At 42.5% G+C, this 1,153,433-nt stretch overlaps 1 protein-coding gene and 1 non-coding gene across 7 annotated transcripts; one reads left to right on the top strand and one right to left on the bottom strand.

The window, feature by feature from the left end:
* The first annotated feature begins 280,023 nt into the window (after nucleotides 1–280,023).
* On the top strand, nucleotides 280,024–1,029,338 carry PTPRM (protein tyrosine phosphatase receptor type M). 6 transcript variants are annotated; one of them, XM_054985123.1, is made up of 34 exons: nucleotides 280,024–280,394; nucleotides 446,373–446,495; nucleotides 527,154–527,422; nucleotides 546,409–546,487; nucleotides 549,468–549,583; nucleotides 579,049–579,223; nucleotides 601,141–601,434; nucleotides 701,201–701,509; nucleotides 703,044–703,153; nucleotides 707,819–708,020; nucleotides 717,591–717,693; nucleotides 760,242–760,515; nucleotides 762,720–762,756; nucleotides 775,190–775,264; nucleotides 797,962–798,094; nucleotides 820,565–820,594; nucleotides 876,264–876,415; nucleotides 878,292–878,366; nucleotides 878,814–878,840; nucleotides 886,209–886,396; nucleotides 920,283–920,370; nucleotides 930,902–930,978; nucleotides 936,180–936,216; nucleotides 957,473–957,570; nucleotides 993,421–993,537; nucleotides 993,853–994,007; nucleotides 997,417–997,552; nucleotides 1,001,353–1,001,502; nucleotides 1,001,740–1,001,913; nucleotides 1,003,736–1,003,867; nucleotides 1,008,671–1,008,796; nucleotides 1,020,031–1,020,194; nucleotides 1,026,613–1,026,748; nucleotides 1,028,558–1,029,338. In XM_054985123.1, the coding sequence occupies exons 1-34, from the start codon at nucleotides 280,322–280,324 to the stop codon at nucleotides 1,028,609–1,028,611; spliced, it is 4,488 nt and encodes a 1,495-aa protein (XP_054841098.1). In that variant the 5' UTR covers nucleotides 280,024–280,321; the 3' UTR covers nucleotides 1,028,612–1,029,338. The 6 variants fall into 6 exon arrangements, with proteins under 6 accessions (XP_054841098.1, XP_054841101.1, XP_054841099.1 ...); XM_054985126.1 differs by lacking the exon at nucleotides 775,190–775,264; XM_054985124.1 differs by lacking the exon at nucleotides 878,814–878,840.
* A 44,644-nt stretch (nucleotides 1,029,339–1,073,982) lies between these two features.
* LOC129334141 (U6 spliceosomal RNA) lies at nucleotides 1,073,983–1,074,090 on the bottom strand. Its single transcript, XR_008597481.1, has one exon. It is a non-coding gene; the product is annotated as a U6 spliceosomal RNA (small nuclear RNA).
* Nucleotides 1,074,091–1,153,433: the final 79,343 nt, after the last annotated feature.

The following is a 1,153,433-nucleotide window of genomic DNA, read 5'->3' as shown; positions in this document are numbered from 1 at the left end:
TTGTATACACCGTTACAAGTCTGGATTTCTAACACTTTGGTGCATAGGTTGGAAAAATGTTTATAGTGCTAAAACATCTATGAAAACATCTTTAGCACTATGTTTATAGTGCTAAAACATCTATGATCTCCTTTAAAGTTATAAAGAGCTTCCATTAGTGTAAATGTACATCACAACACTTACATAATAAAAAGGATCAGAAATATCTTTTCCTATAGATGAACTGCTTCCAAAAATAGAATGAACCTCAGTGTCACAGCAGAAAGCTAAAAGTCTCTTCATTCTAACTGTGAAATTCCTATTTTTAGCTGTGATGTGGTATAAGATGTTAAGCTTCTCACAAGTATAAGATTAAATTATCTCAGTGCTATTTGTTTTTTAAAAAAATAGAAAACAGAAAATGATGCATACAGGGAAGAAAGGAAGATATATTTACGCAGATACTCTCTTACTGACATGAATACATGTTTAACAGTTGGCCGTTAGAGTACTCTTAAGTAGACATGGGCACAAATGGGAAAAAACCCCAAACACCCTGTTTGTCGTTCGTTGCCATCCATGAACAATGAACATAGACGAACATGAACTGTTCCCGGACTTGTTCGTTGTTCATTGTTCATGGGGGCCAGAGGGGGATTCCCCCCTGCCACCTGCCAGCTGATAGTTTAAAGGGCCCTGTCTTGGCAAAAACAGCAGTGTCTGCTGGCAGCTAGTTTGAGGGGTTACAAAAGTGACCTTCCCAATGTCCAATACCCACCAAATTTGCAGTGGACATAGTCCTCACTGTTCTCTGAAGAACCCCCAAGTTTCAGAGAGATTGCACCCTGAGAAAGGCATGATCCATGGGTCTCCCCGTTGGCTGTCATTTTCTCTTCACAGTGGCAAAAACAGGACTCTCTGCTGGAAGTACTTTGAAGGGTTAAAGCCAGAAGGAAAGCCAGAAGGAGTTCAGACAGAGTTCAGTCCCTCCCTGCCTCCAGTTGCCAAGGGGATTGATTGCAGGTGCCAGACTGTCAACGAACGAGGCTTGCAACAACTACCTGTTCGTTTAGAATGGGGCCTCATAAACAGCTTGTTTGAGAACAGCAGATTAGGTTGTTTGTATTTTTTTTCTGTTCGTAATGCTGTTCGTGCCCATGTCTACTCTTAAGCTAATTTACACCCTTCTAAACCTATTTGAGGGATTGCACAGGAGGAGTGGTTCAAAACAGCTGAAGTATTTGAAGGACTCTTGAAAATCCTTGTTGCAGGTAAATTAAGAAGAGTCCCAGCAGGGAAAAAAATTACAATGTATCACATGGATAAAAGGAAATCATGTTCACATATGGCTCCATTGTTTTATTTCTTTTTAGCTCATTGCTGGTTTTGATCACTAACCTCATGATGAAAATGACACAGAGAATGGATTAAAAGTAGAGTTCCAACTTTATTTAGCGTATGCAGTAATTCAAAATAGGAAAAACTCGGAGGAGAACTATCATCCTCCCAGACCCCATGAACTTGTCCAGGTGGGCTTGTCATTTAGTTCAGTATGGTGGCTAACACAAAATGAGTGGAGAGAGCCAGGAAAAAGACCTGTTACCGAGTTCCCAATCTATGCTTCATGAGGATGATAGGGAAGCCAGGGAAGCAATCTGCTTTCCCAAGCTCCCCATTCCTGATCTAGAATGCTTTCCAATGCTTGGATGGCAGGCATTCAAGGGCAGTGATGCCAACATTAATGGGGATCACCCCCAACTCCCCCCCCCAACACAATGTTCATGATTGAGCCTCCAATAATTATGATGAGGGCATTCACCATAATTATGCTCTGTTCCTTAATGGAATATATTTTTGTGTGCTGAAACTGTTCCAACAGACTGGTCACATTGTTTTAGAAGGTTCTTAAATTGTTTGCAAGTAAACAAACTCTCCTGGTGAAAATAGGCTGATATATAGCCCTATAAATAGAATAAGATCATCCCTGATCAAGCTGAAAGCAAAGATAGAAAAATAATCTCTTCACAATTGCAAATTAATTCAGCTTTGATTGAAGTCTGCTTCCTCCCTATGCACATAATCGTGTCAGTCCATCTTGCAGCACACATTTAATCCCTTTCCATATGGGAAATAAAAATGTTAAGAATACATTTTAATGTGCTATTAATATGTCTTACCCCAAAACAAATGAAGCTACAAAATGTTTCAAAAACCTTGGAATCAATTCATTAAAGAATCCCTACGCATCTGTATATGTGCATGCACATTAATCTTAGAGTCCATTGAGAGGACTGGACTGCAGTTTGTAACGCTTTATCTCATGAACGTAACTGAACAGACTATTAGACTAATATAATCTTTTACTGCTATTAAAGGAGGTTAATGCTTAACTGTTGCAGTGCTGAATGAATTCGAAGGGTACTGACTGTCTTGCATACACTGATCATTTTTCTAGACTGGGCTTGTATCTCGTCTGAGTACAGACTTTCCAAAACCACAAAATCAGTTATCCCCAACTGATCCATAGAGCTAATTTAAGCCATTTTCATGCCATTTGAAAGTCTCAGCCTGAATATTAGACTCTGGCAAGCTCTCTGGTTCTTACTGAGAAGACATTTTCCTAAGCAATACCTGATGTACCTTTTTCAGGAGATGGGTGCTTTCAGATGAGTTGGAAAAGTCAAAATCCATCTAAATTTAGCCTTGAGTTTATCAAAGGGTTTCTGCCATGTGCCAGTTTTAGTGGCAGGCTGTTGTTCTTCCAGATCCCCATACGCTGATTTTAATGGTGCAGAGTCATTAGGTCAGGAATGAAGGATGCTGCATTGATAAAGCCTGACAAGAGGGACTGCAGAGTTCAGAACAGGAATTTCCAGATACCTCTTTCATTTGACCTGATAAACAGGAGTGAGCGCTTTCAAACATACCTCTGCCACAGCAAAACATTCAAACTCTACAGGTGACTAAAAGGTTTTGCCTAGTATTCTTCAAAAATGTGTTTTGGCACCCTAGTTAAACAATTTTGTGCTCTCATTTTTCGACCACGTATCTGCAAAAGAGATCCTGGTGAATATAGCTTTAGACCAATAAGCCACGAACTTAAGTATGGCCAATCCTGCATGTGTCATACTTTCAAAATCAACCCACACCATACAAAGTATACCATACCACAAATACAGAGTACATGCATACAAGGTTATCCACACAAGCAGAAAGCGGCTGTAGCACAGTGGTTAAGTGGTTTGGCTGTGAATCAGTACTCTGCTGGTTTGAATCCCACTACAGCCATGAGCTCAGTAGGTGGCCTTGGGTAAGCTGCTCATCTCAGCCTCAGCTCCCCAGCTGTATTGTGGGGATAATGATAACACTAACTTGTTCACTGCTCTGGGTGAGGCACTCATTTATCTAGAAGAGTGGTATATAAGCACAGTTGTTATTGTTCAAGGAATCTTTTAGGAATAGATTCTAGTGGCTCAAGAAATTAAGCAACGCAACATAATATCCAAAATGTTAATAAGTTTTTTTTAAAAGACCAAGGATGATCTCCAGTCTAATAATAAAAATAACAACAACAATTTAAATTATATACCACACTTCAGGACAACTTAATGCCACACTCAGAGTGGTTTACAAAGTGTATTATTATTATCCTCACAACAATCACCCTGTGAAGTGGGTGGGGCCGAGAGAGCCCTGAGAGAGCTGTGACTCACCCAAGGTCACCCAGCTGGCCTCAAGCAGAGAAGTGGGGAATTCAAACCTCTTCTCCAGATTAGAGTCCTGTCACTCTTAACCACTACACCAAACTGGCTCTCTCTAGAGGAATGTTACATTACAATCCTAAGTGATCATTCAAGCCCTGACTGTAAAGCCAATCCATTCACCCAAGTGTCTCCAAGAGCCATCTAGAACAAGCCCACTCAGCCATCCAGTAATGCATCAAAGAAGGGCTGGGGGGAATACTGCAAAACAGCCAGGTCAAATCAATAACAAGCGTATGAAAGGCCCTACTAGTTTACTTGTTTGTTAAAATATTTATACCCTGCCTTTCCCTGTAAAAAGAGATTCAGCAATAGACATGGGCATGAACAGCATTATGAACGGAAAAAACCAACAAACAGGCTGCTCAGCTGCTTGTGAATGGGCTGTTCGTGATGCACCATTCCAGCCGAACAGGTGGTCGGCGCAAGCCTCATTCATTGCTCTCGGCCGCCGTTCGGGAAGCCAGACATTCAGGCGCCTTCAATCAATTGCCTCGGCAACGGAGGGGGGTGAGTGCCTGAGAGTACTCCCGCTCCTCCAGATTCACCTGTGGGGGCTGTGCAGGAGGCCAAAGAGGTCTTTCCACTGGGGGGAGAGGAGCTCTCTCAACATTTTGAGGAGGGGGTGGGTGACGTATCCCTGGAGGAATGGTTTGTGTTTTATGAAACATCCCTCCCGTCCCCATCCCAAACTCCTGGTGGTGTCCCCGCCTGCAGTCCACCCCTCATGCTGTCGTCTGTGGCCAGATCCACAGCGGAGCCTGTAACCATTCATCCTCCTTCCCCTGGGACAGTTAGTGGTCGACGTTTCAATGCCTCCATATGGAGGCACTTTTGGGTCCTTCCTAATGACCCCCGTGTGGTGCGGTGCAGTGCATGTGATGTTCTGGTGCGTAGGGGCAAAAACTCGAAGCACCTTTTGTCGACGGCCCTGATGAGGTACCTGAAGATGCACCACCCGAACCTGTGGTCTCTGTCCTCACCCAACGAAACATCTGTTGGGGGGAGAAAGGGGGTGACCAGCTTTTCTGAACGGGGATCAGTGGGAGGGTCACTGGAATCCACCCCAAGCAAGAATCCTTGCACTGAGGGTGATGCTGGAGGGAGGTGAGCCCTCAGGCAGGCCGCGCTCATGGCGGTTGTCCCCTCGGGGTCTGGGACAGGGCCGCTTACAACAGCGAGGTTGAGGGCTCAGGAGGCGGGCCTTCACATCTTGGCAGAGACGATTACCCTACATGGCTTGCCCATATTCATCGTGGAGTGCTTGGGGTTCCGCAGGCTACTAAAGCATCTTGCCCCTTGGTTCTCCATGCCATTGCCACGCACCCTTGCCCGTCGAGTTCGGCGGGTATCTCAAATGAGGGCTGGCACATTTGGGTCAGGTTTAGCCAGGCCCACTCCCACTGCTAACAGGCTTCTGAGGCATTGATGGGCCTTCCTGGCACAGCCAGATCATCATGACACCTCCTTTCTGCAAAGCCAGGAAAGTGGGTGATGCTGGCGGCAGCCTCCTTTGGGCACTTGCGCAACAGCTCAGGAGCTGTTGCACATGTAGTTGAGCCATACGGTGCCCCTATCCATTGCAAACGCTGTGCCCTCTGAGCAGAGGGGAATGCATCCCTCGACTCATGTCCGTCCTGCAAAGACAGGAAGGTGGCCAATGTCAGCTGCTGCTGCTGCCCCATTTCTTTCTCTCCCTCTCTGGAACCACTCTGATATGTCCAAGCAATGTCTCTGGCCCCTCCATCCACTCCTTTCTGTAAAGGCAAGAAGGCAGTTGGTGTCTGGTGGTGCCGCCCAAACTGTTATGAGTAGTGCCCGTACTGCCTGCACAGGTGAGGTGTCTCAGAGCAGTGTAGAACTGCTCTCCCCCCCCCAATTTCTCAGGGCTGCTAGTCCCTCTTTCTACTTCTCCCTCTGTGGAACCACTCCGACCCTTACGAATGACCTCTCCTGTCCTGCCCATCCCCTTCATTCCACGAAGGCAGGATGGCAGGTCATTTCAGTCACCGCTTCACGAGAGACTATCCTGTTACTGCTCCCTCCTTGGTCATGAGGAACAGCTCAGCTGCAATCGCACAGCCGATTGTATCGTATAGGGATACGGCACGGTTGCACAGCATGGGGGCTCCCCTGTCAATGGGATTGACTGAACCCCTTTGAGCCAGGTTGGAATGTGTCCCACAACTTCCGTCCTTTCTGCAAAGGCAGGAAGGTGGGTTATGGCAGCTGCTGCCACTGCCCTATTTCTTCCTCTCCCTCTCTGGGACCAGTCTGACCCCTCCTAACTACATCTCGCTTGGGAGATTTCCAGTACATGGGCCATACCTCTCCTGCTCAGGTACTGCCACAAGTCCCTTCCCCACCACTTGCACCGCCCCCTCCCCTTTCCATGATGGCAGGGAGGTGGGTGATGCCTGCAGCTGCTGATGGATTGGGTCTTCCAGACCCTGTCACAGGATCTTCTAGGTACGGCTCGCCACCGTGGCCAGAAGCCCTTCGTCCCCCTCTCCCACCCTGACCACTTTGTGTTCCCTCTGTCCTCCTCTCCCTCTCAGGTACTGCCATGAGTCCCTTCCCCACCACTTGCACCGCCCCGTCCCCTCCTTTCCATGATGGCAGGGAGGTGGTTGATGCCAGCAGCCGCTGACTGCATAAGTGGATACGTCGTCTGCCTCTGACTCAGTGGCCCGGCAGGTGAGCATATGGAGGGTGCCACTGGTGAGTGGCCAGACCCCCTGCCCCCTGAGGGGAGGCGGCCCACCACCGCCTTCCTGAGCCCACCAAGCCTGGTGGCTGCAGTCCTTACCCACCTTGCTGCATAAGCGGATACTTCGTCCGCCTCTGACCCAGATGCCTGGTGGGCAGGCACATGGGGGGGTGCCCAAGAGTGGCCAGACCCCCTGCCCCCTGAGGGGAGGTGGCCCACCACCACCTCCCCAAGCCTTCCAGGCCTGGCAGCCGCAGTTTTCATCCACCTTGCTGCCTAAGCGGATACTTCGTCTGCCTCCAATCCAGAGGCGTGGCGGGTGGGCACATGGGGGGTACTGCTGGCCAGCGGCCAGACCCCCTGCCCCTGAGAGGAGAGGTGGCCCACCTTCAGGTCAATCGCACGGGGCCAAAGTGAGCTGGACTGGAGAGGGTGGCTCCGTTTGTATTGAATGGTAGTTTCCTTGGGACGTTGAATTTGGGAATGTATTACTTCAAGATCCATACTGCAATCTTGACCAAACTTGGGTAATGGCTGGAGAAGAGCCTGCTGCACATTCCCTGTGAATATGGGCTCTCTAAATGCTAGGGGGGCTGCTCTGGTGCCGACGAACACTGAACATGTTCGTTAACGGGACATGTTTAGTTCCGGTCGGTTGTTCGTGTTTGTCATCGAGAATGAACACCGAATAGCATGTTCGGGGTTTTTTCCCGTTTGTGCCCATGTCTATTCAACAACAATCAGTGGTATAATTTAAGACACATTTTGAACTGATATTTTTCAGCTTTAATCTGTTTTTAAGTATCTTGAAAATATTCATCATATAGATTTGCTTTGTGACTTAAAATTTTATTAGATGGAAAAATCCCCACCCAAGGCCTTAGGGAAAAAGAGAGAAATCCATTCTGGTCTAAAAGTCCAGATCTGCTGATACCACATTGTTTTATATTAAAATACATACATTGTCGAAGGCTTTCATGGCCGGAGAACAATGGTTGTTGTGGGTTTTCCAGGCTGTATTGCCGTGGTCTTGGCATTGTAGTTCCTGACGTTTCGCCAGCAGCTGTGGCTGGCATCTTCAGAGGTGTAGCACCAAAAGACAGAGATCTCTCAGTGTCACAGACTGTGGTTTTGCCAGCAGACTGTGACACTGAGAGATCTCTGTCTTTTGGTGCTACACCTCTGAAGATGCCATCCACAGCTGCTGGCAAAACGTCAGGAACTACAATGCCAAGACCACGGCAATACAGCCTGGAAAACCCACAACATCCAAAAATCATACAGTTTGGAACCACTGGAGTTATTTTTTAAGCAATTCTACTGTGAATTTTACACCACAGGGGATGAGGTCACAACTTTAGAATCTTAAGATGAATCAAGTTGTCTCTCAAATTTGGTTTGGAATATGCAATCTGAATAAAAAAGAAAGGATCCTGGACTGGATCTTTGATTTACCTTTCAATTTTCAGACATTTGTCAGAAAAATGAAACTCCTCTTCCTTCTCTAGCTTAAACTATATTAATGGTTGATCTAGCACTATTTGATTTTTTTATCTGTAGATGATTGGGGAAGGCAATGGCGAACCACCCCATAACAAAAGTCTGCCAAGAAAACATCATGATGTGATGTCCCCCTATGGGTCAGTAATGATGCGGTGCTTGCATAGGGGACTACCTTTACCTTTACCTTTTCTATCACATTAGTGTTTATATATTTTATAATTCAATATTATTATTTCTCCCTGCAAAATAAACAAAATATTCAGCATGGTGACTTTTTTGAAGCTGAAAACATCTGGCGGTATCCTCTAAAGTTCATGGCCCTGGAGTAAAAGAAAAAATACAGAACTAATTACAATTTGATATAGAAAAATATGCTAGGCAAACCACATTTTCATAAAGCTGGAAATACTGTTCTAGAAGCGTAGTTGAAGGATTTATATTATAGCAGAAATCTTGTAATGGGATGTTAGGGTGTTAAAACAAAATAGGATGTTAAAACAATTACAAAATAATCCTTTCAGTAATGTACTATAAAAAACATTTCCTTTTATTAATCTAACGATATTCCCAGTGAGATGTCTGAATTAGTGATTAGTCACTGAAGTTCATAATTCATGGTTCATAATACATACGTACATATACACAAACATAGTCATACGCACTTCATTTATACCCCTTCTGTCTCCCCAATACGGACCCAAAGCAGCATACAATATTCTCCTTCATTTTATCCTCACAACAGCCATGTGAGGTAAGTTAGCCTGAGTGTGTGTGACTGGCCCAAGGTCACCCAGTTAGCTTTCAAGACAGAGTGGGGATTCGAAACTGGGTCTCCCAAATCCTAGACCAATACTCTAACCACTATACGACACCGTCTAATACAAACCTTGGTAATTATTAAAGTTTACCTTCAATCCAGAGCAAACACTGTGGCCCAATTAGTCTTTTTCTCTTGGTTAGATTTTAACCTGGACTTTCTCCTAGAGATCTGCACACTTACACATGGGTTACATGTGCGTTGCTGTGGCACGAGTGGTAGCAGGAATGAAGAGAGGTCATTCCACTCTTCCCTGCTTCATTACTCTCATCTTCACCCCTCATTGACGGTGCTACAGAAACCAAAAGCCCCAGGACAGACAATTATGTCAGAGCACCTGTCTACATTTACCAAGGCCTCTGGTGCCGGAGATGCGGTTATTGCACTGTTTATTCCAGTGAGAAAAGGAGAAAGAGTCTGCTTCCCTTCTGCTATTGCTAGAGCAGCTTGTAGAGAATATCCATTACAAGTTAATTTTAAACTTTTAGGGGGAGATCTCTTCCATGCTTCATGCTTGCTTCCTTTCCTTCTAAAATCCCACTAAACTGAAGATGTATCCCCGAGCCAAACTAGATACATACCAGGAAATCAGTGATCAGATCTCCCTAGGATTGTTTTCAAAAATAGTAAGCCTCAACTTGGATTGGATCTATGCTATGTGGCAGAAGAAAGCCTAGTCTTTGCTCTGTTCTGCTTTCCTAGCCTTAAATAACCTCTTTGAGATGTTTCTTGATTGGAGTTGCCACTCCAAAGCTGGCAACTGACTGGAGATTTACCTGGAGGGGGGGGGGCTTGCCAGCGATGTGATCTCTTCTGGTTGGTCCAGTAGTTGCATCATGGCATCAGGCAATATTCACACACCCAATTCCTCCAGGAATTTTTCCAGGCAGGTATGACAGACAGCACCTGAAAGCAGGTTTCCTAAGTGCAGCAGAGAGCTGGGATGAAAAGAGTTAACTCTTGCTTGGAATAGAGAGCTTTCTCTTCCCTGATTAGTCGGTGAGAACCCGGTTGAGGGCCGGCAGTTGGTTTCTGACAGGATTGTTCAGAGAGGGTTTGTGATTGAGTCTGACTTGGAAGGTCAGACAGGTTCCCCTCTGGAGACAGAGAAGAGGAATGTTTTGTCTTATCTCATAGAATCATAGAATCATAGAGTTGGAATGGGCCATACAGACCATCTAGTCCAACCCCCTGCCCAGTGCAGGATCAGCCTAAAGCATCTCTGACAAGTATTCATCCAGCCTCTTCTTGAAAACTGCCAGTGAGGGGGAGCTCACCACCTCCCTAGGCAGCTGATTCCACTTTTGAACTTCTCTGACGGTGAAAAAGTTTTTCCTAATATCCAGTCGGTACCTTTGTGCATGTAGTTTTAGCCCATTGCTTCGCGTCCTACCCTCTGCTGCCAACTGGAACAGCTCCCTGCCCTCCTCCAAATGACAGCCTTTCAAATATTTAAAGAGAGCAATCATGTCCCCCCTCAACCTCCTCTTCTCCAAACTAAACATTCCCAAGGCCCTCAGCCTTTCCTCGTAGGGCTCAGTCTCCAGACCCCTGATCATCCTCGTCGCTCTCCTCTGCACCCTCTTGATTTTGGCCACATCCTTTTTGAAGTGAGGCCTCCAGAACTGCACACAATACTCCAGGTGTGGCCTGACCAAGGCAGTATAGAGAGGGGCTATGACCTCCTGCGATTTCGACGCTATGGCCCCTTTGATACAACCCAGGATTGAATTAGCCTTTTTTGCCACCGCATCACACTGACTGCTCATATTCAGTTTACAGTCCACTCTTACCCCAAGATCCCTTTCACATATACTACTGCCCAGAAGTGTATCCCCCATCCAGTATTTGTGCTTCTCATTTTTGTGGCCCAGATGTAATACTGTGCACTTGTCTTTGTTGAATTGCATCTTATTCACAGCTGCCCACTTCTCCAGAGTATTCAGGTCTTGTTGAATTTTAATTCTATCTTCTTGGGTGTTTGCTACCCCTCCCAATTTGGTATCATCAGCAAATTTAATGAGCAGCTCTTCCACTCCTTCTGTTACATCACTGTCCTGAAGAAGAATTCTATTTAAGAATTCTTAGTATAAGTGTCAGCATAAGCTGAAGCCCACTTGACACAGACACTATAGAACTGGGAGTGTGTTTTGGCAAGAGTGATTGGGTAGTAGGTTGATACTCCCTGTCAAGCCAAAAGAAGAAGAGTTATATTGTCCTTGGAGAAGAAGATTGATTCTTGCCCAGTTTCTAAAGGGAGTTTTGCTCTGAGAAGGACCCCAGGTCTGTTGTGAAGGGAAAACAGTTTTAAATTAACTCCAGGAAACCTGAGCTGTCATAGGAAACTCTGCGAAGAAACATTGTTGCTGTAACTAAAGTATTAAGTAAAAAAGTCTTTAAGTAAAAAAAGTATCATGTATTAAGTAAAAAATACTGAAGTATTAAGTAAAAATGCTTGGTTGCTAAGAACCAAGAATATAAGAAACTAAGCTTCAAAGAAACTATTTTGCCTGTTACTCAAAGTGTATTCTGCACTAACAAAATTTTACCTAAGCACTTTCATTCCCTGACTACACTTATTTAACCCCTGCCTATTAAATAAAGGTATTTCCTTTTGAACGTTATACAGTTTCCAGTGCCATTTCCAACAAAAAGGAAGAGGGCTCCTCATTCTCCTCATCAAGTTCCTGGGCTGGGCTAAAAAGCCAAAATTATATCTGACTGTCAGGGTTGGACAAACAGGCTTTCAAGCCACAAAGATTAACATGCTATTTGGGCTCCTCAGCAAAAGCAGACAAACTGAATTTAGGCTGGAAAATCTGCCTCAGTATGAGGGAGTAAAGAGGGGTCTGTCAAACAAGCCTCCCTTTTGATGCCTATGATTATACACTACCCGCATGACTGAGCTGCTCTGTAGCTGCTACAGTGACTTATCTAGTTGGGCCCTCAGTTTTTTTTTTTAAATTTTTTATTGGATTAGATATCATATTATTTCACATTACATTCATTTCCCCTATTTCCTGTTTCTAACCTCCTCCCTTTCCCCCCTTTTTGTTGACTTCCAACAGTTTTCCAACCCTTTGCCCCTTTGCCCTTACTCATTTTAAATTCATTCTGTCTAACTAACGTTTACATTCAATTCCTTCTAAGCTTATCTCTATATTCTTTCTATTCTCATATTTACTTACATTAACAACTACATAATAACAGGAATAATAACTAAATAATATCTTTCTTCTAATTGTAATTCTTTAACTATTTTGGTACTCTGTACTCTATCTTTTGGTCCCTTCTGCCATATTAGACAAACAGTTTGTCCCATTTTGCATAATTTCAAATATTTCTATAAACAATTCATATAAGTCAACCAATTTAACTTATACTCTATATATTACTTTTCCTACATATCTCAGCTTCATTCTACTTTGGTTATATTATTTTGCTTTGATTATGCAATTATACGGCTATCATCAAGAATCGTCAATCAATTTGACCTAGATATCTTCAGACCAAATCATTCAATTTAGTACATTGTACAATTACCAAAAATAGTATTAATCAGTCTATCCTTATACTTAATTACTTTCTGTCATTATTCTATATGTATATATATCTATAATAATCTGATAAAATAACTGCTTAGAAATTCCCATTTGCCTCTCCTCCCACCGGTAAAATCACTACCCTCTGCATTTTATTATATTTCAATAGTTGGGCCCTCAGTCATCCTAATATTACACATCGGAAGCTATGTGTATGGATGACACCCACCTTCAGAAGCCAGAAGAAACCAAGTATCCTTTTTATGTATTAAGAATACTTTATGGCTTCTTTGCTACATATATTCTTCCATGGGAGTTGTTCCAAAATACTCCTCATGGCAAAGAAATTATAGCATCAGAACTATCCCTGATAAACTTCAGCTAGAGTCCCTTGTTTTTTGTAACATGACATTGTTTTTACTTGCCCAGCAGTCTCTGTCAATCATTCACTTCAATCCTATTGCCACCTAATTGAACAAATAATACATTTAGCGATTCCTGCAAAGTGTATAATTTCTGTTCTAATATGTCATTAGCTCAGCAACTTCTGGCATTGTAAGCATATACAGTGTTTTTATGAAGCCTCCCACTGACTAAATATGGTATATCCTGAATATCCTTTCATATTTTCAGTTTCGTATCTTCATGGGAATTAAGGCAAAAAGCAATTAAAACCACTCCTAAATTCATCCAGCTTCCATGCGCTTTCATAAACGCAGTGTTACAGTGGGCTATCTTGTTGAGTCTAAAAGATTCACATTCTCCATCTTCAGAGAACAAATCTGTTATCTCAAGGTTATTTCATTTCAATATCCAGGGCTCTTCTTTCTTTCGTTCTTTCGTTCGTTCTTTCGTTCGTTCTTTTGTTCATTCTTTCTTTCTTTCTTTGGCAGAACTGCACATACATCACTATGTCACTGTTGAGAATAGTGACATGAAGCTGAACAAAGGGAGAAGCTGCTGACAGAGGAGCTCCTATTAGGAAGTAACTGTTCATTATTATACTTTCAGGACTGATATACTTTGAGTTGCTTGCAAAAGGTGCATGCAGTGGTGAAAATCAAGTACATTTTCACCCATGAACCTTGCCCATGAAAGGAGATGTTAACAGATTACTGATGACAGATGTCAACAGCTGGTGCATCTGAGCTAGCTTTGATCACAGACTAACTGGAAGCCAGAAAGGGAAATCGGTACTCATGTTCATGAACTATCTTAGAATGTTTCAGTTAAAAATCTCATAAGGGTATACTTTTCTTGACAATTGATTTGTCAGCCTTATGTATACTGGCTAGATGGGTTACACCAGGCAAGCACGATTTATGATTCATTAAGCCAAATTTAGCCCAATACACATTTATTGTGACCTGTCATATGTTTAGTACGCACACATTTGTACAGTCCTAAGAAGCAGTAAAAGCAGAATATGTACTGAGCCACTGTTTGACACCATTTATGAAAAACAGATTGTGTTCAGTTTGGTGGAGTCATGTGCTAGGTCTAGGTTAATTTCATTGGTGGGGAAGAGATTATGTGGCAATTTAATACGTTTTTTCTGGCAAAGGAGATAAGACATAAAAAGTGTTTTTCGCTTACATTTTTTTTATTTTGAGCATGCTGGTGCAGAGGCCATTGTTCTCTAATATCCAGGTAAGCCTCCAAACTCACAGGGATGGGACAGGAAAGAAAAGAAGCACTGAATGAAGGGGGAAAGATGGGGGAGATGTTATCTTGTTGCATTTTAGGCAGCAATAGTGTAAATGTTCATAAATCTCATCAAAGGTTTCAGATTAAGTCTGGCATTTCCTGTCAGATATTTGTCAGGAGTACCCCTCCAGTGTAACATCACACACTGACTGCTGGCTCAAGCATGTTGTTGTGCCAGTCTTCCAGTGCAGATGGTGTTTTGGATTTTCAGGCTTTGGGTATCAATCTCTTTGCCACCAAAGGAGCTTCATATTTATTCAAAATCCAAATCACTGGAAGCACTGCTGGCAGAACAACAGGAAGGGCAATTGCATTTACATTCCCTTGTTCAGTGCAGCTGCTTGTGCTCCATGGCTAGTTTACCAACCCTTAGCACTGCTGTTTTGAATCTCATGGGGCATCTAGTGGGGACAGAAGCAGGCATGCAAAATCAACCTCCATCAACATTTGTGGCAGATGAAAATTTTCACATGGCTTGGTCCAGCTATAAACTATAAGGCTATATTTTTCTGTGTTAATGTTTGCACTGATTTGCAGATAGTGGAAGACGAATTCCATTGTCAGAATTTGAAGCCCCCCTATAATGACCTTGAATATGGTTGGAATATAGTTTGAAATGGATAGGAAATTGACTTACAAGACAACAATGAGAAACAGCTAAAAGATTTTTCTTGGTTCTTGGTATATGCCTAATTTTCCTTACTAAATAGTAGCCTTAATAGGACTTGTCAAAAAGGAAGTTTACACACTACTGGAACACAGTCTTCTTTTTTTAAAAAATACAGATTTGTTGGATTGTTTTTCACAGAAATCTCAAATGTCCTAAGATACTTAATACAAAGCTTCCTGTTGCTGATTTGGGCCGCTCAAAACATCACAATCTCCCTTGCATGTTAAATAATTAATGATGCATCCAGATCTTACAGCCTTTTCAGTCTCAAGTCACCTTGCAAAGTACCAATGAGATTTTTTTTAAAAATAAGAGTGGTTATCTGAGCAAGAGAACAGAAGCCAAATGGAATTCTACCTTTACTGTTTTACTTCTGTAATTTAAAGAATACACATATTGAAGTTTTGAAAGTTCCATATAAGGATCAAAGCAGGCATTAAAGATTTTAAACCCTTATGCCTATTTCCCCCTCCCCCAGTGAAACATGGACTTCATTTTAACCAAAGACTAATTCCCAATGGCTAGTTCCTCCTTTGTCACAATTTAGCTGCATTTAGTATATTTAGAAATATACTTTATGGAAGGGCTATCCCATCCCCTAACTCCTTTGATGCCCAAACTGCTAGAGATCCAGATTAACAGCAAACCTGGTGGTCATAAAACATCATGTAATGATAATAGTATGGGGGAAGTAGGCAGTGCATTAAAGGAGCCATACAGACCTTATCAGCTCCATTAATGAAGTCACATAGCCACTGTCGTTTCCTGACAGCAAAAAGAATCTACTTAACTCCTCCTGAAATAACATCGACCAAACTATTTCTATTCCTGCCAGGAGGAATCTGGAGATGTCTCTCTCAGTCTTCTGTGTGAGTCAAGACAGTTGGGATGACCTGTTCCTTCCAGTCTTTACATTGATTTTTAACTTCAGAAATTATTGTACCTTGCAGGAGAAATCTTGCAACCATGGCCATTTTCACGTCTTTAAGATAGCACAAGACTCACTGAACGCTGGCAGCTTCGTCACACGATTTCTGACATCTCCCCATCATGATGCTGTTTTCATGGTGCCCTCATAACTCCCTGCATCCGGGTGACATTAGAAATTGTGCTATGAAGCCATCAGCATTCGGTGAGTCTTGTGCTATTTTAAAGTCGTGTGAAAATGGTCGATGTAGTTTATACATTTCTGTCTTTACTTTCACCCAGAAGAAATTATTACATTAAAAACAACATTTTCATTTTTTACATTTCTGATAAGGTTGCATATAAGTTTTTTGCAGTTGTATGTACTTTTTAAAAGGGCTGAACCTATGCAATGTTAGTATGTGCACATTCAAAATACCCACATTAAGTGAAAGTGTAAAAAAGGAGGCTATAATCATTTGAGAGCCATAAGATTAGAGATTGGAGAAGAGATTGTCATATTCTAAGAATCTAGGCTTCAGATTTTCCTCACTTGGAAAAAAGTTCTGGGTGGCCAAGAACTGTACCACTGTCTTTGCCAACATAAACCTTGGTTCCAATGACATGAGCAGTAGCCACAGGGAAATAGTTCCCATGCTCTGCCAATAGCCTTTTTCTTTCTTTGGCTGTTTCCATAGGAGCTATTTGGCCTAGGTTTGCTGCTTTGGGGAGATTTCCCTCCCTGCTGCTGTCCATCATCAGGGGTGCATTCATGGAGAAAGCCGCATCTCTGAAATGAAAGGGGACAGTACAGACTTCTTTTTTTCTTTTTTTAATTAATGTTATGCAAATCCAAATTCAAAACCTTTTAACATACAGGGAAGTACAATTGTTTTTAATACATTGGAGGTGAAGTTTAATCAAAACCATATACAACAATCTGATGCAGAGACAATGTGTGTTATGTCTTGCATAACATTGACTTTTTAGATATGAAGCATTATGAATTAAGATGGACAGATAAAGCTGAAGGAGGTTTTCCCATTTTTTTTTGTTTTTATGTTTGTACATTTTATCATTTGCTACTATATTTCAATATCTATAAGTGATTGATATTAAGTATTTGTGAGTCGTTGTTCAAAAGGTAATTTAAAAATGGGTACCATTTTTCTAAAAATTTTGATGGTTTGGAATAGATTGCTGATTGTTGTATTCTGTCCAATACTTTTTCATGATGAGGTGCTCCCATATCTTAGTAAACCAAATGCTTAAGGTAGATGCTTGATGTGACTGCCATCTTGATGCTATTGCAGTTTTGGCAGCTACTAAAAGAGATGAGATCAAGTCTTGTCTTATCTGCAGTATTGAGTAGTTTTGCCACTGATCTAGAAAAATTAGTTCTGGTTTGATAGGTACGGTATAGCCTGTTACTCGAGTAATATAATATGTGAGTTTTTTCTAGAAGTCTGCTATATGTTGACATTGCCTCCAGCAGTTTGCAAATGAGCCTATTTCACATTTTTTACAACATAATGGTGATTTAGATTAAGATAGTCTGGATAATTTTTGTATTACCCAGCCTGTCTGATGGGGAGGGAAGTCTAGAAGTGTAATAAAATAAATATATTTTTTTCTTTTTAATGAAAGCTGGGGATTCAGAGAACCAGATACACAGATTTTTATACCATTATAACAATATTCAATTTCCAATGTTAAACAAATACTGAAAAGGCTCTAGTGGCATAGGGAATGGGCACTGTCAGTTGGGGCAGGAAAAATACAGAGAAACCTACCATGTGGAAACTGCATTGTTGCTGCACTGTATCAGCAGCTGTAGCAGCAATGGGGAAAATGCACAAGCTGGCCTGCCTGCCTGCCTGCCTGCCTTCCTTCCCTCCCTCCCTCCTGTATATATCTCACTTTTCTCTAGAAGTCTACAAGGTGGAGAATAAAAAGCCTTTAAAACACTGATAAAACAGTTTAAGTATCAAAATATGGATTGCCATTTAGTTTTCTGGTATATAGCATATTGGCTAAGAAATCCCTAATTCAGATCTCATCTCTGCCATCAAGTCAAAGGATGGCCTTAGGCAATGTGCACACACTGTCTGTCTGTCTGTCTGTCTGTGTACACACACGCGCCTGAGATATCTACTTGCAGCACAGGAATAATACTGATCTACACAGTACATGGCAGGGTTAGGGCTGTAAGAAGATTGTGTATGTAGAGCACTTTGAAAATTCTGAAGTGTAGAAATGTTAATAGATCAAGAGGAGTTAGCCGAGTTAGTCTGTAGTAGCAAAATAGAAAAGAGTCCAGTAGCATCTTTGCATCTGACAAAGAGAACTATGATTCTCGAAAGCTTATGCTGCAGTAAAGTTGATTAGTCTTAAAGGTGCTACTGGACTCTTTTCTATGTAGAAATGTTAAGTATCTTTATTTATTTACTGATGCACAGGAGATAGCAACAACCAGCTGGTAACCCACACAACCAAGTGAGTTAATCAGTTGATGGAGGGCAGTGTTTTCAGTATTTATTGGGACAGCTGAAATAACAAGAGAGAAGGAGATAAAGTCACTTGCTTAAGATCAGCAGGTACATGCGAGAGACTGAAGCCAAAAAGGACGCACCTGTAGAGTTGGAAAGAAAAGATCCACATCCATATACAGTATATACTTGGACTTTCAAAAAGCTTCTGACAAGGTTCCTCACCAAAGACTCTTGAATAATCTCAGCAGTCATGGGATAAGTGTATGAGTCCTCTCATGAGTTAAAAATTGGTTAAATATCAGGAAGGAGAAAGCAGGAATAGATGGACAGTTTTTGCAATGGATGGAAGTAAGCAGTGGGGTCCTACAAGGATCTGTATTGGGGCTGCTGCTGTTTAGTTTGTTTATACATGATTTGGAACTGGGGTGAACAGTGTAGTTTTCAGGTAACACGAAACTATTCAGGATGGTGAAAACCAACGCAAACTATGAAGAGCTGCAGGAGGAGCTCCACCAATTGGGTGAGTGGGCAACAATATGGCAAATGAAGCTCAATGAAGGCAAGTGTAAGGTAATGCATACAGGAACAAAAAAAAAATCCCAGCTTCAAGTATATACTATTGGGTCTGAATGTGCTGAGACTGAGAGGTCATATGACCTTGGGGTTATAGTATATGGCTCAATGAAAGTGTCGATCCAGTGTGTCACAACAGTGAAAAATGCAAACTCTGTGCAAGGAATTATTAGGAGGGACTGAAATAAAAACAACCAAAGTTATAATGTCTCTGGATAGATCTATGGTATGGCCTCATTTGAAATACTGGGTGCAGTTCTGATCACTGTATCACAAAAAGGACATTGCAGAGCTGGAAAAAGTACAGAAGAGGGTAACCAAGATGATCAAGGGTTTAGAGCACCTTTCTTCTGATATCCAGAGGAGTTAGCCGTGTTAGTCTGTAGTAGCAAAATCAAAAAGAGTCCAGTAGCACCTTTAAGACTAACCAATTTTATTGCAGCATAATATTGCAGCATAAGCTTTCGAGAATCAAGTTCTCTTCGTCAGATGCATGATACATCTGACGAAGAGAACTTGATTCTCGAAAGCTTATGCTGCAATAAAATTGGTTAGTCTTAAAGGTGCTACTGGACTCTTTGATTTTTCTTCTGATAAACACCTGAACAGCCTGGGACTTTTCAGTTTAGACGAGACAAGGTACGTGTGTGGAGGGAAGGAGGAGATGATAGAGATTTCTAAAACTATGCACAGGGTAAAGAGGTTTGACAGAGATAACATTTTCCCCTCTCCTAAAATGCTAGAACTTGAGGGCATCCAATGAAGTTGATGGGCAGTAGATTCAGGACTGACAAAAGAAAATACTTATTTACATGATGAATGATTAACACATGGCCTGAAGAAAGGAGCTCTGACTCTCGCAAGCTTACACTCTGAAAATCTTGTTAGTTTCTGCCACTGGACTAAAACCTTGCTGTTCTACTGCCGACCAACACAGCTACCTACCTGATTAGCACGTATAATTCACTGCTAGAGATGGCCACAGGCACAGACAGCTTTAACAGTGAATTAGACAGATTCGTGAAGGATAGGTCTATCAGAGGCTACTAGCCATGGTGACTGAAGGGAACCTCCACATTCAGAGGCAGTAAACCTCTGAATATCAGTACAAGGAGGCAACATGAGGCGAAGGCTTCAGCATCTATGTCCTGTTTTTGGCCCACCATAGTAACTGGTTGGCCACTGTGTTCAACAGGATACTGGACTAGATGAACCACAAGTTTGATCTAGCAGGGCTTTTCTTAGGTTCTCGTGTTTTTTATGATCATAAAGTGGGAAAACTAGGGACAGTCTTAAGCCTTGAGGAAGAAGAACCTCCAATCCTTCTTGTGAATGATGTTCAGTTGTGGTCAGCAGTATCAGGGTTTTAGGATTTGAGTCTAGTGGCACCTTAGAGACCAATAAGATTTTCAGGGTATAAGTTTTCAATAATTAGAACTCCCTTCTTCAGATTTTGTGGTTTGGGGAGGGTTTTTTTTTTTTTACAGTTCTACTTGTGACCACCCATTTTGCTTTCAATCAGTAACATTAGGCACTTGATCACAGAAACATTTGCCAAGGTTCCCTTCCACTCTTTGTTGATTACATTCTGATGTCAATTTAGGGGCCATCCCAGGGGTGGAGATCATCCCACAGTTATTCCCAAACTACAGATTGGCAGTTACAGATTAGGTTGGACCTTCATCTAGACAATTTGTCTATGCTTTATACAAAAAGGATTTTCATTTGACTGCGAAGGCAGCATGATAAATCCAATATATTACCATTTTTTGTTAAGGTGAATTCTACAAAATATCATCAGAGTAAGGTTCTCTACATCCTGGAGTGTGTTTTCTCTCTCATTCTCAGGTAAATCAGAATCTGCACAAATAAGCAGCAGATGGTGCTATTGTTTAGAAGACAAGCACTGCCCCCACCTTCTAAAAAGCTTCTGTGAACTTGCTGTCTCATTTCCCTGCCAGAATTCCTCATTTATTTATCAGGTTTATTTGCTTTTTGCTGTTTTGTAGTAATCTGGGATTGTGTGTTTATGTGTTTATGCATCTGTATAAGGAACATAGCAGGCCTGGTGGGTGGAGATACACTAGAGTGTTAACTCAAAGCACTTATTTTATATGGGGGGGACATATTTGCATAATAATGTATTCCCATTGGTTCCTAAGTATGCCCAGTTTATTGAGTTTTCAACATTTGAAAAACATTTTCTTTGGATTTAAATAACCACCTGGAGAAACTGGGAATGTTTCTTGCATTTACCCAATTTCATTACACTTTTACAAGTGCAGAATGCATGAGAGGCCCATGGGGGGAGGGATCCCGTCACTCCTACTGATACCTTCTTCTCCTCTAACTCAGTCCCTCCCTGGCTGTTCCCCAACTCTTCTATTGCCTCCTCCTCCTCCTCCCACTTATCCTAATGCAGCTGCATCTTCCTTCTTCCTGCTCCCCAATTCTCCTGCTGTTGCTTTCTGTCCCTTCCCTCAGCCACACCTTACTTTGTTTAAAAAATTCCCAATTTTTGAGAGTTGATAGGCAAACATCAGTGTTTTCAGTTGGCAGGTTAATTCCACTTTTTCAATTTTGGGGATTTTCCTGCTTATTTTTAGAGACATCTTCTCTTTCTGTATCATTGTGGTCCCATTGTTATGACAATTTTTTCATCCAGTCTCTGAAACCAAGTTCATAATTAGATATATGATCTGCTTTTATAAATGTATTCCATCATTTTTTTGATTAACTGGGCTCCTAATGCCTTGATTTTTTTTTAATCTTCCAAGGCACTCAAATTTGTTTTCTTGAATTTTTTTCCTTTTAACATTTGCAATTTATATATTGTTCTTATTTAGTAATGGCCTTTTATCATATTTACCATGATTTTACTGCTGCTGTTGAGATTTTAGTTGTTTACTGATTTGTCTGTGCATGTTTTTAGAATAACTATTTCGTATTTGTTACTTCATTGTTTTATTTTAAATTTGAGCCACCCCCCATAAAGTTAAAGATGTTTTAAATAAGTTATAAATAAAACTTTGTTTTGTCTTACAGTGATTCTATTATTTACACTATACAGCAATATGATAATGAGTCTGTTTAGACTTTCAAGATTAACAGTGTGCCAATATGCTAACGTGACGACAACGTGCCAAATGTTCAGTACCAAATATTTTAAGCATGAAAAAGTGCTTTTCAGTGTGTGTTTGGGGGGGGGGAGAAACAGCATCCCCAAGCTCCACCCTTCATTTTTATTTTGTATGTCTATCCACTATTAACTGCTGTTCTGCTACAACTTTATTGTTTATATAGTCTTTCTTGCTAGCTATGTAATCCAGCAAGAAACCACTTAATACTGTACTCTGTAATCCACCTTGAATCTCAGTGAGAAAAATGGAGTATAAGTAGGCTACATAAATAAATAAAAATTGAAAATAAATAGCCAGGAAGATGATGTCACAGCACCATGTAACTAGGGTTCCTAGGTGCCCACTAGTGGCAGGCAAACTCCTGGGGATTTTCCCCCTCATCCACCAATTGTCCAGTGATCGGTGGGAGGGGGCAAGTTCCTGGAGGTTGCCTGCCACTGGCAGGCACCTCAGGGAGGCGTGACACACGCTCACTCCCAACCATCATGGCAACATCATTTCCGGAAGTGACATTGTTGCACTGGCCGTGGGAGCATACACATGCTTCGTTTGGAGCCGATTTGGGCACCAAAAGGGCCAAATTAGCCCTGTGCAGAGTGTGGGAGCACTCACACGGCCGGCGCAATGACATCACTACAGGAAGTGATGTCATCACATCAGCCCTGAAGAGGATCCTCATGAGCAACACGAGGTAAATGCCAGCTCTCCCTACCTCCTAGTGGGAGGTAAGAGGGACCTGGCAAGCCTACCTGTAAAGGTAAAGGCAGTACCCTGTGCAAGCACTGAGTCATACTGATCCATGGGGGGGACGACACATCACGACATTTTCTTGGTAGACTTTTTGTTATGGGGTGGTTTGCCATTGCCTTCCCCAGTCATTTACACTTTACCCCCAGGAAACTGGGTACTCATTTTACCAACCTGGGAAAGATGGAAGCCTGAATCAACTTTGAGCCTGCTACCTGAACCCAGCTTCCACCATGATAGAACTCAGGTTGTGAACAGAGCTTGGTCTGCAGTACTGCAGCTACCACTCTGCGCCATGGGGCTCCTATCCTACTTGTAACTAGACACATTTGGCTGAATGACTATATTGATGAGCAAAAACGAAACATTCTCATTGCCCTCATACTTAAAGGGAGAAGGAAAGTATTGTTTTGCCAAGGTAACCAAACCAATGGTCCTTGTTTCATACCACTATACTGGTAGTTTCTTTACCTTCTGGCTTGCCACTCCAAAACAGTAACTTTTGGCCTAGTTGTCTGTACCCACTCGTCCTTCAGTTTGAGGACAATGAGAAGGACTCATTGCCCTAATAATTTTGCTATGCAGACAAATTTGGTTGATTATAGGAATTACACAAATAAAACTTCATTTCCCTCCCTCTCCAAACCTATGTGGTCTTGCTTCCCAACCAGCCACCACTCATAGGCCCAATGTCAATAGAGCACAATAGTGCCCTTGCACTACCAAGTATGTACCACCAATCATAGCTGACCCCACCACACCCACCATGCTATGCACTTTTTTTTTTTTTTGCTGCTACTGGCAGGCAGGTGGCTTTCCCAAATAAATCTGGAAACAAAGGATTATATGTTACTCTAGTTAGTAAGGTTGTTGAGGGAACTTGGGCCAGTCAAATAATCTTAGCCTAACCTATCACACAGGGTTGTTGGCAGGGGAATGGAAGAGAAGAAATGATATAACCTGCTTTGCGTATCCATTGAGGAGAAAGGTGGGGTATAAATGAAGAAAAAAATTAAAATTCTGATCACTGGAAAACTTCACTGCAAAGTTGGGGGGGGGGGAATCAAATGCCACCTGTCAGGTGATTGGGGGGTATCAGTAGAAAGCTGGCATCTGATCCTTTCCTAAGCTTGGAAAATTCACTGTACCAGCTAGAGCTGCCAGGTCCCCTGGTGGGGGCAGGGGATCTCCCTCTCATTTGGCTGGTGGAAGGGGGAAGGCAGGGAAACAGGCTTCCCAGATGCATTCCTTGGGTGATGTGACAATGTCACCTCCAGGAAGTGTTGTCATCGCATCACCATGTGAGTGCATGCACACAGAGCATGTAAATGAACAAACCGAGAAAGGTGAGTGCCGGTTCCCTCCCTCCCACCAGGAGGATAAAGAGACCTGGCAACCCTTGTACCAGCCTTGCTAGAGATCAGAAATGGAGTCTCATTTCTGATCCCCCTCCCCAACAACTGGACTGCATGCTATACCACAGGGCTGGAACACAGCATTGTTTCCTGAGATGCGTAGTCAAGCCCCAGCTGATCAAGATAATCAGTTGAAAGCTTCTAATTCTCCCTTCCAAAACTTCACAGCATCACAGTCAGACAAAGCTGATCAAGGGCCATGGTCAGAAACCAACTTCAAGCCAATTCCCCTGATCAGCTGAGATATGCCTTCTGATCTCCCACCTTGGCAAACACAACAAGGCAGCCACAAATCTGTTTGACAGCTGCTCAAGTTATGCAGAGCTGCTGCTGAGAGAGCTGGGGCATGCCTCCCCTCAGATCACAGCAGTTGAAAACAGTATAGCCAGTTCACAACCAAGTTGTAAGCCTCTCTGTTTCCCAGCTAGCCCCTTATAACTAGGGACAAGCTGGCATAGATTTCCATGGAGTAAATCACTACTTGCTTTGCTGCAGCTTAACCATCAACAATAAAATCTGAATATTTAAAATCAGGCATCTTTTAGCATGTTTCCTGCATCAATGCAGCTGGGGAAACATATGCTAATTGAAAATATATATTGTCTGCTAATCTAATACTCACAAAATTAGCACATCAATCATGAACATTAGACAATAAAGTCTTACACCCAAAAAAATCCTGCAAAAAGATATTACAAAAATAATTAAGAGATAATGTCATTTGGATAGAGCTTCATCATAAGACAATGAGCTCCATTTGCAAGATTAAAAAAATGACAAATTGCAGGCATTTATCAAAAACTATCAAGTCACAGGCATGTTTCTTCAAAGCAAGAGACACATATTCGTTGATAACATTTTATTACAATGACACTATTTCTATTAAAATGTATGATTGATGGATGCTTAGGGCAACTGAGTGACAATTTGTTCAGCATACATTTTTTGAAACACTGGATTCTGATTAGCTTTAGAAACAAAGCTGCTCTCTGAGCCAATGAAAGATCCATGTGTGAATTAAAAATTACTTTAAAAAAATTAAACTGTTGATATTCATTAACAAAATGTCCATTGGCTTATTTTAAGCACTTAGATTGACATAACATGATCTGACCACATTGCCTCTCACTCATATTTTTACAATCATGACCACTGGATGAAAGCCAGTGGCTGAGCTATGCCAAGTGTCTGGCAGGTTTTGATTATTGGGATGAATGCCAGTTTATTGTCAAAGGGACTATGACTAACCTTTTAGTAGGAAAAATTACTGTTTCCATGGCTCTCAAGGGTTCCTTTTTTTGATAGACCATTGACTGAATTGAGCTGCCTCTTTTGCAGCAACAGGAAGTCAATGCCCTAAATACCTCTATGAAATCAAAGGAGAATTTGCAATGTTTGGGGAATCTAGACAGCTGGGATCTAGATAATGGAATTTCTGTTCAAAGCACATCCCATGTTAATCGTGTTTTTGCTTCCTCTAGATTTAAATACTAAAAGCGACTCACCATTGACTCACCTTATAGCATTTATTTTCTTATACAGCGCCAAACACTGTAAAAATAACAGAGATCATATTATGGAGAAAGTAGGTGGCCTTGGTCCATGTAGCATGGCTAAATGCAACTGCCACAAGCCATTGCTAATATTTACGCCACATTTGTTAAAACTCTTGAACTTTGACATACACAATCCATTAGCTTTTTTATGGGAAGCGGTATCTTAAGTACCTTATGTCTATTTATCTCTCTACCTATAAAACAGATATCAGGGGCTGCTTTGGATCCATTGATAAATAACCTTTAAACTTAACAATTGTTCTGGGAAAAGAGATTCCTCTGACAAAAGCATGTCTGCAGAGGAGTCTTTATTTAATTTTCTAGTGGAGCCAGTCTGACTTTTGAAAACATCTGGCTCTTCTTAAAAACTCTTTTCTGTCCTGTAGCTACTCTCTACCTCATCACATATTTTACATACTGGTAAAACTAATGGCTACAACTGCAATCCTGAGGGCCAATATGCTGCAAAAAAGCCATTTGTAATTGTTCCACTGTTTCCAGTGAAAGAAAGCTCTGAATTTAGATATCGCTGTTCTTTTTAGTACGTCTCTGTGATTAGCAATTTGAAAAGTTAGTGCCTTATCTGGCACCACCTAATAATATGATCCTAGAACTTGCAGTGGTGAATGATTGCTTGGGAAAGGGACTCCTTTATAGCTGTTGTAGCATAGTGGTTAAGTGGTTGGGCTGTGAATCAACACTCTGCTGAATTGAATCTCCTTACTGCCATGAGCTCAGCAAGTGGCCTTCAGTAAGCCTTTCCTCTCCTCTCCAGTTTCCCAGCTGTATTTTGGGGATAATAACACTGACTTTGTTCACTACTCTGAGTGGACACTAATTTGTCCAGCAGGGCGGTATATAAGTACACTGTTTTTGTTGTTCTTGTTAGCATCAGAACATCTTTCAAGTCATGAAGTTATGGCAACAATTCAAAGAAAACTATGAGGCTTATGTTGCTGTGGCTATTCAGAGCAAGTGTTTAGGCTTTAGGAACCTACAGAAAATTTAAGAATTTTGAGAAAGGATAAATGGTCACCTTGGCAGGCAACTTCTGGAAGGGTTGGGAGTGGAGACAATGGAAATCAGTGCCATAGAAATTCGGAAAATCCCTAGGGTGTTGTGTGATGTCACTTCCAGGTATGAAACCAGAAGTGGCATCACGGCATAGTTTTTCCCTTATTTTGTTCCTGCTGCTCCATTGAGCAGAAGCAGAAGATTGGAAACCAGAACGTAAAGATGCATGCCATAGCCGGTAACCTGGCACCTCTGGCACCACCACAAAATGGCTGCCAGAAGAGCAAGGCCAATCACAAATTGCTACTAAATAGGTAAGGACAGTCTCAAAATATTGGTATTCTATAACATTGGTGGCCTTGGCCAGCTCTACAATAAGGCGAGGCACTGGCTGTAGGCAGCAGAGCTCCCTCTTCCACCATTTTACCCTGCCATTACTCCAATCCTCCCATCCAGGTGCTGACGCATCTAACATGCTTTCTCTTCTCATTCTCAGAGAATCATTGAACACAAAGGGGCATGGGTGGCTTATGCACTATGGATTCATGAAAGCGCAGGAGGTCGTATTAAACATATATTTTTAAAACAAATAAATATGTGTGACTTATGCTTCTTTTAAAGATGCCTGGGGAAAGAAGGAAGCTGGAACACTAGGTTCTCTTGCTCCTAGATAGGATGGCAGTAGGAAGGAGAGGGCAGGGACCTCAGGCGTCTCCTCTTGCTTAGCCACCATTGCAGATAGATAAGTATGTATTCATCTGTCTATCCATGCGTCCATCCATATGAGGGCTCCCAGCAGATGCAAAAGCCTCCACAGGTCTTCTAAAGTGATACCATGGAGAAAAACTGCAATTGGCTCTTTGCTTTGGGGGAAAGGTGCTATTTGATTTCAGCTTCCAAAGAAAAGGGAGGGTTTGCTCTCTGCACAGCCACAGACATTCCCAAAGACATGTGATGGTTTGAGCCTGTGGCCAAATCAGTCAGTTGGTGAGGAGCCATCCAAAACTCCCTATTGTTTTCTGGGCCATTCTAGGTCCTTGAATTTTACTCCCAAGACCCACATAGCAAGTAGACAGCAGGAAACACATCAGCAGGCACTATAGCAGCCTCTGACACCACATTGGGATACTTTGCTGTAGGTATTCAAATGGAAGTTCTGTGGCAACTGCCAGCCCCTCAGTCCTGACTCTGAGCATTTGTGCTACCTTGTTTGCCTATTCCACCAGTATAACATTTAAAATGGTTTTACTAGCCCAGCCAACAACATGCCCCATCCTAAGCTAATGTTAAAACTTGTTCATACATTACCTAGAACTGGGGAAAGAGGAAGCATAACTGGTTCTTCTTCTCCTAGTTCCTGTAACATTTCAACTGGTACTGGTTCTCATACATCAACCTGAATCTGGACCAATATCAAATATTATAGTAGAGGCACTGGGGAAAAGGGACACGTCACTTGTGCTTCTCTCCCCACTGTTATATGACCCTTAGGCCCAGACCACCACCACCACCCCTCTCTCCCCCCTCCCACCCTCTCTCTCACACACGTGTGTTTTAAATGTTAGGCTCCTTCCTCAGCGGCACCCCCACTTGACTGTCTGCTATCCTGCCAGGAACCCAGGCTGGTGTCCTGCGGCCTTAGTTGGGCACGGAAGGGGTTTGCACCACCTTGTTCCTTCTCCTGCGCTGGGAGTGACAGCATACTCCTGATGTCTCTCCCTGCAATTCCTCCTCAGCCTTCTCAGGAACCTGACTTTAAAGGATCCCCCATGCATTAGAAGTCTTAATGGCTGCAGGTACATACTGACCTCCTTTTCAACAGAAAAATCTTAAGAGAGCATTTGCTTTGGTCCTAGCAATTTCAGTTGCTGAGCAGACATGGGCTTTCCAGGTGAGACTATAACTCCCAGATATTTGAAATGACACACCTGCTCTATTTCCTTTCCGTTAACAATCCAAGTCTTCTGTCTAGAACAAGGCCTTTTTGGAAAAAATCATTATTTTAGATTTAGCATAATTTTCAGATACCCCTCCTGAATACAATTATCAATAAATACATTTAATGCCTTACAAAGACCAACTTCTGATTTAGATAACAGCACTGTGTCAACTGCATAAAATAAAACAGGGGTTACACAACCAGCCAGTATAGGTGCATGAAGTGTTAATTTTCGAAAGTAAGGAATCATGTCGTTTACATAGAGATAAGAAAGTAGAGGGGCTAGAAGGCAGCCTTGTTTAACACTTTTGGATAGGGAAATAGGACCGGTCAGTTGGCCCTCTGGTCCACAGTGAATTTCTGTTGTTGGATTCTCATGCAATTTAAAAATTAACCAGACAAGCCTTTTATCTATCGTTTTAGCCAGTTTAGCCCAAAGATGACATCTTGGGACTGAATCAAAAGCAGCTTTAAGATCCATGAATGCTGCATAGAAACAGCCTCCTGGAAAGGAGGAATATTTGTCAGCTAAATGATACCATGTGAGACAATGATCAAGGACTGAAACACTCCTCCTATATCCTGCTTGTTCAGGATACAGTATAGATTATGAATCCACCCAGTTCAGAAGTTTGGAATATAAAGAGACTGCATATACCTTGTCTATTGTTGATAACAAGGTAATAGGCCAATAATTTGTAAGATAATTTTGGGCCCCTTTTTCGTATATAGAAACTATTATTGCATGTTTCCAAGCTATGGGGATAATTCCAGAAACATTAATTTGGGTAAAACTGAGGCCAGCAGATTTGAGGGGCCATAGCAAATTTGCTTTCGAGAGATCAACTGGTATAAAATTAAGCCCAGGGGCCTTGCCTGGTCATATTTCCTTAATTAGAGAACATATTGTCTCCGGAAGAACAGGATGCCATAAGTCAGTCTGGGGTGGGTTCAACCAGAGCCGTTGTCACACAGCCACTTATTCCGTCAGTTTTGCACCAAATAGCATCGTTGTTGCTATCAGCATCAGAACGGATTCACCCATCACATCATATATGCTTGTGCTTCCAGTTGTTCAGGCAGAAGTGCTCTCTGAACTGAAACAGACTGATGTGTTACTAGAGTTCAACTCGTGTTTCCTTACCTCAAGGTTTGTCAGGAAGTGTAGGCATCCGTGCAGCTTAAAGTTTAACATTTACAGAGCGGCAGGGAGGGAAGTGCAGGCATGGAGCGCCTTTCCTCCCACTCTCCAGGTGGATCGCTGCATTTTCCCTTCCCCCACTCGCACAGCCCGGAGCTACATAGCTCGCTTGCCCGGAACTTCGCTTCATCTCCCCCCCTTGCCCAGCCTGGCTCCCGCAGAGTGAAGCCAGGCTGCACTGAAAGAGTGGGAGGAAAGGCACCCAGAGCATCACTGCATCTTCCCCCTTGCTTGCCTGGCTCCTGCCCAAAGCCGCGTGGCCCGGAGCTGCATAGCCCGGCATTGTTCTGTGGGGGCTGGGCAGGGGGGTGGAGTGATGCTCCATGCAACCGGGGGAAGGCAGAGCATGCTGGGCTATGCAGCTCTGGGCCGCATGGCTTCAGGCAAGGGCCAGGTGAGCGAAGGGGGGAGAGGGGAAATACAGCGATCCACCTGGAGAGCAGGAGGAAAGGCGCTCCACACCTGCACTTCCCTCCCTGCTGCTCTGTAAATGTTAAATTTTAAGCTGCAAGGATGCCTACACTTCCTGACAAACCTTGAGGTAAGGAAACACGAGTTGAACTCTAGTAACTCGTCACATCTATTTCAGTTCTCTGACATCAAATCGAAGTGTCTCTGGACAAGGAAAAAAAATATTCCCCCCCTCCTTTTTATTTTTTTCCGTATATTTTTGCTATATTGCAATTTTGCAATAAGAACATTGTGCTAGTCCAACCCCAAACTTGAGCGTGATAGGCAGCCGAGTTTTCCCGCCCATGAACTGGCGACTGGAATGCAATAAGGTGGGCATTCGGCGGGAGATGTCACTAGTTTGGTCCGAAATTTATGGCCATGTGATGATGGCCATAGTCAAATCCAGGAGCCTTTGCAAAGATAGAGGTAAAATGGTGTTCCCAGGTCCCAGGTATTAAAACAGCCTATTGTTAAAAATGTCACAATACATCAGTGACCTAAGCAATCGGCCATACTTCTTGTTCTGGTTTCACAATCTGCAGGTTATTAAGAGAGTCTAAAGGCACTTACAGCAAGGAATTTTAAGAAATTAAATGAAAAGAGGAGTTCCTGCCATATTCAAAATGCCAGCATTTAGAATTCAAGTCTAATTCATATTTTGACCTTAAATGCTAAATTATGTCAAGAATTTACTAATAATCTCTTAGTTGTTATATAGCTCTTAGATGTTGTAAATATTTCTATTCATACAATGAACATTTTGCTAGATGGATGCATCTGTACTTACAGTTTATAATTTATATTCTACATGTTGTTTTTTTAAAATCCCGTACTATGCCGTACAATCTTATACATATTTGCTCAAAAGTAAACCCATTGCATTCAATTGGGTTTACTTCCAATGAAACATGCTGTGACAGACAGGACTAGCTCCAGCTCCATCTCTCCTGAGAGACAGCTAATAGGAGCGGTTGGAATGCTGGGCCAATGAGAGTAATGTAGGCAGCTTGGCGGAATGTTGGACAAGTGACAGTTGAAAAGTCCATTGGACAGCAGTCAGAGAGCGAAGCTGCGAGACCAGGATGCCTACATTTCCCATCAAAACTTGGGGGAAGCAGACAAGTGTCCAATCTGTGCCTTTTGTCACTTGTGGTTCTGCTGTTAGAGGGAAAAGGAGGCTCTTGGGAGCTGCTGAGAGAAAGGGGTTTTTGACTCTGCTGGAGAAAGGCAGCAGAGAGATAGAGCTGATTGCACACCTGTTCTGATACTTTGAAACATTCTCTGTTTAACTCCAGTTTATTAGTTTAAAATCCACTTGCTCCTATGTTCTATCTTGTAAATAAAGTTTATTTTTGTTTTGTTTAACCCTGGGTGGCTTGAAATTGTTGGTTGAGGGGGCTGGAAGACCTCAAATGCTCTGATCACATTAAATGGGCCTAGTTTAAATGATGGCAATAGCCCTGGGCAGTAGCTTGGTGAGGGGTGGTACATATAGGGAACTGGCTGCCTGTTTGGTAGATCTTCTGGAAGAAGAGAGTGGGGACCCTATGAAGATTTTGGTCAGGTCTCTTTGCCTGCTATAGTGGACGCTAGAGAGGTGGCGTGTGGTGGACTCCCAGCCTTTATCTGCCTGGGTGGCAAGGAGCGTGAAAGGCTTTGTGAGGGATCATTGTCATATATACATAGGATTGCAGCCAAAATTTCTTACTTCTCAAATGTGACATGCTGTTCTTTAAAATAAAAAAAAGGTCCAGTGAATTGCTAAGAAGCTGAACTTTGGCCAATGCTGGCAAACGCAACATTTAAGAAGAAATTCGGGCTTTGACTGATGAGTTTTCAGGAAGTGGAATATCTGTAGTTGTGGAGAACTCTTCAAAACTGCCTTGGTGAATTCTCATGGACGTTGTACAGATTATATAGATATGATAGCACCCTTGGCTGATTTTAGATGCTGTGAGAAATATTGCAGATATAAGTGCTTAGAAAACTTGCTTAGAAGTGTGTGACCCACCACTTCTAGGCTTAACTCTTGCCTTTCATAATTAATAATATCTTTCTACAAGGGATTGACTAAGTGGGTCCAGGATTATAAATACCTCACTGAAGGAGAGGAGGGGAGTCCCAATCACTTTGAAGGAAGTTGTTGTGACACCCCTCCCCCAAGGCATTTATCGATCCATTATGGCAAATGGCCTATACTCTGTTTTTTGGCATAATATTCAAGAATGGAGTAGCTTCAAATTGTCCTGGAAGAGATGGATTATATAGACTCATTTCATTCTAGATTGAGCCCTGGTTTGGGGACCAAAGCAGCCTTGATCACCTTAATTGAACAATCTTTGCTAGGATAGCAATGGGGACTACATACATGTTGATCTTCCTGGATCTCTCATTTGTCAGACTTCTCATAACAAGATGCATTTGTTAGCTTTTGATACCGTTAACCATGGTATCTTTCTGGCTAGGTTGGCTGAATTGGGCATTGAGAACACCATGTTCAGTAAACTTGCTCCTGTTTCGCCACAAGATGGTACTGTGGAATTGCTGCTCAAGCCCGTGTCATTTAAATTATGCAGTTATGCAGAATTCTGTGCTATCCCCATGGAGAGATTGTCCAGGGCTCTGAAGTTAGGTACTTCCAATATGTTGATGATACGCAGCTCTACTTCTCCTTAAAAGCTTAATCAGATAGGTTTGTGGAAGTCCTGAACAGGTATCTGGAGAAGATAATGACGTTGATGAATGCCCATAAACTGAAGCTCAGTCCAGATGATGTGATTCTGGTCAGTGATAACTTTTTCTGAGTTCATTTATCCTTTCCTTACCAGCCTTCATCTGTTTGTATTTGGCCTTTGAAATATCTTATTGATTGTTTGTCATGAAAAAAGGTCCCAAAACAGAAAACGTGTTCTTTATCTGTGCCTTGTTACAAATGACATTGGCACATTCCCATCCAACTCTTCTTTTTTCTTGTGGTGTGTTCCCAACCACTCACTTCTTATCCCCATACGGGGCAAGTTGCAGGAATAAGAAGCAAGTCATTTTGCCTCCCCGCTGCCTTCTTGGGGCTTCTAGAGGCCCAGAAAGACACAGCATGGTGACGAGGCCCTCCCAAGGTCCTGCAGCAGCCAGGGGGTGGGACTCCCTGCTGCCTCCTCAGGGCCTTTGGAGGGCCATGCACAAACCAAGCAGTGGCCAAGGGGCCAGAGGAGGAGGGAGCCCCGATCTCTTCCCTGATCCCCCCTCGACTGATGCCGTGGGGGGTAAGGGGGAAGCGCTGCTAGAGCCCGTTGTATTGTCCCAAACAACGGGGCTTATTGCTAGTTTAAAATAATATCAGAAATGGCAATCCATTCTCAATGTTGTTCCTAGATTGATAGTCTGATTGTTGAGTGATCCAATGTAGCAAGCACTGAAGTATGATTCCCTTTGTATACATAGATATCATAACAATGCAAGGACCATTAAAAAGTTTAAAAGGGGGGGGATTATACGACAGCGCATGTGAGCCAGATGCGTGTGTGATGTTTAAAGGGGGGGTAATGGTGAAAGGAGGGATTGGAGATTTGTGGGAGAGCTCTTCTGAAGTGCAAAAAAGCCTCCACATACATTGATACAGGAGGATAATCATGCAGAAAACCTCATCAAAATAAACCCAGACCAAAACAGGTCTCACAAAAAAAAGCTTAAAAACTGAGATCATCATGACCCACTCGCGCATGGGAAACAATGACATGTGCAATGAGTGAGATAACCCACCAGAGTTCTGTTGGCAGGCCGTCCCATTAAGGACATATGAAAGCGGCCTTACTCTAAGAAGAGTGCATTCATTCATTCATTTGTTCGTTCATTTATTGTAGTACTAAGACCAGCACACAAATTAATCAAGCAAGAATTCAATTAAAAGGAAAAAAGATTGACTTTAAGAACTTTTAAGATGCAATTCCCGTAATTTAAGAATTAATGCACAAAACTTAGCGACTGGATGTGTAATCCTAAAATTTTTATCAAATAAAAACCAGTGGAGCCTTGCATTATTGGTGTTTATATGATCAGAGATCATATCAAATAATGGGGTGCTAATTTCCAATATAATTCCAATGTAATTGAAAAGGCACCTCCTCATAAGACTCTATAACAAGAGACACAAATTTCCTGGGGGCTGCATCCCAGGGTTTGCATCCAGTGCTTTTGATCACTGACTTCTAAGAGGAGAGCTGAGCTTCAAACTGGAACAAGTGGCAAAGAAGGGTGTGTGTCTGTCTGCTTGAGGCTGAGTGGTTCCTGAGCTGCTTGGGAGATGTGTGTCCAAAAATCTTCTACCTTTTGATGTGTGCTCTAGTAGCACATGGTCCTGCTGGGAGGGGCTTCTGCTGAGTAAAGTGACATTAAAGACATTACTATTTCCACGGTTTTTTCCTACTCCTTGTTAGCATCCCCGCGGGGCCCCTTTGTTGAGTAAAGTGAGTCAGCTGACTGCTATTGTCTAACTCATGGAAGTGGAGCCACAACTCACAGCTGGAAATCAGAGTCTGTAAGAAGGCTCACAGGATTTCTGGCAAGCATTTTAACCACATAGTGGCTTGCCTGAATGCAGGGTGCGAAGGTTACAGAATCATGAGCTGTCTAGATAAGTCGATAGTGATGGGGAGGAGTCAGTGGTCAGGATGCACGCTGGCACCAATGATGTAGTTGTGTGGTCCTGTTACTAGGCTTAAAGTTAAAGGGTAGGACTTCAAAGTTAGCTGTGATGACACAGCATCCATCTTATATGAATGCTGAGATGTTTTAAGTGGAAGCTGATAAGAAGAAAATGCCATAGAGAATCTGATACATCCAGGGGGTATCCCAGTTCACAATGCGATCATAAGGATATAGGAACATAAAATATGCTTGGAGCAACTCCACCCCCACCCCCGCAAACGGATTCATAGCATCCACAGAGGAATTCACTGTGCTGTTGTTCTGTTGTTGTTGTAGTCTATGTATTAATGATCACATTCATCACTATTCCTTTGTATGTTTATCTGACTATAGTAAATCCTGATTTACATCATTAAATTAATTGGCTCAGTGATTTCTTTAAAGTTGAGCAGGTGATGTTAATTCCTCATTGCATCTGGTTGTAACACTGGAGGGTTGAGAAGTCTCCTTTCCTTATTAGGTTGTTTTTCCAGTAATGAGAAACAGTTCCCCCACAGGAACATTGTATATATAGGAAATAGATTCCCACTCAAATGTTAACCCAAGTGGTGTTGGTTTGCAGTTTGGGCAAGCTTAGAGGAGCAGCTCTAGAGGCCAGGTGACAAACTTAGGTAGTCATTTGAGAAACAGCAACTATCTCAGAATTGCTACCAATTTCACATGCGGGACCAACAAGGAAGACACAAATTAGGAGCCTCAATGCTTGGATAAGAAAGTGGAACCAGATGGAAGGATTTAGAATTGGAAGGCTCTGGGGAACTTTCTTGGACAAGCTGAGCTTGTACAAAAGAGACAATGGGCTTCACTTGAACCCAAAGGAGGTCACCTTGGTGGGGGGTATCAAAAAGGTGGCAAAACATCTAAATTAATCCCAGGGGGGGAACTGATGGGGGCTTCCAATTTGGGACAACTCAGTCCATAGGCACAATATTGTAAACATACAATAGCGGTGGGAGCCCAATAAACCTAGGAACTGAGAGTAGAATAGCAAAGGAGGGCCATATGCAGAGACAAAGGGGCCGAGGGAGGTGAGGATTATTGGAGAGGGAACCATATTATAGGTGCCTGTATGCTAGTTCTAGAAGCTTCTGAGCCCAGATGGGGGAGCTGGAGTACACGGTGCTAAATAACAATTTAGATATAGTGATGGCTCAGAAACATAGGGGAATGGAGAAAATCAACCAGATATTATTATCCTTGGGTATAAGCTGAATAAACAGAACAGGGAGGGATGTGTTGGGGGTGTGAGTGTTTCGTTGTATACCAATGAGGGCATAGATGCAAATAAGTTGGAAAATATTACGGGGATGAACTCCCCTACAGAAGTAATATGAGTGGAGATACTGAGCCCTAAGAGTTACTTAAAAGTGGGGGTGTACTATCACATGTCTGATCAAACCTGTAGGACTGATCTCAAGATGGAGAAGGAAATAAGGGAGGTGACTAAAGCAAATAATGTTATGTGATACTGGATGACTTGAACTACCCTCACATTGACTGGGTAAACATGTGCATGCATCATGATATAGAAATGAGATTTCTAGACATCATAAATGACAGTACACTAAAACAGTTGATCACAGAGACAACCAGAAGGGGAATGATCTTGAATATGATCTTTAGCAGGGTTCAAGACCTGATACTATTTGAAGACGTTGCTGCACCAACTGGGAGCAGTGACTACCACAATGCTATTAAGTTCAGCCTTCTTGTCAATGCCTACCCTACCCTACCCTAAAGTCCAAAATGGTAACATTTCATTTCAAAAGAGGAAAGTTTACAAACATGAAGGGACTAGTTAGAAGGAACTCAATAGTATTAAAAGTTTACAAATATGAAGGGACTAGTTAGAAGGAACTCAATAGTATTAAAAGTTTACAAATATGAAGGGACTAGTTAGAAGGAACTCAATAGTATTAAATCCCTAGAAGATGTTTGGAAGTTATTTACACTAATGGAAATCCCAATAAAACACATTCCCCAGGGTAGCAAAGGTACTGCCAAGGCTAAAAGAATACAACAAAATAGAGCAACACGGTAATGTAATTGTCACAACAGAGAATCTCCCGTGTGGTATTATGTCTTCACAATTGTTTTAATAAAGGATATATTAATTGAGTACTGTTTCACAAATTTGTTTATACAGAGTAAGGGATGTAATAAACAATTTGTATATTCTTTTGTTTCTCTTGACACAACCATATACTACACCATATATTGCAACCTCCCTAGACCTCAATTATACAGGCATCTTATGCGTTCTAAAAACAATTCATTAAAGTGTCCCTTGCTCAAAGTGCTATCATAGATGTTATTAAAGTGCAATTGCTTTTGGCATCTTATGACACTATTTCTCATATAGAACTCGATTTGCCTTGCATACAGGTACAATACAGGTACAGTATAAGGGTAATTCCAGACACTGTGAATGTCACAGATCAAAAGGACCTATAATCATAGGTTCACGTAGTTGGTTCTGTGACTGCATTCTCTAACGGACGGTCCAGATCCTTGTAAGGTCCGTTTCCAAGCTTCTTTCTCAAAGAGCACAGATGCTGGAAAATACACATAACAATATAATACATTCCCAAATTTTAAAACATACATTAGTATATTCATATTGCAATATACTCACTCAAAGATTCATCATAGTTAACCTTCCATATCCCTCTTTGATTTGTCAATTACTTCCATTTGTGTCCCATTGACTAACAGCTGTATTATCTACAGAAAGCCATCCACGCCCTAATCACACAATCTCCGTCCTTAAAGTAACATTGTTATTATCCCAGAAAGCAGGTGTAATCGTTGGCTATATTTAAGCCATTTGGCATAAGAGTGTTGAGTTTATATATCCAGAATGTCTCCTTTTGATGCAACTCCCTATTTGCTGCTATGTGTTCTTTCTTCCGAGTTTTAAATAAAACGGTGAACAACATTTCCCTTTCACTATGCTTTTTTTCTAGATAATGCTGGACCAAAGGAGCCTCTGCTACATTATTCTTAATCCTAGACTGATGTTCACTGAGTCTCGTTCTAATGGAACGTGCAGTACTTCCCACATACAATAATCCACATGGGCATCTCAGGGCATATACCACTCCTTCCGTGCCACAGTTAACAAATTCTTGTGTGGTTTCAATTCCTAGTTGATTCAAGTCTTCTGTGGTCATTATTAGGGAGCACTGTTTACATCTACCACATCTGTACAGACCTCTTGGTAGTCCTGTACCCCTTGGGTCATTGTCATGGTTCAAGTCTGAATGTATGATCTGATCTTTAATATTCCGTGTCCGTCTAAAGGCTACTAAAGGAGGGGTCCCACAGCCTGGGATGTCGCTGACAAGTGGCCAATGTTTCAAAATTGCCCTTCTAATAGCATTGGCTTTATTGCTATAATCAAAGACCCCCACAATTCGTTCCCCTGTTGTTCGTTCCTTTGGTGTAATTAAATCTTCCCTGGCTGTTTCATCAGCACGTAGTCTGGCTTTAATTAAAACCCTATCCGGGTATCCCCGTTGTTTAAGATGTTCCTGCAAGATGTTACTTTGGGCAATATAATCAGACTCCCTGGTGGAATTTCTTTTTAGTCGTAAAAACTGACCCAACGGTAGATTAGCCCTTAGATGTCCTGGATGAAATGATCTATAATGAAGTAGTGAATTCTTGTCTGTTCTCTTCTTAAACGGTTTTACTGCCAAGGTTCCATCCTCCTTCTTGTATACTGTCACGTCCAGATAGTCCACGGACTCCCTACTAGTATTCCAAGTGAACTTGATGTTGGGGTGTATACCATTCATCCAGTCCCCCAAATTCTGAATATCAACATTCTCATTCATCACTAGGAAAAGGTCGTCTATAAAACGGACAAATATGATAATGTCTTTCCAAAATGGATTAATTGCAGGATTGCAAAAAAAATCCTTTTCCAACCATCCCATAAAGAGATTTGCTATACAAGGTGCTGCGGAGCATCCCATCGCAACTCCTCGGAGCTGAACATAAAAGTTGTCCTCTACTCTGAAATAATTATTTTCTAATATTATCTCTAACAGTGATATCAGAAAAAAGGTGGGTGGATGTAGAGACTCCCTCTGATCTAAGGTATTCATTACCACTAGGCGTGCCTCTTCATGTGGGATGTTGGTATACAATGAAGCAACATCAAGTGTTGCCAGTATTGCCCCTGTTGGTAATTTATAACCTTCAAACTTCCTCACGAAATCCCCTGTGTCTAGTAAAAAACTAGGTAATTTTCTTACAAAGCCCTGCAAAAAGAAGTCCAAATACCTGGATAACGGTTCCAAAACCGAATTACTTCCCGATATTATTGGGCGCCCTGGGGGGGGAAACCCCTCCTTATGAATCTTTGGTAATATATACATAACTGGTGTTCTAGGGGACGGGTTAATTAAACCTGTATGTTCTAATTCCGTGATATATCCCAGGGCTAGTGCTTCATCCACTGTCACCTTTATTAATAGACTGATCTTCTTTACAGGATCGTTTGGGATGGGTTTATAGTCCATTTCGTTGTTTAGCTGTCTATTTATTTCCTTCATGTAGTCCTTTTTATCCATCAGCACAATTGCACCCCCTTTATCAGCCTCTTTTATTATAATAGAGTCGTCAGATCTCAAGTTCCTTAGAGCCATCCTCTCCTCCCTCCGTAAGTTATTGTGGGCGCTACCCCCACGGGCTTCTATGCTGCCAATTTCTTTCAATAACATTTTTTCAAAAGTCTGTACATAAGGATTGTTAACAGTGGGAGTAAAGGAGGAACGTTTATGTATGCCGGTTTCCTTTCTTGCAAGTGCATTGCCACCGAAAAAAACTCTCAGTTTGATTTGTCTCACCAACTTGAAGACGTCTATCCTGGTTTGAAAATCATTGTATCTGGGGGTCGGTACAAAGCCCAATCCTTTGTTCAAAGCCGCCTTTTCTATATCTGACAAGGTTCTGTTCGAGAGATTGACCACTAGGTCAGTCTCCCCTGTTGCTGTCAAGTCCGTCTCCCCTTGTTGTGCCGGCCCCCTCGTAAAAAACGTCCCCTGTCTTCATAGTTGCGTGTTCTATTCCCCGGGCGTACTGACATAGATCTTGTAGACACCCCTTCTTCCAATGAGGTGTCAGTATCTTCTCCCTCTGTAGTCTCCATGTCAGAGGAGTGAGTAAGGGGATTGGACCAGGAGACCTTCTTCTTCTTAGTATTATCTTCATTCCACCAGCTGTATACACGTCCCGTGGCATAGTCCCTATTATCCCTTTGGTACTTCCTCACCTTAATCTCCTTCATTTTATTCTCAAAGTCTTTTACTTGTTTTTCAATGTCCTTTATTTTGTTTTTAAATTGTTCCTCCTCAAAGCTATTCCTAAGTTTGGTCTCCAGGACTTCAATATCTTTTCCAAGACTCTTCACCTCCGTCTGTGCTGTCTCGACCACTAATAACATTAAATCCATGGAACACTTGTTCAGTACTGCAGCCCATCTTGTATGTGGGAAGTACTGCACGTTCCATTAGAACGAGACTCAGTGAACATCAGTCTAGGATTAAGAATAATGTAGCAGAGGCTCCTTTGGTCCAGCATTATCTAGAAAAAAAGCATAGTGAAAGGGAAATGTTGTTCACCGTTTTATTTAAAACTCGGAAGAAAGAACACATAGCAGCAAATAGGGAGTTGCATCAAAAGGAGACATTCTGGATATATAAACTCAACACTCTTATGCCAAATGGCTTAAATATAGCCAACGATTACACCTGCTTTCTGGGATAATAACAATGTTACTTTAAGGACGGAGATTGTGTGATTAGGGCGTGGATGGCTTTCTGTAGATAATACAGCTGTTAGTCAATGGGACACAAATGGAAGTAATTGACAAATCAAAGAGGGATATGGAAGGTTAACTATGATGAATCTTTGAGTGAGTATATTGCAATATGAATATACTAATGTATGTTTTAAAATTTGGGAATGTATTATATTGTTATGTGTATTTTCCAGCATCTGTGCTCTTTGAGAAAGAAGCTTGGAAACGGACCTTACAAGGATCTGGACCGTCCGTTAGAGAATGCAGTCACAGAACCAACTACGTGAACCTATGATTATAGGTCCTTTTGATCTGTGACATTCACAGTGTCTGGAATTACCCTTATACTGTACCTGTATTGTACCTGTATGCAAGGCAAATCGAGTTCTATATGAGAAATAGTGTCATAAGATGCCAAAAGCAATTGCACTTTAATAACATCTATGATAGCACTTTGAGCACGGGACACTTTAATGAATTGTTTTTAGAACGCATAAGATGCCTGTATAATTGAGGTCTAGGGAGGTTGCAATATATGGTGTAGTATATGGTTGTGTCAAGAGAAACAAAAGAATATACAAATTGTTTATTACATCCCTTACTCTGTATAAACAAATTTGTGAAACAGTACTCAATTAATATATCCTTTATTAAAACAATTGTGAAGACATAATACCACACGGGAGATTCTCTGTTAAGGCTAAAAGAATGCCTGCATGATTTATGACCCAAATCAAAAAAGCCACAAAAGGCAAAAAGACTTCTTTTAAAAGTGGAAGGTCTGCCCCAATGAAGAAAGGAGGAACACAAGATCTGGCAAAAGAAGTAAAATTGATAATTAGGCATACAAAAAGAGAAACAGATTGCTAAAAGAGTCAAGACAGACAATAAGCATTTTTTACAATGCAGCAGGAAACCAGCCAAAGAAGCGGTTGAGCCTTTGGAAGATCAAAGAATAAAGGTTTGCTAAAGAAAGATGAGGAGATGGCAGAGAAGCTAAATGAATTCTTTGCATCTGTGTTGAGTGTGGAGAGTGTGGGCCGCAAGCATAGACAGCTTTAAAAGGAGATTAGACAGATTCGTGGAGGATAGGTTTATCAGCAGCTACTAGCCTTGGTGACTAAATGGCACCTCCACATGCAGAGACAGTGAACTTTGAATACTGGAGGCAACATCAGGGGAATGCCCCAGCCTTTATGCCCCGTTTTGTGTTTTATGCCCTATTGTGTGGAACAGGATGCTGGACTAGAGGGACCACTGGTCTAATCCAGCAGGTCTGTTTGTATGTTCAGTTCCAACTCATTTCTCAAACAATGTATGTTTTCCTTTCATGATGAATATACATCAACCCAGGTACTTGGCTGAAGCTGTTGTGTAATTCTTTGTTCATCTTAGATCCTAGTTCTTGGATCTGCTTAAAGAAATTACATCACAATTAAGTTTAAAGATATACCATTTATACACTGCTACTAATTGCTTGTCTACTATTGCTCAAGAGTCTTAGAAATCAGTGGCCTGAGTATGACAAGCCAAACAAATGCTTTTTATTAAATGAGTTCAGCCACAATATTTGCAAAATTTCCCTATAACACCACGGCCATAGTTACAAAGAATTCAGCTGCTTCATTAGAATCCTGAAAAATGTTGACCAAGGCTTACTGTCCCAGTGATCAAACCATGCATTCTACAGACTTAACATCTTCATGAAGGAACTCTTCCTTTCACCAGATAAACCTCTAATGGGATCAAATGCAGCCAACAAATGTACATATTTATGAAAGTATGCCCTTGATTTCTGGAAGAGCCACTTACACATTTCACTAGTTAATGTGACAGGTACATCAATCCTCAGTAGTAAAGAGCTGATACTATTCAAAGAGGCTAAATTTACATGGTAAGGAACAAGGACAAATGCTTAAAGCTAATCCTACAAATGGATAGTGATAGCAGCTTTTCCTTGTATAAAAGTTTACGCTAATTTTAAAAATCAGCTTTTCTAGATGCTTTATATAAAATTACAAGCGAGTACCCACAACAAATGGTGGAGAGGGGGCATCCTATTCACTCTGCCTCTGCTTCCTCCCTTCTGCTCCACCCCTTCTCTGTCGTTCTTCCTCCACTCCCTCCACCAATTCTCTATCACACATCCCTCCCATTCTTTCTCATCCTTCTCTGTCACTCCTCCTACTCACCCAGCTGTTCCATACCTTGGGCAGCTCCTTCTCCCTGCATCCACCTCCGGTACTCCCATCTTGGTGCCAGGGGCAGCCATGACTCTGGCACCATTTCCCCCACCTACCTCCAGAATGCTGCCTTGGCGGGACGTGGGGAGGAGTGTCACTTCCTCAACAGGGACAGCTGAGGAGTCTCACACATCCTTCCCACCCATCCCAAGTGTCATCACCTCAGGGAGGGCAGTCAGTCTCACACCTCCCCCTGCCCATCTCTAGTTTTGGTGTCACCAGGGGGAAACGTTGCCACTTCAGCAGCTGGGAGGGCTGTTGGGTTCCATGCCTTCTCCCTGCCCCTCTCTAGTTTCACCACCGTAGTGGCTGGGTAGGGCAGAGAGCAGTGTCTTCTGCTTCTTCTTCCCCACACTCCTCTTTGCACTCCATCTGCCTCTAAAGACCAATTGTGTGCTTTTGTGCATACACAAAGAGTCCAGTAGCACCTTTAAGACTAACCAATTTTATTGTAGCATAAGCTTTCAAGAATCACAGTTCTCTTTGTCAGATGCATGGAGGGCAAAAAGAAACTGGTCAGATTTCTGTACTATGCATCTGACGAAGAGAACTTGATTCTCGAAAGCTTATGCTACAATAAAATTGGTTAGTCTTAAAGGTGCTACTGGACTCTTTTTGATTTTGCTACTACAGACTAACACGGCTAACTCCTCTGGATCTTTGTGCATACAAATGTTCTCTGTGCTTTTTGTAAAATCTCTCCCCTTTTTTAAATTTTAGGTTTTTCTGCCAACCTGGGTCTCCCTACAGGTTTGTAGAATAATCTCCTTTATCTCTCCACAGCCCTAAGTATCTGTAAATGGAGCCTTGTTGAGAATTAGATATAATGTATAAGACAATCTATATAAGGTGAAACTATACCGTTATTTTTTCCCCTCTAATTGGAATCTGGAAGACCATTTCCCACAATATAGGTTTAACCCTGACAGGCCACATTAATTGTGCATTGCATTAATTTTGCTTCTTTTTAACATATCCATGTACAATAGATGGCTAAATTTATCCTTTTTATGATTAAAGAAGAGTTCCAAATGCATAATTGATTTCATATTGTCTTACTAACAGAGATTCACTGTAAAGCATTTATTAATATAGGCAAATATCCATATATTATTCACTCATAGTAGAGGATCAATATCTAAATTGAAATCATGATTCCGGTATAAGCTATTATGGTGGACATTTGGGGGTATCATATTACAGTGTTTTAAAAGCTTATAGAATGTCCATAGGTTTCAGACTTCGGAGATAATGCTATATGTGTGCGCATTTGGACTATGAGTAACTATGTGCTGTTTCTTTTATGAGAGGACTCTTTTTAACCATGGCTATGGTAATTGGTTTCTGAATTTTACAAGGAATATCTGATTGATTGGGTAGTTTTCTTGTTTGTATGGCACTTTCTCTGTGAGCTTGGCCAAGCTGGTAATGAAAGAAACCAGCAACTATGCAAATAACCGTGCCCAACTAACTAAAGTAAATATGTAGAATCCTCAAATTCAATTCAAAAGAACTTTTAAATATCATTCAAGAGTGCAAATAACAACACTCAGTGAATTATAGCTTTGCACTTTGCACGTGAAAATCTTTTGACTGGAGGACTTAACTAATGAGAATTAACATCAATCAAATTGGTAATTGAGTAACTGCTTTGATAAAGGGGAATCCGGAACGGGCACCTCTTGCTGGCGATCCCGTCAGCAGTTACATCTTTTCAATTTTCCTAGTGGCATGTGCAATAATATGTTTGGATATAAGGAATTATTGAATATTTGAATATTTGAATGAAATTAACATATGTATGTATGGAACACACTGTTGTTGTTATTTGCACTCTTGAATGATATTTAAAAGTTCTTTTGAATTGAATTTGAGGATTCTACATATTTACTTTAGTTAGTTGGGCACGGTTATTTGCATAGTTGCTGGTTTGATTCCGTGCCTCTCTCTGTCTGTTTTTGCTGGTAATGAAAGAAAGGCAGAATTTTTATTACATTTAATGTCACTGTCAAGAGCCGCTGGAATAGTAAAATTGAAAAGTAAACCAACCAGTCATATTGCATGAACACAACCACTTGGAGCAAGACAAAAAAAGACAAATTGATTAAATGCAAACTATTTAAATGTAAACATTTTCCTGCTGAAGGACCAGGTCATGGGTCCCCAACATGGTGTCTGTTGGTGCCATGGTCCCATGGATACCTTTCCTGGCACCCACAAAATGTTTTTAGAAAGTGGGTGGGGCCAGATGGGTGTTTGTTCAGTAGGACTTCTGCTTAGCCATGATTGGTTATGGAAATTTTTTAAAAGTTACTTTGGCAGCAGCTGCCACCACAGCACAAGGATCTTCACTGTGTGAATGAAAGTGCATACAAAAAAATATTTTTAAACAACATTTTGATTTTAATTGGCATCATGTTAAAGCTTCTTCCTGAAACGTTGAAGAGTTTCTAATAGAATTATGCATGACCCTGACATTTTGTGGTTGGCTGTGCCTCTTGTGGCACCCATTGTATGGTTGGCCCCACCTCTTGTAGCAGCCATTTTGTGGTTGCATCCAACACTCTGTGTCAGCATTTCAAAGGTGCCCACAGCTTAAAATGGTTGGGGACTCCTGGCCTGGGCTAGATGCAAAGTATATGTCTTATTTAGATGATCATCCCATGTGCCTGACAGCACAGTCCCAAGAACACTTACCTTGTAATAAGCCCCATTGACTAGACCTGAGCATTCTTCTGAGTATAAGAATTTCTCTCTGGTCCAAAGTAGACATGCAGGTTTCCCTGTCCCCAAATTGGGTTCCCTGCAGCCAGTTTGGTGTAGTGGTTAAGAGCTTAGGACTCTAATCTGGAGAACTGGGTTTGATTCCCCACTCTTCCACTTGAAGCCAGCTGGTGACCTTGGGTCAGTCACAGCTTCTAGGAGCTCTCTCAGCCCCACCCACCTCACAGGGTGTTTGTTGTGGGGATAATAATAACGTACTTTGTAAACCACTCTGAGTGGGTGTTAAGTTGTCCTGCAGGGTAGTATATAAATTGAATGTTATTATTATTACATGCATGAATGTTGTGGGGAAGGGCTGTTGAAAATATAGGAAAGCTTGTTTGGGCTCAGAACATGACTGCAAGGGGAGGAAAGGCTCCTGCCTTTCACAAGCTGTTTTCCCATGTCGAAATAGCACTGGTAGAAATTATTTCCCCATTTTTTTTTACTGCTCCACATGGAGTATTCTGTGCATTTTCTCTCATGGAAGCTCGCTGAGTGATTTTGGGCCAGTCATACTCTCTCAGCCTAACCTACCTCATGGGGTTGCTGTGAGGATAAAACGGAGGAGAGGGGAATGGTATATGATACTTTGGATACCCACTGGGGAAAATGGGGGAGTATAAGTAAAAAAGAATTGAACAACATCCCAGAAAACCACATTATCTTGCATAGTTTCCCCTAATTTTGTTTCCTTCTCTTGAGACATCACAGCAGAGTAGAGCTGGGGTAATACCCTGTTGCAGTGTTTTCGCCATTTGCACTTGTAGTTGGAAGTAAGAAACTACAAAATGACAAGCTTTGTGAAGTTGACATCTACAATTTTGACCATTTATGAGGATCTGTGTTAAGACAGAGGGTAAGCAAACTGAAACAGTTCTTTCCTCCCCTTTCCCCACCTTTAAATACAATGATTATGCCTGATGATCACTAGTGGGAGCAAAGATACGCAGGCTGCAATCCTATGAACAGTCCCCTGGGAGTCAGCCCCATTGACTTCTGAGTAGACCTGTGTAGGCTTGTGATAAGAGCCTTGCTACAAAAATGCCTCGTTCAGCCATTTCACTCTGATTATGCAACCATAGCATAGGACAACCTGATTTGGAGGCTGTGGCCCAATTTGACTTCCAATTCAATGGTCTCTTTTTGTGCAACCAGTCTGTTTTCTGCCTTCCTAGCATGCCAGGTTCCCAAGGCCATGAAAAGATGCAAAAAGAAAATGCAAAATGTTTGCCTAGAGTAGTAATAAGCTGAGTTGGCCTTGTTAACAGTTACATTGAAATGAATAGTGTTTTTATGGGAACAGTACTTGATGAGCAGTTCTCATAGCTACCCAATTGAACTATATTGTGCTTCTCAGTGACATATGTTAAGTGCGTGTTGCAGATTAGCATTTTAAAAAAACAGGACATTCTGGAATCTGAAGTAAGGGTAGTCCTTCAAGTACTATGGAAACATGATATTTTGAGCTAAGAAATGTATTACACTGGTTCCAAAAGTCTTTTAAAATAAAGGTCTGCAACATTCTTGGGTTCTGACGTAGGATTACTGGGTAGCCTCCCAAAAGAAACTAGATGGGCCCCTCCGCACTCACCCTCCTCTTTTCTCACTCTCCTGATTCCAGCATGATGTCACTTTTGCAAGTGATGTCATCACTGGCACTTTTGGTCAAGCATGCCAGCCAGCCACTTTCCTAGTGTGCAGGTGGCCAGGCAAGCAGGCTGGAAACAAGGGGGAGGAGGCAGCTCAGGAGGTTAGGTGGGCTCATTAAGTTGCAGTGAAAATAAAATGCAACCATTTCCTTGGGGGGGGGGAATTCTGAACTTTGCCTTTAAAAAAAAGGTGTGATGCCTTTATACAATCTGCAAAGTTGAGTTCAAGAAGTCTTTTCAAGTTTACCCAGCTATCTCCCCACCACCACCAAAGGTACCATCAATAACAGAGAAAGCACTGCTATAATTCTAGCTATTCTCCCAGGATTCACCAAGTGATCTCAAGGGGATCACGCATGTGGAGAGAGATGTATGTATGCAAACCGAGGCCCAGAAGCTAACAAGCTGCGTCAGATTGAGTCTGATATATATTCTCCACTCATTTCCAAAATGGTTTGTTGTAGTATCCTGCACTGGCTGAAGCTTCTAAGGTAATGTCTACATAGTAGAAGCAACAGCAACTTTAACAGAAAAGCACTTTGCAAAGATACCACAGTGTGATTATGTTAGATTATTTTCCAAGTTAAGCAACAAAAGAAGCTTTAAAAGCCTTACCCTTCTGCATACAGTTTTTCAGGTCAGAACAGAACAGAACAGAACAGAACTGCATGCAATTATGGCCCAGAACAAAAACCCTTCATTGCTATCATAAACTTTGTGTAACCCTTCTGTTAGGGTCTTAAATATGTTTTTTTGTTTGTTTGTTTTCAGTGCAAGATATTAATGCCACTTTGTACCTGCTTCAGTAAGCCATGTCTTTACAATGGAAAAATATCACACAGTGAAAGAAAGGTATATATATAGGAACCACCGTATCAATAGCTATCCTCTCATTTGAGACATCAAATAGCAATCAACAAGCCAGCTGTGATGAGCAGTGGATGAATCTCCCAGAGCATTCTAGAACTCTGCTGAATCTATGAGGCTTCTGAGAGCAGGCCACAGGTCTTCTGAAAAATGCCACCCTAAACTCCCACCAGTTTTATACTACTAAATCTCAGGTTTTAGTGATGGAATCAATACCATTGCCATTTGCTGCTACTGAGAGTAATCTCAATGAACAATGCATGAAAAGGACACACACACACATTTTAAAGGGCACTAGCGCTATCAATAAAACTACATTTCCCCTCAAATAATTTTTGCCTTCTTAATAAGATAATTTAGAGCAAGTTGTAAAAGTGAAACAATGAACGAAATGATTCATAAAACTATTACCAGGTGCTCTTCTTCAGAGTCTGACTTTATAATAAAATCTAAATTTGAGGGAAATTTGGAATGAAAATATCTCCTCCCCTTGTTCTGAGAAAAAAACAGATACATATCCCGGGACAAATTAATTCCTTGTTCTTTGTTATCTATTTATTTGGAACATTTATTTATTTTATTTATTAACATAAACTGCCACCATTCATCAGACAGGCAAAAGCTTCAGGGTCAATGTAAGTTGAATTTTTAGATATTTTTCTAATACCCCCACCCCTTTTTATTTACCTGAAGGTATTCCAGTATATGCTAGCTACACTTTAAGATGATTAATTTCCTCCATTTATGCATTAAACCAATTTCAATTCAATTTGCTTCCACATTGTACCACAAGTCTCTGAAATTATGGATTGGGAAGAATTCATTTTTTCTTCTTTTTAATGTTCCTGCATATTATTTTTTCTAGCTTTTATGCACATAATCATACACAGAAGTGGACTTGCTTTTTAATAATAAAAAAGCTTTTTGGTTTTGCATAATTCTCCCTAACTGCCTTGAACTTTTGTCTTTTCCCTCACAAAAGACAGGAATTTAAAAAGCAGACCATATCCATGGCTGATGTCTTTTAGTTGCCGTTTTGTTTTCAATAACTTTCTTTCTTCCAAACATTTCATATTCACTGCTTGCAGCATCTTTATCCCTCATTCTTCACAGAGACTCTTGATGATATCTCTAGAGGGTTTTGCCCAAGTTTTCAGGTGAAGAATTGAAGGGTCTGTCATTAACAATACTATGCACATTTTTCCACTGAACATTCAGTCAAAAAGCTGTACAGGTTCTAAAAGGATAGATGCTCTGAGCCAGACCTCTGATATGCCAGGAGAACTGTGGACACCTATTGAACACAGGCTACATTAAGAAAGAACTTCTAAAATAAATAGTCTTAATTTTCTAATGTACTCAGGGGAGCAATTAAAAGTTTATTCCTTTTCAGATGCCACTGTACATCTGACGATATGTTGCAACTGACCATATGAAGCACAGCTAATTATCTGTTTGACAAAGGAACAATATTTCATGCTACAAAACCATCAAAACATGTCAAGCACATGGACCTAGTTATAGATGCACCTTGTATCAAAGGAATTTTCAGGTAAAGACTGATTTCAAACCATTCCATCATGAGGTGCTGACAACCATATCATTATGAAGTGTTCAGGCTTCCAAACCACCATAAAATGAAAGAGGGTTTTCAGAATAATATTAATGGAGGATATTTTAAAGGTTCTAATACAACAATGTTCCCACTGTGGAATGAAGGATCCAAAATACTATGAAACTAAGGAAAAATGGGGAACCAATTGCATCTCAGTTTCTTGGCACTATCCAACCAGAGTGCAGCTAGTATACGCAAAATGCAACTAACTGGATCTGGAGAAGCAAAATGGAATGCCACACTTCCAATCAATGTGGTGTTTAACATCCAGAAAAGTTAGAAGGATGGAAGTTTGGTACATAATCCACCATACCTTGACTCCGTTGGAGACTTTGTTCTAACAGCTAGGTGGGCCACATTTTACTCTATAAGAGTAGAGCCTTGGCCCATTCAAAGTGTGCGTGCTTCCTGGCTGCTCCCTTAGGGTCACTTCCTTAAGCCTCTCTCTTTGTACATGCTTACCAGATCCAAAGCGCTGTTCCCTTGAGGTTTGCTCTAAGCCTCTTGCTCTCCTGGCCGAGAACACTGGACGTTTGAAGCGACTCTTTTTTCCCACGGACTGGACTACTCTTCAGATAGGTAGATATACTTATTCCCACCCTCTATTCCCAACTTCTGGCTAAGCTTCCTAGGACTCTGTGTGTGTGTGTGGCCATTTTACCCTGTAATTCTGTGTGTATGAGCATGAAGTCTTTCTCTTTAATAAGAGTTGTTGTTTGACTCTAAGCACCAGCCTCATTTGTTATAATGGAAGGGACCCCGTAAAAATTGGTGATAGATCTCTGCAGTGACTGGTCTCTCGTATAGCTGTCTTCCTTGCTTGCTAATTCCCCCCTCAAATTATTTTATTCAAGGAGACCAATTCCGGTAACAGCCTGATCTCATTAGATCTCAGAAGCTAAGCAGGGTCAGCCCTGGTTAATACATGGAAGACAGTCAAGGAAGTTCAGGTTTGCTTCGTAAAGGCAGGCAATGGCAAACCACTTCTGTTCATCTCTTGCCTTGAAAAGCATCAATGATGTTTGGCGATATGCAATCATGTACACATTCCTTCAGTCCAGTGATGATTTCAGCAATTTTCAGACTCCTCACCTTAATTGATAAAGATAAGATAAGCAGGAAAAGGGATTAAACATCTGTTGAGTTTTATTAATTACAAGAGCATTATTTTAGCAATTAAGTAAGCTAACTAGCAACATTGTTGCTTTATAGGATTTCAAGATATTCAATTGGCATCTAACAGCAATGCTTTAGATATTTTCTCTTCTGAAACAAAAACTTCAAATGAATTACCTCTTTTTAAAGATGGCATACCAAACTAAAGATTTGACAATTGTGTCTTGTCTATGATCACTTCCCAAGACTTGTTTCATTATATTAAAAGGCCAGCTCTAAAAACACAGAATCTTTGGGTTGGAAAATGGAATGTATTAGATACTTGCTGTCAAATCCTTTGTAGGCTCCTGTGATAGTCAATATCTAGCACCTTGAGAAGAAAAAAAATGGTTCTTGTAAATGCCTAAAATAGCTGGACAATATGTCCAAGACCAAAGCAGCTGTAGGTCACAGAAGAGAGAAATATAGTTTATAGCCAGGCAAAGCTCATTAAGGAGTAGGGAATGGGTAGTGGAGTCATCCAGTGGCTTCCCTCAGTTGCTCAGACTGAGATATCAGCATGCTAAGAGAGCTATAACACAGTCAGTCAAAAGTGGTTAGTTCTTTTTTTCCTTTCTTTTCTTCAGTTTATTTTTTAAAGTACATATCTTGCATTTTAGAAACTTGCAACAAATAAAACTTCATAGCATCTTCCATAAAAGCCAAGAACTACCAACAAATTTAATCCAATGAACAGCATTTAAACAACGAAAGGTTTTTTTTTCCATGTGGCAACTTGGACCCCAAACAGGAACAGGTTTTTTTTTCAAGTCTCCACACAATGTCATCCTCTACCCTAATCATCTATTTTTCAATTCCCCCCCCCCTGTTTTGCTGTGATCTTTCCTAAGCCTGCTTTGATACAATCTTTTTGGAAAGGTCACAGTCAACGTCTACTACTGAGCTATGGCCCCACCCCATAGTTCTTTCCTCATCCATTTTATCATCCTAACAACCTTGTGAGGTTGGTTAGGCTAAGAGGGAATGACTGGGCCAAGGTCCTGCAAAGAATTTCTTGGCTCAAGTAGAGGATTCAGACTCAAGTTTCCCCAGTTATAGTCTAACACTGCAATAACCACTGCACAACACACTAGCTCTCAGCGTGTGCTAAGAGATGTGTGGAGTTGTCAGATCACAATTAGAAGAGGCCACCTTCCCCTTTAAAAGTTCCAGAGCAACAGGAGGTGATGCAACCACTACATGAGCCAGTTTGGTGTAGTGGTTAAGAGTGCAGGACTCTAATCTGGAGAGCCGGGTTTGATTCCCCACTCCTCCACTTGAAGCCAGCTGGGTGACCTTGGGTCAGTCATGGCTTCTAGGAGCTCTCTCAGCCCCACCCACCTCATAGGGTGATTGTTGTGGGGATAATAGTAACATACTTTGTAAACTGCTCTGAGTGGGCATTAAGTTGTCCTGAAGGGCAGTATATAAATTGAATGTTGTTGTTGTTATTATTACATCTTCTATCCTGTTCTCTTTTCAAATAGAGTTGCCCTTGCTCAATGCCCCCTTTAGCTTCTGCAGTACTTTTACTATGTTAGGAAAAGGTTCTTTTTCTTGCTAGGGATAATCCTAGAGATATGAGTTAACTGTTGTAGAACTGGTTTGACCTTTACAACACCCACATACAACAATCATGAGTGGGGAAGGGGAGGTTGTGTGATTCTACTAATGTCTGATAGTTACAATTTCTGTTGAGTTCAGTATCTTCCTTTGTGTTGTTTTCTGTGTTTCTGGTTGGAAGAGGTTAGCTTGTAACCAAACAATTATAACTTTATAGCATCTTCAGTCTGCTTCCTTTGTGTCCTCTGGGCCTGCGCTGTAGTCATGAGAATCTTATAAAATCTTTCCTTAGCCCCATTAACTTGTGAAAGAGCTACGCTGTGAAAGATAATTTGTTACTTTATGAACATTAAGCTATTCCAGAAACAGATGGAGCCTGGTTCTCTGGGAAAAAATAATGTTGTGATGTTCAGTGCAATAGTTCTCAAAAGGAGGTGGGGAGGCAAGTCTGTTTCGAAATACTTGGTGCTGAAGGTCCTCTGGTGCATTTCAAGATACCCCCACTGATTGCACTAATCCTTTCTCCAGAAATACGGCTTCTCTGCCTGTTCCCCAAGTGTACATCGTCCTTGGAAAAATTATGAAGAGAATCATTCTTCTGTGTCATGAAGCTGGCAACCTGTGTTTGGGAATGAAACAGAATCTCTCTCCCCTGCTTACACACACACACACCTCAACTACAATGTTTTTCTCTTTACAGATGCAGAGGGTATCGGGGGTCTCTTAAGAACCACATCGCACCAAGCAGGAAATCCTGCTGTAGCAGCACTTATAGGAACTGCTTTTGTGTTTTCCACACTATAATGTTTATGAAAGCTATTTAGCAGTGGTGTCATTAACTCACAGCAAAAGATGATGGAGCTGGGGATGCTTTGGTATATTTTAAGATCAAAAAAAGTAAATGAATGTCAACATAACTTCTGAAACTGGCTCATATTTGTGGTTCAAATCAAAGACAGATAAGACTCAAGGCCAATACTTTGACCTTATGTTAATGGAACTTTCATGTCCTGAGGCAGAATACCATAGACAGAGGAAAAGGCCACAGACCTTCATGCCCTGCTCGTGAACAGGCATAATGCTGGCCTCAGAGTGATGGTCTGGATCAAGGGTCACCCATCTTTGCTTTAATGAGAGCTACTTCTCAGTAATGAAAATTATCCTGAACTACTCCCTCCCTCTCTGGTATGTTACTGAGTTTTGATCTCTCCTAAAAACAGAACATGGGCTAGAAATAACACCAGAAATGAAGCTATCAGCAAAGCAGCATAGATAAAAATCTTATGAAATAAAAGCTTACTAAAAGTCAAGGGCAGATCTACTCACAATCTCTTCCTAAGTCTTCTAAGGGATGCATGGACTACTCTGCGTCATTTGGAAAACTACCAATATTTCATGTTGAAGATCCCTGGAATAGATGAACTTTGGCCAGATCCTGCAAGACTCCCCCCATCTCACTCACATTTTTAGGACACCTTGGACTAGTGGTTTCCTCTCCCATTTTAGTCTCACATCAACTCTGTGGGATAGTTGGGGCTGAGAAAGTGTGACTGGTTCAATGACAGTGTTATAAAGGCACATGAGGAACATGGACCTTGTCTAATTTACCTTGCCTCCATTTTGGTTCTGCTTATCTCCATGTTTTGCTCTACTGATGTTGCAACATAAGTCTCTGGCCAGCACCGAGCAATGAGCAGAGGGCCAGAAGAGACACCTTAGCCACACCCAGGAGAGGACTGGGAAGTGACAGTGGCCCTGGAAATGGCTCTGTGGTGCTTTTTTTCCTCCTTGGCAATTAACAATTGGAAGTTTCTATAATAACAGATAACATAACCTTATATGCCATTATAATGTCACAATTAGAGATGGGCACGGACCAGCATTTGCCTACGGACCACCGGTTCAGGGTTCGTGGGATTCCACGAACTTTTAACGGACCAGGCCCGGTTCGAGAACCGGTTCGAGAACCGGTTTGAGTCAGAAAAGGCCTTGGTTTTCCCACAGATTTTCACTTCAGTCAACTTTCCCCACCAAAGGTTCTCATGTAACGCTCCTCGATTATCACTTTTCCAAAGAGACAAACAACAACTTCCCCTCCCCTATTCTGACTGATCCTTACCCGCCCTTGGGGGAAGGAGAGAGACTTGTGCTCCTGTCCAGGAGAGGTGGCTGCCCAAAAAACCCACCTACATGGAGCTGCATCAACAAGAGACGCCCTCCCCGGGGGCAGGGAGACCAACTCTCCGTGATGGCCAATGAATGGATGGACTTGAGTGAAAGCCAACTCCGCAGGAGTTCATGCAGGAGTTCATGCAGCAATTCAACGGCCCCTTGCTGGAATGGAAGGCACGCGAGGGAGGGAAAGGATGTCTTCCACACCTTGAGGGAAGGAAACTCATGCTACCCTGTTCAGAAGGGGCCTCTTTGGGAAGTGGACAACGAGTCCCACCTCAGTGACGTGGTGTGTCAGCTTGCTTGCTATCAAGCAAGCTGACCTGAGCCACTGTCCTCCTTGTCACCGGACTTTGGGGATTGACCCTCAGAGGGGCCCTTGTGATCGTGGGAGCAGGACGGTCACTGACCAAACCCACTTCACTGAATGTGGCGGCGTTGGCAAAGGAAGGATATGCTGGTTGGGGTTCGAGTGGCTGGCGAGAGGGCAGCCACCACGTGGGAGAGGTGGGTATCAACGGTGGCCACACCATCCCTGCGGGGGGCCCCCTCACTGGCCCCGGTTGGGGGTGAGTGGGGAGAGGGCGGCCGCCACATCGGAGAGGTGTCTTTTGATGGTGGCCTGGCCTCACCCCTCCTTGCACATGCCCTGCATTCTGCTGAAACTGGCCTCCACACTCGGGGAGGCCCTGCCCCTGTGATGTGGGGACCACCACAGATCTGAGCATGACCTGATCAGAGCACTGCACCACAAGCAAGTAAGGATTTGATACGAGTGAAATGGGAGAGGAACCCCATAGTTTCAACTTAATTGACTGAAATGGGCCTGTGCCACAAGCAAGTTCAGCACAGTGTTCTTTTAGAAATTTGTCCCAGTTTAAGTTGAGTCAAAGGACAGGAGGACAGTACAGAAAGTGTTAATGAAGGTCCAGGGAAGGATACCCCAGCAGGGGGAGGTTGATCTTGACAAATGCCAATTGATCCACTAGGGCAGGATCCAGGTGTGAGCAGCGGGGACGGAGGATGTCTCCCAGGTGGGAGAACACCCGCTCGCTCTGGACACTGGTGGGAGGGCAGGAGAGGAAATTCATGGCCACAGACGAGAGGTCTGGCCAGATGGCAGATTTATGTGCCCAATACTCCAGGAGATTGGATTCAGGGGACTCTGGCGTCTCAGCAAGGTACTCCCGCACCATTACCTCTGCTGAGTCCTCTGCAGGTGCCATCCTGTCCTTCCTCATGCCAGCAACCTCCCAGTTCAGCACTGAGGACCAGTAGTTGGAGTGTGGTGGGCTCTCATGGGATGAAGCACCAGGCTCATCCTCTGCCACTTCCTCCTCCTCCTCCTCCGGCTCCTCAGCCACCAGCCCCTCTTCCGTGCCCTCTTCCCTCTGGCCGTGTCTTTTAGCCTGAAACCTGCGAACCTCTTTGCGAAGCTCCTTCTTCTATCATTCTAGCTCACACTGGTGCATGGCAATGGTGCCCTTCACACGTGGATCGCACATGCAGGCCATTCTGTATGGCCACTGTTTGCAGAGAGGATGCAAGCGGGTGGCCACTCCTGCCTGCAACCTCTTCACCAAGTCCCTGACACTTGGAAGGGTTTCCCCCCACTCCAGTTCTTTGGCCAGTGCCCGGTCCAGCCCACAAATCAGGGGGATGGCTTGCCCCAGGCTGGACTGGTAGGAAGAGAGGAGATCTTGAGGATACGCACCATTTGAGAGAGGACTAGCCAGTCCACAGAGCTGATGCTGAGCACATTTCCTGCATGCATGATGGGCGCTGAGGACATGATGTCTTGCAACACATGTCTTTGCTCCACCAGACGAGCTATCATCACGTAGGTGGAGTTCCAACGGGTTGCCATGTCCTGGAAGAGTTCGTGCTCTGGATCTCCCCCCTCCCCCTGCTTCTTGTGCAGCTGTCGGGCAGACTTAATGCTGCGAGAAAAGTGGGTGCCGAGAAGACGAAAGCCATCCAAGAGGTTGCGCATCTCCAACGTTCCCTGGTCCCAGCTGGGCTTGACCATGCTACCCAACCCGAGAGCATCCCCCACGACCAGGTGCAGCTTATGGGCCAGGCAGACAATGCCCTCCAGGGATGCCCCATTCAGGGCCACCAGCATGTTTCTACCAGCGTCCGTGACTATGTAGCCACGGATAGCATCGCCTGGGGACAACCAGTCCCTCAGTGAACCCTTCAGCACAGCAGCAATGTTCTTCCCATTCTGATCCGCATCCATCCCCTGTGCCTGGAGCAGAACCACTCTGTAGCCCGCCAGCAGGGGTGGCGCCTCCTCTCGGGCCCCCAATTTGACCGCGGTGTTCCGGAGGTCCTCCGGTTGCCACCAGTGGGCAGTGATGGCGAGGTAGCCGTGATGACGGCTGCTCCACAGATCTGCTGTGAAGTGCACAGTCCGCCCTCTTGCTCTTGCCAGCTGGTTCCTGGCCATCTCTGCCACGTAGTTGTAGATGGCGGGCAAGACTTGCTGGCCAACAGTCTGCCGTGAGGGCGTCGTAAACCAGGGTACAAAATGATGCATTGCCCTGTGAAAGCCCACACCCTCCAACACAGACAAAGGGAGTCCATCCAGGGCTATCATCTCAGCCAGTACATGAGTTCCTGCCTCCTGAGCTTTCCCCTTGAATCTTTTGCTTGGCAGGGATGAGCCAGAGGGAACAAGTTCCTGAAGGGTAGCCTGCCTAGAAGTTCCACTCCCACCCACAGCTCTCTCAGGGGTGTGAGCCTTCTGACTAGGGGTGGACTCCCGTTCCACTTGCCCTTCTCCCTGCTCAGCAGCCCTCTTCACCCCACTGCTTGATGTTTTTTCTTGAGCCAGCAGGCTTGGGTGATGTCTCTGCAGATGCCTGTGGAGGACACTGGATGACAGGTTTTTGGGGTCCACACCCCTACGCACCATGGCATTGCAGACTTGGCAATGCACCGAACATGGGTTGTTTGGGATGGTCCAGAAGTGCTGCCAAAGCGTGGGGTTAAAACGGACACCAGGAATCTGTGGCTCAGGAGGAGGACAAAGCCTTAATGGTTGAAGTGTGCGGCTGGGCCATGCGGGTGGAATGCAGGCAGGGGAAGCCACAGGAGATTGGGATGGGAAGGAGCTGAATGTTTCTGCCGGACCCTCCAGTGACCCCTGAGATTGATCCACAGAGAGTGTTGGCAGCTGATCTTCAGTGGGCAATGCTGAGAGCTCTTCTGCCTGCTCCTTGATCCCCAAAAGCAAATCTGTAGAACGAGGTGCTGCCTCTGAGGTCTCCCTGTCCCTGGTGCCACTTGTACTGGGCACCAATGGGCACCCAGGACAACCTTTGCAATTCTTCCCACCATGACCACTCTTGTTCCTCTTTCCAGCCCTCATGGTGCTATGAGAAAAGATCTCTACAAACAAGTGAGAATTTTAAATGAAGCACAGAGCCCCAAAAGCTTGGAGCAGGGTAGGGCAGAGCCAATTGGCACCCAGCTGAACCCCAGTTGAGGGAAGAATGCACCACAAAAGACACTCTAGAGAGGCTTAGAAAGAAGTGAAGCAGAGAGAGCCCCCCAGAACTTGGTGCCAGTGTTCCTAGGGTGGGTGTTTCACAGAGGCCAGTAGCAGTCTCCCCCTGCACCTCAAAAGCCAGGCTGGAAATATCCCCCCAAGTCACCCACTATTTAGGGAGTGAAAGGCTTTGAAAGGAGTGAAGCAGAGAGCCCCCCCCCCCAAGCGAGCTGCCGGTCACCAGAGAGTAGGTGTTTCACAGAGGCCAGTAGCAGTCTCCCCCTGCACCTCAAAAGCCAGGCTGGAAACGTCCCCCCAAGTCACCCACTAAAAAGGCTTTGAAAGAAGTGAAGCAGAGAGAGCCCCCCAAAACATGCTGCCGGTCATCAGAGAGTAGGTGTTTCACAGAGCCTAATAGCAGTCTTCCTCCCCTTGCATCTCATCAGCAGCCAAAAAAAAACATGGGGGAATGAAGGCAAGAACTCAAGCAGACAACGCCCAAAGCTGCCTTGCACCCACTGTGGGTCTGTGAGTGGGGTGGTGTCACAGCACAATAGAACCCACCGGCAACCCAGAAAAAAGGCAGAGATTTGGGGGGGGGAGGGGGGATTAAGTCCGAGAAGAACCTAAGGACTCAAAACGCAGAAAGAAATCAGAGTAACCCAATAGTGCAGTAAAAGGATTTTTTTTAAGTGCTCTAGAATAGAAACGAAGAGAAAAAAATTAAACAGGAATGGAGAAAAGAGAAAGCTCTCTTGCACCAGAAGCCCCAAAGCCCCAGACACAAACCGCGCTCTCACAAAAAAAAAAACCTTCCCCACAGCAAGCAGTTGCTAAGCTAACTCGCGTCCCCGCACCAGCAAAATGGAGCGGCTCTTCGCACGCTTTGTCTTTTATGCAGAAAGGCTGTGGTCTCTGACAAGCTCTTGATTGGCTGACAGAGCTGCAAATCAAGGTTTCCTGGGCTAAGATTGGTGTGTTCCAAACGGGGAAGGTGGCTCCACACCGCTGCCAAGGAAATTGTTTGAGCGGGAATCCTGGCATGACGGGCCAATGGACACACAGACAGAAAGCCCCAATGTTCGGCAGTTTCGTGAGAAAAACACGCGCCCACGGGCCGTGTGTTCGCGAAGGACAAACTGGGTAAGTTTGTGACGAAATTAGGTCCGTTATGCAGTCCGTGCCCATCTCTAGTCACAATCCTTGTTATAGTTGCTAACCAAAAAAATTTAAATTCTTTTCTGCCTTATCAACATGAAAGCAACAAAGATTTAAGATGGATACTCTGGGACTGGGAGCAATTGTTTTGCCTACCCTAGATGGAATGAGACTAAATCTGACAGCCTCATTTAAGGGTTTAGGACTTCTATTAGATTACACACTATTTCTATAAGATTAGGTTAATACAGTTGCAAAGAATGCATTAATTCAGCTGCATTGGGTGGAGAACATTGTCTCTTGTTCTGAATCCCACAGATGTGGCCATGCTGATCAGTGCTTCCTTAACCTCAATACTAGGTTATTGCAATATGCTGTATGTAGAAAATAACTTTGGAACTACAACTGGTACAGAATAGAGCAGTTCACTTATTGATTAGGACCACAGTGGAAACATATTAGTCCCATCTTGGTACAGGTCCATGGGTTACCTATATGCTTCAAGGTGTTGGCTTTAACCTTTAAATCCATCTACAACCTGTGTCCAGTCTTGAAGGATCCTCTCTCATGAGCCTACATACTATCTCAGAGCCACCCAAAGATGCCTCCTAGTAAATCCCTTCGTAAAAGTTGATTGATCAGCCACTGTCTGGACTCATTGCTTCTTAGCAGAAGTTCAAGCCTTTTGTGGAAAACTCTTCTGGATAATGTAAAGAGAAACCTGATTTTGTAAGCAGTGCAAAGCAATATTATTCCGGTGGGCCTTTAGCAGATATCTAAGGATTATGGAGAGTTTTCCGCAGATAGAGTAGTTTAAGTATGTGATAGCGTGTGATATTTCTGATAAAGTTAATAATATTTTTCACAAAAAAGATGATGTTTCAGTCTTATGCACATATAAGCTGCTGAACAAAACAACTTGCATGCAAGCCAAACTGTGGCACCATTCCATTCACTCCTAGACAAGCTATTAAAAGGTGAGATGATCCAACAAACTGACAGTTGCATCTATAATGTCTGCATCAAGAATGACTCCAGTGGTGTTTATACACTCTAGTGATAGATGCATTAGAAATTCTAAGTAGGAAAGGTTATTTTACGTGTTTAACAATATTATTTATTCAGCAAGAAGCAGTCACCAGGAAGCATATTAACAGTGCTGGGCATACACCACTTCACCACTTCAAAGAAAAATGAAGGCAATCTGCAACGGGAATAAATTATGCAAATTGGCATTTACTTGCTTATTTTGCATTATTAATTCTGCTTCCAAAGTTAACTTTTTAAAGTATTTGAGTATTTGCAAGACACAGCAAGACTAAGGACATGAGTACTGTGAGGTATTCAAAGTACTGATTACTGGGGCATCTTTGCATTATTCGTAATGCTTTGATTGTAATGTGTTTAATTTGGATTTTATTTTTGCTTGCTCATTCTTTTTTTAAATTGTTGCTGTAAATTTAAAAGTACGCTCGAGGAAAGAAGGAGTGGGGCTGGATGGGTGAGTAGAGTATAATCTGATTGGCCTGTAGCTGTACCCTAGAGAGATGAGTGAATTGCAGATTTTAGTCTCTGCTGAGAGAAAATATTCATTGAAGCAAAACAGGCAAACTGTGTGGTGTCTGTGAGAGAATCTGTGTGTTTCTAAGAGAAAATATTCATTCTGGTCAAAGCAGACAAACTTGGTGGAAGCCTGAAAGGGGTTTTATGCTGACTAAATCAGGCAAATTGTGTGGAAGTCTGAAAGCCTAATTTTATCTAAGTCAGGCAAACTGTGAGTGGATCAATTTGTGTATACCTGAAAGAGAAATTTACCTATCTAGGTCAGGCAAGCTGTGTGGAAAGACCTGACTGAATCTATGACTTACGGATGAGAAGATAATTTTTTCTGTTAGTGAAGATCTGTTTGGAAAACTAGTCATTGTGACTAGATTTGTGAATATATAACTGTCTTTGAAACCACCAGGCTTAAGAACTATTCTGAAACCAATATGCTTATCAGAACTCTGCAACCATCATGCTTATGAACTTACAAATAAATTCTGCTTTTGTTTAAGGGGGGAATCCCTTTTTTAACTTCACAACCACACTCATGTGCTGACTGTTCTGTCAAACTACTATCTATAACAAGCCTTCCTATAGATCAAGATGGGTAGCCATGTTAGTCTGTCTGTAGCAGTGGAAAAGAGCAAGAGTCCAGTAGCACCTATAAGACTAACAAAATCCGTGGTAGGGTATGAGCATTCATGAGCCACAGCTTACTTCTTCAGGTATCTGAGCTTATGAAAGCTCATACCCTACCACATATTTTGTTAGTCTTGTAGGTGCAACTGGACTCTTGCTCCTTTCCAAGCTTTCCTATATTATTTATTTATTTTTATTTATTTACATCATTTATAGTCTGCCTTTCTCACTGAGACTCAAGGCAGATCACACAGTATAAGGTTAATACAATCAGTATCAAGTAAGTACATTTCAGCACAATGCAATAAGGTAAACATATACAAGTTTAAAGACATAGCATTAGCAAGGATCCAAGACATAGTAGAAAATACTGAAGCAACCAAGGAGGTCTAAGGCAAAAGCCTTTATTGGCAGTGGAAATTTTTGAGAGAGTCAGGAAGGCAGCAATATACAAGTCACACAAACATAAAAGGAAAGGTGTTCTTGATGTAAAAACTTGGGTAAAGAACACCTACGTTCTGTGTGAGTGGAATTAAAAAATGTGTTGGCTGTGACCAGAGCCCTTCTGAGGTATATGTAAGAGGGAGATGAATTTAAGGTCCAAAGCTAAAGGTTTTTAAAAGGTATTTTTTGAAAAAAGCAAATCATTACAAGTATTGGCTTTAACAGTGGATTAATGACATAAGAGGAAAAGATGAAGAGATAGCCTTTACTGATAGTTGAGATGAGAACAGACTTAAGAAAGAGAGAAATGGCAGAATAAGAGAGGATGTTTTAATTGAAAAGTGTATTGAATGAGGAGTGCCTCATAAAGGGAAAAGTATTGAGATGTTAAGAGTGTCCCTGATCCAGAGCTAAACCACACAAGACAAATTATACGAGGACGCTCAAGTGAAGGGAGACGCAATGTTAGCCAGGAAGCGTAATTTAAATTTTACCTCTCTCTAAAGAGCTGACTAGATCGCTCCTCAGAGGGTTTGTTAATTTCACTTCTCTACAGAGCCCACAAAGATGGCTCTTCATAGGTTTGTTAATAATTGACAGAGCCTTTGGGGAGGCAAAGAGGAAATTAACAAACCCTCTGAAGAGCGATTCAGAGGTAACTTCTACATTCCCAGAAGACACAGAGGTTCTGAATGAAATATAGATTAGAGCTCTAAAATTACAAGAGAATGTTAAAATGGAAGTATAGCAATGTAATCTTGAGGAAGAAGTTGGATTATGAGAGGGAGCAACAGATAAAAATAGAAACAGAGAAACTTAGACTCTGCAATCAAAGAAGAATCAGAGCTGAGAAAAACAAATTGGAGACTGAGGCACAATCTCCAATTTGAGCCTTTTGTCTTGAGAGGGAAAGGCTGAAATTTATTTGGTGGGAAAAACAGCTTGAACAAAAGAAAGAGGATCAAAGTAGAGGGTCTAAATCCACCAAAGGTGACACCTAAATATTTTACTTCATATGTAGTACTGGAAGATCCCCAGATTTTCTTAGCTACTTTTGAGAAAGCTGTCCAAAACTGGAACATTCCAACACAGTTTATGAAATATCTACCCAGCCTCATAAAAGGCAAACTGGCTGAAGTGTATGAAAGTTTCCCCTCAGACAAAATAATAAAATATGAAGACTTTAAACAGGTAGTATATGACAGGTTCAAATTAGGGCCTGATCATTTCAGAAAAAGCTTCAGAACTCTGCAACCCCAGCCTGAGAAGTCATATGTAGTCTTTGGGTCAAAGTTGGGAGATCTTTTTAATAAATGATTTACCTCAGCCAAAGCAAATACAGCAGAGAAAGTGAGAGAGCTGATGATACTAGATCAATTCTTATTCCAACAGTCCTCCAATATAAAAATTCTTGTCAAAGACAAGTTACCTCAGAATGTGACACAAGTAGCTGAGTGAGAAGACAGACTGATGGCTGACAGGGAGGGTTTAACAAGGGGATAATAAAACCATATTCTTCTAAGCCAGGAGTGGCCAAACTTGCTTAATGTAAGAGTCACACAGAATAAACATCAGATGTTTGAGAGCTGCAAGACAGGATGCATTGAAGTGACTTCAGAAGAAGAGACGGGTTTGAGACAGTGTCCTCAAAGTGACATCACAAAAAGTTCCCTGTATGTACCTCTCCTCACCCAGCTACAGCTCAGGGGTACTGAGGAAAAAGGAACTTAGAGGTTACTTTCCCTGTATATATACTGCCACCATTTAAACTTGGCCCATTTAATATGACTAGAGTGTTTAAGGCCTGTGTGTGAGATATTTTCCCTTAGCCAATGATTTCAAGCTAGCCAGGGTTAAACAAAACAAAAATAAACTTTATTTACACAATGGAACATAGGAGTGAATGGATTTTAAACTAATAAACAAACGAGTTAAACAGAGAATGATTCAATGTAACAGAACAGTTTTATAGTCAGCTATCAATCTCTGCTGCCTCTTCGCAGCAAAGTAAAAAAACACACACCCTTCTTCCTCAGCAGTTTCCAAAAGCCTTCTTTTTCCTCCAATGGACACTAACTCTCATTGGCTCAGCATTCCACCCATTCCCATTGGCTCTCTCTCAGGTGAGGCAAAGCTGGAGCCAGTCCTGTCCATCACATCATATTTATGTGATCCAAGTTAGTAGCATATATATGGACACAGAACTTAGAGAAAAGGTACAATTAAATGGAGAAAATACCCTAGCACTATATGCTTTTAAAAGATGTTAGATGAAAACCAGGAGAAGTGCCTGTGGCCCTAATGAGGGTGGGATGGTAGGGAAAAGAAGGTCTCTACCAGGTTTCTGCCAACACTGATCAGGAAGAGCCAGTAATTCTGGGAAGAGATGTTATGGGAGATCAGGCTAGGATTCATATTTTGGTGGACCTTTAACCACCACAGAAGAAAAGTGGGAGGAGAAAAGTGAATTTCTTAAAATGAAAATTTTATGCAGGAAGATTTCTGTCAAAATGGTTAATGTGAAGTTCTAAGGAGAACGTGGGAGATGGTAAAGTGCCAGAAGCAGGAAAAGTTGCCGCTACCACTCCACTGGAAGATACTATAGGAGTGATTAGAAAGAGAGCTGAATTCCTGCATGAGCTAAACGCTGGCCCCAGCCTAGAACCTCTCACAATGTTAGCAAACAAACTGATATGCCTAGAGAATTTTGGAAAGAGAACTTTTTAGATACTTATGAAGCAGAAGAAATGTCTGATTTTTATAAACCCTGATTTTCAACCAGCAGAGAGGACATCAAAGTTGGAAAGGGTTTTGATGAATGAAAGAAAAAAATGTAAACGAAAGAAACTTTCAGAAAGCTCACAGACTCACTGTGGGCATTGTTGCCACCGAGGACCAGGCTAGAGTGGAAGCAGGCATGGCTGAAGAGAAAGAGGAGGAGCAGCAGGAGTCCTCTTCCTTGAAGAACAATGTGCTGGCACCATTCCAGCGCAGCACTGGCAAGAGCAGGACACTTTCCTGCCCACTCACCGCTCTTGGGAGGCCAAGGGCCTGTCACAACTTTATGGAGTTTGGCAGATTGAGGCATTGGGCCAGATCCTCTAAGGGTGATCAGGACTATAGATGGGCATGAACCAAAATACAAACCAAAGTTTGTGACGAACCAAGCTGGTTCGTGGTTCATGAACCAGTGGTTCATCAGAGCCCATTTCTGATGAACAACCATAAACTTTAGGCTGGTTCGTTGGTTCATTTTTTGGTTCGTCAATGCAGACAGCCTGGCATCAATCAATTAGTTTCCTAGGCAACAGGGTATGGACTTCCTGCAGACCTTCTGCTGGCCCAGAAGTGACCAACTGCTGACCCAGAAGTGATGATTTGCTGACCTGGATGTGACATTTTCATGAACCAAACGAACTGGTTTGCAAACTGGGGCAGGTTCATGAAAGTTTGTGGTTCGTGGTTCGTGAAATGCAATGAACCATGAACTGCATGGTTCATTTTTTCCCAGTCCGTGCCCATCTCTAATCAGGACATAACAGGAAGCTCACCCCTGCAGAATCTGGAGGCAGGGGCCAGTCATCATGGCTGGGGCCTAACACCAATTGCTCCCATGGGGCCAGCATTGGGCTGGGGTGTCATGCATCAAACAGCTCTGGGCCTTTTGATGCCAGAGGATCCACTGCCCAGATGCCTGGCCAATGCTCCAACCTGGCCATAATGCAATGAAGTTGTGGCCATTCCAACAAAACAGAAGTGTCTGTGTGTTATTGCTGGAACCCAGCTGAACATAGCGCATAGGTGGCAAACACAAACTTTAAAGAACTGAGTGAAAATGTAGACAGGGCAAAAGAAAAGCCAGCAATAAATAAAGCAAATTAAAAATTAATAAGCTTTAATACTGTTAAAAACTTTGATAATGAAGTTAAAAACCAAGATAATCTTGAAAGGAAGCATGGGAACAAAGTTAAAGTTCCATTCAGATCCTTGCCAACTATGTGGGAGTGCTGTGGGATAAGGCCCCTAAAAATCATGGCCTTCAGAAATAATACGTGACAATATAGCAAGGGCCCAAGCAAAACAACAGCAGTCGTATGATATAGCTGCTCAAAACAGGATTTGAGGTGGGGGACTTAGTGATGATGTCCTTACCTTTTTACAGTGCAAAGGTCTACTTACAGGAGAAACACTCACCATGAAATACTAGTCATATCTCCAGCACAGGCCTGAACAGTTTAACAATAGTATCCTCTTCCTCTAGAAATTGTATTTCAATGAGAAGGGTGGGGATAAGTATTGCCCCACTATTGGGAATAAGAGACAGAGACAGTATCTTGGGTAATAAAATGGGCCGCTTTATTTAAATAAACAACAAGCAAACTTCAACTACGGCAAAGGCCTAACTAGCGGTACAGGTCAGGCCCTGGGGTCACTCCGTACCCCGCCCTGACCTGTCTGGGCGAGACACCCGCTGCCCCAGGTGCGAGCCATCATTAAGTGGCTGGGACCCGGCCTGGCCAGGCGAAGTGGTTCACCCCTGCAAAGCTCCCCCATCCAGCCATACGGCAGCGGGGGGGAGACTGGCTTGTACAGGGGTTCCCTACCCAGGGCATCCAACCACGCAACTGGCCCGTACATTAGCCAGCCACTTCTGGCAGACCCCAATTCCCCACCAATGGGGAGGTGCCAAGGGTGCTCACCGGCCTGCTACAGATTGTTCCCTAACTAACATCCTGCACCCGTGACAGTTAACTCAGCCCCCAGGCCAATTAACCCCAACCACACAGTACGAGGTAGGCGAAAAAACTCTAGCCCCAGGGCCAATCAGGGGCTGAGAGAGAAAAAATTCCTACCTGGCCCTGAAACTGGCGGCCGGCTAGACCCGCACTGATAGGGTGAGGTGGGTGGGCCGAGCACGAGGCGCGACTGAGGCCAGCAGGGGCGGAGGAGCCAGCAAACGCTGTGAGACTCCGCCCCCGAGGCTAAACCCCGTATGAAGGGGAAGGACTCTGCCTCCATCCCTTCAGTGGGGCAAAGAGCTGCCACCTGCCTAAAAGGGGGGGAGCCCCTGGCAAGGTTGGCAGTATTGCCCCACTATTGGGAATAAGAGACAGAGACAGTATCTTGGGTAATAAAATGGGCCGCTTTATTTAAATAAACAACAAGCAAACTTCAACTACAGCAAGGGCCTAACTAGCGGTACAGGTCAGGCCCTGGGGTCACTCTGTACCCCACCCTGACCTGTCTGGGCAAGACACCCGCTGCCCCAGGTACGAGCCATCATTAAGTGGCTGGGACCCGGCCTGGCCAGGCAAAGTGGTTCACCCCTGCAAAGCTCCCCCACCCGGCCGTACGGCAGCGGGGGGAGACTGGCTTGTACAGGGGTTCCCCACCCAGGGCGTCCAACCACGCAACTGGGCCGTACGGCAGCCAGCCACTTCTGGCAGACTCCAATTCCCCACCAATGGGGAGGTGCTAAGGGTGCTCACTGGCCCGCTACAGATTGTTCCCTAACTAACATCCTGCCACCACAGAGGCCAAGCCTCTGCTTAGGCCTCCGCACCCCACAAATGGCTTAAGGCCAAATGCAGCCCTTGCCACAGGTCATTCAACAAAATATTATTACCTCTGCTAGAGAGGTGAACACCATCCCCTCTGTAGAGGTCTGCAGACTCGGCCCGGATCTGCGGATGGGGTAAATAGATCTCCAACCCACCTGTCATTGTTTTAAAGAGGGCTCTGTTGGCCATCCGCCTAGCCCTTTCAATAGCATTGTGGTCCAATGCTTCCCACCACACCGGGCGCGGAAGCATTGCCGACCAAAAGATCAGGACACCGGGTCATCTCTTCTGAATCTCCATGAAGTCGTCCCATGCCTGCCAAGAAAGGGCCACGCCCTTAAGAAGACCCAAATCATTGCCACCTAAATGGACAACAAGGATGTGTGGGAAAGGGGAACTCCTTCCCTCGAACAACAAAGGCAGTAAACCAGCCCAACGCAGGCCACTGTGGCCCAACGGCTGAGTCCAAGCTGGGACCCCATCTGCGTCCTCTTCGCTTGGTGTGCTGCCCAAAAGACCATGCTATGGCCACATATGAGGATGCATAGCCTCTCACGCCACGCCACAGCACCTGAAAGAAAGACAATATCAGCATGATTGGCCTCCAATCAGAGGCCTCACATAAGACTTATAAGCAGCAGAACGCCATCGCCCCACCCTTTGGATCTCAGCTCCAGAGTAACCCATAGCTGCAGCTGTAGAAGCCGCACCTATGCGAAAAGAGTGGGTTCCAAATTTGATTCCGTCTAGCCCCAACTTCGAGAGGGCCCTACCCGTGACGGTCCAAAACTGGTACTTTGTCAGCGGGGAACCGTTGTCATGGCAAAACAATGTCCCGGGTGCAGTGCCCCGTGCCCTGAGATACTTCCTCAAGGCCTTGACCGGGCACAAATCGCTAATTACACATTGGCCGATCGTCCAGTCTACCCCTTTTTGATGCTGGTCGGTCTTGGAACGCCTGATGTGAATCACCACATGATCCCCCTGCAGTTTAACATCAGCTGCCGAAATAGCACGACTGGAATCGTCCTTAAGGGACTGGGGGACGAGCTCCCTAACTCTAAGAGCTCCGAAAAAGGTGATCAAGGAAGCAGCGTGGAATAACAGCTCCTCGAAAGGTGAACTACAAACCAAGGGCCACATGATCCTCAGGCCCTGGAGGATGTTGGGGGAAATCGGCTGCCTGACGTCCTTCGCAACGGCAGTCTCCCTGGACCAACCCTCCAACATCTTCCTTATGCAGAAGTCACCGGTGGGGTCAACAAGGCCGCAAGCCTTTGAGACAAAACCCAAGGCTGCCAGCTGGCTACGAATATATTTAACCCTGTGCCCCCTACCATTCTGAGCGACACAAAAATGAGCTACGTGCTCCACCGGGATTGGCCAAAACTGAGGTAGACCCACCTCCTGCCTGAAACCCCAAAAATGCCTTACCGCCCTGTCGTAGGCTCTCCTCCATAGCTCCAGAGGAACCTGGGCGGGCAGCAAATCCACCTCTGGGGCAAGCTGTCGAAACCAGTCCATCTGTAGATGAGACAAAGCGTCTGCCACCTCATTATTTACCCCAGGTACATGCCTGGCTAAAAACAAAATATCAAGGTGAAGGCACCTCAACGTGAAGGCTCGGACCAGCTTCATTACCTTGGGAGATCTAGAAGAGAGGGAATTCACGACCTGCACCACTGCCATATTATCGCACCAAAAGTGCACCGAGTGGTTGGCCATTTCCTCTCCCCATAGGTAAACAGCCACTAAGATTGGGAAGAATTCAAGAAATGTTAGGTCCCTACACAGGCCCGCTTCCATCCAGTCTGCGGGCCACTGCACTGCACACCAGTGCCCCCTAAAATAAATCCCCAAACCAATAGAGCCGGCTGCGTCGGAGGAAACCTGCAGGTCACCTTCCAACAACAACTCCTGCCTCCAAAAAGAAACACCATTGAAGCAGCTCAAAAACTGGCTCCAGACTTCCAGGTCCTGTCTCATCCCTAGAGAAATCCATATCCTATGATGTGGGAGGGAGAGCATCCCCATCGTTCCACAGAGGCACCTCAAAAAGGCTCTACCGGGCGCCACCACTTTGCACGCAAAGTTAAGGTGGCCTATGACCTGCTGGAGCTCCAATAGTGAAACCTTCCGCTTACTTAAGAGGGTCAGTAATTGCGCCCCTAAATCTTGGAGCTTTGCGAGGGGCAACCTGGAAGTTTGTTGCTCTGTATCCAACTCAGTTCCAAGGAAGGTCAGGACCGTAGTAGGACCCTCCGTCTTCTCATGTGCTAGGGGGACGCCTAACTCTTCAGCTAAAGCTATTAACCCACTCAATAGCCGGGCACACTGACCTGAACCCGGGGCCCAACCAGGATAAAATTGTCCAAATAGTGGGCGGAGTCATGGCAGCGCTGCCTCTCACGAAGGGCCCACTCCAAGAACGTACTAAAACGTTCAAACACTGCACAGGAGATGGAGCAACCCATCGGGAGTGCTCGGTCCATGTAATAGTTGCCCTCAAAGGCAAACCCCAGGAGTTCAAAGTCCTCCGGGTGTACAAGGAGGAGGTGAAAGGCCAACTTGATGTCGCATTTTGCCATCTCCATGCCACGCCCACAACGCCTTACAACTTTGACCGCTTGGTCAAAGGACGTATAGCGCACCGAGCATAAATGCTCAGGTATTGCATCATTGACTGAACCACCCCTGGGGTAGGATAGATGGTGAATCAAGCGGAATTCACCAGCTGCCTTTTTAGGTACTACTCCAAGGGGAGAGACCCTCAAACAAGGAACGGGAGGGGAGGGGAAAGGGCCTAAAACCCTGCCTTCCGCGCATTCCTTCTGAATTTTTGCCCTTATAACATCCTCAATACCAACCACAGAATGCAAATTTGGTGACCTGAAAGGTGTCCTGGGACCCTGAAAAGGTATCCTAAAGCCAAACAAAAAACCTTGCAACAAAAACTGGGCATCAGCCCTGTTAGGGTAACCAGCCAGCATGGCCTCAAGTACCCTCACTTTTATTGGGCTGGGGCCCTTTACCAGGCCCCTGTTGCCCAGGAGGGACACCCCCCTTTTTCCCAAACGGCCGCTGTCTTTTACAGGCATTAAGGGTGTGTGGACCCCTACAAGTTGGGCATTCATGGCCGAAGCGGCAGTTTTTACGGCTGCAAACCCCCTTTGAGGTGAACTCAAAACAAAGCAGTCGGGGCTGAACCGACTGCCCCGCAGAGGCGTGGGAGCCGTAAGTACCCTGCGGGGACACCCAAGAAGCCGGCAATGAATGCTATACGATGTGACCGCTATCCGATCTGTCACCAGCTGAGGACTTTGCCGGGGTCATCAGCTGCAACCATAAATGCTGATGTACCTGATTCCAGGGTAAAGAAGGATTAAGTGCAGCCCGCATGCGGAACTCTTCATCATATTGCATCCAGGCTGCTCCGGCAAATTCAGTATGTGCCCTATAAATAATATCGATGTATTGGAAGAGCGGGGCAGCCCTCCAGGGCTGAGCCCATGCTATGACCCCTGTATATATGAGAAAGCCTAGCAGCCAATTAGCCCAGGTTCTGTCAATCTTACGGCGCTTAAGGCACTCCTTGTCTCTGTCTTCCAGGTCCTCTTTATCCTTCTTCTCCAGATCCCTGAAGAGAAGGGTAAAGATATCGACATAATCCCCGCACAAAATCTTCTCCCTCGTAGCCGGGGTAAGGTGATCGCCTAATGGCATAGCCGTGTCGCCTACTGGAAGAGCCCTATAAGGCACAGAACCATAATTGGACCAGGGAACTTCATAATAAGACCCCCATGGTGGAACAAGGCCCATGCCATGAACCTGGGCCGGGGGGGGGGGTCGCCCAACCAGCTGCTCCGGGCAGCTGACCCGGAACAGCCGGCTGGCTCCAATTGCCCCAATCAGGAAACAAACCGGGACCAGGTGGACCTACCAAGGAACTAGAGTGTGTACCTGTAGTATGTGGTGCGTTTTGATGCGCCTGACCCCAGGGCCAGGTGCCTGGCTGCTGGGGCCAAGAACACTTACCCTCTGCCTCGGGAGGTTGCACCACCAGCGCCACTTGCCCAGCATCCTGGGTCCAATTCCCCTCTATCTCCAGTGCTGCCGACTCCGCCACCTCGTCCTCGATGACATGACTGGCCGCAGAAGTAGATGGAGCCGAGGTACCTTCAGAAGATGTCCCTTCTAAAACCGCTAAACGAGAGAGAATATCGTTAAGTGATGCAGTCTTAGACGCAATCCTCACAGGTCTCTTACTTGCAGGTTCCGCTGGCTGAGCGGCAGATGGCGGTGCCTGCTCTAATGCAGCAATCCTAGCTAATATATCGCGTCTTGCGGGAACACCATCCTCCTCATCAGATGATAAAGCAGCAGTAGCGCGCTTAGGTGGGCGCCTGGCAGGCTGCTTGCCCTTTGAAGTACCCGGACCCTTCTTGGGTCCCATCCTGTATAAATCTCAAAGTAAAGGAGTGGTAGCTAATGAAAGGAGGAGGGGAGATCCCCCACAAACATCAGAGGGCAACCACAGCCACCGACCCAGGCAATAGGGATTACCCGCACCCACTAGACAATACATCTAGAGGAGCTGGAGCTGAGAGGGGAGGCTTACCAAGGCCACTGACTAAGCTACAGGGCAGTAGTGGGATTTGAACCAAAAGAGTACTGATTCGCAGCCAAACCACTTAACCACTGTGCTAAAGCAGCTCTAACAAGAACCAAGTCCCTGCAAACACTGCCCCCACGTACAGCCAATGGACCAGGGGAGATAACAAGGACCCAGGCCCTGTAAAATACCGCCCCAGGACCACCTAGCACCCGCAGAGCCCCAGATAGCTGACTGAACGACTACCCAAAATGGCCGTCGAAAAAGCTAGGATCAAAATGGCCACTGTAACAGCCCGTGGAAATTCAGAGCCAGCTAGGCTAGGCGAGGGGCAGGCAGCCTCACAGCCGAAATGAACGCCCGCCCTGCGCCAGGTTCGGGGGGGCGCTGGATGGCACACGGCTCGACCGCCAACCAAGGAGTCGCAGCAGCGGCGGGAGGAAGAAAGCCGCCCGCTGCGCCCACCCCCGCGCCTCCCGAAGGCCAACAAAGGCGGCGGCAGGGAGCGAAACGGCCATCCCCTAGGGGCTGAACAGGTGGCGCGCCGAGCACCACAGAGAGATGCCCGGCCGGAGCACAGCCGCGGCAGAAAAGGAGCGCGGACAAAGCCGCCCCCTCCCCACGCTCCCCCGCCCTGCTTGGCCGCAAACTGGAGCAGCGGTGTGGAAAAAAGTGGCTGGACTCCGAAATAGGAGAGGGGTGAGCAGTCGCCACCCCTCCGACCCAGCCAACCCTTCTACCCAGACGGGCAATAAAGAAGAGCCGCCTCAAACGCAGGTCCTGCGTCACGAAGGCCTCGTGCCGGGGAGCAAACGCGAACGTGTTGCCTCCACCGAGCACGAGGCGCGACTGAGGGCAGCAGGGGCGGAGGAGCCAGCAAACACTGTGAGACTCCACCCCCGAGGCTAAACCTCGTATGAAGGGGAAGGACTCTGCCTCCATCCCTTCAGTGGGCAAAGAGCTGCCACCTGCCTAAAAGGGGGGGGGGAGCCCCTGGCATGGTTGGCAGTATTAGAATTATCAGTATTCTCCACACTACAATCCCCAGAATTCTTTGAAGGAATCTATGTTCATGTGGCTTAAAAGTGCTATGAATAATATGTAACAGGTTTCCTATATCTTACAATAAAAACAGTTTCAAAAGTCATATATTTGCATCCCTATCTGTATATATTATTACACTCACCTGTCATTCATGCTGAGGAGTGCCCATTATAACTGTCCTTTAGTCAAGATTTTGCCAGCATTATAGAACATAGGACATAATGGACATCTCGTCTTTCAATGGTATGTAGCTTCCAACATAGCATCACAATGTTTTCTATTTTTGCCATCAGTGGTAAATAGAACTGAGCCTTCTTAAACAAAAAACCAAAAAACTATTGCTTCTAGCACTAGCATTTTTCATCCTACTCACATTCTATCTCTACCAAAGTGACACATCTTCTTGAAAATGATCACAAAAGGTGAATTATATGCAAATAGACATGTGGTTTATTTTTAAAAAATACTGTTAGCTGGCCCTTTTTCCTCCCACCTACATTCTGTCTTCATCATAGTGACACAGCTTCCTGAAAATGACCATGAAAGGTGAATTTGAAGGTGCCATGTTCACCACCGCTGCTGTGGCATATGTTGCCTTTAAATTGGATTAGCAGATTTTTGGGACACATTTTCCAAATGCTTCTTCAAGAATCCTTGTACAGGAAGATAAATATATACCAGAAAAACAAAATGGTCTTTGCTGTTAGAACCAGCCTTGCAAACATGTTTATTTAATGCAAATCATGTGAACTAAACAACTTTAGACATGAGCAGTCTTAAGCATTATACTAGTAGATAAAGCCTTACCATTTTTATAAATCCTGATCCTAATGAAAGGGAGGGGGATAGAAAATGATTTATGGTGGATATTACAAATAACCCTGAAGCAGCTTGAATATAGATTACTGAACCCACAAAGTGGTACTGAACCTTGCATGATGAACGCTGTCCTACTCAACCAAGAAAGGCACCATTTATTTGAGAATGTTCAAGAACAAATATACAGGAACTGAAGCCTCACCATATACATTTCTACAGTTTCAAAAGGCAGAAATGGAGCTCATTTACTACAGACTTATGGCTCTGATTTCCTCCTTATATTGAGCATCTGTATTACAATCCCTGGGCTCATTTTTGCAAGATAAAGCCTTTCACTTGAAAATCATTGGCTGTGAATTACTTACTCATAGCAACAATCGTGTTCTGCTGCAATTCCTAAAACATTAAACTGTCAAAGCATTTGACATCATTCTTTAATAATTAATTGTAGTTAGCAAGAAAGATAGTAAGTTAATTATATGGCTATATATTATCACCAAATGTTTATTAGTGCTGGCCCTCTAGCTGAACAGATTGAATGTTCATCCCAGTTCAAGGCCTACCTGGAGCACCAAGCCAGCAACTGGAATTTCTGCTGCTAGTGAGGCTAATGTTCTCAGAGGGGTTAACTCCTCCATTCCTGAGCGGTATTTCACTCATCTGCCATTTGGCACAACAGTAAGCCCTCTCATTCCCTAGAAACTGCGCATGGAATGTCTTAACAGGATTAACTACTGGATGTTAGTCTCAGGAATGAGGGTGGTGGTGTCTGCAGATCTAGAGGGAGATAGATATAGTGACTTCACCTGGCTATGCAGTCCAACCTCGCAATGGTAGCCGGGGAGGAAGGGTTGTTGTTATTCCTTGTGAGTTCTTCAACTTCTGCAGACTTCCAGTATAGCTGGTATGCTTCTATCTTTGGGAACTAAAGATAGTCTTTAGTTCTAGGTATTCTGCTTGTTTATAAACCACCCAGCTCCCCTTTTTGAGTTGGCAGAGCTGCTTGCAGATGTAGACAGATTGTTCTGGAGGACTTCAACATCCATGCGGAGTGTTCCAAGTCAGGGCTGGCTCACAAATTTATAGCTTCACTGGCAACCCTGGGTCGCTCTCAAATAGTGACTAGAGATGAGCATGATCCACAAAAAAAGAACCATGAGGTTCGTGGTTTGTGGGTTTTCACGAACTAGGAACCACAAACTGGCACTAACTGGGGCAAGTTTGAACCAGTTAGTAGTTCATGGAGTTTAAATGCCCCTTTCTGGCCACTAAGCAGCAGGGAAAACTCCCTTCAGACACCTCATTCCTATTCCAAAGGGGCTACAGGTGTAGATTTTAACATGAGATACCCATATGCCTAAGGAATGTTTGACACCAAGAGATCAAGCTCTAGGGCAGGCTTAGCAATGAAAATGGAGGGTGGGATTCAACAGAATAATTAGAGATAGTTTTATTGACTGAAATATCAAAATATACATATGATGTCAGACTATCAAGCATGCATGTAGCATCAAATACCAAAATACCACAGGAGAAGGTAGGTACTCCTACGCTCTCACACCCTTGTATCATGAGTAAGTCAAGGGAGATATTTAGGGAGAAGGAGAGAGAGAGCAGGCAGCAGGCAAAGCAGAGTATTCTGGTTCTCCGTGGGGTAGGCATTTGGAGTAGTAGTTTCAGGCATCTCGGCAGCTGATAGCCTACAAACCAATACAACCAGGAAAGTCTGAGGTTCTAGGAGGAGTACTCACCAAGGCCACGCAAAGACCCAAGCAAGTAAATCCAGGTAAAAATCCAAGGGGGAGATCCAGAGAAGATGCTCATGTCACAATAAACTAGTTAATCTTCTCAGAACCACAGAACTCTTGGGCTGTTCCCCAACTTTCCCCCACACTCACTAGTTATAGTTTTTTTCCTCTACATCATCAGCTCAGATAATAAATAGATGAGCACACTTTTAGCAATGCCATCCAAGTAGTTTTCTAAAGGTCACAAAGAGAAAGATTCTCAGTTGCTATCTCAAAACACAGTTTGATGCTATTTTTAGTTGGATGTTAAACATGGGTGTTTTAACTTGTCCTGCATTTCTGGGATGAGTTAGGCTAGAAATTAGAATCAATTAATAATTGTTTCTTTTCTATAAAAACACATTTTCATTCCTCTTCCTATATCTCTTCATATATCTCACCCTTATTTTATTGCTCTGGTTCTCTGCTATGTAAGTTCCTCTAGTATTTGTTCTTTCTTTCCTTATTCCATACATCAGTTCCCCCTCTTTTCTCTCTTGAGGCTTTCCCCTTTTTTATGCACTGACCTATTTGGCAAATGCACTCTCTTTGTTGCAAATTTTGTTGTATATATTTTATCCTCTTCCTCCACGCAGCAATTGCATTCTTCTGAATTACCTTTTCTGCTCAGGCGTCTTTCTCCTGTAGCTCTCTTTCCCTTTCATCGTCTCCCCCTATCCTGCTTCCAATGCCCAGATGTCAAGATGGCTACAGAAGTGCTTTTGACTGATGAGGCTCTGTGGTGATTACAGCGTGGAGCTTTGGACCTTGACTCCCAAGAAAGCTGCTCTGTTGTCTTGCTTATGTGTATTTGTGACACAGGTTGTTGCTGTCATCCATTTTCCTTCTCTTCACACAGTTCCATTTGGGTGAAACAATTTATCATTTCTGTTTCCATGACATTTCCTCTACTTTCCTTATAGCCTGTCCCTCAGGAATTAGAGCAATTTCCCCAAGAGGACTTTCTTCTGCTTTATAGACTCTAATCTGTGATTTATTCCCGGGTTTCAGAGGCAGGGTACAACTGCCGGCATTTAGCATTAACAGAACAACCTCCCTGTGGATTCCTCAAGGAGAACTCTTAAGAGTAGCTGGGAAAGCCATGCAGTTCATTACACAAGACAAATAAGGACCTATTATATATATATATATATATATTAATGCTTTTTTTAAAAAAGCGAACACACCATAACAAAATTGACCTTTCAGTTTCCTTGACAAAATGATAACAGCAATGGTAGTCATGAATAATTTATAGCTATATCATTATGAAATTCTGAGACACTACATTTATGAGCAATAAATTAATATACAAGGGAGGAAAATTGATTTACCTCCATTTAAAACAAACCACTTAAACCATCTGGAACCCACAGTTTGAGCCTGCTGTTTTCCCCTACAAATGGAAAAGTTTCAGTTGCTTTCTGTTTACCCACAGATTTTAAAGTACTTTTCAAACTAACTCAGTATTGAAGCTCCAGGAAGCATTTGGCAGCTTCTATATGCTGCAAGTATACAGTGAAAACAAATTCTGGTTTCCTTTACTTCCAACTGATTGCTTGTGCTGCCACCATTGCTTTCTTAAAAGATGCTATTTTCAAATATATAAACTAATAGCAAGCCTACATACAGTAAACATCTTAGTGCTAAACAGAATCAAATTAAGGTCGCTTCCACACGTCCTTAATAAGACGGCCTGCTAACAGAACTTTGGCGGGTTATCTCACTCATTACACATGTCATCGTTTCCCATGAGTCAGCAGGTCATCATGATCCCAGATTTTGAGCGTTTTTTGTGAAATTTGTTTTGTTCCGTTTTCATTTTTGGTGCTGCTTTTTTCTTGTGATTATCTAATGTATCAATGCATCTGGAGGCTTTTTTGCACTTTTGAAGTGCCCTCCCACAAATCTCCAACCCCTCCTCTTGCCATAACCCTTCCCGCACAAGTGTCTGGCTCGCATGTGTGATCATATAAGTCCTCCCCCCTTTTTTAAACTTTTTAAAATGGTCCTTGCGCTATTACGCTGCAGCGCTTGCTACATTGGATCACTCAGCAATCAGACTACCAGTTTAGGAACTACATTGGGAACAGAATGCCATTTCTGATTTTATTTCAAACTTGCATTGAAGCCTGTTGTTTTGGAAAATATAACAGCTCCTTGTAGCACTTCCCCCCCTCTCCTGTGCCTCTCCCTGGCGGCATCAGTCAAGAGGAGGATGGGGAAGAGAACAGGGGCTCCCTCCTCCTCTGATTCCTCAGCCAATGCTTGACTTGTGCTGGTCCCTCCCAAGACCCCACGGAGGCTGCAGGGAGCACCACCCCTGCTGCTGTGGGATGTTGGGAGGGCCTTGCTGCCGCACTGAGTCTTCCCACAGCCTGTGCTGAGCTCTTCCGGGCCTCTGGAGGCCCCAAGAAGGCAGCAGAGAGGCAAACCATTTTGCCTCTCACTCACTTCTTATCCCTGCATACTGGGCCTCCACAGGGATAAGGAGAGAGTGCTAGGGAACATGGTTTGCCTTTTATATAGTAGGATATGAAATCATGCAATTGCACTACTCTACTGTTCACATACTTATTAAACACTTTTGCATTTAAAACTTTGGGAAATAAGTGGTAGAGAACGGAGTACTGTGCATGCTCAGTTTCTCCAGAAACTGAAAGACAGGACAACCATATAGTGCAATCCCACATGCACTTAAAAAAAAGGGAAAGTTGGGTGGGACCGCGCCGTCATTTGTGACAAGGTGCAGAAAGAACACGTTTTCTGTTTTGGGACCTTTTTTCCTTCTGCCATGAACACACACAAGAAACACATGAGGACGCTGCATATGGAAGGTGAGTTATGAAAGTGGGTTGGGAAGACTCGGCTTTGGGACAGAGAAAGCCCGGAAAAAAGGAACATGTGGAAGCGACTTTAGTTACAGTGGAGCTGCACCTCTACTTTGTTAACATCTGAAGTGGTGTACAATGAACACTAGAGGTCAATAAATTGCCCATCAGTTTTGCTGCCATAAGTACTTGTAGTTAAGAAACTTCTTAAATTGTTCTTGTGTCATTTGTGAAAGATAACACTGAAAGAGTAAGGAAAATCCACCTTTCATTACCTTGATCAGGAGTAGGGCTGGGTAGTTAAATGGTGATGCAAAGTAACTGATCGTTATTAAGTGCTCATAAGAATGTAACCTTGATCTCATTCTTTGGAAGAACTAACTTGGATACGCAGAAAGACAATGGAGACAGAAACTACAACAGGTCCAGAATGCTGCTGCACGTGTCCTTACTGGTGTTCCGTATAGGGTGCATATAACTCCCATCTTGCAGCATCTGCACTGGCTCCCTGTGGAGTTCTGGATAAAATTCAAAGTGTTGGTTTTGACCTTTAAAACCCTTAGCGGACAGGGACCGGCATACCTACAGGATCGCCTCTCACCATACGTGCCCCAGAGAATCCTGAGATCAGCCAATTAATATCTACTGGTAGTCCTGGACCCCAGGGAGGCGAGACTAATCTCGACCAGAGCCAGGGCCTTTTCACTCCTGGCTCCGTCCTGGTGGAACTCTCTATCAGAGGATACGCGGGCCCACCAGGATCTCTTATCATTCCAGTGGGCCTGCAAGACTGAGATGTTGCACCAGGCATATGGTTGAGGCCGGATCAGCAGTCATCCGGAAAGCCTCCCAACTGGCCTCCTGGCAGGGGGGCCATGTGATCATCTGCCCCCCATATGAATTACCACTTTATCATCTGCCCCCCTATATAAGTTACCACTTGATTGAAAAGTCTTGTTCCCCCTCTTTTTACCCACCCCTTTGTGTTTTACTGGCAGGAGGTGGTTGCCAGGCTGCTGCCTGGGGATAGTGTCAACGGAAAATCTGCTGTTTTACTGATGTTTTTACATGTAAATTGTGTTTCATTGTTGTAACTCGCCCTGAGCTCACTTGCAGGGAGAGTGTGAGAGAAGTCCAACAAACAAACAAGCGAGCAAGCAAGCAAACAAAAGGGAACAGAGCAAAGCAAGCAGAATGTAGGAGAAACTTAGCATTGGGTTACAATTCCACATGGAATAGCAGACAACATCTTCCTTTCCTATCAGCTGGTCTGAGAAATTATATATATATTTCAGGAAAAATATACTGTACTGCCTCAGACTGCCAAAAAGAGACACATTGCTCAATGAGCCTCTTATTAAAATTTCCTATTATGATATATGTTTTGTTACTGTTTACAACTGCATGCGTGTGAAGGGAAGATCGCCTGCTTTTCATGTAAAACATAGTAAGATTTATTTGACCTCTTTTACAAATATTGTGTAATTTGCCTCTTTGTCTGCTATTGTTCTTATTGGTTGTACAGATCTTTGAATTACTAAGAAGGCCAGTTCCTTCTCTTCCCCTTTCCATTTTCCCACCCCTATCAGCACTTGTGTGTATATGTTATGTGAAATCAAGTCGCTTCCAACTTGTAGTGACCCTATGAATGAAAATCCTTACTATTGATGAATTATTGCTTATCTTTAAAAGTATTGCTTTTCTCTGTCTAAGGATATGGCTTTCATGAAGGATTAATATGTAATACTACCTGGATTTGGTTCTCTTTGGAGAAGAAAGCACTGGAGATTTTACTATTTTTTTAGTATTTGTTTTATTTAGAAATAAACAAGCAGAGCACAGGTGGAGGCAAAAAAGACACCTACAAGGTGTTAATCTGGCCCTGGGTGGGCCCTGATACAGCCTCCATCTTTGAACAAATGGATTTCAGACCCTGACTCTGTTGTTTGCCATCAAAAATTGTGACTTTTGCTGAGACTGCAACGGTACAGAACTGAATGATTGTTTTGCATTCCATGAGGAACATTTAATCTCAAATAGCTGTAAAAGCTTGAAAAGTACCTCTAATATTGAAAGAAAACTTCCAATGGCAGCGGGTGGGGGGAGAACTTGTCTAAACCTCATCCACATGTATTTTTACAAGAAAAGAGCCCTTCCACCACACAACCCCCAACTGTCTGTGCTCCAACATGATATTATGGGATAAGGAGAAAACAGGGTTGCACTTACCTGGAACAATTGTTCATTGAGTGGTCTTCTGTGCAGCCCCACATTGGGAGAGTAGCAATCTCACTGACTGAAGGAGATAGGTATGAAGCTCTCAAAGTAAGAGATCTTGGAGAACTGTCTAGGCCAACATTGCTGTTCACTCAGAGGTGCTTATAAAAGAGCAGGGAGCTCTCTATAGGTGTCCCTGGCAAAGTACATGCAGGGCTGTGGCAAGGAAAAACAACACTCTGGTGGAGACAGACATGCTAGGTAAAGGGCATTGAGTACACTCAAGATGGAGTGTGATACCCTCTACCAACCCACAAAGGAAGGGTTCTGTGAGAATACTGCAAGGTCCCTCTTGGAGCCTGAACGGCTCAAGGGCTCGCACCTTTGGTCTCACCCAGGTTCAATACATCAGCCACAGCTAATGTGCTGCAGCAAAGCCTATAGGGTCTTCCTCAATTACCAGCATGGTTAGCATGTTAGACTAGGATGTAGATGATCCAGGTTCAAATCATCACTGTGACATGGAAGCATGCTGGGTGATGCTGGGCCCCATCACACACCCTCAGCCTAATCTATCTTACAAAACTATGAAGAGGATAAAATGGAACAGAGGAGAACTATGTAAGCCACTTCAGGTCCCCACTGGGGAGAAAGGTTGGAGTATAAATATAGTAAATAAATAAATGAATAACTGGCAAGTGAAAATTTCTCCCAGGGTACCAATAATAATAATAACAACATTCAATTTATATACCACCCTTCAGGGCAACTTAATGCCCACTCAGAGCAGTTTACAAAGTATGTTATTATTATCCCCACAACAAAACACCCTGTGAGGTGGGTGGGGCTGACAGTTCCTAGAAGCTGTGACTGACCCAAGGTCACGCAGCCAGTTTCAAGTGGAGGAGTGGGGAATCAAACCTGGTTCTCCATATTAGAGTTCTTCACTCTCAACCACTACACCAAACTGGCTTTTTTAACTGGCACACTCAACTAGACATGGGCATGAACGGGGAAAAAAATTCCGAACTCCCTGTTAGTTGTTCGTTGCCATCCATGAACAACGAACAGAACAAAACATGTCCCTTTAATGAACATGTTCAGTGTTTGTGGCCCTTTAAAGATCGCTTTAAACTATCAGCTGGCAGGTGGCAGGGGCCGCTTCTGCCCGCTGTCAGAGGGACGAGGAGGCTCGCCTCGTCCCTCTGACAGCGGGCAGAGCTGGGGCTGCCGCGGGGCCACTTCTGCCCCCTGTCAGAGGGATGAGGAGACTCGCCTGGTCCCTCTGACAGCAGGCAGAGCCGGTGCCACCATGGGGCCACTTCTGCCCGCTGTCAGAGGGATGAGGCAAGCCTCCTCATCTCTCTGACAGTGGGCAGAAGCGGTCCCGTGGTGGCACTGGCTCTGCCCGCTGTCAGAAGGATGAGGAGAGACTCCCCTGGTCCCTCTGACAGAAGGCAGAGCTGCCGCTGCCGCGGGGCTGCTTCTTCCCACTGTCAGAGAGACAAGGATAATCTCCTCGTCCTTCTGAAAGTGGGCAGAGCTGCTGCCACCACAGGGCCACTTTTGCCCGCTGTTAGAGAGATGAGGAGAATCTCCTCGTCCCTCTAACAGCGGGCAGAGCTGGCGCCGTTGTGGGGCCACTTCTGCCCACTGTCAGAGAGACGAGGAGAGACTCTCCTCGACCCTTTGACAGTGGGCAGAGCCGGTGGCTGCTCCTTCCCAGTGCCAGCAAGATGGAGAGATTCTCTCCATCCCTCTTGCACTGGGAGAACTGGCGCTGCCCCCTTTGCTGTCATTTTCTCTTCACAGTGGCAAAAACTGTACTGCCTGTTGGATGCTACTTTGAGGGGTTACAAAACTGACCTTCCCAATGTCCAATACCCACCAAATTTGCAGGGGACATAGTCATCACTGTCCTCTGAAGACTCCCCAAGTTTCAGAGAGATTGCAGCCCGGGAAAGGTATGATCCATGGGTCCCCCCCTTTGCTGTCTATTTCTCTTCTGAGTGGGAAAAACTGGACTGTCAGCTGGAAGCTGAAGGGTTAAAGCCAGAAGGAAAGCCAGAAGGAGTTCAGACAGTGTTCAATCCTTGCTGTTGCCAGGGGAATTTATTGAAGGCACCTGAGTGTCTGGCTTCCCGAATAGCAGCCGAATGCAACGAAAGAGGCTTGCGACGACTACCTGTTCATTTGGAATGGGGACTCACGAATGGCCTGTTCGCAAACAGATGAACGGGCTGTTTGTGGGGGTTTTTCATTCGTATTGCTGTTCATGCCCATGTCTACTCTCAACCACTATACCAACTGAGAGAACTCTATCATTATTAGCTAGATAAACTAAAACATTTATCCTACTTTACCATGAAAGAAATCTATCACAATGCAATCTTAATTAGAAACAGCCATTCCATTAATAGAGTTTTTATTTCAGTTTTGACTATTCTAAGAATGTTTACCCTGAGTCCAGTCCCTACTAAGAGTCTTTAAGTCCGCAGCCTCCTGGGCTGGGCAAAGGGTAGGAGATGAAGCAATGATAGCTAGCACTGGATTGATGTGGCCGAGGTCACACAGTGTGGACCCAATGACCCTGCTGGGGAACAGAACCTCCTGCCTATTCCCTGGTTTAGTAGGCCATGCTGTTCTTCTTGGAAAAACTTCATCGCAGGCACTGGACATTTACCTGCCTTTAGGGAACAAACAGAATACCACTGCCAAAAATAAACATTGTTTTAAAATGACAGAGGAATCAAATCAAATAAAAAGAACTTTCTGTCCTGCAGCCCAGGCTACCTAGAGAGAGATGGGAGTGCATATAAACAGAGACTGTTGAAATGTAAGTGAAAGATGACACCGGAGAGGCAGGGAGGAAACTTCTCCGGTACTTAAGTCCTCCCAAAGTGAAAATGGGAACATGACAAGAGAAATCATAACTGTTTTTTAACAGATCTTCTTCCTCTACTTCTCAGGATTATTGACTACATTATTGACAGCCTGAAATTTTGTTTCATCCCTTTTGTCGGGCAGCCTGTTCCTTAAAACTACAATTCAAGAAGTGGCTCAGGAAAATCTAATGTATTTTCTGAAGAGAATTGTTTCTATTGTTAAGTACTTAAGGTCCCTTGGTATGCAGTGTACAGAAACAATTTAAAATTTGTGACAGCGTTTCTCCATAATGGGAAACAAGGCTTTAATTTAAAGTCTATCTAGGAATATTATTGCATCCACAGGATATCACAGTGCTTGTAAAAATATCAAGCTGCAGTAAAAGTTTCATTTCAGTGACAATTTCAGTCCTTGCTGCTGTATGTAATTGCAGGAGAACCAAAATGTTGTATTACAATAACATCATCATAGTGATGAATTGGCTGCATTAATTGGCATCCCAGTGTATTTATGCTGGAGTGACTAAAGTTGAAAACTTTAATTGATTAGCAGCACTTGGGTGATGCTAACCATGAATCCTATCAGCAGCAACCTGACATATAAGCTTCTCTTTACTGTCAACAGCAGAGCCATATAAAAGGGAAGAAACTTGCCATGGAATGCATTCAGGGTAAGAGTATGACCTCAGATTTATGACACTGAGAGCTGCAAACCAACCTGCTCAGCTAGCTTCATGGCCAGAATTACAGATTTTCCATTTAGCTGGACAACATGAATCTGCTTTTACAATTATGCCCACAATTACAGTATCTTTGAATGTGCATTGCATCATAATGCAGTTGTTTACACTGCCATGTGCCCTTTAGTTACAGCAATAGCAGCTAGCCCACCAGAAAACTGCCACTCGATTGTATTTCCTCATTTTTTCTGAGGTAACTGAACTGAGGATACATGTGAGCAATGTTCACAGGCATTGAGTTCTTTCTGCATTCTAGAAGAGTTAAAAGGGGGGGCAGTGATGCTTTGATTTCAGTCTTATACACACTAGGAAGTAAATGTCACTGAAATCAGTTGAGCTTACTTATGAGTAAACAACCTATGCATTGCACTATGGCATGCTGATCTCTGCTTCTTTGGAGAGAGATTAAATTTGTGTCTGAAAAAGAACGTTCCCCATAATGTGCTATGAATGTTAAATTTTGCTTTAGATATACATATATAGGAACAGATGTTTGTACTGCAAGGGGATATGCACATGTGGAAATTTATTTTATTCCTTTTATTTTTTTTATTTCCTTTTATTTTAGATTTATTTTTATGCTGCCTTCCTAGAGCAACAATTATATAACAACATATATAACAACAATTATAACATAATATAACATCAATTAAATACATAAACAGGAAGGAGAGTCAATAAGGGAATGCCAAATGGAACAAAAATGCCCTGATGAAAGATAGCAATAGAAGGGGATAGACTAATTTCCCTGGAAGGGAATTCCAGAACTTTGGCACCAGGTAATATAGGGCTTTAAAGGTCAATGCTAGCACTTTGAATTGGACCCAGAAGCAAACTGGAAGCTAGTGTCGATGGAACAAGGCTGGAGTGATATGGTCCCCACAACTCTCTCCCGTCAACATTATGGCCTCAGCATTCTGCATCAATTGTAGTTTCTGGACACTCTTCAAGGGCGCAAGTAGAGCACTCTGCAGTAATCTAATCCAGATGTTATGGCATGCGTCACAGTGGCCAGGTCTTCTCTGCCCAGGAAAGGCCTTGAATGGCTAGTGAAAGGCACTGTTGTCTACTGCTGCCACCTGATTTATCTAACCTCAAACCTGTTGCATATGAGGGAATGCAACCCCATCCAGAACAGGAAAGCCCTCACTTTTCATTGTTAATAAATTATAGGAACGTATTTTTTCCCCTGAAAGTGCCTTCTCACTTTATGATTTCTCTGTATATGAGTTATAGCAGCAAACCAACACTCCTAGGGCTTCCATACATTACATGTATGCATGTATTCCCACATCCAAGCATGCTCAAATGTTAATGGAGAATGATATGTTGAGAACATGACTGAGATATTAATCTCTCTTTCACTATGCACACACTTCCCTCTTCCCTGTGTTTAACTAAGCAATAAGCATTTTTTCTCTTTATTTAGTAAGGAAAGTTGCAGTCCAGCATGCAAAGTGCAAGAGCTCCATTCAGATCAAGGATTCCTATGATTTCAAGATAGAATGGAGTGGGGGGGGCAAGGGAAGTATCTCATGGAAAGATGGTTATCTTTTCGCTGGCTCCCGCTGCAGTGAGAATCCACAACTTGCTCTGATCTTATTCAAGTCCCTAAGAGCCATGTGGACAAACGCCTGTAATTATGTTATGAAAACATATATAGAATTAAGCAGGTGAGACCAACATGGATAAATGTTCAAGTTCTTCCAGACTAGACTACTGCAACATGCTATATAGGTCTCCCTTTGAAGTCAACCATCTTTCCATGAGATACTTCCCTTGCTTCCCAACTGATTTCTGTTGGCATACAACACCGCTATACATATGTCTTCCCTCTAAGAGCCAAACCAGAAGAGATGAGTTTCATGCAGCGGGTTGGTGCAAGTTTACCTGGGAAGTGTAGGAGACTCATTCCCCTCACCTTCTTCTCTCTGTGAGAGCTGCCTGCCAGCTTCACGCTCCCTTCGCTTGCTGAAGAGCCAGAAGAAGCCAGCAGCAGCATACTTCACTCAGGCACAAGCCTGCCAGACGCGAGGGCCCCCAAAGACCATTCCATGTGGGCAGCTGCTGCTCTCTCCCAGGGCACCCTGAGTCCAGTGGGCTGCCTGCCCACCCCCAGGGAGTTGCACTGGAGACAGCCGCCATGTTGGCGAAGCAACAGCATATCAGAGCAGCAGCAGCCAATCCCTTGGCTGGAGCTTCGCCAACACGGCGACTCTCTCTGGAGCAGCTCTCCGGGGGTGGGCAGGTAGCCCACTGGACACAGGGCACCCTGGGAGAGAGCAGCAGCTGCCCTCCTGGAATGGCCTTTGAGAGCCCTCACGTCTGGCTGCTGGCTTCCTCTGGCGCTTCAGCGAGCGAGGGGAGCTTGAAGCTGGCAGGCAGCTCTCACAGAGAGAGGGAAGGAGGGGAAAGAGTCTCCTACACTTCCCATATCAACTTGCATCAACCCGTCTCATGAAGCTCATCTCTTCTGGTTCAGCTCTAAGTCAACTCGGAAATTCCAGTAGGTGCAGAATGCTGCAGCTCATTTATTATTGTGAGCTAGGAGAAGCATTAATATTACTCCCATTCTGCAGTCACTCTACCGGGTGCTTATCAACTACTGGGCTCAATTCGAGGGACTGGTTATCATACACAAAGCTTTCCATGGCCTTATTCCAGAATATCTACAGGACTGCCTCTCTCCCTATGCAAAACTAAATTATTCAATAGGGCTTTTTACTCATATAGGAGGTATATACTGTAAGGAAGTGGTCCCAAAGAGATGCATCAGTAAAAGGGATAGGGACTATAGACTTTACTTCTATGTACTGTATGTTGCTCTGAGTATGATTCTACTGTGTAATTTGTATGTTGTTTAATATGTCAGTCTTGGAATTGCTTACAGTCTGTTCAGAAACTAATACAAATGGAACAAACCATACGTGACGGAAAAATAATCAAATCAATCTATAACTCAAGCAATAAACCAAGCTGTCAGTCAATATATGTATTAAATACGGTGAAGAGCACATTATCAAACTTATTTGAGAAAGTATAGTTAAGACACATTTTAAACATACATTCACAAATGGTAAGCCGCTCTAGAACAACAATTTAAAGGTACAGTTCCATCCAGAAAATCAACAGTCACTGAAAAAAATCAGTCCAGAGTAAATGAGGTAAATGAAAAGGATGTACTGTAAAGCAAATAGACAGTCCTCTTTTTCTTCTTAAACAGCTGTGTGCCAAGTCATGAGAAGCAGAACATCCACAGAGATGCATGCAGCTGCCCAACAGGGGCAGAAACACATCTCATCTGTATTCATATAATATACAAATACAAAGAATACAGTACAATCACAATAAAGCAACATCTGTAAATTACAACATCTCCCTCGTTTATACAATTTCCGTAAGGTACAAAAGTTAAAACTCACCAAAAAAGTAAACAGTAAATCACACAGTAAAATGCTCCAATGCAGTTAAGTCAAAACAGAAAATTCAATTGGCGGCTAAACATCAGGCAGCCCAAGACACCATTCTTTTAAAGTGCTAATTACCAGTCTCATGAAGAAGACCTCTTAAAGGGGTATTACAGTCAAAAACGTCACTCAAAACTTACAAAAAACAAGAAAGATTTAATTCGTTATTGAGTCCATTAGGTTTAAGAGAACCTAAACGATGTATCCACTGACATTCTCTCTGCAGTAGGGTTCTCTGTAAAGAATGGTGTGGAATACGTTGTCCAGAAAACAAAATCATAAACCTGAAGTCATCCTCCCTATGTTTAAGCTTCAAAAAATGCTCTACCAAAGGGGCTTCAGTGTGCCCATTTCTAATTTGAGACATATGCTCAAGCAATCGGATTTTCAAAGGTCTGACAGTGTTTCCAACATAAAAGAAGTTGCATTTACACACAAGCAAATAAACTACTCCACTAGACTGGCGGGTGATACATTCATTAAGGCTGATGATAATGTCAGTGCCAGGAATAGTAACATCAGAGCCAGTGTATGCTAAAGTACATAGGCAACACTGGCCACATCTAAATTGGCCCAAGGGTAAACTAGAACACCGCTTATTTTCTCTAAAATCTGAGTGTACAATGATGTCCTTAAGATTACTAGTATGTCTATAGCCAATGACTGGGGGCACCTCACATCCTTTTATATCACTGATGATGAACCAAAACTTTCTTATGGTATCTTTGATCTTGTGAGACAAAGGTGTAAAATCAACAATCCACCTTGAGACAAAGATTTGATTATTTGATTTGATTTTTTTCCTTTACGGTTTGTTCCGTTTGTATTGGGTTTTGTTTGTGTGGCGGAGGAGCCTCTGTGTATATTACTATGGTCTGTTCAGGGCTTTTTTTCTGGAAAAAGAGGTGGTGGGACTCAGAGGTGTAGTATGGGTTGCCAGCACCCAGGGCACGCGCTCCCAGGACCGTGCGATGACATCACTTCCAGGAAGTGATGCCATCACATAGGGTGCAGCGTCCCCCGGGAGCACTCCTGCAATTGGGGCCCACTCACCTCCCTGCCCCTTACCTTGCAGCAATGTTTCCTTTAAGCAGTGCAGTGTTGTGAGCCAGAAATCTAGTTGTGAGCCAGAAATCAATTTGAAAGTTGCTGTGAGCAGCAACTTGCAAGTTTTGAGTGTCAGGGTCTGTTTGTATGTTGCCTGAAAGGAAGCAACCTGAGTAATGCCTTGTTTAATTCTTTAGTTGTTTAGTCTTCTTTTCCCTCTAGGCCCCACCACCTGTGAGGAGCCGTTTCCATGGGAGAAGACACTGTCTTATCTTTTCTTCAAGCCGAGTTGACCTTGACTAGTGTTCCCACAGAGAACTCTCCTGCTATTTGAACTCTGGGGGGAGGCTGGGCTCTGAGAGTGTGAAATGTAACAACTTCTGTTCTGTATCTCATTCCTAACAATGCCTTGTTCAGCCAGGGTCTCAAATCCTGGAATATGGACGTCTAGGCCTGAATGCTGTCTTTCAAAATAAAACCTTTTGAAATCAAAAGACCTTGTCTTCTTGCAGAAGGGAGTAAGGCAGACTCTCATGTCTGGAATGCCATAGTCTGACATTGAGCACACCTTTTCCAAAACCAGAATCCATTTGATTAAAAGACTTTTGAATTAGATTGACTGACACATTGGTATTGGGTGCCATCAATATGTTGATAACACCCACTTATGCATGTGGTTCTCAAAAGCTTATGTCTCAATAACGTTGGTTAGTCTTAAAGGTGATACTTGACTTTCTACTATTTTGCAACTACAGACTAACACGGCTAACTCCTCTGGATATTAAAGAGTGCATCTGTAATATATGGAATTCATTGCCACATGATGTGGCAACTGCTAGAGTGTATTAGGGACTTTAAAAATTATTAGAGAAATGTGTGGATGAGAGGTCCTTAAACATTATTACAGAAATGTGTAGCTAAAAGGTCTATTTTAGCATAAGAGTTAACTGGAAAATCCATTTATAGGGGCAGTATACCACCTGAGCCCAGACCAGGACAACCCACACTAACCTGATCTAAGATCTCGGAAGCTAAGTAGGTTATCTCTCCAGGGCCCAGAGGCAGGCAATGGCAAACCACCTCTGCACATCTCTTCCCTTAAAAATCTTGCAGGGTTGCTATTTATTTTATTTTGTTTGCACTATTTATAGCCAGCCATTCTCACTGAGATTCAAGGCACATTTCACATTGTAAGTCAATACAATCAACAGAATGGGGCATTCAATAAACAATACATTAGGGAATGGGTTGCAGAAATTTGAAAACAACCAGAAATTGGATACAGTGCTGAAAGTGTTAAGAAACAAGAACTTAACTTCCTTAACATTTACAGCAGGGTAATAATGTGGGGCAGACTTGATTGGGGGGCGGAATACAGCTTGAGTTTGAGGAGCTGGAAGCAGAGACCCTCAACCTCAATCCTCTCCAGGTGCCAGACCCCAAACCTTCAGGAATTTTGCTACCTGGAGCTGGTAACTCTAAAGCATGCGAGCCAGCCGAGGCCAGGACGCACCATGTAGCCAACTGCCCACCTGCATTCATCTGCCTGCCCACCACTGCCACCTCCTCCAGCTCCCGTAGCCACAGCAGAGAGACCGCCTGGCCAGCCACCCACTTCTACTGCCTCCTCCTCTAGCTGCCAGCACCAGGATGGAGAGGCTACTTGGTGGGACAGATGGAGAGGCTGCACGAGTGCCCACCTGCCACCACTGCTGCCTTCCCCAGCTCTCGGCAATGGGATGGGGAGGTTGGTCGGTAGACCCAGCAGTGAGGCTGTGTGGGTGTCCACCCCCCCCCCCACCACCTCCAGCTCCTAGCGCCGGGATGGAGAGGCTGCTCGACAGGCCTGGCAGAGAGGCTGCACAGGCACCCACCTGCTGCTGCTACCTCCTCCAGCTCCCAGTGCCGAGAGGTGCCAGAACTGCATTCCAACACATTCCCGCAGGAAAAAAGCCCTGGCATTCCTTCATCTCTAATTAGATTCCTACTAGTTTTAAATCTTTGCAAATTTGCATTTATATTCCCAATTACATCGTTTATTGAAATGTCCTTAAAATTGACTGTAGTGACTCACACTGTGTAATCCTCCTTGAGTCTCTGTGAGAAAGGTGGATTATAAATAACACAAATAAATAAATAAATAAATATTATCAGGCACTAGGCAGACCATGCCCATTCTATAGTCACTCGATTGAAGTGAGTTGAACCAATTAAACCAATCAGTTACTGGATTCAATTCAAGGTTTTGTCTATCACATACAAAGACTTTCAGGGTCTTGGTTCCTCATATGCGCAGGACTGCCTCTCTCCTAATTCTCTGCCAGAGCTATTTCACTCATCTGAACAGCACCATCTTCAGGTTCCATCCTGCAAATGAACAAAATCAACAGTTACCTGAACACACATTTTTTCTTTGGTGGTCCCCACCTTTTCACCCCTAGATTACTTTTTTATTTATTAGAACAAAACAAACAAAAAGAAACAAAAAATAAACAAACAAAACCCAGTGCTGGCAATAAAACAAAAACACTGTTGGCAGATCTATACATATGCTTTCATAAAAGGTTTCCAGATGTCTAAATATAAGTCTATACACAATTGCCATCTATATACGATACGTTGAAATGTTGATAAATTTATAAGGTGCTCAATCCAATGAATTACAGGACGTGGGCTTTGGTCTTTCCAATTGTAAGGGGACGGAGGGTCCATTTCCGGGTCCACTGTCAGTTAGGTTCCAAAAGACAGGCAAATAGTTTAAAAGTATATTAATATCAAATCAGATATTTGCTATCCATACTCTATTGTACTGTTTATTGAGGGTCCCAATCCTTGATTGTATTAATCTTACACAGTGCTTTGAGTCTCACCGAGAAAGGCGGACTATAAATAACATAAATAAAGTAAGTCCTGCACTTAATATTAGTTTCTATCAGGAAGTCTATTAGGTAAAATTTCCTGATGACGTTTTGCTTAATGCTCAAATGTAGAAAGCCACTTTAATGCAGCTGTAGGCATTCTAAACTGCAAGCTCATGTTTCATTAAGTCTCATCAAAAGTCATTGTAGATATCTTTCCCCTACATGGTTTATATATGAGTGTCAGCAGCTGGAGTAAATCTTCCTTTCTTCCAGCAAGGCTTTTTAGGGATATTAATTTGCAGCAGTATATCTTAATGTACTATAACATTTCAATATGGCAGTTTGATGTGCAATAATATTATTTTGCACAATTAATTCCTGCTTTCCCTCAGTGTGAGCATGTTCAAAGACATTATCAGTTATTCTGAGCTATTTTCAGATTACTTTGCATTTTGTGGTTTGTGCTGTCGACTACCTTCCTCTAAAATACCAGCCTCATCTACTAAATCAAAAGTCAATTTTCTTAAAGTATCAAAATAGCAGTATTCACAGTCATTTTTTAATGCTAAGTCCTTAGAAATCACATCTAACACAAAGGGTTCCCAAACTGAAGGGCATAATCCAGCCCAAATTGGACACTATTAAGTCTGATTGAGACAAGCACATGATTAAATCTCTCTCACTGAAATCAGTTCTTATGTCAGAAGAGAAGGAGGGGCAAAATACAGTCCTTGAAATCACAAAAGCGATCCTGGATATTAGTTCCAAAGGGCTGTCATGTTGTTAGACATATTCTTTGATTCTGAGTAACAAGAGGATACCACTAACATGAGATAAAGATCACTTGCGTCTGCCATTCTAATGACACTTTCCTTGAAATAAGTGGACTTGCTTAGGATTATTTCCTCTGTCCAACATGTAAGAGTACTCTATTTTAAGAACAGACAGCAAAACATGCTTTATTTTAGTACCTGCTTGGGCATCAAGGGAAAATGCATGGGAATGCATCTGTACCATTGCAAATACAAGAATGGATGAAATAGGACTTTTTGCTAGGAAAAAATTAAAATAAAATGAATTTGATTTTCTTTTCTAATGCAAAAACTTATGGTAGCATACAAAAGAAGTAAAGCCCAATATGTAAATGCATTGCCAAAAACATGTTGGTTTCAGTCCACAGAAATAAGTTCTTACGCTCATACTGATTTTAAGTATTATGATCTTAGCACACACTTTTAGTGTGTGTTGTAAGTAACTATAACATGAAGCCAATTGATTAGAAGAATTCGTTAGCCTTAATAGTACAATTGTAGATAAGTGGGTTACTTGAATTTTTGCTGCTTTCGTAGCAAAAGAATGTGGGTCCAATCCTACCAGAATTACTGTTGTTCAAGGATTTTTTCCCAGTTGTCCAGCCATGTACATAGTACCAGCACCTCTGTCCACAGTACCAGCACCTCTTTCAGACAACAGACTTGGGCCCCCAAAGTGGCAAACATCAGGAGTTCTGGCACTTCATTTTTGAGAAAAAAGCACTGATGTTGTTTATCTCTTGTTTACTCATTTGTTTACTCATTTGGGATGAGATGTGGCTCAGTGGTAGGACACAGACTTTGCATCAGGGGTGTGTGATTCAGGATTCCGATTTGGAAAGAAACCTAAATCGTGCCTGAAACGGAAAGATTCAGGATTCCCGAAACTGGGCCCAGCATAGCTGGCCCAATTCAGAAATACTGAATCAAAGCTTTCCAAAGCAATTCAGATCACTTTGGAAAGCTTCGGGTCAAAAGGGAACAGCCCACCCCACAGCACTTTTCTGGCTGTTTGAATTTGCAAACAGCCCAAAAAGTGCTGTTTGGTTTGCTTTCAAACTTCCCACCCTGCTGCTTTTTTCCCGATGGGACATGATGGGAAATTTGAAAGCCACTCTTTACATGCCACTTGCAAGCAGCACGGAAAGGAGCACTTTCAAACCCCGCAAGGCTTGCTTCAGCTGATGGGTGGAGGAGGAAACTCCTCTGCCTGTCAGCTGCAGCGTGGAAAGGGGCACTTTAAATTCAAACCCCTCACCATTTACTTCAGCTGACGGGTGAAGGAGGAGGCTCCTCTGCCTGTCAGATGAAGCAAACAGTGAGGGGTTCGAATTTAAAGTGCCCCTTTCCACACAGTAGAAAGGGGCGCTTTCAAACCATGTGTGGCTTGCTTCAGCTGACATGGTTTTTGGAGTCATTACCTGTGGGGTTAATTACACAATATGTATTGACTGTGAATTGTTGTTGCACATGAGAAATTGAGCACTTGCAACTTTAAATTGTTCTAGTAAATTTTGGATACGCTTTTGACTTGGTGGGGGTTTTTTCCCCTCTCTTGTTTCTGTGCTTCAGCTGACAGGCAGAGGAGGAGGCTTCCCCACCCATCAGCTGAAGGAAGTGGTGCAGGGTAAATTGTAGATTTAAACTTCCCATCCTGCTGCTTATTTTAACCCAATGGGAGGAGGAGGAGGGAATCCCTTCGTCCCCCTCCATCAGGTGAAATAAGCGGCAGGATGGGAAGTTTGTCAGTGTGCTTTGAATCTTTACGGAGCATATCAAAGCAGGTCAGTAAGTGATTTCCGACTCTTTTTCCCCCTTTGGAAATTCTGAATCTTTTTTTGTTGCACACCCCTACTTTGCATACAGAAACTCCCAGGCCCAGGCATCTCCAGGTAAAAGGATCATTTATTTATTTATTCAGATATTTATATCCAGCCTTTTTCTCCAATGAGGACTCAAAGCAGCTTACAAAACTGTTCTGCTTGCTTCCATTTCATTCTCATATCAGCAATCCTGTGGGTAAAGTAGGCTAAGGGAAAGTGACTGGCTCAATGAGTTTTCATGGTAGAAAGGGGTTACAAAACCCAGGTCTCCCAGAGCCTAATCTGATAGTCTAATAAATGATAGTCCTGTATTCACAGTCAAGATGTTTTTCTTCGCTTTTAAAAAAAGGAGTCCTCTTTAGTCCTCCCACCAGGGGATAATGCAATATTGCATTATCACTGGCATACTGTGCTTGGGTGGGGTGGGGGATTCCCTAATGTCAGGCTCTGCCAGTTAGATCCCCAGTTACTTCACTGCAGACACTTCAAGAGTCCAGTTAAAATTTCTTTATTAGAGATCTATCTGTATCAGTACATTCAAAGAACTACATTGGCAGAAGTGACGTCGAGGAGGAAAGCAATGTTAGTTATAGGGCAAAGTTCCCTCCCTGGGATAAGGACCATTAAAGTTTAGGCGCGCAGGCCTATGAGGGGGGTGAGGCAGATGGATAGGAGAGGGAAGGATGAGCTCATTACTTGTCCCTGTTAGTTATGGCTCAGGCCAGCATCTCAAGGACACTTTCCCATGCCAGCCCAGAAAGTAAAAGCAACCACCTGCAAGATAAGCAACTCACAGCTACACAATGTATTGTCGAAGGCTTTCACGGCCGGAGAACGATGGTTGTTGTGGGTTTTCCGGGCTGTATTGCCGTGGTCTTGGCATTGTAGTTCCTGACATTCCTAACGTCAGGAACTGCAATGCCAAGACCACGGCAATACAGCCCGGAAAACCCACAACAACCATCACAGCTACACACTTAGATAGTTACACAGATATTTCTTTACACATTCTCAGAGGCTCAGACTACAATACAGAGAATGTAAGTATACATGGCAGATAAGCAGGGCACATCTGACTCCTAAATTTTTCTCTGGTGCCTGCAGAAAAGAGAGGCAGAAACCATGTTTCAATCAGCTGACTCTTCTAGTCTGGAAGCTCTGCTGGGCAGACACTCTTCTCCCATGCTTTCTAGATAAACAACAAAATATGGAGGGAGGGAGAGGTCAGTCTTTCCTTCTGATGTGGTAGGGGCAGCAAGCAGCCCAAACATCTGAATTCCTCACTGGACACTCTCCTTCTGAGCTTTTTGACTCAGCCAGAAAGAAAGAGGGGAGTGCCTCCCGAAACAGCTAGGTCACTCTGGCCCAGAGGGGAAGGCAATGCCTGAGGCTATGGTTGCTGTGGCAATGGAGCCCAGGGGATCTTAGAGCTGTAGGCACAGGGAAGGTAGAGACTTCAAGGAAGTGGATATCTCATGCTGGCTGGCCATTTCTTGGGGGGGGGGGGGTTCATCTTAAATTCAAGGTCAGCTACTTTTATGTATTTTTTTTCTCTCAAATTTGTCTTCCTTTCAGGTAAATATGGTATGTGATGTGGAAGACCTCTACCTGAAACCCTAGAAACCTGCTGCCAGTTAGAGAAGATAATACTGACCTTGGTCTGGCTGAATATAATGCAGTTTCATGTGGATTGATGGTTAGAGATGTGATTGCAAAGCCAGTACAGTGTTATCATTACAGGACCGAGGAGACTGCATTTCAAATCCCTACTCAGCTATGAAGTTTGGTGCTCTTAGGCCAGTCACTCTTTTTCATCCTGGATTACCTCATGGGTGTTATGAAGATAAAATAAAAGATGACAGAGCCATGAATGCTACCCTGAGCTCCTTGGAGTAAGATTGGCATTAAAATGTAATTGATCAATCTTTTCATTATCCCAGTACCATAGCAAAGAAATCTGGAGAAAATCATATAAACCTCAACAGCACATTAAAACCTCAAAGCTAATTTCAGCTAATTCACCTCACCTAATGTTTTATACTTGTTCCATGCTGTTGAAGTTTGTTGGAATTCTCTCCTTTTTATTTTCTCCTCAGTTCATTGTTCTCTCATTTTCCAGTTCTCTGGTTCTATTTCTTTCATCATGGTACCCCTCTTCTTTGCCACCTTTCAGAATGCTCTTCCATTTTCATACTTTCCCTTTTGTCACTCTGGTTGTCAGCTTTGATATAGCTTGTTTCATGTTCCTTGGCTTTGCACAATCTGAGACCCAGTATGTGAGAAAGGTAACCTAGCTGCAGTTTTGTGAGTTTGCAGGAAAACTTCAGTGGAATCAAATATGGCTAATGTCTCCCGTCTCTCCAGAAATCAAGTATTTGACAGTAATGCAATGTGGAATCGCATATTCAAAGAAATTACAGTAAATAACATAGTAAATGGTGCCTTCTAAACAGCGTACAGGATTATTAAAATACAAAAAGAGTCAGTGATAGGGTAGGTGGGTGTATCTGAGAGAGAGAAATTAAAATTCATGGAACTCTCTAAAGAATTTTTCACACATGACATGGCAGCAAACTTGTGTTGTCAACAGGCACATACTCAAGAGGGATTTGCAGCCAATCCTCTCTCCTTGTATAGGCATACCTGTAGAGGAAGTGTTTTCACAATATTGGTGGGTCACATTTACACTTTGAATTTTAAATGTATTTGTACTACAACTATTGTATACACCTAAAAAGAGTAATGTGGGCAGTGGCCCTCAGTGTATTTGGGGGGAAAGGAGAGCACTGAATAGCATAATTGATTCTGCCACAGAAAATAGCTAATCAGTCCTATGCCCAAATATTCTACCATGAGGTGATGCTTTATCAGTGCTGGCTCTTGTCATTATCTCTCATCTCCTGCTCCTTGACTGGTCTTTTCAGGATGTACAAGGATGTGCATTGTCTGTGCATAAATAAACATGCTACAAATGTGAGGCATCATAAGTGCATCATAAAAACAGTTTCATATGATGGGCAAAATGTATCAGAGGGATTATAGAATGTCAAACCTTTTCCTTCACTACACATCCCACAGATCAGAAGATATTTTCTCATAATAATATAAAATATAGACGGAACAGATTAATAAGGGAATTTGGTTTACGGTGCTGAATTATATAGACATAGGGAAACTAAATTGTAGTGAGTCTCTCCCACCAAAAAGTTTGTGTTTTTTGTTTCAGTTCATACCTTGCAGCAGCAGGAAGGCATTAGGCTTGCTTGTTTTTCTGAACAGCTCCAATCAGATCCCAAGGGGAGAGACCTTACATTATTAATTAACTCTGTTAGCTGGGAGGAGGAATGATACTAATGTGTGAGGCATGAGTGCATCTCCTGACCCCCCCACACCCTATAGTTTCCCAGGAAATGGGTCTCCCTCCTGGCCAATCCAGTCCTCTCAAGTGGAGACCTCACCCCTCCTATCAGCTTTGGAAACGTTTGGAAGGGAGATTTCAATCATAGGCTGCAATTTGAAAAAACACTTCCATGAGAGTAAGCACTATTGAATAAATGGAACTTCCATCTGAGAAGGCCTGTGCCAGGCTCTGCCAGTTAGATCCCCAGTTACTTCACTGCAGACACTTCAAGAGTCCAGTTAAAGTTTCTTTATTAGAGATCCATCAGTATCAGTGCACTCAGACAACAGCATTGGTAGAAGTGATGTAAAGGGGAAAAGCAATGTTAATTATAGGGCAATGTTCCCACCCTGGAATAAGGACCGTTAGAATTTAGGCACACAGAGCCTAGAAGATTGGATGGAGTAGGGGAGGGAAAGACAAGGATGGGCTCATTTCATGTCTCAGGGAGATGTGGCTCCAACCGGCACTTCAAGGACACTTTCCCATGCCAGTTGAGAAAGTGAAAGTAGCCACCTGCAAGATAAGTGATTCACAGCTACACAGACAGCTACACAGATATTTCTTTACACATTCTCAGAGGCCCAGAATACAAGACAGAGTATAATAGGCACACATGGCAGATAAGCAGGGTGCATCTGACAGCCTGCTAGGGAACATCTTGGTTTGTTTTGCATAGCTATCCAGGCACTGATCTGTCTCCCCGCCCCCACCCCCAATCAAGGCACTTGGAATAGCTGTGAGGAAAAGTGCAGCAGAAGTGGGGGTGGTCTGTTCAATCAATCAAACTTGATAAAAGCCCTGGAAGACTTCAATCATGCAATGCAATTCTAAAGAGACTTCCCTGGCAGTAAGCACTATTGAATAACATGGGACTTACATCTGAGTTTACCTATTTAGGATTGCCTCGATAGTCTTTCAGGTCTGTTTATTTTTTGAGTCAATTGGCAAACATCCAGAGGAGTTAGCCATGTTAGTCTGTAGTAGAAAAATCAAAAAGAGTCCAGTAGCACCTTTAAGACTAACCAATTTTATTGTAGCATAAGCTTTCGAGAATCATGTAACTCCTCCCTTTCCTGCCTGCCCCCACAGCAAAATGAAAGCTTAGATCTGTTGGGGGTGGGGAGGAATTCAGTCATTGGTTGTGTTTGTCTGCCTGCCTGCCAGTCCCTGCACTTGGGCGATGGAGAAGATTAGCAGCAAGAACACCCCATTTTGCAGAGGAATGCACATCAGGGGGGATTTGGATTTGCCTCTCATTGTGGGGGCAAAGCACAAGTAAACATGAAAACAACAGGCAACAGCAGAATGCTCTATTGGGACTGGAGAAAAAGAAAAGAAGAAAAGAAAAAAATGAACATGAAGCAGGCTTGTTTTTAATGTTGCTGGATTACACTGGGTGGAGTACTGTCCAACTTGAGAACACTCTGCTACTCCATCCACCAACACTCGCCTTCTATAGATTCCTGGTTTTGTTTGTGTGTGTGTTACTGTGCTTGAGGAAAAATTCAGCGGATCAATGGTCTAGGCTATGATGGGGACTAATAGTTGATGATGCTGTTTTCGGTTAAGCATGAAAACAGCTGCCCCAGAGCATTGTTTCCCCACCCCTTCCTTGAATGTGCATTAGGGCATGTGCAGCCAATGTGTATGCAATGGACCCAAAAAAAAAAAAAACCCCAAACGGATCGTTTCTGAGCCAGCACCAGCCCAGCCAGAACAAATTAATAATGAAACGGAATGATTCTGGAACCCCTGGAACTGGAACAGAAACTTTCTTGGTGCACATTCCTGTTGGCTACAAGTAATTCTAAACTTTTTCCTCATATGCTAGGATTCCTTTTTTCCTGTATTTCCCCCTTCCTTTTTCTTTTGTTTCTCTTTCTTTCACTTTCTTCCTTTCTTCCACAGCTTTCCTTCCTTTCTTTCTTGCCACCTTCTGTTTTCAACTGAGGAGTGATCTGCACATTTTTGGGGCTTGTTCAATTCATACTAACTTCCGTTGTGAACCTGAATGTGCACATCAAAATATGGACAACTGATGCTCCATCATGAATCCAGTTCTTTATTTGTGATAGCAATGCTAATTATGAAAATATTTGCCATGGCTCAGAAAACTGGGATGTGGGAGTGTGGTGGAATGTTCAGATGGCACAATTCAGCATTCAAATATTTGATTAGCGCTGATCAAAAACTCATCACTTCGTGGATTTAAACACAAACAAGGTGGAGAACCCTCAAATATCACATTATATTAATATTAATCTAACTTAATATGTGAATCCCTTATCTGCTGTTGTAATGGGGACTTAGAAAGATAACCAGCTTCCCCAAATAACTGGCCCCATCCGCTTGTGAAGGAAGGAACTCAATAGGTCTATTTACATATAACACAACTTGGGATCCTGACTGCAACAACTCCAGCAGCCATCTTAATAAGAAGAACACAACATTCTCTTCCCAGACACCATCGGGAGGCAGAGGGCCTCTCTTCCAAAGGTTAACTCTTTCTTAGCTGCTCTATTGAGCAAAGTCTGGAGCTTTATTACTGTCTGAGGAACTTTCCTCCAACTTAAGTAGCTCTTCCATCAGTGCAGGAATCCTCCAAGGATGCTTCCTTCAGTCTAAGGAGGCTTCTTCCAATAAGGGTTGCCAGATGTTTTTTTGATCAAAAATAGTAGAAATGCTTGATAAAAATTGGTTGACCCTGCAGGAACCAAGTGGGTTTGGCAAGGCAGTCTATGGAGCAGGAGGAAGAGAAAGATGCAACCCCCCCCCCCAAGTGCCGAGGATGGGGACTCCCACACCTCCTTTATTCTCACCCAACTCACTGATTTTAACCTACCTCATAGTGTTACTGTAAAGATAAAATGGATTGGGAAGACTGTTGGAAGCCACTTTGGGTCCCCATTAGGGAGAAAACTGGGAAATAAACAAAGTAAGTAAATATTTAAACCATTAAGACACATAAGCCAAGGACTGTGCCCATCTCCATTCCACTCTCATCATCTCTGGAGTCAGGGAGATGGAGGCTTCACGAGAAAAGCTGCTGCCACTGATTGCCAAAGAACGGAGGAAGATGAGGGAAGGAATGGTAAAAACAACACTCGTTCTAAGGGTGAAAATGCTTTCGGAAGTGATTTTGGAGACTGCTGCAATGTTTTTTAACAGTCACACACACACACACCACCACCACCACCCCCCATCTAGGAATGTCTCCACAATTGGACTGATGGTTATAAGACACAATGGAAATTTAAGTTCTTTAGCATACCTGCTCCCGCCAATTACTTGTACTGTGCCCCTACTCTTTTTTTGCTGCTGCCTTGACAGAGAGTGAGAGAGAAATTGTTTGTTTTTTCCCAGATGGGAGCCAGAAGGGGCAGCCAGCTTGAAGGAGGTGGGTGGGGTGGGTCAATCAAAGCAACTCCTAAAGTGAGAAGGCAGGGGCAACTCAAATGAGAAAAGTTAATTACCCACCTTGCAGCATAGGAAAGAGCCCGAAAACTAGTCCTCCTCCAAACATATACAATAAAACTTTGCCTGCTTCTTTCTGGGAAGGGGAAAAACCATTGTGTTACTCGAGGAGAGGGAGTGTCATCTCCTCCTCCTCCCACATAGAAAATGATGGAAATGCTAGAACCAGCTACAATTTGCCTTCCATCAGCCCATCCCCAACAATAGGGTTTGATTTCTTTTTTTGCTCCTTTATTTTCTCACTTAACTTCTATTTTATTCCTTGAGCCTCCCCTTCCCCCCATCCCTTGGAACTGCATGCTTCTTGGAGCTCTTAATTAGAAAATACCAAACATATAGATGTCTGGACACAGAACACAAATACCAGACTTTATGGTTCAATACTGGGCACCTGGTAACCCTACCTCCAATTTAAGTGCTGGAAAAGCTTTTCCAGTGGTAGGACTGCTAAGTTACCCACCATAGTATGTAACTTCCTGCCCCGTGTTCCTGACACCAGTCAGTAGAGCAGCAAGAGCAAAGGGGAGAACGATGTCATTTTATCATACAGTGCTCTAGGAATCCCTCAAATCTCTGGTAAAAACTATAGGTCTGGGAAACTCCTAAAGTGTTGCTGATTTTGAGACCACTTCTAGGTATGCAATCAGAACTGATGTCATTGCAGCATATGAGGCTGGTTTTCCACCGTATCCCTCTCCTTTCAGTGTTCCCAGAGGTTCTAGTGAAGGGCTGGCCACCCTGAACTGGATGAAGTGTCCATAGACTGGATGAAGGCTCCTTGGAGGATAGTTGGATCCACTTCATTCAGTGGGAGAGGCAAGTAGTCACCAGTTGTACCAGGCCTCTCTGTGAACAGCCAATGCACAGAGATCTTGTTTCACATTATTCTTCCCTCTCAAAAGAAGTCTGAATATCTCATCAACTGGTCTTCTATGTGACTGGGTGCTTATGCAGAAAGCCCAGTTAATATTGGAGGTTACTTGGTGATGGACAGGTGGTGTTTCCACCATTTATCCCATGTGCTACTGCAGCACTGCTTCCAGGTGAAGGTATGGATCAAGGCTAAGTAAAGTAAGAAAAGAAGGATTTAGATCGTTACAAACTACTTCGCTTTCCATAACGTTTTCTTATGTAACAACATGAAGTCTTATATGTTACTATACAGTTTTGCTGTTGCTGTAAAATCTTTTTAAAATATATCAGAGTCCTGCACTCTTAACCACTACACCAAACTGGCTTATAACATTACAATATAGATTAAAGACAGATTAAGAGCAATTGTTATATTATTATCACATGCATTGGATTGGACTGCAAGTCACATTGGCAGCAATAGGATGTCACATCTGACTTTTTCCATTGGCTGCACTGGGATTTAAGGCTAGTGTTGCCTGCCCAGCACTGTCAACCAGCAGTGGGGGACTCTGGCTGGAGATCTGCCACTAAAAAGAAAGACCTGGCAACCCTACTAAAGACACAATTCACTTGAATAGTGGCCTGTGACTATGTAAAAGAAACCATCTCTAAACCCTGTGATGACAAATATAAATCAGTGAATTTTCCTAAGGGGGCAAAAAGCAGCTCCCTAGGGCCATTTCAGATTGTGAAAAACAGTGCAAGGTAGAGGCTTAAGTCCCTTCTTTCCACATCTTGATCTGAATTGTGGCCCCAGCATACAGAAATGGGAATTGAGTCCCTAGCATAGAGTTCAAGGCACACATTTGGTCCAAAGTTCTCATAGCAGCCACATGTTCACTACATGGACTTTGTAATATGTGAATCAGCCCATCTGCGTTACAGCCATGGAAGCACCTTTGCCTGATTTTTGAGTCAGCTGCTCATACAACAGGAATAAGCCTTTTGTATATCTTCATGGTACATGTAAAAGTCTAGATGAAGTGTTTTTGTTCAAAGAAGTAAAACTATTATATTACTGAATGCACTCAGCTTTCCAAGTGATGAAAAGCTTCAAGGGTAGAGGTTCATCTGGGCTGGTTCACTTTGGAAGAGAGAGAACTGTAGTATTTGCTTTATTTTCAAATATATACAAGCATAGATGGGGGCAAAGAAGCACTCCTACAGGTAGCAGAACTGCTACCCCACATCAGATCCTGAGGCAGAAAGATCCTGCACATCCAAGAAGCTCCAGCCAAATCAAAGCAGACTGGATTTCTCTCTGTGTATGCCTGTGTCTTCTTGCATCATAGCTACCCTTCTTTCATACATACCTGCCGCAAACCCTGCAGCAAACCCTCCAAGCTCTGATGGACCAGTAAGTCCCATTGAGAGGGAGATATCTACAATCACTGACGCACATTACCATTCCTTTCGTCAGGTTGGGTACATTGAGCCACACTTGTTACAATATATTTAAGGGCATTTCCCCCTGTTTTCATGCACTAATGTATGAGAGGAAACACACATTACAATTCCAAACCAATCCTTTTTTTTCTAACCAGGCAGCCAGATGATTCTTAAATGATGCTGTTGATTAGCTGTATTAGAACATCTGCAGTAGGTAGGAACAATGGGAGGAAGCTGGGGGTTGGCTGCCCCATTTATAATTAGCAATTGTAATGTTCTTAGCAGTGTCCTCCTAAAAGAGCATGAATATTCACGCTGAGGTGTTGCATTATGTTTTTCTGATTTCTGTAACCATAGCTGCTTGCACGAGAGTCAAGCATACACTTATCAAGAAGTCAGAATAACTGTTCCAAGTAATTCTTGGTGATTATTGCAAGGAAAGCTGTTATTTGCAATGAGATGAGGGATGCAAATCCATCCAAATTGTTCATGCCGGCAACAACAGATTCCCTACTGCTGATATCCTCCCTTCACAATGGAACACATTTAAAGCTTGGTGAAAGAGAAATTTCCTGCTAAAGTATTGCCTCTGGTAATATGAGATACTTTGACATGTCACAAAATTGGCCTTTTTAGTGCTCTCCTTAAACACTGAACCACTCTGAGCAGATTTCAGGACATCTGGAACATTTCCTCCTTGACAACATAAAACAATCATTCCTGGGCAGTTATTCTGCTTTTTATCCATGTTTACTAAGGAGCAATGTGCCCATATTATGCCAATTTGGTACAAAACACTTTACAGGCTATATGAATGTTTTGTATAAATGCCAGATGCATGAATGTAGAGTGACTAATCCTGAATCATAACAGTTCCATCTGCATAGGCAGTTGGTGGTCTCCACAGCCAAGTTTTATTGCTCATTTTCCTTTGCCACCTCCCAAGGATACATGATAGAGGAAATGCTCACTGTATTCCTGGCAAACGCCAGCAATATCATACAACTCACCCACAGATCTGAAAATGGGATTAAAAAGACTGCCTCTACAAGGAGGCTCACTGAGATGGCTACCAGTGCTAGCCATAAGGCAGCAGAGAATGCTGTTCTTCTCTCCCTGGAACAGACTGTGTGCTCAGGCTGAAGTGGCCAAACACTGTACCAGAAAAAAAAGGGAGACTCCAGTATGCAAGAAAGGGGTGTGTGTAGAGTTTTGTCCATTAAACTTGCAAGGTTCTAGAGGGAGGCCAAAAGTGGAAACTAGTCTGCAATGACATAAACATGTATTGCTAGCGCAAGTGGGGGGGAAGGGGGATGGGAAGGATAAGTTACCTAAACAACAAAAAAAGTGAAGGAGTCTAATATATTGGAATACTAAAATGATAATAAAGAGAATGAAGGATTTGAGGAGAATGCAGGCTGAAATGACGGCGAAAGGATTCACTGTGGGGTAGGAAAGAAAAATCAAAACTAACAGAATATCCTGTTAGTGATAGCCTCAGCACATGGGTGATAAATGGACATGACCCTGAGGGGATAAACATTTAAGAACATAAGTTGGAAGGAAGGAATTCCACTGAAGTACCACCAAGATCTAATTCAAACAAGCAGGCATTCATATAGTCTCACATTGTGGTATTTGTTGTCTGAAAAACTGCTCTCACATCTAAATTTCTCTCCATTTGAAAAGCTAGCTCTCCCCTTGTTGTATAAGCTTTCTCTGTAACAGAAGATTTTAATTATGAAGTTCTTCAAACAGTCAATTGCAATTGAGCTTTCTGAAGTGGTACAGTGTTGTGTGAAGTAGTACCAGGTGAACATATTTTAATCTGCTACTCTATGGGTCGCACTACAAGTGACGAATGACACTTGCCTGGCAAGTGAACAGACTCACGTGTATTCCTCCCTGTTCACTTGCCATTCACTTGTGCTCCATTTGATCTAGTGGAGAGCAAGTGAATGGCAAGTGAACAGGGAGGAATACATGTGAGTCTGTTCACTTGCCAGGCAAGCGTCATTCATCACATGTAGTGCGACCCTATGGCATCCTGGCTTCCAACCAGATCTGCATCTTTCTCATTTCATACCCACCTTCCATGCTTTCCTCAATTTAAGGCCTGACTCATCTTCATTAATCTCACAGCTATTACCATCACAACCAGTAGTTTCCCTAGTATTGCTGCTTTGGCCTTTTCACTGTATATGTGGACCTAGAGATGTACGATAATGGTAGAAAATCCATCAGCTGCAATGGTCCTGAATCAAAAAGAGTCCAGTAGCACCTTTAAGACTAACCAATTTTATTGTAGCATAAGCTTTCGAGAATCAAGTTCTCTTCGTCAGATGCCTGATACAGATACTGGCCAAATACAGAAGAGCAGGAGAGAGAAGAGAGGCGGCAATTAGGGGGGGAGGGGGAGGGAGCAATCAAAACATTCCTTTGCTAGTATATGTAAACATCTCCTTTTGGTGTGTGTATCAGTTGGCTTCAAAGGAGTTTGCCCTGTTAGTTTGTAGCAGCCAAACAGCTAGACCATCCAATTGCCACCTCTCTTCTCTCTCCTGCTCTTCTGTATTTGGCCAGTATCTGTATCAGGCATCTGACGAAGAGAACTTGATTCTCGAAAGCTTCTGCTACAATAAAATTGGTTAGTCTTAAAGGTGCTACTGGACTCTTTTTGATTTTGCTACCACAGACTAACACGGCTAACTCCTCTGCATCTATGGTCCTGAATCACTCTCAGTGAAAAAGAAAGTCACAATTTGAAATTATTTGTGACTGGTTGAGGCAGAAGATAAAGGGAGTTAGTAACATTTTGCCTTGATTTTCAAAATATTCTGAGAGTTTTAAAAAATACGTATGTACACCAAAGAGCTAGATTCTTCCATAGGAGTATGCAATGAAGGCATTGTACCATCTAGATTCTATAACAGGGGTCCATAAACTACTTTCTGTGGTAAAACATAGAGCATATGGAGTTAAAGTGTCTGACTTATGGAAGTCAGACAGGTAGTATATACACACAATATTTCAGCATGGTAGAAGCCCTGTATTTCCCTGAGACATGAAAATGCAGAAAATTAATCATTAAACACATTTAGGACAGTTTCCCTGCTTTCATTTGATTCTGCCTTACCTAGCTTACAACCTTGTGCACAGATGTGCAGTGGAAAATCATAATTCACTTCTGCTAGACTTGTCCCTTCTGTATGCCTGTACTTCATGAGTCTGAATTTCCATAAGGCCATATGTTCATACTCCCTACTATGTGTAGGCTTCACAATACAGTATGCATGACACTCAGTATGCAATTGCCACCTCAGTGTCTGAAGGTCAGGCACTTAAAGGACAGCAGATGATGTCATTCTTCTTCCATACAAACACATATCCATCTATTCATCTCGACTGATCAGATTTCTGAACAGGGACACTATATCATGTAAAAACATGTTTCTGCTGGCAATGTGGACACCACTGTGTTTGGAAGGTCTTCTTTTCATATGAAGTGGCAAAATTTGTTGCTCCTGCAGATGCGGAGACATTCACAATGGCCATGGAGCACCAAACTTCCATTGACTTGGCTCCCTGTGGTTGCCATTTCCCCCCATCACCACCAGAGGGACTTCTTTCTGTTTTTTTAAAATTTGCAGTTGCTAGGTCTACAACTCAATAACATTATAAAGATCTATTATCTCTATTTTATAAAAGAAAGTTTCTAGCCCTTTTTGTTATGGTGCTGCAATGAAAAGAGCTAGACACTTATTATATTTTTTAAAAGCTGAAGATTTATAGAAGCTAGCAGATTGTGGCAACAGAGTGTTATGAGCCCCTTTCTTTTTCAGTTAGATTTTTCTTTTAACCCTCTTCTTACACCCACTGGGTAGATTGCTACCACCAGGAATTATATTCCAAATAAGTAATTTAAATTTCCCTTTTAATAACATGCCCAAGTGTCAGGCTTCTTCATGGGACTATGTGGACCTGAGGATAGGAATGGGATCTCTAGGAATGACAGATACCCTGGGATTTAAAAAAAAACCCTTTTATTTTTAAAGAAGGGTTAGGACCGGTGCCAGGGTTTCTGGCACCTGAGGCCAGGGGCAGCTTCAGGTCTGCTCTTGCCCATGCGCGCGCACACACACCCAGATTGCAGGGCAGCTGAGCGGGAGGGCTGCCCACTCAGACTGCCCTGTACTGCCGCTGCTGGCGTTCACTCCCAGTCAGGCGCGGCAGGTGGCTGGGGAGGCGAGTGTGCATCCTCCCAGCCCTCCTGCTCCATTGCTCCATGCACCACCCTGGGCGCCTGCCATGCCTGGCCCGCGGCTGCTGCTCCTGGCTGGGGGTCATGTGCTGGTGGTGGCAGCAGTGCGAGAGGACTGGGCGGATGCAGCAGCTGCGGCCCAGGCATGGCAGGTGGCCTGGGAGGCACATGAGTGGCTTCCCATCCCACCTGCTCAGCCGCCTGTGTGCTGCTGCTGCCAGCTCTGCAGTGTGCGCCCTTGCCCCTGGCGCCCCCTCCAGCGCCTCAGCACTGGAGGCAGTTGCTGGACCTGCCTCAATGGAGGCACCGGCCCTGGGATCGGTTTCACTCTAGTACTTAAGTTTGATGGTTTCAAAGATAGTTCTCCGTTCTTAAAGTTTCCTCATATAGGCTCAGTCACACAGATATACATAAGTTTTCCCTCTCAGGTGCACACACAGTTTGTCTGCTTCAGGTAAATTAATCTCTCACTCAAATACACATAGACTTTCTCTCAGGCATACACACCGTTTGCCAGTCAAAACCAGAAAACAGGATGACTGTTCTCTCACAGACACGCACAGTTCGGGCTTCCGCACAGCTTGACTAAATGAACTAGAATGAGAATCTCCTCAGGCTTCCACACTGGTTGCCTGCTTTGCCCAGACTGAATATTTCTCTCATAAATGCAATGACACCCTCAGGCTGCACCCAGCCTGCCTGCTTTGCCCAGACTGAATGTTCTCTCTCTGCTCAGTAACTAAAAACTGCAGTTCACTCCTCCCACACTCTCAGTCATCAACCAGTCATCTCACTCACTCATCTCTTTCTTTCACCCACACTCTTCATCTGTACCATACCTAGTATTTGAAGACACACCCACAAAATCATCACACAGGACATTATAACATTATTGCACTATATTTTATTTATTTAAATTATTTATATTCAATTTATATCCTGCCCTCCCCACATCAGCAGGCTCAGGGTGGATTACAACCAGAATTTAAAATCACATTTCACAATTTATATGATTTAAAACCATAAAACATTTAAATACCCTAGATCAAAATACATATATATCCATGCTTTTCACTGGCGCATATATATATCTATGCTTTTCACTGCCGCAATACCAGTGTTATATGCACACGCATCGGTGTTCTGGTGATGACCCGCGCTTCTGCATTTTGTACCAGCTGTAACCGCCAGATCAGATTCAAGGGAAGCCCAGCGTAGAGTGCGTTACAGTAGTCCAGCCTAGAGGTGACCATTGCTTGGACCACTGTAGTCAAGTCCCTGGATGAGAAACAAGGGGTAAGCTGCCTGGTCTGTCAAAGATAAAAAAAGAAGACCTGGCAACCGCGGTGACCTGGTCCTCCATTGTCAAGGAGGGATCCAGGATCACCCCCAGGCTCCTAATTCTTAAAGCCAGGGTAAGCATCGCCCCATCGAATGTAGGAAGTCGGGGTCCCAAATCCACGTTTCTGTGACTCAAGTACAGGATCTCTGTCTTCGCAAGGTTTAATTTCAGCCGACTTTGCCTCAACCGTCCAGCCACAGCTTCAAAAGCACGCTCCAGGACAATCAGGGCCGATTCAGGCCAGCCGTTCAACAACAAATACAGCCGGGTGTCATCCGCATATTGGTGACACCCAAGCCCGAAACTTTGCACCAACTGGGTGAGGGGGAGCATATAGATATTAAATAATAATAGGGAGGGCTGAAATGATCGAATATCCACCTCGAAGACAGCCAAGGGGACTCTAGTTCACATACTGTATCAACTGTGGCTGGTAACCTGGCAACCGCGGTGACCTGGTCCTCCATTGTCAAGGAGAGATCCAGGATCACCCCCAGGCTCCTAATTCTTAGAGCCAGGGTAAGCATTGCCCCATCGAATGTAGGAAGTCGGGGTCCCAAATCTGTGGCTGGTCTCCTTTCTCCAGGGCCGGGGACAGAGGGTGGTGCTCGGGGGAGATCTATCGCCCCGTCACCCTTTGGTGTGCGGGGTTCCCCAAGGGGCAATACTCTCCCCGATGTTATTTAACATCTATATGCGCCCCCTCGCCCAGTTGGTGCGGAGGTTTGGGCTGGGTTGTCATCAATACGTGGATGACACCCAACTTTTTCTGTTGATGGACGGCCGGCCAGACATGGTCCCAGACAATCTGGCCAGAGCTTTGGAGGCTGTGACGGCATGGTTGAAACAGAGCAGGCTGAAATTGAACCCAGTGAAGACGGAGGTCCTGCAGCTGGGACGGGGGCTGCCAGATGTTGGGATCCAGCTCCCTGCCCTGGATGGGACACCACTGGCAACTTTGCCAGTGGTAAAGAGTCTGGGTGTGCTCCTGGATGCCTCCCTATCGATGGAGGCCCAGGTCACGGTGGTTGCCAAGTCTGCATTTTTCCATCTTCGTCAGATCAGGCAACTTGCCCCGTACCTGGCGCCCCAGGACCTGGCTACAGTGATCCATGCAATGGTCACCTCCAGGCTAGATTACTGTAACTCACTCTATGCTGGGCTACCCCTGGGCCTGATCCGGAAACTACAACTGGTCCAGAATGCGGCGGCACAGGTCCTGACTGGTATACCTTACCAGTCACACATCACACCTGTCCTGCGCCAGCTGCACTGGCTTCCGGTTGAATTCCGAATCAGGTTCAAAGTGTTGGTTCTTACCTTTAAAGCCCTGAGTGAGTTAGGACCGGCATATCTTCGGGACCACCTCTCCCTGTACGTTCCCCGGAGATCGCTCCGATCAGCGAATAAATATTTACTTGTGGTCCCCGGCCCTAAGGAAGCCCGCCTCGCTTCAACCAGGGCCAGAGCCTTTTCAGTCCTGGCCCCAGCCTGGTGGAACGCTCTGTCAATGGAAACCCGGGCCCAGCGGGACATATTATCGTGTTGTATTCCTGTATAAGTGAAGCCGGCCTATTTTCTATGATCCTGGAATCCATTTTTAAGTACCAGACTATTTTACTTGACACATGCTATGCTCATTTGGGACGGATTCCAAAATGACATATTCTGAACGGGAAAGGACAAAGTGTTTGCTTTTGCTGTTTGCATTAGCCAGTGTACAGAAGCAAAAAATCGATAGCAGGTCAGTATCTTGTCAGTCGGCCAGAACCTGATCATGCTCAGTGTCACAGGAACCTAGCAGAAAAGGAGGGGCTGACAGACAATAAACTCAGAGGCTTACTTTAAACGGATAACTTTTCTCTCTTTTAAGATTCAAAGACGTTAAAACACAGTAATTCATACATCTACTCTTATGCCTAAAGAAGGAAAACACTGTGCACACACTAACAATCATGAGAACACAATTAAAAAGAGAAAATGAGGAAAATCCACAGCAAGAGAGATTCTTTTAAAGAGTTTTTGGTTTTAAAGGAGGAAACACTGACTGACCAACTGCAGACTTAGTTCAGACCATTCAGAAATACTAGTTCAAGTCACTGAGAAACATTGCCTTGACTATAACATCACGCTGACACTAACCACATGATTGTTTTGCTGGAAACACACGTACATGCATGCATATATCCATATATTCACAGCTCAATCAATCTCACTATATCTCTACATGAAATAACTCAGCAATCACTATACATATATCAATCACATAGGCCTTAATCATAAGGAACTAAGGGTATACTGAACCAAACAAAATGGAGTCTAAATGAACTTTGAATGGAAACGTGGCAATAAGCTAAGATCTAGGGGATTTTTGCTGATACATGATATTCATATGAGTAATGATAACAAATACTAAGGGATCAGAATGACCCGACCGTTTTACAGATGTCACGATCTCAGCGCAAAATCTGCAAATGCTACAATTTTTAGGTGATTTCCAGTGCCAGGAATGACTCTGAAGAATCTCATTGGTGAATTTGAATGGGTTGATGTAAGCCAAAACTGTATAAAAATGAGCAAGAAAACCATGGAGTCTAAGAAGCTAGGAGGAGAGAAAGGAAGGAATACCTCCTTGCTATCTCTCTCCTTTTCCTTTTCAGATTGGCAAAGCGCTCTCCCATTCTTTCCATCAACGAGAATCTCTGGGACATCTCCAGGATTGGTAAGATGATTTACTATACCTTGTTCTTGTTGTATTGTTGATCAAGCTATTGCAATGCTAAGACCATGCTGTACCACGATACTTAAAGTCTATGTAACCTATGCAAAATGATTTAAATAAAACTTACTGAAATTTATGTCCGGCCTGTGTTGTATCCTTGCTCTCTCTTCATTCGGGAAAATCTGACTCAGTTGAAGATATACTAAAGATCCCCCCCTTTTGCATGGTGAGCTGTTGGCTAATGGGCAAAGCTAACAATCGTTCCGCCGGGCCTGTAAGACAGAGCTGTTCTGCCAGGCGTTTGGTGATTGAAGGGGGCGGTGCCATGTCGGCCTCCCACCTTTGGGGTGGGGAAGGTTCTCCCCACCACTGCACCTTGTTAATTTGTTTTATTATTTGTATATTGATTTTAGTTTTTGTTTTTATCGATTTTAACTGTTCACCGCCCAGAGCCCCTGGGGATGGGCGGTATATAAATTGAATAAATAAAAATAAATAAAATAAAATAAATCGAGGCGGTGAGACAAGATTTTATCAGCAAGAATTGTCATTTTTTAAAAAAAGTCCCCCAGATCTTCTGGTGGTGGGAGGAATGATGATCACAGGGAAGAAAACTGGTGCCAATGTGGGCAGCATCTTCAAAATGCACACTTACCTGTCCACATGATGTGGAAACACACATTGACTGTGATTTTTCCAAAAGATTGTTTCAAACCAGATTTTGAGTCAAAGCACAGGAAACTGAGGAAGCAGATAATTAGACGACAACATTACATAGATGCTCTTTTAAAAACCCTGCTCCAGTATAAATGCCAAACCAGAGGAAAACCTCTGTGTAGAACTTACACAGTGTAGAACTCTGGAGGGGTTTTAACAAAGAAGAGCATTCAGTTATGTTGATAGTAGGGCGAAAGTTATTGAAGTCCTGATGAAATCTCTCAAGGGCTTCCTTCCCATGGGTCCAAATAGAGACTATGAATGGTTATCTCATTATCAGAAGTAACTGATTTCATTATCAGAAGAAAACTGTGCCAATATTAAATCTATAATATCTTTGATATGTTTTCTCGTTACTGGATTGGTCAGTTCCTGCATTCAGTCACTGACAAATTTTAATTCTGTATCTCAGTGTCCCACTTGGAATTTGTGTGCATGATATCTCCATGTTCTCTGTACTTCTGCAATAGGGTATTTCTGGCTTCCTCTGAGCTGCATTCTGAAAGCCAATAGGCAGACCTTAAGTTAGGCTCCTACTTTTATTAACATGCAATTTTTACTCTCCTAAATCCCTCCATTTGGTTCAATGAATACTTCCTCATCCCAAACAATAAAATAATAATGGATTTCTCCTGTCAGTAGTACAGGGGAAATCCATATGGAATGATTAGATTAAATTAGAACTTCAAACTATATTGAAGTAGACAAGCAAAATAAAATAATTCATAGCTGTAGTATATGGGTTAACTGGCTCAGCTGCAAATCAGCACTCTGCTGGTTCGGATCCCACTACTTCCATGAACTCTGCAGGTCACTTTGGGTAAGCCACTCCTCTCAGCCCCAGCTCTCCAGCTGTATTGTGGGGATGATAATAACACTGCTCACTGCTCTGAGAGAACACTAACCTGTCCAGAAGGGCAGTATATAATGTTGTTGTTATGCAGCTAAAATAAAAAGGTAAAACTCAGAATAGGATTGGCTACTTTCTAGATACATCATAAGCAGATGTATGAGTTACACATACTTCTGATTTTTGCACTCTCAGTATAATGGAAGGAAGACCTCGTCCACATTCCCTACTGTACACATGTACAGGTACCCGATATGGAGTGGCCAGACATGAATAAAGCTCAAGCAAATGTGCACAAAGGGTTTATTTGCTCTCCTATTGGATGTTATTCTAGAAACATGAGAAGCAAATCTGTGACTCAACTGAACATATACCACACCTCTCTATCATCTGAAATCCCTCCCCCTGCCCATCCTCCATCCCCACAATGATACTTTACTTTGTTCATCAGATTTTTATGTATATGGACAGGAATATACAGAAACACTTGCTGGTCTGAGGGAGGATGTTCTGCACACAGAAACAGAGCTGGTCTAGTCTCTCAGTTAACCTTGGAGTAACCTCCAAGGTTACTCAGAACAGAGAGACAAGAAACAAAGGAGTAACACAATTATATGGCTTTGTGTAGATTAGAAGCTGCCTAACCCATATCAGAAGCTGCCTAACCCATATTATGTTTTAAGAATGGCAAAAACAGCAGCCTCTTGGAAGCAAAGATATAGTTCAAAAAAGGAGTATATTTTGGTTGAAGGCTAAAAGATATATGTATGAGAAACTTGTAATTAGACATGGGCACAAACAGAAAAAAACAAACATCCACGAACAACGAACAATGAGCATTGATGAACATGACCTGTTCACAAACATGTTCGTTGTTCGTTGGGGCCAGCAGGTCCTCCTCCAGCCATCAAGATCCCTACCACACCACTCCCAGAAACCCTATCTGAGCAGGCAGCAGGAAATGTACCAATAATATATAATAGCTTGGCCCCAGAGCCTGGCAGCAGCCCTGGAACCTGAAGGGGTAGATCCCTATCGCACCACTCCCAGAAACCTGACCTGAGCAGGCACCAGGAAAGGTACCAGTAATAAATAATAGCTTGGCCCAGAGCCTGGCAGCAGCCCTGGAACTTGAAGAGGTAGATCCCTATCCCACCACACACAAAGAAAATTAAAGCTCCAATGCACTCTCCCTGTCTCTCTCTCAAAATGCCAACAGCAACTGTCTCTCCCTCACTGTCTGCAAAACCAGAGCTGGGAGCCCTCCTCTTTGCTTCCTTGTAACAAGTTTGGAGCTCCACATTTGAAAGGAAGACCTGCCTATCAAGCTAAATTGGGCTTAGATTGGGGTTTCCAGGCCAACAGCAGGAGTTCAGACAGAGTTCAGGCAGTCCCTGCCTCTGGTTGCCAAGGGAATTGATTGCAGGTGCCAGATTGTCTGGCTTGACGAACAGCTACGAACGAGGCTTGCAACGACCACCTGTTCGTTTAGAATGGGGCCTCACAAACAGCTTGTTTGCGAACAGCTGATTGGGCTGTTCGTGGCTTTTTTTAGTTCATATTGCTGTTCATGTCCATCTCTACTTGTAATCACTATTTTTATAAAGACTTTATTAAGATAAAAAGTAGCAAGAATGAAGTAGCCATTTTTATATATATTAAGAAGATATTCACGTATAGATAACTTTGTATGGTGTTTGAAGTTATAAGATAACTAGCTAGAAAAGAATGTGTGCCTTTATCAAGTGGGATAGCTAGCTATTATTAGAAGATGATTTTAAACACCAATAAATATGGGTTGAATTGATTGGGAGCTGCTTCTTAGAAGTGACTCCTTGCTTGTAGTCTGCTTATTTTGGGGCAAGATGTTTTTAGGGACATATTTTTTTTTTTTGAAAAATTTTTATTGGGTTAGAATCCATTATTTCCACATTTACATTCAATTTTCCCCAATTTTTTCATCTCTAACCCCCTCCCTTTCCCCCCCCTTTTTGTTGACTTCCAACAGCTTTCCAACCCTTTGTCCCCTTTCCCTTACTTTTATTAGCTTCCTCTATCTAAAACAAATATATATTCTCCATTATTCTAAGCAGTACATCCTTAACTATTTTTAACATTATATGCCCAAACTGTAAGCCTTTGTTTCCATCTTAGATAAACAATTTATCCCAATTTTTCAATTTCAGGTATTTCTATATATCATAAACCATATAGATCATACATTCGTTTATATCAAACAATTTGACTTATTCTCTATATATATTACTCATTCTATCTTTTTATAATAGTTCTATATATCTCTCCTCACGTAGTCAATCAATTTGACCCATCTATATCTTCAGACATTCAGTTTGGTACAAAACTTATCAGAAAAAAAAGAAAATATTGTTAGTTAATCGCTCCTTATATTTAGTCCTTATAATTAATTATTTTCTCTATGTTCTGTTTGTTAACCTATATATATCTATATATATGTCAATCTATTAATCTGACTGCTTATTAATTCACATTTATCTCTTCTCCCCCCGGTAAAGTCTCCCCCCTCTACTTCAATACTTCAGTAGTTCTCAAACTGCCACAGTTTTCCTCCCACCTCCCATTTCTTCTCCAGGTATTGTTTCAGCTTTTCCCAGTCTGTGTTGAACTGCCCTGAGTCCAGATCTCTCAGTTTTCTTGTCATCTTGTCCATTTCAGCCATATACAGCAATTTGTAAGTCCAATCTTCAATAGTTGGCACTTCTTGTACTTTCCATTTTTGCGCATACAAAAGTCTAGCTGCTGCTGTCATATAAAATATCAACGTCCTGTGTTGGGCTGGAATTCCCTCCATTCCCAAGTTCAGTAGCAGGAGTTCTGGGTTCTTATTAATTTGAAATTGTAAAATTTCACTCATTTCTCTTATTATTTCCCCCCAGTACTGCCTGGCTACCTCACACGACCACCACATATGATAGAGGGAGCCCTCATGCTTCTTACATTTCCAGCATTTATTAGAAGTATTCAAATTCCCTAGCGCAATCTTCTTTGGTGTCATGTACCAACGATAAATCATTTTGTAAATGTTCTCTTTGATATTAATACATGTCGTTGTCTTCATTGTAGTTTTCCACAAGTATTCCCATGCCTCCATTGTTATTTCTTTATTAAAGTTTATAGCCCATTTCACCATTTGTGTTTTAACTATCTCATCCTCGGTATACCACTTCAACAGTACTTGGTATACCTTGGATATTCTTTTCTTATCTTCTTTAAGAAGGGTCTGCTCTAGTTCCGAATTCTCTATTCGTATACCTCCCTTTACAGAGTCCGAATTATATAAGTCTCTGATCTGTCTATACTGGAACCAATCGTAGTTAGGTGATAGTTCCTCTTGTGTCTTTATTCTAAGTTTGGATGCTTCAGTTTTAGTTATTTCTTTATACGTTAAACATTGTTGTTCATTATCAACAGCTCTCGGGTCTATCACCTCATATGGAACCACCCACAAAGGGGTTCCTTCTTGTAGATAAATTCTGTACTTCTTCCAGATTATGTATAGACTTCTCCGAACAAAGTGATGCAGGAACATCGAGTTGACCTTTACTTTGTCATGCCATAAATATGCGTGCCATCCAAATATTTTTTTATATCCCTCTAGGGCTAATAGTTTCTTGTTCTTTAATGTCATCCATTCTTTCAACCAAACTAGGCAGATTGCATCATAATAAAGTCTCAGATTGGGCAGTTGCATTCCGCCTCTTTCCTTTGCATCTTGTAAAACTTTCACTTTCACTCGAGGCTTCTTGCCTGCCCAAACAAAATCTGATATTTTCCTCTGCCATTTTTCAAATTGTTTGGAGTCTCTGATGATTGGTATTGTCTGTAGCAAAAACATTACTCTTGGTAACACATTCATCTTAACTGCTGCAATCCTGCCCAACCATGACAAATTCAATCTATTCCATTTAATCAAGTCTCTCTCTATTTGAGTCCATAGTTTTTCATAATTGTTTTTGAATAGATCTATGTTCTTTGCAGTTAATTCGACTCCCAAATATTTCACTTTACTTGTTACTTCACAATCCGTTGTTTCCATTAACAATTGTTGTTTCTGCTTAGTCATATTTTTGCATAATATCTTTGACTTCTTTTTGTTAATGAAGAAACCTGCCAAGTCTCCAAACTCCTTGATCTTATCTATCACTCTTGGCATGTTCTCCAATGGGTCCTCTACAATTAACATTATGTCATCCGCAAATGCTCTGACCTTGTATGAATAGTCCTTTATTTTTATTCCACGAATTTCATCATCTTGACGTATTTGTATCATCAGAATCTCCAATACTAAAATGAACAACAATGGAGATAACGGGCAACCTTGTCTTGTTCCTTTACTTATCGTCAATTTCTTGGTCAATTCATCATTCACCACGATTGCTGCAGTCTGGTCTCTATAAATTTCCTTAATTGCTCTGATGAATCTTTCTCCCAATTGTAGCTTTTCCATAGTGGCAAACATAAAGTCCCAGTTTAAATTGTCAAACGCTTTTTCAGCGTCTACAAAGAAGAAACCAACCTCTTTGTCACAACGCTTGTCATAATATTCAATAGCATTGATCACTGTCCTTAAGTTGTCTCTTATTTGTCTGTCTGGCAAAAAGCCTGCTTGTTCCTCCTCTATGACTTCCGAGAGCCACCCCTTCAATCTCTCCGCCAATATCTTCGCAAAAATTTTATAGTCATTGTTGAGTAGCGATATAGGTCTATAATTTTTCACATTAGTCAGGTCTTGGCCCTCTTTTGGGATCAATGATATATTCGCTTCACTCCAAGTTTCTGGAATCCTTTGATCCCTTAAAACCCCATTCATCACCTCTTTTAGGAATGGTGCCAGTTCATTAGCCATTGTCTTATAGAATTTAGCCGTAAGTCCATCTGGCCCTGGCGCCTTTCCTAGATTTGCAGATTGTATTGCCTTACTTATTTCCTCGTCAGTTACTTCACTATTCAACTTATTTCTCCAAGCTTCCGAGATTTCTGGAAGTTTGGTTTTCTCCAAATATGACGCTATTGATTCTTTGTTTACTTCTTTTTTATTATACAGCTTAGCGTAAAATTTATAAAAGGCTCTACTAATGGTAGCCTGCTCCAAATACGTTTTGTTATCTTCGCAAATTTTATTTATTATCTTCTTTTCCCTTTTCTTCTTCAATTGCCATGCCAGGTACTTCCCAGGTTTATTAGCACCCTCAAACGCTTTTTGATTCAGTCTTTTGAGATTCCACTCCAATTCTTTATTGCTCATTGCTGTTAGCTGTTCTTGAAGTATTTTAATTTCCTGGTATACCTTCTTTTTCCCTGGTCTCTTTTTTAGCTGTATTTCTTTGGCTTTTATTTTCTCCTCAATCTCTTGTCTTTTCTCCTCTTTCTTCTTTCTTGCTCTACCATTTAAGTCCATTAGTATGCCCCTTACAACCGCCTTGTAAGCATCCCAAACTTTATTGGTTGGTACTTCTTTATTCACGTTGTATTGTATAAAAAACTTTGTCTCTCTTCTCAGTATTTCCATATTCTCTCTTTCCTGTAACAAGTCCTCATTTATTCTCCATGCTTTCCTTTTTCTCTTTTTTCCAAATTTCCACATAATTGGGTTGTGATCTGAACCTACCATAGGCATTATTTCTACCTCCTTAGTCCATAACGCTAAGTCCTTTGAGGCCCAGATCATATCAATTCTTGATAATGTGAGATGCCTTGCAGAATAAAAAGTAAACTGTCTGCTTTTAGGATATTCTCTCCTCCATACATCTTCAAGAGTCTCTTGTTGAATCAACTCAAAAAAAAGCTTTGGTAATAGTCCTCTTTTCTTTTGTGCCGTTGTAGTCTTTTTGTCTAGTTCCAAGTCTGTCACTCCATTGAAGTCTCCAGCAAGAATTATCTGGTCATATGCAAGATCGTCTAAATGCTTCCTTAAATCCTCAAAGAAGCTTTCTTTTGCACCGTTAGGTGCATAAAGTCCGACTACCAACACTCTCTTTAAATTCCAAATACATTCCACTGCTACAAATCTAGCTTCCACATCTCTCATAACAAATTTTGGCTGTAGCTCCTCTTTTATGTACAACACCACTCCTCTTTTTTTCTTGTTGGAGGCCGCTACATATTCTTTGCCCAGTTTTCCAGATTTTAAATATTTTACATCCTGCTTTCTGATATGGGTCTCTTGCAAACAAACAATGTCACATTTTTGTTTTAGTAGCCAGTGAAAAGTATTTTTCCTCTTATTCGGTGAGTTTAGTCCATTTACATTCCAAGATAATACTTTACACTCCATACTCATGATCTTGTTGGTAAGTCTTTTTCATTGTCCTTAATAAATCGCTCCATCTCTCGCTCAGATCTGATGCGTTTTTTGGCCCCTCCAAACTCAAAGGACACTCCTTCCGGTAACTCCCATCTGTACCTGATTTTCATGTCCTTCAAAATCTGAATTAGCACTTTATATTTTTTCCGGTCCAGTAACACTGATCTGGGCAGTTCCTTCATTATAATAATCGTCTTGCCATCAATCTCCAATGGATCTTGAAACTGTTTTGTCACAATCCTCTCTTTCATATTTCGTGTTGTAAACTGCACAATCACATCTCTTGGTAGTTTCCTCTGGGTTGCTATTCTCGAATTCACACGGTATGCCACATCTAGGATAGCCACAACTTCCTCCTCCTCCTTCCCCAGGTACTCAGCCAACACCTCAGTCATCTGTTCTTGCGCTGACTTTCCTTCCACTTCTGGCAAGCCACGAAAACGTAGCTGCTTCTCCATATGTTTAGTTTCTGCAACTGACATTCTCCCCTTCACCAATCTCATCTCTGTTTGTTGCGTGTCTGCTAAATTCTCCATCGCGTCTTCTACTGTTTTAACTCTCTGCTGCGTTCCTTGTAATTCACTTCGTATTGTTTCCATACCTTTTTTCACTTCTGACAGCTCCGATTTTACTGTCTGTGTAACCTCTTTAACCTCTTTTATCAGCTCCAATTTCGTGTCCTTAAGTTCTTTAATCATATCTAAAAGTTTTTTGTCCAGGTTTTTATCCAGGTTTTCTATTGCCGATTGCCACTCTTTTTTTGACATCGTGGGGCTTGCTTTAGCTCGCTCCCACGAATCCGCTCTCTTCCTTAACTCCGTGGCGTAAAATTTAACGTTTTTCTATTTTAAATGTCCCGGTCTTCTTATAGAAATTAAATTTTAAAGAGTCCAAAATGTCGGGCGTCTTTTCTCTATGGTTTCTCTATGATTTTGTAATCCAAGATGGCCTACTTCCTCTTCCGCTGAAGCCGCGACCCTTCCCCTTTCAAAAATGGCGATTCCCTACTTCCTGCCCTCCAGCAAGGGCCGCTTCTCTCCAGCCACTCTATTGTTATTACGCACTTCCTGTCTCCCGTCTTCCCACAGCAGATCTCGCGATGGTGTCTTTTTCTCACAGCTCCAAAGCCACAGGTATTCAAAACAATAGTCCCATTTCTTTAATAACTTCTTTAAACTTAGTCTCTTTTTAAATTCAATTCCTGCCGAGTCTTCCCCTCCTTTTCACTAGTCTGTTGCAGTTTAAAAATCTACTTTTTTTCCTCTCTGTTTTTATCAATCTGTCCCGTCTCAGAAGATAATGATCTTTACCTTCTCTTCACTTTTCTCGGGTTGTAATCGCTGTTTCGATTTTAAGTTCTCCTCTCAGCTTCTTCCCCCAATCGATGCTTGGGTATGTAGGTCTTATGCCAGCCGAATTGGCCCCAAAACTGCCGCAGAGATTATAGCCGACCCGTCGCAAGGTGGGACCTCAAGGATCGGGAGGGGACCCGTTGTGTAGAGCCCCCCCTCGTCCGAGATCTAGCTCACCCTAGGGTCTTGAGCGTTCTTTGCCTGCTCCCCGCCTGAGAGCAGTCGGCCGCGGGCTATTTTCACCCCGCCGGCCGGTTAAAACGGCAGTCCGGTCAGCTCCGCAAGTGGAGCTGCGTTAGACCTCCATGGATCCCAAACAGGAAGTCCCCTTTTTTAGGGACATATAATTGCTCTCCTTAAAACTTCTGTGTAACATTAATGGATGATACGGCTTTCTGTTGAGTTTGTCAATGTTAAAAATGCAAAATAGTCATGCTGTAATAAGTAACAAAATGGAAACAAGGATTCTCTAATAGTATTACTTGTATACTGCACCCACAATGAACGTAAAACTTTTTTGAATTATACTTCTTGCCAGGATTTAAATTATCTGATACAGGAAAGCTAACTAGACACTCAGGGCTTCTTAAGTGCACACCTATATCTGAGTCAGGCCTGAACAGAATCATCCAGAACAAAGTGTCACAGCTACGAGACTGTTAAACAGGAAATTCTTCCTCAGGCAAGAGCTGGAGTGGAGGCCAGAGTGAAGGAAAAGGAAAGGGAAAAGGAAGGGCATCCTGTCTGAAACAAGGTTCTGCTGGCAAAGGCAGGAAAGATGCCTTTCAAAGATAGGCCAAGAGTTCATTGTTTCATACAATGCACTTAGAATCACATCATACAGGCAGCTATGTATTCTTTTTTAGTCAATCAATCTTTGGCAGTTTCTCAATGTGTGATGTTCAGAATTTAATAGCACAATTCTGAACATGATTATTGATTTTGATACACATAAAAATAAAAAGATTTTTAAAGAACCAGATGTCAGAGAAACTAACTCTGATAAATTACTATAAAACAATGTTTTAAAAAGTACTCTTGCCTGAATACTAAGAAATCAGGACTGTGATGTGACTGGTATGAAAGGTAGTTCAGTGTCTTTCCAGAGTTTTGTGTTTGGGTTTGTAGTTGGTATTCTAGTCTTACCTTCTCCTTCTATTTTGCTGCTGAAACCTCAAGAGTGTGGCAGTTATATTCCTTCTATGAATGTCAGTCTTCCATGCAGCATAGCATGCTGTGTTTTCATGTTCCTTTTTGTGTTCTCTTCTGCAGGCGGGTGTGGACAGAGTGACCTCACAAAGCTGTGAGCATTGGTTGGCTGCTTCCATATACAGCATTTGGCTGTATTATTGGTGATGTCTCGTTGGATTCCAGTAAGTTTATATTCTTCCTACTCCTTAGAATTTGGTCTTTTGGTCTATTGTGTGCAACATAACACAATAACTCCCACCCCATTTTATGAACCTTTTTTCTTCATGCATCTAGTAGGAAAGGAGCTGTGTCTTGGGCACTACAAAGATGAAGTTTCAGAACTGAGTTTCAGAACAAGACAACTCCAACTGTTGTTTCATTCATAGCTGTATATCAAGAAAGCTGGAAGATAGCAAGACCTCTAGTCATAATAAGTGTCAGGAGATCTGGGCTTTTGACCTGAAATCTTATAGTTTGAGGCTTGGATCTAAATGAGTAAGCCAGCCAGCACTTGAGAACTGCAGCCTTCTACAGGCACAAAAGGCAATACAAATGAGCAACATCAGCCTCTGTGATTAGTAAGCAACTTGAAGCATTTCTTTCTATTCCTTTTACCATAAAGAGTATTGGAGGTTAAAAGTGACATCTAAATTAGGTTGTTGTAGATACAGCCATCAAAATCTGCCAAGTAGAGTAATTTTGTAAAAACACTCATCTAGATAGCGAGACTGCTGACCTCTGTTCAATGTAGGATATAATGTCTGTTTACACATAATGTTTTCATAGACACCCATTCAATGGTGGAAGGGTGGTGAATATTGAAGCAGAAATATCATCAAAAAGCATCACCTTGAAAAACAAACTTGATTTTGGCGAATGAACAAAATAAGAATAGCCATGTCCTCAAGCAAATTATTTCCCTATATTGTGCCTCTTTGACTAGAGGCCTGTGGGGCTTTATCACAGCGCTTGCAAGAATAAGCAGGAGGCTATGAATGGCTTTGATCCTTGACATGCTCTATGCTCTTGTCATTTCAACTGACATGATTTGCCAGGGAGAGTATGCAAAAAGAAAGACCATGTTGCTACAGCCAACTCCAACACTTCACTTGAGCTAGGATCAATTGTTACAAGCTTTGTACTTTTCAGGAAAGTCATAGATTCGGTTTGTTCTGTATGTATACCTAGGGCAAAATGCCAGCATATTGAATCAATGCATTGAGAAGGCACAAAGCAGAATCTAGCAGCCTTACATTTTTAAATATCTATAAAATATCAAAGAATAAGTCCTTCAGAAACCAGCTTGTTATAATTGTTGCTATTATTCCTTGCCTAAACAATACAGAAAAAATAGATAGTGGCAATTCTAGTAATATTATAGAAGAAATCTCTGGATTTACAAGTTTGGAATTGAGAATGAATGACATAATGGGAAGAAGTAAATATCACTTGTAACTCTTCAATATAGATCTATATAAATCAACAAATGAATAAACACAGTTTGTAATCCTGTGTAGAATTACTAGAAAGTAAGTCCTACTGAAATTGGTGGCTCCTGTTTCTGGGGAAACATTTCTGGGATATAAAATTTCCCTCTTGATAGCTATTTTGCTGTTTACTGTTTACTGTTTTTCCCCCTTTCAAATTAAATTTTAAACTTTTTTAAAAATAGCCATTTTACCAATTAAAACGCAGTCATTACATCCATTCAGGGATCAAAAAGCAGTCTGTAAATTCAAAGAGGCAGGAAGCAATGAAATATTCCCGTGTTATTTCCTACCTAGGTCAGCAATGTACCATTGGTTAGTGATGAGCCATGAGGAGATACCTTGGATTTAGCTGCTGGGAAACTAGATTCACTTCCAAACCATCTCTTCAACTGGAATGGGAGAAGAAATGAGTTGTATTGTGTTCTAGCAGCTTGCAGGCTGATTCCAATACCAATAATGAAGCAGGCTGGAAGAAAAATGGTGAAAGCACCAGAAAGTGGTCAAGTGAATTTTTAGCTCTTCTCACCTGTGCGCTCCATTTTTGTTGAAATAAATAGAACTCACTACCTCCATCCTATTTGCACATAAAATGTATGGAAACATGGATAAAGATGTCACATCTAGTTGGGCCCTCAGTGACTGTCTCAAAAGAACAAAGCTAGGCCCCATCCTAAGGAAGTATTGAGTTTTATACTGTTACTTCTCTGTAATAAGGCTTGCCAACCTCCAATGTGGCCTAGAGATCTCCTGGAATTACTACTCATCTCCAGAGTACAGTCCCCCAGTAGAAAATGGCTGCTTGGACATGTATGGCATACCCAAATGAGGTTCCCCCCACCCTTTCCCAAACCCTACTTTCTTAGGGATCCCACTTTCACCCTCTGCCCCCTGGTGGGGGAGGAAAACATGGGGACAGGCCTCCTGGGCACACTTCTGGGGTGGTGCAATGAGTGCCAGGAGTGACATCATCGTGTCACCTCAGGAGAACTCCTGCACTTTGAAGTGTGCCAATTTTGGCCCCAAACGGTCCTGTTTTGGCCCATTTGAACCCAAAAGTTGCCCACTGAGAAGCAGATGTCATCAGTTCCCGTAGCATCATGGGCCAAGCAGGAAAGTAAGCGCCAGGTTCCCCACCTCCCACTGTGAGGCTAAGGAGATCTAGTACTCCTACACTTCCCCCAGGCTCCACCTCCAAATCTCCAGGAATTTCCCAAAACCGGAGTTGGCAATCGTAATCTATATTCACAAGACTTTTGGATCTCTTCTTGATATTCCTCTACAAGACTATCATTGCAGAGTTACTGAATTCTAAATGTAATAGTGGACTTCAATCACTTTAGAATAAACCTCCTAAAACCACTAAATACCTGTGCTAGGAAGCAGCATCAAGCGAAGACCTTGGCTTCTATGCCCACTTTGTTGGTCCTCCATGGGAACTAGGTGGCCACTGCAGGAAGCAGTATGCTGGATTAGATGGACCACTGGTTTGATCCAGCACTGCTCTTCATATTACAGATATTATGAGCTTTTTTAGATGATCAGCCTTTTAGAATATCTACATACTGCAGGTTTGGTTGAATACATTTAATACTCACCTTCTCCATGTAAACAAGTCTCCTGGGTTTCAAATTTGTATTCTACTAATACTCTAAATTGTGTACGAATTGAAATTTTGGCTAGCACTCCTGCTTATGAATTGTTGGTTAAAATATTCCTGGATGGTAAAACAAAAGAAATGCAAATCAATTTCCAATTCAAATGAGTACTCTCACACCCAAAAAATATTTCCCAGTGCTTGCACAATGGCATCAGTCCTATTCTTTTATCCCGACAGAATGTTTGTCATGGATAGAATTTTAAGTGAGTTACAAAGGGGGGCAGGGGTATCAGTGGTTAAATGCCACTATCATATCCAGTAATGTTTTATTATTCTTACACAAATTCACAAGGAATTCTATTTATTTTCATTTTGGCATCTCTGTTTCTTCTTAAACTCTAAGCGGATTTAGAAGAATTGAAACATTGATAGCTTTGTCCTTGCTCTTGAAATTTCCTTTTGTATTGCATATACTTCTAAAACTTATAAAGCAGGCCTGGTATGTTTCCCCATGCTGTATTCAAAGGTACATTGATTGATTGAATGAATGATTGTTAAAATATCCCACCTTTTCCTTGTGGCCTAAGATGGCTTACGATTTCCATTTAAAACCAAACATAATACAACAAATCCCCATTAACCCATCCCCTATTAACATTAACAAATCCCCATTAGACAAGTCCCATAAACACCCTAGCAAATAAAATAGATTACAGAATTTTCTAAACATGTTTCCCTCTCACCTCCTTGGGAAGCCAGTTCAGGGGCAGACTGGTCATTGAACTTACAGGATGGGCCACTAGAAGACCACTGATGGCCAAGAGCAAGCAGAGCCAAACCCCAGTCAGCACCTCAGAAACCACTTGGTTTAGAACCTTCATCAGCAAAGGCAATTGGCATCAGTCCATCAATTGTTGTTTTCCTGCTGTCAGTTTTCAGGAAAACACAATGACTGAGATAAAGCCCATTGTTTTCACTGCTAAAGCTGAGTTACCCCATAATTCTGTCTATATATTACAAAAGCCTCTCAACTTGGCTCTCCAATGCCATTTTCACTTCTCAATCCAATTCTGAGCCTGTTCTGCAAGGTGGACCAGACTCCAGTAGATGCCAAGCAACTGAGGGCAACCAGAAGATGTACAGCACTGTAATTAGTGCAGGAGGAGAGATATGGAAATTCTGCACATTTTAAAACATCTGACCAATAGCACACAACACCCCTACTGATCAAATCCTCAGTTTCTCTGCAACCACAGGATGTTAATGCCATGTGTATGTACATGCAAGGGTGATATTTGTTATATATTGTGAAGAGGAGGCCACACAGAAGGTGCGCAACCAACAGGTAACTTTGTTTTAACCACATTTTAACCTCAAGATGCATGATTTTGCTAGTTAGGAAGAAAGCTTGAACTAGTTGCTTGGAAGAATCAAATTCAACAGGAAATTGAAAGCTCTTGTTAAGAGGTTGAATTACAGCACTTCCTAGTATACTCAATATTCAACAACGTTCTCAAACTTACATGCTGTCTGAACTAGACATGGGCACGAACCAAAAAAAATTAACAAACCTGCGGTTCATGGTTCAGTGCTGCCACCGAACCTGAACAAATGAACCGTAACGAACATTTCCCATTACCTAACCAGTTCGCGGTTCGTGGTTCGTGGGCATCGGAATGGCCCCTGTTGCACTTAGAGAGCCCATATTCACAGGGAGTGTTTAGCAGGCTCTCCTCCAGCCAGCATCCAAGTTTGGTCAAGATTGCAATAGGGATCTTGGAGTTATACCCTCTCCAATACAAGGCCCCCAGGAAACTCCCACTTGATACAATTAGAGCCACCAGTTGACGTTGGCCCAGTGTACAAGGGGTTGGCCGTCAGAACTGCCTATCAGGGTTTGCAGGGATGAGATTGGAGTGCCCATGGCTACAGAACACCCCCCTTCCCCCTCCCTCCCCCCAGGTGTCTTCTCCCATGTAACCAATTTGCAGCTACATGGTTGGAAGGAAGATCTGTCGATCAAGGTAAGCTGGGCTTTGATTCGCATTTCCAGGGCAACAGAAGGAGTGCAGACAGAGTTCAGGCATTCCCCCAGCTCTGTTTCCAAGGGAATTGATTGATGGTGCCTGACTGTCTGGCTTCACAAACCGCAGCCAAACGCAATGAACCAGGCTTCCAATGAACGCTGGTTCGTTGGCCATGGACCCTCATGAACCACGGGATCGCGAACAGAGAATCAGGCGGTTCGTGGGGTTTTTTTGTTCATAATGCGGTTCGTGCCCATGTCTAGTCTGAACTAAACACTACCTTGACTCTTGCACATGACACTTTCAGAAGGTAAACTTCTGTATATTAGATATGCTGGGAACTTCACAGTGAACATACTTGTGAGACAAACATAACTTGTTTGAATTTCCTCAGTTATATGTGAGGCACATTCCTGTTTGGATCACCTTGATGTTTGCTGGTGAAGTTATCTGAGAGCACAGTATAACGCAAATCAGTAACTGAGCTATAGCCTCTTGGTCATTGCCACTTATAACTGGTTTTGCCCACTTCAAAATCTAAATCTTCTCATTTACCAGAGAAGAACCAGGACTGTTTAAATCATTAGCAGTGCAATCCTAAACAGAGTTATACCCTTCTAAGCCCATTTACTTCAAAGGTCTTAGTGGAGCATAACTCTGTTTAGAATTACACTGCAAATGGACCAACTTATATGAAATATGGGATCACTTGCACCTACAGTCAAGTGCATTCTTCAAATGATCAGCATTGGAAAGGATGCATTACCTGCTATTTGTGCCTCTACAGTCAGTGGCATCTACCTGAGAACAGATGGCAAGAACTAATTGCAAGACTAAAGCCTGGCTCCTAACATCCCTTTCTGCTCATGGCAGGAAAGATAGAAGAATTTTTTTGCTGATTCTCCCTTTTACAACAGCCTCCCTCTACTTTTAGCTCTATAATGATCCGGGGAAGGGGGGGCTATGGACCCATGGGAGCATAACTTATGGGGCATAGAAAAGTGCAGTGGGAAAGTTGCCATTTATGCAGTTCAGTTAAATTAATTTAATTTAATTTATTACATTTATATTCCGCCCTCTCTGCTTTCGCAGGCTCAGGGTGGATAACAGGAATACAAATATCAAATGCCATTAAAAATTTTAAAAATATTACATCTAACACACTACATCTAATCAATTAAAATTACAATTATGCAAATATATAAATGTCATATATTTACATATAAATAATTAAAAGCAGCACATAATATAGATTCGGTGTTCCGTACAACGATTCTTCTAGAGCAAATGTATGCCGTATTGAGTGTGGACAGAATTAAGCACGGACAGCAGCATCTATGTTCACATAGGGGCGTGGTTTAATCCCCCCCTCCACGGGGGAGGGCACCGCCTGGCGTCAGCCATATGCCTGGCAGAATAGCTCCGTCTTGCAGGCCCGGCGAAATGCAAGTAAATCTTCCCGGGCCCTAGTCTCGTAAGACAGAGCATTCCACCAGGCGGGGGCCAGGACCGAAAAGGCCCTGGCCCTGGTCGACGCCAGGCGGGCCTCCCTAGGGCCAGGGACCCTTAAAAGATGCTTTCCGCCAGATCAAAGAGTCCTCCGGGGCTCATATGGTGAAAGACGGTCCCGCAGATACGTCGGCCCCAGTCCGCCTAGGGCTTTATAGGTTAACACCAAAACCTTGAAACTGATTCGGTACTCCACTGGTAACCAATGCAGCTGGCAAAGCACCAGCATAATATGCTCCCACACCGGTGTTCCAGTAATAACCCACGCCACTGCATTCTGTACCAGCTGTAACCGCCGGATCAGGCCCATGGGAAGCCCAGCATAGAGCGCGTTACAGTAGTCCAGCCTAGAGGTGACCATTGCTTGGACCACTGTAGTCAGGTCACGGGGGGACAAATAAGGGGCAAGCTGCCTGGTCTGCCGAAGATAATAAAAGTTGTGTTCACTCTGCACAGAATCCAAGTTAATGTTTTAAGTCTCAACTCAAACAATTTTGAGGGGCTAATTTTAACTTTTTAAAATTAGAGACGGTGACAGAAGCAGACAGGAAGCAGGTGTGGGGTGACAGTATTAAGCAAGAGTTCAGTAGCACCTATAAGACTAACAACATTTGTGGTAGGGTATGAGCTTTTGTGAGTCACAGCTCACTTTTTTAGATACAGTTAGAACATGAGTCCATCTGTCCTTGTATCTCACAAAAGCTCATAGTCTGCCACAAAATAGGTTAGTCTTATACAGGACAAGTCAATATTATGAGTTGCAGAAATTTGAAAAGCATAAATCTGAACCCAAGTTTAATAGCACAAGAAAATAGTGTGATCATGCAAATGGACACATCTGGATTCAGCCAGATGTATCCAAACAACTCACTGAACAATTAACTCCTTGCTCCTGACCTGTGAGCAGGACCCAAGCCAAAGTGGCAGGTGTTCAAGCATGCCCAATTAAGATCTAATAATCAATAATCTCTCCACTTTTCCTAATTCCTCTTCCAAAATTTTAATTCCGAATGAAAATAGATAAAAACTCTACTATTGTAATACAACTCATTAAAAAATAAAAAAGTTATATCACTTTCAACCTGGAAACCAGACCCCTTTTAATTAATGGAAAAACAAAGACTTTTGCATCTTTCTACAGTTAACAGATTACTATGTTGGAACTTCTGCTGTAAAAGGAATCATTTCCTCCCATGAGAAAGTTATTGTATATTCTTTTTCTACCACAATCAGAAAATTGCACTTTATCCTTCTAGATCACTATCAGATAGCGATCTTTCACCTTAATCTTGAGGGAGGTATGGTATAGAATTATCTAGATAGGAGGGTGGAATGATTACTTTTCACTTCAATGTGAAGGACACACCACAAGCATCCTGATGTTTTCAAACAACTTGAAAACAAAGACTTTTAAAAAACCCCAAACAAAACTGTGATGACATATCGATCCTTTACTAGTTGACATCTGTATCCTCTAACACAACAGAGTTGCACAACATATCCATATTCTTTACATCTCCCTCTATTCTTCCCCAACAGTCTCCAGATAAATGAGGGTGTACTATTACTATATTCACAAAGCCTGGTTGCCCTCAATTAACGTTCACAGGCCTACCTTCTCCCCTTATGTCTTCTCCAGCATATTTCTTTCTGACAGGCATGCCTTAAAATTCTGAAGACACATTCAACTTTTTTTTGCTTGAGGCTATTTGGGTATCTTCAAGCAGTCATGCCATTTTTTTTCCTGCTTAAATCCATTTTGTGATTCCCCCCCCTATCTTTTACTAGCCTTTTACCTTCAAACTCACCAGGTGTTTTGGACCCTAATTCTATTGGGCTTACAGTGCAGCATAAGAGGAGGGGGATTTTAAGCCCCCACCCACACCACTTTCCCAAACACAAATAGCTCAGGAGAATGCCATTTGCATTACTGTGCAAATGCAGATGTATTGATATCAGGTGCGTGTTCATTTTGACAACAGGGCATAGCACTACAGCTGGGCCATGTTTATTTGGAAAATGATAAGGAGGAAGATCTTAGTCCCCATCCTCTCATGCTGCAATCCCAATCTGAATCAGATTCCTGCATGCCTGGTGAGTTTTAAAAAGCTGGGTGCTTCATGAAACTCTTAGTGTTGTTACCAGGGACTCCCTTCCCAGGTATGTGCTGTCTGCTCTGACTCCATCTTGGCTAAATTCATTTTGGCCATCATTTCAGGAGCTAGCAATGCCATACTTTGGAGAAGGTAAGGCCAAGTCTCTCCTTGGGTTATGCTAATGAGTGGCTATAACTTTGGGAGGGAGACTGATTCACTGATGGGACATCTGCATGCCTACTCATTGCCATAGGGGCTTGCACCCACCTAGACCCATCAATGTAATCTCATCTGCAAGGACAAGTCTTCCTGCGCACAAATTCCAATTAGTATCAAGCACCCAGATAGGCTTAATTACTTGTACTGACTCTGTCTGAACATCTCCTATCAACCCGCTACAGGTGTGGGTGAACCCTCCATCCTGTCAGCCCTTTCTGCACCCTGCCAGCCCTTTTTGTCTGCCCTGCCTAGAGGTAATTGCCTTTTGTTACCTTTCTGGGAAACCCCCTTCCTAGCCCACTCAAATTCAGGAAAAGCATATATTCATATCCCGGGCTTACCCTGAATTCCTGGACATTACAATTATTTCTGTGATATCCTTTTGTGGAGGCTCCTATAACTATTGCTGTCTGGCCAGCCAAAGGCAGGCAGCCTAATCCCCTCTGCTGACTCAGAGGCTACCCACTCCACTCTTCTCCTCTGGAACCAACCATCTTTTTCCTTGGAACCTTCAGAAGCCCTGCATGAGGTCATCCTCTTCAATCTCTGGACCATAAAAGCAGACAATGCACTCTACATATCTCAGCATATTGAGGATAGGTCAACTCCTTTTCTGTTCACCCTTTTCCTTTGGAAACTCTCCCCCTTCTTTAAATTGTTCTCTCTCTCTCTCTCTCTCTCTCTCTCTCTCTCTCTCTCTCTCTCTCTCTGAAACACACACACACAACTTCTCCTTGTGGACATTCCCAGATACAGAATTCCTCAGAGGCTCTTACTTTCTCTCCTTTCATGTAACTCTCCACATGCTTATCCTTCTGAACACAACAATTACACTGTTCTTATGCTTGAGTACCTTTACAACTCCCATACTCCTATATTTCCCCTCAATAAACCTTGCTGTGGAAAAGATCTGGTTTCGTGGTTACTGGTAGCCTCTTAGAGGCACTTTGAACTTGCCTGGTGAAAAATTCATAAATTACATGTTTTGCTCCCTCAAATTGGCAGGTGTGTCAGTTTTCTAAACTAGCCAGCTGTGGAAGTGGGAAGAGGTTTCCCCCTGACACTGAGCTTAATTCCCCCCAATTGGTTGCAGTTCTAGTGAGTGTACAAAACCCAAGTTAGAGAATCCACACGTCTCAGGAAACACATGAAAGGGAGCACATGTGGTAACCATGTATTGTGTTTGTGTAGTAAGGCTCTGAACCATCATATAATGTTAGTTATTTGTGTAGTTAGGCTTCTCTTAACAAAAATGGTGCCAGTATTCATATATAAGTTTTCACCAATTTCTACCAGGACTTGAAAAAGCCACATCTCCAAACTGCTGGTAACTGAGTACCGATGCCGAGTACCACCACCATCAACCCCCCCCCCCACAATGTTGCAATTATTTGGATGCTGATGGACAGTCTGTCAAATATTTAGCTCCCATGAGTAAGAACAGGTGAAACCAGCTGGTAATCAAGCATTCCTGATGCTCACTAAGTGGTCTTCTTGATCCTGTGACCCTTTCAGTCTAACGTACCTCCCAGGGTGGCTGTGAGAGCAAAAGAGAGGAGGGGAGAGCCATGTGACCATCCTAAACTCCTAAAATAAAAACTAATAGATACCTGAAAACCATGAATGTTTGTCTTACAAAGGAATGTGGGACTTTTTTTTCCTGTGAACAATTTACCTGTTGGAATCAATAGAAGGGAGGTCAAATACTGTAAGAGAGGTTTGCTTTGGGGAAGGGCATAAACGCAGCATCGCCATTAAATTCCTTGCAGACAATGGTCCTGAAGCTGAAATTCTGGCAGTCCCAGTAGTCCAAACAAGTACTGTTTGAATTAGAAAAGTGCTCAACTATATCATTAGAGCAATTTATGCCTATGCCCAAACACCTTTTTATGCCATATATAGTTATCCACTGTTTAGGATTGCACTGTTATCATCCTTTCTTCTTAATTTGCTTGTGCTAATCAGGTAAATTTTACCAACTGGTTATAATTACACATGCTTTCTCTGTGGTAGCCTCCACCTTATGGAATGGCCTGCCTGAGGAGGCCAAGAAAGCTCCTCTTCTTTTCACTTTCCGCAAATTATGCAAAACCAAATTATTCCAGAGGGCTTTTATACACAGATAATAGGATTGTGCTGTAAGATATGGCTCAGAAAGATGCCTTAGTAAAGGGACAGGGACTGTATACTATTCTACTGGGTACTGTCTGTTGGTGTAGATATGCTCCTATTGGGTAGTTTCCATGTCATTAAAGATGTTGTCCGGGGTCTGGGTCCCAGCCCCCAGACTTGCCAGGAGGGAGCAGTGGGAGGCAACCGGGAGGCAGTGGCCCTACCACCCCAGCCAGCAACCAGGTCCAGAACCTGCCCACTCCAGGGGGAAGAGGCGAAAGGCCCAAGCCTCAGAGGGCTGGGGGGAGCAGGGGGAGACCAGCCAGTCCCACCCTCCAGGAGGAAGAGAGGGGACTAAGCATGACAGAGGCAAAGGGCCAAGGCAGGGGGAACAGGGACCCAGCAACAGCCCAAACAGAGCCCTTACCTGCCAAGGACGAGAAACAGCCACTACAGCCCAGAGCCACACCCTGGCTAGAGGACAGCAGCCTGGCTCAGGAGGTGCTAGGAGCCAAGCCCCTCCAGGTGGAGCTGCCACAGGCATTCTGGGGGAGGAGATGGGTAGCCCCGCCCGGCATCAATGAGCAGGCAGCCCAGAAGCTGGCCAGGGCAGTTCCTCGCAAGCAAGGCCAGGCATGCTCAGCAGCACAGAAGCCGGCTGGGGCAGCTCCGCGCGAGCAAGGCCAGGCATGCTCAGCAGCACAGAAGCCGGCTGGGGCAGCTCCTCATGAGCAAGGCCAAGGAGACCTCAGCTGGGGATGGCTCGCATTCAACCCCACCCTGCCAGCAAGGCAAGGAAGCCAAGAAGGGATTAGGGGTAGGAGGGAAACACCTGAGGGAAGGCACAGCTGGGCCAAGTCAGGAGAGGGAACAAGCCTAGAAGGAGGGCGGGGCGGGGAAAGGAAACCCTATATAAGGTGGCTAGGAAGAGCTCTGAGGTGGTGGGTGTGAGTAAGGAGTGATGGTGTAGCGTGAGAGCAGAGCAGTGCGAGAGTGGAGGCTTGGAGGAGAGTTCTGAGAGAAGGAGATGATGGAGGATGCAGAGGGTAAGCAGGCCAGGTTGAGCAGGCCAGCGAGTGGACTGAGAGGGAGTCTGGGTGATGTATACCGCCCCTCCTTCCACTGAGCAGGGTCCTGCAGTATCCCTGGCACCCCTCTGATGTCAGGGCCGGCCCAGCTGGGGCCCCGCCCAGCAGCGGCAGCAACAAGCCCTGACAGATGTCATGTTTAATTACTTATGCTCTACTTCAGCAGTGTTTCATCTCTGGGTTCAGATTTATGCTTTTCAAATTTCTGCAACATACCCTATTGTATTTGTTTGTTGTATGTCCGAGTTGTTGTTAATATTGACTTGTCCTGTGTAATCCTCCTGGGCCTCAGTGAGAAAGGTGAACTATAAATAAATAAATAATGCTGGCAGCTACCCTGAATAAGGAATCAGCATGAAAAATGGCTAAACTATTTCTGTTCTGATTTAGTAGAAAAGAGCAAGAATCCAGTAGCACCTATAAGACTAACAAATTTTGTGGTAGGCTATGAGCTTTTGTGAGTTGTAGCTCACTTCTACAGATGTGTTATAGTTGTTGTTAGTGTTACCTCTGCAAGCACATGACAGGAAGTGATAAATAAACTCAACTAAAGCAACATACTACCAAAAAGGGGGCCTTCGGTGAGCTATGTTGTTCCTTGAACCTTAAAGAAAGTGCAGCTTTTGGCTTTTCTTAGCCAGATTGTTGCTGTTACTAAGTACTTAACAATCTGCTTTGAAAAGTCTTGTCTTTCCGCGAAGAACTGAATTATCTTCATCCCCACCCACACATACATCTTCCTTCTTCTAAGAAAGTTGCTGGAAGATGGGTAACAGGATCAGAGGGAAAGGGCCTTGCAACAATCTGCCTCCTCCACCCTTTATTCCAATTATATATTTGGAGACAGCGGCTTGAGGCAGTCACAACAATGGTCCCTTCGAAAGGATATGCTGGTTTCATCAATTCTGCTCCTCCCAGGCTGTGACATTGGAAAGAAAATCTGTAAAAAATAATTCTGCAGTCTTTTTTCCCCTCCTGTCAGTAGATGCTAGCCAGATTTGTTTTCTGAAAAGGAGAACTTGGAGTGGGGGGGGGGTATAATATTAAAATGCATTGCTGCCCTTTCACCTAAATCTATTTCCAAAAAAATATAATTGTAAACCAAGCGTTGTCTCCTTCCTACTCTTATGTCTCTTTAGGTTATGTATACAGTTCTAGTGCATACTTAGCTACAAAAGTATTATGTATAACATCTGAATAACATTCTGTATAGATCCTGACTGTCAAGACTGGTCCTCGTTTTACAGCTTCTACCTGCACATCAGCTCATCTTCACACCCAAAAAATCCAGGAGAAAATACAACTTTCCTTGCACAGCTATGCTTATCAAATATGCATGAAAAAGAGCAATCATAATCAATGTTGTTAACTGGGCCTCCAGGAACAGCAGGATCAACACGTACTCCTAGAGTGCTTAAAAGAGGGTATCCCATCAAGAGCAAGGAGCCATACTTCAAAATCCCAAGAACCAGCAACCATCAAATTTGTTGATGATAATTTTCTTGCAAGTTTTTAATACCAGCAAAAAGATCTAACAAAGTTCAATATAGGTAGTATATAGCGGTATGAAAAATGAAACAAATTAGCCAGAAATTCACCTGGAAATCACTAGTTTAGCTTCTTAAAGCAGCTTCTGGAATGGTGGAACAAAATTGAGAAATGAAGCTGTAACACACACACACCCTCCAAAACATTTGTGTGATTCAGTTTGGTTCTTACTGCACACACCAGCAGTAGAGGTGGGCACGAACAGGAAAAAAACCCAACACGATATTCGTTGCCATCCACGAAAAGGGAATCACGAACAACCACGAACATGACCCTGTTCACAAACATGTTCGTTGTTGGCTGTTCATGGGAGGGAGGGGGGAGACTTGGAAGGGAAGAAAGTTCCCTGTGCTGTTTGCAAACGGCGAGAGGAACCTCCTTCCCTTCAAAGTCTCCCTCCTTCCACCCAGCTGGAGGGAGGGAGGGGAGACTCTGAAGGGAAGAAGGTTCCCTATGCCATTTGCAAACGGCATGGGGAACCTCCTTCCCTTCAAAGTCTCCCTCCTTCCAGCTGGCTGTGCAGCAGCAGGGAGAAGGGCATTTCACCCCGGCAGGCTGCACTCAGCCCCTTGTCAGGGGTTTCCCTGACAAGCAGCTGAGTGGGGGATTTAAATGTCCCTCTTCCTGCGCTGCACAGCAGCAGGGAGAGGGAAATTTAAACCCCAGCAGGCTGCAATTTGTCAGGTTTTCCCTGGGTTTAAATCTTGTCAGGGTTTTCCCTGACAAGTGGATGAATCAGGGGTGAAGTGCCCCTGGGCTTAGATTGGGGTTTCCAGGGCAACAGGAGTTCAGACAGAGTTCAGAAAGTCCGTGCCTACTGTTGCCAAGGGAATTGATTGAAAGGCGCCAGACTGTCTGGCTTGATGAACGGCTGATGAACACCACGGACAGGGCTTGGAACGAACATATGTTCGTTGGGAACAGGGCCTCACGAACAGCTTGCTCACGAACAGCTAATCAGGATGTTCGTGGATATTTTTTTTTGTTCGTATTGCTGTTTGTGCCCACCTATAACCAGCAGTGCAGGCAGGCACTGGCTCTAGGCCAGCAGCGGTAGGCGGCAGCATTTTCCTTAACAACCAACCTGTTGGATTTCAAGGAGAGAAACTGAGCCCAAGTGTAGCATAACTCCATTGACTAGAAGGGAGACATGTGCCTTGCACATGAATGCATTTTGTATCCAGGCCTTCTAAGCAATAATATTGGCATTTAGTGGCTCATCCTTGTAGAGATCAATTCACAAAGGGCTTGCTTTGCTCCAGGGAGGAGAGCAGCAAGTGACACAGTGTTGTTGGCATTGCCTCACCAATCTCTTTCAGTGCTCTTTTATTCACAATGCAAGGGAAAGCCAGCAAGTAACCAATGTGCAACATCCATGTGGGTGTGCACACTCAGGTTTGAGGAGGGAGGTGTCTCCTCCAGCTTCTGAGTCCTGGGCTGCCACAAAGTCTCATGTTATGCAGATTAGGATGAAAACTAGAAATCATAAAGAATTATTAAAGGAGAGCCTCACCAAGGAGGACCCAGGCACATGTGGTCTGCACCAAGTTGTCCATTCAGTGACCTTCTGCTGCAGCTGTCCTTCACTTAGGTGCCACCACAGGCCAACAGTGACTGTAGAAGTCAACCTAAGATAATGGGTCAAGGAGCACCAAGAGGAGCTTCATCTTGCCTGGAAAAGATTTCTTTATTTTTTCTGGTCTCTGATTAAAACCCAGTGTCAAATGAGCAGAGATAGCAGTGCTATGTACTGTGCATAGTCAACAAAATCAAACCACCACCAACCCACTTCCAATCTCACTGACATGGTGTGTTTTAGAAGGATCGCTGGTGTGGGAGGCTATAAGTGAAACATTACACTAATTTCTGTGTTTAAAACATGGCAGCACTTCCCAACATTTCTCTTCCAGTGCCCTATCACGTTCTGGGCGTGGCAGGGGGGAGTCCCACTTGCCACCTGCCAGCTGATAATTTAAAGGGCCCTTTCCTACTATGTGCAAGGGGCAGGGCCCTTTAAACACCCCACAACCCCAGACCCCAACCCCCTGCCCCACCACAGCACTGCCAGGCTGCTGCTGCCAGGTGTGAGAGGGACGGAGAGATTCTCTCCATCCCTCTGACAGTGGGCAGAGCTGACACCATGGACCTCTTCTGCCAGCTGTCAGAGAGACGAGGAGAGACTTCCCTGGTCCCTCTGACAGCGGACAGAGCTGGTGGCGCCGCAGGGTCGCTTCTGCCCACTGTCAGAGATAATCTCCTTGTCCCTCTGACAGCAGGCAGAGCCGGCGCCACCACTGGGCCACTTCTGCCCACTGTCAGAGGGATGAGGAGAGACTCCCCTGGTCCCTCTGACAGTGGACAGAGCTGGGGCCGCCATGGGGCCACTTCTGCCTGCTGTCAGAGGGACCAGAGCCGGCACTGCTGTGGCACCGCCACGGGGCCACTTCTGCCCGCTATCATAGGGGCCAGGAGAATCTCCTCATCCCCCTGACAGCGAGTAGAGCTGCCGCCGCCATGGATCCGCTTCTGCCCACAGCCAGAGAGACGAGGAGAATCTCCTCATCCCTCTGACAGCAGGCAGAGCTGTTGCCGACACAGGGCTGCTTCTGCCCACTGTCAGAGGGACAAGGAGAGACTCCCCTCGTTCCTCTTACAGTGGGCAGAGCCGGTGCCACTGCGGGGCCACTTCTGCTCACTGTCAGAGGGATGAGGAGAGACTCCCCTGGTCCCTCTGATAGTGGGCAGAGCCAGTGCCGCCGCGGGCCCACTTCTGCCCACAGTCAGAGAGATGAGGAGAATCTCCTTGTCCCTCTGACAGCAGGCAGAACTGTTGCCGACACAGGGCCGCTTCTGCCCACTGTCAGAGGGACGAGGAGAGACTCCCCTCATCCCTCTGATAGTGGGCAGAGCCAGCACCACAGAGCTGCTCCTTCCTGGTGCCAGCAGGACGGAGAAATTCTCTCCGTCCCTCTCGCACCGGGGGAGCCAGTGCCGCTCCCTTTGCTATCATTTTCTCTTCACAGTGGCAAAAACTGTACTGCCTGTTGGAAGTTACTTTGAGGGGTTACAAAACTGACCTTCCCAATGTCCAATACCCACCAAATTTTCAGGGGACATAGTCCTCACTCTCCTCTGAAGACCCCCCCAAGTTTCAGAGAGATTGCAGCCCAGGAAAGGTACAATCCATGGGGCCCCCCCCCTTTGCTGTCTATTTCTCTTCTGAGTGGCAAAAACTGGACTTTCTGCTGGAAGCTGAAAGGTTAAAGCCAGAAGGAAAGCCAGAAGGAGTTCAGACAGAGTTCAGTCCCTGCCATTGCCAGGGGAATTGATTGAAGGAGCCTGAGTGTCTGACTTCCCGAACAGCAGCCGAATGCAACGAACGATGCTTGCGACAACCACCTGTTCATTTGGAATGGGGACTCACAAACGGCCCATTCGCGAACAGACGAACGGGCTGTTCATGGGTTTTTTCGTTTGTATTGCTGTTCATGCCCATGTCTAGCTGAGAATGCTCAGTCAGATCCACCACATTGATTCTGGGAGATGGCTCCTCCTGTGCATCGAAAGGAAGGCTTCACCCTTCATCAGAGGGATGTAACTACAAAGCACAGGGAAACATGGCATCAACAGGCAACAGTGGGACACAAAGGTAATTTATTGGCACTATCATAAAGCAGGATTTTAAAAAAAATCAGTGCACTACAGTGGTTGATAACAGAGCACTCTCCTGCTTAGGCCCCTACCCACCACCAATGCTTTGCCACTTCAGGCAGTTTCCCATCATTGTGTACTTGTGTGCCTGCTGACACTCACCTTCTTCAGTGTCCATAGTTGTGTGTGTGTGTGTGTGTGTGTTTTGTGCTTTGGGAGAAACTCATTGAATCTATGGGGTTTTGGACTGGGAGCGGGTACTAATAGTTGGTAATGAATTTGTGGTTTTTGTTAAGTGTGAATAAAATCTCATTTCTCCAACCCTTCTCCCCAGAAAAGAACATGGTAAGTGTGCACATGTGTAGCCTACACCCACCTTGCGTGCATGTAAGGGCTGAAACTCATGAAATTGAAAAAAACAAACTGATTAGATCTGAAGTGGCACCGGCCTACCTGAAACAAACCAGTAATAGAATGGCTTTTGTTTGGGAGCCCTGGAGCCAAAACATTTTAGTTCTCATTATGCACCTCTAGATCATTTGTCAATAAAATTAGAGCAGCATAGTGTTAATTCGCTCTTTTTATGCTCAATTCATGTTTTTAACCAGTAGAGGTAAACCATAACAAAACATAACTCCCCCATCTGAAAAAAAGGAATAATAACAGTCAATATCACAAGGCTAGTGAGGATGAATGAATGCAACAATTACTGTAAAGCACCTTTCTAACAAAAAAGTGCTATTGAAATTATTATGAATAAATAATAGCAGCTGTCATGAAACGAGACAAACTGGAGAGCTGTGGCAGCACAAAGGCATAAAGAGAACATCTGGTCAGCAACAGTGTGTTCCCTCATTGCCTGCTACTAGGGTTAGACAGTTTGGCAGATGGTCAGGAGGAGCCAGCATTCCATTGCAGAGGATGTTCCAAAAGTTGCATTAGACCTGCATTTTAGACATTGAAGAAACCATTTATTTTAAGTTTTAGTTTAACCATTTTCTAAAAAAAATTCAGAAACTTTCCCCTTAAGAATATATTGTTGAAGACAGGGCAAGTAACCTTACTATATTGCTTCTTGTTAGTTACGTGAAATAATGTCCTTGAAATTTTGCTTGTATTTGAGACTACTTATTGCTGTTCATAAGAGTTCTCCCTCTCTCTCAAAGGTTCCTAGAAGCTGAAGGAGATTTATTCAGGGCTGTAGTACCACCCAACCTGATGGTGCAAAGTGAAGAGGAATAATGATGGACCAGCTGTATTTTCCATATGATATGGGCATTTGAAGAGAAATGGGGGAAACATACACATATGGAGAGGGCCATACTTTCAAATATAAGGTTTCAATGAAAGACAAGAAGCAACTGTTTGCAATCTGAGAGTTTGGGGGTTTAAACTTCAGGTTGTGGGCAACACAGGGAGAAGACCACATCACAAAAGAGACCTCTCTATCCCACTTCTTCACACTAATACTATCTCTGGCTATATGAATGGATGCCACACTCCGTAGTGATTCAACACACGAGTGTTCTGAAAGGCTATTTATTAAAGTTGTGAACAAGTTTGAGCCCAGTGTTATTTTTCTGCAAATCTGTGAACTCTAAAATTGCAAAGAGAACAAGATACAAAGCATGATTGATGAGTCTCCAGTTTTATTTGTTTGTTTGTTTTTGTTTGTTTGTTTCATTTATACCCCACTTTCCTTCTCAATGGAGACGCAGAGTGGCTTACAGCATTCTCCCCTTTTATATTTTATCCTCACAACAACTTTGTGTGCTAGGTTATGCCAAGAGTGAGTGATTGTCCCAAATTCACCCAGCGAGCTTCCATGGCAGAGTGAGAATTCAAACACTCTTTCTACTACACTATGCTATCTCAAATAGGATCTGCCAGCAAGTGAGATATGATCTAACCAAATTTAAGTAAAGTTAAGACACATTAATCTCAGGTGCTGAAATCCATGGATCTTACTACTGTTATTAAGAAAAAAATAAGTACTATGTGTTTTGAATTATGCTTTTTTAAAAAAATGCAATAGGATGAAATGACAACAATTCATCTTCCTCTTAAATACTGCTAGAAACAAATGTGATCTGATAATCAGGTCTCCGGAATTGCTATTATGAGAACATTCATCTGATCTTCAGAATTAAACTTGTCAACTGGACAGACTTAGCACAAGGGCAATCCCTTTGCCCTTTAACCCTGAGCAAACAAACCCCTGTGGTGACATATGGCAAATAATGTAATTAAAAAAACGCCCCCATAAACCCTCAGCCAACCCAACAGGAAGCCTCAAATGACCATCTAAGATCCTCTCCACAGTAAGAATTGTAGTGAGAGGGGGATTGCTTGGAATTGTTAAAGTTAATCAAATATTTTACTTTTGGTCCTGAAAAGTCAGGTGACTAACCCTTGATGTGCTTTGGCACCACCACATAGGACTCTCTTGCTATACTTTCAGCAGTCAGCAGAGCTTTCCAAGAAATATTTATTCAAGCCAATCAGTATCTCCCATCCTAGGTTCATAAGACTGAAGAGATTGCAGGCTGCCACATCCAGATAAAGTTTTAGATAGGACATAGTGTCACAACTAAGTTGGTACAATGAGTTGTGCCGTTTCAATTGTTTGGGTGCATCCCATCATGTTATCAGATGACATTCCTGGACCATCTAATTTAAATATCATTTCATCCTCTGTGGTACTTGTGCCTCACGTATGGAGCCCTACACTGAAGCAGAAATGTTGTGTCCATTGTGTCCATGGCAGCTACCAAAGTGCCCTGCTTTTTCTACGGAGTGTGACTAGTTAAATAAAGCCCACTGAGTTGGCCAATCTCCCCTCCCAGCTAATTGCGTATTTCCTGACATGGGGTTCTCCCAAGGCCAGAAATACACGTGAAACCAAAGCACGAGTGTGTACAAAGGGCAAACCTGCCAGAGACTAGGGCCAGGCCTCAGCCTCTACACTACTTTTCTTCCTTCAACCTCTGAAACCCCCCCCGGGGGGGGGGGTTCATTGAAGGGCAGCATTGTTGCGTGTTTTTCATCTCTCACCATTGGACTGCCCAGGATTCCTCCTCCCATCAGGATCCAGCTTGTATGATTTCTTTTCCCCCTTTCACCTCCCTAGCAATCCCCTTCTAGAACTCAGGTATGGTAGGTGTGTGCGTAGGTGTGCGCTTTTCCAACAAGGTGAATTTGTTCTATTTTTCGGACTGTTTGTTGTTAATTCCCCTACTACTTGTTAATGAAGAGCTGCTCAAATTGAGACCCTTCTCTTTAGGCTCACTTGTTTGACCTGACCTACATTTGGGGGATGTTCTGAAGTGAAGGGCCCTGCATGTGTACCCCATTTGGATAACATTTACTGTATGTGGATCAGTAAAAGCAGCAACCAATTTTAAGATTAACAAAGCTGAAGGGACGTTTATTAGTTTGCTTTTCACTTAAAAGTAGCAAGCACAGAAAATGTTTTTCCATTTGACTTTTTTTCCTTTTTGAAAAATTAATCTCATCAAGGAATGTAATCTGAACTTCAGGATTCCCACAGTAATACTGATATATATTAACATACAGAAAGATGTATGCTACCTAACCATACTAGAAAGAATATAATCTTCCTTCAAGTATCAATTCTTGAAAACCAACCAGCCATTTTGTCTTTAGTCACTTTTTCCTCAAATACAGAATAAAAGTGTCCTAATGTTGCTGCATGTTTATACATCCAAATCTACTTAATGTCACTTTTAAGAGAAAGTACTGAGATGCAAATGTGAAGTTTAGACAGTCTTGATACTATAAGCAGTTGTAAAAGTTAGAGAATATAAAATGTAAGTCATTGTGGGGAAGATTGCTGGTTTTCCTCTAATTAATATTTATGGTACAGATTTATCTAAGTTCTAGAAATGACTGAAATTCTACACATTATGGTAATGTGTATATCAACCAGATAAAAAATTTCAGCATCCTCAAGTGTAGCTGTTGCAGGTGTGATATAGGGCTAGCAGAGTATAAAAGTATGAGGGAAGAGCCCTTTAACATGGCTTCAATGTGTTCCCTGAGACATGGAATTGCTGCTGTTGATATTGGACCTGCTCTCTCGGAAGACTGACCTTGGCCTGCTTCGACAACTCTTGTGTAATTTACAGACACTGGCCGTCGTCACACGGGCTTTTATTTAGCGCTAAAATGGCGCTATTTCCCGGCAAACACCCACCTTATTCCAACACTGTAGCGATTTTCTCTCTTCTGCTTTGTGCTTGATAGTCGCGCTATTTTGTGCCTCAGTGTGAATGCCTCGCATCGATGTATTTCACCTCGCAACGTCCTATGCCCTCCCTTCAATCCCAGAATCCATTTCTTCCTGCGACTCCCCTTTTTTTATTTTATTATGTCCTTATAACGCCATAACGACATAACACAATGCAAACTTTCTGCTGAAGTAAAAATGACTCAGTCGCCATGGCAGAGTCTTCAGCGATGGGGATCATGTCAGACAGGGAGTTTTCTGCGGGCAAAGGGCTATTTATATAATTTCAAAGTTGGAAAAACTTTGTTATGCTCTAACGGAATGTTTATATGCTGTTATTCCGTTATAACGGAATTAAATGCCAGAATAATAAAAAAAGGGGGAGGAGCTGCTTCTGCGTGGTTAGAGAGAACAGAACAGAGTGCTTCGATGTGGACAGCTGGTGGCGCGAAGAGCCGTTAGGTGACCCAAAGAAACGTTACTGTGCCGATAACAGGTAGGACGCTATATGCTGTAAATTTAACGGAAGAGATGCCCGTGTGATGACGGCCACTGTTTATTAAACTCCGGCATCCTGCCTCAGTTAGCCAGCTCCTGTTATCTGTCTGAGTTAACCCTGCGGACGTTGGCACCTGCCTGAAGCAGAGCACCGAGTGCAACAGTTCTGTCAGAAAGCTAGATATCTTTAATAAAGAATTCTCATCCTCCTGGAAACATTGAGAGAGCTCTTTGGGAGCCTCAGAACTTCAATTGGTTTCAAAATGTCCAACATTGTAGTAATAGCTTAGTATTATACACTAATATTTTGGAAGCAATGGCCTAAATATAAATAGTGACATAGCAAATCCATAGCTCATTTTGCAACTGCTGCCAAACAAGTCTGTCGTTTGTTCATCTTTTAAAGCTTTTGTCATGCCCACTTAAAAAACTCTAGTTGCAAATTATTCTTTATTACTTCCATGGTTACTCTGTACTTTATAGATGTAGGCAAACATTCCTTTAATAAAACGTCAAATGGAAAGAGCAGTGTATTAGTCTAGATTTAATGCTATTAGAAGAAATATTGCCCCCCAAAGGGGGAAAAACACAGTTGTTTACTTAAAAGCAATTAAACCAATTTCATAGCTTAGTGAAAATTAATTACATTCGACCACATTAAAGTTGTGCCAGGAGCTAGCTCTATTTGTATTCAATTAGTAAGACACTAATAGATTTTTTGGGAGGTTATAGCAGTCAAGCTATCATTAGAGGTAAAAATGAAGCAATAGAATATTACTTTAGGTTGATTTCTTGAAAGCAATGATAATATTCTTCTCAACTCATACCAACAAAATAATGTATTTATTTATTGTGTTTTTACCCCCAGCTTATCTCCAAGGTCCTCAGCCCATGGTTCTTGCCTCCTCCATTTTATCATCAGAACAAACCTGTTAGGTAGGTTAGATTAAGAACAAATGCCCAGTGGATTTTTTAAAAGTAAAGATTTTATTTAAAAAGAAAAGATATAACAATAGAAAGTGCATAGAAACTTATACAAGCACTACATTTGAATTTAGATTAAGGTAATATTCAGAGTATATAACAGCATAACTAAATTATATAATAGCTCTCATCCCCTCTCCTTAGTTGCTTATACCAAAACTTTAATGTCAATAATTTTGAATCAGACATTTCTCCTGTGTTTTATCTTTGTAACATAATTACCTTAATTTATCTTAGTTTTAACCTGAGTAATTAAAGAAATCTTTCCATTTTTTTCCAGATTCCACTATTGGTATATTGTGCACATAGGAAGTTAATTTAGCCATTGATGCATATTCATACATCTTGTCTTTCAATTCTGGCATGTCAGGGCACAAATCTCTTTTCCATTTCACAGCACATACTACTCTTGCAACTATCACCATGTACTAAAAAAGATCTCCCTGTTCTTTTGTAACATTATTCAGTAAAATGTTTAGTAGCATATTTTTCGGGTTTAGCTCAAACCTGAGCTTGAGAATCTTCTGCATCTCCTCATGTATCTTTAACCAATATTGTTGTGCTTTCTTACGTGTCCACCACATGTGATAAAATGTCGCATCCATGCATTGACATTTTCAGCACTGTCCACTATAGTCCTTACTAATTCTCACGAGGTCTATGGGGGTAGTATACCATCTAAAGAACATTTTATACCAGTTCTCTCTTAACAACTGACAGTCTGTAAATTTAGTATCTTTAGTCAATAGATCTTCTCTTTGATTCATGGGGAGTTTCTCCAAAGTTTTTCATCATTTTAATTTGCTTCATTTTGCTTTTGAATGGATTTTAGTGATTTCTTAAGCCATAAATAATTATGAATGTCCTCTTTAGTGTCCATTGTCTCCAATTTGATATGTCTTCTACTTGGATTTATAATCCAATCGGTTATGCAAACTAATGCTGCTGTTTGGCGATACAGTTTAATATTAGGTACTGCCAATCCTCTTCATTTTTTGTCATCCTGTAATACTTTAATTCTTGTCCTTGGTTTCTTCCTTTTCCATTTGAAGTCATTTATTACTTTCTGCCACTTGTTTAAAATTTTTTGATCTATATGAATTGGGACCATTTGAAACAGGGAATTCGATTTTGGTAGTATATTCATTTTAACAGCAGAGTTTCTTCCTAGCAGTGAAATATTCAATTTTTCCCATCTTCGCTACCTTCAGTAATGCTTGTCCACACTTTTTAATAATTATCCTTATGTAGGTTCTCATTTTGTGCTGATACATTTATTCCTAGATATTTTACAGGCTTTGTAGTGATAGCACAGTCCATTATTTTTCCAATCTCTTCTCATTCCTCTGTCATTGTCGAAAGTAACATTATCTTTGTTTTCTTTTTGTTCAGCTTATATCCAAAGTACTGTCCAAATTTTAATATTTGTTCCATTACATAAGTCAAAGACTTGTTTAGATTTGTAACTGATATAACCATATCATCTGCATAACTTTTCATTTTATATATCTTTTTCCCCTCCTTTATTCCATCGATTCTACTGTCTTACCTGATTCTCACCGCCAGAATTTCCAAGGCAACAATGAAAAGTAATGGTGATATTGGGCACCCCTGTCGTATTCCTTTTGTTATTTCAATTTTCTCCATAAATGAATCATTGACTAGGATTGTGGCTTGCTAGTTGATATAGATACTTTGATCCAATTCAAGAACTCAGTCCTCCAATTCATTATTTGCAGTGCTTTCATAAGAAATTTTCAAGACACATTATCAAATGCTTTTTCAGCATCTAGAAACATAAATGCAGGGGGGTTTTGTCCTTCCTTCTTGAATATTCAATTGCATTGAGGAGATATCTGATGTTGACTTTCATGTATCTTTTCAGGACAAAGCCTGTTTGATCTTCATGAATTACTTCTGAGATATATCTTCTTAATCTTTCCACCATTATTGTTGTAAATATCTTATAATCCACATTCAGTAAAGATATGGGTCTGTATGATTGTGCTGTTAATGGATCATTCCCCTCTTTATGTATTAAAGTTATATTTGCTTCTTGCCACGTCCACGGTAGGATCTTCCTATCTTGTATCCCCTTCATCACTCTTTGTAGGGGTATGGCTAATATATCCTCAAAGCATTTATAATAGGCAGCCGTCTCCATCTCTTTTTCTTTTATGGTTCCATAACCATAAAAGAAAACAAACCTGGAAGATATTTGGTGTACTGTTTGAGAAACGAGGGAAAGAAAAGAAGGATACCGGAAATTAGGAATGGCAATCAAGTAATCTACAAAGAGCAAGAAATGAAAGACCAGATTAGAATGTTCTTTTCCAACCTCAGGCAAGTCAGTGGCTTCTGAACGTATTAGTCTTAGGGTTTTTGATCCAGTTTGTAATCCAGACCAAACCCGTTGCTTCATAATATAGCTTGATATTTGGGATTGCCAATCCTCCCTTACTTCTTTCATCTTGCAATACCTTAAAACTTACCCTTGGCTTTTTGCCATTCCAGATAAATTCATTTATCTGTCTCTGCCAGTCTTTCAGTGTCTTATTTTTTATACTAATTGGCAACATTTGAAACAAAAAAATAATTTTTGGTAAAATGTTCATTTTAATTGCAGAAATTCTTCCTAGCCAGGGCAATTTTAGCTTAGACCATCTTTCTAAGTCTTTTTCAATTGTCTTCCATAATGCTTCATAATTATCTTTAAACAGTGTTTCTTTTTGTCCTGTTAGATTTATGCCCAAGTATTTTATTGAATTTGCTGCTATTTCGGATCCTGATAATTTCTGAATGTCCTCCTCTTCTTGTCTTGGGGATTATTTTAATTTTACTTGGGGATTATTTTAATTTTTGTAATGCATCCTCCTGTAGCAATAGAGTGTCATTTAATCTCCATCTTCTTTCTTTCTTGCCTCCACTTTGACAAGTTACCTGTATCAGGTTATGTTCTGCTAGAGTCCTTGGGGAAATTTCTGCTTTGTCCACTCTTGTCAATAAGCTTTTGGATATCCAACACATATGTATTCTGGAATATGTTTGATGCCTGTCTAAAAAGAATGTGTAGTCTCTTTCTTTTGTTTGCAACCATCCCTGTCATGGCCCAGTCTGGACTCAGGAGAAGAGGAGCTTCGTGTAGCCAGCCGGGACTCCTCAGGAGAAGAGGAACTTCATGTAGCCAGCTGGGACTCCTCAGGAGAAGAGCTCTGTGTACCCAGCCTTGACTCAGCAGAGGCCAATCAGAGTTCACAGCCAGCGTGTCGTGCTCTGGCACGGCGCCTGGAGTGCGGCTGCAGCTGGGCTCGGTTGCTCACCCAGGCAAGGTTGGGCTAAAGGCAAAGTCTGTTGAAGCAAAGTCCAAAGTTGACAGTCCAGGTCAAATCCAGTCAAGGCAGTCCAAACAAGGGTCAGGCAGGGGCAGAGTCCAAAAGCAAGCTGAGGTCAAAGTCCAGGAATCAGTCCAAGGAGGGAACAAGGTTCAAAGGAGGTAGGAAGGTCTCCAGGCACAAGGCTCCAGTTGCAGAGTGGCTGATGAATGAAGTTGTTTCCATGATGCTCTGGGTTCAGCGTCTGCTCTTATACTCTGCCTTGTTTAAGAGGCAGATGGGCCAGGTGTTTCCTCTTCCATTGATTGCCCTGCCTCATCATCCTGGATCAGCTGCAGCCACCTCTGTGCTTGGAGTCAGGCGCTGTGACACCGTTGCCAAACCGCCTCTAGCACCCAACCCTTCCTCCAGGCAGCTGGCTCTGATGGCTCCCCGAGTGGTGGCCAGGGTTGTTTGTGCATTGCTCGCTTCCTCAGCCCTGGCGTTTTCCCTGGAAGGCACGGGCTGTACCTCTGGCTGCATGGCTGGTTCCTCAAATACCTCTTCACCTGGCGTGGGATCTGCCTGCCCAACACAGTCCTCCTCCTCCGACGAGGACTCACTGGCGGGCAGCAAGAACTCGGTCCGGGGCTGGGTCATGACACAGCAGCTGAGACAGAACCACCAGTACTCCCAAGCCCTAAACCCACAGGGAAAGCCCAGCCAGGGACTTCCAACACCACAGAGGAAGCCCAGCTGGGGGCTTCCACTCCCCCAGTTTCATCCACGCTCAGAGAGCGCCGCAGGTAAAGTCAGAGGCTGGAGCTACAGGAAAGATGGCACAGTGCTCACATGCTGAGCCGACACCACCTGCTGGAGAGCGATGATGAGTAACATCAGGGTGAAGCCCCAGCAGCTGGCTACAAACCATGTCTGGCTATAAAAGCCAGGCTGGAGGAAGCACCAGGTGTGGAAGCAAAGTGTTACACTACCTGCAACCACTTTTTGTACCTTGTATCTCGCTCATGCCTGCCTCTAGACCTGACGCCATTGGTAACTGACCTCGGACTGTACTTGACCTAGCTTTTGGATTCTGGACTCACTTCCTGGTGCTTACCTTGGGCTCTGACTACAGACTGGACTTGGCTTTCAACTCTTGAACTCCCCCTGGGCTTTGTATTGGTGCTTGGACAATCCCCAAACATCTTCCAGTTCCAAAGCAGACATATAATTAGGTACACACTTTGGGAGATTCCCTCCTAACCTTTTAGATCTATCTATTTTCAGATCCAGGAAACCATTCATATCTCCAAAAATCAGAATCTCTCCTGCTTGAAAATCTAATAACGCCTGGAAATATCTGTCATAAAACTTCTTTTGGCCGTTATTTGGTGCCTATATTGACGTCAATGTCCATACTTGTCCATCAGAAAGTCTTATTTTTAAAACCAGGTATCTTCCCTCTTCATCTTTTAATTCTTGAAGGGTCCCCAGGCTCTGGTTATTGATGTATATTGCCACACTTTTTTTCTTCACTTGCAATAATGATGTATAATAATAACAACAACAACAACAACATTTGATTTATGTACCACCCTTCAGGACAACTTAATACTCACTTAGAGTGGTTTACAAAATATGTTATTATTATCCCCACAACAATCAGCCTGTGAGGTGGGTGGGACTGAGAGAGCTCCAGAGAACTGTGACTAGCCCAAGGCCACCCAGCTGGCTTCAAGTGGAGGAGTGGGGAATAAAACCCTGCTCTCCAGATTAGAGTCCCGCAGTCTTAACCACTACACCAAACTGGTATAAACCTTGCCCAGTTTTTTTACAGTTTAGTAAGTGTTCTTGGTCTTTTTTAATATCGGTTTCCTGAATACATAAAATGTCTGCTTTTCATTTTCTCCGTTGATTGAAGCTTCATGATATTTCAGAGGAAGAATTTAGTCCATTCACATTTGCTGAGATTATCTTAAATCCATTCATTTTTCTTCCTTTTTTTGTCTTTTTCTGCTTTCGCTTTCTAATTGATCCTTCTTTCTTTCTAGTTGAAGGATTGACATCTTCTGAGCTCGATGTTTGATCACTGCTGTCCGATTCTAAATCTTGTAGAAGTGCCTCCACTTCTGTAACTGATGTTACTGTTTTCTTACCTTGACTCAAGAATATTTCTAATCCGCAAGGGACTTTCCAGCAATATTTCATTTATTTCTGCTACAGAACTCTCATCAGGCTCGCAAATTCTTTTTGTTTCTTTATTGTTTGGTGGCAAGTCTTGGAATATTTGTATTTCTTTTCCTTCTACTTTCAGTGGTTCCTTCCTGTGTTGTAGAAGAATGGTGTCCTTTGTTTTCTTGTGTGAAAAGGTGATCAGTATATCTCTTGGCACCTTTTGCTGAGTTGTATATTTAGAATTAATTCTAAAGATTTGTTGAGTATCTGGGAAGTCACCTTGAACTTTTAAATAGTTCTGAATTAACTTCTGGAATTTGTTCTCTAAATCCTGGTCCCCAAACATTTCCAAAATTCTGTGAAATCTTAAATTTTTGCTCCTGAGTTTGATTTCTAAAGTGTCTATTCTTTGATCTGTGTCTGCCAGGGAACTTTGCTGCTGTTGTGATGCTTCTATTTGCTCTTGTGCCTCTTTCAGTTCTTTCTGTTGAGATTTAATTTCTTGAATACTTTGCTTGTTTTCCTCATTTTTAAAAGTTATTTCTTGCAATCCAGTTGAAACTTCAGACCTTAAATTTTGTATGCCCTTCCTGATTTCTGAGAATGTTTCTTATGTCTTCTGCTTTGTTTTCTGTAACTGGGTTAAGATACTCCTGATCTCATGCTGGACTTATTTAACATCTACGTGTGCCCCTTACCAAGGATATCCATAGTTTAGGCTGGGTTGCCACCAGTATGCAGATGACACCCAACTCTACCGGCTGATGGACAGCTGACTGGATGATGTTCTGGATACCTTGGCCAAGGATTTGGATGCTGTGGTGGGATGGTTTTATTTTATTTATTTATGTTATTTATATTCCACCTTTCTCACTGAGACTCAAGGTGGATTACATAGTGTGAGATTAGTACAATTAGTGGCAAGGACAAGGGCAGGCATTTTCATACAGTGTCAAGAACATTTCCATAAACAATGTCATAGGGTAAATGAATACAGTTTCAAGAACATTTCCATAAATAATGTCGTTGGGTAAAATAATATAAGTTTACAAAGATATAGTATTAGCAAGGATCCAGTATGGGGTTGAGGAATTGCTGAAACAGAACATAATTCCAAGACTTGCATTGAACAACATAAAGCACAGGTAGGATATAGGAGTTGAGACATAGGATATATGGTTGAGACAGAGTTACCTAAAGTTGAATCTTCTGAAGACAGAGATCCTGCACCCAACCCTTGATGGAGTGCAATTAACCCTTTTGTTGATGGTGAGGAACCTGGGCATGATCCTGGATGCCACACTTTCAGTAGATGCCCAGGTCATGGCCATTGCCAGATCTGCCTTTTTCATCTTCAACAGGTAAGGCAATTGGTGCCCTATCTCTTATCTCAGAACCTGGCTTCGGTGATCCATGCAATGGTCACTCCCAGGCTAGACAACTATAACAGACTTTACATGGGAATGCCCTTGTGTTTGACCTGGAAATTACAGCTGGTCCAAAATGCAGCAGCACATATCCTTACAGAGACTCCAGTCAGGGCACATATTCATCCAGTGCTGTGCCAGCTGCACTGGTTCCTGGTTGCATTCCAGATCCAGTTCAATGTGTTAGTTTTGGTATTTAAAGCCCTCAATAGATGGGGACCAGCAAGGGATCCCATTCCCCCAGTGGGGGCGGGGGATCCCCCACTCCCACTTTTCACCCCCTACCATTGCTTACCTGGCCGGCGGTGGGGAAGGAGAGGAACGGGCCTCCCAGGCACTCTTCTGGAGCCACAACGATGTCACTGATGTCATTGTGCCACCCTGAGAGCACTTCCATACTTCACAGTGGGCCAATTTGGGCCCCAAACGGGTCAAATCGAGCCCACGTGGGGCCTAAATTGGCCTGCTATGAAGCATGTGTACCTCTCCCCCCCTCCTTGCACAATGACATCACTTCCCCCTTCCCCCACCTTGCCCAATGATGCTGTACCCTGCCACCCTGGATGCAGTATCATGGCTGCACCTGTAGTTTTATTGCAGTCTGCTGATGGATGCCTTTGTACTGTAGATTTTTGTAACTTTTAATTTTAATGTGTTTTAACTTTTTATTTTTATTGATATGAGCCACCCTGAGGCTGTTCGTGGGGAGGATGGTATATAAATTTGATAAAACAAATAATAAATGTTTAGGACACTTTTTTAATAGATTGTTTTATACGTAGGATCCGAAGGCAGTGCTTCTTTGTCCTTCACAGCAATGGAGAAATGCATTTTACTGGGCGACGTTACACCCCGCTCCGTGCTTAATCCCTATCCCTGTTGCCTGGTAACAGTTCCTGTCCCTGCCAGTCCTGTCCCTGGCATTGAATTCACACTCTGCCCTTGCTCTGACATCATTGCAACTGAATCTCCATTTTTCATCATCTGCCAATATTACTCCCTATTTGTGTCTTCTTATGGAATTCAATGTTGCAAATGAACTGATATATTTTACATAACTATTTAGTTGTCTAGAACATTTAGCTGTCTAAAATGAACACTTCAAATTTACATCCTGAGTACAGGCTTTTTTTTTAAGTATTCCTGAGGAAGCTTTATTTTTTTAAGGGAAAACATGTTTTATTTCAGAACAGGTGCTATAGTGAGACTGTGTGTGCTTTCATTTTGACAGTATTATTAACACACTGTAGAGTGTGGTTACATTAAGAAGATATCCTTTCTTTTGCTCAGCTGACAGCTCAGACTTTCCTTTAATTCCAAGGGCATGGCTAATTGGAAGTTGTGTGGTGCTATCTGATTTTCATTTTGACAATTTCACTCCTCCTGGATTTATTAGGGAAAATAAGGGTCATGTGGGCTGCTGTTTACAGAGATTAAAAATTGCATCATGATTGGGAAAAGACATAGGTTTGGCTATATCATCCCCCAAAATATGCCTGCTTCAGTTTGCTACTTCCTACTTAAAAGTGGAAGCAAAGTGGAAGACTAGAGAAAAGATGCTTAACAGAAAGAACAAGCTGACTGTTCACAATCAAAAAATAATTCTCAGAAGAAGCAGAAAAGCAATAGTTACCCTGCCTCTAAAGGATAGATTTGAAAATCAATTATCTTAGCATCACAAAAGTGTTTGCTTAGGATAAATGTTATGCTTAAAACTAAACCTTCCTAGCCATTCACCAATGCAACAAGGTGGCCCAAGGAAGTTGTATATCCTCCTTCAAGCAGTCATTTGGGTGCTTTTTTGTCAGTCAAGGAAGAGTCTGTTGATCCACCAGTGTTTTTGAGCTCTCTGATTCAAATAGCTTATCTACATGCTCAGAAAAAAACCTCATGGATCCAATTAATGATCCATGGTCCTGTGACTGATCCATCAAATTGAGTATAATTACGAAACTGAAGTTGGTTCCCAGTTCCTTATTCACAATTCCTAGTTCCCTGTTCACAAATCCAAACACAAATATTGGGGGAAATTGAAAAGCTCTGTACCCCAAAACAAAATTTGGAGGAGCACATACCATACACCTCCATATTCAGGGGACTCTGCCCTCTAAGTGGACCTATGCTGGGTCCTGCTACAAAGCTCAGTTCCTGAGTTATCTGCTTCAAAGTAGTGTGTCTCCAGGACAAAGACAAAAGAAGAAAGGGGGGGGGGAAGCTGCACCCTCAAACAATCTTTGGATCACTCCAAATCACATAGCTGTGCGCTCCAAAAACTGTCCCCCACTAGACGACATAAGTTGGTGTTGATCCAAAGACTGGTTCTAGATCTAAGAGCTCCTATTTGGGCTGCCTCCCAATAGCTTGTATTGGGAAGAGATGTGCATAAGGAACTGGAACAGCTACATACCCTTTGCACCCCAAAACCATCTTTAGATTATCCCAAATCGCACATCCGTGCACTCCAAGGACTGTCCCCCACTAGACTACAGTGACATGCCCCTTGTGCCTCAAAATGAGGCTTACTCCACAACATATCATACACCCCCATAGTCAGAGAACTCTGTCCTCAAGGTGGACCTGTGATGCTTCTGGCACCAAAACCCAGTTCTTGTGCAAACTGTTCCAAAGTGGGCTCCCCTCAGGAGAAATGCACAGGCAGGAAGTGGGGAGGCTGTACCCCAAAACAATCTTTTTATTACCCCAAGTATATGTGAATAAAGAACTGGAACAGCTAAATGTCTTTTACACACCAGAATAAGGCTTACTTCTCCACGTCATGCAATTGTAGATTGCATTGACAAGGTTTTGTGTTTATTTTTAATACCAGTGTTATGCACATTTTGATACTTCTTTTTATGCATAAATTCTAATGCACATTTTAATAGCAATTTTTGTGTACTTTGTAAGTTACAGTGCAGATTACAATATTGATGTTTGGTGTAGCATCTGCTCCAAAGTGGGCTGCCCCCAGGAAAAATGCACAAGCAGGAAGGGGGGAAGATTGCACCCCCAAACAATCTTTGGATCTCCCTGGATCACTCAGTCCCGCAGTTCCAGAGACAGTCCTGTACAAGAAGGTATGGACTGAGCCCCAATACAAACACCATTTTTGTCACCCCAAAATAACTTTTGACGCACCTATATTCAGAAATCCCATCGTCCTGCATATAAACTGGTGACCAGCACCTATTTCTCTCTTCAAAATTCTCTGCTGTCTTGAATTCTATTAAGTCCCTTTCATGTTACAAAAACTTTAAAATTATGTGATGATCACTACTGTACTTGTATAGGATTTTTTAATCTGGTAGTACCTGGTTCCTGATATTTCCTGGAAATGTGTCAAGCGCTATAAACTTTGACCAAATGCTTTCCCTATCCTTCATCCCATTTGTTTCTCAGTGCAATGCTACAGTGTACCTTATCTATATCTTCTTTGATCAATATTCTGGGAATTCACGTCAGTGGCAAAATGGGTGTTTGGATGTTTAATAACCTGCACATTACTAACATCAGAGGCTAGTAATGTTTAAGAGTGCCTTTCAATGGCTTTGGACCACATGATCTAACAACTTAGGAACATGATACTATGGTCCCCTTTGTACTAGCACTTTCTAAGCTATGTCAGCAGCTTCTACATGTACTTTGCATTGTTACTAGTATGTTTTCAGTAAATGTGGATTTCTCATATGTTGGGTTGTCTCTTCTCATCAATGACATCTTACATTGCTTTTGAAAAAGTCTTGGAAAACCAGATTCTCTGATCCTGCTTTTGAGATCATAGAACATCATCCTTATCTACAGAAAGGAGATTATTGAAAGGCCACATCTGTTCGGGGATAACTAGCAAGTAAGTTATAGTCAAACACCATACAATTTAGGAAATGGCTATATAATTGTTGGCATAAAATAGAAGGGGGATGAGAACTAAAACAGTTGCAAAGATTCGAGAAATGAAAACATCTTCTGTCTGTAAGAAGTCTGAAGATTCATATTCTTACGTTCAGTATGTTTGATGTAAATACTGGTTTCCTCCTGTATGCCAAGGTTATAAATTTACAGTTTATGCTGCCCAGTTACGTCCATGGTTTTGTCCAGTCTGTGCAGCTGCCAAGAATATTGAAATTACCAAGGATAAAGTAACGGGATAATATATAAGGAGTACAAATAACACCTCAAGATGGACACCTGGATGTTGATACATGTGTTTTTGAGAATCCAGAAATGATGGTAACGTTTAATGGTAATAACACAGAACATGAAAGTCCCACTGAATGTGGGTCTGTGGTTTCTGGGAAGAAAGCTACGGTCAGTTCTGCTTATGACAAATGATAAGGTAGTGTCGATCCTCATGATGATCAGTTATCCATTTCTGAAGACAGGGATATCTTTTTGTTTTGGTGTGCAGTTTCCCCCACTCCTTGCCTGTGCATTTGTCCTGGGGGCAGCCCATTTTGGAGTAGCTAGGGTAGGAACTGGCCTTAGTACAGGAACCATCATGGGTCCACTTGGTGGGCAGATCCCCATGACTGTGGGGGTTTATGATAAGTAATGAAGTAAGCCTCGTTTGGGAGTGAAGAGGACATGTAGCTGTTCTTTATTGATCCAGAGGAGTTAGCCGTGTTAGTCTGTAGTAGCAAAATCAAAAAGAGTCCAGTAGCACCTTTAAGACTATCCAATTTTATTGTAGCATAAGCTTTCGAGAATCACGTTCTCTTCGTGAGAAGAGAACCCCTGCAATCATCAAAGGGTGTCCAGAATCTTACCGCCATCTGGCAGGGAGGACTGTGGTTATCGAGGGCTTGTGCTGCAGTGCTGCTGAACTCTTTTTGATTTTGCTACTACAGACTAACACGGCAAACTCCTTTGAATCTTTACACAAGCAAACTGATCCCCACACCAAAAGGAGCTGTCTGCATCTCCATAACAAAGGAGTTGTTTACATCCCCCCTCTCCTCCTTCCCCCCTTCCCCCCCTCTCCTCCTCTATATTTGGCCAGTTTCCTTCTGTCCTCCATGCATCTGACGAAGAGAACATGATTCTCGAAAGCTTATGCTACAATAAAATTGGTTAGTCTTAAAGGTGCTACTGGACTCTTTTTTATTTTGTTCCTTATTGATATCTCTATCCTATACAAGGATCTAGGAGGCAGCCCAAATAGGACTCTTAGCTCCAGAACCAGTGTTTGGATCAGCACCAGCACATGTCATCTAGTAGGGGACAGTCTCTGGAATGCACGGCTGTGTGATTTGGGGTGATCCAAAGATTGTTTTGGGGTGCAGAGGACATGTAGTTGTTCCAGTACCTGATTCAGATCTCTTCACAATACAAGTTTTTGGGAGGAAGACCCCCAGATCCCCATGACTGTGGGGGTTTATGGTAAGTGATGAAGTAAGCCTCATTTGGGAGTGAAGAGGGCATGTAGCTGTTCCTTATTTATATCTCTACCCTATACAAGGATCTAGGATGCAGCCCAAATAGGAGCTCTTAGCCCCACAGCCAGTCTTTGGATTAGAACCAGTGCATGTCATCTCGTAGGGGACAGTCTCTGGAGTGCACGGCTGTGTAATTTGTGGCAATCCAAAGCTTCCCTCCTTTCTTCTTTTGCCGTTGTCCTGGAGACACCCTACTTTGAAGCAGATAACTCAGGAACTGAGCTTTGTAGCAGGACCCAGCATAGGTCCACTTAGAGGGCAGAGTCCCCTGAATATGGAGGTGTATGATATGTGCTCCTCTAAACTTTATTTTGGGGTGCAGAACTTTTCATTTCCCCCCAATATTTGTGTTTGGATTTGTGAATAAGGAACTGAGAATAAGGAACTGGGAACTGAGAACCAACTTCATCTGAAGTTATGCAAGTAGCTAGATGTCATAATTCTGGCAGTCTCGTATAAGAGCATTCATGAAACAACCTTTCTGGGATTCTGCAATTTCATAATACAGGAAGGATTCATATGTTTGAAAAAATCTTGACTAAAAAACTCACACATCAGTCAGAAGGTATGGGAAGTAGTAAAACCTCTTCCAAGCAGTCTACAGCACATGATTTTGCTGAATGTATAAACCATTCCTCACAAAAGTACAAACTTAAACATATTTGTACTGAATGAGTCCTAACAGATTTCACTGAAATCTCTTTTCAATTAAGTGTGGGCAAGATCTCAGCCATAAAGATTTATTGCACTCAATAAATTTTGATTTTCTCATTTTACACAGTTCTCCAAATGAGTTTGCCTTTATGCAAATGAAAGAGTTAAACGGAAGTTTCAAAAAGGGTCACTGACCTCATAGGGCATAATTGTTTCTTCATATTGCCCCAGAGAATTGCTAAATAGCTTATCGTAATTTTGTGTCAGCCTCAAATACGCCAGGCTACTTCTTTGCTCTGCTTAACCTTTTACGTATTCCTGATTCATCACAATGTAAGGAAATATGTTGCATGGTTGCTATTTCCTGAGCATATCAGACTTCTGACCTTGCAGTTGTTGTAAATCAATCACAGTGTCACATCCTACTGTGCAAGAGCATGTTATAAATAAAGGTAACTTGCTCATCACCTGTCAATGAACTGCCAGCACCATTCTTCAACTTGCAGAGGCAAAGCTGTCATGGAGTCTCTATAGTCTTTGTTTAGATCACTGAAACCCTCAATTCATTTCACAGTCTCTCCACTACTGCAAATGAAGTATTCTTCACATAAGCTTAATGTAAACTCAGTGTGCATTAAAAAAGTGAGCTACAACAAGGGATGCATTTGAGCTAGCCCAGTTCCATTAATCTTAGTGCAATCCTGCCAAGAGACAATTTGAAATCAAAGTGTTTAGAATCAACAGTTTAGGGACTTTAGTTTCTCTTGCACTATTCATTCCATTCACATCTTGTGGAATTGCTTCAACTGTGCTATGTATGCACTCTGCAACCTGCATGATTAAACTTGCCCCCAAGTGCTGCAAAACAGAACTTTGCTAACCTTCAATTGCATCACAAAAAATCTCTCTCCCGGGCCTATAATAAGCTTGTTTCTTACCCTACACAAATTGTCCACCCTCTTCCAAATATTTTTTTGAGGCAGCACCCAAAAACCAGTTGCTAGGGGATAGTTCCCATTGTTCTTAGAGCAGGGCTGAGTTCTTTTTATTCCTGGTGATAAAACTCTGATTAATTATTCTTCAGGAGCTAAGATTCTTGATTTATATCACTAATAAGTATGTACTTTGTGTTACAAGCTGCTTGGAATGCAAGATGGAGAAGCAGTGAACTGATATACATGTACAACAGATCTTGGTAAGTTCCAAAGGGAGATAATGCAATAAAACTCTCTCTCTCTCTCTCTCTCTCTCTCTCTCTCTCTCTCTCTCTCTCTCTCTAGACACACACACATATACATATATAAAAAATGGATCAAACAGGCAAATGTTTCCACATAAAACAATAACAAACTGCCTGATGAGTGCCTCACAGTGGGCACTTTCCTCATCCAAATATCTTGCTGCCTTGGAAGACGTAGGCATTTTGTTATGACTCCCGCATACAAATTAATATACTCATGAAAAGACTCTGTTTCCAGGAATCAAAATTGTTCTTTTGACATAGCTGTGGTTGGGTGAGGTTGCTACAGCAGCAAGATATTTGGAAACCAAATTCAAATGGAGATCCAAGCAAACTCTATCCTCTGAAGGAATGCATGATCAAAACTTCATCTACGAGGTTTATTTAAAGCAGCATGCTGTAAAATAGTTGCAAAACACACTGAAACAAGCCATGAAACACACAGCAGCTTTCTCTATGAACTCCTCCCTACATCTCTGCTTCAGTAGGAAGATTTTTCTGTTTACAAGAGGAGCTTTGCTTTTCCATTTGGTTAGCAAAATAAATTGAGAATGAAAGAGGATCCTGTCCTTGAGAAAAGTTTGTTTTCCTAACAGAGCACAGTGGGCAACATTTGAGATGCTGGCTTCTTTGTCCTTCCTTTAGAAAGAGATTCTGGACACCCTTTGATGATTGCAGGGGTATATGAATCTCCTTCTAACTCTGTAGCCCTCCCCCCTTCAAAACCACCCCCAATCCCTTGCAATGACAAAAGCAACATTAAATACCCAAATGTTGTGAGGACTCTGAGGTCCACAGGTTGAATAAAGGCCCAAGGCTGCCATTATCCACTGGACCCTGAATTTCATATTCCTGTTAGTGAAAAGCAGGGTGGCTCAGAGGAGCTAGCATATGTATTGGACATTAGAGAGGCAGAGTACCAACAGCCCTCCAATTCAGATTGTCAACTCTGAATTGGGAAATTCCTGGAGCCAATTGGGGTAGTGGTTAAGAGCAGCAAGACTATAATCTGGAGAGCTGGATTCAATTCTCCACTTCTCTGCTTGAAGCCAGCTGGGTGACCTTGGGTCAGTCACAGCTCTCTCAGAGCTCTCTCAACCTCACCCATCTCAAAGGGTGATTGTCATGAGGATAATAATAACACACTTTGTAAACTGCTCTGAGTGGGTATTAAGTTGTCCTGAAGGGCAGTATATAAATCAAATGTTGTTGTTGTTTGAGGGATGAAGCCTGGGGAGGGGGAGATTTTGGGAGGGACCTCAGCAGGATATAATGCCATAAAATCCACCCTCCAAAGCAGCCATTTTCTCCAAGGAAACTCATTTTGGTCATCTGGAGTTGTAATTCCAGGAGATCTCCAGGTTCCACCTAGATCCTGGTAACCCTACTTCCAATAACAAATATCAGGGATGCTGAGAGTTACCATGGATCCCTTCACAAAAATTTCATCTGACTCCCCTTATGACCCTAGTCTAAAACAAATATCAGAACTAAACACTTGGCTTTTTGTTAATGAAATTCATCTAGCTCCAGCTCTCTTCTCTTCTCTTCTCTTCCCTTCTCTTCTCTTCTCGACAACCAGCAGAAAATTGTTTCAATGGTTCTAGAAGTCTTGGGATGAGAGTCAGTGTTCTGTATCCAAGACTCCAGAAGCCTGAATCTGGCTGCCCCAGTTCTTAAACCAGAGACCATGCACAATACTAATGGGAATGAAACCATTATTTCTTCATAAAGGAGAATATGTCCATAATAAGGAAGGAATTGGTGGATGGCAAGTGCTTATATTATTTCCATGTATCATACCAAGCAGGCATTCCTGACAAGGAAAGGAAGTTGCCTTCCTTGTTCTCTAGTTGTCCTCTAGTTTCAAGGCAGTTGAAGTCGGCTAAGCACTAACTTTCCCTCCTATTTCTGAACAAGCAATCCAAAAGAAGTGAGAAGCACCCACACCTTGGCCGTATTGGCCTGGCTAGAGATCTAAAATAAATAAAGTATAACTGCTGTAATCTTCCTGAATTGGTTTTGCATGATCACATATGACCTTTAAATCTTTCTTAGGAAAGGCTTATATGACATGGCACATTTGACTTAACGTCATTTTTTTAATATAATGAAGTGGATCTGTATAGCTCTCTTGACTAAAGGAACCTGATTCAACTCCATCTCTGATCTCCATGCTTATTTCTAAATGTCAGCAGATTTCACTATCCATTATTCACAACTGCATTTCTTAACAGAGTTAGTCTGTTTGTTTGCTTGAGATATCCCACCTTTCCCCAAAAGGGCTTAAGGCTGCTCATGAATAGAATTTCCAGTGGCATATGCAATAATAATAACAAATCAACATTAAACAGTCCAGGTAACAATAATTCAAGAATGCTTAGACCAAAAGTTCAGTCTCTCTGAGATCTGGCAATGAATTTGTATGTTTTGTTTGTTTGTATAAGACACACATTAGCTGCCTTTCTACCTTGCAGGAGCTCAAGACAGTTTACAATATAAATCAAAACAATAATAAAATGAATAAAAACAAGGTTTAAAAGCACAATTTAAGGCTGCCAACAAACATCAAAGCAAAGTTAATTAAAAGTAGTCCTAAACAAAAATATCTTCAGCTGCCTCATGAAGATCAGCAGTGAAGGGGCAAGGCGCACCTTTATGTTCCATAATTATAGGATTGTCACCAAACAGGCCCTCTCTCATATACCTATTAGATGAGCTTCTTTAGCTCGTGGGCCAGTCAGGAGGGGTTCTCCTTGTTATCTTAATTCCTGGTCAGGAACATATGGGAGAAGACCATCCTTCAGATACCACAGTCCTAAGCCATTCAGGGCTTTAAAGGCCAAAGCTCACACCTTGAATTGTGCTCAGGAGTAGAGGTGGGCACGAACAGGGGGGGGGACACAATGTTCATTGTTTGTTGCCATCCATGAACAGGGATTCACGAACATTGACGGACATGACATGTTCATGAATATGTTCGTAGTTGGAAGTTCATGGGAGCCAGAATGGCCCCCTTGGGACTTAGCTGAACTTGAGCTGGGAAAGGCATGATCCATGGATCTCTCCCTTTAATGTCATTTTCTCTTCACAGTGGCAAAAACTGGACTGTCTGCTGGAAGCTATTTTGAGGGGTTGCAGACCTTCTCAATGTCCAATACTCACCAAATTTGCAGGGGACATAGTCCTCACTTTCCTCTGAAGACCCCCCAAGTTTCAGAGAGATTGCACCCCAGTAAAGGCATGATCCATGGGTACTTCCCTTTAATGTCACTTTCTCTTCACAGTGGCAAAAACTGGACTGTCTGCTGGAAGCTACTTTGAGGGGTTACAAACTAACCTTCCCAATGTCCAATACCCACCAAGGTTGCAGGGGACATAGTCCTCACTGTCCTCTCAAGACCCCCCAAGTTTCAGAGAGATTGGACCCTGGGAAAGCCGTGATCCATGGGTACCTCCCTTTCCTGTCATTTTCTCTTCACCATGGCAAAACCTGGACTGTCTGCTGGACGCTACTTTGAGGGGTTACAAGCCAGAGTGAGTTCAGACAGAGTTCAGACAGTCCATGCCTGTGTTGCCAGTGGAATTGATTGAAAGGCACCAGACTGTCTGGCTTTACGAAGGGCTGACGAATGCCACAAAGAGGGCTTGGAACGAACACATGTTCACCAGGAATGGGGCCTCACAAACAGCTTGCTCACGAACAGCTGATTGGGCTGTTTGTGGCTTTTTTTGGTTCGTATTGCTGTTCCTGCCCACCTCTACTCAGGAGTGGATTGGTAGCCAGTGTAATTAATGTTATATCTTGCTTCTGATAGCTGCCCCCAACCAGCAGTCTAGCCACAGCATTCTGCACTAGCTGCAGCTTCTGAACAGCTTCTGAACAGTCTTCAAGGGTGTCCCCAAGTAGAGAATAAACGGCCGCCGATTGTTACCAGTGGGATATTTTGACATGGTCCATTGGGATCGAGACAATAAGAACTGTATGCCCAAACGCACACAGCTGGGAGTAAAATAATGTTGAGACTGACACCCCTGATGAGGCGTTATCGAAATCTGAGCTTCAGCCGGCCCCAGATTGGGCGTGTCTCTTGCTTCCGAGTGAGCGACTTGCAGTGAAGTGGAATATACATGGACACTTTATGTTGGTGCAGTTTGTGATACTTAAGAAGACACGAGTTGGACACTGGTTAACTTATATTTTACTTTGCAGGTTCATTCTATGTAAACTCTCATTGAATATGTACAAATTAATTTTCATGTTATGAATTTTGCATGTTGAGTTACAAGTAAACGATTACTGTATAAAGTAAGCTTTTGCATTCTGTGCATAGTAGTCTTATCAACCCCCGTGGGTTTCCCTTTACATTGTTAGCAACAACGGGGGTGGCCCCTCCTTTTTTGTTGGCAGCTCAAACTGAAGCATTCCTGGAAGATGCAGACGATCTGAACTGTTTCTTTCTGGCTTTAGGCCAGGCTTGGGAATTGAAACTGCCTTGTTCACCTTGGTAAACAATCTTCATTGAGAGACTGACATGGGATGTGGGAGGCTGGTGATTCTCCCAAATGTCTCATTTTTCAGTACAGTTGTCCATGATATTCTGTTGGATCTTCTGGTGGGGACAGGTCTTAGAAGTCATTGCAGAGTGAGCCCATTAATCTTTCCAAGTGGAAGAGCTAGAGGTTCCATGGCAATTGTGCTACAGAATTCCAGAGCGCTCTACATTATTCCCCATGCTAACATCTGCATGAAACCACAGAGAGAAGTCATTCAGAGATTTGGGACATGGCAACAGCAGAGCGAGCACCCACATTAGTTTTTTCTTTTCATCTACTTCAAATACAGCACTGGAAATTCTGAATGTTCCTGGAGCTGTGACCCTATTAATTCTCCTGGAATTCTTAGTGGCTTTACATACTTTTGGTACCCTCAGTCATATCCTTCTGGACCATCTTTCTATATTAGGAGTGGGAGGCGCTGTTTTGCAGTAGTTTCTTAAAGATAGGCTTCAGAGTGTTGTTCTGGGGGACCGCAACTAAGTCCCTTGGTCTCTGGCCTACAAGGTCCCCTAAGATGCCATCTTGTCTCCTATGCTTTTTACATCTATATGAAGCCACTGAGAGAAATTATACTGATATGAACATGGGTAAGATTTAGTGAAGCCGCTGTTCTTTCAGATGTATAGTTTTTAATATTCTACATAATACATTCTATTGTATTATTGGTTTTTAATATTTGTATTCCTATTTTAATATTATATTACTGATTTTAATATTTGCATTTATATTATTTTAATAGTGTTTATATGTATGCTGTAAACCACCTTGAGTACCAAATATGGTAGAGAGGCAATATATAAGTTAAATAAATAAATAGTAACAGGTGCCTGGAAAGGCTAGCAAACTGAAACTTAATCCTGTCAAAATGGATGTACTTCTAGTGGGGGTAAGGTTTGGCCCAGGAATTGGGATGTCTCCTATTATGGATAAGGTTATGCTCCCCCCAAAAGAGCAAGTTTGTAGCTTTGGGGTACTGCTGGACCCAGGAATAAACAGGTGGCAGTGATGGCTAGGGTGCCTTTCACCACCATCCATTCCTGGGTAAAAAGATTTTGCCACTATGGTGCATGTGCTGGTAACACATAGATTATATTACTGATATGCACTCTATATGGGACTGCCCTTGAAGAGTGTCCAGAAGCTGCAGTTGGAACAGGATGCTGAGGCCAGAGAGTAGACTGGAGTGATTTGTAGGGACTATCTTACTCCAGTCTTGTTTGACCAACACGGTTCACAATTCAAGGTGCTGGTATTGACCTTTAAACCCCGTATACATACAGTGCTAGCATATTTGAAGGATTGCCTCTGAACCTACCTGACCATCTTCAGAAGCCTTGCTTTGGGTGCCCCTTCATCTGAGGCTAGATGGGTGGCAGTTCGAGAATGGGCCTTCTGAGTCATGTCATTGAAATTTTGGAACTTCCTGCCCAGGAAGATTTGTCTGTCTCCCTCTATCATTGCCTTCTGCCAGTGGGTGAAGATTTTGTTTTGTTTTGTTTGGCATTACCTCAACTCTCAGTAACCCTCCTCCTTGTGTGTCTTACATATATTTTGATGTTCTCGTGTTTGCTGTTTTGGGGACCCTGAGTTGGGTCAAAGTGGAATAGAAATGTTTTAAACAAACGAAGGGTTGTATAAAAAGTAATAAACTGAAGCTGGTAAGACAAGTGCTGATGGGTGGGACAACTAACCATGGAGATGGTATTCAGACTGTACTGAGTGGGTGGCATGTTGCCTTAATGATCAGGTTTGCAGCTTGGGTGTGTTCTTAAAGCCAGCATTGCACTGAGCATTGCCTTTCTTTCATTTTGATTTAATACTGCCAGAAAGGAATGATGTCTTTGTAGTTTTCCATGATTTATTAACATCCAGGTGGATGGCTGTAATGCAGAATACAGGGGTCTGAAATCTTAGTCAAAGACCTTGTGAGGCCAAAAGAACTGCAGAGTCCAGTTTGATGAATTAGGACAAGGAAAGGTCCTAAATGAAGGAACAGCAGCTAGGCCGTGAACCAGAACCCATAAGGGATGGTTACAAAAACAAGGTTGCTTGCTGGAGGCAGGCTGACTGCTGGATATGGAGAGAGAATGACATTTTGCCTGGAGTGGCAACATGCCAAAAGATGGCACAAGAGATCACATCTTGAAAACTTAGGTAACTGATGTTCTATGCAGCAAATTGAAAATCTAAAATTTATTTTTGACCAGTCCAGTCATTTCTGTTGTGTCTCAAAGAAATCAGAGTTATGGTGCATGGCCTTTATCTGTAGCATTTTTTCCACCTTCCAGCAGAAGAAAACATAGGATTTTTATCTTGGCATCCAAAAGCTGGCATTTAAGTAATCAGTCCTCAGGACATTTGATTAAAGCTATCTTTTTGGCTGCTTCCATTATCAATTTGTCACTTTGCCCAAATATCGAGGGGACTTGATCAGCTCAGCTTTCACCCTCCAATCAAAGCTGATTACCTCTTTAGAGTCAGCACAGGCTTTGACTCTAAAGAACCTGGCTTTCCTTGGAGGGCAGCTTATTAGTTTCTTGGAGGCCTTCATCTGTGCAGCTATTACTTTGCCTGCCTTAATGAACAAGAGCCATCTGGAGCCATGCTTGACCGTGTTTGCACCTGTGCCTGCATCTGCCCTGTCTGGCTGCATCAGGTAGATGTTCACTTGTAAGATACATCTCAGTATCAAAGGAACAGTGGAAGCCAGGAGATTGTTTTCCCTGCTTAGTTGCAACAGCAGTTAACACCAGATGTCTCCTGAAGCAATCAGGGTTGAAACAACAGTGTTGAGGCTTCATGTGGACTGGTTTGCAAGTGATCATTATACCACACACTTCAAATATATAGTTCTCTGTCTTTCTCACTTGGTAAATCAATACACATTTAAAGAGTGCTTCTTAACTGTTGCCCAGGTTATAGACTTAAAGGTATTGGCTACAGGACAGCCTACCACAGCAGCACAGCACAAATGCCCTGGAGTAGCATCTGTGTGCAGATATTATCTAGATGTATGATAACATTTATGCTATTTTAGAACATAATTGCCATAGAACCATAAACCTTGAAGGCATCCAATGGGTCATCGAGACAGCCAAATACCTGAAGAGGATCTTGTAGCTAGAAGCCTCAAAAGATTGCTGTGCCATAGATATGTGACTGACTGTGGAATGGGCTTCAGGGTAGGTCAATATAATCAGAGTTCTTCAACACCCAAAAGTCAGGGAAATATTGGATGTGGAAGGGTAACCAGGAACAAGGAATAGAGTAAGGCATAGCTATATCAGCTGTTTGAAATATTTTCTGGGACATTTTTTGGCAGCCAGAGCAAACAAATGTACTACATTCTTATGCTGCCCTTCCACCAAGGACCTCAGACTACATGGTTCTTCTTTCTTCATATATCCTTATAATAACCCTGTGAGGCTGAAAGAGAGTGACAGGGCCATAGTCACCTAGTGAGCTTTCTGTCACATTTGAACCTGTGTCTCCTAGATCCTAATCCAACAGTAATTACTGCACCACATTCACTCTATATGAGTGACTGCTGGTGGAGCTCACCAGGTGAATGAAATAAACGGGAAAAGGCAAGTATCAGTTTAATAAGACAAACAAGACAGACTAGACATTGCATCTATTTTCCAGTGTACAAAATGAAGCCAATTTTAACTTTTAAAGCTGTCTTTGAAAATTTAAGAAGATTACAGCTTAGTGTTAACTGTTCTGATCCTATTGAAATCATTGTGCTTTGTCAGTGCAAAGTGTTTATTAACTGCAGCTGTCCTCATTGCTACTTGCATATTTCTGCACCTATTTCTTAACCATTTTAAACACCCCCAAGGAAGTAAGGCATTTGCTACTGGGTTGCTTTCATTGACCAAATGGTGAATTACAGTTTTGGATTTCTGGGTGGGTTCTAGGAGCTTTTTCATTCTCTTTCCTTGTCCTTATTGGCATTTGGTAATGTATGTAAAATATATGTAGCCACCAAGATACATCCAGAATGTAGATTCTTGCACTCCTAGTTCAGTCCCTGCACCAAATGAGAAGTTCAGGAAGCCAGTAAAACATGTACCAGAAAAATACATATGTTCCCCCCATTGGCTATATTAATGTGGACTGTTCTTTTCCCCATTCTGGTCCTATAATCAATGCAAAGGGATAGACTTTGGACCACAGCAGTATGGAGACACTGGGTTGGATCCAGAGCTTTTCCTCTGGTGAAAAGGGGAGGTCCTCATTGACCTCCCAAAATGCTGTACTGGGGATCATGGGACCCGCCTGTTGTTCAATTCAAATGGTGGCTAAACATTGGAAAGCCCAAGACACCATTCTTTTGAAGTGCTAATTACCAATTTCATCAAATAACCTCTTAAAATGATATTACAGTCAGAAACACACAAAAAAACCTCACAAAAAACAGGAAAGATTTAATTCATTATTAAGTCCATTTGGTCGGAGAGAACCCAAACAATGTATCAACTGGCATTCCCTCTGTAGTACGGTTCTCTGCAAGGAATGATGTGAAACGCGTTGCCCAGAATACAAAATCATAAACCTGAAATCGTCTTCTCTGTGTTTCAGTTGTAAAAAATGTTCTACCAAAGGGGCTTCAGTCTGACCATTCCTAATTCAGGACATGTGCTTGAGCAAGCAGGTTTTCAAAGATCTAACAGTGCTTCCTACATAAAATAGGTTGCATGTACACACAATCAAATACACTACTCCACTGGACTGACGGGTGGTGAATTCATTAAGGCTGATGATAATGTTAGTACCAGGGATAGTAATATCAGAACCAGTAAGTGCTAGATTACATAGGCGACACCACCCACATCTAAATTGGCCTGAGGGTAAATTAGAACACCGCTTATTTTCTCTAAAATCCAAGTGCACCATGATATCCTTAAGATTGCTGGTGCATCTGAAGCCAAGAACTGGTGACACCTAGCAGCCTTTTATATCACTGATGATGAACCAAAACTTTTTTATGATGTCTCTGATCCTGTGAGACAAGAGTGTGAAATCAACAACCCGCCTCAGTTTGTTCTCCTGATTTCTAAGGGTCTTTCTAAAAAGATCTCCCCTGGGCACCACATCTGCTTGCTGATAAGCCCTTTTAAATGTCTGTTCTGGATAGCCCCTGTTATAAAACACCTGCATCAGGTTCCTAGACTCTCTAATATAATCCTGATCATGACAAGAATTACGTTTGACATGTAAAAACTGACCATAGAGGATATTCAATTTCAGGTTCCTGGGATGATGGAAGTCGTAGCTCAAGTAAGAGTTACGATGAGTCATTTTTCGAAAAGGTCTCACTGCAAGCAAATTGTTGGTGGTCTTAAACACAATAATATCAAGGAAACTCAAACTCGTCCTGCTGAAGGTCCACGTAAACTGAATATTCTCATGAAGTGAGTTCATCCATACACCAAGGTCTTCAAGAGGATGTGCCGGCTTCCATACGAGGACCAAATCATCCATGTATCAGCAATACACAAGTATTCATTATATCGTTAATTCGTTGAGACTGTACTGTATCCCTTTTGATTGTTTATTGTATAAATACAGGTGAGATGTGTTTGCGCCCCTGAGGAGGTATTTGGTGGGTTGCCCACCAACCCACCAGCAATTGGCAGGAAGTGGCAAGTGCCCTGGAGGTTACCTGCCACCAGCAGTCACCACAGGAACACACACAGCGCATGCATGCCTGGGGGGGGGGGGCTGACGATGTCACTTCCAGAAGTGACATAATTGCACCAGCTGTGAGAGTGCTACTGTGCTAGTTTGGACCCAGTTTTGGCCCCAAACAGGCCAAATTGGTCCCACGCAGAATGTGGAAATGCTCCTGCAGCCAGCACAATGATGTCACTTCCGGAAGTGATGTCATCACACAAGGGCCGGAGCATGCAAGCAAAGATGGACCACACAACAGACAAGAGGTAAGTGCTACATCCCTCAACTCCTGCAAAGCAGCTGTAGGGACCCGACAACCCTATCCAGTGAGGCTATTTATGTATGGGAACACATTGAGGAGGGAACTAAATCTTCCCCATCTTCCCCATCCACAGTGTATTGCTGATCTGAATTGACTCCCTCACTATGAGGTAATTCTTACTAAATAAAACTGGGAGATTCATTCACAGATCTCCCAATTCACATGTTACAAAATCCACTTGTCCTTCACAGGGACTTTCAACAGACATGGTCTGGGAGCTCCTCACTGGGAGCTTCATTTCCAAGTGCACAGAGGCCTCAGTTCAGACTGGAACCATGACATGAGGAGAGAAGCTTTCTACTCCCTCCCCTCTTTCAATGCTGTTTGCCCAACTTGAAGTAGTCTCAGAAAGCCATTATTTGGCACTCATGGAAACATACATCAGTGGATGTAATAAATAATAGTTTCCTGGGACCATTTCAGGTCCACAAAACATCATTGGAAAAGGCTTAAGATCTTCTTCCATGTGTGCTGTGGTACTGATACAAATTGGGCCCCGTTATAGACAGAAACTGTCCTGCCCTTGAAACGTAGAACAGCCACTCAGAGCAGAACCACAAGTGACAAAAGGCACAGATTGGACACTTGTCAGCTTCCCTCAAGTTTTGATGGGAAATGTAGGCAGCTTGGTGGAATGTTGGACAAGTGACATTTGAAAAGTCCATTGGACAGCAGACAGAGAGCCAAGCTGCGAGACCAGGATGCCTACATTTCCCATCAAAACTTGAGGGAAGCAGACAAGTGTCCAACCTGTGCCTTTTGTCACTTCTGGTTCTGCTCTCAGTCATTTCATCCCTGAGTCTATGAGGTTGCTGCCCCAGCATCCAATCACATTATGGGGGGAGGGGTGGAATGTTAGAAGGAAACAGCAGTTCAGTTGGTGTCTGCCTCAGGAACACAGCAGACAGTATCAACAGTAGTTCTGCCTGGTAGCAAGGCATAGTGGTTTAGCTCTATCTTTGGGAGGTGAGGTCTATCTCTGGTTGATGAGATGACATGGTACCATTTAGTCTGACTCTTGGGAAAGACCAGGCTGGTATGGATGGAATCCTGCATGTGTGAAAGATTCTAACCTGGTGGCTAGTCAGCAAAAGCCTGTTTGCACTTGAAAGCATTAAAAAAATTAAAATCACAATCTGAATCCATATCTAGTTTAAATTATGTGCCTAAACCAAGTTTCTCCTTTGAATGTTGGGAGACCTGGGCAGCTGATCTAGTCTTTAAAAATAACCTGTCCATAAATAAATCTTCTTTGTTATTTTTACAAACCTCTTGCTTCAATGATCGCTGTGTTCCCCTTACTCACCACAAAACTTACCTCATGACAGCAAACCCAAAGCCTTTACACTCACCATATGAACATCTAGTAACTGAGTTTCAAAACAAACCTAGTTCCTCAAAACTATAGGTTTCCCTCAGATGGAAGAAAAGGCCTGTCACAGGCCCCCATGCACCTTAGAATTAAATGCGTAGAGGAGATCTCCAGCTGCACATTTGATCCAAAGTCGTTATGCCATTCACATTTATTCCATGAAATCAGGTAAATATGAAATTTTAATTATACTAGTTGACACATATTCTACCTATAGATGTCCTTCCTTTAAAGTAGAGACAAGGGATTACATTTTTTTCTTCTTAATGTTTTAAGAACATCTGTTTTAAAAGCTCAGAAATTCTAGCTCAGGTGTCTCTATGCTTGATATTTCAGAGGGCTACATGAAAACTTTTCAATGATCAGGGGCTGGGAGCTAAACAGAGGTTGACAAAAGCAACATAAACAAAGTTTCATCCATGTTGAAAAAGTAGGTTTCAGAGCTACAATCTACTTGCAGAAAATCTAAAAGTTAATGAACTCATTACATTTTTATGTGGTATTTTAGAACCAATAATAGCTTACCATGCTAATGTACCTATTTTGCCTCAGGATCAGATTTACCAGACCTATCAAGGTTATTTAAATTGGTTCTGTCATATCAAAGATTGCAGGAATGAATGAATTAACATTATCCTCATATTACTGCTAAGGAACCAAAAATGAAATCCCTATCCCTACTTCTCCTACTAAGGTTTCTTAATTTGTCTAATGTTTTCCCAAAAACGGGACCCAGTTTTTCCCTTGTGTACACAGTAGGAGATTGAAGCATTTATAATATTACTAAATAGGGGTCAGTTATCCCTTAACACATATTGCATTAGTCCTTTCAGTCCTCAACCAGGTAAATTGTATTGAAAGATAGAAAATTCATCCTGCAATCTTTAATCCAGCTTTGTGAACACATGAACACATGAGGCTGCCTTGTACGGATTTAGACCGTTGGTCTGTCTAGGACAGTATTGTCTGTTCTGACTGGCAGTAGCTCTTCAGGATAACAAGTGGAGGTTTTTCACATTACCTGTTACTTGATCCTTTTTAAAAATTGGAGATGTCAGAGATTGAGCCTGGGACCTTCTTTATGCAAAATTGATGCTCTACTATTGATCCATAGATAGCCCCACCCCCTCAGATTGTCAAGTACACCAAATAATTATCATTCCCCCACAAAATTAAGTAACAGCCCCTTTGGGCATTACAAAGAAGACCCAATTTACCACCTTCTAACTTTGCACATCATTTTCAGCCATGAACCAGGGTAAGGAGGCAGCATTTCAACTTTTTCCTGCAGAAGCAAAGAGTGTTGTTTCTGTTATCAAAAGAAAGCTAGGAAGAGCAACAACTAGACATGGGCACGAACAGGGGAAAAAATTCCGAACACCCTGTTCGTTGTTCGTTGCCATCCATGAACAACGAACAATGAACAGAACATGTCCCCTTAACGAACATGTTTGGTGTTTGTTTTCATGGCCCTTTAAAGATTCCTTTAAACGATCAGCTGGCAGATGGCAGGGGGGGATTGCTCCTTGCTGCCTGCCAGCTGATAGTTTAAAGGGTCCTTTCCTGCTACATGTAAGGGGCAGGGCCCTTTAGACACCCCACAACCCCCAGCCCCCACCCCCCTGCCCCACCCAAGCACTGCCGGGCTGCTGCTGCCGGGTGCGAGCAGGACAGAGAGATTCTCTTCGTCTCTCTGACAGCGGGCAGAGCCGGTACCGCGGGCCACTTCTGCCCGCTGACAGAGGGATGAGGAGGCTCACCTCGTCCCTCTGACAGCAGGCAGAGCCGGTGCTGCCGTGGGACCACTCCTGCCCACTGTCAGAGAGACAAGGAGAGATTCCCCTGGTCCCTCCAACAGTGGGCAGAGCTGGTGCAACCATGTGGCCGCTTCCGCCCACTGTCAGAAGGACAAGGAGAATCTCCTCATCCCTCTGACAGCGGGCAGAGCCAGTGCTGCCGTGGGGCCACTTCTGCCCACTGTCAGAGAGACGAGGAGAATCTCCTTGTCCCTCTGACAGCAGGTAGAGCCGGTGCCGCTGCAGGGCCACTTCTGTCCGCTGTCAGAGAGACAAGGAGAATCTCCTCATCCCTCTGACAGTGGGTAGAGCCAGTGCCGCTGCAGAGCCGCTTCTGCCCACTGTCAGAGAGACAAGGAGAATGTCCTCATCCCTCTGACAGTGGGCAGATCCAGCGCCGCGGGGCTGCTCCTACCCAGCGGGACGGAGAGATTCTCTCTGTTCCTCTTGCACCGGGATATCTGGCGCTGCCCCCTTTGCTATCATTTTCTCTTCACAGTGGCAAAAACTGTACTGCCTGTTAGACACTACTTTGAGGGGTTACAAAACTGGCCTTCCCAATGTGCAATACTCACCAAATTTGCAGGGGACATAGTCCTCACTGTCTTCTAAAGACCCCCTCCCCCAAGTTTCAGAGAGATTGCACCCCAAGAAAGGCATGATCCATGGGTCTCCCCCTTTAACGTCACTTTCTCTTCACAGTGGCAAAAACTGGACTGTCTGCTGGAAGTTGGCGCCGCCCCCTTTGCTATCACTTTCTCTTCACAGTGGCAAAAACTGTACTGCCTGTTAGACACTACTTTGAGGGGTTACAAAACTGGCCTTCCCAATGTGCAATACTCACCAAATTTGCAGGGGACATAGTCCTCACTGTCTTCTGAAGACCCCCTCCCCCAAGTTTCAGAGAGATTGCAGCCCAAGAAAGGTATGACCCATGGGTCCCCCCCTTTGCTGTCTATTTCTCTTCTAAGGGCCAAGCTACACATGACGAATGACACTTGAACGGCAAGTGGATTGAGTGGAGGGCAAGTGAACAAGGAGAAATACACTTGCTGTTCAAGTGTCATTCGTCATGTGTAGCTTGGCCCTGAGTGGCAAAAACTGGACAGTCTGCTGGAAGCTGAAGGGTTAAAACCAGAAGGAAAGCCAGAAGGAGTTCAGACAGAGGTCAGTCCTTGCTGTTGCCAGGGGAATTGATTGATGTCGCCTGAGTGTCTAGCTTCCTGAACAGCAGCTGAAATGCAACAAACGAGGCTTGTGACGACCTCCTGTTCGTATGGAATTGGGACTCACAAACGGCCCGTTCACGAACAGATGAACGGGGTGTTCGTGGGTTTTTTTGTTCGTATCCATGTCTAGCAACAACAGCTCTTTGCCAGGTCCCCTAAACAGAGACCCCAGCAACATGTTGTGAATTCTTCTCTGTCTTTTTTGTTCTAGAAAGGGGGAAGCACCGAGATGAAACTTTGTATGAAATGAAAGTACACAGTTACATCTTCAGCACATTGAGAAATCACTTCCAGGGGAGGACTGGCTATACCGAATATTAAATTGTATTATCAATCAGTTGGTTTGGATAACAGATTGGATTATGAACCCAAACAACAGACATCTCAAATTTGAAACAGCAGATGCTAAGGAAGGTATCCATTATTATTTATGGATAAAGAAATCATGGAAGCCTATTCTTAAACATGATGGGACTCATATTGTAAGGGATGCTTAAAATATGGTTTCAATGCAGAAATAGATTGAGTCTGTCAGGATCAGAATGCTCTTTTGTATACCTATGCTTAACCGACTCCATATTTAATCCTTTCAGTGTTCAGTGCTTTCTTCCCCAGGTGCAGAGGTTCCCAGGCAGCTATCTCACAGACCAGAATTGTTTTGGCTACCGACGTTCCACCAAGAACCGGCCTTGGGGAAGCTTTCGCTTTTGCAGCTTCAAAGGGAATATTTTGAGAACTGTGGGGGGAGGTTGGGTCAGCTATGATATTTAATATGTATCTCTTGCTTTGCCTGGCATTGGTAACAATGCCAGGAATGCAAAGAACATAAAGAAAAACAATAAACAATTCTTTAAATATATTAGAAGTAGGAAACCAGCTAGGGAGGCAGTGGGGCCCTTGGATGACCAAGGCGTAAAAGGATTACTAAAGGGTGATAGGGAAATGGCCGAGAAGCTGAATGCGTTCTTTGCTTCTGTCTTCACTGTGGAAGATAAGAAGTGCATGCCCACTCCGGAAGCACTGACTTTGGGAGGGGTTTTGAAAGACCTGAGTCACATTGAGGTGACGAGAGAGGAGGTTATGCGACTGCTAGATAATTTAAAAACTGATAAATCACCGGGCCCAGATGGCATACATCCAAGAGTTCTGAAAGAACTCAAGTGTGAACTTGTAGATCTCCTCACAAAAATATGTAATCTGTCATTAAACTCTGCATCTGTTCCTGAGGACTGGAAGGTAGCTAATGTTGTCCCCATCTTTAAAAAAGGTTCCAGGGGAGATCCGGGAAATTACAGGCCAGTCAGCCTGACGTCAATACCGGGTAAGTTGGTGGAAACTATTATCAAAAATAAAATTAGTGGGCACATTGATGACCAAAAGCTGATGAGGAAAACTCAGCATGGGTTCTGTAAGGGAAGATCTTGTCTCACCAATCTGTTAGAGTTCTTTGAGGGAGTGAACAAACAAGTGGACAAGGGAGACCCGATAGATATTGTTTATCTTGACTTCCAGAAAGCTTTTGACAAAGTTCCTCATCAAAGGCTCCTAAGTAAGCTCAGTAGCTATGGGATAAAGGGCCAAGTCCTCTTGTGGATCGAAAACTGGCTAATTAATAGGAAACAGAGAGTGAGTATAAACGGGCACTTCTCACAGTGGAGGGTGGTGAGCAGTGGGGTGCCACAGGGGTCGGTATTGGGTCCAATGCTTTTTAACTTGTTTATTAATGATTTGGAATTGGGATTAAGCAGTGAAGTGGCTAAATTTGCAGATGACACGAAATTGTTCAGGGTGGTGAAAGCCAGAGAGGATTGTGAGGCACTCCAAAGGGATCTGTCGAGGCTAGAAGAGTGGGCATCCATGTGGCAAATGAGGTTCAATGTAGCCAAGTGCAAAGTAATGCACATTGGAACCAAAAATCCAAAATATAAATACAAGTTGATGGGGTCTGAACTGGCGGAGACTGACCAAGAGAGAGATCTTGGAGTCATGATAGATAACTCACTAAAAACGTCAGCACAGTGTGCGACTGCCATAAAAAAAGCTAATGCTATGCTAGGGGTTATTAGGAAAGGGATTGAAAACAAATCAGCCGGTATCATAATGCCTCCGTATAAATCGATGGTGAGGCCTCATTTGGAGTACTGTGTACAGTTCTGGTCGCCACACCTTAAAAAAGATATCATAGCACTGGAAAAAGTACAGAGAAGGGCAACTAAAATGATTAAAGGGTTGGAACACTTTCCCTATGAGGAAAGATTGAGGCGCTTGGGGCTCTTTAGCCTGGAGAAAAGACGACTGAGGGGAGACATGATAGAGGTTTACAAGATAATGCACGGGTTAGAGAAGGTAGAGAAAGATGTGTTTTTCTCCCTTTCTCACAATACAAGAACTCGTGGGCACTCTATGAAATTATTGAGCAGTCGGGTTAGAACAGATAGAAGAAAATGCTACTTTACACAAAGGGTGATAAACACATGGAATTCGTTGCCACAGGAGGTGGTGGCAGCTACAAGCATTGCCAGCTTCAAGAGGGGACTGGACAAATATATGGAGCAGAGGTCCATCAGTGGCTATTAGCCACAGGAGATAGATGGTATTCTCTTTGTGGGGAGGTGGTGCTCTGTTGTCTTGGTGCTGGAAGGAAGGCAGTGGGAGGGCTTCTGGTGTCCTGGCCTCACTGACAGTCCTTTAGATGGCACTGGATTTCTAGCCACTGTGTGTGACAGAATGTTGGACTGGATGGGCCACTGGCCTGATCCAACATGGCTTTGCTTATGTTCTTATGTTCTTAATGCATATGTACCAACCTGGATATTGCATTCAGGCCAGTGGACTATAATAATCTTTTTCTTCATTAAATGCTTTTTGGAAACAATGGACTTTTGTCTAATTGCAGAAGGCAGACTGGAGTAAGGATTTTATCTAGCCACAGTTCTGACAGAGTCCACCAATTTCCCCATTGATGTCGCTAATTAACGCCTACTATGACGCAGCAGTTAGGAACAAAATTCATCAGCCTAGCTACGAATCAATGATAGATAAAGAAGAAAACATAAAAACCTGGCAAGAAATCCAAGCTTATGGCAAAAACATCAAGATTAAAGGATCAAATTCTCAATGAAGGCGGCAGGCTGAGAGAAAAAACACAATATGAACTATTAATATCTGGAGACTTGTCGCATCTATTGGGGAAGATTTACAAAATATTATTGCAACATCATACAGAAACAGAACAAGTCAAAACTTGTATGATAAAATTGATGCAAAATTTTGGGGGAACCATTCCGATGGACTTATGGGGAAACTTATGGACTAAAGACATAAAATTTACAGGCTGCCAGTTCCAGAGAGAAAATTGGCATAAAATGTTTTTTTAGATGGTACATTACTCCCAAAGATATTGCAAGGATTAGTAAAGGTTACAGTGGACATTGTTGGAAGTGCCAGAATATGGATGCAACATTTTATCATATGTGGTAGACTCGTAAGGAATCACGAAATTACTGGATAAAAATACATGAAGTGATACAAAAGATCCTCAGATCCGGATCTGAATTAAATCCGGAAACCATGCTCTTAAATATTTTACCAACTCATCTGAGAAAAGAACAAGGAGGTCTCTTCTGTCATACGGTGACAGCAGCAAGAGTATTATTCGCAGGAAAACAGAAAACTGAGGCTTGTCCTGGTCTCCCAGAGTGGAGAGATAAGGTTCATGAATGGCCAAACTGACTACTTACCTACAAAATAGGCCAATAACCGACTTCTGGAAAAAATGGAAGCATTTCTTTGATTATTTAGGCTAAACTAATTCATACAGGAGCTTAGAGGGAGGGGAGTGAAAAATAGTGAAGGAGAAATGTTATGTATCTAGACGCAGGGAATCCAAATAGGGAATAATTAGTTTATTAGCTTAAAGAAACTTAAACATACTGCTTGTTTTATTCCCAAGACTTTTATATCTGTACTGTTTATATATTTATTGGTTTTATAAGATTGTATAACTCTCAAATTATTGTTTAATTTAGAATATGTATAACTTTTATACTATGCACTTACTTTATTCTATTTTCTTCAAATAAAATTCTTAAATAAAAAGAGAGAGAGAGAGAGAGAGAGAGAGAAATCACTGCCATTAGTGAATTAACTTTACAAGATGCTAGGAGATCCATTAACAGATCTGCCCAGCATTTTTAAAAGATAAATTGCAACCAGATGGGGAAGTTTGGTTCCAATCAGGGCCCTTCTCCCATATGGTTTTGCCTATCAGAGAGAGCCAGTTTGGTGTAGTGGTTAAGAGTGCAGGACTCTAATCTGGAGAACTGGGTTTGATTTCCCCACTCCTCCACTTGAAGCCAGCTGGGTAACCTTGGGTCAGTCATAGCTTCCCAGAGCTCTCTCAGCCCCACTCACCTCACAGGGTATTTGGTGTGGGGATAATAATAACATAATTTATAAACCACTCTGCGTGGGTGTTAAGTTGCCCTAAGGGCAGTATATAAATCGAATGTTGGTTGTTGTTGCTGTTGCTGTTGTTGTTGTTGTTGTTAGAGCCAACGTCACTGTGCTTTTACTAGACCTGGAAGCACAGCGAGGGGGGGAATAGACAAAGAGATTGTCCTTGACTCTTTCCTTTCTAATAACACCACAGGGAGTCAACTTTTAATCAGCAAAGCAACACTGAAAGGATGAGTGAAGCTCTTCTCTCTCCCACACCTGCCATGCACATGCGTACACTATTTAATCTGCTCTCCCTGCATGCGGGCTCAGAGCAGATTCACAACATACAGATGTAAATACAACAAAACAGTAAACAATAAAACAATTAAATATTTAAATTTAAATCAATCATACAAATATAAAACATATGAATGCATATGGCCATAATCTGAAGTAGGGGCTTCTGTGACAGCAACTTACCTTTTGAAAACACATCCTGTCCTCTAATTTGGGGTATAACTGCAACAGTTCTTGCAATGACTACATACCATAGACCCTTTCAGTCAAAAGATTGCCAACTCTGCCCTTTTCAGGCTTCATTTCCAGGAATTTCCCAACCCAGGGTTGGCAACCCTAAAGCTGGCTACAATACTGGAAGAAAGCCAGCTTGGGAGTAAAATGATTAAACCAACCAATTACAGATAGGTATGGCAGAAAAATAAGGAGTAGCTCGCCTGAGTGGTACACTCCTTTATTTAAAAATAAATACAACCCCTACCCCACAGTTGAGGACTGGGATAAAGATACACCCACTCTGCAATTGCAAAATATTATTGCTTTCTTTTATATGCCTGAAATTTAGCAGTGGGAGAGTCCCTTCAGTGAGAGAATCTCTGAAAATGTAATCCCAATTGTGTAGAAATTGCAAAAAGGTTGCAAAAAAAGATGCTGAAACAAATTGGAAAAAAAAACCCCAAAGAACAGAAGATTCTGAACAGGAATAATGATAATAAAGAAATGCATAAGAAGTATTCAAGATAAAGGGTCTGTGCACATCCCTGTGTTGGGTTGTCTGTTCTGAACATTTTCTTCCATGCCGTTAGTTGCATGTTCGTATGTGTGTTCATAGCACAAAAATGTTTCCTGGACTCAAACCACTGACTTTAAGGCAATCATAGTGTGCTCAGTAGCATACACATGAATAAGTCATACAAAATAAGAATCGCAGCTGGCTGGGATCTTGGGTTCCAAAATGCAGAAGCTTCACTGAATGTCTTTTTCCAGAACAGTCTAAATGTGATGAAACAATAATGTTTTCTCTCAATTTAAACCATGCTGTTCCAGGTTTTCCCATATTAACTGAATTATTATAAAAAACACAAGCTGAATTTAGTTAGTAAAGAAACAGTTTTTGCTTTACAAAGTAACTATTCCCTGGCCTTGAAAAATGTCCAAAACCTGGAGGCACACAATTTATTGTTCCTGCTGGAATCAAGAATAATTATGGCTTTGTGTCCTTGTTTTAGAAATGTTGTCAATAAATAAAACTGTACCAAGCATGAAACCATTACAAACTCAGGGAGGCAGGTCTGCTCCTCGAAAACAAACTTACAGGCCTTCACAAGAGGAAAGGAGCTGGCATCAAACAGCTCAAAGGGTTGGCAGCGTAGCCTCCTACACTTCCCATAGAAGCAGGGGATACAGCAGCGTGATTATGGGAGCAATCCTAAGCAAGTCTACTTGTTAATAGGCCTCATGTTATTCAATGTGGTTCACCCCAGGAAAGTCCCTCAGGAGTCCGGACTGCAACCCTTGTGGATCAAGTATTCCCCTTTTCCTGCCTTGTCACATAGCAGTCCTCAACTTTTCCTCCAACATCTTCAACCTTGGCTGCTTCCACACTACAGAGGTTTTCCATGGTGGTCAGGTTGCCGGTGAGTTTGTGCGTGAAATTGCATTTTTCAGTGGAGACTCTACACAGCACAGGAGTAAACCATTTTTCACCATTATAAGCCATGTTCTTCCTTTCACACCAGGTGAGCATTACATCCTTCCCCTCCCCTCTGCTGCGGTCAAGAGTCCCACCCATTCATTTTCCCTTATTGGAGGTGCACATCATAGCACAGTGAAGGAATAGCACAATGTTAAAACCCCTTTTTAAAAACCTGTGCATGTCTATATAGTATGTCTACAATTCATTAGCCAGGAAAAGGATACGGAATGCTTCATTCCCTTGTCCAGTGAAGAAGTGTAAACCTAACCTTTCCTATACTTTAAAAGGCTGATGCTGGAAATCCTTTTTAATTCTAAACAACACTGTGAAACTGCCATTCAACACAGCACCCCCCCCACACACACACACACTACCTTTCTTGTTTGATCCACCCAAACACAACACACGACACAACTTGCCACACTACTTCCTTGGTGTTCTAACTGCCAGGAATCTTTCACCATTCCCTCTCCCTCTTTATTGCTACTTTGGGTACATTGATTACTGACTATTTTTAATTTCAACACAAGGAGTTGGTTTTAATCTCTAAAACTTAATATGGCCTGGGTTCAGGGTACTTCAGAGAGAACCCCTTCCCTCATACCTCTACCCCAACATGTACTTAGTTAATCAAAAAAACGTGCTCTGCACTCCAGAATTCTACTCACAACTGTGGTCTTGGATTGTCATGGTAAGTAAAAGCTCCAGGATGTTGCCCAGATTTAAAATAAAAATAAAAAAGAGGTCAAAATGGACATGCAGAGTGGAGCAGAATAGGACATTCCTTTCCCATTCAAACCAAGGGTGTACCTTATGTATCTTCTGGACACATTAAAGATTGTCTCAGCAGTGGCACGTTGGAAAGATTTTTTTTTTCAGGTTTAAAAAGATGGGTTTCTTTGAGAGGAAAAAAAAGGGACTGTTCATGATTTGAGCATGAATGCAAGACAATGCAGAAGTAAACAAATAACTTGAGTAGTTGAAATATGAACGCAGCCCTGCAGTCAGAATGAAATTGAAGAAAAAGATGGAAATGGTCTATGGAATCTACCTCAGCTGCATAGTTCCATCTGCATAGCTCAATTCTTTTTTCCAGTCACATTGCACTTACAAGCAGGCACTGAAAGCAGGTCTACTCAGAGTCTCTCTACACGAGATGCCTCGGCACTTGTCAAGTGTAGGAAGATGCAACGTTAGCTGGGAAACATAGTTTTAAAAGACAGAACTAGCAGAGATGGCTCCTCAGAGGGTTTGTTAATTTCATCTTCACCTCCCTGAAGGCTCTGTCAGTTTCATCTCCCCGGTCTAAAACTGTGTGGGATCGCAACCAGAGGGCAGCGAGGAATGGAAATGGGCTACAGCTACCTTCCAGAGCCACACCAGCAATGGCTCTCCCAATGCAAAACTTATACAATACAAGGAGGAAGAAGAATCCCACGGAAGAAGATACTGTCGTCATCCTCCGGGCTGTAGGAATGCTTACTGTGTGATAAGGTGGACTGTTATGCCCCTGAGGAAGTGGTAAACAAAATCTGCATTATCAATAGCCGGCCCCAGGTTGGGCGTGGAATCTTTGGATTGTCACCTCTCCTCCAGTCCAGCTACACAACAGAAAGCAAAGATTAGAAGAAAAATCCAACAAGAATTACTTCATAAAAGACTTATGGACAGTGTCATATACTTATCTCCCCGGAGTAATTTCCTTTGTATGTAAACTGAGTGTCATAGAAACACGCGGAATGAGAGTGCTGCCTGTTACTTTATGAATCATAATTATTCTGTATTGTAATACTGTGTATGTGAATTGAAATAGAGTTTTATGATATAGCACTTTGGCACTTTAAATAACAAAAAGCAATTGCACAGAGTTAAGTGTATATATTTTTCTCCCGTGGGATTCTTCTTCCACCTTCCAAAGCCAGGCTTGGACCTGGAGAGGTTATAATAAGCTGAAGTTTCCTTTCTGGCATTTCACAGTCCCTTTACACAGCTCCAGTGTATAGCAAAGCCTTCTCCCTGCTGCTGGCTCTGTCTTTTTGAACTACCTTTCCCGGCTACCATTGCATCTCCAGAAACATGTTCTTCATATGTCAGATGTCTCTGTAGAGAGGACCCTAGTCAAGTCTGTTTGGTGGTGTTGATTGATGCTTGCACAACATATTAGCAGCAAAATTCCTGCTGTTATTATAGGTACAAACATTTAGGGAGGATACATTGATTTATTTATTTACATTTAAATCTTGCTCACTTAGCTTTTGTTCAGACCAAGCAAAAAAAACACATAAAACCAAAATAGTGAGAAAACGAGGGGAGGGGTCCCTCAGCCAAGGCCTAAGATCATATGATTTCCCCCTGGAATCTAAAACTTGATACATTCAGTACCAGGTGAATCATTGTGGGGACTGAATTCTTCAACTGAGGAAAAACAAGTTTTCTGCTGTTCACCTACATTACTTCTGCAGGAGAGCACAAACATAGTTAGATCTCAATTTTCACTGATAAAGAGAAGCTTGAGGACTCACCAGCAGGCTGGGTTGGCACTGGGTGCAGGACGCAGTGGAGGCGGGGCCAGCCTTGAAAAGCATCCATCTGGCTCCTGGCCAGCCGCATGGTCAGCACCATTCCAGCTGAGCAGCCAGAGGAGCAGCAAGTTCCAGCAGCAGCAGCAGATCAAGAAGGTAGGTAGGGCTGCTGCCATGCCTTGGGGCTTGCTTGGGGAGTGGGGCAAGGGGCAAGGGGCAGCTGCCCTGGCCTGGCCCCCCTCCCCACCAGCTCCACTTCCTTTCAGGTTGGGGGAAGGTGCTGAGGGCCCAGCGGGGCTGCTCAGCTGCCCGGCAGGCCTTCCCGAGCCATGGCACGCCCAGTGGGCAGTGGGCCTACAGGCTCAGGCAGCGTCGGTGGGGACTCCACCCTGGGGCTCCCCGAGCACCTGCCCAGGTGGGAGGCGCAGCCGCAGCTTGTGTTGTGGCTGCTGGGGCCTGGGGGTCCTTCCCCAGCCTCATCGTGGGTGGGACTGCCCGGCTCACCGCTCGTGTGGGTGGCATGGTCTGCGGCTTGTGCCGCGGTGGTGACTGGGGGCTGCGGCCTGCACTGCAGCTGCTGGGGCCCGGGGGCCTCCCTCGGCCTTGTTTGGGTGGGGCTGCCTGGCCCACTGCCTGCATAGGCGGTGTGGCCTGCAGCATGCACCGCAGCTGCCGAGGCCCGAGGGCCTTCCAGGGCCTTGGTGCAGGCAGGGCTGCCTGGCCCACCACCTGTGTGGTGGGTGCGGCCTGTGGTGCGCGCTACAGCTGCCGAGGCCTGGGGGCCTCCCTTGGCCTTGGTGCGGATGGCGCAGCCTGTGGCTTGTGCCACGGCGGCCAAGGCCTGGAGGCCTCCCTGGGCCTGGGCACAGGTGGGGCCACCTGACTCGCTGCCTGCATGGACCCGAGGCCCAGGGGCCTTCTTGGGCTGCAGCACTGGCAGCACCGTGTGGCCCGCGACCTGTGTGGGGTGGTGTAGCCTGCAGGAGAGTGTGGCGGAGAAGCCAGAGCTACAGCACGTCATCATCCAGGGCATCAAGAGGTGAGTCATCAGGGGACAAGGATTAGGAACGAAGGGCACATGATTACTGGGAAACAGCGGCTTACATCCCAGGGCTGGCAGACTGGACACAGCGCCACCGGCACTGCAGGAGAACTGACACAGGGGCATGGGCGTCTTGGGAGCACCCCAGTTCAGCTCACCATGGTAAATCCTCACTATCGGTGGGCCCGGAGAAGCCCCAGTTGGGTACCACCTGCCTGCCAAAGTGAGGGAATATACCCTAAACGTGTACTGTATGGACGTGTTTACCTTGCTGCAATCGGAGGACCCAGTGGGGGACTGTGGAGCCCCAAGAAGCGCAAATGACACAGCAGAGAGTACCCGGTTGAACACACTTTCTCCAACTGGGTCTTAGGCTACTTTGAGTATGCCGGGGTAGTGCAGGCAGCGTACCCCAAGCGAGCTTGGCATCTCACCATGTACATGTAGGAGGTGACACACATCAAAGCCACCTCAGGTGAACAGGCAGCATTGAAGTACGATGAGGATTTTCGTAAGAAGGCCTCCAGCAATGAGCTCACCCGTTGAGACCAGGCAGACAGCATGGGTTGGCTACGGGCAGTAAACAGCAGGGGCATGGGGGACCAACTCCAGTCCAAGGGTTTGGGTCAGAGGCGCCATGCAATTAAGAGACCATGCTGGGAATTCAATGTTGGTGTTGCTGGAAGACGAGGCGCTGCTTCGACCATGTGTGTGAGGACTGCCATGGCAGCCACCCCCAGTGGGATTGCCCCAGGGGTTCTGGCTCCCAGCGGCCCTTTCTTGGGGGAGCAACAGGGGGCGCGGGGCAAGGGTGATGATGGGAACCAAGCAACCCTGGGAGGAGGCCAGGGCAGCACCATGAGCACAGGGAAGAAGTGAGGCTGCCAACCTGGGGGTCTGACTCACTCTTGCCCAGATGCCAGTATCCTTGGCCGCACTGCAACCGTGGCTGCAGTGATACACCAACTGGCTGGCTGCCATCTTGCTCTGAGAAGGGTTCACTGAAGGGTTCAGAATTCCTTATGTGGGCCCTTGGCTGGCCACAGATGCACCCAACTTGAAATTGGCATGGGAAATCCCAGATCTGGTGGAAGCTAAGATCCAAAAGGAGGTGAGTGCCAGGTGGGTAGCTGGCCCATTCAACACTCCTCCTATCCCAAACCTGAGGGTGTCCCTGCTTGGCGTGGTCCCAAAGAAGGTGCCTGGTGAGTTCCACCTGATACATCATTTGTCCTACCCAAAGGGTGCCTCCGTTAATGATGCAATTCCCCCCGAATTCTGCACCGTGCGTTATGCGTCATTTGACCAGGCGGTGAATTTGGTGCGGGCCTGCGGCCAGGTCGCACTCGTGGCCAAGTGTGACATACAATCAGCCTTCCAGCTACTGCCTTTCCATCCTGAAGACTGGTGTCTCCTGGGGTTCAAGTTCCAGAACCGATGGTACGTGGACAAGGCCATGCCTATGGGCTGTGCAGTGGCCTGCGCAGCCTTTGAGACCTTCAGCACCTTTTTGAATGGGCATTGAAAGATCGAGCTTGCTCCCCTTTCGTCTCTCACTATCTGGACAATTTTTTCATGGCTGGGCCGGCGGGCAGTGGCGAATGCCAGAGGTTCCTGAGTCTGTTCCAGGGGTTGGCCGTGGAGTTAGGCATCCTGCTGGCCCAAGAGAAAACCGAGGGTCCCACCACCTGCCTTTCATTCCTGGGGATACAAATAGACTCCATACAAGGATCCTACAGCCTGCCCTTTGACAAGCTGTCAGACCTATGGGAGAAAGTGACATCTGCACTTAAAGCTAAAAAGAAGACACAGCGGGAAGTGCAATCTTTCCTGGGTAGCCTGAACTTTGCATGCAGGATGGTGGAACTGGGGAGGCCATTTTGCGCCCGACTGGCCAGGGCAACAGCCAGAGTGACGGTGCCTTATCACCACATTTGGATCACCGAGAAGCTGAAGGCAGACTTGCGTATCTGGGACACCTTCCTACGAGATTACAATGGTGTGACCTGGTGGCACGAGCTCCTCAACTTAGGGACGTCTCTTCAGGTACACTCTGACGCCGCGGGGGGCATGGGATTTGGAGTGTACTGGGAGGGACGCTGGTGCACACAGAGGTGGCCAGTGGCCTGAATGAGAGAGGGCATTCTCAGGGACCTCATGTTCCTGGAGCGCTTCCCCATTCTAGTTGCAGTAGTCCTCTGGACCAACCAGTTCCACAACAAGAAGATCCTCTTTTGGTGTGACAACCAAGCAGTGGTCTGAGTGGTGAACCAACAGACATCACGCTCGAAGCGAGTGATGCAGCTGGTGTGCAAGCAAGTGCTCCTGTGTTTACAGTACAACATCGTGTTTGGAGCATGCCACATAGCCGGGGTGGACAACGACATAGCAGATGCCCTTTCTCGCTTTCAAATGGACAGGTTTTGGCAGATGGCACCAAATGCCAAGCAACACCCAGACCCCTTCCCAGAGGAACTGTGGGAACTTGGGAACAGTGGATCCTGCAGGGAGTTTTGAATTCGCTGGCACCATTGACCAGGCGGGCATACGGTGCAGCTGTTTCAGCATTTTTGGATTCCTCGCCAAACAGCACAACCAGTCAGAGAAGGAAGTGCCGGAGGAGGCTCTCTTAGAGTACCTGGAGCGAATGGATGAAGCAGGATATGCAACTAAGACCATCAGAACTCATGTGGTGGCCACCTCATTCTTCTGCAAGACAATGGGGTGGGTGGACCTGACCAGCAGTTTCCTGGCCCAAAGGGCCATGGCAGGCTGGGGCCGCCGGGAACCTCCCTGCCGGGACTCCCAGCAGCCCATCATGGCAGACATCTTATGGGTCATCTTAGGGCGACTTGGTACAACATGCCATTCATCCTTCGAGGGTACACTGTTCAGGTCGGCCTTCTGCCTCGTGTTCTACAGGGCCTTCTGCGTGAGTGAGCTGGCAGCGGCATTGGCCGGGGACCAGACCAACAGGGTGTTGGCACAGGGAGATATCTCACTGGAAGGTGGTGGGTTGCTGATCAGGGTCTGGGTGCTCCAAGACAGACCAGCAGGGGTGCTGAGCTGTGGTTCAAATCCACACGGTGGGGCAGGGGGCCCCTTACCTGGTCCGGGTGGTTAAGGAGTACCTGGACAGGCACCTGGCCACATCTGGCCAACTCCTGGTTCACGCCAATGGCCAATTGCTCAAAAGGTACCAGTTCATAGCTGTCCTGAGGTCCAGCCTGAGGGCAGCAGGCCTCCCACTGGCCGAGTACAGCTCCCATTCATTCCGCATTGGGGCAGCCACCACAGCGGCTGAGGCGGGGTTGTCTGCTGACTGCATAAAGCCATTGGCAGGTGGGCTTCCAGAGCTTATGTGGGTTATGTCAGAAGAGATTATACTAACATTGTATGATCTAGTTGCAGGCACAGCATCCCCCAGGGAGAGATGGCACGGCCGGTGACGTTTTGAGGAGAAGCACAACCAGAACAGCAGGCTCAGGGGGTTGCGAATGGGCCCCCTCAGGGTTCCAGCAGAGATCCGCAGGGCCATTTGAGCCGGTCACGTTTGGGGGCCAGGAAGGAACTTTTTCCACAAGGGGCCGGATTGGCTGGGGCCTCTTGGGGGGTTTTCACCTTCCTCTGGTCATCAAAGTTGGGAACCCTGGGGGTGGAAGGTGGTTCCATCTTTCTTGGTTGCAGTAGCTGGAGCATTGGCAGGAGTCAGGCCTTCAGCCTTCCTCCTGTGGCAGTTTTGAGGCACTGGGTCGGATCCCAACAGGGTGACTGGGCCTTCGGGACTGCTCACCCCAATGGATCTGGAGGCAAGAGTCGCCCGGCAGGGCCGGTGATGGAACAATGTGTACCGAGGTGTGCCAGCGGGAGGCTGGCGGGCAGGGCCGGATCTAGTGTTTCCGGCACCCAGGGCAACCCTAGTCTGACCCCCTCACATGCGCGCGCAGCACAGTGCGCACTCCCGGCGCTGCATGATGATGTCATTTCGGTGACATCATCACGCAGGCCGGAGCGGCGGAGGCAGTGTGCAGGGCTGGGAAGCCGCCCGTGCCATTCGCCTCCCCACAGCCGAATGGCACAGGTGGCCTTGCAGCCCCCGCACTGCCTTTCGCCTGCCCCACAGGACAGGGGGCGGCTGGTTTGCCGTGTGCCCCCTGTCCTGCAGGGCAGGCAAAAGGCAACACGGGGGGCTGCAAGGCCACCCATGCCATTCGCCTGCCCCGCAGGATGGGGCGGCTGGCATGGGTGGCCGCGAATGGCATGGGTGGCTGCCGGCACCATTTGCCTGCCCCACAGGACAGGGGGCGGCTGGTTTGCCATGTGCCCCCTGTCCTGCAGGGCAGGCAAAAGACAGCATGGCCGCCGGCACCATTCGCTTGCCCCGCAGGACAGGGGGCAGCTGGCATGGGTGGCAGGCAAATGGCATGGGTGGCCGCCGGCACCATTCGCTTGCCCCACAGGACAGGGGGCGGCTGGTTTGCTGTGTGCCCCCTGTCCTGCAGGGCAGGCAAAAGGCAGCATGGGGGGCTGCAAGGCCCCCCATGCCATTCGCCTGCCCCGCAGGACAGGGGGTGGCCAGCCGCCCCCTGTCCTGCGGGGCAGGCGAATGGTGCCGGTGGCCATGCTGTCTTTTGCCTGCCCTGCAGGACAGGGGGTGCACAGCAAGCTGGCTGTCCCCTGTCCTGTGGGGCAGGTGAAAGGCAGCGTGGGGGGCTGCAAGGCTGCCAGCACTGCTGCCTATGCACTCCGGCAGCTGGAAGCTGCTCCCGGTGCCCCCTCCCTGGCGGTGCTGGGGGCACACTACCCCCACCTGTCCCCCCTCGATCCGGCCCTGCTGGCGGGAGATGCATTGGCCAGCAATCAGGCCTCCAATGCCAGCTGGGATCCATGCCCATATGCCAGGCCAATGCTCCATCCAGCTGTAATCAATACAGTTGTGGCCATTTCTAACCCAAAAAGGTGTCTGGTGTGAGTTAATTAGCCGGAACGCAGTCTGACATAGTACATAAGTGACAACATACTTCAGGGACCCTGTGTTGGAGCAGTTGCCATAAAAGATAGGAGCAAGGCTCCCTCTGCCCAAAACCCTTATGTAGTATACAGCGTTTGCATGCTAAACTCTACTGGGGTCTGTCCTCTGACTCCAAGCATGGACCAACTCCAGGCTCTTCTCTAGGCCCTGTAAGTACCAGGCACTTAAGAATATAAGAACATAAGAGAAGCCATGTTGGATCAGGCCAATGGCCCATCCAGTCCAATACTCTGTGTCACACAGTAGTCAAAAAACCAGGTGTCATCAGGAGGGACACTAGAAGCCATCCCACTGATTGCTCCCCCAAACACCAAGAATACAGAGCATCACTGCACTAGACAGAGAGTTCCATCCGTACCTTGTGGCTAATAGCCACTGATGGACCTCTGCTCCATATGTTTATCCAATCCCCTCTTGAAGCTGTCTATGCTTGAAGCTGCCACAACCTCCTGTGGCAGTGAATTCCATGTGTTAATTACTCTTTGGGTGAAGAAGTACTTCCTTTTATCCGTTCTAACCTGGCTGCTCAGCAATTTCATTGAGTGCCCGTGAGTTCTTGTATTGTAAGGAGAAAAATACTTCTTTCTCTACCTTCTCTATCCCATGCATAATCTTGTAAACCTCTATCATGTCACCCCTCAGTCGTCATTTCTCCAAGCTAAAAGAGCCCCAAGTGATTTAACCTTTCTTCATAGGGAAAATGTTCCATCCCTTTAATCATTCTAGTTGCCCTTTTCTGCACTTTTCCCAATGCTATAATATCCTTTTTGAGGTGTGGTGACCAGAATTGTACACAGTATTCCAAATGAGTCCGTACCATTGATTTATACAGGGGCATTATGATACTAGCTGATTTGATTGTCAGCTGATTTGATACTAGCTGATTTGATTGTCAGCTGATTTGATACTAGCTGATTTGTCAACATGATTTCAACTCGGGGGCAGCTTTGACAAGGCTGCTAGCTCTCTGTCCTAGGGTTGCCAGGTCTCCTTACCCTCCCAGTGAGGGGGGGGGGCATCCCTTACTATTAGTGTTCCCAGCACCAGGCGCGATGACATCACTTCCAATTTTGGCTCCTGTGAAGGGCAGGAGCATGCCCACCAGCGAACACAATAACATCACTCTCAGATGTAACAGCATGGCACCTGGCAGGAGTGCACCTGCTGTGTACTGGCCCAGGAGATTTTTTGCCCCCCAGACCTGTTCCCCAGGGCCTTCCCCCCCCCCACTGGCCAGTTGAGTGACAGAAGGGACAGAGGCTGGGAGAGGGGGATCCTCCACCCTCACCGGGGTACTGGCAGCCTTACAGCCCTTGAAAACAAATTTCTGGACAAGGGATAATACGTAGCTCCCCTCCTACATTACAGGCTATTTATCCTATAGAAATGAATGGCAGGCACTGAAGCGTAATACCAGGGTTCAGTGATTATTTAAAGCATATTCTCTATCTCAAAAATCACACAGATTGCTTTAAAACAGGAGCTATTTTTAAAAAGATTTGCACACAGTTGGTGGTTGCTGCAACTTTTATAAAATGAGGGCCTAATGCATGGAACAAAACTAACGTTGTATAACTCTTGCTGTAGCAACTGAACTCTAAATGGCTGTTGCCCTAGGTTTTATTTCCTTTCTGGTGTTCCCAGAATTGCTTCCCTGCACGTAGCCATTAATGGAACACTTTGGTTCTTATTATCTTTACATTTCACCCTTTTCATGAAAGTTTTACTCTGTATAATGGATTTTCTTATCACTCTTCCTCTTGATGAAATCACAGTGATCTCAATGTCTAAACCCTTCTATGACATTTCACTTACACTTCGTGCTTGAACAGTCATTTGTTCAGTCTGAGAATCTATAGCTTGTCAGTATATGATGTAGCTACATCTGCATTCTGTGTTGCTTCATCCATCATTGGCTCAAGACTTTTAGTGCTCTTCTGATCTCTCTGTTCCTTCTTAGATAGCTTCATCATCAGTATGAACCAAATATTAACTTGGGTTCCTAGTTTCTTTTGCAGTGTCTGCACTCTTTTTTGAGACATGGTAACTAGTTGTTTCTTGTTCTAATTTCTTAAGATATGATATCTGATACGTGACTCTACAGTGTCTTCAATTTGACCCTGCATACCTGAACAATAAATAACTTACTGTGTCATTATTCTACATTGTTCAGTTCCATAGATGACTGATGTTTGTATCTAGCATTCGGCATTTCTTTCCCTGTAGCATTATTCTGCCATTTTTAAGAGCAAATAAGAACATCACAGTGCAATACTATGTGGAGTTGCTCCAGTCTATTGAATTCAAGCCCATATATCTGCACTCTTAATGGTGCTGGGTCCAGAAACAATAGAGGTATGAAAGTCTGGAGTCCCTTCCCTCACTCTAATGCCCTTATTTATGGCCATCTCTGCAACACAGTATTTTTAGAATACACTCGTTATTTTCCCAGTGCTGTGTAATTTCCCCAGTGCTGCAATAGCAACAGGGTTTCCACATAGCAGGTTTCCCCACATTTTCCCTGCTCAGTCCCCCTCACTGGCCATTTTCCTCACAACTGGAGGATTTTTTTTAAAAAAATATCAATTAAAATATCATGATACTGTTATAATGTTTCCTAGCTTTCATTTTTTTTAGAAGTCATTACCCGTTTCCATTGCAGAGATATAAGGGGAAAGGCCTAAATCTTAAGGGACCATAGACTTAGTTTTAAAAAAACTCTGAAAGCTGGGAATTCAGACAAGATGACAGACAGATCATTATGATGACATATTTTTTAAAAAAATAAAGCCCTCCAGGAGTGATGGGGAAATTGCCTGTAGCCAGGGGGATGATGCAAGGAAAATGGTGCCAGTGTGGATGAGATAAGCAAGATTCAGACTTTCCCATCCACATGGGTGCCACCTTGCTTTTGCTGCAATCTTTCCCAAAACATAGCCGCAAAGCAGGTTTTGGGGAAATCACAGAAAAGATGGGAAGAACCCTGTAGATGCATGGAAGCACTACAATGCTGCTAGGAAGCCGGGAAAAATTGGCTTCCCAATAGCATCCAAACTAGAGAAAACAATCCATGTGTAGGTGATCATTGGTGGCCATCCTGAGAATACTTTCCCAGCATTAAGCCCCACTGGATAAAATGGAACTTACTTCTGAGTAGGGTTGGTCTTTTTATTTCTCTCCAGGTGGGTTCTGAAGCTCAACAGAGGAAAGAAGAGAGGGAAATTTTCTTTGATTTTTACCTCTATATCCATCTCATCCTCATTAACTAAGGACAAGAGAAAAACTAAAATCGCCCCAAATAAAATGTGAATTAATTTTCGGTTTCTAAAGTCTTGCATTCCAAATGATGAATTTCTGGGTAGGTTAAGTTATGACACTGACCGACGCTGCAAAGATATTGTAAAACTAGCAACAAAGACCGTAGTGGGGGGGGGGGAATACAACGAGCTTTAGAAAGGGGATGGTGAGCAGGAGCGCATTCCTTCCTCCTCCATCACTGATCCTGGCCGAATGAAGGCAGGGGGGAGGAATGGCCACTTCCTCTGTGCCTGATCCTGGCCGAGTGAAGGGGGGTGGGCATTGTCACCTGCTCTACTCCCAATCATGGCTGAGTGAAGGGGCAAGCATTGTCACCTACTCCGTGCCTTGTCCCGGCTGGGTGAAGAAGGGGCAGGCATTGCCTCCTGCTCTCTTGATTCCAGCCAGGTGAAGTGGAGGGGACATTGCCACCAGCTCTACTCTTGATTCCGGCTATGTGAAAGGGTGTGGGCATTTCCTCCCACTCCATGGCTGATCCCAGCTGGGTGAAGGGGGTGGGCATTGCCACCTTCTCCTTGCCTGATATTGGCCAGGTGAAGGGGGTAGGCATTGCCACCTGCTCTGCTCTTGATCCCAGCTATATGAAGGGGTGTGGGCATTTCCTCCCACTCCGCAGCTGATCCCAGCCGGGTGAAGGTGGGAGGGCATTGCTGCTTGCTCCACGGCTGATCCAGCCGTGTAAGGGGGATGGGTATTGCAGCCTGCTTCATGCTTGTTCCCAGCCAGGTGAAGTGTGGGCGGGCATTGCCTCCTGCTCCATACTTAATTCCAAACACATGAAGGGGAGATAGCATTGCCACCTGCTCCAAGCCTGATCCCGGCCAGATGAAGGTGGTGCAGGCATTGCCACCTGCTCCACTCCTGATCCCAGATAAGTGAAGGGGGCAGGCTTTGCGTCCTACTCCATGCCTGATTCTGGCCAGGTGAATAGGGGTGGGTGTTGTCACCTGCTTTGCACCTGGTTTGGTGTAGGCGGGTGTCCATTGCCACCTGCTCCACTCCTGATCCTGGCTGGGTGAAGGGGGGAGCGAGCATTGCCCCCTGCTCCACTCTATCCCAGCTGGATGAAGTGAGGCAGACATTTCCACCTGTTCCACTCCTGATCACAACTGGTTGAAGGGGGGCAGGCATTGCCACCTGCTCTATTCCTGATCCCAGCCGTGTGAAGGTGGGGGTGGGTATTTCCACCTGCTCCACTCTTGATCCCAGCTGGGTTAAGGGGGGGTGAACATTTCCACTTGCTCCACTTCTGATCCCACCTGGGTGAAGGGGGGTGAGGCATTGCCACCTGCTTTGCTTCTGATCTGAGCTGGGTGAAGAGGGGATGGATATTGCCACCTGCTCTGCTCTTCATCCATGCTAGGTGAAGGAGGAGGGCAGGTATTGCCACCTGCTTTGCTCGTCATCCCCATTGAGTGAAGTCGTGGGGTGGACATTACCCCCTGCTTTGCTCATGGTCCCAGCTGTGTTTAGGCAGGGGGTGGATATTGCCCCCTCTTTGCTCCCGATCCCCACTGGGTAAAGCTTGGGGAGGGCATTGCCACCTGCTCTGCTCCCAATCCCAGCTGTGTGAAGGTGTGGGGTGGGCATTGCCCCCTCTTTGCTCCTGATCCCAGCTGGGTGAAGGCGGGGACCAGGCATTGCCTCCTGCTCTACGCCTGATCCCAGTCTGGGCTTCCTGCTGTAGTGTGCTCTCTGAAGGTCTGGCTGCCTCATCTAGGCTTCCATCCACAGCAGCGCCCTGTGGTGGCACACCAGGGTAGGAACTGAGTTGTCTTGAATACATTTAGTCTTTTATATAGTAGGATATTGTTTCATCCCTGTTCCAATTCAGGTTGTAAAACTCAAAACCATGAAAGTAATGCTTATCAAGGCTTGCTGTAAAACTAATCTAACTCTGTTTATATCTATTTTATTATATCACCCGAAGCCCAAGAACACTGAAATGTGCCCCATGGGTTCAACTTTCAAAAGTGTGGGATTTTTTGACATCTTACAGCAAACTTGTTTATTACACCTGTCGAAACCAAAATCTTTTTATTATTTTGTGATTATTTTATGATTTACATGAACTCCAAATCAAGACAGTAGAATCATAGAATAGAATCATAGAGTTGGAAGGGGCCATACAGACCATCTAGTCCAACCCCCTGCCCAGTGCAGGATCAGCCTAAAGCATCTCTGACAAATATTCATCCAGCCTCTTCTTGAAAACTGCCAGTGAAGGGGAGCTCACCACCTCCCTAGGCAGCTGATTCCACTTTTGAACTACTCTGACGGTGAAAAAGTTCTTCCTAATATCCAGCTGGTACCTTTGTGCATGTAATTTAAACCCATTGCTTCGGGTCCTACCCTCTGCTGCCAACTGGAACAGCTCCCTGCCCTCCTCCAAATGACAGCCTTTCAAATATTTAGAGCAATCATGTCCCCCCCCCCCTCAATCTCCTCTTCTCCAAACTAAACATTCCCAAGGCCCTCGGCCTTTCCTCGTAGGGCTCAGTCTCCAGACCCCTGATCATCCTCATCGCTCTCCTCTGCATCCTCTCAATTTTGTCCACATCCTTTTTGAAGTGAGGCCTCCAGAACTGCACACGATACTCCAGGTGTGGCCTGATCAAGGCAGTGTAGAGAAGGGCTATGACCTCCTGCGATTTTGATGCTATGGCCCTTTTGATACAACCCAAGATTGAATTAGCCTTTTTTGCCACCGCATCACACTGACTGCTCATATTCAGTTTACAGTCCACTCTTACCCCAAGATCCCTTTCACATATACTACTGCTCAGAAGTGTATCCCCCATCCAGTATTTGTGCTTCCCACTTTTGTGGCCCAGATGTAATATTGTGCACTTGTCTTTGTTGAACTGCATCCTATTCACAGCTGCCCACTTCTCTAGAGTATTCAGGTCTTGTTGAATTTTAATTCTATCTTCTTGGGTGTTTGCTACTCCTCCCAATTTGGTATCATCAGCAAATTTAATGAGCAGCCCTTCCACTCCTTCATCCAGATAATTGATAAAAATATTGAAAAGTACCGGGCCCAAAACCAAGCCCTGCGGCACCCCACTGGACACCTCCCTCCAATCTGATGAAACGCCATTGACCACCACTCTTTGGGTGCGGTCCTCTAACCGGTTCCCTATCCACTGAACTGTCCTATAGTCCAGTCCACAGTCTTCCAGTTTGCCCATCAGAATTTCATGGGGGACCTTATCAAAAGCTTTACTGAAATCCAGATAAATCACATCAACAGAGTTCCCCCGATCCAGTAAGCTGGTCACTTGATCAAAGAAGGAAACCAGGTTGGTCTGGCAAGATCTGTTAGGGACAAAACCATGCTGACTTCCCCCGGATCACTGAGCGGTCCTTCAGATGCTTACAGATTGAACCCTTTAAAATCTGTTCTAATATCTTCCCAGCAACAGAAGTCAGACTGACCGGCCTGTAGTTTCCCAGGTCATCCTTCTTCCCTTTCTTAAATATTGGGATAACATTCGCTCTTCTCCAATCTTGTGGCACATCCCCAGTCCTCCAGGAGGCCTTGAAGATGATGGACAGGGGTTCTGCAAGTTCTCTAGAAAGTTCTTTCAGCACTCTTGGGTTCTGTTCCATTAACCCTTCAGTACCGCTCCAGAGGTTATGCTCTTTATCATTTGTAAAAACAATATTTCCATGACTGCAGTTTAAATTTACTGTTTGGTTTTCAGAAACAGCACTGATGTCTGCCAATTTCATTTTGTCTGTTTTCAATCAATTTATAATTTTATATATAGCTAGCTGGACTAGAAATTAATGCAGTTGGAAGTAATGAATATTTTATTTTTTACCCATGTCCTTTCCTTTCCTGATATGGCTCTTTTGGACACAGCCTTCAGCCTAATCTCATCTCTCTCCAATCACAAAAGTTTTTTAAAAAATTTTAAACTGGATTGCTAAAAGGAAGGATGCTAGTGACCTGGTAATGTATGGCTCCTTTTTACCTGTATCAACTTTCTACCCTTGAAAAAAATTACAAACTGTTTGCTCAGATGTTGTTCCATCAAAATAAATATCCTGGCCCAAGGACTACATAAATGGGAGCTCTGGCTATTGCAAGCCACAAGTCCCACTCTTGACATAACCCTGTACATGGAAATTCTATATATGGAAATATTGCATGGGACCCTCTCTCAGAATAATTTGAGAATAGGATCCTTGATTCCATCCATACTTTATCCATATATGAATACCACTGTAGGCTCCATTAAATATCAAATCTAAAAGCTTAATAATTTACATTGGGAGATGCTCTGTAAGGGGTAGTTTGAAATTATGTTTGCTGAATTGTGACTGATGATCAGAGAGGACTGTGATAACCGTATAGGTACTGCATTGCAGTTATTCCAAATGAGCTCTCATATGAGAGAGAGGCATTGTATACAACCTCCAGAGTTGATGAAGACCTGTTCCTTTCTCTAAAATCAACAAAATACAAATGAATTAACATATGAGTCAGTTAAAAAGAACCAGAGTAACATTCATTCTTGTTTATAAGTGATCCCCAGAAAGCCAGGACCACTGTAACCAAGACCACTATTTTCACATAAACACAAGCCCAGTCTGTTTCCTCTTTCTCCAGCATTTACTTTCAAGTAAACTTACAACTTTGGATATTTCTTCCTAAATAGTTAAGGGGTTGGGAAATTTGATGTTGATGTGGCATAGATGTGCAGCCAGCTGAAAATAACATGTTCCCACTGTGATTATGCATCCAGGTAGGATGTGGAATCAAAGATGTTATAGTCCCCATACTTCCCTGAGCTACAAGAAGTTCCAATGGCAGTGCTTGCCAGGCTAGATTCTCTTTGAGGAGAGAAAACTGAAGACTTATGCTTGGGTTTTCTTTGTAATATTTGCTTTATTCACAAATGCATGAGTAATAATAATAATAACAACAACCACTGCACTTATTAACCTCTCTTCTATACAGATTAATGCCCCACTCTGAACAAAGTCAGTATATTATTATCCCAAGAATACAGCTGGGGAACTGGGGATGAGAGGAGTGGTTTACCTAAGGCTACCACCTGCAGAGCTCATAGCAGTAGTGGGAGTTAAACCAGCAGAGTGCTGATTTGCAGTCCAACCACTAAACCATGATGCTACAGCACAACCAAGGTGGAAGCATTCCCAAAGACAGATGTCCATCTCATTAGCACTTAAAGCTCAGATGGGGACTAGTTGTTCAGATTAGGGGGCCTAGGGTTGCCAGCTCTAAGATGAGAAGTACCTGGAGATTTTGGAGGTGGAGCCTGAGGAGGGTGGAGTTTGTAAAGGGGAGGGGCTTCTGTAGGGTGTAATGCCATAGAATTCACTCTCAAAAGCAACCATTTTCTTTAGGGGAACAGATCTCTGTTGCCTGGAGATCAGTTGTAATTCTGAGAGATCGCTAGCAACCACCTAGAAGCTAAAAAAAAGGAGAGAGATCATGGTAAAAAGAAGAGAAGATTAAGGAATAGCCACTGAGACAATCTAACTCCTACTATAATTTAATCAAACTTCTTTTGTGAAATACAACTATAACTATAAACTTCTTTGTGTAAATATACAAAATTGTCTTCTCATCATATTCAAAATTGTCTTGTCATCATATTCAAAAGCATGCTAATATTATCATAACCAATTGAGATTCTCAAAAATTATATAAATCCAAATAATTTCTTAAAGGCTCACACAAGATAGGCAGTATATAACACACTTCAATGAACTGCTGTCTTCTGAAAAAAACCTCCCCCAAAACAGTCCAAGGGCGAATGTTTTGTCAATTGCAGATGGCTGTTAACAGAACAGGTGGCCGGCTGATTGTAAATCCCATTTCTGCCAAGATCTTCAACAGGCGTGTAGCCGTATCCCAAATGAATCTCGTATGCATCAAAACCCCATTTTCATTGAGCCTCCACATTCAAGCAGACTGAATACATAACACATTTCCAAAATACTTTTAAACGCAGATTCTCATTGAGCCTTCAAAATCAAGCAGCCTAATGGAGGATATTCCAGCACAATATAGGACATTGCTATTTTACATGACAGCAGCGGCTAGACTTTTGTACGCGCAAAAGTGGAAAGTGCAAGAAGTGCCAACTATTGAGGACTGGATATATAAATTGCTGTACATGGCGGAAATGGACAAAATGACAAGGAAACTGAGAGACCTTGATCCAGGACAGTTCAACACGGATTGGGAGAAGCTGAAACAATATTTAGTGAAGAAATGGGAGATGGGAGGAGAACTGTGGCAGTTTGAAAATTACTGAAATACAATAAAAGTAGAGGGAGGTGACTTTACCGGGGGGTGGAGAGGTAAATGAGAATTTCTAAGCAACTATTTTATTAGACTATTATATATAGCATTAAGTATTATAGGTGTTATTACAAGAATTATAATGATAGAAATTAACTAATTATAAGGATAGAAACTAATTAATTTCATTTCTGGCAATAATTGTATAATGGAGATAATTTTATAATTGCAATGAAGGAATTTAAGTAAGGTGGGAAAATATATATTAATGTATAGATTATGTATTAAATTGATTGAATTGGTTTGGAGGTATATATGGGTCAAATTGGTTGACTATTTTTGGTGGATAGTTGCATAATGAAAGAATAATACAATTATATAATTAAAACAGTATGAAGATGAGATATGTAGAAAAAGAAATATATAGAGTATAAGTTAAATTGGTTGACTTATATTGAATGTACTGTTTATAGAAGTATCTAAAAATATGCTAAATGAGGGATAAATTGTTTGCCCCATATTGAAGATGAGATTATAAAATAGAGTATAGAGTACCAAATTAGCTAAATGATTATTATCAAAAGAAAATATGCCAAGAATGTATTATTTAGTTATGTATTATTTAGTTGTTAAAGTAAGTAGGAAGACAGAAGGAGCACTGTGTTATATAGATAAGCTTAGAAGAAAGTGAAAGATTATGTTTGACAGATAGAATAAATTTAAAATGAGTAAGGGAAAAGGGACAAGGGGTTGGAAAACTGTTGGAAGTCAACAAAAGGGGGGGAAAGGGAGAGGGTTAGAATTGGAAAAATTAAAGGAAACTGATTGTAATGTACAATTTAATGATATCTAATCCAATAAAATTATTTTTAAAAAAAAATCAAGCAGTCTGGAGGCTGGCAACCCTAGGCATGGCTCAGCAGCAGAAAGCCATGTTATGTTCCCATCCCCATTGGTTCTTAGAGTCACTTCATGATGCAGCTGACATGGAATAAGAATAGGATTTTAGCTAGTCATTTGCTCTTGGCCTTTGCCATCTTTCTCTTGGACAATCATCCTGTTGTCGCTTGGATATTTTGGACAAGTAGTCAGATTACTCTGGGCCCTGGAGTTCTGTTTCAACTTTGTGGTCTGGCCTGATAAGTTAAGACCTGGATTTATGCAACAGAAACCTGTTAAGTATCTTAGGCTTTAATCATTTAGATTTTATTATTTTCTTTCCCATCTTGCACCATTATTATATATCACTTCTTCAGATACAGTTATAATGTGGGTATATCTGTCCTTATATCTTGGAGAGTGAGGTGATTTCAGATGCCAAATAACTATAGCTAGGTAAGTGACAAAAGCTGATGAATAACAATAGCAGGCACAATTGGATAAGATGGGATATGCAGAGGGGTAGTGGGTGTGGAGAAATCAGCATTGGTAATGAGACAGAAAGCCTAGGTCTCAATTAAATCCAGGTGGCTGCATTGTCTTGAGCTTCGTTATCAGTTGCAATTCAGTCTCAGAGACTGCTGAATTGCAACTGAAATCACTCCACTGTCCCAGGTATATGGACAGATGGACTCACATTCTAACTGTATCTGAAGAAGTGAGCTGTGACTCATGAAAGCTCATACCCTACCACAAATTTTGTCAGTCTTATAGGTGTTACTGGACTCTTGCTCTTTTCTACTGCTACAGACAAACATGGCTACTACCTATCTTGATCTACCATTACTATATACATAACTTTTTGCACAATTTTTAATAAAGATCTTAATTATGCTCTTGAATGGTATTATTGAGGTTTGGGGCTTCCATCTGAGTCCAGAATTTTGACCAGGTACCAAATAAATGTTTTCATATAACTCAGTCTGCAGGTGGCCTACCTCACAGGGCTGACTTCTAGATTAACGCCCAATACGGATGGAGACTTGGTATCTAAGCTTATGGTTAGCTAGAGGGAACTAGGTGTCCAGTTTTGAACTGCACCGTCCAGTGTATCTTCCCTTTCTGTCCAGTGAAAAAGCAGAGAAAATACTGGACATATAAATGTCCAGTATTTTCAAATTAAGTAAGCCTGCAAATGGCTTGGCCAAGCTCCATGTGTGTGTTCTTTTCTTTCCCTTGTGGCTTGCTAATGCGATGACACCTCCCATCTGCTTGTTTTCAATAGCAGCTAGCAAGGTTTGAAAGAACCAAATACACTACTGAGAAGCTAGACAGGACACTCTTGGAGAAATCCTATTGGACTGACTGAAGAAAGCTAGAGAGAGACTTTCTCAGCCAACCAATCAGCTTCCCATGTTGGTTCCAACTGACTGTGGGGGACTGAATATTTTAAAGAAACATGAAAAAGAGATCTTAGGAGGTCACGGAAGGGGAAAATGGCTGGAGTTCCAAGGCAGCAAATCCCTCAGAGGGCAGTATATGGACAGGATGTATGCCTTGCATTTTCATCTTTTGCACAACCCTAACGACTGCAGGCACTTCACTGCTATTAAGTACTTTAAGGCTGCAAGATTATGCACAATTACCCATGGGTAAGTGCCATTGAGCTCCTTGAGGGTTACTTCTGAGTAAATATGAGTAGGATTGCATGGTAATTCTCCTAGTAATTTCAGTAGGAGAGTTCAGCACAGAGCTTTTTTCTGGTACTACTGGCGTCTTTCTGGGGGCGTTCTCAAGTCCTGATGCGGGAACTGGTGGAAATCAGTACAAACGTATATATCAATATTGGTACCTTTTTAAAAAATGAAAAAGCACTAGATAAACATATTCAGTTTTCATTTCAGGACACTGGGAATTTTAAAATGTTTATCTTTGGATGGATTATACCTTTTTAGTATGCCCCTTTTATGCTACATAAAACATAACTGGCTAGACTATCTGTGTAATCCTTGCAAATTTAGTCCTTTCTAATTATTTCATTCATTTCAATGGGCTTAGACTGAAAGTAATTGCATAGGAATGAAATGTACGTATGATAAATATCATCATGATATTAGAAATGTTAGATTTTTAAAATTTAAAATTGTGTTAACTACAAAGCTACAATAGATTTGTTAAGGGCTCTCAGTAATCTCCAGCCTACTTTTCACAGATATGGTGAGCCTGGGACTGGACTGTATCACTTTAACAACAGAGAGAGCCAGTGTGATGTAGTGGTTATACTATTGGACTGGGTCCAGGAGATCCAGGTTCAAATCCCTCTGTATATATTTATATTTATTATGGGAAGGGAGGGAGTGGAATGTGGTATAGCACAGTTTAGCATGTCAGACTAGAATTGTATAGACTCCTTAGAACACATAAGCCTATATGAAAAGGACAGGGCATTTTTCTTTTTCTTTCTTTCTTTCTTTCTTTCTTTCTTTCTTTCTTTCTTTCTTTCTTTCTTTCTTTCTTTCTTTCTTTCTTTCTTTCTTTCTTTCTTTTTGCACATGTGCATGCATATTATCAACAAACTTTTACCAAGTGTATTGTCAAAGGCTTTCACGGCCGGAGAACGATGGTTGTTGTGGGTTTTCCGGGCTGTATTGCCGTGGTCTTGGCATTGTAGTTCCTGACGTTTCGCCAGCAGCTGTGGCTGGCATCTTCAGAGGTGTAGCACCAAAAGACAGAGATCTCTCAGTGTCACTGAGAGATCTCTGTCTTTTGGTGCTACACCTCTGAAGATGCCAGCCACAGCTGCTGGCGAAACGTCAGGAACTACAATGCCAAGACCACGGCAATACAGCCCGGAAAACCCACAACAACCATTTTACCAAGTGTATCCAGTATTTTTGTTGAAACCCCTTGTCAACTCTAGAGGGAACTGGTGGCACTGCCCTACCCTGGGTTGCAAGGAATCTTGCCCCCCAGAATAGGGTTTCTAGGCCTGGGGGCCTTTAAAGTGGGGGAGAGATGCACCTTGAGGACATACTTTTGTATGCACATACAGCTCGTGCAAGCCTTGGAGGACTTCCTTGTTGCTCCAGGAATTACATCATTCCCAGCATGACAAGGAAATAAAGGCTCCCTTCAAGACTGATTTGATCAAAATCAGCCTTCAACAATAAATTGGGGGCCAATTTTTATCAAATCAGCCCTGCACAGGGGTAGGGATGCCAGTCCCCCATGGGGGGGCAGGGGAATCCCCCACTCCAACCCTCCACCCTGCCCCTACTTACCTGGCCAGCAGGGAGGAATGTGTCTCCTGGGTGCACTCCCGGGCAGCGCAGCACGCTCCCACGTGCCACAGCAGCCCAAATCAGCCCGGATTTGGCTAGAATTGGACCCAATTCAGCCCAAATCATGCCTGATTTGGCCAGATTCAGGCCCGATTCAGCCTGAATGGGGCCGCTGCTGAGAGCAGGAGCATTCCCACGATCCATAGTGGCCAGATTTGGGCCAATTCAGGCTCAAAATGGCCCCCTGGGTGGCCCCCAGGGTGGCATGTGACCCATGTGATGATGTCACTTCTCAGAAGTGATGTCATCATGCAAGCCAGGAGAGCACATGCGCTCTATGCGCAGGTAATAGCGAAAGGCAGAAGGTAGGTGCCGTGCCTCCAACCTCCCACCCAGGTGTCAGACAGTGGCTTGCTAAAAGCTGCAATCCAGACTACCTTTTGCAATGAGACAAGGATCCATTGATTTCAAAAGATTTACTGAATATAAACAACCATTATAGTCCACTATCCAAGATACTAAGATCTTGGCTGATACACGAGTATTGTTACGAATGATAGGCAAAGGCTAAGGTACATAATAGCAAACCCCTGCAGGCCCCATCCTCCCCCCACAGTTCTCAAAACAAACGGCTTTAGGCTGAAAAAGTGAAAGTTTCCCAAGACTGGAAAGGTTGTAGTCATAACATCTCTCTTCTCTAAGATAACTTCTGCTGAACTGCTTGCCACCTGCAAAACAAGCACTTAAAACACTGACAGGATTAAAATGGAGTCTCTTTGGTTTGAACACACAAGAAACATAGTCAGAACATGACATTCTGCCCCCTCTAAAATGCTCCCCCCCAGGTTTGAGAGCGTACAGAGTGTGAAATGCTTTTAACAACCTAGGAGCATGAACATGAATAGACTCCACCCACTCATCATACCCAGAGTCAAAGTCTTTCCACCTGATGAGGTAAAATAACTTATTACGTTTGATTTTAGAGTCCAAAATTTGCTGTACTTCGTAATGGATCTGATCATCAATTAAGGTCGGTATGGGAGGAGCACAGGTGTGCCATTGATTTGCTGGGGGGACCTTTTTTAATAAGCTGATGTGGAAAGTAGGATGCACGTGGCGTAGATTCTTTGGTAAATCAAGAGCTACAGTTACTTTGTTGATTATTTTACGAACAGGGAAAGGTCCCAAAAACTTTAACGTCAATTTGCGGCTGGTTTGTACAACTTTTAAATTCTTTGTGGACAAATAGACAAGATCTCCAGGATGTAGTTCCCATTCAGCCAACGATGGCGATCGGCGTATTTCTTATAATCCTGTTTAGCTTTGTCGAGATGTTTTTGAATAAGAGTCCATTGCTGAGCTGCCTCCCCCCACCATTCTGAAACGTCTTTAGAAGCTGTAGCGGGGGGAAGAGCTTCAAAAGGAAATGGTTTAAAGTGATAGCCATAAACTATTTTGAAGGGTGTTTCTCCGGTAGAAGCATGCACACTGTTGTTGTAGGAAAATTCTGCTAAGGGCAATAAATCAACCCAATTGTCCTGTTAGAAACTGATGTAGCAGCGGAGAAATTGTTCTAATATTTGATTAGTTTTTTCGGATTGCCCATCGGTTTGTGGATGGTGGACGGAGCTTAAACCTTGTTCAATGCCCATAAGTTGAAGAAGCTGCCGCCAGAAGTTGGCAACGAACTGTCCGCCGCGATCAGATATCACCTTCGATGGAAAAGACTGGAGTTTTACAACATATTTCAGAAAAATGTCCACCAACTTTTTTGCTGAAGGCATAGTGGTACAAGGAATGGAATGGGCTTGTTTTGAAAACAGATCCACTACAACCAAAATGCAGGTGTGATTTTTGGAGGGGGGAAGATCTGTGATGAAATCCATAGAAATGATTTCCCACGGTCTACGTGGGGTTTCAAGGGGTTGTAAAAGTCCAGGAGGCTTGCCTTTTCGCGTTTTGGCACTGAGGCAAATAGGGCATGAAGCCACATATTGTGAAACATCTTTGCGCATGCCTGGCCACCAAAATTGCCTTTGGACCAGATGGAGCGTTTTTAAGTATCCGTAATGGCCAGCGGTTGGGGCATCATGACAACGTTGCAATACTTCTTTTCTCATACTAGCTGGTACATAGAATCGATCACCCCAGAGCCATTCCCCTTGTTCAGATTGAATCAGTTTCTTTTTGGGCACACTCTCCCCCTCCTTTTCCACTTCGCTTTTCAGTTTTTGTCTCCACCCCTGATCTGACTGAGGAGGTTGCATTGCGCGGCTGCGCGTGGTGACCACTCCTCCTAATTGTGTAGGCGAAAACACTGTATCCACTGTCTCCTCCCTCCTGCTTTTGAGTTGGGGCATGCGCGATAGGGCGTCCGCAAGGAAATTCATTTTACCAGGCAGGAATTTGAGAGTGAAATTGAATTTTGAAAAGTATTCCGCCCATCTCAACTGTTTGGCATTTAGTCTCCAAGGACTACGTAAAACTTCTAAATTTTTGTGATCTGTCCAGACTTCGAAAGGATGGCGGACCCCTTCTAACCAATGCCTCCAAGAGGAGAGCGCCACCTTTACAGCTAAAGCTTCCTTTTCCCAAACATTCCAATTTCTCTCTGGTTCAGAAAATTTTCGAGAAAGATAAGCGCAAGGTTTAAGAACATTGTCCTCCCCCCGCTGTAGAAGGACACCCCCAATCGCAGCATCGCTGGCGTCCACCTGTACTATAAATGGGCGATTTTCATCGGGGTGTTGCAGCACTGGCTCGGATATAAATTGCTGCTTTAGGAGATCAAAAGCTAATTGGCCTTGTGGTGTCCACAATAGTTTAGCGTTTGGTTTCTTTGCTTGTTCCCCTTTGTTTTTTGTTTTTAATAGTTCAGTGAGGGGAAGAGTTACTTGGGCAAAGTTTTGTATAAATTCTCTGTAGAAATTGGCAAACCCCAGAAAGGATTGCAGTTCTTTATGGTTTGTGGGGGTTTGCCATTCTTGGACTGCTTTCACTTTGCCTGGATACATTTTTAGCCCATCTTTTGAAATGCAGTATCCTAAATAACTGAGTTCTGTTTTGTGGAATTCACATTTAGACAATTTGATGGGCAATTTGTTGCACATTAGAGTAGTTAAGACCTTTTGTACTAAATTTATGTGTTCTTCTTCTGTTTCAGAGTAAATTAGGACATCATCTAGGTAAACAACTACTCCTTTATATAAAAATTCGTGCAAAACCTCATTGATCATGGACATGAAAACCGAAGGGGCCCCAGCCAGGCCAAAAGGCATGACTAAATATTCGTACTGCCCTAAGGGCGTATTGAACGCAGTTTTCCATTCATCCCCCTCTCTTATACGAACGTGAAAGTAGGCATCTTTTAAGTCCAGTTTTGTGAAGATCTTACCTTGTGCCATGACGTTGAGTAGATCTCTGATGAGTGGTATAGGATAAGCGTTTGTGGAGGAAACTGCATTAAGTCCTCTGAAGTCAGTGCACAGTCTTAATCCCCCATCTTTCTTCTTAACAAACAGTACTGGAGCAGCATGGGGACTGTTTGCTGGTCGGATAAATCCTCTTTGAAGATTGGTGTCAATGAATTTGCGGAGCTCCTCTCTTTCATTTGGGCTCATGGGATATAGTCTGCCTTTGGGCAAGGTGGCTCCTGGAATGATTTCCACTGCACAATCCGTCCTCCTATGTGGAGGTAAAGTGTTAGCTTCTTCTTCTGTGAAGGCTTGCAAATACGCTCTGTATTCTTTAGGTATTTGATTAATTTCTTCTTGGGTTAATAGTGCTTGTTCCATGAGGGTAGGATTGTTACCCCAATTTTGGTTCCAACGATGATTTTTGCAGCTATCGTGTTTAAAGCTAATGCTTCCAACTGTCCAGTCTATGTCTGGGTTGTGGTCCCACAACCATCTGCTCCCCAAAATCAGAGGGTATTTAGCTGTAGAGCTAATTACAAACGATCGTGTTTCCCAATGCTGTCCCATGCCTGTGATTACAGGTATCGTTTCAGTGGTGACTGGGTTCATATTTGTACCATCCATTTGTTCAAAAATAACTGGAGTCTCGAGTTCTTTCATTGGGAGTACTAGTCCATTCACTAGAGCAGGTGCAATAATGTCTCTGGAGCAGCCGGAATCGATAAGGGCTTGTACACGAATATGAGTCTTTCTTTCAGGATTAACCAATGTAACAGGCATGAATAATATGGACCCTCGAGGTCTTTCCACTATGGGAGTCGACTGGGGCTTGATCTGCCGTTTGGGTCCCTTTACAACAGATCCATCTCGTTTCCCGAGTTGGGGCTCTCGGGTCCTTCTTCGCTGGTTAGGGCGGTTGGATCAAGATCCATAATTTCTTCTAGCTCTAATCCTTTCTTGGGAAGGATTCTCTAAGATAACTTCTGCTGAACTGCTTGCCACCTGGAAAAGAAGCACTTAAAACACTGACAGGATTAAAATGGAGTCTCTTTGGTTTGAACACACAAGAAACATAGTCAGAACATGACACCAGGGAGGTCGGGGGAACTGGTAACCCTACACAGGGGCCTTCACTTTCTTGTTGTGCGAGGAATGATGTCATTTTGGATGTGCAAGGAAGTCCTCCAAAGTGCATAGGAGCACACTGCTGGGCTCCAGGACCCTGGCCCTGTACCTTTCCCCCTCACCAGCCAGGTTAGAGGTGGTGCAGGGTGGAGGCTGGGAGCCTGCCCCTACCAAGTGAATGGGATTCCTACCCCAGAACATGTTTTGGTCTTGAACTCCCTCCATGTCAATGGCCCCGGGATAGTGAAAGTCATCATTCCCTCTATCATAGGCTCTGGCTTCTCCAAGGCATTCTACTTTAGGCCAAGTCCATAGGAAAAGAGCCAAACTATATGGTCGTTTTTTAATGAGTTGGCTCTGGGTTTTCTAGACCCATCTTGAGTTCCACTCAGCCACACAGCAGCTGTGGGGAACAGTTTTTTTTTAAAAAAATTAAAGGAGATCAGAATGCTGCTGCCAGGGGGGAAAGGGGCTCCTGCCTCCCCACTCTCAGGATATTTTCATATGTGGAAACAGCACTGGGGGGAGGGAGTTATATCCCCACTTTTGCTGCAACACAAGTAGCATTTTGTGCACATGGATCAGCAAAAATGGGAGAATAACTATTTGGTCATTCTTTTTATTTTTAAAAAGCCATTCCCAACAAAAACCTGAACGTGTAGTTTGGCTTGGACATTGAACACTACTTTTCCTGGTCAAACTCTGCTAAAAGGTACAGGATAATTTCCTTCAGATGCAAAGGCATTGTGGTGCCACAAGCAGTGTGTTTCCTTTTATATTCTTTTAAATGACAAGAGAAAGGCAGATCAGATTAGGTGTGGTACATATGAGCCTGATTTCTACTCACACAGCTGCAAGAAGAAGCCATGCGTGAGCTAATCAAAGATAATGGCAGGGTCTGGTACAAAGCAAAGGGGTTTCAGCTCTCATTTTATTCTGGCCTATTCGCCTATCATCTAATGCAGATAAACAGCTAACCTTTAACTAATAATGGTCTGGAATCTAAACGATACCTTCTGACTAAAAAAAATACCTCTTTTGGAAGCAATTTCTCTACTTTAGTAAGTAGCAAGCACTTAGGAGAACAATACTATTATATTTCTCCAATTCATTTTTTGCCTGAGATAGTATTTTGCACATTGCTGGTTTTTCTTTTGTCCTTGTAGAGCCAGTATGAGGGCCTATCACCTAACAACACTGGGATTTAAAAACAGATAATTTATTATTTCAGAATCACACACACAAAAATAGCATCTAACAGGGATGGGAAAATATTTCAGTCCGAAACTTCAACAGTCTTTTAATCAGTCTAATTGGCCAGACCTCTAATTGATTATGACTTTTGAAAAAAAAAAGATTGACAGATTCATAACATTTTTTAATGACTGGAATCCTAAGCACAATTAGTCATAGGTATGCGTAATCAGAGAGTGAAGGCTTAAAATGTTTAACTAAAAACAGGAAAAAAGAAACGTTGTTTGGTTTCTACTGTAGATCTTCAGGATGGGCATTAGTTGTCCTGAGTTCCCTTCCTTTGTGAAAACAAACCAAAGCAGGCGCCTGGAACCAAAATGTGACATCCTTACAGTATTGCCAAATTCCCAAGACGTAGGTTGCTCTAGCTATTGGTGAAATGACTCCCTCCTTCCAAAGACCACCTCTGAGCTCAGTGGAGGCTGGTCCACTAGGGTGATCAGTGGAGGCTGGTCCACTAGGGTGAATGGGATGGTGCCCATCAGCTCAGGCTTCCTCCAGACCTCACCTCTCTGCATTCTTTCTGTCCTTACTAGACAGTCTAGGGGAGGGGGCAGGCTGTCAGCTAAGTTAGTTTCTGTCTTGTCTATGTTTAACTCAGCAATGCAAACAAACAAACCTATCTCTGCAGAGCAGTAGGCTTTTCTTCCCCATTAAACTAGACCAATCCCACACCAGTATATTAGTTCTCTGGGCAAGGAGCTGTCCTATGGCTCCCTGATTCTTATGAATCCATTGACCAAGCCTGCCATTCTTCTTTCTCAGGAAGGAAGGAAGGGGGGGGGGACTGAGCAGAAATGCTATAGCTATCAAAGCTTTGTACAATGTGGAAAATTAGCTGTGTACAATGTGGAAAATTAGTTCTTAACCCAGAGTTTTGCCAAGTTCTAGATCAAACTGATGCCTGAAGTGTTTGTAGCTCTCTTTCTTGCTTAAACCTTACTCTTCTGACTTACGTGTTGAGAAGTGGGTTTTAGAAAGGAGGGAGTAATGTGGCAGGAGTGCTCTCCTGCACTGATAGTCCTGCTGTTGTAAGCATGGATGCTTTTCATGCTCTTGTCTTGCTCCTGATCTTTTCAAAATGAAAGCTCATTTATTTGGTCCATTTTTGTTTGGTGCATTATACACCTTCACCTTGGCGTTGAATTTCTCTCCAATGTTAATTGTCCACACAGTCCCTTTGTTACCGGAATTGGTCACCTTGTGAGTTGGGGGAATTAGCAGCAAGGAGAAGGCTATGCAAGGGTTAACAAGTGAGATACTCCATCAATTTTTATGGGGTTCCCTCCCCAAGGAAACTGACGAGATGGGTGTTTTCCAAAATAAAGAGCATTTTATTTAAAGAAGAAAACTCACACACACAACAAGAGGCAAATCAGAAGCACACAAGATTCCTAGGAAAGCAGTGGTGAAAGTGGGAATAGATTTCAGGGTTTTTGGGGTGATAATTATCTTTTGGCGATGTCTGCAGAGGAAGAAGACCTCAAACAGCCTGCATTCTTGACCAGGAGACGCTCAGAGAGATTCTGAGGGCACAGCATTTAGATCCAAGTAAGTGTGTACAATTTGACTGGTGCAAAGCCAGCATTCTTATAGAGTAAATCAGATCCTGGGGCTGGAGAGGGACTTCAGCAAGTAAGACAAAGACCTAAGTGGTTATCTCCTGAGATGGACAAAAGGTTTTAGTACCTTTGATGGTGCTGCCAGGGTGTGACAAAGGAGTTAGAGTGATTGCTCCTGGTGTCTTATAAAGAAACTATAATGAATTAAACGTTCCCTCGAAGCTGACTGATGAATTTAGAGTTTTGATTAAATGTTCCCAGGAACAGTTTAAACTTATCAAAGCTAATTGATGGTCCTAGATTGCAGGACAGGATCTAATCAATGGGAAGAGGAGAGACTGGAATGTTCACGGAGAGGTGACTCATGACCACCTTTCTTGTCAAAGAGCTGTGTTCTGAGGCATGAGTGGCAGGAGACAATGGTGCCTAATCACTTGGCATTCCATTTGCATGGTACATGCATTTCAGTATACCAGGCAGGAGCTGACAACATTCTGCCTTGCTGGGCAGCTTGGCTTGTGCAGCATGAAGCTCATTAGATTCAGTGGTTTATGTTTTTATATCATACGCTGTTATCAAAACAGTGGAGGCTAGACAGACTGCTCACACCCTCTCCTTATTGGAAAAAGAGTTCTGATTGGAAGAAAGATCCTCTGAAGATCCTTCTCTGATTGCACACATCAGCATCCCAACTGAGAATCTCTCCTCCTTTCTCTCCTCCCATAACTGTAGCATAAACAAGTTCTGACTAAAACTATCTTGTTCGGAGAGATTAAAGCAGTATATTCCTGGCCACTAAAGCTGGAATCTGTTGCAAAGACATGTGGGATCTCCTCATGGTGCAGGTGCTGAGCTTTGATAATCCATTTTGTATTTTTTGCTCTGGGAGATCCTAACTGCTGTGATAGTAAGCAGAGTGCTATATAATTACACGGTGTAGAAACTTTTAGACTACATGTGTATAGATACAACATAGGCGCTAATCAAAGAGACACTCCTCAGGATGGCCAAAACAAGGCAAGAGGACTGTTTTGTACAACGGATGGACTGAGTGTCCCCAAGTAGCCAGAAGATGAGGGAAAGGAAAGGAGGAGGAAAGCAGGAGGGAGAGGAGCTGAATAAACTAATCAGTACACAGAGGATGGGTCTAGGGTGGATGGAGGAAAGTGGGTGGAGGATGTTACTCAAACATAGCCAGGATAGTTACAAACATTTATATTTGGAACTTATATATTGCTCACAAATTTTACCTTCATCTTCTGTTCTAGTATAGGATTAAGCACACTACTCTGAGAATAAGTGAGCAATTGTTCTAATAGACTTCTTTAAAGGGAAGCTGAGAACCCAGACAGAGGCTGACAAAAGTTTACAGGATATGGCAGCTACAAGTGCACAGTTGAAATGCTTCGCAGATTGAATACTGCTTTGGCTCTATAAACATTTCCAGCCTGCCCCAGTACTACAGATTAGTACTTAGTACCATGCAGTACTAAGACTTAACACCAAGTATATTTGTCAATATTTACTTATTGTTTTCCCTCTAACATTGTTCCTCGAGTAGCAGTGGAAAAAAGCAAGAGTCCAGTAGCACCTTTAAGACTAACAAAATTTGTATTACTGAAGAAGTGAGCTATGACTCACGAAAGCTCATACCAACCTTACCAAAATATTATTTAATAATAATAATAATAACATTTGATTTATATAACACCCTTCAGGATGACTTAACACCCACTCTGACCAGTTTACAAAGTATGCCATTATTATCCCCACAACAAAACACCCTGTGAGGTGGGTGGGGCTAAAAGAACTCCTAGAAGCTATGACTGACCCAAGGTCACCCAGCTGGCTACAAGTGTAGGAGTGGAGAATCAAACCCAGTTCTCCAGATTAGAGTCCAGCAATCATAACCACTACACCAAACTGGCTTTTGTTAGTCTTATAGGTGCTACTGGACTCTTGATCTTTTCCATTGCTACAGACATGCTACAGACAACCACAGCTACCCATCTTGATCTACCTCAAGTAGCATTAGCAAGCCTTACATTTTTCCTACATAAGTTGTTTGAGAGTTATTTCACTGGGGGATTTTTACTGCAAATAAATATTTGCTTAGTTCTTCACAGACACACCCACACTCACCCCCGCAAATATAAGCAGCAATGCAAAATTTTCTTTGTATAACCCTTCACTACTACTTAAAGAAAATATTTCTAGAGAGGCCTCAGTTATGTGTTCTCTTGGTAAGGTAATGTTCTAATTAACAAAATGTCATTTAAGCATGATGCAAAATGCTAGCTGGCTACATTGCTCATCTACTTGCCAATTTCAATTGAAAACATCTGTTATTCTAATAAAGCAAAGCAGGGGAGGCAAGGCACTATCATGGCCACTAAAATAAGTTTTTGCCTATAGTTGATATCTCTAAAAATAACACAAGTGTAACAATCACACAGTTGTGGAAACAAAACAAAGCCTTACTTCATTTCCTCTCCAGATGCCCCCCTCTATACAGCTATAGAAAACAACTTCCTGTGGGTGATGCTCTAATCTAACAATGGCACACACAGGAAAATGTTAAGGCAGTCTGTGAAAGGTTAGAGTATATATTCAACTTGTCACTGTATTTCCTTGGAATAACAGGCAAAGCAAAATAAGAAAAATGTTACAAATATTCCTTCAGCTGCAAGGGCAAAAAGAACTCCAAACACAACATGAAGGGTATCATAAAAAAAGAATGGAAAACAAACCATTACAATTACTGATTGCATTGTAAACCAGATATGTTTTTCTGTTATTTGTTTCTTTTGGGAGCCCAGTAATCTTCCTTTCACCATGGGCATTCCATGAGCAGGAGGTCTTGTATGGCTAAGATAACACGTAAATGACCCAATCACATGTGTGAAAACTGTTCATATAGATGCCAACCATGGTATCAGCTTTATTTGGAAGCAAGTGCCAACTCTGTGTGAAAGACTTATGCAAGTAGGCCCTGTTGAGATGGTTGCACTAAATATTGCCCCAGCTGTGTGGGACCTACTCATGACTACAACAATCTTTAAAGAAATCTCAGTATTAGGGTGATGCTGAGCAGAAGAAGTGTCTTTTGAAAACCAGTTGGAAGGAAACTGTTATTATTAGAAGGGCCATCAGACAAACCAGATGTGTTCTGTTCTAATAACAACAAAGAAGTCTGTACGATGCAACTAATCTGACTATTTTAGGATTTTTGGAGCCTACACAGTTTCCACAAGCCTACAAAGTAGCTTTCTGGCTTTACCAGCTTTCTGGTTTTGTACAATGTCAATAATTTTTATATTGTCACTCAGTGAAAGGGGTAGAGGAATAATACAATGCTTTGGAATATTTTCTAGTTCTGTTGAATAAGGAACTATTTTGGCTATCATGATGACAGTGTCTGAACAGGAGATGGATTTGTTGGCCAGTATATGTTTAGCAGTTAATTATGATATTTCTTCTTGTTGTCTAATGATAGAAATGTTCAGGGTTTGGAAGAAGAAAGAATTCTCCCTCAGGAAGTTCTCTTGCACAGGCACAATCCTGCAATCTTGAAAGAACAGTCTAATCCTACCATTAGGATTGTGCCCAATGTTTGTGAACAAGGGAAGAGGCTTTGGATTACAGTTTACAAAGAAAACTGTTTAAAAAACTCCACTGACGAGTAAAATGCCTTTGATAAAATGTTTGGGTTTTCTATTTAAAAAATACAAGAAAATGATAATGATGTGCATACCACAAAATGTGAGTAAGTTATGCTTTCATTACATAGCAGAATTCTATTTCATTTGATATATCCTACCTTTGTTACAGATGAATGTTCATCTGGCTGTACTGTAAAAAAGTGGCCTTAAGAGATCCATCAGTAAAAGGATAAGGAGGGACCAATGACTTCACTACTATTGCTCTAAATGGTAAGGGACCACAGATTTCACTACTATTGCTATAGGTATGTTCTTGCTAAGTAGTTCTTCCATTGTTAAAATATCAGTCATGGAATTTGTCTATGATCTGCTTCAACACTGCTAAATCTTTAAACTTTTCATTCTTTCTTTTTTCCTCTTTAAATCTTGCAAATTGCATGAATATACCTATTACATGTATACTGAACTGTTGTGATATCGATTGTACTGACTCACACCAAGTAATCTGCCTTGTCTCAGTGAGAAAGGCGGAATATAAATAAACAGACAGACGGACAGACACATAGACAGACAGACAGACAGACAGACAGACAGCCTTACTCAATGAAATCACATATCCTTTTATGGCACTGAATTTGGCTTGCTGAGCAGTCAAAAGATGTCTGGCTCTCATAGGGTAGCTGGAAAGTGGACTTGTGATTCTCATTTTAGCAAGAAGAAAAGAAAAATGTAATTGTGTTGGGTTTTTTTAAAACCATATTTTAAAAGACTGGTTTCCTATAATATGAAGGGGGTTGATTTTAAAAGCATCTGATAGCATTATCAGAGTAATTAAATATAAGAATACAGAGGTGTTTGATGTATCCCTGTGATATGTCTTTGCCTATGACTCAATCATTTCTATTAGATGGTTGGGTTACTTCAAAATAATGCATAATTAAGCCTCTCACACTTGCAATTCATACAGTTCTAGACAATTGGAAGTATTAGCAAACAGTGAAGTACTCTTCTTCTGGGAGTCCCATCTAGTCTCATCCTAAGAATGGCTTCCTGTTGGGAGTCAGATTTGAGTCAGATTCGATTATGATTGCACTGATACCAGCCGATCGTGTAGATTGGCCAGGAACTACCCAGTAGAGTCTCTCCCTGGATCCTGGAGGGATCATAAATAAAAATGGGCACGAACAGGAAAAAAACCAAACATCATGTTCATTGTTCATTGCCATCCACGAACAGGGACTCATGAACAACCAAAAATATGGCCGTGTTCACAAACATGTTTGTGGTTGGCTGTTCGTGGGTGCCAGCAGGCTCTCCTCCAGCCGTCATCCAAGTTTGGTCAAGATCTCTACTGCACCACTCCCAGAAACCTTGAGCCTCGAGCCTGGCAGCAGCCCTAGAACCTGAGGGTGGGTAGATCCCTACTGCATCACTCTCAGAAACCCTACCTGAACAGGCAGCAGGAAAGGTACCAGCAGTAAATAATAGCTTGGTCCTAGAGCCTGGGAGCAGCCCTGGAACCTGAAGGTGTAGATCCATATCCCACCACACACAAAGAAAATTCAAGCTCCAATGCACTCTCCCTATCTCTGTATAAAAATGTCAACAGCAGCTGTCTCTCCCTCTCCACTGTCATCAAAGACTAGCCAGAGCTGGGAGCCCCCCCTCCCCCCTGCTCTTTGCTCCCTTGTTGTAACAAATTTGGAGCTCCACACTTGAAAGGAAGACCTGCCTATCAAGCTAAATTGGGCTTAGATTGGGGTTTCCAGGGCAACAGCAGGAGTTCAGACAGAGTTCAGACAATCCCTGCCTATGTTGCCAAAGGAATTGTTTGCAGGTGCCAGACTGTCTGGCTTGATGAACAGCAATGAATGAGGCTTGCAATGACCACCTGTTCATTTAGAATGGGGCCTCACAAACAGCTTGTTTGGGCTGTTTGTGGCTTTTTTTTGGTTCGTATTGCTATTCGTGCCCATCTCTAATCATAAGCCTGACTCATTGCGTTAGAACCTCCACATCAACATCATCAAGAAGGGCCAGGAGAACTCCCATTTTCAGAGTGCCCTGCATTACTTCCATGTGGCTTCTTAGGAAACCATATGTGGCTTACAGAACACTCATTTTTATGCAGCCCTCCCGCTGCAATATGAGAGGCTTCCTCTGGCTGTTTGGATAAATGAGGGCCACACTGCTGAAATCTGTTATATTTTCCTAGCTGATCCTACTAAGCATTTCACTGTCCAAGGTGCTCCTGCATATGCAGAACAAACACCGTAGCATTGGGAACACAAATAAAAGGAGGCTGGGAGGCCCTTCAGGGTTATTTGTCCTTCTACAAAAAACTAAACAATATATTCAAGGCCAGTTTCTGTTATGAAGTGAGAAAAGGCTGTTAACTGTGTATTCATATCTGTCCCAATAGCAATTTGGTGTTCTGTATGAAGCCACACACACACACACACACACACACACACCAAAAATATGTGCAGAAAGCTTAAACATTCCTTGAGCAATTTTTATCAGGCTCCTCCCGCTCCCCGCCACCACCACAATATGGCCTCTGTGATTTTGAAAACCCAAGTGTTAGAAGCTTTAATCAGTGGTTAGCCTTAGCCTGAAAAGGGGAGATGAAAGGCTTCAGCCTTCAAGTGTCTAGAAGCTGAGTGTGGAGAGGGAAGGGTATTCTACACGTGCTCAGATGCCCTCTCCCTTTTTGCTTCAGTGTCCAACAGTTGCGTACTTGATCCAGCTATGGGAGGCTGTGTTACTACGGCCCGGATAAAATCATGCCAGCGTCTTCCTGGTGGGGAAAGACAATTGTTTATAGATACAGGAATAGTAAATAGTGATTACTGGGAAATGTGCGAAAATAAAAACTGCATAGAAAAGGTTAATAAAATTGTAATGCCTTAGTGTTCTACAAGCAAACAATTCATACTTTGGAATATAGTCATTCAAAACTGAGAAACAGATGGTTGCTGCCATAAGTGCACTTGCCGAGCTCTGGCAAGTAAAAAAGGTTATTCCTCAAAATCAACAGAATGTATATGTTGATTCCTTTAATATGGTAATGTCCCAGATTATATGACTGCCTGAAGGCCACACTAGATGCAATGAAGTGGTTTCTACGTGCTGAGCCCTGGGCCTGGCATAGCAAATCACAACTCTAGAAAGGAGCAATTTAGATCAGGAAAACCATGCTTGAGGCGGGAGTTAAACTAGGGTTGCCAGCTCATGGAGATTTGGGGTTGGAGCCTGGGTGGACTTGAGGGGAGGAAGGGAGCTCAGCAAGGATGTAATGTTGCAAAGTCTGTCCTCCAAAGCTGCCATTTTCTCCAAGGGAACTGATGCCTGTAGTCTGGTGAACAGTTGAAATTCCAGGAGACCTGGAGGTTGGCAACCCTAGTTAAAACTCACACTACCCAGTGCAACAACCCCTATTCAGATCACTCCCTCAGCTGCTATTAACACTTCAAACAAATCCCCTACCAAGTGGCAGCCCACCCACTACACAACCCTAAGCAATTGCCTAGGATGATGGTGTTGGTGGGCAGGAGGTTGCCAGGGCACCTTAGCACCCACTGCCCAGGTTGCCTAGCTGGCTAGTGGCTCAAGATGTATGTACATCTGTCATTGGTGCCAGCCAGAGGCTCAAGCACCTGCCTAGTTGGCTGGTGGCTCTGTGGACACATGCACCTTCCAGTTGGTGACGACTAGTAACTCTGGCTCATGTTTGCTAAATGACTGGCTGGAGGCTCCAGGACATGTGGGAGCCCACCAGCTGGCTGGCAGCTCAGAGCATGCATGTGCCAGCTGGCTGGCTGACTAACTGGCAACTTAGGGCATGCAAGTGCCCATTGGCTGGCTGGTGACTTAGAGCACTCATGCGCCTGCTGGCTGGCTGGGTCCAAGAAGTGGTTAATTCCTCCTTAAGAGAAGTGGACGTCCCAGCCTTGAAACAGGCTGCAATGCGTCCACTTCTAAATAAGCCTGTCCTAGACCCAGAAGATGTCAATAACTATTGACCAGTCTCAAATGTTCCATTCTTGAGCAAGGTGATTGAATAGGTGGAGGCTGAACAACTTAAAGCTTTCCTAGATGAGGCAAATTGCTTAGATCCTTTCCATTATGTTTTTAAGCCTCATTATAGGATGAAAAAGGCCTTGGTTGCCCTGGTGGATGTCCTGTGCCAGCAGATGGACAGAGAGAGTGTGACTATGTTGATTCTCCTGAACCTCTCAGTGGTTTTTGATACCATTGATCATGGTGTCTTTCTGGACTGCCTTTTCAGGCCGGGTTGTCACCAATATGTGGATGGGCCCTCAGTTCTATCTCAGTCTTCCAGCTGATCCCAGGGAGGCTGTAGAAAGATTGTACAAAAATAGGAAAGTAGCAAAGAGGTAAGTATATCCTATAAGAGTTTTTTTGGGGGGGAGGGGGGAGAAGCATTCAGTTCCTGAACTTCTAAGTCAAAAGGGGTTGTTCAGCCTTTTTATATGTTATTTTGTTCTGGGAACTGAGCACAATGCTTGTGCTTCAATGAAAGACACTCCACTTCCATCCTGTGTGTAAAAGTGCCTTCAAGTCACAACTGACTTATGGCAACCCCAATGAGCAGCTTTCAAGGCAAGTGAAATGCAGAGGTGGTTTGCCATTGCCTTTCTCTACAGAGTCTTCCTTGGTGGTCTCTCATCCAATACTGACCCTTCTTAGCTTCTGAGATCTGACAAGATTGGGCTATACCATGCTGCCTTCCCTCCCCACTTCCATCCTACATGGACATAAAGGGCTGCTCAGTTTTTATCCATTTGACTACAAAGATCTGCAGGCTCAGTGGAATTTGTGCCTCTTGCAAATGGAACTGATGAAGTACTGCTTTTGAACATGAATCATGGAATCCCCTTTTTTAGCAAAATATTCTGCTTATTCTTAGTGGAAAGTGATGACTGTAGAGACTGGAAGACAAGCATACTTGTATGTTTTTGTTATAGATATAGATCATATTTAATACAAAGTATTATGTTTGAATGCACAGTGCAAAGTGCTATCACTCAGTTTTTAGAAGTGAGGGACTCAAGCAGGGAAATGACTGTGTCTTTGTTTATTTCATTTGAAAGAATCCTTTCTTACAGTTTCACCAATTAATAAAGGGCCATGTTATGACTTTGAACTTGTTTATACAATGAAACTTCTGAGATTGGAGTTAACTTAAAGCAAGTTGTGAGTAATTTCATTCCAGGTAAAGAAATCCCATGAACAATACCAGAGATGCTCTGTTTGGTGAGTGGACCTCATAAAAAAATTCTTAACATGTACAAAATGAGCACAGAAGGCTTTCTATCTGATGTATCAGTTTTCTGTATACAGGTGTGAGGATTTTATTTGATGTTCACTTTATTCATAGTAAGTGCTGTGGACAGTCCAGAAATGAAGGTCTCTTTCAAGAGATGATCAAAGGGGGCTATTGCATTGATGCATAAAAAGGGTCCACCACCTGTCAGTACATTCTCAGGGTGCAAAAGAGTGTCCCAAAGCTTTCAAATTTATGGAAAGCCAAAAAAACGTTGACCTTGACATACCTTTTAATAAATGGAGTCTCAATTGCATGGTGAAGTGAAAGCTGCTCATGGGAGATAGTGGGAATGTCCAGAATGTTAGAATAGCTGTGGTCTGGAAGCATCAACCCCCACTCATAAAGTATAAGCAAAGAACAACTATTAATGTAGATATCCCATACAGAGAGGTAGTGGTTTATGGAAGCTTTGCAGTGAATTTCAGTATTAATTTTCCCCACGTTGCAGGGGAGGGAAAGCTGATTCTAAAAGAGAACAGTGGAAGACTTATGAAGCAGCACTGATAGTGGCAAAGAATGTTATTTCTCTACAACCTTTGCATCAGCTGATCCATGGCCATCCCAACTGAATCCCCCGAAGATAGAAGTCCTGTATTGGGTCATGGGATGTCAGCTTTGGGAATCTGGCTCTCAACCCTTGACAGAGTACAACTTTGGCCTTCATTGACGGTGAAGAGCGTGGGCCTGGATGCCACACTTCAATGGAGGCCCATGTTGCGGGTGTTGCTCAATCTGCCTTTTTCCACCTTCGGCAGGTCAGGCAACTGGCACCCTACCTCTTGTCCCAAAATCTGGCTTCAGTGATCCATGCAACCTTCAGGCTAGACTACTGCAACTCGCTCTATACAGGGCTGCCCTTGGGCTTGACCTGGAAGTTACAGCTGGTCCAGAATGTGGTGGCATGGGTCCTTACTGGGACTCCATTTAGAGCACATATTCACCCAGAGCTGTGCCAGCTGCACTGGCTCCTGGTTGAGCTCTGGATCCAGATCAAGGTGTTGGTTCTGGTATTCAAAGCCCTTAACAAACTGGAGCCGATATACCTACAGGACCACCTTTCCCATTATGTCCCCTGCAAGGCCTTGCACTCTGCAGACAAGCAACTACTGGTTGTCCCTAGCTCGAGGGATGTTTGCCTGGCCTCGACCAGGACCAGGGCCTTTCCAATTGGAATCTTCAACTAGGTGGAGACTCCATCTAGGAGCTAGGAAGAGCATGCATATTACCCCTATTTTGCAATCATTCCATTGGCTTCCCATCAGTTACCAGACTCAATTCAAAGTTTTGGCTATAATATACAAAGCCTTCCATGGCCTTAATCCCTCATATCTATGGGAGCACCTCTCTCCTTATGCTACACCATGGCAGCTTTGCTCATCTGAACAAGGTCTTCTATAGGTGCCACCCTGCCAATGGGCAAAATCAACAGCTGCCCATACATGAACATTCTTGATAATGGTGCTCACCTTATGGAATGTGCTGCCTGAAGATATCAGGAAAGCGCCCACTCTTCCACAAACTACACAAAACTGAGTTATTTAGAAGGTCTTCCATACACAGGTAATTTAGCTGTACTGTAAGGATATGGTTCAAAAAGATACTTTGATAAAAGTTGTGACTGCTATCCATTATGTCATGTTACACTGCTTATGTTTTGTCTCTGCAAACTATACCTTATTGTATTGTTTATTGAATGTCCCAGCTGTTGATCACACTGTGTAATCCATCTTGAGTCTCAGTGAGAAAAACAGACAATAAATAATGTAAATAAATAAAGTACAGTAGCCTGGCAATGTAATCGTACGTTATTAGCCACTATTGTTGTTATACTCGAGTGTATCTAACCACCTCTTCATATGACTAAAATTCTGCAGTGAAATCAACTTTCTATGGTTGTTGTGGATTTTCCGGGCTGTATAGCCGTGGTCTTGGCATTGTAGTTCCTGACGTTTCTCCAACAGCTGTGACTGGCATCTTCAGAGGTATAGCACCAAAAGACAGAGATCTCTCAGTGTCACAGTGTGGAAAAGATGTTGGCAGGTAATTTATATCTACTCAGGAAGGTGGGTTTGGGCTGAGTCACCCTGTAAGAGTTTCCCCGGGTATGGAATGCTAATGGAGGGAGGCTTCACTGTATTCTGAGGAGGTTCTTTTGCATATGGATTGGTGCTGGATATGCTAATCTTCTCGGCAGGGCTATTGTAGGATGTAGAGTATTGTGTTAGCCTGGTGTTTTTCAGGACTGGAAACCATGCTCTATTCATTCTTAAAGTCTCTTCTTTCCTGTTGAAATTGTGCTTATGGTTATGAATTTCAATGGCTTCCCTGTGCAATCTGACAAAGTAGTTGGAAGTGTTGTCAAGTATTTTAGTGTCCTGGAATAGGATACTGTGTCCTGTTTGAGTTAGGCTATGTTCAGCCACTGCTGATTTTTCAGGATGGCCAAGTCTGCAGTGTCTTTCATGTTCTTTTATTCTTGTCTGGATGCTATGCTTTGTGGTCCCGATGTAAACTTGTCCACAGCTGCAGGGTATACGGTATACTCCTGCAGAGGTGAGGGGGTCTCTACTGTCTTTTGGTGAATGTAGCATCTGTTGTATGTTTCTGGTGTGTCTGAATACTGTTTGTAGGCTGTGCTTTTTCATAAGCTTTCCCATCTGATCTGTGATTCCTTTGATATATGGCAAAAACACTTTTCCTGTGGGACATTGTTTTTCCTTAGTTGTTTGATTTGTCCTTGGTTTACTCGCTCTTCTGATTTCATTTCTGGAGTAGCCATTTGCTTGAAGTGCGTGGTTTAGATGATTAATTTCCTCGTTGAGAAAGTGCAGTTCACATATCTGTCTTGCATGGTCTACTAATGTTTTTATTATGCCTCTTTTCTGTCGAGGGTGGTGATCGGAGTTTTTGTGTAAGTACCGATCCGTGTGAGTTGGTTTCCTGTAGACCTTGTGACCTAACTGAAAGTTTGCTTTGCAGATGACCAGGGTATCTAGAAATGGAAGTTTACCCTCGATTTCTTTCTCCATGGTGAATTTTATGTTCAGGTGGATATTGTTGAGGTGGTTTAAAAACTCTATCAATTCTTCCTCACCATGGCTCCAAATGATAAAGGTATCATCCACGAACCAGAACCAGACTGTAGGTTTGTGGGGTGCTGATTCTAGAGCTGTCTTTTCAAAATGTTCCATGTAGAAGTTTGCTATAACTGGGCTGAGCGGGCTTCCCATGGCCACCCCATCCATCTGTTCATAGAATTCATTATCCCATTGGAAGTAACTGGTTGTCAGACAATGGTGGAATAAGGCTGTTACATCCTCTGGAAAAATCAACTTCCTGTTGGTTCCTATATTAGCATTTCAGCAAATATATATATAATATATATATATAGTATACTACTTTTCAGCAAAAATAAAACCACCCATGTACAACACACCTCAGATTGCAGTAAAGGTAATTTCAGTTAAATTACCACCTTCCTTGCCACTTCAAACCTATTCCAAGCCCAAAAACATTGCTCATCTGATTGAAGATGTCTTACATGCTGTTCACTTTAGTGCAGATACTTGCTTTTACCCCAATTCCTTTGCCTTCTGAAATCAAATAGGAAAGGGAGAGGGAAGCCAACTCTAGTCTTTCTATCTCTAGGGGGAGATGGTAGGGGAGAAAAAGTAGGTGGTGAAAATGGAGAATGACAGAACTCTCAGAAAGTGTGAGGGGAGGGAGCTGTAAAAGGTCTGTGACAAGTCAGTAGAGTAGGCTATAGATCACATAAGAAAAAAAGCTTTGTATTTTGAATTTCTCTGGGGGAGGAAGTAAGAAATCCCATTTGTATGCAGGTCTACTGCCTAGGTAATTTTTCACAGCTGATTATGTAGTCTTAGGTTCATTTCAGTTTATTATTCCAGGGTCTATTCCTTGAATTTCTCTCTCTAGTTTATGTGTAGGGATTATACTGTCTCCAAAGCACAGGTAGTTGCTATAGGGCAACTGGAAAAATCTTAGCTATGGGTCCATGCTGCCACCCCACTGTAATGCAGCTGCCCTGACTGGCTCTGCCCCAAGAGGTCATGGTGAGACACTGACTGTCATGCAGCAGACCTGGCTGTTTCTGCCTGGTCTCTCTGCTGCTGCTGCAAGGACTGTAGTGACTTGAGAGGCCAGGGACAGATTCTGGGGTGGGTGGGGGGAGGGAGGGAGACTCCAAGAGCCATACAGCTCCTGGTGCATGTTGAGTAAGGCAAAGGACAGCAGGAGAGCAGGTGTGATGCCTGCCCATCCACTCAATCATCCACCCCCAGCCTGGTGGCTAGAGGGTGGGCAAGCACCACACCTCCTCTCCCTCTATGTTCCAGTCCTAACTCATTGCCAACAATGAGGACCCATACTTGTGCAGCCAGTTGTCCTCACAGTTTGGCCATCTGCCATGTCAAGCTTCAGTTGTTCTGGAAGAAGGCAGCACGTATGCACAAGTGAGTCACATATTCCTTCTTGCCCATTGCCTGCACAGCAGCTGCCCTCATGTGTGTGCCACTGAAGCAAACAACCCACAGGTGACTGAGGCATATGTTAGTGGTAATAAAAGGGGTGTAAGAGGTAACCAGCTTCATTCACCATTCATGATAGGCTGCAAGGCACATACCAGATTCAAGAGATGCTGCTCAAGGTGCTCCTTCACAGTGCCACTGAGCCACATGATATGTGATGGCCTGTTCCAGACACCCCTCCATCACCATGATGCCTCAGGGTCTTTGCTGATTAACCCTACCTATCCTGAGCCACCTGCCCTATTCCTGCCACACAAGGTGGTTAGAATAGCTTTACTCCATTGCCCCACCTGCTGACAAGTATGTCACGCAGACCATGATGATGACCAGCCAAGTAAAAGTCACACCCTTCTATACTGGTGCAACTTATCATGCCTGATCAAAGGGTGGGAAATGATGGCCCCCTCTTATGCCAGAACAGCCTTTGGGGGTTTATTTATTTAAACAATAAACAGTAAACATAAAAAATAACAACCTTTTTGATGGGTATGTTGGTGTTCCTTCTGGTCTCGATTTCAGCTGGTTTACTTGCATCCTTCCAGATCCTCCTGTGAACAAATTCCATCCAAATCAGCAGCAGTCCAAGGCATAACACTCGAATATTTTCCAAGATCTTTCTGCACCATAATGATGAGTGCAATTCCTTTCATCTGGACCAACTCATTCTTTCCTAAATGAATAACCAGGACTTTTGGGCAACCGCACTCTCTCAGAACCTGGAAGAGAGAAGGCAAAAGCTGGCCCCTAAACATCCCCCATTTACCATCTGTTATGCTTGCAAGAGGGGAACTGTCTAGCTGTAGCCCATCAGTGCTGGCTTCAGCCCTCTTTTTCACCCAAAGGCAATTGAGCAACTTGATGGGGCCCCATGATATGATGAGCACAACTGCAAGACAATAAAGTATATGCATTAGTCTCCCAAGCTCTGGCCCATTTGTTACTTTAACACACGGAAGTATTAAAGTCTCAGCACAGTAACAGTGGCTGAATTACAGGCCTGCCTCCCCTGCTACAGGTCTCTCACTTGGCACTTTCACAATCAAGTGGCTGCTCTCCAAATAACACCTGGACAAGGACCTGACTGGGCCCACGCATTGAGACCAGAGCTGCTGGTTCTCCTTATCCCATTCCACCTCCGGATCTAGTACTACCATCATTTGCCATCATTTTCATCATACTGCAGCCACACAGACCCTGCAAATCCTGCATAGCCTTGAGGGATTATACCTTGGTATTTCATGAGAACAGGGTCCTTTACCAGCTGAAGCTGCATCACCACTCTCAGATAAATGGCATAGCTCAACAGTCGGTTATCCCACATCCTCTCTGATGGCTGCTTTCTAATGTGGTTAAGTAGTTGGGCTGTGAATCAGTACTCTGCTGGTTCAAATCCTACTACTACCATGAGCAGTACTATTGCCATGAACCTTGGGAAGCCACTTCTCTCACCCTAGCTCCCCAGCTGTATTGTGGGGATAATAACATTGCCTATGTTCATCGCTCTGAGAGGGGCACTAATCTGTCTGGGAAAGTGGTATATAAACACAGTTATTATTGTTATTGTCATGCTCCCTAACATCTTTACGGTTCTCTGTCCCTTAGGGTTCCTAAATAGAAAGAAAAAGACATCCTCATATTCCTTTTGCCATATTTTAAACTTTTTTTAGCAGGCAGGAGGTGATCACCCAATGGTAAAGCACACAGCATGATGCAAATGCTTTGTCAGAATGTGCTGCTGCCCTGCCTTGGTTAGCGATCCTGCCAACAACCCAGGAAGCATAGACTGAGATGTGGCTGGGATTAAGAAGTTTAGCAGCTTTTCCAGGACCTCTGATCCCAGTCTGTCCCCCCGATGCCTTGGCTGGAGGTCAGGGTGGTTGGGCACACGAACACTCCCTCAGGCCTCCCCATTCGACCCCCTTGTCCCTCTCATCTCTAGAGAAAGCGTGCTGTTTTTGCATCATGGGTGTGGCACTCACCCCCAACCTGGCTGCCAGCCACCTGCAAGCTCCCTTAAGTTCACCTCCCACCTCAGTCTGCAACTGATGCAGAAGCACTGGCTGCTCCGACTGGCCAACTCTTTTCAACCCCTGTGAAATCGCATCTCTCCCCAGAGCAACACTGGAGGTCCCACCGAGCAAGCCGCCTCCAAGGCCGCCAACCTGTCTGCAAGTGAGGAAGAGGAACATTGAGCAGCCCTCCTTGGGATCATCCTAAGGCAGAGAGACGCGCCTGGCAGCCTGTTTGCAGACATGCTTGGCTGCCAGGCCATCCTCCCCCAGAGCTCAATCTGAACCACCAGCTCATTATTCCAATATACTTTATTGCTTCAGCACCTCCATAGCAAACGACAAAAAAGTACAATACTATTAATACGAATTACTACATCCTAAAATTTAAACCGAAGTTAACAAAACTCCATCTAGAACTCTAAATCTATAAAATTCATACAGCATATAATACAGCGTAATTAGTCCTACTAAGAGGAACTTATTGTTACCTTTAGAATAAAACTTACTTCAATAGTCTTAACTGTATTTTGTTTACCTATGTTCCAAACTTTGCCACTTGCATTGTAATCCATTTATCCTTATCTGCCAGCAGCACCACTAATTTGTCTTGCTCTGACCTCCCTGGCACCCGTTGCAGAATATTTCTAAGATACTTCTCCCGAATAGTTGCAAATCTCAGGCATCGAAACGAAACATGGGGCATATCTTCAATGGATTTATGATCACAGGGGTACACACAATCAAGAAGTGGGGTCTTGTTATAACAGCCTTTCAGTACTGCCAAATGAAGTATATTCATCCTAGCTCTAGTAAATGATGTCCTATATTCTGTGACAGTTAGGTCATCAAAATAAGATGGCCGGGCTATAGGATGAGATATAAGGTGTTTATATAAAGTTGCTGAACTCATAATACCAACCACCCCCTGGTCTCGTTGTGCACTTATGTCCAGTAATCTTTGTTTAATTAGACATCTAGCAGCTATATAGTCATAGCTCCTTAAATAATCTTCAAATAGCCCTAATTTAGCCAATAGAGACAATACCTGGGATTTCCATTATGTATCTTTCATCTCTTCGTATGCCAATGTTACTAAGAGTGATGCTTGGGAGAAAACAATCTTCAACCAAAAGTATATAACAAGTTTATGCACTACTGTTGTTACTGGTGGCAAAGCTAACTCCGATCTTACCATAACTGATGATGTGGAGTTTGGAACTCCCAACATCATACGTGCAAATTTATTTTGTATTACTTCCAGCGAATATAAATTTCCAAATCCCCAGATTGGTGCGCCATACAACATTTGGGGGAGTAGTTTAGATTTAAATATTTCTAAGGTGGGGGATACTAATGAACCACCTTTTGTTCAATGAAATCTTTATAATCCAGATAATACTTTATTAAGTTTCTGTCTTGTTAAATCAATGTGAGTTGTCCACGACCCTGATTGATCGAAATTGATCCCTAAATACTTATAGGCAGCTCATTATTACTACATTCCTCTTCTTCATTGGATAACAGTTACACTGGTGGCCTCTTTTGTGGCTGGCATTTGTCGTCTATGTGTTATGTCAGTCTGCGTTCCAGCTCAAATGACTCACACAACACCTTCCTTGGGTTAGAAAATGGCCACAACTTTATTGATTACAGCTTGCTGGAGCATTGGCCAGACATCTGGGCTCAGATCCGCATTGGCATTAGAGAGCCATCCTGCTGACTGAGGCATCCTCCGCCAGCCCCATGCTGGCCCACCGTAGCAAGTGTCATCCACCGCCAGCACATGCCAGGCGGTCTTCTCTTCCCAATCTGTCGGAGTGAGCAGACCCGTGGCCCACTCACCCTATTGGGATCCAGCCCAATGCCACAAAACTGCCACTGGAGGAGAGCTGGAGGCCTAACTCCCGCCAAAACTCCAACTGCTGCAACCAAAAAAGTTGGAGCCACTTCCCTCCCCTAGGGGTTCCCAACTTTGATGACCAGAGGAAGGCAAAAAAACCCAAGGGACCTTGGCCAATCTGGCCCCTTGTGGGAAAAAATTCCTTCCTGGTCCCCGCAGGCGACTGGCTCAATAGGCCCTGGGGATCTCTGCCAGGACTCCAAAGGGGGCCCCACTGCATCCCCTGGCTCCAAGCTCCTGCTGCGCCACTCATCCCGATGTAGTTGCCAGTCATTCACCATCAAACCCAGGGGGATGCCGCACCTGTAACTAGATTAAACAACATTAGTGCCTTCTCTTACCACAGACACTCTGGAAGCCCACCGGCCAATAGCCTTTTCGGCCTGCCAGCAACCCCAGCCCGGTTACCATGGTAGCTGCCCCAGTGGCTGGCCTGCTGCTTGAGGGCTGGATCTCCAGACTGCCCTGACCTGTAACCTCATGAACCAGCTGTCGTTGCCATGGCCCAGGAGTTGGCCGGTCACCGCCGGGCATCTTTCCCCAGTGCTCTGGCTGCCCATGCCGCCACCCTGTGGGATATGTCCCTGGCCACCCCAGCTCCCCCGCAAAAAAGGCTGTCCTGTACTGCATGGTCTCAGGCTGAGTTGCAGCACCAGTCTGGTGCCCCCCAGGGTGGCCTGTGAGGCTGCCATGATGGGCTGCCCGGGGTCTCCACTGGGAGGCCTGCCGTGCCAGGAAACTGCTGGCTGGGTCAGCCCACCCTTCGCCTGCCTGCCAGCCGGATGCCACATGTGTCCCGATGGTCTTGGGTGCATGACCAGACCTCCTCCCTGTCAAGTGTTCCAGGCCCATGGGGTGCCCACTCGGATTCATCCATCCCCACCGGGTGTTCCAACCCCAGCAGCCCTATGTGCCCCAGTGGTCTCGGGCGCATGCCTGGACTCCTCTGTCCCCACTAGGGGTTCCAGAAAAAAAACCCTTCAGCCCCTCCTGCTCCACCCAGCAAGCCATGGAGAGGATGGCTCAGAATGCAGGACAGCTGTCCCGCACACCTGCCTGCAGATGGTGCCCGTGAGTTCAGCACTCCTTGAAGGATCCGATGTACCCAAGTTCCCACTGCTCTTCCTGGCAGGGTTCTGGGTGTCATTCAGCATTCGGTGCCAGGACCTGAAAACTGTCATCCGGAACCAAGGAAGGAGACATCCGCCTTTTGTTTGTTACCCCGGTTGTGTGGCGGGCACTGCACACCCCATAGTGCCTGACTTCAGTGCCGCAACCAAAGTAGTGCCAGTCTGTGCACCAAACCGCAAGACTCACTCCGAGCGTGATGATTGACGGTTCTCCATTTGCATCACTGCCTGATAATCTCCTAAGAGGATCCCCTGTGGTGGAATTGGTCACCCCAGAGGCCTACCGTGACCGGGATCAGGATGAGCTCTGTAGTGTGGGGTCTCCGGGAGTGCTGTACCCTTCCATGTCTCCAGCCATCAATGCATTTCTGCCATCTCCGCTGGGGGATGCACACCTGCACAGGACACACCTCCCTGTGGCGGCACTCACTTGTTGATTCTTTGTGCACATCTCGCAGTGGTCCCAGTCTCCCCTGGCCTGGTCTTTCCTCACCTCCTTCAGATTCCAGAGATCCAGCCTCCCTTTCCAATAGTGGAACCTCTACTTGGTGCTCCTCCAACGGGTTGACATCCAGGTAGTTGGCCTTATAGCCACATCAATAAAAGAGACCTACTCAGCTTCTAGGCTGGCTTCGACCACAGACTCCCTTTTCTGGGCGCCTGAAAAATAGTACTTTCTCAAAGTGAGTCATTTGCTCATATTAACCGAGAGAGTTTCAGGATTAATGATGCTAAATCCCTTTATGGTGATCCCAAGAATCCCTTGGCCCCAGTGCCAGGCCCCAGTGCCAACCTGCCATCCACAGAAGAACAAGTATGCATATGCACACACACACATATCTATACTCCCTCCACTTCCCTTCTCCTGTTTTGTAATTCTGGGTATCAGCCATCTTGCATGTACCTACTCAAACAAGCAGCATTGCTGGCCAGAGGCCCAACCCCTCATCATTTGCAACGTCTCCCTTGGATTTTTAAATTGTGTTGTTGTTGTTGATAGCTCATTTCAGGCATCCCTGATCTCCCCTGTAACCAAAAGAATGACAGGCTCCTGCACCAAACTGGCTGACCCTCCAGTTACCCCCAACAATCAATTCTCATGCTACATTTGAACTGAGCCATGAGCCTCACTTTTCATCTGTACTATCCTCCTGTGGTATATGAATATTATTGGTTCATTTAAATACGGATAATTTATAGTAATCTGCCACTGCATTAAACCAGAATTTTCAATTTGGGCTTGTAGCTTCCTTGTAAACCATAGATTAAATTGTCTGTGGTTTGTTGTGATGTCTGAATACACAAACTACCTTGTGTGGCTGCAGCAAAAGTTGTTTACAGAATATATCTTCTCCGCTGGGCAGACGAACTGGAATCTGTTTCCTGTGTTTGATAAACTAACAATAGTTTGTTGCATAAAGCTAAGATTCAATTGTTTTTAAATGTGAAGCTGAGCTACCTGTGTCTCTTAATTGGACTTTTTGTCACACTTGGTCAAAATTTAATCTGGAGTATTTATGTTTTGAAGCACTCCCCTCTTAAAAGTGTTACGTCAGATAGAAGTTACCTGTATAAAATTCTATGTTTCTTTTCAAATTGTTCATTGAAAGAGGAACTACACTGTACAGAGGAGGAGAGAGAGGCCAGTAAATACAAGTATTGATGAGAGAGACAATATATCAGGAATACAATTATAGAGGAGGAGAGAGGTATGAAGTGTAAGTGGATTTTAAAAAAGGAGGTAAAAGGAAAGCAAAAAATCCTGAGGACAGATAGAAATCCAATTACATCAAAATGGAAAGGCACCCTTCTCAGGCAATAAATGTTTCTGTAGCACTCTGCACTGACTTCCAGTAACCTTATTGTAATTATAGGTATCCTTAGGGAGATAAATTGCTGTTGGATCATCAGCCACTTGTGCTAGCATGAGTACCATTCATGTGAAGAGAGTTTGCACTGGTGCGGCACTTTAAAGATAGGGAGGATTGCAACTACAATAAGTGAGGAGTCAAGTACAGGACAGACAACACAACAGAAAGCTTGCAGATGAGTCTTCAGTCCTATAATTCATTGTTACAAGTGCTTTTGCTTCAGTCAGACAAAGCACACAGATAAAAGATCTGAAAAGCTGCTTATTTATAAGAAAGTGCAAAGGATTTTTTGCACTTTATAAGAAAGTGCAAAGGATTTTTTTTAACAAAACATCTGTGATACCGGGGGTTGTGACTCACATAAAGGTAATTTACCTGACTAGGTAAGTCATATAAAGGTGACTTACCTGAACACCAGTTATGTTGAGCACGTCCCTAACTTCAGTTACAAATACCAGAAATCAGAAACCACCTTGGATGTCAGACCAGGTTTATTCTGTCCTCTATGAGAAATGCTATATGATGATTAGCAGCCCACTGCCTGGAGCAGGAGGAATAGAATTGTTTGTTTGTTTTCAAGATTTTTACCCTAACTTTCTGTCCCAATACAGCCACCAAATTAAACAAATTAAAATGTACAGATTAAAATGTCATCTTAAAAGCCATTTAAAACTAGACAATTTAAAACTAGACAATTTAAAACTAGAACTTAAAATAAATACAAAAGATATAAAAAAACTAGAGCTTAAAATAAATACAAAAGATATAAAAACAACAGTTAAAAATTGGGGAGGAAGGAGGGATCACTGAGGCAACGCCAAGTGAAATTTTAAAAAGTCTACACTTGCTGACAGAAGACAGCAACAGAAGCGGTCAGGCAAATCTCCATGGGGAGAGAGTTCCAGAGTTTTATGAAAGCAGTGGTGGGGTGGAAGGTGCACATGGAAGAAGAAACCAGCATTTTTGGTTACCCACAGACACTCTAAATCTCAGTGGTGTGGGTCACCAGTGTGTACTTGGCTTGCTACTTTATAAAATGACAGTAAAAACAATCTTAAATATTAAAGGAAGCCTACTGCGCAGACAATTTTAATGACATATTCTGAACTGTTTTTGCTCATATCACTCATGATGAACTAGCCTAAAATCTACTAACTTTAGGGATACTATTCAGTTTACTCATGCGATGCTATTAATTGTCACACACAAAATAGATAGACAAATCAGAATAACAAATAGATGACACACACAGGAGATAAACACTTGAAGTGTTTGATTCTGTTTCAAATCCAGGGTTTCCAAACAAACTATGTACCATTGTTGTTTTTTTCTGGGTGGGGCCTTGCTGGTTCGGATCTAATCCATTTGTTTTTTTTCATTATCATGAGCGTCAGCTCAGTTCTTTGCAATGAGAGCTTCCAAGCTGTTTTTGCACGTAATGGCACCAAAATTCCACAGAACACAGTCCTTCCTCTAATCCATTGATCCACTTAGTTTTTCCTCAGTTACCATACAAACACATAACAACAGACCCTGAAGAAGGCAAGTGTCGGCGGGTGCACACTATGATGGGAAACTCGTTGGCAAAGGGGTAGCTGGACAGCTGTAGCATTAAAAACAATCCCACTTTATGTTCATTTTTTTCTTTTTCCGTAGTGCCAATAAGTATTACCTTTGCATCCTGCTGTTGCCTGTTGGTGCCATGCTTCCTTGTGTTTTGCAGTTTTGTTCCCAGATCCTTCCTTTTAATGCTCACCTTTCCACTGAAAAATGAGATGTTCTCGCATTTTTTGCCACCAATCTCCATCACTCAAGTAGAGGCAGGCAGGCAGGCAGCATAATTTTCTGAATCCCCTCCACCAACCTAACCTATGTTTTTCATAAGTTTTCATTTTTCTGTGGGCAAGCAGGATTGTTTTTGAAGGGACAGAGTAGGCTCTCAGGGGACTTGACCTAAACTTAACGTAGACCATTTGTTTTTAAATAATGTTTTAGCTGAAGAGAGATGGGGGGGGGGAAGCAATCCTAAACAGGCCTACAGATATGTAAGTCTCATGTGATTTGATACTGCTGAGTCTCAGGTGTCTTTAGAATTGTAGCTTATGATTGAAGTGAGCACATTTTTCTTCCAGATGTTCCCCAAACTGATAGGCAGGGACGAGTCTCCCTTGCAGGGCCGGTGCGCCCATTGAGGTAGGTCAAGCCCCCACCTCAAGCACTGAGGTGCCAGAGGGGGCACCAGAGGGGGTGCCGGGGGTGGGAGCACGTGTTGTGGAGCTGGCGGCAGCAGCACTGGCAGCTGAGCGGGAGGGATGGGAAGCTGCTTACGTGCCGCCCCAGCCACCTGCTGTGCCTGGCCCTCAGCTGCTGCAGCCTGCAAGCCCTCCCGCCCTGCACTGCCATCACCGCCAACACATGTCCCCAGCCGAGCGCAGCAGCCATGGGCCAGGCACGGCAGGCATCCGGCAGCATGCAGAACAATGGAGCGGGAGGGCTGGGAGGATGCACGTGCACCTCCCCAGCTACCCGCCACGCCTGACTGGGAACACAGGTAGCCTCTGCATGCCGTCCCAGCTGCCCGCCAGCCAATGGGGCCAGCTTGTGGCGTGATGATGTCACACGCAGTGATGTCATCAAGAAGTCCGGGGTGCATGTGCACACACTTTGTGCACGTACGTAGGGGCAGCCTCAAGCACCAAAAACCCTGGCGCCACTCCTGCTCCCTTGTAAGCACCTGACTCCAATGCCATTGTCCCGATAGCAACAGAGGAAAAAAGAAGCACTCATGCACATTGTGCACATTCCCTCTTCCTGCCAACAAAGTTAATTAATAACATAAGGACTCTCTCCTCTTAGGCTCCGATTGGAGAATGCTGTTAAGGAAAACAAGATGCTGCAGTGAGGGCCCATGCACTGCAAGGTAAGAACAGAAACAAAACACACAAACTTTCTGGTGGGAGGGTGTAGTTATAATTTGGTTTCCCAGATTTGGTTCACTATTCTGGAAGCCCCTTTAACAAAACAAAACAGCAATTTTCAGGTGTATTTCCTGATTGTTTGTTTTGTTTTGCATTTAATTTCTGCCATGTACACTGCAATCTTAACCAGAGTTACACCCTTCCAGGGTTTAGAAGGGTGTAACAATGCTTATGGTTAGTAGTTTCTCCAGTCTCTGAAAACATTTTGTAATATAGACAGCACCTAGTTTCTCTTTGGGCCACAGCATTTTAAAGCAGCTTCCTAAACCTAATCTTACATCTGAGGTAAATCTAATTTTTTTCATCAACACATGTAATTTTAAGATGGTAATTGTAAAGTTGCAATAGCCAAGTTGTAAAGTTCCACTAGCCAAGATATATATTTAACTGGCAGTTTGTCATTAGGATAAACTGGCTCTCAGATTCCAGCTCTGAACAGCGTAAAAAGCAGCAAAAGGCCCTATTGCTGCATGGTGGCAGGGCGGGTGCCAGAGTTTCTGGCACCTGAGGCCAAGGGCAGCTTCAGGGCTGTTGTTGCCCCTGTGTGTGCACACAAAGTGCACACATGTGCACTCGCACCCGGACTGCGTGATGATGTCACTGCATGTGATGTCATCACGCAGCATGCCACTGCAAGCTGGCCCTATTGGCATGGCAGGCAGCTGGGATGGTGCACGGGTGGCCTCCCAGCCCACCCGCTCAGTTGCTCCACCTCGCCCCAGCCGCCTGCAGTGCCTGGCCCGCAGCTGTGTGCAGGCAGTGGTGGCAGCATGGGGCACCTGAGCGGAAGGGCTGGGAGGCCACCCGCTCAGACTGCCCCCCGCTTCTGCCGCCAGCACCCTTTCCCGGCCGGGTGCAGCAGCTAAGGGCCAGGCACAGCAGGTGGCCAGGGTGGCGCACGGGCGGCTTCCCAGCCCTTCTGCTCAGCTGCCAGCACTGTCACCGCCAGCTCCACGGCATGTGCCCCCACCCCCGTGTCCCCTCCGGCACCTCAGCGCTCAAGGCAGCTGCTGGACCTGCCTCCATGGATGCGCCGGCCCTGCATGGTAGAGCAGAGGATTTCTGTATTGTCAGAACACTGTTGCCATTACAGTGCACGATCAGGGCCTGCTCTCTTCATTACTCACTTTAAAAGTGCAAGTTGGTGGTCCCCATGCTTTGTCATGAAAGGAACTCTGAGAAGGAGAATGCATTGCACACACCCCCTTTGTACAGACCCCCCCCCGTCGTTTTTCTCATTGTGTTTTCGTCAGGTATGTGCCTTTGGAAGGAGAGGAGGCTGCAGTACAACCACAAGATGAACTGTGTGGTGGAAGCCTGAGGCTTCAATTTTCCTTGCATGGCCAGGTAGCTAGAAATTAGATGCCGATGTCTAGAAATTGTAAAAAAAAAAAAATTGTGTTTGTGTGCCTTAGAAGCTAAAGGTTCTAATGTATAACTTTGCTTGCAGAAGTTGGTAAGCTCTGACATCCCGAATCATCTACTGAAGGGCAGGAACAAACAGGATGCCAGATTCACCCTCCATACCCCAAATAAGCTATCAGTGCTATCAAAAAGAATGGCTCCAAAGCCTATCTCTTGGGAGAGGATGTGGCTCTTCCCCTACCCACCATGCAACATTATTATTTGTGCCTGGATTGCAATATCCAAGGCAATCTACTTGCTGAATCCAGTTCAGTACTTGGACCATCTTTGCTGAATCTGATGGGGCCTAACTTCATGTTACATTTTCCTTGTGCTCTCCTCAAGGTGCCGGCAAGTCAGTCATACAGCCTGAGTTCTCTGTTCAGAAATTAATTATAAGTCATGTGGTATACTGATTTAGATTATGGGGAGAGGGGGCTGAAGCCTTTCCCTGCTGCATTTTCTATACCTGAAAAGCTGGGGGGGGAATATTATGTACAAGCAGTCTCTAGAGGACAATTTTCTTCAGTCTTGGCCCTTCAGGGCTTCTGTAGCAAATTGTGGCTGCTCAGGCTTGACTGAGAGGCTGACTAGAAATGCAGGCTGAGCCAGAGTGAGAGCTGAATAAAAACCTGGGATGTTATGGTGTTCAAAACACAACATATGGCAACTGAAGCCTCATCTTGGCAAACAACCAGCCTCAGAAGTGTGCATTTCTCTAGTTTTTAGTTGACATTGTCACTGTCAGTAATTCCTCAAGACAGGAGAAAATGGCTGCCACTGTGGGGACTGTGTCACAGTTTGATCTGTGACAACAAATTTGGGATGGATACTGTGAAATTATCACACATTTTTTCACTGTAAATGATGTAACAAATGAGAATAAAAAGAAAGTGATTCTCCTCAGGAGTGTGGGGCCTTCCACTTATAGTTTAATGAGAAATTTGTCAATAACTGAAAAACTCAGTGGTAAAACTTATGGAGTTAGTACATTTGTTGAAGATTGAACCACTTTAATCCCACTCCTAGTGTTATAGTGGAATGTTTTAGATTTAATTCACGATCCAGAAAGTCTGGGGAGTCCTTAGGGAAGCTCGTGGCTGAACTGAGGATTTACACAGATATTAAAGGGTCGGTTAGTCTGTGGAATAAATGATGAGAAATCCAGAGGCAACTACTGTCTGAATCCACCTTGAACTTTGATTTGGCATCGATGTTGGCCCTCACTATGGAATCTGTGACTAAAAATGTACAGGACTTGCAGGCGCCACCCCTATACAAGGAGAAGGATCCCATGCTGCGGATGCCTGAAAGTGTTTTGAAAGCTGTCAAAGATCCAGAAAAGAGAGAGGTTTGGGGCAGCTGTTATCATTGTGCTGGATTCCACAGTCTGTAGATTTAAAAATGCAAAATGTTACAGTTGTGGTCTCATTGGCCTCATTAGAAAAGCCTGCAGATCTATGGCACAAAGTAATGTGAAAAATGGAACTCTTCCAGGGCATTTGAGGTTGGAAAGCCAGGAAAAGAGGAAGGCTTAAGCTCCCCCTCTCTTCAGACACCGAGCTGCTGTTAAACCAGGAAGATGTAGAGCAGAACCACAAGTGACAAAAGGCACAGGTTGGACACTTATCAGCTTCCCTCAAGTTTGATGGGAAATGTAGGCAGCTTGGCAGAATGTTGGACAAGTGACAGTTGAAAAGTCCATTGGACAGCAGTCAGAGAGCCAAGCTGCAAGACTAGGATGCCTACATTTCCCATCAAAACTTGAGGGAAGCTGACAAGTGTCCAACCTGTGCCTTTTGTCACTTGTAGTTCCGCTCTGAGAGCAGAACCACAAGTGACAAAAGGCACAGATTGGACACTTGTCAGCTTCCCTCAAGTTTTGATGGGAAATGTAGGCAGCTTGGCGGAATGTTGGACAAGTGACAGTTGAAAAGTCCATTGGACAGCAGTCAGAGAGCGAAGCTGCGAGACCAGGATGCCTACATTTCCCATCAAAACTTGAGGGAAGCAGACAAGTGTCCAATCTGTGCCTTTTGTCACTTGTGGTTCTGCTCTTAGTCTTCCCTCTGATCTGCTGGTTGGGTTTAAATTGAGGAGCTAGCTAGGCCACTGGCATTCTGCAGTGCTCCTGTTTCCCATTGTGGATTCAGTGCTGAATGTTTGCTCTGATTTTGTATTCCTAGATAGTAACATGTTGGGGGTAGGTGTTAGGTCTCAGGGTTCTTGTCTGTTCTATTTTTGCTGCAACTTTAGGAGGTGGCTCTTTTGGCATTGGGAATAAATCCTTTTGTTGGGAAACAGAGCCTGTGAGCCCAGTTTCCTGGTACTTGGGAAATCCTTTAAGGGATCATGAGAATGAGGCATTGCAGGGACAAATCCAGTTTGGGAATTGTCAAGGAATGCTCATTTCCAGATAGCAAGGAGATCCATGTACCCATATGGAATCCCACATCCTGCCATTCCATAGTCCCTCCCCCCAGCAGATGGGCTGGGGGGGGAGAGGTAGTCATTGGTCAGCAGACCAGTCAGCTGATGCTTGTATCTGTGCCTTATGCTGTGCCAACACTCCATAAGCTATAAACCGACAATGCTGTGGGCTTTCCATTTCCCAACAATTCTGTCTCTAGGTCTTGTTTTGTTGCATGGACTTCGGCCCTCTCCCCTGCTTACCATTGGGTTCACAATCCTATGTGTGTTTGCTCAGAAATTGTTTCACTTTGCTCAATGAGGTTTACTAATCAGTAAGTGTGGAAAGGACTGCAGCCAAAAGTAAAGACATCTGGAGATATGATCATGGTTTTCATGCTTTTTGGCTAGCTGAGTGTTCCAGACAGGCAACATGTTTAAAATTCCTAAATGACAACATTTCATTAATTTTCTAGGCACCCCAGAAATCAAGTATCCCATATGAAAATGAATGTAATGTTTAATAAACAGTAACAAAACAATGGCATGATAAGTGATAACTCCAAGGGTAGGTATCAACATATACAACATATGAACACCAAAGAGTATAACACAATAATTAAAAATAGTTATTTTTTAACACTGCATAAAGATTTTTAACATAAACAAATACACAGTATGCATTTTCTCTGCATTATGATTTCTTTCTTTTACTATTACTTGGTTGAATATCAGTGCTTCTTAGCTCAATTTATACATAAATGTATTCTCATGCTGACTACCAAAAATAATAATGGTCATCACTGAGTTGAGGTGCATCGCTATGAAAAGATGCAGCAGAGCTGCAGTCAACATTTGTGGGCAAATGGTCAAGGCAGCCCCTTGATGGTCTTATTTAGCAAACTGCCATTCAAAGATAAAAGACGGAGGAATCGTAGTGAGTTATGAGTGCTTCCCAACTGCTCAATAAACAGACAATTCTGGCAATAGGACATGAATTTAATTTGGCTCTCTTGGACATCATTGCTGACTCTGTCTAGTTTCAATTACAAGTGGAAGGAACCATGGGTAACAGAGATCTTCTAACTCGTTTCATACCAGGTGTGTATGAGGGAGGGAAATGGGGGAAAAGGTAATGCAACTCTTTTGCAATAGCAGCAATCAATTTCTAAAGCCCAACTGATGGTGAAATAAAATGTAGGGGGTTAGGTTTTCACCAGTTAAATAAGATAAACAACAGAAATAGATGGAGCAATTACTCAAAGAAAATTAATCTAAAAATAGCAAAGCAATTGAAAAACCAAAATAAAGATTCTGCAAACTGTTCCAGTTGCTGCATCTCACTTTGTTGGTGCACTTCTCTTTAATTTAGTGTGAGTTCTCCAAAGTAATAGATTCGCACAGCCCTTCGGGGGATGTGTTTAAAGCAAATAGCCACGGCCATATAATTTATCATATGTAACCAGTAGACTCAGGTCTTAATTACTCTCTCTTTTATTTGTTGCTTGCATAGCAGAAGTTAAGTTTAACACCTTCCCCTCAGTATATTCCTTTTCATTAGTCTCTTTTCAACCAGTAATCAGCATTTGTTCCATGTTTTGTGAAAATACAAGCGCTTCTACTTTAGGGCCTTTTGGCAGTAAAACCTCTATCTAATTGTTGGCGCAAAGACTGTGGACCATCTTGCCCAATTTAGAATCAGTAAACAAGTCTTGCTACCAATTTGGATGGGAAAATCTTGTTTCATTACCCATATATAATAAAGCTTGATATTTAATGTTCCCTTTCCTCATATTCTTCCTGTTTTAGTCAATTACTGGCTGTCTCCCTTCCTACTTCTCAGTTTAGTCAAGTTATTCCCTTTAGAATCGCTCCCTAGAACTCATTTCTTCCCCACAACTTTTCTTGGAACACTATATATGAACCTGTTACTAGATAGCTCTTGGCTACTCTTTATCCTATCTGTCCTATCTGTTCCTTTATTGTTGTGTTACTTTTGCATCACCAAATGTTCTTCTACTCAGCACAGCACTTAAGGCCAACGCAGAGGTCACTTCATTCTATTCTTCTGCCAACTGACACTGAACCATAGCTCCTGATTCTGCTGCTACAATGTTCCAGAGAAGCCCTGTGTGATGCATCAGTGCTCTACAAGGGGACTGAGCAAAAAATTCAGCTGGCGGTGCTGGATTTAATTATCAGTTTGGAGACTGGCTTATGAAGCACCACAAGCTTTCAGGATTATCAACTATGAGCTTTAATATTTATGTCAGGATGTTAAATAACATTGTTCAAAGTTTTGACTTTGGGTGTCATCAAAATATTGATGATCCCCAACTCTTATTTATCCCCCTAAGTGGCTATCTCTATCCTGAACCTTTGCTTCCAATGCTGTGATGAAATGGTTGGGGAAGCTGCAATTTAATCTACACAGACACGGTGTGTTCTGCTTATTTTTGAGTGAGGCTGTCTTTTTCACATCATTTTAAGAGTAATGGGGAGTTATGGGACTGTTGTTGTTAGAGAAATGTCTTTTTCAGTTATTTCTTGCTCAAATCTTCTCCCCTTTTGGAATCAACTGGGCCGGTTCCAGACGGCCCTCCCTATTCCGAAACGTCGCACGTCGTTGCGCGGAAAACGCGAAATATCGCGTTTTCCGCGCGACGACGCGCGACGTTTCAGGATGGGGAGGGCTGTCTGGAATCGGCCCTGATCTGTCCACACTTATCTATGTTACAGTAACATTGAGGCGGGACAGCTCAGCTTTATCAGAGACTTTCTTGGTTGTAACTCCAACCACATGGGACAATTTGCCCAAGGAAATAAGGATGATGCCATCTCAAGTTTTTGAAAGAGTTATCAGGCAATTATGTTTCACATAGCTTTGCAGTAATGTTGTGGGCTACATAATATTGATGAGGGCTCTTTGTGCAGTTTTTGTTGTATGTAAAAATGGTGGATTTGTTCAGTGTTTTAAATGCTGATTCATCTTATTTATGCCATTATTGATGCCTTTTGACATTTATTTTTTAAGTTGCCTTTAAGGGAAAAGATAGGATATAAGTATTTCAATAGGCCACTTCTGGCCCCTTATGCCATCCTGTAAGAGACATTGGACCAACCTCTTCCTCCAGCTCTGGTACAGGTTTATGCCATCCAATCCAATCAATGCAGTTCAGGATTGTTGAAAGCAGGTGTGACAGTACTCTGTGGCTGTGCTTTAGGATGCTGCTTTAGTAATACACCAATTTAATTGATGCAACACATCTTCACTTATGCTGCAGCATCTAAAGGGGGTCAGACTGCCTAGTTGTACTCTCCCTAGAGAGAGAACCTACCAGAACATACTTCTGGTGTATTGGCAGCTTGTTTGTTATATCCAGAATATTTAATAAACTTGGGCCATGTTCTGTTCTCTGTTTCACTGGCAAAACTCCACTGAAATAAATTGGGATGCCCTGGGCACACAGCTCATTATAGACCACTGTTTGCTAAAAAGTAGGCTTTAAATAGGACTGACAAGCCTTCATAGTATTGCAGAGCAGATGCAGCTAAATGCAAATGGATTCTGAATTACAGCCAGATGCTGCTGCTTGCCACTTAAGCAATCTTCCTATCTGGGCCAGTGCAGCAGAAGAGAGTTCAGCTTTTTTCTTGATTTCATTTTGTTTATAGAGATATGTTCAATCAAATTATTCTGTTTCTTCATGCTAATATGCACACCTCTTGTAGATTAACAAATTTATGTATCAGAGTGGGGAACATCAACTGATTAATAGAAACAATTAAATTAGTAATCAGATGGCAGACAGAAACCACAACATCTATTCACTGTTGAGTAAACACATAGCAGTGCAGCTCTTTATACTTGAGATGATAGTACCAACCAATACATGACTTTTCTGTGTTACTTAGGGTGTATCTGCAATTGTACACTGCCCTGCGAATGTTTCTGAAACCTCATACGGAACCTGCTGGAGGTCTGACTGGAGAAACAGAAGGTAGAAAAAGAGTTGAATGCCACACTTCTGCCACTACTCTGAATTCCACTTCCTTGAAGCATATTTCCATTTTACAAACATTGCTGGGGCTCATTTACATATGTTTGCATTTAATGCGTGGTTTGCCCCTTATTCCGAATCAGACCATTTAGATCAGTCCTTGCTTTGACTGCAAAGATGCTCTCTGAGGTTCAGGCTTTTCATAGCCCAGCTACTGGAGACTCCTTTCTCCAAAAAAGTCAAGGGCTACCTGTAACGCATGCTTAGAGTCTCTCTACACAAGACATCTTAGAGCCAAGCTACAAGTGACGCCTGACACAGGTTGGACACTTGTCAGCTTCCCTCAAGTTTTGATGGGAAATGTAGGCATCCTGGTCTTGCAGCTGTAATGGAGAGCCAAGCTGTAAAACCAGGACGCCTACATTTCCCATCAAAACTTGAGGTAAGCTGACAAGTGTCCAACCTGTGTAAGACGTCACTTGTGGCTTGGCTCTTAGATGGGGACATGCAAGTGTAGGGAGACACAACTTTAGCCAGAAAGCGTAGTTCAATTTCAACTCTCTACACGAGGGTAGTTTAAAATGACAGAGCCAGCAGAGATCACTCCTCAGAGGGTTTATTAATTTCATCTTTGCCTCCCTGAAGGCCCTGTCAATTTCACCTCCCCTTTGAGGAGCGATTTAAACTATGCTTCCCAGCTAATATTGTGTCTCCCTATACTTGAGTATCCCTGTGTAAGATCCAGAGGATCTTACCTCTGTGTAAGATGTCTTGTGTAGAGAGACTCCCAGTCTCCCATTAAGCCATGACCCCTTGATGGAATGCTGTTCTTCAAGTATATGCTTTGGTAAGTCACTGAATCTTGCAGTGGGTGTTTAACAGCAAAAAAAGCCACAGTGCAGCACCATTCCAATGGAGAATAAGATCTACGATCAGTCCTGTCTTTTTAATTTAATATTTGTATTTTCAGCAAAGTAGATCTGACTCACTGGCGAATATCATGGTTATAAAGGATCACACAATGTACAATCTTATTACTGTGATGAATATATAGCTATATTTTGTGCTCTGGCTATATATTGCAGTGTTGTATGCAGCTAAGAATCGGGTTAGTGGATTTTCTGGGATGTAACAGCAATCTCCTCAGCACTGGGATTTCACATTAAAGGAAGCCTTGGATGTTTCTTATGAAAGCTGCAAGCAAGAATTTAAAGAAATATATCACAGTATAAAATGCATCATCATAAGAGTGCCAGGACCTGTGTTCAAATCTACCCTCAGCCATGCAGCTTACTGGGTAACCTTGAACCTTTTATTTCAATCTATCTTACTCGTAGCATTGTTGCACAGATGAAATAGAGGAAAAGAGAACCATATATATCTGAGTTCCTTGGAAGAGGGTGTAAGATAAAATAAAATAGAGGGTAAATTGGGATATTGAGAGCCAGGCATACTTATCACTGACAATATAAATGATATTTTAAATGATAAATCTGGATCTAATTCAGAAAATTAAATTCTTAAACCTCACAGTTCAATCTTAAACAGAGTTATGCTCTTCTAAGCTCATTAAAGTGAATGGGTTTCAAAGGATATAACCCTTTTTAGGATTCTGCTGTTAAATCCTCTTCCCTAAGCAAGTTTAATTTTTTTTTGCATTTGCTGTTTATAAAATGATAGGGAAATTAGGATTATCTATGATGGCAACTGGAAAATGAATTCACATGTACCCATGAAACTATTATATTCTACGTTAGACCATTGGTCTATTATGGAACTGGAAGCAGCCCTCTAGAGGCCAGTCCTTCTGGGCTAGAGTGGAAGAGTGTACCACCCCAAATATTATTAAGTATGAGTTTATAATTGAGCAAGAATGGTGTTGTTGTGGGAAATAGTCAACACTACTAAGTTACAACACCCCTACAGAATTCCAAAGGGGCTGTGATAGTCCCATAATCACATGCAATACCACAATAATTGCACCAACAAATGCACAATTTAGGGAAGTATTGCATTTTACATGCATATTGTGTGTTTGGAAATGTGATATTCCTGCAAGAGAAGCCTGGGCTGAATCCACATTACCTCCGCGTGTCCCGGTGTTGCACTAAATGTTCGCTAAACACCCAGAAGTATGGAGTCTTTCAAGCGCAATTTCTGAATCGCGCTAGAAAGACGCTATACTTCCTGGTGTTTAGTGAACATTTAGTGCAACACCGGGACGCGCGGAGGTAATGTGGATTCAGCCCTGATGTTGAGGGAAGACGATTCCTGCACACAAATTGTCCTTCTCGCCTGATAAACTGATAGTTTTTGTATTTTCCTTCAATCATACAAAACTGGTGTGCCCATGGGGCTCAGATGCCTCCCATTCCCCCTGGCCTGCATACTGCCTTGTATGGGATTATATTATATTCACCATGGGCAACTGGCATTCCTCAAGAAAAATTTCCCATCTTCTAGCCATATCAACTAGTTAGAACTCACTCCTGCCAAGGAACATAATTGATGTGAAACATGTTGGTCCACTTCTTATGAAATATGAAGGAGGGGAGAAACTCACCAAAGAAAGGCTCATCTCAGCAACAATAATATATAAACCTGACTGGGAAAATCACACTTATTTATACTTAAGAAGGGCTAAACAAATTTGATCTTGACATCAGGAATCCCTGGCCTTAAACAGCTGTACAATTTTGTGACCTCCCAGCCATAGATGATTTTCTTGAAGACCGGATAAAAAATGGGGGAAAATGTTAATGAGGTCAACCCTTCTGGATCATTGGTCATCATTATAACTGACTACTGATCTTCCATTATCAACAGCATCATAACTCAGCAATGTTTCTGGCATCTGGACCGATGCCATGTTGACTTTATTTGATTTATTTTGACCCTGAGTTCATTGGAGTGTAGACATTTTTTTTTAAATTGCCATGTAGGCTGTGTAAAATGCAAACTCATTTGATGTCCTTGTTCAATAAACACATTCAGGAATGCACACAACATGCTACTATTTTGGTGCCCAGTGAGGGGGAGGAAGAATCTCTGTTTTATCCATCCTGACTTCTACTTTACCTCATTCATAAATGTGAAGGATTTTCAATCAGAGGGGAAGTAAAGATGAAGCAAAAAAGAAAGGGGAGTGTTGGGAGGTGTGTGATAGAACATACCTGTTAGTAAATTGACTTCATGCTGCATCTTTCTTTCATTGCTCTTAAAATTGGTACTATGAGTGTGTTAAGGTTCCAAGAGAGGATAATCTCAGATGTCCTGTGGTAGACAAAATTCTAGCGGTGGCAAATAAAAATTCTGGCTAGATCTCAATGAAATTGCAAACTGGTTTCATTAGAGGTCAGGACAATGATTAAACATGCACAAATTCATGATTGCTCATGCTCATTCATTTGTTTAGTGTATAAAAAAATATTATGGCCCACTGAAAAGACAAGCACAGCCAATGACCATATGCTTGAGAAAATTACCTGGATCATAAGGATTTTAAGACATCTGCTTATCAAATACAGGGAATCTAAGATTATTGATTGTCATATGTATCACAGCTTGTACTTGAAAGACAAGAGTAATATCTTCAAGAACAAGCAGGTCCTGATGGAACACATCTTTATACCATAGACGAGAGTTAAGACTTACAAAACACTTTTGACCACAATAGAGTGCATAACTTGACTAAGGTGGCTCGTAAGTACAATGAAGAACTTTGCAAATTATAAAGAAGGCTATCATCAAGATCCTATGCATATGGGAAGAAAAAATAATCCATCTTGTGTACTTAATGCACAAAGGCTCCTTAATCAATTTACTCAGATCCCCACCCCACTCAATAGATTCAGAACCGAAATGTAAAGCTACCTGAACACTATTACTATTTCTGTCAGTTTATGGAATTCAAGTTACTCTGATTTCATCTCCCACCCCTTGCTGCAAGAAATCCAAGGTTTCTTGGTTCAAAGGTTCTTTACTGAAAGATTACATTCAAAGTACAGGTGTCCATTATTAATCCAAAGGCATGAAAGCTTCTGGCTGACCATGAAGCTTTGTTGAGAATGACATGTTAGTTTCAAGTTGCAATATATCAAACCCTCCTTCCACACTCCCCCCCCCATTGTCCGGCAGAAGCAGACGCCTGGGAAGGCGAAGGAAGCTCCACCAAGGTCGATGTCTACTCCGGGTAGATAAGGCCTTCCTGGGAACACAGCTGGCTCTCTGTGAACCTGTAGGCAAATAACACTGGAAAACTACAGCATCAGAAAGCATCAGAAAACAATCTGGAGTTACTGTGTATAGCAAGCCTGACATTCTGCCCCCCTTAAGGCCCCCTCACCCCGCAGTCCCCTCCTTCTCAGGGTATTTTTTGTGAAATTTGGCTAAAAGTTTACATGGATGGACTCTACCCACTCTCTGTAACTATCATCAAAATCTTTCCACTTGATAAGGTAAAATATCTTGTTATGTTTCTTCTTGGAGTCCAAAATCTCCTCCACTTCATAATGTATTTGGCCATCTATAAGGGTAGGGTGGGGCACCGCTTTTTCAGGATGCCATTCATCTGGTGGGGGTGCCTTTTTGAGTAGACTGAAGTGGAATGTGGAGTGCATCTGGCGTAGATTTTTTTGGTAGTTCCAATTCTACGGTCACGTCATTAAGCACTCGTTTGAAAAGGTCCCATGTATTTTAATCCCAGTTTTTTGCTTCGTTGTTCGCTCCTGAAGTGTTTTGTGGAAACATAAACTTTATCTCCTGGTTGCAATTTCCACTGCTCCGCATGATGGCGATCTGCGTACTTTTTGGAATCCTCTTTGGCTTTGTTTAAAGTATGCTATATAACAGTCCATTGTTTAGCCAGGGCAGACCACCATTCCCCCAAATCTCCTGGTTTCTTCGATTCTGGGTCAATTTCAAAGGGGATGGCTTGCCTTTCATATCTGTGCACAATTTTTAAAGGGCTCTCCCCTGTAGAACTGTGGACTGAGTTATTGTATGCATATTCGGCATACGGAAGATAATTTGTCCAATTGTTCTGTTGGTAATTAATATAACATCTGAGGAACTGTTCTAGCACTTGATTTACCCTTTCGTTTTGTCTGTCGGTCTTGGGATGATGCGCGGAGCCCATTCCTTGCTCGATGCCTGCTACTTGCAAAAGCTCCCGCCAGAAGTTGGCAATGAACTGCACCCCCCTGTCAGATATCACCTTGGTGGGAAAAGAATGAAATCTTACTATGTTTTTCATGAACAAGCTGGCCAACTTCTTCGCTGTGGGGATGGTAGCACAGGAGATGAAGTAAGCTTGTTTGGAAAATAGATCCACCACAACTAGGATACACGTGCACCCTTTGGAGGGGGGTAAGTCTGTTATAAAGTCCATACAAATCACCTCCCATGGTCTGGAAGGGGTTTCTAGTGGTTGTAGCAGTCCCGGGGTTTTTCCCCTCCTCATCTTGGCAATTATGCAAGTAGGACATGAGGATACATATTGAGAAACATCCCGCCTCATATTTGGCCACCAGAATTGTCTTTGAACTAAGTGGAGGGTTTTTAGATAGCCGAAATGGCCTGAAAGTTTTGCATCATGGCAGTGTTGCAGCACTTCTTTTCTTAAGCTGCCAGGGATGTACAGTTTAGAGCCTTTAATCCATTCTCCTGCCTCCGTTTCTGTGAGTTCATTTTTGGGCGCTTCCTCCCCCTCTTTTTCCACCTCACTTTTCACTTTTGCTCTCCACCCGCTGGGATCAGGTTGCTTGTTCATTTGTGCTTTGGTTGTTTGGCTACATGTCGTCACCGCTCCTCCCAATTGGGTGGGTGAGAAGACAGTGTCCACTATCTCCTCCCTCCGGCTCTCATGTTGGGGCATGTGCGAAAGCGCGTCCGCTAAGAAATTAGACTTGCCTGGCAAGTAGTTCAGGGTGAAGTTAAACTTAGTGAAAAATTCCACCCACCAGAGTTGTTTAGCATTAAGCCTACGGAGGGGTACGCAGAGCCTCTAGGTTTTTGTGATCCTTCCATACTTCAAAGGGGTGATGAGCTCCCTCCAACCATTGTCTCCAAGTGGAAAGAGCTAATTTTACAGCAAAGGTTTCTTTCTCCCACACATTCCAATTTCTTTCTGCATCCGTGAATTTTCGTGATAGATAGGCACACGGACGCAGTTTTTTATCCTCGCCCTGTTGCATTAGCACCCCTCCGATGGCCGTGTCACTGGCATCTACTTGCACAACAAATTTTTTGCTTTCATCAGGGTGTTGTAACACTGGCTCAGAGGTGAATTTGTTTTTCAAGCCCTCGAAGGCTTGTTGGCAACCCGAGGTCCAATTTAACTTTGCATGTGGTTTCATTGCCTGGTCTCCCTTTCCTTTCATTTTTAATAAGTCCGTTAAGGGCAGGGCGATTTGAGCAAAGTTTTCTATGAAGGGTCAGTAGAAGTTAGCAAATCCTAGGAAGGATTGTAACTGTTTTCTGGTTGAGAGAGCCCTCCAGTCATTGACTGCTCGGATTTTAGCCGGGTCCATTTTCAAACCCTGGCCAGATATACGGTAGCCTAAGTAGTCCAATTCTTGTTTGTGAAATTCACATTTGGACAATTTGACTGGCAGTTTATTCTGCATTAATGCTTTCAACACCTTCCGGATGAGTTCCACATGAGAAGCTTTATTTTCTGAATAAATCAAAACATCATCTAGATAAACCATGACCCCTTTATACAAATACTCATGTAGAACTTCATTTATGACTGTCATGTAAACAGATGGGGCGCCTTTCAGCCCAAAAGGCATGACTAGGTATTCGTACTGTCCTAAGGGCATATTGAATGCAGCTTTCCATTCATCCTCCTCCCTTATTCGTACATAGACGTATGCATCTTTGAGATCTAATTTCAAAAAGTTCTTACCCTGCGCCACCACGCTGAGGAGGTCTCGGATCAACAGGATGGGGTAGGCATTTGACACTGAGACTGCATTGATGCCATGGAAATCAGTGCACAGTCTGAATCCCCCATCTTTTTTCTTGACAAACAACACAGGGGCCGCATGAGGGGAGCTAGCAGGGTGGATAAACCCTCTAAGTTCTTGTCGATTAACTTCCGTAATTCTTGGCGTTCCGCTGGACTCATCGAATAAAGCTTCCCCTTAGGTAATTTTTCCCCTGGCACCAGCTCTATGGCACAATCAGTGGTGTGTTGTGGGAGAAGTCCATCAGCTTCCTCTTCACTAAAAGCTTGAGTCAAGTCCCTGAATTCTGGTGGGATCATGGTTAACTCCTCCTGGGTGAGAAGAGCCACTTCTAAGGGGGAAGGCGCTTCTTTACCCCAGTCTGTTTTCCAATCATGGTGTTGGCACTGCTCTTGGTGGAACACCATCATTCCCTCTGACCATTTAATATACGGGTTGTGATCCCGTATATTTAGGTAGCCAGCGGCTACCTAAAATCAGAGGGTATTTAGCGACTTGGCTGACGATGTAAGGGCGGGCTTCCCAATGGCTCCCCATGCCCGTTGGTATCGGTTCCGTTTCCCAGGAAGCCGGGTTCATATTGGAGCCATCCATTTGCTCGAATATAATGGGAGTTTCCAGTTCATTGGTCTCCAGCCCTAGGCCATTCACTAACACAGGGGCTATGATATCTCGAGAGCAGCCGGAGTCAATTAAAGCTTGCACTCTAACATGCATTCCCTCTTTGGGATTCACCAGTACCTCTGGCATGAATAAGATGGCCCCCCTTTCCCTCACCACTCTTGGGTTGGGCATCTCCTCGATCTGCCGTGGGGGCCTTTTTACAACAGATCCTCCACGTTTCCCGACTGCGAGTACACAACATCTGGCTCACGGGTTTGGTAGGCATTTTCATCATTTACTTCTTCTGCTTCTAGTCTGGCCTTAGATCGTCCCTGACAGGCTGGGGGTTTCCTCTCTACACGGCTTGTGCAAGGGGCTGGTATCGGTCTGGCGGTAGTAGGTTGGATGGGTGCCCTGAGTGGGCACTGAGTGGCGAAATGCCCACCACTTCCACACTGGAGACACAGTCCTTGTCTCCGGCGTGTATCTCTGGTCCCTCAAGCGGCTCCAGGCCCCCCTGTGCCTCGGCCTCTACCAGGGGGTGGGGGAGGCCTCCTGGCTCCCATCGACTGATGTTGCTTGACCAAGCGGACTACTTGTGTACAATTTTCCACTTCACATGCTAACTGGATCCATCCCAACAAGGTGGGGGGATCATTTTGCATCAAAGCCCAGTCCAGCAACTCAGGATTCATTCCATTGTGAAAAAGTTCAATCTTTACTCCTTCATGATAATCCGGACACTTGGCTGCCAGCTGCCGGAATTTGGCCACATACTCCCTGACAGGTTGGGAGCCTTGTCTTATTGCTCTCAACTCCGTGCGAGCTCGTTCACCTTCTAGGGGATCCTCATATTGTGCCCTTAGGGCCGCTATAAACGCTTCTAAATTCCACAGTTCAGGGGATCCCATATCATAAAGGGTTACATACCATTCTGCCACTATTCCCTCTAACCTGGATGCCAGGTGAATTACACGGCTTTGCTCTGTGGGAAATAGATGTCCCCACTTGTTGAAAAACTGCAACGCTTGCACTATGAAGAATCCCAGTTTTCAGGGCTCTCTGTCGAACGTAGCTTCCAGCTTGATCCATCCCATGGGAATTTCCACTCCTCGTCCTTCGGTAGGTGCTGGTACGTGGGGTTGAGGAAGGTGATGCATGGGTATCTGTGGCGCTGGCCTCCAGGGTCCTTGCAGGGCTGGATGGGTTCCCCTTTCTTGACGGGGCACAGTTCCAGCCATCAGGGGAGCCGGGTGACCTCCCGGTGGTCTTGCAGGTGGCACTGGCCAGGGTTGTATCCTCTGGGCTCTTTGCATCACCGGGACTAGCGGACCCACTCCCCCGGGTTGCACCGGAGACGGTTGCTGGACCACTGCCAGTGGTGCCAGAACGGCAGGCGTGGCTGGCGCCGGTGGAACCAGAGCGGCAGGCGCGGCGGGCGCGGGAGCTTGTCCTGGAACTGGGATGGGAAGAGGGGCAACTGTGGGCTCTGGGGCAACCAGAGCTGGAACTGGTGCTGGGGCTACGGTGGGAGTAGGCACTAACGGAGTGATTGCTGTCGGCGTTGGTTGTACTACCATGGGTGGTTGTTCTCCAACATCATGGTAATTTGAGGTTGACGATGTCGAGCTGGGGGACTCCCCTACTCGCTCCACTAGGGACGACTGCCCTTCCACAGGAACCTCCTGGTAGAAGCCTTGAGCCTCTGACAGTGAGATCGGTTGTTGGGCCGCCGACGCACTTGCCGTCCAGCCCTTAGTGATGTCTGTGACTGCTGACAATTCATACTGCATTACTTGTACTTTCTCCGAGAGTACACTCCACCAGTCCCCGGTGGGCTGGACAGTGTCACTTCCCCACGTTCCAACAGAGCCCACATCTGCATTGTCCCAGCTAAGCAGTTCCGTCTGGGGAATGTGCCTACCTTGGGACCCATCCTCTACAAATGGTACTTGATACTCCACCAAGCATCCAGCCTCTTCATCCCACCAAAACTGGGGAATCATGCTAACCCGGGCGTCATTAGTGGTAGCAGTAGACACATGCAAGGTCTCCCACACCGGGTCTTCCTGGACACCCGGGGCCTCTGCGACTGGGGCTAGTGCTTCGTAGGCACTCACTCCGTACGGGCGTGTAAACCTCGTTCTAAGGCGCCTCTCCCTGCTTTCTCGGCGTCAAGGTCCCCACTGCCTAGGCGTTGGTACAGAGATCACCGGCGGTATGCCTCTCCCTATACTACTTCTAGGACAGGTACCAAGCGCACTCCACTGTACTCCTTCAGCGAGGCCCGACTGGCCTCCACCGACATCAGGTGAAGATGAGGTCTCTCCACCCTCCCTTCCAGGAACAGGAGGTTTGGTTGGATATGATCCGGTATCCATCCTTCCCAGGGGGGGATTAGGGAGAGAAGATAGGATTCTCAACAAAATGTCAGTTTATGGAATTCAAGTTACTCTGATTTCATCTCCCACCCCTTGCTGCAAGAAATCCAAGGTTTCTTGGTTCAAAGGTTCTTTATTGAAAGATTACATTCAAAGTACAGGTGTCCATTATTAATCCAAAGGCATGAAAGCTTCTGGCTGACCATGAAGCTTTGTTGAGAATGACATGTTAGTTTCAAGTTGCAATATATCAAACCCTCCTTCCACACTCCCCCCCCCCTGATTGTCTAGCAGAAGCAGATGCCTGGGAAGGCGAGGGAAGCTCTGCCATGGTCGATGTCTACTCCGGGTAGATAAGGCCTTTCTGGGAACACAGCTGGCTCTCTGTGAACCTGTAGGCAAATAACACTGGAAAACTACAGCATCAGAAAGCATCAGAAAACAATATGGCGTTACTGTGGCTAGCAAGCCTGACAATGTCTTTTTCTCTGATCTCCTAGTACCATGTATAGGCATTTTTCTCTTTGATCCTTTTACATTTTTTCAACATTCTAGAGTTGTTAAAAACATAGAAAAGATACATGATCTCTGTTCTACAAACAAAATTACAACATGCAACTCAGCCCACAGGACTTCAAATTGTTCACCATTTAAAGGAAAAAATGTGCATAACTAAGTTCCACCTTACCTGAGGCTTGTTTCCTGCTTTCATCATGCATTTCTGTGGCCAGGCTCCTTTTCATCCTTGCCTCTTGATCCTGTTCCTTTCTTTCTCTTTCATCCTAGTTTGTTTCTGTACCATTTTATTTTTCCTCCATATTACCTTTGATGCTGCTTCTTTCCAACCATTGATGTATCCTCTTTCATAGCCTTCTTCATTTCAGTTATTCAAGCATAAGATACAAACATTTACTCCAAGATCTAAAACCAAGTTATATCTTGACTCATTCAGCATGGGAGAGAATTGTTAAGTACAGTGAACAAGCCATATAGAAACAGAACAAACCCTGACAAGTATGATAAAAATAGGAATATGCATAAAGGATTGCTACAGATATTTGTGCATCCTTGGGCAAAAGTTGTACAAATCTGCACATAATAGGGTTGCTATCTGTCCACCCCAGCAGATGTTTGCCTGCTAAACCACTCACTAATGTTGATTATTGTGACAGGAGAAGGGGGGGGGATTGTGTTTAAATCCAGAAGACATGGGCAATGCTCCGAGAATCCCCCCAAATCTCTGTGATCAATCCATCCATCCATCCATCCATCCATCTATCCATCCATCCATCCATCCATCCATCAATCAATCAATCAATCAATCAATCAATCAATCAATCAATCAATCAATCAATCAATCAATCAATCAATCAATCAATCAATCAATCAATCAATCAATCAATCAATCAATCAATCAATCAATCACCTTTATTGGCATTAGGATCTCTGTGGTCTTTACCATGGAGATTCGCAGACTCCTGGAACATCATCCAAAACTGATGTCACTTCCAGCTTCAGATGCAATTCCTCCCCACTTTCTCCCAGTGCAACAATCAGCAGGCCTGGCAACCCTACCACACACCTATAAAGCCATGACAGCTGGAGTCATAAATAGAGGTCAGTAACAGAGATTCATCCTTAATGAAAAGCTTATAAATGACTAAATCAGCCTCTATAATGCAAATTATACTTTTTTAATATTGGAGACGAAGATACAGGCAATGTTAGCAGCATCACAGCTACCTCAAGGATAGTTTAGGCTCTATGGTTAATTGGTTCCACTACCTAACTAAAACATGCCTTATCTTTACCTCAAGTTAAAGCTGCCTTATCACGACCTCTTTCAGAATTTGAACATATTTTGATAGATATTAAACAAAATTCAAAAGGTCTTATTTCTAAGATATATAAAAATCTACTGACAAATTTTAGTTCTGAAAAGTTACTTTTCCAAAAGAATTGGCAATAAGATCTCTCAAACAGACTTAAGCCGGAAGACTGAGAAAAAATTTGGGAATCCCACTCCTTTAGGTCCCCAATTTTTAATGTAAAATTTCAAATGATAAAAATGGTGACTTGTTGGTACTTACCTCCAACTCGACTCCATAGAATAAGTTCCATAAATTCTCCTCAACTGTGGTCAGATGGGTGACTTTTTACACATGGGGTGGGCTTGCCCAATTATTGCATCTTTTTGGAAACAGGTTCACCAAAATATTTTTTCAATTACAGGCATAAAGTTAAATTTTCTTTTGGAAGTTTTTCTGTTGGAATATCAAAACCCTTTAGTAGAAAATAAACAACTTAATTAGCAAATTTCTATTTTACTTTCTATATCAAGAAATACTGTTACCGCTTATTGGAAAAAACCCTTGTCACCCCATACTGATACTTGCATGGGTCACATATGGTCTTATTTTGTTATGGTAAAGATTACTGTTGGTATTGTACAACCATACTCTGAGAAAGCTCATAATAATTTTGTGGCAATATGGGGCCTACTGGTGCAAATTTTGGTTGAACAGGATTTTATTTTGGACAATCCCATTTACAAAGATATGTTTTTTTTAAAGGGGTGGGTTTTTCTTCTTCTTCCGTAGATGGTTGAATGTTTTGATTGTACTTAGATTGTCTATTTGTATTTGGATTGGCTTGTAGGTTGACTTTAATAAAATAATATTAAAAAGGATAGTTTGGGCAGAATCCTGCCCAACACCCAGCAAATTAAATGTAGGAATTTCTTCCATGGTGAAATACCAGAAAAGCAAGTCGGTATGGAGAAGGTATAGAGGTCTATAGAACTGGAACTGGGGCAGAAGATGGACAGAGGCTTTCGTTGGTAAGTCCAAAAAGTGCAAAAGACAATAAAAAATAGATTAGAAAGTACATAGAAAAAACTGCTTGGCCATATGCACCAGGAAGTTGTTTGTATAGACAAAATGTCCTGGGGGACAGCTATATTTTTGGTTTCAAAGAAGGACTTTAATAAGAATAATAATAACACTATTGAAGTAAAGTGCTAGGTAAATGTTTTATTTATCTATAGATTTATTTATTTTGTTTAAAACATTTCTAAACCACCTATTTACCCAACTTAGGGTCTCCAAGCTGCTGAACAATAAAAATATTAAAACAAGATTAAACACACACACAACAATTTAAAACAATTGAAACAAAACAACATAAACAGGAAGAATGGTCAATGAGACTCAGTGAGGGAATGTCAGACAAAACAGAAAAGTCTTCATACTCTGGTGGAAAACAATGATAAAAAGGGACTGACAAATTCCTCTGGGGAGGATATTTCATAATCTTGGTGTCATGACTGAGAAGGCCTTTTCTTGGGTTGCCAACCATCTAGCTTCAAATGGTGAGCCTCCAGAGATGACTGTAGAGGTCAGATATGTTCATATTGGAATAGATGGTCCTTAAGTTATGCTGATACCAAGCTGTAGGGCTTTAAAAGTCAATACCAGCACCTTGACTTTGGCCCAGAAGCAAATTGGGAGAAAGTGTATGTGGAACAAGACTTCAGTAACATGGTCTCTACAATCCATTCCAGACAGAAATCTGGTGGCAACATTTTTGGACTCTCTTCAAGAGCAGACCCATGTAGAACACATTGCAGCAGTCTAATCTAGATTTTTCTAGGAAAGGCTGCAGCTGTCTTACCAGATGAAGTTAGTGAAAGGCACTCCTGGACACTCTGCCAACTGCTTTTCTAGCAGAATATCTGTATCTAGCTACAAAATTTGCTCCATTAGATGGAATGCAACCGCATCCAGAACAGGAGACGTCCCTATTCCTGAGCCAATCCTTCTTCCCACCACTAGCATGTCCATTTTATCAGGATTAATTTTCTGCTTATTAGCCCTCATTTGAGGTCCCACCCACCTCACAGGGTGTTTTGTTGTGGGGATAATAATGACATACTTTGTAAACCGCTCTGAGTGGGCATTAAGTTGTCCTGAAGAGCGGTATATAAATCGAATGTTATTATTATTATTATGTTATTATATGAAAGTGTATTGTGTGAGACGAAGGAAGGACCCAGGTGGGACCAAGGGGTTCAGTGTCCAGAAGGACTACACACTTGTTAAGTAGTGAAAGGTTTAGTGGAGTGATCTGACTGAAGCTGGAAATTACCTGTACTCAGGGCTCATTTCGAGGGGGAATGCTGTTCCAGAACCTCTGAAAAGAGAACACATGGGTGGTGGCTGCATGTGTCTTTAGCAGCAGGCAGCAGCGGCGGCAGCAGCAGCATCAAGGTGGTGTGCGGCCCACAGTGGCCTCCGGAGCTCGCCCCGTGGCCAGCTGGGCTACTCAGGCCTGCGCGGCCCAACCTCACAGCCTGCAAGCTGGTTGAGGTGGTGTGCAGCCCGCATCGGCCTCTGGAACTGGCCCCAAGGCCAGCTGGGCCGCTCGGGCCTACGCGGCCCATCCTCCCAGCCTGCAAGCTGGTCAAGGCAGCCTGTGGCCCGCAGTGGCCTCTGGAGCCAGCCCCGTGGCCAGCTGGGCCGCTCAGGCCTGTGTGGCGTGTCCTCCTGGCCTGCAAGCCGGTCAAGGCGGTGCGTGGCACGCGGTCGACTCCGGAGCTGGCCTCGCGGCCAGTTGGGTCACTCGACACTATGCAGCCCATCCTCCCGGCCTGCAAGCTGGTCGAAGCAGCACACAGTGACCTCCAGAGCCGGGCCGTTCGGGCCTGTGCGGCCTATTCTCTTGGCTTGGAAGCTGGTGCAGGCTATGTGCAGGCCGCAGCAGCCTCGGAGCCGGCCCTGTGGCCAGCTGGTGCCGCTGCTACCTGTGCGGGCATTTCTCCAGGCCTGCAAGTTGGAGAGGCAACGCGCAGGCCGCAGCGGCCTCAGAGCTGGATCTGCGCCTCTTTCCTTTGGGCCTGCAAGCTTTGATCTCCGTGGTGGTGAGTATTGCTATTATCTCCCCCCCCCCCCCGCCCAAGATGTACAGTACCTGTGTTTTGCTGGCTTTGTTCTCTGTGGTGAGAGGGCACTAATCTGTCTAGAAACGCACTATAGAAACACACTGTTCTTGTTACTGTTATGCCTGAGTTGGGAAATAACTGAAGATTTTTGGGGTGGAGCCTGAGGGGTGGGTGTTGCCTTCCGACACACTTTTGGTAATGTCAAGGGGTGTGGCATATGCAAATCAGTTATGCTAAGGACATAGTTCTAGTGATGGCAAGGTTCGTGTCACGTGCTAATGAGTTATGCTAATGAGTTATGCTGAGTTCCTTCAGCTCTTTTTCAATGACATGACCCCTGCCTGTACTGATTGTGTGCCATTGGTCCATAGACATTCCTTGCATTCCCAGACATAGAACTACTCTGTGGTGGATTTTTAGCATCTATGAATGAGATAAAAAACACTGTATCTTATATGCCTACCGGTATCCTACTGCTTTCTTTATATCATGGCATGCAGCAATTCTTGAGGATCACAGTCAGCAGTAAACCTGTTATAGGACTATGCTGCTTTGTTTTTTATCTAGGTGATCCATCTTAACCTGTTATTTCTTAGATATGTTTTGTCAACCGCACTGTGTTTCAAATATTGTAAGTACTTTATGGAGTTAACTATTCAAGATTGCACTGTAGCTTGTCTAAGTTCATTCAGTAAGCTTCAGGGCCAAATGGGGATTTGAACTTGGGTCGCCCAGGTCCCAGTCCAGTGTCACCACCATACCACACTGGTTCTATTGCAATTCTTTGCCATTATTAATTTATGATGGGTGAGCCATGCCCCCTCTTTGATTCACAATTGGGCTCATTCATAACGGCCATATTCCAAACAAATCAGAAAATAACTTGGGACAGACAAGGCTTGGAGCTCATCTCCCAACCTTCCCCTATGAGCTCCAAAACTGTCCAAGCCAGCAGTGGTGGCATTGGGAGCTCTGGTGAAATGATGGAGAAAAGGGAATGGCTTTTTAAAAAAACTTCCTCTTTTGGGTTTGGAATACGGCAACAGTGCCAAGGACACTTTCCAACTGTTTATCAGTTAAGCCTAACAAAAATGTCTCTGGTTTCATTTGTATATTAATCTTTATTCATTTGTATATTAATCTTTATCTTCTGCAGGGCTTTTTTTCTGGGAAAAGAGGTGGTGGAACTCAGTGGTAGAACTCAGGACTGCACAATGATGTCACTGGGTCAGCTGCAACAAGGGGGGAGTTTTTTGAAGTTTAAATGACCCTCAGTGAAAATGGTCACATGGCCGGTGGCCCCGGCCCTGATCTCCAGACAGAGGGGAGTTTAGATTGCCCTCCGCGCTGCTTGGCGGCACAGAGGGCAATCTAAACTCCCCTCTGTCTGGAGATCAGGGGGCGGGGCCACCGGCCATGTGACCATTTTCAAGAGGTGCCAAAACTCCGTTCCACCGCATTCCTGCTGGAAAAAAGCCTTGATCTTCTGAATAGTTAAATGAATTTGTTTCCAAATTTGTCACATATGGTCTTACTTTGTTATGACAAAGATTACTGTTGGTACTACACAACCATACTCTGAGAAGGCCCACAGTAATTTTGTGGCAATATAGGGCTCATTGGTGCAATTTTTGGCTGAACAGGATTTTATTCAGGAGAATCCAATTGACAAAGATGTGATCTTTTTTTAAGGTTTTTTTTCTGTAGACAGTTGATTATTTTGATTGTATTTAGATTGTCTATTTGTATTTGGATTGGCTTGAGGGTGGTCTATCTTGTACAAAATTTATAGCTGTTGATTATTTAATTATTAAAAGGGAATGAATTTGTTTCCAAAACTTCTTGGCTTTGTTACATGTCCACCATAAATGATAAAATGTCCCTTCATATTGTTCACATTTCTAACACCTATTAGAAACATTCTTATACATTTTGCCTAGTTTCTCTGGTGACGTATATCATCTATACATCATTTTATAAAAATTCTTTTTCAAAGTCAATCGTAAAGTAAGTTTAAGACCCTTCAACCACATATTCTCCCATTGTTCAATTTGGATACTATACCCAAAGTTCTTTGCCCATTTTATCCAAATCCAAACTCAAATCCAAATCCAATTTATTACAGCAAAAGCCAGCAATATAAAACAATACGATTACAAGCAATAAATCAATATTATCAGTACAGAAAAACCAAAGGCATAAAAGGGATAAGAGTTAAAATGGAATAACAGTAATGAAAATAGAAAAAAAAATTATAATGTGTTTTTCACTAAGAGAAGTTTACGTTTTCTGATAGCTAAAGAGCAGAATTTGGCCACAGCATAGGTTACTGAGCTCTGAGAATCTTCTAAAAGAAATTTGCGCAGAACTTCTGGTCTAAATTCCAAATAGGATTGCAAGGGGATAAATTTAGACAAAAGAGGTAGTATGAGGTGAGACCGTTCTTCACATTAAAATTCACAGAATAAAAGTATGTGAGTAACAGATTCCACCATATTGGACATGCATGGACATAAGCACTCATGCATTGGTATCTGCCAGAATTTGCCGTACAATACAGCTGAAGGCAATGCCTCAAACCGGGCTCTAGAAAATGCCCATCTGTAGGACTCATGGGTTATACTGGATAAATATGGGGCAGCTGAAAAATTAGGCCAAGATTTTAAACACCTGAAGTTCTTGGGAAGTAGAGCTTCTTCATTTTGAAGTTCAATATCAAGAAGCCTCTGAGTAATAGCTGTTTTTGCCATATTCAGGGTTCCATTAAAAAGATCTTCAGGATTTAGGCCAATTTGCTCGATCTTGTTAAAGATTTGTGTGAACCAAGATGGATAAGGGTCTGCAGCTAGGAGATGAGTTATCATTCCCTTTGGATTATAATTAATTTTCAGCCAGAGGAATATTGCCTGTTCCCATACTTTTAATTCAACTCTGGGTAATCCTGCCTCTTGTCTAAGTATTACATTAGATGTACTCTTGGGAGCACCAAATAGAGATCTAAGAAATTTTGATTGGACTGTTTCAAGAATCTTAAAATTGGCAGAGTCCAATTTGTGAGCCATACAAAAGTTGGGCCAAAGATTTTGCCTGGTAAGTTTTTAAGGCCATAGGGAGAAAGCCAGCGCCTTTCCTTCTAAACAATTTAAGGATGGCATTTGCACTTCTCTCTGCCGAAGTGGCTGATGAGGTCAGATGTGCTGAGAATTTGGCATTATAGGAAAAAGTTATGCCTAGATATTGAAAGTTCTTAATTTGATCTATGACATTTCCTTTCATATTCCAGCTATATTTCCTAAATGAGCTGCCAAAACGAACAATTTTGGTTTTAGAGAAATTAATTGTTAACAATTCAATGTTACATTGATCATTAAATTTTTCTAAAGCTCGCTTCAAGCCAACTTTGGTCTGAGATAAAAGAACAGCATCATCAGCATACATTAAAATTGGAACTTTTCTGCCACTAGAGAACACAGGGGCATGAGTGTCAATTGTATGAAAGCATGTGATTAGAGAATTGACATAGATGTTAAATAGGAATGGGACCAGTAGACAACCTTGTCTGACCCCTTTTTGGACTGGAATTCTTTTTGAGTCTGCCGTCCTGTGTAAATCTTATCTGAAGGCTATTATTTTCATGTAACTTAATTAATAAAAATAATAGCCTTTTATTGATGCCCATTTTATCATACATACTTTAATTTGTTCTTCTGTATCCAATCTCAACAAAAAATTGTACCGTTTAGCAGTAACATGATCATTATTTATACACTGTTCAGTTTAAAAAGCCGACATATTCTGATCAAATCCAAACATCTTTTTATCAGCTTTAAATCTTTTTAATTGAGTATACCAAAACCATTGACATAAAAATACTTGTGTATTCAAGTCTTCCTTCGATTTCATCTCACATTCACCTTGAAAAATTTCTAGCCTATCTTAGTACGTCAACCACTTATTTTTAAATATCATTTCTCTTCTAAAAATGCTTCTTCAGATGATATCCATAGCGGCATTTTAGGACAGAGTCTAGGTTTATAATTGTTCCAAATTCTCCACATGACACGTCTAATATAGTAATTTTTAAAATCCACATTAACTTTATCATATCATAAACAGGGATGCCATCTGAATCTTAGATCATGACCCTTTAACTCCAGTAATCTTGTATTCCTCAACAATAACCATTTCATAAGTGGTGCAGAGTAGTAAGCTGCAGTACTGCAGCCCAAGCTCTGCTCATGACCTGAGTTCGATCCTGGCAGAAGCTGGGTTCAGGTAGCCAGCTCAAGGTTGACTCAGCTTTCCATCCTTCCAAGGTCGGTAAAATGAGTACCCAGTTTCCTGGGAGTAAAGTGTAGATGACTGGGGAAGGCAATGGCAAACCACCTCATATAAAGTCTGCCATGAAAACATTGTGATGTGATGTCCCCCCACGGGTCAGTAATGACTCAGTGCTTGCACACCTTTACCTTTACCTAAGTCATACCAAACAACAAGCATCAAAATATATATTCAAACTAGGTAGACTAAGACCCCCTCTTTTCTTAGCATCTTGTAGTATCTTAATCCGTGGTTTCTTCTCCTGCCAAAAAAACTTAGATACATCTGTCTGCCAATGTTTAAATGGTACATCAGATGTAAGAACTGGTATCATCTGAAACAAAAATAAATGAATGTTTTGCCTAGAACATTTCCAAACTTTCTAAAGAATAGAATCACGTCTGAATGAAATATGCATCCCAGTTGAGTATAATTTCCAAAATCCCACAACGACACTAGCTTTAAACTTTTTTTCTCATATGCTTTTGGGGTGTGTTTTTTAAAACTATAACATAATGTTATAGTCTGGAATCTATTGTGAACATTTCTCACCTCTTGGATTTCATTTAGCCTGTATCATTTTCCTGGAAATTACATTCCCTGTTTGCAGCCTCACACCATAGCTATGCATTCTTTCAATACACAAGGCAATAATTTTACACAACAATACTCAATTTCCTTCAATATACAATACAGGGGAAAACAATTGTTGCCACGGAGAGTCATATAGCTGTAAACTAAGGGAACAATTTTATATTTTTAATCTAGGCTGTAAAGGCTGAATGTATTTCCCAGTATGTATATTACTCTTTGATAGTTATGAAAGATTTGCTTATTTATCAAGTGGGAAAGAACTAATTCACCATAATATCAGCTTATTTCCTGTACCTCCACAATGGTGGCACAGAGCCTCTTGCCATTTTCTAGTGTGGAAAAGGTCATGCCCCATGGACCAGGGTCCAGGTACTATGTTATTTTGTTTTGGGTGGGTAGCCATATTGGTCTGCAGTAGAACAGCAGGATTTGAGTCCAGTGGCACCTTAGGGACCAAGGATGTGGACAAAATTGAGAGGGCGCAGAAGAGAGCGACAAGGATGATCAGGGATCTGGAGACTGAGCCCTACGAGGAAAGACTAAGGGCCTCGGGAATGTTTAGTTTGGAGAAGAGGATATTGAGGGGGGGGACATGATTACTCTCTTTATATATTTGAAAGGCTGTCATTTGGAGGAGGGCAAGGAGGTGTTCCAATTGGCAGCAGAGGATAGGACCCGAAGCAACGGGCTTAAATTACATGGAGAAAGGTACCGGCTGGATATTCCTGTAAATATGATTGACCAAGGCTGTGAAGAGCTTTGTAGGTGATAGAAATGCTGAAAAAGAGGAAAAGGAATTCTGACATATTAAATAACATAAAAACTACCCAGTAAGATCATACTTACAACAATAGACAGTATATAGAAGTGAAGTCTAGCCCCTGTCCCTTTACTGATGCATCTCTGTGAAATCACTTCCTTACAGTAAAGCCCTCCTAACTGAGTTAAAAAAAGCCCTCTTGATAGCCAGTTTGGTGTAGTGGTTAAGAGCAGTGGGACTCTAATCTGGAGAACCGGGTTTGATTCCCCACTCCTTCACTTGAACCCAGTTGGGTGTCCTTGGGTCAGTCACCGCTCTCTAGAACTCTCTCAGCTCCACCCACCTCACAGGGTCATTGGTGTTGTGAGGATAATGATAACATACTTTGTTGACCACTCTGAGTGGGGATATATAAATATATAAATTGAATTTTGTTGTTGTTATTGTTATTATAAATAAGTTTTACATAGTTTGCAGAAAGCCAGGAGAGTGGGAGTTTTCCTGACCTCTTCAGACTGGCCATCCATAAAGTGGGGGCCACCACAGAGAATACATGTGTACAGGCAGCTGGTGATTTTGCCCACCTGCAAAGGCACTGTTCAGATGAGTGCAGTTGCTGTGCTGGAATACAGAGAGAGAGAAATTCCTGTAAATATGATTGACCAAGGCTGTGAAGAGCTTTGTGTGTGATAGAAAATACCTTGAATTGAGCCCAGTAGCTGATAGGTAGCCAATAGAGTGACTGCGGAATGGGTGAAATTTTCATGCTTCTCCTAGCTCTCGATAATAACTGAGCTGCAGTGTTCTGCACCAACTGAAGTTTCTGAGTTAACGGGAAGACCTATGTGCAGTGTACAGTAGTCAAGTCTCAGTGTTACCATGGCATGCATCCAAGTAGACAGATCGACTGTGTTAAGGTACAGAGCCATCTTCCAAGCTAGGCTGAGTTTGTAGAAAGCATCTTCTGCAGTTGCCTTAGCTTGCTTTTCTAGCAGTAGAGCTGGATCCAGTATAACCCATAGGCTGAGTCTACAAGGGTCAGACAAACTCCACCAAAACTGGGGAATACAGTGCCTTCCCGACAACATCATTTCTATCTTGACTGAGTTCAGTTTCAGTTTGTTTGCTTTCAGCCATTCAAGATAGTGACCAAAGGACCTAAATACATAGTTTTGGTCCTTTTGCACTTAAATTATCACAGACCAATGGGGAAAAAAACCATCCTGAAGTATGTGGATTAATACTAGCAGCAGCAAAAATCAAAAGAAAATATAAAATGTACATTTTATTTTATTTTTGTTCTTCCTATTAAAATTATTTTTCTCTAACTATAGATGGATCTATATATTTCATTACTTCAAATTCCCAGTTTAAAATTAAACAAAAAAGGCTCTGGATCCTCCGGACATCTGGAAGCATTCTTTTACTTGTATAACAGAGGAATACTAGCTAGGAACCTAGCAGATTCCTTTCCCTTCCTAAGCAAATTAGGTGAGAGGCATACAGGGCAATTTTAAGCAGCGTTGTGTGTAAATGCCATTAAGTTGCAGCCAACTCATGGTGACCCCGCATGGTTTTCAAGGCAAGAACAGAAGTGGTTTGCCATTGCCTGCCTCTGTATATCAACTCTGGACTTCCTTGGTGGTCCAAGTACTAATCAGGGCCTACCTTGCTGAGCTTCTGGTATCTAATGAGATTGGACTAGGCTGGGTCATGTAAACAAAGTTACATGCATCTAAGTCCATTGAAGTAAATGAGCTGAGAGAGCTGTAACTGCTGAGGATTGCATTAATAGTTGCAGAGCCCAATGGGGTGTGGTCTCACACTCACGTTCCACACTTGTGGGCTCTACTTTGAGCGGCAGACCTGGGACAGCTGCAAAAGAAAATGGTAAATTGGATGTAGGTCTGTTTTTATAGGCGCATATCTGCACCTTGCAAAACACAATGTTTTTAAACTGAGCACACATTTCATTTTTTAGTCTCTTGTGCTTTTTGCCTCATTGAGGCTATACATACCATTTAAATAAGCTTCCATTATTTTCAGTGGATTAACTTGCTACAGGGAAATAGTTTTGTTCCTTTGATGGACATCTGCTGTTGGCAGAGAAAGCAATCAATGGAAAATGACTGTATGAAGCACATTTAACTTCCATGCCTCCCCCTTATCCTTCTTAAGCAAAGACCAGGCAGAACTTCAATCAGAAGTACTGCAGATGAATCTGTACCACCTCCACCTCCTAGCTATAAAAAGCATTACATACGCAAAAGAAGACAGGCAAACTGACAAATATAAGTTGATGGCTCATTCAATTCCAGAGAACACCCACTCACTATGACCACTTTACTTACCATAATGAAAGTATGAAATAATCATCTGCAGTGGAAAACAATACATAAAACAAAAGTGATTGTCTTAAAAATCTGCAGGGTTCACATTCCTTTAACTTGTACATTGCAATCAATTGCCCATTTCTAAAGTTGTGTGTGGTTAAGATGCAATATACAATCAGTACAGTAGACAAGAGTCAGAAGTTGAAGGTTTGAGCAAAGTGATTACTGATTTGCTGTTTCTTTTGACTGAAAGTGACAAAGCAGATACAAACATTTGCTTCCTGTGCTTTTCAAATACAACAGCTAATAAAACAAAGAATCACTTCAAATTCCTGAAAGGCCCAGTGTTGTTACATGGCATGCCAGCTGCTGAATCAGTTTGAAATGTATTGCCAACAATATGAACGCAACATCTCAGGAATAGCATCAGTCATGAGACATAAAAGTAAACACACATTCTATTCCCCACAAGTATGAACTTAATAAAAATAAGGAGAAAATGGACATGTATTGTGGAGGAAAAGAGGTATAAAAGTAAGGAGGAATGTCGAATTCAACCAACTTTTGTTGTTGTATAAAGCCTTCCAAGTAAGAACACGAAAGGATTGTGTGTCTCCTTTAGGTGTATTAATAATAATATTCAGGTTCTTAGATATATCTTTATGATGCATCTTGACAAAATGGTACCAACACATTTGGAAGGTTATATTTCAAATTCCGCATTAAATTAACCTTTTAATTGTCCCTCAGTTAGTATATTTGTGGGCAGATTGTATTCTAAGTTTTCATACTCCTTAGGCCAACTGTTCTTGGCAATGTGATCCAGCAGGCAGTTGTTAGAGTATTGTTTTTATGCTTTTCTGGTAACTGGTAATTAACCAGTACAACAGGAGTACTTTGTGAGGTCTTGCCATGATGGAAGAAAGTGCGCTTCTGCTTGTAACAATGCAGCTGATGTTCTATAAGGAGGCCCAGAGGAGCCTGAAGAAAATGATTTTATATTGTTTCTATGGGTTAAAATCATCCAAGCCTCATACCTCTGTACCATGCAGAACCTGAGGACAACTCTTGCCAACAATAAATCTTGATTGGTAGAGATAACTTGGTTTTCTCCCATGCCCAAGAGAAATTCAGAACAGCCTGTACTAACTGGGAAGCAGCAAATGTTATTACTGATTGGTGCCCTTTCCAGGACACACATTCATTTAAATGGATTTCTAAATATTTGAAACTGTTGACTTGTACTATTTGAAAACCATCCATAGTGCATTTATACGTTCTTGGTCCCTTACCAAAAACTTTAGTTTTATCATAATTTACTTGGAGATGTTCATGCTGGTAGAAGATACCAGATTTCCTTCATAGGCATCTGAACTCTGCCTAAGTAAAGGTGATGAATATCAAATGTAACGATAGTAACTGTTTGAAATTCTGAAGTAATTGAAAAGAAAAAAAAATTGGATTGTTTATGAAAACCCCCCCAGAAAAACAGAACCTTCAAGTATTTCCATTTTACTCCTTTGGTTGTTAAATTTATTTAGTGTCATATGCATAGTTTGTCCTTGAAATCACTTTAAAAAAAATCTCATTATTAAATATTTAATAAATTGATCCTGGTTTTCAGCAGCCATTGCAGCTGGTTTTGTTTTTACTTGAAATATGGGTCCAGGTACATTGGGAAAGAGGCTTCATGGCTGTTAACAAGGGCCAGCCAATCAGTATTCTGTACCTCTGACTTCTGCTGGAGGCAAGAAATCCCAGTTGTTCCTAAACTTAATTATTTGAGGGAGTTTGTACATTTGGACAAAATGAGTTGAATGAAGGTCTGTAACAGACATACCACTCCAACTATGTATGACTACATACACCCTGAAACTATTCGTATTAACTTTTGACTTAGAGAAGATCTGTAAAAATCATTCATTGAAGACACACAGCTTGTGGAATAAATTAGACACACTGAGGTTCAGATTACTGAGAGAGAATGATTTTATCCTGAACCAGACAGTGCTGCTGAAATTCAGAATAAGTGGGTACAAGCAATTGGGCAGGCAATTGGGCAGGCAGTAATGGCAAAGCCTTGTAAATGCTTAAAAGACAGTTAAGCCATAGAATGAAGGAAATCCTAGCATTGTAAGCCCGAAACAGAAAGAAATGCCACACGGTAAGCAGACATGCCAAAGGGCCTTCTATCCATCTATTACATTATTACTGTATCTTACCCTTCAGTACAAATATATGCTTACACTTACATACAGATGAAGTTCCATAAGCTAATCTCATGTGGCATCATCACTAAGTTTCCAGGAACAATATTACTTCATTGTTTTTCTACCTGCCAAGCCAGTAGAAGGGTTTTCAGCAATGCTGGCCTTTGACATTTCTGTACCTCAAATGAAAGGTCACAATTATTCTTGCCTTTGGAATCTGCTTCCTAAATTGACAAATCATGTCACTCCTCATTTCCATTACTGTACTCCTGCCTTGTCATGTCTGACTTAGAGCTGCAGCCTGGCTCTTCTTTCAGACCCATTATCCCTCTAATGTATTTATACTAATAAATCTGTTCCCTAATCTATCATATACCACAAGCTGTACTTGTCATCTGTTAGTTTGCCTGCTGTTGTTGAAAGGCTGCTAATACTGGTCAAATCACATCAGAAGTTATCATTTGAAAGCCCAAAATGTTTAGGCAATATTTAAAGAAGAATTCCTGTTTGCTCAGGGACCTGCATTCAGATGTCATGACAAATTGGAGTTCAAAGTTTTGCAAACCAGGCTTTGTATGTCAAGGGAGATGCCCTATGGGTGTGAAGATAGAAGGGTTGCCAACCTCCAGTGGAGGCTGGACATCTCCTGGATTTGCAGCTGATTTCCAGGTGGCAGATATCCCCTGGAGAAAACGGCTGCCTTGGAAGGTGGCCTCTATGGCATTATATCCAGCTGAAGTCCCTTCCCAGACTCCACACCCTAAATTTCCAGGAATTCCCCAACTCAGAGCTAGAATATGGCAATAAGTTAGTTTATGGCACCTGGATGCAGCAATAGTTATGTGATGCTTTCATATGGCTAAGCCTTCTTTTGAGTGTTTGTTAATGTCACACCCGAACTTGATCCAGGCTTGTATTAGAAGCTTCATTTGAGTGCTTCCTCCACAGCCAAGCAAATCCTGCTCCCAAAATAAGACTCCGCCACCCTGCACTATACCAGATGTTTTATATGTTTCTTTTTTTCTGAGACTTTCCTTTATTTGTTGAGAAATGTAACCTTTCAGTACATGGAAGTGTGACTGAGTATGAAAAATATTTGCTGACCCAATAGCAAGAAAACATGTTTCAGAATAATTTCATTTGTTTGCAGTTAGCAGTAGGTTTAGAAATTTGAGGATACATATAGCAAAAAATGAATGGCTGAGACCCAGTTCCTCCTGTTGCCAGAAGCCAGATTGTCATTGTGCCACTATAGTTTCTGCCCGTTGCGGTTTTATATTTCCTCTCTTGCTTTTTTTGTTCCTCAAAGCAGCACAGGGCCAACGCACAACGGGGAGGTACAGATAGATTCAGCTGTCAGAGATGGGGGAAGAGGAATGATTCTCCAAGGCACAGCAAGTGAGGGTGGATTTATTACTACACATGGAACGTGTGCATCGCTTTTAAGCTTGTTCAATTTTATTTATGATTGAACTGCATCATTCTTTTCCAGCAAGGGTTTAGCTAAGAGAACAAGTCCACTAACTTCTCTTGTGGATGGTGCAGCTGAGGCTCTGGCATGTTGCGCTAAATGAAAAAGTTAATGAGACACTTTTGTATCCCGTGTGAGGTTTGAGTTTCACTAACACACTCTTTTTCCTCTAGCTGAAAACAGCTTCCTGCCAGGAACACAAATCCTGAGCAGACCTCCTCTGCAAACAAAGCAGCTGTAGGGAAGAGGAAATGCTCTCACTTTCCTCTGGGGGCTACTAAAAAGAATGACCAAGAAGGAAAAAGCAGTAGCCTAAAATGAGAAAAGAGGAATGGGCAGGAGAAAAAGTGAGAGAAAGACCAGCAAGGCTGCCCTCTCTTGAAACAGACCTTGAGGGAATTGTCCTCTTCCCCATTTAGCTTTTGCAGTGATGGAAGATGGCTTAATGTTGTGTATATCTGAGGTTGTTTTTACTTGAGGTTGTTTGGACCTCTTCAGCTCATGTAGTTTTGGGGAGTGGCTGAAGTGGGTGGAGTTTACTGTTGATATTAGCTTGTCATCAGCAAATGTTGCTGAGCCTGAGCAACACCCAGCCTATATACTCTGAGGCTTGAGATGGCTACTTTGCTGAATCAACCAGTCCACTAGGAAAAAGCCCTGTGCCCCAAGCTCCCACTCCCTGACTTCAGTTTCAAGCTTTGGACTCCAAGCTGCTATCTACACTTGCAAGCTTAAGCAGCCAAGCCTGAGGTCTTACTCCAGAGAACACCAGATTCAGCCAGCCTGCAGAGTTCATGACATAGCTTAAGGTTGCCAAATTGTGAGGGACAGTGGGGGAGGTGGGCATGGGGGGAGCTGTTAGCATGATGTAACTTCCAGGGAAAACCTGGAAGTGACAACATACCTCTCTAGGAATTGTTGGGAACTCTATGATTTTAGTACAGAGTTCCTGGTAATTCCTAGAAGGGGCTTATGTTACTTCTGGATTTTTCCTGGAAGTGATGTATCACCATTAGTCCAACAGACTTCTATTTTTTTCTCCTGCCATTGCTCCAAGCAGTGGTAGGAAATGGAACTTAGGAGCCATGGATCCCCCACCAGCGGTGGCACTGACAACCTTAGAATCATAGGGTGGGAAGGGACCTCTAGTGTCATCTGGTCGAACCCCCTGCACAATGCAGCAAATTCACAACTGCTCCATGCCCAGAGGATGGCAAAACATCTCCAGGATCCCTAGCCAAAATGGCCTTTTTGGTTGTATTTTGAGACAATAAACCTAGTTCTGATTAAAGCCTTTGGAACTTCATTTCTCACCGCTACCAGATCCAGCAGATTTTGCAGCAATGAAGATGGGGCTGAACTGCTGAAAGCTTAATAACAACAGTAAATGTGACTTTGTTCTGAAGTACCACTGTTAGCAGTCTGAACAAGGGCTGAATCCACACACCCTCGGAGCATCCCGGCGTTGCACTAAATGTTCGCTAAACACCCGGAAGTATAGCTTCTTTCTAGCGCGATTTCTGAATCACCCTAGAAAGATGCTATACTTCCAGGTGTTTAGCAAACATTTAGCGCAATGCTGGGATGCTCTGAGGGAGTGTGGATTTGCCCAAGGCCAGTCAGGAACCAAAGCAGATCCTGTGCTCAAACTGGCTGCTCTGGGACATATCGAAGAATTTGATGTTCACAAACCTGCTTTGAGGGATTCATATGAAAAAACTTGAAGCAAACAAGGATAGATGATCCTGAACAGAAACAAGGTGTTCTCCTGGCTGTCTGTGGGGCTCATACATTTGCCATAGTAAGTTCACTCACAGCACCTGCATCTCCCAATCATTTGATGAACTTATGGAGTTAATGAAGGCCCATCATCAACACCATCAATCATTGTACAGAGATTTAAATTTCACAAAAGAGCCCAGCAACCAGCAGAGGACATTTTAGATGATATGAGGGATCATCTGGTGTGTAGGGTTTATGATGAAGCACTCCAATGACACTTCCTGTATGAGCCAAGATTGACATTTCAGTGGCTCAAAAAAAAAAAGCATTGGCTAATGACTGAGCTTCATTTCAGGTCACAGAAATTAAGAGGGGAGCCTCTAACATAAATGCTGTCTGTAGCAAGCAGGCAGAGAATTTTTGGCAGCAGGTCAGGCTCAGCAGAACACAGAAGATGCTCTTGCCATACTGAAAAATTCAAGCAACCCAGTCCGTTTCCAGGTTGTGGAGAAATGCATCATGGCTCTATCTGCAGATTCAAAGATGCCGAGTATAGATTTTGCAAGAAGAAAGACCACCTTGAGCAAGTATGTCATTCAAAATCTATCTATTCAAAGTCAAGGAGCCATAACAAAGAATCACATCACTTGATATCACATGATCTCTACTCTATAAAGTCCATTGAACCCCCCGGGAGCTGTATCGCATTCAGAAGGTCAGCGGCAATGAGCCTCTAGAAACTGCAATGTTTTCAGAGGAACTTATCAGTGGTCATGAGAGTAAGATGGAGATTAACTCCAGCTCAGGGGTATACATGATCAATAAAGATACATTTCATCACCTCCTCCCACAAGAGCATGATTACAATGAGCAGACTGGAAACCTACTGGGGAACCATGAGTTTTATGTACAGTATGGCTCCTTCCAAGGAAAGATTTCACTCATTATTGCAAAATAACACTATAAAAGCCCTTTAGGAAGGAATTGCTTCTCACCACTAAGCATCAGTATCTAAGGAATCCATTCCATCAGCACAGGCCACCTTCAGAAGGATGTCAGTAAATTTTTCAAGGTGATGTATTGTCGAAGGCTCTCAGTGACTGTGACACTGAGAGATCTCTGTCTTTTGGTGCTACACCTCTGAAGATGCCAGCCACAGCTGCTGGCGAAACGTCAGGAACTATAATGCCAAGACCACGGCAATACAGCCCGGAAAACCCACAACAACCATTTTCAAGGTGACTTCTGAGGTTTTGGGTGTGTCCTGGCTGCTCTCTGGGCAGGTCAAGCTCTTCTTGGACAGGTGGGCCGGCAGCCAGGCAGGCAGGCTATAGATACCACCATCACCCAGGCAGGACTGGAGCTCTTTATGGAGGCAAGTGCATTAAACTGTCAACCAGGCACTTACAGCTGGGCCAAGCCTAATGATGGATCTTGGTCATCATGGGCCTTGTGGGTGGAGGAGAGGTCCAGGGCAGCCAACTGAGCACTCCACCACCAGATCTGAGCTTCTTCTCAGGCTCTCTATCTTGACTGCTCTAGGGGCATTTGGGGTGCCCGTGGGATTCCTGGTGAAGTGTGGGTTTTACTTGCAAGTTCTTCTGTGGCCTCCTATCCACGATCTTCTTGTATTTATGGTGCTGGTAGTCTTTCTGGGTGTCTGAGGGCCCAGGAACTGCAAGGTCTTCAGGAATCCTGATCCCTTCAAAATTAGTCTCATCAGCCTGCTTGTCTCCTGAAGAAGAGTCATCAGGCCCAACCCTGACAGAGTCCTTTTCATAGGAAGCCATTGCCATTCCATCTAAATCTAGCAGTTACAGCAATTCAATGAAATCTAGAAATGTGCCTTCTGCACTTGGTAAAAAAAATGAGGAAAAGCTTGAAGATGAGGACAAGCTACTCCTTGTCAAACAAGGAGCAACTGAACCAGTTATACAGAGCAGTATGTTACACAGATTGTGGTGGTACTAAAATCTAACTGTAAGATTAGTGGAGATTACAAGTGCACTGTAAATAAGGCACTGAAACACCATCCATATACAGAGCCTACAGAGCTTGTTCGAAGAAAAATATTTGCAAAACTGGATTTTCGCCAACATATCAGCAGCTGATTGTTGATGATTCTGCAGCAGACCTCCAAATAATCATCTCATATCAAAGGGAATTCCAGGTGAAGTGTCTCCAATTTGGAATTTCTATTCTCAAAATTTTCTAACAATTCATGGAGACCCTACTGTTTGGAATACCAGGAGTCATTCCATTCTTTGATGATGTCCTGATAACGGGTTCAGCAGAAAGTGAACTTGTTGAAAGACTGCATGAAATCTTTCTTCATTTTGACAAATCTAAATTCCTTATTTTAAAAAAAAGAAAAACATGAAATTGGAACTTCTAGTGTCACATTCCAGGCTGTTGATGCTTCTAATATCCACACCACTATAGACAAGATACATGCAATCCAGGATGCACCAACTACAAAAACAAAGCAGGAGCTTCAAGCCTTCCTTGGTGTACTTGCATTGATCGTCTCCATCCAGATTTAATAATACTACAAGAAAAAACGGAATGAACCCTGGATGCTGTTCTGTCAGCAACATCTCTTTGTTCATTTGCTCCTCAGGAGCTGATTTATGCAAGACATTTTGGATCTGGACCAAGGTGGGTTCCTTCAAGCATAACCAAGGCCACTGGGTCTGCGTCCTATAAGATTCAGTGTGCAGATGGGCCATTATTGATCAACCGAGAAAGCAGTCAAGTGGAGAGACAACAAAGTCTCCAGAAGCAGAAACTGTAGAGCACTCTGAGGTTGCTGTTCCTCTTGCTATAACTCCTGTTCAGTCATCAAAAGTTAGGACTCTTCATGTGCCCTTGGTTGTAGAAGTGACTGAAGTAGAATCACCTTGATATCCTATACCTGACAGAAGGACCCCAAGACCTAACCGGGGAAGAGACCTTGTTGGATGAAAGACTATACAGGCTAAGGGGGAAGGGGTGTTGTGTATGTCTGAGGATGTTGTGCCTTTTAGTTGATTTGGACCTCTTCAGCTCTGTAGTTTTGGTAGAGTAACTGAAGAGAGTGCAGTTCAGTGTTGGTGTTAGCTGTGATCTAAGACAGTAAGTCTAGCTATGATTAAAGTCTGAGGAACCTTTTTTCTTACCACCACTGGATCCAGCAGAAGCTTAATGGCCCTTTCATTCTGATGGAGGTGTGTGTGTGTCAGAATAAATGATAGTTAATATTTTGATTTTGCTCAGAAGACATGGCTTGTTACCAGATTATATGGTTTTATATCTGGAATTGCAAATTTTGCAGTTCTAGAGTTCATGTATTCCACAGAGTGGAGGTACAAATCTTTCCACAGAGTTTCTTTTTGCATATTTCCTCATTTGGGGGCACAAAAAGGCAGCTAACAGCAATCACAGACAACAACAGAGGGGACAATGGAAAAGATGACAAATCTGATCAGTTCCAAGGGATCCAAATACTTTCCCCACCAATTTTCTGCAAAGGTCAAGGAACAGCAGCCTGACCATATAGAAAAGATGAAAATGGTAGCAAAATTGAGAGTGTGAGAGAAAAGGGGGAGAGCAATCTATTAACAAATGAATGACAATGCCCCCAGTCTGCAGGACTATTTTTTAAAATTTACACATTACTTGAAGGGTCCCCAACTTCATTGAGCTGGTAGTCATCTTTTGAATCCTGCTGCAATGTGGTAGACGCAACCACAAAATGGCTGCCTCAGAAGGTGAAGCCACAAACACAGGGAAAACCCAAATGCAGGGAAGAAGAGGAGTTATTAAAATTACACTGGGAAAGAGGGATGTGAGAGAATAAAACAAACACTCTGGTGGCAGCTGTCACTAAAACAATGCTATTTTATTTTGCATACTAATCAAGTCTTCAGTGGCAAATCAGATGCCCTACTGAGCAAGAGCCCCATCTGTCCCCTCCCACTTTCTAAAAATACTTTGATTAGGGAAAAATCACAGGATAAATATATTCTTATCTGGATGTCCCTTACAGACTTTTTGTGAGAACCAGAGAGAAATGAACTGATGGTTTGTGCATTTGATGATTAAGAGGATGATAAAAATCTTTTAGAGGAGAAGGACATGTAGTCATCCAGGACGAACTTGGAGTTAAGATATATAGATGACAAGGGTAAATTTGAAGTTAGGGTATATTGTGTAATATCCAGCTATCTTTCACAGAGAAAATTGGTAACTATTCATAATTTTAATTTTTTTTCTTTTTTGATATTCATTTTTTGGTTGTCTTTTTATTATTATAGAAAAAAACTTCTTAATAAAACCTATTAAAAAAGGAAGGCACACAGACAGCTGTGAGCTGGCTGAAAGTGCAGCTCTTTGGGGTGCAGGATTTCCCACTCTGGGCATCTGAAGCGCAGCAGCTGGTCTGCTGCCTTGTAGGAGTGCCTCTTTTATCCACTTGTCCTCAGTGTGCACATTTCTAAATAAAGCAACTGTTAAAAAGACACTCTAAGCCGCCAGTTCTCTTTCATCCAAAGAAGTTTCCCAGCTCACGAAGTGCTAACCCAAGAATTTGTCACCACTGGGGGATGAGGAGAGCGCACAGTGATGTACTGCCACACTGTGAGCATCCCCACACTAGCGGAGTTGGAGAACAGAGCTTCTCTGTATGGGTAGTTAGTTCTCTCTTTCCTCTTTTTAAAAGAAATGAACCAGTACTGCTATTGTTTCCTGCACCTCCACTATGTGTTTTGTTGTTTCCCTGCCCATTTCATAACATTCCAGTCCTACTTTATACTATAATAATGTCATTCCATTTCCATCATGTATCACCACCGCATTCTCATCATACTGTTCTGTGGCCAATGCAATCTGTTCCCTGACAGTAATTGGTTAGTAACTTTTTCATGACAAGTGCAGGACTGACCGTACCTGAAAGGAATCCTTCCGCTTGACCCTGAAGCCCTTCTCCATGATCAGGGGCGTAGACTTTCCAATTTCCCGGGGGAGGGGGGTTGGGGCCGGGCCAGAGGTATTGCTATGCCAGTGACATCACAGGGAGGAGCCAATGACATCACAGGAAGCGGCTTCCATTGCCACCATCTATGGAGGTGGGGCCATGGGATATTTAGGGAGGCGCTCCACACAAATTTAGAGGGACCCAGGCACCCATGGGGACCCCCCTAACAATGCCCCTGAGCTGGGCCAAACCTAGGAAAATGTGGGAGTTGGTCAGTGGTTATAGTGCTATCTCAGCGATCTCTTACTGTATCTTGTTTTTGAAATTCACTTTTAGGATAGTCACTTTATGATCTATAATTATACATACCATGTGTATAGGACAAACTAATGGTCATAAATTTGACACTAAGAAAGGCAACACAGAAAGTTTTCCTGGACGTTCATTTGCAGGAGTCTTGATTCTGTCTTATTCATAAAGGTGACAGTACTGAAAGTTACTAAATTATGGCATTGCAGATGCCTTCGTTTGGTAAATGCATGGTTGAAGTCTGAACCAGGGCAGAATACAAAACAGTTGCCGTGCACTTGATTGCTGAGCAGTGTACAGAGTGCAAAGTAGTAGCAAACTCCCATCTTCTCACTTCAAACTCATATCCTGTAAGTGAGTACAAGCACATTTTGAGGCAATTCAGAACAGTGCTAGTCATGACCCCAAAGAAAACTCGCAGTTATACTACCTAGGATTTTATATACCTTGCTTTCTTAGCACACTGCTTAAACTCCACCTTAAAAGACATTATTAACCAAATCACAGCTTGGACACAGGGCAAAAGGAAATTTTTAAAAGGCCTCTGATCTGCATCCCCACCCTCTTCCAATCTTGTTCATGCAGATAGGGCTTCTCATTGCTTCAGAGAGACAGCGCTCATTTTTAGGAATTGTCCTTTTCTGCAATAGATACCACCTCTCCATTTAAACATGGAATGGAAATTGAAAGAGGAGTTTAGGAGTGGCTGAAGCAGCCTCCCCCCTCCCCGGATACATTACTATGAAAAAAACTAACTGTTCTCCCACACCCAGCAAAAAAAAAAAGCCACAAACAAGCAAACAAAGCTATTTCAACAAAGAAACACAAGGCCTACCCTTTCCCAGTGTTCCATTTCCAAAATACAATGTAATGATGTTATTGGAAAGTAAAATAGATGCTCACTTTTCCCCGTTAAAAGGAATAGAAACTGGTCCTGAACAGAGTAGCATTGACTGCAGAGAAAATGTGATGATGGGTGGCTGGAGCGTGCTGGCTGGTGTGAGTGTACAAGTTTTAAAAGGGAAGCAGTTTTAGAAAAAAATTAGTTTTAAAAAAGAAGTCAGAGTTCTTTATTATAGAAACTCCATACTTTGATAGGAAAGTGAAGAGAGCTTCCTACCTACAGATCTGTTCTGAGGAGGAAGTCCTCATGCGCAGACATGGACATGGAACAAAAAAAACAACAACGAACCAGCAGGTTTGTGATTCGTGGGTTTCACGAACCACGAACCACAGAACTGGACCAGTTACGAACCAATTCATGGTTCATGCTTCATGGGGTTTAAATGCCCCTTTCTGGTCTTAACAGCGGCAGGGAAAGGGGCCTTTAACAGTTTAAAGGGCCATTTCCTACCTTGCAAGTGGCAGGTCCCTTTAAACTATCCGCTGGCAGGGGGGATCCCCCCTCCACAGCCTGCCAGCGGATAGTTTAAAGGGACCTGCCCTTTAAACTGCCCAACCCCCCGCCCCCTACCCCCCAGCCCAGCCCCACACTTACCTTATCCTGCAGTGCAACATCCTTCCTCTCCTCCCAGGAGGGGCAGGAAGGCCTTTTTCGGCCTCTCCCACCTCTCTGGGGGCCTGCAGGGTGACGGAGGAGGCTGAAAATGGCCTTCCTGCCCTCAAATGGTTCTCAAATGCTGCGGCAGCCATTTGAGGAGCAGGGAGGTCATTTTCGGCCTCTTGAAGTGCAGGAAGGCCACTGGGGTTTGGGCAGTTTAAAGGGCCCTGCCAGGCAGGTCCCTTTAAACTATCAGCTGGCAGGCGGCGGGGGAGGGGGACCTGCTGCGCAGGGCCCTTAAAGGGGCCATTTAACTGGGGGAATGGCCGTTTAAACTGCCCCTGTAAATACGACCCAAGGAACCAGCATATAGTTTGTGGAAGTTCGTTGGAAAGGCGCTTCCACGAACCCTGGTTCGTGAATCCCGAACCAGCTTGGTTCGTGGGGTTTTTTGGGTTGTATTTCGGTTCATGCTCATCTCTACTCCTGAGTAGTAATCTACACATCAAAGGGCAGTAAAGGAATAAACAGTAAACAGATGCTCTGACCGGTCTATCTTTCTAACTCTCTGATTTCTCCCCCTCTGAAACCTGAGGAATGGGACAGCATTAGAAGTAGAATCTTCTAACATTCCCTGAATGTAAATTTTAGCCATGCACTTATATTGCACTTATATCCAATAGGTCTTGCAATCTGACTGTTGCTACATTGAAAATGGGTGGAGCCAGCCAGGGTTAAGGAATAAGCTAATTAGTGTGTCATAGTCAAAGGTATTTTAAGGCAGTGTATAAATTCTTTTTTATATAAAATTTATTTTTATAAATATAAGAACAGAAAAAAGAAAATAAAAACAATAGCACAATTATGTCAAAAGAAAAAGAGTAAACATAATATAACAAACAATATAAATAACTCATTTTTTAATGTCCAGCACATATCAATCCTTGAATGTGTTTGGTGTCTGTCAGAAAAGTATAGTCTCCAATATTCAGATTTTTGATCCTACAAGCATCTTCCAATTGTAACATTTCCATATAATTAAACACATTTTGGAGACGATGGGGGGAAGTGAAGAGAGGGGAGAGACTTCTGAGGTAAATGCTCTCTGGATTTATGGCTGTCAAAATCTCACATGCTCTCTGGTCCTTTATTTATGTAAACCGGTTCAGTCGCCCACAATGTAAAAGAGACACAAGCCTGGTTGATAGTTTGTAAGCTTTGTGTTCCCTTTGTAGGAACAAAAATCTTTTAGACATTTAACCCACTGAAGCCATCATATACTATTTAAGATATTACTTCAAAAAATAGTTTCTTGATAGGAGGGAAGAGAGCACATTTTGGGGAAGTTTGCCTTCTTTGTTTTTGTTTTTTCTACTATCTTTTTTTTAGATCCATTACCCCATTCATGTCTCTGAAGATCATTATCTTCTTGAAAATTGAAAATGGATTGGAAAACATTTTCATAAAACCTTTCTCTTGTGTTGTTTGGTGCAAATCTTGCCTTCCAGGAGCCTGATTTTCAAAATCAAATATCTTCTACCAGAGTCTCTTAATTCTTCTGTAACATTTATTTGTAAATTGCTTATACAAACCACAATACCTTCAAAAATGATAAATTCTTAATAAATACACTAATACATACAAGCAAAAAACAGGAACAAAGCCCCAAAGAATCATAGAAATTGTAATATGATATAACAAGAAGAGGGGGGACAATCCTGTGCTTCCTCAGCTATTGTAACTGAGCCGAACCACAAGTGACAAAAGGCACAGATTGGACACTTGTCTGCTTCCCTCAAGTTTTGATGGGAAATGTAGGCAGCTTGGTGGAATGTTGGACAAGTGACAGTTGAAAAGTCCATTGGACAGCACTGAGAGCGAAGCTGTGAGACCAGGACGCCTACATTTCCCATCAAAACTTGAGGGAAGCAGACAAGTGTCCAATCTGTGCCTTTTGTCACTTGTGGTCCTGCTCTGAGACCCTCATGTGAGATCTGAGGGGGTTTGAGCCCCTTAGCCCCCATGTAGTTCACTGGCTGCCGGGGGGGGGGAAGCTCAGCCCCCCCTGGCCAAATCCGGGGGGGGGGGCTCGAGCCCCTCACCCCCCCCCCCCCCGTAGTTTACACCTATGTCCATGATCCCAGATGGGTGGAGGCTGGCTATGGTTTTCCAGATTAAAAGGTGATTAAAAAGCTGATCAGCTGCTTTGTAGGCGTTCCTGCACACACCCTCGGCTATGTTTTATTACTGCACACCGATATTCCAGCGATGACACCGGGCGCTGAAAAATATTGATACCATGGCAGGCCTGCGTTGGCTCTCGTCGAAGCTCGTTGGTGTAATATGGTCACACTTCTTAATTTTATATTTACGAAAACATTTATCCCATTCCCCCCCTCCCAATGACGGCTCAGAGCGGCTTACAGATGCAGGTTGTCCTGTTGGCCTATTGTAGCTGAAAGAAAAAGAGACTCTGGTTGCGTCTTAAAGACTAGACAGCTTTATTGCAATTTCCTATCGTTTCACGTGCGCGTGGAATCCCTTTACCGACGTTGCTCCGGTCACTATTAGCCTCTTTGGCTCCTTTCCCCGCTCATGCTATTCCTGCCGCGTCCATTCGCGTCTTCTCCCCCCTCCACACACGTCCCTGTTTTTTTTCTTCAGCCGTCCCGCCAATTAGCGCGCGCGCGTGTGTCCCGTCGGCTCGGCCACCCTCCCGAGGCAAAGCGACGTCCAAACGGACTGGCTGGTTGGCGGGGCGCAGTGCCGACGCTCTTCGCCCTCTAGCGGGGGAGAGGCGGCGGTGTCGGAGGCTGGGCGTGACTTGGCTGCTTGCTGTCGGCTGCCTGCTCGCCTGCCTGCCGGGGGGACCGCGAGTCAGCGCGGGGACTGGAGAGAAACGGAGTTCCTTGCGAAGACGGCGCGCTCGCTCCTTCGCTCGCCTCCGAGGCGGCGGGCTGGGCTGCGCAACAGGGCGCGGGGCTGGCTGGAGTTTCCTGCTGTGAGGCGAAGGGAGTGGAGACGGCGCTTGGTGCCCCTCCCGGAAAGGCACTCCCAGCCTTCAAGAAGGGCCACGGAGCGGGGCTGAGGCGCCCACCCCAGCCTGCCCCTCAGTACCCGGGAGGGCCGGAGGGCGGCTCTTGGCGAGAGGAAGGGAATATGGGGAAAGTTGGAAGTTGCCTGCTGACTTTGGCTGGACTTTTGCTGGCAGCCAGCGCGGAGACGTTCACAGGTAGGAAGCCGGAGAGCCCCCCTCCCCGCCTGGGGGAGCCGCGGTCGAGGGTGTGGGACGGAGACGGCGGGCCCCACTGGGACGGGGAGTTGTCCCCTTGCTCCGGGTGTGACCCCGGGAGCGCTGCGTGCCTGGAAAAAAGAGCGAGAGGCGCCTGGCTGCAGACGGGAAGTTTAAGGCGCGGTGGGAGGGATCCCGTTATTTGGCTGCCTGGTGGAAAAGTGCAGGAGGGAGGGAGGGGGACGGAGGCCTCGGAGCGCCCCTCTCTCGCCCCAGGGTGGAGGTGGGGGGCTTGCTTCGCCCCCAAAGCCCGGAAACTTCGCGCAAGTTGAGCTCCGGGCTGCACCGGGGAGGTTGGGCGGTCTCGTCTTCCCCGAAGCGCTCCGTCTAGGCGCGTCGGCGCGAGGAGTCGGGGGTGCTTGGAGGGGGTCGGTGGGGCAGCCTTGCTCAGTGGTGAGAAACAAGAGAAAGCCGAGAGCGGGGCCGCCGCGGCCTCTCCTCCCGCGCCTCCCCTTCTCAGTTTGCTCGGCCCTCAAGGCCGCCCCCCCTCCCCGGCTGTGCTAAAGTCCTTTGGAAGTTGCGCTGTGACGGGCCCGGTGACCACATGCCGAGGAGGACGAGGCTCCTAGCGGCCCTTCCAGGGCGAGGAAGGAGGGGCAGCACCTGGCAGTTGGTTAGCGAGCTTCAGACAGGGCAAGTCCCTCGGCCTCATTGTGATGACTCCGTCGGACAAAAGGGTGCGCGCGCGCGCGCGCGCGTGTGTAACACGCGTGCTTGGGTTTCCTTCCCTTCTCGCGTGCCAGGTTTTAACATCTGCCAAGTAGTGACAGCAGCGCTCATCAAGGCATAACTTTTTAATTATACCTGGCAGCCTCTCACTTCAGGATCCTCACTGCTGTGACTCTTTTCTCTGGACCACCTCCAGAGTATGTAACAAATCTACATGCCTGAATGGTGTATATATCTTTGAGATGCAAACCCCTAATTTTGGTCTGTGTTGCAAAACAGTTAGCTGCATATAGTTGGAAGGAATGAGTAACTTCAGTTCCTTTTGTTTTTGTTTTGCCCATGAAGTTTGAACTGGGAAAAAAACTATGACAGAAATTCAGGACATCTGGGTTCCACTTTCAGTGTGGAAGTAGGACTGGTAGCCTGCGTTGCAGGATACTTGGGGTTCTGCGAGTTCAGTAGTGCACAGAATGGTACAGCTAAGCTTAAAGAAATCTGATTTCCTCTATAAACATACTCTGAATTAATACAAGTTCCAGGTTGTATAAAGTGTATAAACAGCCTGCATTTTCTCAAACTTCTTTGCCATGTTTGCAGATTAGTCAGGAGGTTCTTTAGGAGAGAGAAGTTCCAGAGGTTTGCCTTGGTATGAAATATAGCACTGAGGAAATGCTCTCTGTACCCTTCTCTGGTTTCAATGAGGCTATGTGAATTATGAAACCTTATCCACAGGGTTGTTATTGAGAACACCTTCAAGTCCAGACTTCAGTAAGTTCTTGCCTTATTAGGATAAAGTCACACCCAAGCAGTTAGCTAAATGATCTGTATGAAATTATCCACAATATCGATGAGTAGCATTTTCTGTTCAGCAGCATGCATATAAATGCCAATATGTGTATCAAAGTCTGGTCTTTAAAACAGCTGTTAGCCTTGCTTGAAAACAGTTGTTCTTTAGTGTCCCATGTAGTTCTTGATCATGATGTTAGCATGTATAGCCACAAGTTTACAAGTTTTCTAAATGTTTAGTTAAATGGGATGCGCACTCCACTCCACAACCGTTGAGCCAGCTTTGATATGCATGGATTGGAACAAGATGCCAAGATGTGTACCTAATATTTGCAATCCTAAGAAGAGTTACAACCTTCTAAATCTATTGAAGTCAATGGGCATAGAATAGTATAACTCTTCTTAGGATAGGACTGCAAGTGAGTTGGTTTCTGTACAGAATGGTACATCTTACAATACACTTAACATTTTGTTTCATGGAGCGCAAAGTAGGGGCAACTGTACACACAGATACATGTGAAGATAATGCATGAACTTTTTTTGCATTGTGCTCTGAGATGTTTAAAATACAGGCTTACAGTTTTCCATGGTTATAGTCCACCATTAAAATGTCTGGAGGTAATTTGTTTTACACTTTTTATCGGGTAACTTCATAGTATAGTATGGTTGCAGTGTCTATGGGATGAATAACTGCTGCTGTTCTTTGTCTGTATTAGTTAAAATCTCAGCAGAGTTTCAGGTGGGTAACCGTGTTGGTCTGTAGTTGAAGAGCAAGATCTGGGTCCAGTAGTACCTTAAAGACCAACTAGATTTCCAAGGTAATGAGCTTTTGGGAGTCAAAGCACCCATTGTCAGCTACGGCTACTCTTAAGTCAGCGATTGAATATCCCAGTAGCAGTTCTCAAGCAGATAAACTTCAAAGGGAAATTACAACATGAGATTGCTGAAATTGAGTTTATTTGCAAATATGGAACAACGGATCTCCCAGGGTTGAATGGGACATAGGATTTTTCACACTTTACAGGTGCTAATTTTCTGCACTTCACACCCCTGCTCTATCAAGCTAATTACACGTACTAAAGCTGACACTCTAATTTACAATACCCCTCCAAATCTCCCCCTGACTGGATTATAAAGGCTCCTTCCTTTTTCCACTCCTTGTTTCTGATCAAAGGAGCTTTGACTCTCGAAAGCTCATACCATGGAAATCTAAATCACAACAAAGTTTTGGAGAGTGCTGGTTTTTAAAGCTGTAAAATGAATTTTCACACTTGTATCTTTCTATATACAATATACGTAGTATTTTTATTGAAAGTTTTTCAATATTTGTATACAAACATTCTTCATTAGATTATATTTCCCTAGAAAGAAGCCATCAGGGAAAAATATGAACAAAAGTCATGAGAAATTCATTCTCCCTCTGAGGCGGAGGACATCTTGGGTGTTTCCCACCAACCAATCGGGGAGGCAGGAAGTAGAATCTTTCTTCCTCTTCCTTGGTATGTGGGACCACCCTCTCTTTCCTCAGTTCTTTTCCTGCCTCAGGGGAGAGCAGTTCTCAATAGGCTAGCTCTGCTACCTTTTGATCATATCTTTGTCTTAGTGTTTTTTTTTTTTTCCTCTATTACCTGTCATTACCTCTGTTCCCACCTCGTCTGTTCACCCCTCCACCTTTGTCCTTCTTCTCCTCTTCTTCCCTTTTTTCTCTCAAAAAAAAAAAAAAAAAAAAAAAAAAAGAGGGGAAGACAGAGGGAAAAATCCCTCTAATTAGGAATGGAGAGACAGATGAGGGAACAGGAGTCATCGGACTCGGAGGAATCCTTTTTGGAAAGGGCTGAGGGCTGTTCTCCAGGAACCGTCCTTCCGACGGTGGAAACAGGCCCGGCCGGGTCCGACTCGCCTTTGAGGCCTGATCGGCCCCCCGGCAGAAGAGTGCGCGACGACGGAGCACAGCCCACCAAGAAACGGCCCCGTCTGTTGCAGACGGAGCCGGGGAGAGCCGCGCGTCGTCAGCAGACGCCAGGAGAGAGCGCGGCTGCAAAAAGCCCTGTTTCGGCGGGAACAGCCGCTGCGGCCCGTTTCCCGCCAAAAAGCATCGCCGAGGTTGCCAACCTCCCGGCGGGGGAGTCGAGGCAATTTTCACCTATGCCGGCGCAGGGCTCCAGACACAGCACTCCAGAAGACAATGTAAGTGCTTCCTCCGTATCCCCCGAGATGTTAGCAGCTATTCGAAGGTCCCTTAGAGAAGAACTAAGGTCCCTTTGTCAAGCAGAAAGCCCAGGGCCTAGCCCTTCCTCCCTAGATGAGCCCACAGGATTGTCTCAGGCTCAGAGCAACATGCCTGCATCCTGGCCAACAAAAGCAGCCAGAAAGCAGCAAAACAAAACCCCTAGATGGGTGGAGGAGGACCACTCACTTAGCGAGGCTTCTGAGGAGGGGGAGTTTCTCTCAGAGGAGGAACAAGAAGCAAGTACCACCATTCCAGAACAGTCTCATAGGCTGTTTCAAATGGACGATTATACTTACCTATTGTCCAAAACTCTTTCAGCCCTGGATCTGAACGAGTCAGGAAAGGGGGAGGAAGAACAAACCCCCTCACAGGGATCACAAGGCAGACCAAAAGGGAATAGGGAGTTCTTCCCCAGATCAGAGAACAACCCTAGAGTCTTCCCTTTTCCTGAGTATTTTGAGAGGCAGCTCAAGACAGAATGGCTGACGCCAGCAGCCAACAAACAGGTTCCCAATGTGATGAAAAAGTTATACGTGTTACCTAACTTTGCCAATCAGTTCCTGCAGGTACCCGTGATTGACGCGCCTGTTGCTGCTCTTCAGTCCCAGGGACTTCTTTCGGAAGATGGCCAAGGGATGATAAAGGATGGCCTAGACAAAAAAGGAGAAGCGGTGCTAAAAAGAGCTCACGAGGCCCTGGCTATGTCTATCAAGGCATCCTCCATAGCCTCCATGGTGTCCAGAGCTGCAGTAGTCTGGACCAGGAGACTAATTCAGTTACTGCCAGAAAATAACAGGAGGCTCCTGGACGGAACTAACAGAATATTGAAGGCCTGCACCTTCACCGCAGATGCCACACTGGACGCAATGACCATGGCCTCTCGAGCACTGGCGTCTTCTTCTTCGGCCAGGCGACTTTTATGGCTCCGGGCTTGGCAAGCGGATCTCCAGGCCAAACTTATTCTGATGGCCTACCCATTCCAAGGCGACAAACTCTTTGGGGATCAGTTGGAAAAAATATTAGTGGAAACCAAGGATAAGAAAAAGGCACTCCCAAAGTCCCTGAGGAGACCAGAGAGACGATCCTTCGGGTACCAAACGTTCAGATCGCACCATACCTTGCCTAGGAATCGTCAGGATCATAAACGTAACTGGTCTGCGACTAGACCACAACCTCGGAGAGGCCCCTTCCAAGCCAAGTTCAACAGACAACAAGGACTCCGCGGCAACAGGCACGAGTCCGAGGATAAGGGCCAGAAGCCCTGACTCTCAAAGCGCTCCGGTGGGGGGACGACTGCTCAGTTTTCAACAAATATGGGCAGGTTCCAAGGCGGATGCCTGGGCATTGGAGATTGTATCAAAAGGCTATGCAATAGAATTTCGTACCTTTCCACCGGAGCGATTCATCATCTCGCCCTTCAAAAGAGACCCACACAAGAGGCGAATCACCATTCAAGCCATACAACACCTCTTACAAATAGGGGCAGTGGAACCAGTTCCTGCAGAAGAAAAGGGTCAGGGCGTATACTCAATATTTTTCACAGTCCCCAAACGGAACGGGGACTGGAGAGCCATCCTGGACTTAAAATATGTAAACAAATTCATCAAGCTGAAGCGGTTCAGGATGGAAACTCTTCGATCTATTGCAGAGGCTCTACAGCAAGGGGAGTTTCTAACGTCGATCGACCTCACCGAAGCATATCTCCATGTGCCCATCGCCCCAGCCCACCGAAAATTCCTGAGATTCTGCATACACGACAGCCATTTTCAGTTCAGAGCAATGCCATTTGGCCTGGCAACGGCTCCCAGAGTGTTTACAAAACTGTTGATAGTTCCCATAGTCAAACTCAGAGAGCGGGGATTCCAATTACATCCCTACTTGGACGATGTCTTAATAAGATCTGTCTCCCTGGAAACATCGATCGAGGAAACAGCAGAAGTCATTCGAATTCTGGAGACTTATGGCTTCCTTATCAATCGAGCCAAATGTTCCCTTCAGCCGACACAACGTCTAGAACACCTGGGTCTCATTATAGACACCAAAGAAGGTTGCATGTTTCTTCCGAAAGAGAAGAGAACAAAACTAATTCGAATGGCATCCAATATAATCAGACAACCATCATCATTACTAATGGACCTGTCCAAATTCATGGGCCTGTTAGTGGCACACTCGGAAGCAATTTACTGGGGCAGATTCCATCTACGACCTCTACAGGGGTTTCTACGCCCATTCCAGTCCCAGATCGTCCGCAAAACGATCCTCAAAGTCCAAGTGCCACTCCCGATCAAGGAAAGCCTGCGCTGGTGGACTACCGAAATGAACCTGCTACAGGGCAAGAGCTTCCTCACCCATCGTCTTATTCAAATATTCACCGATGCCAGCTTGACAGGCTGGGGCGCAACCCTAGAGGGTTTTCCGACGCAGGGAGAGTGGTCAGCGAGGGAAAGGAGACTCCCGATCAATGTATTGGAGATGCGGGCAATCTTCCTAGCTCTGAAATTCTTCAGCAGCCAAATGACTCTCGACCACGTACTGATACGGACGGACAATATCGCAGCAAAGTCCTATCTGAACAAACAAGGGGGAACGAGATCGTCCCGTCTACAACGAGAAGCCAACAAAATCATCAGGTGGGCAGAACACAACATCAAATCCCTACAAGCAGAGCACATCCGAGGAGTGCTCAATATCCAAGCAGATTGGCTGAGCAGAGAGTCTCTGCACCCGGGGGAGTGGACCTTGAAGAGAGAGATCTTCCAGATGCTGGTGAGACACTTGGGGAAACCAGAGGTAGATCTGTTTGCATCTCACAGGAACAATCAACTCCCGAGATTCTTTTCCAGGTACTTCCATCCACGAGCAGAGGGGACGGACGCCCTACATGCGTTATGGCCAATGGGCCTTCTGTACGCCTTTCCTCCTCTACCAACGATTCCCAAGCTTCTGAGAAAAATAAAAGAACAGCAAGCGACAGTGATCATGGTCGCCCCTTGGTGGCCGAGAAGGCCGTGGTTTGCAGCTCTGCGCCGGATGTCAATAGCCTCTCCTCTCAGACTGCCAAGCCACCCAGATCTACTACAGCAGGGGCCCATTTGGCACCCCCGTCCAGAGTGGTGGGCTCTGACAGGCTGGAAATTGAGCGGGACCATCTCCGACTAGAGGGTTTCCCTCCAGACATTATAACCACCCTGCTGGCTTCCAGGAAGGCGTCAACAGTCAGGATATACAACGCGTCCTGGAAAGCTTTTCATCGCTGGTGTAGACGCAAGCAAGTCGATCCAACTCAACCCACCAAGGCTTCGATACTGAGTTTCTTGCAAGAGGGGCTAGACAGAGGTTTACGCCCGGCCACGCTGAGGAAACAGGTGGCAGCCATTAGCACTGTTCTACCAGCATTAGATGGAGTACCTCTGGCCTCACATCACCATGTGCGAAGGTTCCTGAGGGGTGCTACATTGTTGAAACCTCCAACGGTACACAGGTTTCCTACTTGGCGCTTAAGTATCGTTCTCTCAGCATTGACAAAACCTCCATTCGAGCCCATTAAGGATGTACAACTGAAATGGCTGAAGCTGAAAACAATTTTTCTTGTGGCCATTACCTCGGCTCGACGTATCTCCGAGTTGAGCGCTCTCTCTGTCCGTCCAGACCTATGCATTTTTCATAGGGACAAGGTGGTCCTTAGGACAGACCCTTCCTTTATGCCTAAGGCGTATTCCACATTCCATAGGTCACAGGAAATCAATTTGCCCTCCTTTTGTCCGAAGCCATCTCATCCGAAAGAAAAGGAATGGCACAATCTTGACGTTAGGAGAGCTCTTAAGGCATACATGATGAGGACTGAATCGATCCGTCAGTCGGATTCTCTCTTCGTCAACGTTTCACATCCCAGATTGGGGCAACGCATGTCATCCACTGCCATTGCATACGCCATCAAATCATGTATACAAGAGGCCTACAAAACTATGAAGCTGGAAGTTCCATCAGGAATCACAGCACACTCGGCAAGGAGCGCAGCTACAAACGCAGCTCTCAGACGGAATGCCTCCATAGAAGACATATGTAAAGCAGCTACCTGGTCGTCGTCATCCACTTTCATCAGGCACTACCATATCCATACTTATGCTTCGGCAGATGCAGCATTTGGACGTAGAGTTCTTCAGCATGTAGTAGAGGACGAAGACTCCGTCCCACCCAGGACTTAGTAAACTGCTTTGGGAGCACCCAAGATGTCCTCCGCCTCAGAGGGAGAACGGCCCCTTGGATACTCACCGTGAAGGGTCCTTCTCCTCTGAGGACAGGAGGACATCTTGCCCTCCCTGGAGCTTCGTCCATCTGTCATTGTCAGTTCTGTACTTCACATTGTTACTCATGTCATTATACATGTTCCGGCTGTAAATCTAGTTATTGATGCCGGAGTTTGTTCTGTGTTTTCATTGTAGAGAGTGTTTGCATGTTTGCATGTTGTTCTTTCTTCTTATATTCTCAGATTACAGTTATAATAGTGTATAGGTTTAGTAAGCACGAGATACTGCTGAGGGGAGTCACCCGAACTGAGGAAAGAGAGGGTGGTCCCACATACCAAGGAAGAGGAAGAAAGATTCTACTTCCTGCCTCCCCGATTGGTTGGTGGGAAACACCCAAGATGTCCTCCTGTCCTCAGAGGAGAAGGACCCTTCACGGTGAGTATCCAAGGGGCCGTTCTACTGTTTTAAAGTTTCTGTTGCTGTTGTAAACTTGTGAATTTGTGAATATTTATAGAAGCTTCATTTTTCTGATAGTTGCATTTCTAAACAGCCTTCCAGAAATTGGTACTTTTTGTTTATAATACAAGTTTGTCCTACTAGAAAGGCCTACTGTTAGGCTGTACAGTTTCTTCACATTGTATTAAGTGAATGCCAACTATTGCTGCAGTCTCAAAAGTGCATGTTCACACTGCTAAGATTTTTGCCTAATATTTTAATTCTGCAGCTGAAATCCTTATGTCTTAATACTGGCACAGTGCCTGACTATTAGGTTTTGTATTTTATATCCATTGTCAAAGGTGAATGTTTGGGCTTCTTGTAGTTAGGAATTGTATTGAGCATGTGTATGTGTGAAATTGAAGGAAAAAATCAACTTGTTTTGTATTGTACAATAAAATATTTTCACCCTGTTTCACAGTACAGTGGGATCACCTCTACTCCCTTGTTTGTACTCTCACTATAAAATTAGGAGGTAAAAGGAGAACCAAATCTAGAAAAAAACCATCATTTTCAAAATTAACATCTGCAAAGTAATGGTTAGTCATCATTTTAAAGATAGTAATATTTATCTTTAAAATTCATGGTTGTAGCTGCTGTAGGTATGCTGAAATTGCAGGACGGGGTGCATGTGCCATCATCCTATTGACTGTGATTTTTAATACATTTTGCATCCATTAAAATTACGTATTTTAATGGATAAACTATATGTAGTACTGTGCACAATTCTAAACGCTTAACTGCAGTCCTATTCAAAGTTGTGTTTGCTCTGTGGTGTAAGAATTTGTTTCTTGACAGAAGTTTGTAGGTGACAGAAAGGCATGCCTAAAAATTGATTCATAGCCATACTATACTTATGCAGTGACTGGAATACTGTCATCAGCTCCCCCCCCCACCCAATGCATCTGAACTCCACATTCTGTATATTAAGTTTGTATAGGGGCCTGTGTATATAAGGGGAGGTGTATAAACTGCATCCAGGATTGCAGTATATGGATTGTATGGTTTGGGCTACATGTGTTGAACTCTATATATGTAGGCTTTTGTACACAGCCTAGAGATTTGGAACGTTAGGGAGATGGGGCAGATCACATATGTTGTTGTCATCAAGTGGAACAAATCTGAGTGAGCCTTCCTGTATCTGTTTAAGTAGGCTGTTTATGAATTACGTGTCACAGTAAATCAGCCGAGTCCTAGTACCAAGCTTCATAAGTAGCATACTACTGCACAGGAGGGCTGCACATATACACTCTGCCAGTAAATGATTCATGTTGTCAACTGTGACAGAATTAGTTACCAGGTAGACAGCAGCGAAAGAGCATCGGGTAGAGTATGTGGAAATTCATTGATAGAGTTGCACGGCCAGCTTGGGTGTGAAGAGTTCTCTGTATTTTGTCTGTTGTTTGTCTCTGCTCTTACACAATAGTTTTATTACTGAATCCATATCAGACTTGCCTTGCGTTACTTATTAAAAAATTAAAGTTTTCTGTTCAGTCACTGATTAAAATGGCACTGTTATTATGATAATATAGAAGAGAAAAGTATACCCTACAGTGTATTACAAGGATATAATTACACTGAAGGACTCCTATAATGTAGTTTGGTCTCACAGTTTAGTTATCACTCTGAGAAAAATTACAGTGCCTTGAAATAACCAAACACATATGTGATTTTTTTTTAAATGATGTAATCTTCTGGACTGATGACGGCATAGAATGGATTTGCAATCTAGCCACAGAACACAGAGAACAAAGCTATTCACTCCATCTTCAAACTAGAATAATGTAAGATTTAATAGCAGACAGATAGAACAGTGAATGTCCCATCCCCTCTATCCCTCTGCTGAGAAAATGTTCCAGTCAGTTATGATGCTTGCAGTTGATTTTCCCACTAGGAACAGAACTGGGCCCCAGCATCAGCCAATCCTTATTAAAAATGTCCTTCAGAGGACTGAACTATAGTTGCTGTGGTTGCCAACTTGGATGTATTGGAACCCTCCCCCCTCCCCCCACACCCCTAGTAGCCCTGGATCCAACATATCTGTTTTTCCATGTCCATGGAGACTTTGGGCTTGTGTTTCTGACGGCAGCCCTAATGCAACAGAGTGAACCACTTTTAGGAGCAGAATAGAGTTTTTAAGAAAAATCCCACAGTTCATGTATAAACTCTTAGTTCTTTGGATCCTGGCTTTATCTGTTATAATTTAATTTTAAATTACAATTGGTTTTGTCGTGGATAATGAGTAAAGCAGTAAGTTTACAACATAAGCATTATCTGGTTCCAAACACATGACTTTTAGCTATTGGTTTTGGTTGAACAGATGGATATAAAAGCAAACAAATGTAACATTTTTATAGGCAGCGTTAAGCAAGTTTTCAGTATACCCCGTTAGATTCATTGGTAGTTTCTTTCATGTAGGTACCTGATTCATTAAAAATATATTTGTCTTTCATATACTCCCTGATAGTACTAACTATAAATTCTGTTGTTTTCAATTTGGTCTTCCTTGTACCTTCAGTGGTATTTAGATTTTCATTCCAAAGGCATGATGTGTTTCACTTATAAAGTCTTGTTTGCTGTGATCTACTGCTGATCACTAGGTGTAGCTGCATCTCTAAATCCACATTCCTTAGCTAGGATTGTACACTGTAGGGTTGTGTGCTGGCTGGTTTGCTGAACTTGGCATATCTTGCGCTCAAGACATGAAAAAGTATTTAAGATATTTGGAGTGATTTGAAAGCTTGGTGTAATGTAAGCCGTGTACCTTTTGAAGGAAAATAAACCATTAAAAGAACAGAACAGAAACCATGCATGCCAATGGAACAATTTATTTACTTGCCATTTTATTTTTAGTCCAGTGCTTTGCTATTGGCACTAATGGACAAAAATTATCTTTTCCGTTTGCCAAAGAATAGTTATAACTTTTTAAAGTACTAATTTATCATGGATTGTTAAAATATGGTCAGAATATTTACTTCATACAAAATTTCTGTACGTGAATGGCAATTGAATTTCATTCACCTATGGGTTAAGCATTAAGACCCATAGTGAGAGAACCCAGTGGATAGTGTGATGCCCACAGGGACTTGGGCTTGTATTTATCTACAGCAGACCTCTTAACCCAATACTACATGGTAAACATCTTTTGTACCGAAAATTTTCAGAAAGCTGTTGATGAAATAATATTGAAGACTTACAGTTGTATGGTAGAAAAATAAGACGAAGTCCACTGGGCACATGCCAGCCCTTGGGTACACTTCAAATACATTTTTAAAAAACTTGACTGAAATGTTGTAGGAGGGGTTTTTGTTTCTGCCATATGAGTGCCTTTAAATATGCAAAGATTGTATTCTTCAATCCTGTTGTACTCTGAAATTTTTGTGGAAGGTGACGTCTATGTTTGTATTAGAGCATGTACTAGGCAGTGACCAAAATAACATTTGGCATTTAATGACAGAAAAGATCAGATAGATAAAAAGGGTGGAACAAAAACTATCTAATGTACACCGGCAGCAACCTTTCCTTAATTAATCAGTGGTATACTGAATTTGGCTCTATCCTGGGGCGTTTACAGGGAGTTCCAAAGGCTGAGTTATAATTAGAGTGTAAGAGCTTTGTGATAAGATATTCAGGGTAATCCACTGAAACTGACATTTGTTGCTCCCCCCCCCCCCCCGTTTATAAGTAGTTTTATCAAAATGTAGTAGAGATAATCTCCGAAGGAACTTGAAGTAGGAATATAAGTTTCATTTTAATAAAGGAACCACATTTAAACTTAAAAAAATTATTTACATTTTAACAAGCTCACAATCTTTCTGACCACTATGTGCTCTTACGAATTATCAGTTCCGCTTTTTGCTAAAAAAAATTAGTGTGTTAATGTGCTCTAGTATGAATCTTGTGTACAGATGATTAACAGTAAGTCCAGCATTGGAAAGCACGCATTCCACAGACACAGGCAATTCTGGGATGCACAAATAACCCTTTGCTATTTCTCAAAAACCAGGAAAACATAAACAATAAAATAATCCTTATTTTTTAATCAATTTATGTGAAGGTCTTTGTAGCCTCTATGCTGCCATAAACAGTAAAAAAAGAAGAGCATTTATATATATCTTAAAATAAAAAATAATAAAAATAAATAAAAATGACAATAATAAATAATTTTTAAAACAGAGACAAATGAGTACTTTTCCACAAAATATATAGTTAATCTCTGTCATAGACAGCCCTTGTATGTTATGAAGCATAGATATTTTTACAAATGTTGAATACATTTATGAAAAATACCATGTACCATGTACCAAGACTCTTACAAATGCATACTGCATATCTCTGCCTTCTAGATTCTAGGGACAATCAAGGGATGGAAATTGCAGTCTTCCATTGTGTGAGCTTCTCCAGAAGTAGTTATTTACCTGCTGTCTAGAATATTCTGCATGGCAGTTACTGTGTTCTTTCTATATATCTTGAAATATATTACGTGGAGCTGAATAGAAGTTCAGGGGGAGTCTTACCTTGCTGAGGAGTCTAGAGCTATTGCTTTTTGAGTCATGTGTTGGTGGCTATATTATCATTTCTTCTGCTGACTAGCTGACTGTAATGTGATTCATGAGTAGAAGGTCAGAATGCATACCTTGCTCTGGCTGGGAAACAAGATGCCCCACAGCAGGGAGATGGGAGAAAGTACCCAGCTGTGATTGGTTGATAGTACTGGATAGTAAGATCATGTACTGTATCCTAAGCACTGTTGATTTGGCTGCGGATTTAGTTGAAGGAAAAGACTGAAACTCTTGTAGGTAGTAAATTCATGTGCAGCTATGTTTGCATAGCTTTACAGAAAAATGGAACTCCATGCTATGGTCTAAAAATAACATTTCATTAGATTTTATTATTATGATTTGGTGGAAATGTATAACAAATTGGAACATTTTGTACCGGTACTGAATGCTGGTCACAAACTGCTTGTTGCTGTCACATGATTGGGATCTTTAATAGCCAAGATTAATAGCCAAGTGGTCTTGATCTGTGGATACTAAAATCCAGAGACTAGAGCCAGACAGACTAGAAGATAGATCTTTCTACACATGTGAAAAATGCCCCAGGTTTGCAGGAAAAAAATTCTACAATCTAAAAAAAAATACATTGGGGGTTAAAAAAGAACGGTAAAAGGAGTGCATGTAGTTTTAACAAGATGCCTTTGGTGACTGTTGCTAGGCAACCATAAAATATTATCTAGAATTCCAGGCTTGGTTGCTGCCAGTAAAAGGCAGGCGGAGAGGGCAGGGCCCTTTCCAGGGCTGATTGGGCCCTTGAGACCTCATTTGGGCAAGGCCCAGAAGCAACCACTGGGTAACTTAATACTATGTGACTTGCAAGACTCACCCAGGCCTGACTGCTTGCTACTGTTCAACAGAAGCCCCCCTGCCCCCAGCCAATGCCATGTAGTGGTTAGAGTTTCAGTGTACTATGTGGGAGACCCAGGTTCAAATCGCTACTCTGCTGCGGAAGCTCACTGGGTGACTTTGATCCAGTCACACACTCTCAGCCTAACCTACATCTCAGGATTGTTGTGATAATAATCTGGAGGCAAGGAGAATGATGTAAGGTGCTTTGGGTCCCTATTGTGGAGAAAGGAGGTATATAAATGAAGTAAATTAAGAAATATAGGTGAAGATGAGGGGCAAATAAAATATTAAGTGGGTTTGAAGGAGAGAAGATCATGGGGGAAGGTAAGCATGTGGATGCTGCTGCGAGGAGGGGGAAAGGAAGTAGTATAGGGTGTCAGACTATGCTACTCCAGAGTTGATAGTCTGTTTCACTCCCCTCTGCAAGAAGACAAGGTCTTTTTGATTTCAAAAGGTTTATTGTGAAAGACAGCATTCATCTCCAGGTATACATATTCCAGGATAGAGATCCTGGCCAACCAAAGTATTGTCAAGAATGACTCATAAAGAGAAAGTGGTTACATTTCACACTCCCAAGCCCAGCCTCCCCCCGAATTCGCACAGCAAAGCTTCTCAGAGGCATGTTGAGCTGGCCAAGGTCGAGCAGACAGATAAGAGAGTTTCGATGGTTGTTGTGGGTTTTCCGGGCTGTATTGCCGTGGTCTTGGCATTGTAGTTCCTGACGTTTCACCAGCAGCTGTGGCTGGCATCTTCAGAGGTGTAGCACCAAAAGACAGAGATCTCTCAGTGTCACAGCTGCCAGCCACAGCTGCTGGTGAAACGTCAGGAACTACAATGCCAAGACCACGGCAATACAGCCCGGAAGACCCACAACAACCATTGTTCTCCGGCCGTGAAAGCCTTCGACAATACAAGAGAGTTTCCTTTCCCATGGACTCGGCTCCGTGCAGGTGTTGGGGCCTGGAGGGAAAGAAAGACTAAACACTACAGAGTTAAACATGGCGTTACTCAGGTTAAACAGGCTCTGACATAGGGAAGGGGATACAGGGAAAAGTGAAGTATCTCCCGGAAGTCCTTGCAGGCTTCCTGCTATGCAACTGGGCCCAACTCAGCCAGCACCACACAACTGAGCAATAAGGGAGAGGCTGCCTAAAAGGGGGGGGGGGATGGAGAAAAAGGTGGCAGACAAAAGTGGATGGGAAGGAGAGAAAGAGGCAGGAAAAGTGGGGAGGCTATGGGGGGCAGGGAAGGGAAAGAAGACAGGGAAGGATAAAAACAGATGCCCTCCAAGTCCTGGTGGGTTCCTCACTTGTTAAATATAATTTGCAATTGCAATGCATGGGTTCTTCTAATAAAGTAGCTTTTTGAGCTTATTATTAGATTCTGTGTAGCTCCCCAGGAAGCTTTTATTATGTTTTTAATCACATGAGTATTGTCATATTGCATTCCTAGACAGTCTGCATTGTGAGCGTATGCAAAATTTTGGCATTCATTATCTCAAAATTTGACATGTTTTGTTCGGCTGTAGGAGCCAGCCCCAGAATTTAGAAGTTAAACTAATCTTTAATCCTTCAGGATTTTGAATTAATGACCACATTTTCAAATGATTGCTACCTCAAAACCTAATCTTAAACTCTTCACTGTTTCTCATAACTTCATTAAAGCTATAGCAGAAGTATGGTAGTATATAAATAAATATAGGGGTAACCTTGGTTGTCATCACCAAAACAAAAAGCTAACTTCTAACCATAACCTAATCTCTCCCCAAGTTTTCATAATTCCATTATTGCTTTCAAAACTTCAGTTTAATTGGAGCCAGTATAGAAGGAAGCTAGTTAAAAGCTGAATTAATCCACTACTACTGAATGATGTAAAGTTAAATTTACTTACAAAAAAATAAACTTAATGCACATTTATTTTTATCTCCTACAAGGTAACCTTTTTGTGCAAAATGATAAATGAGCTTTGGGTTCAGTCCAGCTAGTTTGTCCTCTCAATCTTGGCCAATACCTCACTTTATTACAGCTCCCATCCTGCATGGCTTTTGTCTATGTAGATTCCATGATCCCAATCATAGCTGTTTTGGTGGTCAAAGTCTTTCTTTTTCACCAGTGGAAAAGCTGGTTGGAGCCTTTGTACTTCTGCGGACAATTGCTGTGAGATACTACAATAAAATCATTGTGGAAAATACTAGGTGCCACAGTGAAATTTCTATGCACCATATTGATTTGGCACCTGGGACTTGTTGAGCACTGTACTGTGTTGTCAGTATGTTATTTGGTTGTCAGAGTTTGTTTTCTACAGCTTGCTTGCTTTACATAGTGGGAGCAGATAAAGGACAAGATAACTCTGCTCTTGTTAAGAGGGGGGAAGTAAGTGATTGCTAGAACCCTGACTGCTTCTAAACCCTCACTCCTAATTCTCATTCAGTTGCCTCCTATTTGCCAGTGTGGAAGCAGTGATAAATCTAGATTAGGTTTTATGGACTGAATTAAGGTAATGAATCCATGTGAAAGAATAGGTTTTCTAATTGTTTTTGAGTTTTTGTTTCTATTTTCTTTGGCGTGTGAAGGAGGGGGTGTCATCAAAATAGGTTGTCTCCTAATTAGTTGGGGAATTAGCTTTAAGGAGACAAGTGAGCGGGGGTAACTGGGATTCTCCACCTATGTTTACAGGGATTATTCCCTTAGAGAACTCTCAAATAAGTCAGGCGGATGTTCAACTGGAAAGACTTCTTATTAAAGAAGAAATAAAAGGGCAAAGGTACAAAAATCAAACATAGCACACATACAAGGGTAACTAAGAAAATCAGGGAAGAAAGGGGGAGGAATCCGTTTCAGGGATATTTATCAGTCTTGAAGATATCCACAAAGATAGCCGCAAAACAACCAGTGTTTCATGATGAAGAGAAGAGGCCCAAATGGATTTGGAGGTGTATGGTGGGTCCCAAGACACCCCCCCCATGGTGGCTAGGGAGCCCAATTATAGGGCAAAATTCTCCCTGGGGCAAGCTGATGTCTTTGCCCCCAAATAGGTTGTCTGAAAGTTGGACAGGAAGTTGGGAGAGGTTTGATGGTTTCTATCAGAGGTAGAGTATAGGTGAAAAAGTGTTTGATGACCCTTTAAGCACTGAATGGGAAAAGCTACCTGGTTTGCTGAATAGCTTAATTAGGGTAAGTGGGTACCGGGAAGTTAGATCGGGCATTGACAAGAGTTTCCTGGAAGCCTCATTGTTCCTGTTTGTTTCCCTCTCTGGGGCATGGAGGGGCATCAGTCAGTCAGCTGATCTGACTCACAGTCTGGTAATTTTCCAGGCTCCTAAGTGGCTGGCTTCAGCTCTGGGCCAGGCAGTGCCCTGGGCATATGATATATGGAAAAGAGTGTTTATGATATTCCATCTATAAACTGCCCTCATAGCAGTGAGATCTGATTGCTAACAGGTTTATATGGGAATATGAACCTGGGAACGGTGGATTTGGGTTGAGCGCAGAGGACAGAGGTGTAGTGATAAATGGAGGATCAATCAGAGATTTCTTTAAAGAGGAAATGGGGCATTTTACTCAAAATGTGAGACTGCAGTGCTACAGAAATCAACTGGCAGTTTCTAAATTTAAGTGAAAGCTAAGTCCAAACCCAACCCTCTCTAAAAGCCCAAATCTATTTGAAGTTGTAAACCAAGCTACTACTAGGCAAGGAGCCCTTTATTCTGCTGCTGTGAGGTTCTTGGGTGTTTGAAGAGGCTAGCTTCAAGAGGTGTCTGTTGCTCTTTTGTAAGCCTGTACAGAGGAGTTCAGGTTCAACGCATGTTTTCTTGAGGACCAAGTATGAAATAGGAAATTCTGTGGCTGAAAAGTCTCAAGTTGTGGGAGCATTTTGTCTCTCTCTCTCTGTGTAAGACCCAGTTGGGTGAATGTGGCTAGTTTCTATTCCTAGCTTCTTGGCAACTAATAGTTCTTAATCTCAACTATCTACTTGCTGCAAAGCAGACTATGAAGTAAGTAAACAGGAGCAGGTATTTTCCAGCATTTATTATGACGATTGACCTGAAACGAATGGGGTCACAGTGTGAATTTGACAGCAACAGCAGGCAGCAATCATGGGAGGATAAGAATAGTTGCTGTTATGCAAGGGTCCATTATGTTTTTCAAGCGCAAGGCCATTAATATTATCTGGGCGTTTTGCCTGTATGTAAAATATATCTGCTTAGATTGGTGGTGGCAGCGGTATTTTATATTAAAATGAACCAATGGCTAATGTAAGACTGGATAATAGAACTAAAAATTAAAACTTTATTCAGTCTTAAATAGACCCAGGAAAAGTTTGCTCAAAGATGCCTTTTAACTGCTATGGAAATATTCATGCTTCCATAGTGCCTTATGAATTTGGCATTAGAGAGTATTTAAATTGCTGAAACATTAAAAAAGTAACATTGAAAGCGCAAGGGATCTGGAATAGGTGGAAGGGTAATATCTAACTAGCTGATTTTACTTAATTTGTTTGTTAGAGAAAGGGGGTGCAGTTGCGTAGCTCGTTTCCAGAAAAGCTTTTGTTCCTTAGCTTCATGTGGCATCTTCCTAGCAAAGTCTGAGGAGAAGAAACTTCTGCAGAATAGGTACATAATAGGTTGAACGTACTTATGTGAAGTTAATGACAGTAAACGGATCGAGATGAAATTCGGATCACGTTTACTTGTGATTCTGTGACAGTTTCCTTGTTCCATCCCATATGACTAATAACACATGAAGCAGAGAAATCAAGTGAGAAGAAAGGCTTTTGTAGACTATCAGAAATGATAGTATCACAGATTTAGGTTAAACATTGGAAAAACTGTCCCAACTGCAAGAAAAACAATCAACAATGGAATTAGCTTTCTACAAGCCTTTTATTTTGATTATTTTGTGACACTGTGTACTTAATAGATAGATTCATTGAATTAATTTGCATCCCATGTCCCTTTGTTTTTTTTTTAAAAAAATAAGTTTATTTTTAAGATAGGAAAAGGGGTACAGAAAAGAAAAGGAGAGGGGAACAAAAATCAAAGAAGAAAAAAACTCTCAGAACTATGTGTTTCAAGGATTATCTAAGTACAAAAATCTTAACATTTGAGAGTATTAGGATAATATTTGGGAATGTTTAAAATATATATTTTCAAATAAACAACACATACAGAATTCAAACATACGTCTCGTTTCGTCTTAGGAAAATAGAAAAAAACCCTCATTATTATCCTTATCTTACCACTGCCTTATATTTATATATTTCTTAGCAATATTTCAGTTCTGACTTCTTAATATGTTAATACTATCTATAATACATTGTAATCTACTGATTTCAAATTAAAAGACATATCTCTATATATAATCTTTTCATTGTGTAGCATATTTATCCATCCTCCCACTCCAAAGTTTAAAGCTTAAAACAAACAACATCTCGGTGATCTCTACTAATCAGACCTTATAATCATATCACTTTGTTTCTGTTGATTTCCTTTTTTATGTATTTGGAAGTGGTAAATTAAAACAAATAAAATTAAACTTAAATATAAGCATTAACTACTTTCAGATTTATTTATTTATTTGATTTTTATACCCCTTCAATTAAGAGCAGGAAACAGTTCACATCATAAACAATTACATTAGTTAAAAATGAATATAAAATGTTATATATTCAATAATATCTCGATAAAACAATAGCATAGTACAAAGTGGGTAGGGCTAGGTGGGCTTTTGCCCAGCAGGGCTTCTGATTGGCTACTGGTGATCTGTATGCAGATTTTTAAAAAGCTGCTTTGGCAGCAGCTTCCACTTCAACACAAGCACCTTCATTGTGTGACTGAAGTAAGCTGTATGTGCAAGAAATTATTTTTAAACAGTATGTTAATTTTAAAAGGCATCATGGTAAATAAAGCTTCTGCCTGAAATGTTGAAGAGTTACTATTAGAGTTATGTGCGGCCTCTCTACCTGAATTTTTGCGGTTGGTTCAGTAGCCATTTTGTAGTTGTGCCCAGAATTCCAAATGTGACTGCAGGCTGAAAAAGGTTGATTTAAGCCTTGTTCTGAGCTTTTTGTAAGAATTAAAAGATTTTGATAAACTGTTCACATTAAGATGAAGATAAAAAATTCAAAATCATTCTGGAAATTGAATGCCTGCCATTCAGCTTTTCAGAGATAGTGATTTTCTTTCAGTGTTATGGTTTATCTTAGTTAAAAATTCCACTCTCGTTTAACACATGAGTATACATTTTGAATACTGCCTGTTAACTCTTTTAATAATGTATGCCATATTGTCATTTCATTTGGAAGTTATGTTTGCACAATATGTATTTTGGCTAGTTCAATCCAGTTGCTTTATATGAGATGGCTATGGATGTTGCCAAATGCCAATTTCCATGCGGTAAAATTCAAAGCACTAACATGTTTCCCATCACTGCATGGAAAATTGAGTCACACCAGAAGAACAGTGTTTCAAGCTGTTCTTTATAACAAACTATATTCATATATGTTAGATGCAGCAATATGTAATAGCATTCAGACTCCATATGGAGAGCAGAAGATTCCTTCTTAATCATATTGGCTATATTTTCCCTGGCATTCTTTGGCGTGCTAATAGGTTGGCTAATTTGTGAGCTTCATTGCTAATTGTATGAAGAATCCAAACCTTATTAAGGCTTTCTAGTGAATTAGATTGCAGAGCTTTAGAACGCTGCATGGTGATTGGACAAAGGATGATGGAAAACTCAGCAGGGTTTTGTGTTCTAATGTGACTAAAAAAAGATATAATTTGAAGGTGCTACACTTCAGCAAGATTCCACTTCTCAACATTAGAAATGAAGTGTTCTTTTCTTGAGAGTGTTTTGTACATCATGTGAACTTGCTGTAGACCTTTTGTGTGTGAGGAGAGAGGTAATCCTAAAATATATGGAAAAGGGAAAAAGAGGAGAAGGCAGTGTATCACTGTAAGCATAATCTTAAAAGAACCACTATGTAATGAAGAGTTACTATGGCACCTTTTTACTCAGCAGTTCTGATCCTTGTGTGTGCTTAAGAGTAATTTGAAGCTATTGCTTTCAAAGTGGAAATGGAGTTTTTACTGTTGTCTTTTCCTGCAGCACTACCATATCTGATCTTTTCTCTTAAGTTGAACACAACTATTCACTTACCTTTTTTTTAAAAAAACTACAGAGACTACTTTTGTAATATAAATTGATGTGAACCAAAATTGAGAATGGCTTCAATGTGTAGTAGATTGCTGTGCCAATCCAATCCTAACAATTCATTATTCTCAAAGTGGGTCTGAGCTGCTCATACGTATCCTGGAGTCTATATTTATGGTGAATTCATTCATAGGACTTAAAATTAAATAACCATAAAATGACTCTAGTAATAGAGATCTGTGTGAAAAATTGTCCCATATTAAGACACTTACTAAGATGGTATTCAGAGACTTTCTCAAACCAGATTGACGGAAGGAAGGATACATTCCCACTTGCTCTCTACCATGCTATAGACTGCTGACTCGGTTCCTCTTGGAGATCAACTTCTGGTGGTGCAGAAGGTGTGAGACAGTTGGCACTATGAACTTCCCCTTTCCAGCAAAGGGAGTGTAACGAGTACAGTGTAGTCCCTTCTGCATGTAACACTGTCCTCTCACCATTCCACTGACATGGTTCCCTTGGATGCAGCCCCCTAGGATAGTGTCCTAACAGTTCCCTTTTCCAAGGTGGGCACCTTTAAGAGGCTGGACGTGCTTGGCTAAGAAGGGCTGGGAGGTAAAACTTGGGGAGAGGCGGGGCTAGAGGAAAATGGAAAGGTAGAAATTCCAGAAAAGGTCTACAGGTGCAGGGGAGAAGGAGTATGATCAGAGGCTGGGATGCAAAGTGAGCCAGGCAGGAGAGCCAGAGCTAACCCAGCCCTCAAGGATTCTTGACCATTGGTGTTCTTTGCTTGATAAAGCATTGGGGGCGGGAATGGAGCCCTAACGAACCTAGTGCTGAAGCATGGGGTGCATCTGTAAACTGAAGCCAAAATAAAGAACTGCTACCACTGCACTGAAGGGTATGATGTCTCAAAAGGTACCTTAATGATGATATCAAACATATGCATAAACAGTTTTTGTGAGACATTTAGGAAAAGACATTGGGGTTGCTTTATTTGGCACAGGTTAGTAAGTGTTCTCAACATAGCAACAGACTTCTGCCACCTACACTTTAGATGTATACTTCAGGCAAACGAGTGTAACATGAATGTGTCAGTTATAACATGACTCTTAATTTACATGGCCACACAATCATGGAGATCGTTGTGAATGTCAGTTTTGAATGGGTTCGACGTGTATTCTGATTTGGGAGCTGTGCTTGGGGAATGATATTAGCATGTGTGTTGAATCTGTTTTTTACAACACAGTTCCATGTGCTTACACTGTCTGTAGAATGATTATCTGACATCCAGATGCCATCACTGCTGATTCTCACACTAATTGTATGATGGAAGAACAGCCATCATTGTTAAAACAAAGCTTAAAACCTTTTTATTAAAATAGGTACAGATGTTGACCCAAGAATTTATTGCAAATAATATGACAGATTTCTGTGTTGTAAGAATGAGTATTCAGTCCTGTTAGCCCCTAACTACATTCTGAATGCTACTGCTGAGGCACAGTTTTATCCCCTTGTGTACTGTTTGTGAAATTTGAGCCTTGGAGAGAGATGGGTAGCATTGGGTATTTGGTACTGGCTATTAGGAAGAAGCATATTCTAGGCAGTATATTTGGTTATGGCCAGATTACGAATTCAGTTAATGGAGTGGATCCTCCTAGTTCCTATTTTACTTGCAAGGTTTGATAGCTCATGAATTGTGTGCTTATGTCTTCCTGTGTACTTTTGCTTCTCCCTCTGAGGCAGAGGACATCTTGAGATGGGTGATTCTCACCCTCTGTTCAGGGAGGCAGCAACTAAAAACTGAATTTCCTGTCTTCCAGTGGGTATCACCCAGTTCCTGCCTTGATAGGGAGAGCAGCTACGCAGGCACTTCTCTAAGCAGTGGTGCAGTGTGGGGGGGCCCAGAGGGGCAGTCTGCAGGAGGCAGCACAGCGCCCTGGCCGCCTGCTGCACTAACATGGTGACCGGCTTGCTGGGTCCTGACCTGTCCTGCGTGTCCTGCAGCCGAGGAGTGTACCGAGCAGGCTGCGGTGGCATGGGCTGCTGCTGCTGGGAGCTGCCTGGTAAGGGGTGGGGAGGAGAATGGCCAGAATCACGGGAGAGCTCCTGCAGGGAGGGGGCGGCCGTGCCCTGCATGATGAAGTGATGTTATCACGCAGTCCCGGGAGCATGTACGCATGTGGTGCCAGGGGCACCACCTTCTGCCAGGAGTAGCCTTGGGTGCTGCCAACCCACGCTACGCTACTGTCTCTAAGTATTGCCTACTTGCAGTTTTCTGATTATTCCTTTTTCTTTTTCTCTGTACTTCTAAAGCTTCTCTGAGTCTTCTTGCTCAGTGCAGCAAGCCATGGCTAGCCTTTCTGCAGCTCCTTCCCTGCTTCTCCGTTAAAAAAAATAAAAAACCCTTTTTCCTTCCTCTTCTCTGTCTTACCCTCTTTCTTCTGCCTACTAAGGGCAGCACCTTTCCCCAGTTTTTGCATCTGGCTTTGTTCCTCCTTGCTCTTTTTCTTGCCGCGCTGGCCTTTTTGGAAGCCCTTTAGCCTGAACGGCAGATTGCAGGGGCATGGAAACTACAACAGGGGAGGGGGAATTAGCAGCTCCTCTCACTGCTGTTCCCTCTGAATCCAGCACTTTATATGGCCTAATTGAGATACATTCCAGCCCTGCACTGAACCAACTCAGAGTGGTGGACCAAGATGCAAAATCTACTACAAGGAAAACAGTTTGTTGCCACACCTATCCAGCTGTCAACAAATGCCAGCCTTCTAGGCTGGGAAGCCATTTTGGAAGGATTGCCAGCCCAAGGCCTATGGTCAGAAATGGAGAAAAAGCTTCCCATCAACATGCTTGAACTCAGGGCTATTTATGATGCCCTGATTCACTTCGGCCCTCAACTGGCTGGCTGTCACGTACTCATCAAAATTGATAACATGTCGGCCAAGGCATACATCAATCACTGGGGAGGTCCTGATTGACTTCGCTTCACAAAGAAGCCTTGCAGATTCTGTCATGATCAGAAATTCATCATGCTTCCATCAGGGCTGAGCACATCAAGGACACCTCATATGTACAGACAGACTGGCTAAGTAGACAACTCATCCAAGAGAGAGAATGGTAGCTGAAGCCAGATCTCTTCCTCCTCATTACCAGACACCTCAGCTTCCCCCAGGTGGACCTATTTGCTTCTCCGATGAACCACCAGGTAGACAGATTTTTTAAACAGTTCTTTCACCCTGAGGTGGAAGCAGCAGATGTTTTAAATTCTCAGTGACCTCATACAGTGCTGTACGCCTTTCCTTCTCTCCGGTTATCCCAAAACTGAGAAAGATCAGAAAGATCTTACTAACCTGTTGTTAACTTTCTCCTATTTTTGGGAGTTCCTAAATAATTATAGTATAGCTTTCTACTGCCCTTGGAGTTTCCAAACTGAGGAACTGGGTGACACTCGCTGGAAGACAGGAAGTTCAGTTTTTAGTTCCTCCCTCCCTGAACAGAGGGTGGGAATCATCCATATCAAGGTGTCCTCCTATCCTCAGTGGAGAAGGACTCTTCACGGTGAGTAACCAATGGTCCGTTTTGCACACTTTGGCACATAAAGCTTTCAGGTCAGATTCATGGACTACTCCATATGGCATGGAGGCCAAGGTTTTGAATGCTGGCTTCTATATTGCCATTAACAATGTTTTGCATCAATGATGATGTCTAGCAAGGAAATGACCTTTTTGTAAAAAACCACACTTGGACTACTCAGAGAGACCATGATGTTTTTCTGGAAAGAAGTTCATTGCAAAGTCACTTCTAGCTACAGCCAGATTATTCTCTTTTGAGCTGTTTGGATTCTCATAGCTATCCTGCTGGGAGTGAAGGCAGCAGATTTTTGTGGTGTGACTAGGAAAACTCCCAATTCAGTAAGGGATTAGGGATTTCTGCATTAGTAGATGCACAAGAAAGGGATAAGCAACAGAGCTGTTTGAGGTCCACTGTTGGTAATAGCTGTTCATTTCATTCACTTAAACAATCCATTAATTGATTTTAATTAACTTTGAAATTCTGTATGGTTATTGCACTGCTCTTCAACCTTCTATTTATATAAGGCTTTTTGTTCCAAAGTATGGCTTGGGCTCAGGGCCTCAGGGTGGCAGTTTAACAGTGCACTCCTAAGCAGAGTTATAACCTTCTAAATCCATTGAAGTCAATAACCTTGAAAGGGTGAAACTCTGCTTAAGATTGGTTGCCAACAGAAAAATGGAGAAGATTGTCCATCTGTTTAATAGAGGCTTCATGTGTGGAAATGGACAGTTGAAGCTCTTGATGGTATGGAAGTACTTTTTAAAAAGACCTATATGCCTTTAAGAGCAGTTTGACACAGAAATTTATTGAGTACAGTTTGTCCCAATGACTTCAAGTTAGAAAGTTTTCATTTACTGCATTTTGGTTTGTCAGGTTGTTCTTAAAGGTGCAGGAGGAGAGCCAATAAAAATAGCAGGAGGGGTGGCAACTCACATCATTGTTACTTATTTTATTTATTTGACATATGCATATTTAGTACTTGATGCGGTTTACAATAAAATATATTATTTTTTCAGCTAATTTTAACTAGAGCTACATCCAAAAATTACACAATAATTATTTAGTCCCACATATTAGAGTTTAACATTAACAAATAACAAATAACACAGTGGTCCATCATGAGTTATCCTACCTTCTCAGTTTTGCACACACAGTAGGAACAAGCCTGGAGAAAAATGACCTGTCCCTTTAATGTGAGGAAATAGAGAGTTGGAGGTTTCCCGACACAGAGGTAAATAGCTTCACTGGATAAATAACATTCCATCAAGTTTCTGTTAAAGGGACAGAATGCTTTTTCTTCAGGCAGTCTGAAGGGCTTATTGGATGAGACCGAGCAGAAATATACCTTACTGTATCAATAAGACTTTTTGGTTCAATGCAGAAAGGTTTCATTAGTGCTTGAACTCAGGGAATCAGCAGCAAAATATTATGTATTTAGTCATCTCACTTTACATGTATTGCTTACAGTGTCCTGACGAGAAAAGTAGATATTCCCAAACTGCATGCTGTCCTGCAAATTTCTGTTTACCAAACTGTGTGATATAACTATATAAGGTTCAGAACAGGCTTGGTTTGTTAAAGAGATTTGGCATTGTTTTCTTATGGGCCTGGTGAGAGAACCAGCAATGATTAGGTTTGCCAGGATTCCCAGAATAACAGGAGACCTCGTGAACCCTGCTGCTGTTGCCTACTGCCACTCAGCTGAGTGGTAGGAGGAAATTCCCCAGTGAAATGGGTGGGGGAGGGAGCAATTGGCACACTTTGTATGATGACTTTTCTGGCACATCAAACCAAGTGATGCTCTAGCATCATCCCCAAACTCTTTGGTGCTGGAAGTGACATTGTACCAGGGATGCCGATCACCCCCCCCCCCAGCTGTAAGCTCCTGCCTCCCCATCTCCTGCCAGTTACCAGGCAACCCTTGTAGTGATAGTAGGGTTGCTAACAGCCTGGAGAAAAAAGTACTGATCTTTTAATAATGGTTTAATGGGATGTTATCTACCAGGTGATCTCATTTTCCTCCATATTATTAAAAGCTTCAACTGCCCATTTCCTTCCATTAAGCCCAATTAAAGGTGCAGAACATTATCCTCCAGGCTGTTGACAACTTGAGGTGATTATGAACTGCTAACAGACACTGTGTGGTTGTATGCTCTATCTTTTCCAGATTGTCCTTTAATATTATTTTGATTTTCTGTAATTCATTTAAAACTTGGGTCTTCCAAAAATGAGTTATAGTAATAAACTCTTATGAGAGAACATTCTGACTTTTTGAGCTCCACTGAGGGTTGATTGACTTTTAAAGCGGTCCTTTTCAAGAATAAAATTATGCATAATACACACCAATATCCTGATGCTGGCACTCTTATCCATCTCTCGATCCCTTTAATAGTCCATTATAATTGCCATTTTTACCTATCCATTTCCTGTAAATAAATTTAGCAGAAAACCTCAAGAGTATGGAGAAACTTTATCTGCTAAATGTTTGTGTGTCAGTTTGCACATAAAGTTATGGGGCCACAGACAGTAAAAAGGGTGGTAATCTTGTAGTCTGCTCCGCAGAAGGGAATAATGAAACTCCACCAGTGGCTGTTTATGTGCACAGTTGGCAGTCTGATAGCACAATGGAGAGGAAAAAGTATTTTGTTTCTTATTGGGAGGCTGTTTGATGCCTTCACTGTACTCTTATATCTGCTGTGTAGATGTGCCCTAAAATAATTTTTAATCTATATATTATTATTACTTAGTAAAGCATCTAAAAACCCAAGGTGCTCTAAAAAATTAAAAATAGAGCCCATGCCCTCAGGCTTATAACATAAGGCTAAAGTCAGTTCATGTTAGGGAAGAAGGGTAAGAACAATAAAAGAAAATAGGGTACTTTTTTTTTGACATCCAGAATTGTCAAGTGAGGTAAAGACTGAACAGAGAGATACTGACAGTGAGATGAGTCTTCTTAGAATGTATTTTTGTTTTATTTTTCTTACTTCATTTTAATTAGGAAGATGTACATCTTTATATTTCATTTCTGAATACTTCAACCTTTAAAATAATGTTGAGTAAAGAAAATAAGGTAGAAGAGAGCCCAAAAGAATTGACTGTTTTGCTTCAGCTCTTTGGAAAGAAGTGATATCCATCCACAACCAATGAATGTATGATTGTTTTACAGAAAATTCTCCACAAAATATACATTTCTGGATTTCTTTATGTTTCTAACTCTTCATTCCATGTACCTGAGATCGTGTGGTCAAATATTTTCACTTCTCATTTGTGTGTGGAATGAAATGTTTGTAGATCATGTTGAGTTTCAGAAGTTCCAGCAAATGGAGAGAGGGCCTTTTCTATGTGTATGCAAGCAGTAGAAGAACAACATCCTCTGTGAAATAAATTCCATAGCTATGCTTCCCCATTCTTCGGACTCCTAAAGTAGCCAAGGAAATTGATTGTACAAAGAAAGAGCATCTTTAAAATGTAAACATGCCTATCACTTCAAGCACTCATAGTTTCTAAAGGAAGGCACTTAGTAATATGAATACATATGAATATAAAAGCTTTGTGCATCTCCCTCTATATTTGGCTTCACAATTGTAGAAAAAGCAATACACAACCAGAAAGCTCTGTTTATGGCTTTCGCTTGCTTAATAAAACATGGATGCTTTAAAATTATTCTGTAGTTAACATGCTCTTCCTGTGAATTATGTATATCCCCAATATTTATAAAATCCCGCTATCTTGCTAATTGTCCATATTGCTTTCCCCCCTCTAGGCTAGCATGAGTTTTGTATTTTAATTAGAATGATTCTAAAGATGTTGAGGATTGGGTAAGAGAAAAAGGACTTGTGGTATGGCTGATAAGTACACAAAATTGACTACTTAGTGACTAATTACCAGTTCAGTGATTTGGTTGCTTTCCTTTTCCTCCCTAATTGGCTGAATATTAATAAATTCTATTCATTTCTGGGACACAGCGAAGTTTAATCATTTTATAGACATGTATAATAAAAATATCTAAAGAATTAACATAATAAACAATTATTGCTTCCAGGGGTTTGTTCTTAAGATATAAAATGTTAAAAAGCAAGCCACTTGAGTAGAAAGTAATTGCACTGACAAGCACCACACAGCCAGCATTCACAATAAAGCAAACCTTCCTTCAATGTCAACCTGATTTGCTGCACAAATAAATGCTTCCTCAAATTATGGAAATGGGCTTTTTCTTTCAACAGAAAAGAATAAAACTCCAGGCATCTAATTAATCTTGTCTGACATTTGATTTCATACCCAGGTTAAAGGCAAGAGGCAGGTGGGTCTGTTTTTTTTCCTTTCCATGCCACAGGCGAATATCTCCATTAATGTCAAACTGCATCTGTGTGTCGTGGTGTTGCTGCCACATGTCAGTCATTAATGCATTAGTGTTACTTGTATTCAATTCATATGCATCAGTTTTTCAGTCCAGAGGGCTTGGTAAAGAGTGAAATGCATGCAGCAGTTATACATCACAAAACTTTTCACCTTGACCCTGTATGTATCCTTTTTTCCTGGATAAAAGTAGAATTAGTAGTGATAATTTACAACAAAGGAGGTGTCACCAGTGAGTGAGTCTTAACAGCATGTTCATAAATGATGTTTTCAAGAGTTCTGGATTGCAAAGATCTTGCACAAGCCAAAGACTGATTTTTTTTTATCATATCCAGCTCTTTTGACTAGGTCTCTTCTTGAAGTGTCCATGAGTCTTGTTTGTGTGTAGTCAAACATCCAGTTTGCTGGAGTTGCTTCTTAGTATATTAGCTGGGCATTCATTGTGTCTTCTGGAGTTCAGCTCAAATCAAGCCATTCATCTGCCATTTTGGTGTCAAGGGACTGCTGACTTTTAGTGGTGGCAAATTGTCAGTGGAGGTGGAGGCAGAATTTGAAACTTCCACATCTTCCTTATCTAGGGTCTCAGTAGTCTCTTAAGAGGATCTACTTCAAGCACACACTGGTATCAGAATTGTGTGTTGGTGAGCAGTTGGGTGGGTCATAGTACGTTCTCTAAAAATGTTTCTTCCGCTTAGTTTGAAAGGGAAGCTGTTGTTGGTAGCCAGGGCTTTTTTTCTGGGAAAAGAGGTGGTAGAACTCAGTGGGTTGCCCTCAGAGAAAATGGTCACATGGCTGGTGGCCCCGCCCCCTGATCTCCAGACAGAGGGGAGTTGAGATTGCCCTCCGCGCCGCTCAGCGGCGCATAGGGCAATCTCAACTCCACTCTGTCTGGAGATCAGGGGGCGGGGCCACCAGCCATGTGACCATTTTCAAGAGGTTCCGGAACTCCGTTCCCCCGCATTCCCCCTGAAAAAAAGCCTGATGGTAGCTATACAATTGGCCTATCTAGAACTGACCTGGAGGGGGGGGAAGTCAGCTTTGATGTTTCCCCTAATCCTGACGGCTGAGTACTCATAACGTCATCTACTTTTATGTTACCATCAGTATTTGATTCTGTTATAGCTGTCTAGGGTTGCCAATGGGTCTGGAGACATCACCTGATAAACAACATTCCTTTAAGCTTCTCACAGGGACAGGACTTACTTTCTACAGGTAGGTGGCAACATTGTTGCCAGTAGGTCTTTGGCATATACATTTCTATCCCTTTGTCATATCATTGGTGCAAGATTGTGGACTGTTTGATGAAATACTTAACAATCACTGCCAGAGACAAAAGTACTAGATTTATAGGTGAATAGTTTCTTCTCCTGGAGAACACTGAACCTCAGACTCTATAGGCTAAAACCTGACATTGCTCCTTAGGCCAGATCTACCCTGATGATAGGTACTTGCCAACTAGAAGCTTTCTGTGATGACTGCCTGGTTGCATAATTGTGTTCCAAGGTAAGAGAAAAAGAGTAGGTATATTGGCCAGTGACTTTCATGTGTGGACAAGGAAGATTTCCTTTCCCATACATTTTTGATTTCCTACTGCACTGGAAATTACCACCACTGAGTTTCTGCAAGATGAAGTATATTGTAATGGAATTGAGTGAAAAGAACTTTATCATGTACAGCTGCTTACTTCAGATGTCTGTTCACCATGCTGCAGTATGAGTAGGTGATTATTTCTATGTAGTCTTTCTGGGCCTGGTGGTCCTTTGGTTTCTTGCCTATAGAAACACCTTTGGACCTTTTTGTTCCATTTGTTGTGATACAGTCTGGAATCCACATGTTGAAAGGGGAGATGTTTTTCTTACTGGGCAAGGGAACTTTTTGATAGAAGGCTTGTTAGTGTGCTGCTCATTCATATCCTGCCAAATTCATAGATGTAGATTGCCATTTTCTTCTGTATTGTGTGGATGTTGATCTGTTGGATTGAGAGAATTGTAATTCAGTGTGGGTGGCTATACTAGGTTATTTCAAGCCCCTTCTGATACAGTTGTACAACTGTCTAATAGTGTTTAATGCTCAGATCCTAAATTACCATTTGTTGGTATAACAGCAGTTCTACTGATGGAATGATATGCCCATCTTGGCAGAAGAAAGGAGGAATATTTCTGCTGATTCTCATTCCCACTTCAGACCCTCCCTCCTCCTTTTTCATTCCATACTGTTCCTGGGCATCCAGTGACCTGCAGGAACACAATTTGGAGGAGAACACAGGGGCAAGTAGGGAAATCACCTTCATCTAATGTGACTTCACTTGCAGTACTTGGGATCCAAGTCTAATGGATCATTCAGTCTTAAATTCATGCAAGGAAATTATATTGTTATGCCACATATGCCATAAATGCCCTTTTAATGTTTTATCTGGAGTGGTACAGTTATTTCCCTTGTGTGGTCAGTTTCCAACTTTCTACTACTCTAATAATTTAAGAACTGGGCCTTGGTGTCCCTTATACTCATATGGGATGCGCCAATTAAGATTACAAGAATAAAAAGGCATACTTAAATATTACGATGGGAAGAAAAGAGTCTTCAATATGTATAGGGTGGAAACTGTTCAACTTGGACCTTTTATTAAGTTAGATTGGTTATAGGAAGCCAGTGGTTTCATGTTTTCCTTCATGGTCTCTATGCAGTCTCACATATGGGGTCTATATCTGGTTGGAACAGCTCCAGAATATTCTAGCGCTCTAGCTAAGGAGTTCCTTCCCTTCAGAAGATTTGTAGGTACCTTGGGATCTATTTGTAGGTACTTTGGATGGTAGGTCTAGAAAACTCACAGTTTAGTTTTGTTAGATGGCTACCAAAGAAGCATCTCTGAAAACATTACATTAGCTACTCTACAAAAAGCTTTAGCACTACCTCATTTTATTTTTTATTTTAGATAGGGGCTTATTTCTTTTTTGCCTTCGTCTGGATGTGAGCTGTCAGTTTAAAGCCAGCTTCAGCTATAAAACAGTTTTCAGAGGCAGCTCATGTGGTGTTCGTGCAGTCAAGTCTTAATGTTTCAAATGGCTGCTAACTTGCATGTAAAGACAATTATTTTGTTTCGTTTTACTTCATGGTAAGTAGCAGTCTTTGAAACTAAGCATGATACCTTTTTTGAAAAACACATTTTCACTAAGTTAAAGATGGAAGAAAAGTCCCAAGTAAGTCATCATGAGCATCTGTACAACCATTAGCTATCTGTCTGGAGTTTTTGTGTCTTTAAACTATTGTTTTAGGATAAGTGTTGTTTCCTTTGCTCCAGTGTTCCAAGTGCCTTCTTTCTTTTCCATTTATTGTCTTATATTTGGCCCATGCTGTAACACCCTGGAGACAAGGGCAGGTAAGCAAGATTGCCAAGACACAAGTTCTTAGATGTGCTGTGAGAAATGGCTGCACACGCAGAATGTCACAAAACATGACTTCATGATGATGATAATAATAATAATAACATTCAATTTATATACTGCCCTTCAGGACAACTTAATGCCCACTGAGAGTGGTTTACAAAGTATGCCATTATTATCCCCACAACAAAACACCCTGTGAGGTGGGTGGGGCTGAGAGAAGAACTGTGACTAGCCCAAGGTCAACCAGCTGGCGTCAAGTGGAGGAGTGGGGAATCAAACCTGGCTCTCCAGATTAGAGTTCTGCATTCTTAACCACTACACCAAACTGGCTCTCACTGATGGTATGCCAGTGACACTAGAATAGAACCACCAGAATCTGAAACAGAAACGAAGGTGCTCAGGATTATGTGTACAACTTCTTTTAGCTGTATGATGCTGTCACCTACTTATGAAGTGAAATAAGAAAGTTCCCCACATTCAATGCTATATGTGTATATTTATTGAATAAGAAATATGTACACAGAAGAAAATAAGCATAACACCCAAAGGAAGAAAGAGTGCATATTGCTAGAGGCAACTAGTGGCTGGGGCATAGAAGCAATACTCTCTTTCTGATTTATTTTTCATTGGATAGCAGCAGAAGCCAAAGTATAGTTTTTCATTGTTTCAAGGGGTTTGCTCTGTAGGGGAGATAATAAAAGAACATGTGAGCCTAAAAAGATTTGTGGAAGAAAAACACTTTATCCTCTTTTTCTGGGCTCGTGCAATACACTGAATGCCATTTCTGTTGTCATAATTTCATTAACTACTTTTTATGTATCAGTTGGATTTTTCTCACTTGGAATGCTGGAAAAGTCCAGGCTTGTTTCTCTCTCTCTCTCTCTCTTTCTCGACTGCGTTGTTGTTGGAATCCCACTAGGATGGGCCTGAAGAGACTTGATGGGAATACAGGGATACTGATCTCTTCTTTTAAACGTTTACATCACTTGGGCTCCTTTTCAGTTTTCCACGTGTTATTAGTTCTCCCAGTAGGTCTTCTAAATTCAACAAAGTTTTTCTCACTGAAATCTTTAAAGTGGAATATATCGGATGTAGAATCATATTTAACATTTTGATTGCTCTATTGTTGAAAAGTTTTGTGGGCTACATCCACAATAGGCCTGGCACAAATAAATGGCACTTCACTTGCACAAGAGGGTCCCACAATTTCTGCAGAGCAGTTCTGAGTCCCCCAACCCAGGCATCTGCTGTGCTACTGGCCAAAGAAGACAGAACTCTCTCTCATATCAGTGAGAAAGGGCATTTCTTGGTGCTTGTTCTTGTTTGAATGTATTTGTTCAGCTTATTTGTAAGTGTTATATCTTGAGCACCATGACACACAATATTTATATACAATAAACAGGTTTTTATTCAGCTCTCACTCAGGTTCAGCCTGCATTTTTAGTCAGCTTCACAGTCCAGACTCAGCAGCCACCAGTTTGCTACAGGAGCCCTGAAGGGACTGAAGAACACGCAAAGGTGACTAATTTCAGGGTCAAATATATGACATTCATTATTATAATGAGCATAAACATCCTTCTTTCCCACATAGCAATCTGTATTTCCACTCTTGTGTCATAGAGCGAACTATGACATATAACTTAACAACATCGGGGATGATGTGGGATGTGAGCTTCATGAGAGCCACCCACTGGGTGAGCAATATGGAGCTGAGACTTATTGACTGAATAATCATTGAGCCACAAGATTTTTTGTGGTACACTGAACGTTCTATAACCTTCTGAAGTCCAGAGAATCCAATTAAGTAGAAGATAATTACAGCTGACTTGTAATGACCCTGTGCTTCAAGCTTTTAACTGTGTTGTAGATAACATCAGACAGTTTAAATGGCTAGTGCCTCTCCTATTACTTTAAGACTTACTTAACTGCACAGCGTCCCTTGTCTTATTCCACAGCCCTGTCTCCTGAAACATTTCTGACTTGCAACATGTGGCATGTAAACCTTTGCTAACACAGCAGTGTAAGTCAGTGATATTACATTAGGAGGTGCTATTATTGCCAACTGTGTGTAAAGATAATTTTTGAAGGATGATGATGATGATATTTGCCAACTTAATTATACCAAAATTAAGGATGAATCCATCAAATTCTAGATAAGTGATGGACTTGAAACACCAAAGCGAAGTTTTCTGTGAAAGATGAGTTTCTGCAGATTTATCCAGATAATCAGTTGGTATGTTCATGCCCCAGCCATATTTCTCCTAAAACACAGTACTTAATATAAATCCTCTCCTACGTGATATATGCATGAGAATCACTAATGTTTTTCAGAAGGGGTTCCTCACTGTTGGCCTCCCTTAACCATTCATTATAAGGATGTGAATTCTTGTGAACAAACCCTTCTCATTACCAGAATCTGGAGCATCTTCCACTAGCTGCACACTGGCTTTCCCCATCATTTCCCCCTCAGCTGCCTTTGCTGGTGTTTATATTCCCTGGATTTCCTCATGAGTAACTCCAAGATTCATAGCATTGCTCTTCAAGCAGCATTCCAACCAACTGTGCATTCTTGCCTCTTTCTGTTGTGTCATAGCAGATAGCGAAGCCAGCTTTTCCGTGCTCTGTCTTGTCATTGTTTCAGTGTGTATCAATCAGAGAAAGAGACATCGTGTTTCCAGCCCTTTAGTCAGCCCTTTAGTGTGGCAGCACTACTTACATAGCTTAGAATCTTTTTGTAGCATTATGGAGAAGGAACTAGGTATTACTCGGTGAGAAGGATGGACTATAAATAATGTAAATAAATACTTGTAAACATGGCTTCCAAAAACTAAATGGCCAGTCAAAATTGTACTCCTTCATATTTAAAAAAGATGACAACATGAGAAAATAACAGCATTATAGGATAGATCTGCTGGACTTGTGACGTTCATGTTGTTATCTTACTGTGTACCATGATGCTCCCTCATATCTGTACATATTTCTAGGATCAGAATCTTTAATGCATTGAATTGAATTACTTTGAGTGTACTCCTGTTTCTGTTGCATTCAGTGTTGCACAATGCCATATGGATGCTTTAACCTTTGACTTACCATTTAAAAATGCTTCCACATTGGGCAAATACAGATTTTTCTCTTCCTTTTCAACACTTCTATTGATGTTCTAATTGACCATGAAATTAACATGGATTTGTTTATTAGCCTAGAATGTTTTATTCGCATTATCAGTAAAGACAATACAGCTCTGGGGATGTAGTTTGTTAGTTTGAGCTAACTTGGTTTTGTTTTTCTAGGTCATCTGTAAACAATTATTTTTGAAGAACTTTGTGGCAAAAGGGATATGAGACTTCGTTTCAGGAAAGAGAGTACTCTGACATTCCTTTGTAATGTTTATGTATTTTAGTTTTGTATGAAATCCAAATGGTTGATCTTTGTTTTGCTCAGATTAGGAAGTTGCTTTTCAGGCATTTCAGACTGGATTGCATGAAAGATATTTGCTATAAATTGAGAGTCTCTTTAAGAGTTTGCTGTTGCCTAGATCACTGAAGAAAATTTTCTAGCTCTGTTTGCCTCTCCTTTGCATACATATTTTCAGGGATAAATTTGCAACAAACAACTTTATATTGATATCTCTAAATTCATGCTGCTTTCTTTTGACAATGTGGTCATTTTATAAAAGTATGTCTTTATTATAGACATTTGTGACAGACAGAGCCTAGACAGACAGATAATAATAACATACACCGACTGATACTCATATCCACATGCCTCCAGTTACCACCCAAAATATACCACTCGGTCAATTGTCTACAGCCAAGCCTTATGTTACAATCGTAGAGATTTACAACAGGCATTTTTGGGACAACAGTACCTACCAGATGAGGTGAGGAAACAAATCAACAGGGCCAGACTAGTACCCAGAAGCAGCCTGCTCCAGGACAAACCTAAAGGAACTAACAATAGAACACCACTGGTTGTCACCTGTAGTTCCTAACTCAAACCCATCCAATGTATCATCAGTGATCTACAGCCCATCTTGGAAAACGATGCCTCTCTCACAAGCCCTGGGTGGAAGACCTTCCTTGCCTATAGACAGTCCCCCAACCTTAAACGACTTCTCATTAGCAACCATGAATCGGCTAGCGGAGTCACCAACACAGGTACCAGACCCTGCAACAGACCCACATGCCAACTGCCCTCATATTTACCCAGGAAATACGATTACAGGACCCAATGGCATTAACCACACTATCTCTGGCTGTTATAGCTGCTCATCCTCCAATGTGATATATGCTCTCAGGTGCATATATAACAATGTCCATCTGTTCTGTACATTGGACAGACCAGCCAACCTCTGTGCAAAAAAATAAATGGACACAAATCTGACATTAAAAATGGAAACATCCAGAAACCAGTGGGAGAATACTTCAATTGACCAGGACATTCCATCAAGGACCATAGTTCAACAGAAACCTTTCAAAAACAAAATCTAACGGGAAGCTGCTGAATTGGAATTCATATGCTAATTTGACTCAGTCAGACTTGGATTGAATAGAGACTATGAATGGTTATTTCATTATCAGAAGAAACTGCCTTTCACGCATTCTGTTCAGACTCAGCTGTGGAGGGGAGTGGTCACACCCAGCCTGGATTGTGCACTCTACCTCTTTCATGACTTTTGCAACTGATTTGCACTGACTCCCCCCTCCCCTCATCACCTATTTATATCTGGCCAGTTTTTTCATACCCTCCATGCATCTGACAAAGAGAGCTGTGGTTCTTGAAAGCTTATGCTGCAGTACAGTTGGTTAGTCTTAAAGGTGCTACTGGACTCTTTACTATTCTGCTGTAATGTGTTTCTGATATTTAGAAGAGGGAAGTGTGATTGCAGAGGAGAATAACAAAGTGAAAATAAAACAGCCAGATTTACAGAAGTTAACATTACTAAATAATATTCTGATTAGATCATAGAACCTATTAGTTCATAGAACTAGTTAATTGTACAAACTATATAGAAGTAGAGATGAGTACTATCTGTACCCTTTACCCTTGTAACAAATTGAACATCCCACCCATAATTTATATTATTCATGGGATGTGGGCAGAGAGATGTAAGCTTGGACACTATGACAAAACCAGCTTGATTACCTGTGGGCAGCCACTCAAGAAGCAGAAGTCTGGAATGAGAATAAAGCATATGTGTGTGGAGGGTGAGATGAAAAACAGATTGGGGGTCGTGAGCCAAAATGTGTGCAAGTGAAGTCACATGCCTTACTTATCAGCTGTTTCTTCTATCCACAACTTAGGGGAAAGTATCTCATTACAAGAGGCAAACTGTCAAATTAGATGTGCAGGTTTTTAAAGAATTAAGTCTGGGTTCCACAGACCCAGCTCAGCTTTCCCACAGCCACACTGCAGCTGTGGGGAATGGCTGGTAAAAAATAGCCTAAAGAGCCTCAGAACACCATTGTGGGGGAAGAAAGTGTTCCTGTCTCACCCCTCAAGCTGTTTTCCAAAATAGCGGATCGTGGGGGGGGGGTCTGTTTTTGCTGCCCTGTGTGGAGTATTCTATGCACATAAAGCAGTAAAAACAGGGAAATACCCTCACTTGTGCTATTTGGACATGGGAAAATGTCTTGGGAGGGAGGCATGAGCTCTTGCTTCCACTGTGGTGGCATTCTCAGGCCATTTGGGCTCTCTTTTATTTTTTAACAGCCGTTCCCCACAGCTGCTATGTAGCTGAGGGGAACCTGAGATGGATCTGGGGAACCTGAAGCCAACCTATTAAAGATCTGCATGTCCAGTTTGACCCCAGAGGAGAGCCATGAAAGCACAATGCAAGTCTTCAAAAGTTTGAGGTGAAGGAATCCTTGACAAACAGCAAAAAGAAGGATTTCCATTGACCTGCATCTGGCAGCAGCATCATGAATATAAAACTGTGTGTTAATGTGTACTAATAACATAGCATTATTAATGGCTATTTTATATATAAGCTCCAGGATTCTGTCTTTGTTATATATAAAATCTTTTCTATGTGGCCACATAAGAATGTAAGCGGGAATTGTCCAAAGGAGCGTAAATTTCTTGTCACCAGTTATAGAAGATAGTTGTGCATTCACCATCATCAACTCTGGACTGTAGTATTGGTGGATGCTGTCTCATGCTTTCTGAGTGATAAGACCAAACCTCTTGAAAAACAGCAAGCTGTGAGCGTGCTGCTCCAGTCCCTTGCCCTTTTATCAATTTGACGTCACATTGTTTAACTTGTCTTCTCAATAGATGGACCCCAAACCTTCCCTTCTGGAGTCATTTCAAAGCCAGTCCTTACTTAACATGAAAAGCCATTTTGCAAAGTTCAATCAGGGTCCAGTTTTTAGGTCTATCCACTATGCTCCTAAAGTATTAGTTGACTCAACAAGCTTTAACAACAACTCCCATTTTCAAATTATGCAGTCTTTTAAAACCCACCAAGACAAATACGAGACTGCAGCCAACTGGAAGAGATTTAGAACTTTCCCATTTTGTCCCTTTGACATTGGAGTGTACACTGTATTAGATGAACCTCTAGCTTCTTATTTCCTGTGCGCACTTGGAAATAAATTGGTACTTTAAAAAATTTAAACATGTACAAGCAGGGAACCCACAGTGACTTGTAGGGAGCGCAGCATTTCACCCTGTATTCCGCTGCCCTACTATTTCTTTTCCTTTCTTGAAAGCCCCCATAGCTTCTATATTCTGCTTCTTTCTTTCCTTTCCACATACCGTTTGACTTCACCCACCTACTAGCCAATGCTCCTTTATCTTTCCCCTGTCTTCAGCTTTCCCTCCTTCCTTCCCCTATCAGCCTCTCCCCATGAGAAGTCTCACTGAATTGCACAATGGCTGCTATTTGCTGGTGGGCCAGGCTGAGTTGTGCGGTGGCAGGTACTGCTGCTGAGCTGGAACCAGCTGTATTGTGGGTATAATAATAACATTGACCTCGTTCACCACTCTGAGTGGGGCACTAATCTGTCTAGAAGAGCGGTATATAAACACAGTTACTATTTTGCTGATCTGTTAATAATATTTTAAGGTGCAGTTTGGAATTAGTTACAAGATTCAATCAGGCTGTATATAGCCAGCTACCTAGTTTTGTCCTAAACTATTAGCTTTCTGCTAATTTCCCTTCCCAACCCCTTCTCCTGTTATGATGTTGCATAGTAGCGGACAGCAGTTTGAAATGGAATTAAGGATGCTCCGCCATCCAGAAGCCTGTTTAGAAAAGAATAGCAGCAGTGTCAGTGAGTGCCGTCAGGAGACATTTTGTCATGTGAATTCTTAGCAGATCATGTGAACCAGTGGATCTGTGCTTGCAGTCTCTGTACAATGGAGAGTGTTCCTGTAGGTTTGTATCTGCCTACCAGTACTTGAATTATTTTACTTATAATAGCTCCCAGTGGTCAAGTAGCTTGCAGTGTAGCTTGAGGAGCTGGTGAACATGCAAAAAAAAATTAAGTGACATCCAAAAACCCTAATGCGTGTGCAGGGTTAAAAGTGTGGTTCTCTGAACCATAGTCTGGACTGGGATGATTCTCTACTGCCCTTTGTAAGGTATGCTGGGTGGGTGAGTGGGGGAAAATTATAATACTTTAAATTACAGTGCATCTTGTGTCACTGTGAGAGACTGAAGGTAGTTCTCTCTCAAGATTACTTGCCTATAGTTTGTTATCCTCATCATGAATAATCAGATAGATCTAAGACTTGTGATAAATATACAGATCCACTGAAAACATGTTTTGCTAACTGATGTTGAATTTGAATGGTTAGGTATTCATTAATGGTGCAGTGACATTATTCAGTGTTATTCCTGTTAGTTGTTTATTACCACAGAAGTAGAAAGTGACGCTATTCCTTCAGATTATTTTATTATTATTATAATAATGATAAAATGATAAAATAATGATAAAAATATCAAACCAACAAAACTTAACATTCACTTGTGTTTAATGTCTTATATAAAATATAGTAGTTTTGCCCTCCAACTTTGTAGTCCTTTTTAAGCACATTCCATCTGCAAAGGCAGTTGCTCTAAAACACAGGAGTTATTGCATTAAATCCTTTGCTAGCAATCTAGTTTGGGATTGGGTATTGAAATGCAGCAAAGCAAATAATGAAGGCATATGTTTACCTATAATTCTTTTTACCTTGGGAGAAGAATTAAATAGGAACAGTTTGGTCGTTGTCAAATTCTTAACAGTTGCTTTCAAGCATGAAACAGTCCCCTGGCTCTCGGAGGATTTACTTAGCAGTTTGAATGGAGAGGTCTTTACTGCTAATGGAACGGAGATGGCAGGCTTAAGCAATGGGGTGCTTTAGAGCCTCTTTAGCCACTTGAGAAGATGTAACATCAAATAGCTGAAATTGTACCCATCTCCAGTAGTGTGTGGGAAGTTGCACAGAGATTGGTGAATAAATAATTTAGAGTTACAAGAATGTCTTCGTGCCAGACTGTTGGATGTATCTAAAAGCTTGATTTCACAGAAGATTTAATGTCGAAAGACTTAGTCTTGGTTTTTTTTCATTTTTGTTCCCCAGGGAACAGTTTCTAGTGATTTGAGGGTGCTGATGGAACTCAGAAAAAGATATCAGTAATTTCTGCCAGAGATATGTATTAAGCTCTTAAATTTAAAAATTGGCACTGTTAGTATGTCAAGATTCTGTTTTTGATGCCACGGATAAAGTTGTAAACATTTGCTGTTCCTGCAGAATGTTCTTCAGTGCACCCTCAGTGCCTGTTCACATATTAGGTATTTTATCCCTGGAAAGATTAATCATCTCTTGGCATTTTTCCTGTTGTGGATGTGGGCCTGACTTTACATCCTTACATGTGGAATGTCGCTGCTAGTTTTACTTACCATAGTTTCTCTTGTAGTTGGAAGTGGTCAGTTTAGAGCAATTCTGTGTATTAAATGTATCTTGGAGACATAATACTAAAGACATGGAAGAATTGCCAAACCAAACCATATAGGGCTTACAGTTGTAATACCTGAACCATTTAGTATATAGAGCACACACTACAGTAGGGCCCCTGACAAATTAAACCATTTAATACGATATAATTAGCTGGAGCTTCCTAAGTGTGGTGGTCTCATTTAAAAATCCATGCAGTTTGGAAGTGTCTTTTTATCTGATGGTGGAATCAGATGTAATGAGATAAATATGTTTCTGTCTTTATGTTAAGATGAGGGAAAGGGTACTACTTACTTTTTAAATGGTTTATACCCCACCTTTCTCAGCAGGGACACAAAGTAGCTTACAGTGTTATCCTTTCCTCCACTTTATCCTCACAACAACCCTGTGAAACAGGTAAGGTTCAGCGTGTGTGACTGGGCCATAGTTACCCAGCAGGCTTCCATGGCAGAGTGCAGATTCAAGCTGGGGCCTCTCAAATCCTAATCCAGCATTTTAACCACTGCACCACACTGGTTCTCACTTGCAGGGCAGAATCAGAAGATGGGGGAGTTTTATACTTTTCCCACTTGCCATTTCTACTCTGTAAATAGTCATTCATTCACTGTCTCACCAAGTCTCCAACAGTGGAGCAGATTGTCCATGAAAGGAAGTCAGGAGCTCTTAACATATCCATTGCATTTCCTTTGTTTTACAACTTATGTTCTTGTTTTATGTTCTGGCTTGTTTTCTGAAGTCACAAATCATACTGACAATATTGAATTAGATGTATAATGGATGGTGCAAATAAAAAGGTTAGAGCATTGCCTTCAAATCAAATTTGCCATGCTATGATTTTGAGGCATCCTTGGCTATAGTATCTAAGTAAATAAATCCTCTCTGCTCAGTATTACCTTGACTCTTAAGAACAGTATTTAAACTAAAATATTACTGCCAGCTGTTGGGGAACATCTTTTAAAAAAATAAGCTTTGTGTTGATTCTATGATGGAGAATTCTTAAAAGACAAGATTTGTAATGAAACCAATCTTGTATAATTTGCCTTCTGAGGCCAAAAGACAACATTGGCAGTTCTGGTGTGCTTCAGGAATAATATTTACATCTAGATTTTTCTGTTTTTGAGAAGCTGTGTGGCAAACAGTATATTTTTACATTATAGTATATTTTTCACTCCAAAAATGATAAGAAAGACGAAATTGAGCTCTTACATAAGCAGGAATGAAAAATAATACAGTAGCTGCTTGCACTAAGTCAAATTTATTGTATCTCTATTTTATTTTTTATTTAAAACATTTATATGCTGCCTTTCCACCCAAAAAAGGGTCCTCAAGGTGGCAAACAACAGATAATTAAAACATTAAAATAACATTAAAATGCAAATATAAATACAATTAAAACATTCTTATATATAAACATACACACACAACCAGGAAAGAAGGACAGTAAGATTTACTGGGGGTATACCAAATGAAATGAAAAAGTCTTCACCTGGTGGAAGACAATGACAGAGGGACACAGGCAAATCTTCCTGGGGAGAGAGTTCCAAAGTTTCGATGTCATGACTGAAAGGGTATTTTTGCTTGTGCTGGATACTGTGCAACCATCCATGGAGTGATCTTAGCATCTTCCTGAGATGCAATATGGGAGAGGGTGGTCATTGTTGCCATGATCTGGCATGTGTACGTCTTAGTGTACATGAGCAAACTCCCATGGGAGTGGGAGATATTGTGTAAGATATTATGCAATCCCTTCCACAAGTGGAACTGCTATAAGTAGATTTCTTTTTCTGTTTGCTCAATTCATCCCACACTGCCTTGAATAAAATCTAGGTAGTTCTGCTTTTAAAATGCCGTATGGTGATATGTTGAGAACTAGGAATCATTCCTTGGATGCTTTACAGTGCAGTCCTAAACAAATTATTTCCCTCTTAATTTGACTGGATGCAACTCTGTTTAGGATTGCACTTTTCATCTCATTTGAAAGAGTATAGATAAGATGGCTTTTGGAAAAGTCATACTCACATTTAATATGCAAAAAGAAAAGTGTTAATGGAATTTACTTGGGTACACAGTTGATCCTTTGTTCTAGATGGGCTGCTGTCTGTGTGCATAGTAATCAGCAGGTGGTGATGGTTAGGGAAAAACTCTATATAATGTGAAGAAGATCATTTTCACTTGAAATGTTGAATTGAAATAAGAAAACCTCAGAAATACTTGGTATGAACTGTGCATGTTTTTGAAGTTGACATCAGTTTCTGGCAGAGTGCAAAAATATAAACTCACCTACATTCTCTGAGAAGCATCAAGCTGTTTAGTAGCTTTTACTAGTAGTTTTCCTGTATTTTGTTCATTTTTTTAAAATGACCCTTTTAGTGGCATCTCGCTAAGGTAATATAAGCACTTTTATTTAGGTCAGCAGAATCAGTTGTGAGATTTTAAAAGCCAAGCAACTCTTATTTGTCCTCAGGGATACTCATGTCCAAACTTCATAAAACTGTATGGAATTTAAAAGTTTGTCACTTTTTCTTATCCACAGAACATGATATTTACTACTTTCTAGAAGCTGGTTTATATAGGCGTTGACAGGGTGCATGTTCCATCCTGTGACTCCTGTACATTACACGGGTAGCTTGTGGGTTAGGCCCTAGAAAGCTCTTTTTAATAGTATGTTACAATCACATGAATGCAGTCACTTTATATGCATATAATGATCAGGGCTGACCATGTTGAAACCATTCAGCCTCTGTGTTGAAAATGAGATCCTTTCATAACCTCACTTGACAGTGTCTGGACTAGTAGGAAGACACAGACTTCTCAGATTAACCGAAATTAATTTAGTGGTTTATTGAGCGAGCGAGCGAGAGAGACTACAAGGAAGCATAGGAAGAAATTGGAAAAGGAATAAAAGTACATGGTTACATGGAAATATAGCTAAGCTTGACTTACATTTCTGGTTTTGCCTCCATATACACTCTCCTGCCGATTCTAATTTAAAGCTTAGTTATTAAATTATTTTAGGCCTACAAAGCATAGACATCCGTGGTACCTATTCAGAGGCCTCAGTACAGGCTCAGGATTTCAGGATGACTCCAGTGGATCATCCAGGTATCCTAGCTGCTTCCTTAGACCCATGCAACCTCCAGCTTTTATACATTTATCTGCACTGATGTGATCTATCTCTGTGAGGCAGTTTTGATGATGGTTATGCATTCTCTAATGGGATGCTGTTGTTGGGATGAGTTTTTGGCCACTGATTTTGTTGCCTGCTCCCTCTGTTTTGGTGCCATGACACATTGTTTTGAGGGCACCATGAACTACAGTGCAATCGGTGCTCCCTGCAGAGGCATGTTGGGCTTGTGGGAAACTGAGGCAGCTCCTTTACTTTAGCTTAGAGTCTCCTCTTCCCTCAGTTCACTGTGCTGAGTGCATTTAACTTGCCTGTTGGTGACAGAGCTGTCATCTTCTCTTGGAGTTCAGTTTTGTGTGGTGTTATACCTGTCTAAGGTGCCATGAGACAATGTGACTGACTACTACAAAGGTATGTATAATAGCAGATTTAACTGAGCATGATGATTAAATAACCTAAGTGTTATGAAGCGTTATCAAATATCTTGGATTGCTGTCTTTCAGTTCCTGACAAAAGAAGATCATGTAAAAAAAACTCATGTCACCTCAGGACAACTATAGCATGTTTGTTGGTTCTTAATAACTATTATAAAGTGATGTAAGCATATTGGTCACATTTTTAAGGTCAGTATTTCTTTTGAAGAGAGGAGGTACCCCATTTAGAAAACTGATGCCATATGTAAATAATATATTTCTTTTTTGGCTTTGTATATAATTCATTGGAAATATGTTCTAACTTCTTAGCTTTGTTATATATCTCTTTTTGCACAAGTTACAGCAACTATAATTAAATTAAAAAAGTTTAAATCCAGTTTAGTGCCACTCTTCAGTTCCATTATAGGTATGTTTATTTTCTAAGCCTTTTCTCTAAAAATATGAATTAATTCTTTTTCTGTCTATCACATTTTGATCCTGCCCTTCCTCCATGGATCTCGTAATGGGATACATTGTTCTCCCTCTGAGGTGGAGGACATCTTGGGTGATTCCCTTTGCCCTATTAGGGAGGCAGGAAGTTGAATTGTTCTTCCTCTTTCCTGTTGGAGCTTTGAACATCCCCTTCTTCAGTTCTTTCCTGCCTCCAGGGAGAGCGGCCAGCTAGCCAGATCGCTCTGCCTTTTTTCCTCACAAATACTCTTGCTTTTTCTTAATTTCTTTCATCTCACTTCCTCTTTCACTCTTCCCTTTCTAAGCTAAATTTCTAGCTCCCATTTCGCTCTCTTTCTCGCCTTTCCTTTCTTCTACAGTCTCACAGACCAAAGACGCCATGGAATCTAGGGATTCTGAAGGGAGTTCCATGGATGCCGGGGAAGAGGCACCAATCCTGGCCAAAGAAACTTCTGATGGAACCAGTTCCAACCTGTCCCTGGGGCTGGAATGGAATCCTGGCACCTTTCCAGCCTCTGAGCCGAGTACTCTCTCAAAGAAGCACCGAAGACGACAGCAAGAGCTGGGACAGTTGGTGTACCTCTGCCGGGTGGCTGAGAAAGGCACCATAACTAAAGCCGCGGGAAAGGTGGGAAACAGCAGCAGCATTCACGCCAAGACCTGGGAGAAAGCAACCTGGGCACTTCCCATGCTGTTTGGAGCCTGCCTGCTGCTGAGTCTACCGATGCAATAGTGGATAATGTACCTGGCGACCCCGGGCATTTCCAACAAGGGGACTTGCTCTCCTTACTGAGGCAAACCATGAGGGATAATTAAAATTTGCCAACCTCCCTCCGGAGATGATAGTTCTCCCTCTGAGGCAGGAGGACATCTTGGGTGTTTCCTTTTGCCCAATCAGGGAGGCAGGAAGTTGAATTTTCTTTTTTCTTCCTCTTCCTGTTGGTGCCTGGAACACCCTGCTTTCCAGTTCTTTCCTGCCTCCAGGGAGAGCAGTCGCTTAGACAGATCCTCTGTCTACCTTCTCTTATTTGATCTATATTCCTTCTCTGACTCTTTTCCTTTCCTTCCTTATATCTCTCAGTCTCTCTCCTTATTATCTTACCCTCTGTCTATCAAGTCTCTTGCTCCCTCTGATCTCACTTTAAAGTCACCCACAATGGACCCCAGAGATTCAGAGGAGAGCTTTATGGATGCCAAAGATGAAGCTTCAGCAGCAGCGATCCCGGCCGACGAGACAGCTGGTCTACCCGGGTACCGTCCTGCCCCTCGGGCTGGAACGGTTTCCTGGCACCTTTCCGGCCGGCGGGCCGTGTAAATCCTCCAAGAAGCATCGGAGACCAGCGCTGGAGCCGGGAACCGCTTCGCGCCATTCTGCAGAGTCCGAAAATGGCGCCAAACGAGATGCCGCGGAAAGAGCGGGAAAAGCCGACGAAGCTCGCGTCTTTTCCCGTGCGGCCCCGAAAGACGTGCTTGCCAACCTCCCGCCGGGAGAAACGGCTAAAAATTTTTCCGAACGGAATCCCACTGCTCCAGAGGCCGAGGTCAACGAAGAAGACCAAGGTATTGTGCCCAGCGAGGTGGAGCAGTTCCTGCAAGGAAGCATTCGCTCCTTCTTAAGGCAGGCTGTTCGGGAGGAGGTTGGGAAGATCTGTCACCCTCCCTCCAGGGCCCTTAGTGATCATGCCTCTTCCCCCCCTCCACCCCCCAGCAAGCAGCGTCGGACTGCATCCGCCTGGCCCACCAAGGCGGCTCAGAAATCAACCCGAGTTCACCCTGGGGAGTCTGATCTCTATTGGGGGGGGGAGTCATCCTCAGACAGCAAGGACGGGGCTGAAGGGGAATTCCTCTCTGAGGAAGAGGATGAGGAAACCCTCATTCCAGAACAGTCCAACAGACTTTTTAAATTAGAGGATTATCAATATCTGCTCTCCAAGACCTTAGCAGCACTAGATCTACAAGAATCCTCAAAGGGAGGGGAGGAAGATCCCAACTCTGACAAGGGATCGTCCAGGCCAAAGGGAAACAGGGAGTTCTTTCCTAGAGATAGCACCCCCGAAAGGGTCTTTCCCTTCCCTGAATATTTTGAAAGGCAGCTAAGGGCAGAATGGAGGACCCCAGCAGCCTCTAAACAATACCATAGCTCTGTCAAAAAACTCTATGCCTTACCTTCCTTTACCAATGAGTTTTTGCAGATTCCCAAGGTCGACGCACCTGTGGTTGCTCTTCAGTCCTCTGGCCTACTAACAGAAGACGGGCAAGGAGCCGTCAGAGACAACCTGGATAAGAAAGCAGAGACTGCCCTTAGAAGGGCACACGAAGCCTCGGCAATGGCAATTAGGGCTGCCTCATCTGCATCCATCGTCTCCCGGGCAGCAGTGGTATGGATCAGGAAGCTCACACAACTGCTTCCAGGTAACCGCAAACGCTTGATGGAGGGGGCCAACAGAATTATGAAAGCTAGCGCCTTCACGGCGGATGCCACGTTGGACGCCCTGTCCTTTTCTTCCAGAGCCATAGCCTCCATGACGGCTGCCAGGAGACTTCTGTGGTTGAGGGCTTGGCCAGCAGACTTACACTCAAAGTTTATACTTATGGCTTACCCATTCCAAGGGGACAAGCTCTTTGGCGAGTCCCTAGACAAGGTACTAGTGGAGACGCGCGACAAGAAGAAGGCCCTCCCTAAGACTATCAAGAGGTCGGATCAGCGCGTTTACAGCTCCCAGTCCTTTCGTTCTCACCAAGTGCTTCCCAGATTTCGACGGGACAATAAGAGATCCTCCTGGAACTCACCTAAGCCGAACCACAGAAAGACCTCCTTTGGAACCAGATCCTACAAGACGTCTCAACAGAGAGGGGACCGACAGGTTTTCGATTCCAAGGCCCCTAAGTCCTGACTCGCAACATCTTCCGGTGGGAGGGAGACTCCATCATTTCTTAAGGACTTGGGAGGAGAACCTCGCGGACGCGTGGGCCATCAAAGTTGTTTCTCAAGGTTACGTAATAGAATTCAAGTCCATCCCACCGGATCGTTTCCTCAGATCTCCACTCCGAAAAGACCCAAAGAAAAAGCAGATTACATTCAAGGCCATTCAGCACCTCTTAGAAATACAAGCGATAGAGACAGTCAGCCATCTCGAGTCAGGATCCGGAGTCTACTCCATCTTCTTTACAGTCCCCAAAAAGAACGGGGACTGGAGGGCAATCCTGGACCTAAAATTCGTCAACCAGTTCATTCATCTGAAGCACCTCCGGATGGAGACACTGCGGTCCATATCGGAGGCTCTTCGCAAAGGGGAATTCATGACATCGATAGATCTCACCGAGGCGTATCTACACATTCCTATTCACCCCTCACACAGGCGTTTCTTGAGATTCTGCGTCGCCGGTCGCCACTTCCAATTCAGAGCCCTGCCCTTCGGCCTCGCCACAGCTCCCAGGGTATTTTCCAAGATTTTGATCAATCCTATCGGGCGTCTTCGAGAGGCCGGCATCCACGTCCATCCGTATCTGGACGATATTCTATTGAGAGCAACCTCCAGGAGCCAAGCAACTCAGGACACCTGGACAACAATCCAGTGCCTACAATCATACGGTTTTCTGGTCAACCTGAACAAATGTTCCTTGAGCCCGTCTCAGTCGATACATCATCTGGGCATGATCCTGGACACCAGGAGGGGACTTATCCGATTACCCCAAGAAAAAATACTAAAGACCAAGGACCTGGTCAAGTCCGTGATCCAGGAGCAGTCGACGTCCTTGTTGAGACTTGCGAAATTGATGGGCACGCTGGTGGCAGCATGCGAAGCAATCTATTGGGGTCGTTTCCACTCCCGGGCTCTGCTCAATTTTCTGCGCCCGCATCAACGTCGTATTATGACCAAGACAGACTGCCTAGTCAAGGTTCCATGGCCGGTGAAGGAGGCCCTCAGATGGTGGACTGTAACGACCAATCTCCGTCAAGGCAAGTCGTTCCTCAATCCTCAGAGAATTCAGCTGTTCACGGACGCCAGTCTGTCCGGCTGGGGAGCGACCCTGGATGACCGCCCAGCTCAAGGGACTTGGTGTGCGGAGGAGTCTCGGCTTCCTATCAATCTGCTGGAGGTCAGGGCGATCCGCCTGGCCTTACTCCACTTCTCCGTCTTGATCCACGGCAAGCATGTCTTGATCAGGACAGACAATGTGTCCGCCAAGACATACCTGAACAAGCAGGGCGGCTCCAAGTCTTCCAGGCTACACAAGGAGACGATGAGGATCATCACGTGGGCGGAGACGCACTTAGCATCTCTTCAGGCGGAACACATAAAGGGGATGGACAATTTGCAGGCAGACTGGCTAAGCCGTCAGACCATTCAACCAGGGGAGTGGTCACTCAACCAAGAAACGTTCCTCCTGATCACAGACAGGTTCGGCCTTCCAGTAATGGACTTGTTCGCGACCCACCTGAACCGGCAGACTCCTCGATTTTTGTCTCGATTCTTTCACCCTCTAGCAGAAGGGATAGACGCCTTAACCTCACCGTGGCCAGAGGGTCTGCTGTACGCATTTCCTCCCCTCCCAGTTCTTCCAAGGTTACTGAGGAGAATTGCGGACTCGGCAGTGGAAGTAATAGTGATCGCCCCGTGGTGGCCTCGGAGACCTTGGTTTTCCTCCCTACAATCCCTAGCTGTTCTTCCTCACTTCCAACTCCCCATCACCCCGGGTATGCTACACCAGGGCCCGATCCTTCACCCAGACCCGGACTGGATGTGTCTGACCGCCTGGAAATTGAGAGGCACTACCTTTCCAGGTTAGGGTATTCGACACAAGTAGTCAAGACAATGCTTTCTTCCAGAAAGAAATCAACGGCAAGGATATACAATACTTCCTGGAAAGCCTTTGTTCGCTGGGCCAGAAGGAAAAAGATTGACCATCTCCGACCACACCTAAATGTGATCCTAGCTTTTCTCCAAGACGGACTGGATGCAGGCTTAAAGCCGGCCACGTTACGCAAGCAAGTCGCAGCCTTGTCCTCGATACTGTTCCTCCCTGACGGGCTTGGACTGGCCAAACATCCACATATTCGGCGTTTCCTGCGAGGAGCAACCCTTCTGAGCCCTCCAACGGTGCACCGCTTCCCTACGTGGAGGCTCCACGTAGTTCTGTCAGCGTTGACCAAATCTCCCTTTGAGCCTTTGAGAGAGGTACCCTTGAAGTGGCTGAAATTAAAGACTCTTTTCCTAGTAGCCATTACATCAGCGAGACGAATTTCGGAACTTGGGGCCCTCTCCATCAAACCGGGGCTGTGCGAGTTCCATATGGACAAGGTAGTCCTACGCACGGATCCCACTTTCTTACCAAAGGCTGTCTCCTCGTTTCATAGGTCGCAGGAGCTGAACTTGCCATCCTTCTGTCCCAAACCGGCACATCCAAAGGAGAAGGAGTGGCACACCTTGGATGTCCGCAGGGCGCTCAAGGTCTACCTGGTCAGGACCGAACCCTTCAGGAGGTCGGACTTCTTATTTGTCAACACATGTCCGCCAAATGTAGGGAAGAAGATGTCAAACGCTACAATTAGCAGGAACATCCGTTCATGTATCGCGGAGGCTTACAAAGCTTGCAACAGAGACTTGCCTCAGGGCATCACAGCTCATTCCATTAGGAGCGCAGCGACAAATGCGGCCTTACACAACAACGCTTCAGTGGAAGAAATTTGCAGGGCTGCAACGTGGTCGAACATATCTACATTCGTTAGACATTACAAGTTAAACCTCTACTCTTCCGCCGACGCTGCCTTTGGAAGAAGAGTCTTACAACACGTGATGCAAGACGAGAACCTTGACCCGCCCTATTGAGAGTAACTGCTTTGGGAGCACCCAAGATGTCCTCCTGCCTCAGAGGGAGAACGGACCTTTGGACACTTACCGTGAAGGGTCCTTCTCCTCTGAGGACAGGAGGACATCTTGCCCTCCCTAGGCTTCTCGCTCTTGCTAACCTGTTCACTTTTATCCTCACTGGTGTTACACAGTTCTCACTTTCTCAATGTTCTGTGTTATATTGTCCGTTTACGAAGCTCTCAGTTTTTTCTATTCCCTCTTAGTAGGGTCTCCCAGTATTTAGTGTGTTGAGGCTGTTAACCTTCCTTTACTGCTGTTTGGAGTCACCCGAACTGGAAAGCAGGGTGTTCCAGGCACCAACAGGAAGAGGAAGAAAAAAGAAAATTCAACTTCCTGCCTCCCTGATTGGGCAAAAGGAAACACCCAAGATGTCCTCCTGTCCTCAGAGGAGAAGGACCCTTCACGGTAAGTGTCCAAAGGTCCGTTATGATTCCTCCATTCCCCCTTCCTCTCCTAGCAAGCAACGCTGTACAGAGCCACAGTGGCCCACTAAAGCTGCCCAAAAGTCTGCCCCAGTCAGGTCCAAAGGCAAAGAGCACATTTGGGAAGGGGAGACCTCCTCAGGAAGTGAGGACAAAGAGGACGGATATTTCCTCTCTGAGGAGGAGGTGGAAGAAGTGTCCATTCCAGAGTAATCCAATAGGCTGTTTAAGATGGATGACTATCAGTATTTACTCTAAAAAAACTCTGGCACCTGTAGAACTCCAGGAAGTTCCAAAAGGGGAAGAGAATGATCCCAAGCTGGGCAAGGATACATCCAGACCTAAAGGGTCCAGAGAATTTTTCGTAGGGCCAGTACCCCTGAAAGGGTTTTCCCATTCCCAGAGTACTTCGAGAGACAGGTGACAGCGGAATGGATAGCAGCCCTGCAATCCTCCGGACTACTGGCGGAAGATGGCCAAGGGTCTGTAAAGGATAGAAAGGTGGAAACTAACCTCAGACGAGCTCATGAAGCATCGGCCATGGCTATCAAAGCCACATCAACCGCTTCCATTGTTGCAACAGTGTCTGTGGTTTGGATATGTAAACTCATACAACTGCTTCCAGGAAATCGCAAACACCTCTTGGAAGGAGCCAATAGAATCCTGAAGGCCAACACCTTTGCTGCTGATGCCACCTTGGACGACGAAGACAGCCAGGAGACTCCTCTCGCTTAGAGCCTGGACAGCAGATTTGCATTCAAAATTGATTTTCATGGCTTACCCATCCAGGGCGATAAATTATTTGGCGACGCCTTGGAGAAAGTTTTGGTTGAAACCCGCATTAAGAAGAAAGCCCTCCCAAAGACTCTTAAAAGGGAGAGGGATGCTGCTTCAGCCCACAGTCCTTTCGTTCACAGCGCACTCTGCCCAGATTTCGTCAGGAATCCAAATGCTCATCTTGGAACTCCACCAAATCAAGCTCCAAGAAAGGCTTCTTCAGACCAAGACCTTACAAGCACTCAAAACAGAGGAGAACGACAGGAATTCGACACCAAACCACCAAAATCCTGACTCTCATCGAGTCCCGGTGGGAGGGAGACTACAGATGTTCCAGCAAGCATGGGAGAGGTCCAAAGTGGATGCTTGGACCCTCGAAGTAGTCTCCAAGGGATACTCCATAGAATTCAAATAGTAGCCAGCGGACCAATTTCTCAAATCTCCCGTCCGAAAAGACCCTCAGCGACAGTCTATTACTCTAAAGTCAATCCAACACCTTCTGGACATCAAAACGATAGAGCCGGTAGACTGCCATGAGTCAGGCAGAGGGATCCACTCCATTTTCTTTACAGTACCAAAAACAAAAAACAGGGATTGGAGAGCAATCCTGAACTTAAAGCTCGTAAACGAGTTCATAAAACTGAAATACTTCCGCATGGAGACTCTACGCTCCATCTCCGAGGCTCTATGATCCAGAGACATTCTCACCTCAGTAGACCTCACAGGAGTGTCCTTTCATATTCCGATTCACCCAACTCATTGCCGGTTTCTCAGATTCTGCGTAAAGGGCCATCATTATCAATTCCAGGCACTTCCCTTCGGCCTAGCCATGGCACCCAGGGTCTTCTCCAAGGTGCTCATCAATACCATAGTCCACATCAGGGAGAAAGGGATGCACATCCATCCTTACCTAGATGACATCGTCACCAGAGCAGCCTCCAGGGAACAGGCCACCCAAGACATCTGGGCAGTGATTCAATACCTTTAGATGCACGGGTTTCTAATAAACATGGAAAAGTGCTCCATCACTCCATCACAGAGGCTTACTTACCTGGGGATGATAGTGGACACCAGAAAAGGCCGTCTTTTCCTTCCCCAAGAGAAGATAAGCAAGATTAAGGAGTTGGTCAGATTGATGATTCAAAGCGACTCCGCTTCTCTCTTGACCTTGTCCAAGTTAATGGGGACCTTGGTGGCAAACTGCAAAGCAGTTTACTGGGGGCGTCTTCACTCCAGAGAACTACTGTCGTTCCTTTCCAGCCTCAGATCATGTCCAGGTCCAACAGGGCAGTCAGATTACCAAGGAAGGTCAAAGAAAGCCTCAAATGGTGGGCTCGGGAAGTCAATCTTCAACAAGGCAAGTCTTTTCTGTCTCCACAGGGAGTGCAAGTATTCACTGACACAAGCCTCTCAGGCTGGGGGGGGGCAAACCTAGAAGGACGTCCGGTACAGGGTCTCTGGTCAGAAGAAGAATCTGGTCTCCTCATCAATCTTTTAGAGATTGGGGTAATCTGTCTAGCCCTCTCCCACTTCTCCAGCTCAATACTGGGAAAGGACGTACTGATCCTCACGGACAACGTCTCTGCCGAGTCATGTATAAACAAACAGGGGGGGGGTGTTCAAGTCCTCTAGACTTCACAGGGAAGCGATACAAATCATATCGTGGGTGGAACCATGCCTGTCCTCCATCCAAGGGGAGCACATCAAGGGGTCTGCCAACCTGCAGACCAACTGGTTGAGCAGGCAAACCATCTAGTCTGGAGAGTGGACTCTCCAACAGGAAGTATTCCAGTTAGTGATGAACCAGCTATGTCAACAGATCCTGGACTTATTTGCAAGCCATCAGAACCATCATCTTCCACGGTTCTTCACCAGGTTCTTCCATCCGTTGGCAGAGGGGACTGATGCCCTATCTACCCCATGGCCACAAGGGCTCCTCTGTGCCTTTCTGCCGATCCCAGTGTTACCAAAACTCCTGAGGAGAATAGCGGCTCAAGGCGCGGACGTGATATTAATAGCTCCTTGGTGGAGCTATTCTTACCAAAGGCCACTTCGAGATTTCATAGGTTGCAAGAGATCAACCTCCTATCCTTCTGCCCCAATCCATCTCACCTCAAGGAGAAAGAATGGCACAATCTTGATGTGAGGAGGGTGTTAAAGACATACCTGAACAGAACTGAATCAATAAGAAAATCGGACTCCCTCTTCATCAACACGTCCCCACCTAATGCGGGCAAAAGAATGTCAGCGATGACAATTGATAGGAATATTAGAACATGCATTGCGGAGGCCTACAAGTCTTGCAACAGAGACGTTCCTGAAGGAATTATGGCACATTCAATCAGAAGTGCCGTGACCAATGCAGCCCTTCACAACAATGCCCCAGCAGAAGAGATTTGCAGGGCTGCGACCTGGCCAGCTATTTCTACCTTTGTGAGACATTACAAACTGAACCTATTTGACTTGGCGGATGCCGCCTTTGGAAGGAGAGTTCTGCAACACGTGATGCTGAACGAGGAACACGACTCACCCTATGGAATATAACTGCTTTGGGAGCACCCAAGATGTCCTCTGCCTCAGAGGGAGAATGGACCTTTGGACATTTACTGAGAAGGGTCCTTCTCCTCTGAGGCCAGGAGAACATCTTGCCCTCCCGAGTTCCTCGTCCTTTTGGTTCTGCTACCTTTCCTCATCATATTCTTCTTTGTTGTTTACACACCACTAACTCACCTTCCTTCCGTTCCGAGTCCCTGTCTCTATTTCTTTCAGATCTCTCAGGTATACCAAGATACTGTGGTAGCTCTATCACCGAGTTTTTTTTCAGAATTTACTGCTGTTGGGAGTTCCCGAACTGAAGAAGGGGGTGTTCCAAGCTCCAACAGGAAAGAAAGAACAATTCAACTTCCTGCCTCCCTGCTTGGGCAAAGGAAATCACCCAAGATGTCCTCCTGGCCTCAAAGGACCCTTCTCAGTAAGTGTCCAAAGGTCCATTATACCAGCCTCCAATTTATTGATGGCTGTTGTGGGTTTTCCGGGCTGTATTGCCGTGGTCTTGGCATTGTAGTTCCTGACGTTTCGCCAGCAACTGTGGCTGGCATCTTCAGAGGTGTAGCACCAAAAGACAGAGATCTCTCAGTGTCACAGTGTGGAAAAGATGTAGGTCATTTGTATCTACTCAGGAGGGGTGGGGTTGAGCTGAGTCATCCTGTAAGAGTTTCCCAGGGTGTGGAGTGCTAATGGCGGGAGGCTTCACTGTATCCTGAGGAGGTTCTTTTGCATATGGATTGGTACTTGATGTGCTAATCTTCTCTGCAGGGCTATTGTCGGGGATAGAATGTTTTGTTAGCCTGGTGTTTTTCAGAACTGGAAACCATGCTCTGTTCATTCTTAAGGTTTCTTCTTTCCTGTTGAAGTTTTGCTTATGCTTGTGAAGATCAATGGCTTCCCTGTGCAGTCTGACAAAGTAGTTGTAAGTGTTGTCCAGTATTTTGGTGTCCTGGAATAAGATACTGTGCCCTGTTTGAGTGAGGCTATGTTCAGCCACTGCTGATTTTTCAGGTTGTCCAAGTCTGCAGTGTCTTTCATGTTCTTTTATTCTTGTCTGGATGCTACGCTTTGTGGTCCCGATGTAAACTTGTCCACAGCTGCAGGGTATATTCTTGAAACAACCTTTAGGATAAAGTAGCTTGTGGCTCCATTTCTAACAGTAAGTATATTTGTAGTTACTGGGTTGTACTGTAAACTTTGAGTAGAGTGGAACTTAGAAATGGATCTTTGCATGCAATTTCATTCATGTATGTATATCCCTCTTTTCTCCCTAGTTGGGAACTCAAAGTGGCTTAGAACATTGTTTTCCCTTTTTCCATTCTCTCATGAGAACAACTCTGTAAGGTAGGCCAGGCTGAAAGCTTATGATAGACTCAAGGTCACCCATCAAGCTTCCATGGTAGAAGTGAGGATTCAAACCTGGATCTCCCCAGATGCTAATCCAACACACTGTTCACTACCAACTCTCTTTGCCACTGTTCTGCATAGCTCTCTGCATGCTGTGAAAAAAAGCCAGTGTTACGGTTTGTTTGTGAGATATCCAGGAACAGTGAGATAAAGTGTGTGTGTGTGTGGGGGGGGGAATGCAGTCAGCAGGAAGCCCTGCCCTTGTGCAAACAGGAGCACACTTCTGCTCACACCATGCAAGCTTGGTTGCAACTTGTTCTTTTAATCAAAGAAAGGAATTTATTCTTCTACATTTCATAAATATATCAAGCAGTGCAATTTCACGTGTGAAGTTTTACATAATACATTGCATGTTCTTAAGTAGCAAGTTAAGCTTGGACTTGAGATAACAAGTATTACATACATATATACATCAAGTTTTTTTAAAAAAAGGTTTGTTCCCATTGCTTCAACATTTCTGGAAATTTTACATCTTTATTATTACTTCATCTGAACTATAATGAAATTGAGACCTGTTTCTTTAGTGCGTGGTTCCAAACTTTTTGTCCAATCCTTGTCCCAATCCTTTGTCCAATCCTTGTCCAAATAAGTTGTACAAAGAAGTTACAATTAATGAAAAATGAAATGACTAAATGACAGCCAAAGGTAATGAAATTATATCATTCATATTGTTGAAGCGTGGATCAGTTTTTCTCTGTTAATGTGAAATTAATAATGATGTTCTGCATTTGCACTGACATCGTTGGACCAGTAGTTGGATTCAGAGTATGATGTCAGGGACAACAGAGATCTTGCAGTCCATTTTCTCTTTTTAATTGAATTTCAAAGGTCAGGAAATATCATACATAATTAAGGTTGGATTATATTGGATATAATTTTTGTTATAAGCCTTGAAGAAGAGAGAACAGATTCCCAGCTAGATTTTTGAAGGTATGGTTTTAATTCAAGCCAGATATTAAAAATGGGTTTTTGTTTTTAACAGCAAGTTCTACTGAAAAGATCCATCTTTGCAGTGCTGCATCATTGCACGTTTTCTTAAAACTTAGGTAAACCATAAATGCTTTCAGTGTTGTCAAGCAAACTCTTACTAATTTATTTTTTTAAGTTTACATCAAGATCATGAATCTGTAATAAGCTATGGGGTTTTGTGGTTGTAATGCATTTGATAGCATTTTTTTAATGCCATAGAATGTTAATCTGTATTGAGATGGTAAGGAATAAACAGTTAACAACCAACAGTTTGCAAATTGTGATGAAGTAAGGTTAGTTCAGTCAGAAAAAAACTCATATCTCTGAAGACAGAACAAATGGTGTGGGCTAGCACTGAAGCTGAAAGAACTAGAAAGCTGTTTGGGCAAAAGTCTCAGGAAATAGCCAAACTAAGGAACAGACATAGCAGAAACCATGTGGCTGAAATAAAGGACTAGAAGCAATGGATGAGAAACAAGAACTTGAAGGAGGAGAAGGCTGATTGCATGATCCCTCTTGGCTGAACTTGGACTCATGCTCCCTCCTGGCTGGACTCAGGTCTGAAGACCCGAGCCAGGTCTTTAGAAGAACATGGCTGAATTTAGTTTCAAATTTTAAGTGTTGTAAGGATTTGTGACCTAACACAGGAATGTGTTTACCAATGTGTTTACCGCAGATGCTTGGGAGCATCTGCGGATCAGTTCTTAGGTTCCCTAGAGATTTGACCTTGAAAGGACTGTTCTCAAGAAAACTCTGCATTTCACTCCCTAGATTTCTCACAGCTGTAATGCCAATTAGCAGCTTGACCCTGATTGGTTCCTGTGTTGCCAGGTTCACTGGCAAAGCTGTGACGTGTGACTCAGTGAGGCCTTGACAGATGGCTTCTTAGTTCACTCAAGACAGCAAGCAATAGCAGTGGCATTGCCAGGAGCAGCAGTGCTATTTCATTTTATTGCTCTTAGCATGTCGTTATGCTGAATCAACTGAGTGCAAGAGAAATGGCTCACTATGTGATGGATGGTGAGATATGCAACTATGGAAACTACTCAGAGATGCTTAGTTAGCTAGCTTTTAAGTTTAGACAGACAGGTTTTAGTATGCAGCAGTTAGGAATTTCTTGTTTTGTTGCTTGTTACCTGAAGAGAGTGCTTCTTATTTTATGGACACTCCCCTTAATTAATAAACTTACTTATCTTTTATTAAGCTGAAGTCTGAATCATTGCACGTGAATGTTTTGGGGTTTCATTGGTGGTAATCTAAGGCAAGAAAGGTTTATTTATACATGACAAATTATTTTATTTAAAAGAATGCATGATATTGACAATCTAAATGTTTCGTTTATAGAACATTATCTTTGTATCGGTGGAAACAAGAGTGGCCCCTGAGGAAGTGGACGTGCTGTGAAACAAGCTGAACGATCAAGCCGGCAGCTTGTAGGGCCCGGGGGGTGGGCCTGTTCGGGCTCTCCCTCTATCCTTGAGATCCACCTGTTAACAAGAAAGATACAAGATTAGTCAATATCTATTTCATTACAATATACTCATACTCATCCTTTTGCTCTGTTGATAAGGGACATTTCCGGTCCAGTCGGCTTCTCCCTTTCAACTAGTGGTTCATTATAGATTGTACATTGGACAATTCGTCCTCATTCATTCTACAGCCTTTACAAGGGAGTCTCCAGTCTTCGATGAAAAGAATAAATGCACACTTGAGGACTTTGCTACCTACTGTGGGACTGCCTTAAAGGGACATGGTCGTTATTTGTTTGTAATTGACTTGTAAAAATTTTGTACTGTAGTGATTGTTAAGAAATTGTAAATTTTTGGTATCACAATTTTTGCACTGAGTACTTTATATAGATGAAATATTTTCTATAGATTTGCAGTGTCATTGTTTACATTATATTGCAAGTGCTGTTGTTTGGATAGCATTTAGGTTGCATCTTGCAGAACGCCTCTGGGTTTGCTACTAAAATCAGAAGCCTTCAAACAGGACTGGTTCTGGGTTTTGGAGGGCATGGTAGGGCTCCCTACCCTCCTCTCCCGACCAGCAGGTCCCTATTTGTGGCTCTCTTCCTGCCTCTCTAGTGGTGTATTCCCCCACCTTCTTGTTTGTCCTCCTCTGTTGACCTTGGAAACCATCTCTCACTCTACATGCCCTGTCCTTGACTGCAGTTGGAGTGCCACTGCTGTGGTCTCCAGGAGCATTGCCAGTGTGCATCACCATTCCTTTGCCATATGTTGCTGGGCAGCACATACATTTGAGAATGCAGGTAGCAGACCACTCAGAAATGAGCACCAGACTACCTACAAGAGAGCAGAAGAAAGGATACGGGTGGGCAGCAAGGAAGGTGTGTGTGGGGGGGGGGCATCAAAACTCTGGGACGCAACAGCTTCCCCACCTTGGGATGTGCTAACTCTGGCCCTACCTTCAAATACAAGATTCTGTGAAGATTAATTATACAGCATAGGCACTGTCGACTTCAGTTTATGCTGGGAAGAAGAAATGCTCTTAATATATTTATAAGATATGTGACTCATTAAGCTTTTTCTGTATACCTTTTGTAGTGTACAGTCACCAAAAGATCTACTAATGGTAATACTGTGTTCTTTCTCTCCACTGGTCCACAGGGTAAGTCTGGGCTTGGTAGTCTTCCATTATTTTTTACTAGTCAACTCAGTTGTAAAAATGAATCTCACTACAATACTACCTTTACCAGCAAGTAAGTTAATTAGACTTTATAATGACTGTATTCATAAATGAAAACTATTTTATGCATTTAATTTTTGTTCTAATTATTTGTACACAACAGAAACTAGGTCTTATTATGTACAGTTACAGGCTTTCTTTCTCAGCCTGACCCAACTCATAGGGTTGTTGTCAGGACAAAACGGAAGAGGGGAAGAACAAAATATCTTCTTTGAGAGCAAACAGGATAAACAATTTAAATAGTAATAGAAAGAAACTTCTCCTACAGAAGAAAAATTATAGCACTTCAAATTAGGAGCATTAATTTCTTTCATGGTACAAATATATAAAAACAGAACTGGATGTGCAAAGTTTATTTTATTTTATTTCTATTCTGTCTTTCTCACTGAGCCTCAAAGTAGATTACTCTGTGTAAATCAATATGATTACCATCTGGGATATTCACTAAGCAATATTAAAGAGTATGCATTGCAGAAATTTGAAAAGAAGCGTAAATTCAGCTACAGGAATACAGAGATGAAAATGGTTGAAAACAAACATAAGCAATTAGAACATGATTATTAAACAATGTGGAAACTACCCAGTAAAAACATCTACATCAACCAACAGTACACAGTAGTATGGTCTTATCAAACCTCTCTCTGAACTATTTCCTTACCGCACAACCCCATTGCCTGTGTAAAAAAGTAGAAATTCAATGCAAAATTAGTAGTAATTCTGTTTAAATGAATTTACCTGCAACTAGTTCATGAACAGGGCCAGCCTGGTGTAGTGGTTAAGAGTGGCAAGACTCTAATCTGAAGAACTGGGGTTGATTCCTCACTCCTCCACTTGAAGCCAGCTGGATGACCTTAGGTCAGCCTTGGCTCTTCCAGAGCTCTCTCAGCCCCACCCACCTCACAGGGTGATTGTTGTGGGAATAATAATAAAATACTTTGTAAACTGCTCTGAGTGGGCGTTAAGTTGTCCTGAAGGGTGGTATATAAATTGAATGTTGTTATTATTATTAAATTGTGGTTCTATATAAGGTAGCCAAATTTGCTGGGGACCTACTCCTGTTTTCTCATGACCACCCAACTTTCATAAAGAATGGACTTCAGGGGTCATGTTATGGCCCTCCCCAAGAAGGAGCCCCTATCTACCTCCCATCTCCATTATTACATATGGGGAAAACTAGGGGAACTAACCAAGGGAGCTGTCTACAGGAGCTAAACATGGGGCTGGAGTGGCATTTTGCAAGCAAAATTCACCCAATTTCCAGGGGGCCTAGTCCTAACTGAATTCTAAAGACCCCCCAAGTTTCAGGGAGATTGGACCCTGGGGGGGCATGATCATGTATTTCTGCAGTGGGGTTCATTTCCCCCCCACAATAGTAACTAATGAAGAGTAGCTGGTCAGCCTGCTTTGGGGGTGCTGTTTTTTGGGGGTGCCTTGCATTTTGCAAAAGAAATCTATATTTTCAATGACCATACCTCTGAATGTCCTCTCCAAGATTAATGAAGATTAGACTTCAGGGGGCCATTTTATCCCCCCCCCCAAAGAAGGTGTCCCCAGCCACCCCATTTGTTTCTGTTGTAGGGAGAAACTGACTCTCACTGCAGAAACACATGGATCATTGCTTCCTTAGGATCCAGTCTCCCTTAAATTTGGGGGAGGGCATCTTTAGAGGACAGTTAGTAGTAGGTCCCCTGCAAATTTGGTGGATTTTGGGCCTTGGGGAACCATTTTATGGCCCCCAAAGAAAGTGCCCCTAGCCACCTTCAATCTCCATTATTCCTTAGTGGGAAAAATGTGGGGTCTCTCCGGGGGGATTGGCGTGGCATTTTGCAAAAGAAACCTACAAAATTTTCAGTGGACATACCCCTGACTGTCTTCTAATGACCTCTCCAAGATTACTGAAGATTGGACTTCAGGATCATGGCTGCCATGGCCACAGGCACACTCCCAATTACAATCTCCACACCAGACAGCCTAACAGAACCAAAATGAAGCCTGCCCCCCAAAAAACCTAGGACCCCCTGAGCACACTGAGTCTTGAGAGGACAGTAAAAGGTATGTCCCCTGAAAATTTTGAAGATTTATTGTGTAAAATGCCACCCCTTTCCCCTTGGATAGCCCCACGTTTTCCCCTTAGGGAATAAAGGAGATTGAAGGTGACTAGGGGCACCTCCTTCGGTGGCCCCTGTAGTCCAATCTTCATGAAAGTTGAGTGGTTGTGAGGGAACAGTTAGTAGGTCCCCAGCAGTTAGTAGGTCCCCAACATATTTTGTAAAATTCAGTCCAAGAATGCCCTCCAGTCCCCCCAAAAGCCCCGAATTGCATTTCCCATTGGAAACAATGGCTGAAGCATACAGAAAAATACTGAAGTAGTTTTGGAAACTCAAAGCAGGAAACTGATTCGGGATTTTTGTTTTCCCAAATTTCCCCCCTTGCTTTAGTAATACCAAAGCAGGAAACCTGAGTCTTTTTCCTGTGCATACCCCTAGTAGCAGGTATCCTCCAGCAGCCCCAACCAGCACTGAAACTAGATTGAAGACCCTGGCTTTATTGCCATACTGCCCACAGTATTTCCTTATCTTGCTTAATCAATCAAAGCGTGTTGTTAGGTCTTGTGACCAGTTTCCTCTTCAGCTAGAACACATTCACAATCAGAGTAACTTACCCAGAGTTCCTTGTGCTAGTGAGATACAATGAGAATCTTTGGCCTTCGAACTCTGACCTCTAATTTGCAACTGTCCCTCAGTTTCATCTCATCTCTCTGAAAAATCTGCAGTGTGCTACTGCAGGTCTATGTCTATGAATACTACTTTTCAGAGCAGTGTGGTGTAGGAGGATGGACAGACTGAGAAACAAAGGCCTACATCAATTTCTTCTTTAGCTTCTTCGTTACTGTGCAGGGATATTAAGGTGTATTTATATTTTTCCAGTGACAAAGGTTTTATATATGTATGTATTTATACCCCACCCTTCTGTTCAAAGATCACCCAGAGCAGCTAACAAATATAAACATCTTATTCCAATACAAACCTCAACTAACCATTTAAGAAACAAAACAATAGTAGTGTTTCTTTTGCAGGTTGCATCTAGGGGTGGAAATCCTTCACCTCCCTAGGCGAAAGGCAGCAGCAGGTTGCAGTTCCTTTTCAAGATTTGAGCAGTCAGGGGTGAGGCTGGCAAGTGGAAACACTCAGTCTCAGTGGCAAGTTCTCTCCTGCCATTTCTAGTATCAATATTATGGGAAGGGTTTGGGCAGGATATTGGTAACTTCAAAAGCATAATTGGATGGCAATGTATATATAACCCATATATTTGTATGTCTGTGGTTTGGCTTTGGTTTTATGGAAATATAACTTGCACATACGCAATTTCCTAGCTGTAATCAAGTATGTAAAGCATTTTTTTTTCTGATAAAAATGTGGTTGATAGGAAATGAGCTGATCTTGAATTTAACATAATTACATTTGGTATTTCTTGTTCATGCATATAACACATTTACAGAATGGTAGTCACAAATAAAAATTCAAAACTCATGATGAAAGCCAAATTAAAGTTTGTTTTAAAATGCATAGATTAGATTTTTTTAAAGGAGTTATAGAACAAAGTTGGATCTTTACTGTGCTCCAGAGTTCTGTGCTAGGATACAATATTTATAATAATTTGACACTAGGGACAATTCAGCTTGTGTAGTTAGAAACTATGTAGGGAGCTACTACCAATACTAAAGTGAGTGGAGAAGTTTCTACTTTGCATGGGTTTCTTTTTGTGCGGAGCGGAGCCTGGTCATATGAATATATAAAGTTGCTTCTTACCAGGTTAATCTAGTATACCATTCCAACCATGTGTTAGCCTGTTGTCCTAATCCTCCTTTACTGAAATAGATATACTCTGCTTCTGAAAAATAAAAAAGGTAAGGGTAGTCCCCTGTACAAGCACGTTGCATCATAACATTTTCTTGGCAGACTTTTTATGGGACATTTAACATTTTCTTGGCAGACTTTTTATGGGATGGTTTGCCATTGCCTTCCCCAGTCATCTACACTTTACCCCCAGGAAACTGGGTACTCATTTTACCAGCCTCGGAAGGATGGAAGGCTGAGTCAACCTTTAGCCAGCTACCTGAACCTGCTGCTTCTAAGGAATACAGAATTCCTCAAGGGTTGCTTGGAGTGAGGACTGGTCCTCTTGCCTCATCATACTCTCTCGTGCTATAATGTGTAATCTCAAGCCTTCAGCAACAGCTTGAAGCCTCTCTAAGAATGAATTTCTCATTTTAACTATACCAAGTGTTCTCCTGCAGCGAGACAAGAGGCCTTTTAAAAATTAAGTATTAGTGAGTTTACTCACTCCCCAAATGGGGGCGGACTTTTTTTCCAAGGGCTTGTGATGGCTTTCAGGAGCCCCAGTCAGAAAAGGTACTCCATGAAAGCAGGTTCCCATTTAAGCAGCTGATGCACATCTGGGTGAGCATTCCCAGCTGTACAACAATCACCATTCAACCTCAGTTAATGTGCTTGGATTTGTTTTTTTGATACAGAAGATGACAGGCCATATTTGGAGCCACACAGGTTGTTATGTATGGCTTGTTGCATGTGTCTATGGCAGGATCTTGGCCTATCCTAATTAGTGCATTTGATTTGCTGTAGATTCTATAGTATTGCTAAGCAGAAAAAAGTACTAAGGAATCTCAGACTCTTAACTGATTTGTTGTGACACTTCATCCCCAGACTGCCTTTTTTTTTCTGTTGCCCTAACACCATTGCAGTTAATGACATACTGTACTGTGGTAGAGCTTGGGCTAATCCAGAGGTTTAAACAAATGATTCTCTATTATCGTCTGTTCTTGGAATGTGCCACATCAGAATTCTGATGGATTAATGTAATGCTGCTACTGCTAATTGCTGACACAGGAGTATGTAGGCCATTGAAGCAATTACAGGAGTGCAAAAACAGGATATGTTTCCCCAGCTTTTCAGTGCAGTGTTTTAATCAGTCATGGTAATTTTGAGAGTAAACAGTGCATGTCTGCTGTGAAAAAAATCTTTTAAACTGTTTTTATTGCTTTGTGCCAAATGAAGTAAACTTTTTCACACCTTTAATTATTTTAACATTAAGAGATATACTAAAGAATTTACCCACTAAATCTTAAAGTGGTATAAGTTATTTAAAAAATGTAAAAATAATAAAAATGTAATGATGGTCAGGGAATCCCAAAGGTTCTTTCTTGTCTTTTGAAAAGGTGATGTCTCCATTTGTAGCACCTTATGGTATGGCTTATGCGGGCTGATTTGCCTTATAAGCAAAGGAATTTTGTTTTGGACATTTTCATAATCTGAGCGGTGTTACATTAGACTTTTTTTTTACAGCATGCATATTGCCAGTTGACATAGATGTTAACTAAGAGGTAACAGATAAAGGCATATCTCACTATAATCTATGTAAAACATTTGGGAGAAGCTATTGAGAGGGATCTCCCAAGTACAAGCACAAGGGATTTTTGGTGCAGCCATTGGAATAGTGTAGGCAGATAGGAAAGGAGGTGGCAGAAATAAGTGGTAAGTAGTCAGAATGACAGATGTAGCGGGAACAGCAAAAAAAAAAAATGAAACCTTGGATGTGAGTGGGGAGAGGATTCATGTCATTCATAGATGTGTGCTACATGAAAAAGGGAGGGGTTAAATGTTCATGTTAATATTAGTAAGATAGCAGCCTGTGGCCTGAATCTGGCTGTTTGATGAGTGCTATCAGCCTTCCTGTCTGTTCACTGTCCTGTTGAAGTCCCTGGTTTGTCCACCCCTTGGAAAAACTCAGAAAGAGAAAAAGATACAGTGGACTACAAAGGACCTGTCATGTCGTGGTACATTCTGGTCTTTTCGTTCTCTGTACAGAATGAATCCAGAAAGAGAGACTAAGAGCTTGAGCAGATGTGACATTTTACATGTGCACAGTCACAGGTTACTTGCAAGTGTTGTGTCTGGCTAGTGCTAAACCTGTTGTCCCACAGACCATGTCTACACCATCAGTTAGGAGCTGGCAGGTCAAAGCGTTGCCACTGTTGCTGTTTCCTTCACCAAGCACATCCTTCCCTGTTAGTTGTTTTTCCTGTACACCACGGGTGGGCAATTGTTTTGGCTCGGGGGCCACTTTGTGGGAGCGGAGGTTAGCAGAGAGCCGCACCTTTTAAAATGATGGCATTCATTAGTTAACTTTGCATTTCAGAAAAGGTATAAATTGTATCATAAAAATCAATAAATATAAATTAAATAGTGGTAGTTTTATTCAATTTATTTACTGTGCTAATTTCATATCTGTAGCTGCAAGCACATTTAATTTTAGAATCAGTTTAATGAGACAAATGTACCCTATCACACTTTTCTACTGTCTTGGCAGGCTACAAAAACTCTGTAGCGGGCCACATGTGGCCTGCTGGCTGCAATTTGCCCACCCCTGCTATACACAATTTCAGGCTTTTGGAATGCAAATAATAAGGAATCTAGGACAATATGTTTCAGAGTCTATTAGTATTTTAGTGTCCAGAGTCCATTCATCTAGTTAATCTTTTAAACTTTTTCATAATCAACAAGGAAATAAAATGAGGAAGGTGGGCACTGAGGATTTTTTGTACAATATGTCAGGGCTTGTCGCTGCCGCCGCTGGGCGGGGCCCCAGCTGGGCCAGCCCTGACATCAGAGGGGCACCAGGGATACTGTAGGACCCTGCTCTGTGGAAGGAGAAGTGGTATACATCACCCAGACTCCCTCTCAGTCCACTCACTGGCCTGCTCAACCTGGCCTGCTTACCCTCTGCGTCCTCCATCATCTCCTTCTCCCAGAACTCTCCTCCAAGTCTCCACTCTTGCTCTGCTCTCACTCCACACCATCACTCCTTACTCACACCCACCACCTCAGAGCTCTTCCTAGCCACCTTATATAGGGCTTCCTTTCCCCACCCCGCCCTCCTTCTAGGCTTGTTCCCTCTCCTGACTTGGCCCAGCTGTGCCTTCCCTCAGGTGTTTCCCCCCTACCACTAATCCCTTCTTGGCTTCCTTGCCTTGCTGGCAAGGTGGGGTTGAATGCGAGCCATCCCCAGCTGAGGTCTTCTTGGCCTTGCTCATGAGGAGCTGCCCCAGCTGGCTTCTGTGCTGCTGAGCATGCCTGGCCTTGCTCGCGAGGAGCTGCCCCAGCCGGCTTCTGTGCTGCCTGCTCATTGATGCTGGGCAGGGCCACCCATCTCCTCCCCCAGAATGCCTGTGGCAGTTCCACCTGGAGGGGCTTGGCTCCTAGCACCTCCTGAGCCAGGCTGCTGCCCTCTAGCCAGGGTGTGGCTCTGGACTGTATTGGCTGCTTCTCCTCCTTGGAAGATAAGGGCTCTGTTTGGGCTGTTGCTGGGTCCCTATTCCCCCTGCCTTGGCCCTTTTCCTCTAGCCTGCTTAGCCCCCTCTCTTCCCCCTGGGGGGGTGGGACTGGCTGGCTTCTCCCTGCTCCCTCCAGCCTTCTGAGGCTTTGGCCTTTCGCTCCTTCCCTCTGGAGTAGGCAGGTTCTGGCTCTGTTTGCCAGACAGAGCGGTTGAACTGCTGTCTCCCGGCTGCCCCCTGCCGCTGCCTGTCAGCAAGTCTGGGGTCTGGGCTGCTGACCCCGGACACAATAGCTACAGATGAACCGGTTCATTTATTGTTTAGTCCTGTTTATTTCCCAGTGAAGCTCCTTACACAAATCGTTTGAAGTCTGCACCACAGGATGTATTTGGAGGTGGGGTTCTAATCCAGATACATCAGGAGTCAAAGCAGATGCATCTCGTAAGTAGTTTAGATCTCTGCCATGGAAATCTTTGTAGAAGAAGGTTTTGTGATCCATGAACATGTTCAGGAGAAAAAAAACAGGTATCTTAACTGATCTCTTAAGCCAGACCCAGCTTCTTTGTCCAAGTAGAATTTGTTTATCTTAATTCATGAATTACTCTCTTTTTTGTGATGCTGCTGGCCTCAAGTTGGGACAACATTCTGCTGTACAGCATCATGGTGTACAAACCCTGCCAGTGATTAAAACAACATTCCTTTATCTGCAGTGACTCAGTAGACTGTATTCCACAGTTGCAAAGTAGCCTATTTAGTATTCCTTGTCTACTACCAGTGGTCTTTTAAAACCCAGCCTCCAACTTTGTAAGATAAACAATATTATATTTTTTCCTGTAATTTCTGGCCAGGTCTTTTGGCTCACCTTTAAACAGCCTTACTATGGCTTTTCTTTTACTATGGCTTGTCCAGAACCCCATGCACACTTCAAAAATATTAATTTCTCATGCTAACAGCCAGTTTTAAGTTTTAGTTAAAGTTTATTGTGCAAATATATAACCTGTTTACTACTAAGGTAACTAAATTCTCAAGAAATGAATACTACACAGAGAGAGATCACCTACTCTGAGAACGATAATAACCAGACTTTTATCAGAGCTCTTTTGAGGTGTGAAAACTTCCTGCAAGTAAAGCAGATGCAGCAAAAAAAATCTGCCAGTTTAGCTAATTCTTAGGGTTTTTTTTAAAAAAAAATGAAATTAATTCAGAAACGGAGTCCCATATGTTGTTTTTCTGATCTGCTGAATTTGTTGTCATTACTCTTATCAAGAGCACCTATCCTAAACTTGCATCTGTTTCGGTGTCTATTTTTCTCTCAGATTCTGCATTGTCTTTCTTTGTCATAGAGCACCCATCTGCTTAAAAAAAAATCTCACTCAGCTTTCATTTTAAATTACAGCAATTACAAGATTAGTTGATACTATCTTTAGATGAAAATGTGAGTTACAAAGCTTTTGTTATTAAGAATAATGGGGCTACAGTTTCCTATTATGTATAACCATATTCCACAGTTTGTTCTGTTGTATGTTGGAAAAATCTTCCGACTCTGAGACTCAATTTAATAACCCTTTTCAGAATTAATATTGTCAAAATACCTTTTATGATAGCTCCTACATTTGGGAATATGTGATAAACCATGAGAAATTTCTTGCTCTTAGTATCCACAATCCCAATAACACTTCTCCATGCAACATTGGCTCCATAAAAGCCTCACAGCTAAAATATGCTCGGAATCCAAGTACTTTGTTAGAAGTGCTTTAATGTGTATAATGGTCAGCAAAGTGCTAATATAGGGATGATGAACAAATCTGAGCGTGTGAATGCAGTTTTAGGGACCTTAAAATAATTCCTATATTTCTACAAAATCTATTGCTCTTGCAAACTTTGTGTGACTTTGACACACTTATAGTTGTAGTGTTGTTGATATAAGAGTATATAGATGTGTTGTAATCTGAATGGAGACCTATAAATTATGTAACCTTTTATTTCTTGTGGTATAGATATGTGCTATTAAATTCAGATATCCCATGCAGTCATCATGTCTGAACTAGGATTTCCAGGCCTGGGCTGGCAGCCATCAGGAGATAGAGTGGGCTGTGCAGCCATCAGTGATGACATGACGTCACATCTCTCTTAAGAATTGCAGGAAACACTATGTCAACCCTAGTCCAGAACTTACCAGTGCTCTATACGGACAATTGTCCAAAGTATACAAGGTGATATTGGTGTGGGAAATCACTTTATGACTACTATTGGCGCACAGTTTGCTTCCTTCAAATGTTTCTAGAACACCATGGAAATAACCACACCAAAGGGTTCCCACTTCATTTCTAGTAAAGTATGTCTTTCCTTTAGTCTGAACATTCAACTGTACACACAGATCTCTATACAACAGGATCCTTCCATGTAATAATGGAAAGCTGCCAGACAGCTGAGATATGCAGCTACTGTCATCATCAGACAGTATATAAATTGTGAAATAAAAGCATACATAATACTACTAACCTGGAGCCAAATAGCTGGTAGATAATTTCAAGGCAGTATTTGAAATTCAACCATATTTGGCTCTTGCCCGCTTTTTCTGATGCAGAGCCTCCATGTGTTGACTCCAGTCTATTGATGCTGGATACATAAAACTGTCACTGTCCAAACTGCTGTGTACTGTTCACTTGGGCTTAGGTGCAGTGGCGTAGCGTGGGTTGACAGTGCCTGGGGCAAGGCAAATATTGCGCCCCTAACCTGTGGACCATTAGCACTCCCTGAGTCCCTTCCACCAGTCCAGTATTGAGCCCCTTGCCCCCCAAGCACATGTATTATATTTTAAGAAAATAAGTGATGTAATTAAAGTAAAATGAATTTAATGCTAGTATACTCAAATTTGCTTAAAATCGCCTGCTTTTAATTTGTGCACATTTTTCAATAACAGTATTGAAATCTACATTGAAATCTCTCTCATTTGACAGTATTGCTAGGCTACTCATCCTTTCTTGGCTCATTGGAGATCTCTGATAAATTTTGATTAATTTAAGTTTATGGTTCTAATCCAAACCTTTTTTAAAGAGTAGTACTTTATTTGTGTTCATTGAAAACACATCCCTTTTGCATGGCTTATATTGTGGCTTCTTTGGGGGATTTAGAAAATTTTGAATTTGTAATTTCAGTCACGCTTTCTTCCCACCCTCTCTGCCCCACTTCATTTTTTTTTACTCCGAAAAGTAAAACAAAGGCCATAGATTCTTTACATGGTCTTTATGTGTGAGACAGAACCCTCTACCTTGTGTGTGTTTTGGGGGGGGGGGTATTAAATGACATAGGAACTACCCAGTGGGATCATACTTACCACAAATTCAGTGTTCTCTCTAAGCTTTGCAATGTTGTGAGCTAAAAATCAACTTCATGAGCTGAAACAGCAGCTTGCATTAAAGTTTTGATTGCATTTCCTTTAAAAAATTATTTCAGTCAACAAACATGCAAAACATATAAGCATACAAACATGAAATATAAACTACTTCAGTAATTTGTTTTAATTTAACTTCTGTCTTCTTTCTTTCTCTGTTTTCCAGAACTTGGAAACATTGTCAAAATTAATATTATTCCCACTAGACGTGTGCAGTTTAATTGTCATTTCCACACAAAGTCATCCTGAGTTTTTAAATTACATCTTGTGCACAGTCAAGTTAAATTAAGCCTGCTATCAACGGGACATACTAGCCCTATTTCCAATGGACTACAGAGTTTTAATTGTGTTGAAAAATGTAACTGATGTACTATATGTGGTATGAAGGAATATCAGATACATCTCTTTATACTTCTATAGAAATGTAACAAAGCACTCCTAATTTTAAGCAGTATATATCATACTGAGAGCCAGTGTAACCTACCTCACAGGATTGTTAAATAGAGGAGACGAATGTACACTGCTGTGATATCCTTAGTGAAAGAGTGGGTGAAAATGTAGTAAATAAAATAAATTCCAGAGCACTATCACACACAGAACACTATGAAATCTCTTAAGCATGAGTGCGAAATAGAAAATAACAAATTTAGACTTGGTTTATATTTCGAAAAGAAATGAGTTTCTTTTTAGGAACTCAAAACTCTGATGGGAAAGGAAGAGACATAGATCCCATCTACCTATTTAGTCTAAGGATGGACACAGATGGGCTTCACAAGTCTTGCTTCCGTGGTGGAAGAGGGAGAGAAGGGACAGAAGCATGACCAAGCCAGGAAGAGAAGGATGCCAGAAGAGAGGAAGTCCTCAGAATAGCAATCTACGCATCAAAGGATAGGCGAGCATTAAACAGTAAACAGATGCCCTGACCCTGATCTCTCTATCTTTCTAACTCTGTGGTTTGTCCCCCTCTGAAACTTGAGGGAAGGAAAAACTCTGTGGCATAGAGAGACTACACATGCAAAGAACCTCCATGTTCAGGGGCAGTTAGCCCCTGGATGCACAGCAGTCATTGTACCATATTTTTATCTTGTTGTGTTCAGAGCATGCCTGTTCCTTTCCCTGCAGTGTTAGCAATATGATGTACAAACTGATCCTCCATGAGAATGGAATGTTTTTTTGAATGTTTTTTGCTTTAATACTATTTCAGTTGTTATTACTTCTTTGAGTGATAAAGGAACAATTCCAGCTCTCAGAATGAGAGAATGTTGAGAATGTCTGGGATTCCTCTGGTCCTTCCCTGTCCCTTTACTGGTGGATCTCTTTTGGGACAGTTGAGAAATTCCTAGAGATTAGAGTGGGGTGTGTGTGTGCCTGGGTAGGTTAGCAGTTACAATGCTATAGAGTCCACCAGCCAAAGCTGCCAAGTAATCTCTGTGCTCTAGAAATCAGTTTTAATTCCTGGAGATCTCCAGTCACTTCCTGGAGTCTGGCAACACAGCATCATGGATGAGATGAAGGAACACTTTTGTCCTTGCAATCATGGTGCCCCTGGGACTACATCTCCCAGCATGCTCCCGGCCCAGCTGGCCCTCCAGCCAATGAAAGCGAGCAGCCCTGCACAGCAACCAGTTAGGAGGCTGCAGCGAGGAGGAGGGCAGGCGTTTGGCTGAGGTGCAGAGATTCAGCATGAGTGGCTCTTTGGCTGGAGAAATTTTGCGCCCCTAAAAAGTGCTAAGAAGATTGCGCCCAGGGCTGCTGCCCCACTTGCTCCGTGCACGCTACGCTATGCTTAGGTGACTCAGCATAGGAATGCAAACCTAGGATCCTTGTTTCTTAAACCTTTTTGGCATTCCAGTGAAAGGCCACTGCTTTATTGGTGAGGGAGGAAAGGGGAATACTTGGATGGATGGTGTAGAAGTGTGGTGAAGGAGATATTGACAGCTTCTCACTTTGGGTAACTGCGATGAACTTGGCACACATTGACTGTGAGGTCAGCTAGCCTATAATTTGAAATACTGTAATGTTTGAAGGAGAGAATAAGTGATGATAGGGTTGCCAACTACAATCTGGGAGATTCTTGGAGATCTAGGGTGGAGCCTGGTGAGTGTGGGGTTTGGGGGGGGGAGGCACCTCAGCCAGGATGTGATGCCATAGAATCTACTCTCCAAAGCTGCCTCCCCCAGGGGAACTGACCTCTGTAGTTGGGAGATCTATTGTAATTCTGAGAGAACCCCATGCCCAACAGGGAGGTTGGCAACCCTGATGACCAGGCAACACAGTGTGCTGACTTTTAACCCTCTTAGGGAGAAGGAGGACAATGTGCGTTTTGTCTGAAGCAGGGCTTTTTTTTCAGCTGGAACGTGGTGGAACGGAGTTCCGGAACCTCTTGAAAATGGTCACATGGCTGGTGGCCCCACCCCCTGATCTCCAGACAGAGGGAAGTTTAGATTGCCCTCTGTGCCACCAAGCGGTCTGAAGTAATAAAAAAGAAGAGAAAGATAAGGATTTGTGGAAGAAGATACAGAGAGCCCTCTGTATAAGGAACAAAGCAGTGTAGGATAAGATTGTTGAATTTCACAAACATACTTATGTTTGAATATTATCGTTTCAGTTTTGCTTATCCCTTGTATTAATTGAATGTGTGAAATCTTTCTTGCTATTTTCTGATTTGCATTGAATTTTCCTGGAAGATTTATTTATTTATTTATTTAATTACATTTTTAGACCGCCCTCCCTGTCAGACGGGCTCAGGGCGGTTTGACAACAAATTAAAAATAGTAAAAACGTTATAAAAACATTAAAACATCGTATAAAAACCATTAAAATTGGCGGGTGTAGAATATTAAATATTAAAATGCAGCATTGTTCTGCATGGGTGGTGGAGGGTCTTCAGTGGTATGGCCAGCGAGAGGACAGCCTAGCCCCCACCAAATGCCCGGTGGAACATCTCCGTCTTGAAGGCCCGGCGGAAAGATAAAAAATCCTGCCGGGCCTTAGTTTCCTCAGACAGAGAGTTCCACCAGGTTGGAGCCAGAACTGAGAAGGCCCTGGCTCTGGTAGAGGCCAGGCGGACCTCCCTGGGGCCAGGGACCATCAGCAAGTTCTTAGTGGCTGATCGAAGCGACCTCCGGGGAACATATGGGGAGAGGCGGTCCCGAAGGAATGCTGGGCCCAGTCCGCATAGGGCTTTATAGGTCAACACCAAAACCTTGAACCGGACCCGATACTCAACCCGTAACCAGTTTTCCAGTATGATTTGTGTGGCACTATCATATGCATAAATGATACAAGTAAGTTGTATATATAAAGTAGGTTGTAAGTAAGTTGTATGTATAAATACTGTATAATTTGTGTAAAGATGCATAAACAAATATTCTGTGTCAGCATATGGAAACAAAAGAAATAGAAATGGGCATATTCATCCATCCTTGCAGAGATCTTGAGGCAAACAAAGTAATTCTTGTTGAGACAGAATCAGATATGGATATCTCTGCTGCTGATGTTACCAAGTCTGGTCTGCTAAGAAGGAACTCAGAGCAATAAGAAATACTTTAATGCTCCGACTCTACAAAATACTTCATGTGGTAGGGGACAAGAAAGTATTTTAACAGTGATTGTTGTGTTGTTGTTTCTCTTGTTTCATTATTATTCTGTTCTTCCATTTGCTTATTACATTTCTAATGTCCTGCATTTAAATGATAACATCAGATTAATCCCAGAAAATGCATAGACTACAAAACTGAAGGAGAGAAAAGACAGCATGATATAGCCTGATCTTGGAAGCCAAGCAGCTTCAATTCTTGGATGGGAGACCACCAAGGAAGACTCTACAGAGGAAGGCAATGACAAACCACCTCTGCTTTTCTCTTGCCTTGAAAACCCTTACTGGGGTTGCCATAAATCACTTGTAACTTTACATACATAGAAAGCTGAAGACTGAATACTCTGCCTGTTGAGGCCAGAGCAAATGTTCATGCTGTCAAGAAGAACAAAGGGCACCACTTAAACACAAGATATTGATTGATCCATCTCATGAATGGTGGGTGGCCACATGTTTCTTAATCTAGAAGCAATAACTGTGTTTCAGGGCAAAGAGACAAATTAGACCACGTATTTGATGTGTCAGATAAGAAAGCAGAAAGTGGTACTTGCACTGGTGCTACAGCAGCAAAACTTCCATCACAATTTGATCATTTACCTCTTTTACCACAGTCATTACTGCTGTCACCATCTCTTCCAACATCATGTTCTTCCTCCATTCCCATTGATGATCTGTTCTCTTTCCATCCGAACCACTCAGCCTAGCTTATACAGAGTCTGTAGGAGCATTGCAATGGTTCCAAAACTACCCTTGACAAAGGTTGTGACATCAGCACAACAGAATGTTGGAAAGACAAGACCGTCATTGCTAGAATCAGCAGATCTGATTTCTGACCAAAGAATCAATTTGGTAGTAACTTGGCTATATTTAGCATTTCTCCTTCCATGAACTAATAAGAGATGACCTTATTTAAAATGCACTAAAGAACCCTAGCCTGATCAAGTTATATTATGATGATTCATACAGATTAATTAAAAGTAGGATACATAGTATAGTAGTTTTGCAGCCTTTAAAACTGTTGTTTGGTTCGTTTTTTTCTATACATCGGAAAATTCTGTTTTCTTTTTGGTAACTCCTGTATCTGACATATTATTCATTTAGAATACTAATACAAGTGTAGGTGGTTTGCCTTGGCAAGTTCAGTAGATTACTCAGACTTTGTCTCCATTTACCATATGCTTCTTCTTGAGTTGGTAGAGGAGTGCCTTTCTGTCCTTAGTCTAGATCAGGGGTACTCAAAAAATTTCTTAGGGACACTTTTATAATTTTACTAACTCCAGAATTGTATTACATTACTAACTGCAAGAAAGCATTTTTAAAAAACAAAATTAAGTGTATTTCAACAGAAAGAGTCATATAATTACAATAGGAACAGCAGAAATATAGAGTTCAACTTTATTGAAAATGTTGAATTTTTCCATTGTGTATTATACATATTGTAGTATATTAATTGTAGACAAAAAGTCACATTTAGCTAATAATACCTGTAAAATATTGTATATGTCTATAGTATTTGCAGGAATTATTTCTATGGTAACATCAAAACTTGACTGTTGTAATGCACTACACATTGATCTGTCATCTAAATTAACTAGGAGGCTCCAATTGGTGCAAAATGCTGCAGCTTGACTGTTAGCAGGAGCGAGCAGGTGCATGAACATCACTTCCATCCTACAGTCACTCCATTGTCTACCTATCAGTTACCATGCTAAATTCCAAGGTATTGGTTATTACATAAAAAGCTCTTCATGGCCTTGGCCCAGCATACCTGTGGGACCACCTCCCTCCCTATGTCCCTCCATGACAGCTTCGCTCATCTGAACAGGGTCTCTTGCAGGTGCCAGCTTGCACACAGGCAAAATCAACAGCAGCCCGCACATGAGTTTTCTCTGTGGTGGACTCTACCCTGTGGAATGGCCTGCCTGAGGAGGTCAGGAGAGCCCCCACTCTCCTGGCTTTCCGCAAACAATGCAAAACCAAATTATTCAAAAAGGCTTTTTACTCAGATAGGAGGGAAATATTGTAGGGAGGGGGTATCAGATGCTTCACTAATGAGTTAGGGACCATAGACTTCACCACTATGCTGCCTTGCATATTATCTATTTCTTTGAATATGTACTCTTATATACTATCTGTGCTTCATGTTATCTAATGTCAGTCCAAGAATTGATTATGTTCTGTTTCAGCAATTCTTCAACTCTGTATTGGATCCTTGCTAATGCTATGTCTTTGTAAAATCCTATGACATTGTTTATGGAAATATCCTTGATATTGTATGGAAATGTCCTTGATACTGATTGTGCTAATCTCACACTATGTAATCCACATTGTATGTAATCTGCATTGAGTCTCAGTGAGAAAGACGGACTATAAATAAACAAAATTTTCATACTTCATACTCTGAGTTAGTAAAACTTGAACTTCAAAGCATGTATTTCATTCATTTCAAGAGAAGAATATATCACAGGAGTTTTTTAAACTGCTCTCCAAATGACATCTTTGGAAAAACTGTCCTCCCCAATTTTTAAGAACTGATGGAGGTGGGCTTTGCAGCATGGCTGGGTGGCTGCAACAGTACAGATGAGAAAAACTACTCCACAACATCTCTGAATGCAGGAAAAGGGGAAGCAGTGTAAGCAACAGTCCTTTTCACATATTATAACCACGAGTACCAGGAGTCCTCCTGTGGGAGTCTGTGCTTCCTGTGATGCTTACAGTATACATGGTCACCATTTCAGGAGAACAAAGTAAGCCACTTTGAATCCCCATTGAGGACAAAGGCAAGATGGAAATGAAATGAAATAAAATACCAGAATGCAATGCATTGGAGAGAGAGTAGGCATAACAGAAGGAATGCCAGATGAAACGTGGTGTTCACCCGATGGTGGAAGATGGCAACAGAAGGGGACAGACGAATCTTCCTATTGAGAGAGTTCTGGAGTTTCGGTGACGCTACTGAAAAGGCCCTCTTCTGGGTTGCCATCTGCCTGATCTTGGAAGGTGGGGGTATCTAAAGCAGGGCCTCCGAAGATTACTGCAGTGGTTGAGTAGGGTTGTAAGGGAGTCAGTGATCCTTCATGTCCCAAACAATATAGGGCTTTAAAGGTCAGCATCAACGCCTTGAATTGTGGCTGGAAACAAATTAGGACCCAGTGAAGATGATGCAAGACTGGAGTGGAATGTTCAGTGAGAGCCACTCCAGTCAACATTCTGGCTGCAGCATTCTGCACCAGTTGAAGTTTCTGAATACTTTCAAGGGCTACCCCTTGTAGAATGCCTTGCAGTAATCTAATCTAGATGTAGCTATGGCATATATCACAGAGACCAGATTTTTCTTGCCCAGAAAAGGCCGCAGGCCAGAACTTCTGATCAGTATTTTATAGGGTAGAGATTTCTAAATCTAGTTTGAAGATTGCTGCCATCAGCTTTTAGAAGACAACTTAATATGAAAGAAAGTATCTTAGAATGGGATTATATTTTATATGATACCATACTTTATATGATGTGCTTGCTTGGAAAAACTAATGACAATAACCAATGCTTTCTGTTTTGAAAGGGCTTAATACTTTTGAATCTGAGAATTCTGTGAACAGAAATTTGTTGTTGAAACAAATCTATTACATGAAATGTACTTCGCTCTATAAAAATTTAAACATATTTCTTTTGGAAGTGAAAAATGCTGTTTTTGTATTTCATCTCTGCTAGAATAAATTATTGCCATTCTGTATCATCTTTGTAAATCCAAGTTATCTTAAGCAGGCTGGATGTGGTAAATCATATTCTTTGCATTACAAGAGATATACTGTTATGGAAGAGTGAGGGTGAATAAAAATTACTTTCACATTTGGGATACCATTTCTGCATGCAGTAATAATCCATTATATGGGGAACAATTTCATGATGTACACCGAGAGAAAAGATCTATCTATAAAGCTATCAGGTTAAAAAAAACCCCATCTCTGATGGATGATGAATCAATAATCTCCTGCCATATACAAAGTGGTCCATAAAGGAGTTCTATCTCAGAAGAGTAAATTGTGATTATCCTTCCTATGATAAAAATGTTGTGTGGTCTGTCTCTGGAGCTCAACCCTCCCTCCTTCCTTTTCCTTTGCTTTTTGTTTCAGATGGTAGCATCTGGAGTTATCAGAGAAAGAATAACAGCCAATAATAAATTTCCACTTTCAAGTCTTTCATAATAAGACAGGACAATAAAAGAGTCACCTAGGGATTGTACATTGCAAATTATGTTGCTTTTTGGAAAGGATTTTTTTCTCCCTTTGATAGGAACAGCTCATACCACTAAGAGTCCCACTTTTTTGTTGTTGTTAAAGCATATGCTGTAGTTTATTGATTGAAAACTATAACTTCAGTCAAGAAATAGTCAAGGTGTATAAAATATAGAACAAATGTATGCCATGGGGGAAAACAGCCTGTTTTATGGAGAAAAGACTAAAAAAAGTGAGAGTTTATTTCTGTTGTGCATTTATTGTGTAATGTAACTCTATATAATGTCCCCTGAACATGATAATGGAAATGATCCAGTTGACACTATGATTCTAGTGGAACATAATTTTGTATCGATCAAGTCCAGTTATAATGCAAAAAAATATTGTTTCAGCAGCTGAATTTATTTCTTCTATAAAATGATAAAATTGGGATTGCAACAGGCCGAGCATTAGAGTTGCCATTCTTACCTGTCTGACACCTTGTTCCCTTTGTTAGTGATTAGTAAATTGTTTCAAACAATTCCCTTTGTTCCCTTTGTTAGTGATGAGTAAATTGTTTCAAACAATAGAATTTTTAAGCATAAATTACTTATAAAAGGCTCTTGATTGCTGTAGTAGCTGACACTTTTTCTTGGGAACCCAAAATAGAACTGCCCCCAGTAAATGTGAGTTGTGATATTTGAGTGATGTTTTTGAAGTGTGTATGTGTAGAGATGAAGACAATATAACCATGTTAATTGGTATGAAAAATTGCATTAACGAGAATTGAAGTATCATATTGTTTTCCCCCGGAAAAATTTTCCATACGCATCTCTCTGTGACTCTGAGTCACGTTTAAAATTATTTTCTCAAAAGATATGTGAACTCCAGTTTAGAGGAGAAATTATGTCTTAACAGTGTTCTTTTGATGTTTTTTCCACTCTGATTTGGGATTCTGTTGTAATAAAGGATGCCAAGCCTTTAGTCTGCAAGACCTGAGTAAGGCTGTTGACAACTGAACACTTCGGAGGTCATTAATTCATAGGGTCATATAATAAGTTGGAAGTGATTTGAGGGTACATAATGCGCGCACACACACACATTGTAAGTTGTTTTCCACTTGAGGTTTGCCTACTCTGGTTTGGGGACATTTGAGTATGATGCCTGGGGAGGGTGGAGTCTGGGGAGGAGAGGGAGCTCAGCAGAGAAGTGATGCTACAGAGTACACCCTTGAAATGTACCATTTTCCTCCACGGGAGCTGATCTCTGAAGTCTGTAGATCAGATGAAATTACAGAAGAACTCGTCTTCCATTAATGTCTACTTCTTACTCAGCTGTGCATGCAGACACTCTAGAATTCCTATTTTGGATTCCTCAATTCAGACTAACCCAGCCAGTTTCTGTTGCCAGCACGCGCACATGCATGCTTGTGTGTTTGTGTGCGCACACCCCCACCTCCCCCACACTATCTGATCTGATAGGGCCTTGAAAACAGAATTGATTGTTCATATAGCCATCTCAAATACTACAAAAGAATGAGGCAAAGAACAACTTCCATTTCCGTTTTCCACCTACATCCATCTTTCATTTAGACACATTGTGAAAATATCATTTTCACCTGCAGCATTCCTGAAAGGAGAGTGATAATGAGATTGCTAAGAGCAGTCTTTTGTGTTGTAGGATGCAAATTAGTTTGATGGTGTGATAAAAAATGTTATGATTAAATGGCTGTGTTAAAATAAAAAATAAGTGAACAAAAGTTTTTATCTGACTTTATCCAAATTTTTCTTGTCTGTGTGCAAGTATTCAAATTGTGTCACCAGAATAATCCTAAAAGGGTACACACAGCCCAAGCAGTGTTGAATTATCCTCCAGCTGCCTTTTATCTTCCATGTAATTAAGTGGAATGGTTCATTTTCCTAGGCAGCATACAAAAACATGGCATGTATTGTGCGATGACCTTATAGAAGGAAGTCAATTGACTTGCTTGGTGACTATATCGTATTTAATGTGATGGATGGTACCAGAGTTCACCTGCGCCAACAAAATATTCAAGATTCTGGACTTGATCCAGCAATTCTTTTTTGAATCAAGTTCATGAGCCAAAACAGCAAACTGGATGGATGTTGCCTGGCTGCTTGCTTAAAGCATCTGGCAATTAGGTATGGATTCCTACATCTGAGCATTCAGGCTAGCATTTTCCAGGATTTATTTAACCTCTTTCAGATCTTGTTAATCCTGTTGGTGCTTCTGTGCCGTCAACAGCAATACTAAATAAGAACCTAACATAAAATGTACTTATAGTACCATTGTTTGCAGGAACAAATGTTTTATAGGTATAATGCTATATTTACATTTTTGGTTGAATTATATGTAGAAATGCATATATGTTAAAATACTTTGTTTCTGTAGTATACAATTGATGCATTTATTTTAACATAGATTCATGATGTAAAAGTTGGTGACTTTTAAAGGTTTTTTTTAAAGCTCATGGTAATAGTTTAGTTCTACTTTCTCTGATTGGTGTCATAGCTTTTAGAATGCAGTCCTTCAGACTGGGAAGAGTTATATCCTTTCTCAGCCTTCTGTAGACTTGGAAGGGTATAACTGCTTGGAATTGCACTGTTGATGATTTTAGTAACTCTTAATGTTATTCTTATAGTAACATAGAAACAGAGAGCTGGAAGGGACTCCAAGAGTCATATAGTCTAGCCCCCCGAACAATGCAGGAAATTCACAGCCATCTCCCTTCCTCACATCTGCCAGTGACCCCTGCTCTATGCCTAGAGGAAGGCAAAAAACCTCCAGGATACCCGGCCAATCTGGCATGGAGGAGAATTCTTCCCTGATCCCAAAGTGGCATTTGGCATTACCCTGGGCGTATAAGAAAGGGCCAGAAGAGCCATGCACCGGCTCATCCCTTCATATCCTTCCTCTCTGGATCTGCGTATGTTCATATTGAGTCATAGAACCATCATTGCTGTCAGGTGGCCATCTAGCCTTTTCTTAAATACCTTCAAAGAAGGAGACCCCACGACCTCCTGAGGAAGCCTGTTCCACTGAGGAACTGCTCTGACTGTCAGAAAGTTCTTCCTAATGTTTAGTTGGAAACTCTTTTGCTTTAATTTTAATCTGTTGTTTCTAGTCCGACCCTCTGGGGAAACAGAAAACAACTCCACGCCATCCTGTATGTGACATCCCTTCAAATACTTGAAGATGACTGTCATATCACCTCTCAGTCGCCTCGGCTCCAGGCTAAACATACCCAGTTCCTTCAACTTTTCATAGGACTTGATCTCCAGATCCCTCACCATTTTTGTCGCCCTCCTTTGGACACATTCCAGCTTGTCAACATCCTTCTTAAACTGTGGAGCCCAAAACTGAACACAGTACTCCAAATGAGATCTAATCAGAATACTATACTTCTGTTGGTGCAGTTACATTTGCTGTTTTAGTTACCACATCACACTGCTGACTCATGTTCATTGTATGATCTACTAAGACCCCTAGATCCTTTTTACATACACTGCTGTCAAGACAAGTCTCCCCCATCCTATAATTATGCCTTTGATTTTTCCTACCTAAATGCAGAACTTCTGTTGAAGTTTTCTGTTGAAATTCACTTATTTTTAGCTGTTTTACAGCCTGTCAAGATCATCTTAAATCTTGATTTTGTCTTCTGTTGTATTTGCAAGCCCTCCTAGTACAGTCATCTGCAGATTTAATGAGCATCCCCTCTATTCCTTCATCCGAGTCTTTTATAAAGACATTGAACTGTCTTCTCAACATTCACATATGATTTGGGTGAATAGTTCTAGACCAATGCATTCTCATTCTGATTATGACCGCAGTATTTTTTTCTTTTTTATTGCTATGCTAGTATCTCCATCATAAGGGTTGTTAACAAGCTACTTTTAAAATGTTTTTCCTGTGGTTCCTTTATAATGTATTCCTGAGGCATAGATAGTCATTAGAAATAAAGATTAAAGGAAGTGGTAGCAGTATGCCTCCTAGTAAAAATGTAGTTTGCTGACCTGAAGAAAATAATTCTTTGCAGAATTCCCCTAGCTTTCTTGTAATGTATGCCTAAATTTATTATATTAATATTTATATTCAGGAGTACAATGTGCATTGAAGTCCTTTTCAGATGAATGGCTTAGCATGATGAACTCTATGGCTGTGTTCCTTTCATGCTATGTTTTCTTGGTCCCATTGGTGAGAAACACACAGCAAGTGACACAGTTCCTTTATTTGGACCAACTGGGGGTAGAAGGAATCTTTGCATTTATTCACCGATGCCAGTTTAGCCTACTCTGGCTTATTAGATTGTGAGCTCCCTCGGCAGGAACATTTTGAGCAGAGTCTGATGAAACAGCATGTTCACGATGGCTATGATAATGGGTCCATATTTATGTCTTTGATCTCAGAGGTCCATGTCTTGCTAATATAAGTTAAACAAGCTCTTAAAGTACAAAGAGGCTCCATAGCTGTTCTGGTTACATTGAGGTTCTACAGGAACTGCAAAATAGATATCCCCTTGTGAAATATAAAAATAAAGACTTTCCTGGGGTAGCATATGTGTTATAAGATTGGGGGGAGATAAGTCTGGGCAATTGACACTTCTTGTGGCTGTGCTGGTGCGTGTATCAAGGCGGTACAGTGAAGAAAAAAAATGTAATAATTTATACTTCCTGAGTAATGTGCTGTCTTCCATGTGGGAAAGTTTGGCAATGCTGTCAACTCTTCTGAGTCATAGAAAAAACTACTTGACACCTTGGTGCATTTCACCTGCTATTAAATCCTGTTAAAAGATGACATAGAAACACTTGTCTTTGGAGACCTTTTAACCCTATTCTTATTCTCACATGAAAGGCATTTTGAGAAACCTTTTTCTTTCGCTTACTACTTGTTACACCTTCCTCCACCCAACTTGTTCTTGCTGTTGTGAATGTAACACTTAAAATACTCTTTAACAGTTCAAGTAAAATAAGCCAGATTTCAATATGAAGCTGCTTAACATCTTTTTAAAAAGTAGTAAAACTTGTACCAAGACTTTCTCATAGAACACAAAGCAGTTCACATTTAAGGTGGCATATTTACAGTGAGATTTACTTCAGAGTCAATATATGAAGACAGTGTTGTTAGTACAGTATTTCTTTGTTTTTGGATTTATATCCTCCCCCGGAAATATATAGAAATGTGCATATATACACATAGTAAGAGGAGGTGATGTAATACTGTCTTCCTGACCTTTATATATACATCATTTCCCAGTTCATTTTGCTTAAATTTCCAGTAACGTTGTCTTAGTTCCTTGCAATCCCAGACATCCGTGGGCTATATTAAACATGCAGTTGGTTAGCTCTTTCTTAGCTTTTGGCTTGTGTGCAGTACTAAAGAGAATAGAAAGGATAAAATGCTAGTTGCCATGCTGTGACATCTTTTCTTTTTTTTCTTTAATTATGTCAGTCAGTCTTATTTGAATGCTGTTGGCATTTCTCGGATAGACTGCAAAATGCCAGAGGCATTTCCGTCCCGTTTGGTTTTCTGATATTCCTTACTTTCCTCCCTAATTCAGAAACTGGTGAGGCACATCCATTCCGTCTTCCTAACCCTTAATTTGAGGAAAACAGAATCAGGTTCACCCTTTTACTTTGATCCCCTCCCCTTAATCACTGCCCTGCTTCTTTCTGAATCATTTAGAAAGACTCATAGTCCTTTTGTTTGAGGGCTACAGGTTGCATTGAATGTCATTTTGTGAAGCACACATTGACAGAAAGCAGATAGCAGTGAAGACCACAAACTGACAGTTTAGGGCAAGCATGCTGTTGGCCTCAGGCAACTGAGGAGGTAGCCTGTTCTATCCTTCTGAGTTAGGACATTTGTCCCTCTTGAGGTCCCTTGTCTTTTCTGTTGATGGATTGAGAAAGACAAGCAGCACATGGTTAGACAAACACCTCACCCGGGCACTCAATGCCATTTAACAGTTTCCTTTTTGCTTTTGACATTTCCCTTCCCTTTTTCACCTCGCTCATCATTAGCCATTTCTATCTAACATTCAGTATACAGAACTAATAGAAAATGACATGAGCTCTATTACTCATTTTACATTCTTGGTGGACTAGCTATATTACACTGTGCTGCAAAAGAACCATTTACAATTAATTATTGGCCTCATGCAGTCATCAGTCCGAATAAACTAAGAAGGGGTTTTTTTAGTTCAAAATTATTTACAGGTAATCCCCTTTAACCTACCGATATCTCTTATGCTGTTAGTCTTCGTGACAATTTAGTTTATCTATGCACAGCATAATATCTTAGTTCTCATTCTCCCATTTGCTGGCTGTAGTTACTGAGGTATTTCCCAGCTCAAATTAAAAGATGAGACCTTAACAGCCAGATAAAAAAGTACAACATGAAACATACTGCTTTGTGACCTAAGCTGTTATTTTCATGACTATTCAGTAGTAGTACAATTGTAATAAAACCACTGCCACTGAATGAAAACTGATAAGAAGAAGGAGCTGTCCAAGCTCTATAGATGCTGCTGGAAGTACTGCTGGTGACAGAGAATGGCAGGACAGTCAGTGTATTGCTTGGGTAGCCCTTCTTGCCCCTTTTGACAGCTACATAGTAACTGCAGAACCCCTTCTTCCTCTGTAATCCCCACTCTTAAGGTTCATTTATCACTAGAGTTATTAATAAAGACGTGGATTTCATGCGTCTAGGATAACATTTATAAGAACCTGAAGTGATTACTGAGCTAGGAGTTCTAGTTTGTCATGTATTTGTAGAAACACATGGGAAAATGTCCAGAATGGATGCTGGATGTATTCCAAACCAAACAAGAGGTACCTTTTTTGTATCTTTGAAAAAATCCTTGTAGATGTTCCACTGGTATATTGGTAATTCCATCAGGTTTTTAAGTAAGGGGAAAAGTAGCATTCAAACAAAGAAAAGAACAGGAGTGTCCTGCTGGATCAGACCATCTAATTCAACATCCTGTTTAACTCAATGGCCACTGATTAGGGATGCCAGGCCCACCCACCCCTGGTGATGGCAGTGGATTCTCCACCCCCACTTTTTGTCCCTTACTCTACTCACATGGCCGGTGAGGGAGGGAACAAGGGGGGAGGCAGGCCGGGAATCACCAGAGCATGTGGCCAACAGGCCTGTACCCTCTGCAGGCCCAGATGACACACTTCTGGCTGAAAAGCAGAAACTGGGGTCTCAGCAAGGGCCAAATAGGCCCCCAAACCCGTTGATTCTGTTTTTTAATCAGAAGTGTCATTGGAGCTTCCCATGCACATGCATCAAGTAAGCTGGATCAGGTCCCTGCTCCTGCAACACAGCCGTTTGTCCCCTGCCTTGGAGGTAAAGGGGGCTGACAACCCTATCACCAGTTGCCATGGAAGGCTTACATACAAGGCATAGATGTCGAGGCCCTCCTCTGAGGATGCCTCCTATCTCTGGTATTCAGAGATATACTGCCTCTGGACATGATGGCTCTCTTTAACCATCACAGCTAGTAGTAATTATTTTGTGGACCTGTCATCACAATACCAGGTAATAAATAAGCCTGTCCTATGTTTACTAGAATTGTTTTCTATCCATCAGTTACATTTTCTCCATGGTACAAGGTTTGATGTTTCTAGTGATACATTAACATTTCTAACTACCCAAGGACTCCTATTCCACACCTCTTGCTTTGAGGTTGGTAAGAGAACTGAGAGTGATCGCTGCCCATTAAGGCTTTTGCTTGGCTTTGCAGGCATCAACTTGCTTAGTCCTGTTAGTGACTTCTCAGACAGGTCTCAACCCACTACATGAAGGATCGTATGATCCACACAGATACATTCCATCTTAGCTCAATTCCTAGGGAAGGAGATCTTTTGGTCTCTGCACCAAGAACTAATGCAGGATGGCTTTGATGCATGGGAGCTGGCATAGTCCAGCTCCTCAAACCTCTGCTCACTAATGGCAGACCTTTTAAAAATATTCTGGCAGAGGATGGTTTGATCAGGACTGTAGAACTGCTGAGAAAGAGCTAGTATACTGCACGACAGATTCACCATCTTAAGGGGCATCTGTTTGTCAATTCATTTCTTTAAGATTAGCCTGTAAGAATTTCCTCAGGCAAAAGAAGCATGACTACATTACATTGCAATGGCAGGAACTGGGATTGGCAGTTCGAGGAAAGAGGGAGTCCTGGTGATGGGAATTTGCTTCCTTTGGTCTAGGCAGATCTCCCCCTCTTACTGGGATTTTCCTTTTTCACACTTACTTTGTGTGAAACAGGAAAATCCACTTGCAAACAATTGCCACAGTGCATTGAAAGTGCATTATCCAACATGTGTGAAAGCAGTTACGGTTGCACTGTAGATTTCTGTCAGGGCATTACAATAATGACGGCTTTATTTCCTAACAATCCATAGCACATTTTTATCTAGCTATACAATGCAAGTACAAGGTTGATATCCTCTCAGTCACCTCCAGTTCAGACCTAGCAAGCATATATTTAAAATTGGAACGTTGCTTGTCACCTTTTACTTTTTAACGTTAAACGTCATTTGCCATATTGTTTCCTACTGGTCCAGTCTGGAGAGATCCTTCTGGAGCACTTTGCAATCCGTCTCAGGGGTGTGCATTTTGGTAGCACTCATAATGGGACTTGTAATCAGATTATTTAAACTGCCACATTCCCAACAACAGGGATCTGAATTACAAATGATTTGTATAAGTGATTTATAGACTATCTGATTTGTGTAACTGAATAGTGCTTCAGAATGTTAAGAAAAAACCCCAGATGCTTTAGTATTCAGTTGCTTTTTTCCTCTATGACTTCACAGTGAAACATAATTTTCGATTTCTATAGATAACTCAAAGAATGATTTGTCCTTCGCTTAGCAAAGTTTTTCTAAAATTGTGTCTATGAATTATGAGTTCCTAGTCTACTTTTCACCATCTTGGTATGCTAGAAGAAATTGTGTGTCCCAGTTAATTGTGTTAATAGGCAGTCCTGCTCTTGCTATTTTTCACAAGTATTCTGTTTCCCTGGGTCAGTCTTCAGAAACCATGGAATATTCTGTCCATGAGGTTCCAGTCTCTTTGGGCAGGACAATAACAAACAATGCTAGTTAACTAGTAGTTCACACCAGGGCTTCTGCTCAGACCGGGATTTCAAGCAGGTTTGTAAATGATAAAGTAAGCTGATTATCGTTAACCTTGCTTAGCATCAGGGCTACTGATGATAAACCAGAGTCAAAGCAAAACTGAAGAGTGTGTAGAAGAGAACTTCTGAGAGAAGATATAAAGATTGGGAGGGGAGCATGTATTTCATATTTACAAACTACTTTACTGGGAGCTGGTGTTATTTATCAACCAGACCAAAGTGCCTGACAATGCTGTAACGAAGGCCTCATATGTATAACAAGGCCCACCCTCTCTCAATGTAGTGGGGTTGCCAGGTCTGCCATTATGGTGGGAGATGATTTGGTGCCAACCTGCACTGTCTGCAGATAGTCCATCAGGTGGAAGAAAAATAAATCACCATCAATGTGATGGCATTGCATCACTTCTGGGAAAATCTCAGAAGTGATGTCACACTGCTCTAGGAATTGCTGGAAGCGCTGTGGTTTTACTATAAAGTTTCCAGCAGTTTCTAGAGTGATGTAACATGACCTGACATTTCCCGGAAGTCATGCAGTGATGTTGCGCTGATGGCAGTCCCCATGTCTGTCTGACACCCCCCCCCCCCCGGACTCCTGCCAGTGATGCTGGTAGCAGGTTATGAATTTTTTTCCTGAATGTGAGTAACAGGCCACAGTAAAATCTCTTCAGTTATCGTCTGTACTATCTGTGTGAATCTCAGACATGTCCAAGAACCAGAAAGACTGGAATGGTTGGTTCAACTTAGTGGGCAGAGTGTAGGGACAGCTTTGTCCCTACACAGATAGTGTAGGTGACAAAGAGGCATAGCAAGCTGATCTTGGTCAAAGGAAGAATCATTGTGCCTAGTAACATACCTGGATTGTTTCTGCTGCAGCATTCTTGTGTGTTCATCAAGAAACTTTCCTTATTTTGTTTTTAAGTAAAATATAGATTGTCTTTAGTAAGAGCATATAAGAATTTATTTGCAAACAGGGTTTTCTATAGAAATATATTATGAAGTGGCCAAAAATTGAAAATATGTTGCGTTATTTTTACTTATACATTCCATTACCTATTTGAGCTAAAATAAAATCTTTTCCAAAGCACCTTTTTTGTTTCACAATTTTCTTCAAATGCTTGCTGTACATTATTCGTTAGCCACTGCTGTAAAAGGGTATTGCATTTACCAGAATTCAACTTTAAATGCCTTAAAATTTAATCACTGAAAAGATCAATACAGACAGTAGTTAGCCAATAACTCTCAGAGCTTAAGGGAAGTTTTGAGCTCCAGTACTTTAATGAATTATTGAGTGCTACTGGGGGAAAAGAGGGCACTTAAAATATACTAAAAATATTTGGCCTTTTTGTGCAAGCTTCTGTTAATGGGATAAGACACTTGGTAACCATTTACACTGGTGTTACCCAGTTGAAAGCAGGGAGTCTGTACTCACAGTTAAAGTGATAATTTGAATCCTCACCCTTTGGTAAAGCTAGTTTAGGCCGGAAGGAAAAAAACCTTTTGTGCAGAAGTTGCTAACTAATCAGCCGTAATATGCCCCCAAATGGTCTGCACTGAGAGTAATAAATGCACAGATTTTTTCAGGGCTACGTAAACTGCATGCCACTTAATAAATTATTCATACTAGCCCAAAGGTATAATTATTCAGTGAAGTGAGAACCTAAGAAATTAGTTCCTTATTAATGTCTGTAAGGGTAGTTCATTTTATTTATTTTAGTACAATATTTTTATTTTAAAATCTCTGAGGCCAGTTCATACAAAGTACATTTATTATTTACATGTGTTTCTCTCTTGCTTTCTTATTAAAATTAAATCTTTGTGCTTAAAATTGTTATGTATTTTAAAACTGGCTTTATATATAAAAGTTAACACAGTTCACATATATTAAAAGAACAGTGTGCACATACATATATTTTCAACATTTTTGTACAAAATATATGTATCATTTCCCTAGCATCCTTTTGCATGTATGGTTGCAAATATATTGACCTTGTCTAGGGTGATAGGAAATAAATACATTATCCTTTGTTGCCTAGAGATAAATAAAGACAACTTTTTGCATCCTTTATAGAAGATGTGAAATGGATTAAACTGTAGGAACTAGGATCCCTTTCCTATGATCCATTTCATTGTTAAAGTCTTTTTCTCTTATTAGCCCTTTCAGACATACAATTGTGGTTGTTACCAAATAGCTTCTGCTGAGACTGATGATGCATATTTGTACTCATCTTACCTTTTGCACATGTTCATTTGCACTCTTGCAGTGGATGAAATGACATGAAGTATGAGCATAATGTTTATAATTACAGCAAAGCTGTGTTTTATTGATTACAGAAAAGCTTTTGACTATGTGGATCATGAAAAGCTATAGAGAGTCTTAAAAGAAGTAGGGGTGCCACAACATCTGATTGTTTTTGATGCACAATCTGTACTCTGGACAAGAAACTACTGTCAGGACAGAATATGGGAAAACAGAATGGTTTCCAGTTGGCAAAGGGGTCAGACAAGGATGCATATTATCTCCCTACCTGCTCAACCTCTATGCAGAAAGCTAGATTAGATCTCGAAGAAAGTGGAGTGAAAATTGGTGTAAGGAACATTAACATTATACAGATGACACCACAATACTAGCAGAAAATAGTGAAGGCTTGAAACGACTACTGATGAAGGTTAAAGAAGAAAGCACCAAAGCAGGATTACAACTGAACATCAAGAAGACTAAAGTAATGACTTCTGAGGAATTACACAGTTTTAAAGTTGACAATGAGGAAATTGAAATTGGCTCAATCATCAACCAAAAGGGAGACTGCAATGAAGAAATCAGAAGAATGAGACTTGGAAGAGCAGCTGTGAGGAAGCTAGATAAGATCCTTCAAGATAAAGATGTCTTTCTGGGAACCAATGTCAAGGTAATCCAAACTATGGTATTCCCCATTGCTATGTATGGATGTGAAAGCTGGACAGTGAAGAAAGCTGACAGGAAGAAAATTGATTCATTTGAAATGTGGTTCTGGAAGCGAGTTTTGTGGATAATATGAACAGCCAAAAAGGACAAATAAGTGGGTACTAGATCAAATCAAGCCTGAATTTGGCCCAGCAACCCTCTTGGGAGGCATACTGTCACCCTCACTCCTGACCACCTTGTCAGGAAACTGAGCACCCACTTGTCCCCTCCCAGACGCATGGCACATGCTTGTTCATGAAAGCAAGTTGGCGGGGGGGGGGGAGTAATGAGGCTGCTGCTGAATGCAACAGTCTGCAGGCGGAAGGCAAAGTCCCACCACTGGGATGCCCACTACAGCTGAGCATACTGACTGATGGCCAGGCCTGTTGCTGCTGCTGCCTCATTCCGTACCACCACTGCTACTGCTGGTATTGGTGCTCCTGCTCACTGCTCTGTCAGTCGCCTGAAGGCCCTTGCACAGGCCCATTTGCTTCCATGCCGGTCAGGAGCCACAGCTTTATCATGCTGCTGATCAGCTCCAACTGCTGGTGGGGCCCAGCTGGCCCCCAATGATATGCCTTGTTGCCAGGTGAAGCCTGCGCTTCACAGGGCCGGTGGCAGGGCCTGCTCCCCACATCTGGCCATCATGCTGCTGACTGGCTGACCAAGGCAGTTCAAATTTTTGGCTGCTGTGCTACTCACAGGTGCTGCTGAGAGCCGGCCGGGCCAGGCATGGCAGTGGGTCTGCACCACACCCCTCCAATGCAGCCTGCAAATGATGGCCAGTGGAATCCTGATTGTTTCCTAAGTGTAGTTCCTGTCTAATGGTGAAGAGTTATGCTCCACACCCACATTAGGAAGTAGGAATAAATAAATCATATATTCCAAAAGGCAGCATGACAAAATAGCAGTTTTTTGTATTTGTTACAGCTCTCTGTATTTCAAACATAAGACAATCCATTGCTCTTATCACAAACTAAGTGTTCAAGCTAAGGAAGCAGTAAATTCTGATGGAAGAATAAGAGGTGAGAAAGGAAAAGTATCCAGGAATGGAAAGAAGATTGACAAGGAAGTTTCAATAGTCTTTAGGATGACTAGGATTTTTGCAATACAACATGAGAGAAGAGAACATACTATAGAAATACTGAGCAGAAGAAGTAGCAGAATTTCTCAAAGTTTGAAACTGGGAGAACGAGGTAGGGAAGTCAAAGGTGGCTTTCCAGTTGTGTGCTTTATATGCCGTTTTATGCACATTTGTTTCAAACCAAGTCCCACTAAACCCAGTGGTGCTTAATTTCATGAAAATGTGCACAAGACAATACAACCATGCATGTATTTTGACTTCTGTTTTCTAATATTGTTTTTCTGATAGTTGGAGAAAAGAAGCTTGGAATCAATTATGTTTTTTAAAAAACAAACCACAGGAAGCCCCTTTTGTCATAAAGTAGGATATTTGAAAACATAAGTGATGACTGAAAACATAAACAGACTAATTTCAAAATATTCCTGAAGTTTAATTTAGTACAAAGTTCACCCATATATTCATACCATCCTGTATATTTTTCATTTGTCAACTTCTTTTCGTTTTCCTTTATAATAACAAGGGATCACATGAGTACCAGCTAAATGTCTAATAAATCTCCAGGCAAAGCTGGGTTGACTTGTGTGGAACTGACTTTAAAAATATTTGATAGATCATTGCTTCAGTCTCTGAATACTTGTCAGATTAGATTTATTACAGCTGGTCCAATTATAAGGATGTGCACTTTGGTCCATAGGGATCATTCTTTCTCTTTGGTTATAGAGTTCTAGCAATTGTTGTGTCACCGAGTGTTAGATTTACTCACAGTAACTTTATACTGTGTGCAGAAAATGTCTAGGTATAATACATTTACATATTCATTAAAATGATTTGGAAGCATTCGGTACAGGGAAATGATGAAAAAAAGATTTTGAGTACACAAGGTGCGGGGGGGGGGGGAGGAAAATCTTAGAGTCAGATTTTGCTTGTTATTTACTTCTTGGATACCACTGGTTTCAATGGAGAACACATTTCCAGCTTTACTTTTCAAGTTTTCCATCTAGCTGGGATAAAGTTCTCCCATCAGTGTAGGGATCACTAGTAGAAATGGGCACAAACCACAAAAAACCCAAGTCATGTGGTTTGTGGGTTTTCACAAACCAGGAACCACGAACTGGGGCAAGTTTACAAACTGGTTCATGGGGTTTAAATGCCCCTTTCCGGCCACATAGAAGCAGCAGGGAAAGGGACATTTGACAGTTTAAAGGGCCCTTTCCTGCCTTGCAAAGGGCAGGTCTGCGGCGGCCATTTGAGGGGCAGGGAGGCCGTTTTTGGCCTCCGCTGCTGCCCTGCGGGCCCACGCAGCAGCAGAGGAGGCCGAAAATGGCCTTCCCTCCCCTCGTGGGAGGAGGGGGAGGATGCCACGGGCCCACAGGGCAAGGTAAATGTGGGGCTGGAGGTGTGGGGGTGGGGGCTGGGGTTTGGGCAGTTTAAAGGGACCTGCTGCTTGCAAGCTGCAGGAAAAGTTTATATGGCCATTTCCCTGGGAATATGGCCATTTAAACTGCCCCTTTATGACCCGAACGAACCAGCAGACCAGTTCGTGGATGTTTGTGGAAACGAGCTTCCACGAACCACTGGTTCACAAACCACGGACTGGCCTGGTTCATGCGTTTTTTCATGCCCATCTCTAATCACTAGCAGACAACAGGCAAACACAATTATTAGCATGTATGAATTTTCTTTTTTTAAAAAAATATTATTATTAATAATAATAACATTCAATTTATATTTTATAATTTTAATTTATAATTTATAATTTTAGAGAATAATGTCAAAGATATACACAATAAACATAACTACTTCATGTAATTATTCAGATCCTATTTTTACACTCAGCTACGTAAATCATCAGTAATCATCTTAAGTCATATACAGACCTAAACACAACATCTAAATCCTATAAGAGAATAACTTAACAGATAAAATGCTATCAGTTAAATCCAATGATAATCCATTAAATCATATACCTTGTCAGAGGTTTCCGTTGCTGCCTGAGACACTAGGGGTGTGATGAGGGTCCTGGAGCGCTGTGTGGGTCCATACTGTCCCCCTGTCCCTGGGCTGCCTGCTCAGCCTAGCTACTGCGACTCCGTGTTGCACAAGGGCTTCCCCTTTAAAAGACCTCAGAATGGGTGGGTCTGTCGCTAAGTGCCAAGTCTTGTGGTTGCCATGCTTCATCAGCATTGCTATACCTTAGCTTCAGGGATAGACCTACACGTTCTCTTCCCCAGCCCAGGTCTCCTCATATACCCACCCTCTAGTGCCATCCCTGCCCCGTCTCCCAGCAGCTGGACCCAAGGTGAGGCCAGGTGCAGCCAGACCTCTGCCCAACCCTGGACCCTTCAATTCCCCGGCCTCCGATTCTGCCTCACTGAGCTTTGGCTTGACTAGGCGGGCAGCGAATCACACCCCTCCAGAGGCTTTGCCTTGCCCTCCTGGCTTTGGGGGGGTGTCCTCTGTGCTGCAGCTGGGATGGAGCTTGTGGCGAGGTTTGGGAGGCAGTGGTTTTCTGTTGCTGCTGCCGCTGCAGGGCCTTGGTGTGAGGTGTCTCGAGGCAGAAGTGGCCTGCATCCCTGTGGCTGTCTGGAGGGGCCTTCTGTCTGGCGCTTGTTGGGCCCTCACGGGCTGACGCTTGACAGTGCCTCGTTCCCAGCCCTGTTGGCTGCAGGTACTAGCCGCACTGGTTTCCCCTGTCTTGCTGCTGGAGGCTTCTCACCTTGAGGCCTGCAGGTGGATCTTCTTGGGGGCCCTGTGGAGTAGTGAGTCGGGTCCAGGGGGCATTGGGGCGCTGACTCTGGATATACCTATATAAAACTTGCCCATATATATTCCTAGATTTCCACTTTTATTTAAATTATCCTTCTACCGGTCATCATCATTATAAATAATAGTAATTCTTAGTTATTCTTAGTTTTCAGCTATGTGATCAAAAATGCTTTCCATTTTTACTGAAATTCTAGGATTGGCTTGTTATGTATATAAGATGTTAATTTTGCCATTGACGCATATACGTATAACTTATTCTTCCATTCTGTCAAAGCAGGATAGCATTCTGCCTTCTCTTTTGCTGCATACAGTATACTATTCTTGGTGCTGTTGCCATGTGTTTGAATAGTTCACTGTGTATTTTTATATTGCTATGTAAGATATTTAATAACATATTTTTATGATTCAATACAAAGTGAAACTTTATTATCTTTTGCATTTCTTCATTATTTCTATCCAATATTTCCTTGCTTTCTTGCATGTCCACCATTTGTGATAAAATGTTGCATCTGTATTTTGACATTTCCAGCACTTTCCACTGTAATTGTTATTAGCCTTTGCAGTGTCCTTAGGAGTAATATACAATCTGAAGAACATTTTATACCAATTCTCCCTTAATATTTGACATTCTGTAAATTTAATTTCTTTATTCCATAAATTTCCCCACTAGCTCATACATATATTTTCTTCGAAGTTTTGCATTCATTTTATCATACAATTTTTTATTTGATCTGATTCTGTGGCAATAAAATTTTACATAGTTTTCCTAATAGCTGATTAGTTGTTCAAACACTATTTTCTCACTTAACCAGCCACTTTCTTCAGATAGTTGTCCTTCGACACCATTTGATAATACATCAGTCATGAAATGTTTTTTCCTTGAGTTTTAATTTCTTGCCATGTTTTTATTTTTCCTTGTTTAGTCATCATATATTCATAATTTATTTATGTCAGGCTGTGGCTAAATAATGCTCTTCCTACAGATTCCCCTTTACAAGCAAACAAGAGTCCATTGTTTGAATAAGGAAACTTTACTGCAGAAAAAGTCCATTATAGTCCACGGTCCTGGATAGAGAACTCAGGATGGTACATGATCATTGTTACCAATGAAGAGCAAAGCATGAGGTACAAAGTAACAGTTCCCAGCTGCACCAGCCTCCCCCCATAGTTCTCAAAACAACATCTTTCAGTCTTGGGAAGTTGCTCCCTCTCAAGGCCAATCCTTGGTGGAACGGTGTTAGACACAACAATCTCGTCCGGTGAGAAGTCTTGCTTGGGAACTGGTGCACCTGTGGGGAAAGCACTCAAACACTAGAAGCATTAGAAAATGGAGTCAGTACAGTTTATATATACACTGGACCTGACATTTCTGCCCCCCTTAAAATAAATCCCCCCCTGGCTTATATGGGTAGTGAGTATGGAAAGCTTTGGTTAATCTAGGAGCATGAACGTGCACAGAGTTCACCCACTCATCGTAAGCAGAATCAAAGTCCTTCCACCTGATGAGGTAAAAAAGCTGATTACGTTTGAATTTAGAGTCCAGAATTTGTTGCACTTCATAGTGTACTTGGTCGTCTATCAACATTGGAATGGGTGGAGCTTTGACATGCCACTTGTCATCGGTTGGAGTTCTTTTCAAGAGGCTGACATGGAATGTGTCATGAACATGGCACAAATTCTTGGGTAAATTTACAGCAACAGTCACTTTATTGATTACTTTGCGTACAGTAAAGGGTCCAAGGAATTTTAACGCTAATTTGCGGCTGGTCTGGGCTAGTTTCAGATTTTTGGTAGATATGTAAACATGATCTCCAGGTTGTAAATCCCAATCGGCCGCACGATGGCGATCTGCGTACATTTTGTAATCCCGTTTGGCCTTCTCGAGATGCTGTTTTATAAGAGTCCATTGTTGAGCGGCCTCCCCCCACCATGAAGACACATCCGGCGAACTAGAGGACTGGAGAGGGGGAGCGTCCAGCGGGAAAGGGTTAAAGTGAGCTCCATACACAACTTTGAAAGGAGCCTCTCCAGTGGAAGCATGCACACTGTTGTTGTATGAGAATTCAGCTAGCGGGAGAAGGTCCACCCAATTATCCTGTTGGAAGTTAATGTAGCAACGAAGGAACTGTTCTAAGATCTAATTAGTTTTTTCGGATTGTCCGTCGGTTTGTGGGTGGTGGCTTGAGCTGATTCCCTGTTCAATATTCAACATTCGTAAAAGCTCCCGCCAGAAGTTGGCAACGAACTGTCCGCCGCGATCCGAAATCACCTTGGACGGAAAAGAATGTAATTTTACGATGTGTTTTAAGAATAAATCCGCCAATTTTCGAGCGGTGGGTATAGCAGTACATGGAATAAAATGCGCTTGTTTGGAAAACAGATCCACCACTACTAAAATGCAATTATGTCCCTTTGAAATAGGTAAATCAGTGATAAAGTCCATGGATATCGTTTCCCAAGGTTTGTTAGGTGTTTCCAACGGTTGTAAGAGACCCGGAGGTTTCCCTTTCCGAGTTTTGGCGCTGAGACAAATGGGGCAGGAGCCTACATATTGGGAAATGTCTTTGCGCATGCCCGGCCACCAGAATTGCCGTTGTATTAAATGTAACGTTTTCAGGTACCCATAATGACCAGCTGTGGGGGCATCGTGACATCGTTGCAGAACTTCCCGTCGGAGGCTGTCCGGGACATAAAATGTGTTCCCGGCTAGCCAATCCCCCTGTGGGGATTGATTCAGTTTGTTTTTAGGTGCTTTACCCCCCTCCTTTTCCACCTCAGTTTTAAGTTTCGATTTCCACTCTTGGCTGTGCGGGAGGGGCTGGCTTGCTCGGCTGCGTGTAGTCACCACGCCTCCCAATTGCGTAGGTGAGAAGACTGTGTCTATAGTCTCCTCCCGTTTGCTTTTGTGTTGGGGCATGCGCGATAGGGCGTCTGCGAGAAAGTTAGTTTTGCCTGGGAGGTAATTCAGAGTAAAATTGAATTTGGAAAAGAATTCTGCCCATCGTAATTGTTTGGCATTCAGTCTGCGAGGGCTCCGAAGGGCCTCCAAATTTTTATGGTCTGTCCAAACCTCGAAGGGGTGCCTCGCCCCCTCTAGCCAATGTCGCCAGTTAGTGAGGGCTGCTTTTACAGCAAAGGCTTCCTTCTCCCACACATTCCAATTTCTTTCAGCATCAGAAAACTTTCTTGAAAGGAATGCACAAGGCCACAGCTTTCCATCCTCCCCCCTTTGCAATAATACCGCTCCAATGGCCGTATCGCTGGCGTCAACCTGCACTATGAACGGGCAGTTTTCGTTGGGGTGGCATAGGACGGGTTCCGTTACAAACTGCCCTTTCAGGCATTCAAAGGCTGTTTGGCAATCGGGTGTCCATTGTATTTTGGAGGAGGGTTTCTTTGCTTTGTCCCCTTTATCTTTGGTTTTTAATAGTTCTGTTAAGGGGAGCGTGATTTGCGCGAAATTTGCAATGAAGTCTCTATAAAAGTTGGCAAAACCCAGGAAGGACTGCAGTTCTTTACGGGTGGTGGGAGTTTGCCATTCTTGGATCGCTTGTATTTTAGATGGATCCATCTTTAAACCCTCTGGGGATATACAATAACCAAGGTAAGTGAGTTCAGTTTTATGGAATTCACATTTGGATAACTTGATGGGTAATTTATTCTCCATTAAAGTAGCTAGAACTTTCTGAACTAGTTGAATGTGGTCCTCCTCGGTGTCTGAGTAAATTAATACATCATCAAGATACACCACAACTCCTTTATAGAGGAATTCATGTAGTACTTCATTTATCATGGACATGAATACGGACGGGGCTCCCGTCAAACCAAAAGGCATAACTAAGTATTCAAACTGTCCGAGGGGTGTATTGAACGCTGTCTTCCACTCATCTCCTGCCTTTATACGAACGTGGAAGTAAGCATCTTTTAAATCTAATTTCGTAAAGATCTTACCTTGGGCCACGACGTTGAGCAGGTCTCGGATGAGCGGGATGGGATAGGCGTTGTTGGTAGACACAGCATTCAGTCCCCTAAAGTCCGTGCACAGCCGAAGCCCCCCATCTTTTTTCTTCACGAAGAGGACCGGAGCCGCATGGGGACTATTGGCTGGGCGGATGAACCCCCGTTGGAGATTGGTGTCGATGAATTTCCGGAGCTCTTCTCGTTCATGGAGATTCATAGGATAAAGTCGGCCTTTGGGTAGTGAGGCTCCGGGTAAGATCTCTATTGCGCAGTCGGTTCTTCTGTGCGGGGGCAGAGTATCAGCTTCTTCTTCGGAGAAAGCATTTAAAAAGGGCCAATAATATTCGGGTATTTGATTTGTGTCTTCCTGGGTAAGAAGAGCCTTTTCAGTGTGGGTGGGATCACTACCCCAATTTTGGTTCCATCGATGGGTTTTACAGTTGGCGTGGGTAAAGGTGACGCATCCTTCTGCCCAATTTATGTGGGGGTTGTGATCACAGAGCCACTTGCTGCCTAGGATTAACGGGTATTTGGCTGTGGAGCTGATGACGAAAGATCTTTTCTCCCAGTGTTGGCCCATGCCTGTGACCACTGGAATTGTTTCAGTGGTAACAGGGTTCATGTTGGTGCCGTCCATTTGTTCAAAAATAACTGGGTTCCGCAATTCCCGGACTGGTAGGACCAGTCCGTTGACTAGGGCTGGGGCAATGATGTCTCTTGAACAGCCCGAATCAATGAGTGCTTGCACACGGATGTGCATCTTCCTCTCCGGGTTAAGTAAAATCACTGGCATGAATAATATGGACCCATGCGGCTGTGTTGTGACGGGCTTGGGGTGGATCTGTCGGTTGGGCCCTTTTACGACAGATCCATTTCGTTTCCCGACTGAGGACTTTCTGGATTTCCCTCTACATTTGGGGTAGCGGGGTCGTATTCCATGACTTCTTCCGCTTCTAACCCCCTGTCTGAGGTAGGTCGCTGGGGAGTGCCACGACCCCTGCCCGCTCTGGGAGCTGGTGTTGGGCGTTGGAATGTAGGAAATGGAGTAGGGGTTGGACGCCGTAGTTGGAGTGGAGGTCTTTGCACAGGCCTGTAGGGGCATTGTGCTGCAAAGTGACCGGCTTGTCCGCATTGCAAACACAACCCTTGCTGCCATCTAGCATCTCTCGCTCCGCGGGTGGCGTATCCAGTACCCCGTCCTCCCTTCTGTAAAGTTAAGGGTCGTCTCTGTCCCGTTTGTTGTTGTTGTTCAACCAAACGGACTTCCAAAATGCGATTTTCGACTTCGCGTGCAAGTTGAATCCAGCCCAATAGAGAAGGAGGGTTGTCCTGCATAAGGGCTCTATCCAGGAGTCTCGGGTTCAGCCCTTGTTTGAACAGAATTATTTTGGTGAATTCTTCACACCTAGGGCATTTAGCGGCTAGCTGTCGGAATTTCGTAACATAGTCTCTTGCCGACATGCTGCCTTGTCGAATGGCTTGCAATTCTGTTCGGGCCCTAGTTTCTTCCAAGGGGTCTTCGTATTGTGCTCGGATAGCATCCACCAACCCCTGTAAAGTATTGAGTTCTGGAGCCCCAATATTGTATAATCCTACATACCAGTCTGCTGCTTTGCCTTGTAAACGAGAACTGAGATGCTCGATTTGGCTGGCCTTGCTACCAAAGAGATGTCCCCACCGGTTGAAGAACTGTACTACCTGCACTAGGAAAAATCCCAGTTTGGAGGGATCCCCGTCAAAAGTAGCTTCCAGTTTCACCCAGCCCATGGGAAGGTCTTGTCTCGGGGCTGGTGCCGGGTAAAAGTCCATCGGAACCATCAAGGGCACTTGCGGCACGGGGAGAGGTTGTTGGGGCCATGGTTGTGGCTGTGCTGGCGGCTGTAGCACCAGCTGGGCTGGCGGCGGCGGCGCTGGCTGGGCTGGCGGCGGTGGCCTTGGTTGGGTCGGTGGCGGTAGCACCGGCTGGGCTGGCGGCGGTGGCCTTGGTTGGGTTGGTGGCAGTAGTAACGGCTGGACTGGAGGCGGCAACCGCGGCCGGGCTGGCGGTGGCAACACCGGAGGCGCAGGCCATAGCGGTTGAGTTGGAGGTGGCCGAATAGGTTGGGCCATGATCGGCCGCTGCGGGGCGGGCCGGCGGGGTCGTAGTGGTATAGGCCCCACTGGTTGATTAGGAGGTGGTAATATTGGCAAATCTGGAGGCAAACGTACCGGTTGCTGTAGAGGTATTAGTTGCGGTCGAAGCGGGAGGGGCCGCAGCGGCGAAGGCCTGATGGGTGCTGGGCCGCGCGGGCTTGCCCCTCCCGGCGTCGTTGATCTGGGAATTAGAGGCTGTTCCCGTGGCACTGGTAGACCGTCCCCTGGGATTTGCTGAATGGGAATAATTACTGGCGGTTGATGTGGCGATCCCTCCCTTGGAGGAGCTGGAGGTTCTTCTAACTGATCTGGCCGGATCGTTATTGGGGAAGCTGGAGGGGGTATCACCGGCGACGTTGTCGGATGGGTTGGCCCTTCTCCACGTTCTCTAGGCACCTCAACTGGAGTATCTTCGGAAGGCGGACCTCCGTCTGTTCTAGGGGGTTCCGTTGGAGTTTCTCCAGGCACCTCAACTGGAGTATCCCCGGAAGGCGGGACTTCGTCCGGTCTAGGAGGTTCCGCGGGAGCTTCTCCCGGTTCTCCAGGACGGGTTTCCTCCTCTCCTTCCAATATGGGAGGGTCGATAGGGCCCTCGCCAGTGAGGCGGGATCCTTCTTCACCCTCAGCAGGGTAACTTGAGTGCGGCGGCTGCCACGGGACGAAATCCCTCAGATGGGGAATAACGCTTTGTAGTGTAGCTATTTGTACGGCCATCTCTTCAGGTGATGGTCTCTCACCTGCTACCATCACCGAGAGCAGATGTATGGCATGAGCTAGGCTTTCCTCCATGTCGATCAATCTAGCTTCCAGCTGTTGGATTCGACCTGGACCCGGTTGTCCCATCGTAGAACCTCCTGCGGCGGCGGCTACAGGGGAAAACGGCCCCCAGGGTGGAGGGTCTCCCTGATCGTCTTGCGATCTCGCTGCTAGAATTCCTTTGGCTAGGCCCGTCACTGCCGAAATGCCGGAATCTACAGCAAGGGTGCGATTTTGCATCTACACCCAACTTGATTCAGGAACCTCCGGTGGCTCCTTCCACTGGGCAAGTTCCGAATAATCTCAACTTAGGACGCCGCGGCGGGACGTGTCCCATTCCGTGTGCTCGGTCATCCTATTCCAAAACAGCCACGGTTGGCTGCTGTCAAATTCAGGGACTGTCTCTAGGCTCCGGTGCCCGTCCATGGATAATTGTTGGTGCACCCCACTGGCCCTGCGCTCCCTCGTTTCTCGGGGTCTGGGTCCCCACTCCGAAGGTGTGGGTAACGAGAACAAGGGGAGGGCGGTGGCCGTCGGCCTTTCCCCTCCACTGCCGAGATCGATGAGAGGCGGGGTAGTAGTCGAAGCTCCGTTCCCTGTTGGCACAGGTTCCTGAGGTTCTTGGGGTTGCACTGGTTGATCGTCGGGAGGCGCATACGGATCAAACAAAGGATCCCTGTCCGGGACTGCCTTGGATTCCGCTGGGCCCGACTCAGGCATGATTGGTAACAAAATGTCAGGCTGTGGCTAAATAATGCTCTTCCTACAGATTCCCCTTTACAAGCAAACAAGAGTCCATTGTTTGAATAAGGAAACTTTACTGCAGAAAAAGTCCATTATAGTCCACGGTCCTGGATAGAGAACTCAGGATGGTACATGATCATTGTTACCAATGAAGAGCAAAGCATGAGGTACAAAGTAACAGTTCCCAGCTGCACCAGCCTCCCCCCATAGTTCTCAAAACAACATCTTTCAGTCTTGGGAAGTTGCTCCCTCTCAAGGCCAATCCTTGGTGGAACGGTGTTAGACACAACAATCTCGTCCGGTGAGAAGTCTGCTTGGGAACTGGTGCACCTGTGGGGAAAGCACTCAAACACTAGAAGCATTAGAAAATGGAGTCAGTACAGTTTATATATACACTGGACCTGACAATTTAATCAATTTTATTTCTTATAGCAATATAATAGGAAGCATGTATAAGTTTTCATTTCCTTTTCAAGGATCATCCTACAGTGAATGGAGGTTTTGTGTAAAAAATGGAGTGTGTAGGTGAAGGAAGCTATATTCTCCCACCATCTTACTTTGCAGCACTCCTGTTTTTGTCTGAATTTATTTTCAGCCTGATCGAGTTCCCTGTATCAGAGTTTGGCCCTGAGATTGTATAAAGGAGTCCAGTCCAAGGTAAGACGGGAAGGTGTAGGGTTAGCTCTTCTCACCCACATGCTCATGTAGTTTTGAAAAACGTCTTGCCCCTGCTCCACTGCTATGGACACCTGATATAAAACCTAATCTTGACTATTTCTAGCGTATCTCCATTTCTGTGGCCTTCAGTGCCAAAGGTATGGATCTTTAGTGCTGGCATAGTAATGTTTTGCAACACTGTGTTGGTTTAGCCTACTGCACACCCAAGTGTAGAAATCCATTTAATGGTGAATCAGGCTTTAAAGTCAAATTTTCTTTCCTTGGAATCTTATACTTAGTACTTTGCTGGGAATGAAACAAACTCCTGTTACAATTTATTTTTGTTAAATTAAAGAGAATACTGCAAACTGTGACAAAGATAAAGATGCAATATAAGACATACAGATAGGGAAGGCACACTGGTGATTTTGCTTCACTTCACAATGATTTTTTATAGGCTTTTAGGCTTCACAGCTCGGGTCAAGAAACAGCAGAACCTTTTAGTGTCAGTAATCAGCGAAGTCCAAAGATTCTCTAAATTGGGTCCCTGTAGGGCTGGTTATTTCCCCTTCTAAAGTGGATTGACTCAGCACTAAGAGGTCAGTCAAATGTTCCTCCCACTATTTTTCTTCTACTATTTGCCTTGGAAAAAGGGAGAGAGAAAAGTAGTCAACTTCTTTCCAAACGTTGCTGACTCACCTATGTTGACAAGCTGAAAACCAGTTGCAGTTGTGGCACACACAATGTTGCACCTTCTGTGCTTCATGAACAATTGAAATGTGTATTGACCCACTTTTTTATCTCCATAAGGAAACTCCATGCTCCTGTAAATTTAAAATGTATCAACATGACTAGAAATTTTGGAAAAATTAGAATTTGACCGGAACTGGATTTGTGGATTATAGTTTTTCCTTTATGAAAGTTTTTAGAGGCACTGCTCATAAATTACTAATCACAGTAGTAAACAAGCACATATACTGATACACTTTATGGCACAAATTATTTCTGGTTAGACAGCAAGTAAAACTGAATGGGAAAATAATCCTTACCTCTAATCTACTTTTTCTCCTTCCTGCTCTTTGAGTTTGGATAGGAAAATAGTGATAGAGAACTGTTGTGAAATAAAATAAGGACAGTAATCTTCTCTAACTGAACTAGTGATGATAAAAAGGAGATTGTGGGCCTAGTGTCAAGGGGGATGAGGGGTGAGGGCAAGGTGACAGAAGACACAAATACTTGCTTGAATTAAAAAGGCCATAACTTTATTGATTACATCTTATGGAGCTTTGGTATCGCATAGGGTGCAGATCCCAGCATCAACTTACCTGCCTATTGGCTGATGTCCCCCTCACCCCTTCAGCCTGCCTGCTGAAGTGGGAAACTAGCCACAACTTTACTTTGCTGTAGCAATCCTGTTCTTTCACACTGCTCCCGCACCGGGGCAAACCCTTCTGCAGCCCTGTCTGAAGGCTGCATGCCAGGAAAGCATGCAAGAATGAAAGAATGCCCCAGCCAGAGGGAAAAATACCCTGTGTTGGGTCACATAGCCCTCAATGATTCCACAAGGCACCCCATTCCCTTAGTCACTGTTCTCCTTCCCATGTCAATCTTGCTGGCTCAAACTGCCCCCCAGGCCAAGGCAAGCCTTTTCAGCAAGTTCTGCCTGAAGGCTGTGTGCCTGGAAAGCATCCAAGAAGCAAGTCCAGGCCAGCCAAGATTAATCGCATAAAGTCCACGCCCTGTGGGTAGTGAGGCTGTCCCCCTCCAAGCCTGATGTCCTGGGCCTTAATCAACTGGCATGGTGAAGCATCATTGTCACCAAAGTGGCCTGGAGTGTCCCTCTGGAGCTGAACTGCATGCTGCTGATGGCCCCAACCCATCAAAGTGACTTTCCATCCCTGTGCTGATGTGTGGAGACTAGTACAGTGCCAGCTATTGTGCCCCTGGATCAGGATCGATTTGCAGCAACCTGAAGATCTATAGAAGAGAGAAATCAGGGAAGCCCTCAGCCCTGGTGGATGTAAGACCAGTATGTGCCCACTCACCACTCGCCTATGGCTTGAATGCAGGAAGACAGAAGGCCCATGGCAATGATAGCTGCCCCACTCCTGGCTAGTGGGCTCCAGATTTGGAGAATGGAAACATACAGTTGGAGGGGGGGAGTTGGGGGGCATGGAGAGGTCCTCTGGCCAACCTCTTGCACCATAGAATGAACTCATGGCTGCCTCCTCTACTCCTCTCATGACCCTTGCTCTGCACCCAGAAAAAGATGAAAAACCTCAAGGACACCTTGGCCAATCTGGCCTGGAGGAAAATTCCTTCCTGACCCCAAAATGGTGAACCAAACCCAGCTCATCCCTTCTCATCCTGCTGCTGCAAGGCAAGGCAAGGCAAGGCAAGGTAGCTGGACCAAAGCTAAGAACAGAAATGGAAGCCTGGGGGGGGGGGGAGGAAAACTGTGTGAATGAGGCAAGGATCCAGGTAACAAGGGTGAGTGGAAAAAAGGCTGCTGTTTCCTGAACTGGGCCCCATTGGGCCCCCTCTACTAACTTTGCTGCAAATAACTTCCCCCATCCCTGCTGGCCAGTCCCTGCTGGCCACTAAAGGTGCTACTGGACTCTTTACTATTTTACTACAGACAAGCTGCTTGCTCCTGCCTGATGAACTCTCAGCTGTGTCTTGTTGGGACTAGAGCCGAGAACACCACTGCCAGGAAAGATGGCCCCTGGACTCTGTGCAATGGTGGAGATCCCAAGGAGGCCAGTATCCTCCTGCTGATGGCCACCAGCCCCAAAGCTGAGTGAGTGGTGGCAGCGGAGCAGCAGCCAGACTCCCTCATGCAGCTCTCCTTCCGAAATGGTCATGCCATAGTGTGGTGGCATTCAAAAAGCCTGCCCTATCACATTTCAAGCAGCCTAGCTTATCCGATGCCTCCACTCTTTGGGGCCATCGCTCCTCCTCCTTGAATGCCTGCCATTGCAGTCACCTTTTCCTCCTCGACGTGAAGCCCTCACAGCTCCCAATTCACCTGCTCCATACCCAGCTCCCTCATGAAGTTGGTTCAAGAGCCAGGGCTGGAAGCCCAGTGGCTCCGCAGTTTTTCCTTCCCCTTCTCTCCAGCAGCTGGAGGAAGACTTGAGCCCTTAAGGCCCACTTGCTTCCCGCCCTTCCAATGAGGACCCAGCCAGACTGCTGCTGGCAACCTTAGCTGCAACATCTCAGTGTAGTGTATAAATATTAGAACTAAAAATGAAACAGTGGAGGGGATTTATAATATTTGTTCGACTTTGGAAATGAGATCAAAACATTTGGAACTCTAAAATCTGGGGAGAATTCAGTTGAAATTTTTAGGAGTATCCCTAGTTAAAAGAATTATGTGATAATGTCTATGACAGGGGTGGCCAAACTGCGGCTTGGGAGCCACATGTGGCTCTTCTAGACATATTGTGTTGCTCCTGGTGGTCTCTGAGTATCGCCATGGCCATACATTTTATTTTAGTTTACTTTATTTCCCTCCCTCCCTTTCTTCCTTTCATGTCTTTCCCTCTCTCCCTTTCCTTCTTTCTTTCCATGTCTTTCCCTCACTTTTCCTTTTTTCCTTCTTTCTTTCCATGCCTTTCATATATTTTCAGTAAAAATGTTGGGGTTGCCAGGTATGACTCAGAAAATACCTGAGGACTTTGGGGGTGAAGCCTAGCAAGGATGTGACATCACTTCCAAGTCAAAGGTCAGGTGATTTCTCTTTCCAAGTTCCACCCCTTTTGATGATGTCACTTCCAGCATACTGCACCAAAACCCAACCTCTTCCTGTGATGTCACTTTCAGGACACTCCCCCAAACCCACCTCTTCATCTGAAGTCACTTCAGTGCATCATGTCTTGCGGCTCTCAAACATCTGAAGTTTATTCTATGTGGCTCTTACATTAAGCAAGTTTGGCCACCCCTGGTATATGACATCTTCTGGACACTTTTAACATACTCATTTACTGAACAGGTTGTTGCTGTCATGTGAAGTATTTCTTTGCTCCCAGGGTTATTCTACTGGACAAGTAATGTATATGAACTGGGTTTCAATATTTAATACAAGAGGAAAACTTTTTCTTCTTTTACATTTTCCTTTTGCAGGGAAACAGCAACATTCCCTGCTTTTATGCCTCTAGTGGTCCTTTCCCCCAAGCTGCTTTCCTAGAGGGCTAACAAACTTTTGGTACATGCATTTCTATGTAATCGATAGTTTTGCCATCAGAAGCAACTATTTTTTGTGGCAACTTTACTGAAATGTTTCCAGTATTAAAATTTTTCCACTTCTAATTGTGGTTGCTTATGAAGGCCAAGAGATTCTGACACTGGGTTATTGTATTAGATTAACAGATAAAAAAAGCCAGACTAAAGCATGCAGTCTGTTGCTTAAATTATCTTGTATGATGTGCAGTGAAGAGTTACCCTCACTATTATATCATAGTCAGGCATCCTGTTGCTGAGATAAAAATATGCGTGTGTAAGGTCATCATTTCTCTTTTTGTCAAATGACCTCAGACCAGCTTCACAGCTAAAGTAGGCAGTCATACACATGCTAATTGGGGGGGGGGGGGGAGTGTGTGAGTCTCATAGAGTCATGCAGGTTGGAATGCCCTGAAAGGAGAATGTAATTATATCCTTCCCCTAATTAAACAGTGCGGCATAATTGATTGTTATAGTGAAACTTTTCCCTCAGACTTGCATACAACAGCAGATTTATTCATCCAAAGGATCAGCTGAAGAGTGGCATTTAAACTTTAACCAATTCTGCAATTCATCCATGAAATTGTAAAGTGGTCTGCAGTGGTGTCTATCAATGTAAACTGAAATAAAACTACTCATTGGGTTGGAAACTTCAAATTAGAAAAGCTGAAAAGATGCTAAGTGTTCTTTTTCTGGACTCTTGGGGCTGTTAAATTATACCTCGAATCACTGTTTCGGATTACTGAAGGACATTTATAGGTCCCACATGTACAATTAGTTGTCCCTGTTGATACTGGCTTTGCAAAAATTAGTTATAATTCAAGAGGGACTGTTAGAGAAACTATGTATACATAGTTTCTGATTGATGAAAAGCATTTTTTCTACTCATCAGCTACCAAGACAACTTAAATTTGTCTTGCTTCAGGCTTTATATATTTGTTGGCAGTATGTTGTGTCTATGCTGCTGAGCCAGTGTGGAGGGGGGAAAAGGCAAATTGAGGACTGTCTTAATTCAACATGCAAATGAGCTTGCAGTTATCATCTTTTAAATCTCCAGTGTAAGAGGAAACTAATACCCTAATAGAATTAAGAATGTGATTAGCTTTGTATACATTTTTAGAGTTATAGTTGGGTAGCTTTATTTCTTTGTTAAAATTTGTGATAATTCAAAATGTTAAAAAGTATGTGTGATGCTAAATTTAGGATTCCAAAATTACCTTCTGTATATGCTCATGTATAATTTAATTTAATTTAATTCATTATATTTATGTTCCGCCCTCCCCGCGTTCGCAGGCTCAGGAGTGTTTAGTAGAAAACACTGTCACCTGAGGTATTATCAATATTTATATACAGTGGCTGGTTTTATGGATGGAAACAAACTATATAAAAGCTATCCAGATACAAAGTCAGTATGAGCCTATAATTTTAACACAAGTTCCTTTCAGTTGAGAGATCTACATTAACAGTCAGCATTAAGGAATATGTTGTGTGTGGATTGTACAATTCCTAGTGGATTGGCAATCCATAAAACAAAGAATGGATTATACTTATCTGAATTTATTCTGTTTTACAGATTTAAGTATGTTTTATTTAAGACACCATAGTAACAGTTGCAAGTATATTAGAATTTCATTTCAGTTTGTTACATGATTCAGGAAATGGGTGAAATGGAATTCAAGTTCAAGTTCACAGTCTCTTTCATTATGCAGTATATGGCACAGTGGTTTTTCTGTAAACAGTGCTTTGTTTGCATGTAAAAATTCCCATCACTAATAGGTATCAACTCTGGTGCAGCTTCCAATTCTTTGGCTGTAGAACTTTTGAGAATTTCCTTCTACATGAGTACAGAATGCATATGTATGATCAGGGCTTTTTTTCAGCTGGAACGCGGTGGAATGGAGTTCCGGAACCTCTTGAAAATGGTCACATGGCTGGTGGCCCCGCCGCCTGATCTCTAGACAGAGGGGAGTTTAGATTGCCCTCCGCACTGCTCAGCAGTGCAGAGGGCAATCTAAACTCCCCTCTGTCTGGAGATCAGGAGGTGAGGCCACCAGCCATGTGACCATTTTCTCTGAGAGCAACCCATTGAGTTCCACCACCTCTTTTCCCAGAAAAAAACCCTGTGTATGACCATATAGAGGACTTTGTACAGCAGCAGATAAAGGTAAACAACCTGTTCTTGGTAATTACATCTAACAATCCAGGAATGTTACCAAATGTTAATTCTTACACAGAAATGATTTTTGTGTAGGGAATTTACAATATTGCAAAAAGTACTGGAAAAGAGGTATTTCTGGGCTTGTATTAAGGATGTTGCATCAAGTTCTAGTGCAGATTGCTGTGTTGGTATGGAAAATTAAATTACCTTAAATTTTCCTTATGTTTCTTTCTATCCTGTGTAGTTTCTATTGAGGGCAAAATGCACAAGCTAGATGAAAAGTGGGGGTGGGGAGGCTGAGTGTTCATTAGAAAACACATCAGAATGTGTATGTAAGTGCAGGTGTCTGTCAGTCTTTGAATGCTTATTCCCTTCCGTCAGTGAAATCATGATCTAAAACTATGCACAATTAATACTAGATTGAGACAGATACGGAGAAAACATGATCTGCAACATACTTAAAGCAGTTTTTTTTTACTTGTAACCTGCAGATTCGTGGATAATCTATTCGTGTGTTTTTGCAGATCCAGATCCAGCCTTGCTTCCTATAAGTGTATGGGCTCATACCTCAAGTGAAGAAAGCAGAGCAAAGAACGGAAATAGGGTGCTACAACTATTATCACACAAGCAGTGTTTGTACAAGTGTGCCAGCCCCCTGGAATAATATCCATTTACACTTTTTTTTTTTTTGGTGGCGGTGGTGGTGGTGAGAATGATAAGCCAAAGGAAAAGAAAGGGTATCTCAGGCACTCTACAAACTTTTTATAGACATCTGAGGCGTGGGGAAGTTAAGAATGCTCTATGGAAATAAGGAGACATGGTTCACATATTGTTTGTCTTCGACTAGCTTTTCCCTTCCTTTAGGCTGAATAGATGAATGTCTTATTTATTCATTTACTTCATTTCTACCCCACCTTGCTTACATCATTGTCCTCTTATCCTCACAACAACCCCATCAGGTTGGTTAGCATGAGAGCATATAAGTGGCCTAAGGTCACCTAGCAAGCTTCCATGGTACGGTGGGGATTCAAACCTCAGTCTTTTGGATTCTAGCCTTCAAAGAAGTAAAGCTTTTATTTTTTTGTAGATTTAGTTTAGTAATAGACTTTTTAAAAAGGTTCTAATTTTAGAGGTAATATTCTTATTTCTGGGCCTAGGCCCAGAAAATAAAGTCCTGTTGCGTGTCTCTTGAAAGGGAGGATTACCATGTATCTGTGTCTACTTCTAGAGTAATCTTTTTTTGTTTTTTTGAAACATGATAATATTTCTTTTAAATGAACAGCATGTGTCTAACGTACATTTTTAGAACTGTTGATTTATGTCTAAGTTATCACTGTGTAATAGCATTGTACCAGAAGCTGCTTTTCTTTATAAACCCTTATATTTAATCCCTCGACCTAGCAAGCAGTGTGCTGCCCAGGGAATTAACTTCAGATTGAAGATAAAGAAGGGACTAAAGATAATGACATCTTGAAAAGCAACTGGAAGATTCAATACAGTAGATTCAATACAGTTGAAGTAAACCTGATGAACAAAAATAGGATATTAAGAACAGTGCTAGTGTAGAATACAGTGTATTGTTTGCATTTTCTAGTAAACATGAAATCAAGCTATAAATAAATGCTTTGGGAATAATAGCAAGTTTTACTATCTCATAGCCAAAGGAAATATGTAGATACTGATAATGCAATATAATTCCAGTATAAAATAATCAGGCTGAATAGGGCCTTTATTTTCATTGTAGGGCCTTTGTTTTTATTGTGCATACAAATATTTTAAAAGAAAAAAGATTTTGATGCTATCAATGATATATACTTGTGTACCTAGCTATTAAAGCTGTTTGCTTGATTTCTAGCTGCAGTAGCTCAGGCACATAGTTTATTATTAAACTTGTCTTAACTACTAATAATGGATTTGATGATTGTAAATGTGCCTAGAAAAGAAAAAAATAAATCATGGTGTCTTAATTGCTTTTTTAAAAAATGATCAAGTTTTGCCTGAAATAATTTTATTTTAGCCGAATTGATGTAGAATGGTATTTGCATATGTTAGGTATGAAGACGTTCATGAGCTGCACTATTGTTTGTTTGCCTCAACTTAATTTTTAATTTTTTTTTAAGCTGGGTACTAAATTACAGAATCTTTTCATATTACTACATTTATTTCTCACCTTGATTAATTGCTAGAAATAAAAACTGTTGAAGTTCAAACACACTTGGAGTTACACCTTGAGACCTAGATGCTTTCCTACCTAAACAGTGGGAGTTGCTGCAGGTTTTAGTGCTAGAAATATCCACCATTTTACACATGCCTTTTACCAAATTCGTTCCCATGGCATTTAAACCACTTGTGGAACTACTCACAATCAACTTTATAAGTCCTGGAGCTAGAAGCAGCAGTAGCTACCTGTCAGTTGCTGGGTTCAATTTGGGTTTTTTGGCTATCATGTAAAATGCCACTCATGTCCTTGGTCCCTCTTATCTGTAGGACTGCCTCTCTCTCTCTCTATGCTGCTCCTCAACAGCCTTCTGCAGACACTACCCTACAAATGGGCAAAATCAGTACATGCCCATATACACACTTTGCCTGTGGTGGCCCCCACCTTATGGAATGGCATACCTGAAGAGGTTCGGAAAGCTTCCACTCTTCTGGCTTTCCATAAACTATATGAAACTGAATTATTCAGGAGGGCATTCTTATACAGGTAATAGGGCTATAAGGAAATAGTTCAGAGAATTGCTATGGTAAATGGATATGAACTGTAGATTGTACTACTGCGTACTGTCTGTTGCTGCAAATATGCTCCTCCTGGGCAGTTTCTGCATGGTTTAATATGTTATGTTAAATTGCTTAGGTTTTGTTTTAGCATTGTGTCAGCACTGTATCAGATTTCTGCTTGCTTTCAAATATTTGCAGTCCATACCCTATTGTATTGTTCATTGAATGTCTCAGCTGCTGATTATACGACTTCTACACTATAATCCCCCTCGAGTCTCAGTGAGAAAGGCAGATTATAAATAACTTAAATAAATAAATTAATTAAAAATCACAACTATTAAGAGAAGGATACCCAGGGCAGGGTTTGGGGGGGGGGGGATGAGGGAGCTCAGCAGGATATAAAGCCATAAATTCACCCTCCAAACCAGACATTTTATCCAGGGAATTGATCGCTAATGTCTAGAGACCAGTTATAATTCTGGGAATTCTCCAGGCCTCATCTGGAGAGTGAGCAACTCTACGCCCTCTCCCATTATCACCACTCCCCCCCCAACACAACAGCAGATAATAATCAAGACAAGAGATGCCTATGAAGGAATTCTCAGAAGGAAAGAACTCCTTTATGCTGCCCCCCCGGCTATTCAGAGAAAACACCCAGGATACTCTTTTTTTTTTAATGTGGGGGAAGGAGGGCCATCAGGGGCTCCTTTTCCCAGTGGTCAGGATAGGAAATATCATAAGAAGGAGATGGAATAGAAAAGCTTCATTATCATTACCTTTTTGGGGAAAAGGCGAGGGCAGACCGCCGCATGGCTCCCCTGTACAAGTAAGGCCCTCTTGCTGTATGGCGAGGTGCTGCAGACTTGGAAGGGGAACCATTTGCCTGGCTGCCGGGTACAGCCATTCATCGGATGGCTCACCCCTGGGGCAGTGGGGGCTCGCCCAGACAGGTCAAGGCAGAGGTCCGAGGTGACCCCAGCGCTTGACCTGTACCGCTACCTAGCTTAGATCCTTTGCCGTAGTGACAAGTTATGTTGTAATCAATAAAGTGGCCCAATTTTAATCCCAAGCTTTGTGTCTGCCTTTCATTTCAACTGGGGGGGGGGGGGCAAACAGTTTTACTATCTGTTTTCCTCCTCCCTTCCCCATCCTGTAGATTAGTCTGTAAATGTTGTATTTGTTGTTAAGTAATTTGAGGTAAAATATTTGTGCTGTTCTGATGGTTTCTGTTATTTTGTTTCATGTCCTCTTTGAGTGGAGAACAGTGTGATAAAATTGCCCCAAGAAGTACATTATTGTGGTACAGACAGCATCAGAGTAGATTTACCTCATTGCAGTACAATTTATTTATTTTATTTATTTTTATTTATGTCATTTATGATCCACCTTTCTCACTGAGACTCAAGGCAGATTACACAGTGTGAGATTAGTACAGTCAGTATCAGGAACATTTCCATAAACAATGCCATAGGGTAAATAGATACAAGTTCACAAAGACATAGCTATACATATAGTGGTGAGGTCTCTGGTTCCTAACTCATTAGCAGGTCATCTGAGATCCCCTCCCTACAATACAATACACCCGTCCTATCTTGAGTAAAAAGCCTTTTTGAATAATTCAGTTTTGCATTGTTTGCGGAAAGCCAGGAGAGTGGGGACACAGAGTGGGGGCCACCACAGAGAAAATCTGTGTACGAGCTGCTGTCAATTTTGCCAGTGTGCAGGGTACAGAAGACCCTGTTTGGAAGAGAGAAGCTGCTGTGGAGAAGCATGGTGGGGAGGCAGTCTGGTAGGTATGCTGGACCAAGGCCATGAAGTGCTTTGTAAGTGATAACCAATACCTTGAACTGAGCACGGTAACTAATGGGTTGCCAATGGAGTGATTGCAGGATAGGAGTGATGTTCATGTTCATGCTCGCTCCTGATAACAGTTGAGCTGCAGCGTTTTGCACCAATTGAAGTCTCCTAGTTAGTTTAGATGGGAGCCCTAGGTATAGTGCATTATAGTAGTCAAGTCTTGATGTTACCATCTCATCGATCCAGGTGGCCAGGTTGGCCATGTCGAGGCAAGAAGCCATTTTCCAGGCTAGGGTGAGGTTGTAGAAAGCATTTTTGTGGTTGCCTTTACTTGTTTTTCTAGTTCACAAGTTCACTAGGAAGTTCACAAGGAAGCTGTTTCTTGAGGGCCAGGCTGAACATAGCCAGTGGAAAGGACAATGTGTTCAATTGTTAACAAGCATATCCTCACCTCTGAGGTCGGTCCTAGAGCTCAGATCTCTTGAGATCCATTTCTGATCTACAGCATTGCAGAGCATTATTTACTGATGACTACTCTATTCTATTTGAGAGCCGGTTTGGTGTAGTGGTTAAGAATGGTAGGACTTTAATCTGGAGAACCAGGTTTGATTCCCCATTCCTCCACTTGTAGCCAGCTGAGTGACCTTGGGTCAGTCACAGCTCTTCCAGAGCTCTCTCAGCCTCACCCACCTCACAGGGTGATTGTTGTGGGAATAATAATAACATACTTTGTGGCCGTTAAGTTGTCCTGAAGGGAGATATTTAAATCAAATGTTGTTGTTGTTGTATTTATATTTAAAGTAGTTTCCTTCTTTATTTTGCCCTTTTAATATTACTTATTAATATATTACTAATATTACTTTGATTTCTGCTTCAGTGACTACAGCTGAACTGATCATGTGTTCACTGTGTGGTTCAAATTGTTTACACCACTGCATATGCCTAGAAATAAATGTTGCATAGTCACATGGTTAAGTGTACTGAAATCAAACTAAATGATAACAGCAAGTGGAGCTTTTTCTAAGCACTCTCTATATAGCTGCTTTAATATGTAAACAGTTACCAAAATTATCTGGAATAAAAGACAATACGTTACAAAACTTCCTAGACTATCAAATCCAGTATTCTTATATATTTATGTGATGTTTCATTGGAGTGTGGATTTGTTTCACTCGTTACTGCTCTTTAAATAACAATGGCATGATTTGTTTGAAAATAGAGGCTATAATTCTTTCTGGGAAAATGTCTCTTGAGGTTATAGGCAGTGCGTGAGATACAATTCTGATAAAGCTTTTTATTTGTGTTGGTATGCTAGTGCACTATTATAAATTGTCTAGGAAAGCATTTGTGATGCTATAAGTTTTAAAAAGCACTCTGCAAAATCAAATTTTAATTCTGAAAATGCGCATGAAATTCTAAAATACAATAAAACGCTTATGTAAATACTCTAAAATATTAAAGTAATACAGTTGCCAAGATAATATCCTAGACATACAGCAAGAAAAGGCACTTGGTTCATCCATTCTGATCCCTTTATAATGACACAGTAATATTAATTTGTACATATATTCAATTGTATCTAGCAGTAGAAGAACTTGACCCTTAATGTGAATGTCACGTTTAACCTAGTAACAGCGTCTACATAATAGCTCTTTCCTGTCTTCTCAGTGAAATTAATAAAGTGAATAGTATTATAATGCTTGCAATGTAAAATGTATTCAACTCGCTTTGGAAAAAATGACACTTTTATTATTATTGTACTCTTTAAATGGCCTTATTAGGAATTTATTTTAAAAGCCAGAAAAAGATTGTATACTTTAATCAACGCTATCTTAATCTCTAATGATTGATCCACTGTAATAGAGGTGGCTAAGTAGAATAGTTTATTAGAACAACAGAATAAGTGATCTATAGTACGCATTTTCAATCTCAGTGAATACATAAGAGCAAGAGTAAGCATTACATGCGGGAACAGTTTAATGACAAAATCCTCTTATGTCAGGAACTAAGCAATAAAAATAGTTATTATTGTCTGGATGCATCCAGCTTAGGCTTGTATTAAGCACCCCAAATAGAATCTGCTTTCCCCTTAGTATGGTTTGGTATAAAATGTGGTGAATATAAATTGCAGAAATACATTTTTTTCTCTAAATATTTAACACCTGTTTTTTTTTACCATAGATATAGCTGCTAATCTGGTGTTGAAAACAATCAAATATTTACATGACTGAGCTTCTGACAGGAATAGGGCATGTTCATGTGTGGTTCTCTTTAATCTGGTATGTGGTTGTATTTGATTTGTACAAGATAGCACAATACAAGGTGCCATTTTGTGAAAAGCCCACCTGTTTGATAAGGCCACCTCAAAACTGAAGCATGCTGATTATTATCTTGGGCAACATTTGTTATTCAATAAAAATATTTAAAAATAGGTCTGCCATGTTTTCTCATAAAAGTGCAACAGAGTAATTGCTAGCTTGCTTACATTAATTGGAGTGATCAGGCTTGTTTAATACTTGTTAAAGAACTCTTTTAAAGCAGAAATTGACTAAATAGAAACATTCATTGATGTAAACTATGAGTGCTAGACATTACTCCCATTAAAGAGCACACAAAAAAGAATCATATTATAAATTTTGGTGTCCCTTGGGTTTTCCATGGATACGTGGATGCTTGGGGTATGCATAACAAAAAAAACCAAGCTGAAAATACCCACAGAAATTGTTTGTTTGACTTGAGAGACTTCCTGGAACGGTGGAACAAAATTGGGAAATGAGGCTGTCATGACCCCCCCCCCTTCACCAAAAAAGGTGTGTGTTTTGTTTCAGTTCTTACTGCTTAGAGGCTGCACATGTAGGACAGACAATGATGGGCTGTACTGCAGCATCTTGTTTTCCTTAATGGCAAGTCTATTTGGACATCATGCAACCCATTAGATCCAAGGGAGAGAGACTGAGCCTTTAGCGTTTACTCGATCACTGAGAAATGGAAATATGCAGTGGGCATGAGTTCATTTTTTCTTCAGTGCTTTCTGGGCAATGGCATTGAGTTGAGCATAGGGATCAAATCGTAAAAGGTTTGCTTTGTGCCTGGGAGGGAAGCAGCAGATGGCATGGCACTGTTGGTTTCAGCATCGTTGCCGCCAGTCGCCATCCCTTTCTGCATGTTTTTACACACAATGCAAATAAAAGTGGGCAACATCCAAGTGAGCGTGCCCATGCCGCAAAATCTCATGTTATGCAAATTAGGGTGAAAATTGGAAAGTACAGTATAGAACCATTAAAATAAAAATAAAAGCAGTTATTAAAGGAGAAACACACTGAAGTCTAGGCATGTGGAGCTGATTTATGCCCATTCAGTGGACTTCTGCTGCTGGTGTCCTTTACTTAGGTGCTGTGGTGCCACAACCACCACTGTGACTAAAGAAGTCCTCCAAACTGAAGCAGGTCGAGGAGCACCAGGAAGAATTCCATCTTGCCCAGAAAGCCTTTTGGCTTTTGCAGCTTTTTAAAATTAAAACTGTTAACCCAACATTAAATGACAGGGAGGTGTAGCAGGCATGTGCATTGCACACATGTGAACACACATCCAAGTCTTTCCAGATCAGTATTCCACATGGAAGGACTCATCTGGCCAGATTTTTTTCTTTATGCTTGTCCTATGATTTTTCCTTTTCTCCTTTTTATTCAACTCTGGATTAACGGTTTTAGTTGGAAAGGGAGACTGGCAGCCAGCAACCTGTCCATTCTCCCACATTTACTAGTAAAACATAGGAAAAAAGAGGGCCATCCTCCCTCTGCATCTCTTCCTGTGAAGGAAGAACCAACATCGGTGCACTTTTACACACAGTGCAAGGGCAGGCCAGTGTATGGTGGGTTTAAATAGGGAGTCCCCAGGCTGCTGCGAAACAGATTAGTGTGAGAAGTTTTTGCACCTGATCATGTAAATAAAAATAAAGGCTCAGGGACACATGGCAGGACACAGGACTCAAAGGTAATAATTCATTGGTAATTTATAAAGAAGCTATTTTTTGAAATGTCGCTGCTTGTTGCTGGTTAGCAGTGGAGTGCTTTCCTCCTTGTGCAATGTGCTGGTATGCCATGCTGTGTTGCCAAAAAGTTTCCTACCATTGGGTGTGACTGTCAACACTCACCTTCTTTGGGGTCCATTGTTGTATGAGTTTTCATGTGCTTGGTCAGAAATTCATTCAATAAATGGGGTTTGGATGGTAGGTTTTTGGTTAAGCATGAATAGAACCTAGTTTTCCCAACTTCCCCTTTGAAAAGAACAGTGTCTGCTTGCATGCACAGCTGCCCAATGGTTGCCCTCTTGACATGTGCCTTCCCCAAGCATACCTTGGGTCCATAAACATGGAACCCCATTGTTGCATCTTCTCAAACACGGTTAATGGTTTAGAGGGAGGACTTTGTTCTGTGAGATTTTGTTGCTGATGCATGCTCGTTCCGCCCCTCCCCCTTGAAAAGGACTGTGTGCATTTACACAACTAATGCCCATCTTTATTTATTTTTATTTATTTTATGTCATTTTATGTCTGCCTTTCTCACTGATACTCAAGGTGGATTACACAGTATGAGATTAGTACAATCAGTATCAAGTACATTTCAATACGGTATCAAGGACATTTCCATAAACAATGCCATAGGGTAAATAGATACAAGTTTAAAAGACATAGTATTAGCAAGCATCCAATACAGAGTAGAAAAAATACTGAAGCAGAACATAATTCTAGAACTAACATTAGACAACATGGAACACTAGTGGTACATAGGAGTACATATTTAAAGCAGCAGATAATATGTAAGGCAATATAGTGATGAAGTCTATAGTCCCTAGAAAACAAAACAAAAAAAAACCCAAATGGATCAGATACAAGCTGGCACTGCCCCAATTGGAACAAACAGTAATGGAACAGAATTATTCTGGAATTTCCCAGAACCGAAACTGAAATGGAAATTTTCTCGATGTATACTCCTAGTAGATACCTTCAAAAGTAAATTTCAGTAATTTCAGTGGAATCCTTTGGGAAAGGAATCTAGAGGGCAATCTTATGTAAAGTTTCTTCATTCTAGCGGATTTAGACTGGCATATAGGAATAGGAATGCACCGTTAAGAGACCCGGTAGGATGTAAAAGTAGAATTGCTATTGGAATACTGAAGATATGGACTACAGATAATTAGAATTCTGCAGTTGTAATTTTAAATTTGGGGAGGAGGTGGAGGGGTGGCATTTAAACTGTATAGGTGTAAGGTAGCTTAAAAATTACAGAGCACGTAATACTGGCCAAAGGAAAGAGTGCCAATAATCACTGGATTCCCCGTTCCCACAAACCCCAACGTTTCTAGGAAAGCTTACAGACCAAAACTGCATTCCTAACACACCAGGGAGAAAGTCCTGTTGACTTCAGTGGGACTTACTTCTGAGTGTTTAGGATTAAATTGTTAGTTATCTCTGTTTATGACGTTAGTGTTGTAGTTGTTTTATTTTTTAATATTCTGAAATTCTCAAAAAAAGTAGACTTTTTCTGTAACCATTCCTGCTAGCATGCATCTCTCCAAATTTTCCAATGAATAAAAGTAGCAACAGATTAATATAATCTACATTAGATAAAAATCTTTTAAAATACTCTGAATTTGCATGCAACTGGTAACATTTCATTATATCTCAGCCCCCTCATGCAAGCATGACTATTGCTAAGCATCACCACCAGCAATACTGTGTGGGATAGAAATCCAGGAGATCAGCACATGGTGAGTAATACAAAAGTGAGCAAAAGGTGTGGATTAGTAAAAGTGTGGAAAACTCAGGCGTAGAAACTAGCATCCAGGCCTGAAGATAATTATATGATGTATGAACATCAATAGTTGGAACTAAATACAGGGGCTTGGCTTCAAACATCTCTAAGCAGAGTTCATTTGTGAAAAGGTTCTTTTCTGCTGCTTCAAGCACAGCAAAATAGGAAATATTGCTTTTAAAAAGATGATTCCAAGAAAGATTCTTTTTTTAGCACAGGCTAGCAGAACAGTTTCCTCTGGCCCTATCCATAGGAGTAGGGCATGTTGGTGTGAAAAGCACAATGATGTGTTTATCCCAAGTGGAGTACAAAGATCCCTTTGAGACCAGTGCAGCTGACATAATTTTGATGCAGACTCTTAGAGTCCTTTCTACTGTGCTAGTGGCCATTTCCTCTTCAGAGCCCAAAGAGTGTAGATAATTTGTTGCACCTCAAAATGAGTTCTGCAAAGCTATACTTCTACTTAAGTGTTGTTTCATTATTATTTTTATTAATGTTATTCATAGAAAAATCAACAGCTATATTAGAAAAATGAAAGCAAGATCAGTGGACTTTGTTTCTATTGTAAGCAACTTAGTATGTGGTTATTTCAGTGACTGATTCCAATCCAAGCTGAATAAAAATCTAAAACTCTTCCTGTAAATCTAAAACTCTGCAAATCGAATGAAAAAAACCCCCAACCCTTGATCGCAATATCCACAGCTTTTCTTAATTATTTCCACTGAGAGACATGCCAGCTAGGAAGAGCTTTCAAATAGACCAGTACCTGAGCCAAGAAGTCCATGTGGATGAAGTGGACCAAAGATTCAGAGAAGGACCATACAGGGCCTGCAAGTTTTCACACAAAGAGGGTTTCAGGCAGGCAGGAAAACAGAAAAAGAAACAAGCAAGTTGATAAGTTGTCTAGAGAATTATTAGGGAGCTTCAAAGTTGATGAGAGTCCGGCAATAGTCCTAGTCATCAGCTTGGGAAAAGCACATCAGGTGTTCTTTTAAGGACCTGAAAAGGCAGGAGTGCCTCTTTTTAACCATAAGTTGCTCAACTCAAAGGGAAGTAGCAGTAGTATTGGTATTACCTAATGGCATAGACATTTTAGATATGTGAGTTTTTTTTACTACTTGGACAATTGATACTCTCTGGAGCTGGACTCCCAAAACTGTACATAATCTTATGCCTCTTCTGTTTTTGTAAAAAAATATAAATAATTGCATGCTATTGAACTTGATACATTTTTTGTAAGTTGCCTACTGTTTTTAAAACCTGACAGGTTAGAAATTTGAAATAAAATAATGAAGAAAAAGCATTTGCCTCCCTTCTTCTCCTCCCTGAAATCTGAAAAGCGGTTAATTTATTGTCAATTCTATATATTTATCATACAGTGAGATTTACTAGTACATGATGGACATGAAAGGGAAATTGAGTTCTCTCTTGAAAGAATGAGGTGATTCTTGAGATGTACCAGTAAATAGCAGAAATAAATATATTACAGAACTGTTTGGAGACATGTATCAATATACATTAATGTAGTGGTCCTCAAATTTTTTGAGCCTCTGGGCACTTTTGGAATTCTGAAACAGTGGTTGGGCAACCACAAAATGTTTTCCATGGGATGAATCAAAAACAAAATGGCTGTCATGGGAAGTGGAATAACAGGTAGCCCAAATTTAAGGGAGAAGAAGGTAGTTTTTTTAAAAAATACATCAGGGAAGAGGAATGAGAAATGCAATAAAATCAATATTGTGGTCACCACTACTGCCAACCCAATGTTATTTTAATTTGCATAGCAAATTGAATCTCCAGTGGCCAATCAGAAGTGTTATTGGGGAAGATCCCCATCTGGTCCCACTCACTTACTAAAACTTGGTAATTGCTGGGAAAGGTGTCAGCAGGCACCATGGTGCTCATGCATGCCGTATTGGGGACCTCCACCTTAGAAGATACCACCCTTGTAAATGGCAGGAGTGAGGGTGAAATTTGGATATTCATCAGAGCTGCTTTGATGCTTTGCAATTCTCAAAAAAAAAAGTTGTAACTGATCGTGTGTCAAGCCTTATTTGGGATATCTGTCAAACTCCCTTGGTATGTGTTAGGATGTAAAAGTTGGACAGTGAAAAAGGCTGCCAGGAAGAAAATTGATTCATTTGAAATATGATGCTGGAGGAGAGTTCTGTGGATACCATAGATAGCCAAAAAGACAAATAAGTGTAGATACTAGATCAAATCAAGCCTGAATTCTCCCAAGAAGCTAAAATGACAAAACTGAGGCTATCATACTTTGGTCACAAGAAGACAAGATTCTCTGGAAAAGTCATTAATGCTAGGAAAAGCGGAAGGCAGTAGGAAAAGAGGAAGACCTAAAACGAGATGGCTTGACTCAATAAAGGAGCCACGTCCTCCAGTATGCAGGATTTGAGCAAGACTGTTAATGATAGAACGTTTTGGAGGTCTTTCATTCATAGGGTCTCCATAGGTCGGAGGCTACTTGACGGCACATAACACACACGTATGTTAGGCTGTGCTTCCTGACATTGAATGCTAAGCATTTTAATATTTATCATTAGTGGTCTTAAATGTCTAGTTTATTGAAAAATACCACTACTCATTGAGATTCTGACACTTTCTATAATAGATATGTTTGAGATTTTTAGTAGAGATTTTTCATTTTTCTTTTGTTTTTGCCTCAGTGTTATTTAAAAAAATGACTCTTATATGTAAAACAAATTTTTTGTTTTTTGGTCATGCATGTGTATACATTAGAGCAATTTTGGATGCATTTCTAAATATACTGTAAGTATTTTACATTTTGTGATCCACCTCTTTCATGAAATGTGTGTGCAGTAGTATATATCCTCATCATCCAATACAGGAAAATAAATGCACAATATTACTGTGATATTTTTCCACACAGAATATTTCATTTCCATATTTATCTTATTTATGCTAATATGCCATTGCCATATTTTCATTTTAGCATATTTCTATTCTGTGCCCATCCACGTATTTGTCTCAGAGCGGCAGTCCTCGTGTTTGCAGATGATCCATAGAAATATAAACAAGACATTTGTAGCAGCAGTATTTTATTACTAAAGCTGAGAGATGTCAGGCGTAATTACTAGGACTAACATCTGGAGCGCTTTATTGAAGGGAAAACTGCCAGGATTGTTAGCATACACAAAGCAGCATTATGCATATGAGTGAGGCTTTATAACGGCTGCCAAGTTAGGTGAGTAGCATAAGCAGGAAGCATAAAATCTAACAGAGGCACTTTATGAATATATCTCTTGCAATGATCTTTTTTGTAGTATAACTCTATAGACTAGTTTATCAGAAGTTTCAAAAGTAATGAGCTTCATCCATCTGTAGAGGTCTATAGTGAAAAGGATACAGGTGCACTTGAGTTTGCATATGAGATTAATTTTCACATTCTCTGAAGAGCTATTCTTCTTTTGGCCTCCCTTAATATGCTAAAAGAGTCCATATTTTCACACTTTATCTTCCCAGACTACTACCGGGTGCTCTGTCAGGTATCTGTGATGAGCTGCAAACTTGATGGGAAGCACAAAGTTAAATTTTCCTTTCCCTACAGAACCACATCTGCTTCAGTCTAGACATCTTTTCTGCACTGATGACCTTAAGTATGGATGGTTTCTGCTAATGAGTTCTCAACTGCAAAAAAAGAAAAGTTGGCATTATTTACAAAACGTCACCATTTTTTTATGCAGCTATGCAAGTACCAGTCCCATCTTTTATAGTAGGTCCTTACTTGCCAATTCAAGGAATGCTGCTTGTCATTTTTTTGATCCACTGACTATCTAGGATAGCTGCTGAGGTGTTCTAGTACAGAATCTGGTCACTATTTAAACTGTAACCTGAAAATGTGTTGGCACCCTACATAAAAGGGTAAGGAAAACAGAACGTAGCATAAAGACTACAGACTAAAGGATGAGAAATCCAGTTAGCTCCTCAAAGACTCCTTATTTTATACTGTGCCAATCCTATGGCTATCTAATTACCACTCATGATATTTTTTCCTGAATTATATTTTTAAAACCTACCCAGTAAAATTTTCCAAAAGGTGAAAAATTAAAGACATGCAAGTAGCCTATTTTTACTTGTATTAAGTCGTGCCTTTTAATTTGGTTTCCTGAGTAAAATATGTATATTATGAACAGAATTCCAGTTTTCCTATTTTCATAGAAAACAGTTATGGTTTCTTTTTTATTTAAATATTTTTCTCTTCTAAGAATGGAACTTGGAACATATTATTGGAGTCTTCTGACATTCTTTTTTGAACAGAAGTCTCAAACTAAAAAAAAATGTTAGGAACTGTATATTCTAACTGCATAAAAAGAATTTTTGGAGTGATTGTGGAGCAATTAACATGCATAATAATTTAGAAAGAGATACAGGAATGTGTCCAAATGCCGAGTTTATATTTACAGAGACCACTTAATTTTTTACATGTTAAGGCACTGCATTAATTTTTAATCTGACTTCAGCAGAAAAAAGGGGATGAAGATCATTATTTTTCAGTTACAAACCCCGATTAAGATAAGATTATATTAAATATTTGTATGGAAAGCATACAAATGATGGTTACAATCATGTCTACTGCCTGCTGAAGATCAAAACAAAATGTTTAAAATTTATTAACATACAATTTAATGAATAAACTAAAAGAGAGTCTTGAGAGGAGGATTCTGTTCAATGTCAGTTATTAACCTCAGCCAGGCCTTGATACTCTCATGTCAATCACTGGACCATTCAACATCTCAAGGATAAAAATTAAAATGAAAGGCAAGTTGCAATGAATAGGTGAGGTAATACTTGATCATGTAGCAAGACTGGATAAAAAAAACTTGTAACTAATGTTTTGAGGAGAAATAGCAGCATTTTTAAAAACAACCTGTTTATCCTCTTGCTAGTGTCCTATCCATCTGTTTGAAAGAGATGTTGCTATCCACATTTAGGGGCCTTGGAGAACCTATGTCTGTAATCACATAAACCTAGTAAAGAGAGTTTCCATTGTGATTCTGTTGTTGTAATGGAAAATAGAAACACACTGTAGATCTCTGAGAACCATTTTCACTTTCTTGTTGAGGTTCTGAGGAATAAGATTAGACATGGTTTTATTCCTTATCCTGCTTGGTTGCCCGTGTTGCATTGCACCATAATCTAATGTGTCTTAGAAATGGGACGAACTGCATTGGTATGAAAACATAGAGATAAATTAACTGTAAGTGCTGTAAGTTAAGGGGTTATTGTTTTGTTTTCTCTGTGGTAAGGGAGTGCTGTATGCTTGCTTTCCTTCTCTCTATTAAAGCCCTATTTATCTTGCCAAAGTATTTTCCCTCATGTGAGTTTCCTTGACCTCCCAAATCCTTGAAAGAACCATCTCTGGCATAGCACTCTTTAAGTTGCTATTGGACCCATATCTTGCTCTTTGACTGCAAACCAATACAGCTACCCTCCTGAAACTATTTTCTTGGAAGATTCATCTGCCTACAGTGGAAATCCATCAACCTTACAAAAAGAACTGAAATCTAGTTGGTCTTTAAGGTGCTATTGGATCTGAGTCTTACTCACAGAAGAGCTTCTCTCTCTCTTGCATACACACACACTTTCTTTTTTACTGCCCCCCCAAACATTCTGATTGCTGCTAGCTTTCACTTCTTCATGTTTTGTGCTAGACTCCTTCATTCATCACTGTGCCCATCTCTTGCTTCTCTTCATTCTATGTAGTCATGGAGAGCAGACTCAGGTGGGCTGAAGCAAATTAATGTTTGCATAGTATGGTTGCTTCTGTTGCTACTAAGACCATCATTGCATGAGAAACCTTATATGAGCAGGGTTTGGTTTCTGACCTGACTCACAGTCAGATGTTCATGAAGGAACTCTCTGTAAAAAGGATTGGGTGGGGGTTTTTGCTTTGAGTGGTGATGTGCCATGAGAAGGGACTTCTACATCCCTTCTTCTATGCTGCTTTTAGCAACAAAAAGGAATGCTGGGGGAGGGCTGTTTGCACAGCTGCCAAGGACCATGTGTCCTCAATCACATGATCCCAAGACATATCCCAACAACAGGACAAACAGGGCCATGGAAGAAGGGGTGATAAAGCTTCTGCTTGGCATACAGAGGGTCTCAGGTTCAACCCATGGCATCTCCAGTAAAGATCTCTACCTAAGATCCTGGAGAGCTGCAGCCAGTGTGTAGGCAGTGCTGACAAAGGATTTAGTCCAGTCAATATCAAGGACATTTCACATTTAGTCCAGTCAATATCAAGGACATTTCTATAAACAATGCCATTTGGTACATAAGCACACGTTTACAAAGACATAGCATTAGCAAGAATCCAATACAGAGTTGAAGAAATGCTGAAACGGAACATAAGCAATGTGTAATGGTTGCACAGTAGTAATAGTTGTATTGGTTTCAGAGTAGGTTCAAAAGCTTGGTGATTACAACTTGGGTATAGATCCTTAAATGTTTAATCACAGACCCAGTCAAAAAGAATAATTTTTCACACAGTTGCCACTTAGGTTAAAAATAATGGAGAGAGTTAGTCACAACGACTTGCTTCACTCAGTTCTTCATTAACAGAATAGACATTCCCTTCACCCACACAGACACAGATTATCTTAGGCATTTCCACAGACTCATTGAACCTGACAGACTTTCTGAACTAGACTCTCTGACAGACTGAATTAGACAGTCTCTCTCCTGACTGTCTGAACACTTTCCCTTAGTGCACAGACCAAAAACTGCAGCTTACTCTGACCCGTAGGTACAACTACCATCCAGTTACAGCATGTTTCACTCATCCATCCAGCTCAACCCTCCTGGCTTTAGAGGACTTCATTTTTTAACCACAGTAACAAATATTCAAAAATCCACATTAAGCAGCATAAACAAAACAAACTATTTCTAGGATTACCAGTTGCCCACAAGTGGCCAGCAATCTCCCAGGGGTTTGCCTGTTGCCCACTAATCATGCGTGAGGAAATAACACAGAGTAAGTCCCAGATCTCAAACCTCCATCTGGGAGTTTATAGGGACCTGGGAACCCTAACTATTTCTATGGCAAAACATTACATCTGGGATTTGACTTCCAAATTGCCAATATTTTCTTTCAGAAAATAAAATAATGTTCAAAAATAATCTTCAAGCCAACATTTGAGGCTGTTGAACAAGGAATTTTATGGGGGTTGGAGCCTGTATCTGTTGGTCAGAACTCTAAGGTAACCACATTGCTGGGAGACTTCCCACTGTAGGCCCCACCACTTCTGTTGTTGCTCAGTGAAGCAGTGAGGAAAAATAGGGGGAAACGTGGCATCAGGGTTTAGGGTGAATCCTAGAGCATTGTACTGATGCAGTCATTTTGCTTTTGGGTTCATGCTGGAGTTGACATTGTGGCATTGGAGCGGTGCTCTGTTGTGACTCCGCCCCCACAATCTCCCCTCTCAGTCCTAACAACCCTATGGAGCTCTTGCCCTTCAGTATTTTTAATTCTAATACTTGGTCCTGAGATTAGTGATAATTTAACCAAATATTTGGATTTGTGGGATGTTATGCCTCATTGCATTTTTAATAGTTGCTTTATGGCAATTTCACAGCAGTTTGCAATGCTGTAAATTAGCTAAGGCAGACGGTTGTTCCTGTACTACTCAGGCATACAAAGATCAACTGTTGTGCTTTTCTTACAGTACAATATGAGACACAGTCTGTACTCTGGTTCTTTTGAAATGCCTGCAAAATATTTTAGATCAAACTTTGATATTTTCACCAAGTTGTAGAAAAAATGCTTCTTTGACTGATTATAAAAGTAGTGTTTTTCTTAAAAGGAAATCTATAGTGGAACACTCAAGCAATACTAAAGTGTTCTAAATGGTCAATCAATACTCATTTTGTAAAAACTAGAGAAAATGACAGAATGAGAAAATAAAAAAGGCTTCAGATTGATGGAATGAAATGAGTAACCATGTGGGAAGGTAACAATCTACTCTATGCAAAATGTATCCCAGTGTTTTATAAAGATTTTGAAGCATGAGTGGGTATGTGTGAATTTTGGATAAATGACCTTTTGTGTATCATATATATAGATATAGATATATAGATGTTAATGCTGTAAGCTTTTCAGCTAGTTTACAAGAGAGAAATGTTTTGACTTAAAAAAACCCTTACTATTATCACAAGCAATGTAACCCAAGTTACAGTAAAGAGTACCTTCTTTCTTTCTTAAACTTTCAAACAGAATTAAAGCAAAACCCAAACCCTTAATACCCCTCTTGTAATCCTTTAATCCTATAAGCCTTTATCTGGGGTTTGTGTATATTACCAGAGTGACTTGCTTTGATTACAGCATCGTCAAAGAATGGGATTTTGATATTTAAGTGTACACATGGGGTTTTAAGGAGGTTTTATTTATCTGTGTAATTGGGCTTGGAATCTTGCAAGTAATAAATGCATTTTTAAAATACTGTGGGTATGTAGAAACTTGTGAAGAGTTTTTACAGTGGGCTAATTGAAATCATCATATTAAAAGTTCAATTGATCTTTAACTTAGGACTCTGACTTTCTATATTGCCTTTACCCAGTTTGAAGCAGGGAAACAATATTTTATGTATCCCTTCACATGTCTTCAGAGCAAAACAGGAGCCATTTACAGTTGATTGTTTCTATATCACTATGGTAATACCTGAGCGTCTAAAACCAAGCCACATGTGTTGTTCCACCCACATGTTTCCAGACTTTGAAATGTCACTGTATTGTAGTAACTGAATTCAAGGTATTTGTCTGAATCATAAGTCAGTTCTGAACAATATTTGCTCTTCTCCTTAAGATCTCAGATTCTGCATAATTTACATTTTTTGCTTAGTGGCTTATTTTGCTTAGTTGACAAAAATTAGAGTTGTCAGCTAATGGCTGGCACCTGGTGGAAGTTGGGGGGGCAGTAACATGGGGGAGCACCATCATTGCACATGACTTGATATCACTTCTGGACAGTAGGAGGGCCCCTCGTGTCCCTTCTCCCTCAGTTTTCTCTGGAACTGATGCCACATTATTCATACCAGTGGCAATTTTTTTTAAAAAAAAAATTACCATGCTGCCTGAAGGAGTGGTGGGAAGCATGGATTGCTGGCAATTCTAACATAAATAAGTGTGGCAGTCTTAGCACAAGTGTTTGTGTGTGTGTGTGTGTGTGTGTGTGTGTATTGAAGACGTTTGTTGGCATTGTGGGTTCTCTGGGGTTAGCTTAGTATATTTGTTTTGGAACTGAAGATTTATTCTTTCTCTAGGCTGGAAGAGGCCAGGCAGTTGAACTGATACTGAATTCTTTAGAACATACATATGGTTCTGGGCTACTTCCCAGCAGTTTAGGCTCTCACTAAGGCTTGAGCACAAAGATGTATAATAGCTCTTTATTTTTGTGGGGAAGGTAGGCAGAAATGTAGTCTTGCACATGAAATCTGGGTAGTAGAACAACTTACTCTGGAAGCAGATGAAAGAAAACCATATAAAAAAGCTATTGTGAAAATTTAAAACTTTCTGGCAGCCATTTTTTGGTAACTTTGATATCCTGAGAGCACTTTTCTGAGACTAAACCCCGTTGAATAAAAGGTAACTTACTTCTGAGTAGACATGCTTAGGATTGCTCTCTTTGTTCAGTAAAATTTATCCTGCTTCTTACTGCCAAACTATCCTTGGCTAGCCTTTACTCTTACTTTTTACATCTTTTTTGTGTTCATCTTGTCCCTGCTTTTTCGTGTGTGTGTGTGTGTGTGTGTGTGTGTGTGTGTGTGTGTGTGTGTGTGTGAGAGAGAGAGAGAGAGAGAGAGAGAGAGAGAGAGAGAGAGAGAGAGAGAGAGAGAGAGAGAGAGAGAGATTTGGTTGATTTATGAAAAGCAGTTACTTAATCTCAACAAAAGTGAATGTCTGATTAATGAAACCTGGTTCACAATGGCAGCACAATGAGTTAGCAAAGTGCTGAGGTGGTAGAATGGACTGAGTTCCTCAGACTATACTCAAGGGTCTGCAATTTTTAAAACAGTGGAAACTAGTGTAGCAGGCAAAGGTCTGGGCTCTGGGCTTAGAACCTTTCAATATGATGTGACAATTTTATTTACTGTGCATGAGGAAGCATATATTTAATTATCAAGCATATAGCTATCCTAAACTTTCTGCGCAAAGCTCAGGGTGGCATAACTCACTCTCCCCTCCTGCATTTTATCTTTATAACAACTGTGTGAGGTAGCTTAGGCAGAGAGAGTGATTGGTCACTCAGTAAGTTTCATGGGAGAGTGAGAGTTTTTACCTAGTACTCCTAGATCCTGTGATCACTAGACTACACTTACGTGATATACTTCTCTACAATCTGAATTTTACCAGCTTGAGTATGTGTAAACCAGATGTGAGTGTTTGAGTGAAATGGTTGTATTGTATGTGAGGGAGAGAGAATGTGTGAAAGTAAAAGTATGTGTGAAAGGCTTGAATGACTCAATCAGAGCCAAGCTACAAGTGACAAATGACACTCAACATGTATTCCTCCCTGTTTACTTGCCATTCACTTGCGCTCCACTTGATCAAGTCGAGAGCAAGTGAATGGCAAGTGAACAGGGAGGAATACACGTGAGTCTGTTCACTTGCCAGGCAAGTGTCATTCATCACTTGTAGCTTGGCTCTCAGTCAGTCAATCAAAGCATGTTGCATGGGCACAGTTGCATGGGCATCTTTCTCCGATTATATTCTTCAGAAATAAATTGAAGGTTGTTGCATTGTTGAATAATCTGAAGCTACAGAAATGCCTTATATATGGTAGTTGTTTCTGAAGGAAGTATACTCATCGAGTGCTTTGTCTTACAAGTGCATATTCTAAAAGCAAGCAGTTTATATATGAAAGTGTGAAGTATGCCTCTAGATTTAATTCTGTAGCATTAATTTGGGAAACACTGACAATTTGCCATCTATTTGATAATCTGTGCTATCCTGCTTTCATGCTGTTTCTTTATTGTGAGCAGAAGCAAACCTTGCATCTTCCCATCATATAATAATAATCTGCAACTGGATTATTCTGTGCAGACAAGCCAATCCGCTTGTGAATGATTATTATAGCCATACTGCAATATCCAATAATGTGTGGATATAGCTCTTACTAGGTAAATAGTAACAATTTACCTAGCATCTTTTTATTCTTGTTCTGAAATCTAAACGTCTGTATAACTCAAAAAAAGACAAGTGGGTCAGAGAGAGGGAGGAAAGGAGGGAGGGATATTCTCTCAACTAGTGAATTGTTCTTGCGCTACCTTTTATACATCCATTCCTGATGCTTGATTGTTAGTTTGTCATGATGAGATAGGTGAAATTCATAGGACTAGAACGCAAAGCCTTCCCTCTGTGCAATTGACTAGCCATTTTACGAAGTTGCTACCTGATGACTAGTGTTTTTTCTCAATGGAAATGATTGTTGAAGAATTTGGACCTTCGATGTATTGTCGAAGGCTTTCACGGCCGGAGAACGATGGTTGTTGTGGGTTTTCCGGGCTGTATTGCCATGGTCTTGGCATTGTAGTTCCTGACGTTTCGCCAGCAGCTGTGGCCGGCATCTTCAGAGGTGTAGCACCAAAGTCTGTGACACTGAGAGATCTCTGTCTCTTGGTGCTACACCTCTGAAGATGCCAGCCACAGCTGCTGGTGAAACGTCAGGAACTACAATGCCAAGACCACGGCAATACAGCCCGGAAAACCCACAACAACCAATTTGGACCTTCGTTTCTACAATAGGATGAACAGAAAAATATAACTCTTTATTCCCCAGTCTGGCATGGCAGTTTTACATGGGGAGCTGCCAGGGCATACTCACTCCCAGGTGGCAGAGGAATCACACAGGGTGTACACCCTCTTGATCCCCTACTTTCCTGCTGCTCCTTGGTTGCCACCCCAATGGTGGTTGGGGGGGCTGGCGAACATCAGCTGGCAGGTGGGTCAGCAGATGTTTGGGATCCAATCCCCATATGTTGCTGCCAATGCTCCTCTTAGCTGTAATTCAATAAAGTTGTGGCCATTTTTTACTCCATACAAAATGTGTTGTGTGTTTTGTTGCTGTGCTTCTCGCCCTTTAGTCACTATCATCGCTTCTCTGCAAGGGTATTGGCTTATAGTTTAGGAATGTTTGAAGCAGCCTTTCTGTTCTGAATTTTATTATGTTGCTTTAAAAATGCTTAAAACAGATCATTTTTCATTTGAGCCATTGTTCCACAACAGCACTTGTAAAAAGCAAGGAAGTGTTATCTCCTGACAACTGCCTTTTAAGACAGAATTTGCTGCCCTGTGCCTTTAAGAGTGGTGTACTCTAGGCCTGCAGCCAGTTTTATTTTCATTTTCATTTCTGTACCTCAAAGCAACTCTAGCTGTCTTTGTGGTCCCTTAATGTTTCTCATAGTAATACCACTATAAAAGGAACCATGTTGCCTTTACTTTTGTGTTAGCTAGCAGATAAGAACAGAGTTCTTTTTTAGAATAACAACAACATTCGCTTTATATACCGCCCTTCAGGACAACTTAATGCCCACTCAGAGTGGTTTATAAAGGATTTTATTATTATCCCCACAACAGAACACCCTGTGAGGTGGGTGGGGCTGAGAGCCGAACCACACAATGCGAATTACACGCGAATGACACACGTGTTCCAAAGTTGTTTTCAATTACACGCGCCAGGACTGCAGGACCTCCATCGAACAACAACAAACACCCTGTGAGGTGGGTGGGGCTGAGAGAGCTTCTAGAAGCTGTGACTGACCCAAGGTCACTTGGCTGGCTTCAAGTGGAGGAGGGGGGAATCAAATCCAGTTCTCCAGATTAGAGTCCTGTGCTCTTAACCACTACACCAAATTGGCTCTCAGATTTACTAAAGGTTTATACTAAAAAGCATTTTCAAATACAGTGGATTTGAGGTTCCAGTGATACTTAGTTTGATAATATGCATAGTTCTTAGGAGTAAATCGTACTGGGTTTAACACAAATTATTCCCAAGTAAATGTGCTCAGGATTTCACTCTTGGACATATGAATGCCTTAGTTGGACCATTGGTACAGTCTAAGCACTGTCTACTCAGAACAGCAGACAGCCTAATTTTTATCTGGATATGCCAGCAATTGAACTTGAGAGTTTTCTGCATATAAAACACCACGAAAGTATTTCTACCCCCTCCTCCAGTTTTACTCTTGAAAAGCTGGCAACTGAAAAAGACAGTACTCTGAAATCTTGCTGCCAAAAATGTGCTCATTTTAAGGCTCTGTAAAAGTCATTGTTCTTAGCAAACTTAACAGGCCTCTTCACTTTTGTAAAACTTTTGGACGTGAATTTAAACCAAACATTGTACTGTTTGTAAGAGCAAGTTTGTATGTTTATAATAAGCTAAATGCATGCCTCTTTTGGGGTAAAAAAAAGATGGATTGGGCCAATTTTCTTTACATTTGGAGTGATTGACAGGAAGCAGAACACTTGTTAAAATGCTAGATATTAAATTGCCTGGTTCTAAAGCACTGAAAACTGTAATCAGCATTCCTGTATATAATTTACTGGTGATTACTTGATCTACAGAAATAATAGGCTTGGTTTAAATACATTTATATTTTAGTCTTAAGGTATGCTGTCCATAATTTAAATGGAAGCTTTTGGCTTAGCTGTTATGAGCTTTTAACCTGTACATTAATGCATGGGAAATGGTTGAAGATGTTGCTTGTCGTTCAAAAGAGAATTAAATTAATGCTGTCACTTTTCCAATTTATGAATATCTGCATTCTGACTGAGGTACTTTTAATAAACCCCATTTTGTTACTTTATTGAGGGCACATTAGACTCTGAACCTTAGATGTAATCCTACTAGAAAGTCCTATTGATTTAGTTCATCTGTAATTAGAACTGAAACAACACGAGGCTATTTCATAGTTAATCTCATGCTTGTGTATTCAGCAACCACCTAGAATTCATGCTCCAAGATAAATGGTGCTTGGGTGGTAGATAGGGTTGCCAGGTCCCCTCACCTTCTGGGTGGGAGGCAGGAGATTTGGCACTTACTTCTGTAGATGTCTTCATGCAGGACCTCATGCCACCCCTGGAAGTGCTCCTGTGCTCCACAGCAGGCTGATTTTGGCCCATTTGGGGCCTAAATTGGCCCGCTGTGAAGTGCAGGAGCTCACCAGGGTCCTTCCAGCAGTGTTCCTACACTCCGTAGCAGGCTGAATCGGGGCTGTTTGGTGCCGAAATAGGCCCACTGCAGAGCACGGGAGTGTGCTGCGCTGCCCAGTGGCTCTTTATGTCTTGTATATCACTCTCTGCTTTCTGGAAATTAGGGTGTTAAGGTTTGAATTTGCAGGCATAGTCAAATTGACCACTGGGAAAGTGAGATTAAAGAAGTATCATACAGTGCCTGGGAACAGGAGAATTTCTTTGATGCTGGCCTCCAAACATTTGGAAATTTGGGAAGCTGTGAGGTAGAATGTTCTGCAGAGGCTGTGGGAGATGTTGAATTTTACACATTGATTGGAACTTACTAGCTAAATCTTAGCCTGCAGGCTTTTGTTCAGACTTTTGACAGATTCCAAGTTTTGCATAATTGCAAAGAGCACTTCTGATTTGCTCTAATGGAAAAGGAGACTTACATGGACTCTTTTCAGCTGTCTTCAGACTTTTTGATACATTCACAAACATTTATTAGTCTGGATGTAAAGAAAGGTAGTAGATGCTATCCGAGATTATATTCTACTCAGAAGTTAGATCTGGCTTCATATTCCACCAAGAAGAGGGCCTTCACTACTTTGGCACCCTCCCTTTGTAATGCCCTGTAGGAAGGCACTCATGCTCAGCAGGACCTGTTGATTTTTCAGAAACTCTGCAAGGCAAAACTGGTATCTAATATTCTGCTGTGAAGCAGAACAAATTGCTATGCATTTTATCTACCTGCTATTTTATGTTGTTCACAGGGTTTTATAAGATGGGGTTGAGATTGGAGCTATTTTTAATTTATTATTAGGCTGTTTTATTGTGATTTTATCCAATATATTACATTGTTTTTAATTATTATATTGTGAACCACTCTGAGATCGTAATGGAAGAGAAGTGATATAAAAATGGAATGAATAAATAAAATATTCTCACATGAGAATGAGGAAGTCACCAAAATTCTAAGAAGTCAAAAGTTTGCGCTGTTCTAAGAAGTCAAAATTTATGCTGTTCCCAGACAGTTTGTGACAAAGACAGAGATGACTTATTGTATATACATAATATATATTATATAAAATAAGAGAATATGCACAAACAGAAATGTTGGTTCCTTGAGCACCTTTGGCAGTTCTTGTGAATAATACTTTCCTGAAGTCAGATTTGGGCTGAAATACCTGCAAAATCCCAAAGAATAGTTATTTATCCCTGTTCTCTCTCAGTTTCAGACTAATGATTTTTTTTGTAGGCTACAAAAAATCCAGAAAACAGGCGCATTTTTCTTTAACAAAAGCATCATTTCACTTTTATCTACTCTGGTCTTATATATTGACTTGGAATGAAGTTCTCTTCAGTAGAACATTGAAAGGACAATGTTTCTCCTACCATAGCACTCTGGATACTGGATCCCTGGGTTGGAGTTAAAAGAGATATGTGGCCAAACGTTGATTTGAAGAGGAAACAAAGGAAGAGACAGGTTGCAGGCCAGCTTTGTTTCATTAAGAATGGTTTTAAAAGAATGCTACAGCTGGTAATAAATCATTGTGCTAATTTGCACTAATTATCATGAAACTGCAGTGTCATTTATAAAAATATAATTTACACTCTACACAATGAGTGCAAAACTTTTCTAGGATTTTGCAGCTGACAGAACAAAAATGCCTATGTTCTGCATAATCTCATTTTTGCAAGTAAAATCAATGAGCTTGACCTAATTGTAACTAGGTAGAAACTCTCCAATAATATTTGTTGGGGAACTGTCTTTTGTTTTGTTACATCTTTCTCAAAAATACGGTAGTGAAGTTTGCAAGGAATGTTTGCAAGGAATGTTACGTTAACATCTTCTAGAATAGTTGCTGGCAGCTATTGCTTTGTAAACAAAGTAAATGCTTTAGAAACATTTGATAACTCAGATTAAGATCCAACAATTTAGTGATAGTGTTCCATAGTGTCATCTTAGAATGAAACAGCAATGACAGACCATTTTGGATTTTAAAAAAATATATACATTGTATTCTCAAAGTCTTTTTAGACTGTTTTATTGTGATTTTATCGAATATATTATATTGTTGTATTGGTTTTTAATTATTATATTGTGAACCACTTTGAGATCATAATGGAAATACTCCATTCACCTGATTCGCTGGAAATACTCCATAGAAAAGCTAGTCATCTTACTTGTTTTTGTTCATTTAGAATGAGTAGAATAATTGATTAGCTATTGTTCTGCCGACCAAATTTAGAAGCTTGTCTTCAGATGAAACCCAAGTTTAATCCAATAATTAAATAGAATCAGATTAGCTTTGTTGCAACAAAGGGATCACAGTTCAGATCTTAATAAAACCATGTCTTTCACAGCTTCCAGTTCTGATCTTAAACTCTGTTTTGGAAAGCTTCCAGTCCAATGACCTGTTACAAACACTATTTTTGATTCATTCATTATTTTCAGATAGAATTTAGATACCAGAATTGTTGTGACCGGAATTTGACCAGAATACTGTGTCTGCATTTCAGATGCAGGAAGTATGTTGTCCTCTGACTTTATTCAGGGCTTGACATAGAAATATAATTAGGAAAGATGAGCTTTCATTTTTTCCTTTTGCATTCCAGTTATTTGTTCTGTTGCCATATCATATAACATTTGAGAAAACAAACCCTATATAAATAAAAATGCTTACGTATAAGAGGGCTTTTAAAGTTGACATGAGGAGCTAAGAGGTAGGAAAATGCTTCCATCTTCTGTCCCCTTTTCCTCTTCTCCCCCAGTGCATTCTGGGAATCATGGTGCCAAGAACATTTAACAGTTAACAGTCCAGCATTCTGGATACTACATTTGCAAGAATACTGTATAGTTCTCGGAATGCACTGGGCAAATGGGAAGAAAAGTAGATGCTACGTGCATTTTTGGAATGTAGCTCCCAGAACACCAGATAGTCAATGCCAGGTGTTTGAGGAGTTACAATTTATAGAATACGCTGGGGATGGGGAGCAAAAGGAGGGAGACATTGCATACATTTCCCCTCCTTTCAGCTACCTAACATCATTACCCAATTGTACCACATGAATAGGGCAGATAAGTTGTGGGGGAGGATGATTTTGAAGATGGCAGGTTGAATTTCTCTTTGTCTTGGATTTACTGTTTGAGCCAGAGAAGAATTTAGCCACTGTGAAGTTTGCCTCACTTTGAAGGTGGACTTTTTGAGCTGCTGGAGCCTGTATCTTGACTCAAAGTAGTACAAACTTTATCAACATCTCTATTCACTGTTCAGCCAGATTACAGAGAAGAGGCTAATTCTGGACAAAACTTTAGTATAGTAGAAATGCTAAATGAACAGACATGCTCCAAGGGACCTGGTGATTTTCACACAATGAATGGAACAATGAAAGCAAGATGTGTGTGCAACCCAAGGTGTGCAACCCAAGAAGCACATTTTGATGTCCAATGTTTATATATTTTGGTGGCTTTCAAAACATTAATATTTACAAATTTTCTTTAAAGCAAGTGTCCGTCTCATTGTATACTCTGTACTTGGGGATGAAATGTTCGAGAACGAATCCATCTCCATTTCAGTGTATTTCACAGAGGAAGGTAGTGATTTGTACCATTGCTATCTGACATGAATAATATATTATTCAGAGATTATCAGAGATTGGAAGTTATGCAGGGTTGGTCATGGTTTAGTACTTGGATGGGAGACCACTTAAAAATACTGGGATTGCACTGAAGAGAAGGAAAATGGTGGGCCAACAACCCATTTTGCCTTGAGTTGGTTGTGACCAGTTGTGACTTGATGGCATGTAATTGTGAGGGTGTGTAATCATCGAACAGTAGACAATGTGTGTTATACCTATTTATGGATAATACTGCGAGGTTTGTTGTCACGTATTACTAAGGTGAATCCACCCAAAAAGTTCCTTGTTGTATGTATATTTTCAGTGACTACTGGCCACGAAGATTAGACCATTGTTCTTTCTTCTTTTCTTCCTCCATTCTAATCAGTCATCATCCTTTGTTGCCTTGTCATCCACATGCAGAAATCTGCATTCCATAAATATTTCCCTGGAGAAAGGTTTGTGTTGTTAACCTACAACATCACTAAAAAGGAACAGTTGCTCTTAGTATTTTTAAAAAGCAGCAATCTGATGCTTTTAAATAATCTGCAGGAAGCAAACATTAATTCAGTATTGTAGTTGCATCTTAACTTGAATTGTTGTTAAAAGCTATAGCTGTCATTTTAGGGAGAAGGATGCTAAGAAAAGGCAAGCAGTAAACATTTAGTACCCTTTACTGGCAGTGGAAGATGTTGCTTCCTAACCTGGACATTATCTAGGATTTGGTTATTGATATTATAGTGACATAGAGATCTTTAATGTTATCCTGTGTTACGAAGTGACATTACCTTTTCTTTCTTTATTATGCTCTGCAGTTAATCTGTTGTATTACTAATTGCTCTATTTTTGACAATTCAGTGGGATATTGGGTGAGAGTAAGCAAGCTAAAACAGCCCATATATACCACCGTTATGTGCATTGTTACATCCCTGGAAGAATATATTTGAGAAAGTCTTAAGAAGATTGAAAATATGTTTAGATTGGAATAGTGCTTTTCAACTTCAGCTGTGGTAACACTAATGCCACTCTATATAATTACTGTGTCATCTTAGAATCACTTACCCATGTTGATGCTTTAGAGACATAATTTACAGGCACATTATTTTAGTTCACAGGTATTTATAATGGTACATAGTGTGCTCACAATTTCTTAATGTACATGTTCCTTTTGGGGAGGAGTTATGTAACAAAAGAGAACTTTCTTTTGAACGGTGCTGTTAAAGGGACTGATGCAGAGTATAATGTATATTTCGCAAGCAACAAAAATATTATGCATGTCAGTTTAAAATACCTTCGAAAACGTCCCTGGTGGATGGATGGATATCACAATATGTTTGAGAGATAAATTCTGGAGCATGAGACCACAAGAGCAATAAATCAGTACAGTATGTATTTGTCCATTTTGATTTAACTATTTAGCCATCTTAAACTGAAACATGGAAATCCTTTAAATTGTATGTTAAAACTTTTTTAAACAGTTATATACCTTGTTGCATATTAACTTATATTTGTGAAATTTTATATCTTCTTTTCTAACAAGGTGTCTGAACTTTTGTCCTTTGTCCTTGTCTTTTAGAACTGCTAGAGGAATAAAAAAAAAGCTAACTCTTGGGGATTATTTGTGCTGGGTAGTTTAAGACTCATGCTGGGTAGTCTGAGGATTTTAATGATTGGATGCTGTGTTCTAAATGAGGGATGTAAACAATTTGTACAAGTATGATGTCTGGAATAAAGGACAGGTCTCCAAAATTGGGGACGTCATTGTAGCAGTTTTTGTACACGTTTATAAATGTGTCTGCATTCTCGTCACTGAAGAAAAAAAGTTAATAGGTCATCTACTATTCATTAAGTATTCAGTATAAGAAACAATGTCTAGGACGTACTTAAGAAATGTAATTAAGAGTGACCTTTCAAGTCTCAATTTTTCATACCTTCGCAAGTATGAAGAGTAAGAGGGAGCAACTTCAGACATCCATGTTCCTTCCAAAGCTCCTTTTCTTATTTGGCTGGTAGACTTTCATCTTAGATGTGTTGTAGACATTCACAGGAGGGTGACCTGTGATAAATGGAGATTTTATGTATTGACAGAGGAGTTAGTGATGTCTCCTTCAACTACATTAACTGATCATTATCTTACGTTAAAATCATGGAGCTCAGTAGGGGTACGGTAGGACTGATTTAAATGATTTGCCCCCAGAGGCTGTAGATCCAGTGGCAAGTTTTCCCTCGGAGATTTTTCGGCTCATTTGGCAATCCTTTCACTCAGTGCCCTAGTTCCTGTTTGGAATACTGAACTGATATAGGTAGTGCAGAAATCTTTCTTTCTTTGACAATTTTGCATTTATACAGTGTTGCTAGGCAGATCTATTCCAGGTTGTTCAGTCTCTTATGCAGGCTAAAATTGGTGGATCTGAGGAACCATCAGTAGTTCTCTGTGACATATTCATTCACATTTGTTTTGTCTTGGGTACTGTATTGATTTGTGGGCCCAGCTTGAGTGGTGACAGCTAGGGCAGAGGCTCAAAGACACGGGGACCAAAGTTGGAGTTAAAAAGGCCACAACTTTACTGATCACAGCTCACAGGAGCATTGGCACCACATGGGGCATGGATCCCTGGATTGGCTGACCCGCCACCCCCTTAGACTGCCAGCTGAGGCAGCTGACTGCCACCCCCTTAGACTGCCACCATGGAATGACAGTAAGTGGGATTCTGCCTCTGTGTGGTTCCCTTGTTACCTGGAAATGAGCAGACCCTGACAGGCCCCCTAGCTGGGCTCGTTCCTGCCCTGCATCTCCCCCAAGATCCCTTAAGGGGATCCCCAGCTATGAGGAAACAGTACATGCTGGCCATGTTTTTCTCCAAAAGATCTGTGCCCAATGCCCAAACTGCTATAAGTGCCACAAAATGGCTCTGGTCAAAGTTCCGAGAGCTGCAACCAACTCCACAGACTGTCTCGCACACCCTGTAACCCAATGTTCTGCCCCCAGCTGGACGTTTGTGTCCTGTTGGGCCCGTAAAATGCCTCTAGCCGTTAAAAAAAAAAGTTCAGGTGATAAATGACACAATCTCTTATTGCCTCTACACAACACGTGACAGCCTTTGCAACCCACCACTTGGCAAGTCCACCTTCCTGGGTGAAGCGGCACCCAGGAAGGTTGACCCGAGCATCGTTCTAGCAAGTCTGACCACAGCAACTGCAGTTCTGGGAAATGTCATTGCAAAGTCCCCAAGTCCTCCAAGATTGCCCATGATACATCCAAGCCTGGCTGTGAGCCCAAATCATACTCCTACGCCTGAATGCCCATGGCATCGGGAGGCCCAGAGATTGTGATGTGGCACAGCACTGTGGGCAAGAAGGAATCCCAATGCACTTCACAAAGACGTCTTCCTGAAGCCTCAGGAGCTATCCCTAGCTGGATTCCTCTGCACAGCGACCTACTCAGTGGACGATGCTGTGGCCACATATCCACACTGATTTCCTCTGCCTTCTAGGAACTACAGAAGAAAAAGATTAAGAGATATAATCTTTATACATGTCTGACCTTCATCTGCCCACTGCCTGGATCTGCAAAGGGGGAAGGCTCAAGTCAGTGGACGCAATTGCTGCCTCAATATGAAAGGAGTAGGCTCCAAAGTAACTTGCAAGCAAGACTGCTGCAATCAGGGAAGGTCTGAGAATGCTGATGAACTGAAAGCGGATGAGTGAAGCCCTATTGGCGTGCATCGCAGAGGGCCCTCGCCGGGTGTACAGTTGAACAGAGTCTGACTGTGCACATGGGGTACAAAAGGTCTTTGGCAGACCCCAGGGAAAAGCGAGCCCTCTGCCCTGACTGGTTGGTTTTCTACTGCAGGCAGTTGTAGACCCTGGATCTCAGCCCAACCAGATTACAGAGTGCCTGGGGTTGCCCGGAGGCATAGTGGCGAGAGCCAGCAACTAGCTCCCCAATCCAGAAGGCCGTACAAAAGGCCAGAGTGAATGTGGTCTCAAATAGCTGTGTCTGAAAGGACGAATGTTGGAGGGGAGCTGCTCAACCATGACCCCTAAGATAGGCCACTTTATAGGCCTGCAGTGATCCCTGGGGGAAGGGCATCACCTACTCCATTCCGCTATAGGCTGCCACACTCTGAAGAAGCTTCACGGGCTGGGAAACGCCCTGCCTTATTAAAAAAGGAAATGGCTGTTATGTGGCTACATGTGGTCTTGGGGACCGTACCCCCTTCCCTTAAAGAGGCAAGGCGTAGCAAAATTCTAGTATCGGATGTTGGCAAGCAGCCCCTCCCCCCACACTGAATGAAAACTCCAGGAATTTTGCCAGGCTCCTGGTAGGCCTGGAGCGTGGATAGGGCAACCAATGAAAGAACTACCTGCATAATAGTGTACTGCCAAGTTCCCACAGGTCCTCCGGAAAGGGGCTCGGGTCTGGCCAAGCCTCCTGGGTAAGGGCGAAGAACCTCTACGTCTGGATGTGAGACAAAGTGTCTGCAATGCTGTTATCTGTCACTGCTATATAATGCACTGAAAAAGTTATGTTTGCAGACAAGCAGACTAAGACCAGCCTGTGCACCAGGCGCATGACCCACTCGGAACATGAAGATTGCATGTTCAACACTAGAACAACTGCCTGGTTTTTGCACCAGATGCAGACCCATTTATTCTTGAGCTGCTTCCTCCAGATGACCACTAAGATCGGGAAAAGCTCCAGGAAGGTGACGTCCCGCCACTGTTTGGATCGAGGTTTCAGAAGGCATTGCTTGGAGATCCTCTAGGAGTTGTTCTGTGGGCTTTCTCAAAAGTTCTGTGTTTTGTCTGGTGCTTTTTATGATCTATATGAAACTACTACTTTTATTTGCGATACAGAAATATTGCTAATAAATAAGAGGTTGTTGATGTCAAAAACACACGCATAGCTAAATTGGTCAAGCAGTAGTATAGATAAAACTGTTGGAACTGTTTGAGAGAGGATGGCCAACCCCTTTTTTTCAGTGGAGGAACCAAAGTAGAAAATGAAAAATAGCTGACATTACTCTCTCATGTTTTATCTGTGCATAATTTATTCATTGCTATTCCGAGAATGCTTGTGGGATTGAAGAAAAGGCAGGGAAGACTTACTGCATCAGATCCCCCTCCTCCACCAACTTGGTTACTTTTGCTACTGAGAGGAGGTGGAGGAAAGGGACAAGAGGGGACATGTACTATAGGCTGAATCTTGACAACTCTTGACCAGTCACTTCAAATGTACAGTTTTGCAGTCATCACAAAAATGAGTCCTGTGAGCAAACTTAAGTACTCAATGCAAAGAGGTGAAGGCCAGGAATAATTTAGAAGGTCAGTTGGCTGGCTGACCCAAATGGCTAATTATGCAGCTTCTTGGCTCATCCATCTACATAAAAAATGTCAGCCCTCTTTCCTGAAATGTAGATTGGGATCTTATTTCCCACTTCAAACAGATAAACCTGTGAAATTCTAGCATCATATTCATCCATCCACAATGGTTTCTACCTAGTACAACCTTGCCTTAAAAGTTCTGTATAGTAGCTCTATAACCTTGATTCTCTTCCAAGATTTAAAGGGAAGATATACCTCCCCATACACCTTTAAAAATTGCTTTATGCCTGATTCAGCACATGACTCTAGCATATGAAAAAAAACTGGTCCATGTTTGGAAACACTTGTACCAAATCAAGAAACAAACTCATGTGAAAGAGAAGCTTGTTTCAATTTGTGTTAACCTCAAGTTTTCCGAAGACCTGCATGAGAATAAAAATGAAGGCTCAGAATCAGAAGTTTCAGGAACTGATTCTGTTTAGAGACTTAAGATGCTGATACGGTTATTTTTTTAATGTGACTAATTTTGTACATAAGCCAGAATGGTATAGTGGTTAAAGTGTTGGGCTAGGATCTGGGAGGCCTAGGTTCAAATCCTCGTTTTTGATGACCTTGGGCCAGTCATGTATGCTCAGCCTAACCTACCTCACAGGGTTATTGTGTGGATAAATTGGAGGAGAAGAGAATGATATAAGCTGCTTTGGGACCTCATTGGAGAGAAAGGCAGTGTATTAGTGATGTTAAATAAATAAATGTATATGCTGATAATACATTACTGAATAGTTCAATACTTGAATGTTCTAAAGTTTAACTACTTATCTGTCAGACTGTGGCTAGATAAGGCACTCTCTGCAAGGTTCCCTTTAGAAGCAAGAATAAGTCCAGTGTCTGGCAAAGGAAGCTTTATTGCAGAAAAGGTCCATTATAGTCCACTGTCCTGAATAGGAGACTCAGGATGGTACATGATCATTGTTACCAATGAAGAGCAAGCATAGGATACAGAGTAACAATACCCATCTGGATCAGCCTCCCCCCACAGTTCTCAAAACAACATCTTTCAGTCCTGGGAAGCTGCTCTCCTTCAAGGCCAATGCTTGGTGGAACGGTGTTAGACAAAACAGTCTCCTCCGGTGGGAATGCTGCCTGGGAACTGGTGCACCTGGGAAGAAAGCACTTAAACACTAGAAGCATTAGAAAATGGAGTCAGTACAGTTTAGATATATACTGGACCTGACATTCTGCCCCCCTTAAAACAGATCCCCCCCTGGTTTATATGGGTAGCGAGTATGAAAAGCTTTGGTTAATCTAGGAGCATGAACATGTGCAGAGTTCACCCATTCATCGTAACCAGAATCAAAGTCCTTCCATCTAATGAGGTAAAAAAGCTGATTTCGCTTGAGTTTAGAGTCCAAAATTTGTTGTACCTCATAGTGTATTTGGTCGTCAATTAAAGTTGGAATGGGTGGAGCTTTGATGTGCCATTTGTTGTCGGTGGGAGCTCTCTTTAAAAGGCTGACATGGAACGTATCATGCACATGGCGCAGGTTCTTGGGCAAAGTTACAGCAACAGTCACTTTATTTATTATCTTGCGCACAGGAAAAGGTCCCAGGAATTTTAGAGCGAGTTTGCGGCTTGTCTGAGCTAGTTTCAGGTTTTTTGTGGAAATATACACATGATCTCCGGGTTGTAATTCCCATTCGGCCACACGATGGCGATCTGCGTATTTTTTATAATCCAGTTTGGCTTTTTCAAGGTGTTTCTTAATAAGAGTCCACTGCTGCGCCGCCTCCCCCCACCATGAAGATACATCTGGCAGTTTAGAGGAATGGAGAGGGGGTGCGTCCAATGGGAAGGGATTGAAGTGAGTCCCGTATACAATTTTGAATGGGGCCTCTCCCGTTGAAGCGTGTACACTGTTGTTATAGGAGAATTCGGCTAGGGGGAGAAGGTCCACCCAGTTATCTTGTTGAAAATTGATGTAGCAACGAAGGAACTGTTCTAATATCTGGTTTGTTTTTTCGGATTGCCCGTCGGTTTGTGGGTGGTGGCTTGAACTGATGCCTTGCTCAATATTCAACATTTTCAAAAGCTCCCGCCAGAAGTTGGCAACGAACTGTCCGCCGCGATCCGAAATCACCTTGGACGGAAAAGAATGTAATTTTACGATGTGTTTTAGAAACAGATCCGCTAGTTTCCGAGCGGAGGGTATAGCAGTACAGGGGATAAAATGAGCTTGTTTGGAGAACAGATCTACCACAACTAAAATACAATTATGTCCTTTTGAACTAGGTAGATCAGTGATAAAGTCCATGGAGATTACTTCCCAGGGCCTGTTCGGCGTTTCCAATGGTTGCAGGAGACCCGGAGGTTTCCCTTTTCTGGTTTTTGCGCTGAGGCAAACAGGGCAGGAACTAACGTATTGGGAAATGTCTTTGCGCATGCCCGGCCACCAGAATTGTCTTTGAATTAGGTGCAAAGTTTTCAGGTACCCATAATGTCCAGCAGTGGGAGCATCATGACAGCGCTGCAAGACCTCCAGCTTGAGGCTGTCTGGGACATAAAACTTGCTCCCAGCTAGCCAATCCCCGTGTGGAGATTGGGTTAGTTTGTTTCGCGGAGCTTTATCCCCCTCCTTCTCCACTTCAGTTTTAAGTTTCGATTTCCACTCTTGGTTGGCCGGGAGGGGCTGCTTGGCACGGCTGCGAGTAGTCACCACGCCCCCAAGTTGCGTAGGCGAGAAGACCGTGTCGACAGTCTCCGCCCGTTTGCTCTTATGTTGGGGCATGCGCGACAGGGCGTCCGCCAAAAAGTTAGTTTTGCCCGGGAGATAATTTAGAGTGAAGTTGAATTTGGAAAAGAATTCCGCCCACCGCAATTGCTTGGCATTCAGTCTGCGTGGGCTTCGGAGGGCCTCCAAATTTTTATGATCTGTCCAGACCTCGAAAGGGTATCGCGCTCCCTCCAGCCAATGTCTCCAGTTAGTAAGGGCTGCTTTTACTGCAAAGGCCTCCTTCTCCCACACATTCCAATTCCTTTCCGCCTCCGAAAACTTTCTAGACAAGAATGCACAAGGCCGCAATTTCCCATCCTCCCCCTTCTGTAGCAAAACCCCCCCTATTGCCGTATCGCTGGCGTCGACCTGTACTATGAAGGGGGATTGTTCGTTGGGGTGGGAGAGGATGGGTTCCGTTATAAATTGCTTTTTTAGGCATTCGAAGGCCGTTTGGCAATCGGGGGTCCATGGTAATTTGGAAGAGGGTTTTTTAGCTTGGTCCCCTTTATCTTTGGTTTTCAGCAACTCTGTTAAGGGGAGTGTGATTTGGGCGAAATTTGCTATGAAGTCTCTATAGAAGTTGGCAAAACCCAGGAAGGATTGCAGTTCTTTGCGGGTGGTGGGTGTCTGCCAATCTTGGATCGCCTGTATTTTGGCTGGATCCATTTTCAGACCCTCTTGGGAGATACAATACCCAAGGTAAGTGAGTTCGGTTCTATGGAATTCACATTTGGACAACTTGATGGGCAGTTTATTCTTCATCAAGGTGGCTAGGACTTTTTGTACCATTTGAATATGTTCTTCCTCGGTGTCCGAATAAATTAAAACATCATCAAGGTACACCACCACCCCTTTGTACAGAAATTCGTGTAGAACTTCGTTTATCATGGACATGAATACAGACGGGGCTCCCGTCAATCCAAAAGGCATAACTAAGTATTCATATTGTCCGAGGGGCGTATTAAACGCGGTTTTCCACTCATCCCCTGCCTTGATACGAACGTGGAAGTAAGCATCTTTTAGATCTAATTTCGTAAAGATCTTACCTTGGGCCACGACGTTGAGAAGGTCTCGGATGAGCGGTATGGGATAGGCGTTGTTGGTGGATACTGCATTCAGTCCTCGGAAATCCGTACACAGTCTGAGCCCCCCATCCTTCTTTTTCACGAAGAGGACTGGAGCGGCGTGGGGGCTAGAGGCTGGGCGGATGAACCCTCGTTGGAGGTTGGTGTCGATGAATTTCCGGAGCTCTTCGCGTTCATGGAGACTCATGGGATAGAGTCGTCCTTTGGGCAGTGAGGCTCCGGGTAAAATTTCCACCGCACAGTCCGTTCGTCGGTGCGGGGGTAGAGTATCAGCTTCCTCCTCAGAGAAAGCATTTAGAAAAGGCCAGTACGGTTCGGGTATTTGGTTGACTTCTTCTTGGGTGAGGAGGGCCTTTTCCTTATGAGTTGGATCTTCGCCCCAGTTTTGATTCCAACGGTGATTTTTACAGTTGGCATGACTGAAGGTAATACATCCTTGTGCCCAGTCTATGTAGGGATTGTGATCACATAGCCATTTGCTGCCTAGAATTAACGGGTACTTGGCAGTAGAGCTGATGACAAAGGACCTCTTCTCCCAATGTTGTCCCATGCCTGTGATCACCGGGATGGTTTCAGTTGTGACAGGATTCATGTTGGTACCATCCATTTGTTCAAAGATTACTGGATTTTGTAAATCCCGAGTTGGTAAGACCAGTCCATTGACTAGAGCTGGGGCTATGATGTCTCTCGAGCAGCCCGAGTCAATAAGAGCTTGCACCCTAATGTGCATTTTCCTCTCTGGGTTGATTAGAGTCACTGGCATGAATAAGATGGACCCAGGTGGCCGGTTCCGTGCAGGGACGGGCTTGGGGCGGATCTGTCGTTTGGGCCCTTTTACGACAGATCCATCTCGTTTCCCGACTGGGGACTTTCTGGATTGACTTCTGAAGATGGGGAAGCGGGATCGTATTCCATAACTTCTTCCGCTTCCAGCCCTCTCTCTGAGGCTGACCTTTGGGAAGCGCCGCGGCCTCTATTCGCTCGTGGAGCTGGAGTCGGGCGTTGGAGCGTAGGAAACGGAGCAAGGGTTGGACGCCGTAATTGAAGCGGAGGTCTTTGCACAGGCCGGTAGGGGCATTGTGCTGCAAAGTGACCAGCCTGTCCGCATTGCAAACACAGCCCTTGTTGCCATCTAGCATCTCTCGCTCCACGGGTGGCGTAGCCAGCTCCCCGTGCTCCCCTCTGTAAGGTCAATGGTCTTCTTTGTCCCGTTTGTTGTTGTTGTTCAACCAAACGGACTTCCAAAATGCGATTCTCCACTTCGCAAACAAGTTGAATCCAACCTAACAGTGTAGGGGGATTGTCTTGCATGAGGGCTCTGTCCAAAAGTTTCGGGTTAAGTCCTTGTTTGAACAGAATAATTTTTGTGGACTCCTCACACCTGGGGCACTTGGCTGCTAATTGCCGGAATTTTGTGACATAGTCTCTTGCTGACATGCTGCCTTGTTTGAGGGCTTGCAATTCTGTTCGGGCCCGGGTTTCTTCTAAGGGGTCTTCATATTGTGCTCGGATAGCATCCACTAACCCCTGGAGAGTATCAAGTTCTGGGGCCCCCACATTGTATAGTCCTACATACCAATCTGCTGCCTTGCCCTGCAAACGAGATCCAAGATGTTCAATTTGGCTAGCCTCACTGCCAAAAAGGTGCCCCCACCGGTTGAAAAACTGTACCACTTGCACCAAGAAAAATCCCAGTTTGGAGGGATCCCCATCGAAGGTGGCTTCCAGCTTCACCCAGCCCATCGGGAGTTCTTGTCTTGGAGCAGGCGCTGGGTAGAAGTCCATCGGCAGTCTTAATTGCGCCTGGGGCGCGGGAGGAGGTAACTGAAGCCTCGGTCGGGGCAACGGTGGCGGCTGTACTGGCGGCGGTTGAACCGGCAGTGCCGGCGGAGGTTGGGCCGGCGGTGCGGGCGGAGGTTGCCGTGGTTGAGCTGCCGGGGGTGGTCTCGGTTGGGCCGGAGGCTGCAGTGGCGGGCGAGTAGGTGGCGGCAGTCTTGGCCTGGCTGGTAACACGGGAGGCGTTGGCGGCAGCTGTCGAGGTGGAGGAGGCTGGGGTGGTTGAGTGGAGATCGGCCGCTGAGGAGGGGGTTGGAGGTGCCGTAGTGGTGCAGGCCTTCCCGGTTGATTCGGAGGTGGTAAGGCGGGCCGGTCCTGGGGCTGCTGCAACGGTATGAGCTGCGGTCGAGGTGAGAGGGGCCGCAGCGGCGAGGGTCGAACGGGCGGAAGGCCGCGCGGGCTTGCCCCTCCAGGCGTTGTTATTCTGGGAAGCAACGGCTGGCCTCGTGGCGCTGGTAGACCATCTCCCGAAGGTTGCCCGACGGGAACAGTTTCTCGCGGTTGACCAGGGGCTCCCCCCTCGGATGGAGCCGCGTGTGCTCCCGCTTGGTCCGGCCGGACCGTTATAGGAGAAGTATGGGGGGGTATCACGGGTGTATCACTTGGCTTTTCCTCCCCTTCCGTAGGCCTCTCAACGGGAGTCTCGTCTGGCGGCACATCCCCTCCCGCGTTAGGGGGTTCGGTGGGAGTCTCTCCGGGTGGCTCAACCGGGTTATCCCTTCTCGGTGGAACTTCCTGCTGTGTGGGAAGTTCCTTGGGTTGTTCTCCCGATTCGCCAGGATAGGTGCCCCCCTCGCCTGTAGGTGACGACCGCTGCTGAACTTCCTCCACTGGATAGGAGATGACACTTTGGAGGGTAGCTATCTGTATCGCCATCTCTTCAGGAGACAGTCTTTCTCCTGCTCCCATTGAGGAAATTAAATGAATGGCGTGAGCCAAACTTTCTTCCATATCCATCAGCTTAGCTTCTAACTGTTGCATTCGACTTGGCCCCGGTTGTTCACTCATGGAACCTTCATTCGTTGTACTCACCGGGGAGAAAGGGCCCCAAGGAGGAGGGTCCCCTTGGACGACTCGCGACCTCGCGGCTAGAATTCCCTTGGCCATACCTGTCACGGCCGAGATGCTGGTATCTACCGCATAGGTGCGACCTTGTATCTGCTCCCAACTTTGTTCAGGGACTTCCGTTGGCTCTTTCCACGGAGCAAGTTCGGAATAATCCCAACTCAGGGCGCCGCGGCGAGACGTGTCCCCCTCCGTCTGCTCAAACGTCCTGTTCCAATATCGCCATGGTTGGCTGCTATCTAGCTCCGGGACGGTTTCTAGGCTTCGGCGCCCGTCCATCGAAACTCGTGGATGGAGTCCACCTGCCCGGCGCTCTCTCGTTTCTCGGGGTCTGGCTCCCCACTCCGACGGGGTGGGTACCGAGATCAAGGGGAGAGCGGTTGCTTTCGGCCTTGCCCCGAGGTCGCCTTCGGTCTCGTCCCGAGTACTGAGGTCGATGAGAGGCGGGGTGGAAGTGGAAGCTCCGGTTCCGTTCCCGGTTGCTCCCAGCTCCTGGGAGTCTTGGGCTTGCACAGGTTGATTGTCGGGAGACGCATACGGATCAAACAAAGGATCCCTGTCCGGGACAACCTTGGATTCCGCTGGGCCCGACTCAGACATGATTGGTAACAAAATGTCAGACTGTGGCTAGATAAGGCACTCTCTGCAAGGTTCCCTTTAGAAGCAAGAATAAGTCCAGTGTCTGGCAAAGGAAGCTTTATTGCAGAAAAGGTCCATTATAGTCCACTGTCCTGAATAGGAGACTCAGGATGGTACATGATCATTGTTACCAATGAAGAGCAAGCATAGGATACAGAGTAACAATACCCATCTGGATCAGCCTCCCCCCACAGTTCTCAAAACAACATCTTTCAGTCCTGGGAAGCTGCTCTCCTTCAAGGCCAATGCTTGGTGGAACGGTGTTAGACAAAACAGTCTCCTCCGGTGGGAATGCTGCCTGGGAACTGGTGCACCTGGGAAGAAAGCACTTAAACACTAGAAGCATTAGAAAATGGAGTCAGTACAGTTTAGATATATACTGGACCTGACACTTATCAAAATATGCTACTTGTTCTATTGTGATTGTATGCCCCTTTTTCTGACCAAATAATATATTTAATGTTATTTACCACAAAACTCCCATTTCCTCCCTACTTTTCAGAGAGCAAAAATTGAGGTACATGTGCTAAGGTAGCATAGGGTGCATTAGCTTTCCGTTTTCTCTCAAGTGTTGAGTGCACTTGCAATTTTACTTGTAGAAAACTAAAGCATTTAATTTTTTTAAAAATTACATAAATATTTCAAATATTGCAATTTTATATACTAAGTAAGTTATAAATGATGCATTTTATGTTATTCAAGCAGTAAATTTAGTTTACATTGATTGGAGAGTAAGTATTGCATACATTTCAATTTTTTTGCAAAATTTCCATTTTTAAAAAAGAGAAATGTTTTTTTCCCCATGACTTTAACATTTCTGGACATTTTACATCTCTGCTTAAAACAATTATTAAGAAGAGAGAAATTGAACAACAACTAAAAATGGATTGTGTGTGGCCAATTGGGATGAAACTACAGTAGTCTTTGAGAGTGAAAAGACAATAGTTTTTCAGCTTAGAAAAAAACTTTTCAAGCAGAACGGATGATTGAGAGAACAAAATCTTAACGCTGCTTTAGGCAAAGTGCGTAAAAGGATGTTGCAAGTATAAATGTATATGTAGCCAACGTATTGATTTAATTTTGTTCAGTATATGTATTTCTGCCCCAAGGGGGCTCATTACACAAAATATATGTACAAGATACTGTGTTATTCAAGATATCAGAATGCTTATATCACTTCAGAAAGTAGACATAAAGGTGAACAGTAAAAACAATTAGTAAAATAAAATTCTGCCAAACAGGCAGGGCTTTTTTTTCAGCTGGAATGCGGTGGAACGGAGTTCTGGAACCTCTTGAAAATAGTCACATGGCTTGTGGCTCCGCCCCCTGATCTCCAGATGGAGGGGAGCTTAGATTGCCCTCCGTGCCGGCGGCAGCACAGAGGGTAATCTAAGCTCCCCTCTGTCTGGAGATCAGGGGGCGGGGCCACCAGCCATGTGACCATTTTCTCCGAGGGCAACCCACTGAGTTCCACCACCTCTTTTCCCAGAAAAAAAGCCCTGCAAACAGGGATACTAGTGTGTACCCGATCGTTTGTGCACAGAAGTTTAATCACCCCCCACATTCCTACATCCACTTCCAGTCCCTGGAAAGATCAATCCAGGAGCTCACAAGATCCATAAGAAGGAACAAAAGTGAGTTGGTGGGCTAGAATGAAGAGGAAACACAGCGATGAAACTGACCCCTTTCTTCAGCAGAGTTGTGCTTGCAGAAATAAAGGCTGAATGTTTTTTTTCTCCCCTTGTCCTTCCTCACTTCACGTCCTATAATGCTGTGAATGATTTTTCTTGGGCTTAAAAGGGGTTGCAGGAATAGAGAGGAATTCAGGAAAACTATTCTTGCACAGAGTGGTACAGGGCACTGATTTCTGCTGTTGGAATAAAAATAACTATGCATCCCTTTTGGCCGCTGCCGGGCAAGATGCTTGTCTGGGTTACAGAACTGGGGGTAAGATGTTGTCATCTTGTTTTGTACAGGGCTGTGCCTGTCACTGTCAGCAAGTTAGTGTTTCCTTTAGGCTGGATCTCTCTCTCTCTCTCTCTCTCTCTCTCTCTCTCTCTCTCTCTCTCTCCATTGCTTTCAAAGGAGTAGCATGTATAAACACCTCACTTCTGTAAGAGACGAGAGGCAGAGAAGCCTGTCCATGCTAATCTTCATGCACACAGTCAGCCGGTCAGTTTTTAGGGGCCACTTGAAGGAACTAGTAGTAGTAGATGGAAATTGTGCCTTATATATGTAATTATTTCTTCTAAGCCAAATGCTGTGACAGTCTATCAACATGCACAATTAATAATGTACATAATCACCAACACCTACTACTGATGCATAGTGGATTGCATCCTTATTTATTGTGATGAGGCTTCTAAGGAAGTGATGCCAAGTACTTGGTGGGATTGAATCTTTCAACTGCAATTCTGTATTGTGTTATCTATTCAGATACACTCAGAATCACTAGAGTGTGATTATGGAATACAAACCTTGGTAATAGGTAGTAGGAATACAAACCTTAGTAATAAGCAGTAGGAAATCCACAAGTTTAAAAAAGTGTAACAAAAGTTATAGGTTTAGGTGTATGTTCATTGAAAGTTGCTGAAAAACGACTGGTAATGAAGAAATGCTTTTGTTTACCCAAAACACATTAATTGAAAACTCTTTGACACGCTACAAAATGACTACTGTTTTTGTTTATTTTACTACCAACTGGGAAGGAGGGATGGTGTCAGATCTCAGAAGCCAAGCAAGGTCAGTACTTGGATGAGTAGCCACAAAAGAAGACTCTGCAGAGGAGGGCACTGGCAAACTACCTTTGCTTCTCACCTGCCTTGAAAGCCACTTGATGGGATCACAATAAGTTGGTTGTGACTTAACGGCACACATGGACACAACATGTTTTAAATACATCAGATTTTCCATCCTTGTTTAATATGCCATTATACAAGTATATGTACTTCAAAACTAGACATGGGCACAAACAGAAAAAACCCCGAACATAGTGTTCGTTGTTTGTTGCCATCCACGAACAAAAAACACTGACGAACATAATCCTGTCACAAACCTGTTCGTTGTTCGTTGTTTGTAAACTTGTCCACAGCTGCAGGGTATACGGTATACTCCTGCAGAGGTGAGGGGGTCTCTGCTGTCTTTTGCTGATCGTAGCATCTGTTGTATTTTTCGGGTGGGTCTGAATACTGCTTGAAGGTTATGCTTTTCCATAAGCTTTCCCATCTGATCAGTAATTCCTTTGATATATGGCAAAAACACTTTTCCTGTAGGTGACTGTTTTTCCTTGGTTGTTTGATTCATCCTGGGTTTGATTGCTCTTCGGATTTCATTTCTGGAGTAGCCATTTGCCTGAAGTGCGTGGTTTAGATGATTAATTTCCTCATTGAGAAAGCGCGGCTCACATATCCGTCTTGCACGATCCACTAATGTTTTCATTATGCCTCTTTTCTGTCGGGGGTGGTGATTGGAGTTTTTGTGTAAGTACCGATCAGTGTGAGTTGGTTTCCTGTAGACCTTGTGACCTAACTGAAAGTTTGCTTTGCGGATGACCAAGGTATCCAGGAATGAGAGTTTTCCCTCACTTTCTTTCTCCATTGTGAATTGTATGTTCAGGTGGATGTTGTGGAGATGATTCAAAAACTCCCTCAATTCTTCCTCCCCATGGCTCCAAATGATGAATGTATCATCCACAAACCGGAACCATACACTGGGTTTGTGGGGTGCTGATTCTAGAGCTGTTTTTTCAAAATGTTCCATGTAGAAGTTTGCTATAACTGGGCTGAGAGGGCTCCCCTTGGCCACCCCATCCACCTGTTCATAGAATTCGTTATCCCACAATTCACAATGGAGAAAGAAATCGAGGGAAAACTCCCATTCCTGGATACCTTGGTCATCCGCAAAGCAAACTTTCAGTTAGGTCACAAGGTCTACAGGAAACCAACTCACACTGATTGGTACTTACACAAAAACTCCAATCACCACCCCCGACAGAAAAGAGGCATAATGATAACATTAGTGGATCGTGCAAGACGGATATGTGAGTCGCACTTTCTCAATGAGGAAATTAATCATCTAAACCACGCACTTCAGGCAAATGGCTACTCCAGAAATGAAATCCGAAGAGCAATCAAACCCAGGATGAATCAAACAACCAAGGAAAAACAGTCTCCTACAGGAAAAGTGTTTTTGCCATATATCAAAGGAATTACTGATCAGATGGGAAAGCTTATAAAAAAGCATAACCTTCAAGCAGTATTCAGACCCACCCGAAAAATACAGCAGATGCTACGATCAGCAAAAGACAGTAGAGACCCCCTCACCTCTGCAGGAGTATACCGTATACCCTGCAGCTGTGGAAAAGTGTACATCGGGACCACAAAGCGTAGCATCCAGACAAGAATAAAAGAACATGAAAGACACTGCAGACTTGGACAACTTGAAAAATCAGCAGTGGCTGAACATAGCCTAACACAAACAGGGCACAGTATCTTATTCCAGGACACCAAAATACTGGACAACACTTCCAACTACTTTGTCAGACTGCACAGGGAAGCCATTGAAATTCACAAGCATAAGCAAAACTTCAACAGGAAAGAAGAAACCTTAAGAATGAACAGAGCATGGTTTCCAGTTCTGAAAAACACCAGGCTAACAAAACACTCTACACCCGACAATAGCCCTGCGGAGAAGATTAGCACATCAAGCCCCAGTCCATATGCAAAAGAACCTCCTCAGGATACAGTGAAGCCTCCCGCCATTAGCATTCCACACCCTGGGAAACTCTTACAGGATGACTCAGCTCAACCCCACCCCTCCTGAGTAGATATAAATGACCTGCCAACACCTTTTCCACACTGTGACAGTGAGAGATCTCTGTCTTTTGGTGCTACACCTCTGAAGATGCCAGCCACAGCTGCTGGTGAAACGTCAGGAACTACAATGCCAAGACCACGGCAATACAGCCCGGAAAACCCACAACTACCAGCTCACTCTTTGAGGAATGCTACTACCAGTGCAGTGTTGCACAGGAACACTTTTGTACAAGAAGGCTGCAAGTTTGTCAATCTTGACCTTATTAAGATGCTACAAATCGAATCTATATGATTCAGCGAACACCGACTGTAGTGGAAAAGTACTGCAGTGCATGATCATGGATGAAGACCACATCCCACCCAGAAACTGGAAACTGCTTTGGGAGCACCCAAGATGTCCTCCGCCTCAGAGGGAGAACGGACCTTTGGACACTTACTGTGAAGGGTCCTTCTCCTCTGAGGAAAGGAGGACATCTTGCCCTCCCCGGGTCTCCGTCCTTCTCTACCCTGCTGCCTCATTCTTATACCTCCTCCGGGTTATGCTTTATTTACAGTACATGTTAATGCAACAGGTGTTTTTTCTCTCAGTATTAACAGTTGCTGAATGATAAATTAAATGTTACTGCTTTGTGGAGTCACCTGAACTGAAGAGAGGGTCGTCCCACAGGCTAGACAGGAAGAGGAAGAAAGTTAGTTCCTGCCTCCCTGATTGGATGGTGGGAATCACCCATGATGTCCTCCTTTCCTCAGAGGAGAAGGACCCTTCACGGTAAGTGTCCAAAGGTCCGTTTAAATCCTTTCTAAAGTTTAGAGCCTGAAAAAGACTATATGCATAAGCCATCCACAATGGTGCTTCTAAGCAGGGCCTTATGATAAATGAAATTGGTTTTGACTGAAATGGTCCACTATTCCCAAATGGCTTTAACAGGAAGTTTTCTGACCATAAAAAACCAGAGGTTTGGGGAAGCAGCAGATCTCAGTTTCAAATTACCTGACATTGCTTTGTGAATTTTGTCTTCTGGGTAGACATGAAGACCGGATGCTCATTAAAAATGAGCTGTGCCATGGAGAATGATTGAGCCCTAGGTCCACGTGTGGTTTTTAGTTTGAGTAGTAGAAAGGTGGAAGAAACCCGTTTTAAAAGCTGAACTGGCAGATGAAGAGAAATACTACCAGATTCCTCATTTGAAATGCCTCCTAGATACATAGAATGCAATATCTTGCTTAGTTTTCGATGAAGAAGAAAATGAATCACTCAGATTAAGCTGTCTTCTCAATGGATTTAGTAGCTTTGCATTGCCGAAATATTGTCTCATATTTGATAGCTAGAAAACCTTTTAAGTTTTGTTGCTTTTAACTGTAACACTGTATTTAGAATGAAAGGAGCATGGCAGAAACAATTCTTACACTTTAACCTATTGATATGTAATATGCTTGAAAACACAGGAAACTTTTTGTATTGGACAATTAAAAATAAGTAGCTTTTGAATTTTTGGTTTAAAAAGCTACATTGAATGGCTAATTATTCTACATCTCCATGTATTCAATAGCTGGGGAATGTAAGAAAATTAACCTAGTTAACAAACGACACTTCTGAAATTGTCTTTAAAATCACATGGGAACTCTTCATCATTAACAGGTTATTTTGCTCACTATTGAAATGAATGGGTAAACATAGATATTTTAACCTACAATGCTCGAATGGCAAGTCTAGCATAATAGTTTTATATTCTCCATCTACTTTAGGGAGTAGATCAGAACCTTGCTCATTAGAAATATATATGTGTCAGCCTTGATTCTAAAACTTATTCAAGTAGTCAGACACCCAAAAGTAATATTTATGTAGTGGAATGTGGACCCCAAATATGCAACAGTTATTGTGCAAGGAATGTGTGCAGCATAGAAAACAATTCACAACAGTCCTTACACCTCTAGAACTCTGATACACCTTTTTGTCTTGCTCTTCCTTCCAAGGAACTCAGAGCAGCATACCTAGTTCTTAGTTCCCTGATCTCACTACTAACAACCTTGCAAGGTTTGAGAAAGAGTAACTGGCCCAATGTGACATAGTGACCTACATGGTAGAGTGGGGATTTGAACATAGGCCTCCTAGATCATAGACCAGCATTGTAACCACTGCACCACACTGGCTTCTTGTGCAAAAATTCTCCAGAAATTGGGCAATTAGGAGATGAAGCTCAGCTTCTTAATTGCTTGTACCTTGGCTTATTAATATTTTACACAGCTCTCATTTTTTGCTGTGAAAAAATGGCTCCTCATAGACTGTTTTGTTTTTATTCCAGCTATAGTTATGCAGTTTTCACTTATTTCTGCATTAGGTGTCAAATCTGGCAGAAAAGTGAGGCTTTGATCACTGCTCTTTTCCTTTGTTATTCATTCTGAATGGCATCAGTTTGTATATTCTTTGCCTGTATTCTTCTTGTGCCTTTGTTTCTCTGCTTTTGTTAGACTCAAAGCAGCCTCTATTTTTCATGCATTTTCTATGTTTTATGAATAATATATTGTTGGCAGATTAGTATGTTTGACATGGGTGGGGCACTCATCCTGAAAGGCTCCTTAAGTGCTGTTGGTTTACAAAGAATTCCCTTTTGTGGGAACAGCTAAGCATTTTATCAATTTAGTTAATAATATTAATGCAGCCATAAGAAACTTTCCTAGATGACAGCTCTTTCAAGCCACTTGGGCTGTCATCCAAACAAGTACACTGATTAAAACCCATAAAGTAACCTCTTTCCAAAATTTCTTAAAAGATTTTTGAAATATTATTCCATCTGATTCAGAAAAAAATGAAATTGATAAGCTTGTTTTTTCTAAAGAATTCATTTGAAATGCAGCAAGTTATTTTTGTAGTGTCAAAAGCATAGTGCTAAAGAGTTGGCATGTTGAATATTACATTCCAGAAAAAAAAGAAATCCATAAAAGGAAACCATCAGATAGGCTAACAGGGTACTGGTGTAACCAGCAGTGGCATGTGCAGCAGTTTGCTGGAATACTATAGGCTCTACTGCACTGCTGTATCGATAATAGAATCCATTACTCATAAAGGGTGCTATGCTACTACTACAGCGCCCTTCGGGCATAAACTCTTTAGTGCAAGAAGCACTGCAAGTGCAATTAATAAGTTTATGCAGCTGCAAAAAAGGCATTCTTCCAACTTAGCCTAGCCTGTCCCTGAGAAACTGCTACACTTATCAGTACAGTATATCTGTACAGTATATCTATACAATGATATTCTAGTGCCCCTAGTGGTGGTGGGAGGGAATGGCTGCCTCAGGGACAGGCTCAAGTAAAGTGGCTGCTGTGAGAGCCAGAAAATCTGAATTTTCCCACCCACACAGCAGCCATCCAGGCTTTACTGCAGTCTTTCCCCAAATTCAGAGCAGAGCTGGTTTAAGAAAGATCTGGGAAACCCCCTAGAGCTGTACAAATGTACTATGATGCTGTGGGGAAACAGGAAAAACTGTACTCTCCAAAAGCATTGAATTTGAGGCAGATAACCTATGTGGAAGATACCACTGTAAAGCCAAATTAATTTGATTAATATTGGAATGTAGTTCGAGAATTTAAATTATAATTGTTTACTTTGCCAGCCAAGTCTGCACATACTTAGAACCTTTCTGGAAAAAAAAAATTCTGAAGGTATTTTTGAGACTTCAGTGCATTCCTGGAGTTGCTGTACCAAGAATTGAAAGTGTTATGCCTCACTGTACAAGTTATCTGGGCACTAAGGATATCAAGAAAAAAAATCTTTCACATGATAGAACATAATAGCTCATAGGGAACAGTTGTAGATTAGTTACCAAAAAAAAAACTATACAAAGAGGAGTTTCCAAGTAGGTCAGTAATTTATGTATGTCAATGAGACATGTCATCAAGAAAATGGACCCAATATTGAGGGCAAAGTTACAGTAATTTAACAGAAAATTCCCAAAGTATTTTCTAGATTTTCTTCATGAGAATTTACTTTGTTCGGAAGCAGATATATTGTGTCTCCCTCTTGTAAGACATAAGAACTGTATTTTGAAACCTAGCCATAAATTTTCCTGAATAAGATCTGTGATACATGTTAGGAATTTTTTGTTAAAATACTGATGTAGTTTACAGACTTTCCTCTGAATGCCCCACCCTCAAATCTGATCATTAAGAAACTGGCCCACCCTACAACAGCCTGTGCCAAGGGTGCCTGCCTGCTTGCAAGACGTGAAAGCAACATACAAGGCAAATTCCAGTAGGGTGACCTCCTTGAATGAATATTGTGCAGGCTCCATGAGTGTCTGAGATTGCTGGAAGATACGGGTTCTGTCTTAATTGCATGGGGAGCAAGCCTTGCTAAAGCAGTGAGAGAGCCAAGCAAATCAACCGCCTTGCTCTCTACACAGAGCAGCAAGCAATCCTTCCTGAACTAGCCTTCTACATTGAGCAGATGCCTGGTGTCTCCCAACAATTAGGATGATATTAATTCACATGATTCACATTGATTTTATACTGCAATGGAAATATCTCAGTTTGATCATAAATATTTTATACCTCTCCATAGATACTTAATAAATTTTACTGCGAATATTTTTTCCAAAATAAAATTGTATCACCTCCCCTCCCATCTAAGCTCTTTTACACCTAGTTTCAGCTCTGTCTTGAGCCCATTTTCAGATGTTTTGTGTTTATTTCTTTCATAAGTTTCACTAAAAACATAGCATAGATGAGGGGCTCCCATATGCTTAGTTTATTTTGATGGTGGAAAATGCTGTTCTGTTGCAGCCAACAGATAGCAACCCCATGAGGTTTTCAAGGCAAGAGATGAACCTATCCTGGACTTCCTTGGTGGTCTCCCATCCAAGTACTTTGCAGGGTCAACCCTGCTTGGTTTCTGAGATCGGATAAGATTGAGTTAGCATGGGCCATCATAGTATTGTGTAAATTGCTATTTTCTTCCTAGGACATGAGACTCCCTGTTGTGGATGCAGTGCCCATACAGTATAACAGAGACCAGCCAGAAACTGGTTTCTCTTAGCCCACTTCTTGGCTTTTATAACTTTTATCCAGATTTTTGGCCCTTGTCAGACCCTAGAAATGAAATCTCAGGAAACTAACTTCAGCAGTTCCCAAAGAAATAAGGTTGGAGATGGAATCGTGGCACACAGTGCAGATGAGACCATGTAATCAAAAGTCTTTAAAGCCAGGAACAAGAGGGAGGCTGTTGCATCACATTACAACTCATTAGTGCTTTGGATACTGATGCTCTGGTTGGGAACAATCAAACTGCAGAGGGACATAGTCACACATCTTAGCAACAACCTGACTGTTTTGGCAGGATCACGCTGTGTTGCAGGCAGCATATGTGACAGATTGCCCATTTTTTAAAAAAACCTAGAAGTGCTGTACACACATGGCTGCAGGACTGCTAAAGGTTAATCCCTCACAGACAGAGAAAGCTTGGAGTGACAGGCTACTCCAAGGCATCTGATTGGTTAGCATGGGCTGTAAAGAGGAGGGTTTTTTTAAAGTCCTGGCAGAGAGAGATCCATTGTGAAACAGTTGAAAGATGGAGTCGTCATGGAGTATAGTTTCAACACCGGCTGGAGAACTAGAAAAGTTGACAAGGAGGTTTGGGAAGTAGGTGCAGACTCCCAAACAGGCCAAAGGAAGGGGTAGATTTTCTAAGTAGAATAGATTTTTCCTTATCCAATCAGAGAGGTAGCTCTGGAAAGTGGAGATATCCCTGGTTGTGTACAGTTGAAAACCGCCTGTGAAGGCCTTCTGATTCAGTTAACGACTGAAGGAAAGCACTGGTGTGTGAAGAGAGGGGGCTTTGGATATTAGAACGAGTACCAACCTTCCTAACCCCAGAAGAGAATACTGAAAGAAAGTATACTAAAGTGCTTGGGGAAGAACAAGGGAACCAAAGCCTTAAGTAATAGTGAAAAGCATAAGTGTAAGTTCTGAATTTCTTCTCAAAAGTTTTCAGCCCCTTTCCCCTCTAATGTAAATAAACTACTTAGTTATTTTTGGAATTTTAAAAATACCTCTCATACCATTTCTGTGGTTTAACGATAAGGAAACGTCATGGAATGGAATGAAAAAGGTTCTTCAGTCTGGGTTTTGCTTCCAAGCCATCTTAAGCTCTGGAACTGGCAACTGTTTAGGTGTCAGCTCTGAGCCATTTTGTTCCTGGACCATTTGGGAGTGAAACTTTGGAGTTCTACTGGCACTTTTGTGGTTTGATCTAACAAGGTAACGTGTAGGTTATGTATCCGAAGCTTGTTAAGTATTTGAGAGTAGTTATTTAGTTTTTATTATTTTCTTTCTTGTCTTGCACAATTTCTATATTAGTATATTGGCTACCTATCAAGTACCATGCTCAGTTCAAGGTATTGTTTATCACATAAACTCTTCATGGCCTTGGTCCGGCATACCTACAGGACTTCCTCATTTTGCTCATCTGAACAGGGTCTCCTGCAGGTGCCACCCTGCACATGGGCAAAATCAACAGCAGCCCACACATGAGCTTTCTCTGTGGTGGCCCCTACCCTGTGGAACAGCCTGCCTGAGGAGTTAAGGAGAGCCCCCTTTCTCCTACCTTTTGGCAAACAATGCAGAACCGAATTATTCAAAAAGGCTTTTGTATTGTAGGGGGGGGGGTCTCACATGCTTTGCTGGTGAGTTAGGGACCATATACTTCATCCATAGACTTCACCACTATGTTTACCTTATGTTACTTTAAATATGTTCTCCTATGTCAACCCTGGAATTGATTATGTTCTGTTTCAGCATTTCGTCAACTCTGTATTGGATTCTTCTTAATGTTATGTCTTTGTAAACTTGTGTCTGTTTACTCTGCGACATTGTTTATGAAATTGTCCTTGATACTGAGTGTACTACTCTCATACTGTGTAATCTGCCTTGAGTCTCAGTGAGAAAAGTAGACCTAAATGACACAAATAAATATAAAATATTTTTTGCGTTGTTCTTAATAAACTTTATTAATTATACTTTTGTGATGTTACTGGATTTTGTGGCTTAAATCTGAATCCAGTACTTTGGCCTATGTAAGTCCAGCTACCAAATAACTGTTTTGTGGAACTCCATCAGGTAGGGCTACCTCTAAACAGGTAGGTCTACTAAGTTATAACAGTATACTAAGTTATACTGTTATAACTTAGTAGACCTACCTGTTTGTCTGCATTTGAAGAGATCTGCTTGATGTTGAATTTATTCTTTCTATTGATGTGGGTAGACAGATGATATGCTATTGTCAAGGTGAAATATTAAGTAGGTTTCATAATGAGTTTTCTGTTCCCACTGGAATTTTTAATTGAGGTTGCTATAGTTAAGAATGTTACAGAAAGTTGCAGTGTCCAGGGGTGCTAATTTCTTTGAACCGCCTAGAGATAACGAATAAAACTGTTCTGCAGAACACAATTTAGAACTACATTAATATGACCTATCTTTCTGCCACCAGGGCATACTCAATATGTTTATGAAGTTCATAATAAAGGAAAACAGATGGTGGTATTTAAGGGGAATGGAAAGTGTTTGGGTGAATGTTTTAAAAAATGAATAATGGCCGTTTCCTAAATGATATATTGACATGGTTCTCACATTTGTAATATTAGATAGCAAGTACAATCTAGCTAGCCATTCTTCTTCCTTTACATTTTATTCAGTACTTTCAGTTTAAAACTAATGTATAGTGTATTGCTCAATCCATTTATATTTTTAAAATTTACCACTTACACAATGGGAAGGGGCTCGATGCAAACAAAACTGGTGTTCTTGTCAGAGCTGAAGCCAGTAGACTTGCAGCTTGTCCCTTTAACACCTATGTGGTGGATAAACTTGAACCAGCTGTGTAGGGCTATAAATCCTAACCCTTTTCAGTAGCTCTGTAAATTTCCCTCGTTGGGGTGTGGAGGCGACAAAGATTCCTGATCAAGATGACTGCCAGACATATCTCAGATTTATCCCTCCAACAGCTAGAAGCTGGGCTCTGAATAAATTTTTGGGAAATGTTGAATTATATGGAAGTTACAGATTACATATAGATTCAAAGGCTTTATTTGAACAAATGAAACAATTTGCTTTTGAAGAAGTAGTAGGATCAGGAGCTGCTGTTTTACTAATATCTTCAAATTGTGTGTTACTTAGCTCAGAAATCAGGTAATATGGAATCAGTAGTGCAGTTCTAAGCAGTTACACTCTTCTAGGTCTGTTGAAGCCAGTGGGTTTATTAACTCTGTTTAGGATTGCACTGTAAAAGGGTTAATTGATTTTGTACAAATACCTAGGATTTGAATCCTCAAGAAGTGAATGAGGAGCAATTTAAATAATTGGAATAAAGATCAAGGTCAGAAGTCATGCAATAAATCTGGAGAAGTTGCATCCAAACTAAGATCTTTTCCGCACGGAGCTTTTTCATAAGTTCTGGTGCTGTATTACTTGAATTCTGCCTGCATAGTTAAAATACTCTGATTCAGTCTTCAAACTGTCTCCCAGGCTTTTTTGCATTTCGCAAAGGGAAAGGCTGCATCTGCCCCAGAATTGATTTTCCCCCAGCTTTTCTGAGGCTTTTGTCCCTGCACACATACCTCAATTTTTTGTCAGTATTCAAACCCTGGCTTTTTTGAAGCGCAGAATGCTCTCTTCAGTGTGAGGCTTGGCCCTGCCTTTCTCGATCTTCTTTATCCCCTCTGCCTTAATTGGTTAAACAGCAATGAATTCAGTCTTTTTCCTGAGTTAAAAAAAAATTCAAACAGCAGTGTTTACAACATTGGTGCCTTAAAAACAACTACAAAAGCCCTTGTAACTGATGGAGGGAAAAGTCTGCAATATGGCTAACACAAAAACTCTGCAGAGAGCCCTCAACCCCACTTGATATTTTAAAGTTTCCCTCTGTGCTGCCTGTACTTTTTTAGTCTATTATTTTTTGGCTTTATATTATTATTTTTAAACAGCAGCCTTGGTGTCTTAAAACAAAGAAACCCTTGTTAGTTCTGTCAGCCAATCAACTGACAAAACTGATATACCAGAAAACTTGCAGTGGAAATGTGGCATTTTTCTAGTGGAGAAAAAATAGACATCACTTTGATTTGACCCCTTCCTGTGCAGAATTTCAGAGGCCCAAAGCAGATCTGATCCTCATGAACTGAATATCCAGAGAACCCAGTGGAAGTGTGCATGCGGAAAACACATGGATTGGCAATTTCTTGATTTCACTTCCTGCTGCCGACCCCCCTCATGACATTCTTCAGGTTCCCCCAAACCTCAGGAGCAGCATTTTGTGGAGATGTGAGAGGTAGTTTGGGAGGAAGAAGAGGGAACGTTTCATCCTGCCATTGGAAAATTTTGTTTGCATCCAACCCATTGTTAATAGTAGAGATGAATTATTTTTATGCCTGAATTCAAAAGCAAGTCAGTGTAGTGTAATTGGTTCCTGACATCAGTGTGACTGAATATTTTTAAAATAATATATCAACATTAAAACTACGATCTCTGAAAATGTACAGTGGAGTGCATCATTTCTGAAATCTTGAATTAAGCTTAGGTATAACTTGTACAATAAAGACACAAATGAAGATGGGATTTGGTGTTGAGAGATCTTTAAAGAGCAATTCAGCATGAATCGGAACTCCATGAAGAACTTTTTAGTGACTTCATGTGATATCAAGATACTGAAAGCTACACCTACCTCCCTTTGAACTGAAAGAGAAAGTGCAACTCATGAAAATGGGGTGGGGGGCATGAGAGCCCAGATTCACATCAGAAATGAATATTGTTCTGGATTACACATACAATTGTACAATTCCATTTCTTTAGAGTATGGATCCTCTTTGAACGCATACCTTCACTCTTGATTTTTTTTTGAGGGATTTTGTTTGGTTTACAAAACCATTTTTCAAATATACACTTTTCAAAGTTGAATTTTGAAAGCTTAGCTTTTCAGTTCCTGTTAAAATTTAAGGTGTTGGTGTTGACCTTTAAAGCCCTTAGTGGACAGGGACCAGCATTCCTTTGGGACCGCCTGTCACCATATGTGTCCTGGAGAGTGCTGAGATCAGCCAACAAACATCTACTGGTGGTCCCAGGCCCCAAGGAAGTGAGACTGGCCTCGACCAGAGCCAGGGCCTTCTCAGTCCTGGGTCCAACCTGGTGGAACTCTCTAACAGAGAATACCCAGGCCCGACAGGATCTTTTGTTGTTCCAGCAGGCCTGCAAGACTGAGATGTTCCGCTAGGCATATGGTTGAGATTAGATCAGCAGTCACCTGGAAGCCTCCCAACTGTCCCCCCTATATTACTGATAGTTGATATCTGCCCCCAGATAGCCTGATTGGAAAGGCCTGTTCCCCCCTTTTACCCATCCCTCTGTGTTCTAGTGGTAGGAGTTGGGCTGCAAGGCTGTTGTCTCTGGGCAATGTTAATGGGATTTTTGCTGTTTTTATCAATGTTTTAAATGTAACTTATGTTTTTACTGTTGTAACCTACCCTGAGCTCGCTTGTTGGGAGGGCGGGATAGAAATCCAATAAGTAAAATTAATAATAATAATCAGTAGTACTAATATCTTAGCTATGGTCTTTTTTATGTTTGGAGAGTGTATGGGATACTAAAAGTGGTTAGAAGACATACATGGATACTTGTGCCCATTAAAACTTTCTAAGAGCCAAAGAACGAAAACTAAACTTACTGGGCCCCATTGCATAGAAGCAGTAAGTTTGGGAATTGGGGTTAACCACAACCTTGGAGCATGCTCTGTGGTCCTTGAAACAACCAGGTCCTCCACTCGATAGGTATAGCATTCCTGCTGTTCTACACATCTATTTAAATCTTGGGTTTTCTACTGGACCAGATAATTGTATTACTGCTTTGATTTAAAGGAGAAATTTGAAACCTGTAATTTGTTTAAATAGTTGGGCAGTAGTAGCCCTGTTGGTCCCATGGTCTTTAGAAACTGACTGTGCTGAATTCTTTAAAATTGTTTTGAAGGTCTAAATAGGGCAAAGTTATAGGCAACAATAATAATGCCTGTAAAAAAGATAATCAAGACGAGGCTGCATTTCAGCTTTCCAAAGTTGATTTTTTTTTTACTTATTTTGTTTTCGACAGGTGGCTGTTCATTCGATGAACCATTTACTTCATGTGGTTATAGTCAGTCTGATGATGATGATCTTAATTGGGATCAAGTGAACACGCTGGTGAAACCCTCGTCAGATCCATGGATGCCAACAGGTGGCTTTCATTTGAATTTTTTTTGTGTATGGTTTCACATAATAATATTGTTTCTTATAAAAAACAGGGGATGGATATCAAATATAAGTTACCAGAAATGTGGGTATGATATGGTGATTATGAAATTATGAAGTTTCCTATGCAAAAGAGGAAACTTTTTAATGTGATATCTAATTAGGGCTGCCAATCCCCAGCCCGGGGTGGGGGATTCCCTGTTCCCACCTCCTCCCCCCAACCCCACTTAGCTGGCCAGTGGTGGGGCTTGCCCCCCAGGGCTCCCCCCTGGTGGCGCAGCGTGACCCGCTGCAGCATGCCCCCACACCCCACAACGGTCCTGTTTGGGGCCAGATTGGGCCTGTGGGGGGCAATTCAGCCCTTCGGCAAGCGTGGGAGCGTATGCTGGGCTGCCCTTTGGAAGTGATGTCATCACACACACCGGGAGCGCACGCACGACACTGGATGCCATGGAGGGTGAGTGCCAGGTTACCAGTCCCCTGCCAGGGGATTAGAGGGACCTGGCAACCCTATCTCTAATAAATGTGATGTAAAATGTTAAATATCAGTATATCCTAAGCTCTAAATCAGATATTAATTATATAAGACAGCAGAGAAAAGAATTATGAACCCTAGTAGGTGACTGTTGCTGCAATTTTCTAAGGACTTGGAATAGTTTTTATATTTATTTTTAAAAATTATATAATGCCAATAAAGTCTTAAGAATCATAAAGTGGTATTATGCTGCTGATTTGACTTTTGGAAACAAAATTCAGTTATGTTTTCTGTAATACAAATAGTTTGGAATATTACAGTTTCCTTGCTACTGTACCTCTGACAATTAATAAGCTCTTTATATGGAATTTTAGTATATCATTTATTGGAGATAATGCTTCAGGTGACTAGAACGTGCAAAATACAACCAGTCTTACCTTCTCACAGCTGCCTTCATTATGAAGATTATAGATGTTTTAAACAATTTTCTCTGAATGATTCATAGGCTTCTTCATAAAGATAAACTTTTCCTAGATTTTCAAAATCAGGATCTGAGCAAAATTCTCCCCCCTCCCCCCTTTTTTGTTATGCTCCAGCATTGTGGAATACTGCATCACAGCCTTTGATTGCACAAAATGTGGCAGTCAGATGTGCAGTTGAATTTCACAATGGAAGAGTTCCATATCATATGACTAGGAATATACTTGAGTTTCACGAATAGACCTAGTTTTACCTACAGCCTTTCACAAGTAATTCTGTTTAAATGCAGTACTAATGCTGGTGTCAGATGATGACACAATAGTGTTGTCGTTTACATGCATAGATTGCAGTGCGGTTCTTGTAGCTACTGCCTTACAGTTGAGTGCCAATGCATTTGAATCCATAATGCAAGGGTGGGGGAAGGCTTCACAGTATCATCTTCCTTTACCACTGTGGAAACAATGATGAGTGCCTGGAGTTCTGAAAGAAAGCAAACAAGTTCAGTTTTTATTGCCTTGGAGAGCCAAGACATTTGGTCAGTTGCTTGGAAAAGCAACAGTTCTGTTTTTAGCAGATCTTCAAATTAGCTTTAGTCCTTTTGAACATTTGTGTCTTCTCCCTTCTTGGATAAGCACAAAATATGAAGTACCTTCAAGTGTCACCTGAGGAGAACAAAGGATATTGTTTGTCAAGATATCTGCAAGGACCAATTTGTTTCCAACGCTGAGGTTTCCATTAAGTTCTCTGAATGTGATTGGCACTGGCGTTGAAATTCTGCTATCCTTCCCACTTCCTAGGCCATGATTAAATGATGCAAGATGTTTTGATCAGCTTTTATGGCAATATCCTGGTCTTTGTTTCTGACCACATAAAGAGGTGTGGATAGGGTTATTTGTATCTTTTTACATAGTCAAAAACAAGATCAGAGCAGCTTTGATCAAAGAGGCAGGAAGGACAATTTCATCCCCTTCCCCACGGCAACCTCCCAGCCTAAGTGGCAGTTAGTTCAGGCAGGTCCTATGGCCCTGGGAAAAAGTTTCCTCAGGTATGGAAAGGACTGTTGAGGGAATGGGAATGTGAGAAAGAACCGCAAGCTGTGTCCTACAGAAAAAGCTTATAGACAATGTTGGCAGGAGACAAAGCCTCTCTTCATGAGACATCTTATAGAAGGATGCTCAAGTGAAGGAAGACACAATGTTAGCCGGGAAGCATAGTTTAAAAAAATAGAGCCAGCAGAGATCACTTCTCAGAGGTTTTGTTAATTTAATCTTTACCTCCCTGAAGGCTCTGTCAATTTATCTTCCCTTGGCTGAGGCAAAGATGAAATTAACAAACCCTCTGAGGAGAGATCTCTGCTAGCTCTGTGTAGAGAGGTAAAATAGATAGAGCCTTTGGCGCTGTCTTTTTAACCTATACTTCCTGGCTAACATTGCATCTCCCTTCACTTGAGCATCCTTGTGTAAGATGTCTCATGTAGAGAGACTCTTAGTCTTGCCTCAGAAGCTTTTTGCATGCTTTTTAGAATCAGAAGATGTTTGAAAGCTAAGCACATTACAACATAGGTACTTACCATGACCAATGAAAATTGGACAAAATCACATCTTGCCAATGGTGCAGTGAACTATCCTCTAGTACAAGTGGGGGATATGGGGGTTTGACCCATTCTGCCTTCTTACTTCAGCTCTTTGAGTTGTGATGCATTTTGTTTACAAGGGTCCACTGACTCTCAGCAAAATATTTTTGGGGCACTCAAGGGGCTGCAGGGTTCTACTCAGCAGGGTACTACTCAGACATATTGTATTGTCGAAGGCTTTCACGGCCGGAGAATGATGGTTGTTGTGGGTTTTCTGGGCTGTATTGCCGTGGTCTTGGCATTGTAGTTCCTGACGTTTCGCCAGCAGCTGTGGCTGGCATCTTCAGAGGTGTAGCACCAAAAGACAGAGATCTCTCAGTGTCTCTCTCAGTCACTGTGACACTGAGAGATCTCTGTCTTTTGGTGCTACACCTCTGAAGATGCCAGCCACAGCTGCTGGCGAAACGTCAGGAACTACAATGCCAAGACCACGGCAATACAGCCCAGAAAACCCACAACAACTACTCAGACAACTTCTTCCACATGAGTCCTTTTAATTTATACAGAAATTATGATCTTGAGTTACTTTTGCTAAAGCAGAATTGGATGCAAAGACAGATCTTCCTGGTTGTAAAAATGTTTGCATAATATACATGCACATATAATTGTGTGCATGCAAGAATAAACCCACATGAGTTGCTTTGCTGCAGTGGCTTCTAAGAGATGAACAACTTTCACATATGAATCAATAAAAAAGGGAAAAATCACAGTCTCATAGGTGTGAAGTATAGTGACAGGTAATTCTTCACATTGTTCCATCTGTATCAAACTAGTGAAATGTGCACAAAAGTTGGTCCTCTTTCTATCTTGAAAAAGATTTTCTCAGTCTATGAGTTCCCTGATTAAATTCCTAGAATTATCGATTGCCACTGTTTGATACAGATATACCCAGATATCAGAAAGGATGAGTACTATCAATTATTCTTAGTAGCTTATAACTTCTGTTTTTACAATTTTCTTTTTTTCCCCCTGTTTGGTTACTATCTGTACATTCCTGAAATCATTTTAGTCTGCATATGAAAATATATTAAGGCTCATTCAAGATTGAATGCTGACAGGGACCCTTCCAGTGCTGGACACTGGATCTAGGAGAATGAGAAGCTCAGAGAGCTGACTCCTTGTGGAGACTCAGGAGACCCCTAATTTTATTTATTTCATTCATACCCCACCTTTCCCCCCAGTGGGGGCTCAAAGTGGCTTACATCATTCTTCTCTGTTTTATCCTCACAACAATCCTATAAAATAGGCTAAGCTGAGAGGGTGTGATTGGCCCAAAAACACCCAGCAAGACGCTGTGGCAGAGCAGGGATTTGAACCTGGGACTCCCAGATTCTAGCTCAACATTCTAACTGGTAGATTGGGAAGGAGGGAAAGGTGCCATTCCTTCCAGAGAACTCCCTTAGACCAATATTTCCCTGGAAAGCACCCTGGTAACTGGCTGCCACCATTTAGGGATCGAGAGAATCACAGAACAAGAAGTCACAGGGATACAAGGTATAACCATGAACACATCCAAATACAATCCAAAATGCTTTTATATAAATGTTTAGTGAATATTTGCAAACAAATGTTACTACAATAAATATCAGTGTCTACGTCACAGTTGTTACAATAATGTCAATGTCTCTGTTAATTATTTCAAACTGTTATCAAACGTTTTCCACAGTTATTGCCACTTAAAAATCCCGCAGAAGGCAAGTTTAAATCCTTAAAGAAGGCTGTATTTTTTCCTTGCAACTGCACTGACAGAGGGCTAGCTTGGAAGCTCCATTTCAATCTTCTTTTGTCAAAGACAGAATCGCTTTAAAAGTCTCTCTCTAACAAAGAAAAATCGCTTTATACATTATTTGTTCAAAAGCCTTCCACCAATACATACTGTTGCTGTTCTCTGTGTTGGCAGCACCCAAGCTCACATTTTTTACTCTGTGGTAAGGAGCAATCTGTAATCTATAGGGGATGCCTTCTAGCATGCTTGGATGGGCCCTGTTTTATATGCATTCCCACCTATTCTGCTCTTAGCCAAAGTCTTCTTTCAGATTGAGAGGAACAATACAAACTGTGCTTTAATAGCACCTTTTTGGCCCAAACAAATTTGGTTTCCAAAACTTCTCAGGCTGTATATCTGCTTGACAAGGGCATGGCACTTCTCCACTACCTCCTAACATTACACCTTCCAGCATGGCACATTCACCCTCCTAGCTATACTGTAGACATGTATAACATTTTCTAGATTTTTTGGGGAGGGAGCTTAAATGTAAATAATGTTTGTAACAATTAATGTGCCATAACATGCTTAATGATAATATATCATTAAAGAGTTCAGTGTTTTCAATGTTACGAAGTTTAACTTGATAACCAAATATGCCAGTAGTCCTATCAATTGTGATTGTCTGTTTCTGTCCAAATAACACACTTTCTTTTTTTACTTCATAATTTGTTTTCTACCTTCAACTTTTCTCTTATCCTACCTCTTGGCAAAAATTAGAGATATGTGTGTTATGGAAATGCAGGGTGCCAGTTTCCAGTTTTTCTCAAGTTGTGGGTATACTAATTTTACTTATAGAAAAAGACATTTAAATTCCACAGATATACCACACAGTACAATTTTATATGCTACCCAAGTTATAAATGATGTATTTTACGTTGTTAAATCAGTAAAAGAAATTTAAGACTGATATGAAAGTACTAGAAACAAAGCCTGTTGTGGGAAAAAATACAACAGGCTCTAGAAAGGGGAGAGCGGGCAGGTAAGAACATAAGAACATAAGCAAAGCCATGTTGGATCAGGCCAGTGGCCCATCCAGTCCAACATTCTGTCACACACAGTGGCTAGAAATCCAGTGCCATCTAAAGGACTGTCAGTGAGGCCAGGACACCAGAAGCCCTCCCACTGCCTTCCTTCCAGCACCAAGACAACAGAGCACCACCTCCCCACAAAGAGAATACCATCTATCTCCTGTGGCTAATAGCCACTGATGGACCTCTGCTCCATATATTTGTCCAGTCCCCTCTTGAAGCTGGCAATGCTTGTAGCTGCCACCACCTCCTGTGGCAACGAATTCCATGTGTTTATCACCCTTTGTGTAAAGTAGTATTTTCTTCTATCTGTTCTAACCCGACTGTTCAATAATTTCATAGAGTGCCCACGAGTTCTTGTATTGTGAGAAAGGGAGAAAAACACATCTTTCTCTACCTTCTCTAACCCGTGCATTATCTTGTAAACCTCTATCATGTCTCCCCTCAGTCGTCTTTTCTCCAGGCTAAAGAGCCCCAAGCGCCTCAATCTTTCCTCATAGGGAAAGTGTTCCAACCCTTTAATCATTTTAGTTGCCCTTCTCTGTACTTTTTCCAGTGCTATGATATCTTTTTTAAGGTGTGGCGACCAGAACTGTACACAGTACTCCAAATGAGGCCTCACCATCGATTTATACAGAGGCATTATGATACCGGCTGATTTGTTTTCCATCCCTTTCCTAATAACCCCTAGCATAGCATTAGCTTTTTTTATGGCAGTCGCACACTGTGCTGACGTTTTTAGTGAGTTATCTATCATGACTCCAAGATCTCTCTCTTGGTCAGTCTCCGCCAGTTCAGACCCCATCAACTTGTATTTATATTTTGGATTTTTGGTTCCAATGTGCATTACTTTGCACTTGGCTACATTGAACCTCATTTGCCACATGGATGCCCACTCTTCTAGCCTCGACAGATCCCTTTGGAGTGCCTCACAATCCTCTCTGGCTTTCACCACCCTGAACAATTTCGTGTCATCTGCAAATTTAGCCACTTCACTGCTTAATCCCAATTCCAAATCATTAATAAACAAGTTAAAAAGCATTGGACCCAATACCGACCCCTGTGGCACCCCACTGCTCACCACCCTCCACTGTGAGAAGTGCCCGTTTATACTCACTCTCTGTTTCCTATTAATTAGCCAGTTTTCGATCCACAAGAGGACTTGGCCCTTTATCCCATAGCTACTGAGCTTACTTAGGAGCCTTTGATGAGGAACTTTGTCAAAAGCTTTCTGGAAGTCAAGATAAACAATATCTATCGGGTCTCCCTTGTCCACTTGTTTGTTCACTCCCTCAAAGAACTCTTAACAGATTGGTGAGACAAGATCTTCCCTTACAGAACCCATGCTGAGTTTTCCTCATCAGCTTTTGGTCATCAATGTGCCCACTAATTTTATTTTTGATAATAGTTTCCACCAACTTACCCGGTATTGACGTCAGGCTGACTGGCCTGTAATTTCCCGGATCTCCCCTGGAACCTTTTTTAAAGATGGGGACAACATTAGCTACCTTCCAGTCCTCAGGAACAGATGCAGAGTTTAATGACAGATTACATATTTTTGTGAGGAGATCTACAAGTTCACACTTGAGTTCTTTCCGAACTCTTGGATGTATGCCATCTGGGCCCGGTGATTTATCAGTTTTTAAATTATCTAGCAGTCGCATAACCTCCTCTCTCGTCACCTCAATGTGACTCAGGTCTTTCAAAACCCCTCCCAAAGTCAGTGCTTCCGGAGTGGGCATGCACTTCTTATCTTCCACAGTGAAGACAGAAGCAAAGAACGCATTCAGCTTCTCGGCCATTTCCCTATCACCCTTTAGTAATCCTTTTACGCCTTGGTCATCCAAGGGCCCCACTGCCTCCCTAGCTGGTTTCCTACTTCTAATATATTTAAAGAATTGTTTATTGTTTTTCTTTATGTTCTTTGCAATATGCTCCTCATATTCCCTTTTTGCCTGTCTGATCACAGACTTGCACTTTTTTTGCCACAGCTTATGCTCCTTTTTATCAACCTCACTCCGACTAGTTTTCCACTGCCTAAAAGAATCCTTTTTACCTTTTACAGCTTCTATTACATTGCTTGTTAACCATGCTGGCCTTTTCCTAAACCTATTTGTGCCTTTCCTAACCAGCGGTATATATTTAATTTGAGCTTCCAGGATTGTAGTTTTAAATAGTCTCCAAGATTCCCCAAGTGTTTTGACCTTTTTTACTTTCCCTTTCAGTTTCTTCTTCACGTACCCCCTCATCTCAGAAAAGTTACCCCTTTTGAAGTTAAACATGGCTGTGTTGGTCTTATTTGGCAATTTCCTATTTATACATATGTTGTACTCAATAACATTTGTATAAATAGGCATTCCCTCCTCTGTCACTGATCCTGGCCAGTGAAGGAGTGAGGTGGCTTTGCCATTTGATACAGACCTGATCTCAGCAACATGAAGGGGTGGTGGGCTTTGCTACCTGCTGCACATCTGATACAGGCTGGGTGAAGGGAAAATGGGCATTGCCTTCTGCTCTGCACCTGATTACGGCTAGGTGAAGGGGGGAAGGCATTGCTGCCTGCTCCAAGCCTGATCCCAGCTGGGTGAAGGGGGGTGGGCATTGCGACCTGTTCCGTGCTGGGTGAAGGGAGGAGCGAGCACTACCTTCTGCTCCTTGCCTGATCCCGACAGGTGACAGCAGCCAGTAGGCTTTGATATGTACTCCACTCCTGATCCCAACTGGGTGAAGGGTGTGCGGGCATTGCCAACTTCTCTGCTCCTGATTCTGGCAGGTTGAAAGGGGGTAGAGAGTGCTGCCTGCTTGGCTCCTGATTCCAACAGGGTGAAGATGGGGTGGGCATTGCTGCCTGCTCAGTGCCTTATTCCAGTAGGTTGAAGGAGGCGGGCGTTTCCACCTGCTCCACTTCTTGGCCCGGCTGGGTGAATGGAAGAATGGAATTGCCTCCTGCTCTGTGCCTGATCCCATCCAGGTAAAGGCACTGGGCAGGCATTGGAACCTGCTCCACTCCTGATCCAAGCTGGGCAAAGGGGATGGGTATTGCCATCTACTCAGCTCCTGATACCACCTTGGTGAAGGGGGTTGGGCATTGCCACCTGCTCTGCTCCTAACGCCAGCTGGGTTAAGGCAGAGAGTGGGCATAGCCACCTGCTCCACTCCTGATCCAAGCTGGGCAAAGGGGATGGGTATTGCCATCTACTCAGCTCCTGATACCACCTGGGTGAAGGGGGTTGGGCATTGCCACCTGCTCTGCTCCTAATACCAGCTGGGTTAAGGCAGAGAGTGGGCATAGCCACCTGCTCCACTCCTGATCACAGCTGGGTGAAGGGGGGGGTGGGCATTGCCACCTTCTCTGCTCCTAATACCAGCTGGGTTTCAGTGGGGGTGGGGATTGCTTGCCCGCTACTACTTACTTGCTCTGCTACTAATGCTATTTGGGATAAGGAGGAGGTGATGAAGAGGTGGGCATTGCCACCTGCTTCGCTCCTAATACCAGCTGGATTAAGGCAGGGGCGGATATTGCCACCTGCTCTGCTCCTGATCCCAGCTGGCTTAAGGGGGTGGGCATTTTCTCCTCCACTCCTAATATCAGCTGTGTCAAGGTGGGTGTGGGCATTATCACCTCCTCTGCTCTTAATACCAGCTAAGTTAAGTCTGGGAGTGGGCATTGCCACCTGTTTCGCTTCTAATATCAGTTGTGATAAGGTGGGGGTGGGCATTGCCACCTGCTTCGCTCATAATACCAGCTGGGTTAAGGTGGGCGTAGAAATTACCACCTCCTCTGCTCCTAATACCAGCTAAGTTAAGGCGGGAGTGGGCATTGCCACCTGTTCCGCTCCTAATACCAGTTGTGATAAGGTGGGGGTGGGCATTGCCACCTCCTCCTAATATCAGCTGGGTTAAGGTGGAGATGGGCATTGCCACCTGCTCCACTCCTAATATCTGCTGTGTTGAGGAGGGGGCAAGCTGGGTTAATTTTGGGCCAGAAATTGTCTCCTGCTCCACTCCTAATACCAGCTGGCTGAAGGGGGGCGGGCATTGCCACCTGCTCTGCTCCTAATACCAGCTGGGTTAAAATGGTGGGCATTGCCACCTGCTCCGCTCCTATTACTAGCTGCGTTAAGGCGGGAGGTGGGCATTGCCACCTGCTCCGCTCCTAATACCGGCTGGGTTAAGGCAGAGAGTGGGCATTGCCACCTGCTCTGCTCCTGATCCCAGCTGGATTAAGATGGGGGCCAGCACTGCCACTTGCTCCGCTCCTAATCCCAGCTGGCTGAAGGGGGGTGGGTATTGCCACCTGCTCTGCTCCGAATATCAAATACAACCAAAGGCAAATGCGAAGGGCAAAAAACAATTATCCCAACAATAGCACCCGCAATGCAATAATCACTCGTAGTTCTTAAATTTCTATCACAATTATATGAAGTATTTAAAGTGCTCCGTGCTCAATTATACCTTATACAAGAATAATTACAAGACCATATGTCAACCATAGTAACAAAATCAACGGCGCTCCTATAAGGGAATCCCTAAGGTCCCTTAAGTTCTCCAATGCCGTGTATTCTTGCTTGGAGAATTCAAGACTTGTAAATACTTAAAAATTGTCCTGAATCCAGGCGCAGTTGAATGAAGGGACCCAACGTGCTTACAAGGTTTCCAACAAGTAAAGTTGCAGGTAAGTGCGGCCTAGTAGCCAAGTCCGATAGACTGTTAATGCTTTTTCTTAAATACAGGTGGAAATCAAGAAAATGATGGGGGACACCCCCAAAGGGGCTCCCTTGGCTCTACAAGCAGCCGGGTTGAATGTTCAGCTTGTTTCTGGATACAACCTCTTCATCAGGAGCTGCTCTTGCATCACCACAACAGTCATGAAACTCTATGATAAGACCAAAGGCATTCATGTGCAAAAGTTCAACGCATGACTCACAACGTCTTAAGGGAAATATCTCCCCTCCCCAGTAAGTACTCCTGATGAAGAGGTTGTATCCAGAAACAAGCTGAACATTCAAGCTAGCAGCTTGTAGAGCTAGGGGAGCCCCTTTGTGGGTGTCCCCCATCATTTTCTTGATTTCCACCTGTATTTAAGAAAAAGCATTAACAGTCTATCGGACTCGGCTACTATGCCGCACTTACCTGCAACTTTACTTGTTGGAAACCTTGTAAGCATGTTGGGTCCCTTCATTCAACTGCGCCTGGATTCGGGACAGTTTTTGAATATTTACAAGTCTTGAATTCTCCAAGCAAGAATACACGGCATTGGAGAACTTAAGGGACCTTAGGGATTCCCTTACAGGAATGCTGTTGATTTTGTTACTATGGTTGACATATGGCCTTGTAATTATCACTGCTCCGAATATCAGCTGGGTTAATGAAGAGGGCAAGCATTGCTACCTGTTCTGCTCCTAATACTGGCTGTGTTAATGTGGTGGTGGACATTGCCATCTGCTCCACTCCTAATACCAGCTGCCTGAAGGGGGCGGGCATTGCCACCTGCTCTGGTACTAATACCAGCTGGGTTAAGGTGATGGTGGATATTACCACCTGTTCTAATACCAGCTGGCTGAATGGTGGGCAGGCATTGCTCCCTGCTCCGCTCCTAATATTAGCTGGGTTAAGGTGGGCATTGCCACCTGCTCCGCACCTAATACCAGCTGGGTTAAGGCGCGGGGAGGGCATTGCCACCTGCTCCGTTCCTGTTCCCTGCCTGGGCTTCCCACCATGGCATGTTTTCTGGAGCGATATGGTGAGTTACCGGGGCTTTCCTCTGCGGCAGTGCCCTCTGGTGGTGCACAAAGGTATAAAGTGAGTTGTCTGAAACATGCTTACTCAATTATATAGTAAGATTGTAAAAACTTTAATTTCCCCGAAAACCATGTTTTACAGGAATCTTCCCCCTATGTCTTCAAAATTTCTGGAAATTTTACATCTTGTTTTTTAATTTTAATTTTTTAAAATCTGTCTTCCATACTGCACAAGTATACTGAAAAAATACAGTGATTTTTAAAACTCAAGTTACATAGATTAACAAAGAACATTTGGTTCAATTGTCATAAACACAGCTATTGAACTGCATATGACTATTAGTATAAGGTGGTAGAACCAAACTGCCGAGTCTGTTTTGGCTCCATTAAAATCTGGCTGTGTAACTAACGACTAAGTTCTGACACAGGCAAAAAACCCTCCCATGTCTCCATCTTAGATGAAGCACTGATACAAGTTTCAAAGTTAAAGGGATACACAGCGAATACAAATAGGATAAATATATGAAATAAGTTTTGTTGAGGATGAATCGTATAACACATCCAAGGAGGGGAATTTGCTCTTTGAATGCAAGACTGATTCCAAGAAGGGTTTGAACAAGTTATTCTACTGAGGCAGATGTGGGGGATGGAGGGTAGAGGAAGAAAAAATGGGATGCAGTCCTGAGGAGGGGTTTCTAACCAACAGAAAAGTTTGAATGTCCAGGCAGCAATATCTCTGTCTCGTCCATGTGTATGTATATACACATGTATATATGTATATATTTATATACATATGTATATATACATATATGTATGTATATATTTATATATTTATGTATGTATATGTATATAAGGAAGCAGAGCTGTATGTTATTTGTCATACAAGAACTCTGCTAGCTATAGAACATGGGTGGTCTTGAAGCAGAGACAAAGTACCTCTGGGAAAGATTCTGTTCCCAGTTGGCCTGGGAAATGAGCTGGGCAGAGATGGGGCCAATGGTGTGCTGAGAAATGATGGTTCATGAGTCTAAATATAGGGAAATTAAGGGAAGTTGAAGAAGAAAAAGAGGATTTCCAGGATCAAATTAATCCGTTTCTGAGTGAGGATGTCTTCTCCCAGAATCTTCCAGAGGCTGCCTATTCATCTAGCCAGGAAGACTGAATCAGGTTGTGGTCCTGCTTCCTCTCGTCAACCTCTGCGTTTTGTTCTTTGGCACCACAGTCTTGTTTACTTGTTTTTCATGCAAACCATAGAGAAAAGCAAGTGTCAAGCACCAAGATAAAGGTGATAGGGACAAATTAGAAACAAGGTGGTGACAGTATGGCTTTCACTTATGTTACAGAGTGTGATCTGATAGTACTTGCTTTCCTTCTCCCATAGAAATTAATGATTCTGCTGAAAAATCTGTCAGGGCTGCATTCAGAAAGACTGCTTTTTAAAAAGAAAATACTTTTCCTAATGCTGGTGTTGTCCATGGCTGAGGTAGGGATGGTTAAGTAATCTCATGGCCTGCCAATTTTGGCTTTGTCATTAAACATATAATCCAAGTGCAAGGCATCTTTTGAAGTTTAGTTTTCAGGTGATTGAGAATAGTTAATGTTGTTGTAAGTAAAGCTTTTAATTCATTTGAAATTGGGAAATTTGTGTCAGCATTTCCTAAAATCTATGGCAAAGAATAGAATATTTAAATTTATGATTTGTGGATGTTTCTGGCTTTCATTGTGAACAGCTTTCTGTAAAAGTATTATTATACTTGATGAAACATTCAATGAGTTAATGCTCTTCAGTAATCCCATCAAAAGCAAAAAGAACTCACAATGACATTCCTAATTTCAGACACTTGTGCTTCAGTGGGTGAGTTAATGACAATATATAATGTTTCACAATCAGTTAGGCAGCATTAGGAAAGTACAAAATGTAGTTCTTGAGTTTTATGCTTTATTTACTATATTTTATGATGTACTTAAATGTTGAAATAGTTCTGTATTTTAATAAACGTCTCTATATTTTAATAAACCATTTCTCTAGAATGCTTACTGTATAGAGTGCCCTTACAGTGTGCCACAGCCTTGTGGCCCAGCTGCCATTTCACTTCTGTTCATTCCCATATAATCCTCCTCCCCACACTAAGCCTCTCAATAACTCTGGTGCCTTGCTCTCCTTTAGTGCTTATGGGCACCTTGCAGTATGCAATCAAAACAAAAATAAGATAAAATTCAGAAGAAAAAGGCAGTTGGACTTGTGACCAAAGGGTAGGTAAGCAGCATGGGGGAGGTGATGATGAAACAGAGTGTGCATGACAGAAAAGGTTCCACTCATGTTGAAGGGCAGCAACAGAACTAGAAAATGAGTTGTTGCACATCTGTATCTGTTTGGAAGGTTTCTTACCATAGTGTAGTCTGATCCAAATGAATCTGGGAGAGGGAAGAGTTCAAAGCAGAGTGCGCGGCAAATGTTTTTGGCCAATGTTGCCTCTGAAACTGCAGGTACAGCATTTGAATCCATGGTCAGGAGACTAGAGTTGACTGGATCCCTGGATTTTTGATGACTCATTCATCTTCCAGCCTGGTGCCCATTCTTTTTATCCCTTTATTAGAAACAATTAATGGAAAAGACTTTACCACTGGAATATTATTATGTAGCTATCTGCTGATGCCACCTTCTGACCTTAATGTTACCATAGCCATTGGCAGAGGCCTGATAACCTACCAGGAAGGATGGCACAGTGAACACTTTTGATAACCATTGGGAGCTCATTGTGGTAGGCTGCAATTCAGCGTACTTCCAAGATGTTTCAGACATGATAGGAAAAAGAAGTAGCATTTTTTTCCAGTTGGAAAGATACATGGGTTTTTCTCCCGCCCCATCTCTTCTTTATAAGAGTTGAAAAGATATAATTTGCATAGTTTAATGTCTAGATGGGCAAGATGCTTATTTATGTATAAGCAAAGCAGGGTTGAATCTATAACAATGCAAATACAATTCCTTTTCAGATTCACACAAGGTTTATCCAAGTGAGTGGGTGATCTCAATTGCATGTAGCTTGGAGATACTGTATAAAACTAGACAGAATATTAAGCAACACTAACATGAGAAGTAGTTAAAAGACAGATAAATAGCTATTGTTCATGTACATTGTTTATTGACTACACACAAAATATATTTAAAATGCTATTTTGAACATAAATATCCACATGAACAGATCTCTTCTAGGTACTCTAATGCAGTGGTGAACAGGTACAGCTGTAAAGCTGGAACTGTGGTTCAAATTTAACCTCTACTGATGGATGTAGAGAATAATCCAGTTCTGATCTATGTAGGTTTGGATGATGGTGGAATGAAATTATAAGAAGCTCCCCAAACCCTGAAGAATTCCATAATTCACTCTACAGTAATTAAAACTCTAACACATCACTGATCACAGTAAAAATAGCCAAGTAAATAAGTTAATTAACTACAGATTTATTAAAATTCATTAGAATACTGGCCAATTTCTTCCAACCCTTTTTCCTAATAATCTCGAGCATGGAATTTGCCTTTTATACTGCTGTTGTATATTGTGAATGTTTTTCATTGAACTATTCTCCATGGCCCCCAAATCAATTTCCTCATTGGACAACACAGGTTTAGACATCATCAGAATGTATATGTAGAAATTGACAATTTTTTGTGAGTGTGCATCACTTTACACTTTCATGGATTGGTACCTGCCATGTTGCTGTCTATCATGAATTATGAGATATTTTCTTGGACCTCTCGTCAATCTGCATTTGTAAAAATGAGTTTCACAATCTTGAATAATTTGTCTGTAAACTTTGGAATTTCACTGTTCTCTTCTGATTTCAGATATTTATGAATGTTTAATACCAATTAACTCTGAGAGGATGAACACATGATGCTGTTCATAAAACTGAGCCAGATTTTTGTGTCAGTTTATTTAATTCCTTTATTTATAGCCCGCCTTTCTTGCTGAGGCTCCAGGTAGATGACATAATATTGTAAACAATGTCATCAGACAGCAGAAGGTATCCAGTAAATAGTGTGACAGGACTAGGATTACAAAAGTTAGAAATATAATGCAATTTTTTAAAAAGGAATCAAACATACAATAAACAATGCAGCAAATCAAATTACAGAAGTAGAAGACAGTGCAGTAAAATCAGGATAACGCATACACAGTGGTATAGATTACAGTCCTGTTTAGAGATGGGCACAAAACGGAACAGAATTCCATACGGAATGGCTGGTTCGTTTGTACTGAAACACGCATTCCATGGGAACACGTGTTCACGGAACAAATGAATTTTTCCAGCCATTCCATGGCCAGGTTCGGAGTTTCACAGACCCCTGCACCAGTTTCAGCCCATTGGCTGAACCCAGCTCGGGGTCTGTGAAACTGACAGCCCCTGCGCAGGAGAAAGGGGCTGTTAGTTTCACAGCCTCTGCACTGGTTCCAATGCGGGGTCTGTAAAATGACAGCCTCATGAGCCACAAACCATGAACTGGGAAAAGGTCGGAAGTTTGTGGTTTGTGTAATGCAACGAACCACGAATCACATGGTTCATTTTTTTTGGTTCGTGCCCATATCTAGTCCTGTTCCTTTTAAAAAGAAGTGTTCCTTTATATTACAACCCCATTTCACAGATTGTTGTGAATGTCAAGTTTATTTATCAAAAGTACACGTTTTTGAGGTACAAAGATTTATGAGATAGCTTAGTAAATTGAACAAAAGAAAAATTTCCCTGCTTTTTGTCCAAGACATGGACACTAGCTACATTTCAGACAGATGAGTGCAAAATCATCCCAAGATTGAATGTAAGGCTTGGGGGAGCGGTTAGGTTCCTGACCCATTCTACACAGGGAAACTCTTGAGCTTGGAAGAAATAGAACTGTACAGTCCATGAGCTTGTCTGACCAAGTTGTGGGAACTTCTCTGGGTTAACTAAAATGTGGGAAGAGTGCTTTATTTACTTTTTCCTTTACAACTGTGGTGACTATATGTAGGGCTAGCACAGGGCAATTATATGTCTGTGGGCTGGGTGGGGAGAGGTTTACACAAGGTATGTTTGTTATGTTTTTAGCTTAGTCAGGTCCATTAAGTTGGCCAGGGAAACGTAGAGATTGCACAGATGATTTGCTTCTAAAGCCCAGGTCTGCATCTCCACTTTCTATCCTCACCATTTATTCTGAGCTTGCATTAACACCTTCATTAGCTGTGACCTTTTGTAAATCAGGAACCTTATTTTCCTTTTTCTTAGTAAGGTTTAAGTTACAAGGAAACGTGAAAAATCCTTTAACATATGAGAAAGATGTTTTCATCTTGATTGGATAGCCATTTATTTTGCATATATGACTGCAAACCGTTCCAACTCTGGATAGGAATTGGTCACATTTATTAATGATCAGGAAGAAGGTTGCAGTAAGCCAGCATTACTCAACTGTCATGAAGAGATCTAAGCACTGAATAAGATTCTAAAGCCTTTCTTTTCTTGTTTTCAGCCTCTTTCTCCTTTCCCTTCCAAGACTTCCTTAGTGTAATTGTGTTGTACTATTTTTAGTTCATGGAAGTTGCTTTTCCTCAACTTCATCTTTCTTCTTTGCTTCAAATCAAAGGAAGACTTAGTGGGAAGCATAATATGGAAGGGTTCTCATTGGAAAATCAGAATGTAGTTGTGGGAGGGTTGATTATAATTCTGCTCTCCTTTCTGCTCTCCTTTCTGAAGATAGAATAAATTAGAAATTGCTGTCTCTTATGGGACAGATAGAATTTATTTTTTTCCTTGTGCCAAACTCCAGATTAATGCCAGAAAAGCTAGATAATGTTTCAATAGTCTGAAGGTGGTCATAGCCTTGTAAGAATATTAATGCTTCCATACAAGCTTTCAAGGATTTGTTATCTCCCCAGCTGCTGGATTGAAAGATAAGAAAGCAGGATGCTGCATTGGCACAGCAAGGCAGAAGTCAATTATATGTCCTGGGACAGGGATAGGGAGTGAAGCATTGTCTTTTGCTCCTGAAGAGCATCTGACAATATTGAAAAAAAAGAGAAGGCTTCAGTATGAACTTTCTTAAATTTCATGTGAATCAATAGTATGTATTGTGAAGATGTTCCATAAAGATGAAATTATGCTGGTAACTGTTCTTAAATGGTAGCCCCCAGAGATGCTTGAATTGTCAAATCTGTAACCTCTGAAAGCTGCTCATTTCAGAGGGTTTCACATATTCATAAAACCTCTGAAAATCTGGGTTTGCTTTCCTCATCTTGAATTCTTGAGAATCAGAACATCTAGACTTTTGCAGTTTTCAACAAGCATCTTGGTTTTGATATTGACAGTATGAAAACATACTGATATTGACAGTATGAAAACCTGTAGTATTCTTTCGGTTGCTTCATGGCCATCCATGTTCAAGGATAACTGATTTTATAACTTTAGCTTGCTGACTACTTCAAGGAAGAGTCCCTGGTTGGGACTAACATTGTTGCTGGTATACCTGCCATGATTAGTTCTAGTTACTAAGGTCTATTCCCTATTGTGACATTTGGGAGACAAAAAGAGTGTATGGCACTAGTGCTCAAACTTTGTAGAGTTCTTGCTTGAATTCACTGGAAATGTTTCACTCAACCAGTCTCTTTTGCAGTTGTAAATTTGTGCTAGTGTTGGGAGTTGGATTCCAGTGGCGTTTTCCTTCCTGCATATTCTAAACCCTGCCCATTTTTGTCCCTTGAAATAGCAATGCCATACTTGAGTAGAGTTACATCATCATCATATCACACAAGGACTGAGCTGTCACTTCACCAGCACAAATCTACTTTACAGGCATCAAAAGTGCCACCATGATGTGTATTCCCTGGCTTTATAATTCAGCTGGCCATTGACCGTGGAAAATAAACTACTACTACTACTTTATAATTCAAGTTCACCTTTGTGATTTCTGTGCGGTCCTGCATCTACATACTACGCAGGCCTGCTGTGGGAGAAATTTCCATAGCTTTCTACAGCACTCCTCCTCCCAGTGGATTTTCCCACTTAAATGGTCACATGCAAGGGAGGGGTCAGGGGTGAGCTGAGCACTAGTCTCATCAATCCTCAGTCTGCCACCACGGGGGAAGGAGCTTCCAGCATTTTGTCTTCAGATTCTGCTCATGTTATTCCTATGGAAATATTTTGTTTTTAAGTCTGGCCTTATTTACTTCTGTGTCTCTTTGTCTTGTACTGGTTTGCAATTGCTACTTGTTTGCCATGGTATTATCTTAAGAATGTGTTGACTATGTCACAAAATGGCGCAAAAGGATGACAACTCCAAATGACTTTTAAGGTTCAGGGAATAATGTATCTGCTTGTTCCATCTGAAAGCAGTTTACTCTGAAGGCTTTTTACTCTGATTAATAGGGTTAGGGTTAGGCTGTGCCATTGTCTGCTGTTCACCATCTTTGACCTCGGTAAGATCATTTGAAGGCTTAGTTTCTCCTTTCCTCTAAGACAGTCAGTGTGGTTTAGTGGCTAGAGTAACAAACTAGGATCTGGGCAACCCAGGTTCGATTCACTGTTCTGCCATGGAAGCTTGCTAGGTGTCGATGGTTGTTGTGGGTTTTCCGGGCTGTATTGCCGTGGTCTTGGCATTGTAGTTCCTGACGTTTCGCCAGCAGCTGTGGCTGGCATCTTCAGAGGTGTAGCACCAAAAGACAGAGATCTCTCAGTGTCACAGTGTGGAAAAAATGTTGGCAGGTCATTTATATCTACTCAGGAGGGGTGCGGTTGAGCTGAGTCATCCTGTAAGAGTTTCCCAGAGTGTGGAATGCTAATGGCGGGAGGCTTCACTGTATCCTGAGGAGGTTCTTTTGCATATGGATTGGTGCTTGATGTGCTAATCTTCTCTGCAGGGCTATTGTCGGGTGTAGAGTGTTTTGTTAGCCTGGTGTTTTTCAGAACTGGAAATGATGCTCTGTTCATTCTTAAGGTTTCTTCTTTCCTGTTGAAGTTTTGCTTATGCTTGTGAATTTCAATGGCTCCCCTGTGCAGTCTGACAAAGTAGTTGGAAGTGTTGTCCAGTATTTTGGTGTCCTGGAATAAGATACTGTGCCCTGTTTGAGTTAGGCTATGTTCAGCCACTGCTGATTTTTCAGGTTGTCCAAGTCTGCAATGTCTTTCATGTTCTTTTATTCTTGTCTGGATGCTATGCCTTGTGGTCCCGATGTAAACTTGTCCATCTTGGCAAAGGGAGGAAACTTTGCAGTCACCCCCACCAGAATTCCTGTGGAAGACATCATTGCAAATGTAGAAGCTGCCAATGGGGGATGTGGAAGAATGTCCCCTAATTGGATGGAGCCTGGGGGAGGAGTAAAAGGGAAAGTTTAAAGGGAAGCTCAGCTGAAGGATGCTGGTGTGGAGTAGTTGGGAGAGAGAGCGCAGCAGAGGAGGAAATAGAGAGAGAGCTAGAGCAAGACAAGGCAGAGAGAAGGTAAGCCGAGCTGGCTCAATGATAGGAGAGAGGGTGGGAGGGTGCTGTAAACCTCCCTCCTCCCACCATTTCTGAAGCCTTCCCTAGGTTGGGTCTTCTGCCCAGATCATCCTGGAGGATGAACCCCCCTACCCCCAGCTCCAACAGCACCAATACAGAGACTGACACTGTTGTTCACCAAATGGTGCACCCATCCCTCTCATCTGCCCTGCTGTGAGCTCTCTCTCTTGTGCTATCTTTTCTTCTCTCTCTCTGATGGGGAAGAAAAGTGATCATCCTTCCTTTGCATATGGCTACTTGGGCAGAAAAATCTGCTGGGGGCAGAAACAATTCCTCCTTGCTTGTTGGCCACTGCAAGCAGTAGGACCACCTGCTGCAGCAACTGCCAGTAGCAGGTAGGTAAGTTACTTGAAATAGGATAAAGGTTGCACAGGGCTGATTGGAGGCTTGCTTATGGCCTTAAATAAATCTGTTATTTCCAAGTCATTCTGACCTTAGAAAAAAGCTTGGGGAAAATTGAGCGATGTTTCAACTTTCTGGCAGATTGCTTGATGTTCTTGAATGCAATTACAGATTGAGCCTGGGAAAGGAGAGAGAAGAGGCGATCTCTAACCAGTGTTCTGCCAGCACAGGAGGATTTAAGCAGAGTGGGCGTAACTCAAAAAGATAGGATTGCACTGAGAGTCTTTTTTGCAGTATGCACTTTGTTAACTAGCTATAAAGAATGCTTCCATAGACTGAATGTTGCCCCTCATGCACTGTGGATTCTTTGTCTCAAATACTAAAGGTTGTTATCCAGACATTTTCATTGTAGTGTAATAATTTTAAGTATAATTTCTGTTTTCTTTGTTCTGTACATTGTGTGGCACTACAAAAGCATTCAAACATTTAGATAGTCTCAGACATTGAAAAAAGCCAGATCTTGTTGCATATGAAATTTCTAAATGAAAGTGTCTTGATTTAATCTCATTTGAGGATGATACAAGTACTTTGTCAATATGAAGTATTGCAATTCATTTAACGACAGCTTTGTTCGGATGTCTTTGAATGTTGTGTAATTGTAAAACGTGAAGATGGTACACTTTCACATTTATTTACAAGCGCAAGTAATTTGAATATAATCTTGATCATAATTAGGATTGATCATAATTAGGGGTACTTTTTCAGATTTTTGTACTTTTTTGCTTCACGGGCCTCTCCCTCCACCCCTTTTTGTGACATTTGCAAGCTACTCACCAACATTATGGGTGACCCAGCCTTTTCATCATAACACATAGCTGTTTGCTCTGGTGTAAAGGCTCTCCATAGTCAAGGCAACCCATGAGCTGTGTGACTTTCAACCAGTAAGGTCTCTTGTCTCCATTTCCTCCTGTAAAATAAAACTCAGACTTTTAATTTATAAGTCCACCTGAAAGGGCTTTTACTACCTAGAGGCTCCCTAGGACACATCACACTCTTGGTGTTGAATAATCATGATTAATGCAATTATGTGCTTTATTGTTGCTTCTTCCAAAAAAAAACAGATAGTATTGTTCTGTGTGCTGAATTAAGGGGAGCTAGAGAAAAATAAATTATTGCTTTCAAAAGCATACTTTATTTCAAATAATATTGCTCACATTTACAGCTCTGCATTGAATTATTCTCCGGTGGTCCTTTGAAGTGGGACATTAGCTGCAGGGTCAGTTGACTTGATTGATCCTAGAAGGGGAGGGGCTTTTCCCATTGTGTACCAGTTTTTCTGGCCCTGCCTCAGAGAAGGACGCTGACTATTTGCTCCATTAGAGCAACGATCCCGGCCTACAGATCGATAAGGCGGAAATTCTCAACAGCTCGCTTGGGACAGAAAGACATTGTTCCCCCCCACCCCGAGGATACGAAAGTGAGCAGCAGAGTCAACAGCCCTAGGTTTTTTCCTAGATCCATGGCATCTGCAGAAACTCCATGAGGCTTCTCATGCCCTTGGGCAAAGAGAGCCCTCCCAGCTGACAATCTACGGAGATGATCAGTGGGGGCGCGGTAGAGTCTGGAAGAGCCAGCGTTAGCAACACTGGAGCTGGTGGGCTTCAGTCAGCATGTCCTGGCCACAATCAGAGCTTCAATGGACACACCGGCTGAATCGCAGTAAGTGAACCTGCCCAAAAATTAACCGTTGAAGCACCCAATTATAACAGAGCTATTTTCACCACTTAATTCACTTTCCGTTTTCGGACTGTACGTTGATTTGGCGAGAAAGGAGTTTTTGGCAGGAAGGGCTGCCAAAGTGGGCCTTAATACAGCAGTGGGCACAAGGGGCGCTATTTGTAATTTAGATCTACTTAGTTCCCTTACTTCCCCCCATTACCAACCCTCACACAGTGGTGAAGGCGAAACTACTGAAGACCTGGATCTCTCCAAGAAGCCAAATCTAACCTTCTAGTGTGGCTAAGAACAGAGATCAAGAAGGAATTTAAAGAGGCTTTAAAAGAACACAGTCACAATTTAGCCTCAGGCTCCTCAGATAGACAGGAAAGGCAGTCTATCAGAGGTTCTCACTCCAAAAGACCCAAACGAGCAGAGTCCTCCCCTGATACCCCCAAATAAAAAAAGAGAAGGGAGGATGATACTGCCGGTCAAAGTGACTATGACCTTCTTCAGGGTATGCATTCTGAGACTGAAATTTCAGATTCTTCTTCAACTAATGAAGAGGGGAAACTATCAAAGGAAGTGGAGGAAGTTTCAACCCCTTTACAAACAAGATTGTCTCCTCAAGAGGTTTATGCTAGACTTTTACCCAAGGTCCTAAGTGTAGTGGAAATTCCTCAAACACCATTGGGAAAAGAGGAAACAGACCCAGCCTTTCCACTAGACTGAGGGAGCATTACCTAAGTCAGGGGCATTCAATCAGGGGCATTCAATCTGGAGTTCCCCTACCAGCAGCATTCTACAACTTAATGAGAGGCGAATGGAAGAACTCAGCAAGACCAAAAACCAACCAGTCCATTTTAAACAAGTTTCACACACTGGCTCTGGAAGAGCGAGAAAGATCAAGCTACCAGTGGTGGACGACCCTTTTACCAGTCTAGCTACCAATTCGGTGCTCCCTATGGATTCAGAAGGTCTCCCCAAGGACCCCTGCAACATGAAAATAGAACAAACATTACGTAGGAATTTTGAAGCCTCAGCAACATCTCTAAAAGCCTCGGCGACAGGCTCCTTATTTGCGAGAGTGGCCTTTTCCTGGGCATCAGACCTGGCAGCAGCAGAAAGCAACGTACCCAAGGAAGTCAAGGATGAGGTTAAAAAGATAGCTCTGGTTACAGGTTTCACTGCAAATGCTTCATTGGATGCTCTCCAACTGTCATCTAGGGCTATGAGTCTTAATGTTGCAGGCAGACAGTACACATGGCTCAGAAACTGGGACGTGGACCTTGCGGCCCAAGCCAAAGTCACAACAATTCCCTTCACTGCGAGGAAACTGGAGAGGCTCTAGAAAAATATTTGTTGAAGATTAGGAAGAAAAAGAAGTTCTCACCATCAAAGAAGGAAGTAAAGCCAAAAAAGATGTCAGTCCTTTTGGGAACACAAATTTACCTCGTGTGGGAAGCAACAGAACCTCTCAGGGTGCTGGCAGTACAGGACCTGAACAGAGAACAGCTCAACCTCCTTCTCCAAGTCAGAACAGTACTCTTAAGTCCCAAAAGAAAGGATCCTCAGCATGACTACGCCCCAACAATGGAGTCCATCCAAATAGGAGGGCGTTTACAGAATTTTGCAGCCTTATGGCAATAGTCATACACACAGTGACTACAGGATACTCCCTAGAGTTCAGCTACCTTCCACCAAGATGATTTATCCAGTTGCCAAGGAAATAATCAAAACAGAAACACCAGCAAGTAACAAAAGTCAACCAACATCTGATAGAAATAAGGGCAGTAGAACCAGTACAAACTATAGACAGAGCTCAAGGAGTCTACTCAGTGTTCTTTACTGTACCAGAGAAGAACTTGACCTGAAATGGCTAAACATACATCAGGACACGCAAGTTCAGGATGGAAACACTGAAGTACATCACAACATCCATCCAAGAAGGAGGCTACTTGGCCTCCATAGATCGATCAGTGGCCTATTTACACATATCCATAAAAAAATCTCACCAGAAATATCTCTGCTTTGTGTACTGTGGGGAACACTTCCAGTACAGAGCTCTGCTTTTTGAATTAAAATAATCTCCCAAGGTATTCACAAAGGTATTGGTGACTCTAATAGCTTCATTAAGGGTACAGGGAGTGTCGCTGTTCCTGTACTTGAATGGCATTTTGATAAAAACACCATCTTTAAAAACAGCCCTGAAGGCAGTAAAACAAACAATGGAATGTCTGTGGAATCATGGTTTTGTGATCAATGAAGGGAAGGACAGCCTGATACCAAAACAGAAGATAGTGCATCTAGGAGTTACTAGTTACTAGTAGCACCTTTCTGGCCGAGAAGGACGTGGTTCCAAGACCTGATGAGCTTATCAGTCAAACAACCATGGCATCTACCTCTGAGGGAGGATTTGCTGACAAAAGAGAAATTACGACACCAACAACTGGAATTCCTAAACCTCACAGCATGGAGGTTGAGTGGAAACTCCCTCCCCCTGAATCAGAACTGAACTTGAACCTAAAATTTCTTGGTTGCTTTGAACCCAAATTGGAACCCAACAATTTTTTTCCTGCTTAGGGTCAAGGTAGCTCAAAGATTTCAGGTTCAGTTCAGTGAAAAAGCCTTTTTTAAAAACTTGGGTTAAGGTATGGCTTGACTCTCTGGATTACAGAAAATTTAAACAACACATTGCTAGTACTAATTAATTTTTTAAAATGTGTAATGGAAAATACTGTTCTAAAAGTGCTTGCATATGTAGACACATATGGTAGGATTTACATTACATGCTTTGCGATGTAAATTATTTATTCCATCTTCCTGTAGAACAACTAACTTTCAATATGAAAAACTATTAATTTTAGATAGCATTTTAAAACTGTACATAAGAGTATAGTTGCTTCTTATTCCATTTATACGTTAGCCAAATGGATAACCCACAAGAACTTTTGGGGTGGTCTCATCTCCTTCTCACTATTTCCTCTTTCCCTTCCCTGAAAGCCCGGTAGCTTCTCAGCTTCTTCTGATTCTTTCTCTCCTTCCCATTCAACAGCCAGCCTCCCTTTATCTGCCCTTATTTCCCAGTCTTCAGCTTTCCCTCCTTTTCTCCCTAGGTAGCCTCTCCTGAGAAAAACCCTGGCTAAGTAGTGCAGTGCCGGCTGCTGGGCTGGATCCAGTTGTGTGTCATGGAACCAACCCACTTGTGAAGGACACCTCCCCTACCTACTGTTTTCTCTCTCCTTCCTCTTGGTAGTCTCCCTCATCATTCTTTTACTCCTTATTTTCATCCTCTTCACCAAGCTACCTCTTATCTGCCCCATCTTCTGCTACATTTGTTATTTATTTACTTCACTTAAGCCCTGCCTTTCTCCCCAAGCAACCCAAAGTAGTTTACATCATTATTCTGTCCTCCATTTTATCCTCATACCAGCCCTATGAGGTATACTAGACTGAGAGTGTGACTGGCCAAAGTTCACCCCGTGAGTTTCCACAGCAGAATGGGGATTCAGATCTGGATCTCTCAAATCCTGGTCTGTAACACTAACGACTGTACTACAGTGGATTTCAGGACATGGCTGCTGTTGAACAGTAACAAGTAGCCAGGCCTGCATGGGCCAGGCATAGGGTTTCAAGATGTCCAGTTTTCACCTGGACAGTCTGATATTTTTTTGGACTCTCCAGGCAAACTTCAAAGAAGTTTTGCTCAGTGGGGATGAGGAGCGGCCAAGGTAATCAAGATGAGCAGCAGTTCCAGCTGCAATCAAGAATCTCGCAGGTGGTCAGTGATAATGCCATGTGGCTAGCTAGTGTCTCAGCTGATGAGGATGCCGTGTGGCTAGCTAGTGTCTCAGAGTCTGGTAGTAGGGAAGAGCAAGTGTGGGCTCTTGCTGAGGAGAGTTGGGCTGAGGCTTGGGCTCTGCCTCCTCCCTTCTCCCCCCCCCACCCCCATACTTCTACCCAGCAGCCAATCTGCTGCTGGAGGGCACAAAAGTGCAAGTCCTTGCTTAGGAGAGCAAGGAGCTCCGTGTCTCTGCCTCCTTCCTCGCTGCTTCTATCCAGCGGCCAGTTGACTACCCAGTCACCTTAGCCAGTATATCAAATTCTCTGTCTCAAGGAGAGATGAAATTGACAGAGCCTTCTGGGAGGCAAAGTTGAAATAAACCAACCTTCTGAGGATCCATCTCTGCTGGCTCTATGCTTCCCAGCTAACATTGCATCTCCCTTCACTTTAGCGTCCTTGTGTAAGAGGTCTCATGTAGAGAGACTCTCTCTTTTTTTTAAAATAAATTTTTATTGGATGGGTCATTATACAAATATAAAAACATACACAGTTAACTTTCCATCATATTGTAATCCCCCCACCCTTTCCCCCCCTTTTCCGTTGACTTCCGACAGTTTTCCATTCCCTTTATTACCTCTTAAATAAAACCTTAACCAAGCTAAACTATATATAGAATAATAATACCTATCTAATGATAAATACCATTATCTAACATTCCATATCTTTTAGTACTATATACCAATAATATACAATAACCTACAATATAATATGTCCCCTATATTAATAGCTATATACTATATTCTAAGAATGGGTCGTAATAATATATTTTATACCATTGCATATCTTTAGATAGCACTATTACATATATCTATCATATCTATAATGTTCAAAATTATTAATATCCTTTATATTGTTATCCAATTCATAACGTTATAACCTAGTACATTATAACATATTATACCTACATATATCAATAAAATGGTATATTATCACAGACTAGATTTTTTACCTCTAATATAATATAATATAATGATTACTACCTCTATAATAATTCAAAGTAACAGAACACTATCCTCCCCTCAGAAAGTATCCAAAGACCACACCTTCCCTTTAATGTCCCACTTTTTTTCTATATAATTCTTAAATTTCTCCCAACTTGTTACATACTCTTCCATATCTTCCTCTCGAAGTTTCCTTGTTAGTTTATCCATTTCAGCCAAGCTCAATGTTTTTAAAATCCAATCTTCCACCGACGGTGTCTCTTTTGTCTTCCACAGCTGTGCATAAATTATCCTAGCCGCCGTAGTCATATAAAATACCATTATCCTGTCCGTTTTGTCAAAGTCTTCTAGGTTCATACATAACAGTAACAATTCTGGGTTTCTAACAACTTTTTTCTTCAATATATATGACATAGCGTCTACTATTTCCCCCCAGAAATGCTTAGCTTTTTCACACGTCCACCACATATGATAAAAAGAGCCCTCATGCTTTCCACATTTCCAACATTTATCTGACATCTGACTATTTCCATTGGCTAGCTTTTTTGGCGTGAGATACCATCTATAAATCATTTTATACACATTTTCTCTTATCGTGGTACATGTTGATATCTTTATAGTATTTTTCCACACTTTCTCCCAAGCTTCCATCAATATATCTTTATTACAATTTATTGCCCACTTTACCATTTGAACTTTAACTATCTCATCTTCTGTAAACCATTTCAACAAAATCTTATACACTTTAGATATCAATTCCACCCCCCTTGTAGTAGACATTGTTCCAATTCTGAATTTTCCACTCTAAACCCTACTTTCCTCTGATCAGTGTCATACAAATCCTTTATATGCATATATTGAAACCACCCATATCGAAATGGCAATTCATCATTATTTTTAATATTGTATAAATTCTGATCCACTCTAAGAATGTTCTGATATGTCATCCACTCCGCTCCTTCATAGTCAGTTTTTGGATTCACAACCTCTGCAGGTACAATCCACATTGGTGTTCTTTCATTCAAATATCGCTTGTATTTAGTCCATACTGCAAATAGACTCCGCCTCACAAAGTGATGCAAAAATATCGCATCAGCCTTATTCTTTCCATACCATAAATATGCATGCCATCCAAAGGTTTTATTGTACCCTTCCAATATAAATAATTTATGATTTTCTAACAACATCCAGTCCCTCACCCAAACTAAGCATATGGCTTCATGATATAGTTTCAAATTTGGTAGTTTGAGTCCTCCTCTTTCCTTTGCATCATATAACACCTTCATCTTCACTCTAGGCTTTTTTCCTGCCCACACAAAGGTTAAAATTTTTCTTTGCCAATTTTCAAATTGCTTATTATCTATCACAATTGAAATTGTCTGCATTAAAAACATTATTCTTGGTAACACATTCATCTTAATTGCAGCAATACGACCCAACCACGATAGATTTAACTTATTCCACACCGTCATGTCTCTGTCTATTTGGTGCCAAAGCTTATCATAATTGTTTTTAAATAGATCAATATTTTTTGCAGTCAACTCAATACCTAAATATCTTATTTTATGAACCACTTCACAATCTGTTATCCTCATTAACTCTTGTTGTTCTTGCTTAGACATATTCTTACAAAGCAGTTTAGATTTCTTTCTATTTATATAAAATCCTGTCAGATCTCCAAACTCTTTTATCTTCTCCATTAACCTTGGCATAATGGTTGTTGTGGGTTTTCCGGGCTGTATTGCCGTGGTCTTGGCATTGTAGTTCCTGACGTTTCGCCAGCAGCTGTGGCTGGCATCTTCAGAGGTGTAGCACCAAAAGACAGAGATCTCTCAGTGTCACTGGCGAAACGTCAGGAACTACAATGCCAAGACCACGGCAATACAGCCCGGAAAACCCACAACAACCATTGTTCTCCGGCCATGAAAGCCTTCAACAATACAACCTTGGCATATTTTGTAGAGGGTCCTCCACTATCACCATCACATCGTCTGCAAAGGCCCTTACCTTGTATGTATATCCTTTAATCTTCAAACCTTTAATTTCATCGTCTTCTCGTATTTGTCTAAGTAAAATTTCCAACACCATCACAAATAACAGTGGAGAGAGTGGACATCCTTGTCTTGTTCCCTTTCTTATGTCCAACTTTTTTGTTATTTCTCGGTTGACAACTATGGCTGCAGATTGATTCTTATATATCGCCTTAACTGCTTGAATAAACATCTTACCCATCTGTACTTTTTCCATCATTGCAAACATAAAATCCCAGTTCAAATTGTCAGACGCTTTTTCAGCATCCACAAAGAAGAAACCAACTTGTTTTCCTGGATTTTTATCATAATATTCTATCACATTTAATACCGTCCTCAGGTTGTCTTTTATCTGCCTATCTGGTAGAAAGCCTGCCTGCTCCTCCCCTACAAACTCCACCAGCCAGGCCTTCAGCCTTTCAGCCAATATTTTCGCAAAAATCTTGTAGTCATTGTTTGTTAAAGATATTGGTCTATAATTTTTTACATTGGTTAAATCTTGTGTTTCTTTTGGTATTAATGTAATATTAGCTTCATTCCACGTTTCCGGCAGATCATCACCGTTTAAGATTGCATTTATCACTTTTTGCAGCTAATCTTCTGCCATTACTTTATAAAATTTAGCTGTAAGGCCATCTGGTCCTGGCGCCTTTCCCATCTTTGTAGCTTGTATCGCTTCCACAATTTCTAACGTTGTTATTTCAGCATTTAATTTATCTCTCAATTTCTTGGGCACCGTTGGTAAAATCAACTTTTGAAAATAATCCTCTATTGAATTCTTATCTGTTAGTTTCTTCTGATACAACTTTACATAATATTTTTAAAAAGCCCTCTCCTTTGAATTTTGATCAAACTGTTTTTTCCCGTCTTCCACAATCTTACTAATTATTTGTTTCTCTCTTTTCTTCTTTAACTGCCATGCTAAATATTTCCCTGGTTTGTTAGTTCCTTCAAATGATTTTTGTCTCAGCCTTTTCAACTCCCATTCCACTTCCTTATTTTCCATTGCTCTTATTTGTTCCTGCAATGTTTTAATTTCTTGTTGTATTTTCTTTTTACCCGGTTTTTTCTTTAATTGCTGCTCTTTAAATTTGATTTTTTCTTGAATTTCTTTCAACCTCGACTCTTTGTTTTTCTTATCTTTGGCATTTAAGTCCATAAGAACTCCCCGAATCACAGCTTTATACGCATCCCATACTTTATAAATTACCACTCCTTGATCAACATTGTACTGTATAAAGCTTTTAGTCTCTTTCTTAAGAACATCCACATTAACATGACTACTTAACAAATCCTCATTTATTCTCCATCTCCTTTTTCCCCCTTTCGTTCCAAATTTCCAGAACACAGGATTATGGTCTGAACTAATTTTTGGCAAGATACCCGTTTCTTTTGTACATACAGCAAGCTCTTTTGATACCCAAATCATGTCAATTCTTGAAAAAGATTAATGTCTTGCTGGAAAAAAAGTATATTGCTTAGCACCCGGATTCTGTTTCCTCCATACATCCTCTAAACCTTCCTGTCTTTGAAATTCAAAAAAGGATTTTGGGAGCTTACCTCCTTTGTTTCTTATCAACTTCGTTGTTTTATCAACTTGTGGATCTACCACTCCATTAAAATCCCCCATCACAATCACCTGATCATATGTCATCTGTCCAAGTCGATCCTTAATTTCATCAAAAAATTGTTCTTTTGCCCCGTTTGGCGCATATATTCCCACAATCAGGGCTTTTTTGGCATTACAATCAAATTCCACAGCCAAATATCTCCCCTCTGTATCATTAAAAATCAATTTCGGTTGCAATTCTTCTTTAATATATAACACAATCCCTCTTTTCTTTTGCTTAGTTGTTGCCACAAATTACTTCCCTAATTTTTTATTTTGTAAATATTTTACATCTTGTTCTCTTATATGGGTTTCTTGTAGACAAATCACAATACATTTTTGTTTGGCCAACCAATGAAATATTGCTTTTCTCTTTGAAGGTGAATTAAGTCCATTTACATTCCATGATATTAATTTGTATTCCATAATTACAGTCTAGTTGATTTTGGTAAGTCCTTTTCAAATTCTGTCAAAAACACATCCATTGCATGTCTTGATTTGATGACTCGCCTCACAGATTGAAACTCAAAACTCAACCCTTCTGGAATTTCCCATCTGTATCTTATGTTCATTGTTTTTAATTTTTGAGTCAGGTCTCTGTATTTTTTTCGGTCTTGCAAGACCGATCTCGGTAACTCCTTCATAATTTGAACACGCTTCCCTTCAAATACCAATGGGGATTCATAATGCTTTCTGATAATCTCCTCCCTCATTCTCTTGGTAGTTAACTGGACAATAACATCTCTTGGCAAGTTTTTTTGCTCTGCATACATGGAATTAACTCGGTAGGCAATGTCTAGGTTGGCAGCCACTTCTTCCTGCTCTTTACTTAAAAATTCCGCAATTATTTCAGTGACTTCGCCATTACCTCTGGAATACCTCGAAAACGAAGCTGTTTTTCCATAGCTCTGCATTCCATTACAACAACTCTATCACTCACTCCCGCTGCCTCTGCTCTTATACTTTCCGTTTTCTCCTCCACCTCTTGCACTTTTTGTTTTGTAGTTTGGAGCTCTGTTCTTATTTCATCAATACTCTTTGCCAATTCTGCAACCTCTGATTTTATTGCCTCTTTAATCTCTTTAACTAAATTCAGTTGCGAGTCTTTCACTTGCTTCTGTAATTCCTGGACCATTTCTTGTGTTTTTTGTATAGTCTCATTTGTTTCCTTATTGCCTTCTGTTATTTTTTTGTCTAAATTTTCAATCGCTGCCTGCCACTCTTTGTCCTTTTCCCCTGCCATTGGACTTGCCTTGGGACCCCACGAATCGGCTGTCTTTCTCAGCTCCGTCATTTCTATTTTATTTTACTTAATTAGTTAAGTCCAATAATATAAATGGGAAAGAGGAAAAATAATTTAATCTCTTGCAAACCTTCAAAATATTGGGCCTTTTTTCTCAATGGTACTCTCTATGGTTGCCCTCAATTTTTCCCTTGTCCAAAATGGCGTACTCTGCTTCTTCTTTAAAATATCAGGTACACTTTCTCTCTACTGAAGCCTTCTGAAGCCTTCTGCCCTTTCCACACTCAAAATGGCTAACTTCCACTTCCTCTTCTGGTCTCTTGTTCTGCTTTGTTTTTCTTCCTCTGTATCTGCCATCTTCCTACCCTTCTAGCCACCACTCACTTGTATTACAGGCAATTACAGGCAGTTCACTTCTCACGATGTTTCAGCCTCTTCCCACACTCTCCCTCTCGCGTTGTTATCTCCCAAACCACAGGTATGCAAAACAAAAGTTCTTTTTGCTCTTTTTAAGCTCTTTAAGTCATTAAAATCACTTTCTTCACTCCCTGCCACTTTTTAATGCCTTTTGCTTTAGGAATTTATCTCTTTACTTTAAAACGTTTCAGTCTTTGAACAGAGATTAATTCCGTTAGGGGAGATAGTGCTCTTTACTCTCTTTCACTCTCATAGGGTTGTACTGACTGCCTCTTTGGCTCCCTCCTGGTTAAAATCTGTTTCTGAAGCTTGGGTATGAAGATCCTATTCCAATTAAATGACCCCAAAGGTTGCTGCAGAGATATTAGCCGCCCCTCTGGGAAGGGATCTTCAAAGCAGATGGAGAATCCTTGATTCAGAACCCCCCCTCTGCCGAGATCACACCCCCTTAGGGCTATTGAGCATCCTTGCCCAATTTCTACCTGAAATTGGGGGGCTATGGGTGATCAAAGCACCCCACTAGCCCAAAAACAGCAACCTGGATGGCTCAGCTCCCTGAGACACTTCAGATCTCCATGATCCCCAGCCGGAAGTCCCATGTAGAGAGACTCTCAATCTCCCATCATACATAGCTTTTTAAATTCCCCAGCATAGCTTTTTAGGTGCTCAGAGCCCTCCCCACCCCCCGGCTTTATTTTTCATCAGTGGAGAAGTCAGTTGGTGCCAACCTGTATTCCTTTTGTACCACATCTACTACAAGTAATATTTTCTTGATTTGACCTTTTATGATATTTTAATAATTATGTAAGAACTTGGTTTCCTGTCTCAAAGAGCAAGAATAACCAGCAGTGAGAAGAATTTAAGTAGACAAGATTTATAAGCTAAGTAACAAGTAATGTTCACAAAATCTGTACCACTGAATTTCTCCACACTGTCCGCTGACCTGTATAACACAGTGAAACAGACCTGAAAGCCCCCCTTTTCCCCCTTTCCTTCATTTCGCTGTTTATGGAATGATGAAGTGTAGTGCATGTTCAAATACTATTCTCAGAAGCTTTGAATGACTTAGCATTCATACAGACAAACATGAAATACATTAAACAGTGAAGTAAAATATATCTTCACTGATATTCAGACCACTTCTGCTAAAATCTCTTCTGCTGATACTACTGAGGCTAATGTTATATAAAACAAGAAGGCTCTGGGAAAGACAATGGAGGGGGAGATTTCACCTTTTTGTGAAAACGGTCAATGTCTCTCACACAATCTAATCCTCTCATAGGGCATATATATGAGATGGACTTGAGAAGGACTATTTGCATTCTCGAGTGTGAGCCACAGATGGACCTGCAGCCATGACAGTACCAAAGCAGAATGTCTGGATGACTTACAAATTGTATCAGCCCAGTAAATTACCTCATATGATAGATTGTTAGAAAAGAGGTAAGGCTTCCTTTGTGACTACTCCTTTATCCCACCCATGCAAGCAAAAAAACATCTGAAGCCAGAAAAGAGGGAAATCTTAATAAGTGCCTCTGATGAAATGCTTGTCTCCTTTTGCTCAGGGAAAGGTATTATCCAGTTTGGAGCAGCACATTCACGAGAAAGGAAATCATGAAAATGGTTTTGGTTTTAGTTCAGTTTTCTCCTGCTAATGCATGTAGAACTGGAGAGTAGTTATAGCGTAAGGTGAAAATGAAACCCTCCAATAAAATGTGTAGCACATTAAAGGCTAACTAGATTTCCAGATTATGAGCTTTCAAGAAGCAAAGCTCCCTTCTGATTAATGATAACCATACTGAGCCTGAATCTTGCTCTTCAACTACAAACCAACACTGTTACCCTCCTGTAATTAACAGCTGCTTCTCACCTACCAATGGAAACTGAAAGCTAATTATTTTGTATGAGCAAAATAATTCCGCTAGATATATTACACAATATTAACATAAGCTTGCCTGTCATTGACATTTTCCAGTCAGTGCTTTTTCTTTTTCTTGGCATGACCTCTGAGAATTTTATTACTGATATATATTGCAAAGTGACAGCATTAGCAAAAGATGAGGGAAAACCATACATTTAAAAAGTAACCTGGTATTCATTGTATCTGACCTCTCTTGAAATTAATGATATCAGGCAATCTGACTGTGGAAGTGGTAATAAAGTGAAAATAATAAGAACTTAATAAAAATATCTCCTCCTTCCCCAGTAAATTAGTATCTTTATACCCTCCAAAATTAGTGAGTTTTATTTTCTGCGTCCTGACCAGTTAAATAGAGAGCATCCCTACATTTTTGCAGATTCTCGCTATCTTCAGAATTTGCAGTTGTGGTTGTTGGCTGTTAAGTACACATGTTCATTTCAATCTTTTTTTTTCACAAGAGCAGTGTAGTGTGGTAGTAGGACACGAGAGACCTTGGATACTGTCTGCAGTAGGGGTGTGCAATCTAGATACGGGGGGAAAGCCAGATTTTTGCTGATTCAACTAAATCTGGCTTTTGCAATCAACTCAGAGAATCCTGTCTTCAATACATTTGTGCATGGGCATGCACTGTTTTTAACATGTTCCCTGCAGTCAAATGTCAGCCGAGGGGAACTACTGCTTTTTAAAAAAGGAGAGTTCAAACAAGCTCAGAATGGTGACACAGTGGAAGAAAAGCTCCTGCCCTTCCCCAGTGCCATTTTCTCACATGAAAACCATGTGCAAAGGAAGTTATTTTACTGATTTTGCAGCTCCAAGTGGAGCAGCAAAGTCAGCAAAATAACTTCTCCCCTTGTGCTGTTGTCATGCAGGAAAATTGCTTGGGGGGAAGCAGGAGTGCTTCCTCCCTTGGAATGCCATTCTGAGCTTGTGTGAGCTCTCTTTATCTGCAGGGAATGCATTAAAACCAGTGCATGCCCATGCAGAAATTGTGCAGTGAGACCCTGACATAGACAGAATTAGGCTCTAAGGCTTCCACACAGTTTACCTGACTTAGCTAGAATACTTTCTGTGAGATACTCAAAGACTAACTGAAAACCTCTTCCCTCAGCTTTCTGACTAAAAACTGCATTTCACTCTGCCCCCTAGGGTCCAGCTACTGGCTAATCACATCATATTCCACTCACCCATCCAGCCCCCTCTTTCTTTCCTCAGAGGCCTGCATTTAAACACAGTAACAATTATTAAAAACTCTCATTAGCAAGCAAAAATAAAATCCAGATAAAAGTAGTACACTAGACATGCTTTCTAAAATAACTGGAAAACCTTAGTATGAATTAAAGAATTAGTGAATTGCCTTCATAAATAGAAATCTAACAAGCATTGTTTCAAGGTGCTGCAATCTGATGCCTATTACATTGCTTATTAGATGCCTCATACTGTTGATTTAATTGACTACCTTTTAGAAGTAAAGTTCATATGCCTTATAGAACCTGAGAACTGTTGTTTGTATGTGTGCATGCATGCATGCATGTATGTATGTATGTTTGTATGTATGTATATATGTATGTATGTATGAATGATGGACTCAGTAGATTATATCTTAACTCCTTTGATGCAAGTTTGATTGTACCTGTACTGTACAATTAAGCAATATCAAATAGAAACTTCTGGACAATTATTGCCTTATGAAAGAGATATGTTTGCATTTGTCTACTATTCATTTTGGCCGTGGTTAGTAATTGAATAGGAGACCTCCAAAGAAAACCAGGGTTACAAAGGCAGGTAGTGGCAAACCACCTCTTTTAGTCTCTTGCCTTGAAAACCCCAGTGGGGGGTGGGGGTGACAAGGGATGTGCAACAACAACAAAAATATAGGTTTCCCGCTTCAGAATTTCCAAAGTGGGAGAAGAGTTGGCAAGCCGCTTCAGAAACCACTTATTAACCAGCTTCGATATGCTCTGTAAACATTTGGAGCACACCAACAGACTTCCTGTCCCGCTGCTTATTTTACCCGAAGGGAGGGGGAAGAGGAGATTCCCTCCTCCGCTTTCCATAGGGTGAAATAAGCGGTGCGGTGGTAAGTTTACCCCGCCGCTTGCTTCATCTGATGGATGGGGGAGCCTCCTCCTCCACTGGTCAGCTGAAGCTGAAAAGGGCACTTTCAAACCCTGCAGCTGGCTGCAGCTGACTGACGGAGGAGCTCCCTTCTCTGCGGATCAGCTGGAGCCAGCCACAGGGTTTGAAAGCACTTGAAGCTTTCCAAAGCAACCCGAATTGTTTCAGAAGGCTTTGATTTGGCATTTCTGAATCAGGGTCAGTATGCTGGGCCCAATCCAGAAATCCCAAATCTTTTTCAAATTGGGTCCGATTTGGGTATTTATCCCAAATCAGAAACCTGAAGCGCACACCCTGGGGGTCACCATAAGTCAGCTATGATTTGATGGCACTTTCTACTACCACACTATTCATTCAGGATCAGGATTCATTTTTTCTTTATTAGACTGATACAATCAAGCATATTTTGACAACATGTAATTTTTCTGTTAAAATACGTTCAAATTTCCATCTTTTTAAAAATTTTGCAATGTTTAGGCAAAACAAGCTCTGACTTGGAGGCCCAGGCTACTCCGATTTTATCAGTTCTTTAAAGCTAAGCACGGTTAGCCCTAAATAGTACTTGGATGGGAGACGACCAAGGAAGTCCAGGGTTGTCAAGCAGAGGGAGGCAACAGAAAATCACCTCTGATTATCGCCTGTCTTGAAAACCCTGTGGGATCCCCAGCAACTTGATGGCACTTTCCACCACAGGCAGAACAAAAAGTGTTTCATGCTAAATTGTAGTACAATTATTCTCAGTTACAGGACAGAAAGGCAAAAGTCAAAATAATGTTTTAAATGCCACATTTGATTCAGCTTTAATAGAGACAATCAGTCAAAGTGAACGAGTTACAAAGTTAGATTTTTAATGGAGTGCTCTTCCCTGAGGACTTATTAATTGATCTAACAGAGGTGCCTGAGTTACAAAACTTTCCAGTGCAGTGCTTGCATTTTAATACTATCAACTTGTCAAGGCTGAGCTTGCAAATCAAGTCTGCTAGGGTGTAGCAATTTGCCTTTGTTACTGAATTGGTCAGAAAGCAACATATCTGATGTAAAGCAGGTGTGTTAATAATGAGTACAAGTAGATAGTCTGTATTGGAACCTTGCTGCAACTCCTTCCTTCATGGTCAACCTTGAACTCCTAGCTGAAATTAATTGGAATGGGGACAGATTATTTGGCAGCAAGCCACAAGGGAGGTTTGATATTCTTCATCAGCTTTTCAACAGCCGTTACTTAGAGGAATTGACAGTTTAATCTGCAAATTTAATATTCAAGCCAAGGTATGGTATGTATTTAATGAAGTGTGGGACAATCTTTCGTGAGACCCAAATACCATGGCTGGAAACTGGTCCCCTTTACAAGAACAAGAGCCTGTTGAGTAAGAGGAAAACATTAATAGGTTGCCTATTGGATTTTTTTTTTACTCTTCTTTTATCCCTGTGTACATCTATGGCTGTTTGAGAAAAATATTTTTGTAGTGCAGCTGTACAATTTTTATTAATGTATTTTGAAAATGCTAGATCCTGGCTTTTGTTTGTTTGTTTATTGGGTTAGGGAGACAGCCCTGGGATTGTACTACCTGTGAAAGAGCAACTTTACAGCTTTTATATTGTTTTAAAGCAGGGTCGCCCCTGGTTAGTACTTGGATGGGTGACCACCAAGGAAATCCAGGGTCATTAAGCAGAGGCGGGTATTGTCAAAGCACCTCTGTTCATCTCTTGCCTTGAAAACCCTATGGGGTAGCAGTAAGTTGACTTTGACTTGATGGAACCTCACATACACACACAGACAGTAAATGAAGCCTTAGATCTCCTCAAGTCCCTTTCCCTGCTTTGGTTGGTGTGCCGACTTCTGCCTTTCCTAAATAGGGAAGATCTAACCATAATTATCCAAGGTTTTGATTTCCTGGAGAATGCTCTGGTCAGCAGAAAAGCAGCTGCTGGTGATCCCTGGTCCCAAGGAGATTGGCTTTGCCTTGACCAGAGCCAGGGCTTTTTCGGCACCCACCTGGTAGAACTCTTTGTCTTTGGAGACCTGAACCCAGCGAGACCTGTTGTTGTTCTGCTGGGCTATGGGAGTTGAAGTGGGTGGTTTCTCCAGCCGACCTCCTGCAAGGGGTGGGGGGAGACATGTGCCCTCCCAATTTAGGCTGTAATGAGATTGATGGCCACCCTGAAATTTAAAGAATGCGGATGCACTATGTATGTGCTGTATGAATGATGTTTTTAACATAATGTGATTGCTACCATTGTGTTTATTTTTATACATATTATTGTGTTGTGCTCTGCTCTGAGCCAGCTTGCGGGGAGACCGGACTAGAAATCTAATAAAATAATACTAATACTAATAAATAATGCTCTGCTATGTGTGCTACATAAGCTTTCCTTTGAAGAGTATCCTGAAATTTAATTTCATCCAAAATGCCACAGCAACATTCCTGATGGGTTTCAGTTGTCTCATTGTAATAAATATGGTTTGTGTAAACTACAATGGAAGTGGAACATAGCCATTTAAGATAACTTTCCCCCCTTAGGGGAATTTGGCAGGGGAAAGAGCCCCGTGGCACAGAGTGGTAAGCTGCAGTACTGCAGCTGAGTTTAATCCTGAGTTTAATCCTGATTAAACCTGAGTTTAATCCTGGCTGAAGCTGGGTTAAGGTAGCCAGCTTAAGGTTGACTCAGCCTTCCATCCTTCCAACGTCAGTAAAAATGAGTTTTCTGGGGGTAAAGTGTAGATGACTGGGGAAAGCAATGGCAAACTATCCCGTAAAAAGTCTGCCAAAAAAACGTCATGGTGCAACATTCCCCCATGGGTCAGTAATGACTGGGTGCTTGTACGGGGGACTACCTTTACCTTTTCCCCCTTAGGAATGTATAGAAGGAGTGGGCTTCTGGAATGGGAAGGGTAAGTGATTGGGGCCTGCTGTTCCTGCTGCAGGGTCTGCTAGAATCATACCAACAGTAGGGGGAATGGAAGAGCCAGACCTTTGTTTCCCCTGCTGCTGGTTCAATCCAAGCAACCTCCTACAGCTGGAAGGATGAGCATATAATTCCATGGTGGAAGAGGAGGTCTTGTTCTTCTCATCTAGCACTTTCTCTCCTTGCCCAGTGGCAGAGTCTAGGCTGCACTCAGGAGATGAAAGGATGGAGGGTGTGCTGCCTGCTTCCTCCAGTGACAGATTTGCCTAAGTGGCCCAAGAAAATGAGAAAGGTGCTATAACTGCCTGCAAAATCCCCCCCCTTCCTTGTCAGTATGATTAAAAACCTACTCCTCTTTTGTAGCCCAGATCATGCTGTTGGGTGAGGTGACAAAGGCCTCAAAAAGGGGAGTGCATCCTCCTCCACTCCTGTAAATTCCAAGGTATTTCGAAACACTGATCACCCAAGTAAGAGTGCATAGGATGCAGCCTCAGTTGGAACTGCTGTTTGCAGTGCTGTGCTTGTATTTACATCAATCTTAATGACTAAAGATAAGCAGAACACAATCACTTGGACTGAAAAGTACAACACACTATTGCAAATGTAGCAAATGCTTACAACTGGCAAACATTGAAAAGATTACAGTGTTCTAAAATACACCAGTAGTCTCTTCCCCATGCTATGGGGATTGTTTGGGGAGGAGGTATTTCTTACTTTTACGTCAAAAAGTAATCATGGTAGAGTGGTTGTGGGTCAAGTTCAGCCAAGCAAGATGTCATGTTTGTCTAAGCTTCACAGTAGCCTGGTAGGCAAGTATCCCTCCTTCCTTGCTACCTCTCTGTGATGTTTTAAGACCAATCCTGTTCCTTTTTCTCTGCTTGGCCCTTGAAGCTGCTGCCTATCCTATCAGAAGAATAAAGAGTAAGACAACACAAAAATGTTGTGCTCTGCTGCTGGTTTGCCTGGCAGTGGTGGCAGCTTGTGAAGCAAGCTTCCGGTGCTGTTGATCAGAAGGAGGGAGAGAATGGCTAGGGCTGGATAGCTCCCATACCCTCTTGATTGGTTTCCAGTGGCAGCAGCTTTTGTAGCTGGTAGATTCTCCTACTAGTCCAAGAAATTGTTGCTGCTGAGCAAGAATGGCCATAGAACGTATGGAGTAGCTTATAGATTTGGACAGGAGTGTGAGGTAGAAAGGACTTAGGATGGGAATAGACGACATTTTTTTCTCATACTCATATAGATGATATTTATTTATTACTTACTATTGGTTCCATTTCTAAGCTACAGTAAATTACTCCAAGATAGAATACATGCTTTCATTAAAGTTCATAGTGGTAGTGTAGTCATTGGTATTTTCTCTTTAAAATCTTGTAACATACTGCCCATTAAGACCTTTTGCACAATTGGAATTTAAATACCGATGCAATGTTATTGTGTCTCATATTTCTGTGCTAATCTGGACAAGGTGACTGTAATTCCATAATACCTGACAGTATAATGAAGACAATTTGCCCTTATCAGTAGACAGCAAATAGATAATTAGTTAGGTGTCAGTAATCCTTCCACCGATAGCATCAGCCATAGATATAATGACAACCTGTTCCCAATTATCAAAAACTTATTGCAAGGCTGGTTGGACAATTTGAATGTGTACATAGATTGAACCATCAGTCAAACATTAATCAGTAACTCAAAGCCAAGGCAAAAATTGAATTTCTATAAGACCTGAACAGCTCATTTTCTTTTGCACTTTTAGAAACATTCTGTGTTAACCTCTGTGTTTAACAACCCTTTCAGCCTGTCCCTACAAAAGCAAAAATATCAATAGCACTTAACCATTTTCTCAAAGATGGTCTCTTGTAATAAAAGGTAAACTTCATAAACTTCATTCCTGGTCCTCCTTCCTTTCATTTTGTTATCCTCCCAATACTATCTTTTAAATGGTCCCAAGTTTCAGTGGATTTTTGTGATAGGCATATTTTGCGGAAAGAACCTGTTAAATGCATCTCTACGGACATAGTTGCTGTTGTGTCAGTTGGTGTTTCTGATCTAAGGCCTGGTTTATACATGCAACAAAATAAATTCTGAACTGGTAGGAGTAGGGTGTACATCTTCAGACTGTAGAGGAGACTGTGTTATAATGTAAAAGCTTCCTGTAAATGAAGAAAAAATAGCTCATGTGGGGAAGAGAGTCTAGCTTTGCATTCTCATGTAACCTTCAACGCGTGTATAACTCACCATGGTTAATATGTCATTTCAATTTGTTTATGTTGGTCTTAGCATTGTTTTCAGCTCTGTATTGAATTTCTTCTTGTTTTCCAATTCTGCAGTCTTTATCCTATTGTGTTGTTTATTGAATATCCCAACTGTTGATCATATTGACTTGCACTATGAAAGCCGCCTTGAGTCTCAGTGAGAAGGGCAGACTATCAATAATGTAAATAAAAATAAATAAAAACAATAAAATAAGAAGCTTACTGGATCATACCAGAGATCTCTCCAGTACAATGCTGTGTTTCAGATGCTGGCCAGCCAGATGCTTCTGGAAATCCCGCTAGCAGGGAATATAGTTAACAGTGGCTACCCCACAAAATTAGCATTCAATGCCTCTGAACGTGAAGGTCCTATTTGGCCATCACAGCTAATGGCCACTCATGGACCTGTCCATGAATTCTTCTAATTGCCTTTTAAACTGGGGAGCCAGTTTTGTGTAGTGGTTAAGAGCAGAGGATCGGGTTTGATTCCCCATTCCTCTGTTTGAAGCCAGCTGGGTGACCTTGGGTCAGTCACAGCTGTTCAGAGCTCTCTTAGCCCCACCCACTTCACAGGGTGATTATTGTGAGGATAATAATAACACACTTTGTAAACCACTCTGAGAGGGTGTTAAGTTGTCCTGAAGGGCAGTATATAAATCAAATGTTGTTATTAAAGTCTTTTAAACCAGTGGATGTCACCTCTTATAGTAATTTATTCAGTAAATTGCTTATGCAGCATATGATACAGTACTTCCTTTGGGCTGTCCTGAACCTCAGGTTAATTATGGGTGAACTTTGACGGCGAGTTAGTTCATGTTTCGTTTTCAGCCAAACGGTTCCTGCCAAAAATGCCCTCATATTTATTAAAGATTCTGAAAATTCCCCATTCTCTTTGTATCAGCCTCTGAGGATTCCATGCATCAGCTACTCAGTTTGCATAGCCTGTACCTCTTAATATTTCTCAAGCCATGTGCCTGAATTTGTATTTTTATATTTATATACATATACACATGTATATGTTATACATACCAATACAGGATGCACTTCTTACATCTGAAGAAGTGGGCTTCAGTTGAATGTGGTGAAGTTGCGTTTATAAAAAGCCAAGTATGAGATGTCCCACCAATGCAAGAATAATAATTACTGACTACTTGAACAGTACTTAATATGCAATTAAAATCACTTCTGATTATTTGAAGTGGGAGCAGTTCTAACTTCTAATCTCAGACTTCATATATTCTTTAACACAGTCTAAACAAGATGTATTTTAAAACCACAAACGCAAGTTACAGTTACATATTTAGGCTAGAATATTGTTTGCTTTGATTTAAAATGGAATCAAAGGCACTCACCATTCCACATTTACAACTGTTAAAACAATTGACAGTGCGTGGAAAGTGTGTGTGTGTGTGTGTGTGTGTGTGTGTGTGTGACTATGTGGAGGGAAATCACCCTTTTGTTACTTTGATAGATTCTTGGGAAACAAACACATACTCACACTCCACGCACACACACACTCCTCTGAACATACTATGAAGATATGTGAACAAAGATTTTCTGTTCTATTATTAACTGCGCAACCAGTGTAGGGATAATGGGAGAGACAAACACAGGGAGAATGGGGGGCGGGGCGGGCGGGAATTAAGGCATACCCGTAGGCTGATGGGTTCGTGTTTGCTTCAGCCTCCTTGTAGCCATGGTGATTTTTCTTTTTAAAAAATGTGGGACAGGGGAGACGTGAAGATGGCAAAGACACTATCAGGAAGCTGTTTGCTTCCTGGGCTTTGCTCCCTAGTGGCTGCAGGTACAACTACATCAATCATAAAGAAATACATTTGCTGAATGCATAATTTATCCAGGTTCAAGGGCCCTCAAGAGCTGATTGAGCCCTAAGAATTTTGTCCCCCCAGTTCCTGTCTCTTGGTAGCCCAGCCCATAGATAAGATGAGCCTTGGCCAGGAAAAGATTCGTATGTGATTGCGAATACCTTGAATTGAACTCGGCAGCTGATAGGTAGCCAATAGAGTGACTGCAGAATAATATTCATCCTCCTCCTAGCTCCCAATAATAACTGAGCTGCAGCATTCTGTGCCAACTGGGTTCTCTGAGTTAACTTAGAGGGGAGACGTATGTACAATGCATTACAGTAGTGAAGTCTCAGTGTTACCATGACATTGATCCTAGTGGCCAGATTGGTCATGTCAAGATAGAAAGATTTTTTTGCAGTGCCTTAACTTTCTTTTCTAGCAGTAGCACTGGATCTGGTATTCTTAACTGAGCCTGCAAGGATTGTTTAGGAGCCTGTTTAGGGATTTTTTTAAATTAGTGGGCATATAACCACCTGTCTGAATGGCCAAGGGAAGGTGCCCTGAGTTGGTGACTGATTTATGATAGACTTCAAGGACTCGTGAGTGGTGCTTACATGATTTTAACAGCCAAGATGGGCAAGGATCCAGTGTACAGGTAGTGGCCTTCACAAATGATAGGATCTTGTCTCCATCTATCATTGTAACTGGGCCAAAATGGTCCATAGGTGAGCCAGACAGTGTTTGAAGCATTTATTTCACCTTATTTTTATTATAGCTGGCATCCAGATCAGAGCATGTGATCTACAGCTACAGCTAATTGTCTACTTTTGAGTCTGGAAAGGTTCAGATTTAGGAGTTAGAAGATGTCAAGATACCTTGAAAATTGAGATGTTTGTGAATGCTGACACAGTGGTTGCAGAGAAATAACATTTCAGTGCTCCATAAGTCTTCCAGTAGGATCTGTAGTGCACTCTTATCAGTTTCAGCTCGAATTTTTCACCAGCGTATTTCTAAATGTCTTCCAGTCTTCTTTAGGTCACTCAGCTCTGTAGTGAACCATGGGACTGGCTTTCATCCTCACTGAGGTCAGTGAGGAGCAATGTTGTCAATAGTTCCAAGGAGCTTCACATTCCAAGCTCTTACCACAGCCTCAGTAGAGCAAGTGTTTGAAATCCTAAATTCCCCTAGGGCATTTTGTCATCTAGAAGGATCCATGAGCCTTTGTGGGTGAACCATTTTTCGGGGTCCTCCCTTTTGGGGTTATATTTGCTTTTGCCTTCAGTAGATAATGATTGCCTTGACCTGGATAGCCAAGGCAAGTGCAGTCTCATCAGATCTCAGAAGCTAAGTAGGATTTAGTAATTGGATGGGACACCGCTAGTGAAGACCAAGGTTGCAGAGATAGACAATGACAAACCATTGCTGTTAGTCTGTTGCCATGAAAACCCCACCAGAGGTCTCTATAAGTCAACTATGACTTGATGGCATTCTCCACCACCAGATAATGGTTAGATTATGGTTCAGGCTGAATCTGTAACCCTGAAACAAGATCTTTCTTCAAAGATCAGTGCAAAATATTAAGTCTAAAGTGTGGCTTCTTTTTTTTAATTGGGTTTTTATAATATATAGGGAGGGGTTACAACAGGCCATACGCATTTATGATATTCACATACAAGACACATAATCATCCATCTAGATAGAAAAAGCCATTATATATGTAATTAGTGCCCCATATACCTTCAAGATTCCCTTTTATTAATTTCTATATTTTTTAATCCACTTAGAGCCAAAACACACGAGAAGAAATACCTAGGTTCAGCACGTGTTCCCTTACCTCAAGGTTTGCCGGGATTTGTAGGCATCCTGGAAGCTTAAAGTTTAGCATTTACAGAGCAGCAGGAAGGGAAATACAGGCGCCTGTATTTCCCTTCCCCTTCCTGCTGCTCTGTAAATGCTAAACTTGTTCTTTTACCTCAAGGTTTGTTGGGAAGTGTAGGTGTCTTGGCAGCTTAAAGTTTAGCATTTACAGAGCAGCAGGAAGGGGAAGGGAAATACAGGCGCCTGTATTTCCCTTCCTGCTGTGTTTTGGCTCTTACTCTGTAGCTTATATTTCTAGTAATTTTTTTCTTTTGTGCATATTACAGCTAGATCACATTTCACCTCTTTTACCTTTTAATCAGGGATCTTAGATCCATAATTGTTCTAGGAGTGGGAGGTGGATGTAGCAAAACATACAATATCAGCAAGACAGTAATATACATCAACATAAAGATAAGAGCAATATTTATATATTAATTTCCTCTCTTTCTTATATCTGTTCTGGCCATGCCTTCCAAACTTGTCTGCTTGTAATTTCATAATAGTAAGGGTATAGAGGCCAAATCAATATTTAGTTTGAAAACAATTTTATATTCTATTTTTTTAAAAAGTGTGTATCTTTCATCGATTTTGTTCTAGCCAAAACTATTTACTTGGGTTTTCATATTGATAAGACTAGGGTGGTCACATAACTATATAGTTAAAACACAATTTTACCTTTTAAAGATAGTAACTCCTTCATCAATTTTATTTTGACCATCTGGACTTATTTACTTGGGTTTTCATACTCGTAAGGTTAAGAGCAGGTGGTCATTTAGCTTAGCCAGTTTATATTTTGAGAAGGAGTACAGTCTAAGTACATTTAATAAACTCCAGAGACCCATTAACATAGACTATATGGTGTTATATAAAAAAGAGAAAAGAAAGAAAGAAGGGAAAAGCTATTTAAGTAAGAGATTTTGTCTGCATTAATAAGTCCTGATATGCCCCAAGATTCTGTTCATTGTTTTTTCTTCTCTCTTCATGAAAAGTGGTACATCCAGTCCTTAATCCCTCTTTCCCCTTTCAATATTGGCATGCTTAATTATTTCCATGCAGATCTGCTTTCTTCTTCTTCTTTCTTCGTGAGATGTAGTACATCCAATCCCTAATCGATCTGGGCCACCAAAGGTAGATTCTCTTGTCTTCCAGCCATTTCTAAAGGAGATTAGTATGGATGTAGTTACTCCTCTGCTTATTTTTCTGTTTTAAGATCAGCTGCATTCTTTTCTCCCCTTTCTGTGTTGGGATGCCTGTTCCTCTCCTTGCAGGTCTGTTTTGTGGCCCCGCCTTTTCTTTACTAAAGTTTTATGTCTTGAAGGGGACATCCTGATAAGATCGTTCATTTTGCAAAGTGTGTCGCAGACTGATTTTCCCTTCATTTGGCTTGATTTTCCTTTCAGTTAAGTCTGTCCCTCCAGAAATTTTTTCTGGATTGTGATTTCTTGTAATCCCTTTATTCTTTTCCACTCCAAATATCGCATCAGCTTTAATTAGTAACTCTGTCATTATTTTAGACATTTCTTGCAAACAAACAAGTACCTCTTCTTGCCAAGAAGCCATTTCAGAAAGTGGTAAAAAGCTTTGTTTTGGTTAATTATATTCAAAGATTTATAGCATTCCAGCAGTTGCTGAGAGAGTCATTCCTCCCCCGTCTCTGCCCCTCTCAGCTCGCTCGGGCAGCTGCGCGTAGTTAAGCTGAATTGCCCCTTAACACCATAAATCTGTTCACTTACTTGATGGAAGGCTGTGGGGTCAGTTAAGCTCTCTTAAAATTGTTTTTTTTTATCTGTCTTGTTAAGAATCTGCTTGATTTGCTGTAGTTTTTTTTGGCCTGTTGGACTCCCAGGTTCACAGTTAAGTAGCCATGTTGGCTCCTTCTTTGATCCTCACTTCAGAACCGGTATCTGGGCTTCTGGAGGTTCGCCAGTCCCCCTAAGCTCTTCCACCTTGTTCTCCCTCTGAGGCGGAGGACATCCTGGGTGTTTTCCCACCAACCTATCGGGGAGGCAGGAAGTTGAAAACTCTTCCTCTTCCTGTAGTGTATGGATGGTAACACCCCCTCAGGGCTCAGTTCTTTTCCTGCCTCCGGGGAGAGCAGTTCTCTTTAGGCTTGCTCTACTGCCTTTCTTCCAAATAATCATCTTCCTACACTACTCTTCCTCTCTAACCTCTTGCTTCTTACCTCTTACCTCTTACTTTCTTTACTCTAGCTGTGCCTTCTTGCCTTGTCCCTTTCATTCCCTCCCCTTTGCTGAGGAAAAGAAAGAAGGCAGGATGGCTTCGGTGGACTCTTCAGATTCAGAAGACAGATTTATGGAGAGGGCGGGCCGTTCCTAAGGAGCTGTCTTACCGATAGCGGGAACGGACCCAGCCGGCGCCGGCGTGTCTTCCATGGCTACGCGGCTCCCCGGCGAGAAGACGGCCAGTGACGGAGAGGACGTCCATCAGCCCTCTAGAAAACGGCCCCGTCTGCCACAGAGGGAGCCTAGGAGTCCAGCGCGCCACAGCCGGCCGGCCGAGTGCAGCGCAGAAGGACGGGACTCCATTTTGGCGGCAACAGTGGGCGCGAAGAGCCTTTTCCCGCCAAACCGGAAAGACGCGCTTCCCAATCTCCCGGCGGGAGATTCGCCGCAGGAACAAGGGGCGGCTCAGCACGGAGTTAACTCTCTAGGCCTAGAGAGTCACGTAAGTGGTGCCCACCGTGCAATGCCTCCAGAATTTGTGTCTTTTATGCGGCAAACAATGAGAGAAGAAATCCTAGCCCTGTGTAAAGCCAACCCAGTTCCACCTCCACAGGCCCACAGCTCCCAGGCTCCTAAGGATCCACAGGAGAGACAGTGCTACAATGGGCCCTGGCCTACTAAGGCAGCAAAGAAGACCCTTCCCAGTAGATCTGTAGGCAGGGCAACTGGGTGGCTGGAAGAGGAACCCTCACCCAGTGAGGACTCTGACCCGGGGGAATTCCTTCCCTATGAAGAAGAGGAAGTCGAGTCCCCAGGCCATGACCAGTCTAACAGACTTTTCCATGCAGAAGATTACCAATATCTTCTGAGTAAAACTTTGGCAGCGTTAGATTTACAAGAATCTAAGCGGGGGGAGGAGGAGCAACCATCAGCAGGGGCTTCCAAATCCAGACCTCAGGGAAATAAAGAGTTCTTTCCCAGATCAGAAGAGAAGGCTAAGGTATTCCCCTTCCCCGAATATTATGAGCGCCAACTCAAGGCAGAGTGGGCTACACCAGCCAGGTGCAAGCACGTCCCTAATGCTATTAAGAAACTGTATTCTCTCCCTAACTTTGCTGACGAACTCTTGCAGGTGCCAGCCATAGACGCACCGGTGGCGGCTATACAGTCACAAGGTCTTCTCTCTGAGGACGGCCAAGGAGTGATCAAGGACAGCATAGATAAGAAGGGAGAGACAGCATTGAAGAGGGTGCATGAGGCGACGGCCTTGGCTATCAAAGCTTCAGCCATCGCATCTACGGTGGCCAGGGCCTCAGTCGTATGGGTCAGAAGAGTGATTGAACTTTTGCCAGAAAATAACAAACGGCTGTTAGAAGGGGCCAATAGGATACTAAAGGCCAGCGCTTTTACAGCGGATGCCACCTTAGACGCCTTATCCTTCTGCTCTCGGGCGATGGCTTCCACCACGGTCGCACGACGCCTTCTGTGGATCAGAGCGTGGCCAGCGGGTATCCAGTCAAAAGTGATCCTGACGTCCTACCCCTACCAAGGAAAAAAGCTATTTGGAGACCACCTAGATAAGATCCTGGTGGAAACAAAAGACAAAAAGAGGGCCTTGCCCAGGTCCCTGAGAAGGAACGACCGGCGATCCTTCCAGTTCCAAACCTTCAGGACGAATCACACTCTTCCTAGGCCTAGACAGGACACAAAGCGACCCTGGAACCTACAGAGACCTCAATCCCGCAAGGGGAATTTCAGAAACAGACCTCAAAAACAACTAGGAGGCTGCAACTATAGACCAGACGTGGAGGATAAAGGACAGAAGCCCTGACTCGAAGGACATTCCGGTGGGGGGGAGACTGCTTCTTTTCCGCCAGGCCTGGCTGGATTCCCAAGCGGATGCCTGGGCTTTGGAGATCGTCTCCTCTGGCTACTTAATAGAATTTGCCTCTCACCCACCGGAAAGGTTTCTGGTCTCTCCTCTCAAAAGAGACCCAAACAGACGCGCAATTACGATCAAAGCTATTCAACATCTCATCAACATCAGAGCTATAGAACCAGTTCCTCAACACGAAAGAGGAACAGGGGTTTACTCAATTTTCTTCACCGTCCCGAAGAGGAATGGCGATTGGAGGTCGATTCTAGATCTGAAATACGTGAATCGGTTCATAAAACTCCGACACTTCAGGATGGAGACACTGAGGTCCATTGCAGAGGCTTTACGTCAGGGGGACTATATGACATCAATAGACCTGACGGAAGCATATCTACATGTTCCGATAGCCCTGCCCCATCGACGATTCCTCAGGTTCTGCGTCAGAAACCTACACTTTCAGTTTCGGGCAATGCCCTTTGGCCTGGCAATGGCTCCACGTGTCTTCACGAAACTACTCATCGTGCCGGTTGTCAGACTGCGGGAGAGGGGCCTACAATTACATCCGTACCTCGATGACATCCTCATCAGATCGGGGTCCAAAGCCACCTCCTTCAGGGACACTCAGACGGTGATTCAGTTCCTAGAGAGTCATGGATTCCTGGTCAACAGGAACAAGTGTCATGTGCAACCATCCCAGAGACTAGAACATCTAGGTCTGATTATAGACACTCGAGAGGGCACTTTCACCCTTCCCGAGGAGAAGATAATAAAGACCAAACACCTAGCATCGACTGTCATCAAACAACAACGATCACTTCTCATGGAACTGACTAAGCTAATGGGCCTCCTCGTGTCCAACTCAGAAGCTATCTATTGGGGTCGTTTTCACTCCAGACCTCTGCAGGCTCTGCTGAGACCTTACCAGTTTCAGATAGCTCAGAAACAGGCAATCAAAGTACAGGTTCCCCGCGGGGTCAAAGACAGCCTCAGATGGTGAACGTGCCGGGACAACCTCCGACAGGGCAAGAGTTTCCTCACTCCACGATACACTCAAATCTTCACGGATGCCAGCCTAACAGGCTGGGGAGCGACCATGAACAAAACTCCAGTTCAAGGGGTCTGGTCTCAGACAGAACGGACATTGCCAATCAACGTACTAGAACTGAGAGCTATATTTCTAGCTCTGACACATTTCAACCAACTGATACCTCTGACACATGTTCTCATACGTACGGACAATGTGGCAGCCAAAACTTATATCAACAGGCAAGGAGGATCCAAATCCTCCCGACTTCAGAACGAAGCGAACTGCATCATCAGTTGGGCGGAAATCAAGCTCCGTTCGCTACGGGCGGAACACATAAAGGGTTCTTGCAATGTTCAGGCAGATTGGTTGAGCCGGGAGACCTTGCATCCGGGAGAATGGTTGATCAACAAGGAGACGTTCAGACTCATCTCGGCTCGCTTGGGCAGTCCGGTAGTGGATCTGTTTGCATCGCCCCTAAATCACCAGACCTCAAGATACTTCACCAGATACTTTCATCACAAGGCGGAGGGTACGGACTCTTTGACATCAGACTGGCCCAGAGGACTTTTGTATGCCTTCCCGCCTCTACCACTCCTCCCGAAAGTGCTCCGAAAGATACAGGAACAAAAGGCCACCGTGATCCTGGTGGCACCCTACTGGCCAAGGAGACCGTGGTTCCCAAAGCTACTTCGCCTTGCAGACCATCCCCCATTCCATCTACCAGTGCGACCAGATCTCCTTCTACAGGGACCAATCTGGCATCCGGACCCAGAATGGTGGTCCTTGACCGGGTGGAGATTGAACGGGGATCGCTCATAAAGGAGGGATACAGTTCACAAGTCGTAGACACCATTCTAGCTTCAAGAAAGAAGTCTGCTCAGAGAATATACAACTCCACTTGGAAAGCCTACGTTCGCTGGTGCCGTCGCAAGAAGGTAGATCCTCTTTGTCCATCGACTACTGTCATTTTGGGCTTCCTCCAGGAGGGTCTTGATAGGGGCCTGAAACCGGCTACATTAAGGAAACAGGTAGCCGCTATCAGCACCATAATTCCTAGAATGGGAAAGGTATCTATGGCAGCTCATCCCCATATACGACAGTTCCTTCGGGGTGCTACGATATTGAGTCCTCCCACACTTCATCGTTTCCCAACATGGCGTCTTCATGTTGTTCTGTCCGCGCTCACCAAACATCCCTTTGAGCCAGTGAAAGACATTTCTCTAAGATGGCTGAAACTAAAGACCATCTTCCTAGTAGCAATCACGTCGGCAAGGCGTGTTTCCGAGCTAGGCGCACTCTCAGTAAGACCGGACTTGTGTATTTTTCACAAAGATAAAGTAGTTTTAAGGACTGACCCGACTTTTCTGCCCAAAGCCTTCTCAAAGTTTCATCGAGAACAGGAGATTAACCTCCCATCCTTTTGTCCAGACCCAAGGCATCCAAAGGAAAAAGACTGGCATAATCTAGATGTCAGGAGAACATTAAAGGCATACATTATCAGGACAGAGCCCATACGACAGACGGACTCTCTGTTCATTAACATTTCTAAACCAAGATTGGGGCAACGTCTATCCTCTTCGGCCATAGCTTACAGCGTCAAGGCCTGCATCAGAGAGGCATACAAGGCCCTTAAATTGGACATTCCAGAGGGAATTACTGCCCATTCGGCTAGGAGTGCGGCAACTAATGCGGCCATACGGAGGAATGCCTCAGTGGAAGACATCTGTAAGGCGGCTACTTGGTCTTCCGTTTCGACCTTTATCAAGCACTACTGCCTTCACACCTACGCGTCGGCGGATGCGGCGTTTGGCAGGAGAGTGCTACAACACGTTATGGAAGACGAAGACCTCATCCCACCCTGAACCTTTCGGGACTGCTTTGGGAGCACCCAGGATGTCCTCCGCCTCAGAGGGAGAAAGGGCCTTTGGACACTTACCGTGAAGGGTCCTTCTCCTCTGAGGTTAGGAGGACATCCTGCCCTCCCAAGGTCTTCGTCCTAGTTCTCTTTCGTTTTCTCTGTTTGCTTCACCCTTTGATCACTGATTCGGATAGGGTGATAGATACCTTATATCTTTCTCGTTGATAAGTTGACTAACAATTCTTTCCAAAAGTTTTTCCTGTTACTGTTATAGGATAGTTATGTTTAGATAAGGACTGCTGAAGGGAACATCCCGAACTGAGCCCTGAGGGGGTGTTACCATCCATACACTACAGGAAGAGGAAGAGTTTTCAACTTCCTGCCTCCCCGATAGGTTGGTGGGAAAACACCCAGGATGTCCTCCTAACCTCAGAGGAGAAGGACCCTTCACGGTAAGTGTCCAAAGGCCCTTTCCAGCCTGCCTCCCCTCTCCGGGGGGAGGGCTTGGGGGTCCGATATCTTGGCTCCCAAGGAACCAGGAAGGTCACAGGAGGAAGCTTATAAAACTGTCCTCTCGTGCTTTCACTGTCTCATTCTGGAAGTCCTAAAGTGTGGCTTCTTTCATGTGTGGCGCCTGTCAGTATTTGAGAGAGGCCTAGGCCCTCCAGGGAAGCTATAAATTCAAGGGTTGGCCCTGACCTGAAGCATTTAGCATGAATGTTGAGGTCATCAGAAAAATCAGTCTAGGTGCCTCCAATGCTACATCTGCATCTCTGCTAACTCAGAAAGGATGCTTACTGGGGCATTGGGTGGTTGGTAAACAAGCAGAATACCCAATCTATATTTAGTTCTCAATGTAAGGAGCATACAGCCAGCTAGAGTTTGTACTGGAAGTCTGCAGATGTTAAACGAGTCACAAAGGATAATAGCAACTCGTCCTCCTCAACTGTTGCGAGATTGATGTACAATTGCATAGCCAGGTGAAGTTAGCTGGGACAGACACACTATATCATTTTCTTTTAACCAGGTCTCTGTTATGCAAGCCACATCTTATTTCCTCTTCTGGTAACATCTCAGAAAGGCATGCAGCTTTGTTCCTTACAGATCTTGTATTGTATAATATTAGTGTAGCAGTGAGGGGGAGGTAGTGGCGTTTTCCACTGCATATGGAGGTGGCTGATGTGGTGGCAGTTGCAGGGAGAAGTCAAGCTGCCAATGTCATTAGCCAGCTTCATCTTCACCCTGTATGCTGGCCAGTGGGAACTGGACAGCTGGTAGGATTAAAAGGGCATGCACCTGTCATGCCTCACATATTTTTCACCACAGTTAGCTGGTCATTTTGGAGCCAAGACAGGCAGTTCACCCTTGCAAGTTTACCTGGGAAATGTAGTCAAGCCAGCAGTGGCAGCAGGACCAGAAGGAAGGGAGGGAAAGAGTCAGTGAGGGGATCCCAAAGCTGAAGGTGGCTAGCGGCAGCAAAAGGAACTGCTGAGGCTGCCTCTGCCACCACTGCTAGGGGAAGGAGACTCTGTGAGAAGGGATGGTTGAGTCTAGCAGCAGCGGCAGTAGCCTCAGCAGCTCCTTCTGCTGCCGCTAGCCGCCTGTCAGTTTTGGGCTCCCTTTGCGGACTCTTTCCCTCCCGTCCTTCTGGCCCTGCTGCTGCTGCTTCTCTGACATTCCCCCACCCCACCCCCGAACCTCCGGAGGAAACCCAAGTGGAACAGGGGAGAGATGGGATGGTTGAGTCTAGCAGTGGCGGTGGCAGCAGCTCCAGCTGCTCCTTCTGCTGCTGCTAGCTGCCTGTCAGCTTCAGGCTCCCCTTGCTGACTCTTTCCCTCCTGTCCTTCTGGTCCTGCTGCTGCTGGCATGACTACGCTTCTCAGGTAAACCTGTGGGAACCCAACATGTGTCACCCATCTCGTGTAGTTTAGCTCTGAGAGTGATAGAACACCTTATAAGAAGACAAGGAGGTAGTGAATTCTGTAACAAGGCAAGGAAATGAACATCCTGAGGCATCTATAGGGGGGTGAAGCTTCCTTAGATTCAGTCTCTCAGAACATCTGGTTCCTTTGATAGCTAGCTCACACGGCAAAAGTTCTCCTAGCACAGTTTATTTGTTGTTATGAGGATCCAGTGGACTCAGAACGGAGTAAATTGTTTCATTTCTGAGACATAGACAGGGAGTCGTTGTCTTAGAGAACAATCCTAAACAGGTCTATTCCAAATCCTAGTCTGGGCTATTCAGTGAAGCTGACTCTCAGGAAAGTGTTTTTTGGCACTGCTTGCTGTCTAGATCAAAATTAGATCATACCTTTGCTATATGTGGGATGAAGAGTTGTTCAATAGAGTTATTGCAGATCATTAATTAAGCTGTACTTCATTTAACCCATAAGCATTGCTTTTCTCTTATTTACTCTTTCGTATTATATGTGTGCATATGTATGCATGTGCAGGAGTGAATCTATATCACAGATGCTTTCTTAGAACCTTCCATCTGACATTACTAAAACAGTATATTGAGAAAATTCAACAGGAAGCATGCCAGCTTAATAACTTTGTTATACAACCATATTATAGTATCTACTAATTGCTAACTCATTATAATGTAAAACCTATTTGTATGTTTCTTGGTGTCTGCTCTGTTTTCTAACTTTAGCTTCTTCCTATAATTTATACTTTCAATATTGTGATCATAATTTATTTAGTATTGCAGTAACATTGTATTCAATTTTATTATGTGCCTGTTTGCTGTTTTAAATGTCTTTTTCTTTTTGTACGTCATGCACTCATTAACCTAGTTCAGCACACAAAAAAGGAGAGTTATAAATGTGTCCCCAATACTTTATTTTTTCAATTGTTAGGTTACATAAACACATTTTATATATAATAGATATATTGCAAATGACAGAGTACTGATTTGTGCTTGTTAAGGATCTGATTCACTCTATTGAAATATAAAGGCTACAAGCTTAAGAGCACTTAGGATGTTCTTCTGAGTAGACATGCTTAGGATTGTTCTTCAAAGTAACTTGTGTACAGGTATTAATGCAATTGGAAATAAATCTCATATAAGTTTCTGTTATTATTTCCGTAATGTTTTAGAAAGGAAGAATTTGATTGTCTTCTGTTATATTTGTGAAATGCAAAAGTGGACAACTGGACCTCAATATCCTGTCTGAAAAAAAATCACCTTGATTTATTGGATTACATTTGTTGTCATAGTCCAGCGTGAGGAAAATAATACTATGTACATAAGCTTAAACAAGCAGCAAGACCAATTCCATAGCTCATCAACAAGGACTGATTGGTCCTTTCGCGTTTGCCAGGAATGTGCCTGGTGGGCATTTTCTTGGAGGGCCCGTGGCGGCCAGGGCCAAGCCATATTGAGCCCCAGCTGTGCTGGCAGTGCCAAAGGGATGGTGCAGTTTGGACTCAGCCAGCAGTGCTACCATCAGGCATGGGCTTATCTGTAGGCCGGAGTAGGCATGCCACACAGCCTCCATTAATTGCTCTTTACATTTCTACAGTCCTGATCTCCTGGTCAGTTGGCACACCACAACAGGAATCAGGAAGTAGTTGTAATATGTTTTATCTTGTTCTCTCACCCTTCACAGAGCACAACATTCCCATACACTCTAAGTAATATTCTTCTACGCTCAGAAGCTCATGATGTACCTTTCTTTCCGTTATGCTTCCTAGATAAGACAAAAGTCTGATCACAGCATATTTCGCTTAGTTGGCTGAGAATGGAATGTGTAACTTGTAACTGTTGCTATAACCATATTTGGGCATCCGGGACTTCCTGAATACGAGCTAATAAAACTCTCGCCTCCATCTTTGGAGGGACAGACTTTGCATCCAGACCCTGTCTCGTGTCGTTACTACACTTACCTTCACCATCACCTGCACTAGCACTACCTGGGTCTGAGCTAAACAACCCGTGCGGTGCTGGTAGTGCTGCAGGGGCCATTGGGCTTGGCAGGCTCCTTGACTGTTTTAATGACCCAGTCCACCCCTGCTCATCAATCGCATTTCTTCCTTGCCAGGGAATAATGCTGCAAGTAGGGGGGGGGGGTTTGCCTTTGATGACTTGTAAATAGAAAAGTATAAATGAAAATTCAAGATTTAGATATAATTAAAATCTTTTTAGCAGATTCTATACAATTTTAAAGGTATTTTATTTATATCAGTTGTCAGAGATGACCATCAAAATGATAATAGCTGTGAAGAGTTTTATTGTTTAGTTTGTGTCATTTGGACATGGTGTTTTCATTAATGTATGTTTCAGGAGACTTCCACATAGATGAAAGCCAACAGTTTCAACTGTAGTAGCATTTGTTACCTATATTACCTCCAAGACATGTGGGTCTGCTTTAACAATGACAGCAATACCAGATTTATGAAGAGCAGATATATGAAGAATTTGGAAATTCTTATAGGTGAGATTACGGAAGGGGCGAGGGAGGAGATGAGGCAAAGACAATTTTATCACAAGTGAGTGGTTTGCGCATAGCTAGTTGCCACACAGACCCATCAACTATTCAGCTATCATATGGCTTTCATTCCTGAAGTGACCAACAAAGTTTGCAGTTGTATGATTAAATTGGACCATTCATACTGTGAACAGTTTATCCTTGCTTTTGCATAATTTGGTTTTGATATGGGCATAACACAGCTACTTGTTTGTGTGAATTTGGTCTGTATGGTAAATCTTAAAATCTAAGGAATCTTTCTTTTTTTGCATTCAAAATAAAATCTTGTGTGACGGAATGCACATTTTAAAAAGCCTGGGCTATACACACACACCTGCAGTATTGTCTAGAGTTAATCCCTCACAGAATCTGATTGGGTAGCATGAACTGGAAAGAGGAGAGTGTGTTTTCAGTCTTAGCAGAGAGGAATTGAATGTGAAGAGTTGAGAGACAGTCCTAACATCTGATGAAGAGAGCTGTGGTTCTCGAAAGCTTATGCTACAAGTAAGTTGGTTAGTCTTAAAGGTGCTGCTGGACTCTTTACTATTTTGTAACTACAGACTAACACACCTAACTCCTCTGGATCAGAGTCCTAACAGAGAGAGCAATTTTAACAATGACAGGAGAACTGGGGCAAGTTGGCAAAGAGGTTTAAGAAAGTAGGTGCAGACTCCCAAACAAACCAGAGGAAAGAGGATCGAACTTCTAAGGAGAGAAGATTTTCCCTACCCAGTCAAACAGGGAGGTATCTCTGGAAAGTGGAGAGATCCCTGGTTGGGTATGGTTGAAAGCTGCCTGTGGAGACTTTCAGATTCAGTCAAAAACTGAAAGAAAACAGTGGTATGTGGAGAGAAGGGATTGGGGTACTAGAAAGTAAGTATCAGCATTCCTAACTCCACAAGCGACAAAGACTACTGAAAGAAAGTATACCAGAGTGGTTGGGGGAAAACAAGGGATCAGAAGCCTCAAAACATAAGCCTTTAACACTGGAATCCTATGCAGAGTTACTCCAGTCTAAGCTTGCTGAAATCAGTGGGCTTAGGCTGGAGTAACCCTGTTTAGGATTTAATTGTAAGTAGCTGTAGAAAGCGTAAGAACTAAAGACTGTGTATGTTCTGATTTTACCTCAGTGATATATAAACTAGTTAATTATTTTTTTTAAATGCCTCTGGTGCCATTTCTGCTGTCTTAAGGACGAAGAAATGTCACAGCTTGTTTATTTGTTCACTGTATTTATCTTATTTCTGTGTTTGTGTATTTTGGTATCAAAGAGATGAATAGTAAAAGTTAACATACAAGATGAAAGTTTCTACAAACCTTGATGATGATGATAGATTAGGTTTTTTTCAGTGTGTCAAAGGAAAAAATTAATGGATGCTATTTGCATTTCTTTGTTCTGAATTTTGTTCTTTCATTTTTTTTTCTTTTCTTTTTTTTATTAAATTTTCATTGCAGTTAAACCATTACAACATACAAACGTACACATATAAACCGAAACATTAACCAGTACAAAACTATTTTGATACAGGAGGGAGTTAAGCACATACAATTAAAAGCTATGTAGTTCAACAAAACTTATAAGCTATAATGTAAAGCTTCTAGAGAGAGTAATTGTTTGAAGTATTTTTGATCTAGGCTGGATATTATTTTTATCAACATATTCAAAAAATGGAAGCCATTTTTCCATGAACTTGGAATCTGCAGGAAACTGTTCAGCTATGTAAAGGTCATTATGGGTTTTTTCCATTATGAAGTGATCCCATACTTTTTCAAGCCATGAATCTACAGAGGGTGCATGATCTTTCTTCCAGACCAACGCTATCTCATTTTTTGCTACTACGAAAAGGGTTGCAATCAATTCTTTTCTAATCATAGGTATTGCTAAGTCTTCCCACTGATCTAAAAAAATGATTTTGGGATCCAAAGGGACTTCATATCCTGTAATTGTTCTGATTGATTCAATCACTTTCTCCCAATAACTTTTTATAAAAGGGCAGCCCCACCAACAATGGTCAAACGTGCTCGTCTCTCCACAGTTTTTCCAGCATTTTGGGGAAGCTGATGGATATATATAGGATAGTCTCTTAGGCGTAAGATACCACCTGTGAATAATCTTAAATGTTTGCAGCTTAGTTAGGGTAACATTTGATCTAAATATAGCTGAAGTCCAAATCTTATTCCATGTCTCAAGTGATTGATCTACATTGCAATCTTTGGCCCAGCTGGATTGACAAAGAATTTGCTGTTTGTTCAGTGTGTTCAGTAATGTAGTGTAAAGTATGGAAATCATTCCTTTTTTTTGAACTGTATAAGATCGTAATATTTCAAATTCCGTCAGGGGAGTTTTCATTATTGATTTTATGCCTATTTGTTCCATCATATTTTTAATCTGTAGGTATCTAAACCATAACAGTTTTTGCATTAATTTATCTTCTATTTCTGATTTCTCCATCAGGCCTGAGTTTGTAGCTATGTCGATTAATCTTGTTATCTTAGCCTGTTGAAATAAGTTTATGAAATCTGATTCTTGACCTGGAGGAAACCAAGACTGATTAACAAATGAGGAGAATCTGGATTTTTCTGGAATGAGTTTAGTTTTAAATTTATCCCATATCTGCAAAATTGCTAATAAAAACGTATTTTTGTTAATGCTTTTGGGTCTGTTTATTTGTTTGTTCCATATTAAATCATTGAAGGAGAATTTGTCCAGTTGAGTATTGGAAAGGGTGATCCATTCTGCTGTAGATTCCACAGAGATGAGTTGGAGTAAGTTTAGAAGTCTAATTGCTGCTTGGTATAAATTCATATCTGGATAATTAAAACCTCCGTCTCTAGATTTTCGTCTCAACGTGGAATATGAAATTCTTGGATGCTTATTTTGCCATAAGAAACTATTGATCATTGTTTGCCATTGAGTAATTAGCGTTATAGGAATTGTTACTGGGATTGCTCTGAAAACGAAAAGAAACTTAGGTAATATAAATGATTTTATTAGATGGAATCTATCGAACCAATTAAGTTTTAGTTTATTCCAATTAGTGATTTCTGCTTTAATTTGGTTTGCTATTCTTTGGTGGTTCAATTTAATGAGGTCATTTAATTTGGAAGTAATATTAATGCCGAGGTAAGTAAGATGATTTGAGGCCCATTGATATTTATACTGTTTACAAATTAGGTTTTCAGTACTTTTAGACAGAATGATAGGAAAAATTTGTGATTTTGATTGATTAACAACCAGGTCAGATATAGCACCAAATTCAGTTAGCAAGGGGTGGAGATGTGTCATTGAGGTTGTTGGGTTAGTTAAGTAAATTAACATGTCATCAGCGAAAAGTGAGATTTTAAAAGAACTATCTTTGATGGGGATTCCAAGTATATTTTCATTTTCCCTTAAGGCTATTGCGAAGGGTTCCAAAGCTATAGCAAAAAGCATGGGAGATAGCGGACAACCCTGTCTAGTGCCTCTATTAATGACATTTTTTTCTGAACGTAGACCATTAAGTCTAATGTTAGCTGTAGGTTGCGAATATATAGCTCCAATAGTGTTTAGGAATTTCTCACCAAAGCCTAGAAATTGAAGGGTGCTACTTAAATATTGTTTCTCAACCGAATCGAATGCTTTTTGGATATCTAAAGATAGGAACAATGCTTCAGTCCTGTTGTTTTTGCAATACTCAATCAAATTTAACGTTTTATAAATATTGTCTGTAATTTCTCTTTTGGGTATAAAACCTGCCTGATTGTTATGGATATAATTGCTTATGAATGAGTTTAAACGTCGAACCAAAATTGATGTAAATAATTTATAATCATGATTGAGAAGTGATATTGGTCTGTATGAATCAGCTTTTGTTGGGTCTTTTCCTTGTTTATGTATAACCACTATATCGGCCATTTTCCAGGTAGGGGGTAATTTACATTCATCCAAAACTAAATTGCAAGTATTAGTTAGATGTTGAGCTAGCAATGTGGCATATTTTTTATAGAACTCCGATGGGTATCCATCAGGTCCCGTGGCTTTATTATTTTTAGCTAATTTAATTGCTTCTAGGGTTTCCTGTAAGGAGATAGGTTTTTCTAAAATTAATCTATGGTTCTCTTCCAATTTCTTTACATTTTTAAGTGAGTGTAGAAAATCCATAATCTTAGTTTGTTTGGGGTTTATTGATGAATACAAATTCGTGTAAAATTCTTTAAATACTTGTAAAATTGATTTGGAATCATGGCAATTTACTTTATTTTCATCTTGAAGTAAGTGAATGTTATTTTTCAAATTCTTCTGTTTTATTTTATTCGATAGAGTTCTTAGGGCTTTTGGGGTATTAAACCAATATCTTTGCTTAGACTTAATTAAACTTCTATGTACATTGTTACTGTCAAGCGTTTCTAAAACTTTACGTTGGGCAGTTAATATTTGGTATGTTTTTTTGCTTCCTGTCAATTTATGCTCTTCCTCCAAACTTTTAATGGACTCTGCTAAATCCTGTCTATATTTTAATTTTTCTTTGTTTATATTCGCTGAAAGCGCTATAATATGGCCTCTTGATACTGTCTTAATCGTATCCCAGACTATATTAGCCTTTATTTCTTCAGAGTTATTATCAGCTATGACTCTTTCTAAGATCCTTTCTATTTCTTTAGCTGCTTGGTGATTGTAGAGTAAATGTTTCGGCAAACACCATTGTTTGGAGCACTGTTTTTGTGTTTCTGATGCTATTAATACATTGACCCAGGAGTGATCAGAGATTAGGCACGATCCAATTTGGGAATCAATCGCTTGCTCAAGCATTGATTCAGAAACTAAAATAAAGTCAATCCTGGTATATGTGTTGTGCCTTTGAGAGTAATAAGTATAATCCTTTTCCCCTACGTGTAGATGCCTCCATATATCAATAAGGTTATGTCTTTTTAAGATGGGTGGCAACTTTGTCTTCCTATTTTTTTGAGTGGATCTTTTCTCAAAATGTGTTCTGTCCCATTTGTAATCCATTATGTAATTTAGGTCCCCCCCTACTATAAGATGATCTTCCTGAAATTTCTCCAGTTTTCCTAGTGTTTCTTCTATGAAATTTAATCGTTGATTATTAGGGGCATAAATGGATGCGAAGGTGTAGTTTTGTTCTTGAATTGAACCTTTAACAAAAATGAATCTTCCTTTAGGATCTTTGAGGGTTTTTTTATGTTGAAATAGAAGATCCTTTGTAAATAGTATTGCCACCCCCCTCGATTTTGAATTACCTGCTGCATAGTATTGTGACAGAATCCAGCTTGCCTTTAAAATATCTGTATCATTATTTTTAGCATGAGTTTCCTGTAGAAAAATTACCTGAGATTTAGTTTTGGCCAACAATGAAATAACTCTTCTCCGCTTTATAGGGTTTCCCAGACCTCTTACATTCAGAGTGGTCATTTTAAATATAGAAGCCATGATTTGAAATATATAGTTCTGCTTCTCTTATATAACACAAGTTCCAATCTACTACAATAATATCAAACAGCAAAAAGCATACAATTTGGCACTTTGTTTTAATTCCACACTCTTATTTCACAAACCCTTATAGCTAATCCCTATATCTTATCTATGAGTTTTTTGTTTGTTTGTTTTGTTTTGTTTTTTGTTTGTTTTTTTGGGGAGTTTTCCCTTATTGTTTTCCTTATTAAATATAATTAACTAAGTAAATATATGAATTTTGTAATGCTTCCTTATAAACTTATTTCCTCCTATATTATACTAAACTATACAACCCTTCCCTTCCTTCCCCTAGTTGTTGAAACTTGGGTTAATAATAAGCTTAAATCCCTAAATTCTCCCCCTCCCTCCCCTCCCTTTACCCCTAAGATATCAAATATCTTTATAAACACTCTTAACTAATTAACAATTTAACAGTCTAACAATCAATTTACGTGCTACCAGCTATACAAGACAGGAATTTCCCCCCTCCCCTCCCCTCCCCTTTTCTACCCCCTAAGATATCAACTAATGCTATGATTAACCTTAAACAACTTGAACACCTTTAACAACCTACTACCAGAATCTAATAGCTTTATAGAACTTACAAACTGGGTCGTTATATTCACGCCACAGTTTTGGAAACTTAAGTTCCCAAGTGTAAAGCAGTGCTGAGACCCTTAACCCCCCCCCAACCTCCATTGTATAGTACATAGCATAAGAAACATAACCATAAGTTGTTCAGTAAGCTGAAACCGTTTGTCTTCCGTCTTCTATCAGGCGTTCCGTATCGGAATTTTGCTCCCTTTTTGGGGAGAGAGCAAGTCTGTTGATTTTCTCTTTTGATTTTGCTTGCTTGTTTCCATGGGTTCTTCCACACCAATTCTGTTCAATAGCTCAGTTCCTGTGTTTAGATCCGTCGTGACGTGATGTTTACCATTCAGGATCACTAAGATTTTAATGTGATTTAACCATTTGTATCTTACGTTTGCTCTTCTCAGGGCGTCTGTAATAGGTTTTAGCTCTTTCCTTATTTGTAAGGCCTCCCTTGGTAAGTCTGCGTATATTTGCACTGGAGTGCCATTGAACAGTATCGATCCTGATATTTTTGCAGTCTCTATTATTTTCCTTCTTATACTTTGATCAGGTATCTCTATGATGATATCTCTTGGCAATGATTTATTTCTGTGCTGCCTGGGTGTTCCAAGTCTATATGCTTTGGTAATAATGGGAGTTGTCTTTTCCTTTAGTTCCAGATGTTTGGCAAGCCAATTTGTGAGTGTGGGAATTAAGTCCTCATTTAGCAAAAAAGGGTCATTTATTCCCCTCAGTTTCAGATGAAGTTGCCTTGCTTGAATTTCCAAATTTATAATTCTTTCTTGTTGGTTAATGATGGTATCATGAATCTTTCCCACCTCCATTTGTGTGGTAGAGCTCACCTCCAGGGCTCTGTCAGCTTTCAGGCTCGTTGCTTGTAAATCCATTTTAATATCTGCTAATTGTGCCGTTAGAGGGGCAAGCATTTTAGACATATGATCCACTATGTCAGATTTTAATTTCTTAAGTTGTGGGTTAAAGACCACCTCAGCTGTGCAAGTCGTTTCATTCACGAATGAGGGAGTTCCGTCCGCCATCTTTGTCCTCTCCCTTGCTTCTTTCCCGCCTTGGGATCCTTTTTCTGGGGCCGAGAAAAGCGGCTGCAAGTTTTTTACAGCTCCGAGTTCGATTTTCTTCTTTTTAGATGTGCGATTTTTCATAATACACAAAAAGAATTTCGGTTATGACGCTCAATTTGGAGGATTGGGGGTTGGGAGGAGCGGAGCTTCTTCAGCACGCTTCCATCCCTAAGCCCGCGACGCCACGCCCCCCCCTTTGTTCTTTCATTTTAAGAAAAATGTACTTAATGGTAAAAATCTTGTTCAGTGAATTTTTAAAATATGTTAGAAGATTCTTACTGAAGATTCAATTAAATATTATTGGCTGGTTCCGCACACATTGGATAATGCACTTTCAATGTACTTTATCAATCGTTTGAGGTGGAAAAAAATCCATTCCAAATGATCTATAAAGAGGATTGGAAGCGCATTATCCAACGTGTGTGGAATCACTCATTGAATCTTAAAATTCAATTGAATGTTGACACCAACATTCTGATTCCCAGGCAAATAAGAGGACAAAATGACTACTCCACTGTCCAAAGATGAAAAGCAACAATGTTATGATTTATTGCATATTATTCAATATTATATCATGTTGCAGTGTTTTGCGTCTGATAAATATGTCATTGTCTGTGAAAGCTGGCATAACTATATAGGTTGGTGTTTGGCCAATCTGGATGTTAGAAAGACAGCTGTAAAAAGTTGCCATTGGTGCCTTTTCCCATCTTAGGCTTATTTGGCAGCTGCAGCCTTTCCCACAGAAAACTGATCTGATCATGTTCCCATATACCTTGGTAATATCAGAATTAGATTACTGCAGTGCACTGTATGTGGACCTAGAAAATGGTTCAGAAACTTTAATGGTTAAAAAATGAAGCAACCAAGATTATAACTATGGCTAATTCATTTTTCGAATCTTGAATGGCCTTGGGCTGGGGTAGCAAAGGGGCTTTGTACACCTACATGACCCTTCATCTAACATGGGCCTTTTCCTCATGCTGTCCTTAAACAAGATGAAGTTGGTAGGCCTGTTGAAGGAAGCTTTCACAGCTGCAGTACCCAAGGTGTAGAAATTCCTGCTTCTAGAAGTCTGATCAGTTTCTTCATTGATTGCCTTCTAGAAGTCAATAAAGAACATTCACTTCTGGAACAGGCCGAATTCCGTCCCCCACCCAGGTTTTTTATATGTGTTTTTAAATTAGATCTCTCTTTTTATTGCTGCTACATCTGGGAATTGAAAACTTTTTTTTTTTTACTGTTGTTACTGTTTCTAGATTTTTTTTGATGGATTTCAGTTATTGGAACTTCTTTGATTTTTGTTGATTTTATAGAGTTTTTTGAACTGTTCGCTGCTTCTTATTCTATATTTATTAAATTTTAGTGTTGTAAATTGCTTTCTGTAATCTGCAGAAGAGTGGAAGAAAAACTTGATAAGTAAATTTGTAAAGTTTAGGTAAAGTAAAGTTTAGATAAGTAAAGTTTAGATACGTAAACTCGATTAAGTAAAAGAAGGACAGGGTTCTTACAGAAATCCGCTGCTGCGGGTATATAAAGCTGATACTGTGTCAATTGAACTGGTTCCTAGATTGTTTCGGAGCCCAGTGAAGGTGCTGGCTTGATCTAAATGCCTTGGATCCAAACTATCAGCAGAATTGGCAGCCCTTCTCCTGTATCAGTCTACCAGATCCTTAAGTTTGGGGTGTGTGGAGATGCAAGTTCTTAACGCCTATCGGTACAGGGTCAGAACATTAGCTGGACTCTTCAGTTGTGGCTCCCAAATCACAGCAGTACAAATTCATTCAGAATCAGAAGATGACAAGCTGAAGGTTCTTCATTGGTGGCCCCCGAGCTATAGAAGGCTGTCTCCCAGGAGATTAATCCTGCATTATCCAGATACGTTAAAATCTTTTTTAAAAATTACGGGGGCCTTTGAGTAATTGACAGGCTGATTGAAAGATAAAGTGGCACCAGATATTTCCCTTTGAGATTATTTAAATTGCTTCAACATTATTTTAACTGGTATTTCTGTTTATGTAATACTGCAATAGTTTTTATTTATTTACATTATTTTTAAGCCACCATCAATTCCTTTTTAAGGTAGAAAGATGCCATATATGCCAGGCATTTATCTGTCATAGATATTATCATCCCTTATGTATCTACAGTCTGGAATGGGTTGAATATGTCATAACCTTTCCTTTCCTTTTTAATTAGTCATTAAGTCGTGTAGATTTTTACTACTCAGTCCTTGACCTCTCTGTCATCCCTGTCTTGCTTATGTTTCATAGACTCTTAAGTCTTTTGGCCAGGATCCACAAACCTTTGTGATCTGTACAGTGTGTAGCACACCACTGGCATTTAAATAAATGTTAATACAAATCAGTGTTACAGTGTTGGTGATGGGATTTTTAAAAATGTACACCATATACTGGATGCATTAAGAAAATTGCAGAAAAATCACAGCAGCCAATCCAATGATCTGCAAAAATGGCAGAAGAAAGTTAAAAAAAACTGTTTTGGTTAGACTGCCATGAGCTACATATCTTTTGGTGCCATGTTATTTAGAAAGACATCACATGTTTGACATAACATTTGCTACACCCATTATGTTCTGTGGTAATTATCCCCAAATTATCCCAAAATTATGTTGCAGTGCTGAGTCAAAAAGCCCCTCCCCCGCCCCAAAAAGCAAACTATGGGAGAGGCGCTGTGGCTCTGTTGAAAAGGCTCAGTGGAAAAGATTTCTAGCACACACCTTGGAGAGCAGCTGCCAGTCTGATTCAGTCTGAGGCAGCTTTGTGTGTGTGTGTGTGTGTGTGTGTGAGAGAGAGAGAGAGAGAGAGAGAGAGAGACTGTTCTCATGGTATGAAGTAGGTGGTAGGCATTTTGGTGATTTTTTTGAAGAGATTGCAGATGGGACAAACATTTCACTTCCCACACTTACCAGCTTCAGTGTACACATTTCCTGCTGTTACTATTATTTTAACCATAAATGTCAGTATAAGAAAAAAAAATTTGAAGTGGCTTTCTGACAACATCAGGTATACTATGAGATTTGGCTATGTAGTAAAATGGATAGTAAATAGTTAACTATGGGATGGAGGAAAACTCCACCCCTAGACTGTTCTCTTACTTACTTTCCTTTTCTATGTTAGTTCATTGTTGGTTGAGAATAAAGCAGTGTTAAGTTCAGCAGCTCCTGTGAGTATAGTGATTTATTGTATTACCACAGAGTGATTACAAAATTGGTGACAAGGTGGGATTCTAAAGATGGCCTTGTATCGAAAAATTGGGGAATTTCATCTAGAAGAGGCGGCTTGGCAGCAATACATTGAAAGACTGGGCCGCTGTTTTCAAGCAAATGAGATTACAGAGGCAGCTAAGTAGAAAGTAGGGTTGCCAGGGACCTGGAGTCCCTCGACAGAGGATCCCCAGGGCCCTGTAGTCTCCCAGCAGGGGATTGAGAGCCAGTACTCACCCTTGCTTCCTAGCCCCATGCACACGCACAGCACGCGTGCGCGTGCTTCCAGCTCACATAATGATGTCACTTCACATCATCACGCGGGGTCAAAAGGCACCCCCGGGTCAAAGGGGGCTTTTGTTGCTGCCGCTGGCTCTCACTGCGAGCGCAGTCACTTGCCGCTGCAGCCGCTTGCTCGCTCTCATTTGGCATACAGGGGCCACGGCAGCGAGAAGCACCAGTGGCTGCAGTGGGAGCTGGCAGCAGCAGTGAGAACGAGTGGCCATGTTCGCAGCGAGAGCCTGCTCTTGCTGCTGCCACTGCCTGCTCTCACAATGCGAGAGCGCCCCCCCCCCCGCCAGCCAGGTAAGTGGGCACGGGGGAGGAAAGGGTGGGATCTGGGGATCCCCTGCCCCTGGTGGGGGAATGGCAACCCTAGTAGAAAGCAGTATTTCTCAGTGTCTGTGGCAGCAAAACCTGTGCACTCTTGCAAGGCCTACTGCACCATGAGAAGCTTGGAGACAAAAGTTTAACAGATTTGCAAAAGGTTTTGACTGAACATTATACTGAAATGTAATGAAAACATTCAAAGGAAGTTACTGTCAGAAGGGAATCTGACTTGGGCCAAAACTGGAGAACTGGTGACGGCCATGGAGGCAGCTGTGAAAAATGTTAAGACAGCAAAATCATTCAGGTGAACCTCTTAAATAAAATCCAAATCCAGAAGTAAATGACTCCAGCCCTAGAGAGATGTTTCAGGTGTGGAGAAAGTCACTCACCTTGGTTTGTCGACATAAAGGATCTCAGTGCCATAAATGCTTAAAAGTGGGACATTTAGCCAGAAAATGTAGAGGCAATTGTCAAAGAGTGCAGCAAGGCCTAGAGAGAGACACACATCCTCCTAAAGACAGAAGAAAGAAGCTGGAAGCTTGCTATTTGGAAGAGGAAGGGAAGAAGGCCTTGCCCACACATGTATTCTGTAAAGACAAAAGAAGTGGAACCCTATACACTCACTCTGGAACTGAATAATGAACCTGTACACATGGAGATAGACAGGAGCTTCAGTGACCGTGATTAATGAAAAGACTTATCAATAGAGTAAAATAGGTTCCAAGGCCTTGGAAAATGTGAAAGTAAAATTGCAAATATACACTGGGGAAATCAAAGAGAGTCCAGTAGCACCTTTAAGACTAACCAATTTTATTGTAGCATAAGCTTTCGAGAATCACAGTTCACAGATGCATCTGACGAAGAGAACTGTGATTCTCGAAAGCTTGTGCTACAATAAAATTGGTTAGTCTTAAAGGTGCTACTGGACTCTTTGATTTTGCTACTACAGACTAACACGGCTAACTCCTCTGGATCTATGACACTGGGGAAATATTCCAGTAGTAGAGTCACTGTGGATCCCTGTGAATTATAAAGGGCAATAGCAAAATTTACAGGCCATAGTAATAAAGGGTGATAGACCAAATTTACTGGGCAGGATCTAGATTAGACTTGGAAGAAATATGTCAGCTGAACATGAAGGGAATGCCAGCAGTACAAAAAGTCCTGAGCGCTCATCCGACAGTGTTCCAAGAAGGACAGGGTACCTTAAAAGTCATTGAAGCAAGGATATACATAAAGGAGGGGACTCAGCCAAAATATTGTAAAGCTAGGCCTGTTCCATATGTTATCTGGGACAAGGCTGAGGCAGAATTAGACAGGCCAGAAAAGGAAGGCATCATCTCTCCTGAGAAGTTTTTAGGTGGGCATCTCCCATAGTCCCTGTAGCCAAACCAGATAAAACCACTCACATTTGTGATTATAGAAATGAAACAACTAGGTAACCCTGATGGATGATCTGCACCAGGTGATGGACATGGGGAGTGCAACCTTTTGATTCTCCTGGATCTCTCAGAGGCTTTCCATACCATTTACCATGGTATCTATCTGGAACTATGATGCATCATTTCAAGGTGATTTCAGTCCTACCTGGAAGGTAGGTCTCAGCAGGTGGTGCCTGGTGGATACTCCTTGGCCTTTGGCCTCTGGGAAGCTGCAAGGTTCCATCTTATTACCCATGCTCTTTAGTATCTGTATTTAGCCAATGGGTGAAGTCATCCAGAGATTTGGGTTGGGCTGTCACCAATATGTGAATGACACTCTATGTTGCTCTTCTAGCTGATCCCAGGAAGACTGTAGGAAATGAGAACCAGTGGGTGGACGTAGGTTTGGGATTGAAGAGGGCTAATAAACTGAAGCTTAATCCCAATAATATGGAAATGCTACTGGCAGGAGGAAGGGCTGACCTAGGATTTGTAGGGTCTCTTCCCCAGATGGCGTTGCATTCCCCTGAGGAGCAAGTCTGTAACTTATGGAGGGTGCTGCTGGACCCAAGCCTACTGCTGGGTTCCAACCATTGGCTGCTAACCCTATATGGGTGCTTTCAGGGAAAGGAAAGAGGAAATAGTGGGGTCCCCAACCTATATATATTTGATAACATTCTACACAGGATTTTAGTTGTTTCTTCACATTTTGCATGCAGTAACGTCTAAGAATGTAACCAAATTTTGTAACTACTGCTGCTTGAAACTTGCAAGTTTCTTTTGTAGTTTCTCCGTGTTCAAACATAACAAAAATACAAACAAGTGTGATAATTAGGTGAAAAAGATGGATAATAAAACCACCTTGAACACCCTAAGATTCAAATAATATATACAGTAGAAGTTATTTTATAGTATTGTAACAGTGAATTAAATAGTATAAGGCACATAAAAGATGCATAACAAAGATGAATCAATAACAATTGAAAAGCGATTCTAATACAATTCCCCCAAACAATTAGAGGGCAGACTTCCAAAATAGCGTACAAAGTCTCATAACAGTATACTAGCAATTCCATTTTGACTACTTCTTCAGATACACATGATTCCTTTTAAAATGTTATATTTACTGATGAAGAACAGAGCAGTGAATCACAAGCTTTCTCTAATACTGGGAACCAATTATAACATGCAGATTTACCTTTATATAGAGAACTATTAAGTACATTTTTTTATATTTGATAACATTCCATGCAGGATCTATTATTTTTTTCATACTGTGCATCCAGTAACTTCAAGTAATGCAATCAAATTTTGTGTTGACTCCTGCTTTATTTGTAAGGTTCTTTTGTGGGTTCTCCATACTTAAGACTTCTAGACATTATTTTGTCAATCACATCATTGTACTGTGATTAGGCAATTTTGACACCTGTTGAGCAGTTTGAAATTAAAGGGAGCCCTAATGAATATGGTGAACCTATGTGCCAGTTCTGACATGCCCCTCTCTTGTTTTTTGTCTAATGCAGCAGATGCTAATGGATCATTTCTTTTGTTAGGTGGATGGCTCTAAATGTTCAGCTATTGTTTTGGGGGCTAATTGTCTTGAAAGCTATTTGATATCCAGGAGAGCCTGAAAAAGGTGATTTCTCCCAGCTGAGAGGAAGGGGGCAGCTGTGTATAGGTGTGACAGGAAGCTTTGAATTTGTGAGTGAGGGAATGCCTCAGAACTGCTGCGAGTTGGCTGAAGCACATTGGGGTGCAAGTTCCCTTTTTTCTGTGGATCTGATGTGAGGAAACACATCTGCTGCCTGAAGGGTTTTCTTTTTGCGCTCTTACACGATCTACTTATATATTTATATTCAAGGCAAATATTAACGTAATGCCATGACGTCAGTACTCTTACCTCCAAAAGGAGCCAGAGCCAGCTAGTGTTGCATATTCATTCTACAAGAAAATAATGTTATAAGATCCTTCAAGAGACAAGACATTATAAAGACAAGCATTAATTCCCTGGTCGTATGGGTTTGGATGTGGAAGGGAAAGAAGTGGCCTTGTAGGAACAAAGTAACAGTTAAATTAATTCAGAGGCCTGAACAGTAAGAGTAACCAGTAAACCAGGAAATTAATTAGGAAGACAATTATTTTTCTACCTTAGAATAAATCCGAAAGAACTGAAAATTAACATATTTGTACATTTCTTTGTACATAACTTCTCATGGATTAGCATTAACTTGATCCATATTTCTAACTCGGTAGCTAAAACAGTTCATCTAAATGACATACTGTAACTTAATTTAGTTCTCATTAAAGATTCACTTTTCTTATAAAAGCAGATCACATCACTTTCTTAAATGGAACCCAAAGGATTTCTTCTGTTTATGCTAAAATTCCTTAATGCTTGCTTTTTCTGTTTAAATGAGTAAGTCTCAAAGGTCTTTTTCAAGATGACTTGACAGTGCATATCTTGTCTTGGTCCTCTTGATTATCGCCCATGAGTTCCAGATTGCATATTGTTTACTCATTAATTCAAGCCTTTGAAAGCAGATGGTATTCACATTCTAATCCTTTTCAACACTAGATTGTAGTTACTCCAAATAGTTTATAAAAGAGATTTACTAGTTAAAAGAGAATAAGATCCCTCCACCCATTTACATCTGAGCCAATTGTCAAGATGGTAGTCAGAAAAGTATTGCAAATGCTGTTTAATTTTGAAGTCTGAAAATAAATAGGTGTATGTTTTCAATTTGGTCATCCATTGACAGAAAGCACTTTTTAAGTCGGGAGGCGGCAACATTTTAAAGAATTTATTTAGTATTGACTGTTGCAAGAGTTTAACTGTGGTACTTGGACATAGTGTGGCTATACGTTTCCACTGTACTTTTAAAAGGAAATTGCACTCCATTTAAGGGCTAGCATTTCTCTGGAACTTAGTAATGCTGTAACCCACATGGCAGAGCTATCTCCACAACTCCTTTACAAAGGCAAAAATGCCACAATTTTATTGAGCGGCAGCACTGCTCAGGGATTTCTTTAAGTATCAGTTGGATGGGTGTTGGTGTATCTGGTTAAGCCAGAACTTCACCAGCCTATGTGGAAGCAAAACTTTTGCCTTTCCTGATTTTCAGGGAGGACCATGCTTAGAAATATAAAATTTCTGAAAGTTTTGAAGCCACAGGGGGAAATGGTTTTTATTTAGTTTTTTTCAGGACAAAATGGAAACGGGGGGGGGGGGGGATTAAAATATATGCCTTATTTTCCTGTCAAATCTAAACTTCTTTTACTGGTTGAATAACAAAAATGCATCATTTATAACTCAGTTTACACATAAAATTACATTATTTGGGATATTAATGGAGTTTAACAGTGCAATCCTATGGAGAATTACTCCAGTCTAAGCCCATTGACTTCAATGGGCTTAGACTAGAGTAACTCTCCATAGGATTGCGCTGTAAGAGTATTAATCCCTTCATTTTCTTTAAGAACAATTGCAAATGTACCCAATATTTGAGAAAGACTTATGATCTGAGGCAACCTACACTACTATGTATCTTTAATTTTTGCCATCCGAGAGGTAAGAGAAAACAAAAGTTGAAGGTAGAAAAACAGTTTTGTAGTAAACAAAAGAAAGTGTAATATTTGGGCAGAAACTCTTATAGAGGCCCAGTAGGTAGACTGCCGCAGTTTGGCTATTAGCATTATGAAAACACTGAACTCTTTAACAATTTTTTATCATTAAATTTTTGCCAAAATTATTACATTTGAACAACAAAAAAATCTTTAATATATTGTGTATGCCTCCAATATAAGAGGTTTGTTTCCTCATACGTTTTTTTAATGTACCTTTGGAATGAATGAAATGGTTTGAAAGATTAAGTTTTGCTCACTAAAAAAGAAAAAGGAGTTGTTTTGCAGTGCTCCTAAAAATTTCTCAATTTTTCCATGGGAATAGTTGGAAAAAATTCATACCTTTTTCACACTATATACTTTGCATGTGAGAAACCCTGCCTTAAGAAGTATTTTACTTATTCTAAAAGAATAGGAGTTTATTTTCAGTGTTCTTCTTATTTTTCCATTTTTTCCAGTGGGAAAAATGAAGAAAGTCCTTGAGGATAAAAGGGATGATTTTTTCCCTGGATTTTTCTGGATTTTCCAGGTCCTCAACATGTCTAACTACTTGGAGTAGTTAGCCTTTCTCCATGATTACAGTCCACCAACAGTGCCCTATGAAAAATGAGCCAGTGCATTTCCCCAAGGCTTGAGGGCTTTACATTTCTAGGTGCTCACTAGAAATGTTGTTTGTGTAAATGGACATCTGTCCAAGAGGCATGAATAGTAGGTTTATTAAGTTTCTGCCTCCCCTCCATCCCCCGAGAATAGCTAGAAAACAAACCACTTGAAATGCCACATTGTGGTAGTTGGATTTAAAGTGCTCTGAGTACCTTTGTATAAAAATGAATTGTGGCATGGACCCAATTTTATTTGGCATTTTTGGGTCTTGATTGGGACTTGGTCAGCCGTCTTTTTTATTGAGACATGTTGCTTCTGAGATTGATAATATTGAAAATGTGGAATCATCATTTGCTGCCCAGCGCTGAGTGGGCAGCGGGAGGCGGGGGAGAGCGGTGGCAAGGAAGACACAAACCAGCAAAATGGGGTTAACAAGGCCACAACTTTATTAACCGTTACAAGGATAGGAGCATTGGCCGCATAGGGATCGGATCCCTCATCGCCTGGCCCGCCTGCCAGGCGATGCCCTCCAGCCCCCGCAGGCCGCCCTGCGGAGGGGAAAACCAAGGGATGGCAGTTGGCGGGGTCAATTGGGTGTACACCCCTTATTGACCCCCCGCCACCTGGGAGTGAGGCTTTCTGGCAGGCCCCCGAGCTGAGCCTGCCCCCTGACCTCACCCCTGAACCCCTTATGGGGGTCCCCATAAATGGGGGTTAGATGTGGCCGCTAGGCCCATCTCCCCCCCGGGGGATCGGATCCCAATGCCAACCCGCCACAAGAGCCCCAAAGCGGCTCCCGCCAACGCTCCTAGCCCTGCAACCACCCCAGGAGATTGTCCCGCAAGTCCTGCAGCCAGAGGTCCTGGCCCCAGCTAGACAAATGCACCCCATCCGGGCGGTACATTGCCTCGATCTTGAACGAAATATCAGGGTGCCTGATCACGGTGCCTCCCAGCTTGAGGACGTGACGCTCCATGGCCCTTGCCAGTCTCTGTCTAATTCTGTCCACTTTTTCTGGGCAGCGTGCCCAGCGCCAGCAGCGCCTCTGCAACAGGTCCGACCAAAAAATCTGGGTCTGTGGGAAGTGGCTCCTGAGCCGCTCCAGGTCCCTCATCATTGCTCGCTTCAGGTCCGGGCCCTCCCGCAGACCCAAATCATTTTCCCCCAGCTGAATGACCAGCCCATCTGGTGGGTCCTGCCGGCGCGCCCGCTGGAGCAGAAGTGGGACCATGGCGTCCCAGCGCATGCCACGGACGCCGATCCAGGAGATCCTGATGGTGCCCTGCAGGCCCAGGTGCGTGCCCCATCCTGATGCTGCCGCGTATTCTCCAGCCCAGTGCACGATGCTGTGCCCACAAATCCAGACTTGCGTGAAGCGACCTGCCGGGAATGCAAAGTATAGTGTGTTAGCGACGCCCAGCCCGCGAGGGGCGCACGTATGTGCGATATGCGGAGGACCTCCACCGCCCTATGGCTTGGATCTGGGAGGGGGCCAGGCCCCACTCGCTGGCAGACGTGGCAGCCCTGATCCTGAAGGAGTGGGTCCCGAACTCCGTTTGGGGCAGACCCGCAGCCGCCAAGCATGCCCGGAGCACCGCTGCGAATTGGAAACGCGAGACAGGGGAGCAGTCAGCGTGCACCAGAAGGGGGGTGGGGCCAGAGGGGCGCTGAGCCAGATACTCCTCCAATGCCTGGACCGGGCATACGGCAGCAATAGCGGCGGGGCGAAGGAAGATGCTGGCCCCTCGCCCCAGCTGATCGGTCTTAGACCTCCGGATGTTGATGGTTAGCCCGCCCCGGCCCCAGGACACATCCCCCACTTGCAAGGCCCGCCCGGAGGTGTCCCCTCTTGAGGCGCAAACCAGCTCCCCCACCCGCAGGGCCCCGAAAAAGGCCAGGGAAAAGGCAGCGCGGAATAGGATGGCCTCGAATTCCGACCAGCAGATGTCCCTGGTGAGGAGCGTGATCTCACGCAGAATGGGCAGCGTGATGGGTCTGCGCTTATCCGGGGGGGGGAGCCAGGCGCCTCCACCCCTCCACCGCTCGCCTGGCCGCGAAGCAATCGCATGGGTCCTCGAAGCCCAGGGCCTTGCTGAAAAATGAAATGGCAGCCAAATCCCCCCGCATGGTGCTGGGGGCCCGCCCCAAGGCCCGTAGATAGGCCAGGTACCGCAGCACCAGGTCCTGGGGGGCGGGCCACGATGTAGGCCCCCCGACCTCACGAGCAAAGGCCCAGAACCGCTGTTCCGCCGCCGAGTAGGCACGGAGTGTGGAGGGGGCAATGGAACTGAGTACTCCCTGCATCACGGATTGTTGCCAAGAAGCCACAGGTCTTGCGGGAACTCCTCTGGCGTGGTCTGGGCTGCTGGCGCCAGGCTGAAGAATCTCTCCATTTGGAATCGAGATAGTGCGTCTGCAATGCCGTTATCCACGCCTGCCACGTGCCGCGCTGAGAACGTAATGTTAGCGGATAGACAGGAGAGGACAAAGCGACGTACCAGGCTCATGACCCGCTCAGAGCGAGAGGATTGCTTGTTGACCACCCTGACCACCGCCATGTTGTCGCACCAAAAGGTAACCTTGCTGTTCTGGAGGAGGTCCCCCCACATGACCACCGCGGCCACGATGGGGAATAACTCGAGGAAGGTCAGGTCCCTGAGGATCCCCTTGCCCGCCCAGGATGGCGGCCACCGCTGAGCGCACCAGCGCCCCTTGAAGTATACCCCAAAGCCCAGGCTGCCGGAAGCGTCCGAGTGGACCTGGAGGCTGGAGCCCAGATCCAGAGGGACCTGCCACAACGAGACCCCATTGAAACCCTCCAAAAACCTTAGCCAGATCCCCAGGTCCTCCCTCATGCCCTTCGTGATGCGGATATGGTGGAAGGGAGAGGTGGCCCCCCTGGTGGCGTGTGCCAGCCGAGCGCAAAAGGCCCTGCCCGGGGACACCACCCTACAGGCGAAGTTGAGGTGGCCAATGATGGCCTGCAATTCCCGGAGTGTGCATTTCCTGCGCGCCCTGGCGCTGGAAAGCAGTGCACGGAGGAGGGTCAGCTTGTCCGCCGGCAGGCGTGAGACCCCGGCCACAGAATCAAGCTCGATGCCTAGGTAAACAAGACGTGTTGTGGGGCCCTCGGTTTTTTCCTGCGCGAGGGGGACCCCCAGCTCCCCTGCCAGATCCTGGAACGCACGGAGCCGCTCTGCACACCCAGGCCCACGGGGGGGCCCAGATATCAAAAAATCGTCCAAATAGTGCGTGATGTGTGGGGCGCGCATGCGCTCCTTAGCCGCCCATTCCAGAAAGGTGCTAAAGGTCTCGAATGCTGCGCAGGCGACCGAGCAACCCATGGGCATGGCCTTGTCCACATACCAGCTGCCTAAGAACTTGATACCCAGTAAGCAGAAGTCCCCCGGGTGAACCGGCAGCAGCCGGAAGGCTGACTGGATGTCACATTTTGCCATTAAGGCCCCCCTGCCACAAGCTTGGACCAGCCTGACCGCGTGGTCGAATGATGCGTACTTTACTGAGCAAAACTCCTGGGGTATGGCATCATTTACTGATGCCCCCCGTGGGTACGAGAGGTGATGGATGAGGCGGAACTCCCCCGGGGTCTTTTTGGGGACCACCCCCAGCGGAGACACCCTCAGGTTCGGCAGGGGCAGGGAGTGGAAGGGGCCTGCCACCCTCCCCGCAGCCACCTCCTTGGCCAGCTTGGCTGCCACAATCTCCGGCATTTCCCTGGCGGATTTTAAATTGCCGGCGGAGGTGGGTACCCGCGGCCCTGTGTATGGTATCCGAAAACCCCCCGTGAACCCCTCGGCCAAATAACGCGTGGCCCTTTTGTTGGTGTAGCGGAGCAGGAGAGGGAGAAGCGCCCTGATATTAACTGGGGTGGGCGCCAGGCCTCCCAGCCCCCGCGGCACCTCACTTGCTAGCGGCGGTGGGCTGCGTCCCGGCGGTGCCCGATCCTCCCTCCTTGCGGGGGCCGCCGTTGGAGGACCGGCTGGCGCGAAAGGGCTGCGGACCCCCCGTGTTGCGAGTGCATGAGGCCCGGGGGTGGGGACCAAAACAAGAATCGCAGTTGTGCTCGTACTTGCATCGCGAGCGCGTGCACTTGCCCTGATTGTACTCCCAACACAGGCCTCTGCCCTTGTCCCGTCGGGAGGGCCCCCTCATGCCCCGAGAGTTGTCGCCCCGGCCCCTGATGTGGGGCCCCACCAGCCAGAGCCACAGCTTCTGGCTGATCAGGTCCCATCTAGCCCTGGAATTATGGGAGGCCCTCTTACGGAAGGCCTCATTGTATTCGATGGCAGCCGCCTCCCCCGCCAATGCCCTGGCCCTAAGGACATTACCCTGGTGGTTGGTCAAGTGCCAGCCCCTGTCCGGATAGGCCGCTTGCACCACCCCCATATAGACGGTGTAGCCCTCGAGCCAATTGCTGAATGAGCGCTCGACCCCTTCCCTCTTGGCTGCTCTGGCCTCTCGTCTGGACGGGGGGGCACTCCTCCCATCCTCCGCCTCTGGCTTGATCAGGGTGAAGACGTCTACATAGTAGCCGTCTAGAATACGTTCCCTGACCTTCCGCGATAGATGGATGCCGGGGGGGGGTCCTCATCATCCGTGAAGGATGGGATGGTGGGGGGTGCCCCAGCCGGTTTGCCACTGGACCAGACGTCCCTTGCATCGGCCTTCTCCCCCGCCTGCACTGCTCTCCGTTTTATTGCCCACCTGGGAAGCCCGGGCACTGATGCCGCCACCCCCCAGTAATCATCCCCTTCCTCCTCCTCATCAGATGATGAAGGCGTACCTGATGATCCCTCGCTGTCTGTCTCCGTCCTCCTGTGGTGCCTCCGGCGTGCTTTGCGTGCCTTCCTTTTTCGTTTGGCCCGCTGGCTCCGTTCAGGGCTGGAGAATGTATCCAAGCTACTGGCCCTCCTGTTCCCGCGGCTCCCGCTTTTGCTGCGCCCCCTGGCTGGACGCCTCTGCCGTGCCCTGGAGGGCTCCTGGTGATCTTCTGCAGAGTCGGAAGTGGAGGCACTCCCGTCCCTGCAGCGTTTGGCCACCCTCCGGCTTCTAGCCCCAGCCCCCTTGTGCAGCGCTGGCGCCTGCTCGGCGGCCGATGATGGCCCCACAGCTTCCGCCCGGGAGCTCTCCAACCGGTCCACTTTGGAGGCGAGCTGCTCCAGGGCCTCGGAAATGCCCTGCAGGGTCTCCGCCCCACCCGGGGCCGCCCCCCCGCTGGAGCTCCCCTTCCGGGGCTTCTGCCCTCTGCTGGCGTAGGCTTGTTTTGGCCCCGCGATGCCCTTGCCCCCTTTTCCTCGCCCCACTCCCTTGGTGGGGTCAGCTGCCATGTTGGTGAGGCGAGGCCCTCCCAGCGAGCCCTTCCGCCTCCCAGCCCCGGCTGAGGCCGCCGCTGCTGCTGAGCCTCTGGAGCGCACAGGACGGGCCGCCCCCGCCCCCGCGCCAGACCCAGCTTTTCCCGCCCTGCTGCCGCCCGGCCGAGGCCTGGCAGATGCTCCTGCCGTTGTCCTGCCGCCCTTCCTTGCTGGAGCCATGGCCCCGCCGCCGCCGCCTCTGGCCGCCTGGCCCTCCGCCGACCACTTCCTTCTTCGCGGGCCTCGGCCTCCTCCGCCCGGCTTCCTCCTCCGATGCTCCCGGCCTGTCGTCCGTCCGCCGCAGCTCCCTGGATCCGACGACTTCCGCGCTTCTCCCCCGAGGGCCGGGCCGTTCGAGCGAGTGCCGCGCAGTGATTTCAGCTCCGATAGAGGGAAACGGCACCGCTCGAACGTCCGACCAGATCGGCAGCGAAGGCGCGAATGCCGGGGCCCCCCTCGGCTGCTTCCATAAATAGGCAGCGGACGGACCGGAGGGAAACCTGGCCTCTCCAGGTCCGACCCGTGCCCAGCCCCCCGCCCCCGGCCGCGCTGATTGGCGGGGGCGGTTTAAACGGATTGGCTGGGCAGGCGAAGCAGCCGAGGGAGAAGATGGCGGCCGCCCGTCCTTCCCCTGGCCCCCGCCGCCCGCGCGGACAGCAAACCGGCCGCCAGGTAAGTCTGAGGCCGTTGCTTTTTATGTGTGTCTAAATTTCCAAAGAGTAATACAGCATTAGATTTGTGATGAAATGTTTACATTTAAAATTTAATCACTTTTATGTGATATAGTAAAGTATGAGACACTGGCATTCTGTGGGAATACAGATGGCTTGAAAACGTTAAAAGATTCCAGTAATGCAAAACCTTTTCTGAGTATTTGCAATATTGTTTCTTTTCTGCTGTTGAAGAAGGAGAAAGCCGCTTAATTTAATACAAGAATACTCACATGCCTATAGTTCTCTTCTGGTGTATGTGTTATCAGTATGGAATGGCGGGGGTGAGGGGATACACGCTCTTAAGCACTGACAAATCTATTAGGCTATCTGTGTGGAGAAACAGTGGAAATTGACATGAATCTTCTTTTTTTTCTGATGAATGGCATAACATTAAACGTTGTGAGACCATTGTGAAAAGTCCAATCCCTATTTCTGGAGTCATTTTAATATTATCTTACATATAACATTCTCAAAGACTGATTCTTGTCACCATTATATAAAGAATGAAGAACTTAAATTATCTTAAGTGTTCTTTCATCTATTCTTTCTCCATATTATTCATTGAATCATTTTTGAAATAGGCAAGCTTTTACTTTTTGTGTAAGTTATAATACTGTAGGACAATATGAATCTATTGAAAACTATTTATATCTTTCTAATCAAGTAGCTTTCTCTAGTCTTCTATTAAACCTACTTCTTTAGCCACATTATATTTAAATAAACCTTTTTCTGTGTGAATAGTGATATCCACTGGAGCGGTATATATCTTAATTTTTAGTGACATATTGGTCTTTTTGAATTTTAGAAACAATTAATATCAAAATACCTTAATTTTAAAGTTCAAAGAACTAGTTAATGTAGCTGCACAGTTCTTTATTTTTCTACATGGTAACATAGCACAAATTTTTGTTCCTCAGACCCAACATGGGCTGAATCCACACTACCTCGGCACGTCCCAGTGTTGCACTAAATATTCGCTAAACACCCGGAAGTATAGCGTCTTTCTAGCATGATTTAGAAATTGCTCTTGAAAGACGCTATACTTCCGGGTGTTTAGCGAACATTTAGCACAACGCCGGGATGCTCCGAGGTAGTGTGGATTCAGCCTCAGGGTTCTGCAGCCATATAACACTTAAAAAGTAAATGGCTGTTAAAAAATAAAGGAGAGCCCAAAAATAAAGGAATGCCTCTGTGGGGAGAGGAGGAGTCCTCCCTCCCCTCCTCAAGTTGCTTCCCTATGTTACAATAGCATGGGAGACGTCGTCCCACCCTGGTTTTTACTGCTCCATGCGCACAGAATATTCCACATGGAGCAGAAAAAACAGGAAAAAACCTCTCTGTCCTACTATTTTGATATGGGGAAACAGATTGAGGGGGGAGGGAGGAGCCCCACCTCTCCCCGTGAAGGCATTCTAAGGCAGTTTGTGCTCTCCTTTATTTTTAACAGCTATTCTCCAAAACTACTGTGTAGCTGCAGGGAACTTGAGTTGGGTCTGAGGAGTTCTGAGGAACCCAGACCCAACTCTTTAAAAACTTGCACTTCTATCTTGGCCCTAGGTTACAGTATATTTCGGAAAGCTAGGTATATATTGTACAAAACAAAATTCCCATTGACTTGGGAAAAAAGCACTAAGAATTTATTTTCTTATTGTCTAGGATTGTGGCTTTGAACACACAATTAGCCATATTATATGCCCTTCTTAGATGCAAGCACTGTTGAATTGTGGGTCTTATTCTCATTAAGTTCTTAACTCTAGCCTCCATTTTGTAATTTAGTTTCCCTAGTTTTGGTAAGAGATTTTGAGATCCTCTATCGTTAAAGGATTTTAAATTTGTTGCACGACAAGAAGTAGTTAAACCACTAAAACTATTTTTGTTTGTTTTCTGCAGGATCTTTTATGCTGGTGAACACCTCTGGAAGATTTGGACAAAGAGCGCATCTTTTGCTACCGCATCTTAAAGAAAATGACACTCATTGCATCGATTTCAATTTTTATGTTTCTAGCAAGACCGGGTCCAGTCCTGGTGTACTAAATGTTTATGTTAAAGTTAATAATGGTCATCTTGGTAGCCCAGTATGGAATATGTCTGGTGCTCCTACAGGAACCTGGATCAAGGTAGAACTGGCAATTAGCACCTTCTGGCCAAACTTCTATCAGGTATAACTTTTTTTTTTGCTTATTTTTTTTACTAATAAGTAGCAGGTTAAAACTCACATATTGTCTTTAGCATTGTCTGCATTAAATGTTGATATTTTGCTGTAATCTGTGTGTGGAGGGGAAAATCTGATCCCTGATCTCCAGTCAACAGAATTTTAACAAGTCCAGAGGGTTAGAAAGAAGAAAAAGTACTTGTCTATATTATTGCGAGGTGTGGTTTGTAGGAAAAGACCATTTACACTGAGACACATTATGTAGATACAGAGGTCATCTGGGTTAGTACTGTGATTGCTTGTGGCTGCTTATTGCCTAGGAAGGCCACTGTTATGGACCAGATTACGGACTCTTCCTCATCAGGTGAAGAGTATGAAGTTTCAGGGGCAGAGGCAGCAGGGCAGCTAACACCACTGCAAAAGGATGCAGTTGAGATACCACCAAGAACCTCCTTTAGCATGCAGGAGGAGCCTCAAGACTGAGTCAGCCTGCTCTCCTTCAGACACTGCCCTGTCTCCTGATTCAGACTTGAACACTGAACCCTTCATCCTGCTGCCTGCTCCTGAACCAGGGGGCTCTCATTCACCAACCCCCTCAAGCCACTCAAGGTTCCAACTACCTCAGCCCTGTCACAGTACTCACTGTGGCACTTTTAACTACCAGCAGCCTGTTCCTGGAGGAGAGGGGCCTATATTGCTACGTCCTGGAAAGAGTATTTAAGGCCTCATTTCACCTTCCACCTTTGTGGGAACAACATCTATACTGACACTGCTGGTTTCAGCTTCAGTGCCATGATTCCTGGGCTTCAGCCTAGAGGGGGATAGCTGCTTACATTGGCATGCTGTACTCATGCTTGGCTTTCCTAAACAGTCAGTAGTCACATACATGTGTAGTGCTGATGCAGATGACACTGACTGCAGTTCCTGGTAGTGCAAGGTGTGGAATCCTTTTCATACCACCTGGGGGTGGGTGGGTGGTGGTGGTGGTAAATGCTGTAAAGTTACAGCCAACCCCTGCTGAAGTTTTCAAGGCAAGAAACTATAAGGTAGTTTACTATTGCCTGCCTCTGTATAGTGATGATCTTTCTGGGAGGTCTCCCATAAAATTACTAACCAAGGCTGATCCTGCTTACCTTCTGAGATCTGATGAGATCAGGCTAGCTTGGGCTATTCAGGTCAGGACTACTACTGGTCATTATGGAAGCAATTTCAAGATACTTTATTGAGACTCCTGCCAGGTTAATGTACTACTCAGTTGCATACATTGGACATTTACAGGACACTGTTCAATACAGAAATATTAAAAAGACTTAGAAAAAGTGTTTTTCTGATGTAAAAATATAGACAAGTAACTCCCACTCACAGAACAGCAGCCAGCTTGTTAAGTGCAGAGTAAGTCATACTTCTGCAGACATTTTATTGTTATGTTTCTAAATTCATATTTCCTACCAAAAAGCTTCTCAGTATTCATGACCTTTTGAGCAATATTATTGTGCGCTTTCAGGATATTTCTTGCAGTAAATAATTATTTCTCTCTCTAAACAATGTCTTATAGGAAACAATGTAGTGTTAAACTACGTGAATAAAGAACTATTTGTAGATTAATGTTCATTTAAACCTAAGTTTTCAAGTTGTCTAGACATTTAAATATTTAATCTTTTAACAGTTCCTTTCTAAGCAGGTCTACCCAGAATCCTACCCAAGTTTATTCAATCAGAGTAACTCCTAGGAAAATGGTCTTAGAAAAATGTATTCTTATTTTCACGAAGTCTGCTTATCAGAGTTGATTGGTTGAATAGCAATATGTAACTACCCCTTCCTCCCCCTTTTTTACCAAATTGGTCCCTGACATGCCCCCCCCCCCGCCCGCACAACCCCTCCATCCCCCACTTTGAGCCTGGGGGGCTGGCAAACCTGTTTAGAGTAGATATTTGCCATTTTCTGGTGCTCTCACAGCAATATTTTAAAGGATTATTTTATGGTATGAAAGCACATTTATGTTTAAAACTAAATTTTCAATCTTCCACAGGTCATACAGTACTTCTGCTGAATTCAGTCTGTTCAGTGTTTTGAATTCCTACTTAACACTGAAATAAATTACAACCTCTTCCATTGTAAATTATTGCTTTCTAGTTTACATAGTGCAGTAATGGGCTACTGAGAAGTAAATGCACAAGTTAACTCTTCTTTATAGTCTGAAAATCCAAGCCTAAAAAAGGGAGGCTGTTACATGTTTGTTTGTTTTTGATAGCAGTTTTATAATTTTTCAAAGTTATTGATGGACAAATGTGAAACCATGTTGCAATTGAATACAACTGAAATGCTGGTGAGGAAATGTGACAAGGTTGCAAAGCATTTTATAGATACAAGTGCTCACATCTGTGCTGACCTGGACTCTACATATGTGACCGTTCAGTCTCAGGAGAGTACAATTTAATCAGGGTTTCCTAGAAGAACCCTTACTGCAGCCCAAGGATGTCAGCAGTCTGCTTAGAGATTTACAGCCTGTTATTTCCTTGTTTGACCCTTGCTCCTTTTGACATACAATGAAATGCTGAGGAGGTATTTTGAGATGGAGCCTGGAAATAGTTCATGGTGGCTTCCACATAGGGTTTTGTGGTTTCCCCATTGCTGTTGTGGAAGTATGTAAAGCAAAGCAGCATTGTGGCTCCCATGTAGTAGGTTGCTCTGCAGTTCTCCTGCCCCAGCTCTCCAGAAATGGCCATACTCTATCCCCTGAGCCCCTGGGCTTTTTGCAATTTTTAAAAAAATCAGCACTAGAATATCATTATATCGATACACCATTGTAGCTATAAGTGTAACAGGTTCTCTGAATCCCCACCTTTTTTAAAAAATGAAAGTCTATAGCCCCTTCCCTTGCAAAGATATGTCTTTACCGTTATATCTCCACAAGGGAAGGGGCTACAGACTTTTTTTAAAAAAAACATGGAAGCTGTGAATTCAAACTGTTATGTCCACATGGTCAACATGGGCAGCTAGGGCAGCTATTTTCCCTGAACCTGCCCTACTAATGGCTGTTGTGATGACAGGTTCAGGGGAAATGACTGCCCATGTGGGCTGGAAAATCCAAAATTAACCACTTTTGCAGCCGCCACCCCAGGCTTCATAGTAATCTTTCACAAAACCATGGAGCAAAGGAAATTTGAGGAAGTTTAGAGAAAAGCTGGGGAAACCCCAAGAAGTGCATGAATGCACCACAGCGCTGTAGGGAAACAAGGATAAAACCTGGTTTCCCAAAAGCATTGACCTTAGGACAGATAACATGCAGAAATGGCCAATGCCTACTTGAAAGAGTCTGCTTAAGAAGATGATACTTAAGAAGAGTCTGCTTAAGAAGGTGATGGTTGATCTGTTCTTGAAAATACCCTCTGTAGACTCATAGGATCTAAACATTTTCAGCTGTTTGCTGTTATCCCCTTTTAAGATAAGGTGATCCCCACTCATGGTGGTTGGCCAGCTTGAAGCTGCTTGGGATGATTAACTAGACCTGTTTCTGTTGGTTTAGAGATCTGGTTTGGGACGAGGAACCACCTTGGTTGCCTTGATTGATAATCTTTGCTAGGAATAGGACAGAGAGCAGCACAATGCTGTTATTCTGCTGGAACTCTCAGCAGTTTTCAAACTTTCTTGACTGGAATGGGAAGTGGAGGCACTGAGCTCTGATGGTTCCATTCCAACCTGGCTTAGTGATTCTGGAGCATGAGACTGGGGAAGCTTTATTCAGCTGTGTGGCAGTTATGCCAAGGTTCTCCCATGTTGTTTAATGTATATGTCAGACTATTGGGGGAGGTAATCCAGAGTTATTGAGTAAAGTGTCACTAATATGCAGGTAACATACAGCTTTGTCTCTCCACTCAGCTCAGGTGGAACAATGAACTCTTACCATAACGCGATGAAGGGTGGGTGAGGGTCAACTGAAACTCAGTCAAATAAGACTGATGTATTGTTGGTGGATGTTAGTGCTGATCATGGAAATGGGAAACAGCCCAATCTGGATGGAATTTATTCCTCTTGAAGGAGCAGGTTGCATCTTTGAGATACTATTAAATCTGGACTAGTGGATGCCCAGATTTTTAATGTGATGCCTTTAGACATCTTCAGCTGATTCACTAGCTAAAGCTGATTACTAGTTGTGACCCTTGTTTGAAAAGCAAGACTGCAATCTGGCTACAATGATCCTAGGTCTTGTCATCTTAAAGCTTGATTACTATAGTGCACTCTATACCCTTGAAGACAGCCTGAAAACTTCAGGTAGTCTAGAATGTATCAGTAAATTTGCTTGCTGGAGTGGATTATAAGTAGCACAGCATTCCATAGTTGAAAGATCTTCAATAGCTAACTGTTTGCTTCTGGTCCCAGTTCAAAGTGTGGGTTTTGACCTGTAAAACTTTATTTGGCCTAGGACGAGGTATGCAAAGGGCTACATGCCCCAACTGAGTCCTGTTTGGATGCTAAGACCTTTACCTCCTTATATCCTGTCTTTTTAAGGCTAGATTGGTGGTTACAAGCGACAGGGCCTTTTCAAAGCCCCTACAACCATCTGACCACTTTCCTGCACCTAGCATCATTATTTTATGTATTTTGACACCAGAACAAGACATTGCTATTTCAACTTGCTTTTATTTAATTGATCAATATTTGTAATTTGTACTATTTCTATTGGTTGTAAAATTCCTGACGTTTTAGCATTTGTTGGATTGTAATTGTTTTTGGTTGTGTGAGGATTTTTGTCTTATAATTATTATTGTAACTGACCTTTGGCACATGGATGGAAAGACAATATAGAAATATCTTAAATATCTAATTGGTTATCAACTCATGTTTATTCTGTTTTGGAAAAGTGTTTAAACTTTTTTTGTAAATGCTACACTGAAAGAGATTAGCTCCTTCTATTCTCTATCCTTCTATTCTCTAAAGCTATGATATACATAATGTTAAGTGAAGTCTGTATGTCGTATACATAATGTTAAGTGAAGTAAGTTGACAACTCTAGTCTAATCTGTGGTCTTAATATGGTATACTTCTGTGTCCACTGAAATGCACATGTATTCACTTATATGTTACTGCAAGGCACCCAATACATCTAAAATGCAAATAAAATCTTAAATCACTAAGAATATACTAGTGAAAACCTGGGATAACCGTAAAGTGTTTCCAAGTAGTAGGTAATCCATTCATGCTATATATGGAGTAGTTTTCAGAAAATAAACTTTAACGAGATTAGGTCTTGAAAATCATAGTAACAAAACACTTGACTCAAGCCATGTCAATGAGATTTTGTCATCTAAAAAGACTTAATAAGATTCTGAGAACAAAAATAGAGCAAAATATTGGTTCTAACCCTTAAGCAATTTACTGTGGAGCAGTAGAAGTCTTCATGGAATGAATGGTTTTAGCATTGTGTTGTGACACTGAGAGATCTCTGTCTTTTGGTGCTACACCTCTGAAGATGCCAGTCACAGCTGCTGGCGAAACGTCAGAAACTACAATGCCAAGACCACGGCTATACAGCCCGGAAAATCCACAACAACCAAAGCCTTCGACAATATAGCTTCATTGCTGTGTAAGTCCAATTTCCAATCTTGTTCACCTTAAATCACTTTCATGTGGGTGCTCAAGTTGACATTAACCTCATAAATTCTTCTTTATGAGCCAAAGTGCAAATCTGAAAGCAGAATACATGCAGAAATGTAGCGTAGGAGTGCTTTGCAGAGGCGAATGAGAGAAAAATGATCCAGGATGACAGTGAACTGTTTGATGGGATTATTTCAATGCTCTTTTCATGTAACTGCATTAAGTAACCATGCTGTTATTGCTGAATTTCTTGTCATTTTTTTCAAAATAAGTTTTGTGAACGAGAGTTGTATGATTAGGTACAATTCACCTTTGGACTACAGAAATTGTAATTGCTTAGCAAAAACAAAGGCAGGAATTTACCAAGTGAGGTCATGAATTGAAAGCAAATATATTTATTCTCTTTGTTCTGGGAAGCTGACAAGTTATCTCTGCCAGCACATTTTCAACAGTAAGCATTTAGGGTGGCAAGCAAACCTGCCTTCTTTGTTCTTATAGAGAAGGGGAAGTGGCTGGAATGAAAAGCTAATTTTGCTCTTCACTGAAGCAGGGAGGATCAGGGACAGTGCAATGTTAAACCACTTCCCTGTTTCCTGTTTGGCAGGCGTCTGAGGGATATTCTGAGGTAAAACATCTCTCAGGCAAACATCCAGCACAGCTTTTCATGAATAAATGAAATCTGTGTTTTTAACCAGTTACTTCCTCATTGATAAAGCAGCAAAATAATTTCCAAGGAATCAAAAGACTACTATGTTCTCTACAGCTTGCTGTGCAAGAATGTTACTTTATTCTAAGCCATGTGCTTTATGTGTTGCTTTTCAAAGATGTTGTGTCAGCTCTTAAGAAATGCAACATTGAGAGCTTAGACTTAAAATGGGAACATTTTAAAGACCTGGTCACTAACCATATGGAAACTATAGGGGAACTTGGACATCATTTTAGCATAAGTCACAGTTAACAGCAAGTGTTTGTAGGATGCTTTTTATTATCTTAAAGACTAGTATTCAGAAATGAAAATTCCTAATGAAAATGACACAGAGAAGTCTTTCGCACTTGGTTTTTATAGTACGTTCATTACCGTTTCATATCCCATGTTTTTCTGCCTTTTACACTTCTGACCTAGTCATGTGACGCAGCTCCGGGCTATGTTAGGTTTTCCCCAGGGTATCTGACTACGGACATATCTCGACTTTTTTTTTGCCTCAGATGCTGACTTGCACTTGGGCCGGTGAAAGTAAGTGTAAAATGTTTGCCTCTCCCCACCCACTTTCCTTTCCTATTGCAACTTGATTGGCCAGAGCAGATTTAACCACACCCATCCTCGTCAGCTCCCCTAATGCTTCTTTCATCGTTGGGCAGCAACCGTTGCACCAAGTAGCATCTTAGCTGTGCCCATCACTCGCCTTCTCTGTTTCCTTCCCAGACAAGCAGAGGTGGTGCTGGCTCTGCCCCTTCCCTTCTCATCTCCTCATCTGATTTTTTTTTCCTGAAGGGTAGTATCTTTGAGGCATCAAGCACTTTAAAACAGAATTGTGGGCTTTTAACAGACGTAGAGATGGAATCTTTCCCCAACACAAACCTAAGAAGATTATTTTCTCTAAAGCGTTCAGTTGGGACCTGGCTAAATGGAGTGGTTTCCACACACACACATGCACGCACACGCGCATGCGCGCGCGCACACACGTTACCATCCTGCAGCCTTCCCTGCATAGAACCAGCTTTCTTTTATTGCTTTTCTCTGGTTGCAGAGAACAGTAAAAAAGGCGAGTTGAGGGCAAGGGGGGGGGGAGAAGGAAGATCATTCCATGAATAGTAGACAGTTGAGGGTTAAAGGATTGGTGTTAATCTCAGTGCAGCTGCTCTTGTGCTGTTTTCTAAGTAAAAAGACTCAAACGTTCAACAGTTAGGGTTCGAAATGGCAGCACAGAGAGAGTGGAGATTTTTAGTCTTACCACGCATGCTCAAACTTAAAAACAAAATGATGCGTATTCAGTAGCCCACAAAGCTCTAGAACAAGTGAATATAAAATGCAGCAGAGAACCGAATCAGGAGCAGAGAGTGTAAAAAGGGGCAGTTCCAAGCTGGTGTGAAGGCTATAGGGCTGACTGCTCAGATCCATCACTTTTAAACTTGAATGCGAAAGCTCATAGAGTTGCTGCCTTCAGTATGAAAGAACGGTGCCACATTGGGCATAATCGGTAGTAAAGTTATCTCTAATGGGTCAATATTACAATTCCACAGAGATGGGATTCAGGAAAGCCACAGATTTGCAGTAGTAAGCCAGTGTCCAGAATGTAATAACAAATTTCTAGAATTATCAGCTTTTTTGATGTGGCAGAATGTTTGTAGAATATCAGAAATGTATTCCGATCTTTAATAGTGATTTCTGAATGAAATGTTAAAAGCAGAGCTGGGCAATAGTGCTCACTGTTTAATAAACATTTTTATATTGGAAATCATGTTTCCAATTTCAATTCCCATTTCAATAATTTAACAAAAAATACATGTTTGATTAGGTGGGTGCTAGCCCTCAAAGGCTTATACATCAATAAACCACTGTGAGCAAAACAGAAAAGCGGGATATAAATAAATAAAATCTGTTTAATATATGAAATCTGTTAATCCCCAAGGGTCCTTTTTGTTTGTTTCTGCCAAGCTGCCACTATTCAAGACTACTATATTGTGTTAAGTTCAACCTCCACCCTTAAAATAACTAATGTCTGCTAAAAAAAAAATTCAAAATAGGAATCACACTAGATGAAATACCCTAAGGGTACGTATTTGTGTAAAACAGAGTTCTTAACTAGGAGAACTTTAAATATTGATTGATTGTGCACACCAAGGCTTTTGAAGGCCATAGATATATTGACCTGTTTTCTTTATATTATTGAGCTGTTTGTCTAATCAGTTGAAAAAAGCTGGATTGACTTAAATAGTATACCTGCTTAAGTCGTTGGCTGGTGTCTACTCTTCCTCTTTCCGACAGGACTGATTTTGTAAAGCTTCTTTCACAATAGAACTGCAATAAAAGGAGACTACCTGAGAGATGGCTGCCTAGCCTTTATTTTCTTTTGTTATTATCAGGTAGAAAAATAAATTTCTTCCACATCTCTGATATTTTTTGGAGGAATTGCTCCCCCTCATAATTTTTGGAAAACCAGTTATCATTTGTATTGGGAAGGGAAAAAAGGGAATATGAACTAGGATATATACTTTTAGTAGAAGCAAACTTTTCAAACATTTGAGGTAAACTAATTTTCTCAGTATTTCCTGTAGAATGGTGAATGCCTCAGTTACCTGTGCTGGACCTGAACCCATGCTACTGTATTGTAGTATTGCAGATCAGCAATAATTCTGAAGTAAAATAAAATATAGTTTGTTGCTGTTCTTCTGAAGAGTTCCACATCGGGACTGTTCACACACAGGCCAACCACAAAGAGATTTATCTGGCTCTTTAAAGGGGGCGCTCTGCCCCTACTGCGCAAGCACTGGGGCTTTCCTATCGAAACGTGGGTAGTGAGGCGGAGTGCCCCTATTTCTCTCAGTTCTTCTTTTGCTGCCATCAAGAGAGGTTGTTCTGAGCTCTTCTCCTTGCTTATTGCAATTTCTCCACTCCTGTAACTCGGTTTGACTCATCATGTCTAAAAAAATTACTCTTTTTAAAAATATTCACAATGTGAAACAAAAATGCCTCACACTGATAAGCATGCTCTTTGTCTGCTGTGTCTGTGTGAAACCCACAACGTATATGGGATGAAGACACTGTCAGAAGTTCACACCAAAAGCCAGAAGTGACAGAGCTTCTCAGTTTAAAGCAGCATTATGGGAGAAAGTTCTCTCTGGCTTGGATACCAGCAGCAAAGTCATCTGCCGCATTAGAGCCACCAGCCCAACCCAACCCATCGGTTCCAAGGGCCAGATCTTTGGATCCTAACAAGCATCGGCCATCAGTTCCAACTGTTGTCCAGTCACATTCCCATTTGACCTCAAGTAATCCCCTTCCAGGTTGCTCACCCAAACACAGGAACCATCTCTTGCCGGATCTGACTCCTCTGGAATGTCCTGCCTCTGAACCATTAGTTTAAAAGGTGAAAAGTATGCCCAAACATCAAAAGTGGCCAGCATCTGCTACTCAGAGTAAGTGTAGCCACTCTCTGATCCTGGCTCTGTCCATTATTATAGAGGAAGAGGTCACTAATTTGCCTCAGACTCGTTCACCACCTTGCACCATCTGGGGTGATGAGGTGGACTATCTTCCATTTGATGACTTTAGTGCTTCAAGTTTATCTACGGAACTGACACAGATACCTACGACTTCTCAGGGGCCTTCCCAATACTTGGGCCACCAACAGCTGCCCTCTGCATTATGGCCCCCTCAGGCTGGCCCCATAATTCTCCTCACTGGCCCTACAATTCTGTGCGCCTTGGTCTGGCATTCCAATTCTGGCACCTGTAAATAACTCAAAAACAAATGGTAGGGTTCCAGAACCAACCAGACATCAACCAGAGGCATAAGCCTCAGAACCCAAGAAAACACTACACGGTGTTAAATTACATACAACTCTATTAGGTGCAATCAAAAATGTGTGTACAATGAATTACAGTGAATCCAATAAATATATATCAAAACAATCTCATCAATCGTCCATTTGTTCTGTCACAGTACAAAGTTCAATCCTGGTAGGCAAACCTTCAGTGAATACCAAGTTCATATCCGAACTCCAATAATTTCACAGTCTGAATTGTGGCCTGAATGTTCAACCAGAAGACTGGCCAGTCTTCTGGTTGAACATTCAGGCCACAATTCAGACTGTGAAATTATTGGAGTTCGGATATGAACTTGGTATTCACTGAAGGTTTGCCTACCAGGATTGGACTTTGTACTGTGACAGAACAAATGGACGATTGATGAGATTGTTTTGATATATATTTATTGGATTCACTGTAATTCATTGTACACACATTTTTGATTGCACCTAATAGAGTTGTATGTAATTTAACACCGTGTAGTGTTTTCTTGGGTTCTGAGGCTTATGCCTCTGGTTGATACCTGTAAATAACTGGCAGGACTTTGTAAACTCGCTGCAGTCTGTTCCTGCATTCCTGCAATTTCAGGGGTTCCAGTCCATTCTGATTCCATTGGTTCGGAGTCGTTTGTCAATTCCCGTGCCAACAGTCCTAGCACCGGCTCCAGTTCTGACTTCTTCAGTTCTGATTACCTTTGTTCCTGGGGTTCCATCCATTCCAACTCGTCGGTTCCGTACTCAATTGCCCGCTTTTTCAAATTAATGACAAGAATGTGGTCTCAAGTTCCAATGTTACATCTGAACTAGTGTTGGATTCGTCACCAGAGGAGGCTGTAGGTTATACTGCATCATCTTCCCCCAACAAGGATCATCGCTTGGTCTCAAAGCAGATGATGCTCCTGGCCAGAGCATTGGAGTTGGATGTCTCGATCTCTAATCCAAAACTCAAGAGTAAGGTGTTGCAGGCTTTGTATTCTGACTCTCCTGCTTCCATAGCCTTCCCAAAGGTAGAGGACCTGTTGGACATCGCTCACATCATGTAGGAAAATGCATTCTCGACTCCCACTAATTCTTGAAAGATCAAGAAGTATTGCTAGCTCAAACAGCAGGATTGTCCCTTCCTCTAACCATTCTCACCCATCTTCTTTGGTAGCTGAGAAGGTGCATGCCCGCTACTGTCATGGGTCCTCATCAGCTTAAACTGACAGAGAGGGCAGAAAACTGGCAGCAAAATATACTCCTCTGCGGCTCTCAACTTTAGAATCTCAAGCTTTCAAGCCATCATGGGTTCCTACAATTTATTTTTTTGGGAGAGCTTCTCAAACTATATTCAAGATCTTCCTGATGATGGTAGAGCCCTTGTGAGGGTCCTTCAAGGGGGGCTACTAAATTAGCCAAGCAACAGATGACAATGGGAAAACATGCTGTGGACTGCTCAGCCAGATCTATGGCTTCTGCCATTGTCATCAGGCATCATGCCTGGTTATGTTCAACAGTGCTCCCTCAGGATAAAAAGAGTGAGGATTTTACCTTTGAGGGCACATTGCTGTTTTCGGAGAAAAATGAAGAAATATCACCAAACCGCAGTGTCTCTTGGCATCGTTACCACGTTTCAACCACAACAACACAGGTCTAGATACCAAGGTCCTCAAACTTACCAGCATCATCCCAGAAAGTATCCCTATCGTCAGCCTTATGGTCAAAGGTTCTATCCATCATCTCAATGCCATGCTACCAAGAGGGTGTCAAGGCCAAGAGCGAAACTAACCCAAACATTCTCCCAAACCTGCTCCTCAAGGACACACGTCTATGTTCTGACTAATTGACACCGAGTCAAACACTCCTCTGATCTTTCTGGACAGGTTATATCTTATTTATTTATGTCATTTATAGCCTGTCTTTCTCACTGAAACTCAAGGCGGATTACATAGTGTGAGATCAGTACAATCAGTAGCAAGGACAAGGGTAGGCATTTCCATACAGTGTCAAGGACATTTCCATAAACAATGTCTTCGGGTAGATGAATACAAGTTTACAGAGACATAGCATTAGCAAGTATCCAATACAGGGTTGAAGAATTGCTGAAACAGAATATAATCAATTCTAGGATTGACATTAGACAATATGAAGCACAAACAGTATATATGAGTACTTATTCAAAGCAACAATATGTAAAGCAACATAATGGTGGAGCCTATGGTTCCCAACGCATTGGCAAAACATCTGCGACCTCCTCCCTACAATACCGCCTTCCTATCAGAGTAAGAGAGCCTTTTTGAATAATTCAGTTTTGCATTGTTTGCGGAAAGCCAAGAGTGTGGGAGCTCCCCTGATCTCCTCAGGCAGGCTGTTCCATAGGGTAGGGGCCACCACAGAGAAGGCCCGTGTATGGGCTGCAGTTGATTTTGTCCATGTGAAGTCTAGCACTCTGTTCGGATGAGTGAAACTGCCGTGGACATAGGGAGGGAAGCAGTCCCATAGTTATGTCAGGCCAAGGTCATGAAGAGCTTTGTATGTAATAACCTGTACCTTGAATTGAGCACGGTAGCTGATAGGTAGCCAATAGAGTGACTTCAGGATGCGAGTGATGTTCATGCTCTTGCTCGTTCCTGCTAACAATCGAGCTGCAGCATTTTGCACCAATTGGAGCCTCCTAGTTAACTTAGATGGAAGACCAATATATAGGGCATTACAATAGTCAAGTTTTAATGTTACCATAGCATGGATCCAGGTGGCCAGGTCGGCTGTGTCAAGATAAGAAGCCATCTTCCAGGCTCGAGTGAGGTTGTAGAAAGCATTTTTTGCAGCTGTCTTAGCTTGTTTTTCTAGTAGTAGCACTGGATCCAGTATAACCCCATGGCTCTTAACCGAGTCAGTGAGGGTCAAACAAACTCCATTGAAAGTGGGGAGTACAATGTCTTTCAGGATATCTGCCTTCCCAACAAGAATCACTTCGGTCTTATCTGGGTTTAATTTCAATTTATTTTTCAGCTATTTCACCACGGCTGTCATGCAGCGATCTAAGATTTCTACTGCATCCTGCGGGGACTTGGATAGCGAGATATAGAGTTGGGTGTCATCCGCACCCAACTCCATAGCTGTGAATGAGTTCTCCTAAAGGTTTTACGTAGAGGTTGAATAACATGGGAGATAGGATTGCGCCCTGTAGAACCCCACAAGATAGTTCCCATTCTGGAGATAGCTGATCTCCGACAGCAACCCTTTGAATCCGTTCCATGAGAAATGGTTTAAACCAGTCCAGGGCACATCCTTTGATGCCCATTTCTGTTTCTATTCGCCTCAATATCCCTTTGTATCTCTATGGGATGCTGTCACTAATGACTCTTGGCTTCTTTCTATAGTTAGACAAGTTTATCATTTATATTTTTCTGAGTATCTACCGTTGTCTACCATTTCGGTGCGGGACTCTGTTCTTCGGCCCTCAAGGAGGCTGTTAATGGTTTGTTGGCCAAAGGTGCCATTCAAAGAGTTCCTAATGATTCTGGGATTTACTTCAAGTATTTCCTAGTAGGAAAGGACAGGGATGTCAGTCCCATCTTTGACTTCCGTAACCTGAGTAAGTTTACTAAAGTTCAAAAGTTTCTCTTGCTTACTTTATCTACTGTCATTTAACTTTTAGAGATTGATGCATGGTTTGCAGTTATTGATCTAAAAGATTCCCGCTTCCGCATCTCCATACAACCTGATCACAGAAAATATCTTTGTTTTAAATATGGAGGTGAATGTTTCCAATGCACAGAGCTTTCCTTCAGCTTGGCTTCTGCACTTTGTGTATTCATCAAATGTATAGCAGTGGTAATTGCATTCCTCCAATCCAAGGGATGCTTTGTATACCCCTAACTGGATGATTGGTTCATATTAGCAGAGTCTACACCACTACTTAATGACCATATCCACATTGTCCTTAACACTGTCTCTAGCCTAGATCTGTTGGTGCATTGGGAAAAGTCTCTCCTTACCCCCAGTAGAACTATACACTTCATTGGGGCTAGACTTGATTCCTTTGTAGGGAGGGCCTTTCTTCCTGCTGTCAAAATACCAAGGCTGGAATCTTTGGTCCGTCTGTTTATTACCAAGCAGTACAAGTCCGCTTTCTTAATTCAAAACTACTGGATCTCATGGCTTCTATTACCTCTATTGTATTTTTTGCTTGTCTGATAATGAGGCCACTACAAAGTTGGTTTTTATGTCTCCATAATCCTATGATGGCCCATCAACAAGTGAAAATGTCTGTTCCCAGATCTGTACTCAAATTGTTGTCACGATGGGCCCAACCTGAGAATCTAACTCAGAGGTGCCAGTTTGGGAGAGTCTGTGCTGACATTTCTATAACCACCAATGGTTCAGCATTAGGTTGAGGTGTTCATTGTGGCCCTTCCTCGATTCAGGGTACATGGTCACCCACCGAATCAAAACTGCATATTAAAGTTTTGGAACTCAGAGCAATCCATTATTCCCTTGCTTCTTTTGCAGGTCTACTGTGCGACTAGAGAGTTCAGATTCATATGAACAACACCACAATTCTATATGTTCTGAACAAGGAAGGAGGGAATGACATCACTAACTCTCTGTGCCAAGGCTACAGCTCTGTGGGAATGGGCTATATGAAACAATGTGCTACCACAGGCCATACATATAGAGGATGTGAAGAACAACAGAGCAGATATGCTCACCAGGGTTTTTCACACTCACTACAAGTGGGCAATCAATAGAAAGTACATACTGCCCATTTTTCAACAGTGAGGATTCCCTACCATGGACCTTTTTGCAACACAGTTCAACGCAAAGTCCAGATATTTTTGTTCCCCTGCAGATACCGATCCCCTCTCTCTAGGAGATGCCTTCCAAATTCTATGGACCAAAGGGCTCTTTTATGCTTTTCCACCTATGCTCCTCATAACCAGGGTACTTTGCAGAATTTGGCATTTCCTCATTCATTACATCCTCGTCACCTCTTTTTGGCCGCACCAGGAATGGTTTAACGCTCTAAGCACTCTGTCCCAGGGTCAATGCCTCCACCTTCCGATAGTACCAGACCTTCTACACAAAGGCAAGGTATGACACCATGATGTAACAACTCTGAAACTGACCGTGTGGCTACTGAACCTACCAGATCTTCTTTCTCCAAAGAGGAGACTCAGATCATTCTAAATGTTGCAAGTGGTCCACATGCACCTTTTATGGTCACGAGTGAAACCGTTTCATGGTATGGCTATAACCCAAGGAGTTCTCAAACTTGCCCATTGGCAATTATTTCTGAATACTTGTTGTCACTTTAAAAACAGAGCTTGTCAGTGTCCTCCATTAAATTGCGCATAGCTGCTATATCAGCACATCATGAAAGGGGTGATGGCAAGACAGTTTTCTTCCACCACATTTCTAAACAGTTTCTCAAGGGTATCTTTAATACTTTTCCTCCAAGAACCCCACCAGTTCCTCAGTGGTGTCTCCCTCAGGTTCTCTTTAATGTTACTACCCTTTAAACCCATGCATGCTTGAAATAGGGGTGCTCCACCTCACTTTCCGTGTTTTGGTGGGAAACCCCTTGAGCATGTGCAGTAGGGGCAGAGCACCCCCTTACAGATTTTAATAGCTAGAGAAATCTCTCTGTGTCCCAATGTGTGCCTGCACAGAAAACAGTTGACAAACAACAGTTTCAGATAAATGCAACCTTGTTTTATAGATGTGAAAGGATGTCTGGACTTTGGTTGTTGTGGATTTTCCGGGCTGTATCGCTGTGGTCTTGGCATTGTAGTTCCTGACGTTTCACCAGCAGCTGTGACTGGCATCTTCAGAGGTGTAGCACTGAAAGACAGAGATCTCTCTGTGTCAAACTTTGTCTGGACTTTGTTTGCTGTGTTGTTGAAAACATAGGAGAGGGACCATGGCTCAGTGACTGAGCATCTCCCTTTGCCTGCAGAAGTTCACAGGGTTCACAAGGTCAGCCCATGGCATCTCCAGTTTAAAAAACATTTGCTGGTAGGTAATATAAGAGACCTCTGCCCAAGATCCTGGAGAGCCTCTGCCAGTCATAATAACCAATCCTGATGACAACAGACCAGTGTTCTGACTGGTTAAAATAGTGTCGTTTGTGTATGTGTGAATTCATAGAACACTACTGGTGATGGTTGACGATAGTTACAACAGTGCTGACAGTACAATTGCCTCATATTTATGCCGGCAGAATGTAAAGTCTCTCCCTTTGTCAACCATGTAGAGACCTTGCCCTCTCAGGTGCAACATTTAAATTCTGTACATGCTCAAAAGCAATAACTGTTCAGAAAATGTGACAGAAAACTATCAGAAATTTAGCATGCACCTTCTATGCTTTACTTTAAAAGTGTACCCATTGATGTCATTGAAATATTCTCCTTCTCAACTGAAGCAATTTTGATTTATTCAAGGATAGGGCTGCCAAAATTTCAAATGGTTTTCTCTGGAATGCTCTTAATTCAGCTGACAAGAGAAGTCCTTTTATTTTGTGACCTATTTATAGCCATTGGAAAACTGCAGCTTAGGGGTAGGGTTTATTTATACTGTGCAAGGAGTGGAAATTTAAGTACGTTGCAAATAGGATTTTAAAAAATAACCATCCAAATGCCTATATGTTGCCAAAACTGTAAATATTATTTTAAAGTCCTTGAGGGGTTTTTAAAAACTTTCTAAAGATGCAACAAAAAATGAAAACTATATGATTTTTTTTCTCTAAACATGTTCTGTATTAAGGGCTAGAATACAAAACATGAACCTATGCTAAACCATATGCTTGAGATTCCTGAATTGTGCTTTCATATCTGCCTGTGTTCCATAGAATGTTGTATAGAAACAACATGTATACTGTTGAAGGCTTTCACGGCCGGAGAACGAAGGTTGTTGTGGATTTTCCGGGCTGTATTGCTGTGGTCTTGGCATTGTAGTTCCTGATGTTTCGCCAGCAGCTGTGACTGGCATCTTCAGAGGTGTAGCACCGAAAGACAGGGATCTCTCAGTGTCGAACTGTGGAGGAGATGTTTGCAAGTAATTTGTATCAGAAAGGTGGGTTGGGTTGTGTCATCCTGTAAGGGTTTCCCAGGGTGTGGAATGCTAATGGAGTGCTAATGCTTCACTGTATCCAGTGAAGCATTAGCACTCCAGTGAAGCATTAGCACTCCATTAGCAATCCACACCCTGGGAAACCCTTACAGGATGACACAACCCAACCCACCTTTCTGAGTAGATACAAATTACTTGCAAACATCTCCTCCACAGTTTGACACTGAGAGATCCCTGTCTTTCGGTGCTACACCTCTGAAGATGCCAGTCACAGCTGCTGGCGAAACGTCAGGAACTACAATGCCAAGACCACGGCAATACAGCCCGGAAAATCCACAACAACCAACATGTATACTGTTGTAAAGTATACAAGCAGCCTCTAGAGGACAGCTTCTGCTTTGCATGTCCTTCAGTTTTGGGGGAAGGGGGTCCTGTTGCTGGGCGAGAGTGACTATGATGCCGTCTGGAGTTAGGTCATGCAGACAAAAACTAAATAAAACCTATTAAGCTGTTAAAAGCTGCCGTGTCCTGGTGTTCATGATACGATAAGTACATACGGATTGACATTTCTGTATTGTGTCCCCATCCGGGGGTGGGGGGGAGAGCAACCCTGCACTAACTTTTTTTGATATATTCACACTAGCAATGATGTCATATCTGGGCAGAGGGGCAGAGGGTGGGAGCTGGGGGATTCCCCCACCCCCACCAGAGGACCTGGATCCCTAGTCCCCCTCAAAATAGCTTTTCTCAAACTTTTTGAACTAGAGACCCCTTTAAACATACTCATTTATTTTGTTTCCCTTCTTCCTCTAACAGCTTGTTCCTGTCACAAAAATGGGAACATGGCTCACCTGAGGGGGTTGAAACACCTCCTGGCCTATTGTGTATTCTTACTAATTTTATCCATCTGGCTTATGCTATAAATTCCACGTTACCAACTCCTTTATACTCTAATCAGCCAGTTCCAGACAGGGAATGTCTGAGATTTTTTGTGGAGCAACTTAGCTGAACCTTCAGTCTCTCTGAGTGTGAAGATATTTATCATATTCTTGTACTCCCACCCCTCAGATCATAAATGTCTAGGCTTGTGAATGGTGTTGTGGAATGTGCAAATTCAAACCAATATAGAGCAGCTGAAGACAGGGAATACTTTTTATTGATAACACACAGAGGAAGCCGGTTGCTTCATGAGCTGGTTGCTCATGAAGAATCAGCTAAAAATTATGTTAAAGTATTGCTAATAGAGCAGGTTCCACACAGATGTTTTTCTTTGCCTTTGCTTCCAAATTTGAACACTGGGGAAGCATCTATAGAATGTTGTTCTCTTCTTGGCCATTTTCCTTGTTTTCCTTGTCCTCAGCACTCTGTTTCTCAAACCTGGTTTACTGGGATGTTTTCTGAAAGAATGCAGTCGAAGTATATTAGCCACTACCTGGATGAAGTGTGAATTTTTGAAGATCCTGCCTTAGGTGTTAGTTTAAACAAACAAAAAAAATGCATTATTATATACTACTGTTTCAAGAGCATGACTACTTATTCCCATACGGATTAGGAAGTATTTTACAGGGGGAAATATTTAAATACTTTAAATGTTAAGGATTTTAATATTTAATAATTTGGTCTTAGGCACTCAGGTTTTAAGGTTTTAAATATTTAAGACTCTGTACCCTAAAATTTTAGTGAATAGATTTGTAAATAATATGACTTACCATGACTGGGTTGTATGCTATTATTGTGTGGTCTATGACCGTAATAAAGATTGACTGACTACTTATTCTCTTAAAATTATGATGTAACTGATTTTTAAAAAATATTTCAGGTAATTTTTGAAGTGGTCACTTCAGGTCACCAAGGATACCTGGCTATTGATGATGTGAAAGTTTTAGGACATCCATGCAGTAAGTAGCATAATGTTACCTTTTCAAATTATTTTGGAACCATATTGAAATACATATTTTCCATTGTGGCCTATATGAAATTCCATAGCACCTAGATAAAGTGCCTTTTGAAATCTACAACGGTCTTGGGAATGGCATTTTTTATGGGCATTTTGAGGCTGTGTAGGTCAAGTGTGATATGGGAAGGAAAGTAGAAACATTGAAGTAAATGGCTAATGCTGCTGTGAGCAAGGAAGAGGGAGGAGTGGGGTTGGAGAATTGGCTCTTCCACTTTGAAGAGAAAGGTGAGAGAAGAGACAAATCAGTTTGCTGCTGGGTTTCCCTGCCATATCAGCTTCTCTGTGACATCAGCTCAGGAACTTTTAAAGCCAAAAGATGCTGGAAACCACGATGAGATTAGAGAAGTAGTTTATTAATGAGAATGCTCATAAAAAGTAATAACTACTGAGGAATTATACAGTTTTAAGGTTGACAATGAAAAAATTGAAATTGTTAAAGATCAACCAAAAGGGAGACTGTACTCCAGAACTCAGAAGAAGATTGAGACTTGGATGAGCACCCATGAAGGAACTGGAAAAGATACTTAAGGATAAGGATATGTTACTGGGGACCAAGATTAAGATAACCCACACTATGATATTCGTCATTATATGTATGAATGTGAGGCACTAAAGAAAGCTGACAGGAAGAAAGTTGATTCATTTGAAATGTGGTGCCAAAGGAGAGTTTTATGGATACCACGGACAGCAAAAAAACCAAATAAACGTGTTCTAGATCAAATCAAGCCTGAACTCTCCCTAGAAGCTAAAATGATGAGTCTGAGGCTATCATACTTTGGTCACATCATGAGAAGACAAGACTCACTGGAGAAGACAATAATGCTAAGAAAGGTGGAAGGCCCAAAATGAGATGTCTTGACTCAATAAAGGAGGCTATGTCCTCCAGTTTGCAAGATCTGAGCTGGGCTGTTAATAAGAGGTCTTTCATTCATAGGATCGCCATAAGTTGGAAGTGACTTGACAGCACATAACACCCACCCACACCTTAGAAAGGAATTTAACTGATTCATTGGGTTATGGTACTGAATAAACCATTAAAAGCATAGACCCATAGCCTACTGTGCCTATTGACATATCTTTCTGTCTTGCATGGAGAGTGATCACAGTATATTGAAATGAGAAGGGATTTTTATGTCTTTATTTTTATTGCAGAAACAAATGATATATTGCTACCTCATATATTGCAGCTTTCAATGGTCAGATACCAAATTCTTGCTATAGAGGACTTGGATTTTTTAACAGATGGTTTGTATGACCAGATGAAGTTGCCTTCTGTTTGAATTGTATCATTGAGCCATCTAGCATAGTATTAGCTAACCTGACCAGCTACCCTGCTTTTCCAAGAAAGGGTTATACTCAACACTGCTAACATTATACCTTTTTTTAAAAAAAACTGAAGTTCCTAGAAATTGTACCTGGGACTTCATGCATGCAAAAAGTCTTCTACCACTACACTATGTACCCAGTAGCCCTTGACAAACCGGAAAAGTGTAACTGTTTGGTCTATCTTTGTACAAGAATATCAAATATTAGATGTCTGATGTAGTGGTTCCCTGTGTGCATTGCAGCAATGATGTGTTAACTAACCTGCTCACTCAGCAGTTCACAGTTCATTGCCAAGAAAGGGGAAAATGCATGCATAAAATTGTTAAATAAACTGATGTGAGTGGGAAAACCTGCACAGAGTTCCATACATACATCAGAGGGCCCATGGAGCCCTGGGTAAGGTCCTAAGTGCACCCTGCCCCTTAACTATATTTATTCATTTACCTGTCTCCCAGTTGGAGACCCAAAGTGGTTTATATCATTCTCTTCTCATTCCATTTTATCCTCACAACAATCCAAGAGCTGTAGCACAGTGGTTAAATGGTTCGGCTGTGAATCAGCACTCTACGGGTTTGAATCCCTCTACTGCCATGAGCTCAGTAGGTGGCCTTGGGTAAGCTACTGCTCTCAGCCCCAACTCCCCAGCTGTATTGTGGGGATAATAATAACACTAACTTGTTCACTGCTCTCGGTGAGGCACTAATCTGTCTAGAAGAGTGGTATATAAATGCTGCTGTTGTTATTATTATTATTGTTATTATTATTTTGAAAGTGTATGACTGGTCCAAGGTCACCCAGCAAGCTTCCACTGCAGAGCTGGGATGCATGTATTTTTATAGCGGCAATGAAAGGGTAACATAAAGTCTTGTTTACCGGAGCCTACTAGAGTGCCTGATTTGAGTTCTAAATGGAATGTTTGATATCTACAATGCTCCATATTGAAGGTATCAGACTCTTTAAAAGGCTTCTGCAATAGAGCTGGCTGAAAGCATTGTAGATCACACTGATATTCAGGTATTCTATTAGCGAAGAGAAAATGAATGGCAGGATGGAATAGTTGTTGAATCCATTTTAAATTCAATTTCCTTCACTCTTACTGTTAAAAAAATGTAAGATTTATAGGTGGAAATGTTATGCTAGAACTGTAGCTTATTATGCAGTCCTAAAAAACATAAAATACCTGACTATTTTTGTCTTGACAATTTTCTGCTCTTGTCTAGTAGCTAATATAAATATCTGCTGTGGTTTTATTCAAAACATCAATTAGATTTCAATATAATCTTTATAAACATAGAAACGGTTTTATAAGAGGATTAGTAACTGAGATCATTTGCTCAATAGGAACAATATGTTAGCACCTTTTTTCTTTTGTTATGTCCTAGATTCTTGTAAAAAAGGAACAATAGTCATGTAAAGCAACCTCTAATGCTAGGCACAATTGGAGTAAAATATTTTAAATTACAGGGTTTTTTTTTGCTCCAGTATGATTAGAAAATGTTTAAAACTCCAATTATTTTAAAAACAAGTAAGTCAGTTAGAAAGGCAAATTATAAATAACATTCTTCTCTATCTTTCCCCTCTTTTATTTCCAACAGCCAGCACACCTCACTTCCTGCGTATCAAGAGTGTTGAAGTCAATGCTGGGCAGTTTGCTACTTTCCAGTGCACTGCCAATGGCAGGACAATTCAAGGCAATAGACTGTGGTTGCAGGTGATCCTTTTCTTTCTTTTCTACAATACTCTTAAACATGATATGATTAATAAGCTTGGGATCCAAAGGAGGACCACTGCACATGTGAGATAACTGTAGAGGCAATGAGAACTGCTGTTGTGAAACAAGCAAAATTTCTATGATTTACTTTCATGCATTCATGTTCATTGAGTATATAATACTAAAGACAATATCATTCATGCAAATTGTTCTAATTCTTTTGAGTGTTGCTGTTCAATCAGTAATATGATTGAGATGTACAGTACTAAGTTATGACAGCTTGCATCTTCACAGTGGGAAAAGCACAGTGGTGATGTGTTATTTAACCATGACTTCTAACTGTCTGAAGTTTCTTTGTTTATATAGTGCCATCAGTGTACGTTGTACCAAGTACAAGAAAAGAGATATCTGCCTCATATATCTTTCAGTCTAATATTTGAGACAAGGAAGACAATAAAATGTGGGGCGGGGGGGAGGTGGTGGCAGGGCTAAACAGGAGAAGAAAGAATGTGTGTTTATTCTAACTGCACATTCTGTAAAGGATCAGGACTAAAAGGTGTCAAAGGTTTCATTGAGGAGTGATTTAAAGGAACTGTGTGAGGTAGCATCACACAAGTATTTTAAGAGAGAGTTCCACACATAAGAGACCCTGAGTGAGAAAAGGGAATTTGCTTGAGGGGAAAACTGAGGGTGGTGAAAATAGTGGAGCAAAGATTGTGGGCAAGAATGTGTCAGAATGTCAGAGCAGAGAGATAAGTGGGGGCTAGGCCATGGAGGTCTTTGAAAGTAAAGAGGTGGTTTGGTGAATCACATGGTGGAAAGGAAGTCTGTGTACTGATGTAAAGAGAGGTGCCTCCATAGTCACAGTGACTGGAGAGAGGAATTTTAGAGACAGAACTTTGAACAGGGGTTCAAAGTGCAGAGACAAGAGAGGAGGCATTTGCAGTAGTCAAGGTAAGAGATGATCAGGGTGTGAACCATGTTTTTACCAGAATGGTAGAGGAGGGCCATTCTTCTGTAGTGTTGTAAAAGGAGAATATACATGATTTAATAACAGACTGAATATGAGGAGCAAATGACAGAGAAAAGTTAAAGACTGAGTCAGTAGATATGGAGATTATGTGAGGAGAGGGAAAGTTCAGAGGCATATGAGAAATTGTCAGTTCTAGGGACAGCAGTCCATAGCAGATAGACTCCCAAACCCCTTACTGCAAGCACTCCAGTGCATTGGTTGAAAGGATTTTTATTCAGAGATCCATTAAGTTCATGGGTACATCTATAGATGGAAAAGTTGGCAGGAATGATTATACTGGTAAAGGCACTATTGATATAGGGAGTACTATTCCCTTCTCCCTTGGAGCAGTTTGCATTTAGGTGCGAAAACCTAAGAAGTTGCATGAGAACACAATAGCTTAGTCTGGATAGAAACGGCAGAAGATCAAAGAAACGGCAAAAGAAATCAAAATCTCTCTCCCTCTCCTGGGAAACGGTTACATTTCTGGTTCCAGCTACAAGGCCAGTGCCGTATATTTTCAGAGATAACAGGCTGGTTACTTTCCCTGTGAAATCAGCATTAGTACTTTTGTTTTCAGGCAAGCTAAGAATGGCATGCATGACTATGTGGCTACATTACAAAGCACAACTATGGGAGCATGGTATGAAATCATACAGTAGATCGATACAGTGAACACATCAGATCAGTTACATCAGATCGGAGAATACATCAGTGGCATGGGTGTGTGTACACATGACAGAAATTAAAGACAGTAATTTTCAAGAGGGGATATTAAATAGACAACTAGAGATGTGGGACTGGGAAGAAGGAAAACTAGAGAGAGACAGGCAGAGAGAGAGAGAGAGAGAGAGAGAGAGAGAGAGAGAGAGCGCTAGTCGTGGTGTATTAATAGCAGTTTGAAAGCCATAGGATTTTGTGAGGTCACCCGGAGATTGTGTGTAGAGAGTAAATAGAAGAGGTCCAAGGACAGATACCAAGAAGACTCTAGCTGAGAGAAGAAGGGAGCACTTCAAGGGCAGAGTTGTTGCTGCCTGATCTGCCCCTCCAGCTCCAGGAACTGTAAAGTAAGGTAACTTCTAGAAGGAGGAAAGGAAGAGAGTGCCCCCTGCTCTGCCTTATGAACTAATTAATGGCAAATAGTAATTGTGAAAATTGCTTATTTTGCAGCTCTGTGAAATTTGATTGTTGTGTGTTTTGTATATTGTAACCTGCCTTGGGTCTGTATTGTATGGAGAAAAACAGGTCAAAAGTGTCCTAAATAAATAAAGGGAAATCTTAGCCCTATGAAACATAGAAAGAGCAATTAGGTAGGATGAGAACAGTCACAGAAACCCAGTGCATAAAGGGAGTCAAGGAGAATTGATTTCACAGTGGTATCAAAGGGAACAGAAAGGTTCAGGAACTTGAGAATAGAGTACAGACCTGTAGATTTGGCTGTGAGGAGATTATCAGTGATTTCAATGGAGGGCAGAAGGGGGTCAAGAGTAACAGTGGGAATAGGCAGCATGTTCACAGTATTGGAAAGCAAAGAGAAAAAGGGGAAATTGGGTAGTAGTGAGGAGGGGGAGCACTAAGGGTATCAAAGATGGACAAGAAGTGCTTCATTGCTGTTAATCAGGGATGTGTAGTAGTGTTGCTTAAGCAGGTAGATTTCAGGCATGGAAAGGATATATTCATATGGGAGGAAAATGAGTCAATTATTTTTTCTTCTCCAGAGGCATTTCACTGCTTCAGAGAGTAAATGGAGGCATTAAATGGAAGGAGTGTGCTAGGTTGGGGGGTGAGAAGAGTGAATGATTTGTAGGGAGAGTCAGGAAAGTGTTGAAAATTAAAAACATGACTGAGTTGAATGCAGAAGCTGTTGAGATAAAGCATTGAACAAAATAGAGGGACAGTGCTTCTGATAAAGCCAGTGTATTGATCAAGAGAAGATGGACTCTTCAGTGCTGAAAGAGATGCAGTGGTCAGGCATCCACAGAACAGTTCTTGGTGAAGACAAGAGAGTGCCCAATGTAATGTATAGGGAGGAGGAAAAGAGTCAGAACATGAAATTTCCAAGGAGGCAGGCTGGGAGTGTTGTCAGAGAGGAAGGAAGTGAACTAGGTATCTGAAAAAAGATCTGAAAAAAGGCTGAAAGGAAGTCACCAAGGTAATAGAGAACTGAAACACAAGTTGCAGAAATCAGTAGACTTGCACTTCAATAGGCATCATAGAAATGGAGGTGGCTTGGTTAGGACTTGCCTTGCAGGAAAGGTGGACAAGAAGGTCTTATTCCCTGTGCTTTTTTCTGTGTGCAAATTAAAGCCTCACTGCTAGTATGAAGTTTGGAGAACATCAACATAAACAGTGCAAGGCTAGCATGGTGTTGACTTTGTAAAGTATTTCTCTCATCGCTCTTTTGCAAAAAAAACAGACAAAAAACCCCTTGTATGCTACTGCAGCAGTTGCTAGGATGCAAAAGGGCTGTTATACTGATCCTACTGTATTTGTGACTCAAGAAGGTCTGCAAGATGGTGTGTTGCTAGGCTGTGACACAGTGACATATGGGATAAAGGAAATGAAGCAAAATACTTCAAATCTAACACAGATAAGAATAGTATTCATCAAGACTTGCAGCATTATCCATCTGAGATTAGATATCAATAAAGTATTTATAAAAGCCTTAAATCTTTCTCTCTCATTTGTACTAAGTAAAGCCCACATAAATCATGAGAAGGGGTTTCTCATGTAGCATTCCTTTTGCTGCTCAGGGGTTCATCCACTATTGGTGTGAAGTACCTAATAATGTATTCTTTAAAGTTGTACGAAGAAGATATGTGATGAATGTGCAATGTTTGACATCCTTTATTCCTGTATAGTACAGTTCAGAGAGTATCACATTATAATGCAGAACTCCTACCCTGCACTCATCTGACTCTGGGTATTAAAGACATATCAGTGAAAAATCCTTTAAAAACAGTGTAAGAATTTTTTCCTAGCAAAGAGGAACTTTGCAACCTAAATTGTCCTCAGGTCTTGAAATAGATTTTTCCACCTGTATTTTTAAGTTGTATTTAGATAAGTGCACCTGTTCCTTAAGGCTGATTTGTAGGATATGTATATAAACCATAGTGATTAGTTTATGCTTAAAGGACCCGAAGGGTAGTCTGTTCTTCAGGTTTGAAAGTCATTCACCCAGAGGAGTACAGCCCTAAAACTGTGGGTGATAATCTGGGTTTTCCTGCATCAAGAAAAATTATTAACACAAAAGATAGAATGAAATTTTGAATAAGCAGACTGGTTTATTGAATTTTCGGACAATTGTAGCCACTTAGTCATTGCTTTGCATGATAGAAGAAAGAATAATCTGAGTATGGTGAGATACCTACTCCATGTAATGACTGCAATCTGCTCCTGAGCCTGGCTCTTTTTCAGGTGAACAATGAATCATGAGATTTGATTATTCATATATCAGGTAATATAAAGACAAATTTATGAGCCAATTTCACCTTAAGTTAAAGTCAAATGAAGAAAACCAGTCCTGTAATGCAGTCTTATGCAAAATCCTTTTTCTTCTCTTGTTGTCACCAGTTTTTTGTTGAAAAGGTCATTGGCTAGATTGTATGCCATGTGAATTAAACGTTCTCATTAGCTGAAGTTTCAGTGTAAGCTACAAAAATAAATTCAGTGACTTTGGAGAAACGGTGTTTACATTTAACAGATCTGTCCCATCTGCTTATATTTTCATTGAATCTGCGGACAGCACAAGTTTTTGCCATTTTAAGATTAGTTTAATTTGGAATTGCAAAGCTAAACAAATATGTTTCTAATGCACAAACTCTTAAAAATGCAATATGCCATAATGCCATTCTTTTAGGAGCCACCCCCCAATTGATAATGTACATAATTTTGTTGCATTGCTTAGATCATGAAAGTTTTCACTTTTACCACAGTGGCCAACAAATAACTTTCTCTGTAATTGATCATTATTGTTTGCTTCATGGAATCTAAAAAGTTTGATCTTTCACAAAAAATCATTTGTAGTGTCCTTGGAGAATTACATCTCTTTCTCTTTTCCCTTCCATATTTTTTTCTGATGTTTATACTACAATCCTATGCAGAGTTACTCTAGTTTAAGCCCAGTTTCAGCAGATTTAGACTGGATTAACTCTATATTGGATTGCAGTTAGTGAGTTTACGCTGAATTTGACCACTCTCAGGGCTATGTGCCTGGGCTTTAAATTTAGGTGGCTCCAAAAAGAAATAAGCCACAAGTTGGTTATGGAGCTACAAAATGGAAGCAAGGAAGAAATGCTTAGGCAGACAGGCAAACCATGGAAAGACGATCCAATGATTCTTGTCAGTGGAGGTATAAAATGTAATAAGCACCAATTTTAAATAGTGTGGAATATATGAAACGATGAGGAAATATGTGGAGGATGACTTCTCTTCAGCTGAATAACCACAACCTGGTTTGTCCTTAGGAATTTAATTAGCTCCCAGCACTTTGCTTTTAAGCAGCTAGGCACTGGCCATCCCTGCTTTGGTGCCTGACACAAACAACATAGATTTCTCTGTAGTTTTACTATCTCTAGAGTGACTTTAAGAAAACCTCAATTTTTAAAAGACTAGACAAGAAATTTAGGACACCCATGCTTCCTTCTTAGTTAGATAACCCTTATATAGTATGGTCTTCTTGTTCATTAACTCAGACGAAGGAAACAATTCTTTGCTTCTGTGTCAAGTTCTACTCTGTGAATTTACTTCTGTAAACAGAACAGTACTCCAACTGAAGTGGGCACTAATTTTTTCCACACTATTTAAAATTGGTGCTTATTACATTTTATACCTCCACTGACAAGAATCAGATTGTCTTTCCATGGTTTGCCTGTCTGCCTAAGCTTTTCTTCCTTGCTTCCATTTTGTAGCTCCATAACAAACTTGTGGCTTATTTCTTTTTGGAGCCACCTACTTTAACAACTGCTAGTCTTTATTTAGTGAATGTGATTCTGAGAGGTGAAAAGTCTCCACTTAGCAAAAGGGAGAAAAAGAGCAAATCAGTTTGAATAGAATGTGGCTATCAGTAAACACTATTAAACTGCCTGCAGCATTCATGTTTGGAGGAAAATAAGATAAAATGTCAGAATACAGAAGCTTTTGTTAGTGCAGAGCTTTTAGTAGCATAAAGTGAGAGAAATGATTAAAAGAAACTTGCTTTCTCCATAGCAGTAAAATATAAATGAATGATGCCACCAAAGTTCATAATTTCTTGGCTCAAAATATGAACCTTAACTGCTCATAAGGTTTGCTTCTTAATACAGGGGAAGATGTTACAGCCTTCTCCAGCTTGAAATTTAATTAAAACCACAGAAGAACTCCTGCTTCCCATCTAGAGATGGGCATGAACCAAAATACGAACCAAAGTTCATGACGAACCAGACCAGTTCGTGGTTCGTGAACCAGCGGTTCATCAGAGCCCATTTCTGACGATCCACCATGAACTTTAGGCTGGTTGGTTTTGTTTGTTTTTTGGTTAGACAGCCTGGTGCCGATCAATCAGTTTCCTAGGCAAAGGGGATGGACTTCCTGCAGACCTTCTGCTGACCTGGAAGTGGCCTTCTGCTGGCCCGGAAGTGACAATTTGCTGACCTGGATGTGCCGTTTTCACGAACCAAATGAACTGGTTCGTGAACCGGGGCAGGTTCATGAAAGTTCATGGTTTGTGAAATGAGACCAATCATGAACTGCACGGTTCATTTTTTTCCAGTTCGTGCCCATCTGTATTCCCATCTCAGTCTCTCGTTATTCTAGTTAGATGTCTAGCTCTCACTTCTCTCCCCCCATCAGCAGTATTCTCTCCTCCCTTTCCTTCCCCCAGTTACTGGTAAACTGCATGAGAATCAAATTAGACAAACGGGAGGTCACAGAACTTCCAATGCCTTTTAAAGCTGCATTTCAGGTGCTTGGGGAGAGAAAGCAGAGCAATTAATCTTTCCTCTTCTGCCCAGCTCGGCCAGTGGAAACAATCCCCCTGCTCCTATTAACATATGTTAATAATATGTTAAAGGTTTAGCAAGAATGCAAGTATGTAAATTGACTGACAGTGCAGTCCTAAACATCTTTCTAAGTCCATTAATTAGATTTAGAAGAGTTTAATTCTTTTTTTTGCAATATAATATATTTCTATTAATAATAGTAAGAGAGGGGATACAGAAAGAAAAAAGGGATTATATAACATAGTTATGTAGATCAGAGATATTTATGTATTACAGAATATATAAAACACAAAATATTACTCCCATCCCCTTCATTACATTTTAAGACACTTTCTGTAAAATACAATACTTATATTAAATTTGATAACTAATATATATTACTGATGAATCTTCTTAGTTATTTTTAATTTTTATCGACATGATCAAAAAAATCTTTGGAAGGATTGTAAATTAAATTATAAGAATATAATGAAGGGAAAAGACACTAAGATTTTTACCATGGTTAAAGTAATAACAAGTATAGCAAATAATAACGTATATAAATTAACGGGGGGTTGGAGTGTTGTTGGAAGTCAACGGAGAAACGGGGGAGGGTGGGGTTCTATATTTAGAAGGATATGATTTGGATAAGATGTATGTACTAAACAAAATATTATATTACCTCATCCAATAAACTTTATAACAACAAAAAAAGAAAACTTGAAAATTACAATACAAAACTATGAAGTCTAAGGTTCCAAAAATTCCAACAAATTTCAACAAAATACACACACCTATTATATACCTACCTACCTACCTACCTACAATCCCTACAATAACTGTTTACATATACAAATTTCTTTCCTTTTATTTAATCTATAACCTTTAACCTTCATTAACACAGGCACCTGGAAAAATCTTTAAAGCTTTTAAAACGCTCCTTTAGGGGCCCCTTCTCCTGAGTCATATAGGATCCCATTTTCCTGCCAAAAATGGGCATGTGATAAAGGAGGAGTGACCCGACCCCTCTTCACCCCAGTTCTCCTGAGCTTCCACAAGCTGCAACTGGATCTACCATTGAGTTCACAGTGGGGCAGGAGGGAGAAAATGTGCCTGCACAGAAAAACTCGATGAACAGGAGTTACAGGTATGTGCAACCCTGTTTTCATCAGGTTTCATTCAGGCAGCACAAGGAGTGTTGTCAGTGCAAGAGGATCTTGTGTTGGTAGTACCTTGTGCAGAAAGAAAGCACTGCCCTTAGCTGTCAGCAGTGGTAGGCTGTTAATCATAATTGCTTTGCTTACAAGTGGAACGTTGTAGAACTTCCTTTCATAGCCGAATGGCTTAACAGAATATAGTTTACAGCTAAGATGAATGGCTTTGTGGACTTTAGTCAGAACCTTTCAAAAAAGAAAACTTTTATCTAAAGCAGAGTCAGTCCATAAAATGATGATTGAGCCAAAATAACCTTAATATCTGTTTTAGAATGTTTATTGATAGGAATATCTATGTTATGAAGAATGATTGAAGTTTTTTTAGAAAATACTGATTAAATATTAGTTATAATAATATGTTAATACATGTCTCCTGTTCTTCCAGTTATTTTAATGCTGCTTTGGTAGCCATACAAGAAATCTTCAGTATTTAAAACCTTTCTTTAAGATCAGTGGAAAATAGTGACAGTGTACAAACAAGCCTCTGTAATGAAATCTAAGACCTCTTTAGATCCAGTCCTGCACATAGGGTCAGAGGCTCATTTTAGAGTCTTTTTATTTGGAAAAGGTTGAAGAAAATATAAGCAATTTTTCTTGCTTACTGAAGAAATTGCTAACTGTAGGCACTAGGCTCTTTGGGACTGATACTTTGCACCTGTGGCTTTAAAACAGAAACATGATACAGCCTTAATAATGTAACTGAAGCCCATGGAATTGCTATGAGTAAATACTGCATGGAAAGAAAGAGTATGTTAGATTTGAAAGTTTGTTTAAATATAGGATGCTATAGTGTGTGTGTGTTATGTGCCGTCAAGTCACCTTCAACCTATGACAACCCTATGAAGAAAAGACCTCCAAAATATCCTATCATTAAGTGAGTCAAGCCATCTCGTTTTAGGTCTTCCTCTTTTCCTACTGCCTTCCACTTTTCCTAGCATTATTGACTTTGATTAAAAATATACATAATAAAACTACATCTTAAAAACCATTACAATTAAACAAAAACACATCATTAAAATAATTAAAACCAAGCTAAAATGCATATACAAAATATAGAAACAATTAAAGCAAAGGACAGGAAGGAGGGATCCATGAGAGAATGCCAGATGAAAAAACGAAGTCTTGGCATGCAAGATGGCAAAAGAAGAGTTTAGGTGAACCTCTCTATGGAGAGACTTCCACAGTTTTGGTGCCAAGACCAAGAAGGCTCTCTCCTAGCTTGCTACCTGCCTCATTTCAGAAGGTAGGGGAACCTGAAACAGGTCCTCAGAAGAGTACTGTAGTAGCCTGCTAGCTTTAGAAGAGAGTACGCATCCTTCAGGTATGCTGGTTCCTAAGGCTGTTTCCAGATTTTGAGGGAGCCTGCGCAGAGCATTCCCAGGCACCCTTCCTATTCATCACAAACAACATTCTTCCTACCCACCTAATTATATGCCTCATAGCTTCCTATGCATCTTCTGCTTACAAGCTCTTTTGCTATGCATGCTGATAACTGCCCATGGCCTCTTTCGCCAATGGTGCCAGGTAGACGTGGGCACGGACCAGGAAAAAACCACGGGCCATTGGGCCATGGGCCATCACATTTCATGGACCATGGACCACAAACTTTTCACAGATCCTCCCCAGTTTGCAGACCAGTTGGTCGGTACGTGGTCCATCACTTTCAGGGGTCTGTCAGCTGAAGACAGCCCCACAGGGGAGCCCTTGTTTCCATGCTGCTTGCAAGCAAAGGGCATGGAAATGGGCACTTTAAACTCCATGCCTTGCTTCAGCTGGAACACGTGGAAGTCCCTGCCGGTCAGATCCTCATATTCACAGTATTCAGCAAGGTGACGGAACTCTGCAATGTATTTTGCTATAGTTTCACTGGCTCGCTGATCATGCCTAAAAAAATAGATGGGCAAAAACATGTCTTCAACAGTTCTATCAGTTCATCATAAGTTTTAGTACTTGGTGCAGCAGGTGCCGTTAGAGAACTGACAATAGTGAAAGTTTTTGCTCCACAGACAGCCCGTAAAATTGCACTCTTTTGTTCTGTCCCTTCAATTTATTAGCTTGTAGATAGTCATTCTGCATAACAGTCCCAAGAAGCTGGTTGACTTACATCACATTCTTCTATATGGCCCAGGGCAGCCATTTCTATATTAAGTCACCAACAATATGAAAAGGAGAAGAATAAACTAGTTTGATAACTTAGAGCCGAAACAGACATGATGAGATACCTAGGTTCAACTCGTGTTTGCTTACCTCAAGGTTTGTCGGGAAGTGTAGGTGTTCTTGCAGCTTAAAGTTTAGCATTTACAGAGCAGCAGGGAGGGAAGTGCAGGCGTGGGGCGCCTTTCCTCCCACTCTCGAGGTGCATCACGGCATTTTCCCTTCCCCGCTTACATGGAGTATTGCTTCATCTCCGCCCCCTCACCCGGCCTGGCCCCTGCAGAGTGACTCCTGGCTGCACCAGGAGAGCCAGGAGGAAAGGTGCCCAGAGCATCTCCCCCCCTTGCTCGCTTGGCCCTGCCCAAAGCCACATGACCCAGAGCTGCATAGTCCAGAGTGCTCTGCCTTTACCCCCGATCGCACGGACTGTCGCTCCACCCACCCCTTGCCCAGCCCCCGCAGAGGACGGCAAGCTATGCAGCTCCGAGCCACGTGGCTTCAGGTGGGGGCCAGGCGAGCGGGGGGGGAGATGCAGCAATGATCTAGGCGCCTTTCCTCCAGCTCTCCCCGTGCAGCCTGGCGTCACTCTGCGGGGGCTGGGCGAGGGCATTGCTGCATCTTCCCCCTCGCTCGCCTGGCCCCCACCTGAAGCTGCGCGGCTTGGAGCTGCATAAACTTTAACCTGCAAGGATGCCTACACTTCCCGACAAACCTTGAGGTAAGAGAACACGAGTTGAACCTAGGTATCTCATCACGTCTGTTTCAGCTCTTATTCTCACAGCTTCTGCATGTTTTACTAGCAGGGGGATCCCATTCACCATATATTGTGCAGTGGAGAAAATAATGAAACGCCCTGTCTCCTTAAACTTGAAGGTTTCTTTATTAACAGTAACTGTAACTTGGGTTGGGGGGGAAAAGAATACTTAACAAATGGCAGTTCATGTCCACTAGGCCCTGGGTTGTCCTGGCCTCGTACTGAAGACTTCTTGGTAGGCCCTGGTGGCCTGCAGGCTTCTAGCAGGGAAAAGTGAAATGAGTCCCTCCTACATTCCTGCTTACACCAAGGCCTAGTGGGATAGCTTCTTAAAGAGGCAGTACACAATCAAGAGTGTGCATGTGTTCCAGTGATTATGCCCTATAATAATGTGGTAATGAGATGTAATTGTCAAGAATACAGATAGCTTAGGGTCTCTATAGACATGCAGATTTTTAAACCGTTCCCATACCCAATGGGTTTCTGCAGCCACACAACTGTTAAAAAGAAAATGGATGTTAAAAAATAAAGGAGAGCCCCAATGGCCTCAGAATGCCTCCATGGGTGCAGGGGGCTCATGCTTCCATGGGGAGAGGAGGGGCACCTACCTCCCTCCTCAAGCTGTTTCTTTGTGTCAAAATAGTACAGAGGGAGTACCCTCCCATTTTTTCTGCTCCACATGCACAGAGTACTCCATGTGGAGCAGGAAAAAAGGAAAACACCTCCCTCCCCTGCTATTGTGACACAGGCAAACAGCTTTGGGGGGGGGGAGCCCATCCTCTCCCCGCCCTGTGTAGGCATTCTGAGGCTGTTTGGGTTCTCCTTTTTTTAGCAGCTATTCTCCAAGTTGCTGTGTAGCTGCAGGTAAATTGAGACCCAACTCTTTAAAAACCTGCATGTCTAGCTTTACCCTTAAATAGTCCTTAACCAGCCATAGAAATAAAAGTCCCTTGCTGTTTATTCTTATTGCTCATTACTCCATCAGGAGGTTCATATGCATCTAGACATTTCATTGTATTTTGTATGTCCATTCATTATACCTATCCTCCTTCTCCTCCTCTTTTATATTTGGTTAACCTGGAAGATGATAATCCTGCTTCTGGTTCTGCCGAGAAACAAATTTGACTTTCAAAAAATACAAAAGGAAACAAAACTACCCTGTCAAAATCCACATAAATTATAAAAACATTGAAACTCGTTTAACTTTTTTTATTCTTCTTTTACTAGAAAGATTATTTTTTGTTAGAAGGGCTGCTGGACCTTGAGGGGGACTGTGTTTCACCTGTGCTGTAGTGCACTTCAAATTATTCTCTTCAGTATCCTAATGAACAAAGTATTTCATGAAAAGGCATTTCCTTGTCACCTTTCCCCAGGATTTTTCTCTTTAATGCTTTAAAGAGGTTTTTAAGACAATTTTATGGAAAGGTGGTGATCATATTCTTACCATTGTTAATGGACTTGGCACAGCAGAATAGTTTTTGAAAATAAATTCATAGGATCATGCAATGCATCTGCTGTTTGTGTATTGGTGAAGTTTCATTGGCTTAAACTGATTTTTTTTTATTTAGCAGATTTCAAAACAGAATATTTTGTTCACATTAAAAATATTTTATAAAACATGTTCTGTTTCCTGGAAGAAAGGAACAGCTTGCTGACAGAATTTTCCTTTGGAAAAGCAGAAGGCTTATCATAGTTTAGAACATCATACATTTATAATGGCTAAGGCCTTCTGCATACATTTCCTACCAGATTTCTTAGAATTGACTGTGTCCTGATTAGAATGGTAACCCAATCGCTTCATATGTCGGAATCTAAGCAGGGTTGGCTCTGGTCAGTATTTGGATGGGAAACCACCATGTAAGATTGTCAACCCCCCATTTGGGGCATTGGCCACTGAAAAAGAGAAAAGGTCAGAGGATGGCTGCAGCCCCCAGAGCATGCATCAAAAAGGCATGGACATGTTCCTTATGTCTTCTGCTGATGTCACTTCCAGTTTAAAATGGGAGCAATGGAGGTTCAGCAGTGCCAAATTTTACTGTGTTTTGTGGCTAAGCCACTGTCACTTCGGTTTTAAATTGGAAGTGACATAAGTGGAACTGCACATGTGAAGGAGGAGAAATGGCACCCCCCCCCTTTCCTGGTTTGAAGGTAAGGTTTGATGGCAACCCTACCAGCAAGGTAGACCGAGGTTGTCACACAGAGACCAACAATGGCGAACTACTTCTGAACTTACGTTGCTTAGAAAACCCTATGAGGTTACCATAAGTTGGTTGCAACTTGACAGCGCACAAAATAATAATAAAGATGATTATTATGATGATGAAGAGGAGGAGTAGAACCTCTTTACAGTAAGTCCAGTTTTTAATAGTGTTGTTATGGGGAGGGGAATTTCTTTTTCTGAAATTCACTTTTTAAAATACAGCTGTTTAGTCATTTATTTGATTTCTTTTTTCTCTTTTAAAAAAGATTTCTCTTTGATTTCTCTTTGAACAGAAACCAATGCACCCTTTTGTAATTTCAGTCATTGCAATTTTTATGTTTTTCACCACAAGGTGGTGTTCTATGAGGAAAATAGGAAAGTTTGGGAAGACATTGCCTGCCTTTGAGCATCTAAAGAACGAAACTGAAATTTTTGCAGAACCTCCCTTCCTGTCCCTCCTCTCTTTGAATTTCTCTTTGATATAAATGGAGCTGATTAAAAGCAGACTCCAGATTCCTAAAAAGAGAGAAAAAAGTGGATTGTTGGGTTTCAAGGAGCAATTGGGTAAAAAAGATTTAAGAGAATTTCTATTAACACTAATTATTAATATATACACGTCTCTTCTGCTGTAGCTGCTGAACATTTGTCAATTTGTTAGCAAGTCTCTGTTTACATATACATATATATAGCTGTGTAGTGTCCAAAATTTCTTAATTGGAAACAGTATAATGAATCTGTAATTTATAGACCAAAGATAAGTCATACCGAGGCACAAGGGAGGACATTAGCATAGACCACTAAAGTAGCTCTGTCTTGTATTTGACTTGTGGCACACCTGCCCCAAATATTGGGCACAACAAGTTTTCTGTATTAGTTGGCTGCACATAAAAATCACACACAGTATGATCTGTGGATCTGACCCATCTTAAAGGCAGATATAATCTGAGCAGTAAGAAATATAAATACTTAGCTAGTTCACAGTACTTATGTTTGAAATATTTGAAACCGAGGATCAACACCATATAGCCCATAGTCTCCAAACTCTGTTCTTCAACCTGCAGAACCCCACACTAATTTTTGGGATGTCATTTAGGAGAGGAGTAGCAGAGCAGGATGCAGCCTGTAGCTCATACATTGTCTACTCATTTAGCAAGTTTTAGAAAGGATCATGAAGCATGTTACATACCATTAATTCAAGTAGGAAAGAGGGTTTTTTTAATGCAGTAGATTTTGTTCAAGCAACTATGTTTGAGGCAGTCAAGGAACTTATACAACGCAGTAGCTAGAATTATTAAGATTTACAGGAAAATCCCTTGTTACAAATTAGGTGTAAAATTTATGTATTGCAGGAAACAGGGTGTAGAGGTGGGCACGAACCATGAAAAAAATGAACCGTGTGGTTCATGGTTTGTGCGTTTTCATGAACCACGAGCTTCCATGAACTTGGGCAAGTTCACAAACCGGTTCATGGTTCATGAGGTTTAAATATCCCTTTCCATGCCGCTCCACAGTGGCACAGAAAGGGGCATTTAAACCCACGTATCAGCTGCTTGTTGGGGAGATACCTGACAAGCAGCTGATCATTTAAACAACAGGGCTGTTTAAATGGCCACTCTGAGTGGTGAGGAAATGGCCATTTAAGCTGTGGGTTGGGCTTGGCTGCCCAGCCGGGAACTCCAGGCCAGCCGGCCAGGTCCCACTCACAGTTTAAATGGCCATTTCCTTGCTGCTCCGAGCGGTGGGGAAATGGCCATTTAAACTGCAGGTAGGGCTTGGGTGGCTGGTCAGGAACTCCTGGCCGGGCAGCCAAACCCAGCTATTTAAATGATCAGCTTTCTGTGCAGCAAACCAAACGAACCAGTAGACCTGTTTGGAAGTTCATGTAAAACAAGCTTCCACAAACCGCTGGTTTGTGAACCACAAACTGGCCCTGTTCATGGTTCTTTTTGGTTCATGTTCCATTTCGTGTCCATCTCTAATAGCATGCAATAAAGATTAAATTGGTTGAAAGGTTCCTGTTGGGTTTAATGGTTTTGAATTGCATTCTTACAGTAATTGAATAAGCAGTTAGGAAAAATGGTAATACTTCAGTTACTTGGATTCAGTACAACAGAAATATTTCAAAAGGTAGTTAAATTGAGGTAATTTGTGCTCTGATAATCCATTCTATGGACAAGTGCAATCAACAGTTACTGAGATTAACCACAGAAATGCAAAATTAATTTAGTATTGACTCTGCTGATTCTCATCTAGTACAGAGTAGTGAAAGAGACACAAGATTGAGTTCCAAGGAAGAACCACACTATTCACATCACAGTTGACTCTAAATTAAGTGGAGAATAGTGGGAAAGACCATTATCGAAGGAGCCAGCATTTGTTTGTTGTTTGTTCTTGCTACTGAACTTGGCCAGTAAGCTATGCAGAGAGTATGACCTCAAGAGTCGCCAGAAATATTATATATCACCTAATTAACTTCTCTGATTCCTGCTGGCTAGAAGGTTGGTGGAGGGACAGAAGGCTTTTAAAAGAAATTAAACTGATTAGAGGCTTTGGAAATTTTTAATAATGAAATTCAGACATTAATCTTCTGTGATTGTTTGACCATTAATGTAACATGGTTCAAATAACTATGCTACTTTTCATACCAGGTGAAATGAAAACAATAGTCTACTGGCACCTTAAAGGCTAACAAAATGTATTCCAGCATAGGCTTTTGTGAGTTGGAGTTCATCGTTAGGCAGATAATGGATGAATAATTCATTTTTAATTATTTATTTTTAAAATGTGTCCTGTCTTTCTACCCAATCAGGGCCACCAAAGTAGCTAACAGTAAAAAAGAACATTTAAAAATAATAATAAAACAATTAAAACCAAAATTAAATACACATGTAAAAACACAGAAATAGCAATTAGAACATAGAGGAGAAAGGAGGGGTCATTAAGGGAAAGCAAGATGAAATAAAGAAGTTTTCACCTGCAGGTGGAAGATAGTAAAAGAAAGGAACAGACAGATATTTTTAGGGGGAGGGGTTTCTATAACTCTGGTGCAATGACCAAGAAGGCCCTCTCTTGTGCTGCCATCTGTTTAACGTAAGAAGATGAGGATTCCCAAAGCAGGGCCTCATAAGATGATCTTTGGGGTCAGCTAGGTTAATGTGTTAGTAGGCAGTTCTTTAGGTGTGTTGTTCCCAAACTGTATAGATTTTTAAAGGTCAACATTAGAACCTTGATGGAGCCCAGCACATCCTGCTACAGCATTCTGTACCATTTGAAGTTTCCAAACAGGTTTCAAGGTAAGCCCCATGTAGAGTACATTGCAGTAATCTAATCTAGATGTTCATGTATGCAACAACTCATAAAAGCTTATGTTGAAATACATTTTATTAATTTTTAAGGTGCCACTGGACTTCTCTTTAATTTTACTGCTACAGATGGATGTGGCTACTCATCTGTAATTTTTTGGTCAGATAGCTCTCTAGAATAACAAAAACATTAGTGAGAAAAAATACTTTTGATAGGTGGCCAGTATTCCTTACTACACCCTGGAGTTATCCCTGACAGCAAGTATTTATAGGTTTGGTATATTGGTGCCAATGATAAAAAGAAGTATATTTGAGATTGAAAGACCTATACAAGAGCTTTAAGTATTAAAGTTCCTTTGATTCTTTTCATTTCTTTAGCTTGGATTTAATGGAACGTACTTGTTAAATATCTTATTTAGCACAATAATAGTTATGCTAACAATACTCCAGGTAGAATATGGACTTAGAAATAGCAGGAGCTCTCTTAATATAAATAGGTTGAGATTGGATTTCAAAAAACTCTTTGGTTTGATTTGAATATCCCTATTTTTATTTTGTTTTTCTCTTTCAAGAAACGAACATGTGAGGTTTATATTTATACAATTTCTTCTTATGCTTTTCCCAGTTAAAATTAACATATTTCAACATTATTTTGGATAACAACTGAGTTAAAACAGAAATGTGAAAGGCTCTTTGACTTGCTGAAATTCCTTACAACCCATCCTGGAATATGATGACTTGTTATTCATAACATTTCATGAGAGCTTTGAACATGTTCTTTCAGCAGGGAAATTTTAAATATGATTGTGAGTAGAATAACTCTGTGCCATGTTGTGGGAGTAGTAAACCATGTCAGTTGTTACCCTTTGAAAGTGTGAGTGTAGATTAGAAGCGGATGCCTCTTACATCAGGGTGGATGGGTGGCAACCCAAAAAAGGGCCTTCTTGGTTGTGGTGTCAAGACTATGGAGATTCATTTATCAACCTTTGTTGGTGTTTTCTGCCAGTGAGTGAAGACATTTTTGTTTCTTTTGGCATACCCTCAGTAACTCTTATTGGTCCTTGTCCATGTTTCTGGTATGTATTTATATGTCTTTATTGAATTATTTTATATATTAAATGTTTTTTAATGGTGACCTATACTAATGTTCAAATGTTTGCCACCTTGGGGACCCTGAGTAGGGAGGAAAAGCAGCATAAAATGTTTTAAATAAGTAAATATACCTAGAATATGGTTTCATCAAAAGTTCACGTGATACTTAATCCAGTAATGATTGCAAATGCATTCGTCCCAAGTCTTTAAGACAGAATGGAATTTTCCATAACACTTCTCCACCAAATATTATCACAACTGAATTGTGATACTATAATCTTGTAAATACTATATAGATATGTTGTTGTTGTATTAAGTACAACAGCACAGTGCTTTAATTTAAATATGTTTTTATTACACAGTATACTAACTGTATACTAACTGAAAATGATGTATACACAGTATACTAACTGAAGATGACAGTGCTGTTGTAGGAAAGATTTATGGTACAATATCTTGGAAACAGCTATTTTATGTTTCTTTTTCAGTCTAAGATTCTTTTGATCCCTACATCAGCAAAAGTATTTTGTAATACAAAGTGTTTGCGTAGTAGGAAGCTGATAAACTACTTACATTGCTCTTAGCAGAGATGAAGTTGTCAGTTTTCAGCTGCTTTGTAGACTTATCCAGGGTGTGTTGATCTGAGTTCAACCTCCTCCGCTTTTTCTTCCGGTTCTTGCAAGGTTCTTGCAAGGACTCATGGTTGCTGCGCCCCCCCCCGACTTACCGGGGAGGTCGGTTTGCCACCTGCGGGGCAGCCAGAGGGGCTGGAAGGGACACGGCGGGTCTCTGCGTGGCTGCCTTCTGCACCCGGGCCAATTGAATTCAAACCCCGTCCAGCCAATCAGCTCCGGCCACGGGGTGGTTGGGCCGGGGGCGGGGCGCAGGGGGGGCGGACTGTGGGAAGCCTGTCTTCCCTCTGGTCCGCCACAGGGTATAGTTAAAATAACTTCTACCTAAAATAAATTCAAATAGATTAGGGTTAAAAGATTAAAATGAGGTAGAGTAACGCTAAATGTAATACAAAGTGAGAAATGAAATGACAATTCTTGCTGCAATTTTTATGTTTTTATTTTTTGAAGCAATCTGTGCTGTTAAGAGTTTCTAGACAGACTTAGACAGGAAAAATGATTGTTTTCTACAAAATCCACCTACCTGCCACTAACACAGGAGCATCTCTTATGCATGGGTGGAGGGGGTAGGACGCAGAAGGACTTTGGGTGCTTATGTCTTGCATTGGCTCTTAACTGAGGGTCCTGTACTGCTGTCCGTGGCCCATTCCTCCTCTGCCAGCATTGCTGGCCAGGGGGTTTCCCTTTGTTCTGGATCAAACCTTTAAAAAGGGTAATAAGTCTTGGCTTCTTTGTCAGCAGTAGCAGCAGAGGCAGGAGGTGTGGGAGCATTTGCTACAGTTGCAGCTGCACAGTGTACACAGAGAGAGTATGCAGAGGGGCTGGGGAAGGGCTGAAATCATTTGAGCTAAACATCACTGGAGATTATTTATGATTTATCATGTTTTATTTTGTAAACTGCCTCTAGCAGGTTCTCTGGAGAGGTAACATACACATTTTCTAAATTAAAACTATTTAAAATGTGTAGTTTACAAATTATATGGTAATTGCAGCTCAAAAAAATAGTCAAGAAGCAAATATAAATGTTTGAACTTTGACTTCTTTGCCTACAAATCAAAGTTTGTAATTAAATATCTGAAAATTAAACTTAGAAAATAGCTATTAAAGAAAGAGAAAGCATTCAGTGCTGCCATTTGGATGTAACAGTATGCCACCCGTTCATAGAGGTGAGGTGAATGAACCTAAAATCTGTATGTGCTCTCTCTCTGCTTTTCTCACATGTGGAGCCAAAGTTAAACATTAACACAAGTTTGTTGAGCTGTTTAGATTTAGGTGCCTTAGCAATTTTCTGTTCGTTTCTTTCTTAGTAACTAACAGTGCAATCCTAAGAAGAGTTACTCCAGTCTAAACCCACTGAAATCAATGGGCTTAGACTGGAGTAACTCTTCTTAGGATTGCACTGTAAGCTTCTAAACTTTTTTACTGGAGATTTTGTTAGTTAATGCAGCAAAGTTGCACACTCAGGAAAGCATGGAAACACATGTGGTGAAGCATTCTTCAAGCCGGTATATTGCAACAGATACAATTTTAATTTTCTTGAAGCTGATTCACATTCACTTGCATTTTGTAATATCAGAAGATAAATAAAAACCCAATCTAAATAACACTGTTCCCTATTACACGTGACCTTCTAATCCAGCTGCATGTGAGTGAGAGCATAGCTGAGTTTCCAAGATATTTGCACAGAAGAGCTCTGCAAAAGTGTCTTGCTTCTTGCAAGACCACAACTAGATAGAGAACAAAGTCACAGAAAAAGGAAAAGGAGTCAGAGAGAAGCTTCTAGCTCAGACAAAGCACCACACGTATGCACAGTCTGGTTCTAGTTCAAAGGGGAAAATAGCACCACTGCCAGCAGACATGACAAGTAGCCTATATTCTAACAGGTTTAACCCTGGTTTAGAATATTGATTGCTGGGAAATAAACTACAATATCTAATTGAGAAATCCTGCCCCCTGCCCCCATGAAAAGCTACACAATGGGACCAAGTTCAAAGTGGCAGCAAGATTCTGCATGTTGAGGGAAATCCCCAGTAACCCTTCATTCCTAATTTTGCCTAATAATTGTATAAAAAAATGCAGGTGGCAAAGATGGCAAAGGAATACTGGACAGGTGGGCAGAAGATAAAATGGCTGCCATCTTTTCTTTCTTGGAGCTTACAAAACTACAAGTGTTTGGGAATTGGCATATGCTTTTTATCCAAGCCAAATTCATTAAACTGTGACTACAGTTTCCATGCTAGCCACCCTTACCACCTCCAGTCCCAATTTCTTTCTTAAAGCAATGTTTGTTTAGGAAAGATGGGACAGGAAATTTTCGAGTGCACCATTCTAATTTTTTCTTAGAGTTTTCTAAGGAAGCGCAGAAAACCGTAGACAATTACGATCATTGTTTACTAAACGTATTGGAGTTGTTTAAATCATTCTAAGGAATGGGAATCACAGGATGGATGTTCTAAATACTATTAATATTAAGAATGTCTGAACAGATTAGTTTCCTGTCAGTGCGTATGACAGTGAAAATAACCCTTCAGAGGGTTATCGTTATTGTTGCTGGTTATTGTTGCTAACACTTTTGGGGGATTTGAAAGGTATGACCATCTTTTCCACATGTCCTGTTTAGGGATCCAGCCTCCAGGTGGTGGCTGGAGAGCTCCTGGAATTACTACTGATCTCCAGGCCACAGAGATCAGTTCCCCTGGAGAAAATGACTGCTTTGGAGGGTGGATTCTATGGCATTATACTTTCTGAGGTCTGTTCTTAGAAGTTGTTCTTTGAAGCAAGCCAGGCTATTCCTGATGGACTGAAACAGGAAACAGTTACTTTGTTTATTTTTAACATGCAGGGGCTCTGGGAGTCTCCTACCACAGAAGCACAGAACATATGCCCTCAGAACCTTTTATATATTTTACATAAAAAGAGAGGGAGCAAAGAAATATTACAACACAACTATTTCCTTATCTAAGAGAAGTGACAGTTGTTGCTATGATGGAAACCCCCCCCCCACACACACTTTCACTCACCCACTGTGAGGCAGATTTTCCTACCAGAATTAAAGTTTGCTCACTGTAGCTGAGCAGCCTCAAGTAGCGTGTCTCTGTTTATAGATTAAAGTTCTTTTTGTCCTTCCTGATAAGCGGTGACATTTTAGGCTTTTTAACCTAGCCCAGGATATGATAGGGAAAAAGCAGGAGCCCACTTTCTTATTTGTATATGAAATGGCAATGGAGGCTGAGTAACTCTCAAAAGAAACAGAAACTTTATTGAACAGGCAGAGATGGAATATAGGCAGTCAGGGAATTAAAGTCTTGAGGTAAAACTTGCTGGTAGAACAGAATTCTTTAAAAGTAAAAGACAAAACTGTTTGCAGCTTAGTTTCAGTGTTCTTCATTCTTATTAGTGAGAGGTGTTTTGTTTACTCCTTGGATTATAGTAACAGAGTTTCTCCATAGAGTTCCTCTTTTAAACTTAGGTTGCCAGATGGTAGTTCAACATAGTTTTCCTTTTACCCCAGTCCTAGGATCCTTCACAGAGCCAAACTCCTTTTTCTAGACACTGGGCAGGAGTTATTCTTCCTTTCCTAATAAGAAATAACCCTCTTCTTTGGCTGGAATGGGAGTCTCCAATTACCTCAGAGCCAAACACACACACATACCCAGTTCTATTGTGGTTTTATCCTGGGAATTCTTCTCCCTCAAACAAGGTTGTTACACTAGGGCAACTGATATCCTTTCCCTTGCTTCAGAGGGGTAACTGATCTCTTTCGTCAGATGCTTACACACACTTTCTTCAAATCCCAACTCCCAACTGAACTGTGCAATCCTGTTAGCAACCCTTGCATTCTGAAGGTGTTCTGACTAGACATGGGCACAAACAGCAATATGAATGAAAAAAACCCATGAACAGCGGGCAGAAGCAGCCCTGCGGCGGGGTGTTTAAAGGGCCCTGCCCCTTACACGTGGCAGGAAAGGGCCCTTTAAACTATCAGCTGGCAGGCGGCAAGGGGGAATCCCACCCACCAGCTGATAGTTTAAAGGGATCTTTAAAGGGCCACAAACACGAACACCGAACATGTTCGTTAAGGGGACACGTTCTGTTCGTTGTTCGTGGATGGCAACGAACAATGAACAGGGTGTTCGGAATTTTTTCCCCATTCGTGCCCATGTCTAGTTCTGACCAGCCAATCAAAAGGAAAGGGGAAGCCTGCCAATCCAGTTCTTACTTCAGGCCACTGTCAGCTTTTCCCTCTCTAGCCTTCTGAGTGCTGCATGGTGGAAACCTCTCTGTAAATTGCATTCCGTCACAGTTGCCAATACACCATTGAGCATGGCATACATGACTTGCTCGCTTTAAGCTCATGGCTTTACTGCTGACTTCCATCAAGACCTTAGTCAGATTTTGTAGAACAGGTTCCTCCCTTGCCTAAACCCTCCCGCTCCAGGCTCCACCCACAGAATCTCTAGGAATTTCCCATCCTGAAGCTGGCAGCCCTAGTTAGTGGTACCAGAATGAGGTATCCACAGGGGAAATCTTCTGCTTCCATGCTTCCATGAACGGTAAAATTATTACTAGTGTTTCCAAATTGAAGTTATATTACCTGCACACCTCAACTAACACTGTGATGTATAGAGAAGTTCATACCTCTCTATCCTTGTTGTTCCACACTTGAGCAGCACTCAAAATTACATTTAAAGATAGGGTTCTTTTAGTTGTAAGGATTAACTGGGAAGAAGGGTGAAGATTGTACACTATCCAGAGTCTCTTGGAGGACTGCCATGATTTAGGAAAAAAAGAATAAATTATATTATTACAAACAAATTGTGATGAAAAGTCTGTTTTTCAGAGTTGTAGATACCAAGTTATACACACCATTTTAGACTTCAGATCATCTTAGGAAATAAACAGATTCTAATAGAACAATATAGACTGTATGTGGAGGTAATATTAATGCATACATCAGTACAATAAAAAAATGGGGGGGAAAGATTCTAATAGAACAAGCATATAGAAATAGTAGTTATTTTTTCATATTTATATCTTTTCACATCATGCATGACAATGTTAGGGGTTTTCCCTGTTTTTCAGGGGATTAAGACATCAAGTAGCATGTTAAAAAAGGAAATATGAAAATTAAGTAAAATAATACAATATTTATTCAAAACCCTTATTTACAAATTAAATGTTATTAAATTCAAAATCAAATTCAAATTTATTATTACAGTCAAATGACTAGCAAGAAAAAGATCACATACACAAACCACAGTTCCTATCTACATAAAAGGAAAGGGAGAACAGATTTAGTTAAAACTATTATCATACTCTGCGGATAATAAATCCTGAAAGATAAAACTATCTTTAGTCTCTCCTTTTGTTAAAAACTTCCGCTTGTTTATGACCAAAAAACAATATTTTGCTACTGTCAAGGATATAGTTTTCTTAGTATCTTCCAGCAAATATTTCAGTACCACAGTATCTGCAGATTCCAAATGATTATCCAAAGATTTAAACTTGGAGAGTAATGGATTTACTAAGTGCTCCTAACTGCTCTTCGGAATACAACTTACAGTGTAAGAGAATATGAGCAACGGTTTCAACTTTCTTCTCTGGGCATATGCAACATCTTTGATGGATAGGCCTGCGAAGAAACCTTCCCTGCAAGACATTAGAAGGGAAGGCATCAAAACGTGCTCTAGAAAAGGCCCATCTGTACTTTTGGTGCATGATGTTAGAGAGATACGGGGCTGCTGCAAATCCAGACCATGATTTAAGACTACCGTACATACTAGGCAAGAGTGCTCCATCTGTTTGGGCCTCTATGTCAACCAAGCGTTGTTGAACCATAGATTTGGCTTTACTTAGACCCATTTCCAAAAGATTTTCTGGGGATAGCCCAATTGTTCTCAATTTATCCATTATCCTAATAGACCAATCAGGATATGGAGAGGAAGTTAAAAATAGAGGGATCAGTCCCGTAGGCTTTAGGTGGATTCTTAACCAATAACATATTACAGCTTTCCAGATATTCAATTCTACTCTTGGCATCCCTGCCTCTTGTCTTAGGACCACATTGGGCGTACATTTTGGTGCAGAAAACAGGGCCCTGAGAAATTTGGATTGTACCCTCTGTAGCTCTGTATAGTTATTGTTGCTACTTTGAATTACTTGCATCGTATAAGTAAGCTGGGTCAGTACTTTAGTAGAGAAGAGCTTTAAAGCTGCTGGAACTAAACCTCCATCTTCAGTTCTAAAGAATCTGAGGATAGCATGGGCGCTTCTCTCTGCTGTGTTGGTTGTAGAGGTTATATGGGCTGATGGACTGCCATTATATGCATAGGCTACCTCCAAATATTTATAAGCTTTAACTTGTTCGATGTTATTAAATGTTTACTAAATGTAAATGTTATTAAAGGAGTTGCTAACATTCTCAGTTTCCACAATCACAGATATGACACCATAGCACTGTTATAAATGGCATGGTGGAGTTTTAAATAAATAACAGCAAAGAATTCTGTTTTTGCATGGCTGCCATATTAGAATCTATAGCTCACTATACTCACCATGGCCAAATTCTGTGGATACTTAAATCCGGAGAATGGTGTCATGAACAGACTTGACAAATCCTTCAGATCCTTCTACAAACGTGCAAATAGGGGCGGGGGGTTTGCAGAAAAATCGGAAAGTTTTTATAAAAATGAGTGAATCCCTCCACCCTATAAAAGAAGCCTGTAGTTTTTAGAAATGAATGCCCTCTCAGTGGTCATTATCAGGGTTGCTAGGCAACCTCAACCTCAACATTATTGCCAGAATTTCAACCTTGGTTCTGTCAGCGAAAGGCAGGGAGTGGGACAGAACCCTTTCAAGGGTTCTTTTGGCCTTTGAGGAAAGACTCTTCAGGCCCAGAACTGGCAGCAGTCACCAGGTGACTTGCTATGGTTCATCCAGGACTGGCTACTTGCTATTGTTCAACAGCAGCCACCTCATGACAGCCAGTGTGGTATAATGGTTAGTGTTTCAGATCAGGATCTGGAAGATCAAGATTTGAATCACCACTCTGCTGTGGAAGCTCAGTGGATAACCTTGGGCCACTCAAACATTGTTAGCCTAACATATCTCACATGGTTGTTGTGAGGATAAAATGGAGGAGAAATGGAGAAACTGGGGAAAGTGATGTGCCCCCTGCCAGTCCTTGTGTGTTTCCTGCTGTGTTTCCTGGCAACTGGTTCTGCACAACTACAAAATATATTAAACATAGTGAGCATGCTCAGGATCCACAGAATGCCAAGAACAGTTGAACATTGGTTAAGAAAAGAAGAAAGAAAACAGTATTCTAAAGGGTTTCACCTCCCTCCTTTTATTGATGCTCAACTATGCTTGGCATGTGCCTCCTATGACATGCTCACTCTTCATCAAACAATATTGGGGGGTGAGGGTTCCTTGCCTTAATTTATGAACTAAGTCTTTCCCCTTTAAATGCAGGGAATTTTCTGGGCATGAAGAATTGCAATAGGCACTTAACTATGAATTTTTCTACTAGAAGGAACATACTAGGGGTCCATTAAGAATTGTACAGGATGGATATTTAATTTCACACCTTCTTCTACACTCAAAAATTCTCTTACCAGGACACCCTCAGGAGTATAAGCTGGCCAGTTCCCCCATTTTCCTCTGCATTTCCCCCCTTTAACTGATACTCAGCATTCCACATCTCCCTCAGATCATAGTCCTTGTTTAGGCCAAATCAAAAAGAGTCCAGTAGCACCTTTAAGACTAACCAATTTTATTGTTGCATAAGCTTTCGAGAATCAAGTTCTCTTCGTCAGATGCATGATACGAGACTGGTCAAATATAGAAGAGGAGGGAGAGAAGGGGAGGAGAGAGAAGAGGCAATGGGGGGGGGAAGGGGAGGGTGCAACCAAAACATTCCTTTGCTAGTATATGTAAACATCTCCTTTTGGTGTGTGGATCAGTTGGCTTCAAAGGAGTTTGCCCTGTTAGTTTGTAGCAGCCAAACAGCTAGACCATCCAATTCCAATGCATTATGAGCCTTCGATAACCACAGCTCTCCTTGCCAGATGCATCTGACAAAGAGATCTGTGGTCCCCGAAAGCCCACGCCAGGTGCCACTGAGCTCCCCCAGACCCCGCCTCTGTAAAGGAAATCTGTTACCTGTGATAATGTGATAACCATTCATAGTCCCTATTCAGTCCCAGCTTGACAGAGTCAAATTTGCATATGAATTCCAGTTCAGCAGCCTCCCATTGGATTTTGTTTTTGAAAGGTTTCTGTTGAACTACAGCTACCTTTAAGTCTTTGATGGAATGTCCTGGTTTAGGCCAGTTTGGATTTTTGAAGTCTGTGGGTAGCCTGGTTTTGCTGCTTTCGTGATTGGCATAGGTTCCCTACTTTAATATTAGATATAAGAACAATCTGAGAGCTTATTAATGGAACAAGAGTGAAACGCCATCACCCCCCTCCCCCGATCTCTCTCTCCAGGATTCTGTAAACGGGCTTTAGAAGGTTTAGATTTTCTCCCCTGCCCCTCTCCCCTTTAACTGAGTCTCAGCTGCTTTCAGTATTTGGTGACTCTAAAACATATTCAGTTCTCACCAGGAGTTCAGTTCTCACCAGGAGTGGAGGGTGCGTGTGTGTTTGTTAAGGAGGGCATTTTAGAAAATAATAATCTTTTACATATTTGAGACATTTCTTATAATGGCTGTTCCTAAATATGTTGTTCTGGTTTCATGATTTGTACAAGGGGCAGCCATTTTATTAATACGTACTGTGGTAATGATAGTAATTTATAGTATCAGTAAATCAGAAACATAAAAAATAAAAAATCTCTTTTTGTAAGATGGCAAGAAACATAAACCAGTAGCATTGTTTTACCTGTTAATATAATCTGTAAACATGGCTTAGCATCTGTAATAGTTAAGAAATGTGATGTTTCTTATACTGATAAAATAATCAAAATATCTATGAATGCCAAAATATCTATAGGATCTGTTGTATATGTTCAGGAAAAAAAATGAGCACCAATAGTTCCAACATAGTCTTTTCTTTAAAATATTCCCAGTATTACAGCTTTTTAATCCTCCTGAACTTTTACAAACTGTTTATTTTAAAGTTATTTTACTACTGTTTATTCTAACAGTTTCTTAAATAAGGCCATGCCATAAAATCACTTGTAAAAGTTAAATGACTTCATTATTGCTGTACTTATTAAAGAAATTAAAATTTGTTATTTACTGCTTAATATCTTGCTGCTATGGTATAATGGTCTGTTTAACCTTGACTTTCACCTCATGAATTATGTACAAGAGCAGTTTAATGTTGACATTATATTTGGAGCTTTCAAAATACTATAAATGACATAATAAGGTTACTCTAAACATGTTGACATCTGAATATCCTAATTATAAATTGAATTCAGCATTTCTTTAGTAGGTATGATATTTTTATATTCTGATAGAAAAGTAAGACTTTCTCTTTTTAGCTTCTGAAGTCCAGATTTAGCCTTCATACATAATTTTTGTATCTTAATGTGTTCAAGGCAGAATTTTTATATACGTACAATTTCAGACATCCCTCTCAGCATATGATCATGAAACAGGAAGGATTTATGAACATGTACGTATGATTGGGTATACGTATGCCAAGCTATGTACATCAAATGTTTAGAACATTCAAGGCTGACAGGGGTGCAAGTAATTTATAATTTGTTTCCACATTATATAAGGGCAGAAGTTGACATACTCTGTATACTTCTGTATTAATTTTAAAAGACTGGGGTGTGTGTTTTGTTTCCAAATTGTGGTGTAGTTTCCAGGGGAATATAGGTGCAGGAGTGGGATTTTTTAAAACCATTTTCCTTGTCTTCCTCCTTCTCCTAAACAAATAATCACCTCTAATCCTTTACCTTTGCTGGGGAAATAGATAAAACTAGGCAACCATTTTAAAGAACTTCAGCTCTGCTTATTCCAAGTTGTCCAGAAATTCAGTAGGTTTCTAGTGGATTGCCTCCTTCCTGTAAGGTTGCCAACTCCAGGTAGGGAAATTCTTGGAGATTTTGTGGTGGAGCCTGGGGAGAGCAGGATTTTGAGAGAAGTAGGACCTCAGTAGGGCATAATGTTTTGTTATGTATCATAGATATGAACCTTCAAAAAATGCCATTTTCTCGAGGGCAACTTATCTCTGTTGTCTAGAGATCAGCTGCAATTCTGAGAGATCTCCAGGACCCACCTAGATCGGCAGCTCTACCTTTCCCCTCATTTCCCAAACCAGTTTTAAAACTGTGCACAGACATATCTTCTAATCCAAGAACTGGCTTAGAGAGATTTTAGACTGAATCCAAAGTTGTAGATTCACCAGCATAATTAATGACACTTCCATTGATGGAGGAGGGGGCAATTTTTTCTGCTTCCTTGTTCCACTGGAGAGACTCCGATTTAGCTCCTGTGCTGTTTGTGAGGGTCTCCTGACTCCCAGAAGCAGAATTTCAGAGAAGGACAAATTGTCTGCAGCAGGAGACCAGAGGCAGAAAAGTCCTGTTCCATGAACTTTGTTCCACTTGCTGTCATTTGGAACCATTTCAATACGTTAGAGCATCTTCTGCTTCAATGTCAGTTTTCTAACTTGTCCATCACACCGTATTATAACACTGCTATAATGTGGCCAGGTTATAAAATATTGTAAGTAGCTATAACATGTTTAGATAAATCAGTCCAAGTGGTTCTGTTCTGTTCACTGTTCTGGTAGTTATCAAAGAACACTATGTGTGCTGCTCCTTTTCTTTTCCTCTGAGATGTAGATCTCCAAGCATTTTATACAAAGATGAAAACTGTGGTAGAACTGTGTTTGCAGGCCAAAGGAAATAGTGGTTAGATATTAAGTAGTATTTACATTCTGTGTCTTAATAAAGCTGACTTGTTATATATCCTAAGTATAAATTACACAAATATATTGAGTTGTGATTGTGAATTGAAAGTGAGGTGCTGAATGTTGCAGATTAATGTTAATTATTTAATCCAAAATGAGTAAGTTTTATTCAGTATTATTGAAATGTTTAATCCCTTTTGTGAAAATTTCTGCAAATGTCTCTTCAGTATTTGTTTCCTTATTGGTAAATTAAATTTTGTATTTGTTTTCCACTAGGGTTTGCTTGTACGGGATGCACCTTTGAAGGACATAAAAATCTTTAATGATCGGAGATTTGTAGCTTCTTTTAATGTGGTGAATGCTACCAAACGGGATGCTGGCAGTTACCGATGCATGATTCATACAGAAGGAGGAGTTGGAGTGTCTAATTATGCGGAACTGATAGTTAAAGGTATTTCAGAATGTATCTATGAATTGTTACAGGTTAATTTACTCACCTTAGACAAAGCTCCAGCGTCTTCACTGGTGATCCGATAAAGCAAAGTGTTGTGACTATTTTCTCTTGAGTATGATTCAGAGGTCTGCAAGCTTTGATACAAACAGAATTTTCTGTATTCAGAGGGTGCCCTTTTTTAATGAGTCAGGGAGTGCTTTGTGTGTCCCCTGGAAAGAACAGCGGATTTTTGAATGGTGCAATTTTTGAATGGTGTCTATACAGTTGATTCATGAAAGCAGTGATAATTTAAGACTGTTTTCTGGGCTTACAGTTCTTTATAATTTTTCCATTAACTAATGATGGCTGATACTTGAGGTATTTGAGGGTAGTTGATATGTAACAGTTGTCATGTTGAGTTTTTATTAATAAATATATTTAAGAATGCACATTAAAAATTAATTGCTGATCAAAATATTATTGTACTAGAAACAAAGCCCGTTGTAGGGGAAAATACAAAGGGCTCTAGAAAGGGGAGCGCAGGCAGGCAGGCATTTCCTCCTCCTCCATCACTGATTCTGGCTGGAGAAGGAGGGGGGTGGGCATTGACACCTGATCCAGACCTGATCTCAGCAACATGAAGGGGTAGTGGGCTTTGCTACCTGCTGCACATCTGATACAGGCTGGGTAAAGGTGGGAAGGCATTGCCGCTTGCTCCATTCCTGATCCCAGCTGGGAGAAGGGAAAATGGGCATTGCCTTCTGCTCTGCGCCTGATTACGGCTGGGTGAAGGGGGGACAGGCATTGCTGCCCGCTCCAAGCCTGACCCAGCTGAGTGAAGGGGGGTGGGCACTGCCACCTGTTCCCTGCTGGGTGAAGGGAGGAGTTAGCACTACCTCCTGATCCTCACCTGATCCTGACAGGTGAAGGCAGGAGGTGGGTTTTGCTACATGCTCCGCTCCTGATCCCAACAGGGTGAAGAGGGTGCAGGCATTGCCAACTTCTCCTGATTCCGGCAGGTTGAAGGGGCGTGGAGATTACTGACTACTTGGTGCCTGATTCCAACAGGGTGAAGATGGAATGGGCATTGCCAGCTGCTCCGTGCCTTATTCCAGCAGGTTAAAGGAGGTGGGCATTGCGACCTGCTCCAATTCTTGTCCCGGCTAGGTGAAGATAAGAAGGGAATTAACTCCTGCTTTCTGCCTGATCCAACCCAGGTGAAGGCGCTGGGCAGGCATTGGTACCTGCTCCACTCCCAATCCCAAGTGGGTGAAGAAGGCGGGCATTGCCATCTGCTCTGCTCCTGAACCTACCTGGGAGAAGGGGATGGGCATTGCCACCTGCTCAGCTCCTAATACCAGCTGGGTTAAGGTGTGGGGGGTGGAAATTGCCACCTGCTCCACTCCTACTGCTAGTTATGATAAGGGGGGTGGGCATTGCCACCTGCTTTGTTCCTAATATCAGCTGGTTTAAGGCAGGGGCGGGCCTTAGCACCTGCTCCGCTCCTGATCCCAGCTGGCTGAATGGGGGGGGGAGCATTGCCACCTGCTCCGTTACTAATACTAGCTGGGTTAGGGTGGGGTGGGCATTGCCAATATTTTGCTCCTAATAACCACTGTGTTAAGGTGGGGGATGGACACTGCCACCTGCTCCACTCATAATAGCAGCTGGGTTAAGGCAGGTGGCAGGCACTGCCACCTGCTCCATTCCTAATACCAGCTGGCTGATGGGGGGTGGGCATTGCCACCTGCTCCGCTCCTAATACAGCTGGGTTAAAGCAGAGAGTGGGCATTGCCACCTGCTTCACTCCTAATACCAGCTGGGTTAAGGCAGGGGCAGGCATTACCATTGCTCTGCTCCTGATCCCAGCTGGCTGAGGGGGGGGGGGCAGGAATCGCCACATGCTCTACTCCTAATACCACCTGGGTTCAAGTGGGGATTGACATTTCCACCTCCTCTGCTCCTAACACCAGCTGGCTTAAGGTGGGGGTTGGCATTGCCAGGTGTTACGCTCCTAATATCCACTGTGTTAAGGTGGGCGATGGGCATTGATACCTGCTCCACTCATAACACCAGCTGAGTTAAGACAGGGAGTTTGCATTGCCCCCCGCTCTATTGCTAATACCAGCTGGCTGAAGGGGAGTGGGCATTGTCACCTGCTCCACTCCTAATACCAGCTGGGTTAAGGCAGGGGGCGGGCATTGCCACCTGTTCCACTGCTAATACCAGCTGGCTGAAAGGGGACGGGCATTACCCTCTGCTCCGCTCCTAATATTAGCTGGGTTAAGGTGGGGGGTGGGCATTGCCACCCGCTCTGCACCTAATACCAGCGGGTTAAGGCGCAAGGAGAGCATTGTCACCTGCTCCGCTCCTGTTCCCTGCCTGGGCTTCCCACCACAGCATGTTTTCTGGAGCTTTATGGTGAGTTACCTGGGCTTTCCTCTGCAGCAGCGCCCTCTGGTGGTGCACCAGGGTATAAAGTGAGTTGTCTGAAACACGCTTACTCAATTATATAGGAAGATTAGATTTATTTATTTACTTCATGTATACCTCATCACTCTTACCTCGGGAACCCACAGCTGCTTATAAAATTCTCTCCTTTTTATCTTCATATCGACCTTTTGAAGTATGTTGGGATGAGAGATATGGGGATGTTTGGTGTCTTTGTAATGTTTTCCTTATTTACAAACATACGATAAGATAATATAGGAATTAGGCAGTTTAACTGTATAGAACAAGTTGTGCAGACCCTCCCCCTCCCAGTACTGCAGCCCCAGTTTCAGCTAACTTCATTGTTTTCAAATTCCAAACTACTTTCTGTTGTTGTCTTCCCCTCCCCTGGTTGCTGAGGTGTCCTCTCCAATATCTTTAAACTGGAAAGTATCATGAAACTGTCATTAGCTGCCATTGCTGAATGATCATACTAGACAAATGACCAGCATTCATTTAAAATGGGATTTAATCATCCAGCAGCTGAAATACTACTGTCGTTAAGTGGCAGAGGCAGATGGTGGAGACAAAGGAGTTTATTTCCTGAGCCATACAATTTTAGCCAGAAAAAAGAGGAAGCGGGGAGCAACTGAGCTGCTGAAGGTGGAAGAGTTGAGTTTTTTCTGGTAGGCTAATAGAAGAAGAAGGCAAGAGTCTGATGCACCTTTGAAGTGTAAGGTATTAGTAAAAAGGAAGAATAAACTATTGAAATATTGCTGTACAAATCCTAGTTGACTTCCTATATGAATGTTTGTTGATCAGTGCCTCAGGAGAGTTGCAGCAAAAGCCCAAGATTGGGATTTTTCAAAAAGTGAAAAAGCAGGAATTAAAAATTTTAAGAACATCTCAATCAAATACAGGCATCAAAATATCGTGGGCTGCAAAGGATGTGTGATCAAGAAAATTGGTATAAGATGTAAAGAAATGAGAGAATGAGGACAAAGAACTTGCCTGCCGAGTCAGGTTGTCTGAACTTGTTGCAGTTTGCTTCTATTGACTTTGAACCTTCTATGCATGAACTTATTTATCATAGCCTTATGTTATTTAGCCCCCTTTCTCAGCTCATTATACTGTGTGTGGTGAATAATTGCTTACCCTTAAGGTGTAATCCCATTAGCTACTTGTAGCATGATGAAGTAATTATGGTAATCCCAGTTGTTTGTGCCATACCTTTTACGAGAGCATGTGCAGGCCATTTTTTGTGACCTAAAAAGCCCACTTTAATAAATACACTGACCTTGGAACAGCTTATATTTAAATAACAACTTTATGGGATATTTAAGCTCATTTGGGTTGTTACTGATAGCCAATTTCAAAGGATTTACATTTTGCCCTATTTTTCAAAACATTTTCACAGAAAACTGCATAAACTTTATATTTTAAATGGCCAGTGAGCCAAAAGACAATGAACAATTACAGTTTTTTCCCCCTTGGCTTTGTAATGGATTAATTATTGTACATGAAGGAAAATTTTGGTATGATTCACAGTGCAATTTAAAGTGGAGTTACACCATTGCTTTATAATTGCACTGTCAGGGCTGCTGCATGCATTTATTATTTATTTATTTATTTCCCATACACTATTTAAAAAAGCATGAGACAGCTTATATTAATAAAGAATTAAGAAACATACTAACAACAACAACAACAACAACAACAACATTTGATTTATATATTGCCCTTCAGGACAACTTAATGATTTACAAAGTATGTCATTATTATCCCCACAACAAAACACCCTGTGAGGTAGGTGGGGCTGAGAGAGCTCCAGAGAACTGTGACTAGCCCAAGGTCACCCAGCTGGCTTCAAGTGGAGGAGTGGGGAATCAAACCTGGCTCTCCAGATTAGAGTCCCGCACTGTTAACCTCTATACCAAACTATTAATATCTGTTAAGTTAGCAGTTGTATAGTCATTGATCTGGCTTCTGCTTAGTGAAAGTGGCCTTTTTCCCCTCTCCTGTCCCTTCAGCAGGATAACTACTACCTGATAGAGTCTGAGGGCCAAACTGGATGATACTGAATCCCTGAGTCTGCCACAAAGGTGCAGCATCATTTTAGATTTTTTTTTTTTGCCATGGTGGCCTGTGGTGCAGAGGAATGAGGGGCTCCTGTCTCCAAAAATGGCATTGGGGTGGGGGGAGAGAAAAGCCTCTCAGTCTCTTCCCACACACCATAGTTATAACACAACACAAGTGCTAATATGGCTCTCTATTCCAATGGCAGAATTGGGGACATGGATATCGTCTAGTTTGGCCCCGAGCAGAAGCAGCTTGGTGACATTTAGCTAGGCAGACTAAGGAAGAAGCCTGCTTCTCTCTCCCTCTCCTTTTGAGTCATTCTTTATCAGAATCGATGCATGATATTATTCTTACATACAGATAATTTCTGTGTAAGAAAAACTGTATACTGCGATCTGAGAGGAATGGAAGAGCCAGAAGGGAGAGGGGAGCGAGAGAGAAAAAGCTCAGATCAGATAGAGTTTGCATCTCCATAGTGTTATTTGCAGGGCTTTTTTTCAGGGGGAACGCGGGGGAACAGAGTTCCAGAACCTCTTGAAAATGGTCACATGGCTGGTGGCCCCGCCCCCTGATCTCCAGACAGAGGGGAGTTGAGATTGCCCTCCGCGCCACTTGACGGCGCGGAGGGCAATCTAAACTCCCCTCTGTCTGGAGATCGGGGGTGGGGCCACCAGCCATGTGACCATTTTCTCCGAGGGCAACCCACTGAGTTCCACCACCTCTTTCCCCAGAAAAAAAGCGCTGGTTATTTGGGAGTCTCAGGAGACTTTGGAAGTTTCAGAACCTGTCTTTTCTGATAAAGCAGGCTAGCTTGAGGAAGAGACTGTAGTCACCTCAACGCCCCGATTTCAGAGGGAATCTACACAAAGATTTATGTTTTCTGAGAGGAGCTCACACATGTGAAGTACAGGATTCCCAGTCTGATTCAGCAGTGGGGGTTGCATGTTTAGTCAAAGAGCCTTAGACAAAGAATTGGTAATAACACACTCAGCTGTCCAGAAGAGGAAGCAAACAACTCATGGGTGCTTTCCTCTTAGATTCTCATATGTGATTGCTGTTTGAGTTATATTTTTGGAAATGCAGTTCTTTCAGACATTCATCTCAGTAAGCATTAGAGTAATGAAAGTGAAATACAGGAATATCTTCCATACCCCTTCCATTACGGAACGTTTAGCAACATATAATAATTTAGAAGATAGTATTTTCTAAGCAAAAAATTTCACAATGCATGAAAAATGTGCATTATGTAGAAATGTCATCTTGTATTCTTCAGCATCACTACTGACATTTTACAAATTAAAATTTTATGTGTATATTTATTTTATATAAAATATGTATATGCTGCCTTTCCATCCAAATATGGTCCCCAAGGCAGCAAAACCATATATTAAAAAAATTAAAACATTAAAATAACACAATGTATATATAAATATAATAAAAACATATAGACATATATATAAACAAAAAACAAATAAATACATGCAGGGAGGAAGACCAATAAGAGTTTACTGAGAATCTGCCAGGCAAAACAAAAAAAATCTTCACATGCTGGTGGAAGTCTGTGACAGACAGAGACAGACTAATCTCCCTAGGGAGTGAATTCCAAATTTTGGTGCCATGACCAACAAGGCCTTTTCTCAGGTTGCCACCCATTTAGCTTCTGATGGCGGAAGCACCCAAAGCATGGTCTCTGAAAATGACTGGAGTGGACAAGTAGGTTCATGTTGCTGATTCCTCTGAATTTTGTGTACAAATGTGTTATTTTAGAATACTAGGCACTGAATGCACTCAGTGAAAAAGGATATTTTCAAAAGACAACTTGTAAGCTTTGAAGGTATAGGGTTATACATAGCCATTTTGTAGGGATGTTAGCTTGTGGACCTGTGGTGGTATGACGGACTTAGTCTTTACCAACCTAGATTTATTTTCTTTTGTAGCCTGTGCTGGGATGCATACCTTCTCCCAGGACATTTCCTGCCTCTCTTGCCCTGCTGTACACATACTTTAAAGTCTGGCTATGTGCTCATAGAAGATATGCAATGCAAAAACGTTACCAAAGTTAGGCAGGTTGGTTTTATGTACCCTAACTTAATTTCCACATAAGAGAGACAGGGTGGAAATACAACTAATCAAATAAATAAATACCTACATTTTACTATCACTTTGTTTACTGTGGCAGAAATGAATGTATATTCTTTTAGGTATAGAATTTAAAGTTTTAAAATAATACCATGCTGAAGTAAATAGCTGATAGCCAACCACGTGTTCAGCTAAGGGCACTGCATTTTTTTTAGCACAAGGAATATTCTTTTGGCAGAAGGCATTTTCTATTAGTGCAAAAAGAGTAGCCTTACGATGCAAGAGGAGCCTCACTTGACAGGACCCTTGCTTGGATGGAACATACTTTGTACTGACAGAATGAGCTGCCCATACCTGATTGACATAATTGAATATATCCTAATTTAAATAAATGTGTTCATTTACACATCCCTATTGTCAGATTAGCAAGAAAAAAAGGAGGGTGCCATTGTATGACCAATTAGGCTCAATATGAAAGGTGGCCCAGCAGGAATTTGATGAACATACATTTTATATGACTTGTAGTCAAAATGTTAACCTACTTATTAGATAATAGTAAGAGATTTATTAAAACAAAACAAAATAGGAAACGACCCAATATCTGTTTTCCAACAGGTGACATACAAATAATCAAACATTGTAGAGAAGGAAAGCAGCAAGACAGGCTGATTAAATATATTTGGGAAGTAATTTAGTGTTTTTACGTATAGTTCATACAATGATTATTTTCCTGATAGTTGTCTGCTGCAACATTGATTAAATATGGGAGAATGAGCCTGTCTGAGAAGATACCAGATGATTGCAAAGTTCAAACCGCTTATTGAGGTTATACCAGGCACACTGAGGTGTCTGACTGGCCAGAAGGAGTTTTGTTAGGTTTTAAGTAAGGGCATGAGAAGGTGACCATCTGCATTGATTGTGGTTTGTATGTCTTTTCCTTGTCAAATGAAAGATTAATCACCTAAAATAGCATCGAAGGTACAAAGATCTTTCTAACATAACAGTATTATAAAATTAAGGACAAAACTATGACAAGGTTTATGATATTAATAAATACATGTAAATAGAGAAATCAGCAATGCTGAACAGGTAAATGCTTAAGTATATTTAAAATATGAATCTTTGTCTCTGCTTTTCTGTGTGTGTCTTCTGTGTGAAATTAAAACTTAATTAAGCAGAGTTTAATTTCTTGTTTCATACATTGATAACAGTGGTTCAATCTACCAGTTTGTTATGAATATAATTGGACAGCATAACTTTCTCAAAATTTTTGCACAAGTGGAGATTCTAAGATGTACAAATCTGTTTATTAATTACATTCATTCATAACAGTTACATCTTCATAACTGTTTGTGTGGCCGTAACAAAACATGTCAAAAGAATAACAGTTAAAAGTAAGAAAATAAAATTTACCAGGTGAGATCGAATCATGAAATACACACAAAACAATTTTACAGAATTCAAAACAGTCCTACATCAAATGCTGCAAGCATCATGAGTATAGTTCACAATATGTTAGTCAAAGTATTGTTGTTATTGCTTTGCTGATGTCATGGTAAAAGAGCACTGCCCCTATACCATAACATCTCTTTATTTATTATTTGTTATTGGCCAGAATGTTATTCCCATTGGTCGGATCACTGCTTTTGGTCTTGGAGAAATTGTTTTCTATTCTATTCTATTCTATTCTATTCTATTCTATTCTATTCTATTCTATTCTATTCTATTCTATTCTGTTTTCTATTCTATTCTATTCTATTCTATTCTATTCTATTCTATTCTATTCTATTCTATTCTATTCTATTCTATTCTATTCTATTCTATTGAAATCTATTTCAAAAGGTCTCATAAATACATTGTGAAACATGTAGTTCATTGTCGAGCTTCTCGTGCAGTCCCACATGGGACTGTGCATGCGCAGACCTGCCAGACAGGATTTTGTAGCTTTAAAATTCACTAGAGAGTGCCTAACACCTCCCAGAGCGCAGGTGCATCTGTTTTCCCACTGAAACAGCCTATTCGCTTTGTCTCCTATGCTTGGGCAAGGAGCACAACAGCCAAACTTGCAAGATCTGCCAGGGCTTCACTCCAAAAGCTTGTGCTGAACAGGCCTCCCACTTGAAAGCGGCCCTTTCAGCGAAGGCGCTAGCGGCAACGAATCTGCAGCCAAAAGCTGCTAGGGTGACCCCATCAGAGGGCTCCACGAGCCAACCGGATCCAACTTCAACATCCCAGACCTCCCTGTCAGAACCGACGCCGTCTCAGATCTGAGCTCCCTCCATCTCTCGGGAACCATAGAGTCTGTTCTACTCTGGTCGGGGCCAAAAGCGCCCGTTGGAGTCAAGATCACTGGCAAGATCAGATCCATCTACATCTTGGATCTGACGATTGAAATTGAGAGACCCGATCCGACCCTGGGTGTTACTCCGCCACCTTTGCAAGCTCAAGGATTGGACCCGACGTTGGAACCAGCCGAATTGGAGCTACATAGAAAAAAGAACTGAATAGTAAGGGATTTTCTGTTTCATCAGTGAAAGTTTATCTAGCAGCCATCTCAGCCTTTCATATGCCCATTGATAAAAGGTCAGTGTTCTCACATTACACCTCGAGATTGTTCATGAAGGGTCTAAAGAACATGTTCCCTCCCATGGGGAAGATAGTACTCCAGTGGTCACTGAAATTGGTATTGACTAAATTAATGTCAAGATCCTTTGAACCTGTAGCTATGTGCCACCTAAGAGACATATTCATGAAGGTAGCAATGTTGATTGCAATGACTTCAGCTAGAAGGATTGGCGAATTGGCAGCCCTCTGTGTGGACCAACCATTCTTAAAGTGCATGCCGAAAAGGTAGGTGTCATAGCCCAGTCTGAGAGTGAGGTCTCCTCTGGAGGAGAGGAGCCTCGTGTAGCCAGCCAGGACTCCTCAGGAGAAGAAGAGTTCTGTGTAGCCAGCCCTAGCCCTGACTCAGCAGAAGCCAGCAATCATGAGCAGCAGCTGCTGGCTGATCAAGGCTCACAGCTAGCAGCTGAGACACCAGCACCCTCTAGCCCCAATACCACAGGGGAAGCTCAGCCAGGAACTTCCACAGGGGAGGCTCAGTCAGGGACTGCCAGCACCACAGGGGAAGCCCAGCCAGGGGCTTCCACCCCCCAGGCTCACCCACACCTAGAGAGCGCCGCAGGCAGCGCCAGAGACTGGAACTGCAGGAGAGACGGCGCAGTGCTCGTCTCCTGAGCCAACGCCAGCTGCTGGAGAGTGATGATGAGTAGCATCAGGATGGAGCCCCAGCAGCTGGCTGAAAATCACGCCTGGCTATAAAAGCCAGTCAGGAGCAACTGCCAGGCGTGGAAGCAACGTGTCAACTACCTGCAACCACTCCCTGGTACCTTGTGTCTTGCTCTTGCCTGCACCTTGACTTGATACCCTCGTGCTCTGACTTACGGACTGGACTTGGCTTGGCTTTTTGGATCCTGGAGGCAACCCTGGCATTAACCTTGTGCTCTGACTACGGACTGGACCTGGCTTGTGACTTTTGAACACCCCTTGACTTCGTGCTAGTACCTGGACTCCCAGCTTGGGCGGGCCCAGCCCATGACAGTAGTCTTGAGACCAACATTGAAATTCTTACCCATGGTGGTGTCGAAGTTCCACATGACACAGGAGTGTTCACTGCTCGTTTTCTTCCCAAATCCCTCGGATGAGGCAGAGAGGACACTTCACACGATAGATGTAAGGAGAGCAATATTGTTCTATTTAGACCACACAAAAGATTTCAGGATTGATTGACAACTGTTTATCTGTTATGCAGGGCCCACAGGGAAATGGGCTAGCCCACAGACCATCGCACGATGAGTGGTAGCTCTTAAGCTATGCTATAAGAATGCTAACTTACCTTGCCCACTACGAGGTACATGTGCATTCTAATAGGTCACGGGTGACGTCAACAGCGTTTCTGAGAGGAGTTCCCCTGATGGACATCTGCAGGGTGGAGACCTTTGTGAGACACTGCACCCTAGACATCCTTGACAGACGAGAGACCACAGTGGGCGCAGCAATGCTGCAATCTGTATTCCACTGATGAGCAAGTTCCACCACCCAGGTAAGAAACTTGTTAAACTCCCATGTGGGACTGCACAAGAAGATGGACAATGAAAACAGGGTTTCACTTACCCTGTAACTGTTGTTCATTGAGGTCTTCTGTGCAGGCACACATACTCCACTGATGCTCTTCTTTTGAGGAGTGTGGAGGCAAAGAGGAGCTGAGGGTAGTGGGTGCCACACCTCCTGAGAATAGGTTTTGGTGGGAAAACAGCCATGCCTGTGCTCTGGGAGGTGTTGGGCGCCCTCTAGTGAATTTTAAAGCAGGCCTGTGCATGCACAGTTTCATGTGTGCCTACACAGAAGACCTCAATGAACAACAGTTACAGGTAAGCACAACCCTCTTTCTTCCTCTTATAAAAGCTGGAAAATCAGAGAATATGCTGTATGTATTGTTACAATGGTAGGTTGATATAATGCTATGAAAATAATTATTTTTTTAAAAAAATTGCAAAAGCCCTTGGGGCCAGGGGAAGGGGGTGGCAACTACTGGCACCAAAAAAGAGCACAGTTTGAAAATCACATAGCTACTGCTGTGCCAGGCTCTATCTCAACCAAGGCTGGTTTTCCCTGCTGTTGCCAGCCTCTGCCTGCTATTTTTGAGTCAGCCTAGTTGGGGCTCTTCGGTTTGGACCATGGAGGGGGTTAGGTATGGGTGATGGAGCTACTCTCCTTTTAGGCTTCCCCAGGCAGACTTCCCCGTGTTCTTTTTCAATCTTTATTTTAAAAATCCTGGTCATTTAACAAAATAAACTGACTTCACAACTGTGAAAATACAAAGAGGGGGCAGATGTGCAGAATAACCAGATCAATTCCAGTGATTGGGGATCAACTGCTAAGAAAATCAGGAATAAGTTGTGTGTGAGGAAAAGCCCTCTGTATACCAAAATGTCTCTAATGTTTTGTTTCATTTTTGTTTAGTTACTAATTGTCACATTCAGTCGAAATAATTCCTGGAAAATCCATATGATTCAATCAAGTTATATATTTTATAGAGCCAGGTGCTAAAACTAGAACTAAATTGAGAGGTAAATAAAGATTTGGCGACCAACTTAATTGTAGGAATTAAACAGAAGAGAATTTAGAATTTTATTGTGGGGAAAAAATCCACTTCACTCTCTATGAGCTCAAATTTCTGTTCCTCATATGATCTATACATACAGTTTTGTTTCTAAAATTGTCAGTGTCAGCACTGTTGCCCATCCCATGTATTTAATTTCAGCTAAAATAAAGGAAAACTATCCCATATTTGATCTGCTCATTTCTATGGGTGATAAGAACATGCTGTACATGCTTCATTGCTATAAGGCCAACAATGAATCCTTTAGTCTTTCATAGTCAGAAAACTTTGTAAGAAAAATGGCCCAGCTATATTGCAGCTAACATGCAATATAATCCTACTTGGTATAGGGAACAAAAAGTAAAACTTACAACTATTTTTTGTTTACTGTAGATGGACAGGACCTAAAATTATTTAATTCTGAAATGATATGATTTAGATTACACCTTTATCTTTCATGACAGATATTGATTTGATTTAATACAATTTTTTTTTTCAAAAATCCTTCAAATTATTAGGATAAACTGCTATACATCTTTTTTGATGTTTCTGGGTAACATCTAAAGCTGTCATGAAAAGTCAGTGTGGCTTGATGAGGGAGCTCATGCTAGGAAGATACTAAGTGTACCAAGGGGAGCTGCTTGTCTTTCATTCAAACAGCCCTGCATTTTCTGGTTGTATGTGTGATGGCCACACACCTAGGAGTTCATGATCTGGACAAATCGTTACAGTAATCTCTGTTAACTGTATCAGTGGTTCTGGTTAAGTTCTGTGTGGGGCTGTTGGGAGCTGAGTGATTTGCTGTTGTTTGCTGCTGGTTGCTGTTGCTCTTGGCTACAAGCCCCGCCCCCTAGTGTCCTGGGGCCCTGCTGGGCTAGGCAGGAAGTGACCTTTTGAAACAAAAGGCTCCTCCTCGCCAGAGGCGCAAGCCGAAGGGTGAGAGCTAAAGGGCTCTTGGCCTGTGGCTCTTAGCCTGGGGGACCTGAAACTCTGCTGGTATACTGGTTCTGCTGGTACTCTAGGTATATATTTGGAAGGCAATCATGTCTACTGAAGCCCCCTTCGCAGTCACCTGCATGGAGTGTCCCATGTTGGTTTTCCTACCAGAAGAGAAGACAAAGTTCACTTGCCAGAAGTGTAAGCTGGTCAGAGTTTTGGAAGAAAAGGTTCAGAGCCTGGAGGAGAGGATCACCACCCTTCAGGAGATCAAGGAGGGAGAGGATTTTATTGACAACAGCCTGGGGGCTCTGCACAGCCAAGAAGAGGAAAGTCAAGGAGGAGAAGAGTCGATCTCCCTTCTGAGCCTCCTCTCAGATCTATGGTACAAACCCGAAGACGTCAATGAAGAAGATGCTCTTGTCCACTCGAGCTCAAGAATTGTTTTGAAGTGCTAGAGATGGTGACGGAGATGAGAGTGGAAGGAGAACCGCAAAGATCTGGAAGAGGGTGTGCAGAAGACATGGGGCCACACGGAAGTGGAAAATAACAGAAGGTGGTAGTCATCAGGGACTCTTTGCTCAGGGGTATGGAACGCCATGTCTCTGGGCCTGATCCCCTATTCCGAGAGTTGTGTTGCTTGCTGGGGGCCAGAATTCAGGATATTAGCGACCGGCTGCCGAAACTCATCAAGCCTGCTGATAAGTACCCGTTTGTGCTGATTCATGTGGGAATGAACGACACGGCTGCGAATACTGTCTTAAGAATTAAAGAGGATTATGAAGCTCTTGAAAGGCAGTTGAAGACATTGGGGGCTCAGGTGGTATTCTCTTCTTCCAGTCACAGGAAGAGGAACACGTAGGGAGCGGACCATACTTGAGGTGATTCATTGGCTGAGTTGGTGGTGCCGGCAGGAGCGCTTTGGGTTCTGGAACCATGGGATAGGTTTTCTTAGAGAAGGCCTTCTAGCACGTGATGGGCTTCACGTCTCAAGGGCAGGGAAGAAAACGTTTGGAACGAACCTGGAGAACTTCATCAGGAGAGCTTTAAACTGATGCCACAAGGGGAAGGGGATGATCGACATGGTGATTTCAGTGATGAAGTGAACACAGTGGGGACCCACCTGGGTAGGAAAGGTCAAACAAAGGTACAAGGCTACAAGTGTCTATATACCAATGCCCAAAGTATGGGCAATAAGAAAGAAGAGCTTGAGCTTCTATTGCAAACAGAGGGCTACGATATAGTAGGAATTACTGAGACTTGGTGGGATGATTCCCATGACTGGAATGTGGTAGTGGATGGATATGAGTTGTTCAAGAAAAACCGGAAGGGTAGAAGAGGAGGTGGAGTGGCGTTGTATGTGAGGAGAGGGCTTGATTGTCAAGAAGTTACGGAGAATGGGGCGGACAGCCCGGTGGAAAGCATATGGGTAGAAATAAGGGGAGGAAGGACAAAGGGTATTATTGTTGGAGTCTGCTACAGACCACCTGACCCAGCGAGAAGAAATGGATGCTGCCCTCTTTGAACAGATTGGTAGAGTATCCAGACATCAGAACCTTGTAATTATGGGTGTGTGCTGGGAGACAGGCTCAGCAAAGCGTCATGAATCACGCAATTTCCTGAACTTCCTGGCTGATAACTTCCTTTTTCAAAAGGTGGAGGAAGCTACAAGGGGCTCGGCCATACTAGACTTGATATTAACCAACAGGGAAGAATTGGTAGATGAGATGAAGGTGGTGGGGACCTTAGGGGGAAGTGACCATGTCCTCCTTGAATTCCAGTTGCTGTGGGGGGCCAAGGAAGTTCATAGCCAGACTCGTAGGTTAGATTTTCGTAGGGCTAACTTTGATGAACTCAGAGGCTTGATGAGAGCCATTCCGTGGGGGAGTGTACTGGAAGAGAAAGGAGCGAGTGAAGGGTGGGCCATTCTCAAACACGAGCTTTTGCAAGCTCAAGCCCTCACTATCCCAGCAAGACGTGAACATGGTAAGGGCTCCAAGAAACCGATGTGGTTGTACAGAGAGCTCCAGAATAAGCTAAGGGAGAAAAAGGAAATGTTCAGGAAATGGAGAGAAGGACAGACTTCTAAAGAGGAGTATATGAGGGTTACTAGGTACTGCAGATCAGCCATCAGAGAGGCCAAAGCTCAGTACGAGCTGGGTCTGGCCAGGAGGGCTTGCTACAATAAGAAAAACTTCGACAGATATGTGAGAAGCAAACGTAAGGTAAAAGAGGCAATTGGACCGCTGTTGGGAGTAGATGGAGAAACTCTGATGCAGGACAGAGAAAAAGCAGACAGGCTTAATGACTTTTTTGCCTCTGTTTTCTCCCTGAAGAATTCAGGCACATCTAGAGATAGTAGAAAATGTGGCAGGACACCTGAGTGGCTAATTGACATTGACAAAGAGGTTGTGGAGAGGCATCTGGCTGCACTGGATGAATACAAATCCCCTGGGCCAGATGGGGTGCACCCAAGAGTGCTGAACGAACTTTGTAGAGAACTTGCAGAACCCCTGTCCATCATCTTCAAGGCCTCCTGGAGGACTGGGGATGTGCCACAAGATTGGAGAAGCTCAAATGTTATCCCAATCTTTAAGAAAGGGAAGAAGGATGACCCGGGAAACTACAGGCCGGTCAATCTGACTTCTGTTGCTGGAAAGATATTAGAACAGATTTTAAAGGGATCAATCTGTAAGCATCTGAAGGACCGCTCAGTGATCCAGGGAAGTCAGCATGGTTTTGTTCCTAACAGATCTTGCCAGACCAACCTGGTTTCCTTCTTTGATCAAGTGACCAACTTACTGGATTGGGGAACTCTGTTGGCGTGATTTACCTGGATTTCAGTAAAGCTTTTGATAAGGTCCCCCATGACATTCTGATGGGCAAACTGGAAGACTGTGGACTGGACTATAGGACAGTTCGGTGGATAGGGAACTGGTTAGAGGACCGCACCCAAAGAGTGGTGGTCAACGGCATTTCATCTGATTGGAGAGAGGTGTCCAGTGGGGTACCGCAGGGCTCGGTTTTGGGCCCGGTACTTTTCAATATTTTTATCAATGATCTGGATGAAGGAGTGGAAAGGCTGCTCATTAAATTTGCTGATGATACCAAATTGGGAGGAGTAGCAAACACCCAAGAAGATAGAATTAAAATTCAACAACACCTGAATACTCTAGAGAAGTGGGCAGCTGTGAATAGGATGCAATTCAACAAAGACAAGTGCACAGTATTACATCTGGGCCACAAAAATGGGAAGCACAAATACTGGATGGGGGATACACTTCTGAGCAGTAATATATGTGAAAGGGATCTTGGGGTAAGAGTGGACTGTAAACTAAATATGAGCCGTCAGTGTGATGCAGTGGCAAAAAAGGCTAATTCAATCTTGGGTTGTATCAAAGGGGCCATAGCATCGAAATCGCAGGAGGTCATAACCCCTCTCTATACTGCCTTGGTCAGGCCACACCTGGAGTATTGTGTGCAGTTCTGGAGGCCTCACTTCAAAAAGGATGTGGCCAAAATCGAGAGGGTGCAGAGGAGAGCGACGAGAATGATCAGGGGTCTGGAGACTGAGCCCTATGAGGTAAGGCTGAGGGCATTGGGAATGTTTAGTTTGGAGAAGAGGAGGTTGAGGGGGGACATGATTGCTCTCTTTAAATATTTGAAAGGCTGTCATTTGGAGGAGGGCAAAGAGCTGTTCCGGTTGGCAGCAGAGGGTAGGACGCGAAGCAATGGGGTTAAATTACATGCACAAAGGTACCGGCTGGATATTAGGAAAAACTTTTTCACGGTCAGAGTAGTTCAAAAGTGGAATCAGCTGCCTAGGGAGGTGGTGAGCTCCCCCTCACTGGCAGTTTTCAAGAAGAGGCTGGATGAATACTTGTCAGAGATGCTTTAGGCTGATCCTGCACTGGGCAGGGGGTTGGACTAGATCAGCGATGGCGAACCTATGGCACACGTGCCACAGCTGGCACGTGGAGCCCTCTCTGTGGGCACGCAAGCCATGTCACTGGATCACTAAGTCCAGGGCTCATTTGGAGGGGGAACGTAATGCAATGGAGTTCCCCTAGCGTTGAAAAGCGATCACATGGGTTTTGGCCCTGCCCACGTGATTCCTTTTCCTCAGTGCTGCCTCCCTGCTGCCCGTCTCTTTAGCAGCAGGAAGCGGAGGTAGCAGCTGGGCTGCTGGGTCTGGCTTTTTAAAGGAGGGCAAGCAGCTTTCATTTAACTTGCTTTACTTCCATTCGTGACTCCTGAGGGAGAGAGAGAGTGCTTGCAAGACGCTGCAGGTCTAAAGAAAGGCAAGCAGCTTTCATTTAACTTGCTTTACTTCCATTCGTGACTCCCAAGTGTGTGTGTGAGAGAGAGTGCTTGCAAGATGCTGCTGGTCTAAAGATAGGCAAGCAGCTTTCACTTAACTTGCTTTACTTCCATTCGTGACTCCTAAGTGAGTAAGAGAGAGAGTGCTTGCAAGACGCTGCTGGTCTAAAGAAAGGCAAGCAGCTTTCATTTAACTTTCTTTACTTCCGTTCGTGACTCCGAAGTGTGTGTGTGTGAGAGAGAGAGAGAGAGAGTGCTTGCAAGATGTTGCTGGTCTAAAGAAAGGCAAACAGCTTTCATTTAACTTGCTTTACTTCCATTCGTGACTCCCGAGTGAGTAAGAGAGAGAGTGCTTGCAAGACACTGCTGGTGTAAAGAAAGGCAAACAGCTTTCATTTATCTTGCTTTATTTTCGTTCGTGGCTCATGAGTGAGTGAGAGAGAGAGATGTTAATTAGTTCGGACAACTGTATGAGTTGTTTTTTCTAAACTAAAACCTCAATATTCAGGTTTAATTGCAGTGTTGGCACTTTGAAATAAATAGGTTGGGTTTGTGTTGCAGTTGGGCACTTGGGCTCAAAAAGGTTCGCCATCACTGGACTAGATGGTCTGTATGGCCCGTTCCAACTCTATGATTCTATGATTCAATTGATATTGACCTTTGTTTTCATTTACATATGTGTACTACACATTTATTTCTGGCAGCTTAACATAGCATGCATGGGATTAATCAGTTCTGTCTTTGGAGCAGCATTGCCAAATCCCCTGGGGGTCAAATCAGAGGAGGGGGTGGCAAGGCAGCGTGTACTTACCAATCACTTTCCAGCATGAAGCAGAAGCACCAGGGCATGCTGGACGTGGTGGTGCTGGTGATTCTTCAAAAATGAACCTCAAAATTAGTGTTAGGGGACAGTTTTTAGAGATTTGTTCCTTGGCACTTCTGAGTTGGACCAAAAATGACATTGGTATGGTGATAGGTTGTTTGCACACTTGGCACACACGCCTCAGGCCTGCCTCTGGCCTAGCTACAGGGGCAGCAGCTGGTAGAGGCAGGGGACAGGGGAACTGGCAAGCGTAACTTGGAGTAAATCTTGTTAGATACGTTGGAGTAGGAGAGAGTAAGTTTGTAAGTAGGAATTTGAATCCCCTTTTGATCCAAATCCACTGTGCCATCTGCGATATCATACTTTTAATATTTATTTATGTTTTCATTCAAATGGAAACATCCATGTGAATCTGTCTCTGCAATTGGAATGAGTGACCCTATTTTTTAAACGTTTGTTAGCAGTCCTCATTCTCTGGTTTTCACTGTTCATTTTATTGATCAGCTTGTATTATGTAAAGCCCTATGCGGACTGGGACTGGCGTATTTTTGGGACCGCCTCTGCCCATATGAACCCCAGTGGCCTCTTTGCTCAAGCGATAAACATCTATTAAAGATCCCTGGCCCTAGGGAGTCCCACCTGGCATCGACCAGGGCCAGGGCTTTTTCAGTCCTGGCCCCAGCCTGGTGGAACGTTCTGTCTTATGAGACTAGGGCCTGGCGAGATTTGTTAGTGTTTCGCTGGGCCTGTAAGACGGTGCTGTTCCGCCAGGCATATGGTTGATGCTAGGCGGTGCTCCCCACCCTAGCCAGGGGGAATTAAGTATATGCTCTCCCTTCCAGTGACACCTTCCATCTCCCACATATCTTCCTGGTAAAAACGCTTTGGAGATGGCAAAAAGGTGGTTGTCCAGATTATGTGCTGCTATGTTTTTGTTTTTATATTTATATAGATATGGTATTTTAAACTAGGGTATGTAAGTATGTTAAGCTTTTAATGGTCTTAATGGCCTGAATTGTGACATGTGTTTTTAAGCTTTGTTGTGATCCGCCCTGAGCCTGCTGGTATGGGGAGGGCAGAGTATAAATATTAAATAAATAAATAAATAAATAAACAAACAAATGTTGTATGATTTTATACACAATTTATATGCCATTTTATTCATCATTTATACATATTGATATTAAAATAACATGTTCATAAAATTTGGAGTAAGGAAACAGAAAATAGCAGAAACATAAAAAATTAAGGTATCAGCATGCAGAAGGGAGAAGTGAAATCAGATTTTAACATTGAAAAAGAAAGGATTACAAATTGGAATCAACCTTACCCAACAACACCAACAATCCTAACAGGAGTTTTTGGCAAAATTGAGAGCTGTGTGGCAGAGGCTGATCTGCATGGGAAGCTGAGGCATAAATAAACCTAGTTTATTAATTTCAGGCCATCTCTACACTGTGGCCATCATCATGCGTAGAAGCCGTTTTAGAATCTCTTCACAAATGCCTGTTCACTTGTATTACAACCCCAATTAATAACTTGCATTTATGAAATACTACTCCCAAGTTCAACATCACAGGTGGAGTTTTCACACCTCCTGGCAAATACTGCAAACACAGTCATTTTCAGTGATTGCAGTTTTGCACATTCGGTTTTGAATTTGTGTTCCATGAAATATTTACTTATGCTTAGTTTCATATTTTATTGAGTGCATCCTATTCCAGAACAAGCAATGCTTTGCCTGGAACCCATATTTTGGAGATCAGAAAATACCCTTAAGAATGAAAAACAATTAAAGTCAAGTCTACTTCAAATACTTTTAAGATCTAAAATTAATTGGTGTAAGGCCTAACCTTTGTAACCGCAATCCTGAGCTTGAATTTTGAATGGCAGTTCAACAGTCATTACTAGCACTTGAAATTGGAGCATAATTAACTGTTGTTTCAGCATGGCTACCTAAGTGCCTCGGGATGTTCTATCAAAGTTCCATTCCATGCTTTGGTTGAAAAAAAATGATGATTGAAAATGATTGTAAATGAAGCTAAATCATTTTGAGTTAAGAACAGCTGTGTAAATAGCACACGTTCTGTATAAAGCTATTGTTTATAAGCAGTAGAGAAACTGTTTCTTTGCAGTTAACAGTGAATTAATAAATACTGAAATGATTAAACTACTTTAACATAGCATATTAATATTGGTATATCAGTTGCTGAACTTTGGAGCAGTGTTTTCCTTGGTTATTCTAAATAATGCTTAACTGTTTTCTTAATGTTCACTATATATTTAATATGATATGTATCTGTACTGAACAGTAATAATCAATAAGAACTTTTGCTATCATTTTGAGTTGCTGCCACATTTGTCACTTTTGACCTGTAGGAGTCAGTGGCAACAGCTCATGAATCAGGAAATATGTACTGCCACATCTTGTAGCTGTGTATTTTATGTATGACACTTATGATCTAAGCAACTTCACTAACAATAGTTCTAGGCTAACGTGGGGATGGGGAATACCTTTTAGATACTGGATATAGCTAGAGGTGAATAAAATATAATATGAACGATTAAATATTATGTAATAATGAATATGATGCATGCATTAAGAAAAGCTTACAAAGTTTTTAAAATAAGCTTTTCTTCTCTTAAATTAATAACAACAACAATAACAACAACAATAATAATAAACAATACCAACATTCAATTTATATGCTGCCCTTCAGGACAATTTAATGGCACATTCAGAATGGTTTACTAAGTGTGTTAATTATTATGCTCACAACGATCACCCTGTGATGTGGGTGGGGCTTGAGAGAGCTCTGAGAGAGCTGTGACTGACCAAAGGTCACCCAGCTGGCTTCAAGCAGAGGAGTAGGGAATCAAACTCTGTTCTCCAGATTAGAGTCCTACCAGTCTATTATTTATTATCTAGTAGTAGTAGTAGTAGTAGTAGTAGTAGTAGTAGTAGTAGTAGTAGTAGTACGTTAGTGCAGTGAAAAAAAGGTAACTAAACTACAACAGGCACATAAATTTGTTTATAAAGTGGCATATTAGTAATTAAGTCACAAAAATAAATGGAAATTTATTTATGATTTTCAAGAGGTAGAACATTTAAGTGTCTTATGAGATAAAATTCCATATACTGATTGATGGCTGGACTAGGTAGTTCATTTTTACAGTTCATTTTATAGCCAGATTCTCTGGCTATAAGGGGAAGAAGCAAACGATGTAGACATGTCATTAGAATGCTGAGGGCCAAATCAGGCATTATATTTTACCCAAGTTCACCATGGGGACTTGCAGCCACACTGCAGATGCAAATTACTGATGGCAACTTTATTTAGAAGCACCACAGTGGCCCAATTCACCTCAGGACCACAACACAAGGGGAGGAGGGGCCCCTGCCTTCATGTGTACCATTTTCTCAACTTCAAATGGTACTGGGGTCATTATTTGTCGAATTATGGACAGCTAGGGCCATTATAGATTGTAAAAACAGTAAGGGGAATTTAGAAGCCCCTCTTCTTCTTGCACTGACGTCCTGATGTGAATCAGACTCCTGAAGTGCTTCTAAATGGAGTTGCCAGTGGGAACTCACAGCTACCGTGGCAATAACTGTGTAAATTTTAATGTCTGGCTTGGGCCCAAGGAGCTTGTTTGAGGTAGGGGAGGCCAGCTGACCAGCAATGCAATTAAGTGGCTGTGTTGTGAGCTGCAGCCAAAGACAACTCTCAGCCTCACTCTCTCGACCTTGAGTGTAAAGACTGAGGATTAAGGGTTTTACTACTATAAAGTGTTGCACTCCATTCAGAAAGAAAAGAAAGAAGATGAGAAATAGCTCTTTGAGAGAAACCTGGTCTTGGATGAGCTAAAACTCTAGTGAAGAAAGTCTCTATCTATAAAATAACCATACTGAAAATCTGGAGTGATATTGTCCTGTATCTTAATATCTGAAGAAAAAAGTTAGAGGCTACTAGTAACAAAACCATCGCGCAGATTACAAATATAATATGTAACATAAATATTCAGATTTAAAATAAAGGTAAAATCATACAAAATCATATAACTGTACTGGATTAGTGTTTTAATTGCAATTATTATTTGTTTCAGAGCCGCCTGTTCCTATTGCACCACCTCAGTTGTCCTCTGTTGGTGCGACCTACTTATGGATACAGTTGAATGCAAATTCTATCAATGGAGATGGGCCCATTATTGAAAGAGAGGTAGAATATCGCACTTCAAGTGGAAGCTGGTATGACATACAACCTGTTGACTCCACAAGCTATAAAATTGGACATTTGGATCCTGACACAGAATATGAAATTAGCGTGCTGCTCACTAGACCAGGTGAAGGAGGTACTGGCTCTCCCGGGCCAGCTCTTAAAACAAGGACAAAATGTGCCGGTGAGTAAGCTTGTTTAAGACAGATATCTTTACTACAAATTTCCAGAGTAACACCACATAGTACTTTTTTTAAAATGCAGAAGACTTTGGGGTTTAAAACATTAGAACTAGTAGTCAATAACTTTGAGACTTAACCATCATATACATGCTCATGCTAAAAAAGAAGCATGTTTAAGATCCTTTGGTTTCAATTAGAATTAAGCATGTATTTAACACTGCTATTGAAAGCAGTGATAACTTAAAAGGCTTAACTGTGGCTAGGCTATGTCTGGTGTAAGAAGATCTTGTTTTCAGTTATTTCCAGTCTGTTCATATCTTGTAGCTGTTGGCTCAAATGTAGTGCAACTTCATATTCAGAATATTTATTGCCTGCCATCAAAGGCCATCACAATCAAGCAAATAAAACTAATTAAACACATAAGTATCAAACAATAAAACTACGATGTTAAAAAACACATACAAATTACTTAAAGCACGTAGCACCTTCATTATACATAAGTGACGGAGTCTCAACCATTAAGTGCATCTTGAGCCCTGATTTTCTTAGCTGCCAGGTCATACTTTCTGCTCTATAAGAGATGTGTCGATCTAGGTTGGAAAGAAAGAGGGTTATTTTTTCCACCACAGGGGAAAGAACAATGTTTTTAAAGATTTCCCCAAGAAATACAAAGGACAAAACAAAAGATAATGGAGAAGGTCTTTGGAGACTGATGCTCCACAAATACAGAAAGGGGCATCAATTGGTATTTGTGTGTAACAGCAATCTAGAATGGCTGAGGGCACGGTTTGAAACCTCAGAGAAATTAAAGCCATTCTAAAATTAAGAAAGGTGATTTTGGTCAAATAAGAGGCTCGGCCATGGTCCCTCTTGAACAACTAGATCAGGTAGAACATTTGGAACAGAGAATTGGTCTTCTGTCCAACACAGTATCCGTCTTAAAGATCCAGTCTTGTATATTAAGACTGGGCTAGGGGACACCTCAAAAGTCAACCACCAGGTAATAATGACGGAGGATATTGTTAAAGCCAGTGAAGCGAACTGTGTCTGAATGCAGCATTCATTCAATTGCTTTGCCTTAAGAATGTACTCGCTGAGAAATTCATTTGCTTTCTCCAGAATCTATGGCCATGTGCAAATGGTCACTGAAAGAAGATAACCCAAGTTCAGTGTGCACTAAAGCCTCTGGAATGCCATGAGGGAAAGCTAGAGAGTTTGAATTGGTTAAGGATCAAGGTCAAATGTTCATTCCAACCCCAGATCTCTGCACCATTTAGAAGCTGTGGTATGGCCTTACACTGGAACAATTTCAAGACCGGCTCAACTAAAACCCCTCCTTTCAATGTATTCATTGAGGTTTTTGTTATAGCCAGATGGGCTTTCCATGAGAGGTTTTCACTAAATGTCACCCCAAGATACTTAAAGGTTCTGCATTGTTCAGTGGGATTGCCATCTATTGACCATTTAAATCTTCAAAATCACTTCCCAAAGACAATATGCAGTGCAACTTTAAAAATGCATATTTGCTATATATATGTATAGTACATTCTTCAAATTCATTGAGATGACAATACTTTTGTAATTTGTTCTTTGCTATAGTTCGTATGTTTTTGTCCAGTGGTACTCATTCTATGGTTCACAGAGAGCCATGTTCACCATCAATCAAAGAGCCAGCCACATGACTACTATTTGCCCTGTGCGCCACTCCCCCCCCCCTATTTCCGATACAGCTATTAATATTTATATATATCATTTAAGTTACCAATATACCCCTAACATGTAAGATTGCTCTTCCTAGTGTTGAACCTTAGCTAGGCAGTCCTTGTGTATCTGGACTGAGGGGAAGGGCTTCCCTTTTTGTTTCCTTGCTCTTTCCTCAGCATGAGGTACAGTAGCTCAGATACAGTGCACCTGAAGATCAACTTGTTGTGGTGAAAGGGAGCCAAAATAGGCAGCCTGTTCTTTTCCTGTGTGGCTGCTGTGGTGGTGGTTTTACTCTTCTCTGTGTCTTCTCTCTGGCCAGTGTCCTCAAGCAGCCACTTTGATGCTGGAATAAGAGCACAAAGGCTGTGGAGCAGGGTGGGGCATTATTGGAGAGGATGGATTCTTTATTTCCATCTCTGGTTCACATAGGGTTAGCGAGTGCTCGCCACTGGTGGGCGATCATCAGGAGGGGGCAAATCCCCGGGAGTTTGCCCACCACTGGCACACACCTCAGGAGCACGCGCCGTGTGCACGCTCCCACCCCTCGTGGTGGCCACGCGAGCATCCTTGTGCTCTGATTTGGCCCCAAACCAGCTAAATCGGAGCGCGGGAGCACTCCCGTGGCCAGCGCAATGACATCACTTACAAAAGTGACATCGCCACGTACTTGGCGTGGTGACATCGCTTCTGGAAGTGACGTCATCATGCCGCCACCGGAGTGGAGGGTAAGTTCCAGGCCCTATCCTCCCACTGAGAGGATAGAGGGACCTGGTAACCCTAGGTTCACAGCTCAGGGAAGCTTGCAGCTTACTTGTCCTCCAGTCCAGGTAGAGTTTCAAGGTAGCAGCCAGAAACCAGTGGACTTACCTTCTTTCCTGGAATATGGTGTTGGTGCCACACTGGAAAATGGTGGTTACTAGAGCCACAAGTGGCATGTCAAAGATCCACATATGATTTGTAATTCCTGAGCTATGGAATATCGCTACTTTTGTCTTTAATATGGTATTAATTATTTTTGGAATTTCTTTTCATCCATTTAATTTTATAATCTATGATAATATTTTTTAAAAAATAACTGCTACTTCCGGATTCATTTTCAAGAAACTGGCAATAGACTCATTTGTATAAAGAAATGCATATATTTTTACAGTTGTGTGGAGAGACTTCATCGTAATCAGAGGTACTAATCTTTCTACCTGTACACAGACCTAAAGCAGAGTTTTATTAGAGATAGATAAATGAATAGATTAATCCATAGTGCTAGTAGGAGATGATTATTCCAGGATACATAGAAAGTGTAATTTGTACTGAGGATGGAATAGTGTTTCTAGATGGAGTGCTTCATGAAGGGGAAAGATAAAAAATGCCTTCATAATGCAACTTGTTCTTTACAGTCTCTGAAATAACTTTCTTGTGCATACATGCACATGACTACAAAGCATGCTGAACTGTATTAACCTTTCTGTGCCTTCAGTATACTTCTGCTAATATAAGGAGTGGGGTTTTTCCACCATTTCTCCCTTCTGTTGTAAACTTTTTGGTTCCTGAGCATCCTCTGACCCTTTCATTGCCTGTTTGTTGGGGCTGTAGAGGGTTGCAGTGGGAAAACTATGTTGTACAAGGAGAACTCTACTTGAGATTTGTTGAATCCATAGCTAGATAATTGGGTCAGTCTAAGCTTTCAAATTCCTCTCCAAGATCAGTCAAAGAGGGAACAGTACAGCATAATTGGTCAAGTGAGGCAATAGTTTGTCCTTTCGTGCTATATGGAGCTCCATCTTTGCTTAATAGTGGCCTAAAGGCTTCAGAACTTATGTTGCTAAAACTAATAATAAATCAGTACAACTGCTTAGCGCTGAAGTGGTGCAGTTCTCAAATAAACACTATAGAATTAACAGAAATGGGAGTACTTGAAGAGAGGAATCACTGCACCTTTTAAATTGCATTGATAATTGTATGCTATAAGCTTGTTCCTTTGAGAAAAAGCAGACCATTTTGAGACTCAAAGCAACATACTGAATGTTTTGTAATTTTAGTTCCCTGAAATTCATGAAGTATATTTTTGCCTAGCACAATGAGATTCCCAGCTCTGATAAATAAATGCATCTATAATTAGAATGCAAAGAAAATAAAGGCTATTCTCCAAAGGCAGCTGCAGAATTCTAACTGTTTTCACACACATTATGAAACTACTTTACATTCTTTGATATAAGTCTATAAACTAAATTGTACATTTAGTGTTTTTTTTAATATCACTATAGTTTAAATGAACAAGTTTCAGTGTCAGTTTTACACAAAACTTCCTTAACTTTCATGTTACGGAAAACATGCACATATTTTGATTATGAAATATGCGCCATTTCTCCCAGATGTATTTATTTTTATTTATTTATTTATTTTAAACATTTTTATGCCACCTTTCCACCCAAATAGGTCTCCCAAGGCAGCTAACATTAAAACAGTATTTAATATAAAGCATATATAAAATAATTCCAAACACATAACTCCAAAACCAGCAAGAGGGTCAATAACAGTTATTGGCCAAATAAAACAAAAAAGTCTTCACCCAATGACAGCAGACAAAGTAGAAGGAGACAGATGAATGTCCTTGAGAAGAGAGTTCAAAAGTGTCCACATCATAACCAAGAAGACCCTTTTTTTGGCTTGTCTCATATGTTGTGAGCACCTGAAGTAGGGCCTCCAAAGATGAATGGAGTGAACAGAATTCCCCTCCTCTCAGCTGAAGCTTAGAGCCCTTAGAGCTTCCCTGGCTTCAGCTGGGAGGAGGGGAATCCTCCTCCTCTCACATGAAGTTTAAAGCCTGTTTGAGGCTTCCCCCGGCCAGCTGAAGAGTGGAGGTTAAAGAGTTCCTTTCCCTTGCAAGCTGGTCGGGGCCCCTGAACACATGACTACTTTGCAGAGCTGCCGGAACACAATTCCGACACATTCCAGCAGGAAAAAAGGCCTGTCTGGAAGCAAATTGAAGGAATAAACCTGGAGTGATGCGATCCTTGTGACCTATTCCAGTCAGCATTTTGGCTGCAACATTGCATACCAACCATAGCTTCTGGAAAGTCTTTAAGTACATTGTAGTAATTTAATTTAGATGTTACAGAGCCTTGCACCACAAAGGCAAGCTATTTACCCTGCTTATCCTACAGGAGGCCCAGGTGCAGCAGCACCCCTACAAACCTGCTCCTTTAGGGGGAGAGCAACCCCGTCTAGATGAGGAGATGTCCCATTTCCTGAGTCAAATCTTCCCCCCATCAGTTGCACCTTTGTTTTGTCAGGATTAAGTTTCAGTTCATTAGCCCTCATCCATTCCAAAACTGCTTTCTGGCACATGTTCATGATTTCTATAGCCTCCCTGGGATATGTTGCAAGGTAAGATAGAGCCGAGTGTGATCTTCATATTGGTGGCAACTCAGCTTGTGTCTCCAGGTGACTTCTCCCAGTGGTTTTAGGTAGATGTTGAAAAGCATGGGGGTGGGGGAAAGAATCTTGGAGGACCCCATAGGCCAAAAGCAAGGGGTGGTGCAGCAATCCCCCAGCACCACACTCTGAAACCTACCTTTGAGATAGAATCAGAACCACCACAGAGTATTGCCTCCTAGTCCCAACCTTGAAAGGCAGTTCAGTGGTCTCAAAACCCACTGAGATGTCCAGGAGAAATAACAAGGTCACACTCCTACTGTCCATCTCCCAATACAGGTCATCCAGTAGGGCACCAAGGTCATTTCAGTCATGTGACTGAAACCAATCTGAAGCCAGATTGGAATGATCCTAAACAATCCACTTCATTCAGGAATCCTTGAAATTGCCCAGCCACCACTCATTCGATCATCTTGCTCAAGAATGGTACCTTTGAAACGGAATGGTAGTTAGAGCCCGAGTAGGTTTCTTAAGTAGTCAATCCCATTTCAAGGCAGGGGTGACCATCCCCCTCTCTCAAGGAGGCATATGAAGTCATGACTCATGACCATGACCCAGACGTACTGGATTTGATATCTTACTGGTAAAGGAAGACTTTTACTTGTCTAAGCACGTCAGACAAGTATATTTCATAGCCAATATCCAGAAAAATTCTAGTCCAAGAACTTTGTCTCAGGGACTATTAAGCCTCAGAATCTGAGTAACACTGCAAAGTGCTGGAAGCTTGAATAATATTTCAATAGTTTGTTTTAATTACCGTTGTTTAGGAGAATTTTCTGGCAGATTATGCCATTGTCAGATTTACCCCAGAACACCTTCATTGATAATGAATAAGTATGGTTCAAATATCTATTATGCAGACATTAGAAATGACAATTTTATTAATAAATTATTGTTTTACAGAAATATAAAGTAAAATCAATATGGTGGATTATACAAGGTCTTAAATTTAGACTGGAAAAGTAGCAAAGATAGCTGAGCTTTGATAAGACTTTTGCAGCAATTTCTGCGTGTCAGAAATTAAAATGAATAAAGTTGAAATTTTTGGAAACTGAACCTTACTTGCTATTTATTGCAAAGAGATAGCCTTGTTCGTCTGTCAAACCAAAATAAAAATCTAGAGGTGTCTATCATATCTATCTGAAGATGTCTCACAAAAAAAAATTGTAAGAATGTTGGTTTTTAAGGTGTTGCTCGACTTTATTTTATTTTTATTTATTTATTTTATTTATTTTATCATATTTGTAGTCCGCCATCCCCGCAAGCAGGCTCAGGGCGGATTTTTTGCTTTTCATTGTACTTTATTTTGTCAGTGTTTAATAGTTTGTATAATAATAATAATAATCAAGGCACAGTGTGCATTGTTAGTAGGATGACTTGATATGCAGCCTAGCATGCTTGTCATGCAAGTAACTCAGAACCAAACCCCGAAACCCCACCCTTATTTTCTACTTACAATTACCAGTGACTGTGGAATGACAGGGGACTAAAGTGTGCTATCATTATATTTCTATTCTTAATTTTTTAAAAAAAATCTGACAAGTAAAGCAAAAGTATGAAATGTGGGTGGTGAGGTGGTTCACAACTCTCCAGCCCAAGGGACTTGTTGTTATAAAGTGGTATAAAATAAAATAACAAGAGAAAGGATTGGATCAAGGGTTGTGACAGGTTGTTTTCCAGTTGTTTTCATTTTTTTATGGGCCTTCACATCTCTACTCCTGACTCCATGTCCAGGAACCTACAGGCCAGCCTCAAATTATATTTTGTTTTGGCAAAAATGGCAATCAGAAAGTGTTTCAAGTGCTTAGGGATGGATTGTCTAAAATCATTTCAGTATGACTTCATCCAAAATTTGGAGTGAGAACTATCTTAATCGTCCTGGCTGATGCCTTATACTTCTTGGAGCTTAACTATAAGCCCACAGATTTTTCATTTGGGGTCATAACTAAATGCAATAAACAGGAGGAAAAGGCTTTGCTAAAAAGGGAGACAATCGATTCTAAAGCTCAGAGCTCTGCACCCAAATGGGTTAAATGACAGATCTCCTGGCGAGCGCTAATTTAGATAAGAACTGAGACTAGTCCACACTCCCACTCTGCAACCAGTGCACATTTAGAATAGACGTCTAAAAGAATTCTGGAGGTCAGTAAGGTTTCACAATGTTAACTTTTAAGAGCTTAAATGAAATACCTCTGTGAATGTAAGAGATGGAATTTTTGTTAATATATGTAAGTCTATGTCATTATAGGTTTCCAGACACTAAAAATGTATCATGTATTGCACTTTGCACATGCTCTATATAATGGTCTTGTTTTTTAATAATGTGTTTTATCATTTTTGGAATGCTATATTAATAGCTATTTATACAATGTTTTTATTGGTAGATCCCCATGGTGAAGCTGAGGCGAAATACATAGGGGTTATTCAACATTAAAGAATTCTTTTCTTGCACCATTTGCTGTTATTTCTTTGTTTTGACTTGGTGTGCCCCCCTTCTTTTCTGTTGTTGCCTTGGAATGGCCACTGAGGGCATTTTTTTCTTAAAGCTATAGGTGCTTCCTTTATAAAGCTGCAGGTGTTCCTTTTTTAAAAAATGACATTTTGTTTGTTTTAGATTTCTGCAAACCCGAGGCTTTTCTCAGGTTTGTAAAAAGATCTGTCTTGTCTGTCCACAGCACCAATCTCCAGATTTAAGTATCCACAGATGGGGCCTCATTGAGTATTAGATATATTGATATATGCCCAGTTTTGAGAACAGCACAACTATGGCACTCTCTATAAAGTCAGATTATTACATATGTCTAAGAAAGACCTTAACAGGTCTTTTTTCCCTAACGGGAAAGACTTAAACCACTGAAATGTAACTTCACAGACTTCCACATGATATTCCAAGTGTTCCAAATGAACAGGATTGATTTTATCAAATGCACCAGGAAAAATCTAACAAAAACAAATGTCCTCAATCCTTCTGTAAGCAAAATTTGTTCATAAGGACACCCCTTCCCCTGAATCTTCTGGCCCATGTAGAGGACACAGAAAGATTGAGACCTGATATAGTAAGAGACCCTTCCTCTCTCCAAGAACTCATCATACTTGTTCACAAATGCAGTCACCAGGAGGAAATTCCTAGTCGCTAATAGTTGCATTTATATAATATCATTAACAACATAAATACAAATTTGAAGCCCTTCTGGTATGTCAGATCATTTTCTTTTGAATTTTAAACTTCAGTCCCATCCTAGCACCTTAGCTTGGAGAAAAGACCCCCAGTAACCTTTTCAGATATCTATTCTTCTCCACTGAAAATATTTTAATATAAATGCTATATATGTAAGATAATGTAATTTATCTTATTTAAATTTCCAAGTGAAATGACAGCAGTAGCAAAACTGAGAAGATGGGGAATTCACTGTATTAGTGATATCATCATTGGGGGGAAATGGGCTATATTGGATATGACTCATCAATTAAGCCTACACTAACTTGCATAAATCCTGTCAAAATACAATAGTTTAAAAATGCACTCATCAATTTAGATGTTCAGGATAGTTCACAGGAAAGGATGTTACCAAAACTTAGATCTTCTGAGATAATGTTTCATCCCCAGTTAAGCAGTACTATATTTTCACGTATTTATTGCACTCTGGTGTACAAGTTTTGACAAGAAACATTCTGTATGGGGATGGAGGAAGGCAAAATTGTCTTTGAAAATCACGTGGATACTCTCCTATCCCATTTTACTATTGTTGCACAGTTAATGCTTATGTAAAACGATAATATATTTTCAGATATTTTTGCCTTGTTAAGAGGTATGAAAAATCACCAAAAGAGCAGGAAAAGGCAATCCATATGAACATTTTCATGAAATGTACTGTCTATTTAGCTAACATTGTATATGCCGATTCAAACATGGTTTCCTTATTTTAGAATTATTACCTACCCTACAATCATACCCCACATCAGCAGTATGATGATACCTCAAAAGTACAAACAATGTGACAAGCTGAACGAAACTGATCAAAGGGTGGGCTTAATTGAAAGCGAAGTGAAAACCATTAAGGAAGCAGCAGGGGGGGCAGAGAAGTCTGCTCTGGAAAGTGCGTCACTTGTGAAGGCTACAAAAAAGGAGCTGAAGTTGGTTGAGAACCAGCTGATCGGGCTACAGATGGAACGAACGCAGACAATTTTGCGTCTTCAAAACGTGAAAGAGGAGGAAAATGAGGATCTGTGGGAGGTGGTCTCGGAACTATTGGCGATACCCACGAGGACGACTAAAGAAGAGGTTAAAAGCGCCATTTTGGAGGTCCGTCGGGCTTCTTCAAAATATGCAACAAAGCGACAGTTGCCTCGTGAGATCATTATTGACTTTTCATTTAAAAAGATTCGGGACACCATCCTATATAACTCATACAATGCGGATTTGGACTTTTTGGGTTTGAAAGTCAAGATTTTGAAGGACGTTCCATTTCTAGTCCGGAAAAGGCGTTTTAAGTATAAAAAGTTTGCAGCTCTTCTGAGGGACCATGGAATAAAGTACAAATGGTTATTCCCGGAAGGAATATGGTTTAGATACAAAGATCAGGCCTATAAGATACTATCAGAAGATCAACTAAAGGATTTTGAGAATAAAAACCCGGAATTCTGCTGCACCGAGAACGAAGAAAAGGAGAAGCCGGAGGGGGGGGGGGAGGAGGAGAGCACCGCAACAGCGGTTGCACAGAGAGAATTGCGTCCGGGACCTAGAAGGGGGAGGAAAGTTTAATCAGAATTTGAAATGTTTATTCTCTGTATGATTAACCACTCCATCATTATCCTATGGAGCTATTTTTGTATTATGACAGTATGAAGGGAAAACATTGAAGTGTAGTGTTTAGTGTTTGTAGTTCATTCCCCCCCCTCTTCTTTTTCCATCCCCCTTTGTCCCTTCCCTCTCCCCTTTCCTTGTGATAGTCTTGTGTAGTGCTGTGTAGTGTTTTGTAGTTTGAAAAATAAAAAATTTATATAAAAAAAAAGTACAAACAATGTGAAAGTTTATGATAATAGCTTATGGTTCTAGAAATCTTCAACATCACATAGTCCCTGTTGCCTTTGTTGTTATTATTTTTTAAGTGACAAATTGTGGTCATGTAAAAAAATACCATCCAAACCATGGGGATAGCCCCATGAAAAATTTCCATGTGGTTGTATTTTTAAAGAGGCTGCTATAACAATTGTGGCATTTGCTAATTAAGCATAGGAAAGTTCATCAGGTACATACAGAACAAAGATGGCCTATAGTAACTTTCCTCTGTGATAATCAATTTTGGTTTCTTTGCTTGGGTAGAAATTAGATAAATTTGAGATAAATCTCTCATAAGCAACAATTTATTCATTGCTTTCTTCTGTTGACATGCACTATATATGCAATTCCTTTTCCTTTGGTGTGCATTCTACAGCCCTGACAATTAGTATTGGTTTGGTAACTATAGTTGAACAACCCCCATGTGGTGGCATCATTAAACAACTCAGTATGTGGATGCAAAGCCCATTGTTCATCATCCCAGTACGTTTTCCAGCAAAGTCCAGTAATTTTTTCAGCACTGAGAAACCAACACTAATACATTTTAAAATGCTGTGAGGGCTTGACCCTGATTGGGCCCATGGTACAGCAGGAACTGGGGGTCCTTCCCCCCCCCCCATGCACTTTTTCAGGTACTGGAACTGACACTTGAAAAGATGAAGGGTTGACAAGATTCCCTCTTCCAGCTGTGCTGCAGATGCAGTCAGGATCGGAATCTCATGGCAATTTGAAATGACCAAATTCTTCTCTGAAGTGATGTCTAGTTTGGCCCCTAGTTGCCAGGCAAGTAAAGTCCATACACACTAAAACTAAAATGAGAAAGACTTAATTTGCAAAATATAAACTCATTGGACTTTGGGGGGCTTTTTACCATTTTGTTACTCATATACATGTAAAGGAGTGTGAGCGCTCCTCCTTTGGAGGTTTTTGAGCTGAGGATAGATGGACATTTGTCAGCAGTGCTGATTCTATGATTAAGTATCAGGGTTGCCAGGTCTTTCTACCTTTAAACTGCTGGGTGCTGGGGTGGGGGCAGTTCTTCTCTCATATGTGTGTGAGCTGGGAGGTGTTCCAATTGCATCACTTACAGTTAAAACTAGAAGCAAAGGGACTCAGTGGGACTGTGTTTTCACCCCTTTGGTTTGAACCAGAGATGGCATCATCGGAAGTCCTGTGGAGCGTGCATATACCATTTTGCTGCATGCTCTGGCCAGCCTCCCCACAGCTTTTCCCTTCTGCTGGCCAGATAAGCAATAGTGGTGGGAGTGGCAGCGGGGGGTGAGGGGTTCCATACCCCCAGTGGGGGGCTGGCAACACTACTAATTATGAAGTTAGGCCAATCATGAGAGAGAACGGAAAGGAATGAGCCAGTGCTTGGTGCTCATGTTTTTTTCTTCTTTACTCAGTGTAATGCTGATCACCACCTTGTGGTCAAGAAGCAATTTTCCTTCAGCCCAGACTGGAGGTTTTTTTGCCTTCCTCTGGGCATTGAGTAGGTGTCACTTGAGAGTGGGAGGGGGGGGTAGCTGTGAGTTTCCTGCACTGTGCAGAGGGTTGGACTAGATGACCCTTGGGATTCCTTCCAGCTGTATGATTCTAATATATAAAAGATGGAGCTGGTTTAAGCTGCTTGGGATTGTTTAGAGCAGTATAGCAGTTACTTATGATCTGTGATGAAGATGTTAAGTGCTGTGTTCAAAATAAGTCTGAATTCCTCTGCTGATTTACACATAATGCACAGTAGTATTTTTAGACACAATATGGCAGACTTAATGCTTTGGAGCCAAGTTTGCTATATTCACCCAGGAGGGGGAGGATTTCACTAACTTCTCTTTCCTGCTTACATGTTGTATGCTGGACTCCATATTGTATGGCATTTTGTTCAGAAGAGTCCCCTAAATGGCAGCTTTGGAATGTGAGTAGGTTGCCAACCTCCACATGGTGGCTGGAGATCTCCTGGTATTATGACTGATCTCCAAGTGACAGAAATCAGTTCCTCTGGACGAAATGGCTGCTCTGGACAGTGGACTCTGTAGGATTATAACCTGCTGAGCTCCATCCCTCCCCCAAACCCCACCCTCCCCAAGCTCCACCCCCCAAATATCCAGGTCTTTCCTTACCTGGAGCTGACAAGCCTAGGGAGCTGCCAGAATAAAAGGAAGTTGGGGAGTTTCCACTTACGTTACCTACTTTTGTTTGCAGATTTAGGATGAAAGTCACAGACAAAGATTCCATGACTGCAACTAAGAGCATGTTTATTGGTTCAGTTAATTACAAAAAGAAATGATATAGGCTGAGGAGCTGCAGTTGACAAATACTGCAGAGATTTTTTTTTTTGCTGCCTATGCATAAATGGGTAGATAAAGCATTTGGTCATTTCATCATTATACCAATAGTATCTATCAACATCTGTAATAACCCCAGTTCTATTTTATTGTTTATTGGATGATTTGTTACTCTTGATTAGATCTGTTTTTTAAAAGGCCGTTCTTGTATCATCTCCCCTCCAAAATACACTTCCTGTTCTTTACAGTTTTGAGTAAAAATGCGTTTGCCTATTGGATGAATCCCTAATTAATTTGATAAAGCTCTATCTCATGGAAATTTATGATAAAATAAATTTTGTTAGACTGTAAAGATTCATTGGGCTTCTTTACTTTGATTTTCAGAGCTGCTTTCCAAAATCCAAAAGTTGTTGTCAAAGTAGTATGCAACCTTATCTTTGGTTTTAGATGCTCTTAAACATATGGCTATAAATGAACTTGAAAGGTCTTCCAGTCCATCTACCTTAGCTAATCTGATCAAGTACTTATCTTATTTTTTTAAAGACTCTAAATGGAGATTCCACCAGACTCTAAGACAATCAGTTTCAGTAGTCTATCACTCTTACTTATATGAAGTTATTTATGTGAAGTTATTTCAGTTTCCTAAATGGTTTAATTTGCAATTTGAGTCTTTTGCTATTTTGCTTGCTGTCCTCCTAACTGCAGCTCTTCATGTATTTAAAGATATTTGCTGCCGTATAGGCGATGTGTGAGGCTGCTGCTCAAGCAAATAACACACTCATCTTGGGTGAAAACTGGCCACAACTTTATTGATTACAGCTGTTGGAGCATTGGTGCAGCATAGGGTAGCAGATCCACTGCATCAAACAATCTGCCTGTCATTTGATGGCATGCCTTTCCCAGTCCACTGGCTGAACACTGCAGGATGGCAGGAGGTGTAGCACCTGTCCAGGCATGAACCATTAGTACTTGCCACCCAGGGTGAAGCCCACAGTGCCCATATGTTTCAGCTTCCCTGGGCTTCCTGAAGAGTGGAATGTCCCCCTTTGGCTTTGGGTTTCCAGGTTAGAATACTCACTTAGGCACCCATTCTCAGGTCCATTCAACAGAGACAAGCTGTCTCAAAACATCAGTCATTTATTTGCAAGGAGACAACTCCAGCAACCAACAACTTCAGCTAACATACAAAATTGGAAAACTGAAACTAGAGCTCCACTCAATAGGACACAGATATTAGGGGAGGAGCATACTGTTCTATTACATACATACATATATACAATCAATATCTCACAAAGAGTACCCCAAAGGGGGGTGAACTGCTCAGCCAACATGACTCTTTCAGTGGGTCTGGCCCAATGTTCTGAAAATGCCCAACCGCCAAGTTGTGACAGGTATCCCCAGTTGTAGCTGGCACCCAAGGAGGGAGGGAGTTGCCCGTCCACTAAAGCTGCCACCACAGAATGGCAGTGAGAACCATAAAGGGCTTCTGGCATGGTGCCAGGCCCCACCTTCACTCCCCTCCATTTCACCCTGTTGGGACCTACTGCACCACAGCTCGCCCCAGCCAGCCCTCTGCCCCAGCAGTTAATAAATGTTTTAAATACATTTTTGGTAAAGGTGATCTGTTTTAAAGGGTATGGAATATGGAAGCTTAAACATTTTTAAATGTATACATTTTGATTTTTTTGAAAAAGCTTATTTTTTATTTCTCTATAGAATCTTATGCAGAATTTTCATTGATGTTATTCCAGCATCTGAAGATACTGATGCACCTCCTAAGTGTACAGTACATCATAATAGCACCAGCAATACATGGCTTATATCACAAACAGGATATAAAGGAACCCACAGCCTTGGTTTCAGATGACATGCTAGAAACTTGTCTGCTGGGGAACTTGAATTATGTCTGTCACAGACTCATCACACAAAATTCAAGACATTGTATTGCTCTCTTTGGTGCCATGAAACTTGTCAATAGTTTGTAAAGTGTAGAAGTTTGTTTTTCTTTGATGGCTGTACATTGAAGATCTACCTTTACTTAAAATTTGCTTTTTGGCTGAAAATTGAGTTTTATAAATAGCTCATGGGATCTCCTCCCCTTAGAGCAACAAACACAAAATAGCTGCTTGAAGGTAGAACATGAGAATTTCTTAGGCCCCAGCTGTTCATGTGTATAAGGCAGGATTCTAACCTAACAAGAAATGAAAACAGGTGCATCTCTGCAGCGTTAAGCATTTTGCACTTTTGCTTTCAAGAATGCAAATATATTCTGATAGTATATCACTTTCTTTCATACATACATATATTTACCTTTTTTAAAAAAATTGAAAAAACAGAAAACTTTACCGCATGCAACTAAATATTCATTTTTAAAGCCTAGGTGACTGGGGAAAGCAATGGCAAACCACCTCGTAACAAAAGTCTGCCAAGAAAATGCCGTGATGTGATGTCCCCCATGAGTCAGTAATGACTCGGTGTTTGCACAGGGGACTACCTCTACCTTAACAGTTTTACCTTTTAAAACCCTTCTTCAGCAACTGACTTGAAGAGCATAGTCATATGAGCCTCAAGAGTCTTTTAAGTTTTGAAGCCTCTTAACTGTGAGTGCCATGCTAAGGCCCAAGAGGCGCATAAGCAAACAAAAAAGTTACTTTGAAAAAACTCTGAAATTCTAAAGCAACCATAGTGCAAACTCTGTAAGGAGATAAAGCACTCCAGTTATGAATGCTACCCAAAGTATCCTTAAAATTTGAAAGAAAGATGTAGGTTATATATTGTTACTGTTCCAAAATGTCAAGTACTTGAGCTGAACTATAGGGTGGCAGAGTTTACAAAGGAAATGCGCTCTGTAAGAACAGAGCTACAAGTGATGCATTACACGTGGCGGGTCTGCGCAAGTTTACCTGGGAAGCGTAGTCAGGGACTTCTTCCCTTCTCTGTGAGAATGGATGGTGGAGTAGCTGCAGTGGCAGCAGCAGGCTCAGCAGTTCCTTCTGTCCCTGCTCGCTGCCTGCCAGCTTCAGGCTCCCCTCGCTGGCTGAAGAGTCAGAGGAAGCTAGCAGCAGCTGCCATCACAAATCATTCTTCCAGTCACAAGCCCACCGGACGTGAGGGCCTCCCAAGATGGTTCAAGGGTGGGCAGCTGCTGCTCTCTCCCAGGCCATCCTGTGGCAGGCTGCCTGCCCCCGGGGAGCTGCTCTGGAGAAAGCCACTGCATCGACAAAGCTCCAGCCACAGCGACAGTAGAAGGATCAGCTCTTCTAACATGCCCTTCCCCTGCCCCCGAGTTCCCAGAAGAAAACCAGAGTGAGGGCATGTTAGAACAGCAGCAGCAGATCCCTCTGCTGTCGCTGCGGCTGGAGCTTCACTGATGCAGCAGCTTTCTCCAGAGCAGCTCCCTGGGGGCAGGCAGCCCGCCGGACACAGGGCACTCTGGGAGAGAGCAGCTGCTGCCCGCCCGCTGAATGATCTTTGGGGGCCCTCAGCCAAGAGTTGCTGAGGCTGTCCCCGCTGCTACTCCACCATCCATTCTCACAGAGAGGGGAAGGAGTGTCCGACTACACTTCCCAGGTAAACTCGCGGGACCAATCAAGTGCTCTCCACATGTAATTCGTCACTTGTAGCTTGGCTGTAAGACCCATCCAAAGGAACTACTTCTCTTGTTTCTAGTGGAACAGATTCATTATATGTATTTTAAAATTATTTAAATTATTGAAAATTACATAAAAATTGTTTACAGTCATCTATAATTTGGATACCTGGGAAACTATCAAAGTGTCAAATCATATAAGATTCTTGACTACATAATAAGATGCTAATGTTACTTTTCTGTTAACATCCAATATCATATTCTCCTCCAATATATTAAGGAATTTTTAGAATATCTCATCTTTATAGTGGGAGGTCTATCATTCAGTCCTGCTAAATATGAAACTGATGTATTTAAAAATCCATACACATCTTCCGATACACAGTAGGAAAATTAGGGCCTGACAAAGTAAAGTAGGGGATGTTTCAGAATGTATAGTTTAAATAACTAAAATGATCACATTGTGTGTGGTTGTGTGTGTGTGTGAGCTGTCTGTAGAACAGAGATAATGAGAAGCAGAAACAAAAGCTTGCACTCTGTAGAGTTTAAATACATTAGTCAATTGTCACGTAAGATGTTTTATATTATTTTTCTGATTTCAGATCTTGGCACTCTCTGTTGTTTGTAGGACAAAGTGAGGTTCATGGCTTTAAGGGCATGGGCCAGTTTACCTCAATCCACAGTAATTCAAATATGGCACAAGGCTGGATTGGTGGAGGTAACTGGAGGATCATCCAGTCAGGGGAGGACAGCAGATTATTTACCTCACTGCACCCTCTCCTCAATTTTTGCTGCTACAATTGACCTGCCCTCCCTCCCAAGGGGCAATGTGGGAATAGCCGATAACTAGATGGGACTGAACAAGATTTTGGGGGGAAGGGGGGGTGTTCACCTAATTGGCGGTGGTGCAACCTTTTTCTCTTCTGTTCTATGATGTCTTTGGTTATGGGATTTTTTAAAATAGGCCTGTGTGTGTGTGTGTGTGTGTGTGTGTGTGTGTGTGTGTGTGTGTGTGTGTGTGTGTGTGTGTGTGTGTTTTCAATGCTGTTTAGGCCACAACTAGTTTGGCAAGAATGGGGTGGGTTGCTCAGGATAGTTAAGGTTAATTGACAATGAGGCATCATGGTGATGGGGAGGGATATCCAAAACAGCCACCACATACTGTGGTGCCTTGTGCTTGAAAAACAATTTAATGGCTTAAATACAATTGTGAGAGCAAGAAAGAAAATCATTGCCTTAAAAATCCCCATTTCCTATTGGTACCATACAAGGAAAGAATATAATGGATTCCTACTGGTACCATACAAGGAGAGAATAGAATGGATAGGTTAGCTTGATAACTGAAAACTAAGGCATTTGATTTAGGCAGGAATTTAATTACAACCTAAAGGACTGTAATGTAGTTGATTTGGGTGTTTATTGTTCTCGGAATAACAAAAAGTTTAAGATCAGGAGTAGGGAACTATACAACAAAATAGTCATTGATCAAAATAGAAGTATGTGATTTTCTTTAAATATTAGTCTCTGAGGGAAGTTGGTACATAAATATAGTTATTTGTTCTTTATTTCCTTTTTGTATAGCTGTCATAGTCAGAAATCTTGAGTGCACTGCCTTCATAGTTGTTACACTATATTCTACCCTTCCCCAGCAATTGCAGACAGCAGCGATGGTCCCTTTTAACCAAATTCCAAAAGTGGCCTAATTCGTTGATTAGAACCCTCTAATATCTCACTAAGGTGACAAATCTGGCATTTTGTCATGCTCCTTGACTCCCTCTTCGGATTCCCATTCCCTGGATCAGATGGGGATCCTCAGCCCCCAGCTTCTGTTGCCTGAACAGCAGTGGGCTGGATTTTTAAAATAATTTCAGCGTCACATGCAGCACTATGTCACTTCTATAAAAACCCAGACATTTTGTAAGATAGCTCTTGGAATTGCTGGGAACTTCTGGTGATTCTTGGCATTACTCTATGCCACTTCTAACTTTTTTTACAGAAGTGACATAGTGCTGCAACTGATGTCGCAGCCATCCATATCCCTGCCCACAGCCTTCTCTCTATCAACCCTCTCTCCACCTTCCTTCACATGTAGAATGCAACTCTAGACTGATTTTGGAAATCTTCTGTCAACGTGTTGTTTTCCAAATACAAGTGTCCAGACAAACTGGAGTTTTTCCTCCTTAGAAACCAGCAGTCTAAACCATGGTTATGAGAAAACCAAGAACAGTAGAATTTGAGTCCAATGGCACCTTAGAGACAAACAAGATTTTCTAGTTATGAGCTTTTGTGAGTTAGAGCTCCCTTATTCAGATTCCAGGAAGGAAGCTCTGACTCTTGAAAGCTCAAGCCCTGAAAATCTTGTTGGTCGTGAGGTGCCACAGGACTCAGATCTTGCAGTTCTACTGCAGACTAACATGGCTACCCACCCTAAACTGAAACTAGGATGTCTTCGATTGCATTTTGTGTATGAGAGGAGGAGGGAAGGGAATTCACAAGTACCAGAGGAAGCTGAATTTGTACTCATCCTGTCATGGTTCTGGTTCCAGATTTTTGGGGAGCCCTGGGCTCAGCCCTGAGGGCTCCTCACACTCACTACTAGGCTCCCTTTCTTGCCCTCCTACTCCCGTGCCCTCATCTATCTGTGCAGCCTTCTTTGCCCTCTGGCAAGCTCTCCCATCACCTGCGGTCACAGGTCCCCACACTGCCCACATGCCCTTTCCCTAATGGTGCTGGATGGTGGGTGCAGGTAGGACTGCCAGTGCCATGGCCACCAGGAATACTGATACTTTGTGCACCACCCACATGGCCTTCTCCAGTAGCACTAGACAGCATATGTAGCTGAAAGCAGAAGCGACAAAATACTCACAAGCAGGCAGTGGAAGGGTGTGAGTGCAGGCAACAGAGGAGATGCATGAGTAGGGAATCAGCAACAGTGGGCCCCACCAGAACCCCTAGCAGCTGTTCCACCTTGCGATGTACAGTTGCTGTCTCTGCATTGGTTTGTTCATGACCTCTGAATAGAGCCAAAAAATGAGAGAGCTTCAAAATCTTTTTGCACATGATTCCATATAATTTGCTTATTAAATTATCTCAAAACTTATTTGAAAGATTAGAAGTATTATTTTTATATTTAAATTTAATTGTTTTGCTGAGTTTTTTAGTCCAGTATTCATATTCCAGATTCTGCTCTTTATTTGGGTGATAATATACTGATAGATTTCATTTTATGATAGTTATCTTCATCTTTGTTTTTTTCTGTCTCTGAAAATCCTTATTCAGGATCATTGGTTAATTTCAAAATAATTGGGATTGTTATGTTAATAGTTTCTCAAGGATTAGTGTTAGAGTTCTGCCTTAGTTGTGTACTACTAAGTGCAACATTAAAAAGTTTGTGTAAGAGCCCCGTGGAGCAGAGTGGTAAAGCTGCAGTACTGCAGCCCAAGCTCTGCTCATGACCTGAGTTCAATCCTGGCAGAAACTGGGTTCAGGTAGCTGGCTCAAGGTTGACTCAGCCTTCCATCGTTCTGAGGTCAGTAAAATGAGTACCCAGTTCCCTGGGGGTAAAGTGTAGATGACTGGGGAAGGCAATGGCTAACCACTCCATAACAAAAAGTCTGCCAAGAAAATGTCGTGATGCGACATCTCCCATGGGTCAGTAATGACTCGGTGCTTGCACCTTTACCTTTTATAAAAATGGAACATACTGGAGAAGGGAGTTGCTTTTAACAAACTGGAGAGGCAGTTTGGTGTAGTGGTTAAGAGCACAGGACTCTAATCTGGAGAACCGAGTTTGGTTCCCCACTCCTCCACTTGTAGCCAGCTGGGTGACCTTGAGTCAGTCACAGCTTCTAGAAGCTCTCTCAGCCCCACCCACCTCACAGGGTGTTTGTTGTTGTGGGGATAATAGCATACTTTGTAAACTGCTCTGAGTGAGTTTTAAGTCATCCTGAAGGGCGATATATAAATCGAATGTTGTTGTTGTTAACATTTCTCATTTGTAATGTATACTAGGCTAAATTGGGAGATATTTTTATGGTAATACAAGACCTGTACTATCTGTTCAAGTCTCCTGTGCTGCTGGTAAACATACACAATTCTCTGAGATTATTTTCCTTTTACATGACATCACAGTTCTGTAATCCATGAATCCAGAGAAAATTTGTCAGTTACAAGAATTCATTCCCATGGTCTGATAGCCAACCAGTATCTTAGAGAAATGTCCTTCACATTTCATTTCCAAGAATGGAATTTCATCTGCAGAACTCATTTTGATAAGCTCACTGAGCTGCAGAAATTGTCTCCTTTCAGTAAATCCTCATTTGCACATGTTGTTTAGTGCATCCACCACTGACCAAATCACAGTATGAAAAGGGCATAAATTTGTACATAGCAGCATACAGTGTATGTATAGTTCCTTCTGTCCTGACCCCAAGCACTGTCTAACAAAACAGACTACTGCAGATAGATAGGGATGCCCTACTGATAATGAAAAATAGTTGCTTAGAGGCACTCTGGTTATCCTCCCCCCCCTTATTTTATTGTATGCCTTTGGGAGAAGTAATTAAACATATTTCTCAAGCCATCAGATAGTGCATGTTATTATATAAAATTATTCCGTTCCTCAAGTTACTCTCAGGATATGAGGTAAATTTTTTTGTAAAAAACTTGGTAGTATGATAAAAGAAGGCAGCTTCGATATACAGCAATGGAGATTATATAGAGAATCACTAATCCTCACAATGCCAAATTGCCATTTTTTAATCCTGGCAGTAATTAGTAGCCACAGTTTCACAATTCAACAAATAACAAAATATGTCTTTTTATATTCCATAAATAAATCATATAGGCCTGGTGAAATTAATATAGGATTTACTTCTATTGATTCAACGTGCCAATTGGTAAATTTAACAATATTTGCTTGCTTCACTTGTTTGAGAAGCCTGGATGGCATTATTCATGTTTCTTGCATATTGTAGGCAAGAGCCTGGTGATGAGTTCTCTGAGTTCATGCTTATTTTGAATACTAAGCACATGGCACAGTTGTCATATGAGGGTGAAATTTTGTAAGCAAGGCAACATTCTGAGTTGTAATTGGTTCAGTTGGTATTAGAGAAGACTTAGTACAAATACACTGACAACAGTTAAAGATAAGAATTCTTTCTCTTAGAAACATTTTGATAAATTATTCCTGCCTTTTTGGTTTGGAAAACAGAGAAGGAAAAGAAACAGTGCCTTAATTTCAGCATAGCAAAGAGGAGAGAAAGAACTGGTTTGTTCCCTCCACTCCAAGCTTCAGATAGTATTCTGTCAGGTGATGAATCATGTCATTAGTCTCAATGGTACTTACATATACAGTTGCTTATTTAATATATCCCTTTCACCTTCGTTGAAGATTGAATTAGAAGGTCTTGTATATACTGTATGTTTACTTGCATTTCCTATTTTTCAGTGCAAATAGCGGATCATGTGTGTTTTAATAAAGTAAAAATAAATATAAATGATAGTGTTGGCATTATTTGGAGCAACATGATTTTGTTTGGCACTTGCAATCAGTTACCCATAGTTATCTCACCAAGGTCAAACAAGGAAATTGATGGCGTTTGGTAGTGTACATGCATGCAGGACTTGGAGAAAGTGACAGTTGATTCCTTCTTTTCACCTTTATTGTCCACCCTTGATTTTCTAATCAGTATTCAATACTGAACTCATGAACACATGAAACGGCCTTATATAGAATCAGACTATCACTCCACCTGGGTCTACTGAGACTGGCAGCAGCACTCCAGGTAGTGATCTTCCACATCACCTACCGCCTGTTTCTTTTAACTGGAGATTGAACCAGGGATTGAACCAGGAACCTTCTGCATGCCAAAGATGCTCTATCATCGAGCCATGGCCTTTTCCCAACAAATATTACCAATCAATCAATCAAGAATTTTTTGCAAGATAATTAAGAATATTAAGGTTACTTTTATGGGGTTTTAGTTTCTACATGCATGTGAAATTATAACCAGGGCTTTTTTTCTGGGAAAAGAGGTGGTGGAACTCAGTGGGTTGCCCTCAGAGAAAATGGTCACATAGCTGGTGGCCCCGCCCCTGATCTCCAGACAGAGGGGAGTTTAGATTGCCCTCCGCGCCGCTCAGCGGCACAGAAGGCAATCTAAACTCCCCTCTGTCTGGAGATCAGGGGGCGGGGCCACCAGCCATGTGACCATTTTCAAGAGGTTCCAGAACTCTGTTTCCCCGCGTTCCCCCTGAAAAAAAAGCCCTGATTATAACTATACTTTTAATGTGATATAACTAGAAATTGAATTTCAGTAATAACAATAACAACATTAGACATTTTAACAGGTAGCAGGGAGGAAATGTTATGTTGTTGCTCTGTTTTCTTTCTGCTTTTGTCACAGAGCACTAAACCTTTTTCCCTTCAGGCAAAAGCAGCATCTGTTCCTTTGGCCTACTTATGAAGAAGAAATGAAAGTTTTATTGACATTACATCCTTATTTTTTAAAGCTGGTACAGAAAATATCCCAGCAGTGGATTTCTGGATGTTCAAATGAAATCCTTCTAAGTAGTATAAGCAAGATACAATCAGGGGGTTTTTTTAGAGAGGAAGGAAGGAAGCTTTACACTGATTCTATAGAATAGAAAAATGTTACTTTTAAGAGGTAAAGCTAACCTTCCACAAGGCAAATATAAAAGACCTGCTTGAAAATCAGCAGTAGATTTAAAATGTCGAATTTCCTAAAACTCAAGGATATTGAAATAATACATTCAGTGGTTATCTCATTGACTGTTTTATTTATTACTATGTGATTTTATTTTATTTGAATGGCATGTGAAGACCTGTATGAAGTATTTTATTATTAAAAATTTTATAGCATGCTTATTTGTGCATTGTGGGTCCTTGTTTAGAAACATTGCCCTTTAGTGGGAGGTGATGTTTGAACAGACTTTGTGGGGAGTTGCCTAGCAACAGGAGAAAGGGTTGCTTACCTATAGAGGAGGAGTAGGAGAAAATGACACAGTTTGTGCAAGAGAGAGCTGAGATGTTTAATGAAGAAGTGCGAGATTTCAGTTGAAGGCGTAGCTCTAGAGAAGACGACAGCCTGTGGCCATCTTCCGGCATGAGCCTTTTGTTCTTCAGCATGTATGGGACTTCTGCTGCTGCCAAGGAAAAGTTTCTTCCCGAAACCTTTAAAGAAGGGAGATCTCTGGAAGCATCCCCCCTCAACGCTGTCTATACCAAGATATTTCCTGCTGGCCTTCATCTAGACCATCCTGGAGTTTATGAGTAGGGATCAGAAACTGTGGAGATTTGCTTCTTCCCTCATACCGATGTTGAAACTGCTCAGCATGTTATTTTGTTATTGTTAATATATATTTTTTGCCTAACCTCCCAGTCCTATATCCCCCTTTTCCATCTTTAGATAGAAGTTGTGTTTTGTTTAAGCATCAGGTTTAAATGAGCAACATCAACCTTGTGAACACTAAAAGTACAACCTGGCCCTTTCAAAGTTGGAAGTGTTTTTCTCTAAGCCATTGTGAGTCCTGGAAAAATAGCCTAGAAATATCTGAAATGAACAGATTTCTGTAGCATCTCCTAGCCTGGATATTTACCTTTCCTTGCAAATGGTAAGAGTATGGGAGAAGCTGAGAGGGCAGGAAAGGAAGCAAGGTAAGCTCAAGGCCTTCTCACAATCTTCACCAGGGAACATCCCTGGGGAAAGGAGCATTCAGACAAGCCCTAAATATGTCAGACACAGATTTGCTTGCATTTGGAGGGGGAAATGACATTTTACAGCATATAAACAGGGTCATTATGACTTAAAACATGATAGAAAACATAGATACGTTTAAAATGTTAATAGTTAAGGAGTTATTGATGTTTTTTTAATTTAGATTGCTCACATCAGTATAAGCTGCACATAGAACATGTATGTAAAATGTTGAAACATGCTGACATCATTGGAAGAAAAAAGTTTTTCCCCTGTCATTTTAAAGAGAAAAATAAAAATTAGTGTTGCTATGGAGAGGGCAATTTCTTTTTATGAAATTCACTTTTTTAGATATAGCCATTGATTCCTCTTATTCTCTTTTTCAGTTTTAGAAGAGTGATTTCTCTTCCATTTCTCTTCGTAGGGTAAATGAGGCATCCTTTTGTAATTTCAGTCCTTGCAGGTTTTTTACGTTACATACCACAAAGAGGTGCCATAGCAGGATAATAGGAGGGTTGGGAAGACATTGCCTGCCTCTGAGCATCTACAGAGCTACATTCTTCAATTATACAAAAGCCCCCTTCCTGCTGCTCCGCTCTTCATGTTTCCCTTTGTCAAAACACAAGTTCTAAAAATAAAGGAAAATAAACAGTTTATTGGATTCCAGGAGAAAATTATAAAAAGGATTTAAGAGAATTTCTTTTAAAAATGCTAAAATAGATGGAGTACGTGATTATTTTCAAATTTTATTGTTTAAAAACAATAAAAACCAATCAGAGGCCCATATGGAAATACGGGGGATTCCCTGTCCTCCAAAATATTTAACTGCTGACCTCTGGGCTAGATGGGTAGCTTCCTGTTCATGTAGCCCTGAATCTTAGCAGTCTAGAGCAATTGTCCTGATTGCTGAGATTCAGATCTAGATAAGATAAACAGAATTATGGCTGGGGGAGACTTTCCTCATACCCTCCTGCTCCTATTTCCCTGCTACCGCCAAATGGATAGGCTCCAACATTCACAGCTGTTTGGAAACTGGTGAACTTCTGATCATGTAAAAAGTACTATCAAATGAATGAGCAGTAGGTGAGTGGATGAGGACACTTTGGCCAAATTCACACTTCCTTTTTGTTTCCACGCCTTTTTCGCAACCGCGGTGCTGTTCAAGCAGATACTCACACTCTTTCTCATTCCACATATTCCCCGCCATCACCACGGCACAATTGCACCTCCTTTCCGTACCATGTGATAATGGCAGAAATCTGTTTTTGCCCAGCCCTTTTTTTAAAAAAAAAGGGTTTTCATAGCGCATTTGCACAATAAAGAAAGATCACAAAACCTACTTTAGTGAGCAGCGGTTTGCACGGGAAAAGAAACAGATGATGGTCCCTTATCTTACCATCAGTTACTTTCTGCTCTCGGCTTTGAATGGAACCTGGTTCCTCCCTATAAATACTCTGGCTTTTCCCTGGCTCTGCCTACATAAGAGTCGGAATATTGGTATAGCGCAAAATTAACTTTTTTTTGGGAAAAAAGGGAAGTGACGTGCACTGTCGACGCTGATGACAGAGGAGGGAACTGCCCACTATAACACTTTACTCAGTGATGTGAGGAGAACTGATTGCGCCATAAAGACGCACTGGGAGGGTGAATATGATGATGCACAGCATGGTAGCGGAATGAACCCAACTGCCATGACTGTGCAAGATAAGTGGATGGTGAGTGCGTGTGGATTTGGCCTTTTTGACACAGCTTTGTTCTTAATCAAAGAAAAATCTTTATTATACTACATTAGAATGTGAAAGACAGAGCACACAATATACAGGAAAGCTAGCGGCTAAATGTGTGTGTGGTGCTCTCAAGTCAGAGTTATGGCGACCCCTGGTGCGGTTTTCATGGCAAGAAACTATCAGAGGTGGTTTGCCATTGCCTGCCTCTGCAACCCTGGTCTTGCTCGGAGGTCTTCCATCCAATTACTAACCAAGGCCGACCGTGCTTAGCTTCTGAGATCTGGCGAGATCAGGCTCACCTGGGCTATATGAAAAGGAAAAGAAAATGACTAATGTCTAGCTACAGCACTTGAGAGTTTCTAAAGATACATTAGCATCTTTCAGGATAGATGCACATCTTTTTGAAGAGTTGGGGAAGAGACAAGCCATTCCTGTAGTTCCTGATTGCAGATCTTTTTAAACCCTTCTTCAGAGAGGTGGATTCCACCCCTGCTCCCCTCACCCCCAGCGCCTGAGTTAGGACCAGCCTCTCTATAGGCACCATAGCATCCCCAAAGACTAGTCATAGCACACATGGAGCCCAGGTTTTATCATGCCACCAAAAGTCTAGAAAAACATCTATTTCTCCATCACAGGATGGCAGCTTGAACAAATGGCAATGTCCAGGCCACTTTGAGTACAATTCTACACAGAGTTATTCCATTCTAAGCCCATTGATTTCAGTTGACTCAGACTGGAGTAATTCTGAATAAGTTTGCACTGTTTATGGCGTTTTCTTCCTGAGAAGAGGTCAGCTTTCCCAGCGCCTGAGTCAGAAGGTGAATTAAAAGCTAACTTAGTAACTAAAGGCATATTTGATATCCCTTTAGCATAACAAGCAGGATGTTGCTCTCTGTTTGTGAGGTTCACAGGCACCACGGAGGAGGGGGCATATGTTTATTAGTTTTTCTGCTGCATGAGAATGTTAAGGAAAGAACTGGGGCATTGCAATGTGTGCCTCTCAACATACATTGCTTAACCTTAATTTCAACACCCATCCTATGATATTGTGATTTTATTGGGACTCTGCTCGCTTTATATTTTTTAAGGAGGGCCAGCATCCTAGCACTGTGTCTGTGTTGCCATTTACAAATTCTACCTAGTGCCCATATTTCCTGCTTTTGCTGTGATTAGCCTTCTCAGGGACAGCTTACCACACTTGCGCATGCTCAGGGATTTAGCAACCTGTTGGCCAACCACCTCCCTTCCCCTGGTGCCCTTTTAGTAACATGTTCAGATGGGGCCTATCATAGTTATTATTTTGAACACAGGAAGTTTTTCTTTATAAGAAATTTATTAAACGAGAAATCTCTGCACACATGCTGCGCCCAGCAGAGGGCTCAGCAAGGTTACAAAGTAAAGATGCATACACGCAGTCCTCTCTCCGTTTGCTAAACATACCCTGATTGTTGTTATCCTAGAGCAGACTCTTTTTATTGTTAAAGTTGCAGCATTCTATCAATCATCTATTACCTTGAGTCTTTGTGTGGACTGCCTGCCCTTTGTTAGCTCCATGTGGTAATGTCAGCCATTCGGATGGATTCCACTGAAACGCAGCTTGCAAAAAGAACCCATGAAAATGTACCTTGTTCTCCTCATGTCCAGGGAATTTAACTCCTCTGTGTCCAGACCCCCTTATAGACCCATTCTTCTCTTCCTTCTCTTTAGGGTTTTGCAGCCCCCAAACTCTCAATAGTGTGATGGATCCCAAAGTGCACTTTGCAAAAATATTTAATCAATTAGAATTGTAAGAAGAAATTTTCCTCCATTACTAAATAAGCCCCCTACCTTGCTGTGCTGCTTCAGCAGCAAGCTGAATATATTACTCAGTTAATCAGTATGTATTAGGACTAGAGTATATGCCTGTAGTTTTAAGAGAAGTGCATCCTGGGAGTTGTAGTCCTGGGAGTTGTAGTCCCTTACCCCACACGTTTCAGTTCCTGGGGCATTCAGAGCTCGCCAAAACTTGTTAGGGCCATTCAGGGCCGGCGTGTCCATAGAGGTGGGTCTGGCAGCCGCCTCGAGCACTGAGGCGCTGGAGGGGGCTGTCCCAGCTGGCAGCAGCCAATTCCCACTTGTAACAGCAATCAATGCAATAAAAAGCGTGCACTGGGTGGGGGGTGCTTCTGCTTCTTTTTTCAGTGCCCCTTGTCCCTAGGGCAGCAAGTCTAGATGCACACTTACCTCGAAGTAAGCACCTTTAGGTACAAGAGGGGCTTACTTCCAAGTAAACACGCTGCATCTGAGCGTACTGCAGCTGTATTCGTTTAGCAACCGCCTGCAAGTTTTTCACCCAGGCAAACATGGATGGGGGGCTGCTTTGCTATTGATCACAGTGTTGCAGCACACAGGGTGGGGCCACATGGGAGTTGGCAACCGAAAGTGTAGCAGCGCAGATTGGCTGGCAGGCTCGGCTGAGGGCGTGTACCTGGCACGCGCCACCTCCAGTTCCGAAATAAATCCAAAGTGGTTTTGTGTGGGAATCGTGTTTCCTCCCACCCCCTTCCACTTTTCTGCCAGAGCTCATTGGCGAGTTCTGTTTCCTTTCTTTCCTTCCATTCTCATCCTTCCATTTTAAAATCTGTGTGTGTGCAAACCAAAGAAAGCGTGCCAGGAAACCCTGGCACCAGCCCTGGGGCCATTTCCTCCTTTGTTCATTCACACCTCAACAGGGAGAGGAACAAGTCATCTTTTTTTTCACCACATACACTGAGTATATACAAAGCCCTATGATGGACCTTTATACATGAAAGATGTACCCCCTCCTTTCATTATTTAGTAGAACTGTGAGTAGAGATTCCTTGCATGTATGTTAAATAAAATACATGCAAAATAAATATACGCAAGATTCCTTGCATATATAAGTTAAAAACAATTTCAGCTTGTAGCCCGTGTGTGTGCATTGACACTTGACAGCAAAGGGCTGGGATTCCCTCCTCATGCCAGAATACCTGCACAGTCAGGGTCTCATAGGTTACATAACCCTCTTTATCTTTTGTAACTGCACGAGTGTTCCTAGGCCTGCATCTGGCACTTGTTTTCAAGAACTGAATGTAACCAACTCATGTTTGTCTGCAACTGAATGTTAATTGCAAAGGTGTAGCCATGCCAGACTGTTATAGCAAAATACAACAGAAGTCTAGTGGCACCTTAAAGACTAATATTGAAGTAAATGTTGTTAGTCTTTAAGGTGCCACTGGACTTCTGTTTTGTTTGGCTGAGTAAGGTGATGGTGCTATTCTTTTAACTACCCTATAATCACCAGTGGTTTATATAATAATTAGAGACAGTGAGGGGACTTTTTGATATGGAATTTAATTGCTCTGACCCTGCTTGCTGCCAGTCAAATTACTTTTAGGACTCAAAACTTCCAATTCCATAAAAATAATGGCATTTTTTTTTTAAAAAAAAGTGTATGTATGTAATCTTTATATATCTCTTATATCTACATTTGACACTAAAAGTGTAAAACAGAATACTCTTTTGGTTGTTGTGGGTTTTCCGGGCTGTAACCCACAACAACCATCGTTCTCCGGCCGTGAAAGCCTTCGACAATACATAGAATACTCTTTTGATGTATTATTCTTTTGGCTCCAGCAATTTTGTTGTCAATTGGAGGAAATAGTAGAGAGAATAGCGTCCCTGCTCTTGTCAGCCTCTTTATACAGAGTATGCAAGGATATTGTGACTCCTCTGTTACGTCCACCTATCTTACAGTGCCATAAAAGCGACACCACAGATTGTGCAATGTGTAATAATAGTATAATTGGTCAGATACCTCTTAAAAGTTTCTGGCATCCTGGATTGGCATGGTGAATTAGTTTTGAATCATTGTAAGGCAGACATTTTGAGGTCTTCAGTAATTCTGATTTAGAGAAGCAAGGCAGCTCAGCCTTGTGAAATCACTTCTGAGTCCTAGAACTCAACTCAGAAAATGTGTGCTACCAGTAAAGGAAACGAAGCCTCCATGCATAGCATTGATTATGTATAGCCTCCCAACTATTAATTAACCACAGTGAGAACATATCTATCATTATTACTAGGTTATTAGGTTCTTAAATTATATTGGAATACTTTTCTGTGCAATAGAAATTTTCACAAATTATTTGTAAGGGTTCTCTCCAAATTCAAATCAATAAGATTAAAATGTCTCAACTGACTACCATTACAGATATTAGGGGATGATAGTTGAACATTTACACTGTATTTTCGATGAAAAGGTAGATTGTGGCAACTTACATTTCATAACTTAAGTAAATTGAGCAGGTCAGTTCCATAAAAAATATCCAGGACAATTTGCATATCACTCACCCCATCATAGATATGAGTTGAGCCAATCACCTGTAAGTACTTTAAAGATGCCATTTAGCTGTATAGCCATGCAATATTCAATACTTGAAAATATTGCTGCTCATAAGATGTGCTTTATTTATCATTCCAACAGTCACTAGCTAGAAACAATGTGAATTTGTTCCACCATAATTTTTATCAAAGCTAATTAAATCCTAATAAGTTTATGTCAGAATCTGGCAGTTTGAAAATAGAAATGAAATATTACTTTTTTATTTCCTTATGCCAATCTCATTTTTTATATATTTCATTTTAATGATTTGAATGTAAGAAAAGGAAGTGATAATGAATTCTCAGTTAAAGAAAGAGATATTATGTTTGAAATAAATGGAAGCTCTTGCAGTTTTGATTTGTGAGTTATTAGGTTCTCACAGTACAAATTCTCACAAATAATTTGTAAGAGTTTTCTCCAAATTCAAATCAACAGGATTAAAATGTTTCAACTGACTACCATTATAGATATGCAATGATATGCATATATGTGTATATGCATATGCGTGTGCACACACATACATGTATGTATGTGCCAATAAGTTGCTTCCAGCCTATGATGACCCTATGAATTAAAAGCTTTTGGAACATCGTTAACAGTCTTGCTCAGAGCTTGTAAGACTGAGGCCATGGCTTCTTTTATTGAGTCAAGCCATCTCATTTGGGGTCTTCTTTTTTTCCTACTGCCTTCCACTTTTCTTAGCATTATTGTCTTTTCCAGTGAGTCTTGTCTTCTCGTGATGTGACCAAAGAATGATAGCCTTTGTTTTGTAATACTAGATTCTAGGGAGAACTCAGGCTTGATTTGTTCTAAAACCTATGTATTCGTCTTTTTGGCTGTTTGTGGTATACATAAAACTCCCCTCCAGCACCACATTTTAAATGTATGCATTTTCTTTCTGTCAGCTTTCTTCATTGTCCAACTTTCACATCCATACGTAGTAACGGAATACCATAGTATGAATTATCTTGATACCTAGCGACTAATCATTATTCTTAAGAATCTTTTCTATTTCCTTTATGGCTGCCCTTCCATGTCTCAATCTCTTTCTGATTTCTTGGTTGCAGTCTCACATTTGCTTGCTCTTGCACACACACATGCATGTGCACACAGATGCACACACACATATACACGTGTGTGTGTATGTGTGTATACACATATATAATAAGAAACATATAAGAATGTTTCTTTCTCTCCGTGATATAGTCTACTGTTTCTTCAGAAAGCTTGGAACAGTTTATAAAGGCCTCCCAGACAATCTCCTTTCCTGGTAGGATAAAGTGAATTTTAGTGTGCTTTAATGCAACAACATTGATGTGCTCAGACCTTTTTCTGGACTGATAATAGTATATTTACAGCAGTCCTTAGACCCTGATGCCAGCACATAGCCAACAATGGTATGGGACACTGTCAGTAATTGGCATCTGCTAGTCAGTAGCAGAAGGGAAATATGTAAAAGAAAAACTCAGCTGCAGGGCCAGAGAGCATAGATGTTGCACTGGAACACATAGCAATTTGGCTATAACCTGCCAAACAATGCACAACATGCTGATAATTACCCCATGACAACCACAGATGGACCGCAGCTCAGGTTAATAGAGGCATATGCCTCCTTATGATAGCTACTGCCATCAGGCATGGGATTCTTAAAGCAATGTATTGCAAACTCTCTTGTCCCACCAAGGCTCCTGTACCTTTGAAAGTTGCTGGTGTTGAACCTATGCTGAAGCCTTAGGATACTGACTAAGCCCCACTCTACCCCTAACATGTTCCCTTACACTCCCTTATGCTTTAGTTCTATGCTTGGCTGCCACCATATTCCAAATATGTTTGTGTATCTCAAAATTACAGTGACACATTTCAGCGTTGTACCAGTAGAGTATCCTAAATGGTTTAGAGGCAAGGCTTAGGAGTGTGCAGTTATGCTCAGTTAGTAAATTCTCTACCTATGTTCTGTACGTATGAACATGAACAAGGTCAGATTAATATAGGTCAAGAGAAACTTTCTGTGGTATGATCCTGTTGTCCTCTTCCACAGAATGACTATGTGTGGAACATAAATTGTTCTGTGTATAAATTCCATCCTCATATGCTTCAGTGACCACAGATATGTTACTCTTAAGATATTTAGCCAATTTTAGGAATCTGAGGGAAGTATTGGGTGGTATCACATGAAGCAAAATACTTCAAAGAAAAGTAGTTTGGAAGAGACAAGATGTTTTAAAATGCAAGATACTGAAGGCACAATCACAATCCATTCCTATGAAGAAGCACAAAAGTCATAGTAGGAAACCAGACTGGCTTTGTAGGGGGCTTGTAAGCATATTGTCTGGGAATGCTTGCTTTAAATCCATACAAGTCTATATGGCATGATAAATTGCACCCTTGGGTGCTAAAGGAGTTGGCGGATGTCATCTCAGAATATCTTTCTTTAATTTTTGAAAAATATCAGAGAATGGGGAATGTATTGGGGGATTAGAAAAAAGGGTAATATTGTACCTATTTTTAAGAAAGGGGGAGAAGATGATTCAGGAAATTTATCAGCTGGCTAGTCTGACGTTTATTCCAGTAAAGATTTTAGAACAGGTTATTAAGGGGTCTGTTTGTGAACATTTGAAGAAGTGTGATTGTTAAGTCTCAGCATGGCTTTCTTAGGAATAAGTCATGTCAGAAAAATCTGATCTCTTTTTTAAATAAGTGACCAGTTTGGTGGATCATGGGAATGCTGCAGATGTGATCTATTTGGATTTTAGTAAAGCTTTTGATATGTTGTCCCATGATATTGTTGTTGAGAAGTTAGGTGGATTAAGGCCTGGTTGGTAGATTGTACTCCAAGAATGATAGTTTATGGTACTCCATCAACCTGAAGGGAGTTGACAATTGAGGTGCCTCAGGGTTCTATTTTGGACTCAGTGCTTTTAACATCTTTATTAATTACTTAAATTAGGGAGTATAGAATGTGCTCGTCGAGTTTATGGATGATACTGGAGGGGGAGGTTAATATTTTGTGGGATAAAAATAGGATGCAGCTGGACATGGATAGGATGGGGTATTGGGCCAAGGGAAATAAAATTAAGTTTAATAGGAACAAGTATAAGGTGTTGTGCTTCGGTAATAAAGATCAGTTGTATAAATATTGCATGGGTGAATCCTTGCTGGATAGTACCAACTGTGAAAAGGATTTAGTGTTATAGTAGACCATCAGCTTATTATGAGCAAGCAGTGTGATGCGGTAGTAAAAGAGACTAATGTGATTTTAGCCTGCATCAGCAGAAGTGTAGGTATTGGTGCGCTATACACTGCCTGGTTAGGCCTCATATGGAATATTGTGTTCAGTTTTGGGCACCACAGTTTAGGAATGATGTTGATAAGGTAGAGCAAGTTCAGTGTAGGAGAATGAAACTAATGAGTTTGGTGACTGTGACCTATGAGGAGAGGATAGAGAATAGGACGGATACGTTCTCAGTTGTTTCGGATGACTGGGCTTGGACTAATAGATACAAATTACAGCAAAGGAGGTTTCCATTAAATTTGAGGAAGAATTTACTGATGCTGCGATGTGTTCCACATTGGAACAATCTACTTTGTAAGATGGCTAGGTGGCAGCCGTGTTGGTCTGCAGTAGAGATGGGCATAAACCAAAATACGATCCAAAATTCACGACGAACCAGGCCGGTTCATGGTTCGTGAACCAGTGGTTCGTCAGATCCCATTTCTGATGAACCACCATGAACTCTAGGCTGGTTTGTTTGGTTCATTTTTTGGTTTGTCACTGCAGACAGCCTGGTGCCGATCAATCAGTTTCCTAGGCAACAGGGGATGGACTTCCTGCAGACTTTCTGCTGGCCCGGAAGTGACCTTCTGCTGACCCAGAAGTGACTGTTTTCTGACCTGGATGTGACGTTTTCACGAACCAAACAAACCAGTTCACGAATTGGGAGCAGGTTCATGAAAGTTTGTGGTTCGTGAAATTTGACGAACCACGAACCACATGGTTCTTTTTTTCCCCGGTTCGTGCCCATCTCTAGTCTGCAGTAGAACAGTAGAATTTTCATCCAGTGGCACCTTTGAGACAAACAAGGTTTTCAGAGTATAAGCTTTCCAGAGTCAGAGCTCCCTTCTTCAGATGCTAGGGAAGCTCTCTGACTCGGGAAAGTTTACACTCTGAAAATCTTGTTGGTCTCTAAGGTGCCACTGGACAAAATCCTTGTAAGATGGCAGTAGATTCTTCATTGCTAGAGGTATTTAAGCATATATTGAATAACTATTTGTCTGGGATATTATATCTGAAGTTCCTGCATTGGCAGGGGGTTGAACTAGATGGCGCTGGTGGTCCCTTCCAACTCTGAGGTTAAATAAATAAACATGAACATGAATGCAGAGATGTGCACATTTGTGTTCAATATGTATAACTTAGAAGATGGTGGCAAGTTTCCAGCCATGCTTTTCCTTAGATGGAATGGCATTTCCAATTGTGGAAGAAGGGGGATTGATTTCCACTGATTCCCACTCCCACTGTAGAATCATGCTTTGGTCCATATGATGTTCTTGAAGGTCCTCTGAACCAAAATAGCAGAATTTGGGGTGGGGGGAGGCAGGCATTGGACTGCCACAGGGAAGGGTTAGTGGGATAAGAGTTCCACTCTGAGAAGTCCATGGATTGTTGGATACACACCAGTATTAATATCATCAGAGTTGAAAAATTAGCATTCTGTTTGAAAGGGAAAAACAATTTAGGGGCAATTTTCAAGAGCAAACCGATTAATGGGGAAAAGAAATAGGCAACCCTTTTCACTCTCTCACTACTCTGTTTTATATAGCAGCCCTCCTGAGTCTACCCTCTTTTTATTAAAGAGAGGGACAGTGTGGTTTAGAATTTGGACTTGAACCTGAGAGATCCATGTTTAAATCCTCACTTTGCCATAAAATCTTACTGGGTGATTTTCAGACAGCCTAAACTCCATCAGAGGATTGTTGTGAGGGGAAAACAGGAATGGAAAACCATGGATGCCATTCTGAGCTCCTTGGAGGAAAAGCAAGGTAAAAACAGATTTTAAAAAAACCACTGGGAATTAATCACACATATTTGAATGTAAAATGCAATTAACCCAAAGAGAGCAAATGAGAAAAGTTCAAAATCATATTCTAAATTTCATGATCTGTTTCAATCTGGTTTTGGTTTCTGAACTCAGTTTTTCAGACAGTTTTCAGAAGAAGAATATTCCCTTTTATGCCTTCCTAATAATATAGAAAATGAATAATGAGAGAAGAGGATAGGGAGACACAAGGAGACTGCCCGTGAGCTTGTGGTCAGATATTACAGAAAACCTTGCCAAACCCTTTTGTCTTGTTTTATGCCTGAAAAGACGGCCCACTTCACCTGTCTTTGAACTTCTTCTGTTTCTACCATTATTTTTCATGGTGCTGCTGTGTGAATATTCTTTTAAGCTAGGTTTTTGTTAGGAACATTAAAGTAGGTTGCATTTGCTTACCTCTACCATCCATATTCAGAGCAAATGATAATACTTTTCAAAGATAGTTGTATCTTTCTTTTTATAGTGAGGATTAGTGCATTAAAAATACACAAGAAATGAAGAGTTGTGGATTACAATAATAGAGGAACATTAGTTAAAGATTGAAATTTTTCACAGTAAATGCTTCCTTTTTAATTATTATCCATTATCTTCACATGGATTAAAACATAAAGGAGTCATTGATATGTGTTAAATCCAGTGTTCACTAATCTCCAACTCTCTTACTCTCACATCAAAATTAAAGCAACATAAAAAGAAAACACCAGAATTCACCAGAAACTGGCAAGAAAAATAGGGTGATGATGAGGTATCCTATTAACTGAATGAAGAATGAATTAAATAAATGACTATCTCACTACCAGAAAGGTGGAGCCCTTTCACCCATTCCATAGCAGGAGTCCTCCACTGGCCAAATAAATGGAGAATAAAATCTGAATACCTCCCTACTAGGGTTGTCCACCACCTTATCTTGTTGAGCTGTGTCTGCTAGGGGTGTGCAAGGAAAAAATTTTCGGCATTCTTGTTTCGGCTTTAGCCGAAACAAGAATCTCTTTTGGATAAAGCCGAAAGCCGAAACAGCTAGCCGTTTCGGCTTTCGGCTTTCAGCTTTGTTTCGGCTTTCTTTCGGCTTTTTTCAATGGGAAAATGCCTCCGTCTTCCCGGACGCCTGGGGGAGGCATTTTCCCACCGAATCAGCCCAAAATTGGTGGGGACCTTCCGCTAACCTCTCTCTAACAACCCCCCAAGTTTCAGACAGATTGGACTTTTGGGGGGGGGCAAATTTTTTAAGTGCTTTTGACAGCAATTTTTTGGGGGTGATTCTTTAATGTGAAGTGAGTTGTGTTATTTTTGGAATGCTGGAATGCCCTTTGGTGTGCCCCCCTGCTGTGTAACCTAAAGCTGTTCAAGAAATAAAGTGTTTTTGACAGGAATTGTGCTTTTGTGATTCTCTGATGTTAAGTGAGTTGTGTTATTTTTCTGTGTGGTGGACTGCTGGTGTAATGTGTCATAATGCTTTGCTACTTGTACTTTGAAAGGGAGAAAATAATTTTTAAAAAACTTTATTTTGTGTTGTTCGTGTTTTATTCTTTGTTGTGCAGTTGGTTCCCATCATAGGGAACAATGGGGCTGGCTGGCCAGCCATCTCTGTAGGTGGTGGCGGAATTTGAGGGAGGGTGTCTGTGGTTCAGGTGCTCTTTCACAGGGACCAGCTGGCACTCAGAAGTGTGCCCACCATTGTGGCACCCCCGGGCTGTGCAGAATTGGCAAGGGAAAGAGAATTTAGAAGTTCCCAGCATAGGGAACAAAGGGAGAGGGCTGGCCTTTGCCAGCCTGTTCCTGGGGTTATGGGTGTGGGGCTGCTGGGGGTGGATTTGGGTCTGTGAGGGGCTAATGTGGGGATTTGGGTCTGTGTGTGGCAGCTGGGGGGGGAATTGGGTTTGTGTGGGGCTGTAGGGGGTGGACTTTGGGGGCTGAGAGCACCTACTTGGGGAGGCCATGAAATGCCCCCCCAAGTGGGAGGAGGCTGAGCCTTGGTGGGGCGTGGGAGTAGAGGTGGGAGAAGGGCCCCTGAGGGTTGGGGGGCATTTTGCATGCAAAATGCCACCCCTGGCAAGACAAGCCTCCCCCAGCTGTCAGTGGTAGAGAACAGAGCACCTACTTGGGGAGGCCATGAAATGGCCCCCCAAGTGGAAGCAGGCTGAGCCTTGGTGGGGGGTGGGAGGAAGGGTGGGAGAAGGGCCCCAGAGGGTTGGGGGGCATTTTGCATGCAAAATGCCACCCCTGGCAAAGGAAGCCTGCCTCTTCATTTTTTCCCCATAGGAAATAATGAAGAAAGATGAGCAGCAGCATGCTAACAATATGCTCACCCTTCGCTTTCTTATGGGAGGATAGGGGGACCTGCTTTGGGGGGCCATAACATGGCCCCCCCCAAAATGCAATCTATCTGAAACTTGGGGGGTTGTTAGAGAGGGGTTAGAAGAAGATCCCCACCAATTTTGGCTTGATTCGGTGGGAAATTGCCTCCCCCAGGCGTCCGGGAAGACGGAGGCATTTTCCCATTGAAAAAGCCGAAAGAAAGCCTAAAGAAGCCGAAACGTTTCGGCTTTTTTCTTTCGGATAAGCCGAAACGTTTCGGCTTTCTCTGAAACGTTTCGGCTAACCCGAAAGAAGCCGAAACACTTTTGTTTCGGCTTTCTTTCGGCATTCAGAAAGCCGAAACGCACATCCCTAGAGTCTGCTGCTGTTGATTGACACCATCTGAATGTATATTTTTGTGTTTTTTTTACTTACTTACTATATTTTTAAGCCACCCTCCCCGCAAGCAGGCTCAGGGCGAGGTACAACATTGATTAAAATACAACATAAAAACAATAATCACAACATAAAAACAGCAATCAATAAAACCATTCCAAGACAGGGCAGTCCTGCACTCCTGCCTGTAAGCATACAAAAAGGGGAGGTAGTAGCAGACAGATAGATTACTGTACCCCTTTTCAGGGCAGCCAGCAGTGGACCCTCTATAACCCCTCTTAGAGGGAGACCGGTGGAAGGCTCGGCACCAATGGACTAAAATTAGCCTCCACCATATGCCTGGCAGAATATCTCTGTCTTACAGGCCTGCATAAATGATACAAGATCCTGGAGGGCTTCTGTGTCCTCAGACAGAGAGTTCCATCAGGTTGGGGACAGGACTGAAGAGGCCTTGGCCCTGGTAGAGGCCAGCTGAGCCTCCCTAGGGCCAGGAACCACCAGTAGATGTTTTCCGGTTGAATGAAGTGCTCTCTGGGGCACATACGGGGAGAGACGGTCCCTTAGGTATGTTGGTCCCAGTCTGTTTAGGGCTTTATAGGTCAGAACCAGAACCTTGAACAGGATCCAGAATTCTATTGGGAGCCAGTGAAGCTGCTGCAAGATAGGCGTAATTTGTGTCCTACACGAAGCTCCAGTTAGGACATGCGCAGCAGCATTCTGGACCCATTGAAGTCTCCGGTTTTGGTATTCCTGAACCAGCCTCAGCATTGCTGAAACGATTTGGGAATGCCAAAGCAAAGCTTAGTGAAGCGTTTCAGAATGCTACCTTAAGCTTCGGGTAGCGTGGAATTAGTATTTCCCTTGCCGGTCCTAAGGACTGCCAAGAGGAAACAGTGGTTCTGCTGCTTGTGGGGCTTTCTAAGCAGCTCAGCTTGCAAAATGCACCAAATTTGCAGGAGACCTACTCCTACCTGTCCTCTCAAGACCCCTGAGAGAAGGTGCCCCTACCCATGGCCAGTCTCCATTGTTCCCTATGAGGACCAACCTTCACATCAGAGAATCACACGAAGAAAGATTTAATTTAACATACACAAAACCATATGAAACAATGGACACACTTGCATCTAGAAGTAAACTGAAGTCCTTTCCCCCATATAACCAAACTGCTTTGAGAGATGGTGTATAGTAGCACTGGGGACAAGGACCCTCACCTGGGCAATGGATCCGTAGATGCCAAGTATTTTTGGAAAGTGTAAACAAATGCAAACCTACCTATTATCTCTTACTATATCTTAAAGGACCCTGCCACTTGCAAACGGCAGAGAAAAGGCCTTTTAAACTTCAGCTGGCAGGCGGAGGGATCCCCCAGCCTGCCAACTGAAGCCAGCCCCAGGCTTGAAGCTTCCTGAAGCAACCCAAATGCTCTGGGAAGCTTTGATTCAGGATTTCTGAATCGGGGCCAGCATGCTGGCTCCTATTCATAAATCCTGAATCTTTACAGATCTGGTCCAATTCGGGTATTTTTCCCAAATCTGAAACCCAAAGCTCACACCTCTAGACATTATTATCCCCACAACAATTACTCTGTGAGGAAATGGGGCTGAGAGAGCTCTGGAGAGCTGTGACTGACTCAAGTTCACCCAGCTGGCCTCAAGTGGAGGAGTGGGGAATCAAACCCCAGTTTCTCCAGATTAGAATCCCATCACTCTTAACCTCTACATCTAACTGGCTAAGTTTGTTTCACCCTTCTGAGTAGACCTCAGTGCTGCAAGTATCTCAGGCCTCCAGATCTGTACTACCACCACCATTTTTGTTGCTGTAGCTGACATAAAACTAAGTAACAGGGCAGCAGGGTAATGTTTGTGGTGAGGTCAGGGCAAACTGCAAGGGGTTGCTGGTGATCAGTGGGAGGTGGCAAACTCCTTGGCAATTGCCTATCACCGGCAGGCAACCTGGGAATGCATACACTGGGTGCCCTTCCAACAAAGCTTGATGATCTCACTTTCTGAAGTGACATCATCATGTCAGCCGAGGGCATGCTCCTGCACTTCACTGGGACCAATCTTGGCCCCAAACGGGCCAGAATTAGCCTCGCACAAAGCATGCCTGTGGCCAGTGTGATGACGTCACTTCCCAAAAATGATGTCATCATGCCTCTCTGGGACCATGCATGCAACGACACTACTACAGGTAAGTCCTGCCCCCCCTCCCATCAGGAGGGCATAGGGACCTGGGAACCCTAGGTCAGGGGCTCACTAGTAATTGTAGGGGTTTACAAGCAATGCTGGCTGTGGAGTGTAACATGGTATCTTAAGTCTGGAACCAGAGTCTTAAAAATTGAGGGATTGTTTTCTTTATTTTCAGGAAAATAGCTTGTCTTACTAAGCACAATTTAAATCAGACCCAAAGGAAATTCTCTCATTCCCAGTGGCTAGCAACTGAAGGGAGTCTAGCAGGTGGAAATTGGGGGTACCATTGATGCGATGCAGTACATCACTTTTGGGGAAAGTCAGAAGTGAATGCAGTAGTGTTACCAGTCCCCAGTGGGAGTTGGAGGTCCCTCATTCCCAGCCTCCACCCCCTGCCACCACTCACCTGGACAATAGGGGAAAGTGTGGGGAATGGGCTCAGGGCCAAGGAGCCTTGCTAGGAAGGGAAAGCTTATTTTCCCACCTGCAAGCCCCCACCATGACACCCCCCCCCCATCCACCGGCTTTGGCTCCAGGAGACTGGGGCAACCCTAGAAGCCAGTCTATTCTAGGAATCAGCAGAGATTCCAACAGCAGTTTAATTTTTTTTCTCCTGCTGCCAGAAGGACACAGGAGCTGGGGGCAGGAGATCCCCACCACTGCTGGAAGCCTGGCATCCCTACTTATGATTATTTATCAGTGTGTAATTATTTTATACCAGAGTACAATTTCTAGAACAATTAAAAGATTTAAAAAATGTTAGTAAAGCTACTTAGATAGATACTCAAAATATAAGGTAGTTGGACAAGCTGCACTAGAAGTTTGTTTGTTTGTTTGGCTGCTTGTTTACATTAAATTATTTGAAATTGTGTTTTAAACAATGTTAGTCTAATCCTTGTGTTCTTCCACTGAAGTCTTGTTAGCTTGAAACTAGTTTGAAATTCATGAAGCTTTACTAATGAATGTAATGCGTTTTATAAAATGTCTCGATCCTGCAGGGCAAATTTTCCAAACTTTTCTTCTTATGAGAGCTAAGTAATCATATATTCAAAATAGATTGGAGGTTGATAATATTGTCTCCTGCTAGAAATCATCATTATGAAAAATTAATCAAACTAAATGTACAGCAAGTCCAATCCATCAAGGAAAATTTGTGTAAAATGTAATATTAATGTAAAAAGTGTTGTGAAAGTGTTGCTGTACTTTAATTTTAAAAGCCTCTGGTCTTTTTTTTCCCACTGTGCCACTAAAAAGTAAACAATATATGATAAGTTTAAAGTACCCTAGGTTGTGCAATGTCAATTACTTTGTACTTGTATTTTGATGGAACGTGTTGTTGTTTTCATTTATATAGTTCTATTCTCATCGTGAATTTATGAATATGGCAGCAGTGTTCCTTATAGTTTAAAATGACAAAGCATAATACATTGGTAATTTTTTCTTGTAATGCAACTATTAAAGAAATCACTTACGATTTCGTTGATTTTATTTGTGAGTTTACTTGAGGGGAAATAATTCCATTTTAAATGGGATTTTAATAATGTTTCTAATATCTTATAAAAATATTAACATATGAGGATAAAAAAACCTGTTTGTTAATAAAAAGCATATTAATTCAGAGCAGTTAATGATTAATTTCCTTTTCTCCTCTGTTCTAGCAAGGAGAAAATGTATTAAAGCTGTGGATAAAGACAAGAATTATAGGACTCTCACACTAGACCTCAGCTTCCATGCCTCCTCCTCCTCTTCCTCCTGCTCTTGCTCCTCCTCCTCCTCCTCATTATTATTATCATCATCATCATCATCATCATCATCATCCCTCTCAGTCACAGATATATGCCTTTTTCCTGCAATGGAAGGGGCTAGTGTCTTGCTTTTTAAAAATGAAAGCTGGGAGTTCAGAGTGGCGCTGTTTGAAATGGCCACAGCAATTCACATACGGTTCATAAACACATGTAAATGTTATTTGAAACTGCTCCCTCCCCCACATTGTTTTATACAAAGACAAGGCGCCATTGGGTAGCAACCGGGTTTAAATGGAAATGTGAAAGAGCCCATAAACAAGAATATGTATGCAAAGCATTGCTCTCGTAGTATAGAACACTGAAAATTATTCACCAGTTCACTGATTTACACACAATCACAGTTCCAAGGGTCAAACTACTCTATTCTTTTTTTATTGAGTCCAGGTTCCTCAGACCTAACTAGCTTTCTCTACAGCCACAGAGTAGCTGCAGGTAATGTCATTTTTAAAGCATATGGGTAGGATTGTTGGATGGGCTCCCCCTCAAAAAAAATAGACGGGTGCCCTGGCACTCAACCAATTTCAGTGTGATGATATCACTTCCAAAAGTGACATAATCACTGGCACTGGTGGCAGGGCATGCCAGCTAGCTGTTTCCCTGGCATGCAGGAGGCCTGGTGAGCAGGCCAACTGGCTGCTTCCCTAGCACACAGAAGTCCGGGCAGGTGAGTTGAAAGGAGGAAGAAGGAGGCAGATGTGGTACAGGAGGCTGGGCAAACCTGCCGGCCACTCCCGTGGGAGTGCTTCAAGCAAGAGGAAGGGGGAAGAGGTGGAGGCAGCACAGGAAGACCTGTTGGTGCTGCCAACAGGCCAGTGGCCAGTCGTTCCTCCCACACATACAAGGTTGTTCAGCTCACAGTGCCTCTGAAATGCATCAGATAACTTCTTTTTAAAAAATGAATGGCAGTATTGGATACACCATCCACTTGACCTTGCCGATCAGGCAAAATGGCCACTCAACTGTTGGTCTAGGACCTGGATGATTTGTGCAGCAGCAGCTGCTGCACAAGTTGTCCAGAGCCAGTGGCTGTGGAAGCAGAAATGGGCCACACGAATTATCCAGTGAGTTTAGGTGATCATGAGGAGGCAGTGGGTGGAGCCATCTCACTTATGTCTGATCTCCCCCTTTCTGCGCATTAATTGAGCTCACAGAGAGGGAGAGGTTGTTTGTTCAGGGCTAGCTAGCCACATCACATGGTCAAGTGATAGACCATGAATAAGTGAAAACTCATAGCAAATCTGCAAATGGTGTGGACCTTTTGTATATACTTTTCATTTAGATATTCCAGCTTTTATCCATATTTATTACAGTTCATCTTAAAACAGCATGCATTTAATAGAATCATACCTTCAGTATTGCAAATAGTTACAAGAGAGTATGGTAATTTGTAGTTGACATACTGGAAGACAATTTTACTGTCTGCTTTTTCATTGGTCTGTAACACCTTTATTCAAACAGGATAATTCAACATTCTATTAATCATGCAGCCTGCCACTTAATAATGCATAACTTACCATGGGATAATGAGTTGATGATCACTTCAGAAGTACGACAGACCTCGAGTAAGCTGAATCTTGGTTTCACAAGCTTACTTGACATAAACCAGGGTTTCCCATTATGTCTGAACCAAGCAAAATCAGGGTCCTGAACATCTGGGAATTAAATTTCCAGCACAGAACTCACAACACATGTCTGACTGTGAAGGCCTAAGGAGAACACAAAGAAAATGTAACAAGTAGTTAGGCCCCATATGGTATGGTGATGGATCAACTCCTGACTGACAGGACATTCCACCAAAGACTTAAAGGTCGCTGTGGTTCAACAGAAACCTTTCAAAAACAAAATCCAACGGGAGGCTGCTGAATTGGAATTCATATGCAAATTTGACTCTGTCAAGCTGGGACTGAATAGAGACTATGAACGGTTATCACATTATCACAGGTAACAGATTTCCTTTACAGAGGCGTGGTCTGGGGGAGCCCAGTGATGCCTGGTGTGGGCTTTCGGGGACCACAGTTCTCTTTGTCAGATGCATCTGGCAGGGAGAGCTGTGGTTATCGAAGGCTTATACTACATAGGAATTGGATGCGTTTACTGCTGCAAACTAACACGGCAAACTGACTCCACACCAAAAGGAGATGTTTACATTTACTAGCAAAGGAATGTTTTGGTTGCCTCCCCGCTAATTGCATCCTGTCCCCTTCTGATATATGTCTCCTTCTCTCCCCTATCTCCCCTCCTCTTCTGTATTTGACCAGTTTGGATCATGCATCTGACGAAGAGAACTTGATTCTCGAAAGCTTATGCTACAATAAAATTGTTTAGTCTTAAAGGTGCTACTGGACTCTTTTTGATTTTATAAATTAGTAGATGCACTTGCTGAGGACTATGTACTTTTTCATTTCCATTCAGTTTGGTGTCTACTTTCTACCAGCGGGTGCTGGTCTTATAAAACCAGTATACCTTCTTTTCTGGCAGGTCTTTCATGAGTTTTCCGGTTCCCTCTGGACCTTGAATATCTTTTGTTTTCCAGACTCGGGTATTCTGTTTCCCCCTCAGCAGCTATGTTAGATATACACAACTTTGCCTAAGAAAATTTTCAGTGCGGCATGAACTAAAAGTTCTTTTGCAGAGACCAGAAACAACAATTCCCCCTTAAACAGCCAGTTTGAAATGTTACTGCAAATCTACTGGAATGACATTCATGTTTAGCTTCCAGATGTCTTGTGGTCAAATGCTGCTCAGGTTCTTGTGACGTGAAAAGCTGTGCTAGGTACTTCAGCTCGCATCAATAATTGCTGGATTAATTAAGTTCACATCTCTGCTTAAATGAAATTAATCAGCTCTATATTGCCAACCCAGCAGCTTCTTTAATTCTTATATATACTATAAACAGGAGATATAAGGCCTAACAAATGTGCTTGCAAAGCCATTGTTTTGTTACTTCATTGACAATACCACACATTGTGGGTGATATTTAGATTACTATACAAATGAGGACATCAGCACACCAAGATTGTGGATCAGTACATAGAATAAAACAAAATCATTATACTAACAGTTTAACATTAGAATTCGTGTTGTTCTAACGTGTATGGGTGTGTGTGTGTGTGTGTGTGTGTGAGAGAGAGAGAGAGAGAGAGAAATGTGCTGCCTGTGTTGATAGAATTCCTTCAGAATATTTAAGAAGTTTTTCCTTGATTCTTTGTTGAGTACAGAAGGCTCAAATGACATGTTGGGAATATTTTTATTCTAGACAGTTTAAAAATGCCCTAGGCGAGAATAAAATACTTTATATGTACACTCTTTGTGCATCTATATTGGCATCTGTATGGAATTTTACAGTATCCGGTTTTATATTTCCCACATACACTTAAAGAGCAGGTTAGCCACTTCCTACTTTAAAAATGAGTGTGTTGTGTGTTTGTTGGTGTCTGTGTGTATTGCCAATGCAGTTGAGTATTTTAGTTAATGGCTTGAAAGATAACTTTTGAGTCCAGTAGCACCTTAAAAGATCAACAAGATTTTTAAGGCATAAGATCTTAAGAATGAAAGCTCCTTTCATCAGATATTACCTTGGATTTGACTGAAATTTACAGAACAATCCTATGGAGAGTTACTCCAGTCTAAGTCAATTGACTTCAATGGGCTTAGACTGCAGTAATTCACAAGAGCATGGCTCATTTGGAGGCGGAACACGCTGAAACGGCGTTCCGGTAGCTCTGAAAAGAAGTCATGTGGGTTTTGGCCCTGCCTACATGATTCCTTTTCCTCCTGGCTGTCCTCGTCTTTAGCAGCAGGCTCTGCTGCTTTATTTTCATTTGTGACTCGTGTGAGAGAGAGCAAGAGAGAGAGAAAATGAGCGAGTGCAAGCCGAGTGGGGCTGGGCTCCAAAGGAACGTAAGCTGCTTAGAATTCATTCTGCTCTGCTGCTTGCTTTATTTTCATTTGTGACTGGTTGGGGAGAGAGAGAGAGAGAGAGAGAAAATGAGTGAATGAGTGCAAGCCGAGTGGGCTGGGCTCCAAAGGAACGTAAGCTGCTTAGAATTCATTCTGCTCTGCTGCTTTCTTTATTTTCATTTGTGACTGGTGGGAGAGAGAGAGAAAATGAGTGAATGAGTGCAAGCCGAGTGGGGCTGGGCTCCAGAGGAATGTAAGCTGCTTTGAATTCATTCTGCTGCTTTATTTTCATTTGTGACTTGTGAGAGAGAGTGCATGTGTGTGGCTGTGTGTGCAAGCAAGCAAGGCTGGCTCTCCAGAGCTGCTTTGTGTTCATTCTGCTTTAAGGAAATACCTGGAGATTTTGGTGGAAAGGGGCCTGAGGGGTGGATGCTGCCTTCTGACACACTTCCAGTAATATCAGGGGGTGTGCCATATGCTAATGAGATATGCTAATGAGTTCTTGCAGTTCTTTTTCTAGGACATGACCCCTGCACGATAGGATTACACTGTTTGACTGTTTGTATCAGTACAGTGCACTACTGCATGGCAGATTGGTAGATTTTGACTTTAATATCTTAACTATGAAGACTGAACCTCCAAAATTAATAGGTATTGTAACTGATTAATCTAAAGGGATTTAGTATTACTACAATTAAACTTTAAGAAGTATGACAAGAGCAATTAATTGTAGTATCATATAAATATTTTTGTGCAATGTTTCATGATCTGGCATTGAATTTCATAAAAACAGTTCTGATTACATGCAGCTGAACAAAATGCCCCCTCCCACTGCTAGATAAACAGAACTTTTAGAATTATATTCTACTAACAGCAAAGTTTTAAAACTCCTGTTTTCTTACAACAGAGGTTTTTTTTCATAAATCTGCTCTGTATATCCTAGAACTAAAATTTACATGCATGTAGTAATGTTTGTTGGATTTAGCCTTTGTATATGTCTAAGTCTAAAGCATTGTTATGATCTACATCTAAATTGCCTGGGAGAAAGACAAGCTTTTTTCCTAATGCAAGATCATAACAGTCTATTGTAAAGCCATTTTACAAATTCAAAATGTATTTCTAGCCTACTACTGTCTCTGAAGCTGTAAGTACACTTTTCACATAGTGGAATGATTATGATATATTGGATATTGATATATTAGACTGATATATTGATGTTGACATATTGGAAGCAACCAGGCCACACGGCGAGGGAGAGAGATGTGAGGGTGCCCTCCTCCCCCATTCTGAGGCCCGTCCAGCGACCCACCTGAGCCAGCAGGCCAACTTGGAAAGTGAGTCTCCCCAAGCTCCGATGCCCCTGCATTAAAGCCTAACATATATATTACATGAGTGGAAATGTCTGCATTCTTTATATAGTATAAAATACTGAAATTTTAAAAACTATACATAATGCACTGTAGTTGTAAATTTAGCATTGTTTGGATAATAAAAACTAAGGGGGAGTTGCAACAAGGCAAAACAAAGACGAAACAGCAAATGGTGCAAAAGAAAGAATTCTTTAATAGTAAGTAATGCCTACGCATTTCGCATCAGCTTTGTCAGAGGATCTATCAATAATACAATGTATGAATAGACAATTAATACAACATCTTAAAATGATGAAACATAGTATTAAAAAAGCAGGACAATTATACAGAGCATGTGCAAAGTGCAATTCATAATACATTTTAAGTATCTAGAAACCTACACCAACATTGACAGAGATACATTAACAACACTCCATATCTTACATTCCCAGTAGATGTTTTACTTAGATTCCTTGAAAGTTGATATTGTAAAACCTTACTAACCTTCAGAATTCATTTTAACGTCTATTCCATATGTGCACATATTGAAGAGCGGCTTGTCTGGGCTATCTCAATTCTTATCTAAATTAGCGCTTGCCAGGAGATGCTCCCATTTAACCCATTAGGGTGCAGAGTTCTAAGCTTTAAACACCTTTCCGTCTCCTTTTTTAACAGAGCCCTTTCCTCCTGTTTGTTATATTTAGTTATGACACTAAACAAAAAATCTGCGAGTTGATTAAATTCTAGAAAATGTTGTACCAGGGGGCACCAATTCTGTGATGTAATATGTTTGTTGTTGGCGTCCTTCTGTGTAGTCCCACATTTTGGAACTGCACACATGCAGGCCAGCCATGGAGAGACTTTTCTAGCTTAAAGTCTGTTAAGGGGGGTGCTTGCCTCTACCATGCATGCGCAATAGGGGCACCAAAACATGGTTCCTGCTGAAACGTGGTTGCTAGAGTGAGCACCCCCAGATTCCCTCGCTTCTTCTTTACCGCTGTCGAGAGAGGTTCTTTCTAGTGTTTCGCTTCATTTCTTCTTCAGCATGTCTCAGCCTTCCTTATTCAAAAAATGTTATGAGTGCAGGACCAAAATGACTCAAACATACAGACATGATCTCTGTCTGTTATGTTTGGGAGAGGGCAACAACATCTTGAGTTGTAAACGTTATCAAAGTTTCACTCCCAAGGCCAGGAGCGACAGGGTCTCTCACTTGAAAGCTGCCCTGTGAGAGAAAGCCTTATTGAGTCCTGACAAACTGGTGATGCAACAACTCACCTCAAAAGGGCAGTCTCCTCGTTCAGTATCAGAGGTGTCCATTCCGTTGAAATGGCCTTTGGATAAAAAAAAATCAACCCTTGGTTCCGAGTAAATCCCAGGCAGAGGTTCGTTCCACAACCAGTGAACCGGTGAGTGGACAAAGCTCTGACAGCAGGAAACTGTTCCTCCAATCTGAAGGAAATCTATCAGGCTACTTTGGAACCCCCTCCCAAAAAGGATAAAGCAAAAACCAAGCATAAGAAGTGATTGGTTTCGACTTCCCAGAGCGAGAGAGGCAGATCTTCCCTGCCACCTGCGATTCTGGAGGATGTCATAGAGTTGCGTCAAACTCCTTCACCACCTTGCACTCCCTTTCCTCATGAAGGGGATTCAGAGTTCCCACTGCAGTCTCTGGTGGATCTGATTCTGCAGTTGATCCACCTCCACTTTCAGATCCATTTATTCCACAATTCTCAGAACCAACCCAACAGCGTTCCGTGCCAGCACAATGGCTGCAGCAACCTGCCATGGAATTGACTCAGCAATGTCCTTTGCCAACGCAATGGCCACAATAACCTGTGATCGGAGTCCCTCAATTTCTCCCATCCTGGCACTTGGTTCTGGGAATGGATAACATCACCAATTGGCCGGACTTCGTGAACTGGCTACAGTCTGTGCCTGGTTTCCCTCCATGTCAGCCGTCTGGCTCAGTTCCAACTACACCCTCCTGCATGCCACTTTTTTTTTCATCAATTCTGATGAAATCTTCAGATACAACTTTCACCGTTCCTATGACTTCCGCTCCACGAACGGTTCTGCACCATCAAACCCATCAACAGTTTTCTGGCTCCAGTGAGGAGGAGGACATCACCTCACAGTCAGACGTGACCTCTGATTTGGCTTCTCAATCTTCCCCAGAAGAATCAGTGGGGGACACCGGTTTGACTTCACCCAGTAACAACAACAACAACTGATTTATATACCACCCTTCAGGACAACTTAATCCCCACTCAGAGCCCCACAACAAAACACCCTGTGAGTTGGGTGGGGCTGAGAGAGCTCCTGAGCGCCGTGATTAGCCCAAGGTCACCCAGCTGGCTTCAAGTGGAGGAGTGGGGAATCAAACCTGGTTCTCCAGATTAGAGTCCCACACTCTTAACCACTACACCAAACTGGCTCCCAATGACTATTACTGTCTCTTCTGGTCCAAATGGCGACAGCCTGGAGCTGGATGTTTCCACTTCAATGTCTAAGCCCAAGAACAAAGTGCTACAGACATTGTACTCTGGTTCTCCGCTTCAGTTACCCACGTCCATCTTCTCCGGTAGCAGAAGTGGTGCAAGCACGATACCAACATGGTTTCCTCTCAGTCCCTTTGGATCGAGAGGGTATAAAATTGGATGCTGTAGGGCAGAAAGCCTACTTCTCCGCCTCCTTGACTTTTAGGATTGCACGTTATTAAACCATTATGGGATCATACAATCTTTTTCTTTGGCAACAGATGTCTACTTGCATTCAAGATCTTCCTGAAGAAAGACATTCCTTGCTGAAAGGATTGCAAGGTGACACCATAAAGCTGGCAAAGCAGCAGATAGCTGGTAAGGATGCTGCCAATTGTTCTGTCTGCACTATGGCATCTGCGATTGTTATGACTCCTATGATAGTTATGACTCCTGGTACGGGCCACAGCGGAAACCCTTCATAAACCCATATATCTTACTATTAACACAGTTTCCCAATTGGGATTGCTAGTTAATTGGGAAAAATCTATCCTAACCCCTTGCAGAACCATTATGTTTATCGGGACCCGATTCAACTCTTTAGAGGGCAGGGCATTTTTGCCCACAGACAGGATGAGAAGGTTGCAGAGTTTAGTACTTTTTTTCTTAGTAACTGGTATCAGACGGCTCTCATGATTCAGACACTTTCGGGTCTTAAGGCTTCCACCACAGCCGTGGTGTTTTTCGCCTGTCTCCAGATAAGACCCTTACAAAACTGGTTTGTATGCAAATACAACCCCATAACCAACATCCAACAGATCAAGTTGTCTGTCCCCAGAGCAATTCTTAAATCCTTATTCTGGTGTACTAACCCCGACAATTTATCTCAGGGGTTCAAGTTCGGTACTTTCTGTACAGATATTTCTGTCTCCACTGATACCTCCTCCCTGGGTTGGGGGGGGGGCACTGTGGCACACTCTCTATCCAAGACACTTGGTCTCCAAGTGAATCTAAGTTGCACATTAATGTCCTTGAACTTCGAGCAATCTGTTATTCCCTTGCTTCTTTTGAAGGTGCTCTACTCAAAAAGAGAGTTCAGATCCACATGGATAATAAAACAGTATTATATTATCTGAACAAGAAAGGGGGGATCACATAGTGGGGAATGCAAACACCACAGCAGATACTCTGGGCAGAGTGTTTTTGAACCAACATGAATGGTCCCTACAGGAAAAATATCTCTTGATTTAAATCGTTATCGTCTAGTAACCTGTTAGATGTTCCTTTTAACCAGGGGTCATTTCGTTGAAAAAGAGTTGGAGGAACTCATTAGCATAACTCATTAGCATATGTCACACCCCTTGACATCACTGGAAGTGTGTCATTAGCATAACTGATTTGCGTATGCCACACACCCCTGACATCACCTATCCTGGCTGTTTTGGACCCAATCCCAGGCATTCAGGGCCGCAATTGAGCCCAAAATGGCAAAAAGGCTGAAAATTGCCGAAAAGTGGTCCAAAATGGTCAGGATCAGACCACTGCTGAGCGGGAGAGTGATCCACTACCTGCCAGAGGCCCGATCCGGGCTGTTTCGGCCCCAAATGGCCCAAAGTCAGGTGGGTGGAGCCACCTGACGTGACTTCTTTGGGTAACTGCCGGAACTGCGTTCCGGCACGTTCCCCCTCAAAATGAGCCCTGCTTTTAACTATGAAGGTGTTTTTTTTCATTGCCATTACGCCATCTAGATGTGTGGGGGAAATCACCACCTTTCAGATTGATTCCCCATTCTGGGAGGGTAAGGAGTAGAGATGGGTACGATCCAAAAAATTTTAATGATCCAGCGGATTGTGGATCGGTGCTGATGATGATCCCAAAATAACAATCTGCGCTGATCATCTCCTGTTCCCAAGCTGTGGATCGTAGAGGTCAAAGCGGAGCACACTGGTATAATATGGGAAGGTAGGTGGTGCTGGCGGCCGCTGGGCCTGGCGGGCACGGGGAGGCGGCGACAAGCTGCCTCCTCTCAGCGGGTGGGGGGTCTGGCCGCTCATCTGTGTTTGGCCATCAGAGCTGCCTATCAGGGTTTGCAGGGATGAGATTGGAATGCTCATGGCTATAGAACACTCCCTTCCCCCTCCCTCCCCTGGGTATCTTCTCCCAACTTGTGACTGCTTTGCTGCTCCATGGTTGGAAGGAAGCCCTGCTGATCAAGGAAAGCTGGGCTTCCATTCAGGTTTCCAGAGCGACAGGAGGGCAAACAGAGCTCAGGCATTCCCCTGGCTCCGTTGCCAGGGGAATAGATTGCTGGTGCCTGAGTGTCTGAATCCCCGATCCAAGCCCGATCGCCCCGATCCAGGCATCTCCCGACCGCTGGATCGTTGGCCATGGACGATCACGATCCTCCGGTTCACGATCGCGAGATCGCCATTATCGTGGGGTTTTTTTATTGTAATGCGGATCGTGCCCATCTCTAGTAAGGAGTCCTGGAAACCCTAGGTTTTCACAAGAAGAGGATATATGCTCCTGGTGGTGTAAGGTGATGCTGATGCAGTTGTAGAGCATCATCATCACACATCACTGCAAGTTACTCCAAGAGATGCTAGGCCTGTGGACATAAAAATGGAATAAGGAAGTTTGCTTTTGTCTCTCTTGGTGTTTTGCCTAGGCCTCAGGCTGTCTCAACCTTTTGTTCCTTCTGACCCTGCTTTGATTATGAGTGTTCTTACACCATGGGAGTACAACTTGATCTGATGTCTCGGGCTTTGAACTTGAATGCTGACTTTCCATTTTTGAACTGTGATTATGTTTGTTTTTAGAAAGGATTTCTTTAATAAAAATCTATTCTCCTAAAAAAAAAATCAATTTTCCTGAATGCTGACTAGGAATGCTTTGTGATACCTCGAAGTTACCATCATGGATTAGATTGGCAAAATTTCTACCAGTAAGAATAGTGTAATTATTAGCTAGCATTAGTGTTTTAGCTATTGCTTTTGCAGACTTTCCGAACATAACCTTTTATATACAAATTTAATAAAACAAAATATTCTTCATAACTGTGTGGTGTTTCTTGGTTTCTGGCTTCAATCCAGGTTTTGTCTATCTGTCTGTCTGATACTGCTCATACAGCTGTTGCCTTAAGCAGAAATTAAAATAGGAAAAACTTGACTTAATATTTTTTCTCTGATATTTAATTATTGCTCCTATATATTTTGCCATGGAAAGTAATGGAAACATTTATACTCAGGTTTGGTCAAGCTGTTTTTGTAATTTCTTTGGGAAGATTCAGCATTGGTCAAGTGAAATCTGGTAATACTCAAAGGTTGTTTATTCTGTTCTCTGTGCTAGGGCTTAGTTGGGGTAAATGGTGGCAGCCTAACTATCTCCGCTGGGTTTGGGGTGGGGGTTTCTCTGTCAGGATTGGATTTTACCTCCCAGTTTTACAGGTCCCCCTGGACTAGTGGGCCTTTGTTCCTCTCAAACTCTTGACAGTGAGAGCTGCTGTTCACACATTTCTGGTATAATATTTAGTTAGGTCCTCACTACCCAGGGCTAGATTTTATCCACGTATTTGTATGCCAGTGAGTTATGGATAGGGCTGTCAAGTGTCTGGATATCCCCCAGACAGTCTTTTTTTGTTGGACCATCCAGGGCAAACAGCTAAAAAACTGGACTCCTGTGCACCAGTCCGCCCTGCCTTCTGTGTACCAAGGGAGTGGCCAGCCCACTCACCTTCCCGGTCCATTTGCCCAGCCTCCTATGCCCCTGGGGAGCTGCTGTCCCACTCACCCAACATGCTTGCTGTGCCCCTTGGGTGTGGCTGCCCATTTACTCAAGGCGCACAGCAGGTTAGTCGGGTGAGTGGGACAGCAACTCCTTGGGGGCACAGGAGGCTGGGCAAATGGACCAAGTGGGTAAGTAGGCTGGCCACTCCCTTGGTAAACAGCCTGCTGCACACCCAGTGAGTGGCCAGCCCAACCACCCAGCCTCTTGTGCTCCAGCAATGACATCACTTCCAGAAGTGACATCATCACACTGGGGACTAGAATACGCATCCACAAAGGCATAAAGGTAAATGCTAGGGCCAGCGTCCTGGTTTTTGGGGGGAAACCATCTGACAACCCTAGTTCTGGATAGACTTGTAGAATGGATATATACTTAATGACTCCTCAGGAAAAAGTCCCAGCCCATATATCTAACCCCAATCCATAGCACACGCTGAATCTAGTGGCATGTTTTGGAGATATTAGCCTGTGTGCTACCACTAAACTCTTCCATGGAGGATAATTGCAAGAAGAAAACATGAAAACTCTAACAGGGTGCACAGACATCAGTTCATTATGGTTGTAAGAACTTGCTCATGAGGCATGGTTCTTTAGTCTGAGTCAAAGGTGGCAGTTGTCATTCCCTGCCATGTTTCTGTCTGTACCTTGCATTATTTTGGTTCATGTCTTGAACTTGCTGTACCTTACTTTTAGCTAAGTCTGACATTTTGTTATGGAATATATAAGACCAAATGTGTTGGCAAAAAGGGAGATACTTGCTGTAAAGGAAATTATCACTCTGTCATTTTACCATCACTCTTATCTTTAACTGTACTGTACCAGTACAGTAAGTATTGCCCATTGGGAAGAAATAGCATATTCTATTATGAACACCTATAATATACATATAAATTTTATCAAGCTAATCCAAGGAATCCAATCCATTTATTATCAGTTTTGAGGGTTATTTGGTCTAAGTTTATTCCACTCTATATCACTTTGTTAAGGCTGGTTGCACATATTGGGTTAGAAGGAACATTAAATAAAGTACACTTAGAAGTTGAGCAGCATTAATTGGTGGTATTTCCTCTTTCAAATAGATTTAGACAACCATGTAGTCTTGTTATTTGGATTCTGTAAAAGTGCTGTTTAAAATGCTCAATTTAGCTAATTCTACCACAGATAACTATTCTGAATTAATGCAGTATGTCAGTAGCAAATGACTGTAGTGATAGCTGGAGTATCCTGTTGCATTTTCTTTTTATTGATCTTTGAGAAAAATTCTACATTTATAAGTAATAGTTATTCTTCTTTCTGGGCAGGTATTGAACAAACAATAGACATTTTGATGGAGATTATTAAAAGGATTTTTTACAGCAATCTTAAAAACTTTTACCATACAATGTGATTTCTTAAATTAATACACAATATAATTATTTTAATTTCTGATTGCAGAGACTGTTCTCAAATTTATCAGTATTAGATTTTTAAACTACTTTTTGAACTAATATAGTAATGCAGCTAATAAATCTTAATTTCCGTTCTGTGAACATCTAATTGTGGTCCTTTTCAGCAATTCCCAATAAATCTTACATCCCAATTCTAACCTTATTTTCTTATTAATCTTCAGGTGATATTAGGGTTTTAATATTTAGACAGAGATACTGAGGTCTAATTCAAACATTATCAGCAACTGTATACATTTACAGCAAAACCAATAAATTCCAAAGACCTTTTAAAAGAGAAAATAGTGATGAACATTAAACTAAAATTGAACTCCTGTGTAGAGTGAACAGGTCTCCCTCTTCAGGTCTCCCTCTTCACTCTCCCTTTCCTGACTGGCAGAAAGAAAGAAAAAACTCTGGTGGGTTATCTCACTCATTACACACATCATTGTTTCCCATGTACGAGCAAGTCATGACGATCCCATTTTAAGCATTTTTTATAAGACCTGTTTTGGTCTGTGTTTATTTTTGATGCAGGTTTTCCACGCGATTATCCTAACATATCAATGCATGCGGAGGCTTTTTTGCTCTTCAGAAGACCCTTCCACATATCTCCAACCCCTCCTCTTGTCATTGCCCCTCCTTTAAACATCACACATGAGTCTGGCTCATATAGCCCCCCCCCTTTTTAATTTTTTTTAGCAGTCCTTCCGTTATTACACTATCTACATATACAAAGGGAATCATACTGCAGTGCTTACTACATTGGATCACTCAGCAATCACACTATCAGCCTAGGAAGAACATTGAGAATGGAATGCCATTTCTGATTTTATTTTAAACTAGCAATAAGGCCCATTGTTTGGGAAAATATTACAGATCCTAGCAGTGCTTCCCCCCCTGTGTCTCCCCCAGCAGAATCAGTTGAGGGGGGATCGGGGAAGAGATTGGGGGCTCCCTCCTCCTCCAGCCCCTCAGCCACCCCTCAGCTTGTGCATGGCCCTCCCAATGCCCTGCAGAGGCAGCAGGGAGCCCCATCCCCCTGGCTGCTGCGGGACCTTAGGAGGGCCTTGCTGCCCCGCTGAGCCTTTCCAGGCCTCTGGAAGCCCCCAGGAGACAGTGGGGAGGCAAAACGTTTGCCCCGACTTGCTTCGTTCCCTGCATACTGCGCCTGCATGGAGATAAGGAGTGAGTAGTCGGAAACAGGGTTTGCCTTTTATATAGTAGGGTATGGAATTGCATGATTGCACTACTCCAATGTTCGCGTATTTATGAAACACTTTTGCACTTAAAACTGAGCGGGAAATCAATGGTAGAGAACGCATATCTAGTTTCTACAGAAGTGAAATACAGGACAATGGTATAGCGCAATCCCATATGTGCTCAAAAAAATAAAAAAGGAAAGTTGGGCTGGAATGTGCCAACATCATTTGTGACAAGATACAGATAAAGAACTTTTTCTGTTTTGGGACCTCTTTTTCGCAACAAACACCCACAAAACACTCATGAGGCTGATGCATGTGAAAGGTGAGTTCTCGAAAAACCCCAAAATGTGAAAACCTGAAAAAATTGGAACATGTAGAAATTACTTGTTATATAAAAACCATGGTTTATTTGTCATGTCTGAACTGATCTTGTTTACTGTGAGGAAAAAAAAAACTTTAAATGGTTGGTTCACAAGCTGTGGCAACCACTCCAAGCAAAGCAAGTTAATAATGGTCACTAATTAACCCTCCCACCTTTCCCCTTCTCTATTCAAAATTAATATATGAACAAATAAATGGAGAAAATAATTGTAATGTTTGTATCTAAATAGTTTAGATTTTATTTCTGCTTGTTAATGTGGGATTTTTTTAGTATATGTTACTGTGAATTTCAATGAAGTCCTCTGAGGAAAGAAGGAGGATGGTTGAATGGGTGAATAGAATCTGCTTTGATTGACTGGTTGCTGTAACCCTAGAATACAGAGTGAATTAAGCAAACTGCATGGAGCCTTAGTGGGCTCTGTGTTTCTGAGAGAAAGTTTTCATTCTGCCAAGTTCAATGAATGTCTGTGTTGAGACATTCTAGTTGAGTCACACAAACTATAGAGCCTGTGTCTGTGTGTTTCTGAGAGAAAGTATTCATTCTGTAAAGTTCAGTGAAACTATGTGGGGTCTGAGAATGTTAGTCTGTGTATATCTCTAATAAAGGCAAACTGTGTGTGAGCCTGAGTCAGTCTTTGGGTGTCTCAGAGAAAGGATCCTGGCTTAATCAAACAAACTGTGGAAGCCTGAGTCAGTTTGTGTTCATCTGAGAGAGAGATTAATTTTATCTAGATCAAGCTGTGTGGAAGAGCCTGAGTGAATACATGTCTGTATGGATGAGAGAAGTGTTTGTTCTGTTAGTGAAGATCAGTGTGAAAAATCAGCCTGTATAACTGAGTCTGTGAATATACCTTTAAGAAGAGATAATTACTTGTGAAACCAGCAAGCTTAAGAACTATTCTGAAACCAATTCACTTATCAAAACTCTGCAACCATCACACTTATGTACTTATAAATAAATTCTACTTTTGTTTAAGGGGGGGAAATCCTTTTTTTTTACCTCACAACTACCCTCACAAGCTGATCATGCTGTCAAATTACATTCTATAACATGCCTTCCTATATTACCATTTAAACTGTGAAGGTCTAAGGCAAAAGCCTTTTTTTTTTTTTGAAAAATTTTTATTGGGTTAGAATCCATTATTTCCACATTTACATTCAATTTTCCCCAATTTTTTCATCTCTAACCCCCTCCCTTTCCCCCCCCCTTTTTGTTGACTTCCAACAGCTTTCCAACCCTTTGTCCCCTTTCCCTTACTTTTATTAGCTTCCTCTATCTAAAACAAATATATATTCTCCATTATTCTAAGCAGTACATCCTTAACTATTTTTAACATTATATGCCCAAACTGTAAGCCTTTGTTTCCATCTTAGATAAACAATTTATCCCAATTTTTCAATTTCAGGTATTTCTATATATCATAAACCATATAGATCATACGTTCGTTTATATCAAACAATTTGACTTATTCTCTATATATATTACTCATTCTATCTTTTTATAATAGTTCTATATATCTCTCCTCACGTAGTCAATCAATTTGACCCATCTATATCTTCAGACATTCAGTTTGGTACAAAACTTGTCAGAAAAAAAAGAAAATATTGTTAGTTAATCGCTCCTTATATTTAGTCCTTATAATTAATTATTTTCTCTATGTTCTGTTTGTTAACCTATATATATCTATATATATGTCAATCTAGTAATCTGACTGCTTATTAATTCACATTTATCTCTTCTCCCCCCGGTAAAGTCTCCCCCCTCTACTTCAATACTTCAGTAGTTCTCAAACTGCCACAGTTTTCCTCCCACCTCCCATTTCTTCTCCAGGTATTGTTTCAGCTTCTCCCAGTCTGTGTTGAACTGCCCTGAGTCCAGATCTCTCAATTTTCTTGTCATCTTGTCCATTTCAGCCATATACAGCAATTTGTAAGTCCAATCTTCAAAAGTTGGCACTTCTTGTACTTTCCATTAAGGCAAAAGCCTTTTGAGGGATTGGGCGAGGCTGCAATATAAAGGTCACACAAACAAAAGAGGGAAGATGTTCTCAAAGCAAAAGGTTGGGTAAAGTAGAGAACATCTGAAGGTCTTTTGGAGGTGGGGGGAGTGTTGGTTGTGGCCAGAGCTCTCCTGAAGTACAAGTTTAAGGTAATATAAGGAAAAGCTGAAATGAAGATCCAAAAGCAAAGGTTAAAAAACAAGCAAATCATTACAGTAATATTTTTCTGGTTTCTTCTCACATTTGCTGTCAGGTTTCCCCCCGGGTGCTGCTGCGTTGGGCGCCGGGGTACCTGGATTTGGCACCAGGACGTCACTAGGGATCATGCAGGGTCCTGCTTTGTGGAAGGAGGGGAGGTATACTTCACCCATGCACCCTCTCTAGCCACCAGCAAGCCCGCTCAACCTAGACCTGCTCCTGTGTCTACCTTCCTTCCTTCCTTGTTTGCTCATTTTCTCCATCCAAACTCCAACAACTCCTACTCCACTTCTACACAACCCACCCTGTCCTGTGGGTGGACTTCCCTTTTATCCTTTCAGCCTTTCCCTGCTCCACCTGTCAACCACACCCTCCTCCTGCCCTCTAACCATGGCTCTGGCTGGCCCAGGCAGCTGTTCCTGTGCTCACTTTGCTGGAAGCACTGGGCCAGCCCACCTGTGTCTTGTTGGCTGGTTGCCAAGCCTCTCTGGCTGAGCTGATTGCTGGAGGCAGGCACAGCTGTGCCCTCTCCCTGCCTGGCCTCCTAGACTCCCACTGGATAGTGGGACTAGCTGGCCTCCACCTGTCCCTTCTAGCCCTCTGAGGCTTGGGTGCTTCTTTCCCTCCCTCCTGTGTAGGTAGATTCTGGCCCTGGGTGCCTGCTGGGGGCGGCTGTCTCCTGGCTGTCTTTCGTCCCCTTCTCCCTGCAAGTCTGGGGGCTGCACCTCAGACCCCAGACATTTGCTACAGCCTTCATCCAGCTGCTTCCTACATCTTTAATCTTCCTCTTTTCTTCCTCTCTGTCCTTTCTCTATGTTCATCTAAAGGTATTTAGGTAGAAAGTGTGGCTACCGTGACTGTATTTAAGAAACCTGGCCTTAGAGACCATTATATTTCCAGTATCCCTATGGAGTTTATCAATATCTTAAGATTTTGTCCTCATACTTGTAGAGAAGGCTTAACAAAATTTTAGTTGAGTAAACGCTTAATTGAGCTATACTTAATCTGTGCTGAGGGATAATTACCAGAAATGTGTTTTTCTTACAGATTTGCATTTTTATCACAGCACCTGGAATGCATTTTGGGTAGAGTGACACTGACATAAGTGTGAAATGTAAAATACATCTTTAGACTCCCATATTTTTTCCACTTATCAGTTAGATTCATGCTTCCTTCAAGCCTGAGAAAGAAAATTGTAAGAACACATACTTGTCTGTCTTTGGAACTCTCTAGAATTAGCCTGTCATGAAATGTAAAACTAATGTGTGGTTGTAAAAACGATCACCAGCTTTTTGCTTGCTTCTAGCTGCTGGCTAAGTAGATTTGGGAATGAAAGGAGTTATTACAAAGTGAGTTCTGAATAGCTAGGTATGTCATTTTAAACAAGCAACTAGAATGTCTCTCCTTAGATTTGAAATATAATTTTGTTTATATTCATAGAGCTGATTTTTTTTTAAAAAAGTTGCTTTCCATTTGGGAGAGAGAAGCAAGTAATCGAAGTCATTTGAAAGCAGTACTGAACACTTAATTTTTCCTATTAAAATATATTAGAATTTAAATCACATTATATAATACAATCATGAAATGTCAACAGTTGTTATATAGGAGTGAGTATTGTTTTTTGCAAGTGCATTGTTTTTTGGATAATTCTGAACAGAATTAGTAGATCTCTGGTAGAAAACAAAAGAAATATCTGGCTTATAAAAGGAACTACTAATAGTTAAACAAATATGTAGAGTCTTAGGAATATAGCTTTTGGGGTGGAGCAAAGTAACTACTTAATTTGCATGTTGGGAGGAGTGTTTGTAACTACTTTGTTCGTTGCTGGGGTTGTGAAGTATAAGGGTTGGTTATTTTGAACTGGGGAAGAGGGAATGGGGGAAGCCTTTTGGAAGGTCTTGTGTTCAGGGTTGCCAGATGGGCTCTGTGGAAAAACCGGACTCTGGGGGATGGGGGATAGCTGTACTCACCCCAGGATTGATCCTTGCATGTACATACTCCCAGCTCCAGCATGACTATGTCACTTCCGGAACTGACATCGTCGCTGGTGCACAGGAGGAGGCTAGGCTGCCCGGCTGGCTGCTTCCCTCATGGTGGATGATGCCAGGTGGGCTTGGCCAGCCAGCTGCTTCCCTGGCAAGCAGGAGGCTGGGTGAGCTCAACAGCCACTCCCACGGTGATCAGGAGTCTGGGCTGCCTTGAAGCAAGGGGGGAAGAGGAGATGGAGGTTGCTCAGGAAGACCTGCTGACACAGACGCCAGCTTGTGCATGCCAGCAGCCAGCCACTCTTTCCCCATGCACAAAAATATCGGACTTTATTTGTCCAGTAATTTAACCCTGCTTTCATCAGACAGTCCAAGAGAAAACTGGACTTTACAGGGGAAAACTGTATACCTGGCAACCCTACTTGTGTGTGTCCAGCTGAAAAGGCTGAAGAAGTAACAAGCAGGAGCTATGACAAAAAAAAATTCAATTGGATTTCCACTTAGGACCTTGTTGCTGAGCTTTTCCTTCCAGATTGCTGAGCTGATTTCTTCTAGTTCTCACCTTCCCTTCTGGCCTGCTCTTCACTGAAGATACTTCCTGGAGAGGAACTTGACCCCCCCCCATCTTTTTTCATTGAAGCTAATTACTTCTCTTGTGAGTCCCCCTAGCCTCTTTTGACTGAAACCATATCACTTCCCAGGGAAGGTAGACCTGAGATCTTCTCTTCATACTGGTGGCCTGGTACTCATAAACTGTGTAGCACTAACAGTTTCTACAAGAAGACCGCACTTCCAAAACATCAGTTACACGGCAACCCGAGACATTAGTTAAGGATTGCACTGTTAAAAGACTTTGAATAAACCTCTGCCTTGATAGGAGAGTAGGTTTGATATAGTGGTTAAGAGCGGCAGGACTCGAATCTGGAGAGCTGGGTTTGATTCTCCACTCCTCTCTTGAAGCCAACTTGGTGACTTTGAGTCAGTCACAGCTCTTCCAGAGCTCTCTTAGTTGCACCTACCTCATAAGGTGATTGTTGTGAGGATAAACCACTCTGAATGGGCGTTAAGTTGTCCTGAAGGGCAGGAGGAGGAGGAGGAGGAGGAGGATATCATTGTTCATCTTGGGACTCTGAGCCTTTTGTTCAGGAAAGGAAAGGAGTTTACGGAGGTGGGATGTACCATATCCAACAGTGCAAGTTCTCTTTATCTCTTACAAAAAAAATACAGTTGTTTTGCTTATACCAAGATGTGTGAGTTTAAAGTGGGTTTCTTTAAGAAAGGATATCCTAGATCTTGCCGTTCATCACAACACATGGGTTTGGATTGAATTTGGGTCAAATGACTAATGCCTTAGGAAGATACGTGAGTATGTGTAACGTGCATATGAAGCGGGGGGGAGACCTGTTAGAACAGTATTATATTTCAAGGGCTGAAAAGTACAGGATATGCCCTTCTATTGGTACTTTGAAAATTAGTAGTAGCTTCCCAGGGACTCATTAGCCCCCCCACCCAACCCTCCCTCCTGCTTTTCAGCCTTTGAACAGGCAAAGGCCTGCTCACTGCTTGCCACCACTCTGGTTTGGAAGTTCAAATTAGGTAGGATCCAGAGTACTCTTGTTTCTTCCTTTCACCCTCTCATACAACATCCCTCTACTCGTGAGGGTGTTGCCAGGGCCTGGTGGAGCTTGAGACATGAGGACTTAGAAAAGGTAAAACAAACGGCTTAATTAAATGGGCAATCACCAAACAGGTAGGAAAAGAAATGCTTGAGAGCAACAGTTTAATAGGCAACACACTTAAATGAAGCAGGGCAAGACTATGGCTACTGCTCAAGATAGGGTTGCCAACTTCTAGTGGCGGCTGGAGATCTCCCAATTACAACTGATCTCCATGCCATAGAGATCAGTTCCAGTGGAGAACATGGCTGCTTTGGAGGGTGAACTCTATGACACTGTACTCCACTGAGGTCTCTCCCATTTCCAAACCCCACCCTCTTCAGGCTCGACCCCAAAATCTTCAGGATTTTCCCAACCTGGAGTTGGCAACCCTATTTCAACATGAATTTTGACAATTATTGAGGTGACCCAATTGGCAGCTTGCCTCACATCTAATCAAGGAAGTTACTGAACAAGGTAAATTTGCCAGGTGGTAGTGTTCATGTCAAAATTCGCAGTTCACCTAGTTAAAACTGGGTTTTGTTTGTTTCAGAATACTGCCTTATAATCCCATTTTAGTGTGTATGTGTGTGTCTTTCTTTAAACAGACTTAGGGTTTATACAGCTGTTTTCATATTTCAAGAGCTGATTTATCATATTCTACTCTTGAGACATCCCATTTATAAGTAGGAGCCATGGTGAGTAATTACCTCAAGCAAATGTAGTATTAATAACTATATAACACTTGTAAAAACAAATGGCAAAGGTCAGTAGCTGACAGATGCTAGAAACACTTGTAGGCCGTTCCAAATCTTGGCTGGCTACTTTAAGGGAAAATATCTTAAACCTTCTCCTAGTTAGCTTTTACTAAATTGTTTTTAAAAAAGAATCTTGAATTAATCCAAAGTTAACACTATCACAATCAGGATGGATACTGTCTCTTATTTTGGTTCTGAATAAGGACTTTTACAGCTGTATTTTTCTAAGTTAATGCACTATTGATGCAGTCCTAAGCAGAGTTACTCCAGTCTAAGCTCCTTGAAATCAATAGATTTAGACTGGAGTAACTCTGCTTAGGATTGTACTGTAGATGTAATATTTTGTTTATTCAGGGAGTGATACAGACTGTCTCAGTGGAGAGTAAGAATACAGAAGTGTTACTCTACTTTCTTCTACATTCTTATGAACCCAGCATTCATCACAATTAGAGTTTATTGGCAGGTAGCATTTCTCCACTGTAGCACCAACATGGCTACTGACCTCTTGCATGAGATAGTTATGCAGCTCTCGTGGCATCTACTGGATTTGGATAATATCTGTGACACTCAATGGCAAGAGTGATTTTTAAAAACTTTGTAAACTTACTTTTATAGCAAATATATTCCAATATGGAGAGCTTGTTTCCCCTCTTTTGAGTATACATGTTGTCTTTCTAAAATAAAAATGCAATGCCCTCTCCTACAGCAGTGTTTTACCATTTCAGAACATTATCTTTTTTGTTGTTACCCCCTCTCCTTTTTTTCTTACCATCCAGCATTGAAGGGCAAAGCTGTTGTGTGCTTATTTGTATAATGGAATGGGCATTTTTCTAACATCAGGCAATTCTCCTGCAGATAGACTGTTTCCCTTTCAATTATACTTGAACAGTTAGTAGCCACGCAGTCAGTGCAAGGTGGAACTAATTCTGTAGTAATATAATGAGGGAAGCTGTTGCCATCTCTCTAATTTTTTTTCCAAATCCTGATGAAAGGATAATAAAATAGCATAGGTCACAAAATGTTTTAATGCTAGATCATAATCTGGGAATCATCTACTCATGGCCAGGTATCATGATGAGCCTGTGCAAAAACACTAGCTGACCTGCAGGTCTTGGTTACACTAAAAAAATAAACCAACAAGTGTGACTTCAGCCTATTGCTTTCATTGGTTTTAAGCATACTTCACAAGGATGCTGAATTGCTATCTCTGGATGAAAGCATACTAGATTTAAGACATCACTTTCAAAATCACATTAACATTCAGATTTTATTTCAGTCTGAATGCACGGTTTTTTCAGTTTTGCTGTTTCTTTTGTACCAGATTCACTTTTGAAAACTGTCAGGATGTTGAAACCAAATATTTTTCAAAAACCAGACAACTAACCTGCTCCTGAGAACACTGGAAAGGTACTAAGCTGAAGGATAAAAGCTGTATGGCAAAGAAGGAGCTGCACTTTATAGCAATGTAAAGGAAATAAAATGGAAATGTAATCAGAAGTCATCCCGAATATATTTGTGCTGTTTTGGATGTTAGCATGACAGGAATGTGCAGCACACCACCAAAAATATGCTTGGTGAAGTGGCGTGATATGTCAGGGAGATGTGTCCTGCTGGCATCTGGCTTTTACTGGAACAATGAAGCTAAGGGACACATCACAGTGTGTAATGGAAGAACACAAGTAACTTACACTGCAAAACCATTTTTAATGCACCATAGAGAATGTCTTGTTAGTGTCTTGTACCCTGTCTCTCTTAGATCAGAATCCTGAAGAGCTAAAATATTGCAGATGTAAAGCATTGTCTAACACAGTCACCATCCTACCACTAAGGAGCAGTTATCAGATATGGTAAATAAATAATGTTATTATTGTACAAAAGCATTATATTGTGCAGACACTTTGCCAGCTCTTTCAAGTTATTTACCATATTCGATTGTTCATTACAATAATCTCAGACACCTATGCATGTAATTTATGCCATTTTTCGTACTTACTATTTTTTTTCTGTGCAGCAAACTGAGCTTCCGCAGCAGCTCTGATAGAAAAAAACCAAAATAGGGCATTATTAGACAAGGTCATGTTATTTTAAGTGCTGAAGAGATCTTTAAAATGTATTGATGAGCTTCAGTACAAGTAACTGTGGATCAGCTATCAGTTCATATAAAAATGTTAGAGATTATCACAAAATTGTCCTGTAAATTTCATCAACTCTTTCCCAAGGAATGGAAAGAAGTTAAGTCAGTAAAGATGGTAGTTCAAAACCAAACTTTATTCATAGAAGTATCTTCTGTTAATATGTTGTAATTCAGTGAGGGGAAAAATAAGAATCCATTATTTTTATATAATAGTATAGTCTGATCTAGGAAAGTTGAGGTATTGCATAAACAACTTAGAACTTTGGTGGACAAACATTATATATATATTATTAGTCATTCTCCAAAAGGAACTTTTACCTACACCAAGACAGTTCTTACATTGTGAACTATCTTGAACTTGCATCAGGCCCGCGCATTTGGATTTACTTGCTTCTTACCCACCTGGCCCTCTGCTTCTGTGTTGAACTTTCAGTTGCCTTCCCATCCTAGGATTGTCAGATACAGATCTTATCCCATTCTCTCTCTCTCTCTCTCCCTCTTTCTGCCCATTTCCTTCCTCACACATACATCCTCCTCTCGGTACCCTATCCAAATAGGATAACTCAGATTCCTGGTGCTTGAAATCAATCTCACATCCAGCCTGCAAATTCCCCTACTTTGGTTTATTGTATAATTCTTCTTTAATTAACTTTCGGATCTTCCCCTTTCTCCTCCCTATTTGAGCTATTGGTCTATTTCTTTACCACTTCTAACCCTGTAGTACAGTAACAAAGATCTTTATTGATGAAGTGTGAGTATTAAGGTATGGGCAGACACATATCAGTATTGTTGTCTGGGACCTTCTGCTTAAGCCAATGTTAAATTTAAGCCAGAAATACTATAAGAGAGAAGCTGCAGAGGAAAGGTAGCGTTTCTATAATGGGTTTTTGAGACCAGGTCATAAATATGGAGTTAGTTTTGAGGAGTAGAACTTCCTTTAAGCAGACATGCATCTAGAATATGTGGCCCCTGAGTAAACATGGGCACGAAATGGAAAAAAAACCTAAACGAGAGGTTCATGTTTCGTCATGTTTCACGAATCACGAACCACAGATTTTCATGAAATTGACCCATTGCATGAATCAATTCGTTAGTTTCGTGATTCATCAGAACCAGGGGCATTTCAATGGCCCCCAGAGATTCCAAACTCACAGGGAGACTTCAGCAGGTTCTCCTCCACCCACCCTCCCAGTTTGACCAAGATTTCAATATGTTGACCGGGAGACAAATGCTGCCAGAGTGCTTGACTGAAACAGGGACCAGGATTTGCTGGGTCAGACTCAGGAGGAGAACGAAGCATTACCGGCCGCAGTGTGGAGCTGGGTCAGGAAGATGGAGTGTGGGGTGGACTCAACTGCAGGCAGGGACAGTCACAAGAGTTTGGGATGTGGACTGGAGGAGCTGGATGTTTCTCCAAAACCTCGCCATTCATCCTGAGATGTGCCCTAAGGGGCACCCACGAAATCCAGCATGTGGGTTTTGTTGGTGGCTGCCCCCTCCTTTTGGGCTGCCCCTCCTCACGGACCTGGGAGGCGGTCGACACTCTGGACTGCCTCCCTTCTGTCCCCCATGCCACGAGCTTTAGGGTGGCCTGCAGCGCCCCCTTGGCCCCTAAGGAGTGCCCACGACATACGGCATGAGGGTTTTGTCAGTTGCTGCTCCTTCCTTACAGGCCCAGGATACGGTCGATGCTCCGGACCGCCTCCCTTCTGTCCCCCTGTAACATGAATGGATGCCTCCCCCTCTTTGGAAAGAGGGTAGTATAAATCCCACTCTTGGGAACGGCTGCTGACAAAACCTACCTGCTGGACATGGCGGCACTGAATGGACAGAGGTTGGAGGGATGGTACTCTACTGGAACGGACAGACAGATGGATGGATGCCTCCCCCTTTTGGGGGGGTTATTCTTAACTCCCTAGGAGGCTGGCTTCCCCACCCCAGTACGTGAATGGATTGGACAGATGGATGGATGCCTCCCCCATTTGAGGAGGTTATTCTTAACTCTCCATGGGTGGCCATCTTCCCCCACCCCAGGATGTGTACGGATCAGACAGCTGGACGGACGGTCCCCTGTTTGTAAGAGGTTATTCTTAACTACCCAGGGGAAGTATCTCCCCTACCCCGGGACATGAACAGATCAGATGGATGGACAGATGCCTCCCCTGTTTGGAGGAGGTTATTCTTAACTCCGGGGGGGGGCATATCCCACATCCTGAGACATGTATGGATCGGATGGATGGATGCCTCCCCCATTTGGGGGAGGTTATTCTTAACTCCCCGGGAGGACAGCTCCCCCACCCCAGGGCATGAAAGTTATAGAACGGCTGCCAACAAAACCCACCTGCTGGACATGGTGGCATGGAATGAACAAAGGTTGGAGGATGGTACTCTACTGGAAAGGATGGACAGATGAACAGATGCTTCCCATATTTGGGGGAGGAGAGCCCCAAACCACCACACAGACACCTGGCTAGGCTGCACTGGTGCTCAAATTTAAATAAAACAAAAGTGAATGTGAGACCTCAGCAGAGGAACCCACCAAACTGTGCCCTAGAGCCAGGCAGTGGCCCTGAGCCTGGGGAGGGAGGAGAGCCCCCAAACACTGCACAGAAACCTTCCCATGTATGGAACAGACGGACAGACGGATGCCTCCCTCTTTTGGGGAGATTATTCTTAACTCCCGGGGGGCCGTCTCTCCCAACTCAAAGTGTAAAAGTTATGGAACCGCAGCTAACAAAACCCACCTGCCCAGCATGGTGGCACCGACAAAACCCCTGCTCCGGGTCTTGGAGGGGAAGCAACAGGCCCTTGGACAGAGCAGCACATGCAGTACATGTCCCAGAATACAATAGAAACATGATAACCCCCCCCCAACCGAGATGAGAGGATGTGGCGGCCTTCGCAGGCCAGAGTACTGTGAGCCCTCGACTGAGGAACCTACTAATCTTTGCCCCAGATCCAGGAGGAACGAACACAAGAAAAAGGGAGTGACTGAGACCTCTGAACAGGCGCCCAGGAAGCTTTGCCCCGAAGCCTTGCGGAAGGTGGCCGGCCACACAGGTATTGGGATGGCTCAGAGTGAGCCCAGATTAGTCCAACTCCAGGTCCAGGGAGGGGTAGCCAAGCAGAAGGAGGTTGCCTCCCCCTCTCAATGGCAAATGGATGGAGGTTACTCAATGGCGAAAGGATGGATTCCTTCCCCTCTGGGGGGAGGTTATTCAATTTCTACATTCCAATCTTGGGGGGGGATGCCACCCTATGGGGAGGAAACAAGGGCAGAAAATGATGCCCGTCCCTCATAATTAGGAGCTTCAATCGCTGACCAAACCCACTTGCTGAATGTGGCACCGCCAACGGAGGCCCTCCACACTCTTCCAGGAGGGCCAGATCGAGACATGACCTAGCCTTCCTCCTCTATGATTGAAATTTTTGTGCAGCAGGCCTGTAATCCACAGACCCCTTCCCATTCTGGACAGGTGTTCCAACAGTCCTGTGAGTCCTCAGGGAAGGAACCCACTAAGCTGGTTCCTATGGCCAGGTGGTGGGCCCGTGACTGGTGTTGTGGGGACATCCCCCTAACAGCAGATGGACACCTTTCCATTCAAGACAAGTGCTCAAAGTAAGAGTCGAGAGGAGTCACAAAAACAGAAAGTGTGAGAGACTGAGCCCCCAGCACAGGTTCCTAGGAAGCTTGGTGCCCAAAGCCCCAAAGCAGCACATGAACAACTTCCCATTCGAGACAAGTGCACAAAACATGAGTAAGGAGGAAAGAAAACAAAAGGTAGGCCTGTGAGCCCACAATGGAGGTACTCAATCAGTTTTGTCCCCAAAACCATGCAGTAGCCCAGAGCCCAGTGTAGGGGGAGAGCCCCCAAACAACACACAGACAACTTCCCAGGCAGGAAGGTGCACCAAAGGTGCACCAAACCAGAGTTAAGGACTGAAGAAGAAAAAAAGAAAAAGAGTGAGTGTCTGAGCCTTCAGGTGTCCACTGCCCAGTAACCATTGCCCCAGAGCCTGGTGGTAGGCATGGTGGCTCAGAGTCCAGACATGTCCAGGTCCAGGGAGGGGTAGCCAAGAAGAAGGAGGTTGGCCTTGATAAAGGACAACATATCCACCAGGTCTGGGTGCAGACGTGCGAGACGAGGATGGAGGAGGTCTCCCAGGTGCGAGAATACCCACTCGCTCTGGACACTGGTGGGAGGGCAGCAGAGAATATTAGTGGCCACGATTGAGAGGTCTCGCCAGATGGCAGATTTTCTTGCCCAATACTGCAGGGGGTTGGGGTTGAGGGCTCAATAGGCTCAGCAAGGTACTCTCGCACCATCACCCCCACTGAGTCCTCCACCCTGACAGATGCACCGGCCCTGCTGCCACCAACCACCCAGCTCTCCACCGAGGACCAGAATTGGGGTACATCCCTGTTGTGAGGGCCCTCATGGCGTGGGACACCTTGCTGACCCTCCCCTTCCTCCTCCTCCTCTGTCCCCCGCCACACCCTCAACCTTCCATCCCGCATTTTGTTCCTGGAACCTGCGCACCACTCTGAACAGGTCCTTCCATTCCTGCAGTTGGCCATTCCGCAGGGCGATGCTGCCCTTTATACGGGAGTTACACATGCACACCAGTCTGTACAGCAGCTCCTGGCAGAGAGGATGCAACCTCTCTGCAACCTGCCAGCAACCTCCTGACCAGTTCCCTAACCCTGGGGAGAAGGGCATTCTCATGCTCCAACTCTTGGGCCAGCACCTGGTCCAGCCCATGGATCAGGGGAATGACCTGTCCTATGCCGGCCTGGTAGGAGTAGAGGAGCTCAGTGGTGTCCTTAAATGGCTTCAGGATGTAGACCATCTGGGAGAGGGTCAACCAAGCCATAGAGCTGAGGCTGACCTCCTCTCCCTCCTGCAGAATGACTAAAGACAAAATGATGTCCTGCCTCGGTTTTTTTTTGCTCCACCAGATGACTGGGAATTCAGACACTGGCAGCTGTCCAACAAGGCACACATAGACAACGTTCCCTCATCCCAGCTGGCCTTGACTTTGCTGCCTAGCCCAAGACCATCTGTCATGATCAGGTGCAGCCTATGCACCAGGCAGACAAGGCTGTTGAGGGATGCCACTCTCAGGGCTGCCAGCATGTTACTTCCCTCATCGGTGACCATGATGCCATGGACAAAATCCGCCCTGGACATAGATTCCCTCAGTCCTTCCTTTACTGTGGCCGCGATGTTCTTCCCTGTGTGGTCCTTACCCATCCAACGTGACTGGCGAAGAACCACTCAGTAGCCCGGCACCAAGTGTAGCAACTCACCCCAGGACCCTGGCCTTTCCCTGGGGCAATTGACGCCCTCCGGTTGCCACCAGTTGGCAGTGAGGGTAAGGTAGCCATGATGACAGCCACTCCACATATCCACCATGAAGTGAACAGTCTGCCCTTTGGCACCCAACAGCTCCTTGAAAACCATTTCTCGCACATGGTGGTAGAGGACGGACAAGACTCGCCGGCCAACCAGAGGGTGAAATGACACAGCAGCATCCTAAACCCCACACCGTTCATGATAGACAAAGGGAGTCCATCAAGGGCAATCGTCTCTGCCACCACGCGAGTGCCTGCCTTCTGAGCCCTCCCCCTGACTTTTGCTGGGCACTGTCACTGACCCCGAGGGGACAGCCTTCTGCAGGGAAGCTTCCCGGGACATTCCACTCCCACCAGCAACACCCTCAAGGCAAGGCTTTCTGCTTGAGGTGGGCACCCGTGACCTCCCCCTTCTTTCTAATCAGGAGCCCTCATCTTCCGCCTGCCAGATGAGTTGCATTGCTCTGGAAGCAGCAGGCTTGGGTGGTGCCTCTGCAGATGCAAGCAGAGAGTGGTTGATGACAGGTGCTTAGGGTCACAGCCCCTATGCACCAGGCCATCGCAGGAATGGCACCGCACAGGGTTCATTGGGAAGGGTCTGGAAGTGCTGCCACAGTGCCTGACTGAAACTGTGCTCGGGAGTTGATGAGTCAGGAGGACCACTAAGGATTACTGGCCGTGGTGTGGCACGGAGCTGGGAAGACGGAGTGAAGGGCAGACTGCAGGCAGGGATAGTCCAAAGAGTTTGGATTTGGAGGAGCTGAACATCTCTCCAAAACCCCACCATTCCTCCTGAATTCCCCCTCGTCACATTCCTCTAAAATTTTGAAGAGGTTCACTTCCACTCCTGCCAACAGTGAGACCTGTTCTGCCTCCTCCACAGCCCCCACAGAGAGATCCACTACAGTAGGAGTCTCTGGTGCCTCCAAGACCTCCGCCCCAGTATTGCTGGGCTCCGATGGGCAACCAGGATAAGTTGTGCGCTTCCTTCTCCCATGACCACCCTTATCCTTCATTCCACGCTTCATAGTGCTGTACACAAAAATAAGCTAGAAGCAAAAGAAACAAGATAACTTGGAGGAGTTTCCACTCTCAGGCAAGGAAGCCACACAAAGCTGTGCCCCAGAGCCAGGCAGTGCCCCTGACACTGGGCTTGAGGGGAGAGGCCCTAAGCCAAAACCAAAGGAAACAGAAAGAATGTGAGCCCTCAAAAGAGCAGAGAAAGAACTGAGAAGAAACAAAGACAAGCAAAGAAAAAGGGGGCAGGCCTAGGCCCCAGAGCCAGGCTAAGGTCTGAGACTAGGTTGGGGTGGGGTAGAGGAAAAAAGGCACCCTCACCCAAAGACCTTCCCACAGCAAGGCCAAGAGCTGGAAATAAGAGGCTTCTTTCAGTCTCTTTTAAAGCAGCAGCAGCCAAAAGCACAATTCCAATCCACACTCTCTCACACGCCAATCCCAGCGACAGGTCCTCCTCCTCCTCCCTCTGTCTACTGGGACTGAAAATCATGAGGCAAAGAGAGGTGCCTTTTATAACAAACGCTGACATAGAGCAGAACAGGAGGTCTGTGGTTGGCTGACAAACCTGCCTAACAGGGTTTGGAGGGGTGAAATTGGTGTGCCCATGGCTACAGAAGGCCCACCTCCTTGGTTGCCTAGGGGATTAATCCCCTGCTTCTCGCTGTATAGGGCAGAATGGAAGCTCTCCAGATGGCTAGGAGAGCTGCCTATCAAGGGTAAGTGGCCTACGATTAGGGTTTCCAATGGCAACGAAAGGTCTGGGCCCATTGTTGCCTAGGGAATCAATGCATCAGCATCAGCTAGGGTTGCCAGCCTCCAGGTAGTAGCTGCAGATCCACTGGAATTACAACTGGCCTCCAGGCCACAGAGATCAGTTCGCCTGGAGAAAATGGCTACTTTGGGGGGTGGACTCCATGGAATTATGCCATGCCAAGGTCCTTTCCCTCCCCAAACCCCTCTTTCTCCAGGTTCCACCCCTTAGATTTCCAAGAATTTCCTAACTTGCAGCTGGCAACCCTAGCGTCAGCCTTTCTGAAATTACAAATTGTTCATGAAGCTAACGAAACGAGTGAAAAAGTCATGAATTTCGTGAAAACTGTGGTCCCACAAAATTCAGTTTTGCAACACACGAAAATTGCTTCGTATTTCGATTTGTGCCCATTTCTACCCCTGAGTTCTTCTCCATCCCTCACCCCAGGCCTTGGATTCTTCTGATCACAACCTCCTGATCACTTGATCTAGTTTTTAAAAATAGTGCACTGAATATTTTTGATTTTACAAAGTTTCTTCCTTCTCCTATTGCAGTACAAGTGGTTTATATAAATGAAGAGTGGTTGGAATATTTGAATACAATTTTTTTTAAAATCACTCTTGCTTCTTTAAGTTGAAAAAATATCTTATTATAAGACCTACTAGTGCTAGTCTATTCTGAAATTCTATTTCATGGGGTAATATAGTAATAAACTAACTAATGAAAATTCTGTCATCTTTTAAAAAATATTTTTCTGTTTTCTTTGTCATCTGTAGCCTATGATATAGTAGGAGAAGAAGAAAAAAATTCTTGCAGCATGAGCTTTGCTTCCAACCCAAGTTTTTGATTATCAATGGCAGGATCCTAAAATTACACTTACATGTCTCTCGCAGATTCTGAAATTGATTTTCTGGTGGGGGGGGCAGAACCCACAGTGGTTGTAATAGGAGATAAGGTATGAAGTTCCTGAGGAATGAGTTATGAATTGAACCTGCAATCAAAATTGATCCCATCAGTCCATTTTTGCTTTATGCTCTCTGGAAAACACAGCTGAATGTTGAAGGAACTTAGATATCTAATTAAGTAGGATGCTAAAGTGCTGGGGGCTAGAGTTGGATTTGCCAGTCCCTAAGGTCATGGGCTATAACTGTCAGACTTCACTGCTTCATACCTACCTAAAAGTGGCAGAAAGAGAACAGTCTGAAAAAATACATCAAGTGTCATCAGGGGTATAGCAAAGAACTATCTAACTAAGCTTCAAGCATGACAGACATTACTCTCTTTCAGAAAGCAATCCTGCTGTCTTATCATGAGCCCAGAATGCCACATGATTCATGCCGTCATGGTCTAGCATAATAGCCCAACATGCTGCTGGCCAGTTAATGCCTTATTCAAGCAGCTGTAAAAGGGGAAAGATGTAGCTCTATAATCTCTCCCAACAGAAATTTTTCCAAGTGAGAATGAAATAAGTGGATCGATTCTGAAAACATAATTAATTACCCTATTACCAAAGCCTCTGAGATTTATGGGTAGCATGCAAAATGATAGCTGTGCCATGTAAACCTATTTTGGAAATACTGTTTTCTTTAAGCCTAATGAATAATAATAATAACTGCACGTATAGATTAGTGGCTCACCCAGAGCGGTGAACAAGTTAGTGTTATTATTATCCCCACAATACTGAGCTAATGGCAGTAGTGAGATTCAAACCGGTAGAGTGCTGATTTGCAGCCAAACTACTTAACCACTGTGCTACAGTAGCTCTCTCATGTGGTATGCATCATGATTAGTGCTGCTAAATCACACCTTCCTTGTTACTGAGTTGGTCATTCATTAAGCCTTAATGTATTTTAAGGCAGTGGTTCACCTCATGCAGCAAACTTTTCATTAGGATTACCGTATACCTAGTTTCTCTCCTGTCTTTGTGACTGTAACAGAAATTGAAGAATTGGATGTCCATGCCATGAAGTGTAGGAGAAACAGCCCGCCCCCCGCCACCCCAAAATAACTAACTCAGCACTGAAATTTGTATATCTCTTAGGGATTTTTAGTTTGTTCTTTTGATTGTTTTACTGAGCTATGTTCAGTTTATTACAAAATGGAAGACTATGTTTGTTAATCAAGATGAGTTATCTTAATTAAAAGAGCTCTTTACTTTTTTAAGGAGAATATCACTACACATTATTGTTGACTATTAAAAAAATCAGTTGAATAAAGCTAGCCTGTTAATTTAATAACTATGTGAAGAACACATGGCAGTAAAATTTTGATTCTTCAAACTCGTATGACCCCCGCCCCAAACTCTGATGCACATGGTGGGGGGAACAGATTTGTTATATGGGAAGCCAGGGGATTCATATGTATTGCCTATACTTATGCAGCTCACTGCCCTAATTTGGGAGCCTGTGTATACATGTACTTAGGGTGATATTTGGGGAAACATGAGAGAATTTTAATTGAACTAAATCAATCTTTCCTGAGTATAGAAAAGCAAGAAAGGAACATTTCAAAAATGCAGTGTTTGCTCTCCTGCTTTTTTGGGGTTTACATATTCACTTTTCCTTGTTGTCCATGTATGGATTTCTTAACCATCCCAGTTTATAGAAAAGTGTTCTTTCTAGGAACATTCAATGTACTACTATCTGCCATTCTGAGAGGGCACTATTATAAAAAGCCCTGTTTCCAGTGTTTATGTGGATGTGGAACTGGTTCCATTGAAACTATGGAGCATGTCTCCCTCTATAATTTTTTAATTTAACAGAAAGGGATACAGAAGAAAAAGGGTAAAAAGGGAAAGAAAATTAAGACAAATGTATAACTATGTGCTACAAAGATTACAAAAATACAAAGTTCAAAAACCAAAACCTTTACCAATATTAAAATAGAAATTAATATAATTATTAATAATTAAGCTTAACTGGAATATATTTTCCAACTGTACTACACTGCCTATTCCTGCTTATTATTTAATATTGATAATAATAATAATAATAAAAGACCTCATATTTCATTGTTATTCCATGCTCTTTTCCTTTTAATAATAACAATTATTAGCAGAATTACTACTTATTTCTTAAAGCGACTGATTACCATAACCTTTAATATAAATATGGGTTATTATAAGAAATGTTAACATATTTCTATTCCTTATCTTGTACAAAAGGGAATTCTCATATCCCTTCTGCAACTCTTTACCTTGTGATGATACTTTACTTTTCAATAAACATGTTACCTTTATACCAATATTTCCAAATTGTATAATCTGCTTTACCATTTACCTAAATGACCAATTATCTTTATATAATTAACCATCTTAAAATCAATTTATAAAATACATCAGTAAACAATTGCTTTCTGGTTTCCAAAGTTAATACCTCATAGAATTTTATTCACTGTAAACAAAATATCTTCCCCATTTCTCTTCAAATTTGGATGGATCTTCTGTTGGTGTAGTTCGTTAATTTTGCCATCACCGCATATTCTGACATTTTATCCTTCCAAATTTCTCTAGTGGGGCATTCTTCTTTCCATTTGCTTGCCATTAGTTCAACAAATACTGAAATAGTTCATGTAACATTCTATCAGTATAATCTGGTATCATTCCCAACCGCATGATCTGGGGTTTCATGGTAAAATTAACTCTTAAAGTCTTTTGGGGGGGGGACTTCCGGTTTGGATCTATGGCGGTCTGACGTGGTCCAGGGAGCTGGACCATTCGAGTTGCTGTTTTTCAAGCTGGCAAGGTGCCTCTACCACCTGCAGCCCCCCGCTTCCAGGCAGAAAGTGGGCAGGAACACTTGTGGCCCCGAAAGTGAGTGATCTTGGTGGAGGGGGGGGTTCTGAATTAAGGACTCTCCCCCTGCCTTGAGGTCCCCTCGGAGAAGGGCGGCTTCTATCTCTGCAGCAGCTTTGGAGTCAACGAATTGGCATAAGATCATCATACCCAAGCCTCAGTAACATATTTGTGTGAAGATTAGCAAAAGAAACAGTGATTACAACTCGAAAGAAGAGATTAAGAGGTAAAGATTACTATCTCCCCTAACGGATGCGATTTCGGCTTAAGGACTAAAGCTTTAATTGGGAATCAAAGATTTAATTAAAGGGGAAGAGCTATTAATGCCACCCAGAGAAAAATTTGTGAGATTTTGAAGAACTTTAAACCGTAAATAAGACCAAAAGAACTTTTGTTTACATACCTGTGGTTTGGGAGATAGTGACGCAAAGGGAAGGAGCATTGGAAGCGGCAGAAATATCGCGAGAAGACAGCTTGTTTTCAAGAGCAGCGAGACGCATAAAGAAAGGCAGGAAGTATGTCGGAGAACCAGCGGAAGGGAAACATCGGAGGATTGACAGAGGAACAGAAGAGGAAGTGGAAGTACGTCATTTTAAGAAAGGGAAGGTTGAAGGTTTCATCATAGAGTTTACCATAGAGAAAAGACGCCCGACATTTTGCCTAGTGTAACAAAGAACTTGGGAACTCTACTTAATTTGAGAAGATATTTATAAATATAAAAATTGACAAATGAGAAAACGGAGCTTAGAAAGAGAGCGGACATGTGGGCAGGTAGTAAAGCAAGCCCAACGATGTCGAAAAAAGATAAGGATTGGCAGACGGCTATTGAAAACTTGGATAAAAAGCTAACAGAGGGCAATAAGGAGCTTAATGAAACTATACAAAAATCACAACAAACTTTGTTAAAGGATATTAAAGAAGCAATAAAAGTGGAAGTGGCGGAAATGGCAAAAAGTATGGATGAGATTAGAAAAGAGCTCCAAGTAACCCAACAGAAAGTTCAGGAGGTGGAGAAAAAAACAGAAACTTCGGCTACAAATTTAAAGTTAGAGACCTCGGTCTTAAACGACAGGATGGCAGTTATGGAATGTAAAATTACTGAAAAACAATTGAAATTTAGAGGCATTCCGGAATCTATGTCAAAATCAGCTCAGGATCAAATCACAGAAATACTAGCAGAATTTTTAAATAAACAACCAGAAGAGATTGCAGCTAATTTGGACATCGTTTACAGAATTAATTCAAGCTATGCACTGCAAAAAGATTTGCCAAGAGATATCATTGCTCAATTAACTACAAAAAGAATGAAAGAAGAAATTATCAGGAAGCATTTCGAGAGCGCGTTAGTAATTGAGGGGAAACGGGTGAGAATTATGAAAGAGCTGCCAAGGAGAATTTTGTTGGAGAGGAAGAAATATAGAGAATTGACCCAGAAGTTAAAAAGCCTGAACATAAGGTACAGATGGGAAATACCGGAAGGTCTGAGTTTCGAATTCCAAACCTTGAGAAGAGTTATCAAATCACGGCATGACATGGAGGTTTTCTTGGCAGATAATGAAAAGGACTTACCTAAAGAAAGTAGACTTTGAATATGGAGAGTAAATTAATATCGTGGAATGTAAATGGACTTAATTCACCATCAAAACGTAAGGCATTATTTCATTGGTTAGCAAAACAAAATTGTAATATAATTTGCCTACAAGAGACGCATATAAAAGATCAGGACTCTAAATATTTAAAAAAATAAGAAATTGGGGAAGGAATTTGTGGCTTCTGCAAAACAAAAGAAGAGAGGAGTTGTAATTTATATAAAAGAAGAGTTGCAACCAAAATTGGTTATTAGTGATATTAATGGTAGATATTTGGCGGTGGAATTTACCTGGAATGCCAAAAAAAACCCTAATTATGGGAATTTATGCACCGAATGGATCGAAGGAACAATTTTTTAAAGAAATAGTGACACAATTAGAACAGTTAACATATGACCAGATGATAGTGGCTGGAGATTTTAATGGTGTTGTGGATTTACAATTGGATAAAAAAACAAAGGCAGTTAAAAACAAAACAGGAAGATTGCCAAAGTCCTTTTTTGAGCTGGAAAAACAGGAAAATTTGGAAGATATTTGGAGGAAACATAATATAAAAGTGAAGCAATATACCTACTTTTCAGCAAGCCATCAATCACTATCAAGAATTGATATGATTTGGGTATCTAAAGAATTAGCTATATGGACAAAGGACGTGGAAATTATGCCAAGAATAAGCTCAGACCACAACCCTATTCTATGGAGATTTGGAATGGGACGTAAAAAAATAAGACGGAGAATAAATGAAGACCTTCTCCAAAATCAGAGTAATCTGAATGTCCTTCAGAAAGAAACAAAATGCTTTATTCAGTATAATGTGGATCAAGGGGTGCCAGTCCAGAAGGTGTGGGACGCTTATAAAGCGGTTATTCGAGGAGTATTGATTGACTTAAACACTAGAGACAAGAGAAATAAGGAAATGAAATTAAAGGAGATACAAGGAAAAATTGTCCAAAAAGAGCAACAATTAAAGAAAAGACCAGGAAAAAAGAAATTGCAACAGGAGATAAAAATTCTACAGGAACAAATAAAAGCAATGGAAAACAAAGAGTTGGAATAGGAGTTGAAAAGATTAAAGCAGAAGTCTTTTGAAGGAGCCAACAAACCTGGAAAATATTTAGCGTGGCAAATGAAAAGAAAGAGAGAGAGAAAATTAATAAGTAAAATTGTTGAAGATGGGAAGGAATTGATAGACCAACCAGCAATAAGTAGAGCATTTTACAAATTTTATGCCAAATTGTATCAGAAAAAACTTGTGGACATCAATTTGTTTGATGAATATCTTCAGAATACAAATTTGCCAAGTATACCAAATAAATTGAAAGAGGGATTAAATGCTAAAATTACAGAGCTGGAAATTATGGAGGCAATACAAGCAACAAAACTGGGAAAGGCACCAGGACCAGATGGAATATCTGCCAAATTTTATAAGGTGATGGCTAAAGATTTGACTCCACTGTGCAGAAGGTAATGAACGGAATACTGGAAGGAAAAGGGCTGCCCGATACGTGGAATGAAGTAAATATTACATTGATACTTAAAAGAGGGACAAGATTTATTGAATGTGAAAAATTATCAACCAATATCTTTAACAAATAATGACTACAAAATTTTTGCTAAGATATTAGCAGAAAGACTAAAAGGTTGGTTGATGGAATTTGTGGCAGAAGAACAAGCAGGTTTTTTGCCAGATAGACAAATTAAAGATAATTTGAGAGTGGTAATAAATGCAATAGAATACTATGAAAAACATCCGGGGAAGGAGGTTGGCTTTTTTTTGTGGATGCAGAGAAAGCCTTTGATAATTTGAACTGGGATTTTATGTTTGCAGTTATGGAAAAGATGCAGATGGGCAAGGAATTTATACAAGCAGTAGAAGCAATATACAAAGACCAATGTGCAGCAATTGTGGTAAATAATGAGTTATCGAAAAAATTGGAGATAAGAAAAGGTACAAGACAAGGTTGCCCACTACCGCCATTGTTGTTTGTGATGGTATTAGAAATTTTACTAAGACAGATACAGGAAGATGACAATATAAGAGGAATGAAAATTAAAGGTTTTTCATATAAAGTAAGAGCATTTGCTGATGACGTGATAGTTATAATTGAAGATCCAATTCAAAACATGCCAATGCTGTTAAACAAAATAAAAGAATTTGGTGACGTTGCTGGATTTTATATCAACAGAAGTAAATCCAAGTTGTTATGTAAAAATATGACTAAGCAAAAACAGCAAGAGCTAATGGAGATAATATATTGCGAGGTGGTACATAAAGTAAAATACTTAGGGATTGAACTCACTGCTAAGAATATTGACTTATTTAAGAATAGTTATGACAAACTGTGGCAACAAATAGAGACATGATGAAATGGAATAATTTATATTTGTCATGGTTAGGCCGTATTGCAGTGATTAAAATGAATGTACTTCCAAGGATGATGTTTTTACTACAAACAGTACCAATATTAAGAGACAAAAAGCAATTTGAAAAATGGCAAAGAAAGATACTAAAGTTTGTGTGGGCAGGAAAGAAACCTAGAGTGAAAATGAAAGTGTTGTATGATGCCAAGGAACGAGGAGGACTACAACTACCTAACCTGCGACTTTACCACGAAGCAATTTATTTAGTGTGGTTGAAAGATTGGATGTTATTAAAGAATCATAAGTTACTAGCCTTGGAAGGATACAATAAAATATTTGGATGGTATGCATACTTATGGTATGATAAGGTTAAAGTAGATGCTATGTTTCTACATCATTATGTGAGACGGAGTTTATGGTTTGGCAAAAATATAAGAGGTACTTAGATGAAGAAACCCCATTGTGGATTGTACCGGCGGAAGTTGTAAATCCTAAAACGGAGTATAATGGCGAGGAGTGGATGACATACAAAGAAATTTTGAGAATGGAACAAAAAACAATTACAATCAAAGCAAATGATGAACTACCATTTCAATATGGGCGGTTTCAGTATAGACAAATTAAAGATTTATATGATTCAGATCATAGGAAAATAGGATTCAGATTAAAAAATTCAGAATTGGAAGAATGTTTATTGCAAGAAGGGGAAAAATGATATCTAAGATATATAAGATTTTGTTAAAATGGTTCACGGAAGACGAAGTAGTAAAAGTGCAAATGGTAAAGTGGGCAATAAATTGTAACAAAGATATTACAATGGAAGCATGGGAACATTTGTGGAGAAATACATTGAAGATATCAACATGTACTAATATAAGGGAGAATGTTTATAAAATGATATATAGATGGTACTTAACACCAAAGAAACTAGCTTTTGGGAATAGCCAAATGTCGGATAAATGTTGAAATGTAAAAAACATGAAGGGTCGTTTTATCATATGTGGTGGTGGTGTGAAAAAGCTAAACAATTTTGGGGGAATATGGTTGATGTTATGTCAGATATATTACAGAAAAAAGTGAGTAAAAACCCAGAGTTGTTATTGCTATGTATAGGTTTAGAAGATTTTGCGACCCAGGATAGAACGCTAATGTTTTATATGATAACTGCAGCAAGGATGTTATATGCACAATTATGGAAGACACAAGAGATACCGACAATGGAAGATTGGATACAGAAATTGCTGTACATGGCAGAGATGGACAAACTGACAAGGAAAATAAGAGAACAAGACTCAGAAGAATTTGTTACGGACTGGGGGAAATTTAAAAGATATTTGGAAAAGAAATGGGACGTAAGGGGGAAAGTGTGGTCATTGGACAATTATTAAGCGAGGAGATAGGTTGTCTTTATCGATGGAAATAATATTTGGAAAGTAAAAATAGGTTAATAGTGTAATAATAATATACTCTTTCTTTTTTTAGATAATGTATTAATTAAAATAATAGATACAAGTAGATATTGGGTTGGAAAGCTGTTGGAAGTCTAGCAAGAAAAGGGGAGAGGGAGTGAGGGGGAAACAGGAATAGGTGGGGCAATAGAATGTATAATAATTAATTTGTACGTTGACTCACCCAATAAATTTTTTTTAAAAAAAATAAGTCTTTTTTTTTTGTAAAATATATAAGCAATTAAGAACACAGTTGATTGATCTGTTAGTTCTTGATATAGACATACCTGTAGCAAAAGGTTTTTGCTCAGTGGTTTTGATCCAACCATGATAGTCCCAGAGGTGAAATTTATCTTGGGTTTGTTTGAATTTAAGAGACATGAAGAAAGAAGCAAAATGCAATGAAATGAAATCAAAGTTACCCATATCTGAAAATGTAGTGGAAAGCAGTAAAAGAATTTTTAGTTTAAGTGGTCACATACAGACAGATGTGTCCATCTACACGTAGTCCAAGTAGAACCCATCTATGAATGTATGTACAGTGTGTTAACAAATTGCTATACATTTAAAGGTCCCCAGTAAGCAAAGGCATCCCCCTGCCAGCAAGAAACAAACGTGTACTATTTTGGGATATTTAACCTATGTATACCAAGGAATAGAGTCAGCATAGCACCAGAAAAAAATGAGGGGAAATAAGTACTCTTAAAATGAAAAGATGTTTTAAATGCCATCAAGTCGCCTCTGACCTATGGCAACCCTATGTATGAAAGACCTTCAAAACGTCCTATTATTAACAGACTTGCTCAGATCCTGCGAACTGGAAGACATGGCTTCTCTTATTGAGTCAAGCCGTCTTGTGTTAGGTCTTCCTCTTTTTCTACTACCTTCCACTTTTCCTAGCATTAATGACTTTTCCAGATGTGACCAAAGTGCAGTAACCTCAGTTTTGTCTTTTTGCTTCTTGGGAGAATTCAGGCTTGATTTGATCTAGTACCCACTTACTTGTCTTTCTGGTCATCCATGGTATACACAAAACTCTCCTCCAGCACCACATTTCAAATGAATCAATTTTCTTCCTGTCAGTTTTCTTTGTTGGAATATGTGTGTGTTGCAAGGTCTGAGATTCAGTCATTATGGGGTTAATGTGTTTACCTACCATGCTATTGTTTAGATTGACCTGGAAAGGGAACCTGGCACAAAGCCAATAATCTGCAAGCCCGGGAAACTTGAGAGTGTTTGTAAACTGTTATTGGTCAACAGGTCAGGTGACTGTCCTTTCAGGGTCAAGAAGGAGGAGGAAGAAGAAGATTCTCCACTTCCATTATCCCAGCTCTTTGTTGTAAACAGTAGTGAGAAATGTAGCTCCAGGTGTTTTTGTTTTGTAGGCAACCTGTGACCCTTTTCCCTTTAGAAGTAAATGTTTTTAAAAGCTAAACTCGTGTGCTGACTCTCTATTGATCCAAGATCCATTGCACCTATGATTTAAAGCTATTTTTAACCTTTTTTCCCAACAAAGTGGTAGCAGAGAGGATGGTTGATTTTGGCAATTTTGGTTGGTGATTTTGTTATGGTGGTTTGTTTTGCCAAACAAGCAAATAAGTTTGAAATGGATCTTTAAAGAGAGACTAAGCTAGATAGGCACAAAGGCTCAGATTTTTTTCTCTACCAAACCTTTTTTTGCTGCATTCAGTTGTAACTGGGAAAAGGAGACTATTTTAAAGATCTTGTTGTCTTTAAAAGTTTCTTAAAACTGGTCTGCACTGAGAAAACTGCAGCTGAGAACTATTGGAAGTTTTTCTTTACCCTTGGAGCCGAGCAGAGACGGCAGAGAGAACAAAGGAGATCGTTAACTCCACGTGTGCTTGAATCTTCACAGCTGAAAAATGAGTTCCTCTGACCAGGGAGTCGTGAGTAATCCAAAGCCATTTCAAATTAGCCAAGGAAATCTCAATATGCCCCATTTAAATAAAAACAACTTTACTTGGTGGCTGGCATTATTAAAAAGCCAACTTGAAATGCATAATGCTGAGGACATTCTAACTGCAAACGTACCAGATGATCCTCAAATAAAGCTTGAATTTACCAGGAAAAATGCTCTAGCCAAAACATTAATTATGACCTCAGTATCTCATTATGAAGTCCAGGACTTGCATACCTTTGATACTGCAAAAGAGATGCTTGAAGCTTTAAAGAAGCGTTTTGAAAAACAGACATGCACCAAAATAATCTATCTTAAAACAGAATTGTTTGATTTTAAAATTAAAGAAGGGGATTCCATACCAGCCCAATTGCAAAGATTTATGAAATTGTATAGAGAGTTGGAAGAACTCGGAGAGGCTCCAAAAGAGCGGGATGTTGTTGTTGCCTTGCTGAAAAGTTTACCAAGTAGCTATGAAAATTTAGCACTTCTCTTGAGACATAAAGAGAATTTAACACTGGAGCAATTGTTGACAAGTTTAAGAGAGGAACTGGATTCAAGACAGGGAAGGAATTTACAGGCTGTGTCTGATGGAATGACTGTTTTGAATTTGGGAAATGGATATAGAGGCAGACAGACTAACTGCTTTTCTTGTGGAGGAAGGAGCCACATGGCCAGAGACTGTGCATTAAACCGAATGAATAATGGAGCGGCCATTGCTAGCCAATCAAATGCACGTTACCCTAGTACAGAGACTCATGTTGAAAGAGCGTCTTCTCGTGGCAGAAGAGATTATAGCCAAAAGGGGAATTTCAAAGCCAGAAGCAGAGGGAGTGTGTCTAGAGGCAGATTTCAGAGAAATGGCAGGAGTGATTGTGCACAAAGAGTTTTTGATGATGAAGATATTCAGGATAAGAAATTATTCCTCATCGATTCAGGAAGCTGCTGGCATATTTGCAAATATCGTGAATTGTTTTCTGAACTTGATACTGATGATAAACCCAGACTGTTCCAAGCAAATAAACAACCACTAAATGTGCTAGGAACTGGAAAGGTGCCAATTAAGCTATGCACAACAAGAGGGGAAATAGTAAATGTTACCCTTCAAGATGTGGCACTTGTTCCTGAAGCAGCAGAGAATTTAATCTCAACTAAGAAACTTGTGGAAAAGGACTGTGTGGTGGTTCTTCAGAAGAGAATGGGTAATAGAAGTGTAATTGTTGAAAGGAAATCTGGAGTTAAGTTTGCTGTTGAAGAGAGAAATGGACTGCATTATTTTGTGGATGTTAGTGAAAGACCAGAAGCTGCTGATGCTGGTGAAGGACAGATTTATCAAACTAGCCAAGGTGCTTGTGATCATAGGAAATGCTTGTATTCATGGCATGTAAAAACAGGCCATAGAGGCATACAAAGTGTTGAAAAGTTGTTAGAGGACTGTGGAATTTTTGTTCCTGTTTGTGATAAAGCAAGAGAGAAATGTGAAACCTGTCTTAAAGCAAAGGGAACTAGCCCAAGCTACACAGGAAAGTCCACTACTCATAATGAGGAACTTCTAGAGACTGTATACTCCGATCTTGTTGGTCCACTAGCGCCATCTCTTGGCGGCAACAGATATTTTGCAACTTTTACTGAAAGCAAAACGAGGTATAGCATTGTATATCTGATGAAGAGCAAAGATGAAACGCTTGAGAAATTTAAATCTTTTGTTGCTACAGTTAAGAATAAGTTTGGAAAAGCTCCTCAAAGCCTACGTACTGATGGTGGTGGAGAATATTGCAATGCAGAATTTAAGAAATTTTTGCAATTTGAAGGCATTGAACATAAAGTCACTATACATCACTCTCCACAACAAAATGGTTGTTCTGAGAGACTGAATCGGACTATACAGGAAATGTGCAGATCTATGCTTATACATTCTGGATTACCCAATGCATTATGGGCCGAAGCTGTGAACACAGCAGTTTATCTACACAACAGAGTACCTTCAAAGGTGACAGGCATTACTCCATTTGAAGCCTGGTTTGGCAAGAAGCCAGCTCTGAAGCACATCAAAGCATTTGGTTCCAAGGCCTATGCTTTTATACCAAAGGAAAGGAGAGGAAAGCTTGATCCTCGAGCTGAAGTTGGACTAATTGTAGGGTATGCCACTGGTGGAAGAGGATACAGAATTTACAATCCTCAAGAGCACAGAGTCAAAGAACAGAACGTGGTGTATGTGGATGAGAGCCATTTATTACATGCTTCTAATGCAACTGAATCCACAGTGACAACTGATCCAAGTGATACAGAAACTGCTCCTGTAGAATTGGTCGATTGGTTACCTGCAGTGACACCCGGGAAACCGGCAAGTCCACCTTCTCAAGAGATTACCCAAACAGAAGGGGAAGCAGGGACTGGACCAGAGGAGACAGAAGCAGCAACCACTGTGAGACGATCGGAAAGAAGCAACAAAGGATTCGGTTTCGTTTTCTCAGCCATGCCGGACGCTCCTCTCGGCTGGTCCGGGAGGAAACGACCGGGCACCCTGACCGGGCGGCTGACCCGCAAGGATTAGCCCCCAGGACTCCCAGGGAGGGAGCCAGGATCCAGGACGCGGCGGGAAGAACTCCCCGAAATCAATGCGGGGGGGGAATTGCCCGTTTGTCCCTATGGAGGCCGGCAGATGTGCGCGGCGCCTCGAGTGCCGCCGGGCAACGAGAAACGGCAAGTAAAAGAAACAGGCGGAAGCCTGTAAACAAGCGAATCCCTTCTGTTCTACAAGCGTTTGTGAAGGAGAGGTTGATCTGAAGAAGACTCGCTCTTCCCCTTCGTTGAGTTCCAGAATTTTGTTGGCGCCCCCCCCCCCAAATGGCAGCAAAGAAGCAAAGTCCCGCTCTCGGTAAGTCAATCTCGGCTACCTTGCAGAAGGGGGAGTCGCTCGAAGAGTTGGTACGCAGGGCGGTGGTGGAAGCTATAAAACCCTTTGTTGACAAGCTGAACGAAACTGATCAAAGGGTGGGCTTAATTGAAAGCGAGGTGAAAACCATTAAGGCAGCAGCGGGGGGGGGGGGCAGAAAAGTCTGCTCTGGAAAGTGCGTCACTTGTGAAGGCTACAAAAAAGGAGCTGAAGTTGGTGGAGAACCAGCTGATCGGGCTACAGGTGGAACGAACGCAGACAATTTTGCGTCTCCAAAACGTGAAAGAGGAGGAAAATGAGGATCTGTGGGATTTGGTCTCGGAACTACTGGCGACACCCGGGAGGACGACTAAAGAAGAGGTCAAAAGCGCCATTTTGGAGGTCCGTCGGGCTTCTTCAAAATATGCAACAAAGCGACAGTTGCCTCGTGAGATCATTATTGACTTTTCATCTAAAAAGATTCGGGACACCATCCTATATAACTCATACAATGCGGATTTGGACTTTATGGGTTTGAAAGTCAAGATTTTGAAGGACGTTCCATTTCTAGTCCGGAAACGGCGTTTTAAATATAAAAAGTTTGCAGCACTTCTGAGGGACCATGGAATAAAGTACAAATGGTTATTCCCGGAAGGAATATGGTTCAGATATAAAGATCAGGCCTATAAGATATTATCAGAAGATCAACTAAAGGATTTTGAGAATAAAAACACCAGAACTCTGCTGCACCAAGAACGAAGAAAAGGAGGAGCCGGAGGGGGGGGGGAGGAGAGCATCGCAACAGCAGTTGCACAGAGAGAATTGCGTCCGGGACCTAGAAGGGGGAGGAAAGTTTAATCAGAATTTGAAATGTTTATTCTCTGTATGATTAACCACTCCATCATTATTTTATGGAGCTATTTTTGTATTATGACAGTATGAAGGGAAACATTGAAGTGTAGTGTTTAGTGTTTGTAGTTCATTCCCCCCCTTTTCTTTTTCCACCCCCCCCTTTGTCCCTTCCCTCTCCCCTTTCCTTGTGATAGTTTTGTGTAGTGTTTTGTAGCTATGAAAAAAAATAAAAAATTTATTAAAAAAAAAAAAGGAAAGAAGCAACAAAGGAAACCCACCAAAGAAGTATGGATTCTGTGAAACTGTACAACTTATCCAAGAACCTAAGAACTGGAAAGATATATGCAAACTACCTGCAGATGAAAGAGACAAATGGATTGAAGCAATGGAAGAAGAACTGCAATCCTTAAATACAAAACAAGTATGGACTCTCACAAATTTACCCCCAGACAGAAGACCTGTTGGATGCAAATGGGTGTTCAAAATCAAGCACAATGCTGATGGAACTGTTGAGAAATACAAAGCACGTTTAGTAGCTAAAGGATTCTCCCAGGAATATGGAACTGACTACTTTGAGACTTTTGCACCAGTTATCAACCATGCAACGTTCAGGACACTACTCAGTGTTGCAGCATCAAGAAACATGATAGTAGAGCATCTGGATATAAAGACAGCCTTTCTCAACAGAGAATTATATGAGGAAATCTATATGGAGCAACCTGAAGGATTCCAGATCGAGGGAATGGAAGATCATGTGTACAAGCTCAACAAAGGTCTATATGGCTTAAAGCAAGCAGCAAAAGCCTGGTATGACAAAATATCAGGGCTACTACAAAAGCAAGGATTCAAGCAAGGAAAAGCTGAACCATGTCTGTACACCAGAGTTAAAAATGGACAATACCAATACATTCTTATTTATGTTGATGACTTGATAATATCTTGCCAAGACAGACAAGACATCAAAGAAATAGTTGATGGACTGAACAAAGAGGTAGAGGTGAAGCAACTTGGAGATGCACAACATTACCTCGGAATACAGCTAGAAAGACTTGAAGATGGAACTTTTCTTCTAAGTCAGAAAAGAAAAACATTGGACTTTATAGAATCTATTGGCATGAAAAACTGCAATGCGACAAGTATACCACTTGAACCTGATTACTTGAGAGAAAGAGATGGAAAACCACTTAGGAATATTGGTGAATACAGAGAAGCAATTGGAAAACTTCTGTACTTGAGCAAAACCACAAGACCTGATATAGCAGTAGCTGTTAGCATCTTATGCAGAAAAGTAAGTTCTCCTAATCATCATGACTGGAACGCGATAAAGAAAATAGCAAGATACCTGAAAGGAACAGCAGACCTAAAGCTGAGAATCTCGCCATCTGAGAAACCAAGACTGGTTGGATATATGGACGCCAATTGGGGAGAAGAATCAAGTGACTACAGATCAACCAGCGGATATCTATTCTTTTATGGAAATGGACTGATAGACTGGACTAGTAGAAAACAAACTATTGTAGCACAATCTACAGCAGAAGCTGAATGTGTGTCAGCGGCGAGTGCCTGCAGTGAACTAGAGTGGATCTTCAACCTGCTAAAAGACTTTGGAATAAACGAACCTATACCTTGTAGTTATGTTTGAGGACAATCAAGCGTGTATTACTATATGCCAAGGAGAAAGTACTAAAGCAAGAAGCAGATCTATTGGACTTAAATGTGAACTTGTGAAAGATATGTACCAGAAGGGACTAATAGAAATTGAACATTGTCATACTGAAGAAATGGTGGCTGATATTCTGACTAAACCATTGTCTAAAACTAAGTTTGAGTATCTTCGTGAAATGTTGAATATGTTTGATCCTAGTGCTGAAAGAAAAGTTGAATGATGTTTGTTAAATATGAATGCATAATAACTTCCATGTTAGACCTTGAGAAGGGGTGTTGGAATATATGTGTGTTGCAAGGTCTGAGATTCAGTCATTATGGGGTTAATGTGTTTACCTACCATGCTATTGTTTAGATTGACCTGGAAAGGGAACCTGGCACAAAGCCAATAATCTGCAAGCCCGGGAAACTTGAGAGTGTTTGTAAACTGTTATTGGTCAACAGGTCAGGTGACTGTCCTTTCAGGGTCAAGAAGGAGGAGGAAGAAGAAGATTCTCCACTTCCATTATCCCAGCTCTTTGTTGTAAACAGTAGTGAGAAATGTAGCTCCAGGTGTTTTTGTTTTGTAGGCAACCTGTGACCCTTTTCCCTTTAGAAGTAAATGTTTTTAAAAGCTAAACTCGTGTGCTGACTCTCTATTGATCCAAGATCCATTGCACCTATGATTTAAAGCTATTTTTAACCTTTTTTTCCCAACATTCTTCACCGTCCAACTTTCACATCCATACATAGTAATGAGAAATACCATACTTTGAATTATCTTTATCTTGATTCCCAGAGAGACATTTTTATCTTTAGGGATCTTTTCCTAGCTCCCTCACAGCTGCTGTTCCATGTCTCAATCTTCTTCTGATTTCTTCATTGCAGTCTCCCTTTTGGTTGAGCCAAAGGAATAGTGAACCTTGAACAATTTCAGTTTCCTCATTGTCAACTTTAAAATTGTGTAATTCCTCAGTAGTCATCACTTTTGTCTTCTTGATCTTCAGCTGTAATCCTGCTTTGGTGCTTTCTCTTTTAACTTTCATCAGTAGCTGTTTCAGTCTTTACTATTTTCTTCCAATAACATGGTGTTATCTGCATATCTCAAATTGTTAATGTTCCTTCCACCAGTTTTCACTCCCTTTTTCAAGAACTAATCCAGCTTTCCTTATGGTATACACTACAGGTAGGGAGATAATATGCATCCTTATCTGACACCTTTGCCAATTGGAAAGCATTCTGTTTCCCCATATTCTGTCCTGAGAGTAGCTTCTTCTCAAGTGTACAGGTTGAGTATCAAAGCAGTTAGATGTTGTGGCACTGCATTTCTTTTAACATTCTCCATAGCTTTTCATGATCCACACAGTCAAAAGATAACATAAAATAACATAAACCAGATTAGACAACTGGTACAAAAATGAGAGAGAGAGAGAGAGAGAGAGAGAGAGAGATTGCAATGAGCAAACAAAAAAAACTTTCCCTAACAGCTACCTATCTATAAAGGAAGACCGGGCCGGGGGGGGTAGCAAATTAGACCATATGAACTGTCCTGTAGAGTATAAGAATCCTGTAGTTCTGATGTGGAGAGTAGAAGAGCATAGAGACCTCTGCCAGTTCACACAGGGGCAGTGGCTGGAAAAACTGCCACAAAGTATTGGGGATTTGTGGGCTATATTTATACTGTAAAAAAGCTAGAGTTCCTAAGATCAGACAGGTCAATGTTCAGGATAGGGCTGTCAACTAGTATAGATGGTCATGATCTGGAACGTGCTGGTCATATGGTGAGACAATGATAAGTGAACAAAAGACCAGGAGGGGACCGATGGCTGTCTCTGGGAGGATGATGGTTTCATGGTGTGACTGAACACCTGCGAGATCCTGTCTTACATTAAGGTTATCAGAAAACTTGTCTGGGAAGTCATCCAAATTTCAAGTGAGCTGGAGGCTGAGAAACATTGACCTACAGCTGGGTACAGTAACAGGATTAGGGAAGGGTATACCTTCCTGTACAGTCCTAAAATAAAGGAGGAACTAGCTGGGGTTAGTCTGTCGCTTATTGTCTTGGAGACCTGTGTCATTCATTACGGTCAAATTAGGATCAAACTGGAGAACTAGTTTGGTGTAGTGGATAAAAATAGACATGGGCATGAACCACAAAAAAACCGAATCGGAGCAGAGCCATATGTGCCTGTACAGGAGCAGAGGAGACCAAAAAGGGCATTCCTGCCCCTCAAATGGCCATGAGGGGCGGGAAGGCCCTTTTTGGCCTCCTCAGGCTGGGGTGGGGGGTGTGGGCTGGGGTGGGGGGGATGGAGCTGAGGTTTGTGGACTTTGGGCCATTTAAACGGCCCTGCCGCTCGCAAGCGACAGGAAAAGTTTAAATGGCCATTTCCCCGCCGCTCCAAGCGGTGGGGAAATGGCCATTTAACTGCCCCTTTCCCTACCGCTTTGCAATGGCACGGAAAAGGACATTGCCCTTTAAAACGAACCAAACGAACCAGTAGACCAGTTCGTGGAACTTCGTGGAAATGAGCTTCCACGAACCACTAGTTCACGACCCACGAACCGGGCTGGTTCTCGGGTTTTTTTGGTTTGTATTCAGGTTCATGCCCATCTCTAGTTAAAAGCAGCAGGACTCTAACTTGGAGAACCAGGTTTGATTCCCACTCCGTCACTTGAAGCTAGGTAGGTGACCTTGGGTCAGCCATAGTTCTCTCAGAGCTCTCTCAGCCCCACCCTCCTCACAGGGTAATTGCTGTGAGGCTAATAATAACGCACTTTGATAACCATTCTGAGTGTGGCATTAAATTGTCCTGAAGAGCAGTATATAAGTTGAATACTGTTGTTGTTGTTGTTGTTGTTGTTGTTGTTGAGGGAGTAAGCTACAAAGTCCTTGGGGAGGTGAAGTGCCTCTTAATACATGCACGCGCACACTCCTGGGACTGCATGATGACATCACTTCCCAGCATCACGCAGGCATGGCCACCCCAGGAGTGCTTCTGTGCTCCATGGGGGGTCCAATTCAGCCTGGAACGGGCTGATCTGCCATGGAAGAGCAATCCCCCGCCTGGCAGTGGCCGGATCTGGGCCTTTTGGGGGCAAATTGGGCCAAACAGGGCTAAAATGACCTGGGTCAGCCTGAAACAGGCCATTGCCACACAGGAGAGAACTCCCCCGGAAGGCAGCAGCCCGAACCTGGCCGTTTAGGGCCCAATTTGGGCCATTCTGAGCCCAAATTGGGACCAAATGAGTCAGAAATGGCTGGGATCAGCCTGGAACGGGCTGATGCCACATGAGAGATCAATCCCCTGTTGGGGAGCAGCCTGATCCTGGCTGTTTCAGGCCCGATCCTGGCCATTTTGGGCCTGAATTGGGCCCAAAATGGCTGAAAGCGGCTCAAAACGGCCAAGATCGGGTTGCTACTGGGCAAGAGTGTGTTCCCTCGCCTGGCAGAGACCTGATCCTGGCTGTTTTGGGCCCAATCCTGGCCATTTTGGGCCCAAAATGGCCAAACGGGGCCAAAAGTGACCACGATTGGGCTGCTGCCAGGTGGAGGAGTCTTCCCCCAGCTCGCATGGGTCTGATGCTGGCTATTTCAAGCCCAATCCTGGTCATTTTGGGCCCAAATGAATGAGAACAGCCCAAAATGGCCAGGATCGGGCCACTCCTGAGCATTTTTGGCCCGATCCTGGTTGTTTTGGGCCCCTTTTGGCCATTTTGGGTCCAATCTGGGCTGAAACAGCCAGGATCGGGCCACTGCCAGGTGAGGGAAGGTACTCCCGCCTGGCACTGGACCGATCCTGGCCGTTTTAGCCCTGATCTGTGCCCTTTGTGGCCTGAATTGTGCCCAAAATGGCCGAAACAGCCAGGATTGGGCTGCTACCAGGCAGCGGAACCCTCCCCCTGATCCGGGCCCAAAATGGCCAAAATAGGCCATTGAAAAAATACCCACATGACACTAGTCACGTGGATATTTTAAAGAGCTGCCAGAGTGCCGTTCCCGGGCGTTCTGGCTAAAAAAAAAAACCCTGAGTGAAAGGAATGGGGAATGCATTTCTGGCAGAAAGAGATGTGTCTCTGGATCGAAACTGGATTAAAGGGGGAAGGCAAGCAAGAGAGTCCGAGGCAAGGACCTGAGGCGACTGGTCTTGAGTGCGAATATCTAGGGCAAAAGAGAGAGAAAGAGAGAGAGAGAGAGAATGTTTCATATGGTACTTGATCCCAGATTTGGTTCATTGTTCAAGAAGCTGCTTTAACAAAACAAAACAGAGATTTCTGGGTGTATTTTTTGCTCATCTTTTCCCATTTTGCACACCTCTAGTAGGAATCAATTTTTAAGACTATGTAACTTGCACTTTTATTGTCTTTTTTGCAAACTTGATAAAATGAACAGTTCCTTTGAATAGTATTGCAAGCTTGCAGGGAATTATTAGAAGCCAGAAGTGATGGAATCTTTTGGCAAGTGTTTAGAACATTCTTGGTAAAGATGTGTTGATTAATAAACATGAGCCAGAAGATGCATATTAATCTGTTTATATATAAGAGCTTTCTAGGTCATTAAAACTCTGCTTGGCATTTCAGCTAACAAAGCAGTAGATAAAACTAGTCAGTGTCTTTTATCTTTTTGAGGACTCTAATATGAAATAAGAATCAGATTATTTCTAAATTTGTATAATACTTCTGCTGATGACTGTCTTCTGAGTATTTCACTAGACATGTAAGCAAGTTCTAGCTCAAAGAGTCATTATGACTTTGAGAAATCTAAAACTGAATTTGAAATAGCCCTTTGTACAAATGATGAACATGTTATTTCTAAAATGTATAAACTTTTGTTGAGGTTTGAGACAGAAGAAGAGCAAGTAAAAGAATGCATGATTAAATGGGCGACAAATTGTGGACACAATATATTAATGGAGCAGTGAGTAAATATGTGGACAAGAGGGCTGAAATTTACATTAAGCTCCAGTATTTTTTTTAAATTAAAACTATATTAGGTTCAATAACAACAATTTATAACAAGTACCTAAGGAGATCTACATAGCACAACTAAAACAAAATACTATGTTAATAAATACGTTCTCAAAGAATCATAGGAAGGAAGCTCCAGTATTAATTTACAAAATGATGTATCATTGGTATATGACTCCTGAAAAATTGGCTAGACTGTATAAGGGGGCGTCAAATGTATGTTGGAAATGTGCCAAACAAGAAGGGACATTTTTTCATACATGGTGGACATGTAAGAAAGCAAAGAGTTTTTCGTTGCAGATACAATCATCAATTCAGAAGATTAAACTTCAACTTTAACCAGAGACTTTTCTGTTGGGAATAATGGACAGCCAGTTGGAAAAAGACTTTAGAACACTGTTTTTATACTTTATTACAGCAGCAAGAGTACTTTATGCACCAAAGTGGAAAACTACAACCTTACCTACAGTGGAGGAATGGTTGACAAAAGTTTTGGAGTTTGCGTCAATGGCAAAACTTACTGCATTGATTAGAGAAAGGACATTAGTTAACTTCTTGACTGAACAGAAACCGTTAATAGACTTTTTGCATGGAATGGATAACAAGGATTTGATGACATCTGCATTTATGGATTAAGAAATATGAACAATAGACAAAAGAGGGGTTTTGTGACTAACCTAGAATAAGTGTGACTCTAGGAATGATATATACTTGTTGCAGAGAAAATCGGAACTCAACCTGTACTGTAATCTAGGGGTTATTTTTGTTGTTTTCTTTTCTCTTTTAATTATATAGATATATGTATTGTTAGTGTGTCATGTTTAGAATTGTGTGTTTTTTTCTTATTCTCTATGTTTATTGTTTACTATGTTATGGTGTATCATTTATAGTTTAAATAAAGAAAAAATTAAAGGGGTAAAAAGATCCGAGGCCCAGTGACGACATAGGGAAGAGCCAATGACATCACAGGGAGGGACTTCTATTGCCACCAACTATGGAGGTGGGTCCATGGGAGATTTAGGGAGGGGCTCCCCACAAATTTAGGGGAACCCAAGCACCCATGGGGACCCCCCTAACAATGCCACTGGGCTGGGTCAAACCTAGGAAAAGTTGACCAGTAGTTATAGTGCTGTCTCAGTGATCTCGTGTCCTGTTTTTGAAATTCACTTTTAGGATAGTCACTTTAAGATCTACAAATATACATACCATGCGTATAGGACAAATGGCCACAGATTTGACACTAAGAAAGGCAACACAGAAAAGCCTGCAGGGGAACATTTTTAAAGTTTTCCTGCATGTTCATTTACAGGAGTCTTGATTCTGCCTTATTCATAAGGGTGACTTAGTACTGAAATTTACTAAATTATGGCATCACAGATGCCTTCACATGGTTGAAGTCTGAACCAGGACAGAATACAAAACAGTTGCTGTGCACTTGATTTCTGAGCAAAGTACAGAGTTCAGAGTAGTAGCAATCTCCTTCTTCTCATTTCAAACTCATATCCTATAAGTGAGTACAAGCAAATTTTGAGGCAATTCAGAAAGGTGCTAGTCATGACCTCAAAGAAAACTCAGTTATACTACCTAGGATTTTATATACCTTGCTTTCTTAGCACATTGCGTAAAAACTCCACCTTAAAAACACAGACATTCAGAACACATTATTAACAAAATCACATAATTAAGTGCACATTCCTTGCCAGTGTCCTCTTTGGGATGCACACAGGGCAAAAGGAAATTTTAAAAAGGCCTCTGATCTTCATCCCCCCCCCCAATCTTGTTCATGCAGATGGGCTTTCTCATTCCTTCAGGGAGACAGCACTCAGGCTGCTGTTTTAGAAATTGTCCTTTTCTGCAATTGATACCACCTCTCCATTTAAAAATGGAATGGAAATTGAAAGAGGAGCTTAGGAATAGTTGAAGCAGACCCCCCCCCCACACACACACACTACCATGAAAAAACTGTTCTCCCACACCTAGCCCCTACCACAAAACAGCAGCAGCAAGCAAACAAACCAACAAAGCTATTTCACAAGGAAACGTAGGGTCTACCTTTTCCCAGTGTCCCATTTCCAAAATACAATGTAATAATAATGTAACTGAAAAGTAAAATAAAATAGAGACTCACTTTTTCCCTATTAAAAGGAACAGAAACTGGTCCTTAACAGAGTAGCATTGATTGCAGAGAAAATGTGATGGTGGGTGGGTGGTGCATGCTGACTGGCTGGTGTGAGTGAAAGAGAAAATAACAAAGTTACAGTTGCCTTAGTTTTAGAAAAGAAGCAAGAATTCTGTATTGTAGGAATTCCGTACTTTGGTAGGAAAGTGGAGAGATTCCTATCCACCGATCTATTCCTGAGGAGGATGTCCTGAGATTAGCAATCTGTACATCAAAGGATAGTTCAGGGCAGTAAAGGAGTAACAGTAAACAGATGCCCTGACCTGTCTTTCTTTCTAACTCTCTAGTTTCTTCCCCTCTGAAACCTGAGGAGAGGGATAGTGTTAGAAATGGAGTCTTCTAACATTACCCAAATGTAAATTGGAGCCAAGCAATTGTTGCAGTTATGTCCAAATTAGGCCTTGCAATCTGACTGTTGCTACATTTAAAGTGCTGGAGCCAGCCGGGGTTAAGGACCAAGCTACTTAGTGTGGAGCATAGCCATAGATATTTTAAGGCAGTGTGTATAAATTATTTTTATATATAAAATTTATTTTTATAAATATAAGTAGAAGAGAAAAAATAAAGCACAATTATACTTACATCAAAAGAAAAAAAAGAAAACAGTAAACATATAATAAACCATATAAATAACTCAGGCTTTTTTATGTCCAGCACATATCAATCCTTGAATGGGTTTGTTGTCTGTCAGAAAAGAAAGTATAGTCTCCAGTATTCAGATTTTTAATCCTCCAAACATCTTCCAATTGTAACATTTCCATATAATTATACACATTTTTAGGAAGCTTGCCTACTTTGGTTTTTTTCATCTATTTTTTTTTAGATCCATTATCCTATTCATGTCTCCAAAGATCATTATCTTCTTGAAAATCTAAAATGGATTGGAAAATATTTTCATAAAAAATTTCGCTTGGCGCATATATTGTTGCTAGTGTGTAAGTCTTGCCTTCCAGGGGCCTGATATTCAAAATCATATATCTTCTGTCAGAGTCTCTTCTTCTGCATTAATTCATCTGATGAAGAGAACTGTGGTTTTCAAAAGCTTATGCTACAGTAAAGTTGTTTAGTCTTAAAGGTGCTACTGGACTCTTTACTATTTTGCTACTATAGACTAACACGGCTAACTCCTCTGGATCTTAATTCTTTTGTAACATTTATTTGTAAATTGTTTATATAAACCACAATTCCTTTTTTAAATTATAACTTCTTAATAAATACACACGAGCAAAAAACAGGAATAAAACCCCAAAGAATTACGGAAATTGTAATATGATACAACAAGAAGGGTGGACAATCCTGAGCTTCATCTGCCAATGTAACGAAATCCCTCATGTGAGTTTGTCACTGGTTGTCCCCGCAGCCCAATCTGGCGGGGCGGGGCTTGAGCCCCTCAGCCCCTCCATAGTTTACACCTATGCCTGCAAGGACAAGGTGAGGAGGGAGAAAGTAGCATGATGGGGGGCAAGAGTTTCCTCCGCCTAATCCTCTGAGGGCTCCTTTTCTCTGAGGGCCAGGCTGAGTTCGTGAGTGAATAAAAGAGAGAGAGAGAGAATAAGAGCGGAACTACAAGTGACAAAAGGCACAGGTTGGACACTTGTCAGCTTCCCTCAAGTTTTGATGGGAAATGTAGGCAGCTTGGCGGAATGTTGGACAAGTGACAGTTGAAAAGTCCATTGGACAGCAGTCAGAGAGCCAAGCTGCAAGACTAGGATGCCTACATTTCCCATCAAAACTTGAGGGAAGCTGACAAGTGTCCAACCTGTGCCTTTTGTCACTTGTAGTTCCGCTCTGAAAGAAAGCAGGGGTGGACGTCCTGCTTGGAGTTGGCAGTGTGATTATGAAGACTGCTGCTGCTGAGGGAAAGCTTAGGCTATTTATTCTCAGAAGGAGAGAGGGTAGTGGTGAGTTAATAACTTGAAGGAACTGGGCAGGGGGTTGTGGTCTCTGTCCTTTACAAAGTGTGGTAAGACTTCCTGTTTGGGGAAAATGGGCTTTGCTAATGGGCTTACTCTTCTATATACTGTTGGGGATGAAAGAAGAAACTGTTTCCACTCCAAGAAACTTGATGTGTCTCCTATGTTTCCCGAAATTTAGGCACTCGTGACTTTAGAGGTAGATTAGGTTAGCCTGCTCCTAATTCAAATTAAATTATGTTATATTTGCTTTTGTGGCCACATCACTTGAAGGGGCATATTAGACCACCTCCGCTTTGACCATATCGGTGTAGGGGATTTCTTTTACTGAGCAAGAGCTAATGGAGGAGATCCACAAGCTCCCCCGCCCCCCGCTGGTTTTTGTCATTTCCCTGACTGCCTTCCCCTCCTCCTTTCCCTAAAATCTTCAAATACCAGTACATTTGGCAAATAATGTGCACTGCTTCCTTATTTAGCAGCCTCTTTCTCCAGTATCATAGCTATGCAATGAGTAGCTGCTGACCCACCACCTAGCTCTGGTGCAAAACCCCTAAGACCTCTGGCAAGTTAGAAATCTGAGGGTTTCGTGTAATTTTGGATTTGATTGCTAGCTCACTAATGATAAGTTTCCATTTGTATGAACAGGCATTCTTAGAAGGCTATTGCCCTTCCCCTTCTCTCCCCCCTCCCCTGCAACCCATACACCTTTAGCTGTGCAGATAGTTATTTCTCTGGTAAACACCATTGCCTCTCAACCTCTGGCCAAATCTCCTTTCACTATGTGTATTGTTGATCCAAAGCAGACTTGCTAAAGCTATGGGAAGGCTGAGAGATTTCTGAGTTTTGTCTCAACTGATTTAATGATGATGTATGGTAGCAAGAGGAACTTGGCTTCCATAGGGGTGGGGAGTATGTTCTCAGCTTACAGAGACACACTTGAACAGTGGAGGAACTCAAAATTGCTATAGCACAGATTTTAACTCCAGATTTTGATGTAATAGTTCAGAGCAAGAGGTATCAGTTATCAAAGACTGTTAAATTAACAAAATACTTTACGTTTGTTAATGTTTTAAGTATGTTTGTATTTTTAGTAAAAAGAATATCAACTAAATTTGTCTGTATATCTCTGGTACCTAGCATTACATTTTATGGTGCACATAGCCCTGCCCGACAAAATGACATTTTTTGTCAGATCCGGCCCTCATAAACGAGTTTGACACCCCTGTTCTAGCCCATTCTATAATATGATAGAAGCTTGTGTTGAATTTCCCATTATGGTCTCATATTGCATTGGACAATATGAATATGAACACTGGTTTGGTAGCACTGTTCATGCCAGCAGTTTAAGGTCAATTTGGTAGCAGTCATAAAATCATAATTCTTTTGTTGCTTGCTGCTGTGCCAGACTTTGACTTCATGATTCTGAAATGAAATACATTGTTGCTATCTGTGGTTGGTATGAAGCCCAAATAAACAAAACAAATGTTTCAACTATATATGCAGAAAAAAGAAAAAAAAACCCTATTCCACCCTCAGACCTTTGTACGCTGTGATCTATGCTGAATCACAGATGGTAGGGAAACTTAATCCTATGGGAGGGGCTAATTTCTCTGTGTGACAATCAGTATCACTACCTGTTGCCTTAAATATGTGCTTCTATGAGGTGCTTGTCTAATATCAGCCCTAGAATTGCTTATGTTCTGTTTCAGCATTTCTTCAACTTTGTATTGAATTCTTACTAATGTTGTTATGTCTTTGTAAAATTGTGTTTATTTACCCTATGGCATGGTTTATGGAAATATCCTTGAAATTGAGTGTACTAATCCCACACTGTGTAATTCACCTTGAGTCTCAGTGAGAAAGGCAGACTATACATGACATAAATAAAATAAATAAAAACTTTCCAGCGCTTAAAGGGAGTGCTTGTGCACAGGATCTGTGGATCAGAGCCTATGACCTTTTTTCCATCACTCTTATCATTATTACACTACTCTTAATAAAACTGTAATGTTAATTTTCTTAACAGTTCTTCACGTTAACCCATGTTGAACTAAAATCACAGGAGTACGTTGTTCCTCTGCTTAAAAGTATATAGCTTCACAATTGTGTGTCAGAAATTTATTCTGAATGTAACACCAAGCACTTACATTAAAATGAACTTCCTTATTTTACAGATCCTGTGCGAGGTCCAAGAAAACTGGAGGTTGTAGATATCAAATCACAGCAAATCACTATCACTTGGGAGCCATTTGGCTACAATGTAACTCGTTGCCATAGGTACAACCTCACAGTCCATTACCGCTACCAAACTGGGGGACAAGAACAAGTCAGAGAAGAAGTGAGCTGGGATACTGACAATTCACATCCTCAGCACACCATCACTAATCTATCCCCATATACTAATGTCAGTATCAAACTTGTTCTTATGAATCCTGAAGGACGGAAAGAAAGCCAAGAAATTGTGGTACAGACAGATGAAGATGGTGAGTTTTAAAATTTAATTTTTGACTGAACACATTTAATATTAATAGAAACATATTTAGCGATGTTTCTGTTTGCATAGTCATACTGAAATGTTGGGGGGTGGGTCCAAATTTTAAGGATGACGAGATTTGACCTGTGAATCATTGCCTGTTTGGTTCCCAGTCTGCTGGTGCTTTGATAGCCAGTAACTAAAAACTATGGCTGCTTCTGCCTCAGAGTAGTGATCTTAGCCACTTAGGATTCACACTGAATATGATATCATAATTTTGTGTAGCCAATCACATTTAGCTTCAAGAGAATATCACGAAGTCAACTGACAGTGAGGGAACTGCCCTATCTCTGAATGAGCAAACAATTTCACTTTTGTTTCAGTATGCATCCTCTGAAAAATCAATGGAGCAGTTTTTACCACCCATCCACCTAACTATTTTCACAATAGCAACTGTTTTAGCCTTAAGTGACATGTGCCAACGCATAATACAAGTTATCTATATTTGTAACTTTGCCAGGAATATTTCTAGTCAAAACAAACAGTGTGTTAACAAGGATGTGTATCTTTAAAGGCAATATCTTTAATTCCATTGAGGGTTTTTTTTCTTTTAGCAGAGGTGATCTAAAACAGTTCTCATCACTAGTAAAATGCTCTCTGTGTTGAATGAAAAAGCTGCATATTATTCCTGCAGATTCTGTGACTTCATCCTTATTTTCACATTGCATTTGTTTCCCATTTCTCATCTCAGCAGTTTCCCACTTTTCTGCATGTGCCGAGCCTCCTCTGCAGCATTGATAGCTGGTTCAAGTCTTATAGCACATGGATGGGTCTCAGTTACAGTACAGGAACATTAGAGTTAACTGGTTTCACTATTTCTGTACTACTAACTATAGAAAATCACTGAATACTCATATAGGTCTTGAACTAAAAATGTACAGCTTTGCATAGTTGTATCTTTCTTTTTTAGTAGAATGGATTTATTTTAAATCAAAGCTGTGTTAACAAGTGATATAAATTATAATTTTGATTACCAAGAAAAAAGACCAAATTAAATTATTGATTTAAATCAAGTGTTCTATTTATAATTTGTGAAATTCCTGAATAAGGCATTAATTGGTTTCTGTAACATATACATTTTCAGGTAAATGTAAAACCTTTACATAAGGTAAACCATTTTGTACAACACAAATCTATGTGGAGGCTAGGGTTCCCAGGTTCCCTGGTTGGGGCAAGGGATGCCCTATTCCCAACCCCCACCCTCCACCACATCTTACCTTATTCAGAGCTCTTTGCCAGCCATTCAGTTGGAAAAATTACACAAGTCACAGAATTTTGTTTTTCCTTGTGCAAAGTTTCAATGTTCCCTTTTAGTGAAGAATACATTTTTGAATATGATCTGAAAAATCATCTGAAGGAATGAAAGATGGTGATCATTTATCAAGGACTTTAATATATTCTAGTGGATCTCAATATGGAACTCAATGCTGATATTCTAATTTACAATACACTTCCCTAAAAATCTGTTTATTCCTAACCATTAGTTCCAAGTGCTGTACCACTTGAATCTATCCAGGGAAGTACCTTTGAGGAGAAGATTTTCCTTCAGTGGAGAGAGCCAGTACAAACGTATGGTGTTATCACATTATATGAGGTATGTTAACTAACTAACTAACTAACCAACCCATTTTTGTTTTCCTTCACTCTTGATGTAAAATATTAAGAGATCTATGGTAAACTATTTATCTTATATGTCTGATCAAAATTTTATTTAAATATTTATACCCCATCTTATTCAGAAGTGACCTATAGTAGATCAGTAGCTAAAAACACAGCAACAATCAATACACTCCAAATGCCCAGTTTAAAACCAGTAACAAATCAATCATGTCTGAAATATCAGCAATGATGGTGTCTTCAAGACAACTTCTGGCAGTTTGTTCCTTTCTTGGATAAATGGGCCAAGACTTCTTGCTGTTCTCTATTTATAGGTTAAACTCCCACTACAATTATCTAGGATAACACTTTGTTGTGCTGTCCTTTAATCGCAGGGAGAAAAAGGGCCCTAGGAAATTGCATGTTGGTAGTTCCGTTCCATAGTCTAATGTGGTTGTTTAGACCTACTCTTTTTCACTGAACAGTTGTGGACCGTACAATAAGGCAACACTCCCACAGTCTCACCACTGTGATACTACTACAGGTTGATATCCAGTGGGACTAAGAAAAGGGATTATTCCCAACTGTTGTATATTGGCATGACAGGAGCAAATACTCCTACTTTGACATAGCTTTTCAAGTAGCTTTCCTACTGAAGTGTGAGACTGTGCTAAATCTGGGATTAGAAATTGAATAACAGAAGAATCTCATCTAAAAACTTTAATGTAAGGTAGTGTTGCATGGTAGCAACATTGAAAACTAGTCTTTAATTGATGGTCTTTCAGATTACTGGCTTTCCCACTGAAAGCATAAACAAAATTTTGGTCTTCCCACCTGATTTCTATTAAGAAAGTTCACATAGGCTGAAGAGATTTACCAGCTGTAAAAGATTTGAATACAGAGATACCAATTTAAGCAAATAGGAGAGATACAGGTTAGACACATACCGTGATTTGGTGGTAGATTTTTTTTTAAAATCCATTTGGGAAAGTAAACAAAATTAGCAACAATCAAATGAGTATAGTCAACTTAAAAATGTCTTGATTAGCAAATTGAGAATATCAGGCTCAAGGGACTGTAAAGGCCTTTCCTTTTCAATTTCTCTCCAGTGTAAAGAAAATTGGTTGAAAATGATTTATCAGCGGAATCTCACTCCTAAAAGATTATCTAAATATATATAAGACATGTTCAATCAGATGCTCTTACTTCTCATCTAGGGTTTCAGGCAGATGTGAAGTCACATATGTTACGTCATTTGTGTCCCACTCTACCCCCTCGACTCTTGGTGGCAGGAAAAGTTAACTTTTTCTATGCCCCCAGATCAAGAGATATGGCTATGATAGTGGTTTCAATTGCTTGTATCTCACACTGTTGTTTGGGGAGATTTTAGACTCTCTTGCTAGTGCCTCACCATTATTGGCACTCTTCTCCCTGTTCTTGGGCTGGGGCAGGGCCTCAACTGTGGCATTACTTACAGCAGCCTGGTAACACCCTTTTCAACCAGCCAAGATGCATTCAACTTGTTATCCTTTATGAACCAACCCAGATGATTTGGGTGCCCCTCCCCCTCAGATGGTGCACACTTGGTTGGCAGTTTATAAACTCAAAAATACAATCATATAATCACTATACCATACATCTACTATTATCTACTTCTACATTTATCTACATAAAACATAAACTAGACCTATACATTTTAACATTAACCTAAACTAGCATCATTCAAATCATTCAATTCATATAATTTGCATATTTGTATAGACTTGCCTTATATATTCCTGATTTTCCATTTCTGGTTCAATGTTTGTATTCTATCTTTACTGTCTATTTTCTTCCCCAATCATGATTCTTTTAGAAACATATATTGCCGATCACCAGCCCAAATTTTAAAGGTCCAGCAACCAATACAATCTTGTTTCACTCCACTGAAGGGAGAATTTTGGGGAGACGAACCAGGAGCAGGCTGGGCAAAACCTTTTCCCCTTAAATTTTGCACGTTTCTTAGAAACGTGTCTTTGCAGCCTCCAGGAAGTACTTGGCTTCAGTACTGAGAAGTTGCCCCCAGCTTCAAATCCCAATTTGCCAATGTCCTCCACTGCTCTTCTATTCTCTTCAGTGTATGAACTCATGAAGTTATTCTGAGCCCACAAATTAGCACACTTAATTCTGAAAACATATTTACTGGCATGGTAGGTCTTAGAATCAGACCCTAAGACACTAAGATAAATCACCAATAGATAAAATTCTTATGAGACAACAGAAACCTATTCAAAATGTAATTGAGAAGAAAGCTGCTGCAATTGCCGTTTAAAATGTATGCCATGACATAATATGCCCATCTTAGAAAAAAATCTGCAGATTCTGCTGAGCTGCTGGCACTCACCAAGCATCAAGCAGGAAACTCATTTATTTGATATACAGAAGCAATGTGTATCATCTTTTAAACCCACTGTATTCTGATCTGTTTTGAGTTTACTGGTAGCCTTTTTTCTAATCCCAAAGGTCAAAATGGAGAACTCTTGTAAATTATGAGTTTACCCTGGGTCAGTGTTGAGTTGACATAAATTCAACCAGAACCTGACCTGTATATAAAGTACCCTGAAATTGGTTTAGGTGCCACTGAAAGTAGTATTTGTATTGTTCAAGTTATAAAGGTTTGGAACAAAAGTCAGTGTTTACACTGCTATTCAGCAAATTCCAAAACTCTAAAGGATATTCAAATTAATTTAATAATTGGACATGGCAAAAGCACATGTTTAGTGTCTTCCTGTGCCTTTTCCCTGCCTGTGTTTTTTCAGCCTGGTAGTTCATATTCCATTCTATTTGATGGAATTTCTTTCATTTATCTCATATAACTCATCTTGCTGCTCTGTCTGTTCTCACGACACCATTCAGTGAATATGCTGCATGTTGGCTTTTTTCCAGCCTCAATTTCATGTATGGCATTGGGTTCCTATGAACATAAGGTCCCATGCATGAAATGAATAGCAGGTTGGCTCCTGGGGTCCGCTGAGTGTGTATTTTCTTAGCCAGCATTTTTAATTTTTAAAATTCCATGCATGCTGGAAACATGCTCCAACATTAACATTCAGAGTCACTTTAACTTCATCTCCAGAAGCCCTATTCATATGACAAGGTGAGTAGAAATGAATGCTCTTAGGATGGGAATGGGTACAAGAATGCTATCCCCTGTCCCTTTGCCTATATATGATCACTTGCTTGTGAGCATGACATCTACATGTATACAAAGTATATGCTTCCTCATGATCAGAAACAGTACCAGTGCTACCCCAATCACAGAGATGTACACACATACACTTTGTACACATGTAGAAGTCACACTCATAAGCTTGTGATCCTGCACAGGCAGAGGATGTGGCACATTGATGCATGATCACTTTCTATGTCCGTTGACTTTACATGCCTTGTGTTGGTAGAAGAGAGATGGATAGAGATAAGAAATGAAAACTGATGGGGTGGGGCATTTTTTCTAGAGATTGAGAATGTAAAGTACATTGAATTAAAATGGTAACTGATAGATGAGTTGTTTTTATTTCTATCATTTTATGCATTTTGATTGAATCCTTCATCCACTTACTTGCTTATATGCTATACTGAATTATTTTCACCCCTGTAACAGACAGAGGGCATGCAAACATATAACACTTTTATGGCGTGTGATGTAGTATAGTGTATGGAGTCAAATTTGAACCATAAAGACTAACATTCAAATCCTGGTTCAGCAATGAACATTCTGTTTGGCTTTAATGTCATCTTTAGTTTTGATTTATATTAAAGACTTACTTCATGGCGTTATGAGGAAGATATTTACTGCAGGGTATTTCGACTAAACAGTCTCATAGAAGAGAGATAGAAGAGAGTAATAGCAAGCCATATATAACTAAGAACACTATACATAAAACAGGTGAAATGGCATATATTGCACTGCAAAGGTTTTTGAAAAGACAAGAAGACTGAAAGATAAATGTTCTTCTTATAGAAAAATATAGTGTAACTATTCTTATCCTACAGAAGACATTTTCAGTTTTCAAGAAACTTGTCATAATTTTCGCATTCTCTAGACTTTTAGATAGAGCTTTGTAAGTAACAAAAGTAATACCACATTGCATTATGTCAGTGTTTTTTAATGGGAATATTTTTATATCCTTTAGAGGAAGTAACTTAAATTTGTCCCTGTAATCAAGAGAAATTAATTCTTTTCAGCACAAATTGCACTTATAGGCAAATAACTTAGAAATGTAGCTGCCATAGCATTTAAATATATGTTTTGTTAATTTTAAAATGGCCAGGGCTACAGCTGCTTTTTTCATATTTTGGTGCAAAGCCAACAATAATGCAGTCTGGCAAAAATTGCAGTGTAAAAAGTGACAACTTAAAGGTATTAGCTTAAATCTGAACCATAGCCCTTATAGTTGTAATCTAGCTGCCTCTGAGTCCCTGTATCTATAAAAGTAATAACTCGTAACAGTTTTGTCTGAGCCTGTATCCCTTCATTGCATTCCAGATTTGAAGCACATAAGGCAATAAGATAACTTATCATAAAATGTCTGACATTGCACACATCAGAAGGGTTTACTGGGTAAAAATGCAATCTTTGTCCTGACTGCTGAAGATATTTTATAACTCTGTTATTCTTTTGTAGATCACCTACAAGGCTGTCAGCTCCTTTGACCCAGAAATAGATCTATCCAACCAAAGTGGACGTGTTTTAAAGCATGGGAATGAAACACACTATTTATTTTTTGGTCTTTATCCTGGGACTACTTACTCTTTCACCATAAGAGCCAGTACAGCCAAAGGTTATGGACCCCCCATCACAAGCCAGTTCACTACAAAGATATCAGGTATTCTTCAAATCCTACAATGTTTTCTTTTGGTCTGAATAGCTGTTATATTGTTATTTTCTTGAAATTTTACAATGTGGAGATAGCATAACTACAGTGCAGTCCTAAACTAGGAATGGGCGCAAACTGAAATACAAACTGAAGTTCGTCACAAATCAAGCCACCAACCTCCGCAGGCATCTACAGAGGCACCACCCAAGTCTGTTACCTCTGGAGCAATGAGAACCATCCAGCAGGGGGACGAAGAGGGCTTCTGAGAAGAGAGAAGAGGGAGGGGAATGGGAGTCCACCCCAAGGAAGAAGACTCGCACCAAGGGTGCTGTGGGTGGGAGTGGAACTTCCAGGCAGGCTACCCTTCAGGAGGTTGTTCCCTCAGGGTCAAACAAAAGGAATAGGGGGAGGAGGCAGGAGGTAGTCACTCATGTACTGGCTGAGATGATTGTCCTGGATGGACTACCTTTGTCCATCGTGGAGGATGTGGGCTTTCGCTGGGTGCTGCATCATTTCACCCCGGTATACCATGCCCTTGCGGCCGGACCATTAGCTAGCGAGTCTTGCCTTCCATCTTCCACTCTGTGGCAAAGCTGGTCAAGAACGAGTTGTCCAGAGCACAAAGATAGACTGTGCACTTCACAGTGGACTTGTGGAGCAGCTGTCAGCACGGATACCTTGCCCTCGCTGTCCACTGGTAGTAGCAGGAGGACCTCCAGACCACCAGGGAAAAATCAGAGCCCTGGGAGAAGGGGACAGCCCTGCTGCTGGGCTACAGAGTGGTTCTGTTCCAAGTGCGGGGGATGGACGCAGACCACATGGGGAGGAACATTGCCACCATGATGAAGGCTGGACTGAGGTTGTGAGCACCGATGGGTGATGTTGTCCATGGCAACATGGTCATGGACGTCAGTAGAAACATGGTGGCAGGTCTGAATGTCACGTCCCTTGAGGGAATTGTCTGCGTGGCACACAAGCTGCACCTGGTCATGAGGGATGCTCTTGGGCTGGGTAGTACCATCAAGCCCATCTAGGACCAGGGAAGGGTGGACACATGGGCCTTGTTGGACAACTGCCAGCATCAGCATTAAGTCTTCCCGACCAGCTGCACGAGAGGCAGGAGGAGGGAGGATCCTGAGCACCAGCACCTCCAGGACATGTCCACCCATTAGAATTCCACCCACATAATGATTGCTCATCTGGTGGAGCAAAAAAATCATGGCGCAGGATATCATGTTCTCTGTGCCCATTTTGCAGGGAGGAGAGGAGCTCTGCATTAGCTCCCTGGACTGGCTAGCCATCTCCCAAATGGTCCATGTCCTGAAGCTGTTTCAGGATACCACCGACCACCTCTGCTCCTACACAGCCAGCCTGGGGCAAGCTATCCCCCTGATCCGTGGGCTGGACTGGGCGCTGGCCAAAGAACTGGAGCAGGGGGAAGCTCTACTCCCCAGGGTCAGGGACTTGCTGAGGAGGTTGCAGGCAGGGGTGGCCACTCACTTGCATTCTCTCTGCCAAGAAGGGGTGTACAGACTGGTCTGCATCTGCGATCAATGTATAAACGGCAGCATCACGATGCACAATGCTGACCTCCAGCAATGAAAGCAGGATTTCCGCAGAGAGGTCCAGAGGTTTCAGACAAAGCTTTGTGGCTGCAGGGAAGAGGGCATGGAAGAGGGGTTGTTTGCAGAAGAGGAGCCGGAGGAGGAGGGTGAGCCCAGCACCCCAGGCCAAAAGAGCCCACCCAACAAGGATACCCCACACTCGGGTCATTCCGTAGAAAGAGTTGGAGGAACTCATTAGCATAACTCATTAGCATATGCCATGCCTCTTGACATCACCGGAAGTGTGTCATTGGCATAACTGATTTGCATATGCCACACCTCTTGATATCACCTATCCTGGCTGTTTTGGACCCAATCCTGGCCATTCAGGGCCGAAATTGGGCCCAAAATGGCAAAAAGGGGCTGAAAATGGCCGAAAAGGGACCCAAAATGGTCAGGATCAGGCTGCTGTTGAGCAGGAGAGTGATCCACCACCCGTCAGAGGCCCAATCCAGGCCGTTTCAGCCTCAATCCAACTTCCTTGAGGACCACAGCGGTCCGACCCCTCCCCTGTCTCTGTGCCACTACCAGACTCTGTCACTTAGGGTCAGGTTCTGGACTACCCCTACTTCCTCATGGATCATTCCCAGTCTCTGTTCCACTGCCAGACTCTGTCGCCAAGTGTCAGGGTTCTGGCCTTGACATCCTAACCATACATCCCCTCACCATATCTATTCCCCCAAGACTCACCCACCCATAGGGGAGATGGGTTCTGGGCGTTGACACCCAGAAATCCGCTGTCTCCCAGGGATAGTGGGATTTTTGCTGTGGCTTCTTTGTTCTCACATATACATACCTCCCACCCATGCCTTTGCATCCCCTCAGGAACTGTCACTTCCCCTCTTTCCTGTCCATGTCTACCTCCTCACAAATTGTGTCCCTGCACAACACAAGAGCCAACTCAGCACAAAACCGACCTCATAGTGCAACTGCAACACCTACTTCATGAAACATCTACCTCATTGCACAACACATCTACCTCATCATCTACTTCATAGTCAAAGATCTACCTCTCAGCACAATGCCTACCTCATGGACAGGCATCCACCTATGCAACCTCCACCTCATCAAAAACCCACCCATACAAGCAAGCTCGTTTGATTGCTGCACCCATTGGTTTCTCCAACTAAAGCACCAATGTCCCAGATGAGGAGGTGGGCAGGTTACTGCCTCCTGGCTACAAGGAGGGGACAGCCACCCACAGATTCCATGCCCCCTACGAGGAGACGTGCAGGTGACCACTTCCCAGGCACCAAGGGAAGTGTGGCAGGCCACCCCCACCCCAGGAATCCGTTGCCTCCATGCAGCTGACATTCCAAGTCATGACTGAGGACCGGTAGGTGTCCTGCAGAATTAGACTCTTGGGGGCTAATGTGCTGGGAGCTGCCACTCCCCACCTCCTCCCTCCAACATACTTCTGCTACTCCCAGGGGCTGTCATTCTACTCTGCATCCTGTCATTCCAGTACGAGAGCACAGATTCTGTTCCAAGGGACTGTCATTGCACTCGGGGGGCTGTCATTCCAGCGCCAGAGTGGTTTATCTGTTTCCAAGGACCGTCATTCTACTCTGGGGGTTGTCATTCTGTTCTCAGAGGAAGATTCTCTAAATCAATCCCACGTCTTCATTGCCACTTTTTGGTGCTGCAATTTTTTTCAATGGAGCCAATGCAAGTAAATTGGCATTTGTGGCTCCCGTTATATCTAATGGAACTGTCCTGGGGGTGCTCGCTTTGGGGGTATATAACTCAGACATCTGAAATCCAATCTTCGTGAAACTTGGAGGGTGGCTGGAGGAGAACTTGTTGAAGACACCCTTTGAGTTTGGCATCTCTGACTGCCAAGGGGGACCATTCTATGACCTCCTGAAGTGACAAACCACGAACCAAGTGAACTGGTCCGTGAACTGGGCAATTTTGTGTTGGTTTGTGGTTCGTGCAATGTGATGTACCATGGACCACTATTTTCCCAGTTCATGCCCATCTCTAATGTATACTTAGAAGTCTCGTTAAATTAATTGGAACTTGCTTCCTAGGAAATGGGTTTAGGATGGCAGTCCTACTGTATAAAATGTATTTCCTTTTGGAACAGCAGCATCCAAAGCATGAATCAGTTATTTTTCCCCTCGCCATTGCCCTTTTGTGAATAATCTAATCTTGTGCTTATCCTTCACTTTCAAAATGTATTACATATATTTGATGATATATTCTGACTGCTTTCAGAAAATCTGGGAGGATTGTAGTTGGCATTTTGGTCCTAATTTTTGTTTTAATCTGTTTCCAAACATCTTAAAAATTACAAATGTTTTTTGAAGAAAGAAACAAGATTATTATTGTGTATTATTCAATAACTAGCGATCGAGCCCATTTGAAAAAAACTTGCTCTACAAATGGCTCCTATGCTTCAAACAGACCCAGTTCAGCCTCAAACAGGCCCAAATTGGGCTACTATGGAGTGCAGGAACAATCCAGGGCTCATCGTGCCACTCCAGCAGCGTCTCTGCATTGCACAATGACCCGATTTCAGCTCATTTGAGGCAGAATCGGGCCCGTTTGGGGCCAAAATTGGGCCAGTGTGGAGTGCAGGAACACTGCTGGGGCAGTGCAACAGGCCTTGGAGTGCTTTTGTGCTCCCCAATGGACCAATTTCAGCCTCCAATGGGCCCGATTCAGCCTTAAACAGGTCAAAATCAGCCCATTGCTGAGCGCAGGAGCACTCCAGGGCCCTTCGCGCCACCCTGGCCTGCTCAGGGCCACTGCTGCGCAGGGCCTTCCCAGGCCTTCCGAAGCCCCGAGGAGGCAGCGGGAAGGCAAATTGTGTTGCCGCCAACTCAGTTCTTATCCCCGCGGAGTGCGCCTGCACAGGGATAAAAAGTGAGTCATTGGCAACACAGTTTGCCTTTTATGTCTTTGGATAATTTCATATATTATCTAGAACTTTGGAAATATAAAATATTGGACAACATAATCTTATAGAAGCTCTGCATCTACAGCAGCACAAAGAGTGGCTTCCAATGTCAAATTTATGTCAGAATTTTATTGCAGGCAAGTAGAAATATTTGCATACAAGATTAACAGTGCAATCCTAAACAGAGTTACTCCAGTCTAAGCCCACTGATTTCAATGGGCTGGAATAACTCTACACTGAGTTTACACTGAGGATTACACTGGTAAGTCAACATTCTTCAGTTGTTGGAGTACAAAAACTTCCTTAGAATAATGCACAAATGCTATATTTGCATCAGAGATAGGCACCTATTCCAATATCATAGCAATAACGTTCTTTGCATATTGTCAGGATTGTTCTCCTGGCAACCACTGCTACCTTCTGTTCCACTAGCACAATACTTTATATCGTCATGTTTTTAATATCAACTGTTTGTGTATTCTTGTCTTTTCTTTCATTCATGCATTAAATTTGGTATACACACATTCTAAAATATTCGTAATTGTTTAAATATATCCTCATCTCTGAGCTCGCTTGGATTTACATAATAAACTTGGAGATTATTGTTGAGATGTTACTAAGTTAGAGGGAAACAAAACCAGATGCCTGGGCACATGTCAGGTCCCACAAAGTTCCCTGGGTAGTATAGTCTTACAAAGAACAGCCACTTGATGCAATTCTCCGCTGGGGAATCTCTCTCTTTCTTGAAGGGTTTTCCTCTGGGAGTTAAGGGGAGGAAGAGGAGAGATGTAACAGGAGCCAGGAAATCCAGGGCAGCTTTTTGCAAGAGAGAGAGAATCCACAGTGCAATTCTCTGCCAGGGAGAAGAGTGATGGAGGAGGATCCTCTCTCTCTCTCTCTCTCTCTCTCTCTCAAAAAGCTACCCTGGATTTCCTCCTCTTACCCCCAGCTGCCCTGGGGGCCTCCTGTTACACCTCCCTGCCCCCAAGCTCCTGGAGGAAAACCCAAGCCAAGTCTTTTTGCAAGAGACAGAGAATCCTTCCCATCACTCCTCCCCTTGTGGAGACTCGCATCTAGTGGTTGTTCTTTATAAGACCCGGGGAACCTTGTGGAACCCAACACGTGAAGAATACATGTCTAGTGTCTCGTGTAGTTTGACTCTTAGTTTCCAGTCTATTTTGAAGTATTAATATCAATTAAGATTTTTTTTTAAATTCACATTGTAAATTACTGTAAGAGTAGAGTACCCTGTCACTTCAATCAGCCAAATGTGAAGCTTTCTTCCAACATAAGTGGCTTTGGTGGTTCTTTGGACCAGAGGAAGGCTTAACACTTAGCTAAGCAGAATGATAAGATACAAGACACTATCAGTAGTGCAAATGAAATAGTGAAGAGTGTGGCTTTTTGAGCATCTCTTATACCACACATTTTGGCCTTTACTCAAAACTTTGTGTTTTTAATTCAATATAAGTCTTATAGGCTCCATTAAGCTCTTTCAGGTTGATGCTAATTATGTAAAGCAAATATTTTATCCTTGAAATATGAAAAAATAATATATTGACAACAACTCCATTGCCTAGCTCCTACTGAAGGTTAACTTGCGTCTGTGTTGTATCACTTTGGACAACAGAGGCAGAGACTTCATTTTTTAAAAAAAAAATGATTTTATTTGAAATGAAGATAAAAAGTAAAAAAAGTAAACCTCATGCACAATAGAAAAAAACACATGATGGCAATAATGAGGAATCTACACATAAGCATCCATGAAAGGTTTCTAAGTATCTAAAAATAATTGTCGAAGGCTTTCACGGCCGGAGAACAATGGTTGTTGTGGATTTTCCAGGCCGTATAGCCGTGGTCTTAGCATTGTAGTTCCTACAATGCCAAGACCACGGCTTTACGGCCCGGAAAAACCACAACAACTATCTAAAAATAAGTCCATCTGCAGTTGTCTATAGGCCTTACATTCGAATATAGATAAAAGTTGTAAGATCCTTCATCCATTGAATTATTGGAGGTGGACATTTGTCTCTTCAGTGTTGTAATATAAGTGTTTTAGCTACAGTATAGCATGGTCTATTTTCGTTGGCCGTCAGTTAGGTTCCAGGTTATGGGCAGGTATTCTAAATGTTCATAAACATCATTAAAATACAAAATTAATATGTGTAAAGAATGTGATAGTCTGCATGTCTTAAAGAAGCCTGGAAGGGCTGAACACACACATTTGCAGACCTGTTAAGGGTTAATCCCTCTCAGAATCAGAGAGCTTTGAGTGGCAGGTTACTTCAAGGCTTCAGATTGTGTGGCTTGGTCTGGAAAAAGGAAGATCTTTTTTTCAGTCCTAGGAGAGAGAGATCCAGTGTGAAGGAGTTGAGAGACAGAGTCCTCACAGAGAGCAGTTACAACACTGGCCAGAGAACTGGGAAAGTTAGCAAAGAGGTTTGGGAAGACTCCAGATGGGCCAAAGAAAGAGGCTAGATCTTCTAAGGAGAGGAGGTTTTTCCCTACCCAGACAAACAGGGAGGTAGCTCTGGAGAGTGAAGAGATCCCTGGTCAGGTTTGGTTAGAAACTGACTGTGGAGACTTTCAGATTCAGTTAATGCACACTGGTGTGTACAGAGAAGAGGATTGGGGTACTAGAAAGTGGGTACCAGCCTTCCTAACCCCAGAAGAGAAGGAGAATTCTGAAAGTATACTAGAATGCTTGGAGGAAAACAAGGGAACCAAAGCCTCAAAACATAAGCCTTAAGTAATAGTGAAGAACATAAGAATAGAAGTGTGTGCAAGTTCTGAATTTTACCTCAGAAATTTTCTTCTTTTTAAAATTCTGTTTATTGTTTTTAAAATCACCAACAAATAACTTTACAAGAATAGGTATCTATAGACAATTATTACATTCAGTATATGTTTTCTAAATTATACATTCATACAGTCATAAATAACATATTTACAATTCATATACAATAATATAGCAATGATTATATCTTACTGTATTGAATGTCCATCCTGTTATGTGCTATTGTATCTACCTCATAAATTTTCAACCCCTGACTTCACCTGACCTTTCCCCTCTAATGTAAATTAACTAAGTAGTTAACTTTTTGGGAACTTTTAAAACATGTCTGGTGCCATTTCTGTGGTTTAAGGACAAGGGAACATCATAAATAACTTCCTCCAAAAAAGGTTGAATAACTAGATATGCCCAAAGCATATGCTTAAGAGATATGTCCTGTAAGCGCTAACTGACACTGTACTTACAGTAAAATCCTAATCAGAGTTTTCCAGTCTAAGCCTTTAGTGTACAGGTTCCCCCAGGGGCAATCCTCTCTCCTATGTTGTTTAACATCTACATGTGTCCTCTTGCCCATCTGGTGTAGAGTTTGGGGCTGGGTGTCATTAGTACACTGATGACACCCAGCTGTATCTGTTGATGGACAACTAGCTGGAGGCTGACCCATCTATTTTGACTGAGGATCTAAAGGCTGTGGTTGGATAGTTGAAACAGAGTTGGCTAAGACTGAATTCATTGAAGACAGCGGTCCTGTGACTGAGGAAGGACAATCCGAGGTTATGTTGCCAACTCCTAGCTCTTCATGGCATACCTTTAATACCAGAGTTGACCGTCAAGAGCTTGGGTGTGGTTCTGGATGCCTCCTTATTAATGGAGGCCCATATCATGAATGCTGCCAGACTGGCACTTCTCCAATTATGCCAGGTCAGGCACGTGGCCCCCTTCCTTTCTTGCCCGGACCTAGCCACAGTGATCCATGCAGTGGATCAGGCTGGATTACTGTAACTCGCTGTATACAGGGCTGCCCTTGAAACTGACCCGGAAATTACAACTGGTCCAGAATGCAGCAGCGGAAGTACTTAAGGTACTCCAGTGACAGCACACATTCAACTAGTGCTTTGCCAGCTGCACTGGCTCCAGGTTGAGCACCGGATCCATTTCAAGGTTATGATATTAATCTTTAAAGCCCTTCATGGTCTGGGACCAACATACCTGCGGGACCGCCTCTCCAGGTATGTCCCCCAAAGAGCATTGCACTCAGAAGATCAGAATTTCCTGGAGATCCCTGTCCCAAAACATGTCTGCCTGTCCTCAACTAGAGCCAACACCTTCTCAGTTCTGGCACCTGCCTAGTGAAACTCTCTGCCTAATGACATCCACACCCTGTGGGGCCTAACACAGTTCTGCAGGGCATGTAATACAGAGCTGTTTTGCCCAGCTTATCGGTGAGGACAGCAATGCTTACCACCATATCCGTCCTCTGTATCTGTCCTCTTATGGAGGGAAGAATATATGCTGTTTAACTCCATCTATAGTTTAGATTATATTGTTTTAATAGTTTCTGCCTTGTTTATTGATATGAATATTTATATATTTAGTTATGCTTTTGGAAGTTTATTAGAATGTTGTACGCTGCCTTGAGTCTGGTTACAGGGGAGGGTGGTTTAGAAATCCAAATAAATAAAAAAATAATACAAGTATATTACGTAATTGTTGAAGTGGGGAGAAATAAGTATGTTCAAATACTATTTTATGGTAAGGCAGCATTGTACAATAAATATACTAATTTGCTAAGACATGGGGAGACCCAAGTTTAAATTCCCATTCATCCACTAGCTAACGGGGCCTAAGTTAAGTCTTTTATCTATTATCTAGTTGTTTAGGTGCAATAACAGCTATAAAGCCCTTGGAAGGGCAATTAATATCATGACAATAAATCACTTCCCTAGACTGGCTTCTAGAGGCATTAATCCATAGTATAGCTGCATTCTGCATGAACTTAATGTTACATACAGATTCACAGTAGAAAAACATGTACAGTGCATAATAAGTCATTTTTTGATAAGCTGCTCTGGGATGCATATAATCATTAATTAAGGACTTATGAATTCTATTAACTTTCTTTTCCTATTTTGAAAGGGGTGTGTGTGTGCCAATTTCTACTTCTGCATTTTAAAATAGTCTTTGTGTCCTTCAGAAAGATTTTTTTTAAAGGATTTTTAGAATCACATGAAAGATACAAAGTATGTGACTGCTTGTTCTGTTCCTATTTTTTCTAGCACCCTCTATGCCACCATATGAACTGGAAACACCTTTAAATCAAACTGACAGTAGTGTGACAGTTACGTTAAAGCCTGCGCAGAGCAGAGGTGCCCCAGTCAGGTATGGTGGAGTTGTGGAAGCTTTACAAGATTAAAACAAAATCAATTAATTTTTGACAGTGTTTTCTGGAGGCTTTTTTTAAAAAAAAAACTCAGCAATCAGTGTTTAAATCTGTGTTTGCATTATCTCTAATTAAGTTAAATAACAGATGAGGAAAGAGTATGGTTTGATGTGGAGTGTTTAGGTATTGTGGAAAGTATTTCAAAGCCTGCTCTTTGAAAATAAGGAACAAAGCTACAGTGCTGTTATGTGGGTGGCTCCTTTACTCCTTTAAGGTAATTGCTCACTACAGTGTTTATGAGTTCAAGGGCACATCATTATTTTCTACTATGTTTTCAATAGCCAATCCCTCTTCTGTCCTCCTACAGTTTTAATAACCATTATTTCAGGTCATCTGCTGAAACAAAGTTAGGAGGTTTTAAATTAAATTGCATCATGGCCAAGATAGAATGCAGAAGAAAACATACTATTTTAAAAAAAAACATACTTGGAAGGATTTTTAGCAGTCTGCTTGAGAACTTATGTTGTATTGCAGCTAAGAGACTACAAATCAGGAAGCTCCATATTAAAATCCCGCTCCAATAGTCACATTTTCCCTCATATGACCCCCTACCTGCATGCTGCTATTAGCTTCAGTAGGCTATATTAAAAAGGCAACTCTTCCTGTTCCTGTGTAGTGAAAGAAGGGGAGGGAGGGAAGAAAATGCCCAGGTCAGGGGAACTGAGCCATCCTGTCTCCAGTATTTTCCCTGGCCTCCAGCCAGGCTCCAAAGTTGGGAACAACAAGGCAGAACACTGTGCAATTGGAGGTCCAAGAATCATGCAACAAAGTGAAATGTAATGGAAGTCAGTAAATATGCAATTGCAATAATAAACACAATAGTCATGCAATAAGCTCAAGCTAGTAGGCTAGAAAGCTGTGAAACAATGAAATGTAAAGGTGCAGGCATGCCGCTCCTGAAAACTGAAAAGAGTCCAAACAGTGAACAGAGGAAAGAACAGGCTGGGAGAAAAATACTGAAGAAACTGGAGAACGCTGACTTGAGGCAAGATAGAAAGAACATTGTTTTACTTTCCTAACACCAACCAAACATTCCCGCCCCCCAAACACCAAGAAAAGAGGAGAAAGCTCTCTCATACGTCAAGGTGGCACATGGCATGCCAAAGAGGTGGAACATTGGTTTGCTCCTGTGGTACTTAGTAGATGCCTCCTCTCCCCCAAATACTAGCTGAGGATCCCGGGAAAAGATCACATGCCAGCTGATGCCTGTTCTGAGAATTTTCATTGTCTGTAGAACAAGGATACATTCTTCTATTGCCTGCAGTTATTTTCATAACCTATTAAGAATCACACATACACACACATCCCTATACTTCTGCTTTAGGTTGCAGTATCCATAGCTGCAGTTTTTGTCAAACAACTCACTGGGGTCAAACTACATACAGTTGAGCATCATGTGCAGTCTGGCCCTTAGAGAAGATATGATTTCTCAACCTCAGCCTTTCTCTTTATTATGTAGATAGTACTGACTGGGAGGGTATAAGGTTAAAAATTAAGACATCCCTTTATTTATTCTTCGATGTATTTTAAGTTCTGTATTGCTTTGTTTGTCAAATTAACTTTATGCTAGTAAGTCCTCCTACACAATCCTGATTGGAGTGAAAGTAATGGAGCACCCATGAACACATCTGTATTTATTGGGCGGGGTGGGGGGTGGAAGTTCCCAGTAAATTGTTTCCTTCATCTGTATTCATTGTAAGATAGAAAAATTTAGCTGTACTTTATTTATGGACTTCACTAAGTGCAATGACTGCCTATTGATTCAGTTGTTGCCACCCAGCATGGTTAATGCAGATTCTTGGAACTACGCTAAACTTTTCAGTGTAAATGATGGTTGTCGTTTTATTGATCAAGGCATCAGCTCTGTCACATAAAAATCTTTAATTCCTCTGATGGATAGAGGAAAAGGGGGAGAGAGGCAGTAAGCACAGATTCTTACACGTTTCTGTTCAAGATTGCTTGTTTACAGTTTTACTGCCTTTTCATTCTATATTGGAGAAAATATAAACAAGTGTGTGACTGGGCCTAGTTTGGATCCAGTCCTTTAAAATTCAGACTGCAAATTATTCAAGAAATTACTACATGGCTGTATGATTTGTTTCAAAGAATACAAATTTATAAAAGCAAATGAGAACCTGCAAGGCTGGGGCGGGGGCAGGGTGAATCTCATTTTCCCTCTCCCACTATTTTCTCTTTCTCTATCCTGAAAGCCCCCATAGCCTCTCCTTTTTTCCTGTCTCCTTCTCTCCTTCCCACCCACCCACCATTTACATTACCACCCCCACCTTCAACTATATTTATTATTTATTTACTTCATTTATATCCTGCTTTCCTCCACAAAGGGCACCCAAAGCAGCTTATATCATTCTCCTCGCCTCTATTTTGTCCTCACAACAACTTTGTAATTAGGAGCAGACTGGTGGTGAAAAACCCTAGCAAAGGGGCTCCTCCTTCAGCCCACCCTGATCCTCTTCCTCAAAAGTAAGGTGGGAGGAAGTAAGAGAGAGCCTGCCTAACCAACTGGATGGGCGTCACTGCGTTTCAGATGGGCAGATATCTCCAGCCATTTCAGAGTGGCTCATTGCAGTAAAATCTCAAGCTCTTCTTCATCCACCATTGTTCCGCCTCTCATGCTCATGTCTCTCTCTCTCTACCATATTTTCACCTACCCTTCGGCCAAGAGGCTCAAGATAGCATATAGGGAACTCTTCATCCCCATTTTATCCTTGTAATAATCTTGTAAGGTCAGTTAGCCTAAGACTGATCAAAGGTAAGCTGGGAACTATAAGGGGAAAGGCCTATCTCTGCAATAGAAGGAACTGTTACACTTAATATTATACTGAATTGTTCTAACAATATGAATACGAAATTGAGAATGTTTAAAAACAATTGAAAAAGGCCCTGGTCAAACGCCTCCTCTGCTGGGATGGAGTCTGGGGCTGCAGCACCCTCTAGTGTTCCCTTGTCAGGTCCAGCTCCAGTTGGTCCTCAGAATACAGAGATGAAGAGGTTTCCATCAGACCCTGTTCCCTCCCTCCCCCTCTCTCGCCTCCTCTCTCCCTTCTTCCTTCACTCTCTTCCCCCCTCTCTGGTTGTACCAGATGTATAGCTGTCCTATGCAGTCTGCATCCTGCCATCCACCAATTTGTTTGCTACTGCAATGAGTATTGTAACGGACACTATGGAAGGCCACTTTTTAAATCTCTTAATGGTTCAAAATGGGGCCACCTTAAATGCCAAGGGCACCCATAGCAGGGCCAGTTTTTGACAGACAGTGTGGAACCGTGGTCTCAAAAACTTCCTTTTCTAACATGAACCTTCCACATCTTGAGATAATCTCCCACCTTACACAGAGCAGGACTTTTTCCATGGTTGCTTCAAGGCCATGTGTCAGGTCTATGGATGACAGGCTATGGCAGATTGATCCCTGTACCCTCACAGCAAGCACTCCATGGTCTTGGTTAAAAAGGCTTTATTCAAGGAATCAAATCATGTTCATAGATATGTCCACAGGTTGATCAGAAGTTGACAGGAATAACAAGGATGGATTTGTCTTAAGTTCTTAGGGAGTTCTATTTCAACAGTTACTTTATTGATTAATTTCTTAATAGGAAATGGTCCTAAATATCTCCATCCTAACTTTTTACTCGGTTACTCCCCTTTTATATCTATAACCAGCCAGATTCATACTGGATCTGTCCATTTGCTCAAGCACTATGGGGTCTTTGAGTTCTACCACATCCAACCCTAATCCTGTGACTAGGGGTGGTGATATTAAGTCCTGAGTGCATCCTGAATCTATTAAAGCTTGCACTCGCATGCTTGCACTCCAGGAGTTGCACCTGGTCCCAGCCAAAGATCTGGCTCTGGCTCTGTGGGCTCCGGGTCTAGCTCTGACAATGTGAAGCCAGTAGCCATCCTCCAAAGTAACAGGTACAGAGGAATGGAGAAAGAGTTCCTGTCAAAAAGCATGGAGGGGTGCAGACGTGATACTCTCCCTCCATGCCAGAACACTAAGACTGGAGAAACTGGCAACTACTTACTCCTGAACAACTTCACTGAAATGGGCAAACTGTAATATTGCAGTTCTGACATGTTGAGAGATACACAAATGAAAGTCTATGAATTAGGATGATCTGAAGCTGCCGTAACTTCATTCATTCATACATTCGTTCATTCATTTATTCAAATTCTTTCCTTGGACTCAAGGCAGCTAACAGTGCAACAAGTTCCAAAGACAGCAGATACAGTGAAACAGCAAACAAGTTAAAATAAATTAAAAGCCTGTATGAATAACACAGTTTTGATGGTCTTCTGGAAGACTAACAAGGAAGGGGAATAATAAGCCTCAAGAGGCAGGATGCTCCATGGTGTCATATCTGCACCCCTCCATGCCATTATTTTCAGCTGATATGTTGCCATGAACCATTGTACTGTGCTGAACCATTGTTCTATGCTGTGCCTTGATATCATATTGCTGATGCCATAACTTGCCTTGTATTCACAGGCCTGTTGTATCCAGAGTGTCTTATCTCTTGTGCTTTGAAGCTCAGTGTCTCTGACCTTGCAAACCTGCTAGTTCGCAGGGGAAAGAAGAATACCGTGTTTCATTTTTAATCTGTTGCCTTTGTCTAGACGAAGCATGTAAACTATTTAGGGAGTTCTCAGAACTTCGCGCCAAAAGTTATCTTTTCCTGTTGGGAGGGGGGATGTATACTTGGGATCTATATGAACCATAGTTTTTACAGATCTTGTTATTCTGATCAACTTGTGGTCATATCTATGAACATGATTTGATTCCTTGAATAAAGCCTTTTCAACCAAGACCATGGAGTGCTTGCTGTGAGGGTACAAGGGTCTATCTGCCATAGCCTGTCATCCATAGACCTGACAGAGAGGCTTACTGAATGAGAACTGATAGATATAACAAATTAATACTGGGATCTAGAATTATAGCAGTTACTATGTAATGAAGAAAATAATGGAGATGGGTGACTTTCAATCTTTTACGTTAATATTGATTCCCTTCCTCTGACAGCTATAAACTAACAGCACAATCCAGGATAGGGGCAAAAACGACTTGGAAGCCAACTAGGAGTTACAATGTGTATCCTTACACTGACATAACCCCCCTTGCCCAAACTTGCAGGGAGTTTTCAGTAGGCTCTCTTCCAGCCACCTTCCAAGTTTCATGAAGATTGCAACATGGATCTCTGAGTTATAGAGCCCCAAAGCTGGTGCCCCCAGGAAAGTCCTATAGAATTGGAGCCAGCAATGGCAGTTGCCTTATGTGTCCATTTGAAGTGATGGACCCCCACATGTGGGTCATGTCTCTGGCTGCCCCTTCCTCACGGGCGGGGTTCGAGAGGCATCCTGCCACCTCCCAACTCGGGGTGGGGGGTTTAGCCACCACCCAGCGGCACCCCCCCCTCTCCTGTGCCTGCCTGCATAGCCCTAGGGGTGACCGCACGTCTGGCGTATGGGTTTTGGTGGCCACCTGCTCCTCGTAGGTGGGCTCGGGTGGGGAGGCATCTGGCTGCCTCCCAACTCAGGGTGAGGGCTCTGGCCACCCCACGGCAGCACTCCCCTGTGCCCACTCACATGGCCCTAGGGGCGACCACACATCTGGTGTGTGGGTCACGTCAGCGGCCACCCCCTTCTTGTAGTTGGCGAGGTGAGAGTTACTTCCCCAAAAGGCGCCCAAGTCCCATGGATGGTGTGTGGGGTACCCTCCCTGGATGGGAAACAGACTGATTGACACACTCATCTCTCATGCCAAGAAATGGTGAGTGACTGGCCACTGACAAAATTCACCTCCTAGACGTGGCGGAACTGACAGAGACCTCCCCCTCCTTGGGATGAGGCTATTCTAAGTCTCGCTGGCAAGGTGGCTGCTGACCAAACCAACCCAAGTCTGCATCACATGTTCAGCATAGCATTTCATATAATTTGCACATAAGCACAATATTTGATATCACATTGCTGCATATTCTCACCTGATTGCACATTAGAACACTTTCTGAGTACAAGAATTAGATTATAAGATACCTCTGAGACGAGGCGGCAGTCACAGATGCCTTGCTTACCTTGGGGGGAGGCCATTCTAAGTCCCTGGGATAGGATGTGGCAGCCACAGACTTCACTCACCTGCCAGCCATGGTGGCAACAATGGGACTCCTTTCCCCCATGGGGGAGGAGAGCAGACAGGGCAGGTGCTCCACACAATTTCGCCAGGCACGGTCTGCCCAGGAGAGTAGCTGCAGCTGAATGGCAGTGTGGAGATGTGGCGGCTGTTGTCGGCATGACCCACCCACCAGGTGCAGCGGATCATAGTCAGGGAGGGGGACACCTGGCCTTCCCCCAGCAGGAAAGCAAAACAATGCAATGACATCTTGTGCGCCCCTCCCTTGCATGGAGGGCCACCGGCTAGGCTGGACTGGGTGCACAAAATAAGTGGCCTGGACAAGGCCAACCGAGGAGAGGAGTGATCAGAGCAACACAGCGACATTGTGTGCTCCCCTTGCTTGAATGGAGGGGAGACAGCCCAGCTACACAGAAAGCACAAAATAAGCGGCCCTGAAGAGGCCAGACCACGAGAGCAGCGTGTAGCTGAACGCATGCGTGGAGCGGTAGAGGTTGTCGCCAGCATCACTCACCTGCTGGACGTGGCGGAAAATCCATGACCCACCTGACGGATGTGGCGGGTCGTGGTCAGAGTTTGAGGAGTACGTGTCCCACCCATTAGATGTGGAGGCAAGTCCCTGACCCACCCGCCAGATGTGGCAGGTTATGGTCGGGGGGGAGACCTGATCCTCCCCCCCACAGGAGAGCAGAGCAGCGAAGTGACATGCACTCCTCTTCCTCGCATGGAGGGCTGATGGCCCAGCTGTACAGGCAGCACAAAATAAGTGGCTCAGGCAAGGCCGCCCCAGGAACCAGGAACAACATCGTATGGTGTCATGTGGGTGCAGAAGAGTTGGGGCAGTCCCCTGAATGTCCCACCCACTGGCCTTGACAGAAAGCCCCTGACCCACCCACCGGACATGGCGGGTCGCAATCAGGGTGTGAGGAGACTTTGTCCCACCAGCCAACAGCAATGAAGGAACCCTTTCCCCCAGGCGCAGAGGAGACAGTAAGTCCCATGGATCAGGGCCCCTGAGACCGTGTCATACAATTTCATGTGCAACACCATCCATCGTGCAGAGGAATGGTGGCTGCAGGCATGATCCACCCACCGGACGTGGAGGCAAAGCTATCCCTTGTTGAGAGGAGTGTTGGACATGGACACTGGCAGTCTGACACAATTGACTGTGACCCACCTGCCGGAAGTGGCAAAGGAGAAGGGTGCACAAAATAATTGGCCCGGATGACACCGGACCTGGAAGAGCAGCATCGTGGAACACTGAAGGCAGTCACCTGAATGTCCCATCCACCAGACATGGAGGCAAGTCCCTGACCCACCCGCCGGATGTGGCAGGTCATGGTCAGGTTGTGAGGAGAGCATGTCCCACCCACCAGACATGGAGACAAGTCCATGACCAACTCGCTGGACATGGTGGGTTGCATTCAGGGTGTGATGACCCACCCACCAGACATGGTGGCAAGTCCCTGACCCACCCGCCGGATGTGGTGGGTCGCTGTCAGGGTGTGAGGAGACGATGTCCCACCCAGTCACTGGCATGTCCCACCCACTGGCCATGGTGGCACCAAATGAACCCCTTCCCCCTGGTGTGGAGGAATCCCATTGAACGGGATTCCTCACACAATACTGTACAACTATATGTGCAAACCCGTCCCTCATGCTGAGGAGCATTGGACATGGACATCACTGACCCACCTGCTGGCCATAGCAAAGGAGAAGGATGCCTCCTCCTCCTTGGGGGGATGCTGTTCAAAGTCCTGCCACCCTTCCTGGTGTGCATCCCAGCATGAGCATGTGCAGCTTATAAATAGCAGGCAAACTAGGCCCTCAATGCATGCCTCTTTCAGGGCCTCCGGGCCACAACACAGAACACGCTCAGAAAGGGTTCGGCCCCTGTCCTCAGTTATGGCCCTGCAGTGCCCGAACCCACACCCTCCTCCTCATTCTGGGCAGGCACTGCACGATAGAACATATTCCTTCCAGCAGAAGAAGTCATTGAATGGCGACGGTCACCTTCCCATTCGAGAAAGGTGCTCAAAGAAAGATGGAAGGAGAAAGTAAAGGAATACGTGCTCCAAAGAGAAGGGGAAAGTAATTGAATGGCTGCAGAAGTTTACCTTCCCATTTGAGAAAGGTGCTCAAAGAAAGATGGAAGGAGAAAGAAAAGGAAAATGTGCTCCAAAGAGAAGGGGAAAGAAAATCCTATTCCTAACATGCTCTACATTGAAGGGGAAAGAAAACATGAAAATGTTTCAGCGAGCCCTCATCAGACGTGCCCTGCAGCCTGGACTGTGATCTTGGATGCATTGGCTTGGCTTTCTGGGGCAGAGGCTGAGGGTGGGCGGCTGGTGAAAGAGAGACAGAGGCGGGCTCAGGGCTCAGAAGAACACTCAAGTTCCAAGGAGGGGTAGCCGAGCAGGGGGAGGTTGACCTTGATGAACGAGAGCTGGTCCACCAGGTCCAGATCTAGTTGTGAGGGTCGTGGATGGAGGAGGTCTCCCAGGCGTGAGAACACCCTCTCACTCTGGACACTGATGGGGGGGCAGGAGAGGATGTTGGTGGCCACCATCGAGAGGTCTGTTCAAACGGCAGATTTCCTCTCCCAATACTCCAAGGGGTTGCAGTGGGAGGGCTTGGGGGGCTCGGCTAGGTACTCTCTCAACATGGCTTCTAACGAGTCCTCTGATGGGATGGAAGTCCTGACCCCACTGCCGCCGACTGCCCAGCCCACCACCAAGGACCAGAATGGGGGTGGGTCTTCGTAGGGGGAGCTCTCCTGCCCCGTGGTGGCGCTGGGCACCGCCACTGCCTTCTCCTTCCGCTCCGTCCCCTCGCCCACACACACTTCCCTCCCCTCCGCTTGCTGGGACCGGAGCTTGCGCACCACTCGATGCAGGAGCTTCGACCATTGGTGGAGCTCTCCCTGCCAAATGGCTATGCTGCCCTTGATACGAGGGTCACATATGCAGGCCAGTCTGCATGGGTCCTCCCTGCACAGAGGATGCAAGCAGGTGGCCAAGCCTGCCTGCAACCTATCACCAAAGTCCCTGACCCTGTGGAGAAGCTGGTCCTGTTTTTCCATCTCTTTGGCCAGGACCTGGTCCAGGCCATGGATCAGGGGAATGACCTGCCCCAGAGACCTGTGTGGTAGCCACACAGGAGCTCGGTGGTCTCCTTGAATGGCCCCAGGACACGGACCATCTGAGAGAGGGCTAGCCAGTCCGTAGAGCTGAGGCTGAGCTCCTCTTTCCCCTGCTAGACTGGCACCGAGGACATTATGTCCTCAACAAGGTTCTTTGGCTCCATCAGACAACTTACCATGTCGTAGGTGGAGTTCCACAGGTGGCTGTGTCCTGGAAGAGATGGTGCTCGGGATCCCCCCCTCCACCAGCTTCTAGAGCAGCTCGCGCAAAGACTTGATGCTGCACGAGAAGTGGGCTGACAGGCGCTGACAGCTGTCCGGCAATGCGTGCATGGACAACGTCAATTTGTCCCAGCTGGCCTTGATGTTGCTCCCTAGCCCCAGAGCAGCCATCATGACTAGTGCAGTTTGTGCGCCAGGCAGACCATGCCACCTTGGGATGCCTCTCTCAGGGGCGCCAGCATGTTTCTTCCCACGTCGGTGACCATGAAGCCGCAGGAAACCTGCCCCGCAGGAGCCCTTTCCCTCAGTGCAGCCCTGATCGTGGCGGCGATGTTCTTGCCTGTATGATCCTTGTCCATCCCCCTTGCCTGCAGCAGCAGCACTCTATAGCCCAGCGCCAAGGGGGCTACCTCTTCCTGGGGATCCGACGTCTCCCTGGGGGAGCGGAGATTCTCCAGTTGTTACCAGTGGGCTGTGATGGTGAGGTAGCCATGATGATGACCGCTCCAGATGTCTGTTGTGATGTGGATGGTCTGTCCTTGGGCACCCTTCAGTTCCCTCATGACCCTTGCTTTCATAGCCTGGTAGAGGGCAGGCAAGACTCGCTGGCCAATGGTCCTTTTTGACAGCATCGAGAACCAGAGAGCGAATCAACGCACCAGCCTCCTAAAGCCCACACCCTCCACTATGGATAATGGGAGTCCGTCCAATGCGATCACCTCCACCATCGCTCCATGTATGCTGCCTGAGTCCTTCTCCTGACTCTTACGCTGGGCATTGTCAGAGACCCAGAGGGGACAACCTCCTGGAGGGTAGCCTGCTTGGCCATACTCCCTCCCACAGCACCCTCATGGCCAGTCTTCTGCTGGCCATCGACTCCAGTCCCCTTCCCCTTCTCTCTGCTCTGGACTCCTCACCCGCTGGCCAGGTGATTTGCTTAGCGGCAGAAGCGAGATGCTCGGGTTGTGCCTCTGCACATACTTGCGGAGTGTGGAGGATGACAGGCGCTTGGGATCAGTGCCCCTATGCTCCAGCACCTTGCAATGATGCCATCGCACCGAGCAAGGGTCACGGGGAAGGACTTGAAAGTGCCTTCAAATTGAGTTGTTGAAATGGGCGCTGGCAGGTGGTGTTTCGGGAGGAGATTAAAGGAATGACTACCGCGGTGTGAAGCTAGCCTGCAAAGAGGGAGTAGGGTGTGTGCTCCAGACAGGGAGAGTCCCTGGTGTTTCCGATGCAGAGGAATGGGATGATGCTCCAAAGCCCGCCCATTCTTCCTCAGATCCCTCCTCCTCCACAAACAGCTTCACCAGGTCCACTCCTGGCAGCGTAGGACAGACCACTTCTGCCTCTGCCATAGGCTCCGTGGACAGATCAGAAGTGAGAGACTCTGCTGCCGGACAGACTTCCCCCCCTAGAACTGCTGCTGCTGCTGGCCTCCCATGGGCCACATACTCTGCCCTTTTTCCCACCATGACCAGTCTTGCCTAGCAAGGAACGCTTCATAGTTGTGCAGTAAAACAAAACCAAAACCGAGAGGAATTACTGGGGACAATTGAGGACGAACTTGACAGTAAGGGAGTGAGATGGCAAGAAGTGGCCCTGACACTGGGGTTAGGTGTGTTGAGCCTCAAAACCACCTCCACCCAGTCACTAGCCCCAGCTACACAGGTGCTCACAAACAAATCACTGTGTGCGCTGACGGTATGCATGCACACAGCAAAGGTGAGCTGCACTAGGGAAGTGTGCAAGTGGGTAGTCTGCAGACAGTAAAGCTACCCGTGCAGATGTGAGTCAGCAGGCAGCCCCCAAAGCCACCTCCACCAGACACTGTCCCCAGCTGGAAAGGGGCTCAAAATAAAATAAAACAGTGTGTACGCTGACGGTGTGCATGCACACAGCAAAGGCGAGCTGCACTAGAGAAGCGTGCAAGTGGGAAGCCTGCAGTGCAGACAGTAAAGCTAGTACCCATGCAGATGTTGAGTAAGTGAGCAGCCCCCCAAACCACCTCCACCCTGTCACTGTCTCCAGTGGGGACAGTGGGCAATGATGGTGTGCACAGCAGAGACAGTGGAGCAACAGTGCAGGTGTGAGTCAGTGCACCAGAGGCACGAGTCCCCCCCAAAACACCACCCAGTCACAGGCACTGGCTGCTACAGAGGCGCACAAAAGAAAACTAAAGGGCACTAAAGGGGTGTGCAGAAAAAGGGGAAACTGCACTACACCCACACAAGTACACACAAAGAACTAACAGAAAAGTCAGGCTCCCTGGGGGGAGGGGGCACAAAACAAACCAGAAGTGAGACCCTCCAATAAGGAGAGAAAGAGTGAAATAAAAGCAAATAAAAGTGAAGCTCCCTTGGTGGGGGAGGCCACAAACCCCCAGAAACCAAAGCCTCCAAACAACAGAGGAGAAAAATAAAAGCAAATAAAAACCTTGGTGAAGCAAGACCACAGTTCTACTCAAAGGCCTAACACTAGACTGGGGAGGGGGAGGAGGTGAAAAGCGAAGACTAGGATGGGGGGGCGGGATAAGTGAAAAAAACACCCTTTTCCCAAACACCTTCCCAGGCCCCAGTAAGAAAGGCAGCAAGAGAAAAGAGGCTTTTCAGCCCCTTTTCCAACAGCCAGGCCAAAGATCCCTCCCAAGTTCCCAACACTACAGCCTGCAAGCTCTCCGTCCTCTCCCTCTCCCACTCTGGAGAAACTGAAACCAGAAATCACACGGCTTTCCCTATTTATGGAAAAAGCTAAGAAGATTGAACAATACAGGAGCACTCTGGTTGGCAGAACCTGCCTAACATGGTTTGGGAAGGAAGAGATTGGTGTTACCATGGCTGCTGAAGGCCCAGCTCCTCAGTTGCCTTAGAGATTCGAACCCTCCCTCCCCTTTTCCTTGCTGGATGGGCCAGAGTGGGAGCTCTCTAGTTGGCAGGGACAGCTGCCAATCAAGCCTGGAGGCCTCAGATTGGGGGCAACCCAAAGACTGCCATTGTCGCCTGGGAGAGGGAGTGTTTTGGCGCCAAAGGTGTCCGAATCGCCCATGGAAAGGTAAGAAAAGTTCATTTGGTATGGAAAAACGCGGTCCCACGGAATGCATGGTTCTTTAAATACAAACCAGCCGTTCCATCCAGAATTTTGTTCCATTGTTCATTTTGTGCCCATCTCTAGTGGAGAGAGTTCACATACTCTCTTCCTTAATAATCTTTAGGGTAGAATTTGCTTTTTTTTTTGCCTTTAAAGCACAGTTCCATTTTTACTGAAATATCTACCATACTCCAAGATCTCTTTCTTGGTCACTCACCACCAATTCAGACACCACCAATTCAGACCCATCAGTTTATATGTAAAGTTAGGATTTTTGTTGTTGCTGATGATGACTTGGCTTTACCTTTTTAACAAGAAACATTTTAAACAATTTGGATATATTTTCAAATATCATATGATAGTTGGACTCAGGTTTCAAAACAGGACTTGCAAAAACATCAGTCCTTTATTTGTATGTCTAATCATTTTGTTTTCATTTTATTTAGAGTGCATTATTTAGAGCTCTATAAAGTTGTGGACTTGAAAGAGAAACTACGGGGTCATCTCCTGCTATCATTACCTACAAACTGCTTCTGAATTATAGCTTTACAAGCTATACAATAACCCAAAACATGAATGAGTGAGTCTGTGATGTCAAAGTGATGGAGCTTTATTGATGCCCATAATTATCACTCCTTTATGGCAAACAAATATTATTATTTATAGTCTAACAGTCAATTTCAGTTACATTGAGGGAGCATTGCAGTAATTACTTATGGTATAAAAATGTAGTAATTCATTTTTGTTATGTAATAGAACTCACTCTTGAATTTTTTACAATGACTAGAATTAATAGGTTTTTGGTGCAGGTTAAATACATGTATATCATAATCCTTGGGAAAGTTATATGACACGTTCTGTGGACATTTGAAATGCAGTGGTCACAGAAAGCCACATGAAGTAAGTTTTTGATAACTTTGCTCTTCAATGCTGTGCTAAGATTCCGAAAGTTTCTACCACCTAGACCTCATAAAATAAGTAGGAACTAGCCTCCCAAATCTGGCATCTGAGTTGGCTGTCCAAAAGAAGTCAGGCACTCAATACTAAGCCCTGAGTCAGCGTCCCGGCTTGCGCGTCAATGCAAAAGCGGTGCTACTCTGTCACTCCCTATGGAATTTTGCAGGAGAACCACGCTGGCACGAGTGCTCGGCAAATTGAGGCTGCTGCCAAGAGCACTTCCTTGCCGTTCTCCTGAGAATGCCGCCCACACCAGCCAATGGCTGCACCACTCCTCTGACAGGCAGGTGAGGGTCAAGTAGCAGCGCAGCCAGTGGGGAGGCCACTATGTCTGCTGCCCACCAACACATGGAGCAGGCATCCCTGCCAGGGGGGGGGGTGAGGTAACACTGAAGGTGCTGTCACCACCACAAGAAACAGGTTCCCTGAAAAGTGGGACCAGAAAGGCGGCAGGACCCGGCAAGTTTTGCACTCGCAACCTGCAGCACTTGGGATCAGCGCCCAGGTTCTGGATAGGCAGGTGGGGGGCAGGTTCTTCAATGAGTGACAGGAATGCCCATTGGAAACCACACAAGAGGCCAGAAGGCCCACTGAAGGTGATGAGAGTGAAATGTCACGTCGTTTGAACACATCACTGCATCACAAAGTTGCAAGGAGAACGCGGGTTGGACCTCGAGAGCCCCACTCTGGTCCTAGGGCAACACAACCCAGAGTGGATTGATGGCCTGCAGGAGCAGAGAAACTGCTCCAGGGCCCGCCGTCCACCTCCTCCCCATGCCAGATTTTCCACGTCCATCCCTGCCTTTGCAAACAGCGAAAAGGAGGGTGCTCCATTCTTCCAGAAGAGGAGCCCTAGAGATCCCAAGATGTCACTCCACATCCTCCATATCCTGCCAGCAACCCCCCCTTCCCCCACATGCAACAGTCAGCTGCCTGGCTTATCAGATGCCAGCAGCTCAGTCTGTCAGAGAATGGAAGTCCTCAGTAGTGCCCCCCACCCTGCTAGACATTCATGGACCACACTTCAATTCTCACCTCACTGCTTGAACTTACACTGAGGGGGGAGGGGGCAAGGAAGCTGGACAGGCACCACCTGACACCTGCTACTTCTGGCAGCAGAGCTTACACCACCCATCCTAGCCATGAGCCAGGAAACATTTGTGGGGATGTGTGAATAGACATCCCTACAGGGAGTGGGGGGGGGGGCTACTGTCATCATCAGGAAGTAAGGGAACCCGCAAGGGCTGATACGGGTAAGATAAGAAAAAACAGACCAACGTCCCCGTATATTGAACCAATAGCAAAAGTTCACAGCTTATACACCATTTATCTGTCTAAGAAATTAGGCGTCCATAATTATGTAACAAAAATAATACCAATAAGGAACAAAGGAGCTAGACAAGATAATTGGCTCCTCACAATACACTGGAGCCTACACAATGATTGCTATAGTTGCTAAAGAAGTCCAGACCGGAGCTTATAATACGCTGTAACTCCTGGTCACGAATATGAAAAGAGACCATATGATGATGATGATAAGCCGTTAATTTTCCCAACAGCTTTTTGGACATTGTCACCTTTAGAACAGAATCTAATACATTTGGTATCCGCCCCTTTAAGAAGATAACAGACAGAAACTCTTACTTGCATTTTTCTTCTTACCACCCCCATCATCTTCGGCACAATTTGCCATATGGTCAGTATTTAAGGTTGAAAAGAAATGCCACCCATCCAGAGGATTTCTGCTCTGCCAAGGAGTCCTTAAGTAGAGATTTTCTCCTGAGAGGCTATCCAGTAGAGGTGGTCAGGAAGGCAGAACAGAGGGCAACTGTGTGGTGCAGATCATACTTATTTGGAGACCATAAGTTAAAGATGGATGCATCCCTGAGATGGGCAGTGGACTATACCCCCTTGGCCAAGGGTATTAGTAATATCATAAAGAAACATTGGCACATTGTGAGCCATATACCGGGGTGTGCACAGTTACCAAACCATAGGTTTTCACCGCACGGCGAACCTTAGAGACAGGTTGGTTCATTCTCGTTTTGTCAACATAGAAGCTGATACTCAGAGACCAGTAGGACATCACCGGTGTGGAAGATGCAATGTATGCAACTTGGCAGCTGTAGGTGACCTCCTCAGGTAGGGAAATTTCCCTTAGACATTTTTCCACATGTAGCACTAGTGGGGTGGTATATATCATTGAATGTACCTGTCCACGTATTTACGTTGGCAATACCAGTAGACCTGTCAAAATACGCATTCAAGAACATATTTCTCGTATTAGAAATGATCAGAGGGAAGCACCCCTCACGCCACATTTCATTGAGCTTCACAGGAATGAAAAGGAATTTAGATATTCGGTCCTGAAGGTACTTAAGATAGACAGATCTAAGGATCTAAATAAAGAACTCAGGAGAAGAAAAGCCTTTTGGACCTTTGAGTTGAATTGTTTAGGGCCATTAGGGCTCAATTCATGTATTGATTACTCGGGCTTTGTTTGACTTGTTTGCACATGCTAATGGGATAAGGACTACATACTTATTGTGACTAAGGTGTTGGGGAGCTTTACGACTCCATTGCATAGGATCCTTAAATACTCAGTAATTAGGATACTTGTTAACAGCTGTTGACCAAGCAGGGAATGCAGTCGGGAACTTTTGTCAAGCTGTAAAGGAGTGAGAATCTTTGGGGGCAAGAATGCAATGGTTGATGAGAATATAGAGATTGCTATATCATGTATGTGATTTTTTGCAGTTAATTCCCGTGATCAAGAAACTTATGAAACAGGAAGATACCCGGAATCCTGTTTGGAAAATTACTGGCTTATTATCATCATCATATGGACTCTTTTCATATTCATGACCAGGAGTTACAGTGTATTATAAGCTCCGGTCTGGACTTCTTTAGCAACTATAACAATCATTGTGTAGGCTCCAGTGTATTGTGAGGAGCCAATTATTTTGGCTAGCTCCTTTGTTCCTTATTGGTATTATTTTTGTTACATAATTATGGACGCCTAATTTCTTAGACAGATAAATGATGTATAAGCTGTGAACTTTTGCTATTGGTTCGATATACGGGGGTGTTGGTCTGTTTTTTCTTATCAGGAAGTAAGCAAAAGACAGGCATTTTGTTGTTTTTCAACACATATTTTATTAAACCGGAAAGTTGAAGAGGTTCTCTGGACATGTGTCTTGCCAGTGTCCCTTGGTTGGAAAGGGAGCAAAGGCAGTTCGCGCAGCAGTCAGAGCCACAAAATCCATCGCCCATTCTGTTCTCACAGGGGTGAGGTTGAGATGTGGCCTGCCTTGAGAAACTGCTCCCTGGGCTGGACCTGAATGGCACTCGCGGAGAATCTCTGGGGGCTGGAACAGCCATCTTCTTTGTTCTCCCTGAGGAGTTGTGACCTGCCTGCAAGGGAAAGAGACATGTATGGCAAGAGATCCCAACCCGGTCTGAGCCCCAGCCTAGTCTGCCACATTCTGGGAGGGAGTGGCTGTTGCAGCTCCAGTATCACAGGTCCAGCCCGCAACCAGATGATGCATGGCCCTCTGGTGAGAAAGTGCTGTGCATCGGAATGATCTGATCCTGTGAAGGAGAAGGTCAGGGGGCTGAGCACTCTCCATCAATAGGGAGTCAAGAACACCCTGTCAACCTGACCTGTGGCCACACTTCCTTCTCTGCTGGGAGGAGCCTCAGCTGACAGAGTCTGACAGAGTCCCCAAATGGGTAGCTGGCAACCCCCACCCCAAATGGCTGTGTTGAGAGCAGTTTTCTGGCAATTCTCCATGGCAGAAAGATGCTGCCACCGACCCCCCTTCCCACCGGCAAGCCTCACCTGCAGAGGCTGGCATTTGGGAGGGTTCAGATGTAGGGGGGGGGAGCTGGCACACATCAGCAAGCAGGGTTAGCCACCGTCCCACCTCTTCGTTGCCTGACAGTGCTTCCTTGCCCCTTCCCGAGCTGGGACTCCAGAGTCAGATAACCTGCAAGGGGTCTCGGGTGGTTGTTGTTAGTCAAATATTCTAGACTGTGCAAAGTGCTCCCAATTTTCCACTGCCCCCCAGTGCACTCATGACCCGCCACCATGAGTACTCACTCTCCCACCTTACGTACAAAATCCCCACAGCAGGAGGCTGCTGGGCAGAGCCTCCAGGCACCACCCACTTACCTGAGTTCATGAGTTGCACAGCCAGAGGTTTTTTTAAAAAATAAATTTTATTTAAGAAATAGAAAAGAACAATTAGTAATGCATAGAACCTTACAGAAGGCTATTAAATAGATCTAAGAGATTATATATGCTGTGAAATACATTGCAGTGTCTACAGAATATAAGTAAAATATACGAACTATTTTTTCACACCCCTTCTTCAATTCCAAGCAGATAGTCCACAGCAATATAGATTATACTTCCACCAATTGTTGAAGATCCTGCATAAATGAGACTATAAACATCTATATGCTATTTATCCACATTAAATTCTATTAGTGATTATTAAATACTAATTATATTGCTTGACTTATAGAGCAATAGGACAGTATATGCAAGTATATTACTTCAAAATGAAGCAAAATGAAGCAAAGGAGTAGAAAAACTTAATTACTCTAGGCAAGTATGTAAGATCAAATATATAAACTACTGAAAAAAATAAAAACGTTTCCCCCTCTGTCAGCAATGAGTTAATTCATTTTATTTGGTTATTTATCTACCATTAGTAAGCTAGTTTAATCTTCAATATGGTTAGCTATTATTTATTTAATATATTAATCCATTAGCACACAAAGCAATAAGAAATTACTAAGAAATATGGTATTTCACAAAAAGAGAAATGATATTCCAACAGGGAAAAGAAAAAACAATTCTTTTAAATTTTACATTTATCTAAAGGGAAGATTTCCCATATTTAATTTCAGCATTTGCTCATTCTAGAAAGCTTTTAATATAACAATTTGCTATTTTGCTATTATTTTGGTTATTATATGTGAGGCAAATTGATGACAATTTTGCACACAGTATAATAAAAAATTACTAAGAAAAATGGTATTTCATAAAGAAATGGTAATATTTCAGAAGGAAAAGAAAAATAACAATTAGAAAAAAAGGAGGGGAAATTGACAATTACTTTAAGAAGATACGTAAATAAACTAGCAACTAAGAATTTCCCATTCCATGAAAAATAAGTTGAATCTAGTAAATTTCCAAATTTTGGATATATGCTGTATCTGAGGGGGGAATTCCAGATATTTTGGTTCCAACATTTACTCATTCTAGGAAGCTATTAGCCTCATATATTGCTATTTTAATTAATTTGTTTACCTCTTAACTTAATTTTATTATTTGTTATAAGTACCAAATCTTCTAAAACTTTATAGCATATTTTGCTTATTATATATCAAGTAAATTGATGGCAAACAGCAAAATGTCAACCCTAATTGCGTATAACAGAATGTATACCTTTCGTATCTCCTTTACATCTGTAATCCTTGGAACCTCGTGGGGGGGAACCTCCTGGGTCAAAATCACCATTCATCTTCACAGAGTCTTCATGGAAGCCTAGATTGTTTTTTCTGAATTCAAAGTCTGCTTGTAATGAATATTGAAATTCAGTTCCCTTTCCCACATCACTAGTTTTCTCCAATTGTTTCTTCTTGGATGCCTTCCTTGGTTCTTTGAGATGCCTGATTTGTTTTGAACAATCCAGAATATAGTTCAGATCCATAATCATGATCTTCAGGAACTCCTTCCATGGCCTGATCAGCTTGCTGAGATAGCAGTCCTAGTTCATTGTCTTGGTAATTTAGCTTTGACTGATCTTTCTCTCCTTGAAACATTATGACCAAAATATTTCCATAATCTTGCTTTACTTTGCTTAGCAAACTTTCAAGTTTCTTTGTGAGGGAGGAAACGATCCTGTATATAATTTCTTCTCGAGGCTGATTCATGACTGCAACCATTTTTTAGTCCAGCAGGTGGTAATAGATGGTGAAACTACGCATTTCTAAAATCCACCATATCCCCCCCCTTTTTTATTATTTATGTTGACAAATTTATTAAATCTCTGATATAAAGAGTTTTAAATCTTTCCCTTTCGGTGATTTACAGTCCAGGTTAGCCCAGTAATGTAATGGGCTAAAAGCAGTTGTTTGTTTACAAAAACTCTTGTCATAATTCTTCTTTAAAAAGTTTAGTAAAGCAAGCCAAAAGTGAAAGGAGAAAGGAAGGAAAAAATCTGGCAAAATTCCCAGCAATTAGAAGAGCAGTGTAAAATATTGCCTGAGTTCCCAAACTCAATTTTTACATATCAGTAACTCGCCGATCAGAGAGGGAATCCCAATTATTTTATATCTGTCAGTGAATTCATCAATGCTGAGCTAATTAGCAGAAATATTTGTAGTTTTCCACTATTGAAATAGCTTTGTACAGGATACAAAATAAAACTTCGCAGTCTCTTGGAGGGGGGGAGGAACAAATCACTTAACAGAAAAAAGAAATAAGGTCCTAGCAAGTCCAAGATCCAGAAAAGAATGATAAAAAGATATTTGCAAGGCAGACTTATTTGGCATTTGCCGGCATGAAACTGTTTCCTGCTTGATGTTGGTGCATTGGAGGAAACAGAAGATCGTTAAGCCCCTAATTAAAAGGGCTGAAAAATACTCTGATATTCCTCTACACACATAGCTGATACTTCTAATGTCATTAGGAGATGGGCTTGGGGTTTATTTTCATAAACCTGCCTTCATGGAAACAGCCAGTGTGGGAGCACACAAGCCTGTGTGCTACCGGTCCATCACTATTTTGCTTTTTGCAGCCAGAGATTTTGTAGGGTGTGTTGGCAGGTGATTGGGTGCAGGGAGGAGGGCTCATCCACCCCGGAAGCGTACGTGGATTGGTCCACATGATAGTCGCCATCCTATGCCCCATTCGAGGCATGGGGGCAGGGCTGGGCACAGGGAGAGGGGCCTAAGTTTTCCTGTTCAATGGGTGCTTATGGACTATGCCTCCTTTTTCATGGTGTAACTTGCTGCCACTGCAGGGGGCGTTCCTGGACCTGGGGCATCTTAGAATGCTGACTAATTTGCAGCCCACCCCCTGCCCCGCCCCATCCAGTGCCGCCACTGGAGCTTGTGCCTGACTTACACCTTCACCCAGCCACCAAGTGTGCCCACCAGCGGTGGCCTGGCCACGGTAGCGTGGGTGCCGGTAGAAAGGGTGTTATATCCACGTAAGTGCCATTTACGTCTGTGCAATCCTTAGTTCTCTCCCTGTGCACTTTCCACACACCCCTTAGGATTCCACACACACACACCCTTAGAGTATCCTTTCATACATAATACTGTGCTTATCTGGGAGCTATGAAGAAGGAGACTGTTCTCACGCTGCTGTCTTTCCTTTCCAGACTATCATGTAGAACTACCAGCTAAGGTCATTCTGTAGAGTTAAAGCAAATTTAGAAATTAATGCATTACAGGATTAGATTATACAATCATATTCATATATGGGTGTTTGTAAAAGAGCTTAACAGGATGAGCTGCTTTTATATCTGTGTAGAAGTCACGTTCACACTTAGGGAAATGATTGTTGACATCATCTGCAGTTTTTATTTCTGCAGCATACCCAGAAGATCTATACCATACTTTTCTGTTCCAGAATATATAAAAATACATATAGCAGCTTGCAAAAATAAAGCTATATCATTAAAAAATCAAAATAGATAAAAGAATAATATCTTAGTAAAATGTAAAATTACACCAATATAAATACAAGTAGAACTAATCAATTCTTTCCAACAGCATTTCTATGCAGTGTCTTTACATAGAGACCTGTACAGAAAGGCACCTTTTAAGAAGGCACATTGAAACGTATCTGCCACTTAACTTTCTGGCTGCATTTAGATATCACAACAAATCTTTTTTTCATGATTATCATGAATGTGCCTTGATTGCTATGCTGTGTCTCCCTGCCTCTTTCCCCCTATGTTCGCTCATGTATGGAACACAGTTGAAAGCTTCTTCATTGGGGAAACCTTAAGTTAAATTTGTTTGCCATGACAAATGGATGTAGGCATCTAGGCAAATCAAAGAAAAGAAATTCCGATTTAGCCATGTGCTTACATTTGAACATCTTTAGCAAGCTGGAGTTTGAAGTTTTCCAAAATCAGGAAACGTTCAGCCACACTGAGCACGAAAACTCATTCTTTGCCTGTTTCCACATAAAAGCACTATTCTGGCTTTTCTCATTTGCTGCCCTACTTCCAACTGAAGTGTGCTGAGAACTGTGATCCCTCCACTTTTTCTTAGTTTGGGTTTGGGGGGTTCCCACGCTTGGCATTTTCATCACCACTGATAGTGGTAAATGCCACCCTTTTAATTTTTTTTTCTTTCACACGTTATATCAATGTGGCAGAATACCATGGGGGCTAGTGTGATATCACTAGAAGAACAGCTATTTAAAGGGTGGAAACACTTTGGGGATTTCTTAACTAAGCATATATAGACTTACCTGAGAGTGAGACTTGTTGAATTCAATGGGACTTACTCAGTGAGACTTCTATAATGATATGTTAACCTAAATGCAATGTTTTTAAAAAAATAAAAAGTGGCTTTCACCATTGAAAATGGTGGCAACTCAGAAAAAAGGAGGAGATGGCTACAGAGTGGGGCAGTGATGTGCTGCAAACATTACATGACCTTCGCTTATGCTGGAACAGTAATCACTGACATTTCCATCAAATTTTATTATAGCAAAACAGTCCTAAGTGAAAAGTAAGATGTTCAACTTGATTTTGCCCTAACAGTACAATCTCTTCCTACGCTATAAGTGGAAAATCTATTGTAAAAAACAGTTCCACATACTGCTACAGTGCAATGGTTTTTAAAATGGCAGGAGAGAGAAGGGCATTAATGACAAAATTACATTAGCAAAACTTTAATCAACCACTGTTTCATATTTAAGTTTCTTTCCTACTTCTTGCAAGCACTAAACACCAATTATTTTTATTGGGGTGTGTCTTAACATACAGTTGGAACATTTCCACAGTATAACTTTAATTAATCTAGCGCTTCTGGGTTTTGTTGCTAGGAAGTAAATATCTCATTAAAGTACTTATTTTCTCTCCCAATAGAGTAAGATATTATCTTTGAAATATTGCCTCAGAGACTAAACCATTGAAACAGTAAGAGAGGGTGTTTATTCCTAAGTGGCACTTATGAAGTGGCATCCCAACTTGCCATTTCAAGCAGCTAGCCAGTATTGACCTGACATCCCAGTGAATTTGCTTAGTAGGGACAATTCCATCCTGTCCTTTTCTTTCTGTGTTTGCATACAAGGAAATACAAAAACTGATTTTAATATCACTTGCAAAAACAGTGTAAAGATGACTCTGCTGTAACTGTTTAAATTGTATTGCTTGATTGGTTTTGGGGAGGGGTATTCTTTCTCCAGGTTCTTGTCAAACTAGAACACTTGAGGTTTGAACAGTAAGTGTGATACTTTCTTATGCTTCTGTTTATACTCTTAGCAATTTTCAAATGTTCTTTCAAAAGGGAAATTAATCCAAGACATAAAGTACATAAACATTTTTGAAATTATATTTGCTTTGTTATAAGCATCACAAATGTAAATTCAGGAAAACATGTTCTGTTTGTGTTTCAAATTTCAGCACTACTCTGTTCTTACTGAAACCTAAATAATTATTTGATAGAATACCAAAGTTTCAAGCATTTTAATTTTCTGGAAATTTACATAGTTAGATATTACAATTTGCAACTATAGTCAAGGTCATCTAACTTTATATACTTTATCAGAGTATGTGAGAAAACTATTTTTTTTAGGAATATGTGGCTTGTTCTATGGGAAATAGCTATATTCCTACTAACATCAGTAAAGCATATTAAGCAAAGGTTCAGATATTACACTGAACAAGTTTTTGAATACTGAGAATCACCCTCACGTCTGCATTTAATACTTCTCTATTTCGTATTCAAAACAGGTGAGCTAATCACTTACAATTCTCAGCTGTAGCAACTGCAGTTATCGCTTGTAGTTCAAAATGTAGCTTTGTGGATGGTAGAATTGCCAGGTTCTGGCAACCAGCAGGATGTGGGGAGTAGAGGTGGCAGGTACTTACTAGTGCATGCACATGTTTTCGCTGTTTGGGCTGAATGTTAAAGAATTGGCCCTGGGACACCAGGTCACGCCAGAAAAGTCATCTTCAGCTAGGGACACGGGCTCATGTACACCTGTTTCTCTGCTGTTCCCCTGCACCCCCCGCACCCCCCACAGCAGCTAGTTTTGGATATCAACAAAGACACAGAGCAACTCAAGAATTTTCAGTGTGAATTTATTCTGTATATTCAAATCAGAAACTTGTCCATCTCTCTTGCAGTGTCTTTTAAAAAAATTATTAAAATATTTATATCCCACCATTCCTTGTGGCACAAGGCAGTGAAATTCATGAGAGCCTTACACTCAACCATTTCTCTATATAGTAGATTTTTTCAACATTTTTAAAAATTTAATACATTACATACCTGTTTAGCTTTAGAAAGGTTGTGGTATCATGTGCCTTGCAACCAGGCATCGGGACCTGAAATATGCAAGTTCCCGTTCCTAATGTTACACTAGAAGCATAAAAACTGTAATTGTGACTCCATATATTATGGAATGCAGCAAGAGAAAATTTGGTAACCCCACCACTCTGTAAAGAACTACATACAGTTTGAGTGCTCTGTGGGATTATGTTTACATGGTTATGTGGCATGTGCTATTGAGAAAAGAAGATACTGTAGGAGTAATATAGATTCCAACTTAGTCACTGGGCAGAAAATTCAGCTTTAGGAAGAAATTCAATTTGCCAGAGGAAAGATGGCAATGGAGGTTGTGGAGTTTCATAATATAGAAGAATGTTCACCAAAAATAGCATTGTTCTGGTTGCTGTATATAAGAACTTTTAATGCCAAAAAGGGGAAACAAAAGGGAAAGTCCTAGTAATATTATTAAGGGAACAGTTCTGTGCTTAAGTGAAGATGTGTGAAAGAAGAAAAGAAAGGATAAAATGAACTATTTAAATATCACTTCTAAGTAAATTCCTGAGCTTGCCCTGCCATGGGGAAGGAATGACTTTGAAATTACCGGAAATGGTCTCCTTGCATAAATATGATTTATGGGGGAATTGGCTAGCAAGGAAGACGGCTATACAAGAGGCAGTAACTGGAATCTATCACCTTTGTATACCAGGTCCCTTCCTACAATAAAACAAGCAAGTCTGATGCTTAATATAAAACAATAACTTTTATTGAACACAAGAACTTCATGTGCATACACACCAATTACTGGGGGAAATAATCACACGCACACACCAAGTCCTAGGAAATATAGCCAGAGATTTGGGAATAGACCGAGAGGGAGTAATTATATCTACCTGTCCTGGAGAAGGGGTCCAGTCTGCGTTGAGGAGGGAGAGAGAAGAGCTTCAAACGGCCAGCGTCCTCGGCAAGGCAAGATGCTTAGAGCAAACCTCCAGGGAACAGCGTAAAAGTGTTCAAAGGAAGAGAGGCTTAGGGAAGTGAACCTAAGGGAGAAGCCAGGAAGCTTGCATGATTTGAATGGGGCCAGAGCTCTACCTTTATAGGTAAAATGTGCCCTGAGGTGGAGGAGAGTCCTCCTAGCAGTTAGGACAAAGACTCCAATGGTTCCTGGGTTAGACAGAAGGCTTGAGTACTTTGATTGATACCTGCCAGGGTGTGTGAATGCAGATGCAAAACTAGTTCTAGCGCTGTACAAAAAGGACAATTTTCTGATGAGGTATACCGGAGCTAGGTTAAGTGTTTTTAGAGAGGGGATACATTGTGCCAGGAACAATTAATTGTCTATACTTCTGAATGTCATTTGATTAGCTCCTCAATCATGGACAGGAGGGAGGGAGAGGAATGTGCTAAGTGGGGTTGACACTGCAAGTCCTTTGTTGCGCTGGTCACGGGCAAGGCCAGGAAGATAGCAAGTCCAATCGCCACTTAATCACCCCGCATTCCTTTGCAGCATTCCATTCATGCCATGTCTCCCGGGCGGGATTCAGCAACTGCTAGAGGTCCTCCGTTGACCAAACCACAGCCATTTTACTCCAGAGGCCTGAACATTTTTAATATTACCAGCAGCCATAAATATGAAGCTGCTATTAAAATGGCAGAGGCCGGGCCAACCACTGACATTGACATTGAGGCTGTAATGCCTACAGTACTTCAGAATGCTTAACTGTGCATAAATGTATCATGTAGCTGTTGACCCTATCAAAATTTTCTGTACAAAGCCATTTAATATCTAGTAATAACCTTTTCTATTATAAGTAAAATGTCTAAACTGGAGCATTCTGAGATCTATATAATACCCTTGGTGATGGTAGGAAGTACTATCAAGTCTTGCTGGGGTTTTCAAGGCAAGAGACAAAGAGGTGGACATAGCAATCCTGGACTTCCATGGTGGCCTCCCATCCAATTACTAACTAAGGCCAACCCTGCTTAGTTTCTGAGATTTCTTGACATCAGGCTTCTCTGGGCTATCCAGATCAGGGCTTATAACATCCCTTCTATGGTCATACTCAGTCCTAAGGATTAATTTCAACATGAACTATTTAAATGTGTTAGTTTTACATCTCCTTTAAAAAAAAAACAATACTCTGGGTAGTATTCATAATTTTCTTATGTCCCTGTATTGTGTTACTTAGCATTAAGAATTACAGCAAAGAGGAAAAATCATATTCACAGACAAATAATTTAAATTGATTAAGGTGGGAGCAGAGAAGAACTTCTGCCAGGCCTTATACACTTGGAATTCCAGGCCTGATGTGAAGATTAATAACAGGAGACCTTTTAGGAAGCTCTCAGACTCATTCTAATGTTCTAGTTTTTCTTTTATTATCCCAAATGACCATAACTAACAGCCTTTTTTACCCTGCCATTTGTTCGCAATATGGGGCTGTAATTGAGTTCATATTTTTCACCCAACCTTTCAGCTCTAATTAATATTTTATTATATCAGATTTTATCACTAAATAGCCTAGCAGCAGAGTATTGAGCTGCATATACTTTTTTGAAAAGGCACTAGTGACTTACGGATGCCAAACCATGTTCTTATAATAAGTTATGGTCTAAAGAACACAAAATACGTTTATGGTACCCAGCTAATATTCTGAAGCAATTTATGACTGATCTTATCTAGATCACAGCCAGACCAAGAGAAATTAAAGTTACAAAAACGGAATATTCATCACAGTAGATCTAGTTATGATATCCAGCATGTATGGCATATGACAATAAAAAATCAGTACAAGACCAGTTATCTCTTTTTCATTATTGCATTTTATGAACAAAATCTTGTTAGGTCAGATGTGCTTTGTGCTTTGGTCCATAAATGGTATGACAAATGTGTGATTTCCTTGTGTTCAGTTATAGACTTATAACTTGCATAATAGATAGGGTTGCCAGTGAGGGGGTGGGGACTTAACAGGACACATATGTGCCCCCCCTCATCCATGTGTGATGACATCTCTTCTGGTGTGACTGGAAGTAATAGCATCAAGACGGATACATACCACCCCATTTCCTCCATCTGCTTCCTGCAGATTAGCTGGTGACTAGCAGACAGAGACAAGGATTGTCGGGGGATTGCCCACCATAAGTGGGCACCTGGCAAAGCTATGGATAATTCATTCTGTTGGGCTTTATTACCATGCTGCCTGGTGTAGATTTTTAAAAAATGAATTAGACTACTTTTCATGAAGAAAATTGTCTTGAATATAAGATCTCTTTAGGATATTGCTATACAAGAACTGGAAAAAGTGAGAGATTTCATTTGTATTAACTTTGAGGACTGATTTCCTCATAAATCCATCTGCAGTACAGAACAGATTGTACTTAATGACTGGCTCAGAATGAAAAGAGGAACTAGTTTCTTCTCTACTGCATTCTTAGGTTTCCTTTGGGCCTGTGGGCAGCATTTAGGGGAATGCCTTCCAGAAAAATGACATGCCCCACCTCTGAATGTCCAGTGTTCATTATAAAATCACGTCTCTAGCCTTTTATAAGAGGGAACATGCAAGCAGTTTTTACTAGGTTGCATGGTGTTACACCAGCAAGCGCTGTTTCTAGGTTGCATGGTGTTAACCAGCAAGCGCTGTTTCTCTTTGGTCTTCTGAGAGGTTGAGATACTCAGCAGTCATCCTGGGTCTCCACTAAGAAGAACTCTGCTCACCTAATTCCTGGAGGAGTTCCTCTGTGGGTATGTGCTGCCACCAGCTGGTTGATTAGAGTATTTCCCACCAAGAGGCCCAGCACTCCTAGCTCTCCATTCATGTTACCCTTTGCAGGCTCTGCCGAGTCCTTATGTATCCTGCTTTCACTCCAGTTTCACAGAGATAGCTTTCTGTACTTGAATACTCCTGGGGATCTAACAATTTACCAACCGGTTCCCTTCCCCGGTGACCTTTTAGTAATGTGTTTGAGTGGCATTTGTCGTGGTTACAAAGAACAAACTTCCAGCGTTCAAAATGATAAGAAATTTATTTAAAAGAAAATGTCCACAGACATACTGTACAGAGCAACAGATTTAAGCCATCTTACACACAATCCTCTTTCTCTGGCTAAATATACCTTGACCATAGATATTCTTGGGTAGGCTTTTTCTCCTTAAGGTTACGGTGTTCTCTACTGTGTTCTGCCACTGTGTTCTACAGGCAAAGACTGCCTGCTTGCTTAGGCTAACCATGCCAAAACCCAGCCAGTGTAGCTGCACCCATTACAGCCAAAGACAGGTTATAGGTGGAAGGAACAGGCCCTCTGGATGGTAAGAGCTGTTGTCCTGCAAATGACTGTGTGCAGGAACTTCAAGTTCCAGGTGGCCCTGGTGAGCCAGTTGAGAAGGTTATGGGAGACAAACCTAGAAGCACTGGGCATCTGCCCACTAAAGAGAAAGGACAGGACATGAGGGACCCGTGAATGGCTATTGAAACTCTTTGCAGAAAAAACCAAGGAGAAACCTGTCAACTCCTGGGATTTGTGTGCGTGCGAGAGAGAGGGAGAGGGAGAGACATGGTGACTCCATGAAGTTCCATCTCATGGAGTGTTCAAGGCAAGAGATAATAGGTTGTTTGCCATTGCCTTTCTCTGCATAGCAACCCCAATCTTCTTTGATAGTCTCCTATCCAAGTACAGGATCATAGTCAACCCTTCTTAGCTTCCAAGCTCTGACAAGGTTGTTATTGCTAAATCTCACAGCAATCATTAATATTAACAGGGAAAACCGATGTTGATACAACATCTTGATGGTGGTATTAGAAGTCACCAGTGAGTTATTGTATCCAAGTACAGATTTTCCAGTTTCCTGTCACCCACATTCAATACTGTAACCATTGCACTAGATTAACCATATCTTTTCTTGGATTGGAAGATTCAAGCTGGAGGAGTCAAGCCATGAGTAGTATATTACATCTTCGAATACCTCCTCATAGTTAAAGTTCTCTGTATATAAGAAAAATAATCTATTAGAAGGAGATATAATTGAGTTCTCCTCTCTGACACTCTAATGTTGTATGTACAAGGAATATTTTACATGGAAGAGTTTGGAAGTATGCAGCTTCAGACTTGCAGTTGAAGTGCTAAAACCCAGTAAAACTATTACTATTTGATTATATATATATATATATATATATATATATATATAGCTTTGCACTTTTTCTATGCTCAGGAGCCAAAATACTACTTGTAATGTAACCTGTAAGAATTTGACACTTGAAACAAGAAGACTTGAAACTGTGTAAGAACTGATATACTGCTTTTAGGGCTGCACTTATATGTTATATTATTCTATAGATTCCAATAGAAATCAGTACCAGAGAGCCTTTTGTAGAAAACTGATTTGATGCAGCAAGCTGGTTTTGGCCACCAGTGGTATTATCTTCCTTAAAGCTGAGAAGGAACTGGGGGAAAGGGCACGAATAGGAAAACATCCCTTCCTATCCACAGATTTCAGTTATCAGAAGATATCAAGGCACCAGATTGAGATTCATTGGCGCCCTTGAAAGTATTATGCCCAGAAGAAAGTAGGTAAAAGGTTAGACAGTGTCCTTCCAAAATGAGGGCAGAGGAAAAAAAACTGTGAAGACTGGAATTCCCCCAAATAGAGGGGCTAGCCCAGAATTGCATCTTCAAATCAGAACTGACCCTAGATATGTTACGAGCCAGTAAGATAGCAAATATTAGAATATTGTAATATTGTTATGATTATCTGAAAGTATTAATTGCCAGTGTTTCTATTGTAATTTTGATGAGCTCCGGACACAAGGAGACCACCTACTCCTGTGAAAAAGGGTCTCCTCCATTGTTTAAATTAAACAATCATATATTGCTTCATTCTACAGGACTCCGTGGTGTGTGTGTCTCTTATTGTGATTGGCAAGAGGGACACCTAAGGCACAAGTTTGTGCATAACACTATCCTTGTAAATGCTCTTCTAGCAATACGTGGAATAAAGCCTTCACCTTCCACTGATGATATACTCTCCTTTACAAGAAAACCACTGGGATTTGTATTCACAGGAATGCTAAGGAAAAGTTTTGCTTGCATCTCTTTTTGCTAGAAAATCCCCTTTGTAAATAGTGACCTTCAAATCTTTGAAAATATTCATTTGGAATGGTTGGATAGTCACAAAGAAGTTTAAGGGTTTCATGTTGAAAACTAAATGCCATTCCCCTGCCCATCCCCCTGGACTGGGTCTCTGAAAATAAATCTTATCCAAGTCACTTGAGAGTTTGTGTTGGGCATTTATCTTTAGAGGCTGAAATTAAGCTGTCTTTTATCTCTTCCTTCTCTAAGGCTACCTGGGTAATTCTTCCCAGGTTTATTTGTGGCCTGACTGTGCTAAACTATCAATAAAATAATATTTTGGGTTCTTTGCCTCAGCTTGGCCTTCTACAGAGAGATTTATACCTCCCTGAGTTAGAATGAAGAACATCAACTTAATTCCAGTTATCATGAATACTTTCCAAAAGTTAATGAATGAAACTGCAGTTCACAGTAGCAGAGGAGATGTAATTCATCTTGCAAAAATTTATCTTGCAAAAATAGTTCTTGTTCTACCATCTTGTGGTAAGAAATTCAGCACGATAACTTGTTTAGGTATTATAATTAGGCATCCATGGAATATTTCTGCTTTTCCCCATTTAGAATATAGAAGCTGACTTGTTCAATAAGGGCCTTGAAGGATAGAAAACTAAAAGTTAGATCTAAAGGAGGGGGGTTATCACTCATAACAGTAGAATAGAACTTTGCTCACATCTGCTGAACCCTGCTGAGCTCCTCAACATGCTGCTTCTTGGGGACAACATCCCATTGGTACTATATAGGTAGCAAAATGGAGGTACACAGTGGGGAGGGGAAATTGGTCCCTTCTCTACTGGCAGAAAAATTACCTTTGGATTCAGCCTACATGTCTTATAATGTTCTCCTTACAGCTCTCGTCCCATCCTACACAAATACCTCAGCACTGAACACATTGCAAGGAAGACATCCAGAGGTTTTGGCTGAGTTGTCACAAATATGTGGTTGATACTCTGCTCTCTCTCTTGCACTTCCAAGGAATTTTAGTGAGGCTGTGGAAACGGAGAACCAATGTTTGGTGGACTCAGTGATGAGATGAAAGATGCCTAACAAGCTAGAGCAACACACTGGAGGAGCTACTGGTGGGTAGGGTGCCAGCCTCCAGGTGGTGACTGGAGATGTCTGGAATTACAGCTGCTCTCCGGACCACAGAGATCAGTTCATCAGGAGAAAGTGGCTGCTTTGGGGGGTAGATTGTAAGGAATAAGACCTTGCTGAGGTTCTTCCTGACCCCAAACCCAACTTTCTCCAGGGTCCACCCCCCAAATCTCCAGGAATTTCCCAACATGGAGCTGGGAACCCTACTGGTGGGAGGAAGAATTCACCCAGGATCTGAGAGTGCCTTCTGTTCTGGATGGGGTTGCACTCCCCGCTAAAGGAGTAGGTCCATAGTTTGTGCCTTGGGCCTCCTGCTGGAAAAACAGGAGGCCCAGGTGTCCAGGAGCACCTTTCACCAGCTTCAGCCTTTCCTGGGTAAAAAAGATCTTTCCACTGTGGTGCATACCCTAGTAGCATCTATATTAGACTAATACAATGAACTGTGTGTAAGGCTTTCTTTGAAGAGTGTTTGAGAACTACAAATGGTGCAAGATGCTGCAGCCAGAATTCTCACGAGTCGATTGTAAGGATCATATCACTCCAGTCTTGTTCCACCTTCAGTGTTCTTAATTTGCTTCTGAGCCCAATTCAAGGTGCTGCTATTGAACTTTAAAACCCTATGTGGGTTGAGGCCAACATATCTTAAGGACTGTCTACCTCCATATAAACCTACCAGGCCATTACAGCCATCTTCTGAGGTCCTTTTTTAGGTGTCTCCACCATCTGAGGCTAGATGCGGGGGGGGGCAACCTGAGAGAGTCTGTTCCCAGTATTGGCACCAAAATGATAGAATTCCTTCCCCGTGGAGATTCATCTGTCCATTCTATCACTGCCTTCTACCATTGGATGAAGAATTTTCTGTTTTGTGTGGTGTTCTCTCACTGATTCTCAGTGACCTTCCTTTCTGTTCATGTGTGTGTGTGTGTCTGTCTGTATGTGTGCATGATACTGTTCATCGCATAGGGGACTCTGTTGGGTGGGAAAGTGGTTTAAAATGTTTTTTAAAAATAAGCAGTCTGTAGAGTGTAGAGTGCTGCAGGGGGATGGCTGCCATGGGAACTCACAAAGAGAAAATGATAGCACTGTGGGTGGGACCAGGAAAATCTGGACTTGCCTGCTCACGCAGCATCTTCCTGGCTTTGCTGAATCCATTTTATAGTACCTAAATGGTAGCAAGGCCCTAATTTGAAATATTTATGTGAAATATGTAACCACCTTAAATTCCTTTGAGATTAATTTTGAAAAATATAATTCTGCAAAAGTAGTATTTTGTTTTATACACATATATACGTGTACACATACACAGATATTAGTTATTTTGGAAATACTCTATTTTAGTCTAAGTTTTATTTCACATTTTGTTTGAAATTCAGATGTACTGCTAAAAAGGCAAAAAAAGGAAGAAAAATAAATCCAATGTTGCAGTGCTACTGAAGTGTTATTTAAAATCCAATAAGTAAAGGTTTTAAGCAAAATCCTTTTTTTAGAGACATTTGTATATTCAAGACAATGCGTTTATAATAGATTATAAAAATAATTACGGAACCTTTGAGCATCATAGTTGCATGTCCATGCTTGAAAACAAAAGAAAGATTTATCAAATTATAGATATTTTTCACATAGTTTCGAATATCGTTAATGTAACTTTAAAATAAGTGTGAAGTTTGTTTGTGGTCTTCTGGTTAGGTGTGCATCCACTTTCAAAATTAAGATGGGTGGTTAACAGAAATGCAGTGTTTTGGGGAGATAGTACCCACCTTTGGAATTATTTCATTACAAATATCTGCCTTGCACCTAGTCTTTATAGTTTTAAACTATAGATTTTTTAAACAAAAAGATTTACAAGCTTTAATTGATTGTTTTCTTATCTCAATTGTTTTTACTCTGGGTTGGATTAAGATCCTCTCCTATCTTAAAGGGCTGAATCCAGAGTAATAGTGCAGTCCTAAGAAGAGTTACTCCAGTCTAAGCACATTGATAGAGTTACTCTTTTTAAGATTGCACTGCAAATTTCGCACCAGTCAAATAGAACTTTTCTGCTTCCCCTTTTCACTGCAGCCTACAGATTTCCATGAAATGCTACTCCTAAGAATGAAATGTAGGTGCCCTGCTGTAGCTTAGTGGCTAAGGGGTTGGGTTGTGAATCAGCAGTCTGCTGGTTTGAATCCTTCTAGTGCCATGAACTCAGCAGGTGGCCATGGATAAGCTACTCCTCTTGGCCACAGCTCCTCAGCTGTATTCTGGGGATAGTAATAATGTTGACTATGTTCACCGCTCTCAATGGGCACTAATCTGTATAGAAGAGCAATATATAAGTACACTGTTGTTATATTGTCGAAGGCTTTCACGGCCGGAGAACGATGGTTGTTGTGGGTTTTCCGGGCTGTATTGCCGTGGTCTTGGCATTGTAGTTCCTGACGTTTCACCAGCAGCTGTGGCTGGCATCTTCAGAGGTGTAGCACCAAAAGACAGAGATCTCTCAGTGTCACAGTGTGGAAAAGATGTAGGTCATTTGTATCTACTCAGGAGGGGTGGGGTTGGGCTGAGTCATCCTGCAAGAGTTTCCCAGGGTGTGGAATGCTAATGGCGGGAGGCTTCACTGTATCCTGAGGAGGTTCTTTTGCATATGGATTGGTACTTGATTGTCTAATCTTCTCTGCAGGGCTACTGTCGGGGATAGAATGTTTTGTTAGCCTGGTGTTTTTCAGAACTGGAAACCATGCTCTGTTCATTCTTAAGGTTTCTTCTTTCCTGTTGAAGTTTTGCTTATGCTTGTGAATTTCAATGGCTTCCCTGTGCAGTCTGACAAAGTAGTTGGAAGTGTTGTCCAGTATTTTGGTGTCCTGGAATAGGATACTGTGCCCTGTTTGCGTTAGGCTATGTTCAGCCACTGCTGATTTTTCAGGTTGTCCAAGTCTGCAGTGTCTTTCATGTTCTTTTATTCTTGTCTGGATGCTACGCTTTGTGAATAACAACACTGTTGTTATTTTGGAAATCGCCAATTTTGTCTGGATCCAACCCAAAATTTTCTTTCCAACAGAAGCCTTTCATTGGAGAAAACATTCCTCTGTCAGTGGTGGAAGAGTGGGTAGAAGCAGGGCCGGCGCACCCATTGAGGCCAAGTAGGCGGTGGCCTCAGGGTGTGGGGTGCCGGAGGAGGTGCGGGGGGCAGGAGCGCACGCCATGGAGCTGCAGCCTCCTAGCCCTCCTGCCCTGCGCCACTGACAGCACACGCCCTCGGCCAGGCACAGCAGCTGCAGGCAGGCGTCTGTGGCAGTGCAGGGCAACCGAGTGGGAGAGCTCGGAGGCCACCCGCGCGCCATCCCAGCTGCCTGCCACAGCAATCGGGCTGGTGGCTCGCACACCCGTGATGACGCCACACGTGATACCATCATGCACGCCGGTGCGTGTGTGCGTGCGTGCGAGCGTGGACGCAGGCACCCAGCCCACCGGCCAGCTGCAGGCGCTGAAAACCCTGGCGCCACTGCTGGGTAGAAAAGAGAGTCTTTGAATCCAACCAACTACTTTTTTTATTTTTATGGTCAGCTTTATCTTTCTATTTGTTACTTGTTTTCAGGTTGTTAATTTTAAGCTTCTTTGTTTTTATGGTAGCTTTATGGTTGATTTTGGATGTTTTTATATTGACATTTGTATTTTTTTTAAAATCTCCAGTTTGAAAGCTATACTAGGAGCATCATTAAAAGTTTGCAGTATGTTACTTAATTATGCCTAAAAATTATTTTTAAAAGCATAATGTAACTTTAGACAATGGACGGTATTACTAGCATGCTAGAGTAATGTAAAGATTTAGTTTAATGCTTGCTATTTTGTCAAGCTTCAACTTTATGATATCTTTCCAGCTATATTCTCTTTTTCTGTATTACCAGGAAGCACTTCCAATAGTAAGATTTAAAGAAAGGTTTTAGATTATGGCTGTGATCTGAATGATCTTATAAATTTCATTAGCTGAAATTATCTCATTTATACAGATTTAAAACATATAACTCATAAAATGCTGTCGGGTTACCATTGACCCAGGTGCTTATAATGTGTTAATTTACATCAGGGACACAGTCCTATATAAAATGGGGCAGTAGACAGGATTTAGCCATTTTTCATTACCACTTGGACTTTGATAAAGCAGAACAGAAAAGAGCTTTGTGACCTTTCAATGCTTAAATTATTAAAGAGCAAATAGATTTGAGGTCTGGTTGCTCACAAATCTAATTTGTCTTTTAGGGTAAAGATGAAAAGACATTTTAGGTTTGAAATTACTCTAGTCAACTTGTACATTCTTTAGCATATTGAGGATGAATTCAGGCATTTAGAATGCAGTGTATATGGAGTGCTGCGTATGGTAAAATCAGTATTAACTGATCAGTGTAAAACTAGACAAGAACAGCAATTTTATTTCTAAAATGTAGGCATCCATTTATACTAGATGTATGAAAAGAGAAAAATTACCCTTCAGTAAGTTCATGAAAATAATTCTCCTCTTCTGCTTAGAGCTTGTTGTTTTCATATTTAAAAACAGTACATCTACCAGAGTGTTTCCATGGATGAAAAGTTTTTCACCCATGGATCATGACTAGACATGGGCATGAACCACAAAAAAACCAAATCATGTGGTTCATGGGTTTCAGTGTGGGGGAGTATGGGGTTTGTGGATTTGGACGTTTAAAGGGCCCTGCCATTTGCAAGCAGCATGAGAAGATTAAATGGCCATTTCCCCAGGGAATGGCCATTTAAACTGCCCTTTAATACAAACCAAACAAACCAGTAGACCATTTCGTGGAAGATCATGGAAACGAGCTTCCACGAACCACTGGTTTGAGAACCACGAACCGGGCTGGTTCATGGGGATTTTTTGTTCGTATTTAGGTTCGTGCCCATCTCTAATCATGACTTCTTCACTTCCCCTCTTCCATTCTAGCCCAAAATGCTTCCCAAAATGTTTCCCCACTCATTCCATCCAAGATACGGTTAAGATCAACTCAAGTCATAAACTTGTTCTCTTAGTTGCTAAAGCTACAGATTTTACCTAGAAACAGAAGCAGTAGGTAATTTACAGTGCAGCCCTAAGGACTCTTTCCTAAAAGTAAGTCTTATTCAGTAGACTTGAGTAGGATTATGAGTAGACCTGCTTAGGGTGATTTTTTTAAAAGTATCTCTAACGCTTTCCCTTGCAGACTTATAATGAAAAAGGCATATTTCCACAGTGGAAAGTGCTAATGACTTGCATTTTTGAAAAATGAAAGCTGGGAATTCAGAGAACCTACTGCACCTTTTTTACAACACTAGGTCAATCTATTTATATGAAATTGGCGATTTGGAAAGATCAGCCAGGAAAGGAAGGCAGAGGGAAGAGTGATTCCACTATGATGAACATCCAATAATCAAAAAGTGGGTGGGAAAGAAAGAAAGATTATGCACAGGGGGTGGGGGTGGGGGATCAACCCAGAATTGGTGTCCAAAAAAGCTTAAGGTAACAGTAATCTCAAAAGAACTGGAGGGGGGGGGGATGGAGGAAAACCAAAACTCTTGAAGTGAAAACTAAAGACAAAAAAAGCATGCATAACGAAGGGGATAAATTGAAGCAGTACGGGGCCAGAAGTGTCAGGAAAAAAACCATGCAGAAAACCCCTAAGTCAATTGAACTGCAGCTCAGATGTTAAAGTAACAAAAAAAACCTGGAAAAAGACTTAAAAGAAGGGAATCCTTACTACTGTCATCTTGAAAGCAATGTGCTTCACCCACTTCATGGACTGAGCATGGGCTCTGCCTGCAGCTGGCATGCCATTTCCCTTTTAAGTCAGAGCAAAGGAGGTTGTTCTTTGCTCCAGCTTAAAAGGGAAACCCCTGGGACCCCAGGATTCATGCTCGGACAGAACTCAATGTTTAAGAGCCAGTTTGGTGTAGTGGTTTAGAGCGGCGGGACTCTAACCTGGAGAACCATGTTTGATTTCCCATTCCTCCTTTTGAAGCAGAGTGACTTTGGGTCAGTCACAGCTCTTCCAGAGCTCTCTCAGCCCCACCCACCTCACAGGGTGATTGTTGTAGGGATAATAATAAAATACTTTGTAAACCTCTCTGAGTAGGTGTTAAGTTGTCCTGAATAGAGATGGGCACGAACCGCATTACGTACTTCAAAAACCCACGAAAATGGCGATCACGCCATCGCGATCTGGCGGTTCGTTATCGGCCATGGCCAACAAACCAGCGGTCAGCAAAAGCCTGGTTTGGTGCATTCGGCTGCGGTTTGGGAAGCCAGACACTCAGCCGCCAGCAATCAATTCCCCTGGCAATGGAACCAGGGGAATGCCTGAACTCTGTCTGCGCTCCTTCTGTTGCCCTGGAAACCCGAATGGAAGCCCAGCCTACCTTGATCGGCAGGTCTTCCTTCCAACCACGGAGCTGCAAAAATGTTACAAGTTGGAAGAAGACACCCAGGGGAGGGAGGGGGAAGGGGGTGTCCTGTAGCCACGGGCACTCCAATCTCATCCCTGCAAACCCTGATAGGCAGCTCTGACGGCCAAACACAGACCTCCTGCGTTGGTCAATGGGACCTGTGCTTATAAATAGCCGTGGGCTCCCAGGCTGGGTTTCACTTTCAGCGAGCAGTGGGGTGGGACAGAGCTCTTGCTTGCCGCTTGCTAGCCTTTGGGGAGATAGACTAATTCAGCTTGGGTTTGGGGGATAGGGATCTATCTCCTCTGGTTCCAGGGCTGCTGCCTGGCTCTGGGGCCAAGCTCAGTGGGCACCTCAGCTGAGGGCTTACATTGATTATTGATCAGTGCCTGATCAGGAAAGGTCTGTGGGAGTGGTGGGCTAGGGCTCTAGTTCCTCCTTCCCTCTGGTGCCAGGGCTGCTGCCAGGCCCTGGGGCCAAGCTCAGTGGGCACCTCAGCTGAGGGCTCACATAAGTGCCTGATCTGTTCAGGTCTGTTTGAGTGGTGGGCTAGGGCTCTAGTCCCTCCCTCCCTCTGGTGCCAGGGCTGCTGCCAGGCCCTGGGGCCAAGCTAGGTGGGCACCTTGGCTGAGGGCTCACCAAATGATTCTTATTATTATCACAATCCTAATCATTTTCATTATGATTCTTATTATTACTATTATTATTCTTAGTCTCTGTGCCTGTTCTGCCCAGGCATCTTGGTGTGCTGGGCTATGGCTGTAGCCCCAGCCTCTGGTTCCAGTGCTGCTGCCAGGCCCTGGGGCCAAGCTCAGTGGGCACCTCGGCTGAGGGCTCACACAGTGTTATTAGTGCCTGTTCTGTTCAGATCTGTGGGAGTGGTGGGCTAGGGCTCTAGTCCCTCCCTCCCTCTGGTTCCAGGACTGCTACCAGGCCCTGGGGCCAAGCTCAGTGGGCACCTCAGCTGAGGCCTCACACAGTGTTATTAGTGCCTGATCTGTTCAGGTCTTTGGGAGTGGTGGGCTAGGTCTCTAGTCCCCCCCTCTGGTGCCAGGGCTGCTACCAGGCCCTGCAGCCAAGCTCAGTGGGCACCTCGGCTGAGGGCTCACATTGATTATTATTAATCAGTGCCTGATTGGGTCAGGTCTGTGGGAGTGGTGGGCTAGGGCTCTAGTCCCTCCCTCTCTCTGGTTCCAGTGCTGCTGCCAGGCCCTGTTGCCAAGCTCAGTGGGCACCACAGCAGAGGGCACACAGAGTCATCTCCTTTCCTCTCCTCCTTAATTCTAGTTTGGTGGCACAATGAGTCTTCCTCTTGTGTTGACTGCCAAGGGTGGTTGTGGGGTGAAGTGCGATGGCAGTCTTCCTGGTTCAGTTGTGGAAAGCAGTATTGAGTGTAGCTTGGGGGCCGCAGGGAGGCCTCCCACTCCCCCCAATTCACCTATGTGGGCTGTGGAGGCCCAAGAGGTCTTTGCGCAGGGGGGAGAGAATCTCAACATTTTGAGGAGAAGTGGGTGGGCGATGGCTCCCTGGAGGAATGGTATGTGTGTTACGAAAGATCCCTCCCGTCCCCATCCCAAACTCTGGGTGGTGTCCCCTCCTGCAGTCCACCCCTCACCCCATCGTCTGTGTCCAGCCCCGCAGCACAGCCTGTAACCGTTCGTCCTCCTTCCCCTGGGACAGTTAGCGGTCAACGTTACAATGCCTCTGTATGGAGGCACTTTCGGGCCCTTCCTGATGACCCCCGTGTGGTGCGGTGCCATGCCTGTGATGTCCTGGTGTGCAGGGGCAAAAACCCGAAGCACCTGTCTTCCACCGCCCTGACTCGGCACCTGAAGAGGCACTACCCGAGCCTGTCTCCCTCCTCACTCAGTGAAACATCCATTGGGTGGAGAAAGGGAGCCACCAGCTCTTCTTAGCGGGGATCAGTGGGAGGATCAATTTGCCCTGAGGGTGATGCTGGTGAGAGCAGAGCGCTCTGGCAGACCGTGCTGGCGGAGGTTGTCCCCTCGGGATCTGAGACAGCACTGCTTACAACCTCGAGGCTGATGGCTCAGGAGGCAGCTGCCGCCGCACTGTTTCTCAGTGGGACCCTCGAGTGAGGACCCATGGTGGCTGGGGGATCAGGCCCCCGGTCCGAATGACACGTCCTCCCCCTCCCACGCCAGGAATACCAGCGCACTCCTCTTTGGCCTGGCGGTTGTGGGGGGATCTTCCCACTTACCCCCACATGACAGGTCCTCTCCCTCCCATCCTTTCCAGCAAGACAGGAAGGTGTGTACTGTTGGCTGCTGCCACCGCACTGTTCCTCAGTGGGACCCACGGATGAGGACCCTTGGATGCTGGGGGATCTTCCCCGTCCCCTCCTCATGATGACAGGTCCTCTCCCACCCACTCCGGGAATACCTGCGCGCTCCTCTTTGCCCTGGAGATTGGGGGGATCTTCCCACTTACCCCCCACATGACAGGTCTTCTCCCTCCCATCCTTTCCGGCAAGGCAGGAAGGTGGGTACTGTCGGCTGCTGTCAAAATGTCCCTTAGTGGGACCCCGAAGTGTGGACCTGCAGTTGCTGGGGGATCAGGCCCCTGTCCGATTGTCATGTCCTCTCCCACCCAGCGCATTCCTCCTTGGCCTGGCGGTCTGGCACATGGGGGGTGCCGCCGGCGAGCAGCCAGACCCCCCGCCCCCTGAGGGGCGGTGGCTCATCGCCACCTCCCCGTGCCCCCCCGGCCCGGCGGCCACCCCCAGTACACACCTTCCGACCGCACCGGGAATACCAGCGCTCTCCTTTTTGGCCTGGTGGACGGGCACAGGGGGGGTGCCACCGGTGAGTAGCCAGATCCCCCGCCTCCTGAGGGGAGGCTGCTCAACACCGCCTCCCCGTGACCGCCAGACCCGGCGGCCTCCGTCATCACCCACATTCCTACCGTCGCAGGGAATACCAGTGCACTCCTTTTTGGCCTGGTGGGCGGGTACATGGGGGGTGCCATTGGCAAGCAGCCAGACCCCCTGCCCCCTGAGGTGAGGCGGCTCGTTGCTGCCTCCCCGTGGCTGCCAGGCCCGGTGGCTGCTGTCATCACTCACCTTTTGTACACTAGGCCAACATCAACCGGTGGCTCTCATTGTATCGAGTGGGAGTTTCCTGGGGCCTTAGATTGGAGAGGGTATCACTCCAAGATCCCTTTTGAAATCTTGTCCAAACTTGGGTGATGGCTGAGCCTGCAAAAGACTCCCCAGGAATATGGGCTGTGTAAGTGCCACGGGGGCTGTTCCCCGCCCCACGAACCGCGAACCGGTTCAGTAACAGGAAATGTTTGTTGCGGTTCCCGATCTCAGGATCGTTGTTGGCACCGAACTACGAACCGCTGGTTCATTAAATTTTTTTGGTTCATGCCCATGTCTAGTCCTGAAGGGCGGTATATAAATTGAATGTAATTATTATTATATGTAAGCTTCTCCATGCAGAAGCAGCTCAGGAGTATTTTAGACTTCCTCTGCACAAATATGTGAACAAAATATGTGAGCCCAGAACTATTTTAGTAACTTCCTCTGCACAAATACGTGAACAAACATTAATACTATTTCAGTTGTTCAGCATTCTCATGATTACAAAAATCTGTTTCCATGGAATAGATTGTAGAAATTTTAAGGCAGAGTGCTTTCTCATTGCTAAAATGTTGATGGTTTTAGTTGCTCAGGTGAGTAAAACGAGCAGAATTATGAGCTGTGCTTTTTCTATATTCTTGTTATATCTTCTATGAGCTATATAAGCCTAAATTGAAGGTAGATGTTTATTTCCAGGTCAGAAAGTGATAGCTCTGTTAACTAAAAACTTAAAATAGTGCTTCTAAAATACTTAATTGGCTCTCTCAAAGTACCATCTAGAAAACTAGCACTTTGTGACCAACTTTTTAAGAAGTTTTTATGATTGAGCAAAATGCTAAAGGAACTATAAACAATTCTAGACGTAGCTAATAGTAATGTTGATTTGCTTGCATTTTTCTTATCTTTTTTTTGTCCCAGCATTTTGTATGGTACTATTGCATTTGAAGAGGGAAGATGACTTTACATAGAGAATCTGTGGCTTCAAATACACACATCAAAAACAGACGCTTTTTGTCCCTAATTTGTTCTATAAGAGCAGCTAAAAGAGATATTTCTATGTTTTAATCTATTAATTTTTTAAAAATGTATGATGAATACTATTACTGAAATGAGTACAGCATTTTTAACCTGCATTTGTGGGGTTTCTGGCTAATTTGGTTTGCCAGCTAATCAGATATGTAGTTAACAATGTTTTTACCTAGTCCAGTGAGTCAGCTGGCTCCCACTGAGTTACTCAACCAGTTTGCAGATGAATGAGTAGCGCAGCTCCCACCTGAGTCACTTGACTAGTGTTCAGTTGAATAACCAGTGGTGCTGATTCAAGTCGTTCAACCATATGCTAATTAACCAGGCTTTCTGGTTAAATGGATGCCAGTTAACAAAGCTTTTGCTATATTTAGAAAGGGGACACATACTTTAATTACATCAATGTGAATATTAATATTTTGTCTTCTATTTTTTTCTTTTCAAACATTATGTGTTTTGCTATAAAATGGAGGAAAGGAGAATGATGTAAGCCGATTTGAGTCGCCATTATGAAGAAAGGCGGGGTATAAATAAAGTAAATAAATACTAGACTGTGTGATTCCAAAACAAGTTTGTATTAGGTATCTTAATATAACCCACCATTTTTTCTCATTCCATCTTTCTTCTGCTCCCCTCCCTCTTGTTTTTTTAGTGTCTACCAAATAGTTGTTGAGGAAGAGCGTCCCCGTAGAACCAAAAAAACAACTGAAATCCTGAAATGCTATCCAGTACCAATTCACTTCCAGAATGCTTCACTCTTGAACTCTCAATATTATTTTGCAGCAGAGTTTCCGGCCAACAGTATTCAAGCTGCTCAAACTTTTACAATTGGTGACAACAAGACTTACAGTGGCTTTTGGAATACTCCTCTTCTCCCTCATAAAAGCTACAGTATTTATTTTCAAGCCGCTAGCAGAGCTAATGGAGTAAGTATTAGGACATTGGTAGTTTAAAGCGGTATTCATATATGAGCCAGCCAGATTACTATAATTTTGGTGCCAAAAAAAGGCAATAGAAAAAAATTGCATAATTGCCAATTGTTAATGAATTTCAGAGATTGGGAGGGGGCAGAAATAACATAATTCTGTCAATTGGTGGAGGAAACCCTGCAAACACTCCTTGCAATCTGTTAGTGATTGTCATCTTTTGTTCTCTCTGCTCTTTAAAAAGGCTTTTTGCTTTTATAGTATCACTCTCCTTGACTTCTTCAAATATATCACATCAGTACATGTCACCTTCAGCATCCATTTTCATCCTTGATTGCCATGACTTAGACATGGACCTTTGTTTTGTTGTCTCTCCTGTAGCAGTCTCCAGCAAGCCTGCCTGGGTCCTGGGTCCCTGGGAATGGGGGGGGGGGCTACCAGTGACCTGCTGGTGTCAAAGGCTAGTCCAAAAGGACTGGCAAGTGAAGCCTCACCAACAGGGTAGAAAGCCACCACCAGCTTCTCTTAACTAAACTTTCAGCTGTGGAAATTCCCAGCCCTACCAGGTTTTAAACAGGAATTCAGCCCTTTGAGGTAGGCATTCAGCAAGTTGAGTCCAGAAACAATCTAACAAGATAGCATGTGACAAAATGGCCAAAGAACTGGATTTGGATTGAAGCAATAACTCGATAAGTCCACATCAAATTATGAAAAAGAATTTATTAAAGAAAATTGCAAAGGAACCAAAATAAACATAAAAGTATGTGATGAAGCACAAAACAGCAACAGACTATTTAAGCTAGTATATTCAGTAGAAGTCCCTAAACTTGTTCCAGATGTTACCTTCAGCAAGTTCCAGAGACCAAAAAGGAGCTTTAGCTCTTAAGTCCAGAGGTCCCAAAGACCAAAACCCAAAGGTTGCTAGCACAGGAACGCACCAATGACGTAGCATTCAAGAGCAGGAGAAAATACAGATATGGATGCAAAAACAGGAGCAAGTTCTCTCCTTTTTTACTTCAGCGGAGAATGGAGAAACAACACTTTTTTCAAAAATAGCCATCTGCAGCTGACCTATACTCCTAACCAGGGCTTTTTTTCTGGGAAAAGAGGTGGTGGAACTCAGTGGGTTGCCCTCGGAGAAAATGGTCACATGGCTGGTGGCCCTACCCCCTGATCTCCAGATAGAGGGGAGTTTAGATTGCCCTCTGTGCCGCCCTCTGGAGATCAGGGGGTGGGGCCACCAGCCATGTGACTATTTTCAAGAGGTTCTGGAACTCCGTTCCACCATGTTCCTGCTGAAAAAAAGCCCTGTTCCTAACCAATCAAAATGGCCAAAACCTCTGATGACAAGCTTGGCTGTAGCCTATCCTCACAGGAATGGAGGGGGGAAAGAACTAATCACCCCATCCCCATAGGGCTGTGCTAACAAGCCAGGAGGCTGGTGCCAGCCCCTGTCAAGCTTTGTCCTTGAAAGCTGTTTCAGGTTTACACGTGGCTCAAGGCCTCTTATCTGGCAGGAATAGACAGTGCTGACCAGCCCCAATCTCCTATAGGGGAAAAAAGTCTTAAAACGTAATTCAAGATGTTTTAACTGAAAAAGAAACAAATTAGATAAGTGAATTTCTCTACATCTCCAATAGAATAAGAGAAGTCAGTTTACTGAACCCAGGAGAAAAGTACATAAAAGGTCCTTCCTTTGTAGATCACATTTCATCTAGCTGATTCTTTCTAGAATTGTTTTCCATTTCCTGGACATACATAGCCAGAGCCTTTCAACTCCTAGCACAGTTTTGCTGTCTCCCTTGACAGCATAGAAATGTTTTCTGCCAAATACCATAATGGCCGCTTCCTTTTCAGTGTACTGACAATGCAAAAAAGTGAAGCACCATTGATTTTTGTTTGATTTCCTAGCATGTTGCTTAGAACTGTGTGGCCAACTGTAAAAATGAGGAGATACAGCAAGGTCAATGTATTGTCAAAAAAGAAAAAATGTGAATGTATCATGTCTAGGAACAGCTCATTCATCTTCGAGGGTAATGTTAAGTAAAGTATTGATGTCAGGGGAAAATTATGGATGAGATCAAACTCTTAAAGTAGATATTTTCTTTAGAACGTTCCATGAGTGTAAATGGAAGCAGCGTATTAATTAATTTTTTAATGGATGGAAACTCACAAATGATAAATTCTTTCTTTATCTGACACAGGAAACAAAAATCGACTGCGTCAGAGTGGCCACAAAAGGTATGCTTCAATTATGTCTTACTTCCTGAACTTAAATCTGTTTACCTTTATAGCATAATCTTTACATTGTTAAATACGTAAAATCTCCAAAGATCATAAGTGTCTGTAGCTGTCTACATGAACAGTTCTTCTTTTCCTGATTGTTTTTGCTTGCTTAGACTAAATGTTTTAGCAAATTTAGAATACATCATTATTTTAAAAAAATTAGCCAGTAGAACAGCCAATACAATATATTCTCTCATCTTCTATACAAAAATGATGAAAGTGACTATTTAATTGTTTATAAAAGAAAAATTCAGTTGAGTTTTCAAATGGATGCTTCAGACTAGCTATTGCTATTGGGAGGGGACTCCCGGAATAGATTCAAAGAACAATAACAATATCTGTCTTTCCTGGTGATTACTGTAGGTTGGAATGAAGTAGCTTTAGATTTCTTTTTGAGACAGACAGGCTACTGTTGGGAGCTTGAGATTCCAGGGTGACATATAAGGTTGTTGGTCCCCCAGTGGGGCTGGGAATCCCCGCTCCCAGCCCCTCCCCCCGCAACCACTTACCTGGCCAATGGAAAGAAAAGGTGGGGGGAAAGGCCTCCTGGCACAGTGCAACAACGTCACTTCCAGGAGTGATGTAATCGTGTAGGCCGTGGCAGTGCTCCTATGCTTTCCACTGGGCCAATTTGGGTCCCAAAGGGTCAATTCTTCAGGAATTAGCCCAGCACAGAGTGTCAGCACTGGGAGATTACACAGGCTGTGTGCGCATGCAACAATTACATAAAAGTGAGTGCCAGGAACCCCACTTCCACTGGGAGGGTAAGGAGACCTGGCAACGCTAGTGACATGATGACCACCACTTGTGGCTTTGTGGCCTTCAATCTGGACTAGTGTAATACAGTCTTTGTAATTGTTCAGAAGCTTCACCTAGTATATAAATAATGTGCTAGGAATACATTATAACAGTGCTCCCGTGGCTTCAGTGGCTTCCTGTGGTCTTCCAAATGTGACTGAAATTGGATTTTAAATAACAACAAAATGTAGGGCTTTATACTAGGCCTGGTTTTTACTTTCAAAGTACTAACTTGGTTAGGCCCTATAGACCTTTAACCCTCCCGACAGTGTTCCATTGCAATCCTTAAGTTTGCCTAAGAGCTGCCTCTTAAATACACCACCTGCAGGCACATGTGGACAATGAGGGTTCATTCCAAAGAAAGACATTCATGGTAGTTATCCCCTAACAATGAATGTGAACAGTATAAAAGGTATTTTACCAATTAGTATGTAATATCTGGTCATGTGGAATTTTGTTCATTTTGTGATCTGCAGTTTTTAAACATGAATAATAACAACAAACAACAATACCAACAACAACACTCTAGGTGGTGCTGCATTTAAAAAGTGTTAAGAAACTTTAAACGGTGCCGAATGCTGCCAGGATGTTGACTGGAGTTTGTAAAGAACATATCACAGCAGTCTTAGTTCATCTACATTGGCTTCCAATTTGTTTTCAGGCATAATTCAAGGTGCTGGTGCTGACATTTAAAGCCCTATATGGTTTGGGGCCAACATACCTGAAGGACTATTATGAACGCAACCACTGCAGTCATCTTCAGAGGCCCTACTTTGGGGGTGTCCCCACCTTCTGAGACTAGGCAGGTGGCAACCCAGCAGAGGGCCTTCTCAGTAGTGGCGCCAAGACTCTGGAGTCTGGAACTCTCTCCTCAGGGAGATTTGCCTGATTTGTTTTAACTGTTGTTTTTTATTTTATATTTTGAATTCATTTTAAGTTCTGGTTTAAATTGTTTTAATGATGTGTTTGTGTACTGTTTCATGGCTTTTACGATGAGATTTTAATTTGTTTTAACTTGTTAGCCATTTTGATAGCCCTGTGAGGGGAGAAAGGCAAGGTAAAAATCTTACAAATAGCAACAACAACAATAATAATTTGATCTAATTTATTCTAAATTTTAGCAGTATCATTCAACAATCTGTGTTTTAAATCTTTTGAAGGTATTCTGCCATTTCTTTCCCTGTTTGATCAGCTGAACGGTTTTACTTCTTTCATTTTGGAAACTAGAGGGTATTTCCTGCATTGAAGTTGCTGCCATAGCAACAGATGACTTCAAAGTAGCTTCTTTGGGGAAGAGAAAGAAAGAGATGCAGCCTTTATTTTAAACATATGCCAGTTATTTGTATATTGTGAAAACATATTAGTGAGTACTTTGTAAAATTTCTGAAAAGTTTGTAGTATTTCTCAGAGGGAGAAACTGGAAAGAAGAAACAGAGAGAGACCTTTGACAAACTGGCTCCCAAGTTGCATGTCAAGATGAAAAAGATTTAGAACTTTCTAAGGAATCTTCTGCAAATGATTGTTTATTTAAAACTGCTATAAACTTTTTAAAAAATGCATGATACATTGATTAGCATAACTGCTAAAATATAACAGATAGCATATTTGTGACATGTGCTACATTTCTTCAGTTTAAATCACTACAGTAGATACTACTTTTTAAAAAGAAATGTGAAGGGCATAGACTTAAATTGGCATATTGAAAGCTACTATTTACTACTAATTCTGTGAATTAAAAAGGATACAGAAGTTTAGACTTCAGTTAGTGATAAGGTATGTATGTCAGTGGTCAGAAATGCAAGAATCCAGATTGTAGTTGAAAAATATTAACACCTAGTGACATTTAGAAACAATCCAGTTCAGAGCAAATGAAGGTTGCTTGATAAGTAAAATAGTGAGATTCAGAAATAGGTGTCACAAGGCAGATAAATGACAGTGGTTGTCAAAAAGCAGCTTTTTTGGGATTAAGTTGTTTGGACAGATGAGGTATGGCAGAATCTACCTTTTAGGGAACCTTGAGAAGTCATAAAAATAGTTATCCTATGTCACCGAACTATGTCTAAAAATCCCCTCTCCTTCTAATAGATGATGTGCTCAGTCATTGATTGCAGTTTCCATTAAGCCACCGGGGTTTGAGTTTTAGTTTCCTATAAGACCATTTGCCACCCTAGTCAGAATGAAGAGACAGACACCAGTTTGGATCTAAGAGCGGCAAGGGCCTACTAGCGGTACAGGTCAAGCCACAGGGTCCACCCTGGGCTGCTGCCTTGACCTGTCTGGGCGAGCCCAAAAGCCCCGGGTGCAACCCATCCCTGGATGGTTTGAACCTGGCCAGCCAGGCAATTTGACCCCCCCCCCCCTTTCAAGCTCCTAACACCTCAGCCGTACAGCAGCGAGGGAAGGAATTGCCCATGCGGGTTACCTAATTGCTATCCTTTAAATCTGAAAATTTGAAAACCAAAAATAAGGAGCAAATTCCTTAGATAGTTGTCCAACAGAGGTTTGTTTACACAAGTGCCAGTATCAGTTGTCCTTGCTTTCTGGTCAGCAAGTGACTCCAAGTTAAGAGATGTGTTTATTATGTAAAGCCGTACAAGGTCAACAATGTTAATTAAAGTGAGTCAATGATTAGAAAGTGTTTATTTTGAAAGTGTGAATAATTTTTGCTTTAAATTTTCTATTTGCAGTTAATAACTTCAGTGTCATTGTCTCCCCTCTCTCTCCCTATGAGGAATAGAGGCCTTTGTGGTCAGATACACTCTGCACATAGACACTCTCTAAGAGCATCTTCATATGTTACAAAGACTCCCAGACCCAGTTTTGAGTCTCCTGCAGTTGTACCCTTTTCTCCTTGCAATTTTGGTGCACTGGAAGAAGCAGCTTCATCCTTCTCCTCTGTACTGTTTTCTCCCTTTTAAACTCTTCCATAGGGATGCTGTTGGCTCCATTTGTGCAATCACATTATTTATGTGACTGAATGTATGTTTTGCAGTGGAGCTAATAGCAGCTCTGTGAAGTGCTTTAAAGAGGAGAAAATAGCATGGAGGGGAAGGCTGCAGCTGCTTCTGCCTGTGCACCACAGCCTCAGGGAGAAAAGGGCACATACAATACTGGGAGACACAAAACTCCCATTGAACATCTGCTTCAAAGTCTTCATGTCTTCTCTCAGCAAACAAGGGCTGTTTCCAGATGGCTTACCTGCACCTGCAACGTCGCGCCACGTTGCGGGGAAAACATGAAATATTGCGTTTTCTCGCGCGAGTTTTGCGCGTTTTTCCCGCAACGTGGCACAACGTTGCGGGTGCAGGTAAGCCATCTGGAAACGGCCAAGGATTTGTGATGCAAAAACAGGCTTCTAACACTGAAGCATTAGAAATAACTCTAAATAAGCCAGAAGAAGAGGTCTCTAGGTCATTGTGGTGACATCTTTCTCTCATGTACAATGTCACTCATTGCCTTGAATACATTTCCTGACATGAATGATTGGCCAAATGAGCTAATATAGTTTTCTGTTCAGCAACTTCACACAAGAGGTCTAAATTTTTCCTATTCTCTCCTTATTCTGAAGACACTGAATGTTTAACATCTTAGCCTTGATCTCTTTTCCAAAATAGTATGATGATCAAACCTGACTGACCTTCTCATTCCTACAGTATTGCAGTCTCAGCACCTTCACAGCTTGCTAAAAACCCAGGGTAGGAAAAATAATAAACAACATTGACTGATATTTACTAAAAACCTTCCAGTTGCTCATGGCTTTGGACATTCTAGAAAGTGTCGTGAGTGTGGCATGCTTTATGTTTTCACATCTCTTCTGTAATATTCAGACATTAATTTTGTGTGTCCCATCTGGGAGAAATATAGGTGTCGTCTTCTATCCTCATACAGAAGAGCTTGTATCTCCACAGGGGAAGAGTTTTAGATGACAGTCCATAAACACTCTGCATACACATACACACAGTCCTTCTTTACATATTCCTGAATCATTTAAGGAACAACAAAAGGTGCAAATATCCAGCTGCCCTGTATTGATCAGTATTTAGCACAGGCCTCTGTAGGTTTTGTGTCTGGATCAACATGTGCATACTTTTCAGTTTATTATTATTTATTATTATTATTTATATCATTTATAGTTCGTCTTTCTCACTGAGACTCAAGGCAGATTACAAAGTGTGAGGTTAGCACAGTATCAGGAACATTTCCGTAAACATGCCATAGGGTATTGTTGTAGCTTTGGCAAAAAGTATCCGTTAAGGCAGTGATTTCAGTCTATGTATCAGGATGCTCAGATGGGTTATGAAGGCGTGCCTGCTGAGTCATCATGACCCCTCTATGTAGCACTTTTTATGTGCTGCCTTTCTGCCCATACTGAGAGGAACAGCAGGACAAGACGATTCAACTGGTGAACAGAATTCCTCCATGGCTTTAATCTTTGTCTTGTTTCCCACTATGGTACTCCTCCTGGTGCTTAACTTGTTTTTTCTTTCCCTGGTTCTCTTGGACTAATACCCAGAGTCCTCATGCCTTTTTGACACTAATGAAATCATAACTTTGGCTGCCCTTTTCCTAATGTATAACTCTGATTTCATATGATTTCTGATTATGCGCTTGCAGCTCCCTGGGTGCTGTACTCTTACCAGAGTTTATTAAAAGTAGGTTGAGGCTCATTGAAGACCAGTATTATAGGGGTATACAATCCTGTAACATATTTCGCTTGTTTATGTAAAGATTGAATCAAATGTATGCCATGGTTATGGAGCAGGTAGTTTTTGACCTCTTCTCCTTCAAAGGTTCTAGGAACACTCAACTGGTAAACAGAAATGTTGCTGATTTACAAAACAGCAGAAAGGAACTGAGGTAAATTTTGTGTGATTTTCTCTCCCAAATGGAAAAGAGATGGGGAGAAGCTGTCTCTGGGAGTGGAAAACAAAATAAAATTCACCATTTCTGTTCCTCTTTTAGCCCTTTTCAGATATTATGTTATTGCAAACCAGGAACTGGCAATTGCTCATATCTGGACCTCTTACTTACTCAGTGATCCCAATATGTGCAGTCACTGTTGTCTGAACAGTCATGATATATGGATTTTGCAGGCATGTACAGCTTTAATATGCATGAGCCTATGAATGGTCAGTTTTCAAATAATTAAGTGGTATGTGTATACAAAATATGCACTTCACCCCTTTTCACACAACAGGACAGCTATGTGTATTAGAAGGATCTATGCACAGTTGCCTGGCTCCTAGTATGTATGGACATGATGTCACTCATATGGTATGCCTACGGCTGCTCTTGAAGTAAAGGATCCTTTGGATCCTTTCTTAGACCTTTCATTCCTTGATGTATGCCTCTAAGAAACAGAATTCCATAAAAATAGCACCATGTCATTTAAAAAGCAGTTCAGATTTCAGTCTGCTCCCCCACTCATCCTTTCTGATATGCATGTGATTTTCATAGCAAAAGCAGTGTTTCAGATGTGGCATGCCCAGAAAAAGACAAGAACAGCATACTGATGACAAGTGTGAAGCTAATAAATATTGCAATGATGTGCTGTTATTAAAGCTATACTTTGATCATACAACTAATTTTGTACCTTAAGTGTACAACAATGAAATTCCATCAAGAACATGCTATATCACAATACTCTTTTGTGACACTAAGCCACTCTTTGACCTCTATTGCATAATTTAGAAATCACATTTTTAAGGACCTTCAGTGAACTTTAATGTTGATACTAACTTCAGATTTTTTTTTCATTTTTGAACCAAGATTTCCAATTTTTCCATTTCTCCTGTTTCAATTACTTTTCTCAGACCACAGTAGACTGTCTATTGTTTTAATGTTGCAAGATTAGAATTTTTTCCATCAGTTATAGAGGAAAGGGGTTATTATCCCTATTTTAAATCCTGTACCAACAGTGCTGTAATAGTTCCTAACAGCAGAGTGTTTCACTGTTACATAGAGATATTTCAAAATATTATGCAGCAGCAGTTTGAGGCTTAATTGTCTGCAGATGGTGGGTAATCTCCCTTCCTTACTCTTTGCCACATGTCTAACTGAGCCCAGGTTGTTCTATGTAAATCTGTAAGCTTTCCTGTGATCGGTTCCATTAATTTGAAGGTTGTAGGATGTTTGTGAGTTTGTGTTTATGTGTTCACTCTTTCATTGCTCCAATTTTTTATATGACAGGCTAGATCTGACTGTCCGGGGTCAGCAGCCCAGCCCCCGGACTTGCTGGCAGACAGCGGCAGGGGGCAGCCGGGAGACAGCAGTTCAGCTGCTCTGTCTGGCAAACAGAGCCAGACCCTGCCTACTCCAGGGGGAAGGGGCAAAAGGCCAAAGCCTCAGAAGGCTGGAGGGAGCAGGGAGAAGCCAGCTAGTCCCACCCACCATGGGGGAGAAAGGGGGCTAAGCAGGCTAGAGGAAAAGGGCCAAGGCAAGGGGAACAGGGACACAGCAACAGCCCAGACAGAGCCCTTACCTTCCAAGGAGGAGAAGCAGCCACCACAGCCCAGAGCCACACCCTGGCTAGAGGACAGCAGCCTGGCTCAGGAGGTGCTAGGAGCCAAGCCCCTCCAGGTGGAGCTGCCACAGGCATTCTGGGGGAGGAGATGGGTAGCCCCTCCCAGCATCAGTGAACAGGCAGCACAGAAGCTGGCCAGGGCAGCTCCTCGCGAGCAAGGCCAGACAGGCTCAGCAGCACAAAAGCTGGCCAGGGCAGCTCCTCGCGAGCAAGGCCAGGCAGGCTCAGCAGCACAGAAGCCGGCTGGGGCAGCTCCTCGTGAGCAAGGCCAAGGAGACCTCAGCTGGGGATGGCTCGCATTCAACCCCACCCTGCCAGCAAGGCAAGGAAGCCAAGAAGGGATTAGTGGTAGGAGGGAAACACCTGAGGGAAGGCACAGCTGGGCCAAGTCAGGAGAGGGAACAAGCCTAGAAGGAGGGCGGGGCGGAGAAAGGAAGCCCTATATAAGGTGGCTAGGAAGAGCTCTGAGGTGGTGGGTGTGAGTGAGGAGTGATGATGTGGAGTGAGAGCAGTAGGATGCAAGGGTGGAGGCTTGGAGGAGAGTTCTGGAAGGAGGAGATGGAGGACACAGAGGGTAAGCAGGCCAGGTTGAGCAGGCCAGCGAGTGGACTGAGAGGGAGTCTGGGTGAGGTATACCGCCCCTCCTTCCACAGAGCAGGGTCCTGCAGAGTCCCTGGCCCCCCTGTGACGTCAGGAGCAGACTGCCCAGTGCCACGCCCAGTGGCAGCCGCAGCAAGCCCTGACACTGACGTCTTAAACATTTTAATATGTTCTTCTAAACATAATGCATTTCACATATGTAATAATTAAATAATAACTTTTAATGAAATTTCTGTAAAAAGGAGTATCTAAAAAAACTATATAGCTCTGCAAGGCATTGCTCACCCCTTCATACTTTTGTGAAAGGGCCCGTGCTTCTTATGATCTCATGACATATACGTCTGACAAAGAGAGCTGTGGTTCTTGAAAGCTTATGCCTCAATAAAGTTAGTTAGTCTTAAAGGTGCTACTGGACTTTTTACTATACGACTAGGGCTGTGCACGGGTGGGGAGATTCGGTATTCCTGCTTCAGGTTTACCCGAAGCAAGAAACTGATTCTCGGGTTCTGGAGATCGCTTCGATATGCTCCATGAAGATTCAGAGCATACTGAAGCGAGGGGGGGAAACTCCCCACCACCACCCCGACCATTTCTGGGGCAAACCGCTCCACCCCCACTCCAACCCCCACTCGCTTACCTGGCAGTAGAAGGGTTATCAGCTGGGCAGCGTGCTGCCGCCATGGCGGCAGCGGCAGCAGCACAAGGCTGCATGGCCTGGAGCCAGCCAGCTCCTCTGCCACCGCCCAAGCCTGCGGGGTGGTGGGGAAGGCCAGAGCCGCCGCCTCCGGCCCTTCCTGCCCCTCAAATGGCTGTGGTGTGCTGGCACCGCGGCGGCCATTTGAGGGTCAGGAAGGGCTTTCTCCATCTCCTCCGGCCCTTCCTGCCCCTCAAATGGCCATCACAGAGGAGCTGTCCCAGAGCCACCGCAAGATAGGTGGGGGAGGTGGGGGGCCCTTTTAACAAGCCCCGAAGCTATTCGAAGCATTTCCAAATGCTTCAGAAAGCTTTGCTTCAGTATTCTGAAGCAGGGCCAGCATGCTGGCCCCGCTTCGGGAATACTGAAGCTAACCGAATCGGGTCCGCTTTGGGTATCTTTACCCGAAGCGAAACCCGAATAGCACAGCCCTATGTATGACATATACATTATTTCATTATAGCATCAAATTGAATTAGGGATGAGAATCTGCTACCTGTGGGAGCATTATTTTAAAAATCCCTTGAAAAATCCATTCTGACAAAGGAAGCTTTAAATCTCAAAAGCTCATACCCTGGAAATCTAGTTGGTCTCTAAAGTGCTACTGGATCCAAATCTTGCTCTTCTACTATAGACAAGCACGGCTACCCAACTGAAAAATTCATGGGTTTTTTTGTTTGTTTGAGGACTTACCATCAGCAGCAACAGACACCTTGTTTTTCTTCAATTCTCCTGATTTCCCAGGAAATGGCATTTCTCCCTTTGAATCAGATCCTGGTAAGGAATTAGGACGCGAGTGCTCCTAGCCAGTCACCTTTAGAGTCAAGCCCCAAGAAGAAATTTCCATGGTGGAGTTTATGCACTCCACATGTATGCAAATAACTTCCCATTGGAGGTTCTTTAGAATCAGGAAAAAGGCAGGGGAAAGTAAAGCCCCATCTTCCACCCATGCTGCCTCTTGTCAACAAAATTAGTTTCTATGACTTTTAAAGTGACATTCCTGGAGCTGGTGCATGACTCTGATCCAAGTGGTGAGCCTGGAGACAACTTGTAAACGAACATATTATGTAGCTTAGACCTCACCTTCCCAGAATTCCTTAAATAGTAGTAGTAATTACTTATTAAGGTACCCCTGCACTTGCTGCTCACCATGAAAATATGTTTCATAGCAAGTGGATTGTTTGATTACTTACTTGATAAAGAAATCCCCTTTGTAGAACTGTCTATGCAAAATGTTGCAATGAGAGCAAGTTAAGATTAGAAACATCTCTCAAGGCTGGGAGACAGAAACCACAAAAATAAGATGGGGACTTAATGGAACCACAAGCGCATTCCAGCAGCTTTCCACCTGTGAAACCCAGCTCGCTTGAAGCCCCCAAGGTTGCAAGAAGTGACACTGGGGTGCCTTTGTTAAATGTTACATTGACCAAAGGAATGGATATGAATGAAAAAGTCTATGAAAGAGATGTGTGAGAAAGGAAATAAGATGTATCCTTTTTGAGATACGCCATATGAGATAAGAAACGAGTATTGGGTAATATTATGATTAGTGCTATTGACCTAAGTTGCTTCCTTCAATGAGGATACCACTAGACATCTGTAGGTGGCTACCATCAAGCCAATGATGGCCACTGTATTCTTTGAGCCAATAAGATAACAAATACTATAATTAACCAAAAGGTATTAATTGCTTTGCACTGCTATTGTAGCTCTGACGAGCTTTGGGCACGAGGAGACCTTTTACTCCCTGTGTAACCATCGTTCCTCCATTGTTTAATAAACAATTCTAGATTGCTTCCTCTACAGGACTCCGTGTGTGCATGTGTCTCTTATTGTGATTGGCTAGAGGGACATTCAAGGCACCAGATTGTGCACAACAATCTCATGCAATCACACAGAGATGTGTTTTCTTTGTTGAAAAATCTGAACTATTTTCACCTTCCATTTATTTATTAGCTCATTTGACTAGAGGTCTTAAGCTTATAGACTTATCAGCACATGTTAGCAGTTTAAAACTGCATGCAGTGATACATAGCAGAAGGTAGAATATGGTTCTAACAATAAATTACATAATCATCACAAAATCATCTCCTTTGTGGGGTACAAGACCATGAATAGTATACAGTTAAAAGAATACATATTCCCTATAAGCATAAGACAACATGTAAAAATACATAAAATGTATAAAGATAAAATACATAAAACGAAAGAAGGGAATGATAAGATACAGACTTTTCTTTCAGTTCCAGAACCCCAATGCCGGCCTGGTCAAGATTGGTCACTCTTGACCTAATCAGGTTCATTGCTTCTTGATAATTTGTATTGTTAAGTGTTGTGGGGGAGAGACCGAGCAATTCAAGTCTATTATCTATACATATATCTTCCCCATGTACTTCTATAGCTGTCTTCCTTTAGCAGGTATAAGAGACCCCCTTGGGCATTGGGTGCCAAATAGAAAACCTTCAGTCTCAATTTGAAGGCAGCAATCCAGACTCTAGACTTGAAGGAGTGTTGTATGAATTCTGCTGTAAGTGTGGTATCAGCAATGCAGCTAGGGACTCTTGCCAACTGACATAAGAACAGATTGAGTATATAGTCCAAGGATTTGGAAACTTCACTTATCGAGATGCCAGCCACAAATAAAATCTGGGGGTTATTTTAGCATTAAAGGCTGTAACTGCTGACAGTGTATACTGGCCACCTTTTGAGTAAAAGAACCTTAAGAGAGTTTTTGAGTTGGTTCTAGCGATTACCATTTCTATACAAATGTGGGCTCTCCAGGAAAGATTATAACTAAATACCACTTCCAAGTCCTTGAGCTATCTACTCTATTTGTTCTCCTTTAAGGGTCCATGCCTTCCAACTATAACGAGGTTTTCTTGAGAAAACCATTATTCGGGTTTATTTTCAAAGATTGCAGAGATAGGGGAGGGGAGGCGTTTTCTTGAAAGGAAGCCTTCCATAGTTTGTGAGAAGAAACAATGAACAAGGAAGGGTGACAAATACAGAATTTTTTATTGTCAGTTAGTCACTGTTTGGTTACTTAGAAAAACTGATGCACAGAATTTTTTTTAAAAAAATGCTGTTGACTGGCACAGCACCATTCCTTATCCCCGCCCCCAAAATCAGAGGAGAGAAGTGTGCACTGAAAGGCACCTGCTGTGCAGGTAACATAAAACCCCATTGTTCATTCTGCTTGAAATTTAGGGCATTTTTAGATTATAGGGAATATTATGTTCTATGTCATTTTGGTGCCATTATCTCTAAAAACAGCTGCCCTAGCTCCTCACATTGGTTCCCCATTGAAAATAATGGTCCCAAAATTCCAGAATCCCTCCCCCCACACACAAATTTGAATCGCAAACCAGTAATGTCCTATGCAAATCCAACTGTCATAGTAAAGCTCCCCACCCCCAATCCCCAATCTGAAATTATAACACTTTTTTTTCTAGCCAGCAGCCATCTCTATGATGGTTATTGTGTTTTTCCAGCACTCACGATCACAGAAATGGCTCCTGGTTCAATGTATGTACAGCCTAACTCACAATACCTGTCAGTCTAGTTGTGTGTTTATGTAAATAACTGAATGGAGTGTAAGTCAGCTTAACCTCTCTCTCTCTCTCTCTCTCTCTCTCTCTCTCTCTCTCTCTCTCTCTCAATTTGTAAGGAGATGAAACAATAACGTTTGAACAAATTGTTTCTTGCTAGCTTAGCTTCAGTCTGGCTTTTTTTTCCCTCATGCATGCTGACCTGGAAATCTTCCTTTGCCTTAGCTGCGATAATCGTGACTCAGCTTACAACACCATACATTCGCATCGCCCCTGCTGCAGGCGACGACCAACTAACAGGTCAGACACTAAAGTATAGAAAAGTCATCATACCCATTCCCATATAACTTCTTGGCTTGTTTTTCCTTCACATCCTTATCATTCTTTGCTTGTTGTTTGTTTACCATGTTGCAGAACTTTGGTGTTGAGCAATGTGCTGGATGCCAATTCCTGTATTCATGTGTGTAAGAAGACCATTCCACTGCATGTTTCATTGTGTCTTTGAGCTTTTGGGTGAGCCCTTTCAAATAATGCCATGAATAATTTTACCTTCCCAAGCTTTTTTGCAGCGAATACATTTTTCAGGGCATAGATACATTTTTCATTAATAGTTTGAATTTTGTTAGTTAATGCAACATTTCAACACAGAATTTTTAAAAGATAATATTTTGTTACATATGTATTCTGCAGATATGGAATATAGTCTGTGGTGCAAATTTCTAGCAAAAGGTAGAATTTAACAAATTAAATTTAGTGAATTTAATTAGAATTATTCAAATCAAACTGAGAATGAACACAATTTGTTAATAGGACCTTTAAAACAATACTTACAGCCACTCGCGTTTTTGAACGGTTTTCAAACCACTGCATCTTCAAGCAGATCAAAAAGTGTGCTCAGTGCGTTGTAGTGATGTGCAGAACTTGCTCCTTTTCTATGGAGCTTCCCTTTGTTACCTCTCATGGTTTCAGATATCTACAGAAGCTTCAAGCAGGGCTCTACAGAGGCAGCATATATGTTTTAAATAAATAAATATGTCTTTGATACCAGCAATTTCTACCAGGGTTGCCACTTGCCAGGCTGCCCCTGGCAACTGGCAGGGGGTTGGCGACAAGCCCATAGAATAGGGGATGAAACTCAACTGCTGGCTCAGGCCCTTTCCAGCAACGGTTATGATGCCAGTGGCATAATGATGTTAGTTCCAGAAGTGACATCATCATGTCATTGGCATACTGGATCCACTCTGTTTTTGGTTTTTGCCGGAAAACCCATGGCTAACGAATAAGGGAATGTCTCATTTTACTAGTTTAAAGCTGGTTGTGAACCGAAATAAATAATAAAAAAAAAAACATGGCTTCACTGCCGATGTGATGATGCCACTTCCAAGTGACGCCATTATGTCACCAGCAACATGATGATGTCATGGACTTGTGGCAGCAGGTAAGTTGCCCCATTCCCCCTCTATTCACACCTCCCTGCCAGCCAGGTGAACAGTGGAGGGATGATAGCTGGGGATTTTCTGCCCCCACCAGAGGCCTGGCAACCCTAGCTTCTGTACATGGAGGAGGCTACCCCCCTCCCCCAGGGAAAGCTACCCTCCCCCTTTCTTCTCTTGCTTAAACAATAGTTTTCTTGTACCTACCAATACTGGTAAGTTCTGTCCTCATCTTTATACCTGCACAAAGATTGTGAAGAGCAACACTGAAACTAGATTTCCATTCCACTGCTGCCATGAATAGGAAGAGCTGTATACATGAGACTGAAATCAGGTTTTATATCTACAAGGATTGTCAGAGAAATGCAGTCTTTGCATACAATTTTCAGTGCATAAGCAACTAGTCCTGCCACAAAGATAAAAATGACAATCTCAGGCCATTCTCTGTACATGTAAAAATAACAGAAGAGGTAAAACCTTTGTCACTTTTACCTTTTGGGCAGAAAGCCTGCCAGTTTTATTCCTGCTTTTTGTAAACTTTCCCATAAACTTCTGTTGAGGTGTGTATCCAACTGCATTCCCTTTTTGCACCCATTTGAGCAACACGAACAAGAGTTTACATATCTTAGGGAAATCTCTCAGAACAAATATCCCAGATATTGTATGGCAAAACTATAATAACCATATTGCAAATTGAACCTGATGGATTACTTTGAATTATAAATTCTTTGAATGATGAAATATGTTGTAGTATAATATGAGAACCAAAGGTTCTCTCTATCATATGTTTTAGAACATTTTAAAAATTGAGGAAAAAGAAAATAGTTGCGACAGAAAAGTAGCCTATAATCATAAAGATTAGTAGGAAAGAAGAGTGCTGGGAACAGAGAAGTTCATGATGAAAAGGAAATAATTAACGTGGAGGAATGATTATTCATTATCTGTGATGGAGCAGGAAAAGCAATATCTTCTGTCAGATTGTTGACTGAGCTCTGCCTGGAGCTTGGGGCGGGGGGGGGGACATTAGGGCATGGGGGAGAGGCAGGGAGCAAAGCCAACATCTTCTCCACACTGTGACACTGAGAGATCTCTGTCTTCTGGTGCTACACCTCTGAAGATGCCAGCCACAGCTGCTGGCAAAACATCAGGAACTACAATGCCAAGACCAAGGCTATACAGCCCGGAAAATCCACAACAACCAGGGAGCAAAGCATTTGCCATCGTTTTGGCACTTGGTGGGTTTTTAAAGCAAAGGTTTAAAATGTTGCAAATCAGAAAAAAATACCTAAAGAACATTTTCTACTGGTGAGGAACAGGGCCCATGCCAGATGGAAGGTCCCCTCGCAGTGCTGCTGCAGACCATATGTGTTTCCTTGTCCATTTCTGTATTGCTATGCAAGGCTGCTTTTCCTTTCTGCAATTCTGTTTCCCTCTTGTATATTAAAAAGTGAATTTTTGCTTGAAGAGGTAGATAGCAGCTGTTAAGCACCTTTAGTGAAACATGATGTAAATTAGTACCACATGGATAGTTGCTGAGGCAGCTCTATAGCTTTGTCAGGTAAACAGTAGAATGGTTAGCTGAAGATAGCAGAATCGATAAGCACATTATGATATATTATCTTGAAAATATTTTTAATCCACATTTTTTGCAGTAATAGTTTTGCAGTCTTCATACAAGCAACTACCATCCTGAAATATATCCCATGATACAGAACCTTTCTTAAGTCAATGAGAAGTTTTTTTTAGGCTGCCTGATTCAGAATCCAGTTGAAACAATTACTGGAGTCTGTTCAGCCCACTGAAATGTATGGGATTTGCGCACCAGTTCTATCACAAGAACCGCCTTTACCATGGTCACTTAAAATGCCTTGAGGATGGTCAGTTCTGTCTTACATCATGATAATGCCTTTAAGTTCTCCTGTGGTACATAATTGTCAGTGCCAGTTCTGCTATGTTTCTGTTGTCCATATAATAAATATTTGTAACCAGGCAATCAAATTTCTCTAAATTTTGCTTCTCAATGTAGTTCCACATCTTATAGGACAATCCTGTTTGTCTCAGTTACATGGCTGTATCCCACATCAAACACAGAAAGTCTGGAAGATGCTTCCTGTGTATATGTGAGGGTGCCATGACCTAGCCATTATTCCCATCTGATTTAAACTTGTGCTTATGAATATACACTTGTCATTCATATTTTGTTTGCTGAAGGCACACACAGCAAACCTAACTACAGTGTAAAATACAGAGGCACTTGTTATCATGGTTGTTTTCCTTTGATTACATTTGGTTTCTCAGCCTGGCTAGATAAGGTCTTCTGACTGTCAGCCTCCCTTATTGGCAGCACTTCTTTTGTTACTAACCTCATTGCCAGTATATCTGCTTTGAGCATTTGTAACACTGGTAATTCAAAAATTCTGATTTGCTCTGTTCTGCAGGGTAGAATGTAAAGTGAATGGAGAATGTTCTCTTTTCCACAACACCCGCTGAATGCATTTTAATAGGCTGCAGTGTCACTTATGATTTATTGCTCCTTTTTGTTCTTTTATGTGTTATATTTGTCATTTTTTGCTGTGGCAGTTTCATCTATAAAACAGTATAGTTACAAGAAAATGTTAAGAGGATACAGAATTGCCACAAAGCTTCTTTCCCTTTCCCCATCCATGAAAATGCTGTTTCTCTCCCTTTTTGGTAACGAATCATTGAGTCAAATGCTAGATATTTTCTTCCAGAAGTCTCTTTTCCAATGGGAGTATATACACTTTTATGTATGTCTATCCAAGTGCAGTGCAAATAAATAGCTACAGTTGGTGAATAATGTAGGAGGAGGATGGGATCACTGTCTCATAAGAAATAGCTCAGAGGGATGTTTAGTAGGGACAAGGACTATATGCTATGCTATTGGATATTGTATGCTGCTGCAGATATGTGCCACTAGGGAGTTTCCACATTGCTTAACATGCCATGTAAATTAGTTATGAATTGTTTCAGAAATACTTCATCTCTGATTGTGTTGTATATCACTTGCACTGTGTAATCCGCCTTGCATCTCAGTAAGAAAGGCAGACAGTAAATAAAGAAATAAAATATATTTTACTGATGGTGATAGCCCCACAAATGCTAAGCAATAAGATACAAACTAATGTTCCAGTTGTACAAAAATGTAGTAAAGAATTGATAAGGATATCAGTCGTTTTATCATGTTTATTATGAAAAACTTAGTAAAGAGGTTTGACCATTATTGTAGCAATTCCCAGTGGTCAGAGCTGGAAGTTCCAAAACTGTAATGTGTTAAATGCTGGCCATTATGATAGTTGCGGTTTCTGAAAACTGGTGCGCTGGCTGAGATAGAAGACAACCCAAGCAGGGAATAAGAGCTCTGTTATGTATAGAATCCAAGCCTGCTACAGAACTTGGCTTCTAAGAGATATGTTCATTTCTGCTTTGTAACCTGGAAGAGGATTACAAATCTCTGCCAACTGACTTCACATTAAACAGGCAGCTTGCTTTCCCCTCAAAATCTCTTTACAGGTGGGCTTCTTAACTAGTGGTGGCACCATTACTATTTATTAAGCTTCCAGACTGTGTCCATTGCAGTTTCAGTTTATTCAGCTTAACAGCCCATAGGCCATACACTCTAACAGAAAGTTTAAGAATTAAAAATAACGGTTAAAGAAAAGGCTGCCATGTCTACAATACAGTTTTTACAAAGGCTATTCAGTAATAGACTTAATTTTGAGGCGTCAGAGATCTTTAAATGCCTCAGTAGCCGTTTTGTAAAGAATCTCTCTCTGGCTAGTTCATGCTTTGGACAGTGAAAGAAAATATGGGATAGCAAGTCAACTTCAGCCAAAGGGCAATTGCAGAAGCGTTGATCTGATAGTATCCTGAGGAAGCGGCCCTTCGTCTGGCAATGTGTTGCAACGTGCAACCATGTATGACCACCTCAGTTTGGGGACTACTAGCATACTGAGGTAATGAGGCTGGTCGAACTGGGTAGGATATTTAATTTCCACACAGAGCAGGGAGCATTTTCATACTGCGTCTTTTAGAAGGGAGTCCCAGTCCTGCTTTAGTGGAAAAAGACTGCCAATCAGCACTGGAATCCATGACACTGCTCACTAAACTGTTTGACCCAGTAGTTCTGCTAAACTACAAGAAAAGTAAGTGGAAATCAAACAATCCTTATCACCATACAAAGAGCTGGTTTGACAAGGACTACAGGAAGGCCAAAAACCAAGTTAAGTGGAACTATAAGCTCTTCAGATACAGCAATACAACTATCACAAGACATTCATTGATACAAACCAGAAGGGAATATAAAACCATACTGAAGCAGAAAAAATGCAAGTCTATGAAGTCTCTATGGAACAAGATAATTGCAGCTGCCAAAGGGAAATCCAATGTATTTCTATGGCACCTAATTACACCAATACTAAAGCCTTGATGCAACACTGCAACCCCCCATACCATCAACTACCTGGGAGAAACATTTTAAAAACCTCTGTAAGAAATATAGCCTCGAACCAGAATTGGACTTTGAAATCAATCTCAAGCAAGTTCCAGAATGGGAACCTGTTACTTTTCGCAGGGTAGTTGAATTGATCAAAGCTTTGAAAACAGAAGTCCCCTGACCTTGATGCATTCCCTGCTGAGCTTCTGAAGAGAGCCCCAAATTGGTGGGCTCAAGTGCTTGCACCTCTGTTCACATTGGTAAACTCAGATGGAATTATACCAGACACCTGGAAAACATCACTGATTACACCCATCTACAAAAAAGGCAATAAAACTGATCCAAACAATTATCAGCCTCCTGGCAATAATTGGCAAACTGTAAGCATCTCTTTTACAAAAGAAATTGTTGGATTGGAACTTCCGGTTTGGGATTCATGGAGGTCTGAAGCAGCTCCATTCGCGGAGCTGACCGGACTGCCGTTTTAAGCGGCCGGCGGGGGAAATTTAGCCCGCGGCCGACTGCTCTCAGGCGGAGAGCAGGCAAAGAACGCTCAAGACCTCAGGGCGCGTTGATCTCGGGCGAGGGGGGGCTCTGCGCAACGGGCCCCCTCCCGACCCTTGAGGTCCCACCCTGCGACAGGTCGGCTAAGATCTCTGCGGCAGATTCGGGGCCAATGCGGTTGGCATAAGACCTACGTACCCAAGCTTCAAAAGGGGAAAGAAGTGGAGAGGAGAAATTAAGATTGAAACAGCGATTACAACCCAAGGAAAGTGAATGAGAAGGTAAAGATCACTATCTTCTGATACGGGACAGATTGTAAAAAGTAAAGAAGAATTAAAGTAGATTTTCAAACTGCAACAGGCTAGTAAAAAGGAGGGGAAGACTCGTCAAGAGTTGCATAAGAAAAGAGACTAAGTTTAAGGAGTTATTAAAGAAATTGGACTATTGTTTTGAATACTTGCGGTTACGGAGCTGTGAGAAAAATTTACCATCGCGAGAGCTACTGTGGGAAGTTGGGAAACAGGAAGTACGTAATAACAATAGAGTGGCTGGAGAGAAGCGGCCCTTGCCGAAGGGTAGGAAGAAGGGAATCGCCATCTTTGAAAGGGGAAGGGTCGCGGCTTCAGCGGAAGAGGAAGTAAGCCATTTTGGATTACAAAAATCAGAAAAACCATAGAGAAAAGACGCCCGACATTTTGGACTTTTTAAAAGCCTTTTTTTTTTGCAAGAAGATCGGGACATTTGAATTTAAAAAGACATTAAATTTTACGCCACGGAGTTAAGGAAGAGAGCGGACTCGTGGGAGCGAGCTAAAGCAAGCCCCATGATGTCGAAAAAAGAGTGGCAATCGGCAATAGAAAACCTGGATAAAAAACTTTTAGAAGTGATTAAAGAACTTAAGGACACGAAACTGGAGCTGATTAAAGAGGTTAAACAGACAGTGAAAACTGAGCTGTCAGAAGTGAAGAAAGGTATGGAAATAATACAAAACGAATTGCAAGGGACACAGCAGAGAGTCAAAGTAGTGGAAGGTGTGGTGGAGAACTTAGCTGACACGCAACAAACAGAGATGAGACTGATGAGGGGAAGAATGGCGGTTGCTGAAAGTAAACACATGGAGAAGCAGCTGAGATTTCGCGGCTTGCCGGAAGTGGAAGGAAAGACAGCGCAAGAACAGATGACTGAGGTGTTAGCTGAATACCTGGGAAAGGAGGAGGAGGAAGTTGTGGCTATCCTTGATGTGGTATATCGTGTAAATTCAAGAATCGCGACCCAGAGGAAATTACCAAGAGACGTGATTGTGCAGTTCACGACTCGAAATATGAAAGAGAAGATTGTGACTAAACAGTTTCAAGATCCATTGGAGATTGATGGCAAGACGATTATCATCATGAAGGAACTACCCAGATCGGTGTTACTAGATCGGAAAAAATACAAAGCACTAATTCAGATTCTGAAGGACATGAAAATCAGGTATAGATGGGAATTACCAGAAGGTGTGTCCTTTGAATTTGGAGGGGCCAAAAAGCGTATCAGATCTGAGCGAGAGATGGAGCGATTCTTAAGGGACAATGAAAAAGACTTACCAGCAACAAGACTATGAATATGGAATGTAAAGTTTTATCTTGGAATGTAAATGGACTAAATTCACCAAACAAGAGAAAAAGTATTTTCCACTGGCTATTAAAACAAAAATGTGATATTGTATGTTTGCAAGAGACCCATATTAGAAAACAAGATGTAAAATATTTGAAACTGAAAAAACTGGGTAATGATTTTGCAGCAGCCTCTGATAAGAAAAAAAGAGGAGTGGTGTTGTATATAAAAGAGGAGCTGCAGCCAAAATTTGTAATGAAAGATGTGGAAGCCAGATTTATAGCAGTGGAATGTATATGGAATCTAAAGAGAGTGCTGGTAGTCGGAGTTTATGCACCTAACGGAGCAAAAGAAAGCTTCTTTGAGGATTTGAGGAGGCAACTAGATGAACTTTCATATGACCAGATAATTCTTGCTGGAGACTTCAATGGAGTGACAAATTTGGAACTAGACAAAAAATTATCAACGGCACAAAAGAAAAGAGGACTGTTACCAAAGCTCTTTTTTGAATTGATACAACAGGAGACTTTAGAAGATGTATGGAGAAGACAAAACCCCAAAAGTAGACAATTTACGTTCTTTTCTGCAAGGCATTCTACACTATCGAGAATCGACATGATCTGGGCCTCAAAAGACTTAGCGTTATGGACTAAGGAGGTGGAAATAATGCCGATGGTAGGCTCAGATCATAATCCAATCATGTGGAAATTGGGGAGAAGGAGAAAAAGGAAAGGATGGAGAATAAATGAGGATTTGTTACAAGAGGGAGAGAACTTGGAAATGTTGAGAAGAGAGACAAAATTCTTCATACAATATAACATGAATAAAGAAGTACCAACCAACAAGGTTTGGGATACCTACAAGGCGGTAATTAGGGGCATACTAATGGACTTAAATGGTAGAGCCAGGAAAAAGAAAGAAGAGAAGAGACAGGAGATTGTGGAAAAATAAAAGTCAAAGAAACACAGTTAAAGAAGAGACCAGGGAAAAAGAAAATTTATCAGGACATCAAAATACTTCAAGAACAGCTGACAGCAATGAATAACAAAGAATTGGAGTGGAATCTTAAAAGACTGAATCAAAAAGCGTTTGAAGGTGCAAATAAACCTGGGAAATACCTGGCATGGCAACTGAAAAAAAGAAAGGAAAAGAAAACTATAAATAAAATATGTGAAGATAATAAAACATATTTGGAACAGACAGCCATTAGTAGAGCCTTCTACAAATTTTATGCTAAATTGTACAACAAGAAAGAGGTGAACAAAGAATTAATAGCGACATACTTGGATAAAATGAAACTCCCAGTAATTTCGGAAGCTTGGAGAGATAGATTGAATAATGAAGTAACGGATGAGGAAATAAGAAAGGCAATACAGTCAACAAATTTGGGAAAGGCGCCAGGGCCAGATGGACTTACAGCTAAATTCTATAAGGTAATGGCCAATGAACTGGCACCATTCCTAAAAGAGGTGATCAATGGAGTTTTAAAGGATCTTTTCGGTTTCGTTTTCTCAGCCATGCCGGACGCTCCTCTCGGCTGGTCCGGGAGGAAACGACCGGGCACCCTGACCGGGCGGCTGATCCGCAAGGATTAGCCCCCAGGACTCCCAGGGAGGGAGCCAGGGTCCGGGACGCGGCGGGAAGAACTCCCCGAAATCAATGCGGGGGGGGGGGGGAATTGCCCGTTTGTCCCTATGGAGGCCGGCAGATGTGCGCGGCGCCTCGAGTGCCGCCGGGCAACGAGAAACGGCAAGTAAAAGAAACAGGCGGAAGCCTGTAAACAAGCGAATCCCTTCTGTTCTACAAGCGTTTGTGAAGGAGAGGTTGATCTGAAGAAGACTCGCTCTTCCCCTTCGTTGAGTTCCAGAATTTTGTTGGCGCCCCCCCCCCCAAAATGGCAGCAAAGAAGCAAAGTCCCGCTCTCGGTAAGTCAATCTCGGCTACCTTGCAGAAGGGGGAGTCGCTCGAAGAGTTGGTGCGCAGGGCGGTGGTGGAAGCTATAAAACCCTTTGTTGACAAGCTGAACGAAACTGATCAAAGGGTGGGCTTAATTGAAAGCGAGGTGAAAACCATTAAGGCAGCAGCGGGGGGGGCAGAAAAGTCTGCTCTGGAAAGTGCGTCACTTGTGAAGGCTACAAAAAAGGAGCTGAAGTTGGTGGAGAACCAGCTGATCGGGCTACAGGTGGAACGAACGCAGACAATTTTGCGTCTCCAAAACGTGAAAGAGGAGGAAAATGAGGATCTGTGGGATTTGGTCTCGGAACTACTGGCGACACCCGCGAGGACGACTAAAGAAGAGGTTAAAAGCGCCATTTTGGAGGTCCGTCGGGCTTCTTCAAAATATGCAACAAAGCGACAGTTGCCTCGTGAGATCATTATTGACTTTTCATCTAAAAAGATTCGGGACACCATCCTATATAACTCATACAATGCGGATTTGGACTTTATGGGTTTGAAAGTCAAGATTTTGAAGGACGTTCCATTTCTAGTCCGGAAACGGCGTTTTAAATATAAAAAGTTTGCAGCTCTTCTGAGGGACCGTGGAATAAAGTACAAATGGTTATTCCCGGAAGGAATATGGTTCAGATATAAAGATCAGGCCTATAAGATATTATCAGAAGATCAACTAAAGGATTTTGAGAATAAAAACCCAGAACTCTGCTGCACCAGGAACGAAGAAAAGGAGGAGCCGGAGGGGGGGGAGGAGGAGAGCATCGCAACAGCAGTTGCACAGAGAGAATTGCGTCCGGGACCTAGAAGGGGGAGGAAAGTTTAATCAGAATTTGAAATGTTTATTCTCTGTATGATTAACCACTCCATCATTATTCTATGGAGCTATTTTTGTATTATGACAGTATGAAGGGAAACATTGAAGTGTAGTGTTTAGTGTTTGTAGTTCATTCCCCTCCCTTTTCTTTTTCCACCTCCCTTTGTCCCTTCCCTCTCCCCTTTCCTTGTGATAGTCTGGTGTAGTGTTTTGTAGCTATAAAAAAATAAATAAAAAAAATGGAGTTTTAAAGGATCAACGGACTCCAGATACTTGGAACGAAGCTAACATATCATTGATCCCTAAAGAGGGTCAAGATCTGACTAATGTGAAAAACTACCGACCTATATCGTTACTTAATAATGACTATAAAATTTTTGCGAAGATACTGGCGGAGAGAGTGAAGGGATGGCTTTCGGAAGTTATTGAGGAGGAACAAGCAGGCTTTTTGCCAGATAGACAAATTAGAGACAATTTAAGGACAGTGATTAACGCTATTGAATACTACGACAAGCGTTGTGATAAAGAGGTTGGTTTCTTCTTTGTTGATGCTGAAAAAGCGTTTGACAATTTAAACTGGGACTTTATGTTTGCCACTATGGAAAAGCTACAAATGGGAGAAAGATTCATAAGAGCAATTAAGGAAATTTACAGAGACCAGAATGCAGCAATTGTAGTGAATGACGAGACGACTAAGAAACTGACTATAAGCAAAGGAAGAAGACAAGGTTGCCCATTGTTTCCACTGTTATTCATTTTGGTATTGGAGATCCTGATGATACAAATACGACAAGACGAAGAAATTCGGGGAATAAAAATAAAGGACTTTTCTTACAAGGTCAGAGCATTTGCGGACGATATAATGTTAATTGTAGAGGACCCAATGGAGAATATGCCAAAAGTGATAGACAAGATCAAGGAGTTTGGAGATTTAGCAGGTTTTTATATTAATAAAAAGAAGTCAAAGATATTATGTAAAAATATGACTAAGCAAAAACAACAATTGCTAATGGAAATAACAGATTGCGAAGTAACAAGTAAGGTGAAATATTTGGGAATTGAACTGACTATGAAAAATTATGGACTCAGATAGAGCGAGATCTGATTAAATGGAATAGATTGAATTTGTCATGGTTGGGAAGGATTGCAGCAGTTAAGATGAATGTGTTACCAAGAGTAATGTTTTTGCTACAGACAATACCAATTATTCGGGACTCTAAGCAGTTTGAAAAATGGCAGAGGAAAATATCAGATTTTGTCTGGGCAGGCAAGAAGCCTCGAGTGAAAATGAAAGTTTTACAAGATGCAAAAGAAAGAGGCGGAATGCAACTGCCCAATCTAAGACTTTACTACGACGCAATCTGCCTAGTGTGGTTGAAAGATTGGATGACGCTGAAGAATAAGAAATTATTGGCCCTAGAGGGATACAAAAAAATATTTGGATGGCATGCATATCTATGGTATGATAAAGTAAAAGCGAATTCGATGTTCTTACATCATTATATATGGAGAAGCCTATATGCAACCTGGAGGAAGTACAGAGACTATTTACAAGAAGGAACCCCCCTGTGGGTGGTTCCATATGAGGTAATAGATCCGAGAGCTGTCGATACTGAGCAACAGTGTTTAACTTACAAGGAGATAACCCGAATAGAATCTTCTAAACTTAAAATAAAGACACAGGACGAGTTACCACCAAATTATGACTGGTTTCAGTACAGACAGATCAGAGATCTCTACAATTCGGACTCTGCAAAGGGAGGCATAAGAACAGAGAATTCGGAACTACAGCAGACACTTTTAAAAGATGACAAGAAGGAAATTTCTAAGGTATACCAAGTACTGTTGAAATGGTATACTGAAGATGAAACAGTTAAAGTACAAATGGTGAAGTGGGCCATAAATTTCAATAAAGAAATAACAATGGAGGCATGGGAATACTTGTGGAAGACTACAATGAAGACTACGACGTGTACTAATATCAAAGAGAACATTTACAAAATGATTTATCATTGGTACATGACACCAAAGAAGATTGCGCTAGGGAATTTGAACACCTCTAACAAATGCTGGAAATGTAAAAAACATGAGGGTTCCCTGTATCATATGTGGTGGACGTGTGAGGTAGCTAGGCAGTACTGGGGGGAAATAATAAGAGTAATAAGTGAGATTTTACAATTTCAAATTAATAAGAACCCAGAACTCCTGCTACTGAACTTGGGAATGTAGGGCATTCCAGCTCAACACAGGACACTGTTATTTTACATGACAGCAGCAGCTAGACTTTTGTATGCGCAAAAATGGAAAGTACAAGAAGTGCCAACTATCGAAGACTGGATTTACAAATTGCTGTATATGGCGGAAATGGACAAAATGACAAGAAAATTGAGAAACCTTGACCCAGGACAGTTCAACACAGACTGGGAGAAGCTGAAACAATATTTGGTGAAGAAATGGGAGTTTAACCCAAGAGTTAAAACTGATAATGAACCTCTACTCCGAAAATGTATTACACATCAAACTAACTAAACTGGGATCTATATTAAGCCAAATGCCTATCCAAAGAAGTGTATGCCAAGACTGAGCAAATCACGAACTTTCACAAAATTGTCCTGTTTCATGAAACGATTTGTTAGTTTTGTGATTTGTCAGAACCCAGGGCACTTCAATAGCTTCCTTCATACCTAGAGTTGTCAAACTCGCAGGGAGACTTCAGCAGGCTCTCCTCCACCCACCCTCACCCAACAAGCCAGCAAGAACAAATGCTCTAAATAAGAATATAAGCAAAGAAAATTAAAGAAAAAAGGTAGGCCTCAGTCAAGCTAGGCCCCAGATCCAGGCAATGCCCTGAGACTGGGGTGGGGTGGGGTGGAGGAAAGAAGGCCACCTCACCTAACGACCTTCCCACGAAGGCCAAGAGTTGAAAATAAGAAAGAGGCTTTTCAGTCTCTTTTAAAGCAGCAGCAAATCCCGCCAAAAGCTCCCAATTCCACTCTATCACTCCAAATCTCAGTAACAGGTCCTCCCTCTCCCTCTGTCTACTGGAACTGAAAAGCACGAGGCAGAGAGCTGTGCCTTTTGTAAGAAATGCTCACATAGAGCAGAACAGGAGGTCTCTGGTTGGCAGACAGACCTGCCTAACAGGGTTTGGAGGGATGAGATTGGTGTTCCCATGGCTACAGAAGGCCCATCTCCTCAGTTGCCTAGGGGATTAACCCCCCTGCTTCTTGTTGTATAGGGCAGAATGGAAGCCCTTCAGTTGGCAGGGAGAGCTCCCTATCGAGGTTATGTGGCAAGAAAGGGTCTGCAGACATTCTGGGCCTATGTTGCCTGGGGAATCAATAGATTGGCACCAGCCTGTCTAGCATCATGAATCGAACGTATTGGCCACAAAAGTTGTGAATTTCATGAAAACCGCGGCCTGACAAAAGGTGTTTCACAAAACACGAATCAGCCCGATTTGTCATGAAATTTGATTCGTAATTCGATTCATGCCTATGTCTACTTTCTAGCTCTGAAAGGGAATCCTTACCATATAAAAACGAAGTGGCTAAAACTTTCCTACTTCTCTAATTTGCCTTCTCACTTTATGTCCACTGTGAAGTCTGTATAGCATTCAAACACAGATTAATGTAGGGTTCCATCCTGCTTGATGATGGAGAGAGGTTCTTGGAAAGTTGTAATGCTTCTGTGGTGCAACAAAGAAACACAATCCACAGCCCATTTTCTTAGAGTTATGAAAGCTGGCCATATGCCTTTGCTTGAAACCCAGAGAAATCTTTTTATTATTATTATTACCAGTGCTCCAAGTCTTTGCTGTTTATCACAGCTGATTTGAATTATGCATAAAAATCGGATTATAGGCAAATAAATTGCCCATAATTTTTCTGTTTCAAAAGATAAGCTATTTTATTTAAGGCGAATTTTAAGCAAAAATGACTGAAGCTAGCAAACCTTTTGTCAATTCCAAGTCCAAAATAACCACTTTAGTCCATAATGCAAATAAAACTGTGCCACAAAGGCCATTTCCCTGCAATATTATGGAGGGTGAAACAAATTAAAATGAACTGATAAAATATGAGTTGTACACAGTTGTGTAATGTATATCAAATTAGAAATACTTGTACCATCTGCATAGTACAGCTTGGCACATAGCCCCATCCAAAATATGTCAGCTTCGTTAGCAATTGAAAATACAAGAATAAAACATGAACTAATGTCTCATTAAAAATGAATGCCTGACCTTAATTTTTTAAAAAATTATACTTTTCAGTTAAATTTCAAAAGCAAAATGTTTTCCAGTTAACAAATGAAAATAAAATAAAATTCTATATAAATAGAATTGTCTGCATTAAGACATCCTGTTATAACCATGGTTTGAATAAATTCCAACTTACTGTAATGTCTGGGTACTAAACCATGGTTTAGATCCTAATCTTTTGCTCCATGAATGCTTCTCATGTGCTGCAGAGAGAATCCTCTGCTGCATAGCTCACTTGATAATAGGGTTCCCATTCTCCTGGTGGGAGTAGGGAATACCCCCACTCCCACCTTCTCCCCTCATCCCCCACCACTGCTTATCTGGCCAGCAGGGGAGAAATACAGGGAATTGACCTCCCAGGTACACTCCTGGGTCCGGCATGACATGTCACTAACATCATCGTGCTGCCCTGAGAGCACTCCCATGCTTTGCAGCAGGTCAATTTGGACCCCAAATGGGCTGAATTGAGCCTGTTTGGGACCCAAATCAGCCTGCTGTGAAGCGCACATGTGCTCCCCGCCTTGCACGTTGAAGTCACTTCCCAGAAGTGACATCATTGCGCCAACATGAAAGGCAGGAAATGGGCCTCCCAGGCGCACTCCTGGAGCTGGCACAAAGACATTGTCTTCACTGGAGGTCTCTCATCCAGTAACTAACCAAGGCTAACCCTTATCTTCTGATATCTAACAAAACCAGGCTTCCCTGGACTATCCAAGTCAGGGCTGGAGACCCATATTTGAATTCATATACGCAATGTTTTTCTTTTCCTTTCAACTTCTTTGTTTACTTGGTTTTTTATGTTTTAATATCCCCCCCTCTTTTTTTCATCAGTGTAGCATAAATTGACAGGGAACAGTGCTTGATTTTGTGAGAAATAGGGATATGTTCTCACAACCTGTAATTAAGAATACAAACATGGACGTCTTTGTTTGCCTTCAGCAATGTTGTCATGTAACCAGATTTGTACTATGTACTCCAGTACTATCATCAAGTTTCTTCTGTGATCCTTGATCAATAACACAGAGCATGAACAGATGAACTTTAAAATGGCATATTTCCATTTATATTGTTCAAGTCTAAAATCAAATCTCAAAAATTTTGCTCAGTATTAGTGTCTTGTTCTCATTTCATATCTTGTCCTGTTTTGGTTTTCAACTTATCTCAAACTTCTGTACAGAGTTTATTGTTTTCACCCAACATCACTTTATCTCACTTCATTTGTTGCAATTATACCCTTTCACTACTGTAATTAGATGACTGACAGGTTTTGATACCCTTTCACTACTGTAATTAGATGACTGACAGGTTTTGAACTCTACGATAACAACAACAATGACCATTCAGGACAATTTAACACCCAGTCAGAGCAGCTATTGGGTTATTGTTATCCTCATGACAATCACCCTGTGAGGTGGGTGGGGCTGAGAGAGCTGTGACTGACCCATGGTTACCCAGCTGGCTTCAAGTGGAGAAGTGAGGAATCAAACCCGGCTTTCCAGATTAGAATTTTGCTGCTCTTAACCACAACAGCAAACTGGCATACTAAATTTTAAGTAGAGATGGGCACGAACAGCAATACGAACAAAAAAAAAAGCCACAAGCAGCCCAATCTGCTGTTCGAGAACAAGCTGTTTGTGAGGCCTCATTCTAAATGAACAGGTGGTTGTTCCAAGCCTCGTTTGTTGCTATTTGTCAAGCCAGACAGTCTGGCACCTGCAATCGATTCCCTTGGCAACTTAGGCAGGGATTGTCTGAACTCTGTCTGAACTCCTGCTGTTGCCCTGGAAACCCCAATCTAAGCCCAATTTAGCTTGATAGGCAGGTCTTCCTTCCAAGTGTGGAGCTCCAAATTTGTTACAAGAGAGCAAAGACCATGGGGGAGGGGGGCTCCCAGCTCTGGCTAGTCTTTGCAGACAATGGAGAGGCAGAGACAGCTGCTGTTGGCATTTTGACAGAGAGACAGGGAGAGTGCATTGGAGCTTAAATTTTCTTTGTGTGTGGTGGGATATGGATCTACCCCTTCAGGTTCCAGGGCTGCTGCCAGGCTCTGCGGGCAAGCTATTATTTACTATTGGTACCTTTCCTGCTGCCTGCTTAGGTAAGGTTTCTGGGAGTGGTGCGGTAGGGATCTACCCCTTCAGGTTCCAGGGCTGCTGCCAGGCTCTGGGGCCAAGCTATTATTTATTATTGGTACCTTTCCTGTTGCCTGCTCAGGTCAGGTTTCTGGGAGTGGTGCAGTAGGGATCTTGACCAAACTTGGATGATGGCTGGAGGAGAGCCTGCTGGCCCCCACGAACATGTTCGTGAACAGGTCATGCTCATAAGTGTTTGTGAGTCCATGTTCATGGATGGCAATGAACAATGAACATCATGTTCGGGTATTTTTTCTGTTCGTGCCCATCTAATTTTAAGCACCCCATCCCTGAGATACTTGAATTTGTATTCAGTTTGTTAGTTAGATAAGACAGCACTGGAATTTTTCCCAAGACAACCAGAAAAATCGAGGCAGCAGTGGAAACTACAGATGCAAAGAAAGCTACAGCAATCTATTATTCAGGGCAACAGAGTCTTAGCAAGTGACATTTTCACAATAGGACAAACTATTTCATATCTATTTACTTTTAGTAGGAGCAATCTTGTATATTGGTTAGGTGTCTTGGACCTGGATTGGGGAGACCTGTGTGGTGTAGCTGTTAGACCAGGTCAGACAAGAATCTGGGAGACCCATATTTGAATTCCTGCTCAGCTGTAAAAGTTCACTGTGTGACCTTGAGCCAGTCACATTCTCTCAGCCTAACCTCCCTCACAGGGTCATTTTGAGAATAAAATGGAGAACAGGAAAATGATGTAAGCTACTTTGGATCCCTATTGGGGGGGAAAGGAAGGGCAATACATAAAAATAAATAAAATGCTTCTCACCCATGAAGTCTACTAACCGAACTGCCTACATTACAGGGTTGTTGTGAGAATAAAATGGGGGCATGGATGGTTTTCATGTGCCATCTAAAGGCAGTTTGTTTTCCTGGGCTTTTAATGGAAATGAATGCTGTTACTGATTTAATTTGTTATTATTTCATTTGCTAGTATTTTGTTTTGCATTGGTGATTTAGTTTAAAATTTATATATTTATATATGTTATTTTTAGTCCATTTTTCTCACTGAGGCTCAAGGCGGATTACACAGTGTAAGTCATTATGATCTATGACTGGGACATTCAATAAACAATTCAATAGGGTATGGATTGAAGAAATTTGAAAGAAAGCATAAAGCCAAATACAGAGATGAAAAATTCCTGAAACAAAACACTGGTAGTTTGACATGACATGGTAAATGATGCAGGAACTCCCAGCAGAAACATATCTACACTGACAGACAGTACCCAGTAGTATAGTCTACAGTTCCTGTCCCTTTTCCAGAGCTCCTCTCTCAGCCGTTTCTTACAGCACAGTCCTGTTACCTATGTAAAAAGCCCTTCTGAATTCCGCTTTGCAGAAAGTTTGCAGAAAACCTAGAAAGTGGGAGCTCTAGTCCTGACCTTTTCAGGCAGGCCATTGCACAAGGTGGGGACCACCAATGTGTGTATATGGGCAACTGTTGATTTTGCCCATTTGCAGGATGGTGTCTGTAGAAGGCCTTATTCAGATGACTGAAGCTGCAGAGGCAGAGCATAGGGAGAGAGGCAATCCTGAAGATATGAGGGGCTAAGACCATAAAGGGTTTTGAATACCCAAAAGCTTGAACTGAGCCCATTACATGGATGTACTATTCTTTCAACTTACTGACCCTCGGCACTCAAACAAATTAATGGTAACCTATTACTGTTTACACTAAAGTGGTTTGGATATGGCAAGTAGGCATCAAGAATGTAGGGGGAATGTTACCAAGGAAATTCTGAGCTAAACCATTTACAATAATACTGTATTAAAGTTTTAGGCTGCAGTAGATATTGAGGGTATTTAAAATGTCTTTTGTCAGAAATATATCCTGCCTAGTGTTCATCAGTGGCTTATAACATTTCTTAACTTTAATACCTTCAGAGAAATAATGCCTGAAACTGAAGCCGTTTTTATCATAAAATGGGCACACTGTCTTCTGGAAAGCAGATCAGGACTGAACGAGTTTTTTGGTGGTAGTTCTGCTACCATTTCATCATCTCTACACCTCTTTTGACATACGGATCAAAGCAATCAGATTTTCCAGTATCTTTAATACAATTTGTGACTTTTAATAGCTGCCATACGGTCACTTCCCAGGATTGTTTTACTAAAGTTACTTGGGAGATGCTGCCATAAGACTAATTCTGAATATTGATATTTTTTTTAATTTGTCACCTGGGCAATACTTTTGTAGACAATACTGGTGTACAAGTTAAATGGCCGTTCTATTAATATCCTTAGATAGGTTGATTGTTACCTTGGATATAGTTAGTTCTCATAGTTCCCAAAGGTAACTCTTTTCTCTGACCTGAGTAGCCATAAGGCTTCTGTACTCCCGCTTTTTCAGTACCTTAAGCATTAACCCTTTTTATCTCTGTTATAATCCAGTGCTGTTCAGTATTCCTTTGCTTGTTGTAAATCCTGAGTACAACTTAGTTTGGAATTAGGGCCACTCCTGGACTGTGAATACTGATTGACCTTCTGAACTGAGGCATTGATTGCATGCCATATTGATTGACTGAGCATTTGACCCAGTTCTGTCTCAACCACACCTCACATACATAGGATAGTTTTCTGCTCAGGAATGAAATCAATTCTTTTAAGATGAAATTTTATGCATTTTCTCACTCCTCCCACCCCTTTGCATTGTGGCAGACCTTGAATTAGATAATCAGAGGTAGAAGTCTATCACTATAGTGCAATTTAGTTCTGTCTTATTTTGCATGATTCCATGCTCCTAATCACAATGCAGCTGTCACACACGGGTATAACATTTCATTTCCCTGACCTTATCTGCAGTGTGAGTTAAGAGTAGGTGCTGAAAAGTGATATTACTTGGATCCTACTGCCTGCATAATAATTTGATTGCATGCCTCTTAAGGATATGAGCTTTTTTGAAGGAGTGATCATTTACCATGCCATCAAGAGGAACAAGGGAATATTTACTATCTTCTGTATAACACAGGTCAATAGTTATGGCCCAAAAATGTAGAAAATAAAAACTGTAATGATCTGAAAAAGTAGGAAATAGAAAAAAACCAGGCTGTCTAATTAAAAAAAAATGTGTTTCATTGGTGACTGAGCTACGCACTGCCAATTATTTAAAACTTTAGCAATACATCAATTGATGAGAACACTTTTACAAGAAATTTAGCTGGGGGAGGGTTGAGAATGATGCACTGAGCAAATGGCTTTATAACAGAAGAAATTGTCCAGCTGTGGTTTAGGGTTAAACAAAAAGTGAGGCCATTATGCTCTAATAAAGGAAGGCGTTATTAGACTTCATGACATCACAGAAAAAAATTAGAGGCTTTTGCATGTTTTTAAGAAAGCAATCTGGTTTTGTACATAATTTCTCCGCAATTATGAGTTATTTGCATTTCAGAGCAGCTAAAACTAAATAATTACCCTAGGATTTTCATGTTGGCTTATAACTAGAGATGGGCACGAACCACAAAAAAACTGAACCATGTGGTTCATGGATTTTCACGAACCAGGAACCAGGAACTGCCACGAACTGGGGCCAGTTTATGAACCAATTTGTGGTTCGTGGGGTTTAAATGCCCCTTTCTAGCTGCTTAGTAGCAGCTGGGAAAGGGGCATTTGACAGTTTAAAGAGCCCTTTCCTGCCTTGCAAGCAGCAGGTCCCTTTAAACTATCAGGCAGCAGGGGGCTTGCAAGCTGAAGGGAAAATTCATATGGCCATTTCCTCAGGCATTTAAACTGCCCCTTTACGACCCAAACAAACCAGTAGACCAGTTCGTAGAAGTTTGTGGAAATGAGCTTCCATGAACCACTGGTTCATGAACCACAAACCAGCCTGGTTCATGTGTTTTTTTGCGTCATAATTCGATACATGCCCATCTCTACTTATAACCTGCACTCCAGCTCAGATACACTTCTAGTGATAGATGGCAACCAGGCTCCCTGATTCTATGAACTGCTGTAGAGATATAGTTGCAGCAGTTCCTGTGTTTGGTCCATAGGCTCCTAACCAGCAATTGAGAGGGTGGGCATTTTGTAACCTGTGAGCACCAGCACTTAGAAGTTGCCATGGAATCTTTTGGATTCTTTTTTTTTAACCTATCTGTTGAAAGTGAAAGCATAAAAGCTTAGGAAATCTAGTGAAAAAGAAATGCACTACCCTGTCCTTGTTGGAAAGTTTTCCTAAAATTACATAATGGGATTCGCAAGCATCCATTCCCACATTACCTGCTATTGCTATTGATTGTGCTGTATTAAAAATTCAGGCTTTTTCTGCTTAAGCAGGCTAAAATGGGCTTTCCCCGTTTTTCAGACATGGCAAGAAAGGGTGAGAAAAATATGAGATGCTTTATATAAGGCAAACTGGAACATTATGCAAGGAATAATCCCAGTGTTGACACTGCTTCAGTTGTAGTGCAGATTAACAGTGTAACCCCATTCAGTGCCTACTTCAGTTTTCAGTTTTCAGTTTCAGTTAACAGTGTAACCCCATTCAGTGCCTACTTCAGTTTTCAGTTTTTAATCATTTGTAGAGTTGATGTAAAACCAACTCAGGGATTTATATCAGTGTGGAAATATTCTGTATTATATGAAAATTCTTCAAAAGAGCTTAGTTCTTTATTAGAAACCAAAATTGATGACAACATTTCTTTATCTGATATGCCAAACTATAGATGATGAAATTGTTACTAACTTTTGCAGTAGAAGTTTTGGAAATCTGACCTTGGTTTGACTTGGTCAGAATTGAATACCCTTGAATTTTTGCTATCATTTGTTACTTAGTAATCAAAAAACTGCCCCAGGATGATTATTCATTACTTTGATTTCTAGGCAAAAAAAAAAAACTTAATCAGGCCTTCAAAGTCCTTGATGAAACCAGACTATACTAGTCCCCAAACGTTAAAGTTTAATTACATTTTATACTCTCCCCGCCCCTGCCCATGTCAATCCAGAAAACTTTAATGAGGAAGCTTATAAATCAGACTTGTTGCCAGGATTGTCTGTCCACCTTGTGAAGGTGACATGGTGCCTCAAATGATTAATATTGTCATGTTTTGATTAAAAAGTCAGAAGTCCTCTAAAGAGTTAACTTAGTGAATTGAACAATGATTCCTTAACAGGATTCAGTGAAAAAATGAAACACAGATTCTGACATTCTGTCATATCATAGAACAAACAGTGGTTGGGGCGGGGGCTGTTGTTATTTTTAATACAGAAAGCTATAAAAGCTGAAGACAGTAGCTGCTCTAAGGCACCCTTATCTCATTTAAACAGATATTAAATGTAGGTGCCAGTGGTATGATCATCAGCTGCTTCCCATTTTATGTCTAAATTGCTTAGGAGGAGTCTTTTGCTTACCAGATGTGACCTAGATTTAGATTTCCAAAGGCAAAAAAGGTCTATTGTGTAAAAACAAAACAATTGCTGGTGAAATGTATGGTAAAAGGGTTTATCTCACACTTCCATGGGTTTTAAGCTGGTATGCTAAAAAATTATTGCTTCATTTATGAAAAATAATTGCAGAAAATGTTCTACCAATCAAATTGGGATAAAAGCTTATGATAGTTGTATTCTTTAAACAGTAAAATGAACGAAGATGTTATATCTGGTAATAAACATTGGTATGGGAGAACAGGTTCAGTTAAAAAGGTAAAGTACCAAATATAGTACCAAAATTTGGTTTAGGAGTATAAATATTTGGATATTTTTTCTAGTGTATGTCAGTTACTTTTTTAAAAAGTCCCAACTGTCAAAGCTTTGCTGTTTCTTAGCTATTATTATTTATTTAACGAATAAACATATTGATTATTTTCCTCTCTTTGTTTTAAATTTACATCTATAGGTGCTGCTACTAGGAAACCAGACCCTGAGCCAGAGAAGCAAACAGACCACACTGTTAAAATTGCCGGAGTGATTGCAGGAATCTTGCTATTCGTTATTATATTTCTGGGGGTTATTTTGGTTATGAAGAAAAGGTGAGCAGTTAATAAATATTCTTCTTTGTGTATGCGTATTTGTGTTGAAGCATTTCCTGCAGCAGTTTTGAGTAAGATACATGCTAAGTTTCCAGCCACTTTAACAGACAGAAGTGCTGCTTATTTTCCCTAAAGCCCTGATGCTGGTGTATAATACTGTACAATCTGACTCTCTCCTCCTACAACATTCTCATTAAATTAATGTTAGTGCCTATGTGTTAGCATTCTCAGTAAATTAATGTTGGTACCTTCAAAACACCCTCAAGTCAATGAATCTAGCATCTTGCACTTTTACACTGCATTAAGAATCCAAATGACACAAGAACAATGTCTTTTTCTACCTTTATTCTATCCTGTAGCCAAAGTGAAAAACAGAAGCATTTTGATTCTGTAAAGATACCTCAGAAAATTATTCTTGAATATAAAAGAAAGTTCACTCAAAATAGACAAAATGAGAGGGCAAAGGTTTAGGAGTGGATTTGCCATTTGAATTCTTTTGAAGGCTATCTTTTGCTTTACCATAAAGCCAAATATGATATTATTGTAAATGATGCTGAAGACAACTTAATGGCATGTTCATTTTAGTAACAGAGATGGAGCGTATTGCATACCATAATGGGGATACTTCATAGAACATACCTTTGCAGCTATAGAAGCTATACTTATGATCGACAGTGTAGTTTCCAGTGTCCTTATGAAAATGTGTGATATTTTCATGGGAATCTTGCTTCATTTGCATTTATGCCATTTCTATGTATGGCACTTATCAATGCAGTTCCTATTGGCTTTGAGGGCCATTTGGTGTAGTGGTTAAGAGAATCAGGACTCTAATCTGGAGAACTGGATTTGATTCCTCACTCCTCCACTTGAAGCCATCTAGATGACTTTGGGTCAGTCTTTCAGAGCTCTCTCAGCCCCACCCAGCTTACAGGGTGATTGTTGTGAGTAGAGATGGGCACGAACAGCAACGCAAACAAAAAAAGCCACGAACAGCCCAATCTGCTGTTCGAGAACAAGCTGTTTGTGAGGCCCCATTCTAAATGAACAGGTGGTCGTTGCAAGCCTCGTTCATTGCTGTTCGTCAAGCCAGACAGTCTGGCACCTGCAATCTATTCCTTTGGCAATTTAGGTAGGGATTGTCTGAACTCTGAACTTCTGCTGTGTTGCCCTGGAAACCCCAATCTAAGCCCAATAGCTTGATAGGCAGGTCTTCCTTCCAAGTGTGGAGCTCCAAATTTGTTACAAGAGAGCAAAGGCCATGGGGGAGGGGGGGCTCCCAGCTCTGGCTAGTCTTTGCAGACAGTGGAGAGGAAGAGAAAGCTGCTGTTGGCATTTTGACAGAGAGACAGGGAGAGTGCATTGGAGCTTGAATTTTCTTTGTGTGTGGTGGGATATGGATCTATCTCTTCAGGTTCCAGGGCTGCTGCCAGGCTCTGGGGGCAAGCTATTACTTACTATTGGTACCTTTCCTGCTGTTTGCTCAGGTAGGGTTTCTGGGAGTGGTGCGGTAGGGATCTACCCACCCTCAAGTTCCAGGGCTGCTGCCAGGCCCTGAGGCCAAGCTATTATTTATTATTGGTACCTTTCCTGTTGCCTGCTCAGGTCAGGTTTCTGGACGTGGTGCAGTAGACATCTTAACCAAACTTGGATGAGAGCTTGCTGGTGTTGGCGCAGCGTGGTTTGAACTGTAGCTGAGCTATAAATAAGGCTTCCACACACTTATAGTAGTAAAAGTGTATGTACATTTATTTTACAGTGACTTATATATACAGGACTTTGTTCTCACTGTCAAAGTGCTTCACCAAGCACTTAATGGAACAAGCTCCACACTTACACCAGACACAGCTGGCTTATATACATCCATAGCACCCCCCAGTGTCCAATCCCAGCACATCAGGTGAGGTGACTAAGCTGTTTCTTCGCTCTTGCATCATCCAAGGACCTGTCAAATAGATCTTTTACATCAGTTATGACAGACAGACCTAAACAGCAAGATGCACACATGCTTCTTGGCTCATTATGTCAACACTCCTCCTTGAGACAAGAGGCATACTACCCAGCATTTCTTTGCATTTAGCCAACATTTCCTGGGTTTGTCCCTTTATCAACAGATCTGCACAATTTTCATTTGACCTACAATGACTTAAACATACTATACCTGAATGGTATCACATACATTTTGGTAACGGATTATAATATGTTTACTTCTGGCACGTATTGTTTGATGTTGTGCCAATTGCTCTGCAGCAGAACTGTCACACTTTATTTTCACTGGCAATGGACATTGGATATTCAGATCCCCCAATAATTTTATTACCCATTCCAGTTGCAGAACACAATCACTTAATGAGGCAAATTCGGCCTCACACGAGCTAGTTGCCACTAATGTTTGTCTTTGTGATTTCCAACATACTAGTGCTCCCAGAACTTGTATAAGATACCCAGAAGTAGACCTTCCTTCATCATGACCCCATGATGCATCACTAAAGGCTACCACTTCAGTACTTTTTGTAGTGTTTAGTACAAGCCTGTGTTCAGAAGTTCCCTTCAAATAACACAGCACCCTTTTTGCTGCTTGCCAGTCCCTTTCACCGGGATCTGCACACTGCCTACACAGCCACTGCACCACATAACCCAGATCAGGGCGGCTCCAGCAACTAATGATTGGTATTTTGTTTTATTTTCTAAAGGAGTATTCCTTGGCTCCTTAAGACACCCAGCAGACATGGGAGTTTGCACTTCTTTTGCCTCTGACATTCTATGCTGCTTCAGCAACTGTTTTATTTTATTGCTTTGACTCAGCTCAAAACACCCTGAGTTGTTTCTGGTGATTTGCATACCTAAGTAGTTTGAAATAGGTCCCAAAAACCTTGTTTTAAACACACCAGTTATTGCTTGTCGGAATTCATCCAATTCCTCGGTTGACTTACAAAGAAAACAGAGATCATCCACATAGCAAAGTAGGTAACATTGCTTCTTACCACTCTTCTTTGTGTATAAACATGGATCAGCCTCTGCTTGCCTAAACCCAAGGCTAGCTAGTGCCTTTGATAAACACACATTCCAGCACCGTGCTGCCTGTTTCAACCCGTAGATGGACTTGTGCAGTTTTAATACACAACCTTTGTGTTCAGATTCAAAACCTGGAATTTGTTCCATATATACCTCTTCTTCCAAGTTTGCATTCAGAAAGGCAGTTTCTACATCAAAGCGATAAACAGCTAAGCCCTCTGCACTTGCTTTGCACAGAGCAGCTCTGAACGTTTCCCCCCTCATAGTAGGTGAAAACACTAAATCATAATCCTGCCCCTGTATTTGGGAGTATCCCTTTGCCACAAGGCGAGCCTTGTGCTTAAAACCTCCGTTAGAGTCATATTTCACTTTATACAACCACTTACAGCCCACTGGGCTTTTCCCTTCTGGCATTTCAGACAGAGAGAACACTTTGTGATCTACGAGGGACTCATATTCCTGTCGCATAGCAGCGATCCAAGCCTCTCTTTCAGACCCATCTAGCCGCAAAACCTCTTGATAGTCAGCTGGTTCTGGCACCCACACAAAATTTACTTGCGGCAGATCTGGCTCAAAGCCATATCTCACAGGAGGCACTCCTTTTGTGGAGCGTTGTGACACTCTTAGAAGTTTCATACCATGACTCTGAGACTGTGTAGGAGATTTCTCTTCCCTTTTAACCTCCTGCTCATGAATCACATTCTGTGGCTGGCCTCCTTGTGCTCTGTTAACAGCAGAAACACCTGTGATTTCTCCTCCTTACCATGGAGTCTTCCCCAGCTATTGTGTTCGTTAAAGCTTGCAGATCTGCTAAAACAAACCTTTCTGTCTGCTGTGACAAACCTGTAGGATTTCATACCAGTCTGATATCCTACAAATACATGTTTAATTGCCCTGACAGATCCCTTTCTCCTCTGTTTCAGAGGCACATTCACCCATGCTTTCACCCCAAACACTCTGAGATACCCGAGCTTTGGGTCCTTTTTATACAACACTCTGTAGGGAATATCATTTATTGCCCTACTCCAAACCCTGTTGCTGACATAACAGGCTGCTCCCAATGCCTCAGCCCAATAAGATACCGGCAAGTCTGCATCTGTCACCATGGCTTTCATTATTGTTTGGACTTTACCACCACTGCGTTCTACCACGCCATTTTCACTTGGAACCCCTGGGTTTGCCATTCTATGAACAATTCCCTTTTTATTCAACCATTAGGAGAATTCATTTGTCTGGAACTCTCCACCCATGTCTGTTTGAATGGCACGAAGCTTTTCACCCAGCTGCAACTCAGCTCTTTTGTGCCAGTACTCCACTGCTTGAAACGTTTCTGACTTGTGTGTCAGCACATATGCCCACAGATAACGACTCTTATCATCACAGATAATTAAAGCATATCATTTCCCTGAATGGCTTTGAGGGTACGGCCCTATCAGATCCATGTGGACCAGCTCCAAGGGCTTATTTGACACACGACTACTGAACTTAGCCACAGGATAAGCATGACTCTTTACCTGTTTGCAGACCTGGAAGTCTAGAAAATGCTTACATGGTTTTACACTTTCCCCTGGTAGCAGAGCCAATGTTTTCCTTAGTGCTTCATACCCAATATGACCAAGCCTGCGGTGTAAAATATGAACACACCCCTCATGGTCACACCTGTTGGACACAACCTGTGCCCTTACTTTAACATCCTCAATGGAACAGACATCATTACACAATTCACCTTGCATCAGAGGCTTTCCCTCTTTAGAAATCATGCACCCACTCTGGGAAAAAGATACGTTAAACCCTACTCTGGTTAGAGCACACACACTTAACAGGTTGCTTTCTACCGAGGGTACACATAATACATCCCTGAAGGTGTGTCCTAAGGAAGGAAAAGTTAATTTGCCCTGGCAAGTCACTTTTGCACACCTCCCGTCAGCTAGCCTGATGTGAGGCAGTGTTGACTCGTGGACGTCCTCCAGCACGGACTCCTCCCGGCAAATTATTTTTGAAGCGCCCGAATCGATGATCCAAGAGCTCCCAGCGCCAGCTGACACCACCAGCCTTGCTTCTCCGCTCCTGGAATCACCTCAGCTGTTTTTGGACTCCGGCCTCCTTCCTTTCCTTCAATGTGGGCACTCTCTACGAACATGGGATCTGCTTCCGCAGGTCCAACACTTTCTGGTTGCCAGTAAAACTGGAGACATCGGAACAGCTTGCCTGTTGTCTCTCTGTAGTTTGCTGTCGGTCCCCTCAGAACACGCTGTAGACTTGGCTACGTTCCCAGATTTGACTGCATGCCCAGACTTGGCTGCATGCCCGGTCTCAGATAACAGCTTGTCTTTTTGCCTCCTTTCATAATCCAGCAGTTTAGCTACAACATAGCTCCATGTTAATTCGTCTGCTTGCACCATTTCTAATGTTGTCAGGAGAATTTCATACTCAGGTGCTAAGCTGGAAAGTAAAATATACACCCGGTCCGGCTCTGAGAAAGTCTTTCCTCTTAGCTCCAGGTCCCTGAAGCTCTGCATCAATGCGGCTATGTGTTCTTGCACTGGTTTTCTAGGCTTCTGAACCCTTCGGTACAGGGCTCTCGTTAAGGCTATCAAGACTCCTGCTGACTCACGCAGGTGCACGGCCTTGAGTGCCTTCCAAGCCACCTGAGCTGTGTTTTCGTTAGCTACATAGTTTAGCTGGCTGTCGGCTATGCTTAACACAATTACAGCCAGTGCACTTTCATCTTTCACTTCCTCTGCCGGCGTGGGGTCGTCTGGAGGGTTATCAACACAGACCCAAAGACTTTCCCTCTTAAGGTAATGCTGCATTCGGATGGACCATACCTGGTAGTTCTCATCCGTAAGCTTCTCCACCGGCAGGGCTGTTTGGATTTGTGCCATCTCTGGTATCTGGACTGGCCCCGGGAGAATGTTTTCCTTCTCCTCCTCCTCCACACTGCTTCCCTGCGAGGACAGCTTGCCAGCTGCTGTTTTTCCTCACCAGCGCAGAACAGTCACTCCTGGACTTCACCGTCCACAGCCTTCAGCTCCAAGCCTCTCAGGACTTCACCGCTCACAGTTCCTCAAACCTTCAACGCCCGCCATGCGGTTCTGGGCCCATAACCCTGTTGGCGCAGCGTGGTTTGAACTGTAGCTGAGCTATAAATAAGGCTTCCACACACTTATAGTAGTAAAAGTGTATGTACATTTATTTTACAGTGACTTATATATACAGGACTTTGTTCTCACTGTCAAAGTGCTTCACCAAGTACTTAATGGAACAAGCTCCACACTTACACCAAACACAGCTGGCTTATATACATCCATAGCACCCCCCCCCCAGTGTCTAATCCCAGCACATCAGGTGAGGTGACTAAGCTGTTTCTTCACTCTTGCATCATCCAAGGACCTGTCAGATAGATCTTTTACATCAGTTATAACAGACAGACCTAAACAGCAAGATGCACACATGCTTCTTGGCTCATTATGTCAACAGCTGGCCCCCACGAACAGCCAACCACAAACATGTTCATGAACAGGGTCATGTTGGTGGTTGTTCATGAGTCCCTGTTCGTGGATGGCAACAGACATCATGTTCGGGGTTTTTTCTGTTCATGCCCATCTCTAGTTGTGAGGATTGTAACAATACACTTTGTAAACCGCTCTGAGTTGGTGTTGTCCTGAAAAGTGGTATATAAATTGAATGTTGTTGTTGTCATTTATGTTCATTAAATGAACCTAAGTCTACATACGATTGCCAACCTCCAGCCGGGGCCTGGAGATCTCACAGAATTACACTTGGTACCCAGACAACACGTATCAGTTTCCCTGGAGAAAATGGCTGTTTTGGAAGGTGGACTCTGTGGTATTATGCCTCACTAAAGTCCATACCTTCAACAAACCCTACCCTCCCAGGATTCACCCCAAATTTCAAGGAATTTCCCAACCTAGAGCTGACAATGCTAGGTCTACTGCTATGGACCTACATTTTAGTCACCAGCAGATCAGTAGGGTCCCAGGAGTATGAAAGTAAACTAGATGAGCTTGTGGTGAAAAAAGGAATTAGTGAAAGAAGCCAGAAAAGGTGTGTAGAGAGGGCAATGGAACATATGTCTAAAATAAAGAAAATAATAAATTTAGGTCCTGGGTTAGAGTGTCAGAAATAATTTTGACTTGCGGCAGTTTTAACTAGGCAGTGATAGATGTAAATGGATTGTAAACAAATATAAGACATGTCTCATATAATGAACAATCTGAATTACATATCCAAATTGGATGTTTTTCATTATTTTCTTTGAAGTTTGGGAGCTTCTCAGAGCTACAGTTTATTCTTCACAAGAAATTACATGAAAGTTGAGTTTATCTAATCTAAATATTGTGGGTGAATATCTATCTTGTAGGCACGCTATACTGGTGCATTTTTATGAACTAGTAGGCAGGAGTTGGAGAAAATACTGTAAATTTTGTCAGTCAATATTCATATTATCTGTCAGAAAAGATGGAGCTTTTTAGAGATAAATTCTGGTTTGTGTCATTAATTGCCAGTCATGTTTAAATGTGAGAAATTTTAGGTTTTATTTGTGTGCTACTCTACCTTGTATGGGTTGGAAAGGGACACTGTTTTTACTGTTATTTGTATTTTTATGTGTGGGGCAAAACCCTCATTATAAATAATTTAAAAACGAGCATGGTTGAAAGACTACCATAAAAAGTAACACTATTTAGGTTTTGACTAAGAATTTCTGATTTTATTATTGTTTATGTGGCCTGCTTTAGGAATACTCTATACTTATATGCTTTTCACTTTTGACTTTGGAGTTTTTAAATAACCTTTCCTTTTTAGTAGAAACTGCTTTTTCAGTAGAAACTGAAAATTGAGCAAGTTAACATTTATACAGACAAAAACTGAGTCTAAAGTGAAGCCATTTGTATGTGATATAGTACAGAATTTTCTTGCCCAATTTATTACAAAATGGTAACTTTTCATGCTTTAAAATTAGTTCATATTATAATACAGCAGCCAAGTTACAGAATTTCAGGATGGTCGGTGGTAACAATATAGATACACTCAAAATAAAAATGGGGCACACAGATCCCAAAATAATATAGGTTTAAATTATTTAATAGTATTAATGGCATGGAACCCGCCTAAATTTCTTTCTTGCTTCCCCCCTCCTATTACAGCGCTTTTGGAATGAATGAGGGCTAACAGGTTGAAACTTAATCCTGACAAATTGGAGGTAACACTAGTAAGGGGAAGGTCTGAGCCAGGAACCAGATTATTTTTGTTCTGAATGGGGTTACACTCCCCATAAAGGAGCAGGTTCAAAGCTTGGGGGTGCTCCTGGACCCAGGCTTCCTGTTGGATGCTAGGGGTGTCACTCACCCTGCCTGGGAAGGATTTTTCTGCTGTGGTGCATTCCATGGTAACATCTTAGATTACTGCAACTCTGTGTTGGCTTGCCCAACTCTTATGTTGGGCTGCCTTTGAAGATTGTCAGTAAGCTACAGTTCGTACAGAATGCTGAGGCTAGAGTGTTGACTGGAGTAGGTTGTAGGGACCACATCACTACAGTCTTGTACCATCTACATTTGCTTCCACTTTGCTTCCAGGGTCAATTCAAGCTGCTGGTCTTGACCTTTAAAGCTCTATGCAATTTGAAGCCAACATAACTTAAGGACCATCTTTGCCTCTATGAACCTATCTGTCCAAGTTATCTTCAGAATTCCTGTTTCGGGTGCCCCTGCCTTCTGAGACTTGATAGGTGACAACCCAAGAAGAGACCTTATCATTCATAGCACGAAAACTTTGGAACTCTCACACCAGGGAAATTCAACTGGCTCCTTCTATTGGTTTCTTCTGCCAATGGATAAAGACTTCTTTGTTTAATTGGCATACCCCTGATAACTGTTATTGGCGCTCCTCCATAGTTCTGGTGTGTTTATGTATTTTATTGAATTATTTATATATTATTTTAAATTTTATTATTCAGATGTTGGCTGCCTTGGTGGCCATATCTGGATGGAAAGGTGGTATAAAAAGGTTTTAACTAAATAAATAAATACATGAGCAGTCAGAAAAAAATGTAATCAATGGGCTCAAAAAGCAATGAAATCCAAGTAGTCCAGTCTGTGATATTTTTATGCAAAATTCAAATGTATACACAAATGTATACTGACGGCTATAAAAGGTGGTAGGTGCTGTTTTGAACGGTCATTAGTAATTCTAATAGTAATATTATTTTTCATTCTGTGACTGTATCATTCACAGGGAAGCATTCTCCTCTAAAGGAAAGCATAGCTGAATGGAGCTGTAGGACACAATCCATGTTTTTACAAGTTTTGAGAATTTATACTAGAAAAACACTGCAGATTTCCTGGTGTCATTTTTTCCTATATATTTCTTGATGCACTTCTGGAAAATGGCATGGAGTTTTGTGCAGTGTTTTTTGTTCACCTGTAACGCTGCCACAAATCCCTAGAAAATCCTCTGACCTAACAAAAGGTTCTAAACTGTTTATGTAAACTCTTGAGACACTCAAAGATTATCTTGGGATTTACTTTCACTTTTCTTATGCAATACCCTGTAACCAGGAATATATGGAAATGCACCTTTGGATTCAGTCCACTATTTTAGTAATTTTGGTTGCAGGTCATACCTCTCTCAAAAAATTGTCAGTTTTGCATGTATATTAGCTGATTGCTTAAGGTTTCTAATTTCCTATGAAGAACACCATTACTTTCACATTAAACATTAAGATTGCTCATTTTATGTCATGAGTAAATCACATACCGATTTTCTGATAAGTGTCCAGTTGCTTATATTGGCATACTAACTGTTCCAGTGCAACTTTCTTCTTCCAAAATTGGCAGAGGGAGGAGATGTTAATTCAATTTTCATTCCTGTTACTTGTGCCAATAAAGTCCTTACTGAAAGTGGGTTAGACTCCATTCCCTCAATCTGGATGTGGTTTTGATTCACCATAAAACTTGTTTTGTTACATGCACCAGTGTAAAACTGGGCTTTAGAATATATTATTCTCAGGTTCATTCTTAGTCATTGTTCAGTCAAAAGCCTATAGAAAATTATAATCTTTGGGACAGAGCATTCCCTCCAGTGTTCCCTCTCCAAGTTCTGGGGACACTAATCATACAGTCACTTTAGGGAAAGTATGAGTAAAAGCAGCTAGCAAAAGTGTACTCAAACTCTGCAGTGTTTTCCTACTGCCTTTTAACAATGTCTACTATTTTCATTACTTAAAAGCATCCAGATCAAGTGGAGAATTAGCCAATGACCTGCGATGATCTTAAATTAGGAATATCTGTTCAATAAAAATAACTTTGAAATAATTGAAATATATTGAAAGGCTTCTTCTAAGTGGAATAATGTCCCTTTGGGGTATTATTAGTATGAGAACCATTAGAACGCCTCCTTTCCTGCACAACTACAACAACATCTGAAGGTCTTAAGGAAGGAGCTCGCAATGCAGGTCTTTGCCATGCCAGCATCATACCGCTGTATGATGGAGGTATGATGGAGCTAAGCACCATGGTGTAAGATGGAGCCATGCTACAGACCTTCCAAAGTGATCTGGAAGTTTTGAGTGGAGCAACTTAAGATGGACTCACAGTGTTGTTCCTGAACTGCTAAAAGGGATTGTGAGCTGTTTGCAGCCTAGTGCTGATGGCCGGAGGCCGCGGGCGCGATGACAAACAGAGACCAGACACACGGCTGGAGAGAAAACAGGCCACAACTTTATTAACACAGCAGGTAAGGAGCGAAGGCAGTCATCTGGATCGGATCCCCATGCATCGGCGGGCCCGCCTGCCAAGCCGATGAACCCCTCCCCCCTCAGACCCCAGCTGAGGGGGGGACCGGAGGAGTGGCATTAAGGGAGGAGATCATCTGGGTGTACACCCCTGCATGATTCCCCTGCCACCTGGAGATGAGTCCGACCTGGCAGCCCCCGAGCTGGGCATGCACCTCCGTGACTCACCCCAAGATTCCTTATGGGAATCCCCTCAACAGGAACCAGGGCGGAGGCCCTGGCTCCCGCAAAATGAGATCCGATCCAATGACCAACCGCCAACAGTTGTGACAAGGAAAATGAAAGGACCACTGTCCCCCCCCCCCGGTCCGCTGAACAACGGGAGTGGTGGGTGGGATTCGCCGCCCGACGCCGAGTGAGGAGGGGCCCGGCAGTTGCCTGCTTAAATACCTGGCCGGCGGACCAGAGGGAAGACTCCCTCCCCGTGGTCCGGCAGCCGGCCTCGCCCCGGCCCCTCCCCCAACGGCCGCGATTGGACGTCGGGGATTTAAACTGATTGGCTGCCGCCGTCCCAGCCCGGGCCGGCCGGCAGCCAGCCACCGCACCTTCTCCGCCCTCCGGCCCCGCGGCAGCAAACCGAGCGCCCGGTAAGTCGGGCGCTCGCGCTTGCAGCCTAGTGCTGATGGCCGGAGGCCGCGGGCGCGATGACAAACAGAGACCAGACACACGGCTGGAGAGAAAACAGGCCACAACTTTATTAACACAGCAGGTAAGGAGCGAAGGCAGTCATCTGGATCGGATCCCCATGCATCGGCGGGCCCGCCTGCCAAGCCGATGAACCCCTCCCCCCTCAGACCCCAGCTGAGGGGGGGACCGGAGGAGTGGCATTAAGAGAGGAGATCATCTGGGTGTACACCCCTGCATGATTCCCCTGCCACCTGGAGATGAGTCCGACCTGGCAGCCCCCGAGCTGGGCATGCACCTCCGTGACTCACCCCAAGATTCCTTATGGGAATCCCCTCAACAGGAACCAGGGCGGAGGCCCTGGCTCCCGCAAAATGAGATCCGATCCAATGACCAACCGCCACCAGAGCCCCCCCCTCTCCCCCAAGGAGGGGGGGGCTCCCGCCAAAGCTCCTACCGCCGCAACCACTCGAGCAGGCCATCTCTCAGGTCCTGAAGCCAAATGTCGTGGCCCCAGCTGGACAGGTGCACCCCGTCCGGGCGGAACAGCGCCTCCAAGCGGAAGGAAATGTCCGGGTGTGGAATGAGTAGGCCGCCAGCTGAAGAAATGTAGCGCCCCATGGCGCGGGCCACCCGCTGCCGGATCCCGTCCACCTTTTCTGGGTTACGCGCAAAGCGCCAACAGCGCCTCTGGAGCAAGTCTGACCACAAAAAGAAGGTCCGAGGGAACAATCCCCTTAGATAGTCCAGGTCGGCGCACATCGCCCGCTGCAGGTCCGGGCCTTCCCGTCTGCCCAGGTCGTTCTCGCCCAGCTGGATGATCAGCGCGTCAGGTGGGCCCTCCCGGCGGGCCTGTTGGACCAAGGTGGGGGCCAGCGTCTCCCATAGCATACCCCGGGTGCCGATCCAGCGAATCGCGACATGGCCGTCCAGCCCGAGGTGTCTTCCCCATCCCGATGATGCAGCATATTTCCCGGCCCAAAACACGATGCTATGGCCGCAGATCCAAACAGTCCTCCGCTGACCTGCAACAAATTGAAGCACAGACACAACTTAGTGGGAGAGCACTCGAGAAGGGCGAATGTAGGTGCGAAAAGCCCCGGACCGCCAGCGGCCCACCCGCTGGATGGCGTCGGGGGGAAGGCCCAGCTGTGCTGCCGACGTGGCTGCACCGATGCGAAAGGAGTGGGAGGCAAAGTCCCTCGGTGGGAATCCGGCAGCTTGAAGGCATGCCCTCAACAGGGCAGCGAACTGGTAGCGCGTGAGGGGGGTACCGTCCTTGTGTACCAGGAAGGGACCGGAGCACTGAGGCCGACCTGCCATGAAGGATCGGACAGCCGCGACGGGACAGGTTGCACGATCCCGCGAGGCCCGCAGGAGGACAGAGACCCCCCGGCCTCGCTGATCGGTTTTGGATTGACGTATTGAGATGGCAACCGTGCGTCTGGAGAGCACCAAATCACCAGCTGCGAGGGCCCTGCCGGAGGAATCCCGGCGAGACCCCGCCACCAGCTCGCTGACCCTGAAAGCTCCAAAAAATGCTAGGGTGAAGGCCGCTCGGATGAGCCGCCCTTCGTAGGGGGACCAGCAGATGCTGGGGACCTCCCGCAGAATGGCCCGCAAGGTGGGCAGCGTAATAGGCCTGCGCTGGTCAGGCACCCGTGGAGAGACCCTGCCCCACCCTTCTATGGCCTTCCGGGCCTCAAAGCAGTCACAGGGGTCAGGGAGACCCGCGGCCTTGCTGAAGAAGGAAATGGCGGACAGCTCCCGTCGCATGGTTCCTGGGGCAAAACCGGCTCCTCGCAGGTGGGCAAGGTATCGTAGCACCGATGTTTTGGACGCCGGCCAAGAGCCCTGCCCTTCATCCTTCGCCGTGAACTGGAGGAAGCGCGCCACCGCCTTGGAGTAAGCCCGCAGAGTGGCGGGTGCCACGGAGCAGAGGGTCCCCTGTGTCACGGTGTCTCGCCAACTTGCCACAGGTCCGGTGGGAATGGGTCGGGTGTGCGGGAGGCCCCGGGTGCCAGCGTGAAGAACCTCTCCATCTGGAAGCGAGACAGCGCATCTGCCATGCTGTTATCCACACCTGCTACGTGACGGGCTGAGAAAGAGATGTTAGCGGCAAGACAGCACAACACGAAGCGGCGGACCAGCCTCATGACCCGGTCGGATCGGGAGGACTGCTTGTTAATGACCCGCACGGAGGCCTGGTTGTCGCACCAGAACAGGACCTTTTTATCCCGGAGCTCCTCCCGCCAAATTGTCACGGCCACCAGAATGGGGAAGAGCTCGAGGAAGGTCAGGTCCCGGAGGATCCCAGAGGCAGCCCAGGAGGAGGGCCAGCGCTGCGCACACCATCTCCCCCTGAAGTACACCCCGAACCCCAAGCTGCCGGCTGCGTCGGATTGAACCTGCAACTCAGAACCCGGGGAGAGGGACCCCTGCCACAGAGACACCCCGTTGTATTTGGACAGGAAATCAAGCCACACCCTGAGGTCCTCCTTTAAACCTTTAGAGAGACGTATGTGATGGTGTGGTGCCGAGGCCCCTTTGCAGGCACTGGAGAGACGGGCACAGAAGGCCCGGCCCGGGGAAACCACCCTGCAAGCAAAATTGAGGTGCCCGATGATAGACTGTAGCTCCCTCAGGGTGCACTTCTCCCGCAGGAGAGTGGCGGCAATGATCTCCCGCAGGCGGCCCAATTTCTCTTGGGGGAGGCGGGAGAGGCCAGCCTCAGAATCGAGCTCTATCCCCAGGTAAGTAAGGCGGGGGGAGGGCCCCTCGGTTTTCTCCCGGGCTAGCGGGACCCCGAGTTCCTCCGCCAGGTCCTGGAAGATCCTGAGGCGGATGGCACAAGTGTGTCCACCAGGGGGCGCCATAATGAGGAAGTCATCGAGGTAATGAGTAATGTGGGGGGAACCCATGCGGTCCTTGGCCGCCCACTCGATGAAAGTGCTAAATGCCTCAATTGCCGCGCAGGCCACTGAGCACCCCATGGGCATGGACCTGTCCACATACCATTGCTCCCTGAACTTGAAGCCCAGGAGGGAAAAGTCCTGAGGGTGCACGGGGAGGAGCCTGAACGTAGATTCGATATCGCACTTGGCCATGAGGGCCCCCTGCCCGCAGGATCGCACCAGGCGTACCGCCTGATCAAAGGAGGCATACTTAACGGAGCACAGCTCCTGCGGAATGCAGTCATTGACCGATGAGCCCCGCGGGTAGGATAAGTGGTGGATGAGCCTGTACTCCCCTGGGGCCTTCTTGGGTACCACCCCTAGCGGGGAAATCCTAAGGTTGGGTAACGGAGGGAAAGGGAAGGGGCCGGCGACCCGACCAGCCGCCACCTCCTTGGCGATCTTGGCAGCGACCACCTCCGGCAATTCCCTAGCAGATTTTAGGTTGCCTGAGGTGGTGGCCACGCGGGGGCCCGTGAATGGAATTCGGAAACCTGCCGAGAAGCCATCGAGCAAGAAGGCGGCCGCCAATCTGTTTGGGTATCGTTCCAGGAGGGGGCGGAGGGCTGCTACCAGCACCGGCGTGTGGGCCCGGCCTAGCTTGACATGGCCGGGCCTACTTGCCGCTGCTGCTGGGCTGTGGGGCTGCGGCGGCGGTGGACCCCCCATCCCTATGGGACCCGCTGCTGGAGGGCCTTCCCCCCCGAAAGGGAAGGGTGCCACGGGGGCAAGAGAGACGGGCGTGCGGGGCCCCGCACGACTCACAGCTGTGCTCATAGCGGCACTTGGGCCGCTGGCACCTGCCCAGATTGAACTCCCAACATAGGCCGCGTTGCTTGTCCCGCCGGGGGAACCAACGGGGACCCCGCGACGACTCGCCCTTGGCCCTCATTTGCGGCCCCACCAGCCAAAGCCAGAGCTTCTGGCTGATGAGATCCCACCTAGCCCTTGGGTTGTGAGAGGCCCTCTTACGGAAGGCCTCATCATAGTCCATTGCCGCCGCCTCCCCCGCCAAGGCCCGGGCCCGGAGGACATTACTCAAGTGGTTGGACAGGTGCCATCCCCGCTCAGGGTAGGCAATCTGCACGACCCCCATATATACGGTGAATCCCTCTAACCAGTTGCTGAAGGTGCGCTCTGCCACATCCCTCTTGGGCCCCTTTTTGTCCCGCTTAGAAGGCGGGCCACAGCGCCCATCCTCTGCCTCCGGCCTGAGGAGGGAGAAGAGGTCGACATAATACCCGTCCAAAATGCGCTCTCGGACCTTGCGGGACAGGTGGATCCCAGGGGGATCCTCCTCGTCCCCAAAGGAACCAGAGGGGGGGGCGTCAGTCTGGTCCTCGCCCCAGACCCCGGAGGGGTCGTCCTTTCCTGTTCCCCCGCCCCTGCGACGCAAGGCCCACCCTGGGAGACCTGGGATGGAAACGGCGGCGTCCCAGTAATCCTCCCTGAGGGTCTCTTCCCCAGAGGAGGTGGACTCACCTGTGGATCCCTCGCTGTCTGACTCCTCGTGTCTCCTGTGGCCTCTGCTGTTCTTCTTGGAGCCCTTCCTCCTTTTGGCAGGCCGCAACCGGCTGTGGCTGGAGCTCCTGGAACTGGAGCTTGAAGACCTCTGCGCCCGGCGGCCCCTGGCTGGGCTGCCCGCTCTCTTCCGGCTGCGCCTCTTCTCAGGGACCTCAACAGGCTCTGGGAGGGGCACGGCCCCCCCGGGCCCGGAGTTCCCCAAGCTCTCCACACGGGCCGTGAGGAGTTCCAATGCCCGGCTGATGCTCTGGAGGGAACCTGCTGTGCCCTTGCTGTTCGAGGGCCCCTTTCCCTTTGCAGCCTTCTTTTGAGAGGGGCGGGGACGAGCCCTCTCAGCCTGGCTATGGCCCTGTGCTGCTGCCCGCTGCTGGCTGGGTGAAGGGAGGGGAGCTCCCCCGCTTACCTGCTGGGGGACCCTTTTCGCCCGCGCCCTCTTTTCCCCATCAGTGGCGTTAGCTTTGGCCTTGCCCTTGTCTCCCTTCTGGGCTGGCCCTGCCCTCCCGTGGGCTCTGGGGGTGATTTTCTCATTCCCCCCCCTTTTGCCCCCGACCTGGCCACCCCCGCCCTCTTGTTGGGTGCCATTGCCTAGAATCGCAGCGATGTGGGAGCGGAAAACGAAAGCCTGCCCCTCCCCCTGCTGCGCTGAAGCTCCGCTGTTGCCTTCCTCCTCTCCGCGCCGCGCCCCAGGCTCAGCTTGCCCCTGGGATGAACGGCCGCGGTGCTCCCACCTGCCCCTGGACTCGGCCGAGGGCAGGGAGCCGACTGGCGTGGGGCTGGGTGCCGGGTAAGTAAGGCTCCGACGAGTTTCTCCGCCGCCGCCTTCCTCGTGCCGCTCGCGTCGTCCTCTTCAGGCTGGGAGTCAACTGGCAGAGGAGCTGGGTGACGAAAGAGAGGCTCAGCTAAACCTCTCTGCACCGCAGCCTCCCTCCGACACGTTGCCCCACGCCGCTCGCTCTTCTGTCCTCCTCGGTGTCTTCGCTCGGAGCTCCTTCCGTCTTCGCCGCCCGACGCCGAGTGATTCGCCGCCCGACGCCGAGTGAGGAGGGGCCCGGCAGTTGCCTGCTTAAATACCTGGCCGGCGGACCAGAGGGAAGACTCCCTCCCCGTGGTCCGGCAGCCGGCCTCGCCCCGGCCCCTCCCCCAACGGCCGCGATTGGACGTCGGGGATTTAAACTGATTGGCTGCCGCCGTCCCAGCCCGGGCCGGCCGGCAGCCAGCCACCGCACCTTCTCCGCCCTCCGGCCCCGCGGCAGCAAACCGAGCGCCCGGTAAGTCGGGCGCTCGCGCTTCTCATTAGTCAAATGTAGTACAATCACTGTAATTTCTACACACAGTTGTAACAGTGATTCCTGATGATGTTGTCATCAATCCCTCAGCCTCTTTTTCTTGTTATGGTCCTATTTTCCCTGGGAGATTATTATTATTATTATTTGTTGTTGTTTGTTTTTGTTTTTTGTACAGATTAGAAGTGCATCTGTCTCTGTGAACCAAACTAAACTTGGCACACACCCCACAGCTGTTTCGGCACTTGAAAAGGCACCGGGGGGGTGCTCTTTAACTTTAAAATGGTGGCAGTGAACCCATGTCAGCCATGAATTCACCATCACATTTACTTTGGCCTTGTGTGGATGATCTTTGTGTTACTATTTCACTATGCTCTCCAAATGGTGTTTAGGCACATGTTGGAAATCATATTTCCAGGTGTCAACCTTCAAGCCACTTGTCATAGTCACCATTTTTTAGTTGAAATTGGGATGATTATACCATTCTACTGTTGTCAATTGGCTCCATTTCTGTTTCTGTCATTAGGTGTGGATGGAAAACTCTGGGAGGTAAATGATTGCACTATCCACAGATGAGTGGGTTATCCATAGTATTCACGCAAATTGTTCATCTCAGATGACTTGGCTGTGGAGAGTGGTTTCAGTATAAATCCACCTATTATTTTTTATAGTGACTGAAAGGAATTATTTTGCATACAAATAGTCATTGTTTGTTCCAGTAATACAGCAAACCTTCATAGTACATTTAAAAATTCTGTTGAAAACTAATAAACTCTCCACTTTACTTCAGAGTTTCCATGTAGTTTCCAATAAATTTGCAAGGAGTAGTATGAAGAAGGGAATAGTGGTATAGCTAAATGAGGGTCATTAGGGTTATATAGTCCCAAAAGAAGGTAGACTCAAGCAGCAACAGAAGATTCTTCTGCATGTATGGGCCAGGATCTGGGGGGAGCAGCACATTTAATGACCCCAAGAAATACACAAGAAATACTCTCACAAGTGTTACAGCAGTAACAGTTCTGTATATTGTGGGTTACTTCTCCCACCTGCCTGGTCTTGCTTTATTTTATGGAGCACTGTCTCTTGCAGCTGACAGAAGGTGAGGGTACTTTCCTCAATATCTCCTGATTCTACCAACAGCCTCTGGCTGACACTCTCTTTTTCAGTCTTCTCATCCAGCCTGCTGCTGCCTCTTTCTTGCTTCTTGGCTATCTGTCTCTTCCCTCCATTGCTGCCGTAGCAGTATCCCACAGCCACTTTTCTGGGTCTCTGTCCCTCTTAAGTCCCCATCACCACCCCTGCTCCCAAGGAACCATCCTCCTGGGTCTCCTCACTCACCTCAGCTAATCTGAGGTTATGTGGGGCTTCCCAGCTCTCTCTCCCTCTCTATGGCCCAGCCCTGCGTCCAACCTGATGTCCATGCCAGCAAGGGCAGCCAGATCCCTGCAGGCTGGGAGAAGATGCTGTCCTCCCTTGCCACCACAAGGGTCTGCTACCCCTATCCCATTGGTGCTGCCACTGCATGCCACTCAGCATGCAGTGGCTTCCTTGCGTCTCCCAACTGGCTGGTAAATCCCAGTTGCAGCCACTGGTGTCCAAAACATGATTATTTTTGCAGGGTGTGCATGTTTTCAAAATTAGAATATTATTAGAAGTCAGACATGAACATCTGGTCCTCCATTTTGTTATTATTATCATCAAGAGCAAATTCTTATAGCGTACCTCCATAATTTGGTGAATGATTTTTTCACATGTCAGTACAAGCCTTCTGTTTTGACTAAACCCTTTGAAATAAATTATGTTATTGGACAATTTCATGGTAGACCTGTATGGGAACTATAATATTTAAAATGTTATTAATGTTTCCCTTTTATATAGTAAATTTTATTCTTAAGGCGTCTGAAGTGTTCTGTAGTTTACTCACAGACGTCTTTGGATATAGACATTAGGGTAATAGACCCATTATATTTAGTCAACTGGAATAAAAGACAAAGGACTTTGGAGAAAATCAGTAGGAATGAGAACCGTCCATTTGGATTGGAACAGTGGCATGGAGAAGCCCTGGCTGCTACCAGAGTAAAGCTGCTTCTGTTGCAACTCCAGAGCATCAGAGGCTTCAGGACAGCAGCCTGGGCAGGTAGTTGCAGGACAATTGGAAACCTCAGAGTTCAGGGGAAGAAACCCAGCGCAGTACCCCCCCCCCCCCCACACACACACACCCATATGGGCCCTGAGCAGCTGCCCCAGATGCTCTTTTGGCTATTTATTTTTATTTATTTATTTATTTAAAATATTTATTAGCTGCATTTCCTCCAAATGCAGGATTATACTCTAAAGCTGCCTGTGACATTCAGTCCAGTTTAGAATGCAGTCTGAAACAGTCCTTTGCTAAGTGATTTATTGTTTCATTTAGGCTGTGGTGCTGAGAGTCTTAAATTAATCATGTGTAAAACAGTATTTTCTTCTTGTCTTTCATACTTGGTAATTGGGCATTAAGAACTGCAGGTTCTAATAGTCACAGACTCTGATAGATAAAAGCTCATGATCTGATTTTAGAAAAACTTGATATAAAAATATCTTGAGGATCTTTCCCTTTATTTTTCTTCCCTTACATCAAAATGTTATTTGGTGTGTTTACTGAAGTTAAAACACCTTACTCTTCTCAACTATTTTTATGCAGCATAATCCATCTCAATGAGCTTTTGGCAGAATTTTGCACCCCAGCACTTGAGAGTCTTGTGCTGAGGAATTATATCTTTTCTCTAAAATTTTTATACAGCTTCTAGAAGTATGGGAGCATTTGTACCAATTACACTGTATAGCTGTTAGCACAACATATGGCAAGGAGTAGGGATTGCTGTGTCATGAGATTTTAATGAGTGAAGAGTAATTTTGAAAGGTGGGAAATAGCACTACATTTATTTAATATATAATCTCATATTTTTTTCCTTGTAGGTAGGCCAAAGTATTTCCACAGAAAACAGCAGCATCCTTTTTATTCAAGCCCTGCTTCATGGTTTTGGGATTCAGTGTGGGGGGTTGTTGCTGTTCTTTTGCATAACTCAAAAATGCAAGAACATAGAGCTACAGCTTTCCTATTTAAACAGCATATTGCATTCTCCCTTTAAACAGAATTTTAACAGGTGTGCATTTAGCAAATATGCCACATGTGATTAAATATTAAGCACGAAGCTTCTTGTGTTTATACAATACTGTTAGTGTCAGAAAAATATCACTAAAACTGGGAAACATTTCTACAGGCAAAGAAGATGAGAGAGAAAATTTGATGAAAGCCTCGTTTTCAGAGGGATGCCTACAGCATGTAGCTGGAGGCAAGCTAACATTAGCTGTTGTCCTTTGTAAGGCCTATTTATATAGGGGTATTGGGGCAACATAGTGAAAAGTACTATGCTGTATCTATAAAAGTATCTATAGTCCTTATTTCCATCTTTCATCTGATTGCTACAGGAGTATTATTTTGAGTTTTCTTTGAATGAATGAAGAAAAATCATGATTAAGCTCTGTTTTGATTTAATGAGCATTTAGAATTCCTTTTAAGGAAACATTATGCTCCCCCCCCCCGCCACCCCAAGGAAACATTGTTTCCTGGAGAATTTTTTCTTCTTTCTTACCTTGCAAATGAGAATGTCATAGTTATAATGGAAGCACATTTAATTATACTACAATAGGGTTGCTAGGCCTTGACCTGGATAGACCAGGCAAGCCTGATTTTGCCAGATCTCAGAAACTAAGCAGGGTCGACCTTGGTTAGTAATTGGATGAGAGATCTCCAATGAAGACCAAGGTTGCAGAGGCAGGCAATGGCAAACCATCTCTGTTATTCTCCTTCCATGAAAACCCCACTAGGGGTCGCCACAAGTCAGCTCAGCTGTGTCTTGACAACACTCCCCACTGCCACAGGGTTGCCAGACCTGGTCTAGCAGCTAGCTGGATACAGGGGAGAGGGGTGTACCTTGGGTATCTATTAGCAACAGCATGATGACACTTCTGGGTGTCCAGAGATTCCTAGATAGGCATGACATCACTTCCTTTTAAAATTTATTTTTCTCCCGCTACTGCTACATATGATATACTTTATTGGTTTCAAATATACCCTTACACGTAGGGGAGATCATTGGATCTTTGATGTAGTTTACACTAACCATTTTCCTTGGAAGAGTCATCATAGTACTATGGAAGGAACAACTATTTTATGTAGGTGTATTTCTCTCATCCATTATAAAGCTGTGGTATCTTTTTGGCCATTGTTTTAGAAGGACTTGAGTTTCACAAAACAAGAGTTTTGAGGATAACAGGAAAAGTACATTATTTTGTCTTTCTCTGAACAAAAATGTTGGGACACATTTATAGTGAAATATATATTTGGTTGTGTACCAGATTTATTTTTTTCTATTACATATCAGATTCAGCCAGGCATCAGATCTACACTCTTGAGGTTTATTGCCATATTTGATACTAAGCAAAAGGAACTGGTTTGTGTCCTTCTACTCTTCTAGAAACCTTCCTCTGACCTAAGGAGCCTTCCCCAGCGGAAGGGCTCACTCTTCAACAAGAGGAAGAGTCACTTCCATCAGAGGAAAACTCTTAAGATGGGGAAATAATTTACTGTAAGTAGTGATAGGATGCAAGCCAAAGTATAGTAAACTTCCATTCGGTGAAGATTTAGCGAGGTCTCCAAAATGGAACAACACACAGTACGCTGGCAAAAAAAAAGCAGCCCTGAGTACATTAACAGTGCAATTCTAAACAAATTTATACCCTTCTAAGACTACCAGTGTCACTGAGCTTAAAAAGGTGTAACTCTGCTCAGGATTATATTGTATGAAACTATTCCAGACGGCTTGCTGATATTTTAGGGAGTGCATGCTATCTGTTCTTTCTAATGTAATTGCATAAAACCAAAGCATGGTTTATGAATTAACATGTTTGTCTGTATATTATGTATTACTGAAAATATAATACATACTGTTATTAGTAATGGCCACTAGATGCATGGTAAACATATTTAAAATCTCAGTGAGTAGTTAGTTTTTTGATTAAGCTGTTGTGAAGAATGGATATGTCATCTGTCTGTTCCAAATGTGTTGCATGATGTTTCTTAAATGCATTCTTGCTACCTTTTCATTTGTTTCTCCAATTCTAGTCTCATCTTGATTTTTTCATACATTAATATTTGGCTTTTCTTTCCTTCCATTTCATCTTTTCCTCCACTGCCTAAATCCTCCCACCATCATGGCAGAAGAAGCTATCACTCCTACACTTATTACCTGTAAGTAACTTATATGTGCATCATCAGAGACATGCTTTCTGCCATGTTGTTCTGTGCATGAATAGTGAATACTAATATGATGCAACTTCCGTTGTGAATTCAAAATACTTTTAAGCTTCATGTGAAACAACATCTTCACGTCATTGTGTCCAAACTCACTTTTCTTAAGGTGTCCTTTGCCACGTACTGTGTGTTTGAGTGTTGCAATGGTTTTTTCATTGAAATGGTGGGAGGATTGGTAAGAATAATAAGTATTGTAAAAGATAAATCTAGAGTGTTTTTAAATCAAAAACTTACAAGCAGATCTATGTTTGCTCAGAAGTAAGTACCACTGAATTCAGTAGGTCTTGCTGCCAAATGAGTTTGCATAGGATTGCATTACAAGGTTTTTCTTTTTTTGTTCTTTTTGAAAAACTGGTGATGTATGTACATGTGCAACCATTTGCCATAAATCCATTGCTGTACACATTTTAATCCCACTCATGAATATAGCTTAAGTGTCATTGGATAGTTTGGAATATTATGGAATTATTGCCTTGTTGATCCCAGAGAATAAGATACATAAAGTAGCTAGGGAGTTTTAATTAAAGAGGCAGACATATACATTAAGACCTGTTCTCTACTTTTTCTACTGCTACTGACAATAAGTGAGTCATCATTGTACCAGTAAACATGTAGATAATTGGTAGAGGATCATTTTTATGCAAAAAAAAAAGGGTTCTTGCCGTGCTAGTAAACTCCCATTCTTAAAATGTTAAGAATATGTTATATGGGTCAAGTTTTTGATTGCACAGATAGACCCTGCACTTGTAGATCATGTAAGCATAGGATCACCAGCTGAATAGAAAAATAATATCCGTAAGTAGTACAATTTTAATCCATCATTTAGAGAGACTTGGAATACTAGAAAAGCATGGGACATCACCACATGTCGCCTTTAGTTGTTGCCTTAAATCAATTGTTGCTATACCTTAAATAAATAAGCAGATTCTATAGTGAGTTTCACCCTACCTGTCCTCTTGAACCAGCAGGCTCTGTTCTAAATAGGGTTGTCAACTTTGGCTTGGGAAATTCCTAGAGATTTGGAGGGAGACCCTGGAGAGGGCAGAGTTTGAGGACTGGAGTGAGCTCAGCAGAGATGTGATACCTTAGAGTCCACTCTGGAAAGCTACCATTTTCTCCAGGGTAAGATGGGGGACTGATCTCTATAGTCTGAAGATGTTGTAATTCCAGAAGTACTCCAGGACCCATCTGGAGGTTGCTCAGCCTAACTCTAAGGCCCATCCAGGTTCCAGATTTATTTTTATTTCAAGAGCGTATGAGCCTAATTGAGCATCATACTCTTCAGTCCTTAGACTACTTTCCTGGGAGTGAGACTCACTGAATAAAATGGGACTTATTTCTGTTTAGGATTTCTCCCATAATGTCTGAGTCAGGAATGCAGTCTGAAACAAATTCTATGGTATCTGAAATGCATTTTTACCTAAATTGTTAAATTTATCAGACCTACAGGAACATACAACATTGTTCCTATATATGGAGGCATAAGGATTAATTCAAAATGTGAAATAAATTCCTTAATTACCCAATAATCACCTTCAAGTATAGATTCTTCCTGGCCCAAATCTCTGTAAATAATAAAATAATATTTGTACAGGCCGCAGATAATACTGATATAAAGTGGATGTCTGTATGTAAGACACTCCCATAGTAAAATGAAAAGTGCAATAGATAAACTCACAGAGAAGGCTTTTTATATTATGCCATACCTACGAAATATGTCTGTATGTAAGACACTCCCATAGTAAAATGAAAAGTGCAATAGATAAACTCACAGAGAAGGCTTTTTATATTATGCCATACCTACGAAATACGTTAAAATCTATTAGGAGATTGCTCATTGGATATTGATGATGAGAGAAAGTATTGAGCAGCTGTTTCATTCTCCTGTGGTTGGAAAGTGGGTCAGTCTGACTGACGGGAAGTAGCTCCTCCTCTGCTTCAGGGTCGGTCGAATCAAACGATCCTCTAGGAGGAGGGCTCTTCCCTGGCACGCCAGTTTTTTGCCAGCTCTGCTCTTGCAGGGAGTCGTCGCTGTGCTCTGCTGAGCACCGATCCAAAAAAAGGGAAGAAAGAAAGAAGAAGGAGAAGGATTTACTGCCTCTTGGGGAAAAGGAAGGGCTTGTCCCTCCACCTCAACCCTCCCTCCTGCCCCCCACCTCTCTACTGCCGGAACTAATAGAGGGCTTCCACCCGATCTTGCAGCCGCGGCGGCGCAGAACTTTTTCTGCACCAAAACTTACGGTAGCTCTGCACAGCAGGAGGGGAGTGGGGAAGCAAGGCTGACACCGAAACGGCCTTCAGGCATTCACACGCGCCTCGCAGTGGGACGCCCAGAACAACATTCGGGAGTGAAAGGGGAGGTTGAGGAGGCGCGCGGCAAGTGTGCAGCGAAGCAGCAGAGCACCGCGCCAACATAGTAGGCAATCCCCACTGAAGCACGCTTACGGCGGCGGCAGCAGCAAGAGCCTCTAAACCCTCTGAAGTCCGGTAAGTGACCCTGCAGGGCACTGGGATTGGAGGGTAGTTACTTTGGAGCAAAGCACGGCTGGGGAACCTGTTCTTCAGAAGCCCATATGGTGCTGATAAGGCCCACTTGTTGTTTTTTCTCTATGTTTTTCTCCCCTCCCCCCTCCCCTTTCACTTTAGACGGGAGTGAGTTTTTGGCAGGAATGGCGTCCAAGAAAGACATGGAGGGGCCTAGCACGGCTTCTGACAGGGCCGAAGGCCTAGAATCATCCTACTCTCTTGCCTCAACTCAATCTTCACAAGGCCCCAGTGGATTAGGCCAGGAAGGCAGTCAATTAGACCTTGCAGGGCCTGAGGCTAAGGAAAACCTACTGGCCTAGATTAGAACAGAACTCAAGAAGAGAAATTATGGACACGATCAAGGATCAGGGGACATCACAGAAAGAGCCTACCCCAGGGCCAAGTAAGAGACCCAGGACCAAACACTACTCTACCCCTCCTAAAGCTAAGAAAAGTAAAAGGCAAGTGAAATATCTGGAAGGAGATTCCAGTCTGTCAGAGGAAATCCAGTCAGACTCTGAGCTTTCTAACCATCACTCTGACAGTGAGGAAGGGGAGCTTTCTGATGAACAGGAAGACAATGGGGAAGTGATTCAAACCAGGCTTTTTCCCCAGGAGGTCTTCTCCAAACTGCTCCCCAAAGTCCTGAGAACCCTAGAGATTACTCAGACAAACATGAGGAAAGAGGAACTAGACCCGGCCTTCCCTCAAGGTTTAGAGAAAGTGCTTCCCAAAGTGGGTTCTACCAGCACAGGAGTACCTCTACCAGCAATCTTTCATAGTGTACTAAAGGCAGAATGGGAAAACCCAGCAAAGCCTAAAACGTACCAATCGGTGTTTAATAAGTTTTACTCCCTAGCCCCGAAGGCTACAAGAAAACTTAAGCTGCCGGTTGTGGATGATCCAGTAACCAGCCTGGCTACCACGTCAGTACTGCCCATGGATGCAGAAGGCATGCCCAAGGATCCCTCAGATAAGAAGATTGAACAAGCCTTGCGGAGGGAATTTGAGGCCTCAGCCGCCTCGCTTAGAGCCTCAGCAACTGGATCCTTATTCGCCAGAGCAGCGTTTAATTAGGCATCTAATCTGGCAGCAGCAGGGAGAGAAGTGCCTAAGGAGGTTAAGAATGAGATCAAGAAAATAGCCTTGGCCATAGCCTTCGCAGCAGATGCTACTCTGGACTCGTTCCAAATGGCCTCTAGAGCAATGGGATTCAATGTCGCAGCTCAGAGGAACACTTGGTTAAGAAATTGGGACGTGGATCCTCCTGCTAGGAGCAAGGTAGCAGCGATCCCATTTATGGGGACCAAACTATTTGGAGAAGCCCTAGACAAATACTTGGTGGAGGACACAGAGAAGAAGAAGGTCCTTCCATCAAAGAAAAGGGAAGCGAAGACAAAGGAGAGACACTCCTTTCGTGATTCCAAGCGCCCCTTCAGGCAGAGTACTTCTAGATCTTACAAGACCAAATGGCAGCCGAGACCTAGAAGTGATAACAGATCCTTTTCCTTTCAGAAATCCAGTCAGCAAGCCAAGAGTCAGAAAAAGAATCAGCAGGCATGACTATGGTCTACCTACAACCATACCGATAGGGGGGTGACTCCAGGAATTTTCATCACAGTGGGAGATGACAATCACGGACAAATGGGTACTGGAGACAGTATCCAGGGGCTATTCTCTGGAATTCCAGTCCCTACCCCTGAATCGGATAGTCAATATACAGAAAAAGCCTTTACACTCAAAACATCTACAAATGATGGGAGCAATTCAACACCTATTATCTATCAAAGCCATAGAACCGGTACCTACTCCTTATTGGAACAGGGGAGTGTACTCAATTTTCTTTACTGTGCCAAAGAAGAATGGAGACATCCGAGCAATTCTGGACTTGCGCTGGTTGAATCAGTTCATTGCAGCACCCAAATTCAAGATGGAGACGTTGAGATCTATCACGGGAGCCATTCAGAAAGGGGATTTTCTGGCATCCATCGATCTCTTGGAGCCTATCTACATGTCCCTATCAGGGAGAGAGACAGACGATATCTTCGCTTTGCGTACAACGGAGAACACTTCCAATACAGGGCTCTTCCTTTCGGGCTCAAGTCTTCCCCCAGAGTATTCACAAAGGTACTAGTGACCCTAGTGGCATTCCTCAGGCTACAGGGGATATATCTTTTTCCCTATCTGGACAACATCTTAATAAAGACCCCATCTCTTCTGACGGGGATGGAAGTTGTTCAAACGACCATCACATGCCTGGAGAGTCATGGATTTGTAATCAACAAGAACAAAAGCAATCTATCTCTGTGTCAAAGGATCATGCATCTGGGAGTGACCGTAGACACTGTCTTGGACAGGATGTTCATATTGGAAGAGAGACAAGTAAAGATCAGGTCGTTGATTCAAGTAATTCAGAGGGAGGCAACGGCAGAAGTCATGCTGCTAACCAAGCTTCTGGGAATGATGGTCTCCTGTCAGGACAAGTTAACGTGGTCCAGATTTCATTCAAGACCGCTACAGAGGCTATTACGGCCATTCCAACAGGTCATAGCACGAAGGGGCGCAAACACATACTGATACCAGAATCGCTGAAGGAGGAATTGAGCTGGTGGATGGCACCGAACAGATTCAAAGAGGGGGTTCCTCTCAGAGAACCGGGAAGGACGGTGCTGACTACGGATGCGAGTCTGACCGGATGGGGAGCGCATACGAGGGGCCGCATGGTGCAAGGTACTTGGTCAGTACAAGAAAGACAAAACAGCATAAACTGGCTAGAACTGAGGGCCATCAAGATGGGATTATGGGAACTCCAGAAGGTACTGAGGGGACACCATATCCTGATACAAACAGACAACACTACAGCAAAAGCATATGTGAACAGACAAAGAGGAAACAGATACAGGAACCTGAACAGGGAGGCGGAGGAAATCATGTTCTGGGCAGAACAGAACCTGGAATCAATAAAAGCCATACATGTGGCGGGAGCACAGAACACGATGGCAGACTGGTTGAGCAGGAACAGTGTCGACCAAGCAGAGTGGACACTGAACAGAAAGATATTCTCCCAGGTATGCAGGAGGTTCGGGAACCCGGAAGTGGACTTGTTTGCTTCAAGCGAGAACTCTCAACTACCAAAATTCTTCACAAGACTAAGAGAACAGGGGGCATTAGGAACAGACGCACTGAACGAAGATTGGCCCCAGGCTCTTCTTTACGCCTTTCCACCAATAAGAATAATGGACAGAGTACTTCAAAGAGTACAGCAGTGGGCAGAGGTGATACTGATCGCGCCTTTCTGGCCAAGGAGACCCTGGTTTCAGGAACTGAGACGCCTTTCCATCATGGAACCATGGAGTCTACCACAGTGGAAGGATCTTCTCTACCAGGGAAATATGTTACATCCAGATCCGGCATCCTTGAAATTAACAGCCTGGAGATTGAGCGTCAACAACTGTCAGATCTAGGTTATGAAGACAGTGTGATAACCACCATGCTGGCCTCCAGAAGGAGGTCCACTAACAAAAGCTACAATAAGACATGGCAGACTTTTTACGCATGGTGTAGACAGAAGGACATTGAACCGCTTACAGCATCTGTGAAGGAGATACTTGTGTTCCTTCAGGAAGGATTGGACAAAGGGCTTAGCACTAGTACCCTAAAAAGGCAGACGGCAGCCATCTCCGCAATTAGAGGATCTAAGAGTGGGGTGCCCCTTACCGGTCATCCGCATATCAAGCGATTTCTAAGGAGGACAATGCTAATTAACCCACCTCAGGTGTATAGGTTCCCTACATGGAACCTAAATGTGGTACTAAATGCTCTCACTAAGGGGCCCTTTGAACCCATGGCTACTTGCCCTCTCAAGGAGTTAACTATTAAAACCTTATTTCTGATGGGGATTACCTCAGCTAGAAGGGTGTCTGAGATTAGGGCCTTGTTGGTAAACAAAGAGTTAGCATTTTCCATAATGACAGGGTAGTACTGAGACCTGATCCAACCTTTATTCCCAGTACTGAGACCTGATCCAACCTTTCACAGAGTGGAGGATATTGTTCTACCATCCTTCTGTAATAATCCTAAACATGAAAAAGAGAGGGAATGGCACAAATTAGATGTGAAACGGGCACTCAGCTATTACATAGACAGGACAAAGGAGATTAGAAAGGTGGAGATCATATTTATCTCTTTTAGGAAGGGCTCTCTGGAGCAAAAGGTATCTACATCCACTCTGAGTAGATGGATCAGGGACTGCATTACATTAGCATATAAGGCCAGACAGCTTACTCCTCCAGAGGGAATCACTGCCCACTCACTGAGAGGGGCAGCCTCATCAGCAGCTTATAGAACCTTTCCGTCTTTGGATAGGATTTGTAGGGCAGCCACTTGGAAGTCAGTACATACTTTTACTAAACACTACAAAGTGGACAAGATAGCTTCGGCCGAGGCAGCATTCGGTAGAAGGGTGCTTCAGCACACTCTATGAATGTGTTTTTGCCCGCCCAAAGCAGTACTGCTAGACGTATATCCCGTCAGTCAGACTGACCCACTTTCCAACCACAGGAGAATGGAAGATTTGTATTCACTTACCGTGTAGCTTCCTTCTCGGTGGTTGGGAAGTGGGTCAGTCAAACCCACCCAAGTTAAGAGTTTACAATGTTGGATTATGGTTGAAATGTTATGTTAGTGTTCAGTTTGTTTACAGAGCAGCTGACATAGAGAGACTGAGTAAAACAGTAGAGTCTAGAGGGCTTGGAAAAGAACTTGCGTGCCAGGGAAGAGCCCTCCTCCTAGAGGATCGTTTGATTCGACTGACCCTGAAGCAGAGGAGGAGCTACTTCCCGTCAGTCAGACTGACCCACTTCCCAACCACCAAGAAGGAAGCTTCATGGTAAGTGAATACACATCTTCCATTCTTTCGTCATCTAAGGTCCTGAAAAAAGTCGGTGTCAACTGGAGAAAAGAGAGTTTCTGTATTATATAGACAAAACGGGGGTTTAAATGACTATTTTTTTTCAATCTCATATTGTTTGAAAATCTGAAACAGCTTTGTGACCATGTCCATATGAACTGCCTTAGAAAGGTCTGTAGCAGTTAATCAGGAACAAATGCTTTATTGCAGCACTGTTTACACATTCTTTATGTATAGAAATGCTTCTTAAGAGACCAGGCTATGTTGCATGGGGAAACCACAACTAGGTAGGTGTTTTATGTTGCTTAGGGACTGTAGTTCCATAAAAGATTGAGCTGTTAGTTTTCAGTGTGACTTAATGAAATATTGAACCAAGTGCCAAGGGCAGAACCATGAAGAATAAGGTGAATGTACACAAATCAGTGTGTAGGGTTTTTGTTTGTTTTTTATAAGTACACGGGGGAAATTAAAATGGTTCATCCAACAACTCAAATTTTATTCATATGTTTTAGTTCTCTTTGGCTCACAAATGTTAAAACACAATTCTCCAGTCTCCAAATTGAAATGTGTTCATGTAGTGATTATATTTTTGCTTGAGCTTCCTTTGAATACTGGTTAAATCCTACAGAATATTCTTTAGCTGAAATACCTTTATTGACTCTATTGAGTGTTTAGATTGATTATAATCTTCCCTGAGTTGCCTAATATCAGATTCCTTTATATTTTTATTTGGTGAAATATCTCAGCTTCAGGTGTTTGCCCATCATTTTTTCTCATCCCACTCTTCAAAGCATTCCTTTGTTGATATAATGTCATGGGAAAGTATACGGTACCGTCTCAAAATTAAGCAGTCTTTTAGATTGGATAATTTCTGTCCAGATGACAACAAAATAGTCTTGGAAAATTGCCACAGTAAAGGGATGGGCAACATAGGCCATGGAATATATGAGGCTGTTTCTTTTTTTTCTTTAGTTTTTTTTTTATTTGTTATGATTCCCAGCTAGATATGTTGTTGGGGGTTGATGATCAGATCCTGCAGTAGTAATTTTGATACAACAAACACTGAAAGCATGTTCTGATGTGGATCCAGCTGTGGGGGCTGGGGAAGGGGATAAATACTTGCTTCCTCCAGTGATTGAAGTTCCCCCTCCCTCCTCATGTTGCTTTTATCCCCAGTAAGGTGAAAACAGATATATCCACCCTTCCCCAGCACCATGGCCTCAATCTGTAGCAAGGTAGGTACAGCTTTTTTTGCTGCTAAATTACACGTTGGATTAGCCAGTAATATTTTTGTAGTTTATTCAGACAAACTAATTGAAAGGCACAAACATGGGCCATATGTTTACATGACATTATAACAAACATAAACATTAAAAGTGTAGGAATGTATTCTCTTTCTGCTACACAGAAAGCTCCTAAGATGTTATATATACAAAAGTTGTACAATTTTATGTCCTAAGATACAAAAGGATCATTTATAAAATTATTTTACACTTAAGTCCTATTATTCCCCTTCCCCATTTTACTCCATAGTCCAAGCCCCTAGAACCATTTTCACATAATGATCTGGGCAGCAGTATCCCAATTCCAGACATCTGCCTTAGAAAGTATAGACTATGGGCGTTTACATTGACATGATAGGTATAAACATAAACAATTTGACCCTCTCAGGCATGCCAGCATCCTGCTAGAATCAAAATACTGTCATATCCTTATTCTGATCAGGCCACCTCACTTTCTCCTTTCAATTGGTTCTTAACTCAATCTTAGTTATAGGGTCTGATCTACCCTATTAAAAAAAAGGGATTAGCCAGTAATGAATAATTAGCCAGTAATTAATGCATGTGGTTTAGCCAAAAGATATGAAGTGATTTAACAAAACATATTACTACTCCATCATCTTTGTAGATGTGTATTTCTAGAGTGCTATATAAACTAGTTGCTGTATATAGAAAAAAAGCAGACACATGCTCTGCCAAATTGTAGTTTGAAGAAGCAGGCTAAACAGGGAATGGGAGGAATTCATATACAAGAGAAGAGAAAGGTAATGCGTGCCAGGTGAAGGAGTTTAGTGGAATATGATAGAGATACATTTTCAGACCAGGACTTTTCTGGGACAGGCTGTCGGTCAGTGGTAGAGCATCTGCTTAGCATGCAGAACGTCCCCAGGTTCAGTCCCTGACATCTGCAGCTAAAAGAATCAAGTGGTAGCGGATGTGAAAGACCATTTCCTGAGGCACTGGAGAGCCCCCATCAGACTGAGTAGACAATACCAACCTTGATAGACCAAAAATCTGATGCAGTATAGGGCACAGCTTCATGTGTGACTTAATAGGCAGTGGAGTGGTGAAAAAAATCCAAAGGAAGTACAGTACACTGCATACCATTTAAAGTTGCAGCTGGAAGATGATTCTTTTTTTAATGCTTCCCCTTGTAAAAGGGAATTTCTTAAAAGAAAGAACTAGTACATCAGGGAGAAAGATTCTAGTTTAGTCTGCTACTTCCTGTGATGATTTTCTTTTTAGTTACATAGATGGCCATTCAAAAATACTATTCCTTGTCTACAGTCTGAAGTGGTACAGTCCATTTCATTACCACTCCTTTTCTACCTCATTAGATGCTTTCCAAAGTCATTTTGTCCTATGCAGCCCACTCAGTGAGCTCATGCCGTGGAGCAGGGCCAGAGTGCCCATGCCAGTATTCCAATACCATGAAGAGAATGAACATGCAGACAAGTCATCTGCTGAGGTCTTGTAGCTCAGATAGGAGTCTGCAGGCCCAGAGCCTGTAGAACTGAGAGTCAGTACATTGTAGCGCTTAGAGTATTGACATAGATGGGGGAGACCTGTACCCAGATTTAAGGGTGTGCACCGGAAAAAAATTCAGGTTTCCTGCTTCAGGTTTACCCGAAGCAGGAAAAAAATCCAGAATAACCCTCAACCTGAAGCAGCAAGCTGCTTCGGGTTCGGGTATTTAAGCTGCTTCAGAATGCTCCGTAAATATTCTGAGCACTCTGAAGATCAAAGCAGGCTTTTTCACTGGATGGGAGGGGGGACAAGTGAGTTCCCTCTACCCTCCTCCCATTGGATGAAGAAGCCTGCCTGGAGTTTTGAAAGCTCAAAGCAGCCCTGCAAAGAGCTAAATTGAGCTTTTAAAACTTCCAGGCTGGCTTTTTCATCCAATGGGAGGGAACTCTCTCTTCCCCCCTCCCATCCGGTGAAAAAGATGTTGGGAGCTTTGAAAGCTCAAAGCAGCCCTGCAAAGAGCTGATTTGAGCTTTTAAAACTTCTAGGCTGGCTTTTTCATCCAATGGGAGGGAGGAAAAGGAAACTCCCTTTCCCCCCCTCCCATCGGGTGAAAAAGATGTCAGGAGCTTTGAAAGCAGCAGCAGCACTTTTCTTGCATTTGCAAAGGGCAAAGAAAATGCAGCGGCTGCTCTACACAAAGCTTTCCGAAGTGTTCCGGAATGCTTCGGAAAGCTTTTCTTCAGGATTCCCTAATCGGCTCAGATTCGGGAACCCCTGAATCTATACAAATCAGGCCCTATTCGGGTTAATAACCCGAATAGGAAATCCGAAGCGCGCACACCTACTCAGATTCCCACTTGACATGAGTGACCTTTTGGAGAATCACACTTTCATACCCTAACCTATATCACAGGAAGCTGTTGTGGGGATGAAATAAAATAATTCCCATGTTCATTAACTTCAGTTCTTTATAGGAAAGTTGAGATATAAATGCGACTAGTAATAATTAAAAATAACACATACTTCGTCCAAGAAAGCTAATTTAAACACTTCCTTCCACAGCAAAAAATGTCCCATTAAATGAAATATCCTGTGCTTAGAATCTAATAATTCTTTCCTCTACATGCATGTGATAACATTTGGAATTGTTAAATGTTTTCTTGCTTATTTTAATATGACCTATAGAATTCATTTCACTATCATAAACAACCATGCCTTATTATTAATTCTGGGCCAATGCAACAACGGTACTGATCTATATACAAAAGACCAACACTAAATTTAAGTTATATAAAGTTTGTTCTGGTTAATACAGCATGCAGTCAGCACTACACAAGTAAATGGTGAACATTTGCTTTATTTTTTTTCTTTGAAGGGATAGTCCCCCTATGAACTTTCTCACTGTAACTCTGAGATTATAGCATTTAGGGAGTGCTAGGATCATTATCCATAATTTCAGTACCAAATGGTGATTAAAATTACATAGTGCAGTTGACAGGATTGTCAACTTGAAACAGATTTTTTTCACAAAAACCTTCATAGCTTGGATAACTTTTTAAATTTATCTCCAGAGTAATATTCTCCATGCATTCTTCAGCAGCAAAACACCAAAACAGATTTTTCCCTCTGATCCTCTCACAAGAACTTGAGAAGCCTGGGATGTAAACAAAGATAAGCTAGTCATATAGGTAAAAAGATGGTCCCCAGAGAGCCACAAAGATGGCTGCCACTGTCCAAAACTTAAATTATTTCAAGGTTGAATTTTTGAATCAAACATTTTCCATGTGAACAGGGGACGATTGGGGGATGGTGACTGATAATATCTAATAAAAGGTCCTCTCCTCCACAGGTAACGTTTTTTGCACCCAGCTGGCTACTGTCCACTGCTCTGATTAGCTTTTGTTTCAATGCCATGTTTGTTTTCCAGTAGACCTTATTCTGCCTAGAAACATTAACATCATCTTATAGTTGTAGCCTAGATTTGTCCTCTGTATAAATTAGTTTAATTTGCCCTTAGTTGTCATGCTGACCAGTGATTCTTAACCTTTTTGTATTGTATGTCCTACCAATTGCTCAATCAAAGAATCTTTGTCCTAACATGATAGAAACATAAACTTTTTCTGAGAAGGAGATTTATATTTTTATATGCATTCTGTTACTGGGTTGAATTCAGACTAACATTCTGCATGTTCTACAGAGAATGATTTCCCCACCTCTCCCCTCCCACAGCAGCCAGAAATGTCCCCCCAGTCTTGTTCTTGGGGGTCCCCTCACCTCTAAGAGCACGATTTCAGGGGACACTGGGGGCTGCACAGGAGGGGGAGGGAGGAAATCCCACTGCATGAGCAGAAATTCTTGCGTCTGCATAAATGTCTTCTCTGGATCCAAGCCATTATATTTATAATTTATGGTAAATGTTAAAGACATTAAAAATTGTAGAAGTCATTTTTGCAGGTGGACATGTGGGGAAGGAATTCTTAGTAATTGTTATTAAAACCTTATGTCCCTCTTAGATTGTACAGGTACCACCAGTTGAGAACCACTGATGTTCTTTCACTGGTTGTGAAATGATGTCACTATTCCTAGAAAGTGCAAGACATATTTGAAAACAAAATTGGTGCTGCAAAGAAAATCATTTTGGATAACCGTTCTAACCTGATTCCTATCACATGATGGCTTCCCATCATGTGTTGCACAGCAGGCAAAAAAGCTATTCTTATTATGGGTATGCATTCCAGAATTCCAGAGGCTAAAATATACAGAAAATTGCTGTTTTGGGGACTTATTGTGATTTTCTGAAACAGTTGCATAAATCTGGGATTCTTAGGCATTACGACACCCCCCTAAAAATCCATGTAGTTTTTCATATTCCAGTGCTTACCATCAGCAACAGTAGCAGCAGGTGTCAAGAGTCCAAAGAGCTCGCTTGTTAGGGAGGGTCAATAGAATCAGGGGTTAAGGTCCCAGACCCAACAAAGCACCTCTGAACACAGCAAGGGCAGACTGCCACCATTTTCCCCAAACTAACTCTGTGGTTTACCATGCTACAGTAAAGTTGGTTAGTCTTCAAGGTGCTATTGGACTCTTTTTTAAAGTGAATCAAGGGGCCCAACTCCAAACCAGAGAATCATATCAAAACAGAGAATTCCACCCAAACCAAACTTAAGAACCAAAGTAAATCAAGAGTACCAACATCAAAACAGAGAATTCCACCCGAACCAAACTGAAGCAAGAAGAACCAAAGTGAATCAAGAAGACCAACATCAAACCAGAGAATCATGTCAGAACAGAGAAGTCCACTCAAACTAAAGTAAGGGACACTCTTGCAACTTAGCCCAACTGAACCAGTGTCACTCAAAGAATCCAGGCAGACAACGAAAGCTCCTGCTTGGATTGGCCACTCACTCCTCCACCATCCCTGCCTCACTCCTTCTTCCTCTCTCCTCTAGGAAAAAGGAGAGGAGAAGCCCAGGAAGTAGCTAGCCAGAGGCTGAAGCTATGTTTCCTGGATTTTCCCAGATTTATCCAGGGGTCTGGATCCAGGTTCCTGGACTGGATCCCAGTTTGACTTGGGAAAGCTGGATTTAACTGGATTGGCAAAAAATCTGGCTTTTTTCCAAATCATAGATATGGATTGCCCACTCCTTGTGCAGGGCCTGGCACAGCTGTGAGTCTGATTGGTTCCTTCTCCTTCTGTCCCTCCTTTGCAGGGGCAGGGCCATTTTCCCTCCCATTTTACAGTTTATTTATTTATTTTATTTTTTCAATTTATATACCGCCCATCCCCAGGGGCTCTGGGCGGTGAACAGTTAAAATCGATGAAAACAAGAACTAAAATCAATATACAAATAATAAAACAAATTAACAAAGTGCAGTGGTGGGGAGAACCCTCCCCCCACCCCAAAGGTGGGAGGCCAACATGGCACCGCCCCCTTCAATCACCGAATGTTCTACAAGTAGGACGGCTGGGGCCACTTTATTCGGGACTGCATAAAATTAGACCTCTTGGTTTAATTTGCTTGAAACATAGGGGTTTTTAGTGGACAGGCACTAGATCCCTTGCAATCTTGTCATTTGGTTGAAAAATAGCCTCTCCAGTCTCCTGGAAAAAGGTCCCCCCTTGAGAATAATGGAACCTAATTCTGAAATCTTAGAAAACCCCTTGAATCTTGAAATGTTACCAGGGGACCCAAATACCAATGAATACCAGTATTAATGCCATTCTTAAAAATCTGTATCTAAAAAATACCAGGTTTCTTGTTTTAGATGCACATCTGTAGTTCTTCAGTCATGAAACAAATATCATTGCAGATAGGTTTCCCTGTCCAGGATCTGAACAATGGAAATCACTTTCATAACTATTTATGCACAAACACATACCCCAACATTCTCTTTTATAGGTGGCAAAGGGTTTGTAAAATACACTCCTTGCCACTTCACCTCAACTCTATTATTAATAGGCCTGGTTTCAGTTCATGCTATTTTTGTGTTGGTAATGAATATTACATCTTAATTGTCTGTTTGAAGATTTAAAAGAGTTTGAATCTAATTGTATATCTAAGATTAGTATTATGTACATGGCTTTGCTTTCTGTTTTATTATTGTCTGTTAGCTGGAGCTTTATATGCATTGTTGCTCTCTCATTCTGAAGAAGCCATTAAACTTACATACTCGCTGAATGTGCCTAGTGCATGAAAGCTTTAATTAAGTCTACAAGCTCAGCCTTAAAAAGAACAAGAATCAAATTAAATGCAACCAGGACCTTGCATTTGTTTCTGTGACAGGTCTCTGCACTTTGGAGGCAGTACAATTGTGTACCCTTATCTGAATTTGTCAATTCAATATCAGTTTTCATTAGTGTGGTAGGTCATTGTCATGCATCTTCTATCTATTTACCTCACAAATAGAGTCTGTTCCAACCACTTTGCCATAAGATTGCAAGGCTGTAAATCTGTGAAGTGGAATAAACTGTTTTCAACTTTCTGCACCATTGGTTTTTGTGAGTTCATCTCTAGACTGAACTATCTAATTAGGCAACAACATAATTAAGGCAAATTCAGCAAATGCAAATACAACAATGGGATTTATTGCAAATTTGGGTTATAATTGTATGATACTATTATACTGTGCTTCTAAAATAAACATCATTATTATTTGACTTTTCAGTCACATGCTGGAACAAATGTATATAATGTATGGGCTTAAATAACCCTTTTTATCAATATGTAGCTTATATTTTTGTAGTTTATATTTTTCAATCTTCAAAGCTTAGCCTTGGATGGCTTTGTGATTGTTGTATAATGCTTACTTTAACAGGACATAACTATTTGGTTATTAATTGAACAACTGTAAAAAAACTCACTGACTGGGACTATAGTGATTAGATAGTTGTGGCCTATTTAACTCCCAATGTTTTGTCATAGTGTTTCTTCTGCCTCAGCCTTCACATGCAGCCTTTCAGACATGAAAAATTTTCTCTCTCAGCTATTTTTGCATCTGGGCTCCATAATCATTTGTACCTGTAGTCTTAAATAATCTCTAAGCAAGAATTAATTATTCTCAGTCACTCTCTAGAGCTGTAGAACAAACAAATGGAAATTCCAACTAGTTCAGAATAAAGCAGCCAGGTAGTAAACTGTGACTCATTATGAGTGAACAATATTGCCCTAGTTTTCAGACAGCTTCACTGGTTTACAGTTTGTTTCCAGTATAATTCAGTATTGGTATAAACTATAAACAATGTATAGGCATCTGAAGAAATGCCTTCTCTTGTATTAACTTGTCCATCAAATGAAATCTTCTTCTGAGGCACTTTCCTGGGGGCCTCTACTTTAGAAGTTAGCCAGGATGCTCCCGGAGATAAGGTCTTCTGTGTGGTGGTGTCCTAGATTTAAAATTGTCTACATAGGCTTGTTTACCTGACATGGGCATTACTATCTTATAGACAGAAGTCTAGGTCCATCTTATTTGCCTATACTTTTATTCAGGGCTTTTTTTCTGGGAAAAGGAGGTGGTGGAACTCTCAAGCAGGAAGAGACAAGCTGCTTCGGGATTCGAGTATTTAAACATTTCGGTATCCTCGTTAAAGATTCCGGAATCTTTATGGAGCACACTGAAGCTCAAAGCAGCATTTTTCTTGCCATTTGCAAATGGCAAGAAAAGTGTTGCTTTCAACACCAGCCATGTTTCAGCTGATGGGAGGGGAATCCCCCTCTTGCCAGCTGAAAAAAACTGCCGGCTTTGAAAGCAGCAACACTTTTCTTGTGGCAAGAAAAGTGTTGCTGCTTTCAAATGCCCCTGCTTTTTTTTCAGCTAAGGGGAGGAGGAGGAGGGAGTCTCTCCTTCTTCTCCCCTCAGCTAAAAAAGCTGCTGGCATTCGTAAGCAGCTTTTTCAGGTGATGGGAGAGGAAGCACCCTCCTGTCAGTTGAAAAATGCTGCCAGCTTTGAAAGTAGTAACTTTTCTTGTGGCAAGAAAAGTGTTACTGCTTTCAAATGCCCCTGCGTTGTTTCATTTGAAGGAGGGAGGAGGGGGGTCCCTCCTCCCTCTCCCCTCAGCTGAAAAAGCTGCAGATATTTGAAAGCAGTTTTCAGGTGATGGGAGGGGAATCCCCGTTCTCTCAATGGAAAAAAGCTGTCGGCTTTGAAAGCAACACATAGACTGCGCGGGGAGGAAATGGGGTCAGGGTTGGAGCCACCAGGCATGTGATTACTTTCAGGAGGTGAAAGTTTAAAAAGCCCTGCTTTTAATGCTAGTATTAAGCTTTAATATCTCTTTATTTATTGTAGCACTATTTATGTGTTGATAATTTATTTTACTATTTTATTTTATGATTATTTATATCTTGCTTTTTTCCCTCTCATCCTGGGACCCACATGGCCTTTCTCTCTCCTCTACCCTATTCCCAAAACAACAACCTTATAAGCTCAGACTGAGATTTCATAATAAGATCCAACTATTTTCCATTGCAAAATGTGGATTCATACCTCGTGCCAGATCCTAGTCCAACACTCTTAACTACGAAGTCACACCCACTATTATTTCTTGTTGATATCTTTATATTACTTATCTGAATTTGTATGCACCCTTAAGAACTATAACAGTGGATATGGTGGACAGGACCAATTATAATAGTGGGAAATCCCAGTTGTTCTAAATCCCATTCTTGTTCTAATTCTTAATAGTAATTTATGTACTGCATAGTCTGCCTTTCTCACTGAGGCTCAAGTAGATTACAAAATATAAAAACCATTCAGGCAGCATTAGACATACAATAAACACTGCAATAGGACTAGGATTACAGAATTAGAAAACAATGCAAATAAAAACTGCCTAAGGCATGACATACCATTAACAGTGCAAAAAGTGGATTACAAATGTAGAATACAATGCAGTAAAAACAAAATGATACATACAGTAATGGACTACAATCCTATTGCCTTATAAAAGCACCCTCTTGGGCTGTTCCATTATATTGCAATTCTAATTCCTTTCCAAAAATGCTCTCCTGAGATTAAATAGCCTGGGTTCCCTGTGGAACCACACAGGACAAATCCCACATTGATGAGAACTAGTCTTCAACAGCAACCCTCTAAGTCTTGTCCATAATACTGATTTACACTCATTCAAAGCACTTCCCTTCATCCTTATGTCTACCTCCAAATGTCTCATGGCATGGTCCACATTACAAGCAGAAAGAGAAAGACCAACAGATACCCCAGACTGTCTGGGATATCAGTAGATATAATATGATAAAAGTAAAACGTAAGCTGCATTTGTGCATGGCTGTGATGGAGGCAACAGACAGAGGTAAGGACCCTGTCTTTTGAGAGGACAATCTAATTTTTACCTTCCATTGTCATTATATATGGCCAGTAAATTTTAAAGATGAGGGGCATGACAAGGGAGACAGACAAATAGTTAATTTTGTATTCAGCTGAAATGCTATAATATGCCTGTTTTTCATTACTGAAATCTCAGTGCTAGCCACCTTAGTTATGACTGCAAGAACACTTTACTTTTCCAACATACTTTACCAAATATTTATATAACTATGGGATTAATATGATAGAGAAGGTCATTTGATGAAATTAGTTACATTCATGCAAACATTATTTACGGAAAATTTTGCTATCATTAGGGTCATGCCATCAAGCAGTCAAGCAAATGAGATCAAGCTGGTGACCCTTAGGAAAATAAATTAACCCCAACAATAAATAGAAGATTAGTTTCCACTGCTAGCACTCCAGACCTAGCTAAATTTGATTAATCATATCTTTTACTTTGGGCTCTTTAAATACTATTCAAATTATTAATGATGATGACATATAAATGTGTACTAAAATTAATGCTGCTTATTTTCCCTTATTATTAAGTTAATTTTGAATTCCCTAGCAGCACATGTAAGTCTGAACTAGGCAACTTAATATCTTATCAGCACGATAGTAGTTGCTGAATTACTTTATTACCCTGTTCTTCCTTCCAGGAACTCAGGGTTTCCCATGTCATCCCAGAAGAGCCCTGTATAGTAGGTTAATCAAAGAATTTTTACCATGCTTAAATCCACCCACTGAGGTCATAGTTGATTTGCCATTTGGACACAAGTTTTCCCAGTCCCAGTTGAACACTCAGAAGTTTGTTGCTTCTTTAGATCTCCATTAGGGACCATTTATCTCAGTCATGTAGTCACTCATTTTCCCACCTAAACAGGCACATGACTAATGGGAGGAGTGACCCCTTCCCTCAGTTCCCTCTTTGCCACCATGAGGAGAACTTTCAGTTGCAAGATCCTCTCATCTTTTGAATCTTTGTTGTGAACGGTTTTCGACTGGTTTTGGACTGTCCTTGACTTTGTCTAATGGTACTTGATTTGGCTGATCTTGTGTGTTCCAACCCAGGCTGTTGACTTCAGCTTTGTCTAGTGTTTTCTTAGAATGTCTCAGAGAGCCTTATTTAAAAAGTGCACCAATTGTGGCACGAAAATGACTCACGATGATGAGCATGAGTTCTGTCTACTTTGTTTGGGGGAAGACTATAACGTGACAGCCTGTAAATGATGTCAACAATTCACCTCCAAGGCCAGGAATGAGAGGGCAATCCGTTTGAAGTCCACACTCTAGGAAATAGTGTTCTCAGGCTTTGACTCTCCAGCAGCAAAAGCACCTGCCGTGAAGGATCTCTCATCAGGGCCCAGTCCTCAGGCAGCAAAGCAGTCTGCCACTTTGAATCGCCCCTCTTGAGCTGGATCTGTGTCCTCCTCCAAGTCAGCATCGAGATCGGATCTGACAAGAAGGAAGTCTTGCTCCCCTCATTTGATCCGAGACACTTATCTGAGCTTCCCCCAAAGAGGCCTAGGCAGACTAAACACACATCATGTTCTGGAGCCAAGTCCTGTTGGAGCTGATCCCCTCAGGTTGGTACCAAAGTCGATGACATGGTGCTTATCACCCCCTTGGACCTGATATACGCATCTAAATTCTCCAGAGTGATCATTCTCTGTGGGCGAATTGTGTGAAACCACAAGGCCTCATGCCATCCTAGAGGAGGAAGGAGATGTGAATCCAGTGTAGAACCTGAGCAACCTCCCCAAGTTGACCTGACTCCTTTATTGGATTTGAGAGTAACCTGAACTCGTAGAGAGCCTTCTTGAATCCATTCACTGGCTCCGATTGAACACAACCACCACGGATCTGGTTGCCCTGCAACATCAGAGCTGATTCACTCATGTCCTGCAGTACCACCACATTTGCTGCATTCCCCTGCCCAATCATTGTTAGTGGCCAGGTGGACTGGCAGGATATGATGCCTCGAAACCAAGACCTTCCACCTCTGAGAGGATGGTTCCCGCCACCATACCCTGCATAACTACTACAGTGCTATGACTCTGATGAGGAAGACAAACTTGCAGCTGTAGCTTCCGATGTTGAATCTGAAACAGACTTTGATCTGTCCCTTGATGACAATGTGGGGCAGAGCTCTGGATCCCCGTACAAGGATCTTAGAATCTTCTCAGAACAAATGGATAGGAGGATAAAGGCACTAGAGATTGATGTGTCTTCATTGGGCCTGAAAACAAAGGACCAGCTCTTTAGTCACCTATACAGTGAGTCCCCTTCTACTGTTGCTTTTCTCATCCTTGAGAGCCTGGAAGAAGTAATTAACAACATCTGGAAGAGGCCTGCAGAACTCCTGGCAATTTCTAAGAAGGTTGAGCTTATGTACAAGATTAAGCAAGATACCTGGCCAGCTTCGGTGAAACATCCTCCTTTTTCATCTTTAGTCACTGAAGAGGTACAGCAACACCATAGACCAGACTTTCACTCCGTGTCCCCTGATAAGGAGGGCAGAAAATTGGATTGGATGGGTAGGCAACAATACTCATTTTCTGTTCCCAATTTATGCTAACTTCCAGACCATCATGGCTGGTTATCAGCTTTACCTTAGGGAGAAACTATCATCCTATGTGTCAGGTCTCTCAGAAGATAAAAAAGCCAGGGTGTCCTTGTTATAAACTGAAGCAGACTCTCTAAAAAGCAGATGAATGCTGGGCAGTACAGCATCGACACCTCAGCTAGAGGAATGGTGGGAGCGATCCTCATGTGATGCCATTCCTGGCTATGGTCCACTACCCTTTCTCCTGAGACCAAGACCAAGGTACAGGAGTTGCCATTTGAGGGAATGTCACTCTTCTCTTCTACCACAGATGAAACTGTCTCAGAAAAACAGACGGCCAAATCTCTGGGCATCACACCATCAGAACAGCAGACCTATATGCCTAGGTATTTTCCGTGACACCACCCATACCAACATAATGGGAGATTGCACCGTCAGTATCAGCATTCCCAAACGGCACTTGAACGCCAATTTAACCCTCCCACAACAGTCCAGAAGGTGGGGACCATACAGGCCTAAGTCCTCTCAATCAGCAACTCAGCACAAGGACATGTAAGGTCCCTCCAAACAATTCTGACCGGACATGCCCATCTCTATCCCTGATTGTTCATACTCAAACAGACTGAAGTTGTATTTCTCTGAATGGGAGTCAATTACATCTGACTCTTGGGTCTTAGCCATTGTGAAACATGGTTATAGGTTAGAGTTCATAGAGCTACCTGAGAGTATGCCACCTTCTGCTACTGTAAATAACTTCATGAGGGAACTGGAAGGAGAAATTCAATCCCTCCTTGCCAAAAGAACTATCCAAGAAGTGCAAGACACTAATGTAACATCTGGGTTTTTTTCCAGATTCTTCCTGGTTTCTAAAAAAGACAGGGGTCTCCATCCTATTCTGGAGCTAAGAGACCTAAACTTCTATCTCAAAGTGTCAAAATTCAAAATGGTCAAATTATCTTCTTTATTTCCCTTTCTGAGCGCTGATGACTGATTTGCAGTCCTTGTCCTCAAGGACATGTAGTTTCCCATTTCTATAAAAAGGGAACATAGAAAATACCTTTGTTTTTTATTTCAAAATAGAATATTCCAATACACTGTGTTACCCAGTAGCCTTTCTACTGCTCCCAGGGTGTTTACTAAGTGTATGGCATCTGTTGTGGCTCACCTTAGGGTAAGGGGATGTTCTATTTTCTTCTGCCTAGATGATTGGCTAATCTCAGCTCCATGCAAGTGCACGTTACTGGAAGATGTATCACTCTTGGTGAACACTTGTTTACGCCTGGGGCTAGTGATTAATTTTAAGAAGTCTAAACTTGAACCTTCCCAAATGTTTTCATACATTGGAGCAGTTATAAATGCAACATTAGGAAAGGCCATCCTACCTCTTGACAGAGTACAGGCTATCAAATCTCTAGTGGCCATATTCTCTAAAAAATTGTTTTCGACAGTTTGGAGAATTCAAAGGCTGTTGGGCTTCATGACTTCCACCACAGCTGTAGTGCCATTTGCCCGGCTAAACATTCACACCCTGCAAAATTGGTTTGTAAGGAGATTCAGAATGTCTTTACACTCCCATAGCCACAAATTGCCACCCCAGACGGAAAGAAGAGACAGACACCAGTTTTGGGGATCTAAACAGGCCATATTTATTTTGGCAACAACATAAACCAACATATATACACGGCAAGGGCCTAACTAGAGGTACAGGTCAGGCCCTGGGGTCACTACTGGACCTCCGCCCTGACCTGTCTGGGCAAGTCCCACTGCCCTGGGCACGAGCCATCCACGCGCATGGCTGGAACCCGGCTGGCCAGGCAAATGGCTCCCCACTCCAAGCCTATAGCACCTCGCCGTAAAGCAGGAGGGCATTACTTGTCTAGGGGAGCCACACGGCAGTCTGCCCTCTCAGCTGGCAGCCGTCAAGCAGCACCAGTGATCCTGACAGACCCCAATTCCCCCCCAAATGGGGATGTGACGAAGGTACTCACCATCCTGCTCATTTCACCCTCCTAAACCTGCCCTAGTCCAAATATGAAATGTCAGCTCCACCAAAGCCAATCACCACAACCCATACAAGCAGTACAAGGTAGGCAAAAAAACTCCATTCTCTTACAGCCAATAAAAAAAATGGAGAAAAAATTCCTACCTGACCCTGAAATACAGCAACCGGCTAAACCTACTACAGTAGGGTGGGTGGGTGGGCTGAGCGAAGCAGCTTCTGCCGGAGGCTTAAAGGGGCAGAGCTGCCTTAACAGCTCTCTGGCTCCGCCCCTGCCTCATTCCCCGTATCTTGGAGTGTCTGCTGCTCTTCTGCCTACGGGGCAGCAAAAAACGTCCCCCAGCGTTAAGCAGCCTAGCTGCCAGCTGGGAGTGCCGCATTGCCACCCCAGACGGAAAGAAGAGACAGACACTAGTTTTTGAGATCTAAACAGGCCATATTTATTTTGGCAACAACATAAACCAACATATATACACGGCAAGGGCCTAACTTGCAGTACAGGTTAGGCCCTGGGGTCACTACTGGACCGCCGCCCTGACCTGTCTCTGCACCAAGACACATTTTGAAATCACTACAATGGTGGAGCAGGGATGAGAACTTGTTTATGGATATTCTCTTTGGCACAAAGCATCATCAAATCACTGTAATGACTGATGCTTTGTCCCAAGGTCAGGGTGCTCACTGTGGTTCTATGGTTATACAAGATGTATGGGCCATCAGAGAACAGTCTTTGCATATTAACGTGCTAGAACTGAGAGCCATTTGCTTTTCTCTTGTCTTAATCACAGCTTTATTTTGAGGAAAGGAGGTGCAAATTCAGACAGACAACACTACATCTATGTACTATGTCAACAAGCAAGGAAGCACAGCATCGTAGGCCCTTTGTGTGGAGACCACAGCCATCTGCAATTGGGCAATATCCAACAATGTGTCTATGCCTGCATTCACATTGCAGATTGCAACAATTTCAGGGCAGATGTACTAAGCAGGGGTCTGAGTTCCAACCACGAGTGAACTGTGAATGATACCTATCTGAGCCCTGTATTTGGTTTATGGCGTGTTCCTATTTGCCACAGCTGTTATATGTGCCTTATTTGGCACTCTCGTAATAACACGCGCCGCTGCATTTTGTACCAGCTGTAATCTCTGGGTAAATTCATGTGTGTGTGTTATGTGCCGTCAAGTCATTTCCGACCTATGGCGACCCTATGAATGAAAGACCTCCAAAATGTTCTCTCTCTAACAGACCTACTCAGATCCTGCAAACTGGAGGATATGGCTTCTTTTATTGAGTCAAGCCACCTCGTTTTAGGTCTTCCTCTTTTCCTGCTGCCTTCCATTTTTCCTAGCATTATTGACTTTTCCAGAGAATCTTGTCTTCTCATGATGTGACCAAAGTACGATAGCTTTAGTCTTGTCATTTTAGCTTCTAAGGAGAATTCCAGCTTGATTTGATCTAGTACCCACTTATTTCTTTACCGTCCAACTTTCACATCCATACATGGCAATGGGGAATACCATAGATGGTTGTTGTGGGTTTTCCAGGCTGTATTGCCGTAGTCTTGGCATTGTAGTTCCTGACGTTTCGCCAGCAGCTGTGGCTGGCATCCTCAGAGGTGTAGCACCAAAAGACAGAGATCGCTCAGTGTCACAGTGTGGAAAAGATGTTGGCAGGTCATTTGTATCTACTCAGGAGGGGTGGGGTTGAGCTGAGTCATCCTGTAAGAGTTTCCCAGGGTGTGGAATGCTAATGGCGGGAGGCTTCACTGTATCCTGAGGAGGTTCTTTTGCATATGGGTTGGTGCTTGATGTGCTAATCTTGTCTGCAGGGCTATTGTCGAGTATAGAATGTTTTGTTAGCCTGGTGTTTTTCAGAACTGGAAACCATGCTCTGTTCATTCTTAAGGTTTCTTCTTTCCTGTTGAAGTTTTGCTTATGCTTGTGAATTTCAATGGCTTCCCTGTGCAGTCTGACAAAGTAGTTGGAAGTGTTGTCCAGTATTTTGGTGTCCTGGAATAAGATACTGTGCCCTGTTTGAGTTAGGCTATGTTCAGCCACTGCTGATTTTTCAGGTTGTCCAAGTCTGCAGTGTCTTTCATGTTCTTTTATTCTTGTCTGGATGCTACGCTTTGTGGTCCTGATGTAAACTTGTCCACAGCTGCAGGTTATACGGTATACTCCTGCAGAGGTGAGGGGGTCTCTACTGTCTGCAGAGGTGAGGGGGTCTCTACTCTACTGTCACTGTGACACTGAGAGATCTCTGTCTTTTGGTGCTACACCTCTGAGGATGCCAGCCACAGCTGCTGGAAAAACGTCAGGAACTACAATGCCAAGACCACAGCAATACAGCCCGGAAAACCCACAACAACCATCGTTCTCCGGCCGTGAAAGCCTTCGACAATACATGGGAATACCATAGTTTGGATTATCTTGATCTTGGTTCCCAGAGAGACATCTTTATCTTTAAGGATCTTATCTAGCTCCCTCAAAGCTGCTCTTCCAAGTCTCAATCTTCTTCTGATTTCTTCATTGCAGTCTCCCTGTTGGTTGATGATTAAGCCAAGGAATAGAAAATCTTGAACAACTTCAATTTCCTCATTGTCAACTTTAAAATTGTGTAGTTCCTCGGAAGTCATTACTTTTGTCTTCTTGATGTTCAGTTGTAATCCTGCTTTGGTGCTTTCCCCTTTAACGTTCATCAGTAGTCGTTTCAAGTCTTCACTATTTTCTGCTAGTAATGTGGTATCATCTGCATATCTCAAATTGTTAATGTTCCTCCCGCCAATTTTCACTCCACCTTCTTCTAGATCTAATCCAGCTTTCCTTATGATATACTCTGCATAGAGGTTGAACAGGTAGGGAGAATATGCATCCTTGTCTGACACCCTTGCCAATTGGGAATCATTCTGTTTCCTATATTTTGCTCCATGGCAGGGAGCAACCCCCCAATCCACTGGGGACATGTTCTAATACACATGGACAGGTCAACTCTATTACATGTTCTCTCAGAGTCTACTTCTGAGAGCCAGTTTGATGTAGTGGTTAAGAGTGCGGGACTCTAATCTGGAGAACCGGGTTTGATTCCCCACTCCTCCACTTAAAGCCAGCTGGGTTACCTTGGGTCAGTCACAGCTTCTACAAGCTCTCTCAGCCCCACTCACCTCACAGGGTGTTTTGTTGTGGGGATAATAATAACATACTTGGTAAACTGCTCTGAGTGGGCTTTAAGTTGTCCTGAAGGGCGGTATATAAATCGAATGTTGTTGTATTGTTGTTGTTATTATTCTGCTGAAAGTAATTTGCAAGATAGAGAGGGACATATTCAGACTGTATCCTCATAACTACTTTTTGGCCCAGACAAACTTGGCTGCCAAAGTTACTAAATTGTCCAGACAGACTTACATCTCACTTCCATTAGTGTCAGACATTCTCCAGTGGGGAACTTTGGTTCACCATGACCACAACACACTACATCTGACAGCATGGAGCATTTGCTCCAGACCCTGAATTTCTCTGTAGAGGTTCAACAGGTCTTACTAAATGCCAGAAGAACATCAACCAGGAGGTCTTACAAGGCCAAGTGGAACTGGGTTGCCAATTAGGCACATAATAGGGGCATCAATGCTGCTTGCTGCCCTTTACTGAACATCTTTGATTATCTGTGCAATTTGAAAGCAAATGGTTTGTCTGAAATATCCTTAAAGATACATTTGGAAGCCACTTCTGCCTTCCATGTACAGGTTGAGGACAGAACTGTGTTCTCGCACCACAAGTCCCACCAGTTTCTAAAAGGAATATTTAACCTTTACTCCCCAGTACCACCTCTGATTCCTCAGTGGTCCCTTTCTCTAGTTCTTTCACATCTCACGTTGCCGCCGTTTGAACCCTCGGTGACTTGTTCTGTGGAGTTGTTGTCACTGAAGGTGTCCTTTTTGGTGGCCATTACTTCAGCCAGAAGGCTGAGTGAACTGTCAGCACTTAGAGCCAACCCACCTTTGCTTAAGTTTCATGATAACAGGGTGGTTCTTCAACCAAGCCTTCAGTTTCTACCGAAGGTACTCTCACCATTTCATGTGTCTCAAAATATCTCGTTACCAGTTTTTTTTCCTGCTCCCCAATCTAAAGCAGAAAGGGCACATTCTTTGGATCTTATCTTTCTATTTGGTTAGAACAAAGAGGTTTTGTACTGATCCACATTTATTTGTCTGCTTTGATCGTCCAAATAAGGGTAAAAAGGCTTCTGCTCAGGTCATCTCTAGATGGATTGTTACCACCATTCAAAGGGCATATCAGCAGGCGAATGTTCAGTGTCCTTTACACACCAGAACCCATTCGACCAGGTCCCAGGCTTCCTCATCATCCTTTCTAAGAGGTGTTCCTGAGGCTCACATTTGCAAAGCAGCGACTTGGGCCCTCAACTGACACATTTGTCATGCACTATGCCATAGATGTTAATACCACACAACATGTGGCAGTAGTGAGACCTGTGTTACTGTCTCTGTGTAAAAAGAGAAAAGAGTGGATTCAGTCATGTATTGTTGGACCAATGTAAGTTTGAACAATTTATAGTGTTGTTACACTAACTTATTACTTTCCTCTTAAAAGTTGCTGCATTAATGTCTTGTTCGTACCAATAAAATGTACCTTGAAAGATTCACCCCACTTCTGTTACTGTGCAGTGTGGGACTGCACAGAAGAAAGATGATGAAAACAGGGTTGTACATACGTATAACTATTGTTCATCAAGTTCTTTTCTGCAGGCACACATTCCCTCACTCCTGCCCCACTTTGAACTCTCTGGCTGTGTCCATTGGGTTGTGGTGGCTCAGAACTGAGGGAGGGGGGGTCACTTCTCCCATTAGTCACGTGCATGTTTAGCTGGAAAAATGGGTGTCTATGTGACTGGGAGAAGCGGCCCATAATGGAGCTCTAAAGAAGCAACAACACTTTTTCTGGATGGCAAGCCTGCACACGTGCAGTCCCCAAAGTGTGCCTGCACAGAAGAACTTGATGAACTATAGTTACAGGTATGTACAACCCTGTTTTACCTGTTCTGGTTCTTGGATGGATCGTGGGGTGGGAGTAATGAGGCAATGAGACCACTGGAGGCAGCTGTGTCCTTTGAAGGCTACTATCTGAGCTACCACCTCACCTCATGTAGAGCCAGCAATGATCTTGATGCCATCATATATACAATCAATCACATCAAGATGGGGGGGGGTCACTTTGTGTCATCAATGCATTTTGCATACATCAGTTTAGAGGGACAAAAAGATGCAAAAGAATTGAAGAAATTGAAAGGTGCAGTAAATTGTGTCAGCTACCATTCTGAATTCATTGTAGAAGTTCTTTTAAAATTGTAATTAAGAAAAGCCAAGTGAAGCCTCAGAAACAATAAAAAGAACAAAAAGATTTTTTAAAAATTCAGCTTGAGCTAGAATGGTCCCTGAGGTTCATAGTTCAAAATGAAAAACAGGCCTTTTCCAAGGAGCAGGTGAATGTGGATTAGGGTAAAGTATCCTGCTTCACCTCAGCTTGTGGGCTAGTTTATGAAAGTGAAATATAATTTCCAAACCAATTGAATGGCTCTAGCAGCTTACCCAGAAATATAAAAAGTACAATCTGATGGAGCTAAACTTTACAACAGTCGTCTTTGTCTTATTTCTCCATTTCTAATCTTAGGACTCAAGTGCAAAGTCATGGATCTTTTGGTTCTGACAAACTTCACTGAAATGTTTGATAATGCAAATTGGTTATAACTCCATAGCTTCACAGCTTGTCACAGCTCCATCAGCTTTGGTTTAGGTCATAAAGATTCGATCTAACTCGGCAACTGTACCCTTTCTTTAAAGGATAAAAATGGTTAGACAGCTATCGTATTTTATTTAATTTCTGAATATGGGATTTTGCTTTGATATAAATTCTTAATCTATTATTGATATAGTTTAAGTAAATCAAAACTAGGGATATTTCATAAGGTCAGTAAAAATTATATTCTATTGAGGTTGAGTTGGGCAGAATAAGAGACTACAGCATCATAAATTTTATAGATTTCTATTCTGGCTTTGTATTGTCTCTTTGTGTAAGGGTTGCCAACCTCAGGAGGGGGTTGGAGATCTCTTGAAATTACAACTGATCTCCAGACCATAGAGATCAGTTCTCCTGGAGAAAATGGCTGCTTTAGGAGGTGGACTCTATGGCATTATACCCTGCTGAGGTCCCACCCTAAACCCCAACCTCCCCAGGTGTCATCTCCAAATCTCCAGGAATTTCCCAACCCAGAATTAGCAACCCTAGTATATGTCCTTTCCTGGATGAGAACAGCAGATGTGTTAACATTTTAAAACGCTTACCTGAGACTTTTAAAAGGCTACATTAATACTTTAAATTTTTACTATACTGTAATAAAAATTAATAATATACATTTTCTGACTCATACACACAAAACTTCATTTCTCTACACTTGTTTGATAGCTGAATGCATGTGCTGACTCTACTGAAAAGAATTACACTTGAAATTACATAAAGTGATATGAAAATTCTCTCTGTCATGTTAAATCTGTGAGGGCTCATTCACAAAGGCAAGTCATTATCTGATGTTACAACCGTCAGCTGATGACAGGAATCTATGAACCAGGCCTTAGAGTAATTAATTTAAAAAGCTGCATTTCATTTCCAGAAATGTGTCTGCTACAAAAACTTAACAAATCATTTAGCTTCACCTGTGTTTCTTTTTTCCAGCGATGCACAAAATTGGATCTGTCTGTCATCTAGTTTTATCTTTGAGTTTTGTCCAATCATGTGCCTTCAGATAGGGACAAAAACTGAAGTAGTCAGCATTTTTATCTTGCAAGCAAAACTATCCATGCAACAATTAATGGAAGTATACATAATTACTTTTTTACACTTATGAATCAACCCTTAATTTCAGTCTGAATCTGGCAAAACATTTATTTTTAGTTCATGAGATGAAAAGCAGGCATGCTTACTGGCAAAAAGATATAAATCACTGAAAATTCTTGTAGATGCCACCTGCACAGTGGTTCCAGAATGGAAAATTGGATTGAGACTATGCTGTTAAAATTATACAGCTACTTCTGGTTAATTAGATACTGCAAGCAATTCATAGACAGCCCTAGTATAGAAATGTTCTCTCAGCCATCATGACAAGTAACGTAGTTGAGTTTTTCAGTGAGACCATATTATATGTGCAAGATTGGCTTGCAAATAGTTGCACATAGAATCTAGTTATACAGCTCACTTCATTTACAATCCTCAGATGGACAAGTAGGCACATACTTTACAATAATAGTACTGAATATAACACATGTGATTCTAGGCTTCTTTTAAAAATGAGACAGCTTACGGAAATTAAAAAGAATCCCAGAGAATATACCATCTTTAGGAAAATTTACAGATTAAAAAGGACACACATCAGGATTGCCGATTCTGGGTTCGGAAATTCCTGGAGATTTGATGGAGCATGGGGAGGTTGGGATTTGGGGAGGGACCTCAGCGGGGTATAATGCCATATAGGCCACCTTCTAAAGCAGCCATTTTCTCCAGGGGAACTGATCTCTGTTACCTACAGATTAGTTGTAATTCTAGAAGCTCTCCAACCACCACCTGGAGGTTGGAAACCTTATTTGCAGTCCACATGTTCCTCTTTAATATTAATAAAGGTAATGTTACACAATAGCTGGGACCAGCATACCTAAGGGACTGTCTCTCCCCGTATGTGCCCCAGAGAATGCTTCGTTCAACTGGAAAACATCTTCTGGTGGTCCCTGGCCCTAGGGAGACTCAGCTGGCCTCTACCAGGGCCAGGGCCTTCTCGGTCCTGGCCCCAACCTGGTGGAACTCTCTGAGGACACTCAGGCCCACCAGGATCTTGTATCCTATAGGCAGGCCTGTAAGACAGAGATGTTCCGCCAGGCATATAGTCGAGGCCAATTTTAGTCCATCATTGCTGAGCCTTCCACCAATCTCCCTCTATGAGGGGTTATGGAGAGTCCACTGCTGGCTGTCTCGTAAAGGGATACAGTATTCTATCTGTCCATTACTACCCCCTTTTTTGTATGTTGACGGGCAGGAGTGCAGGATTGTCCATCTGGGATGGTTTTCTTACTTGCTGTTTTTATGCTGTGATTATGGATGTTATGTTGTATTTTAACCAATGTTGTACCTCGCCCTGAGCCCACTTGTGGGGAGGGCGGGTTAAAAATATAATAAATAAATAAATAAATAATAAACGTTCTGTTAGACTTTTGAAAACAATTTTTAGCATGCAAAATGTATTTACAATCCTTAACTCGTGTATGATCACAGAACCCTTCCCAATGGGGAAAGTATTATTAATCTTGCTTATAGGTGGAAAATTCCTTGGAAGCCTTCAAAATGTCTTCAACTGAAGACATTTTTAAATAATCACTCCACTGATATGTGTGTAGAAGCAGATTTCTGTGTGAATTTAGATACCTTGTTGGATTAGAACTGCTCCTGCAGATGAAGTGAATGGGTATCCACATTAGAATAGAGGTAAGGAATAAATAATCTTTTTGGCCCAAGTGCCAAAGAAAATGCAGCTGACAAACAAATGGAGAGTGGGGTGAGGGAACAAGGGTTCTGCTTGTCAGATATACTTGAAGCAAGCCAAGTTTCAGCTATGCTGCCAGCATGTCAGGGATTCAGCTTGGATTTGGCTACTGTCTGTAGGTCTGTGGCAGTGACAAGCATCGCTGTTGACTTCTCTCCACACTTTTGATCTCAGCAATGTTACCAGTCCCTCAGTTTCTTGGGTGGAAATCTGGCCCTCAATGCCAAGCAAAATGATCTGGTGTGCTGTTAGCACATATGCTGGGGTTTGCCTACCCCTGTGTACATTCATACCACAGTGCTTATCCAGGAACCACTGGATTTGGTGGATATGTCTGTTGCTGCAAATGGGAATAATACACATCTCCATTCAAGGCCACTAGTTATGTACAAAGCCTTGGTTATGTATAACTTGAGCAGAGTTGGGGGCAATGCATTTGATATTGAGGTGTGAATGTTATATGTAATGTTTATTGAAGGTAGCATATGACTTCTGTTATTTTAATATGAAGATATGATGGTCTTCTAGAATGCTTTGTGCTCATTGTACTCTCTTCCTTGTTGGTCTATACCTGGCCTCTACTGTAGCAAGCTGATTAAAATTACAAGTTCCATTAGAATATTTGCTAAGACAGCCTTTCACCTGAACACTCCTGAAATATCACGGATTTTGAACTGGGTTATCTTTGTCTGGGTTGATTCGATCCAGCTAAAGCTGGTGTTGATACAGTAATTGTGTAGTTGCTTTATCCTGATGCCCACCTCACAACTTAACCCATGTATATCATACTACTGCCCAGCTCACTTTGGAAGATTTTAATGTTTATATTTACAAACTACCTCACTTAAAAATTTCATAAAGTTACGTTGCAGTACCAAAGTTTGGAGAGGGTTTTCTTGCGCAGTTATTATTAATTTAGTTGCAGAAATGAGATTGAATCCTACCAGTCTCTTTTGCTGGCACCACTGCATTTGTCTGGCTCAATAAGCCTTCTTCCATCAGTGCAAGAGACTCTTCAGTTCAGAAGTTCTGTACACCTGATAAATGCACCTGTTGAATTGACCAGTAGGATCTAACCCATAGTATTTTAATCTAAAATAATTTCACCAGTGTAAGCTTGCCATTCCTCTACCTGGTTGATATCCCAGGAGGCTCCTCCACCGAAAACACTAAAGACAAGAAGGGGGCAGAATAAACTGCAAACGGAGGGATCAATCAATCAAAAATAATTACAACAGTCAATTACAAAAATCAATCACACCTGTTTAAGAGGAGGAGAAAAAGAATAATTACCATCGTTTGCTTTATAGAACTTTGTTAACATCTATAGAACTTTGTTAACATCTATCTCGTGTACTTACCTCTTTCACTTAGCTTGGAATTACTGCTGTGGAAACCAGTCACTTGGTGGACTTCGCTCGTTGGACTATATCTAATAAGTGTTCTTTGGAGCGGCTTGCCTGCACATGATTGTTACCTTTACTTGTATTTATGCTTTATTTCTATATAAACGTCTGAGGGTGTTTATATTTCCATACACATTGAATACATTACAAGATTGATTTTTGTAATTGACTATTGTTATTGTTTTTCATTGATTTATCCTTCCACTTGCAGTTTATTCTGTCCACTTCTTGTCATTCCTCTACCTGGGGTAGGGGAACTCCTGCTACCCCCGGCCCTCTTGCCTGGCTGGTGAGGGAGAAAGGCATGGGGGGAGCACATGCTCCCCTCATCGCACCAGTGATAGAGGAACTACAGGGCGCACTGAAGCCCAGTTCAGTAAAAGATACCTCCAAATGGGCAATTTTATTGAGCAGAGCTTCAGCATGACCTGTGGCTCCCCATCATGCCAGAAAATGATGGGTACACTGAACCTCAGCTTAATAAAAAAAATCACCCATTTGGTGGTAATTTTTACTGAACTGGTCTTCAGCATTGCACTGGAAAATGACATAAATTTTTGGTACAATGTGGGAGCACGTAACGGAAGTATCCCACTGTACCTCCACGTCCTAGCCCACTGCACCCCCCACTTTGGCAACCCTACACCAATTTATTTGTTTAAGAGTTATTCAACCCTTCATCCACTGAACTCAGTAAGGCGTAAATGTAACTCTTAAGGTGTCTGGCATCGCTATTGAGCAAACCCAATTTTTGTCTGCATACTTTGTCTGTATAATTATCAAGAAGTGGCTGAATTTTGCAACCATTTTTTGAATGTAAAGCAAGAAACACAAAATTAGATGCCATTTTCACACACACCAACATAATGTGTTATAAACCACATTCTCTCTGCGTTTCTCTGCCTGTCTCTGTCTCTCTCATATAAGACACAACACAGAATGATCTATATAACACTCAGGCTGTAAATATCACAAGACCTAAGTAGCGTATCCACTGGCAAGCAGGTCAATACCCTCTATCCATATTGAGAAAAGGTAGCATTCCATGGACGTGACATTTTCACAACTCTTTGAACTAAAAACATGATTAAAATAATTGCACTGGTTGTCATACAATGGCCTTTCCATCAAGTGACATCAAATTTGCTGGAATTGTTTTTTTACTCATTTATAGCAATTCAGCAATTAAAATTTAGCTTGTAGGAATATTGTTTTATTAAAATTAACCCTCTGTTTCCTCAGCCCCACCCACCTCACAGGGTGATTGTTGTTGTGGGGATAATGATAACATACTTCGTAAACTGCTCTGAGTGGGTATTAAGTCATCCTGAAGGGTGGTATATAAATTGAATGTTATTATTATATTATTATTAACTTTATATGCTGCATTACAGTGAACCCATCAACCTTGATACAATGCTAGGTAAACAGCATTCAGTATTTAGTAATTTGCAAAATAAATTCTCTTAGTAACAGAAGAAAACCAAGATAATGTTACTCTCAACAATGAAAGAGGAATCTGAAAAGATCGGAAGTATAACTGACTGTACTGTTACTACAAAGCCAATAAGATATTTAAGGGTAAATGTATCATCACAAAATGAGAACCTCTACAAAGATAATTATCAAAACACGTGGACAGGAATTACTGAAGATTTGCAGAGATGGAAGAATTGCGGCAATCAAAATGAATATCTTACCTAAATTAAATTTCCTTTTTCAAATAATTCCAATTTACATTGAACAAAAGATTCTCAAAAGATGGCAGAAAGCTATAAATGAAGAAACCAAGGATAAGATTTAAAGTATTGCAAGATGACAAAAATAGGGGAGGACTGGCTGTACCAAATATCAAATTGTATCATCAAGCAGCGGTGTTAGTTTGGATAACAGGTTGAATTGTGAATCCAAGCAACAGACATATTAAATTGGAAACAGCGGATGCTAAAGAAGGTATCCATAATTATTTATGGATAATTTATTTATGGATAAATCATGGAAATCTATTCATAAACAAGACGGGACCCACACTGTAAGGGACGGTCTGCTTAAAATATGGTTTCAATACAGAAATAGATTGAGCCGACCAATTTCCCCATTGATGTCGCCAGTTAACGCCTACTATGATGTAGCAGTTAGGAACAGAACTCATCAACCTAGCTATGAATCATGGATAGATGAAGGAAACATAAAACCTGGCAAGAAATTCAAGCCCATGGCAAAAACATTCCTTGGTTGACTTATAACCAAATAGTATCAAGATTAAAGGATCAAATTCTCAAAGAAAGGGACTGGCTGAGAGAAAAAAACACAATATGAACTATTAATATCTGGAGAGTTGTTGCATCTTTTGGGGAAGATTTACAAAATACTTCTGCAATACCAGACAGAAATGGAGCAAGTTAAAACTTGTATGATAAAATGGATGCAAAATTTTGGGGTAACTATTCTGTTGGACGTATGGGAAAATTTATGGAGTAAGGACATAAAATTTACAGGTTGCCAGTTATTGAGAGAAAATTGGTATAAAATGTTCTTTAGGTGGTACATTACTCCCAAAGATATTGCAAGGATTAGTAACGGTTACAGTGGACATTGTTGGAAATGTCAGAATATGGATGCAACAGTGTACCATATGTGGTGGACATGTAAGGAATCACGAAAATACCTGATAAAAATACATGAAAAGATGCAAAAGATCCTTAAACTCAGATTTGAATTAAATCCAAAAAGTATGCTTTTAAATATTTTACCAACTAATGTTAGAAAAGAACAAGGAGACCTTTTCCGTTATATGGTGACGGCAGCAAGGGTATTATCTGCAGGTAGATGGAAAAATGATGCCTGTCCTTGTCTCTCAGAGTGGAGAGATAAGGGTCGCTTCCACACGTCCTTAATGAGACGGCCTGCTAACAGAACTTTGGCGCTATTACAATGCAGTGTTTGCTACACTGGATCACTCAGCAATCAGACTATCAGTTTAGGAACAACATTGGGAACAGAATGCCATTTCCCATATATAACAGCTCCTAGCAGTGGTTCCTCCCACCCCCGCGCCTCTCCCTGCAGCATCAGTCAAGAGGGGAATGAGGAAGAGAACAGGGGCTCCCTCCTCCTCTGATCCCTCAGCCACCGCTTGGCTTGTGCCCGGCCCTCCCAAGACCCCACGGAGGTGGCAGGGTGCACCACCCCCGCTGCCGTGGGACATTGGGAGGGCCTTGCCACCACACTGAGCCTTCCCGCAGCCTGTGCTGAGCTCTCGTTTTGCCCCCACTTGCTTCTTATCCCTGCATACTGCACCTCTGCGGGAATAAGGCGTGAGTGCTAGGGAACATGGTTTGCCTTTTATATAGTAGGATATGAAATCGTACAATTGTGCTACTCTACTGTTTGCATACTTATTAAACACTTTTGCATTTAAAATTTTGGAAAATCAACAGTAGAGAACGGAGTACTACGCATGCCCAGTTTCTACAGAAACTGAAAGACGGGACAACAATATAGCACAATCCCACATGCGCTCAAAAAAAAAAAAAGGAAAGTTGGGCGGGATTGCACCAACGTCATTTGTGATGAGGTGCAGAAAGAACGCGCTTTCTGTTTTGGGCCCTTTTTTCCTTCCACTACGAACACTCACAAGAAACGCAGGAGGACGCTCCATGTGGAAGGTGAGTTATGAAAGTGGGTTGGGAAGACTCGGCTTCAAGACAGAGAAAGCTTGAAAAAAAGGAACGTGTGGAAGCAACCAAGGTTTATGAATATGCTTCAATGGCTAAACTAACTGGTAGTAGGTTTAATTGTATATGGCCAAAGGCCGTCACAATACAAAGTTAAAAACAGTAAAAATAGAAATCTATCTTACAAGCATAAAATATTAAAATAATAAAAATAAAATACAATTAAAATGGGACCTTAATAAATACCAGATAGTTATGAGAAAAGTTAGGTTTCTGAGGAACCAATCTTGGCCCTAATCTTTTTTGCAGCTAAGGCAAACAGGGATACTCTGCTAGTGACAAATGAATCAGTATCAGATAACAAAAAAACTAATTTGTCAATATCAGAGGTAAAGTTACGCACCACTAACAAGTTAGCAAGAAATTTAGCTCTAACCTCTGCATACATGGGACAAAATAAGGTGTAATGTAGAAGATCCTCAGGAACTGAGGCGCCGCATATGCAGAGACAGAGAGCCATTGGGATTTGATGGTATCTTCCTTTAAGTAAAGCTGTTGGCATTTTGAAAGCGCAGGGAGGTCAATGATTTTGGCTAAACTAACTGACTACCTACTTACAAAATAGACTGATAACCAAGTTCCAGAAAAAATAGAAGGATTTCTTTGATTACTTAGGCTAAACTAATTGACACTGAAGCTCAGAGAAAGGGAGGGAGGGAGGGAGAAGGAGAAATGTTACATAGTTAGGTTTAAAGAAATTTGATTGTATTGCTTGTTATACTCCCAAAGCGATTATACTGAGATTGTTTATATGTTTATTGGTTGTATAAGATTGTATAACATTCAATTTATTGTTTAATTTAGATTCTGTATAACTTTTTTAGTATGCACTTACTCTACTTTAATTTCTTTACTTTAATTAAAATTTTAAATAAAAAAAGTTATCTTAGTAACCTGGATAATTATTTGAATAATAAATACTAGTTTAATCAAGACTATAATAAGTTTATGAGCTAATTTATGATCACCTCCATGACTCACAGAAAGAGGCCTGCAGTGTTCTAAATTTAAACTTAAACTTTGAGCTGAGAAAGAGTGTTTAGTGCTCTTTGTAAACTATGTCCTAACACTCTCCATGAGTGAACTGCAAAGCATATGCCTCAAATGCATGAAAACCTATTGCAGTGGTCAGTGATGTGAGAATCACTATGCAAGATCCTTATTTCATCAGATTCAGAGGAACAAATTAGTTTCCAAGTGCATATATCAATACTATACTTTCATATTCTCAAGTTATAATGAACATTTGCCACATTCAGGGCTAGTGGTGAAGACATCAGCATTAGGACTAGAGTTCAAGGAAGCAATGTGGACCTCGTATACAAAACTTATGCAAAACAGAAAAATGCAGCCTGCACAGGTGGCTTACCATTGTGACCACAAGGGTATCCCACAAGAAAAAGTAACTTGCTTTCTCCTACTGTCTGGGTTGTGCTTCCAGCCTATGTTTTATAAAATCATAGTAAATTATTTCCTTTTATGCTTCTGTGGTGAACTGCATATTTTAAAAAGCCTGGAAGGGCTATACACACACAGCTGCCACTGTTAAGGGTTAGTCCCTTACAGGACCACAGAGCTTTGAGTGGCAGGCTACTCCAAGGCATCCAATTGGATAGCATGAGCTGGAGCGAGAAGGGTCTGTTTTCAATCCTAGCTGAGAGTGAAGTATGAAGAGCTGAGAGATGTAGTCCTAATGGAGAGCAGTTTTAACACCAGCAGGAAATCTGGGGAAAGTTGGCAAGGAGGTTTGAGAAGTAGATGCAGACTCCCAAATGGGCCAAAGGAAAGGGGATAGATCTTCTAAGGAGAGGACATTTTCCGTACCCTGTCGAACAGGGAGGTAACTCTGGAGAGTGAAGAGATCCCTGGTCGGGTGTGGTTGGAAACTTCCTGTGGAGTCCGTCAGATTCAGTCAAAGATTGAAGGAAAGCGCTGGTGTTTGGAGAGAAGGGGACTGGGGTACTAGAAAATGGGTACCAGCATTCCCTACTCCAAAAGTGTCAGAGAATACTAAAAGAAAGTATATTTGAGCATTTGGGGAAAATCAAGAGAAGAAAAGCCTCAAAATGTAAACATTTAAATATCTGTGAAGAGCTTAAGAACTGAAATTCAGATACAAATGAGAATGAAATGAAATACAAATGAGAATTAGTGTGCTTAGAAAAAGTATCAGAAGACACTTATGCGTATTCTTTTTTCATCTTTACTGGATATAGATTTTACACGTACATTTTATAACGTACATGGCATTCTGACAGTGGGTTAATGCTGAGTTTTTAAAACTAAACAGGCCACATGCTGTTAGAGTACAATTTTGAGTAACATCAGCATTTTTGTTCAGTTTGTTTGCTAACAAGACACAATCTTTCATGACTATCCATTATGGAACATACCACAGAAGCATATATTCTAATCATTTGTATACTGGATAAACATAAAAATATTCTGCTTTTACAAGCAGATAGGATAAACACCCCTAATTGGCACAACAGTGTGCTTGCTAATATATACATTAATGAAAAGACTGAATACCAAGTTCTAGTTCCTGAGTGGCTATAACCCCCTGATGGCCATTGTGTTTGAAGAAATAGAGGTTGCAGTAACTTTGTCTGCTGCACTGCTAAGAATTGATTACTTTTACGTTCTGGCGATGTAAAGGGAAAGCTGGCATATATTTCTTGTACCATCAGGCAATGGTTCATTAAAGGTATAATCTTTATTAGTTTACATCTCTTTATTTTAGCTTAAACAAAATCAATGTTTGGGGGAGAATAATTATTTTATTATTGTTTGCCCGAGGACTTCCAAATCCAAATAAAATATTAAGACACAATTAGGAAATATATATGTAGCGTAAGCATAAAATAACCTAATTTAAATTTAAAAATGAAACAAGCTGAAATCCTAGGAGAAAAATTTACCAATATGCTCCAACCGCTTTGGGATGTTCTGACAATACAAATAAGCTATTAACCAGACTTTACAGGCCACTTAAATCTGCTTTAAGATAGCTTTGCTTTGCCATAGCTGCACAAAGCAGCTGAAATATACTGGTGAATCAGGTCCAAACTGTAAGAGAGGATAATTCAGGGTTAAGGATGCCATAATTAATTCTGTTTTCCCCTAAGATGATGCAATAAAACAATCTCTCTACTGTTGGCAAGAACAAAGAAGGTTTGCGTATTAAAAAAATTGCATATATTGCAAATATATTGTTGTCTAAATGTCAGGCATTGTATTTGTTGAACATGTACAGTCATGGCTCAAGACGTATTGCTTAAGGCCACCATCCCTGGCCAGCACTCTTTACAGCTCCCTGCCACTTATTAGTACCCATCCCACTACTGTACCACTCACCACCACCTCTATCCTTCCTTACCCAGAAACAAATACAGCTAATGTGCCTTCCTTCCTTCCTCTTTAACCAGGCGTCTTTAAAAGCATAATCATTTTTCTATTTCCTTGCTCATTTTTTCCAGCCTTTTATAATCAGTCCCGCTATGGTGTTGATTGTTTTATCTGCCTTTTCCCCCTTTGGACCCTCCAGTTAAGCAAGGGCCAAAATACATTAGTGCAAGCCAATGCATTATGTTGAACTAGGATTGTCTCCTAGTTGCATTGATCTATAGGTCTTTGAATATTGAACACATAATCAGCCAGCCCATTTTTCTATCAAGGTCAGTATGATCTATTCTAGGCCTGGCAGCAGATCTCCAGAGTCTTTCCCATCACACCTACTACCTGATCTTTTTAACTGGAGATGCCTGGGACCTCCTACATGCAGACCAGACGTTCTGCCATTGAGCCACGGCCCCTTCCATATTGATAATAGTGTTAAATGTTTTGCATTTAGAATCATCTTCCTTTAAATTTTGATGTGATGGCATTATTTTTCACCTTAACAGTCTGTGGATTTCCCCCCAGAAATAGGTTGTCATGAAAATTAGTAGTGGGTTTCCTTACTGATGGATGCTGAAGCTGAAAGCCTCTTCTTCAGGTTCTTTTATAATCCTCCTTTCTGGAGCACACGCATTCACTTTAAGTAAAGGGAGGCAGGGAATCCTTAAGGCTTCAAACAATCTGATCATTTAAGCTGCCGCTGCTAGTTTTCTTGAAGGACTGAAATACTACACAAATCCAATCAATCTGTGTTGGGTGTCTAAAGATAGTGAACTTATACTCTGTGTCATTGCTGGCTGTTATTTATCTTAGGCTTTCTGTTTGGTTGCTTACCTCTTCTATTGTCATATTTTTTCCTCTGTGCTGTGTATGCATGTCACAGAAAAATTACTGTCATCAGAGCCTACCTCTTACTGTTCTTCACAGAGTTCCATCAATAGCCATCTCCCTAAATGTGACATTTTTGATTGGTAGTCACTCGCAACACTTTGGGATGTATTTTATCCGGTTCTTTGTATGTGCTGAAAAGCATAGTGGGGAGAATTGAATCTTGACATTTTGGAGTGAAATAGTCTTGTTTTCTTTTTGAAATCCCTGTAGTTATTTAGTGAAATACTGCAGCAGAGACTTTTTTCTACTGATATATAAATAGAAGGGAGATTAGTTTTGAAAGCACAATGGCTTCTTCAAGAGTAAAAAGAAAGAGAGAGACTATACCTTGATGTCAGTAACAGCTTTGAGGGAAAGAAAAATTCAGAAATGAAAGGAAATGGCCCAGAGCTTAATAGCTGCATCACCAAAAGGTGACATAATGAGAGAGACATGAAAAGTACTGTGATAAAGAAGGTCACTTTTCTATAATTCATTTTACTTAAAACTTACCTAAAACTCCATTTGAGTTTGATTGAGCATAGCAGCAAGAAGACTGACAATTCTTTGCCCATAAAACATACTTGGCTTCTGATTTCATATACCTTGAGATTTTTTTAATGTTTCCATCATTCAGCCTCATTATCCTCTTTTCCACTTGGCTTCTCTAGGTGGGTGTACCGAAGTTCTTGGATAGAAGGCTAACATTATTATGTTTGCTTAACAACAAAGAAATAGTTGTAGACAAAGAGAGGGTGATTAGAAGGAAAAGAGTGGTTAGGAAGAGATCATATATATGCCATAGTTTCCAAATTACTGAACTATAGAGGGTTTTTGAAATAATATAAATGTAGTAGGAACCTAACAAGCAAAATTAAATAGATCAGAAGCAACTATTTTGCTTTATCCTTTACTTCTTAATAAAGCCCTAGAAACTGTGTTAAATCAGTACAGCACATGCATCATATAGTATATAGAACAACAATGGAGCTTGTGTGCACACCTGGCAAGGGCATGTAGGATGGGAGCAAGCCTGCTTGATAGAGCCATAATGGAGAAGATGGCATCAAATGGTGAGAGTGTAGCTTCATGCCACAATTTCCTGGCTAGGCTGGCCACTGCAAAAGCCAGATTGAAAAGGGGCCCCCCAACACTGAAGGTAAGATGATATTTCCACCAGGCGTAAAAGGCCAAAAGAAGGAGGGCGCAAGTTAAAACTGACAGCCACTCAATGGCTGTCAATGACTGTCAACCACGTAGAAGTACAGCAGAATGAGGAAGTGGGGGGGCAGAGTCTCTCCAGGACTGGTCAGCCTGGCTTAGAAGCCTTCCTGGCCTAAGCCAAGCTCCACCTGATAGCCAAGAGAGAATATCTTGAGCAAGAGTGTATTGATCCAGAGACTCTCACCCCCCCTCCCAATCCCTGCCGGTTCTCCTGACCAAACAGGACCCCTAGGAGTCTCTTAAGAGCTCTGGTCATTAGTTTGAAGTACCCTTATTTCCTGGGTTCTTTTTTGAGTGTGTGTACCTCCTTAGCAAGCAACACTGGACACAGGCTGATAAAATATAGAAGGAATTTATTAAAAGAAGAACATAGGAGTGTGTGCTTGGCAGAAACCGCTCATAAAAGCATTTAGGCAAGGCAAAAAAAACCCTAACTAACTAAAATGCTACTTGCTGGCTAGCTGTCTAAGCATTCTCTGAGTTGGTTCCAAAGCTGGTTGTTCTTCCCATAGTCCATCCATGCCAGCTCAATATAGGCATCCTGGAGATGGCATGGAACTAGAAGCTCTCTTCTCCCATAGGTGGTAGCTGGAAGTGGCTACAGGGTAGTATAGCTGGTCAAGACTGGTCTAGCATAGTGTAGAGAGAGAGAATGGTAAACTGCCTAGAAACCAAGAGGCTTCTTCAAAGTAGTGGGGGCATCGGCCCACTGAAGGAACCAATCCAGGCTCATTACTTAATTGGACATTACCTCAGTGAGAAAGTTTAGAGAGTATGTCTACGGCTGAGAGTAGCGCTAGGCTCCAAGCCTCTCTAAGGTCACACTCTCAATGCAAGAGAGAGCCCAGGTGCAGTTAATCAGCAGAGGTTGAGCCTGTCTCAGCAAACAGGCCTGGTAAGATTTTTTAGTACAGGCATGAAGCCTGAACCAAAGTTTTACTCTGTATATAGTGGAACAGGGCCTGCTCCTTACAAAGAGGAAGAAGAAAGTTTAAAATAAACCCCCTCTCCTATGTTTCTGAAATGGGGGGCGGGGCTGTTGTTGGAAGGTAATCCTCTTCCCCATGTCGAAGATGTATATCAAGCCTTACTTGGAAACCTCACAACATTCTCACCCTAAGACTTCTAGCAGAAAGGAAGGGCCAGCCTTATAGTATGCAGGTGTAACTTCTCCTTGTATGGGGTCTTTGGGGCTTAGGAAGCAACTTTCACACAAATTTATATTAAGAAAGAAAAATTTAAAAAACCTTTTAACAATTAATACAATACAACTATTTTTTTAAACTAAACTCATAAGTGCAGCCATACAGAAATTTTAAACCAACAATGTCTTTGAAAAGGTAAAACGGTTCACCTTGTCTAATTCCACCAAGTTACTAATTCAAAGAAACAGTAGCCCAGGCGTCTGTCCTCTTGTTGGGGAATTGCAGACCTGCAAAAATAATACGATCCCAGTAACTCCAACTAAACACTATACACATACACCACTTTAAGTCATATTAATCACATACAACATTTGATTACCTTATTCAAGGTGATAAGAGCATATACGTTATTATTAAGCTGCCCAGCAGCCTGGCTGTAGAGCTACTGTCTCCACCCTACTGGGATAAACCAATTACCTCATAGGGGTTATACAGGCATAATTGACAGACCTGTCCTAGGGCCTTTCTGTAGCTGTTGCAGCATTACATGGCACCACTGCACTACAGAATTTACTGATGTAATTATTTAAAACCTTTATAGCCCACCTTTCTCAATTGTTCAATATAGTTGAAAACATTATATGGGCTTCCCTCTTTTGTCAAATCAGTAGCACTTCTGTCTTTCGGCATTGGCCCCAGACCTGGGATCCCATAATAAAGGTTGTTTACTGCATGCCCAGCAGACCGTAGGATCAGTCTTTAAACATAAAAGATTAGAAGCTCTAAATAAGATCTGTAAACAAAAAAAACCATTTGTGGTGTGTTTAGAAATTCCTTGAAGACACCATTCTTATTAATCCAAACATGGTAGATCACATACCACAAGTATATAGGCTTCAAATCTCAGAATCAAGTCATCATTTCCCTACCTAGTGAGCTAGATCCAGATTCAGAAGAGGAATTTCCCACACCAGCTCTTGATACAGGTCCACATAACTTGGCTAAGTTAGAAATCCCATCCTAAGAAAATCATGTGGGAGGAAGCAAGTGTGTGAGGGGGAGAAGCACTTCTGGACTTAAAACCCAGGGCAAATAGTTCAGCCCCTAAGTGCGTAACCAGAACCACTGGAAATCCTGCCTTCCCAGTAGCCTCCACTGTCAGTAAGTCCCACTCACCAAAGATGCAAGAGGACCTGACAGGAGTCTGCAAAGTGCCACAGGAGAGTCACACACCAAGCTTCAGGCATGGACCCTTTAAGAAGCAACCCTTACACTCAAAGGATTGGGTCTGGTTGGATCTTTCTGAGCCTGCCCAGTATTTAATCTCTGTGCAACTTGAGTGGCCATTGGAGCACACTGTTAGTATTGGAGCTATTCAAGATTCTGCAGTTTATGTGCAACCAGTCTGCAGTCTGGCCTGTCCTTGGTTGTGGTGACTCCACCTGTTAATGGTTCTGCATGAAGTTGACTCTGCTGTATGGGCAGCCAGCCTAGTCTGAGAACATCCATTCAAAGCTATGCTAATAAAATTTGAGGGAATTCGAACCTACCAAGGAACAACAAAAGCCATGCAAGCAAGCTACCTGCCATGAGTGTATATTAGGGGGTATGGCAGCAAAGTGACTAAAGATGTTTTATTTCGAGGGTTAAAACTGACATGGTGACTTGAACAAATCGCATTATGTCACTGGTCCCTCCCTCGTAAAAATCTGTGGGTAAGATCTGCTAAATAAGGCATATTTACATACTTGAAAGGTAAATATGATTTATTGTCGAAGGCTTTCACGGCCGGAGAACGATGGTTGTTGTGGGTTTTCCGGGCTGTATTGCCGTGGTCTTGGCATTGTAGTTCCTGACGTTTCACCAGCAGCTGTTACAATACAGCTTGGAAAACAATACAGCCTGGAAAACCCACAACAACCATCGTAAATATGATTAATATGTTAAACTTGTTTCTTGGATGGGATGCGGCAGCTAAGTAGAAGATAAAAAGGAAAGATGAAAGTGACGTTGGGACTTAAAAGCAGGGTGATTTTCGTATGGAGAAAACACTCCAATTATAGTATCAGTTCTTTCAAACTTGACTAATATTTGGTTTATTTACTTTATGAAATAAAAAAGCTGGATCTACATTACAAGGTATTGCATCTACTGATCCAACAAGTTCATGGTACTGTATTGAAAAAGTATATTATCTAGTCTGAGTGTAACAGAATATTGCGTTTAGACAGGCCCAAATGCATTGATAAGTAAATCACAACAAATAACGCAGCTAGATCAAAATAATTTGATGAGCTATTTCTAGTATAACTTTTCTAAACAAATATTCAACTATTCATGATCTGTACCCCTGCATAAATATAAAACTAGCATGCTGATGATTTATACTTCTCCATGGTAGCAAAGGGAATGGGTTTCTAATTGAGGATTAGAAACATCTCAACAGTTGAGTGGAGAAGTTTAAAGTGCAATTAATATAATTAATAGCACAATTCAGTTTTGAGAGGCTTGAAGACTCAAATAAAATAAATTGTGAAGGACTCTACCTAACTACTTAACATTATGGTCAATGAGAGAAAAATACCAAGGAATGTGTTCTGGCAGCCTCTCTTCAGCTTAATGGAGCTTGCTTAAGAGCTCCATGCTTGCATTTGAAAAGAACAGAAATATTGCTGAATGACAGCAGCGCTTGTACTGTTTTCCTAGTACATGAAGTTTCATGAAACCAATTTGGGTGGTTTTTAGAGGCTTAGTTTAAAGCCAGATGCTAAATATGCAATATGATCACATTGCAACATACCATATTTCCATTAGGCTTCCCCATTAGCCTGTGGGATAGAAAATGTCTCAGTTTCACATTATATAAGCTTTTCAAAACAAATTGACACATCCAAAATAAATTTCTCAATATTTAGTTCTGAACTAGCCCTCTGAAATGTTTATCCATAGTTAACTTTCATATATAATTGCCTATCTTTTTCATCTCTGCACTTAGTGTCTGTATATATAAACGAATCTCATTTTAGGTACATAATAGATTTCAGTTACTGACAGATTGCTTATATTTGTTGACTTTTTTTTCCATGTGGGGAAAAAAACCTTTCTACTGAGAGAAGATTTATCAGAGAAGCTTAAAAGCCAGGATAAGGTTTGAAAGTTTTAACAAAATAATAGCAGTGCATAAAAGTAAAGAAGCAGACTCTATCATAATATTTAAATCACAACAGAATTGGAAGGTAAGGTTCTGTTTATGATTCATTTGAAAGACTCAGAAAGCCAAAGACTAGATGGACTTGAGAAAGTTACAGAAAATTGAATCTCTAGTATTAACATTCGATTTTCTGTTTATATACCCCTTCAGTACAACTTAATGCCCACTCAGAACGGTTTACAAAGTATGTCATTATTATCTCCACAACAATCACCCTGTGAGGTGGGTGGGGCTGAGAGAGCTCTGGGAGAGCTCTGGGAGAGCTGAGACTGACCCAAGGTCACCCAGCTGGCTGCAAGTGAAGGACTGGGGAATCAAACCTGGCTCACCAGATTAGAGTCCTGTGCTCTTAATCACTACACCAAACTGGCTGCAGAGAAAAACATTACATTTTTGTGTAGGTTTTTTTAAAGGCAAACAATGTAATTAAAAAGAGCAAACTTCCAAAGGAGTACACAAATGAGATGCCCCCTTTATTCTTTGTCATGTATTTTTCATGACCTTGTTGCTACTCAAGAGCCACTTCTCTTTTGCCTATGTCTATCAGAAAAAGAAAAGGGGGGAAGTAAGGAAGAGGAAATTAAGAAAGGAAGAAACACTGCTAAAGTAGACATTTTTCCAGGATAGTTTTAAAAGTGTCAGTTAGGCCTGTTTGAATGATTTGCTGAAGGCTTATCACAATGGGACCTTGGGGAAATTGTCACAAGACGGACAATTAGTCTGTTGACTAAATGCAGAGAGCAGATAGGGCTGCCAGTGCCCCAGTAGGGGCAAGGGATACCCTGCTCCCAGCCTCCGCCCTCACCACCATTCACTAGCTGGTGGGAGTAAAAGGCATGGGGAATGGGCCCAGGAGCTCTGAAGCACACTCTCACATGCTCTGGAGTCTTTCTTTTCTCACTGGGATGCGAATGATGTCATTCCCAGTGTGACAAAGGAAGTGAAGGAAGTGAATAGCCTATGCGGGGCTATTTTGCTTAAAATTGTGATGCAGAAGGTAAGGACTCTGGAAGTTTGCCCCCCACAACCCCCCTCATCCCCCAGTTTTAAGTCCGGGGAACCTGGCAACCCTAAGAGCAGGAACAGACAAGCACGCGCTGGTCCTGCCCTCCTCCTGTCTCTGCATGATCATCAGCTTGTGAGGACAGCACCTATGCACAGAGGAAGTGTCTACATGTGGAGGGTCATATGTAGAGGAGTCCCATCTCTGGTAGAAAAGATATTCTGTGCATGTTTTGGTGACATGAAACTGCTGAAGAGCAGCATATAAATAAGACAGAAGAGACACCATGCATTTTTAGGAGAAGCTGGCTGAAGTAATGCTCAAAATTTAAAAAAGATCATTCCTATATTTGTCCTGACATGCTCAGTGGGAATGGTTCCAGGTTGAGCTAAATTTCCACTGATTTTGATTTTCACACAAGACTTTGCTGATTTGATGAGATAAACGTGTCCTTGTATCAAAGAAGTATACAAGTTATCTCTGAATTAAACGAAATAGCTGGAACGTTCCTTGGCTTTACTGAACCAACGTAGAGCTCCCCTTTATGTGCCTCATGAAACTCTAACCCAGGACCAAGAGCATACGCATAGTCACATAAATTGCTGGATGTTTTACCTGGAATATAGAAAGAGAGGCTGGCCGGGGAGGTTACCCAAGCATAACTCTTTGGGGCTTGCTCAAGGGCTGTGCAGCTCTCTTCTGAAGCAGTCCCTTCAGCCCCTGCAACGCTGGTGCTGAGCAGTTTCTTGGTCAAGTCTTTCATTCACTCAGGAGTTACTTGATGACAGTAGAATGGGTTACTCCCCAGTACTGCCCCCCAAGACACAGAAGTCAAAATAAAAAAAATATATCCCTTTCATCCTTGGTGAGTCTGAACCTGGCAAACTTTTTCAAGCTTTCAGGCAGAGATCTTGCAAATTAACTGATAGGTTGAGGTGTCAGGAATCTATATGCAAGGCAAACATTCAGTTTCTGAACTATGTTCTCTCCTTTCTTTTTCACCGGAATGTCTGTAAGCCACTACAAATATTTATTTTCAGCAAGTGAAATTTAAAAAGCTAAAGAAACTATCAAATAAGTGTAAAATGTACTCAGAAACAGCAGTTTATTGAAGTGTGATTCCACTACTTTAATTTTGTATAATGGAAATTCTTTGAATAGTTGTAGGTTGTTAAAAAATGGTGTTTCTAACAAAATGGTGTTTCTAACAAAGATTAACTCTTCTAGGGTGGAAATTCCATTGTATTCTGGAACCCACTGCCTTATAAACACATCCCTCTTCCATTAATATCATGGCAAGGTTAATAATATTTATAGATTTTATTTCGATTTGGAGCTGCTAGAATTAGTGGAGACATACTGACTTGATGAGCCAGTTTATCGTTTTAGAAGTTTAGCCTGTGATCGCAGGGGAGAGTGCTTTTCCTTTGGGAATGGAATGTAAATAAATAACTGAAACAGATTGAAGTTGGCAGTGACTAATGAAGTCCTGTGCAGGAGTCAGGCAAGTCAGGGGCTTCGTTGTGCAGCATTGATTGAGGAGAAACAGCAGCCTCTATGTTAAGTCTGTGCTTCTGGGGAAGGGGACTTAAGATTTTCTAGAGGAAAGTTAAAAAATACATTTTCAGAACTTTCTCTCATCTCTGCTTAATTCTTTCTAATGTGTTCCCTCTGTAATACATACACTTATACACACATAAAGAAGTGTTACAGAGCAAATAATTTCAGTCTTCCTTGTTTAATGAGCCCATGTAGTTGCCTAAAGGTGTTCTATAAAATAATAATTTTTATCAGTCACACAAAAAGTATGAAGCCAGAATTCCAGCACAAATTAGCATAAATTACATCTGTAGTCATTTGTTTCCCCAAGAGCTGCCAAGACTAGACCAGTTTAGCTATATAGTCCCACTGTCGCTGGAAATTGTCAGTTATATAAATAACATTAATCAACTAAGCAGCTGAATGTTTTTTAAAAATTAGAAAAATGCAGATGCTGTGGGTATGAACTGTTTGTGTTTGTTGTCTATTGGGGTACATTGTGTTATTGGTTATATGGCTGGCATTTCAATTTAAGATTTCTGAGTAAGGTACAAGACATAGCTTTGCTTTTTCTACCCAAACCAGTTCAAACTAGATAAAGGAATAAATTCACGGAATGTGATCTGAGCAAGAGGGTACTGTCTTTGAGCTTGTGTTCCTGCTGGCCTTATAGCTGGGAGCAAAGTGTGTATAAGCTGGGAGTATCTTGCACTGAAAAAGCTGTTGGTTGCCTTCAGAAACTGGGACAGAGTGATTTCTAGTTTCTGGATATACAAGTCGTGTGTGCTGCCATCTGAAACAAATGATACGTTGCTGCTAGTGGTGCAAATAACTCGATAGGAATTATTATTCTATTTGTTTCAGTGGACAGCACTTACCTGCTGTGGACTCCCATTGGGAGACTGTTATAATAAACCTGTTGCATCTCCTCCTAGTTCTACTTGCATGATGCAAAGGCTATTGGCTAAAATGCGTTAGTGTGCTTGACGGAGCCATATATGAAATGCAGTGACCTTTATTGAGTTAAATGGATTAGCACAATCCATTTAGCCAGTAGTATAACCAGACATAAAACAGACCCACAACGTAGTATGTTAATCTTTGTTTTCTAAGCCATGCCACAGTAATTCTACAAACCACAGAAATGTTATTTTAGTTGTTGCTTTAGAAATCATTGCATGTTTTACCCATTTAGAAATGATAATTTTTGTAATGTAATGTTTTCCTGTAACTTACAGACTTGCACACGATATTTAAAGACTCAAAGTAACCAAATTACACTTTCTTGCTGTCTTAGCTGTTAGCCTGTGCATTTGGAGAATGGTAATATTTGTGTTTTCCAACTCATTAAACTGACAGCAGAAATTAGTTTGTGGTGTTAAAATCTAAAAAGTTAAATTACAGTTACACGTGTCATTTATGCAATGGGGCATGTAGGAGATGTTTGATTTTAATGTTCGCAGTAATGCAGAATTTAAATTACAATGTTTGTCAAATCCCTAATCTTGGTTTCAGAGTAGAATATTAATTACGCTCTTAACTATGAGAGGTAAATAAAATGAACATCCACTGACTGCCTTGAGGTAACTTGCAGATTACTGACAACGTGACATGGCATGTTAAATGTCAGTTTTGTCAAACAAATTTAGAGGAACGATTAGACCATTAGCTTCCTGTTGTTAGAAGATTTTTTTTGCAGTGAATAACTATTCCAAGCAGCAGGGGCACTGTACCATATGGAACACTAACAAAGCTAAATTGAAAAAGTGAGATGGATGAGGAGATAACACTGCAGACGCACTCAATTAGTTTATAACTGTCTATTAACTTCTGTTGGTGGCTTTGAATAAACAATAGATTAACTGTTAATACCATTTTCATTTGTGAAACCAGTTGAAAGTGGCCTTGTTATACAAGAAGCTACAAGATCAGCCAAGATTTCTGTAAGTCCTGCATCTCACAATATGGATGCCACATGGACACTATTTGAATATACCTTTCTTTGGCAGGCCCCCTCCATATGTTGGCTGTTTCCTGAGTGCCGACTCAATACATAGATTGACTGGCCCTGGGTATTGTACAGTATAATACCTCTGCCAAGGATTTGAGGACAAACCTTGCAGTGGCGTCTTGCTAAGAAGATTTGAACGAGTCAGCTTTCTTTCTTACTATCTGCATGTTAAGTAATTTATTGTTTTAATTTATTTAAAACAAATAATGATTATTGGTTATATCTCATGTGAGAACTTGGCATTACATGAGATCAGAGAACTTCTTAAAAAGTAGACTTCCACACATTGATGTGCGTATTGAATTACAATTACTGCATAACTTAATAATGGTAGATTTGCATACTGGCTACATATGATTTTATAACTCCAGCTTTCAAACATTAAAATTAATAGGAATACTATTTACGTGTCAAAAGAAAATTATAAACTCTGTTTTGCTGAAATGTTGCTGTTTTGCTAAGCCATTCGGTTAAATCAGCAGAAAACACATCTCTTATATAAATAACAACCTGTTATTTATTTTTTTAAAAAACAGTTATACTGTTGTTATGGCCTTGCCTTGGAAACCCTGCTTTGTAAATTGAAACAAGCAAAAGGGAATGCCTTACTGATTTCATTGGGCAGTTTAATGTATACTTGATGGGTTTGAATGCTAGCTTTTTTCAGAGCCTTACCTTGTAGGCCAAGGGTTGTTGAAGCAATCTGAAGCTTATCTGGCATCCTTGTTATTCAAGAAAAGGGAATTTGTACAGAAATGAAATAATCACAGTCCTATTACACTGTTTATTTTTCCGGTTTAGAATGTATGCACAATTAAAAGGATTTCTTGAAATAATAGACTTTGATAGGTACAAGGGAATGTAAATGATGAATGTAAATTGATCATTGATGAATGTAAATTCAAATGTCCCATGCACATGTCACAGACATTGCTTCTGGTAACTGCTTAGCAAACAGATCAAGATGAGTAGCCGTGTTCGTCTGTCTGTAGCAGCAGAAAAGAGCAAGAATCCAGTAGCCCCTATAAGAGTAGGGTTGCCAGTCCTCTACTGGGGCCTTGGGATCCTCTGCTCCCACCCCCTGCCCTCATTTACCTGGCCAGCGGGGGGAGGATGTGCTTCCTGGGGCATACAACCTGGTGATGCGGCGCGCTCTGGGGCGGCACGCTCCCATGCACATCAGTGGGCCAAATCAGGCCCCCTGAAGAGTGTGGAAGTGCTCCCAGGACAGCATATGACCCATACGATGATGTCCCTGGAGGGGAAACCTAAAAGGTACGTGCCGGGCCTCTGACCTGCTGCCCAGGGAGTCGGGGGACATGGCATTCGGGGGACATGATTATGGCATTCTTGGGGAACAAGAAACACATTTCTTTCAATCACTTCTTCAGCTTGATATCCATGGAGGAATCAACTACTTTCATATGGGATTTGGATGCTACTTTTAGGTGTTCTCTGGCTGCTGAAATAACACAGCTGTAGAATATTGCGAATGCTGCAGCCATACATCCCCTCCACATACACATGGTCCATGCAGCAGCCACCTCTATTTTAGGTGTGCCTGCTTCCAGTATACATGTATCCTAGAGTTCAGAAAGTACAACATTCTTGCCACTACAGCCTTTGGTGGCCCTACAGGCTCCTGGAAAAGCAATGGGTAAATCCACGACTACACCAGATCCCAGTTACCAGCTTAGATCAACAAATTCCCAAGACTGGGTATAAAACAAAGTAAAATGTTGCGAGATTCATTAGAAAATTAATTTTGACTATTGTGTGTTCTTGCAGCTAAAACTTTGGGGGGGGGAGGGTCGTCCATTGTGTTAAAATGTTAAATGTTTATTCCTCAAGATTTATTACTATCATAACTGAAAACATCTGTAGATTAGGTATACAGCATTTCATTTTTTCACAACATAGCACATTAAATCTGTTTTTCTCTACATTCCAGTACCAAATCTATCACATATTCAATAGGATAGAATTCCTTAGGTTCAGGGTTAATTTGCTGTAGGGGCTGAATGGGAAAAAGTTCTGGTACAGTGGTTGGAACTGTTACATTGTTTCTCAGTCTGGCAGATATAGCTTAGGCCATAAAATGGCAAGAGAGTGTATCTTGAGGTCCCTACTTTGGAACAGATTTATGTGAAAAGGGAGACATCAAGGTCAGCCAAAGACAATGCCTCCTTCTAGTTGAAAAACACATGGGCTCCCAGCATGAGTATGGTTTCTTTCTGATGTGTGTGTGCGTTGTCAATTCACAGCCAACTTTTGGCAGCCCCATAAGGTTTTCAAGGCAAGAGAAGTTCAGATGTGATTTCCCATTGTCTGCCTCTTTGTAGCAACTCTGTTCTTCCTTGGTGGCTTCCCATCCAAATACTGACCAGGGCCAACCCTGCTTGCCTTCCAAGACTGATGAAATCAGGCTACCTGGACTATCCAGGTCAGGGTTCTTTCTAAACACCTTATATTATATCTTGTTGGTAAGCATCTATCTGGAATTATGTGGTTGCTGTGGTTGCATGGGGGAAAGTCAGGTCCCTAACATAAGAGAAGTGATAGCCATGAAGAGATTTTTGCATTGCTGTTAATATTGGCTTCTCCCTTGCAACCAGGCTTCTTTAATTCACAGGTTGTTTTTGCCATGGAGAATAGCCATGGCTTGTTGCAACACTCATACTGGGTTTGAGGGGGTGGGTAAAAGAGAGAAAAGAAGCCCTGGGAAGTAAATGCATAAGAATGCTAGGGCTACATTTATATTAAGAAGTCTCTCTATCTCTTGCACCACCACACTCATCTATCAAAATACTCAATAATAATGGAGTTTGTTATACAGTAAAGCTTCGCCCTGAGTTGGATGACATGTTTTCTTACCAATTAAGTAAGATGTTCAAAAATAAATGCTACATGGAAATGTGATCAATAAAAAATAAGTGATAAAACAAATACTAAGTGATAAAACAGATTGGTTAGCCTTGAGTTTATTGAAAGACCTCTACCCACATTTTTAGACTGCTATCAAACTTTTAACTAAGATTTTGTGTTTCAAATAATCTATTCTTTTAGTTTTATTTACCATAGTACATCTTCTTTTAACACACTTAAACACAGCTTCTTATCAATATAGCACTGGGTGGCAATCAATCTTGTGTTGAAAGTCTATGTAACAAAGATGTGGGCCGAATCCACACATCTCAAATTTTCCGCTTTTTCCCCGCCCATTATTCGCCTCTCGGAGGGCTGTTCATATACTCTTACCTCAATCTCGCCATTCTCTCGTGTCTTTCGCATTGTGCCTCAGACGAATTAGTCATGCATTCAAACACTTCTCTTGCATGGTTCTCACCGTGGATGTGGACAAATAGAAGTGTTTCACAAGGAGACCGCCCCCTTCAAACCACCCCACTTCCATGTTTGCAGCCTTTCCGGAACACAATCCCTCTTTGCTGTGCAATTATCAAGCTTTTTCACTCTCTCCACAGCATGCCTGCCTGCCCGCCCTTTCCCTTTTTTTTTTTTTTAAAAAGGGACTTTCCCAGCATTGTTGCGCAATCCCAGCCATAAATCTTAATCGAAATCCGTCATTCTAACATTACATTCAAGCGTCAAATAATTAGTCTGCCTGTTTGGAGATTTTGGATCACCCCCACCTTAAATATCAGTTCAAATTAGCCCGCCAGAATAATGGTCCAATGGATTTCAAAGAAGAAGGCATAGAATAACATTAACCAATCACAGGCATCATAGGGGTGTGGCCTCGCCATAGCAATTTAGCAAAAAAACGCTATAGCGAAAATCTGATGAAAAAATTTAAAAAAAAATGAACGTGATGTTGTCATCGGCGACATCGGATCTAAACCCGCCCTGTATTGCACGATTCTACCAGGGAAGTGGACGAAGTATAGCGCGAGGCAGCAGCAGTAAGAGAAGGGATGTGAACACAGACTGGGACATTGCGGGATAGAATCCAGCGCGATTAATGCACATGAAAAGCGGAAGGTAGGGAAGTGTGGATTCGGCCGTGTTTTAAAGTTACAGAGTGACATAAAAATTGTATCTTCAGCAATTATGAAAACACATAGGCTTAAATCCAACATTTCTAATACAAGAAGTTTTCCACAGTTGCAGAGGTGTGTTCCAACATTTAAGGCTTCTTACACCAATGGAATGCTTCTTAAGTCATAGGAAAGCTCCACCATTAGTGGAATGGAAATGTTGGATCCAATCTACTGTCTTTCTGTAGTATGTGAACTGATAGTAAGCATGTTTAATTGTGAACTGCCTTTACTTGAGAGTAAATCTATTGATTTTAGTACAAGTTACTTCCCAGTTAGTATGTGTAGGATTTCGGCCTTGAGAAATAATACTAACCTATTTTCCCCGTACGTGTGTACTAATAACCTAGCAGGCTGATTAAAATATTGGGAGAACTGTGTGTTCCTCTCATAACTATAACCTATATATCTCTTAATTCAGCACAAATTTCTGTTGCTCTCTAGAGCATGAGAAAGGATATGGGAAGACAGAACAGTAGGATAAACCACCCAGGGTATTGTATTGCCTGCATGTGATGCTGTGAGAATTCATCAGTGGACAGAAATGGTTACAAAACTTATGGGTATGGACTGGGCACCTTCACTGAACTGGCTTGTACCTGCATTTTTTTCTGCTTCTAAATAACTCATACAGTTAGTATGTATCTTTATTACTGTTTTGATGAAGCTGATGATAATCATATTTTATTATTTTACTCCATAGTCAGATTTGGGAGTTTTGAATTCTTTCTTTTTTAAAAAAATTTCTACATAGGTATATTTACAGATGTACAACAGTATAAAAAGTTGCATTCTGTACTTGCTTACCATAACATCCTTTTTCTTCCCAAATGTTCAGGAAATTGGCTAAAAAGCGGAAAGAGACATTGAGTAGCACACGGCAGGAAATGACAGTGATGGTGAACTCGATGGATAAAAGCTACACTGAACAAGGCACCAACTGTGATGAGGCTTTCTCTTTCATGGACACACACAATCTAAATGGAAGATGTAAGTTTAAAATGCATAGGGATGCCGCAGTCATTTTTATTTCTGTAGGCCAGGAGGGGAGGGGAGGTGTAAATGGTTTTTAAAATACTTCTCATTACCCAGTCAATTGAATGGCCAGGTTATCAACGCATAGAAAATTCAAGGTTTCCAGAATCTCATACTGTGCAGCATATTACAGCATGTATTCTAGTCAGAAAGAATGGGGATCTTTAAAAATAATCAAGATAATTTTGCATTTCTGTTTGTCATTTTCCCTTTGTATAAGAAGCACAGGTGCAGCAGGTGCTGGGTTGCATTTCCTTATTTAATTTTACAGCTCTGAAGTGTTTATTGCTTTCACACAGCCTGCATGCCTCCATATTTTTTTTAGCCAGTTTTTAAAAAGTACATAAAGAGTTTGGATGGCAGCCATTTAGTCAGTCATAAACATCAATTAATGTTGCAGTTGACATATCTAAGAGTTTATAGTGCAAGGAAATTCATGAAATTAGATTATTTGGACTCATATCCACTGATTTGTTGATGTGTCAAAGTAATTCAAGATGGGATTTTTAAAAGTTAGCATTATTATCCAATAAAATGATGTCCTTTCACCTTCAGGAATAAACATATGAAGCTGCCTTATTCCAATCCGTTCTATTGGCCCATTAACAGTGCAATCCTAAGCAGTTTCTTCAGCCTAAGCCTGTTGATTTCAATGGGCTTTGACTGGAGTAACTGTTTAGGATTGCACTGTAAAATCATATTAGGATTACACTGCAAAACTGTATTTCAAAATCAAGAAGGCATTTCCCAGCCGTCCTCCCCAACATCCCTCAATCTGGAGATGGCAGGGATTGGACCTAGGATCTTCTGCATGCAAAAAAAGTGCTGTGCAACTATTAGAACATTGTCTTTGATACAAATAAGTGGTTTTTTCACAGCTAAAAAAAGTTAGGTACAACATTTTTGAATTAATTTGGAGTATAATCAAGAAATAGCATGAAGCTTCTGTATATCACATAAATTCTTGGGGCCAGCATACCTTAAGGACTACCTACTTCCATAAGAGCCATCCACTGTGGTCATCTTCGGAGGGCCGGCTTCAGGTGTTTCTGCCATCTGAGGCTAGACAGAGGGCAACCTTGGTTGTAGCACATCTGCCTCTCTTTATCATTTGCCTTCTGCCAGTGGATGAAGATGTTTTGTTCTGTTTGGCGTTCCCCTACTTACTGTTACTGGCCCTCCTCCCTGATTGTGTATTTGTTATTTTATTGAATTGTTTAAATTATAGGCAATTTATTTTAAATGTTATTTTAATTTTTAAATGTATTGATGTTCACTGCTTTGGGGACCCTATTTGGATGGGAAAGTGGCATAGAAATGTTTTAAATAAATAAGTAATAAAATAAATAAAGATGCTGTTGGTGTAAGCTATCCTGGTTTTGGAGTCATGGCATACACTGAAATCCAGTTGATTGTAGATGGTTGAACAAAAGTACCAGTTTTAATTAGAAAAGCTTTTACACAAAGAGCCCCTTCCAACATTGTCTGTAGCAAAATGGGAGTCATTGCAGCTTGGCTTCTTCTTGTACTGTCTGGTAGCATTTCAGATACAACATCAGAGAATTCCATGTCCTGCTTGCTTCACATGACAGCAATTCTGGCTTGGAAAAATCTTTGGTGAGGACCTCTCTCCAACATGATTTAGCATAATGGGATCAATTTACTAAAGGTAATGACAGAAGGGGCCTAAAGCAATATATAACAGTAGTTGAGGGAAGGGAATGGGAAAAAGGAACCCAGGAGTTTGTGGGCTACTTTGGAATATTCTTTAAGCATTTGGTGTTGGCTTTAAAACTCCTAATTTCTTCACCCTGTTTTCTTCTCTTTACAGCTGTATCCTCACCATCTTCATTTACAATGAAAACAAACACACTGAGTACAACAGTTCCAAATTCTTACTACCCAGGTAACCAATTTTGTCGTTTTATTTAGGAATTAATAGATCCTTCTTCACGTGGGCACAGAAGTGTACAAGAGGAGGGATTGTTAAAGGCCATAATTGGAGCCCCCTTTCTTTCCTTAAGACCAGCCTTTGGAGTACGCACAATGAGCATTATGAGCTTGTTTATCCAGCCAGCACTCTCTTCTTCAGGGCTCCGACCCACAACTTCTTTGTATGTGTGCCAAAGACCAGCCTGCACAAGGATGGATCATGACCAAAGCTTTTTATCAATAGTGTTGTTATGGGATCATTATACTTAAAAAAATCTAAAAGTGCTATGCACCTTTTGCATGTAATAACCACTTGCTTATTTGTGGCTTTCTGGCAGAAAATCTGGGAACATTCATCAGTCATTTACTTCTCTTTCTCTTTTTACCTTTTCCACATTGACCTGCTTATGATGTATGACAGATCCGTTTGTGCCAACTGCAATTTTAGGTGAGAACATTTCCCTTTATCAAAACCTGTTGCAGAAACATTTTTTTAAAGTTCAAATACAGGCTAAAAACAATTTCCAAACAAATGTTACATGCTGCCAAGGGATATGCTAACAAGCATATTTTAGTTCCACTATCAGTCATCTTACTAGATACGTATTATCACCAGACAAATTCAGCATAGGGAAAAATCAGTTCTGTTTTTTGGAATAGTAGTGAATGGTAAATCATCAAAGAATATCCATATCGTGGCAATGAAAGGTTTTGTCATTATTTCAGCACTGTCTGTGAAATAAATGACTGCTCAATGCTATTTAGGGAATGTTAAAATAAAGTTTTGGTCATCTACCTGCTGCTCAAAGCAGAGGGTGCTTGAGATCATTTCTACATGAATATCATAGAGAAATTTGCAATGGGATGGTGGCCAGCAAAAGTGACAAATTGGCCCTCTACAATAATGTTTAGTACATGGCACATCCCACAAACTGAAAGGAAACAGTAGGAAAAGCATTTATATCTGTCTGTCAGGAATTTAAAAACACTTATCTACTGTAAAAAGAGTGAAGGGAAATGGGTTTACCATGCAAAGATGCAGCATGAGATATTATTACATTGAGAATACATAATAACAAAGCTGGGCTACGCTTTCAATAACTGCCACCATACTAACTCTAATTTAACCCAAACTGTTTTTTTTAACAACAGAAAAAGAAATAAAAGTTCAATAATGTACTGTGGGAAGAATTCCATCCCAATATTTAAGTTGCTGCTTTCACATTGTTTTTTCAATGGTTTTACACTTCCTTTCTTTCTCCTTTCTAAGTTCTTATGAATTCATGTATGATGTACAGTATGGATTTTGGGTTGATATTGCTGAATTCATTGTCAAAAATTTCTAGACTGACTTGTACTTGAGACACAATACAGAAATTTCCTTTAAAGGCACACAAGGACTTGCATTCCCAGCAGGACCTTTCTGTCCACCCCCACCCCCGCCCCCTGTTTATACAGGAACCTGCTATGCTTTATCATGAGCTGCTTTTGAAACTCTACCGAGCCTCAAAATTGATTCCCTGTGTGACACGAGGAGCTGTTGTAAAAAGAACAAAGTCAGAACATCTGCTAGATTTGTATAGTTAGTTATGTTCTACTCTGTCTTGTGCTAGTGTTAGATTTCCAGTAGATGGGTTATGCAAAAGGATTAAAGGAAAATCATTATGATGCAGCAGTGATTACCAAAGTTTGTTTCCCTCTGATATCCAAATCAAATAATTGCTGTTAAATCAGAAGAAATGACACTACAGTGGCCATCATAATGTAATAACTTGCATGTGAATGAAATTGTTTTAATACCGTGAGATTATTACACATATGTTTGCTTTAGCAATCTGTTGGTATTATGACATTCTTAGAAAGAACAAAGAAGAAAGGTTTTTTATCAGAAGAAAAATTGTAACATTGATAGCAAGATTCCAGTGGGCTTTATTGTTGGATGTATTTTAATCGTTGCCTGTATGTTAAAGTTAAACTTTTGTTTTTGCTAGGAAAAAAGGATATAAACTGAACAGTCACTTTTATTAAAATGTATATTGAAATAAAATATTATATCTAGGAAAGAGGTTTTCATCACTGAAGTGAATTTTGGTTTTTGTGAATTGCTTTCTAGTCCTCTAGTTTCTAAATTGGACACTTAAACTTAGAAGAAAGATATAGGGCCTCTTCAGACTTGATAACGTTTTTGCTACCAATTATCTTAAGATCCATGTCCTATTATTCTTTAATAATTAAACACATGCCTTTCTTCTGAGATAAACCTGACAGTAAACCTAAGCAGAGCTGGACTCTTATAAGCCTGTTGACTTCAAAAGGTGTGACACTATTTAAGATTGCACTATGAATGTCTTAAGATAATATTTAATAATTTAACAGAGAAGTAACCTTCTTGCATCTCACTGGCTCTCCCAATTGCAACTAAGTCAGGGATGATTCACACAGCCATTTCAACATGGACGAGCCGCAAGGAATCCCTACACAGTGCTGACCTTGACCCACCTTCCTCAGTAATTACTAGTTGTCCATATCCATGTGCAGCCATGTACTGAAATTGTTTTTTCACACAGAACCAGAAATCACCCTTCCTGTGGCTTAGCAGTGATGGCATAGGAGCTGATTCTGTGCATTTTATGTGTGCACATGACTTGCTTCATGGGCTGAAGCAGCAGGAAGTTAGGTCAGGCTAGACCCCTGACTAACAGTTGGTAGAGAAAGCCCTGCTTGAATAGGTAGCTTGATGAGAGCTAAGAACTGCTGTTCAAAGCCATGGATTTGATTCCATATATTTTCAGAGCAGCACTTGCAAACATTTTTACTAAGGAAGGGTACCAATTTTGTCTTTTCTGATAAACCACTCCCTTTTTTAAAAAAATTCAGATCAGAAAGTGAATGTGTTTTAGTCTCAGTTTGAAAAAAAAATTGTCTACTTTTATGCATCAAGTTTGGAGTAGTATTCCTCACATGTTATTTGAGACCCAAAGTGGCTGTAGAGCCAGGTTCATACCTGGAGGAAATTAAAGTGTTGATGCACAGTTCAGTTTTTCACATCCATAATATTATGAACATGCAAGGCAACTTTTCATTTTAGAAAGGGCCTGATTGGAATTGCCCTCTGTGTTCCTCTGTAGATTGGTCGACTCCATTCCAAGTAAAGCATTTTTGAGTCCCTTTAAACAAAAAAGATGTTACTGTTCCTAACCTGATTGTGTTGTACTCTGTGTCTTTTTACATAAACGTGATAATGTTTTCATATACATTTGATACTATTTAGATAGCAGTAGCAATATTGCCTTATTGTTGGTGAACTTCGGAACTTTCAAATAAAGTGTAAGATAATAGTATATCCCATCAATATTTGAATGCTATGGAACTGAAAGATGTAGCTAGGACTAATGGAGTATTTGCCTCTTCTGCACCGTATGTGACCACTTTGTTCTAGAATCCTCACTTAAGCAAAAGTAATTACTTATGAAATGATGTGGTACTCAAAATTTAAGATCTTAGAAGACCTATCTACATACCCCCAATGACCTTTTGAAATACTTAAAAAAGAGACAAAAAGGACTCCAAATTCATTATACTTTTGCATATTTTAGCAACCCAGTTTTGGATTGCTTCTCAGGAAAATCTGTTCTCAAGAAAAATGATAACTTGGATATACATTATTATGACTATTGTCTGCAGTACAGGAAAGCAAATTATTCCTGTATGAGAAATAATAATCTTGGTTCTAAAAACAAAGAAAGGGATCAAAGTGAAATGAATATTAGTAAATACTGGGTCTGCTTGATTCTAAAACTTATGATCCTCTAAATAAGACAGCATACTAAAGTTGAACTGATGTGATTTTGTAGCACTGGATTAGATCCTGACCTTTATCTGATTATAATATAGTAACTTAAAATAATAATCATGATCAAATTGTACATAAGTTTATTTTTAAAATATCATAACTTCCAACTCCTTGTTTTATTATTTATTTATTTACTTATTTATTTTGTCTTTTGTGTCTTAGCCACCTTGTAGTATTCAGGTACCATTTCAACAACGACATACTGTAACACTTGTATACCACATTTCATGCCATGCATTACAAGGTGCTTTGCATTACAGTTCTGCCAAGGATTAGCTAACAGCACCCCTATGCAGCTGTATTGTATCAGAATAGTAAAGCAGCCTCAGATCTTGGGGCAAAATGATTAAGAACCTTGAAATGCTACACATACTGCTTTAGGATTAGAATTTTAGCTAACAGTTGAGAGTAGGCTTGCCAGCCTCCAGGTGATAGCTGGAGATCTCCCAGAATTAGAACTATCTCCAGGCAACAGAGATCAGTTCCCATGGAGAAAATGGCTGCTTTGAAGGCTCCTCCCCTCCCCAAACCCCACTCTTCAGGCTCTGCCCCCCAAATCTCCAGGAATTTCCCAACCTGGACCTGGCAACCCTAGTTGAGGGGGATGCCAATATATCACATTAACATGCATCACAGTAAGATGAGGACAACTCTCATGGGCTGAAGTCATTTCATTTCAGTGACTTTAGTGGCTTTCCCATTATACAGTTTTGGGGCTGTGATCCAGTTATGCATCCAGCACAGTGCCAGTACAAGCTCTTCAAATAGATAAGAGGCTGAAGCTGGCAGAGAAATGTAACGAACTGCAATATTTCTAGTGTGTGAATGAGAGACAACATGGGGTATATACACAAAGCACATATTATAGAATGAGACTATAGGGTTTATAAATTATTACGTACTAAACAAAAAAATGTAAGCAGCAAAGTCTTTCAATTGTTCCCTTCATATGCCATTTTACACAGCAATATGTTAATGCAATAATGTTTTATTTTAACCTGAACTTTACATGGGCTCTGATGAGTGCACAGAGATCTGTATGCACAAACATTTCCTCTCACAGACAACAAAAACTAGAAGTCTTAGGATGGAATTACAAGACTGGTGGCAAACACAGGTCTGGAATCCCTAGCTGTCACTTCTTTCAATGGGAGAAGGGAATAGGGCCATTAAGTGGAATTCTTTTAATTTCTCTTTGCTGAAATTCTTCCTGAAATCCAGTAATCTGTTTCTATTACCTTTTTCAGGAATTTAAGTCAGTTTCAAATCAATTCCTCTTTTATAAAGAGGGAGATTTGATTAGATCTCAAAGAAATCATGTATTCTAACCACTACACCGCACTGTCTCTGATAGCTCAGGAAAGTTCTTAACCCCCTGCCAGTTATGTAAAATAGGGTATGTTTTCCACCTTCCCTCTCACTGCTGCCTTTCCCCCCAGCCATTTATATCAACCTCTTCTCTATTTTATCCTCACAACAACCCTGTGAGGTTGGTTAGGCTGAAAGTGTGTGACTGGCTCAAGGTCAGCCAGGAAGCTTCCGTGGCAATAGTGGGAGTCAACCCAGTTGAACATCCTAACCACTGCAATACACACTCTCCATTTTTATCCTCACAACAACCCTGTGAGATAGATAAGACTGAAAGGGCACATAGAGAACCATGATGTGATATAAGCAGATACTACACTATCACATGATAAAAATATTAATCCAATATTGGAATCACACTCTAAGTTTAGGGATGTTGCAGAGTGTGCCATTTAAATGTTGAGACTAAAACCTGGCTACAAGTACTCTCACAATGTGAAAAGCAGTCAAGCTCTGATTGATATGAATTCTGAAGGCTGCCTTCCAACCACTGAAGAGAGCTAGAGATAAATGCCATTCTGAAAAATATGCTACTGATCAGAAGGTTATCCTGCTCTGGTAATCGTGCCCCTTAATTTCTAGAGGACATTAGCTGAGGAAATTAGCTAGAAATAAAAGTCCACCAGCCAGCTTTTCATGTGATAAGTCACCATGCTCTTACAATCCAATCAGAAAACTTGTTTCACCAATTAATTAACGCTCCGGATGCAACTGAAACCATCTCCTCAAAGCTGCATCTCAAACAGTAGGACAGTGCTGGGAATGTAGTAATCTAACTATGGCACTAAAGGCAGATATTCTGTACTTCTGTTAAAAAACCTAGTATTAGGATGAGTTTACATTTTATTATAAACAGAAAAATGAATGTGAACCTGCAGTAAACTACATAGTTTTCAGTAGAATTATTTAACATGCCTATGTCTCTGCTTTGCCACATTGAACTGTATTTATAAGAATATTTAACAATGTAAAAATTACAGGGATTCTTTTCACAAATGAGATTTCACTGTAAAAATGCTGCTGTAAGTTCACCCTTATGCTGCAGTCCTTGGGTTGGATCCAGCAGAAGAGTTCATAGTTGTTGGAGTGCACCCTTTCCCAAGCAACCTGCTGTTTGTCCTAAAACTTCTCTGAAGACTGGGAGAGCCTCAAAAACAAAGTGCACCACAGGATGCGGCGCTGCAGTAATGAAGGGGAATCAGGTAAAACTGCTCATAGGTGCAGTATTACTCTGTCCTCTCAGTGCTGCCTATCTCCATCCTGTGGTCCATTTTGCTTGTGAGGTTCTCCCGGTCTTCAGAGAGGAATTTTGAGACAGATAGCTTAGGAGAAAGGAAGGTGAGGAAAGATCTGCTGCGTCATCTGCATCCACAAGCTGTTCGGCTAGATCCAACCCTTGATCTTTTTAGTCCCATTTTCTTCAATAGGGCTGCGTTAGATGAGGTATGCTTTTTAAGAGTTTGTGAGTCACCATCTAGTTTTGGAAGATGGTAGACTTTATTGTTGAAGTTTAAATTAAACAGCTGTCTAGAAGAGGAATAAAAAATAGGGATATTCACTGCTAAGTTTTAGATCTTTTATTTTTTCTTGTTACGTATTAAGTTAAAAGTTCCACCCCAATTTGATAAATATTGGTTATTCAACTCTGCCCTTTTTATTTTAACATATCCAGTTGTTCTCTTAGGAAACTAAACTCTAAACACTTAAATTATAAACATAAAATACCTGTAATTTTTACTGTAGTACTGTTGCTTATGGCCTGTTTCCTTTTTCTTCTCCTCCTCCTCTTTTTCTCCTGATATGTATCTTCTTAAAAGTGCCAATAAATGGTAAGTTTCCCATTTGCCCCATTGAAGAGGTGTGGAGGGGGTGGGAAGTTGTTTGCTTCATATCAGTATGGACCAACCCAGTGGGGTTATGTTGTGTGTTGGCTTGCATGTCAGTTAACATATAACATTTCATGCCTGTTACAATGGCCCATGTTATATTGTGTATATGATACTGCAGCATGCTAAAATCAGTCAAAGGTTTCTCCAGTCAAATTATCCCTTGTATTTATCCTTGTGTATTATGTTTCCTAGTGTTGCATCCAACCTACATTTTCCATCCTGGCTTAATAATCCATATCATTTTCTCTATTTTTTATACATTTTGCTTTCACTAACATGTGTCCTGAATCACCATGAAAGATATAATAAAAAATTTACTAATCCAGGAAATGCTCAAGTCCTTTTTTTATTTTACTGGGACTTGATGAAGTTTCAGCCTGAAACTTCTGTGCAATTTAGAAATAAATACCTAAAAATTTAAATTATTGAATTGAACTGTAGGTTTAAAACAAATAACAAAAAAGAGTATACAGTATGGACTCTGCAATGATTTTTCAGTGTAAACCAATAGATTTTTCCTCTTTCTAATAAATCTTGCTATTACCTGAATAAGTTATTCAATAGACCTTGCTTTGATATGGTTTAGTCCACAGAGATAGGGATGATAAAAGATGATAATAGGGTCAAAGGCCATCCTTGTAACAGCATACACTTTTGTGAAAGAATCAGGAATAGCCTGGTACATTATTCAGTGTTCTTTTCCTAGATGAAACCCATACGATGGGCAGTGACACAAGCAGCTTGGTCCAGTCACATACGTATAAGAAGCGAGAGCCTGCAGATGTACCATACCAGACTGGACAGCTCCATCCAGCTATCCGTGTTGCTGATTTGCTGCAGCATATTACACAAATGAAATGTGCAGAAGGCTATGGATTCAAGGAGGAATATGAGGTGAGTAAACTTCAAACTCACATCTGATGCATCTGGCTTAGATGTACCCAGTTTCTTCCTTTCCTCGCACCTTGGAAATGCCCACGCTTTACCTCCAGGGGAGGGACTATGGCTCAGTGGTGGAGCATCTGCTTGGCATGCAGAAGGTCCCAGGTTCAATCCCCAGCATTTTCATTGAAAAAGACCAGTTAATAGGTGATGTAGAAGACCTCTATCTGAGACCGTGGAGAGCTGCTACCAGCCTGAGTAGACAGTACTGAGCTTGATGTGCCAATGGTCTGATTCAATGTAAAGCAGCTTCATATGCATATGTGTGTAATCTATGAGAAAATACATGTGCTTTGTTAATCATAAAGTGATGCTACTCAGCTATTTTGAGCAAGAATTCCCTGATTCTTTAAAAAGATTTCCGTCAAGAGGTTTACACTGCCAAAAAAAATCTACATAGCCAGGAACTAGGGATCCCACTATAAAGTTCTTGGGTCCATTGACACAGACAAGAAAAATGAGAACCAGCACAAAAAACAATTTTAATTGGGCACAATAATAATTATTATAGTTGTCTCCAAACTTCTCTCTCGGCTCACACAACCCCATGTGACTATCAATGGCTATTCGTTACAATGACCAAATAGAATATCCACATTAAGAGGAGAACCTCTGAATACTGGGGAAAGCTTTGACCTTTGTACCCTGCTTGTACCAGCACTGTCTCTTTGGCTACCTTGAAACAGGATGGAGTGCTGGTCTAATCCAGCACAGTTGCTCTTATGCTATGTTTAAACAAACTTAATAAGGATGTAGTTTAAAGTGTATGGCAATATATGTCCAGTTTTGTGTCATCCATTGTCATGTATATTGATTTACTGAACAATCGTTTGTCAATATGGTATGATGTATATATGCATGCATATTACAGAACACTACAGCAAAGTCAATGCAGTATCTTTGAGATCATTCAGGTCTGTGGCCATCTGTTCACTTGTTCTTTCAACAATGAACAAGAGAGCTATTCCTAAATAAACAATATTCCCAAATCTCCTATTATCTTTCATTGCTTTCAACTCCAGGATTCTTAATGACTTTCTCCATTCACTAGTGCTATGGGAGGCGAATGTTCAGTGCTATAAAATTATGATTTGGAGCCTTAAAAATGCTTCCACTCTTTCTGTATTGAACGAAGTGATAACAGTGAGTTGGTGGGCTTAGAGTTGCATTTTAATAGCTTCAAATATAAAGTCTCTTAAATGTGATCCCCACTAGTGTCACATCCTTAACCAAAACCTGTCAGGATAAAGAATTTTGATAACATGTCACAAAAAGTGGCAATGGATTGAGATACTTGATATGTATGCTTGTCCATCTTGGTATTTGTAGACTACCCATTACACCCATAAACACCAGGTTTTTCTAAAATGTAGAACAATAGCCCATTCCAGAGAGGCAGAAATGTTGTGGATTGACAATACTGACAGCCAGGAATTATTGGTAATTTATGGGATTGTGTTCTCCCTGAAAGAACAGGTTTGTGCAGTTTAAGATACTTTTAGATCATTTCCTCAGCTGGGAGCAGGGATCTCCTCTGTGACACACAGTAGCTTTGTTTAGCTTTGGTTGGTGCCAGCTATAGTCTTTTGATGAGTAGGATCTGAACAAATTCTCAGATCACATCCAGATTAATCTGTTATAATGGGGCCTGCAGAGATTGTTTGGAAGCTTCAGTCAGTACAAAATGCCACAGGGATATTGTTAAAGGGTGTTAATTATCTTACCTACAACATAAGTAAAAACTACATTGGCTTCCTGTGCTTCAAACACCATTCACTGTGCTGAGTTGACCATTACCATATAGTTTGGAACCAGGATACTTAAAGGACTGGTGTTCCCATATCTTCTGTTGAGAACCTACTCAGTGTACCACCACATTTGAAGTAAGATGGTGCTCTTCTCAGCTAGGGCCTATTCAGTTATGGAATATCTCCACACTACTATCCATCTACTGTTGAATTTGGTCATTTTCATTTACCATGTTAAAATATTGTAACATTCAGCCAGGTATTTGGTTAGTTATAGTTTTATTTTAAACTGCAATACCTTCCCAAGTAACTTTTAACATGTTGCTTTGGATGATGGATGATATTTTATTTGCCCTCAGTTAATGCTTTATTATATGGATTTTTACTGTTTCTTGTGTATATGGTAGGCCTATTGCAGGGACAGGGAAGTGAAATTGTAACAGGCGATGAAGAGAGGGCAGAACTGCTCAGTTCCTACTTTCCGCAGTCTTCTCCCACAAGGGAAATGTTGTTCAACATGGCAATAACAAAACACATGCTGGGGGGAGTTACAGCCTAGGATCAGCATAGAGGTAGTACGTAAACACCTAGTTTCTTTAAATGGATCTAAGTCCTCAGGGCCAGATGAATTGCACACAAGGATACTAAAAGAACTAGCAGATGTAATTTTTGAGCCGCTGTCCATTATTTTTGAGAATTCTTGGAGATAAAGCGAGGTACCAGAAGATTGGAGGAGGGCAAATGTTGTCCCCATCTTCAAGAAAGGGGAAAAGGAGGATCCAGGTAACTACCCACCCATCAGCTTGATATCTATACCTGGAAAAGTCTTAGAACAAATCATCAAACAGTCAGTCCTTGAGTATTTAGAAAGGATGGCTGTGATTACTAAGAGTTAGTCATGTCAGACTAAATCTATCTCTTTTTTTGAGAAAATTACTACCTTACTGGATTGGGAATGCTGTAGACATAGTTTATCTCGATTTCAGTAAGGCTTTTTGATAAGGTTCCACATAATATCCTTGTTGAGAAGTTGTTAAAATGTGGTTCGGATCCTATTACTATTAGGTGAATCTGTAACTGGTTGACAGATTGCACCCAAAGAGTGATAGTTAATGGTTCCTCATCCTCTTGGAGAAGAGTGACAGGTGGAATTCCTCGGGGATCAGTCCTGGGACTTGTTCCATTCAACATTTTTATAAATGATTTGGATGAAGGAATAGAGGGAATGCTTATTAAATTTGCAGATGATACTAAATTGGGAGGGGATACAGGATGATCTTGACAGGCTGGAAAACTGGGCTAAAACAAAATGTATTTCAACAGAGATAAATGCAAAGTTCTGCATTTAGGAAGGAAAAATCAAATGCATAATTATAGCATGGGGAAGACTTGTCTTGGCAGTAGTATGTGCAAAAAGGATCTAGGGGTCTTAGTAGACCATACCCTGAACATGAGTCAGCAGTGTGATATGGTAGCAAAAAAGGCAAATGCGGTTTGGGACTGTATCAACAGAAGCATTGTGTCCAGATCATGTGAAGTGATGGTATCACTCTACTCTGCTCTGGTTAGACTTCACCTAGAGTATTGTGTTCAGTTTGGGGCACCACAATTTAAGAAGAATATAGACAAGCTGGAACATGTCCAGAGGAGGGCAACAAAGATGGTGAGGGGTCTGGAGACCAAGTCCTATGAAGAAAGGTTGAAGGAGCTCGGAATGTTTAGCCTGGAGAGGAGATGGCTGAGAGGTGATATAACCATCTTCAAGTACTTGAAGAGCTGTCATATAGAGGATGGTGCAGAGTTGTTTTCTGCTGCCCCAGAAGGTCAGACCAGAACCAATGTCTTGAAATTAAATAAAAAGAGCTTTCGGCTAAACATTAGGAAGAACTTCCTGACAGTTAGAGTGGTCCCTCAGTGGAACAGGCTTCCTCAGGAGGTTGTGGGCTCTCCTTCTTTGGAGGCTTTTAAGCAGACGCTAGATGACCATCTGACAGCAATGTTGATTCTGTGAACTTGGGCAGATCATGAGGGAGAGGGCAGAATGGGTTAAATCAGTGCTTAGTTCTCATGGCCTTCTTACATGCCTAGGGTAATGCCAATCACCACCTTGGGGCCAGGTAACAATTTTCCACAGACCAGTTTGGCTAGGGACCCTGGAGGTCTTTTGCCATTTTCTGGACATGGAGCGGGAGTCACTGGGGCAGTTGGGAGGGGGGAACTGTGAATTTCCTGCATTGTGCTGTGGGTTAGACTGAATGATCCTAGAGGCCCCTTCCAACCCTATGATTCTATGATTTGGCTAAGAAGTGGGATATAGATCTTTTAAATAAGAAATAAACAGAGACCCTGTATACCTGCAGCAAAATCACATTATAAATGTTTTAAATAAATACATCTTTTAATTAAATAAATAATGCAGCCTTTTACAATTGATGCAGCTTCAGATTGCAGGTGAGTGAATTAGTGCTTTCCCATCTAGAAAGCTACTGAAACATAAAAAGTAACTATTTTCTCTCTAATGTTACTTTTCTTCATGTGTCAACAATTCCCACCTCCCTTCAATTTTGGTCATATAAGAACTTACTGAACACCCAAAGGGAGTGAAGTACTAATCAGCTGTTGATAGTCAGGTTGCCTTATAAGCATTTGGGGGGGACCATTCAACAAAGACCTGGAAGCATATCGTTAAGTAGTAGATTTCAAGTCACAACCAATGGATCTGTAATACATTAGCAGTAATAACAACAACAACAACAACAACAACAACAATAATACAGTGCTTCTTTTTTCGTAGTACAGAAATTATCAGGAGTCTACAATATGTTTTATGCATATGTCTTTAGCACAATTTTTCAACCACACAGTGGGTTTAAGACAGTGCTCTTTCAATTTTATCTTTAATGACTCAATTCAGTATAACAAAAACAATTAACATGATAAAGGCACGTGAACATTTCAAAACAAATGCTGTTGGTCTGAAGTATTAATTTTTCAAATGTGACACTGAATTTTAGATCCTACATAATAGTTCTTTCTTTGGGTGTCATAATTTTCCTTTAAAAATTGATGACTTTTCATGGTTGTTTTGCCTCAAAATATAAAAACAAGTTGCTTCGATTAATGTACACTGAATGCAGCAGTGTCTTCTATTCATACAGATATTGTTCATTAATTTTTATTGGTTTGCATAAGAAATATAACTTCCTTTATATTTATTATTCTCCTTAAAAGGCCATTAAACATCCATTTATTTAGTTCTAAATTATGCAAATGATCTTATAATTTCAATATTTATTATTAATTATAAATGTGTCTTTTGTATGGATTGTGTGCTGTCTACACATAATTATATAGTTCAGTCTATTGCCTTTTTTATAACCAAAACATTATCCTTGGCTAGACAACATACTTTAGATCATATCAAGAAGGTTTAGTAGCAAAATAAGTCTAATTTATACATAGTTTATAAACTATATTTTTCAATCATGTCAGTCTTTATGATGCATTTGTCTTAAAGACCCAAAATCATGATGATACATTTACCACAGTTGAAAAAATATGTAACTCATCTTCTTTGAATAATTTTATTTTTAACTCCTCCAACTCAATGGATTTTTTTGCACATTTCTTATTAAAAAGGATTGACTTGTTTTCCAGAGGAATTGAAATAATTACTAAATACAAGTGACACCTGAGAAACCTCATTGAAGTTTCAGATTTTGGAAAAACAACATTTGAACTAGCATGGTTAGAGGTTAGAGTGTCGGACTAAAATCTGGGAGCCATAAAATGGATCTTTAGGCAGGAGGACCCAGTGTGAAGCCCTCAACAGTGTTAGTTGAGAGGGAAGCAAGCTACACTCTCATTGTTAGCTGCCAACAGAATTCCATCATTTCTTTTTCTCAGTCATTAGCATTTTCTCACTGCCCTGTACTGTGGAGTACAAAAGAAGTCTTCTTGTACAACTCACACCCATGGTCGTTTCTGGGGAGTGGCAAAGGTTCTGACCACCCCCACCCCTCTGTTTTAATTCTACAAGAGGATCCTACTCGGCTCGCTCCCTCATTTAGGCCTCAGGATGTCCTCACTCAGATTTTTTATCCAGTCAGCAGTCTTAGCTGTATGCTTATCCTTATATCTCTTTCACTGGAACAAGCACAGCAGCCGTTCTTACTGATATCTTATTGATAAACACCAGTACATTTGTTTGGGGGGGAGGTTGCACCTTAATCAGGGCATGAAACTTGTCTCTCTTATATTTCCCATAATTTCTTCACTGTCATTCCTTAGTTGCTTGTGTCATGTCTATGTATATATTCAGATATTTTCAGGGGTAGACTGGCCATTTAACTTACAGGGCCACTGGGGGCCAGGAGCAAGCAGAGCCAAGCTCCAGCAATTCTATCCAAACCTCAGGGGCAGAGCTGCCAGTTCCCCAGTGAAGGCAAGGAATCCCCTGCTCCCAGCTTCTACTCCCATCAATGCTTACCTGTCCAGCGGGGGTGGGGGAGGTATAGGGAACGGGTCCGGGAGGCAAGAAACGTCCCAAGCAAGTGTGCAACAGACACTCTCCCCAACTGCCACGACAACATCATTTCCACAAGTGACATTATCACCCCTTCCCCCTTTTTAACTTAACTTAAATGGCACTAGAGGTATTTTAAAATTCAAAAATAACAAAATATTTCATTTAACATGGATGGAAAAGGTCAGGTGATATCAGGGTTGAAATTTTCTGAGGTAACTCAATATAGATAACTCTGATGTCAAATCAGTGCATGCACAGACTTAAAGTCTAATGTTTCAGATTACTGAGAGTTTCTTAAGCTCTTCATAGTTACTTAAATCTTTATGTTGACAGGCTTTTGTTCCAGTATTTTCCCAAACACTCTAGTACACTTTCCTTGCATATTCACTTACTCATTTTGGTTTCCAGAAGGCTGGTACCCACTTTTCAGTATACAGATCCTTTTTGAAACACCAGTACTCGTCTTGAGTCTTTAATTGACTCTTAAGGTCTCCAGAGGCAGTTTCTAATCACACAAGACCAGGGATCTCTTCACTCTACAGAGCTAATTCCTTGTTTGAGTGGGTAAGGAAATTCTCCTCTCACTACCTTTGACCTGAATGGGAGTCTGTGCCTACTTCCCAAACTTCCTTACCAACAGTTCTCCTGTCTGTGTTAAACTGCTCTCAGTCAGGGCTGAATTTTGAAATTTTCAATACTCAACCTCTCTCAGCTAGGGCTGAAATAAGACTCATTTCTCCCCAGCATCCAGTTCAGAAGTCTTTTCCTGTTCAGCTCATGCTACCCAATAAGATTCCTTGGAGTAGCCTGTCATTCAACGCTCTCTGTTTCTGTGAAGAATTAATCCTTCACAGTCCTTCAGCAGTTTGTACAGCACTTCTTAGCTTTTAAAAAGTGCAGTCCATCATAGACGCCATTGATCCCAGAGGCGGGCATGCTCCCACACTTTGCAGGGGCCAATTTTTGCCCCCAATGTGCTGAATTGGCCCTGCACAAAGCACAAGAGCATGCCTGCCGCTGGTGTGATGACATCACTTCCCAGAAGTGACATCATTGCATTGGCGCTGGGAGTGCATGCACACTTTGTACACATGAAGGAAAACAAGACACTCTATGTGCCAGGTCCCACCGCCACCACCACCACTGGAAGGTTATAGAGACTTAGCAACCCTTCTCAGGAGCCACTTGGCCCAGACCCCTCATCAGATATGGCAGTTTATGTGAGCTCACTAACTGTATCTTCCTGCACTGCTTCCAGTTTGGTAGATGATGCAGTGAGTGAGCTAACACCCATTATCAGCCCCACCAAGCTGAATGCCCTGGCAGTACTGGCTTGTAGTACTGCAGGTGCTTGACTTGTTTCAGGGCCGTTTTCAGCCCACTCCTGAATGTTTGTACAAATGGATTGCAGAAATATTTGACTCCCAGCACAAGTGCTGATTTTTTTTCAGGTGGCTCCAACATGTCCTGCTTATGATTTTCGTTTGGGCCTTCAGCAGGCCAACTACTAAGAAAGATTGTTTTATTAGATGGATCTTGGTTTGAGCCAGGAAGGCAATTTTATGCTGTTAGACAAAAATTGTTATTCAAACTCACTGCATGCATGCTTCTGATCTCAGGTTTTGTGTTATCCCTTAATTGCATGCAAGAATGTAAGTTGTGATTATTTCAGTTGCTTAGTCAGATACCTGGATATACGGGAAAAATACTTCAATGTGACTAAATCCTGATTCCCAGGAATGTGGAGTAGAGGCAGTGATGATTAGGTTTACTAACTTTTTTTAGAAAGGGCTCCTGTTCTTTTAACAGCTGTAAGACTGGTAGAAATTCAGCATTTCCAGCATACAGATGCAGTAATGTTGGAGAAGAAAACTTTACCTCTGAATGTGTACTTGTACCATACAGGGGTCCTAGCAGAAGAAAAGCAGCAATCTTGTGTATGGTAGTTTCAAGAGAAATGACTCCCAGTCTATGACAGAATAGTTGCATGTTCCCACCAGGAGGTGCTTTTGCATATACCCCAAGAAGTGAACAATGTAATGCAATTATAATAATGGAATCGTTCCCCTGGCAGTAGATTCACATGGTTGATAAGCAGCTGGTTGGGAAGCAATAGCTGCAGGCTGCTCCAGAATTATTGCATGCCCAGATTGTTGCATGAATAAGTCTTAAGTTTGAATGAGTCCAAGTTACTCCAGCTTTACTGGACTTCTGGAACTACATAACTACTGGCCTACATAACTAATGCAACATTGTTAACAGATAATTGCTATCTCTAGTGCTTCAAGCAATCTCTAATGGATTTAATGAGCAACAAATGACAGAGATTTTCTGTGCACTACAATAGGGGTCCCCAAACTGTGGCCCAGGGGCTACATGTAGCCCCCAAGCTCTTTCTGTGCGGCCCTCCAACCTGCTTGTTTGCTGTTATCACCCTCAAGGCATTTTTCCCTCAGACCCACACTGTTCTTCCTGCTTCAAGAGGCACCACCTATTGCTTAAGTATTGATTAAGTCTCTAGACTCTTCCCTGGCATAGATATAAGGAAAATGCATATCTCTGAAATGGAGTGCGTGGGACACTTACTTTTTTTAAAAAAAATTGAAAGCTGGGAATTTAAACAATCTCCTGCATGTATCATTCAACGGACAGTCAATACAACACTATGAAAATGATGATTTTAAGGAGATAGGGGAAAAAACAGGAGGGGACAGGAAAGGAAACTGGGGGAGGAGTGGTTTGATGATGATGATGATGATGATGATGATGATGATGATGATGATGATGATGATGATGATGATGATGATGATGATGATGATGAACATCCAGTCATCAAAAACTGGGTTGGGTGGGAGTGGGTGGGACAAACAAAACCTAAAGAAAGCTATGCATGAGGGAAAAAATTGATTTAAAATCAGCTTTCAGAAAAGCATTGGAGTAAAAGGGGTCTCAAAAGAACTGGGGGGAAATGGGGACAGGGGGAGAAAACCTGCAGCAAAATACTAAGGAAGGGCGAAAAAATGCATGCTGAAATCTTGGGATAAATTGAAGCGGTACGGGGCCAGATCCAATGGAAAAAACCCAAGTGGAAAAGTTCACTTTATGTCCCAGTGAGCTATGATGTCTTATACATCTAGACCTATTCCAAAGTACATTTCTCTCTTTGCTAAGTTTATACTGAATAGAAAGTCAGGGAGCACATTGCAAAGAAGATTGTTTACATTCCTTCTTCGTTGGCTTGCTTTGCTGTTCAGGGCTGGGTACGTTCTTGGAGGATAGCTTTGCATCTCAAGAGATCTCCTACTTGGTGTCATAGCTGCAGTGCTTGCACATGTCTTGATATTCCCTGTGCAGGCTTGATGTAAGTGAGTTTTCTGTAGATGTGCCATTTAGCTCTTATATTTTGGCAGCTTAGTTGATGGGGAATTGTGTTGTTAAAAGACAGCTGTTTCTGCTAAATGCATATAAACATATCAGCTACTTGAAGCTTTGCCTCTTGCTAGAAAGAATATGTTTTAACTGAATAAAGGAAGTGTTTTTCTTCTAAACAATGTACGACACTATAAACTGTGTTAGAGATTATTCCCTGCAGTTACTCCCCCCATCTTTTGTATAAAATTGGGGGGGGGGGATAGTGAACTGAAGCCACAGTTTTGTTAGACCAGCAGAATATTAACTTTGCTTTGGTTTGAAAACAGTAAATAATTGTAAATCTGGGTATTAGTGTTGACTGCATAATCTTGGATTAGAGTAAGGCTCTGATTTAGCTTTGCATGGTTCCAATTATATAGATAAAAAGCAAAGAACCTGCACAGACTTGAAGGGTCACTTCATTTCCCCCATATTGCCTTCCCCACACCATTTCATCTTTCCTCTTGGCAGCTCCCATATCCTCTCTGCTTTCCCTGCTTCCTTCTGTACTTCCCGCTCACCAACTAACCTTTCTTTTATCCGCCCTCCAGTCTTTGGCTTTATCTACTATTTATTTACTTCATTGAAGCCTCACATTCTCCCCCATGGGAGCCCAGAGCAGCTTACCTCATTCTTCTCACCTCCATTTTATCCTAACAACCCTGTGAGGTAAATCAGGCTGAGAGAGAGAGTGCTATGGCAGAGTGAAGATTTAAATCTGGCTCTCCCAGAGCCTCGTCTGAAACTGTAACTACTATACAACACTGGCTCTAAGCTTTCTCTACTTCCATCCTGCTAGCAATGTGTCCCTGTGAAAAGTTTGGCCAAGTTGCAAAAGTCATGCAATAGCAAATTGCTCAGTTGAGCTTTGTGGGTGATTTGCAAAAATTGCAAGTTGCCTGGTGGTTGCTGCTGGTCATGGTCTTGATGAGTCCTCCCTCCAGAGGAGAAGGGGGAGGAGCAGAGGAGGACTGGAAAGCCAAAATAGCCCTGGAAAAGGCCCTCTCCTGTCCGGTTTTTACTGAAAGAAACCAAGGCTTGGAAAGCTGACAATATTGTTGCGGTTTCCTAGCAACACTCACAATGTCCATAGAGATCTCAGAGAGCATGAGTCCCTTAAAGGTACAGGCAGGTAATTATTCAATTTAAGATATTTGAATAATTACAAAATTGCTTGATTAAGCTCAATAAAGGAAGGCAACTAAATCGGTCAACAATTACAAGAAAAATAAGAGTGCAGAACTTATTACATTACAACAATACCAAAACTCCCAACTTAGAGAGATAAGTAAACAACCTATGAAGAAACTAGAAGGGAACTCTCCCCCTTTGCAAAGCGATGGGAGGGATTTTCACCTTCCTTATAAATAAACTACCTCACAACATTTCATCATCTGACTCTTCAACTCCAATTCCTCTTGAACCCAAAATTCAAATATGCTCTGTAAACCCAAATGTTGCCTTCTCAGTCGGCCAAATTTAAAATGCCACTCCTGACAGCCAATGACAATACTCTTGTAGTAATATAAAAATACTAAGTTGGAATGTGGCAGACTGGAAGACGAAACATTTTTTTCCCAGAAATCAAGTATTTTCTGTCTACTTCTGATATTAATTCAAGAGACTTAGCTATGTAATCCCATAACTTTCCCAGGATATATTACTTTCTCTAAGGAGGTGAGAATGGGGGAGGCCAAGAGGTGGGTTAGCTTGCCTCATTTCATCTGCCCTTAATATCCCTGGATTGGAAGTGGTGGCTTCATGTGATCTGATTTTGGCAGTTCTTATACAATTGACTGCTTTTTTCCTTTATAGTAATATCAGTCTAAAAAGAGCCCCATGGCACAGAGTAGTAAGCTGCAGTATTACCACTGCAGTGGTAAGCTGCAGTACTGCAGCCCAAGCTCTGCTCATGACCTGAGTTCGATCCTGGCGGAAGCCGGGTTCAGGTAGCCGGCTCAAGGTTGACTCAGCCTTCCATCTTTCCGAAGTCGATAAAATGAGTACCCAGTTTCCTGGGGGTAAAGTATAGATGACTGGGGAAGGCAATGGCAAAAAGTCTGCCAAGAAAATACGATGTCTTCCATGGGTCAGTAATGACTCTGTGCTTGCACCTTTACCTTTAATATCAATCTATATCCCTCCAACTCAAAATCGACATGTACCGGCCTCCTACTGGTCTTTCTTTTTGGAAACCCATGATAATTTAACCCACCTATTCCCTAATTACTCAATCCTTAGTGTAGGTAACCTTAATGCTAGAATCGGCCAAGACAACGAAAGTCTGGTCAAAAAATGGTTAGACTCTGAGCCAGAAGATATCATCTCCCCCTATTTGTTTAATAGATCTCTAAAGATAAGACAGTCAATGCTGCAGGTCTCAAACTGTTCAATTTTTCTATGCAAAGAGCCCTGGAAATCCAAAATGGGCAACAAGAAATTGATGAAATGTCCACATTTCGATCGATTACTTTATCATCACAGCAGATCACTTCCACCTAGTTGAGAAAGTCAATGTGGAAGAATATTTAAGGGGGAAACATCTTCCCATCTCACCTAGCCTCTGCACCCCTGTAAATAGTCACCTGCTCTACAAGCACTTGTTTTGTCCTATTGATAAGCAGGCATTTACAGTACACACCACATCTGATGGAGCTCCACCACTGAGGAGGCAGCATTCAAGCAGCTTTACTCTGACGAATTTCGGGAAAGGGAGGAGAAAATCCTCTAGAGTAATGTGAAGAATGGTTTTATTACTCTTTTATACTCTTTATTTAACATTTTTGAACCTTGATACATTAAGCCATATTTTTTAAAAATTTAAATATTTTATTGATAAAAAACAGATAACAAGTTACTAGATAGTATAACTTTCCAAATAACAAGATGATAATATACACAACCAAGTATCAAATAACAATTACTATGTACAAATGTAGAATAACTGAGATGAGAATAAACTTTTTAAGATCTACATTATAACCATTCAGTAATAGATTTATATATCTTTGACATAGCCCAGATATTGTTTTCCAGATATTCGAAGAATGGAAATAATTTTTCTTGAAAATTAGTACTTTTAGGAAAGTGCTCGGCTTGGTATATTTTATCACTTAATTTCTCCATACTAAAGAGATCCCAAATCTTCTTATGCCAATCAAGTATTGATGGAACACTGTTACTTTTCCAGTGAGTTGCAATGGCACTCTTTGCAGCTGTTAATAGACTTAGTGCATAACAACTTGTTTAAGGCTTACTCAGCATGATGAGCTACTATTTGAGCTCCAATTTTCTCTAAGATTAACCTTTTGGGGAAGATTTCCCTAATTTGGAAACACTCTATTATCATTCCAATCTTCAAGAAAGGTCCCAAGTCAGATCCAGCAAACTACTCCCCTATTAGTCTCCTCTCATCAGGGGCAAAGCTGTATACCTCATATTTATACCTCAAATTAGAAGAATGGCTAGCCTCAAACAATATCCTTGGTTGGGGAGCAAATTGGCTTCAGGAAGGGCGTTGTACCTCAAGATCACTGTCTGATCTTAGCTGTTTGATCTAGTTGAAAAATATACCTCCTTACCTAGAGGTAAACTGTATGTTGCATTTATGGACCTTTAGAGAGTTTTTCACCATATCCAAGAGCAGACTGTGGGAAAAATTGGACCATACCTTAATCAATAAAAGATTGATCTGGCTAATAAAAAATCTTCTTGTGTGGCTCAAGTCCACAGTGGAGAAAAGGGAGAACTCATGGAGTGTTTTCTCCTTGACAGAAAAGTGAAGCAAGGCTGCCTCTTAGCACCCCTACTCTTCAATTTGTATCTGAATGACCTTGAAATTGTCCTCTATTCCGAAGAATTTCACCCTCTATATTTATCTTCAAAGGCACTGACTTTACTCCTCTATGTGGATGATGCCATCCTGATGTCCTACACTCAGGTTGGACTGGGAAGACTGCTAAGTCTGTTCTCAAAATATTGTAAACATGAAGAACTCAAGATCAACTATTCAAAATTAAAGGTTATGGTCTTCTCTAAAATCAAGAGAATTACCCCCTTGGTCTGTAGAATTGACAATGTTCAATTAGAACAAGTCTCTAAATTTCCATATCTGGGTGTGGGTTTTGATCCTCATCTTAACTAGCAATCCCACTCTAAATTTGCAGTAAATAAAATCAAACCTTCTGTGTCAGTGATCGAATGCTTCTTTTCTAAAGGAGGCAAATATATCCTATGGGGTTTCCATGTGTTCAATATAAAAATCATTCTGCAGCTCCTTTATGCAGTTTCAGTATGGATCTTCTGAGTAACTGAGAACCTAGATTACCCATTCTGACATTTTCTGCGATGTATTACAGGAACTCCAAAATGTATAGCTGGGGTAGCTTTAAAATTAGAATGGTGCCAGGACTCTATTGAAGCCAAAGCATGGTTGCATGCATTTAAACACAGGATAAAGGTCCTTTTCTCCACTAAGAATGATGGTCTGCTTTATGAGCTAAATCAAGATCAATTCTATTAGAACATAAGCAAAGCCATGTTGGATCAGGCCAGTGGCCCATCCAGTCCAACATTCTGTCACACACAGTGGCTAGAAATCCAGTGCCATCTAAAGGACTGTCAGTGAGGCCAGGACACCAGAAGCCCTCCCACTGCCACTGGATGCCAAAAATAGACAAGAAACTGTCTAGTCTTGGCCTAGCAAAGGATGATATACTGAGACTTGGGGAAAGTGAATTGTTACTAACTATCAAGAAACACATAAAAGACCTAGCTTACTTTAGCTCAGTTATACGAGCTCAGAGAGTATGCTCCACCCAGTTCTTTGCCATACTTCCACCTCTATTCCAACCTACATTAAACACTTAACAGTTCTTCATTATTGTAGAGCATTCATGCTCACACATCTGAATGTTGCCCCTCAGCAGTCCTGTATGGGACATATTGCAATTTGTCTTATTTGGATAGACTCTGCCGATGTGATTTGAAAAAGGTTGACTTCTTGTCCCTTATGATAATGGAATGACCTCATTATACCATGAATTATGGAAGGAGTAGAAATGGGGAGCAATATTCAAATATCCCCATTCATACAAAGGTTAAAGTCAGTAGGGAAGATAAAAAATGTCTAATTAAAGTAAATAAAGTATTTATTTTTTTATTCTAGATATGTTCATGAGAGCAGAATACCCTCTAAATTAGAAGAAGAGAGGAAGCTTGATTAGATGCATGTTAAGGATGTACAAATGTTTATAAATCCTCTGATATATTAACACTGTTTTACTTTTCCAGAAATATATGAGTGTACTATCAGGGAACGTGAAAGAACTTGCAGGGGGCATCTCATTTCCCCTGCCCCCGCCAATTCCTGTTTCCTTTTCCTAAAATCCCCCATAGTTTTTTGCATTTTCCTGCTTCCTTCTGTCCTTCCAACTCACCAGCCAACCTACCTTTATCTGTCTCTCATCCCCCCTCCCAATTTCAGCTTTTCCTCCTTCCATCCTCCTGACAGCTTCTCCCAAGGAAAACCATGGCCCAGTTGCATGGTGCTGGCCACTGGGCCCAGTTGCATGGTGAGGAATTCTCAAGGACTTGCAGGGGTACCCCACTTTCTCCTATATCCTCTTAATCACATTGTTTCTTCTTTCCGTCCTCCTGATTGTCCCCATGTTCTCTCCTCTTTCCTGCTTCCTTCTCTCCTTCCCACCCACCCACCAACCTGCCTTTTATCTGCCTGCACTCTTCAGCTATATTTATTATTTACTTCATTCATAGTCTACCTTTCTTCATAATGCAGACACAAAACAAATTACATCATTCTCCTTCTTACTATTGTATCCTTACTACAGTTCTGTAACGAGGACTGATGGGCACTCTGCTTGGGAGAGGGGTGTAACGTGAGCCTATGCAAACATTGCCAGAGTTTCACCCTTAAGTATATAGCGAAAGAACTACTAGGCTTAAGACCATTTTATGGGAATGGACATTGTTGGCTGCAACTAGCCCATCGACTAAATTGGCAAAGTCTTCTGCTCTCGCAGAGCTCACCAGTCGACTGGATCCAGCAACACCAGCCACCTTTGGAGGCCCTGAGCCACTTGAATTAGACCTCACACCCTACCACAAATTTTGTTAGTCTTATAGGTGCTACTGGACTCTTCAGGAAAAAACCTTGCAGAAGACCTCTCTCTGATTACTACATCAAACAGAAGGCCTCATGATCATTTAGAAAGTATAAGTAATCTTTTGTTGAGAAAGTGTGGTGTATTAGAGGACTCCTTAATCAAGCACAGGAAGACATAAGGAGGATAAATGGATAAACCTTGAAAAACTGAAATTAGAAATAGAGCATAAAATAATGATGGTGATAGTGATTTAACTTTGTGGCAGACTATCAAGGGAGTTGGCTCTGGACTCTTCATCACTTGCAGTCTTCCAGCTGAGAGAGGAATCAGTGCAATGAAATGCTTCAGCCAAATATGATTTAATGGGTTATATGTACAATAAAATTGCATCAGAAAGATATACAGTGGACTAGAAGATCAGGTGGTCAAACAAAGGAGATCAGATTGGATTCTTCTGGTATCCTGCAGCTGGGAGATGTGCCATGTTATTCAATGGGGCTTACTGCCTGGAAAGTGTCTATAGGATTACAGCTGCACACTTTTCTAGGAGTAAACCCCATTGAATAAAGTGGGACTTACTTCAGACTTCAGAGTAATCCTGTTTAGAATTGCTCCCTTAGCTAGGGTTCCTTAACACTTTAAAAATGCTAGTACTAGGAGTACAAGGTTTCTCCAGTGGTAGCTGTAAGGTTAGAATTTTTATTTGGTGAAAGTTGCTTCAGAGTGAATGCGATGCTTCTAGTATAAGGAAAGAGTGCCAAAGCAATTTCTGAAAAATTATGCCTTGAGGTATAGGAAGAAGGGGGAGGTGGCTACTGAAAATGCTCATGAGAAGCAGTAAGCAGCTCAACCCTAATAACAAAGTAATATCTTGAAAAATCAGCTATGCCAATCACATGCTTTAATTTTCAGTATGTAATTTTGTTAACATACAGCTTGGAAGAGGATATTCCACTAATTGCTGTTATATAAATAGCTTGCAATAGAATACTTATAGTGGGATGTTCAAAACACTGTTTAATTGGTGTGTGAAATGAACTAACTTCTACATATTTTCTTCGATTACCGATTTCATGAAAAATGGCAACTGCTTTGGCAGAGTTCTGGGGTTTCAGGCGAAGAATATATAAATGTTTTCCCTACACAATTCTTTGAGAAGGCGTCTGAAACTGCTGCAGTTGGTGTGTTTAGTCACTGTATAGCTGTCATTTCTCCCTCTGTCTCATGTGAATGATTGCTTCAGAATTATGTATGTCCACAGTACCCTCAAGAAATATCTGTTGTCTAGAAATGCCTCTTCCTTTTCAATCCGTAAACATGTGAGTTACTTCGTTTGAGGAGCATAGTCAAAAGTATCTTCCCAGTGAGTATCACATGTCTGAGTTCTGGATGCCCTATAGTTTGTGATGCTGCTTGGGAAAGTGGAGATCTTGAATGGCATTGTGCTTTCCACTTTCATTAGGGTTCATCTGATCCTTGCATGCTCTGTTAAGAGTGTATGGGTTATACTGAATCCAGCATTGCTGCTGGAGAAGCTTGGTAATGCAGCTGCAAAAAATGCTAAATTCCAACTGTCTAGTCCACAAGATGCCCCCCTACCTTGACATAGCTGGCCTGACCACTGGGTTCCACACTACAGTAACAGTGGAACTTGACTACTGTAATGCACACTACATAGGTTTTCCCTTGAATTCAGTTTGGAGCCTCCCATTAGAACAGAATGCTGCAGTTCAGTTATTATCAGGAGCTAGGTGGAGCATACATATAAATCCCATTCTGCAGTCATGCCAGTGGCTGCCCATCTGTTTCTGGGATCAATTCAAGGTACAAAGCCTTTCATGGCCTTGGTCTCTCATATCTGTAGGACTACCTGTCTTCCTATGCTGGACCACAACTGCTTTGCTCATCTGAGTAGGTTTTTCTGTAGGTGCTACCCTGCGAATGGGCAAAATCAACAACTGCCTGTACACGTGCATTCTCTGTTGTGTCCCCCACCTTATGGAATAGCTTTCCTGATGAGTGTAAGGATGCCAGACAACTCTCAAAAGACTTCACTTCATGACTAAAAGTTCTTTATTGATAAGATGCCAGTATCATACACCATCTTTGCTAGGACTAGTGACTACAGACAAGTATCACTCAGATATAGGTTCCCCAAGGCTACTCCTAATTCCCCTTCCCCTTTCTCCTAACAGTCCTCTAACTCTGCATTCAGGAAAACAGGCTGTGTGATTCATGGACTGCTCAAGGTCAAGCAGGCTGCCAGGCTCGGGAGAGATTACAACAGGAACAAACACCTTCCGTTCCCAGTCTCCCACCCCGGGTTCAAATAACAGAAACGCCCCAACAGCATCAGCTTCAGGTGCAGGGGGGTATTGAATATGACAGGTGATCCTGAGCACCTGACAGTGAGATTAGGAAGGCTCCCACTCTCCTGGCCTTCTGAAAACTATGCAAAATAATAACATTCGATAATAATAACATTCGATTTATATACCGCCCTTCAGGACAACTTAATGCCCACTCAGAGTGGTTTACAAAGTGTTATTATTACCCCACAACAATCACCCTGTGAGGTGGGTGGGGCTGAGAGAGCTCCAGAGAACTGTGACTCGCCCAAGGTTACCCAGCTGGCTTCGTGGAGGAGTGGGGAATCAAACCTGGCTCTCCAGATTAGAGTCCCATGCTCTTAACCACTACACCAAACTGACTAACACCAAAACTGAATGATTCATACAGCTAAAAGTGTTGTACTAAATGAAATGGTTCAGAATGATTCTTTGGTAAAAGGTTAGGGATTGTGTGGACTATACTGGTGTATACTGTCCGTTGTTGTAAGTATGCTTCTGCTATGTAATTGCTCCTTTGTTTAACAAGTAATGTTTAACTACCTATACTGGGTTTTCTTCTTTCAGCTCTCTTTTAGATTTCTGCTTGTTTTCATACTTTTGTAGTCCAAACCCTATTGCACTGTTTATTGGATGTCCCATCTTGTTGATTGTATTTTACTTTCACTGTGTAATTCTTCTTGAGTCTCAATCAGAAAGATGGACAATAAATAACAAAAATAAATAGAAAAAATAAACAATAAACATTGCCTCTAAAGATTCGCATCTACTGCTGATTTAGTTATGTGGATATTACTATTAAGTAATGCCTGCAATATAGTTAGTGACGTACAATATATCTTCTTTCTCATATCTGCTCCATTTCATAAATTTACTTTTGTGCCTGTTTGCTTTGCAATCTCACTGGTGTAGTACTGATCCTACCCAGAGCTGTAAAGAATTTCCTCTGCTGTCATTATGCCATTATTCAGTGCTTACCTGTTTAGCATTTGTGTTTAACCATTCTATTTCATCCTGCAGTACACAGGTAGTGCAGGCGATCTTACCCTATTGTTTTGAATTGCTAAAAGTGGCAAGATTTTCGTCCACTGGTACCTTAGAGACCAACAAGGTTTTCAGAGTGTAAGCTTTTGAGAATCAGAGCTCCCTTCTTCAAACACGAGTAGGAATGGAGATCCTTGAGCCTTTATATCCCAGCCGAAGGTCAGTGGGGTATTAAAAGAGAGGGCATCCGGATGTAAAGGTACAGTGCAGCTGATTAGAGCAGAAATTAGCATCTGTAGTGAGATAAGATTCCTAAACCTCTGTTCAGCCTGTGGGGGGAGGGGTCCATTGTTCTGAATTTGTGAATGAATTCCATTTCAGCAATCTCATGTTGTAATCTCCCCTTGAAGTTTCTCTGTTTGAGGACAGATACTTTTAGGTCAGCAATGGAATATGCTGGAAGATCAAAATGTTCTCCTCTGTTGAAATTAATTTTATTTGTTTTAGCCCAGTTTTCCAGCCTGTCAAGAAGATCATCCTGTATCCTGACTCTGTCTTCTACCTTTTTTGCTACCCCTCCAAATTTAGTATCATCTGCAGATTTAATAAGCATTCCTTCTGTTCCTTCATCCAAGTCATTTATAAAAACGTTGAACAGAACAAGTCCCAGGGCCAATCCCTGAGGCACTCGTCACTCTTCTCCAAGAAGATGAGGAACCATTAACAAGCATTCTTTGGGTGAGATCTGTCAACCAATTACAGATCCACCTAACAGTAATAGGATCCAAACCACATTTTATCAGCTTGTCAACAGGGATATTATATGGAACCTTATCAAAAGCCTTACTGAAATCAAGATAAACTATGTCTACACCATTTCCCTGATCCAGCAAGGTAATAACTTGCTCAAAAAAAGAGATAAGGTTAGTTTGACATGACTTGTTCTTGAGAAACCCATGCTGGCTCTTAGTAATCACAACCATCCTTTCTAAATGTGCAAGGACTGACTGTATGATGACTTGTTCTAAAACTTTTCTAGGTATAGACATCAAGCTGATGGGTTGGTTGTTACCTGGGTCATAAAAGGAACAGCTTAGCAATCTCCTTGTCGCAAATCTACCTCATCTTCAGGCTATGAAGGATGATTTGGCAAACTTTTTTGAACATGCTGGAAGTCCCAGAGGCAAATTAGGGCTCTTATAAAATGTAAATAACATATTTTGAAATATTTCAAAATGAGATAGGTCTATCAAGAAGAAAATATTCATTGGATATATTTTTGTGTTCCACTGAACTCCCTTGCTTTGCTTTCATTCTAGAATTTGGACTTGACAGTGATTTAATGCTCCTTTTTCTGTGGTTTTAATCTGCTCAGATCAGAAGAACAGAATCCTGGGAAGGTGGGGGTCCCTTACAATTCAGAAAACCATCACTGGGCAAGATACACAAGAGAGAACCTGTTTCATACCTTACCACATTAAATAGCATATAAATTGCTTAAGAAATTGATTACATCTGCATTTGCTCCTTAAATCATTCTTAAATTGATGCATTGCTTGGGGAATGCAGCTTATTAAGATTCAGACAACCTGAAATATATATAACTAGAAATTTTGTAATGGTAGTTTAATGCTTTACTTGTACTTTGAAAAGATACAAGAAGATACTGATTTACATGTGTGTGGGTGCCATCAAGTCTCAGCTGACTTGAGGTGGTTTGTCATTGCCTGCCTATGTGTAGCAACCCTGACCTTCCTTTATGGTCTCCCATCCAAATACTGATCAGGGCTGACCCTGCTTATCTCCTGAGATCTGACAAGATCAGCCTAATTGGACCATCCAGGTTGGAGAAAATATCTTATTCTCCCCTTTCCTGCATTGTACAGGGCCAATGGCCAGATAATCAGACATGACTTGGAGCTCTTTCAGCTCCAAGCCATAGCTAATCCCCTAGACACTGTGGTGTTTGCCTCCCAGGTAATCAGTGACACCCAAGCCACCACTGAAGAACCCTGCCAGCCAGTAATGACATAGGGCTATAAGCACATTGTGCGCTTATTTTCCCCCTGAATAAGTAGAGAACTTAGTATACTTGTTTGACAACCTCCCTTTTTATTTTTCATATTTTTTCTGAAAAATTGAGGTTTATCATAAATTGCACATCACTTTACCCTGCCTGGCAACCCTTATGGATTACCATTAGATAAACGGTTAGAGGCTATCAGACCAAAAGACAGACAGGCAGAAGGCCCAACACCTCTGAAGGCCCCTTTATACATTCAGCAGTCGTGCATGCCTCCTATTGCAGCCAGAGAAAGCATTATCACTTGATTGTATTGAATGTTTAAAATGGCCTTAAGTTATGATGCAATGAATTCTGATCTTTCATCCAGTATACTCATTTAGTTGTATTTTATGGAGCTGAATTGTGAAAAGTAGTAAACTTCTGAAAATGTTTATCCATGCTGCATGAAAAACCTGCAGTACATAATATATAAACCTGACATCTGCACCCTTCTGGGTAATAATATATCCATTTGTGGGAACTGGGAGCTCTCATTTTAAATAGCTTTTTGCCATTTTGTACTTGCAATCTCTTAGGTTGTTCAGTTGGAATGTGTAATTATATCTTGTGAAAACTGATGAGAGAAGATGAGGGAAGGGGGAATCTAGAAAAGGTTATTGAATCACTATGTATGTCTTGCTCAGGAAAAAATATATGATTGTATATTTGTGATGTTCAGTTTCTTTACACCTGGCATTCAGAAATGGTTCTGTAAATGCGAAGTAGTTGGTATTCACTGAGCTTGCATCACTTCATTTTATTATATTATAGACTAGCTACTGTTATGAGTTCTTCCAAGGTTCACTGACTTGCAGCAAAATATATGAGATACAGTCAGAAACACACTTTAATTACATGCTATAAAGAATAAAAAGTGGATTTATTTGTGAAAATGCCAAAAACACTGCAGAGAGAGAGAGCATCCATTCAGCTCTCCCAAAAGTGTGTTTATTTCAGGAAAGAAAAGAACTATTGCTTGAGACCAAATCTAGATTTTAGGTACAAAAATTGCAAATAATATACCTTTTTACATTAATTACAGCATAAATGTGTATATTGTGCCTAGGGGATTTTTTTCTGCAAAAGGAGAATGATAAAAAAACTATCACCTCAGTACGCTCATTGTCTTAGAGATGAATCTGGAACAGACAAATGGCTTTCAGTTACAGTTAACTACTGTGCCAAGGCAGAGGTTGCGAGATACGAATTTTAATTGTTCTTTCTATTATATTCTGTCTGTCTCTTAGAAAAAAAATCTCTTTTTGAAAAAGCCCTATATTAGAATTTCAAGGGGAAGAAGCTGCTTGGAGTCAATGAAAATTAAATTAATTTCCGTAGAATTTCCTTTTAAAATAGTTGTACTTTAAGAAAGAAATATGGTCTCATTACTGATATTTTAACCTTTTCATGTTGTGCTGTAAAGTTCTAGAGCCAGAGGTCTCGTTCCTTGGGTGGGGGGATGCCATCTTCTTTCCACAGTGCCAAACAAATCTGGCATACCTACAGGACCACTTCCCTCCCTATGTTCCTCCGTCTGAACATCTGAACAGGGTCTCCTGCATGTGCCACCCTGCACATGAGTGAAATCAACAGCAGCCCATACATGAGCAATCTCTGTGATGGCCCCTATCCTGTGGAATGGCCTTCCTCAGGAGGTCAGGAGAGCCACCACCCTCCTAGCTTTCCACAAACAATGCAAAACCAAATTATTTTAAAAGGCTTCTTACTCAGATAGGAGGGTTGTATTATAGGGAGGAGGTTTCAGATGCTTCATTAATGAGTTGGAGACTATATACTTCACCACCATGTTGCCTTACGTACTGTTGCCTTAAGTATGTGCACTGATGTGCTACCTGTGCTTCCAGTATGATCCTGCTGGGTAGTTATATGTTGTCTAATGTCAGTCCTAGAATTGCTTATACTCTGTTCCAGCATTTCTTCAACCCTGTATTGGATTCTTGCTAATGTCTTTGTAATGACATTGTAAACTTGTATTTATGGAAATGTATTTGATATTGACTGTATTAATCTCGCACTGTGTAATCCACCTTGAATCTCAGTGAGAAAGGTGGACTATAAATGACATAAATGCTTGGCACCTTTACAATGTCAGTTCCACCCTGCAGCCCAGCTAGTTCATTACTCATTACATCCACCTCACACCTAGGTACTAGGGCTGCTTTCAGCTCATTAAACTCCTGTCCTAACTAGAGATGGGCACGAACCAGAATACAAACCAAAAAAACCCATGAACCTGCCCAATTTGTGGTTTGCGAACCAGCGGTTCATGGAAGCTCATTTCCATGAACTTCCACGAACTGGTCTACTGGTTCGTTTGGTTTGTTTTAAACACCAATACCCCTTTCCATGCCGCTGCAAAGTGGCAGGGAAAGGGGCATTTAAACCCACGGATCAGCTTCTTGTCAGGGAGATCCCCAACAAGCAGCTGATCTTTTAAACATCAGGGCTTGGCTGCCTAGCCAGGAGTTCTCAGCTGGCTAGCCAAGCCCCACCCATAGTTTAAATGGCCATTTCCCTGCCACTCAGAGTGGTCATTTAAACAGCCCCACTGTTTAAATGATCAGCTGCTTGTCAGGGATCTCCCTGACAAGCAGCTGATCCGAGGGTTTAAATGGCCCTTTCCCTGCCTCTGCTAAGCAGCCGGAAAGGGGCATTTAAACCCCACAAACCGGTTCGTGAACTTGCCCCAGTTCATGGAAGTTCCTGGTTCCTGGTTCAGGAAAACACCACGAACCGCACAGTTCAGTTTTTTCGCAGTTCATGCCCACCTGTAGTCCTGATTAGGATGAGCACAGGAAAAAGAGTTGGGTTTCCAGCTTCAGTATTACCAAAACGGGGGAGGGGGGGAATTCAGGAAACCCCGAATCCCAAATCAGTTTCCCGCTTCGGATTTCCAAAGCTGCTTCAGTATTATTCTGTAAGCTTCGGCCATTGTTTCCAGTGGCCGAAGAGACAAGCTATGTCTTTTCGGACAGTAGGTGATTCCCACCGTCCAATCAGGGAGGCAGGAACTAATTTTCTTCCTCTTCCTGTCTGGCATGTGGAACACCCTCTCTTCAGTTCAGGTGACTCCACAAAGCAGTAACATTGAGTTTATCATTCAGCAACTGTCAATACTGAGAGAAAAAACACCTGTTGCATTAACCCAGAGGAGGTAGAAGAATGAGGCAGCAGGGTAGAGAAGGACAAAGACCCCGGAAGGGCAAGATGTCCTCCTTTCCTCAGAGGAGAAAGACCCTTCATGGTAAGTGTCCAAAGGTCCATTCCCAGCTATCCCGGGGCTGGTTGGGGGCATGTTTTACTGAATAATACCAAATTTGCTGGATGCCTACTCCTAACTGTTCTTTCACGACCACCCAACTTTCATGAAGATTGGACTTCAGAGGGCCATAGAAGGTGGCTCTATCCAACTCCAATCTCCATTATTCCCTATGGGGAAAACTTGGGGCTATCCAAGGGGATGGGGGTGGCATTTTACACAATAAATCTTCAAAATTTTCAGTGGACACACCCCTTACTGACCTTTCAAGACTCCCCAAGTCTCATGAAGTCTCATGGATTATGGCTGCCATGGCCACAGACACACTCCCAATTACTATCTCCGCACCAGACAGCCCAACAGAACCAAAATGAAGCCCTCCCCCAAACCCAGGACCCTCTGAGCATACTGACCAGCCAATCTCCATTAGTTTCTATTGTGGGGAAAAATGAACCCCACTGCAGAAACATATGGATCATGGCCCCACAGGGTCCAATCTCCCTGAAACTTTAGGAGGTCTTTAGAGGACAGTCAGAGGTATGTCCACTGAAAATTTTGTAGGTTTCTTTTTGACACCCCCACCCCCCTGGTAGCCCACATAGTTTTCCCCCTAAGGAAGAACAGATATTTGAGGTGGCTAGGAGCACCTTCTTTGGGGGGGGGCATAAAATGGCTCCCCAAGGTCCAAAATCTACCAAATTTGCAGGAGACCTACTTGTAACTGTGCTCTAAAGACACCTCCCCCCCCCCCGAGTTTCAGGGAAATTTCTGCAGTGGTAGTCAGTTTTTCCCCACAATAGAAACAAATGGGGTGACTAGGGCACCTTCTTTGGGGGACCCCAAACCCAAGAACCCCCAAACCCAGGAACCCTGAGCAGGCGGACCAGCCACTCTCTATTAGTTTCTATTGTGGGGGAGAAATTAATCCCACTGCAGAAACACATGGATCATGCTCCCCCAGGGTCAAATCTGCCAGCAATTTGGGGGGAGGGGGTCTTTACAGGACAGTTAGGACTAGGTCCCCTACAAATTGGGTGAATTTTGTTTGCAAAATGTTCCCTGAAAATTTTGAAGATTTATTATGTAAAATGCCACCCCCCATCCCCTTGGATAGCCCCAAGTTTTCCCTGTAGGGAATAATGGAGATTGACGCTGGATAGAGCCACCTTTTATGGCCCCCCAAAGTCCAATCTTCATGAAAGTTGGATGGTCAGGAGAGAACAGTTAGGAGTAGATCCCCAGCAAATTTTGTAAAATTTAGTCCAAAAATGCCCCCCAGGTCCCTAGAAAGCCCCGAATTGCGTTTCCCATTGGAAATAGGCAGGAAGCAGTGATTCTTGCTGCCGCGGCTTCCAAAGATTTCTGAAGTGCTTCAGTAAACTTAGGTTTAGTATTACCGAATCACTTCAGTAATACTGAACATGCTTCAGTAATACCTAATCTTACCAAAGCAGATAAAACTCGAAATTAAAAACTGAATCCCAAACCCAAATTGCACATCCCTAGTCCTGACCTTTGCAACCTTTTGGCAGGATTATGTGGCCGGGGGGAGCTCCTTCTGGATTCCTTTTGTGCCGGTAATGTCACTTTCTGAGTCTCCAGGAGGCTTGGTATTGTCCATCCTGCGAAGGCCCCAAGCTTACTGTCCACTGCTCCTTCCCAGCTGCCAGCTAGCTGCCTCCTCCAGTTGGGGCCTTTTATCCCTTTTTCTCTCGCCATTTCCTACTCCTGCTTTCCTACTCCTATTCCTGTGCGAGCACTTTCTCTCAAGGAGGCCTTTTCCTTAGAGCAGGCCTTTGTTCTCTAGGGAACTAGTACTGGGTGGCCTTCTTCCTGTCTGGTCTTCCATTGCTCTTGCAGGCCCAAATGGCATTATTGTACTACTCTAGTATAGTACAATAAAGATCTTTCTTTGGTTAAGAATAAGCTGTGTCAAGGATTCCTCCCCATGTGCTCTGTGCTGGGACACTCACGCTGGCACTCTGCATGTGTTCAGGTGCTTGCCACGTCCAAGGAAAGAAAAACCTGGCAAAACAGTTTGGTGGTGGCAGAGCTGAATGAAGTATAGCAAAGGGGAGAGAGAAACATGGGGGTTTGCCCACTTGAACACAACAAACACACACACTCTCCCTCAGCCATAAAAATGGGTGTCTAATTGTATACAGAACTCTGCTCCCTCACCCCATGAGCACCCAAATTCAGTGGATATCTGCCCAGTCAGAATTCTTTTTCTACTGACCTAACTTTTGACTCCCTGCCCTCCCTTTAGTGCCCCTGGATCTTACCATATCATCTCCCCTCTGACCCCTTTTTCACCACCTGCCATGTGCTATTTCTCTTAACCCTGTTCTTCACTATTATCAATCCATTCCCTGCTACCTGTCCTGAACCTCAACCACGTCACCTTACCTCCTGATCCTTATTGCTCTTTCTGTCTCAATCATTCACCTTCCTGACAGTGCCATAAAGTTTCTACAAACATAACATGATATCACTGCCACCTCCTTCTTATTTTTTCCAACCCAGTCTGGCAGTTTCACACCTCTGTTTGGGTCCATATCTTGCAAAATGTGATTTCACTGTAGTCAGTGCCTATACAAAAAAGTTACACTCAAGGGCAAAGTTGTTGCCAGCTGCTCTACCTTCCTCTCAACCCTTTGTTGATCACAGATAGATTGGTGGTAAAGTGATTTAAATATCTGTGATATTGGATACCTTTCTGTTGTTTTTGACATTGTATGTTATCCACATTAAGTAAAGTGGGTTAAAGTTGTGCTGCTGAATCAACGATGTGAGTTTTCCAGGCTAATTGAAGAGGAGATGTGACTCAGTGGTACTGCATCTGCTTGGCATGAAGAGGGTTCCAGGTTTCATCTCCAGCATTTCCAGCTAAAGAGATTAGATGGTAGCTGTTGTGAAAGACCTTTACATGAGGTCCTGGAGAATTGCTGCCAGTCTGATTAGACTACGTTAACACTGATGGACTAATGGTCTCATTCAGTATTAAGCAGCTTCATGTGTATGCATGTATTTGGAATAAACAAATTTATGATTTTTTGATGTCTTAAATAAATGTGATCTGGATTAGGATATTTATTTTGACTAATACTAAACAAAACTAAACAAACTTTTAGAAGTAACTTGTGCCAATTTTATGTTCTAATAGCTTTGCTTTGGTTCTGTTTCAGATTTCTAGTTGGTTCCAATTGAATTGTTAGTTCTATAAGGATTTTGTAATGGATGACCCATCTTGTTGATTGTATTTTTTTGATTATTTGATTATTTTATGTAATCCTCCCTGAGTCCCAGTGAGAAATGAGGACTATCTTACTATATAATTGGGTGTGTTTCAGACAACTCACTTTATACCCTGGTGCACCACCAGAGGGCGCTGCCACAGAAGAAAGCCCAGGTAACTCACCATATCGCTCCAGAAAATATGCCATAGTGGGAAGCCCAGGCAGGGAACAGGAGCGGAGAAGGTGGCAATGCCCTCCCTTAAACCAGCTGGTATTAGGTGTGGAGCAGGTGGCAATGCCCACCCCCACCTTAACCCAGCTGATATTAGGAGCGTAGCAGGTGACAATGCCTACCCCCCCTTTCAGCCAGCAGGTATTAGAAGTGGAACAGGTGGCAATGCCCACCACCACCTTAACCCAGCTGGTATTAGTGCCAGAGCAGGTGGCAATGGCCGACCCCTTCAGGCAGCTGGTATTAGGAGTGGAGCAGGTGGCAATGCCCGCCCCCTGCCTTAACCCAGCTGGTATTAGGAGCGGAGAAGGTAGTGATGCCTGCCCCCTCCATTAACCCAACTGATATTAGGAGTGGAGCAAGTGAAATAGCCACCTACCCCTTCAGCCAGCTGGGATCAGGAGCAGAGCAGGTGGCAATTCCCTCCCCCTCTTCACCCAGCTGGGATCAGGAGCAGAGCAGGTAGATATGCCCACTCTCCACCTGAACCCAGCTGGTATTAGGAGTGGAGCAGGTGACAATGCCCACTCCCCTTCAGCCATCTGGTATTAGGAACGGAGCAGGTGGCAATGCTCACCCCTCTTCTCCCAAGTGGGATCAGGAGCAGAGCAGATGGCAATGCCCACCCCCTTCACCCAGCTGGTATCAGGAGTGGAACAGCTGCCAATGCCTGCCCAGCACCTTCACCCAGGTTGGATCAGGCACAGGGCAGGAGGCAATTCCCTTCTTCCCTTCACCGAGCCGGGACAAGAATTGGAGCTGGTCACAATGCCCGCCTCCTTGAACCTACTGGAATAAGGCACACAGCAGGCGGCAATGCCCATCCCATCTTCACCCTTTGGAATCAGGTGCCAAGCAGGCAGCAATCTCCAGCCCCCTTCAACCTGCTGGAATCAGGAGCAGAGAAGGTGGCAATGCCCGCACCCCCTTCAGCCAGTTGGGATCAGGAGCGGAGCATGCAGCAAAGCCCACATCCCACCTTCACCTGTCAGGATCAGGTGAGGAGCAGGAAGTAGTGCTCACTCCTCCCTTCACCCAGCAGGGAACAGATGGCAATGCCCACCCCCCTTCTCCCAGATGGGATCAGGAATGGAGCAGGTGGCAATGCCTGCCCCCCTTTACCCAGCCTGTGCTGGGTATCAGACGTGCAGCAGATAGCAAAGCCCACCACCCCTTCATGTTGCTGAGATCAGGTCTGGATGAGGTGGCAATGACCCCCCCTTCACCGGCTGGGATCAGTGATGGAGGAGGAGGGAATGCCTGCCTGCCCACTCTCTCCTTTCTAGAGCCCATTGTATTTTTCCCACAATGGGCTTTGTTTCTAGTACCTAACATAAATAAATAACAAAATATATTTGAAATGAAATGTTTGATTGGGGAAAAAATAATCAAGTGTAGTTTAAATGATAAACAAATGCCAAAGTTTATGTGGAAATTATTTTTATTAGTTATACTTGTGAAAATGTAAAGATAGTGTAGCATATGCTTCTCTTGCATAGTTCAGTTTTGAGGGAAAGAAACCCCAAAGGCACTAAAAGCTGTTGACTCACTAATTTTGCACACCCAAAGAAATGTGCATGATATTTCATGGACATTGTTGTCCACTCATCTATTTCAACAGACCTTAACTCTGTCCCATGGAGGTCACTGTACCTCAGTGGCACCGATACTTCCATAACATCACTTGAATTACCTGATTACTTGATCATTCCATAGCAGCAGCAGTGTAGTGTGGTCCATGGGTGCCCGGGGCAGGTAATGGTGACCCTCACCTCGTGCACGCACGCTCCGGCCTTGCATGATGATGTCACTTTGCGACATCATCACACAGGAGCGCCCCCCTCACCAGGGAGCGCTCCCCGTCCCTTACTGCTTCACTGCAGCTGCCCGTGCTGCCACTGGTTGCTGAGCTGACAGCAGCGGTGTGGGTCGCTGCAGCAAAGAGGAAAGGTAAGGGGTGGGAAGGTGAGCAGGGAGCCAGGCCACCTCTCTGCTCGCCTCCCCACCTGCCGCACCACCCGAGCACCTGGCTTGCTGGGCACCGAGGCGGGCGACAGCACTGTCGGGGAAGCAGGCTGCCTGACACGCTGCCAGGGCACCCGGCTCGCTGGGCTCTGAGGCAGGCAGCAGCACCGAAGGGGCACTCCCAGGGGGGCGTGGATGTAGCACCCCCTCAAAATTGTGTGCTTGGGGTGGCCTCCCCCTGCCCCCCCCACGCTACACCTCTGCATATCAGATTTGTGATTACAATATCCTTTTTGCTATGTGAGGAGACATATAAAGAAGAATTTTAGCATTGATTTTGATATGATTTGACCTGCACAGCCAATAACTTGATTCTTTATTTGGATTAACCAAATAAACCCATCGTTAGAACATAAGTGTACTCTGTTACAGCATTCCTATGGATAATTACCAAAAAAACGTTAATTACAACTTTGAACTGTCAAGCATACCTAATATTGTATTAGCAATGACATTGAATGGATTATAGTATTTGGTTCTTCAAGTTGCTTTTGTGTTACCTAAATAGGCAGTCCCCTAATTTTCTGGGGGAATCAGCTTAAAGGAGACAAACATGAAGGAGTAATTGGGATTCTCCACCTGTGTTTATGGGGATTTTTCCCTTAGAGAACTCTTGAAATAAAGCAGGCAGACGTTCATCTGGAAAGTTTTTTTTTAATTAGAAGAGAAATAAAAGAGCAAACATACAGAAAACCACACACAGCACATTTAGAAGGCTAACTAAGAGGAAATCAGAGAAGAAGCGAGAAAGCAGTTTTGGAGAAGAAGATAGTTACCAGTCTCAAAGATGGCAGTCCACAGAGGCAACAGCAGAATGACGAGTGTTTCACAAGGAGAAGACAATAAGAGGTTTAAATGGATTTGGGGGCATGTGGACAGATCCAGAACACACACACACTCACTGGTGGCTATGGAGTCCAGACATAGGGTGAAATGCTCCCTAGGGCAAGTTGACATCTTCACCCCAAAAATAGTAACTTGATGTCTGTATCCAAACATGGACAGTGGAGTTGGGAGAGGCTTAATTGGTCTACCTGAGGTGGACTATAGGTGAAAATGATGCTTGATGACCCTTTGAGTATCAGATGGAGAAAGCTACCAGGTTTGCTGAATAGCTTGCATGTTGTTTGATTTGGGTAAAATGGATGAGAGGAAGTAAGGTTGGGCATTGACAAGATGAGTTCGGAGATTCCTGGGAGCCTCATTGTCCTAAGTTATGCATCCCTCCGGGGCAAGGAGGGGGTGTTTAGTCAGCCAGCCACTCTCCCTTTAAAATATTTTTCCAGGCACACTTCACTGGCTGGCATCCATTTTGTTTTATTTCAAGTATGGCAGTGTCTTGTACCTATGCTATATAAAGAAGGTAGTTTGTCATTTTATATCTATAAACTGCCCCTCAGCAGGAGGGGTGGTCTAGGTGCTAACAATTGGGCACAATCTTGAGTGCTATATAAGTCTGAGTTTTTCTTTTTTGTGGCAGGAATACATCATTGCTGACACTCGGACAGGGAGTGCCATTCCTCTGGCAACAGAACTATGAATGACTAATGTGTTCTCCTAACCTAAATAGATTAATTCTTATATAAACCTGATTAAATCATTTAGTACAGTTCTTAAGTAAATATTAAAGCAGCTTGTGCATGGGATGAAAACACATTTTCCCGTTCCTCGCAATTGAATAATCATTTGAGGTATTGTAAGTAAAGATTTTAATAAAACATATGTGTATGCCAATTGCATGCAAATGAAGAACAATGCTGTTACCTGGTTAGTGAAGCACCACCATTTATAGAACATCTATTTTCCTCTTCAGGGAACAGCCTTCACTATTTTATTATAACTTGTTAGCAGTTAAACCCCTCCCCATACTGAAAGGGCAATTTATGGATATGGAATACCATAAACTCCTTTTGCAATGTCCTAAACACTGCCTGGCCCCAGTTAGAGAGGGTGCCAGCTGGCCTGGAGACTGGAAACTTACCAAGCCATGAGTCATAGGGGAATGATTGACTGGCAGCCCTCCACACCCTGGAGAGCAGCACGAGGCTTCCTGAGTCACCTCCCTGCCTGCTCTCGTCAGTGCCTTCCTCCACCTTTCCTCCCCGACTTTCCTAAACAGGCTGTCCAGGACATTTGATAGCCTTCCTGTCCGATACTTACCAGATCATCAAGCAATATTTTTACCTACAGACCACTCTAGATAGTCACACCAGACCTTTCCCAAGTTATTGTCTTACCTCTGGATAAACCATTAAAACTATTGTTTGGGGGCAAAGACGTCAGTTTTTCTCCAGGATACGTATTACTCTATAACTGGGCTGCCCAGCCATGTCCTCAGTGTTTATGTGTTTTGGATCCATACATGCACCCTCAGATACGTCTGAGTCCTCTCTCCTCCTCCCCGTGAAACACTGGTCATTTTGCTGCTGCTCCCATGAACCCCTCCTTCTTCAGGACTGGTAATTTTCACCCTATCCCAAATTACTTTCTCCCATTCTCCTCTCTGATTTTCTTATTTAGCTTTGTATGTATGCTGTGTGTGTTTTGTGCCTGTTCGATTGCCTTTTATTTCTCTTTTAATTTAAAGAAACCTTTCCTATTGAACATCTGCCTGATTTATTTGAGAGTCTCTAAGAGAAAAATCCCAGTATACATAGGTGGAGATCCCTAGTTACCCCCTTTCGCTGTATAACACTAATTCCCCCAACATATTAAGGAGACCTCCTATTTGGGTAACAGCCTAACTGGATCCATCTTGCTTAGTGAGGAGGCATAATCTGGTATGATTAGCTGGGTTTATATTGGTTATGAAACTTAAAATTTGACCCGCTTGACTTCCATTTTAAAAAAGTAAAATGCTATTGGTAGACAGCCAGCAAAAGATTTATGTGTATTTCTTTGTCACATCTGTCACCTAGACAACAAAACCTAGCTTTCACATTCTTCCTGCCTACGTAATTCACTTTCTTTATACTACATTCCTGGCCTTCTTGGTTGAACATTTAGAATGTCCTGTCTGGAATCAGTAGGACCATGTATGTGCCCAGGACATTTATCAAATACCCCATTTTTTTAAAAAAAATGGGCCCTAGAAAATGGAGTGTAGGAACACTGACCTTCCCGCTCTGGCGGTGCACTCCAGAGGGATGGGCTGGCTCGCCTGGCCTTCCCGCCATGGCAGCGCCCTCCAGCGGGAGGGGCTGGCTCGCCTGGCCTTCCCACCATGGCGGTGCCCTCCAGAGACCATATTGGTGATGACTCAGTTTTTATCCTGGTGCTTCTGCACAGGTGCACCAGGATAAAAAGTGAGTAATCGCCAGTACAGCTTGCCTTTTATATAGAAAGATTCTGTATTCATTTACTGTGTTATGTGAAAGTTTACTTAAACAGTTTACTTAAACATCATAGCGGATCTCACTGATCCATGAGGATTTGGGTGTGATAAGTCTTTCAACTTTCCTTTAATAGCAATACTGTAAAATAGTTCTTTTAAACCATTGTCTATGTTTTTCCTACCTCTACTATTATTCACCTTTACTATAGTGTCAGCCTCTGCTTAACTATGTATAAAAATTGTTCTTATAGAGCAAAATGATTCTATTAAGAAATATTAAGTAGCTCCTAAAATATAATGATTTATCAGTCAAGTAACAACTCTAATTACAATTTCAATCAGTCATTATTTATATTTTTCACTAAACTTTCTTCTGTTTTGGGGAACCATTGAGAAACACAGCAAATTCCACAGCAACTTGTAATTACAGTTGCTGTGTATCTTCATGTTACCTTTAATGGTTCTCTTGGTAGATATTCCTTCCCTTAGTGTTATTTTTACTTGGTTTTGTTTTTGCAGAGTTTCTTTGAAGGACAGTCTGCACCATGGGACTCAGCTAAAAAAGATGAGAACCGAATGAAGAATAGATATGGGAATATCATTGCATGTAAGTGTTGACAGTATAATTGTACTACTGTGTAAATTCCTTTTAGTAACTGACAAGATAGCCCACTGATAGCCTGTCTGAAGTAAAAACAGAGTTCTGACTATTTTAATTAATAATAAGGGAGAAATAAATATTTTAATATTCCAAATACTTTAATACAGTATAGTACTATTACATTTTACATCTAAAATCTAGTATCCTGATGCATTTGTACAAAATGACTATGTAACTGAAAGATGACTGCTAGTCAGGGAGGCTACTCCATCGAGGGCTGAGCTTTTCCACCTGCTCAGCCCCGCCCCCTGAGTGCTCTGGCCTTAAAGGAGCTGCTGCCGGGGACTGCTGCTGCTGAAGAACTGGTGCTGTTTATTGCTGCTTAGGATGTTTGTATGCTGTGATAAGGGGATGGCTATGAGGAAGGCATCTGAGATAGGGCCAGGGATACCAGTCCTCTGGGGACGGGGGAGGTATGGCGGTGGGGCCTGGTTTAAAGGGAGAAGGTCACGGAGATGTGGAAAGGCTCGGTGCCCTTCTAACCTACGCCCCATCCCGAGGCATGCCGGTGTTGGAGCTAGGAAAAATCCTCCTTCGACACTGATGTTGTTCAATGCCAGGTCCATAAATAATAAGACCAGTATGCTGCATGATACTTTTATGGCAGCTAATATGGACCTGGTATGCGTGACCGAGACTTGGGTGAGGGAAGGAGAAACAGTTGCTCTTGGTGAGCTGACCCCCCCGGGTTATGCGGTCCTTCATCAGTCACGAACTGAGGGTCGGGGGGGAGGGGTGGCAATCCTTGTCCGGGAGGGTTTCTCCTTCAAGCCGCTTCCCGCCCCGAAGATCTCTGGCATTGATTGTGTGGGCCTGGTGTGGAATGCCGAGGAGAGTTTGGCCGTCTGCTTGGTGTACCGACCGCCCAGCGCACCAGCAGACGCCTTACCGCGCCTGCTAGAGGTGGTTGCTGGGTGGGCCTTGGAGTACCCCAGGTTGATGGTGCTGGGGGATTTCAATGCCCATGTAGATGATGCCACCTCGATACAGGCCACGGACCTGGTGTCAGCCATGGCAACACTGGGACTCTCCCAATTTGTATCGGCACCCACACATGAAGCAGGCCACACGCTAGATCTGATCTTCGGGATGGGATTGGATGTGGTTCTGGATAAAGTAGAGTTGGTGCCATGGTCAGACCACGCGGTTGTGAAGGCCCGGCTGGGCGTGCCACCCCCCTCCTGCAAGGGCGGTGAGCAAATTTATGCTCGCCCACGGAGACTGATGGACCCAATTGGGTTCCAGAATGCTCTGCGGGAACCAATGCTCCACGGTGGTTCATTAGATGAGCTAGTGGAGGGCTGGCAAGTCCGGCTCTCTGAGGCCATCGATGAAATCGCCCCCCGTCGTCCTCTTCGCTGCCGGAATCGCCGGGCTCCTTGGTATACGGAGGAGCTGCGGCAACAGAAACGGGAGCTAAGACAACTTGAACGCGTGTGGCGGCGATCTCGGGACGAGGAAGCAAGAACATCTTATAGGCTGTTTATGAAGTCCTATGAGATGGCGGTGAAAGCTGTGAAGAAAGAGTATTATGCAGCTTCCATCGCATCAGCTAGCTCTCGCCCAGCTAAATTATTTAATGTGGTCCGTTCATTGGTCTCCCAATCAGGTGGAGACCATCAAAAGTTGAATTTGGAGATAAGCTGTGAGGCTTTTGCGAGCTTTTTTACTGATAAGATCTTGCTTCTCCGCCGCGACTTACCAGCCACAGTTGATACAGTAAATGAACTAGAGGCCCCTTGGCCGTCTTCGGGACCCATATTAGATCATTTCAGCCCTCTTTTCGGGGAAGAGGTGGACAGGATTCTGCAGGTGGTACGGCCTACCACGTGCCCCTTGGACCCGTGCCCATCATGGCTGGTGAAAGCCAGTGTTGACGGGCTTCGGAATTCCTTGGAGGCGATTATAAACCTGTCCTTGAGCTCTGGGGTTTTTCCCAAGGCGCTGAAGGAAGCTGTGGTACGGCCTCTTCTGAAGAAATCATCATTAGATCCTGCTGACCTGCTCAATTACCAACCAGTTTCCAACCTTCCGTTTTGGGGGAAGGTGATTGAGCGGGCGGCAGAGAAGCAACTGCAGAATTTCCTGAAGGAGACCTCAGCCCTAGACCCCTTCCAGTCTGGTTTCCGCCCGGGACATGGGGTCGAGACATTGTTGGTCGCCCTCACAGACGATCTCCGCAGACATCTGGATCAGGGCGGATCAGCACTGCTGATTTTGCTGGATCTGTCAGCAGCGTTTGATACTGTCGATCATGAGCTTTTGACCCACCGCCTTGCCGATGTGGGGATTCAGGGGACAGCACTGCAGTGGCTGGTCTCCTTTCTCCACGATCGGGGACAGAGGGTGGCGCTCGGGGTGAGGGTGTCATCTCGTAGGCCACTGGTTTGTGGTGTGCCACAGGGAGCGATACTCTCTCCATTATTATTTAATATCTATATGCGCCCCCTCGCCCAGCTGGTGCGGAGTTTCGGGCTTGGGTGTCACCAATACGCGGATGACACCCAGCTTTATCTGTTGTTGGACGGGCAGCCTGGATCGGCCCCTGATGCCCTGGAGCGTGCTTTTGAGGCTGTGGCTGGTTGGTTGAGACAAAGTCGGCTGAAATTGAATCCCACGAAGACGGAGGTCCTGTATGTGGGTCGTGGGGAGATGGCTTTGGGACCCCAGCTTCCTACACTTGATGGGGCAGCACATACACTGGCCCCGAGGGTTAGGAGCCTGGGGGTGATTCTGGATTCCTCCTTGAAGATGGAGGACCAGATCACTGCAGTTGCCAGGTCTTCCTTTTATTATCTTCGGCAGGCCAGGCAGCTTGCCCCTTATTTGTCTCCCCGTGACATGACTACAGTGGTCCAAGCAATGGTCACCTCTAGGTTGGATTACTGTAACGCGCTCTACGCTGGGCTTCCCATGGGCCTGATCCGGCGGTTACAGCTGGTACAGAATGCAGCAGCGCGGGTCATTGCTGGAGCACCGGTGTGGGAGCATATTACACCGGTGCTACGCCAGCTGCATTGGCTGCCAGTGGAGTACCGAATCAGGTTCAAGGTTTTGGTGTTAACCTACAAAGCCCTACGCGGACTGGGACCGACGTATCTGAGGGACCGTCTCTCACCATATGAGCCCCGGAGGACTCTCCGCTCTGGCGGAAAACATCTTTTAAGTGTCCCTGGCCCTAGGGAGGCCCGCCTGGCATCGACCAGGGCCAGGGCCTTTTCAGTCCTGGCCCCGACCTGGTGGAATGCTCTGTCTTGCGAGACAAGGGCCCGGCAAGATTTGCTTGCATTTCGCCGGGCCTGTAAGACAGAGCTATTCCACCAGGCATATGGCTAATGCCGGGCAGTGCCCGCCCCCCCCCCCCCGTGAAGGGGGGGTTAAACCATCACCCCTATGCAAACACAGAGGCATGTATGAACCACTGGGCAGCATGAATTGTTATATTTAATGTTTTTAAATGTATTATTTAATGTTTTTAAATGTTTTTAAACATGTTTGTATTTGTTATCCGCCCTGAGCCTGCGAAAGCAGGGAGGGCGGAATATAAATATAATAAATTAAATTTAATTAAATTAATTAGTTCTGAAAAGATTATAGTTGAAACATGGAACAAGTTACTTAGGTAATTAGTTGTGAACTTTATTTCAGTAGAGTTGGATCACTCTCTCCTGCTATGTATGAAATGTTGCTGTTGGAACAAGATTCCTCACAGCAGAAGGGAGTGGTAGGATCCAACCCTTGGCTTTCAGTTTTGGTGGATTATGCCCATTTTGTCTGGAACTTTGTGCAAATGTCAGTGGTGAAACTAGTATGTTCAACTGTGACTAAACACGTTGCAAGTACTAAGAAGTACTTGCAAACATACAGTCTTGTCAGAGAAATTATACCAACTCTGGCTCAGGGGTTTGCAGAGCCAAATGTAGGTTAGTGCAGAATCAAATATGGCTCTTTAAAAAATGAAATACTTAAGTAACAGTAAACAGGAGGATAGGTGGGATGCTAGAGTAGACAGTATGTGAAGGGAATGATGGGGGAAATTGTATGCAATCCTAAGAACACTTTTCTGAATAGATCTAATTTAATTAATTTAATTTATTAAATTTCTAGCCCGCCCGCCCTGCAAACAGGCTCAAGACGGATAACAACATTGTTAGACTAAAATTAATAATACAATACAAAGTACAAAACACAATGTAAAACCAAATCCAACAGCAGCAAGGATATTAAAACTTACACACTTCTTCAGCAATCGGAGGGGGTAGGATTCTGAGTAGAACTGCTTAAGATTGTTCTGTAAAGGGCTTCTTTGAGATACGTAGAGAAAGGGAAACGATAGAGGTGAGTGTATGCCAGTAATCCAAGTGTGAACTGTGCAGAGTTATACTACGGCACTGAAACAGTTGTGCAGGGTTCTCCTGTGTATATATGTTACTTTGGGCTGCCAGGCATAAGGGTGGCAATCCCAGGAGTTTTGGAGGCAAGGCATGGGGAGGAGGGCATGTCCCTCAGATGCATCGACATATCATCACATCATAGAGACTTGGAGAATTCCTAGAAAGTCACTCAGTGTGGGGATGTCACTTCCAGGTCTTCACTCAAAGTGATGTTGCCACATTACACAATGCCATCTTGTTCCCCATTTTTGCTCCTGCTACTGCACTGAACAGCAGCAGGGACAGGAATGCTAGAGTGGAAGGTTGCCCACAATAGCAGGCAAATGTACAGCTTAAATACTATTTATTGTGGCCATGCCAATACTATTTATTGTGACACCCTACATGTGCCTTTTATTAATAAAAAAATTGCAGGCATCACAGAAACTTTGAGCTACAGAAACTATATGGATTATCTTCCAGTTATCAGTAGTATTTAAACTGTATATTTCTAATTTTGCAAATGGGCTTTCTTAACTGGGTCTTTAATGATCTCTTAATTTGAGTTTTGCTGTGTTTTGACTTTTTAAGAATAAAAGATTGCTGACCACCGCTTTAGCTGAATACCTTAACTTGAACAGCTTAACTTTATTTTAAAATAAATACTATTATTTGGCCATTATATTTGTTTCAAGATTATTGCATTTATTGCTAACATAAAATGATAAAAGTGTTAAGTATTCTTAATATTCTTAAATATATTCTTAAGTATTCTTAATATTCTTAAATATTGGCCTATGAGTGCATAGAGTCCCTGTTGCCAGTTCACATCTCCCCTGAATGTTCTCAGTTCACATATCTCCAATACATCTCAGTTTACATAAACTCCCAACCCCTGAACACTTTGGGATCCTACAGTATCACATAGGAGTGTGCATGCACATGCATGTGCGCGCACACGCACACACACACACAATCAGTATTATTTTGATTTGGGTATCTGGAATTCCATATATATTTGACTTTTCCAATATTTAATTTAATTTAATTTATTATATTTATATTCCACCCCACTTTCGCAGGCTCAGGGCGGATATTTGGGTCCAAAAATACTGGTTTAGCATTCGGATCTGAGTTTTATTCAGCAATCTGAATACGAGCGGAACTACAAGTGACAAAAGGCACAGGTTGGACACTTGTCAGCTTCCCTCAAGTTTTGATGGGAAATGTAGGCATCCTAGTCTTGCAGCTTGGCTCTCTGACTGCTCCAATGGACTTTTCAACTGTCACTTGTCCAACATTCCACTAAGCTGCCTACATTTCCCATCAAAACTTGAGGAAAGCTGACAAGTGTCCAACCTGTGCCTTTTGTCACTTGTAGTTCCGCTCTACATCGGCTCCATTATTTCCTATGGGGAAACCTATTCAGTGAGGCTGGAGGGAGGCGCTTTTTCAAGAAAACTTCACCAAAACTACATGGGACTTAGTACTGCCTGTTCATTAAAGATCTCCCAAGTTTCAAGAAGATTGGACCCACAGGTCCAATTCTACGGGCCCTTGAACAAGCTGCCCCCAACACTCTCCACCATGGGGAAAATTCCAAGCTGCCTTTCCAGCAAAAAAACCTTACCAAACACATACAGGGGCAACCACTGGCCAAAGAGCAAGGCCTAGTCCCAATGCAAGCTGAACCAAGAAAGCCCAACAGAACCAACATGAAACCAGAGAATCTCAGCAGAACCAAATTGAAACAAAAGACATTGTTGCAAGCCCAACAGAACCAGTGTAACTCACAGAAGCCATGTGGACCCCACATACCATAGAACAGAACCAAGTACCAACATCAACTGCCCAGCAGAACCACCAACCCAGCACGAGCACTGGCACTGGCAAGTAAACTTAATACAGGATGGATTCCTCTCCAAAGGAAGATTTCAGAAAGTGAAGTAACCAAAGTTCTTCCCTCTCTGCAGTCTGCAGCCTACACTGTCACTGGCTCAGAGGAGCCTTGAGACAGAGCTGCAGAAGTTGCCCTTCATCACTGGCCCTCTTTCTTCCCACCCTTGTAAAGAAGAAAGTTAACAGTGCATAAGAACAACACTGCAACATTCACTAGGTTCATTTTCGGTATCTGTGGGTTAGGTTTCTGCTTCTTTTAAAACATGGGCAGTGTGGTCTCTACTTTCCCTAACATCTCTTTGAATCTTCCTGCTCCATGTGCAAGAGAACAACATTTTTGGTGCTGCAATTTTAAATTTTCTGCACAGAATGGTGCCAAGGTTCAAGGAGTGTACTGGTGTTTTGGGGGTGGGGTAGAGATTCCAAGTTGGAGTTTGTATTTTATATAGTATACCAACTGGATAAAGTGTCCTGCTGGTTTTCTAGCTAAATTATCTTTGGGAGGAGCCCTTTTTCCCACCTCCCCAACACAGACTGACAGAAGATGCAGGCACAAGGTGTGTTCACTCACTCTGAATGTCCAGACTTGGGAAACTGAAGAGCAGCCAGTGGACCTTCAGGAAGACCAGCCGCTCAGCTCTCCAGGGAAGCAAGCGAGTGTGATGACGGCTGACGACGTTGCCTGTGTGGGAGAACACATGTTTATTCTGCATGCTCATCAGAGGGCATGGGAGGAGCCTCTGAGCTATGAGAGAGAGAGGTCTAGCCAAACCACCTCTTTTTTCACCCAGTAGCTCAGAGGACAGGTGACATGCAACTCACAGGGCTCTGAAAGGTAGTCTCTGACTATTTTCTCCACCAAATCCTGGCTCACATGCTTCACATTTCCAGAAGGGCCAAGCGATATATATAAATTGAATGTTATTTATATAGAGGGACCTGTGAGGTGCTGTCAGATGCTCGGGATCACCTGTCATATTCAATACCCCCCTGCACCTGAAGCTGATGCTGTTAGGGTGTTTCTGTTATTTGAATCCGGGGTGGGAAACTGGGAACGGAAGGTGTTTGTTCCTGTTGTAATCTCTCCCGAGCCTGGCAGCCTGCTTGACCTTGAGCAGTCCATGAATCACACAGCCTGTTTTCCTGAATGCAGAGTTAGAGGACTGTTAGGAGAAAGGGGGAGGAATTAGAAGTAGCCTTGGGGAACCTATATATGCGTGATACTTGTCTGTAGTCACCAGTCCTAGCAAGGATGGCGTAAGTATATGATACTGGCATCTTATCAATAAAGAACTTACTCATGAAATGAAGTCTCTTGAGAGTTGCCTGGCATCCTTACAGGTTTTCAGGGCAGAAACCCTGTGTTGGGGGGGAGCCAGAAAGGGATGCCTGGGGGTGAAAGGATTGAGATGGCAGCATCCGGGGGGGGGGGGAGCATTTTTCCATCTCTTCCTCTTCTGCTATCTCCATCCTCTCCTGTTTCTCCTTCAAAGGCCTGCTGCTAGCCTCAGAGGAAACTGGGGGGAGGCTCATCACTGATGGCGAACCTCTCTTGAAGTCTTCCAGCATGCTCTGAGTCCTCAGGGCAAGCTTGAGGACCAGAAGACTCTAATTCCACCCCAAAGGACACCTCATTTTGCTCCTCCTCCAATTTCTGGGCTACAGGAGGGGGAGCCTCAGCAGAAAGCTTCTGTTCAGTGCCCAACTCCTGCCTCAGATATCTGTGAGGGTTGGCTTTCCTGCAGCTCCCTCAGCAAAGAGGAGGTTTTGAGGCCTCTTGCTGTCACCTACCCACCTTCCAGCTGGGCTGGTGGAAGGAAGCTGGACCAAGGCAGGCCTCCTCTGTTCGAATGGAGGGAGGGCACCGCCCTCTGTGCCCCCTCTTCTTTTTACTGCTGGTAATGGCACTATGTCTCTGGCCTCTTTTGCTTGTCCACCTATTTTAGCCTCCCCCTTACTTTTCCAAACTGCGGATGTGCCTACTCTTGCCTTGCAGCTTTTGTTCAGTATCAGATGTTCCTTGTTGACAGCTTCATAGTTCCAATAGTTTCTGCAGTTCCAAGGTCATTCTCCTTATCTTGCAACACCAGCTAGGGAGGGGTGAAGGAAGAGACTGACTGTAGGAGCTGTTCAAACAATTATCATGTGCATCAGTATAGCACAAGACAGTCTATTTCAGAGACAGAAGGGCAGGGGGATTCTTGATCTTTGTCCTAGATGTTACCTCTGCTGTACATGCACACAGTCGCGTTTCCCATTTGCGTTTGCAAGCATTCTCTATCTCTAAACATGGCTAAAGAAATTCCAAGCTAAAGTTGTTGAGTGCACAAAATAGTTCAAGGACAGTTACAGTTTGCAAAATTACCTGATTTCTTGGTCCTGAAGACTTAATAGAAGACATATGAGCATTTAATGAAGCATTTCATAGAGCATAATCCATTAACAACCAGTATTGGATATGGAATTTATATTACAGATATGACAGTATTCCCGAATGCTGCCATCTGACAGAATGACTACCCAGTCAAAAAAGAGTGTGGAATAAAGATGAAAAGGATATTTTAGAGTAGTTACTAGTGTCTGTTCCATTATTCAACCTCTGACTGCAGCTAACTACAAAGTAAATTAAATACAAGCAGTTAGAAAAAGCATATAGCACTTTCGAAGTACTCTAGTTTACATTTTTCCAATGTAAACATCTTTGCTGTAGAATTTTGCTAATTTTCTGTGAAGTCTTGTGGGCACTCCTCAGTACCATTTTTTATTTTATTATTCCTGATCTATTTAGTAAATTGTGGACCAGTGGATATCAGCAGTTTTTATAATCTAAATTTCAATCCACTCACCAGCAGCCAAGTTATACTCTTACTCCCAAGCAAGTGAATTTTTTTCTCTGGCAATATTGAACTTGCCCTTAACAATATTAACTGAAAGCAATTTAAATGCTTTCACATTCTCCAGGAAAGTGATTGAAAAACTGTGGCCCATGGGCCAGCACTGCTATGCAGTGTGTTTTCAGGTCATCAAAAAGACCATGACGAAAATAATAGAAGAAAATGAAGACCTTTCCCAAAGCTAATAATGGTGAATATCAAATTAAAACTCAATTCATTCTGTACTCCCAGAAAGCTGTGCTGGATGTGTGGAGGGGAACATGTTGCTAGCTTCATGAAGGCATTGATAGATTAACAATTGTTCAATGTAAATTGTTTGTCAGTCCAGGACAGTGATTCTTACACGGTTGGGTTTGTGTGGACAGCTGCTTGGAAAACCTCTATATAGCTGGTGCAGTGTATAAAACCTCCTCTTATGTAGGTGATACACATGGTGAGTAACTCATACATATTATGAGCTACCACATGGAATAGCATCTTAAAAGCAGCCTGTCACAGAGACACTTGCAATGTAAGAACCTAGCTTGTGTACAAATATTTTGGCATCTTGGGTAAAAGGGGTCGGAGAGGGAGTTGCTTTCTATCAGCCTCACACATGGCATCCACAACATAAGGGACTATGTGCTTCACAAAGTACAGGAAAACCAGAAGACTGATCTGCACTCCAGCTAAGAGTCTGTGGAGAACCAGTGTGGTTTAGTAGTTAGAGTGTCGAAGTAGGACCTGAGAGACCCAGGTTCAAATCCCCACTGTGCCATGAAAGTTTGCTGGGTGGTCTTGAGCCAGTCACATACACTCAGCCTAAGCTACTTCACATGGTTGTTGTGAGGATAAAATGGAAGAAAGGAGAATGATGGGATAAGATATAAATAAAATAAATAAATACATTAGAAAGGAAAGATTCTGCCACACACAGTCGCAAAAGAGTATCAGCTCAAAATCATTATTTATCTGGTGATTTGTCCCACACTCTGTTAGAAAGCATTATTTTGGCTGGAATGGGAAACACCATACACATTCTTTGATGCAAGCTTTTTACAGATTTTATTCTACTTCTAAGGAAGAGCACCAGCTACAAATGCACAGGGCACCTAATTCCTTAACAAACAGGCAAACATACCTGCAGCTTGTGCGATTTTTCCTATTTAAAAATCAGGTTTTTTAAGTAATCAAAATATTGTAATGGTGCAGCGTATCTTGTGTGAGGGGTGGGGTTCATCTAGTATTTTCTTACATACATGCTAACTTTTATTTTGTGTATGGAGAAAGGAATACAAATTTTGAGATGCATTTTTATATGTTCTATTTCAGATGATCATTCTCGAGTTAGACTGCAGCTCATTGAAGGGGACGCAAACTCTGACTACATCAATGGAAATTACGTTGATGTATGTATATCATCTAGACAACAAATCTAACAGTATCATTCAAAGAAACTCATTATTTGTTCATTGGCTAGTTAAAATAGATGTTGTGTGTGATGAGAATGCCAGCTGCTAACCTTTGTGAAAAACCACAGACAAGGGATCCCATATCTATGCTAAAATTGACATTAGAGCTACTGAAGATCTGTTAATATGGAAGGTGTATCAGTCATTTTCTAAATTGCCACATTCTGGAGTACAGCCTTGCCAGTAATTTTATCAGGCTACTTTTCCTCCTGGAGCTTATGTAAACAAAAGAAATGTTATTTTCAGTATCTGTCAACAACCTGGCATACTTCCACATTTAAAAGAGAGTAGCTTGCATATTAATGTGACAAAACTCTGTAATTTCTAATGCAGTGACTTGCAATCTCTTGTCATCTCTGCACTTTTAAGGCAGCCTTCAAAGTATAGTCTGCATCTGTTAACCAGAACTTCTAATGCAAGCAAGACATTTCATTAAATATGTATGCTGTTTAATTATTGAAGGCTGCTTCTTTGTTCAGCCTGCATCATGTTAAGTTAATGTTTTACATTAGAATAAATTCTTTAAGAGACAGCATTTTGGGGACATTGAGAAAATAAAATCAAAATTAGATCTGAAAATCAAGGGAAAGTCAATACCATTTTAGGCCCAAGTCAGTGCTATAGTAATAATCATGGTCATACATAACACTCATGTTAGTAACTGAAAAAAACTTATTCATTAACAATGTTATCAACATTGTTTTCATCTTCATTAATGACACCTTGTGATGATACTGTCATTATCTAATGCATATGCATTTCTGTTGAGTATGTTAAAAGGAGATTAGATCTTTCTTTAGTCAGTTAATACAAAATAAGAGTTGCAACAAGCAAATTATTTCTGTTCTTATTTGCCAGTCCCACTGTTACAGATTATGCCCCTCGGCTTGCTTTCAACTAAATACATATAAATGATGGTTAGCATTTGGGTATAAATCTAAGCTAATATTAATATTGCTAATACATCAATGCATTGAATGTGGCACACCAAAAGCAAATTATAATATTGCAGCAGAGTTGCAGTATCAGGGTTACAGTAAGAATACTATCTATATTGTCCACCTGCAACAAGCCAATTGTTCATAGGCAAATTTAGAGTTATCTCTAGGAAACAATTGTCACAAGGTTATAAAATGTTACTACTAATGATAGACAGATTTTCAGACACATGGAAAAGTCAGTTTATTTTCCATTTCAAATTTCCAGCATCTCTTGAAATCATTAATCTGAAGAAATCAACTTCTGAAATATATAAATGGTGAATTCATGGTCCATTCAGAGTGCAAATCAGAAAATCTGCATGATTGGGCCAGTTACAGGGACAGTTTTCCTGGTAAACCTGGGGGAACAGGTAAACCAAGTACTATCCAGTGGACTTTGTACTATCATTTTCAGTGCCAATTGCACATACATTTCCTGTTTTAAAGACATAAATAGTATTAACAGCATGCCCATAATACAGTAAGCAGTGACGTAACAACTGTTCTTGCACAATATATATTTTACGGGGAAAATCTCTTGTATGTCATATGACTGTCCAGTAGATCAGGATTTAGGCATGCTTTCTGATTGTTCTACTATACCATAGTACCAATAATTCAGATAATTCACTTATCTTAGAGTTGCCCACTCTGGGTCAGGAAATTCATAGAGATTTGAGGATAGAGCCAGTGGAGGGTAGAGTTTGGGGAGGGGACAGACCATAGTAGGGTATAATGCCATGGAGTCCACCCTCCACAGTAGCCATTTCCTCCAGAGGAACTAATCTCTGACATCTGAAGATCAGTTGTAATTTGAGGAGATCTTCAGACCCTACCTGTACTTTGGCAACCCTACTTGCCTCCCATCAGAAGTGGGGTTGGTAGCATGGACGAGATCTTACAAACATTACAGACCATACTGGGGTAACTTTTCAGTGGCCGCTATATTATCTTGATGGCATAAGCATTGGGTTTTAGTGGCTGTGTCTTTAAAACTCCATGGCCAAAAGATGTATTAGATGTTATATTTTAGATTAAATAGGAGTAAAAAAAAATGCTGCTGCATATTGCAAGCCAGAAGTACAAGAAGCACACCATGACTCACTAACTAAGGAAAAGTCAAAATATAACACAATACAAGTAAAAAGTAATAGAATAATTAACATAGCTCAATATACAAAGAACCCAATAGGGATTTAATATAACTCAGTATAAAGGGCAAACAGGTATTAACAAGAAGGCAGGCAAATTATAATATATCACAGGCCTATATAAATTATGTAAAGTGCCTGCAAATATTGTTGTCTGTACTATTGTTTCCTTGGATCACACTGATATTCACTGTATGCATATATATAGAGGGTCACAGGCACTTTACATAATTTATATAGGCACTAACAACAAAGCCTGTTGTGGGAAAAAATACAATGGGCTCTAGAAAGGGGAGGGAGGGTGGGCAGGTAGGTATTCCCTCCTCCTCCGTCACTGATCCTGGCCAGATGAAGGCGGGGGGCAGGCATTGCCACCTGCCCCGCACTTGATCCCAGCTGGGTGAAGGGGGGTGGGCATTGCTACCTGCTCCAATCCTGACCCCACCTGGGTGAAGGCAGGGGGGTGGGCATTGTCACTAGCTCTGCTCCTGATCTCAACCAGGTGATGGGAGGGAGTGGGCATTGCCACCTGCTCCACTCCTGATCCCAGCTGGGTGATGGCAGGGGGCAGGCATTGTCCCCTGCTCAACAAATGTTCTCTGCTGGGTAAAGGGAAGCCGTGCATTGCCCTCTGCTTTGCTCTTCATCCCAGCTGGGTGAAAGCGGGGGGCGGGCATTGCCACCTGCTCTTCTCCTGATCTCAGCTGGGTGAAGGCGAGGGGTGGGCGTTGCTACCTGCTCCACTCCTGATCCCAGCTGTGTGAAGACAGGGAGCGGGCATTGCCACTTACTTTGCTCCTGATCCCAGCTGAGTGAAGGCAGGAAGTGGGCATTACCACCTGGTCCACTCTTCATCGCAGATGGGTGAAAGCGAGAGACAGGTATTGCTACCTGCCCTGCGCCTGATCCCAGCCGGGTGAAGGTGGGGCGCACATTGCCACCTGCTTTGTGCTTGATCCCGGCTGGGTGACGGGTGGCAGGTATTGCCACCAGCTCCACTCCTGATCCCACCTGGATGAAGGCAGGGGAGCAGGTATTTCTACCTACTCCGCTCCTGTTCGTAGCTGGGTGAAGGTGGGAGACGGGTATTGTCCCCTCTCTGCTCCTAATCTCAGTTGGGTGAAGGTGGGGGGCGGGAATTGCCGCCTGCTCCGTTTCTGATCCAAGCTGGGTGAAGGCGGGAGGCAGGCATTGGCGCCTGCTCCATGCCTGATCCCAGCCGGCTGAAGGTGGGGTTGGGCATTGCTTCCTGCTTCGTGCCCAATCCCAGCTGAGTGAAAGGTGGCAGGCATTGCCACCTACTCCACTCCTGATTCCTCGAAGGTGGGGGTGGGTATTGCCACCGGCTCCATTCCTGAACACAGCTGGGTGAAAGTGGGAGACGGACATTTTCCCTCTTTGCACCTGATCTCAGCTGGGTGAAGACAGGGGGTGGGCATTGCCACCTGCTCCACTTCTGATCCTGGCTCGGTGAAGGCGGGAGGCAGGCATTGCCACCTGCTCCACGCCTGCTCCCAACCTGGGCTTCCCACTGTGGCATGCTCTCTGGAGGTCTGGCTGCCTCATTTGGGCATCCCTCCACAGCAGCGCCCTCTGGAGGTGTACCAGGGTAGGAAGTGAGTTGTCTTGAATATGCTTAGCCTTTTATATAGTAGGATAGGCACTTTGTATATTGTCATAGGAATAATGGAGTATTCTGTTTAGAAGCACCTTGCACTTTAACCTGTCTTATTATAGATCTTAAAACTGACATGTTTATTATTCTATTACTGTTTTTGTTTGTATTGTGTTATATTTTGACTTTTCCTTAGTGAGTCACGGCATGATTCTTGTACTTCTGGTTTGCTACCATGACTCTCCATTTTCTGTTTTCATTTTCTTTCACTTATTGCAAGCCAGCAGATAGGAATATTTTATTTATTTATTTAATAGCCTGCCTTTCTTGATGAGACTGTACAGTCAAATACCATGAGGCATCCAGCAGACAATACAACAGGGCTAAGATCACAAAGGTTAGAAACAATGCAAAAAAGTATCAAATATAATATCTTATAAACAGTACAGAAATGAAATTTGACAGAGTAACATAGCACATGCAACAGAATAGAATAGACTACCATCCTGTTCCCTTTATAAAAGCACCTTCCATTTTATTATACTTCAGCCTTATTCCCTTTATAGTTTCAGGTGGGTAGATGTGTTGGTCTGCAGTAGAAGAGCAAGATTCGAGAATAGTAGCACCTTAAAGTCCTTGTATATGATAAAGAGAGCTTATCTCTATAAAACTTATACTCCAGAAATCTCATTGGCCTTCAAAGTGCTACTGGACTTGCTTTTCGCTTTTTAGAAATGCCCTTATACTATAGCCTCATTTCTCTTATAAAAATACATTATTGAACAATTTTGTTTTACAAAGTTTGCAAAATGACAGAAGAGCCTTCCTGACCACCTCAAGAAGGCCATTCCGTAATGTGGGATCCACAACAGAAAAAGCACACACACAACAGATATGAGGGACCAAGGCTAAAAAGGGTCTTGTAGTTAATATCCAGTACCTTGAACTGAACAGAGTAACTAATAGATAGCCAGTGGAGTGACTGTAGAGTAGGTATGATATGCGTACTTTGCCTAGCTCCCAATAGTAACCAAGCTGCAGCATTCTGTATCTGCTGGAGTTTCCAAGTTAACTTCAACAGCAGATCAATGTAGAGTGCATTACAATATTCTACTCCCGAGGTTACTGTGGCAGAGATCCAAGTATCTGGATAGGCTGAGTTGAGGTATGGAGCCATCTTCAGTAAGGCCATTCCATAACGTGGGATCCACAACAGAAAAAGCATGTACAAGCAGCTGTCAATCATATCCATACAGCAAGACCTTCACCCTTAGTATTTTTAATTATTGTAACATTCAGAAATGAATGCTTTTATGTTTATGACTTTCATTTCCTACCTGTGGTAGATCATTACAGTCTGATACAAAATACTTTTTTAAACATTTATTTCAGGGTTATCACAGACCAAACCACTATATTGCTACACAAGGTAAGCTAATCTCACATCAGAATCTCTAAGTGTATATGTATATTCATTTTTAAAATGTCAGGTATACTGGTGAAGGTTTACATTTCATTTAGCTGTAGTAAATAATCAGTTCTTCGACCCATATACCTGATGTCCACAGATAGACCTGATCTCACACAGAAGCTAAGAGACGTAATATCTTCCTGATTAACAGTTCTGTTTTACAAAGCATGGGGTTTTTAGGGTTAACCATACAAATGGCCATGGCTGACACTTCACCATGTCTAATGTTGTACCTGAAATTTTGACACAATGTAGAGATCACCATTAATCAATCAGCTTTTTAATGGTAAGCACCAGTATTCACTTTTCTCATACATTAGGCCTCAGCTAGTTGTGATGGTAGCTGACATATTTTTTCTCACATCATCTCATTCAAATGACACTGCCCCCCGTACCTTTTTTCATGTGGTTACACTATTTGTGATGAATACAGATATGCCAGAAGAACATGACAAGACCCCCACACACACTTTATGTGCAAATAGTGTACATGAATGATGGCCCTGATTTAGTCCTCAAAATAATAGAATATCTCCACTTGTACTATATAGCAGGAAATAGCCATCACCTTATGAGCTGCGGAAGTTTAACAGAGTAACATTAAAGTGTGCTCTGATACTCATACTGTATTATAGCCACCGTACATACAACGTGGTGGTGTTGGAGAGTTCCTTCAAGTCGTAGCTGACTTATGGTGACCCTAGGTGGCATTTTCATGGCAAGAGACCAACAGAAGTGGTTTGCCATTGCCTTCCTCTGCAACCCTGGTCTTCGTTGGAGGTCTCCCATCTAACTACTAGCCAAGGCCAACCCTGCTGAGATCTGACGAGATCAGGCTCATCCGGGCTATCCGGGTCAGGGCACATTATAACATACTTAGCTAAATTATTATTCCAACACTGAAGATGAAGTAGAGCTATCCTGAGTTTATATTTTCTGTACAGATACCTTTTCTATCTGGAAAAAGCCAGGCAGAAATTAAATCTCATCAGTTCTATTCTACCTTGAGCTAGATCTTCAATTTCATAAAGTAATATTTTCTTTTCCAAATAATTTAACATAGAGCAGAATCTCATACTGGGTTTGCATAGTCAATGAATCACAATAGTTCCTTCCACTTAGGTAAAAAAATGGTAAAGGTAGTCCCCAGTGCAAGCACCAAGTCATTACTGACCCATGGGGGAACATCACATCACAACATTTTCTTGGCAGACTTTTTACAGGGTGGTCTGCCGTTGCCTTCCCCAGTCATCTACACTTTACCCCCAGGAAACTGGGTACTCATTTTACCAATCTCAGAAGGATGGAAGGCTGAGTCAACCTTGAGCTGGCTACCTGAACCTGGCTTCTGCCAGGATCGAACTCAGGTTGTGAGTAGAGCTTGGGCTGCAGTACTGCAGCTTACCACTCTGCGCCACAAGAGCTACTTTTACCTTTTGTTTCACTTACATATATTTTTTATGGTTGTTTGATAAATTAAAGTTAAGTCTGCGTGGTTAAAAATTTCTCAGAATTTCTTTGAAGCTTCTTTCCTTGAAACATGTTATTCAGATTTCCTCCATTGTTGCTAAGTAAAGTCAACAATCTGTCCCCATGTCAAGACATTTCTATCTCCTTCTCCTGTCAGAGAAAACAAATGAAGCCAGTTGTTTTCTAAAGGACCTTTTTTATTATTCTAGGCCCACCCCTTTAAAAATCCACTAAATGTCAATTTAATATCGTTCTTAGTTGCCGGTTCCTGAAACAGCAGGATAAGCTTTTGACTTGAGCCAGTGGCATGACATCACTTCTGGGGATAACTTGGAAGTGGAATCAGTCCTCTCTAGGAATCTATCAGAAAACCTCTGGTTTCATCATAGGGTTGTGGCAGTTCCTAGAATGGTGTGATGTCACTTCTGTGTTTTTCCAAGAAGTAAGATTACAATATCGCTACAACCCCCCCATGTGCCTACCCTCCAACCTCTCTCTGGTTGCCAGACCATGCCTGATATCCCTATTATGATTGAAAATGCTTCACTACAGGGTATTTAATTTATCAGTCAACATTAAGACATCCTCCTATATCAATGGATGCATGCTTTAAAAAGCTCTGTGCTTTAACAGAAGTAACAGATAAGAGAGGTTATTTAAACCTTATCAATTTTGAGCTATACTTTTAAAGCATAGTATGGCTCCTATTACTTTCTGTCATCTTTTTAAAATGTAGTGATGGGCTTTCCTGTCTTGGAAATGAGATAATTTGGCTTGATTTAGAGTGGGCCTAAATTGCTGGTTTCAAAGCCTGATGTTCCAGGCCTCATCATGCTTTCCTGCTTCAGGGCTTGTTGTAATCAAGAACTTGAGAAGGCCTCCCTTTTGAAGACTGCTCCTCGGGCATGCATTAGGTTCATCACATTACCAACAGGACTTGCTCAGTGCAATGATACCTGCCTGTCATTAGGAAAGTGCCATGAGCCCAGGCAAATCACAGTCCCCAAGGATGTTAATCCTAGGAAGTTCCTGCCATTAAGGCTCTAGGAGCTAATAATCCAGCTGTTCTCAGTGAGAAAAGCATTGACAAGTCCCCTGGAGAAAACAGCTGCTTTAGAGGATGGACTCTATGGCATTATACCCTGCTGAGGTCCCTTCCTGTCACTATAATAATAATAATAATAATAATAATAATAATAATAATAGCAGCAACATTCTATACCACCAGGACAACTTAATGCCCGCTCAGAGTGGTTTACAAAGTATGTCATTATTATCTCCACAACAATAATCACCCTGTGAGGCTGGTGGGGCTAAGAGCTCCTAGAGGCTGTGACTGACCCAAGGTCACCCAGCTGGCTTCAAGTGGAGGAGTGGGGAATGGAGATGGGCACGAAATGGGGAAAAATGAACCCTGAGTTTCGTGATTCATTGCATTCCACAAACCACAACCTTTCATGAAATTGTCCCATTTCATGAAATGATTCGTTAGGTTCGTGATTTGTCAGATCGAATCTACAATGGTCCTGTTCATACCCAAAGATGCCAAACTCGCAGGGGGACTTCAAAGGCACCCTCACCCAACAACCTTCCCAGCAAGGACCAGAGCAGAAAATAAGAAAGAGTCTTTTGAAGCAGCAGCAAATACAGCCAAAAGCTCCCAAATCCACTCTCTCACTCCAAATCCCAGCAACAGCTCCTCCCTCTCCATTGTCTACTGGAACTGAAAGCAGGAGGCACAGAGCTGTGCCTCATAAAAAATTCTCACATAGAGCAGAACAGGAGCTCTCTGGCTGGCAGACAAGTCCGGCCTAACAGGGTTTGGAGGGATGAAATTGGTGTTCCCATGGCTACAAAAGGCCCATCTCCCCCCTGCTCATTGCTCTCATAGACCAGAATGGGAGATCTCAGGTTGGTAGGGAGAGCTGCCTATCAAGGTTATGTGGGCTGAGATTGGGGTTTCCACAGCAACAAAAGGTGTGCAGACATTCTGGGCCTATGTTGCCCAGGGAATCAATGGATTGGTGCCAGTCTGTCTGGCATCATGAAGCATTCACGAATGGAATGAATCTGCCCCAAAGTCATGGATTTCATGAAAAATGCAACCCCACGAAACGCATTTTCGCAATACACAAATCGGTGTGATTCGTCATGAAATTTGATCCATATTTCAATTCATGCCCATGTCTAGTGGGGAATCGAACCCAGCTCTCCAGATTAACCACTATACCAAACGTGATACTGGAAATTGTTTTAGATGAAAACTAACTAGGAAAGCGGAAAGAAATGTGTCGATACATTTTGTGTAATGGGATTTGATGAGGAGAGCTAAGATTAGTTCATGCCATCTTATTTCCTTTCCCTGTATCATCTTTGGTCACAAACTGGCAGCTAAAGAAGACACTGAAGTCAGTCCTGGACTAACATTTCTTTTTGGCAAGCATATTTGTTTAAAACTCTGAATGCATGGTCTAAACATCCAAACTGAACTTTTAAGGTTTTTCCTGTAAAAATATTCCATCATCAATCTTTCATCAGCTTTTCACTGTCCAGTCCCTTCCGTCTATGTATATGTATACTGTATAGGGGAGACATTACAAAAGTTAGTTCCAAATCCCTGTGGAGTGGGTCAAATTGGTATTTAATTGTTGTAGTGCTCTTCTTCAGCTCCATGCAACATATCAGATGCTAATGAGCAAATGTAATTGGATGCCGCTAAATAGTGGCTAGTATAATCAGTTTGCAGTAGACTATCAATTTAGATTTTAACAAAGCTGAAGGTTTGTATAATCATTTGTTTCTTACTGTTTTAGTATCTTTCAAGTGAGCCAGACTTAGTTTTACAAGGTTTGACTTGCAAATGAGCAAGCCTTTTGCCCCTTCAGGTTGATTAGGACATCAGTATAAGAAGAGTGAGAAGTGTTTTACCTAATTTTGTATCAAGACATCATCTAACTATATTTTAAGTGCAATAAATTCTAAACCTGCAATTTGAGTTAGAAAATTAGCATCCATTTTTCTTCTATACAGTCACTATAATAGGCTCAAATTGCTACTAATGAAGGCTGTTGGTGTTCTGCAGTAATTGGCACTGCCTGACAGAGTATGCACCTGGTTCATTCTTATAGTAAAACTCTTCGGTGTTGCCTCAGTTCAAGAGATCACATAGAAAGATCAGGCAGGCACAATTTTAAAATGGCTGTTTGACATTTTGCAATTGATAACCCTCCTTTAAAATCCATTGACAGCAACAACAAAAAAGTGAGATTATGCAACTATCTTATTTTGTTAGTGGTTATTTTTTTTATTCCATGCTGTAGGTAGCCAGTGAAAAGAGTCAGGTTGTTATAAATAAACAGTGGGAGAGTAGGCTTTTGATGAGCTGAACATTTTAATGCTCTCATAGCCAGCTAACAATAAATCAGAACTCATCTTTTGTGACCATATCTAAGTCCAACATACAGCTCTTTTTGTTTTCTACTTGTGTTTTGCTGGTATATTATGTTCTATGCACATGTGAATTGCATAGATTATCTTTTAAAACATACATCCCTTCTAAAGATTTTAATATTAGTTACTAATAAGTCACCAATTCAGAGTGCATTCATTTCTACACAGTGATAAGGTTTGTATGAATTTATGCTCAGATCTTGCTCACAATATTAATATATTTGCCTGCACTCTTTACCTGCCAGATACAGCAGTGGCACCACAGAATTAAGTAACACATGTACACAATAAAAAGGAATCATGCAGTTATGCATGGGAACAGTAATTACATTTGAAATGTTTAGGGCACAACTTATTAAATTATGGCTTAAATATATTAGGCCTAATAAAATATTTTAATTGCTCGTTCCAAAGCAGCATCTGAAATTAGCATTTTTACCCCTTCAGATTGCCTTCAGCTTTCAAAATAAAGAAACCATTTAGTGTTTTACCCTTTATAGTCCAAACAATTTTCTTTCTCAGCGTGAGAGACTTGCCATTTTACATCCACAGGAAAATCTTTTCATGGCACATATTAGCCCTTGAAGATAAATATTTATAATGCAGATGTTTGTACAGTTTTAACTACAGCAACAAAAACATGCCACTATAATAACCTCTATACATATCCTTCCACTTTCTTCCGTATTGCTACATACATTGCCAAGGATTACAGTAAGGGCTTTCAAAGCGCAAATACAGATTTCCAGCCAGGTAAGTGGAGGCTGAGGGCAGAGGGTGAAAGCTGGGGATCCCACACCCCCACTAGGGGAATGGGATCCCTAATTGACAAAAGGATTTTTGTCAGTGAAATGAGCTTCCTTGCCTCCCTCCCTACTGCACGTCATAATGACACCACCCCCACCCCCATGCGCGCACACAAACACAGGGAACCCCCAGGAACAGTATGAGGTGATAGTTGGAGATCTGCACTGGGAGAGGGAATTGGTAAAAATCACTTCCTTTCCATCAGAAGAAATCATCCACATGATCTAACCCAGTTCTTAACTCCACATCTTAAAGGAATCAGACTGGTTTTGTTCTCTGTTAATACTTCTTGCCTAAGTTCTAGCTGAGCTGCTTAATATGCTGTTGCCATCTTGAGAGGGGACTTTGTGTTGCAAAACTTGTGATTCCTTTCTTCTACTCACAAAGTCATTATGCTCCACCATCAGTTCCCCTCTGCTAAGAAAGGACTCTTCTGTTGGAAGAAACTTCTTAGAATGAAAATGTCTTTCCTCTGATGGAACAATTCATTCCTTCAGCAGAACAGTGTTTACTTTGCAGCAGGGAACAATTGAATCCAGTCCATTAAAAACAGTTTTACATTACATTCTTATTTAAAATATAACTTTAGTGTAATAATATGCCTTGAATGAAGAAAAGTTAATACATTACTTAAATGAAAGAATGGTGACTTATCAATTACCATCTGATAGGGCTGCCAACCTTCAGATGGGATCTGATAAATTATAACTGATCTCCAGACTACAGAGATCAATTCATCTGGAGAAAATGGCTGCTTTGAAGGGTGGACTTTATGAAACTACACCCCAATGAGGACCCTTTCCTCCCCAGGCTCCACCCCTATATCTCCAGGAAATACCCAGCTTGGAGTTAACAAAATTATGGTCTGAAAATTTAACATATCCAAAATTTAACATGTCCAACATGTTTTTTAGCTCCATCTGTTCTATTTGAGAGAGCATTTGGCTCATGTTTTCTCATAGAAACTATAGCTTTATGTTAGGCTTGATTCTCTTTATGTCTTTCCCACTTTTATAGGGAATTGATCTTTTTTTCATACAGTATTATTTGTATGTCAATTTGGTTGTAGTTAGGGATCCCATTCCCTTGGTGAGTGCAGGGAATCCCCCGCTCCCAGCCTCTGCCCCTGCCACCGCTCACCTGGCTGGCGGGGGGAAAAGGTGTGAGGAATGGGCCTGGGAGCCTCCAAAACATACTCCTGTGTTTTTCGTAGCATTTCTTTGTTGCACCAGGAATGACAACATTCCCAGCACAATAAGAAAGTGCTCCAGAGCATATACATGAGGTAAGTCCTCCTGATGCACACCCCCCCAAGCCCCCCATCCCTCGTTTTGAACTTCGGGGGCACCTGGCAACCCTAGTTATAATACTTTTTTTCATAAACACCCAGCTTTTGAAAGAGCAGCATATACAATTTTAAGGAAAGAAACAGTTACCGTGAACACGTTTGAGAATGATTGAGAATGAGAATGATTATAAGAACAATTTATTATAAAAACCTTGCCGTTTGTGATGATTGCTCAGGTAAAATTGTTTATCAATGAAATACAAACATAAAACATTGAACTTTATACATCACTCTGAAATTTTATAAATCTCATACCACAAAATGAAAATCCTCAAACTCATTAGCTGTGTCTCATTAGAACAGTGCTGCAACCCACTGATCTTTTCTGAGAGTTGCCAGTCTCCTAGTGGGCCCTGGAGACCTTCTGGTATTTCAACTGATCTCCTGATTACAGAGATCAGTTCCATGGAGGGTGGACTCTACGGCATTATATCCCACTGAGACCCCTCCCCTCCCCAGGGAGGATCTACTCCCAAATCTCCAGGAATTTCCCAACCTGAAGTTGGCAACCCTATCGATTCCATCTCTACACTATCCATTTTGAGGTGAAGTTGCTCTGATGAGTTTATTTCTAACTATTCAAATTATATTCATCCTTTTAGTAGCTGATGTAAAATAATTTGATCATTTTTAGATATTATCTCTGATTACTTATTTCTCCATGGTATTATTGCTTTGTATTAGGACTAAAATATATCTTCCATTAAATGGTTGGGTTAATTCATGAAATACCTTTTGATCAAGTAAAAAGATTTCTGATCAACTGGGCAATGATTTTTTAAAATAATAAATACTTTTACAGCTCAATCCTAAGAGGGGGGGGGTGGAAAGTGCACAGGGAGAGAACTAAGGCTTGTGCAGGCATAAATGGCTCTTACGTCGATGTAAACCGCTCTCCACCGGCACCCACCCAAGGCGCACTACTACTGGCGCCTGCCCGAGGTGCACTACCGCAGACGGGTCGCCACCGGCAGGCACGCTTGGTGGCTGGGCGGAAGTGTAAGTGAAGTGCAAGTTCCTGCACTGGCACTGAGGGGGCGGGGCAGGCCATGAGTTAATCCTCTTCCAAGCCACTCCAGGCCCGGGAACACTCCCCGCAATGGCAGAAAGTTACGCTGCAAAAAAAGGAGCTGTTCCCCATAGGTACCCATTGAACGAGAAAACTCAAGCCTCTCTCCTGGTGCCCAGCACTGCCCCTGCAGCCCGAAGGAGCATAGGATGGGAACTACCATAGGAACCAATCCATGTGTGCTTCCGGCGTGGGTGAGCCCCTCCCCCTGCACCCAATCACCTGCTCATGCACCCCACAAAACCTCCAGCTGCACTGCTTATGACCTCAGGTATGTGAGCACGCAGCCAGAGGCTCTGCCTGTCAGCCTCCTGCTGCAGGGACTTTGTACATGAGGCAGGAGAGTGGGTACTCACAGCGGCAGGCCCTGAATGCACTGGGGGACTTAGTGGGAAAACTGGGAGAACTTTGCACTCACTCAAGGGAAAAAGGGGAAAGTCCAGAATGTCTGGCTAACTAACAATAACCACTCAAGGCTCCTTGCAGATTATCTGACTCTGAAGTTCCAGCTCTGTAAGGAGTGAGGGAGCACTGACAGGTATGAAGGAAATGGGTCAGCAGCTAACCCTGCTTGCTGATTTGTGCCAGCAGCCCCCTCACCTGAACTCGCCTGACCACCAGCCTCTTCAGGTGAGGCTTGGTGGGGGAGGTGGCAGTGGCGGCAGCCCCTGCCTGCCCCAGAGGCAGTTACACAGAAAACTACTCTTGACACAGCCAGTGGGAGTGGGGGTGCTACCCATGTGGGAGCTCTGTTCAGACTCCCTCAGCTGGGGCCCTCCTGGCAGAGGAGGAGGTGCAGCCAGTGATTGGGTTGACTGGGTGTTCGTAACACCCTGTTGCTGGAGGGTGCTCAGCCACTTAACTTTCTCCCTCATTGGATAAGATCATCCCAAGGCAGAGCACTGTCTCGCCAGAGGGTCATGCATCATGTTGTTGCAAGCTGCACCTGTAGAGCTGCCACCACAGATCTTAACCAATGGACACCTTCCCAGACATTGCAGATTGGGCTTGACCTCGGCCGTGCACTGGCCTGGATCACTTGTGTCTGTTTTTCTAGCAGGCAAATTGCTACTCATCTGGGAGACCAAGGGGCATGGCTGTCTGAGCTCCCTGTAAGCCTCCGCAGGTGCCACCAAGGTCCTGCCCAGGGAGCAGATTACCAAGGCAGCCCACAGCTTGGCCACATTGACATGAAATACTTCCAGAGAACCTCTGCATCTTTTCCAGTTTAATAAAATATGTCTTGAAAAACAAGAAACTGTTGTCTGTTCACTCACTCTCCTGACATTGACAGTAGCTGCTGCCGCCCCCAACTCCCCATCGGGACATCTTCTCACACATCCCTGCAAATTTTTCCTGGCTCAGGGCTGGGATCAATGGGGTAGGCTCTGCTACTACGAGGAGCAGGTGACAAGTGGCGCCCTGTCCAGCTTCCCTGCCCCCTTCCCTCCCCTCAATCTAAGTTCAGGCAGTGGGGTGGGAATTGAAGTGTGGTCCATGAATGTCTGGCAGGGCAGGGGGGAGGGTCCTCTGAGGACGTTCATTCTCTGATAGACTAAGCTGCTGGAATCTGATCAACCAGGCTGAGGGGAAGGCAGAAGTTACTGCCGGGAAGTGGGTGATGTGGAGCGACATCTTTGGATCTCCTCCTCCAAGAGGATGGACCACCCTCTATTTTGCTGTTTGCAGAAGCAGGGATGGACTTGGGAAATCTGGCACAGGGAGGGGGTGAATGGCGGCCCCCGGAGCAGTTTCTCTGCTCCTGTGGGCTGTCAGTCCACAGGGGGGGGGTATTACCCCTGGACTGGGGCATGGGTCTCAAGGTACAACCCGTGTTCTCACATCATTGTGATACAGTGATTGTTCAAATGGCGCCACTGCAAGTCTGTGGCACTCCCTTCTGGTGTCTCGCGTAGTTTCCAGTGGGCATTCCTGTTGCTCATTGTAGAACCCGCCCCCCACCTGCCTCTCCGGATCCTGGGGGCTGCTTCCGAGTGCTGCAGGCTTTCTGGTTGCACTTTTCAGGAAGGGGGGACCTGCTTCTCACGGCAGCAGCAGTGGCAGGGATTTGCAGGCACGCTGAGCTGCGGCCGCCAGCCTGGCCCTCATCGGAAATGGGGGCTGGACGGGCAAGAAGATGCGTGTTCAATCCGGCCCTTCACTGTCACCTCTTCCCCCCTCCCTGGCAGGGCTGCCTGCCCTCTGAGGGGGTTCTATTGGCGGCAGTGGGGATCATGGCCTCCCCATTCGCTGTGCCGCTGCTTGCCCCTTGCCTGCCTGTCAGGGGAGCAGTGTGGCCATTGGCTGGTGTGAGCAGGGTTGTCAGGGGAACAGTGGGCGGGTGCTCCTGGCAGCTACCGTGCCTTGCCTTGCCACACTTAGGTGCTGGCGGGACTCTCCTACAAAAGTCCATAGGGAGCCATGGAGCTGCGCCCCATTTACATCGATGCACGAGTGATGACGCTTCCTCAGGGCTTAGGATTGAGCTGTTAGTATAAGTAATTATAAACATTTAAGATGTTTGGGTGCCATCTTAGAAGAAATATTCTTCCTTGTGTCTCCCACAGGAAATAATACCTCTTCTAAGAGGATGACTAATGGTACATGTTATTTCATAATAAAAAAATAAAAAGCATGCTGTTTTCTTCAGAATGGTTGTTTTATTCATATACAATTCAATGCAGATATAATATTACATTGCTTAATCAATTAATCTATTAGCATTCGTATGTATTAATTTATATATTTATTTTCATCCTGCCTTCCTCTTCAAAAGAATATACAAGATGGATAACAAAACTGAAATCCTACAACATTACAATAATACAAATATGATATCCCATAACAATACATGAAATAATTGACTGGCAAAACTTCCCAGGCCAAAGGCAGCACCTTCCTTCGTTTACAGTTCCTTTTAAAGGTGTCAGCAGTCAAGGTATCAACAGTGTATCAGGTCAGCCTAGATGACAACGTCCATTCTGGGCAAAAGGCACACCTTTCTTCATCGTTGAAGTTCCTTTTAAAGGCATCCACTGTCGAGGGGCCGGGCTGAGTAAGTGGGAAAGTTCAGCCTAGATGGCAAAAAAACCCCTCTGAATTCTTTAAATGCTTGAAATTTTAAATGTTTCTTTCCATATGCTCAGTTCTACCTTCTTAACTAGATTCTACCCATGCTAAATAAATCACTGCTAAAATTATAACCTAGGTAATATCCACATCTTTCCTTGGTCAAGGAGATAGAAGTTTATTTGATCACTGTTTATACACCTGAATTTAATTCGTTGTTTTTATGGATTAAGCTTTTAAGAGATTATTTCTGCAGTTCTCAAATCTCATTCCAGCACAAATCATAGAATCATAGAGTTGGAAGGGGCCTTACAGACCATCTAGTCCAACCCCCTTCCCAATGCAGGAACAGCCTAAAGCATCCCCAACAAGTATTCGTCCAGCTGCTCCTTAAAAACTGCCCATGAGGGAGAACCCACCACATCCCTAGGCAGTTGAATTACTGTTGAATTACTCTTAACATGAAGTTTTTCCTAAAGTCCAGCTGGTCCCTTCTCTCTTGTAGTTTAAACCCATTGTTTCGAGTCCTTTCCTCTGTTGCCAACAGGAACAGTTCCCTTCCCTCCCCAACGTGACAGCCTTTTAAATACTTAAAGAGAGCAATCATGTCTCCACTAAACTTCCGTTTCTACAAACTGAACATTCCCAATCTTTCCACATAGGGCTGGGTCTCCAGGCTGTTAATCATCCTGGTTGCTCTCCTCTGTGCCTGTGGCAATTTGTCCACATCCTTTTTGAAGTGAGGCCTCCAGAACTGCACACAGTACTCAAGGTGGGGCCTGTCCAATGCAGTATATAGTGGGACAATGACATCCTGTTGATACCCCCAGGACTGCATTTGCCTTTTTGCTGCTGCATCACACTTATTGCTCATGTTTAACTACCCATCCACCCATATCCCAAGATCTTTTTCGCACACAATGCTACACAGAAGGGTATCCCTCATCCAATATGCATGCTTTGCATTTGCATTTTTGTTATCAAGGTGCAGAACTCGGCACTTATCCTTGTTAAATCTCATTTTATTCTAATCTGCCCACTTTCCCAGTGTTTTCAGGTCTTGCTGAACTCTATCCCTATCTTCAAGGGTGTTTTCTACTTCTCCCAGTTTGGTGTCATCTGAAATTTTAATGAGTAATCCCTTCACACCCCCATCCAGATCATTTATAAAATACTGAAAAGTACTGGGCTCAGAACCGAGCCCTGTGGCACTCCACTGGACACCTCCCTCCAACCAGACGTGATACCATTGACAACTAATCTTTGAGCGCAGTTATCCAGCCTCTTCCCTATCCCATCTAACCATCCTAGAGTCCAGTCCACAGTCCTCCAGTTTACCCATCAGAACATCATGAGGAACCTTGTCAAAAGCTTACTGAAATCCAGGTAAACTACATCAACAGCATTCTCTCAATCCAGTAATCCTGTCACTCAATCATAAAAGGAAATGAGGTTGGTCTGACAGGATCTGCTGGCAACGAATCCATGCTGACTCCCTGTATCATCATGTTGTCTGTCAGATGTTTGCAGATTGACGCCTTTAATATCTGCACAAATCCAATATCTTCCCTAGGACAGAGGTCAGGCTGACTAGTCTGTAGTTCCCAGGATTGTCCTTTTTCCCTTTCTTGAAGATTGGGGTGACATTTGCCTTCCTCCAGTCTTCCAGCACCTCCTCTGTCCTTCAAGAGGCCTGGAAGGTGATTGACAAAGGGTCTGTAAGCTCTTTGGGAAGTTCTTTAAGCACTCCCAGGCACATCCCATCTGGCCCAAGATATTTGTACATGACCAGTGCAGCAAGGTGCTTCTCAGCAACTTCTCTGCCCAGGTCAACCAGCAGCCCAAAGCCATGCCTTGCCTATTACCATTTCTAGGTGGGCCTGTTCTCTTCTTCAGAAAGAAAATTGAGACAAAATAGTCAATGAGACTTTCTGCCTTTTCTCTATTCTCTTTCAGAGTTTCTCCACTTTCACTCAGAGCCAAACTACACAAGACGAATTACACACGTATGACACATGAATGCATGTACATGAGTTCCCCAGTTGCTTTCTTGTTTACTCACACACCATGGCCACACTGCAGTCGATCCCGTGTTGGGATTGGGACGTGTTTCTTCCCCATTCCTACTAGATGAGAGTTGATATCCCGTGATACACTATCTCTTCATGCATGCTGAAATCTTCCTCTGCAGCTTTTCTGAGAGGGAGACTTGTTTATTCAATTGGACATACTGGGGTGAAAAAAATGCCCATTTCCTGCGGGGGCTGAAAATGCGGGTTCCACACCTCTGCTGAGATCTTGCAGCTTGGCCTGCCAGGAAGGGGGGCATTATGCAAAGGGGGGTGGGCAATCTCCACTTTGGAAGCCATGGCAACATTTCTTGCTGTCAGCCAGAATCAACTCTTTCCTGCGTATTTGTCACCAGCCACCTCTGATCTCCATTATTATCTATGGGGGAAACGATGGGGGATATCCAGGGGGGTGGGGATGGCATTTTGCAAAATAAATCTACAAAATTTTCGGGGGACCTACTGCTAACTGTCCTCTAAAGACCCCCCAAGTTTCACGGAGATTGGACCTTGGGGAGCCATTTTAGTCCCCCTCCCAAGAAGGTGCCATCAGCCATCCCATTTTTACTGTTGTGGAGAGAAAATGACAGCAACTGGGGAAACCCATCGATCATGCCTTTCCTAAGGTTCAATCTCCTTGAAACTTGAGGGGGTCTTTACAGGACAGTGAGGAGTAGGTCTCCTGGAAATTTGGAGGGTTTTGCTTGCAAAATGCCATCCCAGCCCTCAAGATAGCTTCCCTAGTTTTCTCTACGGGGAATAATGGAGATTGGAGGGCACCTTCTTTCAGGGCCAATAAAATGGCTCTCTGAAGTCCAATCTTCATGAAACTTAGGGAGTCTTTAGAGAACAGCTAGAAGTAGGTCCCTAGCAAATTTGGTAAAATTAGGTCCTAATTTGCCCCCTAGACCTCCAGAAAGCCCTGAATCACATTTTCCATTGGAAATAATGGCCAAATTTTACCCGATTTGCTCTTTATTGCTGACCAGAACTGGAGAACAAGCACCCCCCACCCCATCCTTTTCAGGTTCTTGTATCAGGCATGTTCCTGTACTTTTGCTCAGATGCTCAATCATGCTGCCATGTTCTTCCCACCTCCTCCTTATCTCGATCGAAGATGCTGCATGGAGAGGAAGAGGAGGAAGTTACGGGAGGAGGAGGGTGCAGGAAGGAGGAGTAGGAAGGAGGCAGTGTCAACTAGAAAATGGGATAATTTAAAACATGCCATATTAAAAGCAAAACAGATTGGGTGTAAGCTGGATCTAAGGGCAAAGAGCGGAGAGAGGGAAGTGGAAGCCACCCAAAATCGATGCTTTGCAATGAAGACTCACCGATTATGACCATGGACACTCACAACCGTGGCTACACCAGTTCCCTGACACGTGCACGAACTAGGGCTTCAGGACACGTGTTCACCCGGAGTAAAATGGACATGGGCAGGTAGAAGCAGACATGATTCTAGACACTCTCATGACCTCATGTAACTTGTCTCGTGCAGTTTGGTTCTCAGCAAATGCTCTCAGTTCTGTTTTCGGCACACATTTATCCAAGCTACAGAGTTAAAATGGTTCCGTTCATTTGCTTTGCATTGCAGTTATAAGTGGGAAAGCACTTTATAAAAGTGTACAATATCTTTTGTGACCAGATTTCCAGATGAGTTGAGGACTTTCATATTGCAGTGTAAGAAGAATATATTGTTGTTTAACAATTTTTGTTGCAATTTTTAAAAAAATAGTATGAAACCTATCTTGCCAAGTTTAATAGGGTGTGTTTTAATACCTGTTTTGTATACCTAAAATATGAGTGAAGCTTTTTTGTTCTGTAAATATGAGACCTGGGGGGTTGGCATGAAACAACATATCAAGGACCTAAAGATTTAACTGAGTAGTTGTTGTTTTTTTATAATTTATTTTTCTGCAGTAGAGTGGCATATTTTGGAAAATCTGTGAGTTTACTTTCAGTTGTTGGGTTTTTAAAATCCCAAGTGTTCTGCAGAAATTCAGCATGGTTAAAACAAGGTATACACAGTGCTTATGGGTAATTAGCCAATCAGATCACTGGGTTGGCAGAAAATTAGTAATCCCGTAATTTTGCATAGAAATTGAGCCACATGCTGTGGAAATTGTCCTTAGAGATTAGCTAATTAACAGTTCTGGTGTTCCATAAGGTTACATTAAGGAAAGCAGCATTCCCAAACTTTTAATTAAATTACTTAGATTCTGTTATTTTGATTACTGTGCCAGTGATTTTTGTGTCCCCACACTCCAGTGTTTTATACATGAAACTGGCATATCTGGAATTCAGCTGCTAATTTATTTCCTTATGTAGTGGCAGTTTGGCATCTGTAGGAGAGTGAGTACACCTCTGGACACCATGAATCTGTTTAGCTTTTTACAGTTCCTTTGTTCTTGGGAGGGGAGGAACATTGTACCAGTGATTACGGTCTCTTGTGTTAATTAGGCCCTCTCAGCTAGAGACCCTCTATCAGGTAGAGTTCTTATCACCACAATGGGAAGAGCTGTTGTCAGCAGGAAGACATAGACTCCAAAGTTTAACTGATACAAATTAAATGGTTTATTGAGGCCAGATTAACACCTTGCAAAAGTAAAGTTTACAAAATTCTACTTCTCAGTCTTTTTCGCCTTTCAAGATCTATCTAGAGGAGAGGCTGTGTCTCAGTGGAAGAGCCTATGCCTTGCATAATGAAGGTCTCAAGTTCAATCTTAAGAATCTCCAGTTAAAAAGGACTGGGAAGTAGGAGATATTAAGGCAACCTGAGACCCTGAAGTGCCACTGCCAGTCTGAGTAGGCAGTACTGACCTTGGATGGACCAGTGGTCTAATACAGTAAAAGGCACCTTCATGTCTATTTATCTATATCCTCTGTTTCCAGATGTTCCTTCCCTAACAAAGTCACTAGTACCACTACAATCATTACCACCATTGCAATAACAGCTGCTTCTCCTCCTCCTCTTCCTCTTTTTTCTTTCACTTACATCTTATCTTTCAGTTTTCATTTGCTTTCATGGTGCAGAATCAAAGTGAGAGAGATTATTGGACTAGATAGACCACTGTCTGATTTCTCAGGGCTGTTCTTATGTTCTTATGTTTTTATTAGCAACAAAGCCCGTTGTGGGAAAAATACAATGGACTTTAGAAAGCTGGGGCTGGGGAGGGCTGGCAGGCAGGTGGGGGGCTGGGGAAAGCTAGGAGGTGGGCCAGGCATGCCTCCCCACCACACACAACTGGAGTTGAGGAGGGCTGGCAGGCAGGTGGGCTGGCAAGGGCTGCTCGCCCTTCCTGCCGCATCCCAGTGGATCAGTGGGGGAGGGAGAAGGTGCCCACCTCCTTCCTCGCCGATCAGCTGTACAGGGCGAAGGCAGTGGGCTCGCTCCCCCTTGCCTGCTTATCAGCTGGGCAGGGAGACAGTGGTGGGCTCGTCGCCCTACTTGCCCGCTGATCAGCTGAACAGGGAGAAGGCAGCGGGCTCACCACCCACCCGTGCCTGCTGATCAGATGGTCAGGGAGAAGGCGGTAGGCTTGCCCCTCTTTGCCTGCTGATCAGCTGGGCAGGGAGAAGGCGGCGGGCTTGCTGCCTCCCTTTGCCCGTTGATCAGCTGGGGAGGGCAGACAGTGCTCGGCAGTCACGCCCCTTCCCGGCTGACTGATTGGGGAGGGCATGACTGTGGCTGAGCCAATTGTGAGTCATTGGGAACCCGGTTATCTTTGTATATAGTAGGTTTGCGTTAGTTAAATTAAACTATTATTTTTGTAAAATACTCAAACTTTGGTTCTATTGAAATGCAATATTTATTTTAATCAATTATAACAGCAGTTAGTTGATTAAGTGGAACACAATATATTGACTAAAATATACTAGTTTGATAGCACTTGGTATAGTACATGACGTGGGCATTAAAACAATAATGAGAGAGTTTTGTATTTTAATTAATTGTTTTAAGTTTAATTTATTTTTCCTCTTCGTTTTGTTTTCAGGAGTATCAAGAAATAATGGGTAATACACCAAAAGCAGAGGGTTTTTTTTTTTATTTGGGGGGTAGGATTGCTTGGACTTTGGGCACTCTGAAATTAATCAAGGTTCTCATGCAGTGTACTCTCTGTAAGTCTCTGCAAGTGTGGTTCCTTTAGTGATTATAGATCCAGAGGAGTTAGCTGTGTTAGACTGTAGTTGCAAATAGTAAAGAGTCCAATAGCACCTTTAACATTAACCAACTTTAGTGTAGCATAAGCTTTCGAAAACCACAGCTGTCTTCGTCGTGCATCTGATGAAGACAGCTGTGGTTCTTGAAAGCTTATGCTACAATAAAGTTGGTTAGTCTTAAAAGTGCTACTGGACTCTAGTCTTTACTATTTAGTGATTATAGTGTCCCTTTCTTCTTATCTTGGATCTCTGGCATCAAATTGTTCATCTGTTGATGACAATAAATTTTGTACCCCAACTTACCCTTCAGTGCTTTTCAATTCTGCCTGGAAACAAGTGTCAGAGTAATAATGTATTCTGATGTCAGAAAATAATTTTTTAAAATGTCAGGTAGAAAAATAGGATAGAAAAGAACTACTTTCTAAGGCATGCAGCTTGGGAGGTGATGATGATGAAGTTCCCAAGTCTAAAATAATTTTGGTGGGTTTCTGTAGTATAGGGGACAGTTAAAATAATTATATAACAAACTTTCCATTAAATTTCTCTTCCCTGAGTTGTTTTAATTACCTTTGTCTTTCTGTAGCAATAATGGGTAGGAGCATTGCCGAGTTTCTGAAGAAGAGCAGTAGAGCATTTCTCTCATCACTCATTCCTAGAAGAAAGTCTGCATGACTGAAGAAAGTGATTGAGTGTGTGTGTGATGAATTATCTCTGAGCAAAAATGTGATCCAACTCCATCAAAAGCCATGGGGAGTCTTAGTTGTAATAAAATTATTTTTCATCTTTTACATTTTTTCATGTTAATGGGTGGGACCTTTTTTTGGCATGATCTATGACCTATGTCCCCAGAATACATAAAATTGCACAGAAAATACAATTCATTGAAAATCAGCGGCACAATCCTGCACCCAGTTATGCAGGCTTAAATTCTGGTAATCACAATGGGTCTTTTGCATATTTTACTTTGTACTGGATAGAGATCCAAGTGGCTACAAAATATATGTAAATATATTAGAAAATAAACTGAGAATGAGACACGCCCACTGCAGTGCCGCAGACCAAAAAGCCAGTCTGTCATTGCAGAGACACTGATATGGAGCAATGTTACCTCATTTCTATTACTTTGGTTTTAGGAATTGCTTTTATTGCTCACCCAGTAAGCTGCATGACTCCATAGGGGTTTGAACCCAGTCCCCCTACCCTGGGTCCTAATCCAGGACTCCAGATCTTTGGGACTGAACAGTTTCTCCAAATGACATCATATATTGTTCTTTTCCTGAGCCCTCTGCAAGCAATACTAATTTTACAAAATATAGCTACTTAATTGTAGTTGCATTTGTCAGTTTTTTGTTAGACACGAGAGAGGGAATGTGAGGGTGAAACTAAACCTAGAAAAAGCTTTTGAATGCCAACAGCAAATAAGTTTTAACAAATAATGGTAGATCTGTGTTCATGTGGCTTTTTTGAAGTTTACTAATGTTCTTTAATGTATTGCTCCTGAGATGTTGGCACATCTTTAAGATACAGTTAGCAATGTGGCATGTTGTTTACGTTTATCATTTTACAAAAACATTCTTATTTTAAGAGTGATTACAGTCACAGCTTCTTATCAGCTGTAGGCAACCCTAATTTTAAAATGTAAAAGGTATCGTAATGTTTCAAGGAAAGCATCTCATTTGTCAGCGAGAGCAGGCTGATAAATTTATCCATTTGTCCCCAAATGAATAGACTAATAGCATTCTCATGAATAAGTGACTAATTGCTTACTGTTGTAAAGAAGATCAGTAAATTACTCTCTGGATGGTAGGATTTTAGTAATTCATAGTGTTTTATATCTGCTTATTCTCTGTGCCTCTGAGTGACTTAGTACTGAGGAGGTGAAATGGCAAGGTGAAAAATAATACTATAGCAAAGGTTTTGGAAGAAAGACAGTATCCCTTTGTTTTAGTGTTTCCTGTTTCAGATTTGGCATATTACAATGAATGATCTTATGAAAGCACATGTTGGAGAAAGCCGTAAAAAATTTAATTTTGAATGATAAGAGTATGCTCACACCAAGAATTCCTTATTTCAATTATCATACTTTTAGACTGTCATTGTCTTCTACGTATAAGTTACTCTCTTTGAGATTCTATACACACAAGCAAAGACTAGAATGAAGAGATTTTGTTACTTTTTTAAAAAGTCTAAATAAATCTGTGAACAGCTGATATCACAGTTAGGTTATAAAACAGCATCAAAAGCAGAGGGAATATGGTTTTCTTTTTTTAAAAAAAACCCCTATACCTGCTCACAAGTAGACAAAGCATTTCAGTATTCGAAAGATATCTGTCTAGTCACAAGTAGAATCACATAGATTATCAGCTATGCTAGGTCAATATGGCCTGATTTATGTCTGTATAGAACATGTTTACTGTTCCAGAGTACATTTGACTATTTGAAAACATTCTGTTGGACAAATGCATCGATTGGCAGCAGATTCCTATGCAGAAAAAGTTGGGAAGTAAAACTGACCTTGGCAGTTTCTGAGACAGACAGTGGGGGATGCCTCTTCAGCCTCCTGATATCTACTTCCTCCTCCTTGAGAAGAAAGCAGCCCAGGCATTCTCATGTCTAGACTACTGTATTTGCTAGGAGGAGGCAGTGACCGCAATCTGATCTTCCCTCCTTGCAAGGAATAATAGGTGGTGATCATGTTTGCAGGGAGAATCTGGGATGCCTGCAAGGTTTCAGCCCACCAGGAATTGTTTGAATTGTCACAGTCAGTTAAACAGCCAATCTGTGCCTGCCTCCACAATGTGTATATGGTGCATTGTTTTTGAACGTAAGGGTACATGTAATTTCCATGTATTCTGCATGAACATAGAAAATTCAGCTTTAAGAGAAACATAATCCACAAAAACAACAATCATAGTCATTCTAGAGCATTACTCAGAGTTGTCCTTTTTCAGACTCATTTCTCTCATTAAGTTCTACAGCAAGGATAATTGTCAAGCCTGGTATTTAAGCTGTTTCCCCTACTGATGTCAAAATAATAAACTGTCTCCAAAAGCTGTCTCCTTTCAGAAAGAGCAATTTAGGAATCATTCTAATTAGATCAATAGTGCAAACTAAGAGAAATGGAAATTGGAAAAGGCCAGAATAGTCAATTGAAACTCTTCTCATGTCACTTATTGTGACTTGTATCCTACTGTTCCACTCAACAAGTTGAAAGATTTCCTCTGATGGAAGTAGCTCTTCTAATGTTACCTGAAAGAGTAACAGTATTCATTTTTCACAATCTCAGAACTGACTATTCTAGAAATTCATTTCTAAATACTCAATAGCTAACTTTCCTTCCTTTAACAAAAAGACTTGCCGTGATCTCGATAGCTCAAGTGAGCCTGATCTCAGAAGCTAAGCAGGGTTGGCCTTGGTTTGTAATTGAATGGGAGACCTCCAACGAAGACCAGAGGCAGGCAGTGGCAAACCACCTGTTAGTCTCTTGCCATGAAAATCCCACCGGGGTCGCCATAAGTCAATTCTGACTTGAAGGCTTTCTCTATCACCTCAACAAAAAGACTTAAATGCAAATCAGGTGGTTGACAAGAAATAAACTAAGTTTCTATTAAGCATTTAACAACCTAAATTAGTGAGCTGTTAGATACTGTGCTCTACCATCTGTTATCCCCTTTAGCAGTGTCATGCTTTAGAGGCTGTCCCTAAAATGATCACTGTATAATCTTCAGCCATGAAGCATGCAGAAATAACCTTTTGACTGACTTGTTTCAGGACCAATGCAAGAGACAATATATGACTTCTGGAGAATGGTCTGGCATGAAAATACAGCAAGCATAGTTATGGTGACAAATCTTGTGGAAGTGGGAAGGGTAAGACAATTCTGGATTTTTCAAACATTAATTTTTCCAATATTTCAGAAGAGTCAGCAGTATATGGTAGATGTATAAAATACTGAGAGTTTTGTTATTTTGGTTATAAGAATGTGAGATACAAAGGAAACAAGGCAATGTCTGACATAAATATATTTCTATAATGGTTTCTACTAGTGATTTACTGAAAGTTCTTTGTATAATTTTCTTAACTAGAAACTAGGGAACGGGGGAGATCTCATAAAACTGTGACCCTTCATTCACCATCCATTGATATGATCCTGGCTGCTACTGCACCAGTTTTTTCTTTGTTTTAAATACAAGGTGACAAATGAATTTTGTTTCAGACATCTTCATGGAGCCATACAAAGACATTTGGCTGTGTGGCACCATCAGAAAGCACTTTCTACGCTCTACCATTTTATGGGTAATTTTTTAAAATGCTGTTCCAAAGTAAAGGAGAACTTTTCTTACCTCATCTACTTGGTTGTGTACCAATCACACCCATCTTAAACACAGTGGACACTATAAATTTCACCTGAGACATAATGAGTTAGGTCCAAAGGACTGTGAGTGAAGCTAAGCTCACAGAATGGATCTTTCCTGCCTCCTGCTTTCCACTACAGCATTATGTGCTTCCAGAAAAGTGGCTCCTGGTTGTCAGGAAGTCCCTTGAGAATAGCATGGAGTACAGTGTTTAGGTCTGCAGTGGGAAAGGTGAATCAGTGAGCATCAGCTTCCCCCACCTCCAGTGTACAAAAAAGAAGCATTGTTCTTCTTGTAGAAAAGATACTTTGGATCTAAACCTGTCATAGGAATTCTTGTACATTAATTAGCCATAGATTTCCATTAAAATTTGGGTAGCTCTCGCTATTTCACTCAACACCCCCCCCCCACATCCGCATCTCCAAACCCCCTATTATTCATATAACCAAGTGAGAATTGGGGTGTTTTGTCTAGCAACTAATGTTTATTCCTTAACTACTTTCTGTGCTGACCAGATTGTCTAGGTGCAGCTAAGTTAGTCTTTGTCTTTAGCTTCAAACAGTAATTAAATAAGACGCCTTTTATTTTAAGTGGTCAACCTGTTGTGTTTTTTATTTACTGTATTTTACCATAGCAGCAGCATTGGTGCAGGTTAGGATATTTAAAATGGCTAGGGAGTAGGCTGTTGAGTTTCCTTGAGAAAATCTCAGACTTCATCAACTATGTTGTCATCACCTCCAGAAACAGTACATTTATTAGCTGCTGAAAGGGCAGGAAATTGCAAATATACTTTGATGGAGCTAAAACAGTTATGATGCATGTTTTTAATTTCTTGGCAATAGAGTTCTTTATAATTTTCCCTTGAAAAATAGATGTGTGGACTGTAGGGTGATCAGTTTCTCTGTAATATGAGTAAATGTGTCATTTCTAGCTTCCTTTATTGTAAATTCAGTTTTCATTTGGTGTTTAGAAGGGGGGGTTGCTCATGGTTTATTGAGAGTTTAAATCCTACTACTTAGACATCTAAGTGCCTGAGTCTGCTCACAAATCAGGCAACAGGACCACGTTTGGACAACAAAGCAGTAGGATTTGTGAGTATAATAAAGTGTTGTTAGAAGAGCTCAAAGATGCAACCATTTGGACTGACTAAAAAGGTCAACCTGAGGCCATTTGAGACCAAGTGGAAAAGTAAATTGTCTGTGGCTCTAACATGCAAACTGAAGGAAAAATTAAGACCATTTTACTGACATACAACTTACTGATTTATTGTGTCCATGGTAAACTGTATTTCATGAAATGTAATGCATTTGAGAAAGGACTAAATAGAGAGTCCATTTAAAACTTCCCCTTTAGCAGGACATAGTCCAGTACTCAGTTCATTGTCAGTTGCATCTGTGATAAAGTAAGATTTTCCAGTGATTCCACAGGTGGGGCAGAGTTGTAGATGGCAAGGTATTTCATGAATCTAATCAGGTTTCTTATGTAGCATATCAGCTCCCAGATTGACCCTGACTGGCTATCAAGATGCAGGATTTTTGTTCCACTTTTAGCAGAGCACTTAAAGAAGCACTTAGCTGTTCTCTGTCTTTCCTTTCACTTCCATCTTAACCTTAATTAGAGCTGAGTTCATTAGGATTAGCTTCTTCCCAACCTCAAAGCCAGAGAAACTACTGTATGCCAAGATCAAGATGGGTAGCCATCTGTCTGTAGCATTGTCAAACAAACATGCCGTCTCCTCAACCAGACTTCCTCTACACACATATTCTTCTTCACTCTTTTGGAGGCAAAAGGGAGCAGTGCACAGCTCCAGACAGCTCTTTCCAACTGTTCCAAGGTAAGAAAATGGTATGCCCTGGCCATGCTTGGGTCTTTCTCTTTTAGCTGCTCCATCACCCTTCCCGAGGCAAGAAGACTTGTAGTCCTAGTGGCGCTCAGCTTCTTCAACTCTAGCTGCTCCCCTTGCAGAACTGAAATCACCAAGCAAGTTTGAGACCTTATTCCAACTCAAGGGCCAGGAGAAAGCTTCTGTAATAATAATAATATAATTATTATATAATAACATTTGCTTTATATACTGCCCTTTAGGACAACTTAACACTCACTCAGAGCGGTTTACAAAGTATGTTGTTATTATCCCCACAATAATCACCCTGTGAGGTGGGTGGGGCTGAGAGAACTCCAGAGAGCTGTGAATGACCCAGGATCACCCAGCTGGCTACAAGTGGAGGAGTGGGGAATCAAACCCAGTTCTCCAGATAAGAGTCCCACCACTCTTAACCACTACACCAAACTGGCTCTCCAGTTTGGTTTTTTAGTAGCCTTGGCTCCATTAGTTTGGTCTCTGCACTGCTTAGCCACCCATGATATCTAAAAGCATAGTCCACTTGGGCTCCATTTTCCAGGTGGAGGAGGAGCCTATGCAGCTAGACATGAAAGCCATATCTCATCACCAGTAGAAGCCTTGAGTAACTATGGGTTTGGAGCTTCAGAGCCTCAAGTCCCACAAGCATTCAGTTGACTTCTGACCCAAAAAGGAAATCTGGATAACCTAATATGGGATATCAGCATTCTCTGTCCTTTGAGCCATTCCACCACCACCATCCCCCAAAACGAAAGTTTTATCACTGTAAAAGACAACACAGAACCTTCTTGTTGGTCAGTCTGTGATTTCAGAGCAGTGACCTTCCTTCCAGATGAAAGGGAACCCCCGAAGAGAGAACTGGATATATCAAGATTTTGCCTTTTTCCCTCTGCTAAACTCTTCTCTAAATTTATCAGTGTTCTAGTACTATCTGACAAGATCAAAAAAGAGGAAGGAGGTTCATCATGATTGCTTAAATGCCTATCAGAGCTTATCTAAGTTCTTCCCAGAAACCTTTAATAACCTAATCAGACCAAAAAAGGCAGCATCAGCATGATATCAAGACCTCAGCCAGGCTTTCCTTACCATAATAGGTCATGTCTAAATTTAAAATATGCATTCATAGTAACTGGTCCAGTAGAAGCTCTAAGCTCCTCATTTGTGATTCCATTTGACACCGATTGCTTACCCAGATATTTGTGCAATAAACTCATTGAGTTGTCCCTAAAAGAAAACCTGTGAAGCCTTTTCAGGAACTCTCCAGGCATCAAGTACTAACTCTCTGTTCACTACAGCAGTCTATGTATATATCCAACAACCTTGGTTTAGTGAACATGAATTTTCCATTGAAGGCTGAGGTGAACTAAAGAAGAATGCTTTCTTTGCAGCCTTCTATGGACTCCACCAAATTCTCTGCCAGGGCAGTAATCACCATTGTGGCAGCTCACAGAAAAACTTGGCTTTGATACTGGGAAGGTGATTCAAATTTCCACTCACAGTTTGTCAGTGTTCCATTCCTGGGTTCTTTGGATGACCAATATGTGCCATAAACCTTTGACAAGAAGAATTTTCTTCCTCCTCTAAGAAAGAGAAATCTTAAAAGTCCCATTTCTTTGGGGACCCTAGAATTAATGCACACAACAGGGGATACAGAAGCTTCAAACAAAAATGACAAGCCAGCAAGAAGACCACAGTCACTCACTGGTTCCTCCCTACTACTACCAAAGAGGGAGGAATGCTTGACAAGTATGGCAGTAATCTACTGATAAGAGGCTGTTTTTGGCTTGTTGTCCTTGTTATGATAGGAGAAATAAAGATGCCCTTTAACTGGCTTTCCAGGAAATCAGACCCTGGGAAGACTCACTCAGGAAGAGAGGGCAGTTGAAGTTCTCCCATTGCAATTGAATGGAGATGAGGTCCCAACCATTTGGCTGAGCTGTCAAACTAGGCTAGAAGGATAACTGTTTTGGAAACTAGACAGGGCAATAAAAGCTTCTGGCTACCTGCCATTCATGTAACCCAAATTGGAGGGAGATGCTATGAAAACCATGAAGGCTTTCTCTTTCACACTACAGTGTGGGGGGGTATGAAATCCACCCATCAGCAGAAGGAGATCTGTATGTCCTTTTTCTGTTCACTCTGAACCAGGAGCAGGGGGGTGGGGACATAACCCAGGCATAAGTTCCTGTCTAAGATTCTTTCAGTGAAGCTTGGATAAGAGAGCACATACACCTTGAACACATGTGTATATCCACTGAGTACATGCACACTGAGGCAGCACACAGCAGTCTCCTCCAGCATCCTGGGACACAGCAGAAGGAAAACATATCTCACTTCATCCCCATATATGAAGATTCCTAAGAGGTGCCTCCCAGGTTAGTCTCCTGGGAGACTACAGAGAGGTCTCCACTCCGCAACAGTTCTTACAAGTGTTCACCAAACCACCCTTCAAGCCTGTGGTGACCCAGTTGTTAAAGGATTTATCTATTATAGCAGCCTTTCTGCTGGGCAATAAGAGTGCAAAGCTCCCCATGCTTTGGGTTCAGTTTGGGAGCTAAAGGAAAGCCCTTTCCCTAGTTGCTGCTCTACAAAAGTACACTAAATTGATCCAGGAGAAAGTATCTTCCCAACTGCCTGCCCCACCTCAGAAATGCTGGAGTGAATCTTACCCCTATCTAACCACTCTGCTGAGCAAAGTTTGAAGCCTTGCTGCACCCTAAGGATACTTCCTCCAACTTAAGTGGCTCTTTCTCCAATGAAAGAGACATTTAAGTTGGAGGAAGGGTTCTTAGGTGGAGGAAGGCTCCATGGGGGAAGGTCGGATACATGGCATGGAGAATGAACTTAATGGGAAATTTCAGTTTTCTATTTCTTCCCCATGCACCTAGGTCATGTCTCTGCCATTACAAAAACTTCAAAAAGTGAGTTATGCAGTTTGGTGATCTACTGTGCCACAAGCAGTAAAATGTGCTACAGTACAATCTCAATTTTTTTTTGTACTAGAAGCAAAGCAACCCCTTAGAATCAGGCTGTTCTTGTAGTTGATCCTCTTGTTGCTGTGTATAAAGCAAACCTATGCAATCTGTCATATTTTACCTGATACCTAAGCACAGGGCTTTTTTTTCTGGGAAAAGAGGTAGTGGAACTCAGGACTGCACAATGATGTCACTTTGGGTCAGCTGGAACAAGGGGGGAGTTTTTTTAAAGTTTAAATCGCCCTTGGCGAAAATGGTCACATGGCCAGTGGCTCCGCCCCCTGATCTCCAGGCAGAGGGGAGTTTAGATTGTCCTCCATGCCGTTCCACTGCATTCCAGCTGAAAAAAAGTCCTGCCTAAATATAAGCAAACAATGAATAGCCAGCTGTGTTCCAAATGTATAGAATCTTACTCATGCTGTAACTCCTACTAATAGGTATAGCAGCAATGACCACATACTAGCCTTGCTAACAGTCACAATGCATTTACTAATACAATACATAAACTCAATACACAGTAAAATGCATGTTTAATGAACAATTATCAATACAATAAACAATACAATTCTACACTTCACATGTGGAAAAACATTCATAAAATTGCTAAAATGCAGGTACCTCAAGATAATAAAGTGCTGGTGCTACCAATTGCTACATGAATTCATTGCACATATAACTATTAAAGTGCAAGTGCATAGTAACAACCCAGCATATTTCTATTCCACAGGTCCTGGATAGCAAAAGTCCAATTAGTGAGTGAGAATGTCCAATAAAACAACGTCAATCCTTGTTGTATATACTTGCTGTGTGGAATCCAAAAACAAAGGTCTGGTCCTCCGACGGGTTATCTAGTTCCTCATGTGACCCGTTTCATATAATCTTTGTCAAAGAGCACACAGAGGTTAAAAGTTCATTAATCTTATTCATAGATACTTCTTCACAAAAACCATTTAATAATTGCTGTGTAACATCATCTAGTCACAAGTTTAATGTATCCAGCCTCTCCTACTGATGGCATTGACTACACAGGCTGGAACAGCCTGAAACTTGTCTCTTCTTAGATTAGAATGAAAAGGAATGCATATAATAGGAAAGTCAGTCAAGTGTCAGTGTCACTTGGGCCCTGGAGACCCAAGTTCAAATCCTCGCTTAGCCATGAAGCTCACTTGGTGACCTTGGCACAGTCATTCTCTCAAAGCCTAACATACTTACAGGATTGTTGTGAAGACAAAGTGAAGCAGGAGAACAATGCACATTCCCTTGAGTACTTTGGAGAACAGGAAAGATAAAATCATATAGATAGGTATATGAAAACAGTAGCCGTTTTCACACTACTAACCTGCTTCCGTAACATTGCAAAACTTGGCGCAAAAAACATGGAAGATAGCGTCTTCTCACGAGAGTTTTGCGTGATGTTGCGCAAAACTCTCTCGAGAAGATGCTATCTTCCGCGGTTTTTGCGCAATGTTTTGCAACGTTACGGAAGCAGGTTAGTGGTATGAAAATGGCCAGTGGCATGCTATATCCTCCCCACCTGATAGCACATAATCCCCTAGTCTAGAAGGAGTGAAAGGCAGTGAAGGAATAAAGGTGTAAACTGTATAATGAGGTGTAAAAATACTCTGTAAGCATGAATCTGTGCATTTTTATATAGCAGTACACTCTACTGTATTTAATGATCTTATTTCAAAATAAGAGTATACAGGACAGCAGCCTTTAAAAGTCATTAATTTTACTTTTGAAAGATTTGAGTCTTCAAGATAACATATTGTTATTTTCAATGGTGGTGAAGCTGTTGAGTTCGAACTCTCAGCCTTAAGATGGAGATTCTGTCAGGCCTGGCTAGGGGATTCTCTCAGACTCTCCACTTCATCCAACACAGTGGTATGAGCTAAAAGGGCCTTTATTCAGATAAAACTCCCTAGAAGTGCACTGATACATAGAGATTGCCCAGAATGCTGACGTACAGACTTCCCCGAGAGGTTATAGTCCAGTTCCTGTCCCCCAGTCCAAACAAGTCTGTTGAAGTCAGCGAAAAAGTCAGCCTGCAAAATATGCCCAGCCGAAGTTCCCACGCCTGGTTCCCACACACTACAAGCTGCACTGATAAGGTCTCTTAGCAAAGCATAGCTTTGCAAAGCATAGGCATAGTGAAGGAAGCTACACTACAGGAAGAAAGCCCATTCCACGCCCCCACCCCCACCCCAGTAGACATGCATTCATAGTTATGGAAGATTCATTTGTGCTGGGAAAGCGGGGGGAGGGCAGGATGACTCTGGGCAAATGGAGCCAGATGGCTCTTAAGCAGCTTTCTGTAGCCCCACCCCCACTGGCCAACAACATCACTTGGGGAAAAGAAGGGACTATAGGTGTGCTGGGCATTCAAGAGTCCTCTTCAAGCAAAACTCCCTCTCCCACCCCATGTTTTGTGTTGGCTGGGGAACATAGTACAGGTTGTACAAGGTGAGTTTCCTGCATAACCATAAAGGTAGATCCCCTTAAGAGTCTCTGGGGCAGGTTGCACTACAGCCAGTCTTGGGGATGACCCGAGGATGGTGATGGGTATGAACAGCAGCTTCTATCACTTCAGTTCTGTTTTCTCAATTATCCAAACAGGCGGGTTGGGGGAATTGCTGTGAGCAGCTGGGCTGTCAACTGCACCCATTTTCGCCAGCCTGTGCTGTACAAAGACCTACAGTGTTTTTAATTAGCGGATGTTGACTGCTGCCATCTAGCTAGTATACTGTCTTGTATGATATGTGATGTTTTTGAAATTCTGGAAGTTGTAAAAATGTTTTATTGTTTTTATGATGTATAAATTATGATGTGTCTTGACGTGATATAATCTGCCCTGAGCCCGCTTGTGGGGAGGGCAGAATAAAAGTCTAAGGTAGATAAGTAAATAAACAAACAAACAAACAAATAAGGCACCCGTGATCAGTAAAGTTGTGGTTTGATTCTCTCAACCACACTGTGTTTGTGTCTGTTTCTCCAGCCCACAGGCTGATCCTCACTTCAGGCACAATGCTCAGCCAGTGCTTCCTGTCTTCTTCTGCTTAGGCACATAAGTCTGTTTTATAGCTCAGTTAGCAATAATTTTAGCTGGGCTTCTATTCTTGAGTTTTCTTTAGGGTTTTTCCCCCTCTTCTGCTTTGTTTTGACAATAGGTCAGATTCCTGCAGAGCAAATGTTGTAACTTCTCTTGACTTTGAAGGTTTTTTTGTATGTTTTTGTTGCTGTTGTTGCAGCTCGCTTCTGCTTCTGTTATTTGACTTACAGATTTGTTGGGAGACCACCTACCCATTTTACATCCAAAAGCAAGAGTTGGCGGAGTGGGGAGGAATAGCACTATTTCTTTTTTGCCAGGAGAGAATACCTACTTAACATGTTTGCCACATAACGTGTGTGTCCTTCATACATTAATCATTAAGGGGGCGTATGTGTGTTTGTTTACCCGGACTGGATAGTCATTAAATTTGTGCTCGGATATAGCTTTTGCCCTGGAGCTCTATGCATCAGGATGGTTTTAATTGCAGGCAGAGGAGCCACCAGGAGGCTTTCCCTCACGCAGGCACCTGCTACAGATGATTCAGTCCATGCATTTGCCTCTAGCAGGGCCTGGATACATCTGCCAATACCTGTCATTATCTGAGTCAGACTTGTCAAAACCATGCATCCCTCTAAGCTCTCTTGAGTTCCAGCAAGGGACCCTTGTCAGTTTTTCTGGCGCTTACAGACCACCATGCACCTGGTATTTAAATGGCAACAAAATGTGTTTTGATTGTTTTCCTTTTTTAATGAACCTACCTGAGGGACATTTAGCTCTTTATCTGGTAGCATGTAACTGAGTCTCTCAGATATACATTCTTGGTATGGAGAGACAAGAACCAAAAAAACAAACACCCCCCCCCCCTCCCTTACACTCTTATGCTTGTGCTATTATAGTGATCCATCTGCTGTAGGTATATGTCAAAAATCTGCAGAACTCCCCTAGGAGTTTTTTGCTGTGGTAATTTACTCTAATGATTTCTAAACATATTTAGCCAGCTTTATAAAGATCTCATTAGAATGTGACTGAATGCTAAAAATGCAAACGAAGCCTCGCTGTAATTTAAAATAGCCATTATTAAGTTTCCTTGAAAAATTCTTTGAAATGTGATGTGATGAAGAGATAGTTTCCATAGAGCTTGTGTCTCCCCCAGCCACACTCAAATTGTTCTGGAAGTGTACTCTCCCCATCCCACCCTCCAAGACAGTTGGGAGGAAATTGGTCACTCCCGTGGTTTATTCAGGAAAGCTCCTTGAGCAGGTGTCCTGACTGGCAACCTAATGGATATGAGGGCAGAGATTCAGTCTGTGTACCACTTCTCAGCAAAGGAAATGCAAATGGAAACCAGATGTAACAGCAAGGAAGCCAGCCTTTGTATCAGTAGGCTAGCCTTCTGAACCCAGTATGCTCCCTGATCTGAACAACTCCAATTATGCTCTGGTGCATGATGGAACTTTCATTCAAGCTGCAAGGCCTTTGGATCATGGATTATGTCACCCCTCAAGGTGTTCCTGTCCCAGTTCCGTAGCCCATTTTTTGGTCTAAGGAATTTCCCCTTCATACTTCAACTAATACCTCATGGTTGTTCACCTAAAGTTTATACACTTTTCCAGCACTGATAGCACCAAGGGAGGTGGGTCTAACTATTTGATACCCCACAGAGGGTAGTGTGATGTTGTTTTAAATAAGCCTTCACCTGCCTGTCCCTTTGGTTGTAAGCCTGCACACATTGGAGCTACAATGTCCACTAACTCCTCTTTGCAAGCTGCCAGCAAACCCCAGCCTTCCCACCTACTTCCGTTTGGAGGTGATTGGAACAGCATTTCCTGCGTATTATCAGTTAAGTGCAATATTTTATAATCTGACTTATTTTTAAAAAACATTTTATTTATAACAAAAATTTTATATATACATTTTCAAGAAGACAAAATAGTTTAAAACTGACAAGATAATTTAAAAGAGCCAGTTTGGTGTAGTGGTTAAGAGCAATGGGACTCTAATCTGGAGAAACGGGTTTGATTCCCCACTCCTCCACTTGTAGCCAGCTGGGTGACCTTGGGTTAGTCTCAGCTCTGTGGAGCTCTCTCAGCCCCACCCACCTCACAGGGTGATTGTTGTGGGGATAATAATAACATACTTTGTAAACTGCTCTGAGTAGGTGTTAAGTTGTCCTTAAGGGCAGTATATAAATTAAATATTATTATTATTATTATTATTATTATTATTATTATTATTATTATTATTATTTTTAAAAGCTAATACATAAAATAAGTGCAACAATTCTTTTATCTTGCTTGATTTTCACAGTCAGTACTTCCAAAATGATAATAAATAATAGTGGGATATATAAAGTCTTATTGCAACATGAAACAGAATAGGAACAGAACAAAATTGTATGATAAAATGAATGTAAAACTTCAGTGAAAATCTTTCAGTGTGTCAATGGGAAAACTTATGGACTGAAGAAATTAAAGTTGCCAAATGTTAAGAGAAAATTGCTATAAAATGTTTCTCTTTATTTATTTATTTGATTTATACCCCACCCTTAGGGTTGCCAGCTCCAAGTTGGGAAATTCCTGGAGATCTGGAGGGTGACACCTGGAGAAACCTGGAGAACGTGGGGTTTGGGGCGGGGGGAAGACCTTGGCATGGCATAATTCCATAAAGTCCACCCCCCAAAATAGCCATTTTCTCCAGGTTAACTGATCTCTGTGGCCTGGAGACCAGTTGTAATTCCGGGAAAACCCAGCCACTACCTGGAGGCTGGCAACCCTACCCACCCTCCTCATGAATGGGCTCAGGGCAGCTCACCACATTCATAAAATACAATGAGTTAATCATAAAATGATAAAAATCAATAATAATCTTAAGATAATCATTAAAATAGTCCAGGTGCAGGCTACTTAAATAAACAGTTGGAGTCCATATATAGGCATAGCACATGGCCGAGGGCAGTCCCAGAAAAAGTGGTGGTCTTAGGTGGAAGAAGGGGGACACCCACTGGCCCTCAGCCAAAAGCCCTGTGGAACATCTCCATTTTACAGGCCCCATGGAACTGTAACAGGTTCCGCCGGGCCCAGATCTCCACTAGGCTGGGGCCAGGGCAAAAAAAAGCCCTGGCCCTGGTATATTACTCTTAAGGCTGTTGCAAAAACTAGTAAGGATTATAGTGGAAAGTGTTGGAAATGCCAGTGTATGGATACAGCTCTCTACCATATGTGGTGGATATGTAAGAAGGCAGGAAGATATTGAATAAAAATACATGAGAAGCTGCAAAAGCTATTCAAGTTTCACTTTGAGCTGGACCCTAAAAATATGTTATTAAATATTTTACCAAGTAATATAATAAAAGAGCATAGTGAACTTTTTAAACATATTGTGACAGCTGTGAGAGTAGTATATGCAACAAAATGGAAGGCAGAATCTTGTCCAGTCATGACTGATCAGATGAATAAATTGCATGAATATGCATCAATGGCAAAATTAATGTCTTATATAATAGACCAAACCAAGAATTTCAGGGGAAATGGACAGCTTTTTTTAATATGTAGCTGCAAATAGATATTAATAAACTAATATGCTGAACATAAGGTTAAATATAAAATGCAAAATATTAAAGGCTGTACATAAAATCTTAAGTATGTATGGGGACGGAGAGGGGAAATATTACGTAGTTTCACTATTCTGATATATTTTTGCTTGTATTTTATATGTATTCTGTTTTTTATACATTTCATTCATTGTTTACTGTTTATATATATATATATATATATTGTTTACTCTGTGTGTGTGTGTGTGTGTGTGTGTGTGTGTGTGTGTGTGTGTGTGTTTGTGTATGGGAAATGAAAACTACAACAACAGTGACAAAGATCTCTAAATGATGCAAGTTATAGACAAAAATAAATAAGGGGCAATACAGGAAGACTTTGGGGTTAGACATATTTAAAAGCAAAAATCTTATATACTAATAGCCAAGTGGCCCTGCTCTATTGATGCTTAAATCCAGAGATTGGTGCTATGAATAGACAAGACAGATCTTCATACACACCTGAAAAATCTGAAACCTAAGAAAAATACATTGGGTAGTTTTGAAAAAAAAATGATAAAATGAACACGTAGCTGTAGGAATCAGATGCCCTCAGTGGCTGTTGCTAGGCAACCATAAAAATATTCCGGACTTGGTTTCTGTCAGTAAGAAATAGGGGGAAGGGGCAGGGCCCTTTCCAGGGCTGTTTGGGCATTTGAAGGAGGACTCTTCAGGGCCAGAAGCAACCACTAGATGACTGGACTTGCATGACTCATCTGTCAGGTTCAGTGTATATCTAAACTGTACTGACTCCATTTTCTAATGCTTCTAGTGTTTAAGTGCTTTTTTCCCAGGTGCACCAGTTCCCAGGCAGCCTTCCCACCGGAGGAGACTGTTTTATCTAACACCGTTCCACCAAGCATTGGCCTTGAAGGAGAACAGCTTCCCAGGACTGAGAGATGTTGTTTTGAGAACTGTGGGGGGAGGCTAATCCAGATGGGTATTGTTACTCTGTACCTTATGCTTTGCCCTTCATTGGTAACAATGATCATGTACCATCCTGAGTCTCCTATTCAGGACAGTGGACTATAATGGACCTTTTCTGCAGTAAAGTTTCCTTTTTCAAACAATGGACTTGTGTTTGCTTCTAAAGGGAATTCTGTAGTGAGAGCCTTATTTAGCCACAGTCTGACATTTTGTTACCAATCATGCCTGAGTCGGGCCCAGCGGAATCCAAGGTTGTCCCGGACAGGGATCCTTTGTTTGATCCGTATGCGTCTCCCGACAATCAACCAGTGCAAGCCCAAGACTCCCAGGAGCTGGGACCAGCCGGGAACGGGAACGGAGCCTCCACTTCTACCCCGCCTCTCATCGACCTCGGTACTGAAGGGGCAAGGCCGAAGGCGACCGCTCTCCCCTTGATCTCGTTACCCACCCCGTCGGAGTGGGGAGCCAGACCCCGAGAAACGAGAGAGCGCCGGGCCGGTGGACTCCATCCACGAGTTTCGATGGACGGGCGCCGAAGCCTAGAAACCGTCCCTGAGCTAGATAGCAGCCAACCATGGCGATATTGGAACAGGACGTTCGAACAAACGGAGGGGGACACATCCCACCGCGGCGCCCTGAGTTGGGATTATTCAGAACTTGCTCCGTGGAAAGAGCCAACGGAAGTTCCTGAACAAAGTTGGGTGCAGATGCAAAGTCGCACCCGTGCTGTAGATTCCGGCATCTCGGCAGTGACGGGCCTGGCCAAGGGAATTCTAGCCGCGAGATCGCGAATCGTTCAAGGAGACCCTCCGCCTTGGGGCCCCTTTTCCCCGGTGAGTGCAACGAATGGAGGTTCCATGATGGAGCAACCGGGGCCAAGTCGAATGCAACAGTTAGAAGCTAGACTGATGGATATGGAGGAAAGTTTGGCTCATGCCATTCATCTAATCTCCGCAATGGGAGCAGGAGAGAGACTGTCACCTGAAGAGATGGCAGTGCAGATCGCTACCCTCCAAAGTGTCATCTCATATCCGGTGGAGGGAGTCCAGCAACGGTCGTCACCTACGGGAGAGGGGGACGCCGGCCCTGGCGAATCGGGAGAACAGCCCCAGGAATTTCCCAAGCAGCACGAAATTCCACCGAGAGGGGATACCCCGGTTGAGCCACCTGGAGAAACTCCAACCGAACCTCCTAACTCGGGAGGGGATCTGCCGCCAGACGAGACTCCCGTTGAGCGGCCTACGGAAGGGGAAGAAAAGCCAAGCGAGACACCGGTGATACCCCCCCATACTTCTCCAATAACGGTCCGGCCGGACCAATCGGAAGAGCACCCGGCTCCATCCGAGGAGGGAGCTCCTCGTCAACCGCGGGAAACTGTTCCCGTCGGGCAAATTTCAGGGGACGGTCTACCGGCGCCGCGAGACCAGCCTTTGCTTCCCAGAATGACGACGCCTGGAGGGGCAAGCCCGCGCGGCCTTCCACCCATCCGGCCTTCGCCGCTGCGGGCCCTCCCGCCTCGACCGCAGCTCATACCGTTGCAGCAGCCACAGGATCAGCCCGCCTTACCACCCCCGAATCAACCGGGAAGGCCCACACCACTACGACATCACCAGCCTCCTCCACCTCGACAGCTACCACCAACGCCTCCCATGTTACCAGCCCGACCAAGACCGCAGACACCTGCTCGCCCGCCTCTGCAGCCTCCGGCCCAACCGAGACCACCCCCTGCAGCCCAGCCACGGCAACCTCTGCCAGCACCGCCGGTGTTGCCGCCGCCAATACAACCACCACCGTTGCCCCAACCGGGGCCCCAGTTACCTCCTCCCGCGCCCCAGGCGCAATTAAGACTGCCGATGGACTTCTACCCAGCGCCAGCTCCGAGACAAGAACTCCCGATGGGCTGGGTGAAACTGGAAGCCACCTTCGACGGGGATCCCTCTAAATTAGGATTTTTCCTGGTGCAAGTGGTGCAATTTTTCAACCGGTGGGGTCACCTCTTCGGCAGCGAGGCCAGTCAAATTGAACATCTTGGATCCCGCTTACAAGGCAAGGCAGCGGACTGGTATGTAGGACTCTACAATATTGGGGGCCCCGAACTCGATACTCTCCAGGGGTTGGTGGATGCTATCCGAGCGCAATATGAGGACCCCTTAGAGGAAACCAGGGCCCGAACAGAGTTACAAGCCATTAAACAAGGTAGCATGTCAGCAAGAGACTATGTCACCAAATTCCGGCAATTGGCAGCCAAGTGCCCTAGGTGTGAGGAGTCCACCAAGATTATTCTGTTCAAGCAAGGACTAAACCCAAGACTTTTGGACAGAGCTCTCATGCAGGACAATCCCCCCACGTTGTTAGGTTGGATACAACTTGCATGCGAAGTGGAGAATCGCATTTTGGAAGTCCGTTTGGTTGAGCAACAACAACAAACGGGACAAAGAAGACCCTTGACTTTACAAAAGGGGGGACGGGGAGCTGGATACGCCACCCGTGGAGCGAGAGATGCTAGATGGCAACAAGGGCTGTGCTTGCAATGCGGACAAGCCGGTCACTTTGCAGCACAATGCCCCTATCGGCCTGTGCAAAGACCTCCGCTTCAACTACGGCGCCCAACCCTTGCTCCGTTTCCCACTCTGCAGCGCCCGATTCCCGCGCCACGAACGAATAGAGGCCGTGGCGCTTCCCAAAGGCCCGCCTCAGAGAGAGGGCTGGAAGCGGAAGAAGTTATGGAATACGACCCCGCTTCCCCAAATGCAGAAGTCAATCCAGAAAGCCCCCAGTCGGGAAACGAGATGGATCTGTCGTAAAAGGGCCCAAACGACAGATCAGTCCCAAGCCAGTACCTGCACGGAACCGGCCGCCTGGGTCCATCTTATTCATGCCAGTGACTCTCATCAACCCAGAAAGGAAAATGCACATTCGAGTGCAAGCCCTTATCGACTCTGGCTGTTCGAGAGACATCATCGCACCTGCCCTAGTCAATGGACTAGTCTTACCAACTCGGGAATTACAAAACCCCGTAATCTTTGAACAAACGGATGGCACCAATATGAACCCCGTTACCGCTGAGACCATCCCAGTGATCACGGGCATGGGACAACATTGGGAAAAGAGGTCCTTTGTCATCAGCTCTACTGCCAAATACCCGTTAATTCTAGGCAGCAAGTGGCTATGTGATCACAATCCCTACATAGACTGGGCACAAGGATGCATCACCTTCAGTCATGCCAACTGTAAAAATCATCGTTGGAACCAAAACTGGGGGGATGATCCAACTCATACTGAAAAGGCCCTCCTCACTCAAGAAGAAATCAATCAAATCCCCGAACCGTATTGGCCTTTTCTAGACGCTTTCTCTGAGGAGGAAGCTGATACTCTACCCCCGCACCGACGAACAGACTGTGCAGTAGAAATTTTACCCGGAGCCTCACTGCCCAAAGGACGACTCTACCCCATGAGTCTCCACGAACGAGAGGAGCTCCGGAAATTCATCGACACCAACCTCCAACGAGGGTTCATCCGCCCAGCCAACAGTCCCCACGCCGCTCCGGTTCTCTTCGTGAAAAAGAAGGATGGGGGGCTACGACTGTGCACGGATTTCCGAGGACTTAATGCAGTGTCCACCAACAACGCCTATCCTATACCACTCATCCGAGACCTTCTCAACGTCGTGGCTCAAGGTAAGATCTTTACAAAATTAGACTTAAAAGATGCTTACTTCCACGTCCGTATCAAGGCAGGGGATGAGTGGAAAACCGCGTTTAATACGCCCCTCGGACAATATGAATACCTAGTTATGCCTTTTGGATTGACGGGAGCCCCGTCTGTATTTATGTCCATGATAAACGAAGTTCTGCACGAATTCCTGTACAAAGGGGTGGTGGTGTACCTTGATGATGTTTTAATTTATTCAGACACAGAGGAAGAACATATTCAAATGGTACAAAAGGTCCTGGCCACCTTGATGAATAATAAACTGCCCATCAAGTTGTCCAAATGTGAATTCCATAAAACCGAACTCACTTACCTTGGGTATTGCATCTCCCAAGAGGGTTTAAAAATGGATCCAGCCAAAATACAAGCGATCCAAGAATGGCAAACACCCACCACCCGTAAAGAACTGCAATCCTTCCTGGGTTTTGCCAACTTCTATAGAGACTTTATAGCAAATTTCGCCCAAATCACGCTCCCCTTAACAGAACTGCTGAAAACAAAAGATAAAGGGGACCAAGCTAAAAAACCCTCCTCCAAACTACAATGGACCCCCGATTGCCAAACTGCTTTCGAATGCCTAAAAAAGCAATTTGTAACGGAACCCATCCTCTCCCACCCCAACGAACAGTCCCCTTTCATAGTGCAAGTCGACGCCAGCGATACGGCAATAGGGGGAGTTTTACTGCAGAAGGGGGAGGATGGAAAATTGCGGCCTTGTGCGTTCTTGTCTAGAAAATTTTCAGAGGCAGAAAGGAATTGGAATGTGTGGGAGAAGGAGGCTTTTGCAGTAAAAGCAGCCCTTACTAACTGGAGACATTGGCTGGAGGGGGCGCGATACCCCTTCGAGGTCTGGACAGATCATAAAAATCTGGAGGCCCTCCGAAGCCCACGCAGACTGAATGCCAAGCAATTGCGTTGGGCGGAATTCTTTTCCAAATTCAACTTCACTCTAAATTATCTCCCGGGCAAAACTAACTTTTTGGCGGACGCCCTATCGCGCATGCCCCAACACAGGAGCAAACGGGAGGAGACTGTCGACACGGTCTTCTCGCCTACGCAACTTGGGGGCGTGGTGACTACTCGCAGTCGCGCCAAGCAGCCCCTCCCGGCCAACCAGGAGTGGAAATCGAAACTTAAAACTGAAGTGGAAAAGGAGGGGGATAAAGCTCCGCGCAACAAACTGGTCCAATCCCCACAAGGAGATTGGCTAGCTGGGAGCAAATTTTACGTCCCAAACAGCCTCAGGCTGGAGGTCTTGCAGCGCTGTCATGATGCTCCCACTGCTGGTCATTATGGGTATCTCAAAACATTGCATCTAATCCAAAGACAATTCTGGTGGCCGGGCATGCGCAAAGACATTTCCCAATATGTTAGTTCCTGCCCCGTTTGCCTCAGCGCCAAAACCAGAAAAGGAAAACCTCCGGGTCTCCTGCAACCATTGGAAACACCAAACAGACCTTGGGAAATAATATCTATGGACTTTATCACTGATCTACCTATTTCAAAAGGACATAATTGTATTTTGGTCGTAGTAGATCTGTTCTCCAAACAAGCTCATTTTATTCCCTGTACTGCTATACCCACCGCTCGAAAACTAGCAGATTTGTTTTTAAAACACATCGTAAAATTACATTCTTTTCCGTCCAAGGTGATTTCGGATCGCGGCGGACAGTTCGTTGCCAACTTCTGGCGGGAGCTTTTGAGAATGTTGAATATTGAGCAAGGCATCAGCTCAAGCCACCACCCACAAACCGACGGACAATCCGAAAAAACAAACCAGATACTAGAACAGTTTCTTCGTTGCTACATTAATTTCCAACAAGATAATTGGGTGGACCTTCTCCCTCTAGCCGAATTCTCATATAACAACAGTGTACACGCTTCAACCGGAGAGGCCCCTTTCAAAATTGTCTATGGAGCTCACTTCAATCCCTTCCCGTTGGACGCTCCCCCTCTCCATTCCTCTAAATTGCCCGATGTATCTTCGTGGTGGGGGGAGGCGGCGCAACAGTGGACTCTTATTAAGAAACACCTTGAAAAAGCCAAACTGGATTACAAAAAATACGCAGATCGCCATCGTGTGGCCGAATGGGATTTACAACCTGGAGATCATGTGTATATTTCCACAAAAAACCTGAAACTAGCTCAGACAAGCCGCAAACTCGCTCTGAAATTCCTGGGACCTTTTCCTGTGCGCAAAGTAATAAATAAAGTGACTGTTGCTGTAACTTTGCCCAAGAACTTGCGCCATGTTCATGATACGTTCCATGTCAGTCTCTTAAAAAGAGCTCCCACCGATGACAAATGGCACATCAAAGCTCCACCCATTCCAACTTTAATTGACGACCACATACACTATGAGGTACAACAAATTTTGGACTCTAAGATCAAGCGAAATCAGCTGTTTTACCTCATTAGATGGAAGGACTTTGATTCTGGTTACGATGAATGGGTGAACTCTGCACATGTCCATGCTCCTAGATTAACCAAAGCTTTTCATACTCGCTACCCATATAAGCCAGGGGGGGATCTGTTTTAAGGGGGGCAGAAATGTCAGGTTCAGTGTATATCTAAACTGTACTGACTCCATTTTCTAATGCTTCTAGTGTTTAAGTGCTTTTTTCCAAGGTGCACCAGTTCCCAGGCAGCCTTCCCACCGGAGGAGACTGTTTTATCTAACACCGTTCCACCAAGCATTGGCCTTGAAGGAGAACAGCTTCCCAGGACTGAGAGATGTTGTTTTGAGAACTGTGGGGGGAGGCTAATCCAGATGGGTATTGTTACTCTGTACCTTATGCTTTGCCCTTCATTGGTAACAATGATCATGTACCATCCTGAGTCTCCTATTCAGGACAGTGGACTATAATGGACCTTTTCTGCAGTAAAGTTTCCTTTTTCAAACAATGGACTTGTGTTTGCTTCTAAAGGGAATTCTGTAGTGAGAGCCTTATTTAGCCACAGTCTGACATCATCCAGGCCCCACTGCTTGCTGCTGTTTAACAGCACCCCCCTAAAAAGCCAGTGTAGTGTAGTGGTTAGAATTTCAGAGTAGGATATAGGAGACCCAGGTTCAAATCACAACTCTACTATGAAAGTTCACTGGGTGATATTGATCTAGTCATATACTTCCAACCTAAACTGCCTCTCAGGGCTGTTGTGAGGCAAATATGGAGGCAATAATAATTATGTAAGCTGCTTTGGGGGCCCATTGTGGAGAAAGGCAGTATATAAACTAAGTAAATTAGTAGATATAAATGAAGATGGGGGACAAAGTTAAGTTGTTTAATGAGTTTGGAGGAGAGATGGACGTAGGGAAAGGTGAACATATGGAGGCTGCCAGGAGAAGGGAAAGAGGAAATAATGTGGAGAAGGGGATACAGAAAAAAGTAAAGTCTCCCCCACAAGCCCTTGTGGATTCTCCAACGTGCAGCTAAGCCTGGCTCAGCCAGCACCACATAACTGGGCCATAGGGGAAAGGCTGCCAGGAAGAGGGGGGGGTGAAGATGGGAGCAGACAAAAATCTGTGGGAAGGAGATAAGGAAGCAGGAAAACTTGGAATAGACTGTGGGGGGGAGGAAGAGAAGGGAAAGAGGACATAGTTGGGGAAGGGGAAATGAGATGCCTTTCACAACTCCTTGTGGCTCCCCCACTTGTAAACTATCTATTTCTGTCTTTGTCTGCAGTGAGTTTGATGTGTATATGTGAAGAATTGTGTTCTCAGTTGCATATCAGTCTGTTTGGATGTTTGTTTGCTGAAACAATCCAACTACCAAAGAGACAAGCTCCTTTTACTATTAAAAAGTGGGAACTCCCTGAGGCTGCATATGGACTGTCCACATGTTCAAAATAAATCTAATTCAGGAATTAACTGATTGTTCCTTTTTCCAGTACAAGCCAACAGTATAGAGCTCAGGGCCCATGCATCATGGGGAAACTGGTATCTTTTCTTGAGGTTGGAGGCCTGGGGAGGGCAATGTTCTTATCATAATACAGGCTACTAATTTCAGAACTAGGAATGTGCACTTTCAGAACTAGAGGTTTGCACTCAAATATACTAAATACAAATATAATCTGGAAATCAGCTGTTTCTGATCAGCTAGATGATATATGAAATGTCCCCAAACACTCCCTAATTCTGAGAAACATTTGTCTCCCAGAATTTTGGTAGTGTTCTGGGTTTTGGACACCAGAAACCAAGAGGGAGAGAGAGGAAACTGGCCCACCAACCAGCTGTTTGACAGTGTCTGTAGTCGTTTTCAATTTTAAAGGGCAATTATTTTCTGTGGGAAGACCTGACCTCCAAAATCTGGTTGGCTGATTCCTACTTGGAGCAACATTTCATGTGGTGTGTGTGCATATTTCTAAGAACTGGCTTTAAAAAATTTGACTAAATGTGTAGGTGTCCAAAAATATATTTAGTCAAAACCTTTTCAAATGTAAGGGGGCAGAACTCTGCAATGAAGTCATAACCAAATGAAAGTGGCAGTAGAAGAACAAAGTCAAGAAGAAAGATTTGCACCACAGCAGAAAGATCTACACCTTACACCCATTGGTGCATCTGTATAGACTAGGGGTGTGCACCCAAAAAAGATTCAGGTTTCCCCAGCAACTTGCAACCAGCAAGAAAAGTGTTGCTTTCAAATTCCCCGCCACTTTTTTCACCAAATGGGAGGGGGAGGAGGGGGGTTCCCTCCTCTCCCTCCCATCTACAGGGCATTTGAAAGCAACACTTTTCTTACCACTTGCAAGCAGCAAGAAAGTGTTGCTTTCAAACGCCCCACCACTTTTTTCTCCAGGTGGAGGGGAGATGGGGGTCTCCCCCATCCCATCTGGTGAAAAAAGCGGCAGGGCATTTGAAAGCAACACTTTTCTTGCAGATCACAAATGCAAACAGCTAGAAAAATTCTTCAGCTACTGCCACTTTACCTGAAGCTTTCCAAAGTGATTCATATCGCTTCAGAAAGCTTTGCTTTGGGATTCCAAATCAGCTTATCAATGATGAGGCCGATTCAAGAATCCTGAATCTTTCCACATTGGGCCTGATTCGGTTAAAAACGCGAAGCACACATCCCTAGCATAGATCTATATAGAGAAAAAATAGTTCCACACATTGCTTTCCTCCATGCATGAGTGTCACCTCTTTATATGCTGACTTAATCCAGCACTGTTTCACCAGTGAAACATTCAAGCAATAATTTAACGATTGTCTGCAAATTGCCAAAAATGAGAAAGTAAGAATCCATATTATTTTTAAATGTTTATCCTAGTGACAGCCTTTTTAAAGAATGTAAACAACCACAGTTTTTCAGTCAAAACGAAGGCAAGTGTGATTTGTGATAGATTGCTATATGCTATATAAATATCAGCCGTTTAAAATCATCTTTAATCTGGCATGTCAGTAATAACATAATATGTCTTACCAGTCAAACCAGATTTCTGCCTTCTAAACATACCACCAGAAACAGCAAGTTGGCTTTATTCCATCAAACATAGCAGGAGAGAAATCCTTAGGGGGGGAATTGGCTGTTATTCTCCAGGAAGCAAGACAGACTCTTTTGTAATCATTTAATAAAGATGTCCCCAAATCCACAATATTTGCTTGACTGAATAGAGCAGCATAAACATGTGCAGAACATTTGCACTTTTTAACACTAAGTCAAGGTCTTATTGGCTTTCCATCTTTTTTACATTTTTTCCCTGAAATAAAGTTGCTCCAGAATGCACAGAATCAGTAGAGATTCATATCTTAAGCCAAGTTAGCGGTATCACTTTGAAGGTAACTAGGCTAAGAAGTACACACATTGGTGAAAACGTTTTCTGGTGCAGATACTGAGACAAACCAATATGTGTACACAAGATGGCTTCAAGCTCTTTCATTCACTACTGCATGGTATATAGGCAGTGTTTTAAATTAGAGGTTTTCCAAGTTAACCTTAACTAGTGACATAGATATAAAAGAAAATTGGGACAAGCATGAATGCCATCATCAGTGACCCTGAAAGATCCATAAGTGTTTTTGAAAGGGCAGTAACAGACACATAGTTTCTGATCATGGTGAAGGTGGAGGCAATTCAAAGTTCCTGTGAGAGGCAGCCCAACATGTATTAATGCTAATGATTACTAACTACTGCTCTCTTTGGCATATGGGACATTAAAACACAGGCTCCATCCTAGACTTCTACAATACTTACAAACATGCTTTCAGTAAGTTTAATATCATAGCTCAAGAAGAAGCTATCATCTCTGTTTAACACTGGACATAACGTAGGTTGACACTTAACTGCTGTGTTTCATCCCACATCTCTGAGCATTGGTGGCAGAACAGTGTCAAAGACAACATGATTTAGAAAATTTTTGGCTAACATGGGATTAATTCAGTCAGAATGACAGGAAACACAAACATCTGTACTTGTACTGGTTTGTACATGGGCTAGTTACTATGTCATACTAAGAATAGTGAGTCAAAATACACACATTTAATACAGAATTCAGTGGAGCTATATACATTGTATGTGATATGTTGTTCTGAAATACTCAGCTGCTTTTCACAGTACACTCTTTTTTTCTTGTACTAGTGTATATTTTTGTTCCTAGCGAGCGTAATGATTGCTTGGAAAATGGAGATTTAAAACCTTGTGTACAGTACTATGACAGCAGACCACTCCTGCCAGAACCCAAATGGCATTCCCCTTTATAGAGCTGCCAAGTTCCTTTACCCTCCCAGAGGGAGGGAGAGACCTAGCACTTACCAGTGGCAGTCTCCTTTCCAGTTTGGAACCCTGTGAAGCACAGGAGCATGTCTGTCACCGAGCATGAAGATGTCACTTGAGGAAGTGATGTCATTATGTCTTGTGGGAGCATGCCCATTGTACTCTGGTGTAGGAGGTTTTTTGCCTCCCAGACCCATTTCCCCCCCACCCCCCCACCGGCCAGGTGAGTAGCAGCAGAGGCTGGGAGTGGGGGATCTCCCACCCCCAACAGGGGACTGACAGCCTTACTCATTTATCCTGCCTTGTCCAAAAAGCTGTAATACCTATCAACTTTCAGTCCAGTGTAAAAAAACATGAGAAAACTTGCTGGAGTTCTACATGGCTGTACTCAGTGGGAAAAGGAGATTCAAATATCCAGCAGTTTCTTTAAATTGTATTGCATTTTGAACTTCACACACACACAGTAATGTGAAATACACAGTATTTCTGATGCGCCCATTTCTTCTGAATGAATTTCTTATTGGACCATCTGAATCTAAAATAAAGACCTCAGTATTCCCAAGGTCAGTCAACAGAAGTTTATTGAATAAGGCCAGAGTGAACGCATGCACACACGTAACATTTGTCAACATATTACACTGATGAAAAGATCACATGAGTATCTCTAGGGATATATCAAAGAAGGCTCAAAATAGGATGCAAAAGAAAGGTGGAAAGAAGGATGGGTGTTGGATGTGTAAAAGTAAAATAAACATGAGAGTAGAGAGCGGATAAAGAGTGTTGTCTGACAGGAGGAGAAGAGCTAACAGACAAAGAATACTGTTGTATACGGTGAAGATAAAAAATCAATGACCTTCAGTGCTCTTACCTAGCAAGCCTTAAGCCACAAGAAAAAGCAGGAAATAAATATTTGATTTTTTAAAAAGTAAAAGTTACACAATAGATAAATGAAAATTTACACACTTTTCTCTGCTAATGCTCCCCTACAGAGAAGAGTGGGTCCCTTTGTACAAAACCATTGTTAGTTTCTGATCTTTCAACTGAGGCTTCAGTACTTTGTGTAATATTTCCAGAGACCATGATATTGTATTTTATTTGATAATAATAGCAGGTGAGGGGGAACTCTACTAGAAAAACAGGTCATGGGTTGGTTAAATTCCTACAGTGCCATTGCTCTCTCCCACATGGGGTAGCCTCTGGCTGCTTCTTAAGGTTTAAAAATATATCAGCAAATCTAGTTACATGTAACCTTAAATCCATGGATTTAAAGGGTTGCCCTATATTTAACTGTAGTCATATTTTATTCTCCATGTTGAGAATATAGAGGACAATATTAAGCAAAATCCATTTTATCAAGGTCAAGATGAGGCTGTAATGGAGGATCTGGATATTGATAACTTACCTTCTTGACCACCTGTACCTCCCCAAGAAATTAAGAACCTTATTCAGACTAGAGCTGGGCACAAACCTGAATACGAACCAAAAAAATCCACAAACCAGCCTGGTTCGTGGTTCGCGAACCAGTGGCTCATGGAAGCTCGTTTCCACGAACTTCCATGAACTGGTCTGCTGGTTCGTTTGGTTCATTTTAAAATTGCAATACCTGTTTCCGTGCTGCTGCAAAGTGGCAGGGAAAGGGGCATTTAAACCCGCAGATCAGCTGTTTGTCAGGGAGATCCCCAACAAGCAGCTGATCATTTAAACAGCAGGGCTTGGCTGCCTAGCCAGGAGTTCCTGGCCAGCTAGCCAAGCCCCACCTGCAGTTCAAATGGACATTTTGGGGGAAATGGCCATTTAAACTTTGGGGCTTGGCTGGCTGGCCAGGAACTCCCAGCGGGCCAGCCAAGCCCCACGCGCAGTTTAAATGGCCATTTCCCCGCTGCTGGGAGTGGCCATTTAAACTGTCCCTGTTTAAATGATCAGCTGCTTGTCAGGGGTCTTCCTGACAAGCAGCTGTTCCGGGGGTTTAAATGCCCATTTCCCTGCCGCTGCTAAGCCGCTGGAAAGGGTCATTTAAACCCAATGAACCACGAACCAGTTCATGAACTTGCCCCAGTTCGTGGGAGTTCGTGGTTCCTGGTTCATGAAAATGCCACAAACCACATGGTTTGGTTTTTTTTGCGGTTCAAGCCCATGTCTAATTCAGACTTTGAGAGTTAATAAAGCCCCTGGTGCTGATCTTATACCTGCAGATCTGATTAAGAGGAACGGTGGATTCCAGTTCTTACTTCTTTATTTGGGGAATGGCCATTTAAACTGCAGGTGCTGATCTTATACCTGCAGATCTGATTAAGAGGAACCGTGAATGGTGGATTCTGATTCTTACTTCTTTATTTACAACTATAGATAGAACATGCCCTCTTGCAGTACTGCAGTCAAAACTGCTTGGAGATAAATTATACTAAGACTAAAATAATGGTATTTGCAAATAAGCCTAAGGTGTTTAACTGGTTTATTGACTCTCGTCCCATACAGCAGGTCTGCTGCTATAGGTATCTTGGTGTTATATTTCATTCGTCCAGTCGTATGAAAGGACATATTGATTACCTGACTGCTAATGCGCTAAAAAGCACTGGTTTTATTCAGAAGTTTTTCTGGTCCAAAGGGGGCTGTAATATAGAAGCTGTTATTAAGCTATATTCTATAAAAATATTACCTCAGTTATTATATGGATCACCATTGTTACTTCAGACTGAATTGACCTTACTTGAAAGAACGCAATCAAAATATTTAAGAGCTATTTTCCAAGTTTCAACAAGTGTTTCAAATGCTGCAATTCATTTAAAGGCAGGCCTGCTCTCAGTACAGGCAAAACTATGGATTGCCTTTAATTATTGGTTAAAACTGATATTCTCACCTATTGGTCTTACTCATACTATGATGCAAGATAATTTTGCTTCTCAGTGGCAGAAGACGACAGAGGTCAAATTAAACTATTATGGTCTGTCTAAGCAGTATATACAGGCTTTGGGTTATGCTCAGGCTACAACTTATTTTAAAACAAAGAATATTGGATGTCGAAAGGCCGATGGATACGAGTGGGATTAGGAACCCTGTATTTGATGTAACTACACTTAATAAGATAACTTTGAAAGCTTATATTAAATTTTTTGATAACAATAACTGTAGGAGAATTTTTACTCTTTTAAGGTATAGTGCCCTGCCTTCAGCTATATTGGAGGCCAGATTTACTGTATCTTCAGAGAAAGGCTGCATGTGCAGGATGGGAGCGGATGAAACGTTAGAACATGTTGTTTTTTAATGCAGCCTATAGCAAAATGTTAGGGAAACTCTGGTTATGCCTATTGTCAATTCCTATTCTGGTTGCAGCAGAACGATACTTCTGTCAATTGTGCTTGCAGATGATAAATCAAAAGCTGACTAGGATGGTCACCAAATTTGGTTGGTTGGCTTACCGAATTAGGGAAGAGACAAAGAAGCACAGATAGGGTCATTTACCATTTGATCTTAATATTAACTTTTAGATCTTAGAATTTTAAACTGTTATGTACAGTTATAGACGGTATTTTATAATTGTATTGCTTTTACTTGTTATTTAATACTTCTATTGTACTGTTTGCTGGTCTTAGACCGTAACAATAAATCTATAAATCTATTTATATTTCATATTTTTAAAATCAAGACATAGGTATACTGCTGCAATTTGAACATCTACAAATCCACTGATTAAAAATGGTTGGTTGTATTAGATTGTAGATTGTATGTAGATTGTATTAACCCCAAAGCTATAAAGCTAATAAGTTATCATAGCTGGCTTTCCTGTGCAATCATAGATTTCTGGTTTAAGTGGTGGCTTTTGAAATATGTATTTGGAATTCTTCAGGAAGGGGCCTAGTTGAAGGAGTAGCACATGCACACTTCCTCAATTACATCTTCATTCCTCAGGCCCCCTCCAATAGCAGTTTTTGCCATAAGACTGTCAGTCAGTGTTACACACAAACACATGTAACTGAGCCCTGACTAAGTATACTTAAAATCACTTTAAGACCTGTTCTTCTTAATCTTGTGCTAACTTAATATCAGGCTTGAACAGATGCTTAAGAACAATAATACACATTCATCTAGGATTACTGATTCAGTGCAACAGATTGGTTGGCACCACTAAACCAGCAATGCTTTCCATCTACAGAAGATGACTGTTCCAGCATAAAAGCATTTCAGTCACAGTGTGCTCTATTGACTTGATGTGCAGGGTAATGTGAAAATGCAACTGATAGGCAGGGTAACTGGATGGATTTGTCATTCCTCTGCATTAGCTGCAAGTGCAGCTGTATCAAACACACCACCCTAGACACCATATAAAATAGAAGAGAGGAAAACAATGTAAGCCAGTTTGGGTCCCCATTTGGGAGAAAGGTAGAACGAAATGAAGTAAATAAAAATGAAAAATATACTATATGTTAACTAGCCAACAGGCAACTCAATTACACATTCATATATGTGGTTGAGTTGCCTGTTGGCTAGTTAACTTAATACTGCTTCTAGAAAGACCATGTAATATTGTGCTTGCTTTAACATCCTCAGGAAGTTTAAATTTAATTCTAAATTAAAATTAGATTGTATAAAATTGTCCAAGCAATGACCTCATACAAGCTATCCATATCACCTACTATAGATGACCAGTAAGTAATTCAAAATACTCTGTTGCAGATAGAAGTTTAATTTAGATGCCAGTTTATATATTGATATCACTTACTCCTGTATGTTATCTGTTTCAAGGCATGTGTCTTAAAATATACATGAAAATAGCCCTTTTCAGTCATTACAATTTTGGCAGTCCAACCATGAGTAAAAGGAGATAATGCTATGTGCAGTTGTTCAAATAGTACAATGCATATATTTTCCAGCTTAGGTTTATATGAGCAGAAACTCATATGCACAAAAGTGGAAAACTCCAATATTGCCTATAGTGGAAGAATGGTGGACAAAAGTTTTGGATTTTGCGTCAATGGCAAAACTTACTTCACTGATTAGAGAAAAGACATTAGTTAATGTTTTAACTGAATGGAAATGGTTTAAAGACTTTTTACATGAAATGGATAATAAGGATTTGATGATATCTGGATTTATGGATTAAGAATTATGAACAATGGAAAAAAGAGGGCTTTTATGTTTAAGTTCAAATACGTGAAACGTTAGTAGTGATGATACATATTTGTTGCAGAGAAATCGGAACTCAACCTGTAGTTTAGTTTTTAGGGTCTTTTTGTTTAGTTTTGTTTTGTTAGTATGTCTTCCTTTTAGAAAGTTGTTTTTTATATTCTATGTTTATTGTTTATAACTTACGTTATTGTTTATAGTGTATAGTTTAAATAAAGAAAATGAAGGGGGAAAATTTATATGAGCAGAAGCTCAGATTACTTGTAGGTATGAGCTTGTACATACCACAAGCTGGAAAATATGTGCATTGCCCTATCCACATAACATGATGACCACACATATGAGGAGGCTCACAGGTAGCACTCTGTTTTGTTTTTTGAGTTTGGAATGTCAAAATTGCAGTGCTAATGTTGTATGGGAAAGGTGATTCATGTATCTGGTTCATTGAGAAAGATAGAGGAGTTTCCCTGAGTTTCCCAGCCATTTCCCCATGTCAAAATAGCATGGGGGGGAGGGTATTTTCCTGTTTTTACTGTTCCACGTGCACAGATTACTCCACTTGGAGCAGCAAAAACAGAGAACCCCCCCCCCTCACTATTACAGAAAACAGCTTGAGGGAGAAAACTCCCCCTCTTCCTCCTTCCACGGTGGCATTTTGAGGCCATTTTGGCTCTCCTTTATTTTTAAACAGCCATTCTCAACAGCTGCTGTGTGGCTGCAGGGAACCCAAGTTGGGTCTGATAAACTGAACTGTTTAAAAATCTGCATGTCTAGAGAGACATGATAGCCTGAAACCTATTGAAGGACTTGATACAACCACAGAGAGAAAAAGGAGCTGGTCCAAAATCAAGACTGAGAGCCAAGCTACAAGTGATGCCTGACACAGGTTGGACACTTGTCAGCTTCCCTCAAGTTTTGATGGGAAATGTAGTTATTCTGGTCTTGCAGCTGTAATGGAGAGCCAAGCTGTAAAACCAGGACGCCTACATTTCGCATCTAAACTTGAGGTAAGCTGACAAGTGTCCAACCTGTTTAAGGCGTCACTTGTAGCTTCGCTCTGAGAGTGTGGGGGTGACATAAACGAAATGGAGGTGTCTTGGCAACAGGATTGTCAAGTACTTTGAAAACTAGAAGCACATTATCAGTTTGAAAACATGAAATCCTCTCCCCCCACACTCTTGTTTTTTTATGCTTATTTTATCTTATTTTAAATTTGTAGACTATTCTGTTGAAGAGGGGGAAGGTGACAATTTTGTATGTATTAAACATTTTGAAAATCATTTCAAACATAACAAGGACTAATATCCATTCCAGCCAACACCCCTGGCTTCAAAAATCATCCCATATCTTTAAAAAATTCCAAACGGTGCTTGGGCTTGTGGTTTGACATCAGCAAAAGAATAAAATGGTACAAGTGTGAGTAAGGCAACAAGAGCCCAGATTTGTTTGTTTAACAAAATTTATAGCCCACCTTTTTGGCTTATAAGAGCCACCAAGGCAGCTAACAAATTAAAATATACATAGTGTCCTATAGCATTCCACTGACAGAAGGAGAAGTAATCTTGCCCAATTCCATTTTTCCCTCATCCTACGTGGCTTTTTAATAATAATAGTAACTGTGCTTATGTACTCCTCTTCTAGACAGATCAGTGCCCCACTCAGAGTAGTGAATAAAAGGGACTGTTAGGGGAACAGGGAGGTGAAGAAAGATCTGCTTCTGCCAATGGAAGAGCAGTTGGATCTAACCCCAACCCCCATTTCTACAGACACATTTGAGGCACAGAAGGAGCACCAAACTGAGTACTCTTACTAGGTTTTAGGAATCAAAATGTCACAAGATAGTCCAAACTTTAACTACTACACCACACTGGTTCTCTGTGATCTGTCATGGTCTAAAACTTCTAATTCTTATATGCTCATTTATCAGTGATTTGAGTGATCTCTGAGCCCTGTAACAAGTGTGTCCATAGAGAATCTTACGTTAAAAGTTGTGTCAGAGTTTGCCTTTTAAGACTTAGTGATAAACTTAATTTTAATTTGAAAAAAAAATAAAATTCAGTTTTCCAAAGTTATGCAGAGTTATATTTCTTAAGCCCATTTAAAATTTATTGATTACCATGCTAGTAGAAAACCTTGAAGAAGACATCAAAGCTTACCATAAATATGCCATTTATATACCTAGTTTAGAAGAGCTGTAAATAAATGCATTACACAGCATTAACAAGAGCATGTTCTATACATATAAATATGAAACTTATTACAGCTTTCAAACCAAAGCTTTTCTTACATGGACCACCTGTTCCTGCCAATATTAATTTATACTAAGTTGTTTTCCATCACTTTGAGAGGTTACAGTGAAATCAACATTTACTGACATTTACTTATCACAATCTAGATCTGCCAAGCTTGTGCATAACATAACTCCTAGTTACAAATACAAAATGCAATAAAATAAATACAGGGCACAGCATGGCTGTACAACTGTTTACATAAAGAATATTTTTCAGCTTTACACATGCACATAAAAGCTAAACATTTGAGGCCAGTGATAATGGTGCTACATTATTGATTTTGAATGTGGGATCCCTGGATTCATCTCCCTACTCAGCTATAAAATTCACTGGAGGACTTTGAACAAATCACTTTCTCAGGGGTGTTCTGCATGCACACTTACATAGGGGTTTTTGGATGTTTGATTCCCTAGGATCCAATCCACTTTGGGCCTCTGTAGTTCCACACTTGAGGGAGTCAGACCCAAGTGGTGACTGTTTATTTTTTCTGCGCTAAAAATGCCTTGTTCTTGCTGTGGGTTTCCTGGGGAACATGTCGGGTTCTTCAGGAGATCAGCAGAGGACAGTCAGTTTCCTTGACTGAGGATAGGTCAATTTCCTCAGTTGATCAGCTGAGAAAATTTGCAAGAGTTTGTTTTTGTTTTTGTTTTTTTAAAGACACCAAAGTTGCAACATTTTTTGTTTAATTTTTTTAAAATCAAAAAAGAATGGACAAAACGACAGGAAGCACAGCAGGAAACTTAAAAATATCAAATGGGATTCAGGGCTCTCAGCAGAGTATTTATTGGAATAAGCTGAATTGGTTGCGGTTTACTCAGTCAGGACACAAGAGGATAAAGGGGAGGGTGAAAGGCAAGGCCAGGGCCAGGTCTCACACCAAAAAAAGCATTCTGCACTTCAAAAAAGCTGACTTTGATGGGGGAAAAATTGGGGTATGTGTGCAGGAAGGAAAGCTGCAGAAAAGTTGGGGAACGCTCAGTTTTGTGGCAGATGCAGCCTTTCTCCATGCAGAACACAAAAAGTCTGAAAAGCAGTTTGGAGACTGAGGTCTTTTCTGCATGGAGCTTTTTCATCAGTTCTGGCCCCATACTGCTTCGATTTTTCTCCAGACTTCTGCACGCACAGTCAATTCAGTCTCCAAACTTCTTCCCAGGCTTTTTTGCATTCTAGATGGAGAAGGGCTGCAACTGCCATGGAATTGTTCTCTCCCCAGCTTTACTAAGGATTTTCTTCCTGCACACATATCCCATTGGGTTTTTTCCCACAAAGTCAGAACAGGACTTTTTTGAAGTGCGGAATGCTTTCTTCAGTGTGAGACCTGGCCCTAGCTCTGCCTTTCACGCTCCCCTTTATTCCCCTGCATCCTGATTGGTTGAACAGCAACAAATCAAGTCTCTTTCCTGAATTAAAAAAAATTAAATGGCAACTTTGCAACATTGATAGCATTAAAAAGACAAAAAAATCCTTTTAAAATTTTCTCAGCTATCAAATGAGGAAACTGACCAGTCCTTAGCTGATCCACTGAAGAAATTGAGGAAGTCAGCCTATGGACTGAGGAAAATTCCAGCCAATCTCAGCCTATCTACTGAGGAAACTGGTGTGTCCTCAAAGCCTGCAGCAAAATAAGGTCATTTTTCTAGTGCAGAAATAAAAAACAGACACCACCTTGTTTCAATTCCCTCAAAGTGTAGGATTAAAGAATCGAAGCAGTATGTTTCCAGAACCAATTAATAAAGCAGACCCAATCTACATAGGCTGAATACACAGAAAGCCTGATGTAAAGTTCACCCTGCAAAAGAGGTCTGAAGTGGAGTATTTCGACCATACATGTAGAACTCTGGAGAGAAATGGATGCAGTATGTTGCCAGAACGGATGAAGAAGCTCTGTGCGGAAAATGCATTAGTCTAATCTGTGGCTCATAGATTTGTTATGAGGAATGTGTCCAGCACTTCGATATAGAGATAAGTAATTTCCCAAACAACCATCACAGTCTAGTGTGACCAAGAAACAGAACCCAGGATGGAACAGCAGCGTAGGAATCCTAACCCCAGCTGTCATGCACCAGAGCCTAATTTGGCTGAAGTGCCTTCTCTGGACCTCAGACAGAGAAGGGTAGGGGTTGGATACCACTGTAATATACCTCCTCTAGCTCTGCTTCTTTCTGAGTGCGAATTCAGAGCTGTATGTCCTCTGTGGCTTTCTCCAAGTCTTTTCAAGGCCCTAGCCAAGTCTGGAGAGTGCCCAGTGGCCTCCCTCTACCCAGAAGTCCTAAGGGGGTGTAACCAAGCCTGTGAAGGACTAATAGTGCCTCCTAAGCTGTTCTTGCCTCCTTCTTCCCTACCCCAAGGTGGAGCTTTCCAACAGCTAATTATCAGGCAGCTGGCTGTAAAGCAGGCAGCTGTCAGTGGGTACCCGACTCTTAAAGGGCCAGCTGTCATTGATCAACTGCCTGGTGTACAGCTCTTTATAACATGCTTCAATCAACACAGCCTGGTGGCTGGCAGGCTTGACCTTGTGGGGAGCAGAGAAGGAGGGGGCTTGGTGTTGTCTCCACTTCCCCCCCCCCCGCCCCCCAGATACAGGTTGGGTTGTGAAAACAGAAATTGTTGGGATCACTGAAAAATAGACTTAACCCCCACCCTGAGTATCCTTGACTTTACTTTCTCCATTATGGTTGTGATTTATTCCTGTGTGGAAAAACGAAACATTGCACTATGAGGTCACTGCAGCAGTAAAGACAGAACTTCTCCTCAAGCTTTCAGTGGTCTGATCCTGACCCACAGTAGGTTGTAAATGTAATGCATTTCCATGTACAGAATGTACAGTGATCTTCTGCACTTCCCAGAGCTTCTTGAAATATACAAGCCTTCTCTTTCCACGTGCTCTATTGTCCAGAATAATGATGTATACTTTAATTGCTAGTTAATAAGATGTTTTGGCTTTTAGCAGTGCATTAACCAGCAGTCTCAAAAGTTGCTAGTAAGTTGCAAACAAGCTGGAACTGAGCTGAAGTTCTACTTAAGAAAGGTGGATTGTTAGTTCCTGCCTTTCTTCTTATCTGTCACTGGCCAGACACTGTATTTCCTGAGGATACACGTTGACAAAATCCCACATGATGCAGCCAGAAAAATATGACGTCTGTATGCATCCTAAGTCTGCCAAGAGCACTTGCAGAAGGACTTTTTTAAAAGTACCATATTAATAATCCTGACTGTCTAGACTGAGGTAGTCATATGTTTCTGTTCTGAGCCAAGAAACGCAGTCAAATCTATTTTTTAAAATTGTTTAGCCAGCTAAATGGAGTGCTATAGAATATGGCAAGTCCCTATCTTGCTAAAGTTAGAAACCTAATTTAGGTTACACGCTGCAGCTGTTTCCTGTTTCAAATGTGCCCTGGACAAATTTGCGTGGATCAGATGCAACCTGTGAAAGAGACAAAACAACGGGCAAGACAAGGAAATTAAGGTCACAAACAGGTCTCTGGATGGTTTGCACCAACATTCTGCGAATAATGGGAAGTTCTGTTTCTACTGAACAATGCACAGGAAGCATGTTCTCTATGGGGGGAAATTGCTATTACAAATAGAACAATGGATATAAGCCGTGTGAACCTTTAAGTCTAGGTGGATTTGAACAATGCTGTTGGTCTGAATTATCAAGCAGAACAGACAAACAGATAAACAATGAGATTCCGATCTGTTTCTTATGTTTTCTGTTCTCCTGACTGCAGGGCTTTGAGAAATTCTTTCAGATGGAGTTTTAGGAATTGTTACAGCGGAGACAGTAAAAGTGCCAGACAGAGGAAAAATGAACTGCAGGCTCTGCTTATTAGTGTTTTCAGAATTTTGCATCTGGTGTTCAGATGCATTTGTTTGCCAGTTGGAAATGATCCTAAATATAAGACAGTGCAGACACAGAATGTTGTATGTCATCTCAGGTATCTTAGGGAAGAGCAGTTAACATAGATATATACACAAGTTGCAGCACTTGTTCATGGAGACCAATAGGGCTTGGAACAGCCCTATTCTTCCTGCCAATGGAAGCTCACAGGCATGCAGCAAGCAGCATATAAAGACCTTTAGAAAATCTAAACACCTTTCCCTTCCATCTCTGTGCCATGGAAGTTACTCACATTTGAAAACATGATCACCTTGCATGTGGGAGAGCTAGATGGAGATATGGGACATGCACATGGGCCTCCCATTGCCTGCAATGCCACTTTGTACTGCCTGCTCCCACGCTCATACTGAGAGGGATCATGTGCAAAAATTCCTCCAGATATGGCACCTCACTCACTCCCAAATGGATGTAAAATGCATAAGGAGGGTTCAGATTGAAATTGTATAATCCTGTCAAAAAGTATGCATTTACAAATTCGTGTGCATATGTGTGTGCTTCTTCTTCTTCTTCTTCTTCTTCTTCTTCTTCTTCTTCTTCTTCTTCTTCTTCTTCTTCTTCTTCTTCTTCTGTGTGTGTCCTGGCCTGGGATAGTTTGCTTGGGCCAAGTTTCTAAGTCTCTGCCTAATGATTCATCCAGCTACAGAGGGTATCAGTTTCATGTCCAGAAACAGCATCTTTCTATTTGAATCTCACTACTGTATGTTTAGAGTTTTTCCACATTGTATAAATTGTGTCATCAGCATCAGCTGCTTGTGTTGTCTTTTTTGGTAGTTTTTCTGAGTGATTAATGCTGTCTCAGAAATGTATGTGTTTTTTTCTTCCATTAGAAAGAAATCAAGTTTCCATATGTTTTTTCATCAAAGACTTTGGAGGCAACCAACTGCAAGAGGATGTGAACATTTACGCACCTCTTTGTAGTTTTCCCCCTCTGAATTCTCCTTGAACAGGAAAAAAATCCAGGAAATGACTGATAGTTTTAACTGAGTTGTGCGTGGCATAAAATACTAACTTGGTCCATACAATTTCCATATTTTGAACCAAATAATGTTCCTGCTTTTAACTCAGAGAACTGCTCTTTGCACTTTTTTGAAAAAACTAATGGGCCTTGGCTTTGTGTAGGCAGCATGACTGTTTTATGTATGGTTTGACTGTATCACACATCACTGCAAAATTTTAAGGAACACTTCAGATTGAAAGATATGAACCTTATTTTTTTCCTGTATTTTTAAAAGGTCAAATGCTGTAAATACTGGCCAGATGACACAGAGATATATAAAGACATTAAAGTTACTCTAATAGAAACGGAGCTCCTGGCAGAATACGTGATTCGAACATTTGCAGTAGAAAAGGCAAGTGATCAAAGACATACTTTCTCAATGTTTCTGTAATGTGTGTAGTCATGTCACCGTTAAAGTTGTCACGTCTTTTGATGAATGCAAGTTAATCCACTTTCCAGACTTTTGTGGCTAGTCTTCTCCTCTCCTGCCTCCTAGTGGCAAGGATAAGTTTCCCCACTTCTGCCTTCCTCATTTTCATTAACTTATGAAAAATTGAAGAGAAAAATATTGTAATTGTAATAGAATTTTAAATAGGGTTATGTTTGGTTCCATTTTCTTTTAAATGCTTCACTTATGTTGTTTTTTCCACCACTGTTGTTTTTTCAGAGAGGTGCCCATGAGATCCGAGAAATCAGACAATTTCACTTCACAGGCTGGCCAGATCATGGTGTGCCTTACCATGCAACAGGACTTCTAGGATTTGTACGGCAGGTCAAGTCCAAAAGCCCTCCTAATGCAGGCCCACTGGTTGTACACTGCAGGTAACTAGCACAAAAGAGATGTCTTTAGGCTGTCTCGTTGAGAAAACCACTAGTTTAATTTCGCCCATTTGACTGGACACAGCATACCATCAGCTCAATTTGCATTGCTGGGTCCATTCTTGGACTCCCTCTGTCCACTTACCCCCCCACAGATGTTGACAAGATCCTGACAAGCAGTTGATAAGCTGTAAGGCCCGCCAGCTGCTCATTGGATCCCTGTCCCTCTTGGATAGTTACTCATGCTGTAGGAAGCCCTTTGTAAGAATTTATTAATTGTTCTCTCACGTCAGACCAGTTCCCTGGTTCCCTCAAGAATCTGTTGTAAGATCTGTATTGAAGAATCCTTCCTTGGATAAAGGGAAGCAAGCAAATTACCATCCAAAGTTGAATTTGCCTTTCTTGGGTAAGGTCATTGAGAGGGTGGTGGCAGACCAGCTTCTGGGATTTTTGAATGATACGTCGGTGCTTGATCCATTCCAAACTGGCTTCAGGCTGGGCTTTGGGACTCACGCTGCTTTAATAATTTTGGAGTCCCGAAGTGATCAAGCCTCTCCCTGATGCTTTTTAATATATATATATATATATATATATATATATATATATATATATATATATATATATATATATATATATATATATATATATATATATATATATATATATATATATATATATATATATATATATATATATGTGTGTGTGTGTGTGTGTGTGTGTGCCCTCTAGCGGATGTTGTTAGGAGATTTGGGGGTGGATGCCACCAGTATGCTGATGACACCCAGCTCTACCTTCTACTTGATAAGCAACCAGAAGGAGATAGCTCCTCCATAGTGGAGTAGCTGAGAAGTAGCTGGCTGAAATTAAATCCTTTGAAACTGAGACTATGTGGCTGGGAAGAACTTCAGTTGTGGGAAGTTTGTCACTCCCACTACTCCACAGAGCCCAGCTCTTTCCTCCGGACTCAGTGAAGAGCCTGGAGGTTTGGCTTGATTCTAAGCTTTCCATAGACGAACAGGTGTCTATGGTGGCAAGAATGGTGTTTTCCCATCTTCACCAGGTCCGATAACTTTCTCCATATCTATCTTAGTCTGACCTTGCTGCACTGATTAATGCGATGGTAACCTCTCATTTAAACTACTGCAACTCACTATACGTAGGGCTACCCTTGAAGATACTCTGAAGACTTTAGGGGGTACAGAATGCAGCTGCTAGGTTCCTGACTAAGTCATCATGGTCAGCTCATATAACTCTGATTTTGAAGCAGCTCCATTGGTTAGCAATTAGTCTCTGAATCCAATTCAAGGTGTTGGTCCTCACCTTTAGAGCCCTTAATGATCTTGAGTTTGCCTCTCCCATTAGGAACCCAACCCCCCGACCCCTCCATTCATCTTCACAGGGTTTGCTTGTGGTTCCTTGTTGCGAGGTAGCATGACTTTCTTCCACCAGGAAGAGGGCCTTCACAATTGTGGCACCCTCCTTTTGGAACACACTGTCAGAAGACACTCATGCTCAGCAGGACCTGCTGATGTTTCGGAGAATGTGTAAGGCAGGATTATTCCAGCATGCTCTTGGCTCTTAATACTTGTTATTGTGAGATGTAGTTGTTTTGCTGAGTATTGTACTTACCTGTAATTTATGTTTTATATTTTGGGTTTTATAGTCTGGGTTGGGATTAGAGAGGTTTTATGTATCTGTACTATGTTGCATCTTTTATTGCAATTTATTGGATATATATTATGTGTTGTATTGATTATAATTGATGTGATTTGTTTATTGATATGAACTGCTTTGAGCTCTTACTTGAAGAGATGTGGTATAAAAATGAAATAAATAAATAAAGCTAGGTAAGCATGGATAACATAACTTGTATGTCATTTTCTCAAGCACAACTAGTGATAGTTGGTGGAAAACTGCAACAATCTTTAACATTGGTTGTTGTGGGTTTTCCGGGCTGTATTGCCGTGGTCTTGGCATTGTAGTTCCTGACGTTTCGCCAGCAGCTGTGGCTGGCATCTTCAGAGGTGTAGCACCAAAAGACAGAGATCTCTCAGTGTCACTAAGAGATCTCTGTCTTTTGGTGCTACACCTCTGAAGATGCCAGCCACAGCTGCTGGCGAAACGTCAGGAACTACAATGCCAAGACCACGGCAATACAGCCCGGAAAACCCACAACAACCATCGTTCTCCGGCCGTGAAAGCCTTCGACAATAAATCTTTAACATTCTTATTAAGAATCTGTTGACTTCAGGTGTGCCTAAATGTCATAAAATCTTGAGGAATAAAGTTAGGGCTAATTCAGATGTTATACCACCCATGTACAGACTACTTCTGTGGGACAAACTACACATGTTTGCAGTGTTGTCACCATGGGAATTTGCAGCAGGACAGCCTCTGAAAGCTCCTCATGAGAACTCTATTTAGAAGTGCCACAGAAATCTGATTCTGGTTGGGACTGCAGCATGGAGGAAGGAAGGGCTTCTGCCCCCCCGCCATGCCATTTTCCCAACCTGAAAATGGCATAGGCAAATAACTCCCCCTGGCACTATTCCAGGTCAGGAAGACAGGAGCCTCACCTTCTTCTGCACCATTATCCCAACCTGAATTGGTCCTCTACTAGTGCTTCTGGAGTTCCCATGCAGAACTTGGAAGCTGGCCTGTGGCTGCAAGTCCCTCTAGCAACCACGTGGAAAATATTATGTGTAGTTTGGTCCTATATGATGGCATTCCACATGGGCAGCTGTAGTATTTGCATGTGAATAAGTGGACTAGATGAGCCTAGACTAGATGACCCTGGAGGTCCATTCTAACCCTATGATTCTAAGAGGTATGTTACTGTTACAGCTGATCACATGGACTGCTGCCATTCAAAAGCTACCTTGTGGATGCATTGGTAGTGTAACATTTAAATGAGTCCTTAGAGCCCAGTACAACATAATGAATGGAATTAACTTTGCACCAAAGAAGTTTCATTTTGCCATCATATTTACTAATTAATCATAAAGTCTTAGAAACTTTTGATTCAAGTGAAAGCTGAAATTCTTAGAAATCTGATGTGTACACTTATCTTGCCCAGTCTTACAGCAGATTTTCTTAAAGTGCTATGTGCTATCCAATTCTAAACCATAACACGAACCTGTGAAGTAATCTTCTGTAAGTAGAATTTTCATGAATTTTATTCAGTATGCCATTTGAGAAAGAGCAGTGTTTTCTAATTCAACCATAAGAAGAGTCGGCCATATCATCCATGAGTTTGTTTTTTAAAACCTAGCTACCACCACCACATCCTACAGCAGAGAATTCCTCAAGTTAACTATACATTGCATGAGGACGTACATTTTTGTCGGTCCTACATTTGCTATTAATATTTTCTGAAAATTCAACTGATGCCAATTATGCTCTATATTTATAGTGCTGGTGCTGGCAGAACTGGATGCTTCATTGTCATTGATATTATGCTAGACATGGCAGAAAGAGAAGGCGTCGTAGATATATACAACTGTGTTAGAGAGCTTCGGTCTCGAAGAGTTAATATGGTGCAGACTGAGGTATTGTCATCATCATCTTCTTCTGCTGCTGAATTTCCTAGCATTCTATATAATAAAAGGGCATCTTATTCTACCAGAGGTTGGAATTTAAATTAATTTGTGATGTTATTTAACACCAACCATGTGCACTTAGATGTGTATCTGACATAGAAGTCTGCTAATGTACATTAGACAGTGCAGGGTGGAGAAAGAGGCCATCCAGGGACTGAGAAATGAGTATTAAGAATGGGGTAAGTGAGAAGTAGGGTGCCATTGGAGATTCAAGCAAGAGAGATCAGAAAAGGTTGTGCTGCAGTAATGTCACTTGTGGAGAGACTCTAAAAAGAGAGGAAAGTAGCTTGAGTAGAACACTGGGGTCTACTGTTCCAGGCACAAGCAGCAACATGATAGAAAGCATGAAGGTCATGGTGGGAAGGAAGCTTAGTGGGAGAGCAAAAAGTTGTCTATGAGAAGATTAATCATTACCTATAGTATGGAGCAGTACAACAGAATATCTAGAATACTTGTTCCTGCAGGAAAAGTGTAATTCCTTCAAGGGCAAGTAATTTTGTCTCTCCCTTGACTGTTGGATCCTTCAACAATTAATATCTCTGACTTGGACAGGATTCAGCTTTAGTTTGTTATCCCTCATTCTGCTCATAATAGCATCCAGGCACAGACCTTGTTAACACTAAAGTTGTATCTCTGTGTCTGGGCTGTACTACTTCAGACTGCTGGTAGGAGGCTCATAGGACTAAACTAGAGATGGGTATGAACCAGAAAAAAAAATGAACCATGCAGTTCATGGTTCATCGCATTTCATGAACCACGACCTTTCACGAACCTGCCCTGGTTCACGAACCGGTTCGTGTGGTTCGTGAAAATGTCACATCCAGGTCAACAAACCATCACTTCCGGGTCAGCAGAAGGCCACTTCCGGGCCAGCAGAAGTTTTTCAGGAAGTCCATCCCCTGTTGCCTAGGAAACTGATTGATTGGCGCCAGCCTGTTTGCAGTGACGAACCAAAAAAATGAACCAGCCTAAAGTTCGTGGCGGCTCATCAGAAATGGGCTCCAACAAACCACCGGCTTGTGAACCACGGACCAGCCTGGTTTGTCATGAACTTTGGTTCATATTTTAGTTTATGCCCATCTCTAGACTAAACACATCTACATATAAAAATCTCCTTCTCCATGGAAAGCTAAATGCTATAGAGAGAGGTTCTAGCCTTGCCTCTCCCTGGTACTGTAATTTTCTATATGCAGAGATTGGGCAGGGGGAGCATGGAGAAATACGGAGTCACGTGAGCTTCCATCTTTCATCTGAAATGGTTTATCTCTCAGTGAGAAAGAGACCATAAAGTCAAGTAATTTACTACACTTCCTGGATCCGCTGTAAACTAAAGGTAGAGCTGGGTAGGGTATGTTCAGCTTCATGATGACACTAAATGCCAAAACAAAGAGGAAGGACAGTAAGGAAACAGGTTATGGTAACTAAAATGGGAGACCATATACACTGCCACTTTCTCCTGCGTGGCTCATGCAGAGGTAGGGGCAGCTGTAGATCCTGCTTCTCTACCCACCTGGTTTCCACACCTAGCTGATTTCCGCATCAGCATCCCCAGACACATAGCTCATTGCAGCATTGCAAGATCTCAGCATTTTCATAAAAAACATTTAAAAATACTTTTTTTATTTTTCTGCAACCCAGGTCTGTAGAGAAATACTTCCTGGCTGTACTTGGTTCTGATTTTTTTAATTTACACAAGAGCCAGGTTCAGAATTAGATATATGACAAAATAGGGACCCATGAGACTTACGGGGTAGGGAGAGAATCACATCCTTTACCCTACTCCTTCTCCAGGCCAAGCACCTGCAGCATCACCACCAACAGCTGACTAGCTCATGTGGCAGGGACTCCAATGGCTCCATCTCCCCCCTTCTCTGCCTGCCTGGCTGGCTGGCTCATGTGGAAGTGGCTCTGGCTCCCCTCTCTGTCCATCCAGCTCATGCGGTAGTAGCTCCAGTTCCTTCCTCAACCTGATTGCCTGCTCAGCTCAGGTGGTGGCAGCTCCTGTTCCCTCCTCCTCTGTCTACTTCCAAACCACAGGAACAGTCCTCTGCATTGTCTGCACAGACAACATTCCTCTTTTTTGGGGGGGGTAAGTTAAAACCCCTCCTTTTTATACTTTTCACTTTTTTTTTTGCACACCTGGAGATTCCCCCAGGTTTGTGGAAGACAACTCACTATCTGATCCTGGCCCCATTTTTGTCTATCCTCACAGGAACCAGATTCAGAATTAGATATATACTAATAGCCAAGTGTCCTGATCTTTGGATAGTTAAATCCAAATATTGAAGCCATGAATGAACAAGATAGATCTTGCTATGCATATGAAAAATGCCTCTGGGCTGCAGAAAACTCTGAAACCTAAAAAAAATACATGAGGAGGGGGTTAAAAAAATGATGAAAGGAGTGCCTGTAGCTTTAAGAATCAGATGCCTTCAGTGGCTGTTGCTAGGCAACCATAACAGTTTAGCCAGTATTCCAGGCTTAGTTTCTGTCAATAAATTGCAGGGGTTGGGGACAGGGCCCTTTCCAGGGCTGTTTTGGTTTTTGAGGGAGGACTTACTGGATCCAGGCCCAGAAACAACCACCGGACAACTTGATACCACATTACTTGCATGACTCACCCAGGCCTGGATGCTTGGTGTTGTTCAACAACAGCCCCCTCCAAAGCTACCACAAGTAATTAGGGTTCAGAATAGGATCCAGGAGACCCAGGTTTGAATCACCACTCTGCTCTGGAAGTTCACTGGGTAACTTTTATCCAGTCACACACTCTCAGCCTAATCTACCTTTCAGGGTTGTTGCAAGGATACTATGGAAGCAAGAATGATTATACAAGCCACTTGGGTTACCATTGTGGAGAAAGGCACTATATAAATGAAGTAAATTAATAAATATAGATAAAGATGGGGGCCATTAATAAATATAGATAAAGACAAGTTGTTTAGTGGGTTTGAAGGAGAAGAGGATGATGGGAAAGATGAGTATATTGAGGCTGCCAGGAAGAGAGAAGGAGAAAATAGAGTGGTAAAAAGATACAAGGAAAAGTGAAGTACCTTGCACAAGTCCTTGCAGATTCCCCACCATGCAACTGGACCTGGCTCAGCAGGCACCACACCACTGGGCCAAAGGGAATAGGCTGCTGGGAGAGAAGGGGGAAAGATGAAGATGGGGGCCAGACAGAGGTGGGGGAGAAGAAGAGAAGGAAGCAGGAAAAGGGGAAATAGGCTATGGGGGACAGGAAGGGAAAGAGGATGTGGGGGAAGGAATGAGACTCCCTCTCTGCAAGTCCTTGTGAGTCTCCATTTGTATGATAACTAATGCTGTCATTCGTTTTCCAAAACAAGTGCAAAGTTAAAAGCAGCATTGGAACACGTTTTTTAAAAATCACTGGATAATCACTGTTTTAAGTAGGTAGTCATGTTGCTCTACAGTAGGACAGCAGGATTTGAGTCCGGTAGCACCTAAGAGACCAACAAGATTTTCAAAGCTTTTGAGAGTCAAAGCTCCCTTCAGATACCATCTCTAAGGTGCTTCTGGACACAAATCCTGCTAGATAACCACTGGATACAATTATAGTGCCACCCTCAGCAGATCTACTCAGAATCCTATTCAATGGAGCTTACAACTCAGGACTGTTCAATGGAGCTTACAACCAGGACTTGTTCTTAAGATTGCAGTACTGCGTACTGCAGTTTACACAGACCCTAGCAATGTGTTCTTGTTAAGTTGATGTTTGTTTTCTCTTCCAGGAACAGTATGTGTTTATACATGATGCAATACTGGAAGCCTGTCTGTGTGGAGACACATCTGTTCCAGCTTCTCAGGTTAGGTCTGTGTATTATGAAATGAACAAACTGGATCCTCAGACAAATTCAAGTCAAATCAAAGAAGAATTCAGGGTAAGTCACTGACAGCAACACATTTCTAAAATCAATTAATATGAAACGGGCCTTTTGATATCAATAGGCTTTGAGTTACAGTTTGTTTTTTTAACCTAGCAACCCAGATCTTACCATTACTTTCAGAAATATAGACTGTCTTTGAAAATGAAATTCTGAAACATGTAGAATCAAATTTCTGAAGTTTCGTTGATGGAGCAACTCCTTAGCTCATATATCACTTACCTTGTTTTGTAGACGCTGAACATGGTGACTCCAACTTTGCGTGTGGAAGATTGCAGTATAGCACTCTTACCTCGTAATCATGAGAAAAACCGCTGCATGGATGTGCTTCCTCCAGACAGATGCCTACCGTTCCTCATCACAATAGATGGGGAAAGCAGTAACTACATTAATGCTGCACTGATGGATGTAAGCTCTTCTTGGGGTGCTAACAGTTAAGAAAGAATGCACTGCTCAACAAACTGGAAAGTAACAGAAAGCACAGTCAGCGCAATCTTTCCAATTTGCTTTACTGAAAAATGGCACAAAACCTTTAAACACTCAACTACGTTTAAGATCCCGCACATGTTATATCACAGCCCAGGTCTGAAAGCTTTATTGAGAGCACTAATCAATGGGGAGGGGAGCTTATCGACAAATGAAATTTGCCTAGATGCCTCTTCACTAGAACTTAAACCTTTAACTAGAAAGCTTAAGAAAGGAAAAGGTTACCCACAAAGGCAGCTAAGTGGAATAAATAAGTTTTGTACAATATTTTAGTTTCCTCTCTTCCTAATTTTTATAGAAAGAAAAAATGCCTAACAGCGTAGACAGTACACAAGCCATTACCTCGGCCTCTTTGTTCATTTCTGACTGAATGAACATTTCTGTTCTGAATTAACATTTTTCTTCTTCTTTTTCCTTAACTGCAGCTATTGAAAATTTTAATAGTACTTATAGGGTACCAATAGAAGGATACTTAAACATGTTTTACACTCTCTAGAGATGTATACAGTATATCTGACATTTCAGAGCAACACTAATTGAGGCTGTCACACATACATACACACATGCCAAGAAAGCAGGCTTTGGAAAAGCTTGAACAGATTCTTAAATAACTTTCCATAACAGTAATACTTGAAAAAAAAAGAATTATAAGAAATTTGCATTTATATAAGATTTTGTACACATTATCTAGGTGCTAATAAAAGTCTATGGAGAGTATGTGCAGTGTGTAGAGTGACAGTATCATGACATTGACGTCATTGCCACTCATTGACTGGTACTTTCTCATATGTCTCATGTGGGATGTTGGCCACATGGGTGCTAAATTAGCTGTCTTCCATTGTGTGTTCTGACTTTAATACTGGTTGTGTGTAGGACTTTGACCATGTTATACCAGTGTTAATCCTTGGCAGCCATCTTAGCTGAAGCATAGGATTTCCCTTTATGTACAGGTTGCCATATAATGCACGGTTAAATGGTTTCCAGCATCAGTCAATAATCACCCTGAAGATTCTGATTAGGCTTCCCTCCTCCCCTGCTGATCCCAGTGACTGGTGGTGCTGTATCAGTGTAAAGGTTTCACAAGAGGAAGACAGCTGGAATAACAGTGATAAAGATTCTCTCAACCAGTGTACCTTTGAGTTCTACCAATACAGGGGGCTTAAGAGTGATCCTATCCCTGCACAGCAGGCATGAGTCAGTGATGGGATTGCTCTGATAAAATATTGAACACACAGTCAACAATGGCTGCTTCTATTAAATCTAGAAAGCTCTCCAATTTCCCTAATCTGTTTTACCATTAAAACTCCTGAGCATCTTCCATGAATGTTTTCTTTCTCTTTCATTCCCATGCTGTTCTGAAGCCATTCGATGCCACTGTTATCCATAGCAGCCCTAACTTATGACCCTTTAAAACTCCATCAAGAGTTATGGCAGAGCCCAAATGGCTGCCAAGACCCTGCTAGACTACAGCATGAGATCCCAGCTGCTAGACAAGTACTAGCAAGAGTGGGGACAACGTAGAGGGGGGGGTGGGGCTGGATCAAATGGGATGGAAGCGGGGGGTGGGGGGAGTGGGAAAAACAGGAGCCAGCAAAAGAGGAAAATGAAGAGATGGTGCAAGAAAATGGGACCAGTAGGGAAGAGAGGGATTTCCCCTCACCAGCAAGCCATTGCTGGTCCTCTCATTATCTCTCTAATTCTGACAGTTTTGCTCAATACAACCATCTTTCTTCTTACATTACAGAGCTATAAGCAGCCTTCAGCTTTCATTGTTACCCAACATCCTTTGCCAAATACTGTCAAAGATTTCTGGAGACTGGTTCTCGACTACCACTGCACATCTATAGTTATGCTCAATGATGTGGATCCTGCACAAGTAAGTCATTATAACTAGCTGAATTGTGAAACTGTACATTATAGTGCAATGTGTATATGGAGATAGTCACACAAACATGCTTCCGAGGAGTTAAATTTCTCATAAAACACTATGCAATTTGCAATTAAATACAGAGATGGGAGGAAGGGAGGATATATAACTAGAATTGTCATGAACAATATAAGCAGACCAACACCAGATTACTTGAATAGAAACCATGGCACAAGAAAAGTGTTAAGAACAGATTATCCATTTTAGAAACAAATTGTTAATGGTAGCTAAAGGAAAAGAAACAATTTAAAATTGTTATTTCAAAGATAGAAAATAGAAGTTTGCCCTCTGTTTTTCCTTGATATTCAATGCTGTTATGACAAATTCACAAAAGTAATGACAACAACAACAACAGTAGTGTGTGTGTGTGTGTGTGTGTGTGTGTGTGTGTGTGTGTGTGTGTGTACCGCCCTTCTGGAAAGGTTAGTGCCACACTCAGAGCAGTGAACAAAGTCTGTGTTATCACTATCCCCACAATACAACTGGGGAGCTGGGGCTGAGAGGAGTGGCTTACCCAAGGCCACCTGCAGAGCTCATGGCAGAAGTGGGATTCAAACCAGCAGAGTGCTGATTTGCAGCCCCACTTAACCACTATGCTACAGCAGCTCTCAATAACCAATATCTTCTCAACACATTCTATAGTTTGAGAAAGCCCTTGCTGTGCAGAAAGTGATACTCAGACTCAGCTACACTGGTCTTTGTAATTTTTAATAACCACAGCAGTTTCTAAAGCCAAGAATGCTTTGGGAAGTATGCCATAGGCCATTGCTGAAAATGGAGAAATGCAGATTATCCATTCCCCATTTTTTTGCAAGTTGACCACTGCATTCTGTACTGTGATAGCAATGGGAAATTCATCTCTCTTTATTATAAATAGAACTCTTAGAATGTGGCAACAGAGTGTTCTTCAGATATTAGTTTAATCTTTCCTAGTAGTTTATGATTCCTGCAGATCAACCAGTACCCCAAAACCATCTGTAACTCTTCGACAGACCAGCTCTTTTTATGTGGGCATTAATTAAATTAGCAGTACAATTTTCAAAAAAGGAGAAGGATGTCAGAATTTCAGATCTGATAACTCTTAACTATTTGTCATCAATTGTCCACTTAGAACCCAAGTCCAAAATGTATCGTTCTAGATCTTTGATTACATAATCCTGTCCTTCCTGCAAAGAACACAGAATGTTCTGCATAGGTATTCTCACACCCACATTGAGAGGTACATTAGGGTGGAAATTAATAACAGATGCAAGATCACTCAGAGGGCTTCATTGCTGAGAAGAACCCAGGGTCTCTGGTCCAGATTCATCTCTAGCCACTATACCGTATGTGAGAGCTCAAGTACCATTTTTCAGGACCAAAGCACTATTCTTTAGTGTGGATATGGGTTTTTTTACAAAAATAACATCATTCACTTTCAAACTTTTTTGTAGGAGAAAAATAGTCCAGATTTGTGCATCTCCATGGGGTTATCTTTTTCCTGGCATATGCAGTACATTGTGACATCAAGTCTACAGTTGGAGTGTAGAGGGTATCCAGATGGTTACTTGTCATGATGGCTGCTGCTATCTGCATAGGAACTGGAATGGTATTGAAGTCCTCTGCTAGGCATAAATTACCTCTCTGCTGCTCTTTCTGCCACCTGAAGTGGCATCAACAAGAGGTGCAGGCATGCCCTAACAGATCTCTGGAAGCCCAAGAACTGAATGCAGACCTCTTTCAGCTGACTGGAGGATGCACAGCACAAGTGCTTGGTGTGCCCAGAAAAATGCCCATAACTCCCCATGGAAATTCATAATTACTGACCCCTGTTCCTATAATTATTCAGACTCAGTAGCGTGTTCATTTTAATTAAATGTTTTTGGTGATTGGCTGCATGTCAGATACTTACTCCTTTTTGTATTTTTGGTATGTTCATCATAAATCATTGTAATAGTACAAGAAAACCACAGAAAAATAATGGGTTTTTTTCCCTTAACAGCAGAAGTGTGTGTTGTTGTTAAAAATCAGAATAAATGCCCTTTCTACAAGTCAATAACTACCAATGGCAAACACTGTCTTGCATATTTTTGAGTCCCAGCCACACTCACCTGTCTCTGGGGAAATGCATGAACGGCAAAAACCCTTGTTTGAATGATGGTAGGTTATTTTCAGAGTGAAAGAAGAAAGGCTCCAGGGACTCAGACTTTTAACTGCCACTAAAAAGCGCATTTGAATTTCTCAGTCATGTTCTGAATATACAAGAGCACTGAGTCGTTTCAGGTTTCCATTGGCCTTAGCTACCTCGAAAAGCTATTGGGGGATGCTCTGTGTCAGGTAGTACATCTGTTCCAGTACTTTCACCGACGTCCATTACAGGATTTAATTAGAAATACAGATCAGATTTCAAAGAGTAAAATGGGGCAGGGGAAAGCAGACTTCACTGAAAAATGTAACTTTCATTTATATTTTTCGTTTGAAATTATCATTACCATTTGTTCATATAGTGTATTTTTTCTTTATTGTGGGTTAGAAAGCTTATAGATGTTATGTGGAGAATCACCTGTCGACATACATGCAAGTTTACATGCATTGGATTGGCAGCATATTGCTTAACTCCCTGGAGTGGTACTCAGTATTTTTGAAATCTTAGCCATATTGTGAAAAATCTGTGGCCAACACTGCAATTTTCAAATTAACTTTTCAGAGCTACCAGATTGCTACTCAAGTGAAAACTAGGTCACAAACAAAACTATATGCATGGCCTGCATTTATCTTAGGCCTGGGCTACATTCAGACATCATGAACAAGCAGGTTTATTTGTGATGTTCCCTAACTTGCCTTTGCTGTCCTTATGTGCTCCTTACCGTTTCCACCTGCATATGAAGAATGGCTGCATAAAAGAATGACTGTACTCCCTCCTCTTAGTGTTGTCTTCTGTTACTCCTGAAATTGAATCACTGGACCCACAGAAACATAGTGGGGGGTCAAAGTGGAAGGCTGAAGTGAGAAGGGGAGATCGATGAAAACCACCTTCCCATCCTCCATGAATTGAAATGTCTAGCATGAGCAGAAGGTAGGGGCTGTGGCTCAGGGTTAGAGCATCTGCTTTGCATGCAGAAGGTCCCAGGTTCAATCCCTGGCATCACCAGAAAAAAGCATCATGGAATAGGTGATATGAAAGACCTCTACGTGAGACCCTGGAGAGCCGCTGCCAATCTGAGTAGACAAAACTGACCTTGATGATCCAGTGGTCTGGTTCAGTATAAGGCAGATTCATGTATGTCACATGTGTGTTCAGAAAAAGCATGTGAGATCCAAGCCAAAATTTATTATGGGGAAAACTGCAAATATTTGACGAGGAGCAAATTTCAAGCAGTGAAATAATACTAAGTAAGCCATGGCAAACTATCTCTGTTCGTCTCTTGCCTTGAAAACCCCTGAAGGGGTTTCTATAATTCAGTTGCATCTGGACAGCACTTAATTTTGCCCTGACCTGGATGGCTCAGGCTAGCCTGATCTTCTCAGAAGCTAAGTAGGGTGAACCCTGGTTAGTACTGGGATGGGAGACCACCAAGGGAGTCTAGGGTTGCTATGCAGAGGCAGGCAATAGCAAATCACTTCTGATCATCTCTTGCCTTGAAAACCCTATGAAGCCGCCTCAAATCTTCTTTGACTTGATGGCAAAAAAGGCAGTATACAATAACCAACTCATTAAAGAGGGAGTTACTTCAAATACCCCAAATCCAAACAAGTTACTCAGAAGAATTCAGAAGAAACTTTTACCTCTGGGAATTTGAGCACGGATTAGGGTTGCCAGTTCCCCTGGAGCCCAACCTGGGGCATAGGGGAGGGCTTGCTCCAGATGTCTTCCTTGTCGTGCCAGGAATTATGTTATTCCCAGCACAGCAAGGAAGAGCATTTGACCCTGAAGGCACACTCCGGGGCTCCTAGTCTCATTCCCCCTTGCTTTCCCCCTCACTGGCCAGGTGAGCGGTGGCGGGGACAAAGGCTGGGAGCTAGATATGTTTTTCAATACAGTTGCAGATTGACAGCAGTGCAATAGAATGAGATATATGTATGAAATGTGTTATTATATGAAATGATTTTATAAAATACAAACATAATTCTCTTGCCCGCAAAAAAGTAGCCTTATATGCATGTTTCATTTTGGCATATTGTTTTCAACCCCACCAGGAGAATTTCTGTCTAAGTACTTTCCTTTGAGGTTCTTTGTATCAGTGTCTCTGTTAGAGAATTCACATCTCACAAATTGATGACTGAAATATTGGAGGTGAAGGATTTAGCAGCCCTTTAGGGTTATTCAGCCTACACAATATTATACAACAAGTTTCCTCAGTAATGTGCTTCATCTCTTCTGGCACCATTTCCCATATTTAAATTCAAAAAGAAGTTTTTAAAGATTGGGGAGGGGAGAGAGACCATCACAAACATGGGTTCCAGTTTTTAACAGTTTAGTGAATGAACATAAATTAATATTTAAGTATTTACTTTTGATACTGTGACCTTAAGTTTTATAGAGGTTCAATGTGCATATGAAGTTCTGAACAAACTTGGGCTGCTTCATAGTCTTTGATGCCAGGAAATGCTCTGTGTGAGCTTTTTAGTTGTGCATCTGAAGCATTCCTCAGCACTGAAGATGATGGAGCAGCCCTTCTTTACCAATGCTTTATGTGCATGCTGGAATACCTGTAAGCCTGATGTTGAGAATTGCTTTCTAATGGTTTTACATTTATTCTGTTTATTTTGCAGTTGTGTCCACAATACTGGCCTGAAAATGGGGTTCACCGGCATGGTCCCATTCAAGTGGAATTTGTTTCAGCTGATTTAGAAGAAGACATTATTAGCCGGATATTCCGAATTTATAATGCATCAAGAGTAAGTAACTTATTTGCTTATTTTATTGATAAGAAGGAAACAGAAGCAAAAGAGAATAGATCTGCTTATTAAAGTGCTAAAAACCAGTTAACTGAAATCTTCACGCACAAAAAAGGAAATAAAATGTTTAGTGTTCATAAATCATTAGAATAGGCTAATGTAAGTGCCCCTCTGCCAGTGACCTACAATAAAAAAACTTTCTGTGTAAACCTCTGGTTCTGTTTACTGTGGAATAAGTTCTGAATAAAAATTATTTTCAGGTCAATGGGCTGAGAATTTTAAATATAAAAAAGAGAACAATATTTTGCAGTGTATATCAAAGGACCTTTGATATTCCTGGTTCGTACATGAGGATTTGTAGCCAAGAAAACAATCAAGTGCCTTGACTTCATGTTTGTTTGTACCATTTTTAATGAAAAAACTTTTTCTTCTTCTGTAAATATTTTACATTTATCAAATTGGTGCTTTAAGAGTGCTCCCACATGCAGGCTTTAAAGTATCCTAACAATAATAACTTCATATCCTTAAAAAAAACCTTTACAAAAGTCTCCCACATTCAGCATTATTTTAATAGTAAGTTTCCATATCTTATAGTATATTTAGGCCACATTCAGACATCACATTAATCCAACATTATTTGTTTGCTTGTTGTTGTACTCACATCATCCTTCCCTCCCCCAAACGCTGAAAATCCAAGTTAAAAAAGTAGTTGCCCACAATGAAACTGGAGTTAGTTCCCCCACCACACTGACTGGAAACCTAGATTAAACTTTGGTTTATGATACCAGTTAGTGGGAAACTAATTCCAGTTACCCGTACTCCCCTACATTCATGGAACATGAGTTACTTGAGTTAGTGGTTAAAGCCAAGTTAAACTTGAGTTTAACAGTAATTTTGGGTTTGAAAAGGGAGGGGGAAGGGGAAGGCTCATGAGTAATCAGGGCATGAAGTTTCATGCATATTTTTCCCAAACATTATGGTCTGAATACAGCCGTAGGAAAGAAAAGTTCACAGAAAGTACTATTTTCTAGGGAAAAAAGAAGTTGCCAATCCTTACAGTTTTATCTGATGCTTTTCTTTTTTGTGTGCAGGAGTTAAGGGCTCATGTAAGAATTTGAGATTTTAAACATTTTCAGTCATTGGAATTGCAAACATCTTGAAGCATTTAGATATTTTTGAAATCTGAAGTACCATTTTAATCCTTGCAAATCAGTATTTTAAATATCTAGACGCATCAGGAATCAGAGAGGTTTTTTCCCTCCTCTGTATTATAAATGAGTAGGAAAAAATTGTTCCCATTTTCTTAGATAAAATAAATTTTAAAATTCTTAGATAAAATGACCCCCCCCCCTCTTGGATACACACCTGAACACAGTGTGGAGGTTTGAGTGTCAGTGAAGCTGAGAGCAACACCCTCAGGAGCACAGAGTTGGTCAAGAGTCCGAACTCCTGGAAGAGTCACTCAAGGCTGAATGGTCAAAGCTGAGACACCTAGATTAAGATGCATAAGCCCCCTTCAGGAATCAACGGACACATCAGCAGAAGAGAATTGAATATTCCAGTGGTGATGGGAACGGAAGAATTCTTGAAAGTTAGCTACTAGGCAGCAGTAGTGGAAGGTGAAACTGGCGGAGGATCTTTCATAGACAACGGCAGTGTCACTTCAACTAACCCTGGTTAGTACTGTGAAGCAGAAGGCGGCAATGGTAAACCACTTCTGCTAGTCTCTTACCTTGAAAACTCTATGATGAAACAGTCCAAAATGAAAAAAGATATAGTGCTGGAAGACAGGACCCCCAGGTTGGATGGCACTCAATTAGCTGCTGGGGAAAAGCTGAGGACAAATATGAATAGCACTATTCTTATGATGGGACTGGATTAAAGCTAAAAGGACGTCCAGTTGTGGATGTGAATAGGAATGTCCAAAGCTGTGTGACACACATAATAGGAACATGGAACATGAGAAGTATGCAGCCAGATAAGCTAAAAATAGTGAAACAAGAAATGGAACATTTAATCATTGCAATCATGGGTGTGAGTGAACTAATGTGGACTGACTCAGGACATTTTCAGTCAGAAAACCACAAAGTGTTTTACTGTGGAAATAACAAACTCAAAAGAAATAGTGTTGCCCTAATACTGAGGTGAGACATAGCACAAGCAGTTGAGAGCTACAATGCAAAGTCTGACAGTAGTATCAATTAGACTTCAGGGAAGGCCTGTTAACATAACCATCATTCAAGTTTATGCCCCAACTACAGATGCTGAGGAGGAAGAAATCGAAAACTTTTACGCAAGTGTCCAAGATGAAATTGATTACACACCTAAACCAGATATGCTGATAATCATAGGTGATTGGAACACAAAAGTAGGAGACAAAGCAAAATCAAACATTGTGGGAAAATTTGGACTAGGATCACGAAATGAAGCAGGAGAGCGACTCATAGAATTTTGTGATGCCAACAACCTGTTCAATCATAACACATGCTTCAAGCAACTGAAAAGACGATTGTACACATGGAAATCACCAGGTAACCAATACAGAAACTGCTTCCAATTACAGATTACATAACTGGAAGCAGAAGATGGAGAAGCTCTATTCTGTCTGCTAAAACAAGACCAGGAGCTGACTGTGGTACAGATCATGAGCTGCTAATATCAAAAATTAGAATAAAGCTGAAGAGAAATACTAAAAGAGTCATAGTGCCAAAATACAATCTAAAGGCTATTCCTGAAGAATTTAAAGTCCATGTAAGAAACAGATTTGCAATACTAGGTTTAATTGCTCATGAACCAGAAGAATTATGGGCTGAAACCAGTGGGTGTGGCTAGTATATGATTATTTCTATTTATTTTTGCCAGTTGAATGCCCTGAGGGAGCTTTTGCATGGTGAAACAGGAACGTCAGAAGATGCAAGCATTTTCCCCGTTGGCTCTTTAATGAACCTTATTTTTGGCATACCTGAAGCATCACCTATACAGACTGTGACGCATCCTTTGTGACTAGAAATTGATGTTACTATACATTACTTTAAACAAAGTAACAAACCAACTTATTTGTGTTATACTGTATATAAATTGCCTTTATTATACAGTGCATATTACTTAAATGAACTTGCCCATTTGTGTTAAACTGTATTGGGTCCCTATTTTTTCATATGCATCATATATTGTTGACTTATAGATTGTATATATTTATCTTTGTTGTCAATTTATTACATTTTTGATTGAGCAATATACCTTTTAGACTGTGTTGCTACCTTCCCTGTTTGTTCTGTTTGTGTCTTGAGTGGGAAGGGGAGCTCCTTGCATTCCTTTTCTCAAAGACAGATGGGTGACAAAAATACAGACAGAATTCTAAATGCAGCTTTTCAGTGATTTACACGCAGAGACAATCTATTATAATAATCAATGCAAAGAAATAGAAGAGAAGAGAACAACAAAAAAAGAAGAACAAGAGATCTCTTCCACAAGATCTGGGAAATCAAAGGGAAATTCAAGCCATGGCTTGGAATGCTGAAAGATCAACATGGAAATACAGTATCTGATCAGGAAAAAATAAAGGAAAGATGGAAACAATACACTGAAGAACTATATAGAAGAGATGGAAGGATGACAGATATTTTTGAAGAAGAGTCTTTTGATGAAGAACCAGAAATCTTAGAAAGCGAACTAAAAGCTGCACTCAAAACAACTGGGAGAAACAAAGCATCTGGAGTAGATGGAATACCAATAGAGCTATTTCAAGCTATAGAAATGGAGTCCATCAAAATCTTAACAAGAATCTGTCAACAAATATGGAAAATAAAACAATGTCTCACAGACTGGAGGTGCTCAGTTTACATTCCAATTCCAAAAAAGGGGATGCCAAAGAGTGCAGCAACTATTGGACTATCACGTTAATTTCCCAATCAAGCAAAGTGATGCTCAAAATTCTACAGCAAAGACTCTTACCATATATTGAACAAGAAATGCCAGATATTCAAGCTGGATTCAGGAAAAGAAGAGGAACTAGAGATCACATGGCAAATTTACGATGGCTAATGGAACGCACCAGGGAATTTCTGAAGAAAATCAGCCTGTGTTTTGTAGATTACAGCAAAGCTTTTGATTGTGTGGATCATGAAAAGTTATGGCTAGTGTTAAAAGAAATGTGGTGCCACAAGGTCTGATTGTTTTAATGCGCAACCTGTACTATGGATAAGAGGCTACAGTTGGGCCAGAATCTAGGGAAACAGAATGGTTTACAATTAGCAAGCGTGTCAAACAAGGATGCATATTGCCTCCCCAGTCTAAATAAAAGGCAGACACAAAGCTTGGGATTAAAATTGGGCCACTTTATTAATTACAACACAACTTATCACTACGGCAAAGGATCTAGCTAACTAGCAATACAGGTCAAGCGCTGGGGTCACCTCAGACCCCTGTCTGGGCGAGCCCTCACTGCCCCAGGGGTGAGCCATCTGCTGAATGGCTGTACCCGGCGGCCAAGCTAATGGTTCCCCCTCCAAGTCTGCAGCACCTCGCCGTACAGCAGGAGGGCCTTACTTGTACAGGGGAGCCATGCGGAAGTCTGCCCTCACCACTGGCTACCGTACAGCCCACCAGTTGCTCCGGACAGACCCCAATTCCTCACCAATGAGGATGTGCCAAGGGGGTCACCGGCCCGCTGATTTTGCCATCCTAACCTGCCAATGCCAAGGGTCAAGCCTCTGCTTATACCCTTGCACCCCACAGATGATTTATGGCCAACCTGAGCCCTTGCTGTAGGTCATTCAAGAATATGTTGTTGCCCACCCCCGAGAGGTGGACCCCATCACCCCTGTAAAGCTCGGCCCGCTCGGCCTGAATCAAGGGGTGTGGCAAGTAAATCACCAGGCCCTGTGCTAGGGCTTTCTCAAGGGCTCTGTTGGCCTTACGCATAGCCCGCTCCATTCCTAAAGGAATGGGTGCCAAATCTAACACCTGCCAAACCTAGTTTGGCGAGAGCCTTGCCTGTAACTGCCTAAAACTGATATCTGGTGGGAGGGGTGCCGTCCCCATGACAGAAAAGTAAACCCTCACCTTCCCCTCTCAACTCAACATAGCGCTTAAGCGCGCTCACAGGACATAATCCTGGCTCAGAGCAGGCACTTAGCTGAACTAACGTCCCCTTACCCCTCTGGTCTGTTTTAGACCGTCTGATCCTAAGGGTAACTACATTGCCAATGAATTTGTGGTCTTGCGCCATAAGGGCACTACCTGACTCATCCCTAAGGGATTGGGCCACCAATTCACTTACACGCAAAGCCCCCCAAAATGCCATGAGAGCAGCCGCATGAAATAATGCCACCTCAAAATCTGAGTGGCACACCTTCCTCCACACAAGGCAGAGGCCCCGGAGCACAGAAGGAGAAATGGGTTGCCTAACATCAGCCCTTGTTCCCTGTTCACACGACCAACCCTCAAGCATCTTTCTTAACCTGAAATCCCCAGTGGTGTCCCCCAAACCTTTAGCCTTGCTCTCAAAAGCGAGCGCTGCTAGCTGGCTTCTTATAGACTTGACTGCTAGCCCCTTACCTTTCTGCTCGACACAAAATTGCATAAGGTGCATCACCGGTATGGGCCATACCTGTGGCAGTTCGGCCACCCGTCTAAAGCCTGAAAATTGACGCACCGCCCGGCTGTAAGATCGCTGGGTACTAGGGGCAATAGCCAATAGGATGGCCCTTTGCGCCTCTACCATCCAAGGCTCCACAGCTCCTGGGGCATCTGAGCCGGCTGCAAGTCGGCCTCCAGGGTAAGCTGCCAAAACCATTCCATCTGCAAGTGAGACAGAGCATCTGCCATGCCGTCATTTACACCCAGAATGTGTCTTGCCAGAACCAAAATGTTTAGCCTCAAACACTGAAGCGTTAATGCCCTGACCAGCCTCATAACACGAGGAGATCTAGATGTGAGGGAACGAAGTACGCACACCACTGCCTGGTTATCACACCAAAAATGGACAGTACGGTCTGCCAGGTCTGCCCCCCACAAATAAACCGACACTAATATGGGGAAAACTTACAAAAAGGTCAGGTCTGTAGTGAACCCAAGATGTATCCAGCGTTCAGGCCACTGCTCAGCACACCAGTGCCCCCAGAAAAACACCCCAAATCCTGTGGACCCAGATGCATCAGAGGACTCCTACAACACTGCCTCCAACAGGAGACACTCCCTCCAGAAAGTTACCCTGTTATATTGATTCAAAAACCCCTGCCAGACCGCCAGGTCGGCCATCATAGCTCGGCTAATCTGCAGCCACCACCCTACATGCAAAGTTTAGATGACCAACTAGTTGCTGGAGCTCTAACAGAGAAACCTTGTGTCTCTCCAAAAAATAAGCCACTTGAGCCCGCAGCTCCTCTAGCTTCTGGGGCGGCAGACATGAAGTCTAATGCACGGTATCTAATTCTATGCCCAAGAACATAAGTACCGCTGATGGGCCCTCAGTTGTCTCATGCGCCAAAGGAACCCCAAGTTCCTCAGCTAGGCCTATGAAGCCAGCTAAAAGGTGGGCACACTGGGCAGTGCCCAGTGGTCCCACGAAAAGAAAATCATCTAAATAATGGACGGTGTCCCGGCACTCCAGCCAAGACCTCAAGGCCCATTCCAGGAAGGTGCTAAAATGTTTAAAAGCCGCACATGAAATAGAGCATCCCATAGGAAAGGCCCTATCCATGTAAAATTGGCCTTCAAAAGAAAATCCCAGGAGTTCAAAATCTCCAGGATGAACAGGCAAGAGGCGAAATGCAGACTTGATGTCGCATTTGGCCATTTCTGCCCCAACCCCACACCTCCTAACCACTTTGACTGCTTCATCAAAGGATGTGTAATGCACTGAACATAAATAGTCAGGAATACGGTCATTCACTGACCCTCCCCTGGGATAAGAAAGGTGGTGAATAAGGCAGAACTCACCAACCACCTTCTTTGGCACCACACCTAAAGGGGAGACTCTAAAGTTTGGCACTGGTGGGGTACTAAAAGGCCCTAAAACTCACCCCTCCCTACATTCCTTTGCTATCTTAGAACATACAACACCCTCCATGCCGACAACAGAATGTAAATTGGTCGACATAAAGGGGGCCCTAGGGCTCTGAAATGGTATTCTAAAACCAAGGGTAAAACCCTCTAACAAATAGCGAGCATCTTGACACTTTGGATAACCAGCCAAAAGACGGCTAAGAACCCTCACCCTTATGGGGCTGGGACCCTTTTCCAGATGAATGGGAACTACCACCCCCGTCTCCTCTCTTTCCCCATTTTCGTGGCTGTTGTGGACAGGCCGCAAAAGGCCACCGCAGATAAGCACTGATGTTTGAAACCACAGGCCTTTCTGGAGCAAGATCCCTTGAAGCTGTACTCCCAACAAAGTAGGCGGGGTTGAACCGACTGCCCCGCCTGAGGGCGGGGACTCTGAGCCACTTGCTGGTGTTGCACTATATGGCCACTATCTGAATGGTCACCCATATTTGGCCTGGCGGGGGATATAACCTGCAGCCAAAGCTGCTGGTGTACCTGGTCCCAAGGCAAGTTGGGATTGAGGGCGGCACGCATACAGAACTCCTCATCATACTGCAGCCAAGCAGCGACCAAGAAGTCCGAATACCCTCTACAGATGATATCAATATACTGAATTAAGGATGCAGCCTGCCAAGGCTGCGCCCTTGCAATCACTCCCACATAAATAAGCATGCTTGGTAGTCAATTTTCCCAAGTGCAATCCACCTTCCTGCACTTCAAGCACTCCTTTTCCCTATCATCAAGGTCCTCCTCTTTTTTCTCCAATTCTCTGAATAGGAGGCCAAAAACATCCACATATTCCCCTTTAAGTATTTTTTCCCTCGTCATGGGAGTTAAGTGATCTCCCAAAGGCATAGCCGTGTCCCCAAATGGAAGGGCCCTAAATGGGACTGCCCCATAAGGCGAAACATAAGGCATAGCAGCACTCCAAGGAGTCGCAAGATACTGACCCCAAGGGGTGGAATGGCTTGAATGAGGCTGTGGAGACCGATTCCAAGGAGACCATGGTCCCAATGCTCCCTGAACCTGCTCCATGGCAGGAGGTGTGAGTGGTGCCTGTGGCACAGCAGCGGCCAGATTGCCTTGCATGTGAGGTGTAACTGATGGTAAGACACCAGATGGCTGACCCCAAGACCACCAAGCCCAAGGGCCAGCCTGTGTAAGCAATGCTGACTTATCATCCCCCGCCCGCAGACCCACAGCTACCGCCATAGGTGCAGGCTCTGCAGCCGAGCCCTGCTCCTCTGCACCATCCTGAACACCCAAGATTGGCACTCACAGCCTGTACACCAGACACATCTCTTGCTTGCTCTGTAGATGTACTTTCTAAAACAGACAAGCGATTAAGCACTTCCCATTGAAAAGTAGCCATAGACATAGCCCCAGCGGGCCAAGCCCGCTTTGGCCAACTGGCTGTTGCTGTGGTGCTGCCTCTTGCCTGCTCTAAGGCAACAAGCCTTGATAATATCTCGTCTTTCCAAATCTACCTCATCCTCCTCAGATGAGGATGCAGAGGGATTTCCTATTATTATTATTATTATTATTATTATTATTATTATTAACAGTACCACTGCTTTGCAAATACAACTATAGCAGTAAGGTACAGCAGTAAGGGGTGTGGGGGGTTATATTATTACTATTATGTTATTATTATGTTATTCCTAATTATGTTATTCCATATTACTATTATGTTATTATTATGTTATTCCTATATTCCTAAATATAGGCCACACTGCAAATAGCCAATGACATGCCACATCAATAGCAAGGGCAAAGTAAAAGAGGGAAGGTGGCCATCAACTACCAAAAAATGGCTGCCTAACTGTCACCTGGTAACACAGCCATCTAAAGAGGCTGCCAAACTGCCACTCTGAGACTAAAATGGCCGCAAGCCATCTAAAATAGCTGCCAAACTGCCATCCTGAGAAATAAGGGGGGGGAGGGCGGGGGCAACCACGTTTAATTCCTTATATTATAATTCCTTATATTAATTCCTTATATTATATTATAAAATTCCTTATATTATTTACTTATTTTATAAATGAGCAAGAAGGCCTTTAACGTTTTATTCCCTTTCACACACTGAAGCCCCCAACAGCCTAAAGCACCCAAAGCCTGGTGCCACGCCGACAAACAGCACACAAAAAACAAGAGGCCCAGTAGCGTTTAAAAACGCTGCCGCCACGGCTGAGGTAAGTAAAACACGGCCACACAGGCAAGCCTCTGCAATGGCGCCGAAAGGGGGTCTAAAATAGAGTTTAAATAAAGGGCGCTGACACCCGAGTGCTCAAAATAAAGCAGCTCGGTTTACAAAGAAAAGCCCCTGTAACCTTAGGCCTCTATTAAGGCTCTCAAGCCACTGCCGTGCTGCAGAATAAATGGTGCGACGAAACAAGGGGCAAAGGAGCCCCAAATGCCCCCAATGCCTACACACTAAAATTACTCCCGAGTAATTGAGCGCCCAATGAGGGTCACCGCTGCTGCAGCGCCAGAAATGGTGCGAAAAGCCGTGGCAGAGCACAAAGGCAACAATGCCAGGCAAAGGAGTCTCTTTCTCGACGGCGCCGCTACTGCAAGGGGCTGTGGCAAAGAAGCACGGAGCCAAGTGCTCTGCAAACTAACTCAGGAGTCGGACAGGAGCTCCGACAAAGCACAGACGTCTAATAACCTGAGCAACCAGCGTCCTCTGCAACAGGGAGAGAGGCAGAGCAGGCTTATATTCCCTTAGCTCTGCCCTCCCCAAGCACCCGTATGCCGGGAAGAAGGGATACTGCCTTCCTTCTTCTGCGGTGGCAAAAGTTGCACTCGCCCTAGCTGCTGCACTTTCGGGTAGAAAGGGGCCAACTTATGTCCCTACCTATTCAACCTCTATGCAGAGCATATCATAAGGAAAGCTGCATTAGATCTAGAAGAAACGAGTAAAAATTGGTGGAAGGAACATTAACAATTTGAGTTAAGCAGATGACACCATGTTACTAGCAGATAATATTGAAGACTTGAACCATCTACTGATGAAGGTTAAAGGAGAAAGCGCCAAAGCAGGATTACATCTGAACATCAAGAAGACAAAAATAATGTCTACTGAGGAGTTACACAATTTCAAAGTTGACAATGAGGAAACTGAAATTGTCCAAGATTTTCTATTCCATGGTTCAATCATCAACCAACAGGGAGACTGCAACGAAGCAATCAGAAGGAGATTAAGACTTGGAAGAGCAGCAGTGAGGGAGCTAGATAAGATCCTTAAAGATAAAGATGTCTCTCTCGGGACCAAGATCAAGATAATCCAAACAATAGTATTCCCCATTACGATGTATGGATGTGAAAGTTGGACAGTGAAGAAAGCTGACTGGAAGAAAATTTATTTATTTGAAATATGGTGCTGGAGAGTTTTGCAGATACCTTGGATGCCCAAAAAGATAAATAAGTGGGTTCTAGATCAAATCAAGCCTGAATTCTCTCTAGAAGCTAAAATGACAAAACTGAGGCTATCATACTTTGGTCACATTATGAAAATACAAGATTATTTGGGAAAGTCAATAATGCAAGGGAAAGTAGGCAGTAGGAAAAGAGGAAGACCTAAAATGAGATGGCTTGACTCAATAGAAGAAGCGATGTCCTCCAGTTTGCAAGATCTGAACAAGTATGTTAATGATAGGACGTTTTGGAGGTCTTTCATTTATAGGGTTGCCGTAGGTCAGAGGCGACTTGACAACACATACACACACAGATAAAATGAAAGATATTTTTAAAGAGAAAAGGTTTATTCAGAATGCACAAACCTTTATTTAGCATGTTAATAATAAGTCATCACACAGTGAAAGCTCACTCTCAAAATTTGAAAATGACAAGCATATAAAAAAGAGCAGCCATAATTGAAACTATATGGCAAATTTCACGTTGCTAGCCAGTGATTGCTGTAATGTTAATAATCATAAGCTTGGCTTTTACAGCTGTACTATTATTCCACCTCAGCTTATTTGTATCTCCTCCTATGTAGGAAATTATCTTAATAACTCTGAAATTCAAAGTCATAACTTCTAGTTGTAAATCATTTTAGTAACTGGTAAGCAGCAATCTGCTTTAATAATATAAGTGCTTGTGAGAATATGTAGTGCATATCTTCTCTGGATGTAGTATAAATAACGTTCTCTTTTATTCTCCTCCTGTTGGTTGGATCTCCACAGCCCCAGGATGGGTACCGAATGGTGCAGCAATTTCAGTTCCTGGGATGGCCCATGTATAGAGACACACCTGTATCCAAACGTTCTTTTTTAAAGCTCATACGTCAAGTGGATAAGTGGCAGGAAGACTACAATGGAGGAGAAGGCCGTACAGTTGTCCATTGTTTGTAAGTGACTGAAATGTGAAGGTGATGGCCACTATCTTAGATGGTTTTAAGACAAATTCATGAAAGATAGGCTATTTGGCCATACTAGCTATGTGGAACCTCATGGCAATATTACCACCAAATACCAGATGTGGGGGACAATCAGTGGGGCAGGGCTGTGGCCTTCATGCACTGCTTTAGAGCTTCCTGGAGATACATAGTTGGCCATTGGTTCAGCAGGGCTAATATTCTTAAATTCATCTGGAAAATCAACAAAAGTAAAAGCCCTTGCTCAGAGTAAGAATCGTACAATATAATTCTGAACCTGAATCCTTATGGTGGGAACATGGATAGATTGGGGAAGGGAGTGTTTTCTACAAAACCAGGGGAATCTCTGGGTTTGCAGAAAAAATCCAAACAAGTAAGGAGAGGAGGCTTTTAAAACACTCATGAACACACCCAGGGTCTGCATTTGCATAGACCTAGAAACTCAAACAACAAAATACTGATCAATATCTTGCAAGATCAAGGTTTGAATTACAATTAGCAATTAAAAAGCAATGGCCAAAAGAAGAGAAAAGCAGGGGGGGGGGCTGGGGGAAGGAGGAGGACACAGTGGTGAAGGCAACAGGATGGTAGAAAGAGGGGGCAGTAGGGGAGAAAGAAATGAGGTGGTGAAAGCAGCTAGGGTAGTGCAACAGCATAGTGAAGGGAAAGGAGAGGGTGCACTGGGAGGAAATGGTAACCAGTGTGGGAGGCTGCAAGACTAGCTTTTTGGTCCCAGCTTTTCTCTAATATCCACTGTTGGCCCGGTGATGTAAGTTCTAGCTTGGATCAGAAAGGGTGTCTGGAAGTCTTTCATTTCCAAGCTCCACCCCTACCCTACCCCCTGTCACTTGGGTTCATGGTAGAAGGGAGAGACTTGGTGAGGAACTGCCCCATGCTGTTCTATGCATCCTTGAGTCTCAGAGTGGGGCTATTGGGGCAGTCCAGCAGGTGTGCATTTGCAGCCTAAAGAATGATAGAATAGGATGGAAGAATCTCCATACTTCCCAGCCATTCTTTAGGTTGCAAAATCCCCTTCTTGGGACTGCCTCCACAGCCCCACTCTCAGAGACTTAAGAATGCCTGAAAACAGGTAAATGAGTTGTGATGGGGGAAGGGTTGCTTGCCTGAGGATGGCTGCAAAGTTGGGACAGTTTTCACTTAGCAGCCAATATTTGATAATGAAAAAAAAATAAAAATCAACAAGAGTTTGGGTTTATCTGAACTAGGTTTGTTGCAGCTTAGCTTCTTAACTGCATTGTTTCCTCCCTCCCTTACACACACTATCATTTGCTGGTCATTGCTCTCCTTTTGTTTTAGAGTTCTTGCAGAGGGTGGGATTTCTTTTTCTGAATTTTTTTTTAGATACAGGAATTGGTTGCTCTTAATCTTTTTTTCTCATTCAAAAAAGGAATTCTCTTTGATTTCTCATTAATTTATCTTTGAGGTTTTGGAGGTTATTTACCATGTGATAGTGTAGTTTCTTTTTATACTACACAATGGTGCTCTGTACTTCCTTTTGTAACTTCAGCCATTTTAGCCATACCTATCTCACAGGGCTGTTGTAAGGATAAAAATGGAGACAGTGTGATATCAAACTCGGTTGATTCCCTCCTGTGAAACTGAAGCTTCCTGGATGATCTTAGGCCAGTCTCAGCTTAATCAACTTCACAGGGTTGTTGTGAGGATAATATGAAGAAGAGATCAATATAAGCTGTTGGGGGGAAAGGCAGCCATGAGAAGGAAGGTGCAAAATATCCCACCCTTTACATAACTCATGGGGAGGGGGTAAGAAGTTCCCTAAGCTACAAGACACAGTGTGGTATAGTGTTAGAATACATGGCTTCTTTGAGATCTAATCGAATCTTCCTCTTCATGAAAGAGGAGCTGATTCAAAATGGACACAAATTCCTAAAAAGAGGAATAGCAATAGATTGCTGTATTTCAGGGACAGGGAAAAAATGAAAATTAAGAGAATTCCACTTAACAACTCTACTTTTTTTTAGTTTCTCCATGTCTGTATTGAGGCATAATTGGGATGTTTAATAAATGTTTTTGGATGTTCCAGAAATGTATGCCAGACATATTTTGCTCAGGGTGAAAATGGGTCAGGAGACAACAGTCCTTTTCTCTCTGGGACAGTTCCACAGTCCTCTTTAATTACAGCCAGAGCCAAACTAGATGAGACATTGAGGTTCTAGAGCTGGTTTTCCTAAATGTTTAAATGTCTTAATGCGGGGTGGGGGGGAGAGAATGCAGAGATCATGACCACAGCACTGTAGGATGAGATGGGTTGAATCTTATCCTCCCTAACGCTTTCCCGGTGTAAATACTCACTGTAAATACACACTATTTCAAGCTGCTGTTTAGCAGGGAAAACAGATGGATACTCATACATGGTACTAGTAACAGCTGAAGAGGATTTACATAGTGAAAATACTCTACAGGGGAAGTTAGTTAAATCCTTCCATCTCTGAGCACTGCAGGTCCTACCCAGTTCTCCCCCCACCCCCAGTGCAGTGGTTGTGAAAATACATTTGAAATAAATGAGAGAACCATATGTCATATCTACTGTCATCCTGAAAGTAGCTTACAGCTGAGCCAGGATTTCAGATGGCCTAGGCCCACCTAATTCTCCTCATCCATTGCTTAATCTACTTGTGGGCCTTTTAGACTCTTTTTTTGTCTACCTTCTTAGACTTGCAGACTGAAGGTCTGGTGGAGGAGACCCATCTGAATGACAAGAAGTGTGCGTGACAAACTTTTTAAATTGCTTTTTCTCAAAAGTTTTCTAAAATGATGTACTTTCCAGATGATCATGAACAGATAGTTTTCCCATTTGCTTAATGAAAGTTATAACACATTATCTTATGAGGTTTAGCTCATTAATGCTTTGAGATCTACATCTGGGAGGTCCTTTTTAAATGCAAACTGATGTTATTTCTCATTTATTAAGATATTAAATGGCTGTGCTGTATCTCACATACATACATGCACGCGCGCACACACACACTTGCGTGTCACATCTAGATGGCACAGAAAGAAAAAAACCTAACATAATCCTTTTAAATGACTTTATTTTTATTAAAATGCCCAAAGAATGGCACAATATCTTCCTGTGTTTTGGCAGCAGGGAACATTCTTTTCATGCTGCCTGGATGTCACAGATGTGCCATATTGTAGCTTCCTTTGAAAATCAGCCATTTGTGAGCTCTGGATTTAAAGATCTGCACGCTAACTAGTCTGCACTTGGGTAATTATTAAGGTTTATTATTTTCCATGAAGTGCAGCCTAAAGATGCTGATTAGAATAGCTGTGGAAATAATGGCTTCCAAAATCAAAAAGATTCTCTTGAAGATTAAAAATAACCAGAGATAAAGCTCTACTAAATGCTATATTTAATCATGCATCTGAACACTTATGCCTCACATTTTTGCAGCAAGTCACTTTGTATTCTCTTATGCTTCACACTGATGTAGTATCCATAATCAGTCCATTAAACATAGACAAGTAATGAGGAACAGGTCATAGAACTTCTCCCTCCTCCAACACAAATTCCTCCTGGTTTAGCATTGGCTATATTCAAAGTTGGTGCCAATCTAAGCTTTAACCATGGTTGAGGTGGGTCAAGGGAGAGCAAAAGAAATATGCATCCCAAAAATAGGGGGCTGCAGAGAAGGATTACTCTGCTCAGGGAGCATTTTACCTCAACTAGCCTATGAATCCATAATGGAAGAGTTATTTCATTTAATTTAAAAATTAAAGTGAGTTTATTTTCTCGATAGTAGCCCCAAGGGTTGGCTCCAGCAAAAGTTTTTTCTGGCAGAATAGGTTTGCCAACTTTGGGTTGCAAAATTCTTGGAGATTGGAAGTAGAGCCTGGGAAGAGTGAATTTTGGGGAGGGAAGTGACTTCAGCAGGGTATAATACCATAAAGTCCACCCTCCAAAGCAGTCATTACTTTCAGGGGAACTGATCTCTGTAGTCTGTATATTGGTTGTAATTCCAGAAGATATCCAGGATCTGCTTGGAGGCTGGCAACCGTATGACAGGAGGAGAAGGAGCAGTATTTTTAGGGTATTTTGTGCTGCAGTGAGGAGGAAGAAGGAAAGTTTCCCTTCCAGAGAAATCCTCTCCATCATGGGAGATTTTGTTTTGATCCAACCCTTTGTGTTTAATTCCACAAGTAAAGAGTTGCAGAATTTGACAGTTTCTACTCATTTCCCCCCTCATGGGATGCATTACAATGAACATTTTATTCTAAATGAAAGGGCTTTTTCTGATGAACCCAGAACCTATCATTCTGCATAAATGGATTAGTGGCTTTCAGCCTAATCTAATAAAATGCTTTTAAAAGTTTAAAATCAACATTCCAGATTCTAGTTCCTAGACCAACAGATGGATTGCAGTTTGATTTGGAGAATGATATACATTTGTTGTATTTCTTGTAGTCCAGCAGTGAAAATTTCTTTAAAACCCCCCCTGAAAAAAAATCTTCAGTGGTGATCTCAACATTATCCCAGGGTTTGACCAAGTTTAGTGGATGCTCGTTTCCTGAGACTTTTTCCTCAAGAACAAGCTGGGTCTGACTCCCATGCAGATGTTTACATTCACCTTGTTTTGGCCATCCTGAGGAGTGTCTCTCCATTCAGCACCTACATTTTATCTATACACATGCAATCTAAAGGTTTCTCGATGACTTGAAACCCAAGTCATCTCGGCTACATGTAATTAGTAGAGATGGGCACAAACAGAAAAAAAACCAAACATGATGTTCATTGTTCGTTGCCATCCACGAACAGGGACTCACGAACAACCACAAACTTGGCCCTGTTCATGAACATGTTCGCGGTTGGCTGTTTGTGGGGGCCAGCAGGCTCTCCTCCAGCCATCATCCAAGTCAAGATCCCTACTGCACCACTCCCAGAAACCTGACCTGAGCAGGCACCAATATGGAAATGTACCAATAATAAATAATAGCTTGGCCCCAGAGCCTGCCAGCAGCCCTGGAACTTGATGGGGTAGATTCCTACCGCACCACTCCCAGAAACCTTACCTGAGCAGGCAGCAGGAAAGGTACCAATAATAAATAATAGCTTGGCCCAGAGCCTGGCAGCAGCCCTGGAACTTGAAGGAGTAGATCCCTATCCCACCACACACAAAGAAAATTCAAGCTCCAATGCAGTCTTTCTATCAAAATGCCAACAGCAACTCTTTCCCTCTCCACTGTCTGCAAACTAAGCCAGAGCTGGGAGTCCCCCTCCCCCCTGCTCTTTGCTCCCTTGTAACAAATTTGGAGCTCCACACTTGAAAAGAAGACATGCCTATCAAGCTAAATTGGGCTTAGATTGGGGTTTCCAGGGCAACAGCAGGAGTTCAGACAGAGTTCAGACAATCCCTGCCTAAGTTGCCGAGGGAATTGATTGCAGGTGCCAGACTATCTGGCTTGACGAACAGCAACGAACGAGGCTTGCAACGGCCACCTGTTCGTTTAGAATGGGGCCTCACGAACAGCTTGTTCTAGAACAGCAGATTGGGCTGTTCATGGCTTTTTTTGGTTCATATTGCTGTTCGTGCCCATCTCTAGTAATTAGATTACTCTGCTTACAATCACAGCACTTAGGATCACCCAGGGCAAAAGATGCAAATTGGATTATCAAGGCTCAGCATGTGTGCAGTGAGGAGATCCCACAAGACTTCAATACAGATTCTAGCTTTAGTGGCCAGAAAGATACTGCTTTAATCTCTCAGAACAAGATGGTTTTAGTCAGAACTTGTATATGCTACAGTTGTGGAAGGAGATTGAGGAGAAGAGATTCTCAGGCGAGATGTTGGCAATCAGTTGCTTTAGTGGTTTAACAATTGTGCAAAACAAATAATGTGTGCTATGAGGTAAGAATTTTCAGAGGATCTTCCAATCAGAACTCTTTTTCCAATTATGAGGGATGGGTAGGAACTGTGTGAACAAGTAACATCAGAAAAAAATCCAGCACCGAGGTGGAGGTGCACAACGCACCAAACAAAGACGGGCCAAATAAATGAACTTTCGTGTATGAAAAAATCAGGAGCAAGGCAAGAGTGCAAAAGAGTTCGTGCAGAAAGTGGCTCATGCAGAGAAAGTAAGATGACATTGTTATTGGGGGGGGGGGGAGACCCTTTATTCTAGCAACCTTTTGTGTAATGAAGTGAGTGTTTGTTTAAAAAAACCTGAAGATGCTGAGTCTGCTTTGCCAACAGCATGGAGCAAAGGCTCTCGGAGGCTCCAAAGACATAAATGTCTATTTGCACATCAACAATGGAATAAACTTATTTGAGTAAAAAGATCCACTTGCACAACAAGTGCACATAACATAAAGCTAAAAAGTAATCAAGCCATTTTGTTGCTTTTTTTGTAGAAATGGAGGTGGCCGCAGTGGGACCTTTTGCGCAATCAGCATTGTTTGTGAAATGCTTCGACACCAAAGGGCCGTTGATGTGTTCCATGCTGTGAAGACCCTGAGGAATAATAAGCCAAACATGGTGGACCTTCTGGTATGAACTGTTTAAACTGCACCACTAAGTAGAAAATTTGTTTCTATTATAAGATGGGGTGACATTTTCATGATACATAATGAGAGCTGTTCATAAAAGCAAGCCTGTTGTTTTCAAAGGGGAATAATGAACTCTTCATTTGTAAAAGCATTTTTACACTGCTTTCTTCCTGAAGAGACTTTGTCTGTCTATGCTAAAATTTTTGTTAAAAGTTTAAACTTTCAGCAGAACATCCTTATTAATTTTCCCTTCTGGCAGCCCATGCCACATGGAGAAGAGCCTTTGTGTTGCAGAAATAATAGTTGTGTAAAATGAAATGCCAGATTTTCAAATTATATATTTTATAAATAGCTTAATCTCCTAATATTTATCAAGACTGTGAATTTCAGTTTGACATTCAGAGTATTGCATTTAATTATGGCTGTTCTATCTCACAGAAAGATTAAAAGAGTTCAGAAACAAAGGGCCAAAAGTAATTATTTCCTTGTAGAATGTTTTATGGAGCTTCTTAAAATGTCGTGTTGCTGAAACACTAGCAGCTTGTATATAAAAATTATATAAAATACCTCCAAACACCAGAATGCTGTGGGCTATTTTCTCCATCTATAATGGTGTAAAGGTTGTGTGGTAACCTCCTGTTAAGTAGCCCCAATGAAGAAGAAATTACAGAACTAATCATGGGTAGCATTCAGGCATCGCATCAGCCCAACCTTAAGCCTAAATGTGCACATAGCACATTTGTTGCTCTTGCCTCATTCTTTCTTAGGCGGAGTGCAACAAAGGAATTCTGGTTTCAATCTAGGTCTAGTTTTCCATGATGCATGATTGCAGGCCTAACTAGAATTAGCCTGCCTCTCCACCTTCAAGGCATGATTCTTAACTACAACTTAATCCCAGTTTAGAAACTTGGTTTGCAAGTTTGAAACTACCTCCATTTAAGCCCTATGCCTGCATTCACCAAAGAGGGGGCACCGGGCGCAGCTGCCAGCTGCCGGGAGCACAGGGGCTGGGATGCCGCCCGCACCATTCAACTGCCCTGCAGGACAGGAAGCGGCCAGCTTGCTTCGCGCACCCTGTCCTGTGGGGCAGGTGAATGGCAGCGCAGGTGGCTTCCCAGCCCCCCGCTCTGCCTCTACCAACTCTGTGGCACGCTGGGGCAGCCGGTGGGCTGCGCGGGTGGCACGCTCGTCCCTGTGTGATGACATCACAGAAGTGACATCATCACGCAGCACCAGGAGTGCATGCGCACTGCGTGCACACACGAGGAGCCAGACTTGGGTTGCCCTGGGTGCCAGCAACCCTAGATCCAGCCCTGAGTCTGCTTTGGATCCCAGTGAGAAAGGTGGACTATAAAGGAATAATAATTTCTTTAAATGTTTCCTTGATGTGATATCCAAATGCAGCCATTGTTTGGCAAGCTGCTAAAAGGCTACATAGATAGCTAAATAAAGCACCTGGGCAGTGTGGTTTATTTAATTACAGTTATATGTCAGATTTTTATCCAAGCCTTCCTCCTGGGCATCCAGAGCATTATCCTTGGCTGTCTTTACCCCACCCCACCCCCACTCCATCTTCTGTAATCTGAATTACCAGGTGTTCTGCTTATTGATTTGCTTGTATGAATAGTCTTATCATCAGTGCAGGTTGGATTTCAAAACTGATTCTCAGTGACCAAGATTGAATTCAAGTTTGAACAGAAGAGAAATGGTTTCATTAAATAATTGTAATTAATAGAACAGAAAGCTGATGCCCTTCATTAAGTCCTCGCAACAATTGACTTTCTGTTGTTTTCATGCCTTGATTTTTCAGGATCAATATAAATTTTGCTATGAAGTTGCTTTGGAGTACTTGAACTCTGGATGAAGGTGCAAATAATGATGGGGGAAGAGCAAAAACCTTTCACCACCACGATCAAGTGAATCACTTCATGATATCTGTGTGTATGAGATGAGGACTTCTCAGTGTTATGCTTCTGTTGCTTTTATTGGCTCTTTTTAAGAGCTCGAAAGAGTCTTTCTGAAACTGCTTGCACTGCCCCTTTTCCACAATATGTTGCTTGAGACACCTACAGTCCCACAGTAACACACAAATGCACTCCAGTGGTTGGAAACCACTACCATATATATCCATCAACTCAATAGACCAGCCTAGCTATCCAATGAATTAAAGAGCACAATTCTATTCTAATGAAGAAATTTGTACTTTTTTGTTGCCGGTGATCCTCTGTTGGTATTGTCAGAACCTAGTGTATATTTTTGTTCTGTGGAGAATGCCATCTAGCATTTTGATAATGTATTTTTAGTTACATTTGTATCCTATTTGCTCCTAATATGACAAAGCTCTGTAGCTTAAAGCGAACTAATAGCTACACTCTCCCGATCACATTTGCTTTATGGGGTTGTATTTTCTGTCCAACTTGTATTGTTTCAGAAGGGAGAGACTTGATAGAATTCCATTAAGAAAATGGAAAAAAAAATATACAGGATGATCAGATTAATATATCCAAAGCTTTTTCCCATTTGTTTATATTGTAAATATTATTTTTGATTTCATCAAATTATTTATTCATTAAAAAGAAATCTTTTGTGAAGCACAGTGAGTGACAATCATTTTTATTAAGCCCTGAAAATACTTACTGTATGATATTGTAAACATTTGTTTACCCTGTCTGGATTCTCAGCTCAATAAATAATTACATATATGATAAAATCTCATTTAATTTACAGCAACACATGGCATAAAAATGTCTACAGCTCTGTAGCATCAGGGCCTCCCTGATCCTCCTGGTTCCCTGACCCTGGCTCCTCAGGCTCTTCCTCTCAACCCTCCAAGTCACTGGGCCGGTCCTGACATACCACAAGCAAACCTCTTCTTCAACATAACCTCCAATATGTTGCCAGATGAGCTGTATTCAATTGGCATTCGGATCTCAGCTGTGTATTCAAGTATAGACTCAACTTGTCTCCTCATTTAATAAAAATTAAACATTATCCCCCTCTTTTCCTCCCATGTTCTTCTCTCGGTTTAGGTTGGAAGAGTAACTGCCCGAAGGTCACCCAGAAGTTTCAATGGCCCAGTGCGGATTCAAACCCAGGTCCCTCAGATCCCAGTCTAACACTGTAAACACCACCACCACCACACTGACTTTCTGTTCTGTTAAGATCTTTGGCTGGTCTGTTAAACTTTTTTCCTCCTGGCTTCTGAGTTTGCAATAAACTCAAGAGGACTAATGTTTTATAGACAGTGAAAAAGATTGTTCAATTTGTCCTACTTTGTGATCTCATTTGCCAGTAAAATGGAGGCCTAACTGTTCAACATATTCCTGCACAAACTCATTTTCAGACTTCCCATTTTCCCAATAGGATGTTGCCCACTGTAATATAGGAGCACCTTTAGATACAGGAAAATATGAAATTCACACTTTTATCACAGGCTAACAAAACATGTTGTTTGTTATTAATGTAACACAGGTCAAAAACTGAAAGGGAAAGAAAATTCGTAGGGCGAAATTTTGCTTCAGCCATAATATTATGAGGTTTTAAAATGAAACCCATAATGATCAGATATATTTAGGACAGCAGGTGCTTCATAAATAGGCTTGCCAGGTGCCTCCTGGCAGTTTGCCCCTCTTCCTGCCAATCACTGGCAATGGTGGGATGTAGCTAGCTGCTGGCAATTGCCTGCTACAAGCAGGTGACCCAGACAAACAATTCTACGGCTTCCCCAGAGCCAATTTTGTCCCCAAACAAGTCAGAATCAGCCCTATGCAAAGTGCAGGATCACTCCCATGGCCAGTGTGATAACATCACTTCTGGAAATGACATCCTCATTTCCTGGCTAGGAGTGCATATGCAAAGGATGAAGCCCGGTAAGTACTGCCCCCTTCCCGGCTGCCAGGATAAACATTCTATCTGCAAAATAGGAAACAGTATCCTCCAGTATCCGTTGAACCAATGGTTCCCTTCCTTGTAGTACCAAAGACAGTATTTTACCAGATGGTCTTCAGAAATACTATCAAGTTTCTTGTAATATTTTAGTAATTTGAAGTGGACTCTCTAGAGGATAGTCCAACTTCTAACCTTAAGCGTGCAGCAGGAGTTACCCGAGGGAAACCCAAGATTTTCTTTAAAAAGTTGATCTGAATGATTTCAAGCTGATCAAGTATTTTCACATTCCACCGCCATATTTCAGCTCCATACAAGAGCTGCACAGTAACTTTGCCCTGGAGTACTTTAAGGGCTGGGGCTATTAACTGGCCACCCTTTAAATAGAAAAGAGTCAAGTAGCACTTTTAAAACTAACCAACTTTATTGTAGCATAAGCTTTCGAGAGCATAAGCTTTCGAGAGCTCTTTGTCAGATTCATCTGGACCTTTAAATAGAAAAATTTTAAAATAGCTCCCAATATATGGTGAACAGTTGATAAATTGGCATTAAGATGTGTCTGCCAAGATAAAGACCCATGAAATACTATACGTAAATATTTAAAAGTGTGACATTGTTCTATTTCACGAGCATTAAGCATCAGTGCTTAAATCTGTTTTTATCAAAAACAACAATTATGGTCAAAGAAATAATTGCCATATTATCTGCATACAGCAGGATTGAATTTTTTCAACCAGCCAATGAAGGGGGAGGGGGGAGTTCTGGAATTCCATGGCCTGGACAAATAACAATTAAAACATAAAAGGGGCCAATAGGCAACTCTGTTTTACACCTTCCTTAATGTGACAGGATCTGTAAGAGAGCCATGTGAACCCACTCTTGCCCTGACTCTTTGAATAGAATGTATCCTGAAAAGCCTTCTGTTGATGTTTGTTTTTGCCAAATTTGTCCCATAAGCTTGATCATTCAATAGGCTGAAGTGAGGTCAACAAAAGCAATGTAGAGGCATCTTTTATAATGTTTAGTGTATTTCTGAATCAGGGTCTTCAATATCATAAAGTGATCAATTGTGCTATGACCCTTATGAAAACCTGCTTCTTCAGGATTAAAAAGGGTTGATGATTCTGCCCAGTCTTCCCATTTGAGTACAAGGTTGTATGTAATTTAGAAGAAATATCCAGAAGACTGATAGAGCGATAATAGCCTATTGCCTTTTTTATAAATAGGGATTATGATACCTTGTTTCTAATTACAGGTATAGTCAATTTCCTGGAAAAAGTCAGGCCAGAATTGGGCACCACCAATGAGCATTCAGCTTAAATACCTCAGGAGGCACCAAATCTTCCCCTGGAACTTTACCTAAGGTCAAGGTGTCAATCAGCTAATTACATTCTGAAGTTGAGATTGCGTCTCAAGTTGGAAGAGGGACAAATCCATAAATAGATATTCAGGAAATGATTTGGTTTGGGTGTTACTAAAAAGAGTAAAAAAATGACAAAACTTTTCAGCTGAAATAAGTGTATCAGTGTTAAAATTACTAATTGGGGTGCCTGAAGCTATCAGTTCCCAAAACCTCGTATCATTTTTTTGTATGATGGAAAGATCTAACTCTTTCCATTGTAATTTACAATAGGAGAGTTCTTTCCTCTTCAAGAGCTGCTTGTATCGGGAACGAAACTGGGACAATAGTTGAACTGAATGATCAGACCTAGCTGTTCTGACTTTATTTTGAAGTGCACGTAGTATTTGCCTCTACATTCCTGGTCAAATCAAGTCTTTTTTGTATGGCCCTGGTTAGGCTGCAGCATCTATTTCCGTGTATATAAATGCCTAGCCTTTGTGTTCCCACATCAGGTATTTCACTGATCATACACATAGTCTGTTACAGACAGAGCCAAGTCCATCTCCTTTTCCAGTAACCAACAAACCCCTTTCTACTCTGGTTGTCTAGAAACAAAGCCAGAAACGACCAATCAGGGCCTTTGAAATACTTGAAGGGAGAAGACAGAAGGAGCGGGGAGGCCTTTAACAGAGATTTGAGTTAGGTAGGGTTTAGAGGTTCCTATAGCAGGATAGGGATCTTGCTCTTTCTGTCTCATCTCCTCCCCCAGTATCCTCCATGTCCTGTGAAAAGAAATCTAGAATAGAATAGAATAGAATAGAATAGAATAGAATAGAATAGAATAGAATAGAATAGAATAGAATAGAATAGAATAGAATTTGGTTCTCCCGGCAGCAGCAGAGCTGTTTAAGCCGGGAGCCGGCTTTGCAGCCCTGCCTAGAGGGAGGAACAGTCTCCCTTCCTGGGCATATGGGGCTTTGCTGGGGGCGGAGCCAAAAGCCTCAGTAGGCGGCTCCGCTTCCCGGCTGCAGTCGCTTCACTCGCTCAGAGGAAGCAGGAACTGTTTATTCAGCCTCCTTCGAAGCAGCGAAGTGAAGGCCGCGCCATCTGCGGGTGTTTGCAGCAGTGGCGCTCTCAATGGCACTGGCTCAGTCAGTGGCAAAGGAGTGTTTGGGTGGCATTTCAACTGCAGCAGCAAGTTCAGTAGTGGTGGTGGCATTTAGCAGCTGCTTGTCCGCTGCTCTGGCCACCAGTTTGCAATTGCCCGAGGCAGCAGTGGAGTGAGTTGTCTTGGAATGAACACCAGGTTTGGGAGGGGGTCTTTGGCCTGTGCAGGGGCACGAGGCCCATTTAGGCATGCAGGGGTAGCGAGCTAGGCCATGGGTGAGGCGTCCATGGCCCACTCTTAAGCCTACTATTTTCCCTCCTCCCTTTTAGGGTGGGGTATAGGGGCCACATAGGGCTTGGAGGTGTGGTTGTGCCACTTGTAGTTGGCCTAGGCTTACAGCCATATTTAGCCTGGTTATTCTCCCACCACATCTTTAAAAAAAAACAGGTGCTGTGAGTTGGGCCTGTGGTAGCCTGGCTGGGTTTTATATAGGGCAGCCATTTTAAGTGGTTGAGGACTCAATGGTGGTGGCTATTTTGTGGTGGCCTCTGCAGGGCATATTTCTGGGATCCCTAGTGGGTTAGCTGGGAACTGAGACTTCTGCAGGGCTTAATTCTGGGACCCCTATAGGGTTAGGTGTGAACTGGTTAAGTGGTACGGATACATCCAACCTTAACTGGTTTTTTTCAGGGCTGATGGGACTCCGTGGGCTTTATTTTACATGATAGATTAATCACAGCCTGTTTACTATGCCATCCAAAAAAGGAAGCAGTCCACCTAAGGGGAAGCAGCCTGCTAAGAGGCCTGCTTCGAGGAAGCTGCCTCCTGCGCTTTCTTCCTCGGATGAGGATGACAGTGAGCCTAATAGACAGGAGATTTTGAATCGTCTTGCTGCACTTGAAGCAGCCAGAGGCTCAGGTCCATCAGGGCCGGTTGTCAGGGTGCGTCAGTCTGCTAAGAAGGTTTCTAGAATGGCTTTTCTTAGTGAAGTATTCAGTCGTATTTCTGCTCTTGAGGGATCATCTGGAGGGGTGCCGGGAGAAAGCAGCAGCACCCGAGCTCCTGTGGTATTGTTGGAGGAAGTGGTGGATGCTGAACAGGAGTGGCCATCAGACAACGGACAAATGGCCCTAGCAGTGGAGCCTTAAATTTCTATGGTAAATGTACTGGCTAAGTGCTGTAATAAAGAAAGAGAGAACAGTGGAGCCGCCGGTGTCAGAGGGTATGTTGGCCATGCCACAGCAGGCATGCACTTGGCCTTGGGGCCCCTGGGGTCAGACATCCGCCTCCAGGGTCCCTTGTCCCACACCTCAGTCAGTGACATCACTTGTGTCTGGATGGCCATCGGTGAGTCAACCTTTTTGGCCAGGAAACACTGATGGATCGATGGGGTAGCCGCAGTCCCAGGTGGCTCCTGCCCAGGCTGGTTGGAGCGGTGGGGAGTACCAGGCCCGCCACCTGTCAGCAGAAGGATGGCACTCTAGTTATGGCCCTCAATGGGGCCCCCTCTCGTTCAGGTCTCTCGCATGTGGCACGGTTCCATATTGGGCATTGCCATTTGGTGACACCGCCTTGTCCCTGGGTGACCAATTAACACAAGCCACTAGGGATAAGATTATAAAAGGAGAGTATGTGAATGTTTTAACCCTTTTCTTTAGGGAGCTAGAGATGAAGGATAAGGATTACCTGGATGAGAGGGATAAGGAGATTGGACGTAGACGAGTGGACCGTACTTGGTCACATTGGCTTCCCAGATTCCTTATCTATGCGGGTGTTTTAGCAAGAGCATAGCCCTGGAGGGCCCTCCCCCTCTTTCAGTACCTGAACATTATCTAGAGGGGATATGTTGACTTTGAGGGGGCGGCCTGGCTGTGGTATGACGAAGAATTTCGCATGCGTGCAGCCATTAATCTTGGCCTACTGTGGGACCAAATCCACCAGCAGCTATGGCTGCAAGTAATGTCCCTGGCTAAACTTAATCTGGGAGATAGATCTGACAGTGGCCACCTGATTGTCCAGTCCTCGCAAACTTCTGGTTCCCACACTCCTACGGGGCAGCAGGTTCAATTCCGGCTGCTTTGTTGGGACTTCACGTCCAAGGGGGTGTGCAACAGGAAGTCATGCAAATATAAATGAGTGTCCTTCCTGTGCCGGAGCGCACCCATATGCAGCTTGTCCCAAGGCTAAGCAGGGAGGTGGCAATAAACACTCAGGAGGTGTAGGGGGCCAGCAGGCGTCTGGAAAAGGGTCCCAGCCCAGTAAGGCTGAAGGTACTTGAGCTGTTGCTGCAAGCTTACCCAAGACACCAAGACACTGCATATTTAATTTCTGGTTTTAAGTTTAGGTTTTGTATCCCCTTTCAGGGCCCTCGGACACCTTTCATGACAGCCAACCTTGGATCAGCGGCTGGCATGGAGGATGTGGTCTGAAACAAGATTTTGAAGCAATGTGCAGAGGGCTAGGTTCTGGGGCCGTTCGATACCCCTCCGGTCCCTACTTTGAGAGTGTTGCCTTTGGGGTTGGTGCCTAAAAAGGTGCCTGGTGAATTTCGCCTTATCCACCACTTGTCTTTTCCTAGGGGGGGCTCGGTGACTGACGGTATTCCCAATGACCTCTGTTCGGTGCATTACACATCCTTTGACCAAGCGGTCAAGATTGTGCACCGATGTGGGGTAGGAGCTAAAATGGCGAAATGTGATATTAAGTCTGCTTTTCGTTGCTCCCTGTTCACCCAGAAGACTTTGACCTTCTGGGATTTGCATTTGAAGGAAAGTTTTACATGGATAGGGCCCATCCCATAGGGTGCTCCATCTCTTGTGCAGTGTTTTAGCACTTCAGTTCTTTCTTGGAATGGGAGCTGTGTTGTCGTGCTTGCCCAGATACCACTCATTATTTAGATGATTTTTTTTGCTGGTGAGGCTGGCCGGGACAGGGCAGTGTGCCAGGCTCCTGAAGGGATTTATTGGACTGGCTGAGGAGCTGTGTGTTCCTTTGGCACATGAAAAAATGGAAAGTCCTTCATGGTGTTAAAGTTTCTGGACATATAATTGGATACTGTTCAGCAAACCTTGCATTTGCCCCTTGAAAAGGTGGAGGATTTAAGAGCCAGGTTAGCTGACTGTAGGAGTAAGAGTAAGGTGTCCCTTCTTGAACTGCAGCAATTAGTAGGCCATTTAAATTTTGCCTGTAAGGCAGTCACCCCAGGTAGGGCCTTCCTCCATTGGCTGTATGATGCTATGGGGACTTTGTGGTTGCCTCATCATCATTTAAGGATAGGTAAGGGTATGCGTGAAGACCTGGAGGTCTGGCATGCCTTTTTAGGTTCATTTAATGGGTGACTTTTTGGAGGGAAGACCTGCTGCTTCAAGTGGAGCCCCAGTTCACTTCTGATACCTCAGGTTCTACAGGATTCAGAGTTTATTTTCAGGGACACTGGTGTGCTGACCAGTGGCCGGCAGATTGGCTGGAACAGGGGTTGTCCAAAGACCTTAAGTTTTTGGAATTTTTTCCCTTGGTGGTAGCAGTTTGGCTTTGGGGGGCTGAGTTGGCCAACCACTCAGTCCACTTTTGGTGTGACAATTTAGCAGTGGTGCATGTGGTCAACTCACTGTCCTCAAAGTCCCCCAGGGTGATGGGGCTGGTGCGTGCCTTCACCCTTAAATGCCTCCAATTGAATATTTTATTCAGAGCCAGACACATTCCAGGAATTAACAATGGGTGGCAAATGCTTTGTCTCACCAACAGATGGAACAGTTCTGGCAGCTTGCCCCTGGGGCCAACCGGCAGACAGCGCAGATGCCCCAAGAGCTTTGGCAGTTTGGATGGCAGAAGTGAGCAGGGCAATCCAACTGTCCATTGCACCCAGCACGCGCAAGGCCTACAGCCATGCGGTAGGGCAGCTTAATGAGTTTAGAAAGATGACTGGGCTTCAACAGTTATGGCCTATTCTGCCTGAACACCTTAAGCACTTTTGTGTGGTTCAGCATGGTAGGGGTCTTTCAGTCAGGTCCATTAGGGGAAAGCTGGCTGCTTTGGCCTTTGCGAGCAAAGTGCGAGACCTACCAGAAGCCACGGGGGATTTCAGGGTCTGTAAAGTGTTGGAAGGCTGGTCCTGTGAGTCCGGGACACCAGGTGATCCCAGGCAACCCATCTCTCCATTTGTTTTGAAATGGTTGGGGTCTGCTTGGGGGGAGGTTTGTTCATCTAGCTATGAAAGGAAGCTTTTTTACATGGCTTCCTTAACTGCATTCTTTGGGGCCCTGTGGACCAGTGAGTTGGTCTCTCAATCACGAAGGGATTCCACTGGCAGGGCCTTAACAGCCCAGAATATTAAATTTATAGGAGATAGGGTATCTATCAGGATCAGGCAGTCCAAGACCAACCAACGGCAGCAGGAAAATACCTTTCTCCTCGGCCCCTGTGTTGATATCGAGCTTTGCCCTGTAAGGGCCCTCAGAGAGTATGTGGAGCTCTGTGGGGAAGTCCAAGGCATGTTGTTCCACCATGAAGATCAGACCCTATTAACTAAGTATCAGTTTGGGGCAGTTACAGAGAGGGCTCTTAAGAAAACTGTTTTGTCAGGAGTGAAATTCGGCACCCATTCCTTTAGGATTGGGCCTGCCTCTATGGCAGCAGCCATGGGGTATCCTCACCAGGCGATACAGCATGTAGGCAGGTGGAGGTCGGGTGTGTTTCGAACCTATACCCATCCCTTGCCTCAGTTTTAAATGGCCATACTAATTGCTCTTTCCTTAGGTGCCATATTGGGCCAAGAAAAGAGGAGGATCCTGATTTGTGGACACCGCATGGTGTTCTGGGCGGCCTACCATGCCAGGAGAATGCCAATCGGATCCCGGCCGGGCTTGAGTGCTGTGGCCACAAGTGGCAGGGACGGCGCGGCCTTTGGTGGCCGAGGTTACTGCCGCTTCTGTTTAGGGAAAGATGGGTCCTCCCCCACACATTTTGGTCACCCACCTTGATAGCAATGATCTGGGGTTAGTGCAGGGAAAGGCCCTGTCACTGCAGGTAGCTGAAGGCCTCTAGGTTATATGCAACCTGAGTAACACCATGCTTATTTCTGTAGTTGTTTAGTCTTCCTCTCTCTCTAGGCCCGTGGGATGCCAAGAGCCGTTTCCATGGGAGAGGATACTGCATCTTATCTGTTCTCTTCTCAGCCGTCCTTGGCTGGCCAGCGTTCCCACCGAGAAGTTTCCTGCTATGTGACCTCTGGGGGGAGGCTGGGCTCTGAGGGTTTGATGTGTAACAACTTTCGTTCTGTATCCCATTCCTAACAAAGTCTTGCTCAGCCAGGATCTGCTTGGTCCTCGAATGTGGACACCTGGGCCTGAATGCTGTCTTTCTAATAAAGCCTTTTGAAATCAAAAGACCTTGTCTTCTTGCAGAAGGGAGGAAGGCAGACTCTAGCCAACTGGAATGCCATAGTCTGACAGATCATCTGATTCATTATAAGGCAACTTCATTAGCCCCACCTGCTTACCTGCCAAGTAAAGCAAGCAAAGTATTTGTCCCTGTAATCTTCTGTAGGAACTATTGCTGAGATTGTGGAGGCATAAAGATTGTAGTAGCAAGTACCAAAAAAACTGCCACAGTTGTAAAAAACTCATGGAAACAGGACCCATACATACATACCTGGAACTGGCAACCCTAAAAAAGCTTGTCCCAAAGTTACATAGTGCTAATGATTAGTGGAAAGTGGAAAGACAGGGTTAGATCTCTTGCAAAATCTTTGCTGTCAGTGGAACGATGCCTCCTGCCTCTCCCTACAGCCCAGGAACAGTATAGTGGGGGAATCTGAGGTCTGACATGGGAAGGAAACATTAACTAAAATACCCTCTTTCCACCAGCAGAAATTTCTGCTGGATCCAACCTGCTGTGCAGAAAAATGCTACCCTATCAGATTGCAAATACATACTGCTGGTTGGATAATATGCTTGTAAGGCCAGTATCCACTGAACCACTCTCCATTGCTGGTTCATGGAACAGAAACTGCATCACTGAGGTGCTAGCAAATACCTACAAGATTCTTGATGTTCCCTCATATTTCTGATTATTTCCTGTTTGAATTAGTTGCAGTTGCTATAACAAATGGAGTCTTTTTGGTTCAGATACTTATTTCTGTCCAAATGTACAACCCTAGTTGTGGGTTCTTTCACCTGAAGTTCTGTCTTCCCATGCATTAAACTACTTTGGCTGTGTCTTGATAACACTTTTCAGCTGATTCTCTGGGTAGTTGATTGCATCTTCCTGAGTTCATTTCTTCAGTTCTACAAATAATACCTCACAACTGGGAGTCTTTAGAGGATCTATCTTTCTTCAATGTGTTTATATCTATGTATCCTATATATAGCTCTGACTAAAAAATCCTTTATGAGCATATGATGTTAAATTCTACACTAAATGATGCTCAACTGGATGATGCTCGACCAGAATAGCTTGAAGACAGCAGACTATCATGACTTAACTGGGAATTTAATTGCAGTGCAGCTAGTGGTGAGAACTGAATGTAAGCGGATAAATCCTCCACCAAAATAAGATCCAGCTTCCCACAGCAGCTCAGCAGACTACAGCTAAGAAGGAACAAAAACACACTCTTATTTATAGTTTCACCTGTGGTTTGAAAACTATATTGGTTGAGTGACTCACGTATGGCCTTGACAGTCTTTTTTTAAATACTTTTAATTTAGTATTCCAAATATTTATACAAACAATTTGAACAATTTATTAACCATACAATAATCAGCCATAATAAATACAATATCCATTAAAGTATTGGAGAAGTAGAGAGCTGAATTACATCTTATTAGTAAAGTACGAAGTCTGAGTATTTTTTTGGTAAAGAAATATATGGTGATGCATAACTAGTTACATAACCAAAAAAAGGGAACAATTTTTCCAAGAAACAAGGTTGGAAGTTGAAGTTGTTGTTCAATATTAGCTGTTCTGATATCTTATCCAGGGCTCATTTGGAGGGGGAACGCCCCGGAACAGCATTCCGGTAGAGCTGAAAAGTGGTCACGTGGGTTTTTGCCCCACCCATGTGATTCCTTTTCCTCCCTCCTCCCCTCCAAAGGAGGCTAAGCTGCTTCAATTCATTCTGCTGTTTTATTTTCATTCGTGAGAGTGAAAGAGAGAGTGAGTGAGTGAGTGCAAGCAAGCTGGGCTGCTGGGCCAGGATCTCCAAGGAGGCTAAGCTGCTTCAATTCATTCTGCTGCTTTATTTTCATTCATGAGAGTGAGTGAGTGAGTGAGTGAGTGAGTGCAAGTAAGCTGCGCTGCTGGGCAGGGATCTCCAAAGGAGGGTAAGCTGTTTCACTTCATTTTGCTGTTTTCATTCGTGAGAGAGAGAGAGAGTGAGTGCAAGCTGGGCTGCTGGGCCAGGATCTCCAAGGAGGCTAAGCTGCTTCAATTCATTCTGCTGCTTTATTTTCATTCATGAGAGTGAGTGAGTGAGTGAGTGAGTGAGTGAGTGAGTGAGTGAGTGCAAGTAAGCTGCGCTGCTGGGCAGGGATCTCCAAAGGAGGGTAAGCTGTTTCACTTCATTTTGCTGTTTTCATTCGTGAGAGAGAGAGAGAGTGAGTGCAAGCTGGGCTTCTGGGCTTGGACCTCCAAAGGAGGGTAAGCTGCTTCAATTTATTCTGCTGCTTTATTTTCATTCGTGACTAGTGAGTGAGTGAGTGCGTCTGTGCAAGTAGGGCTGCTAGGGCTGGCTCTCCAGAGGAGGGTAAGCTGCTTTGAATTCATTCTGCTTTATTTTCAGGAAATACCTGGAGATTTTTGGGGAAAGGGGCCTGAGGGGTGGGTGTTGCCTTCTGACACACTTCCAGTGATGTCAGCGTGTGTGGCAAATGCTAATGAGATATGCTAATGAGTTCCCACAGTTCTTTTTCTTTCTTTATTCATTATCATTGCATCCCATATTTTTTGTATCCACTGTGTAGTTGAGGGAACTTTATCTGATTTCCAGCTCTGTGCAATTAAAGATTTGGCTGCATATAGTAGTAATAAAATGAGATTTCTTCTCAGTGGCGGGACAGGAAATTGTTCCAAAGATTTAATAAAATGAGTTTTGGGTTTAGTGGTATGTTATACCCTGTTATTTTTTCAATGTTATTTGTGACTTTTCTCCAGTAGTCTTGTATTTTACAACAAGACTACCAACAGCCTTTCCAACATTTGGGGTTATTGTTGGATTTTAATGATATAAGTTCAGAGGTGTTACATACCATCTGTTTGCTAGTTTAAAGGTTTGTATTCTAATGTTTAGTGACTTGGATACGTAGAGACCTGATGACCAAATTGAGTTCCAATCATCATTGATCTTTTTTACAATCTACATTCCATGCTTTTTGTTGTGTTGTTGACATTGTTCATGTTGTTTTATTTATCAATTTGTAAATGATAGATGTCATTCCTTTGGCTGTGTAATTGTTTTTCACTAAGAGGGATTCAAAAGGAGTTGGTTCTCTGTCCATTTCACCACCGTATGATGGATCTGATGGTACTGTATCCAGGGAATGCTAGTTCCATTAATGCTAGTTTATTATTGTGGATGATATCTTGTAATCTATAAACCCCTTTGTCCCTCCATATCTTAAAGTTGTTATGGGCTTCTCTCTTCTTTCTGTCCTAGGAAGGCTTGGGCTGGGGGGAACGCCTGGAGCCAATATCTTCCTGAATTTGTCCCATATAGATAGGGTGAATGAGAAAAAGGGGTTCGTTGATGTCTTTTTTGGTCTATCTTCAGGTTTATCCCAAAGTATTTTTTTTAGGTAAGAGGGGAAGGCATAAGCTTGTTCTATGGAGTCCCAATGCTTATTGGTATCTTCAGCTGTATATATTAAGATGTTTTTAAGTTGCACTGCATTAAAGTACATGTTCAAGTTGGGAAGTCACACACACCCTAACTTAATTGGGCGGGTTAGGAACAGAAAATTAGTTCTTGGTTTCTTGTTAGAACAAATCAATTTGTTAATTTTTGTTTGCCATCATTTCAGTTCATTTTGTTTGATTGGAACAGGTAGGTTTTGAAAGAGGAATAAAAAGACTTTGACAGTCTACTTGCCAGAATAACGTTTTTTCCAGGTGGCAACTATTCTTCCCACAGAGCAGACCTTTTTCTAGGCTGACAGCTCTGATTGTAGTGCACATAATTTTCTGTTTATTTTCAAGACTGTTTTGTGAGGAATTGAAGCAAAAAAATAATAGTAATATATCATGGTTTATTTATTTTCAATTAAAGAATCTAGCCTCTTCTATAAACTTAAAGGACATTATGAAACAACCAAAGACTGCATTTGAACAAATTATAGATAGGAAAGGTCTTTCAAATAAAGGAGTAATCTCCAAAATTTATAATATTTTGCTACAAAACTTAAAACTTTAACATATCAGTTGAAATGGCACCAAGACTGTGACAAAATATTATCAAAAGAACAATGGGAAATACGATGGTCCTCTAAAATATTTAATTCATCAACAGTTAATATTAAACTACAGTCCTATAAGATATTAACAAGACGGTATCTTACACCCAAAAAATTAGCAGCTATTTACTATTTAATATGCAGAGGAGTAGTGAGTGTGGAGAAATCAGCATTGGTAATGAGACAGGAAGCCTAGATCTCAATTCAATCCAGGTGAATGCATTGTCTTGAGCTTTATTATGCCTGCAAAGTACCTGCCAAGTTAGACTTCAGAGGAGCTCATCTAAGTGGTAAAACAATTGAAATCTTCTTAACTTGTACGAGAACCTCATATGTAAAGCCAATGAAGTCTGTTGTTTCTCCCAAAGTTGAGAGTGAAAAGAGAAACTCTCACAAACATACTTGAAAGCTGTAATTACAAACAACAATGTTGGGTCAATCTCATCTAATTCCCCTTCTTACTACAGCCCATTGCCCCACACGTCTCTTGTCTCTGCATATCACACAGTCCCTGAGTATAGCCTTTTTAGTGTTCAAAGGGAAACCTCTCCTCCCTTTTTCACCTCAAGCAGAAAATCTGGTTGGATCCAACCCAATAGATTTGACTGTGCCAATATCCATACATGGTTGGCAAGGAGAAGAAAGGGCAACTGAACTGATGTCTCCGTTCTTCAAAAGGATGATCAGGCTGCTTCCCCCAGAAGTTTGGTAAAGAAACACTAGAATGGTTTTTTATGCCCAGACAGGCTGTCAGGCCCAAGTTTGATAATGGAGCAATCCTAAGAATGGCTGTGACCGTTTTAGGGTGGTACTGCTGGAATTCAAATTTCTTTCCATTCTGATTGTTTCTGCTCAGAAGCTGTTGTGCAGATCCCTCTCCCAACACTATCCACGCGGTCGCACACAACTGTGGGCTGTTGTGCTGTCCATGAGTCTTTTCTGCTAGCAGTGATCAGTGACTCTGAGCACTTTACGGTGTTAAACTGCAGACAATGGGGTAATGGGAATATTTTCTGGTGCCATTCTAACATTTTAATGTCAATTTATTGTGTGTTCTTTGATGCCCATTTTGTGTTCCCATCCAGGTTTGCATCCAGACCCAGTTCTACTACTGCAGCTCTTTACTTTATGCATTCTAAACAATAGCCACATACTGGGAAACCAATGAAACACAGAGGGACAAAAATGATTTAAAAACTGGGAGTAGGGAAGCAGCCTCATGATGGTAGCCAGGGTCATTGTTCTGGGACTACCTCCTGAGATTTTTGGCCATGGTATTATTAAACAGTTTCCAGATCTGAACAAAATGTTTCCGTATCTCTAGTTGCAAAGAAGCCCACCTGATGCAGGTGCTCTCTCTATGCAGCTCAGTCAACAGCTTGCATGACCTGCCAGATGTGTGTCTGCAATATGACATGTTTGGAAACATGCCTCTATGCTCTGTACACATCCATGCTGTAGCTACAACTCTTGATCTGCCCTTTAATATTGTAGTGTCTTCCCTAATGACCTATTGGAAGAATTGCAGCTTTATAAGTAAATTCAACATTGGACCAGAATAAAAGAGTACCATCAGCTGGGTTCAGCCTGATTGTCCCTTTCCCTGTGACTTCAGACTAGATCTCTGTTATGTGGCTTGACTTTAAACGATATTAGACATTTTGCATTTAAAAATAGTTTTTACCATTGTGCAGTGGTACATGTTATACATCCCTGAAAACATGTATCACCACACTGGTCATCTTTCTGTAATATTCATAGTGTTCAGTTGATGTGACTGATCAACTAAATCTCCTGTGAAGACCTGAACAGTGCCTCACTGCTAGAATCACTACAGTAATATGAATTCCAAAATGAATTTTTAAAAAGTTCATCTGGACTACTATGTTGTAATTTAGCCAAACCTTTCATACAACGCTATTAAATGCTGTTTATAATCAACTAGCCAGACAAATTTTGCAATGTAATTTTCATGATCATTGCTGTAAAATGTATTAAGAATGTGCTAGTTACCTAGCAGATGCAGCCAGGATCCTCTGCTTGAAAATTGCAAGTGTCCACAGCACATCTGCAGAATTATTTAAGAAACAAATTGGTTTCAGCTGCTCATTCTTGTAGGAATTGGTCAACTGAACTGCTTATTCAAACTAAACTGAATCTACATACAGGAAAATCAACATTGGATAAAGCTTTAAAAGACTGAGACACTTAAATAAGGTCATAGTTTTTGTAAGAAACAAAGATGCTACGTGATTTTCCCATTTGATTCTTCTAACATTCTTATACATAAGATCACCATATTGTGTTCTGTGTTGATTAATATGGTTCACAACTCAGAGGCAATGGCAACAGCTACCATGCTATTTCACCCATAAGCATGCATTGAAAAGGCACATTGTGAATATGAAGAAGAGGTATAATTATTATTATTTATTATTTACTTTATTTATGCCCTAACGTGGATAGCCCAGGTGAGCCTGATTTCATCAGTTCGCAGAAGCTAAGCAGAGTCAGCCTTGGTTAGTAATTGGATGGGCGATCTCCAATGAAGACCATGGTCACTATGCAGAGGCAGGCAATGGTAAACTACTTCTGTTAGTCTCTTGCTGTGATAACCCAGCCAGGGGTTGCCATAAGTCAGCTATGACTTGACAGCACTCTCCACCACACCTTATTTATAGTCCACCTTTCTCACTGAGACTCAAGGTGTGAGCCAGTACAGTCAATTTCAGAGACATTTCAATAAACAAGTAATATGGTATATAAATACAAATTTGCAAAGATTTAAAAGCAGCAGAAATCCTATACAAAGCAGAAAAAATGCTGAAACAGAGCATAAACAATTCTAAGAGATTTATGGATAACTTATTTGTGTTAAGAAGTGTTAAGTGCACACCTCCTAGTGTCAGCTGATTTCATTGCTTCACTGGTTAAGTTAACCAGATTCAGGATCCAAAAAATGGCTAGCAAACTTGTAGCACAGGAGCCTCTTTTAGAATGTACTTAAAAGTGTGTGTGTGCATGCACTCATGCGCACTTGTTATAGGTTTCTATGATTTCAGCATCAATTCAATGCAATTCACAATGTCTTGCTGCCAATTCAGGTCATTTTCCAAGGATGACTATCCACTGACATTGTGAATGGAGCTGAGGCTGAGGAGACAGTAAGCAAACAGAGGCCCACTTCTATTCTTTTGCAAATGGGTGGAGTCACTTTGGAAGCCAAGCATATCTCCTTTCAGCCTAATAAAATATGCCTACATTTGGTGCAATCCTTGTAAGTCTTGTTACCAGTCTCATTGCCAAGCATGTGAAATACTGAGTGATATTTAGATGTAGTCTCTAGAATTGCACCAGCCTGACTTTTAGTCTCTGGAATTGCACCAGCCTGACTTTTAGTTCAGCAAGACTCTTGAAGGGAATTTCAGGGCAAGTGACTTCTCTGAGGTTAATCCAACAGAGTGCTTGTAGAAAGGCCTCATGCTGTCTCCTATATACCCAAACATGAAAATGGTTTTACTTAGGAATCTTAAGATTTTAGGTGCTGGCGCTGTAGCTATTTACATATTATAAGACAGTTTTTACAAACCTGATAATATTACCAGTCAAGCAACAGAGGAATTGAAGGGTCTCCTGCTCATGTTGACATTCCCACAGTGGTTTTGCTGCTTGTGGCCTAGTGGGAAAGGCGACTTTGTATGCCATGAAGGAGATTGTAGAAGGGGGATGGGCAACCTCCCTCTGACTATTAGAAACCATTTTGCACTTATTCAGTTGTCTTCCAATTGAGATTTAAAAGTCCTGTAACAAAGACCAGTTTGACACTGAATGAGCAGGGAAGCTAGAATTGCTATGTAATAAAACTAGAAGTAGAATTAAGACTATAAAATCTGTGCTTAACAGGCAGAAAACATGTTTATAACCCTGTATTCAGGCTGATAGCCTACCCATATATAAATGCACGCGTGGAACCAAATGTAGCTGCTTGGGGAGTGCTGTTTGTACCTGTTGTAGTGATTTTGTAATTACTAGTCAAGGTGCTTTGACACTTAGTGCATTGACATGAAGGGCACTCACATTACAAATCATGCAGTACTGTGGTGTGACTTGGTGAATATTAAATTATACTCTGCAAACGTGTTGATATGAAGAGGCTTTACCTGATGAGGACAAATGGTCATAATATCATATTCCATTTCTAGACGGGAAGCCAAGGCTATCTTCTTGCTAGAACAGAAAAGGCTAAATTCTTCACTGGCTTGCTTTCCCATTACCTGTGGCACTGGGATTTAGTGGAGCAAACAGTACCGGCCAAAATATGAGATCCTTTTGAGGGGGACTCACCATGCATTTGGAAAACTTAGCAGGTTTAATGCATATTTTGCAATCACATACTGTCCTGGTTGTTGTTACGTCTTGCACCCCTGATCTTCTAATGCAATAAGCATTTGGTCCTTTTACTGGCAGGAAGAACATGAGAAGCCTGTATTGCATTTAATTAGGTCATGGTTTTATTAAGAAATTCAGCAGATGAAAATTTGTGCTCCATCTGCAGAATGTAGGCTGTTCCCAGCAACAAAGAGCAAGGCAAGCGGTCCTCTCACAAATGCCTTAGGTATAGCTGTGTGATCAAAGGAAAGCCCAAAGCCTTTGCCCCATTTGTGATCTCCAATAAAAGCATGCACTGAAAAAAAAATTCTGTTCAGTTTTGAATCTGGGGCGTCTGAACCAACTATGCATCGTTACTGGGGGGGGGGGAGGGTTCAGCTGGAGCATTGCTGGCTCAAATCTAATCCGTTAGTTTTTTTCATTATCAAGAGTTTCAGCCCCACTCTTTGCAATGTGGACTTTGAGGCTCTTTGAGGCAGCTTCTTTTTGCACTTGATGGCAGCAAAATCGCACAGGACACAGTCTTCCCTCTAAACCATTGAAGCACCAAGTTTTTCTTCAGTTACCCTATACACAGACACAATAACGGACCTGTTACCTGGAATGGAGCTCCTTGCAAGTAAGTGGGGGAATTAGCAGCAAGGAGCAAGGCTATGTGAGAGGGGTAACTACAGGATAACTCCATCAGTATTTATGGGGTCCTTTCTCCAAGGTAGCAGTCGAGATTTGGTGCTTTTAAGGTCAGAGTATTTTTATTTAAAGAGGAAAACCCAACATACACACAAGAGGCCATTAAAAATGGTTCACAGAGAGAGAGAGAGAGAGAGAGAGAGAGAGAGAGAGAGAGAGAGAGAGAGAGAGAGAGAGAGAGAGAGAGAGAGAGTCCTAGGAAGCTAGCCAGAAATTGGAATAGAGTGAGGGAGGGGGGAGGTATATTTACTAATCTTGGAGAGTAGAGTGGAGAGTAGAGCAGTCTGTGGAGGAAGAGAGCTTCTTCTTTTTTTCTTTTTTAAAATTTTTTATTGGTGAGTACATACAATGTTATTCAATACACAAATTCCCCGTCTTATCTAAATTATATCAGCCCCCCCTTCCCCCCCTCCTTACTGACTTCCAACAGCTTTCCAACCCCAAACCCCTCTTATTACTCAAATTACTCTTAACCATAATTTTTCTAAATCCTATATATGCTATATCACTTATTCTAAGCATGTTCAAATTCTTCTATATCTCCAATTTTCTAATATATCAATCTACATTTCACTGTTTAAACTATCTATTTTTTAATACAATCTCCTTATTACTAATATTGGCTTAGATTAATTAATAGCTAAATTTCCCCATTAATGGTAAAGTTACTTCTCTTTCCCCTTTATAAAGTCACATATTAATAATTCTCAAACTGCCACAATCCTCCTTTCACATCCCATTTTTTTTCTAGATATTGTTTCAATTTCTCCCAGTCTGCGATATATTCTCCTGGATCAAGATCTTTAAGTTTTCTTGTCATTTTGTCCATCTCAGCCATGTACAGCAATTTGTAAATCCAATCTTCTATAGTTGGTATTTCTTGCACTTTCCATTTCTGCGCATACAAAAGTCTTGCTGCTGTAGTCATGTAAAATAGCAATGTTCTGTACTGCCTTGGAACTTCTTCCATTCCCAAGTTCAGTAGCAATAACTCTGGGTTCTTATTTATTTGGGTTTGCAAAACCTCATTAATTATTTCTATTATATCTCCCCAGTATTGCTTAGCTACCTCACAAGTCCACCACATATGATAAAATGATCCTTCATGCTTTTTACATTTCCAGCATTTATCTGACATATTTGCATTTCCATGCGCAATCTTCTTAGGCGTTAAATACCATCTATACATCATTTTGTATACATTCTCTTTAATGTTGGTACAAGTTGAAATCTTCAAAGTATTTTTCCACAAGTATTCCCATGATTCCATTGTTATTTCTTTATGAAGGTTTATTGCCCATTTCACCATCTGGACTTTGACTGTCTCGTCTTCCGTATACCATTTTAAAAGTATTTTGTATATTTTCGAAATATCTTTTTTGTCTTCTTGTAGAATCACTTCTTCTAACTCCGAGTTTTTCAGTCTTATTCCTCCCTTTAGGCAGTCTGAGTTGTAAAGATCCCTAATTTGCCTATATTGAAACCATCCATAGTGAGGAGATAACTCTTCTTGTGTCTTTATTTTTGGTATTCTATGTTCTATCGACATTATCTCTTTATAAGTTAAACACTGTTGTTCATTATAAACAGTTCTCGGATCTATTACTTCATATGGTACCACCCATGAAGGGATACCACTTTCCATGTAATTCTTATATTTCTTCCAGATTGTGAAAAGGCTTCTTCTGATATAGTGATGCAAAAACATAGAGTCCGCTTTAACTTTATCATACCACAAATAGGCATGCCATCCAAACAACTTTTTATGTCCCTCCAAAGTCAACAGTTTACCGTCTTTTAACGTTATCCAATCTTTTAACCATGTCAGACAAATTGCTTCATAATATAATCTTATGTTTGGCAGTTGCAGCCCCCCTCTTTCTTTCGAGTCTTGTAATACCTTCATTTTCACTCGGGGTTTCCTGCCTGCCCACACAAAGTCTGAAATTTTTCTTTGCCATTTGTCAAATTGTTTGAAGTCTCGGATAATTGGAATAGTTTGCAGGAAAAACATCACGCGTGGTAGCACATTCATCTTCACTGCTGCTATTCTTCCCAACCATGACAAATTTAATTTATTCCATTTTATCAAATCTCTTTCTATTTGTTGCCACAGTTTCTCATAATTATTTTAAAATAAATCTATATTTTTTGCAGTCAACTCAATTCCTAAATATTTCACTTTATTAGCTACTTCATAGTCCGTTATATCCATTAATTCTTGCTGTTTTTGCTTCGTCATGTTCTTACAAAATATCTTCGACTTCTTTTTGTTCACATAAAATCCCGCCAAATCACCAAATTCCTTTATTTTATCCATTATTTTTGGCATATTGTCTATTGGATCTTCCACTATCAACATTACATCATCCGCAAATGCCCTGACTTTGTAGGAAAATTCCTTTATTTTTATGCCACGGATTGTATCGTCCTCTCGAATTTGAATCAGCAAAATTTCCAAAATCAAAATGAACAACAATGGAGACAATGGACAACCTTGTCTTGTACCTTTACCTATTTTCAATTTTTTAGTCAAATCACCATTAACTACAATCGCTGCACACTGGTCTTTGTAAATTCCTTTAACTGCTTGTGTGAACTTTTCTCCCATTTGCAGCTTTTCCATAGTGGCAAACATAAAGTCCCAGTTCAAATTGTCAAATGCTTTTTCCACGTCTACAAAAAAGAAACCAACTTCCCTATCACAGTGCTTATTGTAATATTCAATAGCGTTTATTACTGTCCTTAAATTGTCCTTAATTTGTCTATTGGGTAGGAATCCAGCTTGTTCTTCTGCAATAAATTCCGACATTCATCCCTTTAATATTTCCGCCATAATTTTCGCAAATATTTTATAGTCATTATTCAGCAACAAAATTGGTCAATAATTCTTAACGTTGGTCAAATCCTGTCCATCTTTCAGGATCAATGATATATTAGTTTCATTCCATGAATCAGGAATCTTTTGGCCTTGTAATATTCCATTAATTACCTCACTTAGAAACGGTGTCAGCTCATTGGCCATCATTCTATAGAACTTTGCTGTTATTCCATCTGGTCCCGGAGCTTTCCCTAATTTTGTTGATTGTATAGCTTCTTTTATTCCTTCCTCTGTCACTTCCCTATTTAACTTCTCTTTCCATTCCTCTGAAATTACTGGAAGCTTCACTTTCTCCAAATATTCCGCTACTGAATCTCTGTTCACCTCTTTCTTTTGGTACAGCTTTGCATAAAATTTAAAAAAGGCTCTACTAATGGCTGATTGATCTGTCAATGTTTTATCTTCCTCTCGAATCTTAGTTATGATTTTCTTCTCCCTTTTTTTTTAATTGCCATGCTAAAAATTTCCCAGGCTTATTTGCACCTTCAAACGACTTCTGTTTCATTTTTTTTTAAATTCCACTCCAATTCTCTATTGTTCATTGCCATCAATTGTTCCTGCAGGATTTTCATATCCTGAAATATTTTCTTTTTTCCTGGTCTTTTTTTAAGTTGTATCTCTTTGGCTTTAATTTTTTCCATAATTTCAAGTCTCTTTTCTTCCCTACTCCTCCTAGCTCTTGCATTCAGATCCATTAGCATTCCTCTAATAACAGCTTTATATGTGTCCCATACCTTGTTAGTTGGTACATCCTTATTCAAATTGCACTGTATAAAAAATTTGGTCTCTCTTCGTAACAACGGCATATTTTCTTCCGTTTGCAGCAAGTCTTCATTTATCCTCCATCCTCTTTTCTTTTTATTTTTCCCAAATCTCCACATAACTGGATTGTGATCTGAGCCTACCTTGGGCATTATCTCCACATCTCTAGTCCATACCACCAGTTCTTTGGAAGCCCAGATCATGTCAATTCTTGATAGTGTAAAATGTCTTGCAGAGTAAAATGTATATTGTCTATTTTTCGGATTTTGTCTCCTCCACAAATCTTCCAGACTTTCTTGTTCCTTAATCGCAAAACACAATTTTGGCAAAAGTCCTCTCTTTTTCTGTGCACTTTTAGATTTCTTGTCTTCTTCCAAATTTGTAACTCCATTAAAGTCACATGCCAAAATTATTTGATCGTAAGTCAATTCATCTAATTGTTCCTGTAAATCCTTGAAAAAAATTTCTTTTGCCCCATTGGGCGCATAAATTCCAATCACCAAAATCTTCTTAGAGTTCCAAATTATTTCCACTGCAATATATCTAGCTTCTGTATCACTTAGAACCAATTTTGGCTGTAGTTCCTCCTTTATATATAATACAACTCCACTCTTTTTCTTTTTGGAAGCTGCTACAAATTCATTTCCAAGTTTTGCAAGTTTCAAATATTTCACATCCTGTTTTTTGATATGTGTCTCTTGCAAACACACTATATTACATTTTTGTTTTAAAAGCCAGTGGAAAATAGTCTTACGTTTAAAAGGTGAATTTAGTCCATTTACATTCCAAGATATGATTTTACACTCCATGATCAAATTTTAGCTCCTTTTGGTAAGTCTTTTTCATTGTCCCTGATAAACCTTTCAATCTCCTGGCCAGATCTGATGATTTTCCTTACACCACCAAATTCGAAAGCCAGCCATTCAGGTATTTCCCATCTGTATCTGATTTTCATGTCTTTTAACATCTGGACCAGCTCTCTATACTTCTTCCTCTCCAACAACACTGATCTGGGCAGTTCTTTCATGATTCTCACCACTTTCCCATCAACCTCTAATGGGTCCTGAAATTGTTTACTCACAATTGACTCTCTTGTCTTTCTAGTTGTAAATTGCACAATCATATCTCTTGGTAACTTCCTTTGAGCTGCAAATTTTGAGTTAATTCTGTATGCCACGTCCAGAAGCGCTGCGATCTCCTCTTCTTCTTTTCCCAGGTATGCGGCCAAAAATTCTGTAATCTGCTCTTGGGCTGTTTTTTCCAAAACTTCCGGGATTCCACGAAATCTCACTTGTCTTTCCATTTGTTTACATTCAGCTACAGCCATTCTTCCCTTCACGCCTCTCAGCTCCATTCTCTGCACATCTGCCAAGGTATCAGCCGCCTTTTCTACTGCGTTAACTCTCTGCTGTGTAACTTGCATTTCTTTTTGAACCTGATCCATATTCTTTGCTAATTCTGCCATCTCTGATTTAAGTGTCTCTTTAAAGTCTTTCAAATTTTTCGCCATCTCTTGCATCATATCTTTAAGCTCTTTATTCCCTTCCGAAACTTTTTTGTCTAGGTTTTCCAGCGCCATTTGCCATTCCTTCTTTGACATCGTGGGGCTAGCTCTACTTTGCTCCTATGAGTCTGCTCTTTCCCTTAGCTCCGTGGCGCGATTTTATTATTTTCCTTTATTTTTAAAAGTCAAAGTTTAGGTTATTTTTGTAAAAACTGATATTTACGCGGTCCAAAATGTCGGGCGTCTTTTCTCTATGGTTTTATTCTGAGGCAACCGCCCTTACCCTTGTCTAAGATGGCCTACTTCCGTTTTCCTTGAAGCCGCAGCTTTGTCCTCTTCAAAAATGGCAATATTCCACTTCCGCTGCTTAGAAGCCGCTTCTCGCCAAGCTCTTTATGGTTCTGACGCACTTCCTGTTCCTCTCCGTTTCACAGCAGTTCTCGCAATGTTAAAGGTTTCTCACAGTCCACTATCTCTCTCTAGCCGCAGGTATGTAAACAATAATCGTTTTTCCACTCTAACTTTTCTTTACAATGTCACTTTTTAATAATTTATTTGCCGGAGTTTTCTCAGTTATATATCAAGTCTTTTGCAGTTTTCTAGATCTCTTTGTCACTTTATTTCTTATTGTAATCAGTCCCGTAATGAGAGATAGCAATCTTTACCTTCTTAGATGTTTCTCTTGAGTTGTAATCGCTGCTTCGATTATCCAATCGATTCAGGTTCCCTTCTTAGTTTGCTGAAGCTTGGGCATGTAGGTCTTATGCCAAAATTTGACTCCAAAGTCGCTGCAGAGATCTTGGCAACCTTTCTTCGGGTGGGACCTCAAGGGTGGATGGGGGCTCATTACGTAGAACCCCCCTCACACCCGAGATCAACACGCCCTCAAGGTCTTGAGTGTACTTGCCTGTTCTCTGCCTGAGAACAGGGGGCTGCGGGCAGTTTACACCCCTCCAGCCCTACAAACAGCGACTTGGACAGCCCAGCTCCCTGAACTGCGTTATACCTCCATGGATCCCAAACCGGAAGTCCTCTGTGGAGGAAGAGAGCTTCAAACATCCAGTGTTCTTGGCCAGAGAGAGAGAGAGACTTGGGGAAGTGGCCCCAAGGGACTAGCGCTTGGATCCAGTAAGCATGCACAGTTTTCATGGGGCAAGAGCCCTGGTTCTTATATGGCAAAACATGTCCTGAGGCTGGGGAGCCCCCTCAGCCATTGGAAATCAGACCATAAAGGTCAGTCTCTGGGAATGACAAAGGTTTGATTACTTGCTGCCGGGCTGTGTGAATGCAATGTGTCTCTTGCTGCCTCACACAGGGGTAGTTGGCTAAAGAATCTCCCCGGAGCTGAGTTGATGAATTTGGATAGGGATGGCATCTTCCCAGGAACAAATTATAAACTTATCAGTGCTGATTGATTGCTCCTTGATCTTGGGGTGGGGATTTCATCTCGGAAGGAGGATATCGGAATGTGCTAAGAGGGGTGAATCAACAAGATGCAGCTGGGAAGGCAGTAAATACAATCACCATGGTCACTCTGCATTAGCATGAATGTCCTATTCATGCTTGATCTCCCGGGTGGGACTCAGAACCTCTGGCTGGAATTCCCTCTGCTGCAAATCAGGGTACATTAATCCAGGGGCCCTGTGATTTTTATATCACAGGCACCTATCAAACAGCTATTAAATATGGTGGAGGCTGGGGCTGACTACTTACAGACCCTGAAGAAGGTGAATGTCGGTGGGCACATACTATAGTAAAAAACTGGCTGGCTAAGGGAAATAGGGGCAGAAGTGGTGGCATTAAAACAATCCTGCTTTATGTTCACTTTTTTCTTTTTGTAAAGGCCCAATAAATTATTACTTTTGGTTGCCTGATTTCCTTGTGCTTACTCCCATGGAAGTGTCTTTAGAATTGCAGCATAGGATTGATTGAAGTCTTCCATGGCTTCTATCAAGTTTGATTGACTGAACATACCATCTCACACCCACTCTGCCACAACACTTTTCCTCACTGCTACCATCCAAGTGCTCTGATGGGGGTGGGGGAAACAGACTAGTGTCTAAGTGGCACTGCAAAAGAAACCAAGATGCATCCCAGCAGGTCTACTCAGATGTAAGTCCCATGTTATTCAATAGTGCTTACTCCCATGGAAGTCTCTTTTAAATTGCAGCCTACAACTTAAGTCTTAACCCTTCTCAAGGTTTCCAAAGATGATAGGCAGGGAGGGATCTTCTCTTACAGAGAGACTGATTGGCAAGGAGACAATGCCCTTCCCCAGGTAGTGACAGGGGAAAAAAGATGCACTGTGCATATCCCACCTTCCCACCAACAGAGTTTATTAATAATGTAAGGGCTCTCTCCTCTTTGGATCCAATTGATGATATTAAAGAAAATGCTGTGTGAGCATTTGAGAGAAGACTTTGGATGATATAACTAGTGGACATGACACCTGTATTCATATGAAAGGAGTTGCAGACATGTTCTTGAGAAAGCAGTAGGAAATGAGGCAACAACAAGCCAGGCACCTTGCTGGACGGTGTCTGGAATAATGAATTTCTCCTATAAAAATAAATTATTGGACTAATCAATAGAATTATATGTACTTAAGGATTATAATTCAGTTGATCCTCTTATGACTACGTATCTGGAAGAGTGTTGTTACCTGACTTACATATGAACAGTGGCTATATATTCTATTGGTTTGTTTTAAAAGTTGAATTGAAAGTAAAGAGTGCAAGCAGTTAGATTGTTACAGTGGTGTTTTTCTTTTTTTCGCTAAAGCCAGTCTGATTCAATATATGGCAGATTCATTTGTGTTTGGATGAGTTCTAATATGAAATACACTGTCCAATTTGTTTGAATAGTTTGGGACCTGTCATATGCTGAAACATACGTCCGTGTGTCAAGTCCAGCCCCAGCCTAGCTTGTACTTGGGAAGAAGACTCTTCAGGAGAGGAACTAGAAACAGGTCACCTATTTTGAGCAATGGAATCGCTTCTGTTCCCATCCTTTTATTTATGCTCCTTAATTTCTGGTATGAGCTTCGGAGAGAAGTGAAGAAGCACTATTGTCCACAAGATTTTCTCTGCCGTTGTAGATATTCATGATGCCTAAGGCCACTTGGACAAGTGAAACTAATTATACTGAGCCAGACCATTGGTTTATCAAGATCAGTATTGTGACAGAAAGTACCTCTATATGGTCTTAGGTTGAGGTCTTTCACATTCTGATCCTCTTAACTTGGCATACTTGGAAATGAATCTAGGCTTTCCTTCTGCATAAAAAGCAAGTACTCTACCACTGAGCTGTGGTCTCCTAAACAGACAGTATACCCTTTTTAAACAGACAAACAAACACATATGAAAACTGAATGTAAAGTACAGGGAACGGGCGTGGGAATCAGGTCGTAGGATGCAGGTCCTAGGATGCACTCTAAGGGAAAGGGTGTGGGGGCTGGTAAAAATGCCCAGAGTCTACAGGAAAGTTTACTAGCAGGTGCATCTGCTGTGAAGTGTGTGTGCAGCTGTCATAACCAATACTTACACATGGTTTACACTCTTCTAGTTTCCTGTATGCAAGTGCTATCAATATAGAAAATGTACCACTTGCACCTCATTTTCAGTCCCATACACTTTAGCAACACAAATACCCCCACTGGGCATACTCTGCAAGGGTCCAGCTTGCTTCTCTAGCTGTAAAATGACCCCCACCCCCAATCTAAGGCATTACAGCTATACTCATTTTATCTGGTGCTTTCTCACTAAGATAAACTATCCAGCTCTGCATATCTCCCATATATACTTTTGGCCAAGCTACTAAAGTTTGAGAAGAGGCAGCAGTTTTCTGTGATTTTTGTTTTGTTGGAACTCAGCAGTGCCTCACTTTTGTATATACAAAATGAAGCTGGCAACATTCATTCTGCACATGTTCACTGCCTTAAAGAACTTTAGAGATATGTCAAGTTAAAAGTTCAGGTTTTATAATTGAAACAGCAGTTAAGGCTGTATTCTCATTGCAGGCTTCCTCATCTGTGCAGATTTTGGAGAAGTGTGGATGCCCGGGGGAGGGGGGAGGCAGCAGCTAACTCTCCATCTAGGCTTCTTCGTCCAATCACTTTCCATTACTGGTCTGTGAAGGCATTGGTAAATGGTGTGAAATGTTCCCCACAGAGCTAACACAATATCTTTAACGCAGGAGCTAAAGAAGCTTCCTGGTTATCAAGAGATTGTCCTCTCCAAACTATATCAGACATCCTCCCGCAAAATTAGATGTTAACTTGATGTTATGAGAGAAATGCAGGGTTCCTAAAGTTATACTTCTTTTCTAAATCAGAGGCTGGGGACCACTTGAAGGGCAGAATCTGTAGAGGGAGGGGGGATTTAGCCCATTCAAATCCCCCCATTTATTTTAAAAGCCACCCCCAAGCTCAGCTCTGTAACTGAAATGCACCTGACTTGGGGAGGGGGGAATGGCCTTGTGGTACTTCTACAGGCAAGAATCTGTATCTCCTTTATCCTCACAAACAACATGAGAAAACGTTCATCAAATAACATTCAAGCTATCTAACAAGTGTCGTTTCATTTAGCCAGCAACCAAACTGCAGGGTGTAAACATCTGGGAAATTAGTGTAGCCTCAACCCATCAAGTTTGTTTACATGATCCATCATACAACTTCAAAGTGTCTCCTTCTAAATCTTAACAAGATGTGAACAGTTTTTGAGACCTGACTAGGGTTATTAAGAGAAATTATCTGAATGCTTCTTTACTAGAGATGGGCATGAAAAGAAAAAAAATGAACATGATGTTCATTGTTCATTGCCATCCATGAACAGGGACTCATGAACAACCATGGACATGGCCCTGTTCACAAACATGTTCATGGTTGGCTGTTCGTGGGGGCCAGCAGGCTCTCCTCCAGCCATCATCCAAGTCAAGATCCCTACTGCACCACTCCCAGAAACCGGACCTGAGCAGGCACAAGGAAAGGTACCAATAATAAATAATAGCTTGGCCCCAGAGCCTGGCAGCAGCCCTGGAACTTGAAGGAGTAGAACCCTATCCCATCACACACAAAGAAAATTCAAGCTCCAATGCACTCTCTCTATCAAAATGCCAACAGCAACTCTCTCCCTCTCCACTGTCTGCAAACTAAGCCAGAGATGGGAGCCCCCCTCCCCCCTGCTCTTTGCTCCCTTGTAACAAATTTGGAGCTCCACACTTGAAAGGAAGACTTGCCTATCAAGCTAAATTGGGCTTAGATTGGGGTTTCTAGGGCAATAGCAGGAGTTCAGACAGAATTCAGGCAGTCCCTGCCTTCAGTTGCTTAGGGAATTGATTACAGGGGCCAGACTGTCTGGCTTGACGAACAGCAACGAACAAGGCTTGCAATGACCACCTGTTCGTTTAGAATGAGGCCTAATGAACAGCTTGTTCGTGAACAGCAGATTGGGCTGTTCGTGGCTTTTTTTTGTTCGTATTGCTGTTCATGCCCATCTCTATTCTTTACCCAGTTTCTCCCTGAAAGCCAACAATCCCTTTCCTTTCCTCTTTTAGTGAATTTGGAGTCAACGTCTAATCCTTTTTGGACCAAAGAGAAATTTGAAGAGAAGAAGAGTTGGAAGGGAGGTACTGCAAAATTTCAGAAATTTACTCTAGATCCTCAGAGGCAGGCAATGTCCTCCCAATCCTATCTTCCTGCTAGAGCACCACCCTGGGTTGTATAACATTGGTTTCTCTCATAAGAGAAATGAAAGAGAAATCCTAAAAGAGAAAAAAGAGAATAAAAAGAATCAATGGCTATATCTAAAAAAGTGAATTTCAGGAAAAGAAATACCCCACCACATAACAATCCTAGGCATGACTCTATTTGACTTAGCACTTAGTTGGCCTTTCCTTCGCCTTGCTGTCCTTCCACCTAGCAAACAAGGCAATTGTTTCTTAGAAACTCCCCCACCTCAGTTTATGAAGATCATATTCCTTTGCCATAGAAGTCTGTACAATTGCTTCAGTATTCTTAAATAAAGGAATATGTTGAAAATAGATTTTAAAGTCTACCAATAAGTTGGGGAGGACAAAACCTGGGGCATAATCCAACTAATTTCTTTATAAATATAACAGTGCAATCCTAAGAAGAGTTATGCTAATCCAAGCCCATTGAAATCAATGGACTTAGACTGGAGTAACTCTGCTTAGGATTGCACTGTAAGTGTTACTTAACATGCCTTGAAAAAACAAGAAGGTAGCAATATAGAAAGACTGGCCCTTATGAAAGTTGATCTTAGGGTTGCCAGGTACCCTTACCCTCCCCAGTGGCAGGAGGGACCTGGTGCTCTCTGTTTTTGGTGTCTTCACATGCATGCATAGCACATGCATGCTTCCAGGGTAGCATGATGACATCACTCCTGGGAAGAAATGTGAAGGCCCCAGAAGCGCTCCCATACTTCACACTGTGCCAATTTGGGCCCCAAATTCAGCCTGTTCCCCTGCCTTTCCCCCTGCCTGCCAGGTAAGTGGGGGGAGGGGCGGAGGGTAGACACTGTAGATCCCCCGTCCCCATTAGGGGACCTGGCAGCCCCAGTCAGTCTTCTTATGAGTTTGCAATAGCAGCCAAAAGCTATTGCTTTTGTCAGTCAATTCTGGGGTGGCACATAATGATGCATAGCACAAGCTGATGTGGCTGGAAACTGGTAAGTGGTAGCTGCTGCCTGGTCATGAATGTCATAAATTAATAAAATATTTGTGTGAATGGCCAATTTGAGACAGCTGCTTACAAGTAGGAAAGAAGTTGTAACGTTTTAAGGAAGCTGGTGTTATTGGGCAGCCTGTATGAATGCTGCCCCAAAAGTCCCTGTATTGAGTAATGACAGGATATGAACTGAAGAATCCTGCTCCCTGTAGGCTTTGGTATGAGCTTCCAGTGTTTTCTTTTAAAGAAGTTAACATTCCCTCGAAGAGAGCTAGACTTCACTTGACTCCTCCAAGTACCGCAAGATGTGATTGGTAGATCCCAACAAGGTTCACTCCATCTCCTGCCAATAGCACATATACAGAGAGAAAATTAATAGGGCTGGAGCTCTTCTCTTCCCCTTAGTGTCATAGCAAAGTTCAGCTGCCAAAAGGTTTTCTTTGTATACCAAATAAAATATCATTAATCGCTGCAGCCAGAGGAAATTAGCCTCCTCCTGTGCCAAGGCTCTGTTTGTCATGTGCAGCAGGCTCATCTTCCACAATGATCTATAAACACCTCAGAAATGAGAATCAAAAGGTCCAAGACCTACCAGATATAATTGCTTCCAAAGCTACAAGCATATAGATGGTTGTTTCCAAATCTGCAAATACAGAATTGTAGGTTACATAGTAAGAGAAAAAATCAGGCTTCTTAGGAGAAACGGGTTTTGTTTATTTAAAAAAAACAGTCAAGAAGAGGCTTCAATAGCTGTAAAGTCTGATGTCAACAAATTAGAAGATCATGCCCTGTCACTGGCCAGCAGTTATTCCAAGAAGTTGCTAGAAATGTCTTGCTCTTCTGTGGTTAAAGTTCACATCTGTCTGATGGGTGTTCAGATATACCCAATATGTGACACTGAGAGATCTCTGTCTTTTGGTGCTACACCTCTGAAGATGCCAGCCACAGCTGCTGGCGAAACGTCAGGAACTACAATGACAAGACCACGGCAATACAGCCCGGAAAACCCACAACAACCATCGTTCTCCGGCCGTGAAAGCCTTCGACAATACATCTTATGTATGTCATTTGATCAGCTCCTCAGTCACGGATATGAGATCTCATCACAGGAGGAGGGAAAGAAATGTGCTAAGTGGGGATGACTCTGTGAGACCTTTATTGCTCTGGACCTTCACACAGGTGATTCGAGCTCAGGAGGATAGCCAGACCAGTTGCATCACAATACCTCTGCATTCCACTGTGGCATTCCTTACATGCCTGGTTCTCCAGGGCAGGATCTGGCAACGACAGGGGTTCTCTGGTGGCTGTGCCACCAGAGGCTTGTACACTTTTAATATCATGAGCAGTCATATAAAAACTGCTATTAAAATGGCGGAGGCCGGGCTCACTGCTTACACTTTAGCCCACAAAAACTTAGGATTCAATGAAATTGTTTGTCTGTAAGGCACCACAAAGCTTTCTTTTGTTTTGTGGTGCAGTAAACTAACATAGCTACCCCAGTGGAATTCCTTTAGCAGGTGAGCAGCCTAAAAATTGAGCAGGGATATCTTTATATACACACCCTAATCCAACTAGGGCAAAAGATGCTTCTGCACATGGTGTATGAGGAACTACTAGGGTTGCCAGGCCCCCTTACCCTCCCGGCGGGAGTGGGGGAGACCTGGCTCTTACCCCCTTCTTCCCATTCTAAGGTGTGTGAGTGCACATACTCGCACTGGACTGCGTGATGATGTCGCGTGTGATGTCATCATGGGTGCACACGCGCGCCAGCCCGATCACTGCACCGCCACAGACGCCTGCCCGCGGCTGCTGAGCCCGGCCGGGAGCATCTGCCGGCGGCAGCGGCAACACGGGGCGGGAGGGCTGGGAGGCTGCAGCTCCGTGGCGTGCGCTCCCATGCCCCGCGCCTCCTCCGGCACCCCCTCCACCACCCCGTGCCCTGAGGCCACTGCCTACCTGGCCTCCATGGGGGCCCCAGCCCTGCCTCTTAGCCTCGCTGCCTAGATTTCAGGCCGTGGTTTAGAATTAGGAAATGTAACTCTTTAGATTAGGATTTTTCCATTTTACTACAAGATATTGATATGGAAGGAATCTACTTCAATAAAACTGTAAGTTGTATCTTTCTATGATTAGTGAAGACTAATTAATGCACGTTTTAAGGGATTAAATGCTTCTGCCTAAATAACTCTACTGTTACTCTGCTGTGTTACTATAAAGGTTTCACATAACTATAGTTTCAAACCAAGAAACCTAAATATAAAAATCTTTCCAATAAATCAGCCTGCAGCAAAGCACAAGAGTATTCTCAGGGGGGCGCAATGACATCAGTGACATTGTCACACTGCCCCGGGAGCGCGCCCGGGAAGCCCATTCTCATGCCTTCCTCCCCTGCCAGCCAGGTAAGTGGAGGTGGGGGTGGAGGGTGAAAGGAGGGATCCCCCACCCCCACTGGGGAATGGGATCCCTAGGAACCATGGATTCCTAGGGATCCCATTTTGCACATAATTTAGTAGCAGTAAAACCAATAAACCTGGTTGATGCCTCAAACTGCCAGATGGGGGATATGCAAGCACATCCATCCACTACCACATGTATGTTTGCTGGGTCTCTAAGGGCCAAAACACAAACAACAAAGATCAGATTTAGCTTCCATCCACCTATAAAAGGTAACTTGTGGACTTCCGGTTTGGGATCCATGGAGGTCTAACGCAGCTCTAAGCGCAGAGCTGACCGGGCTGCCGTTTTAGCGGCCGGAGGGGCACAAATAGCCCCCGGCCACCTGCTCTCAGGCGAAGAACAGGCAAAGAACGCTCAAAGACCTCAGGGCGCGTCGATCTCGGGTGAGGGGGGGTTCTGCGCTAAGGATTCTCTCTCGTCCCTTGAGGTCCCACCCTAAGACAGGTCGGCTAAAATCTCTGCGGCAGAACCGGGGCCAGTGCGGCTGGCATAAGACCTACATGCCCAAGCTTCAACAGGGGAAAAGTAGGTGGAAAAGAAATTGAGATCGAAGCAGTGATTACAACCCAGAAAGACGCTTGAAAAGGTAAAGATCACTATCTCTCGAATTGGGATGGATTGCTTAAAGTAACGAACTTTTAAAGTGAAACTTTAAACTGCAACAGACGGAATATAATGAGGGGAAGACTCGGCAAGAAATAGTTTAGAAAAAGGACTAAGTTAAATGAAGCTATTAAAGAAACTGGACAATTGTTTTTCATACCTGTGGTCAGAGAGTGATAGCAGGCTGTGAGAAAATTTCTATCATCGCGAGAGCTGCAGTGGAGAGACGGGAAACAGGAAGTGCGTCACAGTGATAGAGCTGCTGGAGAGAGACGACCCTTATTGGAGACAGGAAGAAGGGAATCGCCATTTTTGAAAAGGGAAGGACTTTGACTTCAACAGGAGAGGAAGTAGGACATCTTGGATTGCAAAAAGACTACAGAAAAACCATAAAGAAAAGACGCCCGACATTTTGGACTTCTTGAAACATCCTTTGCTTTTTTTAAGAATCGGGACAGTCAAATTAATTTAGAGGGACATAAATTTAAGCGCCACGGAGCTAAGGAAACGTGCAGACTCGTGGGAGCGAGGTAAATCAAGCCCCATGATGTCGAAAAAAGAGTGGCAAACGGCTATTGAGAACCTGGATAAAAAATTTCTGGAAATGTTAAAGGAATTGAAGGAGACAAAACAGGAGTTGGTGAGGGAAGTCAAAGATGTTAAAGAGACAGTAAAAATGAATTGGCAGAAGTAAAGAAGGGAATGGAAACAATACAAAATGACTTGCAAGCAGCGCAGCAAAAAGTCAATGTAGTCGAGAAGGTGGTGGAGAATCTTACAGAGACGCAACGAATGGATATGAGAGCGATGAGGGGAAGGATGGCAGTGGCGGAGAGTAAGTACATGGAGAAGCAGCTGAGGTTTCGAGGTTTGCCGGAAATAGATGGAAAGACAGCACAAGAACAGGTTACAGAGGTGTTAGCTGAATACCTGGGGAAGGAGGAGGAGGAGGTTGTGGCTATCCTTGATGTGGTGTATCAAATAAATTCCAGATTGGCGACCCAGAGGAAACTACCAAGGGATGTGATTGTGCAATTTACGACAAGGAATTCAAGAGAAATGATAGTGAGCAAGCAGTTTCAAGATCCATTGATAGTTGATGGCAAGACGGTTATCATCATGAAAGAGTTACCCAGATCGGTGCTGCTTGATCGGAAAAAATACAAAGTCTTAGTTCAGAATTTGAAGGACATGAAAGTAAGATACAGATGGGAATTACCGGAGGGGATATCCTTCGAATTCGGAGGAGTGAAAAAGCGCATCAGATCTGAATTTGAGATGGAAAAGTTTATGAGAGACAATGAAAAAGACTTACCAACAACAAGGCTATGAATATGGAGTGTAAAGTACTATCTTGGAATGTAAATGGACTTAATTCACCTAATAAGAGAAAAAGTATTTTCCACTGGCTATTAAAACAAAAATGTGATATTGTGTGCTTGCAAGAGACCCATATTAGAAATCAGGATGTAAAATATCTTAAATTGGGCAAGTTGGGCAATGAGTTTGTAGCGGCCTCAAAAAAGAAAAAAAGGGGAGTGGTATTATACATAAGAGAGGAGCTACAGCCAAAGCTAATGATTAGAGATGTGGAAGCCAGATTTATAGCAGTGGAATGTACATGGAATTTAAAGAAAGTGTTGGTGATTGGAATTTATGCACCAAATGGAGCAAAAGAGAGCTTCTTTGAGGATTTAAGGAAGCATTTAGATGAACTCTCTTATGATCAGATAATCCTTGCAGGAGACTTCAATGGAGTTACAAATTTAGAACAAGATAAAAAATCAGTAACTGCACAAAAGAAAAGAGGACTATTACCAAAGACTTTTTTTGCATTAATGCAACAGGAAACTCTGGAAGATGTGTGGAGAATGCAGAATCCCACAGGTAGACATTATACATTTTTCTCCGCAAGGCATTCTACCCTATCACGAATCGATATGATCTGGGCCTCAAAGGACTTAGTGCTTTGGACTAAGGATGTAGAAATAATGCCCATGGTAGGCTCAGATCATAACCCAGTAATGTGGAAGTTTGGAAAAAGAATTAAGAGGAAAGGATGGAGAATAAATGAGGACTTGTTACAAGAAGGAGAAAATATGGAGATGTTGAGAAGGGAAACTAAATTCTTCATACAGTATAATATGAATCGAGAAGTACCAACCAACAAGGTATGGGATACATATAAAGCAGTAATTAGAGGCATACTAATGGAATTAAATGGAAGAGCTCGAAAGAAAAGAGAGGAGAAGAGACAGGAGATTATGGAAAAAATAAAAGCAAAAGAAATACAATTAAAGAAAAGACCAGGGAAAAAGAAAATCTATCAAGATATTAAAATCCTTCAAGAGCAGCTGACGGCAATGAACAATAAAGAATTGGAATGGAATCTTAAAAGAATGAATCAAAAGTCGTTTGAAGGTGCAAATAAACCTGGGAAATATCTGGCATGGCAATTGAAGAAGAGAAAGGAGAAAAAGACAATTAATAAAATATGTGAGGACAATAAAGTGCATCTGGAACAGACTGCTATAAGTAGAGCTTTCTATAAATTTTATGCTAAATTGTATGACAAAAAAGAAGTGAATAAAGACTCAATAGCGACATATTTGGGGAAAATTAAGCTTCCAGTAATTTCGGACGATTGGAGAGCTAAATTGAACAGTGAAGTAACAGAGGAAGAGATAAGGAAAGCAATACAGTCAACAAATTTGGGGGAGGCGCCGGGACCTGACGGACTTACAGCTAAATTTTACAAGGTAATGGTCAATGAGCTGGCATCATTTCTAAAAGAAGTGATCAATGGTGTTTTGAGAGATCAAAGAATTCCAGATACCTGGAGTGAAGCTAATATATCATTGATCCCTAAAGAAGGACAGGACTTGACTAATGTTAAAAACTATAGACCTATTTCCTTACTTAACAATGATTACAAGATCTTTGCGAAGGTCTTGGCAGAGAGACTAAAAGGATGGCTTTCCGAAGTTATTGGGGAAGAACAAGCAGGTTTTTTACCAAACAGACAAATCAGAGACAACCTAAGGACAGTTATAAATGCTATTGAATACTATGATAGGCGTTGTGATAAGGAGGTTGGTTTCTTCTTTGTAGATGCTGAAAAAGCATTTGACAATTTGAACTGGGACTTTATGTTTGCCACTATGGAACAGCTACAAATGGGAGAAAGATTCATAAGAGCAGTGAAAGAAATTTACAGAGACCAGAGTGCAGCAATTGTGGTGAATGACGAGTTGACTAAAAAATTGACTATTGGCAAAGGTACTAGACAAGGTTGCCCGTTGTCTCCACTGTTGTTTATTTTGGTTTTGGAAATTTTAATGGTACAGATTCGAGAAGACAATGCAATCCGTGGAATAAAGATAAAAGACTTTTCCTACAAGGTCAGAGCATTTGCAGATGATATAATGTTAATTGTGGAAGATCCAATTGAAAACATGCCTAAGGTAATAGAAAAAATTAAAGAATTTGGAGACTTGGCAGGTTTTTATGTAAACAAAAAGAAATCAAAGATATTATGCAAAAATATGACCAAGTTAAAACAGCAGCAATTGATGGAACTAATAGATTGTGAAGTAACAAATAAGGTGAAATATCTGGGAGTTGAACTGACTGCAAAAAATATAGATCTATTCAAGAATAATTATGAGAAATTATGGACTCAAATAGAGCAGGATTTGATTAAATGGAATAGACTGAACTTGTCATGGTTGGGAAGAATTGCAGTAGTTAAGATGAATGTGTTGCCAAGAGTGATGTTTCTGTTACAGACAATACCAATCATTAGGGACTCTAAGCACTTTGACAAATGGCAGAGGAAAATATCAGAGTTTGTGTGGGCAGGCAGGAAGCCTCGAGTGAAAATGAAAGTATTACAGGATGCAAAGGAAAGAGGTGGAATGCAATTGCCCAATTTGAGACTTTATTACGATGCAATTTGTTTGGTATGGTTGAAAGATTGGATGAAGCTGAAAAATCGCAAACTGCTGGCCTTAGAGGGATATAAAAAATTATTTGGATGGCATGCATACTTATGGTATGACAAAGTAAAAGCAGATTCTATGTTTTTGCACCATTACATTCGGAGAAGCCTCTTCTTAACTTGGAAGAAGTACAAAGACTACCTGCAAGAAGGAATCCCCTCCTGGGTGGTTCCATATGAAGTAATAGATCCGAGAACGGTTGATAATGAACAACAGTGCTTAACGTACAAGGAGATAACGCGAATAGAACTTGCTAAAATAAGAATAAGGACGCAACAAGAGTTGTCTCCAAATTATGATTGGTTTCAATATAGACAAGTTAGAGATCTTTACTATTCGGACTGTGCGAAGGGAGGGATAAGAATGGAGAACTCAGATTTAGAGAAAGCAATTCTACAAGAAGAAAAAAAGGAAATCTCTAAGATATACAAAGTACTGTTAAAATGGTATACGGAAGATGAAGTAGTTAAAGTGCAAATGGTGAAGTGGGCTATAAATTTTAATAAAGAAATAACAATGGAGGCGTGGGAATATTTGTGGAAAAATACATTGAAGATTACGACATGTACCAGTATTAAAGAGAATCTCTACAAAATGATTTATCGTTGGTATTTGACACCAAAGAAAATTGCGCTAGGGAACTTGAATACATCTAATAAATGCTGGAAATGTAAAAAGCATGAGGGATCTCTGTATCACATGTGGTGGACTTGTGAGGTAGCTAGGCAGTACTGGGGGGCAATAATAAGAGTAATGAGTGAGATTTTACAATTTCAAGTTAATAAGAACCCAGAACTCCTGCTACTGAACTTGGGAATGGAAGATATTCCAGCACAACATAGGACATTGCTATTTTATATGACAGCAGCGGCCAGACTTTTGTACGCGCAGAAGTGGAAAGTACAAGAAGTGCCAACTATTGAGGATTGGATTTACAAATTGCTGTACATGGCGGAGATGGATAAAATGACAAGAAAATTGAGAGACCTTGACCCGGGACAGTTTAACACGGACTGGGAGAGGCTGAAACGATATCTGGTGAAAAAATGGGAGGTGGGAGGACTGTGGCAGTTTGATAATTACTGAAATATAACAAAAGGAGAGGGGAGTGACTATACCTGGGGGAGAGAGTAAAGTGGAAAAAATTCTAAGCAATTATTTTATTTGATTAGTATGAATAGTTGGGTATCAATAGTGTTACTATTATAAGGATTATAAGGATAGAATTTAATTAATTTTTTTAAAGTAAGCAGATAACTGTACAATGGAGAATTAATATACATTAGCATACATAATATAGGTCTAATTGATAGACCTTTGTTGAATGTGTACATGAATTGTTTGTTGTGTAGTTTTACAATGGAGAAATTAGATAATCAAAAAGGACAAGACATGTAAAAGAAAGTAAAGAGTAACACATAGAGTACAAGTCAAGTTGATTGATTTATAATAAATGTATGCAATGTTTATAGAAGTATGTGAAGTTATGCATAAAGAGGGACAAATTGTTTGTCCCATTTTGAAGTACTTAGAAAGAGTAAGATAGAGTACAGAATACCAAAATGATTATTATTACTATTATTGAAAAAGATAAGTTAAGACTGTTATACTTTTACCCATTTGGGAAGGAAATTAGAGATAGCACTATGTTACTATAGAAAAGCTTAGAAGAGTTTGAAAGTATATTATAATAAGTACAATAAGTTTGAAATGAGTAGAGGGAGAATAGACAAGGGGTTGGAAAACTGTTGGAAGTCAACAAAAGGGGGGGAAAGGGAGGGGGTTAGAATTGGAAAATTTAAGGGAATGTGATTGTAATAAATTTTATATGTGTCTAATCCAATAAAAATTTTTATAAAAAAAGGTAACTTGTGTGCATCTACAACCCCAGTTAGGGTTACCAACTCCAGGTTGGGAGATCTGGGTGTGGAACATGGGCAAGGTGGGATTTGGGAAGTGGAGAGATCTCAACAGGGTATAATTAGGGATCCCAGATGTGTGCCAGAGGTGGGCAATCTCCTGGCGGTTTAAGGTTTTCGGCCACCCAGAGATTGCCCACCACCAGCAAGCAGCATGGGAACTAATGTGGTGCATGTGCTTCCAGAGGATACAACAATGTCACTTCTGGAAGTGATGTCATTGCGCTGGCTGTGCAAGTGCTCCCACACGTCATTTGAGGTCAATTTTGGTCCCAAATGGGCTGATTCTGTTGGCCTTGCTCCTGGCCTCCAGTGAGATGAGCAGTCAGGAGGGCCAACTGTGCCAGTCCTCATAAGGGGCCGGACTGTGAGCCAGTGAGCAAGGATCAGATCTCCAAGCTCACAGAAGAGGGATCCAGGAGAAGTGAAAGAATAAGGTGATACAAGTCTCCATAATGGAGGCCCTGCAGTAGGAGCAGCAAGAGCAAAATAAAGAGAAATGTGATGTTGCAGCAATACTGTGATGTCACTTTCAGGTATGTAACCAGAAGTTATGTTGTGGTGTCAGGCATGGCAATGTTACCCTGCCCCACCCCCAAAAGCTCACAGAGATTGCTGGCAGACAGCGGGCAACTCTACCTTGTAAACCCCATCGAGGATCTCTTGAGTAAGGGGTAACAAAGGAGATTTTGTCAAAGGAGCGGGTCTGGACACCCTTCAGTCATACAGGCCAAACAGCAGCAGGCCAAATGCTGACAAAGATTTAACTTTCTTTTCTGCACCATTCCCTTGACAGGAAGCTCTTCCTGATGCTGCTATTAGCCATAAGTGGTGAAATCCCCACTCCCTGAGGTTTTTAATCTACCACAGCTAATAGATGTTTTCTTGAGCTGGAAGGAGAATTTTGATCTAGGGAGAGAGGAAAACATCAATCTCCATTTCCCCAGTGTGCCATGGATCTTTATCCATTTGTTGACTCTGTAGCTATATGGAAGCCTTTTTAAAAAGTTGGAAATTCCACTCATGACTCTCCCATATATTTTCTTTATATATTTTTATTTTAATTTCTAACATAGAAAACTACAAAAAACTACAAAAATATAAAGGAAAAAAGGGGACTGGGGAAAAGGGAAGAGCAACATATAAACAGAAAACACACACTACATCTACATGTCTTGTATTCCCTTCATACTGCAATTTTTCTTTAAAGTTAACTTTCTACTATGCTATCAGATTGGTAGATCTTATAAAATACAGACTACATTCAGGATCAGGTCTTCTCCCCCCCCCCCGTCTCGGTCTCAGTTCCCTCTGCGCAGCTACAATAGCTGCGCTCGTTCCCTCCTCCGTCCCACTCTCCCCTTCAGACTTTGGACTTTCTTCTTTCTGAAACTCCTGATGGTTAAACAAAAAGTCCCTCAGCTGTACTTCCGATGTTATCTTGTAGGTTTGATCCTTGTATCTGAACCAGATGCCTTCCGGAAACAACCATTTGTATTTTACTTCACATTTCCTCAGGAAAGCCGCAAGTCTTTTATATTTAAATCTTCTTTTACGAGCCAAAAATGGAACGTCCTTCAATATCTTAACCTTATTGCCCAGATAGTCCAAGTCCACATTATATGAATTATATAAGATGGTGTCCCGAGTCTTCTTAGATGAAAAGTCAATAATAATCTCGCGAGGCAGCTGACGCTTCATTGCATATTTTGAAGATGTCCGACGGACTTCCAGAATATCGCTTTTTAACTCTTTTTTAGTTGCCTTTGCGAATGATGCCAAAAGTTCCGACACCAAATCTTTTAAATTTTCACTTTGCTCCTCTTTTACATTCTGAAGACGCAGTACCGTTTGGGCACGGTCCACTTGTAATCCTATTATTTGATTCTCCAAGAGCTTTACTTCTTTACTTGTTGCTTTCATGAGTACTACGTTTTCGCATGCAGACTGCTCTGCTCCAGACGCTGTTTCTTTAATGGTTTTCACTTCGCTTTCCACTGAATCAACCTTTTGCCCCATTTCATTTAACTTCTCTGCAAAGGGCTGCATAGCTTCAAAGACCGCTCATCTGACCATCTCTTCCAGGGTTTCCCCCTTCCCCTGTAACATCGCCATCACTGATTTACTCATCGCAGGGCTCTGCTTTTTCGTCGCCATCTGGGGGGGGGGGGGGCGCCAGCTAAGTTCCGAAACTCTGTGAAGGGGAAGAAATCCGAGCCTTCTTAGCTTCAACTCCCACCAATCCTTCGCATACGCTTAGAAATCAGAAGGGATTTGCTTACTTACAGGTTTTCACCTTAAATCTGCTTATTGCCGTTCTCCATGGCCCGGCGGCACGCGATGTGCTGCACAAGTCTGCCGGCCTCCGTTGGAGCAAACGGGCAATTTACCCCCTGCATTGCTTTCAGGGGGTTCTTCCCGCCGTGCTCCGGACCCTGGCCCCCTCACTGGGAGTCCTGGGGGTTAACCCTCGCAGGTCAACCGCCCGGTCAGGCTGCTTGGACGTTTCCTCCTGGACCTGCGGAGAGGAGCGTCCGACATGGCTGGGAAAACTAAACCGAATCCTACTCTCCCATATATTTTCTTGTACCTGTTTCAAAGTTTGCTTTCCCTCTTCTCAATATAGTTCTCAGATTTGTTTTAGTTTGCTCCATCCAGCCTGTTTCACATTCTTTTGTTTTTTAAAACAACTAGTAGTTTTAGAGGGAAGCCCAAGTTAAAATGCTTGCTAGATAGCCTTAGGCACATCAGTCTTTTCTCCTCATCAAACTAATTTCCTCACAAGATGGTAACTTGTAACACTACAAATACAGCAGTTCTATTCGTTTTCATAATAAGCAGCGCTCTGCAGGCTTTCTAGGCAATAAAAGCATAGTTGTAAATTAAACTTTGCAAAATATTTTTTACCAACCTAACAAAATTCAGTCAGAGCAAACCAGTTTGAGAGTGGGCGTTTTCTATATTCTGTTTTTTCTTTTGTTATATCCTTACTCATATCTAACCTGATACTTTCCCCATTTAGAGATATGGCAATTAACTTCCTTTCTATCGCCCCTCATTTCTTTTTCAGTCTGCAAAATGGTTCTATGTCTAAAACAGATTAATATTAATTTTCCAGATTAAATTTTGTGACTAGATTTGCAACAAATGCAAAGATCTGTTTCACCTATTGTTTACTCTTCACCGATTTAACTATCTAGTTTGTATTCTGTAACTTGTTTTCTATCACCAGAACAGCCTAATTCTTCATGGTTCTTATTAACTTCCAGACAGTTTTTTGCTTTTGCTTATTTGTTAACCAGAAATTAAAATTAGAGCAAGCAAAGATTTTAGACTTAAGGAGCAACAAGCTTTTTAAAAGATCTATAGCCCTAGTCACACATATTGAATCAACTGAACAAGTAGTGCATTTTTAGTAGCGAGTACTTTAATGTTTGAGATTGTGAACATTGTCGATGCCCCTGACTGATGTACATTCAATAACACTTGTGAAAAATCCATTTAATGGATATCTTCCTAATGGAAATGAAAGAAAATGATGGGGTGGAGAAATGTAAAAGACTATGGATACAGAATTTAGGTAATGATATTGACCAAGTACAGTGGAATAAGATATGGAAAGTAAATGTTAAAATAACTAAATCTGCTGTGTTTAAAGAGAATGTATGTAAGATGTTCCATAGATGGTATCTAACACCAGTTAGACTGGCTAAAATGTTTAAAAATATGTCAAATAAGTGTTGGAAATATAAAGAAGGTATAGGGACATTTTTCCATATGTGATGGTCCTGCAAAGAAGTACATAGATATTGGGTAATGGTACATAAGTTATTACAAAATATCCTACAGATAACAATTCCTTTGAAACAATAGATTTTTTTATTAAACTGTATGTCGGATATGAAGAGAGAGCAAGAACACTTAGTAATCCATATAGTAACAGCGTCTAGAATCTTATTAGCAACCTATTGGAAACAACAAAGAGTCCCCCAACAAGAAGAATTAATAATGAAGGTAATGGAGACAGTGGAAATGGATAAATTAACATTGTTAATGAAAGGGCAAATGGAAAAAGATTTTTCTGTACCATGGGAACCCTTCTGCAAATGGATGACAAACAACAATAACCAGTAAACATAAATATGATACTAAGATTAACTGTATAATGACATAATAGAGCACACAATTGATGTAATAAGGTGGAATATAAGAGATAAAAGAAATAGATAATAGATATCGACAAGTAAAATGATAACTGTCTCATGTTTGTATATATGTGTTGGAAAACAATAAAAAACATTAAAAAATAATCCATGTAAACATAGGTTTATATATACTCTATAAAATGCAGTGTACAAGTTAGCATGCTCATAGGATCTTTTGCTAGACATATAGGCCAGAGGCTGTGCATAGGTACAGTCTCAAATGTACCTCCTTTATGTTCTCACTGTACACATCACATCATGTGTCCTTGATTTATTTTTCATTTTTTTCTTGCTACTCCAATTGGATTATCAGATGTTGACCAGAAGAAAATATAAAGTTTGATAACTAGATGCAGTTTTCAAATAACAGTGCAGAATCACCTATCATACCTTACTCATTCCCCAGCTATTAAAGCCCACCAGCCTATTTGAACACTGAAATTAAGCCTCTGTAGTCCTTACCCTTTGTGTTAGAGGGAGCCGGGTCTTCTGCTATTGCATGAAACCTCCCAGCATTGGCCCCTGTTACCAGCTGGCAAAGGAAAACTAGAGTGTGGCTGTCAGGAGGAAATGGCTGTGTGTAAACCCATTCCATAATCAGCAATGCTGCTTTCAGAACTTATGTGCACAGCCACTTCCTCCACGTGGTTGCACTGTTTAGCCAACCATACAATTGTGTAGAGGCAGAGGGCAGGGTCAACACGTTTGTTCCTGCTTTCCCTCTCTGCTCAGTGAATCAACAAGTGGGGGGTAGGGGGTATCTTTACAGGGCTAATGTTTCAAGCAATCACATGTGCAATTGATACTAACTCAATCCTACATTTACCCATGGCTGGCTGGGAATGCTATCCAGTGCCCATTTGACTCATTAGCTGGCCTGCATTCCCAGCTTTCATTTGTTTAAAAAGCAAATATCTAGGCTTCCAAAGACAAAGGGCAAAATGTGCAGGCAGTTCTCTGCAGAAGAAATAGGCCCATTGTTCAAACCAATGATGAAAGCCAGGGTTGCCCTAGGTTCAGTGCTATTGGGAAGCAGATTTTCCCCTACCTACAGCATTGTGATACATTTTTGAACCTCCCAGGGTTTGCCTGGATTTCCCCCAGTCTTTCTTAAACGAGCTTTGCACAGTCCTAAGATTTTATTATCCACATTGTTCTTGTTACTGATTGTACTAATCTCACAATATGTAATCCGCCTTGAGTCTCAGTGAGAAAGGCGGACTATACATGAAATGAAATGAAAGAATAAATTAATAAATAAAATTTCAGCCATTTCCCTGATTCTATCCCTAGAGCAGTCATTTCTTCCCCTGGCCACAAACATTTTTTTTGGTTTTTATGAATCTGTAATAGAATATCAAATTGATATGCCATTCCTCCATTAATTTGTGTGTCATCTTTGCTCAGAAGCAATGTAAATCTTCTCTATTCCATTCCGATTTTAGTATATGTGCTGTCAAACCAAGCACAATATGCCATTGTAACAATAGGTGTAACAGCTTCTTTGAATTCTCATTTTTAAAAAGTCTCTGGCCCCTTTCCTTGTGGAGACATAATGGAAAAGGCATATCTTTGCAACAGAAAGGGATAGATGCTTACTTTTTAAAAAAACCCAGGGAATTCATAGAACCTGTCACACCTATTGTTATAATGATAATGTTGATATGACAATATTCTAGTGGCATTTTTTTTAATGCAGAAACCCTGGTGGTGACCCAGTGGAGGAAGGGTAGCCACTGCTGGGGGACAGAGCAGGGAAACTACAGGAAACGTACCATGTGGAAGCCTGGTTGCCACTGCACTTTATCTACTGCTGCATCAGCAACAGGGAAACCATGCAATGCCCTCCCCATATGGAAATCATCTGTGTTCCTCGTGCTTTCAAAACTGGAAAATAATGTCATCTTTGGCTATTCAGGTTTCGAAGTTAGAACCATTTAAATTGATACGATTTACTTCAAAGTATGTTAGGATTGGCCTGATCTGAATAAGCCCAGGCAAGCTAACACAATCAACAAAGTCTCTCTTGGTATATCTGAGAAATCAAATGAATAAGCCACAACCAGGAGATTCATACTCAAGATTAACTAGAAACTAGCAATAAAATCCACTTTATGAATAATCTAATAAAGTGACTCAGTGCATCTATACATATCATATCATTGCCATATGTGTCCAATGGTTTTGGATGGAGATCAGATAACATTACAAAACCAAAAAAGGACTACACAACTTAAGCAATTTTCCACTTGTCAGAAATCTAGGGTGGTGTAATTGTTGATATGTCACTGTCAAAAGATATGTGTGGGCAGCACTACCCAACCCTTCCGGATGCATATTCAGGAACACATGTCCAGAATATGGAAGAGGGTCATGGAGGCTCCTCTTGTAGAACATTTTGCCAGTAATCATCTGAGAGAAGATGAATTTGTATTTACAGTAGTGTATGTAGCAAGGAAGGGTCAGACGCAAGTGGTACAGAAGGACTTATTATGGAGAGAAGCCCAATGGATTTATTCCTCAGGCAGTTTAAAACCTCGAGGTTTGAATAACACATTGATTCTGACTTGTTTTTTTGTGAAGACTCTCTGGTAGTACATTGATATCATTTAGTATGAAATCTGCAGATGAAAACGATGGGGACTGGTCCCTTTAAGCAAATGGTTAAATTGTATTGGTGGAGGTGCACATGGCCAGAGATTGCACTGCGCTGCTTTACCAGGTGAAGGAGTCATTTTGATGAATGTTGGTAAGTTACTGTGTGTTTTTTGTATGGAATTCATGTACATTGTAGTTGTTTTGTAAGTTTTTATTAGTAGTAGAATATTTATTATTGTAGATATTATCCGAGTGGACTGAATCCTTGTCCCTGAAGAAGTCTTTGGACGAAATCTGCATTGTAATAGCCGACCCCAGTTAGAGATAGGAGCCTTGGATCTGTGCCATCCTTGTCATCCACGGGTCTACCTGAGAAGAAAAAGAAAAAGACACGGTTTACCTCCTATTGAACTTCTTTCCCGAAGCGACTTCCCCCAGCATTGTTGCAAGTAATTTAAAAGGACAATTTTATGGTTGAAGTGCGATCAGGATTTTGTTGCTGGAACTTTATATAACCATTGTGGCCATTATTTCTTTATTGTGGAGTAAAATTTATGAATGATGTATGGTATTCATTGTAATTTATTATCATTTATTATTGTATGCTATTTATTGGATGATATTTATTGTTGAGAAATTGAACAGTTTATTGATGGATAGAGGAATATATTGAATCACTGAGCACTTTATGATATGTATAAATGCACTGAGTCATTTGATTAGATTATTCAAAAAGTGGACTTTATTGCTAGTTGCTAGTTAGTCTTGAGTATCAATCTCCTGGTTGTGGCTTATTCATTTGGGATCTTTGAAGCTAAGCAGGGTTGCCCTTGGTTAGTAATTGAATGGGAGACCTCCGACGAAGACCAGGGTCACTATACAGAGGCAGGCAATGGCAAATCTCTTCTGTTAGTCTCCTGCCATGAAAACCCCAGGGCTTGCCATAATTCAGCTATGACTTGACAGCATTCTCTGACACCATCAAGTTAGGAATTGGATTAGTCATTAAAGTTTCAGTCTTAGTTATATTTTCTTGACTTTCATGAATCCTCATCCGGAGGTCAGTATGTGCATAAGACAGCCACCTGTAGCTTCCTTCAGCTGACTATGAGGATTTTGTTTATTTGGGGAATTTATAGCCTGCCTCTGGTCTCCTCAAAGTCTTTCTTGAGTTGACTCTGCATATTTACTAAATGCTGTATTAATTAGTATACACTGGCTTACTTTATGTATGTGTGCATGTGTGTGCACACACACGAGTGTGTGTGTGAGCTTAGTATTTAAGTGTCAAGGGTCCAGAACTTAGGAGAAAAATAAACCTCTTATATCAAGGGTCCCCAACCTTTTGGCACATGGGGGCCGCTTTAGAGTGCCCAGTGCCTAAAGAGGGCCACAGCTTAAATCAAAATGCAACAAAATTATTAACCCACCTATTTAGATCAAAAGTAAATATTCAAAGGTCAATGAAGAAATATTAACTTGAACGCAATCTATTTTGGAACAATATTTTACCGTTGAATTCTTTTATCTAGCCACACATGCTTACCTAGTCAGTGTGATTTTGGGGGCTGTTTTCTGTTAGCCAAGGCATTAATGTCCAAGTCAAGGTTTGTGACAGACACTCTCAAAATGTCATGTGAATGTTCATCTGTAAGTCTTGACCTGCACTTGAATTTCACAATTTTCATCTTGGAAAAAGTTTGCTCACAGATGTATGTGGTGCCACAGACTGTGAACATGGCTGCAGCAAATTTCTTTAGGTTGATAAATATATCAGGTAGACCACAATAGAAATTGAACAGACTATTTTCTTTGTAAATGTCTCTGAGATGATCACTGGCTTACAAATCAATTAGTTCCATTTGAAATAAGTTACTTTCCTCTTCTGGTGCTACTTCAAATGGATTCTGAAACATTCTTATTTTCTTTCCATGCCTATGGCAATCAGTGAATCTGTTTTGGAATTCCACCTGTAATGGGTTCAGTGCTTTGACATGGCTTTCAACACTGAATTGTAAATTCCCATCCTCAAATTTTAGTTCATTGCAGCATGAGAAGTTTGAAAAGTTTCTTTCACTAACTTGCTTCACAAAAATGTTTAGTTTTGCTTCAAAAGCTTTCATTTTAGAATACGTCATACACAAGCTTTCCTTTTCCCTGCAACCTTAGATTCAATATGTTCAGATGCTTTGTGATATCAGTTAAGAAAGCCAAATCAAATATCCATCCAGGGTCAGAAAGTACTTCTTGATCTTTTCCTTTCTCCTTGAGAAAGACATCAACTTCATGACGAAGACTGAAAAAATGTTTGAGGACTTTGCCTCTGTTAAGCCACCTGACTTCTGCATGGTACAATATGTCTCTATATTCTGCATCTATCTCTGAGAGAAAATTTTGAAACTGTCAATGAGTAAGGCCATGATGCCTGATGTAATTAATGCTGGATACAACAACACACATCACACTTTCCCCCTGAAGAATCTTACTACACAAGGCTTGCTGATGGATGATGCAGTGAAATTGCATGGGAAGTGTACCATTTAATTTCAATTCCTCTTCATTGATCTTGCAACTATACCAGTTTTACGTCCCACCATATTTCTTGCACCATCAGTTGTGATGCTTTTCAATTTATCCCAACTCAGACCAAGCTTTTTTACTGATTCACACACCTTCAAGAATATGTTTTCTGCCTTTCAAACTCTGCAGTGCATACAACTCTTCTGTAATTCTGAAGCTGGAATCGATTCCCCTGATAAATATTAGTAGTGCAACAGTGTCTATAATGTCATTGCTCTCATCTAATGCCAAAGAAAATAATCAAAACTTTTTGCCTTGGCAATCAGTGACATATGCAGCTCTTCTCCTAGTTCTTCAACATGCCTGGTTATTATAGATGCAGATAAACTGACACAACTAATACAAGATACCTTATCAGGACACATTTCTTCCATTACTTTAACCATGCACTTTTAACAAATTCACCATCAGTGAATGGCCTACCACTCTCAACAATACGTTTAGCAACATGATAGCTGGCCCTCACAGTAGATAGGTTCTCCTCAACATACTTTCTAAAACTATTTTGCTGAAAAAACATTGATTTTTAAAGAGAATTTATCTTGTTCACTCGCATCTCTCCTTGATATACTGAGTAGCTCTTGTGACAGGATTCAAAGTACCTTCTACCATTGTACTCCTTTAATACTGAGACAGTTTCGAGACATATCAGGCAAACTGCTTTATCTTTGTTTAAAAAGTACTCAGTAGTCCATTTGTCATTAAAGACATGGTTCTCATCTGCAATTTTTTGTTTCTTTGAAACAGCACTTTCTTTTGCAGGCATCTTACAAATTTTTAGCAGAGCAGCAGTTGCAGAGTTTCGATATTATCCTTGAATAAATAAAAATATGAAAAGTATAGTTTTAGGGGTCTAACTTTTCCCTTTTTCATCAAACTCACCCAGCTCTAGCTGCTATTAGCTGGGGGGGGGGTCATTTCTATTGTGGTAAAGAAGAGATGAGACCCCTGCCTCTACAGTTCTCAGGGGCATTGGGCCATATGCAATGTCTAGGAAGATTTTTTTTAATGCATTATGACTCTGACCTACCAGATGGCTGAGTTGCAATCCTAAGTACATTGAATACTATGAGAGTTATTTCTTAATAAACACACTGCTTTGAGGTTTAAATCTACACATGCTAATACTTTGGGGGTCCTCCAAAAAAGGGCAGATAGAGAGAAAGAGTGAATGAAAGAGTAGCCTCCCACCTGGAACAGAAGATATGCTATTAAGTAGCCTGCAAATGGTATGCTGGGTGTACATACATATCACTGCCTGCCAGCCAAGCCTCAATCATGAGAAGTAAAATGGCAGCCAGGCAGAGGGGTACTTGACTGAAGGAAGATTTGGGAAGGGAGATCCCATAAGCTTCCCTGCTAAGGGAGTACTCCTTCCCGCTCAACCCCAGGGGCCGCTCACCGGCTCCTGCAATCACTGATGCATGAAAAGACTCCTAGCTGAAGTGGGTGGAGAAGGAGAGGCAGAAGCAAGCAAGGCAAAAAGTCAGAGCAGAATTCTCTGAACTCCTACTAAAAATAGGGGATGGAGCGTATCCCAAGTCCAAAGGAAAGGTCACCATCCCTGAAGGCTTAGGCACTGTAGTGATGACCCTAGCAGACCTGACAGCCACGATATACCCTGATATCGTCACTATCATGGAGAAGACAATGGACTGGCTGTGCAAGCATGCCATTCTGACTCCCCAGATCGACAAGGCTGCCATCATTAATGAAACACAACTTAGCTCACTCAAAATGGAGTACAGATCTGTGGACTCAGTGGTGCAAATGGATTATGCTGTCCACTATCCTGTGGAGTTCCTCAGTATGCTCAACCCTCCTGGCTTCCGAGCCCACAAGCTTCTCCTCAAAGTGGGGGTGCTAGTGATGCTGCTCCAGAACCTCAGCCCACCCAAACTCTGCAATGGCACCAGACTATGAGTGAAAGCCTCCACATTGTTCACCGGCAGTGCTCGGGGAGGGGGGAGCGGGGGAGTCGGTGTTCATATCACGTATACCACTCATACCATCAGAGAACCCCTTCAAATTCAAGAAACTGCAGTCCCCCCTCAAGGCCTGCTTTGCTATGACAATGAACAAGTCCCAGGGGCAGACACTGAAAGTGGCAAGAATTGACTTGAGGGAGGACTGCTTCTCACATGGGCAGTTCTACATGGCCTGCTCCACAGTGAGCTCATCCAGCAGCCTGGTGATCCTAGCACCTGAGGGGGAAACCGCCAATGAAGTCTACAAAGAGGTCCTTCAGTAGGGGGAAAAAAAGGTTGTACATATTTTTCACTTTATTTATTGCACTACAATCTTTTCCTTTTAAAATCTCTTCAATAAATGTTACATTTTGAAATTCACATCATCAATTTTCGGCATCAACCTTTGTGAAGCTCGGGTACTATGCTATTATACTACAAACCCAACTCCTAAAAAACAATAACCCACAAACCAAAAAATGTTACATACCCATAAGTATTATAACTGGATTTAAAGTAGTAAAATACCGTAGCAAAGCATGGGCATCAAGCTAGTCTATATATATAAAGACAAGTGTCCTGACTGACTCATCAACACCCAGCTCAACCCCCTGGACCTAGAAACATGAAATTTGGGGAGAACATTGCTTTCATGATGTAAACAACAACTAAGATGGGATTTTAACATTAATCATTAATAGCTTCCAATTGGAAATCCCCCAACATCCCCACAATTGAAAATTGGATGCTGAAAGTATGGGATCACTATATTCAAGAGAAAATCTGTGACAGCTTGTATCAATCACAGCACTACCCAAAAGAAACTGTTTTCTTCTCTAAATGGTTCCCTTTTTTTGAATACTTAACATGCAATGATATTCATCCTCCCAGGCACCTTTCCTTTGTATCTTTAAACTAAAAGAATCTGTTGCACTGTAATCACTAATGTTTCATCTGCTGTTAGATATTATAATCACGTTACACTATCTCTTATCTTGTAGACTATAATAGTGTTAATGTATGCTGATTCACAATATTGTATTTTAGAGCAGCCTTGTATTTGTAGTGTAATGTTTATAAAATAAAAATTATATATACTTAAAAAAAGGACGGGATTTTAAGAAATTCTCCCTCTAAGGGGGTAAAAGGGGTAAAATGTGTTTTCCCATAGGGATACAGCTTCCCTGTGTTGCTGGCAGGCTGCTGCCTGGTTTCCCCCTCCCCACCAACTGCCAATTGCATACTGTTTAGAATGTTGGCTGCATATGCAAATGACCTTGAAAGGCTGGCCCAATCATGGAATAGTTGAAACTACAAAACCAGCTAACCCCCGCCCCCCCAAACCAAAAAATGTTACATACTCATAAGTATTATAACTGAATTTAAAGTAGTTAAATACCATAGCAAAGCATGGGTATCAAGCTAATTCTCATATAATAATAAGAGGCAGGTTATGTTGAGACAAAGAAAAACTGGCCCAGGGAGCTTCACAGACAAGTAGAAATTTGAACCAAGTGTTTCCAGTACCAAATTCTAACAGTTAGATCACACTAGACCTGAACAGTTTTCCTTATTGCTTTTCTACGAGCAAGGATGCAGAAGAACAGGTGTTATTTGCTGCTGGTTATAAAAGGCAGGCAGATGATATATTGTTCCATCTTACCAGAATGGTCTTTGAGGATGTCCTTCAAAGAACATTGCAAAATGCTTCTGGATTAGGTGAAGCCAAATGGGAATGGGAACTTTAACAGCTGAAAACTTAGAAATCATGTCCAAACAGCAGATATAGTGTTCAGCTGGGAGGGCAGGAACCTTCTGTCTGTGTCATTGAGGTTGATCTCCTATCCCCCTGACCCTCTGCATGCCTTTATTTTATGTTCAAATTGCTCAGCACAGTTGGCTTTTGCTAACTGGGATGGTCTTGACCTGCTTGTGCTCAAACAGTACTCTAGAATGCTAAATTTGTTCCTATGTTGGAGCTCTTCTAGAGAGACTCACCATGACTCAGGGCCATGCCATACAATCAGTTTATAATCAGAACTCAACCATGATAATAAAAGCTCGGACAGTATGTGCACCACTGATCTGGAAAGGTACACCAAAGTCCAAGAATCTGCCAACATACTAAAAAGCAGAGAAAAGGAAACCGTAAAATGGAAGCGATATGTGCAGAAACTCATTCAGCCACAGAAAGAGGACACGTCTAAAGTTTATTTAATATTGGATGAAATAGAAAAGGTGAGATCAATTTATAAAACCAAATGGGAAAATTATTTATTGATTAATAGTTCTGGTGAATGATGGTTGTTGTGGGTTTTCCGGGCTGTATTGCCGTGGTCTTGGCATTGTAGTTCCTGACGTTTCACCAGCAGCTGTGGCTGGCATCTTCAGAGGTGTAGCACCAAAAGACAGAGATCTCTCAGTGTCACAGTTCTGGTGAAGTTGGTATAAGATATATAATGTTATATGTAAACTGTGCTAAAAAAAATCAGTATGGATGATTGTCAGATTGCAGATTAACTGTGAATGGTACACAGTATGGATGGTACACAGCTCAGATTACCTAAGAGAACATCCACAATTCAAATATCGGCTGGAAATGTAATAAAGGTCTTGAGATGTTTTTTCATGTTTTGTGGGAATGTCCTGTTCTTAAAGTGTTTTGGCAGTAAGTCCTTCACGTACCAATTAAAATGGTGAAGTATGAAATTAAATGTGATCTAAAACTGGCAGGAAATTGGGGTCTGTACAAGAAGAGGTAAAATGGAACACAGATATCTAGTGGAAAATCTGATTATCACAGACAGAATATCAATTGCAGCATATAGGATAAAAGAAAGGTACCAACTATAGACAGATGGTTGCACAGTGGTTGGTTCACAGTGTTGATAGATAAATTTACAGCATATAAATATTTGCCTGAAAAGAAACTTTATTCTCAGAATACATTTATAAACAATTGGCAGTTATTTATCTTGTAGTAGAATAAACCTCAAGAAAAGTTAAAAGCAGCCACACTTTTTCTCCAATAAGAATTGGCCCTGCCCCAGCTTCTGTTCACTATTAGATGGGGGACTTCCTGTACCATTGACTACATGTAAAGGATGCATCCGGTGGGATCAATATTTTAAAAATAAAATTGGAATATATATACACCAGGGTAACTAAATCTGCCTTATTGTTCTGTGCTCCGTTTCTTCCACTATTTTTTCACCATGGCAGACTTGATATTGGTTGAGAGAAAAATGATGAAAGCATCAGAGTGCAGTGAGATAAGGGAGAGGGTTTAAGTCCCCTTGTCCGTGTGCATTTCTATAAATATACAACCTTGCCCATCCTTGTGTCAAAATTTTACCTGCCTATCTATAGAAAGGTTTTCTCCTCTCTGCCTGACATTTGGTGGGAAGGATCCATTGAGCGAGAGATGACAACTCCACTGCTAGAACATAATCCCAGTGATGAGGGATGAGTCGCAGCCAGAAATGTGTTTCTTATTGAAATAATAGATCACTGCTACTAGACTGAATCCCTAATGCATGGATGCCCAAAGACTGTGGGCACATTTGGAATTCTGACACAGTGTGGAGGGTGCAGCCACAAAATGGCTGCTGCAGGAAGTGGAGCCAGTCACAAAATGGTTGCTACATCTTACCTTCAATCACACAGTGAAGGTCTTTGTGCAGTGGAAGCAGCTTCTGCTAAAGCAATGTTTTTTTTAAAAAATCTCTATAGCCAGTCAGATCTCTAATGACCAATCAGGAGCTGTGCTTGGCAGAAACCCCACCCACTTTCTAAAAATACTTGGTAGCCACCAGGAAAGATCTGAGCAAAGGGACCCCTGCCCTAATGCAACTAGCTTCAATTATATGAAAGAATCCAATACAAGTGTTTGAAATAACCCAAATCTAGCATTTTTGTTTGCATACTCAGCGTTTAAGGTGTCACCAGAGGCCTTCTTGTTTTGCTCTGACAGACTGTCGTGCTGCCTCAGAAGAACAATGACTTGTATTATGATTAGCATTAATATGATGGTGATGATGTAGAAAAAAGCCCCTAGGTGTGGCATATCTGTGCATTAGAGGGTGGGGTGATGTGTCTCCATTTACAGATCAGCTGCCCAGAGTTCAAGCCATCACATTTACCTCCACACAGGGGCTTTGTCCTCCCTTAATGAGCCTCCTGTACCCTGTGATGCAATTATGGCTTCTTCCTGTATAGCCTTTAACGCAGCTGTTTATGGGCTAAGGAACCAGCTCAGCATCTTAATTGTTGCTGCTCTTGGCCTGAATGGTTTTATTCCCTTTGGAGCTTGGATAAGGCTGTGGTGAGCATTGAATCAGCTGCTTTTAGTCTGCCACCCGTTTACTGCAGGCTCCTCAACTGTGCGCCGTGTGAGTTCATTTTTAAGAAACAAAACAAAACAAAGAAACAAAACAAAGACTCTCTCAGATGAGTTAGAATGGGGTACTGCTGATTTATATTTATTTGAGCAGCAAAACTCAAGCTTCTTTAAAGAAGAAGATAAAATTCCACTGTGGATGAGTGACAGATCCTGCCATAAGAGGTTTAACACTTTTATTCATACTTGGGGAATGAATTTGTCCTTGCTGAAATGCTTAACAATTCCAAAGAACTGCGAGGTCTTAAAATATACTTTTATTTGAACAGAAGGTACATACTAATAGAAGCCTTGACAGAATATGAAATACTATCTATGCAAAGTAACTTCTTTCAGGGTCATTGTCTAACCTGTCATTCTAAAGAATAATAATAAAAAGTAACTGATCTGATAACTGCAAATGCCACAATTTATCTTTAAAAAGGAAAGATTTGCTAGCTGTGGTTGATAATGATGTTAGCTGAGTCAGCATAGAACTCCAAACTGTACAAAAGTGTACAAACTCACTTAATTGACCTTGGAGTGAAAAGGTGTCCCACATCACCCCTGCAACTGATTGTTAAGAAGCATACATGGCGGGCAAAGCCATGTATAATACTAAGGAAGAGGCTACACCTGACTCACAGCCAAGCTACAAGTGACTTCCTTCACATGGAGAACACTTGATTGTTCTTGCAAGTTTACCTGGGAAGTGAAGTCCGAGTGTCCTTCTCTCTGTTAGAATCGCTGGCTGAAGAGCCAGAGAAAGTCGGCAGCAGCAGCAGCAGATTTTGCAAATGGTCCCTCCAGTCACAAGCCTGCTGGATAAGAGGGCTCCCAACGATCATTTGGGGGCGGGTAGCTGCTACTCTCTCCCAGGGTGTCCTGCAGGCTGCCTGCTACTGTGTAGCTGCTCTGGAGAATGAAGCTCCAGTTCCAGCAACAGCGGAAGGATCTGCTGCTGCTCTAACATTCCCTCATTCCAGTTTTTCTCCGGGAACTCAGGAGCAAGGGAAGGGCATGTTAGAGCAGCAGCAGATACCTCTGCTGTTGCTGCGGCTGGAGATTCACTAACAAGGTGGCTTTCTCCAGAGCAGCACCCAAAATTTTGAAAATTAACTGAAATTTTAGCAAGATATGCACTTCGTTTTGTTTTCTGCCCTCATTGATATATGCGGGCTCTAATAATAAAGTGCCCCCTGTGAAAAAAAGAATCTCTGGAGAGGGCGTTACAAAAATGTAGGAGTTAGCAATAATAAATCTCATTTTTATCCACTCTGAAAGTATCAGTCACTTTCTGATAAAACAGTTTTATCACTGTTTGTTGAATGTAGGTAAATGTTTAATAAGAATGTCATTTATTCATAGCCGCTAAAATATATATTCACTTGTCATTTAGATGAATTCAGCTTTCCATGTTATGATCACAGTAAAATAGAATTCTGCTCACCATAATCCTACTTGAATTTAAGAATGTGCAATGCTTTATAGTGGAAGTAAATATTTTAAAATTCGAAGTTGTGCTACTTAAAAAACTGTGTGCGATAAAAGCATTTTTAAAAGATTGAAGTACCTTGTTATCTTCAGATTGTAAACATACAATATATTAATATAATTCAGGAGGGGGGATTTTCTTGCAGCTGAACAAGTATATTTTTCATGAGGTCTGTAAGTATGTGATAAAACGCTGTAACTGTGACTCCTAAAACTACTGATGACAGTGACAATAAGAAGGTGCCATTATGTAGCTATCTTTAGTAGAATGTGCCCGTAACTGAAGGAAGGCAATATTCACTATTGCACAAAAAGTACAAGAATCACCTCCAAGGGAGCTGATGCTATTACATACTAGAAAGCATGTCACAGGTACCCAGAAAGCACAGCTGATGAGCAGCCAGTTGACCAAGCAGTTCATCTTGGGGATACAGATCAATGGCATACTATAGCATAACTTCATTTTCAGTAACTCATTTTTCTCTGTTTTACTAAAAAAACAGATTATGTAGGGGTCAACTTGCCTCTGTGAAACAAGAAGATGCACTTCAACTCAGCAGATCTTGCTGTTCTTTTCTGCTGTTCTTTCTTGCTTCAGCCCCAGAATTACATATGCAGAAGTAGGTTTTACATAGATAGTATTTTACAATGTGTATTTCTGAAAGAACTGGATATGTCAGCTCTAGCAGCATTGCGTTTGTTGGTATTTTACAAATGCTTCTGCCCCCAAATTTTCACAGTTTTTCTGCTGGGTACATAAAGGTGCCAATTGCCAAGTCCGTCATTTCACTATATGGGCATCTGTAGTATCTGTAGCACCTTTAAGACTAATCAACTTTACTGTAGCATAAGCTACAGTAGCTTCTCGAAAGCTTATGCTACAGTAAACTTGGTTAGTCTTAAAGGTGCTACTGGACTCTTTTCTATTTTGCTACTACAGACTAACACCGCTAACTCCTCTGGATCTATGTAGTGTCTGTAGACCACTTCTTACTGAGGCATAAAGTCAGTGTCTAGGCTGTGCCATTTAATACTGAAGAAGGTCGAGTTCACAGGTCTGAAATCTTCTTCAAATGCACCCTTCCCAAATACATAGAAAACTTGCAGCCAGAAAAAACATTAAACATTAGTTTTCTGTATGCACAGAGGCCAACAGTTATCAGATTCCCTGAAAAAAAGGAATTGTCTTTTAAGGCTTCAGTCTTTTTGCATTCTTATTTTAGAAGAAGTCTCTCTGAACTCCATGGGACAAGCACAGGTATAGTGGTATGTCTGTGATGTAGACGATATGCCTGCAGTCTTCTCCATGCCATCAGGCATCTTCTTGGGTAGCACTCAGTTAAAGTGCAGACAGGTTAGTTTCCTTCCTGCTATCCTGTGAGCTATCTTTTGGCATAATAAAACAAGGTGGCAATTGATAATGAAATCGGGGCTCAGATCTATGCAGTTGTGCTATATAAACAGCAACTTTCCTTCCCTCCCTCCTCCTCCTGTGAGGATCTTCTGTGAATTCTGACTAGACATGGGCACGAACCGCATTACGAATGCAAAAAACCCACGAACCGCCTGATCATCTGTTCGCAATCTGGCAGTTCATGAGGGTCCATAGCCAACGAACCAGCATTTGTTGGAAGCCCAGTTGGTTGCATTCGCCCGTGGTTCGTGAAGCCAGACGGTCAGGCACCATCAATCAATTCCCTTGGAAATGGAGCCGGGGGAATGCCTGAACTCTGTCTGCACTCCTTCTGTAGCCCTGGAAACCCAAATCAAAGCCCAGCTTACCTTGATCGGCAGGTCTTCCTTCCAACCATGGAGCTGCAAATTGGTTACAATGGGAGAAGACACCCGGGGGAGGGAGGGGGAAGGGGGGTGTTCTGTAGCCATGGGCACTCCAATCTCATCCCTGCAAACCCTGATAGGCAGTTTCGATGGCCAACCACAGCTCTCCTGCATTGCTCTATGGAACCTCTGCTTATAAAAAGCACTGGACTCCCAGGCTGGCTTTCACTTTCAGCAAGCAGTGGAGTGTGACAGAGCTGTTGCTTGCTACTTGCTAGCCTTTGGGGAGAGAGACAGAGAATAATTGAGCTGGGATTTTTGGGATAGGGATCTATCTCCTCTGGTTCCAGGGCTGCTGTCTGGCTCTGGAGCCAAGCTCAGTGGGCACCTCGGCTGAGGGTTATTGCCTGATCCAGTCAGGTCTGTGAGAGTGGTGGGCTAGGGCTCTTGACCAAACTTGGTTGCTGGCTAGAGGAGAGCCTGCTAAACACTCCCTGTGAATATGGGCTCTCTAAGTGCAACAGGGGCCGTTCCGACACCCACAAACCACGAGCGGCGAACCGGTTCGGTAATGGGAAATGTTCATTATGGGTCGTTTGTTCGGGTTCGTCAGCAGCACCGAACCACGAACCACAGGTTCATTTTTTTTTTTGGTTCGTGCCCATGTCTAATTCTGACATTGTGCCCTGAGGGACCAGAGGTACCTGAGGACCATTGTGGAGGTTGAAGTGGGGGGTCTGCCTTGAGAGGCAGAATGGACAAAAATCACCCTTCCACACAAAATATTTCAATGGGAAAGGGAAGTTAGGATCCCAGCCCAATATTTTTGACCCAACCTCATGCTTACTTCCAAATTAATCAAAGAGAATTTCTGTTGGTTGTATTTCTATCAGCTTCCTACATTTTCAAGCATGCAGGACATTCAGGGATAATCCAGTTGTTGCAGAATCTGCATGCAGAGTAATTCTTGAAAACTTATCTCTTTTCCTGAGCAATTAACCCTTGGTATCTGCTACTTCTTTCCATTGTGGCTATTTCTAATTCCTCATGCTCTTATCTGTCTTTAGACTCTAATACTGCAAATAGAGTTTGCCTTTTTAAAATATCACTTTTTAGCAAAAGAGAGGAACCTACTAATCAACAATAAACAAGGAAGGTGCAAGCACAAAAGTAAGCATAAACAATGAATCAGTTACAAAGTATCAAATATGTTCTATTGGAGTACCAACACTCTCAGGTATATCAAGAAATAACATTCAACAGTGAACACAAAAACAGTTAATTGACCAGTGTACAAAGAATCAAAATAAGTACAATGGTTAGAGAATTCCAAGGAAGAAATTGGGTCCAAAAACGGTAAGTCCAACAGAGTAAATATTTCTTTTCAAATAAACTTCCTTTCTTCCAGGTAGAAAAGGGAACCAAAGGGCTGCTGAATAGCTGCCTGTTGTGCCCTGCTGAATAGCTGCCTGCTGCACCCGACAGTCAGGTCCGGCTGAATACTGCTGTTTCCTGATGTTCACGTCATCAGGGGCGAAATTCACCAGTCAAAAGTAAATTCTTACAGACTGCACATGAAGTCAAACAGTCAAAGATGAGTCTCAGCAAGTATCATATGGCATAGTAGCCTTAAAAGACAATATTTACTCTGTTGGACTTACCGTTTTTGGACCCAATTTCTTCCTTGGAATTCTCTAACCATTGTACTTATTTTGATTCTTTGTACACTGGTCAATTAACTGTTTTTGTGTTCACTGTTGAATGTTATTTCTTGATATACCTGAGAGTGTTGGTACTCCAATAGAACATATTTGATACTTTGTAACTGATTCATTGTTTATGCCTACTTTTGTTTTTAAAATATCAAACAGTGCCTAGTTCTTGTAGCACTCTACAAGGAAGATTTTCTTCCCACGTGTCTCTCATATCCCTGCCCAGCATTCTACTTGGACAAGGAAGATGAGCTTCAAACACGTCCTTCTGTTTGGTGATGCTATACCAGTGATGGAACTGCACTGAGGCTTTTTGAGTTTGGTGCTATTAAATTAATGCAAAAGGCATTAGCAAAATACTTTGTTTCAGCAAAAATCAAAAATCTTCTGACTGGATTCTGAAAAGTTAAAAGTATGTATTTTATATTTAATAGCTGTCAGAAAACTGAAAATCCTTCCACTGCTGAAATTTCCAAACTCCTAAGTACTGATCTCTCTCTCTCTCTCTCTCTCTCTCTCTCTCTCTCTCTCTCTCTCTTCTCTTTACAAACTTCCTAATGCCTGGGTCTCTCAGATCCTAGTCTGACACTATAAAAAAAACAGGTGCCTATTAATATTAGAACAATGTAAAGCTTTGAAATGTTATCATTATTTTTAATTTTTTTATTATTTCCTAAAAGGGGTTGACTGAGAGGCAAAAATAGCCCATGAAAATGGGCCACACACCCTCCAAGCAGAGGAGGAAGAGCCAGAGCAGGTTTGTGCCACTCTGCATGGGGTTGGGCTGCCCATTAGCTTAGGGCTGGGACAGCCCTGGAGAGGGGGTGGCTCCCAAGACCATTGGCCCACCCATTGGCCTTAATGGAGGGTGACTGATGCTGCCTGCACCTTTAGGCACTTGTCTACTCTGGGCTCTCATCTGGAGGATACTTGGCCTGAAGGGCTGGGTTAGCCATCTTTTTCAGCCACTCAGTCTCCCACCCAGTGTTAGCTGCGGCTTTTGATTGTTAGCAGACCTTGACATGACTGACCAGGCAGTCTCTTGTTTTCAGCACCAGGGAGGAATTTTACCCAGGGGCTGAATGGGGCCCAAGATCAAGACCAATATTAACTGAATTAGAGCTTATATGTGCAGCTCTCCACTCAATGTGTTGGAGCTGGTGTTTTGTGAAGGACAGAGCAAAAACTTGCACAAGAGCAGAGGAAAGCCATTTCTACATATTTCCCTTTTGCTTCCTCCCTCCCCGCCCGACCATGCTGTTCCTGGGGGTTCCCTGATTCTCTGGAATGGTTCTGGGGGAACGGATAGGCTGCCCATAAAAAGGGTAAGTCAAAAAAATCTCTTCTTTAATTTCACTCCATTGATTAAACTCCAGTGCACAGAAGTCTTGCATGTGCAAGCTTAGAAAAAATGTATTCACAAACTTAATACCAGCAAGTGAGATATATAAAAACAAATAACAGCTAGCACTTTACTGTGAAATTCTGCTTTGACCAAAATATTTAGCTAATTCTCCTTTCTGCACCATGCAGCGTACTTTAAATGAAGTCTTTGTTAAGGATATTAAATCTGCAATTGGTTAAAAGAGCATTAATGATGCCATTTTGATAGTCTTCCTTCTCAGGATGATCCCTCACTGGCTTGTTTCCAAACAGCTGTAGTAGAGTTGTTGATATATTTGTGGTTAGAGAGCCATCTTGTGGTACAATAACACCGATCATTAAAGCTTGTTATTTGAATACAAAAGAACTGGGTGTGGGAGATACAATTACATTAAACCTTAGAGATATTCCTTTTTATCAAAACACTTTGGCCTTGGAAATGTCACTTTATTTAAAATGTACATCCCTAAAATGTTAATATCATTTTCATTTTGAGGTTAACATGATGTCAATAATGTAGTCATACTCTCTTTTCTAAATATTTTGGCAATCTTGGAGAAAAGTACTTTATTCAGTCACATCTGTTTTAACTGAGGTGTCTTAAAAGAAACTTTTGAAAAAGAACTCCTTTAAATTACTTCAACAATTAATTTTTTCCCATTTGTAATTCTATCATATGGATGCAGTTAAGGCCACATGTGCACTGAAGCATACGTCTGCCATCTAATCGACTGATAGATATGGAACTTCATGTTGAAATGGGTGCTGAGGATGTTTCTCAGGGCTGGAAAGGCCCAGCCAGGTGATGAGGATGAGCATATGCAATCTGTCAGAGCAGAGATAAACAGGCAGGTGCAGAAGGGTTGTATGAAAGTAACTGTGGCTCACAGATACAGCATGTGTATTTCACAGAATCACAGAGTTGGAAGGGGCCATACAGACCTTCTAGTCCAACCCCCTGCCCAATGCAGGATGAGCCTAAAGCATCCCTGACCAATATTCATCTAGCCTCTTCTTGAAAACTGCCAGTGAAGGGGAGCTCACCACCTCCCTAGGCAGCTGATTCCACCTTTGAACTACCCTGACTGTGAAAAAGTTTTTCCTAATATCCAGCCGGTACCTTTCTGCATGTAATTTAAGCCCGTTTCTTCGAGTCCTATCTTCTACTGCCAACTGGAACAGCCCTTTGCCCTCCTCCAAATGACAGCCTTTCAAATATTTAAAGGGAGCAATCATGTCCCCCCTTAATCTCCTCTTCTCCAAACTAAACATTCCCAAAGCCCTCAGCCTTTCCTCGTAGGGCTAAGTCTCCAGACCCCTGATCATTCTCATTGCTCTCTTCTGCACCCCCTCAATTTTGTCCATATCCTTTTTGAAGTGAGGCCTCCAGAACTGCACACAGTACTCCAGGTGCAGCCTGACCTAGGTAGTATAGAGAGGGACTATGACCTCCTGCGATTTCGATGCAATGGCCCTTTTGATACAACCCAAGACTGAGTTTGCCTTTTTTGCCACCGCATCACACCAACTGCTCATATTTAGTTTACAGTCCACTCTTACCCCAAGATCTCTTTTGCATACACTACTACCCAGAAGTGTATCCTCCATCCTGTATTTGTGCTTCACATTTTTGTGGCCCAGATGTAACACTGTGCACTTATCTATGTTGAATTTTATCCTGTTCACAATTGCCCACTTCTCCAGAGTATTCAGGTCTTGTTGAATTTTAACTCTATCTTGTTGGGTGTTTGCCGCTCCTCCCGATTTGGTATCATCAGCAAATTTAATGAGTAGCCCATTTACCCCTTCAACCAGATCATGATCAAAATACTCAAAAGTACCAGGCCTAAAACCGAGCCCTGTGGCACCCCACTGGACACTTCCCTCCAATCTGATGAAACACCATTGACCACCACTCTTTGGGTGCGGTCCTCTAACCAGTTCCCTATCCACCGAACTGTCCTAAAGTACAGTCCACAGTGTTCCAGTTTACCCATTAGAATGTCATGGGGAGCCTTATCAAAATCTTTACTGAAATCCAGGAAAATCACGTTGACAGAGTTCCCATGATCTGGTAAGCTCATCATTCGATCAAAGAAGAAAACCAGGTTGGTCTGACAAGATCTTTTGGAGACAAAACCATGTTGACTTCCTCGGATCACTAAGCAGTCCTTCAGATGCTTACAGATCGATCTCTTTAAAATCTGCTCTAATATCTTACAGCAACAAAAGTCAGACTGAGCGGCCTGTAGTTTCTCGGGTCTTAAAGATTGGAATAACATTCACTCTTCTCCAATCTTGTAGCACATCCCCAGTCCTCCAGGAGGCCTTGAAGATGATGGACAGAGGCTCTGCAAGTTCTCTAGAAAGTTCTTTGAGCACTCTTGGGTGCACACCATCCAGCCCAGGAGATTTGTATTCGTCCACTGCAGCCAGGTGCCTCTCCACAACCTCTCTGTCAATGTCAACTAGTGCCCCAGGTGTCCTGTCATGTCTACTACCATCTCTAGATGGGCTCAAGTTCTTCAGGGAGAAAACAGAGGCAAAAAAAGTCATTAAGCCTGTCTGCTTTTTCTCTGTCTTCCATCAGAGTTTCTCCTTCCACTCTCAACTGTGGTCCAATTGCCTCTTTTACATTTGCTTCTCACATATCTGTAGAAGTTTTTCTTATTGTTGTGAGCTCCCCTGGCTAGACCAAGCTCATATTGAGCTTTGGCTTCACTGATGGCTGATCTGCAGTACCTAGTAACCCTCATATATTCCTCTTTAGAGGTCTGTCCTTCTCTCCATTTCCTGAACATTTCCTTTTTCTCCCTTAGCTTACTCTGGAGCTCTCTGTTCATCCACATCGGTTTTTTGGAGCCCTTACCATGTTTCTGTCTTGTTGGAATAGTGAGGGCTTAAGCTTGCAAAAGCTCATGTTTGAGAAAAGCCCACCCTTCACTCGCTCCTTTCCCTTCCAGCACACTCCCCCATGGAATGACTCTCATCAAGCCTCTGAGTTTATTGAAGTCAGCCCTATGAAAATCTAACCTATGAGTCTGGCTACGAACTTCCTTGGCCACCCACAGCAACTGGACTTCAAGGAAGATATGGTCACTTCCCTCTAAGGTCCCCAGCACCTTTATCCCATCTACCAATTCTTCCCTGTTGGATAATATTAAGTCTAGTGTGGTCGAGCCCCTTGTAGCTTCCTCCACCTTTTGAAAAAGGAAGTGATCAAACAGGCAGGTCAGGAAGTTGCCTGATTCTTGTCACTTTGCTGAGCTTGTCTTCCAGCACACATCGGAGATGTTGAAGTCCCCCATAATTATAAGGTTCTGATGTCTGGATACTCTACCAATCTGTTCAAGGAGGGCAGCATCCATTTCCTCTCCATGGTCAGGGGGTCTGTAGCACACTCCAACAACAATACCCTTTGTCCTTCCTCCCCTTATTTCCACCCATAAACTTTCCACTGGGTTGTCAACCACATTCTCCAGAACTTCCTGACAATCAGGCCCTCTCCTCACATACAATGCCACTCTGCCCCCTCTTCTTCCCTTCCAGTTTTTCTTGAATAACTCGTACCCATCCCCTACCACGTTCCAGTCATGGGAATCATCCAACCAAGTCTCAGTAATTCCTACTATGTCATAGCCCTCAGTTTGCATGAGAAGCTCAAGCTCTTCCTTCTTATTACCCATACTTCGGGCATTGGTATATAGGCACTTGTAGCCTTGTACCTTTGTTTGATCTGCCCTACCCAGGTGGCCCCCCGCTGTTATCACTTCTTCATTGAAATCCCCATGTTGATTGTCCCCTTCCCCTTGCGGCATCAGTTTAAAGCTCTCCTGATGAAGCTCTTCAGGTTCTTTCCAAACGTTTTCTTCCCTGACCTTGAGAGGTGAAGCCCATTATGTGCTAGAAGGCCTTCTCTAAGAAAACTTATTTTGTGGTCCCAGAACCCAAAGCGCTCCTGCCGGCTTTGCCACCTCAGCCAACGATTCACCTCGAGTATGGTCTGCTCTATTTGCATTCCTCTTCGTTTGACAGGAAGGGTAGAAGAGAATACCACCTGTGCCCCCATTGTCTTCAACTGCCTTCCAAGAGCTTCATAGTCCTCTTTAATTCTTGTGATGGTATTCACGGCTGTGTCATTCGTTCCCACGTGAACCAGCACAAATGGGTACTGATCAGTTGGTCTGATCAGTTTTGGCAGTTGGTCTGTAATAGCCTGAATTCTGGCTCCTGGCAAGCAACACATCTCTTGGAGTAGGGAATCTGGCCTGGAAACATGATGTTCCATACCCCTGAGCAGAGAGTCCCCAACGACCACCACCTTCCATTTTCTTCTACTTCCGTCTGGTCCCATGCCCTCTTCACTTCCTCCTCCAGGTTTTTGTGGTTCTCCTTCCACTCTCGTCTCCATCCCCATCTCAAGAATCTCAAAACGATTCTTGACCTCCAGTGGACCAGAGCATCGCCTTAGTCCTCGTCTCCTGGTTTGTACTGCAGAACTGAGAGGAGGCTCAGACAGGAGATCAACTCCTCCTTCTTCTCTTGCACTTCATGCTTGTGCAGAGCCCCCAGGCTCTTCTCAATAAAATACCCCCCTTACTTGATTTCCTGAATGGTGGTGATCCTCTCCCCTAGGCTCTGAATCTTCTCCTCCAAAAACATGATCAGCTTACACTTCTGACAAGTGAAGTCCACCTTCTCTTCTGGGAGGAAAACAAACATGGCACACTCCATGCAGGTGACTGGAAAGGGGCCTTCTGTCGACATCATTGCTTCCCAAGCTCTTCTAACTGCAGCTCCCTTTCCTTCTCCTTCTCAGAGCCGAGATGGCTGTGATGTGCCTCTGGTGAGGAGCAGCCGAATTCAATCAAGGCTCACTCAGTAAAGGGTGGGGCCAGCAGTTAGCCCCAGGCAAAACAGACACTCTCCAGTTAGTAGCAATTCCCCTCTGCAATCAGCTCCAACTCAGGCAAAAAAGACAAACAGAAACACTTACTTTACAGCAGGCTCTACACACTCACACAGCCCCAAAAACTGTCCTCCCACACAGTAACCTCAGAAAATTCCCCCAGCAGTTAAGAAAGGCAACAGAAAAAGACTCACCACTCTAGCAGCTCCCTTTCCTTCTCCTTCTCAGAGCCCAGATGGCTGTGATGTGCCTCTGGTGAGGAGGAGCCTAATTCAATCAAGGCTCCAGGCAGAGGGTCCAAGTTTAATAAATTGGCTCCTGACCCGTCTTCCCCACCACCACTACATGGTAGTGCAGCGGGAGAAAAAATTCACTTCTAACACAAACCCATAAGCAATTATGTGTCCAGACAATGAAAACAATTCAAGGAAAAGTTTCAGGGGAATCCTATAGAGCATCCCAATGTGATGATGTCACTTCTGGGTTCACACTAGAAGTGACATAATAACATCAGCATGGTGCTGATAATGTTTTCTCTGCCCTCCCACTCTTCTGATGGTTGCCAGCACTGAGTTGGCAATCCTTGATCTTGGAGAGCTGTGGCCAGTCAAAGTAGGTAATACTGAGATAGATGAACTGATGGTTTGACTTGCTATAAGGCAACCTCATATGTTCATCTTAAAATATTCAGGGTTGTGGCTGAGTGGTAAAGTACAGGGTTTGCATGCAGAAGATCCAAGTTCAATCCTGGCATCTCCAATTAAATAATTTCAGGTAGCAGGTGATCAGAAAGTCCTTTCTCTGCATGGGACAGTCAAAAGCCGCTACCTAATTTGGATGGACCAACAATCTAACTTCTTATAAGTCGGTTTCATATATGAGCATATGTAAGAACAGCTCAGAGAAGAGGCAGGCCCAAATCATCAGCTTTAGTGGACCTGGTTGAACCTTATTGGGTCCTCCTGTGCCACTTGATTTCCTCTTGTCATTTATAATGGTGGCACTATAGCAGATCAGAGAGCATGGCACCAGCTCCTGCCATAAGCAAGCTTCCATAAAAAGAGCAGAATGCAAGGATCCTGCTTCAAGAATCTCTTAACTGAGGCCCCAAGGACAGTGTCACCACACCAGTAGGACAAATCAGCTTAGACTCAGCAGATCCCTCCAGCACCCCCGTGCTTGAAAACATTATTGGAGTTATTGCTAGGTCGCACAAGCTAAGAAGCAAGCATAAAACTCAACATTATCCTTTTATATTCTTTCCTCCTTCTGGTTTGAATTTTAAAACCATCATACTTCACACCCAGTGGTGCTACATAATATTTTGAGTAACCTTGTTTGTTTTCTAAATTGAGCCCTCACTTTTCTGCACAAAGTTGTTTCCTTCATTTAGACTGTGTATTATTTTAAGACGTTGAGTGATTCCGCACATGTTGGATAATGCACTTCCAATCCTCTTTATAGATCATTTGGAACGGATTTTTTGGTGTGTGGAACAAAAAATCCACCTCAAACGATTGATAAAGTGCATTGAAAGTGCATTATCCAATGTGTGTGGAATCAGCCATTGTTATAATTACATGTGCTGACTGCAGGCCTTAATCAAGTGAATGAATTAAAGTGTATTAATTGCTGACATGACATGTGTAAACAATTGTGCTTCTGATGCAGGACGACAAACTGACTGTAGATCCGCTGCTCTCAAGGCATGAGATGGGCCCTTAAGAGCTACAAGCTAGTTACTAGACACCAGAGCTCTGATCTCTTCTGTCTCCTTGTTTTGAAGTGCAGTAACCAAGTCTGAAAATTAATTCACCAACCCATCTTGTGTCAGTTAGTGCTAGATGTCAGTTTGTGGGGCCTCCAGTTTTTCTGCTTGTGTTAACTGACCATTCATGCTACTCCCCCATCCCATCTGGCTGTTTGTTAGACAGGCCAAGGGAGGAATTTGCCTTAGCCATTCACTGGGTGCTAAGCTTGTTACCTTTTGAGCACCAGGAAAAACATACTGGCCCTCCCCTCATCCTTTTGCTGAATTCCTTCTTCCTGTTGCTCCTGCCTTCTATGTTGATTTTTAATATTGACATTGCTGTTCGTTTTTGTCAGTATTTGAATGCTGCTGTCTATTATTAAACTGCCAGCCTTTTAACCAGGGCTTTTTTTCAGCAGGAACACGGTGGAATGGAGTTCTGGAACCTCTTGAAAATGGTCACATGGCCAGTGGCCCCGCCCCCTGATCTCCAGACAGAGGGGAGTTGAGACTGCCCTTTGTGCCACCGAGCGGCGCGGAGGGCAATCTAAACTCCTCTCTGTCTGGTGATCAGGGGGCGGGGCCACCAGCCATGTGACCATTTTCTCCTAGGGTAACCCACTGAGTTCCACCACCTCTTTCCCCAGAAAAAAAGCTCTGCTTTTAACAATTATAGTTCTCACACTTTTGCCAATAGAACCTTGTAAGCCACCTCAGCCACCAATGTAACTGAAAGGTGGGTATAAATACTTTAAAGAAATAAATGAAGGTCACTGAATAGATTAATGTTCATACACCCCAGACCTGTTGTATACTAAGAATTGAAATCATACCAAGATGTAACTTTTTAAGGATATGTTCACACCTTACATCCATTGCTGTAGAAGCTTCATAGTTTGTCATGCTCAGATAAAATGTGCTTGTTCATGCTTGTGTTTGTTATCCAAATCCTGTAGTTGCTACTCATGGTTATCACCTTCTGGTGTGTGTGTGTGTGTGTATGTCAACATACTGATATTTGTAAGCAGTAATACCATTCAGCAATTACCAAATCATACCAAAGTGAACACTGATGGGTAATGTGTGGCAGAGTATAATATTACGAGGGATAGCACCTGTCATTGCCTTACATCCTGTAGATTAAAGATTGCTAAAATATATGACTAATGCAGCCTTCAATTCTGCAAGGACTTGGCATATCCTTGAAGAAAAGTATTCCAGTGTTAAGCTTCAGCGTGAGAGGCATATAATGGTGGGATACAAGGCCAGCATTCATGAATTAATGATGCTTGTGCAACTTTGTGGAAAACTGAAATTTGAATTGAAGAGGAAAATAGAAGCAACCATGTTTAGCAAATGCCAATTAACTAGTCCATAGAGAAATTCAATGTATTCGATAGGATTGGTTCTCCTTTAGCATACAAAGTTGAATGCATCTTGCCATATTTATAGCAATTTTCTGCTTCATCAAGATTATGTTTAAGGGTCATTAGCCACCAGTGTGATTTCTAGTTTCTCAGAAAACAGTAAAACGAAAATAAAAAGAATTAGCATGGATTACAGTCAGTCTACATAGATAGCTAAAAACAAGTTATTAAAAAAATACGGGCTGAATGATTCAAGAACCATTTTGAGTTCAGAATTGTAATTTTATCACCAAGCTTAATAGACTAGCTAATTTGCCAAGAATAGCAAAAATACCAGCCCTGCCCATCTGAAATCACTGGGAACAAATCAGAGTGAACATGTTTACATTTGTAGTTACCTCTGTTCTTGTTTGCTGCCTGACACTTCGACTCCATATTCTGTGTTTAGGCCACTTGCCATGAACAGATGGCAGTTCAGCCAATAGGCAGGATAAGAATATCTCTGAGTGTGAAAAACACGTATAATGGGTCTCAATACATATCTCACAAATACTATTATTTCATAGGGGAGAGGGGGCAGTGCTGGAGTTATGGGTAGAGATGGGCACGAACTGAAATATGAACCAAAATTAAGCACGAACCAGGCCAGTTCATGGTTCACGAACCACGGTTTGTCAGATCTCATTTCTGACGAACCGCCATGAACTTTTAGGCTGGTTCGTTTGGTTCGTTTTTTGGTTCATCACTGCAGACAGCCTGGTGCCAATCAATCAGTTTCCTAGACAACAGAGGATGGACTTCCTGCAGACCTTCTGCACCCATTGTATGGGTGTTCCTGACTGTATTTCATTGTATGGGTGTTATTTATTGCTGCCCCTGAGGCGGTTTGGTACAAAACAACGGGCAACAGCCGGCCCTGGTTATCAGGCAGAGGAGAACATACTCCATGATGTTTTTCTCTTCTTGCAACACACCTGTCCAGAGAAGAAAGAAAGAGGATTAACTCTCCTTAGTTTTGACTCCATCTATGGGCTTATCCTGTTAACTTACCATTGGATTCTTTCCTGTGGAGTCCAGTCAGGTTGTGGACTTCACCTACTGGACAACCATCTGTATACATCTTTATGAGCAGCTTGCCTGCCTTTGATATCCCTTCACTGTTGTATTTATTGTACTATTTATTGTACCTTTGTATCTTTGAACATGATATTGACCTTATGATATGTGGCAGTGATTATTCAATCTATTTTATTGACTTTTGTAACTTTTGAGATTTTTTCTTCCACTTGCATTTTTGCTCTCTATAGTTTCAGTTAGAAAAACTAGACACTCACTTCTCTTCTGTCCTGTTCCCCTCCGCCCCACACACACACTTATGCTTTAAGCTTAGAGGTAACTGCTACAATTGGAATTGGAATAGGTTTTTTTTGATATTTTCTGGGTATTGTTAGGAAAGGTGCTACTTGCTTGTAGCTACTTTGCTAGTAGGATCACTTCCTCTTCCCCCTCCTAATATTGTACCCAATTCCCCAATAGACTCCATATTCCTTTTCAAACTTTTAAAATCTGTTTCTGTTGTCCTTTACATGCTGAATCATTCTCTTCACAGCTACCCAAGGCCAGCTCATTAGGTAAGGATCCCTGTTCCCTCTCCCTGCACAAACAAGTAAGCTAAATCCCCATACCAATCTGAAACTGCATGTGCCCATGTTTGCAAGGCTGTAGTAACAACTGGTAATCAGCACTTGTGTCGAAACATAAGGTAGTCCAGCAGCAGGACAACTGCTAATATGCTGGCTACTAGCAGAGAATTGGAGCCACAACCAGCACATGATCATTACACTGTGGCCACTGCTTTTAATGAGGAACTGTGTCAACATCCTACCCAATCCTCCAAGTTTTTCCTCGATTACGACACATCCTAGCCCCATGGAAAGGAATCCATGTGTACTGTAGAATTCCTTTTCTAATATGATTGCTAATATACATTGGAAACAGTGATAGAAAGATATTTTCATTCTTATTAGCTGGATAACTTTTGGGCAAAAGACTATGTCTTCATACCGTGTGCATCCTCTTCAACATAGTTGTTTTACCTTTGAAGCTCAGATTCCATGAAATTGAATATCCTACCCAGTGTCAGAATATAGGGAGCACAGGTGAGCATGCTGACTACTACCTATGATAGCCAGGAAGGTAACCTTTGTTTTAAGTGCAAGTTTACCCATAATCACCAGCTGTGGGATACAAACAAGGGCTGAAGGCCATGATCTTGTACTGTTTACAATCTCCCTGATACAGCTGCTGCCTGATCAACACAGACATAGTGTTGAGTTAGAGAACATAGAAATGCTTACTCTTGCAACTGGAAGAAAAGTTACTTGGAATTGGAAATAAAAGACCAGCTTGTGCCTGCTCTGAAATAAGGGGTGTGTGGTTGCTTCCCTAACCAACAGTCAAAAGAGGAGAGGGTGGGCAGAAGCTAACCTCTTCTGTGGCATTCCATCCCCACCCCAAACTCCATTACAGAGCAACAGTGTCAGGTGCTACTAACTCTCCTTTCCACCCCAGTTGCAAGTTATGCTCCTTTCCCAATGCCTCTTGCAAGTCAAGGGTCAGGACCAGACATAGGCATTAATGGGGGAAAATTCTGAACACCCTGTTTGTTGTATTGTCGAAGGCTTTCACGGCTGGAGAACGATGGTTGTTGTGGGTTTTCCGGGCTGTATTGCCGTGGTCTTGGCATTGTAGTTCCTGACGTTTCGCCAGCAGCTGTGGCTGGCATCTTCAGAGGTGTAGAACCAAAAGACAGAGACAGAGACACACTGTGACACTGAGAGATCTCTGTCTTTTGGTGCTACACCTCTGAAGATGCCAGCCACAGCTGCTGGCAAAACGTCAGGAACTACAATGCCAAGACCACGGCAATACAGCCCGGAAAACCCACAACAACCACCCTGTTTGTTGTTCATTGCCACCCATGAACAATGAACAATGAACAGAACCGAACATGTCCCCTTAATGAGCATGTCCGGTGTTCGTGTTCGTGGCCCTTTAAAGATCTCTTTAAACTATCAGCTGGCAGGTGGCCGGGGGGGGGGGGTTCCTCCTTGCCGCTCACCAGCTGATAGTTTAAAGGGCCCTTTCCTGCCACATGCAAGGGGCAGGACCCTTTAAACACCGCACAACCCCCAGCCTCCACCCCCCTGCCCCACCCCAGTGCCGCCACGGGGCCACTTCTGCTCACTTTCAGAGGGATGAGGAGGCTCGTCTTGTCCCTTTGACAGTAGGCAGAGGCAGTGCCACCTCGGGGCTGCTTCTGCCCGCTGTCAGAGGGATGAGAAGAGACTCCCCTTGTCTCTCTGAAAGTGGGCAGAGTCACTGTCACCGCAGGGCCACTTCTACCTGCTGTAAGAGGGATGAGGAAGCTTGCCTCTGCCCTCTAACAGTGGGCAGAGCTGGTGCCACCACGGGGATGCTTCTGCCTGCTGTCAGAGGGACAAGGAGAGACTCCCCTTGTCCCTCTGACAGCGGGCAGAGCCGCCGCCACTGCGGGGCCACTTCTGCCCACTGTCAGAGGGACAAGGAGGCTTGCCTCATCCCCCTGACAGCGAGCAGAGCCGGTGACACCGCGGGGCTGCTTCTGTCCACTGTCAGAGGGATGAGAGACTCCCATCGTCCCTCTGACATCGGGCAGAGCTGGCGCCACTGTGGGGCTGCTTCTGCCCGCTGTTAGAGAGACGAGGAGAATCTCCTCATCCCTCTGACAGTGGGAAGAGCCAGCACCATGGGACTGCTCCTTCCCAGTGCTAGTGGGATGGAGAAAATCGCACCAGGAGAGCTGATGCCACCCCCTTTGCTGTCATTTTCTCTTCACAGTGGCAAAAACTGTACTGCCTGTTGGAAGCTACTTTGAGGGGTTACAAAACTGACCTTCCCAATGTCCAATACCCACCAAATTTGCAGGGGACATAGTCCTCACTGTCCTCTGAAGACCTCCCAAGTTTCAGAGAGATCACAGCCCAGGAAAGGTATGATCCATGGGTCCCCCCCCTTTGCTGTCTATTTCTCTTCTGAGTGGCAAAAACTGGACAGTCTGCTGGAAGCTGAAGGGTTAAAGCCAGAAGGAAAGCCAGAAAGAGTTCAGACAGAGTTCAGTCCTTGCTGTTGCCAGGGGAATTGATTGAAGGTTCCTGAGTGTCTGGCTTCCCGAACAGTGGCCGAACACAACGAATGAGGCTTGCTACAACCACTTGTTTGTTTGGAATGGGGACTCATGAACGGCCCGTTCGCAAACAGACAAACAGGCTGTTCGTAGGTTTTTTTCATTCGTATTGCTGTTCGTGCCCATGTCTAGTCAGGACCATCCTTATTTCCATGGAAATTATTTCCATGTACCGAGTTTAAAATAAGTGTGTTAAAAGTTAATATATTGAAATATTTTCTGCAATATATTTAACAGATTCATCACATGCTAGAATAGTGGAAATGAATCTGGCCTCTGTATTTTGGAAATATGGGATGAATTTCAGGAATCCAGTAGCTCAAGATGGATGCAAAGAAGAAGAAAAAACCCAGATTAAATCAATCAATAGAACTGAGACACAATTCCACCAGCTGAAAAGAAAAGCACGTGTTAAAAATAATATTGACAATACAATTCTTGCTAAAGGTCACTTTATCCTCCTTTATTACTGTCATTTTCCAAGCAAGTGAAACATTTCTCTCTGTGTCCTTTGCAATCAAATTGTCTTTTGGCATTTTCATGAGATGGACAGGAAGGGAGAGGGTCTCTCCCCCCCTTTACTCTCCAGCTAATTGGCACAACTTCACTTGCAAATGTGTTTCAGTAGATGTTTTACATTATTTTTTAAAAGAAAAGCAGTTTTTCATTATTAGAGTTGAAAACTGTATCAGATTTACTAAAAAAGCAGTCTCTCTATTGTAATGATTAGTATATTCTTTCTTCCACTCATCTATTTTCTTAAGTTCTGTTGCCAAGTAGGCCCCCTCCCCTGCTTTGAAGCCTGCTATGAACTGTGCTAAAGTTTCCTGCGTTGCTGTTTTACTGCTACACCAAAGACTGCTTTGCACGTGTGTGTTCTGATACACGTGTCAGTTTCCTGCCTGCGTGTCAATTACCTTGCTTCTGCTATAGACTGTGTAGTTTACTGACTCCATGTTTGGCTAACTGCACAAAGGACTCTCTTTCTGGGCAGCCCTGCCCTGACCTGTATCTGGACTTCCTAGTGTGTGTTTGGACTCTGTTACAAGTGTGCCCCGTGCCTGCTTTGCCATCTGCCACGGACCGTGCCTGTTCCCTGCCTTGGACTGTGTTTTAAAGTGTTGTTCCCGCTGCCTCCATGGAAGCCTGCCTCATATGGGCCCAAGCCGCTGCTAGCAGCCGGGCGCCTGCCGGGGAAACCTCCAGCGAGCCTGGCTAGGCGCTCCCTGGTCAGTTCCCGCCTGGAGCCTCCCGCGGGCCGGTCCCCGAGCTTGCCCTCGCTACCGGGCAGCCTGCTATACAGCCCCAGCTATGCCCAGCCGGCATCCATGTTCTCAGGCACCCAGAAGACCCTGGGAAGAAGACTGCTTTGAGAAGCCATTTCGGCGAAGCGGGCACACCACGTCCGCAGCGAGAGCCCCTCGCCCCGCTCTGCATATCTTAGGAGCCGCCCCGGAGAAGGAACTAAGTGCCGACCATCCCAAGCACTTAGAGAATGCATCTCAAAGAAACCTCCGCATTCCAAAGCTGATGACATCAGGACAAGCCCTGTCCGCTGGAACATCCTTTCAGCCCACTTGGATTTCCCCCTCCCTCTTTTGTCCCCTCTTCCTGAGGTGTCACTTATCACAATCTGATTACCAAAGTGGCCCATCCAAGCCATTCAGTAGCCCATTAGACCCTTTGTTTTAATCTGTGAGAACCACCAAGTACAGCACCAGCCCCAGGGTACGTTTTGGGGTATTTAAGCTGGTCTCTCAGACCACTCGGTGCCTCGGCCATTCCCTATCCAGACCTCCTTGCTGTCCGTCTGTGGTTCCAGTGCTGGCATTGGGCCACCCTCGCTGTTGTGTCTCTGCTTCGCTTCAGGATAAGTGAGTATTCCCCCTATCATCGTTGGGAACCAGCTAATGCGAACGTCTCTGTATTTCCTACTCTGTATTTCTTAGACCTTGTATGTTCTTTGTATGATTGTGCAAGCTAGGCTTACGCTACACTCAATACACGTGTTTGGACCTTACTCCTTGTCTGCCTCTTTTTCACTAGAGTGTCTGGGATCGGGTCCTCCGTAAACATAGGTTATGATCCTCGCTTAATATTAATAGTTACAGACTGCTACAGCTAATTCCCCATTATAATAAAGAGCAGTTCTGGTAACAGTTTACTGGTGGAGAATGCGGGCATAACCCAGTTCGTGTGAACGCACGTGAGTCGACACACGTGTCTTCAGCGAACTGACTTAGAGGAAAATTTTCCAGACCTCAGTGTAAAGAGCACAATTTTAGCTCAGGGAATTAAAAGTGTGAGTGTGTGTGGCTCTAGTGAGCATTTCTATCTTGTGGGTTGGCTTTTCCCCATTTCCTCCTTCAGCCAGCTTTGGACTACTTGCCTTTTGTGGTGCACCGCGAGGCCCTCCAGCCGTTATAACCGGTGTACTGTGGGTGAGGACCTCTGAACTGGTGAAGTTCCTGGCCACCTTCCGGGCCGCCTAAACGCGTCTATGTGGGTGGGATCCCAGAAGTAGGCTCTATAGATTTATATATATCCTGAAGCAGCACATATAAAATTCTCTTCCGCCCTCCCCCGTCTCTCCTAAGTCCGTCCAAACCCCCGTTCCTGCCAGCACTTAGGCTTCAATCCCCGCTCCGGAGGAAACGTGAAGGGATTGATAGTCCGTTTGGTTGTTCAGTTAGTTAGCTTTGGGAATCTAAAGCCAGGTTCCTGAAGCCCCGTGGCAGCCAGCCGCACCGTGCTTGAGAGTTTTAAGTTAGACTCTTGGGCGCCTTTCCGCTTGCGAGTTGTAAGTCAGACTCGTGGGCGCACCTCGCTTGGGAGTCAGTGGGACTCTTGGGCACACTTCTGCTTGGGAGTTGTTAGAACTCTTGAGCGCACCTCGCTTGGGAGTACAGTAAGCGTTACTCCTGAGCCATTTCGCTTGGGGACGTGCAGAGGCAGTCCTTGAGCGCATTTAGTCTTTTGGTCTTGGCTTGGAGACAGTTTAACCGTTTGTCTCTGAGCGTGAGGCCTGGGGACACTTTGAGTTTAGTTCTTGGGCAGAGAGCTTGAGAGCATTATTGGCTTCTGAGCAGAGGCTTGGAAGCACTTCAGTTCCTGAGCAGAGGCTTGGGAGCATTTCTGGTTGCCTGAGCAGAGGCTTGGGAGACCCCTTAGTAGCAGTTCCTGAGCAGAGGCTTGGGAACACTTTTTGGTTTTCTGAGCGCATAGGCTTGGGAGACCCCTGAGCTTTGGTTTTCCGAGTAGAGGCTTGGGAGACCCCTGAGCTTTAGCTTCTGAGCAGAGGCTTGGAAGCACTGAGCGTTTTTGGTTCTTGGGCTTAGAGAGCTTGAGAGCACCCTCTGAGCCAGTAAACTTTTCCTGGTCCCGTGGCTTGTAGGCAGGCTTGAAACGGGAATAGGAATTCTTCCTTCTCCCCCGGTGGAGAAGAACCGAGTGTAGGACCCTTAAAATACCCTTTAACCCTAAAAGTAGGACCTTAAAACCCCCTGGTAAAAACCCTTGAGGACCTGAGGGAAGGATAAACCTCCCAAAAGGAACATAGAGAGGAAGAAGTTGTTAAAACCCTTGAGCAGCTTTAATCGCCCCACCCCTGGTGTCGCTGATCTACTCTTTAACCTCCCCCGAGATCAGCCTTAAACTAAAAAGTAAAAATGTACCGGGCAAACCCCACCGTGCCCCGCCTGGAGAAGTGGCTAGTTAAGAAGGGAGATTGCCCCTGGGAAGCCGGTTCCTTCAAGGGACCCGACCCACTCCAGATAGTTAGAAGCGCCTTCCAGGACTTTTGTGACAAGGAGAAACCTAGGTCTAGCAAAAAGGACAGATATGGAGCCTGGGCACTTTTCACCGCCCTGCAGGACAGTGTGTCCCTAATTAGCAAGTTGCAAACAGCACAGGAGGAGTTAGAGGAGAGGTCAAAACAAGAGCAGGACGCCTTGCGCCTAGAAATCCAGACTCTCAGGACCAAGCTAACCGACCAGGAGAGAGAACATGAGGAGAAAGCAGTTGAGTGGCGCGCCGAACGCGTCAATTTCATATTAGAGAAGCAAGGACTAACTACCGCCCTCCAGGACGCTCAGCACAAGGCTGAAGCGGCCACCGCTCGTGCCGATATGGCTGAGCACGCATTAACGGAGGGACGAGAAGAGATTACCAAGCTCACCCATGCCGCCCGGTTCATGGCGGACCACAACCAGTCTAAAACCGCAGCCGCGGACCATTCAGCTTGTAAGAGGGAGCTAGAGGCCCTAAAGCGACACTTGGGGATGCAACAGGCCATAATTTCCGCCGTGCACCCCTCAGCCCTCTTGGCCCTCCCCGAAGGTAGTACCGACAGTTGGTCACCTCCTTCATCCCAGCCCGAGGAAGCTCCACAGCCCCTCCATCCGATAGCTACCAAAGAAATTGTCACCACAGACGATGATGGCAGGAAGACAGACCGAATAGTTAAGGAAACCCGCAATTGGAGGCCCGATGAGCTCCAAGCCATAGCGGACCGCATGGGACCCCTGAACCGAGATTCAGCTATACAATGGTTTGCACACGTGACCATGTCCCAGCCCTCTGCCAGTGGCTCCGATGTAGCTCAGCTGGCTCGCCATTGTGCCAGCCCCGAAATAGTCACCTCTCTTAACGCATATATTTCCAACCGGAGACTAGCCACTCGCAGTCAGTATGGTGCCATGAAAGAGTTGTGCGCCTTCCTGTGGCCCACCAAGAGTTTAAAGGCCCTATATATTGCAGAATCTCAAAAACCCGGAGAGGATCCAGAGGCATATTTAGCCAGGAAACAGCTCCTAGCCGAACTAGCAGACGAGGTAGATTTAGATTTAAGTGACATGCCGGACTTCGACGACTTAGAGTTCAGGAGAGCAGTCATAGATGGACTCAACAGCACCACTCGCCTAGCCCTAGCAGGAGTAGAGCCCGGGAGCATTACATGGGGAGAGCTGGAATCCCGCATCAGGAGCATTGCTGGCCTGTTGCGAGAGACCGGCGCCATCCGCCATGTGAAGTCCCCAGCCTCTCGTAGGAAGGAAAGCGAGCCGATTAGCGCGGTTACCTATGCCAATCATGGCCCTCACTCTCAGTACCGACCACAGGGACGCAGCCCGTATCCGGAGGCAAGGGGAGGAATCCTGAGGGGAAGGAGCAGTAGCTTTAACCGGGGAAGAGGACCGAGGGACTACCGTCCGGGAGTTTCCTTTGCGCCTACCCCGAGTTACAGTTCCTCCTCCCAGCAGGGACCCCACGAGCCCCTACTACAGGATGCACCCATAGCCCCTTCTCACTCACGAGCATCGCACCCGTACCACCATCAGGTCTACCCGCCTCCAGACCAGTCTAATGCTTGGGGAGCATCGCAGGGCGACCACGAGGGTTACCGGGACCGCGGCAGTACGCCCCAGTCCAGGGACTCCCTCCGTTGGGAACTATGGATGCGCCTCAAAAACATTGGAGCGAACATGGAGCTCTTCGACGGAAAGCCCACGTCCGTTCTAATGAAGGCGATCATGGAATGGGAAGACCAGCAGCAGCCCCCAGTACCTCCGTCGGCGCCCCCTTTGCCGCCAGACCCTCCCTTCTCGAGTCCCCCGATAGCTGCGGTTCGGGAACGCCCGAGCCCCAACAACCCCTTTAGAGGAAGCGCCGCTTCCACCGATCAGGGTGCAGGATCAGAATAGGGTTGCCCCGAGTCCCAGTTTCCCTCCGTGGGCATAGTTGCCAAACTAAAGCCGGATACATGGGGGAGACCGACAGTAAAGGCAGGGATCGGGACTCCCGGGGAAAAGAAGAAGCCTGCCACTCTCCTTATAGACACCGGAGCTTCTCTTAATATACTCCGGCCCACCTTAGTCACAAAGGGCACCCAGACCCCCACTACAATGCAGCTTGCCGGTTTTGGAGGCGGCATGCAGGAATCCCCGGTCTGGCAGGACATCCCCCTTTCCGTTGGGAACCTGGCCACCCGGATTTCGGCGTGCGCAAACCGGGGAGAAGACGATGGACTTTTGGGCATGCCATTTTTCCGTGCCGAGGGACTGACCATTGACCTAGCGAACGGGCTCCTGTGGCGCATCCCGGGAGGCCCCGACTTTGTTAATGCAGTCCATCGATGCGCAGCCCTCAAGGCCCCCCTTCCTCTCGCCCCCGTCACCGGAGACCCCTGGGTTCAGGACTTTCCCGAAGTGTGGGTGACAGACAAGGCCGAGTGTGGGATAGTGAAGGGCGCCTGCGTCCTGATTGAAGGAAAGGACCCCCCTCCCCAAAGACAGTACAAGTACCCAGCAGAAGCTGAGGCAGGGATAGCTAAGACTATAGAAGGACTCCTTGAGTGGGACGTCATACTCCCGATGCAGTCCATCTGCAACGCCCCATTGTGGCCAGTTCTGAAAGCAGATGGAGTGACCTGGAGAATGACGGTCGACTTCCGTGCCCTGAATGCCACCACCCCTCCAGTTGCCCCGGTTGTGGCCAAGTACAATGAGATCCTGACGGCCATTGCCGCTGGGTCCCGGTTCTACTCGGTCATAGACCTGGCCAACGCTTTCCATTCTATCCGGTTGCATGAGTCTTGCTGGTACAAATTCGCGTTCACTTTCCGCGGCCAGCAATACGCATTCAAGCGGACCCCCCAGGGATTCCACTCCAGCCCCAGTATTTGTCATGCCCATGTAGTTCAGATGTGGGAACGCCTCCAACCCTCCTCGAGGCCCCATGTACTGAGCTACGTGGATGACATTTTAGTCCACGCCCCCACGGAAGAATTAGCCCGCCAAATCACCAGGGAAGTCCTGGAACTCCTCCGCGAGACTGGGTTCAAGGCAAGCAGGGAAAAGGCCCAATTGGTTCAGACCAGCGTCAAGTACCTGGGTCTGACCCTGGGACCCGAGGGTCGCACCCCGGACGCCCAGCGAATGGAGGTCATTTCCAAGCTGCCTGCACCCACCGATGTCCCCTCCCTCAGAGCCCTTCTAGGAACTTTCAACTTTTCCCGAGACTTCATCGAGTCCTTTGCAGACAAGGCTCGCCCCCTTTATGCTCTCCTCAAGAAGAACACTCCCTGGGAGTGGGGACCGGAGCAACAGACAGCCTTAGCCGAGCTAAAGCGCAGCCTGGCCGCAGCCCCGGCCCTAGCCCATCCAGATGTAACCCAGCCCTTCTTTATCCAGCTAGCAATATCAGACAAGAGCATAGGAGCCACGCTCACCCAGCAGCAAGCAGGGACCGCTAGAGTAGTAGCCTATGCCTCTCGCAACCTAACCGCAGTAGAAACTAAGTTCAGCCCATGCGAGAAGACATGCCTTGCTCTGGTTTGGAGTCTGACCCATTGGGAATTTATCATAGGAGGTTCACGTACAATAGTGCAAACCACTCACACGCCCCTCAAATATATCCTGTCGGGAAAAATACAAGACGGACAAGTCTCAAACGCCCGCATAGCACAGTGGACCCTGGCCCTGGTCAACCGCGGAGTAGAATTTAAAAAGGAGACCACTGAACCTCCAGCCCCCTATGGCCTATTGGTAACCGGGACCGAGCACGAGTGCCCCCTGGACCCGCCACCACAGGTTGTCTGGCCAGTCACTTGGGGAGTCCCGCTAGAGGAAGCCCGACAGAACGGCTTCACATGCTGGTTCTGTGACGGCTCCTCCTTTCACGTTGGAGGCTCCCCTCGGACAGGCTACGGCGCCGTGCGAGTGAGCGACGCCCATACCCTCAAAGGTCCAGCCCGCCCCCATTCCAGCCAAGCGGCTGAGGTGCAAGCGCTTCTGGCAGTGCTTGAGTTTGAGCCCCCAGAAAGCCCACTTGCCATTTACACAGACTCGGATTGGACGGCCAAAGCCGCCACGGTCTGGCTCCCGGTGTGGCAGAATCAGGGGTGGAGGGCCAGCGATGGGAAACCCGTAGCCCACCTACAGCTATGGCAGCAAGTAGCAGCACTCCTCCAGTCTCGCTCCGGCCCAACGCAGGTGACCCATGTCAAGGGACACCAGAAGACGAACTCAGAGACCGCTTATTGGAATGACCAGGCAGACCTTGCAGCCAAGGCAGCCGCCACTGAGAGTGCTCCCCCACCGGAACTAGCCACCGATTGTCCCCTCCGCCCTGTCACCACTCGGGCACAAGCCCGCAGCCAAGCTCAGGGAACCGCAGGAACACTAGACCTAGCACAACTGCAGCAATCTGACCCAGAAATAACTGACCTCCTAGCCGCAGGAAGGGATCAGACAGGGAGACTCATGATCAGAGAAGAGGAAGACATAGTTTGGGCAGTAGATGCAGCCGGCGAACGCCATTGGGTAGTGCCATTGGAAGTTAGGGCTGACTTAATTCAGTTTGTCCACGAGCAGGGACACCGAGGCAAGGATCTGACTCTGGAAAGGGTAAAAGAGGTTGGTTGGTGGCCTGGCATGCGCACCGAAGTAGCGCAATGGGTAGACAACTGTCTGTCCTGCGCTATGGTTAATGCAGACCCCACCGGACCTAGAGCTCCCCTCCAGCATCAGAGAATTGATGGACCCTGGGCTCGCATACAGATTGACTTTATCGGCCCCCTTCCCCCCACTGCTCGCGGCAATCGCTACTGCCTCACTGTCATAGACCCCTTTAGCAAATGGGTCGAAGCGTTTCCGTGCAAGCGCAACAATGCAGCCACCACCGCCAAACTACTGTTCAACAATGTCTTTTCAAGATGGGGCATTGTGCGAGTCATGGACTCCGATTTAGGCTCACACTTCATCGGGGAAGTTACACAGGAGCTTTGTAAAGCATTAGGCATCCAGCAACGGTTCCACATAGCCGGCCACCCTCAAGCTTCAGGCGCCATAGAAAGAACCAACCGGACCCTCAAGGAGGCTCTCCGCAAGATGGTTCGCTCCTCCGGGAGAGACTGGGATGAAAAACTCCCCATAATCCTAATGGCCATTAGAGGCACTACCGCAGTTCACGGGCTCACACCCCATATGGTAATGACAGGGCGAAGAATGCAGCTCCCGGAGGCCTTCTGGCTAGATACGCAGCTCCCTTCCGATATACAGCCTGTAGTGATTAATGATGCTTGGGTCCAGGACCTGCTCTCATCCATACACGCCGTCCACATGCAAGTGGCCCAGAAGCTGGGCACAGCTCAGAAGGATATGGACCGCAAATTGGGATGGGTCAGGAACCCCAGGCAGTGGGAGGAAGGACAGCTCGTTCTGTACAGGAAGTTTTCGCAAAAGGCGCATTCACTAGCAGCCAAGTGGCAAGGCCCAGTCCCTATCACAAAAAGAGTCTCCCCAGCTGTCTATCAGGTAGCCATCCAGAGAAAGACAGGAGGAACGTGGTTAAAATACTTTCACGCCTCTCAATTAAAAGAATGGAAAGGGAAGCCGCTCCAAACCGCCCCTCCTGTGTACGACCCTGGGGGAACCACCACCAGCCAGCCCCCCTCTGCCCAGTGATTCGCCAGATATCACTCCACCCTGGGCCAGAGATACCGTGTGTCCCCTTAGACCAGACTTTTGTAGCTTTAGAATAAAAGAAACAATAGAATATGTAGATATCGGTGTAAATGTTAAAAGTTTTTCCAGTTCTATTCTTTGACCTCATTAGGCGGGCCCCACAGTTGGGACCCTTGGGGAAGACACGGCAACCAAAGCCAAATAGGACCACCACCGAAAGTGATTCTTAATTGGATTGGAAGCCGCATGTTCGGAAAAAAATTGCACAGGCAAAAGAGATTTGCTGTGTGTGGAGGTGGTTGGAGAGGCTTTAGCCCAGAAGTGAATGCAGTCTTCCAACGTTGAAACCACCAAATAAGGTGATTTCTTTGTTTGAAAACATTTCACCCGCCGTGCTGGTGAAGATCCCGCATCTACGTAGATTCGGGGTCTCACCTGCCAGACCCACGCTTTCGCATGATGGTCGGCTTTGGCTTTGAGGGCCGTGCCTCCCCTGGAAAAGGTCCCCCAGATAGCCCAACATCCCTCTTTTACTCATGTTCATATTCGTCATGGTGAGTTGCTATACGGCGCCACCAGCCAGTACGCTTTAGTGCAAAAGTAAAAGACCCGCCAGTATTTTGTAAATATGTGCCCTCTGGAATGTGTTATTGAGGTGCGTTCGCCACGCACAAGGGGCAGCGTACCTCATTTACATAGCCAGGATCCCCCGCGCCAAGATGACCCCCCGAATAACCCAGACCCAGTGGCGCCGGCAGATCTCGGCCGCCTCCGCCGCTTTTCGATAAACGCTGCCGAGCGCCTTCGGCTCCACTTCGGCCCTTTCCGCCAGCAGCCGCCCGCCCCACGTAATCTTTTCCCTTGCCCGTACCGTACAAGGGAAAAGAAGGGGGGGAGACATATTGAAGTTATAATGAAGCCCTGCCAGGCCTTCCAAGTGAGGGCAACCCGAAAGTACCCCACACCCGTATGCCTCTTGCTCCGTGTATTTTTCTTTTGGCTCAGTGCATTTTTCTTTTGCTCAGTATATTTTTCTTTTTGCCCGGTGTACCTTTTTTTTAAACCAGAAGATGGGGCCTCCCGAGGGAGTCCCCCCCAAAAATTGGTTGTCCTGCAAACATATGACGAAGGCCTATTTTTGAAGAATTAAAACGAGGGCCCCCGTCTGCAGCAACCCTTATAGTCAATGTAAGCCGCTCTTTAGTTTTCTTTTCTTTTTAAAACGGCAAGGACAGGCCGAGCCGGACCGATAGCTCTCAGCCCGCAAAGTAAAAGCAGCCCGCCACCAAGCAAGGGGCACCTGAAGGCCACATAGCCTAGGCACCCAGGGACCCCTGGGGCGAGTTTGCATAATCCCGCCTAACGCACAAGCCGACCCTTGCCCGACGCAAAGACGTTTCCCCTCTGAAATATACATGCTATAGAAAGGAACCTTCGCACAGGAGCTCCCCAGAGCAACAAGCTGGAAGGCTCGCTTAGTGCTCTGGGACTTCTCGTTCGAGCCCCACCTAATAGACAGTGCTGGCAGAAAAACGCTCTCCCTTTTTTCTTTCTCCCTACTTCACTTCATTTATGTTGCTGCAACAAACTCAGGGGACCTGTACTTATATCCGCAGGTCTCCCCAGGATATTTTCACCACAAAAGGAAAAAGGAAGGCCAGGAGATGAGGCACCTGGCTACTCTGTGTTTGATCGTGCTGGCAGGCACCCTAATAGAGGGACGCCCGTCCAAATTAATGCCCTACCCCCACTGGAGATGTATTAATACACTGGCAGGAAACAAAATGATGGTCTGCAAAGTTGTGCAGCAGAGCAATATGACCACCCCCACGGATCGCACAAACTTCCGCAGTTGCGAAGAGCAGTGGATCCGACCCCCAGAGCTTGTTATTTTATGTGTGGGAGTGAAAACCATGTCCCAAGAACTAATATGTTACTCGCCTACTGATACAGTGTCACCACTTGCTCCAATTCCATGTATGTTTCTTCCCCGTATCAGGCCTGCCCCCACCGCAGTCCCGGTGGTAGACAGATATACCACCCCTGCCAACTTCGAAACCTCGCCATTTGTCACTGAGGCTTTTGGACCATACTGTGAAGTTATTTTAGTGTCGGCCGCAGTATGGAAGGCAGGAGACCCCTTTAGAATGACCATCCTACTAGGCACTACCACCACTGAGTCTGCATCAGTCACTATCACGCCCCCTTCAGGCGCAGTTCTCTCCTTTGCTATAGAACGCTGGGAGAACCTGACCTGGATTGTAAAAGAGGAAGACCTAGCCAAACATGGCCCACCCGATTGGATTCTGGTTCAACAGATGCCCGAATGCCAAACCAAGCCCCTAGTAGAGAAATTTCACCGGCTTGGGCTGCTCTTTGTAAATTTGACTCATGAACCAGGCAATTATTCCCTGCTGATCCGGACCCAGGAGACCCACACCATCCAAATTGACCCTTTGATTGCTAGCAATGAACAATTGAGCCAAGGCGGCACGCATATAGTGGGCTCCCATGTTTTGAAAACTGACATTCGAGAGAGAGTTCTAGTCCGCCCGCAAATGTCTTTAAAAGAGATCCGCATAGACTTAGCTGAGCTAAATATAACCCAGAGGCTGCCGCAGTGCGCTCCCTATCTGGAGGCCGGTAGCAAGGGTTGGAATGCATGGCTACAACTGTGGATCGATCCCTCCCCCTCTCTCTCGCGTGCCAGACGAAGCATTGCCGACTGGACTGCTCCTGCAGCCGGAGGCTTAGCAATCATGGATTCGGTCAACATTGAGACTCTCGCTAATAAGTTTGCCCATGTCACGACTAGCATCTCCGACTTAGGTAAACCGGTGGTGCAGTCCCTAAATTCCATTTCAAATGGGCAACACGAGATCAGCTCCATTTTAGTTAACTGGGAGAGTCAAATTGAAAGAGATTTTTCTCTGCTGCTCAAAGGAACACAGTCTTTGGAACGCAACATGTCAATAGCCATGGCATGTATGCAAGCCCAGCAATTAAACCAGGCTGTGGCCATGGGGCTAATTCGGCAAGCCACGGACGGGCACTTGCCCCTGGAAATTAAAAGATTGATTATGCCTAAATTGTCACCCATAGAACTGGAGCTTGAATCCTGGTGGTCTCTCGTAAATTCCTCATTCTCACCGACCACCCAGGAGCTTAAATTATTTTTATTAACGGCCAGTGCGCACGAGTCATTCCACGTGTATCCAGTCGTGCCTCTGGGACTCCAAGTCAGCGACACCGAAGTCCTCTATGCCAGACACCCCGACCATTGGGCCCGCTTCACCCCGACCGGATGGCAGCTCGTCAGCCTCCAAGGGTGCCAGCATCGAGACCAGACCGGCTTCATTTGCCAGGACCAAGCCTTTGCACCCCATCACCCCTGTGTAGCCCCGCAAGTCGACGCCCTCAATGAGTGCCCTTTCGAGGTCGTCCGGGAGAACAGCTCCGCTGTGGTCTACATTGGGAAAGGATGTGCCTGCGTGCGAACGGCCTGCGACTTTGTGATCCTGAACTCGTTCCAGCTCAAGCCCGTGATCCCGGGAGTCAATCGCTGCTTTTGCAACCTGTCTTCGGTGGCAGCCTGCGACCTCACCTACACGGTACCGGTCTGGACCCAAGAAGAGATCCTGGTGGCACCCTCCATCTATCGGTATGTGAAGCCCATTTCCCTTGGCATCGGTCTGGAGCTAATCCACGAGCTCCTGGCCCACCCGCAGCTCCACCGCACCCTCCAGAGCATCCAGAGGGACGGGGACACCACTGCTTTGGTTGTGTCCCACAACGGAAAGGAGATTTTGGATCTGGTCCAGCGGATTAAGACCACCGGTGAGCACTCGTGGTGGGAGACCCTCTTTGGCTGGAGCCCCACTGCCACTGGAATTTACAATTTGGCTTTGCACCCGATCATCGTTATTTTGGCCTTTCAAGTTTTGTTATGTGCCTCACTACTTTATTTGGGCTGTTGGAGCCGCCGACAGCTCCAGCAACTCCAGCTGTCTTACCGTTTGGATCATTACAACCCCGACCTCCTCCTGCCCTAATGGTTATTCTTGGCGCCCTCCTTTAACCCTTGTTTGTGTAGTTGCTTATGTTGTCATGAACTATGACTATGTTTTATTATGTGTACGGATCCTGAACCAGCCCCATGGACGCTTTGCTGCCGGACTCCGCTCCGAGGCCCTTTTGTGGACTAGGGGGGGACATGTTTCTCTGCCCCCCAGCCCACGGCCAGCCTACAAACGACTGCTAGCGGCACTACCTCCATGAGGACTAGAACTGTGTGCCTGAAGCCCTTCTCGCCGCCTGCCGACCCTGCTCTGCGGATTGACGCAGACAGCAAGGGGGGGTGGAAGTGTGTTTTGGAGCACATGGACTAAGTTTGCTTGTTCTTGTATATATGCAACCCAGTCCAGCAGCTGTACTGCGGACTGAGCCGTCTGTGATCTTTGTTGCTCTATTGTTTTATGAATTTCTTTCCACTGCTTTTATGAATGTTAACTCCCATGAATTTAGCCCCGAACTAGTCCCTCCCTCTATCTACTGCAAGTGCGCCCATGAACTTTATCCCGATGAATTTGATTTTAACCTTAGGAATTGCCTTTTTAACCCGACTCCCTCCGCCGAGGTAATTCTAGCATATCTATTATCTTATGAATTTGGTTTTAAATGAGACCCCTCCTGAACGGTCTCTTTTACTGGGTATTTAAACATTGGTTTTAGCCTGTATGAATTTGGTTTTAATTTGACTGTATGAGTTGGTCTTTTAATTGAGAATTCTATTTTTCTGACCCCCTATGAGCCCTTCCGCCGCTCACCCTCATGAATTGTTTCTCCGCACTTGCTTTTATTGCTGCTATCTCTATGAATTGGTTTTAACTCCCTAGATCATTGCTTTTATCCTATATAGATATTTATGTTTTTACCTTGTATGAATTGCTTTTAATCCTACATTCATGAATTGAACCATGAATTGTCTTTGCTTTTAAATCTTATGCTTATGAATTAATCCATGTATATGAATTGCCCCTGGTTTTTAATGCTTTTAACCCATCATGAATTCCGTATGAATTACCTTCAATCATGAATTACTCAATGTACACAATCATGAATTATTGCTATTTATATGCATGAATTGATCATTGCTGCCTATTACTATGAATTGCTATTACTTATGAATTATTGCTATTTATTCTGACAATTGCACTTAGCACACCCCCTGGTGTGAACCCAGAGACCTGCAGCCCATTGGCTGATCTAAATTGCACTTATTCGGTTAGGTGGTTCTCCAAACTAAATTTTTGAGTGACGCCTCCCCCTCCTCCCCTTCCCACTCCTTCTTCGCTCGAAGCTCGACCACCGGACATTGCCGACCACCTCACCTTTGAAGCCAAGTTCGGAGACCCGCGCGCCTGACGTCCCGGGGTCTCCGAGGGGGGGAATTGTTGCCAAGTAGGCCCCCTCCCCTGCTTTGAAGCCTGCTATGAACTGTGCTAAAGTTTCCTGCGTTGCTGTTTTACTGCTACACCAAAGACTGCTTTGCACGTGTGTGTTCTGATACACGTGTCAGTTTCCTGCCTGCGTGTCAATTACCTTGCTTCTGCTATAGACTGTGTAGTTTACTGACTCCATGTTTGGCTAACTGCACAAAGGACTCTCTTTCTGGGCAGCCCTGCCCTGACCTGTATCTGGACTTCCTAGTGTGTGTTTGGACTCTGTTACAAGTGTGCCCCGTGCCTGCTTTGCCATCTGCCACGGACCGTGCCTGTTCCCTGCCTTGGACTGTGTTTTAAAGTGTTGTTCCCGCTGCCTCCATGGAAGCCTGCCTCATATGGGCCCAAGCCGCTGCTAGCAGCCGGGCGCCTGCCGGGGAAACCTCCAGCGAGCCTGGCTAGGCGCTCCCTGGTCAGTTCCCGCCTGGAGCCTCCCGCGGGCCGGTCCCCGAGCTTGCCCTCGCTACCGGGCAGCCTGCTATACAGCCCCAGCTATGCCCAGCCGGCATCCATGTTCTCAGGCACCCAGAAGACCCTGGGAAGAAGACTGCTTTGAGAAGCCATTTCGGCGAAGCGGGCACACCACGTCCGCAGCGAGAGCCCCTCGCCCCGCTCTGCATATCTTAGGAGCCGCCCCGGAGAAGGAACTAAGTGCCGACCATCCCAAGCACTTAGAGAATGCATCTCAAAGAAACCTCCGCATTCCAAAGCTGATGACATCAGGACAAGCCCTGTCCGCTGGAACATCCTTTCAGCCCACTTGGATTTCCCCCTCCCTCTTTTGTCCCCTCTTCCTGAGGTGTCACTTATCACAATCTGATTACCAAAGTGGCCCATCCAAGCCATTCAGTAGCCCATTAGACCCTTTGTTTTAATCTGTGAGAACCACCAAGTACAGCACCAGCCCCAGGGTACGTTTTGGGGTATTTAAGCTGGTCTCTCAGACCACTCGGTGCCTCGGCCATTCCCTATCCAGACCTCCTTGCTGTCCGTCTGTGGTTCCAGTGCTGGCATTGGGCCACCCTCGCTGTTGTGTCTCTGCTTCGCTTCAGGATAAGTGAGTATTCCCCCTATCATCGTTGGGAACCAGCTAATGCGAACGTCTCTGTATTTCCTACTCTGTATTTCTTAGACCTTGTATGTTCTTTGTATGATTGTGCAAGCTAGGCTTACGCTACACTCAATACACGTGTTTGGACCTTACTCCTTGTCTGCCTCTTTTTCACTAGAGTGTCTGGGATCGGGACCTCCGTAAACATAGGTTATGATCCTCGCTTAATATTAATAGTTACAGACTGCTACAGCTAATTCCCCATTATAATAAAGAGCAGTTCTGGTAACAGTTCTGTTCAGCTTTTATGCAGTATTCACATTTATACCAGGAGCCATAATATATAATCTGTTGTTTTTCCCTATAGATAGTAGGTGATGGTTCAGGAGGACTCCGCATCATCTATCATTTACAGCATAGAGTAGTTACAGAGTCAGACTAAGATTTGGGAGACCCAGGTTCGAATCCCCACTCTGCCATAGAAGTTTGCTGGGTGATCTTGAGCCAGTTACACACACTCAGCCTAACCGGCTCTGCTCGCTGTCAGAGGGACGAGGCAAGCCTCCTTGTCCCTCTGACAGCGGGCAGAAGTGGCCCCGCAGTGGCGGCGGCTCTGCCCACTGTCAGAGGGACAAGGCAAGCCTCCTTGTCCTTCTGACAGTGGGCAGAAGTGGCCCCGTATTGCTGTGATGAAAAAAATGGAAGGGAGAACAATGTTGTAAGCTGTTTTATGTCATCACGGGAAAGAGAAGTATGATATAACTATCTAAATAATAAGAAAAAGATAATACAATTGAGAAATCAATGTATGCATATATTTTAATATTTTTTAAAACTGGAAGAAAAATTGGAATTGCTTTGAAACATCTGTACTGTACATGACCTTGTGCATATGATTCAGATGTGGTCTGAGCAGCGGGAGGGGGACAGCATTATTAAATCCTATCAAAAAAGAGAGAGTCAGTGGGGTGATCTTGGGCCCATTATACACTCTCAGCCAAAACTACATCACAATGTGTTTTTGAGAATAAAATGGAAGACAAAAAAAACAACGTACGTCGTTTTGGGTCTCCATTGAGGTAAAAGGCAGGATATGAGTTAAGTAAATAAAATACCAACAGGATCCCTGTTCCAGTATTTATTTCATTTATACCATACCTTTGTCCCCAGTGTGGACTCAAAGCACCTTATACATATGCCTCTCCTCCATTTTTTCCTTACATCAACCTGTAAGGTAGTATGTGACTGACCCAAGGTTACCCAGCAAGTTTCCATGGCACAGTGGGGATTTGAGCCTGGGACTCCTAGACAGACTGACCACTGCACCATACCCGAGACCCAGCAGCAAGATTTATAGCACTAACAAGCTATACAATATTAGATTTTGGCTGAGTTGCCACCAATACGTGAGTGACACTCAGCAATACCTTGCACTTCCAGGAGATCTCAGGGAGGCTGCAGGTACCTGGAGGCAGTTTTGGAGTTGACGAGCCTGACAAGCTGAAACTTATTCCTGGCAAAAAGATGGTTCAGGTTTCAGTCCCCTAAAGCAGTACATTCAGGGTTTGGGGGGTGCTGCTGGACCTGGGCCTCCTGTTGGATAAACAAGTGGCATTGGTAGACAGGTGTGCCTTTCACCGCCTCAGATGGTGAGCCAACTGTGACCCTTCCAGGTCAAGACAGATCTTGTCAGTGTGGTACATGCCCTGATAACATCTAGTTTAGGTTACTGCAATGCACTCTGTGTGGGGCTACCCTTGAAGACTGTCTGGAAGCTACAATTGGTACAGAATGCCATGGCCAGAATGTTGACTGGAGTAAGTCATAGGGATCGTATCACTCCAGACTTGTTCCATGTCCAATGGCTTCCAATTTGCTACCAATTCCTGGCCCAGTTCAAAGCGCTGAACTTTAAAGTCCTATAAAGCTTTGGGCCAGCGTGCCTTAAAGCCCACCTACTCCCATATCATCCAACCCAACCATTCTGGTCATAAGAACGTAAGAAGAGTCCTGCTGGATCAGACCAGTGGTCTTTTTGGTCCAGCATCCTGTCTCACACTATGACCTCCAGTTACTCTGGAGGGCCAAAAACAGAGGCCATTCTTTAAAAAATCAGCCCAAAAGATAGTGAAACATCACCTCATGAATTATGTTAGCTGTAGGGACCATAATATCTGTAGGGCCCACAACCCTCACCACACCACCAACCTTCCTGCTGGTTGCCAGGGAACGGGGGCTTGGCAAGTCTATAGTCTACTCATCCAATTTGTGGAGATCCTCCTTGAGTTCTTCAGAGTCATCTTCAGAGGCCCTGTTTTAGATGCCCTCACATTATTTGGCAACCAAATTGCTTCCTGACCCCAAAAGTGGCGATCGATATTACCCTGGGCATGTAAGATAGGGCCATGAAAACTAAGCACTGATGTAGCCCTTCCTGCCCTCCCTCTCATGATCTGCCTAGGTTCACAGAATCAGCATTGCTGTCAGACACAAAACAGTTTACCAGCTTTTGAACTTTAAAACTTTCCACCAGAGTGGGTGTTCAGTACCCCCCCCCCAAAAAAAGCAATAGGGGAAAGGGAAAATAGTCTCAGGCATGGTCACTGTAGTTATAATCTTAAAACGAGTAACAGAAATTACTACATACTCAAGAAAATTAGTTTAATGGTGTTAAATAGGCTTCAAGTGGCATTGAGTTATTGGGACAAAGGAGTTGGGGTTGGAAAATGTCATTATTCCTTTGTGTACATGAAGGGCAGCAGTTAATCATACATCTCTCCAGCACTAAATGAGACACACAGTTCCTTTGTAAGGCAGAGAGCAACCTGGAGGTTCTTATGTTAACTGAGCTAGAAATTAATGTTAAATGTTGCTCAAGGCAAAGCGTAAGTGGAAATCAAGTTGGGTAATATCTGGTGGGTAGAAGTAGCCCTCAGGAGCTTAGAGTGCTATCTGGAGATCAACATTCTTCTGCTGAGGGTCCCTTCTTTTGGCAGTCAAATTTATAATTTTCCCCAGTAGACAAATGGGCAAAGTAGCTGTGTTGTGCTGCAGACACCACCCCCCCCCACATACACACACCAAATATAAGTCAATATAGCTGTAGCCCATGCACTATATGTCAGAATAGGCTTACTTCAGTCTCACATAATCTATTAAGAAATTAGAATCCTATGGTCCATCTATGTGTTTTCAGTTGCAGACTTGGGTCTCTCCTCAGCTGAGGCACAACTTATTGGTGTTAAGTTAGCCTCAGCATAAACTCTTGTTGATTAGCTGAAGTGCCTAATGGGATCAGACCAAAGTCTACCTAGACTATCATTCTTTGTGAAAACCTGCCAATCAGCAAGTGTTTGGTTACCCAGCAGTGGACCATGATCTACTTTTTTCACACTACTGTTTTATAGGACTGATCGTAGGTAGAAATGGAGAAAAATTACGCAAGCTATTGAATCTGACATTTGTTTTCCACTCCCTTGCCCTCTTTTTTGGCCTTGCTAGCTAGCTTGCAAATATTTGGAATGGCAATCCTTTCTAACGGCATATAGATGAAGTACTATTACTGCAATATCAAAATCCACCTGTTCCTATTACTGGATGTGAGCCATCAGATAAGAGAGTGAGGAATGCTGTAACAAGCAGTTTTGCAATTACATAAGCTATTTCCATAAAAGCTTCAACTAGACTCAGAAATAATTTATTAGCAGGATGTTAGCAACAAGGAGGTAAAGACAGATGGATCTCGAAGCGGACATATGAAAATTGAGGTCCATATGCTCTTTGACTACATTGCATGGATGAAACATAATATTTTTAAAAGGGTATAAACTCAAATTTATGACTTTCAACTTAATATTATCCTACTAAGATATATTTATGTTGTCTTTTGGAGTCTTGATTTATATCTGTCTGTGAGAACTTTGCTTTTGAAAGATACACCTTCAACTGCAGAAAAACAAGGGAGCTCCATTGCTGTCATATTGGAATCCCATTTATTGATTTGGCATTTTTAAAGTTCAGATTTTTTTCAGTCTTTTCAAAGCTTAAGTCATTTTGTCAGTTCTTGTCTCCAGTTCTTCAGTGCTGTCAAATACTGACTTGATTTTCCACAAAAATGGTGCCATTCAGACTTCATGACCTGTTGACATACACAGATTAATTATCTAGCAAAATAATTACAAATAGTCCAAATGTTCTCTCTCTCTCATGCTAAGTCTCTGGGGTGGCTGGTCTTGCATGGGGAATTCAATGGGAATATGGGTGAAACTGACAAAACCTCTCTTCCTTAACCACTTTTTGTCCCAGGGTCAGGGCATGGAAGGATCAGAATAGAACAAAAACAGTGGCCTAGCCAAGTCTTACACTTTGCCTAGTAGCTTCATGTTTAGAATCAGGTGAAACTTTTTCACACAATGCAGATGAGCAATATCACCCACTAATTAATACCAAATAGCTGTTAAAGGCTACAATGGTTACTTGAAAAGCTGCTAGCCCCATGTGAAGAAGACACATGAATTTATCATGATCCATCACTGTGGCTTCTGCACACACACACTTCTCTTGTGCTGATCTTCAAACAAAAGGTTAGCAGGAGGAATCAGTGTTGCACTTGCACTTTAAAGTTGACCAGATGCCAAGGAAGACTGGGCTAGGGTTGCCCAGCAGGAGATTGGGAGGCTGGCACCTATCTTGCTCCTGCCAGGTCCCTGGTTTCGTGTGCACACGCTGCGGGCTTGTGCAATGATGTCACTTCTGGGAAGTGACATCATTGCACGGGCTCAAAGGGCAGCCAGGAGTGCCCCCATGGGCTGGATTGGCTCGCCGTGGGCCGGTAGGACAAAGACCTTAAAGATCACCTCCTGGGAATGGCAAAGGTTTGAGTACCTTTGATTGGTGCTACCAGGTGTGACAAAGAAATCAGATAGTTGCTTTATCTTTGCAGCTCAGATTCCATGAAATTGAATATTCTACCCCAGTCCCAGGAAGGGAGGGTGGGTGTTTGCTTCCCTAACCAACAGTCAAAAGAGAAGAGGGTGGACAGTAGCTAGCCCCTTCTATGGCGTTCCATCCCCACCCCAAACTCCATTACAGAGCAACAGTGTCAGGTGCCTCTAGCTCTCCTTCCCACCCCAGTTGTAAATCATACTCCTTTCCCAAAGCCTCTTGCAAGCTAAAACAGAGTAGTTAAAAACTCATTTTCTTCTCCCATTCTTTGTTGTGTCATATGAAACACACTATCAGATCACTATTTTCAAGTTTCTGTGTTAAAAGTGCCACAGCCACTACAATACACAATGTTTGTTATGGAAGGTCCTGTGTTACACTATATTTTCAGTAACAATTACATTGTGTAGTGCTGTTGTGTTTATGATTTCTTGTTGCAAGCCATTTTTATAGTGGTAAATAATGCATATAAATTATAAACTAAACAGAGTAGCATGATGAATACATGGATGACATGTGAGTCTTTTGACATCTTTAAACAATTAAATGTAATTGGCTGATTCACACTTTAAGTCTACCCAGGTTCTATCTGGATTCCCTGCTCTGTCCTTAGAGCCAAGCTATAAGTGATGCCTGACACAGGTTGGACACTTGTCAGCTTCCCTCAAGTTTTGATAGGAAATGTAGGCATCCTGGTCTTGCAGCTGTAATGGAGAGCCAAGCTGTAAAACCAGGATGCCTACATTTCCCATCAAAACTTGAGGGAAGCTGACAAGTGTCTAACCTGTGTAAGGCGTCACTTGTAGCTTGGCTCTTAGTCATGTGTGAGTTGCAGGTTCTCCTCAATTCCCATGCGTGGGATATCCAAAAGGACCATGATGCACAGAATGAAGGGGCCTTGGCCCTGGACAAAAAACATACTCATAATCATTATGAGCTCGTATGGGTTAAGCTGATTACAGACAAAATACTTCCAGTGATGAAATGGTGATCATCAAAAATACCATTGCTTAAAGAATGGTTTCATAAGATCTGGGCTGTGGAAGAAATGGTAAAATCGATAGAGAGATTCAACTATGAAATGGGAGGGAAATCAACAGAGACTTTCCTATTACTCTAGAAATCTTTTATGTCAAAAATGCATAATCTAAATGTGTGTGCTTATTGTATATTTAATATTGTTTGAGATGTTTGTGGCTGTATGTTGTTCTTAAATTAAAAAAAAAAACTTTAAAAAATTCTCATTTCCAAAAATGCCATTGCAGAAGGGGAGAAAGGTTAATGTTAACTTGATCTGAAATAACCAGCTAAATTTTTGACTGTAGACTAATATATAAAGGAAAAGATTTTTTCCTAACTCTGGAAAGCTGGAGGGTTTTTTTTATTATTAAAAGAAAACTCATTGTTCTGATTTATGGAAGTCAGTTTGTACAGCCATAAATCTGTTTCTTGTCCAGGCAGCTATTTGGCCATTCACCATACAGGACTGAGGCTTACCTTTCATTGGCCCTTCTGTTTATACCTGCATCATTTCTCATAGAATGTCTGGGTGCTGAGCTAACGGTTCTTTGTTCTTTGCTTCTAGTTCAAATGCTCACCAAGATGTCAGTGAGTCTTTGCTTTTGAACTGCTTTTTAGTTCAAATCTAACTCTCTTAACTCTCTCTGTGTGTACACAACTCTGATTAATATATAAAGAACCCTAGCAAGCTGCAAAGCAAGCAACTTGTGTCTTGGTGACAGAAAGGTATCAAGATACCTATTCAAAGGTCTTTGAACATAAAATTATTATGACATGTTCAGACCTTGGCCGTTTCCTCACGGTCTAAAAATAGCTAGATACTTACGGAAGGCTGCTGGCTTCCTCACATGATTTTTCACACCATCCGTTTACAAAATGCCACAAATCACGTTTGTGCTACAATGTGCTGCAACTGAATATGCTCCAAAAGTAGAGCCTCTGTAAAGATTGCGTTTAAAAACTTTCAACAGGTGTTAAAAATCTGTGGTGGTGATTCGTTTTCGTTTTCGCAGCCATGTTGGATGCTCCTCTCGGCAGGTCCGAGAAGAAGCGGCCGAGCCGCCTGGCCGGGTGGCTGATCTGCAAAGGTTAGCCCCCAGACTCTCAGGCAGGGAGTCTGAGTCTGGGGCGCGGCGGGAAGAGCCCTCTGACAGATCGAGGCAGGGGGTAAATTGCCCATTTGTCCCTATGGAGGCCGGCAGACGATCGCGGCACCTAGTGTGCTGCCGGGCTATGGAAAACGGCAAGGAACAGGATTAGGCGAAAGCCTGCAAGTAAGCGAATCCCTTCTGTTACTACAAGCGTATGTGAGGAGTGGGGGGGGTCTGAAGGTTAGAAGACTCGGATTTCCCCCCCCCTCATAGAGTCTCGGAAGATTGGCAGTTCCCCCCCCCCTAAAATGGCAGCGAAAAAGCAGAGTCCTGCTCTTGGCAAGTCAGTTACGGCTGCCTTGCAGAGGGGCGAGACGCTTGAGGAACTGGTTAAAAGAGCGGTTATGGAAGCCATAAAACCCTTTGTTGACAAGCTGAATGAAACAGATCAAAGGGTGGGCTTAATTGAAAGCGATGTGAAAGCCATTAAAGAAGCAGCGGGGGGGGCAGAGAAGTCTGCCCGGGAAAGTGCATCACTTACGAGAGCAACGAACAGGGAATTAAAGTTGGTGGAAAACCAGCTGATCGGACTGCAAGTGGAGCGAACACAAACCATTTTGCGTCTCCAGAATGTTAAAGAGGAGGAAAATGAGGATTTGTGGGATCTCGCCTCGGAACTTTTAGCGACACCCGCGAGGGCAACTAAAGAAGAAGTGAGAAGCACCATTTTGGGAGTCCGTCAGGCGCCTTCAAAATATGCAATGAAGCGGCAGCTGCCTCGCGAGATTGTTATCGAGTTTTCATCTAAGAGGGTCCGGGACAGTATCCTATATAATTCATACAATGCGGAATTGGACTTTCTGGGAAATAAAGTCAAGATATTGAAGGACATTCCATTTTTAGTTCGGAAGCGAAGATTTAAGTACAAGAAGTTGGCAGCTCTTTTGAGGGAACGTGACATAAAGTACAAATGGCTACTCCTGGAAGGAATCGGGTTTAGTTATAAAGATCAAGCTCACAAGATTAATTCGGAAGATCAGCTAAGGGATTTTGTGGATAAAAATCCAGAATTTGGACCAGACACCAAGCAAAAAGAAGAGGATCCGAAGCCTGAAGGGAGGGGGGAGGCAATGAGCGCTCTGGCGGTAGCTGCGCAGAGGGAATTGCGTCCGAGGCCCAGGGGAGGGAAAAAGATTTAATTTGAACTGTAATTTGTAATTTGTATGATCAACCACTCCGTCACTACTTTATTAAGCTATTTTTTTTACTATGGCAGTATGAAGGGAAAGCATTGAAATGTAGCGTTTAGTGTTTGTAGGTTACCTTCCCCTTTTTTTTCCACCCCCCCTTCCCTTTCTCTTTTTTCTCCCTTCTTTCCCTTCCCTTGTGCTATTGTAGTCTTTTGTAGTTACTGTCATTGTAGTTTTGTATGTTAGATATTGAAAAATAAAAAATAATTATAAAAAAAAAATCTGTGGTGGTCATTCAACGGGAAATGTACTTTTTTGCTAATGAAGCATCAGATGGGGTACATTTTTTATATGCAAACGGGTTTGGATCTGGGCTACTTGGCCCCTAGCCAGGAGTTCCTCATATGCTTTGATGTGTGTAAAACTCTTGTATGCAAGGGTTGCATGCAAGGCTCCATTATTTTCAGTGTAGTTGGTAGAGCATCATGTGCAGAAGAATGTATATGTGAATCTTCTGCCTCTATTGGAATGAATGACACCTTCTAGGTGTACATCCAGACTCTTTCCTATAGATAAATGTGATATGAATGTATTAAAGATAATTTAAAAGAGCTCTTATAAACAATACTAGATTAAATTAAACAATTAGATACTGAACAAACATAGCTGATGGTGCTCTCCAGAGGTTTAATATGTTTTTTTACCTATTTCATCTTAGTACAAAGTAAATAGTTGCATTCTTCCTCCACAAATATATTCACACACATCCCAAACTGAAACTTTTTGAACTGGTTTAAATCAGCTGTCAATACTGCATGGCTTTTCTAGGAATTGCATGACTTTTCTAGGGATTATGCAGAAACTGTAAAGGAATACATACTGACAGTTTGGCAGCTTACATCCTGGCTGCTATAAAAACAAACCTAGCAAGCTTACATTTTGAACTGTTACAAGCTGTTTGAGTTTTGGAGTGTTTAGGGAATCATCATTTTAAAAAGCAAATTTGTATTTTTTTTCTATATTGATCTGCATATCTAATTTGATTACACCTAATTCTTTCAGGACGAGGGTCACCTCAAATACAGGCAGTACTTGTGCAGGAAACATTGTTCAACCCAGGTGTAGATCATTATCCCATGGACGGTTGTACACAGATTTATTTTTATTCATGCAGGCAAATGTCACATTTGAAGGGACTTTTAACTCTTTAGTTAAACAGTTTAAAGATTGGGGCTGATTAACAAACCAGTCATTATTTTTTACAGCATGGTGCATTTTCTGTGCTATGGCTAAAGAGTCTAAGGGAATTTAGACTTTAGGCAAACATCTACAGAGTGAAAATAAGGCTTGCCAAGAAAGGGTTTTTTCCCCAGTGATTGGAACAGTTACTACCAATGTGTATTTAAAATAGTGTCCACACTTTGATATTAAATTTAATCCCTAGTTTTTCAGATATAGATTGTTGTGTAACTCTTGGTGAGATCTTTCATTATTGCTACAGCTTAATGCCAGTTCAAACAAAGTAATTTTACATACATCATCTACTCTGTGACTCACTAAGCTTAATACAGCTCTCTGTCCACATACTATGGCAAGCAGGCTGCATGAAAACTTTCCAGTATTTGCGTTCCTAGGCTGTGGTGCTTGGTGCATCGACCAGTGATGCTGTTAGCAGGCACCCCTGACCCTCACACTAATAGGGAAGCTTATGAATATGGCTATATCATATTACTGGCATGTGAGTCATAGAGCGGAACTACAAGTGACAAAAGGCGCAGATTGGACACTTGTCAGCTTCATTCAAGTTTTGATGGGAAATGTAGGCAGCTTGGTGGAATGTTGGACAAGTGACAGTTTAAAAGTCCATTGGACAGCAGTCAGAGAGCCAAGCTGCAGGACTAGGATGCCTACATTTCCCATCAAAACTTGAGGGAAGCTGACAAGTGTCCAACCTGTGCCTTTTGTCACTTGTAGTTCCGCTCATAGGCAAGATTGACTATCAGCCCCACACCCTGAAGATGTGCACAGATGTAAAGACAAAAAGTCTTCCAGGAGTTCCTAAATTAATCACATCCACCCCCTACTGATCTTCCCTTAAACACTCTCCCAGTCTGGGCTATTCAGGGATCTGATAAGCCACACCTGTCCAGCCATCACAAGTCATCAATAATTTTTCTCATCATTAGTTCCTCCCAGGAAGGTGCTAGCCAGCCTTTCCCAATTTTATTGTTTCATTTCTGGACCAAGCATTAAGTTATTGCTTTTGGGCAGAGACACCCAATCCTACCTCACACTATAGTTACACTGCCTTCAGCCAGAGCCACGTGTGCATGTTCTTGGATCCTACACCCACCCTTAGAAGTGTGTCTGAAGGCCAAGCTACAAGTAATGAATGTCAGTTGAACGGCAAGCGAACAGACTCACATGTATTCCTCTCTGTTCACTTGCACTCCACTTGCGCTCCACTTGATCCACTACATGATCAAGTGGAGCGCAAGTGAACAGGGAGGAATACACGTGAGTCTGTTCACTTGCCGTTCAAGTGCCATTTTTCACTTGTAGCTTGGCCCTGAGCCTCTCTCTTCCTGCTGCAAAGCACTGGTCACTTGAATTGCTATTCCATGGATGTCCCCTATCTTCTAGACTGGTAAATATCACCTAACCATGCACACCTCTCCATTTTCCTTTTCTAGTTAGCTCTGTGTGTATGCTGTGTGCAATTTCCTGTGTGTTTGCTTTTGCCATCCCTTTAATAAAAACCATTCCTGTTGAACATCCACTTGTTTATTAAGAATTTTCTAGAGGAATGATCCTTGTATACAGTGCTGGAGAAATCTCGCTTAGTTACCCTCTCTCGCTGCTTCTCCTTGTATGCTAATTCCCCCAACTCACAAGGAGGCCATCTATTTGGGTAATGGAGTTATACCTTAATATATTGTGATGCCCTACTATGAATCATAGCAAGTAATATAATGGACAATTACACTAGGTTGTGTACACAATGTACACAATTACACTAGGTTGAATCTGTGGCACAAGGACCCTGGCACCACTGAACACATGAAAATGTCTTATACTGAATCATAACATTGGTCCATCAATGTCAATATTATCTACTCAGACTGGCAGCAGTTCTGCAGGGTCCCAGGCAGAGGTCTTTCACATCATCTAGTGCCTGGTACTTTCAACTGGAGATGTCAGGAATTGAACCTAGGGCCTTCTGTATTGCAAAGCAGATGTTCTGCCACTAAGCCATGCTCCCTTTCATGTGTTCATTGCTAGTGAACAGATGCATAGGGCACATCTCCATTGATTCTGTGCCATTTGGATGTCATGTACTTTACTGAATTATCACATTGTAATCAAACTTAGTTTGATTAGTTAAATTAGTTTTAAAATGCTATAGGAGATTGTTTGAATTAGAATCAGTTTCATGAAGTATATTGGTGGTGGAAAGTGCTGTCAAGTCAGTTTGGTATAGTGGTTAAAAGCTGCAGGACTCTAATCTGGAGAACTGGGTTTGATTCCCCACTCTCCACTTAAAGCTAGCTGTGTGATCTTGGGTCAGTTACAGCTTCTCAGAGCTCTCTTAGCCCCACCCACCTCACAGGGTGATTGTTGTGGGGGTAATAATAACATACTTGGTAAAAGTTGTCCCAAAGGGCGATATATAAATGGAATCAAAATCAAAAAGAGTCCAGTAGCACCTTTAAGACCAACCAATTTTATTGTAGCATAAGCTTTCGAGAATCAAGTTCTCTTCGTCAGATGCATGATACAGAGACTGGTCAAATACAGAAGAGGAGGGAGAGAAGGGGAGGAGAGAGAAGAGGCAATTAGGGGGGGAATATGTTTATTATCATCATCATCATCAAATTTATTGTGCCTCTGGTGGAGTTTTGAAGGCAAGTGACTAACAGAAGTGGTTTATCATTGTCTGCCTCTTCCTTGAAGGTCTCCCATTCAATTACTAACCAAGGCCAACCCTGCTTAGCAGCCAAAATTTGAAGAGATTGAGCTATCCACGTCAGGGCATGAAGCGTACTAGTAACATAGAAAAAGACTGGGACTATAATGTGCAGTAACACAGAAATTCCATTAGAGGTCAGTGCTGTATTACATATAAAATAATCTACTGCCTCTGCTAAGGCTGAAATATTTCCTAAAAGATCTCTTCAATAAAATTCAGTTATAAATTGAGACAAGTTGGCAGGGCATGTAGACTGTGAACTGTGTGTAAGATTCTACATTACAGCAATATCTGGCACAAGGAAATACACTCAACAGCACGGGGCAGGAAAAATCCCAAATAGTGCAAAACTGGAAGGTATTTTTCTCCTGCTTACTACTCTATTCTAATTAGATTTCAACTAGGTAAAATTCCTTGGCTGCCAGTATGTCGATTGTGACCTACAGCATAGCAGGAAAGAAAACAAGTTTGGAAGGCAAGCCAGGGCCTGAAGTCGGCCAGCATCTCTGTTTAACTGGCCTATTTCCCTCAATGAAAGTGAAAGTGTTGCTTCTTGAACAAAAAGCTCCAGTCACTCTACTGCAGGATTGGATAAGTGTCACCACTGTCCCTGATACCAATCTTTCGTATCCTGTGTGGGGCCTCACCTTAGCTAATTTAGTTCAAAGTGGTGGGAGTTAAACAGAGTTAGATAATAAGCTTCATATAAGATGGATTCAGGAGTGGTGAAGCTCAAGCATAAGGTGTGTATAATGCTTAGGCTATCAAAAGCTGTTCTGCGACTATCTAATTTCTGTACTTACATAACAGCAGTAGTATAAAACCATAGGAAAGTTAAATGGACACACCAAACCCATATAAAGGATCTTCTTGTTCCATTTCAGTTAACATTTCAAACATGACATTGTTGGGCTCAGGGTGGGTAACAAGTTAAAAAACAACAACAATAACATCAGGTATCTGAAACACCCACTTACCTATCAGATTAGATTAAAATTACTGCCACCCAATTACACTATAATGCCTCAGAATATGTTCAGTCTGAGGAATTTCCAGAACCAGAGAGCTCTGCAGTGGACAAACTGCTATGGAAAGTGCTTTTTTTGCATGCTTTGCCTCTTCAGATAGTACAGTGTAAAGGGGGTAATCAGGTTGATCTTAAAGGTTGTTGTGATACAATATAAGGAAGAAGACTGTTTTTAAAATACATAGAATCCAAGTAATTCAGAGCATTATAGGTTGAAATCAGTGCCTTGATTGTACTAGAAGGTAACAGAGATTTATTGTCGAAGGCTTTCACGGCCGGAGAACGATGGTTGTTGTGGGTTTTCCGGGCTGTATTGCCATGGTCTTGGCATTGTAGTTCCTGACGTTTCGCCAGCAGCTGTGGCTGGCATCTTCAGAGGTGTAGCACCAAAAGACAGAGATCTCTCAGTGTCACAGTGTGGAAAAGATGTTGGCAGGTCATTTATATCTACTCAGGAGGGGTGGGGTTGAACTGAGTCATCCTGTAAGGGTTTCCCAGGGTGTGGAATGCTAATGGCAGGATAGATATAAATGACCTGCCAACATCTTTTCCACACTGTGACACTGAGAGATCTCTGTCTTTTGGTGCTACACCTCTGAAGATGCCAGCTACAGCTGCTGGCGAAACGTCAGGAACTACAATGCCAAGATCACGGCAATACAGCCCGGAAAACCCACAACAACCATCACTACAGAGATTTAGTGCACACACTGGAGCTCTTGTGTAACTGCTATTGGTGGTAATCCTCCCTCCCCTCCAAAAAATAATAATAACTTAATTTGCAGAGAACAAAAAGTAAGCTTCATGACTGCAGTGTGACCTTTTAAAATGGAAATGGAACTGGCCAAACCCCACCTTCAAGGAGAAATCATCTCAGGGGAATCTCAAAATAGCACAGTGGTAGGCAGGCACTTTAGCAAATAATGATCAATAGTCTGGACTGGAACTCGCTTCCTAATGATGAACTGATACCATTTGAGCTGGTTTGATATATTTCAGCATGGTCAACCATCTCTGAAACGGACTGCTATTTTTGGAAGGTGCAGTAGATAACATTTCAGGTATATTAGGAAAAAGTCCTTAAGTGCTACATACCCTCTGACTCAGCTTCATAGTTGTCATAAAAATATTAATGCTGTGACTTAGCATACTAACACAGTTGGATGGGAGTGGAAAACTTTCCTAAATCAGAGAATAAACTCATATCCATTCTATGTGAGATGAAATAGAATTGTGTGTCAAAAGGGTATCTGTGTGAGGTGAGAGACAGACAGAAAGAACTTTTCTTCAAACTTTTTTTACATAGAAAATTTCAGTGCTATAATACTAACCTGGGGTTGGCATTAGACATTCTTAATCAAATAATCACACATTTTAAAAGGTCATTGACAAATACATATTGCAGACACCTTATGTATACTTTAGGATTTTTGTATCCAAAAATACATGTTACAGTTTCTGCTGAGCTACTGTATAGCAACTGACTGAAGATATTTCTTTAATGGCCTTTGATCACTAGAAGATTCTTGCTTAAATGATCACTAATGCCCATTACAAGCCAGTGGCTATCAGCCACTATCCCACTTGCTCTCACATCAATGGCATTCAGGGCTAACTTTTTAAAGTGGTAGGTGTTCGGTTTCCCATATGCCTTCAAGTTGCATTATGTGATCTGGAATTCATTCTTCCTACTCCCAGAGGTGTGAGAGCTGGCTGAATTTCCTAACCAAGGAGAGAAGGCACTTTACACTTGCTTAGAGAGAGACATCTTAATTGCATTTTATGTCCTATCTGTGAGCTCCTTCACTGAAGACAGACGCTGGAACTGAGTGCTAAGTAAACCATGTCTCAAATTAAACCTGCACTAACTGGTTTATTTATTTACATTATTTATAGTTTGGCTTAATCACTGGAACTTACACATACCATAAAGAAGAAGCAAGGTTACAAGGGTAGTAGAAATTGTAGTAAAAAGGGAAGCAATATCTACAATAAGCATTGCAATAGACTATAATACTATTCTTTGCAGAAGTGACTTCCTGACCTGTTCTGTTATATTATGGTTCTAATACTTTTAAAAAAGGACTTTTTTGTACTTTCTGTTAAATGATAGAAGTGTGGGGGCCTTCTTGGCCAACTCAGGCTGTTCTATAACGTGGGAGCCAGCACAGAGGATATGCATGAACAGGCTGTTGCTGATTTTATCCATTTGCAGGGGTGCACCTGCAGATAAGTGAAGCTGCTGTGGTGAAACATTGGAAGTCCAACGGATATGGCAAACCCAGGCTTTGAAGGGCTCTGCATGTGACAGCTAGGACTCTGAGCTCAGCCCAATAACTGGTGAGTGACTGAGGATGGGAGTAATATGCATACTCCACCTAGCTCCTGGTAATAATTGAGCTGCAGCATTCTACACCAACGGGAGTCTCCAAGCTGATTCTAAGGGGAGACCTATGTAGAGTGCATTACAGTAATCTTGTCTCTATGTTACTGTGGTGTGGATTCATTTGGCCAGATTGGCTGTGCCGTGGTTGGGACTAAACTGAGTTGGAAGAAGGCATTTTCTGCAGCTGCATTAACTTCCGTCTCTAGCAGCAGTTCAGGATCCAGTATAAATTTTAGGATCTTAACCAAGTCTGCAAGGGTCAATTAAACCCCACTTAAAGTGGACAGTACAATGTCCTTCAAGATCTCTGCCTTCCCAACCAATATCACTTCCATTTTGTTTGTGTTCAGTTTCAGTTTGTTCACTTTTAGCTGTTTGACCACAGCTGTCAGGCAGGGACTCCAAGACCTCTATTGCAACACCAAGGGATTTGGATAACGAAATATAGAGCTGGGAGTCATCTGCATATTGATGACTTCCAATTCAATGGTTACAAATGATATTAGGCCTCAACTACATAGCATTTTACATTTGAACATAAAATAGCTGATGCATACTCTGTATGGGTACCCTTTGTTGAGAAATAGTGCCGTACATTATCTCTATTGTACTATCAATTTTGCTGGAACTGCAATTAAGTTAAATTTTTTGATCAAAGGATCCATTAAAGTGAAACTACCTCCTCTTCAATGCAATATTAAAAGTAGATTTGTGACCAAAATAAGCAATAATTACAGATTACAGTCTATAGCCTTGGTACAACTCCTTGTCAAAGTAGCACTATATGTGCATGGCATTTCCATGCTGGCAAGAATTCAGCATTATTGACAAAAATCTCATTCAGCACTTGTGTAATAGGAAGGCATAAATGCCAGCCAGCTGCTTTAGTTTCTTAACGCAGTGTGACTCACAAAGGCAGAGCACCAGATTATCTGGTGGAACTGATTATATAGGACACTACACCTATTATAAGATACACAGGAGAGGGAAAGGGCTTCAAATGATAGAAAGTTGTTTAGCGATTAAGGAACAAAGTCATTGTGGAAAGAGAAAATCAAGTTTTATATGTGATGCTTCACAGAACTACTGTTTAATGAAATAGTACCGAACACTTCAGCAAGGAAAGGCGTGTTTAAATTGCTATTTGTTTATTATTCATGTTTATTCATTTACATTCAATATGAATACTTCTGCAATATGTCTGAATAATTTCCCTTTAACCATTTCTTTAATTGCAGACTAAACTAAAGAATGATACAAGATTTGAAGGTTTGCCTCATCACCAAAATTAAGGGGTTTTCCTCAGTCCTTCTAGACTTAACCAGGTCATCAATAAAGAAAAAAATTCCTTCTGGCACTCACTTCATTTTATCACCATACAGGCCCAGGTTGAAAACTTGACCATAATCTCATTACGTCTTCACGTCTGAATCTGAGGCCTGACAGCTGGGGCCTAATGCGGTAAGTGATTTGAAACCCTGTATCTATGTCACCAACTGTCTACAGTTAACACACTGCAGAGCATGTGTAAGTAAATATTCAGTGTCGTCCTCTCCCCTTCTTCTAGTTATTACTGCATGCCCATTTTAGGATTGAATTTGGAAGACAAATTTTATAGTTACTTCACTTTAGCTGTGGCAATTATTATTAAAGAAGGGGAAAACTTTATCCTTAAGGAATATGCATTTCAGAACTTTCCCTAAATTAAACTTTCAGCATTTCAATGTTTTTGTTACCCAATAATTTTACATAATTCTATCACATTTTGACAAGGAAATATTGAAATAACTGAAGAAATTCCTCCTTTTCAGGACATGAACAAAGTATGAGCCTAAATATACTTCAGGAAACTATTTGTGGCAATTAAGTCCAACCTACCCTCCAATTCTGGTGATTTAAGCCTTATACAAATCCCAGAAATAGCCAGCCAGCCAGAGCACCTGGAATTCTGCTGGGTGGGAGGGGGTGAGCTAGCCTCAACCTAAGTTGGGGGGGGGGAGAGATACTTTCTATTAGCAGAATTGCATTGTATGCAGATATGGTTTGTTTGAGCCTGTGTTGCAGAGTTTGTGCTTGGAGAGAAACAGATTTACATGCAGAGCCCTGTTTAAGCTTTAGAAAAGAAATGAGAGTGCGTTAATTGTTGGAATTCCATTTAGGATAGAAACAGGTTTCTCGCTAGCTATCTAGTCTAAAGATGCAGGAGGATGGCAAGATGGTATGCCCTGTATCCATGGTGGCAAAAAGGTGAAGAAAAAGGACAAAGAGAGGATGATGTGGTACAATGAAGAGGAAGTCCCTGAGAATGCAATCTGCACTTCAATGGACAGTGCAAAGATATTAGAAAGCAAGGATGGATAGACCTCTGACCTCTCTCTCTCTCTCTCTCTCTGATCCTTTGATTTCCTCCCATTTAAATGTGAGAAAGGGACAATGTAACAGTCCTCTTCATCTTACACTTTCTCCTTCAAACAGGGAATTGCTGTGCCGGATAAGAGCATAGACAGGCTTTTTTATTTTGGCTTTTAGTTAGGATTTGAGGTCAGGGTGGGGAAGGAAACTAGTGAAATAAAGAAGCACCCTATGAAGGGTCCATCAATTCTAGCTTTTTGTGTACAGGTTCTATGGCCAGATTCCCTGTGAGGTAAAAGAGCAGCCTGTACCTGAGTGTAAGCATGTACGCTTTGGTTAAAGCGTGCCCTATCTGGAAACCTGTCTCGAGAAAAAGGAATCAATTTCTCTCTCAGGGCTTGTTTTTTATAAACTACAGCTCAATTCAATGTGTTAACTCAGAGCCAAGCTACAAGTGACGCCTGACACAGGTTGGACACTTGTCAGCTTCCCTCAAGTTTTGATGGGAAATGTAGGCATCCTGGACTTGCAGCTGTAATGGAGAGCCAAGCTGTAAAACCAGGACGCCTACATTTCCCATCAAAACTTGAGGTAAGCTGACAAGTGTCCAACCTGTGTAAGGCGTCACTTATAGCTTGGCTCTCACAGGACAGGAATGTATAACATCTGGGGAGTGCAGCTGAGAGCCAGTTGTACTTTTCATATTGATTATTCCACACTAGACCTTTATTATGTTCCATCTTATTTTCTGTAAATAAAATTTGTTGTTCAGTTCCAGCTGTGTCTTGTCTATCAAATCTAAATAGCTCTGTGAATGTGGTCATATGTACGTCACCATTAAGTACCATATTATTTGTAGAACATTATGTTCCCATTTAGGGAACATAAAGCTTTAATGATTGTTGGTGACTGAGGGGTTTTTAACAAATAAAAGGGGAAAACAGAATGTGGGATTTGAACAGCCATAAATCCAGAGGGCAAATTACCTCAGAAGTCCCCATCATCTCTCTTCTCCCTGCCCCCTATTCCTTCCTCATTGCTACCTCACAATTCTAGACTGAGGGAATAATCCAGCAATATACTATTGACTGAAGAATCCTGGAGAAGGAAGTAAAAGATGACAATACAGAAATTTCTGACAATATTTTCTAGTGAGGCTTATCTTCTCTAGATATTGTGATGATAACTGCTGTCAAGTCAAGTTTCACAATATTTCCCCCCCACAATCTGTCTAACAAATTGAGATCTCAGGGGAGCCTCAAAATGGGATATGCATCTGAGAAAATCCAGAGTAAAACGTTATATATGTGTGAACAAGTAGCAAGGGAAAGTGTTGCTATCAATTAGGAATGGTGCTAAAATGAATAATTTAGAGAAAAATGGATTACATACCTGCGTTCCTTTCTTGTCAATAAAATCACACAACTGGGAATAACATTCCACATAACTTGTATTTGTAAATTAGGGACAATTTTGCCATCTTAACCTTGAAATATCTTTATCTCTATTTTTGTTTGTTTTTATTTTAATTTCCAAGCATACAAACATAAAATTCATAATATATAATCTTTTATACTCAAAATTATACATTATAGACCGTACTTTAATTTACTTTTTAATATTTCACTTCTATTTAAATACCTTTATTCTACTTTTCTCATTGATCTTCAATTCTGATGATATGCATTACCCGTCTTTCTTGATTTTCAACTATATAATCATTTTAAAAGTTCCATTTTTCCTTTAAATTCTGAAATCGTTTTATTGTGTATAAAAGATATTAATTTTGTCATTGTCACATATTCATTTGGTTTATTCTTCTGTTCCTTCAAATCAGGATATTTCACAGCCTTCCATTTTGCTATGAATATTACTCTTGCCGCTGTCACTATGTACTTAAATAATTCACTGTGTATTTTTGTAATATTGCTTGGTAAGGTATTTAATAGCATATTTTTGTATCCATCGCAATTTTTAATATATTTTTCATTTCTTCATATATCTCTATCTAATATTTTCTTGCTTTTCTGCATATTCACCACATATGATAAAATGTTGCATCTGTGTTCTGGCATTTCCAACACTTTCCATTATATTATTTGTTTGCTTTTGCTATGTCTTTAGGGGTAATATACCATCTATAAAACATTTTATACCAGTTCTCCCATAATATTTGACATTCAATAAACATGATTTCTTTGGTCCACAGATTTTCTCACTGACTCATGTATATTTTCTTCAGGCCAACTTGCCCTTCAGGACAACTTAATGCCCACTCAGAGCAGTTTACAAAGTATGCTATTATTGTATTGTCAAAGGCTTTCACGGCTGGAGAACGATGGTTGTTGTGGATATTCCGGGCTGTATAGCCGTGGTCTTGGCATTGTAGTTCCTGACGTTTCGCCAGCAGCTGTGGCTGGCATCTTCAGAGGTGTAGCACCAAAAGACAGAGATCTCTCAGTGTCACAGTGTGTAAAAGAAGTTGGCCCAACCTCAGCCCAACCCTACCTTCCTGAGTAGATATAAATTACCCCTGCCAACTTCTTTTACACACTGTAAAACTAGTCGTGTCCAGTAATTGGTTCCTGCTTTTTGTTAAGACTTATTACTTAAGTGTCTCTGTGCACCTTCGTTGTTTGCCTGTAAACCCAGCTAACCCTGCACTCAGTTCTTGCGATCTCTTATCAAATAGATGCTGCTGACTGCACAGGTGCAAATGTTGGAGGTTTAAGAGTATTCAGACTTAACCAGATTTAACCATCTGCCTAACTATAAGCAATTTTGACATTACTGTGGTTAAAACAAATCAGAGAGGTTCTACTATAGCACATTTTCACATGGGACAGATCTTCAGTTTTGTCTTTGGCTGCTCATATTTGTTTATAGGTACCTTAACTTTTACGCTAAATTTTATATGATTATGAATGCACAAAAATTGCAATAATTTAATTTAATTTGACTTCCGGTTTGGGATTCATGGAGGTCTAACGCAGCTCCATTCGCGGAGCTGACCGGACTGCCGTTTTAACCGGCCGGAGGGGTGAAAATAGCCCGCGGCCGACTGCTCTCAGGCGGGGAGCAGGCAAAGAACGCTCAAGACCCTAGGGTGAGCTAGATCTCGGACGAGGGGGGGCTCTACACAACGAGTCTCCCCCCGATCCTTGAGGTCCCACCTTGCGACGGGTCGGCTATAATCTCTGCGGCAGTTTTGGGGCCAATTCGGCTGGCATAAGACCTACATACCCAAGCTTCAACTGGGAAAGGAAGCTGAGAGGAGAAATTTAAGATCGAAACAGCGATTACAACCCGAGAAAAGTGAAGAGAAGGTAAAGATCGCTATCTTTTGATACGGGACAGATTGACAAAAACAGAGAGGAAAAAAAGTAGATTTTTAAACTGCAACAGACTAGTGAAAAGGAGGTGAAGACTCGGCAGGAGTTGTATTTTAAAAGAGACTAAGTTTAAAGAAGTTATTAAAGAAATCGGACTATTGTTTTGAATACCTGTGGCTTTGGAGCTGTGGGAAAAAGACACCATCGCGAGACCTGCTGTGGGAAGACGGGAGACAGGAAGTGCGTAACAACAATAGAGTGGCTGGAGAGAAGCGGCCCTTGCCGGAGGACAGGAAGTAGGGAATCGCCATTTTTGAAAGGGGAAGGGTCGCGGCTTCAGCAGAAGAGGAAGTAGGCCATCTTGGATTATAACATCATAGAGAAACCATAGAGAAAAGACGCCCGACATTTTGGACACTTTAAAATTTAATTTTGGCAAGAAGATTGGGACATTTGAAAAAGAAAAACGTTTAATTTTACGCCACGGAGTTAAGGAAGAGAGCGGATTCGTGGGAGCGAGCCAAAGCAAGCCCCACGATGTCGAAAAAAGAGTGGCAATCGGCAATAGAAAATTTGGATAAAAATCTGGACAAAAAACTTTTAGATATGATTAAAGAGCTTAAGGACACGAAATTGGAGCTTATTAAAGAGGTTAAAGAGGTTACACAGACAGTAAAATCGGAGCTGTCAGAAATGAAAAAAGGTATGGAAACGATTCGTAGTGAATTACAAGGAACGCAGCAGAGAGTTAAAACAGTAGAAGACGCGATGGAGAATTTAATAGACACGCAACAAACAGAGATGAGATTGGTGAAGGGGAGAATGTCAGTTGCAGAAACTAAACACATGGAGAAGCAGCTACGTTTTCGTGGTCTGCCAGAAGTGGAAGGGAAGTCAGCGCAAGAACAGATGACTGAGGTGTTGGCTGAATACCTGGGGAAGGAGGAGGAGGAAGTTGTGGCTATCCTTGATGTGGCATACCGTGTGAATTCGAGAATTGCAACCCAGAGGAAATTACCAAGGAATGTGATTGTGCAGTTTACAACAAGAAACATGAAAGAGAGGATTGTGACAAAACAGTTTCAAGATCCATTGGAGATTGATGGCAAGACGATCATTATAATGAAGGAACTGCCCAGATCAGTGTTATTGGACCGGAAAAAATACAAAGTGCTAATTCAGATTTTGAAGGACATGAAAATCAGGTATAGATGGGAGTTACCAGAAGGAGTGTCCTTTGAGTTTGGAGGGGCAAAAAAACGCATCAGATCTGAGCGAGAGATGGAGAGATTTATTAAGGACAATGAAAAAGACTTACCAACAAGACTATGAATATGGAGTGTAAAGTATTATCTTGGAATGTAAATGGACTAAACTCACCGAATAAGAGGAAAAATATTTTTCATTGGCTACTAAAACAAAAATGTGATATTGTTTGTTTGCAAGAGACCCATATTAGAAAACAGGATGTAAAATATTTAAAATCTGGAAAACTGGGCAAGGAGTTTGTAGCGGCCTCTAATAAGAAAAAAAGAGGAGTGGTGTTGTATATAAAAGAGGAGCTACAGCCAAAATTTGTTATGAGAGATGTGGAAGCTAGATTTGTAGCAGTGGAATGTATTTGGAATTTAAAGAGAGTGTTGGTAGTCGGACTTTATGCACCTAATGGTGCAAAAGAAAGCTTTTTTGAGGAGTTAAGGAAGCATCTAGACGATCTTGTATATGACCAGATAATTCTTGCTGGAGACTTCAATGGAGTGACAGACTTGGAGCTAGATAAAAAGACTACAACGGTACAAAAGAAAAGAGGACTATTACCAAAGCTTTTTTTTGAGTTGATTCAACAAGAGACTCTCGAAGATGTATGGAGGAGAGAATATCCTAAAAGTAGACAGTTTACTTTCTATTCTGCAAGGCATTTTACATTATCAAGAATCGATATGATCTGGGCCTCAAAAGACTTAGCGTTATGGACTAAGGAGGTAGAAATAATGCCGATGGTAGGCTCAGATCACAACCCAATTATGTGGAAATTTGGAAAAAGGAGAAAAAGGAAAGCATGGAGAATAAATGAGGACTTGTTACAGGAAAGAGAGAATATGGAAATACTGAGAAGAGAGACGAAGTTTTTTATACAATACAACGTGAATAAAGAAGTACCAACCAACAAAGTTTGGGATGCGTACAAGGCGGTTGTAAGGGGCATACTAATGGACTTAAACGGCAGAGCAAGAAAAAAGAAAGAGGAGAAAAGACAAGAGATTGAGGAGAAAATAAAAGCCAAAGAAACACAGTTAAAAAAGAGACCAGGGAAAAAGAAGATATACCAGGAAATCAAAATTCTCCAAGAACAGCTAACAGCAATGAGTAATAAAGAATTGGAGTGGAATCTTAAAAGACTGAATCAAAAAGTGTTTGAGGGTGCTAATAAACCTGGGAAATACCTGGCATGGCAATTGAAGAAGAAAAGGGAAAAGAAAATAATAAATAAAATCTGTGAAGATAATAAAACGTACCTGGAGCAGACTACCATTAGTAGAGCCTTTTATAAATTCTACGCTAAGCTGTATAATAAAAAAGAAGTAAACAAAGAGTCAATAGCATCATATCTGGAGAAAACCAAACTTCCAGAAATCTCGGAAGCTTGGAGAAATAAGTTGAACAGTGAAGTAACTGATGAGGAAATAAGCAAGGCAATACAATCCGCAAATCTAGGAAAGGCGCCGGGGCCAGATGGACTTACGGCTAAATTTTATAAGACAATGGCCAATGAACTGGCACCATTCCTAAAAGAGGTGATGAATGGAGTTTTTAGGGATCAAAGGATTCCAGATACTTGGAGTGAAGCGAATATATCATTGATCCCAAAAGAGGGCCAAGACCTGACTAATGTGAAAAATTATAGACCTATATCACTACTTAACAATGACTATAAAATTTTTACGAAGATATTGGCGGAGAGATTGAAGGGGTGGCTCTCGGAAGTCATAGAGGAGGAACAAGCAGGCTTTTTGCCAGACAGACAAATAAGAGACAATTTAAGGACGGTGATCAATGCTATTGAATATTATGACAAGCGTTGTGACAAAGAGGTTGGTTTCTTCTTTGTAGACGCTGAAAAAGCGTTTGACAATTTAAACTGGGACTTTATGTTCGCCACTATGGAAAAGCTACAACTGGGAGAAAGATTCATCAGAGCAATTAAGGAAATTTACAGAGACCAGACTGCAGCAATTGTAGTGAATGATGAATTGACCAAGAAATTGATGATTAGTAAAGGAACAAGACAAGGTTGCCCGTTATCTCCATTGTTGTTCATTTTAGTATTGGAGATTCTGATGATACAAATACGACAAGACGAGGAAATTCGAGGAATAAAAATAAAGGACTATTCATACAAGGTCAGAGCATTTGCGGATGACATAATGTTAATTGTAGAGGACCCACTGGAGAATATGCCAAAAGTGATAGATAAGATCAAGGAGTTTGGGGACTTGGCAGGTTTCTTTATTAACAAAAAGAAGTCAAAGATACTATGCAAAAACATGACTAAGCAGAAACAACAATTGTTAATGGAAACAACGGATTGTGAAGTAACAAGCAAGGTGAAATATTTGGGAATTGAACTGACTGCAAAGAATATAGATTTGTTCAAGAACAATTATGAAAAATTATGGACTCAGAGAGAGATTTGATCAAATGGAATAGTTTGAACCTGTCATGGTTGGGCAGGATTGCAGCAGTTAAGATGAATGTGTTACCAAGAGTAATGTTTCTGCTACAGACAATACCAATCATCAGAGACTCTAAACAATTTGAAAAATGGCAGAGGAAAATATCAGATTTTGTTTGGGCAGGCAAGAAGCCTCGAGTGAAAGTAAAAGTTTTACAAGATGCAAAGGAAAGAGGCGGAATGCAACTGCCCAACCTGAGACTTTATCATGATGCAATCTGCCTAGTTTGGTTGAAAGAGTGGATGACATTAAAGAACAAGAAACTATTAGCCCTAGAGGGATATAAAAAAATTTTCGGATGGCACGCATACCTATGGCATGACAAAGTAAAGGTCAACTCGATGTTCCTGCACCATTTTGTAAGGAGAAGTTTATATACAATCTGGAAGAAGTATAGAATTTACCTACAAGAAGGAACCCCCTTGTGGGTGGTTCCATACGAGGTGATAGATCCGAGAGCTGTGGATAATGAACAACAATGCTTAACGTACAAAGAAATAACTAAAACTGAAGTATCTAAACTTAGAATAAAGACGCAAGAGGAACTATCACCCAACTATGATTGGTTCCAGTATAGACAGATTAGAGATTTATACAATTCGGACTCTGCAAAGGGGGGCATACGAACAGAGAACTCGGAACTAGAGCAGACCCTTTTTAAAGAAGACAAGAAAAGAATATCCAAGGTATACCAAGTACTGTTGAAATGGTATACTGAGGACGAGATAGTTAAAACACAGATGGTGAAATGGGCTATAAATTTCAATAAAGAAATAACAATGGAGGCATGGGAATACTTGTGGAAAACTACAATGAAGATAACGACATGTATTAATATTAAAGAGAACATTTACAAAATGATCTATCGTTGGTACATGACACCAAAGAAGATTGCGCTAGGGAACTTGAATACTTCTAATAAATGCTGGAAATGTAAGAAACATGAGGGCTCCCTCTATCACATGTGGTGGTCGTGTGAGGTAGCCAGGCAGTACTGGGGGGAAATAATAAGAGAAATGAGTGAAATTTTACAGTTTCAAATAAATAAGAACCCAGAACTCCTGCTACTAAACTTGGGAATGGAGGGAATTCCAGCCCATCATAGGACGTTGATATTTTATATGACAGCAGCAGCTAGACTTTTGTATGCGCAAAAATGGAAAGTACAAGAAGTGCCAACTATTGAAGATTGGATCTACAAATTGCTGTACATGGCAGAAATGGACAAGATGACAAGAAAACTGAGAAATCTGGACTCAGGGCAGTTTAACACAGACTGGGAGAAGCTGAAACAATATCTGGAGAAGAAATGGGAGGTGGGAGGAAAACTGTGGCAGTTTGAGAACTACTGAAGTATAATAAAAGTATAAAAGAGGGTGGTGACTTTACCGGGGGAGGAAGAGATAAATGTGAATTTATAAGCAGTTAGATTAACAGATTGATATATATATAGATATATATAGTTTAACAGATAGAATATTGATAGAAAATAATTAATGATAAGGTTTAAATACGAGGATTGAGTAACCAACAATATTTTCTTTCTTTGATAAGATTTATATGCACCAAACTGAATGTACAGAAGAGTCAAATTGATTGACTATGTGATGAGCTATATAGAATTACCATAAAAAGATAGAATGAGTAATATATAGAGAACAAGTCAAATTGTTTGATTTAAATGTATGATTTTTATGGTTTATGATATATAGGTTTATGATATATAGAAATATTCAAAAATGGAAAATGGGATAAATTGTTTATCCAAGATGGAAACAAAGATTTACAGTTTGGGTGTATAACAAGAAAAGTAGTTAAGGATGTACTGCTTAATATAATGGAGAATGTATATCTGTTTTAGACAGAGGAATTTAATAGAAGCAAGGGAAAAGGGACAAAGGGTGGGAAAGCTGTTGGAAGTCAACAAAAGGGGGGGAAAGGGAGGGGGTTAGAAATGAAAAATTTGGGGAAAATTGAATGTAATGTAAAAATAACGGAGTCTAACCCAATAAAAAAATTTTCAAAAAAAAAAATTTAATTTAATTTAATGGATTTTTTGCCCGCCCTCCCTACAACCAGACTCAGGGTGGGTCACAACATTATCATAATATAATAAGTTAAAACAACAACACAGAATAAAAAAATAAAATAATTTCTATACAAAGTTAAAACGATATATCTAAAACTCAGCATATGATGTTTACCACAGTACATCTCCCACTCAACATCATGGGTGTAGGACAGGTAGGTAGTTAAAGTGTGTTAACAAAACAGGCAGACCAAAGGCCACAGCAGAGAGGCTGACCGGGCAGTTCACACATGCTTCAATCACAATCATAGACCTTGTGAAACAGCTCCAGCTTACAAGCCTGGTGGAACTGTAACAGGTCCTGCAGAGCCCTGGTCTTGACAGAAAGGGAGTTCCACCAGGCTGGTGGCAGGGCCAAAAAGGATAAAATAACATTTCTCCTTCCTGTGTTCCTAGGAAAGAAACCTGGGAGAAGGCAGGTCTTCACTGGCATTAACTCTGGTGGGAGGGGAGTGAGTCTGCAGCCCAAGATTCCCCTGAGGCATCATGATATTGCTAGTTCTTGCAAGACTTCAGGGGAATTGACTGAACATGTGCAGCCTGCTGCATTAGCCTTAGAAGTAGGCCTGTAGGGAGACAGCTAGGCTCTCTTTCTGGGAGAGACCCAGAGGAGAGGAGGAAGAACCAAATGCTGCAAGCCACCTCCTGTCTTCTCCCCTCCCCAGTTCTGAGGCTCTGAAAGCCCGAGCAGGTCAGAAAAAGGTGTGATGGATAAGGGAGCTGCTGTGGGTCAGTGCATGGATGCCCCTGAAGCACTAGAAGCATGCTGGGAATAGGAGTTTTATTTAAGCTTCAGAGGAGTTAGCCATGTTAGTCTGTAGTAGCAAAAATAGGAAAAGAGTCCAGTAGCACCTTTAAGACTAACCAACTTTACTGTAGCAACTGAAGAAGAGAACTGTGATTCTCAAAAGCTTATGCTACAGTAAAGTTGGTTAGTCTTAAAGGTACTGGACTCTTTTCCATTTTTATTTAAGCTTGTGTCTGGAATCCATAGCTTGAATGTGGGTGTACCACAGAGCGAACCTAATGACTGAAAAGTCTCATAAATTAAATGGAAAGGTGCATCCCTCCTGCCTGATTGCTCAAGGGCTGTTATCAGGATTAGAAGGTTTGGGTAACCTAGTTCATATACAGGGCATGTACTAAAATGGCACGATTTTTCCCGACTAAGAAGGGCAAAAACTGGTGAAAGGCATCTGTCAGTTTATGGAATTCAAGTTACTCTGAATTCATCTCCCAACCTCTTGCTGCAAGAAATCCAAGGTCTTGAGTCAAAAGATTCTTTATTGAAAGATTATATTCATAGCACAAGTGTCCATAATTAATCCAAAGGCATCAAAGCTTCTGGCTGACAGGGAAGCTTTGTTGAGAATAACTAGATAGATACCAAAAGCAGTATATCACATAGTCCCTCAGAATTCCCCCCATTGTCCAGCTACAGTTGAAGCTTGGGAACGCGAGGGAGAACTTCCTCCAAGGACGCTGCTCAGGACTAGGAGATAAGGTGCCTTCCCGGTTCCCTGGGAACGCAGCTGGATGTCTGCAACCTGCGGACAGAAAGGCACTGGAAAACTACAGCATGAGAAAGCATCTGAATACAACATGGAGTCACAATGGATAACAGGCCCTGACAGCATCTCTGGCAACCGCTACTGCTTATTTATCCAGCAGGAATCCTGACGGCTGAACTACACAAGAAGAGCATGTGTTGGGTCCTGCAAGCTTCTCTGGGAAGGGTAGTCTTAGGGCCAAGCTACACATGACAAATGACACTTGAACGGCAAGTGGATTGAGTGGAGGGCAAGTGAACAGGGAGAAATACACTTGCTGTTCAAGTGTCATTCGTCATGTGTAGCTTGGCCCTTACAAAGACCAGGGCCGATTCCAGACGGCCCCCCACCTCGCAAAACGTCGCGCGTCGTCGCGCAGAAAACGCGAAATATCATCTGGAATCGGCCCAGCTGCTTGATGTGATTCTCTGCTGGGGAGAATTGCAACTGGGGGGATTCTCTCTCTCTCTCTCTCTCTCTCTCTCTCTCTCAAAAATCTTCTAGGACTGGGGTGGGGTGGACAAACAGGAGGCAGGAAAAAAGCGTATGTTTTTTGCATGCAAGAGAGAATCCCAGTCCCTCCCATTCTTCTTCTTTCGGCGGGGAATTGCATTGGGATTTTCTCCCTCTCAGCATTCTTCCTGCCTCCTGTTACATCCTCAAGTGGATTTTCTTACAAAGGACAGCAGCTCAACTGGAGAAATTCTCTCCTTCAAAAATCCACACTGTCTGGTTTTCCTCCAGAAGCTCAGTGGTGGTGGGGGGGGGGATGTAACAGGAGGCAGGAAAAAAGCTGAGAGAGAAAAAATCCATGATGTGATTCCCTGCTGGGAGAACAATGGGAGGGACTGTGATTCTGTCTTATGCAGAAAAAAGCTTGGCTTTTTTCCTGCCTCTTGTTGTATCGCCCCCCGCCCCCCGCCCAAGCTCCTGAACTCATAGAGGGTTTTTGAAAAAGAGAGAGAGAGAGAATCCGTCCAGCTGCAATTCTCCCCAGCTGAGAATCGCATTGTACATCTGTGTTTTTTTTAAGACTACATTTCCCAGGTAACTTGCACTTGGGCATCTCATACAATTCCATTCTTAGCTCTACCTGCTCCTTTGGGGGAATGCAACCTCATTGAGAACAGGAGCTATAACATTTCCTGGGTCAAACCTTCATCCCATCAGGATTTTGTCAGGATTGAGTTTTCAATTTGTTAGCCCTCATCCATCCCAAAACTGTCTCTAGACACCTGTTCATGTTTTCCACACCTGCCCTGGGGTGTTCTGAAATAGGGGGATAAAGTGGAGTGTTGTTTTCGTATTGGTGGCAACTCAGTCCAAACCTCTGGATGACTTCTCCCAGCAGCTTTATGTAGATGCTGAAAAGCATGGGGGACAATATAGAACCATGCAGGATCCCATAATCCAGAGGCAATGGAGTGGAGCAGCAGTCCCCCAACACCATGCTCTGAAACCTACCATCAAGATAGGACCGGAGCCACCACAGAACAGTGCTTCCCAGTCCCAATCCTGGACCATGGTCCAGAAGGATACCATGATTGACAGTATCAAAAACTGCTGAGAGGCCTGAAAGAATTAACCAGGTTGCACCCCTTCTCCATCTCTGGGCACAGATCATCCACCAGGGTGACTAAGGTTATTTCAGTCCCATTTAGGATTCCCTGAAGTTGTCCAGTCACATTTTGTTAAGTCATCTTGCTTAAGAATGGTACCTTTGAGACTGGATAGTAGTTATTCAACTAGGTTTCTCTGGGAGTGGATGCATCACTACCATCTTCAAGGCAGTCAACCACCCCCTCTCTCAGGGAGGCATTTACTGTCTTCAGGCACAGTCCACAAGCACCACCACCCCAGCAGATTTAAGCAGCCAGGAGGAGAAAGGCTTGTACAAGCGGATGGTGGGTCTCAAACTTCCAAGTCTCCAGTCCAAATCCTCAGACTGGATAAGTTGAAAGGTATCCCACACCACTGGACAGATCGGCACCCTAGGACAATCTGATGCTGTCAGTGCTAATGTAGAGTCCATTTTGAAGTGGATGCAAGAGATTTTATATGCAAAGTGCTTAGCAAAATGATTGCAGTAGGCTGCAGAGCAGTCCACATGCTCCTGTAAGCTAGGGCCCAATAGGGATCCTGCAGGCCAAAGACCATCCAGAAGAATTCTGTAGGTCTACACTGTACAGATGTAATGATGGCAGAGAAATACTGTTTCTTCACTGCCATTACTGCCATGGAGTTGGAGAGCTCTTGCCTGTGGCTTGTTGGATTCTTCCCGAGCCTTTCTCCACTGTCATTCTAGCTGTCTCTGTTGTCTTTCCCGAAAATTCTTGCTTTAGCACTGTTGGTAATCTGAGCTAAGCATCCTTATATCCATTTAGAAAATTCCTGTGAGAGGGCGCTCAAATAGGAATCTGTTCATCAAAAGGGCAGGGTGAAATCTTTTATGTCTGGCAGAACAAAAGATGCCCTGAGTATAAAGCCACACAGGGGGAAAAAAACAACCTAAACCATCACCGAATACTTACTAGAAGCAATGGGTCATGATTTTCACAGATCCTGGAGACGGGGCTGCTTCAAAATTCAGGCTTAACTAAAGAAAAATGAGATAAAACTATTGTACGTAGATCATGACATAAGACAAATTGTGTGTAAATTAGAAACTAAATATCTTTTTGATATTTAACACAACTTAAAGATTGGACAGTTTTCAGCACAAAAGCAATGGGGTGAATAGGAAGTTTCTCCTTTCCTTGGCTCATTTTGTGTTATACCCATCCTTACTTAAGCTGCAATGGAGTTTCAGGTGGATGTTAAATCTGAAGTACTCAAAGAATGAGTTTGACAGTGTGATCCATTGCTGTCAATAGACTTAGAGCGGAACTACAAGTGACAAAAGGCACAGGTTGGACACTTGTCAGCTTCCCTCAAGTTTTGTTGGGAAATGTAGGCAGCTCGGCGGAATGTTGGACAAGTGACAGTTGAAAAGTCCATTAGACAGCAGTCAGAGAGCGAAGCTGCAAGACCAGGATGCCTACATTTCCCATCAAAACTTGAGGGAAGCTGACAAGTGTCCAACCTGTGCCTTTTGTCACTTGTAGTTCCGCTCTTAGAAGGGTGTAACTTTGCTGAGGGTGGCACTAAAGGAAAAAAAACCCAATGAAAAATATCACAGACTACCTGAAAATACAACTCCTGAACTAAAAACAGTCCTGCCTTACTAGTAGCTATTTTATGGGAAGAGGTACCTCAGGAGCAATTGCACAGGCTGAACTTCTTTCTGTTGTATAGATATTAAGAACAACCATTAGTCAGCAACCCAAGTGCTGCCAAGTGCAACATCATTCCTAGGTGATGGGGACATTAAAAATATGATTTCAACACAGTCTTGTATTTAATTTCTGATAGGAAGTGACTTTTTTTCTCTGTACTTTAGAAATATCCTCCAGAATTGTTAAATGCTGAAATTTTGTCACTCTGTAATGCATTATCCACCCCCCAGCATATTCACAGTGCATACCTTGGCACCTCCTTGTGAACCTTCAGCTGCTAGAAACTTCACAGCTTCTATCTTCCGTTAAGAAATAAGCATTTTATTTCTCACTCTAAAAAAAGAAAAAAAATGTATATGAACACATGTATCGATGTGAGCATTCAGCTCCTTAACATACAAACACACACATGCATAAATGTATAATCTCTTAACCAATTACAATGAAACAACAGTAATCCCAGTATAATCCTACAGATACATATAGCTGCAGTGGCCCACCAAGTGGCTAGCACTGAGGTAGCTGCAAGTATATTCTATGCCTGTCGTGGTCAAACTTTATCCTACCATGATTCCTATTTCTATACAAAAGGTGGTGAAGAAACATTATGTGGTGTTCAATAAAATTTTCTAAAATAATACTGGGAAGCCACATAGGCTGATTGTCCAGTTGTTTTTCATCATACCTACTGCCACTACTCCTTCCACTAATTTCTGTCATAACAGCACCATGCTGCATCTGGGAATTGTGGCTGTTGCTCTTGCTGCACTGGTGATCCAAAACATGTGACACCATGTGTTGCTTCAGCTTGCCAAGTCTACATCAAGGATTATGTTAAATTGCTGCTGGAGTATTTGATCAAATAATGTGTTTTATAGTAGCGGTGCTCACTCTGTGACTCACAGAGAGCCACATTTGCAATGACCATCAACAAAAAGAGTCACATGATTACTTTATGTCCTGTGCACCACCCCACCAAACACACACACACAACACAATATATAATTATTAATATTAAAAATACAACTGTAACATTGATCGTTTATTAACTTCATTTATAGCCTTCCTTTCTCACTGTCTCAAGGCAGATTATAAAATATGAAAAGTAATTCAATCAGACAGCAAGGGTTTCCAATAAATAATGTGATACACAATTCTGGATTATGGAACTGGAAAACAATATAAACAAAAATAAAACTGTTTAAAGTAATAACTATCTGAGACATGACATACCATAATGAAGAAAAGGAGTTGCAAAGGTAGAGGGCATTTTTAGGAAGGTGATTTGCAATAGACTATAATACTATTCTTTACAGAAGCAACCTCCTGACCTGTTCCATTCAGGGCTCATTTCGAGGGGGAACGCACAGGAACGCAGTTCCAGCAGTTCCCCAAAGAGGTCACATGGCAGGTGGCCCCGCCCACCTGACTCTCGGCCTGGATTGGGGCTGAAACGGCCTGGATTGGACCTCTGATGGATGGTGGATCACTCTCCCGCTCATCAGTGGCCTGATCCTGACTCCTTTTGGGCCCCTTTTCAGCCATTTTCAGCCCCTTTTTGCCATTTTGGGCCCAATTTTGGCCCTGAATGGCCAGGATTGGGTCCAAAACAGCCAGAATAGGTGATGTCAAGGGGGTGTGGCACATGCAAATCAGTTATACTAATGACACACTTCCGATGATGGCAAGAGGCGTGGCATATGCTAATAAGTTATGCTAATGAGTTCCTCCAGCTCTTTTTCTACGAAATGACCCCTCGTTCCATTATATTATGGTTCTAGCCCTTTTAAAAAACCCTCCTGAAGACTTCTGTTTTGCACATTCTACTAAATGATAGCAGTGTGGGGGCCCATGCCCATTTCATACAGGCCATTCCACGAGGTAGGAGCCAGTCGTCCAATTATGAGAACTGTAGATCCAGTTATGAAAACCCTTGATACACAATCTGGGTGTGCAAATTTCACTATACCCTTCCAAATACACAAGGTTTAACAGTGATGAGGGGAGACAACCCTACATCCCTGCTTCCCGCTTTTGATAGAATCCAGTTAACACACGCTGACTCAGTTAAGAGCCATGAGGTTATACTGTATTCAGCTTTATTGCTAGAGAAGCAAGTTAATATAGCTGTTAAAAAGACATTATTTTAGCTTCACCTAGTTCAGAATATGGCCCCCTACCTTAACTTGACTGCTCAGTCATATGATAGTTGCGTCTAAAACTACAGAGCTTGGGAGGACAAAAGGCAAGAACAGATCTTCCTTCTGGCACAAGAAAAGAGGATCTGCAGAGGGAGGGGCAGAGGGGAAAGGTATAAAAACCTGAATGAAAGGAAGAAGCCCCCTTAACCATTTGGGCTATCTTACCACTGTGACAGCAAGCCACTCAAAGCAGTATTCATGTATACCTCTATCTTCAGAACATGAGGCTGAGACTGTCAGTCTATGGAAGACAGGATAAGTTGAAGCTGACTCCCAACCCTTGCAGCAAGAAATCCAGGCTCTTGAGTAAATGGGTTTTATTGCGATATCTAGGCTTCACCATACATATGTCCATAGGAAACACAGAAGCAAGTAAAGGCGTCTGGCTGTACACAGGTTCCTTGTTAAGAATGACACATTGAGTACATGATACACTATAACTACCCCTCTACATGTCCCCCACCCTCTTAGCCAATCTAGCAGAACATAATCAGTA

The sequence above is a fragment of the Eublepharis macularius genome, chromosome 7 (assembly GCF_028583425.1).
Source record: "Eublepharis macularius isolate TG4126 chromosome 7, MPM_Emac_v1.0, whole genome shotgun sequence".
Lineage (NCBI taxonomy): Eukaryota > Metazoa > Chordata > Lepidosauria > Squamata > Eublepharidae > Eublepharis > Eublepharis macularius.
Note: the sequence above shows the minus strand (reverse complement) of the source record. Positions and strands in the feature narration are given on the sequence as shown.

Bases quoted from the DNA above. Each gene is read 5' to 3' on its own strand.
- PTPRM (XM_054985123.1), top strand. From the start codon at position 280,322: ATGGGGAAAGTTGGAAGTTGCCTGCTGACTTTGGCTGGACTTTTGCTG. The intron at 936,217-957,472 runs GTAAGCTAATCT...GACTTGTTTCAG, and splicing joins CCACTATATTGCTACACAAG to GACCAATGCAAGAGACAATA. The intron at 957,571-993,420 runs GTAAGACAATTC...TATTTTTAAAAG, and splicing joins ATCTTGTGGAAGTGGGAAGG to GTCAAATGCTGTAAATACTG.